Source organism: Heteronotia binoei, chromosome 7, assembly GCF_032191835.1.
Source record: "Heteronotia binoei isolate CCM8104 ecotype False Entrance Well chromosome 7, APGP_CSIRO_Hbin_v1, whole genome shotgun sequence".
Taxonomy (NCBI): domain Eukaryota; kingdom Metazoa; phylum Chordata; class Lepidosauria; order Squamata; family Gekkonidae; genus Heteronotia; species Heteronotia binoei.
The window spans coordinates 11,400,009-12,406,436 of NC_083229.1; the positions used below are offsets into that span (position 1 = coordinate 11,400,009).

The 1,006,428-nt window shown below is 45.9% G+C and overlaps 5 protein-coding genes and 4 non-coding genes across 9 annotated transcripts; 6 read left to right on the forward strand and 3 right to left on the reverse strand.

Annotated features, from left to right (window-relative positions):
- Positions 1 to 3,328: 3,328 nt before the first annotated feature.
- RPLP1 (ribosomal protein lateral stalk subunit P1) lies at positions 3,329 to 10,330 on the reverse strand. The gene is made up of 4 exons (XM_060243194.1): positions 10,092 to 10,330; positions 5,415 to 5,489; positions 4,377 to 4,491; positions 3,329 to 3,456 (listed from the first exon to the last, which is right to left on the reverse strand). Exons 1-4 carry the CDS (start codon positions 10,161 to 10,163, stop codon positions 3,377 to 3,379), a joined length of 342 nt encoding a protein of 113 aa, XP_060099177.1. The 5' UTR covers positions 10,164 to 10,330; the 3' UTR covers positions 3,329 to 3,376.
- Positions 10,331 to 18,613: 8,283 nt separating this feature from the next.
- Positions 18,614 to 89,866, forward strand: AGO2 (argonaute RISC catalytic component 2). The gene is made up of 19 exons (XM_060243195.1): positions 18,614 to 18,674; positions 38,023 to 38,218; positions 50,505 to 50,625; positions 51,456 to 51,637; positions 52,979 to 53,115; positions 53,288 to 53,422; positions 58,596 to 58,683; positions 61,182 to 61,329; positions 63,947 to 64,066; positions 64,715 to 64,837; positions 65,551 to 65,684; positions 67,059 to 67,243; positions 69,439 to 69,598; positions 71,942 to 72,032; positions 79,274 to 79,468; positions 82,526 to 82,660; positions 85,681 to 85,782; positions 86,472 to 86,671; positions 88,769 to 89,866. Exons 1-19 carry the CDS (start codon positions 18,629 to 18,631, stop codon positions 88,875 to 88,877), a joined length of 2,607 nt encoding a protein of 868 aa, XP_060099178.1. The 5' UTR covers positions 18,614 to 18,628; the 3' UTR covers positions 88,878 to 89,866.
- LOC132575601 (U6 spliceosomal RNA) lies at positions 56,717 to 56,823 on the forward strand. The gene has a single exon (XR_009555694.1). It is a non-coding gene; the product is annotated as a U6 spliceosomal RNA (small nuclear RNA).
- On the reverse strand, positions 64,281 to 64,347 carry TRNAM-CAU (transfer RNA methionine (anticodon CAU)). Its single transcript has one exon. It is a non-coding gene; the product is annotated as a tRNA-Met (tRNA).
- Positions 89,867 to 107,790: 17,924 nt separating the features above from the next.
- CHRAC1 (chromatin accessibility complex subunit 1) lies at positions 107,791 to 113,448 on the reverse strand. Its single transcript, XM_060243196.1, has 3 exons — positions 113,185 to 113,448; positions 110,342 to 110,468; positions 107,791 to 108,627 (listed from the first exon to the last, which is right to left on the reverse strand). The coding sequence occupies exons 1-3, from the start codon at positions 113,326 to 113,328 to the stop codon at positions 108,485 to 108,487; spliced, it is 414 nt and encodes a 137-aa protein (XP_060099179.1). The 5' UTR covers positions 113,329 to 113,448; the 3' UTR covers positions 107,791 to 108,484.
- Positions 113,449 to 113,865: 417 nt separating this feature from the next.
- TRAPPC9 (trafficking protein particle complex subunit 9) lies at positions 113,866 to 681,173 on the forward strand. Its single transcript, XM_060243197.1, is given in 26 exon segments — positions 113,866 to 113,957; positions 122,155 to 122,755; positions 140,435 to 140,580; positions 149,420 to 149,548; positions 151,570 to 151,596; positions 153,620 to 153,741; positions 157,078 to 157,203; positions 159,746 to 159,962; positions 161,188 to 161,331; positions 165,284 to 165,410; positions 167,523 to 167,668; positions 174,067 to 174,152; positions 183,936 to 184,020; positions 184,023 to 184,061; positions 188,811 to 188,827; positions 188,829 to 188,944; positions 190,297 to 190,348; positions 190,350 to 190,461; positions 196,736 to 196,888; positions 214,272 to 214,396; positions 260,802 to 260,944; positions 270,468 to 270,578; positions 325,844 to 325,997; positions 333,719 to 333,809; positions 669,609 to 669,832; positions 680,994 to 681,173. Coding segments are annotated over 25 exon segments (3,456 nt in total). The 5' UTR covers positions 113,866 to 113,957; positions 122,155 to 122,171.
- On the forward strand, positions 225,036 to 225,102 carry TRNAS-GGA (transfer RNA serine (anticodon GGA)). The gene has a single exon. It is a non-coding gene; the product is annotated as a tRNA-Ser (tRNA).
- Positions 681,174 to 812,820: 131,647 nt separating the features above from the next.
- On the forward strand, positions 812,821 to 944,113 carry KCNK9 (potassium two pore domain channel subfamily K member 9). The gene is made up of 2 exons (XM_060243198.1): positions 812,821 to 813,168; positions 943,275 to 944,113. Exons 1-2 carry the CDS (start codon positions 812,886 to 812,888, stop codon positions 944,111 to 944,113), a joined length of 1,122 nt encoding a protein of 373 aa, XP_060099181.1. The 5' UTR covers positions 812,821 to 812,885.
- TRNAT-CGU (transfer RNA threonine (anticodon CGU)) lies at positions 841,105 to 841,179 on the forward strand. The gene has a single exon. It is a non-coding gene; the product is annotated as a tRNA-Thr (tRNA).
- Positions 944,114 to 1,006,428: the final 62,315 nt, after the last annotated feature.

Sequence of the window (1,006,428 nt, forward strand, 5' to 3'; positions counted from 1 at the left end):
AAGGCAGGACTCCGAGGCACTACCAACACTAGATCAAGGCAGGCAGCTGTGATAGTCCGTCTGTAGCAGTAGAAAAGAGCAGGAGCCCCGTAACACCTTAAAGACTAGGGAAATTTGTGGTGGGGTAGGAGCTTTTGTGAGTCACTGCTCAGTTCCAGTCGTTCCATTAGTCTTTAAGGCAGGGGTGGGGAACGTCTGGCTCAAGGGCCATTTACGGCCCTCGAGATCACTTGGTGTGGCCCTCGGGGATTGCTGGGCCGAGCTGAGCCACATGGTGGCCTCCCTGGGACCTGGCCAGCTGGCGATGACTGTAGGGCCCAGATGCGCTGTGTAGCAGCCTCCCTGGCCAGCAGGGATCGCAGGGCTCAGCCGCACTGCGCAGCAGCCTCCCTGGGCCTGACTGGCCGGCCAGGATCACTGTGGGGCCTGGGAAAAAACTAATATGCTAATGAGTTCCCATTGGGCTTTTTCTACAAAAAAAAAAAAACGCCCTGGACCCTAGGCATTTGCCTAGGGCAGTGGGCCAGGGGTGTGTGTGTGTGTGCCAAATTAGGCTCTCCCCACATGACTTCAAATAGAAAAATAATTATTTGCATTAATTTTGCCAGCCTGAATTGTTCTCCCTTGGCGCGGAGCAGTTTTTTAAGCTGATAATTTTGTGTGGCCCGCAGATGATATTATAAACATCCAAATGGCCCTTGGCAGAAAAAAGGTTCCCCACCCCTGCTTTAAGGTGCTGCTGGACGCTTGCTGTTTTCTACTATTACCAACAGTAGTACGTCCGGTCAAGTACAAGCCTAATCTCTCTCTCCCGCTCCTGATGTCTTTTGACACACCACAATCTTCATATATAGTGAGGGGGTTTGCTGTTTGGGGCCAAAAAAGGCATAATCTGTCCCTTGCATTTGAGAGCTCAAGAACTTAGATTTATACCCCGCCCTTTGCTAAGTGGAGTCTCAGAGCAGCTAGCAGTCTTCTTTCCCCTCCCCTCCCAACAAGACAGCCTGTTGTCTTGGAGAGGGCTCTCCAAGAAGTGCTCTTGAGCAGAAGTGCTGAGAGAGTTATGATTGACCCAAGGTCACTCCAGCAGTTGCATGTGGAGGAGCAGACCTGGTTAACCCAGTTAGAGTCTATGCAAACTGGCTCAGGTTTCATTTAAAAGATTTTCCAGCTGTTTTTGCTTCTGACACAGGAGTTGTGGCGTGTGGCAGAGGGTTTGAAGGATGCTCAGTGACATTTGTGAACCTCTGCCTAAGAGCATTGGGAGAAATTTTGAAAACTCCCAGGCCCGAATTTTAATTATATTTAAGTTGCAATGCCAGAGTGTTGAACCTGGAGACACAGAGTCAAGTCAGTGGTGTGACTTGACAGCTATTGGGCAATGTGGACGAGTGGCCCACATTCTTCTTGTGAAAAGCATCGATGCCTCTTGCAGGTTAACTTGTAGTTTTCTCACACGCAAGTACTACTTTTATCATGAGGCTTTCAGTACCACCAATAGCTTTTTGAAAGAAGCGTCACTCTGCTTCTGAGCTGAACAGGGGCCGAACTGCTATAGCCTGAACCTCATTTTTCTTTGGGAGGAATGGGAAAGGGGGAAAAAAAATAAGGAAGACGAAAATACTTGATGGAGCACAAACGAAGTTGCAGCGGGTTAGGCAGAAATTCTCATCACACCCACAGGTAATAGTTTTTATATAAGAAGTTGTTGAACAGAAGCCTGATGCATCTATATGTAAGTACAGAGAACTGCAGACTGAGGTCACACACAATGCAAGAGGCTGATTAAGATTCTATGCAAAGCACAAGTTTTCCTATAGGTGCATAGGCCATTGCAGCAAAACCAGAAGTGCTACAAGGCTTGAAAAACCTCAGGAAATGCATGAAATAAGTGACCCGAGTTCAATCCTGGTGGAAGCTGGGTTCAGGTAGCCGGCTCATGGTTGACTCAGCTTTCCATCCTCCTGAGGTCGGTCAAATGAGTACCCAGCTTGCTGGGGGGAAAGTGTAGATGACTGGGGAAGGCAATGGCAAGCCACCCTGTAAAAGTCTGCTGTGAAAACATGAAAGCAACGTCACCCCAGAGTCAAAAACGACTGGTGCTTGCTCAGGGGTATTACCTTTACCTTGTAGACCAGGGGTGGCCAAACTTGCTTAACTGTAAGAGTCACTTAATGTCTGAAAGCCACAAGACAGGAAGGGATGGAAAGAAAGCAACTTTTGACTTTTGTCTTCAAGCTGGGTGACAGGGCCATGGGGGCTTCAAGAGCCACATGTTGTTCTCGAGTCAGTTTGGTCACCTCTGCGCTAGACCATACCTCTTATTTCCTTTATACACCCATGCACAGACACCCCCTCCCTACTGGTTTCACCATATACCTCCTGTACTTGTACTTCTTACAAAACTATGCTTTCCTGCAGTTTAAACATCTGTGCCCTCATTAGCAGGAGGTTTGGATAGAAACAGTGTATTAATTGCCATGTCTACTTCGGTCAGTATCAGCACTCCTTATAGGAACAGCTCAGCGACCGTTAGGATTTTAAGCCACGTTGGTCTGAAGCGGTAGAACAAATTTTGAGCTGAGGCACCTTTAAGACCTTAAAATGTGCCAGTAGATTCGAAATTTGTCTTTACTCCTACATTGGAGACTGGCACACGCAGGCAGCTGTGTGTACTGAGTCCCTGTGCAGAGGATATGAATGAAATGCTGGCTTACAGAGACATCAAGAACCACAGAAGTGAAATCAACCCATTGATCTGATCAGTATAAGTGAGGCTGGCTAGTGGACTTTTAAACCCTAATGGGGTTTTTCAATTGGGGAGGGTTTTTCAATTGGGGAGTGTAAATGCTACTGCAGAATGGCTGCACCACAGGAACGCCAACCTCTACACATTTTTAAAATACTTTTAAATTGAGAGACACCATGCTTCACTTATGACATTGGTGTGGTCCAGGCCAATTTTGCCTTTTGAGAGAAATGGCAAAAAGGCTAGTAAACCACACTGAATTTATAGAGAGCAGCAAGGCAGACTTTGGGGGGCAAAGGTCTGGGTCTACTAATGGCAAAAATCTATTTTACAGTGAACACTATGCTTTTGGATCACAAGCAGCCAGGGAACCTGCCTTCAGAGGTATTAATCCTCTGAATCCCAGAGCTGGGAAGGCCTCTATATCCTTTTGTTGGCTCTCCAGAGGAATTGGTTGGCCTCTGTGTGAGACAAGATGCTGGACTTGATGGACCCCTCACTGACTCATCCAGCTGGGCTCTTCTGAGGTTGTTCACTGTCATTTGCTGCCTTTTAGCACTCAAAGGACTCATCACTGACTTCACTTAAATATTTGTATCTTTATTGTAAAAGAGTACAAAAACCAGCTTAGTCAAAGAGACCAAAACCCATGTCATCATCGGATTCTTCAGACTCTTCTTTCTTCTCTTCCTCTTTCTTCTCTTCAGCTAGGAAAAAAAACCCAGTGTGTATTAAAACACCAAAACCTTCAACTAGAACTAGCTTAAGAGCAGCCAACAGAGGGGTCAGTTTTCTTCCCCCCAGTCACATGGTGCTATTCCTGTGATTTATTGTTCAAATTTATATTCTGCCCTCCCTGCTAGCCAGCTCAGGGTGGTTCACAACATAAAATAAAACATATCAAAGCAATCAATATAAATACCAATTCAATACAGTAAAAACAATTACAGGACCTGCGTTAATCAGGGGAGGCAACAATGAGCAGAAAATTCCACTTCCCGCCTAAGCACAGCTCCACTGCTAAAGGGGGGTGGGAGGGGGAGAGAAGGCAATTTTGCACACAGTCTTGCTTCGTGCAGGCCCTGAAACACCAGGAAGAGGCTTTCCAGGGGCTGAAATCCCAATGCTTTGAGGCACTTTGTTTTATTAGGTTTCATTTCATTTAGCCCACCAGACAGATAACAAGATTACTGGGGCATAAACTTCCGCTAGTCAAAGAAGAATTGCAGATTTACACTCCGCCCTTCTCCCTGAATCAGAGACTCAGAGCAGCTTACAATCTATGTCTTCTCTCCCCACTCCCTCCACAACAGACACCCTGTGAGGTGAGTGGGGCTGAGAGGGCTCTCACAGCAGCTGCCCTTTCAAGGACAACCTCTGCCAGAGCTACAGCTGACCCAAGGCCATTCCAGCAGCTGTAAGTGGAGGAGTGGGGAATGAAACCCGGTTCTCCCAGATAAGAGTCCACGCACTTAACCACTACACCAAACCGGCACTCTGATGAAGAGAGCACTGATTCCTGAAAATTTATACCCCTCCAATCTTCTTGGCATCTAGTGGGCTACTGAACTCAAATCTAGCTGTATCACAGTAGGAATTCTACCCCCCACCCTCACAGTACTCTTACCTGGAGCGGCACCACCCGCAGGGGCCCCTCCTCCAGCGGGGGCTGCAGCAGCTGGAGCACCACCGCCCACGCCAACGTTGCAGATGAGACTTCCAATGTCTATGTTGGCCAAGGCCTGGTCAAGTTACAAAACAGCACAAGGAAGATTAACGGCGATGCATTTAGATGACGCTTGTAATTCTGTGGCACAGAAATCGACAACTGACATTGCAAAGGTACACCTGATGGACAGAGCCACGCACCCAGGCCTAAACACACCAAGAGGCATGTTCGCAGCAATGTTTGTTTTCTGCGCTGACGGCTGCCCCTCTAGCATCGATGAAAGCACATGCTGGGGCGACCCACAGAAAAGGTCCCCCCCCCCTTTTTATCACCACCCCTACAAATCTGAAGTGAAATAATTCCACCTTTAAAATTTAGCCCACAAGTAAAACCTTAAAAAACTAGATAAGATAAGATGACTAATACCCAGAAAAAGCAGAAAATGTCCAGAAACCTGTGGCTCTCAAAGCTCCCACAGCCCTGTTGGATGGTGGCTTGGAGAATGCATTTAAAGTTAAAGATGATTTCCTTCCACCTCTCCCTCCCCCATCTATTTGCTTTCCTTCCTTCCTTCCCGCCAACATCTGATGTTCATGTCTTGAGGCTCTCAAACACCTATTCTATGTGGCTCTTACGTTAAGCAAGTTTGGCCACCCCTGGTCTAGAAATTTCAACAGATCAATGGGTAGCTTTGTGGGCCTGAAGCAGCAAAAGTTTGAGTCCAGTGGAACTTTTAAGACCAAGGAAGTTTTATTCCAGGTATAAACGTGCACGTGTGCGCCCAGTTCTTGTGTGTACACAAAAGCTCGTATGCAGAATAAAACTTTGTTGGTCTTAATGATGCCACAGCATAAAAAAATATCCCCCATCAACGTTAGTAAAAGCTCAGAGAATTCAGACAAGGGAAATGTGCCAATTCCTCCCCCCTTCCCTGACCCCCAACTTCGGAATCAGGGCCATCAATCCGTCAGCCAACACTTTCCCCCTTGCCCTCACCTTTGCAAACAGGCCTGGCCAGAATGGTTCAACGTTCACTCCTGCCGCTTTGATAAGTGCATTGATCTTATCCTCCTAAACAGGAGCATGTAACAAAAGCAAATAACCAGAAATTAATCCCTCGCAACAGAAAATTAAGACACACATCCAAGGAATACGCCACAAAAACTGCAATATTCCAACTACCTCCGCTCCCAGCAGCTGATTCTAAAACAGGTCAAATCAACATTCTAATTAGTCCTCTGATTTATTAATAAAGTTTTCCCACAGTCCTACTGGTCAGATGAAGGGCTCGGATAATCTCTAGGAAGTACCCTAACCATTTGGGGGGAACAGAGAACTTCCCTAATGTATTTAGAAACCCACAAGAGTGGGTGATTTTACAACCATTTCCTCCTCGTGTGTGATGTAAAACCTCTTTGTGTACACCTTTAAAAGGAATACTGGACCCCTCCCCCGCAAAACACTTGCTCTTGGCATTACGGGGGAGAGTCCTCTATGGCGGGGGAGAGTCCTCTATGGCGGGGGAGAGTCCTCTATGGCGGGGGAGAGTCCTCTATGGCGATGCAGCTAACAAAGACAGCTTTCAAAAGGGATTAGATAGATTCAGGGAGGATAAGCCTCTAAATGGCGGAGGAGGGGAACCTCCACCTTTAGGAGCAGGAAGCCTCCGATTCCCCTGTTCTTGGCCCTCCAGAGGAACTGGCTGGCCATTGTGGGAGACGGGATGATGGACTAGATGCACCATTGGTCCGATCCAGCAGGGCTCTTCTTGCCTTCTTATAAAATGAAAGTCCTTCAGTGGCAAAGGGGGGGGGCTGCTCACTTAAGAAGCTCTCTCCTCTGCAGCAAGACTTTTCCTGGTGAAATCTTAAAAGGTTAAACCCCCACACCAACAATGGACAGAGGGAGAAAAAACTGGCAGCAGTAAGGGCAAAAGCATGCGTGCAGCTTCTCTACCGCACACGCAAACTGTGGCAGTTTTTAAAAGCCTTGCAGTTTTACGGGGTGACAGATAAAATGGGTTTACTATTATTCATTAGATCAAATTTATATTCTGCCCTTTCCGCAGGCGGACTCTGGGCAGCTAATAATGTAAAATGGCATCAGAAACAAGTACATCAGTTAAAACCTTTCAAAACATCCTTACATCATGGTGCTATATGTCAGAATAATACAGTAGCAGCATAAAACCCAGTTTCCCTAGCAGAATAATCACTGAGTGCTGTTGCCCAAGAAGGCCCTTGCCCCAATAGATGTCAGCAGACAGGTATATTTATCCACTCTTGTATCTCCCAGCACCCTATTCTAGTGTTAAGACACACAGTCATGTTTTCCAGGTGCTCGAAGACTCCTTTGTTTGTTTCCTGGTAAGGTGCTAAATGGTGCAAAAGCTTTCCGGTTAAACCAGAGGGCACCAAACTATGGCTTGGGAGCCACATGTGACTCTTTCACACGTATTGTGTGGCTCTTGGAGCCCCCACTGCCCCGTCAGCTGGCTTGGAGAAGGAATTGCTCTCTTTAAATCACTTCTCCAAGCCAAACCAGCCAGCAGCTTGGGGAATTAATTTAAAGTTAAAATTGCTTTCTTTCCACCTTTCCTTCCCCCCAAATCTATTAGCCTACTTTTCTTCCTTCCTGTCCTGTGGTTCTTCCGTTAAGCAAGTTTGGCCACCTGTGGGTTAAACCAATGAGAAAAAGCTGCACAACTGCAACAACTATCCAGCCTGCTTTTGAAACAGCATTTTCTGGGGGAGGGGACACACTCCTCTGTTCAGCAGAAGCACCATGTTTCAAGCATTTCCTTACTGGAGGTCCTACAAAACCCAGTTTAGTGTAGAAGTTAAATGTGCAGACTCTTATCTGGGAGAACCGGACTTGATTCCCCAACTCCTCCTCCACATGCATCTGCTGATGTGACCTTTGAGTCAGTGACAAGTTCTTGCAGAGCTGTTTCTCTCAAGAGCAAATTCTGTCAGAGCTCAGTTCAACCTACCTCACAGGGTGTCTATTTTGGGGAGAGGAAGGGAAAGGAGATTGTAAGCCGTTCTGAGACTCCTTCAGGTAGTGAAGGGTGGGGCATAAATCCAATCTCCTCTAATACACCCATGGGTCATAGAATCATAGAGTTGGAAGGGACCAACAGGGTCATCTAGTCCAACCCCCTGCAAAATGCAGGAAACTCACAAACACCTCCCCCCTAAATTCACAGGATCTTCATTGCTGTCAGATGGCCATCTAGCCTCTGTTGAAAAACCTCCAAGGAGAGCCCACCACCTCCCGAGGAAGCCTGTTCCACTGGGGAATCGCTCTAACGGTCAGGAAGTTCTTCCTGATGTTGAGTCAGAAACTCTTGATTTAATTTCAACCCATTGGTTCTGGTCCTGCCTTCCGGGCCCACAGAAAACAATTCCACACCATCCTCTATGTGACAGCCCTTCAAGTCCTTGAAGATGGTGATCATATCGCCTCTCAGCCGCCTCCTCTCCAGGCTAAACATCCCCAGCTCCTTCAACCTTTCCTCATAGGACTTGGTCTCCAGACCCCTCACCATCTTCGTCACCCTCTAGACTCATTCTATCATGCTAATTTCTAACGCAGGCTGAACATATTAAGCTGCCTTTTACTGAATCAGACCCCCCTGGACAATCAAAGTCAGTCTTGTCTACTGAGACTGGCAGCGGCTATCCAGGGTCTCAAGCTGAGGTTTTTCATGCCTGTTTGCCTGGACTCTTTTTAGTTGGAGATGCTGGGGATTGAACCTGGGACCTTCTGCTTACCAAGCAGATGCTCTACCACTGAGCCACCATCCCTCCCTGGCTTTCTGTGGGGACCCAGTGCAGGCTACTAGTTAAGAGCCTCAAACTTGGATCTGGGAGACTTAGGTATGAATCCCTGCTCTTGCCATACAACCTGCTGGGGGACCTTGGGCCAGTCAGCCTGACCTACCCTGCAAGACTATTGTCAGGAGAAAAGTGATATAAGCCTTTCTGAGTCCCCATGGAAGGGGGGGGGGGGATAAAAAACAGGATGTAAGTAGAGTAAAACAATTGTAGATTAAAGTTCTCATCTCCCATGTAAGGCCAGTGGTGTCAGCAAGGGCACTTATTTGCTTTCTCTGGTGAGTGTGTGTGGGTAAAATATGCCCTGTGCAAATGCTATCAGATCCTTTAACAGTGATCCCCAGCCTTTTTGGCATCAAGAACCGGTTTTGTGGAAGACAATTTTGCCACGGACCAGGGTGAGGGAAGAATGGTTTTGGGATTATACAATTGTGCACTTTATTTCTATTAGTTTGGTGTAGTGGTGAAGTGTGCAGTCTCTTATCTGAGAGAACTGGGTTTGATTCCCTGCTCCACCACTTGCAGCTGCTGGGATGGCCTTGGGTCAGCCATAGCTTTCGCAGGAGTTGTCTTGAAAGGGCAGCTTCTGGGAGAGCCCTCAGCCCCACCTACCTCACAGGGTGTCGGTTGTGGGGGAGGAAGATAAAGGAGATTGTGAGCTGCTCTGAGACTGAAATTCGGAGTGGAGGGCAGGATATAAATCCAATGTCGTCTTATTATTATTATAATTACTGCATTGTAATATATAATGAAATAATACAACTCATGGTCCGGTTGCTAACAGACCACAGCCAGGTACTGGTCCACGGCCCGGGGGTTGGGAACACCTGCTTTAACAGACTGCTCAGAACTCTCCCTTCCTTCTGATTCTAAGGTAGGTGGGAGAAGCAGGCTCATGATTCCAGAAGGAGCTTCATGGAAAACCCAGATATGTCTGTTCCCAGTGGAATGGCCTCTAACCATTATGTCACAGTAAAGGTTGCCATCCCCCAGGTGATGCTTGGAGATTTCCCAGAATTCTTTATTACAGATCAGTTGTCCTGGGAACTTGGACGTTCTACCTCTATGACGTCCCTTCCCCTGCAAGGCCCAACCCCAGTTGGTAACCCTAGCCTCAGTAGCTTGAATTTAATGTTTTACCATCGGTTTGTTAATCCAACGGGGAGAAGCCGTATAGGAATAACAACTTGCTTGCCTGTGCCTGAAGCAATTCCCACCTCGGAAACAAGCAGCTCCTCCTCGCTCTTTTCACCATCAGCGTGCAAAACGAGCGTTTTTGCACGACTAGATGGCAGCTATTATAAAGAACGACGTAGGCTTAACTCGCTGCTTAATGCATCCTGAGATTTTGGAGGCGGGGCTTGGCGATATTTGGAGAGAGACCTCATTGGGGCATAAATGACACAACGTCCACCTTCCACAGCAGGCGTTTTCTCCAGGAATTATCTCTTTTACCTGGAGATCAGTTATGATTCCGGGAAATCTCCCTCCAGCCCCTGGAGATGGCACCCCCGCATGCTGGAGAGGTCCCCGACCAGTGTTCCCTCTAAGCTGAGCTAGTGTGAGCCAGCTCTCAAATCTTTTAGCCTCCAGCTCAGGAAAAATGGCCCCAGAGCACAGCTCACGGCTGTAATGCCAGTAGCTGGCAAAGTAGAATATTTGCTCAGAAGCCTCCACAACTTAAGAGGAAACATTGTCCCCGACCCGTTGCCCATCAGGGGCAGAGACACAGCCCCATGACCACGAGGCTCCCATGAGCAGCGCATGCGCTGTTGCCCCCCCTCCCGGGCCTCGCGCATGCTCTCTCCCCTACAGGGCCTTCCCGCTCCCTCACCGTGACGGTGACTTCGTCATCGTGCAGAATGAGCGCGGAGTAGATGCAGGCGAGCTCGGAGACGGAGGCCATGACGGGCGAGAGGTGCGCGGTGCTGGTCGCCTGCTGGGACACGGCCTTAGCTTCAGCTGAAGGACACAGCACCTTTCGCGCCACCGACGGGGAAGACGGAAAAGAAGGGCCGTGCGTTAGCGACTGCAACTTATAAGGAGGTGATAACCAATCACAAGCCACCTGGGTCGAGACTCAGCCAATGGCCGAAGACTTGATGAAACGAGACCCATTCCGGGGAAGGCGGAGGCGGTGCTATCATTTTTACGCGAAACCTCGCGAGATATGAGGGGAAGTCTCGTCTATTAAAAAGGGATCTCGGGAACGACGGTGTTTACTAAGCGAATGACGCTAGCGGCGTGAGTCAGATGGGCCAATCAGACTGGTCCATGGAGGCGTTCAAACCGGAGCAGTTCAGACGACGACGCAGTAGCGTTAGTAGCCAATGAACGCCCGCGAGTGTCGACGGGGGGCGGGAGAAAGAAAGATTGATAGATTATGGCGGAAATTCCCGAAAAGAGTCGAAGCATATCGGCTAGTTGATGGGCTTTTGAGCGGAAGGGGGCCTCGGTGGTTCCGCTGAAAGTTGGGCGAGCTCCAGTCTGGGCTCCTTGTCTCGCCTTTCTATGTCCAGTTGCAATCTTAAGAACGAAGTTTAAGTCCACTGGCACCTTCCCGGCCAGCTTTCGTGTGCCTGCAGAGATATTAAAGGTTTTTTTTTTTTAAGGGTTTGGTGTAGTGTTCAGTGCGCAAACTCTAATCTGGGAGAGCCGGGTTTGATGCCCCACTCCTCTACTTGCACCTGCTGGATGGCCTTGGGTCCCATAGCTCTCTGATGGACCTTCTGATGGCATCTGTGGTTTTTGGCCACTGTGTGACCCAGAGTGTTGGACTGGATGGGCCACTGGCCTGATCCAACATGGCTTCTCTTATGTTCTTATATTATTTAGGGAATTTATATGCATCTATCCAGAGACATTTCAAAAGTTTAAAAAATGGTACCATAAGATCATTAAAACAACAACCAGTTATCAATATTTGTAAAAGCCTGGGGAGCAACAACAACGTAAAGTAACCGATGAGCCATTGTTTTTGCCTGTTTTATATCTAGGGTTGCCGGCTCTGGGTTAGGAAATACCTGGAGATGTTGGAGGTGGATCTGATAGGGGGTGGGTTTTGGGGAGGCGAGGCATCACAGGTGGGTACATGGAGAGTTCACCCACAAAAGCAGCCATTTTCTTCTGGGGAACCGATCCCTATTGTGTGGAGATCAGTTGTCATAGCGAGAGATCTCCAGGACCCACCTAGGTTGACAACCCTATATGTATCTATCATTCTTAAATTTTGATTTTTAGTCTTCATTGTTAGCCATCTGTAAGGTCCTCACTGGGCAGAAAGGGGGCATGCATATCTTTTGAATAAATAAGTAAATACAAATACCAATAAAACAATCCTCAGTCTAGAGAAGCTGAGGGTCTTGGGGAGGTTCAGTCTGGAGAAGAGGAGGTTGAGGGGGGACATGATTGCTCTCTTGAAATATTTAAAGGGCTGTCACTCAGAGGAGGGCAGGGAGCTGATTCTGTTGGCAGCAGAGGAGAGGATTCACAATAATGGGTTTAAATTAAGGGTGGAAAGGTACTGGCTCAATATTAGGAGAAACATTTTTACAGTAAAAGTTGTTTGACAGTCCATTTAAATGTAATGGCCAGAGCTCCCTTTGGAGTTCAATTATGCTTGTCACAACCTTGCTCCTGGCTCCACCCCCAATATCTCCTTGCTCCACCCCCAAAGTCCCCAGATATTTCTTGAATTGGACTTGGCAACCCTAGAATATACCCTTTGTGAATTTACGGTGAGCTCTGGCTCATTAAATTTATATGCTGGGATAAAATTTGTTAGTCTTTAAAGTGCCTTTCATCACATAATTAAGAGTCCAATGTCATCGAATGTTGTTCCATCACCCAGTATAAAGTGCTGTCAAGTCACAACTGACTTATGGGGACCCCAGTTAGGGGCTTTGGGGGCAACTGAGAAGCAGAGGTGGTTTGCCACTGCCTTCCTCTGCAAAGTCTTGGTGGTCTCCTATCCAAGTACCAACCCTGCTTACACTGGGCTATTCCATGCCATCTTCTCTCCCCATGATCCATTACATATCTATAATGATAAAATGATGTGTCCATCTGTCTTTCTGGCATAATTCATCAAAACTGACCTTATCTTTAAGGATAACCATGGGAGTTGCAGTGACAGACATGAAGGGAATCAGAACATTTTACCCCATGTAAACCCCAGGACCCGCCATCCCCCCCGCCCCCCTGTGTGTGTGTGTGTATAAAGTGCCATCAAGTCACAGCCAAATTATGATAATCCAAGCAAGGGGCTTTCAATGCAAGTGAAGCAGAGGTGGTTTTCCATTGTCTTCCCCTGCAGACTCTTCCTTAGTGGTCTCCCATTCATGTACTGATGTTTTTTAGCTGCTGAGATCCAATGAGATTGGGGTATACCATGCCACCTTCCTTCTTAAATGGATAAAGACTTCATTTTCTCTCTCCTCAGTCTGCTGTTATACTACTTTAGCTAACATATAATTCCTGCCTCAAAAAGTCTTCTGGTAATTTCTTCTTCTGATACTTTCTTGATGGTGTTTCTTCCAAATACTGCCCCTGGCATCCAGAGACAGTTCTGTGGATTGAGAATGCAAGCTGGATTTACACACAGTATAATTATCTCTATGAAAAGCCCCTTGACATGCTGTGTGCAGAGGACTTCCTGGCGCTTCCAGCACCATCTCCGTTCCAGTGAGTTGGGTGCTAATATAAACTTGCAGCTGGTCCAGAATCCTCCCCAGAACACAGTCCTGACCCCAAGGTGGGGGTGGGCTCTGAAAATGCTGTTTATGAGATGAGATTCTGACCTTGATTACTCAGACTAGCCTGATCACATCAGATCTCAGAAGCTTACCCAGCTCCTGGTTGGACAGGCAAAGAAACACCTCTGTATTTCTCTTGCCTGGAACCTATAGGTTGTCTTAAATTGGCTGTGGGAATTCCCATTACTCCTGTCCCCTTCTTTCTTGCTTTTCTGTTTGTCTGTGTCCCCCCCCCCCCCCTTTTCCATGTCTTTTCTTCCTCTTCCCTTCTCAGTCTCCCTTTCCTTCCCTCTTCTTCTCTTCCACGTATCACTAAATTCTCCCTATCAGAGCTTTTTTTTAAAAGCAGAAACACGGTTCCAGCTGGCTTTGCATCAATGTGTGTGGCCTAATATGCAAATTATTCCTGCTGGGCTTTTTCTACAAAAAAGCCCTGCTCCCTATCTGAGGTGTCTGCTTGTTCCATTACCTCCTCGTGCCAGCTCCCATACTGGCTTGCATGTGGCTCTGCATGGAGTTTCCTGGTTCTGCCCTGCATGCCTTCAACGACTGTTGTTTTTGTCTTGCACAGCACATGTGGTTGTGTTGCTTTGGCACCAGCCTGGAGGCTTTCAAAAGAAAAGTCAGCACTGAATTGTTATGTGTGTGGGAGAGAGGAAGCTGAGAGAGGAAAGGGTTCTGAACACACACTCCCAGATTGAAAGACCTGAGCGCTGCTTTGGCATTTGTGTGGGAGAAAAAAGGCAGCAGGAAGAGGGGAAGGAGATGGCTGTGAACAATGTCTTCAAACTCCAAGGTCTTTGTAGCTAATTTACATTAATTATTATCATGATCACATATTTTTATCATTAAAATGAGCACGGAAATGAAAAGTGCTGTCAAGTTGCAGTTGACTTATAGCGATCCCATCAGGTTTGCAAGGCAAGAGACATTCTGAGATGGTTTGCCACTGCCTGCCTCTAATCCATCATTATTTATTACTTTAGGAATAAGGCCCATTGTGAAGAAAAATACTACAGTCTCTAGAAAGAGGCTGTGGGCGAGTGCCCTCCATACTGTCTTCCCTCCCACCTAAAGCAGCTGCTTTCTGTAGGGGAACTGATCTGACTTCATCTTTCCATCTCCTCCCGCCTCTCTGCAGCTTCTGTCTACAAAAAATATGGCCTTTGTCTGCAGTGAGTACAAAATCAGCTTACATTATTCTCCTCTCCCTTTTGATCTGCACAACAATCCTGTGAGGTAGGTTAGGCTGAAAGTTTGTCTGAAATCACATTGTAGACCAAAGCAGGAGGGAAGCAACCTCAGCAGGATACAGTGACAGAGGCTACCCTACAAAGCCACCATTTTCTCCAGGGGAAGTGATCTCTGCCATTTGGAGAGCAGTTGTAATTCTGAGTGGTCTCCAGACCTCACCTGGAGGCTGGCAACAACGGTTCCCCAAGAGGCAAGGGCTGTTTTGGAGGGTGGAGTCAATGTCATTGTACCTGTCTGAGGTCCCACCTCTCCTCAAACCCATCCTCTCCAGCCTCCAGTCCTCAAATCTCCAGGAATTTCCCACCCTGGAGTTGGCGACCCTACCTTCTTCCTTTTCTGTCCCTGATTTCAGCTTTCCCTCTCCTCCCCCCTCCCTGCAGCCTCTACCTAGGAAGAGGACAGTCTCCAAGGGGGAGGGGAACCAAAGCAGATTAAATCATTCTCCTGTTCCCCTTTTGATCTGCACAACAACCCTATAAAGTTGGTTAGGCTGAAAGTCTGTGACTGGTCCAAAATCACCCAGTCAGCTTCCACAGCAAGAACCTATGTCTGGCAGACCCTGCTATGAAGCCCTAACTCCTATGCCACACTGTCTGTCATAGGGGAAGCTGCTGCTAAACAGCAGCAAGCAGCCAGGCCTAGGGGAGCCTGAAGATCTCCTAGTATCACAGCTAAACTCCAGACAACAGATCTTCCTCCACCTGGGGAAAATAACTGCTTTGGATGGTGGACTCTGTGGCATTATGTTGAGCTGAGGCCTCTCCCTTTACTGACAGAGCCAACTGTGGTTGCCTAGCAACAGCCTCTGGGGGGGATGACAAGAAAGAGGCAGCTGCTATGCCTCTGAGGAACACTCCTAATGGGGCCAGGTCTTAATGCCTAGTTGCATTACCACCTTTATTACTTGTCGCTTCACTACCAGTCATGAGCAGTAGGTCCCTAGGAGAAGGGTTGCGAGGAGAACTGTCTTTCACAGAGGTGACAGGCTTCTCATCTCTGATTGGCAGTGGGTCAGGGAGAGGAGTGTAGCAGGGGACAGGGCCAATAGGATGGCAGAGAGGCTGATGATTGAGCAGTGATGGGCCAATGGTTGATGCAGCGCCCTCAGCCAATGGGAACCCTGGAGTTGGCCACCTCAGTGCTTTTATTATAAAGAGGATGCTAGGTCTCTGCTCTTGCTTGCTTTCCTTGCCAACACCGTAGCTCCTAGCACTTGCCTTATACATTGATGCAATTCTCTGTCTGGGGCAGTGATGCTCTGTATTCTTGGGGGGTGGGAACAGTGGAAGGGCTTCTAGTGTCCTGGCCCCACTGATGGACCTCCTGATGGCACCTGGTTTTTTTGGCCACTGTGTGACAGAGTGTTGGACTGGATGGGCCATTGGCCTGATCCAACATGGCTTCTCTTATGCTCTTTACTGTAGTTGAATACTGAATTAGCTACCTCCTGATGAAAGAGCTGCAGCAACACCAGATGAAGCAACAGGCACAAGGCTCATCCCTTTTTGGATAACTGTAGCCAAAATCAGTTGTAGAACAAACATCAATTTTTACAATCAAAAGGGCCTTCTTAGGGGTGGAATCAACTGCAGAGTTTCCTTCACAGAGCCATCCACCTAGTGCCCAGTTTAACGTTTTTTTAGACCCCCATTTACAAGGTTTGTGCTCACTCAGGTTTCTAGTTAATCCGATTATTTTGCCCTGCTGCTCCTCCCCCTGCTCAGTGCATTATGTACTTACTGTCGCTTGCATTGTCCTATCTTTTTTAAAAAAAATCTTGTTTGCCTTGAAGCTGGTGTTTTAGTGATGAGGTATTTAAAAAAAAATGTTTAGGGATGACAGTTCTTTTTGGGAGCCATGCAAAGTGAATACACTTTTTTATTTACTTCATTTATACCTCACCTTCCTCCCTAACAGAGACCCAAAGTTGCTCACACTGTTCTCTGTTTTATCCTCGCAGCAACTGTTAGGTCGATGGTTGAACATGTATAATTGGCCAGGTTCACCTAATAAAATTCCATGGCAGGGTGGTGATTCAAAACTGGGTCTCCCAGGTCCTAATCCAACAGTTTAACCACTGCACCACAGTGGACCCCAATACATTCATTTATTTTCATTGTTTTATACTCCACCTTTCTCACTATACTAAGAGCCCTGTGGCGCAGAGCGTTAAAGCTACAGTACTGCAGTCCTATGCTCTGCTCACGACCTGAGTTCGATCCCCGGCAGAAGCTGGGTTTTCAAGTAGCCGGCTGGAGGTTGACTCAGCCTTCCATCCTTCCGAAGTCAGTAAAATGAGTACCCAGCTTAATGGGGGAAAGTGTAGGTGACTGGGGAAGGCAATGGCAAACCACCTCATAAAAAGTCTGCCGTGAAAACACTGTGAGAGCAACGTCACCCCAGAGTCGGAAACGACTGGTGCTTGCACAGGGGACCTTTCCTTTCCTTTCCCACTGGGACCCAAGGCAGATTACACACAGGGACATTAAACAGGATAGGAGATTCCATAAACAGTGAAATTATATTTGGGTTGTAGATAATTAGCAATAAATGAATGCATAATCCCACCAAAATCTTTGAGGTTTACTTGTAATGCTGAAATCCTATGCCCCATACTTTGGGTCAATAGTATCCCAGGATTAAGAATGAGATTTATGAGCTGAGTGCCCACAAAGTAGAGTGATGCAACATTTATGTCTCTCTCTCTCTCTTATTAATCCTTGTTTTTTTGTTATTTATGGCTCACTTTTGCCTCAAAAATACTTGAGCCCTGACAGAAAAGCACAGTACAATGGACCCCTCTCTTTTACTATACATTACTGATGTCAATCGCTGGATGTGAATTTTAATTTTTTTTTAATAAAGATAAAAAGTGAGCAGGTATCTAATATGACAGCATGTGTGTGTATGTCTTGACCATTCTTATTAATCCTTATTATTTATTTGCAGCTCACTTTTCCTCACAAATGCTCCAGCCTTGACAGAAAAAGTTGAGCACAGCTCAGCCAACCCCTCTCCTTTTACTACCCATATCACTGGATGTGATTTTTAATTGCTTTTCTTATTAATCCTTAGTATTTTATTTATTTACAGCACATTTTTCCTCCCAAATACTCGAGACCCGACAGAAAAAGGCTGAACAAAGTTCAGCCAACCCCTCTCTTTCTTTTACCGCCTATATCACTGGATGTGAATTTTAATTGATTTTCTTATTAATCCTTATTTTTTTTTTATTTACAGCTCACTTTCCCCTCACAGACACTTGAGACCTGAAAGAAAAAGCTGAGCGCAATTCAGCTGACCCCTCTCTTCTTTTACTGCTTATATCACTGGATGTGAATTTTAGTTTGCTTGTAATAAAAGGTAAAGAAGAAAGTGACCAGGCAGCTAACACTCCATGTGCGTCTTCCCACTATTCTTATTAATCCTTAGGGTATTATTCATTGACAGCCCGCCTTTTTCCACAAATATTCTCGCCCTTCACAGAGGAGGCTGAACAGTTTGGCCAACCTCTCCTTATTATATGCGGCTGCTCTCTCTCTGCAGGGATGTGGATTTTAATGGATTTATAGCTTGATTGGTTTGTTTATTCACAGCCTAAGCCAGCGTTCAAAACAGTAAAATCATACAAAATTGAAAACTGAATGCCCACAAAAAGGCATAAAATACTGCTGTAAAAACTACAAAGAAGAACGGGACAGTTAGAGCAAACAGATTGGGCAAAGACGTTTAAGCCCTTCCCTGACTGAATGTATTAAAGTTTTCCTTATTCTTGTGGCAAATCTGGCCAACTTGCAGGGGACCTCGGGGTCCTTGTCGCCAAGAAGGTTCTTAAGCCGTTGCCGTCTTTGGCTGCTGGGGAAAGGGCCGTTAACGGACGCCGGGGGGAGCCGTTAACGGACGCATCCCCGTTTTAAAACGACGCCAGCTAAATCAGCAAGTTCCCCGGCGCGCTCCTTCCTCCTCCTGAGGCGTGGCCGGGGGAGAGCCGCCGGGGAGGAGGCCAGTCGGCGGGGCGGGGAAGGGCGGAGCGGCCGCGCTCTCCTCCTCTGAGCCGCCCGTGACCAGCCCGGGCTCCTCCTCCTCCTCTCCGTCTCGGCCTTGGGCCGCCTCAGCTCCCCTTCATCATCACCATCGCGCCCGCCCGCCTGCCCGCCCGTCCCGGGAGTGCGGGGCTCGCGCGCGGAGAAGGCGGGAGGGAGGGAGGCCGGCCGAAGCGCGCCTGAGGGGACGAGAGGCCTGAGGCGGCGGCGGCGGCGGAGGAGGAGCCCGGCCGCCTTCTCTCCCCCCCCTCCCCACCACCACCACTCCCGGGCCGGCCTCCCCGAAGAAGAGGCGCCACGCCGCCCGCGCGCCCACAGCCATGTACACGGCCGGGGGAGCGGCCCCCGCCGCCGCCGCGGGGCCCGGTGAGTCCCCCCCTTTCCCCTCAGAGCAACGAAAGAGGAGCGCGGCCTCCGCCGGCTGAGGCGGAAAGCGCGGGAGGGGGAGAGAGGAGAAGAAAAGCTGGAGCACGAGGCGGCCTCTCGGGGGGGGGGGGAAGCGGCCGTTGGTGGCCCCACAGGCGCTCGCGGGACCCGCCGCGCCCCCCTCCACCGCCAACCGTCGGGAGTCTCCTCAGGGCGCTGCGCCTGTCGAGAGAGGCCTCTGCTGGGGGGGGAGGGGGCGCTTGCCCCAGGCGCCGGCTGAGGGGGGCCGCCAGATTGGGTATGGAGCAATGTTCCCTCGACGCTGTGGAGTCTTGCGGGCAGAAATTCTGCTTTGTGAGCTGCTGGCCTTCCAGTGGTGAGCTCCTGCAGAAGTGAGTGTGCTCTGGGGTCAGCCTCCTTCCTGAGCTGAGACAAAAAATGTGTGAGCCAGAGGTTAAAAAACTGTGAGCTAGCTATGCTAACTCAGCTTAGAGGGAGCACTGTGAGTGGCAGACAATGTTCCTTCTAAACTGAGGAGTCTTGGGAGCAAAAATTCTGCTTTGTGAGCTGCTGGCCTTCCAGTGGTGAGCTCCTGCAGAATGAGTGTGCTCTGGGGTCATCCTCCTTCCCAAACTGAGAAAAAAAATGTGTGAGCCGGAGGCTAAAAAACTGTGAGCTAGCTCACAGTAACTCAGCTTAGAGGGAACACTGTGAGTGGCAGACAATGTTCCCTCTAAACTGAGGAGTCTTGGGAGCAAAAATTCTGCTTTGTGAGCTGCTGGCCTTCCAGTGGTGAAATCCTGCAGAAATTAGTGTGCTCTGGGGTCAGCCTCTTTCCTGAGCTGAGACAAAAAAATGTGTGAGCCAGAGGCTAAAAAACTATGAGCTAGCTCAGGTTAACTCAGCTTAGAGGGAACACTGAGTATCAGACAATGTTCCCTCTAAGCTGAGGAGTCTTGCGAGCAAAAATTCTGCTTTGTGAGCTGCTGGCCTTCTAGCAGTGAGCTCCTGCAGAAATGAGTGTGCTCTGGGGTCATCCTTCCTGAGCTGAGACAAAAAAATGTGTGAGCCAGAGGTTAAAAAACTGTGAGCTAGCTTATGCTAACTCAGCTTAGAGGGAATACTGTGAGTGGCAGACAATGTTCCCTCTAAGCTGAGGAGTCTTGCGAGGAAAAATTCTGCTTTGTGAGCTGCTGGTCTTCCAGTGGTGAGCTCCTGCAGAAATGAGTGTGCTTTGAGATCATCCTCCTTCCTGAGCTGAGACTAAAAATGTGTGAGCCGGAGGCTAAAAAACTGAGCTAGCTCACACTAACTCAGCTTAGAGGGAACACTGGTATGGAGTCCATTGTATTCTGTAGGACCATAAGATAGAATGACCCATAAGGGGGCATCATTTTTTAATTTTGCCCCCCATCAAAAAGCATGAAGATCCTGTCGTGGGGGGAGGAGAGAAGGGGGCAAGATGTTTCTCTCTATAGGTTGGGGGGGGGGGGAAATGGTCCCTGATATGCTGGGCAGCAGGTAGAAGGCAGACATGAGGCGAAAGAAATAAAGGGGGGATGTCTTTCTGTTCCCACCCTCACTCACTCACTGCCCCCCCTACCGCTAAGTCCACACGCACTTTGCTTTGACTTCACGCATGTCTGGGGAGCAGTGTGTGTGTATGTGTGGGTTTGAACCTTTTTGCTTCATTCACCTCAGCCCTAATAACAACGATTAGCTGCTGTTGCTTATTAATCGGGCAGTAATGATAATGCCATTAATAGGAAGATCAGGATGGGGTGTTGTTAGTCATTCTCTGGCAGGAGAAGAAAAGTGCAAAAATCCATCCTGTAGCACCTTAAAGATTAACAAAACTGGTGGCAGGGGAAGGCACTGCAAGAGTCCAAGAGCACCTTAAAGACTAACCAGATGGGGATGAGCTTTTGTGAGTCCCTGTAAGAGCCCAGGAGCACCTTAAAGACTAACCAGATGTATGGCTGGGGATGAGCTTTTGTGAGTCCCTGTAAGAGCCCAGGAGCACCTTAAAGACTAACCAGATGTATGGCTGGGGATGAGCTTTTGTGAGTCCCTGTAAGAGCCCAGGAGCACCTTAAAGACTAACCAGATGTATGGCTGGGGATGAGCTTTTGTGAGTCCCTGTAAGAGCCCAGGAGCACCTTAGGGACTTACCAGATATGTGGCAGGGGATGAGCTTTTAGGAATCACTGCAAAAGTCCAGTAGCACTCTAAAGACTAACCACTCCAGATGTCTGGCAGGGGATGAGCTTTTGTGAGTCTCTGCAAGTATCCAATAGCACCTTAAAGACTAACAAAATTATTTGAAATGAGCAGTGACACATGAAAGGTCATCCCCTGCTACAAATTTTGCTAGTCTTTAAGGTGCTACTGGACTCTTGCTCTTTTCTACAGCTTTTAGTAGAGGGAGCTAGATAGGAGTCCAGTAGCGCATCAGAGATCAACAAACTTTTCTAAAAGGGGGGTATGCAAGCTTTTGAAAGCTTGTACCCCAAAAATCTTGTCAGTCTCTAACATGCTACTGGACACAAACCTAGCTCTTCTGCTACAGATCAACACTGTGACCTTCTGAAACTATCTGCAAAGGGTATTATTGATTGTCTATTATTAGTAATAACAACAACATAAAACAAATAATGGCATTAATGATCACTTTCAATAAAGGTGTTACTAAGCACCTACTTTTAGCAGTAATAATAGCAACGATAAACAATAATGGCATAGATCAGGGGTGGCCAACAGTAGCTCTCCAGATGTTTTTTTGCCCACAACTCCCATGAGCCCCAGCCAGCATGGCCAATGGCTGGGGCTGATGGGAGTTGCAGGCAAAAAACATCTGGAGAGCTACCGTTGGCCACCCCTGGCATAGATGATAGAGTGGTTCCTCAGTGGAATATGTGTCCTCTGCAGGTGGTGGGTTCTTCTTTGGAGGTTTTTAAACAGGTTAGATCGCCATCTGACAGTATTCTGTGAACTTGGGCAGATCATGAGAGGGAGGCCAGGAAGAGTGGTATCACCGCTTAATTCTTTTGGCCGTTTCTTACACACCCCTGGAAATGCTGATTGCTACTTTATGGTCAGGAAGAATTTTTTTCTCCAGACCATGTTAGCCAGGGATCCTGGAATTCTTTTGGCCATCTTCAGGGCTTGGAGCAGGTGTCACTGGCGGTGTGCAGAGAGAGGTAGATGTGAATTTCCTGCATTGTGCAGGTGATTGGACTGGATGACCTTGGAGATCCCTTCTAACTATGTTTTAATGATTCTTTCAGTAAGGGTTTTATTGAGTGCCTACTTTTAGTGATTATAATAACAAAAATGGCATTAATGACTGATAGTATGGTATTAACATCAGTAATGGTATTGAGTGCCTGCTGCTAGGATAATAACAAACAACAAAAACAGTAGCCATAAGGATGCTTATTGAGTGCTGACTGTTAGCAATAAGAACAAGCAACAAACGTAATGACATTAATGACGGACTGCTTAATATTAACAAAGATATTGAGTGCCTTGTCATTAGTGCTGATAACAAAAATAGAGTTGTTGGCCAGGCAGCCCACTACCCAAGAGTCCTGGATCTCTAGTGCAGTTCCACTGTACACTCTTTGTTCTACTCATAATGTAAACACATTTCTTCCCTTTCTCTCTGTTCCTGTGTGCTCTTACCCCTACCCCTCCCACCCCAAATTGGTACTTTTTTGGTGTAGACATTCTGCTTTCTTTGCTAGCTTTCTCCACACTAAAGTCTTGCCTGGCTGACTTTTGCCGTGCAGTCCCAACCCTCAGACACAACAACCATAGGTTCTGCTACTGATGTCCTTTGCTTCAAAGTTCATGGATGGAAAGAAACTGCTGCCCCCCCACCCCAGCTTGTTATTTGCAGGACATTTTCTTGCGTGTCTGAAACTGTGATTCCACTCTTGGTACTTTGAACTCTGAGCAGGGTGGGTGAAAGCAGGGAGAACTGATTTGCTGAAATGTACCGCACTGTCCATCTTGTTTCCCAGAAACCCATCTGTTTTAGCCAATTGGTCACTCCTTTTTATGTGTCTTCTCTTCCCCTTCTGTCTTGCTTCCTCCCTCAGCTCTGCTGTGGTTCTTTTGGCCAGGGCTGTCGTTTAGCCTGCTGCTGCCTCTTACAAATCCCATTTTTAGTTAGCAGCCATTTTTGTAGTCCTTACACTGGCGCTCTAGAGCTGCACTCATCCTTTATCCCTCATCTCAGCTACCCCTTTAATTGTGTGTAATGCCTTGCAGTATAGAGTGCATCTCCTATTGCTTTGGGTCAGTTGCATGCACACATTCTGTCCAGGGTTGAAGCTGGGAGGTAGAAGCCAGTAATTTCAATAATTCCTTCTGTGCCAAGTATCTAATAGTAACACTAAAGGATGCATAAGAACGGTGGCCAACCTGTTTGGCAAGTGTGCCTCAGGCTTGGTCCAAAAGGTAATGCAAGTCTAATGTTTGCTGCTGTATGCAGGCAGCATCTGAGCTGTTGGTGTGTTTTCTTTCCACTGAGGTTACTGAGTTGGAGAGCAGGCAGAAGTATAAGTTGATTTCATATCACCTCCTTTCCAAGTCACCCTTGGACTTTTCCTGTCCAAGTATACCCACAAACAGCTGCCTGTGCCAGAAGCTGGCTGCTGTATTTAATAATCGATTTTGCTTCTTGGTGAACTAATTGGATTAAAGAAGCATCCTTGTATCAGAGTGTTGTCACTGCTTCTGCATTTATGCATGCTTCTCCAGACTACAGTGCTCTAGATCCTAGGGTCTGTGCCAGTTCTCTGCTGTTAGAATTCTCAGGCTCCAAAGGAGGGAGAAGAACCATGGAGAATTTTGTATTTCTGCAAGTAAGCACTGTGGAATTGTATTGTTATATGGAGCTTTTCTAGGTAATGTATTGAAAGCACAATAAATACTGTTGTCTGGTTATTGTAGGAGATGCTGAAGTCTTTCCTCAAGTACTTCATGCATTGTGAAGAAATTGTACTTTTCACATCTCTCAAACCTTGATACTTGGTGCTAGGAAAACACTTCTTTTTCTTCACTAATTTACTATCATTTGGAATAATTGGTACTGAGATATTCTGTTACTGTTGTCGTGTTTATGGCTAGGATTGAAGGTAATATCTTTTTTTTGTAATGTCTGTCAGAGTGTTTCAGCATCTCCCATAGAGTTTTTGAGGACAAATAGACAAACAACAGAAGCTAGCACTCTTTTTTTTACATTGCTATATTTGAGAGTGTTCTGTATACTGTAGGATCTTATCAGTATCACCACAGCCAGTTGACATTTCCCTACCCATCTATTCTGACCTCTCCTTTGCCTCATCTTGTCTGCCTAGCAAAGTCTGCAAACTCTCAGGGCAGGAATTGCATTTTTAAAATAATCATAGCACTTTGCACATTGTTGGCACAGAAATTAGGTTGAATGGCAAAGAAAAAGGTGAACTTCAGTACCATGATTTTCAGACATGACATAGTCTGCCCAAGTGAGTCGGCAAGCAGGTGAATGTAAACGTTAAAAAAAAGTGTAAAACTGCTGTGTTGATTTCATTTCTTCCTTCATCCATATTGGTCTTGGATTGGATGCTTCCAAGCAGTGTACAATGGGCCCAGACCAAATTGGCTCGGTCCAACTAATTATTGGAAATACGTTGTAGGCTCATGCAACCTGTTTTATTGCACTGAACATGAAATTTGAAAGTGAAAGCTCTTGGTGTGGAGAGAGAATGTAGCTTGCAAGCCTGCTGCTTACTCCTTTGCCTCCAGATCACCAACTTTCTGTTTTGTGAGAGATACCTGACAGTATGAACTTTATGAAAGATGACTTGGTGTTCCTCATTACTCAGTTTCTTAGATACTACATGAGATGCTTTGGCTTGGGATTGACTTGATAAGAAGAATGCTGCCATATATGCCTTTTTCTCATCCAAGGTGTTTGAGCCATGACTTGGTAAAACACATGTATTGCATGCCTGATGTCTCAGGTTAAGTCCTTGGCACCACCAGTTAAACCATCTTGGATATCAGATCTGGCAGAGACCTTGGTGAGCAATTGCCTGTCAGGGTAGACATTACTTAGTTGGTGGAACCAGTGGTCTGGCTGTGGTATAAAGAGGCATTGTATGCTCATTTGTTGCCTCTGGTGGCCCCCACTTTAAAATGTCTGGCAGTGGTCTGCCAAAATTGCTGTGCTATGAATACAGTTGCTGTTAGGATTTCTGCCTGTACTTTAATCGTCATAAGCCAAAACAGTTGTGCTGTGGCGTCATGTCCATCCCCAAATCCATATATCTGACCAATACTGCTCTCCTGAAAAAATTGCAGCAATTGTCTTCTTGCATTAAAAACTGCTTCCTTAACATTGTTAGGTGCTACAAATTTTCTGTTTGATCAGACCCTTTCTTGGAGCCTTCTTCCAGTGTGGCTGCTAATGCCCATTTAGGGTGCATTTTGATGTTCAGGTGATTGGGTCATGAATTAGGGAGGCCAGTGTTAATGTTGTTGATTTGGTACAGGGCTTGCTGTCCTAAGTGCTTTCTGACCTTATGTATTATGGTTGTTCAGTTTTCATGAATGTGGCAGTATCATTATAGCCCCTGTTAGATAGAGTAAAAACCTTGCTTGAAAGCCCAGATTGAAATCCAAGATGAGGATTTCAGTAACTTAAAGGTACTGTATTTGGCCTGATGTGCTTTGTAATAGATAGGATTCAAAATATGTCACATGATACTTTTGTATTGGATGAGTTGCAGCCAGCTTGTGAGCACAAACTTTTGCGTTGCCTGTGATTCTACAGCAGAAATTGGGCAGGTTTTCCAGCAAAAATGTAGAATTCAAACTTTTAAAAAACCCTCTGCCTTTCTTTAGGAACAATACATGACCACTCGTTTAACTTCTATGAAATCATTGTAAAAAACCATCCGTCTTTTGCTAACCCAGTGAGATATTTCTTAAGTAATAACTGGGTTGGAATCCAGCAAAACATATGTTTACTTGTGTGTTCTTGGTTTTGTGTAATTAGGAATATAACGTGGAAGCAAGTTTAATTTATGCGCTTGCTACAGATGCTTCCAGTAGTGTGTGTGTTTTCCTTCAGGAAGATTAAAAAGAAATCTGTTCAGAAATGGTTTCTTATATAGCTTACATGCTGTGAGTTTAATTCCTAAAAAGCAGTAAGCACTTACTGTTTGAATTATGCTTTGTGAGAAGCCTGTTTCAGAATGGGATTTTTACTTCATTTATAGAACTTCTTCATGTATTTACTTCAGATTAGAACTAATCTGAAAAGCTTTATTTAAAATACTGTTTTCGACATCATATTGCTAAACCTTAGTGCATTGACAAACTTGGTTAACAAGTGCCAGTACTATTAACAAATTCTCCTTACGCACTTGAGAAGAACAGAACTTTATTTTCTGTATGCTGTGTGTGAAATAAGAAGTAATGAAGGCTAGAATCTTGGCTAATCTGTTTGGGGGCCTCCCCTTGACAATAACGTTCTTTTCTCCGCTGGGAAGGAATGTATTGGAAGTTTCCTTGTTCACTGCAAAAGACGGTAACCCCAGCAAAGGATAGCTTGGGTGAGAGTGAGTGCTTGCCAGTTCAGAAGTAGCTCATTGAGCACTGTGGTCAACTTGAGTGATTCCAGTTTCACAGACTTGGTAGGGAAAAATGGCCTCTGGTTCCAACAGCCACATTCAAGGCACTCCTTTTTGCGCTTAGGGGGAAACTGCTTCCTGCTGCAAGGGAAAAATGCCTTAGGGCAGGCCAGGGGTAGCCAAGCTTTGGCTTGGAAACCACATGTGGCTTTTTCATACATATTTTGTGGCTCTTGAAGCCCACACTGGTCCCATTGGCTGGCTTGGAGCATTTGTCTCTTTAAATCACTTATTCAAGTCAGTGGCTCAGATAATGCATTTCAAGTTGCTTTCTTTCCTCTTCTCTCTCTCTCTCTCTCTCTCCCTCCCCCACCCCTTCTGTTTTCCTCCCTCCCTCCCTCCCTCCTCTGACATTCATGTCTTGTGGCTCTCAAACATCTTGTGGCTCTCAAATATTTGCCTTAGGGTATCCCTTCAGTAAGCAAAGGACACCTTGTATATAGTTGATTTCCTCCAGAAGTGACATTGTAACTGATTTCCTCCACCAGATCACCAGAAGTGACATTATGAACACACATGAAGCTGCCTTATACTGAATCAGACCATCAGTCCATTATACTCAGTACTGTGTACTCAGATTGGCAACAGCTCTCTGGGCGTCTCAAGCAGAGATACTTTCACATTACCTACCACTGATCCTTTAAAGTGAATATGCTGGGGAGCAGAGGCTCTCTCACCTATGTATGTTGGCGTATGGATGGAAGCAGTTGGTAGCCATAGTTGTATTCCAGATAGGGTTGCCAGCACTCTCTCATTGATTGCTGGAAGATATGAGGGTGGGGGCATGGGGAAGGTTGAATTTGGAGAATGTGGCATAATTTCCAAGTGATGCTTTAGGGTTTTTTCAGCTAATCTGTGTGCTAAAGACCGTAGAGACGTGGGGAAATTCCTAGGTTGTTACTCTGGAGGAAATTTTCTGGCCGTTTTCCCTCTTTCTCTTCAATTTCTAAAGACCCAGGGGTTTCTTCTGCTCCTCTGTTTCTGAAGGTGTATCCACTACAGACAATCAGATTTCTAGGCTTATTCTTCGATGGTACTGAGAAACGTGGTACTGAGGAACTTGCAGAATTTTTTCTGCCACATTCCTATGGTTATATATCGGTGGTTCTCTTACTAGTACTGTCTCCTTAGTGGTAATCTTACTAGTACTGGGCCTTAACAAAGATTAGTGGTAATCTTACTAGTACTGGGCCTTAATGATGGAGGCCCAGATAGCAGCCACTGCTAAATCTGCTTTTTTCCATCTTAGGCGGGTGAGGCAGTTGGCCCCCTTCCTGGAGTGGGACGACCTGGCAACAGTGATCCATGCAGCGGTCACCTCGAAGTTGGATTACTGTAATGCCCTCTACATGGGACTTCTCCTGTGCCGAACCCGGAAACTGCAGCTGGTGCAGAATACGGTGGCCAGGTTGTTATTGGGGCTCCCTAAGTGGGAGCACTTACAGCCGGGGCTGCGGGAACTGCACTGGCTGCCAGTAGTGTACCGGATTCGTTACAAGGTGCTGGTTATTACCTTTAAAGCCCGATATGGCTGAGGACCTGCCTACCTTAGGGACTGTCTCTTCCCATATACTCCCCAGAGGGTGCTTCGATTCAGTTCACAAAATCTACTGGTAATCCCCAGGCCGAAGGAGGTCACCAGGGAAAGGGCCTTTTCGATCGCTGCTCCCCACTGGTGGAACCAACTCCCAGAGGAAACGCGGGCCTTGCGGAATCTTGGTCAGTTCCGCAGGGCTTGCAAAACTATCCTCTTCCAGCTGGCCTTTAATTGATACTGTCGCACTGTAAAATCTAACGATAATATCTAGATTTGAGCACTAAATGATATGTTGTTTTAATCTCTAAATGTATAATTTTATAGAATGTACTATTTTATAATATGTATTGTTTTAATTCTGTGAGGTTTTATGCTGTGAACCGCCCTGAGCCTGCTTTGGCGGGGAGGGCGGGATACAAATCAAATCAAATAAATAAACAAATAAAATAAAATATAGTATATGACAGTGGGATTTACACATCTTTGGGAATTACATGTAAGACAATCTTTTGAAGCACAAGGTTACTGATGGACCAAATATTTATTTATTCTTTAGTCGTACCTCCAAATCTATTAGGATGCAGTGGATAATGAACTCAAGCTGAATGATGATACTTGATTAAAATATCATCTAGTCCCCTTTGGCCATCTCATTTCTAATGGCAGGTGTACTGGCAGTTTGTAGGGTGGGTTAAGTTGTGTGGATAGCTAATTTCTAAAATCTAGGCCACTTCTATTTAGCTTAGGCCACTTCTGTTTAGCAGTACAGGAGAGCGCTTATTACTCTTTCAGGGCTGGAGAACCATCTAGGTGGCAGGCCAGCAGCTGTGAAGTAGGCAGGTTGGAGGAGTGGAGAATGGGCTGACTAGCATTGCTGGATCCTCTCTAAAGTTACTCTAGCTGAAGAATGAGCTCAGAACCAGCCCATGAAATATGGCAAAGGGAAGCACCCTTGGCTTCTCGTCAGCAGACACAACCCACTTTACCTCTCTTCTGCTAGATGCATTTGGGGTGCCTAGAACTGGGAAATAGAAAATAAGTTATGTGTTAATTGGGGCTCCAGTATTACTTTGAAGAAGCCACAAACACTTACTGTTTTACGATGATGTATTAATAATTGCACCTTTCCTAAGGCATAGATGGTTTTGATGGAAATGAAGTGCAAGTAACATTAATTAGCTGATCCAGCAGCTTGTCTTTAGCCTAGTGTAAAGAGAACTACATCATTAGCACAGCATTTGAGTGTTTGGAAAGGGCAGGAGAGCAGAAATCAGGACAAATAACAAGTGTGGCTAACATTTGTTAATTGATTTGGTTGATCACTTTGAACATTCTTCATTCTGTGTCCGTCTGTCCATCCATCCATCCATCCATCCATCCATCCATCCATCCATCCATCCATCCATCCATCCATCCTAAGAGGGGATATTTTCCCTGTGTAATAGATATTAATATGCATGTACACATGGAAGGTGAAATCATCTGACTGCATTCAGCTACTGAAAATGGGAGAAGTGTCTTTTCCTTGGTGGCAGTAAGATATGTTAATTGCAGCAAGGCAGCGCTATAGATGAACCAGAAGAAGAATAGTTAGTTTTTATAGCATTCTTTTCTGTAGCTTAAGGAGTCCCAAAGTGACTTACAATCTCCTTCCCTTGCTCTCTATACAACAGGCACCTTGTGAGGTAGGTGAGGCTGAGAGAGAGAAATATGAGTGGCCCAAGGTCACCCAGCAGGCTTCCTGTGAAGGAATGAGGAATCAAACCCGGTTCTCCAGATTACAGTTCACCGCTCTTAACCACTACAGCAGGGGTGGCCAACGGTAGCTCCAGATGTTTTTTTGCCTACAACTCCCATCAGCCCTAGCCATCAGCCATGCTGGCTGGGGCTGATGGGAGTTGTAGGCAAAAAAACATCTGGAGAGCTGTTGGCCACCCCTGCACTACAGCATGCTGGCTCTCAGCAAAGCTACTGAATGCTTTTCAAAATATATTGCATCACTACATATTGCAGTTAATCTTGCCTGGACCTTACCAGAGCATGGGCAGCTCTTTTCAGAGGGCTAGTATATGGTAGTGGCTAGGGTCTGGAGGACTTGGGATCAAACTCCTATTTGCCGTGGTGATGAGAAGTTGAATGAATTGTGTATTTTTAAGCTAGGAAGGAGCAATCTGGGCAGAAGGTAGGACATGAGTGTTCTCTTCAGAAGTGCTGTCAAATAGAACGTGATAGGGACTTGTCCTCTGCTGCTAGAGATCTAGGGCAAGTCTTAATGGGCTTAAGCTACAGAGTAGTCAGTTGAGCATCTGGAGAAACTCTTAAACTGTGAGAGCAGTTTGACAATAAAATCAGTTACCTGTGAAGGGGCATGCTGTGCCTTGGTGGAAATTTAGTCTGGAATGCTGTGAAAGTTTAAGGGTCAGAGCTGTTTGGAGCTGAGCCCTTCTCCAGGTGGGACTGGGGAGGCTCCAGGAGCTACTACAACAGGCACAGGGTCACTGAGAGGTCAAGGCTGTTTGGACCCCAGCCATTCTCCAGGCGTGACTGGAGAGGATTTAAGGGCTTCTGAACTGGACACAAGGGCCAGCAACCAGGAAAACAAGGAGCAATCCTGGCTGGTCATGGATCCGGTCATGCAGCAGCCAGACACTGAGAAAGAGCGGCGCTGGTCCACTCCTCCAGGTCAGACCCTACACTGGGTGAGAGACTTGTTGGGGTGGTTCGTGGGGCTCATGCCACTTGAGGGAACTCAGCACCTGTGGCAGGTGCTATACCTGTGGCAGATATAAACCGCTGTTCAATTGAAACCCCTGGGACTTGCTTATTTGCCACAAACACATTAAACCCCATCACTGGTGTGCTGAACCTCCTACTGCTGGCTTCTATGTATTGTATTGATCAAACTTTAGTTTATTAGTGGCGTTCTATTCCCTTGCCAGCTCTAGCCGTCTATTGCTACCCTTGGATTAGAAAAGGAGGAATAGAGCTGTTTGGCACTGCAATGCTGACAAACACGCCTTCGCAAGTCACATAAGTAATCGGTAGGATGAACAGCGTGCTGCAGTATTACATAGCACATGTGCCACAGAGTGGAGAAGAACTTTGAACATTGACGTTTGTTAACCTTCTTCAATAATATCTTAGTGGTTGATGTGCTGTACTCTTGCTGACAGATGTTTAGTCATAGATCAGCACCAGAACACTGAATGGCACCAGTTTTGTAGCCCCATGATAGCGCTGTGGCATAAGACTTGCCATACCTGAGCTTGCACGCCTTGCTGCCTGGTGGGTTAATCTTAGGAGAGATAAAGACTAAAGGAATTCTCTGACACAATCTCTTGAAGTTGAGTTATATCAGGTAGACAGTTTTGCACAGTATTCAGCAACCAAGCTGGTTCCAGGTATTGGCTGCTGTTTGTTTTTTCCTTTGGATTCTGCCTTTTATGTGGAATGGACATTTTCCCAGTGCCCTGTTTTTCCCAATACAAATTTTCCTGGAAGAACCCACACCACTCGATTCAACTTGTGAGGAAGAGAGGGGGACAGAAGCTGGACAAATTTCAGTCCCATGTTTCCATAGCAGATCAAGAAGAGGACAGTTTGTCCTTGCTTTCACCCAGAGGAATGCCACAAAGTCATCATATTTAAAAGGTAGACAGTTGTTGTCAGGATGTGTGTGTTAATCCTTAACGTAACGTCTTTGTGTTAGTGAATGAAGCCAAAAGTTGAAGCTGGTGTTGACAGTGTACAAAAACATGAGATTATTGACAACACAGTAAGAAATATAGGTGGTCTGTAAAACCTGAAGAACTCAAGTGTAGATCATTAAAATGAATAGTGAGTTGAATGGCATATAGCAGAACCTTCCTAGATGGAAGGGAAGCTATAGCAGCGCCAACCTCACGGCCTCACTGGATCTCTTTATTTCAGTCTCTTCGGGGTATTTTACTTGTTTATTTGATGGGACCACAGCAGCTTTGTTTGTTCTTCCCCCAAAATATAGGCTCTTGAGAACTTTAACTTAAACCACAGATTTATTGTACAAAGTCTTAACTTGGGGATATGGGAGATATTTACACAGGCTAATACATTGTTCAGTTGTTTCAGGCTTTACATTCACTTTATCTTTTCTTGAGTCTCTCACAGTTACACAGTTCACAGTTTCCCTTTAACTCACTCTCCACCTCTAGCCAAGGTCTGGCCTCTTGGGATTGATGTGTCTAGTCTCACCCCTCGACTGGAGTCTCTCCTCTCAGTCCTTCTGGTGTCTCAGACCCACATCCACTCCCTCAACCACCTCACTAGATCTTCAGAGTTGTCTATAGGTGTCTGTGACCGCTCAGGTCTTGACTGACTCACACTTGTTCCTCCCACACAGCCCTCTTGGCTGGTTTTGTCGAGCTTGCAGTCTCTGGAAGACTTCCCCGTCTCCGCCTCAAGCTCCTTCACAGGATCAGCTGTCCTCTCAGCCTCTCTGGCAGGCTCGAACTGACCCTCTCAGTCTCTGTTAGGCTTCACCTCTGACAGGCCTCCACTCTGTCAGACATCAACTTGACTGACTGCCTCAGCAGTTTCTCTTTCTCAACTACTTTCCCTCCCTGAGAGCTCCGAGCACTTTGCCCCCACCCTCAGGTCACCTGACGCAGCCCTGTGCGTCTTCAGTTTCTGGTTAACCCCTAGCTTTCCGTCACAGAAGCATACATTTGTGTGTATGTATTTTAAAGGCATGGGATTTTTGAATACTTGAAGCTCAAACAGGATTCACAAGCTGTTTAAACACTGTTGGAAAGGGGAAGAGCAGGCAGTTGTGTGCCCATTGCCTAGTCTCCTTAATATATGTAATATATGCAGGTTCAGTTGAATAGTGGGGAAATAATTGTGGAGGTGATGACCAGTCAACTTTTGACCTGCTATTAATATTTGAAGAGAGATTGATACTTTCAAATATGACAAGTTTGTGTTGACTTAGTATTGAGAATGAACCACTTTTGTCAAGAATGGTGGGGGCTTGGCGGGAGAAAATTAAATAATTATTTAATGAACATTAAATAATTTTTTAAAAAAACAACAGTGTTGGCAAACCTGAAGAAAATTGACAAGAGGCTCAAGCAGGTTCCCTGTTAGCTTACAGCCAGATGCTGTTACCTGCTGTGGTCCATCTTGCTGTCCAAGAACCCTTCACTTGTTTAATTACGCCTAACCTGTTTCATTGTCTTCACTTCGTTTCATTTAACTAATTTTAATCAAGGCTCTGTATCAGAAAAATAACTCACACTCCCCCACCCCTCACTGCACATCAAACATTCCCTTTGTCATTTTGGGAAACTTTCAGCTATTTTCATTGTCTGTTTTGGTATTGGGGACTTGCCCATGCCTGATAGGCAGCTATGTTGGTCAGGGAAGAGGTGAACACCCCCCTTGGGCAGATGCCACCATAATGGAGGTTTCTTCTGCCAAGCAAGGAATGTTTTGCAAAGGAAGGGATTCTTGTGAGAAGATGATGGGCCCTACAGAGTCTGCACTGTGGCATGGGGGTTTGTGGAAGGGGGAGGATCTGAGGCTAGAGGGCCAGCCAAGACAAGACTTGAAGCCTTGAGGCCTCAAGAGAGTAGGCTTGTCAGGTGCACAACATTCATGTCTTTGTGGAAAGGACAAGACACTCAATTGGCATTGAATTGTTGCCTTTATTAATCTGTGTGATTATCTTCAGTTACTGTCCTTAGACGTTTCAATGTTCATAAGCTTTCTACAGTACACAGTTTCTATTTTTCTGTCTTTTTAGCTTCCATATATCTTTGGGAGGTTTCTGATCTTTTTTCTTCCAATCCAGTTTTAGCCCCCTCACACTGTTTACCAATACCTCTTCAGAAGGTCAGCTGACCTGAAGGGAATGACTTTTCAGGTAGAGAGAGGAATTGGGTTAATGACTTTTTTTTTGCCCCTTTCCCCATCGAGTAGTCAAATGGAAACAATTTCACTGGATAGGTACTTAGTTAAATTAGTTACAATCACAAAAGTTAGCATTAACTGTTTCATATTTTATTCATTTGTTTTCTTTATAGTTTTCCTCTCTCACTGAGACTGAGGGTAGGTTACACAGCTGAAGTAATGCAGTCAATAGGATAAGCTATATAATAAGCAATGCAGTATTGTCCAGTTCAAAATAATTCTATGACTGAAATTTGCCCTACTTTTATTGCTTTTTAAAGAAATATTTCTTGCTATTCTCTTACTCTTAAATCAACATTATATTATGCTAGATGTATACAGGTCATAATTCCTGTTACTTATTCATGTAAAAAAATAGCATAGAACCATGCTTTTATGTAGTCTTATTAAAGATTTCATAATCTTCAACTGCCATTGTATTTCTGCTCATTTTATTATCTTACTGGAGTTGTCGTGTGCCCTTCTATCTTCAGTCATTGGCCCCTAATTTCAAGACATGCAGCATGTGTACTATAAAGTTTTTATGCTTATATCATTGTAAGAAGTTTACAAAAGTAAAATATGAAAAGTCCCTCTGGGTTTATTGAACTTTAATTGTTCCAGATGCTGTGGCAGTTGTGGCATTTGCAGGATTTTTAAAAAAAGAAATTTCAGATAATTCTGAAGGCAATAGAATATATAATTTAAAAACACTTAAGCAGTGTGAAGTTGGATGTGTTGTAATTGAAAAGCAAAGAGTTCAGAAGTTTTGGTTTTTGGAAAATATCATATGGTTGCAGCTCCTTAATACTCTTCTGTCTGAAGCTGATTGGTGAAGATAGGGAAAGGGCTTGAAATGCTCAGTCCAAGATAAGGAGCATTTCTAATGTGCTGGCAGCTAAGATGTTCTTCTTAAAGCTGTATAAAATAAATATTGGTAGACATCACAATTACTAAAATATGTATTAAAATCTTCTGTGTTTGGTTTGGGAAATGGAAATCTGTGCAGAAGTAACATTTATAGTTCATCTTTGGGTGATAACAGGAGTACAAACAACTAAATGCACAGCGATAAATGACTAGAGCAGAGGTATTGGACTCATTTATTATGAGGGACGGATCTGCAGTAAATATCAATTTGTTGGGCTGGGCCATGTGTGCCATAACACGAGGTTCTGGAGATATAAACTTTCTAAAGGCGATTTCAGATGTCAAATGGCAATTAGCAGGGGAATGACAATAGCAGGCTTGATTGGATTAGGTGTAATTGCAGAAGGTGGTAGGCACAAAGATGAAATGGTAATGAGACCAATCCAGGTATTCTAATTCCTAATCAGGGTGTTTTTGAAAGGAAATAAATCCAGATAGGAACAGAGAAATCCAGTCTTCTTTTTTTTAAAAAAGAAACAACAAAACTTTTTAAATAAGCCAAAATAATTTCCTCAGTGTGCATTGTGCTTGTCAGAAGAATGCATCCTGTATCACCCCTTCCAGCTCTGTGATTCTGGAAAAGGAAGCAGAAGGAAATTTGCTTGGGGGCAGGATTTGGACCCTGTGGGCAGCATGTTTGACACTCCTGGACAGAGTATTACAAACACAGTTATCTTTTCTCCTTTCTCTTACTATAGAAGGCAAGTCCTGGAGAGCAGGAATTGTCAAAGTGAGTGCTACTGTTGCAATGCTCACAGAATTTGATGGTTACGCTGTGCCTCTTAGATGTCCCAGTACATCAAGAGAAAACTGGGGGATCTTGAATATTTGTAGCTCACCAACAGGAGAGGCCTAGGTACTGGCTTTCCTCACCTTCCTCCCTCTGAGAAAAGATAAGACAACTGCAGGGTAAACTAGTTAGTTTAGAGATCTGAGGTCCAATCCTAGGCTGTGGTCTACTTCTCTTTACCTGCCCAGTATTTTTTTTACTGATTATCAGATGCTGGGGACCAGTCATTGTGCCCTGCTTGTGGTCTTAACCTGGGCCAGTGTTTGATATGCATCCTTGTTCTGATCCAGTAGGGCTTGTTCTTATGTACTTATATCTTTTGTATAGTGCTTTCAAGTGTTCAGAGTGCTTCCCATACCTTTTGTTGAGATAATTGAGAGATGGGAGGCCAAGGGCGAGTTGGAATGACTTGTTTTATTGTGTTCATGGCAGAGATGTGGACTTTCTGATTTGTAGTTCAGTCTCTTAGCTACTATACTATGTAAGATGAACGGAAATCCATTTTAGATATGCATGATATTAAGAACTTGTGCTGAAGATCTTGTTAGAGTAATAATCTGAAGTCATAAAATTTTATTTCTCAGCTGAACACTAATCACCTCTGGGCTGACATTCTAGTGTTTGAAACCATTTACTTCTTATAAATATTGAAAAGCAACTCTATTATTGCCCTATTGCAGTAGTTTCATATTCTGTGAAATGCGGGGTTCTGCAATAATTAGGAGTTCTGCTACAGGACCACTATCAGCCTATAGTAATGGTCTTTTCTGGAAGTTGATAGATAAACAGAAGTATATCCTGAGAAAAATAAAGAAATACGGGGACAATAGTATCTTTTAAAATTAAGCTAGGCATTACAAATATAACATGATATTTTATTGTAATTATGGGCTAAATATTGTTGTAGCAGGGCTAGGCACTGAGGTGAGAACCTGTATATCCTTAAAGAGGATCCGTTCTCTGGCCTACCCGAGTTAACTTGCATACTGTTGTTTTTATGGTCCTTGATTGCTTGATTCTGTGTGAATATATATTCATGGAGTAAACATTGCCTTTGCTTCTAATGAAAACTGAAATCTATAATTAACTGATTGCCTATGAAAGAAGAAGACATTTGAGCCTATGGATTCCTCAAGATTGTTCATATACTGGCAAATCACTGTTTACTGTTAGGCATTCATACTTGGTTCAAAGAATGTGCAATCTGTAGTAAAAATAATAAAATTATTAACTCTTAGGCTCTGGTCTTGTTGTCTGAGCCTTTACATTAATAAAAGGTTTGACTTGTGGTTTTCGGCAAATAGCTTAAATTGCAGATGTAGTTTCATTATTATTTATTTGTTTATTTAATTAATAGTAGTTTGGCAAAGTTATAACTGCATGTGATCCATCTCTGAGTTCTTGAAGTTGATCAGTGTTAGTTGCAATTACTTACATTCTGGCTCAAGTAGAAACATTACCCATTTCTGTAGTTTAGGGATCACATTCTTCATCGTGTTAATTTGTTATGCAGGTTTTCATAGAAGGCATTAAACTCATTGTTTATTTACTGGTTTTTAGGGCAGGTCTTCTGATGTAAATAGTTGTACTTGCTGTACTGAATTATTTTAATCATTAACATAAAATTCACAATAACTTTGATGAGAAATACCCTCTGTTTTGCCTTCTCATCTAGTGTATAGGTCAGAGGTGTTGAATTCATTTGTTATGAGGGCCAGATCTGACATAAATGAGACCTTGAGTGGCCAGGCCGTGTCGGGTTGGGCCGAGCCATGCTGGGCCGGGCCTTGTGTGTACCTATTTAAGATTAGGTAGCAGAGATGTAAATTTTATAAAGAACACAAACCCAAGTATATTTTTAAAACACTTAAAACACGCTTAAAATGTTAGCACTTATTGGTCTTAAAGATGCTTTCTTTGTATTTCTCCCATGGGATCCAGGGAACTGGGCAAAGGAAGCTCTGACTCTTTCCTTCCTTCCCCAGGGGACCTAGAGGGGGAGGAACCTCAGCCAATAGAAGGGAGAGAGGCTTGGCTCAGTAGCTCTGCTGTGCAGTTGAGAGACCTGGCAAAGCAAGCTATTCCTTCCCCCTTCCTCCCCAAGGAAGGAGCCTCAGCCAATGGAGAAAATAGAGGTTTTGCTCTGTAGCTCCTGTGCAATTGAGCAAGCCTTGCAAAGTAAGCTATGATGCAGAAGTCAGCAAGATATAGGGAGAAGGAGGCAGATGACAGCCAGTTGCTTGGGGGCCTGATAAGAGCCCTCTGGGGGCCTGATTCGGCCCCTGAACTGCATGTTTGACATCCCTGGTATAGGTACTTATCTTGCTATTGACAGCAAATGACAACTAGTTTTGAGATATGAATGTTGGAGTAAATATAAGTAAACATACTGGTTATATTTGTAGAGAAGACAGGGGCTGTGCTTCAAATAATTATCTTTACTGACTTTGCACCATTTGTTCTTCCCTCCCCACCCAGTACTTTCAACACCCCCACCGCTGCCACCTCCAATACAGGCATATGCATTTAAACCTCCTCCTCGACCTGATTTTGGAACTTCAGGGAGAACAATCAAACTACAAGCCAACTTTTTTGAAATGGACATTCCTAAAATCGACATCTACCATTATGAATTGGATATAAAGCCAGAGAAGTGCCCTAGAAGAGTTAACAGGTATGTCTCACTTGATTTTCTCCTCTTCTTGTGCACTTAAAAAAGAGATGAGGGTGCTTTCCAGCAGCTTTGGTGTGAACCATTCTCATTTAATAGTTAGCACTATGCCATTTGAATAACATACCAGAAGCAATAATGTCTCTGTTCTCTTTGTATCAGATAATACCTTTTTAGGAGTAGCCCCTCTTAAAACATGAAGAAAGGTTAAAACGCTTGAGGCTCTTTAGCTTGGAGAAACGTTGACTGCAGGGTGATATGATAGAGGTGTACAAGATTATGCATGGGATAGAGAAGGTAGAGAAAAAGTACTTTTCTCCCTTTCTCACAATACAAGAACTTGTGTGCATTCAATGAAATGCTGAGCAGTCGGGTTAGAACTGATAAAAGGAAGTACTTCTTCATCCAAAGGGTGATTAACATGTGGAATTCACTGCCCCAGAAGGTGGTGGTGGCTACAAGCATAGCCAGCTTCAAGAGGGGATTGGATAAGCATATGGAGCAGAGGTCCATCAGTGGCTATTAGCCACAGCTTATTGTTGGAACTCTCTGTCTGGGGCAGTGATGTTCTGTATTCTTGTGCTTTGGGGGGGGGGGCACAGTGGAAGGGCTTCTGGCCCCACTGGTGGACCTCTTGATGGCACTTGGGGTTTTTTTTTGGCCACTGTGTGACACAGAGTGTTGGACTGAATGGGCCATTGGCCTGATCCAACATGGCTTCTCTTATGTTCTTCTGTTTTTAAAACATGCAGGTGGTTTCTCCAAATCTTATTATACCATCCTAAAAATCCCCTTGTTTCTTCCTGTGGTTAATTGGTGCTGTTCGTATTCCCCCCCCCCCCCCAATAAGGCTGTCAGATTCCAGTCACTTATTGGTTGTTAGCTAGTTCATCTGCTTCATTGAGTACTTCCCTTTTTTACTAGTTGGTACATAGCTTGATCTTCTTCGTGGTCTCTGTGCAGTCCCACACATGGGTTTTCCCGTCAGGACGAACCCTACCTCGGAGATTTTAAAAGCTAGCCTAGGCGTTATTTTTGGCGCGCACTCCCTTCCGTCCTGGGGAGCAGGCATCCACTGCGCATGCCTGGAACGGGAGGGAGGCGCCCCACCCAGCCAGTTTCTTTCCAACCGTCGCCCGGGATAGTCTTACCTCGTTGCGCTCCTCTTTTACCTCAGATCCTAGCCTTCGCTTCTTCGTCGTTTCCTCTCTTTTGTTCCATTTTCCCTTTATATTCTTATACTCTTCATTACTCTTCAAAAAAAAAAAGAAAAAAAAAAGAAAAAAATATCTTTCCTGCTTTTACCTCAGACCTCCCTTCCCCTACCCCCCCTCCCCCCCCGGGCGTATGGAAGGAAGGGATAGTAGAATAACCTTTAAAAGGTGTTCGCGTTGTAGGGCAAAAATCCCTACATCGGACGGACATTCACTTTGTTTATTTTGCCTGGGAGAAGCCCATAAAGTAGACGCCTGTGCGCATTGCCTTCAATTCGGCAAACAGGCGCGGAAAAACAGGGCCGCTAGACTGAGAAGTCATCTTATGGAGTCTGTGCTTCACCCTGAAATGTCGCAATCCTCTACTACAAGTAAGTCGCCTCCCCTTCTGTCTCCCCAAGGGGACGGCGCAAGGTCGGCAGCTTCAGTGGCCACTGTTCCCAGCAAGCATAAGCCCGGCGATGCCGCGAAAACCGGCGACGGCGCGAAGACGTCACAACAAACGGTCGCGCCTATTAAATTGAAAACGGGGAAGCACACCAAGAAACACAAGCACTCCGAGCCGAAGGGCCCGAAGGATTCGAGAAAACCTACCGACCCGAAGGAACCGAAAAAATCTACCGACCCGAAGGACTCGAAAAAACCTACCGCTCCGAACAAACCTTCGGAACAACACGAGTCTGACATACGTTGTGACCCGTCCACACCCGGATCCGATACCCAGGAAGCGGCCACTCCGCTTACGGACTCACCGCATCAGCAGACGGAGGAAGTTATCCCGGTTCCGTCCCGATCCCCTTCTTTGCAAGGATCCATACCAGACCCTTCGCTGGAGAAGATCCGAGACCCGCTGCAGTGGACTCAACAACACATCAACCCCAGATCGTTCCGTGATATGTCGAATCCCATCCAATATAGACACGATGCTCATCGCTACTTTGATACTCATCGATTCCCAGCCAGATCTCCGAGCATCGAGAGACATCGGTACCATCATACACGTTTCCCGGAGAGATCCCCTAGCAGGGGGAGGGACCGCTATCGCTACAACCCGAGATCTCGGTCTCCATCCATGTCCCCGAGAAGACGCTACTACACCTCGAGGTCTCCATCAATGGATTCCCATCAATGCTGCGGTTACCACCACTCTCGGTACCGTGCAGATCACCACAGGAACCAATCCAAGGAAGCAACTCCCGTCCAACGGAGTAAGCAGCCAACGAAACAGCCATCTCCGACTCCTTCCACTTCGACCTCTAAACCTAAGAACACGAGTCCAACCAGACCGGACCCGCAAGCACCCGAACCTGACAACTCCGATGTCGAATCCGACGCGTCATCGGACTCGATGCAATCGATGTCCTCTCCTGGATCCCCAGCTTCAGATATTGCAAAGCCTGCAGATTTGTCACCATCCGACGGAGCCAAAACATATCTGGACTTGGTTGCAAACATGGCTTCTGCTCTTAATGTAAAGCTGACATCGGACGCGCCCAAGGTCACGGATGTAGTTCACGATTTGGTCCATTCGGACCTACCTGCCGGTTCCTTTCTGCCAATGCTTCCGGTGCATCTAGATGCCATTAAAGAAGCCTGGGACAAGCCGGCATCTATTCCTCCCACGTCAAAGCGCATCGAATCCCTATACAAGATCCAAGCTACGGAGTCGAAGTTTCTTTTCAGTCACCCGGCTCCGAACTCGATGATAGTCCACTCTTCCTCCAAATCGAAGCAGACTCGTCATCCTGTACCCCCGGAGAAGGAGGGCAGGAAATTGGACACACTGGGAAGGAAGATGTATTCCATCTCCACAGCAAACGCCAAAATCAACAATTATTTGGCATATTTTGCTGCTTACTCCCACAATCTGTCCTCCCAACTGGGCACGCTTGTCTCGGCTCTACCAGAACCTGCTCAAAAACAGGCATGCACATTATTACAGGAGCTCAATAGAGTCTCCAAACAACAGATAAATACCATTCGTCACTCCGTGGGATGCACCTCCAAGGCGATGGCTGCCTCCATTGCCTTGAGAAGGCACGCCTGGCTTCGCTCCTCTTCCCTACAACCCGACATTAAATTCAAAATCGAAGATCTCCCTTTCGACGGCCAAGGCCTTTTTAATGCCACGACAGACGACATACTCACCACAGTCGACGACAGCCGCAAACGGGCAAAAAGACTTGGTGTGACCCAACAGCAACAGCAGGGCTACAAAGCCAGACCATGGAAGCCAATGCCATTCAAACGCTCCAGGTCCCCTCGACAATCGGAATACTGGAAGCGTAAGGCTCCACCGTCTAAGCAACCTTTTACCCAGCGGCAGCAAAGACCACAACAACCTAAAAAGACTGCAACTGCATCCAAGCAGTCTCTTTGACTCTCCACCTCTGCCACCTCACAACACTTCCAGACTCCTACCGTTCTACGAGAACTGGAAGTTAATTACCACAGACAAATGGGTCCTGAATATCATTTTAAGAGGTTATTCAATAGAGTTTCATTCTCCCCCTGCAAGACACCACTTTGTTGCAACCCCTCCATCCCCTCCCCTCCAAGAAGAGATCATCACTCTTATGGCCAAGGCGGCCATAGAACCTGTCCCAGATCAGTACCGTTGGACAGGCTTCTACTCCCGGTACTTTCTAGTCCCCAAGAGGGATGGAGGTCAGCGCCCGATTTTGGACCTCAGGGCTCTCAACAAGTTCATCCACCACAGAAAATTCAGGATGGTCACCCTCCAATCCATCTTGCCCCTAATCCCTCAAAATGCTTGGATGGCGCTGGTAGACTTACAGGATGCCTATTTTCACCTAACAATCCATCAAGGCCACAGAAAGTTCCTGAGATTTGCCGTGGGAAACAGACACTATCAGTTTCGAGCGCTTCCGTTCGGACTCTCCACAGCACCCAGGACTTTTACAAAGTGTATGGCGGTGGTCGCTGCATACCTCAGACAGCGCGGAATTGCAACTTACCCATACATAGACGATTGGCTCCTTGTGGGGCCTTCAAGGCCACAACTGGAAAAAGACATTGCTATAACCCTTGCACTCTTAGCAGACCTGGGTCTCCAAGTCAACCAGCAAAAATCGAATTTAATCCCCTCACAGGACATTCAATTCATAGGGGCTCGCCTCTGCACCACGGACCACAGGGCGTACCTCCCAACAGACAGAATAGCCTCTATTCACACACTAGCCACAGAAATCATGCAACAGCCAAAACAGACAGCTTTCACCATTCAACGCATGTTAGGACTCATGGCAGCGACAACGGCGGTTCTACCACATGCAAGACTCCGTATGAGGCCCCTACAAATCTGGTTTGTTCGTGCATATCGTCCCCAACGCCAATCTCAACAAACCCTCCTAACTGTCCCAAACAACATCCTTCCCTCTCTGGGATGGTGGACAGTTCGAAATCATTTGCTGACAGGCATGCCATTCTTAAGACCAAGCCCGTCAGCGGTAGTCACAACAGATGCATCAAGGTGGGGCTGGGGAGCCCATCTAAACACCCTTTCAGTCCAGGGGCAATGGACGCCATACGAACAGTCGCTCCATATCAACTGCCTGGAGCTCTTAGCCGTCCACAGAGCTCTGAAATCATTCCTGCCAACTCTTCACGGCCGTCACGTTCAAATAGCGTCCGACAACGTGGCGACTGTGTTCTATATAAACAGGCAAGGAGGGACTGCATCTACCCGTCTTTGCAAGCGAGCAATGCACCTCTGGCACTGGAGTATCGCGCATCAGATCCATCTCACTGCAGTACATCTCCCCGGTGCCCAGAACACACAAGCGGACACATTGAGCAGGTACCTCATCAACGACCACGAGTGGTCACTCCACAGGCAATACCTTCTACCAGTGTTCCAGAAATTCGGAACACCATCAATAGATGTGTTTGCTGCACCAGACAATGCACAATGTGCTCTCTTTTTTATGAGAGGTCCGCCCTCACCACAATCTGCAGGGGATGCCTTCATTCAGAGATGGACAGGTCCATTACATTTCCTCTTCCCACCGTTTCCACTGATAACACGATCAATACAGAAAATTCAACTGGACAATACAAATTGTATTCTAATCACACCGTGGTGGCCTCGCCAACCATGGTTCACAACGCTCCTTTTCCTATCGGACAATACTTACCATCACTTCCCCCGGGCCAAGAATCTCCTCTCGCAACAGAACGGCAGGGTTCTTCATCACGACCCGGACAGACTCCGCCTGACAGCTTGGAGGATACTTTCTCAGAATTCCCTGAGGGAGTGAGAAACGTCCTATTAAATGCACGAAAACCATCAACGAGAAAGTCATATTCCATGAAATGGAAAAGATTTTCCATCTACGCAACCAAGCATAACTTTAAACCTTTGTCTGCCTCTATGCCTCAAATCTTGGCCTATACATTGTCATTATCTGAAAAGGGGCTAACTCATTCGTCTTTAAAGGTGCACCTGGCAGCAATCTCAGCTTTTCACCCTCACATACAAGGACGGTCTGTATTCTCACACCCCGCTGCGAAATCCTTCTTGAAAGGAATTTTACACCTGCATCCACCATCACGACAACTGTACCCCAGTTGGAGTTTATCTCTAGTATTAAGCCAGCTAATGAAACCACCTTTTGAACCCATGGCTTCAATCCCTTTGCATCTCCTCTCGTGGAAAACGGCGCTGCTAGTCGCACTTACCTCCGCTAAAAGAGCCAGCGATATTTGTGCGTTTAGAGCAGACACGCCTTACACCATTTTTCATCACGATAGGGTAGTGTTACGACCAGATCCTACCTTCTTGCCTAAGGTAGTATCCACGTTTCACCTCCACAGGGTCACAACTCTACCCGCTTTCTTTCAACGTCCTACGGATAAGGGCCAAGAAGCCCTACACTGCCTAGATGTTAGACGGGCACTCGCCTATTACATAGATAGAACAGCATCATTCAGGAAGGACTCCAGACTCTTTGTGGCCTATGGACGGCACAATAAAGGACAAAAGATATCTCCTCAGAGACTTTCGAAATGGTTGGTTGCTGCTATAAAGCTGTGTTACAGACTAGCAAAGCAGCCGGTTCCAACTACACTACGAGCTCACTCTACAAGAGCTTTGTCAACATCATCTGCCTTAGCCAGAGGGGTCTCCATGGAAGACGTCTGCGCTGCCGCCGCCTGGTCTTCCACCTCGACCTTTGCTATGCACTACGCTCTGGACGTTCGTGCTAGGCAAGATGCCTCCTTTGGACAGGCAGTACTCCGCTCTATCTTCGACTAAGATACGATCTGGATCCGGTAAGTACCAACTTACCTTGGAGTCCAATACTTGCTTGACTGATTTGCATTAACATTGCATTAATTTTTCTCTCCTACTCTAGTGCCAGCACCCACCACCGTGCAGTTCAGCTTATCAGTCACCCATGTGTGGGACTGCACAGAGACCACGAAGAAGATAAACAGGTTACTCACCTGTAATTGATGATCTTCGAGTGGTCATCTGTGCAGTCACACACGCCCGCCCAACCATCCCCGCTGCTGGCCACTGGTACTCTGCAACCGCTCATCTACTATATCGGCGGCGGGGAAAGAAACTGGCTGGGTGGGGCGCCTCCCTCCCGTTCCAGGCATGCGCAGTGGATGCCTGCTCCCCAGGACGGAAGGGAGTGCGCGCCAAAAATAACGCCTAGGCTAGCTTTTAAAATCTCCGAGGTAGGGTTCGTCCTGACGGGAAAACCCATGTGTGTGACTGCACAGATGACCACTCGAAGATCATCAATTACAGGTGAGTAACCTGTTTTTACCAAACCTCTTAAATGGAGAGGTGATGTTACCAACTGCTTGTTTTCCTGTCTTCACCTGCTGGCAGGGGGAAGTAAGCTCATTTGTCTGGTGGTGGTATAAAAGGACTTAGGAGAAACTATATGTAACAGCAGGTAAGAGATTACGCTCCTTCATCAGATTTGCTAGTTAATGGAAAACTTCCAGATGATGATGAAAAGGGTTCTGTCTGGAGAGAATGTAGGGAATTCAGATGGTTGTTCTTACAAATCATACTGCAGAAGTATACTTTTCCGCATTCTGTTATATCTGTAAATTGAGGGTGGGAGGGTGGGATTTGAGTGTGAAGGCTGTTTCAGGATGGATAAGCTAGTCCACTTTCTTTCTTTCAGGCTTCGTATGAAGCCAAGTTGGAATGTCTGGTGGCAGTTTGCAGATTCCTTCTTGCTTTTGGCATTACCCTCCCCTTATTCTTTTGACATATGCTTTTGTCTATGGAAATGGGAAAATTTTGATTTACAAGTTAGATGGGTTATTTGTGTTTTTGCTTATTTGATTTTTTAAAGCCGCACCTTGTTGTGCAGTTTACCCACATATTGCAAAGAGGTTGTGGAGATTCAAGCTTCGAAGGATGACACTTGGGGGATGTGACCTTTAGTGTGGGGAAGACCCCACTGGGTCACATTCACTGCATGTGTGGTGTTGCAAAGCATTTATTGTAAAGCTGCTTGAATTGAAATCTCCTGTGTTAGATGCTCTGCATTGTGCATTGATTGCTTGGGGTATTATATTTATAAAAAGCAAAACTGTAAATGGTTCCTTTGGTGGGAGGAAGCTTCTCAATAAAAAACAGTTGCTAAAACAAAGCAAAACTAATAATGAAAATTCATGGTGGTGGATTGACTTCTGTTTTGTTTGCAAGTAATTGAACAGTTTGAGCATTTTGGCAACTGAAGGGTAATATTGTGGAGTTTGTAAGGTGGCTTGCTTCTCTTGGGTAATAAGTACCAATCAAAAAGTAGTTTGATATTGATTAGATGGAATTGAGCTTCTCAACCAGGATCAGGTGAAAGGGGTTTCTTTTTAGGTGGTAGATAACATGGCATTTGGTGAATCACAGTTAGAACCGGAGTGTGTGTGTGGAGGGAATGTATTTGTTTTGGGTATTATACCCCAGGTATTTATACCCCACCTGTACCCCCAGTGGGACCTAAAGTGACTTTCAACAATGTTATCCCCTTCTCCGTTTTATCTTCATACCAACCATAGAGAAAGTTCGGATGGTGTAGTGGTTAAAGTTCAGGACTAGGATCTGGGAGATCTGGTTTCAATCCCCACTCAGCTATGCAAGCTGGCTGGGTAACTGTGGGCTAGTCATGTACTCAGCATAACCTACGGTACTTCGCAGAGTTGTTGTGAAGAAAAAATAGAGGAGAATAATGGAAGCCATAATTGGGTTCTAATTTGGGAGAAAGCTAGGGTTACAAATGGAGGAAGGAAATAAATCAATCTTATGTTTAAAATATGTTGGCCTCAATTTAGTGTTCAAAAGGAAAAAGCCTGATTTGCTTAGTGTTAACAGTTATACATACACATAAGTTATTTGAATTTGTGTAGATATCCTTTTGATACAATCACTATACTTATGCCTTACTGTACTACTAAAGGTTTGCATGCATTCATTCATGCATTCATTCATTCATTCATTCATTCATTCATTCATTCATTCAATTAGATTTAGAAGAAGAAGACGAAGACTGCAGATTTATACCCCGCCCTTCTCTCTGAATCAGGGACTCAGAGCGGTTTACAATCTCCTATATCTTCTCCCCCCACAACAGACACCCTGTGAGGTGGATGGGGCTGAGAGGGCTCTCACAGCAGCTGCCCTTTCACGGACAACCTCTGAGATAGCTATGGCTGACCCAAGGCCATTCCAGCAGGTGCAAGTGGAGGAGTGGCCACTGTGTGACACAGTGTTGGACTGGATGGGCCATTGGCCTGATCCAATATGGCTTCTCTTATGCTCTTATGAGTGGGGAATCAAACCTGGTTCTCCCAGATAAGAGTCCACACACTTAACCTCTACACCAAACTGGCTGTCATTTATATCTTGCCCTCCCCTTAATGGGCTCAGGGTGGCTTTTAAGAAGGCTTTTGGAATTTTTAGTAAGTAAGCAGAAGCATCCAGAGGAAAGCATGGGCAGTGGTGTTATACTGATAAAGATGGCAGCAAGTGTATAAGATCCCAGGAAATAGACACAAATGTTCAGTTAGATGCTACAAGTATATTTTGCTTGAACTGGCATCTCACATATAGGTATGGTTTGAGTCAAGTTTTCCCAAAGATTGCAGGAGTCTATAGTGCATTATTGTATTTTGCCTTCAGTTTGAAAGACCTAAGCAAGGCTGTAAATGATAGAATACTTTGAAGGTTATTAATTCATAGCATTGCTATAAGATGGAAGCCACTTGATGACACAAACACACAATGCATGTTTGTATTTTTAAGCTCTGCAGGGGTTCTGGAAAAGTCCAGAAGTGTGTAAACCATTGAAATCTTCTCTTGAACTGAAATGAAGACTGCATTTGTGTGCAGTCTTCCCTCATTCCTCTTTGCTTTAAGTCTCTTCTATGGCAACCTCCTAGAGGCAGAAACTGGTACTTGCAACCTCCGAAAGACAGAAACTGGTACCAGATTTGCAGCATAGCTCCTTGTGCCCGTCAGAAACAGGCTGAGACAGCTCCAAGAGAAGCTATGCTTCAGTGCGTTTATTTGAGTAGTGGCTACATGCGAACCCTGTGCCCCTTAGGCATACCTGCAAAACAGACCCTTCTGGCTGGCCTCCTTGGATGGCCTGTTGGGATGCCACTTCTTGTTCCTTGTGCTGCCTTTCCTCGTGTTGGTCTTCAGTTTGTCCTGTTCTGCTGCCCTTGTGAGCCGGCTCAGCTGTGCTTAAATCTCCCTTTGCCGCACCTGGAGCCCGGTTTTTAGTCAAGCACCCCTGGCTGGTCTCCTTTTCCTCACAGTGCCTCTCCTCAAGAAAACCTCCAAGTCTCAAAAAGATTGGACCTGGGGTTTTAATTCTGTGAACCCCCAAAGAAGGTGCCCCCATCCTCCATGGCTTTTAGTGGTGGAAACAAAGACATTTAAAGGTATCACAGTCCCTTTAGAAGCCTTCTCCAAACTGTGTGACTCTGCAGTGAGTGAACTCTGAAGACTTTTAAAGGATTCGCAGTTCCTTTAAACACCTCCAAGTGATGACTGTGAGCCCTTTTAAACACCTTCAGAGTTCAGTTGCTGTATAGTTGTGCGTCTTGGAGAAGGCATTTAAAGGGACCACAATCCCTTTAAACGTCCTTTAAATTTGACAGTCCGGTAACCTCAAAAATTAGGGTTTGTAGAATCTTTCGGGCTCAAGTGCCGTGTTCTACTGGAGAAAGTTTTTCTTCCAGACGTTTCGTTCTCAGCTGCGGAGAACATCCTCAGTGGCGTTGCGGCGGGAGCAGGCGTTCTGACCTTCTTGGCTGCTGTGCATTGAGTGAGAACGAAATGTCTGAGAATGAAACGTCTGGAAGAAAAACTTTCTCCAGTAGAACACGGCACTTGAGCCCGAAAGGTTCTACAAACCCTAATGATGATGCCAGCCGTGAAAACCTGAAATCTTTGATAACCTCAAAAATCACAAATATTTTTGGATTTTCAGGGCTTGGCCATTTTGGATAGTTGAACAATACTCTAAAGTTGTATCTGGCTGAAACAATATCTGAAAAATACTGATAATATATTTTCTTAGTATTTTTTCTGACAGATGTAGCTGAACACATACCTCTATGTGGAACTTTAAAATAGGAACTGGGACTGTGTACTGAAACACATATCATCCATGTTTTTATTTTTAATTGTACAGCCTTTGAAAAAGGTAGCAGATAGTTGTTCTTGACTCATTATGCTACAATTGCACTGTTGGATTTGAATGGGGATTGTGGGACTTTCTCGCAAAGACTAAGGTAAAGCAGGCATGCTTTGAACTCATCCCAGAATAGGCCCTAAATCTTGAATCTTTATTATAGGTGCAGCAGAGTTGAACCAAACTCTTAAATTAAAAAAAGCAAGAAACAAGAAAAAGCAATAATTAATAATTATTTATTTAACTGTAGGCTTCTTTTTTATATTTTTTGTGTGCACGTGTGTGCATGTGCACCTGGAAATCGTGACGACCACTGGTGACTGACTCCTACTGGGGGCATGGAGGATACTCAGAGAGGTGGCTGAATAAAGCCTGCCTTTGCCCTCCTGACTTCTGGTATGAGGTCTCCTATCCAAATATTTGCCAGAGTCGACCTGCTTCTGAGATCTGATGAGACTGGGCTTGCCTGGGCTATCCAGGTCAGGGCTATTTAATTGTAGGCTTGAGTTATATTCTGTCTTTGTCTCCAGTGGATCCTGTCTTTCTGTCTAGCCTTTCTGTCCAGCAGTGACCTAAAGTGGTTTATTCATTCTACTCTATTTTGTTCTCTCAAAAACCCTATGAAGAAAGTTAGGCTGAGGCTGTGTCACTGGCATGTTTCCACTGCACAGTGAGGATTGGAATCTGGGTCTCGCAGATCCTAGTCCAGCAGTCTGACCACAACACCAGACTGGCTGTCTTTATAACAATAAGAAAACCGAAGCCATGAAAATAACAGTATAACAAAAAGCCATGTGATGTTCCAAAGCCTCGTGTCTTATTTAAACAAGGCTACCTTCACTGCACTGCACATTAGCATACCAGGGATTTATAGCTCAGACAGGTGGTACACTGCTGTAATAATGATGCACAGTTAATTTAAATGTGATGTTAGTTGCCAAGAATGCTGCTTATATAATTCTTTTTCAGAAAAAAGCTTATTGTGGAATTGAATTTTAAACATGCTTGAAAGGAGGCCCAAAAAGTCATAGGTTCAATATGGTCACATCTGTCAGGTATTATCTAAGTGGTCTTTGGCAGGTCACTATCAACCCCCTTCCCCCCAAATCTGAAATATGGGTATAACATAGGTCTGTTTTAAGAGTATAATGCTGTGGGATCCTTTACTATATTGTGTATACATGTATTATTATGGATTATGGATTGTATCTAATGATTTGGTTTCATTGGTGGCAAAGCCCTTACTCAGCTCCTTATGCTGATGAAAAATAGAATCATTACATGCAACCTTTTTGTTTATACCTGAACATTACCATTAATGGATTGTTCTCATCACTTTCTTTGTTCAATGTGAGCCTTTATGTTAACTTAATTGTCTTGTTTCAGAGAGATAGTTGAACACATGGTCCAGCACTTTAAAGCACAGATATTTGGAGATCGCAAACCAGTATTTGATGGAAGAAAAAACCTGTACACAGCAATGCCACTTCCAATAGGGAGGGACAAAGTAAGTATTAAAATGTAGTTATGATGACTTGTACTATGATGGTCTTTTTTAAAAAAACAAAGAGGTATTGGAAAATCATTTTGTGTTTGGCAAAAGCAAAACTTTCCTAGTTCTGATGCTGTCATAACTGGTACATGGGTTTTAAGATACAGGAGTAAACAGGCATTCTTTCTTAGTACGTATAATAATAGTTCCTTGGGTCATGATTGGAAGACAGTGTGGCTTATATGATTTGAAATCCTGAAATCCATCAGAAATATAGGGTAAAGGGTTGTAAGGACTATTGAGCATTGGAAGAATGACTACCAGATTTTAGCACTAGGTTGATGTAGGTAAAATCACCTGTGATTTGCTCCTTGGTTATATGTAATTTTGTATGGTTAATGTGATCTTGGTTGCCTCCTTGACTATGGTAGCAGTGGCTGAGACACTCATTGGGATTTCCAAGGAAACTCCTGGCAAAGCTCAGAAATTCTTATGCAGTAGCACACTTGGTGATAAGATGCATTACCTTGCTTATCTGAAGTTTGTGTATTGCAGCCCTGGTAAATCTCAGCAACTTATTGTACGGACATTGCCAATACTTTATGCTGCTTTGAAAGTGTGTTACGTAGGGTCTAACTATTGAGAAGTCAATGATAATGAAGAAGAAAAAGGCAGTTTGAATGATGATTCTGATTATTTTCTTGGAGCGTCCTGTGGTGATCCTTATTACTATTGTGCCCATTTTCCATACCACTTTGCTATGTCAAGGAGCCCCATTGCTCCCACTGGCGACATGCATGTTTATATGGAAAGAATCATCTTGTTTTGCTTTTGTACTGTTGCAGGTGGAATTGGAGGTCACGTTGCCAGGGGAAGGGAAGGACAGAATATTTAAAGTGGCAATAAAGTGGATGTCCTGCGTGAGCCTGCAGGCTTTAAATGATGCTCTTTCTGGTCGTCTTCCAAGTGTTCCTTTTGAAACCATTCAGGCACTGGATGTAGTAATGAGGCACCTGCCTTCCATGAGGTAAGGGAGATGCCCTTAAAGTATTCTGCTGCCCTAAATAAAGACCTCTGTTGCTTGTCATTAAGTCATCTACATATTTTACAGTTTGGCAGTGTAGTACATTTTTGTGCATACTTAGACATGTTTGTTTACTGTGCAGTCTTGTGGAGAGTTACTCCAGCTGAAGCCCTAGTTTCTGAGATAGCAGAAGAATTGCATAGTTGATGTGGATTCCAAAAGCCCCGTGTTTTATTTAAAAATAAAGCAAGTTTCTGGATGTCGTATGCAGATGGTCGATGTGATCATAATTCATGTTTTTAAAAAATATGTTTTTATTACAAGTCAAATCCCCAAACAGAATGAAACAGAAAACAAAATAGTGGCGGCAATATATATATAAGCATTTATAGTTGTTTCCAGATATCTAACAATGTGTGCATGTGCGGTTGTCATCTTTATGCAGTATATTCAAATGCTGATAAGATTGTATTGTCCTCTGTGGTAGAGCATCTTTTTTGGTATGTTAGAGCATTTGTTTGGCATACACAGTATCTGTTTGACATGCATGGTGGAATAGCTGTTTGGTATGCATGAAGTCCCAGGTTCAATCCCTGACATCTCTAGTCAGAAGGACCAAGTTGTAGATGATGTGAAAGTCCTCTGCTTGTGACCCTGGAGAGCCACTGCCAGTCTGAGTAGACAATGAAGGGCCGATGGTTGGATTTAGTATAAGGCAGCTTCATGTGTTCATTGAGCATGATGGGGATAAGGAAAAAAAGTTCATGTGTTCAGGGGCTGATAAATGTGTGCAATGACCTAGCTGTTTTTCATGCTTTCTTGTGTAGTTATGCTTTCATACTTCCTTCTGTGTAAAATTTAAAGGGACTGCATAAGAAAGCCTGAAACAGCTGAATGTGTGGGAGCAGACTTCTCTCTGCCACTCAGCTTTTTTTGTGGCTTTTGCAGGAAAAAGAAAGCAGAGGTTTAAAGGGTCTCAAAGTCCTTTTAAACCCCTGCTTTCTGCTCTATCCACAAACCACCATAACGGCTTTAAAAGTTCATGGAAGTTTGTGATGGTAAACCTGCTGTGAACTTTGGTTTGGTTCATGCTCATTCCTATTCTCAAACACTCCTATAGTGCCCCATTTACCTTGTCTTTCTTTCTCCAACTTCTTCTTTCTGTTAATTCTGTTTACTCATAATGTTGGTCTGTGTCTCAGAGAATGTAACAGTGAGATGGAATATGCTGGATATTGGGCAATATAATATATATATATATATATATATAGGCTGTTATGAGAGAGTTTAATGTAATATTTTTTTTCTCTTGAGGTGTGATAAACTGTCTTGTTTCTATTGTAGGTACACTCCTGTGGGCCGGTCCTTTTTTACTGCCTCAGAAGGGTGCTCAAATCCCTTGGGTGGAGGCAGAGAAGTATGGTTTGGATTCCACCAGTCTGTTAGGCCTTCACTGTGGAAAATGATGCTTAATATCGATGGTATGCTTTGCATTACCTTTTCTCTACCTGTATCTTTTATATTGGATTTAAATTGACTTCCAAAATGCTGATTTTGCAGTCAGTCGAATGATGCACTTAATATTCAGAAAATATTATTTGATCCTTAAAATCTAATTTAGGTTCCCTGTCCTTTTTCCTTCTGTGATTTTAGTATCTGCAACAGCATTTTATAAGGCACAACCAGTAATTGAATTTGTATGTGAAGTTTTGGATTTCAAAAGTATTGAAGAACAACAGAAACCTCTGACAGATTCCCAAAGGGTTAAGTTTACCAAAGAAATTAAAGGTAAGTTGGAAGAAACTTGACCAAGACTTAGTCTGTGTGAAACAGAATTAAGGAACTGTGAAAGACTCACTTATGGCAAATTGGGTTTTGATTGGTTGGATTTATTATCATCCATTCATTTCTTGCTTTTCTCCTTGGTGGGGACTCAAAACAGTTTACAGCATCAGACCCTCCCCTCCCCCGCCTTCAAAGCTCACAACAACCATCCTGTGAAGTAGGTTATACTGAGAGTGTCTAGTCCAAGAATGTCGAACTCATTTGTTATGAGAGCCGGATCTGACATAAGTGAGACCTTGTTGGGACGGGCCATGTTGGGACGGGCCATGTGTGTACCTATTTAAGATTAGGCAGCAGAGATACAAACTTTGTAAAGGACACAAACACAAATGTATTTTTTTTTAAAACCTAAAACATACTTAAAACGTTAGCACTTGTTGGTCTTAAAGGTGCTTTTTTTGTATTTCTCCCATGGGATCTAGGGGACTGAGCGAAGGAAGCTGTGCCTCTTTCCTTCCTCAGGGGATTGGTGGGGAGGAGCCTCAGCCAACAGAAGGAAGAGAGGCTTGGCTCAGTAGCTCTGCTGTGCGACTGAGAGAGCTGGAAAAACAAGGTCTGCCTTCCCCCCCTCCTCCCCAAGTGAGGAGTGTCAGCCAATGGAGGAAATAAAGGTTTTGCTCTGTAGCTCCTGTGCAACTGAGCAAGCTTTGAGAGGGCAGTGGCGTTGCAGTTACAGAGTTTTCTGGAGGATGCTTCCATTCTCGATCCCCATCAGTCCGGCTTTTGCCCGGGTCACGGGACGGAGACAGTGCTGGTTGCTCTGGTGAATGACCTTCAGCGGCATCTGGACTGAGGTGGCTTGGCGGTACTGATGTTGTTAGACCTATTGGCAGCGTTCGATACGGTTGACCATCGGTTGCTGACTTGCCATCTCGCCGATGTGGGGATTCAGGGGCTGGCCTTACAATGGCTTTCCTCTTTCCTCGGTGTTTGGGGACAAAGGGTGGCGATTGGGGGTGAACTGTCCTGGAGGCACACGTTTGATTGCGGGGTGCCTCAGGGGGCGGTGCTTTCCCCGATGTTGTTCAACATCTACATGCGCCCCCTTGCCCAGATTGCCCGGAGGTATGGGTTGGGTTGTCACCAGTATGCTGATGACACCCAGCTCTATCTATTCATAGACGGCCGGCCTGACTGTGTCCCAGAAAATTTGGACCTGGCGTTACAAGCCGTGGCTAGATGGCTCAGGCTGAGTAGATTGAAACTAAACCCAGCGAAGACAGAGGTCCTTTGCTTGGGTCAACGTGGTCCGGGAAGGGAAATTCCCCTACCAGCCTTTGACGGTGTGCCACTGACAATGGCACACAGGGTCAAGAGCTTGGGGGTACTCTTGGAGCCTGCCCTGACAATGGAGGCCCAAATAGCAGCCACTGCTAAGTCCGCATTCTTTCATCTTAGGCGGGCAAGGCAGCTGACCCCTTTCCTGGAACACGTTGATCTGGCAACAGTGATCCATGCAACGGTCACCTCAAGGTTGGACTACTGTAATGCCCTCTACATGGGGCTGCCCCTGTGCCAAACCCAGAAGTTGCAGCAAGTGCAGAATGCTGCCGCCCGGCTGTTGTTAAGGCTCCCCAGGTGGGAACACATTCAGCCGGGGCTCCGGGGACTGCACTGGCTGCCAGTAATATACCGGGTTCGATGCAAGGTGCTGGTTATTACCTTTAAAGCCCTATATGGCCTAGGACCTGCCTACCTTAGGGACCGTCTCTCCCCACATGTTCCCCAGAGAGATCTGGTTCTCAAAATCTACTAACAATCCCTGGGCCGAAGGAGGCCCATCTGAAGTCAACCAGGGACAGGGCCTTTTCGATTACAGCCCCTTGCTGGTGGAACCAGCTACCGGAAGAGGTGAGGGCCCTGCGGGACCTTGGGCAGTTCCGCAGGGCCTGTAAGACAGTCCTCTTCCGGTTGGATATAACTGACCGGTACCTGAAAAACCCCAAAGGAAGGTTGTAGGATAGCGCATTGATAGATCGTTTTCTTGTTTTAACTGCTGTAAACTATTTAATGTATTTTAATATTCATCAATCTTATTGTTAGAATTTTATGTTGTGAGCTGCCCTGAGCTGCCTCGGTGGGGAGGGCGGGATATAAATTGAATGAAATGAAATGAAAGCAAACTGTTATGCAGAAGGAAGCAAGATATAGAGAGAAGGAAGCAGATGACAGCCAGTTGCTCGGGGGCCTGATAGGAGCCCTCCGGGAGCCTGATTCGGCCCCTGGACTGCATGTTTGACACCTGGTCTAGTCCAAGTCACCCAGCAGGCTTCCATGACAGAGGGCAGATTTGAACCTGATTTTCCTGGATTCTGGCTTGACAGTCTCATAGTCACAACACAGTGGCCCCTAAGAGCATATGTTCAGCTGTAAGATATTATATACTTCCCTCATTTCAGATCTGTTTAAAAGCATTCTGTTTTAAAAAGTAACTTAATATACTCAAAACTTTAGAATGCCCCAAAATTTGAAATCCAAATTAAAAAAAAATTACACACCCTGGTGAAGTGGTCACACAAAACCATGTTGGCAGTTTTCCAGAACTGGCAGTCATCTCCACCTTTGTGTTGCCATGGCTCTGTGCAACATGCGGGCCAGAGGAAGCTGCAGCAACCAGCCAACTCAGCTCCTGCATTTATTTGAAGGTGGAGAAATTGGCCTTAGTTCCTGATCCAGCAGTCTTTCCTTGGTCACCGTACCTTGCTCTGATCTGCTGTGATATCCTTGTGACTGCAGAAAGCCTCATATCCTCCACGACTTAAAAGTCAAAAAGATATGGCACATCATTTCTGTTGACACTTGGGGCTTTCAGTAAGGGAATGAGCACTGCAGATTTCATTCCAGTGTTGGCCCATCACCCCCCTTAGCAGCTGACCTGTAATTCAGACCTGAAGGAATTAAAACTAGGCCTGTAATAAGATCAGAATTCTTGCAGTCAGTTGAACGATGCACTTAAAAAATGGATTTGAATTTCTGTAAGGCTTCTGATACCAGTGAGCTTTGCTAAATGCTGTACACACTCCTGCTAAGCACATTTGCAGGTTTTTATTCTGTGGCCTGGCATTTGAATAGCATTGTTATTTAGTGATTAATGCCTGTTAAATTTCCATTAACCCAGTTCAGTTCTTGGTTAATTGGGTAATCATATTGTTAATACTTACTATGTTCATAAGAATGCCTTGAAGCACAACCTCTTAATCCTGTTTCCTTGTTATTTTTTTAAAAAAGAATTAATATGTGTTGCTTTGGCAGCACATATACTAAAATTGGGATGATACAGAGAAGATTAGCACAGCCCCTGGGCAAGATAAGCCTTTTTGATGATTTAGCTACCCTTCTCATTTCTGTCTTGCCTTTTCACTTCATTCCCTAAACTTGTTCTTTATTGCCCCCTGTTTTCCCTTGTGATTTTGTCACATCCCCTAATCAAAAATAAACCTTCAAAAGTTTGAGAACAATCACTGGGTCATGGCTGGGTCACTCACACTGTCCTGAGTCATAATGTACTCTAGAGTTTATGGTCATTAATGGGGATGAAGGTATGGCAATAGATGGGTCATGAACGCAGCACAGATTGATTTCTGTTGTTTATAATGAAAAGCTGAATAAAGACACATGATTAAGCTGCGGAACATACTGAAACAGAGCAATCCTGCTTGAAGTCATTACTAGAAGAGTGGAGACATGGAGAGAATGTCCCGAAAAAACCCCGTGGATAGCTGAATCCTGTTTAAGTGGCTAAATTGTTCTGCTGCTCTGTGCACTCAAAGCTGTATGCAGGAGGCTGGCAGGGGTAGTGCTACTGCACAAATTAATGTTTCTTTATGCAGACATAATGAGAGACTGAAGTGAGTACCAACAACTGTGGGCATATCAGGTACAAAATGTGGCTTAGAATCCTGGCTGAGCATCCGCCTGTCAACTATTGCTTGGATGTCATAATAGATCATACAGTGATTAAACTATGTAGATAGATCCAAGTGGGCAGCCATATTGGTCTGAAGCAGTTGAACAAAGCAGGAGTCAAGTTGCACCTTTAGGACCAACCAAGTTTTATTCAGAACATAAGCTTTCGTGTGCTCTCAAAGCACACTCCATCAGACGAGGGATCAGGTATTGTGGGCTGAAATACATGCAGTTTGTTGATTAAGAGGGCAAACTGGCTGGGATCACATGGTGCAACAGTGTGGCTTGGCCGTTTGGTCTGGATAGTCATAAAAGGTAATAGAGTTTTCTGCCAGTTGGTGTTTCTGCAAATCTAGGTAAATACAAATCTAGGAAATACATGTCCTTTTGTGATTTACCTAGATTTGCAGAAACACCAACTGGCAGGAAACTTTATTACCTTTTATGACTATCCAGACCAAATGGCCAAGCCACACTGTTTCACCATGTGATCACAACCAGTTTGCCCTCTTAATCAACAAACTGCATGTATTTCAGCCCACAATAACTGATTCCCCCATCTGATGAAGAGAGCACACAAAAGCTTACGTTCTGAATAAAACTTGGTTGGTCTTAAAGGTGCAACTTGACTCCTGCTTTGATTAAAGTATGGTTTATGAACTGTGGTATACTGTGATGCCTGAATGCAGCCTGTGCCTGATAAGATTGTAAATAGGATATCAATTCTAGAACTGAAGCTTGAGAGCAAAATCCTGTTTTATAGTTATACAATATGACATATAGTGCTGCTTATTGTAATAAATTTAAGGGATGGACATTTTTTCCCCCTCTAGCCTTCTTTTCTCTTGATTGTCTGACATGGATGTCATCTTCCTTTAGATTGACTTGTAAAAATATTTCATCAGTTATGTTGTTTTAAAGTGTGTGAAAGGGAATTGCCTGATTCCCCTTCCTTCTTGTTGGTCCCTGTGCCCACTGGAACGTTGTCCATTCTCCGTCCCCAGCGGTGAACTTTTGGAGCACTGCTGGGAAGGTGGAGGGAGGAGACTCTTGAGCAAACGGTTTCTGGTCACCCATCTAGCCTGTTACCTTAAGAGTTTTAAAGATATGTGACTACTGACAAGAGAGAGAACCTCTGCGGCTGAATTTTGAGAATCTGATTTAACTGAGATGGAAAGGGCATTGATTACTTATGTTTGTAAATTATTAGGTTTGAAGGTGGAGATCACTCATTGTGGGCAAATGAAGAGAAAATACAGAGTATGCAATGTTACACGACGACCAGCAAGCCACCAAACGTAATTGTTTTGTTTTGTTTTTCTTTTCTCACAGTTAACCTTGTATTTTCTATCTTCCTCTAAGTTGTTGCTTTGTTTCTCATGTACTTTCATATGACCAGATAAAGTACATATTACAGAAGGCAGTTTAGGTAGGTCACAGTCCCCAGTTAAAATTTATTCTGGTGGTGGGGAAAAGTTTTTTTGTTTTTTTATAAAGGCTTCACGTCCCTTTGTTTTGGAGCCCACTATGCTGAATTAATTTTGCATCCTCTGGTTGATTAAAACCTGTGTAAGCTATCTCTTCAAATAATTGGTGGAGATTTAGATGTCGCATGATTTTACACAGTTGAAAGACATCATCTGGGGAAGATACCAGTGGAGACAGTTTTGTTAATTTTTTACAGAGGAATAGAAAGTCTATAGGAGTCAAGATTTACCCATGGATTGTGAACTGCTCCCAAAAACTGTTTCTGACCCAGCCTGTAAAAACCTGGCTTCTTTAGTTTGATTCCTGCCTCTTGGGGAGCTGGAAGAGGTGCTGGGTGGTGTTGTTGTTATTACTATTATTAATTTTGGTTTTGTATCCCACTCTCCCCCACTTATATGGGACTCAGAGTGGGTTCCAATGTATAATTAAAAAAACACATCAGATTAAAACATTTCAATTAAAACAATTCCAGCAATACAATTTCCATCACAGCCCATACATTTACTATACTGCTGCCCCAGGGAGAGAGAGGGAGGGGGCAAGGTAGCAGAACTGCACAGATGGCTATGAAGTGTCTGCCTTCCTATTTCTGGGGCAGGCATAAGGACCTAGCCTCTGAGTATCAGAAATAATTATTTTATTGTTCGATTGATTGATTGATTTGGGTTTTTATCCCGCCCTTCCCCGCATGCAGGGCTCAGGGCAGCTCACAACAGATTTTAAAAATACAATAAATAAAGCAATAAAAAACATTGTACAGTTCAGTAACTTGACAGATTCTAACATACAAAGATGGCTGGTAGTTCTATAAGATCCCCAAAGCTAAAAAGCATGGTAGGTGAACAACTCCCATAGTTATTAGATAAACTAAGTCAGGGAGGCGAGAATAATGAGACATTTGTCACCTCAACCAAAGGCCTGGTGGAACATCTCTGTTTTACAGTTGAAGTTGAAAATGGTTTGGATTTTAAAAAAAATGTTTTTGCAATTTTTTTTAAAGATTGAGAAATTGACTCTTTAATAACACCTGCTTGAATTGGGCAACAGTGTTGTAGCAGATCTCTCTTAAGACTTTGAGCCTCGTTGACAGAATTGACTGGGGGTGATCCCATGTGTAGGGAATCAATGAAGATGAGAGTTAACAAGGACAAAATGGCCAGTGGTTAGCTTTCATATCTGTCTGTCTATTTAATTTACAACATTTTTATGTTTCCCTCCAGTCAGGATCCACATGGGAGCAAACATTAAAACATTTAAACAAGTTACACAATTCAATTATAAACACACAAACAATACTAAAATGAGGGCCAAGAAGCGTTACTGGGGATATGCCAGATAGAACAAAAAAAATCTTCACCTGCTGATGAAAGACACCAATAGAAGAAGACAGATGAATCTCAGGGGAGGGAGTTCCAAAGTCTTGGGGCCATAATGGAGAAGGCCCTTTCTTGAGTTGCCACCTTTCTAGCCTCTGAGGATGACTGGAGGGAGCGGGAGGTTCATATGGGAATCTATGAAGCAATGGTATCAAGGAGGCAAAAAGTGCATGGAGAAAACAGGGCTTGTGTACCCTCTTCCCTTTGCACACAAAGCATGATTAAAAGTTCCACGTTTGGAAAGCTTTAACTCAGGCTCTTATTTCCTGTGATGTCTCATGGCAGGCACCTTGATAAATTGGAGCTTGCTTCCTTCTGTCCACAAAACTGGGGTTCTAAACTGGGATTAAACAGAGGTTAAAAATCCCAGTTTGTGGGTGAGAAACAGACTCCCAATTTCCCCAGGTGCCTGCATTCAGGCATCATGATAGCTTGTAGCTTGATTCAAACCAGGCAGTTTTGAATCACTCTCTGCATCTGAGCAGACAGCTAAACCTTTGGGTGTTGCACTTTGTGAGCACAGACTGTTGAGGAATTCCAGCATATGTGGCATGAGGAGATGGCTCCAGTGATGGTCTGAGTGACTGCAGCAGGTCTCTGGCCTGATCTACTTTGTTTGCAAAGACTTGCTGCATTGTGTGATGCACCTACATGGTACAGGGTGGAGCTGTAGCTCAGATGGCCTGGATGAGTGGTTTATATCCCCTTTTAGGGAAAAAAGAACCCCTGCAGCACAACAAAATAAGTTCAGTGTAGTGGTGATCAGTACTATGATTATTTGGATAGTGGTTTTCAAGACCACATGAACATAACTTGCAAGTGTTTTTTTTTCAATTACAATTTTTATTAAAGATATCTCTGAAAGATAAAAGATAATCTGAAAGGTATACGCTTCTTTTCCCTGCTCTCACCCCACATTTGATTTTCTGTAGATTCCCACTTCAGCAGGAGAGTGGACAGACCGTTGAATGCACTGTAGCTCAATATTTTAAGGATAGGCACAAGTTGGTTTTACGCTACCCTCATCTTCCATGTTTACAAGTTGGACAGGAGCAGAAACACACATACCTTCCTTTAGAGGTAAGGAATCCCTTCTTTAAATGCAGGTTATTCCTTCTCTCTCTTGATAGGTTTGCCAAAAGCATATCATGTTTCCCATAGGCCTGCACACTTGTCTCACTATGCCCTGGTGCCTCCTCCCCTCCCAATCACAGGGTTAAAAAGGGATGCTTATATCCAAGGTGCTGTAAAGAAATTTTTAAGCAAAAAGTCACCAGCGTTTTTCTGAACATTGTTAATCCAAATCAGCAAACATTTTTGGAAGGGCTTGCTGGGAGATGGGAAGTGTGCCCCGGCCTCCCATTCACCATTTACTCTGTTATCTTGGATTTGATTCTCACCAATAAGGAAGAATTGATTGAAGAAGTGGAAATAGTGGGCACCCTGGGCAGTAGTGGCCTTGTGATTTTGGAATTTACAGTCTTAGGGAAGGGAAAAGCTATATGTAGTCAGACTTATACGTTGGACTTCAGAAAGGCAAACTTGGATAAACTTAGAACTATGCTGGGTAAAATCCCATGGACAGAAATACTTAGGAGGAAGGGGGTTCAGGAGGGGTGGGAGTTTCTTAAAAGCGAACTACTGAAAGCGCAATCACAGATGATTCCTATGAGAAGAAAAAATGGAAAAAGCCTAAAGAAGCCAAAGTGGCTCCATAAACAGCTCTCTAAAGACTTGAGAAATAAAAAAGACTCCTTTAGGAATGGGAAGGAGGGCCTTATAACCAAGGATGAATTTAAACAAATCACCAGTGCTTGTAGAAAAAAAGTTAGGAAAGCTAAAGCTCAGTATGAGCTTAGGCTGGCCAAAGATGCTAAAAACAACAAAAAAGGGTTTTTTTCTTATGTTCAGAATAAGAAAAAGAGCAAGGATATGGTGGGTCCATTGCGAGGGCAAGAAAGTGAAATTGTAACAGGTAATGAAGAGAGGGTGGAACTGCTCAATTCCTACTTTTCCTTAGTCTTGTCTTCTGAGGGAAACGGTGCTCAGCATGGCAAAAACAGAACATATAAGGAGGATATGACGTTCCAACCTAGGATCAGCATAGGGGTAGTACATAAACACTAGTTTCTTAAATGAAACTAGTAAGTCCTCAGGGCCAGATGAATTGCATCCAAGGGTTCTAAAAGAGCTTGTGGATGTAATTTCTGAGCCTCTGGCTATTATTTTTGAGAATTCTTGGAGAACAGGAGAGGTGCCGGAAGATTGGAGGCGGGCGAATATTGTCCCCATCTTCAAGAAGGGGAAAAAAAGAGGATCCGGGTAACTACTGACCCGTCAGCTTGACGTCTATACCTGGAAAAGTTTTAGAACAAATCATCAAACAGTCGGCCCTGGAACATTTAGAAAGAATGGATGTGATTACTAAGAGCCAGCATGGGTTTCTCAAGAACAAGTCATGTCAGACTAACCTGATCTCTTTTTTTTGAGAAAGTGACTACCTTGCTGGATCAGGGGAATGCTGTAGACATTGTTTATCTTGATTTCAGTAAGGCTTTTGATAAGATTCCCTATACTATCCTTGTTGACAAGTTGGTAAAACGTGGTTTGGATTCTGTTACCGTTTGGTGGATCTGTAACTGGTTGACAGATTGCACCCAAAGAGTGCTTGTGAATGGTTCCTCATACTCTTGGAGAGGAGTGACAAGTGGAGTGCCTCAAGGATCTGTCCTGGGACCTGTTTTGTTCAACATCTTTATCAATGATTTGGATGAAGGAATAGAGGGAATGCTTATTAAATCTGCAGATGATACTAAATTGGGAGGGGTTGCAAACAGAAGAAGACGGAAACAGGATACAGGATGACCTTGACAGAATGGAAAACTGGGCTAAAATCAATAAAATGAATTTTAACAGGGATAAATGTAAAGTTCTGCATTTAGGTAGGAAAAATCCAATGCATGGTTATAGGATGGGGGAGACTTGTCTTAGCAGTAGTATGTGCAAAAAGGATCTAGGGGGTCTTAGTGGATCATACGCTGAACATGAATCAACAGTGTGATGCAGTGGCTAAACAGGCAAATGTGATTTTGGGCTATATCAACAGAATTATACTGTCCAGATCACGTGATGTGATGGTATTGTTTTACTCTGCTCTGGTAAGACCTCACCTGGAGTATTTTTTAAACAGAGGCTAGATGATCATCTGACAGCAATAAAGATCCTGTTAATTTAGGGGGGAGGTGTTTGTGGGTTTCCTGCATTTTGCAAGGGGTTGGACTAGATGACCCTAGAGGTCCCTTCCAACTCTATGATTCACCCCGTTGTGCTACTGTGATGCTTATGTTTGCCCACGTTGGGAAGAGAAGCGAAAGCATGACTGTGTTATGCCCTGCAGGGAACAGGGAGGGGTTGTAGCTTAGTGGCAGAACATCTGTTTGGCACACAGAAGGTCCAGGTTCAAGCCTTGGCTTCTCCAGTTAGAAAGGCCAGGCAGTCAGTGATATAAAAGACTGCTTCCTGAGACCCTGGAGAGCCACTGCCAGTCTGAGTAGACAGCACTGACCTTGATGGAGCAGTGGTCTGATTCAGCAGGCAGCTTCACGTGTGCAGCGGTCTGCATGTCAGTGCTGCACCATCCTTGTATGGTCTGTTTGGGTAGCTCTTAAATTACAATTTGTGTATTGTGTTTCTTTAGGTATGCAACATAGTGGCAGGACAGAGGTGTATAAAGAAGCTGACAGACAATCAAACTTCTACTATGATAAGGGCAACTGCCCGATCGGCACCTGACCGTCAAGAGGAGATCAGCAAACTGGTGAGTTCCTTGTTATGGGAAAGTGCAGTTCGAGCTTTCCTCTGTGCGAAGGAAACTCTTCATTTCTGCTTTCAGAATATATGAACATATGAAGCTGCCTTATACTGAATCAGACCCTTGGTCCATCAAAGTCAGTATTGTCTGCTCAGACTGGCAGCGGCTCTCCAGGGTCTCAAGCTGAGATTTTTCACGCCAATTTGCCTGGACCCTTTTTTGGAGATGCCAGGGATTGAACCTGGGACTTTCTGCTTATGAAGCAGATGCTCTACCACTGAGCTACCGTCTCTTCCCAACGTTGGTTGAGCCTCTGTATGGATTTCCTTTGTGTATCTCTGCTGCCATTGTTTGGCCTTTCAAATAATTTGTATACTTTTTTTAACAAGGACAGTTGTTGGAAAAAATGGAAGAGGGGAGCGGGCTGAAAAAGTAGGGACAGAAGGAAAGCAGCCTGTATTTATGCGAGGAATTTCACTTCCTTGGTTCTTAGAAACTTTCCTCAGCTTCACGCTGGGTGCCAAGTCTTAAACAGCTGCTGCTCATGTGTTCCAAAGTTTTCCCTTGCCCCTATTCATTCTAAACAAGTACTGTGAATTTTTGAGTCAGGTGGTCACGAAAAACAATCTTCACTGATCTTTTTCCCCCTCCTAGATGCGAAGTGCAAGTTTCAATACTGATCCTTTTGTTCGTGAATTTGGAATAATGGTCAAAGACGAAATGACTGATGTCACTGGCCGGGTCTTGCAGCCTCCTTCAATCCTCTACGGAGGCAGGGTATGTGAGCAGAGATCCTGCAGGAGCTGTAGAAATCTTTTATCCCCCGTCTTGATTGTCTTAAATGAATAAGAACAAAGCTTGAGTCCTGTGGCACCTCTATGATCAACAAAGTTTAATTCTGGGTATAAGCTTTCATGTGCATGCACACTTCTTCAGATATATTGAAACCCGATTTTTCTCAAGCCTTAGATATGGGGGGAGGGTTTAGTCACCAGGAAGGGGTAATTAAGAGTCAAGATGGCATAAATAGCTGGCTGATAAGCAGGGCTTTTTTTGAGCAGGAATGCACAGGAATGCAGTTCTGGCTGGCTTTTTAAAAAACTGTCTCCCTACTATGTCCCTAGTAGCAACTGGCCTGGATCAGACTTGATGGTCTACTTGGTCCCAGCAACCAGTGTCCTCTAGCAGCCAGCAGATGCTCCAAGCAGGTCATGAAGCCAGAACCTTCCTCCTTTGCTACCGCCCAGCACTGTTACTCAGAGAGTCTATCCCTGAACATTAAGGTTTCTTTTTAAGCCATTGTGTCTGACAGTTGCTGATGGACCTGTTCCCCCTTTAAAACCAATTACTGGTGTCCGACACCACATGTTGTGGCAGTGAATGCTGTGAGTTAATTGGTTTTTAAGTGAAAAAGTACTTTCACATGAAAGTGCAGTGCAGAATTCTCTTACTGTAGTAAATCATTTGTTATTTTTTCCTCCTGTTTCTAGAACAAAGCAATTGCTACGCCAGTTCAAGGGGTGTGGGACATGAGAAACAAACAGTTTCACACTGGAATTGAAATAAAAGTTTGGGCAATTGCTTGCTTTGCTCCACAGCGCCAGTGCACTGAAGTCCATCTTAAGTAAGATTCTTCGTATTTTTTATTATCATTTTGTTCACTCACATGATTTTGACTGTTTTCTTGTAGCTTAACAACCAGTGATGGGGTTTTTGTAGGAAAACCTGAATTGGAAATTTTCCCAGAAATATTTAAATAATGTTAGTGAAATAAAGCAAATATGCGATATAAAAGCCTAGAGCGTGTACAAGCACAAGGGTTGTCAAGGCTTCTCATCTCACACTTAGGCCATATAACATGATTGATTTGCAGCACGGCCACTCTGACAACTATAGATAGAAAGGCTGTTATTTACATATGTGGGGTGGAAAGCTTTCCATGGAAGCATATAGTACTGGGAAATTTTCCACCTCACCTCACTTCACTGTTCACAACATTACTGTGCATGAGGGACTTTCCAGTCTCTCCCTCAGTTTTCAAATTGCAGAATTACATACTACTCAGAAAAGCTGAGGATGGCAGTGTAAAATCAGTTTTTTTAAAAGCTCCTTAACATGGGTGCTTACTGAAGTTTGTGAGTTTTGAGCATAACGCACAATCTTTGTGATCTGCCATTACACCGTCATGGTGTAGGTTGGGGAATATGCTTGTCACTGATGGGCACAGAATGTGGGCTTGTGAAACTTACAGCCCACCTCAGTGCATCTTTATTTAGAAGCAAATTCTATTTACTTCAGTAGGGATTACTTCTAAGTAAGTGTGCATAGGATTGCAAAATTGGCAGTTTATTAATGATGTGGAACATGGACCCCTGCCTCTTTTCTTCTCTACTGAAATTCTGTGTACTTCTGTAAATATTACTCAAATGTACCTCCAGTTTACTAGTAATAGTTGCTTGGACTGAAACCTGGCCTTCTTGAAGCAAATGGAAGAGCACTTCCCTGGGGGGGAAGAGTTTTCACCATTTCTCTCTTCCCACTTTCCTCTGGAGCAGCACTGACCCCAGGTATCACTTTTGGGGGGAGTACTGGAAGAGGAAAGTCGGAAACCAGAGTTCTCTTCGTAGTGAGTGGGACCCATGCTGCTATTGTTAATAATGAGCATTAGGGATGCGTTCAATAAAACATTTTTGAACCCTGAAACCCTTCAGCGTGTATTTGTATGTTTGTGGTTTTTTTTAAATTTTGGATTCTTCTTGGTGGATTCTTCTTTCCTATGGAGAGGCTGCTTTAGGCATGTAACTCTGTAATTTTTGTAATAGAAGAAAGTTTAAGTCGAAAATATATAATTATTGAATAGACTTGAATTTGTTTCGGGAGGAGCCCTTATGGTTGAAATAGGATAGCCCTGGAATCAGAAATCCTATGTTGGTTTAATTTGAATGTGATCCACAGGTCTTGTTCTCTTAAACATATTCTTTCATTTTTCTTGGGTTAGGTCCTTCACGGAACAATTGAGGAAGATATCAAGGGATGCAGGGATGCCCATCCAGGGTCAGCCGTGTTTCTGTAAATATGCCCAAGGAGCAGATAGTGTGGAGCCAATGTTCCGACATCTAAAAAATACCTATGCTGGGCTGCAGCTTGTGGTAGTCATTCTGCCAGGGAAAACTCCAGTTTATGGTCAGTCTCTGTTAGCTGTGTTTGGCATGTTTGTTTCAGTGTGTGCAGTGCTTTAAGAAACAACAACCCGAAACAAAAAACAAAGTTATGCCCCCACCCCATCCATTATCTTTGAACTCTCAAAATAAATCTGAGCCTCCCCCCCCCCCCCCAGTTCATCTCCCTTTAACATTGCACAGTGTTTGGTCTAGATGTTGTATGTACTTTAAATCGGGTCCCCAACCCCCGATCTGTGGCCTGTTAGCAGCCGGGCCATGGTATAATTATTTCATTATATATTAGAATTTAGTAATAATAATAATAATAGGAAGACGACATTGGATTTATATTCTGTCCTCCACTCCAAACTTCAGAGTCTCATAAGAACATAAGAGAAGCCATGTTGGATCAGGCCAATGGCCCATCCAGTCCAACACTCTGTGTCACAGAATGGCCAAAGAAACCAGATGCCATCAGGAAGTCCATCACTGGGGCCACAATCTCCTTTATCTTCCTCCCCCATAACAGACATCCTCTGAGGTGGGTGGAGCTGAGAAAGCTCTCACAGAAGCTGCCCTTTCAAGGACAACTCTGTCAGATCTATGGCTGACCCAGGGCCATTCCAGCAGGTTTGATGGGTGCCAGCCATGGCAGTTTTGACTGTTTGTCTAGGCTATTTATTTATTTATTTAGATTTATATTCCATCCTTCCCGCAAGAGGGCTCAGGGCTGGTTACAACAATGCAACTAAAGATTAAAATTGCAATTAAAAGAAGGTGAAGGTTACAGTATAGACAGCTGAAATGCCAGCTTAAAACTCTGCCTCAGGTCCATGTAGCTGGGAAGGTGAATTTTGTGTAGCTAGCATCTGTGCATATGTTTGTGGTTGAGCCTGTAGAAAGATGGCTGCACACAAAAGCATCATAAGTGAAGTTAATTCAGAACACAGGTGCAGAATACCACACTTTTCTTAAAATGGAAAAGCAGTATAAATGGCTTCTTTTTTGCCAGCAAGTCACAACTGGCTTATGGTGACCTTGAAGGGTTTTCAAGGCGAGAGATGTTCAGAAGTGGTTTGCCATTGCCTGCTTCTTTATGGAATTCCTTAGTAGTCTCCCATTCAAGGGCTAACTGGGACTGACCCTGCTTTCCTTCTGAGATCTGATGAGATCAGGTTAGCCTGGGCTATCCAGGTCAGGGCTGTAAATGGCTTAAGTAAATAAAAGCTCTAAATAAATGGCCAGGAGTCTTATACCAGTAATGTTGGAAGATAAATGTCTATAAAAACAGAGAATGGCATGAATTCTAAGAGGAGGAAGTCATAGAATCATAGAGTTGGAAGGGACCAACAGGGTCATCTAGTCCAACCCCCTGCACAATGCAGGAGACTCACAAAAACCTCCCCCTAAATTCACAAGATCTTCATTGCTGTCAGATGGCCATCTAGCCTCTGTTTAAAAACCTCCAAGGAAGGAGAGCCCACCACCTCCCGAGGAAGCCTTTTCCACTGAGGAACCGCTCTTAACGGTCAGGAAGTTCTTCCTAATGTTGAGCTGGAAACTCTTTTGATTTAATTTCAACCCATTGGTTCTGGTCCTGCCTTCTGGGGCCACAGAAAACAATTCCACACCATCCTCTATAAATACTTGAAGATGGTGATCATATCACCTCTCAGCCGCCCCCTCTCCATGCTAGACATCCCCAGCTCCTTCAACCTTTCCTCATAGAACTTGGTCTCCAGACCCCTCACCATCTTCGTCACCCTCCTCTGGACCCGTTCCAGCTTGTCTATATCCTTCTTAAAATGTGGTGCCCAAAACTGAACACAGTATCCAGGTGACGTCTTACCAGAGCAGAGCAAAGTGATATCATCACATCACGTGATCTGGACACTATACTTCTGTTGATACAGCCCATAATTGCATTTGCCTTTTTAGCCACCGCATCACACTGTTGACTCATGTTCAGCATACGATCCACTAAGACCCCTAGATCTTTTTCGCACATGCTACTGCTAAGACAAGTCTCCCCCATCCTATAACCATGCATTGGTTGCTACAGGTTAAATGTATTTTCTCCCCTTCCAGAGGAATTGCTTCATGTCTAGGTTTTTCTATGCAGGTGTTAACCGACGAACTTATGTGCTGAGTCAAAGAAAAACAACTGTGATTGGGTAATAGAACCGACTCTCTTAATTTTCTTTTCTGACCTGGCAGCGGAGGTAAAGCGTGTTGGGGACACTGTACTGGGCATGGCCACGCAGTGCGTGCAGATGAAAAACGTGCAGAGGACGACACCGCAGACGCTTTCCAATCTGTGCTTAAAGATCAACGTCAAACTGGGAGGAGTAAATAACATTTTGCTGCCCCAGGGAAGGTAAGTTTTGTGTGTAAGCCATGCAGTGTGCTTTGATATAACAAAGCAGGCTTTTCATAAATAGGACAGATGTTCAGTGGAAGATGTGGGTTTCCTAAGTTTCTGAGACTCAGTGGCTGGTTTCACACTGTGAAATTGACACGATTTTATCACGTTGCGAAAAAATCTGCTTCAGTTTGATCCGTTTCTGGGCTAGCAGACAACTGCTGCTGATCCCGGAAGCAGTCGGTGTTTGCCCATTCACACTGCTAGCCCAGCTCAACCACGAACCCGTGCAGAAAGGGTTGTCTTTTTTAAAAAGGCCCTTGTGTGTGCACTCAGTCGGAGAAGCACACAAGTGCACCTCAGAGAGGGGTTAGGGGGAAAAAACCCTCTACCTTTCTAGAAACGGCTTGGTGCCATCACACAGCTCTTCCACTTATCAGTAGCCCCAGGGCATTCAGACAGCAGCCGATTATGCAACCTACATCAATTCAGGGGGATGATATTGGGAAAATCCAGGTAGCTTTTTGATGCGGATAGGAGACGGAGTGAGAATGGGTGCAGCTCAGAGGGCAGATGTGCTCATGTGATCGTGCACTTTTAATCCGAATGGGAGGTGGGGCTAGGTCAGGCCAAATCTCCTGTGTGAAACCACCCCGTTACTTTCAGAAGAGGCAATGTCTCTTTCCCCGTGTCCAGAGAGCAGTTTCAGTGGCTGGGAAAGCACCTCACAAGACCAGGTCTTCTGACTCCTCCAGAGTTGTAAATGCTATTTATAGATAGATGCTACAGTGACAGCAGTCTGCCACTACCCCTCTGTTAAGGCAGGTTAGGCTGAGAGTCACCCAGGAAGGTTCCACAGCAGAATGGGGATTTGAACACAGTCTCCCAGGTTGTAGTTGGAGTCCAGCCACTACACCATGCTGGTTTCTGACTTAAAGTAGCTACTCCCAGCTAAAACAAAAAAACTCGAAAGAGCCAGATTTTTGGTCTTCAGTTTCCAAATCAAAGCTGAGGAATAGAGGAAAAGATGAAATTTTATTTTAGCTGGGAGTAGCTGTTTTAAGTCAGGAGCCAGCATGATGTAGCCGGTGGACTCCAACTACAACCTTGGAGACCCGTGTCCAAATCCCCATTCTGCTGTGGAACCTTCCTGGGTGACTCTCAGCCTAACCTGCCTTAACAGAGGGGTAGTTGTGAGGATAAAATGGAGGAGGGAAAAACAGTGTGAGCTTCTTCGGTTCCCCATTGGGAAGAAAGGCGAGATAGCAGTGGAGTAAATTAGACTGAGCTGTTTAAAGATGTGTTACATGATAATACATGGTAATGCTTTTACCATGTGTGAATGCTTTTACCATGTGTTACATGGTAATGCTTTTAGAATTGGATTGCTTTCACGCACACAGCGCTTGGCAGGAGTCCATACATTTTGACTAGCCTCTGCCAGCATTTACTCTCTCCCAGCTTGGGTTAAAGGCAGGTCCTGTCTCTGATATAGTGTTAACCTCTGGTGGCACTCAGATTGAACTGCTGCTTTTGAAGCCCAGTGGGAAGACCAGAGGCTTTCATTGTATCATCGAAATAAAAGCCTGTGTGTAGTCTGCTAAAGATTATGGCTGCCGCTGGGGAGAATACTTTCCAGCCCTTGCTGTTCGGACTTGTACATCTTGAGTTCCTTGCGGAGCAGGGGAGAAAAACAGTAGATTGCGTTTATTGAGTTCATAGAAGGTCTGCTGAATGAATAGGAGTTCAAATATGTGACTTGATGACCCTGTAGAACAGTGGTCCCCAACCTTTTTGGCACCAGAGACTGGTTTTGTGGAAGACAATTTTCCACAGACTGGGGGCGGGCGGCGTGATAGTTTCAGGATGATACAATTGTGTACTTTATTTCTATTAGTTTCGTGTGGTGGTTAAGTGTGCGGACTCTTATCTGGGAGAACTGGGTTTGATTCCCTACTCCTCGACTTGCAGCTGCTGGAATGGCCATGGGTCAGCCATAGCTCTGGCAGAGGCTGTCCTTGAAAGGGAAGTTTCTGGGGAGAGCTCTCTCAACCCTACCCACCTCACAGGGTGTCTGTTGTCGGTGGGGGGGGGGGGGGAAAGGTAAAGGAGATTGTGACTGCTCTGAAACTCTGAGATTTGGAGTGGAGGGTGGGATATAAATCCAATGTCGTCGTCTTCTTTTTATTACTACATTGTAATATATAATGAAATAATTATACAGCTCACAGCCTGGTTGCTAACAGGCCATGGACTGGTACCAGTCTATAGCCCCGGGGGTTGGGGACCTCTGCTGTAGACAACAACAACCACCAAATGGATCCCAGCAGTCTTGTTCTGCTATGTTTTTCTTTTCAGGCCTCCAGTATTTCAGCAGCCTGTTATTTTCCTGGGTGCAGATGTAACTCATCCACCAGCTGGAGATGGAAAAAAGCCTTCCATTGCTGCTGTGAGTAACTGAGTGCACCATTTGCATTAACTGCATATTTCTGATAAGATTGAGTTGGATCCAAAGAACCAGGGGTTACACTCTGTTTACAGAACAGACCCTTGCTGCCATCTCCTTCCTTGCCCCCTGAAGTTATTCTTAAGGATCAGGAGACCCCTGGGAAAAATGTAAGGCTGCTGTACGGGGAAATGCCTTGCACAGGTTTAGATCTTAGTGTGATAATGTGGGTGATTAGTGGAATATATGCCTTCCTCTCTCCTTTTTTGCCTTATTCAATAGTAAGTCTTGGCATAAATACCAGGATTTGCCAGTTTCATATATTGGATAAGTCAACTGTGCCACATTGCACAAACAGAAAACGCACTAGGAAGAGATGCACGAGGGGGAGGGATATTTCTTTCAGGTCAGACCTCATGGAGGACCAAATTGGTGAGTTTTACGACAAGTGCTGGGGTGATGAGAAGCGGACATTACATTTGAGAATCTGAAGTTGTCCTGTTGGCCTAACAGATAGCAGGACAGTGTTTTTATTGGTGGAGGAGAGCATGGTGGTTTCCACTGGTTCCTTCTCTTACTTTATACACCCACTTCGTCCCCCATACTGGGCTGGATACAGCAGGTAGTTTTTGCTAATGGAAGAGGGGATGTAATTTTTACGGACTACCTCTCCCCCCCCCCCCAGCAAACCTCTGGCACCTCACTAATACTGTTCCTAGAGGTCCTCCAGAAACATCATCGGGGAGCATTTGGGGCTGCTGAGGGCTGGGGGAGGCAGAGACATTTCACTTCAGTGGCAGAAATCCCTTCGATTAGTTAAGATTTTGTGTGGGATCTGACCTATTGTTCTTGGGATTTCCATTGACCCACAGGAACATAGCTTCAAGCAGTGCATAAGGCAGTGGTGGAGAGGGGGAGGAGGAAGGGAAGTTTCCTATCTTCTTCGTGGTCCCTGTGAGGTCTACACACTTGGGTTCGTGCTCTTTGCTCAAAGCCGACCTCGGAGAACTGCCAATAGCAGTGAAGCGTGTTTTTGGTGGGCTCCTCTCCTTCTCCGGGGAGCAGGCACACAGTGCACATGCCTAGAATGGCAGAGGAGCTCCGTCTCCCGCTCAGTTTCTTTTTTGCCGCTGCCCTTACCGGACCTTGTTGTGTTAGCTCCTCCACAGCATTTCTCCTCAGTGTCTTTCCATCGTCGTCCTTCGTCTTTTTGTCACTCCTTCAACTCCTCTGCTTCTTTGTTGTCCTTAAAAAAAAAAGACCCTCTGTAAGTAAGACTTTCTTCCTTTTGCCCCCTTCCTCACCCTCGCGGACAAAAAGGGGACCACCACCTTTTTAAAAAGGTGTCTAAAGTGTCAGGCGAAGCTCCCATCCACAGACGCACATTCATACTGCCTCCTGTGCCTGGGAGAGGGACACAAAGTTCAGACTGTCCACTCTAAGGGGTTTGGCAAGCAGACACGAAAGAACTGAGCTGCATACCTACAAAGCCATTTGCTTGACCTCTGCTTCGAAAACCTCACCGCCTCCCTCCCAAAAGGAGCAGGGAGATTTGGCTTCATAAAAAAAGCATAAGACTGATAGAAAGACCAAACATTGGTCTACCACACCAAAGGCTCCGATCAAAACGCCAGAAATGTCTGCCTCGTCACAACAAACATCGACTATCACCCCGATCTCAGCTTCGACTTCTAAAGCGTCGATCTCGACTTCCACGGCCCCTACATCTACAATACAGGCAGGCTTGCCTATCACCGCTCCGTCAACGACAGCTCCGTCGACCAACAGCACCTTCAGCTTCGACGGTTCCCCTGGATTCCTCCACTGTCATTGTGATTCCAGATAATGACGCCGTTGATACCGAAGCCTTGCTTTCTGCTGTGGCAACCATAAATAAAGGCCTCGATTCAGTTGGATCAGGTCTACAGTATCGATCAGGTAACCGACTACCTGCAGAACCAGCAGAGCGAACAGATTGGTTTCGTGAAGTGCCTAATTTGTCCCTTTTGAGCCATTCACCTTGGCTCCCATTTCTGAAACCTGCCCAGTTCACCACCCACAGAGCGCCACTCGAGAGATCTCGTTCACGCTCTAGACATACCCGCTCACGCCGTTGAAGTCGATCGACCTCCAGGCGTTGTCGTTTGACTTCTAAAACTTCTCATCGAAGCCAATGCTACTCGTGCTCAGCTTCCAGACGAGGGCGCTTGACTTCGAGGCGAGAGTGCTCAACCTCGAGAACATCCCATAGGAGCCGTCATCGCTCAAGATCAACATCGAGGCATTGTTCGACTTCGAGGCATCGTACATAGACCTCTAGAGCTTCCTATAGGGACAGGAACTGCCGTCGATCTCGATCAACATCTAGATACCGTTTGGTTCATCATCTGTGTTATTCACAGACTTCTACACCCTCTAGAACACCTTCCCCAGAAGCATATGCTAGATGGTATCACCGTCATTACCCGAATGGCAAATCTTCTTTTCACACCACTTATTCTGCTGCTTCTAAATTGGCAGCAGTTAACATAATCCCTACTGTTCCTCAGCCACCTAAACTCACTTCTTATGCAGTATCCAAAGCTTCAGCGGCTGCTGGAGCACCTTTGCAACTCCCTGCTCCTATTCAGGAACCAATATGTATGCCAGATGACCTTCTGCAGAAGGACCCTATCGTCCCGGCTCCTAAGGACACAGAGGATTCGTGCTCGGACTCTTCATAGTCAGCCTTTTCCTCTTCTGAGACTGCTGATCCATTGCTTCCAGAACACCCTGGAAGCATACTCCTCCTAGTCCATTGTCGCCATCTGATGGAGCAAAACCTTACCTGGAAATGATCACTAGGATTGCTAAGGCTTTACACATCCCTGTCAATACTGATAAACCAGAAGTCACAGACTAAGTTTACAAACTCGTCCAAAAGCAACTGCCACCAACTATGCTGTTGCCCATGTTGCCTGTTCACCTTGCGACTCTGAAGGAGGCTTGGGAAACTCCTGTCTCTATCCCACCCACTCCCAAACGTTTGGACGCTCTCTATAGAGTTCAGTCTTTTGATGCAAAGTTTTTGTTTTCGCATCCAGCACCAAATTCTATGATAATACACTCTGCTTCTAAGTCTAAGACTACGCGACACCCCGCACCTCCCGAACAAGAAAATCGCAAATTGAACACCTTGGGTAGAAAGCTGTACTCCTCCACCACCACATTAAGCAAGCTTCATACTTATTTGGCTTACTTTTCTGCTTATAATTTTAACTTAGCCAACCGCCTGAAGCCACTGCTGACCAATCTCCCTGATTCTGCACTACCTCAGGCATCAGCTATTATCCAGGAAATGTCTGCTATCTCCCGCCAGCAAATAAACTCACTGAGGCATGCAGCATCATGTTCCTCGAGAGTGCTAGCTACTTCCGTTGCTATTTGTCGCCATGCTTGGCTCAGGTCGACCACACTACAGCCTGATCTTAAGACAAAGGTTGAAGATCTTCCCTTTGATGGGGAAGGGTCTATTTCACACTACCACGGATATGGTCCTCTCCAATGTCGACAGCAGGAAGAAAGCTAAGCGTCTAGGGGTCTCCACCCCCACTTCCTCATCCAAGCCTTACAGGCCCAGGCAGTGGTCCTCTCAAAGGAGATACTACTCTCCTAAATCTTCAGATAATTGGAGGAGAAAGCCATTCTCTTCCACATCAAGACCTACCTTCTCCAACAAACCGAAACCAAACCAGTCCAAGTGTCCATCACCAACCAACAAGCAGTCAGTTTGACAGCCTTGTTCGTCCGGAACTTCCCTTAATCTCCACCCCACCCCTCCCAGGAACCAGACTTTCTCCCTTTCAACATCTTTGGGAGTCCATAACAACAGATGTCTGGGTCCTCACAATCATCAGAGTGAGGTACGCCATCGAATTCCCAGAGTTGCCCGTATTCCCTCATTTCGTTCCAACTCCTCTCTCTCCAGTCCTACACGACTAAGTATCCTCCTTATTGTCCAAAGGGGCAATGGAACCTGTGCCTTCTTCAGAGCTCAAAACGGGCTTCTATTCATGGTAGTTTGTCATTCCCAAGAAAGATGGAGGAAAACGCCCCATCATGGATCTTCTCAACCGCTTTATATGCCCCCAGAAGTTCCAGATGATCACCCTTCAAATGATCCTACAGCTGCTGCCAAAGGATGCCTGGTCAGCTTCCTTGGACCTACAAGATGCGTATTTTCACATCACTATTCAACCACACCATCGCCGCTACCTCAGGTTCACGATAGGCCAACTTCACTACCAGTACAAAGTCCTGCCCTTTGGCCTCACTACAGCTCCCCGAGTGTTCACAAAATGCATGGCTGTGGTAGTGGCAGCACTACGTCAACAAGGAATCCAGGTATTTCTGTACATCAACGATTGGCTGATGGTGTCAGCATCAGCCAATCAGCTACAGACGGACATTGCATCAATTTTGCAGCTCCTCAAGGACCTGAGCCTTTCTGTGAACTTTGTGAAATCGCATCTACAGCCCACCCAAATCCTCCCTTTTATAGGAGCTGTCATCAATACGACAGCGTTCAAAGCTTTTCTACCTTTGGATAGAGCACAAACCTTAAAGAACTTAATCCAAACCTTTTTTCTCACTCCGACACAGACAGCGGAGTTTGTTCAACGTTTGCTAGGCCTCTAGGTGGCCACAACTGCAGTGATCCCATTTGCCTGTCTCAGGATGTGACCACTGCAGCTATGATTTCTCCACAATTTCAAACCAATGACTCATCCTCAAAATTTACTACTGACTTCCAGAGGACGTCCTTCACTCTTTAAACTGGTGGCTGCTGGACCACAACATACTAATGGGCAAGGACTTTCAACTTTCTCCACACACTCAAATGCTGATGACCAATGCTTCTCTCAGTGGCTGGGGAGCCCACTGCGGGAACTTCACAGCACAAGGATCCTGGTCCGCGACAGACAGTGTGAAGCACATCAAAGCACTAGAGCTTCTGGCTGTGCAGCATGCACTGAAATCTTTCCTCTTGCACTTGACAGGCCGATATGTCCTAGTAGCCTCGGACAATGTCACTACTGTTTACTGTATAAACAAACAAGGGGGCATGAGGTTGCCGTCCCTTTGCAAACAGGCCCTTCTTCAGTGGAACTGGTGCATTCACAACAACATCTTTCTCTCTGCAGTAAATTTACCAGGAGTAATGAACACTCATGCAGATGCACTCAGCAGATCAAGTCCCAGCGACCTGGAATGTACGATCAATGATTGTTACCTTCATCCCATCTTCCAGGCATGGGGCCTTCCACAAGTGGATGCATTTGCGTCTCGAACCAATGCGAAATGCGAAATCTTTTTAAGCAGGGGTCCCCCAAAGGACCGCTCATTAGGGGATGCCTTTCTTCATCGTTGGACAGGGAATCTATTTTACATGTTTCCACTGATACCGCTAATATCCAGGACCATACAAAAAATACGAATGGACCACATGGACTGCATACTTATAACCCCGTGGTGGCCCCATCAGACCTGGTTTTCCCCTCTTCTGCTTCTCTCTCCCGAGGGAATTGCCGTTGGCTGCCTCTAGCTCCTGACATTCTGATTCAACACAACGGAAATGTCTACCATCATGATCCAAAATTTTTCCAGTTGACCGCCTGGAGGATCAAACCTTAGAATTCTCTCCAGAAGTCAGAGAAGTATTCCGGAATGCAAGGAAGCCTTCAACATGCAAATCCTACCAACTGAAATGGAAGTGGTTCTCAGTCTATGCGGGAAAGTGGGTTGTAGACCCATATATGGCACCATTACAGATGCTCTTTTCTTACCTGCTTTCCCTCTCTTGTTCTGGCCTTAGTTTTTCTTCTCTAAAGGTCCATCTATCTGCTATTTCAGCTTTCCACGTCCTGGTGGACAATTCATCAGTCTTCTCGCATCTGCTGTCAAAGGCATTCCTGAAAGGATACATATGAAACCTTCCATCAAACCTCTTATCTCCCCATGGAGTCTCTCCCTCGTTCTCACACAGTTCATGGGAAAACCCTTTGAGCCATTAGCCATGACTTCCCTACAACTCCTTTCTTAGTTCTTAGAACAAGCGACATATCAGCTTTCAGATCCGACCCAACATACACTGTTTTCCACAAAGATAAGGTGGTGTTGCGCCCTGACCCAACTTTCCTGCCCAAAGTTGTGTCGCCTTTTCACCTATCGCAATCCACTGTATTGCCAACTTTCTGCCCGGATCTTACGGACAACATCCAGAAAGCTTTACACACACTAGATGTGCGCAGGGCACTCGCCTTTTACTTGCAAAGGACAGCTGCCTTCAGGAAAGACCAAAGACTATTTGTGGCCTATGGTGTTTCTTCACAGGGTACCAAGGTGTCACCTCAACGCCTTACCAAGTGGGTGTCTTTCACTATCAGGCTGTGCTATGAGATTGCAAAAGAATGCTTACCTGAAGTCATCCGCAGTCATTCCACTAGAGCTGTTTCGATTTCCTCTGCCTTCTTACATGGGGTTCCTCTGGAAGACATTTGTGCAGCAGCTACTTGGTCTTCTCTTGCTATGATGCATTTATGATGCTATGATGCATTTATGATGCATTACTTCCTTGACGTGCATTCTAGGTGGGATGCGTCCTTCGGAAGATCCGTACTGTCATCTATTTTCCAGTGACTGCACGGCACTGGATCTCAAGTGAGCCTGTAGCAAGACATGCTTATATGTCACTAACCTGTGTTTGGTTCTAGGTTGATCAGATCTTGTACCAGCACCCACCATCCAGGTATAATAGCTTGCTAATCACCCAAGTGTGTAGACTGCACAGGGACCACGAAGAAGATAAACAGGTTGCTTACCTGTAACTGATGCTCTTCGAGTGGCCACCTGTGCAGTCACCCATGACCCGCCCAGCCTTCCCCACTGCTGGCACTTCCTTCTACTTACCTGCGGTTGGACTTGCTAGCGGCGGCTGGAAGAAACTGAGCAGGAGGTGGAGCTCTTCCCCCGTTCTAAGCATGCGCACTGTGTGCCTGCTCCCCGGAGTGCTATTGGAGTTCTCCAAGGTCGGCTTTGAGCAAAGGGCACAAACCCAAGTGTGTAGACTGCACAGGTGACCACTTGAAGATCATCAGTTACAGATAAGCAACCTGTTTTTATCTATGATGACTTGCACTACTTAAAACCCAAGCTTGTTTTTTAAAAATGCGTTTATTGATTAAAACATACTATCCCCACAACAGGTTGTAGGCAGCATGGATGCCCACCCCAATCGATACTGCGCCACTGTGAGAGTCCAACAGCATCGCCAAGAAATCATCCAAGACTTGGCAGCCATGGTCAGGGAGCTGTTGATTCAGTTCTATAAGTCCACCCGATTCAAACCAACACGGATCATTTTCTACAGAGATGGTGTTTCTGAGGGGCAGTTCCAGCAGGTTAAATGACTCTCTCTCTTCTCCCCCTCCCCACCTTCCTACGCTTTGTGGCTGTTTTTGAACAATATTCTTCTGGGAATTGAATCTAGATTATTTTTACTGATTGAGCCTGGATTGTAACCACATTTTTAGAGCAGGTGTCATTCAGTTTGTAAGCACTCTTCTGATTTTATATTTATTTGCTGAAATATTTGCTGAAAAATTGCAAGTTTGTTTCTTTTTTGTTAACTTTTAGTATTCTTTTTTAAAGTATGCATACGTTGAAAATATTTTAATAAGGGAAGAGGAGTGAGAGTTGTACAGTTCACTGGTTGGGATCCAGAAAAGCTGGTGTGATTGTGTGTCAAGCATTTTTTATCTGCAGTGAGATGGGGGGCTACTTTTGTTTTCCGTTCTGCATAATTGCGGGGTGGGGGTTACTCTTGAGACTTAGAGGAAGCTCATGTATGTGCCCATTCATATATGCACCCCTAATTCTGAGCCTCTTAGTGTTTGTTCGCACAGACTGTAGATTAGTGGTGTATTTCCCCATAAAACAATCAGAATATAGTTTAAAAGGGTTTAGTTTTAAGATAGGTTAGGTAGAAAAAACTGGCCTGACTGAGTCTCAGCCCTTATAATTACCTGTGTGTGTGTGTGTGTGTGCACACATGTGCATTAACTACAGAGGAATAGACAGAATACAAGGCAGAAGATTTATAAGGCTGTGTTAGCAATAAATTTTTTTGGAAAGTCAAAATTTTTTGGAAAATCCCTTTGCCTTTTGTAATATCTGTCATTCCTCACAAACACTGACGGTTTCTTGTGGCTGGAATCTGAAATGATCAAGATGGTTGGCATTTAGGGTGAGCTTTCATGCAAAGGGTACCTGGAAACTTTGTTTTGCATTTTCATAATTTTGCCAGTTATTTTCTTTGAGTTTGAACAAGCTGATTCTTCCCCTTGGCCTTTTGGCATTTCTTCTCTGGGTATGAAGATCAAGCCGCCCTGAGCCTGTTTGGGGAGGGCGGGATACAAGTGCAATAAATAAATAAGTGGGGGGTGCTTTTGGCTGCCTCTTTTTTCTACTTTCTGAGGTGGGTTGTGACCCTAGACAACTGTAGGGGTGCTGGCGTGAAAGGGTGCTGCTCCGGTATAGTGAAGTAACATGCCTTCCTTCATTTGAGGACTCTTAACGAGTAGGGGACATCATGTAGGGTTCTCTTTCTCTGCTTTGGCTGTTGCTTTGCTGTTCTCTAAGGACTGGTGCAAAGCAATATAAGTGACCCACCCTCCTTCTCCTGGGTAGTCTCCTATTGCTGGATGATTTGCTGGATAGAAGAGTTTATATCTCATTTTGTATGGGACTTTTTGCAGGAAATTGAAGTAGCAGAAGTATATTATCTTCCTTTCCCCCCCTCCCCTCCAGAATTCCCTGGCAAGAGCAAGAATCTTGGAGGAAGCAGAAGAGAAATTGGCAGGGTCCAGTAATAAGTAGTGACTAATAACTCAGCCAATTCTTTTGAAGCCTTGAGCTCAGACAGAATTTAAAGTCTCTGAAAAGAAGAAATGCTGATTTTCTCACTTCACCCATAATTGAAATCTGTGCTTTGCAACAGAATCAGCTCTTCATCGAACAGCTTGAATAGATAGATATGTTTTCAATAGTTTTTAAAAAGCCTTCTTTGATAACTTAAAAAGCTAACCTGCACAACTGTTGAATGGCTTGGGATCAGGGCATTGGATTGACCACCCTTGGCTATGTAAATTTGTTTTCTACAGCACTTTCATCTCCCTTTTGAGATTAAGTGACTATTAGTGTAGATCAGGGGTGGCCAAACTTGCTTAATGTAAGAGTCACACAGAATAAACAGCAGATGTTTGAGAGCTACAAGACACAAAGACCAGAAGCTTGAGAGCCGCACAGGGAGAGAGGGAGGAATGCAGGCAAATAGATAGAGGAGAGATGGGTAGAAAGAAAGCAACTTTAACTTTAAATGTATTTTCCAAGCCGTTAGCTGGTTTGGTTTGGAGAAGTGATTTAAAGAGAGAAATGTCTTCTCCAAACTGGCCAGCAGGCAGTGGGGGCTTTGAGAGCTACACAATATCTCCCGAGCCACAGTTTGGCCACTCCTGATGTAGATCTAGTTTCGGATCCCTACTCTGCCCAGGAGTCTAGCTGGACAGCCTTAGGCCAGTCACCCTCTTAGCCTAACCTCCTTCACAGGGTTGTTGTAAAGATAAAATGCAGGAGAGGAGCATGATGGAAGGACCCCACTGAGGGGGCTTCCCCAATGAGAAAGAGTCTCCACTGGGAAGAAAGATGGGGTATAGATAAAGTGTATACATGAAATATGGCTTGGATGCCTTTTTTTTTTTTTGCTTGTGTAATGATTTTCACTGTATACTGGAATTTTTAGGTTTTTAGTTCTGTGGAAATTGCATCTTACTTTACAATTTGAATTGTAAGCTGCCTTGGAGGTTCATTGAGTAGAAAGACAGAATATAAGGGTGCCAATGATTTATATATGTATGCAATGCTGATGTTCTCTGAGTTTTGGACTGTTTCCAGTTTTGTTGTATCCCAAGCTTTCGATGGTTGCAGCGCTGTGATTGCATTGCTGTCAAGGATGAAAATTTGTGCTGAGGAAAGGTGGGGCAAGGCAAATGCACGCACAGCCCTGTCTCCACTACTCCTTATCCCTAAATCTTGGTTTCAGCATTAAATCTGAACCAGGTTTTAGTATGTTATGTATGCCTGGTATGTTAACAGTGCAGGGAACGATGCATGAGGTCTACCAAGCCTAGCCAACATGTCTGGGCCCATACCAAGCTTTTGTTAAAATGTTGATCTTCCTCCAAGTACTCAGTAGTCTCAATCCCATTAAGTAAAGAATGTAGGGCAGGGCCTCTGTGTTCTTTCTCCTACATTGAAGATCACCTGTTTTGCTGCAGGGGAAATACCTAAAGAAAATTCTGACTCTTCAAACCATCTGATGTTTAAAAATGCTACCTTCAAATTGCTGTTTGTGTGTTTGAAGCATTTCGGGATGTTTTCTCCTCCTCTTCTTGATCCAGGTTCTCCATCATGAATTACTGGCGATCAGAGAAGCATGCATTAAGCTAGAAAAGGACTACCAGCCTGGAATCACATTCATTGTTGTGCAGAAAAGGCATCACACCAGGCTGTTTTGTACAGATAAAAATGAAAGGGTATGTCTACATTTTCTGAAGAAGCGTGGGGCAATAAGGGTAGGTCTGGAAATGGTGCAAGCTCTAGCCAGAGGAAGTCTGTTGAAGAAAAACAAACAAACCATGATTGACGGTTTGGTTTGGGGAGGGGCCGTGGCTTTGGAGAGGGGCTGTGGCACCGAAAGTGCTTATGCTTGGCAGGCAGAATGTCCCAGGTTCAATCCCCAGCATTTCCAATAAGGGCCAGGCAGTAGGTGATGTGAAAGACTTCAGCCTGAGACCCACGACCAGTCTTGAGTAGACAGCACTGACTTCGATGAACCTACAGTCTGATTCAGTAAAAGGCAGCACCATTTGTTCAGCACAATTTCTACTTCGGCATAAGAACTGGAACAGCTTGGTTCTACCTCACCTTTTCTCCAGATTCAAGGCGGCTTACAAATACAACACCAGCATGTGATAGGAATAAAAACAACCTGCAATAAATAGTAGACCATCAAAGAAATAACACAGTTTAGCCCTCGCAATATCTCCTACAGAATGCTCTCTCTGAAATAATACAACTTTTTAAACTGTTCTGCAAATCTGCGGTCTATGTGTCCAGTTCGATAAAGAACACACAAGGAAGTCCACTAGAGAGAGAGCCTTCTCGATTGCTGCCCCCTACTGGGGGAATCAGCTGCCGGAAGAAGTTAGGGCCTTGTGGGACCTCGCCCAGTTCTGCAAGGCCTGTAAGACCACGCTCTTCCGGCTGGCCTTTAATCGATCTGGAATGACATGATAATAGGAAATGACACCTAAAATATACTGAACACCATCTGAAATGAAACAATATCAAATGATATTAGCACCTGACTGTTTTAACTGTTTAATTTTAATTTAGAATGTAAGTAATATGAGTGAATTGTTTGATTTTACTGGTTGTGAGCTGCCCTGAGCCTCCTTCGGTGGGGAGGGCGAGATATAAATCCAATAAACCTAACCTAAACCAAGCGAGAAAGGAAAACTAAGTGTTTATTGCAGTAAACAGAGATGCAGAGCAAGGCACCTGAGCGCCCTCAAAACCAAGCTGCACTCTGCCCCAAACAGGAAGGGCAGAAGATTTTACACCCCAAATGACACAAACATAGTTTATTACTCAGAGACCCCCCCTCATTGTACATAGGTAAGGGGCATCAAACCCATTGGCTGATCAGGGGCAAAGAGGTCATCTTTATTGCGGTTGTCAGGAACACAGAGGGTCTTTTCTGTATAAACAAGGAACTAAAGTAAGAGAGGTGTGAATCATCCAAGGGCCTGGGCCTCCATCTCAGACTTTTTGGTACCCGTTATCACAACTTTGCCATGAATAAATCACTACAAAATACAAGATACAAAGCACTGCAAGTTACAAGGCACAGGTGGTTGTAAAGGTATATATCTTCTGCCAAGGCCATTGCAAGAGAGATGGCCAAATAGCTTTCCTGAGCCTGTACTCCCTTTTCCAGTTGGCAGAATGCCCTTGTTTATTGAGGGCTTCCCATTCATAAGGCTAGCTCCAGATAAGAAAGGAATGCAGCTCTGTGCAGTTTGCATCTCAGTTCTGCTAATAGCTTGAGTCTGAGAAGGCAATAAAAATTAATCTATGGAGCAGGGGTGTCGAACTCATTTATTATGAGGGCCAGATCTGACATGAATGAGGCTTTGTGGGGCTAGGCCATATTTATTATGAAATGTAGTACCAGGTAGTGAAGATATAATAAACTTTATAAAGGACACAGACAAACACAATTAATTTTTTTTAAAAAACAACCCCTTAAAACATGCTTAAAATTAACATTCTTGCAATATTTTGTTTACTTAACAGTCTCTTCTAACTGAGAACTCTCACTCTCAGGAGCCTTGGCTAATAGAAGGAAGAGAGGCTTGGCTCAGTAACTCTGCTGTGCGATTGAGAGAGCCTGACAAAGCAAGCTCTCCCTCCCCTCTTCCTCCCCAAGGGAGGACCCTCAGCCAATGAAGAAAATAGAGACTTTACTCCATAGCTCCTGTGTGATTGAGCAAGCCTGGCAAAGCCTGTGATGCAGAAGGAAGCAAGAGAGAGGGAGAAGCAATCAGATGACAGCTAGTTGCTCGTGGGCCTGATGGGACCCCTCTGGCGATCTGATCTGTTCCTCGGGCCACATGTTTGACACCCCTGCTATAGAGGATCAGAACCCTAATATAGTATTCTGCTTTCTGGTATCCTAATTCTACTTTCCAGTCCCACAAAACTTCAAGAAAGGTAGAAAATGAAGATACATTTCAAACCAGTACAGGCACAACTGTTGCACAGCACCAGCCCTATAAGTGCAAATGCCTTTGGCTGGGCTGAAATTTTGAATTGATCTATGAGGGTTCAGTGAGAAGAAGGCTGCCAAAAAGTACACGTGGGAGTGTATTTGAAGGTATGATCTGATAGGTTATGGAAGGGGTCCCCTGGCCATGAAGGCCTTTGGAGCTAAGAACCTGCACCATGAATTGGCCCTGAAAGCAAATAGGTGACTAGTGCGAATGTTGAAGCATGTGTGTATATGTTCCATACAGCTCTTTCAAGACAGCAGTTGCACTTTGTGTGCCCTAAAGTTTTAGAAACTTCTTCAGGGGCAGCCCCAACTAAATGTGTTATAGTAGTCCAGTCTGTGGTTATGGTGGCACAGATCAGCATGGCTAGGTTAATAGAGTCAAAAATAGGGTGCCAACTTTATGAACTAAGTGCAGTTGAAAGAAAGCGCTTCTGGCAACAATATCCTATTTTTTTTTGTTCAAAAAAGCTGGGCCCAACAGCACCCATAAGCTTTTTGACTTGATCTGTTAAAGAAACATTAGCCCCAGCTATCATTACTAAATCAGTCATAGCCAAAACCTCTTGCCTTCCTAGACCAGCAGGGGAGGGTGGACATAAAAAAAGGATGTTTGAACAAATTATGCATTTGCTGACTTTTGTATGATCTTTGTAGTGGTGCAGAAACAGGAACTGGAATGTAATGAAACATTTAAGTCTCCTTATTTTGCTCCTGCAGGTTGGGAAAAGTGGAAACATTCCTGCAGGTACTACAGTGGACACAAAAATAACCCATCCTTCAGAATTTGACTTCTATCTTTGCAGTCATGCTGGTATTCAGGTAAGCACTTAGGCTTGGATCCTACCTACAATTCCACAGGTGAAAGCTGGAGGGATGATTTTTAACCATTCCCCACCCCCATGGCAGCCTCAAATGCCCCCCTCCCAATTTCTCTTGGAAGATTGGGATTCCTAGGAATACCTTGGGGGAAATTGGTCTCTTGTGGGGAAGAGGAAACTGGCACACCACTGGGAATTCTATGCAGGATTACATTATGTGTGATTCCCTTTTGTGGGGGACATAAAGGACTTGTCTTAATTACATTGGCCATTTAATCTTGTCTGTATCCTCCTGTAATATCGTTCAGATTCTTCTTGGAGAAGAGATACCTTCTCTTATGTAGGTAATTCATTCATGAAATCTTTAGGAAGTATACAAACAAGTGTTATAAAACGATCTTGCAGGGGTTCAGGGGGGAATAAACGGGGGTGAGGAAGCATAAATGTTGCTTTAACTACTACAACATTTCAACATCTTAGATGCTGGAGATTTTTAGCTGTCTTGCTAGTATCGCAGCCGCTGTTCCTGGATTGAGTTGCGAGGCTCAGCTGTGTCGCTTTGTCTGAGACTGCATTAGTAGAGGGTTTTAAACTGGCTGTCTCAGATCTCAACAGAGGCCTGCTGCTCTAAGTTATTTTATGCTGCCAAGAAATTAATTATATTACTGGTGTTCTGTGGCCTGTTTTCAGGGAACAAGTAGACCTTCTCATTACCACGTTCTCTGGGATGACAATCGTTTCTCTTCAGATGAGCTTCAAATACTCACCTACCAATTGTGTCATACGTACGTACGCTGTACTCGTTCTGTTTCAATTCCTGCACCAGCATACTATGCGCACCTGGTTGCCTTCAGAGCCAGGTATCATCTGGTGGATAAAGAACACGATAGGTGAGTAGTGTGTTTGTAATTGTAGGTATTTAGGAATGCCGGCTGCTCACTTTGGGTGGACATTCTCCCGCTTCTGGGCCCCTTCACCTACCTTTGTCCCTAGCGCCAGCAGGAAGGTGGTGGTGGAAAGGACATTGTACTATGTGGTGACATCACATCTAGTCGAAAATCTAGATGCATTGTCAGCCAGTCCCCTAGAAACTCTGCATTTCCAGATGTGGTGTTACCTCATAGCTTCATGTTATGTCTGTTCATTGCCCTGTTTAGTTGTTGTTTTTCCCCCCAAAGAGGACAGGAGCTCCAGGAGCAGACTCAGATGATAATGTTGTTCTCTATGTTAAGTTTGATCCTCGACAGGGTGCTCTTTCATATGATTAAGGATAAATAAAATAGGACAAGGTGACACCATATTTCAGTGGCACATTCTGAAATCTTGTATCAATGAAGGGGTTATACACTTGGATACGCTTTGACTTCTGTTTAAACTTTCCTTTATTTGTCAGCTTCTTTGACCAGTGGTCTTAAGCTCAGCATAATAAACAGGGTAGACTTCTGTTTAAACAAAGATTGAGGGTTGGATTCAGTGTTCCCTCTAAACTAAGTTAGTGTGAGCTAGCTCACAGTCTTTTAGCCTCTGGCTCACACATTTTTGTCTTTGCTCAGGAAAAATGATCCCAGAGCAAACTAATTAATGCAGGAGCTCACAACTTTAATGCCAGTAGCTCACAAAGTAGAATTTTTGCTCACAAGACTCCACAGCTTAGAAGGAGTATTAGTTGGATCTCAAGTATCCGTTCTGCCAGTGGTGGAGCCTCCTGCCAGCACATGGAGCTGTGATGTGGTGAAAGAGATGTGCTCCACACAAGCAGGAGGCTCCTTGGGTCTGAGGAGAGCTATGATTAGAAAGATGGATTCAGGACGAGGTTGCTGCACTTGTACTGCCTGCTGTGATGGCTTGGGGGGTGCTTCAGATTTACCAATGTCGTATCATGCGTATGGCAGAGGAAAGAAACATTTTGAACTTTGGCCAAATAGAGCTGGCCAGATTGCTGGGACTCCTTAATATACTAACTGTAGGGTTATTTCCCCTTGCTGTGGAAGAACTGGCCACATCTTCAGGGAAAAACGATTAGCATTTTATTTTAGCCTTTATCAGAAATACTGTAAGTGGGTAAATGAATGGATACAGTCCCATTCCGGCAAAGGCGTTCTCAGCTAGGTCTTGATGGGTTGGAACTTCCCAGGTTTCTGCTGGTGTGAGAGAGGAGGAGGGGCCTTGCCCAGTTCCCCTCTTCATTGTAGCCCCCTGCCCTCCATGCCTGTTTGTCAGCACAAGGCCTCTGATCCTCGGGTTGTCTTTTCACTAATCAGGATGGCAGGGCTGGGGAGTCAGCAGCTTCTGCAGTGGAAAGGATCTGAGAAGAAGGCCTCATCGTGGAGAACCAAAAGAATGGGTGCATACTTCCATAGTCACATAGGTGCATGCTAGATGACAGGAAAACCTGTGTGGTGTTGAGTTGCCAGTTCATTGTAACCCAGTTGTGCGCATATGTAGCTCTGCGTCAGCCACTACAAGCCAGGAACCCAACAAACATGGGCTTCTCTGTCCCCGTTCCCAGGTTGGCACATGCCATATATATATCAGGGGTTCTCAGCGTGGCGGCCAGGGGAACCATGGCGCCTGTTGACATTTTTTCTGGTGCCTGCCAAGTGATTTTAGAATGTGGGTGGGGCTAGATAGAGCTATTGCCCCTTGGGGATTTGAGTGGCAGATCTTTAAAAATGCTGCTGTGGAAGCAGCTGCTACCACCGCACAGTGATTTTTGTGGAATGACTGGAGGCAAACAGCAATCATTTTGTGACTGTGCCCACTGTGCTTTCTTAAAATTTCAGAGGTACCCACTGAATTAAAAAGGTCAGGAACACCTGCCTTTATACTCTTGTGAATGGGTCTAAAATGTATGTAGATTTTTTTGGGAGGTGGGGAGCCAACTGGTTGCTTTGAACGTGTGTGGTGCACGCTAATTAGAATTTAATTATGCATTAGAATTGCCTCACAACTAAATATTTCCCTCCTTCCCTTTCTGCATCTTCTAGTGCCGAAGGGAGCCACACTTCTGGTCAGAGCAATGGCAGAGATCATCAAGCACTTGCAAAAGCCGTTCAGGTTCATCAGGATACGCTACGCACCATGTACTTTGCTTGACATGTTGTGGCGGTGATTTCAGTAACTCGGTTCAGAGTTGGATTCACAGGAGACCAGCTGCACTTAGACCAACAGTTGCCCAAGCTACAGCGACAGCCAGCAATGAGTGATGCATCTTTATTTTATTAGGTTTTAAATCCCCCCTCCCCCCATTCGCAAGAAAGCCTTCCGTCCAGAAATTTCAGACTCCATTGAGAATTGCAGACCTGTACAAAATCCCACATGTATTAGAAGTGTGGATTTGCCAAATCAAAAGCTGCTTGTCAGGAGAATGGGAAACAAACAAACAAATCAAACCCCACAGTTTCTAACTAAATTAAGAGCTACGATCTCAGGGCTAAAGACAAAACTTTTCATTTAGTTATGCTGTTCTCAGTATATTCTTATTCATTTCTAATCTGGCACTATCCAGCCAAGATTAAGATTTATGAGCTGGGGGAAAGTGTTATGAAGTTACTTTTCTGCCTGGAAAGAGAACAAAGCACTAATTTGGGTGTCACTGAAAACCTTGATTGTTCTGGATGCATTCACAAATATTTTTTTATTATCAAAATGCAAAATGCAAAAAAAAAGAGAGAGAGGAAAACCTGGTTTTTCCTTGGCGGTCTTTTTAATGAACAAGTCCGTGTGCGGGTCTAAGGGCAAAAGTATTTTCTGAAGTCTGTCCTTGAATGTTTTTCATTGTGTTTATGTTCATGGTTTTTTAAAATAGAATGAATTATGGAAATTCTTCAGGAAGGAGGAGGAGCTTATCTGTCTTTTAGGTCCATTGAAAGATTAGCAAAGCGTGCCATTAAAATCATGTTTTTCAAAAGACAAAAAAATCCATTTTAATCAGAATTTGTCCTGTAGGATTGTGACACTTAAATTTTCCAAAGTTTTTTCCTTTAAAAAGAAAAAAAAAATACGGGTCTGTGGTGATACAGTACAATCTTTTTCACTGTTATGTTTGAATTAATGTAAAATTTATATGTGTTTCACAGTATTAACATAATAGACTAGATGCTATTTATTTTTATTTACTAAGGAGTGCTCAACATATTTCTGTTAACATATCAAGAATGCTTTAGATTTTAGAAATGAGAAGCTTCTCTTGGGGACACTAGTGATTTTGGGGGCGCAATTCACCAACCGAGTCACTTGCAGGTTCTCTGTTCCTTTCAAAAGGGTTTGTGTTGGGAGGCTTTGCTCACATGCTCTTGAAACTAGCAGAGGGTGCACTGTAGCAGTCCTTGGTGTATTGCACCTTTTCAAAACCAGGAACATGCAACCGACTTGTGGCAGAGCTAAGAGATTGATGTGATGCATCATTTAGCTTGTATCTGGAAGGACTTTGAAGAGCTTGTTCAGCTCCGTAGAGCTAATGTTTCTGTAGTTTAGATGTGGACACGAAAGCAGAGTTCTTGATTTGTTCAAGCACAAAATAATGTATCTGTTTGATCATCCAAGGCATAGAAGCTGGAAGGAGAGAGAGAGAGAGAGAGAGAGATCTGATGTTTACTTGAGGAAAGTGGTGTCTGTCTTGACGCATCGGTGACTAGAACAGGAGAAGGGAGGGTTGCCATTCTCTCTGGAGTAGTATTCATTCAAATTGAGACCTACTTTTTTTTTTTTTTAAAGAAAGACAAACTTCAGTATATTTGCACAGGGTTCATATAAATGATGATTCACTTACACCATTGCACTAATGATGCCAGCAGGAATGCGAAGAAGATACCGGAGAAGAAAAAGTGAGGTGCTTTTTTTGCTAACCTGATCTTACCAGGCTTTTATTGTTGTTTTTTTTAAACTTTCCTAATTTACTGGGACTTCCCACCTCCCTCAACGGTTGCACTGCTACTCCTGCAACCCGTTTTTTTCTACTCAGAAACCAGAAAATGGGTTTAGGCTGGGCTAGGTTCAGTGATGCCTGGGGAAAAAAGTCCCCGGAAGTTTGCTTTCTACGGAAGTTTAGGGATCTATCCTATTGTGGTGCTCTCTGCATCTAGCCAGCACTGCCTCTTATTTCTGAACATATGTGGCTTTTGAGACAAGATATTTATGTGTGTGTGTGGTGGGGAGTCTGTCCTTTAAAAAAAAAATCAAAAACTCACCTTGCAACTCCCAGTAGCTTGATTGGCTTAGGAAAACAAAGATCCATCCATGCCCTCTGCCATTCTGCTGCGGAAAGCGGAGCATGTCCTCTGTGGTGCATGTAGCTCTTTCCGTGTAGGTTTGTTGCATTTCCCAGCTATAGCATAAGATGTTGATGTTGAAATGGGAAGTCATGTTCAATTCTGATTTCTGTTCAGTTGACAAACAAGCTAATCTCCCCCCTCCCAAGCTAATAAATGATGCCCTGATTAGCTGTCTGTCAGGTGACATTGCTTTGTTCTTTTGTAGCCGTTTGCATCACCTGGAACCTAAATCAGGCAGAAGGAGATGGATGGAAATCTGCCTTGTCTTCCTTCTTAGAACCAGGTTGTCAGATCACAGTCAAGACCCTGTTCCATGGCTGCCATTAATTAGCAGTGAGCTGAAATAGCAGCTGCTGTCTCTAGGTGCTGGTTGGCAGTTGCTAGCCGCTTCATTCCCACCCTCCACCCCTGTTGTTGAGCCTGATGTGTAACTGTGTACCTCTCACTTTTTATTAAGAGCTAGTAGTCCTGTATGGTCCTTCTCCAAAGAATTAATGTCTTGTCACTGGCAATTTTGTTTGCATATCTTTATGTGGAAGTTAAGATCATTTTTAGGCATCATTTGGGCAGAAAAGGAACCGTGTCTGGTTGTCTCTCTTATGTACTCTTAAAAAGGCTTTTGCTTTTTTCCTTGTTACATCCATGGCAAAGCTAGTGTATAGCGTATTTCAGCATCTTTTGGAGTGGGTGAGGGTTGTAATTTTTTTTTTGCAACAACTGACAATGCACTTTGAAAAAGTAGGGCACTCTGAATATGCACAGGAAACTGCTTTTTAATAACAAATGCATAAACCAAAACTTCAGATTGAAACAACACACCTTTCTTAAATAGCTGTTTACCACAGTGGCTCTTGCAAGCACAGCAATATCTCAGGTGAACAATTTCATACACATATTCAAAATTACCCTCCTTTAACCACGGGGAATAGTTTACAGGATTGAAGTGGCACCTAGCATCCTATAGTTGGAGAGACTATGAAATATGGTCCCTTTTCTCTCTGTCAAGTTAAATGATTTAAATGGGTTCTGTTGCTAATTTGGTTCCCCCCCCCCCCCTCTCGTAGAGCCACTTCTCTGCCATTCATAGATCTCTGGGTCCGATCCTTCATGTAGCTGATGGAGTGCCACTGTGGGTTTTTTCACCATCGTGGTCTTCTTTCACTTGCCGTAGTTGGCGAAAAGTGGTCGCCAACATTCAGTTGTGGCCAAATAGGTGTTGCAGGATTTGCAAGGACCATAATTGCTGCACTCCTTTGTCATAACTTCAATTCAAGGGTAAAACTGTGCTGGATGCTTAATCTATGCCATTGCTGGGGCGGTTTTGCTTGGTGCTTAAATCCATGTAATGTTTTGTAGTAGAAAAGAACAAAGGGGTGGTGTTCCACCCCCGTAAAAAAAAAACTCTAAACAAACATCCCAATCGCTTTGCCTTTGGTTACACATTGCCAAGTGAGAGAACCACATTAATATGTAGCAGGTTCGGCTTTAGAAACAAACACATGCAAGATTCAAGGACACCAGACTTTAAGTTTGAATTTCCTGGTTCATTTGTCCAAATTTTTAAAATAGTATTGAGATATAAAAAAGAAATGAAGCAGCGGATAGGTGTGTTGCTGTCCCTAAGCGCAGACCAGTAAACCAGCAATGATAACTGAAGCCATTTTATTTTTTTAAAAAAGCAAAAAAAAAAAAGTACTATTAATTGGTCTCTTGTGCCTTTCAAACACACATTCTTGATGCAGAGAATACTGTTGCCTTCTGGGACAGATGGGAAGGCGATTGCTGTCCCTCCCTCAGAGCTTCTGTACTGCTGACCAGAAGAGATGCTAGAAATTGGGGGCGGGGGCGGAGGATGACAGCCACGACTGAATTTGCTCCTCTGCTGTCATCCATCGTCCAAGTTGGATCGCATCCTTATGCCATCTCCTTTGCTTGGACTGTAAAAGCACAGATGCCATTAGGCTGGCTAATTTCATTACTGTGCTGAACTAGTTTGGGATCTGCCCATGCATTTTACTCCTCACTGAATATTTTTATAACAATACTCTAGAACTCGATTTTTTAAAAAAAAAATTATTTGATTTTACAGAACATATATCCTACCTTTCTGCCTTCATAAGGGCCACCAAGGCAGATAATTAATTGAAACATAGGTAGTAAAATCACATCTTAAAAACCATCAAAAAAACAACAACGCAGCAGCATTAAAGCAGTTAAAACCAGAGCTGCAATACATAAGGGGGAAACATAAAAATGATTGCAATATAGGGAAGGAAGGGGGGATCACTGAGTGATCACCTAGTTGGGGAAGGTGGCAACAGTCTCAGTGGGGAGAGAGTTCTGGAGTTTAGATGCCTCCACTGAAAAAGTCCTCTCTTGGGTAGCCTCTGCCTAACCTCAGAAAAGTGGGGGCACCCGAAGCAGGACTTTCGAAGACAACTGTAGTGGTTGGGCAGGTTCATAAGTCGGTGGGTGATCCTTTAAGATTGTTGGTCCTGAACTATGCAGTGCTTTTAGAGGTCAGCCACCAGCATGTTGAATTGTGCCCAAAAGTCAATTTGGAGCCAGTGTAGGTTGGCCAAGACTGGAGCAGATCATTAGAGGGTATTGCTTGTGTGGGGGGTGGGGGGGGGACATCTGAAAACTTGTCCATAGGTTTCTTTGTGTGCCATCCAGCTTGTAAGGATATCTTGTACAAATTGGGCTGTGGTGTATTTGAACAGGTTGGTAACGAAGTTATGAGCTGCGCGCTTTGTTTCTGTTCTGCTTTGCACATCCATCCCATCTTGTGGGATATGGCAGGAGGAGGATTCCAATGTTAGGTTCCTGCAAGCTCGCGCCTGTGTCTTAAAATTCTGTTAATATAATGCTTTGAAAGGCATGAAGGTATTCCTGGGCTGAGGAAGTATCTTAATAGTGCCAAGCCCTTAGGGAGAGGCATACATGTGTGGGGTTTTGTGTGTCTTGGCGCTTCCTACTTCTGGGATGTAAGGCAAAAGAATGGGCAACCAATTCCTAAATAAAAGTTGGGGAAGAAACCAGTCTCCATCCATCACAGAAGCATGCTGAAAACAATAAAGTAGAAAAAATGAATGTGTAGAAGGGAGGAAGAAGATTGGGCTGTGGAGGTAGCACTCAGTGGTGCTGGTTTTCCAAGGGAAAAAAAGAAACGAATCCATTTTTTCGATTCCCCAAGTAGTGTGTGATCTTATTGAGCATATTTTCCCCCTGACTTTTATATAGTAAACAGTATCACATAATAATTTTATGTCCTAATAGCAATCCTTGAACTGAAATACTTGATTAGGAAAAACAACCAACCAATAAAAAGTGTGGTTCACATGGTGCAACTGGGGAAAGGGGGTGGGGGCACACTGAGGCAAAACAAAGATGAAGAAACAAATTGGTGCAGAGGGAAAGGAATCCTTAATAATAACACAGCCCCCGTGTGTTTTGCATGCCACTTTGTTAGGGGGGGACTCTTTCACATTCTTTTTTGTTCCCATATGTACACTAGGACTTTGTTCTAGTGTATGCATTCAAACAACTGCCAAAGTTATATCTCTTATTGTTAAAATTTAAGGTACTGAAAGTGAATGAAACACTAATTTTAGCACATCTGAAAAACTGCATAATTTGGTCTGCCTGGCCAAGGAAGTGGATTCATAACTTTCTGAATGTTTGGATTATTATGTGTGTTTATAGTTTTATTTTCCCCTCTTCTCAGTTTGCAAGTCAGTAGAACATGTATAAACTCACTGTCACACAATTCTAGGGGATAATCATCTACAAAACATTTGTTAGAACTTTGAAATGGCCAGCGTTGCATTGGCAGTGGCATCCATACATTGCTGTTAATTTGTATGGAGTGATGAATCTTTAGAAATGGAAAAACTCTGGGAAAATGTGCCACCCCACATCTCTGGTTGCTCTGCTAAAATTAGTGATTTGTAGGCCTGCTGGACAAAACATAGGATCATTCCCCTTGAAATCAGTGTGCTCCCTATTCGGCGTGATTTTGAATTGGGCCATCTGCTCTCAGCAATGCACTCTCCATAGTCCTGCCCCCCCCCCCCACTCCCCACTGAAACAGTTGTGCATTTGAATGAAGTGTTAAGTCTTTCCATCTGTACTTTGGCAAAAGCCATATTGATACTTTTTAGGAGGTGTGTTTCTGGACACCCGGGCAGCCCTTTGCTGTGGAAAGCTGCCATGTGATTACCTCAGCAAACAACTCCTGTGGCATTACTTATACATGAGAAAAAAATAAGGTCTCTCAATAATAGTTTAAACTAGCTGTTTTGACTGTTCCCCCTCCAACAACTGTTTTTGTTGTTTGGTCTAAATGACACCTTTTCAGATTTCATCTTGCATTGGCTCCTTTTGAATGAGTTTCCTTTAATGTCTTTTGTAACTATGCTTGACAACCTGCTTCTAAAGGCAACCAGGCAGTTGTTTCTCACTTTTTTGGGGAGGGAGGAGGTGTAAACTCTAGCAAGATGTAATTGCACTGATTCTATTAAACTAGAATAATACTGTACATAGCATTGTGAGTAGCTTAGGGAGGACCGGTCTGCGTTCACTGGTGGATTTCTAGAGATAAGGACTCATTTTACAGTATTAAGACATGAGCTGAATTGTTCTGCATTTTTTTCCCCTTTTGTGTGTCGTTAGCAAATCTTTTGCTGATGCAGAGTTTTTTGTTTTGCTTTATGTATTTGGGGAAAATGCGCCCATTTTCTACTCTGTTGTTTCTTTTCTGTCCTCCCCAAACTGCACTTTGTTTTAAAATGACTATTCCCTTCACATCTCTGGTGTGATCAGCTACATGTGGCGGCTCTGCTGTGCAGTTTGTGCCTGCCCTTTCGAGCAGTTGCCCACACTCTCTGGTGTGTGAGGTTGTGCCAATAGAAAGAGTTGAGTAGAGAGCCTCTGTACTGGATGTGGCTTTGATCCTTAACTGGATTGTGGTTGCAACCACACCGTTGAGGTGGCGTTGTGAAATCACCACTCACTGACAGAGGGACAAAAGTCAGGTACTGTTTTTGTGCTGCTGTACTTCATCCTGTATCCCTGGGGCTAATTTACTGGGGGAACAGTTCCCTGAAATCTCCATCCTCATTGAGTTCTCATCCCTTGTGAACAGCTGTGATTTCAAAAGCCATGATGCAGACTGTCCTTCCTATATTATTTGATTCTCCAAGGCACAAATAATACCTGATAGTAACTTGTGATTTTTGGGTAGAGGAGCCGGTGGCTCTGCCCTGTCCGGTGCTCTTCTTTCATCCCTTCTTCAATGCCAATTGTTTTATCATGCTAATCCCGGTATTAGTTTGTTCAGTGTGGTTTGTACCCTGCAACATCCCAGGTGATTTTCTGCTTCTTTTTTCATATTTATGCCTGAAGTATTAAAAGTGAATGTAATGGCTTGGCCAGACTGGCAGAGCACTCTTCAGTTAGCAAGCAGATAGTGTTAAAAGACTACCTCCTACATGCTTAGAAAGAGATTAGAGTGGGTTTTTTTTAATATCTAAAATGCTATCAACATTTCTCCATGTAGCCAAATTTCACCAAAGGACCCGAATTTCTAAGATCTTTCGGCTTCTGTGTTGAGAAGGCAAGTGCCATACAGATTCCCTTTAACATGTCCTTGTCTTGAAGGAGCAGGTCTGAATGGACTCCCTGAGTAGCTTTTCTGTATTTTTTGTCAGAATTGAGAGTTGCTTTGACAGGTTTCACATGTTCACCTTTTTTTAAGGGTTGAACAGTTGTGACGTCAGTTTCACCTTTTTAAAAATATGGATGTTTCCAAGTAAGATTTCCCCCTACCATGAATTAGTAATGTGCATGCTGGGTGGGAGGGGTTGGGGAGTGGCTCTGGCCAGGGTCCAGAAGGCTACTTTAGACATGTCCCATAATGGGGAGTGTCCAGGAGCTTTTCTTTTCTTTTTTTTAACTTCCCCCCCCTCTGAATAGTAGGCCCTCAAACTTATTTTTGAATTTCTCCTTGGCTTTAAAAGAGGGTTGCTGAGTGGAAGAGGGAGGTGGGGTGGGATGGGGGGACACTCCAGTTTATGGGGGGAGAACCCCAACAACCACAAATTCTGGACAAGTTGTGGTGGCTCTTTTGGATCCAGGCCAAACATATGTGTTATTTTAATATATTTTATAACATCTGTAATCCTTTTGAACTGAAGGTAACATGAAGGTGCTTTAAATTTATTTGATGTTAAGCTAAAAATTATTGAAGATCATATTTAGATAATTTTTTTTTCAGAACCTCAAAGATGTTATTCCCCCCCTTTGTTTTTGTCAAGAATTTGTATAAACTTTAAATGGACAAAAAACAACAACCCTAAGTTTAACTATGTTTTTATTAGTGTTTTGGTGTTATTGGGTGAGGACTTAGTTACATCCCAGATCTTGAAATGAGTACAAATATAACTTAAGGGTGCTTTTAAAAAAAAAATCTGAAACCAAACTGTAGAAAACCGTCTTTTGATCATCACTTTATTTTGATGGCTGAATGCATCATGCTTCCGTATCTGTTCCTAACTATGTTACTGTCAAGGTCACTCCCTTTATATATCCATAGGGCTGTTATCCACAGATCACTTACTGTGGCTTCAGAGTCATTGGTCGAGTCCATTTGGCACGAGGGAGGATTGTTTGAGGAAACACAGCCCTTAAAGCCCCATTGGAGGTGTGGCACTGCTTCTTCTGGAAGAGAAGGGAAATATTCAGGAGTGGTGATGCCTAGTTGTGGGTTGCCGGCCAGATACGTTAAATAAAAGAAGTTCCCATTGGGAGTTTAGTGCTCAGTCGTACATGCTTTGTGTTTGCAGTGGAATGTTTCCCTCTCCCTTATTTTCTGGCCTTGCTTTCCTTGCAAGTTGGTGCAGTGTGAGTGTGGTCCTGACTTTGCAAGCAATGGTGATAAGAAAACAGTGTTGTGTCGTGTGAGTGTGTGTGTTTTAATTCTGAGAGAAAGGAGTTGCCGCTGTGAGCGTCAGGAATGCTGGTTTCCCTTGTCCTTTGTTTCCAGTTCCTAAATGCTGAGAGCAGGAAGGTTTCCCAGGACTTTATTTCCCCCCCACGAGAAGGGCCTCTTTAAAATGTGTTGTGAAGACTTAACCGAAAATCTGAAATTTGCAAGAGGGCGGCCCCCCCCACCCCCACCCCACTTTCAGAGGTGAACTCCACGAAGCAACACTTCACAACACAACAGACTGCCTCTGTTAAAGATCTTTTTCACTGTGTCAGCCTCATAAAGGGCATAAGAATGTAGTTGAAGTAGAGCTTTCGTTCTTTGAATTGTGTTATCCCCTTAGTGGAGCTAGATGGTTGCTGAGTGACTGCAGGTATGGGACATCATCATGCATAGTGATTCTACCTTCAGAAGAAGAGAGCAATGCTGCTGTTGCTCTCCTGAATGAGTAAACTCCAGCTAAGAACTTAAGCTGACATCACCTTTGTCTTTTGGGAGATCTCCAGATTCAGGCAGCTTGCTCTCTAGAGACTTTTTCTAGTACTCGGTGGAGCAAAACAGGAACAATGCATCTCTTACCTTTCCCCATCTTGTTGATCTTTTTTTTTTTGTTAAAAATCATATTCATAGGAAGAAATACACCTCTTGGGGAAAGAATTTGGGCCTGGTGCCCCACTTTTAAAAACATAGACTACCTCTTACTATGATAAGTTGGCAAGATTGAGGGCACTTTTTAGTTAGGGTCCCCCCCACCAGTAAATCAGATCCCAGGATTTGAGCTGTTGAGACTTAATACACTGTGCTATCCTCTTCCCCTGTCTATGTCCCACTGAATCTATAATGGCATTACAGTACTTTCCTTCAAGTGTGAATCCTGAGGCCTTTCTTTATGTGTAGTGTAGAAGCCACAGAGTTAACCTTGGAGTCCTCTTGTTGACTCTGAAGGGCCACTTCACACTATTTATTTTTTAAAAGGGGTGTACCTGGGAAGTTTATCTGCACACCTAAAAATAACCATTGCGTGCACAAGGTCATATGTAGCACACTTTGGAGCTGGCATTGGTCTCTGAGCGTACACGCAATGACAAATCTGGTTTGCCATCGCATCTTACGTGAAAAGTTCTCAAAATTTCATGCGCTTCATGTTTTGAGACTGTGCAGAGCTTGTGGATTAAACTGATCAGTCCATAAAAGTTCAAGCCAGAGGTGGGTGCATGTATAATAAAATGGGATCGGAAGGACCAGGATGTAATGTAGGATCAGAGCTCATAGTTGGATTTTAGATTTTACTGACAATTCTTGGGAGTTTTTGAACCAGTTCATTTCTTACTTCTAGCAAAATTCATTAAATATCTCCCCAAAATTGTTACCTGGGAACTGTGGTGTTATACATACTTTCCCCCCTTTTATGAAAGAAAAACGGGATCTGGAAACAACGTGTTGGTCATTGGGGGGGGGGGGATGCTTATTTAACGGAGCAGAGGAGAGCAGGGAATGGCCTTATTTCAAGTGGTACTATGCGTAAAATGCATTTAATTAGTTTACACCTGTTTGCATCCTCAATGTTATTAGGTTCAAGTCTTGCAGGGCATCTGGCTCCTGCAGAATGATGGGCTAGAGCCTGAAAATGTGTCCCACTAATGATGGTGCTTTCCAGTGGCACAAGGAGTCTTTCCTTTATACAAAAGAGCCAGCAAAAGAGCCCCCCTGGTGTAAGGAGAAGCCTCTTTGTGTTGGAGGAAAGCACCGTTAGTGGAACAGTCCTGTGAGCTCAAGCTGCCCCTCCCCTTATAAAATTACACTACTGGAGGAAAGGATGCAATTATACTTCCACCCGATCACAAAACTGAAGAATACCATTTCATTATGTAGATTGTATAGTTCACTCTACATGTTCATTCATTTAAATGAAGCTGTACATACAAGAGTCAGCATTGATATGCAGTATGTGTATCTAGATCATTTAGTTATATGCTTGCTTAATGCTACATGGTGATACTACTTTTAACTTAAGCCTTAACAAATTTATTGAATTTGTCCACAAGCAGAATATGCAAAAATATAGTACAATGAACTCTTTTTCCCCCCGTGAAGGCACATGCGGGTTTTTTGTTGTTTTTTTGTTTTAATTGAATGGCTCTATCCTTAGAACATACTTTGATGTTTTTCAGGAGACTACTGGGCATTTGCTGGGAGTCTATTCACTCTACCCTCATTTGACAAATTGCTTATTGTAGGGTTGAATCCAACCAACTTTGCTGTGACTGCAAAAGGGAGGAGGAGGAGAAGGTTCCTAGGGATTTTGGGACCTACCTGGAGAAAACTCATGGGGGGAGGCTATAATGAGGAAGGGAATTGGGTGAGATTGAGCAAAAAGTTGGTTGGATCCCACCCGTAGAAACTGGCTCCAGGATGCAGCCATATGATTGATCCAGGCGGCAATGTGTATGAGGAAGTTTTGTAATATATAATTTGATTTATTTTTTTAAAGGGCTAGGGGATTACTGTACTTATTCATTTATTTTCCCCCTCCCAATGAAATGTAGTGCGAAAGAGAAATCTATTTCTAAGCTTTTACATTCATTGAAAAACTCTATTGAAATAGTGATTTTTTTTTTCATCTTTTGACTGACATTGAATCTTTCTGTCTCCAAGATTAATTTGAAGGGATGGCAAAGTGTTGGGGACCCAGCTCTCTTTCCAGTTTGGATCTACCTCAGACCAAGCAGTTGGGTGCTAATTTATTCAAATTATCAATGAGATTGTCCAAAGTGACCAAATGGTATGTGATTACTTGTCATCTAAAGACAAGGACATTGGGGAGGGGGGGGGGGGATTAGGGAAAATGTATTTGAGTTTGTGCCTTTTTGTGTTTTGGGTCCCAGTGCATAGCAAAATCAAATCATCCTCCCCTACTCTAGAAATAAATCCTTTTTAACAGCAAAACTAAAAACTGTGTTCAGTTTATTTTGTTTTGGGAGGGGGAGGAAGTATTTTAGTGTATTAAATGATTAAAAATATACAGCATAATGGAAATTCTTGTAATGTGGAGATCTTTTTAAAAAATCTAGAAATCTTCTCAAATCCCCTCAAATCCCAAACTGTTCTATGCATACATCTCTATGGCCAAGTGCCATTCTCTGCGGAGCATTCCAAGTGGTTTAAAGCCCCAGGCTGAGTATGCTGCAGTCTGCAAACAGAACTTTTTGGGCGGCCTGCTCCATTTGTTTCAGCAAAGGGGAGGGGGATGTATCCACGCAAATGGATCTGTTCCCACCATTTAAATAGGAAAGTCCTCTTGGACAGGGGAGTTCTGTGGGAGGTGCTCACTGTGCCTGGGTGCGCTTGTGTTCAACAGGAACAGGCTGAAGATGCGTAGATATGCAGTTACAAATACACAGGAATTTGTGGTTGTTCATTTATGCATGTTCCGTTGGAAGCAGGTGTGTGCATATGTCAGGTAGGGGAATTAAAAGGTCAAAGTAACTTTTCTGCATGCTTTTGTATAACAGTTTGAATACCCTTTTTACTATGAGAGAACTTTTTTTACTTAAACCTTTTTTTGGAGACTGAGTTGTAATATACTATTGTTTTTTGAAGCCTAAAAAAAATACTTTATAAACCATAACCAATACAGCATGGGAAACGTTCCCTGTAAAAACAATATTTAGTTTTAATATATATATAAAAAAGTGGAGTACCAACATTCCTAAATGGCAGGATTTAAGCTATGCCCTAATGGAGTTTTGCTGCAGAGAGACTCAGTCAACAGGAAAACAAACAAACAAATGAAAAACAAAACAAAAAAAATGAAAACAAGTTGTTTTACAAAAAACTGCCCTGATGGGGCTATAAGGAAAGCTATATTTTATAAAAAGAGTAACCATCCTTTAATATGCTGCATAAAAAAAGGATCAGCATTGTTGCACTTTGTCAGTAAATGTCCTGTAAATTGGCTTATGGTAAAGATTTTAACAAGATGTTTTTTTTAAAAAAAAAATGTACCACAGTACTTTGGGCAGAAGGTGAGAAGACTTACAGGTACCTCAAGATTGAAACAAGAGCCTGAATATGCTGCATTTTGTTCCTTTTATTTCATAGATCATTTTGTTCAGCTTTCATTAGTTTTATTCTGTCATTACCGGCTAACCTGGCTTTTTATTTGTACTTGTACTTTGTACCCCTGAAGAATTAAGGGAGAGTTGGTCTCTCTTCACATAGGTTAGATACTCTTATCCTTTTACTGGTGTTTAATTCAATAGTTGATATCAAAGTCTGCCCTGCATTGTAAAGTAGAGGATGTAGTGATTTTTTTTTTTTTTGCAATGTAGATTTTGGAAAAAAAGGGGGATACCAAGGTTGTAAAACAGATAATAGATGCTCTCTCTTGTCTTGACTTGCCTACCTGGCCATTCTTGAATATAGCAAAGATCAGGGGTAGTGCTTTTTTTCTGTTTGCCAAAAAAAAAAAATCTAACCTTTGGATCTTTAACAATTCTATAGTGACCAAGGAATAAGCTAATGAATAATCGGTTAGGGTAACCTAAACAGAAGCCTGAGCCCAGAGTGTTATATCACCTTCCAAATAGAAGTCAGCTTAGATCCAGTTTCCTTCAGAATAACACTTATAGCTTATAGTCCCCAGTAACATAACAGGGATGGAGTCTCTGTTTTTTTTGTTCGCTGGGGGATCAGAGAAAAACTCTTGAAGGAAGCTTCAAAAGACTGTGAACTTCAACATTTATTGTCCTGTTTTAAGCTTTGGTGATTCCTCTTTTCATGTTTGTTTTACAGCTTGCTAGGTGAAAATACTTTGCACTACTTCTGCAATAAATTCATGACAAACTAACCTTTCACTTTTGTTTCGGTTTCTTGTGTATGTGTGTGCATGTGCGCGTGAGTGTGTGGGTGTGTGTGTGTATATATATTATGAACTAATACTAAAGATCTAGTGTAGTGTGTTCTTTTTTTTTTTTACCTCCATACCATAAGACGTGTAACAAGCTCAAAAATGCTGTAAATCTTGAGAAAAAATGATGTGAATGATATTTTATAAAGTTATTTTGTATGGTGTCAGTTTTGTTTCTGCCTCATAGTATGTCAATAAATTACTCATATTTACAAGTTCAGATTTGTTTTCTGTTCAGCACAACAGACTTCTGCTGCCTTGAATTTGGGGTCAGGATGAAATACTTCCTTATAGGGGGAGTACTCAATGGACTCAGGACTGGAAAATGTTACCAAGCTACATTTGCCCATTTTTTGCCTAACAATTGCTTTTGTTGCTTTATCTTGAGAAGCATCCTGAAATTCCATACCAGGAATGCTCCCCTACTTGGGCTTTTTTCCAACTTGCCATTTTCAATTTGTGTGGGGACTCCCCTTACAGCTCTTTCTAACTTTACCCAGTGGTATTGAATCTTTCCAGACGTTGAAACCCACTGCAAGGAGTCTCAGTGGGGCTCAGTTGTGTTAATGTGCAATGTGACATTCACAAGGCAAGGAGGAGCCAGAGTTGTGATGTCATTGGTGTCAAGGCCAGGAGTGTGGGTAAAAGACCATGGCTGCCAGAGACCCAAAAATGGAAACTGAAGTTGAGCACCACTTCCTTACTGTTGCAGTCTTTGCCAACCCCAACTTAGGAACCAGTGTGTGTGTCTATAGCTCCCAAGATCAATAGTATTGATGGTCAGAACATTGGTTATCTGCCCTCACCTGAATGGCCCAGGCTAGCCAACTTTCATCGGGTCTCAGAAGTTAAGCAGTCAGCCCTGGTTGGTACTTGGATCGGAGGCCGCCAAGGAAATCCAGGGTTGTTACAAAGGCATCTCTGTTCATCTCTTGCTTTGAAAACCCCACGGGGTCCTCGTAAGTTTGCTGCGATTTGGCAGCATTTCCCACCACCATTTTATTTATACGCTTTATACGTTTACTCACTCAGTGGTTTTACACAGATGAACATCAGCCACAAGGAACGTGCTCCTTATTTCCCAGAGGAGCATATGATTTCATATAAAGGGTTGGATCAAGAGGCATGGGAAAAGATAATATGCTGAAGTTGATTTGATTATGATCTTAAATTGTACTCTGCTCTGAGCCCCCCCAAAGGGGGAAGGGGCGGAATAGAAATAAACTACTACTACTACTAATGCTAGGAAAAGAGGAAGACCCAACATGAAATGGATTGACTCCATCAAGGAAGCCCTGACACTCAGTTGGCAAGACCTGAGAATGGCTGTTAACAATAGGAGGTATTGGAGGTCATTAGTTCATAGGGTTGCATGACTCAGAAGCAACTTGTGGGAGCTCAACACACAAGAGGTTGGATCCAGACTTGTTTGAAGGCACCTCTGCTAGCTAAATAGATCTGCAGGATCTACTCCAAAGCCGTGATGGAGAAAGAATTGTGGAAGGCAAAGACAGCATGAACGGTAATCCAGTAGCTGCTTAATTTTCAGTCTGTTTTGCATTTGTTTTCAAGACTCAAATATCAAAAATGTTTGATTTCGTAGCTGACAACAGTATGTACTGTTTATTTTTACTTAAAGTATTTGTAGGGACCTTTTCCCACCCAACTTTTGGTCCCAAGGTGGTGATTGAAACAATGTAAAAATACAAGGCTATTGAATATTAAATAAAGCACACAAGCAGGGAGAAAGATCAAGATAGGTTGCCGTGTCTTTAAGCAGAAGAAAGGTTGCCGTGCCTTTAAGCTTTGTCTTTAAGCAGAAGAAAAAGCACGAGTACTAGAACATAACAAAATTTGTGGCAAGATATGAGCTGCTCACTTCTTCAGAATGCAGGTATAGTGCAGTAAAATTATGGATTGAAACTGTCTTAGGCCTTGTAATAAGGCAGAAAGACAGCACACAAATTTAAATATAAAACTCTCTATGCATGTAACAACCTGATCTGAATGGCCCAGGCTAGCCTAATCTCAGAAGTTAAAGTCTGTCCTGGTTAGTACTTGGATGGGAGACTAAATATAATAATAATAATATTTTTTTATTTATATCCCGCCCTCCCCGCTGAGGAAGGCTCAGGGCGGCTTACAGACATGGAAAATGCCATGATTACAATAAATACATTATACAATAAAATACATTTAAATAATTTAATTAAAACCACAACAGTTAAGGTGCTATATACAAGACAGTATATATCAGATGGCTAGGTGTCACTTCAGGATTCAATCTTGTAGGCCATTTGAAAAAGGACAGTTTTACAGGCCCTGCGGAACTGATTATAGTCCCGCAGGGCTCGAACCTCCGCTGGTAATTGATTCCACCAATGGGGAGCCGTTATTGAGAAGGCCTGCTCTCGAGTTGTTGCGGGTTGAAGCACGGAGACAGCCAATGGTAAACCACCTCTGATGGTCTCGTCCTGAAAACTAGAGGGCCATAAGTCAGCTGTGCCTCAATAGCACTTTTTACCCTATGCGTGTAATATAGCTAACTACTCCCATCATATCACCGGATTCTTTATGGATAGCGGCGGGTGGAATTCTAGCAGGAGCTCCTTAGCATATTAGGTCATACCCCCCGATTAGCCAATCCTCCAAGAGCTTACAGAAAAGAGCCTTATAAGATTGGCTACATTGGGTGTGTGTGTGGCCTAATATGCAAAGGATGGCAGTATAATTCCTTCAAACCAGCGATGTGCTCTTCTGTGTTTTTCTCACCTGCCATTCTGTTCTCACTCCAGCTTCACTTTTAATGTGATTCCCCCATGCCTTCATGCATTTTGTGACTGTATTTCCTATATATGTACAGGGCGGTGCTTTTTTACAGAACAATTTGTGCTGGACTCGCTGCACAAGGTCATATATTTATTATGCTAGATTTATATCCCACCCCTTCTACAAAGACATTGGGACCTGGGGATCGCCTGGAATTGGAGCTTCTCTCTAGACGAGAGAGACCAGTTTCCCTGTAGAAAATGGATGCTTTTGGGGAGTAGACTCTGTGGCACTCTACACCAGAGGTCCCTGTCCTCCCCAGGCTCCATCACCAACTCTCCAGTTTCCCAAGCTGGATTTGGCCACCCTACCTTCCATCCCCCACCAGTGTAGTCAGAGGAAGCTTTGTAAGTTTTTCTAGTGTGACTGCATCTTCCGCTAATAGGCAAGAACACAGAGTTCTGTCTGTGTCCCATTATTCAATTTACCCAAAGCAGTCTATACAGTATATCTGGAATTTCGGGTGTAGAGACCACTTTGTTTTTTGTGAGCATAAATCATGATGCACCAAGTTATCATTGGAGAGTGCTATAGACTTCCTTGAATAATTTATGGAACAGAGAAGCGACTAACACTAAAGGCATTATTTGGCACTCAAGTATTCTCAAACAAATTGGAGGGGCATGCAGGGGGGAAAAAATCAGGCTACTCCAACAATTTAGGTTAAACAAATAACTTGGCCATAGCTCGTGAGGCAGCAAACAAGAAGGGGCACAATGGTGAAGGAGTATTAGTTTGATTGGCAAACCTTTGCCTTTCCTTAACAAAGACACCCCTTTAATTGACTGAGGGAATTACCTCCAAGATAAAGGGCAGGAAGAATGAGAGAAATTGGTTGTTGTAGGTTTTCCAGGCTGTGTGGCAGTGGTCTTGGCATTGCGAGACCTGAAGTTTTGTCGGCAACTGTAACTGGCATCCTGAGGTGTAACCCAGAAAACTGGAGTTCTCTCTGGGTCAAATTGAGAAGAAGTTGGTAGGCAGGTAGGGTAGGGCTGAGTCATTATCTTGTGGGAGCTTCCTGGGCTGTGACATGCTAATAGAGGAGCTTACCTGAGGGGGTTCTTTTGTATATGGGCTATCCTATAATACAGTGTTCAGACCCACCAGAACAAACCCTGCTCAGGAAACTTCCTTTCTTTTACTGATTCTAAGGTAGGTGTGTGAGAGAGGCTCTTGGTCCCAGAAGGGCTTCATGGACAACCCAACTCTGCCTGTTCCCAGTCGAACTATTATGTCACAGTAAAGGCTGCCATCCCCCAGGTAAGGCCTGGAGATCTCCCAGAATTCTTTTGATTACAGATCAGTTTTCCTGAAAACAGGGGCCCCGGGAAGTAGAGGCTTGGACATTCTACCTCTCTGACGTCCCTTTCCTTCCCAGGCATTTCCCAACCCCAGTTGGCAACCCTAGTCTCTGGCTTGAATTTAACGATTTACCATTGGTTTGTTAATCTAACGAGAAGAGGGTGGATAAGCCACCTCGGCCACGAAGCAGCTTCCAGCCCTGAAACAAACAGCTCTTCATCAGCAGTGTGCAAAAGGTAACGTTTCTACAAGACTAGTTAGCAATGATCGTAAGGAGTGATGTAGGCTTAACTCACTGCTTAATGCATTCTACCGAGATTCTGGAGGCAGAGCCTGGGAATGGTGAGATTTGGAGAGACCTCCGTGGGGTATAATGACACTACCTTCCAAAGCTGCCATTTACTCCATAAATAATGATCTCTTACCTGGAGATCAGTTATGATTCTGGGAAATCTCCCTGCAGCACCCGGAGACTTGTACCCGCACATGCTGGAGATGTTCCCAACCCTTTGTTCATGTCGCCCATCAGGAGTAGCAGTCCAGACCCAAGAACACAAGACTTCCGCGACATGTGTGTGTGTTCTGTTCCCTCCCTTTTTGGCTAAGATCAAGTGTGTGTAGTACTACTATTATGCCCAACAACAGGCTCTCAACTTTGAGGGAAAACCTAGGTTGGAATTCTTTTAAAAAGTACGTAAGACAGTAAAATTGGTCACATATCTGTTTTATAAAACTTAGTTTTACAAAGGAAGTGTTCAAGGTTCTACAAATGTCACTACTAAAAAATATACTAGCTGTTTCAAATGGAAATGAATCTTGCTGGACAGGTGTCCATTTCCTAAAGTAAAAAATGTCCTAGTCCAATATTTGCTTTAAATCTATACAATGACTCTTGAAAATATATATATTTACATAAGACAGTGGGGTGCAGCTTTCCCCCTGTTTAAGCACCACTCTTATCTTTACAATCAAAAATTGGCAATGGAAAACCAGTTCCCTCTTCTAAGTCCTGTTAAGGCTGCACAAACAGCCTTGTGACAGAACTCCAGGTTGGTCTATATAGTTACTACGTAGAACTATTTCCCTTCTAGGGAATTCACAAAAAGTTCTTACTTCCCTAACTTGTAGGAAAGGACAGCCATAATTCTGGCATGTTAAATAAACAAAAACACTCTTCGGCGATTTGACTTTTGAGAATTGCCCAATATGAGCAGAGGAGATGAACTTCTATATTGGAGCCAATATCAGCTAGGTCAGTTGCATCTTAATTTCTTGCATATACTGCAACAGGTGTTGCACAGTCTTCACATACTTTGAGAATCCATTTGTTAGATATCAGATTGCCAGAGACACTGATCACGAGCCTCTGAAATTAACTGCAGTAGATTCAGTCTTGTCACACTCAAGATGCTTCTTCGTTTTCACTTTCTTCCTCGTCGTCTTCCTCCTCCTCCTCTTCTTCGTCCTCCTCCTCTTCCTCTCCCTCCTTCTCTCTCTCTAGCATTTTGAGATATTTGCTAGCTAAGATTTTCTTTGGCAAGATATCTGAAAGAGTGGCATTTTCATCCCGTTATAGCAACAGTAGGATCAAGTATGCTTTCAGCTGCTATGGCCATTCTGCTATAAGGTTCTTCACACAGCTATTGATTTAAAGTATTTATTAGTCACATTTTTACCTTTTAGGAACCCAAGGCAGCTTACAATGTAAATAACCAGAAAATAAATAAATAACGCTAGTTAAAATTGGGAATTTAAAATTACTGGTAGGCATCTGAACTAATCAAACGGCACCATGAATAAAAATACAAATTCAACTATATAACAGATTTGCACTTTGAGACAGCTTTGTGGACCCCCCCCCCTTAAAACCACAAACACAGTTGCTAAGAAAAGGCTACACACATTAATGTGTAGGGGCTTTGTGAATCTAAAGAAAAGAAAGGGACTGTCCTTGTGACTTCCAATCTAAGAACTGTTCAGGTAGCTTATATGGGGTTGTACTGCTATTCTCACCACAATCCTGTTATGCAAGAACAGCCTCAGGCTACCCACTTAGTCTGATGAGGATTCAAGCCCCCATCTCCACTACCAAAGCAGGTGTTCTAATCGGTTACCGGATGAAAACTTGGGGCAAATACCATTCTAGGGACTACACAAAGTAAAACCAATCAAACGAATGACAACCTAGAGTTCCATCAGCTAACAATATTTTTTTCTTGCTCTATCATGTTCCCGGAAGACAGGTTCAGGTGGGTAGCCATGTTGGTCTGAAGCAACTGAACAAAATTCAAATCCAGTGGTATCTTTAAATATATATATATATATATATATATATATATATATATATATATATATATATATATATATATATATATATATATATATATATATATGTATGTAGAGAGTGAGCAGAGACTTAGCGTACAGCATAATAAAGATGTTTAACATAATGAAGGAAATAGCGTCTCATTTAATTACTCTCAACATTCCACAGTTAAGGGTAGATCTGCCCATCAATCTCTGCTTTTGATATATTTATTTCCTTCATTACATTTGCCCCAGTAATAAACCCAAACAAATGGTGACTATATAAATGAAGCTTATCATTCCAGTTTGGTCCCTGCATCTGTTAAACACCTTTATTATGCTAATTTGCTGCTCACCTTCTACCTATATATATGGGCTAGTAATTTCCACTTCAATGTATCTGAAAAAGTGTGTGAGTGCACAAAAGCTTATACCTTTGTTGGTCTTGACTTGAATTCTGTTCTACTATTTTCCCAGTTGGACCCAAAACAATGGCAGTATAAACCAGGGGTGGCCAAACTTGTTTAACGTAAGAGCCACACAGGCTAAACATCAGTTGTTTGAGAGCCCCAAGAGATGAACCTCAGATGTTTGAGAACTGCAAAATAAGAAAGTTTGGATGGATGGAAGGAAGGTAGATGGAAGGAGGGAGAAGGAAGAGGTCGAAAGAAAGCAACTTTAACTTTAAATGCCTTCTCCAAGCTGCTGGAAGGCTTGCCTTGGAGAAGTGATCTAAAGAGGGAAATGCCTTCTCCAAGCTGGCTGATGGGATGTTGAGGGCTTCAAGAGCCACACAATATGTGTGAAAGAGCCAAATGTGACTCCCAAGCTGCAGTTTGGCCACCCCTGGTATAAACCAAGACTTAACTGACTTCAATTATATTACGGAATAGTAAAAAGCATCAATTTTCCAGACAGTTTCCCCCTAGTTACAAGTTAGGTGAAGACTTACCTGCAAGGAACTGAAATGTTTCTGACTTCTCTGCTGTGCGGGACAGATCGCTGTAGGTTAAGGCTTTGTTCTCCTTGCCTTGGCTGTGTTTGTAGGAATGTGTAGCTAAGTACTGGACAAACAACTCCTATAGGAAAGAACAGGCCTGATAAGTCTAAATATTAATGGAGTCCACAGCTGTCCACTAATAACACCCAACCCCCCAACTGATAACAGGGAAGTGCCAGCAGACAGAGATGTCTTCAGGGAAGTGCCAACAGACAGTGTTTAATTATTACCAAACCCCAAGCTGAGGACACCCTGAAGACATCTCTGGCCATTTTTCTGGCAGCACCACAACGCCTAGAGCTGCACCCTGCAGTTTCTAGCACTACCAACCAAACTGGAGTGGCGGGTGGAGGAGAAGAGTGCGGCACAGCAGAATATGTGACAATTACACTGTCCAACCAGAACATTTAGTTCATATTCACACAAACACAGTGCCATCTGGACTTTCAGTGCTTCATAACCTCCCTAAGAGCTTTGCTGACTCAGTGGGTTGAGAAGGGCCATCTTTCTATAAAAATAAGGTCACTTTCCACATCAGCCTGAATACCAGAGCAAGTCTGCAGATTCAGGTGGATAGCGGTGTTGGTCTGAAGCAACGGAACAAAGTCTGAGTTCAGGGGCACCTTTAAGACCAACAAAGGGTAATTCTGGGCATCTGAAGAAGCGGACATGTGCACAAAAGCTTGCACCCAGAATTAAACTTCTTTGGTCTTCAAGGCGTCACTGGACTTGCAATTTTCCATTGTTTGGAGTCAGGGATGAGAGGCAGGCCAGTGGTAGAGGAAGCTGTGGTCTCATATCTGGCTGCAATAGCAGCTGGAGAAATATATTACTGCCAGCCCTACTAATTTATATTTAAAAACTGCTAAGCAATATATTAGAAGACAGTGTGGAGTAGGAACTGAAGCTGTGGCTCAGTGGAAGAGCCTCTGCTTTGCATGTGGAGGGTCTCAAGTTCAAGCTCCAGGCAGTAGGTAATAAAAAAGACCTTGGCCTGAGACCCTGGAGAGCTGCTGCCAGTCCATGTGGACAATACTAACTTTGATGGGCCAAGGGTCTGATGCAGTTGCATGTATTCATGTATGTCAACTCCGCTTCACATCCCCACTCTGCCATGAAAGCTTGCTGGGTGACCTTTGCCCAGTCGTGCACACTCAACCTGACCTACCTCACTAGGGTTGCCAATCCCCAGGTGGAGGCAGGGGATCCCCTGGTTTGGAGGTCCTCCCCCTGCTTCAGGGTAATCAGGAAGCGGGGGGGGGGGGGGAGGGAAATGTCTGCTGGGCACTCCATTATTCAATCTAGAGACCGATTCCCATAGGGTGCAACAGAGAATTAATCTGCGGGCATCTGGGGCTCTGAGGGGGCTGTTTTTTGATGTAAAGGCACCAGATTTGCAGCATGGTATCCCATGCCTCTCCTCAAAATACCCTCCATGTTTCAAAAAGATTAGACCAGGAGGTCCAATTCTGTGAGCCCTCAAAGAAGGTGTTCCTATCTTTCATTATTTCCAATTAAGAAAAGGCATTTAGAAGGTGTAATGTCTGTTTAAATGTGCTGGCCAGAACTCCCTTTGGAGTTCAATTCTGCTTGTCACACCCTTGCTACTGGCTCCACCGCCAAAGTCCCCAGATATTGGACTTGGCAACCCTATACCTTGCAGGGTTGTTGTGAGGATAAAGTACAGGACAGGAGAACGATGTAAGTCACTAAGAAGGGGGGAAAGTAAGATCTAATTGAGAGAAAATAAACTATTTGGGTGCTGTCCTTTCCTGGCAGTTGTCTGCGCACAATGCGGTGCCTAAATCAAGGCTAATTAGGGTTGCCAAGTACAATTCAAGAAATATCTAGGGATTTTGGGGATGGAGCCAGGAGACTTTGGGGTGGAGCCAGGAGATGTGGGGGGTGGAGCCAGGAGCAAGGTTGTGACAAGCATCATTGAACTCCAAAGGGAGTTCCGGCCATCACATTTAAAGGGACCCTGCATCTTTTAAAGAAGAGCCCCGTGACGCAGAGTGTTAAAGCTGCAGTACTGCAGTCCTAAGCTCTGCTCATGACCTGAGTTTGACCCCCGCCAGAAGCTGGGTTTTCAGATAGCCGGCTCGAGGTTGACTCAGCCTTCCATCCTTCCGAGGTTGGTCAAATGAGTACCCAGCTTGCTGGGGGGAAAGTGTAGATGACTGGGGAAGGCAACGGCAAACCACCTCATAAAAAGTCTGCCGTGAAAACGTTGTGAAAGCAACGTCACCCCAGAGTCGGAAACGACTGGTGCTTGCACAGGGGACCTTTCCCTTTTCGCATTTTTAAATGCCTTTCTTCCAGTGCTTTTTTTGAGCAGGAACGCAGTTCCGGATGGCTTGGCATCAGGGGTGTGACTTAATATGCAAATATGCTTCTGCTGGGCTTTTTCCCTCCATTTGCAGTAACGAAGGATAGGGGTACCTTCTTTTGGAGGCTCATAGAATCGGACCCCCTGGTCCAATCCTTTTGAAACTTGGAGGCACTGGATGCTATGCTCTAAATTTGGTGCCTCTATCTCAAAAAACAGCCCCCTCCCATATCTGCGGATCGATTCTCCATTATTCCCTAGGGGAACCGGTCTCTATAGGGAATAATGGAGTGCCTAGCAGACCCCCCCCCCCCGTTTTCTGGGGAGAGCCTCCAAACAGAGGGATCCCCTGCTCCCACCTGGGAACTGGGAACCCTGAAGCGAATGTTCCTTCCGCCCCCGGGGCAGATAAAGAGGAGGCTGTTAAAGCGGCCCGGCTGGCGGCCCCGTCTCCTTCAGGGCCTACCGTGGCTTTGGCGGTGAGGAAAATGGCGTCCGGGTTGATGCTGGAGACCTCCGGCGAGCTCTTCATGATCACTCGGATTCGAGACAAAGGCAGCGACACCAGCCGGCTCTCCCCGCCGCCGCTTCCACTCAGGCCCGACGCCATCTTCCAGGCTTCAACACCCGCCCTCTCCAAAACAAAGTTTCACGGGAAGAGCCGCAAGCCCTGCTGGGATTTGTAGTTCTCGCCTCCATTCCACCGCAGCTCGCCTATGAGAGAAAGGACTACTGATCCCGTCATGCATCGGCCTCGTAAGGCCGTTCGGGTCGTTAGTATCCCATGAAGCATTTCGGGGGAGAAAAAGTACATGAGGGCTACCTAACACTCATTCGCGGGGGGGGGGGGGGGGTAATAAACTGTTTTTAAAATGCTTTTTTTTAAAGCCGAATTTCCAAATTAACACGTTCAGTGTGAAGCGGCGCGAAATTTATCACCATTACACTTGGCAGAAAGCGAACGGCTGTGTCACGTGACCCTTTAGAAGTAGGCTACCTCAGGAACGGTGAGGAGAAGCCCAACACCGCAGCTGGAGGACGCATGCGCGCTTCCTGACTGGTCAGGGCCTGGGGGGAAAAAAACCGCCGTTGGCAATTTCGATTGCTCTATGGTTCCGCTCCCAAACATTCGCGCATGCGCTTTTCCTACCTGCCTCTCTTTCCCTTACCCTTCCCGGCAGGCGTCTTGAGGAAGAGGCTGCGAAGAGGCGGAGCTATTACGTTGCCCTGGCTGCGTGGGTGAGCTCGAGCCCCTGACCGTTGGGCGGGGGGGAGGGGGGGAGAGGGCGCGCGCCCCTCCCTCCCGCGCGGGAGTTTACCTCAGGCGCCCCTTCCTCAAAGTCATTTTTAAAAATCCCATTGAAAGTTGTCTAGCCTGACTGGGATATGCTCAGCTGTACGTGGAAACCGGCTTTGTGACTTCGATGTTATTTGCAATGGTTGTTATGAGAGAAGAATTGCAGATTTATACCCCGCCCTTCTCTCTGAATCAGAGACTCAAAGCGGCTTACAATCTCCTATATCTTCTTCCCCCACAACAGACACCCTGTGAGGTGGGTAGGGCTGGAGAGGGCTCTCACAGCAGCTGCCCTTTCAAGGACAACCTCTGCCAGAGCTATGGCTGACCCAAGGCCATTCCAGCAGCTGCAAGTGGAGGAGAGGGGAATCAAACCCGGTTCTCCCAGATAAGAGTCCGCACACTTAACCACTACACCAAACTGAGGGCTCTTTTAGTGGTGGCATTCTGTCTTGGTGTGGATAGCTCAGTTTAGTCTGGTCTCATCAGGTCTCAGAATTGACCTAAATTAGTACTTGGACGAGAGACCACCAAGGAAGGCCATGGTCGTTTCGCTGAGGCAGGCAATGGCAAAGCAAACCTCTGAATGCCCCTTGCCTTGAAGAGCCTGCAGCAAGGGTGGCCAAACCTACTTAATGTAAGAGCCACATAGAATAAAGGTTAGATGTCTGAGAGCCACAAGACATGAAGATCAGATGTTTGAGAGCCACAAGACTGTAAGGAAGAAAGGGAGGAAGGAAAGCAAATAAATGGGGAGGGGAAGGGAGAGGTGGAAAGAATGAAAAAGTCCAGAAAAGGGCAACTAGAATAATTAAAGGTTTGGAACACTTTCCCTATGAAGAAAGGTTAAAATGCTTGGGGCTCTTTAGCTTGGAGAAACGTCGACTGCGGGGTGACATGATAGAGGTTTACAAGATTATGCATGGGATGGAGAAAGCAGAGAAAAGTACTTTTCGCCCTTTCTAGCAATACAAGAACTCGTGGGCATTCAATGAAATTGCTGAGCCATCGGGTTAGAACAGATAAAAGGAAGTACTTCTTCACCCAGAGGGTGATTAGCATGTGGAATTTACTTCCACAGGAGGTGGTGCCTACAAACATAGCCAGCTTCAAGAGGAGATTGGATAAAAATATGGAGTAGAGGTCCATCAGTGGCTATTAGCCACAGTGCATTGTTGGAACTGTCTGGGGCAGTGATGCTCTGTATTCTTGGTGCTTGGGAGGGCGCAGTAGGTGGACTTCTAGTGTCCTGGCCCTACTGATGGGCCTCCTGATGGCACCTAGTTTTTTGGGCCAATGTGTGACACAGAGTGTTGGACTGGATGGGCCATTGGCCTGATCCAACATGGCTTCTCTTATGTTCTTAACTTTAAATTTAAATGTATTCTCCAAGCTTCCAGCTGGCCACACAATATGTGTGAAAGAGCCACAGTTTGGCCACCCCTGGCCTACAGGATTGCCATAAATCATCTGTGAGCCAGTTTGGTGTAGCAGTTAAGAGTGGTGGTCTCTAATGCGGAGAACTGGATTTGATTTCCTTCTCCTATGTGTAGCTGCTGGGTGACCTTGTGCCAGTCACAGTTCTCTTAGAGCGGTTCTCTCAGAACTTTCTCAGCCCCATTACTTCAGATGATGTCTGTTGTACAGAGAGGAAGGGAAGGGGATTGTAAGCCGCTCTAAATGAGTGAAGAGTGGGGTATTAATCCAATTTCTTCTCCTTCATGTTCTTCAGTATTTTCCCTGACCTGGATGGCCCAGGCTAACTTGACCTTGTCAGTTCTTTGTAGCCAAGCAGGGTCGGTTCTGGTTAGTAATTGGGTGGGAGACCACCAAGGAAGTCCAGGGTTGCTACGTAGAGGTAGGCAGTGGCAAAACAACCTCTGAACATGACTTGCCTTGAAAAACCCACGAGGGATCGCTGTAATTCAGCTGTGTCTTGATGGCAATGACTACCCTGACCTGGATTGCCTGGGCTAGGCTGATCTTGTCAGGTCCCGGAAGCTGCGTAGGGTCAGCCTTGGTTAGTATTTGGAGGAGAGGATGTCCAGGGTTGCTATGCAGAGGCAGGCAATGGCAAACTGCCTCTCTTAGCCTCTTGCCTTGAGAGCCCTATGGGGTCATCATACGTTGGCTGCAACTTGATGGTTCATTCCACCGTCACTTGCCAGTACTGAGTGCCAACACTTTTTGTGGGGGCTCTCACAAGTCCGTATGAGAGGGGGTGTTGGTGGAAATCCATGCAACCTTATATCTGACTGCTAGCACCTTAAAATTATTGTAGACGGTAGTAGCATTATTCCACTGTAAAACAGCTAGATGTGAATCTGGTAGCACCTTTAAACACCAACGAGATTTTTGGGATGAGAGCTTTCAAGAGGCAAGAAGACTTAAAGTACTTCTTCACCCAAAGGGTGATTAACACATGGAATTCACTGCCACAGGAGGTGGCGGCAGCTACTAGTATAGACAGCTTCAAGAGGGGATTGGATAAGCATATGGAGCAGAGGTCCATCAGTGGCTATTAGCCACAGCGTATTGTAGTAATTCTTTGTCTGGGGCAGTGATGCTTTGTATTCTTGGTGCTGGGGGGGTTGGCACAGTGAGAGGGCTTCTAGTGTCCTGGCCCCACTGGTGGACCTCCTGATGGCACCTGGTTGGTTGTGGGTTTTTTTTACCACTGTGTGATGCATAGTCCCTTTACGGGACATCATAAATAGATCCCTCACAGAGGGGCATTTCCCAATGCCCTTGAAAGAGGCGTTGGTTCTCCCTCTCTTAAAAACCCATCCGGTGTCTAATTTACCATTTTTAGGTAAAATCATTGAGAGGGCAGTGGCGCTGCAGCTACAGAGGTTCCTAGATGACGCTTCCGTTCTTGACCCGTGCCAGTCTGGGTTCCGACCGGGCCATGGGATGGAGACGGTGCTGGTCGCCTTGGTAGATGACCTTCAGCGGCAACTGGACCGGGGCGGCGCTGCGGTACTGATGTTACTAGACCTGTCGGCGGCATTTGACACAGTCGACCATCAGTTGCTAAAGCGTCGCCTCGCCGACATGGGGGTCGGGGGGTCGGCCTTGCAATGGCTTTCCTCCTTCCTCTCTGGGTGGCTATTGAGGGTGAGCGATCCCAGAGGCACACACTTGATTGTGGGGTGCCTCAGGGAGCAGTTCTCTCCCCAATGCTGTTTAACATTTATATGCGCCCCCTTGCCCAGATTGTCCGGAGGTTTGGGCTGGGTTGCCATCAATATGCAGATGACACCCAGCTCTATCTGCTAATGGACGGCCGCCCCGGCTCCGCCCCAGGGAACCTAGATTGGGCTCTGCAGGCTGTAGCGACGTGGCTCAGATTGAGTGGGCTGAAGTTGAACCCAGCGAAGACAGAGGTCCTTTGTGTGGGTCGCGGCGCCCTAGGAGGGGAAATAGCTATCCCAACTTTCGACGGCGCACCATTGAAACCAGTGCGCCAGGTAAAGAGTTTGGGCGTTTTACTGGAGCCTTCATTATCAATGGAGGCCCAGATAGCAGCCACTGCCAAGTCAGCATTCTTCCACCTGAAGCGGGCAAGGCAGTTGGCCCCCTTCCTGGAACGTCGCGACCTCGCAACAGTGATCCATGCAACGGTCACCTCAAGATTGGACTACTGTAATGCCCTCTACTTGGGGCTACCTCTGTGCCGGACCCGGAAGCTGCAGCTGGTGCAGAACACGTCGGCCAGGCTACTATTGGGGCTCTCGAAATGGGAGCACATACGGCTGGGGCTGCGTGGACTGCGCTGGCTGCCAATCACCTACCGAGTCCAGTACAAAGTGTTGGTTATTACCTTTAAAGCCCTATATGGCCAAGGACCAGCCTACCTAAGGGACCGTCTCTCCCCATATGAACCCCAGAGGGCACTGAGGTCAGTGGGTAAAATGACCATCCCTGGGCCGAGAGAGGTCAAACTCCAAAACACCAGAACACGGGCCTTTTCAGCCGCAGCTCCTGCACTGTGGAACCAGCTTTCGGAGGAAGTGCGGGCCCTGCGGAACCTCGACCAGTTCCGCAGGGCCTGCAAGACCGCCCTTTTCAGACAAGCCTATACTGATATCGACTGCTGAGTTGCTAGGAATAAAAGAACCGCCATCTATAATATTACCATGGAACTATTTAAACTGGCAGAACCAGCGCCAGAACAGTTTTATTGCTGCCAGATACATTTAATGTAACTTAAATTATGTATTTTAACTCAATTAACTGGTTTTTATATGTTTAAATTTTTTAATTGTTAAATTTAAAGTTTTACCTATTTATGTTAATGTATAGAATGTTGTTAGCCGCCCTGAGCCGCCTAGGCGGGGAGGGCGGGATAGAAATAAAATCTATTATTATTATTATATTATATAGTGTTGGACTGGATGGGCCATTGGCCTGATCCAACATGACTTCTCTTATGTTCTTATGTTAAAATGGAAGCTTGGACTCTCCAAAATGTTGCGGATGTCTTAAGGTGCTACTGGACTTGAATATAGCTGCTCTTCTCCTTCTCCTCTTCCTCAAGCAAGTCTAAGGATTGCCCTTGCTAGTCTGTTGAAGCAGAAATAAAAATAAGGAGGAATCTTGTGGAATTGGACTTGAATATAGCTGCTATTATAGCCTCGTGTCGCAGAGTGGTAAAGTTGCAGTACTGCGGTCTGAATTCTCTGCTCACGACCTGAGTTCGATCCTGGCGGAAGCTGGTTCAGTAGCCGGCTCAGGTTGATTCAGCCTTCCATCCTTTTGAGGTCGGTAAAAAGAGTACCCAGCTTGCTGGGGGGAAAGTGTAGATGACTGGGGAAGGCAGTGGCAAATCACCCCGTAAAAAAGTCTGCTGTGAAAACGTTGTGAAAGCAACGCTATCCCAGAGTCGGAAACGACTGGTGCTTGCACAGGGGACTACCTTTACCTTTTATAGTTGCTATTATTATTTCTAGTGGCCTAAAGCAAGCCTAAGTATTGCCCTTGCTAGTCTGTTGAAGCAAAGCCGCCCTGAGCCATTCGTGGGAAGGGCGGGATATAAATCCCGAATAAATAAATAAAAAAAGAGGAGTCTTGCGGCAATTTAAAATCAAATGAAACTTTATTCCAGCATTTTCCTGTTTATATTGGAATCAAATATTTGTTTGTTTTTTTAAGTTGCTACAAGACTTATGGCTTTGGCTCAGTTACAGTGCAACTGCTTGACTTGCCGAGGTTCAGTACCCTGGTTTCTCCAGTCAAAAAAGGATGAAGTAGCAGGTGATGTGAAAGGACTTCACTGCTATCAGTCAGTATACAAGGCTGACCCTGATAGACCAAGAGTCTGACTTGATATGGGACAACTTAGTGTGTGTATCTCTTCATGCGATTTATCTCATCCTGCCCTTCCTTCAAGGGGATAGATGAAGATGGGTAAGCCGTCTTGGAAGCTAAGTAGGGTTGACTCTGGAAAGTACTTGGATGGGAGACCTTGGAATACCAGAGTCTGGAGGCTGGGGCAGGTTGTATTCAGCCACCTTTCTGAATATTTTTCATACCTATAGTAGGGGTCAGTCACTAGAGGCTGCCATGACTTCCTGGTACATGTGTGCACACACACAAACACCCACCCACCCACAAAAAGATGGGTAGCTGTGTTAGTCTGTTTTTAATGTAATGTAATGTAATGTAAAATTTTATTTATATCCCGCCCTCCCCCGCCAGAGCAGGCTCAGGGCGGCTTACAACATTTAAAATGAACAATACAATAATAAAACATTAAGAACACATTAAAACCAATCAGTGATTAAAACATTCCTAGACTAACAGTGGCAGTAAGCATTATTAATTTAGCAGTAAACATTGGTACCATCATTAATGAACGCCTGTTTGAAGAGGGCGGTCTTGCAGGCCCTGCGGAACTGATCTAAGTTCCGCAGGGCCCGCACCTCCTCTGGGAGCTGGTTCCAGAGTTGTGGGGCTGCGGCGGAAAAGGCCCGAGTACGGGTGCTTTGCAGTTTTACTTCTTTCGGCCCAGGGATATTCAGTTTATTTTTGCCTACTGACCTCAGTGCTCTCTGGGGCTCATATGGGGAGAGATGGTCCCTCAGGTAGGTTGGTCCTTGGCCATATAGGGCTTTAAAGGTTATGACCAGCACTTTGTACCGGATCCGGTATACAATCGGCAGCCAGTGCAGTCCGCGCAGCCCAGGCCGTATATGCCTGTAGAAAAGAGCAAGAGTCTAGTAGGACCTTAAAGACCAACAAAAGTTGTGTCAGGTTATAAGCTTTCATGAGAGAGCCCCGTGGCTCAGAGGGGTAAGCTTCCGTATTGTAGTCCAAGCTCTACTCACAACCTGAGTTCGATCCAGGTTCCAGGTTGACTCAGCCTTGCATCCTTCTGAAGTCGGTAAAATGAGTACCCTGCTTGCTGGGGAGAAAGTGTAGAAGACTGGGGAGGGCAATGGCAAACCACCCCATAAAAGGTCTGCGAAGAAAATGTTGTGATCTGACATCACTCCACCTTTACCTTTTATATATAAGGTTTTGTCATACCTGCATATCAGATATCTGAAGAAGCAAGCAGTGACTCACAGCAATTCATCTTCTGTCACAAATTTTGTTAGTCTTTAAGATCCTGCTGGACTTCTGCTCTTTAATTCAAGGAGTTCCAGCAGCATCCATTACAATAGGAAATTAAATTGTTCAGTAATTTGTCAGTTTTTGACCAGGTTTTTTTTTTGAATTTTTGAATTGGTCACTAACATCAGTAATTTTAACCCTTCAACTAGTTTCCACCGCTGTATTTGGGAAGTTATTTATTCATAGGGTTGCCATAAGTTGGAAGCAACATGATGGCTCTTAACACACACAACATTCTGATAATTTTAACAGAACTGTAAAATGTGATTTCCCCTCTCAGATATTCCATGGCAAACTGTCTTTTTAACTTGTTCATTAATTATTTGGAGTTGGGAGTAAGCAGTGAAGTGGCTAAGTTTGTGGACGACACTAAGTTGTTCAGGGTGCTGAGAACCAGAGAGGATTGTGAGGCACTCCAAAGGGATCTGTCGAGGCTGGGCGAGTGGGCATCAACATGACAAATGAGGCTCAATGTGACCAAGTGCAAAGTAATGCACAGTGGGGCCAAAAATCCTAACTATAAATACAAGTTGATGGGGTGTGAACTGGAGGAGACTGACCAAGAGAGAGATCTTGGGGTTGTGGTAGATAACTCACTGAAAATGTTGAGACAGTGTGCGACTGCAATGAAAAAGGCCAATGCTGTGTTGGGAATTATTAGGAAGGGAATTGAAAACAAATCAGCCAGTATCATAATGCCCTTGTATAAATCAATGGTGTAGCCTCATTTGGAGTACTGTGTACAATTCTGGTCACCGCACCTCAAAAAGGATATTATAGCATTGGAAAAAGTGCAGAAAAGGGCAACTAGAATGATTAAAGAGTTGGAACACTTTCCCTATGAAGAAAGGTTAAAACGCTTGGGGCTCTTTAGCTTGGAGAAACGTCGACTGCGGGGTGACATGATAGAGGTTTACAAGTTTATGCACGGGATAGAGAAGGTAGAGAAAGAAGTACTTTTCTCACCTCACAATACAAGAACTTGTGGACATTCAATGAAATTGCTAAGCAGTGGGGTTAGAATGGATAAAAGGAAGTCCTTCAAAGGGTGATTAACATGTGGAATTCATTGCCACAGGAGGTGGCGGCTGCTGCAAGCATAGACAGCTTCAAGAGGGGATTGAACAAATGGAGCTGAGGTCCATGAGTGGCTATTAGCTACAGCGTGCTGTTGGAACTGTCTGGGGCAGTGATTATCTGTATTCTTGGTGCTTGGGAGAGGTTTTTCAGGACATCCCAAGTCCCAACTATATTGTATTTATGATGAATACACATAAAGATGTCTTATACTGAATCAGACCATCAAGGCCAGCATTGTCTACTCAGACTGGCAGCATCTTTCTAAGGTTTCTGGCAGTCACTAGTTGCCTAGTCCTTTTTAACGGGAGATAACAGGGATTGAACTTGGGACCTTTTGCATGCCGAGTGGAGGCTCTTCCACGGAGCTGCAGCCCCTCCTATAATGCTTTGTGTACCCTTGAAACATAGTACTAAACTCCTCATATGCGTTGTTTTTGTTAGCCTACACCTGATGCAAGATGAGTGTCCCTGACTATATGCAATGCGCTGAGGATCATCAGACTCTGCTTGTCGTGGTCCAGCCTGTAGGGATTGTTCCTGAAGAGAGCTTTTTCAAGATCTACAAACGAATCTCCACAGTGAGTCAGATAAACGTCCGCGACTCCCAGCGTGTATTGTACATTCGCTACAGGCATCATTATCCACCAGAGAACAACGAGTGGGGAGATTTTCAAACACATCGCAAAGTTGTGGGGCTCATAACGATCACAGACTGTTCCTCTGCTAAGGACTGGCCTCAAACCTTTGAAAAATTTCACATTCAGAAGGAAATATATGGCTCAACCCTTTACGATTCTCGACTGTTTGTCTTTGGGCTCCAAGGAGACGTCGCGGAACAATCTCGTACGGATGTGGCTTTTTATCCTAGTTATGATGAATGTGAAAGTGTGGAGAAGAGAATAGAAGACTTCATTGAGTCACTCTTCATTGTATTAGAATCCAAGCGTTTGGACAGAGCCACTGATAAGTCTGGAGACAAGATACCACTTCTCTGTGTTCCCTTTGAAAAGAAGGATTTTGTAGGTCTGGATACGGATAGTAGGTAAGTAGTTTCGTTTATCGTCATATATCTGTACTTGGCCCTTTGACTCGGGATGGGCATGAACCAGCTCACAAACTTAAGTTCATCACAAATTTTGTCTGGTTTGTGCTTCGCAAAGCAATGTTCATGAACTGAAGGCCCACCGCAAACTTCCACAAATGTTGATGCAGTTCATGGTGGTTAATGAAGAACAGTAACCAAAGGTTTAAATGGCTCCTGCTTTCTGCTCCCTGCTGCTTTTGCAGGGAGCGGAAAGCAGGGTTTTAAACTTTAAATGGTTCATGAACCGATATGAACCGGTTCAGTTCATGAATTGGCCCATGTATTCATGGTTCAACCACAAACTGAACCACAAAAATGTGGTTTCTGCTCATCCCTCCCTTTTTGACTGCTGAATTAGGCCTAATGGTACTATGCCTTGTTCATGACAAAGCGGAGAAAAGTTTGTTCCCGTTCTTTAAAGTTGTATCGCTGTAGTTTAAAACGATGGCTAAGTTTTAGGTTATTAGGAACCTTCAGTTAATGGTAACTTCAACAGTAAACATCTGTGTTATATTGTTGAATTACAAAGCTGGTCAGACACTACAGATAAATGTGATCATGCTGCTATCCCTTTGGTTTTCCTTCTGTTGAATAGTGCTTAATTGGGTGAAGTAACACAATGGCATTGTCATCACTGTAGTGATGTGACCAGTTTCTATTTCTTACTTTTGAATGGTGACTTCAGTATATATCCCCCCAGCCTCTACTTCTATATGTATATTGAAAAAAATGCATATTTAACACTTCCGTTCATCTAGTATAATTTTCTATTATCAAGATTTATAAACTTTTATGATATGAAAATATAATTTTCTATTATCAAGATTTATGAGCTTTTAAGATATCCATTTATCATTTAAAATAATGGAGAAAGGAAAGACTCAGAGGTGGGTTTTCCAGTCGAAAAAGTTGGCCCCCAATAGCGGTTTGTTCTGATAGTGGTATTCCACTAGATATTTTGTGTGAATCGTTTCCATGCCTCTCCTACTCACCTCTCCATCTGCTTCTTTTTAGGGTCCACCAGAAAGTATTTTTTTAAAAAAAACATTGATAGTATGTTTCTAAATACATTATGCTGGAAATTATACACTACTCAGCCTTGCATACTGTTTATACCAACCTTCTTGTCAGTTCACACATATCAGGGCTAGTCTCTTGTGGCAATTGACAGGGCTAGCCCTAGACTGTCTGGCACCCTAGGCAAGGCTAACTTCTGGTCCCCCGCCCCCACACTGGCAATGTCAGAGTCACATGGGGTGCCCAGTTCGGCATCCCCAGAAGGCCAGCGCTCTAGGCAGTTGCCTAGTAGCAGGGGTGGCCCTGCATGCAGACAATCTCAGAAGAATCCGGTCTTTTACCGTTGATAAAGGCTTCCCTGACTGGTCGGGTGTAGGCAATTTTTACTTGCCACGGGTGACCAGGAGAGTGACTCTTCAAAATTCTGATGGCGTCTGAGCTGCGTGGCTGCTCTATGCCCTGTTGATGTGAAGACACAGAGCAGGGGAAATAATTCAGTATATTTTTTCTAATCCAGGCTTGTAGCTAAGAAGCAACAGTAACCTATCATACTATCTCAAATTGCCTGTTCTTATAGGTACTGTCTGAGAAGTATGTGACTCTACAGTGACTTTTTGTGCTACTTTCAGAATGCTTAAATAAGAGGACCTGTCCCTGAAAACCTTGGGAATTGTAAAATGTGTATATTTTTCTAAGAACTATATATATGCATATACACCATTGGAAGTATTTTTCCGTGGTAGATTGAAAATTGCAGGTAATACAGATTTTCCCCTTTTATGATAGCTTCATTGTCACATTTTGATTGACTGGATTCTGTTATCAGGGGGCAAATTTTAACAGTCTGTTATTAGATTCCTGATCTAATTTGATTTATTTGGTACTGTCTAGATGAAGGCTCACAAAGTATTGTAGAAAAGCCTTTTGGTTGCTGAAAATAGGTATATTGGCAGTCAGCAATGGGAAATAGTAGATTCCAGTGATCATATAATGATTGATTAAAGATTTGGATCTTGCTGAAATGGACATTGAACAGAGGAAGGAGGAGATAATTTGCAATCCCAATTCACATAAGAAAGGATATTATGTAATATATCCAGAAAAAAGTATAATTTAAAACATTTGTCTTAATTCCAGGATTCCAGTAAAAGAGTGAGCTAATGTTTTTTTAAAAATATGTTTTTCAGAGTTATATGATGCTTCCCAAGTTACTAAGAGACGTGTGCTCAAAGCTGGACAAAAAGAACCCTAGGCGTTACCACGCAATTATAAAGGGCTAGGCAATCTGGCAATCCCAGTTTCTTGGGATGTTTCAAACCTTCTGAAATGGATGCAAGAAGTGTCTTTTACTAGGCAGGTTGAAGTAGTCAAATACACCTGATGAATGCGTTTACGTGCATTTCCTTGAGCACATGATGATCACAAACCATGCTGTGTCCTAGATGAATTTCATATCATATTGTCAGCTACATCACTGCCGATCATGTGATGCTGGTTTCCACACTTCATCTGAGATGTCTGGGTCCTAGTTTATCTGCTTCCTTCCTCTTTACATGGGTATGCTATGGCAGGACTAGTGCGGATACTGTTATGTGATGGGCACCCTAAGAGATCAGATTCAAATGAGTGCTTGGTTTGGAGAATAGAAGCTAATATTTGTGAACTGGCACAAGTTATTAAATTGGAACGGGAAGCCAGTGTAATGTAACGGCTTAAAGTTAGACTGTGAACTGGCAGGCTTGAGTTAAAGGGAGGAAGTATAACATACTCATTTTTCCTGGTTTATACAAGACTTGTTTAAACCAGGAAACCAAGGTATGTAAGAAACAACATCTAGCAGTCATAGCAGATGATTCCCTGATAGGTTAATTATCATATATACAAGGAAAATACTGTGATCTTCAGGCCATTCAGTATGTAACAGAAGAGTAGGGTAAAAATGCAAAGGCAAATTATCTTAATTGCATTTGTCTAGAACATTCTAGTGCCCTCTTTTGAGAAACCTGCCCGAGGTGGCTTACAAAAATAATTTTAAAAAAGGTATTAAAGTCCAACGTTAAAAAAAACAAAACAAAACCTCAGAACATAATAAAAACAAACCACAGAGGGCTTAAAACAACAGTTTCAAGGCTAAGATGGTATTTCAAAAATTAGCCCCTTAATTCAGGGATGTCAAATGTGCGGCCTAGGGGCCGAATGAGGTGCCCAGAGGGCTCCTATCAGGCCCACGAGCAAGTCTGCTTCCTTCACCCTCTCTCTTGCTTTCTTCAGTTACCAGAGACTGTTAAATAAAATATTGCAAGAGTGCTAAATCTTTTAAGCATATTTTATTTAAAGGGTTTTAATTTTTTTTTTTAAAAAAAATCTTTAATTGTGTTTGTGTCCTTCATAAAGTTTATGTCTCCACTACTTGGCATTACTTTTTATGACACAGATGGCCCAGCCTGACAAGGTCTCATTTATGTCAGATTTGACCGTCTTAACAAATGTTGGACACCCCTGCCTTAGTTAAAGGCCAGGGCGAACCAAAACATTTTGGCCTGGCAGCTTAAAAAAAAAAATCAGGAATAAGGTGAGCGTTGAGGAGAAAGGCATCCCACAAACAAGGTGCCACTAATGAAAAAGCCCTGTCTCTGGTTGCTCCCGTCCTGACCTTTGAAGGTAGAGGCACAGAAGGGGTGGCTTGGGGAGGTGCCAATTAGATGGCAGGAAGTGGTCTTTCAGCTAACATGGCCTGAAGCCATTTCTGGCTTTAAGTGGAAGAAACAGCAGTTAGAAGAACACAAATGGGCAGCCAGTGCAGATCTTTCAGCATGGAGGTGATATAATGCTTGTATCCCGCCACTGAAAATGGCTCTCCAAAATACAGCAGCTAGGCTAAAATTTCCAGGCCATTTTCAAAGGCAGCCCCACGTGAAGCCTGTGATCATAAATCTGACATGGATACGAACAGATCACTGTGACAGACATTACAGTGGATTTGTGATCCTTTCTAAGGAAAATATGGGGGAGAAGGGTTTGAACTACATAGTCCTTTTATCAAAGTTGAAGGACTGTATAAAGGTAAAGGTAAGTCCTCTGTGCAAACACCAGTCGTTTCTGACTCTGGGATGACGTCACATCAAGATGTTTTCACGGCAGCCTTTTTAATGGGGTGGTTTGCCATTGCCTTCCCCAGTCATCTACACTTTACCCCCAGCAAGCTGGGTACTCATTTTACCGACCTCAGAAGGATGGAAGGCTGAGTCAGCCTTGAGCTGGCTATTTGAACCCAGCTTCTGCCAGGATCGAACTCAGGTCGTGAGCAGAGCTTGGACTGCAGTACTGTGGCTTACCACTCTGCACCACCGGGCTCTTGCTAAGCACTGTATAGGAGTCGGGGGAAAAAAAATTAGTGATAGATTTCCAAAAGTGTAAAGAAGACCATCTCTAGTGTACCAGAGCATTTCAAGAAGTATGATAGCCCTGCACTTATAGCAAAGCTATCCTGATATTTGATGTGGAGTTTGAGATATGCAAGCTGACTTGGTGGATTGGATCCAGAATCCTGTGAGGGGAGTGAATGTTGGAGAACGGGACCAGCATGGTATAGTGGCTAAGAGTGGCGGACTCTGATCTGGGGAATGGGGTTCAATTCCCCCCTCCTCCGCATGACACCGACTGGTGCTCTTGGGCCAGTTCCAGTTCTCTCATCAGAAGGTGCCTGTTGTGGGTAGAGGAAGGGAATGTGATCATAAATTGCTTTGAGACTCCTTATGGTAGAAAAAAGTGGGGTAGAAAAACCTACTCCTCTTCCTGCCCTATTCCTGCATCCCACCAAACCTGCCCAAATTCTGCTTCTTACAAACATCATAGGGTGAAGCAGGATCGGAGAACCATCCAAAATTGCACCTTCTCTGCTAGCAAGAAATCCTGTTCCATTGGTAGAAGAGAAGCTTTTTGCATCCACCCTGGTAATGGGATTGTGCACAAATCTGGGTACAGACGTGCACTTGTGCAACCATGATTTATTGAGCATCGCCCATCACTTTCTATCAAACATGTTGATAAAGACCAGAAGATTCTTAACATTTGCTTTTGCTAATCAGAACTGCTTATGGTGTGACCTGGTGTGACGTAATTAACATCTCTTGTGGAATCAACTGCGTGCTTAACTTCAGCGTTTCTTTTTTGTCCGTGGCTGTTTGATTTTTATCCCTATTCCTGTGATATTTCTAATTTTTGTTGTGTTCCTTCCTTTCTTGTTCCTTTTTTTTTTCTCTCGTACTGCCCTGTGAGTGTGTTGTTGGGTCTGAAAAGGTAGGCTTTTTGATCACGTATTTAAAAACTAGCTAGTATTGTTTTAACGTGCGCTGCCTTCTACTCTGCCGTCATTGCATTGTACAGCATTGCTTTTCCCCTGTGTCTTTGTTTAATACAGCAATTGACTGTTGCTGCCTGGACTCCTACTGTAGTTTATCTTCTTTTAACATTTGGCAAATCTTTTTGACAGTGCTGTGGTCGCCCCCCCCCCCCTTTAATTTGTTTTTCCTTGGGGGCGTAGAGAAGGAGAATGAAAATAATATGCTTAGGAAGTGGCTGGCTTTGTGTTTTGCTTTTTGTGTTCCTTGAGTTTCAAAATTTACAGCCAAAGACTTGCCTGTTCGGCTTTGGAATCAAGAAGTTCTTTCATGGAACTTAAATGCTGTTTGTGATTCTTGAAGGCCTGGATGATGTAGCAACCATCAGCGACGGTTGTTAAGCATGTCATCTTAACTCAAATTTGGTGGAAATGTTGCTTGTAATATCTGACATGAAAATTTTCACCAATTTGTTTTTGCATGGTTACTTCCCCTCTTTTTTGTAGTCCGTGGAAATAGAAGATAAATTTCAGTACTATGTGTGTCTTCTGGTTTAGCAGTGAATGAGGTCTATTGTGATACTTGTCTATTAATTGTAAACTGAGCTCTTTCGGTGGGAGCAATTTGGTATTTATTGATTCTGGAAAAGAAGAAAGATGAAATAATGCACAACAGTTTTTTCAGAGTACAATTTACTAAATGTAGGGTTGCTAACCTTCAGGTGGGGCCTGGATACCTCCTGGAATTACAGCTGATTTCCAGACAGCGCAGATCAAGTTCCCCTGGATAAAATGATAGCTTGAGAGGGTGGCCTCTATGGCATTATACCCCGCTGAGGTCTGTCCCCTCTCCAAATCTGCCCATTCTAGGCTCCACCCCAAATATCCAGGAATTTCTCAACCTAGAGCTAACAACCCTGCTGTATGTTCCCATTTTTCTTTGAGTGCTCTCTGTTGCTGGATGTGCTTCTGCTTCTGTTTTGTTCTGACCCTTCTTGTCCATCTTATGCCTGGCTCTTTACATTCAAATTGCTCAGTTTGGTGTAGTGGTTAAGTGCACAGACTCTTATCTGGGAGAATTGGGTTTGATTTGCAGCTGCTGGAATGGCTTTGGGTCAGCCATAGCTATCTCAGAGCTGTCCTTGAAAGGGCAGCTTCTGGGGGAGCTCTCTCAGCCCCACCTACCTCACAGGGTGTCTGTTGTGGGGGAGGAAGGTAAAGGAGATTGTAAGTCGCTCTGAGATTCAGAGTGAAGGGCAGGGTATGAATCCAATATAATCTCCTCCTCCTGAATCCTGATTGCTTGTTACTTCTCCCAAGTTATCTCTTACCTCTGCTTGCCTTCTTTCTGTCTGCAGTTTAAAATATGTAGACCTTTTGTCCTTCAGTTCTGATGACACCTTTCTTTTTGCAGAAGAGTATTCGTGGCAACTGATTAGCCCATGTTTGCCATATGTTAATAAGGTACCGGACTTTTGAGAAAGTATATTTGAGAAAGTACCTACTGTGCTTAGTTGCATTTAGGACTTCTTCTTCTTCTGTCATTCTAATAAATTTTGGCTACTCAAACCCTCCCAAGTTTCAAAAAGATTTGACCAGGGGGTTCAATTCTGTGAGTCCCAAAAGAAGATTCCCCCATCCTCCATTATTTCCAGTGAAGGGAAGGCATTTAAAAAGAGCACAGTCCCTTTAAATGTGATGGCCAGAATTCCCTTTGGAGTTCAGTTGTGCTTGACACAACCTTGCTTCTGGCAACCCCCAAAAGTCCCCAGATATTTCTTGTCGGACCAAGCAATGCTATGTACTGTTATGAGAGAAGGGGAATGTAATTTTATTATAAACCACTTATGTCTCAATCATCTTCTCTCTAAACTGAAAGCCCCAGACTCTTTAGCCTTTCATCATAAGGCAGGTGCTCCACCCTCTTAATAATCTTGGTTGTCCTCTTCTGCAGATTTTGTAGAATTGAGGGTACAGTGACCCGAACTGTTCATAGTATTTCAAAGTGGTTTCACCATAGATTTATATACTGCAAAATTACTTGTTTTATTTTCAGTCCCTTTCCTAATAATTTCTAGCATGTAATTTCCTTTTTTCATGCCTGCTGCTTGCTGATTCATTGTTTTCATCAAGATGTCTATAACAACCCCAAGATTTCTTTCCTTCTCATTTTTTGTCTGTTCAGACCCTTATCCAAATCTATTTAAAGCATGGATTTTTTTGCTGCAGAGTCCCTTGTATGACTCGACCTTGAATGTTGCGTACTTTGTTGTTGCTCACTCACTTGATTTGGAGAGATTCTCTTGGTGCTCTTCACAATTCATTTTCGATTTTCAACTGTCCTGACTGGGGAGGGGAGGTGGAAACCTCACAGTACAGTTTCTCTTAAGTTCATGACATACTGTGAAGGCTGTGCCTCTGGTGCATTTAATTGTTAGGAAGTACTTCTGGCATTTGGAGAGATAGAAGAAATCTTCATGTCAACTACACAGAGGTCACTAAAAGCCCTATTATAGCTAGCTGCGGCCATCCTTCCATAAATATGAATAGAGGAGATTTCTTAAATTCAAAGGCTGTGAGGAGCTTAGGGTTGTACTAAGGTGCTTTCTTCCTCGCTCTGATTTACTTAAATCCCTACTTGCCATTCCCCTTTTAACTGGGACAGTATTTTTTAGTACGAGCATGACTTGAAAGTGCAACAATATCGTCTTTGCTCACTGAGCAGAAGTTCAGGGAACCAGCTCACCCCCTCTTTCTCTGTGTGGACATCTGCTAGATTCCTCCCTCTTTTTGGTCCTGATTCCTGAGTGAGTGCACAGGTAATGGGAGTGACCCAGGGATGGGTTGACCCAGGCTAGTCTAATCTTGCCAGATTTCACAAACAAAGCTGGGTTGGCCCTGGTAAGTACTTGGATGGGAAGCCACCGAGCCACCATGGGTTGCTTGCTATGCAAAAGTGGTCAATGGCAAACTGCCTCTGTTTGTCTCTTGCCTTGAAAACCCTGTGGAGTTGCCGTAAGTTGGGTACAATGGTACTTTCCACCTCCACTCCAAGTTATAGTACTATATATATCAGGAGTGGCCAAAAGAGCCGCATAGAACATCAGATGTTTGAGAGCTGCAAGACATAGAATCATAGAGTTGGAAGGGACCTCCAGGGTCATGTAGTCCAACACCCTGCACAACGCAGGGAACTCACAAATACCTACCCCTAAATTCACAGGATCTTCATCACTGTCAGATGGCCATCTAGCCTCTAGTCTCCAAGGAAGGAGAGCTCACCACCTCCCGAGGAAGCCTGTTCCACTGAGGAACCGCTCTAACTGTCAGGAAGTTCTTCCTAATATTGAGCTGGAAACTCTTTTGATTTAATTTCAACCCATTGGTTCTGGTCCTACCTTTTGGGGCCACAGAAAACAATTCCACACCATCCTCTATATGACAGCCCTTCAAGTACTTGAAGATGGTGATCCTATCACCTCTCAGCTGCCTCCTCTCCAGGCTAAACATGCCCAGCTCCTTCAACCTTTCTTCACAAGACTTGGTCTCCAGAACCCTGACCATCTTTGTCGCCCTCCTCTGGACCCGTTCCAGCTTGTCTATATCCTTAAAATGTGGTGCCCAAAACTGAACACAATACTCCAGGTGAGGTCTTACCAGAGCAGAGTAAAGCGATACATTACTTCATGTGATCTGGACACTATACTTCTGCATTTGCCTTTTTAGCCACCACATCACACTGTTGACTCATGTTCAGCGTACAATCCACTAAGACCCCTAGATCCTTTTTGCACATACTACTATTAAGACAAGTCTCATGAACATCAGATGTTTGAGGGAGGAAAGGAAGGAAGGCAGGCAGACAGGCAAATAGATGGGGGAGAGAGTGGTGGAAATAAAGCAATTTTAACTTTAAATGCATTCTCCAGACCACCTGCTGGTGAAGTGATTTAAAGAGACAAATGCCTTCTCCAAGTTGGCTGACAATATGTGTGAAAGAACCACATATGCTCCTGAGCTGCAATATATATGCTTATCCTGACAACATTTTAAGAGCACAACTGTTTTAGGAAGGGCAAACTTAGAGCACATAGACAGGAAGGCCTCCTTCATGCTTTGCCTTGCAGGCCATTTTTCTGTTTCACATCACCTCACCAAGCTGCTTTTCACCCTTTGAAGCTCCACATGTGTGTGTGCATCCTTCATTTCTATTTATTCACATATTTATACCCCACCTTTACTCTCAGTTCAAGGCAACTGATAAGTCGCTATTAAAATACTGGAATGTGTTTGGGACCGTCTGGGGGAAGAAGCTGCTTGAAGAGAGGGCAGATTTTTGAGAGGAGAAAATGGAGGGAAATAGTCAACACCTCCTTCCCTGTTTCCTTCCAAAGTTCATTTGGTGTTTTAAAAACAATGATAGGGTATTGTTAAGCACATCTGTTTTATAACATATGATCAACTGCTAAAGAGGACTTTGCTTGAGAGAAAATGGGTGAAGTAGATAACAGAGTGGGGTGGTGGTGGGTTTGCATCAGGGCCTTATGCTTGGATTCAGGTTCGAGGCTGAGTTCCTAGGCTTCCACCTGCCTACCCCTTTTTTGGGGGTGGTGGTGGAATATTTTTGTATTTGTGTATGCGTGTGTGCTCGTGCACTGTCATGGTGACCTGGTGACTGACCCCTCCTGGGTGCTTGAATTATATTCTGGGAAGTGGCTGAATAAAGCTTGCCCCCACCTTCCAACTGCTGGTATTCCAAGGAGGTCTCCCATCCAAGATCTGATGAGATTGGGTATTCCTGGGCTATCCAGGTCAGGGCAATAAAACTATTTATTTGAAGAACATTCTTCTGTTTTTCTCTGGAGACTTGTAACTTCTACAGTTGATCATATAGATATTTACATTGCTGTTTACCATGGATTATCGCCCCCTGTTTTATAATATCTCAAACACAGTTATTAAAGAGGGGGAAGGGGGCCTTGTGGAGCCAGGCTTTGATGGAACTCAAGCGGCAAACATTTCACAAAACATGAGTCAACTAGGGTTAGGTTTGCCAATCCCCAGGTCCCAATGGAGGGTCTCCCAGTTTTGCAGGCTCCTTCCCACCCCCATTCAGCTGGCTGGTGGGGAAAGCCCCACCCAAACAGCCACTATATGCCTTTCCGCTTTGGAAAGCTTAAGAAGAAGCTTGGAGTGGCTTACTTTTTAATCGGTGTGTCTGTGCCTTTAAATCTAGGAGCCAGGCTGAATGGGGACAGGGTGACCCAGCAGAACAACATGACTGCTCTCAGTAGCTGTGAGCAGCCCAGACCCTCTGTTTGTTTAACAAACTTTTCAGAGGTTGTTTGCACTGTAAAGAGCAATAAAACTATAACTGGAGAGCCAGTTTGGTGTAGTGGTTAAGTGTGCGGACTCTTATCTGGGAGATTGTGAGCCGCTCTGAGGCTCTTCGGAGTGGAGGGCGGGATATAAATCCAATATCTTCATCTTCTTCTTAAAGGGTAAACTAAAACCTTTGGTTTCCCTGTGTTAGTCTGAAGAACTTGGAACTTCAGCAACTCGTGAGTAAATTGCCCCAGTGATACCACACAAGTGTGAGGTTGCAAACTGTTTATTTTGGCCTCTGTGTGTGTGTGTGAGTGTGTGTGTGTGAGAGAGAGAGAGTACAGGGGACATGCAGCTGTTTGAGAATGAGGAAATGAAGACTATTCAGGAGAAGTGCACTTTTTTCTTTTTACTTATTTATTTTAGGGAATGTGAAAATCTTTTGGCTCCACCCCCAAAGTCTCCTGTCTCCGCTCCCAAAGTCTCCAGTTATTTTCTGATTTAGACTTGGCACCCCTAAGTAGGGTTGTTAATTCTGGGTTGGGAATTTCCTGGAAACTTGGGGGCTGGAGACTAGGGAAGGGGTGGGTGGAGAGAGGAGGAAACTCTATAGGGATGTGTTGCTGGAAAGACCACTCTCCAAAGCTGCCATTTTCTCTGTTGTAATTCTGGGAGATCTCCAGGCCCCACTTGGAGGTTGGATTTTGTACCCTCTTCCATGAATGCTGCTACAAAACCAAAATAATAGCACCCTTACCTAAATAAAGGTTAGGATTTAGTGTGACTAAATGGTATTGATTGTTTCCAGTTATTATTTAACGTTGTCACATAATGCTAGTTCTGCTAAGGGCAGTAACTATTTTTCTGATAAAATGCTGAATGTAAGAAATATCTTTTGTGTGGTACAGGCAGCAACATACACCAGTAAGCTTAATTTAAATGTTTTAATACCACCATCTTCTTTTTTTTTTATAAGTAAACTCTTAACTAATCCGGGGTGGGGGGTGGGGTGGGAAATTAAAATGTTTTTACATTCTTTCTTGGTATGTTTTTAAATGTATAAGGCTTAGGTCATGCTAAAGTTTCTGGTGCATTTTGGTTTAAAACATGAACTTGCATCTTTTCAAATGTAATACTGCAGTGCAGGTATATGAAGTGAAGTTTTAAGTACTCTGGAGTCTTGTATTGGGATGTGGGCCTTACTGCCAGGGGAACTGCATTTATACAGAAAAACTGGTTTGTTTTTTTGGAAAATAAAATTGTTTCATTGCATTTCTATACACAGAATTCTAAATAATGTGGCTGGATGAATAGGGTGATGAGGATACCCTAATCAATTGGTCATGTTTCGAAAGGTAAATGGAAAGGCACTTTGTAAGAAGCATATAAGTATAGGAATATCTATAATATCAGGAAGAGAGGCCAAAGACCCTACTCTTTGCATGTAGAAGATCCTGGGGGAAATTCCCAGCATCTCCAGCTAAAAGAAATGCAGGGAGTAAGACATTTACCTGAAACTTTGGAGAGCTTATTGAAGTAGAGTTTCCGCTCCAGGTTAGAAAATACCTGGAGATTTAGGGGTGGAGTAGGGGGAGGGACCTGAGCAGGATTTGATGCCTTGGATGCCGCCCTCCAAAATGGCCATTTTCTCTAGGGTTACTGATCTGAGTAGTCTGGAGAAGATTTGCAATTCCAGGAGAAACACCCAGGCCTCATTTGGAGTCTGGTAACCCCAGCTGGAAGTGGGAGCAGGCAACAGAGCGAAGTGAATTGACCAAACTCTGCAGTGGTTGGGAATTTGCTCTCCCTTTTTGTTAAACGTTGAGGAGCTGAGAACAACAACAACAATAATCACAGAATACTCCTAGTTTCCAGTTTTTTTCCATTTGTGGATTATTATTTATTTCATTTGCTTCCTCTCCAGGGAACTCTGACTACAGGAGGGATGCCAGCCAGGTGGGACTTAGGGATCCCCCAGAATTCCAGCTCATCTCCAGACCACAGAGAAAAGGGATGCTTTGGAGGGTGGACTCTGTGACAGTGTACGCCATTGAGGTCCCTTTCCTCCCCAGGCTCCATCCTCAGATCTCCAGGAATTTCCCAACCTGGATCTGGTCATCCTACCCCCCACTCCACCACTACCGGTGGCCAGGAGGGGACATGGCAACCCCAGACTACTGAGGGCTTTTTTTAAAAAAAGGTCGCATAGAGTTTTTCCATAATATCAAGAACTGGAGGCAGTTTCAAGAATCGCACACTTATGCGTTGATACATCCTGCCATATCTTCAGAACTAGTCTCTTGTGAATTAAAAAGCATGTGTGTTTTCAGCAGACAAAATCCTCTAGTTTTTTCTTATTTCTGTGTTGCACTTTGCCTAGGATCTTTTAATTTTGGGATCATGGCAATGTCCACCTTAGGGGCTTCAATTGAAAAAAAAAAAGGTCTTGATTTTCATGAAAAATTGTGATACAACCCCCAGTGTAAACTTCTGACTGCTCATTCCATGGAAGCTTGCCAGATGTCATTGGGTGAGCTAGATCCAGGTGGGCAGCCATGTTGGTCTGAAGCAATAGAACAAGGTTGGAGTCCCTTACTGGACTCCAACTTGGTTCTGTTGGGTGAGTTACATGCTGTCAGCCTGACCTACCTCACAGGATTGCTCTGAGGAGAAAATGGAGAAATAGAGAATGGTATCAGCCACTTTGGGACCCCACTGGAGAGGGAGGCAGAGTATAAAGAAGAAGAAGAAATCGGATTTATATCCCGCCCTCCACTCCAAATCGCAGAGTCTCAGAGCGGCTCACAATCTCCTTTATCTTCCTCCCCCACAACAGACACCCTTGTGAGGTGGGTGGGGCTGAGAGGACTCTCACAGCAGCTGCCCTTTCAAGGACAACCTCTGCCAGAGCTATGGCTGACCCAAAGCTATTCCAGCAGGTACAAGTGGAGGAGTGGGGAATCAAACCCGGTTCTTCCAGATAAGAGTCCACACACTTAACCACTACACCAAACTGGCTCCCTAAATAAAGAAATAAATTCCATTGATAAATAGATTTTCATCACCATTCCTGGATGCTGAGCTAGATCAGAAAATGGCAGCTTCTTATGTTCCATTATGCATTATGCTGACATTTCAGCCTTTCCTTATAGCTAGGCTCCATATGAATTTCCATTTAGTACATTCCAACCTTCTTCTAATTTTCCTGTGTTTGAATAGGTTAACCTGTGAGGATGTACTCTGACCTGAATGGCCCAGGCTAGCCCTGTCTCATCATATCATGGAAGCTAAGCTGGGTCAGCCCTGATTAGTATTTGGATGGGAGACCCTCAAGAAATTCCAAGGTTGCAATGCAGAGGAAGGCATACCACCTCTGTTGGTCTCTTGCCTTGAAAACCCCACAGTGCCTGCAACTGTGGCACTTCACACATAAACAGAATTTCCAGACCACCCCCCCATCCCCCGTGGGAGTGGGGGTCCCCTGCCCCCAGCCACTGGTCAGCTGGCCAGTGGAGGAGGGGGACTTAGCAGGAGAAAGAGGAAGGTCCATACCACCAGTGTTACACGGTAAGCAATGTCATAATATCAGTGATGTCTGGGTCATACTCTAGTATTTAGGCAAAAACTCTTTGGTAGAAGCCATTTTTGCCATAGAGTTTTTGCCTAAATACCAGAGTGTCACAGTGATGGCGCAGCATGATGACCTCTGTTAATGTGTGACACCAGCAACATGACCTGGATCTTTCTCTTTCTCCTTGTAAGTCCTTCCATCCCCCACTTGTTTCCAGGAGGGACCTGGCACAACCCTAAGCATATATCAGTAAATACATGCATGACTGGATGTAATCTAGCTATATAATCCTCCCTTAAAACATGGTGACACTTGAGTTTAAAATGCTGCTTCTTGTCTAATGTTAGGATTTCTCATGATGTTTGTAAACAAAACAAGTAAGTGGATGTTTTTGTTGTAATTATCTATTTTACAAAATCATAACATTCAAAAAATGTAATTCAAGTTTTCACCAGTTAGAATTCACTGTTTTCCTAATACCCATCTAAAAAAGTTTAAATTTGGAGATGGTGGTGAACTGACTTAGCTTATTCCACATTCTTAAGACGGCATGTTACATACCGTAATTCATTCGGTGGGTTGGATCTGTAGTTGTTTTCTGCCAGCACAAGGGCGGGCAGGTGACTGAAGGGGTTTGTCAATTTCCCTCTCCTCTTGTCCTCCCATACCCAGCCCTCTTTTTTGGGAGGCTGTATTGGGGAGGATGGAAAATTCCATTCCAAGAGCTCTGCTTACTGTACTTTGGATCCAGACCCATTTCTTGAAGCTGCCAAGGCGCATTAGAAGAAATTCACATCAGTCTTGTTTTGGCAGTATCATGTTTTCTTCTGGTCTGGGTACCACCCAACCTGCATTTTAGTATTGAATTAGGCTGGGTATACCTATTCCATCCTCCATATGTCTCTTTCTAATATGTCTAACTAATTCTGGTGGGGTTTTTTTTGTTTTTTTCGTCCTCCCTGAATTTAATAAAGTTAAAAACACATGCAGCATTCTACGAATATTCTTTTTATAGCCCTTGCAAAAGAAGACACTTCTACTCAGGCAAAACAGGAGTAGGGCTGCCATCTCCAGGTTGGAAAATACCTGGAGATTTTGGGGGTGGAGCCTGAGGAGGGCACGAGAGGGGAGGAACCTCAGCAGGGTACGATTCCATAGAGATTACCTTCCAAAGCAGCCATTTTCTCCAGGTGAACCGATCTCTGTCACCTGGAGACTTGTAATAGCGGGAGACCTCCAGCCACCACCTGGAGGTTGAAATAACAGCAATAAAGTGGAAAAATAACGAAAGAATTCTGAAAGTACTTAACAATTCAACAATATATATTCAATGAAAATTCAGCACTGTTACAATACAATTCATTACACCTCTACAAAATTAGAGCGATTCCTCAGTGGAACAGGCTTCCTCGGGAGGTGGTGGGCTCTCCTTCCTTGGAGGTTTTTAAACAGCGGCTAGATGGCCATCTGACAGCGATGGAAGATCCTGTGAATTTAGGGGGAGGTATTTGTGAGTTTCCCGCATTGTGCGGGAGGTTGGACTAGATGACCCTAGAGGTCCCTTCCAACTTTAGGATTCTGTGATTCTAATAAAACGCTGATTTTGCTTTATTATAGTCTCCTAAAACTCCACATTTTAACCTGTGATTGGATTAAGTTATGGCATTATAGGGATGATACTCTGGTTTCTGTGGTTTGATCCTGATTTTACCAGAGTTTGCCCCGAAACTAGAGTGTCGCTTTGCGATGTCCATAGCATGATGATGTCACTTCCACGTGATCATCACATTGGGGGTGGCAATGTCGACCTGCCATCCTTAACTCCCAGAAAGCTCCATTCCACCACCCCCACTCCATCAGCACAAGGTAAGGGCCTGGCAACCCTAGAAGCAAAGCATAAATATTAACATGACACATTAAAATGATGCAAAACTTATATAGTAGAACCCTGTTTAACAGCAAGTTATGTGTACTAATGTAGACCTTGGTCCCTAATCATTTGTCCAAGTAACTTTGTAAGCTGTTCTGCACAGGGCAAGCTCTGGTAAAATCAAGCTGAAGCCACAGAAATTTGCCCAAAAAGCAGAGCGTCATTCTTATAATGTCAAAACTTAATCCAATCACAGGTTAAAATGTGGAGTTTTATGATATTATAATGAAGCAAAGCATAAATATTAACATGATAAATTGAAACAGGGGTGGGGAATCTTTTTTCTGCCAAGGATCATATGGATATTTATAATATCATTCGTGGGCCACAAAAAAATTATCGACTTAAAAAACAGTGCTCCACCAAGGGAGAATGATTCAGGCTAGCAAAATTAATGCAAATAATTGTTTTTCTATTTGAAGTCATGTGGGGAGAGCCTAATCTGACTCACACACCCACACCCCACCGCCCTAGGCAAATAAGAACATAAGACCATAAGAGAACTCAGTAGCATATTAGACCACATCCCCTAATATTAGCACATTAGGTCATGCACTCATTAGCATATTAGGCCACACCATCTGGGATAATCAAGTGGAAACTGAACCGTGACAGTAACTTTTCCAGGCCCTGCAGCAATTCTGGCTGGCCAGCCAGGCCCCAGGAAGGCTGCCGCACAGTACATCTGGGCCCTGTGATCCTTGCCTGGCCTTGGGGAGGCTGTTGCACAGCGCAGCTGGGCCCCACAATTTTCGCTGGCCAGCCAGGCCCCAGGGAGACTGCCACATGGCTCAGTTCGGCCCAGCAATCCCTGAGGGCCACACCAAGTGACCTCGAGGGCCGCATATGGCCCTCGGGACGGAGATTCCCCACCCCTGTATTAAAATGATGCAAAACTTATATTCTGTACAGGGCAACCTTGTTAGCTGTGCAGAAAAACCCTCTTGGATAATTCAGTTTAAGGGCACGTGGGGGAGTCTTGGCCTCTGCTTGCAGAGCTCCATGAAGACACAACGCAGTGGAGTCCTAAGCAGAGGTACCCACTTCTTAATCCACAGAAGTCACTGAACTTAGAAGGGTTTAACCAGGGTTGTAGCCAGGATTTCATGTTTTGGGGGGCCTACGGCAGCATTTTTTGTTTGGAAGGGCCAGGGGACAAGCACAAGACCTCTGGGTGAAGGTGAACAACACTCCCAATTTGTTGTCCTGACAGCCATTGCTAGTATTACATGAAATGGGATGTATTTGCTTCATGTTTTCGGATGGTGGTGCTTCTGTTCTTGATTTGATTTGATTTGATGTTTCGACTCGGGTTATTTGCTCAGCAGTGAAAAACAGTGGCTACATTCCTGCCTGTGGCAAATAAACAAATGCAGAGGTGTTAAAGCAAACCGTCTTTGCTGGTGCATCAAGGTAAATGGAACTGATTGTGCCTGGTGCGTTTTTGTCTCGTAGACACTATAAAAAGCGTTGCCAGGGTCGTATGCGGAAGCACGTTGGTGACCTCTGCCTGCAAGCTGGGATGTTACAGGATTCCCTGGTCCACTACCACATGGCTGTGGAGCTTCTCCGTTCTGTAAATGATTTTTTGTGGCTTGGAGGTAGGAATGACCGGAAACAAACCGCACACATGTGTTTAAAATGCCTTATGATGCAGATTTTGCGATGTCCACCTGCTGCAGTTTAAAGAGGAAAATCCACATTTTAACTCGGAAATATAGGTTTACTTTCCTTGTTATCATATCTATTGTCATTCTACTTTGTTTGTCTTTTGACGTCACCAGTTAGGTGGGGTGGGTGTTGTGGGGTTCTTTGGATTTTTGGAATGTGAGATAGCTGTAGCATCCTTGAACAGTGTTATCATAATTAGGGTTTGTGGAATCTTTTGGGCTCAAGTGCCGTGTTCTACTGGCACTTGAGCCCGAAAGATTCTACAAACCCTAATGATGTTACCAGCCGTGAAAACCTGAAATCTTTGATAGTGTTATCATACCATGAGATTTATGTTGGAAGGAAGGTGGGTGACCACCAATGCTCCCTTTAAGCTGTGGAGTCTTGTGAGCAAAAATTCTACTTTGTTGGTTACTGGCATTAAAGCTGTGAGCTACTGCATAAATTAGTTTGCTCTGGGTCTATTTTTTCTGAACTAAGACAAAAATATGTGAGCCAGAGGCAAAAAAACTGTGAGCTAGCTCACATTAACTCAGTTTAGAGGGAACATTAGTGACAGCTAATTTAGAGTTGGGGAGTGAGCAGTGAAGTGGCCAAATTTGCGGATGACACTAAATTGTTCAGGGTGGTGAGAACCAGAGAGGATTGTGAGGAACTCCAAAGGGATCTGTTGAGGCTGGGTGAGTGGGCGTCAACGTGGCAGATGCTTTAGAGTTAGAGCATCTAACATGATTTAGAGTTGGGAGTGAGCAGTGAAGTGGCCAAATTTGCGGATGACACTAAATTGTTCAGGGTGGTGAGAACCAGAGAGGATTGTGAGGAACTCCAAAGGGATCTGTTGAGGCTGGGTGAGTGGGCGTCAACGTGGCAGATGCGGTTCAGTGTGGCCAAGTGCAAAGTAATGCACATTGGGGCCAAGAATCCCAGCTACAAATACAAGTTGATGGGGTGTGAACTGGCAGAGACTGACCAAGAGAGAGATCTTGGGGTCATGGTAGATAATTCACTGAAAATGTCAAGACAGTGTGCGTTTGCAATAAAAAAGGCCAACGCCATGCTGGGAATTATTAGGAAGGGAATTGAAAACAAATCAGCCAGTATCATAATGCCTCTGTATAAATCGATGGTGCGGTCTCATTTGGAGTACTGTGTGCAGTTCTGGTCGCCGCACCTCAAAAAGGATATTATAGCATTGGAGAAAGTTCAGAAAAGGGCAACTAAAATGATTAAAGGGCTGGAACACCTTCCCTATGAAGAAAGGTTGAAACGCTTAGGGCTCTTTAGCTTGGAGAAACGTCGACTGAGGGGTGACATGATAGAAGTTTACAAGATAATGCATGGGATGGAGAAAGTAGAGAAAGAAGTACTTTTCTCCCTTTCTCACAATACAAGAACTCGTGGGCATTCGATGAAATTGCTGAGCAGACAGGTTAAAACGGATAAAAGGAAGTACTTCTTCACCCAAAGGGTGATTAACATGTGGAATTCACTGCCACAGGAGGTGGTGGCGTCCACAAGCATAGCCACCTTCAAGAAGGGGTTAGATAAAAATATGGACCAGAGGTCCATCAGTGGCTATTAGCCACAGTGTGTGTGTGTGTGTGTGTGTGTGTGTGTGTGTGTGTGTATATATTTGGCCGCTGTGTGACACAGAATGTTGGACTGGATGGGCCATTGGCCTGATCTAACATGGCTTCTCTTATGTTCTTATGTTCTTACAGCTAAAGCTGAGAATGAACCTCTTAATATGAGAATAAAACTTCACTGTGAATTCATCTTGAGTCTTTTATTTGTTGTTAGAACACTTCCAGCTTTCTGTTCCTCATGAGTCTACTTTCAGGGTAGAGCAGGATAAAAGCCCCCCCCCCAATAAATAATAGTTAAAAAACATTTTCATTTCAAACAGAAAATAAAACAGCAGACCTCCTCAGAAGCCATGGCAAACAGATAGCCCTTTCAGTGCTTCCTAAAGATTTCCAAGGAGGCCCCCTCCTAACTCTTCAGGGAGCCCATTCCACAGAGCTGGATCCAGAATGGAAAAGACCCAGTGTCAGAACTTGTAACTTTATTATTGCTAGCTTAATGTAGAACCAGTATAATTGATGGTTGGCAAGTATGCATAGAGTGGACCTGAGCGTTGAACCAGACCGACCCCATATTGTAACCTTTCTTAACCTGAAGTGCCTGAGTAGTAGTTAACCCTGCCCCGATGGTATCCAAAGTATTTGGGGGCTGTAGACTGAATAATGTTGTATCTCTGTACTTTCTCACACTGACACCCTTTGAAGCCGAATCGTGTGGCCTTCAGAGTAAGGAGGCAACGTCTTTGCTGATAGCACTGGTGGGAAGACAGATGTGCCTGTAACGGTGTGAATTAAAGCTTTGTGGGTTGTTTGTTTTACTATATAAAACTGGGCCAGTGCTGGCTCTCGCCATCACTGTTATCTTGTACCTTGTATCTAACAGTTCTTAGTTCTCTCTAATAAAATCCTAGCTTGGAAACTAAGTATGGGATCTGCCTGGAGTTCTTAAGTTCTGACATTATAACAGTGATCCCATTGTTTCGGAGCTTATCTGAACTGGAAACCCGGCCCGATGGCTGCAAAGGTTCCAGACAACGGAGAGCCCACCACTCCAACGGAGGACCCGCCGCTCGACCCGAAGGTGACGGGGGTGAGGCGCAAGATTAAGGTGCCCGCACCTTTCTCGGTGGACGCGTTCGCCGCACCCCGATCCTGGAGCCCGCGGAAGTCCACGGCGGCGATCGACGCGGCGGAGCAGCGGTACAGAAGTATGCTGGGCGACGGGGCAAGCGGAGACGGAGACGACGACCAGGGCGAAGGTCCAGAACCGCGAGGCGGGGACGACCCGGTCCGGAGCCTCCGCAACGACCTGTTCGACTATGTACGGGAAATTCACAACGACGTACACGCCTCCCGAGTTATGATGGCCGAGGAGATGCAACAGAACCTAGGCGCGATCTACGACCAGCTCCGCACCTTGCAGACGGCGGTCCTGGGGATCCCCGTGGGAGGGCTGCCGCTGGGGCAACCGCCCGTGGCTCCACCGGCCCCGCTGGCTCCCGCGCCGCCGGTGGTGCCCGCTCCAGCCCCACCGGCCCCACAACCAGTGGCGCCTCCGGCCCCGGGGGCCCCCGCGCCGCCGGTCCCAGCGCCTCCGGCGCCGCCAGTTCCGGCGCCCCCGGCGGTCCCCGTGCCCGCACCGCCAGCGCCGCCGGCCCCAGCTGCACCAGCCCTACCGGCCCTGCCGGCCCCGGTGCCCCAACCCGCGGCACCCCCGGCCGCAGGGGGGGGGAGAGAGCTGAAAATTACATTCGACGGGAGCCCAGAGGACGTGGAGTACTTCACCATACAGTGCGACACGTTCTTTACCCACTGGGGTGCGGACTACCCGACCGAAGCCAGCCGAGTGTACCACATTGCGTCCCGACTGAGAGGTCCAGCCCGCAAATGGTACGTCGGGCTGTTCACCGCGAGGAAGCCCGAGCTAGCAACCGTAGCGGGGTTCCTGCACGCCATGCTCCGCCAGTACGGCGACCCGCTCCGCGAGGAGAAAGCCATCGCAGCCCTCCAGCGCATCGAACAAGGCAACCGATCCATTCGCGAGTATGCCACGGAGTTCCTGGGCTACTGCGCGGCAGTGAGAGGGTGGAACGAGATTATGAAATATACTGCTTTTTGTAACGGGCTGAACCCGAACGTCCTCGACCGCTGCTACAGCCACGGGCGACCCGACACCTTGGTCGGGTGGATCCAGCTAGCCGGAGAGGTCGAGACCAACATCCAGCACGTGGGGCTTCGCCGACAGCAACTGGCGAAGAAGGGGTTGAAATCCACACCCACCAAGGCGGAGGGGCGACGGGCCCCGACAACCTCGACCCCCACCACTGCCCGAAAGTGTTACCGGTGCGGCGACCCGGACCACCTCGCCTCCAACTGCCCAGCCAAAGCGGGGTCCACCCCGCCGACAGCCAGGCCAACCGCATCGGGGCCCAAGAAGAAAAAGAGTAATCGGCCGAAAGAGCCCGGACGGGGCTCCGTCGCCACCACCTTGGCGACTGACGAGGATTTTACCGCCGAACCAGAAACCGTGGAAGAATCGACCGGGGAGTCGGACGACACCGAGTCGGCGGGAAACGACAACGACCTGCTTTAATGGGTGCCGCGAAGCAGGTCCAGCAACAGCCGGCACTCCTCACGGTGAGAGCCACTGGGGGTTTATTGTTTATGGCCGTAACCCTTCTCAACCCGAACCTAAAACGGTTCATGCATGCCCGAGCACTAATCGACTCGGGGTGCAACCGGGACTTAATCACCCCCCGCCTAGTAGAGGCGCTAGGATTAGCCACGTCCCCCCTCCCGCTACCCATGCTTTTCCAGCAGATGGACGGGGGGCCCATGAGGGGAGAGCCATGTAAGCTAGAAACGCAGGCGGTCCCCGTTGGGACCGAAGAGCATTGGGGGATCGAAACTTTTGTAATTGCCCCCTCTTGCTCGTTTGATGTGGTGATGGGCTCGGGTTGGCTCGCCCGCCACCAGCCAGACATAAGGTGGGAGGAGCAGATCGTCCGATTCCCGGACTGGAGGTGCGAACACCACCATTGGCGCCCCGAATGGGGGCCGCATCCGCCTCCCCGGAATGAGCGAGCCTGCCTCACCCTCGAGGAGGTCGCCTCGATCCCCAAAGAATACCGGGACTTAAAACTGGCCTTTAGTGAGAAGGAGGCGGATGAGTTACCACCTCACCGCCCCACGGACTGTGCAATCGAACTGATCCCGGGGCAGCAACTGCCAAAAGCGAAACTGTACTCCATGGGTTGGGCGGAGAAAGCGGAACTCCGCAAATTTTTGGACAAAAACCTGAAGCGGGGGTTCATACGACCGGCAACAGCCCCCCATGCCGCTCCCGTCCTCTTCAGAAAGAAAAAGGATGGGTCGCTTAGACTTTGCACAGATTTTCGCTCGATAAACGGGATTTCGATGTCTAATGCCTACCCGATCCCATTGATTAAGGACCTATTGAATACTGTGGCCACAGGGAAAATATTCACAAAACTCGACCTCCGAGACGCGTACTTCCGAGTCCGCATCAGGGAGGGGGACGAGTGGAAGACCGCGTTCAATACCCCGCTAGGACAATTTGAGTACTTGGTTATGCCTTTCGGGCTACAGGGGGCCCCTGGGGTATTCATGAACTTTATCAACGAGGTTCTGCGAGAGTTCCTGTTTAAGGGGGTGGTGGTGTACCTTGATGACATCATTATCTATTCGCCAGATCTCAAGTCACATGTACCACTAGTCAGAAAAGTGTTGAGCACCCTGTGCAAGCACAAGTTGTATGCCAAACTATCAAAATGTGAATTTCACAAGACTGAACTAGACTATCTAGGCTTCCGAGTATCGGGGGAAGGGTTGTCCATGGACCCAGCAAAGGTTCAAGCGGTGCTAGACTGGGAGCCCCCACGAACCCGCAAACAGCTCCAAAGTTTTCTCGGGTTCGCAAATTTTTACCGCGACTTCATAAAGGGGTTCGCCACCATCATGTTACCCCTTACGGAGCTCCTTAAAACAAAGGGGAAGGGGGCAGAGGCAAAAAAGCCGGGCGCGCGCCTAACGTGGACGCCCGAGTGTCAAAAAGCCTTTACAGAATTGAAACGCCTCTTCACCTCGGAGCCCGTGTTGGCCCACCCTGACGAGTTAAAACCTTTCGTGGTTCAATGTGATGCTTCCGACGCCGCCGTCGGAGCCATATTAATGCAAAGGGGGGACAACGGGGTTCTGCGCCCCTGCGCCTACATTTCACGAAAGTTCTCGAACGAGCAGAAAAATTGGTCAGTGTGGGACAAGGAGGCTTTTGCAGTCATGTTTGCCTTGAAAACCTGGCGCTCCTGGCTTGAAGGGGCCAGAGTCCCATTTGAAATCTGGACTGACCACAAAAATCTCGAGGCATTGACCGGGCGCCGCAAAATGACTGCAAAACAAATCCGGTGGGCTGGGTTTTTCGCCAAATTCGACTTTGTACTGAAACACATCCCAGGTACCAAGAATTTCTTGGCGGACGCCCTCTCCCGCCTGCCACAGCACGAGAGCCTCCGCGAGGAGGTGGTGGACTCCCTTATCCCCCCTTCGGCCATCGCGGGGGGGGTCACCACCCGCTCCGGGAAGAGGATCGGCCCCCCGGAGCCGGACCTCTTGTCTCAGTTAGTTGCGGAGACTGCTCGGGAAGCAGACCAACCACCGAACCTCCGTAAAAGCGAGGACGGCCTCCTGTTGCACAACGAAAAGATCTATGTGCCCTCCTCCCTCCGCAAGCAGATTTTAGAGCATTGTCATTCCAGCCGCCTGGCGGGCCATTTCGGCTATGTCAAAACCCTCAACCTCCTTACCCGACAGTTTTGGTGGCCTAGGCTCAAAAGAGACGTCTCCGAATTCGTCTTCTCATGTCCCACCTGTCTGATGGCTAAACGAAGAGGGGGTAAACCTCCCGGCCACCTAGTGCCCCTCCCAACAGCCACCCGGCCTTGGTCGGTAGTGTCTATGGATTTCATTGTGGAGCTCCCGCCGTCGCAGGGCAAAACTGTTGTTTTGGTAGTGGTCGATACATTCTCCAAACAAGCCCACTTCATCCCCTGCAAGCAGCTCCCCACGGCTAAAAAACTTGCCCAACTTTTCTTTACACACATTGTACGCCTACACTCGTTCCCAGACAAGGTCATTAGCGACCGCGGGACGCAGTTCGTTGCCAACTTCTGGCGGGAGTTTTGCAAACTTGCGGGTATTGAGCAGGGCCTCAGCTCAGCCTACCACCCCCAGTCGGACGGACAGACGGAGAGGGTTAATAGCCTTCTAGAACAGTACCTCCGCTGTTTCATTAACTTCCAACAGTCCAACTGGGTGGACCTACTCCCATTCGCTGAATACGGCTACAACAACAGCCTTCACAGCTCTACTAAAACCTCTCCTTTCCAAATCATAAATGGCTATGAGGGCAAGCCTTTCCCAACGCTTCCCCTCCCTGCCACCCCCTCAGAACCCACATCGTGCCAACAATGGTGGGAAGGCCTTCGGGAGAGCTGGAAGGGAATTCAGGAGAACCTGGAGGAAGCGAAAAAGGCTTACAAAAAACAGTTCGATAAAAAACACTCTCCTGAATGGGAACTGAGAGTGGGAGACACTGTCTTTTTGTCCACAAAAAACCTCCCCCTTCCTCAGCCCTGCCGCAAACTTGCGTTGAAGTTTCTTGGGCCTTTTAGGATCAAACGAGTAATCAATAAGGTGACTGCAGAACTCGAGCTGCCCAAGTCTCTAAGCAAAATCCATCCTGTTTTTCATTGCAGCTTACTCCGGAAAGACCCTGGTGCCACGTCCTTCCATCCCAGGGCTCCGCCGCCCCCTCCGACGACAGTGAGGGGTCAGAGTCACCATGAAGTCCACGAAATCCTGGACTCCAAAGTCAAACGGGGGAAACTGTATTACTTAATCAGGTGGAAGCACTTCCCCCCGAGCTGTGATGAATGGGTCGAATCTCAGAACGTAGCTGCGCCGCAATTGTTAAAAAAGTTTCACCTGCTGTACCCGCACAAGCCCAAGCCGCCACCCCCCGGGGGAGGGCGCTTAGGGGGGGCAGTATGTCAGAACTTGTAACTTTATTATTGCTAGCTTAATGTAGAACCAGTATAATTGATGGTTGGCAAGTATGCATAGAGTGGACCTGAGCGTTGAACCAGACCGACCCCATATTGTAACCTTTCTTAACCTGAAGTGCCTGAGTAGTAGTTAACCCTGCCCCGATGGTATCCAAAGTATTTGGGGGCTGTAGACTGAATAATGTTGTATCTCTGTACTTTCTCACACTGACACCCTTTGAAGCCGAATCGTGTGGCCTTCAGAGTAAGGAGGCAACGTCTTTGCTGATAGCACTGGTGGGAAGACAGATGTGCCTGTAACGGTGTGAATTAAAGCTTTGTGGGTTGTTTGTTTTACTATATAAAACTGGGCCAGTGCTGGCTCTCGCCATCACTGTTATCTTGTACCTTGTATCTAACAGTTCTTAGTTCTCTCTAATAAAATCCTAGCTTGGAAACTAAGTATGGGATCTGCCTGGAGTTCTTAAGTTCTGACACCCAGGTGCTGGTTGATGCCACATAGCCCACTCTAAGTAGTAGGGAACCCAACAGATGGCTGCTTGATGACCACTGTTGGCACACAGGGAAATATGGAAGAATTAGTCCTTTAAAAATGTGGGTCCCTGGCCATGAAGGGTCTTAAATGTCATAATCTGCGCCTTAAACAGAATAGCAGCCTGTGTAGCTGTTTCCAAATGGGCAACTCGATTCCGGCAGCTAGTCCCTGTAGTAGTTCTTTCATCTTCTGTAGATGCCTGTAGCGTCAACTAGTTTGCCCCCTCCCAAATGCTGAAGATGTGCCGTGGCTCGGTGGCAGAACGTCTGCCTGGTGGGCAGAAGGTCTCTGGTTCAATCCCCATCATCTCCAGTGTTTTTTTAATAAAAAGATCTGGCAGTAGACTTCTTCCTTTGGAGAGCTGCTGCCAGTCTGAGTAGACAATACTGACCTTGATGAATTGATAGTCTGATTCAGTAGAAGGTAACTTTATGTGTTTTAATTTTGAATGCCTTGCCATTGTGTCTGCCTAGACCTGCCTAAGTCCTTGCCTGTATACCTTTTACATTTTGGAATAATTTGAATGGGCTGTGATACCACTGCCATTTTATTTTATTTCAATCTATAGCTGCCCTTGAAGGGTTATGTTCAGCTTCTGTTATCTATCACTATCCTGGAGGCACAGGAGGGAAAATTGGTCCTCGCAGGGCCCATGGAAGTTCCCTTCCTGCAGAGGCAGGCAACAGGCACAGACCAGGTAAGAACTAAAGTGTACTCTACACTGTAAATTTTCGTCCCAGTGTGTTCAATAAATAGCTATTGTTCTAGTGTTCAATAAATAGGTTCTATTGTTCTAGTGTTCAATAAATAGGTGTTGTTCTAGTTTCTGGCATCGCTTGCTGGAGCTAAGGAGCTGATGGTTTGGCTCTCATAGTAAAATTCTGCAAAGGTAAGGGGGGAATGTTTTGCTAATACTCCCCTCATGGTTTTCCTGTCATTCCATCAATGGGAGAAACCAGCTTGCGTTAAGCAAAGCAAATTCATCAGAGAAGCGATTTGAACTGGGGTGTGCATGTGTCCCTTGATTCATAGCTCAGGAACTCAGCTCTGGTCATCTTGCCTTAAAGAACCATAATCTCTTAAGGCTTTTACATAGAGTACACTTGCATCCTAGTTTGCCACATGGGATTTGAGTAGCAAATCCTAACAGTCCCATCCTAAACTGAGTTATGCCCTTCTTTGCCCATTGACAGGCTTAGAAGGGTGCAGCTCTACTTAGGATGACTCTGTGAAGCTGATGAAGAGTTAAAGCAACGTTTGGCCTTGTTATCAGTTTGCCATCCTTGCAGATGAGCCCACAAGAGCTACTTTAGTTCTTACTCACATGTATCTTTGTTAATCCTTTGCAGCATATAGATGGCAAAAAAAATAAGAGAGAGAGGCCGCGGTCAGACGCACCATCAAATCCGTCAGCAAGGCGTTCCTGGTTTTGCCGAGTGCCTGTCCCGTCCTCCACCTTGCCGAGTGCCTGTCCCGTCGTTGGCTGATCAGATGGCCCGGCCTTTGCGCATGTGCATAAACAATGCCACTGATTGGCTCAGCCTACGGACTAAACAATGATCGTGTCACAAAATTCAACCCCACAAAATTAAAAAGAAACATTTGCAGTTGCTCGGAATTCATCTTTTGTGGTGCTTAAAGCACCCAGGAGCCCTTCCGCCTTTTGCTGATCCTTTGTATCGCTAAGATTTTAAAAAAATGGCGCTGATCTGGGATGCAAGTTGAGACGACTCGCTAACGCTGGCATGATCAGACAGGGGAAATCCGTTTTTGACCCGTCGTCAAGCATTTAGAACCAGATTTTATCCGCTATCAAAAAAGTCCGACAGTAAGTCGCAGCATGACGGGATACCCACAACTCACCGACTACTCCCAGATGTTGTCGTATGGACGTGCACTTTTAATCCGATGAGCATGCGCTGCTGTGTCGGATAAAAATGTACGTCTGACCGCGGCCCAAGAAGAGTAGAGAAGCTGCTTTGCAAAAACTGCCATGCTTAGCTCCCTGGAGGCAGTCCTTTACCTCCAGAGACAGCACATGGTCCTGCATTTCAGCTTCAGTTCTAAAATGGCAAATGCAGGGCTTTTTTGTGGCAAGAACTCTTTTGCATATTAGGCTACACCCTCCTGATGTAGCCAGTCCCCTAAGAGCTTACAGTAAGCCCTGTAAGAAGAGCCCTGTAAGCTCTAGGAGGATTGGCTACATCAGGGGTGTGTAGCCTAATATGCAAAGGAGTTCCTGCTACAAAAAAAAAAAAAAGCCCGGGGAAAATGAACCTTCTGAAGAATTTGATCTGGGGTTCTGTAAACGCCAGCTGTAATAAACTGAAAAGAGTGTGCAAAGGATCAGGTTGTTCAATAACAGTCTGTCTGAGGTCTGTCTTGAGAGAAGAGCCACACAGATAATCAGATGGGGGAGAGCTTTATAAATGCTGCAGGTGCTCTGCCTCCTCCCCTTTTTAAGACACACCTATGGGTGAAAATATTCGTGGGTTACCAGTAGTTATTTGTGTGAAGTCATCTGTAGGGCTGAGAGATCCAGAAAAAACAGGTGCAGTTATCATAGCCACATGGCAGCTAATGTGTTCCCGTATTATCGCAGTCTCAGTGTTTCGGAAGAATTTGTCCACTGAATGCTTCTTTGAATTGAAAAAAAAAAAAGGTTTAGTTTATTTTGGCAATGTTGAAGGTTAATGCTATCACTTTGGTTTCCCTTAGGTGCACAAGAAGTTCTCATCGATCCAGGTATATTTATAAGGTGTTGTTTCAATATATATATAGTTAAAGTCTGCCCCCCCCCCCAACTGCTGTTTTGTAAATGTATTAGCATGGTTTATCCTTAGCTTTTTTTTCCCCCACTGCACAAGGAGCCCCAGTGCATTGCTCGCTGAAGCCATAAGCATAAGCACTGGAACATTTTATTTAAAAAAATTGATTTATTAAAGTATAAATATATATTAATGCAGTGTAAATAATATAATAGTGCAGATATCATAGTTCCGACATGGAAGACAAAATCCTGAAAAACAAGGGACATTTATGTATCTATATCTAACTTTCATAAAAGCAATATATGGCTTTTAGGCAAAGCTCCTTCCCTTCTTGAAGCTTTACAAATTCTGCCAGTTGTGCAGTCACGGTTACTGTCTAGATCAGGCATGGCCAAACTGTGGCTCGGGAGCCACATGTAGCTCTTTCACACATATTGTGTGGCTCTCGAAGCCCTCGCCACCTCATTGACTGGCTTGGAGAAGGCATTTGCCTCTTTAAATCACTTCTTCCAGCCAAGCCAGCTGGTGGCTCGAAGAATGCATTTTAAGTTAAAGTTGCTTTCTTTCCATGTCTCTCTCCTTCCTTCCTGTCCTTCCTCCCTCCCTTCTTTCAAACACCTGACATTCATGTCTTGTGGCTCTCAAACATCTGACATTCATTCTCTGTTTCTCCTATGTTAAGCAAGTTTGGCCACCTCTGGTCTAGATAGTTTTAAAGCCAAGTAGTTTGTGCTGGAAGTTCAGCATTATACTTTTTATGTTGTCAATAGATTCCAGCTGGAAGGAAGGAAGATGGGAGGGAGGGAGCTAAAAATACAGAGAAAATAGAGAGAGTAGTCATCTGAATTTCCTTTTTCTTTTTTTCTTTATTTTAAAGACTCATGGTGGCTCTTCGTGTGCTTCCTTGAATGATTTCTCTGTTCCCACACCAGTTGCATGTTAAAATAAATAAACTCAACCCATCTGATTTTAAAGTGTCACCCCACAAAAAAACTTGGTCCAATAGTTCTACTATGTGAAGGATCAACTGGTAGAGTTGTTATTTAGAGGAAAGGAACCATTGGATACAAGCCAATATTCAGGGGAAAAGTCAGTATATCACATAGATTTGTGCATTTTCAGATACTTTAAAAATGTCTTTAAAGCCTCCAGATTTTTAGAGGCTCGTGCAATGTTGAAAAATGTGGGTACTTGTTTTTATAGTGACTTTGGAAAATTTAATTTTTTAAAATGCAGCCCGTATATTAGAAGTTCTTGTTTTGAATCCTTCTGTTTGATAACAAGGAATTCATTTAAAATGTGAATGTTGTTAAGCAGCATTTCTTTTTGTCATTTGTGTTTGTAACATGTAAATTACCTTGATTGTCAGACGGTTTCCCAGAAGTCTATGTTGAGTTTTATTGATATTTCAGTTAACATAAAGTACAGTAGGGAGAGTTTCGCCCTAGTGTCTGGGAGACACAGGTTCAAAACTCCACTCTGCCAAGAAACTCACTAGATGACCTTGTTCCAGTCTGTTCCTCAGCCTACCCTATCTCACTGGATGTTTGTGAGGATCAGATGGTGGTGGGGGTAACAGCATTGTAAGCTGCTTTGGGCCCCCATTGGGGAGAAAAGTGGTGTATAAATATATAAAATAAAATAAAACAAGCAAATATTAGTAGGCTAGTTCAGCACTGGTTGACAACTGCGTTATTTTCCAAGAGGTTGTTTTCTGCGTGCTTACTTTAACAGCCAATATGTTCTTGCTAATCTTCCTTGCGCAGTATTTAAAAAGCAATCTTTCTGTATCAAATCAATCAGTGCATTGGGAAATTAAATATGTGTTATTCATTAGCTTCTCCACCCAATTGGCAAGTGTTTTTTTTAAAGCTACCTATTAAAACTTGCCAACGGCAGAGATGTTTAATTTCCCAGCACGCAATTCTTTGTTTTTATGCTTACCTGTTTTGCATTAAATGAGAACTTGAAAAAATCCCCATTTCTCTTCAACGCAGGTGCCCTCACGTCAAATGGTATCAATGCAGATACCAGTACCGAAATAGGGCGTGCAAAGAACTGTCTTAGCCCTGAAGACATTATAGATAAATACAAAGAGACCATTTCCTACTACAGCAAGGTAAATGTCGCTGCCTTGATATGAGGGGTTGCATTTGGTATGTGAAATGAAATCAGTTAAATAGTAGAGTCTGGTGACACCTTAGAAACCTTAGACACCTTAGAGGGGAGGGACGGTGGCTCAGTGGTAGAGCATCTGCTTGGTAAGCAGAAGGTCCCAGGTTCAATCCCTGGCATCTCCAAAAAAGGGTCCAGGCAAATAGGTGTGAAAAACTCAGCTTGAGACCCTGGAGAGCCGCTGCCAGTCTGAGAAGACAATACTGACTTTGATGGACCAAAGGTCTGATTCAGTATAAGGCAGCTTCATATGTTCAAACCAACAAGAGTTTCAGGGTATGCGGTTTGAGAGTCAAAGCATCCTTCATCAGGTTCCCTTAATCAAGTACCTCTTTCAAAGGGAGCTTTTATGCTCTGTATTCTTGGTGCTTGGGAGGGCACAGTAGGTGGACTTCTAGTGTCCTGGCCTCACTGATGGACCTCCTGATGGCACCTGGTTTTTTTGGCCACTGTGTGACACAGAGTGTTGGACTGGATGGGCCATTGGCCTGATCCAACATGGCCTCTCTTCTTATGTTCTTTTACTATCAAAAGCTTATACCCTGAAATTCTTGTTGGATTCTGAGGTGCTACTAGATTCAAATTTTACCTCAGACCAACACAGCTTTCCTCTGAATCTGAAAACAGTTCCCAAAACTTAACCCCTCTCCTTCCAGTGGTGTTGGTGGGAGCTGGAAGGGCAGATTAGAGATAGGAGATATAAGAAACAGATTTAAGAAGGGACAGAAAAGGAAAGCTGGCAATTAGATCAGAGGTGCCATCCTCTCTCATGAGGTGCCGTGTCGTCAAACATCCAAAATCCCTTGCTGAATTCAGGTCTGTTTCAATGTGGGGAAGGGCTGTGGCTCCGTGGAGGATCCTCTAGTTTAGCATAAAGATGGTCCCAAGTTTTTAACTATGAAATTGAATCGTGATTTGTTTTAATATATTGTTTAACTCTGATGTAACCCTCCCTGAGCCTGCCTTGCGGGGTGGGCGGGATATTAGCTAAATGAAATAAGTAACTAGAATAAATTAATCCCTGGCATCTCCAGTTTAAAAGCAGCAGGCAGTAAGTGATGTGAAAGACCTCCACTTGAGACCCTTTCGAGCCATTGCTAGTCTGAGTCAACAATATTGATGGACCGATGGTCTGATTCGTCATAAGGCAGCTTTAGGTAGAGTGCTGAATTAAATCCTGTGGAGGCCCCTAGGCAGTTAAAATCTCAGGGGGGCCCTCACAAACTATTTCGGAGTCGGAGCACCTGCCCTGCTGCCTGCGGCCCCTGCTGCAGCCTGCAGGCCCCTTCTCAGAAGCCCCTTTGACAAAGCTCCGGCAGAGAGGCAGAGAGAGGCAAACTTGGCAATGACGCCAGCAGCAGCTGCACCAGGCAAGTCAGGCAAAGAGCGGCTCAGGTGCTGGTTGTACATGCAGACTGAGAGCTCTAAGCAGGGGGAAAACAGAAGGAAGGGAAGCTGCCTGGGGCCCTTAAAGGCATGGGGCCCCGTTAACCAGTGCCTACTTGGCCTAATTGTTAATCCGGCCGTGTTTAGGTATGTTCACGTGTGATGTAGCCTGTAAGCTTACTAATGAGTCAAAAGAAAGCTGTTCTTCGTGGTGAGTCTGTACAGTGTTCAGGCCAATTCCCCAAAGAGTGTGGTTGTCCTTTCCCACTTATGGGCTTCCCAGAGGCATCAGGCTGCCTAATATGGGAATCGATGGCTTGACAGAATGGTCCCATCTGAGCCGGCAGAACTTTGCTCATGTGTCCTGTATTGGGAACCTCCAGGATATGGTCTTTCTTTTAGTATTAATAATGTCACAGAATACTTCAGTTCTTCTAAAACACTTCTTGGTGATGAATGTTGAAGAATATGAGAGAACTTGTAGCTGATTCTGATAGGCGCACCTGATGTCCGTGTCTTCCAAAGGAAAATGGTGTACAATGTGAGATCAAATAGGAGAAGCTGCATAGAGCAAGCTGTATACTGTGAGAGCCAGTTTGGTGTAGTAGATAAGAGTGATGGACTCTAAACTGGAGGACTGGGTTTGATTCCCCACTCCTCCACATGCCCCTGCTTGGTGACCTTGGGTCAATCATAAGTTCTCTCAGAGCTCTCTCAACTCCACCTACCAAACAAGGTGTCCGTTGTGGGAAGGGGAAGGGAAAAGACATTGTAAGCTGCTCTGAGACTGAGTGAAGGGTGGGGTATAAATCCTCCTCCTCCTTCTCCTCCTCCTTTTTCTGCTGTTGCTGCTGCTTCTGCTGTTGCTGCTGCATCTTTTTCTCTTCCTCCTCCTTCCTACAAACTAAAGTACCTTGTATTTTATTTTAAGAAATTTAACCAAACTTTCTTCTTTCTTCTTCTGAGCGAGATTTGAAAGGGGGGGCTCGCTGCTGCTTATTTTATTTATTTATAATTTCAGCCACCCTTCCCTGAGTTCACAGGGCTCAGAGTAGTTAACAACAACATGTAGAGTAGAAACCAGAATAAAAACAGTAAAGTTAAAATTAAAATATATATATATATGGCACCAAGTAAGTGTTTTTATGACCCCCCAGTTCTGAGTATTCTATAGTCTTGAAATTGCTGGAGGAAAGTACTTTTTAATACACGCAAGCAATCTGAAAATGGATGCTATAAATCCTTTGTGCAGTATTTAAAATTACTAGGCAGCAGTAAGAGGAGGGAGTGAGTAATAATAGCACGTTGGCTGCCATCCCAGGCTTTATTCTGTAGCTATTCTTTGGATGTGGAGCTATTGTATGTGATGACATTGTAGAAAAGTCTTCTTTGCTAGGTTGTTACGATCGGTGTTATATTATTTACTTTTCAGTCCCTTGTTACGTTTTATCTGTCTGCTCACGTTTTTTTGTCTGGATGGACCAGACAACTTTGCATGCCGGACGGTCTTATTAAAATTTAATCAAGGTTTTAGTGTTGCAGCCACTCTTCTCTTCCCAGTTAGGGTTGCCAACCTCCAGGTGCTGGCTGGCGATCTCCTGGTATTACATCAGATCTCCAGGCTACCGAGATCAGTTCCCCTGGAAAAAATTGCTGATTTGGAGGGTGGACTGTATGGCATTGTACCCTAGTGAGGTCCCTCCCCTCCACAAATCTGCTTTCTCATGGCTTTGCCTCCCAAAAACTCCAGCAATTTCCCAACCAGGAGCCGGCAGCACTACTTCCTACAGAGTCTGGCACTACATATAGGAGTTGTTTTGAAATCGGTATGGAGGCCAGTAACTGGGGGGGTGCTGTTTCAGTTCCCTATTCTTTTCTTTTTCTTTTTCCCTAGTACAAGAATGCTGGAGTGATTGAGTTGGAAGCCTGCGTGAAGGCTGTGAGGGTCCTAGCAATACAGAAGAGAAGCATGGAGGCTTCTGACTTCCTCCAGAATGCTGTTTATATTAACCTGCGTCAGGTGAGAGAGTAACTAACTTTCACGGATCGGCATTTGAACTTCACTTTTCTGCCAAAGGCTAGGGGAAATTTCTTAATGTATCTATAGTTTGTATCTTCAAATGATACCTGAACAAACAGGTTTAGGAGAGAGAGGAGATGAGCCTGAAGATGCTTGTCAGGAGTGAATTCCCTGATTCCGCCTCTTCTCACTGTAGAACTCTCCCGGTGATATTTTGTCCATGAGACACCCACCCCTTCCCAGTGCTCAGCATCAGCTTTTCAAGGGGCTTCTGCAGAGAAGGTGAAACTGAGTCTTTAAGAACTGCTGTGCTCACAGTTTGAAAGATCCCACCCTTAGATCTTTATTGTTTTGCCTTGAAGCGGTAGCTGACTTAGAATTACTCTGTAGTCTTTTCAAGGCAAGAGACATTCAAAGGTGAATTGCCATTGCCTGCCTCTGCGCAGCAACCCTGCTGTTCCTTGGTGGTCTCCCATCCGAATACTAACCAGGGCCGACCTTGCTTAGCTTCCAAGATCTAACAAGAGCAGACTAGCCTGGTCTGGCCAGGTTAGAGCCCCCCTGCCCACCTGGTCTGGCCAGGTTAGAGCCCCCCTGCCCACAATAGAGCCAATGAAATGTTACCATTGAATAGCTTTGCTTAGAGGAGTTTTTAATAGAACTTCACTTGTCAGTTGTCAGGCTTTTCTGATTTTTTAAAACATTTCTGATGCGGTGGTGTCCCCGTTTACTTCCTTCAAAAATAGAACTTTTTGAGGTATGTTACTGCAGTTGCTGCAGATTCCCCATTGTTCACTAGGGGTCAGCAGTGCTGCATCCAAGGCTGTGATTGCCGTAATTCTGTCAATGTGAAATGTTGTGGAGCGGCTTCTGAGCTATCCAAACAAACTAGATTTCTCTTGTGGGTTCATTCCAGTCTTTTAAACATGCCTGTCAGACGTCAGAAATAATGAGCCCGGATGGGATTTGACACGACCGTTGGAAAGAGAATCGGTAGTTTGTGCTACTCGTATTGTACAGTGCCCAGCAGGAGTCGTTGCTGCTTACCTGAGTTGGGCTCTTGATGTGATAGATCCTGCTCAACAATTTATGAAGTCAGAGCTTTACTGAACATAGGAAAGTAAAATGGCATCAGGCTGTTTTCTGAATCTGGATGGAACAACTTTCCAGGATACCTTAGATGTTCTCCTCATAGTTAGTCTAACTTTAAACATAAAGTTTTGATCCTACCTGGAAGCAGAATTTCAGTACTCAGCAGCATTAAATTTCCAGTTCTCAGCATACTGTATGTTCCACGTTCCAAAGAGCAGCCTGTCAGGCTTATCCGAGAAGTCTAGTGAGATGTTGTCCTCCCCACCCCTGCTTTGAACATTTGGTAAAAGGTAAAGGTGCAAGCACCGGGTTGTTACCAACCCATGAGGTGACGTCACATCAGGATGTTTTCATGGTGGACTTTTTATGGGATGGCTTGCCATTGCCTTCCCCAGTCATCTACACTTTGCCCCCAGCAAGCTGGGGACTCATTTTGCTGACTTCAAAAGGATGGAAGACTGAGTCAACCTTGAGCTGGCTACCTGAACCCAGCTTCTGCCGGGATTGAACTCAGGTCGTGAGCAGAGCTTGGACTGCAGTGCTGAAGCTTATCACTCTGCGCCACGGGGCATTCGGATCCAGTGCCAAATTACAAACCTTTTTTTTAAAAAAAAAATAATCCCTCAGTTTCAAAAGCAGGTTGTCGTGTGGCAGGGGTCTGCTAGTCAAGACACACACATGTTTCCCCCCAACTTGTGGAACTCATTTTGTGTCATTTCTGGAATGTGGCCATAGTCCACAGTAGGGGCCAGGTGAGGCTTTTGCCCAGCAAGGCTTCTGATTGGGCACTGGGGATTTGATTGGCTATGCAGATCTGTAATTGCTATTGCTTGGACAGCAGCTGCCAGCACAGCACAAGGATCTTTACTGTGCAAGTGAAGGTAAGTTGTAGCAGCCATTTTGTTAAAATTCCAAAGTTGACCACAGGCTCAAAAAGGTCCAGAGCAGGGGTGGCCAAACTTGCTTAATGTAAATGTCAAACGTTTGAGAGCTGCAAGACGTGAGCATCAGATGGTTGAGAGCCACAAGACAGGAAGGGAGGGAGGGAAGCAAATAGATGGGGAAGGAGGGAGAGGTGGACAGAAAGCAACTTTAACTTTAAATGCATTCTCCACGCTGCCGGATGGCTTGGAGGCTAAGTGATTTAAAGAGAAATGCATTTCTCAAGTCAGGTAATGGGGCAGTGGGGGCTTTGAGAGCCACACAATACGTGTGAAAGAGCCACATGTGGCTCCCAAACTGCGGTTTGGCCACTCCTGGTCCATAGTATAACAGTATCAGATGTATTCCATGCCATAGTAACTGTATATTTGCTCCAAAATGACATTTTTTTTCTTACACCAACAAAAATATGCCAGGCACACTTGTGGCCATCACATCTATTTTGTTTTTAGCAATTCCACAGTAAAAAGGCATCATTTATTTGTTAATTTTTAAAAATAACTTTCAGCTCTCTGAAGAAGAGAAAATCCAACGCTACAGCATTCTCTCGGAGTTGTACGAGCGTATTGGGTTTCATCGCAAATCCGCTTTCTTCAAGCGGGTTGCTGCAATGCAGTGTGTGGCCCCTAGCATAACAGAGCCAGGATGGAAGGCCTGCTACAAACTTCTTCTGGAGACCCTTCCTGGTTACAGTCTGTCCCTGGACCCGAAGGACTTCAGCAAAGGTACAAGGGAGGGAGAGTAAATATCAATCTCTCCTGGATTATTTTTTTTATTTGGACATACTGAAAGGGCCTATTTTGTAGAAAAAGCCCAGCAGGAACTCATTTGCATATTAGGCCACCTCCCCTGTCACCCTTGTTTCACACAGGGCTTTCTTTGTAGAAAAGGCCCAGTATGAATTTATTTGCATATTAGGCCACACCCCATGATGTCAAGCCAGCTGGAACTATGTTCCTGTGTGTTCCTGCTAAAAAAAGCCCTGAATACAACACACAGTATAAAAACATTAAAAAAAAAGTGAGTGTTCTCTCAAATTTTAATGGGGATTTTTTTTAATGTAATTTTGGACCAAAATACTAAGTCCAGTTTTCAGAGGATAAATAAATTTCTGTTTATTATTACATTTCGGGCATTTAATCAAATTATGTAATGACTAGAAGGGATTTGAGAGAGAATATATCTTAAAAGCGAATAATATCAGCAAATTTCAGATTGATTGCAGTGATTTGTGTTTAGGACCACAATGTAACCCAGCTGGTTAATGGGAAATATAAGACTGATTTCTGGCTCCCCCCCCCCCCCCCACATATGGCAAAGAGGTATATGTTATGTAACAGAAGTAAACAGTGTAATGATGTAGTGAACACAGAGAGGTTTTTTTGCCAGATGTTTTATGACACAGTTAATATTGAGGCCCTGAGTTTAGGACCAGTATTACTCACATATATGATGCCTTGGATTGGTGTTATCTTCCTTTTGTAGTTCGTTGCAGGCTATCCCTGATTAGTCTTATATCACAAAGTGAGAAATCTACAAATGAATGCATCTTTGCTATCCTACACCTACACCTTGCCTACTTGGCAGTCCCTCATTAATTAATTAATTAATTAATTAATTCACATATACCTCAGCTTTCTCCCCAGTGGAGACCCAAAGGCAGCTTACATCATTCTCCTCTCCACCAGTTTGTCTTCACAACAGCCCTGTTAGGTAGGTTAGACAGTAGGAAGGTTAGGCAGAGTGTATATGTGACAAAGTCACCTAGCAAGCTTTCATGGTGGAGTGGAGATTTGATCAAAAGTCTCCCAGATCCCTAGTGTGACACACTAGCCACTATACAACTCTGGGTTCTATATTTAAATCTCTCTTTTAAATCACCTTTATAGACGGTGATTTGGGTATCTTGTAATGTAATATGTTTGTAACACATCTGTACCTTTTCAAAAGGAACTCATCGTGGCTGGGCTGCTGTGCAGATGCGTTTGCTTCATGAGCTGGTATATGCATCGAGAAGAATGGGGAACCCGGCGCTTTCCGTCCGGCATTTATCTTTTCTCCTACAGACCATGCTGGATTTTCTTTCTGACCAAGGTATGTATTTATATAGAATCATAGAGCTGGAAGGAACCTCCACAGTCTTCTAGTTCAACACCCTGCACAATGCAGGACATTCACAAATAATTGAAAATAAAGTTAAATCCATCTAAGTTAAAATAAAGTTAAATCCATCTAGGACGGAAATCCTGTGCCTGGATCGGGGGGGGGGGGGGAGGCAGGGAGTGGGATCAGGCTCCCTGATTGAGTGGTGTCAATGACCTGAAGCGTGCTAAGTGGTGTTAGCCAGCTGAAGTCGTACCAACTGCTGAACGGTGGCTTCTGGCTGTGTTAGTGTTGGAGTTGTGACCCTCTATGTATTATGTTTATGAGATATTTTAAATTTGTTGTGTTTAATTGGATATTTTATTTATTATCACTTCAGTGTTTTAATGTTGTAAGCCGCCCTGAGCCCGCCTAGCGGGATAAGGTGGGATATAAATCACAAATTAAATTAAATTAAATTAAAATAAAATATATGGTATGGTGAATGTATAATATCAGGAGATGTTTAAGATTAATTGCAGACATTACTTTAGAAAGCATGGGATCCAAACCACTTTTTGCATACAAACCAGTTTGAAATAAGTCCCATAAGATTTATTTTTTTTGCTTGTATTCTTTGATCAGTAACCCCCTCCCATTGTGTAACAAATCCGCTCTGCTTCAGATGTGGCTTCATATATATGGCAGGAGTTGGACAGGTGGTAGAGGAGGTGCTTCTGTCTATACAAAAATGTCCAGTTGCCCCCTCTTATATGGTCATTGGTTTGTCAAAATGACTTTTAACAATTCATATGCCCCAAGGGGATATTTTGTATCAGTTATTCATAATATAGCATTACTTCCCCCTGCAGTGACAAAAATGTAATGCTGATTGCATTGGGTTAGAGGGAACCAAATTTGCTATGGTCCATTTTTCTTCCTTGAGCCGAGGGGGTGGCTGAGCTCAGAATCTGCCAAGGGGGTGGCTGAGCTCAGAACTCCTGACTTCCAGAAATGGAATTGCAGCAGGAATCTTGAAACGGTTCTCCGTGCTCTTCCATTAGTACATAAAATGGCATTCTGCCTCCACCTGAATGCGTCTTTGTATTAGGCTTTGAGACTGTCATTTGAGGCGCTCCCCATGCCGTGATTTTCAAGCTTTGTTGCATTCCACTTGCTTTGGATTCATGCATACTCATTAACTTCATTCACAATTGGCACCTGAGAAGGAAAAAGCAGTCTCGGTTCCGGAAAGTGAGAAATTTCTTGGATGCCATTTCGGGGGCGGGGGGGGGCAGAGTTTTGCCAGTCGGAGCATTCTAAGGCTTTATTTTCCAGCTCAGTGGTTGACAGTAGCTATGATGTGCCATTTGGGTTTAACCGTGAATTTCGCAAGTTATATTGGGTAGTTGTGAAAATCATTTTCTTTTAGGAATCTCGGGGTTATTGATTCAAAGGCTGAAATGAAAAATATAATCAGACTGAGCAGGGAATCTGGTATAAATTAATGCTTGGCATTAAATCATGAGAGAAAGTGAAAGATGGTTTATCTGACACTTGGCTAATGAGTTGGCTTAATGTGCTAAAAAAAAATGTTGGTTAATTGAAAGTGCCTGCAACTTGTCTTTGCATAACTCATTAGGGTTCTCCCCCCCCTTGCCCCGTGTCAGGCAGTTAATTACAGTAGCGAGAAACGAAACAAAATACGTTTTGCGATATAGGCTTGGCTTGATAATATGATTGCAGTGAAATATTTTCTCTTTTGTGTGTGTGTGTGTGTGTGTGTGTGTGCGCCTTTTATCTTGGGAAAGACTTGGAATGTCTTAGAATCATAGAGTTGGAAGGGACCTCTAAGGTCATCTAGTCCAACCCCCTGCACAATGCAGAAAACTCACAAACACTTCCCCCTAAATTCACAGGAAAGTAGACTGGTCTTGAAATAGACCAGTCATCAGTGCACTTGATGCCTAAGTTTTCAGTGCTATAATGAAATCCAAACATAATGAAATCCAAACGTATTGTGACTTAGAAACTTTAGCCTGTTATTACTATTTAGTCTTGGCATATGCCAAAACATCTTCATTAAGTTGTATGCTAATTTGCTGTTCACCTATGTAAAGATATCTGCCTATATATATGAAATGATAACTTCCGTTTCTGTGTGTCTGAGGAACTGTGCCTGCACATGAAAGCTCATCCCTTGAATAAACTTTTGTTGGTATTAAACAGGGGTGGCCAAACTGTGGCTCAGGAGCCACATGTGGCTGTTGCACACTTATAGTGTGGCTCTCCAAGCCATCACCACCCAGTCAGCCAGCTTGGAGAAGGCATTTGTCTCTTTAAATCACTTCTCCAAGCCAAGCCAACCAGTGGCTTGGAGAATGCATTTAAAGTTAAAGTGGCTGCCCTCCCTCTTCCTTCCTTCCTTCCTTCCTTCCTTCCTTCCTTCCTTCCTTCCTTCCTTCCTTCCTTCCTTCCTTCCTTCCTTCCTTCCTTCCTTCCTTCCTTCCTTCCTTCCTTCCTTCCTTCCTTCCTTCCTTCCTTCCTTCCTTCCTTCCTTCCTTCCTCCCACCCATAGCTCTCAAACATCTGACGTTTATTCTGTGTGGCTCTTATGTTCAGTAAGTTTGGCCACTTCTTGTCTTAAAGATGCCGCTGGTGTCATGGGTGCTGGGGACCCTGCAGAGGAAGTGGAGCCTGCAGAAGAAACTGTGCCCCTGCCACCTGCACCAGTGCCCCTGCCTCCTGCTGGAGAAGATCCCAGCCCCCCTGCCTCGCCCTCTCGGGTGGCGCTTATGCGTGACTGCCTCCGTCAGGACCTCAGGGATCGGAGGAGGGCGGCACGCTCACAAGCAAGACGCTCCCTGAGCCCCGAGTTTTGAGAGGATTCTGGCCCTTCTAAGAGCAAGGATGCTTGAGTTGTAACAGGATCCTGGCTGCCTCTCTGAACCAGCAATTAGCCCAAATGGGCAACAGTCAGCAGAGGGCTGTATAGCTGTAGGCTTTGGGAGGAGGCTTTGTGGAAGCAACTAGTCATCTCCCTGACGTTCTAGCATACACTCCGGCTTGACTTTGGTTTCTGGACTCCCTGACTTTGGCTTGTGACTTCTGGACTCCCTGACCTCGGCTTCTGGACCTCGGACCTGCGATACTTGTACAGTGATTCGGATTTGGCGCCTCGGACCCTCCTGCTTACTGGCTACAGACCTCAGACTGCCCCTGGACTTTGCCTGACCTGGTCCCAGCCGTGACAGCTGGACTCAAAATTTGTTCTACTGCATTTGCTCACGTGCACCCTTTGTTCTTGGGGTCTCTCTTTCTTCGTGTCATTTTGGTTTCTCTTGTGGTGTAAGCTCTTCTGGGCAGGGGCCCTGTGTTTATATTACTCTGTAAAGCACCATATAAACCAGTGATGACATCACTTAAAAATAATAGTGACAAAGTCTTTGTTTTGCAGGGCATTAAAATAATTGCTAATCAGTTCTACACAATTTTTCAAAAGAGGAGTTGGCTAGACCTCTTTGGCACATGCAACAAAATCACTTCTGAAATTCTATCAAAAGCAATTATTTTTTCTTGGTTATGTTGTTAAAGAATGCCTAATGTTGTTTAACTGCATCAAGATTATTAAAACTGAGATAGCTGGTCCCTCTGCTTTTCTGAGAGGGCGTCTAATTCATTGTATGGATGATTTTGTACAGACTTTCAAAGCTAATGAGTGGGGGGGGGGGGGAATGTTGGGTAAAAACTGTAACCTTGGGATGATTGTGGCTGGATCCAACCAGGAGGAAAGGGCCCCTTTTGACCACCCAGCAAAGCTATGCTAGGGATTATGAGACATGCATGGCCAAGCAAGGAGAGGAATGAGGTAGGATTGAATTAAACAGCTGGTTGGATCCAACTCTCTGTGTTCACATTTTGCAGTTTTGAGGCAGACATAATGGAGAATTTCCCTCTCTTTCAGAAAAGAAAGATGTAACGCAGAGTTTAGAAAATTATACCTCAAAATGCCCTGGGACAATGGAATTCATTACACTTCCAGATGGCTTAAAGCTTCCCCCTGTTCCATTCACTAAACTACCCATTGTCAGGTAAGTCGCTAGTCCAAGAAGCTGTATTTACAACTCACCAACATCTGAATGGATGGCACCCAGCCAGCCATATTAGACCCGTCAGGTTTTCATTGCTCGCCTCCTAGAGGATCGCCTCTTCCTTGTGATGTCCTGCAGATCATCGCAGCAGAGCATTTTAACTGTCTCCGAAATATGACAGTTTTGTGTCTTGTAAGCAGTTATTGTGCCGAGACAACGCTGGCTTAAGCAGCAGTTGATATTGCATTCTGTCTCCTGGCAATCCATCTCTGCCAGCTCAATAATACCCAGATTTAGTTGGCTCCAAATAATATATGCATAGTCATGATGACTCAGAAGAAACAGCATCGTTATTGATGCAGAAGCACCTTGGGAGGTCCCACAAGGTGCCTCCCTATCTTGCTTGGCCATGAGTCAGTTTCCATATATGTTTTTGTATGTGTAATTTAGCCTTGGTTCTCATGGTGGATTTTTGGGGGGGAGGGGTTTAAGGATTTTAAAGCAGGGGTGTCAAACATTCGACCCATGGGCTGAATCAAGCCCCTGGAGGGCTCCTATCAGGCCCCCAAGCAACTGGCTGCTGTCTGCTTCCTTCTGCATAACAACTTGCTTTGCTAGGCTTGCTCAGTCGCACAGGATCTACAGAGCAAAACCTCTGTGTTCTCCATTGGCTGAAGCTCCTCCCTTGGGGAGGAAGGGGGGGAGGGAAAGCTTGCTTTGCCAGGCTCTCTCAATTGCATGGCAGAGCTACTGAGCCAAGCCTCTCTTCCTTCTATTGTCTGAGGCTCCTCCCCCTCCTGGTCCCCTGGGGAAGGAAGGAAAGAGCCAGAGCTTCCTTTAACCAGTTCCCTGGATCCCATCGGAGAGATACAAAGAAAGCATCTTTAAGACCAACGAGTACTAATGTTTTAAGCATGTCTAATTTTAAGGGTTTTTTGTTTTTTTAAAACCCTTTCATTGTGTTTGCCTGTGTCCTTTATAAAGTTTATATCTCTGCTACCTGGCATTAAATGTTGACATGAATGACCTGGCCCAACAAGGTCTCATTTATGTCAGATCTGGCACTCATAACGAATGAGTTTGACATCCCTGTTTTAAAGGGTATGTTATTATGTTTTATGTTTAATTCCACTTATACCCCGCCCTCCCTGCCGAGGCGGGCTCAGGGCGGCTTACATCAAATCATAGTAAACGATGATTGCAGTCATAAAATCAATAAAACCATTAAACAGTACAAGTTAAAACAATCTACAGTTGGTGCTAACAAATCAGATGTTACTCATATTCTCAGGATGACAGTTGTTCCAGAATTCTCCTACAGTTGACTGAAGGCTTGCTGGAAGAGAGCAGTCTTACAGGCCTTGCGAAACTGAGCGAGGTCCCGCAAGGTCCTAACCTCTTCCAGCAATTGATTCCACCAGGAGGGGGCTGTCACTGAAAAGGCCCGATCGCTGGTGGTCGACAGTCTCGCCTCTTTCAGCCCAGGAATCACTAGGAGATGTTGAGATCCAGATCTTAGTACTCTCTGGGAAACGTGTGGGGACAGACAGTCCCTCAGGTAAACAGATCCTCTGCCATATAGGGCTTTAAATTATGTGCATTTTTAGTGGGTTAGCTGCCTCGATGACCCTGATGAGGGCAGAAAGGCGGGGAATAAATTTTCCCCAATAGTTTCGTATTGGTAACCGTGTTGGTCTGCAGTAGAAGAGCAAGATTTGGAGTCCAACAGTGCGTTATAGACCAACAAGGATTTCCAGAGTGTGAGCTTTCCAGAGTCAAACGTTCCCTTCATCAGATATCTGGAACTCTTGTTGGTCTTTAAGGTGATCCTGGACTCAAACCCTGCTGGGGCCTGTCATATCAGAAAGGGAACTTTGACTCGCAAAAGCATCTACCCAGGAGATCTGGTTGGTCTCAAAGGTCCCAGTGGACCGTCCCCAGGTCTTCTGGAGGTTCCTGAGTACCTATTTCTGATATTGTTCCAGGACTTGCCTCGTCTCTTCCTTTCCACTGTGTTGGCTGTTTTCATTCTCTCTGCGAAGTGACAATTTGCTTACAGGGTTTAACAAGCCTGCATTAAAAAATTATCTTGCTGTTCATCATTTTCAACAGATCCGTCAAGCTCTTAAACCTCCCCATCAGCCTTCGACCGCAAAAAATGAAGAGCTTGCTGGGCCAGAACATGTCAACCAAGAGCCCTTTTATATATTCTCCCATCATTGCTCACAATCGTGGAGAGGAGCGAAGCAAAAAAATAGGTGAGGATATGATTTCTGGTCCTTGCGAGCTTTTAAAATGCATCCCGCCTCCTGCTTGCGGTATGCCGCTGCCTCTTGCAGGCCGGCCGGCTTTTGTTCTGTAAATTGAATCAAATGGCTATTGCCAGTTTTCGGATCAATATGCTATTTCCTCCTCTTGATGATAAAACTTGACTAGACAACTTGGCACAGACGTCTTGCATCCATCCTGGCTTTGTTTCGGCTTCCCCCTGCATGAGGCCCGTGCTATCTTTTTTAAAAGGTACAAGTACCGTACCTTAAATTTTTCATAGAAATCATTCAAGATGCCTGCAGGAATAATAGATGGTTCTTTTCCCACCTCGCCTTTCCTACCTTATGTGAACCCAAGAGCCACAAGGGTTGTAGATTGGCTGGGACAGTTCAGGGTAATGTAGCTCTGAAAACTGTATTACTTGTCGAAGAAGACTTCTCAGACTGATGCTCACGTTTGTAAAAGGCAGACTAATTTAAGTGGGTGCTGGCAGATGATGTCCTGTCATCTCCTCCTGAAGATCTCAAAGGTCTTTTCACAGCAGTCCATTCCTTAAGCTCTTCCATACTCCTGTCTTCTCCCCCCCCACCCCCAACTCCATCTGCATTTTTCTCCCCCCCCACCCCCAACTCCATCTGCATTTTTCTGTGCGGTTTAAAAAAAAAAAGGAAACCACCCTCCCTCTTGTGAGTGTACTCAAACTATCTCCAAAAATTGAGTAAGAAGGCACAGTTAATCATTTTAAGTGAATTGACAGAAATTTAAGAGGGTAGCCATACTGGTCTCCAATAGAACAGGTAGATTCAGCTGGACCAACTAGTTTTTTGAGCTTTTAACAATCAAAAGCTCCCTTCGTCAGATGAAAGTTTGCATCTCCAAAGTCTTTTTGGTCTCTAAGTTGCTCAACAAACAAACACAACCCTTTATTGGCATATAGCAGATTATAAATAAGGCAAAAAAGAGATACAGAAATAACAAAATAAACCAGTCGTATACAGCTATACAATGGACAATCGATCCTTGATTACCAGACTCAAGAATAAAGCAACCTTTTCAGTTATTTCAGTGAAAATCATTCAGAAGATGGTATACCTTTGCAGCATCTGAGCAACTTGTCATATTGAGCAGAATTGGGTCTAGAAACCTAAGGCATATAGTATCATATTTGGAGCAGTAAAGAAGAATATGGGACAATGAATCAACTTGTTTTAAATTGCATGCACAAATTCTTAATGAGAGTGGGATTTTTTTATATCTACCATTGGTAACTGCTGATGGGATAGTATTACATCTGGCAAGAGTAAAATGCTCTGTGCAGTTGTGGAACATGAAGAGTTAGAACATAAGAACATAAGAGAAGCCATGCTGGATCAGGCCAATGGCCCATCCAGTCCAACACTCGTGTCACACAGTGGCCATATATATACACTGTGGCTAATAGCCACTGATGGACCTCTGCTACATATTTTTATCCCCCTCTTGAAGCTGACTATGCTTGTAGCCGCCACCACCTCCCGTGGCAGTGAATTCCACATGTTAATCACCCTTTGGGTGAAGAAGTACTTCCTTTCATCCATTTTAACCTGACTGCTAAGCAATTTCATCCAATGCCCCACAAGTTCTTGTATTGTGAGAAAGGGAAAAAAGTACTTCTTTCTCCGCTTTCTCTATCCCATGCATTATCTTGTAAACCTCTTATCATTATCTTGTAAACCTCTATCATATCAGATAAGAAGGCAAATGACCAATAATTGGGGAAATTCCAAAATTCAAAGGGGGGAGCAAGATGTAAATGTTCTACACATTTGTGAAACAAGAGTTGATAGATAAGAAGGCAGATGACCAATAATTGGGGAAATTCCAAAATTCAAAGGGGGAAGCAAGATGTATTCGCAGCACTGATTAGTTTTTGCAATTAATATAAAATTCTATGTTTGATTAGATAATATGCCTTTGTAAACGTGGAATGTAAATTGCCTCTCGGACTTGAATCTAGCTGACAGACAGGTAACTGTGCTAAACTCCAGCATATTTATGAAGGTCCAGTCAATAATTGTGATCTATTGAATGCGTTTTTATTCTGTCCTTCCTCCACAAATTCAGGGCAGTCATACATGCTTTTACCTCTTTCCATTTAATGCTCACAACAACCCTGTGAGGTAGATGAAGCTAAGTATTAGTGACTGGTTCCAGGTCACCTAGCAAGCTTCATGAGAAATCTGTGACTTGAATCCGGGTCTCCTAGATCGCAGGCTCACACTTCCAACCAATGCATCACTCTGGATCTGCAAGAATAATAACACTTAGAAATGTTATAGTGTGTTTATAATATCCAAAGTACTTGATATATATTTTTCTCAGCGGATTCTACACCGGCCCTGCATTGTGTGCCATTATTGTTGTTGTTATATCAGTAATGCAAACAAGTGCCCACTTCACTCATGATATTTTACAGTAGGAAAATAGTAGTAGTAGTAGTAGTAGTGATGGCCACAGGAATAAACAACTTTATTAAGGGATTAGATAGATTTATGGAAGATAAGTCTATCATTGGGTACTAGCCATGGTGACTGAGGGGAACCTCCACATTCAGAGGCATTAATTTTCAGAATCCCAGAGCCAGGAGGTAACATCAAGGGAAGGCCTCAGCCTCCATGCCTTGCTGTTGGCCCTCCAGAGGAGCTGGCTGGCCTCTGTGTGAGACAGGATGTTGGACTAGATGGACCAGTGGTTTGATCCAGCAGGGCTCTTCTCATGTTCTTATTTGCCCCCCAGAGGAACTGGTTGGCCACTGTGTGAGACAGGATGCTGGACTATAAGGACCACTGGTCTGATCCAGCAGGGCTCTTCTCATGTTCTTATGTACAGTAGTTTGAATACTGAATAAGCAGCTCTGCTAGGCGTGCCATCCTCCAGGTGGAGTCTGGAGATCTCCTGGAATTGCAATTGTTGTTCATACTGCAGAGATCAGTTCCTCTGGAGAGGAAAAAGGCCTCCTTCGGAGAGTGGACTGTAGCATTATACCCGCACTCTCCCTGCCTGCCACAGACAACCATGGTTTCCAGTGTAAAAGCCAGGGAGGAGGGGGTTTCTGGGGACTACGGAGGCCAGGAAGTTGTGATTCTTTTCATCCTGAAGCATCTGGCCAGTTTTGAGGTCTCTAGCATTATTTTCTGTGGAGCTGTGCCTGCCACACAAATAACTGGTGGATCCTTTTATTATTATAAAGGAAGCATTTGGTCCTGTTTGGCCTTGTGACCACATCAGATGGTAGGTGAGAGGATAAGCTGGGGATGGGTGGGGGGGTTTCCGGTTCAATCAACACCTCAGCCACTAAATTCCCAGCTAACCTTCAGTGAAGCAGTATGCTCAGCTGGTGATTGAACTGGAACTCTCAAGTTCATCCTCTTGCTTATGTCATGACCTATATGGTTTTTCCTTCACGGTGTTCTCTAATTTTGTAATTTTGTAATCCTAGTCCAGTTACAGTGATTATATAGATCAGGGGTGGCCAAACTGTGGTTTGGGAGCAATGTTCCCTCTAAGCTGCAGAGTCTTGTGAGCAAAAACTCTACTTTGCGAGGTCCCTGTATTAAAGTTGTGAGCTACTGCATAAATTATTGTGCTCTGGGGCCATTTTTCCTGAGCTAAGACAAAAAAGGTATGAGCTGGAGGCTAAAAATCTGTGAGCTAGCTCATGCTAACTCAGTTTAGAGGGAACACTGCCTGGGAACCACATGTGGCTCTTGTACACATATTGTGTGGCTGTCAAAGCCCCCACCACCCAGTCGGCCAGCTTGGAGAAGGCATTTGTCTCTTTAAATCACTTCTCCAAGCTAAGCCAGCCAGCGGCTTGAAGAACACATTTAAAACTGAAGTTGCTTTCTTTCTCCCTCTTCACCCATCTATTTTCCTTCCTTCCTTCCTTCCTTCCTTCCTTCCTTCCTTCCTTCCTTCCTTCCTTCCTTCCTTCCTTCCTTCCTTCCTTCCTTCCTTCCTTCCTTCCTTCCTTCCTTCCTTCCTATTTAGACTTATATCCCGCCCTTCTCACCGAAGTGTCTCAGGGCGGCTCACAACATTATAATTTACATAAGTTTGGTTTAAAAACATTTACAAATAAGTTAAAACCATAATTAATAACAAAATAAGAATAAGAATAAAAGCAGCGGTCTATAGATGCATTTTTGTTCCATCCAGAAGATGTCCTGTGGCTCTTATGTTAAGCAAGTTTGGCCACTCCTGATCCAGTTATTTTGGACTTCCTGATTGCATTGTTTTATGTTTTGTAATTCACCTTGATTGTCACTGGGAAAGGCTGGCTATGAATAAGTAAATTGGTCTTAGGGGTAAATATTTACTGAAACCTTCGAAAGGGGACACGCCTTTTGGATGCATATCCTATGGAAGTGATGGGAAAGACAACAACTTGCTTAAAGCTTTTCAAGAATTTAATAGCAGTACTAGAGTTTGCACCCAGGCCTCTCAAATCCAAGTCTAATTTCTCTCCTTAATGTCCTGTGCTTGGAGATGATCAAAGCATGGTAAGTAATTATCTAAAAACATAAAGAGGTGTTCTTCTGGATCAGAATAGTGGCCCATTTAGTTCACCATGTTGTTTCACATCATGGCCACCTCGTTGCCCTAGAGCAGAGGTCCACAACCTTTTTGGCACCAGGGACCGGTTTTGTGGAAGACAATTTTTTCACAGACCGGGGGGGGGGGGGTGGATGATGGTTTCGGGATGACACAATGGTGCACTTTATTTCTGTTAGTTTGTTGCAGTGGTTAAGTGTGCAGACTCTTATCTGAGCGAATAGGGTTTGATTCCTCGCTCTTCCACTTGCAGCTGCTGGAATGGCCATGGGTCACCATAGCTCTCGCAGGAGTTGTCCCTGAAAGGGCAGCTTCTGGGAGAGCTCTCTCAGCCTCACCTACCTTACAGGGTGTCTGTTGTGGGGGAGGAAGATAAAGGAGATCATAAGCCACTCTGAGATTCGGAGTGGAGGGTGGGATATAAATCCAATGTCATCTTTAAAAAAGGCAGTCCTCTGTGCAAGCACCAGTCGCTTCCGACTCTGGGGTGACGTTGCTTTCACAACGTTTTCATGGCAGACTTTTTACGGGGTGGTTTGCCATTGCCTTCCCCAGTCATCTACACTCTCCCTCCAGCAAGCTGGGTCCTCATTTTACGGCCTTGAAAGGATGGAAGGCTGAGTCAGCCTGAGCTAACTTCTGCTGGGATCAAACTCAGGTCATGAGCAGAGAGTTCAGACTGCAGTACTGCAGCTTTACCACTCTGTGCCACGGGGCTTCTCATCTTCTTCTTACATTGTAATATATAATGAAATAATTATACAACTCACGCCTGGTTGCTAACAGGCCACGGACTGGTACCGGTCCACGGCCCGGGGATTGGGGACCTCTGCCCTAGAGGGCCAACCAATTGGCCATGGAGGCCAAGATCCACCCCTGATATTCACCGGTATTCACTGGTTTGCCTCTGAATTTGGAGATTGCCTTTAATCATTGTGGCTAGTGGACCTTGATGGGCCACTCCTCCATGAATCAGTCCACCTCTGATTCTTTATTTGCCTGTGCTTCTGTAACATCTTCTCCTTTAACTCAACCTGTCTGAATATACTGCAGAAAGCTACCGAGCCCCACAAAATGTCCAGGTTGCATACAGGAGGCAAACAGAAGTGCGTGCCCAACAGGAACTTGGAAGCAAGGCATTTTCATTCTGGAGGGCGGCTCTGTGATCCGGCACGACTGTCCTCCTTGTTCACATGGCTGCTTTTCTCAGACTTTTCTGGGACACGGTATAAATTTTAGATCAACAGCCATGATTCACCTTTGGAATGAAACCTCGGATGATGGTACATGACCAGCAAGCACAAGCAATCTAAGGGCCTCTTAGATATGCAGGCGACAGCAGGGTGATGTTGCTCCCCTCCTGCAACTTCAGTGGGTGTCCGCTGCTGCTGTGGTATGTCAGCAAGTCTTCACAGTGCAGTGTGAACAAACAACATGTGCTACGATGGAGATAACAGAAGTTTGAGGCCATACACTGTGCATGTTAGGATGATTGCTGTTTTACCTGGAAAGTTTCCTGAAGGCAGAAAACACTTACACATGCTCAAAAAGCATATGTGTTGCCCTTTTTGATATTTAAATAGGCCTTCTGCCCTTTTTGATATTTAAATAGGCTTTCTTGGGGGTGGGGGATTGGTTTGAGGATGCTGATCGCAGGATTGAGATTTTAGAGAGATAATGTCTCTGCTGAAATGCATGATCATACAGAACAGCTCTGTTTTTGTTTAGAGTTCTGTGTTTCCCCCTTGTGTTGTGAAACTAACCTTCTGTTTATCGTCTTCTTTCAATATAGATTTTCAGTGGGTCCAGGGAGATGTCTGTGAAGTTCAGTTGATGGTGTATAATCCAATGCCTTTTGAACTTCGTGTGGAAAATATGGTACGTTTTACATCCTTGGTAAATGGGAATCTTGATTAGTTTTTGACCAAACGTTGGGTTTAATTCCAAAGATTCTATTCAGCAGAGGGCAGTGTGGGCAAAATCTTGCCAAATTCTGCTGAAGGAGGTTAGTGATTATTCTTGTTCCTCACACAGCAATCAGTGGTGACTTTGCTGAACCATCTTTATTGGTTTTTAATGCGTTTTTAAAAAGATATTTGTTTTAGCTTTCTCTAAATCAGTACAAAGCTGTGAGCCATTTCTATTTGAGACATATTCTTTTGTTCTGTTGTATATGATTTGCACGTTTTGCTGCTATATGGATTATTATTACTACTGGAATAAAGTTAGAATCCAGTGGCACCTGGATCTGTCATTACTACTTATTCATTATAAATAAGATTTTTACCTCATTGTTCTGCCTTCATAGTGTTAAGCCAATTGCCCTAAAAATAGGATTTGGGGGAATTTAGAGTGGAGGGCAATCAGCCTTTCAGAAGGCGTCTGCTTTGGAAGTTACCCAATAATGAGGCAATATAATATAATAATCAAGGGGTTTTATTATAGAATAAAGGCAAACATACAAAAGTATAAAGACACACAACACACATACAGTCCTAATAAAGATAGGGTTGAAATAGACGGGTAAACACAAGGCTTGACAAACAAGGTAATGATTACCTATCGTAGTCTTCAAGGAAGGCTCCAGTGGGGATGAAAAAGGAGATGGGGGATGGACGCTCAACTGATCAGGTATCGGGGGTGTATCTAACAGCGGAGTATGTGGTACTGTCAGATGCACATGTGTGGGATGTAGGGTCAGAGCTTATAAGGTCCTCCTTAAGCCCTTAGGGGGTAGGAGGGCAAAAGGATTATGACACTGGGTCAGATGGGGCATGATGCAGTGTCACATGGTGTAACCTCAGGAAAAGGGGAGGCTCCAGAATGACAGTTAGGGTATGGCATGGGTGAAGGCATGGGTGGAGGTATTGGGTGGAGGTGATTAAACAAGCTATCCAAACTTATCTAAAGGTGACAATAGAGGTCCAAATTGATACCTAAGGTGACACCCGATTTATACAAAGAACTCTGGCTCTAGGTGAAGCTGGTCTTCCTCTTTTGCTCTTCTTGCTAACACCGTCCATTGTCTAAAGTTCCATTTGACAAGGACTTGGACGGTCTGGCAGGGTCCACGCCTAAGCTGAGCTCGATTTCCTTATGTTGATGTAACATCTGCTGAGTATGCGAGCCTCTCGCTTCTGTCATGGAGTCTGGCACTGCAGGGAGATGGTCGCTGATGATGTTAGCCTACCAACATGTCTTTCACAGTCAAGGCTGGAAACCGCTTGCCCGGACAGTTCCTGGCGGCACAACTTCTTCCATTGCAGCAGCCGAGATGGTGCACACACGGAGCGGCTGGAAACCCATCTGTACCTCTGGCTAGCACTCTTCCAGAGATATAGAGTGCTGTTGTAACACTGAGGCTGTTAGTATTCACACAAGTCTCTTATAAAATGGTAGATAAAACCTATGTTTCACAGCAGATGTGTGTGAGTTGAATCTCCAGGCACCCTGGCAACCAAATGGGTGATTTCAATGTCAGTATATAACTGAAATTAGGGGTCTCTTGCTCACAATAGCAGCAATGAGGCAGCTACTAAATTAAAACCTTCAGATTAAAATATCTTAAAAACCATTAAAACCAGCACACAAATATATTGTTAAAACAAGCTAAATAAGCTTAAAATAGGTTTAAATACCAAAAAATGCGAACAGTTAAAACATTGGGGAGGAAGGAGGGATCACTGAGGGAATGCCAAATGGAAAAAAAAAAGTCTTCATCCGTTGGTGGAAGATGGCAACAGAAGGGGGACAGGCAGATCTCCTTGGGGATAGAGTTGGGTCTTCCTCTTTTCCTACTGCCTATGACTTTTCCTAGCATTATTGGAGTCCCCCCCCCCACCAGTGACTCTTGTCTTTTCATACTGTGGCCAAAGGATGATAACCTTAGTCATTTTAGTTTCTGAGGAGGATTCAGGCTTGATTTGTTCTAGACATGAGCTACTTGTCCGAACGTCATCATCTCTTCCAGCTTGCATTTTGCAGTGCCCTTCGCTGTACTGACTCCCAAACTAATGTCTGGTGACCTTGATGTACACCCAGCAAATTTCCAATGGCCTATTAATGTAACACAATCTACTGCTTTGAAATCACTTGGCATAAATGAGCAGCCAGTACTGTTAGTTGAGAACATCTTTTGCTACACAGTGAAATTCGTCAAGAAGGAAGAGCCAATTAACTAGGATAGGGCAGGCCTCGTTAAGGGCAGGCGGTCTCAGGAGCGGAGCTCCGGAACCTCTAAATTTTATTGTGCTTTCTTACTCCCCCTCCCCCCCAAAAATACTTGCTTCTGGGTTCCATTGTTCAAACCCCCCCCCCCCCCCCCCGTGTGAATTTTGCTGACCTCTTAAATTTTTGACAAACTTTATAATATTTCCCCCAAAAAACATAGAAAGCAGACAGATGGAAATCTTCATCATGCCACTGTGGCCACATAGGAGAAAGTAATTTAAAACGTATGATGGGAGTAAGGTTTAATTATGACAGTTATAATTCAAGAAGCATTTTCCGGTGGATGCTGAGCTGATATAATTTAGTCCACCTTCCGGTGATGTCAAGGGTGTGTGGCAGATGCAAATGAGTTGTGATGATGACTTCTGTCACCTCTTTTTCTACAAAATGACCCCTGAAATAGGGCAACAGTCCAAGTTCATCCCATTTTTAATGGAATGGTGGCTAGGAATCATATGTACCTTAAATGTACATTCTTCATACCATTCATTTAGCACTGAGAATCTAAAATTAAATGTTGCCATGACAAAAAAAGAACATGAAGGTAAAAGTCCTTATTCTCTGAAAAGCCATAGCCTGTTTAGCAGATTGGGTAGATTTTATTTTTATGCAAATTTTCAGACTGAGGGGGAAACCTAAAACGGCATCTCATTTCCTCTTATTGCACCTTGAATGAAGTTACAGTGCCACTGTTATAATTGTGTTTTCAAGGAAATGATTTGTGATGTCATACTTTCATCATGATGATTTCCCCACAGGATCATACAGCTGAAGTAGATGGGTTTTTGGAGGAGAATGTGTTTTTTTTTCCATAGGCACATAATTCTGCAAAATGAGTTAAACCAGTGTCGCTGAAAATGGTATTTTGGTTTTTTTTTTTTATTTCCCCAAAGCATTTAGTGTTGCTTCAAGGAATCAGTTTTTTTTTGTTTTCCCCTCTCTCTTTAGGACACCCTCTTTAAATGCAATCAGCTATTTCTGTAGCGGATTGCTTTGTCACTGGCAATTATCTTGTTGTCATTGCTTCCTTCTGCTGAAGCCTCCTGTGACCTGCATAGATTAGAAACTGAACACGGCTGATAATTTTGGATCTGTTAAAACTGGGGTGGGGAAAAAAAGCACCTGAACGCCTAAAATCTGGCCAAACTGACACATCTTTTACTGCTGTGATCCTGCGAGCCCTGACCCGGATAGCCCAGGCTAGCACAGTCTCATCTGATCTCAAAAGCTAAGCAGGTTGGCTCCAGTTAGTACTTGGATGGGAAACCACCAAGGAAGTCCAGGGTCGCTATGCAGAGGCAGGCCGTGGCAGACCTCCTGAATCTCAGGCTTCCTCAGGAGGTGGTGGGCTCTCCTTCCTTGGCAGTTTTTAAACAGAGGCTAGAGGTCATCTGGCAGCAATGAAGATCCTGTGAATTTTGGGGGAGGTGTTTGTGAGTTTAGAGCGGTTCCTCAGTGGAACAGGCTTCCTCAGGAGGTGGCGGGCTCTCCTTCCTTGGTGGTTTTTAAACAGAGGCTAGATGGCCATCTGACAGCAATGAGGATCCTGTGAATTTAGGGGGAGGTGTTTGTGAGTTTCCTGCATTGTGCAGGGGGTTGGACTAGATGACCCTGGAGGTCCCTTCCGACTCTTTGATTCTATGATTCCCTTTTCATGAGGAAGCCAAGCATCAAGGCTTCCTCAGGAGGTGGCGGGCTCTCCTTCCTTGGCGGTTTTTAAACAGAGGCTAGATGGCCATCTGGCAGCAATGAAGATCCTGTGAATTTAGGGGGAGGTATTTGTGAGTTTCCTGAATTGTGCAGGGGGTTGGACTAGATGACCGTGGAGGTCCCTTCCGACTCTATGATTCTATGATTCCCTTTTCATGAGGAAGCCAAGCATCAAGGCTTCCTCAGGAGGTGGTGGGCTCTCCTTCCTTGGCGGTTTTTAAACAGAGGCTAGATGGCCATCTGACAGCAATGAGGATCCTGTGAAGTTAGGGGGAGGTATTTGTGAGTTTAGAGCGGTTCCTCAGTAGAACAAGCTTCCTCAGGAGGTGGTGGGCTCTCCTTCCTTGGCGGTTTTTAAACATAGGCTAGATGGCCATCTGGCAGCAATGAAGATCCTGTGAATTTAGGGGGAGGTATTTGTGAGTTTCCTGCATTGTGCAGGGGGTTGATCCCGGGAGATCCCTTCCAACTCTATGATTCTAATCTCTCTTGCCCTGACCTGGATCCCCCAGGCTAGCTTGATCTTGGAAGCTAATTTGGGTGGGTCCTGGTTAGTAGTTGGATGGGAGACCACAAGTGAAGTCCAGGTTTCTATGCAGAAGCTGGCAATGTCAAACCACCTCTGCTTGTCTCTTGCCCTGAAAACTTTTCAGGGTTGCCTTAAGTTGGCTGCGACTTGCTGTAACTTTCCATCACCAGTCTGACTTCTGAGGGAACGATGAATTAGAGCGCCTGGATTTGTTCCACACCCCCTGATGCCAAGCCAGCTGGAACTGCGTTCCTGTGCATTCCTGCTTTAAAAAAAAGCCCTGGGTAGGTTGGGCTGAGAGTGTGTGACTGGCCCAAGGTTAACCAGCAAGCATGCATAGCAGAGTGGAGATTTGAACCTGGGTCTCCCAGATCCTAGTCCGACACTCTAATCACATGTTATGACTGAAAAGGAATGGTCCAGTCCAGTCCAGATTCATGTGAGTAGGAAAGAAGTCTTTTTAAGAAACTTCTAATGAGCTAGAATTCTTGTTCATTTTTTCCACAGATTCCTTAAAGGAATTTTTAATCTTCCTCATATTTCACGTTCCATCTTAGACGGACATTATTAAGACAAAGAGATACAGAATACATAAAGTGTTGTTGTTTTTAGTGGGCCATTGTGTGTGATTACAGCACAGAACTGATCAGATGCAATGGGGGGGTGGACGGGGAGGTGGTTAATTCTGAGTTATGCAGAGAACAAAATTGGTTAATAAGCGAGCGTTTGTCCCATAAACCTTTACGACTCATGTTGTGCTTGAAAGTTATTTAGCTGTGGTTTATTGTCTCATGAGCTACCCAGAGCGAAAAGTTAATTTCTTCCCTGTCAAATAGCATGTGAATAATTAGACCAGTTTTCTTCGCCCCTTGCATCGTGGTTCTTGCCTCATGGCACCCTGTCCAATGTTAATCTGCAGAACGTGTTGAGATGTTTTGTGCTTCCCTGGAAAAGAAAGTTCTTGGCGATCAGATAGGCTGGTAGAATTGTTTTGGATTATTTGCCACAGCAGTGGGGAGTGTGGCCTCTTTGGACAGACTGATGCTTCGGAGGGATCAGATTCTCTTGTTGGGGATGATGCAACGTCGGCGGAGCCTTAGGTTGCTGGTGGACCAAGCGTGGCTGTTTGAAATTTCAGGTTTCAGTGATGCATACTTTTGTAGTTTCACAGCTAGAGCGCTGCAATGGGCTCTGCACAATGTTACCCTTGAAGACAACCCAACAGGGTTTTGAATTCAGCAGCCTGAATATTGTGAGGGGCTAGCAGAAAAGAATGTATCTTGCCTATTTTTTTTGAAAGCTGTGCTGGCCCAGGTTAGCACAGTCTTGTCAGATCTCTGAAGCAACATCGGGTGGACCTTAATGAGGACTTAGATGGGGGGGCCATCAAGGACGACGACGAAGAAGAAGAAGAAGAAGAAGAAGAAGCAGCTCCTCTTCTTCCTTGGAGGTTTTTAAACAGAGGCTAGATGGCCATGTGACAGCAATGAAGATCCTGTGAATTTAGGGGGAGGTGTTTGTGAGTTTCCTGCATTGTGCAGGGGGTTGGACTAGATGACCCTGGAGGTCCCTTCCAACTCTTTGATTCTATGAAGAAGAAAAAGACATTGGATTTGTATCCCACTCTCCACTTCGAATCTCAGAGTGACTCACAACCTCCTTTACCTTCCTCCCTCACAACAAACACCCTGTGAGGTGGGTAGGGCTGAGAGGGCTCTCCCAGAAGCTGCCCTTTCAAGGACTCTTCTGAGCTATGACTGACCCAAGGCCATTCCAGCAGGTGCATGTGGAAGAGTGGGGACTCAAACCCAGTTTTCCCAGATAAGAACCACTACACCAAACTGGCTCCAGGAGAGGCAGTCAATGGCAAAACACCTCTCTTTGTCTCTTGTTTTACAAAACATGTAGGTCCCTTTCTCAAGCACTTCCCCCCAACTGGTTTTGAGAGGTTAGGTCTGGATATGCAAAAACACATCTTGGGAACAATGCTGTGTAATAAGAAGGAAAAAAAGGTTCTAAATGATAAGATCAATTATTGCCTACAAAAAAAGGAGGATGGAGAAAGGCAAGAGGCAAATTAAAAAAAAATACAATTCAATCAGCGTGGATTATATCCAACCAACTTTTCGGCTGGTGAAAAAGGAAGGAGGGTTCTCATTTGGACCCCCTCCCAAACCTGCCCCCCCCAACCCTTTGCTGGGGATCATGGGACTTATACAAAAGCCATATGTGAGGAAGATTGTAGAAAGGAGGGAAAGTGGGTGAAATTGAGTGAAGAAGCAGGCCGCATCTGACACAAAAATTCTGAGCGCAGACAGCTGCAATATTCAGATACGTCTTGCCCATGGCTAATTCCGTAGAGCACTCCTGTTTGTGGTTGTAGGCACAGTCCCCCTCCCCACCCGCCACCCCCAGAGGAGGGAGAAGCGTAGGAATTTCAGAGTGTAAGAGGAAAAGGGAGCAAACTGACAGATGGCAGAGAGAGAGAGAAGCAGGGGAAAGGGACTTGTGTTTGAAGCAGGACGATTTAAGTTTTGTCAGGGAAGGAGGGTGCCTGCATCAGAAGAATGGAAGGGATGGGGGGGTAAGCAAGGGAGAGTTTTCAGCCAGGTTTGGCTGGATGAGATAAAAAAAGGGGGGGGGGTTCAGGAGAGAGAGGGAGAGACTGATCCAGAGAGAAGAATTGCTGGAGGGAACAAGACACTGAACAGAAAGGAGAGATAGAATGCAAAGGGATATACTGGATTTATGTCCCGCCCTATACTCTAAATCTCAGAGGGGTCACAGTCTCCTTTACCTTCTCCCCTTCCCTACAACAGACACCCTATGAGGTAGGTAGGGCTGAAAGAGCTTTTACAGCAGCTGCCCTTTCAAGGACAACTCTTACCAGAGCTATGGCTGACCGAAGGCCATTCCCTTAGCTGCAATTGGAGGAGTGGATAATCAAACCCGGTTCTCCCAGATAAGAGTCTGTACACTTAACCACTACACCTGCAGATAGTGCAGGGAAAAAGGGAGAAAGAGACTGAGGAAGAGAGTTAAGTCACAGGTTGCTGAACCCCCCTCCCCCCAAGTATGGGACCATATTATGCTATGGATATAGGGGAAGATGTCACTGCCCCCCCCCCCCCCCAGTCCACTGTAAGTAAAGTACAGTGGAGCCTGAACGTTAAATTAGGCACAGAACCTGTTGGTTTTCTCCAAGAAAATTAAAGTCAGATGCAATACCATCTCAAAGGTAGGACAATAAGGTATCACATAAAGAAATTTGCAGTCTTGCCTGGGTGCTTGCTTCGTGAGTCCCAAGATCATCGGCGACAGCATCGTCATTGTTTTGAGATATCAGCAGTCATCTTAAAGATACTTTACAGCTTCCCAAACCATTCGGAAGCCACCAGATATTACAATTTAGCTTCTTTCTTCAGTTTAATCACAGTAGCGGTAGACCCCTCTTCTGTTTAGATCCATCTCTGTTCAGATTAAATCCCTAAAACAGAAAGCCCCCCACAGGACAGGAGGGAGGAAGCTGACAATAAATGTCTCAGCTTTCCCATCAGATTTTCATTTCGGTTTCCCCTTCAGAGATCAGCCTTCATCACTATGGAGTCAACACGAAACAGGCAGTGTTACCCAAACTGGTCCCTGAGTCAGGGCAGACACGTGAAGAGGATCGTCTATATGTGTAAATCTAGAACCCAGATAGGGAATGAAGTAACTACAGAATTGGTGCAATGTGTGTACTCTGCCTAGCTCTGGATAGTAACTGAGTTGCGGCGTTTTGTACCAACCAGACTTTCCAAGTTGACTTTTAGGGCAAACCCATGTAGAGTGCATTCCGGTAGCTTCGATTATATCATGGCTTGGATCCAGATGGCCAGACCAGCTGGATTGAGGTAGGAATGCGGAAAAAACATTTTTTTTGCAGCTACAGTAACTTGTTTCTTTGTTAAAAATGTGTAGTCCCATAAAATCCCTGCACCTTTAACGGAATCAGCAAGTATGTGTTGGACCCCATTGGATGTAGAAAGTGTGTTATCCCTTCAAGACCTTAGCATTCTCAGTGACTTCATCTCCTTCTTGTGATGATTCAGGTTCATTTTGTTCATCCTTAACTGTTGAAGGGAAGCAATCAGGCAGTGGTTCAGGACCTCTACAGCATCTGGGTTGGGGGGTGGGAGATGAGGCGTATAGAGAAATATATAGTTGGTTATTGTCAGCATATTAGAATCACAGATTCATAGAGTTGGAAGGACCCAGGGTCATCTAGTCTAACCCCTTGCACAATGCAGGGACTTCAGAAATACCTCTCCCCCACATCCCCTTCCTGACCTTCTTATGATCTGCCTAATTCACGGAATCACCATTGATACCACCTATGTTTTATGTTAGTTAAGTTTAAAAATTCAATAAAATTAAATTGGGGGGAAAAAAGAATCAGCATTGCTGTCAGGTGGCCATCCAGCCTCTGTTTAAAAACCTCCAAGGAAGGCGAGCCCACCACCTCCCGAGGAAGCCCTGTTCCACTGAGGATCCACTCTAACTGTCCGGAAGTTCTTCCTGATGTTTAGTCGAAAACTCTTCTGATTTAATTTCAAACTGTTCATTCCGGTCTGACGTTCTGGGGCCATAGAAAAGGACTCTGCACTATCCTCTATATGGCACCCTTTCAAGTACTTGAAGGTGGTGATCATATCACCTCTCTGTCGTCTCCTCTCCAAGCTAAACATACCCAGCCCCTTCTGCCTTTCATCGTAGGATTTGGTCTTCTCACCACTCACCATCTTTGTTGCCTTCCTTTGGACTTGTTCCAGCTTGTCTTTATCTTCTTAAATGGGGGTGCCCAAAACTTGAGAATTACTAGGCTGCAGCAATGAACAATGAAAACTTTTGACGGTATAAGCTACCACTGATCATATCACCATCGGTTTTCTTTCATGCCTTGTCTTCCATATTTGTAGATAGATCCAAGTGGGCGGCCGTGTTGGTCTGAAGCAGTAGAGCAAAGTAGGAGTCGAGTGCACCTTTAAGACCAGCAACGTTTTATTCAGAACATAAGCTTTCGAAAGCTTTACGTTCTGAATAAAACTTTGTTGATCTTAAAGGTACACTTGACTCCTACTTTGTTCCACATAAGTACTTAGCTTTATTCGGCTGAGTGTAATTCTTATACATCTGTCTTCCATCTCTCCCAGGGGCTTCTGACAACTGGAGTTGAGTTCGAATCTCTTCCTGCAGCACTCTCCCTCCCTGCGGAGTCTGGCCTTTACCCTGTGACGCTTGTGGTGTCCCTCAGTCTGCAGGGCAAATCACGATCAACGGTAAATATTGCTTTTGCTGTTTTCTGATGGTTCCTGAAGAGTGAGATTAGTCGACTTTGGAAAGCTTGCACCAATGTTATGTGTTTCCTGAATGACTGTCTCCCCACCTCCTCCCCCCGCAAAGCTCCCTAACTATTGTTTTCTTTGCTGTGATTCTGGCTGGCTACAGGAGGTGCCTGTGAAGGAAAAAGTAGCCATAAATTGCCTACTGTGCCTTTTTTATTACCTGTTGTTAAAAACTGTACACAGTATTCCTTCAAGTCGGGACTGTGTAAATGATCTTGACAACAGACTATTGAGCTGAACTAATTGACTATGAAATTTAAATGAAAGGACTTCTTTTGTTAAAAAATCCTGCTCTTCTCTTCTCTAAAGCTGTTGTGTATCAATCAAAACTATGAAAACAAGAGGCTTATCCTCCCCCTCCACCCTGGCAAGGATTAATTTTAATTTTCTTTTTAGCTAGTTTGTTTTCTAGCAAGTCAGTCAGGGGTCTGCTGCCAGAGCCCAGCCCTTTGTCGGGACTCTTGAACAGGGGAAGGCATTTTCCCCTTGAGAGAATGAGCCCATTGTTCTGAAAAGGTTAACTTTATTTATTAAGCACAAATGATTAAATTGAAGGCAAAACAGAAACGGCATTTCAAAGGCAGCAACAAAAATACCCCAAAAGTCAAAATAAAAATGCTTCGTATATCAGCTTGAGCAAGTCTTAATCCAACCTTTACTAAAATCTTTGGCAATTAAGATGTCTTCCTCATGGCTAGAGAGTTGGGTGTATGAAGGGCTTTCTTTGTAGCAGGAGCTCCTTTGCATATTAGGCCACACACCCCTGATGTAGTCCATCCTCCAAGAGCTTACAGGGCTTTTAGTACAGGGCCTACTGTAAGTTCCAGGAGGATTGGCTACATCGGGTGTGTGGCCTAATATGCAAAGGAGCTCCTGCTACAAAAAGAAGCCCTGTGTGTGTGTGTCTTTGGAGAGCATGGAACTAGATTAGAGAGGGAAAGGGAATGAAAGATAATTCAAGGAGGAGGCTTGGGGTCCTGATATCAAAAGGGAAGAGGCCATGGATCAGTGGTAGAGCTTCTGCTTTGCATGCAGAAGGTCCCAAGTTCAAGCCCCTGCATTTCCGGTGTTTTTTTTTTAAAAGACCAGGCAGTAGACAATGTGAAAGACCTCTGCCTGAGACCCTGGAGTTCCACTGCCAGTCTAAGTAGACGGTATTGAGCATGATGGACCAAGGGTCTGATTCTATACAAGACAGCATTGTGCGTGTGTTCATATGTCCAAGTTATGCTGGAGACATGGACCAGTGGGAGAGCAGGTGTTGCTGGGAGCCTGAGAATCAGGGGGTCTAGAGTGGGACTCCATGACAGAAACCAGCAGGGGTCATTTTGTAGAAAAAGAGGTGCCGGAGCTCATTAGCACAACTTATTTGTATATGCCACACACCCCTGACATCACCAGAAGGTGCACTAAATTATATCAGCTCAGCATCTACCTGAAAAGGCTTTTTGAATTAGAATGGTCATAATAAAACCTTACTCCCATCATACTTTTCAAATTACTTTCTCCTATGTGGCCACAGTGGCATGATGAAGATTTCCATCTGTCTGCTTTATCTGTTTTGGCTATTTCCCCATTTTTGTGTGGGGAAATATTAGAAAAGATTTCAGGTTTTCACGGCTGGTAACATCATTAGGGTTTGTAGAATCTTTCGGGCTCAAGTGCCGTGTTCTACTGGAGAAAGTTTTCCTTCCAGACGTTTCATTCTCAGCTGCGGAGAACATCCTCAGTGGTGTTGCAGCCGGAGCAGGCGCTCTGACCTTCTTGGCTGCTGGGAGCTGCTATTTCTAGGCTGGAGAGGGTCTGATGAAAGGGCAGTTGGTTTGTAGATGTGCCCATTGTTTGGTGGGGCTTCCTGGAAGGGTAGTGCTAAGGAAACTGGCTGTTGAATGTCACAAATGAGGCCTGAAAACCAGGATCTGTGTCAGAGTAGGGGAGAGGTAGAGAGTAGGGAACATGAGCCATACTGAGAGAAAAGGGGAGATTTTTTTTTTTTAAAGGAAGACATTTGATCATAGCTATCTTTTTTTGAAGAATGTATATTGTCTCCTTCGTGGTGGAAGTAGGCTTAGATGGAAGAACCTGGATGGTTGCCTCAACCAGAATGATGCTTATAGATGTGCTGGGACTCCGGTATGGGAAATGGGCTTTGCCATTGTGATTAATTTAGGAAGGAGACTAGATTGCGCTCTCTGGTGTGTTAGGCATTGTCTGAAGTCTCCTGTCTTGATTCCTAGGCTACTGAAGAATAAATAGGGTTATCTGCTGCTAGCAAAGGGGGTAGTCATGTTAGTCTGTGGTAGCAAAATAAAAGCGACCTTCTACCACTGCCTTGAAGCAGGCAGTGGAGCATCCAGGAGAGCTGAATAGCTACCCTCCAGTCTCAGATGCACTATTTTTGAGCTAGGTGACTGAATGATTGTTGGCTTGTCAACTTTGGGGGTACTTGGATGAGGTGGATTGTTTTTATCTGTTCCATTCTGGTTTCAAGCCTGGTTATGTGACTGAAATGGCTTTGGTTGCCTTGGTAGATGATCTGTGCTAGAAGGTGGAAAGGGAAGAGTGACCCTATTAATTCTCCTGGACCTCTCCATGGCTTTTGATGCCATCAATCATGGTATTCTTGTGGAGGCCAGCTTTTGGGACTGTTCTGAGAAGCACTGTGGTGGGTACAGTCCTGCCATGAAGGTAGGTCTCAGAGTATGGTGCTGGAGCATTCAACTCCGCTTCTTGGCCTGTGGCCTATGGTGTCCAGCAAGGTTCTATCTAGTCTTCCATGTCTTCCAGTATTATGCAAAGCCACTGGGAGAAGTCATCTGGAGATATGGGCTGAGCTGTCCCCAGTAAGTGGATGACACTCAGCTCTATCTCATGCTTCCAGCAGATCCCAGGCAGGGTATGGGAATTATGAATCAGTGCCTAGAGGTAGTTTCCAGATGGATGGGAGCTAACAAACTGGAACTTAATGCAGACAAAGCAGAGGTCCTACTGGGCAATTGAAGGTCTGACCCAGAACTTGGGATATCTCTTGTGTGGATAGGACTGACTCCCCTTAAAGGAGCAGGTTGGTTTGTAGCTTGGCGGGATGCAGCAGGTGGCAGGGGTGCCTTTCACCAGCTCTGACTAGCGGTCCTTTTCTGCATGGGAAAGATTTTTCCATTATGGTGCAGACCCTGGTGACATCTAGACTAGATTACTGCACTGTATTCTGTTTGGGGCTTCCCTTGAAAACTGCCTGAAAACTATAGTTGGTATAGAATGCTGTGGGCAGAAAGCTGGCTGGAGTGGGTTGTAGGGGCTATATCACTTCAGTCTTATTCCATCTTCACTGGCTCCCAGATTGCTTCCAATCTCAATTCAAGATGTTAGCATTGACTTTTAAAGACTTACGTGAACCTGCTTGCCCCCTGTTTTGGGGGGTCCCTTCTTCGGGTGCCCCAGCTATTTGAGGCTAGACAGGTGGCAGAAAGAGCTTTCTTGGTCACAGTGCCAAAACAGTGGACTCCCTCTTCAGGGAGATTGTCTGTCTCCCTTTATCAGGAAGGAAGCCTGATGCGCCTTCACTGGAAGCAGTAAGGAGTGCAGCTATGTGGGAAGCTGTTAGAAGATGTGTTGCTCTGAAACAAAGTGAGCCATCACAGCCATTATATTTGGCATCCCCCAATAACTGCTTTTTTGGCCTTTCTCCCTGGACGTGTTGTGTATATGTTCGAACAAACTGTTTATTTTATGTATACCTTATTTTAAATTCTGTTTTAATGTTTTGATGCTTGCCACCATAGGGACCCTGTTTTGGTGGAAGCATCATAGAACTGCTTTAAATAAATATATATATTTAAAAATCTAGTGCTACCTTTTAAGACTACCAATGTTTATTTCAATAAGATTTTTTTTGTTAGTATAACTCATACCAAGCCTGATTCCTCTCCTCCATATGTCCCCTGTGTAATTTTCCATCACATATCTGTCTGATGGAAGAAGATGATGATATTGTATTTATATCCCGCCCTATACTCTGAGTCTCAGAGTGGTCACAATCTCCTTTACCTTCCCTCCCCCTCACAACAGATACCTTTTGAGCTAGGTGGGCTGAGAGAGCTCTGACAGAAGCTGCCCTTTCAAGGAGAACTCCTACAAGAGCTATGGCTGACCCAAGGCCATTCCAACAGGTGCGAGTGGGGAATCAAACCAGTTCTCCAGAAAAGAGCCCATGCGCTTAACCACTACACCAAACTGGAGTGTGCTGTGACCCACAGAAGCCCATACTGAAATAACTGTTCATAGACTCAGGCAGGGAGTCGTGTTGGTCTGAAGCAGCAGAGCAAGGTTTGAGTCCAGGGGAACCTTTAAGACCAACCAAGTTTTATTTGTGTGCACAGGAAAGTTTGTACCCGGAATAAAACTTCATTGGTCTTAAAGATGCCACTGGACTCAGCCTTTGTTCTGAAATACATACTGTTGTTTTTAAAGCATCACTTCTTTTGTTCTTAGAAGTTGTTAGCCTTCCATCTTCTATCCACTGATGTCCTCAAAATGTCAAACACAGCTATGTTGTTCACAAACTTGGCAATTTATAGATAAACTATATTTGCAGCTGGGTGATAAGACAAGGCCAAATTAGTCGCCGGAGTCTTGGTCACCCAAATCATGGAAGGTGCTCTCTCTCGTCTCTCTTGGTGGCAGGTTATCATACTTCGGTCCTTTGGAGTCTTCAGTGACTGCCTTCTGGATAAATTACCAGGAATAAAAACGAACGGTTGCACAGTGGAAGTCATTCCAGCATTACCTAGATTGCAGATTAGCACTTCATTGCCAAGGTAAGAAAGTTGGAAGCTTAATTCCGGTTAGTAGCCTTTTTAGTTCACAGTTAGAAGAGCAAAATTCGAATCCAGATGCACTTTAAAGACCAAAAAGATTTCCAGGGTTTACGGTTCCATGCTTCCTTTAACAGGAACCTTGCTCATTGGAAGCTTGAGTTTTTCTTTTTTCAGGTTAAGAATTGCTTTGTTTCTAAGGAAATGACATCTGCACATCTGTCGGCAGCCCCCAGTTCTGCATGACAGCCCACTTTTGAAAAGCCTTTTGTGAGAGAGCATCACGTGTAGTTGCCTTATACTGGCTCAGGCCATCAGTCCATCCCAGTCAGTATCATCTTCTCAGACTGGCAGCAGCTTTCCAGGATCTCAAGCAGAGGTCTTTCACATCGCCTCCTACCTGATCCCTTTGGCTGGAGTTGCCGGGGAGTCAAACTGGGACTGTCTGCATGCAAAGCAGATGTTCTGCCACTGGGCCATGGCTCCTCCCAAGGGCCATGAAGGCCAGCTCTATAAGTCATCTGGGCAGCACTCTGGATCCAGCTCATATGAAATAATGATGGGTCAAACAAGCTCAGCTGTGTGCTGCTGCTGCTGGGGGGTGGTGCCGACTCAGTAGGGCACTATCCTCATCTTGACTTCATCGAGGGGCTTTTTTTGTAGCAGGAACTCTTTGCATATGAGGCCACACATCCTGATGTAGCCAATCCTCCAAGAGCTTACAGGGCTCTTCTTACAGAGCCTACAATAAGCTCTTGTAGGATTGGCTACATCAGGGGTATGTGGCCTAATATGCAAAGGAGTTCCTGCTGCAAAAAAGCCCCGACTTTATCTCTCTCTTGTTTAAGCTCAGTGCAAACAGCTTGGTTTTCCAATTCCCTAACTGTGGTTAAGGTAGTGGGAGGGGCATCCAGTGGTTAGAAACTGGTTTCTGACTACTAGGTTTTAAAACCGTGCTTATGGAAGAGAGAAACATGATACTGGGAATATCTCTGCTGTGAAGATTTGCCCCCTCCCACTGGAAAACAATTGAATGAAGATTTCATAGTGTTTTCCATCAGTAAGCATACTTTATATCCTAAATATGTATTTAGAATTTTTTGTTTGGGAAGCAGATAATCTTTAAATGCACCTTCCGGGTGTTATGTTCATATTAGAAGAGGGCAGCACAGCCAGATTTTTATTTTGTAAGAAGTGAGCATGAAGCCTATCTTATCAACTACCAAGATTGAACGATACTGCGGGCAGAGATCAGGAGCGAGCAAAGTGTGGCACACCAAGACAGATAACATAGCCTTTAATGCATTAGGGAGGTTGGATGCATTATTCACTTGAATCTTACTTGTGTTCGTAAGGTCTGCTCATACGCTGCAGCCTTCCTCAGGGGATGAAATCACCACCAATGTGTTCCGTCCAACTCTACAATGGAGAGACCCAAACAACTCATCATTAACTCGAAAACATTGGAACAGAACCTTTAGAGAAGCTGGAGGTCACATCAAAAATGGTCAACACAAAAGGTACTATTGTGGCTTCTACGTGGTAACAAATGAAATAATAAGATATATATCAGGTATTACTCAATCAGATATGCTGTGTGCCATTCCTGGGTGCCACATAGGGAAATATATGCTATGATGTTTTGTGTCCAATTCAGTTCAGCACTGATAGTGTGATATCAGAACCTTTGTTCTGTTCTCTCAGGACACGTGAAGCTGCCTTATACTACAGTAGACCTTTGTTCTACCAAGGTCAATGTTACCTATTCAGATTAACAGTGGCTCTCCCGAATTTCAGACTGAGGTCTTTCACATCACATCACTTACAGCCTGATCCTGTTAGCTAAAGTTATTCTGGTTAGATTTTTGGTTCCAATAAACTTGGTAAATATCTCCAATAAATGTTTCCTTCTTCCCAGAAGAATCAGTCTTTCAGATTCACTTTTCTCTCCAGAGACTATTTTTTTTTCTTAAGAGCAAGTAATATCGTGACAGTTGAGATAAATGAAACACTATGGCTTTTTTTATTCCTGCTAAGAAATAACTTAAATTTCATTTAGCATATCAGAATGGTATAGTCAGGTTCCTAAAATGGTTTTATAATTTCAGATGTTTCCTTTCCTTTCCTTTCCTTTCCTTTCCTTTCCTTTCCTTTCCTTTCCTTTCCTTTCCTTTCCTTTCCTTTCCTTTCCTTTCCTTTCCTTTCCTTTCCTTTCCTTTCCTTTCCTTTCCTTTCCTTTCCTTTCCTTTCCTTTCCTTTCCTTTCCTTCCTTTCCTTTCCTTTCCTTTCCTTTCCTCTCCTCTCCTCTCCTCTCCTCTCCTCTCCTCTCCTCTCCTCTCTCTCCTCTCCTCTCCTCTCCTCTCCTCTCCTCTCCTCTCCTCTCCTCTCCTCTCCTCTCCTCTCCTCTCTCTCCTCTCCTCTCCTCTCCTCTCCTCTCCTCTCCTCTCCTCTCCTCTCCTCTCCTCTCCTCTCTCTCCTCTCCTCTCCTCCCTCTCCTCTCCTCTCCTCTCCTCTCCTCTCCTCTCCTCTTCCTCTCCTCTCTCTTTCCCCTTCCCCTTTCCCCTTCCCCTTCCCCTCCCCTTCCCCTTTCCCTTTCCCTTTCCCTTTCCCTTTCCCTTTCCCTTTCCCTTCCCCTTCCCCTTTCCCTTTCCCTGTGGGGTTCTCAAGGCAAAAGATGTTCAGAGGTGGTTTGCCATTTCCTACCTCCAAGTGGCCAAACTTGCTTAATATAAGAGCCACATAGAATAAATAAATTCATTGGATGGAGAAAGTAGAGAAAGAAGTACTTTTCTCTCTTTCTCACAATACAAGAACTCGTGGGCATTCAATGAAATTGCTGAGCAGTAGGGTTAAAATGGATAAAAGGAAGTACTTCTTCATTCAAAGGGTGATTAACATACGGAATTCACTGCCACAGGAGGTGGTGGCGGCTACAAGCATAGCCAGCTTCAAGAGGGGTTTGGATAAAAATATGGAGCAGAGGTCCATCAGTGGCTATTAGCCGCAGCATATTATTGGAACTGTCTGGGGCAGTGATGCTCTGTATTCTTGGTGCTTGGGGGGGCAAAGTGGAAGGGCTTCTAGCCCCACTTGTGAACCTCCTTTTTTTTGGCCACTGTGTGACACAGAGTGTTGGACTGGATGGGCCATTGGCCTGATCCAACAGGGCTTCTCTTATGTTCTTAAACACTAGATGTTTGAAAGCTGCAAGACATGAATGTCAGATGAAGGAAGGAAGGAAGATGGGGGAGGGAGAGGTGGAAAGAAAGCAACTTTCAATGTGTTCTCCAAGCCAACAATAAATGCCTTCTCCAAGCCAGCCAACAGGGCATTGGGTCTTTGAGAGCCACACAATGTGTATGAAAGAGCCACATGTGACTCCCAAGCTGTAGTTTGGCCACCCCTGGCCTACCTCCATGTCATCATGACTCTGGTATTCTTCAGCAGTCTCCATTCCAAATGCTGACCAGGGTTAACCTTGCTTAGCTTTCGAGGTCTGATAAGATCAGGCTAGCCCGGGCTACCTAGATCAGGGCAGATGGTGCATTACATGTAACCTTTAATGATCCTGCTCATGCAGCCAGTTTGTCTCTGAGCAGTGACACACTGAGAATTACATGGAACCAAATTTCCATGAAGAGTTCTGCTAATTTTTACTCATTAAATTCATTGTAGCTTCAGTATGTGTTTGCGCTTTCAAATCAGTATTCCCACCAATTGTTGATGAAGGCAAAGGGATTTAAATTAATATTCTCTTATGCTTTTTTTCACGCATGATGGCCAGTGTACAAGGAGCCATATAACCGGTTCCTTAAATTCAAGAAAGCACTATTTATTTATAATTTTTATTGTATGGTTTTCCAAAGCGATCAAAGTGATGTACAACATGTAAATTATAGTTAGAACCAGGGGTTTTTTTTGTAGCAGGAACTCCTTTGCATATTAGGCCACATATCCCTGAGATAGCGAATCCTCCTGGAGCTTACAGTAGGCCCTGTACTAAGAGCCCTGTAAGCTCTAACAGCCCTGAGAGCCAGTTTGGTGTAGTGATTAAGTGTGCAGACTCTTATCTGGGAGAACCGGGCTTAATTCCCCACTCCTCCACTTGCACCTGCTGGAATGGTCTTGGGTCAGCCATAGCTCTGACAGAGGTTGTCCTTGAAAGAGCAGCTGCTGTGAGAGCTCTCTCACCCCACCCACCTCACAGGGTGTCTGTTGTAGGGGAGGAAGGGAAAGGAGATTGTGAACCTCTCTGAGATTTGGAGTGGAGGGGGGGATATAAATGCAATGTTGTCTTCTTGTTCCCTTGGAGGATTGGCTACATTAGGGGTATGTGGCCTAATATGCAAAGGAGTTCCTGCTACAAAAAAACCCCTGGTTAGAATTACCTTCCAAAGTAGGAAAAAAAACCTTCAAAAAGTAACACTGAAGAATCTCTAAAGGAATATAGTGATATTTGTGGATATAAAATAAATCTTCACAAAGTTATTGCAAGATGGAAGCACAACATCTCAGATGTGTTTGCTATTCCTTAAGAGGCAGATGTTGGATATCTTGAGAAATGGCTCATGATGGGCATCAGTAAAATTGTTGATATCCAAATTCTTGGGTACAGTTTCAAATAAATAAGATGGACAGTCAGGATTGAAAAGAGAGTACACATTGATTATTATTTTCAAAAGGATTATTGAGTTCTCATAAGTATTCTCTTGTTAATAAGCAAATTTTGGAGACTTGGTAGAAAGATGAACTGGAATGATCTAGTCTGGAAAGCACCGGAGATTGGCAGCTTCCACACTCTATAAATCTCAGAATAACGGTTGAAATGAATCTGCATGTGAATTTGCAGCAGTATCAGAATAAGGAAAATTCAATAAGGCAGCTAGTTGGAGCATGCCACAAATATATGTTTTGTGGTATGACATACAACAATGCGACGAACCTTAGTTTTAACTAAGTAGAGTCCCATTTTATTAAAAGAGAACTCCATCAAAATTAACCTTTTCTAATTGGAGCCCATGTTAGCATAAAAAAAAAAAGATTTTGGTCATTAGGCCAGAAATATGTCATTGTCTTTGTTCTGTCACCTCCAAAGAACAAGACGTCAGAATCTGGTCTATATTTTGATATGTTTGTGTCTTGGGGAAACATTTCTTGGAATAGAAAATGCTTGTAATTTATTTCCGATAATGAAGGCAATATTTGGCTGCGCTCTAGTAATAAATAATGCATCTCTAGCTGGCTCTTACAGGAAAGCTCAACTCTGCTGCACAAGCTTCAGATGAAAAAAATATATATTTGTTTATATTTGAACAGTTTCGTTGGAACCGCTCATACAATCCGGAGTTTGAGCAGGTACAAAAAAGGGTTTCACTTGATGGTAGAACTCTTTGCACATCTGGCTGTTCTGATGGTGTAAAGTCCAGCTCTGACAGAGGCTTAATTTTTTCCCCTCTAAATTGCTCCCAAGATGCTCTTATGGCTAAAATAAAGTAGGAAATAGTTTGACTGGGATGGCTTTTTTTTTTAAATAACCAGTATTAGTGCCTTTTTCTTTTTGATTTCTCTTCCCCATCAACAACCTTTAATAATCTTGTTGCTGTTTCTCTTGCCTCCAATTTGTTGTTGTTTATGGCACCTATTTGCCACAGCATACTGATAGAACTCTGTCTGGGGCAGTGCTGCTCTTTATTCTTGGTTCTTGAGGGGGCACAGTGGGAGGGCTTCTAGTGTCCTGGCCCCACTGATGGACCTCCTGATGGCACTTGGGTTTTTTGGCCACTGTGTGACACAAGAGTGTTGGATTGGATGGGCCATTGGCCTGATCCAACATGGCTTCTTTTATGTTCACCTGGGCATAGATTCTGCCTTCCTGGTAATCTTGCAATATCCAACTTGTCTCCTTTCCTGATTGTTACAATTCTCCTTCCCCCCACCCCAAGAAGTGGAGAGAAACAACCAGGGCACCAGTGGGAGGGGGGGGGGATATTTATTTATTTAGAACATTTCTGTGCTGCCTCTTCAAAGTCCCGCTCAGGGCTTAGCCTTGCAGTTACAAACCACAGTATTGAAACACAAGCCATTAAATCAGAAGCTTCAGATAATGTAGTATAATAATATATCCAGAGGCTACTAGGAAAGGAAAGGTTCCCTATGCAAGCACCAGCCGTTTCCGACTCTGGGGTGACGTTGCTTTCACGTTTTCACGATAGACTTTTTTACGGGGTGGTTTGCCATTGCCTTCCCCAGTCATCTACACTTTCCTCCCAGCAAGCTGGGTACTCATTTTACCGACCTCGGAAGGATGGAAGGCTGAGTCAACCTCAAGCTAGCTACTTGAAAACCCAGCTATCGCTGGGAATCGAACTCAGGTCGTGAGCAGAGCTTAGGACTGCAGTACTGCAGCTTTAACACTCTGTGCCACGGGACTCTTAGAGGCTACTAACTTTAGTAGAATTGATCAGTTCAGTCCTAAGAACACTTTGGGAGAAATCCCCACTGAGTAGATTTAGATAGCAGTCCAAGTTGTGATTTTAAAAATCTTTTCTTTGTGTATGCGTGTGTGTTTTAAATTCATTTTCCTCTCTTGATTTAAATGTCCAGTGCTAATTTTGGAATAAAAGGTGCGGTCTGTATAGAATAAAAAAATAAACTGTTTTTGTGATCGTAACGATCAAATACTGGGTTTTGATTTTTTTTTTTCCTTTGGGTAAGTCCATTCATGCTTTTAATTTTATTTTAAGAATTTTTTCTGTAATAATACAACAAATTGCAACAAAAATAAGCAATTACAACAAAGGCAGGAGATAGTCATGCTTAGTCAAGCCAATGAGAGGGATTTAATGGATGTTCTGCTTCCAGGGGATTTTTGATTATTTGCTGCTACATTGCCATCAATGGAAAAGGGTTCTAGAGTAATTGTTATGCTCTATGGAAGTGATCATCCTTGTTCTTGTTGAATTAAATGGCTGCAGACTAATCATGTGCAGCTAAAGTATACTCAAACAGTTATCGCTAACAGATACAGTCAGTATTAGTTACATGACTCCCAAATGGATAAGCCCACAATCAAGCCCAAAAGAGGTGCTTAGAAACATACAACTTTTTATACTGCTATGGCATTTTTCTAATGATTTCTTCTGGGTTAGAACAAGCAGGTATTTTGGTGACTGTGTATTGGGGATATTTGCATCCCAGATCTAATTCACTATCATTTCATAGAGCTATCCCAGAGCAGAGAAGTGCTACAAGGGTGAGGTTTGTGGCTCAGCTGAAAATTTCTGAGTTTGTGTGAAGGGCTGAAGGTGAAGGTGATTGAAGGTGATTATTGCATAACGTTACTGATTTCACCGTTTGTATAAATAGAGAGTTGCCCCAAAAGACCAGCACAACCACGTTTAACTTTGGCCTGATCCAACATGGCTTCTCTTATGTTCTTATGTTCTTATCACAGTTAGATTTGTAGCACATTTCCCACAACTGAGAGCTCAGCTTTCATGCTAGTTGTGATGTGATGGGAAAAATAATCATCTTTTCAGACCTTATTTTTGCAGTACATGGAAATATTTTATGGTAAACATTCTAAGGCATTCATTCCCTTCAGTCGTGGAGAAACCCTGAAACATGGTATAAATCAATATTTTATACCCCAAATTGGCGGCGGGGGGGGGGGGGGGGGGCGGGACTCCATTCAGTAGGAGCCATCTTGGATGCCAGATTGTTTTATACTGTGACACATAGCTGTCAATTTATTTCAACTTGCATTGTGACCTGTAAATATTGATTTTGATACAGGAAAGGTGTTTGGTGATTTTCTGAGTTGGAACCTAGAAGATACGCTTTCCCAGTTCCCCCTGAAACCAGGGGAAGTTGCTACGTTTACTGTAAACATCAAAGTGAAACTTGATTTCTCCTGCCAGGAAAATCTCCTTCAGGACCTCAGTGATGGTGAGTTTTGGCTCCTGTCTGAGATGAAGAGCTGTACTTTTCTTTTGGGTGAGCACTGCTGTCGGGCTCAGTGAATTGTCTTCCAAAATTGAAGAGGTGGAGCACCACTGTTATCATACAGTCCCCCAAGGGACAAGCATCAACATAACAGCAGAAGAACTAGTGGCTGATTTGAATCTACTTGTGTCTCCGTTGTTCCTGAATGTAATGTTTGATAGAGACTAAGCTTAACAAATCTCACACTGGTGGGTTTAGCAGGAATGGACTGTTACAACTTCTGTCATATCATCATCTCCATTTAGGTTAGGGGTCCTGAACCTTTCTGAGCCTGCAGGCATATTTGGAATTCCAAGACAGGGGAGTAGGCACAACTATTGCAGGAGGTGGAGCCAACTGCACAACATCAGGGAGTGAGATCATGTATAACACTACTAGTAATCCTTCAGCATTTCAGGCAGAACCTCTCTCTAACGGGATTCCTTTTAAAATGAGCATATTGTTTAAAAGTGTTTCCTTGTATACAAACAGCTTACTTGCAGAGATCCTTATGCTTTGGTTGCAACTGCAGCTTTAAATATTTTTTTTAAAAAAATTGTATTAAAAATCTGCTCCAGCAATCAGATCTCCAGTGGCCAGTCATAAGTCCTGCTGGACATGGGGTGGTGCTGGGGTTTTTGCCACCCCAAGCCGCCTGCACGGCTGGGTCCCTCCAGGGGATCTGAGCGAGGCTGCGTGGCCCCTTTCATCTGCCCCATTTCGTCCTCAAAGCCCAGGCTCCTACCTGCTAGCCCTGGCTGAACACAAGGCCCACCCGGCTTTGCCATTTCCAAAACCTCTGGGGGAATGGTCACCAAGAACATAAGAGAAGCCATGTTGGATCAGGCAAATGGCCCATCCAGTCCAACACTCTTGTCACACAGTGGCAAAAAACCCCAGGTGCCATCAGGAGGTCCACCAGTGGGGCCAGGATACTAGAAGCCCTCCCCCTGTTGCCCCCCCCCCACCAACACCAAGAATACAGAGCATCACTTGCCCCAGACAGAGAGTTCCAATGATAAGCTGTGGCTAATAGCCACTGATGGACCTCTGTTCCATATGTTTATCCAATCCCCTCTTGAAGCCGTCCATTCTTGTAGCTGCCACCACCTCCTGTGGCAGTGAATTCCATGTGTTAGTCACTTTTGGGTGAAGAAATACTTCATTTTATCCATTGTAACCCTACTGCTCAGTGATTTTACTGAATACCCACGAGTTCTTGTATTGTGAGAAAGGGAGAAAAGTATTCTCCATCTTCTCCATCCCATGCATAATCTTGTAAACCTCTATCATGTCACCCCTCAGTCGACGTTTCTCCAAGCTAAAGAGCCCCAAGTGCTTTAACCTTTCTTCATAGGGAAAGTGTTCCAACCCTTTAATCATCCTAGTTGCCCTTTTCTGCACTTTTTCCAACGCTATAATATCTTTTTTGAGGTGTGGTGACCAGAATGGTACACAGTACTCCAAATAAAGGTTTTGGTGAGCATGGTGCCCACAGCGTCACATTGGAGACCCCTGATCTAGGCAGAATCTAATTAAAACAGAAAAAGAGTTCTCATGAGATTTATATACTTTCTGAGTTCATACAGGGGTCAAGGCCTTCTGTCCCCTCTCCTTCACAATACATCAAAATTGGTTGTACCATGCAGATAAGGCATGTTAGCAGGCATAAATAGGAGCCCCATGGCACAGAGTGGTAAGCTGCAGTACTGCAGTCCAAGCTCTGCTCATGACCCAAGTTTGATTCTGGTGGAAGCTGGGTTCAGGTAGCTGGCTCAAGGTTGACTCAGCCTTCCATCCTTCTGAGGTTAATAAAATGAGTACCCGGCTTGCTGGGGGTAAAGTGTAGACGACTGGGGAAGGCAATGGCAAAGCACTCTGTAAAATTCTGCCAAGAAAATGTTGTGATGTGACATCACCCCATGGGTCTGTAACGACTTGGTGCTTGCACAGGGGACTACGTTTACCTTTTTAGCAGGCATAAATATTTTGAGCAGTGCAAGTCAAAATGAGAAGAGACTTATTCAAGGACGCACAGCAGAACCTTAGTGCAAAAAAACTGAACACAAATGAGCAGTCTAACTGCTTAATTGAAAATCAGCATAGATTTGGGAAGGAAATCACACTTTTTAAGAAAGCCTGTCAAGCCGGATTCCTCATCAATATCTGCTTTGGTCTCTTGGGTAAAAACAAACCCTCAATTTAAAAACAATTAGAAGCTCCTTGTCCACATTTGAAGATGGCATCATATACAGAGTGATTCTGAAGCAATTTGAAAACTCTTTCATGACATTTCAGTGTGGACAAAGATGACTCACTGTGAGGAAGGGAATTCATTAACACAGGAATGTCTCCAGGGTGGGCGTGTTTGTCTCACAGCAGACTATATATTTGATTTATAGCCTGCCACTTCCCAAGGTTTCAGCCAGTGCATTACAGCAAGTTCAAATCACAAAACTCCAGTATCAATGGCTAAAAAGCCTAATTTCATCCATTCCCTCAATGCAATGCATTTTGAGAACCAACACATTGTCAGATCTGGTAAGCTGAATTTGTGATCTTGACAGTCTGTTGTATGGATTTGGGCAGTGGCAGTGTAGAGTACCAGCAAGGTGAATTTCACCAGACTGATCCATGATAAAGCAATATCAACTGTATGGATGTGATATCGTAGGAGAGTTCAGCTACGTCCTCTTTTCTTATCACAGTGTGTTGAGCGCTGTCAGGTCGCTTCCGTCTTATGGTGACCCTATGAATTAGCATCCTCCAAAATGTCCTATCATTAACAGCCTTGCTCAAGTCTTACAAACTGAGGGCCATGGCTTCCTAGATGGAGTCCATCCACCTCATGTCGGGTCTTCCTCTTTTCCTGCTGCTTTCAGCTTTTCCTGATGTTATTTTCTTTTCCATTGATTCTTCTCTTCTCCTAATGAAACCAAACTCTGATAGTCTCCGTTTAGCCCAGGGGTGGCCAAACTTGCTTAAAGTAAGAGCCGCATAGAATAAACGTCAGATGTTTGAGAGCTGCAAGACGTGAGCGTCAGATGTTTGAGAGCCACAAAGGAGGGAAGAATGAGGGAGGGAGGAGAGGTGGAAAGAAAGCAACTTTAACTTTAAATGCATACTCCAAGAGGCCAGCTGGCTTGGATGAGTAATTTAAAGAGAGAAATGCCTTCTCTAAACTGGCCAACAGGGAAGTGGGGGCTTCAAGAGCAACACAATATGTGTGAAAGAGCCACATGTGGCTCCCAAGCCCCAGTTTGGCCACCCCTGGTTTAGCCATTTTAACTCCCAGAGAGAGTTCAGACTGCATTTGATGTAGAACCTGCTTATTTATTTTTTTTGGTAGGTCACACTGTGCCTTTTCTCCAGCACCACATTTCTGAGGAATTTGGTTATTCCTAACATCTGATAAAATTACAAAATCAGTAAGAAATGTGTTTGTTGTCATCCCAGTTATTTTAAAAACTGTGGTGCAATCCAGTCTACTTCAGGCACAGCACTTGTCCTGGGATGGATTGCTGTAGGGCTGGGGTGTTGAACTCATTTGCTATGAGGGACAGATCTGACAGAAATGAGAACTTTTTGGGCCAGACCATGTGTGTCATAAAATGTAATGACAGATAGTGGAGACAAACTTTATAAAGGGCACAGACAAACACAATTAAATATATATTTTTACTTAAAACATACTTAAAACATTAGCATGCTTGCAATATTTTGTTGTACAATCTCTGATAACTGACGCCGCCTGCTCTGAATTATTACATCAAAAACTGAAGACAATGTCTGTGCTGCAGCAATCTTTAGTATGCTGTTCAGGTGTGTATCTGTACGTTGCAAACTTACTTTTGATTTATTGAATTCATTACAGAAATCCCTTGGGCAATACTTTGAGCCTAAGACCCAGAGGAAAACATGAAGTGGTTGAGACTGTGAACTTTTGTACATAAGTTGCTTCATGTGCTGGTCAAGAACATGTGAAAGTACCATGACACAGACTTAGGGCTCTGTGTTTGTCTACAAAACTGTAGTCTTCCCCAGAGAGATCACTGCAACTCCTGTGAGGCAGTGCAAGAATAGACAGCCATGTATAGTGGTCAGTATCAGCTTACTATCTGAGAAGTCTAAGTTCAAAATTCCCAATCAAAGGACATCAAAGGAAAATGTGAAAGAAAAATCAAAGGAAATATGCTAGGTAAACTTGGTCTGGACACATTCTCAGCCTAATCATGGATTGATGTTTTTCCTCTTCTAAATAGTTCACACACTTTCCTGCTGAGAAAGACTGGATCATGAGGGCATGAAATATAATGAGAAAGGAGGAGGCAAACCCATTTGCACCCACAAGTTGTATAACAAGCCAAACACACACTTTTGCAAGGCTAAAAGCTCATACCTTGGAATAAAATATTGCTGGTGCTTTCTTTGTACCTCTCCCATGCAGTCGGTCAAGGGAACTGGGCAAAGGGGATTTTCATACAGCAGAGCTACAGAGCCAAGCTCCTCCACTGATGAGGTTCCTCCTCTCTCCTCCCCGCTTTGGGAAGAAGGAGGGGGAAGGGGAAAAGAGTGAAAGGCTGCTTGGCTCATCTGCCTCATCATATGGGAGGAATAAATGGCCCATGTGGTAATTCAAACCTGGGTGTCCCAGATCCCATTCTAATTACTCTACCATGCAGGCTCTCTAGTACAGGCTGACCTTTCACTTCCTGGTTGGCACCTGTCAGTACACAGCAGTTGTGTTTTGGTTTGAAGCATAAGATTAGATTGCTGAACATAGATTCAATGAAATGTTATGGGGAATGTTTGTGTGCCATCTTTTGAATTTTGCATTTTTTGGTGATGGTGATATATGTCAATAGTTTCAGGTGGGTAATTGTGTAGGTCTGCAGTAGAAGAGAGAGACTTGCGCCCAGTAGCTCCTTAAAGACCAACAAGATTTTCCAGGGCATAAGTGAGTCAAAGCTTCCCTTCTCAAACACTGATCTGATGACAGGAACTTTGACTCTTGAACGCTTATACCAGGGGTGGCCAAACTGGCTCAGGAGCCACATGTGGCTCTTTCAAACATATTGCGTCTCTCTCAAAGCCCCCACCAGTTCATCAGCTGACTTGGAGGTGGCATTTGTCTCTTTAAATCACTTCTCCAAGCCAAGCCAGCTGGCAGCTTGGAGGATGCATTTGAAGTTAAAGTTGCTTTCTTTCTACCTCTCCCTCCCTTCCCTCCCTGCTTCAAATATCTGACATTTTTTTTGATGTGGCTTTTGCATTAAGCAAATTTGGCCACCCCTGGCTTATACCCTGGAAAATCTTGTTGATTTTTCAGGGGCTACTGGGATGGAATCTTATTCCTCCGTGATGTATATCTTCTAATATCTTCCATGGAAAAAAACATGATATGCGCAGCTGGTTTATTTTGCTAAAATTTGTCTAAAAGTGGTTTGAGAAGTTATTCCTGTTCAGCAGCCTATTTCTGTATCTCAGTGAAAGAAGGGAAAGTGCAGGAGAAAAGAAGGGAACGTGCAGGAGAAGGAGGAGAGCCCTGTTCCCACCCCCCCCACCCCATTTCCCAGAACGTAATTGAAAATTGGTATTGCGCAGCATCTCATGAATATGACAGTTTTAATAATACAGCAGAAAGTACTGTGTATGTAACTTATTTAGAAGTTACAATAACGAGTTCTGTTGATGCTGCAAAAAAATTATTTGGGCCGAAATCATGTTAAAAATTGATAAAGGCCTAATGATTTCATACTTTAATTAACTCTCACAGTATTAAGTACATAATATTGTTGGTTTTGCAATTCATGTTATCAATTATTTAATTTTAGGCAAGCATTAGTAAAGATATCCCAAGAGGGTTTGCTTCACTGAGCATCAGCAGAAATGATCTTTCTTCTACGGCAACCGTCCAAGATAATAAATACTTAGGATGGAGGAATGTCACAAGATGGTGCAGGCTTCTCATAGGGACAGTTCAGGGGGTCACAAAATTAAAGCTACTTGTGTTTGCTAGTACTTTACCTGTGGTAGCAGCAAAAAACCCCTCATCATGTGTCCCTGTACAATTGAAGAGAGCAGGTACAGTTTCATTGCAGGGCAATAGCCATTCACAAGGTAGCCATTTCTTTTAGTACATGGGATTTGAAAGTACACATAGAGCAGGAAGGGACCCTAAGAGTCATCTAGTCCTACCCTTTGCATTGGCCCAGGTGACTTCATCTTCGCTACATGGGCAAGTGATGCTCTGTATTCTTGGTGCTTGGAGGGGCAACAGTGGGAGGGCTTCTGGTGTCCTGGCCCCATTGGTGGACCTCCTGATGGCACCTGTTTTTTTGGCCTCTGCGTGACAGCGTGTTGGACTGGATGGGCCATTGGCCTGATCCAGCATGGCTTCTCTTACGTTCTTACATGTTGGAGCTTAGTTGCCCAAAGTCCTGAGGGAGGACAGCATTAGCTGCTCTCAGGGGAACTTTCTCAATCTCATGCTTTTTCACAAAGCCTTATCTTCAAGGCTTGAGTTGTTTCTACCCCTGCACTGGAAGCCAGGTGCAAGATGGCCTGGCTCCTCCCAAGTTTTTTGGAAAGCTTAATTAATCATTCTTTGACTTGCAACTATCATTTTAAGGTATAAGGTGTGTGGTTTTAGTTACGCTCCATGATTTGGCTAAGCTTTGCTGTGTGTGTTCATGTCTCGAGGCCAACAGATTGAAGGCTAGCCTGCATCTGTTTTGATAACTCTGATGGGTTATTAAAGTTCTCCTCATAAGTAAATCCAAATCTCTTACGTTGGTTCTTTTGGAACTTCTGCAGGCCTGTGGAGCTCCTGGCCAGAGTCCATAACATTCCTGCAGGAAATCCACCCCTACTCTTCCAGTGACCCCTTCTCTAGGCTAAAAAGCATCAGGATCCCTGAGCCGTTCTGGCCTGGAACAAAATTCCTTCCTGACCCAAGGTGGTGATTGGCATTACTCAGGTATATAACAAAGGGCCACAAGAGCCAAGTGCTGGCTGATCCCTTCCTGCCCTCTCTCACATGATCTGCCTGAATTCACTGAATCAGCAATGCTACCAGATGGCCATCTAGCCTCTGCTTAAAAACCTCTGAAGAAGAAGAGCCCACCGCATTCCAAGGAGGGAGGGGGAAAATGCAAGCCTTCTTTAAAAAAAAAAAGGCCACTGCTCATTTTATAGAATTTAAATTATACTAATAACTATACTAACATTTGCCTGTGCAAACAAAGCAATGTAATAATTTGACTGCCCAGCTGAATGGATCATGGCTTAGTGTTTGAACTGCTAGAGAAGCAAAACGTATATTTGGAAAGGAAGGGGAAAAAGCTAACTGTATTTATTTACTTAAAACATTGCTGTGCCACCTTCTCACCCAAGCAGGGTCCATCCACAAGGCATCAGACATCAAAGCATTTAAACATTGGAACTGCATTTTGAATGCATACACAAAATATTTATCAGTACAGTAATATATATATATTCAGGTGGTTAGCCATGTTGGTCTGACGCAAAAGAAAAGGTTGAGTCCAGTTGCAACCTTTAAGACCAACAACGTTTAATCCTAGGTATAAGCTTTTGTGTAGATTCAGGCAGGAGAGCCAGTAAGAGCTTACTGAGGGTATCCTGAATGAAAAAGAAAGAGTCTTCACCTGCTGATGAAAGATGATAACACAGGGAGACAGATGAATCTCTCCCAGGAGAAAGTTGCAGATTGTCAGTGCTACAATGGAAAATGCCCTTTCTTTGGCTTTCTCCCTGCCTAGCCTCACATGGCGGGGACTATAGAAGCAGCACCTCTGAAGATGACTGGGGTATGCAGATAGGTTCATACGAGGGGATAGGTTAATATGAGACAAGGCAGTTCTTACGGTGTACTGACTCTTAAGACACATAGGGCTTTAAAGGACAATACCAGCACCCTGAATTGTCCCGGAAGCAAATTGGGAGCCAGTGTAGATGGGAAAAAGACTGGAATGGTATGGTTCCTATGACTCCTCCATCTGTATGTTCTGGCTGCAGCATTCTGTACCAGCTGTATTTGCAGGCCCAAGATAGTTATTGGATAACAGCAGAGCGCTTGTATGGAAAACGGTGCTGACACACATGGGTGGACTTTGGCACTTGAAAAGTGCTATGTGATGAGAAAGACTAGCAGAATCCTTCCCCCCCCACCCTCCGCCACGCTACTTCTGAGTTAATAGGGATGCCAGCCTTTAGATAGGAGTGGAGGATCCCCTGGAATTACACCTCATCTTCAGACTACTGAGGTCAGTTTCCCTGGAGAAAAAAAACTGAGAGTGGACTCCATGGCATTGTACCTCATTGAGGTCCCAGGCTCCATCTCCAAATCTCCAGGAATTTCCCAACCTGGATCTGGCAACCCAACCCCCTCTCATCCCCCACTGGTGGCCAAGGGAGTCCTGGGAACCCCACTAGTAAACAAATGCTGATGCACGGCTAAGGGTGCAGCCCTAAACAGAGTTACCCCCTTCTGTTTCCTTGAAGTCAATGTAAAGCCTGGTTTGTTTGTTTGTTTTAGTTCTCTTAAGGATGAAGGTGCAACATTTGGTGTCATAGAGTTAGAATTATGCAAGCAGACAAAAGGCTTGCATGCCAAGTCCCCTCGCATGTACCAGTTGACCCACTCCTCCTTGTCTCTTTGCGCCTCAGTGACTGGAGCTGATCAAGATGAATGGTGGTAAACCCAAATGTGGGATAGTTTCAGGGAGTATAATGATCTATAGTGAGCATACTAGTGCAGCTTCCCCAGGAGGCAAGAGCTGGGGTTCAGCAGGGCAGGTTACAGGCAAGTTTGCAGCCCAGTCCAAAAATCAGGGAATCCAGAGAGCAGGCTTGCCAAAGTCCAATCTAGGGTCAAGGAGTTCCAGACAGCAAGTACAGTCAAGGGTCAGAGGTTCCAGAAAATTGAGCCGTCAGGTTCTATTCAAGGTTGCAGAGGTAGTAGCAAGGTGTACTTGTTGCATCCACAACCTGCTTCTTCTCCAGGCTGAATTTTTAGCCAAGTCTTGATGAGCTAAACTCCCAACCAATTTTTTGCAGTCATCCCAAAGCTACTCATTCATCTCTTCAGCTGACAACAGGCACTTCTCCTCCTCTCTTTGCAACTCTAAGCGCCTCTGACAGCATCGGCACCGCAAGGGTGTTGCTGATCTAGGTGGGCTGGGAGTGGCTTCTGAAGACTTGCTTACTTGGCTCAGTTTCAGCTGTAGGCCATGACTCCTGATCAGCTGCCAATGTGATTTCTTGTTCATCTTCTTCGTGGTCTCTGTGCTTCACACTCATGGGATAGAGCGCCTGCGCCAATCCCCAAATGGTACCTAAAAAACCCGGGATTTTTTCACGCATGCTCGCCGGAGTACAGCGAGACTTTCGGCCGCTCTGGTGGAATCGGCACTTCATCCTCCGAAGATGGCATCAGGCCCATCGGTACCGATGGGAGAATCCGTGGCCCAGACGGTCACATCGGCCGATACATCGCCGATTCAGACCGATATGCCAGTTGAGCGAGGTTGGTCCACAAAATGGCCCTCTGAAAGGTCAGTGGATACTCCGGCCAAGAAGCATCAGGATGACTCGGCGACCCGATCATCCCTACCTAAGAAGGCGAAATCCAAGGAGAAGCGGAAGAAAAGATCGTCCCGCACTCCTTCTCCTTCTCAAGCTGCTCCGGCATCGACACAGGTCGCTCCACCCAGGAAGATCTTGGCGTCTCTGCGTCGCAGCCCTTCAGTGTCGAGAGGCAGTGCTTCGCAGCTGTTGCGCTTGTCGGCATCGGAACACGAGATTGACCTGACCCAACGTTCCCACTCATCGGGATTGTGTCGTCGGAGTGACAGCGGCTCCATTTCGGAGGTAGAAGCTTCGGTACTGATTGAGCCGTCAGCATCGCTTGAGCAGACGAGGGGACGGAGAGAGCTAGAACCAACTACTATAGCTCGTCGTTTCCCACTGCTTCCACCGTGGGATCAGCGCCAGTGGCCTTCTCCCTACGCCTACCTGTACCCTCCATACCAATGATACCCCCCTCGTGAGTTTGCTGAGTGGGATCAACAGTCTGAGGCATCTCATATGTCAAGGATTTCGCAGCACTCTAGGCGACGTCCATCGGCATCGGTGTCGATCCCACCTGAGAGACGTGGCGTGATGGTGGAAGAAGTCCAGGCTCGGTCGTTGATATCGATTCGGTCACCTGTGAGAGCTTCGACGCCGGTACTTTCCGAACACTCAATGAGGAGGGAGTCTTCATTGTCGGACTCCGAGGTCGGTACCGATGATCTGGACAGAGCTTTGGAGCCTTCGCCAGTGTCGCATACTGCTGAGGATCTTCCCATATCTCCCTCAAAGGATCTGAAGTTGTATGGGGACCTGGTGAAGAGGATGGCACACTCCCCCTCTCTCCCGGTGACACAACCGCAGCCAGTCGTAGACGACACCATATTCGACATTATGTAGCGGGGCACGTCGACGGCGGTTGCCTTGCCTGTTACGAAGGTCATCTTACAGGCAGTGAAGGAGCCCTGGGCGAAGCCAGCTTCTACACCTGTGTCTTTCAGAAGATTGGACCACAGATATAATAATAATAATAATAATAATAATAATAATAATAATATTTTATTTTTATATCCCGCCCTCCCCGCCAGGCGGGCTCAGGGCGGCTAACAGGCACGGGAATCCCATGATTCTTATTGGACAGTATAACAGACATGGGAGTCCCATGATTCATAAAACATAATAATTTGACATTAATTACAAATAGTTATTTAAAATACATAAAAACAAATAAAATATAATAAGATATATTAAGGTAGGTGCTAGAATGATGTAATCCAGATGTATTTAGGATGGCTAAATATCTGTTCATTCGTTGATCCGGTTCTATATCAATTCAATTACCACATGTTGTCTCAAATGCCAACTGAAAGAGAAATGTTTTGCAAGCCCTGCGGAATTGGTTCAGGTCCCGCAGGGCTCGCACCATCTCTGGTAGATCGTTCCACCAACGAGGGGCTATCACCGAGAAGGCCTGCTCCCTAGTGGCCTTCAACCTAACTTCTCTTGGCCCAGGGATTGTTAGTAAGTTCTGGGAACCAGATCTCAGTGCTCTCCGGGGTACATACGGGGAGAGGCGGTCCTTTAGGTAGGCATCCAAGAGGCTGGTGCCGAATTCCTATTCACTCACCCTAAGCCAAACTCAGTGGTTGTATCCTCCTCATCTAAGGCATGCAAGACTCACTCCTCCCTGCCGGACAAGGAGGGAAAGAAGCTGGACAATGTGGGGAGAAAATTTTATTCCGCTGGAGCGTTGGGGGTAAAGGTATCTAACTATGCTGCGTGCATGGCTAGATACCAATATTCTGTGTGGGAGCAACTCACCCCTCTCCTGTCTTCCCTGAGCGAGGAGAAGATGTCTGCTGCTAAGAAGCTGCAGAAAGAAGGCTTTGCTGTAGCCGAGCAACAACTGGCAGCAGCAAAGCATAAGGTGGATGTGTCAGCAAAAACCATCACATCTGCTGTCTGCCTCCGCTGCCACTCCTGGCTCAGATCGACGGCTCTTCAGCAGGACACCAGGGCCTTCGTTGAAGATCTGCCCTTCGAGGGCAAAGGTCTCTTCAGCTCTACCACGGGCAATGCTCTTCAGGAGATGGATAAGAGCATAAAGACCTCCAGGAACCTGGGTGTCCCGGCTTCTTCTAGGGCTGCTAAACCGAAACAGTGGTATAAATCCTGGTCCAAGAAGCCATACCAAAAATTCTCCCTAGAACAACAGTGGAGACCTCGCTCTGCCCAACCTGAGAGTAGGTCACCATACAGGGGGAATAACAGAAACCGGTACACTTCAACTTAGACCACTGGCAAATCCAAGGGTGCTTGCCTGCAAAAGCAGGGCCTTTGACTTTCTGGTAGCACGCATCACCGCCCCCGCTTTTTCAACTATCTGCCTTCGTTCATTCCTTCCAGCCTGCAGAGCTGGATACCAAGGCATTTCCATCCACCATTCTTGGTATCCAGCTCTGCAAAACACCCTACAGACTACAAATTGCAGAAAGTCACAGAACAACCAGCACATTCCAGAGAACAATCAGCACAATCAACAACCATCTTCCTTATCTTCACACCCCTTCCAACCCTCCCAGCAATCAAAACAGAACAATGGTCACATTCCACAGCCAGTTTCCTTATCACCACCCTTCCAGGAAGCCCCACCAAACATTGGGCACATCCACAAACCAATTGCCCTCTCACCACACCCCCTCCAGCCTAGAAATAGCAGCTCTCCAGCAGCCCTGGCCTCACTCAATGCACAGCAGCCAAGAAGGTCTGAGCGCCTGCTCCGGCTGCAACGCCACTGAGGATGTTCTCCGCAGCTGAGAATGAAATGTCTGGAAGGAAAATTTTCTCCAGTAGAACATGGCACTTGAGCCTGAAAGATTCTACAAACCCTAATGCCTACTTTTTATCCTGCACCTTCCTTGGATGAGGAACGTAGGTGGCATGATTTGGACGTTAAGCGTGCCTTATTGTTTTATTTGAGTCGCTCCAAGAGTTTTCGTAAGGACCAGCATCTTTTTGTTTCTTATGCTGCTCTTAAGTTGGGCTCCAGAATTTCATCACAGCGGCTTTCAAAGTGGCTCACTGAGACTATTAAGCTGTGCTATTTGTTGGAAAAGAAGCCGTTGCCTGGGCCCATTCGTGGACACTCTACAAGAGCAATGGCGACATCGGTGGCATTCCTGAAAGGCGTTTCCCTGACGGACGTGTGCAAGGCTGCCACCTGGTCCTCTCCGCATGCTTTCATGAAGCACTACGCTCTGGATGTGCATGCTCAGCAGAGGACTCGTCTGGGAGCTGCGGTGCTGCAAGCTGTTTCTTCTGATTGACCGTCTTCCCGCCTCCAGGTATGTCTTGCTTGCTAATCTCCCATGAGTGTGAAGCACAGAGACCACGAAGAAGATAGACAGGTTGCTTACCTGTAACTGTAGATCTTCGAGTGGTCATCTGTGCATTCACACTACCCGCCCTCCTTCCCCACTGCTCACGGTCTCCCTCCAGTAGGGGCTTCCAGCGGTCAGGAAGGAACTGGCGGGATCGTTGCGCTCTGGCTCTGATGAGCATGCGTATTGGGATGCCTGCGCATGCCCGCTGGTGCCGAACGTGAAAAAATCCCGTTTTTTTTAGGTACCGATTCGGGGATCGGTGCAGGCGCTCTATCCCATGAGAAGTCATGTTAGATCAGGCCAATGGCCCATCCAGTCCAATATTCTGTGTCACACAGTGGCCCCAAAAATAATAATAATTATATATATATATATATATACACACACACACACACACACATAAACACTATGGCTAATAGCCACTGATGGACCTCTGCTCCATATCTTTATCTAACTCACTCTTGAAGGTGGCTATGCTTGTGGCCGCCACCACCTCCTGTGGCAGTGAATTCCACATGTTAATCACCCTTTGGGTGAAGAAGTACTTCCTTTTATCCGTTTTAACCTGTCTGCTCAGCAATTTCATCGAATGCCCACGAGTTCTTGTATTGTGAGAAAGGGAGAAAAGTACTTCTTTCTCTACTTTCTCCATCCCATGCATTATCTTGTAAACCTCTATCATGTCACCCCGCAGTCGACGTTTCTCCAAGCTAAAGAGCCTCAAGCGTTTCAACCTTTCTTCATAAGGAAAGTGTTCCAGCCCTTTAATCATTCTAGTTGCCCTTTTCTGTACTTTCTCCAATGCTATAATATCCTTTTTGAGGTGTGGCGACCAGAACTGCACACAGTACTCCAAATGAGACCGCACCATCAATTTATACAGGGGCATTACAGGTAAGCAACCTGTCTTTCCCCTTCTGGCTCAAGGCCAGCTGCTGGCTGTTCAATTAGCAGGTGAGGGCTAGGTGCAAGGTAACTCTCCATCAAAGAAATCTGAGTCCTCACACACTGACTGCAGTGGGAGAGCTAGATTCAAGTTCAGAGCATCATAGAGACCAACAAGGTTTTGAGGGTATTTTCATAAGTGGCAAATGGAGCTTTGACACTCTCCCCCAATCTTGTTGAATCTAACAGATCTGGGATGTTCTCAAACAAACTTTTAGAAATCAGGTTCAATCCAGCACTCACTGCACTTTGTTTCATTTCGTTCTTGTCAAAACCCATCCAAAGAACCTTTCCCTCTGCAGTTCTCTTAATGCTGTCCAACTGCATTAGGAAATTGCCTCTGAATACTTATTTAGCAACCTCAGTATACAAAGCACTTTACAGAGACAAGGTCCCTATTCTGCCTTGTATTATGTTTTTGATCAGGGCTTTTATTTTTATTTTTTTTTTGGGTAGCAGGAACTCCTTTGCATATTAGGCCACGCACCCCTGATGTAGCCAATCCTCCAATAGCTTACAGTAGGCCCTGTAATAAGAATCCTGTAAGCTTTTGGAGGATTGGCTACATTATGGGGGTGTGGCCTAATATCAAAAGGCGTTCCTGCTACAAAAAAGCCCTTCATGTCGATGAATAATAGTTCCCATGTGCTGTCAAAAATAGTGTCAAAACAATAGTGTCAAATCTTCAGCAAGGCAGTGACCCAGGGTAAGGGCACACCTGGCTTCATATCAAAGGCCTGGTAGCTAATTTACATGTACCTGTTTCCACTAAGAACTAGTGTAGTGGTTAGAGGGCATGGCAAGGGCTTGGAAGACTCAGGTTTGAATCTCCACTCATGTCTTGGTGGCTGACCTTGGGCTAGTCACACAGAATTCAGCCTAACCTACCTCACAGGACTGCGAGGACAAAATGGGCAAGATGTGAATGATGTTACTGGGGTCCCCTTGGGGAGAAAGATGGATATAAATGAGATTTTTAGAAAAAAAAGCTAGCCCAAAGCTAAGTATATAACTAGGTTTCTTGCCTTAAGAATCTAGAGCTGTATCTTTCTGAAGAAGATGGATTAATATTTCTATAGACTGTTCATGTCTTTTCCTTAGAAAATATGGATTATTCTATCACTCAGGTAATCATTATAGCTATGTAACTTTGATTCTTCTCCACCCCCCCTTTTTTTTTTTAATCTAGCAATTTCATTTCAGGTGTTGATAGCATTTGAAGAAAATTTCAGTTAGTTCAGGTAGCTCTTTTAATAGGTAACCTTTTAACGCAGTAAATATTGTCTGGATGATGAAGCACTGGGTTTCAAATTACAATTTTTTTACTCTTTGGATGCATTAAATTGAAGTTTATATATGAGTCATTTCAGTGTTGTGGGAGGGTTACATGATATTTTGCGTTTAACTCAGCTTAATAAAATTTCTCCCCAAAGGTTATAATGCAACTTATGTAGCACACTAGGTTGATTACTACACTTTGGTTTGCAACATTTAAAAATATCCTTTGTTAAATCTTGTGTTTTGCAATATACTATACACAAAAACGAATCTCGTGGTACACTGAAGCCTAATAGGTTTATTGAATGATACACTTTTGTGAATTCTGTGGGTATAAATCTGACAACATGGGCCATAGCTCTCAAAAGCTCATATCAGGGTCCCCAGCCTTTTTGATCCTTCAAGCAGCTTTGCGACCCTGACACAAGGTTGTGGGACAACCACAAAATAGCTGCTGCAGGTGATGGAGCCAACCACAGAATATCAGGTAGTGGGGCTATGTGAAACTCAGAATCTCTGTTTAAAAGGATGCCTTTTCAAATGAATGTACTATTTCGAAATGTTTGTTGGTATACACACAGCTTACCTTCAGTCATGCAGTGATAGAGTTGCCAGGTGAGGTAGACAAGCTGGTGGGGGACTTACCAGGAGGATAATGCATGGGATGGAGAAAGTAGAGAAAGAGGTACTTTTCTCCCTTTCTTACAATACAAGAACTCGTGGGCATTCGATGAAATTGCTGAGCAGACAGGTTAAAATGGATAAAAGGAAGTACTTCTTCACCCAAAGGGTGGTTAACATGTGGAATTCACTGCCACAGGAGGTGGTGGCGGCCACAAGCATGGCCACCTTCAAGAGGGGGTTAGATAAAAATATGGAGCAGAGGTCCATCAGTGGCTATTAGCCACAGTGTGTGTGTGTGTGTGTATATATATATATATAAATTTTTTTTGGCCACTGTGTGACACAGAGTGTTGGACTGGATGGGCCATTGGCCTGATCCAACATGGCTTCTCTTATGTTCTTATGTTCTTATCCGGAAGAGGGAAGAAGCGCAAGTGAATTCCAAAGTGAGTTCTAGCTGTCGCATTTAAAGAGACTGCATTCCTTTTGAATGCCTTCCCTCCACTGGTGGGTACACCTCCTTTGGAAGCTCATAGAATTAGACCCCCCTGGTCTAGTCTTTTTGAAACTTGGGCCTTTCATTGAAGAAAGGCACCAGCAGCTATGCTGAAAATTTGGTGTCTCTACCTTAAAAAACAAACAAACAACAGCCCCCATAAGGCCACAGATTGATTCTCCATTATACCCTATGGGGACCGGTTTCCATAGGGTATAACAGAGTGCCCAGCAGCAATTCTCCCCCTGCTTTCTGATAGCCCTGAATCATAGGGAGGGGCTCCAAACCAGGGATCCCCTGCCCCCGACAGGGGATTGGCAACCCTTTGAACCTTGCACTGTGGTGAAGCAGCATTTTTAAAAATAAACCTCCACAGCCAATCAGAAGCTCTACTGGGCAAAACCCCATCTGGCTCTGCCCACTTTCTAAAAATGCTGGGTGTGGGCCAGGAAAGGGGTTGATGGGTACTATGGCACTCTTCGGGACCCCATGGCTGATATACATCAATAAATCAAGTCTTTGAAGTGCCATGGGTACCCCCTTTTGAGGTTGCCGCAATAGTTCAGCATGGCTACACCATTCACATTTGTGTTGTGCTAGAAAAATAGACTTTATTTTTGCTCTGTTAAAAATGACATGAAGAAAGAAACTATATCTTTAGATATTCCTGCACAAACAAACATATATGAACATAACACAATTGTCTTATAGTGAGCTCGCAGGTCTGACCAAGAGGAATGTTCTTGACTTGGGGTTTTGGGAGGTTGCTGTGGGTTAGTATAGCCATATTAAGCTAGGACAGACCTGCAGGCTCACTGTAAAACCCCAAGTTAAGAACATCCCTCTTGGTAAAACAGGTATCTGGGATGCTAAACCTAAAAGTCCTCCCCCTCACTGGAGATGCCAGGGATTGAAATCCAGATCATCTGTATGCAAAGCATGTGCTCTACCCATAGTGCTAAAACCTTTTCCCAACTTGCACAGCTAGAACCCCCCCAAATAAACATTGGCTTTTTCCTTCATTTTTCAGATGGAATTAGCGTGAGTGGCATTCCACTTTCCAGTCCATTTCGACAAGTGATAAAACCACGAGTAGAAAACAAGCCTATAAATCCACCGGAAACAACTAAAGCTGGTGACTTCAGTAATGTAAAGGTAAGCAAGCGACATCACAATTGGTGATTTTTAGACGCTACATTGAATGTTCTGTAATGGACAGGAGGTTGTTATGCCGTGCCAATTAGGTGGTTGAACGAATACTTGTGGCTTTTGTTTCTCCTTTGTTTAACTTTCCAGAGGACCTGATCCAAGGGTAGATTTACTTTGCCTTTTAACAATTATATATAAATACGATACGATAGCTTAAAGATACGATTCCAAGTGGGTAGCCGTGTTGGTCTGAAGCAGCAGAACAAGAAATATGTCTGCGCTCAGACGCTTATACCGTGAATAGAACTTTGAGTCTGAAGAAATGTATGTCCACCCGACAGCTTTGAATAAAAGGTGCCACTGGACTCAAACTTTGTTATGATACTCAGACTTTGTTATGATAGCTTAATGCATTTTTTACAAGATTACCAAGCTCAAACACCTCTGTGTAGATGATGTGTCTGTGCATTTTGTAATCTGCATATGAATTGCATTAAAGTCTTTATTATCGTGTGCCTTTATTTTTTTGAAAGTGCCTCAAATGCTGAGTTGCAGTGGGCGGTACATCTTATAAATGAAAGGGTATGTTGGTTTTGGATTAGTTATATGAATTCACTTTTTATTGTTGAGCTGCTGGAACATCTCCTTCAGTATTGTTTAGACTTCAGTGATTTTTCAAAACCTTGAGTGGAGGTCTTTACCAATCTTGCTTTCCTTGAATTCTTTAGACTTAGGGGAGGGGCTCTGGTAGAGCATCTGCTTGGCATGCAGAAGGTCCCAGGTTCAATTCCTGGCATCTCCAGTTCAAAGGACCAGGCAGTAGGTAATGTGATTTGGGCTGAGACTTGGAGAGCCATTGCTCATCTGAATAGACTGTACTGACTTTGATGGACTGAGGGTCTGATTCAGTATAAGGCACCTTCATGTGTTTATGTGTTGCTGGAGACTGAACTTGGAACTTTCTGCAAGCAAATCATGTTCTGTGCTGTTTTTTCCTAAGCCAGAGTGGCTTGGAGAAGATGTTTTAATGTCTGCCTTAGTCAAGAACCTTTAAGAGAGAGAAAGGATTACTGTGGAGTAAAGAGTAGGTTGCTGGGACCCTTAGCAGAAATCTAGAATGCAGAGTATCAAAGTGCAGTTATTTATTCATTATTAAAGCTTTTTGCCCGTGTTGGGAGGTGACTTACAGTACATAATGAAAACACCACATAACATTGAAAGTGCCCAAGTCACCTAGCAACCCAATATAATATCTTGACACGATGTCCCAACTGACTTACGGGAACTGTTCATGAGGCTTTCAAAGCAAGAGATGACCAGAGCGTGTTTTCCATAGCTTTCCTCTCCATAACAACCCTGGTCTTTCTTGGTGGCCTCCCATCTGTGTGCTGACCATGGCCAACCCAGTTTAGCTTCCAAATTCTAACAAGCTCAGACTAGTCTTTCCTATTCAGACTGCTACATAATTGAAACATCACATAACAAGACCCCCAAATCTCACAACAACCTAATAAAGCCTAGTATTTGATCTGCTACATCTAATAGTAGAGTGGTTTGCCCTTGCGTGCTAATAATCAAAAATGGCAAAAGTGGCCCATCTACAGACAAAGTTTAGAGCTCTGTATATACTGGAGAGGCCATATCTATCTATCTATCTATCTATCTATCTATCTATCTATCTATCTATCTATCTATCTATCTATCTATCTATCTATCTATCTATCTATCTATCTATCTATCTATCATCTATCTATCATCTATCTATCATCTATCTATCATCTATCTATCTATCTATCTATCTATCTATCTATCTATCTATCTATCTATCTATCTATCTATCTATCATCTATCTATCTATCTATCTATCTATCTATCTATCTATCTATCTATCTATCTATCTTCTTCATCATCATCATCTCCTATCCATCTGATCATCTCTCTCTAATCGTCTGTCAGTTTATCTAATCATCTATCTAATCATCTATCTGTCCTGTCTATCAATCTTTCAACCATCTTCCATCTGTCTATCCATCTATCTGTCTGTCTTAGTAAATATTACACCCTACCCCTGCAAGAGAAACCCTGTCTGGGTGAAGTCTGCATATACACCAGGAATATACAGTATTGAGAGTATCTTTATGTCAGTTAAGGGGGTGAGGGGTGGGGAGGAAGAATGCTCCTGAGACCCTGAAGAAGAGATTTTGGCTGGTGTCTTGGAATTTTCTGATTGCCTCCTCCCTTGAGCTGTGATTCTTTGTGAGTCCTAATTTGTATTAAACTATTTCTAAAAATGCACATGGGACTCAACTCATTTTCATCCATTGCTGGAAATAAGCAAATGCAACTGTTTTCGTACTGAACAAGCGTAGGAATTGCATGCATAAATAATATCACATTTAGTAGTTTCCATGTGAAAAAGAAAACAAAATTGGCTACTTTTGGAAATCATGCAAAGAGAAAATGTACAATTGGTTCCTATTTGCTACTATTATCCACCTAAGAATCTGAAAATATATGCAAGTTTCGTTCCATGCAATTTTCATCATTCTTTCCAGTTCTCATCAGATGAACCACCTGGAACACTCAGTTCAATCAAAACATATCTTTCAATATATACCTTTGCATTTGGAGCCTTTCTGGTAGTTTATGATTACACACAGATTGAATTAAAATCAGTTTATAGAAACAAGCCACTAAACTAAAACAATCTGATGAAAACACAAATGCGGCAACAGAAAGGGGCAGTATGGTAATGAATTCCTTGTGTCATCTCTGTTCAGCAGCCTCAATTGCCATGACCATCTCAAGCTTGTCAGAACTGGGAGTGAAACAAAGTCAGCCCTGGTTAGTACTTGGATGGAAGACTATCAAGAAAGATCAGAGTCGCTACACAGAGGCAGGCAATGGTCAACTGCTTCTGAACGTTTCTTGCCATGAAAACCCCATGAAAGGTCACCATAAGTTGGTGTCAGCTTGACAGCGCTTAATTGTTAGTCTTCTCATCTCCTTGCTGTCTCCAATGGCCCTCTGAAAGACAGTATAAAAGTCTCTGCCACTTTCTATCTCGTAGGACTTGGGAGGCCTGTGGAAGAAGTCTCCTAGTGAGAGTGCCTTCCTTCAGAGAAAGCTTTGCTAAGGGACTACAAAATTAATATGTGCTTTTGTTTATTTTGAGAAACAAAAGGTGTCAGAAGAGGTATGTGCAAATTACTCATAATTCAGGGCTTTTTTTTTTGTAGAACTCCTTTGCATATCAGGCTATATGCACCTGATGTAGCCAATCCTTCAAGAGCTTACAGGGCTTTTATAGGGCCTACTGTAAGCTTTTGGAGGATTGGCTACATCATGGGGGTATGGAGGATTGGCTACATCACTCCCTCGTATGCAAGGGAGTTCCTGCTACAAAAAAGCCCTGCTCATATTCACTATTCAGACTGACTAACATAATCAATGACAAAACATTGTTGGGTTACTACCCAGCTATTGTATGGAAACAAACCCAATTAACAAAGTGCAACAACAAAACATTGTGGGATTAGTACCAAGCTATCGTATAGAAACAAACCCAATTAACAAAGCACAAACTATTTTAATCACCTAAATTATCTTGGGGGGGGGGGAGGGGTCTAGTTTTGACTCGTCGTTTTTAACATTCCAGTCTGTGCTGCCTGCTGTCTGCCCCTCACCCCGAGCTTTATTGTTTGCAGGGTAGACACAGAGAAGAGAGGTCAGAGAATGTCATGCTGCCTGTCTCTTGTGTGCCACAGATGTTCATTTTCAGCTACATGAAGGGAGAAATTGAAATGCACCCAGTGTATGTGACAGAGTGCTTTTGAGGCCAAATGCAAGCATTGTCAGTGCTATTTTTAGAGCGCCGCTCTCCCTACGGTGCTGTTTAAAGATTCAGTTGAGGCTGCTAATAGGTATATTTATATCCGTTCTGTCAACTGCCACAGCATGAATGCTGGTTAGGGATGATAATTCTATTTCTGGAGACTCTACCATGGTTACCATTACCCTGGCTGCTTAAATACATGTTGTACGGCCATATGCATTTCCAAAATACCTGGTTGCATATCAGTGCTGTGCTTTTGCACTTGTCAGCTGTATATGGAAACAGGCTGAAAGCGAAATCTGCTGACCCACTGTTTTTTACCATTGCCGCGCATGCGTGCATCGAAAGTGGCATAAATAAAAGGCTTTGTTACTTTTAGCTGGTAGTTTAAACTTTTTTGCCAAAGGTAGCACGCCATTGTTTTGTTAAACATAGTTTTGATTACTGCAACTAAAAAGGTAAAGATAGTCCCCTGTGCAAGCACCAGTCATTTCCGACTCTGGGGTGATGTCACATCACAATGTTTTCTTGGCAGACTTTTTCCTGGGTGGTTTACCATTGCTTTCCCTAGTCATCTATACTTTCCCTCCAGCAAGCTGGGTGCTCATTTTACCGACCTCGGAAGGATGGAAGGCTGAGTCAACCTTGAGCCGGGTACCTGAACCCAGCTTCTGCTGGGATCGAACTTAGATCGTGAGCAGAGAGCTTGAACTGCAGCACTGCAGCTTTACCACTCTGCGCCAAGGGGCTCCTTAGTGCACCTAGCTGGTAGCTATTCCAGCAGACAGAAAATGAGCCTGGGACGGGCAGTCACTGTAGCTCTATGCCATGAAAACAGTGTTCCTCTGTGCTAACGCTCAATGCGAATATGTTATCCTCGTTCTCTGTTAAAACATTTACTAGACATTCATACGTAAAGGACAAAAGGAGAATGAGAGCAGCATCATAACGGCTGCCATGTCTCCAAGTCCATTTTGGATTGTGCAGAGATCCCACCTGTACACAGCCCACTTCTACACTGATCTCTCTCTCTGTGTATGTGTGTTAAGTGCCATCAAGTTGCTTCTGACTTGTGGCATCCCTATGAATTAATGTCCTCCAAAGCGTTCTTTCCTCAACAACCTTGCTCTGGTCTTGCAAAACTAAGGGGTGTGACTTCCTTTATTGAATCAATCCACTTTCTGTTGGGGCTTCCTCTTTTCCTGCTGCCTTCAGCTTTTCCTAACACCATTGTCTTTTCCGGTGACTTTTGTCTTTACAAAATGAGACCAAAGTACAATAGCCTCAGTGTCGCCATTGTAGCTTCTAGAGAGAATTCAGGCATGCTTTAATCTAGAACCCACTTATTTGTCTGTTTTGATGGTCCAAGGTGCTCGTAGAACTCTTCTGCATCACCACATTTTGAATGAGGCATGACATGTAAACTTAACAAAATAACAAGCATAACATGAGAAGAAGAGGAGATTAGATTTGTACCCTGTGCTTCACTCTTGGGAATACTTGTGGAAGAACTCTATGAAGCTTTCGACGTGTCATAGTATTAAAGAGAACTGTTTTAAAATGATGTATAGATGGTATATGACTCCTAAAAAATTGGCAAAGATGAACAATAAGATGCCAGACAGATGTTGGAAATGTAAAAAACATGAAGGTTCTTTCTACCATATGTGGTGAACTTGTGAAAGAGCAAAAAAGTATTGGCAGATGATTCAGCAAGAAATGTCTAAGATCTTAATAATAATAATAATAATAATAATAAATTTTATTTGTACCCCGCCCTCCCCTGCCGAAGCAGGCTCAGGGCGGCTAACAGTGCGGTGACCAATGGTGCACCAAGCAATAAAACAGTTAATAATATAATAATAATAATAAACTTTTATTTATATCCCGCCCTCCCCGCCAGGGCAGGCTCAGGGCTGCTCACAGGACATGGGATATGAATCTTGGGATATGAATTCAAGAAAATTGCAGAGACTTTTCTGTTGGGATTACAAATGGAAAAATTTCCAAAAGAAGATAGAACTGTAGTTTGGTACTTGCTTTCAGCTGCTAGGACATTATATGCGCAGTTGTGGAAGCAAGAAAAAATATCAGAGAAATGGGATTGGATTATAAAAGTTATGACATGGAGTTAAATGGACAAATTAACAAGAAGACAAATTAAGAGACTATGATTTAGAAGTTTTTAAGACGGAGTGGAAAAAGTATAGAAGATATGTAGAAAAAGTGGAAAATAAAAGGACATTGGACAATTTTTGATAATGATTATGTTTAAAAAAAAAGAATATAAATTTTTGTTTTAATAGTTAAGGGTACCTTTAAATATTTGCATTTTAAGTAAATAATACCGGCGGGGGTCAAGTAACGGGGGGAGGGGTGGGTAGAAAGTAATATATGGGGTAGATAAAAGAAGTTTTTAAAGATGTAAGAAATAGATTTATTACCATATGTTACCAATAAAATTGTTTAACATGACCCTGTGCTTCACTCTCGGTCTCAGAGCAGTTTACAATCTCTTTACCCTTCCCCTCCCTACAACAGACACCCTGTGAGGTAGGTGGGGCTGTGAGAGCTCTTTTGAGAACTGCTTATGAGAGAACTTGTGACTGACTCGAGGTCACACCAGTAGCTGCATGTGGAGGAGTGGGGAATCAAACCCTGTTCTCTCAGATTAGAGTCCGTGCTTTTAACCTAACTGCTGTTAGTTAGTATTCTGGATGGAAAAAGAGATAAGTGGAGAAGCCTCACTTCCTAACAGAAAATAATAACGGACAAACTAATAATGATACGTTCCGATTGATGCCATGTGGGTCCAATTCCTTGAGAATTCAGAAGAATTCTGTGAATATGTCTGTACATTGCACACGTCTTAAAAGTATGTGCGTGAAAGCTACACAACAGTGCCACCCACAGACCTTGTAGGGCTTCTACTTTGAGGAATTCCCCAGGTTTGCAGAAACTTAATGATTGTAAATTAATCGGTTAATTGACAGGGACCCCCAAATCCTTTAGAAGAGACCTCATATTGAGAACAGCTGTGTTTCAGTTACAGGGAAAAATGAGAGGAGGGGAAATGATTCTGCTCAAATCCCTGAGAGTTTACAGAACCTTGGTAGGGAGAGAGATTTCCCCACCTGCCCCATAACTCATTGTGGGTCACTAGGATGTGTGATAGAGAGTTTTAACTCCTGTGTAAGAGGGAGGAAATTCCATACATAGAGGTCAGCAAGGGAGATTTAGATTTAGATTTATTAACAGCGCACCGGCCAGTATAGATTTGGCTGTGGTATATGAGGAAGGAAATGCATCTCATGTACTGTTACACTTACTTACCTATACTGTTGATGTTAAATATATAACAAAAGTTGTAGGGAACAGAATCAATTCCCGTTTATGTAGCTGAGCCTCCAGGGCTCGTCTGCGTTAAATTTCTCATATGGAGCCTTTGGGGCTTACAAGGGATAAGAAATGTACAAATTCACCGAGTTTGTATTTGAAGGTCAAACGGCAATATAGATATCGATTAGACCTTCAGACGCTACAAGGGAACGCATCAGCTGCAAAGGGATGGCAGGATGCATTAGCTCCAAGAGCTGCTTCTCTCTGTGCATCTTCGCTTGAAAACAGCTCCCATAGGAATCAACAGGAGCTATTTCTAGCTGCATATAGCAGGGTGGTGTATTTTGAGTTTTTCTTCTGCCAGTAGTTATAGTACTGGTTAATGGTTAACTAATTGACGCTTAACTGTTACCGCAGACAGGAGGAAGATATGACACCCCTTGCCTATATCCTGTCCTCTATTTGGTTTCCCTTTCTCACAATACAAGAACTCGTGCACATTCAATTAAATTGCTTACCAATTGGATTAGGACTGCTAAAAGGAAGTACTTCTTCATCTAAAGGGTGATTAGCACATGGAATTCAGTGCCAGAGGAGGGGGTGGCAGTTATAAGCATAGCCAGCTTCAAGTGGGGATTGGATAAACGTATGGAACAGAGGTCCATCAGTGGCTATTAGCCACAGGGTACAGGTGGAACTCCCTGTCTGGGGCAGTGATGCTCTGCATTCTTGGTGCTTGGGAGGGGCACAGTGGGAGGGCTTCTAGTAGTCCTGGCCCCACTGATGGACCTCCTGATGGCACTTGGGTTTTTTGGCCATTGTGTGACACAGAGTTTTGGACAGGATGGGCCATTGGCTTGATCCAGCATGGCTTCTCTTTTGTTCTTATTTGGGACAGGGCGTGAGGAAGCCAAAAGAAGCAGCAGCAGAACAGTAGCAGAGCCACCCCGCCCTAGCCCCCGCCAGCTGTCTGTCTTTCCCTGGTGGAAGTGGAGAACAGCAGTATACCTGAAGAAGGGAGGAGAGAGTCGCGCTGCTCCTTGCTGCCTGGGTGATCACCTAGCATCTTTAGTGGTTGGTAGCAGCTTTTGCTGCCACCCGCCTTCATTGGCCACTTGCTGTGTTGTAGGCAGAGCCTCCAGGAACCCTGCTGGTGGTAGTGGTGATGGGGGATGACTTCCTGGAGCCTGGTGGCTCTGTCTGGGGAGGGGCAGTCCTGAGTTTGCTACAGAGTGGCTACCACGAAGGTGGTTTGCATGAGACTGGGAGGGGCTTCCCTCCTGCTTCCGCTGCTTCCCCCTTCAGCTCAATGTCTCAGAGGTTCTCAAAGTAGCAGCACTTCCTTCTGCTTCTCTCCTGCTCTCATCCAGCTATGAGTGAGCAGAGAGGTGTGGTGTGCAAAAGCACAGACAATGCTCCTCTATTTTGGGGGGAGATTTAAATTCCCACATTCATTTTTTAAAGCACAGGTTTTTCTGCAGTCCCCAGAGAAAGGTTTCCCCTGCATTTGAAGGAAAGTCTTTGTGCGAAAGTGGCCTCAATCTGTGGTTTTAAGTATCTTCAAATTGGGCCATATTTAGGGTTGCCAGGTCCGACTCAGGAAGTTTCTGGGGACTTTGGGGGTGGAGCCAGGTTGTGACAAACATGACCTTTTGTGAGTGCACACGAAAGCTTATACCTTCAGTAAAACTTTGTGGGTCTTCAAGGAGCCACTAGACTCAAACTTTGTTCTGTTTCTTGATCACAAAGGTAATTATCTCAGGGAAGAAGCAGGGCTTTTTTTTTGTAGCAGGAACTCCTTTGCATATTAGGCCACACACCCCCTGATGTAGCCAATCCTCCAAGAGCTTACAGTTGGCCCTGTAAGAAGAACCCTGTAAGCTCTTGGAGGATTGGCTACATAGGAGGAGTGTATGCTAATATGCAAAGGAGTTCCTGCTACCAAAAAAGCCCTGGGAAGAAGCGTTGTGCAAAGGGAGCAGGCAGATAGACCACAATTTACCACTTACCTGAAATATTCACTAGTCCAGGAACAGTTGAAGGAAATAGCAGGGTTTAACTGTGTGTAGGGAACACCTTTCATCCAAGAGAAGTAATTTAAGGTTGGGGTGGGATTTGAGTAACAGGGTATCGTTTTTAAATCCCCGCAACCACAGTGCAGCCAAAGCATGACAGCAGCTTGGTTTAACAGAGATCTAAAAAGTATAATGAAACACACAGAAAAGTATAATGAAGCACATGATTTCCAATATAACACACATCTGTGACAAGCAGTAACATTGCCTTTGAAATTACATTATGTAGGCACGGACAGCTCATTAAATTGCTCTACACCCAGTGTCATGTGTGAAAGACATATAATTTGTAGACAGCGTTTTCTGCAGTCCGGCTGGCGTCAGCTGAGACAGTGAAAAATTGGTTTATAATCAAAATAAGTTAATACTTTAGAGCTAATTACCCTTCAAAGAACTCAAGGAAAGATTTTCATGCGTTCAGGGCAAGGGGGAAGCATGTTTCCCCCCCTAAATAATAGCAAATGAAAATATTTGAATAATCAGACTGCGTTTTCTTTCAGATATTGTCTGCTAGGTGAACATTTTTAGTGTTTTTTAAAAATATCAACACTATTGTAGTTCTCCTGAAAACAGAGAGCTGTAGTTAACATTGACATGGTGGTAGAAGGTGTTGTCAAGTCCTTGACAGTGTTTGGCAACCCCAAGGCTTTTTTTTGTTTGTAGCAGGAACTCCTTTGCATATTAGGCTACACCTCCCTGATGTAGCCAATCCTCCAAGAGCTTACAGGGCCTACTGTAAGCTCTTGGAGGATTGGCCACATCAGGGGGGGTGTAACCTAATATGCAAAGGAGTTCCTGCTACAAAAAAAAGCCCTGGGCAACCCCGTAGCGTTTTCAAGGCAAGAGACAAATAGAGGTGGTTTGCTTGTTTCTGCTTGTATCTCTTGTTGATCTCCCATTCAGGTGCTAAGCAGTGTGTCTCTGCTTCGCCTCTGAGATCTGACAAGATTAAACTCACCTGGGTCGTTAGTGTTAGGGCAAAATATATATGCCCTGTCTCTTAAATGGCACTGAAGTAAGATTTCCCCCAACCAGCCTACAGTTGCCAGGTCTGACTCAGAAAATATCTAGGAACTTCGGGGGTGGAGCCAGGAGCAAGGTTGTTACAAGCACGATTGAACTCTGGCCATCGCATTTAAAGGGACTATGCTCTTTTTAAATGTCTGCCCTTCATTGGAAATAATGGAGGATGAGGCACCTTCCTTTAGGACTCATCAAATTGGACTCCTTGGTCCAGTCTTTTTGAAACATTGGAGGAGGGGGTTGAGGAGAGGCACCAGATGCTATGCCTCTACCTCAAAAAACAACCCCTTCTCAGAGCCCCAGATATCCATGGATTGATACCCTGTGGGAACCGTACCATATATGTATGTATACATGTACCAAGGGAAGGGACGGTGGCTCAGTGGTAGAGCATCTGCTTGGAAAGCAGAAGGTCCCAGGTTCAATCCCTGGCATCTCCAAAAAAGGGTCCAGGCAAATAGGTGTGAAAAACCTCCGCTTGAGACCCTGGAGAGCCACTGCCAGTCTGAGTAGACAATACTGACTTTGATGGACCAAGGGTCTGATTCAGTATAAGGCAGCTTCATATGTTCATATAAATCACTGGCCACCATTTGTATCATTATGCATCTCTCTTTGTCTTGACACTAAGGTTAGTAAATGCAGCTTACCCTGTGCTGCCCTCTTTAGTTCTGTCCCCGCTTCCAGTGGCTTCTTCAGCTCTTGTGTTCTCTTCCCGCACTCTACGTCTCTGGGCAACTTCTGTGGTAAAGGAGAAGAGCTTACAGGCCCTCCTGTTTCCCTCTCCTTCCTTGCTTCATACTCAGTGGAAATACCGTAGTTGTCTACCTATGGGTGGGCGGTAAAAGACTGGCTGAGGTCCTGATGCTAAATATGCTTACTTGAAAGTAAGCCTGCATTAAGTTCCTCCTCGGCCTCTAGGAGCCGCACAACATATGTGAAAGAGCCACATGTGGCTCCCAGGCTGCAGTTTGGCCACCCCTCCTCTATGCAGAGATCTCGGTGTTGTGAAGGATTTTAGCATATCCATTTGCTTTGCGTGGTGATTTTTTGTGTGCAGGGATTTTTTTTTTTTAAAGAGCCTTTAGCCATGTGAGGCCCTGCCCACACCATAAAACCCACATGTTTTCTACCTCCTCCGCTGCCTGTAAGAATTAAGCCTCAACGCAACATGAGAGTATGGAGAAAGACAATTATGCTGCAGGCTTTTTCTGACTGCCCCAGGGTTAGCATCACTAAACATTATGCTCACAATCAAATTTGAGGGAGTGATCGCTTCTGAAAATCCCATGTACCTTTTCTGACTGACAGGCAGTCAGCGTTTGCTATCGGAATTGCTGCCTGCCTCTAGTTTGGGGGCTTTTTTAAAAATTGTGTTTTCTAGCTTGGCTTTCAGTTACCTTTTTTTTTTTTTTATGCATATCAAATTGCTTTGTTGACATTTAAAGCTCTTGACTAATTTATTGATGCATATCTTGGTGGCCTCCTAATTCCTTCTGCCATGCTGTTGGGATCTAGGGTCTTGTAATGCTCTTGTTTTGATGACCCCTAGACATTTGAAATTACAGAGCAGAAGGAATATAATTACCCATTTGGAACGTAGCCAGGGCCACTGGGGTTAATGCCTCTTCTTCTCTGGCAAGAAGTCATTGAGGAGATTTTAATGACAGCGGCGGGACTCTAGTTTTCTGTACCATGGGGAAGAGGACTCTAAATGCAACATCGCTGTACCCCTTTCAGTGTGGACTTTCAGTGTCCAACTTTCTCAGGCACCGGTGCTTGTATTTCAGTTTTTTTCTCTAGTCAGTCCTAACGCTCCTTCCTCATTCTCCGCATTTATTATTTGCTTATTATTACATTAATAATATATCCCATCCTTTCCACAAGTTGACTCAGGGCAGCTAACACTCTTACAATGGCGTCAGATGCAAGTACATCAGTTAAAACCTTAAAGACATTTAAAAAATATTGGTGTTATATGTCAGAATACTATAGGCCTTGCTGAAATCTGTTAGATCTCCACATTGTTGCATATCTTTTTTTTTTGCTTCCAACCAGGGCGTTTTTGGTCAAAAAAGCCCAGCAGGAACTAATTTTATTAGGCCACACCCCCTATTGCCAAACCAACTGGAATTGCATTCCTGTGCATTTGTGCTAAAAAAAGAGCACTGCTTCCAACTCTTTTCCTGTCATTTTCATGTATTGCAGGAGTCCCCTGTGAGCACCTTTGCAGTTCTAATACATGGTAGGGACAATCACAAAATGGATGTCATGGGAGTTGGATGTTTCCCCCAAAAGGCTACGCAAGATGTGGAGCCAACCACAGAATTGGAGGAAGCAATATGATGCATTGATAGTGACTCTTCAACGTTTCCAGCAGAAGCCCTGTTTAATAAGACGCCTTTTAATCTGCCCAGCCAATCAGAAGCCCAAATGGCTTTTTAATTTATTTTTTATTTAATTCATTTAGACCCCACCTTTCTCCCTTGTGGGTTCCCAGAGTGCTTTACATCATTCTCCTCTCCTTTATTTTATCCTCACAACAATTCTATGAGATAGGTTAGGCAGTGTCACCCAGGGAGCTTCCATGGCATAAGTGGAGATTCAAACATGGGTCTCCCAAACACTAATCTAACCATGACACCATACTTGGCTCTCAAAAGCCCCACTTGGTCCTTCTCACTTTCCAAAAACACTTGGTGGATGCCAGTAAAGGACAGTATGGACAGTATGGTGTAGCAGGCACAATGTTGGGGACTTCTGATGTCTAGAGTGTGTATTGATTGTGTTCTCAACATCTGTTACGACTTGGGGGTTTGGTTGGCCTACAGATCATTGTGGCAGAAGAAGGGCAATTATCTCACTCAAGCCTACCTCTTTGTTTGCCCTCTGGACACTGCTGTGTGCTCAGAAGATGACATGGTTAGTGGAGGGGAAAGAGAACTTTGGATCTGCCTCCCTGGAAGTTTGATTGTTACTGACTCAATTTCACTGACAGCAGCTGCTTCCGGTTGGCTAGCCTTTTTTAAAAAAACACAACCTTCTTGTTGAAGGCTGTGCCTTTGGGAGATGACAGAGGGTTTCCATGGGCCTCCAGTGGGAATGTATTAATGCTGTGATATCTAATATTGGGATCCATTATCGTGAGAAACCAGGAAATGGGTTCTTTTTTCTCTATGTGTGTGGGGTGGGGTGAAGACGGTGCCTGATGGGTATTGACTGCCTGATGTATATTAGATCTTTAATTCCAGGGTGAGGGTTTCTGGGGTCTGGAGGTACAGCAGTAGGGGTTGTGTTGGGAAACATATTGTTGACTGTAGCCTAGGAAATGTGGATGGAGTGGCTTTGCTCCATTTTGACTTTGGTGGCATTCAATGCTAGTTGTATGGAATCTAGAAACTCTGCAATTTTGTCTTTGTTGAATGAAGAATGGGTAGGATCTAGCTTGCGTGACCAAAACCTGGACGGATAAATCTGATATTAGCAGATGTCAGACAGAAATTCAGATGCAGAAGTTTATCTTTAGGGTGGGACTGTGGCTAAGTGATAGAGCACCTGCTTGTCATGCAGAAGGTCCCAGGTTCAATCCCTGGCATCTCCCGTTAAAAGGACCAGGCAGTAGATGATGTGAAAGACCTCTGCTGGAAGCTCTGGAGAGCTGCTGCCATTCTGAGTAGACAATACCAACCTAGGACTTATGTTCTGAGTCAGTATAAGGCAGGTTTGTGTGTTTGTGTGTATCTTGCTGACTCCAAATATATGTGTTCTCGGTGTGTGCATTGAGACTAGCAGGCAAGGGGAAGTGCTGTCAAATGCTAACTTTAGTGTTGGGAAGGTAGAATATATAATTGTTACAATAAGTACCACAGAATTCTCTGGTAAAGACTATAGAGATTACTGGTGACACTGTCCTTCCCTTTCTTTGTTGGGTGCAGTGACAGGAAACTGCTTGCTGCCATTTGACATAAATAAGAGAAGCCATGTTGGATCAGGCCAATGGCCCATCCAGTCCAATGCTTTTTGTCACACAGTGGCCAAAACCCAGATGCCATCTGGAGGTCCACCAGTGGAGGCAGAACTCCAGAAGCCCTCCCACTGTTTCCCCCTAAGCACCAATAATACAAAGCATCACTGCCTCAGACATAAGAACATAAGAGAAGCCATGTTGGATCAGGCCAGTGGCCCATCCAGTCCAACACATAGCGGCCAAAACCCAGGCAACCTTACACCACTTCACTGCTGAGCTCCCTCCTCTCCCTAAACTCCAGCCTCCCCAGACCCAGCTCTCAAATCTCTTGCAATCTCCCAAGCCAGAGTTAGCAAACCCAACAAGTTGTGATGCAAGTGGTTATTTCTTTATTTAAAACATTTTGAATGCACCCGTTCACCCAATTTGGGACCTCAAAATAGCAAACAGTTGTTTAAAATTAAAACCAACTACCCATTCAACTTTTTTTTTATTAGACCCTTGGTCCCTTGAAGACAGTATTGTCTAATCTGACTGGCAACAGCTCTCCAGGTTCTCAGGCAGAGGTCTTTCATACCACCTCATTCCTGATTGTTTTCACTGGAAATGCTGAACCTGAATGCACTGGAAATGATGAACCTGAGAACTTGCACATGTAGAAGAAGAAGACTGCAGTTATATACCCCGCCTGTGTCTCTGAATCAGAGCGGCTTACAATCTCCTGTATCTTCTCTCCCCCACAACAGACACGCTGTGAGGTGGGTGGGGCTGAGAGGGGTCTCACAGCAGCTGCCCTTTCAAGGACAACTCCTGTGAGAGCTATGGCTAACCCAAGCCATTCCAGCAGCTGTAAGTGGAGGAGTGGGGAATCAAACCTGGTTCTCCCAGATAAGAGTCTGCACACTTAACCACTACACCAAACTGTCTCTTTGTAAAGGTGTACTGTGTGGATCCTGTGATTGTAATTCAGCACAAGATGTGAACATCTTGATTTGCCATACCGAAGGACTACCAGAAAAAGTGTGTGGGACTAATAATGTGTTCCCTTTTTTGTTGTTCTAAAATATGATTGTTTGTCTGTGTCTTTGTATAAAATAACAGGTGCATTATTTACAGATGAAAACCAGCAAGGAAATACAGTCCTAAAGCTATATAATTCTAAGAACTCCCCGATTTATTGATATCTAGTTGTTTGTTCCCTTGAGTTATGCTGAAGAGAGACTTTTTAAAAAATAATAAAAGCAAACTTTTCATACCGGTCCCTATTCTTTGTTCCTGCCGCTCTCCTGAATGTGGTGCTGCTGTCTTGCATATAGCTATGTATTAACTTAATACCATAAATGACTTTAGTGTCCTGTAAATATTTGATTTCTTGCTGCGCTAATATTGAATGGAATGCACCAATGCGATTCTGGATGGGGTGGGGGTTAGAATAGGAGTGCACTTTGGGTCTTGTTGGGGGAACCAGGTTCCTGTAAATGTCACATTCAGTCTTCAAATGCTGTCTCCTGCATCCCTTTTCCTCTGTGGTGCCTTCAGTTTTATTTAGGAGAACGGGGTATTGATGTCCCCCCCCCCCCCCCCGGGAAATATTTAGGATTTGAGTTTGAAGGATAAAGATAATTATTTCTGTATAACAGAAATGACTTTACTGTTTTCAAACAGCACTAAAGAATAGAGGAGAACGAAACATATAGCCTCAATATCATGGAAATACAGGGGAAAATTTTTTAAAAAGAAAATATAGAAAAAAACTAAGCTGGGGAAAATGTGAGCATTAATAATTTAATAAGTATGAATATACTGCTTATGCTCTTGACGGTTCATGAAGAGCATTTTTTAATTTTCTCAGCTTTTGGGGTTGTTTGGGCTGTGTTTGTGTTTCTAACTGCAAATTTCGTCAAGCTGATGAATTTAAAGTGATGTCATATAAAGCCCCCCTGTCTTGTAAGCAGATGGACTACAGCGTGTGTGGCTAATATAGTTGTTGGCAGTGAGGCATATTGTCTCAGTGTGTCTTTAATGTTGTTTTCCCAACCATTATGAAAAAAATAACCTTTTTGTGACGTCTTTGCTTTTCTTGTGTGTTATGCTGCAAAAGTTCAGTAGCATGAATTCTACTTCTGCACATTTATGAGATTCCAGAAAGTATGGTCCAATTTTTTTTCCCCTTTTCATTGACAGACTTACTCAAGATATAGATTTCACTCAGACCTTTGAAAGACAGGCACAACCAGAGAATTAAACTGTGGCGATAGCTGTTTATGCATCAGGGTTGCCAGCTCTAGGAAATACCTGGATATTTGGGGGTGGAGTCTAGGGAGGGTGGGCTTGTGGAGAGGAGGACCTCAGTGGGGGTGTATTGCTATAGAATCTCACCTCCCCTTTCTCCAGGTGGGGGGACTGATTTCTGCCTGGAGATCACACCATCTCTCCAGCATTACCATCGCTTATTAACTATAGTTACAGACCATAAAGGTAAAGGTAGTCCCCTGTGCAAGCGCCAGTTGTTTCCGACTCTGGGGTGATGCTGCATCACGTTTTCACGGCAGACTTTTTACGGGGTGGTTTGCCATTGCCTTCCGCAGTCATCTACACTTCCCCCCGCCCCCCCACAGCAAGCTGGGTACTCATTTTACCGACCTTGGAAGGATGGAAGGCTGAGATCGATTTCACACTTACCTTACGCTGCTCTCATGTTTGTCTTCTCAGCGCGGCTTTCTTCCAATTTTCCACTATCTGCCCCGGGGTTGCAGCAAAGATCATCATTTTTGCACAGCAGACAGAAACCTCGAAACCAGTTTCTGTTTGCTGCGTGAAAACGCCAATCCTTGCTGCAGCCTCGGGGCAGATAGTGGAGAATCGAAAGAAAGCTGAGCTGAGAAGATAATTGTGAAAGTGGTGTAAGGTGAGTGCAAAATCGATCAGTCAACCTTGAACCAACTACCTGAACCAAGCTTCCACCGGGATCAAACTTAGGTCGTGAGCAGAGAGCTTTGGCTGCAGTACTGCAGCTTTACCACTCTGTGCCATGGAGCATGTTGCAAATGTATTGTAACTATGCCACCATCTACAATTTGGTTTACAATTTGCGTATTGCTTGATATACCGCTATTTTATTTGTGTTAACTATATAATTTAAATTGTTATTTTAAAATGATGTTATCTGCCCTGAGCCCATTCTTGGGAAAGAGTGGAATACAAATCAACTGACTAAATAAATAAATCTGGGATATTTCCAGTCACCAGCTGGAGGTGGGCGGCCTTATGCATTCCTGTCTCTGCCTGCTTGAGGATTTTAAAGAGCCGCCTGTCAAAATTACAGGTGTCCACAAAAGCCAGCATGGCCCCATGTTTTCTGCAAGTCCACTCTCATCTGGTTCATCAGTAGAGGGGGGAAAGTTGCACGTGAAGCTCTTAGCTCAGCTTTTTGTTCTTCCATAAAAATAACGTCAGGAATATCCTAAAGTGCAACACATTCATAGCCAAGGCCTGTGTTTTGTCACGTCCAAATACATGTTTTGGAAAAAGCATTACTTGACTCTACTTACCATAAGCCTACTATCTTTCTGATTTATGGTATATTTCCATAGCAGACCTTGGTGCTAAAGAGGTTATTCATCTTTACTTTAGAGGTTCAGAAAGTGTTTCATTTTATCCTAGTCAGTCTTATTTTGAGAGAAGAACCAGCCTGCATTGCTGGTAGAGCTTCTAGTATACATTCTGTTAATGTGAAATGAGAGTGTGAGTAATGCTTAGCCCAAAACTGTATCTATAAGTGTTTCTTAACCATATTTATTGTTATTCAGATAGACAGATAGATAGATACTGTAGATAGATATTGTAGAGAGCGAGAGCGAGAGAGAGTTATTTTCTGGGGGGCAAATTCTTTCCCCCTTTTATTTCTTGTCTTGGTTTATTCCCCCCACCTCAAGAAAAAAGGACTTTGGTTCAAGCCATTTTCTAACTCTTTGGCAAGTCACAGAATCAATAATGCATTTATAACATTTTTGGGGGGGTGGGGGAGAAGAAACTAAAGAAAATCCTCAGATCTTTAATAAATACCATAGTACTGTAGAATACATTGTGAGAGTTAATGCTTAGCTTGTCTGACATTTGTTGGGTTAACTTTGTTTTGCCAACATATTTTTTTTCTTGCTTTGTTCACCATCATGATCCAAATTACAAAGCGGAATCCCCAGAAGTTGGAAAGCTGGCTTTGCAACTGTGCAGTTCCTGTATACCTGATTACTTGGCTTGCTTCACGTTCTGAGAAACAACTCACTGTTTGAGTATTTCCTCCTGAATTTTTATTCAATTCTAAAAGACAGAGCTGACTCAGTGTACTCTTTCATAAGCTTTTGAAATGGTTCATATTGTGAGACCAAACTGCAATAGTTTTGGAATTTTATAGCTTCAACTTGTCTGTCCTTGCACGTCTTCCACAAAACCCTTGCCTGCCGTGGAGGATTCTAGCGAGTGTCCAGGGGCATTAGAGGCTGCTGGCCTGTGCTGGTCTTTGTAGGAGTACAGATCCAGACTTATATCCCTTTGACCTGTCTCTATATCATACTTGACATTAAAGGCCTATAAGTTCCTGACTTCAGTCCGTCTTCAAGCTAGAAGCTGTTAGCTAGCTCTGTTTGAGGAAAGGCTTATCAAATGCTAGAAGCTTCTGTCAAGTCCACAAGGTCTCTTGTCTGTTACAATAAAGTTTACTTAAGGTGGAGTTTGTAACAAGTAGAAAAGATCGGACAGTCTGAGGAAGAGAGAACCTTCCTTCCTTCCTCAATGCTACTTAAAGGAGGAAATGGGACCTTTTGCTTGGAAACCTTTCAGTTTAGACCAGGGTTTCCCAACCTTTTCGAAACTGCAAGTGCTGAATTCTGGCGTAGGACATTAGGCATAGGCAGAAAATGGCTGCCACACCAGGCACAGTCAACTACAAAATGGCTACAGAAGGAGGCGGAGCCACGCACATAGAGGAGGCCTAAGAGCAGGGGAGAAGAGGGGTAATTTAAAAAATGCACTGGGGAAGAGGAGTGAGAGAGAATAGAATTAACGCTTGTGGCAGCTGCTGCTGAAGCAATGTTACTTTAATCTGTCCAACCAATCCGATCTCTAGCGGCTAGTCAGAAGAACTACTGGGCAGGAGATCCACCTGGCCCCACCCACTTTGGGCACCAGGGAAGGTGATGTGGTGGGTTCCATGGCACCCATGGACACCATGTTGGGAACTCCTGACCTGGATGTTGTTACTGATAGTACTAGTTAAGCCTGTTAATTATTTAATTTTTGTGATCTGTTTCAAAACCTGGATGCAAACCTGGGGTGAGTTTCCTGTCCTGGTACCCAGTTCCACTTTTTTTTTTGGCAGGATGCATAGCAAACGGACCTTTTGGGACACTCATCTCTACAGTAGTAAGCAGTCCCTGCAGTCAATTACAATTTGCTTTCTGTAAATAAGGAAGTACCTGGGGTCAAAAACAACTCCAGAAATCTGTGCATTTTTTGCCTTTGGACTCCTTTTTAATATCAAGCCCATATTGAGGTAAAAAAAAAAAATACCCCGTAAGTTAATTAAGAAAACACTGATCCTGGAAACCACTTTTTAAGTGTTCTGAGAGATATAACCCCTCAGGAGAGCCTGATGATGTGAGAACATAAGAAAAGTTACGTTGGATTGGGACAGTGGCCCACCCAGTCCAACACTCTGTATCACACAGTGCCCAAAACCCAAGTGTCACCAGGAGGTCCACCAGTGGGGCCAAGGACTCCAGAAGCCTACTCACTGTTGCCCCCCACCCCCGCCAGCATCAAGAATACAGAGCATCACTGCCCTGGACATCGTGTTCCATCTATAAATTATGGCTAATAGCTATTGATAAGACTTCTGCTCCATGTGTTTATCCAGCCCCCTCTTGAAGCTGTCTGTGCTTGTAGCCACCATCACTTTGTGTGGTAGGGAAGCCCACATGCTAGTGACTCTTAGGGTGAAGACGGGCTTCCTTTTATCTGTTCTAAGCTTACTGCTCATTAACCTTTGAGGGAGAACCAGTTTGGTATAGCGGTTAAGTGCACAAATCCTTATCTGGGAGAACTGGGTTTGATTCCCCAATCCTCCTCCACATGCACCTGCTGATGTGACCTTGTGTCAGTCAGAAATTCTCAGAGCTGTTCCCCTCAAGAGCAGTTTCTGTCAGATTTCTCAGTCCCACCTGCCTCACAGGGTGTCTGTTGTGGGGAGGGTAAAGGTGATTGTAAGCTGCTCTGAGACTCCTTCAGGTAGCGAAGGACTGGGTATAAATCCAATCTCTTCTTCTTTAAAAAAAAAATCTTCATTGTGTTCCCATGAGTTCTTGTATTGAGAGAAAGGGAGAAAAGCACTCCTTTCTCTGCCTACTCTATTTTTGTAAACCTCTATTATGTCATCCCTTAGTCATCATTTCTCCAACCTTAAAGAGCCTTAACCTCTTTAACCTTTCTTCATAGGGAAGGTGTTGCATCCTCTTAATCATTTTCATTTGCCCTTTTCTGTACTTTTCCCAATGCTATAATACCTTTTTTTGAGGTGTAGTGACCAAAACTGGTCCTGATAACTTGCAAAAATTGCCATGTTTGCTCTTGCCTTATGGTGTCTAGAATATTTATTTCTTCATAAAGAGAGGAACATTTGTGGGGAAGAAAATACCTCCAAGGTTTTTAAAAAGGTAGAAATTGTTAATTTTAGATATTTTAGATGCTTTCCTTTAAAATTCATGAACATTTGTTATTTACTGCCCACCAGCTATATGTAACTCTGCTCACTGTACACCATTCCATTGTCCGATGAAGTATGCATGCATACAAAAGCTTACATTCTGAATAAAACTTGGTTGGTCTTAAAGGTGCTACTGGACTCCAACTTTGTTCTATTGCTTCAGACCAACACGGCTAGCCACCTGGATCTATCTGCAACTAAAATAATTCTCCAACAGTTGCAGTGGCATAAAGCTTGTTAATTAGGGGCAGAAGAAACATCACAAAATAGTGATATTTCTCAAAATTTCTTCGGGCAGGCTCAGTACTCCCAAATATGGTGCTAGCAGGACCATCTGATACATTTCCTGGTGCTCATTTACTTCACAGGTCTTATGGATAAAACTGTTTGAGTTAGAGTTGCTAGGTCCAACTCAGGAAATATCTGGGGTCTTTGGAGGTGGAGCAAGGAACAAAAGTCGTAACAAGCATGACAGAACTGATGGGAGTGCTGGCCATCACTTTTAAAGGGACTGCGTTCCTTTAAAGTGCCTTTCTTCCTTTGGAAATAGTGGAGGGTGGGGCACCTTCTTTTAGGGCTCATAGAATTAGACCCACTGGTCCAATCTTTTTGAAACTTGATTTTTTTTTGGGGGGGGGAGGACACCAGCTATGCTGAAAATTTGATGCCTCTACCTCAAAAAACAGCCCCCCCCCCCAAAGCCCCAGATACCCAAAGATTGATTCTCCAATATACCCTATGGGTATAGTCTCCAAAGGCCCAGTAGACACCCCCTTTGCTTTCTGGTAAACCTGAAGTGGTGGGAGGGCCTCCAAGCCAGGAGATCCCCTGCTCCCAACTGGGGACTGGCAACCCTAGTTAGAGTCTTGAACAGAAAAAGAGAGCATTGGATCACTGAGGGTCGCCAGGTCTGAGTTTGGAAATACCTGGAGTTTTGAGGATAGTTTTGAGGGTGGATGAGTTTTCATGAGAGGAGGGACCTTGGTAGAGTATAACGCCATGCAGTCTGCCTTCCAAAGCAAACATTTTCTCCAGGAAAAGTGAACTAAATGTTGTAAATAAATAATTCAGCAATTTATGTAGACAGGAGATCAGCTGTGATCTCAGTAGATCTCCAGCACGCACCTGGAGGTTGGCATCTTTAGGATCTCTCACTGATAGCTGACTGATTAGTGAAGTGCTGAGATCGTCTCAGTCTGGCACATCCCGGCCATGTGTTCTCATAGATGCAGATGTTCAGGGAATCAAGCCTCAATTACATGATTGATAAAAGACAGGAGTAAAATGACAGGAACTTTCAGAGTGCAGAGGAACAAGTGATTGTTTCTAACACCTTTAAGACAGGGGGACAAGAGGAGGCAGGAGAAATTTTGGGTTCTGCCTCTAGTTTTCCTTAGTTAACAAACTGGCTTTCAGGAAAGCTTGTCTCCTATTATTGCTGTTTTCCAGAAAGGAACTCCCAAGTTTCCCCTGCAAAATGGCTTGAAAACATACCACTTCCAATGGATTTCTATCCCAGTAATCTTTATGGCACTTCTGCAAAACAAATTAGAGCTGGATCTAAAATTCTGATATTCTGCGACACTTCCCTTGCCTTCGAAATGAGTAACAATCTGTATTTTAGAAGCTATTTTCTCTCTCTCATTTTCCCTTTTGGAAAATGCTCTCTCATTACATTCCGTGATATGGCCTGTATCAAATGAACAGAAGCGATCTATGGATGTTCTTTTGGTTCCAGTAGTATGACTCTATTCTTAAGTCCGTCTGTGTTGGAAAGAATATGTTGGCTGTCGAATGAATGCTGCATTTCAATTGTGAACAAAACTGTTTAGTGGCTGTCTGGCAAAATGAAATGGTGATTGCATCTGATTGAGATCTGCAGCTTTCCTTTTGTACTTAGAAGGGGGGGGGGATGTTCTTGAAGCAGTTTTTAAAATGCACAGATTAGCAGTCTTGTACCTGAATAACAATGTACAGCAGTCACTTATTTTTGGCATAGACATAGTGCTATCATTTGCCACGAGTGTTTAAACTGCTATTGTCCTCCAGTGCTGTTTTCTCTTGCGTTTTTTTTGTACTACAATGCGCACTTCATTTCTGTGAAACGTGATTGGCGGTCTGCTGTATATTCGGCAGTTTTCACAGCACAAAGGTATTTTCCCCTTGGTATCATAACATACAGATAGTATTGTGTCAGCTTCATTCCCTTTGTTTCTGTCGTCTTCTCTGAGAGTTGCACTAGAGATGATCCTTATTCATTGTGCTTACTAGTGCTTTGAGAACTTGGTTGCCTCCTGCTACAAATTAATCTTTGAAGTACTGCTGAACTGTGTTGTTTTAAAATAAAACAATTCTCTTCATCACAAAAGGCACTTTTTTTGTGATTCCCCATATAGCTTTAAGCAAAAAACCATAGGCAATAAATCTGATTGCAGAGGTGCATGTAGAGAAGAAGAGGAAAGATCAGGGATGCAACACTGGACATAGTTGATTGCCATAAGTTGGCTGCAGCTTGACGGGGGGGGGGGGGGGGGGCGGAAATAACAACAGCAATGGAAAACAACCTTTTATGATGCCATGAAGTAAAGAAAAGTAATATGGAAGTATTGTAATAAATGCATATGTTTAATACAGTTAGGCACCTGGAAGCTGTATCTCACAGCTGGTTTTGATGATATCCCATTCATTTGTCCAATGTGAAATATCTCAAGGACTGCCTACACTTATGAAAATCTGCCCGGTCAGTCAGATTATCTTCGGGTGACCTGATCCACATACTGCCACTGTAAAAAATTTGGAATTAGAGGAGAGACGAGAAGGAACCATTTGCCTACTTCTGAGTTGTTTCTTGCATTATATTGAGGAAGTGGGTATCTTGGTGCTGTGGGGGGGGGGAGTGGAAGGGCTTCTAGCCCCACTTGTGAACCTCCTTTCTTTTTTGGCCACTGTGTGACACAGAGTGTTGGACTAGATGGGCCATTGGCCTGATCCAACATGGCTTCTCTTTTGTTCTTATGTATCTTCCAGTACTTGGTATATGGCATAGGCAGTGGTCATTTTGCAGAAAAATAGGTGGTGGAGCTCATCCAGGGATTGTTACACAGCTGCACCTACTATTCAATGGACAAGGAGGAGGAACGCTAAGGAGGAGGAGGAGGAACTCTCAGAAAGGTTCAGGAGCTATGCTTCTGTGTGCTCTCACTGAATCTGAGGCCTGGGCATAGGGAATGTAAGTCATGAGAATTAGGTATCTTCCAGTACTGGTATATAACATAGGAAATGTAAGTCATATCAGCCGGTATAAAACCTTCCCTTTTTGGGTAAGGTTATAGAGTGGGCGGTGGCAACTCAGCTACAGGGATTCCTGGAGGACACTTCTGCACTGGATCCATTCCAGTCCAGCTTTCGACCAGGTCACGGGTCGGAGATGGTTCTGGTTGCTCTCATAGATGACCTCATGCGACATCTGGATCGGGGCGGCTCAGCGGTGCTGTTATTATTAGATCTGTCAGCTGCTTTTGATACCATCAGCTGCTGACTAGCCGCCTTGCCGATGTAGGGATTCAGGGGTCCGCCTTACAGTGGTTGACCTCCTTTCTCCAAGATCGGGGACAAAGGGTGGTGATAGGAAAGGAAGCATCCCAGAGGCACTCTCTCAGTTTTGGGGTGCCACAGGGAGCAGTCCTGTTGTCAAGATTGACCTATTCTGACTAAAGACTGGGGGATCTTGACCTAAGCGTTAGGCCTGGTTAAAATCATAATGGATCCACTGCTGCTAATGTTCTACCCTTAGCTACTTCCCTTCCCCTCTTTTCTTATTTTGATTTGCAACTGGTGTGAAGGAAATAGTCGGTGCCTTCTCAGGGCCTGAGGTGGGAGGAAGCCTTGCATGATAATACAAGGACAAACGGCTAGCTATCGCCTGAGGAAGTATCTGGTAGTTATGTGTGAATATTTCCTCCTGAAACCCCTCCTCCCCGTAGGAATGTTTTGAAGTGTATCTTAAAACCCATGTATCAATGTATTCGCTTCATTCTTAGCAAGCTAGAGGCTTGCGCCAGAGTACCGGTTATCAATAAATGTAGTCTTAGTATCAACTTTGGCTCATTCTTGAATCCGTCGACTTGACACCTATCCCTGATGCTATTTAATATCTATATGCCCCCCTTGCCCAGTTTGTCAGGAGGTATGGATTGGGTTGTCATCAATATGCAGATGACACCCAGCTGTATCTATTGATAGGCGGCCAGTCCGAATGTACCCCGGAAAATCTAGACCTGGCCCTTCAAGCCGTGGCTTCGTGGCTCAGGTTGAGTCGATTGAAATTGAATCCGACGAAGACGGAGGTTCTCTATCTGAGCCGGGGTGGTCCGGGGGGAGGGGTTCATCTGCCAGCTCTTGACGGGATGCCATTAATACTGGCCCCTAAGGTCAGGAGCTTGGGCATGCTCCTTGAGTCCTCCCTTACAATGGAGGCCCAGGTAGCGGCCACAGTTAGATCCGCCTTTTTCCACCTTCGGTGGGCACGGCAGTTGGCCCCGTTCCTGGAGCACAACAACTTAGCAATGGTGATCCATGCTACGGTCACCTCAAGAGTAGATCACTGTAATGCTCTCTACATGGGGCTACCCTTGACGCTAACCCGGAGACTACAGCTAGTGCAGAACGCTGTGGCACGGCTGTTAATGAGACTCCCTCGATGGGAGCACATTCAGCCGGTGCTGAAAGAGCTGCACTGGCTTCCTGTTGTGTTCTGAGTTCGTTTCAAGGTGTTGGTGTTGACCTTTAAAGCCCTTTATGGTCAGGGACCTGTCTATCTGCGGGACCGCCTTTCTCCGCATATTCCCCAGAGAGCACTGCGTTCAGGGACAAAAAATCTATTGTCCATCCCTGGACCAAAAGAAGCCAGGTTGCGTATGACACGAGCCAGGGCCTTCTCGGCGGCAGCGCCAGAACTCTGGAGCGCTCTCCCGGAGGCCATAAGGGCCCTGCGGGATTTGTCTACATTCCGCAGGGCCTGTAAGACTGAATTGTTCCAACAGGCCTTCGACATTTAACCGAGAGAGAGCTGCCACTGGACATCATATAGCACTCCATGCATCGAACTTTCAGAACCGCTATACTGTACCGTATTAATGCAGCACCATGAAATGTTTTAAATAATTTAAATATGTAATTATGTTTTATATGATTTATTGGTTTTTAATGGAAGTAATGTGATGTTGTGAGCCGCCCTGAGTCCACTTGCGGAGAGGGCGGGATATAAGCTTAACGTAATCAATCAATCAATCAATCAATCAATCAAATGTAGAGCTCCCTGCAGCAAGTACTGCTCTTCTTTAGTTATGCATTGCTTCACATTTTAAAACATGTGATATGGAACACACCATTGATTGAATGCTGCCTAGAATTTCCGTGAGCCAGAAGGGGGAGTGGTGGGAATTCATGTTGATTCTCCCCTCCTACAGCAGCCCCTAGTGGATGGAGGATGTCTGGGGGAGTGAATCAGCAAAAATCACTTCTCTCTTGCATTTATGGGATCCATACAGTTATGTTTTCAGCAATATTGGTAGGGGCAGCAGGTATACACTTTAAAAAGCCTTTGAGTTGCTGAATGGGGTAAGTGGCCGAAACAGCAAGCCTTTGCTGCCCTTTTTAGATCCTAACATGATGTCGAATCTGTTCAGAGATTACTGTGGAAGCTTGGAAGCTGTGCAGGTTCATATATCTCGACTGGTTCTCTTCAATGTGTGCATTTTCTGTGAAATTATTCAGTGGGAAAGGATGTCTACTGTTATGTAGCTGCACAGTCATACTGATTATCTTTGGAGAGGGCCACTGTTCTTTTTACTGCCGCCATTGGAAGTTCATTTGGGGCGCTCTCCATGGTGGTACCTAGATGATTGTGTTTTATCTGTATGCTGCCTCTCCATAAAAAAAAAAAGATCTATATGGCTCAAAATAAATTGTTAAAATGCATCACTTAACATAGGATATCATACACACCCTTTCTTAAATTTAGACAGCCACAAATAATAAGACTAACTTTAACTTCACCCTTTCAAATTGGAGCAAGAAGGGGAAAAAACAAGACCACCACCCTTGCACACACAAACTGGCCAAACATTTAGGGAGAGAAACCAAGTTTTTACCTGGCACATCTCAAGCAGGGGTGGAATTCTAGCAGGAGCTCCTTTGCATATTAGGTCACACACCCCTGATGCAGCCAGTCCTCCAAGAGCTTACAAAAAAGAACCTTGTAAGCTCTTAGAGAATTGACTACATCAGGGGTGTGTAGCCTAATATGCAAAGGAGCTCCTGCTAGAATTCCACCCCTGATTTCAAGCATTAGGTGACCCTTGGGGGAGGGGGAATGGAATGCTAATGTCAAGTGCCTCCACAGAAAAAGTCCTGTCTCTGGTTGCCACCCAGATTACTTCTGAAGGTAGAGATGCGCACAGCAGGAGCTGTGTTTTAAATTAAAAGGGGGGAAATGAAACTTCCATTGAGCTGTAGCAGATGAGCTTGGAGGTTCTGTAGGAACATACCTACTGTATTGGAGTGAGGAATGGGGAGCGTAGTGTGCTTTTAATTATTTAAGGATGCACAGTTAACTCAGCATGATTCTGAGTCGGGTGGGTTCTTTCCCTGATGTGTATGAAGAGAAAACTGTGAGATTCATCACAGTAGCCATCTTTTAAAAGACAATATTTATGCCCATCCAGCTTCCTGTAGATCCTTATATATGCTAGCTCTACATTTTAATGTGTTTCTGCCAACTTGTGTGTGTGTGTCTGTAAGAGCAGCTGCAAATTTACAGTGTCAACACGCATGCCGTATGGCACACCAGCTCCACTTTGCAACCCAGTAGTATTCTGCTCACACTTCCAATCATTATGAGCGAGGTTATTTTTAGCTAGCTGAAATTTAAAATACTTTTTTGTGTGTGTTTGGAGGTTTTACTGAACTGTAGTACATGCTTCAGGATAGATCCTGCTGCTGAGTAGTTTGGCAAGGGAAGGCGGGACAGTGATGCATTGTTTAATTTCCCAGATGTGGATCCTGCAGAAGCTATATTTAGTTTCTGCCAGTTGTCACTGCCACTGCGTTATTATATAGAAAAGGGGGTGATGCAATTTCATTGCTCAGTGGCTTGATAAGACATAAACGTAGATGAATGAACTAGACAAACATGTGGCGTGGTGCACACGGTGCTCCTGAAATTCAGCTTACTTGCACGTTGCATTGCGTCTAAGGGGGAAAAAAGCTCCAGTGCTTCACATAAACTATTTTGGGCTTTGTGTCCTTAGGTCAGCACTTAGTTACTGTATGAGTTCCCACAAGGGCAGCGAATAGCACAGATGGCCAGCTTTTGCTTTAAATAGATGGCTGCGAGAGCTATTTTAAGCAGTTAAAACAGAAGCAGGCATGTAGGTTTCATTTTCTTGGTTTTGACACACCGTTGTAACTTCCTTAGGGTTCTGCAATGGTTGGAATGCAGAAGAAACTGCTCACTGTGCCATGCTTTGGTGGTCCTCTGTTACCTTGGCTGGTACATTTCAGAAGGCAATGGTGAGGGACTATTCCAGTGCTAGCCCATGGACATTTTTGCTTGGGGTCCTGCAGAGGTCCATCTTGTCCCTCAGGCTGTTTAACATCTACATGAAGCACCTAGAGAGATCATATTAAAGTGAGATACCTCCAATATGCAGATCAGATCCAGCCATAATTTTCTCCATAAGCTGAGATGAACATAAGAAGAACCCTGCTTGATCAGAACAGTGATCTGACTGCTGCAACGTCCCATCTCACACAGTGGCCAACTGGTTCCTCTGGAGTTCCAACAACTGGGCATAAAGGCCGGGGCTGTTCCCTCTTAAGAACTTCAGAACAGCCCTGCTGGATCACACCAATAGTCCATCAAGTCCAGCATCCCATCTCACACAATGGCCAACCAGTTCCTCTGGAGAGCCAACAACAGGCCTTCCCTGATATTATCTCCTAGCACTGGTATTCAGAGGTTGTCTGTCTCTGAATGTGGAGGTTTAGTGGAGTTGAGTGGTTGGGAAGTCCTGAACAGATGCCTGGAATAGATAAGGGCCAGTAAACCAAACCTCAATTCAAACAAGACTGAGGTGCTGTTGGAGTCTAGCCACAATTCAGAGCCTGCGCTAAGAACACCAGAAGAGTTCTTCTGCATCTGACCAATGGCCAATCAAGTACATCCCATCTCACACAGCAGTCATTCAGTTCCTCTGGATGGCCAGCAACAGGGCATAGAGCCTGAAGCCTTCCTCTGAAGTTGCCTCCTGGCTCCGGGATCCAGAGGCTTTGTGCCTCTGAATGTGAATGTTCCTCTCAGTCACCATAGCCATTAGACAGTGACAGACTTATCCTCCATGAATCTAGTCCCCTTGTAAAGCTGTTTTCCTGTGGCCATCACTGCATCCTCCATACTGCCTAGCCCACCAATTAAGGTCCACATTCCAAGTTCAGTTCCCTGTGTTCGCACTCGCAGAGGTGAGGCAAGTGGTGACCACAGACTGGACTCTTCTAGTGGGGTACTTCTCCTTCATAATGCCCCTCACTGCTTCAGGCCCCCCCTTTATAAATATAAATGTTCCCTCTTCCCCTGAATTTCCAGGTAAGCCAAAATGTCCTTTTGTGTTTTATATTCCACTCAAATTCTCTAATCTCTTTTCCTTGGAGCGTGTTTTATTTATCGACAACCTTAGAATGAATTACATGGTTTTCTTCCAAGAAGGGCAATTTAATATTGTTGTATTCTAAACAGGACAAAAGAGTGAGCTTTACTTGTGATCTCACAAAAAAAAAAATGACTCAGCCTAGTTATCTTTTTGAGTGGTATCCTATTACTGAATCATCATGAAAGGTGGTTGCAAACTAAAGGAGCAACCTGCAAATTCATGCCTGTCACAAATAGTTCTGATGCTCTGAACTGAACAAAGGTTTTTAACACCGGTCCTTAAATTAACTAAGCTTGTCAAAATCATAGTTAAAAACCTTTTGGCAGCCTGAAATTGGAACTTCAGCTTCTATGACATTTCATTTGTGCTATCTCCTACATTTCTGTAAGCGTTTTCCTGTAGCAGCACAATCCTAAACAGAGTGACACACTTCTAAATCCATTGATTTCACTGGTAGAACATACTTCAATTTACATTTTCTTCTTAGAATCATAGAGTTGGAAGGGACCTCCAGGGTCATCTAGTTCAATCCCCTGCACAATGCAGGAAACTCACAAATATGCCCCCCCTCTAAATTCATAGGATCTGCATAGCTGTCAGATGGCCAGCCAACATCTGTTTAAAAATCTCCAAAGGAGAGGCCACCACCTCCTGAGAAAGCCTGTTCCACCGAGGAATCGCTCTAACGGTCAGGAAGTGCTTCCTTATGTTGAGTCGGAAGCTCTTTTGATTTAATTTCGACCTGTTGGTTCTGGTCCTATCTTCTGGGGCCACAGAAAACAATTCTGCACCATCCTCTATATGACAGCCCTTCAAGTACCTGAAGATGCTGATCATATCACTTCTCAGCTGCCTCCTCTCCAGGCTAAACATGCCCAGCTCCTTCAACGTTTCTTCGTAGGACTTAATCTTAAATGTTCTTACTTATGAAGCCCTTTCCTCATATGATGGAGGACTCTGTGTGTGTGTGTGTGTGTGTGTGGTCAGTGGTACAGCATCTGCTTTCCATGCAGAAGTTCCAAGCTTCATTGTTGGACATCTTCAGTTCAAAGGACCAAGCAGGAGGTGATGTGAAAGACCTCTGCTTGAGATCCTGGACAGCCACCTCCAATCTGAGGATATAAGACTAACCTTGATGGACCAGTGATCTGATTCAGTATAAGGCAGTTTCATGTATATGTGCTTTCACAAGGGAATCAAAGTGGTGTATTTTATTGACTTTCAGGCAGCTAATGATGCTGATGAAACTTCAACCAGGTTTCTGGCTATTGCTATTGGATGTCTTTCTACAAACACCAGGTGACCAGATCTTGTTTGTTTCTAGGATGAGTGGAACCTCTTTCTCTCACTAAAGCACAGAGGCATAATTTGAAAGATGTGGTTAGTCAGTACTGCATTATCTCTAGCAATTATATTCCATTAAAACCAACAAAGTTTTATTCAGAATGTAAGCTTTTGTATGCATGCATACTTCTTCAGACGAAGGGTCTGAAGAAGTATGTATGCATATGAAAGCTTACATTCTGAATAAAACTTTGTAGATCTTAAAGGTACTACATGACTCCTGCTTTGTTCTACTGCTTCAGACCAACACGGCTGCCCCCCTGGATCAAATTATATTCCATCATTGACTTGTCTTGTCTCACAGTCATTCTGATCTCTATCAGAGATCTCTGGGTGAAAGGGCGAGAAAATTAAGTTCAGGGTAAGTAAGTGAAAGTGATTTGCGTTAGAACAAAAAATCCTAACCACAAAAACTTGTGGCTTGATCTAATGGTGCTTGCCTAACCAAAATTGTGTTGGCGAGTTTAGGAAGAGTGTTGAATCCATCTGACATGGCAATGGAAATGGCACATCTCATGCTAGTGGGTACCAGGACATTGACTGAAAATAAAACAGTCAGTATTGAGTAGCTTTTACAATACTGTGTCCGGTATAATCTTAATATTGGATCCCAACTGGCAGAAGAAGTGGGATTTACCTAAGTAATGTATTTGACAGCGATACTCACTCTGTGGCTTGTGGGAAGCCAGATTTGCAATTAGTCAACCAAAAAAGCTACATTACTGTGTGCCATCCCAATGTGCACACATTTGCAATAATATAAAATATAATTATTAATATTCAGTGCATAGCTATAACCCTTTTTTAACTGCTCTGACCTGGATAGCCCAGGCTTGTCAGATCTCAGAAGTTAAGCAGGGTCAACCTTGACTAATTATTTGGATGTGAGACCAACCAAGGAAGTCCAGGGTTGCTAAACAGAAGAAGACAATGACAAACCACCTCTGTTTGTCTCTTGCCTTGAAAACCCTGTGAGGTTGCCATAAATTGGCTGCAAATTGATGGCACTATATGCACCCACAACCTTTTAAATACTTTTGTATATGTAGGGTTGTCTCTCCCCATCAGTGTTGATACTTCAATATCCAGAGTGAAAGGAAGGGTATTCCCATTCTTTCTCCAAGCATGAGGCATGGATGCTTGGGCAAGAGAGATTGCCTGGGAATCTGGAGAACAGCAAGCTGGTTGTGAGGAAAAAGAGTAAAAGCACTGCCACCTTGCTCTTTTCCTTGGTGGCTGCCGTGGTGGTGGTTAAGAACATAAGAGAAGCCATGTTGGATCAGGCCAATGGCCCATCCAGTCCAACACTCTGTGTCACACAGTGGCAAAAAATTTTATATATACACACACACTGTGGCTAATAGCCACTGATGGACCTGTGCTCCATATTTTTATCTAAACCCGTCTTGAAGGTGGCTATGCTTGTGGCCGCCACCACCTCCTGTGGCAGTGAATTCCACATGTTAATCACCATTTGGGTGAAGAAGTACTTCCTTTTATCTGTTTAGCCTGGCGGCTCAGCAATTTCATCGAATGCCCACGAGTTCTTGTATTGTGAGAAAGGGAGAAAAGTACTTCTTTCTCTACTTTCTCCATCCCATGCATTATCTTGTAAACCTCTATCATGTCACCTCGCAGTCGACGTTTCTCCAAGCTAAAGAGTCCCAAGCGTTTCAACCTTTCTTCATAAAGAAAGTGTTCCAGCCCTTTAATCATTCTAGTTGCCCTTTTCTGGACTTTCTCCAATGCTATAATATCCTTTTTGAAGTGCGGCGACCAGAACTGCACACAGTACTCCAAATGAGACCGCACCATCGATTTATACAGGGGTATTATGATACTGGCTGATTTGTTTTCAATTCCCTTCCTAATAATTACCAGCATGGCATTGGCCTTTTTTATTGCAAATGCACACTGTCTTGACATTTTCAGTGAGTTATCTACCATGACCCCAAGATCTCTCTCTTGGTCAGTCTCTGCCAGTTCACACCCCAACAACTGGGATTCTTGGCCCCAATGTGCATTACTTTGCACTTGGCCACATTGAACCGCATCTGCCACGTTGACGCCCACTCACCCAGCCTCAACAGATCCCTTTGGAGTTCCTCACAATCCTCTCTGGTTTTCACCACCCTGAGCAATTTAGTGTCATCTGCAAACTTGGCCACTTCACTGCTCACTCCCAACTGTAAATCATTTATGAACAAGTTAAAGAGCATGGGACCCAGTACCGAGCCCTGCGGCACCCCACTGCTTACTGTCCTCCACTGCGAAGACTGCCATTTATACTCACTCTCTGCTTCCTATTACTCAGCCAGTTTTTGATCCACAAGAGGTTTTACTCTCTCTTTTCTACAGCCAGCTCATTCTCCTCTGAACAGCTACAGGGGTGCTGAGCTGAGAGTACACCGTCTGCAGGAAGGTGAGGGGTTAATTAATTATTGTACAGCAGTGTGTGTAGTATAGTCAGGAAATCCCAAGACTGTCTGGCAGCCAGAAGTTCTAGCTCTTTCAGTGTTATGCAGCACTAGATGGCGAACTTAGATATGGTTCTAAGGCAAGAGATGTTTTAGAGGTGGTTTGCCATTGCCTGCCTTTGCACCATGGCCTAGGTATTTCCTTGGAGGTCAGTCATCCAAATACTAGCCAGGGTTGACCCTGCTTAGCTTCCAAGATCTGACAAGATCAGGCAATCCAGGTCAGGGCATAGGTGGGGGGTTGTTGGAAGGGATAGGTCTTTGACTTCTACCTCTGGTATGGATCAGGGAGGGTGGCAGCTTAACTGTTCTCCAGTCCCCAAAGCAGCAGCTGTTTAAAGGGGGGAGCCACTTGTGATCCAAAAGCCCCACAGGGCAGTGGTTTCCCTCACTTGCTAGAAACACTGGACAGGTGCTGCAATGGGAAACAGAGCCCAGAAGAACCACAGGTGGCATGTCAAAGAGACCCCCATGTGCTTCCTAAGCAGTTGAGTATCTGTGGTATACAATGCATATGCTCTGTGGTATAGTTGGATTTGGAATATTGTGTTCAGTTCTGCTTGCCACATCTGAAAACAAGGTACCTTAGAGCTGGAAAGCTTCCGGAAAAGGACAATCAGTAGCACTTTAACCATGAAAGCTCCTTCCCTACGAGGTGAGGAGCTATGTCTTAGTGACAGAGCATCTGCTTGGCATGCTGAAGGTCCCAAGTTCAATCCTCCAGCATCTCCAGTTAAAAGCAGTAGGTCATGCGAAAGACCCCCATCTGGAGAGTTGCTGCCAGTCTGAGTAGACAATATTGACCTTGATGGGCCAAGGGGCTGATTTGGTATATGGCAGGTTCACATCTAAGTTGTTGAGGGCTTGTTCACTTGTTGTTCAGAGGTTTTCCACGTCCATGTGGCTAAAGTTGTTCAGGGCTAAGTTGTTTGGGGCTTTATCATTTAGAAAAAGAAAGATAGCTGTGATGGGAGCCATGATAGGCCTGTTAAAATCGTGAATAGAGGGAAGCTGCTGATTTTCTAAAACATCGACTTCAAGTAGCCTGATCAGCAGTGTCACACATATATAAGAATTATATTGTCTAGTTTGCAGACCATCAGCTAAAATTCTGGCCAGAATGCTTAACTTTGTCAGCAAAACAGCCTTTATTTATCTCTTTGTTTTTCCATATAAGAATGGACTAGAAAGTCTAAGTGCTATATAATGTACAGATAAAATACACTGTTTGAAGCATCACTTTGTGGAGCCCACCTATATCAATAAAACCTATGAAATATGCTGCATCTGACAATACTGAGAATAAATTGTGAAAGTAATTGGTCTGTATTGTTTTTAAGAATGTAGATCCATAACCAGTTGTGAGTATATTCTAAGAATGATGGAAAAACTGCCTAAATCTGTTTTGATCACTATATGCTGAAAAGATTGAATCAAAGATCATGATTTACATATAAAGACTTCATGAGTCAAATTAACCTTGATATTACCTAACAAATCTGACAGGCGAAGAAAGGAAAGAAGGAATAAAAATGAATATTTTAAAGATAAAAATAAACATATAGGGTCGTCAGGTTTAGCTAGGTGTCAACTTCAATAAATTCAGATGGATTAATCGATAAAGGCTTTATTAAAACTGAAGATCAAAGCTAATGCATGGACAGCTCTTGTCAGGACTGACAATAATGGTCACACCTCTACTTTTATATGCAAACAATTAACGGTTAATGCTGCGCGCCAAACTACCCCGCCAGAATATCCCTGCTCAAAGTCCATTCAAACTTTTTCCCATCCAGATGTCTCCTAGCAAACTATTTTCAGTACCTTCAAGGCCAGCCAGCCTGGAGGAGAAATCCGAGCGGAGAAGGCAGTTACTATGCCAACCTGATAAGTGTCCTGACTGCGAAAGCAACATTTGCGCACCAATGTAGCGAGTGAGGTTGGATCCCTCTCCCATACAAACCAATTAGGTATACATTACAGGACGAAAGTGATGCAATGTTGGAACAACCACATACAGTTGAAAACAAGCATTCGCATAATCTTAAGACTAGAAGAGCATGGCAGGAACATTTTCCTGACAAGGATACTAGCACATGGTCGAACTGAAAGAATTATACAAAATTCACTCTGAAATCTTAAAACTGAGAAAATTTATTTATTTATTATTTATTAATTTAATTTATATCCCGTCCTCCCCACCAAAGGCAGGCTCAGGGCGGCTCATAAACCAAGGGTCGACACAACACATTAGTGTGACCAATACAATAAATAACAATAAAAACATAAAGCATAAAAACAATTTAAAACGATCGCATGTGCTACTATCATAATTTCAGGCAGCGATTTAATTCTGGTGGTTACCTATACTCAGAGGTCTCAGGATCGCCGTAGCATAGTGGAGTAGGCCATTGGTGGTGTTCTTATGGGCCAGTCCCATTCATGTAAATGCCTGGCGGGAGAGTGCCATTTTGCAGGCCCAGTGGAACTGTAAGAGCTCTCGCAGGGCCCTAACCTCCTCCGGCAACTCATTCCACCAGCTAGGGGCAGCAACGGAAAAGGCCCTGGCTCTCGTTGTTTTGAGCTTCGCTTCTCTGATGCTGGGAACTGTCAACAGGTTTCGCTGGGGTATGTGCAGGGAAGGGCGGTCCCTAAGGTATGCAGGACCTTGGCCATATAGGGCTTTAAAGGTAATAGCCAGCACCTTAAAGCGAATCCGGTACATTATCGGTGGCCAGTGCAGTGCTTTCAGCACAGGCTGAATGTGTTCCTATAAAGGAATTCCCATAAGCAGCCTGGCTGCAGCATTCTGCACTAGCTGAAGTCACCGGATTTGGGACAAGGGCAGCCCCATGTAGAGAGCATTACAGTAATCCAGTCTCGAGGTGACCGTAGCATGGATCACTGTTGCCAAGTCGTCGCGTTTGAGAAAAGGGACCAACTGCCTTGCCATCCACAGATGGCAAAAGGCTGACCTGGCAGTGGCAGCCACTTGGGCCTCCATTGTTAAAGAAGGATCCAAGAGCACCCCTAAGCTTTTAACCTTGGGCGCCAGAGTGAGCTGCACTCCATCAAAGGTCAGTAAATGGACCTCTGATCCCGAACTGCGGCGACACAGATACAGGACCTCCGTCTGATTTAATTTCAGTCCACTCAGCCTGAGCCACCCCGTCGCAGCTTGCAATGCTGCGGACAGATCTTCTAGGGTGGAGTCAGACTGGCCGCCCATCAGCAGATAGAGCTGGGTGTCATCTGTATACTGGTGACAACCCAGCCCATACCTCTGGGCGAGGGGGCGCATGTAGATGTTGAATAACATGGAAAAAGAACCGCTCCCTGCAGCATACCACAAATAAGTGGGTGTATTTGAGATAGTTCATCTCCTAGCACCCTCCTCTGTCCCCGACCCTGGAGAAAGGAGGAGAGCCACTTCAAGGCCAACCCCTGGATCCCAGCATCGGCGAAGCGACAGGTCAGTAGCTGATGGTCGACCATGTCAAACGCCGCCAACAGGTCTAACAGCATCTGCACTGCCAAGCCACCTCTATCCAGATGCCTCTGGAGGTCATTTATGATGGCAACCAGAACCGTCTCTGTCCCGTGATCCGGACGAAAACCAGATTGATGTGGGTTAAGCACAGAAGCATCATCCAGAAAACTCTGAAGCTGCACTGCCACTGTCCTTTCAATAATCCTGCCTAAAAACGGCAAATTAGACACCGACCGGTAATTTGCCAATTCAGCCAGGTCTAGAGATGGCTTTTTAAGGAGGGGGCGAACCACGGCCTCTTTAAGAGGCTGAGGGAAAGTTCCTTCAAGAAGGGACCTGCTGACAGTTTCCATTAGGGGAACCAGTAGCTCCTCTCAGCCGGCTTTTATTAGCCAAGAGGGGCATGGGTCCAACCTACAGGTGGTTGGGCAAACAGTGGAGAGAATTCTGTCAACTTCCTCCAGGCTGAGTGGAGTGAAAGAATCCAAAAATTGACTAGAAGACGTGCATGGAGCGTTGAGTTCATTTACTGTTTCCAAAGTGGCAGGGAGGTCACTTATCTGTGAAAAAGCTCACAAATGCCTCACAGCCGATATCCAATTCTCTAGCATTTGGAATACCCTGTAGTAGGGTGGCTAAAGACCAAATTGTTCTAAATAATTGTGCTGGGCGCGAGTTTGCAGATGCAATCATGATCGTAAGATATATTTTCTTAGCGGCCTTGACTGCCACCTCATAGGTTCTCATATATGACCTATAAGCTGTTCTTGTCACTTCATCACGGGCCCACCACCACTGCCTCTCCAGCTGTCTGAGCCTCCGTTTCATCTGCCATAGTCCTGGCGTATACCAGGGTGCCAGCTTCGTATGGGGGTGCAGAGGGCGCCTGGGAGCGATCTTATCAATGGCCATGGTGAGCCTTTTATGCCAGGTTTCCACAAGCTCATCTAGAGAATCGCCAGGGGGCCAAGGATCCCAAAGAGCCATCTGGAACCGCATAGGGTCCATTTGGCTCCGTAGGTGGTCTAAAATACACCCACCACCCAAACAGAGTTGGAGCGGGATATTCAAATGGGACGTCAGGGCATAATGGTCCGACCACGGCACTGCATCAGCAGTAATACGGTCCATTGTCATTCCTGCTGCAAAGATCAAATCCAGAATGTGACTAGCCTGATGGATGGGAGTTGTTACATATTGAGAAAGTCTCAGCGCCGCCATGGATGATACTAGGTCCGACGCCAATGTGGAGCCCACGTCATCAGCATGGACATCGAAGTCACCAAAGACCAAAGGTCTAGGGTGCTCCAACGCCCAGCCTGCTATGGTCTCCACAAGGGCCAGCAGGGCATTGACCGGTGCAGTGGGCGGTTGGTACACCAGGCAAATAGCCAAACTCTCTTGTGCCTCAGCCGCCAGACCAATACATTCAACACCGGTGATGCTTGGGGCTGGGAGTGCCCAGAAGGAGTAAGCCTCCCGGATGAACATCGCTATTCCTCCCCCCTGTCCACTAGTCTGTGATTGGTGAAGGACTGAGAAACCAGGGGGAGCTACTTGGGAGAGAGCAATTGTCTCCCCGTCTCGCACCCAGATCTCAGTCACGCAAGTCAGGTCCATATTCTGTTCTAGCAAGAAAGTGGAGTGGGGATACTACACAACCCTCCAAGAATTTTAGTGTTAGGTTTGAATCCATGTTTGTCTATCAAGTTACTTTTATGTCAGAAGCAACAAATATTCACGAGGTACCCTGAACAGGGTGGGGGCATCATTGTCCACTGGAATAAATGCTAACTATAGTGCACTTGTGAATTAGGATACAACAGTATTCAAACCAATTTTAAAGCAGTGATCCTCAATGTGGCACTTGTGGCCATTGTGGTCCCCACCAGTGTGCTTTCTGGCACCTAATTATTTGTGCCGAAAAGGAAAGGGGTTTCCTTTATCCCACTGGATCAAGAATTGCTTCAGAGAAGTCTAGGAAGCATCACCCTTGTGTCTGCAAGGAGCACTCAATCAGAAAGGAACAGCTGCCCTCATCACAGGAAGATGCTTAGCTTAGAATTCTCAACATTTTGGGACTAGTCCCCACCCTCTGGATAGCCATTTTGTGCATGGCCATGTCTCTGCTCTGCTTGCCAGTCAATTTATGGTGGTCAGCCGTTTCCACAGATTCAAAGGTGAAGAACCTTGGCTCGAGACATGCTTCTGTTAGCAATATACCTGGACAATCCATTATACACAAATTTAATAAATAGCTTTGTAAACCAAATATTTTCAATATGGTTAGTCCCTCCCATTTTAAAAATTATTTTTACATCTAGCCAGTGTTCTGTTTTGTTTAAAATTGCTCAGACTGTTTTCTGCCTGAAGTAAATGCCCCTGCCCTTTCTACAAAATCTGTAGTTTGTAGAACTAGCCAGGAGGTTGGATGAGTGGGAAGAAAATTGTCAGGGCTCAGTGAAGACTCCTGTGGAGAGGAGGAGCCACATGTAGCTAGTTCTCAGTCAGTAGAAGCTAGCAAGCAGAAAGGTAAACTGCAGGTTTGTCAGGATTCACAGCCAACAGTTGGTGCAGAGCTACAGTCTCCAGCCCTGAGTCACCAAGTGAAACAAAGTTCATTGTTCCCTGTATCACCCACATTGCTTCCTGTATCACCCACACCCTTTAAGTGCCACAGACAGAGGCTAGAAGCAGAGCTACAGGAAAGACAACAAAGTGCTTGTCTCCTGGCACGACACCACCTGCTTGAGTAGTTTGAGCCCGTTAGGGGAGGGCGGGATATAAATCTGATTAAATAAATAAATAGTTGCAGAATTACTTCTGAGTTTGAGTCTCAGGCACATGTCTATAAAAACCAGCCAAGGGATGCTGTTAAGTGTGGCAGAAACAGGTCATTCTACTGCTAATTTTGCAACCACTGCATCAGACCCTGCCTCTCTCATGTGACTCCAGACCAGCTCCTGACCTTTGTGCCTTGGCTCTGTAATTCCTGCTCGTGAGTAACCTTTGGACTGCCTGACTGTGCCTTTCGGACAACCCCTCAGTAACATCCATGAAGAATCACTACAAATAGGTCTTTTTTTTGATGATGGTGGTGGTGTTTAAAGAGGGATGTTTTCAACCAGTCCAGTTGATATAACACTTCTTATACAGTTTTAAATTACGCATTGAGCTCCTTCCAAATGCGTCATAGTGGAGACCAGGGGGGCCTACCGAGGTGCCTAGCAAGTATCCTGCCAGTCATTGCTCGATTGCGAAAGGATCTGATTAATCCAGTTAAAAAAGAACAAACTCGTTACTAATATTGAAATAAATGGTTTTATAAACTAGGGGGTGTAAAGCTTCTCTCTGTTTTTGAGAGTCATTAACACCTGGGAATTACGTGCATGCTGGGGGGTACAGGCTGCCATTCATCAAATTAATCATGTTTCTGTCAGTTCTTTTAATAGGCTGTGGTTGGATATACTTTGAGTGCCATGAATGGAGTTCTAGCTGCGAGGGTTGCATTAAAGTTAATGGATGTTGCACAGCCAGATCATCTGCGCTTTTGCTGCAAATTTACCTCTCTGCTGGTTACCGTTGTTCGGTGAAACAGTTGGAGGTGCCTTGGGAATAAGACATGTTGTCTAAAAGTGCTGCTGCCTCCCCCCCCCCCCAAACTTTCTTGTCTTAGAAAGCTACTAAACCTTTTGCGGATATATTTGCATGGCATTCAATTTCCTTAAATTGCTGCAAGGAATTAATAAAAGCAAATTACTTTAATCCCTTCAGAATATCCAATATTCTGTGATAGGTTTGAGGGCATTCAGGAGCTGTCTGTCCACACCACCCCTTCCTTCTAGGTCAGCCACTGGGTGATTCAATTGTGTCCCCTTTCGAGGTAATGTGTCTTGCTGTTGCTTTCGCTGTATATCTATGAACATATGAAGCTGCCTAATACTGAATCAGACCCTCGGTCCATCAAAGGATTGTCTACTCAGTCTGGCAGCAGCTTTCCAGGGTTTCAAACGGAGGTTTTTCACGCCTATTTACCTGGACCCTTTTTAGTTGGAGATGCCAATGATTGAACCCAGGACCTTCTGCTTACCAAGCAGATGCTCTACCTCTGAGCCACCATCTCCTCCCCAAGTTCTAAGATCAGAACTTGCATTTCCTGTTGAACTATAGAGATTCCCGAGGGGCCGAATCCTTCAGCAAGCTTCTTTGTAAGCTAACTCAGGGACAATGGAATCTTGAACACATGAAGGAGCCTTATACTGAACCGTACCTCTGGTCCATGAAAGGTCAGTGTTGTCTGCTTAGGCTGGAAGCAGCTCTCCAGACCACAAGTCTTTCATGTCACCTACTACCAGATCTTTTAGCTGGAGATGCTGGGGACTGAACCTGGGATCTTCTGCATGCCAAGCAGGTGGTCTACCAGAGATTCCTAGAGCTATCCCTTGTCACTTCTAGTAAGAACTTCCAGTGCTGTGGTGTTGTTGTTTTGTGTTTTTGATTCTCCCGTTAGGACATAGGTGCGGGGGCTCGCTCTGAAGATAAGACAGCCTTATGTGCAAGCTAGAATTGTACTGGTGAGCCTCCTTTTCAATCTAAGAAAGGAATGCACAGTTCATCCCTCCCCCTGGTGTGTCTATGTAAGTGTAGGTCGTCCTGTATAGCAGTATTAGTTGCACTCTAAAGAAGCAAAGAATGGAAGTTGCGCTTTCCTACTTTACTAAACATTATGTCATAAATAAATTAGAAATAAACTGGATCGCTACTTACTTTGCAAAAAACAAACAAACAAACAGCAAAACTTTAAATTATTATTTTTTCCACAATAGAAGCCTGTCTTAAGCAGTGTCAGCTTTCTGGTGCTGCTGATTCCAACTCAGCATTTTGTTAATTAGACCAGCTGGAAATGTGTGCGCTTGGAGTGACTCAGTTTTTCTCCCCTCTAATTTTTGTGTTCCTTGTTGATTATCGAGTGAGAGAGACTGTAGATCAGTAACAAGAAATCAGAAAACAGGAGTTTGTACAGGTTCTCCAGTTTTTTAGGTGTGCGTGATGTAATTCTATTTATTTATTTATTTTATTTTATTGGATTTATATCCCGCCCTCCCCGTCGAAGCAGGCCCAGGGCGGCTCACAACACTGTCTGTAAGGGTACTTTTGTTGAGATGTATGGAACGCATGCTTATATTGTCATAATTCTGTCCTCTTCACCACTTTCGTTATTAGGCAGTGGACTTATGGGCAAATAAGCGGTGCTCCCCCTCCCAAAAGGGGAATGTGTTATCTGAAGAAGTGAGCAGTGTCTCACGAAAGCTCCTCCCCTGCCACAAACTTTGGTAGTCTTTAAGGTGCTGCAAATTTTGGTAGTCCTCAAGGTGCCACTAGACTCTTGCTTTCCCCCCCCTTCTTGCTACAGACAAACGAACATGGCTACTCATCTTGATCTATCTTGAGCAATTTTTGGCAGGCCCTCTTTAGAGAAGATGTATTAAATATGCTAACAGTTGCGATACTCTTATCTGAATAGTCCAGGCTAGCCTGATCACATCAGATCTTGGAAGCTAAGACAGATTGGCCCTGGTGGTTACCTGGATAGGGGACCACCAAGGAAGTCCAGGGCTCCAATGCAGAGGCAGGCCATGGGAGGAAACCACCGCTATTCATTTCTTGCCTTGAAAACTCTAAGAGGCCACCATAAGTCGGCTGCCATGGCTGTGGAAGAGTGCTAAACATCTGCAATAGTGACTGTAATGCAATGAAACTTGAAATATACTGCAGCCCACCCCATCTTAAAGGGAAAAAAAATGCTGTTTGTTACTTTCACGCTTGAGGGGAGACGAGTGGGATGGCATAAAGGAATCTCAGTTAACTTTCCCACAATTAGAAAATATTCTCTTACACACATCTCCTATTTTGACATACTTATGGCTTCAATTGGTGATTCAGTGATAGAGTAAGCAGAAGGTCCCAGGTTCAATCCCCGACATCTCTAACTGAAAAGGGTCCAGGCAAATAGGTGTGAAAAACCTCCGCTTGAGACCCTGGAGAGCCGCTGCCAGTCTGAGTAGACAGTACTGACTTTGATGGACTGAGGGTCTGATTCAGTAGAAGGCAGCTTCATATGTTCATGTGTTCATATGTTACCCCCCTCCCAATTGGATCCACAGAGCTGTTGACCCTGTACACTTGGCTTGTCATCCCTGGTTTGTCTGAAAATATCTACATCATGTTGAATGTTCCCTCTAAGCTGCAGAGTCTTGTGAGCAAAAATTCTACTTTGTGAGCTACTGGCATTAAAGTTGTGAGCTACTGCATAAATTATTGTGCTCTGGGGCCATTTTTCCTGAGCTAAGACAAAAATGTGTGAGCTGCAGGCTAAAAATCTGTGCGCTAGTTCACACTAACTCAGCTAAGAGGGAACACTGGTCATGTTATACGCTAATTTGCTTTACAACCTTGTCTATATGTATAAATGATTTCCTTCCATTTCATTGTATCTGAAGAAGTATGTGTGCACGTGAAAGCTCATACCCTAAATAAACTTTGTTGGTCTTTAAGGTGCCATTAGACTCTAACTTTATTCTGTTGCTTCAGACCAACATGGCTACCCACGTGGATCTGTAATAGACCTATTGAGTTTATCATCGCTTCAGTGTAAACTGGGAAAGCAGTATTGTAAGATGAACTGTTCTATGTATGAATAAATGGTGACACTCAATTCTCTTTTGTAAAACTTGATAACTAAAGTCTGCTAAGTTATAGGAGATGAGCAGAAGTGACTTTCTGTCGCCTTGCTCTGCATAGCAACTTCAGTCTCCCTTCAGAGTCTCCCATTTAAGTACGAACGGTGGCCAGGGTGGCCTTGCTTAGTTCTAATGAGCTTTGGATGTTTGGGCTGCTGAGAATTTGAAGTAGGAAAACGTAACTGAGGGAAACAGGAGGTGAAAAGGAAGTGATGGCAGGGCCGGCCCTGCCACTAGGCAAACTAGGTGATCACCTAGGGTGCCAGCCTGGGGGTACCAAATTGAGTGCCCACCATGTGACTCAGTGACACTAATCAGTGCAGGGAAGGGTGCCAGAAATTAGCCTCGCCTAGGGTGCCAGACAGTCTAGGGCCACCCTGAGTGATGGCTTCACCATGAGTCAAGATCTCAGCTAGCCGAAAACTCCTTAAGCAGCACTGTGGTAAAATGCAGCCAATGCAGTGAGCAGATGAAAATCAGTTGCCTGATGAATCCAGTGGAGAACCACCTCCCGTAAGTCTATGGGGAAAGTTAAAGTGGTCCAAGCTTGCCTGAATCTTATCAGTACCTGGAAGCTAAGCAGGGTCAGCCTCAGTATTTGAATGGTAAAACTTCGAGGAATTCCAAGATTACTACACAGAGGCAGGCAACAACAAGCCACCTCTGCTTTAGTCTTGCCTTGAAAACTCCACAGCAGTGGCTCCCAACCTTTTTGGCACCAGGGGCCGGTTTTGTGAAAGACAATTTTTCCATGGACCGGGGCAGGGGCAGTGCTGGGGTTTTTGCTGCCCCAGGCTGCCCCCCCTCCTGTGCCCCATCCCTGCCCCTCATGGGGGGGGTTAAATTTTTTTTGGGGGGGAGACGGGTTTTTCCTGCTGCCTCCCTGCTAGGTGGCCAGGTGAAAGAAGGCCAATCTGCCTTCCCCCTACCATTTAATAGATTTTTGGAGTGAGGCTGCATTTCATCTGCCTGGGTCCCGCGTGGGAAGGGCAGTGGGCTGCCTTGCTCTGAGGCTGCCTCCCTGCCTTGAAGTGAGACTTCTCTGCTTCTTTTGTCCGCCTGGATCCCAGGTGGGCAGGGGCAGTGTGGTGCCTCTGCCTGCTCCGCAGCCCAGTTGCTAGCAGGCCATGGACTGGTACCAGTCCTTGGCCCGGTGGTTGGGGACCCCTGCTCTATAAGGTTGCCGTAATTAGCTGCAGCCATCATCTTCAGATGCGTGTATGAAATTAACCTTCATTTATATTGGTAAGTAGTGTATGAATGCAAGAGACACATGAAGTACAAGATCATACTATAGTTAAAAATGGCACTACATTCTTCACTAGTAGTGCCTTACAACTTTAATGCCAGTAGTTCAGGAAGTCACAAGACCAATCCTCATTCTAAACTGTGAGAGTCTGTGGGGACCAAAACTTCTTCTAAGCTGCGGAGTCTTGTGAGCAAAAATTCTACTTCCTGAGCTGCTGGCATTAAAGCTGTGAGGCATTGCATAAATTAGTTTGTTCTGCAGTGATTTTTCCTGAGCTAAGACAAAAAATGTGTGAGCCTGAGACTAAAACACTGTGAGCTGCCTCACACTTACTTAGCTTAGAGGGAACACTGGTCCCCACCCACCCTGCTCCAGTACAGAATCTTGGAGAATCCTATGCTGTCTTTCCAGGAATTCATTTTCCCAGAAATTAGGCAAGCCAAAACAGCATTATTAGAGCAAACACAGTGGTTAGGCAGAGCAGAGGTCACTTACTTTAAGGAGTGGAAAATAATTAACATTGATGTTTAGTGTTTAAATAATTAGTGTGTGCGAGTGTGTATATATATATATAATTATCATGTTTAACTTCTAATTCTGTTGAGCTTTGTGTCCTTTTACCATTGCAATATGCAATTCTAAAGTTTTCAAGCAAAGTATAATTACATCTTAAGTATGAACCAAAATAGGTTTTCTGGTTTGTTTCTTGTAGCACCAGAAGTACATAAAATTATTAATACCAGTGTTTGATGGGTTTCTTTTATGAGAACCTAGCACAGGCGTGATTGTAAATGGATCTCTTTATTTGTACCAGAATTACCTAGAGGAATCCATGATTCTACAAGGCAGAAATTGTATAGTTAAACTCCAGAGAGAGAAAATTATTGTTCAAGAAATCGATGTACTGTTTACTGAATGCCTGTAATTTCTTAGAACAGGCCTGTCTAACTTCTGATCTTCCTAGCTAAACACAGCCTACCAGTCTTGCTTAGAGGCCCAATAAATGACTTGTTCAGGCTCCATTGGAGTAGATTAGCTGCATTTGCCTTGACAGGTCACAGAATCATCAGGCCTCTTGAACATGCAAGTTGAAAAACAGGGGTGGCCAAACTGTGGCTCGGGAGCCACATGTGGCTCTTTTGCACATATTGCGTGGCCCTCGGAAGCCCCCACTGCCCCGTCAGCCAACTTGGAGAAGGCATTTCTCTTTTTAAATCACTTCTCCAAGCTTCCAATTGCATTTAAAGTTGTTTTCTTTCCATCTTTTTCTTTCCCCATCTATTTTCCTCCTTCCCTCTGCCCCTGCCTCCCTCTCTCTAACATCTGATGTAAAATAGCTGCATTTTTCTAGTAGAAACAAATAGACTAATGTGTATACCTTTTTTCTTTCTCTTATTTTTCTAGACATTGGAAGCCATCTTGAATTTCAAATATTCTGGGGGTCCAGGACACATTGACGGATATTATAGGAACTTATCCCTCGGCCTTCACGTGGAAGTGGAGCCCTCTGTCTTTTTTACCCGGGTGAATACCCTGCCTGCTACAAGGTATGTTCAGCCACAAGCTGAACAAGATGGCAGTGGGTTGGATCCAAAATCATTGTGCCCTTGGGGTGTGAGGGAGCTGCTGTTTACCCCACTATGGAAACATGACAAGCATGACAAATAGCACCTCCTGGCCATTTCAAATTGGGAAAGCAGTGTGGGCAGAGGGCAATCTATAACTCCCCTTTTGGGGCACCACAGTTGCAATCTGAATCGAACTCAGGTGCGCCTGGGAAATGTGAATTTCAGAATACGTCTTTCTATCCAATCTGGGGATGTCCTCCAGGGAAAACATAATGTGTAATTAGGTCCTAAGACTTCTCTGATCCCCAGCAATAAGAAAGCTGGGTGCTGCCGTTGGAAAGAGGAGGCAGAAAATATCCATTCTTCACTAGTAGATTTTTGGATCTATCCACCTACAAGTGGCATTTCATCCTATTCCCTTTCCTCCAGGAACTTAGGTTCTTTCCAGTTCCATATGAACATGCATGAAAGTGCCTTATAATACCCCCTGATCCATCATGGAATGCATTGTCTACTCAGATGGGCTGCGGTTTTCCAAAATCTCCAGCAGAAGTCCTTCCCATCTACTGCCTGGACCTTTTAAATGGAGATGTCAGGACTTGAACCTGAGAATCATCTGCATGCAAAACAGAGGCTCTGACAATGAGCCATATCTCCTCCCCATATTAGTCTTCCAGCAACCCTGTGAGGTTGGCTAGTCTGAGAGATGGTATTTGGCCCAAGATCACACAGTGAACTTCATGACCAAGTAGGGATTTGAACCTGGTTCCCCTCAATTATAACTGTAATACTAACCACCACCCCACAGTGGCTTTATAACTCTTTAGATGGATCCAAGAGGGCAGCCGTGTTAGTCTGAAGCAGTTGAACAAAGCAGGAGTCAAGTAGCACCTTTAAGACCAACCAAGTTTTATTGAGAACATAAGCTTTCGTGTGCTCTCTACGCACACTTCATCAGACGAGGGGATCAGGAATTGTGGGCTGAAATACATGCAGTTTGTTGTTTAAGAGTGCAAACTGGCTGTGGTCTCATGATAAAACAGTGTGGCTTGGCCATTTGGTCTGGATAGCCATAAAAAATAAAATTCCCTGCCAACTAGTGTTTTTGCAGATCACAGAAGGACATGTATTTCCTAGTTGTAGGCTACCTAATTTACTTGTCAGCATCAAGCTATACATTATAAACATCATTCTAGTCTGCCATTAGAAAACAAGAATACATACAATGAAAATGGGTTAGGTATATGTAATGAGATGAATAGCCAATATCCCTTATTTGAGGATGTCAGTATAAAGCATTCTGATACAGTATTATAAAAGAGAAATGCATTGGAATACTGTGGATGTATAGCTATACTCACTGAGAGTGGGTTTAGCATGTGTAATGAGCCCAGCCACAGTGACCGGGGTGGGAGGGGAACTCCCCAGTGACTGGATGGGGGATATACTTCTGGATAGCAGTGTGTGTGAACAAGTTCTTGAGGGTAAAAGTGGACCATAAGGTAAATATCAGCAACCAGTGTGATGCAGTGACGAAAAAGGCTAATGCAATCTTGGGGTGTCAATAGAGGCACAACATCCAAATTGCAAGATGTCATAGTCCTGCTGTACACTGCATCGGTCAGGCCACACTTGGAGTATTGTGTGCCGTTCTGGAGGCCTCACTGTAAGAAGGATGCTGACAGAATGGAGCAGGCAAAGAGGAGAGTGATGAGGATGTTCAGGGGCCTAGAGGCCAAAACCTGTGAGGGGAAGGTTCAGTCTGGAGAAGAGGAGGTTGAGGAGGGACATGATTGTTCTCTTGAAGCATTTGAAGGGCTGTCCCTTGGAGGAGGGCGGAGAGCTTTCCCTGTTGGCAGCAGAGGAGAGGACTTGCAATAATGGGTTGAAATTAAAGGCGGAAAGGTACTGGTTGGATATTAGGAGAAACATTTTTAAAGTAAGAGACGTTCAGCAGTGGAATTAGCTTTGTAGATAGGTGGTTGGGGGCATCAGGGAGCTCCCCCTCAACGGCTGGACAAATCCTTGCCAGGGATGCTGTGGGTCATGGTGTCAAACATGTGGCTCGGGGGCTGAATCAGGCCTCTGGAGGGCTCCTGAGTAACTGGCTGTTATCTGCTTCCTTCTGTGTAACACCTTGCTTTGCATGGCTTGCTCAATTGCACAGCAAAACCTCTGTTTTCTCCATTGGCTGAGGCTCCTCCCTTGGGGAAGAAAAGGGGAAGGCAGAGCTTGCTTTGCCAGGATCTCTCAATCCCACAAAAGAGCTACTGAGCTCTCTTCCTTCTATTGGCTGAGGCTCCTCCCCCTCCTGGTCCCCTGGGGAAGGAAGGAAAGAGCCAGAACTGCCTTTACCCAGTTCCCTGGATCCCATGTGAGAAATACAAAGAAAGCACCTTTAAGTCCAACAAGTGCTAATGTTTTAAGCATGTTTTATTTTAAGGTTTTTTTAAAAAAATCTTTAACTGTGTTTATCTGTGTCCTTTATAAAGTTTATATATCTCTGCTACGTAATCTTAAATAGATACACAAATGGCCCGGCCCAACAAGGTCTCATGTATGTCAGATCTGACCCTCATATCTAATGAGTTTGACACCCCTGCTCTGGGTTGATCCTGTACTGAGCAGGGGGCTGGACTAGATCAGGGGTGGCTAATGGTAGCTCTTCAGATTTTTTTGCCTACAACTCCCATTAGCTCCAGCCAGCATGGCCAATGGCTGAGGCTGATGGGAGTTGTAGGCAAAAAACATCTGGAGAGCTACTGTTGGCCACCCCTGGACTAGATCACTGGTGGCCAAACTGTGGTTCAGGAGCCACATATGGCTCTTTCAAACATATTATGTGACTCTTGAAGCCCCCACCATTCCATTGGCCAGCTTGGAGAAGGCATTTATCTCTTTAAATCACTTCTTCAAGCTGAGCCAGCCAGCAGCTTGGAGAATACATTTAAGGTTAAAGTTGCTTTATTTTCACCTCTCCCTCCCTCCTCCCCCCCCCCATCTATTTGCCTTCCTGCCTGCCTTCCCATCTTGTGGCTCTCAAACATCTGACGTTCATGTCTTGCGGCTCTCAAACATCTGACATTTATTCTGTGTGGCTCTTACGTTTAGCAAGTTCAGCTACTCTTGGACTAGATGGTCAATTTGGCCCCTTCCAACTCTGTGATTCTAGGACTCTGGGAGAGGCTCGGGGCCTAGTCGCAGCAGCAGTGGACACCGGAAGCTGATGACCACCAGGCTCAAGTACTTTGCCTGGCAACCCCTAGATCCAGTGAATGTAAACTATGAAGCCATAAATGGTGGGCTTTTAGAAGTTCCCACTCATTTCTTTGAGAATGTGTTTTATTGGCAGTTAACAATTCCATGAATTCAGAATTGCGTTTTGCGTAGCAGGCAGTATTGGATGGAAACCCTTCTTCTTAGCAAAGCACATCATTGGAAGGCGAACCATGTTGCCATTCAATGACATGTTTAGGCCTCATTTGTGGTAGGGAGGCAGCCCTGGTGGAATTGAGCTCTAGCTTGTCTCTCATGTAGCGGGACCTGCCTTGGCGAAAGCATTGTAACAAGCCCTGACTATGGATGTCTGTGGAGAAGAACCTCTTACTGCTCCTTTGGATTTTGGCCATAAGTGCATGCAATCATGCGGTTGTGGAATTTGTTGGTAGCCAAGAATCCTCTTAGAGGACTTTGTTGAACGAGCTCCAGAAATTATTGTGACAAAGAAATCACAAGGTGGAGCAAACACCAGAAGATTCGTTATATTCCTCCTCCTCTGTCTTCTTTTGTAAACGTGCTTTTGCTGTACTATCATTATGGCAGATTTATTTTCAAATGTTCTGTTTAATTTTATTGTGTCTAGTAGGGCTTTTTTTTTTTTTTTAACCAACAGCATTCTTGCATAGCACTTGTACTTCATTCTATTGATCTCCTATCACCAAGGCCCCCTTTGTCTCATTACTATGCTACTTTCACATGATAAATTGTACAGGTTTGCTATTTTCTTTCCCTACACACCTATGCGTAAGTATAATTTAGCAAAATAACTTGTTTCTCGGTTATTAATCTGCCCTCCGCTGGTTCGAAGGCTTACATTCACTGTGAACAGTGAAAGAATTCACTGTTGTCTTTTCTTGTTCAGTCTTACTGGAAATTAATTTTGCTGGGACATGATCACACGTTTAGATGGTTCCAATTTTTGGCTTCCAACATATTCATAAAGTTATACCTGTTAGAAGAACAGACTGGCAATGTCTCTTGCTCAGTCCTCCAAGACTACAAACGCCATAGAACAAGCTAGATAGCTAGGACAACATCAGTCTCCTTCCTGTCTGCTCGGCTTTCACACCCTCTCTAACCAGTAAAAGGAGCCAGTTTGGTGTAGTAGTTAAGTGCGTGGACTCTTATCTGGGAGAACCGGGTTTGATTCCCCACTCCTCCACTTGCAGCTGCTCAAATGGCTTTGGGTCAGCCATAGCTATCACAGGAGTTGTCCTTGAAACGGCAGCTGCTGTGAGAGCCCTCTCAGCCCCTCCCACCTCGCAGGGTGTCTGTTGTGGGGGGAGAAGATGTGGGAGATTGTAAGCCGCTCTGAGTCTCTGATTCAGAGAGAAGGGCGGGGTATAAATCTGCAGTCATCTTCATCATCAGGAGGAACATCATGATGTCTCTCCTCCTGATTGGAACAAAGCAGATGGCCTACTATCAATCCAAAGCCATCCATAGTTAGCTAGAATAGTCAGTCGCCCTTTCTCTCCACTACACTTATATGTTATGTTTCTTTAAATAAATCTTTAAATCACTCAAAGAGAAGGCTCTCTATGCAATTTATGAGAGAGTGTGGTAACCATTAGACTAGGCCACGCTGCTGCCCTGAAGCTGAGAAAGAGCACTCTGCTAAGTGAAGGTACGGACAGCTAGCTGCCTGACCTGTCCAGCCATCCTAAACCAGACCCAACAGTACCTCCCTTCTAGCATGAACAGCTGGATCGTTGTATTTCCAGTTTTGGCCAGCGACCGTGCCAAAGCACACTCATCCACTGGCCTTCTTTTGTGTACAGCCAGTTTGGTGTAGTGGTTAAGTGTGCGGACTCTTATCTGGGAGAACCGGGTTTGATTCCCCACTCCTCCACTTGCACCTGCTGGAATGGCCTTGGGTCAGCCATAGCTCTGGCAGAGGTTGTCGTTGAAAGGGCAGCTGCTGTGAGAGACCTCTCCAGCCCCACCCACCTCACAGGGTGTCTGTTGCGGGGGAGGAAGGTAAAGGAGATTGTGAGCCGCTCTGAGACTTTTGAGTGGAGGGCGGGATATAAATCCAATATCTTCATCTACCTCACAGAGTGCCTGTTGTGGGGGAGGGAAGGTAAAGGGAGATTGTGAGCCGCTCTGAGACTCTTCGGAGTGGAGGGCGGGATATAAATCCAATATCTTCTACACACACATGCCTCTCTTGTCATATAGTCTTAATTTAGCTGGCACATGGTTGGTTTACGCTTTCTGGGCTACATTTTTCTAGGCATCTTGTCTTTAGTCCAAGGTTCAGCTGAAGGCCAAATCAGTGGGCAATTTGATTTTTAAAATGCATGTTAACCTCCCAGTGTTCATAGCAAAGCAACTAGAAGTTTTATTTTCCAGCTTGTGTAAGCCTCTGTGTCCACTTCCTAAAATTCAGTTCTTTCCAGACCTGAAATGTAGACCTGGATTACTGGGGCCCTTACAAGCCAGTCCTATGCAGTTGTCACGAAAAGACCTTCTGGCCTCAGCCTTTTCATGAGTCCTGAGCCCCAAATCGAGCTCTATGGCTTAGGGTGTGTAAATCCACAGCAGGTAGGGAGAGTTCCTTTAAGATCGAAGTTGCTAGGCAAAGTGCCTTTGACTCCCTTTGTGGAATTGGTAAAGTGTTACACCTGGCCTTAATTGCTTTGACAGCTAGTAATCTTATGTAGCCGTCAAAATTTAAGATCTGTCAAGTCATCTGGTAATTAGATTGTGGTTCCCATTGGTAGTCCGGAATACCAATGGAGGCCAGGGATCTTGTAACAAGGTGCCATTGGAGGGTTAGAGTGTGGAAGGGTGTGGAATGGAACGGCCTTGCTGCCCTGCCACTCCCTCTGGCCAGTCTCAAAAGATGATGAAATGCTGTCGGATGAAGAGATAAGGCTGTCGTCCCACATGGTAAATTTCTGCCCGTCCAGTTACTGTTTAGTTATTTATTTATGTAATTTTTTATTTTTTATTATTGTGCTGCCTTAATGATTTTTTAAAAAACCCGTGACAGTGTTTTGTTATTTAATAAAAAGTCTTAACCTTTTTCTATTGCTATTTCTGTGTGCTGTGCGTTCAAGTTCTCTAGGGATTCAGTGACCTTAGACCACGACTACATTCTGCCCAACCAGCTTTGGGTGTGGTCTTCCTTACAGGGCTGCTGGTTTTAACTCTAGCATAGCCAAGTAGGGGTTTCTCCTTTCCCCCTCCTGGGTGTTAGCTGTAAAGGAGTAGTGGCAGACTACCAAAGGCTGTGTGTTCCCCAGAGGGTACTAAGATCGGGAACTCAACATCTTTTAGTGATCCCCAGGCCGAGAGAGGCGAGACTGACGACTACCAGGGATCGCGCCTTCTCAGTAGCAGCCCCCTACTGGTGGAACCAGCTGCCATAAGAGGTTAGGGCCTTTCGGGACCTCGCCTAGTTCCGCAAGGCCTGTAAGACCACACTCTTCCGGCTTGCTTTCAGCTGACCTTTGGGACCTATAACAGCAGGAGGAATCCGGGAAATACTGACATCATCGTAACTGAATAACACCAAAATGTTATTAGCACCGGCTGTTTTAAATTGTTTTATTAATTAATTTATTTTAGGTACCGATGTGTTAGTCTTTTATGACTAATGTTGTAAGCCCCCCTGAGCCTGCCTCAGTGGGGAAGGCGGGGTATAGATTTAATAAACTTAAACTTAAATTTACACCAGCCTGTGTTTCCCTAAATAGCTCCCTGACTGGGCTGGGTGTTGAAGGCTGAAAGCAGAGGGAGCAAGGGAACAGATAAGAGCCCCTTCCATGACTTCCCAGCACGGAGGCACCTAAATCTTAAAGGCAACCCTGTCAGAGTGAATACACAAGGGGGGGGGGGTGCGCTGGGGTGAGTCATGACAGCAGTGTATTCCAGTCTAAGCCTGGGGCGGCTGCTTCCTGCAATGCCATACCTCCTAATCTTGCACCAAGCCCGGAAGCAGGAAAAGGCTGCCTGCTGCTTGGGTGTGTTGGTGCAGCCACCATGCCTTCCAGTCCCTGACTTCATCATGAATTGTTGGCAGCAGTGCCACAGCTCCTGATCCCATGCTGCCTCTCTGGTTCTGGGACAGGTGGGTGCCCTAGGGCAGGGGTGGCCAAATTTGTTTAACTTAAGTGCCAAAAATCTTACTTGTCTCTATGGTGCTACTGGACTCGCATCTCAGTGTTCCTGTTGTTGTTGTTTTTTGGTAGAAGCAGCAGTTTTTGTTATATTCTGGCTTGGGACTGTTCTTCTTGAGGGCTCCAAAATTCATGAATGTTGCATGAAACTCCAGCAACTTAAGTAGTGGCTTCTGTAGGATGGAGTGTGGGGATGATGAACCAATAGCAAAATGCAGCCCAGCTGTTAGTTTATACACTGTGAGTGTGTGAGAGATCTGCTTTCACGGTTCATGTATTCCAAGTAGGCCATTTTTTTTTGCATCAAGAGAAATTTTGGTTGCATCCCGCAGCTTCTTCTAAATGCCAAAAAGTCCCCCCCCCTCTTTTCAAGTATTAGTCTGTTATTTGGTTGGATGAACTTTAATGTGTTCCTATTTTAGGGTTACTCATGAATAAAGGAAGAGCATTTGCCTCTCTCGCCTCTCCTCAACTGATTTTAACACCACCACCCCCCCCTTCATTCCCTTGATAAATGCTTTTTATACATTCATGATGGAAGGCTTTTCAATGATTAAAGATCTCACAAAGTTATGATAGCGGAGTAATAGATTTTCATTCTTTAAGATTTGTGCTTTCGCAGAATGACTAAGTGGCTGAACCTTGAAGGTGTCAAGACGTGTGCCGGCTCTTGCTCTTTTATCTTGTAAGCCTTGGCGCTGACTCATGTAGGAACAGAAATGGACATAAAACCCATTGAGAAGATGGTGATGAGGCATTTATCGGCAATATTATCCAGAGCTGAGTTCTCTGGAACTGCAGTGCCCCATGTTATTATAACAAACATTTATCATAAGCTTATCAACTTTGCAATTAAAGAGAAAACTGAATGATAATGTTTATGGACATAGCAATGTTTGAAGAGAAAGAGGATTTTCAATGCCCTTCAGACAGTGCGCTCAAAATAAAAGCAGGATTCAGCAAAGAGTGCCTGTCATTGCAGGAAAAAGTTAAAGTGTAAAAAGTTCACTTAAAGAAACGGAAGGCTGCTTCTTCCCCACATGCTCTTCAGTGGTGCTCAGGGCTTTTCTCTTTAAAGAAAAAACCCAGCAGGAACTCATTTGCATATTAGACCACATCCCCTGATGCCATGCCAGCCGGAACTGCATTCTTGCACAGAAGAAGCCCGAAGGAGTTCAGTTGTCACATGATGTGCCCAGCACAGTGACGTCACCTGGAACTGATGTCATCATGCTGGGCATGCCACGTTGCGGGGCACTCTAGCATTCAGGTAAAAACTCTATGGTACCATAGAGTTTTTTTTACCCAAATCCTAGAGTGTCCCCAGCATGATGGCATCACTTCCGCGTGATGTCATTGTGCCCGTCATGCTTTGTGCGTGTGAGAAAAATCTCCCACCGAAGCTAAGGTAGGACTCAGCAACCCTACATTGTAACCCTGTAAGGTTTTCAAGGCAAGAAATAGTCACAGGTAGCTAGCCATTGCCTGCTTCTGTGTAGCAACCCTGGGCTTCCTTAGGGGTCTCCCATAATAGTACTAACCAGGGTTGAACTCTGCTCAGCTTCTGAGATCTGACAGAAAAATGGAATTAGAAAACAAAGCAAACAAACAAATAAAAAAGTCTAAGACCCAACATACTGTAAAATTCAGGTGTGCATAGCAAAGGAAGAAGACAGTGAAAGCAAGATGCAGTAAACTTTGTAACAGACTGCAGTCCAGTTTCCCAGGAAAGCTATATTCCTGGCATTATACCATAGCTCTAATTGGACATTTCTTTTATGCCAGTTCTGTTTGAATGATATAGGTTTGGGAACCTTTCTGACCTCAGGCAGGTTGTTCTACAAGATGGAACTCAAGTTAGGTGATGTCTTGGTTTGGCTATTAATTTTCCTTCAAAGATTCTAGTCTTAACCAATCTGAAAAAAAGGAAGCATTCAGGGTCTTTTCCTCCACTTGATTATGTGCAATAACTTGATCATGATCTAGTCAACTTTTAAAACAATCTTGCAAATCCCCAATATAAGGAAAAAGCCTATAGAATCTCTTAAAATTAAAATTGTCATTGCATAACACCGTTTTCCAATCTCTTCCAACAGTACCCGTCAGTGCCATCTTCTGCTTGACGTATTCAATGCTACAGAACATGAGCTCACAATTAGTGCAAAGAATAATGAAGATCTTGTTCTGCATGCTGCAGAATGCCAGCGGTAAGTTGGAAACAAAAAGATTACTTGTTTGTATTATTTATCAGTGACATTTAGTTAGCTTTTATACACCAAAACCAGTTTTAAAAGTTTTCTGAATGTTCCTGATTCCTTTACTGTTGTATTTTTTTTAAGTGAAGATGAATTCAAAGAGATATTGCATGTAAAAAGAAAGTACATGATCTCCAGGAATGGTATTATTCCATGTAGAAGCTGATTCTTTTAAATAATTACCAAACCATTGAAGTTAAATTTCTTGATAGCCATTTATAATTCAGAGTAATAAGATCTACTCCCATGTCTCAAGACATCTGTTTTACCTCAGCATTTAAATTCTGTGCACAGGATGTCTGGCTTTCAATAGTCTTGAACTATCTCATTAGCGAAAAGATTTATCAAGATGATGATCTGAGGAGATGAGCCCCATCGTTTGTCTTTTGAGGTGCACCTCAAGTGAGCAATGAAACTGTTTCATGAATGCGTAGTAAACAGTTCCCAGACATAACTGGGAAGCTCATTATATTTGAGACTTTTATTTCCCAATTTCCATTTATTTAGCCAGATGCTGGAATATCAACCATTTTGTGGCTTATACAAATAATGTCTTCCCATGTACAAGCAGAGCAGAAGGAACAATGAGTCTTCTTAAGTCGACTGTGTGCTTCAGTGTCTGAATTGCCTGTGTTTATCTAAAGGGACTGGTTTTTATATATATATAAATATACTGCACTCTTTGCTGCTTCAGCATTGCTTTCCAGATTTCATATGCGAGGAGAAGGAATCTCTCTCTCTCTCTCTCTCTCTCTCTCTCTCTCTCTCTCTCTCTCTCTCTCTCCACAGACACAGACACACAAATGGCACTTCCGTGTCAAAGTACTTTGTGTTTTCTTTAGGAATTTTGCATATTCCTTTTAAAAAATTGTCAATAGCTGCATTTCTGTCACATAGGATGTTCCACAATCATCTTGATGTTCAGCAGTGACTTGGATCCAGCTACATGTTCTGTTGGCAAAAAAGGAAGGTGAGGTTTCTTTTGGCTGCCCAAAACAGTTATGCTGGAGCTTATGGATCTCTATGTAAAAAAGCCATGTGGGTAAGGTGCTCTAGTGAGGAGGGGAAGTAGATGAGAATTGGTGAAAACATTGGCTGGATCCAATTCAGTATGTCCTTTCCAAGGTCTGTTCTGTCAGGTGCTACAGTTCAGGTAAGTTTTGTATCTTTGAATTATGAATTTGTTTGCTTATGACCCATTGGTCTGTGAGCATGAAGTATAGAATAAAGGAAAGGTGATAAACTTGGGTGCAGAAAGGCTGTTTCTAGTTAAGCAACTCTTGCTGCCAAACTTGATTTAAACCAGAGATTTTTAAAGTACTCTCAGTTTGGTACTGGGAGAGGTTGCTGAAGAGGAAAGGTCTGCAGTCCATATCTGGATCAGGGATGGAATCTTACCAGCTCTTCTGAGTTTGAGATTGCCAGACCCAGTTTGTACCAGGTAGTTATTGCTAAAAGCAGATAATGATACCGTCTCCTGGTTGTTGGTCTCCATGAAATATTGGTATGAAGCATAAAAGTGCTGATTGGGTTTATTATTTTATTCAGACATTTATATCCCACCTTTCCTTGTGGCTCAAGGTGGCTTACAGTTACTCAATGTCACATGCTTCCTCCACATGATAGTTTGAGTACCCTGATGATACTTACAACGGAATGTGGACACCACCACCATTTGAAAGAGATTTTAAAATGCCATGAGGGCTTGATCCTGATTGGCCCTGTGTCGTGGGTCAGTCAGGAGAGAAGGCCTGCTCAGGAGGTGAGGACTCCTGCTCTGAATCAGCAGAAGCCAGCAAGCAAAAAGATGAACTGCAGGCTTGTCAGTGTTCACAGCCAACAGCTGGTGCAGAGCCACCAGCACCTTCCAGCCGGGATCCAATAGAGGAAACCCAGGTGGTCATTACCAGCCCTCCATTTTCACCCATACCCTCTGAGCCCCAGAGACAAAGGCTTAGAATGAACTCCAGGAGAGAAGACAAAGCACACGTCTCCTGGCCCGATGCCAGCTGCTTGCTGATTATGAGTAGCTGCAGTGTTATTCCCAAGCAGCTGGCTGCAAGTAAGACCTTCCAAGTGAGGCCTACAAAAGCCAGTCAAGGGAGACTGCTCATGTGGAAGCAACAAGTCACCACCTGCTGAACTCTGCAACCACAGCTCCTGACTCTGCTCCTGTGACTTTAAGACCAGCTTTGGACTTGGATCTTGGACAGCTTGCTCTTGTGTAGGACTCTGGACTAAATGATCCCGCCTCGCCTGACTTATGGAAACCCTGACTTTGGACTGAACAATCTCACCTTGCCTGACTTGTGGAACCCTTACTTTGGACCAACTTTGTGTCTGACTCTGGACCCTGACTGTGCCTGTGCCCAACTCTCAACAGCCTGCAGCATAGTGGGCTGAAGCTCTCCCCTCCCCCAAGCAGTCCAAGAGCCATGGGGAGTGAATCCATTTTGACAGAGTCCAATGTGCTGCACATTTTAAAATCTCTTTTAAATGGTGTCTTTGTCTAACCTGTGGGTGCTGTCATATCTAGTTTGGCTTTGACTCTCTGGTTACTCAGCTGCTTCAATTTCTTCACCCATCCAAGGTACATTCTCTGTATTGGATCCCCTGGATCTGTTTCATTGGTGAGAGTCATTCTTCCAGTGAAGATGATGATATTGGATTTATACCCTGCCCTTCACTCTGAATCTCAGAGTCTCAGAGCGGCTTACAATCCCCTTTACCTTTCTCTTCCACAACAGACACCCTGTGAGATAGGTGGGGCTGAGAGAGCTCTCCTGGAAACTGCCCTTTCAAGGACAGCTCTGCGATAGCTATGGCTGACCCAAGGCCATTCCAGCAGCAAGTGGAGGAGTGGGGAATCAAACTCTGTTCTCCCAGATAAGAGTCCACGCACTTAACCACTACACCAAACTAACTCTCAGTGGAAGACTCCTTCTGACAGAGGAAGGTGTCTAGAGGAAAATGTCTGTGCTAGCAAAATTGATTTGCAGGATCCAGCCTGTGGGTGCATGAATCAGAGACTTCCCCCCCCCCGCGCCTCGATTGGAACCTGTTTCGTAGAGAAGCAGTATGTCTTTTGAGTACCAGAAGCTACAAAGAACATGGGGTGGTGTTTGTGGGTATCAAGGGCCTCTGGCTGGCTGTAGTTGGAAGCATCAAGCTGAACTGGGTGGAACTTGTTGCATTGGCACACCAGAACAAGGTGATATGGCAACTGTACACCTTGTGTCCAGTCTGAGCCTGGGCAGAAGAGTGCATAGGGGGCCATAAAAGGCCTGATTTTCTTGTTTTTAATGTTTTCTTTATAAAATGGTTTTTATATTGTTACCTGTATTGGGTCCTGAGATACCCAAGGAGATAGGCAGACATGTCAGTATTTTAAATACATTTAAATAAATAGCTGATTTCTCAAGACAAAGTGTTCTGCGGTTCTCTGGCCAGTACTGGCGTGTCTCAAGTGAGCCAGCATGGTGCAGTGGTTAAGAATTCTAATCTGGAGTACCAGATTCTAATCTGGAGTACCAGGTTTCATTCCCCACTCCTCCTCCACAGGCAGCCAGCTGAGTGGCCTTGGGCCAGTCACAGTTCTCTCAGAGCTCTCTCAGCCCCACCTACCACACAGGGTGTCTGTTGTGGAGAGAGGAAGGGAAGGTGATTGTAAGGTGCTCTGAGAACCCTTCAGATAATGAAGGGCAGGGTATAAAACCAACTCTTCTTCTCCTTCAACACTTTTATTCCTGAGAGCCATCGTGATTTAGTGATTAGAATGTCACACTAAGAGGTGGGAGAGGCAGGTTTAAATCTCCGCTCTGCTATGGCAGCTTGCTGGCTTCCAGGCGAGCCTGTCTCACAGTGTTGTTGTGTGGATCAAGGTGGAGAAAGGGGTAATCTCGACAGGCACTTTCGACGGAAGTGAGGTATAAATGAAGTAAATAACTCAATTAACGTCTCTATTGCCTCAGTTAAGTGATTGGCAGTGAGATCCTGAGTAAAGTCACCAATCTGAGTCCACTGAAATAATTTACAGCATATTTCTGTCTCTCTGTCTGTCTATCATCTATCATCTATCAATCCTCCATCCATCCATATATATCTATCCATCCATCCATCCTGCCCCCCCCGCCCCCAAGTGGGAACTGAAAGCAGATTACATCATTCTCTTCTCCTCCATTTTCCCCATAACAACTCTGTGAGGTAGGTTAAGCCAAGAACATGTGACTGACCTAAGGTCATCCAATAAGCTTCCATGGCATGAGTGGGGATTTGAACCTGGATTCCCCAGATCTAAGTTTCATCCTTCAACCAATAATTATACTGGCTCTCAAATGTTACATCGGAATTCAGATTTATTCAGGGAAGCTGGTTCAGGTAGCCGGCTCAAGGTTGACTCAGCCTTCCATCCTTCCGAGGTTGGTAAAATGAGTACCCAGCTTGCTGGGGGGAAGTGTAGGTGACTGGGGAAGGCAATGGCAAAGCACCCCGTAAAAAGTCTGCTGTGAAAACATCGTGATGCAACGTCACCCCAGAGTCGAAAACGACTGGTGCCTGCACAGGGGACCTTTCCTTTCCATTTTGTGGCAAAATAGGTGGCAGAGCTCATTAGGATATGCCACTCCCCCAGCCAAAAGCAACCCAACTCAAGAAAGGAGAGCCCTGGGTGAGCAAGACCTGCTTGGGCTGGATAGAGATCCAAGTGTGGGTTAAAAGGCCAGCAAGCCACCCACCATCCAGAATCACATAAAAAGTGGAGAAAGGGTGGGGTGGGCTTCTCCAGGGGTTAATAACGATGCTGGGGGTGTGGCAAAGCCCCTGGTGGCTGGCTGGCTGCCCGCTCTCCTAATCCAGGGATTATTATGCAGCTGCACCTACTATTCAATGGACAAGGTAGGTAGGTGGGAAGGAGGAGGGGAAACCCTCAGAAAGGTTCAGGAGCTGTGCTTCTATGAGCTCCTGCTGAAACTGAGGCCTGGATTTATTTCAGTGTAAACAGGAGATATAGGTTTATAATTTACTGAGGGGAGTGGAATAAAGCAAGAGGCTATTGGTCATCTGTGTGCTTAGCAATTTCACTTTGTTTGATATTCCCCCTGTTGCCCTCGTATTCTAATAACATCATAATACTGGCCAAAGGGAGAGCCACATTTATCCGAGAAGCCGGTTGTCGCAGGGCGTTTGTGTGCTGTGTGGTGTTCCCCAGACGAGGATTGAACGTGGAGCTTTAATTCTTGCCGTAATCCATGTTGTATAACCAGGGCTATGAATGTCTGCAGATGTGCCTCATTTCATTTTCTAATGCGGCTCGTGAAAGAAGAATGACTGACGCGAGCGGGTGCCTGTTACACATCATTTAACACCCCGAGGATTTATTGAAATCAATGCTTTCTCATCTCCTCCTGTGTTTGTAAACTTGGGTCTCCTTCAAAAGGCTGTCCACGTATAATATAGATTTTGTTAAGATCTGAGCAATAATGTTCTGATTACATTTTTTTTTTTTTGCAAAATAATCAAAAGAAAATGGAATTAAAACGACTGCATCAGCTGACTTCCTTTGCCAAGGAGAAACACCAGTACAGATCAGTACTTTGTTGTCATTGAATTCTTTTTTTTTTTGGTCCTGACTCCCCCCCCACCACTGTTCATTAATTAGGTTGGATAGCACCTATTATAGAAGTGTTCAGTTCAGTGCTTTTAACCTAGAGGTCAAGCACTGAATAATATTAAGTGTAGTTTGGCAAAATAGGCAGCCTGCTTGTCAATAAGCATCGGTTCTTTTAGTGCTGCTTCCCCTCGAATGGCCAGCTCTGGCGGTTTGGAAGGCTGAGTCTGGGGAGGGCTGGATTTGGGAGGAAGGAGGAGAAGGAGGAAGAAGATTGGATTTACACCTTGCCATGACTTGGAATCTCAGAGCAGTTTACAATCCCCTTCCTTTCCTCTCCCTGCAACAGACACTCTGTGAGATAGGTAGGGCTGAGAGAGCTCTGAGAGAACAGCTTTTGAGAGAACTGTGACTGAATCAAGGTCACCCAGCTGACTGTATGTGGAGGAAGATATTGGAAGATATTGTATTTATATCCCACCCTATACTCTGAGGTAAGAGCCCCGTGGTGCAGAGTGTTAAAGCTGCAGTGCTGTAGTCCTAAGCTCTGCTCACGACCTGAGTTCGATCCCCGGTGGAAGCTGGGTTTTCAGGTAGCCGGCTTGAGGTTGACCTATCCTTCCATCCTTCCGAGGTCGGTAAAATGAGTACTCAGCTTGCTGGGGGGAAAGTGTAGATGTCTGGGGAAGGCTGCCGTAAAAACATTGTGATAGCAACGTCACCGTAAAAAGTCCACCTTGTAGGCTGTTCTTTCATTTTCCTAGCAGTCTGAAGCAGTTCATTGAAATACAGCAGATGGTTATATTCAGCAATGTGAGTAAATTGCCTGAGAGAGATCACAAAAGTGTGTGCTTGCTAACTGTGTTTATTTTGGCTGCTTTGTTGAGCGTGTGTGTGTTCACTTTCGTTTAGTGGAAGTGCAGCTGCTGGAAGATGAGATAATGAAGCTTGTATTCAGGGGATCTGCACTGCTGTATTTTTATTTATTTACTTTAGGGAACAAGAAAGTCTCCTGGCTCCACCCCCGAAGTATTCCAGCTCTACCCCCAAACTCCCCAGCTATTTTCTGAGTTGGACCTGACAACCCTAATCAGGACAGTCTGGGCCATCCAGGTCAGGATACAGTTACATTTAGGCCCCGGTTATTTTTAGAGTATGTATGTTTAAGCAGAATATAAAATAAATGAAGCGATAAAATTTTAAAACTAAGGAAATGCCATTAGAAGAGGTTTTCCTTAAAGAGCAAGTGGAAGATTGATGTTGGTTCCATTAGATATTTTTTGTTCCTTTGTTTTGTTATTTGGCTACAAGGTAGTTGTGTCGTTCGTCAGCTAGCTTTTGAAAGGGTGATTGATTTTTTAAAAGTAGGTGATTATTTTTAAATGGAAAAAAACAAAGCAACTTTTCAAAATACTTTAAGGGTTTTTTTTAACTACTGATTAATTTCTGGGCTAACAAAACTTTTGAGATTGTCTAGTTTAAGTAGTATCTATTCTGATACATACAAGATGCTTTTAACAGAATGTCAGCTTAAATAATAATAATTATTCTCTCCCACTACTCCAAAGTGCTTTGAAACTATACCTGGACACTTATTATGTAAAACTGAGTAGTCAAGCATAAGAACAAAAATGTTATGAAGCCGTTCTAACTCATTTATATTTTGCTTTTTTGGTGTGCTCTCATTTGTTTTTTTTCTTTTTCCTTTCTAGTTTTAGCTGTTTCATTTGATTCTGTATACAAGGTCACTTTGGCAATGTATATCTAGTATATAACTTTGATTTCTAACCCGATGTTTCTCCAATGAGTTTTTGATGGCATAAGGTCTACTCCCTATTTTATCTTCACAACAACTATTGAGAGGTAGATTAGACTTAGAGAGAGTGGTTGGTATGAAAACACTTCATGGCAGAGTAGGGATTTGAACTTGAACCTCTCTGGTCATAGTCCAGCTATCTAATTAGTACATCACACTGGTTCCTGCCAGTATCTAGCCAAAGGCTGAATGGCAATAGAAGGCGGACCAGTTGTAAATATGTACCTTTTTTTTTTTATAGTTACGTTACTTATAGTCCAGTGTGGTGTTTTGCTATATAAACTTTGTGTGTATTTTATTTCTGTGTTTCAATGTGGGGTTTTATATGTATGTTACTGCGGTTTTAAATGCAGGCCTTTAAGGTGAAAAAGAAGGGGATTGGAGTGAAAAAGTAGGGGAGTGAATTGAGTTACTATTGATTGTCGCCCTTATGCGCTAGATCTGCAGGCTAGACGAGAAGCCCAGGTGGGAAAGGCTTTGCTGGAGAAGGGCTCTGGCTAGTGTCATTGTTAGGCTAATGGGTTGTTCAAGGCCTGCTAGCTATGTTAATGGAGGAGTTAACGGCAAGGATGCCTGCAAAGCAACAGGGGAGGATGCCAGCTCCCTGTTCATGTGAAGAGAGCTTGCTCCACCACTTGGTGAGTAGCTTGTTAGAAACCCCATGTGCGACTGCACAGAAGCTCAATGATGAAAGCAGGGTTGCACTTAGTTGTAACCAGGGGTCGAATTCTAGCAGGAGCCCTTTTGCATATTAGACTACATGCCCCTGATGTAGGCAATCCTCCAAGAGCTTACAAGGCTCTTTCTTGTAACCTCATCAAAGGCTCCTTAGAAAGCCTGAGAGTCATGGAGTAAAAGGACAGGTCCTCTTGTGGATCAAAAACTGGCTGAGTAATAGGAAGCAGAGAGTGAGTATAAATGGGCAGTCTTTGCAATGGAGGACGGTAAGCAGTGGGGTGCCGCAGGGCTTGGTACTGAGTCCCATGCTCTTTAACTTGTTCATAAATGATTTAGAGTTGGGAGTGAGCAGTGAAGTGGCCAAGTTTGCGGATGACACTAAATTGTCCAGGGTGGTGAGAACCAGAGAGGATTGTGAGGAACTCCAAAGGGATCTGTTGAGGCTGGGTGAGTGGGCGTCAACGTGGCAGATGCGGTTCAATGTGGCCAAGTGCAAAGTAATGCACATTGGGGCCAAGAATCCCAGCTACAAATACAAGTTGATGGGGTGTGAACTGGCAGAGACTGACCAAGAGAGAGATCTTGGGGTGGTGGTAGATAACTCACTGAAAATGTCAAGACAGTGTGCGTTTGCAATAAAAAAGGCCAACGCCATGCTGGGAATTATTAGGAAGGGAATTGAAAACAAATCAGCCAGTATCATAATGCCCCTGTATAAATCGATGGTGCGGTCTCATTTGGAGTACTGTGTGCAGTTCTGGTCGCCGCACCTCAAAAAGGATATTATAGCATTGGAGAAAGTCCAGAGAAGGGCAGCTAGAATGATTAAAGGGCTGGAACACTTTCCCTATGAAGAAAGGTTGAAACGCTTGGGACTCTTTAGCTTGGAGAAACGTCGATTGCGGGGTGACATGATAGAGGTTTACAAGATAATGCATGGGATGGAGAAAGTAGAGAAAGAAGTACTTTTCTCCCTTTCTTACAATACAAGAACTCGTGGGCATTCGATGAAATTGCTTAGCAGACAGGTTAAAACGGATAAAAGGAAGTACTTCTTCACCCAAAGGGTGATTAACATGTGGAATTCACTGCCACAGGAGGTGGTGGCGGCCACAAGTATAGCCACCTTCAAGAAGGGTTTAGATAAAAATATGGAGCACAGGTCCATCAGTGGCTATTAGCCACAGTGTATGTGTGTATATAAAATTTTTTGCCACTGTGTGACACAGAGTGTTGGACTGGATGGGCCATTGGCCTGATCCAACAGGGCTTCTTTTATGTTCTTATGTGACACAGAGTGTTGGACTGGAGGGGCTATTGGCCTGATCCAACATGGCTTCTCTTATGTTCCTATGTGACACAGAGTGTTGGACTTGATGGACCGTTGGCCTGATCCAACATGGCTTCTCTTATGTTCTTATGCTCTTGAAGGATTGGGTACATCATGGGGGTGTGGCCTAATATGCAAAGGAGCTCCTGCTAGTGTTCCACCCCTGGTTGTAACTGTTATTCATCTAGTAACTTCTGTGCAGGTGCACATACCCTCCTTCCAGCCCCACTGTATGCTCTTACTTAAGTGGCGCTAAATATGCTGGAAGTGGGGGCACTGTTGCACAGGAGCGCATGGTCCCTGGGCAGGAATAATTTCTGGCTCTTGCACGCGGCACCTTCAAGAGGCTTTTAGCTAGAAAACCTCTCAGTCGGCAGGCCTGCTCACGTGTGGTCTCCATGTGTGCATGCACAGAAGATACTTGATGTACAACAGTTTCAGATAAGTGCAATCATGGTTTTCTAAAAAAAATCTTGGAGGGTCCCAGAATGGGTGGTAGGCTCCATTGGGACTCTATACTAGGTACTATTTCCAGCAAGGTCTTCAGTCTATGGGCGCTTTCGCAGAGGCCTTTTGTATGGCACATGTTATAAGACAATTTGTGCAAAAGCTTCTTCTTCCCATAACTCGTTGTGATCCAAGACAATCTCACTTGACCTTGCAGGGTTATTCCCCATTTTCTTTTTGTCCTGTGAAGCTCCTGAAATCCAGTTTTATGTGGGCAGAGCTGATGTACACCAACATCAGTGCATTTACATAATTTGTTTTAACATATGAATGTGTGCTGTTAACATTTTGAACGCTTTGATGTGTTTCTCTGCCCTTTTTTGTTGCAAGAGAAGCACTTGCGCGGCACTTTCCGAAGGGTTTTCCCGCCTCTCTTCTTTCGACCTCGCTGACTATAGCTGGGAATATGGTTTGTTTTGTCAACAGCCTTGCGGGACCAGAGAAGTGTTTGCTGTTTTCCTGCCCGCGCTACATTATCCAACAAAAAGACCATCTCGAGCCCTTTGTGGAGCAGGTATTAAGTTCTATGCAAAGAAGTGGCGCAATTAGCCGTCAGAATTGAAACTCTGGGCACACACTGCGTCTTCGGCTTGCCTTGCTTTTAGCACAAAGAATGTAATTTCAGGGCACACGAGAGAAGGCCTGTCTCCCTCTCGCTGATGAATATTAAGTGCTCCGATATGCTCATATTTTGAACAGCTGAATAGAACTGTAACAGGAAGAGAAGCCTTCGTCTAATAGTGCTAATTGTTCTCTCTGCTTTACCTGTCTTGCGTCGCCAGAAATGGAGCTTATCTAAGGCTAATATCTGATAATCCAGAATACCATTGTGTTGTTTATACACTCGTGCCATTTCCATGTTATAAAATAGCATTGTGTTCTTTTTTTTCTCTCTCTCTCTCTCTTTTTTGTTAAGCAGTAACGATCTTTTTTTTTCCCCCCCATATGCCAGTATTTGCTCAGCTTTGCTCATTGTGATATAATGAAAACTTCGGTTTTAATAGGTCCTGTTGATGGAACCTTGCAAAATTGCTCAGAATTATGTTTAGACTTCCAGCCTTTTAAAAACCCTTCAGGCATGTAGAGAAGGATATGTTTTAAAGCACTAATTTAAAAAGAAGTGGGAAAGTGTACCTAAAAATGTCACAGAAATTTGAAGTACGTTCTGTGCTCCTTTTAGAAATGTTCCTGCTTGCGATACTCTTGCCTTTGCCACGTACTGAGAAGTGTGTATGTATTTGTGCATTCACTATTTGATGTAGTTAGCGGGAGTTCCCAGTGCCATGGGGCACTGTTGGATCCACTGTCACTTTTCCTGGGGACCACCAAGTGTTTATAGAAAGCGGGTGGGTCCTGGTGAGGCTTTGTTTTATTTCCTTCATTGGTGCTCTGCATTTGTGCTCTGAATCCAGCTAAGATGGAGGTCCTGTATCTGAGTTGGGGTGGGGTGGGTATGGGCATCGAGCTCCCAGCTTTGGATGGTGCCACATTGGTGCCAGCCCCACAGGTGAGGAGCTTGGAAGTGACCTTGGATGCCTCCCTTTCCGTGGAGGCCCAGATCACGATGGTTGCCAGGTCTGCCTTTTGTTATCTTCGGCAGATCAGGCAGCGAGCACCATATCTATCCCCCCAGGACCTGGCTGCAGTGATCCATGCAATGGTCACTTCCAGACTAGACTACTGTAACTCGTTCTACGCTGGCTTACCCTTGAAACTGATCTGGAAACTGCAGTGGGTGCAGAATGCGACGACTCGCCTGCTTACTGCACCGCCTTTACGGGTGGGCATTCGGCCGGTGCTCCGCAGTCTGCACTGGCTGCCCATCGAGTACCAGATCCACTTCAAGTTCCTTGTGCTAACATTTAAAGCCTTACGCCAGGGATGGCCAATGGTAGCTCTCCAGATGTTTTTTGCCTACAACTTCCATCAACCCCAGCGATTGGCCATGTTGGCTGGGGCTGATGGGAGTTGTAGGCAAAAAACATCTGGAGAGCTACCGTTGGCCACCCCTGCCTTACGCGGCCTGAGACCAACATACCTGTGGGACCGTCTCTTTCCATATATGTCCAGGAGGTTGTTACGTTCTGCGTCCCAACATCTGTTAGCCGTCCCCGGCTCAAGAGACGCCCACTTCAGCTCAACTAGGACCAGGGCTTTTTCAGTCCCGGCCCCAGCCTGGTGGAATCAGCTCCCTATTGAGATCCAGGCCCTACCTGGCTTATTAGCCGTCCGTAGGGCCTGGAAAACCGAGCTGTTCCACTAGGCTTTTAGCTGAGGCTGTGGGCATCTATTCTTGATCTGGTTGGCCTCCCCGGCCAGCACTGTCATCTGTATTAGGAAATGGAATAAAAACTGCCATCCTTATGAGATACCATGATATGAGATGGCTAGGCTGGGCAATATGTGATGTCATGGTAATCTGAGTGCTGTTGAGTTGTCTGTTTATAAAATGTTTTTATTGTATTTTATTGTTTTATCCTGTGTTGAATTCCGCCCTGAGCCCTACGGAGAATGGGCAGAATAGAAATTTACTAAAATAAATAAAATAAAATAAATTTTCCTCTAATAGGAACCCAAAGCAGCTTACATCATTCTCCTCGCCTTCATTTTATCCTCACAACCACCTAGTGAGATAGGCTTGGCTGAGTGTGTGTGACTGGCACTGTCAGCCGCGAGATCATACTGGTTATTGCTTTGAAAGGCTTCTGATTGGCGGTGCAGATTTTTTTTTAAAAAAAAATGTTCCTTTGGTGGCAGTTGCCACCACTGTACAAGGATCTTCACTGTGTGGCTGGAAGTCATCTGTGGCAGCCATCTTGTCACTGTACCCATCGCAGAATTCCTGAGGTACCTGCAGGCTCATAAAAATTGGGGACCCCAGATTTTGATGTATTTCTCTTATTGTAGGATGTAATGATAGTAATAGCATTATGGTTAATAGAGCTTTTTTCTGAGCAAGAACGCACAGGAATGCAATTCAGGCTTGCTTGGCATTGGGGTGTGTGACCTGATATGCAAATGAGTTCCTGCTGGGCCTTTGATCCTGTTGCCCTTGAAACATGTCCTGGACAGCTGAGGCATCAGGGCTGTGGAACTAGAGTTGCCAATCCCCAGTTTGGGGCATGGGATACTCCAGTTTGGAGGTCCTTCCCTCACTTCAGAAATTGGTGGGGGTTTGAATATTTGCTGGGCTCCCCATTATACCCTATAGAGATTGGTCCTCATAGGGTATAATAGAGAATCCGTGGGTTTCTGGGGCTCTGAGGGTTCTTTATGAGGTAGAGGCACCAAATTTTCAGCATAGCATCTGGTGCCTCTCTTCAAAATACCACCACCACCCCCCCCCCAGTTTCAAAAAAGGTTGGGCCAGGGGGTCCAATTCTGTGAACTTCAAAATAAGGTGTCCTTATCCTCCAGTATTTCCAAATGGAGGGAAGGCATTACAAAGGTGCATGGTCCCTTTAAATGTGATGGCCAGAACTCCCTTCAGAGTTCAGTCATGCTTGTGACAACCTTGCTTCTGGCTCCACCCCCAAGATCTCCTGGCTGTGCCCCCAAAGTCCCCAGATATTTCCTGAGTCAGACCTGGCAACTCTATGTGGAACAATCTTACTGCTGAAATGAGGAAGTTGAGTTCTGTAGCTGTCTTGAAGCACGGTTGCAAGACTTGGTTATTTAATCAGCCTTTTCTGCTTTGTGACTTGCTGTGAGCTGGTGAAGCAAGACCTGTTTTTAACTCCCCTTCCCCAAGCTTTAATGTGTTGCGGCCTTAAAATCTGTTTAAACAAACTTTTCAAAAATAACCTTTGCTGGGATTGGAGTGAGCATTTGCATCAAGCATATTAGGATTATGGTATTAACAAAGAGGCGTGAGTCTTTATTATGGAAATAATTGACTCACTAGTCCAAAAAGAAGGTGTTTATGTCTGGGGTGATGATGTTCGAAGTACACCGGAAGTATCTCTTTAGCACGTTGGGCGGTTGCTAGGGCAACTATCGGACACTTAAGTGATTTCGATTTGGGACTTCACTATGATGGTGCCCACATTAATTCATCTGATGAACTCTCAACAACTAGGAAAAGATGCTTTTAGTACAGTTGCCGGCCATATTTTTAAAATTTTAATCCACTGTTGATTTTGTTTTAACACGGAATTTGTAGCTTGTCACGTGTTATATTTGTTCTAGGCTGCTTTGAGTACAATGATTTGTAGAAAAGCAAGATTTGAGCCAGTAGCATCTTAAGAGACCACCGAGATTTGCTGAGACTCGAAAGTTTATACTCTGGACATTTTGTTAGTCTCTAATATGCCCGGACTTAACTCTTTTTCATCTGCTGCAAACCAGCACAACTACTCACTTTCAACTGGGAACTGTGGCAGTGGATACTGGACAGTTGGCTAAGCCAACATTTAGGCCAACTCAAATCAATTTCCACCAGAAATTTAAGGACACATCATGCTCGTACTTCTCCTGTTCTAGTTTATTTTCACTTACCTGTGTGGAGCTTCCTCTGTGACCCTGAAAATCTTTTTGGATGCCAGTTCCTGCCACAGGCAAAATTTGTTTTCAGACACGTGGAGAAAATAGTCACTCAGCAGATAACTCATATGGAATGGTGATCATGGTGTCTCCCTTCCAAGGTAAGTATATTGACAGTCCCAAATCTAAGATGAGCTTTCATTTTGACAAGAATGAATGCTCTTCCCTTGGCAGTTTTGGAGGGGAGATACTCTAATAGAACATGCAGGTGCTCATATGATAAAATCAAAACTATCAAACAGATGATTATCGAGTGCTCTATATTTAACAAGTTGAGGTCTACTTTAGTCACCCCTTTTCTTAAAAATACAGAATTGCTAAATGTATGAGCCCGGGCGTCTTAGCTACTGTTGGATACAGATGATTGTGTTATCCTCTCAGTGGCAGAATTCATAGGCACAGTAATAAAATATAGGAGAAATGATACGGAGTAAGGTCTTTTAATTAATTTTTGGTTCTGATTTAAGACTATAGCCATATGAGCAGGGATGGATGGACGGACGGACAGACAGACAGATATAGAATGGTGACTTTTTTAAAAAAAGTGAATCAAACATAACAGCAATGCAGGTATCAATGTTTCGAAGCTTGGTAGCATTTATAAATGTGTGGATAGGTGCTGATGTACAGATAATTGCACATTTGAACTGCAAAGGATGGTGCGTGTTGAAGATATTACTAACATCAGTGTGGGTGCCCTTGACAGTGTAGATTGTGATTAGGAAGTTGTATAGGATTTGCTTCTGTTTTGGGATCTCCTTTTTTGCCTATGACTTTTGACAGGAAGAAAAAAAATCATTGTACTAAATTTTATAGCACAGCGAAGTGGACGGCTCATACCAATTATGAAAGCAGGCACTCAAAAGACATTTGGGAGCTCTATATAGATCTATATATACATCAGGTAAAAAGAAAAATATGAGTTAGTTTATTTTTAAATCATATTTGTCTCTACCTGACAAGTATACAGAAGCATACAGAAACCTCTACCTTGCCTGTGGATGGCCTGCTTTCATAACTTGCATTAGCCATCCATTTTATGATAAAACCACATCCCAAAATGACCTGATGAGGACTGAGCATGCTTCAGAAAGCATGGGATATTAAAGGGATTTGAAGCAAAAGAGATATGTGAAGAGAGACTTGGGGAAACAGGCCTACTTGAGCCGAGAGTTTATAGAATCTTGGAGGTTCACACGGAGATTTTGCATATATTTATTCCTACCCTAATGAATGAGTGTTCTGTTAGAGCGGGGGGGGGGGACTCTGGGGTTTATGAATTGCAAGGGGATAAAGTAACAGGAAATATGCCCATTCTTCTGAGCCAAATCTCCACTTCCAGGATGTTATTGTAAGTGATTAGGGGCTACAACTGGCCAATTTCTCCATCCCCCATAATTCTGTGCTTCCTAGAACATGCTCAGTCCTCACCAATATGTTCTGGAGTTCTCCCTCTTTTAAAAAAATTATTAAATCATTTTTTGGGTGTGTGCATATCTTGGGAAAATGCAGAAACTGCTATATAGCCTGTGGGTGACCCTGTTTCACTGTCCTTGATCATGGCATTTGGTATTAGAGGGAACAATACTGAGATGGTCCCAGCCTTGTAACACATGTGTTTCTGTGAGGAAATATGGATTCATGAGGAGGCATTGCTTTGTGACCTGTTACCTTCCCGTTCTGGTTGATGCACAAACTCCAAAGCTTGGATTCATATGTTCCGAGTCCTCAAAATTATTTTTGATATAGCGTGTTTTGTAACTTAGCTTATTTACTTGCGGTCAGCGCCACATACAATGAAAAAGATGCATGAAGTCTTTCTGCAGTCTGAGTTCTACAGACTATTGGTTAATTCTTTCACTTTCTAAAACATTTCTGTGCTAAGCAAAAACTACCTCAAATGGGCAGCTTGAAAAGGATCTGTTTGGCTGGATCCATAATTCGCAGGAAACATTATGAAATTTTGGAAGGGGTTTATTTGTTTCCTCCTCAAGGAAAGAGAATCACTCCTCTTTTCATCATGGAGAAGTCTGGCAAAAACAAGAGAAGAAGATGATCTTGGATTTATACCCTGCCCGCCACTCTGGATCTCAGAGTCTCAGAGCAGCTTACAACCTCCTTTATCTTCCTCCCCAAAACAGACACCCTGTGAGGTAGATGGGGCTGAGAGAGCTCTTCTAGAAGCTGCCCTTTCAAGGACAACTCTGCGAGAGCTATGGCTGACTCAAGGTCATTCCAGCAGCTGCAGGTGAAGGAGTGGGGAATCAAACCCGGTTCTCCCAGATAAGAGTCTGCACACTTAACCACTACACCAAACTGGAGTTTTGATGAAGAAGAAATTGGAATTCTTAAAAGATTTTCTATTCCTTGGCTTCAGCATCAGTCAAAAGGGAGAAATCAGGAAGAGATTGAGAATGGGAAAGGCAGCCAGGAAGGAGCTAGAAAAGGATGTGTCAATGTAAGGATGTGTCAATGGTGACCAATATCAAGTTAATTCATGCCATTGTATTCCCCATTACTATATATGGCTGTGAAAGTTAGACATTGAAGAAAGCTAACAGGAAGAAAGTTGATCCATTTAAAATGTGGTGTTGGAGAGGAGTTTTACAGATACTGCTGATTTCCCAAAAAAGGAAGGGAAAAAAGACAAATAATTCTAAACCAAATCAAGTCTGAACTCTCCCTAGAAACTAAAATGACTGAACTGAGGCTTTTGTGCTTTGGTTGCATTATGAAAGGACAAAAGTCACTGGAAAAGGCAGCGATGCTAGGAAAAGTAGAAGGCAGCAGGAAAAGAGGGAAGACTCAACACGAGATGGATGGACTCCATCAAGGAAGCCACAGTTCTCAGTTCACAAGACCTGAGCAAGACTATTACCAATAGGACGTTTCAGAGGCCATTAATCCATTGGATCGCCATAAGTTGGAAGCGACTTGGCATCACTTAAGCACAGGGTGAATTGGGGAGCTAACCATGGTTCTGAAATATTAAGGCCCTTTAAGATACCTTAAGAAGCCCCATGGCGCAGAGTGTAAGATGCAGTATTGCAGTCCAAGCTCTGCTCACGACCTGAGTTCAATCTTAGCGGATGCTGGGTTCGCATAGCTGGCTCAAGGTTGACTCAGCCTCCCATCCTTCCGAGGTTGGTAAAATGAGTACCCAGCTTCCTGGGGGGAAAGCGTAGATGACTGGGGAAGGCCATGGCAAACTACCCTGTAAAATGTCTGCCGTGAAAACATCGTGATGTGACGTCATCCCAGAATCGGAAGCAACTGGTGCTTGCACAGGGGACTACCTTTACCTTTAAGATAGTTTCAGGTGGGTAGCAGTGTTGGTTTGGAATAGCAGAACAATATTTGAGTGCAGGAGCACATTAAAGATTAGCAAGATTTCCAGGGTATAAGCTTTCAAGAGTCAAAACTCCCTTTGTCCAATATCTGGTTTTGAGTCTCAGAAGCTTATACCCTGGAACTCTTAGTTGGTCTTTATAGTGCTAGTGGGCTTGGAATGCGGTCCTCTAAGTGGTGTAAAAGAGCATCAGTTGAAACTAAATTTTAGCACCTGCTGCTGACATAGAAGTGAGTGAGAAAGTGACATTCCCAGAATAAACACTGTTGGTTATGTAGTAAATGCATCAGATTCTTCTGTCAAGCTGTTCGCTCCTACTCTTCAACTTCTGTTAGTTTGCCTACCCAAGACACTTTTCCTGCTGTTACTGAGTTAAAGGTGTGGTTGTTAAATCATTACTGAGCAGGCTCCGTGACTTACAGTACTTCTGTTACCAAGACGATGGTTACACACGGCCAAATGCTGGAGAATGCTTGCAAAGCTGGAGACTTCTGTGGGGTCAGTTAGGAATTTAGTAAACTTGTGAGAATATCCCAGAGTTTTTTCTTCCACCGTCTATGGAGGAAATGGTTATTTTCTTTATGGATGAGTAGGCAAACCTTGGGAAGGACTAGAAGGCTCTGTCAGCCATACATTCACATGGGGAAAAAACTGTTTCAGAAATAATTGGTGGTGTCATTGGAAAATGTTGTCCCCCTTGGTGTTTGGGAGGGGCAACAGTGTGATGACTAATAGTGTCCTGGCCCCACTGATGGACCTCCTGATGGCACCTGGGTTTTTTGGCCACTGTGTAACGCACAGCATTGGACTGGATGGGCCACTGGCCTGATCCAACATGGATTCTCTTATGTTCTTATGTCACACCCAGGTTATGGCGATCCAGAAAATGAGGCCTGGCTGTGTTCACATTTGGTGGTAGAAAGTGCCATCAAGTCTCAGACAACTTATGGAGGCCCCTGCAAAGTTTTCAGGATAAGAATTGTTCAGTGGTAGGTTGCCACTGACTGTCCTTGCATTGCAACCCTGGACTTTCCTGGTGGTCTCTCATCCAAGTAGTAACCAGATTTGACACAGTTAGCTTATGAAATTGGTTTTGCCTGGGCCTTTCATGTAAGGGCTCAAAAATAATTAAAAAGGTAAAGGATGTCGCCTGTGCAAGCACCAGTTGTTTCCGAATCTGGGGTGACGTCGCATCACAACGTTTTCACGGCAGACTTTTTACGGGGTGGTTTGCCCAGTCATCTACACTTCCCCCCCAGCAAGCTGGGTACTCATTTTACTGACCTCGGAAGGATGGAAGGCTGAGTCAACCTTGAGCCGGCTACCTGAACCCAGCTTCTGCTGGAATTGAACTCAGGTCGTAAGAGCAGAGAGTTCGGGCTGCAGTACTGCAGCTTTACCACTCTGTTCCACGGGGCTGCTCAAAAATAATTAGTTTCCTTTAAAAAATCAAGTCTTGGTCTTCCTTTTTATCACAAGAGCTAAGATTTTGTTGAGCGGAAATATCTCTGTGTGTATCTTGCTGGTGTGACTTTTTCATAAATCATAATCTTAGTAAAGGCATCTGAGCTGGTAGGAAATACCTGGTTATACTGTTCTGTTTGTACTCTTACAGAAATGCTTTGTCTGTAGCCATTTAGGGCATCGCTATCACCTGGCAAATCCAGGAAGATTTGTGTAATCTGTCACTGGGCATCAGAGAGCAAAGATGGCATTGGTGGTTGTTTCCTTGAGGGAAACCTATGATTCTGCTCCACGGCAGGCACAGCTTGCCAGGTCATCTGTATTCCTTCCGAATGACTTATTCTCCCTTCTGCATAACTGGAGTTTTTCTTTTTCATTTGTCTCCAAATTGAAATGTATGTCAGCCAGCCGAGCAAGTGGCAGGATGGTATTAATTTATCACTGGCGGCGGCAGGATCAACCCTTTGGCATCAATATGCCTATGCATTTTATTGGATGGCATTAGACGTTACCAAGGCAGAAGGTTGCATCTGATTACAGAAAATTGTGAAAACGCGGGCAGTGGATAAGGGGTTATGCCTCCTCAGAAAATAATGAACTCCCTTAAACCAGATGGCCTCGAAGACGGATCAGGACAGGATATTGCACATTGACGCATAGAAATTCTTGAAGGGTGCTGTGTGTATTGTGGGAACAGTTGGTGTAGACTGCATGTCATCCAGATAGGATCCCAAAATGGGGCTCTATTTAGATGGCTGTTTCCCTACCCCCAATGGGAAAGACGCGCATCTCTTTAATGAAGCAATTGCACTCCAGGCTGTTTGTCTTCGACTGTCTGATTTATATGCCCCAAGGAACAGTTCTGCATGCAAATAGGCTACTGTGTCAAGTAGCAGGTTGTAGTTCCCCCTTTTTACAGGTAGATAGGTATTTATTTAGAATATTTGTATTCTACCTTTCTGCCCTTAGAAGAGCCAGGAAGGTGGCTAACAATTTAAAAAACATGTGATAAAATTGTGTTTTAAAACCATTAAAATTAACCCCTCCAAGCAGACCATTAAAACAATAAAAAACAGTTAAAACACATACAAAGCATCTGCCTTTACAAGGGCCAGGAAGGTGGCTAAAATTTTAAAATATACGTGGTAAAAATCACGTTTTAAAACCATTAAATCAGTCCCTCCAAGCAGACTTCATTAAAACAAACATCCACCCCCCAGTTAAAATGCATACAAAGCATTTTTTTAAAAAAAGAAATGACAAGATGGATTAAGAAGGAGACACCATTGATGGATTTTTTATATTTACTTCATTTATTTGTTCAATTTATATCCTGCCCTCCCCACCAAAGCAGGTTCAGGGCGGGTTACAACACAAGAGTCATACAGCAATTTTTAAAAATTGAGAGACAAATCACATCAATTAAAATTAACAGTACTGATAACGTTTTGATGGTGTCAAAGTATCCTGGGTCCACTTCAAATTTTGATAGATTAAAAATCTGATCAGTGGGATTTCAGGATTGGGCCAATAATTAGCATGCCGCTGGAGCAGGAGTGACCGATCATATCGTTCCCTGCTGGTAGAAGACAGCAACAGAAGGAGGCAGATGGATCTTCCTGGGGAGAAAGTTCCAGAGCTCTGGGCCATGACCAAGAAGGTCCTGTCCAGGGTGGCCACTCACATAATCTCAGAAAGTGGGGAATAGCTGAAGCAGGACCTCTGAAGATGACTGCAGCAGTAAGGGAGTAAGTAGGCTGTTGGTTTGTCATATATCAGTATAGGACTTTGATTGGCTGAGGAGGAACTTCAGTGTGCCATTTTATGCCACAGGTAGCAATTCTGCCCTATAAAATATGGATTTGGGGGTGACAGACCCATAGGCCTTTCTCTTAATCTTCGCCCTGGAAAATGCGCAGGGCACTCTGAAAGATTGAGAGGGATGCTGACATAGTCCCACTTCAGCTCTGCAGTCTTCATCATGATGCCACTCTCCTTTTTATAAAGAAGTATTTCAGCAGAATGGTCTGATAATGCAAAAGCAGTGGATGAGCCTCAGAAGGATAAATGCCTTCATTCCAAATGATCTCTAACAACATAAGAGAAGCCATGTTGGATCAGGCCAATGGCCCATCCAGTCCAACACCCAGTGTCACACAGTGGCCAAAAAAACTAGGTGCCATCAGGAGGTCCATCAGTGGGGCCAGGACACTAGAAACCCTCCCATTGTTGACCTCTCCCAAGCACCAAGAATACAGAGCATCACTTGCCCTAGACAGAGAGTTCCAACAATACGCTGTGGCTAATAGCCACTGATGGACCTCTGCTCCATATGCTTATCCAATCCCCTCTTGAAGCTTGTAGCCGCCACCACCTCCGATGGCAGTGAATTCCATGTGTTAATCACCCTTTGGGTGAAGACGCATTCTCTCCCTGGCCACCTCCTCTATGGCATTTGGTTTGCTGCAACTGCTGAGCAAGACACTTAAGTGTTATTAACAGTCATCACAGGCAATGATTCCTCTGCCTGATAGCTGGCTCTGGCCATTATGCAATGAGGAGGAGGAGAGGAGGAACAAGAAGAAATTTACTTGGGAGTCTCAGAGCAGCTTACAATCTCCTTCCCTTCCCCACAACAGACACCCTGGGAGGTAGGTGGGGCTGAGAGAGCTCTCTGAGGACTGCTATTGAGAGAACAGCTCTGACAGAGTTATGACTAACCCAAGATCACTCAACAGATGCATGTGGAGGAATGGGGAATCAAACTTGGCTCTCCCAGATTAGAGGCCACATAGCTACATATGAAATGCATGGCCATAGTCCTGGTTTACCTCTACTTGTAACTTACATGTCCGTTCCCATGCTTTGACTGTTTGCTGATTTTCACCACCTGTTCAGGCCATCGGCTCCACAGTTATCTTCATGTTACAGTCTCACTGCTGTCTTCCTTTGGACTATGTGTCAGCAAGGCAAAATCCATTTTGATGCCGACACAAAAAGTTTCAGTTAATTGGTGACACACTGGACCATGTTAGGCAAATCCACTTTTCTGTTTATCAGCACCTGCCATATTGCCACTATGGCAGTGTTGGTCATTCACTGTCTGTGACAAACTGTAATAGCAGTCCAGTAACTTAGCAAGCTTCATAGCCGCTACCATCACAAGAAACAGATTTGCAAAATGTCATGCGCTCCCTCTTCAACTCTTCAACATTTTCATCTCCGCAGGGGTCCCCAGTGTAAAGGACTTGCTGTCCCTCCTTCCATCCCTGCCTTGTTGCAGTAGTAGGTTCACATTCCTCACCTGACATTGAGTGTATATGTATTGATGGAGCACTATACGCAATGTATAGAGAGAACAACTCTGTCTGGGGCCGTGATGCTCTGTCTTTTGGTGTTTGTGGGGGTAGTGGTGGGAGAGCTTCAAGAGTTCAGGCCCCACTGGTGGACCTCCTGATGGCACCTGGATTTTGGCTACTATGTGACACAGTGTTGGACTGGATGGGCCATTAGATTGATACAACATGGCTTCTCATATGTTTTTCTTATGGGCTCTTCATTGTCTCATCGGATATGATAACTGTCACCACAAACACATCTCGCTGGAAATAGGGACTTCCTTGCAGAGATCTGACTACACTCTCCCAACATTTAAGACAGCAGTGTCAATTTTCTGCAACCAGTGGCCCTTTGGAAACTCTTATTTCTTTTCCCTTTTCCATCCAACAGACAGCATCACTACCCAATTCAGAGTTAACAAACAGGGTGGAATTGCATCTACTTGCTTCGCACCACAGTACGGCTTTGATGTATAGAGCATAATTTTCCCCATGGCAACTTACTTTTGTGGCTAAAGCAACATTTGAGCAGGTGCACTTAGCAATGTTAGACTTGCAACGCACAACTAGATGCTCAGCCAAAGCCACATACATGAACATGCTCTTGTCTCCCATATAAGGAACTTCACAGAAACGACAAAGGAGAAAAGCAGATTGCTCATCTGTAACTGATGATCTTTGAGCGCTCCTCTGTGCAGTCTCACAGTACACTCTCCTTCCTCTCCGAGAATTCCAGGAGATAGTCAGAAGGAAGTGAGCAGGAAAGTGCAGTAATTTTATGCACTCCTTTTTTGGGGCTGGGGTGGGGAGGGATCAGAGTGCCAGTTTTGGGACTTCCGTAAATACAGTTTCAGGTAAGCCGTGTTGGTCTGCAGTAGAAGAGGAAGATTCAAGTCCAGTAGCACCTTAAAAACCAGCAAGATTTAACAAAATTTCCTTTGGGAGCATATGCCCTCAACATCTTGTTGGACTTTAAGATGCTACTGGAGAGCCAGTTTGGTGTAGTGGTTAAGTGTGCGGACTCTTATCTGGGAGAACTGGGTTTGATTCCCCACTCCTCAACTTGCACCTGCTAGCATGGCCTTGGGTCAGCCATAGCCCTGGCAGAGGTTGTCCTTGAAAGGGCAGCTGGTGTGAGAGCCCTCTCCAGCCCCACCCACCTCACAGGGTGTCTGTTGTGGGGGAGGAAGATAAAGGAGATTGTGAGCCGCTCTGAGACTCTTCGGAGTGGAGGGCGGGATATAAATCCAATATCTTCATCTACCTCACAGGGTGTCTGTTGTGGGGGGGGGGGGGAAGAAGGTAAAGGAGATTGTGAGCCGCTCTGAGACTCTTCGGAGTAGAGGGCGGATATAAATCCAATATCTTCTTCTTCTTCTACTGGACTCGAGTTCTGGAATCAAAATTCTAGGATTTGTCTGTGTTGCTTTTGTGCCACTGCAGAATCCTGTCTTCAGTGGCTACTGGAAGAACATCAGTTTCAAGAAAGCAATTTGTGTCTATGTATGTCACAAATCAAGCTTAGTGATGCCAGCTTAGAAAGCAACTGTGGCATGGCCTAGTGTTCTTGTGAGCAGCTCAGCTTGGATTTAGTTGCTTGCATTCTGCAAAATGGATTCTGTGCACAGCACATCCTGCCGATTGCTCCTGAATGTAATCCGAAGGGGAGGGACGGTGGCTCAGTGGTAGAGCATCTGCTTGGGAAGCAGAAGGTCCCAGGTTCAATCCCTGGCATCTCCAAAAAAGGGTCCAGGCAAATAGGTGTGAAAAACCTCAGCTTGAGACCCTGGAGAGCCGCTGCCAGTCTGAGAAGACAGTACTGACTTTGATGGACCAAAGGTCTGATTCAGTATAAGGCAGCTTCATATGTTCATATGAAGCCCTGACTTGGATGGCCCAGGAGAGCCGGTCTTGTCAGATCTCGGAAGCTAAGCTGAGTCAGCCCAGGTTATAACACTTGGATGGGAGACCACCAAGGAATTCCAGGGTTACTTATACAGAGGTAGGGAATCGCAAATCAACTCTGAACATCTCTTGCTGCAACTCAACCATCACCTTATATACACACACACCATGTGTAACCATTGCTCTGTGTGCCACAGGGGAGGAATTCTAGCAGGAGCTCCTTTGCATATTAGGCCACACGCCCCTGATGTAGCCAATCCTCCAAGAGCTTACAAGGCTCTTTTTTGAAAGCTCTTAGAGGATTGGCTACATCAGGGGTGTGTGGCCTAATATGCAAAGGAGCTCCTGCTAGAATTCCACCCCTGGTGCCACAGAAAGTTTGCGAGCAATGTGCCATTTTAAAAGGAAGTGTAAAGCATAATTGAGTCTTCCTGGATCTGGCCCTTCATCTAAACTTGGAAGAAGCTCTTTGTTGTGATCCAGTACAGCTCCTTGGAAGGCAGGCAGCACATCAAATAACAATGAAGATGTTAAACATTCTTCTACAGCATTTGTGTGTGTGTGTGCGCGCGCCACTGCTTGGAGTAAAAAATAAAAGTCACACTCTTTAAATTGTGTCAGGCTACCAACTGCATCTGGCTCCTTGTGTGACAGATTCTGCATTTCTCATTAATGGTGACTTGAAATTGCCTTCAGTTGCTATAGTAACTATCTCAGCCTTACACATAAAATTTATTCCGAGAAAGGTTATTGTGGCAAATGGTACTAATTGGGAGGGGTTTCTCTCTCTCTCTCTCTGTTACTATTTTCAAACCATGCCAACAGAAGTTCCAAATGTTAAATATAACGGGACCGCATATGAGCAACAAATGATAATGCTTTGTTACTGTTGTTTGTTTAGAATTTAATATTTTATGTTGATTTAGTGCCAATTGACTCTGTTCTGTCTGTTTTGCCAAACGCAGAGATGAAGAAACGAGGGCTTTGTTGGTAGAGCACAGGCTTTGCATGGGAAAGGTCTCTGGTATCTCCAGTTAAAATGCTCTGAAGGAGAGGATGCTGACTTAAGGATTCTGACTTAAGACACCGAAGAGCGGCATCCGATTTTTAAGCTAGATAGTTTTAAGAGTTTTAAGCTAGATAGACCAGTGTCCTGGCTCATTATAAGACAGCTCGATAAAGCAGTGGTGAAACCAGGAATTCAGGAGGTTGGCTGGTACACTAGGCAACTAAATGGTGGGAAATTTTGAGAAGAGGCTAAACGGGGGAATAAGTCCACCTCCCTTTAAGCCTCCAAAGTTCTGAATGCTTTCTCCAGGATCTGTAGGTCAACCCATAGGGGGCTGTATGGTCCCTACTAAGAATCACTTTTTATAAGTGTGGAATTACCAGACTGTTCTCACATCCCATGATTGTCATACCCTCCTCTTATTATTATTAATACTGCTGCAACAATAAATGTTGTGTTTGCTCCTGAAAAGGCAATTTACAACAGACCATGAAGTTTGACTTAAAAGTTTACCAAACTGGCTCAAAGTATTTATCGGCCAGTTACCATTACATACACACACACATGCCGGCAGTTAAAAAGTATTGTATTACCTAAATTGTCAATTCTCTGTGGGGAGTCTGCACTTGAAATCTAACCTTTTAAGAACTTGAACTTTGAAAGTCTGAGATCAAAGACATGTCCACAACTGCTCTGATCTTCAGCACTCCAGCATTCTCATATAGGTGAAGAGATCCTTAGGATGAAACAGAATAATGCACACATTGCCACAAATCAATGGCAATGCTAAAATGTTGGTATTGTTTGCAGAAGGTCCCTGTTCCACTGCCCCCATTTCCTCCTAAAGGTTTTCTGGGGGTGGAAGAGACCTGGTTTTTGTTTGTTTTTTGGCCTGAGATATCAAGGTCCCTGTTCCACTGCCCCCATTTCCTCCTAAAGGTTTTCTGGGGGTGGAAGAGACCCCCTTTTTTTTTTTTTGGCCTGAGATATCAAGATGACACCTGCCATTCAGACTAGATTGTACTAAGTTAGATGGACCAATGGCCTGAAGCAGTTTATTTGTTTCGACTTTTAAACTGCCATCCCCTGAAAACAAGGCTCAGGGCAGTGTACAACAGCAATACATTTACAAACCTTACCAAAGAAAAATAAAAATGTCCATAATTATATAATACATAAAAATGCAATTTGCAGCAGCCTAAGCTGGTCCAATGGCAATAGATTCCTGGAAATGCCATTGCTCCATCGAGGAGGGGGGCAGGGAAAGGAAGAGGAGTGCCAGAGCTGATGGAGGACCATCACTGTCCTCAATCAAACGCCTGGCAAAACACCTCTAGTTTGGAGAGCCAGTTTGGTGTAGTGGTTAAGTGTGCAGACTCTTATCTGGGAGAACCGGGTTTGATTCCCCACTCCTCCACTTGCAGGGCATGGAGGTTGTTCGGCCACCAGGTTGAGTTCCACCAGGTAGGGATCAGAGCAGAAAAAGCCCTGGCCCTAGTTGAGGACAGCCAGATGTCTCTTGGGCTAGGAACCACCAGGAAGTTCTTATTGCCTAAGTGTGAAACCCTTCTGGGAATATATATTTTTCCAGGGCTCTTTTTGTAGCAGGAACCCCCATTTGCATATTAGACCACACACCCCTGATGTAGCCAGTCCTCCTTGAGCTTACAGTAGGCCCTGTAAGAAGAGCCCTGTAAGCTCTTGGAGGATTGGCTGCATAAGAGCGGTGTGGCTTAATATGCAAAGGGTGCGGCTTAATATGCAAATTTTGCATATTGGCTTAATATGCAAAATACAGAGCTTTTTTTCTGCTACAAAAAACCCTCTGTATTTACTTTGGATGGGTTTTTTTTATATTGCCTTTCCACCCAAATAGGTTTCCCAAGGTGGCAGCATGAAAACATTTCTGCATTAAAACGACATTTAAAATTTTATATTAAATAACTCCCTCCCTCCCCATCCATCTTATCCATTCATTATTTAAAGATAATTTATTGAAAATGCTTCACCAGCGGCAGCTGACATAAATGGCAAAGACATATGAAAGTCATAATGACCATATGGTGGTACCACCACTCTACCAGTGCTGGCTACTTACATTTACATATGTGGTGGGTGTGTATCAGAGGAAAAAACCAAACCAAAACAAAAACCCCTAGTTGTCAGTGGTGGAGTGTATGGGGGGGAAGTTTGAATTTAGAATTCCCTTACTCTCCAGAGGTCGTTTTGCTAAAGTGTGTCTCAGCATAGCATGATCTTATACTTAAGAACAGCAGCAATAACAGTTTATGCATGGCATTTGAAATAGAACATCATTTCTAATATAGGAGAGTGGATGTATCTCTTATATAGGAGAATGGAGAACCACTTTGGTGTAGTGCAGGGGTGGCCAATAGTAGCTCTCCAGATGTTTTTTTTGCCTACAACTCCCATCAGCCCCAGCCAGAATGGCCAATGGCTGGGGCTGATGGGAGTTGTAGGTAAAAAAAATCTAGAGAGCTACCGTTGGCCACCCCTGGTGTAGTGGTTAAGTGTGTAGACTCTTATCTGGGAGAACCGCGTTTGATTCCCCACTCCTCCATTTGCAGCTGCTGGAATGGCCTTGCGTCAGCCATAGCTCTCGCAAAAGTTGTCCTTGAAAGGGCAGCTTTTGTAGAGCTCTCTCAGCCCCACCGACCTCATAGGGTGTTTGTTGTGGGGGAGGAAGATAAAGGAGATTGTGAGCTGCTCTGAGACTCTGAGACTTGGAGTGGAGGGCGGAATATAAATCCAATGTCATCATAATCGTCATCATAAATGAAATGTAAAGGAACTTATACGTTTATTAGACTGATCACTTTAAAACAAGTGAAGATTTGGTCTGGTTGAATAGGATTTGGCATTTTTTTTGTGTGGGTGGTGGTGGTTTTTTTATGTTTGTTTGTTTTCCTCAAAAATTGATAGCCATGTTTAGGAACTTGTATGTATGCATTGATCTTTCTGTTTAATAATTACAATAGGTTTATTATAATTAATCTTATAGTTGCAATAGTAGAGAAGAGTAAGAGTCCAGTAGCACCTTAAAGACTTATAAAATTTGTGATAGGTTTTTTGAGTCACTGCTCACTTCTTCAGATACACCTGGAATGTGATAGATCAAGATGGGTAGCCATGTTAATTCTGTTTGTCAACTGTAATAGATAGAACATAAGAACATAAGCGAAGCCATGTTGGATCAGGCCAATGGCCCATCTAGACCAACACTGTGTCACACAGTGGCCAAAAAACCCCAGGTGCCATCAGGAGGTCCATCAGTGGGGTCAGGGTACTAGAAGCCCTCCCACTGTTGCCCCCCCCGCCAAGAATACAGAGCATCACTGCCCCAGACAGAGAGCTCCATCTATATCCTGTGGCTAATAGCAACTGGTGGACCTCTGCTCCATATGTTTATCCAATCCCATCTTGAAGCTGTCTATGCTTGTTGCTGCCACCACCTCCTGTGGCAGTGAATTCCATATGTTAATCACCTTTTGAGTGAAGATGTACTTCCTTTTATCAGTTCTAACCCAATTGCTCAGCAATTTTATGGAATGTCCACAAGTTCTTGTACTGTGAGAAAGGGAGAAAAGTACTTCTTTCTCTACCTTCTCCAAGTGTTTTAACCCTTCTTCATAGGGAAAAATAGTAGTCAGTTATAATGCAATAGATAAGACAGATGATCATGAATGATGGTCTATATCAGGGGTGTCAAACGTACAGCCCAAGGACCAGATAAGGCCCCTAGAGGACTCCTATCAGGCCCATGGGCAGCTCAATGTCATCTGCTTCCTTCTTTAACTTGCTTCTTTCTGCATCACAGCTTGCTTTGCCGAGTTGCTCAATCGTACAGGAGCAGCAGAGCAAAGCCTCTATTTTCTCTATTGACTGACCAGCACATGAATCAACTTAAGCAACACGAAGCCCAGCCATTTCATGTTTTCCCCTAGGTCTTAGGCTCAAAGCATTGACCATGAGGTTTCTGTAATGAATGTCAGTTAATCAAAAGTAGGCTTGCAACGTACAGATACACATCTGAACAATACCTGAACAGCCTACTCAAGATGGCTACAACACAGGCATTGTCTCCAGATTTTGATACAATAATTCAGAGTAAGAGGTCTGAGACAAGGTCTCATTTATATCAGAGCCGGCCCTCATAATAATTTAGTTTGGCACTCCTGGTCATTATTTTTATCCATGCTTATGTTTTTGCTCGTGAAGGGCAGTTATGTGAAAATGTAGCAACGTATTGTATATATATTTTGTTTGTTTCCGCTTGTGCAAATGGAAAAAATTAGTATAAAAAGATGGGTAGCCATGTTAGTCTATCTGTAGCAGCAGAAAATAGCAAGAGTCCAGTGGCACCATAAAGACTAACAAAATTTGGGGAAGGGTATGAGCTTTCGTGAGTCACTGCCAGGCCTTGAATTCAGCAGGAGCTCACAGGAGTGCAGCCCCTGAACCTTCCTCTCCACCTGCCTACCTTCTCTATTGAATTGTAGGTGCAGCTGCATAACAATCCCTGGATGAGCTCCACCACCTCTTTTTCTACAAAATGACCCCTGGTCGCTGCTCAGATGAAGAAGTGAGCAGTGACTCAGAAAAGCTCACACCCTGCCACAAGTTTTGTTAGTCATTAAGGTGCTTTCAGGCTCCTTGCCCTTTTCTACTACTTGAAAACCCTGCAATTACATGGCTGAAATCATTTACATTTCAGACCTGTAATTGCATTTGAGATAATTTAAATATATGAATTGAATAATTTTCTCCATAGATCCACATCAGTTGATATCCAGATTAATCTGTCGGTATCTTGAAGAATCTCCCTGCAGCTCACCTTGCCAGGTTAAGCAGTCCTGACTCCCTGGTGAGCAAGATCTGCCGCCCTCCCCACCCAAAAAATTCTTATTTGTACTGCAGGAACTTAGATGGGCCTTTCGTGTGGGTCAGGAGATGAAAAAAGAACCTAACCCAGGGATGTCATGTTCGTTTGTTATGAGGGCCAGATCGGACATAAATGAGACCTTGTTGGGCCAGGCCATATGGGGTTGGGCCATGTGTGTACAAGGCCCAGCTTAAACCATTAGCACTTGTTGGTCTTAAAGGTGCTTTCTTTGTATCTTTTCAATGGGATCCAGGGAACTGGGCCAAGGAAGCTCTGGCTCTTTCCTTCCTTCTCCAAGGCACCAGGAGGGGGGAGGAGTCTCAGCCGGTAGAAGGAAGAGGGGCTTGGCTCAGTAGCTCTGCTGTGGGACTGAGAGACCCTGGCAAATCAAGCTCTTCCCCCCCCCCTTCCTCCCCAAAGCAGCAGTCAGCCAACAGAGAAAATAGAGGTTTTGCTCTGTAGCTCCAGTGCGATTGAGCAAGCCTGGCAAAGCAAGCAGAAGGAAGCAAGAGAGAGGGAGAAGGAAGCAGATGACAGCCAGGTGCTTGAGGGCCTGATAAGAGCCCTTCGGGGGCCTGATTCAGCCCCTGGGCTGCATGTTTTACACCCCTTACCTAACCTATTTTCTGAGCTCCATAGGAATTAGGGAAGGGATGGAAGCGACAAGAATTGTGGTTGGCTTCAAAATGGGTAGCTGTGTCTGTTCATAGCAGTAGTAAAAGGCAAGAGTGCAGTAGCATTTTAAAAGATTAGCAAAATTTTTGGCAGGGGATGAGCTTTTGTGAGTCACTGTTCACATCTTCAATGACTCATGAAAGTTCATCCCCTGCCACAAATTTTGTTAGTCTTTAAGGTGCTACTGGACTCTTGCTCTTTTCTAGGGCTGGCTCGTAAATGAGGGCCACATCCATATACTCCCTCGATAATCCCTTTGATATTACAGCATCAGAGCCATTTGCACTTGATGGTACACTGAATGGAGTACTGTTTACTCTGCATTTATTTGTAATATTTAGTTTGGGGGAAATTACTTCACTTGTTCACATAACTTTGTCCAAAACTTGCACTTAATAGAATGAGAACTCATAGTACAAATATAACTGAGTAAATTTAATTTCTTAAAATTCAATTAATACTTATCTTCAGCTTTAAAATGCCTTTAAATATTTGCACAGGTTTATGCTCTTTGTAGACGACAAGAGGAAAAAATGAAGCTAATTAACAACTTTAGAATTCAATTCACAGATCATTTGAGACACTCTGAGGCTAATTTAATTATCAGGGTGCTCCCTGCCCCTTCCTTAAGTTGTTTCGCTATTCACCTTCTAAAGACAAAAAGAGGAGAAATAATCTTTTAACTAGAGAGTATATTTTCTTTTTAAATTATATATCATTTGCATAACTGCAAACAGGATCAATATTATCATTTTAAGATCCTTTAGTTATGATAATTTTTGGTGAGTAGTGACTCATGAAAGTTCATACCCTGCTACAAATTTTGTTAGCGTTTAAGGTACTGCTGGACTCTTGCTCTTTTCTACTGCTACAAACAGGGCTACTCATCTCGATTGATCTCGTCTACCTTTGCAGAGGCCATATGAATATTTTGAAAAGCTACCTTTATTCAGTCTTTATCTTTAGAAATCAATTTGGGCCTGTGAACTGAATTACTCGGTAGGCTTGCCCAAGAAACATAATTCATGGGAATTGGTTAACTGAATTTCTCTGCATTCATGTTTTGTTCAGTGCTGCTTCTTAAACTCAGATGACCCCGGCTTTGGCTGCCTGCAAAGAAAGAGGGACCCACAACACACATTTCCATAACAATAGTGCACCCTCTGAGTCATCAGCTTTGCATTCCTTTGGGATTCCTTCTTTTAATCCTTTCCCAACACAGCACTGATTTCAGAACTAGAGAGGTCTAGAGCTTTAACTCTGATGACTAATGCACAGATTTCAAGAATATATAGCAGAGGTCATCCTACCCTTTCCACTTTTCAGTCTTAAAATGTGAACAAACCTTTGTATTGACCTGAGAATCCTAGAATCAGAGAATCATAGAGTTGGAAGGGATCTCCAGGGTCATCTAGTCCAACCCCCTGCACAATGCAGGAAACTCACAAACACCTCCTCCTAAATTCACAGGATCTTCATTGCTGTCAAATGGCTATCTAGCCTCCTTTTAAAAACCCCCAAGGAAGGAGAGCCCACCACCTTAGGAAGCTTGTTCCACTGAGGAATCGCTCTAACGGTCAGGAAGTTCTTCCTAATGTTGAGCCGGAAATTCTTTTGATTTGATTTTAACCCATTGGTTCTGGTCCTACCTTCTGAAGCCACAGAAAACAATTCCACACCATCCTCTATATGACAGCCCTTCAAGTAATTGAAGATGGTGATCATATCACCTCTCAGCTGCTGCCTCTCCAGGCTAAACATCCCCAGCTCCTGCAACCTTTCCTCATAGGACTTGATCTCCAGACCCCTCACCATCTTCGTAGCCCTCCTCTGGACCCATTCCAGCTTATCTATATCCTTCTTAAAATGTGGTGCCCAAAACTGAACACAATACTCCAGGTGAGGTCTTACCAGAGCAGAGTAAAGCGATACCATCGCATCACGTGATCTGGACACTATACTTCTGTTGATACAGTCCAAAATTGCATTTGCCTTTTTAGCCAACACATCACACTGTTGACTCATGCTCAGCGTATGATCCACTAGGACCCCTAGATCCTTTTCGCACATATTACTGCTAAGACAAGTCTCCCCATTCTATAACCATGCATTGGATTTTTCCTACCTAAATGCAGAACTTTACATTTATCCCTGTTAAAATTCATTTTATTGGTTTTAGCCCAGTTTTCCAGCCTGTCAAGGTCATCCTGTATCCTGTTTCTGTCTTCTTCTGTGTTTGCAACCCCTCCCAGAGTGTCACCCCTGACATCACTAATATGATGATGTCACTTCTGGGTGATGTCAGCACATCATGTGATGGGCCCTCCTAGAAGCCCTGACCACTGACAGCTGCCACACCTTAAGGTGCATTGACGCTGGCCCTAATGCTATAAAGCCTAGTGGCAGAGGATTGGGGGGCGGGGTGGTGAGCTAGGAGGAGAGAAGGGAAAGAAGGGCATAGAAGAAAAGTTTTTAAAAGACAATGATAGAATGGGGAATATGAACTCTTACTCTGTCTGTTACTGAGACAAGGATCCTGTTAATGTCAGCAGTGGCAAAAGTTATAGGAGAGTGATCTCATTCTAACCCCCCCCCCCCCCTCCCAGTATGCCACACTTAGGAGTTGTCAATCAGCTTCAAGAAGGCTAATCCGTAACATTACAACTCTAATAATAGAATGCATCTTTGTGGCATGGAAACCTCCGAATGGAGAGTCACATTTTCCAGGGAGCTTAGCTTTTTAATGAAATGCGGTGCCAAGGGAACGCTGTAAAGGTAAATAAGATGCACTTTTTGTGCTTTTTCTCATGGATCGATTTCAGCCTATAGCACTGGAATTCTGGTAATCAAATACTTTCTTCACTCCCTTGGTAAGGAAAAGTTATCTCCCACCCCAAATCTTTTGGGACAACATAAGTAGAGCCAGAGAACATGGCAGAAATCTTTCGCCTTTTCGGTTTCCCTCCTGACTTGGAATGAAACACAAGTCCATACTTCAACAGAATTAAACTCAGGCCTTTAATCTTCTCTGAGCAGATAAACTGAAATGCACATACTCTATGTGAGTTTTCAGGATGAAGCAAATAATAAAGATACCATTATACTTTCTTGGGAGCATTGAGGTTCGCTGACTGTTTGTGGTCAAACTTTCCCCTCTGATACAGACCTGATTCTATTTGAGGTGTACTTTCCACTTCCATCCAAGGTGCACAGAAGACATTTTTTCCCCTTCAATATTGCATGATTTAGAGCCCCATTGTGCAGAGTGGTAAGCTGCATTATTGCAGTCCAGACTCTGCTCATAACCTGAGTTCGATCCTGGCAGAAGCTGGGTTCAGGTAACCGGCTCAAGGTTGACTCCGACTTCCATCCTTCCGAGGTCGGTCAAATGAGTACCCAGCTTGCTGGGGGGAAAGTGTAGATGACTGGGGAAGAAGAAGAACAAGATGAAGACACTGGATTTATATTCCGCCCTCCACTCTGAATCTCAGAGTGGCTCACAATCTCCTTTACCTTTGTCCCCCACAACAAACACTTTGTGAAGTGGGTGGGGCTAAGAGAGCTCTCCCAGAAGCTGCCCTTTCAAGGACAACCTCTGTGAGAGCTATGGCTATGGCTGACCCAAGGCCATTCCAGCAGCTGCAAGTGGAGGAGTGGGGAACCAACCCGGTTCTCCCAGATATGAGTCCGCACTCTTAACCACTACACCCAACTGAGAAAGCAATGGCAAGCTACCCTTTAAAAAGTCTGCTGTGAAAACGTTGTGAAAGCAACATCACCCCAGAGTTGGAAACGACTAGTGCTTGCATAGGGGACTACCTTTACCTTTATTGCATGATTTATTTACTCTTGAATGTAAACTGCTTTCCCTCAGAGCACCAAATCTCTCTCGGCTTGACTTCGCGAACGAAGATTTAAGAAGGGTGCAGTAGTCCACGTCTGCTGCAGGCTCGCTGGTGGCTGACAAGACCAATGCGTGACAGGCAGATCCGGCCACAGTGGCTGCAGGGAAAAGTCTGATTTGGGTTTGGTGCTGTAGCAGTGCGATTCTTCCTCAATCTCCTTTTGTCCTCAAGACCAGCTATGCGTTCGTTCTCAAAGGAAGAGACAGCCTGGTGGATGGTGTGCCTCCATGCTTTGCGATCTGAGGCTAGGTCAGACCACTGGTGATGGTTGATGCGACAGGTGCCAAGGGATTTCTTCAAGGAGTCCTTGTACCTCTTCTTTGGTGCCCCTCTGTTTCGATGGCCAGTGGAAAATTCGCCATACAGAGCAATCTTGGGAAGGTGGTGGTTTTCCATCCTAGAAATATGCCCTGCCCAGCGCAGCTGCGTCTTCAACAGCAGTGCTTCGATGCTTGTAACCTCCGCCCTCTTTAGGACTTCAGTGTTGGTCACAAAGTCACTCCAGTGGATGTTGAGGATGGTGCGAAGGCAGCGCTGATGAAAGCGCTCAAGGAGTCGCAGGTATAAAACCCACGATTCGGAGCCGTAGATGAGGGTTGTCAACACAACCGCTTTGTAAACATTGATCTTTGTGCCTTTTTTCAGATGCTTGTTGCTCCATACTCTTTTGTGCAGTCGGCCAAATGCACGGTTTGCCTTTGCCAGCCTGTTGTCGATCTCCTTGTCAATCTTGGCATCTGAGGAGATGATGCACCCCAGGTAGCTGAACTGCTGGACTGTCTTCAGTACTGATTCACCCACAGTGATGCAGGGAGGGTGATAATCTTCCTGGGGTGCAGGCTGGTGGAGAACTTCTGTCTTCTTCAGACTAACTTCTAGGCTGAATAGCTTGGCAGCCTCTGCAAAGCAGGACGTCATATGCTGCAGAGCTGATACCGAGTGGGAGACGAGTGCAGCATCATCAGCAAACAGTAGCTCTCGGATGAGTTTTTCCATTGTCTTGGAGTGAGCCTTTAGTCGCCTCAGGTTGAACAGACTGCCATCAGTGCGATAGCGGATGTAGACACCATCGTCATCATCTAGATAATAATAATAATAATAATAATAATAATAATAATAATAACAATAATAATAATAATAATAATAATAATAATAATAACAACAACAACAACTTTATTTTTATATCCCGCCCTCCCCCGCCGAAGCGGGCTCAGGGCGGCTAACAGACATGGAAATCCCATGATTCATATAAAACAATGTAAACAATTTTAATATATCAGTTGTATAATAAATTAATTTAAAATAGATAAAATAGATAAAATGGGTGCTAAAATACTGTGATCATAATATCCATAAGATGGCTAGATGTGCATACGTCAGATTAATCGGGTTCCATCTCGAAGGCAAGCCGGAAAAGAAATGTTTTGCAAGCCCTGCGGAATTGGTTCAGGTCCCTCAGGGCTCGCACCATCTCTGGAAGGTGGTTCCACCAACGAGGGGCCATCACTGAGAAGGCCTGCTCCCTAGTAGCCTTCAACCTAGCATCTCTTGGCCCAGAGATTGTTAGTAAGTTCTGAGAGCTAGATCTCAGTGCTCTCTGGGGCACATATGGGGAGAGGCGGTCCCTTAGGTAGGCAGGTCCTCGGCCATATAGGGCTTTAAAGGTAATAACCAGCACTTTATAGCGAACACGGTACACAACCGGCAGCCAATGCAGATCCCGCAGCCCAGGCCGCGCAGGTTCCCACCGTGGTAGTCCCTCCAGCAGCCTGGCCGCCGCGTTCTGGACTACCTGAAGCCTCCGTGTTCGGTATAAGGGCAGCCCCATGTAGATCTACTGCGGCTCTTTGAAGCATCATGCTAAAGAAGATCGTAAAGAGAGATGGCGCGAGAACGCAGCCTTGCTTTACACCTGTGCCTATTGGGAAGGGCTCCGAGAGGTCGTTGCAGTGTCTGACTTGGCCTCGCTGGTCTTCATGTAGCTGGATGATCATGCTGAGGAATCTCGGGGGACATCCTAAACGTTCCAAGATTTGCCACAGGCCTTTCCTGCTAACGGTATCGAAAGCTTTGGTAAGGTCGACAAAAGTCACATATAGACCCTTGTTCTGTTCCCTGCATTTCTCTTGGAGCTGCCTGAGAACAAATACCATGTCGGTGGTGCTGCTGTTAGCTCTGAAGCCGCACTGACTCTCTGGGAGGAGTTCTTCTGCAATGGTGGGCCCCAGTCTGTTCAGAAGTATTCTGGCAAGGATTTTGCCTGCGATGGAGAGCAGGGTTATCCCCCGGTAGTTGGAGCAGTCTGACTTTTCTCCTTTGTTCTTGTATAGAGTGATGATGATTGCATCGCGAAAGTCCTGTGGTAGTTTGCCTTGTTCCCAGCAGGTGACAAGTACTTTGTGAAGTGTGCTATGTAGTACTGTGCCCCCATGCTTCCAGATCTCTGGTGGGATTCCATCAACTCCCGCTGCCTTGCCACTTTTCAGTTGCTTGATGGCTTTAACAGTCTCTTCTAGGGTGGGGATCTCATCCAACTCTGTTTTCACTGGTTGAAGTGGGGTGAGGTGGATTGCTGAATCTTGAACTACGCGGTTGGCACTGAAGAGAGCCTGAAAATACTCCGACCACCGGTTCAGTATGGATGCCTTGTCTGTGAGGAGCACTTGGCCGTCTGCACTACGCAAGGGACTCTGAGCCTGATATGATGGGCCATATACTGCCTTCAGGGCTTCGTAGAACCCTCTTAAATCACCAGTGTCTGCACACAGCTGGGTTCTCTTTGCAAGCTTGGTCCACCACTTGTTCTGAATGTCTCGAAGCTTGCGCTGGAGGTTGCTACATGCAGCGCGAAAGATTGCTTTTTTCCCGGGACAGGAGGGCTGAGCAAGATGTGCTTGGTAGGCAGATCTCTTTTTCGCTAGTAATTCTTGGATCTCTTGATTGTTCTCGTCAAACCAGTCCTTGTTTTTCCTTGTGGAGAACCCGAGGACTTCTTCAGAGGTCAACAGGATGGTAGTTTTTAGGTGTTCCCAGAGTGCTTCTGGAGAAGGGTTTGTGGGGCAACTGGGGTCCTCAATTCTTGACTGGAGTTTTGCCTGGAAGGCAGCTTTAACTTCGGCTGACTGAAGGCTGCCAACCTGAAACTTCCTCCGAGGGATACCTCCTCTCCTGGGTGTGGGTTTAAAGTGAAGACGGAGATTGCAGCGTACAAGACGATGATCCGTATGACATTCCGCACTGGGCATTACTCGGGTGTGTAAGACATCTCGAAGGTCTCTCTGGCGCACCAGAATGTAGTCAATAAGGTGCCAGTGCTTGGACCGTGGGTGCATCCAGGTTGTCTTCAGGCTGTTCTTCTGCTGAAAGATAGTGTTGGTGATGGTGAGCTGGTGCTCCATGCAGAATTCTAGCAGGAGGCGCCCGTTATCATTGCAGTTGCCAATGCCGTGTTTGCCAAGTACTCCTTTCCAGGCTTCCGAGTCTTTACCTACTCTGGCATTGAAGTCGCCAAGGATGATCACCTTGTCCTCTGTAGGGGTCTTCCGTACGAGGTTGCGTAGATCAGCATAGAACTTGTTCTTTTCTGCAGGATCTGCTTGAAGAGTTGGGGCATACACACTGAAGAGTGTTGCATGCTGCTTGTTTTGAAGTGGGAGGCGCATGGACATGATGCGATCTGAGTGACCTGTTGGCAGGTTTTTGAGTTTGGAGGCAATGGAGTTCCTGACCATGAAGCCAACGCCAGAAAGGCGGCTCTCAGCCTTTGACTTACCCGACCAGTAGAGGGTATAGCCAGCACCATATTCTTGAAGACTACCTTCCTCAGGGAAACGGACCTCACTGAGAGCTGCTATGTCAATATTCAACCTGAGAAGTTCGTGGGCAACTAGAGCAGAGCGTCGTTCAGGGCGACCACTGTCTACTGCGTCAAGCATGGTTCTGATGTTCCAACACGCAAGCTTAAGTCTTTGCACACTTTGTGAGGCAGGTGCATGCCTTTTCTTTGTTGTTATTTTTTGACCGCAAGTAAGGATGCCCGTTGACCGCGGCTAGCCAACTGGGGTGGGGGAGACGAGCTTTGTTTAGGCCACCTTTTCTAGGCCCCTCTCCGTGTGGAGCAAGCAGTGCTGTCCCTAGATAAGGCTGCTTGGTCATTCAGGGTGCTGCCGAAAGATGCTTTCGTCTCCGGGTCAGCATCAGGCGACCAATACCCTGAACCGCCTACATGCAGGATCGGGACTGCGGCTTCCAGTGGCATCTTCCACCTGCCGTTTCGCCCCTTGCCCATCGCTGCAGGACTTGGTGTGTTGTGGGTTGTGGATGTGGATATGCCCTTCAGGCCTGCACAGAGGAATTTTTAGGTGAGGCACAGTGTGCGCAGTACTGGCTCCACCCTTTCACCTTGGGGTCATCTGCCATGGCCCAGTAAGCCGGGACGCCGGCAGCGAGTCCTCCAGGTGGTAGGTGTTACATTAACGAGCTCTATCTGCCCGGGTTTGATGTTAGAGTTTTCCTTCTCTTGGCTGACGAGGTTGGTGAGCCCAGCCTGCCCATCCGGTTATACCGCCGGACATGAAATAGCACCAAATAGCATGAAAGCAATAATGGGATGGATCCTCTTTCTACACAGGCAATGGAGTTGGGGATGGAAAGTGCCATCAAGTTTCAGAGGACTTATGGTGATCCTATAGGGCAGTGGCCCCCAACCTTTTTGGCACCAGAGATTTGTTTTGTGGAAGCCAATTTTTCCATGGACCAGTGGGGGTGCTGGAGTTTTTGCTGCCCCAGGCTGTCCCCATGCCCACACCCCGTCCCTGCCCTCCCATGGAGGTTGTCTTTAAATGAGGAGTAGGTGAAGGTTTTTGCCTCACTCCGCAGCCCAGTTGCTAACAGGCCTTGGACCGGTACCAATCCACAGACCGGGGATTGGGGACCCTGCTATAGGGTTGTCAAGGCAAGAGATGTTCAGAGGTGGTTGGCCATTGCCTGCCTCAGCCTAGCAACACTGGAATTCCTTGGTGGTCTCTCATCCAAGTACTAATCAGGGCTGAGTCTGCTTAGCGCTTTTGAGACCTGACAAGATTAGGCTAGCTTGGGCTATCCAGGTCAGTGCAATAGAATTACACTGTACTGGATAATTCACAAAGTTACTTCAAAACATTCACCCTGACCTGGATAGCCCAGGAATGCCTGATCTCGTCAGTTCTTGGAAGCTAAGCAGGGTTGATTCTGGCAAGTACTTGGGTGGGAGACCTCCTTGGAATACCAGCAGTCGGGAGGTGGGGTCAAGCTTTATTCAGCAATTTCCCTGAGGTGTCAGTCACCAGAGGTCACCATGACTTCCAGGTGCATGCACATACTCATGCACACACTCACACATATAAATACCAAAAAAAAAGTAAAGTCGCTTGGAAAAATTAATAGAGGCTATGGTCCATACTACTGCATACAGCTGGCTGGAACCAAGATTCTTGAATGTGATTTTTGTAATAGCATCATGTTAATACTTATCCCTTGCTTCAGTTGTTTTTAGGCTTCTGGTTGGTTCTACAATCCTTATAATGGCATCCTGTTTATTGAGTGTCTCATCCTGTTTATTATATTGACTTGTTCTGTGTTGTCCATCTTGAGTCCAAGTGAGAAAAGCAGACTATAAATAATGCAAATAAATAACGCAAAAACAGTATGCGAACAATAATGGGTTGGATTTTGTAGATCTGTTCTGCTAATGCTGGGTTTGGTTTTTTTTACACAAATAGCTTTGTGTATTGGCTGTCTTTCACTGTCTGATTTACTTTGGCTAAACATTAGGAAGAACTTCTCTGTGGAACAGGCTTCCTTGGGAGGTGGTGGGTTCTCCTTTGGAGGTTTTTTAAACAGAGGCTAGATGGCCATTTGATAGCAATGCGGATCCTGTGAATTTGGGGGGAGGTATTTGTGAATTTCCTGCATTGTGGAGAGGGTTGGATTAGATGACCCTGGAGATCCCTTCCAAGTCTTGTTTTCTATTACCTGTTTTCTATATCTTCTATACCTCACCAAGAATAAGCATGTAAAATAAAGTAAACCAAAATGAAAACCTCAGAAACAATTACAAAGAGATGAAAGCAGCGACCGGTTTCAGAACCGATTCAACCCTTTGGTCTTTTAAAATTGCTAAACCAGATGACAGAGTAGCCCAGTGGACTTCTGTGGGAAACCACAGAGCCGCATTTCAAATAAAAGCACACCCCCAACCTCCCCACCCCCCCAAATACAAATAAAACTTCCTCAAATTGGATTACTGTAGACACAGAAAGCAGGGCTGCCTCGGGGGGCATTTATTCCAAAAAGGTCTTCAAGCAACTTGCTGTATTGCTTGATTTATTTTGCAGTAAGGCCATTGTTCCCTAATATTTGTTCTTTTCTTGGAGGGAAGGCTGCTCAGGTGATTCCCTTGGCCAAAACTTTTGTCTAAGTTTACAAAGCCCTAATTCCTTCAATAATTCATACATTTCAATCAACCTCCAATGACCCTTGTAGGTTTAATTTCTGATGTCTGTTTCTCCTGTGAATCCATTCATAGGGGAAGGTTCTAATTGTTCTGGACCCCTTTTTGCCTCAGAGCCTTGTCTTAAACTCTCTCTCTCTGTGTTTGCTTACTAACTTCAGAGATCTGGAATTAAACTTTCCATTTTCAGTCTCTTAAAGTTTGCATTGTGTCGCTGTATTCTTTAAAGCTTGAGAAAAATCCCTGGTAAAGGCTGCCATAATCTTGCTTTCAGTCAGCGATAGGCAGATGCAGTGTGACTCTGGACTGAGATCCCGTGGCATGAGCTATTTTAAACTAGCGCCGATTTGTATGTGTTGGTTCTCCTTTGGAATGGCATGTTCTCTGTTGAACACTGGAACAATAATAAATAATGTTTTTTTTTAACTTGGAAATCTCTTGGCTGTTCATCTTTAGCAGAGTCAGCAGTGTGATGGTTCAGCACTTGGACTGGACTGTCCAAGTTTGGACTGGCTATGTCCGTGTGCCCAACTAGTTTGGACTGGCTATGTCCGTGTGCCCAACTATTTAGGGAAAGTGCTGGTGATGATTCCTGTGCTGGGGTGGTTAGAGCAGGGGTGTTAAATGTGTGGCCCATGGGCCAGATAAGTCCCCCTGAGGGCTCCTATCAGGCCCATAAGCAACTGTCATCTGCTTCCTTCTCACTCTTGCTTCTTTCTGCATCACAGCTTGCTTTGCCAGGCTCGCTCAGGCACACAGGAACTACAGAGCAAAGGCTCTATTTTCTCCATTGGTTGACCAGCACATGAAGCAACATATTTACAAAAGCTTGCAATGCCCAGCCATTTCACTTTTTCACCTGGGTCTTAGGCTGAAAGCATTGACCATGAGATTTCTGTAATGAATGTCAATAAATCAAAAGTAGGCTTGCAACGTACAGGTACACACCTGAAGAACACTTGAACAGCCTACTCAAGATGGCTACAGCACAGGCATTGTCTCCAGATTTTGATGCAATAATTCAGAGCAAGAGGTGCCAGTTATCAGAAATTGTTAAGCAAAATATTGTAAGAGTGCTAATCTTTTAAAGCATGTTGTAAGTTTTTTTTAAATTGTGTTTTTCTGTGTCCTTTATAAAGTTTACATATCCACTACCTGGGATTACATTTTATGACACACATGGCCTGGCCCAACAAGGTCTCATTTGTATCAGATCCGGCCCTCATAACAAATGAGTTCAACGCCCCTGGGTTAGAGGATTCTGCTGCGGGTCTTGATTAGGGAGTCAGCCTTCGCGAAAGCAGACAGTAGCCTGATTTTAACATGATACTGACGAGGCAAAATTATTTACCTGTGTGGGTTTACATGGATTCCACATCTTGTTCAACATGCACAAAGCAGCCATTGTGACTAGTGATGAGGGTTTGTTTACGGGGCTTTCAGCCTGCTTTTCTCCACTTGATGCAAAAATTTTTGTTGTTTTTTTATCTGGGCTAAGAAAAAAAGAACTTTTTTGTTGTTGTTTGCTATCAAATCGCAGCTGACTTACGATAACCTGGTAGGGTTTTCAAGACAAGAGACGAACAGAGGTAATTTTCAAGACAAGAGACGAACAGAGGTAGTTTTCAAGACAAGAGACGAACAGAGGTAGTTTTCAAGACAAGATACGAACAGAGGTAGTTTTCAAGACAAGAGACGAACAGAGGTAGTTTTCAAGACAAGAGACGAACAGAGGTAGTTTTCAAGACAAGAGACGAACAGAGGTAGTTTTCAAGACAAGAGACGAACAGAGGTAGTTTTCAAGACAAGAGACGAACAGAGGTAGTTTTCAAGACAAGAGACGAACAGAGGTAGTTTTCAAGACAAGAGACGAACAGAGGTAGTTTTCAAGACAAGAGACGAACAGAGGTAGTTTTCAAGACAAGAGACGAACAGAGGCAGTTTTCAAGACAAGAGACGAACAGAGGTAGTTTTCAAGACAAGAGACGAACAGAGGTAGTTTTCAAGACAAGAGACGAACAGAGGTAGTTTTCAAGACAAGAGACGAACAGAGGCAGTTTTCAAGACAAGAGACGAACAGAGGTAGTTTGCCATTGGCCGCCTGTGCTTAGCAACCCTTGGCTTCCTTAGCGGTCTTCCCTGCCACTACGAATCTTGCTTAACTTCTGAGATCAGAGAAGACTGAGCTAGCCTGAGCTATCCAGGTCAGAGCACAAAGTAGCTCACCATGTCTAGATTTTTTTTAAGAAGCATCTCCACTACAGAAGGCCACCAAATTTCGCAACTATTACTTGCCATCAACAGGCTAATTTGCAAGGTGCCTTCCCTTGATGGAAATAGTCTCTCTTCATTGTGCTTCTCTGCCCACTCAGGATATATATGTGCTGTCACATCTACTAAATATAAACCGACTTCTTTCTCTAAGCATTGTAGTTTGGCTAAGCAAATACGTCTGCTTTCAGCAGGACAGGTCCTGCACCTGCTTGAAGATGCTCCCATTGCCAAACTCAGAAGGGTCTCCCTTTTTAGGCATGATGGATTATGTATCTATCACAGACTGGCACTCATTTCCTTACCATTAGTAACCTTTCCCTCTCCACGCTCAGCCCAGGTGCAGGCTCCTGACGTGCTACCTAAGCACCTTGAGCCTCTCAGCTTATACAAGAAGAGAGCAACGGAAATGGTGAGGGAGAGGTCTGGAGACCAAGTCCTATGAAGAAAGGTTGAACGAGCTGGGCATCTTTAGCCTGGAGAGGAGGTAGCTGAGAGGTGATATGATCACCATCTTCAAGGACTTGAAAGGCTGTCATATAGAGGATGGTGTGGAATTGTTTTCTGTGGCCCCAGAAGGTAGAACCAGAACCAGTGGGTTGAAATTAAATCAAAAGAGTTTCTGGCTCAATCTTAGGAAGAACTTCCTGACCATCAGAGCGGTTCCTCACTGGAACAGGCTTCCTCAGGAGGTGGTGGGCTCTCCTTCCTTGAAGGTTTTTCAACAGAGGCTAGATGGCCATCTGACAGCAATGAGGATCCTATGAATGTAGGGGGAGGTGTTTGTTAGTTTCCTACATTGTGCAGGGGGTTGGACTAGATCAGGGGTGGGGAACCTCTGTCCTGAGGGCCGTATGTGGCCCTCGAGGTTACTTGGTGTGGCCCTCAGGGATTGCTGGACTGAACCGAGCCATGTGGCAGCCTCCCTGGGGCCTAGCTGGCCAGCGAGGATTGTGGGGCCCAGCCACGCTGTGCAGCGGCCTCCCCAGGGCCAGGCAGGGATCACAGGACCCAGATGTGCTGTTTGGCAGCCTCCCTGGGGCCTGGCTGGCCGCCCAGAAGTGCTGCAGGGCCTGGAAAAGTTACTGTCACAGTTCAGTTTGCACTCAATTATCCCAGATGGTGTGACCTAATATGCTAATATTAGGGGATGTAGTCTAATATGCTACTGACTTCCTGCTGGGCTTTTTCTACAAAAAAAGTCCTGGATCTATGCATTTGCCTAGGGTTGCGCGCTGCGTGTGTGTGTGTGTGTGTGTCAGATTAGGCTCTCCCCACATGACTTCAAATAGAAAAACAATTATTTGCATTAATTTTGCTGGCCTGAATCATTTTCCCTTTGCGGAGCACTGTTTTTTAAGTTGATAATTTTTATAGCCCGCGAATGATGTTATAAATATCTATATGGCCCTTGGCAGAAAAAAAGGTTCCCCACTAGATGGACTAGATGACCCTGGAGGTCCCTTCCATCTCTATGATTCTAAGACACTGGACCAGTGTTCCCTCTAAGCTGAGTTAGTGTGAGCTAGCTCACAGATTTTTAGCTTCCAGCTCAAACATTTTTGTCTTAGCTCATGAAAAATGGCCCCAGAGCATGATAATTTATGCAGTAGCTCACCATTTCAATGCCAGTAGCTCACGACTTTAATACCAGTAACTCACAAAGTAGAATTTTTGCTCACAAGACGCTGCAGCTTAGGAAGGAACATTGCACTAGACCTATGCAAAGTCTCTTGGGTTAGTCATGTTGCTTCACAGGCATCATGTTTAAATCAAGCCACAGCAACAGACGAGCAGGGAACAGGGGGCATTGCTGACAACAGGGGTTTGTGGAGTGACATCCTCTGAATAAAGAGCTGAGGAATGCAGAATGGAATTCCAACTTGTCCATATTTATATTCTGCCAGGGAGCTGTTGCTCCGTTGGCATCACCGCTTGGCCGTCTGCAGCCTGTGTCAGCAAAAGTTCTGGCCTTCACGGGTGTCTTTTTCTGCTTCAGCATAGAAGTGAACTTCCTCCTAGGAGACGAGTGTGCATCAGAGCAGTGTTATGCAGATCTGAGTGCACGCAGCTCTTGGTTTATTGAAATTTCTGCTTGTTCATCATGACACTGTGTTAACTGAAAACTTTCCATCTCTGGAAAACAGAACCTGTTCTGCTAGATCACTGGATCCTAGCTTGATAGACCCTTCTGATATGCCATCCCTGGTATTTAATTAATGGGGCAAACAGTATTAACAGCAAGGCATTTTATAAGCCTTGATGTCCATTTGGGATATTCTCTCAGAGCTGCAGAGGATAGCCATGTTGATCTGTAGTAAAAGTTTGTAGAGTCACTGTATTTGAGTCCTGTAGAACCTTTAAAAGGAAGCCACAGTCTGATGAGGCAAGTGATATTTACGGGGTGTTAACGGGGGGGGGGGGGGAGATTCCTTCCTGCTTAAAAAACATTAATCACATACACCCCATGATCAAGGAGCCCCTTTTTCTTAGCCCAGATAAAATAAAAACAGAATAAAAATCAATTCACTCCTAAAGGACTATTTAAAAGCACCAGAGATCTTGGATCAGTGGCATCTATGGGTGGAAGCCACAGTCCTCAGTTTGCAAGACCTGAGCAAGGCTGCTGATAATAAAATGTTTTGAAAGTCATGAATTCATAGGGTCGCACTTCTTGTGTGCACATTACAGATCAACAAGATTTTTGGATAGCAGTGTTTGGAACTCAAAGCTCTTTTCATCAGATACCCAACAAAGGAGCTCTGACTCTTGAGAGCTCAGACCCCCCCAAATCTTGGTTTTTAAGTTTGCTACTGGACTTGAATCTAGCTATTCTCTCAAAGAGAGTTTCAGATTTGAGTTTGAGCAGTAGTGTATTGCGCACAATGCTGGTTAGACCTTGCTTGAAAAATCCAGTCCTTCCCAAGAGTCTCTGTGTGAATAGCTTGTAAGGTCATTCCTTCACACGTCAATTCAGTCAGTAGGATGAGACATCTGGTAATACTCAAGAGACACCCGGTATAAAAATTAAACTTTGTTTCTAACCTAAGATTTGAAATAGGGTTGCCAATTCCAGGTTGGGAAGTTCCTAGAGATCTGGGGGGTAGACCCTGGGGAGGTCAGAGTTTGAAAAGGGGAATGAGCTCATCAAAGTATAATGTGATGGAATCCAGAGCAGTCATCCCCCCCCCCCCCCGGGGAACTGATGATCAGCTATAATTCCAGGAGGTTTCCAGGTCACACCTGGAAGTTCACAGCCCTATCTATGATTGCCCAGTTCGCATATTTGTATAGATTTGTGAAATACAACAGAAGAAAACTAGGCAAATTCTGAACTACAGTATTGCACTGAGGATAATATGCAAAAGTAAATCAATTCAAAATTAATCTGATACCAAGTGTACGTAATCTCTCCTTTGCATGCCGTTTAAACCAGGAGCGGTGACTGCTTAAGGCTGAATTATTGGAACGATAAAGCAGCACCTTATCTTATTAAACACTACCTTCTTAGATGGCAGGTGCTTAGGGGCTATAAAGTATAGGTGCATCAGCAAAAACGTAAATGGATTTTAGTGTGAGGCAGGTTTTAATAAGCAGCAGACTTTTCTATTGCCTATCAACCCTTCTGATAGATTTTGATCTTGTTCTTAATTGAAGCTAGTCTTAATTGTGAAAGGCATCATGAAAAATGCACTTGTAATTTACCGATTCCATCACAATTATCTTTAGCGTGTTCTTCAGTGAAGAAGATTTTTCTTTCCACCCATGAGACTGTAGAAATTACACAGCAAAGCTGGTCCATGCCACCAATTTGTAGAGCTCTCTAATTGACCTTTTTGATACCCATGGTATTCAGGTTCCAAGCATATATTGCAGACAACCAAGCAGATGTCTGATATTTCATCTTCCTGGCTTCTGTGCAGGCACACGTGGGACTGCATAATTCCCAATTGTGATCTGAACATCTTACTGCAAAGCTAAGGTCTCTTGTCTAATGCCCCTGAAAGCTCACTCAATAAGGGCTCAGGCATCTTCAGCAGCATTCCATGCCAAACTCGAACTGAAGAACATCTCCAAGGCAGCAATTTAGTCTGCTCCCTCCTACCTTCATCAAGCAACTGTTTGATTGTAATGTGGACTCCAGAAGTGAAGCTGCAGTGCAAAAAGCTGTGCTATGAGTGATTTTTCATTGATCAGCCCAAAACTTCCTTTAATTGTGGGTGAATTTGCTATTCTCCTATATGGCACAGAAGCCACAATGATGAAAATGGGGTTGCACTTACCTGCAACTGTTGTTTGTCAAATGGCCTTCTGTGCTGGCAGACATCCCTCCATCTTTTCCCTGCTGAGGGCTGCCAAACACACATGGGCTTCATCAAAGCAGCAAAGGAAACTGAGGGAAGGAGTGCTTGCCCTGCCTCTGTCACATGATCCTTCAAGCAGGAAAAAGAACCTCTATAGCCAGAAGGGAGGGGGGAAGCACTGCAGAGCCTAGAAACCTCTTCAGAAAAGCTTGGAAGCTCTTCTCTGGCTGGCCTGCAGATATGCAGTCCCTTGTGTGCTTGCACAGAAGGCCACTCGATGAATAGTGGTTACAGGTAAGCGCGACCCTGTTTTATTTACTTCATTTATTCACCTCTTTTCTCCTCAATGGGGATTCACAGTGGCTTACATAATAAGAGAGCCAGTTTCATGTAGTGGTTTCATGCACAGAAGAACTGGGTTTGATTCCCCACTCCTCCTCCATGTGCAGTTTCTGGGTGACCATGGATCAGCCACAGTTCTCTAAGAAGTGTTCTGAAAGTTCTCTCAGCTCCACCTACCTCACAGGGTGTCCGTTGTGGGGAGAGGAAGAGAAAGGAGATTATAAACTGCTCTGAGACTGAGTGAAAGGTGGGGTATCAATTCAGTCTCTTTCTCCTGCTCCTCCTCCATTTTATTCTCAAATCAACTCTGTACAGTAGGTAAGGCTGACAGTATGTGATTAGCATAAGGTCACCCATCAGATGAGGGGCTGCAGCTGACTGGCAGAAAATCTGCTTGGCATGCAGAAGGTCCCAGGTTCAATCCCTGTCATCTCCAGTTAAAAAGATCAGGTAGTAGATGATGTGAAAGATCTCTGCCTGGGACCCTAGAAAGCTGCTGCCAGTCTGAGTAGACAGTGGTGACTTTAATAGACCAAGGGTCTGATTCAGTATAAGGCAGCTTCATTTGTTCATGCGTGCTCATGGCAGCATGGGGATTGAACTGGAGTCTCCCAGATCCTAGTCCAGCACTAATCACTACACCACACGGCTTAATATCCATGCATCTTGTTGAGAGAGGGAGAAGCAAAATTTTAGTCATTAGGTAGTGAAAACGCTGAAAGAATTGCCCGGTATCAACTGAGAGGGGGTGATATGCAAAAAAGTAATGTGCCTTTCTGTGTGTTGATATATGGGTATGTGGATAAAAGTATATATTTAATTCCAGGAAGTTATCTGTAGTGTAGGGAGCATTGAGAGGGAGCATCATTATGATGTTGGGGGAGAGGGCATTGATTTCCTGTTTCATTCAAATTGCCTAGATAATGATAACAGGGAGAGAGCAATGTATACCTTTTGTATATGTTTTCTTCTCACATAAGAGAAGCCATGTTGGATCAGGCCAATGGCTCATCCAGTGCAACATTCTGTGTCACGCAGTGGACAAAAAACCCCAGGTGCCATCAGGAGGTCCATCAGTGAGGCCAGGACACTAGAAGCCCTCCCACTGCTACCCCCCAAGCACCAAGAATACAGAGCATCACTGTCCCAGACAGACAGTTCCTTCCATCAATACTCTGTGGCTAATAGCCACTGATGGACCTCTGCTCCATATGTTTATCCAATCCCCTCTTGAAACTGGCTATGCTTGTAGCTGCTGCCACCTCCTGTGGCAGTGAATTCCATGTGTTAATCACCCTTTGGGTGAAGAAGTACCTCCTTTTATCCGTTCTAACCCTACTGCTCAGCAATTTCATTGAATCCCCACGAGTTCTTGTATTGTGAGAAAGGGAGAAAAGGACTTCTTTCTCTACCTTCTCTATCCCATGCAGAATCTTGTAAACATATATTTTGTGTTTGTATTTTGGGGTATTTGTATTGGGGTTTTTTTCTGATTAAACAATTAAAAATGTTTTTTTTTTTTAAAAAAGTAACCTGCTCTGAGCACTGGGGTCTCTGGACAGGTATTCTGGTATTTGGAACTTGCACTTGAATACTTGCCATCTTTCTTTCTCTCTTCCTCCCAGGGCTCTTAGTCCTATACCTGACCCCCCTCCACCTTTCCAAAATATTCTGTGAATAACCCAATGTGGCAAAATATGCCAATTAAAAGCATTTATATAATTTATTATTAACACAGAGCAGAGAGATTTTGTCCATTGTTTTATTTTCCTGCCTGCAGATATTCATTTGTAGATTCTTGAAAACCCTTGCAACCATGATCAAAAGGGCTACGGTCTATGCCAGCAGAGTCAGAAACACCTCTTTCCTTAAGTTTTCCTCTATAAAAACTAAGGAACTTCTTGAGATGAGGACCAGATTCTTAACATAAAGTATCCACTTAACATATATTACTAACCCACTGTCATCTTCTCAACTGCACTAACAATAGGTTTTCAGTTTAGTTCTTCAATACAATCCCAAGGACACTTATCTGGGAGTAAGACCCACTGAATAGACCTGAGAAGGATCCTGAATATGGCTTGTTTAGGATTGCTCTCAGGTGACAATCTAGGCACTCTTGCAAGGAATTAAGTCTTCTTGAACTGAGACTTCTTTCCAAGTACGCTTTTAGGAATGAAGAGTCCTTATCAAAAACCTTTTAGTATACATACTAATTACAAAGAATCTCGGAAGCATCAGCGTTTTGGCTAAATGTATCTTTCGGGAAGATTATTTTAAATAAATAATTAAGCTCTAAGTGCAGGGTTGTTTTTTTTAAATGAATGGGGAGTTATCACCCCTTTCCCTCACCAAATAGCTCTTGTGTTAATGCTATCCTTTTTATGAAACTAGATTGGATGATGATTGGCAATTTTTTTTCCTGTGGGCTGTCTGAGTAATTCCATTCTTCAGTGGCACTTTATTATATTTTGAAGCCACTGGAGAATTAAAAGATCCACACTAATTTTAATAAAGCGGCCATATAATGATCAGTTATCTGTATAGAGGAGTTCAATTTAATTAACTGTTGATGGCCCCCTTTCCACACACAACTCAATTTCTAACTGAATGTTATTACTATGTCACTTGAGCTGATGTTTTGCTTATGTGTGTTAAAGCCCTTTTTGCACAGGGTGGGGGAAACAGATTTATTATACATGGGAAAAACTATGCAAAATTACAGGAAAGATTATTAGAGGTGTGCGTCTGTTATGTGCTGTCAAATTGAATCTGTTAAGAGCATTAATCTTTCCTGGAGGGATGAAGAAGAAGACATTGGATTTATATTTCGCCCTCCACTCAGAGTCTCAGAGCAGCTCACAATCTCCTTTACCTTCCTCCCCCACAACAGATACCCTGTGAGGTGGGTGGAGCTGAGAGGACTTTCCCAGCAGCTGCCCTTTCAAAGATAACCTCTGCCAGAGCTATGACTGACCCAAGGCCATTTCAGCAGGTGCAAATGGAGGAGTGGGGAATCATACCCGGTTCTCCCAGATAAGAGTCCACACACTTAACCACTACACCAAACTGGCTCTGGATGGGGGCTTAGTGGTAGAGCATCTGCTTGGTAAGCATAAGGTCCCAGGTACAATCCCTGGCATCTCCAACTAAAAAGGTGTGAAAAACCTCAGCTTGAGACCCTGGAGAGCTGCTGCCAGTCTGAGTAGACAATACTGACTTTGATGGGGCAAGGGTCTGATTCAGTATAAGGCAGCTTCATATTTCATATATAATCTACATAAGGATATAAACAATTCCAGTGAATGCTGCAGTATGGGAGAATATTCCTTTATTTATGTATCACAGGTATCTGATGCCCAGTAGATTAAGGAAAATAACACCCTCTGCAATAAATTTATGTTGGGGATGTTAAAAGGTTCATGGGGGTCTTTTAGTCGCATTTGGTGGCAATGCCGAAGGTCTTTTGGAACAAATTATTTAAATTAGCATGAGAAATTACTCATATAAAATTGCAACTGGATCCTGGTACAGCACTTTTGAGTATTACGCCAAAAAGAGTTCCAGTTAATAAGATTTATTTGATAGGTACTTTTTTATCTTCTGCCTGAGTGTTAATTGTGCAAGCACGGAAGGGGGGGGGGGAAGCACTCAAGGTAGATAAATAGTTAAGGAAAGCATGATATTCAGTGTTAATGGGGAAAATGTCTATGCATAAGAAATCTTGGGAAGGAGACAGACAATTGCAGTATAAAATTCTTAAAGCTTGGTCCTCCTTTATTAAGAACTGGAATAAAGTTAAAGCAAATGGAGATACTGGATTTGGATTCACACACTTTCTATGAATGAGTTGTTTATAGGCTGCTCTATCTCACTGGATTTAGGTGAGATATGGTATATATTATTTATAATCCTGACTCATTAAAATTTAGGTTTTGTAAATGTATGCTCACTATGTATTGTATTATTTGCTGTGTCTGGGCAAAAGCTAATAAAAATTTAATATGTTTATGTTCTTAAAGTGAAAAGCCTGAAACTATTTCCTGTATTTTTAACCTCCTCCCCCCACACATATATAATATATACTGAGAGAGACCATTAATTTTTGTCTCTCAGGGTTGCTTCCCTAGTTCCTTTACAGGAGGCTATAGTTAGACCGTTTTTTATATTAACATTTTTTTTAACTTTTACAATTATCAAATCGTACAAGTCAGACCATTGTTGAAAAAGCCTTCCTTAGATAAAAAAGAACTAGCCAATTACCACCCAGTGTCAGATTTGCCATTCCTGAGAAAGGTGATTGAGCAATTGCAGAACAGCTTCAGGTCTTTTTGAATGAGGCTCCCGCACTCAATTCATTCCAGTCTGGCTTTGGGACAGAGATAGCTCTTGTAACTCTTCTGGATGATCTCCAGCTGCAGTTGGATTGAGGCGGTTCACCACCTGATCTTGCTGGATCTATCTGCAGCATTTGATATGGTGGACCACTTCATTTTGGCCTACTGTTTTGCCTCCTCTGGGATTTGTGGCATAGCCTTCCTTATCTTGGTTTGCCTCGTTTTTCCAGGGACACAGTCAAAGGGTGTTCTTCTGGGGAAGGGAGTCTTCTGGCAGCCCTTGGTCTGTGGGGTACCCAGGGATTGGTCCTGTCCCTGATGCTGTTTAACAGCTACATGAACTTTCTGGAGGAACTCTTCTGGAGGTTTGAGGTCAGTTGCTATCAGTATGCTGATGACACCTGACTGTGCCTTCTGTTAGTTAAACAACCAGAAGCAGCTCTCTCTTCTTTGACACAGTGCCTGGGAGTTGATGCAATTGAATGATTGATGCACAGCCGGTTGAAACATAATCCATCCAAGACTGAAGTAATGTGGCTGGGTAAGACTGGGCCTGTGCAGGGATTACAGCTGCCAGCTTTGGATGGGGTCCAGCTCTCATTAGTGGACTCTGGCTGACTGGACGCCTCTCTTACCTTGTTCAAGCAAGTATCCCTAGCTACAAGGTGGGCTTTTTAAAGTCTAACCCAGGCGGTCTTTAACCTGGCCATAGTGATTCATGCCACAATTGCCTCCAGAATAGTTGATTGCAATTTGCTCTATGCAGAGCTGCCATTGAAAGCTCTTCGGAAACTTCAGGTTGTTCAAAATGCAGCGGTTAGGCTTCTGACCAGAACACCTTGGTCTTCACATATGCAGCCTGTCTTGAAGAATCTACATTGGCTGCCTATTGGTTTCCAGGTCAAATTCAAGGTGCTGGTTTTGATCTTTAAATCCCTAAATGGCCCAGGACTGTCATAGCGGAGGGACTACCTTTCCCTTTAAAGCCAGCCTTGGCAACTGCAGTCATCATCTTGTAGCCTGCTGGTAGTGATGGACCCTTGGCTCAGGCATTCAGGGTCCACCAGAGCGAGGACTTTTTCAGTTGTAGTCCTGTCCTGGTGGAAAGCCCTCTGAGACGAGGTCCAGGCTCTGCAGGACCTCCCTAGCACCCACAAGCCCTGTAAGTCTGAGCTTTTCTGTCAAGCCTTTCCCACGTAAGTGTACTTTGGGGGCTTAATGCCACATCCACCACTATCAGTTGTAAATTGTTTGCTTTTTATACTTTGAATTTTATACTATTTTTAACAATATTTATTACTTCTGTTTTTATACTGCTGTGAACCACTCTGAGACCCCATTTTGTGGAGGAGGGGTGGTATATAAATTGAAATAATAAATTCAATCAATATACAGGGAAGAAGCTTCCTTCGTGCTCAACTCTGTTTATTGATGCAAACATGTCAGATGGGTGCAGTTTTACTGATACTTTAGTGTTATGATGAAAATGTGTTCTTTGACCCAGAAGTAGGGTTGCCAGACCTACCTTGGTATTCAGTGCATTGGAGGGGGTTGTGGGGGGCATGTGTGGGGACAGTGTTTTGAGTATGATGATTATTTATTATTTGATTATTGCATTTGGCATCTAGCTCGTCCTGCCCCCCAAGCAGGCAGGCTAAGGGCGGGTCACAAGGCCAATTCCTAGAGCTAGCAATTCCTTGCAGTGATGGCAATTCCTAGAGCTGGCAATATCACTTCCAGGTTTTCCTTGGAAGTGATGTCATAATGCTCATGATTGTAAGGGGAGGTCGGTGTGGGAGTTATGCCCCCCCCCCCCGGCATTAGGGTCTAGGCCAGAGGCGTCAAACTCATTTGTTAATGAGGGCCAAATCAGACATAAGTGAGACCTTGTCGGGCCAGGCTATGTCGGGCCGGTCCATATGTGTACTTATTTAAGATTAAGTAGTATAAACGTTATAAAGGAATCAGACAAACACAATTAAAGATTAAAAAAAAACCTGCTTAAAACACTAGCACTCGTCGGTCGGTCTTCTTTATTTCTCCCATGGGATTCAGGGAACTGTGCAAAGGAAACTCTGGCTCTTTCCTTCCTTCCCAGGGGACAAGGAAGGGGAGGAGCCTGACAAAGCAAGCTCTCCCTCTCCCCTTCCTCCCCAAGGGAGGAGACTCAGCCAGTAGAGAAAATAAGAGGCTTTGTTATGTAACTCCTGTGCAGTTGAGCAAGCCTGGCAAAGCAAGCTATGAAGCAGAAGGAAGCAAGAGAGAGGGAGAAGGAAGCAGACGACAGCCAGTCTCTCAGGTGCCTGATAGGAGCCCTCTGTGGACCTCTGATTCAGCCCCTGAGCCTCATGTTTGGCACACCTGGTCTAGGCAGTCCTGCTTTGAAGTTATTTGTTCACAGCATTTCTATAGTAATAATATCTGATGTTCTTCTTCTTTAATTGCAGCATGGCTATTCAAGTTGACAAGTTCAATTTTGAGAGCTACCCGGACTCGCCTAGTGAAACAGCACAGTTTACAAATCTAAGGCAGCTGGAAGAAGAAAGACAACAGGCAAAAGGTCTGGAGATCAACAGCAAGCTAGACATCCTCTGGAAAATTATATCCTTTTCAGATTCATCTCCCCCCCCCTCCCCCCCATGCTCTTGTCGCAGGCCTGTGACCTTTCATTCAAATCATTTCTAGGAAGAGGTCTGTGAGAGGAAAGTGTTGGAAATGGAGCACTTAACATTATTATAGAATTCTTAAATTTAATCGCTTTCTCAATTACTTAGGTCTTTTGCGGTATTTGGTATGAGGCCTTGCTATTTTCTGATTCAAATGTTCTGTGATTGGAGAAATGAAGAGAGAAAACTGTCTCGTATACTATTTTTGCAAATTTCGGACTTTCTTTTTCAGAGAGTTCAATGGCAGTATAGTACAGGGAGATGAGGCAAGGCTGTGAAGGTCTGGGAATTTCCAGTTTACAAAAGATACGACTGGGAGTCGGGGAAGGAGACATAATAGAGATTTATAAAATTATGCACAGGATAGAGAGTGTGGACAGAGGGAACCTTTTCTCCCTCTCCCAAAATACTAGCATTCAAGGGCATCCAGTGAGGCTGATGTTCAGGATGGACAAAAGGAAATACTTCTTTATACAGAGAGTGATTTCAATGTAGAATTTGCTGCCAGAAGATATAGTGATACAGGAGCAGGAAGAGATTGGATTTATATGCTGCTCTTCACTCAGAGTCTCAGAGCGACTTACAATCTCCTTTCCCTTCCCTCTCCCCACAACAGATATCCTGTGAGGTAGGTGGGACTAAGAGAGCTCTTTTTGAGAACTGCTCTTGAGAGAGCAGCTCTTTCAAGAACTGTGACTGACCCATGGTCACTCAGCAGGTGCATGTACAAGAGTGGGGAATCATACCCGGTTCTCCCAGATTAGAGTTTGTGCACATAACCACCACACCATACTGGCCACAGGCATAAATGGCTTTAAAAGGGAATTGGACAGATCCATGAAGGATGGGTCTTTCAGTGTCTACTAGCCATGATCACTAAAAGGAACCTCCACATTCAGAGGCAGTAAACTTGCAGTCCCAGAGCCAGGAGGCAACGTCAGGGGAAGACCTCAGTGGTTGGCCACTGTGCAAGATAGGTTGGTGCATTAGATGGACCACTGCTCTGATCCAGCAGGGCTCTTATGAAAGCCTCAACCTGTTTGCCCTGTCAGATCTCTGGAGGAACTCTTTGACCACTGTGTTAAGGTAGAATGCTGGACTAGAGGGACCCACAGGTCTGATCCAGCAGGGCTCATCTAATGTTCTTATGACGTGTCAGTTGGTGAGATGGTATCAGGTCATGACCGCCGTCCAGTGGGAGGTGTTGAAGCAGAAGCCCAATTGAGTTGCTTCCAGGGAGATCTTGGAGCATGTTTACATCTTCCTAAAGAGAATGGCAGGCTTTTTTGATGACAGGTCCAAATAAATTTTAGCAAGTTGCCTGCGGGTTGGTTGGCACCCCATTTTTCCAGTTCCTGCCCCTTCACAAAAGAGTTTCATCGGTTTTTCCTGGGTTTCAACTTTTATCAGTCAAAAATTTCCCCTAGGTTACTTTTTAAATATGCGAATGGCATGGCTTTTCAAGCTGCTGGTGCCAAGGTCCGAAGAGGGATGGTATGACTGACTCTTGATGCCTCCCCCCCCCCACTCCCAAACAGATTTCAAAGACCAAAAGTGACTCGAAAGGCGAATGAACCCTTTCCTTCCAGATCAGCTGTTTTCTTTCCCTTCTGAGCTGATGCTGGCCAATCAGAGAGAGAGTAGAGCTGCCAATCACATAAGCTCTTTTCTCCAGGGAAGATTAACTCATGAACTCCCTGACTCTCTGACACAAGCAGCATTTTAAAACTTGCTTTGTCTTGTCCATCACAGATGGCAGTGCTTCTCCGCTTAAGCAAAGGCCTGGATGGTTTCTCTTGCCATTTACCAGGTCCATCATGGTCTGCAATTCTGTTGGTTAACGAAGAAGACTGCAGATTTATAACCCACCCTTCTCTCTGAATCAGAGACTCAGAGCAGCTTACAGCCTCCTATATCTTCTCCCCCAACAACAGACACCCTGTGAGGTGGGTGGGGCTGAGAGAGCTCTCCCAGAAGCTGCCCTTTCAAGGACAACTCCTGCAATAGCTATGGCTAGCTCGAGGCCATTCCAGCAGTTGCAGGTGGAGGAGTGGGGAATCAAACCTGGTTCTCCCAAATAAGAGTCCGCACACTTAACCATTACATTGAACTGGCTCTGAAGAACTGAAGAAGAGAGATATTTAGCTAAGATGCTTCTGTACACTTCACTGCTCAATATATACAGAGATACTCCCTGAGTTCAGGAATATTATGCTGTAATTTAAAGGAACAAGATTCTAATTCTCATTCAGACTGTATTATGTAGTGTATTTTAATGTGCTGAGAGAAGTTATATTAAGAAGCCAATTTGGGGAGGGTGATTTAAAAAAAAAAAAGAAATTCTTAGGCATGTGCTGATTCATCTGCTGTTGTCTGTGCCACAGAATCATGTTGCTGCAGTTCATTCTCTGAACAGATGGCACACAATTTTTAGACAGGCTAATATTTTTCAACCTGTGATTCTTTTTATTAATATTTTCTAAATATTTAGTAAGTTATTCAAAATAAGAACTATTTCTGAAGCATTTTGGCAGCTCGAGTAATGTTCTTGGCAAGCAAAGGTGGCGCTTCGGCAGCTAGAAATGGGAAATTGTTGCACTTGGTTATTTAAAGGGGTGTCGGGGAAGATGAACCGAAGTACTGTAATTTAGAAGAGGGTTGGTTCATGCCAGTGCTTCCGGTTCAAATCTGACAGAGGAAGACAGCTAAGAAAATTGGTCATGAGTGCATGGCATTATTCATTCCAGTATCTTTTCCATTCACTCGTCTTTCCCGCCATGTATATTTGTAGCAGGGATCCAAGTTTGATATGTTTATTTACTATCTCGAGTTAACTACCTCAGGTTTGGGTTCATAGATAAATGGACAGTACCATTGGAAGGGGGCTGTTGACAGTGGAGAAGCAGCTGCAAGAAGGATACTTATCCTTACTGAGCCCCTTGCTTCTCCATTCCAGATTGATTGACCATGCTATGCTTTCCCTAGAGGGAGTGCCAAACACACATTTACAAATGTATGTTTGAAACCTTTACATGAAACACTTGGGCATGTTTAATTTAATTTAATTTATTTATTTTATTTATACCCCACCCTATCCCGCAGTCTCTGGGCAACTTACATTAAAACCCTTACAGAGATATTAAACAAACCACATCCAGACTAGATAATATCATAATTACAGAATTAACAAAGACCATGGTCCACATCATTTGGCAACATGTCATCAACCACCACCCTATCCCGCAGTCTCTGGGCAACTTACATTAAAACCCTTACAGAGATATTAAACAAACCACATCCAGACTAGATAATATCATAATTACAGAATTAACAAAGACCATGGTCCACATCATTTGGCAACATGTCATCAACCACTTACAGGCTGATAGTATTCAGCATAACATAAGCACCTAGATGGTAGGGTGCTAATAAGTTGCTGGGGGAAGTGATGACTTCAGGGGACAACCACTAGATCAATTGAAAGCCTGGCGGAAGAGCTCCATCTTACAGGCCCTGCGATACTTGGATAAGTCCCGCAGGGCCCGGATCTCCAGCGGGAGTTCATTCCACCAAGTAGGGGCCTGGACCGAAAAGACCCTGGCCCTTGTTGAAGCTAGTTGTGCATCCTTAGGGCCAGGGATCACAAGAAGATGTTGTCCAGCTGACCTCAGAGCCCGGGGGGGGGGGCTCATATGGGGAGAGGCGGTCCTGAAGATATGCAGGCCCCAGGCCGTAAAGGGCCTTAAAGGTATGGACCAACATCTTGAAATGGATCCAGTACACAAGGGGTAGCCAGTGCAGTTCATGCAGCACCAGATGCATCCAGGCTCGTAAAGGTTCTGGTGGACTTCCCCTTCTATGGTGATTTCAAAAAATGCATTAATTGCTCCTATCTTTCAGAATAAATCCTGGGAAGACTGGAGGAACAGTACACCTCCTATTAAAGACACATAAAAAGTCATAATTTTAAAAACTCCAATTAGGACTACCAAGAAATTTTTTAAAATCTCAGTCACATGTTGTCCTAAATACAACGTCTTCAGTTGCCTGCCGAGATTGACAGCAATGGGGCCAGGGACACTTCTCTGGAGACATTCCGTAATCATGGGGCTGCCACCAAAAAGGCCCTCTCTCATGGGGCCACTAGATGAGCTTCTTACTCAGGAGGTCCTCTCCCTGTGATCTTAATTCCCAGGCAGGAAAGTATGGGAGAAGATGGTCCTTCAGATCCCCTGGTCCCAAACCATGTAGAGCTTTAACATTGCACTAGATATTGTGGAACCGAAGGTCATACAAGGGCGATGCCAGGGAAAATATGGGAATGAAAGAATCTGAGACTAATGTTGCCTGGTTCCTCCATGTGAAAATGCTGTCAATCCTGGAGAGCAAAAGGTGTAACGGCACAGCAACGCCCCCTAACAAATTCATTTAGCCCGATGAAAATGCCAGGGTAATCAGTATTCCCCAAAGTTCAGGCAGCAAATGAGAGGAAATGCTTATGGTAAGCTGTATTCATTAATCACTTTAAGCAGTTTTCCATTAGTATAATTTCTGTTTATGAAAATGTGCTAATTTATTTGTGCTGAGGTAGCACCGGGATGCATTCATTCATCTGTATTTATTCACATCGGAAGTGGCAAGACAGACAGAGAGAAACATCTCCGTAGCGTGATGCCTCGGGTGAAGCTGCAGAGTAAAGAGAAAGCAATTAAAGGCTGAGAAGCTCAGTGCGGTTGTTGGTTGGGGTTTTGTTTTGTTTTTGCTCCTAAGTCCCTAAGCAGATGGTTAATTTCAGTTATCTGACAACTCCAAGTAACGTTGCCGGCGTGGCATCAAGTCTCAGCCAATTTCCGGTGACCCTTGTAGGGTTTTCAAGGCAAGAGGCAATCAGAGGTGGTTTGCCATTGCCTGCCTCTGCGTGGCAAACCTGAACTTCCTTAGTAGTTTCCCATCCGTGTCCCAGCCCTGCTTAGCTTCTGAGATCTGACGCTAGCCTGAGCCATCCGGGTCAGGCCATCATTGTTAGTATAGCAGATATAAGGGTATCCCTTACGAACAGAGACAATGCAGATGTGGTAGAGAACCTCACTCCGTACAGCACGTTCTGTTAGACTGCCCGTTACATACCCATCACCGACGCCGCCTGATCAGACCTCTCCTCTTAGCCCCCAACTTGGTGGCAAACAAAAGGATAGAGTTTTTGTTGGCTGACAAAAGTCCCTCAATTACTGAGCAGGTTGCAGAACTTCTAGCCCTAGCAGTGAATGAGAAAGAAATTAAAAATGGAGTCAGGTGGAGGAATACCTCACTCCACTTTTTAAAGTTAAATCCAAATAGGCAGCTGTGTTAGTCTGAAGTAACAGAACAAAATAGGAGTCAATTGCACCTTTAAGATCAACTTAGTTTTATTCAGAACGTAAGCTTTCGTGTGCATGCACACTGCTTCAGACGAGGAATGAGGTACAGTAAGCAGAGACAAGTATAGCTTGGCATTCCAAACCCCACCAGCTATATGTGTCTATGCTTACCGTACCTCATTCCTCGTCTGAAGAAGTGTGCATGCACACGAAAGCTTACGTTCTGAATAAAACTAAGTTGGTCTTAAAGGTGCAATTGACTCCTTTTTTTTTAAGTTAAGTTTTGCTTGTAACCTTGAATTCCCATGCTGGTTGGGCTTGCAAATAACTGTGGTTTGTATGTCCCATTTTGAAGTTCCTTTGGATCTTGTTTTTCTTTTCTGTTATGCCAGTAAAGGTTATGTCTGTCAAGTACAGATCAAAATTATGATGATGGATGATGATGATATTGGGTTTATACCCTGTTGGACTGGATGGGCCATTGGCCTGATCCAACATGGCTTCTCTTATGTTCTTATGTTCTTATACTTGGTGGATGCCAGGAAAAGTGTCAGCGGGCTCTGTGAGGCCCACGGGCACCACGTTGGAAACCTCTTGTTTATACTCTGGAAGTGTTATTGTTCTCTGAAGTGCTACTGGACCAGAATCTAGACGTTCAGGAGAGACACTCCAACCGGAGAAGCCAAGTGTCCATCCACGTTGAGTCATTATGCAGCGCTGAATTTTTCGTTAAGATAGTCTGTATTCAAAAATGTTTATGTTTAATTCAATTTATGCCTCGCCCTCCCCGCCGAGGTGGGCTCAGGGCGGCTTACCTCAGATCATAGTATACTATGATAGCAATAATAAAATCAATAAAATCATTAAACAATATAAGTTAAAAACAATATACAGCTGGTGCTAACAAATCAGATGTTACTCATATTCTCAGGACGACAGTTGTTCCAGTATTCTCCTACAGTCGACTGAAGGCTTGCCGGAAGAGAGCGGTCTTACAGGCCTTGCGGAACTGAGCGAGGTCCCGCAAGGCCCTAACCTCTTCCAGCAATTGATTCCACCAGGAGGGGGCTGCCACTGAAAAGGCCCAACCCCTGGTGGTCGACAGTCTCGCCTCCTTCAGCCTGGGGATCACTAGGAGATGTTGAGATCCAGATCTCAGCACTCTCTGGGGAATGTGTGGAGACAGCAGTCCCTCAGGTAAACAGATCCTCGGCCATACAGGGCTTTAAAGGTGATAACCAGCACTTTGTAATGAATCTGGTACACTATTGGTAGCCAGTGCAGTTCCTGCAGCACTGGCTGTATCTGGTCCCACTTGGGCCGCCCCAATAGCAGCCTAGCAGCTGCGTTCTGCACTAGCTGAAGTTTCCGGGTTCGCGACAAAGGCAGCCCCAAGTAGAGGGCATTACAGTATCCAATCTCAAAGTGACCGTTGCATCAATCACAGTTGCCAGGTCGCCACAATCAAGGAAAGGAACCAACTGTTTTGCCCGCCTAAAATGAAAAAAAAGCAGATTTTGCAGTTGCTGCTATCTGGGCCTCCATCGTCAGGGAGGTCTGCAGTAGCACCCCAAGCTTCTGACCTTGGGCGCCATTGTTAGTGGCGCCCCATCAAAAGTTGGTAGGGGGGTTTCCCTGCTCAGACCGCTGCAATGCAGGCAAAGGACCTCTGTCTTCGTCAGGTTCAGCCTTAGTCGGCTCAACTTAAGCGAACCAGCCATGGCTTTCAACGGTTGATCCAGGCTTTCTGGGACATCATCAGGTCGGCTGTCCATCAGTAGATAGAGTTGGGTGTCATCAGCGTACTGATGGCAACCCATCCCATACCTCCAGATAATCTGGTATAAATATGGTTGTGCAGGCATGTTTTTTGAAGCCAGTTTGGTGTAGTAATAATAATAAAAAATTTTATTTATATCCCGCCCTCCCCGCCGAAGCAGGCTCAGGGCAGCTAACAGGACATGGTATATACCATGATTATTGTATAAAACAATTGTAAAATACAGTTTACTGGTGTAGTGGTTAGGAGCACAGACTCTAATCTGGGAGAACTGGGTTGGAGTCTCCACTCCTCCAAATGCAGCCAGCTGGGAGAACTTGGGTCAGCCACAGTTCTCATGAGCAGCTCGCTCATGCCCATCTGCCTCACAGGATGCCTGAATTGTGGGGAGAGGAAGGGAAGGAGATTGTAAGCCGCTCTGAGACTCCGAGTGAAGGACTGGGTGTAAACCCAACTCTTCTTCTTTTTTGCTTTCCGCGAGCCATATTTCTCTCTGATGTTCCTTGACTTCTCATTTACCCCTCTTTGAAGCGTGAAGGGGAAGCCAGCGTAGAAGGCGTTCTCAATCAACTAGTGCTGGAGCAGCTGCAGTTGGCTCCTCTCCAGTGGGGTGAGTAATACTGGAAAGATGGATGCTTCTGTAACGTTCGCCTTCCGATACACTGCTTCTTCCCAAAGCGGACTCCGCAAAAATCACTTGGTAACCGCTTGAAAAATGTTCAGCAATGCATACTGCGTCGCACGGCTTTCTTTTAGTTATTTTTTCCTCCCCAGTCATTTCTTCAAAATCACTGAAGTATAATGGCATAGTATGAGACCTTTCTCCTGCTATATTGTGTTGTCTTGGCTGCAGAAAATAATTTAGGGCAGCCTTTTATTTTCTGAAAACTTGTTATTAGTGTTGGGTTATAGCTTTGCTGTCTAGTACCTGCTGGCAAGGGAGTAGAGATTCATTTTTCCAGCCCCGCCTCCCCAAACACACACTACTAATTATTTATGCAAGGCATAACTCGTATGCAATGTAATGCATATGGTTGAGTAAATTATCCAACACAATACATACTGATCTGCAATAAAAGCTGTGTTCTCAATTACATTTAATAATCTGCAGGGCTTTTTGTATTCTCTCTGTGCATACAATCAACACAGGAAACTTGTGAATTGAAAGGGGGTACGGCTTCGTAATATGTGCTAAGGGAAGGCTGTGTAAGCAAAACAAGAGCCACATTACATGTTTGTGTGGCAGGCCCCATGTGACACGATCTTGGGGTGTTTGTATATGTGTGAAGAGCGGCAGGCTGTGAACTTGAGCAAGGGGAAAAAGAAAGGGAGACAAAATGGTTCTTTCCCGTCTGGCTTTCCCCCTCCACAAGTTTTGAGGAAGGCAGATGAGTGGGAAAACATCTGAAGGCTTTCCAATTGCCACGCCCACCCACTGTCCTTTTACTTACTGGCAGTTTCCTGTAACTGTTTCTGGATGCATTTGCCATGTGTAATCCGTACTCTGGACTGCGGTTTGGTCACAGCGTGGCTTCTGCAGAACATCGATTAGTGGTTCTAGGTGTATCAGCGTTGATATTTGAAGGTTCCTCGTGGTGCTCTTTTTATTTTGACTTGAGGTATTTCGGGATTTCCAGCACCGGGAGATGCTCTGCCAGTTGAGTAGGCTGTTTGCTCTCCATCAGGTCTGTGAGCCAACGGTAGCCAGGCATCTCATGCACATTTCCTTCTTGAAGCGATGCTCGTGGATACACAGCAGGTGGCTGGTTGGAATTCTGCTGTTTCCTTTTAAGTATTCTTTTACAGAAGCACACAAAATAAAGAGAAGGATAAAAGCGGGCTGAAATTTAAAAAAAAATCTATTCGTTTACTTAGATGCTGCTCGACGAAAAGTGCATGCTCTTGAGTTGCTGTAACAATAAAACCTATTGCTTTAAATTTGCATAGAGACTTCATATAACCTCAGAAGAGTCAGTAAAATCTTCTTGAATCTTTTTCATTTGCTGTGTTGAGGGAAGGTTGCTTACTTTGAGATAAGAATGTTGATGATGTCATTTAAGGATTTCTTACTGCTTGCAATCTAATCAGGCGTTGGTCGGAATCGGCATTAGAAAGCGGTTCCTTTCCCCCCCGTGTTCCATTCTGTTTAGCAAAGAACTTTACTTTTATAATTTCCCAGGTCCAGCACACAAAGAAATAACCTTCAGCCAGATACGGTGGCTGCTGCTGGTTACTGGTGAGATCATTGCTAACTATGAGATGAATGTCTGTGTTCTGTGAATGGTAGTTGGAGTCATAATCTATGCGGCTTGTATTTTGCAAAGAGAGCTTTTGCCTTTCCTAAGCTCATACCCCCAAAAGCTTGTTGGTCTCTAAGGTGAAGAAGAAGAGGAGATTGGATTTATACCCTGCCCTTCACTTCCTGAAGGAGTCTCAGAGCGGTTTACAATCTGCTATCCCAGGGGTGGCCAGTGGTAGTTCTCCAGATGCTTTTTGCCTACAACTCCCATCAGCCCCAGCCAGCATGGCCAATGGCTGGGGCTGATGGGAGTTTTAGGCAAAAAACATCTGGAGAGCTACCGTTGGCCACCTCTGTGCTATCCCTTCCCCTCCCCACAACAGACACCCTGTAAGGTAGGAGGGGCTGAGAGAGCTCTGACAGAAACTGCTCTTGAGCAGAACAGCTCTGAGAGAGTTATGACAGACCCAAGGTGCTACTGCACTTGAATCTAACTGCTCCATTTTCTTTGCCCTTAAGGAGACTGAAAAATTAAGATCTTATCAGGCTTTATGTAGTAGCTTATGGTGGTATATGTTCGTTAAGTGAAATTCAGAGTGATTAGACTAAAACTAAGTTACTAAGCCACTGAATCCCAGAGCCAGAAGGCAACATCAGGGGAAGGCCTCAGCCTGTATGTCCTGTTGTTGGCTTTCCAGAGGAACTGGTTGGCCACTGTGTGAGAAGGATGCTGGACTAGAGGAACCACTGCACTGATCCAGCAGACTTTCTTGTGTTCTTATTGGGAAAGGCTTCGGCCTCTATGCCTTGTTGTTGGCTGTTCAGAGGAACTGGTTGGCCACCATGTGAGATGGGATGCTGGACTAGACAGACTATTGGTCTGATCAAACAGGGCTTTTCTTTTGTTCTTATGTATATATTGAAAATGGGAAATGCCTTAAAAATAAGAAATATGTTGCAGGTTAATGCAAGAATTTTGAGTTTCTTGTAAGTGATTTTTTTCCAACTCAAGTCCCTTTTTTTTATAATAGATGTCTATTTAAAATGTGCAATAAATTGTGACTAATTAAACAACTCCAAGTGCAATACATTTCTACCATTTATAAATTTCTTTTTTAGTGCCAGGCACCAGCTCAAATGTAGAAATAGACTTGTGTTTAATGTGCAGTAACAATGCTGCCAACATATTTTAAAACCCCCCAAAACAAAACAGGGAAAAAACCCATAAGAGTATAATAGAAGCCATGTTGGATCAGGCCAATGGCCCATCCAGTCCAACTCTCTGTGTCACACAGTGACAAAAACCAAAACAGGTGCCATCAAGAGGTCCACCAGTGGGGCCAGAACTCCAGAAGCCCTCTCACTGTAGGCCCGCAGGCATCAAGAATACAGAACATAGCCTTTATGTTCAAAAAGGTTTTCTGCGAAGCACATTAATGCAAATATTAGAGAGAGAGTTCTTATTTGTGACTTTTCCTGAGTTCTCCATTCATCTAACTTTTTTATTTAAAAAGTCATACAAAGGAAGACATTAGTTAAGGAACTGGGGATATTATACCTGTGTGGGCCTCTGACTTTGACATGTAAAATATATACAGCCAATACGTTAGACAGTACATTTATTTATAGATATGTCTCAAGAGTTACCTGATAAGTTATCATAGCCCTAACAGAAGACCCCAAATCTCCTTCATGTATACTGCCTTTGTTGGTTGACATCCATCATAATTTGGGGGAGGATCTAAGTCAGATAAATGTAGCCAACAACTGTTTGAATTCAGACACAGATGCAGAAAACTGAGAGTTTTTAGCTGGAGTTATCTAAAGACCGGGTGGTGAGGATGCCAGCCTCCTGGCGGGCCTGGGGACCCCCCAGAATTACAGCTCATCTTTAGAATTCAGGGGTCAGTTCCCCTGGAGAAAATAGATGCTGGTAGCAGCAGATGAGAGCATGCGTTGATCCATGTTGTAGAAAATAGAGCTGTGACTTTGTGTAATGTTGGGAGAAAAAGGCTGAAGAAGAACCCGTAAGCGAAACCGTGAGGATTCCTTTCAAAAGCAGTTCCTTGTTCTCTCTGTACCTTCACGAGTGGAATGCTAAGAGACCTAAAGACTCCACTCACATCTACACTATGATTACTTTGAAGAGGCAGTTGCCCTTAAAAGACTGATGTAGAGATTCTGTGGGGTTTTTCTAATACTAAGTGTTCCTTTGTTTTGTCTTATTTTAGTTTGCTCTAAATAGAACGCATTTACACATGATTGATGTGAAAGTTTCATTGCTTCCGGTGGTTTTTCACATACCCTCGAGAAAATGACTGCTTTGGAGGGTGGAGACTATTGGCATTATGCCTCGCTGAGGTCCTTCCCCTCCCCAAGCTTCACCCCCCAAATTCTCCAGGAATTCACCCGGCCAGGAGTGGCAACCCTGGTTTGAGTCTGTTTCCCCTATATGCCACTTTTTTTAAATCTCTGAATAACCATTTTGCGAGGAGGCCTCAAGAGCTCTGTTGTCTACAGGAAACAAAACTCAGTAGTTCTGTTCTCGAGCATTTCAGCTGTGTAGCACCTAACAAGGTAAATAATTTGTTCATCTCCAAAGAGCATGTATAATCTTTAGTAATTCTGTACATCTAAAAATAAACATAAAGCATGCATTGGTGTTCTGAAGCACAGTGATCAAGGTGGTGGCTCTTTTGAACTTCGGGTTGATCGCAGGCCTCAGAAGAAAATTGCAAGGAGAACCTTGGTGGAGGGGGGCATCTCTCTTCCTGACTTAGGCATGGTAATTAAAAGTAACTTGCTGATCTTTCTCCCCACCATACCCCTGGAGGGATTCTTGGGCCCTATTTCAGAATCCATATTTGCATGTTTTAATAATTCAACAAGTTGATCTTAATTAGTTAAAATGCGGGTGGCGTTTTGCAGATGCCGCAAACGGTATACGTTTAAGTGATTGCTTAATGGCAACTCATGCTTAAAATTCAGCAGGCGCTTGATTATAATAAAGTGCACAGTATGAAATCAAATAAAACCTGAAGAACTAAAACATTGAGCTTCATTCGATCTGTAAATCTTCACTTTCAGGCTTTTTAGGGTAACACGTATTTAGAAAGGGTGTTTTTTTTTTAGTTTTTCCATCAAAGGGAGGGCTACAGAACTAGCAGCTTCAAATTACCTTTGAGAACCATGCAGAGAAATGCAGGGATTTTTAAGATGTGAGAGTGTCAAAAATATGCAAATTCTCCAGGAATTCAACCCCCCCCCCCCTTGGACCTGCAGACTTATAAAACAAACGACAAAGTCAATGTGACCCAAAGTTGGTAACAGAATTTGGGGGGCCTTTCTGGTGGGGAGCCAGCTATGGCTTTTCTGGATTTTTTAAAAAGAAATGATCTCAACAATTCTCAGCAGACTAGGGAAATCTGCAAGAACAGAAGTCGGGGGAGAGCGTCGTCTTCTAAGGAAGTGCATTGAATTATGTATTTATGTATGTAAAGTGCAGTCAATTTGCAGCTGACTTATGGCAGCCCTGTAGGGTTTTTAAGGCAAGAGACATCAGAGGTAGTTTGACTTTGGGACCCTGGACTTCCTTGGCGATCTCCCATCCAACTACAGACCAGGGGCTGCCTCTGCTTAGCTTCCAGCATCTGATGAGATCAGGCTAGCGCGAGCCATCCAGGTCAGAGGGCAATGAATTAGAAATTTAGGAGAATTTTAAAATCCTTCCGTCAATTAGCGGTGCTTTGAGATGCGCTTTGGACCAGCTGACGGTAACAGAGCATGTTTCATTTATTTCTTGCTTTATGAACTTTTGGCTTCTTGACTTTTTCCTCAGCATTAGCATCTCAGGGTTAGGGGCGCTTTTGGAATAAAACTTAGTAAGATATAAAGAGTCTGATAAGTGGGTCTCACTGCTGCAACCCACTGGAGGCTAAATTGTGAAACTGAAGAATTAAAAATACATCAGTGCACGGTTAAGTGCTCGTAAAATGAACATGCAGAATTGAAAAAAAAAAGATAAACTTTGGGGGATTTTAAATTACATCGACTAGGCAGAGGCAGTTGTGAAAGATGAGCAAAATAAAAGTTTTGCCTTTCGAGGAAAATAAAGGTAAAATATTTTGGCTGATGTAGCAACAGTTCTGTGGACTGTGGCTAAAAACAATAACGCTGGGTTTATGATTCCCAGAAGATAGCGGGCGTAGAGGCAAGATTCCTCCCCCCCCCCAAAAAAAGTACAGAATGCACATGACTAAAATGAGACTTTTGATGAGTCATCAACAGCTCAGTGTAAGTATTAACAGTAGTGGAAAAATTGATGTGTGTCCTACCCTTGAAGTGTTTTCAGATGGCTTCAGCTAGTGCAAATGCACTGCTGGTGAGAGCCAGCTATCAGGAGCGTGTGACCCTGATGTTGCAACAATTAGGCTAGCTACCCATCCAATCCCAAGCCCAATTCAAGGTGTTGGTTTTGACCTTTAAAGCTCTACACGGCTAGGGAACAGGGTATCTGAAGGACCATCGTCTCCCCATACGCTCCTGCCCAGAAATTAAGATCATGGGTGAGGCTCTTTGGACTGTCCCTTCAACCAAAAAGTCTGATTTGCTGGGTACACAAGAGGGCCTTTTCAATGGTAGCTCCGTAATTATGGAACAAGCTCCCCAGGCAGGTGCACCTGATGGCATCTTCACTTTCAATCTTTAGAAGGCAATTGAAGACAGTTTTATTTAGGATTCTGGTTAAATTTAGTACCAGTGCTGAGTAGTGATTTCATATTTAGGTTTTATGTTTTTAGTGAATGTTATTCTATGTATTTTATCTGTGTTTGTAAACTGTCTTGAGCACCATAGGAAGAAAAGCAGATAATAAATGTTTTAAATAAAGGCCTTTTAAATAAAGGTGGCTTGAATGAAGTGTAACCAAGAGAACCTGCCTGCTAATACGGAGCACCCCAATACCTAGAGAGAGAGAGTGGGCCTCCTATTTCTGGAAACAAAATGGAGTCTGACCAGAAACAGGCCAAGGAAATGCTCTAGACAAAATGGAGTAGACCCAGTAGAGAGTTTGTTCTGGTTACCACCTGAAGACCTCCTCTCAGTGCAACCCCACCTATTTCCTCCACCTCTGCCCAAACAGGATGCATAATAACAATGGGGACCGCAGGTAAGTATCATGCACGTCCGAATCCTCAGCTACTGATTAATCAGCCATCTCCCTGGCTCTTTCTGTGACTCAGTTTCTCTTTGTCTACTGCTATGGTAATGTCTGATACCTAGACAAATTCTTTGTTTTCTATGCTTGCCTCTCCCCAGGGGTATCTTTGCTAAACCACCCAAAACATTAACTACATCCTAACCCATTGTAATCTAAGGGCAGACATTACTAAACCAGCACATTCTATTGTTACCTGGAGATCCATTCAGGTGACCAGAGTCTGCTCTACTCATTGGCTTAAGGTGAGCAACCAATCAGGTACCCAGGAAAGAAGCATCACTGCCTACTGCAAGCCACCCCCTTTTCTGAGAGGGCTTCACCCCCTCCAAAGATTATATACATGAGAGCAAGCCATACTATCTCTCTCTCTCTCCCTGAGCAATATGTAACCAGATTGTTACTCCCTCCCTACTCTAAGTAAGAAGCATCAGGCATGGCATATCGCAGTGCATGTCTATATCTTCTAGTTGTGACTGGACCCTAAGCCACCAGGATCAGGTCGTATACCCTGTCTATGTTTTTACCCTTGTGTTACCCCTCTATCAATTTCATATCTGTTTTCTTAGGCCTGTATGTATGTTGTATGATTTTATACCCTTGTATGTTTGCCCTTATTCCTTAAGGTCGAGAGAAAGAGATTGAGTTTCTAGATGCTCTCAGTGACTGTGCTATGGAGCAGATGGTCTCTGAACCTACCATGGGTGGGGCGATCCTGGATTTGGTCCTAAGTAATGCCCAAGACTTGGTGAGAGATGTAAAAGTGATCGCACCGCTTGGGAGCAGTGACCATAACGTTATTGATTTCACCGTTTGTATAAATAGAGAGTTGCCCCAAAAGACCAGCACAACCACGTTTAACTTTAAAAGGGGTAAATTCTCTGAGATGAGGAGGCATGTGAAGAGGAAACTGAAAGGAAAGGTAAACCCTTGGAGAAGCTTGGAGGCTATTTAAAACTACAATCCTAGAAGCTCAGATAAAATATATACCACAAGTTAGGAAAGGCACAAACAGGTATAAGAAAAGGCCTGCATAGTTAACAAACAAAGTAATGGAAGCTGTAAAAGGTAAGAAGGACTCCTTTAAGCGGTAGAAAGCTAGTCCAAATGAGATTAATAAAACGGAACACAGGATGTGGCAAATCAAATGCAAGACTGTGATCAGGCAGGCAAAAAGGGACTAGGAGGAGCATATTGCAAAAAACATAAAGACCAACAATAAAAATTGTTGCTCTTTAACTTGTTCATAAATGATTTGGAGTTGAGAGTAAGCAGTGAAGTGGCCAGGTTTGCAGATGACACTAAATTGTCCGGGGTGGTGAGAACCAGAGAGCATTGTGAGGAACTCCAAAGGGATCTGTTGAGGCTGGGTGAGTGGGCATCAATGTGGCAGATGAGGTTCAATGTGGCCAAGTGCAAAGTAATGCACATTGGGGCCAAGAATCCCAGCTACAAATACAAGTTGATGGGGTGTGAACTGGCAGAGACTGACCAAGAGAGAGATCTTGGGGTCGTGGTAGATAACTCACTGAAAATGTCAAGACAGTGTGCGATTGCAATAAAAAAGGCCAACGCCATGCTGGGAATTATTAGGAAGGAATTGAAAACAAATCAGCCACTATCATAATGCCCCTGTATAAATCGATGCTGAGGTCTCATTTGGATTACTGTGTATAATTCTGGTCACCGCACCTCAAAAAGGATATTATAGCATTGGCAGGAGTGCAGAAAAGGGCAACTAGAATGATTAAAGGGTTGGAACGCTTTCCTATGAAGAAAGGTTAAAACGCTTGGGGAAACGTCGACTGTGGGGTGACATGATAGAGGTTTACAAGATTATGCATGGGATCGAGAAGGTAGAGAAAGAAGTACTTTTCTCTCTTTCTTACAGTACAAGAACTCGTGGGCATTCGATGAAATTGCTGAGCAGTCGGGTTAGAACGGATAAAATGAGGTACTTCTTCACCCAAAGGGTGATTAACATGTAGCATTCCCTGCTACAGGAGGTGGTAGCAGCTACATGCATAGCCATCTTCAAGAGGGGCTAGATAAAAATATGGAACAGAGGTCCATCAGTGGCTGTTAGCCACAGTGTGTGTGTGTATATATATATATAAAACATTTTTTGGCCACTGTGTGACACAGAGTGTTGGACTGGATGGGCCACTGGCCTGATCCAACATGGCTTCTCTTACATTCTTAAATAAAACACCCCTTGATTATTAGACCATCTTGCCTCGTTACTGGGAGGTTAACTCTCAAGGAAGATGCCTTCTGTATAAACAGGTTTTTAGATCTCGCTAAAAGGCTGATTGCCCACCAATCTAAATTCCCCAAAACCTCTTTTGAGGGCAAATTGCCTAACAGAAGGTGACTTGTCTAGAACCACCCCATAATCTTTGTTGAGATGAACTCCTGTATTTATGTTTGTTCCATGTGATTTGCCTTTGGCTGTTGGAAATACGTCTCATGAATAGGAATGTGATATCTAGAGGCTAATGTGACTTGTGAGCAGACATCAGATTCAGTGGGAGCTCACAGGAGCACAGCTCCTGAACCTTTCTGAGAATTCCACCTCCTCCTTCTGAGAGTTTCACCTCCTTGTCTATTGAACAGCATATGCAACTACATAACAATTCCTGGATGAGCTCCACCACCTATTTTTCTACAAAACAACCCCTGTTTTTGAAAGATTTTGGCTATGAGAGACTGAAATGTGAGTTTAGATGGGATGCAACAGTGGAAGGGCTTTTGGAGTTCTGGCCCTGCTGGTGGACCTCCTGATGGCACTTGGGTTTTGACCACTATGTGACACAGAATGTTGAACTGGGTGGACCATTGGCTCAATCCAACTTGGCTTCTCTTATGTTCTTATGATTATATCTAATTTGGCTTTTGTTGACCTTGTGCCTTGTGTGAAACCTTACATTTATCCCCTGGGTTAATATAGCTTTCAAGTGGCTTCTAGTCTCTCTTCTGAAAAGGGATTTTGAGTTTAGAAGCATATCAGAGAAATTCATTGGACTTAGATCCAGGTAGGCAGCTGTGTTGGTCTGAAGCAGTAGAATCAATTTTGAGTTCAGTGGCACGTTTAAGACCAACAAAAATTCGAGCTTTTATGTGCAAGTACATTTCTTCAGCTACATAGGTGTGGAAGTTAATATAAGCAGATATCTCTACATAGGTGAACACATTAAGTTGTATGCTAATTTGCTTTTCGCCTTTGCAGAGACACCTTGAATAAACTTTTGTTGGTCTTAAAGGTGCCATTGGACTCAAGATTTGATTTATTGGCCTGGTATTTGCTATGAAGGGTAATTGCCTCTTGCCTGGAATAACTTGAAACTAGCTCCCTTTGAATCTTCTCTGCTGTAACATCTGAAGCAATTCTCTGTTTCCTGTTTCTTTTCCAAAATTATTGTTTTTCTCTTCCCTTTATAGGCTCATAGAATGAAACAAATGACAGTAGGAGGAAATGTATCTATGGGCTTAGGGAGATCACTGGTCCTTTTGTAGTAAAGGCTTCTGGGTCATCAGGGCATAGAAGGAGAAGCTGTCCCTTTGCACTTTCTTGAGGAGCTTTACATCAGGTGCTGTTGAGGAAGCCTGGGAGGCTGGCTTGCCAGGTGTGGATTTGGGGATAGAACAACCAAAAATAGAGGGGGAAACAAACTAAACTAACCAAGCAAAAACCTCCAAAGGAAGTTTAGAGTTCTAATAAGAGGTCAAACATTTTTTAAAAAATGTTTTAGACAAAAGTACATCGGTTTCTGGTTCTGACCCAGGAAATATCTTGGGACTTTGGGGGTGGAACCAGAATACTTCCCCATTCCCTAAATAAATAAAAATACAGCAGTGCAGTTCCCCTGAGTACAATCATTTCCTCATCCTCTTTTTTTGCTTACCCTGGCAGCTGCACTTCCACTAAATGAAAGTTAAATTTGCCATAACCCCACAAGTCCCCTTGTCAGACTTTGGAAGCATTTCCAAGCATGGTTTTTTTAAAGTGACACACTCACAAAGCAGCCAAAATAAACAGAATTTGCAAGCCCATACTTTTGTGATCTCACTGGGGCAGTTTATTCATGGGAGTTGCTGAATGTAACAATTGGCTGTATTTCAACCAGCTTCTTCAGACTGAAACAAGAATGAAGAACAGCCTAGGGGGTGGAGTTTTCCTCCATCCCATAATCAGGTTCTAACTAACTTTCTCTGTCTATTTTATTATAGAAACTACTTCTGAAGCAAATGCAAAATAGAGGGATTCTGCTCTCTGCCTTTCTCACAGCTTCACCCACTCCTGGCTGTGTCTGCTCACCCTGCCCCCTGCTTTCCTGCCTTTGAGATTTAAAGGCACACACACGTTCCAAAGCACAAACAGTTGCAAGCATCTTCTAAGCTTGCCGAGGTTTAAAAGCACATGGTGGCTGTTGGGACGGGGCTTTCCCCCACGGCCAGCTGGCTGGCAGCAGGGAGGAGTCTGCAAAAATGAGGGATCCCCCACTGGGACCTGGGGACTGGCAAGCCTAAAAGTACATGTGTTTATTATAAAAATATATTAAAACCTTGTAGGGTCGCAAATGAAGCCTCATAAAATCATCAAAGTGACAAATGCACAGAAAAGAACCATATATGACCTGACGTGTTTTGGCCTGCAAAGGCCTTCTTCAGAGGTCAAATAGTACAAATCACAGCATACAACAAAGTCGCTGTTACACTTGTAAGACATTAAACAATTAATATAAGACCCATAACGGAATGTTTCAATCTGGAAATGAATGACACACAAAAAAAATTGCTGGAATTGTACAAATGTATCTGACAGTGGCAATTATGTCAGTGGCAATTACATATACTGGAAATAATATGTCACCATTGTTCCACAAAGGGCTTTTCAGTAGAAAAAGCCCAGCAGGAACTCGTTTGCTTATTCAGCGACACTCCCGACATCAAGCCAGCCAGAACTGTGTTCCTGTGTCTTCCAACTCAGAAAAAGCCCTGATATTGTCAATCTATACCTTCCAGTTTAGGCCCTAAAAGTACAACTCCAGTTGTACTTTTAGTACAACGCCAGTGTGGTGACCCCATAGGGCTTTCAAGGCTAGAGACAAACAGAAACCAGTGTTTTGCCTCTGCATAGCAACCCTGGATTTACTTGGAGGTCTCCTATCCATGTACTAACCAGGGCTGACCCCAGTTAGCTTCTTAGATCTGATGAGTTTTGTCTAGCTTGGGCTATCCAGATCAGAATCTATCTATCTATCATCTGTCATCTATTCTGGAGAGTCTCCCAACGTTCCCTAGTCTAAACTTATTTACTGAATTATTGATGCTGAATACTGTAGCAGCTTTATGCTCAATTGCTTCTCCCTTCTCTTGGCAGCTCCAGCTTTTAGTAACCAAGACAATGCAAATAACGATTTGCTCTAATAATGCTGACGATAAGTAAACAACCTTCACATTTCTCCTAATTAGGTAACAAGGGTTGTTTCTGCTCAGGCCTGTTCTTCTCTCCGAGGAACACTGTGCTCACAAAATGGAACGAGGGGGGTAATTTTTGTGCAGCACTTCAAATCCTACCTGTCGAAATGACTTCGGGAGATCAGAACCGTGATCATTTGAGCGGTTAGTTTGTATCTCTTAAAGGGCGGGGGATGCTAATCAAAGACTCCACCAACTGCCTGTTGTTCTGAGGATACCTGTGAACTAGCTGATGGGGGGCAGGAAAGCCGACACCTTCCAGTGCTCCAGTACTACCAGGACACAGTTAGGACTTCTTTCAAGTCCTAGTGCAAGAATTTTTGTGACATAGTGAACTGCAAGCCAGTTTTGCCAGGGATCCTGAAGGGTTTTTATTATTGTTGTTATCTGCCATCTTCAGGGCTTGGAACAATGGTATGAGGAGAGGTATTTGTGAATTTCCTGCATTGTGGAGGGGGTTGGACTAGATGACCCCAGAGGTCCCTTCCAATTGGGGAGGGATGGTGGCTCAGTGGTAGAGCATCTGCTTGGTAAGCAGAAGGTCCCAGGTTTGATCCCCGGCATCTCCAACTAAAAAAGGGTCCAGGCAAATAGGCGCAAAAAACCTCAGCTTGAGACCTTGGAGAGCCGCTGCCAGTCTGAGTAGACAATACTGACTTTGGTGGACCCAGGGTCTGATTCAGTGTAAGGCAGCTTCATATGTTCAATTCTATGATTCTATGACACGTTCTATCGCAAAAGAAGGGCCTCTGTGGTGCCACATTGCCAGTGATATTGAACTGACGGATGGTGTTGGTAAGGCATCGAGACCTGTTCTTACCTTTAGATTGGTCTCTTCTGGCTGCTGTGTCACATGCGCTGCAAGCCGACGTGGGTGGCTGACCCTTCTCCTCCCCAGGAATACTGAGGCAATGAAAAGACGGCACTTAGAGGGAGTCTGACCTAGCCTCAGATCGCAAAGCATGGAGGCACACCATCCACCAGGCTGTCTCTTCCTTTGAGAACGCACGCATAGCTGGTCTTGAGGACAAAAGGAGATTGAGGAAGAATCGCACTGCTACAGCACCAACCCCATATCAGACTTTTCCCTGCAGCCACTGTGGCCGGACCTGCCTGTCCCGCATTGGTCTTGTCAGCCACCAGCGAGCCTGCAGCAGACGTGGACTACTGCACCTTTCTTAAATCTTCGTTCACGAAGTCAAGCCGAGAGAGAGAGAGAGAGACTTAAAGGGAGTGGAAAATCTCCCCCCCCCCCAAAAAATATGCCCCCCCTGCCATTTTAGCCTGTTCTAAACTAGAGCTGCAGCACTGACACTTGCGTGTTCTGTCGGCAGTGAAAGTGGGGCTCTGCACAGCCGTGAGCGGGGTCCACGGAGCCTGCTTTAATTCCTTTTCTTTCCAGCGTTTTCTCCTGCCCTTTCTGTCTCAGCAGAAAGGCTGTAAAGCAGATTGCACCGTTTCTCGCCGTTATTAGTACCCGTAAGTCCTGACGCAGGCAATACACATGCTTTAGGATGAAAAATGGGCTGGAACGATGCAGGCCAAAGCATGAAAATGGGAGTTCAGAAGTATGGTTAAGTTTACCTTAGAGGGAAAAGGTGGGGGTGGGAGGGAGGCTGGAGTTTCTTAGCCGCCACCGCTGTACATTCTTCCAGTGCAGGAAGTTTGTTCCAAAAGCAAGACGTCATGCTGACGAACAAAAGCGACCAGATGTAGCGCAGGGCGTCTCGGAGATACAAAAGACAACGGGAGGAGAGAGGAGCTATCAACTGATTACTCTCCTGCAATCTCCCTGGACTGTACCTTTTTGTGTTGTGACCATTCATAGGTAATATCCTTTCTTATCAAATGTAAGAGACGATAGGAGCGTATAAACAGGGACTGGCATATACAAGAGTGGTCATCATTGACCTGTTCTGCCCTGGAGCCAAGTTTAGCCCTAGCATCACAACACATGTTCTTTAAAACAAAACAAATGTCCTTATCGTTTTCCTTTTTCTCCTCCTACTTCTTTCTTATCTTTCTCTTTCTCATAAAGAAAAGTTGTGAACGTACCACCAGTATGACTCAGCTTTGGCAGAGAAAGGCTGATACATTTTAAAGGTTCATCAGATTAATGATTTTGAAGGTGTGGGCACTAATCTGGCCCTTGGATGGGGTTCATTGTCCCAGGAGCTTGATAGGCTTTCGAATCCATTAAGCATAATGATTCTATGAATGATGCGTTGCCCCACAGGAAGAGACAAAAAGCCCCCCCCCCCCACAACAGAGAGTGCTGCGTAGTCAGCCCCACATACAAGGATGGGGGTGTTCCCTCCTTCCAAAAGCAGCTCCCCATTGCAGTAGCGAAGAAGGAGAATATGATGATGATGATGATATTGGATTTTTATTTTTTTATTTATTTGGTAACTTATATCCCGCCCTTCCCACAAGTGGCTCAGGGCGGCTTACAACAAACAATAAAACAATAAAATCAGAACAAAGTTATTACATTTAAAATCAGACATTTAAAACCTAAAAAACCTTAAAATATTTAACATTAGAACTATACTATATCATTATCCCACCCTATACTCTGCATCTCAGAGTCTCAGAGCGGCTCACAATCTCCTTTACCTTCTTCCCCCAGGACAGACACCCTATGAGGTGGTTGGGGCTGAGAGGGCTCTCACAGCAGCCGCCCTTTCAAGGACAACTTCTACAAGAGCTATGGCTGACCCAAGGCCATTCCAGCAGGTGCAAGTGGAGGAGTGGGGAATCAAACCCGGTTCTCCCAGATAAGAGTCCGCACACTTAACCACTACACCAGACTGGCTCTAGACAATCCTGATATTTGGGAAGTTTCCCTCCAAGGAAGCAGCCTCTTACCTTGTCTAGTGATGGGACCCACCCCGGACTTGCAGGGGCAACTAGCCTTGGCTGAGACAATCCCAACATAACTAACAGCTGCAGCAGCCTGGCCAAGAGGCACCCAGAACAGGCAGGGTTGGAGCTGCAGGTGGAATCATAGTATCACAGAGGTAGAAGGAGCCATCTAGGCCATCTAGCCCAACCTCCTGCTCAATGCATAAGAACATAAGAGAAGCCATGTTGGATCAGGCCAATGGCCCATCCTGTCCAACACCCTGTGGCCAAAAAACCCCAACACACACCAAACCCCCCCCCCCCACCAAACCAAGTGCCACCAGGAGGTTTACAAGTGGGTCTAGAAGCCCTTCCACTTTGCCCCCTCCCAAGCTCCAAGAATACAGAGCATCACTGCCCCAGACAGTTCCAATCATATACTGTGGCTAATAGCAACTGATGGACCTCTGCTCCTTATTTTTATCCAATCCCCTCTTGAAGCTGGCTATGCTTGTAGCCGCCACCACCTCCTGTGTCAGTGAATTCCACATGTTAATCACCCTTTGTGTGAAGAAGTACTTCCTTTTATCCGTTTTAACCTGACTGCTCAGCAATTTCATTGAATGCTCATGAGTTCTTGTATTGTGAGAAAGAGAGAAAAGTACTTCTTTCTCTACTTTCTCCATCCCATGCATAATCTTATAAACCTTTATCATGTCACCTCGCAGTCCAAGCTAAAGAGCCCCAAGCGTTTTAGCCTTTCTTCATAGGGAAAGTGTTCCAAACCTTTAATCATTCTAGTTCCCCTAGTCTGCACTTTTTCCAATACTATAATATCCTTTTTGAGGTGCGGTGATCAGAATTGTACACAGTGTTCCAAATGAGACCGCACCATTGATTTATACAGGGGCATTATGATACTGGCTGATTTGTTTTCAATTCCTTCCTAATAATTCCCAGCATGGCGTTGGCCTTTTTTATTGCAATCACACACTGTCTTGACATTTTCAGTGAGTTATCTACCACGACCCCAAGTTCTCTCTCTTGGTCAGTCTCTGCCAGTTCACACCCCATCAACTTGTATTTGTAGCTAGGATTCTTAGCCCCAATGTGCATTACTTTGCACTTGGCCACATTGAACCTCATCTGCCACGTTGACGCCCACTCACCCAGCCTCAACAGATCCCTTTGGAGTGCCTCACAATCCTCTCTGGTTCTCACCACCCTGAACAATTTAGTGTCATCTGCAAACTTGGCCACTTCACTGCTTGCTCCCAACTCCAAATAATTAATGAACAAGTTAAAGAGCATGGGACCCAGTACTGAGCCCTGCAGCACCCCACTGCTTACCATCCTCCACTGTGAAGACTGAGCCTGCTTTGGCGGGGAGGGCAGGATTTAAATCTGAGAAATAAATAAATAAATAATACACTCTGCTTCCTATTAATTAGCCAGTTTTTGATCCACAAGGGGACCTGTCCTTTTACTCCATGACTCTTGAGCTTACTAAGGAGCCTTTGATGAGGAACTTTATCAAAAGCTTTCTGGAAGTCAAGGTAAACAGCATCTATTGGATCCCCTTTGTCCACATGTTTGTTCACCCCCTCAAAGAACTGTAACAGGTTAGTGAGGCAAGATCTTCCCTTACAGAACCCATGCTGAGTCTTCCTCAATAACTTATGTTCATCAATGTGCCTACTCATTCTGTCCTTGATAATGGCTTCTACCAACTTTTCTGGTATTGAAGTCAGACTGACTGGCCTATAATTTCCTGGATCTCCTCTGGAACCCTTTTTAAAAATGGGGTGACATTTGCTACCTTCCAGTCCTCAGGAATGTAGGCAGATTTCAATGAAAGATTACATATTTTTGTCAGGAGATCCACAAGTTCACCTTTGAGTTCTTTCAGAACTCTTGGATGTATGTCATCCAGACCTGGTGACTTATTAATTTTTAATTTGTCAATCAGACCTCAGCTTGAGACCCTGGAGAGCCGCTGCCAGTCTGAGAAGACAATACTGACTTTGATGGACCAAGGGCCTGATTCAGTATAAGGCAGCTTCATATGTTCAATCACCGTGTCCCACTGATTCTCTTCATTCCACCAAGTTTCTGAAATTCCCACAATGTCTGTGTTTCCCCCCAACACTAAACATTCCAACTCATCAATTTTACTTCGAACACATCTAGCATTTGCATACAAACATCTATAATTTCCCAGGCAAGTTAGGCCTGCCACCTTCCTCCTGCTGCCTCTAGACTTTGGCAGACAGTCCATACTGTTTGTCACCATCTCAGTGGACAACTCTGATCCATTATCTGGTAGAAAAGTAACAGCTAACCCTTCATCTCTTTGCAAGATCAGTCTACACATCCCTAGAAAGTATTTGTCCAGCCATTAAAGATTGCCAGTGAGGTGGAGCTCACCTCCTTCTGTAGCTGATTCCATTGTTGAACAACTCCTACTGAAAGAAAGTTTTTTTTTCTAATATCCAGCTGGTACCTTCCTGCCCTTAATTTAAACCCATTATTGCGAGTCCTCCCCACTGATGCTAGGTTCACTTACAGAGTCTGACAGCCAAGTGGAGCTAGTTGCATCTTCAGGTCTTGCTTTGGAAAAGTGGCAACCTGGGATGCAGACACAGCTGAGATAGGGCTTCCGGTTGGGTGAAAGGGTAGAGAGGCAGAGCAAGCCAGGAGAGGGGATGGGGAGGTTGGCCTGTTTCGGTAGAATCTGTAGCAGGTCAGGGAAGATTAATTATCCCCGCTTAGGCAACGTGGAAGAGCAGAGGGCGCTTAAAGGCAGAGAAACAAGGTGGCTCAGCTGCCTCCCCTCTTCAGTCTGAGGCCTTGGAGCCCATCCACTACAGGGAAGGTCACAGCGGAGCAGGGACAACAGGGCTTTGACCAGATCATAGATGTGCATCAGGAGCTGCTAATGAATAAAGAAATGAGAATTCTTGTAGCAGACAAACTAACCCCCTCATTCAGTAGTTTCAGTTTTTAAATTGGTAAACGTCTCCATTGAAGAATCATGCCTACGGAAAGTCCAGGCATGATTTGGAATTGACAAGACTTTCTCTGTCAATTTTACCTGCAATATAGTCATCAGATACGTCCCCTGGAAAAGGTGTGTGTGCGTTTGTGTAAAGAGCGTCCTGGCCTTAGAGAAGTACACTGAAAACCTTTTAGGGGTACAAACGTGTTCTGGATCAGCTTGTGGAAGCAAAAACAGTCTTTGTGGGGATAGATCCAAGTGGGCAGCCGTGCTGATTTGAAGCAGTAGAACAGAGTAGGAGTTAAGTTGCACCTTTAAGACCAACAATGTTTTATTCAGAATGTAAGCTTTTGTGTGTGCATGCACACTTCTTCAGATGAGGAATCTGGTACAATGAGCAGAGCTACATATAGCTGGTAGGCAGTGGTTTTGAATGCAAAATTCTGCAACTACAAGATCCTTTCCTAGTCTAGTTTCAGCACCGTATTACATCCTGGGAACTGGCGCAGCTCCTGGAAAGCATTAACAATAGACAGTACCTGTATGTTGATGCTGCAGCTCTAGTTCAGTGCATGGCAATTTTTGTTGTTGTTGTGTGGGAAGGAATGTGTAGGATGAAGGATATCCAACTTCTCTTAGATTCTATACAGCATTTTGCACAAATTCCATCGACATCAAATTAAACTGGTCTTTGAATTAATATGGCTGAGTCTCGGTATTGGTTGCCACTTTGTCGTAGCTGAAAATTTCTCTAATGCAAGTTCGTTGGCATTTTTACAAGCTTCTATTTATAGCAGGAGCATCAAGCTCTCCGTTGCATTCTGCCGCATGGAAAGCCAATGTCCCTAGTGGCAGCGAGATATTTTTAGCCGAGGCATTTGGAACCGGAGGGGGGAAAGGTCAAGAATTCAGAGGAGGAGGAGATCTGTGGCTTCAAGGGATATTGCGCATCAGTTGTTTGTTCTCATTCTCCACAAGTAGACCTTGTTATTGTGTTGCTGAGGATAAAGCCTCTGAAAGATTGTCGCAAATGCGAAGCAAAATGATCGCCTTAGCCGCTTGCGTTACGTTTTTCTCATTATCTTTGAGAGTTGATTTTCAGCTCCCACAGGTTTCGTTCAGTGATGTATTAGTGGAGGAGGGGGGGGAGCGGGATGAGGGAAACAGAATCAACCACTCGGAGTTGCTTTGTATTTTGCCTACTCTCCTGAGCGATCGCATACCTCGGGAACTGCCCCGAGAATTTTTAATGCCTATTGTTGTCTGACAGATGCTACGGTTCCACATTCTTAACAATTTATTATTGCATAATAAAAGAAATCTGTGTTTGCTTCGCAAAGCGAAAAACTCCACAAAGACCTCTGAGAGCCTGACGTGCAAAACGGTGGGTCGTTTATTATTTATGCAAGTGTACAAGAGCAAAACCCTGTGAAGGGAAACACAGTTCGCTTGGTCAATTTTCAGGTTAAACCATGCCTTTCCCAGTGGGCAGAAAGTCCAGATAGACAGGACAGCAAGCCTTGGGAAGGGCACATGACCAATGACATGGGGGAGAAGCAGCAGTATTTTAGCCATATGCAAGTTGGGGAAGGCTTTGCACTGTTTTGTTAACAAATCAGAGATCCCACCTTAGGAAGCACTCCATATAGTTGCTAAGGCCTTCCTCTTCTTTGCAAAACAGATGTGCAGCAGAACAGAAGGAACACCTCATTTTCTGTGGGCTGAGCTCATTCTGTTTTGAACAGAGGTGGTCCAGCATTGCCTGCCTCTCTATGGCAACCCTGGACTTCCTTGGTGGTCTCCCATCCAAGCATTAACCATCTTAGCCTCTGAGACTGGATGAGATCCAGCTGGTCTGTGCCATTTGAATCAAGGCAAATTACTTCATGAAAGTCACTACAGTCCACATGGTGGGGAGACATACAACAAATGCTTTACTTTGCTCTGGTAAGACCTCACCTGGAGTATTGTGTTCAGTTTTGGGCACCACATTTAAGAAGGATGTAGACAAGCTGGAACGGGTCCAGAGGAGGGTGGAGACCAAGTCCTATGAGGAAAGGTTGAAGGAGTTGGGGATGTTTAGCCTGGAGAGAAGGCGGCTGAGAAGTGATAGGATCATCATCTTCAAGGACTTGGAAGGCTGTCATTTAGAGGATGGTGTGGAATTGTTTTCTGTGGCCCAGAAGGTAGGACCAGAACCAATGGGTTGAAATTAAATCAAAAGTGTTTCCGGCTCAACATTAGGAAGAACTTCCTGACAGTTAGAGCGGTTCCTCAGTGGAACAGGCTTCCTCGGGAGGTGGCGGGCTCTCCTTCCTTGGAGGTTTTTAAACAGAGGCTAGATGGCCATCTGACAGCGATGAAGATCTTGTGAATTTGGGGTAGGCATTTGTGGGTTTCTTGCATTGTGCAGGGGTTGGACTAGATGACCCTGGAGGTCCCTTCCAACTCTATGATCCTTTGATTCTAAAAAACACTGTAACAGGATTTCAGAAATCTGAAATAAGGTATAAGTGTTAAACAGAATATATTGAATGATCAAGATGGGTAGCCATGTTAGTCTGTAGGGGCAGAAAAGAGCAAGAGGCCAGGAGCACCTTCAAAGACTAACAGAATTTGTGGCAGTTATCTGAAGAAGTGAGAAGTGATTCATGAAAATTCATCCCCTGCCCCAAATGTTGTTAGTCTTTTAAGGTGCTCCTGGACTCCTTTTTCTACCACTATAATGCATTAAACAATGCAAGGAACGACTTTTACATAAGTAGAAATGTAGTGCAGTATGAGCAATATAAAAACCATGGCCCTTTGGGGATTGGCACCTATCTAGCTTTAGATGGCAGTGGTATTGAAGCAAGGGTTCTAAAAATGACTGCAGCAGTTGTGTAGGTTCATATGGAACAGTCCAATGCAAGTGGAATAATGCGCCCAGCCTACTTGTGGTGGAACCGAGTCTTGGCACTGTTGCACTATCAAGTTCCCATTGCATTCTGCAGATAATATGTCAGAGTCTGTCTTGCATACCTGAGGCGTGGTGGTATTGACTGGATAGAATGGATGGAGAACTGCCGGATGGGAGTAGCACTAATTCACCTTACATTGATGGTGGCTTTATATGTCCCAGGGAGCTACTGAGTAAATTAAAGTTGGCTCGAAAAGCCGATGGGCATCTTAACAAGGTACTTGGAATGATTTCAGGCCTCTTCAAGCTTATAATGCTTGTATTGTATTTGGTGGATGCAGAACAGCTTCTAGAGAGATGATCCCATAACACTTTAATGTCACTGATCTAATTGGATAAACAATCTCAGTCACAGGAGATGATTTATCATGAAGCTGATCTTCTTTGGAGATTTTTTTTTTGAGGGTTTTTAAAATTTTGAAATAGGCAGCTGTTTCGGAAGTCTTGCAGAGAAGTAAGCAAAGCTCAGGTTTGGTCAGATTTAATGGCTCTTTTAGAACCTCAGATAACTATTGATTATAACTGCAGGCCCTGCATTTCGGTTCCTCCCTATATAATTCTTTTGCACTGTGATCAACTCCGATGCTGTATAAAACATAGGGAGGTGATGAGCTCCCCCTCATTGGCAATTTTCAGGCAGTGACTGGATGAACATTTGTCAAGGATGCTTTAGGAGGAACCTGCATTGAGCAGGGTGTTGGACTAAATAGCCTGTATAGCCGCTTCCGACTTTGTCATTCTAGGGGAAATGAATCAAGCGGAATTTTCCTGAACCCATATGCAGGGGTGAGGTCTAGCTAAATGCAGAATTCTCACACATAGAAGAGCTTCCTTTATTCCATTCAAAGGAAAGGTCAGCATTGCTTATCCACAGATCAGTCCAAAACACAACCTGAATTGGAATGTTTGGATTTTGTATTTCTCCATGTATAAAGTTACGCATTTATAGAGATGTGGATTGGACTCAGCATTCGTAAAAACAATCTATTTTTCCTTGTTAGAATGAGAGGATTGTTAATCAGTAGCGTTCAAAAGAAAGGTAGGAAGAATAATCAGGAGCTCAAGTTGGGCTGTTGCTCTTCTCCACTAGGACTGAGGGTGCTTATTAGGTTGAAAAGACCTATAGAATTAGCTCTGCCCCAATGGTTGTATTCTGGGACATCTCCCAGCTGTGTGGGACAATGCTATGAGAGGGGAAACAGGAGAGTTAGTAGACCTCTGGGTCTTCAAGGCCTGGAAGTCCTTAGCAAACCAGCTCGATTTCATAGCAATAAGTTCTTGTTCTGGAGAGCCAGATGTAATGGTGTAAAGAGGTTGCAGTCCTCAGTGCAATTGATTAAACTTTTCGGTGCATGTCCTTGGGCCAGAAGAAGCAATGATATTTTTCAGTTCCTTTGCCATGGGGTATTAATCAATAGAACAACCTTCTTGTTTTTGTTGTTGTTGTTGTTGTTCTTCTCTCCTCCTCCTCCTCCTTCTCCTTCTCCTCCTCCTCCTCCAATTTATCTCCTTGACCACTGGAAAGAAAAGGGGTGCTTATTGAAGGTTGGCGGGGTTGGGGGGAGAGTCTGTAGTGAACTGTAATGATAAGTGATCGCTCCGAAGTAGTTCCCAAACTTGAGAGGTGGATATTTTCTCTATAAGGGAAGATGGTATTGACAATGATATGAGAAAGTGCTTTGAAGTGTGCATGAAGGGAGCTTCAGCTGCTTTGAACATTCTGAATGAGCACTGGAAAAGGAAGAAAGTGTGTTTTCTCCCTGTGCTTTCATATATATATCCAGATTGCAGGGGAGGAATGGCTCCTCCCCCCTCCCTTTGGCAAGACTCTGAAACATAAAGAGAAGAAAAGCATGAGTCGTTCTCATGACTTCTTCCGCCACTTCAGGGGACCCCAACATGTGTTTGTGGGAGCCATGGTGCCTGCAAACAATTCTCTCGGAGCCTGCCAACTGCTTTTAAAAAGTGGGCAAGCTAGGTGTGGTTTTTATCCACCAGGGCTTCTGATTGGCTGTATAGGTTTAAGGATGTGCTGTTAAGCGAAGCTTCTTCCTCGAATTGAAGAGTTTCTGTTAGAGTTACCTTAACTTGATCCCTGACTTTGCTTCACCTCCTGCAGCAGCTGTTTTGTGACCGGCCCCACCTGCTTCGGCAGCCATTTTATAGTTGTGCCGGAATCCCAACTGCAGGCTCATAAAGTTTGATGGCCACTGTGCTATCTTGTTGAAACTGGAGTTGCTACATTCCCCAGCTGTGTCCAGCTGCACTGGAAACATAGGAAGATGTCTATTGGTAACACAAGGGACCAGCAGAAAGCTTCAGAACAGTTCCTTAGTTTCACAGAACTGTTAACCTCCGGCTGGACGCTAAACCAAAATGGAGAGAAAAGGGGAGGGGAGCTTCTGAGTTGCTGTTGCTGCCTGCCATTAGGTACAGTGTGGTGTAGTGGTTAAGAGCAGTGGATTCTAATCTGGAGAACTGGGGTTTGATCCCTCACTGCTCCATATGAGGCCAGCTTGGTTACCTTGGGTCAGTCACAGTTCTCTCAGTACAAGGGGTGGCCAAACTGCTTAACATAAGAGCCACACAGAATTAATGTCAGATGTTTGAGAGCCACAATATACATGAATGCCAGAAGCTTGAGAGTCACAAGACAGGGAGAGAGAGTTGGAAACAAAACAACTTTAACTTTAAATGCATTCTCCAAGCTGCCAGCTGGTTTGGCTTGGATAAATGATTTAAAGAGAGAAATGCTTTCTCCAAGCTGGCCAATAAGGTGGTGAAGGCTTCGAGAGCCACACAACATGTGTGAAAGAGCCACATGTGGCTCCTGAGCCACAGTTTGGCCACCCCTGCTCAGAACTCTCTCAGCCCCACTTACTATACACAGTCACAGTTCTCACTTACAGTTCCCACTTACCATACACAGTCACAGTTCTCTCAGAACTCTCTCGGCCCCACCTACCATACAAGATTTCTGTTGTGGGAAGAAGGAAAGGAGATTGTAAGGCACTCTGAGACTCCTTCAGGTGGTGAAGAGAAGGCTATAAAACCAACTCTTCTTTCTACAGGAGAGCCAGTTTGGTGTAGTGGTTAAGTGTACGGACTCTTATCTGGGAGAACCGGGTTTGATTCCCCACTCCTCTACTTGCACCTGCTTTCATGGCCTTGGGTCAGCCATAGCTCTGGCAGAGGTTGTCCTTGAAAGGGCAGCTGCTGTGAGAGCCCTCTCCAGCCCCACCCACCTCACAGGGTGTCTGTTGTGGGAGAGGAAGGTAAAGGAGATTGTGAGCCACTCTGAGACTCTTCGGAGTGGAGGGCGGGATATAAATCCAATATCTTCTTCTTCTACTACTACTTCTTCCTACAAAAGGTAATCTTCCTGCACATCTGGAATTTCCCTCTTGGTATCACCAAATCCTTTTCCATCTCCTGCTTTTTGTTTAGCATTTGACTTGAGGAAGACTTTTAGGAAACCCCCAAGCAAATTCATACTTGGTGACATTTTCCCCCATCAAATCACAGCTGACTTAGGGTGACCCCGTAGGGTTTTTAAGGCAAGAGACATTCAGAAGTGGTTTCCCATTGCCTGCCTCCATGTCATGACCCTGGTATTCCTCGGAGGTCTCCCACCCAAATACTAGCCAGGGCAGACCCTGCTTAGCTTCTGAGAAGGTACTTTTGGTTGACTCTAATAAAGTTATTGCTCGGTTGCTGCTTTTTGTGTATGTTGTTTCCATTGGACTAACTAGGCTGTGAGTATTTTGTTTGCTTTGTCAAATTACAAACGTTTTAGAAAGCTGCAAACTCATGTCAGTTCTAAACGCAACTCATTACATAATGACTGGGATGCTGTTTGCTGTAAAACGTATTGGGGGGGGGAGAGAAATCTCTCAACGCTGCCTGCAGTTACTGTTTGACTCGATTTCTGCTGGATTTCAAAAAGAAATGAAGAGAATGATTCCATTGTATTTTAAGAGAAATACAATGATGACTCATGACAAAACTCCCAGCATTATATCTGACAGTGAACGGCAAAACCTGTTTTCAGGGTGTTCCATGACTTTCTACTAGCGGCTTTTTGGATTGCATGCCATGTCATTTTTCAATCAAGGGTGACTGTCATCCTTTGCACGTAATGCTAGCCTGTGAGTTCAGGAGCTCAGCGCTCTAGCGCTTGGATGGGCTGGGACTCTCGAGTGTGTGCTGCTACATAATTCAAACTGGATAACGTTAGATGGGATAGAAAAGTTGATGAGGTTAAAAAAAAATCCTTGCCATATTTAGATCTTGCAGTATGAGAAGAGACTACTCTTGGGGTCCAGTAAAGGCAGGGGTGTTGAAGGTCAGCGTCTCAGTTCTGCTTACAGTAAGTAATTGTATTTAAAATATTTATAGGCCACACTTTCTGATTAGAGTGAAGATTCAAGGTAGTTTAGGATATAAACTGTGGACCTAGTTCCTTTGTTAGCAACATAAGCCGGCCAACTTCTGTTGAACTTTTCCACTCCATTTTCAATCCCCTGTCTTACTATGAATAACTCCCTTCCCCCAGCCTTGCTGCCTCAGCCATTCTCTATTCTCTCTATTGAGCTTGGCACAGATTTGGATGTGGAGTTGTCCAGAGGAGCTCTTTATATAGGTTTTGGCATTAACATGGAGGCAGCAGTGAAGGAGAGCCCATAAGAACATAAGAGAAGCCATGTTGGATCAGGTCAATGGCCCATCCAGATCAACACTCTGTGTCACACAGTGGCCAAAAAACCAGGTGCCCCAGGAGGTCCATCAGTGGGGCCATTGATGCAACACTAAGAACATAAGAGAAGCCATGTTCGTTCAAGCCAGTGGCCCATTTAGTACAATTCTGTGTCACACAGTGGCCAATAACCAGTTGCCACCAGGAGATCCATCAGCAGGGCCAGACTCCAGAAGCCCTCCCACTATTGCCCCCCCCCCCAAGCACCAAGAATACAGAGCATCACATGCCCCAGACAGAGAGTTCCATCAATATCTTGTGGCTAATAGCCACTGGTGAACCTCTGCTCCATATGTTTACCCATATTGCTGAACCAGTGGTCCCAACCAGGGAAAAGAAAGTTTTAGGGGGGAACCGAATCTGTAGACCTGAAACAGTTAGTATTTCAGCCTTTTCTCTACAAGTATGCAGCCAGAGCCTCCAGGAAATCTGTCTGCCCTACAGCCTCCAAGGTCACCACCACCAGGCCGCACTTGTTGAGATGTCAGGAGGCTGCGGAGTTCCCAGGGTTCCACAACCTATGGGAGTGTCTCTTCCCAAATATGCCTCGGAGGTCGCTTTGTTCGGCCTCCCAAGAACTTTTGACTGTCCCCGGCCAAGAGATGCCCGTCTTGCCTCTACCAGGGCCAGGACCTTCTTGGTCTTGACCCCAACCTAGTGGAATTGGCTAGTGGAGATCCGGGCCCTACCTGGCTGGTTAGCCTTCCGTAGGGCCTGTAAAATGGAGCTGTTTCATCAGGATTTTGGATGAGGTGGTGGGTATCTTATCTATCAGATCAGTTGGCCTTCCCTACTGTGCTGTTCTGCTGTACCATCCTGCTATACTATTTGGCTATACCATCTTGCTGGACCATCCTGCTGTACTTTTACTAAATACTGTAACTGGTTTTTATTGTGATGTTACTGTGATTTTATTGTGTTCATTTTTACTATGATGTACTCTGCTCTGAACTCCCGTGGGGAAATGGGCGGAATATAAAAACCCAAATGGGAGCTGAAGGGTCTATTAAGAAATACTTCTTACTCTCAGAGAGTGAACCCTTCCTGGTATTTCCGCTGCCTGCTCTGTTCTTCAGCAGCCTTTGCAACAAATGGTCAGTCTCGGAGCTATCCAAGGTCCTAGTATGCCTGTAGTCAAGCTACCTTAGCAGATGGCAAGCTTTCAGTAGGCAAGCGGGCCTTGCCGGGGTGGTGACTCTTATATCCTTGTGAGTATTTCCCGGTGAATTTGGCTCCGCTCTGCAAGTTTCCAGTCAAGGCAGGGCACTGGGCTGAATCCTAATTATCCGCTGTGCAAGGGGACTGTCTCACCCATGGAGCTGTGTTATACTTAATCATTGTCTATTCAGACTGGTGGCATCTCTGTGGAGTCTCCAGGAGAGGTCTTTCACATACCTGAGACTATTTTGAGCAGGAATGCGCAGGAACACAGTTCTGGCTGGCTTGGCATCAGGGGATGTGGCATAATATGCAAATGAGCTCCTGCTGGGCGTTTTATTTACTTTGAATTTGAATTTCTACAAAAAAACCCAACCCTGCCCATACCTACTTCCCCCCATTTGCCATCAAGTTGCAGCCAACTAGCGTTGACCCTGAAGGGTTTTCAAGGCAAGAGATGTTCAGGTGGGTCTGCCATTGCCCGGCTCTGCATAGCTGCCCTGGACTTTGGTCTCCCACCTGAGTGCTGACAGAGGCTGACCCTGCTTAGCTTCCAAGATCTGATGAGATCAGTCTAGCCTGGGCCATCCATGTCAGGGCTCTAATTACCTGGTCCTTTTTAACTGGAAGTCCCATAAGAAGAAGAAGCAATGGAATTTATACCTGACCCTTCACTCAGAGTGGCTTACAATCTCCTTCTCTTCCTCTGCCCACAACAGACATCCTGTGAGGTAGGAATCATAGAATCATAGAGTTGGAAGGGACCTCCAGGGTCATCGTCCAACCCCCTGCACAATTCAGGAAACTCACAAATACCTGCCCCTAAATTCACAGGCTCAACATTGCTGTCAGATGGCCATCTAGCCTCTGTTGAAAAACCTCCGGAGAAGGAGAGCCCCCCCCCCCCCAAGGAAGCCTGTTCCACTGAAGAACTGCTCTAATGGTCAGGAAGTTCTTCCTAATGTTGAGCTGGAAACTCTTTTGATTTAATTTCAACCCATTGGTTCTGGTCCTACCTTCTGGGGCCACAGAAAACAATTCCACACCATCCTCTATAGGACAGCCCTTCAAGTACTTGAAGATGGTGATCATATCACCTCTCAACCACCTTTTCTCCAGGCTGAACATGCCAAGCTCCTTCAACCTTTCCTCATAGGATTTGGTCTCCAGACCCCTCACCATCTTTGTCGCCCTCCTCTGGACCTGTTCCAGCTTGTCTATATCCTTCTTAAAATGTGGTGCCCAAAACTGAATACAATAGGAGGAGCTGAGAGACCTCTCAGAGAACTTCTCTTGAGAAAACAGCTCTGTGAGAACCGTGACTGACTCAAGGTCACCCGGCTGGCTGCATGTGGAGGCGTGGAGCAAATCAAGCCTGGTTCTCCAGATTACAGTGCACTGCTCCTAATCACTGTGCTTGGAGTCTGAACCTGGGACCTTCTGCATGAAGGTTTTTCCAATGAGCCATGGCCCTGCCACTTCCCTGTTGACTTCCCTATTAAGCTGCAGCCTCTTATATCATTCCCGACAATTCCCTGAACCTCTGGGGCATCTTACTGAGCACAGGGGGCTCAAGAGTAAAGCAGGAGGTGGGAAAGAGTTGTCATAGGAGACAGAGTGCATAGGAGTCTAAGCCCTCTTCATGATTTTGCAGAGCAATCGCAGACTATTGGAATTGCTTGGCTTTCTCAGAGAACCAGGACCACTGTATGGCATTGCCCTTTGATAACAACATAAGTTTACTCTAAATGTAATAGAACTGTTCATTTCCCTGCTTTAAGTTGCATGGGAACATTTAGACAAGGGGTGTGTGTGTGTGTGGAATCTATTTTCTTGAGTACAAGCAGCTCAGAGATTTTGTCGCTGTGTATTTATGTGGCACAAGGAGCATAAGCCCTAAAGAAACGTTAAAAATAAAGCAATTTTACATAACCACCCTATATACAGCAAAGGCCGTATTAATTATGAATGGTGTCCAATAAGCTGTGCCGTCTTGGAGAATGTTCCTTTATTGGTCTAAAGTACCCCGTGTGCTTGCTTGCAAATTTACTGAATTTTATTTTGCCTACCCTTGTGCCTTTTTCAAGTGGCTAGTTGGCCAGAGGCATATTATTATTGTTGTTTGTATCAGATTTCCCCCCCCCCATCATCCCACACACAACGTATATTCTCTGTTCATAAGCACCAAACAACTGCCTTAAAATGTGAATCCATTTACAGTAAATGCTTGTATTAAGTATGAATAGCTAGTAAAAGATTATGTCACTAAGAGAACAACCTTAAGCAGATCTACTCTGAATTCTGCTGTGGTCTGTTCCATAGGGCTTATTCCCAGGAAAGTGTCCTTAGGATTGCACTGTAAGTTTGTCCTTCAGTGTCTACAGGTGTTATGCACTTTGGTTATGTTGTATGCATTGGTGTTAGGCACCTTCATATTTGTATATAATTTTTGTCTCCGATCTGAGTCGCTGGAACATATGATGTTGCATAAAACTGAGGACTTCAGAATTCTAAACATAAGGATTTACATAAAAACATAAGAGAAGCCATGTTGGATCAGACCAATGGCCCATCCAGTCCAACACTCTTGTGTTACACAGTGGCCAGATCCCAGGTGCCATCAGGAGGTTCACCAATGGGCCAGAACTCCAGAAACCCTCCTTCTGTTGCCCCCCAAGCACCAAGAACACAGAGCATCATTGCCCCAGAGTGTTCCATCTCTACCTTGTGTCTAACAGCCGCCGATGGACCTCTGCTCCATATGTTTATCTGATCCCCGCTTGAAGCTGTCTGTGTCCATAGCCATCATATGTCACCACTTCCTGCTGCCGCAAAGTCCACATGTTAATTACTCTTTGGGGGAAGAAGTACTTCCTTTAATCTGTTCTAAACCTACTGCTCATTATTTTGTTGCTCGCTTGGGGATTTATTTGCCATGGCCAAAGTGCCCATCAAATGGGAGGACGATGTTTGTAGTAATGACATAAAGTACCGTAAAGTTGCCACCAACGTATGGAAACTCAACAGGGATTTCAAGACCATAGACGAACAGAGATGGCTTCCCATTGCCCGCTTCTCTGTAGTGAGTGTGACCCTGGACTCCCTCGGTGGTCTCCCATCCAAGCACTCACCAGAGCTGATCCTGCTTAACTTCATGAGATCTGAGGGCCAGCCAGGGTAGGGCATTGTAATGATACTGGTGTTTTTTTTCCCCCTTCTGTCTGCTCGCACATGACCTTTAGCTTTCTGACTTGTTAGATGTGACATCACTTGCTCCTTTGTCTCTGGTATTTTATTTTTCAGACTTCAGATTTGAGATGAGGGAGGGGATTGTTGTAACAAAAAACTTCAGCTCTCAGGAAAAGCAATAATGGCTTCCAAAAACCAGGTATATCCCAAAATCTTGTTGGTTTGTAAGGTGTTAACTGGACTGCAATCTAGCTCTTGTTCCCTTATGTATTCTTGGATATATATGGGATATTTAGAGGCCTCTCCCCCCCGCCCCCCGCATCGCCTTGGGAAAGGTTGCAAATTCTCCCTGCAAGCAGTGTGTTATCTTCCCCTCCTTCTAAGTTTTCTAACAGCTTGGTGTCTCCTCAGATCAGCAAAACATTGTAACAGGAAAAAGCCAGACAGCTACCCAGATGTGTGGGATGTTATTACAGAACATTAGGTGGAATCAGCTTACTTTTAACTTCTGTTGTTATAGTGTGTAGATATGTATTGCTGACATTACTTGAAGTCTGTGGAATATTTAAATGCAATGATTTGTCTGCAGAGACATCCAAAGCCCTCAGTGAAGAACTGGGAAGATGTAGGAAAATTAATAATGTTAAATTTGCCAGCCACCTTAGACGGTCTGCTCTGTATTTCCGGGTGTGTCTTAATTCATATGCAGTGCAACTCCTCACAAGTGAAGTTTCAGTAGACCTCAGTTGTAAAGTGGACTTCAGGATCAGACATAGAGTAATTAACGGCTAGAGAAGCTTCTGTTTCTCTTCTCTGCTTTATGAGAGCTGGCAAACATCTTTCCCTTTTATGTGTTTCCTGGGCCAGAGGACTGCAGGCTGGATTTAAATGATGAAATTTGCAGAACATGGACTTCAAAATAAAGTTCTGGAAAGCCATTACTCAGCACATCCAATGAGGACAGCAAGTGATCCGTTTGCACTTTCGCAGCTGAAGTCAGCAAACCGGGAAAGCAAAGTTTGGGGGAGGGGGGTTATGTGTCTTTTTTAAAAGACAAAAATTTTGTTTGCAACACAAAAATAACACAAGCATATTACAAAGAGTCGGATCCAGCTTCAATTAAATCCCCTTCCCACTGCTGACTCCACTTGTGTCTTTCCTCAGGATCCCCTGTCCCTCGGGAGCCGCAGGGCTTTTTTTGTAGCAGGAACTCCTTTGCGTATTAGGCCACACACCCCTGATGTAGCCAATCATCCAAGAGCTTACAAGGCTCTTAGTACAGGGCCTACTGTAAGTTCCAGGAGGATTGGCTACATCAGGGGTGTGTGGCCTAATATACAAAGGAGTTCCTGTTACAAAAAAAGCCCTGGGGAGCAGCAATTTTTGGAGATCGATGGGCTGAAGCGGGAGGGTGGAGACAGGAAAGCTCCGTTCTGCCATTGGCAAATTGATTCTGGATCCCACCCAACAAGTGCACTTGTTCTTAATTGCACATCTTTATCTAGTTCTTTCTTCTGGGATTCACGCTGCAGACACCTTCGCATGTGAGCACTGTTTAATTTATGCGGCTTTCAGGAAAGCGTTATTTCTTTTAGATGACAGTGAAGTCAGTTAAATATATTTTCTGCCACAGGTTAGTGGAAACACAAAAGGGATAAAATTCTACTGATGACGATTGTTCATTTCTTTAAAAAAGTAGCTGAACTCAAGTAAAAAATAGAGCTTTGCCGATTCTTTACCAACTTTTCAGTGGAATTCCATGCTATATTTCTGGTAATGCCTGCAGGCCTTTCTCTCATATTGCTAGCACTTCTTACAGACAAGGAACTGTATGAGTTAGGGTTGCCAGGTCCAGGTTGGAAAATATGTGGATATTTTGGGGGTGAAGCCTGAGGAGGGTGGAGTTTAGGGTGGGGTGGGACTTAAGTGGGATATAACACCATAGAGTCTCCCTTCCAAAGCAGCCATTTTCTCCAGGCGAACTAATCTCTGTCACCTGTAGAGCAGTTGTAATCCCAGGAGATCCCCAGCCACCACCTGGAGACTAGCAACCCCTAGAAGTGCTTGGCCCATAGTACAAATAGTAATTACCTCTGTTGGTATGTTCTTCCTGTGCCCACCTGTGTTCTTCTCTCTTAGCTTTGCAGTTAATCTTCAGAGAGCAATGTTGTTTAAGTGTAAACCCCAGGATCTGTTGACACATCACAGACTCAGATGTTCTCATACACTAAAAGATGTTTGTTCTGTTCTCAGTCCTCCTCTTCCAGTAGAGTATAGTGAATGGTCAGCAATGAGTAGAATTCTACCTCTGTGCTTAAGTACGCATTTGCATTTTCTTAGTTAGCTCTTATGTGTGAAACAGTGGATTTTCTCTCCCCGCAGATTGAAACATAGCCATTGAGGAATCCCACCCCGCAGAAAAATACTTCTTTTAAAGAACAGTCAAAGTCGGAAAGGAACTAAGAAATAAATATTTGCAGCGTTATTATGGTAAAACGAATTGCCTTGTGCCCCCAAACAATGGCAAGATGTAGGGTTATTACAATTTCTGGACTGTGTCTAATAAAGCCCCTCCCGCAATAATGTGGGGACTCTAAAAGGCTGCCCAGTCAGGTTTGCCAGCATTTGGGCAATCCACCTTGACTCAAAGCCCCGTGTGGCCAACAGGTATCCCTTGCTTCCCCTTGCCTGTGCCAGATTTTGCCTGCCCATTAGCCCCATTACACATCCCATGCTATGCAAGGGATGGAGACAATGTGCAGCGGGAAAGGATCTACCTCCCCAAGATCCCCGGCACCATTTTGCCAAAAGAGGCTGGTCTGGGCACGTCTACCCATCCTTACATTTTTATAGGACTTCCAAAGGCTTGGGACCTCCAGTATGAAGGCTCTGTTGCCTCCCTTTCCAAAGCCTTCTTGGGGAGGGACGGTGGCTCAGTGGTAGAGCATCTGCTTGGGAAGCAGAAGGTCCCAGGTTCAATCCCCGGCATCTCCAAAAAAGGGTCCAGGCAAATAGGTGTGAAAAACCTCAGCTTGAGACCCTGGAGAGCCGCTGCCAGTCTGAGAAGACAATACTGACTTTGATGGACCGAGGGTCTGATTCAGTATAAGGCAGCTTCATATGTTCTTCATATGTTCAAAGAAGGACTCCAGCACTTCTGCTCTTACAAGAAAGGTTGGATTTACTTAGGGAGAGTTATTTATTCAGATCCAGAGTTGGTAGACGTTTACAGATAAATGCTTCCATCTTGGATTGAACCCAGAATCTTGCTCTCTGGTAGTGTAATTGGCAAAGGTACCTTTGTCTTGGCCCTGTGAGTAGGTGCACTGACCTGTTTACCCCCTTTTGCCTCTTCCGACTGTCTGCAGAAGCCATCTCACAAAGAGCACAAACAGTGCAAAATTACCAGGGTTATAATGGCATGGATGGCCAAACCATTGCATTAAGTTAAAATGGGATCCTGATCCTTCCCTCAGGTTCCTGGGCTGAGCCAACAACCAAAATACCGTACTGTGACAAGGTGAGACACAGGGCCATAGTCAGGATTTCATGTTTCGTGGGGCTCACAGCAGAATTTGTTGTTGGGGGGGGGGCAGGGGGCCACCCGGTTTGACAGCCCAGGACTCTCGGCACTGTAAGCTGCCTTGAGTTCCACAAGCTAATCCCCCTTCACCTGGGCAGTCACAGCAGCTCTGGGAAGGGGAGAGAAAAAGTGAAAAGCCCAGCAGCAATGCTACTACTTGTTCAGAATGGCAGTGAGCAAAGGGGACAGACTGGGGGCCCTCCAATGGAGGAGCCATATAGTCAGAAGGGGGGTTTGAAAGGATGGGCCTGGCCCCTCCCAGGCGCCACTCTAGCTATGGGTCTGGTGGGACAGCCAGAATTCTCCAGCAAGAAGAGATGCCCTCCACCTGCAGAGGTTAGGTAGATGGCAACCAATGGCTTATGGAGATGAGCAGAGGTGGTTTGCCATTGCCTGCCTCTATTTCAACCTTGACCTTCCTTGGTAGTCTCCCATCTAAGTAAAACTAAGGGTCGACCCCACTTAGCTTCTGAGATCTGATGGGCCATCCAGGTCACAGCATAGACTGTTTCTTTTCACTAACTTAAGAATCCTGCATTTTGTGTCTGGGAGCAGGAAAAAAAGTAGTATGAAGTTACTTTGCAAGTGAGTCTCGAAAAGTAGGTCGAGTGTAGAAGTGGGTCCCTCTTCAAGAAGTTGGAGAACCATTGCCTTACTGTATCAAGTGCAGCGGAGAGAACAATTAAGCAAAAGAGCAAAGAAAAGCAATAAACCATTTATTAGCAGATAAGACAAGCTGCATTGTGTGTTCAAGTACAGAAGATATAGGAATTTGGAGGCCGGCTATAACAGCAAGATTAATTGCAGTCAACTTCTCATACATAATCTTTCCACTGCTTATCAGTTGCTCTGCTGCAGTTCCAACATTGAGCTGTTTGCCTGACGCTCATTAAAACTGTCAGCATTGGTTTGCTAAAAAGGTGTTTCATAATCAGAATCTGGGAGCCTAGAATGATTAAATGTAAAAACCTCAGGGCGCAGGCCCCAAATCTGCCGCAGAACTCCTCTACCATCACCACCTCCTCCTTTTTTAAAGGGCCGTTCCATATTCTTTGCTGTCATCGGCAGCCAGATTTATTTATGTATTCTAAATGTATCTATGTTTTATAACTTTATCAAAAGGTACTGACATTAGAATAATAAAGCAATGGTAAAAGCAATTAGAAGAAATGTATTAAAAATAATAATAAAACAACCCCGGCAGCGGGACAGATTTAATGATTCTGGGGCCCTGGACAAAAGTCCCGGATGCCGCTCCAGAATCATGGGTATGCACCTGAGCAACCCCGGGTGCAAGGAGAAGAAGAGGAAGAAGACCATAGATTTATACCCCACCCTTCTCTCTGAATCAGAGTCTCAGAGCGGCTTACAATCTCCTTTATCTTCTTCCCCCATAACAGATACCCTGTGAAGTGGTTGGGGCTGAGAGAGCTCTCCCACAAGTTGCCCTTTCAAGAACAACAACTCTTGCAATAGCCAAGGCTATTCCAGCAGCTGCAAGTGGAGGAGTGGGGAATCAAACCCGGTTCTCCCAGATAAGAGTCCACACACTTAATCACTACACCAAACTGACTTGATGGTGGCCATCACTTTGTGCAAATCACATGGGTGTGCCAAGTGGCCCCCTAGCCCTAAGGAAGATGGGCAATGGTGGGCATATCACCACTGAAACCATTGACTGCTGGCTATATGCTTGAGCCCCAGAAAGGGTGGCCATGTCACCCCAACCTCCTCCTAGCTCAAACCCTGGAGGAATTGAGGAGCAAGTGGGTGTTGCACTGAACCTGTTGGCTGCCATCTGCTTGCTCAAGCCCTGGAGGAGGCAGGCGCATAGTGTGACCGCTGACTCAGGGAACTGCCACCCACCTGCTGGGCCCTGGAGGCTCTTCTGTTCCCTCCCTTTGCCAGGGTAGGAGGGGTCATGTGTGGTTGGGGGGCCCACTCAGACCAAGACAGCTTCCCCAGAGGTTCCATGGCTAAGACTGCCCCTGAATCCCAAGTCAACGCAGTCATGAAAACACGGCTGTAAGGTAGAAAAGAGAAGCCAATTTTGCATCAGTCCTGTGCTTAACCATACCCTGCACATAGGTCCATGCCTGGCACTTCACTGTTAATTGTGCAAATGTCGGGCAGACCTCGCCATAGATATGGTCAGGCCTAAGATTCAGTGGGAGCTCACAGGAGCACAGCTCCTGAACTTTTCTGAGAGTCCCACCTCCTCCTTCTGAGAGTTCTACCTCCTCGTCCATTGAATAGTATGTGCAGCTGCATAACAATCCCTGGATGAGCTCCATCACCTATTTTTCTACAAAATGACCCCTGGACATGGTGCCACAACTGATAAGGCTCTTTGTGACTATGACATTGTACTTGTATGTCTATCCTAACAGTATAGTTAGACATAGAAACATAGACACCCCTCCTCCCACTAGTCTATGGGATACTGGGTTGGATCCAGTCTAAAGATTCCGCTAATGGAAGGGATTGGGTAGCTTCAACCAATCTCCTCTTCTTCTTTTCATCGCAGCCTCGCAGTTTGCTTCTCATGCTGTGCCTGAGCAATCCCTGCCCCCCAGGAGCAGCATTTTGGGGAGGTCAATGAGTTGTAGCAGCTGGGGAGGGGGAGCAGAATGCTGTGCCACTGAGAAGAAAGGAAAATTTAGTCTCGTCACAGGGTACTTTTGCTAGCAGCTTACCTCATTTGAGAGCACAGTGAAAGTTGCCCAGTAGAACAAGAGCTTGATGAATATAAGCCTGGTTGTAAATGGTTTGTTGTGGCATCTTTTGTGCATTTGTTCTGGATCCATGAACTCATGAATTATAATCTAAGGCTGCCAGCTAGGTTGGGAAATCCCTCGACATTTGGTGGTAGATGTTATGGAAGGTGGTGGGAGGAGCCTCTTGAGATATAATTTTGCTGAATCCACTCTCCAAAGCAGCCATTTTCTCTGGGGGACCAACCTGTATTGTCTGGAGATCTGTTGTAAGTCCAGATCTTCAGTTAGCAACCCTAATTATGCTTGAGTCTGGGCTTTCACATGCACATGTGGTGATATCCTTCTTAGAAGAACAGATTTCCACATTGTATCATAAAAGCTTCATCTTTCAAATTAAGGAAAGGATGGATACTTTCAGGAGTGGAATTCTAGCAGAAGCTCCTTTGCATATTAGGCCATACACCCCTGATGTAGCCAATCCTCCTGGAGTTTACAGTAGGCCTTGTATTAAGAGCCCTTTAAGCTTTTAGAGGATTGGCTACATCAGGGGTGTATGGCCTAATATGCAAAGGAGCTCCTGCTAGAATTCCACCCCTGGGAGTATCCATCCTTTCCTTAATTTGAAAGAAGAATTGGGTAATACAGAATTCATTTGTGGATAGTTATAGTTTAGAGTGGGAGGGCTTCTAGCTCCACTGGTGGGCCTTCTGATGGCACTTGGTTTTTTTGGCCACTGTGTGACACAGAGTGTTGGACTGGATGGACCATTGGCCTGATCCAACATGGCTTCTCTTATGTTCTTAAATGAAAGTGCTCTTATGTGGTATGATCAAGAGAAAGAGCATGTATCTTGACTTGTCCATGCAGCAAACAAATGTACATTGTCTTATGTCCAAGGGTAGGGAGAGATGACAGATTTGTATGGAAAATATATTGTATATAGCTGAGGAGTGAAGGTTTTCTGGCAGCGCTGGAACCATATATTGAGAACACCATAGCACTAAGGGAGAAAGAATAATAGATGATCAGAGGTGTAATGACAGGGATCCATTTTGCAACACGGGCAAAAGTATACCAAAATATTCGGGAGCAATGCCGAGCCACCTGATTTCCCATACTGCGACGCTCATATTTGAGCCAAATGACTGTGTTTTTGTTTCTGTTTTCATTACAGTGATTTGTTTAATGGCACTTGGCCTGGTTTCTCAGACACCTCTCCGGTGTTCAATTTATACAGTGTTTACCAAGTTTCTTGGTCCTCCTCACCCCTTAATATATAATATGCGTACCTATATTTTTACTTGATTTCAGGGCTTAATATCACATTGGCTCTGATCTGAGCAGGCGATTTGTGCTAGGAGCTTTCAAGATATGAGGGAAAAAAATCTTAATGGAACCATTGAAATAGCTTTCCTCTGAAGGCTAAATTGTTTACACTGGCAAAAGTGTCCCTGGTATTTTTTTTTTCCTGTGGTTTCAACAAGGAAGAGGGTTTGATGGCAATTTTGGGATTTCTGGAGCTCAGCATCTGTTTTCAGTGTCTCGTTTATTTTTAGCTGGAACCACTGGGTCTGTTCATCATATCCTCTATTATGCCTTGAGGCAATCCTGAATCCCACCCTCCCCCCCAAGAGTGACTTTCAGATGGTATGGCACTATTGTTCCTCTGTTAATCCTTCCTTCCTTCCTTCCTTCCTTCCTTCCTTCCTTCCTTCCTTCCTTCCTTCCTTCCTTCCTTCCTTCCTTCCTTCCTTCCTTCCTTCCTTCCTTCCTTCCTTCCTTCCTTCCTTCCTTCCTTCCTTCCTTCCTCCCTCCCTCCCTCCCTCCCTCCCTCCCTCCCTCCCTCCCTCCCTTCCTCCCTCCCCTCCCTCCCTCCCTCCCTCCCTCCCTCCTTCCTTCCTTCCTTCCTTCCTTCCTCCCTCCCTCCCTCCCTCCCTCCCTCCCTCCTCCTTCCTTCCTTCCTTCCTCCTTCCCTCCCTCCCTCCCTCCCTTCCTCCCTTCCTCCCTCCCTCCCTCCCTCCCTCCCTTCCTTCCTTCCTTCCTTCCTTCCTTCCTTCCTTCCTTCCTTCCTCCCTCCCTCCCTCCCTCCCTCCCTTCCTTCCTTCCTTCCTTCCTTCCTTCCTTCCTTCCTTCCTCCCTCCCTCCCTCCCTCCCTCCCTCCCTCCCTCCCTCCCTCCCTCCCTCCCTCCCTCCCTCCCTTCCTTCCTTCCTTCCTTCCTTCCTTCCTTCCTTCCTTCCTTCCTTCCTTCCTTCCTTCCTTCCTTCCTTCCTTCCTTCCTTCCTTCCTCCCTCCCTCCCTCCCTCCCTCCCTCCCTCCCTCCCTCCCTCTACATCATTACTTTGTAATCCTTGCTATTCAGAGATCTTGTATTATGGGGGTGTCACAAGGAGTTATTTATTTGAATGTTTCAAAAATCTGGGTTTCTTCTTTCAAAGCGGATTGTGAAAATGATAAGATATAATGTAAAGGAAATAAAATCAAAGAGGCAACTATTTCTAAGAAACACAACCCAAATTTTAATGACAGTCCTGCCTACAGAACTTGGCCTTGCACTATTTGCAAAGGCTCAATTGAATGGATCCCCTCATGCAGGCACTCGTATAATCAGATGGCATCACTGCAGAAATCCATGTATGAACCAAGGATGATTTAATAAACCTGCACAGCTGCAAGCATAGATGGCTTCAAGAGGGGATTGGATAAACATATGGAGCAGAGGTCCATCAGCGGCTATTAGCCACAGGTATAGATGAAACTCTGTCTGGGGCAGTGATGCTTTGTATTCTTGGTGCTTGGGGAGGGCAACAGTGTGAGGCCTTCTAGTGCCCTGGCCCCACTGGTGGACCACCTGATGGCATCTGGTTTTTTGGACACTGTGTGACAGAGTGTTGGACTGGATGGGCCATTACCTGGTCCAACATGGCTTCTGTTATATTCTTATGTTCTCTAGTTGGGCGGACATAGTAGCCATACAGATATATGCTGGGAAAACCAGTCATAGAAATTTGATAACAACAACAGAACTCCCATCAAGCGTGGCGAGTATAGTGTTTTCTACAACATCTGTCTTTCCAGCCAGCATCACCCCAGTTATGTCTGGCATTAGCTTCAGCTTGTTGATCTTCAGCCCCTTGACCATAACAGGCAGGCATCAGCCTGAAAGAGTGATAGAGGCTTCTGCCAGCTAAGAGCCAGTTTGGTGAAGTGGTTAAGTGCATGGACCATTATCTGGGAGAACTGGGTTTGATTCCCCACACCTCCACATGCACCTGCTTATGTAACCTTGAGTCAGTCACAAGTTCTTACAGAGCTGTTCCTCTCAAGAGCAGTTTCTGTCAGAGCTCTCTCAGCTCCAGCTACCTTATAGAGTGTCTGTTGTGGGGAGGGGAGGGGGAAAGGAGCTTGTAAGCCCCTCTGACACTCTTCCAGGTAGTGAAGGGCAAGGCATAGATCCAATCTCCTCCTCCTCTTCTTCTAGCTGGATGTCATCAGCATATTGATGATACACACCTCCAGAGCTACAGGTGATCTCAGTAAGAGGTTTCATATAAATGATAATCAACAAAGGTGGCACTATAAGGCTCTGTGAAACCCAACCACACAAATCCCAAGGGAATTCAGGAGCTCCAGTTATATTCATCTGAACTTTATCAGACGGAAAGAACACAACTGTGCCAGTGCTCTGATACTTTGCAAACATGCTGACAAAATTGAATGGTCAACTGTTTTAAGGGCTGCTCATAAATCAAGAAGTGTTGAAAAGGAAGCCAATCCTTTATCCATTGACAAACAGAGATCATCAGCCCCAGCAACTGAAGCTATTGCTGTATAGGCTTGGGGCTAGACGCTAACAAGGGAAATGGTAACGATTTATACCTTCTTTGTGGACACCTCTGGTACTTCTGTTGCCTTTGGGTGGTCCGTTATAATCAGCATGCGCCAGCCTCTAAAGTGGTCACTTAAAGACAGCAGGGTTCTGAAGGGATTGAGGAGGGTGCATGGGGGGGACAGATCATCTTCATATTCCAGTCTTCACTTCTGTTAACGCACAAGATTATGTTTTGAAGCCCAAGTGCTTTGCATGTGGGTGTTTTTAAAATATATAGTGATTTATTTCAAGCATGGTCAACCCTGGTTAGTACTTGGCAGGTAATGGCAAACCACCTCTGCCCATCTCCATCTCTTGCCTTGAAAACCTTACGGACAGTGTTCCCTCTAAGCTGCAGAGCCTTGTGAGCAAAAATTCTAGTTTGTGAGCTACTGGCATTAAAGTTGTGAGCTACCGCATAAACTATTGTGCTCTGAGCTAAGACAAAAATGTGTGAGCTGGAGGCTAAAAATCTGTGAGCTAGCTCACACTAACTCAGCTTAGAGGGAACACTGCTTACAGAGTCTTCATAAGTTGGCTGACACCTGACGGCACTTTCCACCCTCGCTTTGTTTTATATTTGCAGCCAGGTAGAAAAAAACCTTTGAATCTTTTATCCTTTGAATCTGTTTTATACTTGTAAAACCTTTGAATCTGTTTTATATTTGTAAAGCCTTTGAATCTGTTTTATATTTGTAGCCAAGTAGAAAAAACCTTTGAATCTTTTATGGCATACAATCAGCCTTTGAATGGTGGATGAGAATATTAAAGCTGATGAACACTGATCGTATGTGTCGTAATTTTTTGGAAGAGTAATCAGTTCAGTTTCAGTTTTCAGTTTGCTTTATTACGGTCCATGACCAAATTCACAGCACAATGCAGGCCGATAACAACCACATAAAAATTGTAAAAATCAAGATGGACCTAAATAAGTAAAACGTAAGATATTTAAAAAAATAAATGTGAAAATAAAATATAGGACATTAGTAAGAATAATGAGATATGTCAAATAATACAGTAGTGGTCAAACATCCTCTAGCTTAATAAATATAGTACATATAATAAAAAATTTAAAATTTAAAAATTTAAAACTTATACAGCTCCAGAAGAAATATTAACTAGAATACACTGGTTAAAATTACAATCTGTTACCTTGACATTATCTTGTAAGAACCATAAAATGCAATTTGATTGATGGGAACAAAATTTGGCAACTTTATGCATGGTCTCTGTATTTATATCAGTTTCAGTAGCATTTGTGATGGTATACAGAGTACTCAGGCATTTAAGAAAAGATAAAATACAAGCTTGGAAATATTCAAAAAACAGTCAGTTCAGGACCCCTTTTTTACATAATCCTCACAAATTCTCCTAGCTGCCGCCATAAATTTGGCACAATTAATTGTGAATTGGGGGTTAAAATCTGATAACAGCGTATTTCTGATTTTGAAATCAGAAAACCCGAGACATCCCTCCAGGGTATAGGCCACACCCAAACAAAACATGGTCAATCGTTTCAACTTTATCTGCACCGCAAGGACAAACCCGCTCAGCCATAGGCACCTTTCTAAAGCGGCCCTCAACGACTGCTGAAGGAAAGATATTACAACGGGCCATAGAAAAGGCTCTTCTGTGGGATGGTATTGTTAGAGTTGAGAGATAGGGGGCTGGAGCTAACACATATCTCCTTTGAGGGGGAGCTAGATAATCCAGAACCTTGGCAATATCATTCTGTCTCTCAATGTCTTGTAGTCTCTGTTTGACTATGGTCCTGGCTTGATCCAGGGCCATTATCTGGAGAGATTCAGGTGAAAAGACAAGAGTAGACAATTTCTGATGGATGGCTCTAACCCAAGAGGAACAATAACTATCCTTTAAAATCAACGATGTGATATTCGTGGGGCAATGACAGTAATCTGTTTCAACCCGTGTATACATTAATTGAACATGTATGCCGGTGACATCAGAAACTGATTGGTTTGAAGTTATGTACTCTTTCCAAGAGGGTCTAATAAAGGGTGGAAAGATGTAGAGACTCAGTACTCTTGTCTGTGCTAATTCATTCTTCTAGAAACTGTATGCCAACCCCTTCCCAGATCCAGTTTGTTGTAGTGATTAAGTGTGCGGACTCTTATCTGGGAGAACTAAGTTTGATTCCCCACACCTCCACTTGCACCTGCTGGAATGGCCTTGGGTCAGCCATAGCTCTTGCAGGAGTTGTCCTTGAAAGGGCAGCTGCTGTGAGAGCCCTCTCAGCCCCATCCACCTCACAGGGTGTCTGTTTTGGGAGGAGAAGATATAGAAGATTGTAAGCAGCTCTGAGTCTCTGATTCAGAGAGAAGTGCGGGGTATAAATCTGCAGTCTTCTTCTTCCCAATGGAACTTTGAAAAGAAGGATTACCTCTGAAGAGCTAATATTTCAAGATCATCTTTCCTCAAAGTAGCATCAAGCTGTAGAAATGGTAATTGTGGAAGATGCCCTATTTATCTCAGTTACTAAGAAGACACGAATGGGGAAGTGGTGTCGTGATAACTCTGCATAAGTCATGTGAACACTTTGCATGAAGTTGACATTGAGGGCTTTTGCATAGTTAACTTTGCTACTCATGAACCTGATTGACTGACTCAGAGGGGGAAAAGGAGAGAGAGGGAGAATGGGAAAATCACACTTTCATTGTAAAACTGTCTGCCTCTTAGCACTTCTAATAAAAAGTAAAATATCCAATAAAGATTTGGAGGAGCTTTATTGCACATTCAGGGCTCCCACAATGCAAGAGTATTGCAAATTGATTTTGCCACTTGAGTGCCAAAAACTACAACCATTTTTCTCTTTAAATGCAGAAGATTTGCTTGCTGCTTTAAAGATCATTTTGTGGGACCATCATTTCTTGGGGCATTGTCTTTCATTCTCATCTCTTGGTGGTATTAAAACAACCATAACAACAATAAAGTTAAGCCTCCATATACTTTCAGGGCAGTTAATGAGAATATAGTCCTATAACAACCATGGCACAGAAGAGCTGCTTCTCCACATTCTGTCCGCTGCAGAATGTACATGAAACTTATGACTCTTGTGTTTTTCAGAAATTGCTCCTTTACTTCTGGATGGTAGAAGCTCCCATGCAGCTTAGGCTGTCTAAAAGTTCTGTTTATTCAAGTGTGCAATCATCATTGCCATCCAGAAAGCTTTTGAGACATCAAGATGATGATCTGATGCTGTAAAAACTACAAGCGTTTTCGCACTGCCCTTACTCGGCAGCGACGTCCCTCTTCACCGCGCAGCGTCTGCGCGGATTTCGCACACGTTGATCCGCAGAACCCGGAAGAGCCGCAAAGTCCCGCGGCTTTTGCGTCGCAAATGTAAACTGGTTTTTGGCCAGTTTACATTTGCGACATAAAAGCCGCGGGGCTTTGCGGCTTTTCCGGGTTCTGCGGAGCAACGTGTGCGAAATCCGCGCAGACGCTGCGCGGTGAAGAGGGACGTCGCTGCCGAGTAAGGGCAGTGCGAAAACGCCCTACAATAGTTTGACTTTTTGGTAGTTACACCTGAAAACTGGGGCTTAGTAGAATGTTCTTTGGATATTTTCAGTGCAAAAAGAGGTCTGGAAGGGAGAAGATTATGATGGTATTGGATTTATACCCCACCCTTCACTCTGAATCTCAGAGCAGCTTACAATCGCCTTTACCTTCCTCCCCTACAACAGGCACCCTGTGAGGTAGGTGGGACTGAGAGAACTCTCACAGAAGCTGACCTTTCAAGGACAACTCCCACGAGAGCTATGGCTGACCCAAGGCCATTCCAGCAGCAGCTGCAAAGTGGAGGGATGGGGAATAGAACTTGGTTCTCCCAGATCAGACTCCGTGCACTTAATCACTGCACCAAACTGGGAGGATGCCAAGTTTTTCTTGAAAGATCAGCCCCAAAAGATTATCTTTAATTGAAGGCAAGCAGTGTTCAGAAAAAATGTTTCTCTCTCTGAATTAGCCTCATTTTTCCTCAGTGATATCAGATGGCCAAACCTGATTGGATGGCATTGATGATGACATCACTATTTCAAAAATGAAAGGTAATCAAGAAAGAGGGGGGAAATGGCACTGATATTGACAGAGACTTACATTGGAGCCCCTACCACATTGTCAAGTGGGAAGGACAGGCTGTCTGAACACGTGTATGGAGGCGGGCAGTCTAAGAGGTGTGCCAAGGCTTTCTTTCTGCAGCATCCCCAGAGAAATAATCAAGGGGCAGAAGCACTCCTATGTTTGAGCTAAGTCAGCTCAGAAACTCCAGTTGATACAGAATACCATACTTAGTTATTATTAAATGAAGTTGTGCTCAATGTTCCCTCTAAGTTGCAGAGTCTTGTGAGCAAAAATTCTACTTTGTGAGCTACTGGCATTAAAGTTGTAAGCTACTATATAAATTGTTGTGCTCTGGGGCCATTTTCCCTGAGCTAAGACAAAAATGTGTGAGCTGAAGGCTAAAAATCTGTGAACTAGCTCACGCTAATTCAGCTTAGAGGGAACATTGGTTGTATCCATATTATACTAGTTCTGCACTCTACTGGTTAGCAATCAGCTTCTGGCTTCCATTAGAGGCAACAATTATAATGTACAAAGTTCTTGCCCACATACCTTTCCTACTTGGCCTCTGCCTTTTCAGCTTTGCTCATATGAGCTAAAGTCTTCTGAAGGCGCCTTCCTGCGTATGGGTAAAACTAACAACCTTGGCCTGAACTCAAGCTTTCTCTGTTGTGAGCCCCACTTTGTGGAAGGTCTTATGTGAGGTCAAGAAGACTCACACACTTCTATGGAGGGGCCATGGCTTAGCAGCAGAGCATCTGCTTGGCATTTAGAAGGTCCCAGGTTCAATCCCCAGCATCTCCAGTTAAAAGGATCAGGTAGCAGGTGATGTAAAAGACCTCTGCCTGAAACGCTGGAGAGCCACTGCCAGTCTGAGTAGGCAATACTGACATTGATGGACTGAGGGTCTGATTCATGTGTTCCATCATTTAACTGAAATGTTCAGGAGCAGCACATTTTATGAAGGAAACAGGACTGTAGTATAATGGAAGGGTTATAGGGTTGGTATCCTGATGTCTTCTTTGAAGACTGGATTTTAGGGTTCTGAGCTAATAAGCTACTATTTTAGTCAGTAAATTTGTTTCATGCCTATTTTCTTTTGCAGTCAAGTCAAAGCCTGAATACAGTCTTCATTTCCTCCTCTTTTTTGCATTCAAATGGTTCCTGAGCAGCTGCACTTTTACTAAAATGAAAGTGAACTCTCTCACGCACACACTCACAAAACAACCAAAAGTGAACTCTCTCACGCACACACTCACAAAACAACCAAAATAAACAATTTGCATGCCCACACTTTTGTTATCTTCCTTGGGCAATGGTATAGACAACTATACTCACCAGAGTTGCTGAATGTAATAATCTACTGTATTTCAACCAGTTTACGGAGAGAGGGGTCAAGAGGGTGGAGTTTTCCCTCAATGCCATACTCAGGTTGTAGTTAACTCTTTATTATTCCTTTTACTACACAGCTTCTAAAAAGAATGCAAAGTGAACAGAGGGATTGAGCTCGCTGGCTTCCTCTCTCTTACACATATATGGTTTTCCTGCTCCCCCCCCCGCCCCGCTTCAGTCTAGCTGAGATTTAAAGGCACATACACCCCTTCCAAAACAGAAGCAGTTGTAAGCTTCTGAACCTGCCTGAGATCTAAAGGTACATGGTGACTGTTAGGGTGGGGCTTCCCCCCGCCAGCCAATTGACTGACAATGGGGAGGAGCCTGCAAAACTAGGAGGATCCCCTGTCTGGACCTAGGGACTGGCAATAGTAGCAACCCTTGTATACCTTAGTGTTTTCCTACCCAAATACTGACCACGGCTGACCCTACTTAGTTTCCAAGTTCTGGTGAGATCAGGCTAGCCTGGGCCATCCAAGTGAGGGCCTACATGCAGGGGTGAAATTCTAGCAGGAGCTTCTTTGCATATTAGGCCACACACCCCTGATGTAGCCAATCCTCTAAGAGCTTACAAGACTATTTTTTGTAAGCTCTTGGAGGATTGGCTACATCAGGGGTATGTGGCCTAATATGCAAAGGAGCTCATGCTAGAATCCCACCCTTGCCTATATGTAATGTATTTTAGTAATCTGGAGCTGAAACATCAGCTCTATGGGTATTTGTATGTGTGTGTCTGAGTTACAGTGTGTGTGGGGGGGTGGGAAATGTAAGCATCATTTACAGTGGCAATATAGATCAGTGATGTAATTCATGAGTTTTATTCCAGTGTAAATTCATTTTAAAGATTAAAAAATGCACACTCCGTGGAGCACTCAGTTACAGTTTTGCACAATGAATTATTTGTTGACCTTTTATGTAATTTACTTTAGCAATGGAGTGGGGGAGGGGGTCGGTGCCCTAATTCAGCACGATGTGAATTTTAGTAGATGAATTAAGTTGGGCTGGTTTTAAAAAATGCTTTCGTGCTGGCGGTACGGCAATAACGCGTTACAGTGCAAATTAGGTCCTTTAAAAAGAAGGAAAGTAGTGTGTTTGCAGGAAAAAAAACACAGGGAGGGTAAACATGAAAAAGAGCTGAGTTTGTAGCCAAGATGTGTCATTGATAATGAACAGAAGGTACCCAGTTAGTGTCAATTTTAGCACAGCAGTAGAAAAGCGGCAAGAAGCCAGAAGTGGAAGCATTTCAAGTTCCATGCCTTGGTCTCAACTTTGCCTGCCAATTAAAAGGCCCCCCAAATCAAGTTGCAGAAATATTTATTATCATATTGCTATTGCTCATAGAAGCATTTTCCCACCCCTGCTGTTGTTTAAATAACATCTTTACCATATGTTAAAGTGAAACTGCTTCTTTATAGTAAAAATCAGCAAAGCACTACTATGCAGCTGGGTGAATTTCAGTTATTTTTGACTGTCACAGGCTTTGTGGTTTCTCGACAATGCTCTTAACAATCAGGGTATCTCTTACAGTTTGTGACTTTGGGGGTAGGATGGTTACTTATATCTCTAGTATTTGTACTTTTTAAAATAATAATAATAATAATCTTTAATTTGTATCCTGCCCTCCCTATTGGAGCAGGCTCAGGGCAGCTCACATGGCATAACATAGTATTCTACATTTCAACAATTAAAACAAGGTATATATAAAACATATTACAGATCATATAAGCATATTATTATTCTACATTAAAACCATCTAATTAATTTGGTGCTAAGATCTCAGTGTTGACCATCTTACCGTTGTTCCATGGCGACGGTATTTCTTCTACAATAAATTTCATATTAAGCAAAGGCCAGCTGGAAGAGGGTAGTCTTGCAGGCCCTGCGGAACTGGGTAAGGCTCCGCAAAGCCCGCACCTCCGCCAGTAATTGGTTCCACCAGTGGCGAGCTGTACACAGGAAATATTCCGCTGTTGGAAGCGGCCGGCGAAGCTTCATGCCACATACCAATCATAGGTATGTACATTTCTGCCTATAGTACAAAGTTGGAGTCAAGTAGCACCTTTAAGAGCAACAAAGTTTTATTCACAATGTAAGTTTTCATGTGCTAGAAGTGCACTTTATCAGACAATAGTATGGGATGGAATTAGCAGTTCTGCATATAGAGGAAGTGGGAAGTGACTGGCCCAGTCAACACAAACTAACAATTACCAGACCCCAACTTGGGATTCTTTTAATCTGCTAAAAACATTCCCACTGTTTTGCATACTGATTCACTGCCCACTCTCTCTATTTATAGGACTGCTAATTCCATCCTATGCTATTGTCTGATGAAGTGTGCTTCTATCACACGAATGCTTACATCGTGAATAAAACTTGTTTGGTGTCTTAAAGGTGCTGTTGGACTCCAACTTTGTTCTGTTGCTTTAGACCAACATGGCCGCCCACCTGGATCTTTCTGCCTGTACTATTAGACATCCTTCCTTAAGTACATGTTGTTTCTAATCATTTCCCTCCCCCCCCCCCCCCAGTTCTTGCTCATTTCTCTGGATTATCAAAAACAACAATGTTTGAGTGATTAGTAATTGGAACAAGGAGATGGCGTGAAGGTTCTACAAGGTAGGCCTAAAGGGGTCACTGTTGAGAAATCTTTGTTGTTGTTCAGTTGCACAGTCGAGTCCGACTCTTTGCGAACCCCAAGACGGGGCGGAGAGGAAAAGGTGCCAGCACGGCAACCATCACTGTCCTCATGCAAAGGCTCGGTGGAACATCTCTGCCTTACAGACCCTGCAAAACTGTAAAAGATCCTGCAGGGCCCTGATGTCTTCTGGCAGAGCATTCCACCAAGTTGGGGCCAGGACTGAAAAAGCCCTGGCCCTTGTTGAGGACAGCCAGACCTCTTTCGTTGCGACCTTTGATATAGAAGCGTCTTCCAAAGATGAAGATTCTGTATCAGTGATTCAGCTTTGCATTTCATTACCCTCTTTCCTCCATTCATGTGTAGGCTGTTGTACAGCTCTTGTACACATGGCAGAAAACTAATGGTATCTGATGAAGGCAGCTTTAACTCTTGAAAGCTTACATCCCCCCAATCTTGTTGGGTCTCCGTGAAACTACTGGGCTCGAATCTGGCTCTTGTTCATATGTCGTTAGTATGGTGTTGCTGTAGGAAGTGATCTTTGCAAGGTGTGTCTATGAAATCTGAATTTGTGCTTTCAGATTTATCACCGTATACCTTGGACATATATTGGACTTATAAACATGCCAAATTGTATAAACTATTGTTGGTGAGTAAATTAAATTAGGTGTCTTATGTTCAGATTTATGAAACTATAAAGACTTCCTGGGCTGTCTGAGAGGGATACCTATCAGTTTCCTATCAAGTTTTGGAAATCAAATGGAGCTTAAATTCAGTTCATTTCATTTCAGTGACAGTTATTGATGTGAATTGTAATTAAAAAACCTTCTCTTGTAAGGCTGTCAATTCCCCCTGTGTGCCCTTTTCTAACTCTAATTTACAAGAACAATATAATTTACCTTGCACACCAGCAGCAGACCTTAGCAGGTTGGGAGATTGAATTCCTCCCCCACCCCCCTTTCCGAAAGCAGCAAATCACAATCAAGAAGGTCTTGTATTTAGAAGGGTTGTAATGATAGCTGTTTCCAGCCTTTAATGATTTTTTATAGAGACTGGTGCAGCATTCAAACTCATGAGCAGTTTTAGATAGGTAGACACTTACTGCTTGGTAAACAAATTAAGCAGTGAGATGTTGAACGCTGGAGCTGAAGATTCTTTTCCATTCTGTTCATTTCCCCCCCTAGTGCTATTCTTCATCATATTTTAAAAATGAAATTAGTTTTACCAAAGTAATTGTTAAAGAATAATAGTTTTGAGCTACAGAGTGTGGTAATTACTAAGGTTTATACCACTTAGTGCACAATATTTACAGAATGAAACACGTTCCTTTGCAAATGACTATGCTTTTTATCTAACTCAGTTGAATTGTTAGCAGTTAGTCCCCTCTTGCAGATGGGCAGTTTGATGGCTAGAGAGAAACAAAATGCCCTTCTTTAATATCACCTCCCAAAATCATAACTGTGAGACACTGCCTGACCTAAGACTGAAACCAAAATGGAGCTGGTACAAACAAAATGGATGCCAGCAAGAGTTAAACCAGAGACAAGTCTGGGAAAATATTTTGGAAGGTGAACCAAAACAGCTGACCAGCTAATGACTCTCTTCCCCACTCTTTAAAGAGATGCATAATTTGAACAATGGATTTCTCAAGAAAACACTACCTCACCTTGAATTAAAACTCATCTGCACCCAAGTTTACCTTTCTCTTCCCCATTCACTCTAATTAATGAGCTATTCATACAACTCTGAAGCTTCTCTCGTCCCATGCTCAAGGGTCATCAAGAAACATTAAACACCATTACCCCAACTCAGGCAAACCTGTCATGGGTTTCCCAAGGTCTTACACCAAGAGAGCCAATCAAGGTATTGTTTTAGGGGCAAATATTTCAGACAGCCTCAGGGAGAAGTCACCCCAACTTGCATGTGGGTTTAGCCATTGGAGATTTGAATGGTTGTGCAGATTTTTAAAAATGTCACAACACAAGGATCTTCACTGTGTGACTGACTTGAAGGTAAGCTGCTGCAGTCGTTTTGTGTCTGCACCCTAGGGTTGCCAGGTCCAATTAAAGAAAAATCTGGGGACTTTGGGGGCGGAGCCAGGAGACTTTGGGGGTGGAGCCAGGAGACACTGGGGGTGGAGCCAGGAACAAGGGTGTGACAAGCATAATTGAACTCCAAGGGAGTTCTGGCCATCACATTTAAAGGGACAGCTCACCTTTTTAAATGCCTTTCTTCCATAGGAAATAATTAAGGATAGGGGCACCATCTTTTGGGGCTCATAGAATTGGACCCTCTGGTCCAATCGTTTTGAAACTTGGGGGGTATTTTGGGGAGAGGCACTAGATGCTATACTAAAAATCTGGTGCCTCTACCTCAAAAAATAGCCCCCCCAGAGCCCCCAATACCCACGGATCAATTCCCTATTATTCCCTATGGGAATCATTCTCCATAGGGAATAATAGAGTGCCCAGTAGACATTTCCCTCCCCCCCCACGCTTTCTAAAGGGGGGGAGGGCCTCCATACGAGGGAATCCCCCTCCCTGCCCCCTCCCTCTCTCTCACACACACACACAAATACTTACTTGGTCTTCTTCCGGAGAACTGTGCCTGCTGTGAAAACGAAAGCAAAGAAGGGAGGGGCCGTTCTCCGAAGCCCTTCCTGTTTCCTCCTTCCTGCCCAGCCTTAAAGGGACAGGGATTTTACAAACTGCTCAGGAGCTCTATAGGTATGTTCTCCCCCCCTCCACCCCCCCACCCCCCCGGTTCTCAATTTTTGAAGACCGGGAGATTAAGCTGGGAACCCAGAAGTCTCCCGCTAAAGCGGGGGGATTGGGACCCCTACTGCACCCACCACGCTCTTCCAGAAGGTGCCCATAGGGTGAACGAGGTTGGAGACATGGACCATTGGTCTGATTTAGCACAACTTTATTTTCTTAAGGGTAAAAAAGTAACTGTAATGTTTTTCTATGAAAATTCTTTCTGTTTTTTAATGTGGGGTTTTATATGTGTGTTGCTTAGGGTTCCTAACCTCCTTCTGGGGGCGGAGTTTCCCCTGATTTTGGGTCTTCCAACCCACCGGCACAGAATTGGCCAGCCGGGGATCCCCACCCCTGAAGATCTCCATCGGCACCCGATGTGCCCAGCACAATGACATCACCTGGAAGTGACTTAATTGTGCTGGGATGCTTTAACATTTTGGTATAAAACTCTATGGCTGTCAGCATATGCTTGCTGCTTGGTAAGACACCAGGTTGGAGTCAGATGCCAGTGACCTGTGACAGTTCCTGACAGCTTCTCTTATCTGGTTTATACCGGTTCTGTCCAGACTGTTGTGCCTATGCAAGATGACTCAGCACTGAGTGCCGATTGGTGCTTCTGTATTTCCGCAATGTATATAACGGTGAATAGTCTGTACAGTTCATCTCTGCTCTCAATCGTGTTGTCTGGCAAAGCACTTTGTCAGTGTGTACCAGCATAACTGTAAACTTGTAAATAAATGTAAATAGTTAGCACAAGATCATTTAGAGATTGTAGCACCACTGTATTGTTTTAACTTTTTAAGTTAATTTCTATTTGTACTTATATCGTTATTGATTTTATCTGTCATTTGTGATACCATGATTTCGTATCATGTTCTGTAAGCCGCCCTGAGCCTGCCTCGGCGGGGAGGGCAGGGTATAAATAAAAATTTACTTACTTACTTACTTACTTACTTACAAGTCAGTGTGCAACAGTTGCTGTCTATTATTAAGCCTCACAAATCCAGAGCATACCAGCACACACGCCAACAATGGCACCATAGAGTTTTATAAAAAAAAATGCTAGAGTATCCTTGTGTGGTGTGCCCAGTGCAATTATTTCACTTGCAGGTTGCATCACTGAACCGTGCACAAAAGAGAAGCCCCCACACACACTGGCAGCCAGATAGGACCTGGCAATCCTATTGTTGCTATAGGTTAAAATGTAGGTCTTTAGAGTAAGAAAAGGCAGCATGGGGGGGTCATTTAAGTGTGTTGTGGTTGAATGGTGGCTGTAGAATTCCAAAAGAGTGGAATATACATCTGAACAAAGTCATAGAAAGATCATTTACAGATAGCTGGGAAGAGCACAGACACAAGAAAGAGAGAAATGACAGTTTCTGGGAATGAAAAACAACTCTCTAGTTGAAAAAAAAAATTATAGACTTGGGAATCCCTCATGAAGGCAAATCTGTAGAGATGGTGCGGGTGTCTCTAATACAGCACCGGGCATTAGGGATCGATAATGTAGGAACTTTAGTAAATTCTGAGGTATCTGCTACATCCCCAGAGTATGTAGAATTTCTGAAAGATAGGTTAAGAGCTCTGGAGTTAAAAGAGAAAATTAAAATAGGAGCAAAGAAAACTAATATGGAAGCAGAGCAACTAGACTTGAGGAAATAAGAATTAGACTTGAGGAAATAAGAAAAAAACAGATTCTGAGAGGGAACAGCTGATAAAAAGAGAAAGAAGAATTTAGAGTTGAGGCAGAGAAAGTACATTTTTAGTGGTATAAGCTGAAATATAAAGATACGTGGAAAGAAAATTGCTAGGAAAAGAAAAAGAGAAAATAAAAGGAGAGGAAAGGAGAGAAAATAAAAGGAGAGGAAATAAAAGGAAACCCTCCAAGGATAACACCTAAGGATTTTACTTTCCATGTGGTAGATTTTCTTGGCTACTTTTGAGAAAGCTGCTCCAAACTGGAATATTCCTAACAGACTATTCTTGAAATATCTACCCAGTCTCATATAGGGGGAGCTGGGAGAAGCTTATGAAAGTTTTCCTTCAGACAAAGCAGCAAAATACGAAGGCTTAAAACCAGCAGCATACAACAGTTTCAAATTAGGACCTGATCATTTCAGAAAAAGATTCAGAAATTTGCAACCCCAGTCTGGGGAGTCACATGTAGCCTTTGGGGCAGAGCTTGGAGATCTTTTTGACAAGTGGATTGCCTCAGCAGATAAGGCAGAAATAGTGCTTGATCTCATGATACTTGTCAAATTCTTGTCCCAGCTTCCCTCCAATATCAAAATTATTGTCAAGGAAAAGTTACTTCACAATGTTGCACAAGCAGCAGAGTGGGTAGAAAAATCTAATGGCTAACGGGAGGGCTGTGGCAGAGGAATAAGGAAACCATATTCCTTTGAGCCATTTTTTTGAATTTGAGCGCAGGAGGGAAGAAGCGGGAAAGAAGGGACCAGTTCAGTTCCCCAGAGGGGTGAATCACTCCAGCGAAATGGTAGGAAACAGTGATGAATGTTAGAGAGGTAGTGTGTTGTGGGCATGGGGAAAAGGGGCAGTATATAAATGCCCATCCTACAATTCCACATAAGCAATTAGCTCTTGAACATAGGGTGAGGATGGCTAGGAAATCCTCTGATAAAAAGTGACAGCCAGAGGGCTTCCTAACCTTTACCTCAGCTGCCAACAGACCACATATAGTCCTATGTGGATCATGTAGACAGAGACACTGAGAAATGGGGATGCCAGCCCCTCTGGTGCAGGTGGGATTCCCCCAGTTTCAGGCACTCCTCTGCCCCCACCCCCCATTACCTTCCAAATGGGCAAGAAGCCAGAAATAAATGTGGCATGCCTACATGAACCCATAAGTGACATAGGCATGTCAGTAATGTTGTGAGGTGGAGACACTCTGGTTTGGGGACAGAATTCTCTGGTAGAACCTAATTCTGCAATAGAGTTTTGCCCAAAACCAGAGTGTCACTGCCTCCCATGTTGCCACCATGCCTATGTCACTTATGGGTCACATAGGCACACTATGTAGGGTTGCCAAGTTCAAGAAATATCTGGGGACTTTGGGGTGGAGCCAGGAGACTTTGGGCTGGGGCCAGGAGACATTGGGGGTGGAGTCATGAGCAAGGTTGGAACAAGTACAATTGAACTCCAAGGAGAGTTCTGGCTATCACATTGAAAGGGACTGCACACCTTTTCAATTCCTTCCCTCCATTAGAAATGATGGATAGAGACACCGTCTTTGGGGGCTCATAGAATTGGGTCCAATCCTTTTGAAACTTGGAGGGTGTTTTGAGGAAAGGCATCAGAAAACGAAAGCAAAACAAACGGAGGGTCTGTGCTCTGATGAAACTGCTGTTGACCCTTCCCATGAAGCGCTTTCTGCTCAGCTTTAAAGGCACACATTTTAAAAACGGACCTGTTTGCAGGTTTCTAAACCTGCCAGAGCTCTAGTGGTATGTGGTGACTGTGGGGGCGAGGCTTCATCCTGCCGGCCAGCTAGCTGGGGGTGGGGGGAAGCCTGTAAAACTGGGGAATCCCCCGGTGGAGCCTGGGGATTGGGAAGCCTAATGTATATTTTCAGCACACACACACCCCCCTCCCACTCCTGGTAAATTCACCCCCTGTCCCCTGCCAACTGGCAATCCTACGAGAAATCAGTAGTAACCAAATTAGCAGTATATATTTGGATACAGAACTTTGTGAAAAGGTACAACTGAATGGAGAAAAATGGATGCTGAATCTTCGCTTATTCAATTCAGTTAGAGCCGACGTGAAACCCTAAAATATAATCCTTTACCAGGACATGCTTTTGAAATGGATTAGAGGAAAACTGGGAGAAGTTCCTGTTTCCCAAACGAGAAGAAAATGTCTGTCAAGTTGCTGTTAACACTGATCAGGAAGAAAAGCAGCTACTGCTCTGTTGGAAGATCAAATAGAAGGAGAAGCTGGCTGGAGAGAGCCAAATTCCTCTAAGAGCTAAACTCTGATTGTAGCCTAGAGCCTCTCAGAATTTCATCTGAGCAAATTGATATTTCCAGAAAAGCGAATCCAAGGGAACAATTTATATGGAAGAGAAAGTTGTCGTATATAATTTAGATGTCCAAGAATCTACCTCCAGAATGGAAACCCCCCAAAAATGATTAGTGATACTGAAAAGGTTTAGGTTACAGCTTTTCAAAATGGTGCGTGATATTCCCTGCTCAAGACACCTGAGAACAGGGAAAACCAAAAATAGGTTGTTGTGTAGTTATTTCTGACCCAAGATTACACAGGAAGTCAAAGCTAAGATACAATTAAGCAGCTGTAACTGACAGTAAAAATCAAAACTTCTAGAAAACTCCGTGCCAATATAAGCAGCTGATAAAATTACCAATTGTGATCTCACCAGCAAGATAATTATAGATTAACATATCAAGTCATCAGACTGAGGAAAAGAAGCTCTGAGAGTGCCTTTGGAAACGAAAAGCTTTGAATCTCTAGAAGGTATGGAGTACATAACACATTCCTCCATACAGCAAGGTGGTTCTTCTAGCTGGCTTCAGGTAGCAGGCTCAAGGTTGACTCAGCCTTTTATCCTTCCGAGGTCAGTAAAATGGGTACCCAGCTTGCTGGAGGTAAAGTGTAGATGACTGGGGAAGGCAATGGCAAACCACCCCATAAAATTCTGCCAAGAAAACATCCTGATGCGATGTCACTCCCTGAGTCGGTAACAACCATGTGCTTGCACAGGGGATTTACCTTTACCTTAACTTTTTCTTCCAGTACCAGTGTCCCATGTAGTACTTGATGTTGCCTACCCAATGGTTTCTTTTGGATGACAACATTGCATGAAATGTGGAACTGATGCAAAGAGAATGTAGTGCCCCATGAAGTATATCTTTAATTGTTAACATTTGCACACATGGAGCAGAGGTCCATCAGTGGCTATTAGCCACAGCTTATTGTTGGAACTCTTTGTCTGGGGCAGTGATGCTCTGTATTCTTGGTGCTTGAGGGGGTGGGGGGGCACTGTGGAAGGGCTTCTAGTGTCCTGGCCCCACTAATGGACCTCCTGATGGCACTTGGTTTTTTTGGCCACTGTGTGACACAGAATGTTGGACTGGATGGACCATTGGCCTGATCCAACATGGCTTCTCTTATGTTCTTATGTGACACAGAGTGTTGGACTGGATGGGCCACTGGCCTGATCCAACATGGCTTCTCTTATGTTCTTATGTGACACAGAGTGTTGGACTGGATGGGCCATTGGCCTGATCCAACATGGCTTCTCTTATGTTCTTATGTGACACAGAATGTTGGACTGGATGGACCATTGGCCTGATCCAACATGGCTTCTCTTATGTTCTTATGTGACACAGAGTGTTGGACTGGATGGGCCATTGGCCTGATCCAACATGGCTTCTCTTATGTTCTTATGTGACACAGAGTGTTGGACTGATGGACCATTGGCCTGATCCAACATGGCTTCTCTTATGTTCTTATGTGACACAGAGTGTTGGACTGGATGGGCCATTGGCCTGATCCAACATGGCTTCTCTTATCTCCTTAACATTGGCTTCATCACATTTCTTTATTACCTTGTCCTTTGTGCTCTGGTTCATTACCTGCTTGTTGATATGAGTTCTCCCCTAGAAAAAAATTTGAAGGGTGCCAGGCCACATGTTAAAATTACCAATTGTGATCTCACCAGCGAGATAATTACAGATTAACATATCAAGTCATCAGACTGAGGAAAAGAAGCTCTGAGAGTGTTGTTTTGTGTCAGGAAACGGCACATTTTGTAGACAGCTGCTGTGGGGAGCGCTACTGGAATTAACTAGCCTGATGCAGTCAGATCTTGGAAGCTAAGCAGTAGGGTTCTTGGTTACTAGGGTTTGTAGAATCTTTCAGGATCAAGTGCCATGTTCTACTGGAGAAAGTTTTTCTTCCAGACGTTTCGTTCTCCGCAGCTGAGAACGAAACGTCTGGAAGAAAAACTTTCTCCAGTAGAACACGGCACTTGATCCCGAAAGATTCTACAAACCCTAATGATGCTACCAGCCGTGAAAACCTGAAATCTTTGATTCTTGGTTACTACTTGGGTGGGAGACCACCAAGGAAGTTCAGGGTCGTTGTGCAGAGACAGGCAATGGCAAACAAACTCTGAATGTCTCCTGCCTTGAAAACCCTATGGGGTAACTATAAGTCACCGTGACTTGATGGGACTTTCCACCATTACCACAACTGGAATTAAGGCCTCATGGGCCCGCTTTCATTTTCACCCTGATATAGGTTGTTTTGGTATGCCTTGAATAAAGAAGATATTGGATTTATATCCCGCCCTATACTCTGAATCTTAGAGTCTCAGCGCGATCACAATCTCCTTTACCTTCCTCTCCCACAACAGGCCCCCTGTGAAATAGATGGGGCTGAGAGGGTTCTCACAGCAGCTGCCCTTTCAAGGACAACTCTGAGATAGCTATGGCTGACCCAAGGCCATTCCAGCAGGTGCAAGTGGAGGAGCGGGGAATCCAACCTGGTTCTCCCAGATAAGAGTCTACGCATTTAACCACTACACTAAACTGGCTCTCTTGAGGAAGGGCCCTGCTTCTGTCTGGATGGGAGAGGTCTACCATAAGGTTCTGTTATGTGAACCCACTTACACAACAGACAAGAATATTCAATAAGATTCTTTTTTTAAAAAATGCACAGCTGTTTCACAGTGTTTCAACATGTTCTTTCTGTTACTATGAGCTAGCGTTAAGAATCTGGAGGTGCTGAAAGAGTCTTCTTTGTGGAATGCTGTTATAAGCGGACTGTTGATTTCTAAAGAAATCGTTCTGCAGGCACACCAGGAATTCATACTGGCTAATTTAGAATCTCCAGTTTAAAATTATTCTTTCTGCCCATGGCCCACCACAGTTGCTTACGGTGATGGGTGAAACTTGCTCTATCTTGATTCAGGAAAGGATGTGTTTTTCTGAGACCTCTTGATGCCTCTTGGTTGATCTCATGCTCCCCTCTCCTCAGAATTTTCCAAAACTTTGGAAGTACCCAAGCCAAGTGTGTTATATCACAGGTACCAGATTTCTCATCTGCTAATTTTACCCTTCTCCCCTTCCCTCTCATTTTTTTCTAGATGTATCGATTTTTTTTGGGGGGGGGCGACAATAGGGATAGTACGATCTTTTCTCTGCAATGACTTCTTTGTGAACAAGTTCAAATCCTCCATTGCCAGCCTAAGCATCAAAACCTGCAGCCTTTAATTTTTTTTTTTCCTGAGATGAAAAAGAAACCAGCAAATGAGAGTTTACACTAAGCCATTATAAGCCAAGGGAAAAATGCAGAGGTTGGGTTGGGCTCAATTCCTAATAGCTCTGGGATTTCTGAGCTGGAGGGCCCCCCCCCCCACAATTCCCATCCATTCCCCATATCCTTCTGCATACCTCATTGTGTCTTGTATGATCACCAGCCATTGCTGTCCTCCTAGAGCACATCTGTGTTAGCAGATGCTGATACTTGTCTTCAACTGCAAACAATCAAATTGGAGATTGAGCATAATCAACAAGGAATGCTGTTCATTCAGTCTTATCCGGAGAAGAACAGTCTATAGATTATTAGCCACCTGTGGCCACCATCTGCGGATATCTAAATCCATGGATCTGGGCCTTGTAGAGGCTAAACAGGTGTTTCTGCAAACTCAGGGACCCCCTAAATTTGCAGAAAATCTGAAAATGTAACATAAATAAATGGGGGGGGGGGCTGGTTTAAACTGGACCCACTCACTGTTAGGAGCTGTGGCGGAGGCTGGTGGTGCAGCTGTGATGGAACCCAGCACTTGGGAGCACCACACAGCTCATGAGGGAGAAGAAGACTTTGTGGGGTCACCACCACAGAATCATAGAGTTGGAAGGGACCTCCGGGGTCATCTAGTCCAACCCCTGCACAATACAGAAAATTCACAAATACCTTCTCTCTACACCCACAGTGACCCTTCTTCCATGCCCAGAAGATGGCAGAAACTTCCAGAATCCCTTGCCAAACTGGCCTGGAGAAAAATCGCTTCTTGACCCCAAAGTGTCAATCAGCATTTCCCCAGGCGTGTAAGAAAGGGCCACGAGAACTAAGCACTGATGCAACCCTGATCGCTGTCCCTCTCATGTCCTGCCTATGATCACAGAATCAGCACTGCTGTCAGATGGCCAACTAGCCTCTCTGGCTATTGATGGTGTGTATGGGGTGGGGTGGGGGCAAGGCTTGGCAGGCCCGTGGCTGGGAGCTGCATTGGCTTGCCATTGTTGATGCAAGGAAGAATTCTTGATGGCCTGGTGGCTCAGGGGCTGGGAGCGTTGACAGTGTGGGCGGGGTGGGGGGGGAGTCTCAGGGGCTGGGAGCAGCACAGGGCTCACAGCCATTGACAGTGTGGGTGGGGGGGGAGTCTCAGGGGCTGGGAGCAGCACAGGGCTCACAGTACTCCATCTTCCTTATGAAAAATATGGCAGGGTTATAAAATTTTAATGCAAGGCTGGCTTGCAAAATGCATCTCTACTAATTTACTTTTCTTCTCAACATCCATATGTTCCTCTAAGCATTAGCATCATCATGACAGTTTTTGAAAAAGGTGTTAGAATGAAGGAAACATTTTTGCTAACTTCCCTGGTGTGTTGCCAAGAATCTACAGCTACGTGTTGAATGCAGCCAAGGAAAATCACAGGACGGCTGTATTACTCTCACGGATACAGTCATCTCAGCCCTGACCCAGATAGCCCAGGCCAGCCTGATCTCATCAGACCTGGAAGCTAAGCAGGGCCGAGTCTGGCAAGTGCTTGGATGGGAGACCTCCTTGGAGTACCTGGGCTGGGAGGCAGAGGCAGGCAATCGAGCCACGGTAGATCAGGCTTCCTAGGGAGGTGGTGGGCTCTCCTTCCTTGGAGGTTTTTAAACAGAGGCTAGATGGCCATCTGACAGCAATGAAGATCCTGTGAATTAGGTAGATCATGGGAAGGAGCACAGGAAGGGTTGCATCAGTGGCTAGTTCTCGTGGACCTTTCTTCCATGCTCAGGGAATTGCTGTTCACCACTTTGGGGTCAGGAAGTAGTTTTTCTCCAGACCAGTTTTGCCAAGAATCTTGGAGGGTTCCTCCCTCCCCGCCGCACCATCTTCTCGGTGTGGAGCAGGTATCATTGGGGGTATGCAGGAGGAGGTATTTGTGAAGTTCCTGCTTCGTGCAGGGGGCTGGACTAGATGATCCTGGAGGTCCCTTCCAACTCTATGATTCTATGATCTCTGAAAGTCCAGGCGCCAGACATGTGTGCATGCACAAAAATGATACATTTGTTTCTAGGGGGAAAATCATAGGCCACTCAGCTTTCATTCATTACACACTTCTTCCATCAGAGTCTGTCCCTGCTCTTGGGAACTTTTTTGGTCCAGATTTCCATGAGGTGATGGACCAGGCTTGCTCAATATCAAATGTATCAAATGATACATTTGTTTCTAGGGGGGAAATCATAGGCCACTCAGCTTTCATTCATTACACACTTCTTCCATCAGAGTCTATCCCTGCTCTTGGGAACTTTTTTGGTCCAGATTTCCATGACGTGATGGACCAGGCTTGCTCGATTTGATCTCAGAAACTAAGCAGGGTCAGCCCTGGTTAATACTTGGATGAGGTCCTGGGTTGCTAGGTAGAGGGAGGCAATGGCAAACCACCTCTGAACGTCCCTTGCCTTGAAAACCTCATGAGGGGCCGCCCTAAGTCAGCTGCAGCTTGATGTTTGACAGCCTCACTTGAGTGCTTGATCATTCAGCAGCCTGACTCGACTGTTGCTTAAGCCTGTAGTCAGGAGCCGTTTTATAGAAAAAGAGGTGCTGGAGCTCGTTAGCGCAACTCATTTGCACAACTCATTTGCATATGCTACACACCCCTGACATCACCAGATGGTGTACTAAATTATATCAACTCAGCATCTATGTTAAGTAAGTTTGGCCACCCCTGCAGTGCACCATACTGGCTCTCTTTTTAGACACCCCTATAAATTTGGACCGGGCGTTGCAAGCCGTGGCAGTCTGGATTAAGCTGAGTGGGCTGAGGCTGAACCCAGCAAAGACAGAGGTCCTTTGTGTGGGTCGCGGCAAGCTGGGAGGGGAGATCTCCCTACCAGTCTTTGATGGTGCGTCACTGATACCAGTGCGCAGGGTCAAGAGCCTGGGAGTGCTACTGGAGCCCTCCTTGACATTGGAGGCACAGATAGCAGCCACTGCTAAATCCGCCTTCTTCCATCTTAGAAGGGTGAGGCAGCTGGCCCCCTTCCTGGAACGTAGCGACCTAGCAACAATGATCCATGCAACGGTCACCTCGAGATTAGACTACTGTAATGCCCTCTACATGGGGCTGCCCCTGTGCCGAACTCGGAAACTGCAGCTAGTGCAGAATGCAGCGGCCAGGCTGCTAGTGGGACTACCTTGGTGGGAACACGTGCAACCTGGACTGAGGGAGCTGCACTGGCTTCCAATCGTATTCCGAGTTTGCTACAAGGTGCTGGTTATTACCTTTAAAGCCCTATATGGCCGAGGACCTGCCTACCTTAGGGACCGCCTCTCTCCATATGTTCCTCAGAGAGCACTGAGATCCAGCTCCCAAAGTCTCCTAAAAATCCCTGAACCAAAAGAGGCCAAACTGAAAGTAACAAGGGAGCAGGCCTTCTCAATAATGGCTCCCCACTGGTAGAATCAGCTACCGGAGGAGGTGCGAGCCCTGCGGGACTTTAACCAGTTCCGCAGGGCTTGCAAAACTACCCTCTTTCAACAAGCCTATAAGGTTGAACCCTGAAAGTGACATCTAGCCATCTGGATATATATCTCACTGAAATGTAGCACCCCTAATTTATTGTAGTTTTTAAAAATTTTATGTAACTGTTTTAACTGTATTTATTAATTGTATTTTATCATATCAATTGTATTATAATCATGGTACACACCATGTCTTGTTAGCCGCCCTGAGCCTGCTTCGGCGAGGAGGGCGGGATATAAATAAAACTTATTATTATTATTATAAGAACATAAGAGAAGCCATGTTGGATCAGGCCAGTGGCCCCTCCAGTCCAACACTCTGTGTCACAGAAGAACATAAGAGAAGCCATGTTGGATCAGGTCAGTGGCCCATCCAGTCCAACACTCTCTGTCACACATAAGAACATAAGAGAAGCCATGTTGGATCAGGCCAGTTGCCCTTCCAGTCCAACACTCTCTGTCACACATAAGAACATAAGAGAAGCCATGTTGGATCAGGCCAATGGCCCCTCCAGTCCAACACTCTGTGTCACATAAGAACATCAGAGAAGCCATGTTGGATCAGGCCAATGGCCCCTCCAGTCCAACACTCTGTGTCACATAAGAACATCAGAGAAGCCATGTTGGATCAGGCCAATGGCCCATCCAGTTCAGCACTCTGTGTCACATAAGAACATAAGAGAAGCCATGTTGGATCAGGGCCAATGGCCCATCCAGTCCAACACTCTGTGTCACACAGTGGCCAAAATTTTTATATATATATATATATACACACACACACACACACACACTGTGGCTAATAGCTACTGATGGACCTCTGCTCCATATTTTTATCTAAACCCCTCTTGAAGGTGGCCATTATTATTCGCCTGAAAGAAGGGACTAGGCTTCAATGCAATCCCAAACACAGTTATTCCCCCTCTCTTTTTTTGGGGGGGGGGGGCGTTCATTGAGTCTACTTATGGCAACCCTGTAGGGTTTTCAAGGCCAGAGATGTTCAGAGATGGTTTTGTCATTGCCTGCCTCCAGCCATCTCTAGGTACACTGGAACAATAAATACTGCTAATCTACCATTTTCCCATGACACACTGCTTCTCTTGGATTTGTACTTTTCACGTTTATAGCATCCGTTTGTATCACGTCGGTGACCCCTTAGCAGCCTGACTAACCCGGAATAGCCTGATCTCGTTCTTGCCAGGAAACTAAAGAGGGTTGACTACAGATAGTAGCTGGGATGGGAGACTGCCGAGGAAGACAAAGGTTGCTGTGCAGAGGAAGGCAGTGGCAAAACCATTTCTGGTTGTCTCTTGCTTTGAAAACCCTCCTGGGCCTGGGGTCACCATGAGGCAGTCACGACTTGACAGAATACAGTTACTCTTCCTATTAGGTGACCCTGTTATATCTTACTGCAAGCATGCCGTGGAACTGATTTGTACAGACTTTCCTTGCTCAGAAGTCGATTTGGGTCATTCACGTTTGATCTCTTTGTCCAGTTTTCCATATCATAGATTCTTAGACCATATTGTGCGGGGCATCAACTGGTTTGGATCACTGCTCTCGTCAAAGCACGTGCGTTTTATAAAAGAGTGAAATCGGCTGGTTAAAGCAACTAGGTTTCAGAAGAGACCAGCATACCTAGAAAACCCATTTGCCGCTGCTTGCCCATTTATAATTCATATTTGTTGTAGACTCTTCTCCACATGTGGAAATACAGCCGGGAAGTAATTTAAATGCCTGTCTCTCAGGTCTCTTAATTAAAAAATAGTGTTCTTCAGCAGCTGAGAGATGGCGAGATCTCCCTCCGGCTATTCTCTTCTTGCTATAAAAAGAGCCTTCTATTTTTATTCCCCCCTCTCTTTGCTGAAAAAAGAGCCACCTACCCAGTTTTTGCATCCCTTGTTGGAATTCACTGATCCAGTAACAGGTTGGAGTCATTTAAAATTAGCAGCCATGTGGTAGCGGCCTTCAGGGCGCACTAGTTTTCTTTTTCTTTCTTTCTTTTTTTAATAAAAGGAAACCATCAGCTTGGCACATTAGTTAACTGAAGCACTCAGCCAGAATAACCCACATGCAGTGTCAATACCTTTTTCTTGTGTGTGTGTGGGGGGGGGGGGGCGGAACTCTTTTTCAGATAAAAATTACTTTCAGCAAATGAGAGCTGCAGATGAAACACATTTCCATTCTCCTTCTCTGGGCAATCTCTAACCCCTTTCTTTCATTTGCGTGAAATTCACACACCTGGTTTCTGTGATCTTCCTTCCAGCCATGAGATTGGGAGGTGTAAGGAAGGTCTCCAAGTAGTGAGGTACCGAGGGACAATTTGCATAGGAAATGGAGTGATTATCGGATTTATACAGTTGCCTTTTCTCAGTGGTCTCCTCTGCCCCCCCCCCACCGTCCATTAACCATTGGGGTTCAGATAATCAGTGTTTTGCCTGTTTAAAATTGTGATAAAGGAAATCTGGGGTGCTTAACATCTATTTTACCCATTCTGATTCTTTCATATATTCTGATTCTTTCATCCTCAACATCCACTGGAGTGACTTTGTGACCAACACTGAAGTCCTCAAGCGGGCAGAGGTTACCAGCATCGAGGCACTGCTGTTGAAGACGCAGCTGCGCTGGGCAGGGCATATTTCTAGGATGGAAAACCACCGCCTTCCCAAGATTGCCCTGTATGGCGAACTCTCCACCGGCCATCGAAATAGAGGGGCACCAAAGAAGAGGTACAAGGACTCCTTGAAGAAATCCCTTAGCACCTGTCACATCAACCATCACCAGTGGTCTGACCTAGCCTCAGATCGCAAAGCATGGAGGCACACCATCCACCAGGCTGTCTCTTCCTTTGAGAACACACGCATAGCTGGTCTTGAGGACAAAAGGAGATTGAGGAAGAATCGCACTGCTACAGGACCAACCCTAAATCAGACTTTTCCCTGCAGCCGCTGTGGCCGGACCTGCCTGTCCCACATTGGTCTTGTCAGCCACCAGCGAGCCTGCAGCAAATGTGGACTATTGCACCCTTCTTAAATCTTCGTTCGCGAAGCCAAGCCGAGATATATATATATATACCTAAAGAACCTCTTGTTGAGAGTGAAAGAGGAGATCACAAAAGTAGACTTGAAACTCAACATCAGAAAAACTAAGATCATGGCATCCGGCCCCATCACACCTTGGCAAATAGAAGGGGAAGACATGGAAATAGTGACAGACTTCACATTTCTGGGATCCAAGATCACTGCAGATGGTGACTGCAGCCATGAAATTAAAATACATTTGCTCCTTGGGAGGACAGCTATGGGGAACCTGGTCAGTATAATAAAAAGTAGAGACATCACCCTGCCAACAAAAGTCCGTATAGTCAAAGTGATAGTATTCCCAGTAGTAATGTATGGCTGTGAGAGCTGGACCATAAGGAAGGCTGAGCGCAGAAGAATAGATGCTTTTGAGCTGTGGTGCTGGAGAAGACTCTTGAGAGTCCCTTGGACTGTAAGAAGATAAAATCAGTCAGTCCTAATGGAAATCAACCCAGACTGTTCCTTGGAAGGTCAGATGCTGAAGCTGAAGCTCAAATACTTCAACCACCAAATGAGAAGGGAGCACTCACTGGAAAAGATGCTGAGAAAGACAGAAGGCAAAAGAAGAAGGGGATGGCAAGAGAGGAGATGGCTGGACAGTGTTACTGATGTAACAAACACGAATTTGAGCAGACTTCGGAGGATGGTGGAAGATAGGAGGGGCCTGGCGTGACTTTGTCCATGGGGTCGCAAAAAGTCGGACTCGATTGTGCGACTGAACAACAACAAAAATACCCTGTTTAAAATTGTGTTGGAAGGCTTTCTCTAGGATGGTTTAAATACAGTCAAGTCTCATCCAACTTATGGCAACCTCTTTGTGAGGTTTTCAAGTTAAGAGATGAACAGAGGCGGTTCATCATTGCCTGCCTCTGCTTAGTGACCGTGGACTTCTTTGGTGGTTCCCCATCCAAGTACTCACCAGGACCCAGACTTCGGATTCAGTGGGAGCTCACAGGAGCGCAGCTCCTGAACCTTTCTGAGAGTTCCACCTCCTTGTCCATTGAATTGTAGGTGCAGCTGCATAGCAATCCCTGGATGAGCTCCACCACCTATTTTTCTACAAAACGACTTCTGCCAGGACCAAACCTGCTTAGCTTCTGATATCTGACAGGATAAGGCTAGTCTGCACCATCCTAGAATACCTAGACTTCTAAAATTTCATTTTAACTCTTTGTTTTAAATCTCACTTGAACAAAAAACTTACACAAAAATGGCAAGCTTTTCCCAAGACCTATTAGATGCATTTGTAATCCCCTCTTAGTATGTTTATCCTTCTGAGTGTCATTGCACTCCTTTATGGGATAGCTGAGCTCTTGCCATCTGGCTGATCATACACAGTCCTTGCCTGACCAGCAAAAGCTGTGCAGAAACTGAATGTTTTCACTGTTATGGATAGCAGTAGGCTGCCTTTAGATGTCTTTGTCTTTGTGCTACTAAACATGTATCAATTACATGGCAAGACTTATCCAGGTTTAATTCAGCTCAGGAATGTGGTCTGTATCCCTTCAACAGCTGCAATGACAGCCAAAGCTGTTGAAATGCTGCGCTAGGGCCCAACGTGCACATTTGTAAACTATCTGGGTACCACCTTGGTATCCACACTGGACTGCAGAGTCTCTTTGAATTTCCCAGCTTTGAATGTTTGATAGATTGGAATTAGCTTTCTTTAATGTCAGCCAGGATTTCTGCCCATTTCTATTTTTTTAATGCACTAGACCAGAGGTGACCAAACTGTGGCTCGGGAGCCACATGTGGCTCTTTCACACATATTGTGTGGTTCTCAAAGCCCCCACAACCCCAATGGCCAGCAGTTTGGAGAACGCGTTTAAAGCTGCTTTCTTTCCACCTCTCCCTCCCTCCTCCTCATCTTCCTTCTTTCCTTCTCTCAAACATCTGATGATCATGTCTTACGGTTCTCAAACATCCAACGTTTATTTTATGTGGCTCTTATGTTAAGCAAGTTTGGCCACCCCACACTAGACCATAAGTCAATCTTGCATAGCACTTGTCTTCCAAACGACATGGTTCCTCTCCCTTTAAAACTTCTTTTCCTTCCGCATTCCAGTAAGTTGTCCTGTGGGGTCTTTCCGACCTTCTCCCGGGAAGGCTACCTCCAGATCTTACCCAACTAAGATGCTGTCAATATCCACCTCTGCCAGAGCAGAGAGATAGTCGGTTCTGCTCTCATTTTATCATTTTTGATCTCCCAGCTGGGGACTTCATACGTAAGTGGAATGAATCAGATAATGAGAAGAGCTAGCTCAGCACGGCCCTAGAAAGCCAAGGGTGAATTCTTGGCAAAAAAAAATAGTAATGTTTGAAGACAGGAAGGTTGCATGTAGTTGGGGACTCCGTCATCTCAGTGGGAAAATAGTTGACTGTTGCCTTATTATTATTTTTATTGTGATATTAGCAGTAGTAGTAGGTAGGAAGGGTGAACTGCAAGCTATATTTTGGAGGGGAAAACCTGCTTGATTAATTATACCCTTTAGAAATGCATCGAGGGGAAATCTTTCCTCGTTCACTGGTGTCAGGATAGCAGGTGAGACCATGGATATGGTCCTCTAGAAAGCCAGAGCTAGGTTTAATAAGAAGAGGATTAATTTATGTTAAGCGGCTAATGGTTACTTAAAGGATCTAAATGATGAAGAGTCGACTTGCTTCCTTTGGTATCATTCCCTCGCACTCCCTTTTCCTTTTGCAAATGAGCCATCTATTGATTTAAGAAACTTGGCCAAATGAAGCTGTTGAAGCTGCTTTGGAATAGTTGATCAAAAAGCTCCTCAGATGTCCCTGAAGTGAAATCTAATTGTTCCAAAGCCAATTCGGGAGTAATCTGCATTTTGTATTCTGAGTGTTTGATTTCAGCATGGGAGGGAGGTTTTTTTTTTGTTTTGTTTTTTTTAAAGACCTTCAGTATTAAAATTCAAGCAGATTTCCTGCTTGGTGGCAAGCACATATTGCAATGCAAATAGGACTGATTTTTCTAGTGAATGCTGAAAGGACAAATAGGCCATTCCCCCACTTTGATAAATTCCAGCAGCTGTATGCCTCCAGCAGAAATGATACGGTAAGCTGTGGCATTCTTCCGCAAGAAATTGGCCTTAAAATGTGATTTAATAGTTACTTGGCACCCGCATTAGGCAAAGAGCCTATCCATCTTACCTGTGCTTTATGAAAATGGGATCCAGAAAAAAACTCTATATCATTAAACAAGTGAAGCAGCTCTGACACAGCTCTTACGGAAGGATAATACGGTTTGGCTGAAGGCAAATAATTTTTTACTTACTCTTCGATCCAGGGAAAGAATGGAAGATAATTAGGTACGGTTAATTAGGGTGCAAACTGCTCTCGTAGTTGAAAAATCGCACCTCTTTTAAAAAGTTCATAAGTTACAAGTGTATTTTTGGCACCCAAATGTGTAATGGTCGTTGCTGTGACATTGTATTGTTTAAGATTAGTACATTTTCCACACATTTGACTTGGGCTGTTAGCTGCTCCCTCCACCTGCTCATGGTAATGGGGTTCCCCACCCACCCCGTCTGGCATCCACTGTTGTGTTGCTGCCGCAGAATGAAGAATAACTTGCTTACCTGGACGAGGTGTGTAAAAACAGCAGTTAGAACAAATGGAGGGATGGGGCAGCACAATAGAAGTGAATGCTGTCTGAGACCAGCAGGATGGTGAACAAGGTGAGCAGGATGTTGAGCCAGTTTGGTGTAGTGGTTAAGTGTGTGGACTCTTTTCTGGGAGAACCGGGTTTGATTCCCCACTCCTCCACTTGCACCTGCTGGCATGGCCTTGGGTCAACCAGAGCTCTGACAGAAGTTGTCCAAGCTAGCTGGTGGCTTGGAGAATGCATTTATAGTTAAAGGTTGATTTCTTTCTACCTCTCCTCTCCCTCACCTATTTTCCTTCCTTCCTTCCTTCCTTCCTTCCTTCCTTCCTTCCTTCCTTCCTTCCTTCCTTCCTTCCTTCCTTCCTTCCTTCCTTCCTTCCTTCCTTCCTTCCTTCCGGCTCTCACTGATGTTTATGCCTAGTGACTCTCAGGTATCTGACGTTTATTCTCTGTGGCTCTTACATTAAACAAGTTTGGGCTAGAACTCTGGGCTAGAAGCACTGATGCAACCCTTCCTGCCCTGCCTCTCATGATCTGCCTAAGTTCACAGAATCAGCACTGCTATCAAATGGCCAGCTAGCCTCTGTTTAAAAACCTCCAGATTTAGTGACTGCCCAAGTCCACCCTTGGAAGCTGCCACTTTCTCCAGAGGAACTGATCTCTGTCGTCTGGAGCTCTGTTCTAAGTCCAGGAGAACTCCCCTGAAGAAACCCTACTTCAAAAGAGCGGGAGGTGTTTGTGACAAATTAGGGACGATGAAAGAAGTATACAGGCTGCATTGCTGCTCAGACTCGTAGCATGGCCCAAAGGTTGTTGCACATTTAATCCATAGACAGCCCTCCTTTTTAGCTCCACATGGAGTGACCTGTAAACTGATAGATTCAGTGAGCACAGAAGTTCCTCGTTGAGATCTTAAGCATGCTGGGAATACCAGTCAATATAAATTATCTCCCTCATAAACCTCTCTTCCACTGATGGAAACTAAATGATGTTTACTGCTTCAGGTTTGGATTTATGCAGGACTCTTTTGAATATGCAGTTGGTGCGAGGGGAGGGGCCTGCCAAATGGCTTTCAGATGAGCTCCAGATGCTTTGTGTGTGTGTGTGTGTGTGGCTTTTGATAGTAAGAAGAGAGAATCTATCTGCATTTGCTCAAATGCTTTCTGTTAATAAAGTCACAGGCTCCAGTTTAGATGTAATAAAAAAAATAAAACTTTTATGATAGGCAGCTGTCACTCTTCTTTGTTCTACCTTGTTTTGAGAGCCAGTTTGGTGTAGTGGTTAAGTGCACAGACTCTTATCTGGGAGAATTGGGTTTGATTCCCTACTCCTCCACTTGCAGCTGCTGGAATGGCCTTGGGTTAGTCACAGGTCTCACAGGAGTTGTCCTTGAAAGAGCAACCGCTGTAAGAGCTCTCTCAGTTCCACCCGCCTCACAGGGTGTCTGTTGTGGGGGTAGAAAATATAGGCGATTGTAAACCGCTCTGAGTCTCTGATTCAGAGAGAAGGGTGGGGTTAAATCTGCAGTCTTCTTCTTAAGACCTCCTGGATGTGCAAGCTGAGGTCATGCCAGAAAGCAGATCAAGTTTAACAGTAACGTGTAGGAAGTCTTTTTTTTTTTTAAATAGAGTATTAATTTGATGGAAATGTTTGTGCAAGGTTTTGTTTTTTGCAGTTGGTTTCTTAAATTGCAGCCCCAAACACCCTAGTGCACCAGTATTTTATTTTTATTTTTTTTTTATATCCCGCCCTCCCCGCCAGGCGGGCTCAGGGCGGCTAACAGACATGGGGTCCCATGATTCACATTAAACAATAAACAATATAACAGGCATGGGAGTCCCATGATTCACATAAAGCATAGCAATTTAAACATTAATTACAAATAAGTTATTTAAAATACATAAAACATATAAAATAGGTGCTAAAATAATATAGTCCTGATGTATATGAGATGGCTAAATATCTGTTCGTTCGTTATCAGGTTCTGTCTCAAATACCACAAGATGTCTCAAATGCCAACTGAAAAAGAAATGTTTTGCAAGCCCTGCGGAATTGGTTCAGGTCCCGCAGGGCTCGCACCATCTCTGGAAGGTCATTCCACCAGCGAGGGGCTATCACCGAGAAGGCCTGCTCCCTAGTGGCCTTCAGCCTAACTTCTTTTGGCCCAGGGATTGTTAATAAATTCTGGGAACCAGACCTCAGTGCTCTCCGGGGTACATATGGGGAGAGGCGGTCCTTTAGGTAGGCAGGTCCTCGGCCATATAGGGCTTTAAAGGTAATAACCAGCACCTTATAGCGAACACGGTAGACAACCGGCAGCCAGTGCAGGTTGCGCAGCCCAGGCCGTGCAGGCTCCCACCGTGGTAGTCCCTCCAACAGCCTGGCCGCCGCGTTCTGGACTACCTGGAGTCTCCGTGTTCGGTACAAGGGCAGCCCCATGTAGAGGGCATTGCAGTAGTCTAACCTCGAAGTGACCGTTGCGTGGATCACAGTTGCTAGGTCGACGCGCTCCAGGAAGGGAGCCAGCTGCCTCGCCCTCTTAAGATGGAAGAAGGCGGATCTAGCAGTGGGAGCTACTTGGGCCTCCATTGATAGGGAGGACTCCAGTAGCACTCCCAGGCTCTTGACTTTGCGCACCAGTACCAGTGGCGCTCCGTCAAAGGCCGGTAAAGTAATCTCCCCTCCCGGTCCGCCGCGGCCCACGCAAAGGACCTCAGTCTTCGCCGGATTCAACTTCAGCCCGCTCAGCCTGAGCCAGTCAGCCACGGCTTGTAGTGCCCGGTCCAAATTTGCTGGGACATCACCAGCCCGGTCGCCCATCAATAGATAGAGCTGAGTGTCATCTGCATATTGATGGCAACCCAGCCCATACCTCCGTGCAATCTGGGCAAGGGGGCGCATAAAGATGTTAAACAGCATCGGGGAGAGGACTGCTCCCTGAGGCACTCCGCAATCGAGTGGGTACCTCTGGGACAGTTCCCCCCCAATTGCCACCCTTTGTCCCCGACCCTCAAGAAAGGAGGAGAGCCACTGTAAGGCTAGCCCCCGAATTCCTGCGTTGGCTGAGAAATCATTATATGTTCCCCAGCGTATGCATGTATTTGCACGTGCCATCAAATTGCAACCGTGCGTGTGTGTGTGTTTGTGTGTGTGCTGTCAAATTGCAACAAAACTGACAACCCCATCTAGGGGCTTTCAAGGCATATGAAAGACTGAGGGGGTTTGCCATTGCCTTCCTCTGCATAGCTTGCCTTGGTGGTCTCTCCTCCAAGTACTGACCCTGCTCAGCTTCTCAAATCTGATTAGATCAGGCTGTGCCAGGCCACAGGCCTGACATGACTTGGTCCATGGGGTCACAAAGAGTCGGACTTGACTGTGCGACTGAACAACAACAAAGTTTTAGACCTTGTAAGGTATTTGAGTGTGGCTGAAGGAGGTCCTTAATCTTGTCTAGATTGCATGTAAACACTTGACTTTTCCTAAGAAAGGGGGGCCTAAAAAAGCGTCTAGCTCAGTATCCTCAGATTTACTTGGATGCAGCTGTAGAGGAGTCACATCCGATGGCCTTTTCTGGCTCTGTTCCCTTTGATCTGGCTGGAGATGCCAGGGATTGAACCTGAGCTCCAGCACGTGCAGGGCATGCATTCTCTCCTGAGCTATTTTCCATTGCCCCTGAACTTTGTGTGCATGTGGGTGGGTGGGTGGCTGCTTAAATGGTTTATATTCTAAATTTAATCTTAACCAGAAGGTAGTAGTTACTCTCCCTTAATCACATTTTGTCTACCCCCTTAGCTCCCATGGCTCTCTAAAGTCCTGATACTGAGCGATTCCTTACTGCTTGCTACGTGTTCTCTCTCTCTCTCTCTCTTTGAGTGTGTGCGTCTGCATGTGTGTGCCTGGAAGCCATGGTTGACTTCTAGTGGGGCTTGGATGTTCGGAGAAGAGGCTTCTATTACTGCCTCTGCATCCCGGTCCTGGTATTCCAAGTATTCAAGTATTGCCTGCCCCTGGTATCCCATCCCTGGTCTCCCATCCAAGTACTTGCCAGAGTCAATCCTGCTTAGCTTCCAAGTTCTCATGATGAGATCGGGCTTGCCTGGGTTAAGGGCTGCTTGCTGTGTTCTTGACTTGAGTGTTCCCTAGATCAGAGGGAGGCTTTTTGATTGCCCCATGACTTTTTACGTGTGTGTGTGTGTGTATATGAATAATCTGTGAAAATCACAATTGATGAAGCACTGTCAACTGATGGCAACCCCATAGGGCTTTCAAGGCAAAAATTGAACAGAGGTGACTTATTACCTGCCGCTGCATAGCAGGCCTGGTCTTCCTCGATGGTCTGCCGTCCAAGTGCTGCCTATGTTCAGCCCGCGTTAGCTTCGAGATCTGACAAGATGGGGCTAGCCTGGGCCTTTGAAGTCAGGGCCTCCCAACAGTTCCCTAATAACCAATATCCAGGTTTTTTTTGGGGGGGGGGGTTGAAAAAGCCCAGCAAGAACTCATTTGCATAATAGGCAACACCCCCTGATGTCACCATTGTCTCACACAGGGCTTTCTTGTAGGAAAAGTCCAACAGGAACTCATTTGTATATTAGGCCACACCCCCTGATGCCAAGCCAGCCAGATGATTGACTTCCAGAAAGCTTTTGATAAAGTTCCTCATCAAAGGCTCCTTAGTAAGCTCAAGAGTCATGGAGTAAAAGGACAGGTCCTCTTGTGGATCAAAAACTGGCTAATTAATAGGAAGCAGAGAGTGAGTATAAATGGGCAATCTTTGCAATGGAAGATGGTAAGCAGTGGGGTGCCACAGGGCTCAGTACTGGGTCCCATGCTCTTTAGCTTGTTCATTAATGATTTGGAGCTGGGAGTAAGCAGTGAAGTGGCTAAGTTTGCAGATGACACTAAATTGTTCAGGGTGGTGAAAACCAGAGAGGATTGTGAGGCACTCCTAAAGGATCTGTCGAGGCTGGGTGAGTGGGTGTCAACGTGGCAGAGGAGGTTCAATGTGGCCAAGTGCAAAGTAATGCACATTGGGGCCAAAAATCCTAGCTATAAATACAAGTTGATGGGGTGTGAACTGACAGAGACTGACCAAGAGAGAGATCTTGGGGTCATGGTAGATAACTCACTGAAAATGTCAAGACAGTGTGCGGTTGCAATAAAAAAGGCCAACGCCATGCTGGGAATTATCAGGAAGAGAATTGAAAACAAATCATCCAGTATCATAATGCCCCTATATAAATTGATGGTGCGGTCTCTTTTGGAGTACTGTGTGCAATTCTGGTCACCGCACCTCAAAAAAAGATATTATAGCATTGGAAAAAGTGCAGAAAAGGGCAACTAGAATGATTAAAGGTTTGGAACGCTTTCCCTATGAAGAAAGGTTAAAAAGCTTGGTGCTCTTTAGCTTGGAGAAACGTCAACTGCGGGGTGACATGATAGAGGTTTATATGATTATGCATGGGATAGAGAAGGTAGAGAAAGAAGTACTTTTCTCCCTTTCTCACAATACAAGAACTCGTGGGCATTCGATGAAATTGCTGAGCAGTCGGGTTAGAACAGATAAAAGGAAGTACTTCTTCACCCAAAGGGTGATTAACTTGTGGAATTCACTGCCACAGAGGGTGGCGGCGGCTGCAAGCATAGACAGCTTCAAGAGGGGAATGGATAAACACATGGAGCAGAGGTCATCAGTGACTATTAGCCACAGCATATTGTTGGAACTCTGTGTCTGGGGCAGTGGTGCTCTGTATTCTTGTGCTTGGGGTGGGGGCACAGTGGCAGGGCTTCTAGCTCAAAACATAGTCCTGCAAATACCTATGTGACCATAGAAACCTTAAATTGCAGCATGATCTGGCTGACTAGTGTCACAAAAGTATTTTATATGTATGAGCTGATTTAAATCACATTAATAGACAAACTGGTGCTAAATGTTCGGGTGACCGAAATTTATTGGATTCATTTTAAAATTACAAAATAGCCATCCAACAATTGGAATATTGTTTAATATTATTAATGATGAAAAATGAAAGAACAGCGAAGCTGAAATGGTTTAATCTTCTGCAGTGGCCCCAACAGTCTGGTAACTACAGAAAATTACATTTCCCAGAGTTACTTTAATGCCAGATCAAAATTTTCAGTTTTATACATGAATAATTAAAGCGAATGACTTTGATTGCTGGAAAACGATTTTGATTCTAATATATCTGAGCCATTATGACTGGATGGACTTATCTGTCTTTGCAGCGATGAACTGTGCAATTGGGCTGTTATTTAAAAAAAAAATATTACTTTTGTGTGAAATACTGCGGATATTTATATTAGGAGAGAAAGCTGTCTATCCAAGCTTTGCTGTTGTTATATTGCCTCTTTAATATTGGATGGGGGAAAATGATCCCCCTGACATAGTTAGTTAGCATCAGGCTACTTGGACAGAAGATTACTCATAAAATATCCGTTAAGTATTCTTTAAAAATACAGTTGGGATGGTAATGTGTGTGATATTCTTCCCCCAAGAGAGAATAAATCTATAATCAGAAGATCTTCCCTTGGTAAACTGAATGTGTATGGAATGGAAAAGAATTTCACGGTGCCTGAAAATTACACAGATACTTTCTGTTTGAACTAGGAGAATTATTGATCAGCAGTTTGAAGAAAAACAGAAATGAGAAAATGTTATTCAGTTGACATGTATGTTGGTTTTGCCCTGACCTGGCTGGCCCAGGCTATTGCAGTCTTATCAGATATCAGAAGCTATTCAAGAGCAGCTCTTGTTAGTACTTGGGAGGGGAGACCACCAAGAAAGACGAGGGTCTCTGCGTAGAGAGAGGCAGTGTCTCTTGCCTTCAAAACTCAGTGGGGTTCCTGTAAGTCGACTGTGACTGGGTGTCCATTGCCCCTCCTCTCGGTCCTCCCGCACAGGAGATCCAGTGTGGTGTGCCCAGAGGCTGTGAGGAACGATGACAGCACTAGCTATGCCGCAGCGACTTTCGGAGGTGTGGCCCCACCCTGTGGATTCCCCGGGAGTCGCTCTTCAATGCCAGGAGACAGGTGCATAAACCCTGCTGGGATTGGTTGGAGGCAACAGTGGGGGGAGCAGGGCTGAGGATTTAGCTGTTTGGGTGAAAGCCTGCCGGGGAGGAAGAGCCCGTGGCTTACCACAAAGCAGGTACAAAGAGACAGAGCGACTGATGGTTAAGCATGAGGGAGAACCGGAGAGGAACAAAGGGTGAGTTCAGCTCCCCTCCTGGTCTCAATTCTGAGGCAGCACATGCACCTGTAGAGGGACTCTCTACAGGTGCCTCCTACCACCCTTGCCTCCAACCAATGCCGACCCCTGGAACCCGGACACTGGACTGCATTTTGCAACACCGTGTTGCCTTTCTGTCTTCTAGGTGCACTTCGAGAGAGCCAGTTTGGTGTAGTGGTTAAATGCACAGACTCTTATCTGGGAGAACCGGGTTTGATTCCCCACTCCTCCATTTGCAGTTGCTGGAATGGCCTTGGGTCAGCCACAGCTCTCGCAGGAGTTGTCCTTGAAAGGGCAGCTGCTGTGAGAGTCCTCTCAGTCCCACCCACCTCACATGGTGTCTTTTGTGAGGGAGGAAGATAAAGGAGATAGTGAGCCGCTCTGAGACTCTTCGGAGTGGAGGGCGGGATATAAATCCAATGTCGTCGTCGTCTTCTGAAGAAGACTCACAAAAATTTAAAAAAACAAAGCAACAATTTAAAATATTGAGACAACAAAATACAGCAATAGAAACAGCAAAATGCCAGCTGTCGTCAGGAAAACATAAGAATAATTTTTGTCAGTTCATTCAAAGGGTCCTCCATTTTCTAAAATAGAATAATTTGGTAGGAGGCATAGAACAGAGTAGTACCACAGCTTGTGGAGCAGTAGTTGAAAAGGTTCTCCTGTGAGTTCTTTTGGGCATAAGCTCAGATGATTTGGTTTCCTAAAGGCTTCCTCAGCCCTTGATCTCAAAGTTTGGATGGGTTTTTATGGACAGAAGCAGTCATTCAAGTACTGTAGAGCAAGTAGTTGAGGGATTCATAGATTAAAACTAGCCCTTTGAACTGGGCATAATGTCTACATAAGGCGTATAGAATGTCCCTGAATGTGGGGAATATCGAACAACAACTAGTAAATCATTTTAATTTGTTCTTTGATAATTTGATAGGTCTGTTAGGACCAAGTCTTGAAAGCTTCTTAGGACCAAGTCTTTAAAGCTCATGGAAAATATTGCATAGGCATGGCTGGTTCTTCTGCAGCTACTACAAAGGTCTTGTTAATCAGGCCGGGAGCCCATAGGGTGGTAGGGAAGGGGAACATTTATTTGTTTCAGGCATTTCTGTCCCGCTTTATTTCCTCAGGCTCAAAGCAGCAGATTGGAGGTTGAGGATGATCTGCAGTAGCGACAGGATGCTAATGCAGGTCTCAGGTTGTTGTTGTTGAGTCGCACAGTCGAGTCTAACTCTTTGTGACCCCATGGGCCAAGTCACACCAGGCCCTCCTGTCTTCCACCATCCTCTGAAGTCTGCTCAAATTTGTGTTTGTTACATCAGTAACGCTGTCCAGCCATCTCTTTTGCCATCCCCTTCTTCTTTTGCCTTCTGTCTTTCCCATCATCAGGATCTTCTCCAGTGACTGCTCCCTTCTCATTGGGTGGCCAAAGTATTTGAGCTTCAGCATCTGACCTTCCAGGGAACAGTCTGGGTTGATTTCCCTTAGGACTGACTGATTTGATCTTCTTGCAGTCCAAGGGACTCTCAAGAATCTTCTCCAGCACCACAGCTCAAAAACATCTATTCTTTTGCGCTTGGCCTTCCTTATGGTCCAGCTCTCACAGCCATACATTATTACTGGGAATACCATCGCTTTGACTATACGGACTTTTGTTGGCAGGCTGGTGTCTCTACTTTTTATCATACTGCCCAGGTTCGCCATAGCTAGGTCTCAGATTACAGGGAAACAATTATATACATACACATGAAATATTTCGAAGTTACTTTATACCAAATCCAACCATCAGTCCATCAAGGTCAGTATTGTCTACTCAGGTTGGCATTGACTTTCCAAGATCTTCAGCTGAGGTCTTTCACATCTCTTCTTGCCTGGTCCTTTAACTGGAGATGCTGGGGATTGAACCTGGGAGGCTCTACCATTGAGCCATGGCAATTACAAAGAAGTCACAGTGGCCAATCAAACAATAGGGATGGTACTCTGACCTGCAATACCATCATAGTTTAAAGTTTGGAGGCCAAATCAGGCCCCTGGAAGGATCCTATCAGGATCCCGAGCAACTGGCTGTCATCTGCTTCCTTCTCCCTATATCTTGCTTCCTTCAGCATAACAGCTTGCTTTGCAAGGCTTGTTCAATTGCACAGGAGCTACAGAACAAAACCTCTGTTTTCTCCATTGGCTGAGGCTCCTCCCTTGAGGAGGGAGGAATAGCTTGCTTCACCAGGCTCTCAATCGCACAGCAGAGCTGCTGAGCCAAGTATTTCTTCCTTCTATTGACTGAGGCTCCCCCCCCCCACAAAGTCCCTGGAGAAGGAAGGAAAGAGCCAGAGCTTCCTTTTCCCAGTACCCTGGATCCCATGGGAGAGATACAAAGAAACCACCTTTAACACCAATGAGTGCTAACATTTTAAGCATGTTTTAAGTTTTAAAAAATATATTTTTGTGCTTGTGTTCTTGATAAAATTTATATCTCTGTATACCTAATCTTAAATAGGTACACACATGGCCCGGCCCGATGTGGCTCGGCCCAACCAGACATGGCCTGGCCCAACAAGGTCTCTTTTATGTCAGATCCAGCCCTCATAACAAATGAGTTTGACACCCATGGTTTAAAGGCTTCAAGATGTGTCTCTTGAAATTTTCAGTAGAGCTCTTTATGGGGAACAAAAAGCCGTAGTGAGTTCATTTTATACACCCTGCCATGTGTACTTGATTAAAATTCTGTGTCTCCTTCTGTTGTTAGAAAAGCCGCTTAAGTAAGCTTCAGACTTTGCTGATTGGAGTGGTCATGTACACGCTCTTGTCTGAAAGGTCTGACTTAAGAATTCCAAGTTCGGTTGGAGAACTGCTTCTCTTCTTTCTCCATGAATCTTCAAACACCGTTTCTAGCCTTGAAAGTTCTTGGGCAGTTCTTGCAGCTCTGTGTGGCTTTCTCGGAGGGGTTGGACATTAGAAGAGTCAAGTACCACGTCATTATTTCAGTTTTAGTTATTCTCTCTAGACCCAATCACCTGAGTTTGGAAAGACAGATATATGGGCTGTGGTGGGGTTTGGGTGCTTGGGTTCCTGAACCGTTCATCTACAGCAACTCTTATGCTCAGAACTAACTTAGTAGTGCCAAGGTTGGTCTCACTTCATACTTGAGTCTTGCAATTGTGCCAGCGCATTTCAGCTTCTGAAAATGATTAGGCTCATATTTTGCTCGGGTATGGAAATATTAGCAAACTTAAAAACGAAATTCCACTGTTCATAAGTGTGTTTTCTAGATTGCTTCAATAATTCTAGGTCAGTAATGTGCCCTGAGTGGCTTGGAGTCACCCTCTTTGACATATCAGCTATGATTCTTCCAAGCACCATTCTTCAGTGTGACACCTGCCTCATGTTTCAGGGGACTGGGCAAAGCCCTTGCATGGTAGACCTTGTGGGTGGCACATGAGTCCTAAGCTGGAACACCTACTGGCAGAGGAATGGGTAACCTGAAAGCCTTCCTGAGGTGCAGCAGTCATGTGAGGGATGAAAGTGAAGATGGTTGTTTTGGTTGAAGGTAATTGCAAATTTAGAGATCATAGAATCATTGAGTTGGAAGGGACCTATAGGGTCATCTAGTCCAACCCCCTGCACAATGCAGGAAACTCACAAACACCTCCCCCTAAATTCACAGGATCTTCATTGCTGTCAGATGGCCATCTAGCCTCTGTTTAAAAACCTCCAAGGAAAGAGAGCCCACCACCTCCCGAGGAAGCCTGTTCCACTGAGGAACCGCTCTAACGGTCAGGAAGTTATTCCTAATGTTGAGCTGGAAATTCTTTGATTTAATTTCAACCCATTGGTTCTGGTCCTACCTTGTGAAGCCACAGAAAACAATTCCACACCATCCTCTATAGGACAGCCCTTCAAGTACTTGAAGATGGTGATCATATCACCTCTCAGCCACCTCCTCTCCAGGCTAAACATCCCCAGCTCCTTCAACCTTTCCTCATAGGACTTGGTCTCCAGACAACTCACAATCTTCATCGCCTTCCTCTGGACCTGTTCCAGCTTGTCTATATCCTTCTTAAAATGTGGTGCCCAAAACTGAACACAATAGTCCAGGTGAGTCTTACCAGAGCAGAGTAAAGCGATGCCATCACATCACATGATCTGGGCACTATACTTCTGTTGATACAGCCCAAAATTGCATTTGCCTTTTTAGCCACCGCATCACACTGTTGACTCATGTTCAGCGTATGATCCACTAAGACCCCTAGATCCTTTTCACACATACTACTGCTAAGACAAATCTCCCCCATAACCATGCATTGGATTTTTCCTACCTAAATGCAGAATTTTACATTTATCCCTGTTAGAATGGGCTGTGGCTTAGTAGTAGAGCAACTGCTTTGCATGCAAATACAATCCCTGGCATCTTTTGGCTTCCGGCTCAACATTAGAAAGAACTTCTTGACCATTAGAGTGGTTCCTCGGTGGAACAGGCTTCCTTGGGAGGTGTTGAACTCTCCTTCCTTGGAGATTTTTAAACAGAGGTTAGGTGGCCATCTGGCAGTAATGCTGATCCTGTGAATTTAGGGGGAGGTGTTTGTGAGTTTCCTGCATTGTGCAGGGGGTTGGACTAAATGACCTTGCGGGGGAGGGGGTCTCTTCCAACTCAATAATTCTGTGATTCCTTTAAAAGGACCAGGCAGTAGGCAGTGTGAGACACTGGAGAGCCCTGCTAATCTGCATAGACAATACTGACTTTAGGGGAGGGGGGCTGTGGCTCAGTGGTAATGAATTAGTTTGAAATGCAGAAAGCCCCGGGTTCAGTCCCCAGCACTTCCAGTTAAAAAGGGCCATGATACGAAAGGCCTCTCTGCCTGACATCCTGGAGAACCACTGAGTAGAGAAGGAAAGAAAGGTCCCCTGTGCAAGCACCAGTCGTTTTCGACTCTGGGGTGATGTTGCTTTCACAACGTTTTCACGGCAGACTTTTTATGGGGTGGTTTGCCATTGCCTTCCCCAGTCACCTACACTTTCCCCCCAGCAAGCTGGGTACTCATTTTACCGACCTCGGAAGGATGGAAGGCTGAGTCAACCTCGAGCCAGCTACCTGAAAACCCAGCTTCTGCCGGGGATCGAACTCAGGTTGTGAGCAGAGCTTAGGACTGCAGTACTGCAGCTTTAACACTGTGAGCCACGGGGCTCTTACTGAGTAGAGAACACTGACCTTAATGAACCAATGGTCTGATTCAATGCGAAGTCTTCATATATATGTTCAGATATGACTCTCCACAGGACTGAATGCCCCTGTTCTAGATAGTCCAACAGATCCCTTCCCTGTCCGCACTGAGAAGTAGGGTACAGATTGACTGCATAAATCTCCCTCCCCCTTTCCCGGATGGACAGACAGTTTCTAAAATATTACAACTTTCCAGCTAAGCTGGTAGTGAGCTTTTAAGGGCTTTTTAAAAAACAAATGTGGGGAAACATTCAGTACTTTACCAGTAGTCTGAAACGTTCCGTCCAGTAACTGAGACTCCCGCTCAACTGTTTTACCTTTGAGATGCTAATATTTAGATACACAAAAGCCGCAGTGATTTATGGTTGTTCCATGCATGTTTTTAGACATGTTTATAATAGATCAAGCAAGTTTTACTTTGGCTGCTTAATGCAGAAAAGTTTAGTCCAAATTCTGTGCAGTGTTTACCGACACTCTGCCTTTCATCTTTCCCTGTAACTCACTGATATGGAAAATCCCGGGCTTGAGAGCACTTTGAAATCTCTAGAGAACTGGAGGTGGGTTTCAGGGAGGCTTGTTTTCACCTCAGCCTGTCTAACTTTGAAGAAAATTTCATTCAGGCCTCATCTGCTTGTAAGAAAAGCCTGCAACGCAGCGTCTCGAGGGTGTGCGAAAACAAAGAATAAAAGATCATTATTGATCTTCAGAGATATATGAGAAATTCTGCAGGGAGAGTTGCTCTTAGGAGTCTCAATAATTTGCAGACTTGGAGATAAGGGAAGCATCTCTTCAGCTGTGTACGGAAGCGCAGCGAGTTAATACATTATCCTAGAGGGAAACTGTGCATCTATACCTTACTCGTCATCTGTAAAGGAAGGCATATACTATATCGAAGTTAGGAAGATTAACTTCTTGACACAAAGGCTTTGAGATTTTGACTGTGGAAAGTAGGTGAGGGTGACCTACCAGGATTTGAAGCCACAAATGAAAATGAGGAACTAGAGTATTGTGGGATGTGACCTGGCCCTCCAAAGCCAGCTTGGCCAGAAGCAAACGTGATCAGGCAACAAGCCCGGCAACACTCCCGTAGGATTGTCAGTTCTGGGTTGGGAAATACTTGGAGGGGTGGGGGGCAGGGGTGGGGAGGAGAAGGGCCTCACCAGTGTGTAATGCCACAGAATGCATCTTCCTAAGTAGCCATTTTCTCCAGGGAAACTGATAGGGTTGCCAGGTCCAATTCAAGAAATATCTGGGGACTTTGGGGGTGGAGTCAGGAGACCTTGTGGGTGGCACCAGGAGACATTGCTGGAGCAATGCTGGAGCATTGCTTGCCAGGAGCAAGGTTGTAACAAGCACAATTGAACTCCAAAGGGAGTTCTGGCCATCACATTTAAAGGGGTCGTACACCTTTTAAATGCCTTCCCTCTATTACAGGGGTGGCCAATGGTAGCTCTCCAGATGTTTTTTTGCCTACAACTCCCATCAGCCCCAGCCAGCATGGCCAATGGCTGGGGCTGATGGAAGTTGTAGGCAAAAAAATCTGGAGAGCTACCGTTGGCCACCCCTTCTCTATTAGAAATAATGAAGGACAGGGCCACCTTCTTTTGGGGATCATAGAATTGGACCAACTGGACCAATCCTTTTGAAACTTGGAGGGTGTCTTAAGGAGAGGCATCAAATGCTATGCTGCAAATGTGGTGCTTCTACCTCAAAAAACAGCCCCCCCTCAGAGCCCTGCAGATCAATTCTCCATTATACCTTATGGAATTGGTCTCCATAGAGAATAATGGTGTGCCAGCAGATATTCCTCCCCCCTGCTTTCTGATAACCCTGAAGTGGGGAGAGGGGATCCCCTGCCCCCACCTGGGGCTTGGCAACCCTAGGAACTGATCTTGATCACCTGAAGCCCCGCTGCTAATAGTGGGGGATCTCCAGGTGGCACTTGGAGATTAGAAACCCTACACTATTGGCTGGAGGGGTCCTTTTTTCAGCCTGGTGATTGAAAACAGGAAGGGAAGCTGAGATGAGAGGAAGTCGGGGGCACTGGGAAAGAACACAGAGGGCTGCTGCAGATTGTGGCAGCTTCCAAAAAGCATGGATGGGGGATAGAGCAACCCCCAAAGAAGATGTCTTAGACCCAGGAGACACACTTACCTTAGGGCACAAATCCAGTGGAGAGAAGGGCATGCTGGTGTAAGGGAGATTCTGAAAAGAAACAGCACCAACCCAGAAAAAGAAAAGAACCAACCCAGAATGAGTAAGGGCAGAGGAAGAGCCAAAAAGAGTAAAGCCCGATGGTCAGATAAGGAGGGCTAGGGTTGCCTGTCCCCACTCAGGGGCATGGGATCTCCTGGTTTGGAGGCCTTTCCCCCACTTCAGGGTTATCAGAAAGCTGGAGGGGTGTTGAATGTTCACTGGGCACTCCATTATATGGTATAATAGGGAATCAAGCCATGGATACCTGGGCCTCTTGAAGCCCCCACTGCCCCATCACCCAGCTCGAAGAAGGCATTTAAAATTAAAGTTGTTCTCTTTCCAACTCTCCCTCCCCATCTATTTTCCTTCCTTCCTTCCCTCCCTCCCTCAAACATCTTGCAGCTCTCGAGCATCTGACTCTTACATTAATTAAGTTTGGCCATCCCTGGTCTAACATGAAGAACAAATCCTACTTTGTCTCGGTGAGACAGAACAAACAGATTCTCTCCCTGCCTCCTTAATGGAGAGGCAGAAGCCTCCAAGACCCCCACCAGATTTGAATGCTGCTGCTGGCAAACCGCGAAATTTGTTCCTTGCCCGTTCGTACCTATATCCTTATGCAGAGACTGGCATTAACATTCTACAAATGATTTAGATAAACATCCATATAATTTAAGAATGGAAGTTAGCAAACACAAGATATTGAAGGGAGAAATAGCGAGATTACAACTGATCAGGGGGAAGAAGACTCAAATGGTTCGTCCTGGTTTTATTTCCTATCTCTGTACCTGAGACAGCCGTACAGGTCTTTTTAGGTGCCTGGCACCTCCTTTGTGATCTCTCTGATTGCCGAGTGATTTTCTTCCCTGAATTCTGCTAATTGTTTGATCCAGTTATTTCAAGTGATGGAAGGAATAAATTGATTTGTTTAATTGCTAGATCAACTACATTTGCGAGTAACCTCAACACCTCATTATTTTCGCCACCCATCTGTTTACAGATTGCTCACGTGTTCTCTCCATAACTGTTTGATGGTTCGTTTGATTTCCTGTATAATCACTTGCTGCTCATTTGCCTCTCTGAATAAATAATGCGTTGTTGCGTAATTAACAAACTCTTAATCCGCCGTTGATTGTTTCCTTTTTTTTAAAAAAATATCCCAATTGAGTTTTCTGTTTCTGCCAACTAATTGTGTTTGCTTTTCCCAATCAGCTTGCCATTCACGGGGCTCCTGCTCCCCTTTTATACTGCTAACTTTATTATTTTTCTGTGTTCTGTTCTTCGTTCTGGCCACGCATCTTCCATGGCAGTCGTCATGAGAGAGAGCCGCTACTGTCTGGTTCTCCATTTGGAATCATTGTTACAGAGCCTGAACATTCCTGATATTTTTTTTGCTCAGAACTCTGGTTCAGGATGGGGTGGAAAGGAAACCCTACCCAGGGCCATTTCTTGAATGGCCAGCTCATTTCTCATACAGCACAAGCCTTCTACTGAACCAAACCCTTGGTCTGCAAAAATCTCGCTCAGGGGTGGCCAAACTGTGGCTTGGAAGCCACATGTGGCTCTTTCACATATATTGTGTGGCTCCCGAAGCCTCCACCACCCAGTTGGCTGGTTTGGAGAAGACATTTCTCTCTTTAAATCACTTCTCTCAAACTGAGAGCCAGTTTGGTGTAGTGGTTAAGTGTGCGGACTCTTATCGGGGAAAACCGGATTTAATTCCCCACTCCTCCACTTGCACCTGCTGGTATGGCCTTGAGTCAGCCATAGCTTTTCTAGGAGTTGTCCCTAAAAGGGCAGCTGCTGTAAGAGCTCTCTTAGCCCCACCTACCTCACAGAGTGTCTGTTGTGTGTGGGGGGAGAAGGTAAAGGAGATTGTGACCGCTCTCAGACTTTGAGATTCAGAGTATAGAGTGGGATATAAATCCAATATCATCATCTTCATCATCTTCCCAAGCCAGCCAGTAGCTTGGAGAATACATTTAAAGTTAAAGTTGCTTTCTTTCCACCTTTATTCCTCTCTTTATCAAATGCATTCTTCTGATGTCCCTTCTTGGATATTCTGCTGCAAATTTGTCCTTGAAAACAATAGTTTTGCTGTCTTTCCTTCTAAGTCGTCAGTGTGAGAACTGTTTGTCACGAAGGTTTGTGTTGCAGGTGCAGTGAGCCTTGAGCATCTCTTTTAGTTGCGTAAAAGTTTGAAAAATGACATTCTCTCCCACCCACCCCAGCCTTTGATGGGGAGAGAGCTATAAATCCCAAAAGGTTGTGGAAGAAATGAAACAGATGCCCGGTGTAAGAAACCACATGCACAAATTGCTCTGGATGTGGGCAGCCTGGCAGCTGTTCACACACTTCAAGTCATATTATCATAAGGCACATAGTGGATCGCTAGCCAGCCCAAGCAGGCCTCGCTCGCCTGGGGATCTCCTTTCTTGCATTGGATTGCTTTTGGCTGGGTGTGTGTGTGTGTGTGTGGTGGCATATGTAATGAGCTCCACCACCTATTTTTCTACAAAACAACCCCTGCTTCTACCTATGCAGGCACAAACTACACATGATCATTGCTCAAATGGTAGGTCTCCTTAATGACTTGGCCATGGCCTTGTACACAGGGAAGAATGTCAGGCCTTTACTGGTAAGCAAGAAAATGCTGTCTGCTACGGAGAGTCAGTCATAGACAATCACTGTTGGCTAACCGTTGTATCAGTACCTTCAGCTTGTGTGAAAATGAATTCTTTGTTCTTGGTAGGATCGAATGTCAAAAGCATACATACAGAGAGAGAGAGAGAGAGAGAGAGAACGAGAACTTGGGCATCTCTGGTTGTTTCTGATGAACATATAAACATATGAAGCTGTGTTATACTTGGTCCATCAAAGTCAGTATTGTCTAATCAGATTGGCAGCGACTCTCCAGGGTCTCAAGCTGTGGTTTTCAATGCCTACTTGCCTGGACCCTTTTTAGTTGGAGATGCCAGGGATTGAACCTGGGACCTTCTGCTTACCAAAGCAGATGCTCTACCACTGAGCCCCCATCCCTCCATGGTGGAGAAATTATGGAGGACGAAGGCATAGAGGAATTGTATGAAACTTTCCTTGCTCAGTAAATAGAAATGAACATTTCATAAAAGAGAGATGTAGAAAGGGACAGATAACTTGAAAATTTGTGAGATGCTTAGAACCTGGGATCTGAGCAAAGGGAAAAGGGGACAATCTTCTTCCTCTCTCTTTAAATCTCTGTATAAGTGGTTTCTATGAGCTGAGGCATGAATATTGCATTATGAAAGATGTTTTAAACATGGTTTTATTAGTATGGCTTTCAAACTACGAAAGTCTGGTAGTTCTTTGAAAAGCAGTGTTTTAAAAGCAGCTTAACAGATCTTCCATATTTTTGTATCAGAGGTTTCAAGTGAAATACTCTCCCCCCCCCCCCCCCCCATTTGCAGGTTAAAATAGTTTTGTGGCCAAAACGTCAGCTAGTAACCAATAGCCAAGCATTTCAAATTCTGCCTTTATTATTTCTGACTTATTCACTGCTATGAACAAAGCTTCTGTCATCAGTTTTCTTAACTGTTTGGGGTCAATGGAGTTGAAAGAGAATCCTGTTCCTTTTCTCTCTGTTGCTCAAGTCTAAAGGCATAGATAGAATGAGATGTGTGAGCAGATGGAATGCCCATTAACATTCAGTGACTTCCTCATGATGCTTTGAAGAATGAACATGTATTCTGGGTAGCCATTAAAAAAAAGATTCCAAGGAGGAGGGAGGGAATGGCGTGTGTGCGTGTAACCACACATTTAGAATATGTTAAAATTACCCCAGTTCTGACTATGAACATTTAATCACCAACATCATATTTCTAGACTAGACTGACCTTCATGGAACAACAGCCTCATTTAGAGAGCCAGCTTGGTGTAGTGGTTAAAAGCAGCGGGCTCTAATCTGAAGAACTGGGTTTGATCCTCCAGTCCTCCACATGAAACCAGCTGGGTGACCTTGGGCCAGTGGCAGTTCTCTCAGAGCTGTCTCGGCCCCACCTGCCTCACAGAATGTCTGTTGTGGAGAGAGGAAGGGAAGGCGATTGAAAGCCGCTCTAAGACTCCTTCGGGTAGTGAAGAGTGGAGCATAAAAACCAACTCTTCTTCTTCTCTTTTTTTGTCTAAGGCAGGGGTATCAATCCAATCTCTTCTTTTTCTTCTGCCTCCCAGCTTTGTGTCAGCCAGCACTTCTTGGCATCAAATGAGCAGCCAGGTTAAAACGGATAAAAGGAAGTACTTCTTCACCCAAAGGGTGATTAACATGTGGAATTCACTTCCATAGGAGGTGGTGGCGGCCACAAGCATAGCCACCTTCAAGAGGGGGTTAGATAAAAATAAGGAGCAGAGGTCCATCAGTGGCTATTAGCCACAGTGTGTGTATGTATAAAATTTTTTGCCACTGTGTGACACAGAGTGTTGGACTGGATGGGCCGTTGGCCTGATCCAACATGGCTTCCCTTATGTTCTTATGTATGCCTGGCTGTAGAATATTCTGCCACTGGTAGAACTCCCTTTACTTAATTTCACTTTTAGTGTTATTTATCCAAATATTTAGATCCCACCTTTCCTCTAATGGCCCAAGGAAATTTACCATTTTAAGGTAGAATTGTCCACAATACAATAAAAGTCCATTTATTCTCCTCAAGAAAATGCCCACATCTCAAAAGCCATTAAAAACCCTAGCAAAAAGACAAAGTCTCATCAAAATGTCACACATCCCTCTTCTTTATACTAACTCCAATGACTGGTCACCTCCTACTTGGTCCTTTTCACTGGAGATGCTGGGGATTGAACCTGGGACCTCTTCCGCTGAGCCACAGTCCTTCTTCTAAAGGGGATGGCACCCTCTTCTCTTCTACAAGATGGGACTGGGCTCTGTTAGATGTCAGGCTACCCAACTGAATCTATGATCCTAGAGAGTCTTAAGCAGAGGGACCTCCAGAAAGTGGCAACCAGAGCACTACAATTGATGAGCAAGGATATATGGAAAGAAATGGACCTTCAGTTATGTGAGTCCTAGGCCATGAATGGCTTTGAAGGTCATAGCCAGTATCTTGAAATGAACTCGGAAACAAAATGGCAGCGAACGTAGCCTTTTTAAATAGGTGATATGTGTTCCTGTTGGGTAGCCGCTCACCACAATTGGGTGGCTGCATTCTGTCCTAGTTGTAATTTCTGGGTCGCCTTCAAGGGCAGCAGTCCGTGGAGTCCTTTACAAGTAGTTCAACTGCCCCATTAGGAAAGTGTGGATTCATGTAGCCGGGTCAGCTGCGTCTAAGAGAGAGAAGAATGAGTGAACACACTATTTTGCATTTGCAAGTATATCGTTATTTCTCTGCGTTCAACTTAAAATAGACTTGATTTTAATGTGCAAGGCTATTATCTGTATTCACTTGCCAAGATACTTAATTTGATAAATTATATCCTTTTGCAAAGCAAGAGAACAGAAACTATTTGCAACTCCAAGCAAACAAGTCTTCAGTTCTTTCTGCATCACTCCCATAACATTATTATAGATAATTTAAAAAGATTTTTGGTTTTTTAGTTTAAAGTTAAAGAATGACCCATTATGGTTTACAAAAATCAATTTGTGGTTGTTCTCTTAATGTTACACACAATTAATTTGTGCGGTTGTTCATATCTTGCCTTATTGATTAGAAGACTTCTTAAAAATAGAACGCAGTCAGGATTTCAGATTGTGTAAGGTTCATATTTACAAAAAAACCCATAAAAGAGAATCTTAGCTTTGATTTAAAAGGAAAATAAGCATCTAATGATGTTGCTAAGAATCTTAGAAATTGTGTAATTGAAAAGCAACAGCGAGGCTATGGAAAATTCTTATGGAAATCATGTAAATATTGGGAGCTGGCCTAATAATAAATTTCTCTCCTTTGGTCAGGGGTGTAGCTAAAGTTGCCAGCTCTGAGTTGGGGGTGGATCTTGGGGAGGGGAGGGTTTGTGGAAGGGAGGGACCTCAGCAGGGTATAATGCCATAAGTTCCACCCTCTAAAGCAACCATTTTCTCCAGAGGAACTGATCTCGGTTGTTTGGAGAGCAACTGCAATAGCAGGGGATCTCCAGCTGCCGTCTGGAGTTGTGGCAACCCTAGTTGTGGCACACGGAGGTTACTGTTCCCTTGACAACCCTTAGGTCACCAGGTCAAGGCCCACAGCAGCTTGAGTACATGGTGTATTTTTTTTTTTAAAGCATGCTTGAGTACTAGATTTAATTTAATCGCAATGTGTAGTGAACCTCTTTGCAAGATAGATACAGCTGCTGCCCAGGGCTTTTTCTTTGAGCAGGAATGCAGTTCTGTCTGGCTTGGTGTCAGGGGGTGTGGCCTAATACGCAAATGAGTTCTTGCTGGGCTTTCCCCCATACACACACACAAAAAGCCCTGCTGCTACTTTTCAGTGCTTCATACCGTAGTGAGAATGTAGTTTCTCAAAATTTCTCTTAACCTTCCTGTCAGGAAAAAAGAAGATTGTTTATTAGAACTGACTTTAGTAAATGGGCTGGGGCTCAGTGACAAAACATCTGCTTGGCTGGCGGAGGGCCTCAAGTTAAATTCTTGGCATCTCCAGTTTGTTCGTTTGTGTGAGTTCTATCCCACCCTTCCTACCAAAGCGGGCAGGGGTCACTGCATATGTGTGTAGGGGGTGATACTTGTGATTTCCCTGCATTGTGCAGGGCGGTGAACTCAGGCCTTGAATTCAGCAGGAGCTCACGGGAGCTCCTGTGATGACTGAACAATTTTTGGCACTACTGGACCTAACAACTCCAAACAACCTTTCTGAGGGTTCCCCCTCCTCCTCCCCACCTACCTTGTCCATTGAATAGTAGGTGCAGCTGCATAACAATCCATGGATTAGGAGACTGGGCAGCCAGCCAGCCACCAGGAGCTTTGCCACACCGCCAGCAGCCCTCATTAACCCCTGGAGAAGCCCACACCAGCCTTTCTCCACTTATGTGATTTTGGGTGGTGGGTGGCTTGCTGGCCTTTTGACTGGGGAGGGGGTGGCCAAGGAGAGCCCCAGGTGAGTGAGGCCTGCTTGAACTGGCTGGATCTCTAGCCAGCCCAAGCAGGCCTCACTTGCCCAGGGCTGCTCTCCCTTCTTGGGTCAAGTTGCTTGTGGCTGGTGGGGGGGGGGGCGGCATATGCTAAAGAGGTATGCTAATGAACTCCACCACCTAATTTTCTACAAAACGACCCCTAGGTGAACTAACTCTGATTCTATGACTCTAGTGTAGCCCCATTGACTGTCAACGTAAATTATTATCGGATCAGCCCTCCAGTCTGCATGCATCAAAAGAATGCCTCTGAAGACACAGAGATCAAATAATGTGAACGTGTTAATGTGTAAGAAATTCCAGCATCAATATTTCACTGAGCGTATTAATATGACGGAGGCAGAGTCTCTGATTATCTGTAGCTGAGGGCTGAGAAAAACTCGCTATGATAGGTGAAGTGCTTAGCTCTCTATTAGGCTATCTTTTCATGCAAGGCATTACCAGCCACCTTTTGAGGGAAGCTTGTATTTTGCAAAATGGGAATTGTAATTACTTTGAACTCTCTTGTAGAGAACAAAATGTACCAGGTAGACTTTCTTTGCAAAGGCTGTGTGTGGAATTCCTAACAGGTTGTAGAACACTAACCTCCCTCTTTCACCTTGCTTTGAAACTTGAGGGCAGTTGTGGCAGGAACGAGGCATGTTGTACTCCAACTGCCACCTTTGTCTCTTTGTAAATCTGTGTGGCAGTGGCATCTTGTGCAAAATGCTCCTAATGGTAGCATTTTGGGATTTATCTAGAACCTTTCATGCATTTTGGGATTTATCTAGAACCTCCGAAATGCATTTTGCATTCTAGTGAACCATGGAGGAGTTTCCATGTAGAGCAATTCTGGAAGAGTCAGTGATCCAAGGCTGACCCTCCCAAGAGCACAGCAAAGAGGACGGTAAGCAGTGGGGTGCCGCAGGGCTCGGTACTGGGTCCCATGCTCTTTAACTTGTTCATAAATGATTTAGAGTTGGGAGTGAGCAGTGAAGTGGCCAAGTTTGCGGATGACACTAAATTGTTCAGGGTGGTGAGAACCAGAGAGGATTGTGAGGAACTCCAAAGTGACCTATTGAGGCTGGGTGAGTGGGCGTCAACGTGGCAGAAGCATTGGGGCCAAGAATCCCCGCTACAAATACAAGTTGATGGGGTGTGAACTGGCAGAGGCTGACCAAGAGAGAGATCTTGGGGTCGTGGTAGATAACTCACTGAAAATGTCAAGACAGTGTGTATTTGCAATAAAAAAGGCCAGTGCCATGCTGGGAATTATTAGGAAGGGAATTGAAAACAAATCAGCCAGTATCATAATGCCCCTGTATAAATCGATGGTGCGGTCTCATTTGGAGTACTGTGTGCAGTTCTGGTCGCCGCACCTCAAAAAGGATATTATAGCATTGGAGAAAGTCCAGAAAAGGGCAACTAGAATGATTAAAGGGCTGGAGCACTTTCCATATGAAGAAATGTTGAAACGCTTGGGGCTCTTTAGCTTGGAGAAACGTCGACTGCGGGGTGACATGATAGAGGTTTACAAGAAAATGCATGGGATGGAGAAAGTAGAGAAAGAAATACTTTTCTCCCTTTCTCACAATACAAGAACTCTTGGGCATTCGATGAAATTGCTGAGCAGCCAGGTTAAAACGGATAAAAGGAAGTACTTCTTCACCCAAAGGGTGATTAACATGTGGAATTCATTGCCACAGGAGGTGGTGGCGGCCACAAGTATAGCCACCTTCAAGAGAGGTTTAGATAAAAATATGGAGCAGAGGTCCATCAGTGGCTATTAGCCACAGTGTGTGTGTGTGTGTGTGTGTGTATAATTTTTTTTTTGCCACTGTGTGACACAGAGTGTTGGACTGGATGGGCCATTGGCCTGATCTAACATGGCTTCTCTTATGTCCTTAAAGAGAAAACTCTCTGTGTAAAATACAATTCTGACTTGTTATGAATAATAAGTATCAAAATACAGAAAGAGTATCAACAGTACACAGCATCTCAATCATGCACAAAGTTAAAACTTCATAAATTCCACCATGCTCCTACTGTCCTTATGTGACTCAAAGCTACTGTATTATATTCAGTGCAATGTTTGAGAAAAAGGTCCAATGGAGAACCAATCTGCTTTGCAAGCCATTTTAGATCTCAAATCCTTCTTCTAGGAACCAATCTTGTGAATTATGTACAATTTTCTAGGTCCAGTAGTGCCAAAAATTGTTCAGTCATCAACCATGTCAGTCCAGAATTCCGAGCTTTCTCTAATAATAGAGGAAACGCCATAGTAAATACAATCCTTGTCAGCAAAGCAGGCATTTCACAATTTGGTCCTTTCTACTGGAGAGGCTGGGGATTGAACCCGAGACCTTCTGCATGAAAAGCAGGTGTTCTACCAAGACCTTCCCAAGATTGCTCTGTATGGCGAACTTTCCACCGGCCATCGAAATAGAGGGGCACCAAAGAATAGGTACAAGGACTCCTTGAAGAAATCCCTTGGCACCTGTCGCATCAACCATCACCAGTGGTCTGACCTAGCCTCAGATCGCAAAGCATGGAGGCACACCATCCACCAGGCTGTCTCTTCCTTTGAGAACGCACGCATAGCTGGTCTTGAGGACAAAAGGAGATTGAGGAAGAATTGCACTGCTGCAGCACCAGCCCCAGATCGGACTTTTCCCTGCGGCCACTGTGGCCGGATCTGCCTGTCCCGCATTGGTCTTGTCAGCCACCAGCGAGCCTGCAGCAGACGTGGACTACTGCACCCTTCTTAAATCTTCGTTCGCGAAGTCAAGCCGAGAGAGAGAGAGACCACTAAGCCACAGCCCCTACTAGAATGGTTGTCCCTATGTCCAGGCCACGAAGGGCTGTACCAAGAGTATTGGTACCAACATTTTGGGGTTTTTTTCCAAATACTCATCTGAGGTTCAGTCCCTCACATAGCCTCTTCTCCTGTGTTATCTAACCAGTCCGTATGCTGGGATTATCCCCCATTTACACCCAAACAGCATATTAGTCCCTTCCTCAGTCGCCAGCAACGTCACTGTGGGGCACTCGTACACACTCTTTAAGAAAAACTTGCCTCGAAACACATGGAATTTAGGGCAACAAAAAAGGTCAATGAAAGTCCAACCTGGGAAAAGCCATTCAATCCATTGCCAACCTCGCTGGCAAAAGTGTAGCGCAGAGAGATTGATTTATAAAAGTGACCATAAAAGAGGGGATTACGAGGTTGTACAAATGGGTTTTGGTGACCCAGTTACAAATTGGCTTGAGAGTAGTTGCATTGTGCAGCTCCATTCTGTTACATCTTTAACCGGAATCCAAATGTTAGTCAAGGAAAATCAATGCCTTGTGCAAGTTCTGGAAATGCTTTTGGAATAGAAGGTGGCAGCTCTAGTTATTTAATAAGGTGATTGTGCGAGATAAGCAGTGCCCCAGAACCGCTGTCCATAGGAGGAAAGGGGAGAAGCAACTCTTTTTTTTTTAAGGAATGAGTATTGAATTTTTTTGGTATTGATTCTGAACTACATCCACAGTCCTTCCTGCCAGATTAATCTGAGCATCTCAGTATTGGAGTTCTTGCTTATTTCAGTTGCCCTGTCAGTGCCGCTGACTCTTCTTAAGGTGTAGTTTATCTGCTGAACCACTGTGGAAGGATAACTGCATTAGTTTTCCTAGACCCAGTGCAAGGGTTTTAATAAGAGCCCTGGCGATTAATAATCTAAGCGTTCACTTGAAATATGGATGTAGGCTGAGACAGCAAGAAACGTTCTCCACGTCCTACTTACAGTGTTCCTAGAAGAGAACTTTCATCAGGGGTGATTTGAGATGGCAGATTGCCCTGCCCGTGTTTCTGCAGTGCATACTAATGAACCATAAGAAGGATGGGTCGTCCAGTCACTGCAGACTCATGGCGACTCCATCCACGTGGCGTTTCAGGCAAGAGATGAGCGGAGGTGATTTGCCATTGCCGTCGTTGTGCATAACAACCTGAGTGCTCCATGGTGGTCTGACCCTGGCATGGCTGACCCTGCTTAGCTTCTAAAATCTGACAAGTTTGGGCTATGCTGGGCTATTCAGGGTCCCCATATTTCTACAGTGCACAAAACAAGCAGAATACTCTGTTAGAATGCTCTTGGGGCTCTTTAGCTTGGAAAAATGATGACTGAGGGGTGTCATGATAGAGGTCTACAAAATTATGCATGGGATAGAGAAGGTAGAGAAAGAAGCACTTTTCTCCCTTTCTCACAATACAAGAACTTGGGGGCACTCCATGAAATTTCAGAGCGGGTTAGAACAGAAAAAAAGGAAGTACTTCTTTACCCAAAGAGTGATTAATACATGGAATTCACTGCCACAGGAGGTGGCAGCTACAAGCATAGACGGCTTCAAGAGGGGATTGGATAAACATAAGTAGCAGAGGTCTATCAGTGGCTATTAGCCATAGTGTATAGATGGAACTCTGTGTATGGGGCAAGTGATGCTCTATTCTTGGTGCTTGGGTGGGGGGGCAACAACGGGAGGGCTTCTGGTGTCCTGGTCCCACTGGTGGCACCTGTTTTTCGGCCACTGTGTGACAGAGTGCTGGACTAGGGCCATTGGCCTGATCCAACATGGCTTCTCTTATGGTCTCTTATGTTCTTTAAGAACATAAGAACATAAGAGAAGCCATGTTGGATCAGGCCAATGGCCCATCCAGTCCAACACTCTGTGTCACACAGTGGCCAATTTTTATATATACACACACACACACACACACACACACACACACACTGTGGCTAATAGCCACTGATGGACCTCTGCTCCATATTTTTATCTAAACCCCTCTTGAAGGTGGCTATGCTTGTGGCTGCCACCACCTCCTGTGGCAGTGAATTCCACATGTTAATCACCCTTTGGTGAAGAAGGACTTCCTTTTATCAGTTCTAACCCGACTGCTCAGCAATTTCATCGAATGCCCACGAGTTCTTGTATTGTGAGAAAGGGAGAAAAGTACCTCTTTCTCTACCTTCTCCATCCCATGCATTATCTTGTAAACATTGTTTAACATTGCAGTAAATGAACAGAAAGGTGGCTGGTGCACGTCGGTCAGCATTGCTGGCATATTGTCAATGGGACTGCTTGAGAACCAAACCACATGACAATGTAGATCCTATCTAACATTTTTGAGGGTGGGAGATGGACAAATGTCCACCAGCTGCCTGTTTCAGATCTCTGATCTCTCCTCCCCTCTTTTCACTTTTCCTGGGGATCAAGCATCCCCCAAGATGATGATGATGATGATGATGATGATGAAGATGATGAATTAAATTTGATTAATCGCCTCATTGCAGCTAGTGCCGGGCTCTGGGCAATTGACGTCAGTAATATACTAGAATTAAAAAAAACCTTAAAACAATATAAATCCAAACATTTTCTAAACCCCCCAATGGCACCCTACTCATAAGCACAACTCATTTGCAGAATTCATTTGCATATGCCACACACCCCTGATGTCACCAGAAGGTGTACTAAACTCTGTCAGCTCAGCTCAGCATCTAGCTTAAAATGCTTCTTGAATTATAATTGCCATAATAAAATCTGACTCCCATCATGCTTTTTAAATGACTTTCTCCTACCTGGCCACAGTGGCATGATGAAGATTTCCATCTGTCTGCTTGAGATGTTTTGGTTATTTCCCCAATTTTTGTTTGTGTGGGGAAATGTTAGGAAGTTTGTCAAATCGTTAGAGTGCAATAAAATTATCACAGGGAGTTTGCACAAGGGAGCCCAGAAGGAAGTATGCGGGGGGGGGGCGGGGGCGGGTAAAAAATAAAGAGGACAATAAAATTTAGAAGTTCTGGAGCTCCGCTCCTGTGCGCTTGTGCCCAAAATGAGGCCTGCTTGTACTGTTGGCCATGTGACACAGTATCATCACATTGCGAGTTTCATTGTATGCATTGCCAGCTCCTGGCTCCTCCCTGCTTAGTTCCCTAAGACATGATGTCCAGATCACTAGGGGAAGTAGGAGGAAAGGATCTGAGTGCAATCCTAAGTAGAGTTACACTCTTCAAAGTTACACTGACTTTAATGTTGTTAGATGGGCGCAGTGCTGTTTAGGGTTGCATCCAGACAGCCCCCATTCCAATTTCACCAGTGGGAACTAATATATTGGGTTGGGGGCTAGGTGACAAAGAATGTTGTATTTCTGCAGTGTTGTAAGTTTATTGGCAGAGAGCACAGTAACAGTGTGATAAACTCTGCAGACCACCGTGATCAGTCTCTCTGGAGAACATGGCTGCTTTGGAGAGTTGACTCTGATTTGGAGGGTGCTTGTTTGATGTAGTGGTTAAGTGCGTGAACTCTTATCTGGAAGAACCGGGTTTGATTCCCCACTCCTCCACTTGCAGCTGCTGGAATGGCCTTGGGTCAGCCATAGCTCTCACAGAGCTGTCCTTGAAAGGACAGCTTCTGAGAGAGCTCTCTCAACCCCACTTACCTCGTTGTGGGGGAGAAAGGAGAGTATAAGCCACTCTGAGACTGAGATTCAGAGTGCAGGGCGGGGTATAAATCCAATATCATCATCATCTTCTTCTCCTTTCCAAACTCCACTATCTCTGGGCTCTGGAGCCAAATATCCAGGAATTTCCCAACCCAAAGTTGGCATCTCTAGTATAAGAGAATGTCTAGACCAGTTGTAAGAGCCAAAGATTCCACTCAGTAACACGACACCCCCCTCCAAAAGAAGAAGAAAGAACAAACAAATGAAAGATTTGTGATGTATTTTGACTTGTGCCTTTAAATACAATTGAATTATTAAAGTCTTACTGATGATTGCCAGTTGCTAATTACAGTTCTTCTTTGATGTGCTTACTGTACTCTTTGAAATCTCATGCAAACAGACAGATTAAGTCGACAGTGTACCTTAATATTATCAAACTCTTACATACGCAATAAAGAATAGCTAGTCTCTCCCCCCGCTCAAAAGAAAACAAAACACATTAGTTAAAGTGATAGGATTTTCATCATTCAACCAATATATAGTTGGGGTAAAAATAGAAACTGCTAGCTATACATATTCTCATATATCTGTTTTGCTCCACTGAGCCAATTAATTCTCGCTCTAAACAGGCGGAGAAACACCTGAGATTTTAATTAGCAGATCCCAAGGGCATTCCTATCTTTGGAGAACTGGGTTATTTTTAGACAAGGCAGCTCAGAAAAGAAAACATATAAAGGGCTGCTGGATTCACAAAGCTCTGTGATTCAAAGGTTATGGTTGGGGGAAGGGTGCAGAGTGGAGAAAATGGGTCATTTTGATGGTTTAGAACAATACGAGCTGGGTTCTTCATAGGGAATGGCACACTGGAAAGCTCAAGGCCAGGGTTCTAGGAATGTCACCAAGACTTTAAACAAAATATTTCCCCTTATGCTGAATGATGTTTCATATAGGCAGAGGGAGGTAATCAGCTACATCTAGATATTTCAGTGCACCCTAATTGTTTTGATGAATTAATCATGCACCAGGATTGTAATGCGTCTTCTAGGAGCTGCGTCTTCTAGGAGGCCCAATTCTCCTCTGCCTCAGTTGCAGCAGCACTGCATGAATACTCTGCCAGGGGACAGATCCATATCTGGGGGGTTGTATACCAGCATTACTTGCTTGGTGTTTTTCGTGATATTTATCTGGTGGGACATTGAAAGACTTTGTACGGCGAGGTTCCGGAGGTGGATTAAGTGAACACATGAAGCTGCCTTGGTCCATCCATTCAGTCTTAGAGGTTTACAAGATGATGCATGGGATGGAGAAAATAGAGAAAGAAGTCTTTTTCTCCCTTTCTCACAGTACAAGAACTCGTGGGCATTCGATGAAATGGCTGAGCAGTCAGGTTAAAATGGATAAAAGGAAGTCCTCCACCCAAAGGGGGATTAACGTGGAATTAACTGCCACAGGAGGTGGTGGCGGCTATAAGCATAGCCAGCTTCAAGAGGGGATTGGATAAAAATATGGAGCAGAGGTCCATCAGTGTGTGTGTGTGTATTTGGCCACTGTGTGACACAGATGTTGGGCTGGATGGGCCACTGGCCTGATCCAACATGGCTTCACTTATGTTCTTATGTTCTTATGTAATCCAGTAGCATCTTAGAGACCAGCAGGATTTTTGGGGATAGAATCTTTTGAGAATTGAATGACCCTTCATCAGGTACCCTGACAAAGGTATCTGAAAATGGGAACATTGACTCTCAAAAGCATATACCCTGAAAATCTCATTGGTCTCTAATGTGGTACTGGATTTGAATCTAACTGTTCTACTGCAGACCAACATGGTTACCCTCTGAAACTAGTCATCCACCTGCGGATGTCAGACCAAGGGAAGGAGCTTGGCTGACTGATAATGCCCTTGTTTCACATTTGCTTCTTCAAGCTTCACAAAGCCAGTTTCAGATACAGGGTATGAACACCGAACACTTCAAATCACTTGTAACAAATCAATGCAAATTTGTTACTTAAAATCATCTGTTACAAATCAATGCAAATTTGTTACTTAAAATCATCTGTTACAAATCAATGCAAATTTGTTACAAGTGATTTGAAGTGTTTGGGGTTCATAGCTTGAATCTGAAACTGACTTTGTGAAGCTTGAAGAAGCAAATGTGAAACAAGGGCATTAGTACAACCTTGTCACTACAATTGGACAGCTGGCTGCTTTATAAGACTTGGATTATTGTGACATCATCCTTCTTCACTTCACCATCAGATTTTCTGGCAAGAGACAGCATTGGATTGCTTTAAATATGGACTTGATTTCTAGTGGTGTTTGAGATGTTCCATGTATATGAGAGACTGCATTGATTCTACTTTAATCATCACCTTATATTATACAAACCTTTGCTAAGATTTTTGTTTGTATTATTTGTTATTTTTTGAGGCTGGTAATCACAGAAGCCTTTGGCTTTATTTTTCCTGTTACTCACAAGGGGATCTGCTATCTTGGATTTGATTCTCACCCACAAGGAAGAATTGATTGAAGAAGTGGAAATAGTGGGCACCCTGGACAGCAGTGACCATGTGATTTTGGAATTTACAGTCTTAGGGAAGGGAAAAGCTATACATAGTCAGACTTATAGGTTGGACTTCAGAAAGGCAAACTTTGATAAACTTAGAACTATGCTGGGTAAAATCCCATGGTCAGAAATACTTCGGAAGAAGGGGGTTCAGGAGGAGTGGGAGTTTCTTAAAAGTGAAATACTGAAAGCGCAATCACAGACGATTTCTATGAGAAGAAAAAAAGGAAAAAGCCTAAAGAAGCCGAGTTGGCTCCATAAACAGCTCTCTAAAGACTTGAGAAATAAAAAAGACTCTTTTATGAATTGGAAGGAGGGCCTTATAACCAAGGATGAATTTAAACAAATCACCAGTGCTTGTAGAGAAAAAGTTAGGAAAGCTAAGGCTCAGTATGAGCTTAGGCTGGCCAAAGATACTAAAAACAACAACAAAAGGTTATTTTCTTATGTTCAGAGTAAGAAAAAGAGCAAAGACATGGTAGGCCCATTGAGAGGGCAGGAAAGTGAAATTGTAACGGGTAATGAAGAGAGGGCGGAACTGCTCGAATCCCGCCTTCTGGTGGGGGAGGGCGGGATATAAGAATAAAATTTGATTTGATTGATTTGAGATATATATATATATATATATATATATATATATATATATATATATATATATATATATATATATATATATATATATATATATAAGCCACTGATGGACATCTGCTTCATATTTTTATCCAATCCCCTCTTGAAGCTGGCTATGCTTGTAGCCGCCACCACCTCCTGTGGCAGTGAATTCCACATGTTAATCATCCTTTGGGTGAAGAAGTACTTCCTTTTATCCGTTTTAACCTGACTGCTCAGGAATTTCATTGAATGCCCATGAGTTCTTGTATTGTGAGAAAGGTACTTCTTCCTCTACCTTCTCCATCCCATGCATAATCTTATAAACCTCTATCTATGCCGTTTCTCCAAGCTAAAGAGCCCCAAGCATTTTAACCTTTCTTCATAGGGAAAGTGTTCCAGACCTTTAATCATTCTAGTTGCCCTTTTCTGCACTTTTTCAAATGCTATAATATCCTTTTTGAGGTGCGGTGACCAGAATTGTACACAATTATTCCAAATGAGATCGCACCATTGATTTATACAGGGGCATTATGATACTGGCCGATTTGTTTTCAATTCCCTTCCTCATAATTCCCAGCATGGCGTTGGCCTTTTTTATTGCAATCGCACACTGGCTTGACATTTTCAGTGAGTTATCTACCACAACCCCAAGATCTCTCTCTTGGTCAGTCTCTGCCAGTTCACACCCCATCAACTTGTATTTGTAGCTGGGATTCTTGGCCCCAATGTGCATTACTTTGCACTTGGCCACATTAAACCTCATCTGCCACATTGACATCCACTCACCCAGCCTCAACAGATCCCTTTAAATGAAACTAAGTCATCAGGGTCAGATGAATTGCATCCAGGGGTTCTAAAAGAGCTTGTGGATGTAATTTCTGAGCCTCTGGCTATTATTTTTGAGAATTCTTGGAGAACAGGAGAGGTACTGGAAGATTGGAGGCGGGTAAATGTTGTCCCTATCTTCAAGAAGGGGAAAAAAGAGGATCCGGGTAACTACTGACCCGTCAGCTTGACGTCTATACCTGGAAAAGTTTTAGAACAAATCATCAAACAGTCGGTCCTGGAACATTTAGAAAGAATGGATGTGATTACTAAGAGCCAGCGTGGGTTTCTCAAGAACAAGTCATGTCAAACTAACCTGATCTCTTTTTTTTTTGAGAAAGTGACTACCCTGCTGGATCAGGGGAATGCTCTATCTTGATTTATCTTGATTTCAGTAAGGCTTTTGATAAGGTTCCACATACTATCCTTGTTGTCAAGTTGGTAAAGTGTGGTTTGGATCCTGTTACTGGTGGATCTGTAACTAGTTGACAGATCGCACCCAAAGAGTGCTTGTGAATGGTTCCTCATCCTCTTGGAGAGGAGTGACAAGTGGAGTGTCTCAAGGATCTGTCCTGGGACCTGTTTTGTTCAACATCTTTATATACGATTTGGATGAAGGAATAGAGGGAATGCTTATTAAATTTGCTGATTATTCTAAATTGGGAGGGGTTGCAAATACAGTAAAGGACAGAAACAGGATATAAGATGACCTTGTCAGGCTGGAAAACTGGACTAAAACCAATGAATTTTAACAGGGATAAATATAAAGTTCTGCATTTCGGTAGGAAAAATCCCATGCATAGTTATAGGATGGGAGAGACTTGTCTTAGCAGTAGTATGTGCAAAAAGGATCTAGGGGTCTTAGTGGATCATACACTGAACATGAGTCAACAGTGTGATGCGGTGGCTAAAAAGGCAAATGCAATTTTGGGCTGTATCAGCAGAAGTATAATGTCCAGATCACGTGATGTGATGGTATCGCTTTATTCTACTCTGGTAAGATCTCACCTGGAGTATTGTGTTCAGTTTTGGGCACCACATTTTAAAAAGGATATAGGCAAACTGGAACGGGTCAAGAGGAGGGCAATGAAGATGGTGAGGGGTCTGGAGATCAAGTCCTATGAGGAAAGGTTGAAGGAGCTGGGGGTATTTAGCCTGGAGTGGAGGCGACTGAGAGGTGATATGATCACCAACTTCAAGTACTTGAAGGGCTGTCCTATAGAGGATGGTGTGGAATTGTTTTCTATAGCCCCAGAAGGTAAGACCAGAACCAATGGGTTAAAATTAAATCAAGAGTTTCTGGCTCAACATTAGGAAGAACTTCCTGACTGTTAGAGCAGTTCCCCAGTGGCTTCCTCGGGAGGTGGTGGGCTCTCCTTCCTTGGAGGTTTTTAAACAGAAGCTAGATGGCCATCTGACAGCGATGAAGATCCTGTGAATTTGGGGGGAGGTGTTTGTGGGTTTCCTGCATTGTGCAGGGGGTTGAACTAGATGACCCTGGAGGTCCCTTCCAACTCTATGATTCTATGATTCACTACCGTGATTCTCTTTTAGTTTGTTCAGCCTCTAGGTGAGGCCTGGCGGTCTGAATTACAGTCTCTAGATGATGGAGAAAATGGCTGCTTTGGAGGGTGGACTCCACGAATTATACCTTGCAGATATCTTTTCCCCTCACCAAACGCTGCCTTCCCTAGGCTGCACTCCCCAAATATCCAAGTATTTCCAAGCTAGGGGTGTGTGTGTCTGTGTGTGTGTGTTCTAGTTCACCTAAGATTTATTTCAGGAAGTGCCATGCATTCCAGGCTGGCTTGCAGTCATGCTGTGTATAGAGTCTATGGAATACCTACTGATGTACTTCCAGATTTTGTGAGATTCAGGATTGTGGTTGGTGTAGTGGTTAAGTGTCCGGACTCTTATCTGGGAGAACTGAGTTTGATTCCCCACTCCTCCACTTGCACCTGCTAGGATGGCCTTGGGTCAGCCATAGCTCTGTCAGAGGTTGTCCTTGAAAGGGCAGCTGCTGTGAGAGCCCTCTCCAGCCCCACCCACCTCACAGGGTGTCTGTTGTAGGGGAGGAAGGTAAAGGAGATTGTGAGCCACTCTGTGACTGCGGAGTGGAGGGCGAGATATAAATCCAATATCTTCATCTACCTCACAGGGTGTCTGTTGTGGGGGGGGGGAAGGTGAAGGAGATTGTGAGCCGCTCTGAGACTCTTCAGAGTGGAGGGCGGGATATAAATCCAATATCTTCATCTACCTCACAGGGTGTCTGTTGTGAGGGGAGGGGAAGGTAAAGGAGATTGTGAGCCGCTCTGAGACTCTTCAGAGTGGAGGGCGGGATATAAATCCAATATCTTCATCTACCTCACAGGGTGTCTGTTGTGGGGGGGGGGGGAAGGTAAAGGAGATTGTGAGCCGCTCTGAGACTCTTCAGAGTGGAGGGCGGGATATAAATCCAATATCTTCATCTACCTCACAGGGTGTCTGTTGTGGGGGAGGAAGGTAAAGGAGATTGTGAGCCGCTCTGAGACTCTTCGGAGTGGAGGGTGGGATATAAATCCACTATCTTCATCTACCTCACAGGGTGTCTGTTGTGGGGGAGGAAGGTAAAGGAGATTGTGAGCCACTCTGTGACTCTTCGGAGTGGAGGGCGGGATATAAATCCAATCTCTTCTTCTTGTTGTTTGTTTATTTCTTACACTTTCGTCTTCACGTTCTTTTTTCTTATTCACAATTGTCTTTTGAGCAAACCTTGACAAAGCTTCAAGGCTGCTGGTTGTTCAGATCTTCTTGTCCTTCATGTATCGTATTCTTCTGCCTTACGGCCACTTATGTATAAGATGCCTACATTATGTTCTGCCAGCCTGGTTCCCCAATTTTTTTTTTTTTTAAAAAGGAGCTTAATGCCTAAAATGAAAATCAATATGTATGCAGTAGACTTTTTAATATTTTATATAAAATGATTGCCCTTTCAGGAATAGAATCCCAAAATTATGAAACTGTTAAAAGAGCTCAGTCTTTAAGAATGCAGATTTCACAGGCTCCTTTCCAGAAGTGCACTTAATGATATTGGAAGAGAGGTAGGGAAGAAACAGCAGGCCTGAAGCTGAACCATTTTACTGTTCCGTGTATCACTTTATCGTATCATTGGTTCAGGGTAATTTCACTTCAAGCAGCCGGATCCTCCGTCCCTCTCCCTCATCTGTTGGAACAAAGTGCTGCCAAGATGCAGCTGACTTATGGTGTCATTCTAGGGCAGGAGTGGCCAAACTTGCTTAACATAAGAGCCGCATAGAATAAATGTCAGATGTTTGAGAGCCGCAAGATATGGATGTCAGATGTTTGAGAGCAGGAAGGAAGATGGGGTGGGAGAAGGGAGAGGTAGAAATAAAACAACTTTAAATGAGTTCTCCAAGCCGCTGGCTTGCTTGGCTGGAATAAGTTATTTAAAGAGACAGATGCTTTCTCCAAGATGGCCAACAGGACAGTGAGGGCTTCAAGAGAAGAAGACGACTGCAGATTTATACCCTGCCCTTCTCTCTGAATCAGAGACTCCTATATCTTCTCCCCCCACAACAGACACCCTGTGAGGTGGGTGGGGCTGAGAAAGCTTTCATAGCAGCTGCCCTTTCAAGGACAACTCCTGCGATAGCCCTTCCAGCAGCTGTAAGTGGAGGAGTGGGGAAACAAACCCGGTTCTCCCAGATAGGACTCCGCACACTTAACCACTACATCAAACTAGCTCTCATAATATGCCACATAATATGTGTGAAAAAGCCACATGTGGCTCCCGAGCCACAGTTCAGTCACCCCTGTTCTAGGGTTTTCAAGGCAAGAGACAAAGAGAATAGGTTTGTCTGCCTCTGCTTGGACTTCTTTGGTGGTCTCTCATCCAAGATCTAACTCGGACTGACCCTGCTTAACTTCCGAGATCTGACAAGATCAAGCTAGTCTGGCCATCCAGGTCAGGGCCTCCCTCATTTACGTAATGTGTTTGTTTAGTTAATTCGTTTGTACCCTGCCTTTCTCCCCAATGGGGATCCAGAGCAGCTTGCATCATTCTCCTCTCCTCAGCGTTATCCTCACAACAACCCTGCAACATAGGTTAGGCTGACATGGTGTGACTGTCTCCAAAGCATCCAGCCTGTGGGACTGGATGCTCAGTGGTAGAGCATCTGCTTGTTAAGCAGAAGGTCCCAGGTTCAACCCAGCATCTCCAACTGAAAAGGGTCAGGAAGTAGGTGTGAAAAACCTCAGCTTGAGACCCTGGAGAGCTGCTGCCAGTCTGAGTAGAAAATACTGACTTTGATAGAGGATCTGATTCAGTATAAGGCAGCTTCGTATGTTCATAAAGCCAGCTTCCGTGGCATGAGTGGAATTCGAATCGCCATCTCCCAAATACTAGTCCAGCACTCCTAACCACTGTACTACTGTGGGTCTCTGAGAAAATGAGAAATGCTGCACACTTCCACGATGAGGATGAATGCCCTCAGCAAGTTCTCAAATATTTTCAGCCATTGGATTGAAATCAAATCCTAACATATTTCACAGGGACCTGTAGATTTCCTCTCAGTCACTATTCACATTCTTGTCTGCTGGAAGTCCAAAACAGCCAGAGGTCAAACCACCTCTGTGGGACCAAACATAACCATGTTTGCTTCTAGGAGATAAATGAGTAGAGGTCCAAGCATGGCCCATTTAAGGATCATTAGAAATTCAGGAAATTGGAAATATTGATAAAATGCTGCACAAGTTACAACACCCAATCCAAAGGGGTCATTCAGGGTGGGGGTGGTGGTAGATAACTCACTGAAAATGTCAAGACAGTGTGCGTTTGCAATAAAAAAGGCCAACGCAATGCTGGGAATTATTAGGAAGGGAATTGAAAACAAATCAGCCAGTATCATAATGCCCCTGTATAAATCGATGGTGCGGTCTCATTTGGAGTACTGTGTGCAGTCTGGTCGCCGCACCTCAAAAAGGATATTATAGCATTGGAGAAAGTCCAGAAAAGGGCAACTAGAATGATTAAAGGGCTGAACACTTTCCCTATGAAGAAAGGTTGAAACGCTTGGGACTCTTTAGCTTGGAGAAACGTCGACTGCGGGGGTGACATGATAGAGGTTTACAAGATAATGCATGGGATTGAGAAAGTAGAGAAAGGAAGTACTTTTCTCCCTTTCTCACAATACAAGAACTCGTGGGCATTCGATGAAATTGCTGAGCAGCCAGGTTAAAACGGATAAAAGGAAGTACTTCACCCAAAGGGTGATTAACATGTGGAATTCACTGCCACAGGAGGTGGTGGCAGCCACAAGCATAGCCACCTTCAAGAGGGGTTTAGATAAAAATATGGAGCAGAGGTCCATCAGTGGCTATTAGCCACAGTGTGTGTGTATGTATAAAATTTTTGCCACTGTGTGACACAGAGTGTAGGACTGGATGGGCCATTGGCCTGATCCAACATGGCTTCTCTTATGTTCTTATTTGTGAATTTCTTGCATTGTGCAGGGATTTGAACTAGATGACTCTGGAGGTCCCTTCAATGTTCCCTCTAAGCTGCAGAGTCTTGTGAGCAAAAATTCTACTTTGTGAGCTACTGGCATTCAAGTTGCGAGCTTCTGCAGAAATTAGTGTGCTCTTGGGTTGTCGTTCCTCAGCTAAGACAAATATGTATGCGCTGGAGGCTGAAAACATGTGAGCTAGCTCATGCTAACTCGACTTAGAGGGAACACTGGTCCCTTCCAGCTGTATGATTCCTAAGCATGAATGGTTCATCCCAATGGTGGTCGACCAAGCACTGTGTGGAAAGCGAAGTGTTTCCATGTGGAATAACAGAACTCCCTGAAGGAAGGGATTTACTATATTTACTTGGTGTAAACAAATTCAAACAATGTGAACGCTTCTGCACCTAACCATTCCTTGGTTTGTTATTTTCTATTCTGTTTTTTTATCGCCCATCACAGTTACTGTTGTCACCTCGCCATTGCTGCAAGTTATTCTAACAGGATGTGGTTTACATTCTAATGTGATTGAGAGTAGCAAATGGCATTGGGTGCTGCGAAGTGATACGAGTAGGAAAACAGTCCATATTTAACACATCATCTTGATTACTCATGGTGATGGTTCAGAAATCCAGGAATATCCTTGGGCAGAGTCATTCTCATTTACAGAAGCCTCTCTATGAAGACCTCCCAGAACGGTCCAGTGTCCTTTTTGTATTTGTGTCCAGAAGAGAAAGAAAAGATTCTCGTAAGCCTCCTTGGTTCTCAGCATCGCTGTCCCACCCCTCCTCTGCCAGTTTGGTTCAGTGGTTAAGTGTGCGGACCCTAATCTTAGAGAACCAGGTTTGATTCCCCATTCTTCCACATGCACCAGCTGAGTGACCTTGGGTCAGTCACAGTTCTTGAAAGCAGGACCAGGTCCACATGGTTTTTGAGGGGGGGGGCAAAATAAGAAATGATGCTCCCTTATGGGCTCATTCTACCTTATGGGCCCATAGAATAAAGAAGAAGATGATATTGGATTTATATCCCGCCCTCCACTCCGAAGAGTCTCAGAGCGGCTCACAATCTCCTTTCCCTTCCTCCCCCACAACAGACACCCTGTGAGGTGGGTGGGGCTGGAGAGGGCTCTCACAGCAGCTGCCCTTTCAAGGACAACCTCTGCCAGAGCTATGGCTGACCCAAGGCCATTCCAGCAGGTGCAAGTGGAGGAGTGGGGAATCAAACCCGGTTCTCCCAGATAAGAGTCCGCACACTTAACCACTACACCAAACTTAACCACTACACCAATAAAATGGACTCCATACCCAATTTGGCGCCCCCCCTTTCCGGTGGCGCCCCTCTGCTCCCCCCTAGATCCGGCACTGATTGCAAGAGCTGCTTTCTCAAGAGCAGTTTATCAAAACGAGCTCTCTCAGCCCCACCCACCTCAAAGGGGTATCTGTTGTGGGGGAGGAAGGGAAAGGAGATTGTAAACGGTCTGAGACTCTGAGTGAAGGGCGGGGTATAAATCCAATCTCCTCCTTCTTCTTCTTGGAGCTCAGCTTTGCACTCCCAAATTGGCTGAGAACCAAGGAAGGTTTCCCCAACCCTTTGTCCGGGAGTCTTCCTCGGTAGGATCAGCCACCAGCAAAAAATAATCCTTTTGAATCTGGTAATCAGAGCTACCTTTGAAAATTTATAATCTGAAAGTTTTGTTCATCTCTGAGGTGCTACTAGGCATGTATCTAGTTGTTCTTCTGCAGATCGACACCCTCTGAAATTGTTTTCATGGATTATTAAAGGAGGTTAGCCTACAAAGTAAACTAGGAACAATCCATCAGAAAATTTTAACATTGTCGCCAAATGGCTGAAATTGAGACTAGGATTCAGTTTCCTTTCTCAGCTTGATCTGTCATTCTACACCTGTCACTCTGTTCTTCAGATGTAATCTTCTCATTTGACTGGATAAGCCTAGATTATTGCAACAGTGTGTGTATTCTTTTATAAAAAGGGCACCTCTTAGATTCGGCTAATAGCCTAGCCTTGCTAGCTAGACTTGTGTGGTCCCCCTTTCCATTTGGAAATGTTAATTTATTGCTCATCTGTCAGACTCATTTCTACCTTAATGAACGTTTTAGCTTTGCAAAATGTCAAAAACAGGACATGGCTCAGCCACAGTCTTTTTCAACCCAGGGGCGGCAAACTGAAATTTAACTATAAAAGAAAAGGTTGTAAACTGCCTTCCAGAATAACATTTTGTTCTGATAATCCCACTCCCTGTTCATTAACAGAAACTTTCGGTATCAGAAGCTTGTTTATTGAGGTGCCTGGAAAAAGGTCCCTAGATAGGTATCTATGTAATCTCTGAAGGTTCAGACGCTGGTACTGAGTACACAGCACAACAGAACAAGCTGGATTTTTAGAATCCTTCTGCTACAGAATTGCTTTCTAGCTCAAAAAACACACTTGAATGCTAACATAGTCCACACAATGAACATAACTTACATTACTTGGAGTTTGCTCCCTATTCATAACAGAGTTGCCCTCGACACATGACAACTGTCTTCAGCCATTTCCTGGTTATTTCCGTTGCACTTAGTTGCAGAATACAAGTGGGGGATGTAACATTAGAAACAATATTAGATATCCATTTTAAGGGTAGAGGAGAGCCTTGGCTGTCTGGTTTTTCAGAAGTTTGGCTGCCACCTGTCTAGTTTATTCCTTTCTCTCCTGCTTTTGGGTTTTGTTTTGTTTTTACTGCTGTCAATGGCTGTTGATTCTAGACTTGTGCTCAGGTGGATGGTGAGCAGGCAACTAGATATACTGGTCAGAACTGGAATAAGGTGTTCTTTTGGTAAAGGAGGGTAAAGGTGATTGTAAGTCGCTCTGAGACTGAGTTCAGAATGAAGGGCAGGGTATAAATCCAATAACATCTTGATAATGATGATGATGATGATCTTCTCCTTCCTTCCTTCCTTCCTTCCTTCCTTCCTTCCTTCCTTCCTTCCTTCCTTCCTTCCTTCCTTCCCTTCCTTCCTTCCTTCCTTCCTTCCTTCCTTCCTTCCTTCCTTCCTTCCTTCCTTCCTTCCTTCCTCCCTCCCTCCCTCCCTCCCTCCCTCCCTCCCTCCCTCCCTCCCTCCCTCCCTTCCTTCCTTCCTTCCTTCCTTCCTTCCTTCCTTCCTTCCTTCCTTCCTTCCTTCCTTCCTTCCTTCCTTCCTTCCTTCCTTCCTTCCTTCCTTCTTCTCTTGCTTTACACAATTTGCCCTATATCCATTCATGATTGCTAACTGTGAGCTGGGAAATAGCTGGAGATTTGAGGAGTGGAGCCTGAGGAGGGCTGAGCTTTTGGAGGTGAAGGCCTTTGGTAGGTTATGATGTCACAGAGTCCAGCCTTTAAAGCAGCCATTATCCAGGGGAACTGATGTCTGTCATCTGAAGATCAGTTGTGATTCAAAGGGATCTCCAGTCTCCACCTGGATGCAGGCAAACTACCAACATCTAATTTCTTTACTGATCTGCCTTAATTGTTATAGCTGGCGGTCTACATTTGTATGAATCACTCAGCCACGCCCCTAGTAGGGAGCTTGCTGCTATTCAGTGTTTTGGTAGCTCTTATCTCTTAGCTTCGGACTGGGAGGAAGGGTGCCTGTCAGATTATCCCACCTCCTTAATGTCTGACAGTTTTGCAGCTTCTTTTGCCCATAAAGTTGGAGAAAACTTACTCCCCCCCGCAACGATGAGACTCAGTCACATCTGGCTTGTGGATTTTGTGGATTTTAGCTCTCCAAAAAGAGGTTGGAAGTGGTGAGACCCAAAGGATAGATCACCAGGGAGTGCCTTCTGAACATGGACACGGACAGAACCTGCAACAAACCATGATACCAACTCTATCCCCATATCCCCTCTGACAACACAGACTTTGCAACACCAGCCATAGCATCTCAGGCTCATTCACGTGTTCATCTTCCAGCATTATATATGCTATCAAATGCCAGCAATCCTCTGCTCTCTGCATTGGACAAACAGGTCAGTCCCTGTGTAGAATAAATGGAAATATATCTGACATTAAAAGCACAGTACTCAAAAACCAGTGGAAGACATTTTAATCTCCCAGGACATTCCATGCTGACCTATGGCTGACCCAAGATGCTTCGGTGGGAGAATGCAACACAAGATTGCTGATTCATAAGTTCAAAATGCTGGAACCCCACTCCACAAGGCTGAGTTGAGACAGGATTTTTATCTCATTACAGATGCTGATTTTCTGCCCCCAAACATTCCCCTCTGCTCTAATCAAGTTATCTATAATATGGAGAGCCAGTTTGGTGTAGTGATTCAGTGTGTGGACTCTTATCTGGAGAATTAGGTTTGATTCATCCACTTGCACCTGCTGCAATGGCCTTGGGTTAGCCATAGCTCTTGCAGGAGTTGTCCTTAAAAGGGCAGCTACTGTGAGAGCCCTCTCAGCCCCACCCACTTCACAGGGTGTCTGTTGCAGGGGGAGAAGATATAGGCGATTGTAAGCCATTCTGAGTCTGATTCAGAGAGAAGGGCGGGGTATAAATCTGCAGTCGTCTTCTTCTTCTTGTGCATGGTACCTTTACATTGTGAGTTTCTTTTTACAAACCCCACCCTCACCCTCTAACTGGGATATGAAGACTCTGAGATCTCTATTCCTCCTCATATCTGACAAAGGAAGCAGCGTTGGTCTTTAAGTAGAAGATGAAGACGATATTGGATTTATACCCTACCCTGCACTCTGAATCTCAGAGTTTCAGAGCAGCTTACAATCTCATTTACCTTGCTCCCCCACAACAAATACCCTGTGAGGCAGGTGAGGCTGACCCAAGGCCATTCCAGCAGCTGCAAGGGGAGAAGTGGGGAATCAAACCCGGTTCTCCCAGATAAGAGTCCACACAGATAATCACTCCACCAAACTGTCTCTTCAGTTTGGTACGACTGGACTTGAATCTTGCTGTATTCTTGGAGAAGCCCATAACAGCATAGATGGGTTTTCTCTTCTCCACAGTAGCCCTGTTGTAGAAGTTAGTCTGACTGTGACTCATCCAAGTTTACTGGCAAACTCCGTGGTCGACTGGGTCTACCAGTCCAGCACTCTAAATACTTCACTACTTGACTAGGAAAAAAACAACAGATTAAATGGAACTCGGCTGAATGGAAGCAGAAATAGCAGCGGGCTGTTCTGTGGACTGTGCTCAGCTCTTTCCAATTGCATCACGGTAAATGCAGCAGGCTTTTGAATCAAAAGGAAATGGTAGAAAATCGTAAATGGATAAATTCATTTTCTGTCTAAACACAAATCTTTAAGTATGCTTTTAAAGTAACAAAGCATTACTTCTTCAGTCTGTCTCCTCCAATCAATGAAACATTTTTCATTTTGTCTTCAGTGACGGTAGTATGCAACTCTGACATGATTTGCTTCATCCTCTTATCTGAAGTACCCGGGCCTATGTTACTCTTGTGATTCTGCCCACAATCCAACTTTTAAAAACATGATCTCAGCTCTCCTCAGCCGTATAACCAAAACTAGAGAATTTAAACCATGATTTTGGTATAAATCTTAAAAAAAATTGGTAGTAGTGGCTTGATACCGGTGAGTCTGGTGAGGATTATGGAGTCATCTGAAATTGTTTTAGCCTGTTTTTAAAATTGAATCAGCGGCCTCCGTGTTTGTGATCCCACTTCAGGCTCAAGATGGCACTGTGATGTAGATCATTCACCAATCATTGCGCTGTCAGAAACCGAAGGCCAGATGTGTTCAACTGAGTGCCAGAATAATTGGCTATATGTTCCTGTGCTACTCAGTCTTCAGATTATACTGTTCTTCCACCCTTGTGGAACACAGATGTCTTTTTTCTCCCAGTCTGAGGTCTAATTTCCTTTCAGTTTGTGTACATCCAGCCAAGAAAACCGTCGGTATATAGAATCTCATCTCTTGATAAGTAACACCTACTGAGTGGTCGCTGCCTGAATATGAGGAACTTGAAGCTACAATTCAGGTTTAAAATTGACCTAGGATGTCTTCTAAAGCTCTAAAGCTGTCATTTGTTCTTCCTGAGGAAATCATCTGTAACATTTTTTTATGCTGCATATTTTTAAACATTAAATTACCAGGACAATTCATTGACTGCTGACAAAGATGTAGTATAATTGATAAAAGCAAAGACAGTCACTTACAATCTGCAACTAATAAGGGATGCAGAGAACGCTATTTAATAATGTTTAGTATATTTCTATAGCATGCGTTGAATGTTCAGAGGGATTTAAGAAGATTCTTACAGTGGTTCTTTCAACAGCTTTATAATGCAGGCCATTAGGGCCCACCGATCGAGGCTATCTATGGTTTGAACATTTGAAGCTGGGATCGTCTCACAGTTTGTAACGAGATAATTATTCGTCTTCAGCTCTTGTGGTTTCATTTCATTTTGGAAAACTGTGTTCATTGTATGTGGCTTCAACACTATTATCTATTTTTTATGTGTGCATTCATAAACACTTTCCAATCTTAAACACTTTCAAAGCTGTTAAGAGATACAAGACAGGCAACTTGTGTCTGCCCTGCCAACAGCCTGTTGAATGGAGAAAGGTGGTACCGAACTGTTTAAACTTGCCTTCAATGGTTAAGGAGAGGTGGCTATTATTCCACAGCACCAACAATCTCACTGAAAAAACATAATTGAAACCAGAAACATCAGAATAACCAGAACATCAATGTGCATTTTGGACTTTTAATGACTATGAAATTATGGAAATGATTTTATTGTATATCTTATTTTTTTATATTTGATGTTGCTTTTATTTGTTGTTAGCCGCCCTAAGCCCATCAGGGGAGGGCAGGATATAAATCTGATTAAATTAATTAATTAAAAAGGAAGGCAAAATTGTCCTAAACTACCATTCATAAAGAACTAAAAAAAACCCCTGTTCAACCTGTGCATTGTAGACAAGAATACAAATTGATTAACTCATATTATCCAGATCTTGGATAGTAATAAATTTATTGATGTGAGGTATTTGGGTGAGGTATTAAAATTGATTCAGTAGGAAAGTTAGTAATTTAACTAGTTTCTGGTTCCGTCGAAGGTGACCAGTTTCTTTTGGGGGGGGGGGCGGGGGGAGGAGTATCAGTATATTTGGTGTACTTCATTTGATTATTGGTGCTTGCAAGATAAGCAGAGAAGAAAGGGACCGGCCACATGTACATTAAATACCAAAGAAGGAAGTCATTCTTTACTATTGATGGTGTTACATTTCCAACATGAAATGGTCCATTGACCTGCGTAGAATCACTGAATACTGAGGCTAGTAGTGCATACCTGATGACTGGCTTGCTGGGAAACCACCGAGAGCTTCATGCAAACCACTTGGAGCATTCTAAAAGATACCCTCAAGTTTGTACCTTACCCTGGATTAGCCTGATCTTCTCAGATCTTGGAAGCTAAGCAGGGTTGTCCCTGGCTAGTGTTTGGATGGAGAGACCTCCAAGGAATACCAGGGCCATGGCATGGAGGCAGGCAATGGCAAGCCACTTCTGAATGTCTCTTCCTTTCAAAAATTCATGGAGCCACTATAAATCAGCTGTGACTTGGTGGCACTTTTCACCGCCAAAGTTCATAATTTCAGCAACCCACTGGATAATGTTGCATGAGGTTTATTGTATTTGACCCTTATTATTCAAAGAATTATAGACATGTGAGGGGACATCTCCTGTTCTGAATCCCTATAGTATCTGCCTTTCCACTTACAGATCCAGCAGAGACACCTCATTCTTATCTTCCGTGTCCTCACTGGCCATGCCCTCTCTCTTCCTTCCTGCACCTTTGCCCACAATCTTCACTCATTGAGTTCCACCATCTGAAAGTCTTCTGCTCCCCCACCCCCCCCGCCGCATCTGCCTTTTCTCTCTTGCTACACTTGTACCTGGAATTACCTCCCACAATACTCATGCGACACTACATTTATTACCCCCTCAACCTGCCATTTTGATGACCAGAGCTTTTTTTGAGCAGGAATGCACAAGAATGCAGTTCTGGCTGGCTTGGTGCCAGGAGGTGTGGCTTAAGATGTAAATGGACTCCTGCTGGGCTTTTTCTACAAAAAAAACCCCTGTGTGAAACAATGGTAATGTCGGGGGGGATGTGGCCTAATATGCAAATGAGTTCCTGCTGGGGGTTTTCTTCCCTGTTGATGGCTGTCTTTCTGCAGCTCCCTGGTACTCATCTTTGGCCTAAATTGAACCCAAGTGCAATAAGTTAGGAGAATGTTCAGTTTCCTGCCACTTATCCTGCCCCTTTCCGTTAGTCACCGATCCATCGCGTGCCTGTTTGGTGTGCATGCAGAGCAGCTAACAACCAGTCAGGACCCACAGATGGCCGAGGACGCCAGATGGGAGCAAGAGAGGAAAAGCTGTTACACTGTCAGCTCAGATCAGACAGGATCTGAACCTTGAGACAGAGAAAGAGAGAGCTAAAGAAAGAGTGGAGGTCTCAGAGTCTGCCTCATCTGTCAGCAGGCTAAACCAGTGAATGTGTGGAGACAAGGTTTGCGTCTCCAGAGTATTCAGTGGGAGAGATCCTGTCTCAGGAGACAGGAAGTCTCAGAACCTGTCTTGCATGATAAAGCAGGCTACCTCAAGAGAGACTTTTTATAGAATCATAGAGTTGGAAGGGGCCATGCAGGTCAACTTGTCCAACCGCCTGCTCAATGGAGGATTAGCCTAAAGCATCCCTGTCATGGGCTCGTTCAGCCGCTTCTTGAAGACAGTGAGGGGGAGTCCACCACCTCACTAGGCAGGTGATTTCACTGCTGAACTACGCGTACTGTAAAAAGAAGTCATAATATCCAGATAGTATCTTTCCTCCTGTCATTTAAATGATGATTGCGATCCTCTCCCCTGCTATCCCCTGCCCTTCTCTAAGTGACAGCCTTTCAGTTACTTAAATTAATTATCGTATGGCATTGTGTGTAAGGTAGTCAGGAGATCCTAAGATTGCCTGGCAGCCACAGGTTCTAGCTCTTAGCATTACGATAGTGGCAAGTTAGACTTGTTTTTTGGGGCTGAGAGAGCTCTGAACAAACTGCGATACACCCAAGGTCACCCAGCTGGCTTCATGTGGAGGAGTGGAGAATCGAACCAGGTCCTCCAGATTAGAGTCTGCTGCTCTTAACCACTGCAGCAAATTGGAGCAATCATGTCCTCCTTCAACCTCCTCCTAAGTAATTGATTTCTTTACACATGGTGTTTCCGAGTCCTTTAGCCTTCCCTTGTCGGGCTTGGCCTCTAGGTCCCTGATCACCCTCATCTTTCTCTTCTGCACCCGCTCCATTCTGTCCACATCCTTCTTGAAGAGAGGCCTCCAGAACTGCAGATAGTAGCCCAGATACATCCTAACCAATGCAGTGTACTATGCCATCTTGTAATTTGGAAGTTATGCTTCTGTTGATAACACCCCAAGACCACATTAGCCTTTTTGGCCACTGCATCACCCTGGCTGCTCATATTTAGCTTACAGTCTACGCATACCCCAAGATCGTGCTCACACAACACTGCTGCCCAATCCATCCAGTGAGCACGCTTCTCATTTTTGTTGCCCAGTAGTTCCTGAGAGGTTCCTGATGTCAGAACTTGTAACTGTTATGCTTATGAAGTTTAGTAGTGTTAGCCTAACTGACTCCATATTGTAACCAGCTGCTAACCCTGTGTCCTTGTAGCCAGACTACTAACCCCAGGCTCTGCACTTCAAACAAACTGTAACCACTGAAGGGTGACAGATAGCCCCTGGGAAACATCTGCAGGTGTCCTTTGAAGCTGGCCTGCTAGAATCTCACAGCAGGACTCCTTCCTCCCTTTGGAGATAAGGGACCCTGGGAACGGAGGACTGTCTCCCAAAGTGTGAGAAATGGTTTTATTGTTTCTGTAACAACTGCATAAAGAATGTATCCCTCGCAATGCTCGTTATCAGTATCAACTTGTGCTTTCCCTGAACACAGTTCTCAATAAATGTCCCATGCTTTGCTACAAAGTAATGGGTCTCGTTTGAAGTTCTTCAAGTTCTGACACCTGAGTAGACAGAACAGGCATGTTTCTGTTTCATTTATACCACCACCACAACCACCCCCCACCATGGCAAAGTGGCCTTACAGCATTTTTGCCTTCCCCCCCCCCCCCACAAACAACCTTGGGAGGATATACGTTTATGTGATTGGCCCAAGGTCAGCCAGCAAACTTCAATGACAGAGGAGGATTTGAACCCAGGTCTCTCATATAATACGGTTCGTGTCTCTGTTTGCAGGGCATGGGTTTTAGTTGTGCAGCATTATGCTTTATTAGTCTTTTTCTCTTCCTGACCACACAATGGATAAAACAATTGCCATCATGACTTTTTGTCTTTCTGCTGCCCACCCTACCCCATGACATCACAAGACTTTGTCTCTTCTCGGAAATCGGTCCCTTCCTACTCTTTCCACAACTGAAATTAAAGATGTTATTTTTTAAGAAAAAATGCTGAGCCCATCTTGAAGACCTTATGGATGGCCAGGGAGAGTAAGGCTGTATCAGTCTTTTGTCTCTTGTTTCCTAGACCGCTAAGTGTATGTTCAGGTACTGTCATTCGAGCAGTGAGGTTTGTACTTTGCATGAGAGTGTGTCATTGATTATATGCTCTCAAGATTTCCAAAAAAGGCTCTTATATCAGCACACACTCACACAACCAAGCAATCTAGCTACAATGCTGCAACTTGAAAGCCACATCGATGGCATCCAGAAATAATTCAGTTGTCATGATTTCTGACTTCTTTAGGTAAACGCTTGAGCTCTGTCTACTTCTTTCCTTCTCCTCCTTTCCCCCGGCAAGGAATAAAGCCAGCAGATCAGGACTATATACCATTGGAAAAGTTATAGAAATCGGTTTGCATCTGTTGCGTATGTGGACTCTAAATGGGACTTCATGTTTCGTTCCTGCCTGGCTCACTGGAGCCGTGAGGGCTGAGCTCGGGGACTCGGGAGCAATAGGCAGTAGGATCCAAATCCCTGCTGCCCTGGTCCAATCACAGACCCCTGCTGGTTCAAATGGCCCAGTTGCATGCTAGCGTGGGAACCTTGAACTGTATATAGTTGGCCCCCTCGGCCCAGTAAAGCAGTCTCCTAGTTCAGCGGTTACTCTGCTGTAACTCAATAAAGAGCTATGATCACTTCAGCCTCGTCTCCCCATTGCATTGAACCCACAGAAAACAATTACAATAATAATGCCCCAGGCTAGCCTGATTTCATCAGACCTGGGAAGCTAAGCAGGTTAGGACATGGATGAGAAACTACCAAGAAAGCCCAGGGTTGCTGCACAGAGGCAGGCGATGGCAAACCACCTCTGTTCATCTCTGCCCTGACCTGGATAGCCCAGGCTAACCCAGTTTCGTCAGATCTCTGAAGCTATGCAGGGAAGGCCCTGGACTAGGGATGCCAGTCCCCAGGTCCGGGGGGGAGATCTCCCAGTTTTTGGGGCTTCTATCTGCCTCTAACCAGCTGGGAAACCCCACCCTGAAAAGCTACATCCTGCATAGCATCCCTGACCTGATGATGTCACTTCTGTGTGACATCATTGTGTCGGGGATGTCTCCACCATTCCTGGAATGCCGCCCAGATCCCCCTGCTGGTGTGACAAGGGGAAGAAGAAGAAGATGAAGAATTGCAGATTTATACCCCGCCCTTCTCTCTGAATCAGAGACTCAGAGCAGCTTACAATCTCCTTTATCTCCTCCCCCCCACAACAGACACCCTGTGAAGTGGGTGGGGCTGAGAGGGCTCTCCCAGAAGCTGCCCTTTCATCTCTGCCAGAGCTATGACTGACCCAAGGCCATTCCAGCAGCTGCAAGTGGAGGAGTGGGGAATCAAACCCAGTTCTCCCACATAAAAGTCCGCGCACTTAGCCACTACGCCAAACTGGCTCTCACCAGGTCACCCTACCCTAGATAGTATTTGGATGTGAGATCACCAGTGAAGTCCAGGGTCATGACACAGAGGCATGCAAAGGCAAATAATCTCTGTTTGTCTCTTGCCTGGAAGACCCTCCAGGGTTGCTAAAATTACCATAAGATCAGCAGCAGCAAAAATGGCCAGCAGAAAAAAGTGCAGTTCTTAATCTGATTGAGATCTTCTTCCCCAGTGTCAAATGCCCAAGCAAATACAGCCTTCAGGCAGAGGGGAAAAGAAATAACCTTGGGGCACAAGCTCTGTAACGTTAGAGCAGCTGCTGTAAAAGTCACACTCCTGGGAATGCTAATCTTGTATCTACGGGAGCCTGACTTTAGTGAGGGGGCTGTTGGCAGAGTTCATGAAATAACCCAATCCATGCTTTGGAGTTTCTTTCAGTGAATTTATTGCTTCCAGGATTTTTGGGAAAAGTCGATAACTGACTGCGGGCCACTGATTCCACAGAGAGGCTTTCGGAGCACCAGCACATACAACAGAAAAGAAACAATAAGAGGAAGGCTGAAGAAGAAGCATTCAATAAACCCTAAACACTAGAGAATGCTCCACAGCTCCCCCTAGGGTACAAGTTGACTAAGCCGCTCAGCAGCAGTATTTACAATAACTAGACCAGGGGTGTTAAACATGCGGCCTGGGGGCCAAATCAGGCCCCCAGAGGGCTCTTATAAACCCGAGCAACTGGCTGTCATCTGCTTCCTTCTCCCTCTCTCTTGAGTCCTTCTGCATCACAGCTTGCTTTGCAAGGCTTGCTGAATCACAAAAGAGCTACAGATCAAAGCCTCTATTTTCTCCATTGGCTGAGGCTCCTCCCTAGGGGAGGAAGGGGGAATAGTTTGCTTTGCTGGGCTCTCTCAATCGCACAGGAGAACTACTGAGCCAAGCCTCTCTTCCCTCTATTGGCTGAGGTTCCTCCCCCTCCTGGTCCCCTGCAGAAGGAAGGAAAGCGCCAGAGCTTCCTTTGCCCAGTTCCCTGGATCCTATGGGAGAAATACAAAGAAAGCACCTTTAAGACCAACGGGCGCTAATGTTTTAAGCATGTTTTGTTTTTTTAAAAAATCTTTAATTGCGTTTGTCTGTGTCCTTTATAAAATTTATATCACTGCTACCTAATCTTAAATAGGTACACACATGGCCCAGCCCAACAAGGTCTCATTTATGTCAGATCTGACCCTCATAACAAATGAGTTCGACACCCCTGAACTAGACTCTTAGTAGGCTGTGGTTTCTCCAACGGGGGCTTTATTGACAATAAGGAACAGGAGAGTTCCTAGGATACCCTGAGTCCTGTTTTTAAATGTCAAAAACAGCAGCTTGATTTGCACCCGGAAACTTAGACAAGTAATGTGTCATTTTGTCTGTGTCACCTTTGCAATGAGGAAGTGTGCATTACTTATCAGAAGCAAGCTCAAATGTAGTCCCTTTTGCTCATGGCCTACATCAGACCTCAGCATTTGGAACCAAATGAAGTTTAAGGACTCTCTTCATGGGTGGTTCCACAGATGGTGCATTATAGTAGTCTATTTTAGATGCCCCCAAGGCATGGACATCCTTTTGTGTCAGTAGCAGGCACAGATCTCCTTAAGTTGGTGAAAGACACATCTGGTTATAATTGTGGTCAAACGTTCCAGCAGTGAAGGACCCCCAGATAGGCTGTCTTGATGTTGAAGAGTCTGAACGGTGAAATCCATGTCTGCATATGTTTTTGCAACTCTTCTAATTGGTTATTTGAATTTAACTTAGCCTTTGGGTTGTTTCACCCTATGCCTTCTTACAAAGACATCTGTGAATGAAGTAGAAAAGTTCGTAGTGGCTGTTTCATGGAGGAAGACAGACTTAACAAAATGCTTCCACTGTTTCGTAACAGTGCATGGTTTCTTCCAAAGGAGAGAGCAGAACAGATTAGTTGTGAGAAATCTTCCATCTTCTTCCAATAATGTGACATACTTACCAATGTCTTCTCTATCTTGTTGGATGGAGTTTCACTTCATCCAATCTATGAATATTCCTAGATACCTCTTTAAAGCAGCCATTTCTTCATTTTATCTTAATGAAAAGGAGATGGACGTCAACAGTATTATTGATGATGGCAGAGGGTAGTTGTGTTCATCTGCAGTAGAACACCTAGATCAGGGGTGTCAAACTCATTTGTTATGAGGGCTGGATCTGACATAAATGAGACCTTGTTGGGCCAGGGCGTGTCAGGTTGGACTGTACCATGTTGGGCCAGGCCATGTGTTTATCTGTTTAAGATTAGGTAGCAAAGATATAAACTTTATAAAGGACCCAAACACAATTTTTAAAAAACTGAAAACATGCTTAAAACGTTAGCACTCGTTAGTCTTAAAAGTGCTTTCTTTGTATTTTTTCCCATGGGATCCGTGGAACAAGCCAAAGGAAGCTCTGGCTCGTTCCTTCCTTCCCCAGGGGACCAGGAGGGGGAGGAGCCTCAACCAATAGAAAGAAGAGAGGCTTGGCTCAGTAGCTCTGCTGTGCGATTGAGAGAGCCTGGAAAAACAAGCTCTGCTTCTCCCCTTCCTCCCCAAGGAAGGAGTCTCAGCGAATGGAGGAAATAATTTTTGCTCTGTAGCTACTGTGTGATTGAGCAAGCCTTGCAAGTCAAACTGTGATGCAGAAGGAAGCAAGAGATAGAAGAAAGCAGATGACAGCCAGTTGCTCAGGGGCCTGATTCGGCCCCCAGGCTGCATTTTTGACATCCCTGACCTAGATTCAAACCCAGTAGCATGCTAGAGCCCAACAGGATTTTGTGCGGTATGAGCTTTTGAGATGCAAACCTCCTTTTGTCAGGTTCAGTATATTGATGGCACCTTACTTCATATCGCTCAGTGGCTTCATATAGATATTAAAGTTCAATAGCCTGGGAGATGTGATGGAACCTACAGAAATGCCACAGGACTGAAGACTCTGGTTGGTATCCTGAAAACTTCCCAGGCCTGGACAGAGGCTGTTATAGGAGTGGGCCGTTGTCAGTCCCACAGGATAACAGTGTGTCATTTGTCAGTGTCACCTTTGTAATGAGGAAGTTTGCATTACAAAATAGCCTTTTGCTGTCGAGGTGGCATTGAAAATGATGTATGGATTAATTAATTTAAGCTAATGATGTTATGTGAATTGCTTGCTTAAGTCTGCTAATTATTGCTTTGCCCTCTTCGTCTATGGAAAGAAGCTACAGCTTTGGGTCAGGATCAGAAGAATGACATAATTAGGTGCCCAAAGACTTTTTGACCTAGGGTTCATGCTGGATCACAAATGAATTTTGAAACCAGGGAAGTTCAAAAGTAACTGGTGATATGGCAGAGGAATCTTCTTGTCAAATAAAGTAAAAAAAAAATAAAATAAAATAGTTGCGTCTCCAGTCTAAAAGTAGCCATTGTGATTCTCTCCTCTGTATTTATTTATACCTTACCATGTTTATGCTTTGGTACTTTGATAGCTCTAGAAGATGTGTAGTGCTTAACCTTCCTTTGCAGTTTCTTCTAAGAAATATTTTTTATCAAGACTTTTCTTTATTTAAATCAGTTTTCAATGATGCCATCCTCCTAACTCTTATCAGCCTACGCACTCCCACCTTGGAGATCTTGCAAATGATCAACAAACACTGCAGAAAAGAAGAAAAGAATAAGTAAAGACCTGACTATAACTCAGCGGAAGAGCCTCTGCTTTTCATACAGAAGGTTTAATCCACAGCAGGGTCTAGGCAGTAGATGATGGGAAAGACCTTAGCCTGAGACCTTGGAGAGCTGCTGCCAGTCTGAGTAGACAACACCAACATTGATGGACCAGTGATCTGATTCAGTATAAAGCAGCTTCATGTTTCAGTGAGGGGCCATGGCTCAGTGGAAGAGACTGGCATTCAGAAGGTCCCAGGTTCAATCCCCGGTATCTCCAGTTGAAGATACCAGGTGATGTGAAAGACCCCTGCCTGAAACCCTGGAGAGCAGCTGCCAATCTGAGTAGACAGTGAGTAGACCTTGATGGACTGATGGTATTGTTCAGTTCAGGGCATCTTCATGTGTTCATGAGAAGGGGAATATGAAACGGATCATATGGTTGGTAATATGGACGTAAGTTTCAGGTAGTTCCAAGAACTTGAATGCTGTTTCACTTGGTGATGTCTTCTCATCTATTAATGCCTTGCTCTTCTTGAGCAGCACCAAGTCCTGTAAAGAAAGGAGCTGAGCATGTTTAGCCTGGAGAAGAGGCGGCTGAGAGGTGATAGGATCACCATCTTCAAGCATTTGAAGGGCTGTCATATAGACGATGGTGTAGAATTGTTTTCTGTGACCCCAGAAGGTAGGACCAGAACCAATGGGTTGAAATTAAATCAAAAGAGGAACATTAGGAAGAACTTCCTGACCATTAGAGCGGTTCCTCAGTGGAACAGGCTTTCTCAGGAGGTGGTGGGCTCTTCTTCTTTGAAGGTTTTTAAACAGAGGCTGGATGGCCATCTGACAGCAATGCTGATACTGTGGATTTAAGGGGAGGTATTTGTGAGTTTCCTGTATTGTTCAGGGGGTTGGACTAGATGACCCTGGAGGTCCCTTCCAACTCTATGATTCTGTGATCTAAGATGTACCTTGTCCAACTTTCACTGTGTAGATTGCTTTTTGCTTTCTGAAGCTGCAGGATGAGCTGTCAGGATCCCCAGATATTTCATGGGGTTGGTTCCTGGCTAAATTGGTAATTCCCACCAATGTCGTCTTTCCATTGCAGACCTTCCTCAGGGTCTCCTATTCTCCTGTCCCCCAGAAGCAGCATTTTGTGGAGAGCAATGGGCAGAACTAGAAGGAAAGAGGCACTCCCAGTCTGGAGGAAGTGTTAATTCAGCCAATGAGAACTGAGCCCGAATCTAACCCATTCCCATGTTGATGATGCATATCAAGCGAATGATTTAAAAGTTTTATCGGGGGGGGGGGGGATACTAATTCCTGTTCAACCACTTGTGCAAAAGGGAGCAGCGGAACCAAACCGTAACCTACAGGATTGCCTGCCACTGCTCAAGAGGTGGAGGGAGAAAAATTAAAATGTTACCTGCCTCTGTTTGTATGTCACATCAGAAGTGGCAATGGGTGACTCCAGGAATGACTGGAAGCTCTATTGTATGACCTGGAAGTGCATCGGTCATGTCAATGGTATTGCTGACATCACACGATCCCTCATGTCCTCGTCCCCTAATCCTTGGTAGGCAACCATATTGGGTTGTGAGGTCACGGGGGGGGGGGCGGGTAGGAGAAAGGTAAACTGAGAGGGCAGACTTCAGGCGGCTTACTGGGAAATTTCAGTTTGTTGCTACATAATGGACCAACAGGTCATGAAACTCAGCCCTTTGTTCAGCAATGCTGTCTATTTGTGATTGCGAATTTTTTTTTAAAAAAAAAGCATTCCGTGTTAACGAGAGATTTCAATTGGGGAGGGGCGCAGCCGCGTAAAGTCACTTTGCAAGCGGATCGCAAAAATTACAGCAAGTTTCCAGGTGGGTTCTGCTTCAGAAAGTTTGAGAACCCCGATGAAATGTCCAGAAGAGGGTTCCATACTTTTGGGGGGATAATTTTTGCTCTAACAGTTGCAACGGCAAGGCTTGCTGCTTCATTCCCTTTAGGCCGTAGCTGATCAAGTGTAGGATCCCCAGATCTTCTTTCAAAACCTTACTTTCCAAGTTGCAATCAGACCAATAGCTAGGGGATTTGTGGTCTAACACTTCATTTTTTGTTCTTTTCTGGATGGGATTGGGTGGGGGGGGGGGGGACTGACTTCAGTGCCGTGTGATAGCTTTGCTATCGTTTCATGTAAAACTTCAGGGCTTTTGGATGCTGTGAATGTACGTGTAAGCTTGATTCAGCCTTAGCGTTCTCAAATGACTTAAGGCAGATGTCTGGTCAAAGATCCAAGCAGTGTCCTGTTTCCCCCTCTGTCTCTTGGATGAGTCAGTAGATCAGAGATCCCCTGCATATGATTTCCACCCACCCCCCGCCCCCCAGATTCTTAGCAAGTGCTGCTATTTGTCTGGTTGATAAGTCTGAATCTCTGACTCCTCATTCAGCCCTGGTTTTACAGTTTGGGCCGATGGTTCGGTTCTAGGTGATTTTCTGCGGTACGTTGAGGCATGTAGCATTTCATAAAGGAATAGCAAGGCAGATCAGAGCAGTAGTCACAAGAACAAGTGGCGACTTTACTGCAGCACCTAAAGAGATACCAGGAGAATACAAACTCTTTGGTCTCTTGCAAATATATTAATAGCATTCAAAAATGTTAAGTGCTTCCAAGTGAAAGAATGTTAGACCTTAACAAAATGTGATCTACAGTTGGCTGTTTGGTTTATTTCCTTCATCTTTATTTATTTGTTTACTTTGTTTATATCCCTTTTTTCATCCCAGTGGGACCCAAATCAACTTTCATTATTCTTCTCCATTTTATCCTTACAACAACCCTGTAAGTAGGTTAGGCTGAAGGCCTGTGTGTGGTCCAAGGTTACCCAACTCGCTTCTGTTGCAAAACAGGGATTTGAACCTGGATCTCCCAGGTCCTAGTGTGACATCCCCACGCCAGCTAAGCTGACTGACTTCACACTCTTTGAAAAATGCCTGCTGTCCCTTGTTCCCAGAACACAGGTCTCAGTGGCATACTACCTCTGAACATTGAGATTTCAGGTTTAGGTACCCTGACTCCTGTTGAGAAACTGAATTTTACACACACAGTATTTATACCCTGCTTTTCTCTCCAAAGTGGCTTATATCATTCTCCTTCTCCTCCATTTTACCCTTACATTTTATCCTTACAGTCGTAGGGTTGTCAACCTCCAGGTGGGACCTGACATTCCCCTGGTATTATAAATGATCTCTAGGCTGCAAAGATCAGTTCCTCTGGGGAGCAAAAGAGTGCTTCAGAGGGTGGACTTTAAAGCGCTGTGTCCTGCTAAGGTCCCTCCCCCTCCAAGACCCCCACCTGCCCCAGTAGGGGGGATCTTTGGTCCACTCCAGGATCTCCTGTTTGCGTGCAGGATATGATGCCATCATCTGGAAGTGATATCATCGTGTCACTGATGTTGAGGGGTGACGCTCTAGTTCTTGGGCAAAAACTCTATGGTTTGTAGCCAGTTTTACCATTGTGTTTTGCCCCAAAACTAGGGCATTGCTGCAGGACGTCAGTGACGTGGTGATGTCTCTTCTGAGTGACATCATCACATCGCCTTTTGGGTGGGATCCTCCGGCTGGCTAGCTGGTTGTTGGCAGGAAAGTGCACCACAAGCTCCACCCTCCAAAGTCCACCACACGCAGTCCTTACACCACAGGCTCCACCCTCAAAATCTCCTTGATATTTCCCAACTCAGAGCTGGAAACCCTACCTTTGAGGTATGTTAGGCTAAAAGGATATGACATGCCCATGGTCTCACAGTGAGCCTCCGAGGCAAAGTGGGAATTCAAGCTGGGTCTCCCAGATCCTGTTGAGACACTCTGACCAGTGGTTCTACTGAAATTAATCATGGCAGTTGATTTGTAAGTACAACCAATTGAGATCTGTTCAACTCTATCTGCTGTAGGAAACCATTTGTGGGGCTGGGGTGTGATCTTCCCCTCTTGTTACCAAAAGAACAAAGCAGTTAGGGAAAGCCTGGGTAGGAAAGTTGTTTATAGAAAGTGAGCTGGCCAGGACAGCTCTAGGCAGGGGTCGTTTTGTAGAAAAATAGGTGGTGGAGCTCATCCAGGGATTGTTATGCAGCTGCACCTGCTATTCAGTGGACAAGGTGGGAAGGAGGAGGTGGAACTCTCAGAAAGGTTCAGGAACTGTGTTCCTGTGAGCTTCCGCTGAATCCGAGGCCCCAGGAACTCTCTCCAGTGTTCCCTCTAAGCTGAGTGTGAGCTAGCTCACAATGTTTTAGCCTCCAGCTCACACATTTTTGTCTCAGCTCAGGAATGATGGCCCCCATGCAAACTAATTTATGCAGTAACCAAATAGCTTGCTCACAACTTGAATGCCAGTAGCTCACAAAGTAGCATTTTTGCTCACAAGACTCTGCAGCTTAGAAGGAGCATTGTTTTTTTGTCCTAATAATTCTAGTGCATCAGCGGAGAAATCTAGTCTTAGTTGCATTTTATGCTGGTTTTACAAAGCTGCAAATGGCTATACAACTTTGAGCCAACCTTTGCATCCTGGCTTCTTTTTCACAGGTCCTTTTTATCCCATTTCCCCACTCTCAGTGCAAGACCGTTCTGGGTACTGTGTAGCTCCTGCCATCTGGCAGATCCATTCTGTAACTCTGCCTCATTGACTCTCCATCCAATTTAAAACTGCAGCGGAAATCTCTCTTTCTCTTATGTGTATAAAATATAGTATCACTTCCAGCCCACCTCCCTTTTTCTCTTATCTTATTACTTAACACAGTTTTACATTTGCCTTTTGGAAATCAAGTTTGTTTCAAAGAGGTTTTTACAAAAAAATCACTGTGCATGATGGTTTTTTAGCTGTGCTGACCTGCTGTAGAACAGCTGAAGATGGGATCTTTGACTTTCAACAGCTCAAATCCCCAGAAGCAACGTTGATCTCTGTAGTAGGGATGCCACTCCCCAAGTGGGAATGGGGGACCCCTGATTTCATGGGTTCCTTTCCACTGCTGGCCAGCAGGAGAAAACCCCACCGCCATCAGCCACAATCCCCACTTTACAACCTCAATGTGATGGCGTCATGTGGAAGTGATGTCATGCTGGGAATGCTGTGCAGTGATACTCTGGTTTGGAGGCAAAACTCTATGGTTTGAGGCCAATTTTACCATAGAGTTTGCCCCAAAACCAGAGCATCACAACATGACATCCCCAGCATGATGACATCACTTCCACATGACATCATCACACTGCGGATCACAAGCTTCCTCCCACCCACCATTGGCAAGGAGGTGAGACCTTACAACCCTAATCTGACGTGCTGCCGTACTTGAATCTAGAAGTCCACAAGTTGTGTTCACAAAGATAAAAACACATGTGCTTTGAAACTTCATGATAGTAATGCATCATAGAGCCATTGGTTTTTATAATACGATCTTTATAATATGCTTATGAAGAAGAAGATGATACTGGATTTATATCCCGCCCTCCACTCCGAATCTCAGCGTCTCAGAGCGACTCACAATCTCCTTTATCTTCCTCCCCCGCAACAGGCACCCTGTGAGGTGGCTGGGGCTGGAGAGGGCTCTCACAGCAGCTGCCCTTTCAAGGACAACCTCTGCCAGAGCTATGGCTGACCCAAGGCCATTCCAGCAAGTGCAAGTGGAGGAGTGGGGAATCAAACCCGGTTCTTCCAGATATGAGTCCGCACGCTTAACCGCTACACCAAACTGGTTCTCGGGTGTTTAGTTGGGTATTGATAGTGATGGACACAAGCATAGATGACTTTAAAAGCAGCAAAACAAAGTTTGAGTCCAGTGTGCCTTTAAGATCAACAAAGTTTTATTCTGGGTACAAGCTTTCAAGTCTGTACATACTTCTTTAGATACCTGAAGATGTATACCTGGAATAATACTGGGTCTTAAAGGTCCCACTGAACTCAAAACTTTGTTCTGCTGCTTCAGACCAACATGGCTGCCCACCTGAAAAGAGGGTTAGACTGATCCACCAGTGGCTGCTAACTGTGGTGAATAAGGGGGGGGGAGCCTTCATATACAGAGGCAGCGGACTTCTGAAACCCAGTGCTAGGGAGCATGTTGTGCTGACCTCTACCACCTTGTTTGTGGGCCCTTCAGGTTGACTGGTTGGCTGCTTTGTGGAACAGGATGCTGGGCTAGATGGACCACTAGTCTGATCCAGCAGAAATCTTCTTGTACTGTTTTTTGTTGTCATTGTAACTGTTTTGAGTCCAGCTTCAGAGGAAGGCAGCTCAAAAGTACCCCAAATTGCTCAAAAATACCCTGAATTTATAACTAGTAAAGAGCACATAATTTGTGCAAGTAGAGAACTGCTAGGGTTACCAGATGTCCTCTTTCAGAGGGCACATCCTCTTTTGTGTGTGTGTGTCCATACTCTTTTGAGCTCTTTGAAAAAAAAAATTGATAAAAATGTCCTCTTTTGGGGTTGGAAGGCTGAGCCTTTCTTGCCCCATAGTTCCCCACTGGAGGCAAGCTTCAGCTCAAATAGCAATGGTATTTAAAATGCGACTTGTCATAGTGATCAGTGGTTTGAAGTGGTCAGTCAGGAACTATGTCCTCTTCTTTTTTGTTTTTCAGAATGTGGTAACCCTAGAACTATAACCTCATCACTTTTCTTTCCTTCTCATCCTTTTAATGTATGAACTTTTGAGTTTTGCATGTTTCCTTTAGGACAAGGTATCGAGCGAGTTTGGCTAGGCTTCTCCACGCAGGCTGCTTGCATTCAAAATCGTAATCCTGTAAATTGTGTGTGTCCATGATATCCCAAAGTGTTTCTGGTTAATAGGCTTCCATAAGGCTGCATACACATTTCATGATTCTTAATGAGAGTTCTCATTATCTGGAAACTATTCTGGAAACTATTTGCATCTGGCTCTTATCTGGAAACCATTTGCATCTGGCCATCCACCTTCTGGCCCTTTCTGCCTAAGTCTGGCATTCATAAGCTTTACTTCGGTACAAAGACTGGGGTTGCTATGGCGAGGAAAGCAATGTGAGATGGGGGTCCCTGGCTCAGTGGTAGAGCATCTGGTAGAAGGACCCAGTTTGGTGTAGTGATTAAGTGTGCAGACTCTTATCTGGGAGAACTGGGTTTGATTCCCCATGCCTCCACTTGCAGCTGCTGGAATGGTCTTGGGTCAGCCATAGCTCTCGCAGGAGTTGTTCTTGAAAGGGCAGCTGCTCTGAGAACTCTTTCAGCCCACCTACCTCACAGGGTAGTGTTGTGGGGGGGGGGGAGGTAAAGGAGATTGTGACCACTGAGAGTCTGGGATTCAGAGTGGAGGGCAGGGTATATATCCTCCATCATCTTCTTCTTCTTCTTCCTGGTTGAAAGGGTCAGGCAATAGGTGATGAGAAGGACCTCTGCCTGAGACCCTGGAGAGCTGCTGCCAGTCTTGAGTAGACAGAACTTACCTTGATGGGCCAAGGGTCTGATTAAATATAAGGCGGCTTCATGTGTTCAATGGCAAGCCGCCTCTGCTCATACCATGCCTTGAAAATCCCATGAGAGATCACCATGAGTCACCTGCAACTTGATGGCAGTTAATTATTGCCTTTACTGGATGGTCCAGGAAGTCCAGGGTCAGTTTGGAGAGGCAGGCAATGGAAAAGCACCTGGTTTTTGGCCATGTGACACAGAGTGTTGGACTAGATGGATCATTGCCCTGATCCAGCATGGCTTCTCTTATGTTCTTATGTCTGGGGCAGTAATGCTGTGTATTATTGGTAGGTGGGTGGAGCAACAGTGGGAGGACTTCTGGAGTTGTGGCCCTCTGGTGGATCTCCTGATGGCAGCTGGGTTTTGGCCACTGTGTGACAGCGAGCGTTGGACTAGATGGGTCATTGCCCTGATCCAGTACGGCTTCTCTTATGTCTGGGGCAGTGATGCTGTGTGTTCTTTGTGCTTGGGGAGCAACAGTGCAAAGGCTTCTGGAGTTTTGGCCCTACTGGTGGACCGCCTGATGGCCTCTGGATTTTGGCCACTGTGTGGCACAGAGTGTTGGACTGGATGGGTCATTCCCCTGATCCACCATGACTTCTTTTATGTTCTCTGGCACTGGCCTTGAAAATCCTAAGGGGTTGCCATAAGTCAACTGTGACTTTCCACCACTGATATCATTCTGAATATCACCTCTCTCTTAAGTGACTGTATTGGGTTCAGATTATTCTCTGAAAACTGCAATCTCCTTTAAAAATGGAAATAGTAGCTGTCAGATTATTTGCAAACAGCATTTCCAGAAAGCATTCGGTAGCCTTTACGCACCCACCTGGGTGAGTGATGTTAATAATTGATTGCTGGCATAAAAGAAGCGATATTATTAAAAATTGAATACTGCTTGCAAGTCCTTCAGAAATTGTTACAGTGCGGAGCAGATCAGTGCAAGCAGCGAAACCGCGCACAGTAGGGCAGCAGGCATGCGGCTGCATATATTTGACGTGACGGGGAGCTTGTCAAATGCAAACATGTGAAATGTAGCTTAATATTTTATCAACGAGGCCTTGCCTTTACATGTGTCTGTGTTCAGCGTTACTTTTTCTTCTGCCGCAATGAGTTGCCAGACCTACCATGAGGTTTCTTCGAGTGGATGTCTTTACTTCTTTACATAATGCCATTGGTAGTCTATGAGCATGCATGACTTCTCCCGCGCCGCTTGCCACAGTTGCTGCCTACTGTGCTTTATCCGACTGCATCAGAAAGAGCTCAGGCTTTACCGGAGGTGCCTGTTGCTTTGTTAGACATTGTACTGATCTAACTCACCCAGTTTTGATGACAGGACATGATGTGGTGGCTTGGGCCATGAAATATATCAGAGGAACCTGTCTCCAGGTTCAAAATGCTTGTACCAATAAATAAGACAGCCAGTTTGGTGTAGTGGTTAAGTGCATGGACTCTTATATGGGAGAACTAGGTTTGATTCCCCAGTTCTCCTCTTGCAGCTGCTGGAATGGCCTTGGGTCAGCCATAGCTCTCGCAGAGTTGTCCTTGAAAGGGCAGCTTCTGTGAGAGCTTTCTCAGCCCCACCTACCTCACAGAGTGTTTGTTGGGGGAGGAAGATAAAGGAGATGGTGAGCAACTCTGAGATTCAGAGTGGGGGGCAGGGTATAAATCCAATATCCTCATCATCATCTTAGTTTTCAAATTGAAGCAGTCAAAAAGAAGCAATAGTCAACTGTCTGTCTGTCTCTCCCTTGGGGTGCCAGCTCTGTGTTGGGAATTTCCTGGAGATTTGGGGCTGGGTGGAGTCTGGGAAGGGCAGACTTTGTGGAAGGGAGAGATCTCAGCAAGATCTAATACCCTACAGACCACCCACCACAGGAGGAATTTTCTCCAGGAAAACTGATCACTGATGCCTGGAAATCAGTTGTAATTCCAGGGGATCTCCAGTCACCACCTGGAGGTTGGCAGCTCTTCTATCCTTCTTGGTAGTCACAGTATTAATATGCTGCCTCTCCAGACACCTGTTTGAGGTAGTTTGCAATGTTTTAAAAAATAAAACAAAATATAGTCTTAATAACAAATGCACAAAAATTTCAATAGTAAGCTCTCCCCAACAGCATAAAATAATCTTCAGCAACTTAAAATGATATGTAAAAAAACACCCTCCAGTTAGAAGCAGAGAGTGAAATAGCTAAAAAGATGGAACCTCCCTTAGTTAAAAGTCTAGGTATAAAGAAATGTTTTGGCCTGATACCTAAAACCTGTAAGATAGGCATCAGGTAAACCTCAAGGAGAAGAATTGGGTTAAAACTCCCACCCACCCCTGCTGCTCAGGATGGGTAACGTTGGATTAACAGTGCAATCCTAAACACAGTTACACCATTGCAAACCCATTAAAGCCAATGGGATCACTGGGGGATAACTGCTGTAAAATACCCATCACACAGAGCTATCTCCTGCACAACATGTTCATTCCAGAACCAGAAGTCTCTGTAGCGTTAAGTCTACTGACTGCTGTGTGTCCCTCTTTACAGCTGCAAATCTGAAACATCAAACCAGCCAACTAACATTTTTTGATGCTTGTCAGAGCAGAGTATGAGTTCTTTTGTGCTCTGGTAGCAACAGATTAAGCCACTGATCTGCAGAGCAGCTAGTCATGTTTGAAGCTCTGGAGACGGCTAGACCAGAGTGAAGGCAAGGTCAGTGAAGAACTGAGTAGCAAGGAGGGAGGAGCACAGCAGGACACCTAATCCAGGAAGATTTTCAAAATATGACAAGCTGAGATAAATTCTTTGCTTGGTATGAAATCACGTAAAAAGTGGCAGGGCTGAAATCAATGTACGTAAGTCATTAGAGGTAACTCGTTAGGATTCAGAAAAAGGCATAGCTAGACGAAAATGTTAACGGGGTAGGCAAAATCCTCATGCAATTCCAAGGAGTATGGCATGGTGAGATTTAAGATAAGATGCTTAGCTAAAAGAAGGGGAGGGGCTCCGTGGTCAGGCATCCGCACGGCATGCGGAAGGTCCCAGGTTCAATCCCCGGCATCTCTAGCTAAAAGGATCAGGTGGTAGGAGATGTGAAAGACCTCTACCTGACAACCCAGAGAGTTGCTGCCAGTCTGAGTAGACATTACTATCTTGATGGACCAGTGGTTTATACAGTATAAGGCCAGGTTCACGTGCCCTTGTGTCCAAGAACTGAAAATCCACAATTTCTATAGAGCATCTCCAGCTTAGAGTTGTTAATGCCAGTCACTGATCTCTGTGACTGTGGGCATAAGAAGAGCCCTGCTGGATCAGACCAGTGGTTCATCTAGTTCAGCATCTCACACACTGGCCAACCATTTCCTCTGGAGGTGCCACAACAAAACATAGAGGCCAAAGCCTTCTCCTAATATTGATTCCTGGCAGTGGGATTCAGAGGTTTACCGCCTCTGAACATGGAGTTTCTGTTTAGTCATCATGACTCGTAGCCTCTGGGAGATTAATCCTCCATGAATCTGTCTAATCTCCTTTCGACCTGTTTATTCCTGTGGCTGTTACTACATCCTCTGGTGGTGAATCCCACATTTTAATTACTCTTTGTGCAAATAAGTATTTCCTTTTGTCCATCCTGAATCTACCACCCATCAACTTCATCGAGAGCCAGTTTGGTGCAGTGGTTCAATGCGCGGACTCTTCTCTGGGAGAACCGGGTTTGATTCCCCACTCCTCCACTTGCAGCTGCTGGAATGGCCTTGGGTCAGCCATAGCTTTTGTAGGAGTTGTCCTTGAAAGGGCAGCTGCTATAAGAGCTCTTTCAGCCCCGCCCACCTCACAGGGTGACTGTTGTGGGGAGGAGAAGGTGAAGGAGATTGTGACCACTCTGAGACTGAGTTTCAGAGTGTAGGGCGGGATATAAATCCAATATCATCATTGAATTCCCTTGAGTTCTAGTATTTTGGGAGAGGGAGAAACATTTTTGTCAACTCTCTTCACCCCATTTATAATTTTATAAACCTCTCATGTTCCCCCTTAGTTGCCTCTTTTCTAAACAAAGTTCCAAAACTCTTCAAATTTTTCTCCTATTGAAGTTGTTCCAACTCTCCTAATCATCTTGGGTTGTCCTCATCTGTATTTTTCCCAACTCTGCAATGTCCTTTTGGCAGGGCTTTTTTTTTTTAGCAGGAATGCACAGGAAGGCAGCTCTGGCTGGCTTGTCACCAGGGGGTGTGGCAAATGAGTTCCTGCTGGGCTTTTTCTACAACAAAGTAAAAAAAGGTAAAGGGAATCCAAGTACATAATGTCTACCGGGTCACCTTTATCTGCATGCTAATCTTGGGAGTACCTGTGCATACACAATATGGCTTCTTTTCTTTGTGTACTTTTCTGGATGCCATATATCTGTCCTTGAGGATATCTGGGAAGTTTATTGATGCTGTTATATTGTGATAAAGATGTGGTGTGTCTAGGACCAGACAAAGGGTTTGGGGTGCCCTAGATGATCTTCTAGCTGCCCCCCTCCCCGCATGCACAGCCCTTTGTGGGGAGAAGGAGCGACTGCTTTCTGCTGCCACGTGAGTCATGCGGGTGGGGAATCCAGCAGCAGCGGATTTGGCAGCCACCTGCTCCTCTTTTATCCATCCCTTCTTCATGGGTAGGGGAGGGAGCAGGGCAGAGGAAGCAGGCTGGGTAAGCAGTGACCACAGCGGCATGAACCCAGGCAGTGACATCACTGAGGCCAGGGATACTTCTCAGAGTTGCCAGTTTGGTGTAGTTTTTAGGAGAAGCCGATTTGATTCCCCAGTGGTGTGACCTTGAGTCAGTCACAAGTTCTTTCAGAGTTGTTCTCTCGAGAGCAGTTCTCTCAGAGCTCTCTCAGCCCCAGCCACCTTCTATTGTGTCTGTTGTGGGGAAAGGAAAGGAAGGAGATTGGAAGCTGCTCAGATACTCTGAGTGTGGTGAGATCCAAGATGGCGCTGGTCACGCCTCCATGCACGCTCCGGTAAGGAAGACTCTGAGTGAAGGGTGGAGTATAAATCTAATCTCCTCTTCCTCCTGTTGCTTTAGTTGTTGACATTTGCTGCCCTGATGTCCCCATCTCTCTGGTGCGCTAAGCCAGGGGTGGGGAATCTTTTTTCTGCCAAGGGCCATATGGAGATTTATAACATCATTCGCGGGCCATAAAAAATTATCAACTTAAAAAACAGTGCTCCACCGAGGGTGAATGATTCAGGCCAGCAAAATTAATGCAAATAATTGTTTTTTCTATTTGAAGTCATGTGGGGAGAGCCTAATCTGGCATACGCACACACACACACACCTGGCCCGCTGCCCTAGGCAAATGCCTAGGTCCAGGGCTTTTTTGTAGAAAAAGCCCAGCAGGAACTCAGTAGCATATTAGACCACATCCCATAATATTAGCATATTAGGTCACACACTCATTAGCATATTAGGCCACACCATCTGGGATAATCAAGTGTAAACTGAACTGTGACAGTAACTTTTCCAGGCCCTGCAGCAATTCTGGCCAGCCAGCCAGGCCCCAGGGAGGCTGCCACACAGTACATCTGGGCCCTGTGATCCCTGCCTGGCCCTGAGGAGGCTGCTGCACAGCGCGGCTGGGCCCCACGACCCTCACTGGCCAGCCAGGCCCCAGGGAGGCTGCCACATGGCTCGGTTCGGTCCAGCAGTCCCCAAGGACCACACCAAGTGACCTTGAGGGCCATATACAACCCTCGAGACAGAGGTTCCCCACCCCTGCACTAAGCAATCACTTAGGTCTGCCTAATGGGTGGCCCAGCCTGGTTGTGGTGTTGTACGTACGTGCTCTACTAAACGTATTTATTGCTTTGCCCTTTTAATTTAAATTAAAAAAAATAAAAGACGAAGTTTAATAAAGCAAAATCTGTGTCTGTTGTTATGAGCTCTATTTGTTCTCTCATCCTTGCCACATAAGACCTCATCAGTTCGGTTTGCCGTATAATTTATGTCCTGGCTGCACAGATGAGTGACTGGAAAGTGCAAATAGTTACAGCGCCATAAATCCAAAAGTTACAGTGGCGAGAGCATTGTTATGCATACTGGGAACTGATTTTAGAGTGCCGCGGCAGATACTATGTAAATAACATTTATTTCTTCGAATGTGACAAACATTTGACATGTTCAGTAAATTAGTTTAATTAAAATCCAAAGTGAATTATGATGGGTGAGCAACCCTGTTTTCCAGCCACTCGTGGGAACAAAAGAAAGTTTAATTTTCTGCAGAAAAATAGGGTGAGTAAACCCCATAGAACATATCAGGAGTCTTGCAGGTACTTCCTCGTGAGGCACCAATCATAAAAATTAAAGTCTGCAGCTTCTTGCTTTTTTAAAGGACCCCAGAAAAGAGTTTTTAAAGAAGAAGAAGATGACATTGGATTTATATCCCGCCCTCCACTCCGAATTTCAGAGTCTCAGAGCGGTCACAATCTCCTTTACCTTCCTCCCCCACAACAGACACCCCGTGGGGTGGATGGGAGGGAGAGGGCTCTTATAGCAGCTGCCCTTTCGAGGACAACTCCTTCGAGAGCTATGGCTGACCCAAGGCCATTCCAGCAGCTGCAAGCGGAGGAGTGGGGAATCAAACCCAGTTCTCCCAGGTAAGAGTCCGCGCACTTAACCACTACACCAAAAATCCTACAAATAATTTGATTGTAGGAGTTTGCAACTGAAGAAGTCGAGTAAGAAGTCTTTTGCTCCAAAGATTTGGGGGAAATTAAAGAATTGATTCAGGTGGGTTGCTGTGTTGGTCCATAAGTAACAGAACAAAGTTTGAGTCCAGTGGCACCTTTCAGACCAACAATTGCTAATTCTGGGTATAAGCTTTTGTGTGCATGTCTCTGAAGAAGTGTTCATGCACATGGAAGCTTACTCCTGCAATTAAACTTTGTTTGTCTGAAAGGTGCCAGTGGACTCAAACTTCGTTCAGTTAAAAGACCGGTAAATATCCTGCAGTTTTGCTTTAAAATTCAGTGTGCTTTCCCTATGCAGCATTATAGACACATATTCCCTTGTCAATATTAGGTTACTAATCCCATGGGAGAGAAATGAGAGAATACAGACAAAGTTCTCTCCCCTTTGTCTAAAATCTAAAAAAAGATAAAGGTAATCCCCTGTGCAAGCACCAGTCGTTTCTAACTCTGGGGTGACGTTGCTTTCACAACTTATCCACAGCAGACTTTTTACGGGGCGGTTTGCCATTGCCTTCCCCAGTCATCTGCACTTCCCCCCCAGCAAGCTGGGGACTCATTTGACCGACCTCAGAAGGATGGAAGGCTGAGTCAACCTTGAGCCAGCTGTCTGTATGTTAATTTAAGAGTATTACCCCCTCTATTTTCATAACACCCCCTTCCAAAGTAGAGGGTGCTGAATGATGTGTTTAAAAAGAAGAAGAACCCTGGTAGTTAGAACTGAGACAGTGAGTTATAATGTTATCTAGAGTTGATGGGTAGGGCTGTCACATCACAGTTAACTTAGCCTGTAGGGCTTTCAAGGCAAGAGAAGTTCAGAGGTGGTTTGCCATTGCCTTCCTCTGCTAACTTCTTTGGAGGTCTCCCATCCAAACACTAATCAGGGCTGACTCTGCTTGACTTCTGAGATCTGCTGAGATCGAGCCAGCCTGAGCTATCCAAGCCAGGGCGAATGTTATTTGGTAACTACCGATTAAGGGTTTCTGAATCAGGCAAATCGGGCCCGAGTAAAATTCCTCGAAACTTCCTTCTTCAGGTACGAAAGCTCTTGTCAAACTCTAGAAAGTTCCTACCCCAAAATCTCGTTGGTCTCTATAAGTGCTGCTGGACTTAGATCTACTGCAGACCAACACAGCTACCCTCTGAAACTACTCTGAAGGTCTGAATCAGTGGTAGTGGTTTGATCGTCCAGGAGGTACCATCGTCCAGGAGGCCTCTTCTGCAACAGTTCTGACCTAGCAGAAACAACTCTTTCACCTAGCTCAGACTTTCCTGGCCCATGATTTGACTGGGCTAACTGTTCTATTCAGGCCTGAGAGTATAATTAAATTCTTACAGAAGAACGTGTCCGTGTTAGCTGACTCATTCGGATGCCTAGAGGTAAGCTTTAATATTGTACGCATGTGTCCTGTGCAAATGGAGGCCCTCAAAATACTCCTGCCAGAGGGTTGTGGGGTTATTTATGAGAACAAGATTGCAATTTGCAATTGTTAGCTGGGAACCTTGTTTTTGCCACAGGCTGCGTAAAGAAGCGTCCGGGTCTTAACAGTGGCAGGCTGTGCGGGACAGGCATAACGCGAATTGAATTGACTTTTAGTAACATGATGCCAAAGCTTCACTTCATTTTCTGTTAGGCAGAAAAACAGGATTAGTATGTCTGCTACATGGTCCTGCTTTCTGTCGCATCCAGATGTGATCCCCCCCGCTTTCTTCTTCTCTACCATCCAAAATAATCTGCCATTGGAAACTGCAAGCACAACGTGTACATGCTTGTGATGTCCTTTCCCAGCGAAGCCGCCCATGCGTTGCAGTTCCAGCTGTCTTGTGCGGCAGCACCGGCCGGGACTGGTTGGAAACATGTTGGGCTTGTCAGGGAGTCAGTTCAAAAAGGGAAGAACCATCGTACCCATCCACCAACAGGAGAATTAACAGCTGCTGGGAAATATCTAATTCCTGGAAAGACTGTTATCCTAACTGCCAGCAGCTCTACAAACAGCTGCCAAAGACTGAGGGCCATTTTGTCTTGGACTGAACTTTCCTTCCTTTGGCACCCATTCCCAGTCTGTAAAATGGGAGCAATAATGAGTGGCTTCCCAGGGTCGAAGCAAGAACGAGTAAAGTATAAGCTGTAACGTCCTAGCACGATGGAGCAGAATTTTTTAGCAGTGGCAGCTATACTGTTATTTGGTTGGATGCTTTGAAGCCACACTGAGGATTTTAGGTTTATTTACCCAGCTTAAAAAAGAAAAGAATGAGCTTCATTTCTAAACAGAAAAAGGACAGATTTGATTGTCCGTTTCTCTTTCTTCATAATATTTGGTGATGCTGAAAAGATTGCTGAGTAGAGAGAACACAAACGGCTGTGGATTTGAGCTTTTTAGATTTTAGAATACTTGAGTTCTGTATACCAGGGGTGGCCAACGGTAGCTCTCCAGATGTCTTTTGTCTACAACTCCCATCAGCCCCAGCCGTTGGCCATGCTGGCTGGGGCTGATGGGAGTTGTAGGCAAAAACATCTGGGGAGCTACCGTTGGCCGCCCCTGCTGTATCCGATCAACTTGCTGCTTTGAACTTTCATCTCATTGACTTAGAAATTCCTCATTATTGTCACTTGCTGTCGAGTATTGGTGCACCTATCGAGACAAATAAGCTATTTAGGAGCTTAATTTCACTGAAAGCGATTAAACGGGAAGGGCTAGGAGAGGCCCTGGATTATATACGACTAAATATTTCAGCTCACATTTGATACATGATATCTCAGTAGCACAAATCAAGGGCAGTTTACCAAGAGGACACTTTAATGCAAGTAACCCCTCCCCCTCAACACAGCACACACCTTTTAACTTAAATTTTAATGGCATAACCATCACTGGGCAAAACTCAACCCCCTCCTAGCTTCATCTTTCAAGGCACTTAACTCCGAAGGAGGCTGCTAACGGAATACGGAGGAGCAGAAATCTCCCAGCAGATTCCCTTCTGTGGTGAAATTTTGAACAAGGAAAGCCTAGCTGTAAGAAAAAGGAGTGAGCCAAGGGAGGTATGGTGCTATGCGGGCCACTTTGTAAAAATGGCTGTATGCATTTTAAAAAGTCGAAGACGTGAACCCAGGAGGGGCCAATGAATAATGATACAGAGTAACACGATGTCGAGTATCTAACGGATTAGAAGATCAAAGATGGGAGGCAGTAGGGAAATGCGCTTGCAGATTTGCTGTACACCAGACAGAGTGGAGCTCCACAAAATGCCTCGGTGTGCGGTATTTTGTAGAAGGTGCAAGGCTTTTGAAGACTGTGAAGAGTGAGCTATCACTTGTCCATGTTTATGGGAATGGGGAGTAGAAGTGGGGCTCAACCTGTCTAGGGCTGACAGTCCCCGGGATGCTTCTGCTCCTTGCATTCTCTAACAATGAGCCTGCCTATGGATGGGCAGCCATTGAGAGGAGGAGGAGGAAGCGTTTGCTTTGGTATCGTTCTCTGGCACTGTATAAAGCAGGGTGTCGTTCTCAAGGCGTTACATTGGGATTTCTGACATCATCTGTGTTTAGTCTCGGAGCCTGATGCGAAAGAACAGCAGGAACTCTGAAGAACATGATATTTGTTAGCTGGAGAAGAGCTAGATTTGAATCCAGTAGCAGAGAAAAAACAGAGAAGCTTCGACTGGAGATTACAACACAAGTTTGCTGAACTTGTTCTTTCACAAATCCAGAACAATGGGCATTCTCCTCCTCTGAATAGGAACACAGGATTCTTATCACACTAGAGATGTTGATTTTCTACCCATAAGCATTTCTCCTCTGCTCCGATCAAACTGATTAGATTTTGCAGGGCAGGATTTGTGAAGGGGAGGGAATTCAGCAGGGTGTAATGCTATACAGTCCACCTTCCAAAACAGCCATTTTATCCAGGGGGACTAATCTTTGTTGCCTGAAGATCAATTGTAATAGTGGGAGTTCTCCAGGTGCCACCTGAAGGCTGACATCCTTAGCAACACCCCTCCCACCTTCAGACTGCGATAGATGGGCTCTGGGTTCTCCATTCTTACTTGTGTCTGCTCACAGTCTGATACCCTAGAAAAACTTGTTTGCCTTTAAGGTGCTGGTAAAGTGCAGGAAAGGGCAACTAAAATGATTCATGGGACGGAACAGCTTCCCTATGAAGAAAGGTTAAAGAAGTTAGGGCTCTTCAGCTTGGAGAAATGACGATTAAGGGGTGACATGGTACAGGTTTACCCAATTATGCATGGGATAATGAAGGCAGAGAAAGAAGTACTTTTCTCGCTTTCTCACAGTACAAGAACTTGTGGGTAGTAGGCTTAGAAAAGAGAAAAGGAAGTACTTCTGTACGCATAGAGTCATTCACACATGGAATTCACCGCTGTAGGAAGTAGTAATGGGTACAAGCATAGACAGCTTCGAGAGAGGATTGGATAAACTCATGGAGCAGAGGGTCTTAGCCACAAGTTATAGATGGGAAACTATGTGTGGTCAGACGTGTATTCTCCCCTGGTTTCCAGGGTAACAGTTCATTGATTCTCATCTGTTTTGCGAAACATCTAATAATTCTAATTAAGAAGCCACTTCTCTGCATTCCTGTATGAATCACTGGCTGTCACCTCATTGCGTGCCTCTTTCCAATCAGATAAGGAGTAACTGTTTTCATGAGCAAGAGTGAAGTGTAATTCCCATTTGAATTAAGAAAATTATACTTCAGCTATCAGGACTTTGGTGAGCCCTCCTTCAGAAGATTCAGCCAGGGACTTCACGCAAGCAAAGCATTTGATCCCGCAATGGAATTAATGAGCAGCAGGCTTAGAACAGATAAAAGGAAGTCCTTCTTCACCCAAAGAGTCATTAATGTGTGGAATTCACTGTTGCGGGAAATAGTGGCAGCTACAAGCATAGACAGCTTCAAAAGGGGATTGGATAAACATATGGAGCAGAGGTCCACCAGTGGCTATTAGCCACAAGGTATACATGGGACACTGTGACTGGGGCAGTGATGCTCAGTATTCTTGGTGTTTGGTGGACAACAGTCAGTGGGCTTCCGGAGTCCTGGCCCTTTGGTGGATCTCCTGATGGCATCTGGGTTTTGGCCACTGTATGACACATGGAGTTGGACTGGATGGGCTATTGACCTGATCCAACATAGCTTTTTATGTTCCTATGTCCTGGATTTGCATCTAGTTCTTCTACTGCAGGCCAACATGGCTACCCACCTGAAACCTGTTAGTTGGAGGGAGCTCCTGTTAATGAGATGTTGTAGAAGAGGATGGGCAAATAGCATTTTTTGCTTTTTTGCTTTTCTCTAGGCCAGGGGTGGCCAATGGTAGCTCTCCAGATGTTTTTTGCCTACAACTCCCATCAGCCCCAGCCAGCATGGCCAATGACTACTTGAGTGGTTTCCAAAAGTGTGTGGTCGAGTTATTCTTCTGGCCTCATACTTGAGAATTTGCCTCAAAGAGGCAAAATATTCGGCAGGGTAGCCAAATGTGGGTTGGGAAATTCTTGGAGATTTTTGGAGACAGAGCCTGAGGAGAGTGGCGTTTAGGGATGGGAGGACACTCAGCAGATTATAATGCCATAGATTCCACTCTCCCAACGAGCCATGTTCTCCGGGGAAACTGATGTTTGTCATCTGGAGTTTAGTTGGAATTCTGGGAGCTCACCAGGTCTCACTTGGAGGATGACTAACCTAATGTCTGGGATGTAGAGATTTAATGCAGCCAATCCAAATTGCAGTGGAACTGGAGGGAGATGTTTGGTGGGAGAGAGATGAATTTCTCTGAGACTTGTTTCCCAACACCTTTCCCCTTTCTGTATAAGAACAGGGAGGAATCTCTGGAAATACACCTTTCCACATGACTGTATTCTGTACTCAAGAACTTGTCCACAGGACTGGATCTACATGTTTTTTTAGGGGAAACAAAATTAAAAAATGATGCCCCCTTTTGGGCCATTCTATATTATGGTCCCATAGAATACAGTGGACTCCATACCCAATTTGGCACCCCCCCCCTCCGTTGGCGCCCGGGGCAAGCACCCCCCTCTGCCCCCCCCCCCCTTAGATCTGACCCTACTTGTCCATGATATGTCTACTTCAGGGGCTGTCCTACTCCACACTACAGCACTACTCAATCACAGACATTTAGGTTGTGGAGCGCTGTAAAACCACCCTACCTGACCAAGGTCATACAATAGTGGTCCAAAGAGAAGCTTGTTTGCCTGTCCTACAGCTATGGAGCACTCTTCTTGGAGAAGCCATTCCTCCACATTGTCTGGATGCAGGCAAAACACATTAACACATAAATCTGCCTTAGAGTGAGTCAATTTGTACGTCCCTCAAAATCAGTATTGTCTACTCTGAGTGACAGTAGCTCTCTGGGATCCCGGGGAGGGGCTCTGGCTCAGTGACAGAGCATCTGCTTGGCATGCAGAAGGTCCCGGGTTCAATCCCCAGCATCTCCAGTTAAGGCAGTGAGTATTGTGAAAGACCTCTGCCTGAGACTCTGGAGAGCCGATGCCATTCCAAGTAGACAATACTGACTATGATCGACCGAGGGTCTGTTTCAGTAAAAAGCAGATTCGTGTGTGTTCATGTGTCTTTCACATTGCCTACTTCCTGGCCCTTTTAAGTGGCGATATCGGGGATTGAACCTGGGATTTTCTGTGTGCCAAGTGGATACTCTTATCCACTACCTAAGACATTTCCATTTTGTTTGGCTTTTACTGGACTTAAGGAGGACATGATGCTTTTTAATTCATCTCCATTTAGGCATGTTCGAGCATTTTAATCAGTGAGTTTCCGCTTCTTGATATGAATCTTATTATCTCTCCTAAGCCCTTGGGAGGGGGGCAGGCTAGAAGCTGGATAAATAAACTGAAGCCAAACTTATTTTAAGCAACTTTTTAAAACACACACACACACACACAATAATTCTGAATGGTCTAGAGAGTAGTAGTGTGGAACTCTGATGATGAGCAAGTTATGAATCTGAGTAAATTGGATGCTGGAAATGTCCTCAGAGGTAAGGATAAATGAGTTGCTGACGAGATGAAGGATTGGTGGTGTGCATTCCTGAAATTGTCACTTTCATATGTTGGTACCCACACCATGGGGAAGCTGGCGAGAGAATATCACCTCCTCCCTGCAAACCACAGGCATATCTTCTGCGGAAATGTACTGGCTTGGTCCTGAGGCAAGAATTCGACATTTTGCTAGCCGGGGAGACAACGCAACTGATTTATGAGCTCTTTTCTGTCTCTGAGTTCTGACCCCATCTTCTAGGGTGTGCACGCGCTTCTCTTGGCACATTAAATTGCTGTTCTGACTACTTTTTAAAAGCACTCATTTGGCCTCGCGCACTCTTAGATCATTTGTATATCTGGAAGAGAACACCAGCTGCTCTGGAATCTCTCCTCCCCACCCCCCACCATCTGCTTCAAATAGGTCTGTGTTGCCTTTTCTTGGGGCCCATCCCAAGATCAGTATAGAGGCAGGGACAGGAAGGCCCTTACATGTGTTTGCATGCCTGATTTCTACAGTCTTCACTGCCTAAAAGGGGTGCAGAGATTGCAGGGATCTTGGGCATTCACCTGCATCAAATGTTATGCTGCATGCGTGGTGGGAAGCAAACAAAAGACCTGCCATTTGCATGCAGCATTCTTTTTTCCCTTCATTTTGTATTTGTGTGTGTGTGCCTGCACAAGTGTGCATCTGGAAGTCATGGAGACTGACCCCTACTGGGGGCCTGGAGGATATTCAGAGAGGTGTCTATATAAAGCCTGCCCTGCCCTCCCAGCTCTGGTATTCCAAGAAGGTCTCCCATCCAAGTACTTGCCAGGCTTAGCCCTGCCTAGCTTCCGAGATCTGACGAGACCGAGCTTGCCTGGGCTACCCAGGACAGGGCTGCATACCGCATGTCTTAGCAGTGAGCATGCATGAGGCAGATTCCTCCATATTCTGTGAGGTCACACATGAAACTGCCTTATACTGAATCAGTCCATCAAGGTCAGACTGGTAGTGGCTCTCCAGGGTCTCAGGAAAAGAGGTCTTGCACACAACCTATGACCTGAACAAGCTTCCTCAGGAAGTGGTGGACTCTCCTTCCATGGAGGTTTTAAACAGAAGCCAGATGGCCATTTGACAGCAATGAAGAATTTATGATCACCATCTTCAAGTACTTGAAGGGCTGTCATATAGAGGATGGTGTGGTAATTTCCGGAAGGTAGGGCCAGAACCAATGGGTTGAAATTAAATCAAAAGTGTTTCTGGCTCAACATTAGGAAGAACTTCCTGACCGTTACAGCGATTCCTCAGTGGAACAGGCTTCCTCGGGAGGTGGTGGGTTCTTCTTCCTTGGAGGTTTTTAAACAGAGGCTAGATGGCCATCTGACAGCAATGAGATCCTGTGAATGTAGAGGGAGGTGTTCGTGAGTTTCCTGCACTGTGCAGGGGTTGGACTAGATGACCCTAGAGGCTCCTTCCAACTCTATGATTCTAGGGGGAGGTATTTGTGAGTTTCCTGCATTGTGCCGGGGGTTGGATTAGATATCCCTGGAGGTCCCTTCCAACTCTATGATCCTCTTAATAGGAGATCCTGGGGGCTGAACTTGAGGTCTTCTGCATGCCGAACAGACACTCTGCCACTGTGCCACAGCCCCTTCCCTTCATTGATAAAAAAAAATAATGACAGTATCTATGTGAGATCCACCACTTTAAGGGACACTTTTTGTGCCTGTGCCATAGATGAAATTGTAAATAACTTGGGCATCGTGGGGGTGGAAGAGATTTCATCAATCCAAACAGTACATGGGAGTACGGAGTGGTGGGGATTTCTTCTCTTTTCTAGCTCTCATTTTTTCTGTCTGTGGAGGAAGCAGTATTCCCTTTCACCGTTCGCTTTCAGACTGATCCAGAGCAGGGCCATTACAGTTGTGGGTGTTTTCTGAATAACGGGATCGGAGGATCTGTAATGAGGAAACAAAGTGTGGGGTTTAATGAAAGTAGAAAACTGCTGACTCCGTACAGGACTGCTTTAAAACGAGTGGATTTCCAGCATGAAAAATAGTGTATTCGTCAAGTGATGCATTACCATTAAATTATTAAAGGTATTGATGAAGCAAAGCCAAGGATCAGATGATATTTACTGTAATGTATTATTGATTATGCATTCTCAATGCACATTCTCATTACCGTGGAGCAAAGTTCCCCACTTAAAAAACTAAGCACTACAATGTGTGAAGGACTGTGTAGCTTTTTGTCCATACCATTCCCCCCCACACATGAATCCCTTCTTAAGAAGAAGAAGATATCGGATTTATATCCCGCCCTATAATCTGAATCTCAGTCTCAGAGTGGTCACACAATCTCCTTTACCTTCCTCTCCCACAACAAACACCCTGTGAGATAGGTGGGGCTGAGAGAGCTCTTATAGCAGCTGCCCTCTCAGGGACAAGCTCTGTATAAGTTATGGCTGACCCAAGGCCATTCCAGCAGCTGCAAGTGGAGGAGTGGGGACTCAAACCCAGTTCTCCCAGATAAGAGTCCGCACACTTAACCTCTACACCAAACTGGCTCTTAAGAGTTAACAGTCTTTCAGCCCTGATCTGGATAGCCCAGGCAAACCCAATTTCATCACAACTTGGAAGCTAACCAGGGCTGACCCTGGCAAGTAGTTGGAAAGAAGACCTTCAAGGAATACCAAGGCTGGGATGCAGGGGCAGGCAATATCAAGCCATTTATCTGGGGTGGGGGTGAAATGTCCTAGCCCCACTAGGTATCGCCAGAAGTCACCATGACTTCCAGGAACGTAAGCACATGTGCACACACACTTTTTAAAAAAAGTATTAATAGCTTTTCATACCTTGAAGTGCATCAAGGCGGAATGAATCTTCAGAGTCTGGTCCATGATAGGCTTGGAAATGTCAGATGCTCTCGGTGAAGTATGTGTTTATTACAGCAAACAAGTGGATGCTCGCCGTTTCAGAGGGTCGCCATTTTGGTTTTGCAGTGGAACAGTCATACTTGAGTTCAGTAGCACCTTTGAGACCAACAAAAATTTTGGGTCAGATATGTCGGTCCCACACTGCACAGGGCAGTAAATGTCAGTACCAAAACCTTGAAGTGAATCCGGTACTCAATAGGTAGCCAGTGCAATTGGTGCAGTGCTGGCCATATGCTTGCCCGGAAAGGCAATGCAGTTAGCAAATGCGCCACTGCATTTTGCACCAGCTGGAGTTTCCGGATTAGCCTCATATATAGTAGTGCAACACTTTTAAAAGTACATTGTGCCGCTCTTTAAAGCATTCAACGTGGAGTGTGTGAACCAAGATATAAAACACCATATAAAATTATGTAGGATGAAATAAAATCTGGTAGATCAACTATGTGTTGTAACTCCAAGGCCTCCTTCTTAAACTGACTGAAGACAGAAAGGGTACCCTGAATGGTTCCAAAAGATATTCAGGTTCAGGTTTGCATCGGTGTCCAGTTGTCATCTTTTCATTCTCCGCAGTGCATTTTCAGCACCGCGGCAATGATACCATGAAGGAAGAACCCTTGATTACTGCTTCACAATGAAGACCAATAGTAATCAGGCGTGTGTCATGTCATGTCAGCAGCACTCTGGTATCTTATGAAGGTGTCACTGTGTGCTATCTTTTATAGTTCTGTTGTACTCTATCGCAGAGAAAGAAAGGAAAGGGCTCTCATTTCTAAATTAACAAGACAGAAATGGCTTGTTGAAGCAGACTACATTTAACCTCAAATAACTAGAAAGTCGCTCTTTTCCTTCGTCGGTGCGATGAAGAAGACCTTGTCTCGGGGAAAATGCCATCCACTTATTTATGCAGTCAGTAATGAAACCGCAGGAACATTTTTTAAAAGTTGGCCTGATCTTTCCCCTTTTCCTAGATTATTAAAAGTTGTGCCCTAGGTAACCCAGGCTAACCCTATCTTACTGGCTCTCAGAAGCTAAGCAGGTTCAGCTCTGTGTGTGTGTGTATGTGTGCGCACACATGCACCTGTAATGGGCTGTCAAGTTGCAGCTGACTTATGGACTTATGGCAACCCCCAGCAAGGGGTTTTCAAGGCATGTGAGAAGCAGCGGGCTCTTCTTATATCCTTATGATGACCCCATGAATTAATGTCCTTCAAAACGTCAGGCAAAACCTTTTGGGGGAAGAGAGCCTTATAACCCCAGCACCATCAACGCAGAGGTGCCGTCGTTAGTGAAAGGCATGGTTACGCTAGGGGAAGAACTAGGGAGATGAGAGTTTGCAGAGTTTTCCTTGGTGGGGTTCCATCCAAGACTTGGTGGTGTCCCATCCAAGACCTATAGCAACCCCAGCAAGGAGTTTTCAAGGCAAGTGAAAAGCAGAGGTGGTTGGACATTGCCTTCCTCTACAGAGTTCTCCTTGGTGGTCTCTCTTCTAAGAACTGACTCTGCTTAGTTTCTGAGAGCTGACAAGATTGGGCCAGTTTGGTGTAGTGGTTAAGTGCGTGGACTCATATCTGGGAGAACCGGGTTTGATTCCCCACTCCTCCACTGCTGGAATGGCCTTGGGTCAGCCATAGTTCTCATAGGAGTTGTCCTTGAAATGGCAGCTTCTGTGAGACTCTCTCAGCCCTACCTACCTCACGGAGTGTCTGTTGTGGGGGGTGGAAGATAAAGGAGATTGTGAGCCGCTCTGAGACTCTGAGTAGAGGGCAAAATATAAATCCAATGTCTTCTTATACCATGCTGCCTTCCATCTCAAGTCAGCTGTGACTTGATGGCAAATGTTTGTGTATGTGTGTGTGCCTAGCTGTCTGTCTATCTACCTATTGTTTATCTTGCTTAAAAGTATGTTTTTTTAGTAATACAGATTACTCAGTTAAAAGCTGCAATGCTTTAATGTTTCCCTGCAATCAAGCATCACTTTAAATGACTAGGGCTGAAATCCTAAGCTGCATTTCTGTTCTCAGTAGACATTCCTGCTTGTGGGGATGTGATGGGGAGGCTTCCACACCTATCCCTCCACCCATCACTGCCCTCGATGGTTGGGTAGTGGAGGGCATCAGACAATAATTGTGTGCTGATGAAGGGTCAGTAAGGCTAAATGCAGAAATTAAGAAGGTTGGATAACTTGTTGAAGTGACTGCATGGACCTAGGGACGTCAGATCAAGCGGTTATCTTCCTAGCCTTCCACCTGAGATAGCATACATGGAGGGATGGGGAGGGAGTGATGGTGATGAAGCAAAACTCTCATCTCCCTAGTTCTTCCCCCAGCGTAACCATGCCTTTCACTAACGACGGCACATCTGCGTTGATGGTGCTGGAGTTATAAGGCTCTCTTCCCCCAAAAGGTTTTGCCTGACGTTTTGGAGGACATTAAGAACATGAGAGAAACCATGTTGGATCAGGCCAGTGGCCCATCCAGTCCAACACTCTGTGTCACACAGTGGCCAAAAAACCCAAGTGCCATCAGGAGGTCCATCAGAGGGGCCAAGGCACTAGAAGCCCTCCCACTGTTGCCCCACCAAGCATCAAGAATACAGAACATCACTGCCCTAGATATAAGAACATAAGAGAAGTCATGTTGAATCAGGCCAGTGGCCCATCCAGTCAAACACTCTGTGTCACACAGTGGCAAAAAACCTCAAGTGCCATCAGGAGGTCCATCAGAGGGGCCAGGACACTAGAAGCCCTCCTACTGTGCCCCACCCCACGTGCCAAGAATACAGAACATCACTGCCCCAGACATAAGAACATAACAGAAGCCATGTTGGATCAGGCCAGTGGCCCATCCAGTCCAACACTCTGTGTCACATAAGAACATAAGAGAAGCCATGTTGGATCAGGCCAGTGGCCCATCCAGTCCAACACTCTGTGTCACACAGTGGCCAAAAAATCCCAGGTGCCATCAGTAGGTCCATCAGAGGGGCCAGGACTCTAGAAGCCCTCCCACTGTTGCCCCTCCCAAGCACCAAGAATACAGAGCATCACTTCCCCAGACTGTAAGAACATAAGAGAAGCCATGCCGGATCATTAATTCATGGAGTCATTGTAAGAACGTAAGATGAGCCCTCTGGATCAGACAGTGGTCCATCTAGTCCAGTCTCTTGTCTCACAGAATAGTCAACCAGCTCCTCTGGACAGCCAACAAGAGGCCTTAGAGTCCGAGGCCTTCCCCTAATGTTGCCTCCTGTCTCTGGGACTCAGAGGCTCAGTGCCTCTGAATGTGGAGGTTCCCCTCAGTCACCATGGCTTGTAGACATTAATAAATTCATGGAGGGTAACTCTATTTAATCTCCCCTTTTAAAGTTGTTTATTCCTGCAGCCATCACTTCATCCTCTGGCAGCAAATTCCACCTTTTAAGCATTTGCCGTGTAAAAGAAGTATTTCCTTTTGTCCATTCTGAACTTACTGCCTGTCCGCTTAGTGGATGCTCTTGAGTTCGAGTATTTTGGGAGATGGCGAAAAAGTTCTCTTTGCCGAGACTCTCCACCCCATGCATGACTTTATTAACCTCTACATGTCCCCCCCCCCCCCCCTTCGTCACCTCTTTTCTAAACTAAATAGTCCTGGACTATAAATTGGAAGCGACGTGACAGCACTTAATGCACACAACACAAAAGAGGAATGGCTCTCCCTGTTCCGTGCAGAAATGGAAAATAGAAATGAACCGACCCACTGCTGAATCATTCCCCCCCCCCCGTCGCTTTGCTTTGTGGGTTGTTCTTTAAAGCCCCTCCCTTCCCAAATCATAGCAGGCATCTGGAGCAAGCTCCAGAAGAGTTAGTAGAGAACTGAAAGGCAGCAGACACCATTTGTGCAGCTGCATTTGGGAGTGTCATCCAGAGGAAAGTTCTCCCGCAGGGGCTCCACTAAAATGACGCTTGCCCTCTGAAACGAAAATGAATGGGATCTCCATCAGAGTGGTGCAGAATCCATCTGGCGCTGTTCTTAATGGCTTTTTACCAGCTTCTGAAAACTCTATTCGTTCAGAGGGCCCTTGGGGGGGGGGGAGTTTTGGACATTTTGTGTTGTGGAGCTGCTGGATTTTTTTTTATGCTGATTTTTGAAAATCAGTGGGTTTTTTAAAAAAAAATTAAGGCAACTAGTGGTTTTACTTATCTACTATATAGTATATGCTGGTTTAGGCTGTGAATAAACTTAAACTGTATAGTATTGGTTGATGTTTTGTGTTCGTTCTGACCCACCTTAATAACCCGACAGGGGAAAGAAAGGCAAACTCTAAAGTTTTTAGTACACAAAATGTGAAATCTGTGCCAGACACCATCCTACTCAATTGTACCTGAGGACTGAAGAAGCTGTCCATCAACAAAGCTAATTTGGTTCACTTCTCCGCCTGCAGAAATGGATCAGAGTAGTACTATTGACATTTCTGGTAGAAGAAGTTTAAATAATCTGTTCTGTGAAGAACGTATGAAGTTGCCTTACAGTGAATCAGACCTTTGGTCCTTGGATACCTGTAACCATCTGCACAGACTGGCAGTGGCCACCCAAGATCTCAGAGTGAGGTCTTTCACATCACCTACTACTTGATCCTTTTTAACTGGAGGTGGTGGGGATTGAACCCTGGACTTTCTGCACACCAAGCAGATGCTCTACCCATGAGCCATAGCCCCAATTCTGTAAATTATACAGCTGTCTTTAATGCTCAGGCTCTTCTGTTCATCTTAATTCCAATTCACAAGAATCCCATGAGTCTAGATAGTAGTTCTTCCTATTTTTAAAGGTAGGGATTTTAATATAATTTAATTTCAAGTGGGTATCCATATTAGTCTGCAGCAGAAGAGCAAGATCAAAGTCCAGTGGCACCTTAAAGACCAACACAATTTGTTTCGGTATGTGTGAAAATTTCTGAGAGCGAAAGCTGCCTTTGTCAAAATTTTCTTTTATATCTGCCAAAAGAAGCTTTGATTCTCAAAATATTATCGCCCCAAAAATGTTGTTGGTCTTCTGTTCTGGTGAGTACCCAGTTTTACCATAAAGCTTTGCCCAAATCCTAGAGCATCGTGCCAAGATCGCACCAGTGGCATGACTGCCCCTTTTAGGTATGCACTAGAAATGATGTCATGGCATTGGTGTGATGTCATTCTTCGCCATCTCCACCTCCTCCCTCGCATGCTGGTGTCCAGACAATGGCTAGCAGCAACCCTAATGCCTAGACAAGAAAGTCACTTTCCACAATGGCGATGTTGAGTTTTGTTGTTTTTAATGAAGAAGAAGAAGACTGCAGATTTATAACACCCCCTCTTAATCAGAGAGAGCCCCGTGGCGCAGCGTGTTAAAGTTGCAGTACTGCAGTCCTAAGCTCTGCTCACGACCTGAGTTTGATCCCCGGTGGAAGCTGGGTTTTCAGGTAGCCGGCTCGAGGTTGACTCATCCTTCCATCCATCCGAGGTTGGTAAAATGAGTCCCCAGCTTGCTGGGGGGAAAGTGTAGATGACTGGAGAAGGCAATGGCAAACCACCCCGTAAAAGTCTGCCGTGAAAATGTTGTGAAAGCAACATCACCCCAGAGTTGGAAATGACTGGTGCTTGCACAGGGGATCTTTCCTTTTCCTCTTAATCAGAGACTTAGAGCGGCTTACAATCTCCTATATCTTCTCCCCCCACAACAGACACCCTGTGAGGTGGGTTGGGCTGAGAGGGCTCTCACAGCAGCTGCCCTTTCAAGGACAACTCTACGAGAGCTATGGCTGACCCAAGGCCATTTCAGCCACTGCAAGTGGAGGAGTGGGGAATCAAACTCCGTTCTCCCAGATAAGAGTCCGTGCACTTAACCACTACACCAAACTGGCTCTCATCTTGATTTGCTGGACTTAATTCAGACTTCGGTGTCATTGGACTAAAACTCTGGGTTAGGTTACTATTTGTTCCATGGCAGATGTTCTTTATGGAGATTATTTTCTTGTTATCAGAATAACACTCCAATTTGCAGCCTGCCTCTCTACAGTAACTTCAGTAATCCTAATAAGAGTCTAATAAGGAGAGCAATTTATTCCCTTTCTCTCTGTACAATTTCCTGCATCTCTCAAGCCATTAAGATGCCTCTAGCCTGGCAACAACAGCAAAGGAGTTGTACCAGAGGAATTTCTAGACCGGGAAGAAGTTAACTTGTGGTGCTTTTTTGTAACGATTTTCTTTTCCTTAATGTTTTTCGGCACAACCCCAAACAGTAATTAGAAGAGATCTATGTGTCTTTTATAATGGGCCATGCACAAATTGCTGAATTGCTGGAACTTCGATATTCAGTGATACAAAAAGAACTTTTTTGTTACTATTTGGGGAGAATATGAGGCTAAAAGAAATTCATACCCTTCAGCTGAAACAAGGAAATTCTTTGCTGCCCCTTTTGTCATTTTCCCCAATTCCAGTGCGGTTTGATTTCTACCTTAGGATCTGATTGTTTTATATTGCATTGAGAAACGTTTCCCAGATTGATTTTCTGGTGACTCATATTTCCTACTCACTATAAACAATTGACAGCCTTACAAGCCAGCTTGGCGTAATGTACCTTATTTATCTCAGTCCTTTGGCTGTGGCACATCCAAGCACTAATGGGCTGGATGCTTCCATGGGCTAGACACAATGCAGTCTTAGCTTTTGTGTCCAATGGCCAAGGCTTGTGTATGGATCACAAAATATACAGAATTGGGCAGTCCTAGCTACAATTTATATTTCTGCAAACCTGGTGGAACTCAGGTTTGCAGAAAAAAAATATGATTCGTTAAAAGAAAAGAAGACTGCAGATTTATAACCTGCCCTTCTCTCTGAATCAGAGTCTAAGAGCGGCTTACAATCTCCTTAATCTCCTTCCCCCCACAACAGTCACCCTGTGAGGTGGGTGAGGCTGAGAGAGCTCTCCCAGAAGCTGCCCTTTCAAGGACAACTCCTACAAGAGCTATGGCTAACCCAAGGCCATTCCAGCAGGTGCAAGTGGAGGAGCGGGGAATCAAACCTGATTCTCCCAGATAAGAGTCAGCCACTTAACCACTACACCAAACTGGCTCTCATAAACATGTCAATAATATCATCAAATGACAGTGCATTCATTATATGTGGTTATTGAGAGAATGTAAAGGCTTGGGCTCAGACTCAAGTTTTGGTATACCCACCAAAGGTAAAGACCTTTATGGGGCCTTAAGAACATAAGAAAAACCAATCTGGTCCATCTGTTCCACCAACCTGTCTCACGCAGTGCCCAACCAGTTCCTCTGGAGGGCCAACAACAGGGCATGGAGGCCAAGATTTTCCCTTGATGTTGCCTCCTGGTCCTGGGATTCAGATGATTAATGCCTCTAAATTTGGAGATCCCCACTCAGTCACTCTGGCTAGGAGCCACTGATGGATTTATCCTCCATGAATCTATCTAATCCCGAATCTACTCCTAATAATCAGGAATTTGTAATTACATAGAATCATAGAGTTGGAACGGACCCACAGGTTCATCTAGTCCAACCCCCTGCACAATGCAGGAACTTCACAGATACCTCCCCCTAAGTTCACAGGATCCTCATCGCTGTCAGGTGGCCGTTTAGCCTCTGTTTAAAAACCTCTAAGGAAGGAGAGCCCACCACCTCCTGAGGAAGCCTATTCCACTGAGGAACCGCTCTATCTGTCAGTAAGTTCTTCAGAATCTGTCCCCCAAACTGGAGGCCACTGATTGATTAGAAGAAAGCTTTATAAGAAGAGTTTTTAAAAGTTTATTATGGTTCATTGCCTTTAGACAGAGAGGGGGTGCTCTGCCTCCTTAACAAATCACCCACCTTGTTAGGGTTACCAGTCTGGGACGGGAAATTCCCGGAGATTTAGGGGTGGGCCAGGGAAGGGTGGGGTTTAAGGAGGAGAGAGACCTCAGCAGCGTATGATGGCTCCCGCTTTTTTTAGGGGAAATGATGTTGCTGGTCTGGAGGTCAGCTTTAATTCCAGGAGATCATAAGAACATAAGAGAAGCCATGTTGGATCAGGCCAGTGGCCCACCCAGTCCAACACTCTGTGTCACATAAGAACCTAAGAGAAGCCATGTTGGATCAGGCCAGTGGCCCACCCAGTCCAACACTCTGTGTCACATAAGAACATAAGAGAAGCCATGTTGGATCAGGCCAGTGGCCCATCCAGTCCAACACTCTGTGTCACATAAGAACCTAAGAGAAGCCATGTTGGATCAGGCCAGTGGCCCACCCAGTCCAACACTCTGTGTCACATAAGAACATAAGAGAAGCCATGTTGGATCAGGCCAGTGGCCCATCCAGTCCAACACTCTGTGTCACATAAGAACCTAAGAGAAGCCATGTTGGATCAGGCCAGTGGCCCACCCAGTCCAACACTCTGTGTCACATAAGAACATAAGAGAAGCCATGTTGGGTCAGGCCAATGGCCCACCCAGTCCAACACTCTGTGTCACATAAGAACATCAGAGAAGCCATGTTGGATCAGGCCAATGGCCCATCCATGCCAACACTCTGTGTCACATAAGAACATAAGAGAAGCCCTGTTGGATCAGGCCAGTGGCCCCTCCAGTCCAACAGTCTGTGTCACATAAGAACATAAGAGAAGCCCTGTTGGATCAGGCCAGTGGCCCCTCCAGTCCAACACTCTGTGTCTCATAAGAACATAAGAGAAGTCCTGTCGGATCGGGCCAGTGGCCCCTCCAGTCCAACAGTCTGTGTCACATAAGAACATAAGAGAAGCCCTGTCGGATCAGGCCAGTGGCCCCTCCAGTCCAACAGTCTGTGTCACATAAGAACATAAGAGAAGCCATGTTGGATCAGGCCAATGGCCCACCCAGTCCAACACTCTGAGTCACATAAGAACATAAGAGAAGCCCTGTTGGATCAGGCCAATGGCCCCTCCAGTCCAACACTCAGTGTCACATAAGAACATAAGAGAAGCCCTGTTGGATCAGGCCAATGGCCCATCCAGTCCAACACTCAGTGTCACATAAGAACATAAGAGAAGCCATGTTGGATCAGGCCAATGGCCCACCCAGTCCAACACTCTGAGTCACATAAGAACATAAGAGAAGCCATGTTGGATCAGGCCAATGGCCCACCCAGTCCAACACTCTGAGTCACATAAGAACATAAGAGAAGCCATGTTGGATCAGGCCAATGGCCCACCCAGTCCAACACTCTGAGTCACATAAGAACATAAGAGAAGCCATGTTGGATCAGGCCAATGGCCCACCCAGTCCAACACTCTGAGTCACATAAGAACATAAGAGAAGCCCTGTTGGATCAGGCCAATGGCCCACCCAGTCCAACACTCTGAGTCACATAAGAACATAAGAGAAGCCATGTTGGATCAGGCCAATGGCCCATCCAGTCCAACACTCTGTGTCACATAAGAACCTAAGAGAAGCCATGTTGGATCAGGCCAATGGCCCATCCAGTCCAACACTCTGTGTCACATAAGAACATAAGAGAAGCCATGTTGGATCAGGCCAATGGCCCATCCAGTCCAACACTCTGTGTCACATAAGAACATAAGAGAAGCCCTGTTGGATCAGGCCAATGGCCCACCCAGTCCAACACTCTGTGTCACATAAGAACCTAAGAGAAGCCATGTTGGATCAGGCCAATGGCCCATCCAGTCCAACACTCTGTGTCACATAAGAACATAAGAGAAGCCATGTTGGATCAGGCCAATGGCCCATCCAGTCCAACACTCTGTATCACACAGTGGCCAAAAATTTATACACACACACACACTGTGGCTAATAGCCACTGATGGACCTCTGCTCCATATTTTTATCTAACCCCCTCTTGAAGCTGGCTATGCTTGTAGCCGCCACCACCTCCTGTGGCAGTGAATTCCACATGTTAATCACCCTTTGGGTGAAGAAGTACCTCCTTTTATCCATTCTAACCCGACTGCTCAGCAATTTCATTGAATGCCCACGAGTTCTTGTATGGTGAGAAAGGGAGAAAAGGACTTCTTTCTCTACCTTCTCCATCCCATGCATAATCTTGTAAACCTCTATCATGTCACCCTGCAGTCGACATTTCTCCAAGCTAAAGAGCCCCAAGTGTTGTAACCTTTCTTCATAGGGAAAGTGTTCCAAACCTGTAATCATTCTAGTTGCCCTTTTCTGCACTTTTCCCAGTGCTATAATATCCTTTTTGAGGTGTGGTGACCAGAATTGCACACAGTATTCCAAATGAGACCGCACCATCGATTTATACAGGGGCATTATGATACTGGCTGATCTCCAGGCCTCACCTGGATGGGAGCAACTCCAGACCTAATCCATCCTCAGTAGTCGTTGTTTTGTGCATTTCCATGTACTAGTTAATTATAGTATGATTGAAAGGGGGGGGGGGGGCTTGCATTCTGATTTTTTTGCTGGCTTGCACAAACCGGGGGGGGGGGGGCTGGGAAATTATTTTTTACAAAAAGTGCAAACCTCCCTTTCTATCCCAGATGCTTCTCTCTCAAGCTTTGCTGTGATAAATTTTGTAATTACCAATTTAAACATTAACGTACAAATTAAAACATTAAAGCGCAGCATAAGTAAGGATTAGTTTGCTTTTAATTCATTTTCTAAGTGTTCTTTCTCCGAAGGGATGAACTCTATCAGAAAGAATTGTATTAATCCCACATTTAGCCATTTATAATTGTGAATTATTTGTAATTACAAGAAAATTTTCTCTTTAGAGAAGCGGCAGCTTCTACTCTTTATGTAGGGAAACCAGCTCAGACAACATGGATGGGGTCTGCGCAGCTAATTGAACAAGTTTCCCTCATTTTTAAAAGAAATCTCCCTATCAAAAAGATCTCAGCTTGGAGAGGGAGCTACCCAGAATGAAGACCAATATCTGTTCTAATTTTTAATCTAGCAGAGATTCCAAGATCACATCTGTGACAGGAAAGGATTAAACTGTTGAGCTGGGTTGTAATTGGTTCTAAAGCTGGGGTCAGCAGCCCAGAAATTTAACCACCATAATAACAAGGCATTCCGCCCCCCCTCCTGTGGTTGAGGTCTATTTTTGTTTTAGTGGCAACACAGTAGAAAATGTAGCTTTAACCTTTATGATAAGTATGGATAACAAGACACTATTGTTTTGAAGCTGACCTTAAAAACAAAGACATTCTCTTCCAGTTTGGTTCTGGAAAACGAAGAATTTTTTTAAAAATCCAGTTCTCTGTATCATTGTTCTATTATAGTGATTGTGCGGGTTTTAACAGTTAGAAGAGAACCTATTTTTTGGGGGGGAGTTTTACCATTCTTCATTCATTTCAATCTATGACACCCAGCCGAGATAGAAATCCTTGCATTTTATAAAATGCAAAGTTAAGCAGATCTTCATATAGCAGAATTCTCTTGAGTTCGGCACAGGGCAGTATTTGGAGAGGAGAGTGACTTTGGTGAGGTATAATCAGGGTCAGTGTTCCCTCTAAGCTGAGTTAGCGTGAGCTAGCTCACAGATTTTTTAGCCTCCAGCGCACACATTTTTGTCTTAGTTCAGGGAGGATGACCCCAGAGCACACCAACTCATGCAGGAGCTCACAACTTGAATGCCAGTAGCTCACAAAGCAGAATTTTTGCTCGCAAGACTCTGCAGCTTAGAGGGAACATTGATCAGGGGTTACCAGCTCTGGCTGAGGAAGTACGTGGAAAATTTGGGGGTGGAGCCTGGAGAGGATGGGGGGGGGGGATGCTGCAGCAGAGCACAGTGCTGTGGAGTCCACCCTCAAAAGCAGCTGTTTTCTGCAGAGGAACTGGACTCTGTTGCCTGAAGATCAATTCTAATAGCGGGAGCTCTGTAGACCCCATGTGAACATTGGTAACCGTAGGCAGAACACCATAGATTCCGTCCTCCAAAGAAGCCATTTTCTGCCGGAGGGCTGACATCTATCTGAAGATCTGTTCTGATTCCAGGAGGCCTCTGGGACCTACCTGGAGATTGGCAACCCTATGTCAGACCCCCCCCCCTTTAAAAAAATAGCAGTGAGTTTAGGATGCATGACGAAGTACCGCTTTGCTATAAACGTGTTTTCCAAGGGCAAACAGGAATTTCTGCTTTTAACTCATCCTTTTACTGTCTCGCTGCTTAACCTTTTGCTGTTTGTGGCTGGTGGTTACACTTAATCTCATTGCGTGCTGGAGAGCTGCTTCATTCACCCCCACCCAAAGAAAGGTACAAATAGAACCACTTGCATTAAAAGCTCCTCCTAACAAGTATCTGATTAAAATGGCATCTCGTCTTAATGTTCTTGCTTGGGGAATGTATCATCTTCTGTCACATCGTCTGAGAATTAACTAGGGTTGCCAGTCCTGCCCACCCCACCCCACCCCAAATCCTGCCACTGGCAGGGGATGGGGGGCATAGGGTTGCCAGCTCCAGGTTGGGAAACTCCTGAAGATTTGGGAGTGGAGCCTGAGGAGGACAGGGACCCCAGAAGGGAGGGAGGGATGCAGGGAGAGAGGGAGGAAGGAAGGAAAGAAGGAAGATAGATGAAGAGAAGCAGGATGGAGGGAGAGGTGGGAATAAAGCAACTTTAAATGCATCCTCCAAGCAAGCCAACGGAACAGAGGGAAGAGCCACGCAATATGTGTGAAAGAGCCACATGTGGCTCCCAAGCTGCATTCTGGCCACACCAGCTGTTTGCTGTTTTGTTGCTCGCCTTCTGCTTACATGCATGAACTGCCAACGTCCATTTTAGTGTATCCGAAAAAAGTGCCTGCACACAAAAGCTTATACCTTGAATAAAACTTTGTTGGTCTTAAGGGTGCCACTGCACTCGCGGTTTGTTTCCGTCGAAGTAACTCACGTGATTTTATTACAGCATTTATAGTCCATCTTTCTCACTGAAATTCAAGGCAGGTTTCATAGTTTAAGTCAAACGCAATCAACAGGATGGGGCCTCCAGTGAACAGCGTGGAATTGTCTGGAATATAGAAAACTGGCAATGAGCTGAAATCTAAAACTGAGCTGAAGCAGAGCATAAGCATAAGCATCAGGGAGCCAGTTTGGTGTAGTAGTTAACTGTGCAGACTCTTATCTGGGAAAACCGGGTTTGATTCCCCACTCCTCCACTTGCAGCTGTTGGGATGGCCTTGGGTCAGCCATAGCTCTCATAGGAGTTGTCCTTGAAAGGGCAGCTTCCGGGGGAGCTCTCTCAGCCACACCTACCTCACCATGGTGTCTGTTGTGGGGGAGGAAGGTAAAGGAGAATGTAAGCTGCTCTGAGACTCTGATTCAGAGAGAAGGGCGGGTTATAAATCTACAGTCGTCGTCGTCGTCTTCATTTCTGGTGGGTACCTGTGTTGGTCTGCAGTAGAAGAGCAAGATCTGAGTTCAGTAGCCCCTTAAAGATCAATAAGATTTCCCAGGGTGTCAGCCCCGGAGAGTTAGATATCTCACATGTCTCTTGTGAGATGAGATTCAGAAGTCCAAATGTGACTTTTTCAGGGAAGAGCACTGGGAACATGACACATGATAAGACTCTGTCTTTTGTGGACTGGAAAAACATGTGAACTCGCTAAGTTGAGCATCATCTGCCTTGGTCAGAGCCAAGTCTCTTGTTCGCTTCTTTGTAAATCTGCGTGAAAGAGAGAGTTTTACGCAAGGGGTAATAGCCCAAGCTAACCCAATTCTGCCAGATCTTGGAAGCTAAAGAGCGACAACCCCGGCTATTTGGATTGGGGGGGGGGCGGGGGCTGCTGCGGAATACCAGACTCTCTCTGCAGGGGCAGGCAATGGCAAGCCGCCTCTGAACATCTCTTGCCTTGAAAACTTTATGGGGTTACCATAAGTCAGCTGCAACTTCACGGGTGGGGGGTGGGGAGAAAGCACAGGCTAATAGGGAAAACTGATCAACCAGAAGGTTTCAAAAATCCTTTCCCCTTATTTGGCATGCTGCAGTAGTTTCCATTCTGTTTGGGTTTTTTCAGGCTGCACCTGACACCTGTTAGCCACACGGAATTTAAAAAACAACAACATTGTGAATAAAGGCCTCTCTACTTGCATTGAACAGCCTATACTTCATATGGGTTACCCGAATCAAGTACTAAAGTACTAAAGCTGGGTTTTTATAGCATGAGTCAAAGAAGACTCTCAAAGTTTCAGCTTATATCAAAGAGCAAATTTCAGGTAGCACAATAATAATGAAATTCATGGCTTTTCTTATAGAAAAAGCCCAGCAGGAACTCATTTGCATATTAAGCCACACACCCCTGACGTCACTATTGTTCCACACAGGGCTTTTTTTGTAGTAAAAGCCCAGCAGGAACTCACTTGCATATTAGGCCACACACCCCTGACACCAAGCCAGCTGGAAGTGTGTTCCTGCTCAACAAAGGCCCTGACGAAGTTCCAACTTGAGACAAGTTAGCAATAATCAGGGGTGGAATTCTAGTAGGAGCTCCTTTGCATATTAGGCCACACCTTCCCGATGTAGCCAGTCCTCCAAGAGCTTACAAGGCTCTTTTTTGTAAGCTCTTGGAGGATTGACTACATCGGGGAGATGTGGCCTAATATGCAAAGGAGCTCCTGCTAGAATTCCACCCCTGGCAATAACAACATTAGAACAACCATGTGATGAGTGCCTAGGTTTTGACTTGTTAAATGAGTAATCTTCTTCAGAAGATGGTCACCTGCTCCGAAGGTGGCTTCAATACATGGAGTTGTCTGGAACCAGCAAATGGCCAGATTTATCCAGGAAACAAAGCAATCTGAGAGTCAGTTTGGTGTAGTGGTTAAGTGTGCGGACTCTTTTCAGGGAGAGCCGGGTTTGATCCCCCACTCCTCCACTCGCACCTGCTGGCATGGCCTTGGGTCAGCCAGAGCTCTGGCAGAGGTTGTCCTTGAAAGGGCAGCTGCTGTGAGAGCCCTCTAACCCCCACCCACCTCACAGGGCATCTGTTGTCGGGAAGAGAGATAAAGGAGAATGTGAGCCGCTCTGAGATTCGGAGTGGAGGGCGGGATATAAATCCAATATCTTCTTTTTCTCCTCTAAATTCTCTTAATGAGGAGTAGGAGCCTTCCAACCCTGACAATGCTGGCAAAAGTATACACTATTCAACACAAGTCGAGCAGCCTTTATTCACAGTGTTGTTGTTTTTGGATTGATTGCTATACGCTGTGATCCTGTTTTATTTTTGTTACCTGCTAGCCCCATTGCAGAGGTGGCTCTCCATACAGATCGCTGCTAGCCCAAGCAGTCAGTGTGGCACTGGCAGACTTGCCCGGCTTGCACAATTTAAAAAGGGCAAACGTTCCTAACCCGCAGTCTACAGTAGGTACCTACCCTGCACAGTATCTTCCCTCCTTACTTGTGACTTAGCGCTCCTGTTCAGTCAGCCGTGGGGGGATCTGCCATCTGGCAACAGCCCGAGAACCAGAGCGTGCTCAGTTCGTTCCCCGGACAATGATTTCGGCAAGCCATTTATCAATATGTCAGTCAAGTGAATTATTCTGCATGGCAATCTGGAGTGGCATCAGCTACACAGGTCAGGCTGGGGAAGAAAACCCCGTGTAGGTTCTTAGCGTGGCTATTCATTACTGTCACTCGGGAATGGGAAGTTTGGCTTTTTGAGTAGTAAATGTAATCATCTGCTTCCTAGCTTCGGGGCCTTCTGCTGCTTTTGATCCGTGGGGGGAGGTGAAGCATCTTCTTGGCGTAGGGTTGCCAGGTCCGATTCAAGAAATATCCGGGGACTTTGGGGGTGGAGCTAGGAGGCATCGGGGTGGAGCCAGGAGCAATATGGCTAACAGTTGTGACAAGCATGATTGGGCTCCAAAGGGAGTGCTGGCCATCACATTTAAAGGGACCGCACACCTTTTAAAAGCCTTTCCTCCATTGGAAATAATGGATAGGGGCGTCTTCTTTGCAGGCTCATAGAATTGGACCCCCTGGTCCAAGCCTTTTGAAACTTGGAGGGTGTTTCAAGGACAGGCATCGGATGCTATGTTGAAAATCTGGTGCCTCTACCTCAAAAAACAGCCCCTCCTAGAGCCCTAGATACCTACAGATCAATTCTCCATTATACCTCATGGAAATCTGCTCCATAGGGAATAGTGGAGTGCCCAGCAGACATTTCCCTGCCCCCCCCTGCTTTCTGATGACCCTGAAGCAGGGGGGGACCTCTAAACTGGGGGATCCCCTGCCCCCACCTGGGGATTGGCAACCCTGTCTTGGCATGCAGAAGTTCTCAGGTTCAGTCCCCCAGCTCCTGCAGTTGAAAGGATCAGGAAGTGATGGAAAAGACCTCAGCCTGAGAGAGCCGCTGCCACTCTCAAGACAAGACTGGCTTTGATGGACCGATGGTCCGATTCAGTTAAGGCAGCTTCATGCATTCATGCAGTTCAAATGGGCCTGGTATGAGAAGAAGATGATTGGATTTATATCCCGCCCTCCACTCCGAATCTCAGAGTCTCAGAGAGGCTCACAATTTCCTTTATCTTCCTCCCCCACAACAGACACCCCTGTGAGGTGGGTGGGGCTGGAGAGGGCTCTCACAGCAGCTGCCCTTTCAAGGACAACCTCTGCCAGAGCTATGGCTGACCCAAGGCCATTCCAGCAGGTGCAGGTGGAGGAGTGCGGAATCAAACCCGGTTCTCCCAGATAAGTGTCTGCACACTTAACAGTTGCCTCTCTGTGTAGCATTCCCAGGTCCCCCCAGCCAACAGTTGGAGATGGGAGGTAGGTTTGCCAGATCCAAGTTGGGAGATTTGGGGATGGAACCTGGGGAGGACAGGGACCTCAACAGGGCACAGTGCCATAGAGTCCACCTCCAAAGCATCCAATGTCTAATCTCTCTAGTCTGGAGATGAGCTATAATTCTGGGGTCCCCAAGGCCCACTTGGAGGCTGGCCTCCCTATCTCTGAGCCAAGTGTTGCTCTTTGGATCTAAGGTATTGGAGACTGGTTTTGATTGTATAGTATTACCATTGTTTAGTTACCGCTGAGTCTGTCTTCATGCTAAATACAGGGTTTTGGTTTTGGGTTTTTTGACCTCATTCTGTTCCTCACATTCATAAGGCTCAAGGATACTGTGTGGAGGGATCATAGTTCAGTGAACAAAAGAACATAAGAGAAGATGTGTTGGATCAGGCCAAAGGCCCATCCAGTCCAACACTGTCACACAGTAGCCAAAAAACCAGGTGTCATCAGGAGGTCCACCAGTGGGACCAGGCCTCAGAATCCCTCCCACTGTAGGCCCCCGCCAAGAGCCAAGAATGCAGAGCATCACTGCCCTGGTCACAGTGTCCCATCTATACCTTGTGGCTAATACCCACTGGTGGATCTCTGCTCCATTTGTTTATCCCATCCCCTCTTGAAGCTGTCTGTGCTTGTAGCTGCCACCATTTCCTGCGACAGTGAATTCCACGTGTTAATGACTCTTTGGGTGAATAAGTACTTCCTTTTATCTGTTCTTAGCCTACTGCTCATTAATTCCATTGCCGGATCATATGCTTTGCTTGCGTGAAGTCCTTGGCTGAATCTTCTGAAGGAGGGCTCACCAAAGTCCTGATAGCTGAAGTATAATTTTCTTAATTCAAATGGGAATTACACTTCACTCTTGCTCATGAAAACAGTTGCACTCCTTATCTGATTGGAAAGAGGCACGCAATGAGGAGGTGACAGCCAGTGATTCATACAGGAATGCAGAGAAGTGGCTTCTTAATTAGAATTATTAGATGTTTTACAAAAGAGATGAGAATCAACTGTTACCCTGGAAACCAGGGGAGATTACACATGTGTGGCCTTTCCTTAGAGAAGTCCTATAGGGGGAGGAGCCCTGGCTCAGGGGTAGGGCATCTGCTTGGCATGTAGACAGGCCCTGGTTCAATCCTTGCCATCTGCGGTCAAAAGGTCTAGATAGTAGGTAACATGAAAGACTTCTTCCTTACAACCTAGAGAGATGCTGCCAGTCAGAAAACAGTATTGGACCAAGGGTCTTAGAAGGTCGTTTCATGCATCCACGTGTGCTTTATACATGTTCATTCCTGACCCAGCTTGCATGATCCTTTAAATCTGTGTATACTCTTGTAAGGAAAATGAAGGTGAGGCAGTTCTAATTCAAAGAGTACTTTTTAATTAATTTTATGGACTTCAGAGGATAGGTAAGGAAGCAGAGGGGGGAAGGTCAGGTGAATCTACCTTGCAGGGGAGTTACGGAGGGTGCACACCCTTCCTGTCCCTACATCTTTAGACCCGGCCCAATTGGCACATTATAGGCCGGTCTCAAATTTGCCCTTTCTGGGCAAACTTATCGAGAGGGCAGTGGCGAGGCAGCTACAGACTTTCCTGGAGGACACTTCCATCCTTGACCCACTCCAGTCCGGCTTCCACCCAGGTCATGGGACGGAGGCGGTGTTGGTTGCCCTAGCAGATGACCTTCAACGGCATCTGGATCGGGGTGGCTCGGCAGTGCTGATGTTGTTGGACCTATCGGCGGCGTTCAATACGGTCGACCATCGGTTACTGACTTGCCGCCTCGCCGACGCGGGGATTCAGGGGCTGGCCTTGCAGTGGCTTTCCTCTTTCCTTGAAGGTCGGGGACAAAAGGTCGCGATTGGGGGGGAGCTATCCCGGAGGCACACACTTAATTGTGGAGTGCCCCAGGGAGCGGTTCTCTCCCCGATGTTATTTAACATCTATATGCGACCTCTTGCCCAGATTGCCTGAAGGTATGGGCTGGGGTGTCACCAGTATGCTGATGACACCCAGCTCTATCTACTCATGGACGGCCGACCGGTCTGCGCCCCAGAAAATCTAGATCAGGCATTGCAGGCCGTGGCTGAGTGGCTCAGACTGAGTGGACTGAGACTGAATCCTGCGAAGACAGAGGTCCTCTGTTTGGGCCGTCGTGGACCGGGGGGGGGGGGGGGAATCCCCCTGCCGACTTTTGATGGTGCGCCGCTGACGGCGGCGGACAGGGTCAAGAGCCTGGGGGTGCTGTTGGAGCCGTCCCTAAAGATGGAGGCTCAGATAGCAACCACTGCCAAGTCTGCGTTCTTTCATCTTAAACGGGCAAGGCAGTTGGCCCCCTTCCTGGACCGCGACGACCTAGCAACAGTGATCCATGCTACGGTCACCTCGAGATTGGATTACTGCAATGCCCTCTACATGGGGCTGCCCCTGTGCCGGACCCGGAAATTGCAGCTGGTGCAGAATGCCGCGGCCCGGCTGTTATTGGGCCTCCCAAGGCGGGGGCACATCCGGCCGGGCCTTCAGGCTCTGCACTGGCTTCCAATAACATACCAAGTCCGGTACAAGGTGCTGGTCATTACCTTTAAAGCCCTATATGGCCTGGGACCTGCCTACCTGAAGGACCGTCTCTCCCCACACGTTCCCCAGAGAGTACTGAGGTCTGGGACTCAAAACCTTCTCACCATCCCCGGGCCCAAGGAAGTCCGTCTCAAGACAACCAGAGACAGGGCCTTTTCTACAATGGCCCCCACATGGTGGAACCAGCTGCCGGAAGAGGTGAGGGCCCTGCGGGATCTTACTCAGTTCCGCAGGGCCTGTAAGACAACCCTCTTCCGGTTAGCCTATGCCGACTAGATAAATGTAGCTTATCAGATTTTAGTGAAATATACTGGATAGTTTTAATGTTAAGATTTTAAGGTTTTTAGGTTTTTTAAATGCTTTGACTTTTAAATGTATTAACTTTGTACCTTGTTTATTGTTTTGTCGTTTGCTGTGAGCCGCCCTGGGCCACTTTGTGGGAAGGGCGGGATATAAGTTATAGAATGAATGAATGAATAAATAAATAAATAAATAAACAAACAAACAAACAAACAAACAAACAAACAAACTTTCAGAGGACTCTCCAATGCTCCGAATGATGCTGGAAACCCATCTAGGGTCCAGGACTCCTTCTGTTTTATGTCTCAAAAATGGCAGGCTTTCTGGATCTAACTTTGAGATCTATGCTGGTTTATCACTGGAGATGACCTTACCTTTCTTTTTGTTTTAACAATTTTATTGATTACATATGGTTACAGGGTCTAATTGTATCCTTACTATCTCAAACCCATATGATATTTTCCAATCCCCCCTCCCTCCGTTACTAGGCTCCCGCCGAGGTTATGTACTTAAATTCAATTATAAAGGTACCCTTAACCAATCAAAGTTCAATTTCTTTCTTTTCTCCCGTTCATATTAAAAAATTGTCCAATGTCTTTTTATATTCCACTCTTTCTCTATATATCCTCTAAATTTCTTCCACTCCCTTTTAAACACCTCCAAATCATAGTCTCTTAAAGTTCTTGTTAATTTGTCCATCTTACTCCACGATAAAACTTTCATGATCCAGTCCCATTTCTCTGGTATTTTTTCTTGCTTCCACAACTGTGCATACAATGTCCTAGCAGCTGAGAGCAAATACCAAATTAAAGTCCTATCTTCTTTTGGAAATTTTTCCATTTGTAATCCCAGCAGAAAAGTCTCTGCAGATGACCTTACCTTTCTTAATCAGGATAGCCTTCCATGGTAGTTAGACATTATTTCAGAACTTTATTAGAGCATTCTATTAGTTTGGATTCCGGATGATCTCAGGAGTCACAAGAGAAGCCCTCCCGACAGAATGGTAGCACAGTCCCCTGTCAACTCCACCAAATGGCAAGATTTTGACATTATGTCCTCCAAGGATCAATCAGAGTTCATCGGCCAAAGTTAGATAGCATCTTCCTTGGCTTCTTAAGGTCCCAGGATTGTACAATTCTTGGGTAATGAACTATTCTGTTAATATACAGCATGTGATTTTCTGGCCCCAAATAGCCGTTGATTTGGAGTCTTTTTTGCCCTGCTCTTCTGCCAAAAAGAAGAAGAAGAAGAAGATGATATTGGATTTATATCCCGCCCTCCACTCCGAAGAGTCTCAGAGCGGCTCACAATCTCCTTTATCTCCCTCCCCCACAACAGACACCCTGTGAGGTGGGTGGGGCTGGAGAGGGCTCTCACAGCAGCTGTCCTTTTAAGGACAGCCTCTGCCAGAGCTATGGCTGACCCAAGGCCATGCTAGCAGGTGCAAGTGGAGGAGTGGGGAATCAAACCCGGTTCTCCCAGATAAGAGTCCGCACACTTAACCACTACACCAGACTGGCCACTCCCAAAGTGGCACACAGAAGTAAAAGCTGCAATATCAAAGACATATTGCAGCTACAATATCCAAGAAAAACATGTGAACAAGGGGTTCTAAGTGTGGTCTAAGCCAGTGGAAGAATGCCCGGCTTCTTCCTCTTCTCCCTCTGCCCTTCAGCAGTGGTAGTGGGGAGAAGAAGGGCTCCCTCTTAGGGCTGGATCCAGGCCCAATGGAAGGGTAGAAGAATGAAGAACATCTAACAGCTTCGTGGAAAGCAATTTCATCCATTCTGCATCTTCTCTTGTGACACTGTATCTTGGACATTGCACACTAGGAGACTTTTACGGTGTTTATTGGCCACCAACAGGAGCATTTGTTGACTTACTTGCATGCCTGATGACCAGATGTGTGTCTGTCGCTCTCGCTCCTTTTTTCCGCTACTGCAGTTCCCGCAGCCGGCGAGGCATGAGGCACGATGGTTCAAAAATAGCTCCTTTAGATTGCTTGGGAACTCCTTGTTGCGAGACAACGGAAGAGTAGCCCAACAAAGCTTACACCGCAACTGAGCTTTATTACCGTCCCGAAGCTGTAGAGATGAAAAATAAAAGCTGTAAATTTTCCTTTAGCACAAAACTATTCAGTGCTTGATCAGAGCCATAAATTTGGTTTATCTTTGCTCGTTTATAGCAATAAGAAGCTATAGAATCGGCTCAGCATGGCTGTTTATTGGTAATTAGGTGCTGGACGAAAGCCAGAAGAGAGACGCAAACCCAAGACTTGCTCCGAAGAATTTGCCCACCAAGAAATGAAGTGCTTGGAATAGGACATACTAACTATTTAAAAAGTTGCCAGCTCTGAGTTGGAAAATATCTGAAGATTATCGGGGTGAAGACTGGGGAGGATGGGTTTTAAGGTGAGGAAGGACTCTGCTGAGTATAATGCCATAAGAGTGCACCCTCCAAAGCAGCTATTTTCTCAAGTGGAGCTGATCTTGGTTGTCTGGAGATCAGTTGTAATAGATGGAGATCTCCAGGTGTCATCTGGAGGTTGGCAAGGCTGCTGCTCAGCCACATTCACAGCGTGTTCTGACATTTGAGCCCCATATGAGCCCCAGAGAGCGCTGAGGTCAGCTGGAAAAAAGCAGCTGAATATCCCTGGGCCAAGGGAGGCCAGATTGAAGGCCACCCGGGATCGGGCCTTCTCTATTGCTGCTCCACTGCTGTGGAATCAACTCCCGGAGGAGGTACGGGCCCTACGATGCTTAGATCAATTCCGTAGGGCCTGTAAGACCCACCTCTTCAAAATAGCCTTCAACTAATGACAAGCCAGGAAGTGCCGTTGAAAATGCTTTTAGTTACTGAATTCTATTGAAGATCTAATGTCTATAGCACTTTATGGTTAATGTTAATTTTAATATAATCTGTAATCTGTTTTTAACTATGATTTTATAAGTATAATTGATGTATAATATATTTTATGTTGTGAGCCGCCCTGAGCCTGCCTTGGCGGGGAGGGCGGGATAGAAATAAAAAGTTATTATTATTATTATTATTATTTCTCCACTGGTGCTGGACAGAACTTTTAATAATACTAGCCATGGTGATAAATGACGGTTTCTAAGCCATGAAGCTTGATGCTGTGCAGAAGTTCTAAATCCTGACTCTTCAGTGTTCTGTTTGGTATTTCCACATAGAGATCAACACAGTTGTCCCAACACTTTTTATTACATCTAGGTAGGTTGTAGGGTATAATAACTTCCCTTGGTTTTCAGAAGGGTGTGAATCTCAGATGTTTGGTGATGGAAAGTGCCATCAAGTCACAGTCAGCTTATGGCAACCCTTTAGAGTTTTCAGGGCAAGAGATGAGCTGTCAGAAGGAGGTTATCCAAGACCAAAACCAGTCCAAAGGTCACTGGAGTGAAGCAGAATCAGGAGGTATGGTCGCAGAGTCCACCAGGTGGTGACTTGTTGCTTCCACATGAGCAGTCTCCCTTGACTGGTCTTACTTGCAGCTTGGGAGTAATCCTGCAGCTACTCATCATTAGCAAGCAGCTGGCATCGGACCAGGAGACGTGCGCTTTGTCTTCTCTCCTGAAACACTATTCTGAGCCTTTGTCTCCAGTTCTTTAAGGGTGTGGGTGAAGCTGGAGGGCTGGTAATGACCACCTGGGTTTCATCTGTTGAAAGGGGGCTAGAAGGCGCTGGTGGCTCTGCACCAGCTGTCTTTCTGACAAGCTTGAAGTTCATCTTCTTGCTTGCTGGCTTCTGCTGACTCAGAGTGGCTACCCAGGACTCCTTGCCTTCTCTCTTTCTCTCCTAGCTGTCTCACTGTTGTGTATGTGGACTCAGTAGAGGACTGAATTGGGTGTTCCTGCCTGGCTCATTGGAATCATATGAACGGAGCTTGGGGACTTGGGAACAATGGGCAGCAGGATCCAAATCCCTGCTGCCCTACACCAATCACAAGTCCCCACCAGTTTGAATAGCCCAATGACATGCTGGCGCAGGAACCCTGAGTTGTATATAGTTGGCCCCGTGAGCCCAGTTCTGCAGTCTTACAGTGCAGCCACTTACAATGCTGTATCTAATAAATAGCTGTTATTCACTACCACCTCGCCTCTTCAGTGCTTAGAACCCACTATATTATACTCACGCAACATGAACAGAGGTGGTTTGCCATTGCCTGCCATTGCTTTGTGACCTTAGACTTCCTTGGTGGTCTCCCATCTTACTGCTAAGCAGGGCCCACAGTGCTTAGCTTCCAAAACTGGGCTATCCTGGGCCATCCAGGTGGGGCCTTCAGGTGTAAATAGACCTACAAGATGGTTGCCATAAAGAACAAATGAAGACAATCCTGGCCAGCAGAACGGGCGCAGAGCATGTTAGATCCGCAGTGGTTTGCCCTGAGCTACAATAGCTCGCTGCAATTTAATTCGTCATTCCCAACAAGCCAAGAAAGTGGCTTTTTAATCTTCTCTGTTTGTTGTTGCCTTGTGAGAACTATACAAACTTGTGCCTGCCTTTACAAGAAATCTTATTGCTCTTGGGCAGGTTTAATAATAGCTGAGTTTATATTACGGCTGATTCTGTATGAAAAGAAATCTCAAAAACAACCCCCCCCCCCCCCCCTTGTCATCTCACAATCAACTGATGAAGTGTGCGTGGTTGCTCAGGGAATCAATAGCGTCTTTGATTTACGCTGTACGGGGACCGGTTCGTATATGCTGACAAAGTTAGGCGTTCGCTTTCTTTGAAGCCACAAAATTATTTAAGTGGTTTGTAGAAAAATATTTTATTGGTGAGAGGAGGTGATGGTGTGCAAATTTAATCAGCCTGCCAAGTGCATCTCTCCTGTACGTATATAAAAAAGGGTATGAAATTTTGTCTGCCTCGAGCAACTTCCAAAATCTCTGAGTGGCTGTTCAGCATAGATGTGAGCACAATAGCAGCGTTTGCCAGGAGCCCGTTGCTTTTTCGGTCACCAAAAATGCCGTATCAGGACTGGGTTTGTCAATTAAGCTAAGTAATCTGTGGAGCAGCTCCTCGGCCCAGTGGAGGGTCTGGCTGTAAATATAATTCTCCAAGCTGGGCTCTTCTGCGAAAACCTGCCCATCTTGCTTTCTCCATAAAACTCTATTAAAAAAAAATCTTTAGAATTGTCCTTTGAATCTACACCCACCTGATCTGTCTGCATAGCGTTGCCACCCTTCAGGGGGGGCTGGAGATCTCCCGCCAAAGTGTTTCCTTTGAGCTGCCTTATTTTGAGCTAGCTCACAGGTTTTTTTAGCCTCTGGCCCACACATTTTTGTCTTCGCTCAGGAAAAATGGCCCCGGAGCAAACTAATTTGTACAGTAGCTCACAACTTTAATGCCAGTAGCTCATGAAGTAGAATTTTTGCTCACAAGACTTCACAGCTAGGAAGAAGAAGATGATGATATTGTATTTATATCCCACTCTATATTCTGTATCTCAGTCTCAGAGTGGTCACAATCTCCTTTACACACACACACACACACACTCACCAGACACCCTGTGAGGAAGGTGGGGCTGAGAGAACTCTTACAGCAGCTGCCCCTTCAAGGACAACTCCTGCAAGAGCTATGGCTGACCCAAGGCCATTCCAGCAGCTGCAAGTGGAGGAGTGGGGAATCAAACCCAGTTTTCCCTGAAAAGAGTCCGCGCGCTTAACCACTACACCAAACTGGCTCTTAGAGGGAGTATTGAATACAGCTGATCTCAAGAAGATAGAGATCAGGTCCCCTGGAGAAAATGGCTGCTTTAGAGGGTGGACCCTATGACATTGTATGCGGCTAAGGTCCCTTCCCTCCCCAGACACTGCCCTGTCCAGGCTCTACCCCCCCAAAAAAATCTCCAGGTGTTTCCCAATCCACAGCTGGCGACCCTACCGCCTAACTATGATTCTTCCAAACCCCTGGAATCTGATGAAGGGAGCTTTGACTCTCGGAAGCTTATATCCCCAAAATCTTGCTGGTCTACAGGGTGCTACTGGACTCAGTTCTCCTGTCGCCCTCACATACAAGAAAGGTACAGATATGTTTTTGTTGCTTCCACTTTTCATATGTTGTGTTCAGTGGTTTGCTTCCTCAAACCAGCTATGCTGACCATTAGTCACTGGCCCCTTCCCCACCCACCCCGTTCTGTATTATTGCTCTGGTCACTTTTTATTCTTTCTGATAAATATCTGAGGGGGAACATAACATAAGAACATAACATAAAAGAAGCCATGTCGGATCATGCCAATGGCTCATTCAGTCTAAAACTCTGTGTCACACAGTGGCCCAAAAACCCTCCAAGTGCCATCAGGAGGTCCATCAGTGAAACCAGGACACTAGAAGTCCTCACACTGTTGCCTCCCCCCCCCCCCCCCAAGCACCAAGAATACAGAGCATCACTTGCCCCAGACAGAGAGTTCCAACAATACGCTGTGGCTAATTGCCACTGATGGACCTCTGTGGGAAGGTACAGGTAGGGCAAGGTGGTAACCTGCTCAAGCTGGATGGATCCACAGACCACCTGCAATAACTCTTGTGCCCTCTGTGGGTCACTAGACCACAGGCGAGGAACCACCACTTTAGTAGTTTCCAAAGCTGTTCCGGTACGTAATCTTGGGAGGGGGTTGCAGAGACGATTTTGTGGATTTCCGTGTGATTGCTCATGTGATGAAGAAGAGCAAAAAGCCCAAATAAAAAGCATCCTCTCGACGAGCTGTTACTGTTGTGCTAAGTCATGGATCGATACAACCCACATGCCAATCCTGTCTTAATTGCCCAAAGGGTCTGGATTAAATAAAGCTGTAAATTATACTGTTGAATATTGATCCCTGAATAAAAGTTATTGCCTCTAAGTGCTGACATGGTGCTTGACACTCCAGTCTCTTTACGAAGGGCGATCTGTCCAAAACTGGTATCCCTGAAAAGCACCAAGAGGATATGTATTAAATCTAAAAGGAAGGGGTCAAGGCATGTTTATGACGTTAAGTGGTGTGTGCCTGATAACTTGCCCTTTCCCCCTGTTATGTAAGGCTGTTGTAACCGGGTGGCGTGTCCTGCTCAGGCCACAAAGGTGGTGACAAGAAGGACAAGAGTGGGCAGTTAACTTATGACTTCGGCTCCTGTGGAAATTTCAGTCATAATGAAAAGGAGGAGGAGGAAGAAGAAGAAGAAGAAGAAGAAGAAGAAGAAGAAGAAGAAGAAGAAGATGATATTGGATTTATACCTCGCCCTTTTCTTTGAATCTCAGAGTCTCAGAGCGGCTCACAATATCCTTTACCTTCCTCCCCCACAACGGACACCTTGTGAGGTAGGTGGGGCTGAGAGAGCTCTGACGGAAACTGCCCTTTCAAGAACAACTCTGTGAGAACTATGGCTGAACCAAGGCCATTCCAGGAGCTGCAAGTGAAGGAGGGGGGAATCAAACCCGGTTCTCCCAAATAGGAGTCCACGCACTTAACCACTACACCACACTGGAAATGGCGTAGTGGTTAAGTGTGCAGACTCTTATCTGGGAGAACCAGGTTTGATTCCCCACTCCTCCACTTGCAGCTGCTGGGATGGCCTTGGGTTAACCGTAGCTCTGGCAGAGGTTGTCCTTGAAAGGGCAGCTGCTGTGAGAGCCCTCTCAGTCCCGCCTACCTCACAGGGTGTCTGTTGTGGGGGGAGAAGATATCGGAGATTGCAAGCCGCTCTGAGTCTCTGATTCAGGGAGAAGGGCGGGGTATAAATCTGCAATTCTTCTTCTTCTTTTGTGCACGTTGCACTGGGGGTGCCTGCTTTCCCTTTCAATGCTGATTGTTAGAAGTGGAAGTAGTAGGTCCTAGTCTCAGAGGTCTTATGATAGGAACAGCAGACTCAATTGCGCAAGGGTACCAGATAGTATCACCAGCCAGTTGTGGAAAAACCTGAGATTTTGGGTTGGCACCTTGGGGAGGTGGGGGTTTATTTATTTATTTATTTATTTTATGACTTATATCCCGCCCTTCCCAACAAGTGGCTCAGGGTGGCTCACAACACAAGAATCTGACATAAATACATTTTACAACAACAACAAATTTTATTTGTATCCCGCCCTCCCCGCCGGAGCAGGCTCAGGGCGGCTAACAACATGGTTCAGAGTTAAATTATACAAGTAAATAAAACTACATTAAACATTATCAGCATTTAGTTAAAATCTGGTTAAGCTTTAAAATTAAATTAGTTAATTTTTAAAAGTGCTAGTGCTATGTTACTTTTTCTGATGGCGGTTTCCTTCGCAATTTCCATTTTCATCAGGGAAGGCCAGTCTGAAGAGGAAGGTCTTGCAGGCCCTGCGGAACTGTTCTAGGTCCCGCAGGGCCCGCATTTCCTCTGGAAGTTGGTTCCATAGGCTCGGGGCTATAGAGGAGAAGGCCCGGTTACGGGTGCTTTGCAGCTTCACCTCTCTCGTCATCCAGAAAGCTCTGCAACTGTGATGCCACTGCCCTCTCTATAATTTTACCTAAAAATGGTAAATTAGAGACCGGTCGGTAATTTGCCAATTCGGCCGGATCCGCTGTACTTTTTTTCAAGAGGGGACGGACCAAAGCCTCTTTTAGAGATGATGGAAAGCGCCCCTCCGAGAGGGATCTATTTATGATGTCCCGTAAAGGACATTCAAGCTCCCTCAGGCAGGATTTAATTAGCCAGGAGGGGCATGGGTCCAAATCGCAAGTTGTAGGGCGTGCAGAGGAGAGAATTCCGTCAACTTCCTCCAGGCTGAGCGGGCTGAAGTGATCCAGGATTAAATCCGAAGACAGGCACGGGGCCTCGGGCTCACATACTGTATCCAAGGTGATGGGCAGGTCCTGGCGGAGCGACGTGATTTTGTCTGCAAAAAAAAATTTTAAGCATAAAAACATTTAAATTTTAAACATTAAACCATTTAAAACATTAAACCATTAGGAAGAGAGGGTCTTCAGCAAGGTATAATGCCATAGAGCCCACCCTCCAAAGCAGTCTTGTTCTCCAGAGGAACTGATTCTTGGTCATCTGGAGGTCAATTGTAATAGCGGGAGACCTCCAGGTGCCACGTGGAGGCTGCCAATCCTAGACTGAAATAATTTCTTCCACCTCTTGCAGGCTCCTGCGGCAAAGATACAAGGAGTGAAGCAAAAAACCATTCCTGCCTCTTGAACTGGCATAAATTCACCTAGTTCTTCGTTGCACAGTGTCATCAACACATGCAAAGCTTTTATCTCCATGATATTTTGGATCCGTCATAATTGGTTGGATCGTTCTTGCACCAAATTAGTCCAACAATGTAGACATTATAGATCTGAAGCCTTCCACCGACATGGCGGGAAAATTGTTCTCAGTGCCTTAGGAGCCAATTAGGTTACTGGAATGTGAACCATTTGAAGCAGAAATCTGCTTTATTAGATGCCTGAAATGTGGTTGGTGTGCCTTGATGTTTTCAGAGAGTTGGATCCATCTCCTTTTCTCGCCACAGATTTCCCAGTGCTTTCAACAACTAACGTACACTCTTTGGAGCTATACATGTCAAATATTTACCTAGAAAGCAAGTAAATTAGGGTGTAAATTTGGCTGGCAATTCCATACCCTTCTATTATGTCCTTCCACTCGTTCTTAAAATCTTTTCTCTCAAGTCAGCTTTTGTTTATAATTATATGTTGTATCCTAAGAATGAGATTCTAGTTCAGTAGCACCTGAGAGCCAGTTGGTGTACATGAACATATGAAGCTGCCTTATACTGAATCAGACCCTTGGTCTATCAAAGTCAGTGTTGTCTTACTCAGACTGGAAGTGGCTCTCCAGGTTCTCAAGCTGAGGTTCTTCACACCTATTTGCCTGGACCCTTTTTAGTTGGAGATGCCGGGGATTGAACCTGGGGCCTTCTGCTTACCAAGCAGATGCTCTACCACTGCGCGGTCATCCCTCCCCAAGTGTAGTGGTTAAATGCACAGAATCTAATCTGGGAGAACTAGATTTGATTCCCCACTTCTCCACCTGCAGCCAGCTGGGTGACCTTGGGTCAGTCACAGTTCTTGAAAGAGCTCTCTCGAGCAGTTCTGTTAGCGCTCTCTCAGCTTCACCTACCTCACAGGTTGTCTGCTGAGGGGAGAGAAAGGGAGGGAAATTGTAAGCTGCTCTGAGACTGAGCAAAGGGTGGGATATAAATCCTGTCTCTTCTCTTCTTCAACAAGATTTTCAGGGTATAAGCTTTCGAGAGTCAAAGCTCCAAATGGGACTCTCGAAAGCTTATACCCTGGAAGTCTTGTTGGCCTCTAAAGTGCTACTGAACTCGAATTTAACTGTCCTACTGCAGTCCAACAGGGCTCCCCTCTGAAACTGTCCGAAGAAACATTATTCTCCTAGTTTCTCTCAGTCTCTGAGAGCCAGTTTGGTGTGATGGTTAAGGGCGCAGACTCTTACCTGAGAGAACCGGGTTTGATTCTCCGCCTCCTCCACTTGCAGCTGCTGGAATGGATTCGGGAGACCTCCCAACCGCCCCCAAATGCCCCCAAATGCCCGTCTGTTATCAGCCTTAGAGTACCTCATATTTTCCTAGTTACCTTTACTAGAAGAACCCGGTTATTTTCATCCGGTCAAAATCCCAAAATTTCCACTGATGACGTAAATTTTGGAGAAGAGATCGCAGAAAAAGAGGCCTTCCGTACGCACAAGCAAACCGTCTTTCATCTACCATTTGAAAGCAAAGATTTTTCTCATGATTTACTCTAGAATCCTTTTTTTTTTTTAAGGCAGTTCCTACATTAAAATCAATGTTCCGTAAGATGTCTGCGGGGCCTTGATGAGGATGTGGAGTGTATTGTTTTCCAGACATGCAGTTTTTTATGCAAGTATGTTGGTACTGATTATGAACATCGCCAGCAACCTTGAATATGTAAGTTGTTTGCATATACATTTTTTTTCCCAGACCTTCCCTACGGGGAAAAAACATTTCCATTCTTCTCTGCTTACAGGTTTTGTTTTAAATAAAAGCATGCCGGGAGGAACTTGTTTTTCATTTTCTTTTTCTTTTAATCTTTTTATAAAGCAGAACAATAAAGTTTCATTGGAACCCTCCATCTTGAAATCAAGCTATTTCTGTAGCCAGCAGCCTTTGTCTCTGAATTAAATCTGGTGCAAATTCTTTTTGCATTCTTGTGTTCGCCTAAAAGTCATCTCTTTCAAAGCTTATATATTTAAAAAACAAAACAAAAAACAAGTGACTCAAAGCTTAAAGGGCAGACACACTCCAGAAGAATGATGGGAAAGTAAGAGAGGCAGGAGAAAACAATGCGGAGAGGTAAGCTGAGGTAAGAGAATGAACAGATCCTCTCTGGAAAGGAAAGGAAAGTTGAGGTGAGAGGCAGAAAAAAAAACCCCAGAGTAGTCTGTTCAGATGAGAAAGAAAGCCAATTAGAAGAACATTGGATTGATGCAGTTGTGAAATTTTATAAGAGAAACCTTGTTGGATCAGGCCAATGGCCCATCCAGTCCAACACTCCATGTCACATAGTGGCCACAAAAACCAGGTGCCATCAGGAGTTCTACCAGTGGTGTTAGAAGCCCTCCCACTGTGCCCCCGCACCCAGAACACAGAGCATCACTGCCCCAGACAGAGGGTTCCAACAATACGCTGTGGCTACTACCCACTGGTGGACCTCTGCTCCATATGCTTATCTAGTCCCCTCTTGAAGCTGCCTATGCTGGCAGCCGTCACCACCTCCTGTGGCAGTGAATTCAATAAATAAAGATGGCTGCCTCTAACTAAAAACTGGTTGTTGAGAGAAGACTGAGAAGAACTAGTTGACACCCAGTCTATACAGCCGCATGAGCTACACCGAGCACTAGACAGGAATTTCAGGAGAGGATGCTTCTCTTTAACACCCCTACGCATATATTCTCACCTTCATTACAGTCCATGCTTGCTCATTCCGTGATAAGTACCCCTATTTGTCCAAACTATTATTTATTAAACTTATTTATATCCCACCTGCTTCCTCAGTGAAGACCCAAGAGGCTTCCATCATTCTCCTCTCTTCCATTTTTATTCTCCCAACAACCCTGTAAAGTAGGTTAGGCCAAGAGAACGTGACTGACCCAAGGTCACCCAACAAGCTTCTAGAATTGAAGAAGAAGAATTGCAGATTTATACCCCGCCCTTCTCTCTGAATCAGAGACTCAGAGCGGCTTACAATCTCCCATGTCTTTTCCCCCCACAACAGATACCCTGTGAGGTGGGTGGGGCTGGAGAGGGCTCTCACAGCAGCTGCCCTTTCAAGGACAACCTCTGCCACAGCTATGGCTGAGCCAAGGCCATTCCAGCAGGTGCAAGCGGAGGAGTGGGGAATCAAACCAGGTTCTCCCAGATAAGAGTCCACACACTTAACCGCTACACCAAACTGGCTCTCTTCTATGGCACAGATGGGGATTTGAACCTGAATCTCCCAGTTCCTAATCCAACACTCTCAACCACTAGAGTACATGTTGGATCAGGCTCTCAGTAGGCCATTTTTGAAAAAGGAAAACACCCTAATTGCAATTGCTTGAAACAATGATCCCAGACTATTAGGAATCACAGCATCATGATGGTATCACTTAGCCAATCAGCTCTGGCAAAATCATGTTGTAATAATGATTCACAACCTTCCCTCCAATCTAAATTTAGGACGGGGGCACAGAAGACACATTCAGCAGATTACTCTTCTGCTCAGCCAAAACTTCTGAATAATATGCTTTTGTCCAGACACCAAACTACACCAAACTGATTAAATCTTTATACTCGCTAGACTTATCATTTGTCTTCGTGTGGCAGGCAGACCCCAACTCTCACTCCCAATACCTGCCCTCAAGAAATTGCAGAGTAGGAGAAAAAAAAAATAGCCTCTGTAGTGATGCTCTAGGAAATCTTCTGTCTCTCTTTGGCCTTTACCATAGAGATCAGGAGAAATTCCTAGAGCACGATGATGATGCGTCCTCCCCAAGCTCCACTCTTCCCAGGCACTGCCATCAAAATCTCCCAGCGTAATTGCACTGTAATGGCAACCGTAGTTGCACTGTGTTTAGGAGTCAGTTCTCTGCCAGTTTGATGTAGTGGTTAAGTATGCAGATTCTTATCTGGGAGAACCGGGTTTGATTCCCCACTCCTCCACATGTGAGCTGTTCTTCTCAAGAGCAGTTTCTGTCAAAGCTCTCTCAGCTTCACCTTCCTCACAGGGTGTTTGTTGTGAGGAGGGGAAGGAGATTGTAAGCTGCTCTGAGACTCCTTTGGGTAGTGAAGGGTGAGGTATAAACCCAGTCTCCTCCTCTTCCTCCTCCTCTTCCTATGCAAATTGTGAGGTAATATCTGTTGGTTTTTGGAACGTGCTAATGAACTGCCCTTTAAGCAGAGATACCCAGCGCATGCAATTTGGAATTTACTGAATTCGGCATTTATTGACAGCGGTTCATTCAGTTACATGCTGGTTGTTGCATTTCAAGTTGTGGATAACGTGTTAGAGGATCCTCTCCCAGTATAAAGTGTTGCAGTTGCTCTCTCAGTAGCCCTACAGTTTTATTTCTGCGCAAGTTAACTTACTGTCTGCTGGTGGCCTCCTCACTCTGGGCAGCGAAGAAAAGATAAATGTGTCTGGAGTTGTTGTATAAGTCTCTCTGCTTTTACTTGACATCCCAAGCTCCTATATGTAAGTATATATAAAAGCTTGTAAAGCCTGTTGAGTGAGGATTATAAATGGACGGTGCCATGAATTCCTTAACCCCAGCACAGACGTGTGGGAGTGCAGTTTGTGGAAGACTACATATCATCATTTTCACACTAGCAATACTTCAGCCTTTTCTGAAACGCCTCTGTATTCTCTCAGACTGGGTCACGGTCTACCCTCTGGTTTGCAGAATCTAATAGCCTATTATAAAGCAAATGTTAGCATATAAAAGGGGGGTGATGGAAAGGAAAGGTCCCCTGTGCAAGCACCAGTCGTTTCCGACTCTGGGGTGACGTTGCTTTCACGATGTTTTTCACAGCAGGCTTTTTTACGGGGTGGTTGGCCATTGCCTTCCCCAGTCATCGACACTTTCCCCCCAGCAAGCTGGGGACTCATTTTACCGATCTCGGAAGGATGGAAGGCTGAGTCAACCTCCAGCTGGCTACCTGAAAACCCAGCTTCCGCCAGGGATCGAACACAGGTCGTGAGCAGAGTTTAGGACAGCAGTACTGCAGCTTTACCACTCTGCGCCACGGGGCTCTTGAAAAAGAGGGGGGGGGATAGTTCTTGCCAAAAATACCCTAAGCAGCCCCAAGATGGATTTGTGGATTTTTGTTAAGGCTTTTAAGGATTGGATGACTAGAGACTTTTTCACTCCTAAGGCTAGTTTTGATTAATCCTGGGGAAGGTACGGAGGAGGGCAACCGAGATGATTAGGGGTTGGAGCACCTTCCCTGTGAGGAAAGGCTGAAGAGTCTCTGGGACTTCTCAGTTTAGAAAAGAGACGACTAAGGGGGGCATGTTAGAGCAGGGGTGGCCAAACTTGTTTAACGTAAGAGCCACATAGAGTAAACGTCAGATGTTTGAGAGCCAGAAGACATGGACATCAAATGTTTAAGAGCTGGAGGGAAAGAAGGAAGATGGAGGGAGGAGGGAGAAGTGGAATGAATAGAACGGATAAAAGGAAGTACTTCTTCACCCAAAGGGTGATTAACATGTGGAATTCACTACCACAGGAGGTGGTGGCAGCTACGAGCATAGCCAGCTTCAAGAGGGGATTGGATAAAAATATGGAGCAGAGGTCCATCAGTGGCTATTAGCCACAGCATATTACTGGAACTGTCTGGGGCAGTGATGCTCTGTATTCTTGGTGCTGGGGGGGGGGGCAAAGTGGAAGGGCTTCTAGCCCCACTTGTGAACCTCCTGATGGCACTTGGGTTTTTTTTTTTTTTGGCCACTGTGTGACACAGAGCGTTGGACTGGATGGGCCATTGGCCTGATCCAACATGACTTCTCTTAAGTTCTTATGAAAGCAACTTTCAATGCATTCTCCAAGCCACCAGCAGGCTTGGCTTGGAGAAACGATTTAAAGAGAGAAATACCTTCTCCAAGCTGGCTGACGGGGCAGTGGGGGCTCCGAGAGCCACACAATATGTGTGCAAGAGCCACATGTGGCTCCCGAGCCACAGTTTGGCCACCACTGTGATAGATGTTTATAAAATTATGCATGGACTGGAGAGAGTTGACAAAGCAAACTTTCTTTCCCTCTCCCCAAATACTAGAACTTCAGGTAATCCAATGAAGCTGCTGGGGAAGTAGATTCAGTACAGACAAAAGGAAAGACTGCCTGACACAGAGAGTGATCCCAAGGTAGAATCCACAGCCAGAGGATGTAGTGATGGCCACAGAAATAAGCAGCTTTAATGGGAGATGAGAGAGATTCATGGAGCATAAGTCTGTTAATGGCTACTAGCCATGGTGAGTGGAGGAAACCTCCATTTTCAGAGGCACTAAACCTTAATCTCAGAGGCAGAAGGCAACATCAACGGAAGGCCTCGACCTCTGTGTCCTGTTGTTGGCCCTCCAGAGGAACCGGTTGGCCACTCCTTGAGACAGGATGCTGGACTAGATGGACTCTTGGTCTGATCCAGCAGGGCTCATCTTAAGTTCTTATATTTCTCCTCTTTCTTTTTATTCTAGGACTTCTAAGTGTCATCCCTTCAGTCAAGTTAAGCTGAAGCTTCTGTAAGCTAATAGGCAAGTTCAGCATAGAACCAATTAGATGTCAAGAAGAATTTTCCCACCAAAAAGGGGGTGGTGTTACTCTGATTGACTATTGGCTAACCCAGGGGTGTCAAACATGCAGCCCAGGGGCCGAATCAGGCCCTCGGAGGGCTCCTATCAGGCCCCCGAGCAATTGGCTGTCATCTTCTCCCACTCTTGCTTCCTTCTGCATAATAGCTTGCTTTGCAAGGCTTGCTCAGTCACACAGGAACTGCAGAGCAAAGTCTCTATTTTTTCTATTGGCTGAGGCTTCTCCCTTGGGGAGGGGGGGAGGCATAGCTTCCTTTGCCAGGCTCTCTCAATTGCACAACAGAGCTACTGAGCCAAGTCTCTCTTCCTTCTATTGGCTGAGGCTCCTCCCCTTCCTGGTCCCCTGGGAAAGGAAGGAAAGAGCTAGAGCTTCCTTTACCCAGTTCCCTGGATCCCATGGGAGAGAGATAAAGAAAGCACCAGCAAGACCATTGAGTGTTAATGCTTTTAAGCGTGTTTTAAGGGCTTTTTTAAATCTTCAGTTGTGTTTGTGTCCTTTATAAAAGTTTATATATCTACTGCCTAATCTTGAATAGGTACACACAGGGGTCGCTTTGTTGAAAAATAGGTGGTGGAGCTCATCCGGGGATTGTTATGCAGCTGCACCTACTATTCAATGGACAAGGTGGGGAGGAGGAGGGGGAACCCTCAGAAAGGTTCAGGAGCTGTGCTCCTGTGAGCTCCTGCTGAATCCGAGGCCTGGATACACACATGGCCTGACCCAACATGGCTTGGCCCAACAAGGTCTCATTTATGCTAGATCCGGCCGTCGTAACAAATGAGTTTGACACCCCTGGGCTAACCGATATATTTGGAGATAGTTTGTGCCATTCTGCATGTACACAAGGGGTGGAGCGTTTGAGGGGAAAAGCCCTTTCCGTTCTTCTTAGGGCACACAGTGTGTGGGAACAAGAAGCAAAGATGATGATCAGAACTAGAAAGAGAACATCCAATAAAGTTTGTTTATTTAAAAAAAATGAACTAGAAAGATTAGCTGGTTAGGCGGTTGTTTTCTTTCCATGTAACCCTTTCCCTAATTTTGCAGTAAACTTTCTTTTTCCTTAGAAGCTGAACACACACATGTCTGTGATGCATTATACCCCTGCGCTATATTTACTCTGCTAGATGTTCAACATCTATAAATACGCATGTGCGCTCTCTCCCTCATTAATCCTCTTTAGGAAATAATAAGAATGCTCTTGGATTTCATAGGACACTTCCTAGGTTGCTTGGTTCAGCGTTGTTTTTAAAAGCCTTACAAGTAGGGCAGGCAGAAGCTGAACCCTGAACCATCCCAAGATGGTTTCAAGTCTTCCAATCATTGTTCACACAGTTTCTCTTTTGCTTTTGGGCTGGGGTGTCAAACATGTGGCCGAATCAGGCCCCCAGAGGGCTCCTATCAGGCCCCCGAGCAACTGGCTGTCATCTGCTTCCTTCTGCATCACAGCTTGCTTTGCCAGGCTTGCTCAATTGCACAGGAGCTACAGAGTAAAGCCTCTATTTTCTCCATTGGCTGAGGCTCTTCCCTTGGGGAGGAAGGGGGGAGGGATAGCTTGCTTCAAAGGAAGCTCTGGCTCTTTCCTTCCTTCCCCAGGGGACCAGGAGGAAGAGGAGCCTCCGCCAATAGAAGGAAGAGAGGCTTGGCTCAGTAGCTCTGCTGTGCAACTGACAGAGCCCGGATTGCATGTGAGAGATACAAAGAAAGCACCTTTAAGACAGACAAGTGTTGATGTTTTAAGCATGCTTTATTTTAAGGTGTTTTTTTTTTAAAAAAATCTTTAGTTGTGTTTGTTAGTGTCCTTTATAAAGTTTATATCTCTGCTTCCTGGCATTACATTGAATGACGCACATGGCCCGGCAAGGTCTCACTTATGTCAGATCTGTGCCTCATAACAAGTGAATTCGACTCCCCTGCTTTTGGGGGTGTCCAAAGTGCTACATTATCTTGGTGGCAGAAGCGGCTGACTTAGGGTTGCCAAGTCCAATTAAAGAAAAATCTGGGGACTTTGGGGGCGGAGCCAGGAGACATTGGGGGTGGAGCCAGGAACAAGGGTGTGACAAGCATAATTTAACTCCAAGGGAGTTCTGGCCATAACATTTAAAAGGACAGCACACCTTTTTAAAATGCCTTTCTTCCATAGGAAATAATTAAGGATAGGGGCACCATCTTTTGGGGCTCATAGAATTGGACCCTCTGGTCCAATCGTTTTGAAACTTGGGGGGTATTTTCGGGAGAGGCACTAGATGCTATATGAAAAGTTTGGTGCCTCTACATCAAAAAATAGCCCCCCCCAGAGCCCCCAATACCCACGGATCATACCCTATGGGAATGATCGTATGGGAATCGTTCTCCATGGGGAATAATAGAGTGCCCAGTACACATTTCCCTCCCCCCATGCTTTCTAAAGTGGGGGGGGAGGGCCTCCATACCAGGAAATCCCCTGCCCCCTCCCTCTCTCTCACACACAAATACTTACTTGGTCTTCTTCCAGCAGAACTTTGCTTGCTGTGATAACGAAAGCAAAAGAAAGGGAGGGGCCGTTCTCCATGGAAACTGTTACCGACTCTTTCCCATGAAGCCCTTCCTGTTTCCTGTGCAGCCTTAAAGGGGCACACATTTTAAAAACGGTTTGCAGGAGCTCTACAACGACATGATGCCTACATGCATGTTCTCTCCCCCCCCCCCGCTTCCGGATTTTTGGAGAGCGGGGTAGGAGGCTGAAAATCGGGGGGTCCCCCGCCAGGGCGGGGGGGGGGGGGGTTGGGAAGCCTAGGCTGACTCCAGCTGGGGAAATTACTGGTAAATTGTGGGTGGACCCTGGGGACAGTGGGGTTTGGAGAGGGGATAAACTTCGACAGGCTATGATGTCCCTCCCAAAGTGCACCCTGTGATGCAGCCATTTTCTCCAGAGGATAAGCAATATAAGACAACCAACGGAAGCAATAAAACTCTCACGCAAAGCATGTAAATATTCGTTTTTAATGAAGTAAAACAACGACAAAACTAAGGAACACTGAACATCCTTGAAATTTTCCCCACAAAGTCTCTCAACAGTCACAAAGAATGATAGCCTCTTCAAACTGGACTTAATGAAGACGTGGGTGACATCTTTAAATTCTTAGTGTTCCACTTGTGATGATGTGGAGAGAATAAGGAACCGCTTTGAAAAGGACTCCTCACGGTTTCAATAGTTCTTCCTCAGCCTCTTTCTGCCGACGTTAACACGGAGCCACAGCTCTGCTCTTTACAACATGGATCCACACATGCTCTAATTTGCTGCTACCAGCTCTATTTTCTCCAGAGGAGCTGATTCGTGTCGACTGGAGATCAGTCTTATTTCTGGGAGGTCTCCAGGCCCCACCTGGGGACTGGCAGCCTACTTGGGATTCAAATTAATCCTTTCCCCGAGGCACGCACATCCTCAGTGCGCACAGGGGAGAGGACATTGACAAAGGGAAAAGAGAAACGAGAGTCAAAAGGGACCATCGAGGGTGGGGACGGGGGGGGGGAGTGTAGAAACTCATAAGATCATTGTTTGATTTGCATTTTAAAATGTCAGAATTCTCTTGAAGAGAATATCGTGTTCAAAAAAATTTAGTCTTGCAGCATTTAGCATGCACACCAATCTAAGCAAGAAACCAGACTAGCAAGTAGCACATAACCTCTTTATTGTTATGGGGTGGGAATAGTTTAGCAGAGCTGTAGCATCAAAAGGCCCTTTTTCAAGGGGAGGCTGTTCCGCTTTCTTGCTGCTCTTTATACCTAAGATATGAATGATCGCCGTCATTTGGCATGTTAAGTTGCAGAAGCGTCTCTTCCGAGAACCGGTAAAATTATTGTGATGCCATCCCTGGTTTTGTAGCATTTTCCCTGACTGTGTTCTGTTCACAGGCTGCGGGTTAAAAGCTCTTAATTTTGAAGAGAGCTTGGTCAGTATCTTGCTAATGAGTAACTAAGTGGTTCTGCCCCATAAAAATATTAGAAGCACTGCGATTTATCGAACACGAATACCCCAGTGAGAAATAAATGGAAGGTCCCCCTCCCCCCGCTGCTTTTTATACAATGTACTGTTTATTTAGGACTTGTGTTGTAGATAATTATGTTTCTTTCTATCTTAATCTGTTTTACAAAGATAAAGACCGAATACACCCACACTCCCTAACATAGAAAATTTGATCCAATTTAGAGCTGGATCAGCAAGATCTAAACTTGTCCTCCGTCTAGGGTTAAGGTGACCTTCTTGGTCAGAGTAAATGATATCATTAATGCGTTTTCCGATCGCGAATTGCTTTAAGGCCTTTGGCGCAACTCGGAGCATTCATTTAAGAAGACAAATAACTGCAATCTGTTGTTTCCAAATCAGGAAGATCAATTCTAAGGCATTACCATGCAGGCCTATCATGGGGGCAGGAGTAAACAAGACCTCTGAAGGGCTCTGCAAATGTAACGGCGCTGCTTCTGCTTAACCTTTTGCTAATGCCCACAAACACTTAAGAGGGCTATTCCAGGAAGTCGATGGACCCCCGCCACACGCCGCTTGGCCACCAGCCACCCCAGAGCCAGGTCCGTGGTGCCATTTGTGCTGTTTAAAGTTGCCTGCGCCATGCACGTATCTTCTGAAGAGCTGTAGTTCTGACTGTTGTCAGGGCAGCTTCAAATGCTATTGATGTATCTGCTTTGAAGCTTAACTTCAGGCAATGGATTGTTGCCTGCATAGCGATCCTGGACTTCCTTGGTGCCAACTAAGACCAACCTTGCTCCGCTTCCAAGTTCTGCTGAGACTGGGCTAACCTAGATCATCCGGTGGTGGCCCCATTCGTTGTTTCCATATTGCCCACTTCGGTAACATCTGTGCCTCCCCCACCTCCCGCTGGTTGCCACCGAAGACCTAGCAACTAGGGTTACCAGGTCCAGGTTGCAAACTGGTGAGGGACTTACCGGGATGCTCCAGGAGAGGGGAGGGAAGAAGCACGCCATGCCTACATCACTTCCGGGCGATGTAGGCATGTCAGGGACGTTGGGGGTGACGTGCCTATGTGACCCGGAGATGGAGTAGCCACATCAGTGACGTCGAGGAGTAATGCTCTAGTTCTGGGGGGAAACTCTGTGGTTTGAAGCTTGGAAGCATTGGACGCCCTGCTGTCATCACTGTCGTCGTTCCGTCTTGCTGAGCACTAGCCGTCATTAGCCTCAGTCCAAATTCTGAAGCCCGCTTTTAACCACACACATGCTAAACCCGCTTCTTGGACCTTCCCCCTTCCCAAGTTTGCATGGCTCAGCACTTCTCAAATCTAATAAACCCACATCAACACCAAGCTTTTATGTTGGCCGTACTCAACATATTTCCATCGTCCATGGTCTCTGATAGATATAAGAGTATCCCTTACGAACAGAGACGGTGCAGATGCGGTAGAGAACCTGATTCTGTGCGACACATTCTATTAGATTGTCCATTACTTACCCCTCACCGATGCTGCCTGATCAAACTGCTCCTCTTAACCCCCAACTTGGTGACAAACAAAAGGATAGAGTTTTCGTTGGCTGACAAATCTCCCTCAATTACTGAGCGGGTTGCGGAGTTTTTGGCCCTAGCAGTGAATGAAAAAGAAATTTAAAATGGAGCCAGGTAGGGGAATACTTTGCTCCACTTTTCTTAGTTTTGTTTGTAACCTTGTATCTCCATGCTACCTGTGCCGGCAAAATACTGTGGTTTGTATGTCCTGTTTTAAAGTTCCTTTGGATCTTGTATTTCTTCTATGTTATGCCAATAAAGGTTATGTCTGTCTGTCCGTCACACACTTCAGAGCAGAGAAGTGTGCAAACGGAAGAAGGGAGAGGCAGAGCAGCCCATGAGGGATTCTTTCAGTCTCTTAAAAAGGTAAAGGTAGTCTCCTGTGCAAGCACCGGTCCTTTCCGACTCTGAAGTGATGTCGCATCACAACGTTTTCACGGCAGACTTTTTACGGCTTGCCATTGCCTTCCCCAGTCATCTACACTTTCCCCCCAGCAAGCTGGGTACTCATTTGACCGACCTCGGAAGGATGGAAGGCTGAGTCAACCTGGAGCCAGCTACCTGAACCCAGCTTCCGCTGGGATCGAACTCAGGTCATGAGCAGAGAGCTTGAACTGCAGTACTGTAGCTTCACCACTCTGCGCCACGGGGCTGCTTAGCCGTATTCAATCAGGGTAGATCATATCTGCAACAAGCTGCTTCCTCTTCGTGTCACTTTCACCTCTGCATGTAGATAAAAGGAGTTATTTACTCAGGCACAATTTGCACTCATTGCCACCTTATATGTCGGTCGTCCTAAAGTACGTGGTTCCATTTTGCTTCACCTTCCATTTTGGAATGAGGAGAAAGTAACCTGTCTGTTTCCCCAAGATGACTTCCTAATAACTGGAAATAGTGTGAAACGGAGTGAGAAAATCTATGCGGTGCTTCACGTGACTCTTCGCTCTAGCTTTGTGCAAGAACGCTCCAGCAACAGTAGCGGGAAAGGACTGAAACGACTGATGAGCATGTTGCATTTCCCCCCTTCCTTTTTGCATCTTTTATGCTTGAGATAACGGCTGGAAACGGTTGCTTCCCAAGTGATGGAATCAAATTCTTTCCACTGGCATGCGGGACCAAAGAGTCGATTAACCTGTCCGAGTTGACCTTTGCCAGCTTGCCCAATCAGCATTATTAGCCTTCGTTAGCGTCCTAACAGCGGCCCCGTGGCGCAGAGTGGTAAAGCAGCAGTACTGCAGTACTGTGGTCTGAACTCTCTGCTCACGACCTGAGTTCGATTCCGGCGGAAGCCGGATTCAGGTAGCCGGCCCAAGGTTGGCTCAGCCTTCCATCCTTCCGAGGTCAATAAAATGAGTCCCCAGCTTGCTGGGGGGGAAAGTGTAGAGGACTGGGGAAGGCAACGGCAAACCACCCCATAAAAAAGTCTGCCGTGAAAACGTTGTGAAAGCAGCGTCACCTCAGAGTCAGAAACGACTGGTGCTTGCGCAGGGGACCTTTCCTTTCTTTGCATCCTAAGCCATTAAGAAACCCCGACTGTTCAAGTTTCGTCTTGAAACCCAGGAACAGGGGAAGAGTGCGCTGTGCCAAAGGCAATTTTTTCACTTAACTCTTATGCTGTTGTGAAGGGAAACGATGGTGGCTACGTGCGCTCCCCCACATTTCTAATTTTATTCTCGATTGACTCCACTTCAGTTACGTTTTTCCTCTTCGTTGCTGGGTCTCTCGGGTGCCAATCGCTACTGTAAACCCACAGATACCACTGAGCTAACGCAGGAGCGGATCGTTAGAAACTCGGTGCTGAAAAATCATCAACATAAACAAGCACCTTTGGCGCCATCTTGGTTTCCTCCCTCCCAAACAGTTTGTGTTCGCAAAATCTAGAAGACTGATGCTTCCGCTGCTTGCTTTTCCTTCTCTTTTTTTTTCCTAATTGGACAATTGCATTGCATTGTCTAGTAACAGAAAGGGACGGTGTGCCAGTTTGTGAGAGCCGTAAAAGCAAAGATGTGGAACTATCACAGTTTCCAAACAAACTGTGAAAGTAATGAATGTATAAACATATAATAAGGGCACACTCCAGGACTGCCGCTCGGGACTTATTCACTTGTTAAATTTGCTTCTCTCAGAAGAATGATCTATTCTCATCACTGGAGAAATAGGTGAGGCAGCTGCAAATCGTCAACCAAAGCAAATTGCATAAGCATTTCCTTTTTCCTCTGTACCCCTAGAAGCTCACTGGCTCACAAATCTTGAGCAACAGAAGATTCTTATTCCTTATTCCAGGAGAGCCAGTTTGGTGTAGTGGTTAAGTGTGTGGACTCTTATCTGGGGGAACCGGGTTTGATTCCCCACTCCTCCACTTGCACCTGCTGGAATGGCCTTGGGTCAGCCATAGCTCTGGCAGAGGTTGTCCTTGAAAGGGCAGCTGCTGTGAGAGCCCTCTCCAGCCCCACCCACCTCACAGGGTGTCTGTTGTGGGGGAGGAAGGTAAAGGAGATTGTGAGCCGCTCTGAGACTCTTTGGAGTGGAGGGCGGGATATAAATCCAATATCTTCTTCTTATTATTTTTTTATTCCAGTTCTAAGAGAACTGAGGCAAATTTTCATGATCGCTAGTGTGATCTTAGGATGCTTGAGCAAAAGAGCCAGGTTTTCCAGAGTATGAGGGGGGGGGGGGACGGTTGGTTGAATAAAAGCTTAATATAGTAATTCCTCATAATCTCAAAAAAAGAAATCTGCATTCTAGCAAAGCAGGAAAGGATGTTTCAATATGGTTAAGGCTCCAGGGGCAGATTCTGTCCGTGAAGGGTCTCCCTCCCAAAACCTTTTGTAGCTAGACTGTTCAGTCCCGCAAGCAAAAAAGCTTTGCAATAACGTGAGATGGTAAAGATTTTGGGTACAAAAGGCCAAAAAATAGGGGTGAGTTGCATAATCCGCAGAGTGACAAGTATATAACCCACCAATCTCGTCTTCAAATGATGAACTTTCCTGAGTTTTGTTTCATGGCAGTGCATGATGAAAAGCAGCCCAAGAAGAGCCAGGATCAGGTTTTCAAAGGCATGGTTTTAGGGTATTTGTGTATTTGTGTGTGCGTACGTGAGCCAGTTTGGTGTAGTGGTGAAGTGTGCGGACTCTTATCTGGGAGAACCGGGGTTGATTCCCCACTCCTCCACTTGCACCTGCTGGAATGGCCTGGGGTCAGCCATAGCTCTGGCTGAGGTTGTCCTTGAAAGGGCAGCAGCTGTGAGAGCCCTCTCAGCCCCACCCACCTCACAGGGTGTCTGTTGTGGGGGAGGAAGGGAAAGGAGATTGTGAGCCACTCTGAGACTCTTCAGACTGGAGGGCGGGATATAAATCCAATATCTTCTTCTTCTTCTTCTTCTTCTTCTTCTTCTTCTTCTTCTTCTTCTTCTTCTTCTTCTTCTTCTTCTTCTTCTTCTTCTTCTTCTTCTTCTTCTCTCGAAGTTATATCAGCGGGGCTGGCCCTACACTGTCCGGCATCCTCGGCAAGGCTAACTTCCGGCACCCCACTCCCTGCAGTGATGCCGTCATCATCACATCAGGGTGCCCTAGTTTGTCTAGTGTCAGGGGGGCCCGCCCTGCCTATCAACCTCTGGTGACTGACCCCTACTGGGGGCCTGGAGGATATTCAGGGAAGTGGCTGAAGAAGCCTTCCCCAACTCCTGACTAGGTATTTCAAGGACAGTCTCCCATTCAAGTGCTACCCGCAGTTGATCCTGCTTGGCTTCCAAGATCTGACAAGATTCGGCTTGCCTGAGGTATCCGGGTCAGGGCAGAAGCACATTTTTTTTTAACCCAAAGCAGTATATTTCTATTCCAATGTGGGGGAGGGTCATTTGACAATCTTTAAATGATCGCAAAAGTATTAATGGGATTCAAGGAATGTGGGAGAGGAACCTTGGGTTCAGTTAAACTTTCCACAGTCTTCCCTGCTGGGTGTAATTAAAGCGGAAAATGGCTACATAATCATTTGAAAAGCCCTAAACGAGCCTTCCCTGGCAAACTGTCAAGTAGCAGAACTTGTCCTTCCCACTTTCTATTTTTGCTGGCTGTTCCAGCGGGACTTGAGAGGTCTTAGTTCAAAGGTACTGGTGAGGTAGTCAGTGGGGCTGCCAACTTCCAGGTGGGGCCTGAAGATCTCCCAGAAACACCAGCTGGTTCAGAAAACAAGAAGGTTCAGGACGCCATGTTGGATCATGCCAGTGGCCCATCCGATTCAACACTCTGTGTCATGCTGTGACAAAACCCAGGTGCCATCAAGAGGTCCACCAGTGGGGCCAGAATTCCAGAAGCCCTTCTGCTGCTGCCTCCCAGACACCAAGAATACAGAGCACCACTGCCCCCAAACCCACACCTATACCTTGTGGCTAATTGCCACTGATGCCACTAGAATGATGTTTATATGTGTGTTGCATGTTTAAATTAAACCTCTGAGAAACTAATGCCCTCATTTTAAACCCGGAGCTAACATTACAACAGACCCTTATTTATGGCACTTCACACCTAATGACATAGACATAAATCTGCTATTTCGACTTATATTGCCTTCTTGTTGTTTCAGCCCAGTCGACACAAACTAACAATCACCAGACCCCAAATTGTGATTCTTTTTAATCTGCTAACAAACATTTCCATTATTTTGCATACTAATTCACTGACCACTTTCTCTATATTTAGGACTGCTTGCCATTCCAAACCTATTCTCTGATGAAGTGTTCTTCTAGCACATGAATGCTTACATTGTGAATAAAACTTGGGTGGTCTTAAAGGTGAAACTTGACTCCTACTTTGTTCTATTGCTTCAGATCAACACGGCTGCCCGCTTGGAGCTAAGTTCAGATTTAAGTTCAATAAGAGAAACAAACACTGTGATGTGCTGGCTAACAAGGTTTAGTAAAACCTTTTTAGAAAAACCTGCTGTCAGATGGCCATCCAGGTTCTGCTTAAAAACCTCCGCAGGAGATTCTCACCTGCCATCTCCCTCACATCACCTGCTGCCTGGTTCTTTCAACTAGAGATGCTGAAGACTGAACCTGGGACCTGTTAGGACAGTGATAGCGAAGAATCGCATAGTGTAGAAGTAGAGAGGTATTTAGAGGGTTAATTGACTTGCAAAGTTATTGGACAGAGAGAGGGAGAGTGATGTTACCTAGTAACTAATGGGGCCTAGCAGTTTCTTCTTCTGGTTTTTGTGTTGCTTATTACTCCCTTTGCGGCTTTCCGGAGAGAGATCTGCTCTGTACCTGTGAGTTATCTGTTCTGTGAGTGAAAGCTAAATAAAGGTTTCATTCCTTGAAAGGCTTTTCAGCCTGGATTCACTGTTTATCCGCAAGCCTGCAACATTTATCGGGACTTTCTATGTGCAAAGCAGAGGTTGTTGTGGCTGAGCCTAAGAAAAGAGGCAGTCGCTCAGATACGAGGGTCCAAGACCATGAACGGCTTTGTATGAGATAGCCAATACCTTCAATTGAGCCCAGTATCTGATGGGCAGACAGTGGAGTGACTGTAGAATGGGAGTAATGTGCATGCTTCATCTAGCTCCTAATAGCCAAGCTGCCGAGGAATTAACATATGGGATTCACTGCTGCAGGAAGTGGTGGCAGTTACGTCAAGAAGGGACTGGTTAAACATATGGACTTGGAAGACTTGCCCCTGTATAAATCAATGGTTCAGCCTCATTTGGAGTACTCTGTACAATTCTGGTCCCCACACCTCAAAAAAGATGTTATAGCATTGGGAAAAGTCCAGAAAAGGGCAACTAGAATGATTCAAGGGTTGGAACGCTTTCCCTATGAAGAAAGGTTAAAGCGCTTGGGGCTCTTTAGCTTGGAGAAACGACGACTGAGGGGTGACACGATAGAGGTTACAAGAGTATGCATGGGATGGAGAAAGCCGCCCTGAGCCACTTGTGGGAAGGGCGGGATATAAATCCCAAATAAATAAATAAATAAATAAAAGTAGAGAAAGAAGTATTTTTCTCCCTTTCTAAAAATACAAGAACTTGTGGGCATTCAATGAAATCGCTGAGCAGTTGGGTTAGAACAGATTAAAGGAAGTCCTTCTTCACCCAAAGGGTGATTAACATGTGGAATTCACCGCCGCAGGAGGTGGTGGCAGTTACATGCATAGCCAGCTTCAAGAGGGGATTGGATAAATATCTGGAGCAGAGGTCCATCCATGGCTATTAGCCCCATGGTATAGATGGAACTCTGTCTGGGGCAGTGATGCTCCATATTCTTGGTGCTTTGGGGGGACAACAGTGGGAGGGCTTCTAGTGTCCTGGCACCTGGTTTTTTTGTTTTTTATTTTTTGCCACTGCATGACAGAGTGTCGGACAGGATGCGCCATTGGCCTGATCCAAAAATAGCTTCTCTTGTGTTTTCTCAAGACGACAGCCCTCCCTGTTCTTTTGGGCCTAATGGACCAGAATAAAGGAAGTGAAGTTTTTCCTAGCATTTAAAGAAAAAAAAATTACACTTTTATCGAGAAGTTCTTACTTGCTCACATTCCATCAATTCAGGCCCAATTCAGAAGCAATGTCAGCAGCACTTCCAGACCAACAATAAAATGCAAAAGTTAATCATGCAAATAACAGCGAGATAGTCACAGCCAAAAGGAGATTGAGGAAGAATCGCACTGCTACAGCACCAACCCCAAATCAGACTTTTCCCTGCAGCCACTGTGGCCGGACCTGCCTTTCCCGCATTGGTCTTGTCAGCGAGCCTGCAGCAGACGTGGACTATTGCACCCTTCTTAAATCTTCGTTCGCGAAGTCAAGCCAAGAGAGAGAGTCACAGGTTACAGAAAGAGCAAAACACAAACATCCAAACAGGGGAGGGACTGCTGTTCAGTCATCCCTAAACCCGTCACTTACCGGGTTCGTTTCTTACCTTTAAAACTCTATATGGCCAGGGACCTGCATACCTTCGGGACCGCCTTTCCCCACATGTTCCCCATAGAGTACTATGGTCAGAGTCCCAAAACCTGCTTTCAATCTCCGGCCATAAGGAGGCCAGGCTATGGACCACCGGAGCCAGGGCCTTCTCTGTTGCATCTCCATGCTGGTGGAATGAGCTTCCTGAGGAGGTTAGGGCCCTGCGGGAGCTCTCTCAATTCTGCAGGGCCTGCAAGACTGTGCTGTCCCGCCAAGCCTTTCCTAGCTAAGATCGGAGACTGCAACAGGAGCGAACTACCTAAAGCACAGGCCTGACCCTAGGATTTTTTTAATGGAACATCTGGTTGTAACAGCTGACGTTGAAATCAGGTACAGAATGAATAGGCAGCTATCTGCCATCATATACTATCATTGTAAGACTGTGATAGCACCAGTAATTTCATAAAATGCCCCGTGGCGCAGAGTGGTAAAGCTGCAGTACTGCAGTCCAGACTCTCTGCTCACGACCTGAGTTCGATCCCAGCGGAAGCTGGGTTCAAGTAGCCGGCTTAAGGTTGACTCAGCCTTCCATCCTTCCGAGGGTGGCAAAAGGAGTACCCAGCTTGCTGGGGGGGGGGGGGGGAAGTGTAGAGGACTGGGGAAGGCAATGGCAAATTACCCCATAAAAAAAAGTCTGCCATGAAAACGTCATGATGCGACGTCACCCCAGAGTCAGAAACAACTGGTGCTTGCACAGGACTACCATTACCTTTTTTTCCCTTTAAATATACTACATCTGCTCTCAGCTGCTAGGACATTGTATTTGCAGCTGTGGAAATAGGGAAAAATACCAGAGAAATGGGATTGGATTGTGAAAGTTTTATCGTGGAGTGAGATGGACAAATTAACTAAAACTTTAAGAGACTATGATTTAGATATATTCCAAAAGGAGTGGAAGAAATTTAAAGGATATATGGAGAAAGAATGGACTATAAAAAGTTATTGGACAATTTATTAGTATTAATGAGAGAAGAAAAATATTGGACTTTGATTTGTTAGTGGTACCTTTGCAATTGAATTTAAATTTATAACTTCGGGGAAGTCAAATATTGGAGGGAGGGGGGGTTGAAATATCATATGGGTTAGCATAGAAAAGAGACAATTAATTATTGTAACCATATGTTATTAATAAATTGTTAAAACACAAATATACTACATCTGTTTCCGTTTTAATTGGTTTTATGTAACATTTTATAGATGTGTTAGCCACCGTGAGCCCGAGGGATATAAGACAAATAAATAAACAAACTGACTTTTCAAAGCTATAGTCAATCTTTAGCATTGCAATGAACTATCACACAGCACTTTGTAGTACTTGGGCTTGTGCATCTGATGGAGGGCCTCAAGTAGAGGTGGGCATCTACAGGTCCAGAGGATGAGCATCAACCACCACTCCCCACCACCCCAAGGACCACATTGCTCTTTCCTGGCTCATGTCTCGCGTTTACTTGCTAATTTGCTTTCACTTGGCTGGACTGAGCTTCTGAAAATGATCTGGAAAATGAAACTCTCCTCTAATTCATCCTGCACCTGCATTAGGCCTCAGCACGTCTCTCGTCAGCCCAGCCTCCCTGCTCCATTTGTTTTCCCATCAATGCTTCCTTTTCTTCTGCCGCGGTGAATACTATTCTTTCTCCTGTTTATTTTGGAGACATCTAGATGGCTTGTTTGCTTTTCCATCTTCACACTTTATTATATTTCTGAATGGCTATTGTCCCCTGTTTATCAGCTTTTGTCTCCGTCGTACGGACCTCGTTGAATTGAAATAGCCTTTTGGGGGAACTTGCCTGCCAAATAAGCAAATACGGGTGACACAGTGCATTGAATCGATTTCATAAAAGGCCTGTTGTCTGGGGGGGGTGGGCTGTGGGCAGAGAAAGAAAAAGCTCTAATTTGTTATGAGCATCAGTTTGATTCTTATTTTGACTTTGGAATCGTGAGTAAAATGTGCATTTATTATATGTACGTCACTCATTCCGCTATCTAGGTAGGGCTGGAAATGGCCTTTACTGTCCCATTTTTCTCTTGTCAAGCAGCTGGTGTGAGAAGTTTAAGTCTCATTTTTAACCCTCATGAGAACCAGTTTGGTGTAGTGGTTAAGTGCGCGGATTCTTATCTGGGAGAACCAGGTTTGATTCCCCACTCCTTTACTTGTACCTGCTGAAATGGCCTTGGGTCAGTCATAACTCTCATAGGAATTGTCCTTGAAAGGGCAGCTTCTGGGAGAGCTCTCTCAGCCGCACCCACCTCACAGGGTGTTTGTTGTGAGGGAGGAAGATAAAGGAGATTGAGCTGCTCTGAGACCCTTAGATTGAGAGTATTGGGCGGGATATAAATCCAATATCATCATCTTCATTTTAAGGAATGAGGCTATGGCAAGAGTTTGAGAACTCTGGGCTGGAAGAGATGGTTAAGGGGCCCTTTTCTACCACATCCATGATACCTGTGCCAGCCCTACTAAGAGAACATAAGAACATAAAGCAAGCCAGGTTGGATCAGGCCAATGGCCCATCCAGTCCAACACTCTGTGTCACACAGTGGCCAAAAAACCCAAATGCCATCAGAAGGTCCACCAGTGGGGCTAGAAGCCCTCCCACTGTGCCCTCCGCAAGCACCAAGAATACAGAGCATCACTGCCTCAGACAGAGAGTTCCAACAATACTCTGTGGCTAGTAGCCACTGATGGACCTCTGCTCCATATGCTTATCCAATCCCTCCTAAAGCTGGCTATGCTTGTAGCTGCCGCCACCTCCTGTGGCAGTGAATTCCACATGTTAATCACCCCTGTACTAGATCAGGGGTGTCAAACCCATTTGTTATGAGGGCCAGATCTGACATAAAAGAGGCCTTCTTGGGCCGGGCCATGTCTGGTTGGGCCGAGCCATGTCGGGCCTAGCCATGTGTATACCTGTTTAAGATTAGGTAGCAGAGATATACATTTTATAAAGAACACAGACAAAAACACACACACACACACACATATATATTAAAAAAACTTAAAACATGCTTAAAACATTAGCACTCATTGGTCTTAAAGGTGCTTTCTTTGTATTTTTCCCATGGGATCCAGGGAACTGGGCACAGCAAGCTCTGGCTCTTTCCTTCCTTCCCCAGGGGATGGGAGGGAGGAGCCTCAGCCAATAAAAGGAAGAGAGGCTTGGCTCAGTAGCTCTGCTGTGCAATTGAGAGAGCCCAAAAAAACAAGCTCTGCCTTCCCCCCTTCCTCCCCAAGGGAAGAGCCTCAGCCAATGGAGAAAATAGAGGTTTTGCTCTGTAGCTCCTGTATGATTGAGCAAGCCTTGCAAAGCAAACTGTGATGCAGAAGGAACCAAGAGAGAAGGAGAAGGAAGCAGATGACAACCAGTTGCCCGGGGGCCTGCTAGGAGCCCTTTGGGGGCCTGATTCGGCCCCTGAACTGCATGTTTGACACCCCTGTACTAGATCAACAAGGGCAGAGATAGTAGAAAAGAGCAAGAGTCCAGTAGTGCCTTAAAGACTAACAAAATTTGTGGCAGCTTCCGTGAGTCACTGTTCACATCTTCAGATAGATATCTCAAGACACGAGCAATGACTCACGAAAGCTGCGACAAATTTTGTTAGTCTTTTAGGTGCTACTGGTCTCTTCATCTTTTCTACTGCTACAGACAAACGCAGCTACCCATCTTGATCGAAGGACAGAGATGTCCTCGGTCGGCTGAATCACTACTTGGCAATCGCACATGTAGCCTTACGCTTATAAATATTGGTTTAGCTGCCCTGACTCCCCAGGGCTCGGCTCTAAAATGGCGGGCTATCGATTCCTACAATGAGGTTAGAGAAGAATGAAATGAAAAGCAAATCTTGCCTCTCCTTGGCCGTGGCATTTAAAATGCTGGACAAGAAACATCCAGCGACCAGAGCAGAGGGCTCCATAAATCTGCAGGGAAACTTGGCAAACAGCGCTTAAAATGATAATGATATTAGTTGGGCGTCTGTTTCAGAGTGGATCAAAAGAAAAACTCAGAGTGGAGGATGGGATGCTTTGAAGGGAGGGAAACTCTGAAAGTGCTTCCTTCTTAAATGGAGTTTGTACTTTCCAGATAAGAGAGCCCCGTGGCACAGAGTGGTAAAGCTGCAGTACTGCAGTCAAACTCTCTGCGCACGACCTGAGTTCGATCCCAGCAGAAGCAGGGTTCAGGTATCTGGCTCGTTGACTCTGCCTTCCATCCTTCCGAGGTTGGTAAAATGAGTACCCAGCTTGCTGGGGGGGAAGTGTAGATGACTGGGGAAGGCAACGGCAAAACACCCCGTAAAAAAGACTGCCGTGAAAATGTCATGATGCAACATCACCCCAGAGTCGGAAACGACTGGTGCTTGCACAGGGGACTACCTTTACCTTTTACTTTCCAGATAAAATATGGTTTTTCTTTTTGATGCTTATCTTGTTGACAAAACAGAAAACCTAATGTTCCTCTGAAGAAACCTGTTGGTGAAATGCACTGGGAATTTTGTTAGCCGAGTACACACAGACACACAAATACACGCACTTTTGCACCATCAGCTTCAGCCTTATTTTTATCTCTTTTTGCAGACCATCTTTGTGTTCAAGTCATAATAACCCCCAAAGGGACTGAGCAATAAGATTTTGAATGCATGTATGTTAGTTTGCCCGGTGATGTGGGTGGCTCCTGATGTGGTGTTTTGAAGGCTACTTCCGATCATAGAACCAGTTTGGTGTAATGGTTAAGTGCACTGACTCTTATCTGGGAGAACTGGGTTTGATTCCCCACTCCTCCATTTACAACTGCTGGAATGGCCTTGAGTCAGCCATAGCTCTCACAGAGCTGTCCTTAAAAGGGCAGTTTCTGTGAGAACTCTCTCAGCCCCACCCACCTCACAGGGTGTCTGTTCTGGGGGAGGAAGATAAAGGAGATTGTGAGCCACTCTGAGATTCAGAGTGAAGGGCAGGGTATAAATTCAATACCTTCTTCTCCTCCTCCTCTGTCCATTTGGATAGCATCGGGGTGGGATTCTAGCAGGAGCTCCTTTGCATATTAGGCCACACACCCCTGATGTAGCCAATCCTCCAAGAGCTTTCAAGGCTCTTTTTTGTAAGCTCTTGGAAGATTGGCTACATCAGGAGTGTGTGGCCTAATATGCAAAGGAGCTCCTGCTAGAATTGCACCCCTGGATACCACTACAACTTTTTTTTTTTAAATGCAGCTAACAAGTGGGAAGTTTTCTGCCCTCCCTTCCCTCCTTTCATGTCCATTCCTGATCCTGGAGTTCTGCTGCAGCTTTAACCTAAGCATCTTAGAAGAGTAACTAAAGCATCTTCAAAGAGTTGCTAGACTTTGCGGACTCTCTTTTGATTGGAGCATCTTCCCTATGAGGAAAGGCCGAGGAGTCTGGGATTTTCCAGTTCAGAAGAGAGATGACTAAGAGGGAAAATGATTGACGTTTATAACGTTATGCATGAGTTGGAGGGGCTTTAACAGAATTTTTTCTCCTAAAATATTAGAACTCGAGGGCATCCGATGAAACATCTGGGCACAAGGTTCGGGACGGACAAAAGGAGAGAGATTGATTAAAATGTGGCATCCGCCTGCCAGAGGATGTAGGGATGGCCACAAGAATAAACAGCTTTTAAAGGGGATGAGAGAGATTCATGGGGGATAAGTCTAAATAGCCATGGGGAATGAGGGGAACCTCCGCATTCGGGGATGCTCAACGTCTAAATCCCAGAGCCGGAAGGCAACATGAGAGGAAGGTCTCAACCTCCTGCTGTTGGCCCTGCAGAGGAAGTTGTTGGCCACTGTGTGAAAGGCAGGAGGCTGGACTAGATGGACTATTGGTTTGATTCAGCAGGACTCTTATGATAACCCAGATTAAATTTTCAATGAGTGAGAAGCTTTAGAGCCGATCTGCTCGTACTGGGTATTTTTTACCTACATTGGAACGGGCAGTCTGTTCCAAGGCATAGGACCGGAGTGGTCTAGCAATCAGGGCTGGCTCACCCACTAGGCAAACTGGGCATTTGCTTAGAGCACCAGCAGGGCGGGGGTGCCAAATTGGCCCTCCCCATTCCCTAGACAAATCCCTACTTTGCCTCTTCCTCCACCTGCCCCTTCCCCCCCTCAGTAGCTCACCTGCCGGCCCTTCCCCTCCTCAATAGCTTGCCCGCCAGCCCCTTCCTCTGCTAGCCCGGCCCTTCTCAATAGCCTGCCCTTCCCCCCCCCGCCTTCTTAGTAGCTCGCCCACTGGCCCCTTCTTCCACTAGCCCAGCCCTTCTCAGTAGCTCGCCCTTCCCTCCCCCCCCTCGCCCACCATTTTCTTCCTCCGCCCCCCCTTCCCCTCCTCCTTAACTTGTCTGCCCCGCCTCCTTCCTGTGAGCTGCCCAGAGCCCACCTTCTCTCCCCCCCCCCGGGCACGCTCACAGGAGCCTTCTGCTTACCTGCTTCAGCGGGCATTGTTACCTGCCAAAGTGGGTAAGCAGGAGGCTGGTGTCACTCCTGTGATTGCGCTGGGGGGGTGGAGCATGGTGCCGCATTGTGGCACCACAGAGGGGAGGGGGAGGGGGCGGCCCAGGGTTGCCCATGCAGAGGGGGCAGCGGGCAGTCGGTGCTGGTGCTGGGCCTGCTAGCAATCCAAACGAATGAACTAGTCACCCCCCCATTTCCAGTCATTAACATGTGTCCATTCCCCCCCCCCCCCCGATATCTTTTAAGCTCAGCGGAGGGAACGTTCTCGTCAATTTCAGCTCATCAGCTCAGCCACTGAAGCAGTCAGCCCACGTCTCCGTCCCTCTTTGTTTTGAATGGAGCCCATCTATTACTGAAATTGTTTCAAGTAATAAATAAAAGCAGACGAAAATGTGACTCCGTCTGGTCCCTAATTCCGGCTCCGCCTTGCCTAATTCGCGAGCTGGTCGGGGGTATGTGTGTGTGTCTTTGAATTATAAATAAACTGTTGATTTCAACGTAAGTGGTTGATGTCACACGCAATCCGCTTAAGAATAGGTTTTAATTCCCCCCCCCCCCCCCGAATGTCCGCTGTGGGCTTGGGAGCCGGTGATTGTTTTCAATTTTGCATGCCCCTCTAGGACACCATATGAAAAATAATCACATTACAAGCGCTGAGTAAATTTCAGAACCAAAACTGCATCTGTTCTGAATCGAGTTGGCAATCGGTGGTATTGCAAAGGACAGGGAGGCGAAACATAGAATCACAGAGTTGGAAGAGGGCCCTACTGGCTGTCTAGTCCAACCTTCTGCTAAATGCAGGATCAGACCGTCCCTGGCAAGGGTTTGTCCAGCCGCTGCTTGAAGACTGCCAGGGAGGGGGAGCTCACCACCTCCATAGGGATCTGACCCCAACAGCTCTCACTGTAAAAAAGTTTTCCTAATATCCAACCCTCACCTTCCTGCCAGTTTGGTGTAGTGAGAGCCAGTTTGGTGTAGTCATTAAGTGTGCGGACTCCTATCCAAGAGAACCGGGTTTGATTCCTTGCTCCTCGACTTGCACCTTCCTGGAATGGCCGCGGATCGGCCAGAGCTTTGGCTGAGGTTATCCTTGAAAGGGCAGCTTCTGGGAGAGCTCTCTCAGCCCCACCCACTTCACAGAGTGTCTGTTGTGGGGGAGGAACGTAAAGGAGATTGTGGGCCGCTCTGAGACTCTGAAATTTGGAGTGGAGGGCAGGATATAAATCCAATGTCATCATCATCAGCAGCAGCATCTTAATTTAAACTCATTTTTGTGAATCCTCTCCTCTGTTGCCAACAAGAACACGTCCCTGCCCTCCTCTAAGTGACATCCCTTCAAAGACTTCAAGAGAGCCATAAAGAAAGTAGTGATAAAAGATTGTAATTTGTAACCCTGAAAATCAGCATTTGTGAGCATTTCAGGGCCTTAGGGTTGCCAGCCTCCAGGAGGCAAATGGAGATCTCCTGCTATTATACTTGACTTCCTGATGGCTAAAATCAGTTCCCCTGGATGACATGACTGCCCTGGAGGGTGGACTTTATTTATTTATTTATTACTTTACATTTATATCCCACCCTCTCCGCAAGCAGACTCAGGGCGGCTTACAACATCATAAAAACAATCAATTCAATAAAACATATAAAACCATAATTTACTTATCAATTTTAAAACTATTAGCGCTGTTTATGGCATTATACTCGTGAGTCCCTCCCCTTTCCAAACCCCACCGTTCCCAGGCTTCTCCCCCAACCCCCCTGGAGCGAACGGCAGCTTTGAGAGTCGACTCTGTGACATTATACCCCACTGAGGTTCCACCCTTCCCAGACCCTGCCCCCCCCCCGTATTCCACCCCCCCACAAAAAAAAAAATCCAGATATTTTGCAACCCAGAGCTGGTTTCACCCTGGTTTCATCCTGAAGGAATTTTTTATTTCCCTCCTTCCCATTTTTGGTAGTTCTAGGGCTTACTCAGGAAGGAATCTGATACCTCATGCTCATTTTATTTTTTAAAATTATTCTTTATTTTATTTGGTTGATTTTTATTCTACCCTACCCAACAAACGGGCTCAAGGCGGAGTACAACAAGAACAAACAATTAAAATCAATCAAATAACAGTAAAACAATTAAAACCATTCAGTCTCAGAGCAGAAGACAGAATTAGTCAAATTACAGGCCATTTCAACCTCAGACCAATAGCTGATAAAGATGGCATGGAACAGAAGAAGCATGGATTTCCTAGTTATATGTCAAGTTTGGAGAATGGCGGTCTTTTTTTCATTCCATTGCATTTATATCTCAGCCTTTGTAAGTAGTCATGGGCTGAGAACAGAATGGGCATTTAAAGCCGCCTGAGAGGAGCGGGAGGCAGGCGGACGAAAAAAGCACGTCCACACGTAGACATCTGCCTCCCGTTCTGCCCCCATCCCGCCCAGAAAGGCACCAGACGCTCCCCAGGTGCCCATGGGCCGGCCCTTTTCCAAGCACCCAGAAGATGGCAAACCCCCCCCCCCCCCCCCCACAGCCCTTCTATAGTAGGCTGTCCCTCCCAGCCTTGCTCGGCTACACCTCATCTTAGCTAGAGGGAGCGCTTTCTCTTTCCAGCAGGTGTCATGGTGGCTTAAGCAGTGCCTACTGGACATGCAAAAGGAGCGGTGAAGGAGCAGCCATGGCTCCTGAAGCTGCATCTGAGGCAGTGGTGGAAAGCGCAGTCAACTCTCAGCCAACGTATGTTGACCTCATAGGGTTTCCAAGGCAAGAGGTGGTTTGCCTTTACCTGCCCCTTCCTAGCAACACTGGACTTCCTTAGTGGCCTCCCATTCAAGTGCTAACCAGGACTGACCCTGCTTCACTTCTGAGATCTGACAAGACTGGACTTAGCATTCAATGAAATTGCTGAGCAGTCAGGTTAGAACAGATTAAAGGAAGTGCTTCTTCACCCAAAGGGTGATTAACATCTGGAATTCACTGCCACAGAAGGTGGTGGCGGCTACAAGCATAGCCAGCTTCAAGAGGGGATTGGATAACAATATGGAGCAGAGGTCCATCAGTGACTTTTAGCCATAGGGTATTGATGGAACTCTCTGTCTGGGATAAATGATGTTCTGTATTCTTGGTGCTTGGTGGGGGGGGCAACAGTGGGAGGGCTTCTAGTGTCCTGACCCCACTGATGGACTTCCTGTTTTTGTTGTTGTTGGGTTTGTTTGTTTTTTAACTCTGTGGCACAGAGTGTTGGACTGGATGGGCCACTGACCTGATCCAGCATGGCTTCTCTTATGTCCTTAAGTAGCCTGAGTTGGAGACTGGTACTGCTAGGTAATAGGGCAACTCACCCTCTGTTAGTCCCTTAGGAGCAAAAGGTGAGATACACCTGTTGTCCCCTCAGCCAGGTGATCTTAGCCCTGGATCAATGGAAAGGTGGAGTAATATAATTTCTTTCATGAACTTTATCATGAATATTTTAAATTATGAACCCCAGAGAGCACTGAGGTCAGCAGGGAAGAACCTGCTGACTATCCCTGGCCCAAAGGAGGTAAGACTCCAGAGTACCCGTACTCGGGCCTTCTCAGTTTTGGCCCCACAGCTGTGGAATCAACTCCCAGAGGAAATGCGGGCCCTGCGGGACATTGAACAATTCCGCAGGGCCTGCAAAACCATCCTGTTCCAAATGGCCTTCACCAGCTGATACTACTAAATTGCCAAGTAAACTTGCCGATGGAATAGCACTAAATGTATTAATGTTTTTAGAATTTTATGGATTTTAATTAACTGTCTTCAAATGTTATTTATTATACAATGTATGTATCGAATTTTATGCTGTTAGCCGCCCTGAGCCGCTTGGTCGGGGAGGGCGGGATACAAATAAAATGTGACTGACTGACTGATTATTAGCCACCTTGGCTACCCTTTTAAGGGCAGAAAGGTGGAATATAAGTTTTGTAAATAAATAATAATGCTTTAAACTCAGTTGGCATTGGAGGCTTATTGCCACCCATTATTGTCCCACAAGATGAAGAAGAAGGCTGTAGATTTATAGCCCGCCCTTCTCTCTGAATCAGAGTCTCAGATTAGCTTAAAATCTCCTTTATCTTCTTCCCCCACAACAGACACCCCGTGGGATGGGTGGGGCTGAGAAGGCTCTCACAGCAGCTGCCCTTTCAAGGACAACTCCTGTGATAGCTATGGCTGACCCAAGGCTATTCCAGCAGCTGCAAGTGGAGAATTGGGGAATCAAACCCGACTCACCCAGAATAAGAATCTGTACACTTAACCACTACACCTAACTGGCTCTCCAGTAAAGTCATGGCAGCCAGGTATTACGTATTCTATCATTTCTTGATTTATCCTTGCATTTTTAACAAGCGTCTCCCTGTGGTCTGTGCTTTATAGCCTGATAGTTATTGGTAGTTGTTATACTGTTTTTAAAAGCGTTGATAAAACCATCAGTTTCTTTTATCCACTTATTACATCCATATATATCGTCCATTAAGGTTTCCATAGTCTCTCCCAAACAGAGATTTGGCATTCCATGATTCAGTTTGTTCTTTTATTGATACTGAGTTGCACAGAAACGATTCATCGTGGAGGCTTAGAGAGGTGAAGTTTATGTTTCCGCTGCTTGGAGAATCAGGCAATCCGATGGCCTGAAGTCATTCTGAAGGTTTGATATCTGATTTTTACGTATATATACTGAGCCCTCTCTCTCTCCTTCAGATCTCGGGATATGTGGTTTCCCTCGGAGGCTGTGGGATTATGCATTCTGAACTTTGACATTAGTCTTTGGGCTAATCTATCATGCGCCATCAAATCAGCCACAGTCCACTTAATTAAACTTTGTAGAGTAAGTAAATCAGAGCTGAGATTGCCCAAGTGTTAATTGCATTTGTTTTATTCATAGCTCTAAGCACACTTTTTAGCATCTGAAGGAATCTCGGTCATAGCCATCCCTGAATGCAAGATGATGGGGGTGAGCCGAAGAAGGCATACCGTTGTCCTCGTGTCTTCATTGCCTGCTTCCTAGATGCATGGCCTGGCCACTGGCTGCTCTTTCTGCTTCTGGCCACCTTGCCAGCCTCCAGGTGGGACCTGGAGATCTTCTGGAATTACAATTGATTTCCAGACTCCCTGATGAAAATGGCTGCTTTGGAAGGTGGACCCTATGGCATTATACCTGGCTGAGGCCTCTCTCTCCTCCAGACTCCGCCTCAAAATCATCAGGAATTTCCCAACCTGGAGCTGGCAATCCTAGAGATAGGTCATCCTCACACTAGCTTCGAATTTGGAACTCTCCGTCTAGGGCAGTGATGCTCTGTATTCTTGGTGCTTGGGGGGGGGGGGCACAGTGGGAGGACTTGTCGTGTCCTGGCCCCACCAGTGGACCCTCTGATGGCACCTGGGGGTTTTTTTGGCCACTGTGTGACACAGAGTGTTGGACTGGATGGGCAACTGACCTGATCCAACATGGCTTCTCTTATGTTCTTCTGTGACACAGAGTGTTGGACTGGATGGGCCATTGGCCTGATCCAACATGGCTTCTCTTCTGTTCTTATGTGACACAGAGTGTTGGACTGGATGGGCCATTGGCCTGATCCAACATGGCTTCTCTTAGGTTCTTCTGTGACACAGAGTGTTGGACTGGATGGGCCATTGGCCTGATCCAACATGGCTTCTCTTCTGTTCTTATGTGACACAGAGTGTTGGACTGGATGGGCCATTGGCCTGATCCAACATGGCTTCTCTTAGGTTCTTCTGTGACACAGAGTGTTGGACTGGATGGGCCACTGGCCTGATCCAACATGGTTTCTCTTATGTTCTTCTGTGACACAGAGTGTTGGACTGGATGGGCCACTGGCCTGATCCAACATGGCTTCTCTTATGTTCTTATGTGACACAGAGTGTTGGACTGGATGGGCCATTGGCCTGATCCAACATGGCTTCTCTTCTGTTCTTATGTGACACAGAGTGTTGGACTGGATGGGCCATTGGCCTGATCCAACATGGCTTCTCTTCCGTTCTTATATTCTTGAAGGAATGACGCTGGAGGCTGATCTACTAGATGGGAGTCTTTGAACTGCAATGCAAATACAGAGTGCTGGATGTGCAACTTGTTAGGCCACAATTGAGAGTGCTAGATGTGCAACTTGTTAGGCTGCAAACCTTGGCCCACAAACTCTTGTGTAGCTGGAAGTACTCTGAGTTGCTGGTGCATACAGTGCATACTATCCCAGTTTGTTTTCAGTACACAATGGTGTACCAAAGGAAAAGCACAGTGATGATGAGGGAAGACATGGCATCTTCGGGGACAAGGCTTGCAAGTCCTTCACACTCTTGTAATCCCACCTTTACAAAAAGAAAGAAAGAAAAAGAGGAGCATTTTGTAATATCAAAGAATTCAGGTTTTCACGGCTGGTAACATCATTAGGGTTTGTAGAATCTTTCGGGATCAAGTGCCGTGTTCTACTGGAGAAAGTTTTCCTTCCAGACGTTTCGTTCCAACCTTCCCAGCAATTAACACAGAACAATGGTCACATTCAACAGCCAGTTTCCTTATCACTACCCTTCCAGGAAGCCCCACCAAACAATGGGCACATCCACAAACCAATTGCCCTTTCATCACACCCCCTCCAGCCTACAAATAGCAGCTCTCCAGCAGCCCTGGCCCCACTCAATGCACAGCAGCCAAGAAGGTCTGAGCGCCTGCTCCGGCTGCAACGCCACTGAGGATGTTCTCCGCAGCTGAGAACGAAACGTCTGGAAGGAAAACTTTCTCCAGTAGAACACGGCACTTAATCCCGAAAGATTCTACAAACCCTAATCATTTTGTAATAGTTTGTCCAATCATGACAACAGACAGGAGACCTGGGTAAATAAGAAATTAGTTACAAGGTGCTTTGAGATTCTCTAAGCTGATCCTGCATTAAGCAGGAGGTTGGACTAGATGGCCTGTATGTTTCCTTCCAGCTCTATGATACTACAATCAATGAATATAGTGGATGCACCTCCCCCTCCTCTACACACAAAGGCTTTCCACAAATGCAGAAACTAGACTTCCTTGCTGTAAGTAACCTCTCAAGCCCCTGAAGGGGAAGTCCTCGAGAGCAAGACTTCTCGAGGTTGCCTTAGCAAGTCGGCCAGTTTGTCCTGGAGAAGAGAGTTCTTCTGATCTCCTTCTGAGCCATAACCAGCACCTTGGATGGCCCCCAGAAGCCTGGGGCGGGGCGGGGAGGCTCTGTAAAATCCCTCTGTCTCATGGCTCCTAATCTCCATTTGTTAGTGGCTTCATTTAGGGTGCCTCATTTAGCTGCGTGGCTTGACTATTACCCATTTAAAACGTCTCGTTCCTTTAAACCTATTTAATTCTTTATCTAATTGATTAATGTAATACGCTCACAAGTATTATCTTATTCCCAGCACATTAGCAATCAGAGGCTCAGGGCCAGCTAATTGAAGTGCCGCTCAGTTTCCCTTTTTCCCGAGGCCATCCAAGATAAGGAGCTAGAGGCAAGGCGTTCTCCTTTCCTGCAGAGAAGGGAGGGCTTCACATTGTGCAGTGATGATCACCTTGGTGGCCCCCGCTTGCTCCCAGCTGCTAAAAAGGGCATTATTGCACCAGACTCTTTTCACACAGACAGCAGTCCCGGCAACGGGCTGGGTTCCTGGAGGTCCTCTCCCCGCAAACTTTTTTGTGTGTTATCAACGGGCGCTTGTACAGGAAATGTTTGACAAGTGGCGTTGCTCTGCAACGGCCGCTGCGCATTCTCAGCCTAGCCACAGCCTGAGCCTCTCTCTTTGTGGTGTTTGCTGAAAAGCTATAAAAAGAACTGGTTCGTATTTGCTGGATCGGCATGCTCTTATTGAGGCAGTGAGATTCGAGTCTGGAAACGCCGTAGAGACCGACAAGGTTTCGAGAGTCAAAGCTTCTTTCGTATCTGAAAATCTTGTGCTGTGGGAGTTGAATCGAGCCATTCTGCTGTAAGCCAGTTCTACCGGCTACACCTTAAATTACCAAAGGTAGTTTATTATTCAAGCCTGAACTCTCCTTAGAAGGTTAAACAACTAAAACAGGGCTCTTGTATTTTGGTCGCATTATGAGAAGAAGAAGAAGAAGAAGAAGAAGAAGAAGAAGAAGAAGAAGAAGAAGAAGAAGAAGAAGAAGAAGAAGAAGAAGAAGAAGAAGAAGAAGAAGAAGAAGAAGAAGAAGAAGAAGAAGATGATGATTATATTGAATTTATACCCCACCCTTCACTCTAAATATCAGGGTCTCAGAGCAGTTCCCAATCTCCTTTACCTTCCTCCCCCACAACAGACACCCTGTGAGGTGGGTGGGGCCGAGAGAGCTCTCCCAGCAGCTGCCCTTTCAAGGACAACCTCTGCCAGAGCTATGGCTGACCCAAGGCCATTCCAGCAGCTGCAAGTGGAGGAGTGGGGAATCAAACCCGGTTCTCCCAGATAAGAGTCCACACACTTAACCACTACAGGGGAAGAAGGTCTATGAGAGCTATGGCTGACCTAAGGCCATTCCAGCAGCTGCAAGCGGAGGAGTGGGGCATCAAACCCGGTTCTCCCAGATAAGACTCCGCACACTTAACCACAGCACCTAACTGGAAGACAGGAGTCATTGGAAAAGGCAATAATGGTAGGAACTTTGAAAGCGGCAGGAAAAGAGGAAGACCCAACCCAAGATGGATTGACTCGATCAAGGAAGCCATGGCCTTCAACTGTTAATGATAGGACATTTTGGAGGCCATTAATTCATGGGGTGGCCATAAGTCAGAAGCAACCTAATGGAACTTAACACAGAGATAAGAGTTTGTTGTTTTATCCAGTAAGTGCACAGCTGTTGTGAGTAATGTGGTTCCACATTATCTAAGGCAGGTAACATTGCCTCCCGAGAGCAAGAAAACCTTGCTATTCGATCAACACATAAGTAGCTTGAAGAGGTGTTTGCCATCTCGCAGTTTTGGAATAGTTGTGCAGTGGCAGAACTAAAGGAGTTAAGCCTGTCTGGGCTTCTTTCACAGACGATATAGCCTAGTCTTTCAAACGTTGCTTTAAATTAGTGCTAGGGTGACCATAATGTCTGAAGGCCAGCCAGGGACACCTTGGGGGGGAAGGGGGGAGGCAGGGTAGAGTGTTTTGAGCCCGTCCCTGTGGCATCGGTCCCATCATTGTGGGACCCAGGGGGCCGGCGCAGCGGCCCGCCGAAGCAGCCTGTCACTAATAACACAGGTCGAGACGCAGAACAGGAACCCGGAAGTGACCGACAGGCTGCTTCAGCGGGCCGCTGCGCCGGCCCCCTGGGCCCTACAACGATGGGACCGATGCCACAGGGACGGGCTCGAAACACTCTATAACCCCTCAAAAGAACAGCAGTCTAGCTCGCTTCCCCCGAGCCCTGCCGCCATAAGCCTCAAGGGGGCTCATTTTGCGGCATCTCCCGGCGGGAGGGTGGCACCCGCACGGGACACATATCAAATGAAAGAGGGGGCGCAGGGCTATCAGAAACAGCCGGCGGAGGGAGTCGGGAGACCACCCCACTGGGGGATCCACACCCCGAAAGTGATGAAGGTGGCGCAGACAGAGCCAACAGGACAAAATAAATAGGCTGCATTATGCAGCACAGTTGAGAAAGTGCCTTATCCCATATACTGATGAAGTAAATACAGGATCTGAGAACAAAATTGCACCAGAAGACACAAACACAAAGCTCCCTTACACTAAATCAGTGCTTGGGTCCACCAAAGTCAGTATTGTCCACTCCAGACACAAACACAAAGCTCCCTTACACTGAATCAGTGCTTGGGTCCACCAAAGTCAGTATTGTCACATAAGAACATAAGAGAAGCCATGTTGGATCAGGCCAATGGCCCATCCAGTCCAACACTCTGCGTCACATAAGAACATAACAGAAGCCCTGTTGGATCAGGCCAGTGGCCCATCCAGTCCAACACTCTGCGTCACATAAGAACATAAGAGAAGCCCTGTTGGATCAGGCCAGTGGCCCATCCAGTCCAACACTCTGCGTCACATAAGAGAAGCCCTGTTGGATCAGGCCAGTGGCCCATCCAGTCCAACACTCTGTGTCACATAAGAACATAAGAGAAGCCCTGTTGGATCAGGCCAGTGGCCCATTCAGTCCAACACTCTGTGTCACTTAAGAACATAAGGAGGGAGGGAGCGAGGGAAGGAAGGAAGGAAGGAAGGAAGGAAGGAAGGAAGGAAGGAAGGAAGGAAGGAAGGAAGGAAGGAAGGAAGGAAGGAAGGAAGGAAGGAGGGAGGGAAGAAAGGAAGGAAGAAAGGAAGGGAGGAGGGAGGGAGGGAAGGGAGGGAGGAAGGAAGGAAGGAAGGAAGGAAGGGAGGAGGGAGGGAAGGAAGGGAGGAAGGAGGGAGGGAAGGAAGGAAGGAAGGAAGGGAGGGGGGAGGGAGGGAGGGAAGGAAGGAAGGAAGGAAGGGAGGGAGGGAGGGAGGGAGGGAGGGGGGAGGGAAGGAAGACCGCCCCCTCCCGCCAGCCCCCCCCCGCTTTCGGCCCCCACCCTCCCTGCTTACCTTCTTCCAGGGCGGGTGACGGCCTCTCCTCCCAGCGGCTGGTGCTGCTGGCGAGGCTGGCGGCGGCTGCGGAGGCCGGGGAGGGCCTCTGCTGGTCTCTGGAGGACCTCCAGCGACCAGCGCCGGCCTCTCCGCAGCCTCCGCGGGTCGGCGCTGGTCGCTGGAGGCCCTCCAGAGTCTCTGGAAGGCCTTCCGGGACCAGCGCCGGCTGCTGCACGGCCTCTCCGCGGCCTCCGCTGGTCGCTGGAGACCCTCCAGAGTCTCTGGAGGGCCTCCAGCGACCAGCGGAGGCCGCGGAGAGGCCTTCGCTGGTCGGCGCTGGTCCCGGAAGGCCCTCCAGAGTCTCTGGAAGGCCTTCCGGGACCAGCGCCGGCTGCTCCGCGGCCTCCGCTGGTCGCTGGAGGCCGCGGAGAGGCCTTCGCTGGTCGGCGCTGGTCCTGGAAGGCCCTCCAGAGTCTCTGGAAGGCCTTCCGGGACCAGCGCCGGCTGCTCTGCGGCCTCCGCTGGTCGCTGGAGGCCCTCCAGAGTCTCTGGAAGGCCTTCCGGGACCAGCGCCGGCTGCTCCGCGGCCTCCGCTGGTCGCTGGAGGCCGCGGAGAGGCCTTCGCTGGTCGGCGCTGGTCCTGGAAGGCCCTCCAGAGTCTCTGGAAGGCCTTCCGGGACCAGCGCCGGCTGCTCCGCGGCCTCCGCTGGTCGCTGGAGGCCCTCCAGAGTCTCTGGAGGGCTTCCAGCGACCAGCGGAGGCCGCGGAGAGGCCTCCGCCACCACCGCCGGGCCCCGCGCGCGGGCGGGGAAGGCGGCGAGGGAGGGAGGGAGCATCCCTGCGCATGTGCAGGGGCCCTGCGCACGCGCAGGGACGCTCCCTCCCTCACTCGCCACCTTCCCCGCCGGCGCCCGCGGCCCACCGCCTCCGGGGCTGACTAAACCGGGACCTCTAAATGGTCCCGGTATAGCCAGCTCGGGAGGCGGGAATAGGGGGCCAGAACCGGGACATTCCCGGGCGCCCGGGACGGTCTGGCCACCCTAATTAGTGCTGTGCGCGCTTTTCTTGTGGCACGAACTCCTTTGCATATTAGGCCACACACCCCTGATGTAGCCAGTCCTCCAAGAACTTACAGTTGGCCCTGTAAGCTCTTGGAAGACTGGCTATGTTAGGGGGGTGTAGCCTAATATGCAAAGGAGTTCCTGCTACAAAAAAAAAAGCCCTGGTGCTGCATATAAAAAACAGAAGAAGAGCCCTGCGGGATCAGACCTGTGGTCTATCTAGTCCAGCATCCTGTCTCACACAGTGGCCACGCAGTTCTGCTGGAGACCAACAACTGACCATAAAGGCCAAGGCCTTCCCCTGATGTTGCCTCCTGGCACTGGTCTTCAGAAGTTGACTGCCTCTGAATGTGGAGGTTCTCTTCAGTCTCTTGCCTTGAAAACTCCAAGAGGGGGTGACCTTAAGTTAGCTGTTATTTTATGGCCCTTTCCACCCCCTCCCCTAAATGAAAAGAGTAATCTCTTTCTCAGGGGCATAAGAGAACATAAGAACATAAGAGAAGCCATGTTAGATCAGGCCAATGGCCCATCCAGTCCAACACTCTGTGTCACACAGTGGCAAATTTTTTGTGAGGCTAATAGCCACTGATGGACCTCTGCTCCATATTTTTATCTAAACCCCTCTTGAAGGTGGCTATGCTTGTGGCCGCCACCACCCCCTGTGGCAGTGAATTCCACATGTTAATCACCCTTTGGGTGAAGAAGTACTTCCTTTTATCAGTTTTAACCTGTCTGCTCAGCAATTTCATCGAATGCCCACGAGTTCATGTATTGTGAGAAAGGGAGAAAAGTACTTCTTTCTCTACTTTCTCTATCCCATGCATTATCTTGTAAACCTCTATCATGTCACCCCGCAGTCGATGTTTCTCCAAGCTAAAGAGTCCCAAGCGTTTCAACCTTTCTTCATAGGGAAAGTGTTCCAGACCTTTAATCATTCTAGTTGCCCTTTTCTGGACTTTACTAAAACTCTATTGAATCATAGAATCATAGAGTTAGAAGGGACCTCCAGGGTCATCTAGTCCAACCCCCTGCACAATGCTGGAAACTCACAAACACCTCCCCCTAACTTCACAGGATCTTCATTGCTGTCAGATGGCCATCTAGCCTCTGTTTAAAAATCTCCAAGGACGGAGAGCCCACTATATTGATACGAGTCTATGCCACGATCTTACTACACTGCAGGAGCCAAAAAATAAAAAAATAAAGGTGGAAAGACAAGAGACACAGGGACAGAAGTCTGGCATACATTGTGATAAAAGGGGAAGGAAATTGAACAGGACTTCAGCCATGCTACACCATGTTCATTGTTACGCTGATGCTTCGTGAAAAAAAAGGCCATTAAAGAAACAGCCCTGAAAGGTAATACAACAGAGGAAAATATAGCAAAACAATCCTATCGAGCTAGACATGTCTGTATATTATTAGCTAGCTCTATATTACTACATAATATCTGTGTGGAGAAATGAAGCCGTTGGTTATAGTAATGATAGATACAATATTAGACGCTCGGACCCCAAACATCCATTTCTCATTGCACGCTAAAAATGATTTACTCTCGGATGGAATATATTAAGGGACATTATGTTCTCTGTTGTTGTTCCAATTTAAAGCACTCTCCGCCTCCGATACGAGCGTTTGGCTCCTCCATGCGCAGGCACGCACCCGTTGGTTTCCGCATCAGAATTATCCACAAGGAAATGCACATTTCAGAGCTCCCCGTAGCACTGAAGGGAACGGGAAAGACCCTGTGTGTGTGTGTGTGTGTGTGTGTGCAATGCTTCCATGCTTCCAAATAGTCTCTGTAGTGGGCTGAATTGGTGCATTTGAAAAACAAAGAACCACCCCCATGGTGCTTTCAAACATGATGCTTAGCAGTTGCTTTGCCAAATCTTAACATTATACTATGGGCTTTGGAGAATGTTTAGAGTAGGGAGGGGACGGGTTAGGATGGCCAGGTCCCCACCCCCTTCCCAGGCACTGGCAGAGGTAGCGTTCCCAACTCCAGGTTGGGAATCTCCTGGAGGTTTTAGGGTGGAGCCTGAAGAGGACAGGGATCTCTGCAGGGTACAGTGCCGTAAAGTCCACCCTCCGAAGCCTCCATTTTCTCCAGGGGGATTTATCTCCGTAGTCTGGAGATGAGCCGTAATTCCAGGGGATCCCCAGGTCCCACCTGAAGGCTGGCATACCTAGGATGAAGATGGACAAGGAGACCCATCTTGGAGTAGTGGTTCAGAATGGCGGACTCTCAATGTGGAGAACTGGGTTTGATTCACCACTCCACCACATGGATCCAGCTGGGTGACCTTCGGTCAGTCACAGTTCTCTCAGAGCTGTCCTCTCAAGAGAAGTTCTGTCAGAGCTCTCTCAGCTTCACCTATCTCACAGGGTGTCTGTAGTGGGGAGAGGAAGGGAAGGTATTGTAAGGCACTCTGAAACACAAAGTGAAGATAGGGTTCCCAAGTCCAACCCCAGAAATATCTGGGGACTTTGGGGGTGGAGCCAGGAGACTTTGGGGGTGGAGCCAGGAGACACTGGGGTGGAGCTAGGGGGGAGGGGGGGGGAAACGGCCCTTAATTTGCGTATTAACCTTTTACGTTACCAGTTCTCAACGCCCGTGGGATCCGAGGCAACTTTCAGCAAGCCCTTTTCCCCTAAAGCAGCGCTGCAGCTTCAAAAACCCGCCCCAAAGCCCACTTTCACTTTTCCTCCAGCCCCGAAGAACTACAACTCCCAACAGCCCGCACGTCGAAAGCGCCCATAGGAAAAAGTAGGTGTTCCTTCCCTGCGCTTCCTGCCCGGGCAAATCTCTTTTTGCTAGTTCGCGCCCTGGTTGGAACTTTGGAGTTTCTTTCGCTTAGCGGGCGATCTCTTGCTGGAAAGCCTTTCCCAAAGGAGGGAAGGAACGGCTGCCTCCCGGTGTGAATGCAAGTGGGATTTCTCTTTTGGGCCGGGAAATGGAAGGGGCGGCGGCTTGCAAAGACCCCCTCGTGAGTTGCCCCGTTTGTTCCTGCGCGCTCCCGGCCCCGAGCATTAACTTGCATCTGGACAGATGTTTGCAGCGGAAAGGGGGCGGCGAGAGAAGTGGGGGAAACAGCGGCTGTCCGACGGGCCCGCAGTAGCCCTGCAAGAAGAAAATGCGCCTTTCCGCGTCCCCGGAGGGCAGCAACTGAGAGGACGAGCCGGTCAAGAGTCTCAGCCCCCCGCCGCTGTTTTCCCTCTTCCAGAAGGGCAGAGGCTTCGGAGCAACAGCGCCTCCTGCTGCTGCTGCCGCCTCTCCAGCCCGGGCCCAGAGGGAAGAGAAGCCGTCAGGGGAGGAGGAGCCTGGCATCAGCCCTAATGCCCGGGGACCTGAACTGAGCGGCGAGCCTCCCCGGCAGCCCCCGACACCGCCAGCAGCAGCAGGAGGACGCCGCTTCTCCCCCCGCTTCCGTTTTTTGGGGGGGCGAGGGAAGAGGCTCGGAAACCTGGCGTCCCCCGCTAGAGCGGGAGGATTGGGACCCCTAAGTGAAGAGCAGGATATCAATCGTCGTCTTCTTTTTTTGCCTTGCTATTTTGATGTGGTGTGTAATTTTTTTTTAAAAGAAACCCTGCTTTAGTGTTGATCCAGTGTTTCCTGCATGTGAACAGGCTTGTGTAATTTGCCCATTTTGCATACCATGTTTCCCCCTTGTTCTCCTGGCCTGGTCCCCTTTCTCCACTCCTCGGCCAGCAGGGCTTTTTCAGATTTCTTTTTCTTTCCCAGTTGAATAATGTTCTGTTATTACAATAAACTGTGAATTACTTTCTAGCCCCTTTTATAGATATGCCTTTCCCCTCGTATCTCTGCAATGAAAGCAGCTATATGCTTTTTAAAAACTGTAAGCAAGGAGCTAAAATGGCCGCTCCAAGGACTGGGTAGCAAAAAATGACTGCCGTGGGGCCAGGAAAATTTGGCTTTCCCACCTGCAGGGCAGCCATCCAGGCTTTCCTGTGATCTTTCCCAAAAGTTTGTAGCAAAGCAGGCTTGGGGAAGATTGGAGAAAAGCTGAAGAAACCCCTCAAGATTCAATTTGGGGTTGTATCAACAGAAGTATAGTTCCCAGATCATGTGAAGTGATGGTATCGCTATGCTCTGGTAAGACCTCACCTGGAGGACTGTGTTCAGTTTCGGGCACCACATTTTAAGAAGGATATAGACAAGCTGGAACGGGTCCAGAAGAGGGCGACGAAGATGGTGAGGGGTCTGGAGACCAAGTCCTATGAGGAAAGGTTGAAGGAGCTGGGGATGTTTAGACCTGGAGAGGAGGCGGCTGAGAGGTGATATGATCACCATCTTCAAATACTTGAAGGGATGCCATATAGAGGATGGAGTGGAATTGTTTTCTGTGGCCCCAGAAGGTAGAACCAGAACCAATGGGTTGAAATTAAATCAAAAGAGTTTCTGGCTCAACATCGGGAAGAGCTTCCTGACAGTTAGAGCAGTTCCTCAGTGGAACGGGCTTCCTTGGCAGGTGGTGGGCTCTCCTTCCTTGGAGACTAGAGGCTAGATGGCCACCTGACAGCAATGTGAATTTAGGGGGAGGCGTTTGTGAGTTTCCTGCATTGTGCAGGGGGGTTGGACTAGATGACCCTGGGGGATCCCTCCCAACTCTATGATTCTTTGTACAAATGCACCAAGATGATGTGGGAAAGCAGGAAAAATACCCACTTCCCAAAAGCATCAAACCCAAGATAAATAGAAATGTGGAAATGGCCCATGATTGTGGTAGAGTGATAAAATTGCTCAGCTGTGCAAAAACGTTTTGCTGTCATCTCTGGGCTATTATGGAAATGCATCAGCATTCTAAGTTGCAAGATCCTTTATCTCCCTATCACGAGGTTAGCAGAAGTGACTTAAGTAACTTAAGTAGAATAAATGGATGGCTTGAGGCCACAGGAGTTTGGCTTCTACTTAAAAAAAAAAAAATTAAAACTTCTGCCAAAGTAAAGGCAGCGCATCTCAGCCCCTGTTTCTAGCTGTTGGAGAAAAGCAATTGCTCTGAATTCAGACATCATTAGAGCTTTGTGCTCATGACGCTCTACATCCAGGGACTCCAACATGGTGCCCACCGACGCCTTTCCTGGTGCCCCCAGGTGTTTTTTTAGAAAGTGGGCAGAGCCAGGTAGGGCTTTTGCCCAGCGAGGCTTCTGATTGGTCGTTGGAGACGTGCAGAGATTCTTAAGAATGTTTTGACCAGCGAGACTTCTGATTGGCCGTTGCAGATGTACAGAGATTCTTAAAAATGTTTTGCCCAGCGAGGCTTCTGATTGGCCGTTGGAGACGTGCAGAGATTCTTAAAAATGTTTTGCCCAGCGAGACTTCTGATTGGCCGTTGCAGACGTACAGAAATTCTTAAAAATGTTTTGCCCAGTGAGGCTTCTGATTGGCCGTTGGAGACGTGCAGAGATTCTTAAAAATGTTACTTTGGCAGCAGCTGCCACCACAGCACAAAAAGAATCACTGCGTGACTGAAGGTGAGCCATGGCAGCGGTTTTGTGGCTGGCCTTAATTCCTGCAGCAGCCATTTTGTTGCTGTGCCCACCACCCTGGGTCAGAATTCCAAATAGGGCTGCTAGGTCTGTGTTGGAAAATACCTGGAAACTTAGAGGGTGGAGCTCAGAGTAGGTGGGGTTTGAGGAGGGGAGGGGCCTCAGATGGTACAATGCCATAGAGTCCACCCTGCAGAGCAGCCATTTTCTCCAGGGGAGCAGATCTCCGCTAGCTGGGGATCGGTTGGAAAAGCAGGAGATCTCCAGGTCCCACCTGGAGGCTGGCAACTCTAAAAGGTGCTCACAGTCTTATTTGGAGCAGTGCACTGGAGGCCTCCATATCTTTCCTAGAAACCACTGTAAAGCTAAAGGCAGTCCCCTGTGCAAGCACCAAGTTGTTACCGACTCCTGGGATGGCGTCACATCCTGACGTTTTCTTGGCAGACTTTTTACAGGGTGGTTTGCCATTGCCTTCCTCGGTCATCTACACTCTACCTCCAGCAAGCTGGGCATAGGCTGCATTTTATTCTAAAGTTCTTCCTTTTTACCGCTTTAATGCACGGACGTGTTGTCTGGCCAGGTTCAGGAGTGTGAGAGACCTCCTAACTCCCGTCTTTGCAGGAAGCATTTGAATAAATGAAGGCAGTTGACATTTCTAAGATTAATGACGGCTTGGCTTGTATTCTTTTTCTATCTCTTTCCTTTAGCAATTAACGGTTACACTTCCTTGGTTTGTCAAGCCTCTTTAGAATGTAAAAAAGAGGGCCTCTTTAGAATGTAAAAAACCCCAAACCCATGTTTTTAAAAATTAGATTGTAGGGTTGCCAGGTCCCCCCTAGCCACCAGCGGGGCGGTGGGGAGGGGGGAAGTTGGCAGCTGCCAGGCTGGGAAGCTTCTGGAGATTTTAGGATGGGGCTTGGGGAGGACAGGGATCTCATTGGGGTTGGATGCCGTAGAACCCACCCTCCAAAGCACCCATTTTCTCCAGGGGAACTGATCTCTGTACTCTGCAGATGAACTACAATTCCGGGAGATCCCCAGGCCCCACCTGGAAACTGGCGTCCCTATCATATTAAAGAATGGGCAGCCGAGAAAGAATGATCAAACTGTTGTTTGGATTAATTTTGCATCTCTGAGTCAAAGCGAAACTTCCTTGGGCTTTTTTTGAGCAGGAACACACAGGAGTGCAGTTCTGGCCGGCTTGGCATTGAGGTGTGGCCTAATATGCAAATGAGTTCCTGCTGGGCTTTTTCTACAAAAAAAGCCTGCGTGAATGCATGCATGTATGTATGTATGAAGAGCCCCGTGGCGCAGAGTGGTAAAGCTGCAGTACTACAGTCCTAAATTCTTCTAACAATCTGAGTTCAATCCTGGCGGAAGCTGGGTTCCGGTAGCCGGCTCGAGGTTGACTCCAGCCTTCCATCCTACCAAGGTCAGTAAAATGAGTACCCAGCTTGCTGGGGGGAAGAGCTGGGGAAGGCAATGGCAAACCACCCCATAAAAAGTCTGCTGTGAAAACGTTGTGAAAGCAACGTCACCCCAGAGTCTTCACAGTGGAGGACAGTAAGCAGTGGGGTGCCGCAGGGCTCAGTGCTGGGTCCCATGCTCTTTAACTTGTTCATTAATGATCTGGAGTTGGGGAGTAAGCAGTGAAGTGGCCAAGTTTGCAGATGACACTAAATTGTTCAGGGTGGTGAGAACCAGAGAGGATTGTGAGGCACTCCAAAGGGATCTGTTGAGGCTGGGTGAGTGGGCGTCATCGTGGCAGATGAAGTTCAGTGTGGCCATGTGCAAAGTAATGCACATTGGGGCCAAGAATCCCAGCTACAAATACAAGTTGATGGGGTGTGAACTGGCAGAGACTGACCAAGAGAGAGATCTTGGGGTTGTGAAAATGTCAAGACAGTGTGCGATTGCAAGTAAAAAAGGCCAACGCCATGCTGGGAATTATTAGGAAGGGAATTGAGAACAAATCAGCAGTATTATAATACCCCTGTATAAATCGATGGTGCGGTCTCATTTGGAATACTGTGTACAATTCTGGTCACCACACCTCAAAAAGGATATTATAGCATTGGAAAAAGTGCAGAAAAGGGCAACTAGAATGATTAACGATTTGGAACACTTTCCCTATAAAGAAAGGTTAAAACACTTGGGGCTCTTTAGCTTGGAGAAACATTGACTGCGGTGGTGACGTGATAGAGGTTTACAAGATGGAGAAAGTAGAGAAAGAAGTACTTTTCTCCCTTTCTCACAATACAAGAACTCGTGGGCATTCAATGAAATTGCTGAGCAGTCAGGTTAAAACGGATAAAAGGAAGCATTTCTTCACCCAAAGGGTTGATTAACATGTGGAATTCACTGCCACAGGAGGTGGTGGCGGCTACAAGCATAGCCAGCTTTAAGAGGGGATTGGATAAAAATATGGAGCAGAGGTCCATCAGTGACTATTAGCCACAGTATGTGTGTGTATATATATATATATATATATATATATGTGTGTGTGTGTGTGTGTGTGTGTGTATACACGCACATATATTGGCCACTGTGTGACACAGAGTGTTGGACTGGATGGGCCATTGGCCTGATCCAACATGGCTTCTCTTATGTCCTTATGAGTCGGAAACGAGTGGTGCTTGCACAGGGGACTACCTTTACCTTTATGTATGTATATATGCATGTGCTTATTTTCCAAAATCATAGCTTTGGAAGTCCTTGAGATCATCTGAGGCCATAAGAAGAGCCCTGCTGGATCAGACCAATGGTCCATCTAGTCCAGCATTCTGTCTCACACAGTGGCCAGCCAGTTCCTCTGGACAGACAGCAACAGAGCAAAGAGGCTGAGGCCTTCCCCCAAGCTTGCCTCCTGGCTCTGGGATTCAGAGGTTTAGTGCCTCTGAATGAGGAGGTTCCCCTCAGTCCCCGTGGCTAGTAGCTGTTGATAGACTTATCCTCCATGAATCTATCTAATCCCCTTTTCAAGCTGTTTATTCCTGTGACCATCTCTACATCCTCCGGTAGTGAATTCCGCATTTTGATCACTGCCTGCATCGTATCGTTACACATGGATTTGAAGCATGTGCCACCTCCTCCTTGACTGTGCGCAAGAAAACTACAGGATAACTTGCCCAAGGACTGAAACCTCTCACATTTGGTCTCAAAACAAACGAGTGACAAGACCGGAATAACGTTTAATCATTTGTCCTGCTGTTCTGATGTTTTGCAGCAGGTTCCAAAAGAAGCACCAGATCCAAAATGTCTAGGCAGGCAGTGATCAAAAAACTCAGTCCAAGGGAAAGAAAAGTATTGAGGCTGAGGCGTGTAGCGTGGGACATCTTCATTCTCAAGACATTGGCCGTCTTGAGAAGGCGAATGCTCAGATCAAAGCCAAACTCTAGCCTTATTTATCAAATGCCTCAACAGAAAAAAAAAAAATTCTTTTCCCCCCAAGCCTGGAGAAAGCAGAGGAGCAGATTAGCTAACCACACATAGAAGAAGAAGAAGAATTGCAGATTTATACCCCACCCTTCTCTCTGAATCAGAGACTTACAATCTCTCATATCTTCTCCCCCCACAACACACACCCTGTGAGGTAGGTGGGGCTGAGAGGGTTCTCCCAGCAGCTGCCCTTTCTAGGACAACCTCTACCAGAGCTATGGCTGACCCAAGGCCATTCCAGCAGCTACAAGTGGAGTGGGGAATCAAACCCAGTTCTCCCAGATAAGAGTCCACGCACTTAACCACTACACCAAACTGGCTCTCTACTACACCAAACTGAACCCATATGAAGCTGCCTTATATTGTCTTAGATCCTCGGCCCATCATGGTCAGTATTGTCTACTCAGATTGGCAGCAGCTCTCCAGGGTCTCAAGCAGAGGCCTTTCACATCATCTGCTACCTGCTCTTAACTGGAGATACCAAGGGTTGAACCCGGGACCTTCTGTGTGGCAATCAAATGCTCTACCATTGAGCCATGGCCTCTCTCCCATATGCTTCCTGCTTGAGGTAAAGGTGAGAAGGACAAAGTTCCCTGGTCGTGGGGATCTTTCTGGATCAGGGAAGGAAGGACTTTCTCAGGGCAAGGAGAAAGGTGTTGGAAGCAGGGCAAAACTGTGACTCACATTGGTCCAGTGTGAATGGAGAACCTTTTCATTGGCGGTGCTAACCTGAGTGTACGTCAGCAGGAACGGTAATGAAGCAGGATCCTTTGTATCTAAATGTAACTCGACTGTTTACTGTGAGGTCCTGATTAATGGCAGTCTTCATTTCTGATGAAAGCAACAATATTGGTCCCCTTCTTTGCTGGCCGTCTGTCTTTGCATTGTAGATAGACAGGGCTACCAGCACAAACTAGCAACCGGCAAGAAACTCATCCAGTTGGGTGGGGGGAGGCTTGCCAGTGATGTAGTGATGCCACCTGTGCTGCAGCTTCATCATACAGTATTGGTCACATGCTGGAGAATCCCTGGGGATGTAATGACCTCACTTCTGGTTCCCCCGGAAGTGACATCATGTTCTCAATGACGCCGATATAGAGTTACCAGCTTTGGGTTGGGGAATACCTGGAGATTTTTGTGGGTGCATGAGAAGGGCACGGTTTGAGGAGGTGACGAACCTCAACAGGATCATACTATAGAGTTGTCCCTCCAAAGCAGCTGTTTTCTCCAGGGGAACCGTGACTCAGTGGTAGAGCACCTGCTTGGTATGCTGAAGGTCCCAGGTTCGATCCCTGGTATCTCCAGTTAAATGATCTGAAAGTAGGTTATGTACAAGAGACCCTGCCTGAGACCCTGGAGAGCTGCTGCCAGTCTAAGTAGAGCCAGTTTGGTGTAGTGGTTAAGTGTGCGGACTCTAATCTAGGAGAATCGGGTTTGATTCCCCACTCCTCCACTTGCAGCTACTGGAACGGCCTTGGGTCAGCCATAGCTCTTGCAGAGTTTTCTTGGAAAGGGCAACTTCTGTGAGAGCTCTCTCAGCCCCACCTACCTCACAGGGTGTCTGTTGTGGGGGAGGAAGATAAAGGAGATCGTGTGACTCTGAGATTTGGAGTGGAGGGCGGTATATAAATCCAATCTCTCTCTCTCTCTCTCTCTCTCTCTCTGTCTATCTGTCTAGACTTTGATGGACCAAGGGTCTGATTTAGTATAAGACAGTTTCATGTGTTTATGTGTTTGGAGATCAGTCGTTATTCTTGGTGATCTCCAGCTGACACATAGATTTTGACAATCCCACACAGATAGCTGGACCCCCCCCCCCCCTTTGCTCTCATCACTCAACTGTGAGGTAGCAGTAATGGGCAGCAGGGGGGGGGATATTGTGAGAGGGAGAGAAAAGACCCGAAATATGGAGGTTTGATGGCTATGACGCCATTCTGCGATGGATTTTTGTTTTTCCTTGTTCATTGAACCTGTGGCTTTTAATGCTGCTTAGACTTGGTCATATCAGTTAAGAGCATAAGAGAAGCCATGTTGGATCAGGCCAATGGCCCATCTAATCCAACACTCTGTGTTACCCAGTGGCCAAAAAAACCCAAGTGCCATCAGGAGGTCCGCCAGTGGGGCCAGGACACTAGAAGCCCTCTCACTGTGCCCCGCCCAAGCATCAAGAATACAGAGCATCACTGCCCCAGACAGAGAGTTCCAACAATACTCTGTGGCTAGTAGCCACTGATGGACCTCTGCTCCATACGTTTATCCAATCCTCTCTTGAAGCTGTCTATGCTTGTAGCTGCCACCAGCTCCTGTGGCAGTGAATTCCACGTGTTAATCACCCTTGTACTAGATCAACAAGGGCAGAGATAGTAGAAAAGAGCAAGAGTCCAGTAGTGCCTTAAATACTAACAAAATTTGTGGCAGCTTCTGTGAGTCACTACAAGCCCTCCACTGTGCCCACCCCCAAGCACCAAGAATACAGAGCATCACTGCCCCAGACAGAGAGTTCCAATGATAAGCTGTGGCTAATAGCCGCTGATGGACCTCTGCTCCATATGTTGATCCAATCCCCTCTTGAAGCTGTCTATGCTTGCAGCTGCCAACACCTCCTGTGGCAGTGAATTAATCACCCTTTGGGTGAAGAAGGACTTCCTTTTATCCGTTCTAACCACTTCCTGCTATGTGAGGCGCAGCAGTGAATGTGTTAGATTCACGTGGCATCTTTACTTTTCCCATCAGTTGCTTTATACTTCTTATACACCAGAACAGAAAATAATATTCTTTTCTTTATGCTCCATATCTGAGACTCTGGACCCACCCCACAGCTGGATGCTTTGAAGCTAACAATTTGCCGAGCTTGAAATTTTATAACTGAAAATTTAAGAGGAAGTGATGGTTTTAAACCCTGAGGTACGTGGCCTTATGCTGTAGTTGAAATCTACTGAGACCTATTATTCGATTCAGTCTTTTATTTGAACGCATGAGCAAGGAGTCTGTGCACTCTTTACTCATAAAAACACCTTTCGTTTGATTTCTGGAGTCTTTCAGCATTTCCTAGAAAGGTACAGAGACTTCTGGTTGCCACATTTAACTTTGGTTTTTCTGAAGTTTTACTTTTTTGTTTTAGAGCAAAGGAGGTGATCCCAAGAGGTGCTCTCCTGTTCGAACCTCATTGAAGTAAACAAGGGTTGCATGAGAATATGGACTGAGCCTATGGTTGCCATGACCCCGTTGTGGGAGGAAGATCTCCTGCCCCTAGTGTACCTCCAGAGCTTAGCAGACATTGCCTGCTGGCACTCCAGTGGCCAGTGGGAGAAGAAAACACTATTGTCAACATTGTGATGTCACTTCCTGAAAAACCTGGAAGTGATATCTGCTCTCTTTAGGAATCAGCAAAAACTCTATAGTAAAACCATAGAGTTTTGGGGGTGATTCCTAAAGAAGGCTGATGTCACTCTTGGGTTTTCTATGAAGTGATGCCTCAGGGAATTTGATGGCCACCCTCCATGTCCCTGCCTTCCATCTCCCCTGGTCCTGTTGGCTCCTATATATGGGAGGGCAGACTGGAAAGGCTTGGAGCTGATTTTGAAATCTCATGGATGGGGGGGGAGGGGAGCTGCTGTGACCACTGTGATGGTAAGCCAGGCAAGAATTGATTAGTAATTTCTATATTGAAAGGAATGAATAAATAGAAACTTGTGTACAGCACCTACTGCCAGTATCAGAACATTCATTTAACTTCTGGTTAATGCATTGACACGCTCTTTGAATAGAACAATGGCCAAGGGCAGTGTGGTATAGAGCAATTGTCTTTGATGGGTGTGGGCTCCTCTATGATGTTTTATACTCACTTTATACTTTTATGCTTACAGATGTTTTATACTTACATTTCTAGTGTAGGGTTGCCAAGTCCAAGTCAAGAAATATCTTGGGGCTTTGGGGGTGGAGCCAGGAGACTTTGGGGCTGGAGCCAGGAGACATTGGGGGCGGAGCCAGGAGCAAGGGTGTGACAAGCATAATTTAACTCCAAGGGAGTTCTGGCCATCACATTTAAAGGGACAGCACACCTTTTAGAATGCCTTCCTTCCATAGAAAATAATGAAGGATGGGGCACCTTCTTTTGGGGCTCATAGAATTGGACTCCCTGGTCCAATCCTTTTGAAACTTGGGAGGTATTTTGGGGAGAGGCACTAGATGCTGCACGGAAAATTTGGCACCTCTACCTCAAAAAACAGCCCCCCCAGAGCCCCTGACACCCGCGGATCAATTCCCCATCATTCCCTATGGGAATCGTTCCTGGAGGTGCATAATGGCTGTGGGGGTGGGGCTTCCCCCGCCGGCCAGCTGGCTGGGGGAGGGGGGGAGCCTGTAAAACCAGGGGATCCCCCGCTGGGACCTGGGGATTGGGAAGCCTATCCTAGTGTGTGTTGTTATTATTTAGACCACTGAAAAGGACCCCCTGAGCCAAAAAGCGTTCGGTCCAGTGGTTATTTTGTGTAGCTGATGTTTTGGTCTTACCTGCGGCACGTGCAACTTATATGTATATAGGGTTGCCAATCCCCAGGTGGGGGCAGGGGATCCCCCAGTTTGGAGGCCTTCCGCCCGCTTCAGGGTCGTCAGAAAGCAGGGGGAGGGGAAGGAAATGTCTGCTGGGCATTCCATTATTCCCTATGGAGACCGATTCCCCATAGAACATAAGAACATAAGAGAAGCCCTGTTAGATCAGGCCAATGGCCCATCCAGTCCAACATTCTGTGTCACACAGCGGCCAAATAAATATACACACACACACACACACACACTGTGGCTAATAGCCACTGATGGACCTCTGCTACATATTTTTATCTAACCTCCCCTTGAAGGTGGCTATGCTTGTGGCCGCCACCACCTCCTGTGGCAGTGAATTCCACATGTTAATCACCCTTTGGGTGAAGAAGTACTTCCTTTTATCCGTTTTAACCTTTCTGCTCAGCAATTTCATGGAATGCCCACGAGTTCTTGTATTGTGAGAAAGGGAGAAAAGTATTTCTTTCTCTACTTTCTCCATCCCATGCATTATCTTGTAAACCTCTATCATGTCACCCCGCAATCGACGTTTCTCCAAGCTAAAGAGCCCTAAGCGTTTCAACCTTTCTTCTTAGGGAAAGTGTTCCAGCCCTTTAATCATTCTAGTTGCCCTTTTCTGGACTTTCTCCAATGCTATAATATCCTTTTTGAGGTGCGGCGACCAGAACTGCACACAGTACTCCAAATGAGACCGCACCATCGATTTATACAGGGGCATTATGATACTGGCTGATTTGTTTTCAATTCCCTTCCTAATAATTCCCAGCATGGCATTGGCCTTTTTTATTACACTGTCTTGACATTTTCAGTGAATTATCTACCACAACCCCAAGATCTTTCTCATGGTCAGTCTCTGCCAGTTCACACCCCATCAACTTGTATTTGTAGCTGGGATTCTTGGCCCCAATGTGCATTACTTTGCACTTGGCCACATTGAACCGCATCTGCCACGTTGACGCCCACTCACCCAGCCTCAACAGATCCCTTTGGAGTTCCTCACAATCCTCTCCGGTTCTCACCAGCCTGAACAATTTAGTGTCATCCGCAAACTTGGCCACTTCACTGCTCACTCTCAACTCTAAATCATTTATGAACAAGTTAAAGAGCATGGGACCCAGTACCGAGCCCTGCGGCACCCTACTGCTTACCGTCCTCCACTGCGAAGACTGCCCATTTATACTCACTCTCTGCTTCCTATTACTCAGCCAGTTTTTGATCCACAAGAGGACCTGTCCTTTTATAATGGAGAATTGATCTGTGGGTATCTGGGGCTCTGGGGGGGGGGGGGTAGAGGCAGCAAAATTTCAGCATAACATCTGCTGCCTCTCCTCGGAACAGCCCCCAAGTTTCAAAAAGATTGGACCAGGGGGTCCAATTCTGTCAGCCCCGGAAGTAGGTGCTCCTGTTCTCCATTATTCCCTATGGAAGGAAGGCATTTAAAAGGAACGCAGTCTCTTTAAATGTGATGGCAAGAACTCCTTTTGGAGTTCAGTCGTGCTTGTCACACCCTGGCTCCTGGCTGCACCCCCAAAGTCCCCAGATATTTTTTGAGTCGGACTTGGCAACCCTATATGTATATGGTATGTGGATGTAATGCAATGCCTACTACCCTGTGGTTTTAATCTGTGTTTTTAATCTATATTTATTGTGCACTTCGTAATAAATAGAGTTATCTTTCTTTTTGAATTTAGCCACTCAACCTTCTAGGTTCCTGACATAGTTCTAATGCTAGATGAAATTTCTGCGCGCAATAGTCCGAAACGATAGCATCGCTGTGAATTCTTTTTGAGAGCCGTTTCCCCTCTTTCGTATCATCGTGTGGTTTAACTCCTTTTCATTTCATTTTTGCGGTCCACACCCTTCACATTTCCAGATTGCTCACATCTCCACTGGGTTTTTTGTCCATGTTTAGCAAAGCTGACTCTCAGTCTTCCCTCGTATAGATAAATTTAATTTCAACTTGCCATCATTTGCGTGGATCTTGAAAATCAAGGAATTGTGCGAGAGCTTAAAAATGGCCTTCGCTGCAACACTCGGGGGGGGGGGGAATTAAAAGCTGCAGTTTGCATGTGGAGCCTAGAGTTGCCAACTCCAGTTTGGGAAATGCCTGGAGATTTTGCAGATGGAGTCAGGGGAAGGAAGGGTTGGGGGAGAGAAGAGACTTCAGTGGGGCATAATGCTGTAGAGTAGGCCTGTCAAACATGCGTCCCAGGGGCCGAATCAGGCCCTCAGAGGACTCCTATCAGGCCCCCGAGCAACTGGCTGTCAACTGCTTCCTTCTCCCTCTCTCGTGCTTCCTTCTGCATCACAGCTTGCTTTGCAAGGCTTGCTCAGTCGCACAGGGAAAAAACTTCTGTTTTCTCCATTGGCTGAGGCACCTCCCTTGAGGAGGAAGGGGGGAAAGTAGAGCTTGCATTGCCAGGCTCTCTCAATTGCACAGCAGAGCTACTGAGCCAAGCCTCTCCCTTCTGTTGGCTGAGGCTGCCCCCTCCCATCCCCTGGGGAAGGAAGGAAAGATCCATGGCTTCCTTTGCTCAGTTCCCTCGATCCCATGGGAGAAATACAAAGAAAGCACATTTAAGACCAACAGTTGGAAGTTTATTGGCAGAGAGCACAGTAACAGTGTGATAAACTCTGCAGACCACCGTGATCAGTCCCTCTGGAGAACATGGCTGCTTTGGAGAGTTGACTCTGATTTGGAGGGTGCCTGTTTGATGTAGTGGTTAAGTGCGTGGACTCTTATCTGGAAGAACCGGGTTTGATTCCCCACTCCTCCACTTGCAGCTGCTGGAATGGCCTTGGGTCAGCCATAGCTCTGGCAGAGGTTTTCCTTGAAAGGGCAGCTGCTGTGAGAGCCCTCTCAGCCCCACCCACCTTGCAGGGTGTCTGTTGTGGGGGGAGAAGATATTGAAGATTGTAAGCTGCTCTGAGACTCTGATTCAGAGAGAAGAGCGGGGTATAAATTTGCAGTCTTCTGCTCTTTAATAGGTACATACATGGCCTGGCTTGACATGGCTCGGCCCAACAAGGTCTCATATATGTCAGATGCAGCCCCTCATGAGTTTGACACCCCTGCGTAGGGGCTACCCTTCTTGCCTTGTTCTCCCGGTAAATTGATCCATCTCCTGGAGATCAGTTGTAATCCCAGGAGATCTCCAGCCACCACCTGGAAGCTAGCAAACCCTAATGGGGCCCCCTTGTGCATATTTTTGGATTGTGGCCCAGCTCTGAGGCTGTGAAATGTAGGTAGATTCCAACAAAAGTGATAACGATGCAGAAATCCATCTCCGACGAGCATTGTGCGAAGTGCCTCCTCACGCTCGCTTCTATCTCTTCCAGGAACGCTATTATGTTGATTGTCTTTGCTAAGGACCCGCGGTCCCCCTCCATCATGGAGTGTTCTGCCATAATCAATTATCTATTGTGAAGATTGCTTTCGGAACGCCTTTGCCAGGTGTCCCCTCTGGTGTTCTGTAAAAACGGGTTGCTACGTTGGAAAACGATTGCTTGGGTTTTTTGGAGGGGAAAGAGAATCTTCTCTCACTGCCTCATATTTTGATCTCAGAGGATCCCCAAGGCCAGATGTGCTGACTTCTGCTCATTTATACAACGGCCGGCTTCGCAAGAACCGTGTGGGACTCAGCGAGTTCCAGCTTGGCCATGAATTTCGGGATGTCCTTGGGCAGGCTGCCGTCTTTTGCGCGCAGCTCCCAGTTTGAAACACAGGAATCGAGAGGAGGCCAAACGGGCGTCCAAATTAACCGCCTCAAAAACAGCAGCCGCCGGCGAAAAAAATGGGTATTGACCGTTTTGCAGGCATCTCTATCGCTTCTCGTGGGCATTGAAAAAGACGCAGTGACCCTAAATAATCTATTTCATCTACTGTTTCCTGCTCCAACATTGCAAAATTATTTTTATTGGTTTTCCTTCTCATTAGAATCCACCGGCCTCTGTTTTGGCCTCAGGCAGTACTGGAGGCTATTGATGCAAACCAAAGGACAAGTGCCTAAGGAATCTAGACACCTTGGCCCCTTCGCCCATGGCTCACAGCCTGTGCCCCTTGAATGAGTCGCCCCAGTGGAACCGGAACCAGCCCAGAAAGTGGAATTCTGGTGTTTTTTTCTTTTCTTTCTTTGCGTCCTTCTCTAAATTATATTTTTCTCTGTGTGTGGGTGTGTTTTTTTAAATTAGAAGAAGAAGAAGATATTGGATTTAAATCCCGCCCTCCACTCCAAAGAGTCTCAGAGCGGCTCACATCTCCTTGACCTTCCTCCCCCACAACAGACACCCTGTGAAGTAGATGAAGATATTGGATTTATATCCCGCCCTCCACTCCGAAGAGTCTCAGAGCGGCTCACAATCTCCTTGACCTTCCTCCCCTGCAACAGACACCCTGTGAGGTGGGTGGGGCTGGAGAGGGCTCTCACAGCAGCTGCCCTTTCAAGGACAACCTCTGCCAGGGCTATGGCTGACCCAAGGCCATGCTAGCAGGTGCAAGTGGGAGATGGGGAATCAAACCCGGTTCTCCCAGATAAGAGTCCGCACACTTAACCACTACACCAAACTGGCTCTCCAATTAAGCTACTGTGAATCACGACTTGGGAGGAAAAGCAGAATGTAAATATCAAAATAAATAAACTATGAGGGACTGCTGCTCGCTTAGGGTTCCAGCCTCCAGGGGGTGGCCTGGAGATCTCCGGCTATTACAATTGATCTCCGGGTGACAGAGGCACCTTGAGAAAATGGCTGCTTTGGACGGCACACTCTCTGGCATTCTACCCCCAGAAATCCCCCCCTCCCCAAACCCCACCCTCCATCGGCTCTACCCCCAACATTTCCAGGTATTTCCTAGCTATGAACTGGCAACCCTATTTCCTCCTCAGGGTTTCTGCCTTTATTTATTTATTTATTTATTAGACTTCTATCCCATCTTCCCTGCCGAGGCAGCTCAGGGCGGCTCACGTCAAGGTCATAAAAACAATATTCATTTAAGGCAAGCATAAAAATAGGATACATCGTAGATAAAATCTATAACAACATATCGTAAAACAATGCCAGGTGCTATTTCGATCTAGTAACGGAATATATTTAAGTTCCAGTCGATACTTTTGTTTCAATAGTTATCTGTTTTATCCCCTGGATTTCACTTTTTCTTTCGCACAATGAAAGCCCCTTTTTTTTTGAGAATAGAAACCCTGTTTATTTCTCATTGCATGACCTTGCTTCCTTTCTCTTGCATTATGGCTCCTCTTCTTTAAGACCAAAAAGCCTGCTACAAATGGCTACCCTAATTGGCTCCCATTTGGAGGCCATTCCAGGTGTTATGGTAGCCACTGTATATGTTGAGCTGTTAATATGTGGGGTATGTTGTCCCGACAAGGAAGTGGGAAGCCCCTTGGATCAGGGGCTTCCTCCCCACAGGCATATCCCATCCTTGTCTGGCCTTTCAAACAGCTGGATACCAGGGGAGTAGGTGTCTCTCTCTTTTAGTCGTATAAATCATATTTAACCTAAGCTCCTGAGCTGATGACCAACTAACCCAACATCACATCCCTCTTGTGACTTGACTCAGGCCCCAAGTCTGCTCTGAGCTCCAAGGAGATCTTGCAGAATTACAGCCTATCTCCAGACAATGTTCCCTGGAGAAAATGGCTCATTTGGAGGAAGGGCTCCCCGGCATTATACCCTGTTGAGGTTCTGTACTATCCCCTGCCTTCCAAAGGTTCAATTCCTATTTTTTTTTTAGGAATTTCCTAGCCTGGAGTTGACAACTCTATTCCAAGGGACGGGACCTTGCCAAACACCATTTAGCTGCTGGTTTCTGCAGCTGCTGCTTACTGGTGGAAATTAGTTCTTGAGGCAGCCTTGAACCAAGAACTCGTGGGCATTCGATGAAATTGCTGAGCAGACAGGTTAAAACGGATAAAGGAAGTACTTCTTCACCCAAAGGGTGATTAACATGTGGAATTCACTGCCACAGGAGGTGGTGGCGTCCACAAGCATAGCCACCTTCAAGAAGGGGTTAGATAAAATATGGAGCAGAGGTCCCATCAGTGGCTATTAGCCCACAGTGTGTATGTGTGTGTGTGTGTGTGTGTATATATATAATATATATATATATATATATATATATATATATATATATATATATATTTGGCCGCTGTGTGACACAGAAATGTTGGACTGGATGGGCCATTGGCCTGATCTAACATGGCTTCTCTTATGTTCTTATGTTCTTATGACCCCGGTGGCCTTTTTGAAGTAAACTGCCATCCTCCCTTTCTCCCAGCCTGGAATGTCTTCTCCTTTACCCCTGGGGTCTGTGGAGGCTTCCAGGTGATAGAAAGCAAACTAGCCTTTTCCTCCTTCCTTCTTGATCGTGACTTTTTAACTGCTTCCTTCCTGCCACGCCCACTTTCCTCGTTCTCTTATCATGCTCCTGAGTAGCCACCATTCCCCTGCTTCCGGTTACCCCCTGGGAGCCTGTTTTCACTCTCCGTCCTGAACTGTTGCTTTCTCTTTGGACTGTTTACCTGCTTCCCGCCTTCTTCCCATGACATAGGTTGCTGTACCTTGACAGGAAGGCACGCCCATTCTCTCTCCTCCGGCTTCACTGCTAGCTGAGTTCAAGCATGGCTACAGGGGCTTGATGTGGACATGGCCAGGGGTAGTATGGGCTCCAAGAAATGATGCCCCTCCCCTCCCATACCACTAGGGAAGCCAGCCTTCAGGGGGACCTGGAAATCCCCTAGAATACGGCTCATCTCCAGACTGCAGAGGACAGTTCCCCTGGAGAAAATGTGGTATCGTATGCACTGATGACCCTCTCCTCCACAGGCTCCATCTCCAAATCTCCAGGAGTTCCTTGGCCCGCTGGTGGCCAAGGAAGACCTGGCAGACCCTGCATACCACCAGCAATCAGGTCATGCTGCGACCCCTGCAATGTTTCAATATCCCACTTGTTATGCTGACCCTAAGCAGTCACGTAGGTGTCTGAACCAGATCAACCTCCATCGTATTGTATTTCAGTTCATCCTAACCATACCATTTCTTTCCATGCCATGGTCAGACATTTGTGGTTGAGGCTTTTGGTGGCTTGAAGACCAATCATATCATGAAGTCGATCAATACAACTAGCAGGTCTATACAAAAATGTATGGTGTAGTGCAGCCACCAGGCATAGGTACGTTCAGAAAGCCTCCACCAGGTTACCAAGCCTTGAAAAGTGGACCTGGGGAAGCAGATTAAGTTCTGAAGCCCAGTCATGGCATGTGCTGCTTATCTAGAATAGCCTTTTGCCCACCCCGTGGTAGTAAACCCCCGCCCAAAACCCCCTGTCTTTGAAAAATGGAGGAGCAGAAGAAAATGGTCTCAGTTGTGACACTCTAGGAATTTCTCCATGTCTCTGTGGTCTTTACCATAGAGGTTAGTGGAAACTTTGTAGAATTTCCCCCGGAAAACCCCTCAAAACGTCCCAGCATTTTGCATTTGCACTGGCAGTACTGTGAACAATTCCTCAGACTTTCTTTTAAATGGCTTATTATATCCTATAAGGCAATGTGTGTGCGGTTTGGGAATAACACATCAAGTTAGGTCTTATGTATGCATACACACACCATAACATCCTTGGTCTGTAACTTGTTGAAGGTTAAAATTTTCAGAGGTGTTATTTTCCGAGATAAAATTATGCAGAGATAAATGTAACTCGCTATTCCCCTGGCCCCTGATTATTACCACCTGCTTCTTCCTGGGGAGCCCTCGCAGTTCAGGGAGTTTAGCACCTTCATTCCTGTCAAAGGCCCAGATTCAGTATCGCCTCGAAAAGATCAATCTGTGCTCGTGTTCTTCTTAACGTATCATCAGCGGCGTTGCTAGCGAAGGTTTGATCCTGGCCCTCCTTTATTGTTGGCGATTAGTTCGGAAGGCTGTGCTGCAGATGGTGGAAAGGTCACGGATTGATTTTCTGGCACTCGGGCCAGAGGCTGCAAGGATTTTATTTATTTTTATTTTAGGGGATTTTTAATGATCTTGCTTAGCTTGATAAATGGTGCACATCGGATGCAAGTCTCACTCGAGGACATTCCACGGGGAGCTTTGAGCTTAATATGTATTTTCCTAACAAAGGTAACTTTATAAGAAAGTGCTGTTTTTTTCCTCAGAACCTTTTCAATTAAATGGAACAAAAAAAGAGAAAAAAACAGCTCTTTAAATGTCTATATCAGGGATGGCCAAACTGTGGCTCTTTCATACAAATTGTGAGACTCTTGAAACCCCTACAACTCCATTGGCCAGCTTGGAGAAGGCATTTCTACCTTTCTTTCCACCTTTCTTTCCAACTTCCCTCCCTCCCTCCCTCCCTCCCTCCCTCCCTCCCCTTCCTTCCTTCCTTCCTTCCTTCCTTCCTTCCTTCCTTCCTTCCTTCCTTCCTTCCTTCCTTCCTTCCTTCCTTCCTTCCTTCCTTCCTTCCTTCCTTCCTTCCTTCCTTGTGGCTTTCAAACATCTAATGTTCATGTCTTGCAGCTCTCAAACTTCTGATGTTCATTCCCTGCAGCTCTCAAACTTCTGATGTTTATGCTATGTAGCTCTTATGTTGAAGAAGGTTGGCCACCCCTGGTCTATATAATAAATAGTGATGTGTGGGCCCTCCATTTGCAGATAGTCCCATCTGCAGATGAGAAACAGGTTTTTCAGCAAACTTGGGGAACTCTGCAGGTTTGCAGAAAAATCTGAAATGTTCCAAAAATACACGGGGTAGGGTTAAATCCCCCCCGAAAGTAAAATTGTGTTCTCTGTGCAAGCTCTTTCCCACCTACCTCTCTGCGGTGGAGTCCTGGAGCTGCTTGAGCCCGGGACAGCAGTGATGGTGACAAAGCAGCCCAGAGGCCATGGCATGCATGGCTGCAGTGGAAAAAACAGCCTGGAAGGCCACACCAGGCCTAGTGTCAGCTGCCAGAGAGTCTGGGAGCCACAGCAGCGGGGAAGCAGCTGGGGAGTCGCACCAAGCTGACTCACCCCTTATAATCTCACTGACCCTCGAGCTTCAGTTCAGTGCTAATCCTTGCGATGGCCTGCATATACTGCATTGAACAGTCTTATACTGCATTGGGCAGAGAGCCAGTTTGGTGTAGCGGTGAAGTGCGTGGGCTCTTATCTGGGAGAACCGGGTTTGATTCCCCACCCCTCCACTTGCAGCTGCTGGGATCAGCCATAGCTCCCGCAGAAGTTGTCCTTGAAAGGGCAGCTGCTGAAAGAGCTCTCAGCCCCACCTACCTCAAAGACAGTGTTCCTGCTAAGCTGAGTTAGTGCGAGCTAGCTCACAATTTTTTTAACCTTCTGCTCACACATTTTTGACTCAGCTCAGGAAAAATGGCCCTAGAGCCGGCGTGGCGTAGTGGGGAAAAGCGGCGGCTTCGGATCTGGCATGATCAACCGCGTTCGAATCCCTGTCTCCCACCCCCCGAAACCTGCTGGGTGACCATGGGCCAGTCACATTCTCTCAGCCCCACTTACCTCACAGGGTGCTTGTTGTGGGGAGAGGAGGGGGAGGTGGTTGTGACCCGCTTTGAGGCTCCTATCGGCAGCGAAATGCGGGAAACAAGCGCCGACCCTTCTTCTTTAAGATCCGCCCTGAGCCACTTGGTGGGAAGGGCGGGATATAAATCATGAATAAACTAAACTAAACTAAACTAGAGCAAACTAATTTATGCAGTAACTCACCGCTTTAATGCCAGTAGCTCACTAAGTAGAATATTTGCTCACAAGACTCCACAGAGCCAGTTTGGTATAGTGGTTAAGTGTGCGGACTCTTATCTGGGAGAACCGGGTTTGATTCCCCCACTCCTCCACTTGCACCTGCTGGAATGGCCTTGGGTCAGCCAGAGCTCTGGCAGAGGTCCTTGAAAGGGCAGCTGCTGTGAGAGCCCTCTCCAGCCCCACCTACCTCACAGGGTGTCTGTTGTAGGGGAGGAAGGTAAAGGAGATTGTGAGCCGCTCTGAGACTCTTTGGAGTGGAGGGCGGGATATAAATCCAATATCTTCACAGCTTAGAGGGAACATTGCTCACAGGGTGTCTGTTGTGTGTGGAGTGGGGGTGGGGGAAGGTAACGGAGATTGTGACCGTTTTGAGATTCAGAGTAGAGGGTGGGATATAAATCCAGTATCATCAGCAGTAACAGCAGTTTCTTCTTCTTCGTCGTCGTCTTCTTGAACAAATCCGGCAGTAATGATAGAAGTGGCATGGGATGGGACCTTTGTGACCCGCTGGTAAACCTCGCGACGAAAGCAGCAGCTCTTCTGGCAGTCCCCCACATCAAAGTGGAGAGGACACGGGGCAGAGGGCAACGCAGTCTTCCCAAAAATCAAAGCGGTGTGCATCTTTGACTTCAACCCCCTCAGGCTTCACCCGCTTCAGGCTTTTATCCTTTCCTGGAACTTTGCCCTGCCTTCTTTCACGGGGCACCTGCCCCACAGCTCGAGAAGCAGGGCCGTAAGCGATGCTTCTGTCGTCGCCGCTCCACCAAAACACCTTTCCCGCCAGTGTCATGCCGATTATCCACGCTGCTGTAATCCCTTTGTGTGCCTTGTCAAATAGCCAACAGTCTCCCTTTTTAGAACTCCAATTGCAAAGCAGATCTAAAGCCGTATCTCCCCCCCCCCCCCCGCAGTCCTTGTCTGCTTTAGTATGAAAATCTTGCCAAAGAGTGTGAGCAAAAGATGAAAAGAATTAAGCGGGTGATGCGATGGGCTCGATTTGCCTCATCCCTTGAATTGTCTGAGGTGTTTCATTATTTAAGTAAGTATCAGCCGCATTGTGCGAGTTTGCTAGTCGGAAGGGGGGGGGGGGCGGAATTTGGAATCAACAGATGAAAAGGCCTCAGCAGGGATCGGGCTCACCTAGTGGGATGATGTATCAGGTGCTGTCTGGGAAACTGTGGAGAAACTTTGCCAAATGTCTGCCCCGGAAAGAAAGGTAAAGAGGAACTAAAATACAGTTTTCCATCCAAGGCCGGACCAGCTGGTAGGCAAACTGGGCAAGTGCTAAGGGCGCTGGCCTACTGGGGGTGCTGAATTGGATGCCCCCACGTGACTTGGTGATGTTATCAGTCCAAGGTGGGGCACAAGAAGTTACCCTTGCCTAGGGTACCAGGAAATCTAGGCCTGGCTCTGTTTCCACCTCTGCTTTTCCTGAAACTACATACCCTTGGAAACTCCCCCCCCCCACAAACCCCAGCATTTGTAGGGTCGTGTGATACGAGCATAGGAGAAGAACAAGAAGAGAAGAAGAGGTTGGGTTTATACCCCGCCCTCACTCAGAGTCTCCAAGTGGCTTACGATCTCCTTCCCCTCCTCTCCCCATAACAGACACCCTGTGAGATAGATGGGGTTTTGAGACCCCTTCGGGTAGTGAAGAAAGGGGTATAAATCCAATCTCCTCCTCCAGGAAGACTATATAAGGGGTGGCCAAACTGCGGCTCACGAGCTACATGTGGGACTTTCACACATATTGTGTGTCTCTTGGAGCCCCCAACACTGGCTGGCTTGGAGAAGCCATTTGTCTCTTTAAATCACTTCTGTGAGCCAAGTAAGTCAGCAGCTTGGAGAATGCATTTAAAGTTTAAGCTGCTTTCTTTCCACCTCTCCATCCCTCCTCTATCTATTTTCCTTCCTTCCTTCCTTCCTTCCTTCCTTCCTTCCTTCCTTCCTTCCTTCCTTCCTTCCTTCCTTCCTTCCTTCCTTCCTTCCTTCCTTCCTTCCTTCCTTCCTTCCTTCCTTCCTTCCTTCCTTCCTTCCTCCTTCCTTCCTTCCTTCCTTCCTCCCTCCCTCCCTCCCTCCCTCCTTCCTTTCTTGTGGCTCTCAAACATCTTACATTTATTCTATGTGGCTCTTACATTAAGCAAGTTTGGTCACCCCTGGTATATAACGTACATATCCAGCGCCATCTTGAGAAACCCTTCCCTAATGCTGAGAGAAGAGACTGACCAGAATCAGAGGAGTGTCCTCCTATGTACTCCAGGGCTTTGCTTTTGTTCTGTTAACCAGATCAAAGAGAGCTATCAACTCAAGAAACCCATTAATTAGAAAGCGATGCTTTCTATTGAGCCAAACCTAATTTCCAGAATTGTCATGGCAGTTGTACCAATCCAGCAAGCTCCTTAAGTGGAAATTCCTTGAATCATTATGGAGGCCTAATTGAGGCTAATGTAGCCAGAGAGTCACATGGAGCTCCAATTTCACCAAATTCTGTTTTGTATCTGGTCTTTTTAAATGTTTCTTGGTGTGCCTGCAAAACACGGTTAAGTGCCATTAGAGAGTGTTTCTGTATCATGTGTGCGTTCCGCGCTGTCGTTCTATTAAACACCGCTCTTCCCGCATCCTTTGATTTGTTTCTGATGTCACTGAATGCTGATTAGATATTGTCCAGACGAGATGATAATAAGATCTGATCAACTGTTTCGGCTTGCTAATGAAAGCAAACGAGGGAGGATTGTGTGAAAGGTTTCAAAATACGAGCGTTTTTCTTTGACAGCTTTTATTAGAGTTTGCCTGGTCTATTATTTAACAAAAGCTCCTCTTTATTGCTTTTAAGAAATGATTGCGCTATTTCCAAAGCAGCTCGTTTTTCTCCACCCCACACTCCAGACAGTTTTTGTGCTGTGCCTTTCATGCTAATTGCATTTATTGCAGCTGTTGGGAGAGCCTGGAAGGAAACTTGGCGATCTAAAATCCGTCGTCGTCTGCCACATCCTGGACATCAGGGAAGCTTGCTTGATGAGCTGATCAGCAGCCTTTCTCTCCCCTCCCCCCCGAGAGGGATTATGAGTGGATTATGAGTGCTGATTCAGCAGCCACCAGCCAATGTCTTAGTTTGTTGGCAGGCATGGAACCAGCAGGGCTATGACTGTAGAAAGGTAAAGGTAGTCCCCTGTGCAAGCACCAGTCGTTTCTGACTCTGGAGTAACATCGCACCACGACGTTTTCACAGCAGACTTTTTACAGGGCGGTTTGCCATTGCCTTCCCCAGTCGTTTACACTCCCCCCCCCAGCAAACTGGGTACTCATTTTACCGACCTCGGAAGGATGGAAGGCTGAGTCAACCTTGAGCCAGCTACCTGAACCCAGCTTCTGCCAGGATCGAACTCAAGTCATGAGCAGAGAGCTCAGACTGCAATAGTGCAGCTTTACCACTCTGCGCCACGGGGCTCTCCTCTTGGACTGCTCAGTCCCTTCCCCTCCAGTTACGCTGCCTTGGCCTGGAATGCCCAGGCTAGCCTGATAGCATCACATCTTGAAAGCCAAGCAAGGTCAGCCCTGAGTAGTATTTGGATTGGAGGCCACTAAGGAATTTCAGGGTCACTCTGGAGAGGAAGGCAACGGCAAGCCGTCTCTCTTAGTTTCTTGTCTCGAAAGCCTACGGGGTTGCCAAAAGGCATCTGTAACTTGACGACACTTTACAGAGACACACCTGTTAGGCATTTGACACACTCTTTACTGCACCTGAACATTGCTGTCCACATAACAACTAGTGACATGTGAGGCTGCCTTATACTGAATCTGACCCTTGGTCCATCAGAGCAGAGGTGGAATTCTAGCAGGCTCTTTTTTGTAAGCTCTTGGAGGATTGGCTACATCAGGGGTGTGTGGCCTAATATGCAAAGGAGCTCCTGCTAGAATTCCATCCCTGAGAGTCAGTATTATCTACTCAGTCTGGCAGAGTTTCTGCTAGGCTTGCCAGTCCCCAAGACTTAGCAGGGAATCCCTCAGTTTTTCAGCCTCCTCCCTGCCGCCAGTCAGCTGGCCGGCGGTGGGAAACCCTGGCCCAAGAACCACCATTGGTTTTCAAACCTCGGCAGGTTTAGAAGAGGCTTGCAACTGTTTGTGTTTCTGAATGTGTGTGTGCCTTTAAATCCCATCAATAGGAAGGCAGCGGGGGTGGGGGCAGGGTGAGCAGACAGAGCCATGTGATTCTCAGTCCCTCTGTTTGTTTGGAGGGAAACTCCACCCCCCTAGGCTGTTCTTTCATTTTCCTATTCTGAAGAAGCTGGCTGAAATATAGCAGATGGTTATATTCAGCAACATGAGTAAACTGCCCCAGTGAGATCACAGAAGTGTGTGCTTGCTAACAGTGTTTGTTTTGGCTGCTCTGTGAGAGTGTGTGTATTCACTTCAATATAGTGGAAGCTTAGCTGCGGGGGAACAAGGAAGTGAAGGCTATATTCAGAAGAACTGCACTGCTGTGTTTTTTTATTTATGTTATTTATGTTTTATTTACTTACCCCCAAAATCTCCCAACTCTAGTCCCCAGATATTTTCTGAGTTGGACCTGGCAACTCTAGTCTCTCCAGGGTCTCAAGTGGAGGTCTTGCATAACACTCCTTCCAGTCTCGAAGTATCCTTCCCCCAGGCACACACGCCTGGACACCCCCTTCCCTTGAACCCAGTGACTGATCAGTGGCACTCAGATATGAGGGAGAGGCACTTTGAACCTACCAAAAGGTGCATACCTTCTTTATTAACTTTGAAGATAAAGCTGCCTTTTTCCGTAGAGGCAGGACAAAATTATCACTGTTTCCTGGGAGCTGCAAAGGTGATGGGTAATTAGACCTTCCTTGAGAGTCTGTGTGTGTGTGTTTAAATCAAGTTGTTGCTACGGTGATAAATGTTTGTCTTTCATCAACCATGCTTAAATGTGTGGAGGTTTTTAAATGCCTTACCCAGGCCATATTTTTTCTTATCTTTTTTTTTTTTAAGTGCTTTAAGACCTCAGGCATCTGAGAGGCATTAGCTAGGGGCATATTTTCATTTCACCCACAAAAGATTAGAAATTTGGGAGGGGAGGCAGCATGGGATACAACAATCCCATCAGATTTTGGAAGCTAAGCACGGTCAAGTTTGGTGTAGTGGTTAAGTGTGGGGACTCTTATCTGGGAGAACTGGGTTTGATTCCCCACTCCTCCACTTGCACCTGCTGGAATGGCCTTGGGTCAGTCATAGCTCTCACAGAGTTGTCCTTGAAAGGGCAGCTTCTGGGAGAGCTCTCTCAGCCACACCCACTTCACAGAGTGTCTGTTGTGGGGGGGAGAAGATAAAAGAAATTGTAATCTGCTCTGAGACTCTGATTTAGAGAGAATGGCTGGGAATGAGGAGAATCAGTGGGACACGGTGATTCCTGGATATAAGTTATATCGGAAGGGTTGGAGGTGGGGTGGCTCTGTATGTCAGAGAGAATATACGGTCCAGTAACACTGAGGTCAGAGAATTAGATTACCTTCTAGAAATGCTTCGGGTTGAAATAGAGGGCCCAAAACGAAATTTAACTATGGGAGTTTGTTATCGCCCACCAAATCAAAAGATAGAGGACGATTATAATATGATGGAAGGATTAAAGATAGTGGCTAAACATAAAAACTGTGTCGTAATTGGTGATTTTAACTACCCACAGATTGATTAGGTCAATATGTATTCTGGTTGAGAGAAAGAGATTGAGTTTCTTGATGCTCTCACTTACTGTGCTATGGAGCAGATGGTCTCAGAACCTACCAGGGGTGGGGCAATCCTGGATTTGGGCCTAAGTAATGCCCAAGACTTGGTGAGAGATGTAAAAGTGATCGTACCACTTGGGAGCAGTTACCATAACATTATTGATTTCACCATTTGTATAAATAGGGAGTTGCCCCAAAAGACCGGCACAACCACGTTTAACTTTAAAAGGGGTAAATTCTCGGAGATGAGGAGGCATGTGAAGAGGAAACTGAAAGGAAAGGTAAATATGGTCAAAACCCTTGGGGAAGCTTGGAGGCTATTTAAAACTGCAGTCCTAGAAGCTCAGACAAAATATATACCACAAGTTAGGAAAGGCACAAACAGGTATAAGAAAAGGCCTGCATGGTTAACAAACAAAGTAATGGAAGCTGTAAAAGGTAAGAAGGACTCCTTTAAGCGGTGGAAAACCAGTCCAAGTGAGATTAATAAAAGGGAACACAGGCTGTGGCAAATCAAATGCAAGACTGTGATCAGGCAGGCAAAAAGGGACTATGAGGAGCATGTTGCAAAAAGCATAAAGGACCAACAATAAAAAATTCTTCAAATATATTAGAAGCAGGAAACCAGCCAGGGAGGCAGTGGGGCCCTTGGATGACCAAGGGGTAAAAGGATTACTGAAGGAGGATAGGGAAATGGCTGAGAAGCTGAATGCATTTTTTGCCTCTGTCTTCACTGTGGAAGATGAGAAGTGTTTGCCCACTCCAGAACCACTAATTTTGGAAGGGGTGTTGAAAGACGTGAGTCAGATAGAGGTGACAAGAGAGGAGGTCCTACAACTGATAGATGAATTAAAAACTAATAAGTCACCAGGTCCGGATGGCATACATCCAAGAGTTCTGAAAGAACTCAAAGTTGAACTTGTGGATCTTCTGACAAAAATATGTAATCTTTCATTGAAATCTGCCTCCGTTTCTGAGCACTGGAAGGTAGCAAATGTCACCCCCATCTTTAAAAAGGGTTCCAGAGGAGATCTGGGAAATTACAGGCCAGTCAGTCTGACTTCAATACCGGGAAAGTTGGTAGAAACCATTCTCAAGGACAGAATGAGTAGGCACATTGATGAACACGGGTTATTGAGGAAGACTCAGCATGGGTTCTGTAAGGGAAGATCTTGCCTCACTAACGTGTTACATTTCTTTGAGGGGGTGAATAAACATGTGGACAAAGGAGACCCAATAGATGTTGTTTACCTTGACTTCCAGAAAGCTTTTGATAAAGTTCCTCATCAAATGCTCCTTAGAAAGCTCGAGAGTCATGGAGTAAAAGGACAGGTCCTCTCGGGCATCAAAAACTGGCTGATTAATAGGAAGCAGAGAGTGAATATAAATGGGCAGTCTTAGCAGTGGAGGACGATAAGCAGTGGGGTGCCGCAGGGCTCAGTACTGGGTCCCGTGCTCTTTAACTTGTTCATAAATGATTTGGAGTTGGGAGTGAGCAGTGAAGTGGCCAAGTTTGCAGATGACACTAAATTGTTCAGCGTAGTGAGAACCAGAGAGGATTGTGAGGCACTCCAAAGGGATCTGTTGAGGCTGGGTGAGTAGGCGTCAACATGACAGATGAGGTTCAGTGTGGCCAAGTGCAAAGTAATGCACATTGGGGCCAAGAATCCCAGCTACAAATACAAGTTGATGGGGTGTGAACTGGCAGAGACTGACCAAGAGAAAGATCTTGGGGTCGTGGTAGATAACTCACTGAAAATGTCAAGACAGTGTGCAATTGCAATAAAAAAGGCCAACGCCATGCTGGAAATTATTAGGAAGGGAATTGATAACAAATCAGCCACTATCATAATGCCCCTGTATAAATCGATGGTGCGGTCTCATTTGGAGTACTGTGTGCAGTTCTGGTCGCCGCACCTCAAAAAGGATATTATAGCATTGGGAAAAGTGCAGAAAAGGGCAACTAGAATGATTAAAGGTTTGGAACACTTTCCCTATGAAGAAAGATTGAAACACTTGGGGCTCTTTAGCTTGGAGAAACGTCGCCTGCGGGGTGACATGATGGAGGTTTACAAGATTATGCATGGGATGGAGAAAGTAGAGAAAGAAGTACTTTTCTCCCTTGCTCACAATACAAGAACTCATGGGCATTCAATGAAATTGCTGAGCAGTCAGGTTAAAACAGATAAAAGGAAGTACTTCTTCACCCAAAGGGTGATTAACATGTGGAATTCACTGCCACAGGAGGTGGTGGCGGCTACAAGCATAGCCAGCTTCAAGAGGGGATTGGATAAAAATATGGAGCAGAGGTCCTTCAGTGGCTATTAGCCACAGTGTGTGTGTGTGTATATATATATATTTATAAATTTCTTTTTGGCCACTGTGTGACACAGAATGTTGGACTGGATGGGCCATTGGCCTGATCCAACATGGCTTCTCTTATGTTCTTATAAATCTACAGTCGTCTTCTTCTCCTTCTTCTTCACTTGGAAGGATGTACTATGGAAGACCGCAGAGGAAGACAATGGCAAACTATCTCTGCTTCTCACTTGCCTTGAAAGCTCCTTGCTAGGCTCATCTTAAGTCAGCTGAACGAAGTTTGAGTCCAGTATAAGCTTTCCTGTTTAAGATTTCTTGTGCAGGCACCCCTTCTTCAAAATGAAAGCTTATACTCAGAATTGTTGTTTTCTCTGGTCCTCTAGCTGTACTGATATGTTGAGTGTTTCGCGCTGCATGTAGCAACCTCCAGCGCAAGCTTCGAGACATTCAGAACGATTGGTGGACCAAGCTTGTAGAGAGAACCCAGCTGTGTGCAGACACTGGTGATTTAAGAGGGTTCTACGAAGCCCTGAAGGCAGTATATTGCCCATCATATCAGGCTCAGAGTCCCTTGCGTAGTGCAGACGGCCAAGTGCTCCTCACAGACAAGGCATCCATACTGAACCGGTGGTCGGAGTATTTTCAGGTTCTCTTCAGTGCCAACCGCGTAGTTCAAGATTCAGCAATCCACTTCACCCCACTTCAACCAGTGAAAACAGAGTTGGATGAGATCCCCACCCTAGAAGAGACTGTTAAAGCCATCAAGCAACTGAAAAGTGGCAAGGCAGCAGGAGTTGATGGAATTCCACCAGAGATCTGGAAGCATGGGGGCACAGTACTACATAGCACACTTCACAAAGTACTTGTCACCTGCTGGGAACAAGGCAAACTACCACAGGACTTTCGCGATGCAATCATCATCACTCTACACAAGAACAAAGCGAAAAGTCAGACTGCTCCAACTACCGGGGGATAACCCTGCTCTCCATCACAGGCAAAATCCTTGCCAGAATACTCCTGAACAGACTGGTGCCCACCATTGCAGAAGAACTCCTCCCAGAGAGCCAGTGCGGCTTCAGAGCTAACAGGAGCACCACCGACATGGTATTTGTTCTCAGGCAGCTCCAAGAGAAATGCAGGGAACAGAACAAGGGTCTATATGTGACTTTTGTCGACCTTACCAAAGCTTTCGATACCGTTAGCAGGAAAGGCCTGTGGCAAATCTTGGAACGTTTAGGATGTCCCCCAAGGTTCCTCAGCATGATCATCCAGCTACATGAAGACCAGCAAGGCCAAGTCAGACACTGCAACGACCTCTCGGAGCCCTTCCCAATAGGCACAGGTGTAAAGCAAGGCTGCCTTCTCGCGCCAACTCTCTTTACAATCTTCTTTAGCATGATGCTTCAAAGAGCCGCAGTAGATCTAGATTATGATGGTGATGTCTACATCCGCTTTCGCACCGATGGCAGCCTGTTCAACCTGAGGCAACTAAAGGCTCACTCCAAGACAATGGAAAAACTTATCCGAGAGCTACTGTTTGCTGATGATGCTGCACTCGTCTCCCACTCGGTATCAGCTCTGCAGCATATGACGTCCTGCTTTGCAGAGGCTGCCAGCCTATTCGGCCTAGAAGTTAGTCTGAAGAAGACAGAAGTTCTCCACCAGCCTGCACCCCAGGAAGATTATCACCCTCCCTGCATCACTGTGGGTGAATCAGTTCTGAAGACAGTTCAGCTACCTGGGGTGCATCATCTCCTCAGATGCCAAGATCGACAAGGAGATTGACAACAGGCTGGCAAAGGGAAACCGTGCATTTGGCCGACTGCACAAAAGAGTGTGGAGCAACAAGCATCTGAAAAAAGGCACAAAGATCAATGTTTACAAAGCGGTTGTGATGACAACCCTCATCTGCGGCTCCAAATCGTGGGTTTTATACCGTCATCACCTGTGACTCCTTGAGCGCTTTCATCAGCACTGCCTTCGCACCATCCTTAACATCCACTGGAGTGACTTTGTGACCAACACTGAAGTCCTCAAGAGGGCGGAGGTTACAAGCATCGAAGCACTGCTGTTGAAGACGCAGCTGCGCTGGGCAGGGCATATTTCTAGGATGGAAAACCACTGCCTTCCCAAGATTGCTCTGTATGGCGAACTTTCCACCGGCCATCGAAATAGAGGGGCACCAAAGAAGAGGTACAAGGACTCCTTGAAGAAATCCCTTGGCACCTGTCGCATCAACGATCACCAGTGGTCTGACCTAGCCTCAGATCGCAAAGCATGGAGGCACACCATCCACCAGGCTATCTCTTCCTTTGAGATTGCACGCATAGCTGGTCTTGAGGACAAAAGGAGATTGAGGAAGAATCGCACTGCTACAGCACCAACCCCAAATCAGACTTTTCCCTGCAGCCACTGTGGCCAGATCTGCCTGTCCCGCATTGGTCTTGTCAGCCATCAGCGAGCCTGCAGCAGACGTGGACTACTACACCCTTCTTAAATCTTCGTTCGCGAAGTCAAGCCGAGAGAGAGCGAGACCCAACAGAAATTGCCGCTCATGTTGATTAGTATTGTTTTAACGGTTTTAACTATATTGTCATTTATGGTTTTTAATCTGTAAGTATTGATTGTTGTTTAAATTATGTTCTTCTCCACACCGAGCCCACTCATGGGAAAGGGCGGAATATAAGTCAACTAAAATGAATAAATAAAATTAAAGGTGCCATTGGACTCAAACTTTGTTCTATTACTTCAAACCAGGGTAGGCCAAACTTGCTTAACATAAGAGCCACATAGAATAAAGTCAGATGTTGGAGAGCTGAAAGACGTGGATGTCAGATGTTTGAAAGAAGGAAGGGAGGGGAGGGGGAACGAAAGCAACTTCAACTTTTAATGCATTATCCAAGCCACTGACTTATTTATTGCATTTATTTTATTTTATTCCATTTGTATCCCGCCCTCCTCGCCTAGGCGGGCTCAGGGCGGTTCACATAGACGTGCATGCGGATGAGTAAATGCAGTAATACATTAAAACCATAAACCATAGAATAATATAAAAACATAAAATACATAAAATATTTCAGCGCTATAATCTTAGTTGACTTATCCAAGCCCGCTGCCGTCTGCCTCACCTTGCCCACTGCAATCTGCCTCCCTGCGCCTGCCTCCCCATGCCCGAAGTGGCCAATTACGCTTCCTGCAAGCGCTCAGGCTGGCTCCCTTTGAAGAAGAAGAAGAAAATATTGGATTTATATCCCGCCCTCCACTCCGAAGAGTCTCAGAGCGGCTCACAATCTCCTTTCCCTTCCCCCCACCCCCAACAACAGGCACCCAGTGAGGTAGATGAAGATATTGGATTTATATCCCGCCCTCCACTCCAAAGAGTGTCAGAGCAGCTCACAATCTCCTTTCCCTCCCCCCCACCCCCAACAACAGGCACCCAGTGAGGTAGATGAAGATATTTGATTTATATCCCGCCCTCCACGCCGAAGAGTCTCAGAGCGGCTCACAATCTCCTTTATCTCCCTCCCCCACAACAGACACCCTGTGAGGTAGGTGGGGCTGGAGAGGGCTCTCACAGCAGCTGCCCTTTCAAGGACAACCTCTGTCAGAGCTATGGCTGACCCAAGGCCGTGCCAGCAGGTGCAAGTGGAGGAGTGGGGAATCAAACCCGGTTCTCCCAGATAAGAGTCCGTACACTTAACCACTACACCAAACTGGCTCCCCAGCAGGGGAGGGAAGGACTGAAGCAGGGGAAGTCTGGACTGAGCGCTCATGCCCTAATGATGCCACTTCCAGTGACGTCATCAGGCTGTGCGCACTTTGCACATATGAGAAAAGACCGGGGGCGGGGGAACAGGCTTTGGCCTAGGGGCACCAGAACCCCTAGCACTGGGCCTGCTCAGATGACTCAAGTCCCAAGGCTTAGCATGCTTACGTGAGAGTAAGCCTGCATTAAGTTCCTACTCAGCCTCCAGGAGCCACTCGATATGTGTAAAAGAGCCGGATGTGGCTCCCAAGCCGTAGTGTGAACCTCCTTCCTTCAGCAGAAGAGTTCTTCCATTATGTAAGAGGCTCTTTCCTCCCCACTTGCAGCACAGGATCCATCCCAGTTAGGGTTGCCAAGTACAATTCAAGAAATATCTGGGGACTTTGGGGGTGGAGCAGGAGACTTTGGTGTGGAGCCACGAGCAAGGTTGTGAAAAGTATAACTGTACCCCAAAGGGAGTTCTGGCCATCACATTTCAAGGGACTGCACAGCTTTGAAATGCCTTCCCTCCATTGAAAATAATGGAGGATAGGGACACCTTCTTTGAGGGCTCATAGAATTGGACCCTCTGGTCCAATCCTTTTGAATCCTGGAGGGTACTTTGGGGAGAGGCACTGGATGCTATGCTGAAAATTTGGTGCCTCCAACTCAAACAGCTCCCCCAGAGCCCCAGAAACTCACAGAGCAATTCTCCATTATACCCTATGGAAATTGGTCTCCGTAGGGAATAATGGAGTGCTCAGCAGACATTTCCCTCTCTCCCCTCCCTCTTTCTGATGACCCTGAAGCGGAGAGAGGGCCTCCAAACCGGGGGGATCCCCTGCCCTCACCTGGGGATTGGTGACCCTAAACCCGGTACTTTCTAGTCTTTTGGCAATTTATAAGTTTTTAATGGGCATTTTGTGGGCTTTTTGGATAAGGTGGCTAGAAGACAGGATGAGCCCATTGACAGGAACCCGGAGCCCGTTTTCTCTTACAGGATCCATCCATTTAGGGTTACCACTCTCAAGTCCCATCCTCTTTAACTTGTTCATAAATGATTTAGAGTTGGGAGTGAGCAGTGAAGTGGCCAAATTTGCGGATGACACTAAATTGTTCAGGGTGGTGAGAACCAGAGAGGATTGTAAGGAACTCCAAAGGGATCTGTTGAGGCTGGGTGAGTGGGCGTCAACGTGGCAGATGCGGTTCAATGTGGCCAAGTGCAAAGTAATGCACATTGGGGCCAAGAATCCCAGCTACAAATACAAGTTGATGGGGTGTGAACTGGCAGAGACAGACCAAGAGAGAGATCTTGGGGTCATGGTAGATAATTCACTGAAAATGTCAAGACAGTGTGCGTTTGCAATAAAAAAGGCCAACGCCATGCTGGGAATTATTAGGAAGGGAATTGAAAACAAATCAGCCAGTATCATAATGCCTCTGTATAAATCGATGGTGCAGTCTCATTTGGAGTACTGTGTGCAGTTCTGGTCGCCGCACCTCAAAAAGGATATTATAGCATTGGAGAAAGTTCAGAAAAGGGCAACTAAAATGATTAAAGGGCTGGAACACCTTCCCTATGAAGAAAGGTTGAAACGCTTAGGGCTCTTTAGCTTGGAGAAACGTCGACTGAGGGGTGACATGATAGAAGTTTACAAGATAATGCATGGGATGGAGAAAGTAGAGAAAGAAGTACTTTTCTCCCTTTCTCACAATACAAGAACTCGTGGGCATTCGATGAAATTGCTGAGCAGACAGGTTAAAACGGATAAAAGGAAGTACTTTTTCACCCAAAGGGTGATTAACATGTGGAATTCACTGCCACAGGAGGTGGTGGCGTCCACAAGCATAGCCACCTTCAAGAAGGGGTTAGATAAAAATATGGAGCAGAGGTCCATCAGTGGCTATTAGCCACAGTGTGTGTGTGTGTGTATATATATATATATATATATATATGGCCGCTGTGTGACACAGAATGTTGGACTGGATGGGCCATTGGCCTGATCTAACATGGCTTCTCTTATGTTCTTATGTTCTTAAGTACCCTTTTGCCATTTCCCGATGGGGTTTGCCTCCCTTTTTAAGCTCCATTGCTACGGGCAGCACTGCATTCCCTTCATCTCTATTTCCAACCCCACCCGCCAAGTTTCCAGCAGCACTTTCTCCGACTTTCTTCCTAGCTTTGTAAGGGAACAGCTGGCACTGGCAGGTCTTTAGATAACCGGCTCACCTTTCGCAAATAACATTTCCCACTAGACTTCTCTTTAAAAAAAGATGCTTCTGGAGTTCTGTTTTTGCATCATCTGTTGTCTAGCAAGATCCCTTGATTAATTTTAGAAGTAAGCCCCTTTGGAATAAATATAATAATAATACAACAAATGTGTTACAACTCTTATATGAAGAGGAATTAATCTCTCTCAGGAAACTTAAACACAATCTGCCCGAAACACACATCTCCAGTGGTAATAAATACAAGATTCACATGGGATGTTGAGATTTTATTTCTTTTTCTGAGTGCAATCCTGTGTGGGGAAGGTTTGTGATGCCTGAAATAACAGTGTATGTCTTCAGTCCAGTGGACTGCTAGAAAAGCAACATCTGCTATATATCAAGTGGGGTTACATTTGACAGGTGGAAGATGAGCATTTTTTGGGGGGGGGGGGAGATGTAACAAGGCACTCCAGCTGACTGACTGCTGGGGAATTTCTTCTCTACCAGGTATCTCGTCAAGTTATTACATGATCTCAAGGTGAATTCAGCACTGCGAAAAGAGTTCTATCGCATCAGTACGAGCGCAAGAAGAGCCCTGCTAGATCAGGCCAGTGGTTCATTCTAGTGCATCCTCCTTTCTCACACAATGGCCAGCCAGTTCCGCTTGAGGTCCAACAGCACGGCACAGCCAGTTCCTCTAGACCAGGGGTCCCCAACCCCCGGTCCGTGGACTGGTACAGGTCCATGGCCTTTTAGCGACCGGGCAGTGAGTTGTTTATTTCATTATATATTACAGAGGTGGCCAGATGTTTTTGCCTACAACTTCCATCAGCCCCAGCCATTGGCCATACTGGCTGAGGCTGATGGGAATTGTAGGCAAAAAACATCTGGAGAGCTACCGTTGGCCACCCCTGATATATTATAATGTAGTAATAATAAGAAGACGACATTGGATTTATATCCTGCCCTCCACTCAGAACCTCAGAGTGGCTCATAATCTCTTTTATCTCCCTCCCCCACAACAGACACCCTGTGAGGTGGGTGGGGCTGAGAAGGCTCTCTCCAGAAGCTGCCCTTTGAAGGACAACCTCTGCCAGAGCTATGGCTGACCCAAGGCCATGCCAGCAGGTGCAAGTGGAGGAGTGGGGAATCAAACCTGGTTCTCCCAGATAAGAGTCCGCACACTTAACCACCACACCAAAAATAAAGTGCACAATTGTATCATCCCAAAATCATTGCCCCCCCCACCCCGGTCCATGGAAAAATTTGTCTTCCACAAAACTGGTCCCTGGTGCTAAAAAGGCTGGGGAACCGCTGCTTTAGACAGCCAACAACAGAGCATAGAGGCTGAGGCCTTCCCCTGATAAGAACATCAGAAGAGCCCTGCCAGATCAGACCACTGGTCCATCCAGTCCAGCATCCTGCCTCACACAGTGGCCAACCAGTTCCTCTGGAGGCCTTCCCCTGACATTGCCTCCTAGCACAGGGATTCAGAGGCTGGCTGCCTCTGAATGTGGAAGGTCCCTTTAGTCACCAGGGCTGGTAGGCCCTGACAGACCTCTCCTCCGTGACTCTGTCTAATCCCCTTTTAAAGTCGCCTCTGCCTGTGGCCCCCACTACATCCTCTGGCAGTGAATTCCCCATTTTAATAACTTGCCGCGTCAAGAAGTAAATCTCTTCATTCCCTGCTCTGCCCAACTCGGCTGCCACTTGCGGTACAGGCAGAAGATACTTGTGAGCACCGGCTCCGTGCCCCGATAACTCTGTGCTCCAATGGAATCTCAGCGAAGCGGGAGATTTATTTATTCGATTTTTGACTCGCCCTCTCCTGCTATAGCAGGCCTCAGATGTGGGGTGTTGGCAACCATGCTGCCCTCTGTGAATCTGCCGTATCGAAGCAAATTTCTTTCCCTGCCTTCTAGCATGCCGGGGGGAGGGAGTGCTGGGAGGCGACCAGGCAAAACCACCCAAAGCCCATTTTGCAACAAACATAATCAATTTGTTCTTCTCCGAGAACTTCAGAAAACGCGGTAACAAGCTGTTTGTGCCAAAGAGCAGCCGGCCTAATCCTTAACCGAAGCCTTGCCTCATCTCCGAGGTTTAAATAAGCTAAAGCCTTATTTATTTCATTGTGTTATTTTTCCCTTTAATGCACTCCTGCACTTACAGATCCTGGCGAGGAATCAAAACATAAGTGGCTGAGGTACCACTGGAGAGGGGGAAAAACCCACCCTATGGTTGTCGTGCTTCTGTCTCAACTGGAACTATGCGGTGCCGTGAATAGCAATGCAGAGCATTTTTTTTTCTTTTTTGTTCCGCCTTATTCCAAAGACCTTTCTTCTATCCGCTTTCTTCAAAGATCTCGTGTGGGGACAGAAACGACTTGGGCATGATTTTAAGTGTGCCGAGGAGGTCTGCGGAACTGCTCTTGGTGCAAAAGCAGCAAAAAGAGAGCCGTAATTGGCGTGCCACTCTGAAGCTTAGAGTTGCCAGGTCTGTGTTGGAAAATACCTGGAGACTCTGGGGGTGGATCCAGGAGAGGGCGGGGTTTGGGGAGGGGAAGGGAAGGGAGGGGCCTCAGCATGGTACAGGGTCATAGAGTCCACAGCAGCCATTTTCTCCAGGGGAGCTGATCTCTGCCAGCTGGAGGCCAGTTGTAAAAGCGGGAGATCTCCAGGCCCCACCAGGGCTCTTTAGCAACCAAAGAGAGTAACGTGGAAATTGGAGCAGGTGAGAAGCCCTAAGGCATCCATGTCAAACCAGTCTCAATTGTAGAAAATTCAGATATTTTATATAACAGTTTGGTGTAGTGGTTAAGTGTGCGGACTCTTATCTGGGAGAACCGGGTTTGATTCCCCACTCCTCCACTTGCACCTGCTAGCATGGCCTTGGGTCAGCCATAGCTCCTTGAAAGGGCAGCTGCTGGGAGAGCCCTCTCCAGCCCCACCCACCTCACAGGGTGTCTGTTGTGGGGGAGGAAGGTAAAGGAGATTGTGAGCAGCTCTGAAACTCTTTGGAGTGGAGGGCGGGATATAAATCCAATATCTTCTTCTACCTCACAGGGTGTCTGTTGTGTGTGTGTGTGTGTGTGTGAGGGGGGTGGAGGTAAAGGAGATTGTGAGCCGCTCTGAGACTCTTCGGAGTGGAGGGTGGGATAGAAATCCAATATCTTCTTCTTCTAATACAAAGCTACGCAAAGTGCAAATGCAAACCACACCCGAATCCAAAGTCCATCACTTGTAATTGACAGTCTATCCTTTGAAACTGGAGCTCTGGGATGTGGTATGGTGCGCCGAGTGAATAAAGTCCAATGCTCCAAGTCTTCTTTCAATAGTAACGAGTGTAAAAGATGGAAGGGCACAAGATCGCAGCAGGGATGCGCATAATGCCCTGTTTCACACGAGGCCCCTACGAGCTTCAAAAAACATTTGAATAATTCATGTTGGAGACCAACGCTCCAACCATTCTGCAGACAAACAACGGTCGTTGTTTGTCTGTACAATGGTTGGAGCATTGGACTCTGTTCACTCAGCACACCATACCACATCCCGGAGCTCCAGTTTCAAAGGATAGACTGTCAGTTACAAGTGATGGACTTTGGATTCGGGTGTGGTTTACATTTGCACTTTGCGTAGCATCATATTATCTTATGTGAATTGTTATATAAAATATCTGAATTTTCTAAAATTGAGGCTGGTTTGACAAGGATGCCTTAGGGCTTCTCACCTGCCTCACCTGGGGTCTGGCAACTAAGGTACAACTAAGCAAGTGGGGAGCTCATGGTTGAACCCTGACCAGATCTGGTTCTCGGGCCAAGCCACCCAAGCAAATGTGCAATGAACAACCTATTGAGGCACCACAGGGCAAAGGGTGTGCCTGGTGTCCCCTCCTGGACTCTTGCATCCGATGGCGGGGTCTTAGCCAATGGCTGGAGTGGGCAGGCTGACATCCGGTAGTAACAGGACCTTGTTGGGAGGGGGAGCCTTGTGAAGCATGGCAACGACGCTCCTGCATGAAGACCTGGAACTGATGTCACGATATCGAGCGCTGCTCTAGGAATTCTGCCAATCTCTGTGGCAGAAACCATAGAGATCGGGAGGATTCCAAGAGTGTCGCTTAATGTGGTGATGCCATTTCCCCCCTTCCCTCCGCTACTGCTCAAAATCTAAAGCCTCCTCAGTATTCAACTCTGAGCTAGATATAGTTGGTAAATACAGTAAAAAACCACAAAAAATTGATTTTTCCAACCAAATAAGGTCTGTTTAACAATCTGCATCTACAGAGGTAGGATTCCGAGCTGGAGGAACAGTCACCTAGTTAAATCTCATCTCTGTGAAATTCTCCAGATTAAGTATCAGAGAACAGATTTGCTTAACATGGAATTTTTAAACCGTTCATTTCAGCCACAGAGAATTTTATTGATTTTTAAAATCCCTGATATTCCTATTCTAATCCAGAAGCAGAAAAAGTTTCTCTGGACAAAGGAGATATTCCCAGCTCGCTGTTTTGTAAATGCAACAATGGCTGAACCACTCCTGACTCTCTCTAAAATAAAGTTTTCCAAGTCCCAAGGAAAGCCAACAATTCCAGAAGTTCCACAGCTGGCTACACCCAACAGAAAGTCTCAATAGAAGAACTTCAGAGATTCCAGTGGACAAGGATGAACAATTGGAACGAAATGTTCTATCAGCTGTGACCCACTGGAAAACTCTATTGATATTGATCTTCTACATTCTTTTGGAAAGCTACCAACTATGGAGCAACACGCAGTTATTGGGAGACTGGAACTTACTAAAAACTGTTTCCAATCACTTATAGAGACAGCAACTTGCCCACTTATCTCTAAGAAGAAGAAGATGAAGATATTGGATTTATATCCCGCCCTCCACTCCGAAGAGTCTCAGAGCGGCTCACAATCTCCTTTACCTTCCTCCCCCACAACAGACACCCTGTGAGCTGCCCTTTCAAGGACAACCTCTGCCAGAGCTATGGATGACCCAAGGCCATTCCAGCAGGTGCAAGTGGAGGAAGATGAAGATGAAGATATTGGATTTATATCCCGCCCTCCACTCTGAAGAGTCTCAGAGCGGCTCACAATTTCCTTTACCTTCCTCCCCCACAACAGACACCCTGTGAGGTGGGTGGGGCTGAGAGGGCTCTCACAGCAGCAGCCCTTTCAAGGACAACCTCTGCCAGAGCTATGGCTGACCCAAGGCCATGCTAGCAGGTGCAAGTGGAGGAGTGGGGAATCAAACCTGGTTCTCCCAGATAAGAGTCTGCACACTTAACCATTACAGGGGAAGAAGGTCTATGAGAGCTATGACTGACCCAAGGCCATTCCAACAGGTGCAAGTGGAAGAGTGGGAAATCAAACCCGGTTCTCCCAGATAAGAGTCTGCGCACTTAACCACTACAGGGGAAGAACGTCTAAGAGCTATGGCTGACCCAAGGCCATTCCAGCAGCTGCAAGTAAAGGAGTGGGGAATCAAACTCGGTTCTCCCAGATAAGAGTCCGCACACTTAACCACTACACCAAACTGGCTCTCCAATCCAAAATGAACATGAAAGTTTTACTATGGGAAACTCCCTTACTGAGACAAATTTAACTCAGCCTCCCAGTGAGCAGGCACAGGAGCATTCAGAGCAACCAGGTTTTTTAAATGCCCAGTCCTCACCCCTACTGCTCTTTTCTGTGCCAGCGGGGAATGGGAAGGTGCCAGCAGGGTGTTCTCACTTCCAGCATGCAAAGAGCAGCCTTAGCAGCAGTACTGAGAGCCTAGAAAGGGATTGGTGGGGTTTTTTGCTTGGGATGACAAAATACCTTGAATTTGTCTTGATGCTGTGAATGACACAGTGTTGAGTCTCCGGTCCTCCAGTTATTCTGTGTTGAACCAGTGTTAAAAGTACTTGTCTCAAACTCTGTTTTAAAACAAACAAACAAAAAAAAAATTTCAAAGGTTTTTTGTCCTTAAAGACTTTAAGCAGTTTCCCCCCAGCATTTTGGGAATAGGGTGGCCAACTTTGGGTTGGGAAATTCCTGGAGAACTGGGTGTGGACGTTGGGTAGAACAGAGTTTGGGGAGGGAGGGGACCTTAGCAGGATATAATGACATATAAGAGCCCCGTGGCGCAGAGTGGTAAAGCTGCAGTACTGCAGTCGGAGCCCTCTGCTCACGATCTGAGTTCGATCCCAGTGGAAGCTGGTTCAGGTAGCCGGCTTGAGGTTGACTCAGCCTTCCATCCTGCCGAGGTCAGTAAAATGAGTCCCCACCTTGCTGGGGGGAAAGTGCAGATGACTGGGGAAGGCAATGGCAAACCACCCCGTAAAAAGTCTGCCGTGAAAATGTTGTGAAAGCAACGTCACCCCAGAGTCGGACATTACTGGTGCTTGCACAGGGGACTACCTTTACCTTTAATGACATATTGTCTACCCCCCAAAGCAGCCCTTTTTCTCTCTAGCCTGGAGATCTGTTGTAGTTCAGGGAGTTTTCCAGGCCCCACTTCGAAGTTGGCAGCTCTACGTACAAACCATTCCATCGCCGTGACCTTTTCGCATCTAACTCATGAGGCATTCTGATGTTTTAATTTTCACCCACAATGTTTGAACATTGATTCCCGCAAAGGAATTTTTCTGAAAGGTTGTAGATGTAGACGAAGAAGGGTGACGGCTCTTTTAAATGCTAAATGCAAATGGCTTTGGAATATCTGCCCTTCATCTGTTACTCGAATCACCAGGATGCAGAGGGACTAAGTATTAATATTCCGGTTTTCTCTCTCAGTGCCATTGGCATAGATATGCAAATTAGCTCAGGAGATCTCTTGTCGGAATTGAGCCGGGGAATGCATTAATTTTAAACTTCATAACAGCAAACACTCGGCGGCTGTTGTACAACAGGCTCCCTAGAATTGAAGAAATTATGTACTCGGTTGCCTCAAAAGACTCTACGTCACATTGCGAGAACTACAAAAACGCCTTTCTGTGCGTACGGGCGGCCGAGATTTAGTGGATCGTTTCCCGGCACTTTTTAACATACGTCTGTGAACTTCCACCGTGAAAACCAGGTGATGGATAACAGAAGCACTAAAAGCTACGATACTGTCATAGTCTATCATAAACGATGACACTATCATGGAAGGACTTTTTCAGTCCCGGCCCCGACTTGGTGGAACGCTCTGCCAGAAGACCTCAAGGCCCTGCGGACTCTTTTACAGTTTCTCAGGGCCTGTAAGGCAAAGATGCTCTGCCAAGCCTTTGCGTGAGGACAGTGACGGTAGCCATGCTGACGCTTTTTCCTCTCCACCCCCTCTTGGGCGGATCCCCCCACCCCTGATGGGATGTAACGAATGAATAAGAGCACTTTAAAGACGCCATCAGGTTTTGTAATTTTGTTTCAATGTAACTGATTTTTATATATATGCATTTTTTAATGTTGTACATCGCCCTGAGCCTGGCCATAGCCGGGATAGAGCTATTCATCAAATGTAATAAATAAAAATTATAATTATACTAACTATGACACCATCATAATCTGACTCACCTAGACCAATAATTCTTGAATAGCGCCAAATATGTAGTTTTAAATTGCTTCATTTGTTAACGTTATATTGTTTTAAAATTGTAACGAAATTGTTGTTTTAACATGACTGTTAGCCACCCTGAATCTGCTTGCAGAGAGGGCGGGATATAAATCTAAGGTAAATAAATAAATAAATGAAACTGGTGTAGCGTGGCAAATAGAATGTTGGGCTATCACCTTAGAGGCCTTAGATTCAAATCCCCGTTTCTGCCGTGGAAGCTTGCTGGGTGATCTTAGGGGTCATCAAAAAACTCTCCGCCTGACCTCTTATGGGGTTTTGCTGCCAGAAAGTGGAAGAGGGGGGAACAGTGTGCTAAGCTTCTGGGGAGAAAAGTAGGATAAATGCAAATAAAAAAAAATGCATGGAAGTGAGTTGAATACAGCGAGGCAGGGCTTTTCGGCTCAAGAGCAGCCCATGTTTGCAGATGTCGTTTGTTCGTTCACCATCCTAATGAGAATCAAAATCTAACAGTGCTCTAAGGAATGAAACCGTCAAGAAACACCTAGGTTTGGAATGATGGCTGGCTGAGGTGGTCAACATGAGAAGCGGCAGGGCTGGTATGAAGCATCTAAGGTGAAAGGAACAGAAAAGAGAGAGGAGATCTAAGAGTGACTTGACTTTTTTCTTGGCTAAACTCTTCAAGTTCAACTTGAAATCCATATCTTTCCAATAGAAAGATTGGGGTAGAATATAGGGTCGATGGGTCCCCTCGCTGTCACAGTGGGGGGATTTGGGGGGCATTCTTGGGGTGGGCAGGATGCCACACACAATATCTGCAATGTGATGATGTCACCCAGAAGTGCCATCATCACATCGGGAATGTCACTCATGGCGCTTTGGTTTTTGGAGAAACTTACGGCTTTTTGGACAAACCTGTGGAATTTATGGAATTCACTGTGTAGGACTACAAGCACAGACAGTTTCAAGAGGGGACTATCAGTGGCTATAGATTTATTTATTATTTTATTTATTTATTCGATTTATATCCAGCCCTACCCCACCAAGGCGGGCTCAGGGCGGCTTACAATACAAAAAGCTAACAAAGATCAGTTTAAAATACATTAATAATTATACAATAAAATACATAAAACTCACATCAATATGCACTAGGCTACCTTTCCTTAAATCAATTCTTCAAATATTCCAGTGTTCAATATTCTGATGTTCGAAGTTTAAATATTCAGGCATTCCGATATCAATTAATTGTATGCCAACCGGAAGAGGGCTGTTTTACAGGCCCTGCGGAACTGTTCGAGGTTCCGCAGGGCCCTCACCTCCTCCGGGAGCTGGTTCCACCAACAGGGAGCTGCAATCGAAAAGGCCCTGTCTCTGGTCGCTTTCAGACGGGCCTCCTTTGGCCCAGGGATTATAAGGAGGTTCTGAGCAGAGGAACTTTATAAGGAACTTTGAGCAGACTTCAGAGGATGGTGGAAGACAGGAGGGCCTGGCGTGACTTTGTCCATGGGGTTGCAAAGAGTCTGACTCGACTGTGCGACTGAACAACAACATAGATGGAACACTCCGTCTGAGGCAGTGATGCTCTGTATTCCTGGCGTTTGAAGGGGAGGGGGGTGACATTCCCAGTGTGATGATGGCACTTCTGAGTGACATCATCACATTGTGGATTTTATGAACAGCCTTCTCCTGCTTAGCAACCCTGGACTTGCCTGTTGGTCTCCCATCCAAGGACTGACCCTGCTTAGCTTCCAAGATCTGAGGAGGTCCGGCTGTACCATGCCTTCCCGCTCCTGCCGGTCTTCAGAGGACTACATTTTTGTGCACTGAAAGCAGGCATCTCTATTTTTTTTTCTTGTACTATCAGCAAATGTGAGAAACGGCTCCCTCCATCCCTTGCCCCATGTGATTTTTGAAACTTTTTTTTTTAATTTTAAAAACGTTTATGCTAAATTTGGCAAAACGTCAGCGGTTTCCACTCTGCGGCATGATTGTTAAGGCAGCTCTCCAAAAATGAATCCCGTTCCATGCAGCCGTGTCAACAGTCCTTTGGGGGTTTTAATTAGTTCTCTTTTTAAAGAATTTGCTATCACACCCCCGGAAAATGAGGATACATCTCCCTCTCAGATTAAAATGAACTGTCTGCTGATAAGGTACTCCCATTCATTCCACTGGAATTTGCGTATAGGAGAATTCTCAGTGAACATATATTTGAATCTGCCTTACATGGAGGAATGAACTCTGTTCTGTCTAAGCCAGTTTTACTTTTTCTGACTGGCACCAGCTCTCTGAGATAGAAAAAGAAGAAGAGGAGGAGGAGGAATCTTAGAACAGCTTACAATCTCCTTCCTTTCGTCTCCCCACAACACACACCCTGTGAGGTAGGTGGGGCTGAGAGAGCTCTGAGAGAGCTGTGACTGACCCAAGTTCCCCCAGCTGGCTTTATGTGGGGAGGAGTGTGGAATCAAACTCGATAATCCAGATTAGAGTCCACTACTCTTAGCCATTACGCCATGCTGGCTCTTAGAGAGCCCATTTTAGCCAGAGATAGACTTCTGTTTGGTTCCATGAACCAAATGCTATTTCCTTGATGCCTGAATGCCCCATCCTGTTGTGTCGACTCAATCTTTGTAATCCACCTTGAGACCCAAGGAGAAAGATGGACTATAAATACCATGGGTAAATGAAAATTGAACTTGGCACCTTAGTTGTTCAAGGGATCTGTCACAGGGAGAGAAATCATATGTAATGTATGTTATACAACACTGTTTTCTGTACTTGATGTTTCTCTGGAATATTTTAATAAATGGGACTGGGGGAGTGCCTTCCTGAAAGGGTATGCCTTTGTCTGTTTGCTATCATGCTCTAGACACAGAACAAAGTCCTCCTTCTGAGATCTGGAATCCACTGAAGTAATGGGTTTAGATGCAAAGGAGCTTTGGTTCTTTCTGGCGCTTTGACAAGAAAGACGAGAGGGAACACTAAATCCCTGCATTCCAGTACTGCCGTGGACACGCTTGAAGATCCAGGATGAAGCATTTTAACTTTTTGCTCACTGTTTCTCTTAGTGTAAAATAAGGTAGGGAAACAACAAGTCTCCTGAGAACACATAAGAGAATTCCTTGTTTGTAAAAATGTTGTGCAGAAGTGGTTCCTACTGAAATACATCTAATCAATCAACCCAGGCAACTGATAAATATCTTCCTCATAAAGCCCCTATGATTCATTTTTTGCCTTCACCATACTAGGCGCGCTGTGTACTCACACACATTTGGTTTTCCAGGTTTCCATCCTTGCTTCTGGGAGGGTGAAAAAAGTTAGTGGTTTAACATTTCAGTACAGCTAAACCGATACCTTTAGTTGTTCGTTCATTCATTCATTCGTTCATTCATTCATAGACCTTTATTGGCATATGAGCAGTTACAAATAAAATATCCAATCCATAATATATAAAATCTATCAAGTGTAAAACATCAAACAGAAATTTACACGGGATAAAACAATACCATTTAAAATTTCCCTGGACTTTTAGGACTCCCACAAGAAATTCAGTGACAACATCAGTAATTTCACGAATGGAATCATTCAGAAGAAACGGACATTTCAGATACTTAAGTATCTTTTACTAAGTTTGAAAGCAGTCTTTCCTGAGGAGACTCATACAAAGGGCAATCTATGATTATATGATCGTTTGTATCTAAGGGATTAAGACCACAAGGGCAGAAATATTCTTGCCTTGGGGTCTGGTGATATTTGTCATAGAGCATCCTAGAAGGGAATCCATTAACTCTGGCTAATTGAAAGGCTCTGTGCTGTGGAGGAATATCAAAGTTATGAAGGTTATAAAGGCTTCATAATATTTAATTGTTGGTCTGTTGTTGTTGTGATGTAACCCCATGGGTCAGTAACGACTTGGTGCTCGCACAGGAGACTACCTGTACCTTTACTTTTTTAACCTTTTGTTGTACTGCATGTATCAGGACTTCTGTGCAATAGGAAACGTGTGTGTGTGTGTTTGAAGTGCCACCAAGGTGCAGCCAACTTATGGCGACCCCAGCAAGGAGCTTTTAAGACAAGTGAAAAGCAGAGGCGGTTTGCCATTGCCTTCCTCTGCAGAGTCTTCCTTGGTGGATTCCCAAGACTTATGGTGACCCCGGCAAGTGGTTTTCAAGGCAAAGGAGAAGCAGAGGTGGTTGGTTACTGCCTTACTCTGCAGAGTCTTCCTTGGTGGTCTCCCATCCAAGACTTATGGTGACCCCAGCAAGGGGCTTTCAAGGCAAGGGAGAAGCAGAGGTGGTTGGCCACTGCCTTCCTCTGCAGAGTCTTCCTTGGTGGTCTCCCATCCAAGACTTATGGTGACCCCAGCAAGGGGCTTTCAAGGCAAGGGAGAAGCAGAGGGGGTTGGCCACTGCCTTCCTCTGCAGAGTCTTCCTTGGTGGTCTCCCATCCAAGACTTATGGTGACCCCAGCAAGGGGCTTTCAAGTCAACTGAGAAGCAGAGGGGGTTGGCCATTGCCTTCCTTTGCAGAGTCTTCCTTGGTGGTCTCCCATCCAAGACTTATGGTGACCCCAGCAAGGGGCTTTCAAGGCAAGGGAGAAGCGGAGGAGGTTGGCCATTGCCTTTCTCTGCTGTCTTCCTTGGAGGTCTTCAGTCAAAGTACAAACCAGGACTGACCCTCCTTAGCTTCAGAAATCCGATGAGATTTGGCTGTACCTCCTTCTTTCCCTGGAAACACCTGTGCATCTTCGATAAGAGTTAGCGGTATGTTGCTGTGTATTAGGATTTTGACATCAGTCACATTTGTGTCAAAATGCCCATGTCCCATGCGTCTGCTATCTGTGCCGGGATGGGAAAGGCTTACTTGAATTCTGCAGGGAAGAACACGTAAGCTAAAGTTTGGATGGGTGGACCTTTCCTGCACAAAGGCGATGCAAATCCTCAGGCAGTGAGCCGCCGTCATGACAGTATTGAAGCTGAATCCAAGTAAACAGGAGGCAAATAAACAAATGAAGAGCGAAACCCATCTCAAGCGCAGGGAACTGAAGAGGGATCTAAGAATAGAACAGAAGGGGAATGAGCCATCAATAAAGGAGGAGTGCTCATCATGGAAGATCGTTTCAATCATGTCATTGTTAATACTAGCCTCCTTTGATTTGTTTCCAGGAAGGCATGAGCCCAGTTGTGTGTGTTTTTTTTAAAAAAATAGCTTCTTCTTTCAAGCTGAGCGCTGCGGAATGATTGGCAGGCTGAAACAATGCAGTTGCTCTGCTGAACAGCAGCCTAGATGAAGGGGTGATGTCTAGGTAAGAGAGAACAGGTGTGTGCTTTTCCACTGGAGCTCGGCGCAGAACTGACAAAGTGCCACGCCAGAAACGCTCCCTGACGGTCAAGGGGAGGTGGGGAAAAATCTCCGAACTGCCCAAACTGCTTAAAGGATTTGAAACGAGACGCAGCGCATAACGGTCTGATGTTATGTCATAAGTCATTACTAAAACAATCCTGACTCTTCCTGTTCATTTCTCCCCGCCGCAGATACAGCTATTTGCAAAATAATCCTATTAGAATGAATAATGCACATAGAATTGATTGCCAACCTCCTCCAGGCAATCAAGAAATACCCCGAATCCATGCTAAATGTGTTAGCATGGATTTTGGGTATTTCTTGACCTGGTGTTTTCCCATGTTTCTCTCATTATTATGGTTAGCCTCCAGATGTTGGCTGGCAATCTCCTACTGTTAGATCAGTTCACCTGGAGAAAATGGTCCCTTTGGAAGGTGGTCTCCCCAAAGCCCACCTTTCTCAAACTCTACCCCCCCAAAATCTCCAGGTGTTTCTCAAGCCAGACCTGGCAACCCAAACATGGATTCTCACTGCCAGCGGTCGTTTTGTAGAAAAATAGGTGGTGGAGCTAATTAGCATAACTCATTAGCATACGCCCCACCCCACCAACCAAAAGCGACCCGACGCAAGAAAGGTGAGCCTCGGGTGAGATCCAGACAGCCCAAGCAGGCCTTGCCAGTTCGGTGTAGTGGTTAAGTGTGTGGACTCTTATCTGGGAGAACCGGGCTTGATTCCCCACTCCTCCACTTGCACCTGCTAGCATGGCCTTGGGTCAGCCATAACTCTCATAGGAGTTGTCCTTGAAAGGGCAGCTTCTGGGAGAGCTCTCTCAGTCCCACCCACCTCACAGAGTGTTTGTTGTGGGGGAGGAAGATAAAGGAGATTGTGAGCCGCTCTGAGACTCTTGAATGGAGGGCGGAATATAAATCCAATGTCTTCTTCTTCTTCTCCTTGGCTACCCCACCCCCCCACAGTCAAAAGGCCGGCAAACCACCCGCAGCCCAAAATCACATAAGAAGTGAAGGAAGGGTGGCAAAAATCACATAAGAAGTGGAGAGAGGGTGGTGTGGGCATCTCCAGAGGTTAATTCAGGGCTGCTGGGGGTGTGGCAAAGCTCCTGGTGGCTGGCTGGCTGCTCGCTCTCCTAATCCAGGGATTGTTATGCAGCTGCACCTACTATTCAATGGACAAGTTAGGTGGGGGGGAGGAAGGGGAACCCTCAGAAAAGTTCAGGAGCTGGGCTCCTGTGAGCTCTTGCTGAATTCAAGGCCTGCTCGCTGCTCATTCAAAAAAACCCCAGCAAACAAAAGAAACCCCATAAAATTATCCTCCTTTGAATGCTTCCCCCCCCCCCAATACATTTGTCATATTTACATTCACGATTTTCACAGGAAAACTCAGTGCATTTTGCTGTTGTCACAGCATCTCAAATTCTAGCTTACCAGTTAGACGTGCTGTGTGTTATTCCAGTCATGGGTAGTACTCAGTTTTGCCTCTCTCAAAAGGGTTGCCAGAAGGGTGGTGTCTGGAGATCTCCTGGGATTACAACTGATCAGTTCCCCTAGAGAAAATGGCTGCTTTGGAGGGCATTCGCAGCATTATATCTCACTGAGGTCCTTCCCATTCCCAAACCCCACCCTCCACAGGCCCTCCTCCTGAAGCCTCCAGGTATTTTCCAACCTGGAACTGGCAACTCTGTCTGCCAATCAAAATATTTCTAAATCCATGTTTTCTCACAATTTTCTCAAGTAGCTCGAGGACTTGAGGCTTCAAATAACAAAATGTAATGTGTCTTGGGAAATGCTGATGATGACTGGTAAAGCGAAGAAGAAGAAGAAGAAGAAGAAGAAGAAGAAGAAGAAGAAGAAGAAGAAGAAGAAGAAGAAGAAGAAGAAGAAGAAGAAGAAGAAGAAGATGATGATGATGATGATGATGATGATGATGATGTTGGATTTATATCTCGCCTATACTCTGAATCTCAGAGCAGTCACAATCTCCTTTACCCCCCCCCCCCACAACAGACACCCTGTGAGATAGGTGGGGCTGAGAGAGCCCTTATAGCAGCTGCCTTTTCAAGGACAATTCCTGCAAGAGCTATGGCTGACCCAAGGCCATTCCAGCAGCTGCAAGCGGTGGCGTGGCGAATCATTCTCCCAGACAAGAGTCTGCGCACTTAACCACTACACTAAACTGGCAAAGAAGGGAAGAAACAGTTTCTATCAAGGACATTTTACTCATCTCCTGCCTGCAAGAATATCAGGGATACTTGGCTCTCCCTTACTCATTTCCTTCTTACAGCAGCCTTGTGAGGTAGGTTAGGCTAAAGAAGAACAGCAGGCCCATAGTGCGCTTCATGGCAGAATGGGGATTTGAGCTTGGATCTCCCAAATATTAGTCCACGGATCCCCACCCTTTTTGAGCCTTGGGGCTCATTTGGAATTCTGACATTCATGGTAGGCGCAGTAACAAAATGACCACCAGAAAATGGCTGCTGCAGAAGGTGGAGCCAGCCACAGAATTATTGCCCACTTCCTAAAAACACTTGGTGGGCGCCAGAAGAGGTGTTGACAGACTTGTGACACCAATAAGCGCCGTGCTGGGAACCCGTGGTCTAGTCTGCCATTTGAACCCCAACACCACACTTGCTCTTCAGATTTTGTTTTTGTAAAGAACCCACTTCCATTTAAAAGCTACATAACCACCAGAAAGGGGGGGGGGAGGAAATAGGCAGAAGCAGGGGTGGAATTCTAGCAGGAGCTCCTTTGCATATTAGGCCACACTTCCCTGATGTAGCCAATCCTCCAAGAGCTTACAAAAAAGAGCCTTGTAAGCTCTTGGAGGATTGGCTACATCAGGGGTGTATGACCTAATATGCAAAGGAGCTCCTGCTAGAATTCCAACCCCTGGGCAGAAGGAACTATGTCAACAGTGTGGTAGTGACTTCAGCTATCAGGCGAGAAGAGAAGGGTGACGCTGTAACGATCCAAGTGGTGTATCGTAACGAAGCTTCCGATTGCATCTGCTATTGCATGTTAAGGGCGTAATGACTTCGCTTCTCTGCTTTATCTTTCCAGAGTCTTTATCTCTTCAGTGTAGCTGGCTTAATTAACAGGGTGATTTTTTTTAAATAGAGGTTTTGTTTTTATCTGACGCACTTTGCTATTACTTCCACATCGCCAAATAATAAAATTTGAGCACTAATAAAAATGATAAGTGGATTATGTTAGACCCCTTACTGAGCCGTACTGTATTTGTTCTTTAATGAAAATGGTCCCTCCTTTTCCTTGAATTAATCCTTTAGACCCAAGGGAAAAGAGGGAACCTCTTGCAAAGACTCATTCATAACCAAGCGATGGGGAGACAGATACTCAGGAGCTGAATGGGGCAGTGATGCTCTGTATTCTTGGTGCTTGGGGGGACGGGGACAGCGGGAGGGCTTCTAGTGTCCTGGCCCCACTGGTGGACCTCCTGATGACACCTGATGGTTGTTATTGTTTTTGGCCACTGTGTGACACAGAGTTGTTGGACTGGATGGGCCATTGGCCTGATCCAACATGGCTTCTCTTATGTTCTTATATGTGTGTGGGAGGTTATTACCTATTTTCATTTTCTGCATCTTTACAAAGGGTTGCATAATAGCGAACTAAATTCTCGTTTGAAAGTTCAGCCTCAGTTCTCCGTGAGTAAAACAAGATTTTGAGGACCAACCATAGGAAGCACTATACTAAAATCAGCCTTTGGCTGGACAAATTTACATTTAGATTACATGCAGATGTGAAAATAAATTGCAGGGAGGCATAGAAGAAGGGGAGATGTACTGAACTGTTAAAGACCATATCACAGCGGTCCCGAACCTCTTTGAGACTGTGGGCACCTTTGGAATTTTGACACAGGGTGGTGGGTGCGACCACAAAATGGCCACTACAAAAGGTGGAGCCAAACACAAAATGGCTGCCGCAGGAGGTGGAACCATATACACATAGGAAGCCTGAGTACAGGGAAGAAGAAGGGTAATTTAAAAATACCCTGGGAAGGATGGGTGAGAGAGAATAAACCAAATACTGTGGTGACTGCTGCTACTGAAACAATGATTTTAACCTGCATAGCTGATCAAATCTTCAGTGACCAGCCAGAAGCCTTCAGTGGCCACCCATATGGCCCCACCCAATTTCTAAAAACACTTGATGAGCACCAAAAAATGTGTCAGTGGACACCATAGCATCATTGGTGATCCCGACTATATCACATAGTAGTGTGTGTGCATGTGCTGTCTTCTCACCCACATGTATATATGAAAGAGATGCTTAAGGCTACAATAATTCAGTTAATCATCACATTCAGAAATCAGAACAGGTTGAAAGAGGCCTAAATAAAAGGCCAGGATATATTTTAGTGTGGATATAGTGGCATTTGTCACAAATGTCTTAAACCTGTCAGTGGTAGAGGATCACAGGAAACTCTTAGGTTGATTCACAGATGTGTAATTACACATGACAGTTGCCATGTTTGCTGCTAAGCTTAGGTGTAATGTTTATTATTTGGAGAGCACCTAACAGCCAGTATCTGTTTTGATTGTGGGTTATCTTCTTGGAATGTACTGATTGCCTCCACATACTTCTAGTTCAGGAATATCAAATGTGTCACTTTTAAAAATTACTCTTAAGGAACAAATGTCAACCACACTGGAAGCTTGAAATCCTGTACCTCTACAGAGAACTTAACTGATTGTGTCTGGCATGCTAACTGTAAGCAGAAACTGCATGTTTCGGAATAGTGGCCTTCATATCCATAATTAGCAGGGTCTTTTTGGTAGAAAAAGCCTAGCAGGAATTCATTTGCATATTAGGCCACACTATCTGACACGTAGGCTTGAAACTCAACATCAAAAAAACTAAGATCAAGGCATCTGGCCCCCATCACACCTTGGCAAATAGAAGGGGAAGATATGGAAGTAGTGACAGACTTCACATTTCTGGGGTCCAAGATCACTGCAGATGGTGACTGTAGCCATAAAATTAAAAGACATTTGCTCCTGGGAAACACAGCTATGACGAACCTGGGCAGTATAAGTAGAGACATCACCCTGCCAACAAAAGTCCATATAATCAAAGGAATGGTATTCCCAGTAGTAATGTATGGCTGTGAGAGCTGGACCATAAGGAAGGCCGAGCACAGAAGAATAGATGCTTTCGAGCTGTGGTGCTGGAGATGAATCTTGAGAGTCCCTTGGACTGCAAGAAGATCCAATCAGTCAGTCCTAAGGGAAATCAACCCAGGCTGTTCCCTGGAAAGTCAGATGCTGAAGCTAAAGCTCAAATACTTTGGCCACCAAATGAGAAGGGAGCACTCCCTGGAGAAGATCCTGATGCTAAGAAAGACAGAAGGCAAAAGAAGAAGGGGACAGCAAAAGATGAGATGGGTGGACAGCGTTACTGATGTAACAAACACAAATTTGAGCAGACTTCAGAGGATAGTGGAAGACAGGAGGGCCTGGTGTGACTTTGTCCATGGGGTCACAAACAGTCGGACTCGACTGTGCGACTGAACAACAACAAAAATCTGACATCACCAGATAGTGAGAGCCAGTTTGGTGTAGTGGTTAAGTGTGTAGACTCTTATCTGAGAGAACTGGGTTTGATTCCCCACTCCTCCACTTGCATCTGCTGGAATGGCCTTGGGTCAGCCATAGCTCTGGCAGAGGTTGTACTTGAAAAGGCAATTGCTGTGAGAGTCCTCTCAGCCTCACCCACCTCGCAGGGTGTCTGTTGTGGGGGAGGAAGATAAAGGAGATTGTGAGCCGCTCTGAGACTCTGAGATTCGGTGTGGAGGGCGGGATATAAATCCAATATCTTTTTCTTTTGCACAGGGGTTTTTTTGTAGAAAAAGCCCAGTAGGAACACATTTGCATATTAGGCCACACCCCCTGACTCTAAGCCAGCCAGAACTGCGTTCCTGCTCAAAAAAAGCCCTGATAATTAGCATCCATGAACATATGAAGCTGAATCAGACCACTGGTCCGTCAAGGTCAGTGTTGTCTACTCAGACTGGCAGCAGCTCTCCAGGGTCCCAGGTGGAGAACTTTCACATCACCTTCTGCCTAATCTTTTTAACTGGAGATGCCAAGAACTGAGCCTGGGACCTTCTGCATGCCAAGCAGATGCTCTACCATTGTACACTGCTTCTGCAGGACCTCAGGCAGAAACCTTTTCCATCAAGTATTGCCTAATCCTTTTAACTGAAGATGCCAAGGACTGAGCCTGGGACCTTCTGCATGCCAAACAGATGCTCTGCCACAGCCCTGGCCCAGCAGGTCAGCCTTACTCGTCTGGATGGCCTGAGAACGGTGCTGCTTACCAGCCAACCTTTATCAGTATTCATGGCAAAGTTATCAGGACCAGTGTTGGCTTTAACAGCAGTAAAGGACATGGCTCAGTGGTAGAGCCTCTGCTTGGCATGCAGAAGGTCCCAGATTCAATCCTCAGCAGGATCTCCTTTTAAAAGGATCAGGCGGTAGGTGATGCGAAAAACCTCTCCCTGAGACCCCTGGAGAGCTGTTTCCAGTCTGAGTAGCAATACTGGCCTTGATAGACTAATGGTTTGATTCAGTAGAAGGCAACTTTGTGTGTTCTTCATGCATTGAATTCTGTAGCCGCACCTCTTTAGAGCAGCCAGCCTCCATGTGGAGGCCGAAGATCTCCCGGAATTATAACTGATCTCCATATTACATAAATTGCTAATTTGTTGATTGATTGCTTAATTGATTGATCGATTGATTGATGATTGATTTAAAACACCTATTTCGCTTCTGGAGAAGATGGCAGCTTTGGAAGGTGAACGGCATGACATTATTCCCTATCATGGTCCTTCCCCTCCCTAAACCCTGCCCTCTTTGGGCTCCACCTCAAAACTTCCAGGTATTTCCAAATCCAGAGTTGACAACCATACATCTATATCTCCCCCCCCCCCTTTTTCTTTTTGTGTTCTATCTGTGCAATGTGTGTGTAGTAGGAAGTCATGGTGACCTCTGTGGCTGACCCCTACTGGGAGCCCAGAGGATATTCAGAGAGGTGGCAGAATAAAGCCTGCCCCCGCCTCCTGCCTCTGGTATTCCAAGGAAGTCTCCCATCCAATTAACTTTCCAGAGTCGACCCTGCTTAGCTTCCAAGACTGGGCTTGCCTGGGCTATCTGAGTCGAGGCCCGTACATCTATTTCTTAGCCACAGGAACATTATATGAATAGGTCTATTGTGGCAAATTGATCATACCTGAAATCTGCATTGCCAAGAGGAATTTGGATAATTCTCTGGAACATCTTTTCTACAAGCTGCCCATCAGTATTTAAAATGGATGACAGAGAGGGCTACAGCAGGCAGAAATGAGACTTTTTTATTGGAACGGCAAATTATTTTAAAGGCTTGCAGGCCTTCAGACTTCGCACATTAATTTTTTAAAGCCACCAAGGTGTCCAGCACAAAATTGAAATAAGATTTTGCCGGCAGAGGCTGTGACTATTTCTCACCTGCTCTTCTTTCCATCGGGTTTCCGACGCTACGCTTTCCCACTGTTCTACACCTTTAGAAAAAGTAATTTAATTTTTAATAAAGAATTTAACTTGTCTTTAGGAGGCTGTATTCTCTCTCCATCAGGCAGACAGGTTGCTTTAAAATTTATAACTTTCATTAGCAGAATGTCAGTATAATCAAAATACAGGGCAGAATTATAGATGAAAGGCAGAAATAATGGCCTTAAAAGCTATAGATGAACAAGGTACTTCTGTTGGCCAAAGTGGGACACTAATTCTGAAACTCTTTCATAAATAAATGATTTTCTACTTGAAGATTCTTTAAAGCGCTTAAGTGTGCAGGAGATATTTTTCGGTGACATGTAAAAACGATACGTTCCTTTAATTAACTCGCAGCAATTTTGAAATCCAGCTTTTAAGTTTTTCCTGCATGTAGACCTGCTTGGAGTATTAGCTATGATCTGTCATCTGACATTAAGGGTCAGCGAAATGTCTAAAGAGGACTCAGAATAAAGTTGGAGTTCAGGGGCACCTTTAAGACCAGAATGTAAGCTAAATAAAGTTTTATTCAGAATGGTTAGATAAAAATATGGAGCAGAGGTCCATCAGTGGCTATTAGCCACAGTGTGTGTGTGTGTGTGTGTGTGTGTGTGTGTGTATATATATATATATATATTGGCCACTGTGTGACACAGAGTGTTGGACTGGATGGGCCATTGGCCTGATCCAACATGGCTTCTCTTATGTTCTTATGTGACACAGAGGTCGTTTTCGCACTCACCTCCAGCCGGCGCGACCCCCCTCTTCACTGCGCAGGATCTGCGCGGATTTCGCACTAAATGCCGCGGAGCAGCCTTTTGCGCCGGAAACTCCCGTCGCAAACGCTGCGCAAACGCCAAACTGCTTTTTGGCGATTTACATTTGAGCGGCTTTTGCGACGGGAGTTTCCGGCGCAAAAGGCTGCTCCGCGGCATTTAGTGCGAAATCTGCGCAGATCCTGCGCGGTGAAGAGGGGGGTCGCGCCGGCTGGAGGTGAGTGCGAAAACGACCAGAGTGTTGGACTGGATGGGCCATTGGCCTGATCTAACATGGCTTCTCTTATGTTCTTATGTTCTTATGTGACTTTTAATCCTGGTTTAGCCCTGTCCCCAAACTGACATTCTACACTAGAATCAGAGAGACCAACTCTATGATTCTATGATGTTAGTGTAAAATGTCAGCTTGGGGAAAGGACTAAACCTGGATTAAAGCTCTAGTGCGAAATTGGTCAGAATGTCATTTTGCATTGGGGAAAACATACAGACTGCCTTCTGTTGGCAAAGTCGTGACAAATTTACAATTTGTCATCTGACATTGAGGGTCAGGGAAATGTCCAAGGTGACTCAGAATGTCATTCCGTGTTGGGGGAAACTCATATAGATTGCTTTTTGTTGGCAAAGATGTGAAACCCCCAGAAGTGGGGAAACTTCCGGGGAAACTCCTAGAAGTGATGTCATGTCTCTCTAGGAATCACCGGAAACTCTATTATCATAAAGCCATAGAGTTTCTGGTAATTCCTAGAGAGAACAGATATGATTTCTGGATTTTTGTGAGAAGTGACATCTCACCATTGACCTAACAACCTTCTTAAATTTTTCCCCTCCTGCCGCTGTTCAGAGCTATGGCAGGAAATGGTAGCTGGGGTCACCAAGGGACTGTCGACCCTAACCTTAATTAAAGTCTATGTGAGACTAAAGGGAATTGTTTCTTCCTGCTTTCGTTCTCCCCTCTGGGAGATGACAACACCTGCAGTCTTCCAGCACTTCACCTGTTCTCCAAGACGTCTGAAAAATAATGGAAAGAGGCTCAGAAATTCCATCCACAAGCTCTTTTGGTACCCTTGGATGCAGCTCATCTGGCCTGAGGACTTAGTTTCATTTAAAGAAACTAGGTGTTTATGTACTACCCCATGCCAATCATAGGCTACAAGTCTCTTCCCTCATCATGTGTTCTGTTTTTGCCATGTTGAGCAGCTTTTTCCTCACAAGAGAAGACTGAGGAAAAGTAAGAATTGAGCAGTTAACATAAGAACATAAGAGAAGCCATGTTGGATCAGGCCAACGGCCCATCCAGTCCAACACTCTGTGTCACACAGTGGCAAAAAATTTTATATATACACACACACTGTGGCTAATAGCCACTGATGGACCTGTGCTCCATACTTTTATCTAAACCCCTCTTGAAGGTGGCTATACTTGTGGCCGCCACCACCTCCTGTGGCAGTGAATTCCACATGTTAATCACCCTTTGGGTGAAGAAGTTCTACCCTCTCTTCATCACCTGTTACAATTTTACTTTCCTGTCTTCACCACAGGCCTACCTTGTCCTTGTTCTTTTTCTTACTTTGGGCATAAGAAAAGAACCCTTTTTTGTTGTTGTTTTTAGCGTCTCTCACTAGCCTAAGCTCATACTGAGCTTTAGCTATACCAACTTTCTCTATTCAAGCGCTGGTTATTTGTTTATATTCATCCTTGGTTATAAGGCCCTCCCTCCATTTCTGAAATTAATCTTTTTTTCCCCCCTCAAGTCCTTAGCAAGCTGTTTACAGAGCCGCCTTGGCTTCTTTAGACTCCTCCCAGTTTTCCTTCTCATAGGAATCGTTTGCGATTGTGCCTTCAATATTTCACTTCTAAGAAGCTCCCACCCATCTCGAATAACCCCTCTCCTTAAGTATTTCCATCCATGGGATTCTACCCAGCATAATTTTTGAGTTTGTCGAAACTTGCTTTCCTGAAGTCCAACCTATACGTCTGACTATGTATGGCTCCTCCCTTCCTCGAGAGTGTAAATTCCAAAATTACATAATCAGTATTACTCAGGGTGCCCACTACTTTCACCAGCTCTTCCAGCCAGTAACCGATAGCAAAAGCATTGAATTTTAGGTTAACAGCAGAGCTGAGGGAAAGATTTCTCAGAGAAGAAAAAAAGGGAGCAAATGCCTTGGTTAGTGTTTGTATGTGTGTGCATTCTCCATCTCAAGACCCCCGTGGTGCAGAGTGGTAAAGCTGCAGTACTGCAGTCGGAACCCTCTGCTCACAATCTGAGTTCGATCCCAGCGGAAGCTGGTTCAGGTAGCCGGCTCCAGGTTGACTCAGCCTTCCACCCTTCTGAGGTCAGTAAAATGAGTCCCCAGCTTGCTGGGGGGGAAGTGTAGATGACTGGGGAAGGCAATGGCAAACCACCCCATGAAAAGTCTGCTATGAAAATGTTGTGAAAGCAACGTCACCCCAGAGTCGAAAACGACTAGTGCTTGCAAAGGAGACTTTTTGTTGTTGTTGTTCAGTCACACAGTCGAGTCCGACTCTTAGCGACCCCATGGACAAAGTCACACCAGGGCCTCTTGTCTTCCACCATCCTCGGAAGTCTGCTCAAATTCGTGTTAGTTACATCAGTAACTTTGTCCAGCCATCTCATCTTTTGCCATCCACTTCTTCTTTTGCCTTCTGTCTTTCCCAGCATCAGGGTCTTCTCCAGGGAGTGCTCCTTTCTCATTGGGTGGCCAAAGTCTTTGAGCTTCAGCTTCAGCATCTGACCTTCCAGGGAACAGTCTGGGTTGATTTCCCTTAGGACCGACTGATTGGATCTTCTTGCAGTCCAAGGGACTCTCAAGATTCTTCTCCAGCACCACAGCTCAAAAGTATCTATTTTTCTGCGCTTCACTTTCCTTATGGTCCAGCTCTCACAGCCATACATTACTACATTTACCTTTATTCTCCATCTCAGTGGGAACTGAAATAGTCACACAATCAGCAATTATGTCTCAGCCTTGCCATAACTAAAGTGCATAAGAAATACAGAGGGCTGCCAATAGATCATGGAGACTCATGAGCCCTGTTCACATTTTCACATGAACTCATGTACATCCTGCATGAATGTTCATGCATCTAGATAGATCCAGGTGGGCAGCCGTGTTGGCCTGAAGCAGCAGAACAAAGCAGGAGTCAAGTGGCACCTTTAAGACCAACAAAGTTTTATTCAGAATGTAAGCTTTCGTGTGCTAGAAGCACACTGCATCAGACAATTGGATGGAATGGCAAGCAGTCCTTAATATAGAGAAAGTGGGCAGTGAGTTAGTTTGCAAAGTCATGAAAATGTTTTTTAGTTGATTAAAAGAAGTTCAAGTTGGGTTGACTGGACTAAAACTACAAAAACAAGGCAATATGTGACAGAATAGCAGACTGATGTCTATGTCATTAGGTATCCTGTGACGTGCAATAAATAAGTCTGTTGTAATGTTAGCTCTGGGTTAAAAAGAGGGCATAAGTTTCTCAGAGGTTTAATTTAAACACGTAACACACATATAAACCTCATTCTAGTTTGCCGTTAGAAAAAAAGAATACATTAAAATATAGTGGGAAATGGGTTAGTATATGTAATGAGATAAACAGCCAATATCCCTTATTTGAGTATGTCAATACGAAAATACAATACAAAAAACATACTAACTGCCCACTTTCTCTATATTAAGGACGACTTGCCATTCCATCCTATTTAATTTAATCTAATTTCAGTTTATACCCCGCCCTATCTGATGAAGTGTGCTTCTAGCACACAAAAGCTTCTCATTCTGAATAAAACTTTGTTGGTCTTAAAGGTGCTACTTGACTCCCGCTTTGTGCATACATCTGTTTGTAAGAAAGAGCCAGTGCCCATTCATATTACAAATGAAATCCAGGATCGGTTTCTGGATAATTTGGGGCTCAAATCACACATTCCGCTAAATTTACACAGAACGAGAGAATTACTTGACGCGTGCATAAAGAAAAGAAAAAATCAAGAGTCTGCTGTACATTGATCCTGAACAAATGATCCTATCCTATACTGAATCAGACCTTTGGTCCATCAAAGCATCGCAGAGGTCTTTCACATCACCTGCTACCGGACCCTTTGATAGATGATGCTGGAGATTGAACCGGAGACCTTCTGCATGCCAAGCAGATGCTCTACCCCTGAGCCGCGGCCCCTCATCAGTCGCTGTCTTTTGAGAACAGCGCTTTTATACTGTCGACTTCAGCTACCGCTGGGAGGTATAACGCATGCAGAGACAGAGGAAGATTTTGCTTTAAAACGGAGATTATCGGAGACAGGTACTTTGCCTGGGAAAGATGCTGGGAAATGGGACAGGTGGCAGGTATGTTGTTACGAATTAATCTCATGCTCAGCGCATTGCGTGATTGACAGCATGAGCTCAGCAGGCTACTAGATGGCGCCAGAAATAAGTCGAGATGGACTTTTGACCTCAATTCGGGCTCCTGCCGGGAACTGCTTCGCTTCTAAAAAGTCACTGTCTTGTGTGCTGAACTCCCTGTGTATAAAGCTGAAATAATAAGAGAGCCAGTGTGGTGCTGAATTAGGATCTGGAAGACTCAAGTTCAAACCCCCGCTCTGTCAGGGAACTGTCTGGGTATCCTTGGAGCCTGCCGCTGTCCCTCAAGTTCAAACCCCCACTCTGTCAGGAAACTGTCTGGGTATCCTTGGAGCCTGCCACTTTCCCTCAGCCCAGACTACCGCACAGGGTTGTTATAGGGTAGCCAGCCTCCAGGTGATGGCTGGAGATCTCTCACTATTACAACTGATCTCTAAGCAACAGAGATCAGTTCACCTGGAGCAAATGGCTGCTTTGGAAGGTGGACTTTATGGCGTTATAGAAGAAGAAAAAGATATTGGATTTATACCGTGCCCTTTACTCAGATTCTCAGAGCGGTTTATAATCTCCTTCCCTTCCTCTCCCCACAACAGACACCTTATGAGGTAGGTGGGGCTGAGAGAGTTCTGAAAGAACTGCCCTTGAGAGAACAGGTCTTTCGAGAAATGTGACTGACCCAAGGTCACCCAGCTGGCTGCATGTGGAGGAGTGGGGAATCAAACTCATTTCTCCCAGATTAGAGTCTGCACACTTAACCTGGCTTATACTTCACTGAAGCCCCTCTTCTCCTCAAACCCCAGCCTCCGCCCCCCACAACCCCCAGGTATTTCCCTACCTGAAGCTGGCAACCATAGGGTACCATGAGGTTAAAATGATGGAGAACCATGTGTGCCACTCTGAGCTCCTTAGAAGAAAGGCAGGATAAAAAATATCCCAGAACAGATAATATGTCTCATCTGTTAGCACTGCCAGGCCTCTCACTGTTAGCACTGCCAGAGCCAGTTTGGTGTAGTGGTTAAGTGCGTGGACTCTTATCTGGGAGAACCGGGTTTGATTCCCCACTCCTTCACTTGCACCTGCTAGCATGGCCTTGGGTCAGCCATAGCTCTGACAGAGGTTGTCCTTGAAAGGGCAGCTACTGTAAGACCCCTCTCCAGCCCCACCCACCTCACAGGGTGTCTGTTGTGAGGGAGGAAGGTAAAGGAGATTGTGAGCCGCTCTGAGACTCTGAGATTCAGAGTGGAAGGTGGGATATAAATCCAATATCTTTTTCTTCTTCACTGTTGCGAGAAGCAAAAACAGATTTGGTCATGTTTACTGTGGCCTTGTTTGTATATCATCCACTTGACAATACTCATTTGTGCTATATATTGTGTATTGAGGACTACTCAGTCTGGCAGCTTTCAGTCTAAAGGCTAAATTCAAAACCTATGGTTTAAAATGCATATTGGAAATGTCCTGTATAACAAACCCATCTGCTTTGTTTAATTTATTTTATAGTGTTTTTGTCCAACCTTTGTGGTACCCAATTCATTTTCAGGGAGGGAAGGGGGGTGTTTCCAGCCTTTCTGTGTGTGTGGCTTCCCATCGGCAGCCATCTTCTCCTGCCACCACTCCAATGCAAATGTGGGCATCATGTGCTCAGAGGAAGAGGAAGGGCAGGATTTAAGATGTGATCGATATGCTGTTTGAGTGAAGAGGGAACTGCTCGATACCAAGGGTGCTGTTCTGTACTCCACGCTCACGTCCAACATTATCAGGGGTCGTTTTGTAGAAACATAGGTGGTGGAGCTCATCCAGGGATTGTTATGCAGCTGCACCTACTATTCAATGGACAAGGAGGTGGAACTCTCGGAAGGAGGAGGAGGAACTCTCAGAAAGGTTCAGGAGCTGCGCTTCCGTGAGCTCCCACTGAATCCAAGGCCTGAACGTTATCATAGACACTTTGGCACAAGTACGTACAGTTCTGGTCACCATACCTCAAAAAAGGTATTATAGCATTGGAAAAGGTGCAGAAAAGGGCAACTAAAACAAGGGAATTAGAACATAAGAGAAGCCATGTTAGATCAGGCCAATGGCCCATCCAGTCCAACGCAGTGGCCAAAAAAACCAGGTGCCATCAGGAGGTCCCATCAGTGGGGCCAGAACACTAGAAGCCCTCTCACTGGGCTCCCCCCTCCCCAAAAAAAGCACCAAGAACACAGAGCATCATGCCTCACACAGAGAGCTCCAACAATATGCTGCATGGAACATCTTCCCTGTGAAAAGCAGTTAGAGAGGAACTACTGGAGAAATGACAATTGAGGGTTGAGATGAGAGAGGTTTGCAAAATAGAGACAGGTAGAGAAAGAAGTGCTTTTCTCCCTTTCTCACAATACGAGAACTTTTGGACATTCAATGATATCAATGAGCAGTAAACTTAGAATAGATAAAAGGAAGTACTTCACCCAAAGAGTAATTAACATGTGGAATTTGCTGCCACAAGAAGTGGTGGTGGGTACAAGCATAGACTGCTTCAAGAGAGGGCTGGATAAACATATGAATCAGAGGACCATCAGTGGTTATTAGCCACAAGGTATAGAGGGAACACTCCGTGTGGGACAATAGTGCTCTGTGTTCTTGGTGGGGGGTTTTTTTTTGGGGGGGAGGGGTAACAGTGGGAAGGCTTCTGGAGTTCTGGCCTTGCTGGTGGACCTCCTGATGGCACCTGAAATTTGGCCACTGTGTGGCACACAGCGTTGGACTGGATGGGTCATTGGCCCAATCCAACATGGCTTCTTTTATGTTCTTATGTGCCCCATCTGCTTTGGCTGAAAGCCTCCATTTAGTACTTGCCACTACCACATTACATTTTTATGAGTGACCATACCAAAAGGGGTAGCAAAAAGAACAGTTCAGGATTTTGTTCAGAAAACTCCAGTAATAAGTAGACCCTGTAAGCTCTTGGAGGATTGGCTACATCAGGATTGTGTGGCCTAATATGCAAAAGAGTTCCTGCTACAAAAAAAGCCCTGTGCGTTTGTGTGTGTAATGTCAGTTATTAAAAGACAGAAGTGCGCTATAAGCCATGCCCTTAAAAAGCAACTTTTAACAACAGACTGTAGCTTGGGACAGTAGAGACTCACACAGCACTATGCCATAAGCAGGCAAAGAAAAGATCAAATTCTCTCGAATTCTCCTTCTCTGGAACTCCTCACATCACAGGACCCCCTTCTGGGACCACCAAAGCCTGATTGGAGCTTTGGAGAAATTGGTTTCTTTCTCCATCAGAAAGAAAACAGTCATAACATTAGCAACATGTTGAGTTGCTAATGCACTGCCAATCACGATTTCTCAAGGGGATATTTCAGGCAGTAGGCCAGCCATTGAGCATAGCAGTGGTGCCGGCTATTACCAAAACTTTGCCCGTAATAGCCTGTTCCCGGGAGCTGTTTGCGAGTGTCCACTTGGACGTCGGTAATGACGAGCATCTGGTTCATTTGTGCCAGAACGGCTCCCGTGATTTCTTTTGCTCCTCAGAACGGTTTTCTAATTTGCTGCTTGTTTCGCCCAGCGAGGCACGAAGAAGTGCATTCTTCTTCCTGTAATTGCGTGCCCTTGTAGGGTTGCCAGGTCTGCGTTGGAAAAAACTTGGAGACTTTGGAAGTGGATCCAGGGAGGTTTGGGGGGGGGGGGAGGGTGCTCAGCCTAGTACAACACCACAGAGTCCACCCTGCAAAGCAGCCATTTTCTCCAAGGGAGCCAATCTCTTCCAGCTGGAGATGCATTGTAAAAGCAGGAGATCACCAGGCCCCACCTGGAGACTTATGACTATCAGGGGTCGTTTTGTAGAAAAATAGGCGGTGGAGCTCATCCAGGGATTGTTATGCAGCTGCACCTACTATTCAATGGAGAAGGAGGTGGAACTCTCAGGAGGAGGTGGAACTCTCAGAAAGGTTGAGGAGCTGTGCTCCTGTGAGCTCCCGCTGAATCCGAGGCCTGATGACCATGAAACACTCCGTGAGAGTTTTTAAACAATGTTTAACCGCAGTATATTCACATATTAATCAAGAAGCGTTTTACAGTCCATTTTAAAGATGATATGCAAGATTATTAGGGTTTGTAGAATCTTTCGGGCTCAAGTGCCGTGTTCCACTGGAGAAAGTTTTCCTTCCAGACGTTTCGTTCTCAGCTGTGGAGAACATCCTCAGTGGCGTTGCAGTCGGAGCAGGCGCTCTGACCTTCTTGGCTGCTGTGCATTGAGGGGGGCCAGGGCTGCTGGAGAGCTGCTATTTCTAGGTTGGAGAGGGTGTAATGAAAGGGCAATTGGTTTGTGGATGTGCCCATTGTTTGGTGGGGCTTCCTGGAAGGGTAGTGATAAGGAAACTGGCTGTTGAATGTGACCATTGTTCTGTGTTAATTGCTGGGAGGGGTGGAAGGGGTGTGAAGATAAGGAAGATGGTTGTTGACTGTGCTGATTGTTCTGTGGAATGTGCTGGTTGTTCTGAGACTTTCTGCAATTATAGTCTGTAGGGTGTTTTGCAGAGCTGGGTACCAAGATTGGTGGATGAAAATGCCTTCTTCCTTTCTGTTAAAATTGTGCTGGTGTTTGTAAATCTCAATAGCTTCTCTGTTCAGGCGGGTATGCAATATTCTTTGTCTGTTAGACTTTTTGAAGTCCAATAATTCCCAAACAGGTGTGGCTGCAACCAAACCTCTGCTCCCGTCCACTTTCGGAATCAATCCTTCCTCAGGCAGCTCACCAAGGGATAAAATATTTCAATTGACGCTGCTCTGTATCTTCAACGGATCTAGCACAGCTCCACACTAATAGAAGCATGGGGCAAGGTGCCAAGAATAGACATGTAAAAATAAAAACACATTTCTGTTCCCACCCCCCACTTTTAGATTTTGCTGCAATGGCCCTTGACTGGTTTGGATTTAAGTATCCGAAGACTTCGCTATTAAATGAATATAAGATGAGAACCTTTTCTAGCTGGGAAGATTAGACTCATGGGATGAAAAATTTCAAAGCCAAATCCGTGTGACACCCCAGAGAACAAGCTGGACTTTTTTGTATGCTGTTACGCTGCCTTCTAATGTATCAACCATGGAGTCCATAGACAATGGTGATGGAACAATAAAATACCAAGTCAAAGATTTTCATAAACTGACAGATTTCACAAAGGCTGTAATCAGCTAACCAGCTGCATATAAACACATGCAAATTATTTGACATTTATGGCTGACAGACATAATTGGAAGGTCTTTGTCAGTGGCCTTAGAACCATAGAATCATAGAGCTGGAAGGGACCTCCAGGGCCATCTAGTTCAACCCCCTGCACAATGCAGGAAACTCTCAGACATCTCCCCCTAAATTCACAGGATCTTCATTGCTGTCAGATGGCCATCTAGCCCCTGTTTAAAAACCTCCAAGGAAGGAGAGCCTTCTTTGGATTTCCTTGCTGGCCGTGACCTGTTCAAGTCTTGATTTGATGACTGATGACCAATGTTCTCTTTAAGCTGCAGAGTCTTGAGAGCAAAAATTCTACTTTGTGAGCTACTGCCATTAAAGTTGTGAGCTACTGCATAAATTATTGTGCTCTGGGGCTATTTTTCCTGACCTAAGAAAAAATTGTGTGAGCTGGAGGCCAAAAATCTGTGAGCTAGCTCACGCTAACTCAGCTTAGAGTGAACACTGGTAATGACCCTAGGAAGTATTATTTTAAGCCACTTCTAGGTTGGGCTATATATAGCGTGGGCCTCAGTTCTTTCAGCTTGGTGCAGTTTTGATGTTTTTATAGTTGAATAATTTTATTTGTGTTTTGCGTGTCCAACTGAAGAGTGTTGGATACCAAAAGCACCTTCAGATATGTTGCCATCACATGTCAGTATTCCTTTTTCTGTTGTTTAAGTTTCTTTCTGCCAGTCTTGAATATTGACTTCGTATTCAAGACTGGCAGAAAGAATTTCCAAGTGGCTTGGAAAATGCATTTAAAGTTAAAGTTGTTTTCTTTCCACCTCTCCCTCCCCCATCCATTTTCCTTCCTTCCTTCCTTCCTTCCTTCCTTCCTTCCTTCCTTCCTTCCTTCCTTCCTTCCTTCCTTCCTTCCTTCCTTCCTTCCTTCCTTCCTTCCTTCCTTCCTTCCTTCCTTCCTTCCTTCTCCCAAACACCTGATATTTATTCTGTGTGGTTCTTACGTTAAGCAAGTTTGGCCACCCCTGTGCTAATGACATCTAGTAGTAGCAGTAGTAGTAATAAAAATAATAACAATAATGATAACAGCAACAGCACAACAACAACAATAATAATAGGTAGGGAGAGGCTGTGACTTTGGCTCAGTGTAAGAGTCTCTGCTTTGCATGCAGAAGGTCCCGGGTTCAATCCCCACCTTCTCCAGTCAAATTTGTTGTTTGTGATGTAAAAGATCTTCAGTCAAGACTCTGGAGAGCTGCTTCCAGTATGAGTAGACAATACTGACCTTGATGGACCAGCGGTCTGATTCAATATGAGGAACCTTCTTATGTGTTTAGCAATAATAGAGATGCTGTGATCAGAAAATGTACCAAAGGTATGGAATAGTTGACCGTCCCCAGGGCTTTTTTTTTTTTGAGCAGGAACGCACAGGAACACAGTTCCTGCTGGCTTGGTTTCAGGGGGTGTGGCCTAATATGCACATGAATTCCTGCTGGGCTTATTCTACCAAAAAAGCCCTGACCTTCTCATTACACTGAATAGGTCCTCTTCCGCTTCTTTATGCTAATCGAATGCCCACGAGTTCTTGTATTGTGAGCAAGGGAGAAAAGTACTTCTATCTCTATTTTCGCCATCTTGTAAACCTCTATCATGTCACCCCGCAGTCGACGTTTCTCCAAGCTAAAGAGCCCCAAGCGTTTTAACCTTTCTTCATAAGGAAAGTGTTCCAAACCTTTAATCATTTTGCCCTTTTCCCAGTTGCTCTTTTCTGGACTTTTCCCAAAACTATAATATCCTTTTTGAGGTGCGGTGACCAGAATTGCACGCAGTACTCCAAATGAGACCGCACCATCGATTTATACAGGGGCATTATGATACTGGCTGATTTGTTTTCAGTTCCCGTCCTAATAATTCCCAGCATGGCGTTGGCCTTTTTTATTGCAATCGCACACTATCTTGACATTTTCAGTGAGTTATCTACCACGGCCCCAAGATCTCTCTCTTGGTCAGTCTCTGCCAGTTCACAACCCATCAACTTGTATTTGTAGCTGGGGTTTTTGGCCCCAATGTGCATTACTTTGCCCTTTGCCACATTGAACCTCATCTGCCACGTTGATACCCACTCCCCCAGCCTCAACAGATCCCTTTGGAGTGCCTCACAATCCTCTCTGGTTTTCACCACCCTGAACAATTTAGTGTCATCTGCAAACTTGGCCACCTCACTGCTTACTCCCAACTCCAAATCATTTATGAACAAGTTAAAGAGCATGGGACCCAGTACTGAGCCCTGCGGCACCCCACTGCTTACCGTCCTCCACTGTGAAGACTGCCCATTTATACTCACTCTCTGCTTCCTATTAATTAGGCAGTTTTTGATCCACAAGAGGACCTGTCCTTGTACTCCATGACTCTCGGGCTTACTAAGCAGCCTTTGATGAGGAACTTTATCAAAAGCTTTCTGGAAGTCAAGGTAAACAACATCTATTGGGTCTCCTTTGTCCACATGTTTGTTCACCCCCTCAAAGAAATGTAACAGGTTAGTGAGGCAAGATCTTCCTTTACAGAACCCATGCTGAGTCTTCCTCAATAACTCGTGTTCATCAATGTGCCTACTCATTCTGTCCTTGATAATGGTTTCTACCAACTTTCCCGGTATTGAAGTCAGACTGACTGGCCTGTAATTTCCTGGATCTCCTCTGGAACCCTTTTTAAAGATGGGGGTGACATTTGCTACCTTCCAGTGCTCAGGAACGGAGGCAGATTTCAGTGCAAGTTTACATAATTTTGTCAGGAGATCCATAAGTTCACCTTTGAGTTCTTTCAGAACTCTTGGATGTATGCCATCCGGACCTGGTGACTTATTAGTTTTTAATTTTTCTATCAGTTGTAGGACCTCCTCTCTTGTCACCTCAATCTGACTCAGGTCTTTCAACACCCCCTCCAAAATAAGTCATTCTGGAGTAGGCAAACACTTCTCATCTTCCACAGTGAAGACAGAGGCAAAAAATGCATTCAGTTTCTCAGCCATTTCCCTATCCTCCTTCAGTAATCCTTTTACCCCTTGGTCATCCAAGGGCCCCACTGCCTCCCTGGTTGGTTTCCCGCTTCTAATACATTTTAAGACATTTTTAATGTTGGTCTTTATGTTTTTTGCAAGATGTAGTCCCTTTTTGCCTGCCTGATCACAGTCTTGCATTTGATTTGCCACAGCCTGTGTTCCCTTTTATTAATCTCACTTGGACTAGCTTTCCACCGCTTAAAGGAGTCCTTCTTACCTTTTACAGCTTCCATTACTTTGTTTGTTAACCACGCAGGCCTTTTCTTATGCCTGTTTGTGCCTTTCCTAACTTGTGGTATATATTTTTTCTGAACTTCTAGGATTGCAGTTTTAAATAGCCTCCAAGCTTCCCCAAGGGTTTTGACCATATTTACCTTTCCTTTCAGTTTCCTCTTCACATGCCTCCTCATCTCCGAGAATTTACCCCTTTTAAAGTTAAACGTGGTTGTGCCGGTCTTTTGGGGCAACTCCCTATTTATACAAATGGTGAAATCAATAACGTTATGGTCACTGCTCCCAAGCGGCGCAATCACTTTTACATCTCTCACCAAGTCTTGGGCATTACTTAGGACCAAATCCAGGATCGCCCCACCCCTGGTAGGTTCTGAGACCATCTGCTCCATAGCACAGTAATTGAGAGCATCAAGAAACTCAATCTCTTTCTCTCAACCAGAATACATATTGACCCAATCAATCTGCAGGTAGTTAAAATCACCTATTACGGCACAGTTTTTACGTTTAGCCGCTATCTTTAATCCTTCCATGATATTATAATCGTCCTCTATCTTTTGATTTGGTGGGCGATAACAAACTCTCATAGTTAAATTTCATTTGGGGCTCTCTATTGTGGTTGCTGGGGAACTGCTGTCTGTTTGGTTTGAGTGGGCTGAAGGTGAAGGTGATTGTTGCTGATTGATTAGGCCTAATCACATTGATCTAGCCTAATCACCATGAAAAACTGCAGTACAATATGGCAGTTCCCATGAGGCTTGCCAACCTCCAGGTGAGGCTAGAGATCTCCTGGGACAACCGACCTCCAGGCAACAGAGGACAGTTCACTTGGAGAAAATGGCAACTTTGGAGGTAGACTCTATGGCATTAGACCCCATTTCAGCCCTGCCTCTCCTAATCCTGCCCTCCGCAGGCTCCATCTCCCAAATCTCTAGGTATTTCCCAGCCCAGAGCTGGCAACCTTAGTTCCCATAGACTTTCCTAGCATTTCTATCAGTTTGTGGTTAATTGCGCGGACTCTTACCTGGGAGAACCAAGTTTGATTCCCCACTCCTCCACTTGCAGCTGCTGGAATGGCCTTGGGTCAGCCATAGCTCTCATAGACCTTCTTCCCCTGTAGTGGTTAAGTGTGTAGACTCTTACCTGGGAGAACCGGGTTTGATTCCCCAATCCTCCACTTGCAGCTGCTGGAATGGCCTTGGGTCAGCCATAGCTCTGGCAGAGGTTGTCCTTGAAAGGGCAGCTGCTGTGAGAGCCCTTTCAGCCCCACCCACCTCTCAGGGTGTCTGTTGTGGGGATGAAGATATAGGAGATTGCAATCCGCTCTGAGTCTGATTCAGAGAGAAGGACGAGGTATAAATCTTCAGTCTTCTCTAAATCCTTTTCATTGGAGAGCTGGTGGTCAGCAAACACATCTGTTTGTATGTCCATCAAAGCAATGAATGAGGCGTGGTTTAGAATCTGGAGAATGTGGATGTCAGTTTCTTAAGGAAGACACTTGATCCCAAGTGATGATATGAAGGAGGAGGAGATTGAATTTACACCCTGCCCTTCACTCGAAGTCTCAGAGCAGCTTACAATCTCCTCCCCGCAGCACACACCCTGTGAGGTAGGTGGGGCTGAGAGAGCTCTAAAGGAACTGCTCTTGAGAGATCAGCTCTGAGAAAGAAGAAGAAGATGAAGAAGATATTGGATTTGTATCCCGCCCTCCACTCTGAAACTCAGAGTCTCTGCGGATCACAAATCCCCTTTATCTTCCTCCCCCACAACAGGTGGGTGGGGCTGAGAGGGCTCTCACAGCAGCTGCCCTGTCAAGGACAACCTCTGCCAGAGCTATGACTGACCCAAGGTCATCCACCTGGCTGCATGTGGAGGAGTGGAGAATCAAACCCGGTTCTCCAGATTAGAGTCCTCACGTTGATTGCTGCACCAAACTGGCTGTGAACAGGGAATGGGAGAAAGGAGTTGCTTGGCCCCTTGCTGTCTGAATGGCAAGATTGCGAAAACGAAACAGAGCAACTGCCCCCGAAAAACCCCCACTCAAACAGCATGCAACATCTAAGTAGGTTCAAGAATATACTGTTGATGTTCCTAGCTAGACTGTGAGACCTTTAGACATACAGGGAATTCAAATGCCCAAATTACTGTAGGTTTGCTCATAGGGGAGGCAGTGCAGTCATCTTTCACTGTTTCACCTTGTGCAAATAAAATGGCTTTACTCCATAGCGTCCCTGGGTCTTTCTCTTCCCCACCCGTAATCCACGCATGGCTGGAGTAATGAAATATATGAAATTTATTTCACATATTTACAGTCTGCTTTTCTCCCAGGAGGGACTCGAAGCAGCTGAGAGCACAAATGAAAAACCAGCAATTGCGACAGCTACGTCTATCCCGAAACTAAAACACAGAAGGCTAGGACAAAGAAAGGGGAATACCGAAATGGCTGTTAACTAACCTCAAATGCCTTCTTAACAGCAGAATCTTACAGTTTTTTGGGCACCTGTGAGAATGGGTGCTTTTCTGGCAATTCTAGGAAACGGTACTAAGTCCTAGGAGCAACCATCGCAGAGGGAGTATCCACATTCAAAGGTAGTAGAAGCTCCGAATCTCAGAGCCGGGAGGCAACATCAAGGGAAGGTCTCGAGCTCTGTGCTCTCTTATTGACCCTCCACAGGAACTGGTCGGCCTATCTAGAGTTGCCAGGCACTGGCAGTGGGGTTGTGGGGGAGGCAGCATTTTGAGAGGGGAGGGGGAATAGGGCCTCAGGTACTTCTCAAAAGTTCTGACCATAGAATTCCTTGCAGTGGCTAGAACTACCCTTGTCACTTCCACGTAGCTCGAGGAATCACGAGGAACTGTGTTCTCAGAACTTCCAGTAAGGACCTGAGGCCTTGTTTTTCTTTTTTTAATTTTTCTCACAAGGAGGATCGCATCCTAGTTTCCATCTGCCGATCAGTTGAGCACTAGCTGGCAAGGGGACTGGTTGGCTGGTGGTCTCCTGTCGTAAGTTGGCAAGTGGGAACTCTGTTGACCTCTCTGTGAGACAGGATGCTGGCCTGGATGGACCACTGGTCTGATTCAGCAAGGCTCTTCTTTTGCCTTGTGCTCAAGCAAGCCGCAGTTCAGAGGTAACCCATTGCTCGTTTTCGTGCAGAAATGCAATCACAGACATATGGAATCATAAGATGGCAGGGGCCCAAAAGGCCTTCGGGTCCAACCCCCTGCTTAAGGCTCCCTGACAAGTGTTTGTCCGTGTCAGACATTGTAACTTGACTGCTTAAAATATACTTTAACCGTCCAGGCTCTCTTGTCCTAACTGACTCCATCTTGAGGCAAGAGCCCTGAGAATAAACGATTGCATTTCAAACGTTTTTGTCACAGCCACTAACTCCCTAGGGAATTCCTTGCATAGTACTAACAAATGTAGCAAGCCTTTGAAGATAGCAGGCCCCAAGGTGAACAGCCGGGTTCCTTCCTTGGGAAAGAGATAAGGAGGTATGGGAACCGGCAATTGCCTCCCGAATGTGTGAGAATGAGTTTATTGTTTAGCTTTTGATGTTAGAGGTTAAAATGATATGCTCCGCTGTCAACTGTATCAATCCCAACTTGCTTCTACCCCAGACCACTAGTTCTCAAATAAATGGATTTACTTTGCTACAAATGATGGTCCGTTTACTTTGAAGTTCCAAGTCTGGCAGTCCGGTCACGGCTTGGAGACTACCAGTTAGGGAGAGCTCATCACCTCCCTAGGCAGCCAATTCCACTGCTGAACGGACCCAGTTTGGGGTAGTGGTTAAGTGCGCGGACCGGGTTTGATTCCCCACTCCTCCCCTTGCAGCTGCTGATGTGACCTTGGGTCAACCACAAGTTCTCTTAAGCCTTTTCTGCTCAAGAGCTGTTCTGAGAGAGCTCTTTCAGCCCCACCTACCCCACGGGGCGTCTGTTGTGGGGAGGGGAAGGGGAAGGAGATTCGTAAGCTTTTTCTCGCCAGGCATTTGGTTGAGGCTGCGGGCATCTATTTCTTGATCGGGTTGGCCTCCCCTGTCGGCATTGTCACCTGTGCTATAACATGGAATAATCTCTGCCATCTTTATGGGATAACAACTTGTCATGATGTGAGACGGCCGGGCTGGGCAATATTGGGATGATAGGGAAAATGTTCTGAGTGCTGTTGAGTTGTCTGTTCATAAAATGCTTTTTTATTGCATTTTATTGTTTTATTATGCGTTGCGCTCTGCCCTGAACCCTACAGGGAATGGGCAGAATAGAAATATACTAAAATTAAAAAAATAAATAAAAATAAGCTGCTCTGAGACTCCTTTGGCTAGCGAAGGGCGGGGTATAAGAAGAAGAAGAATTGCATATGCCCCGCCCTTCTCCCTGAATCAGAGACTCAGAGCAGCCTACAATCTCCATTGTCTTCTTCGCCCACAACAGACACTCTGTAAGGTGGGTTGGGACTGAAAGGGCTCTCCCAGAAGCTGCCCTTTCAAGGACAGAGACTCAGAGCAGCCTACAATCTCCATTGTCTTCTTCGCCCACAACAGACAACCTATGAGGTGGGTGGGGCAGAGAGGGCTCTCACAGCAGCTGCCCTTTCAAGGACAGAGACTCAGAGCAGCCTACAATATCCTATATCTCCTTCCCCCACAACAGACACTCTGTAAGGTGGGTTGGGACTGAAAGGGCTCTCACAGCAGCTGCCCTTTCAAGGACAGAGACTCAGAGCAGCCTACAATCTCCATTGTCTTCTTCGCCCACAACAGGCACCCTGTGAGGTGGGTGGGGCTGAGAGGGCTCTCACAGCAGCTGCCCTTTCAAGGACAGAGACTCAGAGCAGCCTACAATCTCCATTGTCTTCTTCGCCCACAACAGACAACCTATGAGGTGGGTGGGGCTGAGAGGGCTCTCACAGCAGCTGCCCTTTCAAGGACAGAGACTCAGAGCAGCCTACAATCTCCATTGTCTTCTTCGCCCACAACAGGCACCCTGTGAGGTGGGTGGGGCTGAGAGGGCTCTCACAGCAGCTGCCCTTTCAAGGACAGAGTCTCAGAGCGGCTCACAATCTCCTTTCCCTTCCTCCCCCACAACAGACACCCTGTGAGGTGGGTGGGGCTGAGAGGGCTCTCCCAGCATCTGCCCTTTCAAGGACAACCTCTGCCAGAGCTATGGCTGACCCAAGGCCATTCCAGCAGCTGCGAGTGGAGGAGCGGGGAATCAAACCCGGTTCTCCCAGGTAAGAGTCCACGCACTTAACCACTACACCAAACTGGCTCTCCAATCTCCTGCTCTTCCTCCTCCTCTTCTTCTTCTCCTTTTCTTACTGTTAAAAAAAGTCATAATAGTCATCTGGTACCTTTCCGCCCATAATTTAAACCCAATCCTGTAAATCCTCTCCTCTGCTGCCAGCAGGAACAGCTCCCTGCCCTCCTCTAGGTGACAGCCCTTCAAATCCTTCAAGAGAGCAATCCCATCCCCCCTCACCCTCCGCTTCTCCAGACCAGACATACCCAGGTCCCTTAGCCTTTTCTCATATGGCTTCGGGCCCCTGACCCTCCTCGCTCTCCTCTGCACTCGCTTTATTTTCTCCCGATCCTTCTTGAAACGAGGCCTCCAGAACCGCACTCGGTACCCTCTAGGAATGGCCTGAGCAATGCGGTGTACAACGGGCGTGTGACATCTTGCGATGTGGATAGAAGGCCTCTGTTGCTACACCCCAAGACCACGTTGGCTTTTTTCGCCTTTGCGATTTAGATAAAAGGCAATCGCTGCGTCTTGTAGACAAATGGAATGTTCAAAAGAAAGCATTAAAAGTAAATGAGTCGTTATTTCCCAGAAATTCTAAGCAGTTTTAGGGGATCTGACTGCGCTCGCTTTCCGAGCTGTCATCTTTCTGCTGCCTGACAGTCGGCATTTCTTGTAGCAAATAACACCCATAGGATGCCCCGTGGTTAGCTGGGAACAGAGACCGTGCTTGTCTTCTTTGTTAGGTGGGCCGCTTGATAACCACATGTCAGCAAACAGTTGAAAATCAAAGCATTATCCCACTGTCTCCACGCTGTGTGTTAATCGGGGGAAATAACGCAATTCCAGCAGAGATGGATTTGTGGCAGTGTTTCCTGAAGGCAGACAAAGAAAGCCGCCAGGCTTATTAAAATGCATAGATTTTGTTCTCGACCTGCTTCTATCGGCAAGACTTGAACAGGTTACTCCACCTTCCCAGCTCTGTGATAAGTAATGGAGACATTTGCAGACCAAAATAAAGCAAGGGATGTGCTTTTCCAACTACAGCTCTGTGCTTGTGTGCTAAGCGCTGTCAAGTCGCTTCTGACTTAATGGCGGTCCTATGAAATAGAGTCGTCCAAAGCATCCTATTGCTTACAGCCTTTGCTCAAGTCTTGGAAACTGAGGGCCGCGGCTTCCTTTATAGTGTTGATCCATCTCTTGTTGGGTTTTTCTCTTTTCCTGCTACCTTCATATATTCCTAGCTTTATAGAAGAAGAAGAAGAAGAAGAAGAAGAAGAAGAAGAAGAAGAAGGTGGTGATGGTGATGGTGATGGTAATGATGGTTGTGATGATGTTGGATTTATATCCCACCCTATTCTCAGAGTGGTCACAATCTCCTTAACCTTCCCCCCCCACACACACACACAACAGACATCCTGTGAGGTAGGTGGGGCTGAGAGAGCTCTCACAGAAGCCGCCCTTTCAAGAACAACTCCTACAAGTGCCTTGGCTGACCCAAAGCCATTCTAGCAGCTTCAAGTGGTGGTGTGGGGAATCAGACCTGGTTCTCTGCGGACTTTTCCGGTGACTCTTGTCTTCCCATAATGTGACCAAAGTATGATAGCCTCAACTTAGTTGTTCTAGCTTCTAAGGAGAGTTCAGGATTGATTTGTTCTGGAGCCCATTTTGTCTTTTTTGCCAGTCCACCCTATCCACAGAACTCTCCTCCAACACCATTTTCTCAATGATTCAACTTCCTTCTTGTCAGCTTTCTTCATTGTCCAACTTCCACATCCATACGCAGTAATGGGAGAATACTGTAGTATGCATTATCTTGAGCTGGGTCACCTAGAGTTGACAGGTAAATTCAGAACCTGTTTGAAACTTTGAAGGGTGAAGTGGTGTTGGATCAGTGAGAAGTTTCTCTTTAAAAAGTAGAGCTTGAATAAAGCCTTCTGTGAAAACAGGGTCCTAGATATTCCAGAAATACTCGTTAGCTACTTGGCTGTTTCCCCGGAATGTGAATTTTGTCTGGAGTAGAATCCAGGAATTTTGTCTGCAGTGGAGTTGAATTGTTGGAACTCTCTGTCTGGAGCAAGTGAGTCAGACTGACGGGAAACTAAATTGCTCAGTGTAGTGAGAACCAGAGAGGGTCGTGAGGAACTCCAAAGGGATCTGTTGAGGCTGGGTGAGTGGGCGTCAATGGGGCAGATGAGGTTCAATGTGGCCAAGTGCAAAGTAATGCACATTGGGGCCAAGAATCCCAGCTACAAATACAAGTTGATGGGGTGTGAACTGGCAGAGACTGACCAAGAGAGAGATCTTGGGGTCATGGTAGATAACTCACTGAAGATGTCAAGACAGTGTGCGATTGCAATAAAAATGGCCAACGCCGTGCTGGGAATTATTAGGAAGGGAATTGAAAACAAATCAGCCAGTATCATAATGCCCCTGTATAAATCGATAAGATAAGATAAGATAATTTTATTTATATCCCGCCCTCCCCGCCGGAGCAGGCTCAGGGCGGCTAACAACATCATTCAATTTCCCTTATACAAAAGACAAGGTTACATTAACATTAAACATTAAAAAATTCTGATAAGTTTAAAATCACTTAATTAAATTGATAAAAGTGCTAATGCTAATTGTGCTTTTATAATGGCGGTAATCATTAGCAATTTCTTTCTTCGTCAGCGAAAGCCAGTCGGAAGAGGAAGGTTTTGCAGGCCCTGCGGAATTGTTCAAGGTCCCGCAGGGCCCGCATTTCCTCTGGAAGTTGGTTCCATAGGTTCGGGGCTACAGAGGAGAAGGCCCGGTTACGGGTGCATTGCAGCTTCACCTCTTTCGGTCCGGGGGTGGTCAACAAGTTTTTTCCAGCTGACCTCAGTGCTCTCTGGGGTTCGTATGGGGAGAGACGGTCCCTAAGGTAGACAGGTCCTCGACCATATAGGGCTTTAAAGCTGATGACCAGCACTTTGTAACGAATCCGGTATATAACTGGCAGCCAGTGCAGCTCGCGCAGCCCAGGCTGTATGTGCTCCCATTTAGGGAGCCCCAACAACAGTCTGGCCGCTGCGTTCTGCACCAGCTGCAGCTTCCGGGTTCGGTACAGAGGCAGCCCCATGTAGAGGGCATTACAGTAGTCCAGTCTCGAGGTGACCGTTGCGTGAAGTACCGTTGCCAGGTCCTGGCGCTCTAGGAAGGGAGCCAACTGCCTTGCCCGCCTCAGGTGAAAAAAGGCTGACTTGGAAGTGGCTGCAATCTGGGCCTCCATTGATAAAGAAGGCTCCAGTAAGACTCCCAGACTCCTAACCCGGTGCGCCGCTTTCAGCGGCGCCCCGTCGAAGACCGGAAGAGGTATTTCCCCTTCCCGAGCGCCCCGACCCAGACAAAGGACTTCTGTCTTCGCTGGATTCAATTTCAGCCTGCTCCCCCTCAACCACATTGCCATATCCTGCAAGGCCCGGTCTAAATTTTCAGGGACGCAGCCAGGCCGGCCGTCCATCAGCAGATAGAGTTGGGTGTCATCTGCATATTGGTGGCACCCAAGTCCATATCTCCTGGCAATCTGGGCAAGAGGGCGCATATAGATATTGAATAACATTGGTGAGAGGACTGCCCCTTGAGGCACTCCACAATCCAGTGTGCGCCTCCGGGACCGCTCGCCACCAATTGCCACCCTGGTGGTGTGGTCTCATTTGGAATACTGTGTGCAATTCTGGTCACCGCACCTCAAAAAGGATATTATAGCATTGGAAAAAGTGCAGAAAAGGTCAACTAGAATGATTAAAGGTTTGGAACACTTTCCCTATGAAGAACGGTTAAAACACTTGGGACTCTTTAGCTTGGAGAAACGTCGACTGCGGGGTGACATGATAGAGGTTTACAAGATTATGCATGGGATGGAGAAGGTAGAGAAAGAAGTACTTTTCTCCCTTTCTCACAATACAAGAACTCGTGGGCATTCGATGAAATTGCTGAGCAGTTGGGTTAGAACGGATAAAAGGAGGTACTTCTTCACCCAAAGGGTGATTAACATGTGGAATTCACTGCCACAGGAGGTGGTAGCAGTTACAAGCATAGCCAGCTTCAAGAGGGGGGTTAGATAAAAATATGGAGCAGAGGTCTATCAGTGGCTATTAGCCTCAGTGTGTATGTGTGTGCGTGTTTTGGGGCAACTCTCTATTTATGCAAATGGTGAAATCAATAACGTTATGATGGACCTCCTGATGGCACCCGGGGTATTTTGGCCACTGTGTGACACAGAGTGTTGGACTGGATGGGCCACTGGCCTGATCCAACCTGACTTCTCTTATGTTCTCTTCTTCAGCTGTTGGAACGGAAGCTGTCCTTCTGTGGACAGAGAGAGTCACTTTTGGATTCATTTATGAACTGTTACGAAGGACTTTCTGCTATGTTGCCTGTTCCACCTTGCAGTTGTTACGTAGATTATTGCCATAAATTTATCTGAATGTTTCTGTGGGAATGAATATTGGAATTTCTCTGGTTTATATATTTTCAGTGTGTTGGAATCTTTCACTATTTGCAAGAGGACTAATTTGTCACAGGGGTTGTGCCTTCTTCTCCTTGCTCCTTCCTCCGTGATTCTCACTTTCGTTCCCATAGGTCCCTTGGATCAGCTGGTGGGAGATGAGGCTTAACTTTCCAGGAGCAAAGAGGAAGAAGCAGAAAATAAATGGGACATGCCTGCGTTGTACGGTAGTGATGTCGGCACGTCAGTGATGTCAAGTGGCGACACTCTGGTTTTTGGACAAAAACTATGAATTGAAGCTAATTCTACCATATAATTTTGCCCCAAAACCAGAGCGTCACCCCCAATGTCACTTACATGCAAGGGTGGAATTCTAGCAAAAGCTCCTTTGCATATTAGACCACACACCCCTGATGTAGCCAATCCTCCAATAGCTAACAAGGCTCTTTTTTGTAAGCTCTTTTGAGGATTGGCTACATCAGGGGTGTGTGGCCTAATATACAAAGGAGCTCCTGCTAGAATTCCACCCCTGCTTCCGTGTAACATAGGCACACCACATTTATTTCCTGCTTCCTTTCTTTTTGGGGGGTAATTCCCCCAGACCAAAGGATGCTCTGCGGCAGGGTGGAGCACTGGAAATTGGGTGATCCTCCTGGCCACCAGGGGGAGCTGGCAACCCTAGACCACCTGTGACACATCCTTACACTTAAAAAACCTTTTCTTGCTCCTTCATGACTGTCCTTTCCAGTCTCAGTCTCCTTTGATTTCTTGGTTGCAGTCTCCCTTTTGATTGATGGTGGAGCTAGCCCTTGAATAAGTCATGTTCATTTTTGAACATAGCTGATGTTGAAGGCAGCCCCGTGGCGCAGAGTGGTAAAGCTGCAGTACTGCAGTCGGAGCCCTCTGCTCACGACCTGAGTTCAATCCCGGCGGAAGCTGGGTTCAGGTAGCCAGCTCAAGGTTGACTCAGCCTTCCATCCTTCCGAGGTCAGAAAAATGAGTATCCAGCTTGCTGGGGGTAAAGTGTAGATGACTGGGGAAGGCAATGGCAAACCACTCCGTTAAAAAGGCTGCCGTGAAATCGACGTGGCGCGACATCACCCCAGGGTTGGAAACTATGGGTGCTTGCTTTACCTTTTTTAAAGGGACTAGCTTTACCTTTTTTAAAGCTGATATATTACCATGCTGACCCATTCTGCAGTAAGCAAGGCAACTTTTTTAAAGCTGATATATTACCATGCTGACCCATTCTGCAGTAAGCAAGGCAACTTTTTTAAAGCTGATATATTACCATGCTGACCCATTCTGCAGTAAGCAAGGCAACTACATGCTCTACATGGGGCTGCCCTTGAAGACAACATGGAAACTTCAATTAGTTCAAGGTGCGGTGGCCCGTTTGTTCTCACAAGCTATCGTGCCGTCCATTGCTCCAATCGTAAAATCTTTCCTTTGGCTGCCAGTAATTTCGTGAGTCTGTTCAAAGAGCTTTTCTCTTTAGAGCTTTTCACGCCAGAGACCTGCAGACTTGAAGGACAGTTCATTATGTTGTTGTTGTTGGGTTTTAGATGCCTCGGCTACGCCGTTACTCACCTTGGGTCCTAGCGTGTTGGGCGAAAGGCAGGCCTACGCATATTTTAAATAAGCAAATATAAATTAAAAGGCACCGCAGGAAGCAGCCGCAAATTTATTCCTCGCTCCACCAGAAGTGTAAGCAACTGAAAAATTAAAGAGGAGAAGTAGTGCCAAATTGAAAGAAAGGAAGAAGAATGATCTTTATACAAAGAGACTAGCAGCTGATGCTGGGCAGAGGGTCTAACAATTCCTGAATTCTGCCCAAACGTCCCCGATTGCACAGGCTAACAGTCTCACTTGAAGGGGAACTTGAGTTAGCTTTAATCTTTGTCCGTGCCAACGCACTTCTTAGGCGTGGCTATGATGGGAGGAATTTGCCCCAGAGGAAAGACCCAGGAGGGGAGGTCTCAAATTGATAGCTGTTTGCAAACCTAACCCTTCATCCAGGATTACTGCTGAGGAGCCTCTTCATCACCTGTGGCTTCAGGCTGCCGTGCGGAGCCACGCAGGACGGCGCTTCATCTGCTGCTTTTAATTACTTCTGAAAGCCTTAAAATAATATTCTGCCTGCCTGCCGGTGGCATTTGAAATGCTAATGAACTCCGCATCGAGCTCAGCCCAACCTTGTCATTTGAATTTTCCAAAGGCCTTTTCAGCATCTATAACTAATGCCGGTTGACGGAGAGAGTGAAGCTCACATGTGACCGTCTCATCGCACGATCGTTATCAAGCAGGCTGTCTGCTGGACCGGAGGATTGGTGTGCTGATTCTCAGATAGCACCAGAATACAAGAGAAACCATGGTGGATCACAGATTGCTCACAATACAAGAACTCGTGGGCATTCAATGAAATTGCTGAGGAGTCGGGTTAAAACAGATAAAAGGAAGTCCTTCTTCACCCCAAAAGTGATTAACATGTGGAATTCACTGCCATTGGAGGTGGTGGCGGTTACAAGTATAGCCAGCTTCAAGCGGGGATTGGATAAAAATATGGAGCAGAGGTCCATCAGTGGCTATTAGCCACAGTATATGTAGGCAGGCAGGCAGGCAGGCAGACAGACAGACAGACAGACAGACAGACAGACAGATAGATAGAGGATGGATGGATAGATAGATAGATAGATAGATAGATAGATAGATAGATAGATAGATAGATAGATAGATAGATTTTGGCCACTGTGTGACACAGAGTGTTGGACTGGATGGTCCATTGGCCTAACCCAACATGGCTTCTCTTATGTTCTAATGTTCATAATCGTGGGGCTGCCACTGAAAAGGCTACCCACCAAATGAGTTTCTTTGGTTGATGGAAGAGTCAGCAGGATGATCATAGTTCCTGGGCAGAAACATATGGGAGAAGTCAGTCCTTCTGATGTCCTGATCCAAAGTCGAGTAGGGTTTGACTTGCACTACATTCTGATACCAGAAATGCTAAATCGTATTACACAAGCATGAAGAAGCTAACTTGTAATATCATATTGCTTCTCACATTACACTACCTTGTGTTTCTGATTTCTGGAGTTGTTATTGTGAAGAATTCTTTCTTGGAACTTGGTCTAGCCCAGAAAATAATCCCTTGGCTTAACATGGCCAAGCTGACCATGTCAGTCTGGCCATGTGAATCCATACCACGGCAACATGGAAAACACACTACTGTGATGCACACTATACAGGTTACCCCTGAAAGTCAATTCAGAGATTCCAGTTGGTACAGAATGCCACAGCTCAGTTATTACCAGGAGCTACATGAAGCATGCACATTACTTCCATTCTACAGTCACTACATTGGCTGCCCTTCTGTTACCACATTAAGTTCACGGTTTTATCATATACAAATCCATTGATAGCCTGGGTCTGTATGACTGCCTCTTCCTCTAAGAACATAAGAAGTGCCCTGCTGGATCAGATCAGTGGTCCATCTAGACCTGTTCCTGTCTCACACAGTGGTCAATCAGTTCCTCTGGAGGACCAACAACAGGGCATGGAGACTGAGGCCTTCCTCTAAAAAGAACATAAGAAGAGCCTTGATAGATCAGAGCAGTGGTCCATCCAGTCCATAGTCCTATCTTACGAAGTGGCCAACCAGTTCCTCTGGAGGACCAACAGCAGGGCATGGAGGCTGAGGCCTTCCCCTAAAGAGAACATAAGAAGAGCCTTGCTGGATCATACCCATGATCCATCTAGTTCAGTGTTCTGTCTCACACAGTGGCCAGCCAGTTCCTCTGGACAGCCAACAACAGAGCATAGAGCCTTCACCTCATAAGAACATCAGAAGAGCCCTGCTGGATTAGACCAGTGGTCCATCTAGTCCTGTATTTTGTCTCACACAGTGGCTAATCAGTTCCTCTGGAGGGCCAACAACAAGGCATAGAGGCCAGTGGTCCATCCATTCCAGTATCCTGTCTCACAGAGTGGCCAACCAGTTCCTCTCTGGAGGGCCAACAACAGGGCATAAAGGCCAGGGCCTTCCCCTGATGTTACCTCCTGGCTCTGAGATTCAGAGGCTTCGTGCTTCTGAATGTGTTGGTTCCCCTCAGTCCCCATGGCTAGTAGCCATTCTATCTAATACCCCTTTCAAACTGTCTATTCCTGCGGGCTTCATAAGACCATAATCCAGTGGCTCATGCAGTCCAACATTGTGTGTTACAAGTGACCAAAACTCTGATGCCATCAGGAGAATTACCACTCCAGAAGCTCTCCCAGAGAGCCGGTTTGGTGTAGTGGTGAAGTGTGCGGACTCTTATCTGGGAAAACCGGGTTTAATTCCCCACTCCTCCACTTGCACCTGCTAGCATGGCCTTGGGTCAGCCATAGCTCTGGCAGAGGTAGTCTTTGAAAGGGCAGCTGCTGTGAGAGCCCTCTCCAGCCCCACCCACCTCACAGGGTGACTGTTGTGGGGGAGGAAGATGAAGGAGATTGTGAGCCGCTCTGAGACTCTTTGGAGTGGAGGGCGGGATATAAATCCAATATCTTCATCTTCTTCTTCTTCTCCCACTGTGGCCCCTCTCACTGAGCATCACTGCCCCCACTGTTGCCCCCAAGCACCAAGAATACAGACCATCGCTGCCCCAGACATAGTGTTCTAGCAATACCTTGCAGCTAATCTGACTCTTCCACTGAATACCAACATGGCTGCCCACCTGCAGTTTATTTGATGACCGGAGTTTTCACTCTCCACCGCGCGTACCCCAAAAATCTCGGTGGACTCTCAGGTGCTACAGGATTTGAATCTAGCTATGTGGTCCATATTGTCTGTGGCCAGATGATCCCACAACATGCTTTCTGCATCGTTTAACCAATGTTCCCTCTAAGCTGCAAAAATGAGCAAAAATGCTACTTCGTGAGCTACTGATTTAATGTTGGGAGTTACTGGCGTTAAAGTTGTGAGCTACTGCATAAATTACTGTGCTCTGGGGTCATCCTTCCTGAGCTAAGACAAAAATGTGTGGGCTGGAGGCCAAAAATCCATGAGCTAGCTCACACTAACTCAGCTTAGAGGGAACACTGCGTTTAACATATCTGGTTAATACTTGTGCTTGTTTTCGTCTCTGTTTTCAGATTTTTGCAAGCCAGCCTCTGTTGTGTTGTTTATCGGGTGCCTGTTGAGTTGTCCCACGCAGTGCAATCTTCCTGGAGTCCCAATGTTCCTTTTGCCATTGTATTTTGAAGAGCAATTTTATAGAGCTTCCATCAAATTCACCGATGGCTTCTTATCACATTGGCAGCTTTGGAGGGGGAGGGCCAGCCGGCCGATGATGTTGTTCCCTCCCGTCGCTAATTTCTGTGCACAGCGTTAAGCCTTTTGTCAAATTATGCCGTTGGAGAGACTTGACTATTACATGCATTGAGATATTTAAAGAGGGCAATCTATGAACTCGCGGAGTCATTTTTAAGATTCAGAGAAATCTGTCATCTTAAATACTTCCCCCAAGTGGCCCTCTTAATAAGAATCCTTTGTTACGGGGGAACACACAGTTGAACTGAGACTTTTCTTTGTGTAGAAAACTCACGTTCCTAATGACTGTAAAGAACAGGTATCTGTGGCAAAATGCCACGGTAGATACCCTCCCCGCAAAAAAAATGAATCCATAAATTAAGACACAGTAGGTCAAACCTGCCTGACTTTCCAAGTAATTAACAATTATATTGGATTTTTGATGGATTTTTTTTCCAGAATAGCCTCGGGGCCACTGGAGTAAGAGATGATATTCTTTTAAATCAGCGCTAAGAGATAAGTGTCAGAGGAAATGGACCTCTGCTCTTACAAAAACCGATTTCCACCAAGCAGCCATGCAGCAGAATTTCAAATTAAAGTCATTTTAGAAATGAAAATAAGAGTGGTTTTTTTTAAAGAAAAATTGTGATAGCTCGCCAAGTTGGTGTTCCAGAATAAAGCTTTTGAAGGAGTTGTGGTTCAGTACCAGAGCAATTGTTCGGCATGTAGAAAGCCCCAGGTTCAAACCCTGGCATCTCCAGTTAAAAGGACCAGGAAGGAGGTGACGTGAAAGACCTCTGCTGAGACCCTGGAGAGCTGCTGCCAGTCGGAGTGGGCAAACTTGCTTAACTTAAGAGCCACATAGAATAAATGTCAGGTGTTTGAGAGCAACGGAACAAGGAAGGAAGGAAGGAAAATGGAGGGGAGGGAGAGAAGTGGAAAGAAAGCAACTTTAAATGCATTCTCCAAGCTAAAGAGAGAAGTGCCTGCTCCAAGCTGGCCAACAGGGCAGTGGGGGCTTCAGGAGCCACACAATATGTGTGGAAGAACCACATGTAGCTCCTGAGCCATAGTTTGATCACCCCTACAGTAGCCAAATTAGCATCCCTCAGGAAAGGATGACGGAGGAAAGAAGTATCCATCGAGAGAGCTGTGCTGTTCCGCCACACTGGTTGCAGTAGACATAAGGAGAGGGGAGGAGGGAAAGCATCCGATTCCCCCAAGAGCTCATCTCAGTTAGAAGTATACTTTGGCTTCTGATGTATGGTATGTCTTGCGCCCCTTAAGTTGCGTCTTGCCATATTATAAATTGATTTGTTCCTCCTGCCGCCTCCTTGATGTTTTAAATCAGTTTTTTTTTTGAGGGGGGGACTTTTTAATAACAACACACAGCGCAAGTTTGCTAGACTGAGTCATACGCCCGCTTTGTACTCCGAGGTTGGCTCGGCTCTGTCAGTTTAGAGACTTTATGCGGGCTTGAGAGATACTTCACTCTGGCTTTGATTTGATCATCTGGGGGTTTTTTTAAAGGAAAAGAAGAAACACTTTCCTCTCCTGAGCCCTTTTGTGGGCTGATTATGTCCTCTGCGGTCTCTGAAATCAAGTCTGTAATTTATCTGCTTTTCTTTTGCCGCTCATTCTGGTAACGGCAGGAGCCGAACGGCCGTGGAACCTAATTCTGCCGCGTAGATCTTAGGAGAAGGAATTGGCTGGATTTAATTATAGGTCAGTTGTCCCAGCTGAGGGAGAATATGGATTACCAGCAGCTTTTCCACCGAGTCAGTATTGCCCCTGTTCATTTCATTCTTTTAATTCCCCCTCCCCCCGCTGCTTGAATTTCAGTGGGCAAAGGACAATGTTTTCCAGCAAATTAATTCGGGCAAAGAAAACGATACAGCGGAATAGCCAACTACCAGAGACTGAACTATGTAAAAGTCAAAAAAGTCAAGAAATGCTGGAGGGAACTTTTCCTCCATTTCACTGCCTATTTTTTGGGGAGGGGGGGGGGGCGGCGTTTTGTAGGCTTTCTATCCAGGTCACAGAATTTCCGCGCCTGCCCGTTTAAGCCCCATAAAAGACCATGTGGTAGGAGAAAGAACCACCATCAAAATGAAAACTTTGCCACCTGAGAAGCGACCTGCCTAATAACGTTATTTGGTTTTTCCCCCAGTAGAAAAACATCCCAGGGCCCTCTTTAGATAACAGCCATATATAGGAAAATTGTCTCTTTTTATCCACAGACTCGTGTCCCGAGACAGAAAGGCCAGGAACAACTTTGGAAAAATTCAGATCTCTCTTCTCCCACAACTTTTTTTTTTTTTTGGTCTGTTTCAGTTTTTCTAATTGCATAACCGAAACCTTTGGAAAGCATGATGGGGGGGGGGGGGGGACCTCTTGAAATGAAGTTCAAGGTTTTAGTCACTCAGTATGTGTGGCGTGGTGGCCTTTATGTAGCACAATCGGCAACATTACACTAGATAAAGCAGTCGTTCTCAACCTCAACCAGAGATTCTTAGTTATTGTCCGCCATAGAATACTTCTGTATTCCAACTGGTGGTATGTGTACCACCCATAGAATGCAGAAGTAGTCGAGGTGGGATGAAGGGTTTTCATAACAGCTACCAGAGGTTTTTTTTTTTAGCAGGAACGCAGTTCTTTTTTTTTTTTTAACAATTTATTGATAACATATCGTTACAAAACTTAATTATAAATTTCCTGTACTAACCCATATGATATTTCAATCCCCCCTCCTTCCTTTGTTTGACTTCCCCGAAGTTATATATTTAAGTTCAATACTAAAGGTACCAGTAACTAATCAAAGTTCAATATTTTTTTTCCCTCATCAATACTAAAAAATTGTCCAATGTCTTTTTACATTCCACTCTTTCTCTATATATCCTTTAAATTTCTTCCACTCCTTTTTGAATATATCTAGCTCATAGTCTCTTAGAGTTCTAGTTAGTTTGTCCATCTCACTCCACGATAAAACTTTCATAATCCAATCCCATTTCTCTGGTATTTTTTCTTGTTTCCACAGCTGCGCAGTTCTGACTGGCTTGGTGTCAGGGGGTGGGATCTAATATGCATATGAGTTATTGTATATTTGCCCACGCCCCCTGATGTCACCATTGTTTCGCACAGGGCTCTTGTTGAAGAAAAAGCTCCGTGTTAAACGATGGAGACACCAGGGGTGTGGCCTAATATGCAAATGAGTTCCTGCTGGGCTTTTTCTACCAAAAAAAGCCCTGACAGTTACTAAGATTTTGTTATCCCCCTACCCCATGTCCAGGAGAGCCAGTTTGGTGTAGTGGTTAAGTGTGTGGACTCTTATCTGGGAGAACCGGGTTTGATTCCCCACTCCTCCACTTGCACCTGCTGGAATGGCCTTGGGTCAGCCATAGCCCTGGCAGAGGTTGTCCTTGAAAGGGCAGCTGCTGTGAGAGCCCTCTCCAGCCCCACCCACCTCACAGGGTGTCTGTTGTGGGGGAGGAAGGGAAAGGAGATTGTGAGCCGCTCTGAGACTCTTCAGAGTGGAGGGTGGGATATAAATCCAATATCTTCATCTAACTCACAGGGTGTCTGTTGTGGGGGAGGAAGGTAAAGGAGATTGTGAGCCGCTCTGAGACTCTTCGGAGTGGAGGGCGGGATATAAATCCAATATCTTCTTCTTCTATCTTCATCAGCAGGGGTGATGTATCATCCCAACCTGCATGGGATTATCTATCAATGAGTGTCTGGCATGGTAGTAGTAACCTTGGCGTGTCTGCTAATCTTTTTTTTCCTGCCAACCAACAAGGGACTTTGATGGGCTGCTTTCTGCTGACTCTAGCTAGGGATGCTGCTATCTTTGCCACAGATTTATTTATGCCATTATAGTCCATCTCTCTCACTTGGACTCAAAATCAGACTCATAGAGTTGGAAGGGATCTCCAGGGTCATCTAGTCCAACCATCTGCACAATGCAGGAAATTCACAAATACCTCTCCCCTCACACGCCCCACTGAGTCCTGTTCCATGCCCAGAAGATGGCAAAAGATAAGAAGAACAGGGTGGAATTCTAGCAGGAGCTCCTTTGCATATTAGGCCACACACCCCTGATGTAGCCAATCCTACAAGAGCTTACAAAAAAGAGCCTTGTCAGCTCTTGGAGGATTGGCTACATCAGGGGTGTGTGGCCTAATATGCAAAGGAGCTCTTGCTAGAATTCCAAGCTCTTGGAGGATTGGCTGCATCAGGGGTGTGTGGCCTAATATGCAAAGGAGCTCTTGCTAGAGTTCCAAGCTCTCGGAGGATTGGCTACATCAGGGGTGTGTGGCCTAATATGCAAAGGAGCTCCTGCTAGAATTCCACCCCTGATAATAATAACAGCAGCAACAGCAACCCTCCAGGATCCTTGACAAAATCAGCCTGGAGAAAAATTGCTTGCCTGGGTGGCACAGTCATAAACTGAGAGATTAGGGGAAAGTAGAGATTGAATTCCAGGAAGGGAGAAAAGAATGTAGTCATAGAATCATAGAGTTGGAAGGGACCTCCAGAGTCATCTAGTCCAACCCCCTGCACAATGCAGGAAACTCACAAATACCTCCCCCTAGATTCACAGGATCTTCATTGCTGTCAGATGGCCATCTAGCCTCTGTTTCAAAACCTCCAAGGAAGGAGAGCCCACCACCACCTCCCGAGGAAGCCTGTCCCACTGAGGAATCGCTCTAATGGTCAGGAAGTTCTTCCTAATGTTGAGCCGGAAACTCTTTTGATTTAATTTCAACCCATTGGTTCTGGTCCTACCTTCTGGGGCCACAGAAAACAATTCCTCACCATCCTCTATACGACAACCCTTCAAGTATTTGAAGATGGTGATCATATCACCTCTCAGCCGTTTCCTCTCCAGGCTCAACATGCCCAGCTCCTTCAATCTTTCTTCATAGGACTTGGTCTCCAGACCCCTAGCCATCTTCATTGCCCTCCTCTGGACACATTTCAGCTTGTCTATATCCTTCTTAAAACGTGGTTCCCAAAACTGAATTCAATACTCCAGGTGAGGTCTTACCAGAGCAGAGTAAAGCGATACCATCACATCACGTGATCTGGACACTATACTTCTGTTGATACAGCCCAAAATTGCATTTGCCTTTTTAGCCACCGCATCACACTGTGGACTCATGTCAACATACTACTGCTAAGACAAGTCTCCCCCATCCAAAAACATCCTATAACTATGCATGGGATTTTTCCTACCTAAATGCAGAACTTTACATTTCTCCATGTTAAAATTCATTTTATTGGTTTCAGCCCAGTTTACCAGTCTGTCAGGGTCATCCTGGATCCTGTGTCTGTCTTCTACTGTATTTGCAACCCCTCCCAATTTAGTATCATCGGCAAATTTAATAAGCACTCCCTCTATTCCTTCATCCAAATCATTTATAAAGATGTTGAACAACATCCCAGGACAGATCCTTGAGGCACTCCAGTTGTCACTCCTCTCCAAGAAGATGAGGAACCATTCACAAGCACTCTTTGGGTGCAGTCTGTCAACCAGGATCCAAACCTTCTAGTCTTCTTGCTTTGTGGCTTTTAAGTTTTGCTATGAGTCACAAAAGTTTCTGGCAAACTTGTTAAACTGGGATGCTTGGGGAATTTGCTGGGCTGCATAACCAGTGTAAAGTCAAAAGGAACAAGAAAGAAAAAATATTAATCACACACACACCCACACCCCACTTCCTCCCTGGGAAACAGGCGAAACGATGGTTCCAAATTCAGTCACGTCAAGAAGGCATGATAAATTGTGGGCTATTGCTTTCTGTGTCTCACTGTCCTTTAAAAGCTGCAGCGTCAGAGGTTTCCAGAGGTGTGCCTGTTCCCTGCACAAAGGAAAGAGGCAGGGAGGTGGGTGAAATAAAATAATTCTTCTCCATCCGAGATTTAGGGAGGGTAGTACATACTTTCTTAAACTAGATGCTGTATTTTTTTGTGCCAACAGCATCCATAGAGAAGAACAAAATAGGAATCGATTGCACCTTTAGGACCAACTTAGTTTTATACAGAACTAATACTGAATAAACCTTTTATTCTGAATAAAAAGAAAACTAAGTTGGTCTTAAAGGTGCAATCGCCTCCTTTTTTGTTCTGCTACTTCAGACCAACACGGCTATCTATTTGGATCTACCCATGGAGAAGGTTCTTTTCAATTACTCTGTCAGCTTTCTCCTCACCGCCTTAATTGAGGTGGTCAACCTCTTGGGGTGGTAACTTTGGTTTATGCCCCCCCCCCCTAATTTTACATGACAAAGCTCTGGGGCTTTTTTTGTGGGGGGGGGGAGTTAGTCTGTGGACACGGCTGTGATACATAATTTCGTGTTACGTTTGGGGTGATCCTATCTCAGAGTCAAGGGAAATCATTTTAATTCATTTGGTCAGTTAAGTGTGTGAGTGTTAAGAAGAAGACGACGACGAAGATGACAACCACCACCTCTACCACCACCATCCACTATTTTGAAGAAAAAATTGGCAAAGTCAGTGGCCAATATTTTGAAGAAGAAGACGATGATGATATTGGATTTATTTCTCATTTGCCATCATCCTCCGCTCCAGGTTCAGCAGCCTCTCAATGGCTTGGATCACAGCCACCACCATCCACAGGGAGAGCTCAGCCACCTTCTGTTTGGCATCTCTGACAAAAACTCTGCTCGGCCTGCAAGGGCACTATTTGCAATGCTGAGGCTCCAGAGGCGAGGGGTGCCGCTCTGTAGCTTGGGGGTGGGCTGCCTCCCGACATGAGCTCCTCGAAGGCGGCGGTGGGGGGGAGGGGAGGTGCACAAAGGGCGAGGATGGGAGGTGCCTGCTGGAGCTCTCCTATTGGATTTTTACCTCAACCTTCACTCTGAATCTCAGAGTCTCAGAGCAGCGTACGATCTCCTTTACCTTCCTCCCCCACGACAGATCTATGATGTGGCTCTATGTTGTGTCTCACTTGAAATACTGTGTACAGTTCTGGTCACCGTTTCTCAAAAAGGGATATCACAGAGCTGGGGAAAAGTACAAAAGAGGGTGTGACGGAACGGCCCTGGTTTGCCTACCAGGCCCCGTTCCCCTTTTTGGAGGGAGCTATTTCTCCTCCGGCCACTTGGGCTCGCTGCCACCACCTGCTCAGTCTAGGGGTTTGGAATGAGAGGAACAGGACTCCCAATCCCCCTCTCCAGCTCTGAGGCCAGGCCTCAAGGTCCTCTGCCACCCTGTACTTGGGTATCACAGAGACCACAGCACTTCTTCGGGGAACCCCTGGAGGATTGGCACCTTATCCAACCACAGGCCTTCCCCCTTTCCCTGGGGCCTCCTTCATAAAGCGTGGTCTAAAGCAGTTGGGGATCTATGTGGTACAAAGTTTGACTGCCAGCATTCAAAACAGTAAAAATATTTAATCAGAAGAGAAAAAGAAAAAAAGCAGTTGCATGTAAAAGTTTAGCACAGCACCCGAGCAGCAACCAGAATGACAAATAAAAGGTGGATTTAAACGCATCCTCCCGTCCCTGGTCTAAACTTGCCCTGCCTTGTGGATGACTTACTCGGTCTGACTGCCTGGGGTCCTCTTCCTCTTGAGTAGGCCTCTCCCACAGTCAGGAGCCCACAGACTGACAACCTCTCTCCTTGAGGGCCAGCTGAGAACTGAACTTTCCCCGCCTCACTCCAATAAAACAAAAGAACTTCCTGCCCCTCTAGGAGGCTTTCCCCCTAGAGTTGATGGTTTAACTCCGGAAGGGAGGGGGGAGTGAAGGGAAGGCTAGGCCCCAAAGCCTGCCTAGCAGTTTCATGTTCCCTCCCAACCAAGCACCACCATTAACTAAGATGGCGTTTCTCCACAGAGGGCAATCAAGATGATGAGGGGGTTTGAGCCCCTTCCCTGTGAAGAAAGGCTGAAGAGTCTGGGACTTTCCACTTTAGAAAAAGGGATAGCCGGAGAGAGGCATGATAGAGGTTTATAAAATTATGCATGGGGTGGAGAGAGCTGACAAAGAGTAATTTTTCCTCCCTCTCCCAAAATAGTAGAACTTCAGGGTATCCAGTGAAGAGGCTGGGCAGTAGATTTCAGGACAGACAAAAGGAAACGCTTCTTTGCACAGAGAATGTGGAATTTACTGCTAGAGTGTGTAGTGATAGCCACAGGAATAAACAGCTTTCGTTGAAAATAGATATATCGGTGGCTATTAGGCATATCGGTGGCTGCTAGCCATGTTGACTGAGGGGACGTCCACACTCAGAACCTCTGAATCCCAGTGCCATGAGGCAACATCCAAAGAAGGTCTCAGCCTCTATGCCTTGCTGTTGGCTGCCCAAGGGAACTGGTTAGCCACTCTGTGAGACAGGATTATGGACTAAATAGACTACTGATCTGATTCAACAGAGGGCTGTTCTGATGTTCTTGTCAGGGGAAGGCCTCGGCCTCTATGCCCTATTGTGGGCCCTCCAGAGGAACTGGTTGACCACTGTGTGAGACAGGAGGCTGGACTAGATGGACCACTGATCTGATCCAACAGGGCTGTTCCGATGTTCATATCAGGGGAAGGCCTCTGCCTCTATGCCCTGTTGTTGGCTGTGCAGAGAAACTGGTTGGCCACTGGGTTAGACAGGATGCTGGACTAAATGGACCACTGATCTGATCCAGCAAGACTCTTCTGATTTTGTTATCAGGGGAAGACCTCGTTCTCTATGCCCTGTTGTTGGCCCTCCAGAGGAACTGGTTGGCCACTGTGTGAGACAGGAGGCTGGGCTAGAAGGACCACTGATCTGATCCAGCAGGTCTCTTCTTATGTTCTTGCACTATCATCAGCTGTGATGAGGTGGTCTTTTTCTAAACGTTCCATAGTGAGTTTTTCTATGTCTTGGACCATAAGCACAGAGGGTGTGCAGACCCAATTGATTAATTCTCCAAAATGTCTAAATTTTCAATCCTCTTAATCGCAGCTGGGGAGAGTTCAGAGAACTCAGTCACATCTCCCTGGAAAGCGAGACACCCACATTCCTGTGACAGATGGAAACAGTTTGGCGGGCTGCCCCATGATCGAAACAGGTCTGCACAACTGCCAAAACTTGTTCATATTCTGTTAGCCATCTTCCATACTTTACTGCGGGCCTCTCATTGGTCTTTATCAGGCTATGGATGTCGGGTGGAACTGATTGCATCCATTCATTCCCTAGATGGAAATTTTGTGATTACAGAACTTATTGTTGGGTGTTGGGATCTTAGTTTGGATAGGCTCACATCACCCATGTCTTTGTGGATAGGCAACTCTTTGTTTTCAGTGATCTTTCTATGTTCATGAAGAAGAGCATCTTGTCTTAGGAGTTGCGAGGGAGTGATGTGGCATAACGTGGATTTCAGATAGCTTCTCATTGTTGTATTGAGTTGGACATCAAGTCTGTGGACATGGTTGGATGTTGAGCAACACTGAAGCACCATATTCCACGGTACTATACACCAACCTCCAAGCTGAGCATCTAAGTGTTATAGTAGATGCACCTCAAGTTGTACCACATAATTTTGGGAAAATGTTGTTTCATGTGTGTATTTTTGCTGCTACGTTGGTAAGATGGTGTTTATAGCTCAAGGCCCTGTCCAGGGTAATGTCAAGGTACTTTGGTGTATGGCTGTGTGTAAGTCGGGTGCTATTAAGGTAGACATTAAGTTCACTGTTGGCAATGAACTTAATAAGATGGAAACAGGATTGAGATGGAAACCGGAGCATTCTGTTTTTTTTCCAGGACTTTGGATAAGCTGCCATTTACAATAGTATATAGCCAAAATTTCAAGGTCCCTAGTCAGTATTTCCTCATTCAGTTGATTTGCGCCTTACTGCAATTGCCATGTCATTGGCATACGCAGACTTCCTGGATATTGTTTCAGGAACATCAGAGATGTATAGATTGAAAAGAACTGGAGCTAGGACCAAGCCCTGGGGTAGTCTGTTATTCAGCTTCTACTTGCTGATTGACTGACTCATAATTTCCAAGCAATTATGAGTTCTACTGCTCAGCATGCTGTTTAGGAGTCAAAATAATGTTTTGCAGGGAAAACTTGTAAAAACATATACAGCAGACCGTCCCTCTAGACTGTGTCATAAAGCAGCAGTCAGATTGATGAAAACTGCTGATGCCTTAAGACGCTTCTGATACCCTGCCTCAACGAAAGCTGCTAAGCTGAGAACCTGATCTTCACAACTACAACAAGGTCTAAATCCCGCTTATAATCATTAATCACTTACTGACTGTAGGGGGAAAAAAAACAAGGGTCCAATTAAAGACTAACAAAACTTGTGACAGGCGTGATTGGATGAGGCACGATATGCAGAAGGCTAGCAGGCATGAAGAAGCCAGCATTGGTGATGAGACAAGAAACCTGGGTCTTGATTAAGTCCAGAGAGATGTATTGTCCTGGGCTTCATTACCAATTGCAATTCAGCAGTCTCCCTAATCTTGCTTTGAAATTCCACTCCTTCCTGAAAAGTTGATTTCGCTAACGTTAACGCAGAACTCCAGCTGAAAATGTGTGTGGGCCATATCTAAAGTGATGTTCACCTACCCTTTGGCACCATCCCTCGTGCTCTGTCTGTTTTCTCTTCTGTCGTTAGGGAAGAGTTAATCTCTGTGGTTGGTTTGTTTGTTTTTTTAATTATGCAGCTGTCTTTCCACTTGCTCTGGTAGGCTCTGGTAGTCAGATTTTTCTGTAGATAAACTGATACCCCTGTCTTGCGTAATCACCACCCCCTGTGCTAATAATTCTGAAAAGAGAGACCTAATGAGCCACCAGACTGCATTCATTTTCACATAATTGTGCCTTCCCTTTGAAAGTGTGCAAATCAAGGACCAAAATTGACACCTGTTCCTTTCTCACTTTCTCTGCTTTGTTCTCTGCAGGGAATTAGCTCTAAATTACAGTTAGCTATCGTGTGGTTTTTTTTGCCACCCAGCCGGCCAATTAAGAAGAGTGGTGCAGATACGCTTCAGTCCACGGCAGCCCTTGAGAGACGAAGCTGCAGTATGCATTGTGATTTCACGATTTTGTTGACGTTACGACTTCTGCTAGCCTATTGCTCGTCCTGCCTCTAAATCTGTTTGTAGTCTTGGGACAACTTCCAATTATGCCCTCCAGAGGAACTAGTTAGCCACTGTGTGAGATAGGATTATGGACTAAATGGACCAGTGATCTGATCCAACAGGGGTGCTCCAATGTCCTTATCAGGGGAAGGCCTCTGCCTCGAAGCCCTGTTGTTGGCCCTCTAGAGGAACTGGAGGATAGACAGCTTAATGTAGATAGACTGCTTAATGTTGATGTCCGGACCAAATGTTGTGATTCCACCAAGGCAGAACCTTCACAGATTTGGGTTAAGTAAAACCCATTCAGTTCCAGTGGTCCACGTATCACCTCTAGCTTAAATTCTTCCCAGAGCCCTCCAAGCCTCAGCAGATGCTGGTACCTCATAAGAACATACTTATACTTATTCTGACCAAGGTCAAAACTGTCTACTCAGCCTGGCAGCAGCTCTCCAGGATCTTAGGCAGAGGTGTTTCACATCACCTGCTACCCAGTCCTTTAACTACTGGTTCTAGGAATTGAACTTGGGAGCTTCTAGAGGTGCAGTGCAAATGCTCTACTGCTACGTTAGCCAACTCCAGCTCAGGAAGTTCCTGGAGATTTGAGGGAGGTGTTTGGAGGCCATTCAGCAGGGATGTAACGCCCCAGAGTCCACTTTCTCCTGGGTGAACTTATCCCTGTAGTCTGCAGAACAGTTTTAATTTAAGGGGAGTCCCAGGCTCCACCTGGAGGCTGGCAGCCCTGTCTAACATGACGGCTCAGCCACTTCCTTTCCCTCAGGGCTTCTTGACCAGCAGTGTTCCACATGGCCCAAGCATGATCCTTCCCTGCAGAGTCTGTCACCTCTGCAGAATTAACTGCTATGAGGCTCTGGATAGGCCAAAGCATGAAGGGTCTCAGGGAATCATGGGAATTGTAGATCTAGATTTGACTCCTGTAGCACCCTAGAGACCACCAAGACTTTCAGGGTACAAATTTTTGAGATTTAAAGCTCCCTTTGTCAAAACTCCCTTCGTATCTGTCAAAGAGAGCTTTGGTTTTTGAAAACTTTTGTTCACCGGTCTCTGCTACTGGACTCAAATCTGACTTTTCTACTGCAGACCAGCACCAGGGTTGCCAGCCTTGAGATGCCCCCCCCCCCGAAATTTCCCACTGTTACAATTGATCTCTAGATTACAGATGAGTTCCCCTGGAGAAAATGGCTACTTTGGAGGGCATTACACTCTTCTGAGCTCCTTCCCCTCCCCAAACCCCGCCCTTCCCAAGGCTCCACCTCCAAAATCTCCAGGTTGTTCCCAACCCAGTGATGACAACTCCAACCAACACAGCTACTTTCTGAAACTCTCTTTCTGGGAATTGTAGTTTCTGGGTGTTGTAGCTATAATCCAAGTCTGGAAACGGTATTTATGGAGCCGTGCTGTCTCTGAAGAAGTGAGCGGTGACTCACAAAAACTCATCCCCTGCCCACAAATTTTGTTACTTTAAGATGCCACTGGACTCTTGCTCTTTTCTACTGCTGCAGACAAATAGGGCTAACGATCTTGAGCTATCTCTGTGGAACCATGACAGAAGTCCACACCCGTTTCAGAAGCTGGAGAGATTGCTGTGGGGAGGTTCGATCCTCCCTGCATAACTGAGCCCAGCACAGCAGGGCAATCCGATGCCACACAGCTCTCCCTAAGATTTGCTAAAGTCGTGTGTTGTTAAGCTTTCCACACTCTTTCTCAGCAGGAAATAGGAAGCACAGAATGCTAAACACCTTAAAGAACAGAGAAGCACATAGCTCATCCATCTTTTTTTTTTTTTTTTTTGCCAAGTACAGCAGATCGAGGGATCAAGGACCGTGGTGTAGGGTACAGTGGAATGCATAACAGCTGTAATGGCTGGAGACAGGCTTAGTTTAGACTGTTTTGGCTCTGGTTCTGCTTGATCAGGTCCACAGTGCTGATCCCCAGGGGTGTTCCATACGAATGGTCTATGTCAGCTGCCAGGATGAAACCTACTCAGCTCAGTACTGACCTATGACATATAATAGAGTACAGATTTAATGACCTCCACGTGTGCATGTGGATGTCTGGCTGGATTCCGTGATGTTGTTACCATTAGATTTGACCTATAGCCCTTTACCAACACCACCCCTTCCTGCTTCTGTATTTTATTAATCTTGTGTTTGACACTTCCACTCCCGGGAGCAGCCTCATGGGACGGAAAGAATGCCTGGGATTTATGTCTGTCATCCTTTCTCTTTTTTAATAGCATTACTTTATTCAACTTTGGTTTATTTTCCGTAGGGCTGGATTTATGCGGAACCGGTTTCCTTTTCAGTGTGAGCTTTATTAAATCCTTAGCTTTTTTAACCTTCACTCCTCCATTAAGCAGTCTGCTCCAGCAAATGCCAGTGGATTGAAAATTCCGGTTATCGGCCATTGTAGAGATTACAAAAGGCTGCAATTAAGAGCCTTTGCATAGCAAAATTGGTCGCAGAACGCCTAGCGTGCTACGGTTTGGGTGGCGGCAGCAGTCTCCTCTCTTGAGTCCGGTTGAAATCTTGTGCTGTTTGGGCAATTTAGGCAGCCTGGACTTAGGGTCTGTTTGCCACTTCACATAGAATCATAGAGTTGGAAGTGACCTCCAGGGTCATCTAGTCCAAAGCCCTGCACAATTCAGGAAACTCACAAATACTGCCCCCTAAATTCACAGGATCTTCATTGCTGTCAGATGGCCATCTAGCCCTCTGTTGAAAAACCTCCAAGGAAAGAGATTCCACCACCTCCTGAGGAAGCCTGTTCCACTAATGGTCAGGAAGTTCTTCCTAATGTTGAGCCAGAAACTCTTTTGATTTAATTTCAACCCATTGGTTCTGGTCCTACCTTCTGGGGCCACAGAAAACAATTCCACACCATCCTGTACATGACAGGTCTTCAAGTACTTGAAGATGGTGATCATATCACCTCTCAGCCACCTCTTCTCCAGGCTAAACATGCCCAGCTCCCTCAACCTTTCTTCATAGGACTCGGTCTTCAGACCCCTCACCATCTTCATCACCCTCCTCTGGACATGTTCTGGCTTGTCTATATCCTTCTTAAAAGGTGGTGTCCAAAACTGAACATAGTACTCCTGGTGAGGTCTTACCAGAGCAAAGTAAAGCGATACCATCACTTCACGTGATCTGGACACTATACTTCTGTTGATACAGCCCAAAATACACCCCATGACAAGTAAGTGTAGTTCTTTTATTTCAGCCAACAAAGCAGAGGTAGCTGAATAACGCAGGTCAAAGAGGTGAAAGAGGAAAAAACATCCCACCCCAATAGCTGCCTCTATAGTTCCACGCGCACAGATACACACAGACACTCATGAACACTCCTGCAAGAGTTCTCGGGGGACATTTCCCTGGGGCAGGGCTAATCTCCTATTTGTGTGTCATTGGAGTATTATATGTATTTTACTACCGTTTTCTCACACAGCTTACCTCGCAGTCACAATCCTGTTCCCTCCGCAGCGTCCGGTCGGATTTCCCACCATCTGCACCGGAGTTACAGGAAGTGCCGCGGCTTTTGCGTAGCAAATGTAAACCGCTAAAACCCAGTTTACGTTTGCTGCGCAGAAGCTGCGGCACTTCCTGTAACTCCAGCGCAGATGGTGGGAAATCCGACCGGACGCTGTGGAGGGAACAGGATTGTGACTGCGAGGTAAGCTGTGTGTGAAAACGGTATACGTGTGATATCAAGCCATTATCTTATTAGAATAAATTCCTTCTTAAAATGTACCTTTATCAAGTTCAGCAAAGCCCGTTCTTGGTTTTTCCCTTCAGTGTGGTATCTCCTCTTCTGCATTCATGTTTCTAGATTGTGACCCATGTAGGAGATCTTTGTTCTTAGAAGAAAAACCTTAAAGCTGTCCCCAGTCAAGCTGGCCACGTTGAAACAAGAGTGGCAGTCAGAGGGGCCAAATGTTAGCTTAATCTCCTTACTTTTTCCATTCAGACTTGTTATGATGGTGGGAAGTGCCATCAAGTTACACCCAACTTGCGATGGCCCCCCTGGCTTGTTGAGGCAAGGGACATTCAGAGGCGGTTTGCCATTGTGTGCTTCTGCATAGCAACCCTGGGCTTCCTTGGTGGTCTTCCATCCAAGGGTAACCAAGGCTGACTCTTCTTAGTATCTGATAAGATTGGGTTGGCCTGGGCCCATCCAGGTGAGGGCCAGATTTGTTTTGCACCACAGTTTGAGTTGCTTAAGCCCATCCAGGTAGGGCTTAGAGGTCTCCCATAATTACAATTACAACTGAGAATGGTTTCCCTTGAGAAAAGTAGCTGACTTGGAGTGTGGACTGTAGGGCATTATACACCAATGAAGTCCCTCTCCTCCTCAAACCATGACCTCTGCAGGTTCCACCTCCCAAATCTCCAGGAATCTCCAGCCAGCTGATCAGCAATGAGGAGGTGGGGCCTGGCAGCAAGCCGGTGTGTGCAACTGCAATAAAAAAAAAAGGCCAACACTATGCTGGGGGTTATCAGGAAGGGAATTGAAAACAAATCAGCCAGTATCATAATGCCCCTGTATAAATCGATGGTGTGGCCTCATTTAGAGCACTATGTACAATTCTGGTCACCGCACCTCGAAAAAGATATTAGGGCAACTAGAATTATTAAAGAGTTGGAACACTTTCCCTATGAAGAAAGGTTAAAGCGCTTGGGGCTCTTTAGCGTGGAGAAACGTCGACTGAGTGGTGACATGATAGAGGTTTACAAGATTATGCATGGGACAGAGACGGTAGAGAAAGAAGTACTTTTCTCCTTTTCCCACAATACAAGACCTCATGGGCACTCAATGAAATTGCTGAGCAGTTGGATTAGAACGGATAAAAGGAAGTATGTCTTCATCCAAGGGTGATGGAATTCACTGCCATAGGAGGTGTTGGTGGCTACAAACATAGACAGTTTCAAGAGGGGGTTGGATAAACATGTGGAGCAGAGGTCCATCAGTGGCTATTAGTCACAGGATATGGATGGAACTCCCTATGTGGGGCAGGGATGCTCTGTATTCTTGGTATTTTTTTTTGGGGGGGGGAAGAGTGGGAGGGCTTCTAATGTCCTGGCCCCACTAGTGGAGCTCCTGATGGCACCTGGTTTTTTGTCCACTGTGTGACACAGATTGTTGGACTGGATGGGCTATTGACCTGATCCAACATTGCTTCTCTTATGTTCTTATGACCCCCGCCTCCACTGGGGGGGTCTGGCAAGCCTCGCTCATTCACCAAGGATCTTTGTTATGTCTCTTGTGGGCAATCAACATACTGGGAATGTTTACGTGACCTTTTCTTTACGTTTTCTCTTTAGCCTTGCGGTGGATTCTCAGGCTGTGTTATGCGGCAGCCACGTGCCCCATCCTACCTTTTGTGAAATGCTGAGATACGGAGGATTTGTCCCTCAAATAAAGCCCAAAATGTCTTCAGTTAATTCCAGCTCATTGTGTTTAAATTATGGCCAGCTTCAGCAAAGGCCTGAAAGCTTACCATTTAGCGTTCGTATTTACACAGGCACTGAGATATAGTAAATCATCTACCTTCCCATTAACAGAGAGGCGTTCATTACCTTTCCCAGGGGGCTGAAAATAGAGGCTCGCTGCATTGTGGTTAAAACGCCTCGTGATCTGGGCAAATACGGGGTGACTCTCCCTTGTATTCCCGGCACTTGAAATCTTGATCTCTCGATCGTTATTTTTAGGAATCTTAAAATAGCTGATTGTACTGTTGTCTAGTTCGACTTGCATCAGCACCTGTTCATGGTCTTAGGTGATTTTGTGATTCATTAAGACATATAATAGATGAGGTTCAGTGAAATTAATTACTTTTCCCTGCAACCCTCGGTCTGTCTGCAGCTGAGAAATACCCTTGACTTCACATCCTGAGTTTCGAACATGGTCGAGGGTGGTAGGATTGTGAGTTCCGGGTTGGGAAGTTCCTGGAGATTTGGGGGGGATGTCATCGGGGGAGGAGGAGGAAGGAGCTCAGTGGGGGTATACTGCCATAGAGTCCACCTTCCAAAAGTAGCCATTTTCTCCAGGGGAATTGATCTGGAATACCAGGAGATCTCCAGGCCCCACCTGACAGCCCTAGAGGGGTCACCCTAGCTTTCACCTGATTGCTGAAACTGGCACTTGCCCAGATGAAAGGAGGGGTAGATGTGAGTCCCTTTGGCTTCAGACTTTGAAGTAGCTTTGCCAACCTCCAGGTGGAGCCTGGAGATCCCCTGGAATTATAACCCATATCCAGGCTACAGAGATCAGTTCCTCTGGAGAAAATGGCAGTTTTGGAGGGTTGACTTTACGGTATCAGGTCCTTCCTCTCCTCAAATGTTGTCCTCTTTAGGCTGCATCCTAAATCTCCGAGAATTTCCCATCCAGGGTTATGGAGAGGAGTTGCATTGAGGCCCACCCACTTCCACCTGGGACAGAAGCCAAAGCAAGTCTTCCTTAGCTGGCTCCCACCCAGTTTTATATGAATACACATGAAGTTGCCTTATACTGAATCACACCGTTGGTCCATCACGGCCAGTATTGCCCACTCCAACTCACAATGACTCTCAGGGATTTCAGACACAATCTGCTGCCGGATTCTGTCAACTGGAGATGTTGGAGATCAAACATGGGACCTTCTGCATGCCAAGCAGAGGCTCTACCTGCTTCTATATGCAGCCCGTATATAAGACATGGCAAGCTGTTCACATGTCTTGGACATCCATGTCCCCTTGAAAGACCTCTGGTTCTTGTTGGATGTCAGGGAAACCACCAATTACTTAGTAGCCATAAGTGTGGCATGTCACAAGAACATGTTGTGGCAGGGTATCCAGGCTCATCCCCTGCCACAAATTCTGTTGTTGTAAGAGGGCTTCTAATGTCCTGGCCCCACTGGTGGACCTCCTGATGGCACCTGGGTTTTTTGGCCACTGTGTGACAGAGTGTTGGACTGGATGGGCCATTGGCCTGATCCAACATGGCTTCTCTTATGTTCTTAGTGGGAGGGCTTCTAGTGTCCTGGCCCCGCTGGTGGACCTCCTGATGGCACCTGGGTTTTTTGGCCACTGTGTGACAGAGTGTTGGACTGGATGGGCCATTGGCCTGATCCAACATGGCTTCTCTTATGTTCTTAGTGGGAGGGCTTCTAGTGTCCTGGCCCCGCTGGTGGACCTTCTGATGGCACCTGGGTTTTTGGCCACTGTGTGACACAGTGCGTTGGACTGGATGGGCCATTGGCCTGATCCAACATTGCTTCTCTTATGTTCTTAGTGGAAGGGCTTCTAGTGTCCTGGCCCCACTGGTGGACCTCCTGATTGCACCTGGTTTTTTTTTGGCCACTGTGTGACTGCGTGTTGGACTGGATGGGCCATTGGCCTGATTCAACATGGCCGCTCTTATGTTCTTAAGGCACTCCTGGACTCTTGCTCGTTTCTACTGCTACAGACAGACTAACACAGCTACCTAGCTTGATCTGAAATCGTCCTAGGGTTTTTTAAAAGGGGAGATGGCAGCGATGGATCCCAGAGTGGTCACCAGAGCCACAGCACGAGGGAAAGCATTTCTAGCTCCCCAGCCCTCCCTGGCACATTTCACGTGGCTTCCTCCACCCCCTCCCCCTCTACACCTGCTGCTTTTGCTGCTGCAGTGCATTATGCCCTGCTCAGCTCTCCTGGCTTCAGCTGCCGCTGATGATGCTCATTGGCTCAGCCATGGTGAAAAGAAAAAAGCAGGCTGCACCCCGGAGCCAGGGAGCCTAACTTGGGAGTCGGGGGCAGTGCCCCCACAGGCCCTCCCTGGTCCCTATACCTGCTAAGTTAGGATTCTGGCACTTCAGCCCACATCAGAGAAAGGCTCTGCTCTTCGCAGTCTGCAACATTCAAGACTCTTTTTTTTTTTTTGCAAGAGCCAGCAATGCTGCCTCCCGCTTAAGAGCAAATTCAGCTTGCAATTTATTCACAGGATTTGCATTCGTTCAGAAGGCATTGTCTTCTCACCGCACAACAGCATGCAGTGTAATGGCAGCTGCCCCAAGCTGTTAGAAAAGACTTCTGGAGCTGCAGAGTTAATGGAGAGAACATCATTACCCTACAGCCATCACCGTGTGGGGTTGGAAGCCTGCCTGCCTGCTACTTAAACTAAAGTGGTCAGGAGAGAAGGACAGGCCTCCGAGGAACCCCAGAATGCTCAAGGAAACGGTGAGACTACTCACGACTGGCAAACTTCCTTCTGGGTCAGTATTCAATCAATGCGCTAGTCCTGCAAGAGATGAGTTTACAGCTGCAGAGATCTCTCCCCCCCCCCACTCTCCTTGAGTCAATCTCAGTGCAATGTTAACATCTGTAAGGTGGATTCCAAAGGCAAACCTGTACAAAAGCTTTGTAACTGCAGTAAGAGAGCCAGTTTGGTTGACTGGTTAAGTGTGCGGACTCTTATCCCGGAGAACTGGGTTTGATTCCCCACTCCTCCACTTGCACCTGCTGGAATGACCTTGGTCAGCCATAGCTCCGACAGAGGTTGTCCTTGAAAGGGCAGCTGCTGTGAGAGCCCTCCCCAGCCCCCCCCACCTCACAGGGTGTCTGTTGTGGGGGAGGAAGGGAAAGGAGATTGTGAGCCGCTCTGAGACTCTTCGGAGTGGAGGGAGGAATATAAATCCAAAATTTTCTTCTTTTTCTTCTTCTTCTTCTGAGAGCCAGTTTGGTGTAGTGGTTAAGTGCGTGGACTCTTATCTGGGAGAACCGGGTTTGATTCCCACTCCTCCACTTGCACCTGGTGGAATGGCCTTGGGTCAGCCATAGCTCTGGCAGAGGTTGTCCTTGAAAGGGCAGCTTCTGTCAGAGCTCTCTCAGCCCCACCCACCTCACAGGGTGTCTGTTGTGGGGGGGGGGGAGAAGATATAGGAGATTGTAAGCCGCTCTGAGTCTCTGATTCAGAGAGAAGGGCGGGGTATAAATCTGCAATTCTCCTTCTTCTTCTTCTTCTTCTTCTTCTTCTTCTTCTTCTTCTTCTTCTTCTTCTAAGTTACTCCTGCAACGTCTTTATATGAGCAAAAACATGGAGCCAGGCAATGACAAACCACTTCTGAATGTCCCTTGCCTTGAAAACCCCATGAGGTCAGCATATGTCAGCTGCGACTGGACAACAAAAATGACAACAAAGATATAGTAGTTTCTAGCAAATAAATTGCCCTGAACTCATCTAAAAGGATCACTTGTTTTACGTGGCCGGTCACTTGAGGAGGAACAAGAAGGTCTGTTTGCACGATAGCCTGATTAGTTGTCTTCCACCCGAAATGGAGTAATTTTGTGGTTTGTATTATTTTACTGTGTGTTTATTTACTTCTAATTTTATTGCTTATTGTTATTATTTAAGTCTGTTGTGATCCGCCCTGAGCCTGCTCGAGGGATAGGGTGGGCTAAAGATTAGCATAAGTAAATAAAGGTGCCATCAAGTCACAGCCCCACTAATGGCAACCCCTTCCAAAGGTCGTGCCAAGAATAAGAGGAGCAGAGGTTCTGGACCGTTCTGTTCCTCCATGTAGGAATCCCTGTCAAGTCCTGGCATAAGAACATAAGAGAAGCCATGTTGGATCAGGCCAATGGCCCATCCAGTCCAACACCCTGTGTCACACAGTGGCCAAAAAAACCAGGTGCTATCAAGAGGTCTATCAGTGACCATGGATTACCCTTGCTTAGCTCTGGGCTCTGACCAAACTACAAATTTGTTCTTGACATGATATTTCCCAGAAGCCCATGCAACTTGTCCACCATTGTCTTTTGTCACCCAATCTTGTTTCTTCTCTCCACTCTCATTCTACCTGGATTTCTTTTCTTTTCTCCCCCTTCTTGTTGACTTCAGTTCGCATTGTCCATTTGCTCTGGATTCCTTGACTGCAATGTCCCATCACCTTAATCTCGAACACCCTTCTGGTTTAAGATCCCAGTTCAAGGGGCCTTTCATCATCCTTAGAAGCAACCCCTGGACTTGGCCAGACTGTCACTTCCTAAGAGCTCAATCCTACCATTCCTTTCCCTGATTATTGCAGAATTGTCTTTCTTTCAGTCTACTAATTACCGAATACAATTGATCCCACAGAAGAAAGCAGTCGAGTACCAAAGGGTACTTGCTGCTCACTCTTGTTAAAACATTGCTTGGTGTGATTTCTTTCATGTTTAATTTGGAAAGGAACAAAATGACACTAATTCGGTTTTTTAAATGTTTTTCATGCTTGGGAAGGCTGCCAGAAATTAGGCAGCGAAAAGGGATTAGGGAAGCGACAAACTGTTTCGCAAATGAGCGTTGGTTTGGGTTTATTATGAACTATGCAACGATTCGGCTTCTGGTTTTATGCTCTGCGTGCATGTAACACTGCATGCCTGTAGCAGACATGTAACATGATTTCTGGCTTTGTTTGATTGATCTTTGCCCTTATCATCCGCTTGCACTTCGAAAGTATGCATCCCCAGTGCTTACCCTGTTAACCCATTCTGGGAGTGCGGTGAATCATTCTTGTGAGCCACATCCTCCTTTTGGAATGCTCTCTTTACAGGAATCCATGAAAACCCCAAATTTAGTTGTTATTTCTTTTTTAAAAAAGCAATGCACGTCTTTGTATCCTGAGCTAGATAGCCTGAACCAGCCCAGATCTGTTACCAGATCTTGTTTCTTTTCCCCACTCTCATTCTATCTAGATTTCTTTTCTTTTTTTCTCCTCCCCCATCTTGACTTTAGTTTGCATTGTCCATTTGCTTTGGATTCCTTGATCTCGTCAGATCACGGAAGCTAACTGGTGTCAGCCCTGGTTAGGATTTGAATGGGAGACCGCCAAGGAATACCAGGGTCATGATGTGAAGGCAGGCAATGGGAAACCACCTCCAAACATCTTCTTGCCTTGGAAACCCTAAGAGGTCACCATACATCAGCTGTGACTTGATAGCACTTGGAACCACCACCGCAACTCAGTCTTTGTAGTTCTGGAATGCATGGTTTCATTTTTCCCCATTTGTTTCTCTGAAGAGCTCTTTGATATTGAGCTCTTGATAGAATCCACAGCCCTGTGTAATTGGAGGAGTGGTGAGTTGTACCTTCCGAAGTGTCGAAGAAGGCCAGCAATATATCCCACACGTGTATAAGATCTAAGGTTAATTTCCTAGCATCTCCTGTTTTGGGTCTTGGGGAGAAGAAAATCTTTCTCTCCCTGGGACCCTGGAGAGCCACCGCTGGTCAGAGTAGACAAGGCTGTCTGGAATGGACCAGTGGTCTTACTCACTGTGAGGAGCCGTACCTCATTGATTCAGCACGTTTTAAAAGGTTTTAGGTACAAACCTTGAGATTGCCCATTAAATGGATCCTGGGAAGCAACTGGTGGAGGAGAGTGTTGCCTGAGATCTTGGAGAAGAACACCTAGTCAGAGTAGACTAGCGATGCTAACCTCCAGGTTGGAACTGAAGTTCTCCTGGAGTTTAAAAGCCAACTCCTCCTCCTCCTTCTCCTTCTTTTTCTCCTCCTCCTGGAATTATAACATCTCTAGACTGCAGAAATCCATTTCCCTGGAGAAAATGGCAGCTTCAGATGGTGGACTCCGGCATTCCATCCCAACTGAGCTCCCTCCCCAAACTCTGCCCCCCCCGACTCCACTTTAAGCACACATGGTAAATAGGAGACTTGACAGTTCCTGTGCCATGCCCATCTGACATTTGTGCGAGAAGCCCCACGGAGGCAGTGAGTTTTTACACATCTGTTTTGTTTGGATTGTCTCCCTTCTCTGGAAATGCCGCTGGCTGCCTTATAACGCAGGAGCAAACATGCCAAGCCCTGCTCCGCAGTGTCTTCGAGTGGAAAAGGCAAAAGCCTTGAAAAATGAAAGGGAAACGATCTGTGCAGAAAGGTGCGAGAGAGTTCAAAGGGCAGGGGAACAGTGCTCGGGGTTTCTCCGGGGAAACAAATTGCATAATAACGTTCAAAAGAGATTTGGTAGGTTTTGGGGGGGGGGGGGGGGGAAGCCCGGCAGCTTAAAATGCCTCTATCAAACAAACCCAGTCAACCAGAAAGAAGGAGCTGCCAAGAACTGTTTTCTGATTTCCGTACAAAAGACACAGAGGAGAGATGAGTTACTTGCCTAATCTAAAGAGCCAGGCAAGGAAATCAGCTTGCCGCGTTCGGTGCATTGGGTTGCAGCGGGCTGTGATTCTCCTCTGAGTCTTTTCCTCCGGAAGTTTTTTTTTTTTTTTTTTTGAAAATCTAAACAGGCATGGACTTAGTCATCCAGCATCTTCTCTCACCACCACCCCCAATTTATTTATACCCTCTGGCCCTATGAACTTTTTCATGTTCGGTTCGACATCCAGAATGAATTTTTTAAAGGAGAGAGAAACACAAGTAAGCCAAAGGCACCTTTGTAGCCGTTGCCGGCTAGAGCTGTTAACAAAATTACAATCAAAGCAGACGCCACTCTAGCTTTGAAGAGCAGCTTATCCTGCTACTTTGGGATTAGTAACTGCATTAAAAACCTCGCAGAAATGCCTTTCTCACACAGTCTGCTTTTATTTCTTTTTTATCTCGTAAGAACATAAAAGAAGCCACATTGGATCAGGCCAGTGGCCCGTCCAGTCTAACATTCTGTGTCACACAGTGACCACAACCCAGGGGCCATCAGGAGGCCCACCAGTGGGGCCAGAACTTTAGAAGCCCTCTTGCCGTTACCCCCCAAGCACCACGAATACAGAATGTCACTGCCCCTGACTGAGTGTTTCATCTATACCTTGTGACTAATAGCCACTGATGGACCTCTGCTCTATATGTTTATCCCACCACCTCTTGAAGTTGTCTATGCTTGTAGCTGCCACCACTTCCTGAAGCAGTGAATTCTACGTGTTAATGACTTTTGGGGTGAAGAAGTACTTTTTTATATCTGTTCTAAGCCTACAGCTCATGAATTTAATTGAGTGCCCATGAGTTCTTGTGAGAAAAGGATAAAACTACTTTTTAGTAGCCAGTTTGGTGCAGTGGTTAAACGTGCGGACTCTTATCTGGGAGAACCAGGTTTGATTCCCCAGTCCTCCACTTGCACCTGCTAGAATGGCCGTGGGTCAGCCATAGCTCTTGCAGAGGTTGTCCTTGAGAGGGCAGCTGCTGTGAGAGCCCTCTCAGCCCCACCGACCTCAAAGAGTGTCTGTTGTGGGGGGGGGGGGGAGAAGATATAGGAGATTGTAAGTTGCTCTGAGTCTCTGATTCAGAGAGAAAGGCGGGGTATAAATCTGCAATTCTTCTTCTTCTTCTTTCTCTTCCTTCTTGGTCTCATGCATAATTTTGTAAACCTCTATCACGCCACCCCTCAATTGTTGTTCTCCAAGCTAAAAAGCCTCCCCCTCTTTAAAATTTCTTCATAGGGAAGGTCTTCTGTCCCCTTAATCATTTTACTTGCCCTTTTCTGCATTTTTTTCCCAATGCCATATCTTTGAAAGGGCCATCTAGGCCATCTAGTTCAACCCCCTGCTCAATGCAGGATCAGCCTAGAGCAGAGTGGCCGAATTGTGGCTCGGGAGCCACACGTGGCTCTTTCACACATAATCTGCGGCTCTTGAGGCCCCCACAGCCCCGCTGGCCGCCCCCGTTGGTCTCTTTAAATCACTTCTCCAGCTGGCAGTTTGGAGAATGCATTTAAAGTTGCCTTTTCCCACCTCTCCCTCCCCCATCCATCTATCTGCCTGCCTTCCGTTCTGTCTTGTGGCTCTCAAACATCTGACGTTCATGTCTTGCGGCTCTCTGTCATGAGCCCTGAGAACGTGACACTCTCAAACATCTGGTGTTTATTCTTTGTGACTCTTAAATTAAGCAAGTTTGGCCACCTCTGACCTGGAGCGTCCCCAACAAGTGTTTGTCCAGCTGCTGCTTAAAGACTTCCAGGGTGGGGGAGCCCCCCACCTCCCTCGGTAGCTGATTCCACTGTTCAGCAAGTCTTACAGGTAAAAAGATTTTTTCCTAATATCCAGCTGCTACCTTCCCACCCTTAATTTAAACTCATCGTTGTGAGCCCTCTCCTCTGCTGCCAACAGGAAAAGCTCCCTGCTGTCAAGTCTAATTTTGGGAGATCTCCAGGCTGTACCTGGAGGCTGGCAACCCTAAAGGTTCCCTTAAAATCCTGACACGGGATGGTGGGGTGCGACCACAAAACAGCCGTCATGGCAGACCAAGCCAACCACAAAATGGCTGCCACTTACAGGAAGCCAAAGTGCAGGAGAGAAGAGAGGTAATTAAAAAAAAATGCTTTGGGTAAGAGGAGTGAGGGAACAAATAAAACCAACCCTGTGCTGATAGTGGTCACCAAAGTAATGTTTTAATTTAATTTGATGTTTCAATTGATACCCCGCCCTATTCTGCAAGCAGACTCAAGGCGGCATACAACTTTTAAAACAACATTTCAATGAATCACTTCAAAAACATCACAACCGCAGATATGTCGATCGGATTCGAGAGCAGTAATCAGTACAACAAAGAGGAGGGCGATGAAGATGGTGAGGAGTCTGGAGACCAAGTCTTATGAGGAAAGGTTGAAGGAGTTGGGAATGCTTAGCCTGGAGAGGAGGTGGCTGAGAGGTGATAGGATCAACATCTTCAAGTCCTTGAAGGGCTGTCCTATAGAGGATGGGGTGGAATTGTTTTCTGTGCCCCGGAAGGTAGGACCAGAACCAATGGGTTGAAATTAAATCCAAAGAGTTTCTGGCTCAACATTAGGAAGAACTTCCTGACCGTTAGAGCGATTCCTCAGTGGAACAGGCTTCCTTGGGAGGTGGTGGGCTCTCCTTCCTTGGACGTTTTTAAACAGAGGCTTGATGGCCATCTGACAGCAATGAAGATCCTGTGAATTTAGGGGGAGGTGTTTGTGAGTTTCCTGCATTGTGCAGGGGGTTGGACTAGATGACCCTGGAGGTCCCTTCCAACTCTGTGATTCTTTGATTCTAAACCACACAACATCGTGTAGGCTGGAAGCTTTCAACACAGCTTGAGGACCTTGATGGTTGGGTGCTGGAGGAGCAATGACTTCACAGGACACCTGCTGGATCAAGTAAAAGTTTTTTTTAAAAAATCTGTGCTGCCAATCAGTTCTTCAGTGGCCAGTCTGATCTCCTGCGGGACAAGAGGTCCATGTGGCCCCAGCCACTTCCTGAAAAGATTTGACAGGTCTTAGCAAAGTAGTCAGTGGGCATACTGGGTACTGTGTTGGGGGGCTCAGCAAAAAGGATCCACCCTCAAAGTACCAATGAAAGACATCTCAATTTCCAAGCACCATCTGTGACAGCAAGTAGAATCCGCAGACAAACAGACTCTTTAATGCAGATGGAAATGTCAAAGCCAGTCCCTGTGTGCGAGGGACCATTTCTGCTGTGGGCACGGAAGGGAAGGCTTCCCGCATCCCCCTGCGACCATCTCCGCGTGGCTTACCGTAATGCTTTACGACCTACGCCAGTTTGTGCAAACATCTTTTGATCATTTCGCAGAGACGGTTGCCTTTACGGTTTTATAGGGGCCAGGTCCACTGCTGGGTTCAGGAAATAATTAGTCTCTGTACACACACACACCCTAAATCAATTTTAGACTAATTGGCTGCAAGGTATATGAAATAAATTAATCTGGTGGAAGAGGCTTTCTTGTGACCTTTTCAATTTTAATTAGATGTGGAGGGAGGGGTACTTGAATTGGTGCTCAGGAGGGTCCGGGGTGGGACATGCCACAAAAAGAGGGGGGGGGAGCATAAAAAAATCGCCTTTGGTTCATCATTGGAGTGCAGCTTTCGTGGATCATCTGTGCGTTGTCGGTTTTCAATGATGGACCGATGGTCGCTGGCATGTTGTAAATGCCGCTCTCAGCTCTTGGGAGGAATATCTTGCCATGAGTTGCTGCTGTGGTGGGGAAGAGAAAACACAAGATTTTTCCAAATCATAGAATCACAGAGTTGGAAGGGACATAAGAACATAAAAGAAGCCGTGTCGGATCAGGCCAGTGGCCCATCCAGTCCAACACTCTGTGTCACAAGAACATGAGAGAAGCCATGCTGGATCAGGCCAATGGCCCATCCAGACCAACACTCTGTGTCACATAAGAACATAAGAGAAGCCATGTTGGATCAGGCCAGTGGCCCATCCAGTCCAACACTCTGTGTCACAAAAGAACATAAGAGAAGCCCTGTTGGATCAGGCCAGTGGCCCATCCAGTCCAACACTCTGTGTCACAGAAGAACATAAGAGAAGCCATGTTGGATTAGGCCAGTGGCCCATCCAGTCCAACACTCTGTGTCACAGAAGAACATAAGAGAAGCCATGTTGGATCAGGTCAGTGGCCCATCCAGTCCAACACTATGTGTCACACAGTGACAATAAAAACCAAGTGCCATCAGGAGGTCCACCAGCGGGGCTAGAAGCCCTCCCACTATGCCCCCCAAGCACCAAGAATACAGAGCATCACTGCCCCAGACAGAGAGTTCCAACCACCAGAGTCATCTAGTCCAATGCCCTGCACAAATAAGTACTTCCCCCTAAGTTCACAGGATCAGCATTGCTGTCAGGTGACCATCTAGCCTCTCTTTAAAAACCTCCACGGTGAGGGTTGGGTTTCCTCCACAGAAAAGGTTTTCTTCCACTGAGAGTCATTTGACAGGCTGCTGAAGCATAAGGTGACACCTCCTTTGTTGCGAAAATTCACTTTGTTGGTCTCCAGAATCTTCACGCAACCAAATTTTGTTAAAACACATGAAGTTGTTACAGCACATAAAGCTACCTAATAGTGAATCAGACCCCTGGTCCATCAGAATTCTAAAGGAACTGTCTACTCAGATTGGTAGCAGCTCTCCAGAGTCTCAGATAGAAGTCTTTCACATCACGTATTACCGGGTCCATTTGATTGGAGGTGTCTGATATTGGACTTGGAATCTTCTGCATGCCAAGCAGATGCTCTAACACTGAGCTGTGGTCCTTCACAGAGATAACAGAGATTTCCGGAACTTTTCTTGTGGACAGGTTCAACAGCATACTCATGTATCCTTTCTAGTTTGGACAGCCTTCCGTGATAGGGCAGCCAGAAAGGTTTTGGAACCATTTACCCAACGAGTTTCCACGTGTAGCCTCACTGAGAGCTGAAGACTCTGGGACTTTTCAATTTAGAAAAGGGACAACTAAGCAGGGACATAATAGAAGTTTATAAAATTATGCAAGGAGAGAGATATTCGACAAAAAGAACTTTTTCTTCTTTTCCCAAAATACTAGAACTTGAGGGCACTTGATGGGCAGTAAATTCTGGAAGGGCAAAAGGAAATGCTTCTTTACACAGCAAGTAATTAAAACGTAGACATCACTGCTGAAGGTTTACTGATGGCCAAAAGCATAGATGGCTTTAAAAGGCGACTAGACAGATTCGTGGAGGAGTGGTCTGTCGCTGGCTATGGTGACTAAGGGGAACCTCCACATTCAGTGGCACTAAACCTCTGAGTCCCAGAGTCAGGAGGCAACATCAAGGAAAGGTCTTGATCTGTGTGCCCTGTTGTTGGCCCTCCAGGGGAATGGGTTGGCCATTGTGTGAGACAGGATGCTGGACTAGATGGACCACCGGTCTGATCCAGCAGAGCTCTTCTTATGTTCTTCTTAGGGGAAGGGCTCCGTCTCTGTGCCCTGTTGTTGGCCCTCCAGAAGAACTTGTTGGCCACTGTGCAAGGCAGGATGCTGGACTACATGGACCACTGGGATGATCCAGCAGGGCTCTTCTGATGGTCTTCTCAGGTGGAGGGTTCCGCCTCTGTGCCCTGCTATTGGCCCTCCTGAGGAACTGGTTGGCCACTGTGTGAGACAGGATGCTGGACTAGGTGGACCACTGGTCTGATCCAGCAGGGCTCTTCTGATGTTCTTAAATGACTGTTAATCAAAAGATGAAAAAGTATCTGCGTGAATCTGCCTTGTTTTCTGTCATTTCAAGCTAAAATATAAGGCACGTCGGAGTTTGATGAATTTGTGAGGTCAAATCTGTGCATGGTTGTATAGTGACAATAACATCAGATGTTGCGGAAATCCACTCCCTTGCCTGGTGCCATTCATGCTGTTGGCTCATCTAGCTCAGCTGTTCAACTGGTGATGGATCTCCAGAAAGGCAAGAAGAAGAAGATATTGGATTTATATCCCGCCCTCCACTCTGAAGAGTCTCAGAGCGGCTCACAATCTCCTTTACCTTCCTCCCCTACAACAGGCACCCTGTGAGGTAGATGAAGATATTGGATTTATATCCCGCCCTCCACTCCAAAGAGTCTCAGAGCGGCTCACAATCTCCTTTACCTTCCTCCCCCACAACAGACACCCTGTGAGGTGGGTGGGGCTGGAGAGGGCTCTCACAGCAGCTGTCCTTTCAAGGACAACCTTTGCCAGAGCTATGGCTGACCCATGCTAAGCAGGTGCAAGTGGAAGAGTGGGGAATCAAACCCGGTTCTCCCAGATAAGAGTCTGTACACTTAACCACTACACCAAACTGGCTCTCTTTCTCTTGCATTCAATGAAACGAACAGTTTGGTGTACCCAGGGTTTCCCCCCCACTTTGAGCAGGAACGCACAGGAACACAGTTCCAGCTGGCTTGGCATCAGGGAGTGTGGGCTAATATGCAGATGAGTTTCTGCTAGGGTTTTTCTACCAGGAAAAAAGTCCTGGGTATATGTGATGTGCTAGGATTGGCGATGTGCAGGTGATTACCTTATGAAAATCCAGCAGAATTTCAGAATTACATAAAATGGTGGGACTGGAAGTTGTTTCCAGCTTCTCTTGCAGGCCTCTCCCTGACTTCCCAAAGCAAGCATCTGTCAAGAAACAAGTTCTCTTACAAGGATTGCCAACTCCAGGGCAAGAAATCCCTGATAATTTAGGGGTGGAGCCTGAAGAGGGAAGGATCTGGGGTTGTAATGCCATAGATAGAGTCTGTTCTCCAGAGCTGCCATTTTCTCCAGGGGAACCAATCTATGTTGCCTCGACATCAGTTGTAATTCCAGGAGATCCCCAGGCCCCATCTGGAGCTCGGCAACCATAAGTTTTGCTCTGGCATTCCCAATCTGGTGGGGAGAAGAAGGGGGGGGTGAAAACTAGGAGACAGCAAGGGGAATTGCTTATCAGTGTGTCCAAGCTGACTAGAAGCAGCAGGCCAACAGCTCTTGGGTTACTTTCATCCCACTCAGAGCCCAGTCATCTACACTTTCCCCCCAGCAAGCTGGGTACTCATCATTATCCTCTCAGCTACTTGGTTATCCAAGAGGTGCTTGGTGTCATGAGCCCTGACGAGGAGGAGCTGGAAGGGTTAACAGACCCGGAAGAGTTGCCAGCCAGTTCCTCAGCTGAACAAACAGCAGCTGGCCCATCAATCACTCTCCAAGCACCAATGTCAGCTGTTGACGATCAATCTCCTCCAAGCTCTCCTCCTCCCAACTCAAGTGTTCGAAGCAGGCTCCGGAAAGAACTTTCAGAGCGAAGACATGAGGCACACCAATGCTTCAGATCTCTCAGCCTTGAGTTCTAGCAGAGTCACTGCCACCCAGGGAGCAGGCTGATTGAGACTCCCATATAGCTCCCACCCAGGACCTGGTAACCTTGTGGAAGCAACAAGTCTATTCTCTGGCTTGCATCCACGCTCCTTCCTGATCCCTGATCCTGACCTGCTTGATTTCCTTGGCACCCTGACCTTTTGGACATTGACTTCTGATTCCAGTTTCTGATTCTGCATTGGTGACTTGGCTCCTGCTTGACTTCTTGGTCTCTGACCTTGGACTGGCTTTGGACTCCTGCCTGCCTGCACCCGGAGAACGTGACAATTGGGTGGGAGACCACCAAGGACCACTGCAGACCAACTTGGCTGAAGATATTGGATTTTGGCTGCGCTCTGTGCCTATCTTCTCAAAAGCAAGCATCTTTAAATAATATATCGAAAGCACGGCAGTGTCTCGAATGGCCGCTGGATTCCAAAAGGTTACGGGGGTGTGATTCTCTGCCAGCAAGCGGCTGCTTTGAATCCTCCCCCGGAGGCTGACCCTTGGCCCGCAGGCAGGCCTTGACCAAAGCTCTTAAACGCCTGCTCCGGGTCTCTGCTTTGGAGACATGCAGAGCTTAATGAAGAGAACCTCCAGGGAGCGGGGGTTACACAGCGTGCTGATCTGAAGGCAGCTCTTCCAACACATTTGGAGCGTTCCCTTTTTTGTAACCATCCCACTCATCTGGCAGAGTAAAAAATAGATCGAGCAGAGAGAGAGTGTGTGAGTGTGTCTGTGCTTCAACTGACAAGCTTATATTAGCCCGGTAACATAGAGAGGGCTCTGTTTTCTCTCTCACTTATTGGGTATTAGGAAAGAGTGATAGATAGTTTAAAGGTAGGAAAATCTCCTGGACTGGATGGATTTTCAGCAGAATTTTATAAGGAAATGAGAGAAATATTAGTACCAGAATTGCAAGAAGTATTTAATAATATACTTAAAGGGGGCATAGCTCCAGACACATGGAGAAAGGCAGAAATCACAGTGATTTTAAAACCCCAAAAGGATCCTCAAGAAGTAGGATCATACAGACCAATTAGCCTATTGAATCAGGATTATAAAATCTTTGCCAAAGTAATGGCCAATAGGCTTAAAAATATTATACAAAAAGTTATAAAAGAAGATCAATATGGTTTTGTAGAAGGTAGGAACATTGCACATCCAATCCGAAACATAATAAATGTTTTGAGCCATAACAAGTCCGGGAAATTGGCGTTATTGAAGCTAGATGTCTATAAAGCCTTCGATACATTGTCACATAATTTTTTGTGGACAGTTATGGATAAATATGGGATAAGTCAATCAACAATAAGGGTATTTAAGGAGATATATAGAGAAGGTACAGCTGTAGTTAGACTTAATGGAGAACACACGGCACAATTCGCAATCCAGAGGGGAGTTAGGCAGGGATGCCCGATCTCCCCCTTTTTCTTCATAATGGCAATGGAACAGTTAGCCCAACGTCTCAGAAATTCGGGGAGAATTGAAGGATGTCATTTAGGCAAGGAAGAAATTAAGTTGAACTTGTTTGCAGACGATCTGATTATAGTCATAGTTAATCCCAAAGAAGCAGTAAAGGAGATACAGATTATATTAGAGGACTTTGAATCAAACTCAGGACTAAAAATTAATATGGCAAAATCAGAAATAATGTACATTAATGTAAAAAAAGAGGAAAGGAAAGAGATTCATGAACGAACGGGGATAGGACTAGGGGTCAAGAAAATCAGATATTTAGGAATAGACTTAGTCAAAAATGTTAAAAAGTTGGTAGAAAAGAATTATAACAGAATATGGAGTACGATAGTAAAAGATATGAAGAGATGGGGCAAGAAGATGTTAAACATAACAACCAAGATTAATATAGCGAAAATGTTTTGGACTTCGAAACTACTGTACTTATTCCAAACGATACCTTTAGAAATTAAAAAACAAAAACTCGATAGTTGGAACGCGAAAATAAAAGAATGGATATTCGGTAGCAAAAAAAGTAGAGTTTCAAGGCATTTCATATATGCGCATAATACAAACATGGGTTGGGGGGCCCCAGATCTGAGGAGTTATTATGAGTCATTTCAATTAAAAGCATTAATGGAAATAGGAGAGGAAAGGGAGAGGAAGTGGGTAAGAGTAGAGAATGAGGCAAATAATGGAATAGGGAATTTAGGGGTTTTCACTGGACGCAAGATCAAAGTTAACATATTAGAAACAGGACCGAGGAAAACAGCACTAATGATTTGGAGAAAATGGCAATTAAAATGGTTAAAGGGAACATCTAAACAAACCCCATTAGAGGCCTTGGATGAAAAGAATGACGATAAAGGATGGTGGAGACTACTCAGTAAAAAAGGGTATAACAAGCTACAAGATATGTTAGTTGGGCAGACACTCAAACCATTGCAAACGCTATACGATGAAATAGGTAGGAAATATTGGCTGAAAATAACAGGATTATATAACAGAATTAGGAAGACAATAGAAGACAGATTGGTGACTGAAGGAGAACCAATGGAGGAGTTGTTAAAAGGGATGATAAAAACAAAGAAAGGGACAGTAGGAAGGATATATAGGAAAATGACGACGGATAAGGAGGAGATAAAAAATTTAGTTAAAAAAAAATGGAGCTCTGAAACTAACTTAGCAGATAATGTATTTGACAGTCTCAAGAAAGGTATACATCAGCTCAAAACGCATAAATTTAGAGAACTGGAGCTAAAGTTCCTCACAAAATGGTACAGAACACCAGCAGCATTAGCCAATATGTTCCAGGGTTTGAATTCCAACTGTTGGCACTGTGGAAAGAAAAAAGGATGGTATTCCCACATGTGGTGGGAATGCTCAGAAGTTAAACCCTTTTGGGAAAAGGTAATAGAGCATATCCATAATTTTTTTGCCATAAGACCAACGATAGATCTAGATTTAATGTTCGGGAGCATACTAAATAAATACGGAATCAATAAAGAAGGGCTGGATCTATTCAAAGCAATGGTGCTAGCTGGCAAGGCTGTAATAGCCTTTGGCTGGAAGGATAAAACCAAATGGACGGAGCAAAACTGGCATAATTATTTATTTGAATACGTTCAGTCGGACATTATAGCCATGCTTAATCGTGATGAACAATGGGGGTCAAAAACAAAAAGGATAAAGGAGAAATGGTATCCATATTTAAAGTGGTCACTAGAAGGTCAACGGCGGGACATTCGGTGGAAGCTTCTTAATTTGTGCCCCTGGCTAGAAAGTTGAGCACGCAAGGGAGGGAGGGAGGGATTAGGGAAGAAAAATAGATTGATGAATGTGATAGGAAATCAAATCCTATGTACTAAAACATTCTCATCCCTACCGTCAGGGCAGGAAAGCTCGGAAGTGACAAGAATATGAAGGTGAAAGAGAAAATGGACTTAATAAGGCCTAGAAGGAGAAGACTAAAGAACGACGGTACTATTTGGAAGCAAGAAGACCTCAATATGGACTGATATAAGAACATTTAAATTAAAAGGACCGAGCAAGAATACCTTGTAAAGGGAGATAGAGATTCAGATGTATACTCTGTATGAGAAAAAGGATAAGCTCAATGTAAATGACTAAAACAATAAATATATTCATATATAAAAAAAAAACTTATTGGGTATTAGTGAGCACACCGAACGTATTCCATCATCGCCGATTCCTGCCGCAAGCGCTCAGCTTCTCAGAGTCTCTCTATGAACTGGATGGTTTATTGCTGGCCACGGCAAAGGTCATTCTGGCCCTTCAGTGCTGACTTCATTGCTGGGGTTGACATCCTCCAGGTGGGGCCTGGAGATCTCCTGGAATTGCAACCCGTCTCTGAACTACTGAGAAAATGGCTGCCTTGCAAGGGAGCGGAGTCTATTGCAATAGGCCCAGCTGAGGCCCCTCCCCTTCCCAGGCTCCACCCCCCAATCTGCAGGAATTTTCCAACCCTAATACTAGCCAATGTGAAGTTGGCTATTCGTCTCCCAAATCCTCTTCTAGCCTTTCTTCTCCAGTCCTTCTTGATATTTGGAAAGGAAAGGTCCCCTGTGCAAGCACCAGTCGTTTCCAACTCTGGGGTGACGTTGCTCTCACGTTTTCACGGCAGACTTTTTACGATGTGGTTTGCCATTGCCTTCCTCAGTCATCTACACTCCCCCCCCCCCAGCAAACTGGGTACTCATTTTACCGACCTCAGAAAGATGGAAGGCTGAGTCAACCTCAAGCCGGCTACCTGAAAACCCAGCTTCCGCCGGGGATCGAACTCGGGTCACGAGCAGAGCTTAGGACTGCAGTACTGGAGCTTTAACACTCTGCACCATGGGGCTCTTTCTTGATATTTGACAGCCTGGTGAAATTTGGACAATAGCTCGGAGAGGGGGAGGGGGAGACAAGAGCTCAGAGCCTGTGAACAAATTCTATGCATGCTATATAGTAGGGGTGGTCAAACTGGCTTAACTTAAGAGCCACATAGAATAAATGTCAGATCTGAGCCTGCTTTGACAGGGAGGGCGGGATATAAATCAAATCAAATAAATTAATAAATGTTTGAAGTCTCAAGACAGGAATGTCTGATGTTTGAGGGTAGGCAGGCAGGCAGGAAGGGAGGGAGGCAAATAAATGGGGGAGAGGAGAGGGAAAGAGAGGTGAAAAGAAAGCACCTTTAACTTTAAATGCCTTCTCCAAGCCACTGGCTGGCTTGGCTTGGAGAAATGACTTAAAGAGACAAATGCCCTCTCCAGGCTGGCCAATGGGGCAGTGGGGGCTTTGAGAGCCACAGAACATGTACGAAAGAGCCACGTGCGGCTTCCAAGCCACAGTTGCCACCCCTGCCATGTAGTCAGCGCCACGAAGCACGCTTTCTCTTGTGCTGGCTCTTTTGCTCATGCAAGACGAGCAGTTTTCAGTGAGCCCTAATACAAATGGAAGTGCCTAGCGCAAGAGGAAGCACGCTCCATGGCCCAGAACATCCGGCATGCACAGCACACGTTTATGGGATCTGAGCCGGCATGGAAAGCTGCGGAGCAACCATACCGTCTCCACCAGCATGAGACCGTGCGATGAGAAAGTTCGTTTTCCATCTGGGGAGAGCGGTAACAGTGGCAAAGGTAAAATTGCCCGGCAGTGTCTGGCAACCAGCGGGAGTATTGTTCGTGATGATATGGGGGCAGGGCCGGCCCCGCCACTAGGCAAACTAGGCAGTTGCCTAGGACACCAGCTTTCTGGGGGTGCCAAATTGGGTGCCCCCCGTGTGACTCAGTGTATTTATCAGTTGGGGGGGGCAGAAGTTATCCTTGCCTAGGGTGCCAGGCAGTCTAAATCTGGCCCTGTATGGGGGAGCCGCAAAGCTGGCTGTGGCACGTCTTTTCTGGTGAAAAACCATAAGTGGCAAAAGTAGCTCTAGGAATCACCAGGAGCTTTGTGGTGAAACCACAGAGCTTCAGGCGGTTCCTAGAGCTACTCTGTGTCATTTCCAGCTTTTTACTGGTAATGATGTAGCATCACACATAACACTGCTTTAAAAAAAAGGAAAACGCTGCCACTCAGAGTGGTGGCAGGCAATGTGGCTGTGTGATCCCCTGCCCCTACTGGAGGAATAAGACCCCAAACCAAAAGTCACCGGGCCACCCACCTCCACAAAAATAGCCAGTGCTCATCTTCCTGTTGTTTTTAACGTCTCTGGGAAAACCCAGCAGCGTTGCATCCATGTTAGGCATGCATTTTATGATCAAAGTGGTTATCTTAAAAGTTTCTGGTAAAATGTGGGGCACAGAAAGGTTTGCTGGAGGAGCTGTGAGAACACTGCTTTCTTGGTTAACGTGCGCCGCTCTGAATGGTTTGATGAAGAATGCCACCAGGATGCTGCCTTTCTCACCCAGGCCCCAAGGCTTCTTCCATCTGCAGCCGCACTTCAATATGTGCAGATTTCATCCACTTAAGTTTATGCCTCGCGTATCTCTCTGCCCCCTCTAATCTCTCTCTGTTGTAAAATGCATTTTGCCAGCTCCTCCGAGCATCGACTTGTTGCAAGTTTGTACCAAGCCCAGAGAAATAGGACTTCGGGCCCAGTTCTCAGCCACGTTCTCATTTGGAAAACCTGCAGCGGGAGATCTTTTGTGCATCATTTATGAACAAAGGCTCTGTGACCATTTGCACATGATTAGGGTTTGTAGAATCTTTCGGGCTCAAGTGCCGTGTTCTACTGGAGAAAGTTTTTCTTCCAGATGTTTCGTTCTCAGCTGCGGAGAACATCCTCAGTGGCGTTGCAGCCGGAGCAGGCGCTCTGACCTTCTTGGCTGCTGTGCATTGAGTGAGGCCAGGGCTGCTGGAGAGCTGCTATTTCTATGCTGGAGGGGGTGTGGAGGGGGTGTGGCAACTCTCCAGCAGCCTTGGCCCCACTCAATGCACAGCAGCCAAGAAGGTCAGAACGCCTGCTCCGGCTGCAACGCCACTGAGGATGTTCTCCGCAGCTGAGAACGAAACGTCTGGAAGAAAAACTTTCTCCAGTAGAACACGGCACTTGAGCCCGAAAGATTCTACAAACCCTAATGATGATGCCAGCCGTGAAAACCTGAAATCTTCATCTGCACATGATTTGCACACTAAATGGGAACTGGTTCTGTTGCATTTGTGTTTGACCACTCATTCACATGGATACAGTGGGGCGTTGTGAATTTTTTGAGCATTCCTAGCCCCTGCTCCCAAATTGCTAAATCTGTGTCATTGTGTTCCTTGTTTTCCAGATGTCTTGGTGGAGGGAAAGCTGTGTGATTGTGACATCATTGCCGACTGCAAGGTCGGAGACCCGGTGCAGCTGGAGGTGAAGCTGACCAACATGAGCAAACGCAGCGTGGGCCCCTTTGCTCTCACGGTGGTCCCGTACCAAGACTACCAAAACGGCGTCCACAATTATGATCTGCAAGATGCCATTACCTTTGTTGGGTCCAACACCTTTTATATCGATACGGTAAGTTAATAGACAACTGTCGGTAGCGTTGCCGGCTTGGGGGAAGGGAATACCTGGAGATTTGGGGGCGGAGCCTGGGGAGGGTGGAGTCTGAGGAGTGGATGGACCTCAGCAGGGTATAAAGTCCACCCTCCCAACAGCCATTTTCTCCAGTGGAACTGATCATTTGGAGTTCAATTGTAATAATAGGAGTGATTTTGAGAAAATTAATAAAATTAATTAATAGGAAACTTTCTCTGTTTTCTATTAATTAATGGGCAGTTCTTTAATCATTCTCAGTTTTTCTTTAATCATTCACTAGAATCAAAGAATTCAGGTTTTCTACTGTAGAACACGGCACTTGATCCCGAAAGATTCTACAAACCCTAATTCACTAGAATGATTAAAGGGTTGGAACCCTTTCCCTATGAAGAAAGGTTAAAACGCTTGGGGCTCTTTAGCTTGGAGAAATGTCGACTGAGGGAGTGACGTAATAGAGGTTTACAAGATTATGCATGGGATAGAGAAGGTAGAGAAAGAAGTACTTTTCTCTCTTTCTCACAATACGAGAACTTGTGGACATTCAATGAAATTGCTGAGCAGTCAGGTTAGGACTGACAAAAGGAAGTACTTCTTCACCCAAAGGGTGATTAACATGTGGAATTCACTGCCACAGGAGGTGGTGGCGGTTACAAGCATAGACAGCTTCAAGAGGGGATTGGATCAACATCTGGAGCAGAGGTCCATCAGTGGCTATTAGCCACATGGTATAGATGGAACTCTCTGTCTGGGGCAGTGATGCTCTGTATTCTTGGTGCTTGTGGGGGGGAGGCACAGTGGGAGGGCTTCTGGTGTCCTGGCCTCACTGGTGGACCTCCTGATGGCACTTGGTTTGTTTAGCCACTGTGTGACACATAGCGTTGGACTGGATGAGCCATAGGCCTGATCCAACATGGCTTCTCTTATGTTCTTCACGGTCTCAGTGCAATCCCATGTATGGATTCTGTGGCAGCCAGAATAGCTTTGGAATATTCCTGAAGCTCTAGACAACCCCCTCCACCCCAAAAAAACCCCATATCTGAGCTAAAGCTGTTTCCTCAAGGGAGAACTTCTCCTCATGTGTGCCCTGAGGGAGGGGCTAGCTTCCTCCAAACTCAGTTTTCTTCTGCTTTATAAGTCGCTCGGCAAGTGTTCTCACAACTCTCTCATCGGGAATATTTTTTCCTCGGCTTAACTCATACTTTCATTACCGAATTTTCAAATGCCTGAACCATCCGTCCTTGTTTTATTCCCCTGGGTGATATCCCTCCCTGCGTTTTCAGAATCACTGGGCTAGAAACTAGAGATAACTCTCGAAGTGATTTCCTTGCAACTTTCTCCTCAAGAATGTTTCTTTTTCTCAGCTTTAGCCTCCCTTTTTCTCATTCTCATTTATACTTTCATTTCTGTGGTAACTGGGGAGATGAACATTGGTCCTCTTTTTATGCCCTTGGAGATTTTTTCTTCCGTATTCAGACATTTGGGGGAGCAGCAGGGGACCTCTGAGGCAGTTCTGTAACTATTCGTCTCACAGATTTCTCTGTAGGAACATCTTTCTCTGTTTTTAGCCCATTCCCTCAGATTCCAGCATACATTTTTTATTTTTCTGTTACAAGATCTGTCTTATTCCCTCAGGTAGTTTTTCCACACAATAAAAATACAAAATGTTAATAAGCTTGAGGGAACCATGTATCTCACACCGCGTGTACTCTAGGAGTGGTCTCTGTCTTGTTCCAACACATTCACATTTCTAAGGTTGCCATCCTCCAGGTGGTGCAGCAGGAGAGAGCCACACAGGCATTCACGTTAAATCAACCTCAAATCCTTAGACATTCAATTATTTCTATGTATTAGTGATTTTTAACTTCTATCTATGCAGCTCGTTGAAGCCTCGCGTGAAACGGGGCATTTAGCGCATCCCTGTTGCGTCTTACTGCCTTGCTGCATTCCATCCAGATACTGGCTAACAGAGAAGAATTGGAGCATCGGACTCCGTTTTCACGGCACCGCACACTACTTCCCGACTCCATTCTCAAGGAACAAACTGTCGGACATCAATATAGGACTGGTTGTTTCGGGAGTAGTTTATCTTTTGCACTTTGTGATACCCTGTCTTTTCTGTGAATGATTTGTTATATAAATGATTGAATTTCTAAGGATTTGAGGTTGATTTAATGTGAATGCCTGTTTGGCTCTTTCCTCCTGCTCTACTTTCCCCACGTTACTCTGTTTGGTTGCTATATCCTCCAGGTGGTGCCTGGAGATCTCCTAGGCTGGTTACAGATGGGCGGTTTAAGCCGCCCCAAGGACAGCAGGCAGGTGGATCTAAAAAGCACATCTACACGCGCACATCTGCCAGACGTCCCCATCCTGCCCCTGAGCAGTCCCCAGCTTACCAAGAACCAGCTCAAAAGGGCACCACTTTAAAAGTGGTGCCTTTTTTGCTGGGGCGCCACCGAGGTGTCTCCTCTGCCATCTAGACAGCCGGGAAGTGCCCGGAGAGCACCCAGGGAGCTGCGGATGGGACACGTGAGTGTTCCAGATCCTCCCTGGGGCGCCTGTGACCTGTCCCTCTTCCGCGAGCCATCGGGATGCTCCCTGGTGCTCCTTTTCCAGCCAGCTTACTTCCAGGTTGGCTTGATACTGCCCTGAGCCGGCCATCTGTTAGTGGCCCTAGAATTGCAGTTGATCTCCAGATGACAGAGATCTGTACTCCTGGGGGAAAAAAGGGATAATTTGGAGGGCGGACTGTGTGGCATTCTACCCTGCTGACGTGCCTCCCCTCCCCAAGCCACATCCTTCCCGACTTCCCCCTAAAATTCCCAGAAGGATCCCAACCCAGAGTTGGCAAGCTTACTTCTGACCCTCGGAATCAACGCCTGACTCTTATTTCTCTATGTCATTTATTTGTTCCCCCACCTTTCTCCCCAGCGGGGACCCAAAACTGCTTATGCTATTCTCTCTTCCGCTTTACTTTCACAACCACCCTGTGAGATGCGTTGGGTGGAGAGAGTGTGACTAGCCCAAGGTCATCCAGCCAAGCTTCCCTAGCATGAGTGGGGATTTGAACTTGGATCTCCAAGATGCGGTGGCTAAAGAGGCAAATGCAATTTTGGGCTGTATCAACAGAAGTGTAGTGACCAGATCATGTGAAGTGATGGTATCGCTTTACTCTGCTCTGGTAAGACCTCACCGGGAGTATTGTGTTCAGTTTGGGGCACCACATTTTAAGAAGGATATAGATAAGCTGGAATGGGTCCAGAGGAGAGCGACGAAGATGGTGAGGGGTCTGGAGACCATGTCCTGTGAAGAAAAGATGAAGAAACTGGGGATGTTTAGCCTGGAGAGGAGGCGGCTGAGAGGTGATAGGATCAAGGACTTGAAGGGCTGTCATCTAGAGGATGGTGCAGAATTGTTTTCTGTGGCCCCAGAAGGTAGGACCAGAACCAGTGGGGTGAAATTAAATCAAAAGAGTTTCCGGCTCAACATTAGGAAGAACTTCCTGACCTTTAGAGCGATTCCTCAGTGGAACAGGCTTCCTCGGGAGGTGGTGGGCTCTCCTTCCTTGGGGGTTTTTAAATAGGGGCTAGATGGCCATCTGACAGCAATGAAGATCCTGTGAATTTAGGGGGGAGGTGTTCGTGAGTTTCCGGCATTGTGCAGGGGGTTGGACTAGATGACCCTGGAGGTCCCTTCCAACTCTCTGATTCTATTATAATAGTTTGGAAACCGCACCGTGACCAGGCAAGGCCCATCTCGTCAGATCTCGGAAGCTAAGCATGGCTGACTCTGGCAAATACTTGGATGGGAGACCTCCTTGGAATGCCAGCAGTCGGAAGAATGGGGCAGGCTTTATTCAGCTTCCTCGGGCTCCCAGTAGGGGTCAGTGACCAGAGGTCGCCATGACTTCCAGGTGCGCGCGCACACACACACGCAGTACAAAAATACCAAAAAAGAAAAACACCCCACCATCTTGAATCTGCATTTCAGCCTGCCCTGCCCCCACCCTATGGGGCCATTCCTGCAACCCAGAATTTGCCATATATAGAATCAGCGCATCCCTGTTTACTTCCATGGTCCATCCTGCTCCTTATATTATAACCCCCACTAAATGTCACATGGAAGTTTTTTGCTTGAGCCGAGGCAGATCTAGGCGAGGAAACAAAAGAGAGGGGGGTGAAGAGGAAATGTGCCCCAGCATTGTCAAAGCCTGCATCTCCAAAGCAAAAGCGTATTGGGAGATAAAACAGAAGGATTAACACAGAAAATGTCTTTGGATGCACTGGTATTTTTATTAACATATTAACATGATCCAACTGTGTACAATTCTGGTCACCGCATCTCAAAAAGGATATTATAGCATTGGAAAAAGTCCAGAAAAGGGCAACTAGAATGATTAAAGGTTTGGAACACTTTCCCTATGAAGAAAGGTTGAAACGCTTGGGGCTCTTTAGGAGAGCCAGTTTGGTGTAGTGGTTAAGTGTACGGACTCTTATCTGGGAGAACCGGGTTTGATTTCCCACTCCTCCACTTGCACCTGCTAGCATGGCCTTAGGTCAGCCATAGCTCTGGCAGAGGTTGTCCTTGAAAGGGCAGCTGCTGTGAGAGCCCTCTCCAGCCCCACCCACCTCACAGGGTGTCTCTTGTAGGGGAGGAAGGTAAAGGAGATTGTGAGCCACTCTGAGACTCTTTGGAGTGGAGGGTGGGATATAAATCCAATATCTTCTTCTTCTTAGCTTGGAGAAACTTCGACTGCGGGGTGACATGATAGAGGTTTACAAGATTATGCATGGGATGGAGAAAGTAGAGAAAGAAGTACTTTTCTCCCTTTCTCACAATACAAGAACTCGTGGGCATTCGATGAAATTGCTGAGCAGTCGGGTTAAAACGGATAAAAGGAAGTACTTCTTCACCCAAAGAGTGATTTAACATGTGGAATTCACTGCCACAGGAGGTGGTGGTGGCTACAAGCTTAGACAGCTTCAAGAAGGGGTTAGATAAAAATATGGAGCAGAGGTCCATCAGTGGCTATTAGCCACAGTGTGTATTTATGTGTGTGTGTGTATAATTTTTTTGGCCACTGTGTGACACAGTGTTGGACTGGATGGGCCATTGGCCTGATCCAACATGGCTTCTCTTATGTTCTTATATTTATTAACATATCTGCAAGATGTGTTCCTAAAGAAAAAGAGTAGATGTTTCTATTAAAATGTAGAATTTGCTACCAGAGGATGTCATGATGGCCACAAGAATAAATATCTTTAAAAGGGGGGTTCGATAGATTCATTGAGGGTGAGTCCATCCGTGGCTACTAGCCATGGTGAGTGAGGGGGACCTCCATAGTCAGCGACACTGAGCCTCTGAATCCCAGAGCCAGGTGGCAACATCAAGGGAAAGCGTCAGCCTCTGTGCTCTGTTGTTGACCATTCAGAGGAACTGGTTGACCACTGTGTGAGAAAGGATGCTGGACTAGATGGACCACTGGTCTGATCCAGCAGGGCTCTTCTGATGGCCTTTGCCTTTATGCCCTGTTGTTGACCCTCCAGAGAAACAGGCTGACCACTGTGTAAGACAGGATGCTGGACTAGATGGACCCTCACTGGTCTGATCCAGCAGCGCTCTTCTCATGTTCTTATGAAGGTCTCGGCCTCTCTGCCCTGTTGTTGGACCTCCAGGGGAACTATTTGGCCACTGTGTGAGCCAGGATGCTGGACTAGATGGACCACTGGTCTGATCCAGCAGGGCTCTTCTTATGTTCTTGGCAACCTTAAATCTGTAGAGATCTCCCGGGATTACAATTTATCTCCGGGTGACAGATCAGTTCACCTGGAGATAGGGATGCCAGCCTCCAGGTTTGACCTGGGGACCCCCCCAGAATTACAGCTCATCTCCGGACTACAGGGATCCACCCCCCCTGAAGAAAATGGATGTTTTGGAGGGTGGACTCTGTGGCATGGTGCCCCACTGAGGTTCCTGTCCTCCCCAGGCTCCATCCCCAAATCTCCAGGAGTTTCCCAACCTCGATACGGCAACCCTTCCCCCTGATCTCTCACCATTGGTCAGGGGGGACCTGGCAACCTATTTAGAGAAAATAGCCACTATGGAAGGTAGACTCTTTAGCATTATACCCGATCGAAGTCCCTTTGCTCCCCAAGTCCCCCCCTCCAAAGCTCCAGGTATTACCCCACCTGGAGCTAGCAGTTTTTCACAGTCAATCCTAGGAAGTCTTTTGACGAAGATGATGATGAAGATATTGGATTTATTTCCCACTCTCCTCTCCGAATCTCAGAGTCTCAGAGCAGCTCACAATCCCCTTTACCTTCCTCCCCCACAACAGACACCCTGTGAGGTAGATGAAGATATTGGATTTATATTCCACCCTCCACTCCGAAGAGTCTCAGAGCAGCTCACAATCTCCTTTCCCTTCCTCCCCCGCAACAGTCACCCTGTGAGGTAGATGAAGATATTGGATTTATTTCCCACTCTCCTCTCCGAATCTCAGAGTCTCAGAGCAGCTCACAATCCCCTTTACCTTCCTCCCCCACAACAGACACCCTGTGAAGTGGGTGGGGCTGGAGAGGGCTCTCACAGCAGCTGCCCTTTCAAGGACAACCTCTGTCAGAGCTATGGCTGACCCAAGGCCATGCTAGCAGATGCAAGTGGAGGAGTGGGGAATCAAACCCGGTTCTCCCAGATAAGAGTCCGCACACTTAACCACTGCACCTATAGTGTCTCAGAGCAGCTCACAATCTCCTTTATCTCCCCCCCCCCCACACACACACAACAGATACGCTTTCACAGCAGCTGAGAGGGCTCTCCCAGCAGCTGCCCTTTCAAGGACAACCTTTGTGAGAGCTACGGCTGACTCAAGGCCATGCTAGCAGGTGCAAGTGGAGGAGTGGGGAATCAAACCCGGTTCTCCCAGATAAGAGTCCGCACACTTAACCACTACACCAAACTGGCTCTATATTGCTACATCGTAAGCATAAGGAATTTCAGTTTCATACAAATGCAACTGAACAAAAATGAATACAGTCTGAGAGAAACAGGCTACGTATGAATGAAAGTAAGACTTTAGTCCTGAACATACTTACGTTGGAATACAACTCAAGAGGGTTTATCTTCTGGCTAAAGATGCATCAGATTAGGCTGCGTTTAGCGCTAATCTCTCAACTGTAGTGTGGCTTGAAATGCTCTAATAAAATATTAAAACCACACTGTAGCTAATGGAGAAGAGGCATTAAGAAACGGTTTTGAGTAGACCTGTCTGTTAGCATTCCCTTCACTCCCCCTTGCATGAAAAATGCAAAATGGATTCTGGAGCTTGCAAGGGTTGGTCCCTGTTGCCTCTCTTGTGGTTGTCTTCAATCTTAATGCTAACTGTGGGAACCCAAAAACTCAGTGAGGTTCAATAATCCCTAGGGCGTTTGCGTTCTTGTTACCCGGAGTTTGCAAGCCTATTGTTAGTGGTGGCCAGGGCTACTTTCCGACTTGTCTTGTGGGCCCTTTTTATGGATGAAGATTTGGCCATTCTTGCAAATACCTTTGTAACCTGTTGGCTTGACTACTGTGAAATACTATGCGTGGACCTGCCCCGTGAGACTGACTCAGAACCATGTTTCGGTGGCAGTTGTCACTAAGATTGCCACCTCCAGGTTGGAGATTTGGGGGTGGAGCCAAGGGAAGTTTGGGAAGGGGAAGGGCTTCAGTGGGATATAATGCCATAGAGCGGGGGTGTCAAGCTCATTTGCTCGGATTGCCGGATCTGACATAAATGGGACATTGTGGGGACCGAGACATGCGTGTCCTAAAATGTTATTGCCACAGATAGCAGAGATAGACTTTATAGAAGACACAGGCCAACACAATTAAAGATATCATTTTTTAAAACTTAAAATACAAACATGCTTAATACTCTTGCAATATTTTGTTTGAAACAGAAAGGGGGGATAGTGGGATTTTGCAATGCAGTTTTAAAAATAAAACATCAAGAAAAAGCACAAGGATCACAGCAGAAACTTAAAAATAAAATAAAATGCTCTCAGCTTGGGAAAACATGAAATGGCAAGGCATTGCAAGCTTCTCCCCCACCCATCCGTGTCTACTCAGAATAGCAATGGCTCTCCAGTGTAATAACTCCCCTTTGGCTGTGGGTTCCCAAGTTAGTGCCACTAGGCATTGGTTCTCATTCCACTGAGAAGAGACAAAGCTGGTTCCAAGCGTCAATGCTTGGTTTGCAACGACTCAACTCCAGGAAGCTTCAGCTGGCCAGAGAAACGCTGGAAAGTTCCTCTCCATTAAAACACATAGACAAAGTTGCAAGGTAAACGTGGAGTGGATTTTCTGTTCATATCTGCTCTGCCCAGAAGCCTGAAACGAAAATCCATTCTGCATTTTCTTTGCAGCTTTGCTTTCAGCTTTAGCCTTTGCAAAAAGAAGGCAGAAGGAGCTAGGAATGTCGTCAGCAGTCTCGGAGCTTTGCACGGTGAGGTCAGGAGGGGGGAGAAGAGGGCCCTGTGGGCCTGATTGAACCCCTGAGTGGGCCAGTTTGGCCCGTGGGCCACACCTTTGACATCCCTACCATAGAGCCTACCTTTCAGAGCAGCCATTTTCTCCAAGTGAACTGATCTCTGTCAACTGGAGATCTGTTGTAATCCCAGGAGATCTCCAGCTATCACCCAGAGGTTGTAGCTGTTGCCGCAGTGTTGGATTCATCCTCCCCCTCTCTCTCCCTTCCAGTATATTTTCTCAAAATATTTCTCTTGACCTCTCTGTTCTTGGGCTTCCACTGTTTGTCTCCACCTCCTGTGGTGGCCATTTTGTAATTGATTCCATGCAGTCAGGGAGCCAGCGGGTTTTGTGGTCAGAATGTCAGACTAAGGCAGGGTAGGCCAAATTGTGGCTCTTTCATGCATGGCTCTCAAACCCCCCACCAACCCATCAGCTGGCTTGGAAAAGGCATTTGTCTCTTTAAATCACTTCTCCAATCCAAGCCAATTGGAGAATGCATTTAAAGTTGCTTTCTTTCTACCTCCTCCCTCCCCTAGCTTCCTTCCTTCCTTCCTGGAGGGACGGTGGCTCAGTGGTAGAGCATCTGCTTGGGAAGCAGAAGGTCCCAGGTTCAATCCCTGGCATCTCCAAAAAAGGGTCCAAGCAAATAGGTGTGGAAAACCTCAGCTTGAGACCCTGGAGAGCTGCTGCCAGTCTAAGAAGACAATACTGACTTTGATGGACCAAAGGTCTGATTCAGTAGAAGGCAGCTTCATATCTTCATATGTTCATATATGTTCCTTCCTTCCTTCCTTCCTTCCTTCCTTCCTTCCTTCCTTCCTTCCTTCCTTCCTTCCTTCCTTCCTTCCTTCCTTCCTTCCTTCCTTCCTTCCTTCCTTCCTTCCTTCCTTCCTTCCTTCCTTCCTTCCTTCCTTCCTTGTGGCTCTCAAACATCTGACATCTATTCTTTGTGGCTATTATGTTAAACAAGTTTGGCCACCCCCGGACGAGGGTCTGTGAAATCCAGGTCTGAATCCCCATCCTGCCATGGAAGCTTGCTTAGTGACTATGGCGCCCAGTTGCATACTCACTGCCCAAAGCTACCTCACAGGGTTGTAGTGAGGATAAAACAGAGGAGAGGAAAAATGAGTAAATAACCTGCAGTTTGCACGGAATGCTTTCCTACTTCTCCGTCCCTCAGGGAGAGGAGAAAACAATCGGCCTCTGTTGCAACAATGACTGATAGGTTTCCAGGCCCGGTTCAGTGTCTTGGTTTGAGCCTTTCTTTCCCCCCATAAACCATTCCCAGAGACATTTAGTATGACTCCCCAGTTGGCCTGTTAAGAGATTCTCTTGGAATTAAAAAAAGAAATGTCTCTCGGGGACCAGTTATAGAATGACCTGCTAGAAGACCTCAGTTTTTTAACCTTTCGAAAAACAAACAGGGCTCACATTTTGAGGAAGGATTCTACTAGGATATTTAAAATGTTATTGATTGATGTTACAGCCATGTCCAGGGTTTTGACTTTCTGGTTTGATGGTTTCCCTAATTGCTATTGCTCTGTTTTGTTTTGTTTAAACCAGACTTGGAAGCTGCCTGAAGCTGGCGGACAGAAAGGATTAGAATCAGTTAACTTTAAAAAAAAAAAAATCAGATTTGAATTTCTGCATCCATTTGTGTGTCTAGTTACTGTGTTGTTGCCATTGTGTAGTTTGTGTATTGTCCTGTGACTGAAGCAATCAATATAAACTTTGGACACGATAATTTATCGCAACTTTCTTAATTGGGACTTGCTGAATCAGGATGCCCCTGACCTCCTAATAAAGCCGCTGAGAGCCTCCTTTTTATAACAATAGCCTTATTTATGTTCTGCGATCTTTGGCACCTTCCAGATATCGCATACTGTATGACGTGGGTCCCCCAGCGCGGCACTCGTGGGCACCATGGGGGCTACCAACACTTACGCCAGTTTGGTGTAGTGGTGAAGTGTGCGGACTCTTATCTGGGACAACTGGGTTTGATTCCCCACTCCTCCACTTGCAGCTGCTGGAATGGCCTCGGGTCAGCCATAGCTCTGGCAGAGGTTGTCCTTGAAAGGGCAGCTGCTGGGAGAGTCCTCTCAGCCCCACCCACCTTACAGGGTGTCTGTTGTTGGGGAGGAAGATAAAGAAGATTGTGAGCCACTCTGAGACTCTGAAATTCAGAATGGAGGGCGGGGTATAAATCCAATATCTTCATCTTATCTTCTTCATCTTCTTCTTGGAGCCCACCAAGTGTTTTTAGAACATGGGTAGGGGAAGGGGAGGACTTTGATTTGTCCCCTACCTCCCTCACCACTCCATGTGTGTCTCTCCCAAAACTGCACACTTGGTGTCAGAGGACCACCATCCCCCCGATGTAGCCAATCCTCCTGGAGCTTACAGTAGGCCCTGTAAGAAGAGCCCTGTAAGCTCTCGGAGGATTGGCTACATCAGGGGTATGTGGCCTAATATGCAAAGGAGTTACTGCTACAAAAAAGCCCTGTCTTGGGGGACTGCGATCAGGTAGAAAGGGGATATAAAAACATTTTAATAAAAACCACTGCTTCCTGTTGTCAATGGATATTTCAGTTTATTAGAAATAAATGTATTAACCCCTAGCCATCTCTTCCAGGTGAAACCCACGGAGAACTCGGTGTGCATCGGCGCCCTCCTTTTCCTCTACACGGGCGATTTCTACTTGAACATCAAATTCCACGAAGACAGTGCGAGCAGGGAACTTCCCCTCTCGTGGTTCTGCCTGCCCAGCGTTCACATCCGCGCCATGGATCCAGTCCTCTAGAGCGAGTTGTAAACGTAGCATACCATATCGCCCTCCCCACCTCCCCCCTTCCCCCGCCCCATATGTTGCTTTCCAGGCTGGGATTGTGGTTGTTTTCGTAGAGGTGCATCCAGGAGATAGCCACAGTTGGCTGACAGCAATTTGAGACAGCTGCATTTGTGTATTTGAAGAGATGGGGCTGAGTGTACCGAGGAAATGGATTTTTCTCATTTTTCAATTAGCGTATCGGAGAACATTCTTCTTCACTACAATGATTACTGTAGAGCTGCGGAAATAAAAGTCTGGACTTTTGTTGTTCGTTTCTTGGACGTAGGCTTCTGCACTAGCTAGGAGATCAGCATTAGTCCAGCTGAAGGTTATTCATTGCCGTCTCCCAGATGGGCACAGTTTCCCAAGTTACTTTCCGCTCTACAGCTTCTAAGAATATTATAGCATGTTTTGAATGCGTGGGAAACAGAGACCGATTCCCCACTTGGTTTGTTCCGCTGTCGGAGCTCTTTTTCCTCCGATGCTTCCTTCCAATTTCGCACAAGCTGCCACGGAGCTGCGACTCACCCAGCCTCTTTCCCGTGGCAAGCAAGATCCTTTGAAAACTGCTTGCTGCGGGAAAGAGGTGGCTTGTGTGAAATCAGATGGAAGCATCAGCGGAAAAAGAGCTACGATGCCGGAACAAGCCTAGTAGGGAATTGGTCAGAGGCTCAGAACATGGCATGGATCTCCCCAGAGGTGAAATACTAGCAGGAGCTCCTTTTCATATTAGGCCACACCCCTCTGATGTAGCCAATCCTCCAAGAGCTTACAAAAAAGAGCCTTGTGAGCTCTTGGAGGATTGGCTACATCAGAGTGGGGTGTGGCTTAATATGCAAAGGAGCTCCTGCTTGAACTCCACCCCTGGATCTCCCCCTACATCCATTCTCAGCCTTGGGATCAGTTCAGAGGTCCACACTGGGGTTTTGTGTTCGGTATGTGTCGAATTGGGGGGTTTGTTTGTTTTTTGATGCTCCAGGCATAATGTTCTTCTGGCAAAATAGTAATTTGAGAGATGATCCACTGTGGCACCCAGATCCAGTTTACTTCACCATCAGGACATGAGATCTTGGAGTGCCCTAAACTGCCAAACAGCAAAGAAATAGAAGCCCCTGATGGAACTTGGTCCGTTCACGTTCAGTCCAGTCCTATACAGATAGCGTTACCACATATGGAAAGTAAGTCCCTATATGGTTGCGCAAACTGGTTCGCTTTCCAGAACTCATCAGAACCATTTTTAACTCACTTTAAGGCAAGAAAACATGAAATCGTTACCTCGTTGATGTAACTTTCCGGAGAGAAATTTCTACCCAGTGGGTGTCTTGTGCATATATATTCTCCATCATGTCCCCCCCTCCACCTTCTCCCCTATCATGTTTATTGAAACACCAGGTCTTCCTGGCTATGCAGTCCATCTATAGGTAGATGGTTAGGGAGGGTAGAGCGTTCCTGAATTTGAATAAACATCCTGCATTGCAATAAATGCGGACTAATTGAGTTCGGTTAATGTTTCTGTGCAATAACAACCTATGTAGCTCAGGAGAGAAATTCTGATCCACAGAGAAAAAGGGTCAATGCGATAGTAAGGAACCGAGGGTGGCTGGGGGAATGTAACTTGTATCTGTACTTGTATCTTTCCATTGTAATCTGGACATTTTTCAGAGCCTGCCTGGAGCTCTTGGTTGCCACGTTATCTGGTCAGCTCAGCATGCAGAATTCTCTGACATCCAGCAGCTAATTAGAACATCCTCGCTTAGAAGGAAGCGCTTAAGCATGGTGTATTCTTTGTAATCTGAGTTACATTGTACTAAGCGGGGACAAAACTTTATGTTTTACTAGTTGTTGGTACTTTGTGGCTGAATTGTCTTCAAGATCGTTTGTTTCAGAGGACGTCTAAAGAACCCCAAATGTTGGTATGTCCCACAGCGTCCGCAGAAATCGTCGAGTTTATTTCATGTTCTGCGATTTACCTTTCCGCCAGACTTCTTTTCTGTATCCATGGTACATAGCACAGCCGCCAAGAGGTCAAATTTACACTGATTTCAGCCTGTACTCACTTGCGCCTGACTTAAAGGTGCAACTATATCACAACTTTAGAAGCTGCTCTCACATGGAGCGTTGTCTTTCTCCAAAGGCGCACATTCACTTTTTCTCTGGGCGCACGTTTCACCGTGATATTTCTTCTGCATTGGCAAACCAGAGGCCCCGGGACATAAGCCTTAGCTCTTAGCTGTATGGTCAGGTCACCTCTATATGAAGTTGTAGATTCACACCTTTTTCTCCACCTCTGAGCCCTCTGAAATAACACTCTCCAGTCATAAGCACAATCGTCCGTTGCTGTCCAGAAAGGACCCTGGTCCGTGGAAAATGCTGTTCTTAAACGCAACCATGGGGTGATGAAATGTGTATGTCGACCCATTTCTGTTTGCATTTCATTGGGTTCGAATGCACTCGAAATCCATGCACACAAACTTGCACGGAGTGAAAGAGTGCAGAGCTGTAGAATGGCACTTGGTTTTATTTTCCCCTTCTGACCTAACCCCCAAACCACAGCGATAGACGATAATAGGAAAATTAGGGACACGCATGTTAACTCAACTGTTGGACAACCCCACTTTGGTCTTCTGCTCTAGTCTTTGACATCCACCTTGATCCTTCCATGAGGACATTCACTAAGAAGCTTCATTCCCTTATCGATTGGATGGTTGTCCTTTTCTTAAGCTCATTCCCAGGCATCAGTGACCAAGTTTGCTGCTTGCCTTTGTTAGGGTGGACAGAAATCATTGCACGGCATGCTCAGCGATCGCTAATCCCGCTCATCATGGCTCGTAATATTGCAAAGTGGGGAAGTTTTGACATCTTTATCTTCGCTCTTTCTTACACAGGCTCTTGCAATGACAACTGACGCTTGCTGGCCGCCAACGTGCTCTGAGTAGAAAGCGTCTTCTCTCCACTGTGTGGGCTGTAGTCCTTCTGCTTTCTGGGGGGGTCTTGGTTGATACATCTTTGCGTAACGGGACCTTGGCCAGTCTGTTCCCTTCGTGAATCAGGGCATCTAACGTTCTCGCTACCTTTACCAGTCGTTTGCTTGCGTATATCTAATTGTGAAAGAGAGAACTGGGTAGGACTAACTATTGATACCCAGCTTGGTTAAAACTGGATGGCACAAGATTGGGTAGTTTTGTAAATCTAGAGACGGTTTGCTGGCTTTCTAGCAGGAGAGGTTTTTCATATTGTGATATTGTTTCGCAGGACGATGCTCTAGCTCCTTGCCTCCCGAAATGCCATGCCTTTTATGTCAGGGAGTCCTGCCGGAATAGCTCTTTGGAATGATGTCTGCAAGAGCTTCAGAGAGAGACGGTGCTCCCACAAGACCCTTCCTTTCCTGGAAGCGTCGGGAGATTTGTTTTCTTCCAGTCTTGGTACACCAGTGGTCCAGCTCGTAAATTCGACATCACCCCGCTGAGATGAATCAAATCGCCCTATGATTGAGATGCTGCTGTAAAATGCGGGATGGGTTTCAGTCTGTATGTTTGTCTGTGCTGGAGGAGCTTAAATTATACTTGCCAAATAAATATTTTGCTTGTGTCGTTTACCCACCTGCCTGTCTCCACCGTGTATGATTTCCACTGTGATTGTACTGCTTGTGAATTGCATGGCAGGTAAATTACTAACCGGCCCCATCTCTGGACACCTCTTGAAGAGCCTCAGACTGATTTTGCACTCACCTTATGCCGCTCTCACGTTCGTCTTCTCAGTGCAGCTTCCTTTCGATTTCTCGCTATCTGCCCCGGGGCTGCAGCAAGCATCGGAGTTTTCGCACAGCAAACAGAAACTGCTAAAAACCAGTTTCCGTTCGTTGCGCATAAATGTCGATGCTTGCTGCAGCCCCGGGGCAGATATAGCGGGAAATCGGAAGAAAGCCACGCTGAGAAGATTCTAGAGGAGTAGCCATATTTGTCGGTCACAGAATGTTATTCCAACGTGGGCAATCATGGATTAGAGCAGGGATGTCACACTCAGTTTGGTGTAGTGGTTAAGTGTGCGGACTCTTACTTGGGAGAACCGGGTTGGATTCCCCACTCCTCCACATGCACCTGCTGGAATGGCCTTGGGTCAGCCATAGCTCTGGCAGAGGTTGTCCTCAAAAGGGCAGCTGCTGTGAGAGCCCTCTCAGCCCCAACCACCTCACAGGGTGTCTGTTGTGGGGGAGGAAGGGAAAGGAGATTGTGAGCCACTCTGAGACTCTTCGGAGTAGAGGACGGGATATAAATCCAATATCTTCATCTACCTCACAGGGTGTCTGTTGTGGGGGAGGAAGGGAAAGGAGATTGTGAGCCGCTCTGAGACTCTTTGGAGTGGAGGGCGGGATATAAATCCAATATCTTCATCTACCTCACAGGGTATCTGTTGTGGGGGAGGAAGATAAAGGAGATTGTGAGCCGCTCTGAGACTCTGATTCAGAGAGAAGGGCGGGGTATAAATCTGCGGTCTTCTTCTTCTCATTTGTTATCAGGGCCGGATTTGACATAAACATGCCCTTGCTGGGCTGGGCCGTGTGTATCATAAAATGTAATGCCAGGTAGAGAGATATAAACTTTATAAAGGACACGGACAAATACACACACTCAACCTAATCCACCTCACTGGCTTGTTGAGCCTCAACCAACAGAAGGAAGAGAGGCTTTGCTCTGTAGCTCTGCTGTGCAATTGAGAGAGCCTGGCAAAGCTAGCTCTCCTTCCCCTACTTCTTCCCCAAGGGAGGTGCTTTGCTCTGTTGCTTATCTAATCTGACCCCCTACACAATGCAAGAGCATTGTGAAGAACAAATGGAGATTAGGAGAATGTGGTCAAGCACTCTGGATCCCCTCTGGGGAGAAAGGCAGACTACAGATGAGGTCAATAAATAAATAATGTCTGGGCTTCTGTGTCTTTTTGTCTGTTTGACCTGTTTCTAAGCATTGCTGCCTATTCTAAGATAACAGACAGGTCTAACAATGTAAGAACTGTTGTTTCAAGTGCCTCGTTGGAAATGGCAGGCCTTTTGGGCGACTGCAGCCCCACGATCTATCTCTGGGTACATCTTGTCTGTTAATGGAGCTGTGCTGTTGGGGCTTTTGCTAACCTCTGCTGGCTGAGCAGTTGACATCACCCGCTTTGCTTTGAAGTATGACTCTTCATCGGGATATCAACTGCAGATCAAGCAGATGCTGGTATTCCAGTCTGGGGAACTTGATTAGCTGTGTCACGTGGGGGGGCAGCTGGGCAAGTCTCGGGCACAGATCGTTCGGACCTTGCTAAAACAGTAGAATACAATGCCCCCTCTCCCTTAAGCTGTCAAGATGTTAAGAATGTGCTTTTTCATATCAATGGTCAGGGCTTTTTTTTGTAGCAGGATCTGCTTTGCATATTAGGCCACACACCCTGATGTTGGCAATCCTCCAAGAGCTTACAGGGTTCTTCTTACAGGGCCTACTGTAAGCTCTTGGAGGACTGGCTACATCAGGGATGTGTGGCCTAATATGCAAAGGAGTTCCAGCTACAAAAAAAATCCCTATCAACAGTTGATACAGTATGGAATTGAGCCTCAGCCAACAGAAGGAAGAGAGGCTTGGCGCTGTAGCTCTGCTGTGCAGCTGAGAGTTAGCTGAGTTAGATGGCTCTCGGCTTGCATTTGAAAACCCCAACAGTAACATGGTTCCTCTTGGCAGACGAACCAGTTGGGTTCTTCCAGACATTCAGGTAGTTGCTCATCCTGCCAAGGGGGCTTAGAACTCCACAGCAAGGAAGCTGTGGAAGCAGGGCTGTGGCTCAGAGGAAGAGCCTCTGTTCTTGCATGCAGAAGGTCACAGGTACAATCCCCATCATCTCCAGTTAAAAGGACCAGGCAGTAGAGAACGTGAAAGCCCTCAACCTGAGACCCTGGAGAGCCGCTGCCAATCTTAAGTTGACAATACTCACCTTGATGGACCCTGGAGAGAAGAAGAAGAAGAAGAAGATTATGGATTTATATCCCGCCCTCCACTCCGAAGAGTCTCAGAGCGGCTCACAATCTCCTTTCCCTTCCTCCCCCACAACAGACACCCTGTGAGGTGGGTGGGGCTGGAGAGGGTTCTCACAGCAGCTGCTCTTTCATGGACAACCTTTTCCAGAGCTATGGATGACCCAAGCCCATGCTAGCAAGTCCAAGTGAGGAGTGGGGAATCAAACCCGGGCCTCCCAGATAAGAGTCTGCACACTTAACCACTACACCAAACTGGCACTACTCACCTTGATGGACCCTGAAGAGCTGCTGCCAGTCTGAGTTGACAAGACTCACCTTGGTGGACTCCTGTTCTGATTCAGTATAAGGCAGCTTCATGTGTGTTCAGAAGGCAACTTTGGGAGGGGCCGTGGTTCAGTGGAAGAGCCTCTGCTTTGCATGCAGAAGGTCCCAGGTTCAGTCCCCAGCATCTCCAGCTAAAAGAGTCAGGAGACAGGTGATGTGAAAGAGCTGCACCTGCGATCCTAGACAGCCATGGTTATGATGCCATAGAGTCCTAAGGTAGCCATTCCCCCCGCCAGGGCAACTGATCTCTATAGTCTGAGATCACTTGTAACCCCATGATGCCCCCCCCCAAAAAAGTTGCCGTTTTCTCCAGAGGAACTTGGCTTGCCAGCTCCAGTCTAGGAAATTCCTGAAGATTTGGAGGTGGGGGAAGTCTGGGGAGAGTGGGGTTTGGCAAGGAGAGGGTATAATGCCGTAGGGTCCACCTTCCAAAGTGACCATTGTCTCCAGGGGAACCGATCATCAGTTGACATCCCAGGAGGTCTCCTGCCAGCACCTTCAGGTTAGCAACCCTAAGGGGAACGAATTTCTGTTGTCTGGAGATGAGTTATCATTCCAGGAAAAGTCCAGGCCCCACTTGGAGGCTGGCAAACCTACTATCATTAGAAATGTGCCAAACCTATTCTAACTGCTGCGTTCGTGGTTTTCAGAGCATGTCTGCTAGTCCTGGAGCAGGAGAGGGAATGGGCTGTGTGTTTTGAAAGGTGTTGCCAAGTGCAGTCGGCAAAGCTGATGAGTGTAGCGGTGCTTCGGGGCGTTCCGTGTCCCAGTAACTTTTTCGTGTGTGATAATTACGATGTGCTTAGCTGCTTCATTCATTGCTGACTTGCCAAGCCTTTAAACGCTCCATGACAGTCTTGCTAAAGATCATGGGAGGCTTCTCGACAAATCTCGGGCATGGGCCAGGAGACTCAGATGCATGCACGGAGCTCTACATGAGTGTAACATCTTGCTCCATTGATAGGGTTGCCAAACCCCTTGGTGGAGGCGGGGCTCTCCTGCAGCCAGGCCCTGCCCCTCAGCCACTGATCAGCTGGCCGTCCGGGGGACTTACTAGTAGAAAAGAGAAGGTCTAGGCCATGTGGCTGGTGTCACACAGGAAGTGACACCATCACACCAGCAACTTCTGGGTGATTGTCTGATATCTGGGCAAAAACTGTATGGTAGAACCTGGTTTTACTGTAGAGGTTTTGCTGAAATGCCAGAGCATCACCCAAAAGTTGCTTGCATGATGATGTCACTTCCTGTGCAACTCTAGCAACATGGCCGAGGCCTTTTTCCTACTGGTAAGTCCTCCCATCCCCCTGTAGTTGCCAGAGAGGACCCGACAACCCTATCCACTGAGGGGCTGCTTGCATCACTGCGAGCCCTGCTGCAAGCAAGTCCAAGAGGTGTGTGTACTTGTGTTGTATGTCCTGTGGTGGGTTGCCATCTCCAAGCTGAGAAATCCCTGGAGATGTTGCGGTAGACCCCAGGAAGGGGAGGAACTTCAGTGGTGTTTAATGCCACAGAGTGCACCCTCCCACACAATCAATTAAGAACATAAGAGAAGCCATGTTGGATCAGGCCAATGGCCCATCCAGTCCAACACTCTGTGTCACACAGTGGCCAATATGTGTGTGTGTGTGTGTGTGTGTATACACACACATGTGGAATTCGCTGCCACAGGAGGTGGTGGCGGCTACAAGCGTAGCCAGCTTCAAGAGCGGATTGGATAAAAATATGGAGCAGAGGTCCATTAGTGGCTATTAGCCACAGTATATATATATATGTGTGTGTGTGTGTGTGTGTGTATGTGTGGACATCCAATTCTTCCACATTAACTGATACTTTATGAATTTGTTGGCTGTTAATTAATAAATTGTTTTTGAAACTCATCAACCTTTTCATTAGTCTTTCTTAATTCTTCTTTAAGCTCCCCCTTGATCCCCTCTAATGTTTCTTGGTTTTTTTAAAACCTGCCACCATCATATTCTGTAATTTTTCAATAGCATCTTGATTCATTGTTGTAACTACTGACTTGGGTACCCCAGGCGAGGCTCCTTGACCAGCTATTTTGATCCTAGGGTCTAAGTTCTTTCCCCTCCCCATTTCTGACTCTTTCTTCTCTACCGTAGTCTTGGCAGTATATTTGTTCTATATACTGTGAACTGTAGAATATACTTTAATCAATACGTTCTAGAATTCTGTAAATCTTAAGACTTATAATACTTCTTAAGTATCACTTCTGTGATCTAATCAATTTCAATCAGTTCAACTTCTTTGCCCAGTCTAGTCAACTAAAATCACTTAACCAGTTGTAATCAGCCTTGCCCCTTCTGTATGTTTACCAATTCATTCCTAACTTGCTTCCATCAGTTCTTCAGTTTACAATCAAAAGTAAATTACTGCTTTGTTATTACTTCTTATTTAACACTTCTTTATATAGCACATCTATAGACACCTTACCCATAGTAATCAATTTAAATCAATTCTAGTCAATTTATTCACTTAGTTCCTTCTATTCACTTATCAATTCACTCACTACCTCACTCTAATCAATTTTCAGATTTACAACCAGTAAATAATTACCTCAATCACAGACCACAATCAGACATTTCTATTAAATCATGAATCCATATCTATTATTACTATTAAATCATTGACACAATCTATGCTTGATTTATTTAAGAAGAAGAAGATATTGAAGATGATATTGGATTTATATCCCGCCCTCCACTCCGAAGAGTCTCAGAGCGGCTCACAATCTCCTTTACCTTCCTCCCCCACAACAGACACCCTGTGAGGTGGGTGGGGCTGGAGAGGGCTCTAACAGCAGCTGCCCTTTCAAGGACAACCTCTGTCAGGGCTATGGCTGACCCAAGGCCATTCCAGCAGGTGCAAGCGGAGGAGTGGGGAATCAAACCCGGTTCTCCCAGATAAGAGTCCGCACACTTAACCACTACACCAAACAAAGTAATTCAAATTAATTGGTTTCCAAGCGTTTACCAGCTTTAATAAAGTTGTTTTTCAATGTTTCTGTCTTACTTCCTCCTCCCTGGCAACAAGTTTTGTCTCTAGAGCATCTCCCAAAACACTTATATCCTTCCTTCTTCCTGCTTTTTCCCCCCACAATCCCCCACAATACCGTCCATACAACTCTCCGCTAATAAATGAGCTCAGTTAATGGGTTTTACATCTCCCCCCTCTCAGTCCAAAAAACAGCTCAAGTCAACCTACGTCCTTCTGTTGGGCTCACCAATCTTCTACAGTCTGGTGCAAAACAACAATGAACTGCACACCCTTTCTTCAGGGAAGAGGCAGCCGCATGTTCGCTAAGAACCACCTCTCCCCCCTTTCGTTTTCACCAAGATGGCGACTTTTTCTTTCAGTCACTCCTCACCACTATCCCATCCGTCTCATCACTTCTCTCCACACCTCTTCCTCAACTTTTCACTCACCACCTCCACATTCCGATCACCTCTTCTCTACACGCCACTCTCCCTCTCTCCGTCTCTGTCCTGCTCCACTCCTTCCACGCCACTGTCACTGCACTGCCGCCGCTATCACGGCCACCGATACCACCACAACTTCTCTCTGTCTCTCCATCTCGAAACCCTCCACTGCCACCGCCGCTCCGCTGCACTGTCACCACCACGTCTCTCCGGCTCAACTCCGCGCAGCCATCAGCCCTCTCCTCACAGTTAGGTTTTTTATTGGTATGTTATCTATTAGTTTGCCCAATAGCGATGGAACCGTCCACTTCTTCTGTTGGGGTTAAATTAGTTGGATGAGATTTTTTTAGCTCTTCATCCAACAAACTCCGGAGACCCAGTTGAGTCGCCAAAGCGCTTACTAGCCTCGGCATGGGACAGATTAGAAGTTTGGCAAGGGGGGCCTCCGCCTCTCCTCTCTTGTTCTAACCAATTCCCTTTGCTGCAGAGAACCTTACCGATTCTCCTTTAGGGGCACCCCTGGCAAGGAGTCCCCTCTAAGGCTAGTAATCAGTGCACCTGCTGAGGAACCCCAGCTCTGTGCACTGTGTCACTGCGCCATTTTTCCAGAAGTCAACTAGAAGCTATTGATAGACTTATCGTCAGGGCTTTTTTTGAGCAGGAACGCAGTTCCAGCTGGCTTGGTGCCAGGGGGTGTGGCCTAATATGTAAATGAGGTCCTGCTGAGTTTTTTTCTACAAAAAGCCCTATGTGAAACAATGGTGATGTCAGGGGTGTGTGGCCTAATATGCAAATTAGTTCTTGCTGGGCTTTTTCTACAAAGAAAGCCCTGCTTATCTCTATGAATCTTTCTTTCATTGCTCTTCACAGAATGGCAGCAAAATTAACCACACTTTCAGAGTCTGAATAAGAGGTACAACTTTTTCTTTCTTTCTCTCTCCTACTACAGGAGGGAATTTTTTTTTAAAAAAAATCTATCCTTAAGGATGGCGGGTGGTATGATACACCCCACTTTCATCAGATCTCAAAAGCTAAGCAGGATTAGCCTGGCTAGAACTTGGATGGGAGACCACCAAGGAAGGCTCTGCAGAGGAAGGCAATGGCAAACCACCTCTGCTTCTCCTTGCCTGGGAAGCCCCTTGCTGGGGTCACCATAAGTCTTGGATGGGAGACCACCAAGGAAGACTCTGCAGAGGAAGGCAGTGGCCAACCACCTCTGCTTCTCCCTTGCCTTGGAAGCCCCTTGCTTGGGTCACCATAAGTCTTTGTTAGGGAAACTGCTCTCAAAATGAGATTGGGGAATTAGAGTGAGAGACAGCTAGCCCCACAACGGAATCTTTGTTATCTGTGTATACGAGGCTCAACCGATCAGAGAGTCAATGCTCAATAAAGAACTCTAATTTAATAAAATCAATTGTGGTTTATTTGAAACAATAGTTCGTTCACACAAGGTACAAAATCAATCACACATTCATACAGGTCTAGGAAAAATAGAGAGATCGATAGGGGAACATAAAGGAATTGACATACAGGGCAATACTACCTCTCGCAGACTCCAATGGAAGGCTCCGATGGCGACGAATGAGGAAATGGGGGGAAAGGTCCCGAAACTGATCAGGAATCGGGGGTGTTACTACCCAGCGGGAATGGGGGTTTACTGAGTAGAAGGCACACCTGTGGGTAGCTAGTCCACAGGTTATATAGAGTCACCTTAGTCCTGAGGGGATGGGAGGTGACTGGGAGTGGTAATGGGAGGTTCTGCTGATGACCAAGAAGGCTGGACATCGGCTGGACCAATGGTGGGTCAATGGCGACACCTGATTGGGTGTGTACTTCAACCAATGAACATCACTTTCATCCTGGGCATCCTGGAAACTTCCAGGTTGCGACAGGGCCTGGGGCGGCTCCGTTGGTATCAATGTGGGAATGACTGGGTGATTGGGAGGAGATGGGATTAACTGGGAAAGGGACAATAGAGAATCAGATATGCACCTAGGTATTCCGGTGTAGACAAAAAGGCTTGATGGTATCAGGAGAGATTCTTCCTCTTCCTCAACTCTCCGGGGTGAAGACAGTTGTTTAGGAGACCACTGGGCAATCAGGATTAATAGTGGAGCCATTAATCCATTCATAAACTAAGTGGGTTGCTTGCGGGCTAGGAATGACTCAAGGTGTGTACGTGAGGTTCCCACATAGAGGGAATGAAGCCCAACCAGGCAGGAAGATGGCTACATGTGGTGTAAGCAAAACACAGTGGTTTCCATGCTTAACGCTTCACACCGTTCGCCTGGACAGCTCCGTGGCGGCGTAGCCTCCTCCTTGCCATGGCGGGTTCCACGCGATGGTGGGGAAAAGTTAGAACGCGGCTGCAGACACTCTGTGCCTGACTCAAGCGCTCATATACTTGTTAATAGGTACACGGGAGTCTTATGTAGTTCCTGGGTAGCATCACTCGCATTCACTGGCCAGGCGGGTGCAAGCTTACTTCTCCAGGCGCCCTGGCAACCATGCTGGTGATCATGATGTGCACATATTATGAAAAGTAGGGGGTTTTTCCTCACAGTTCCCCCCCTCGAGACTGACGTCACCGCCTAGTGGCGAAGTCTCGCATATGCAACGGATAAAAATAAAAAAAAACAAAAAAAAAAACGGGGCTCCGTTAAGAGGGCGGTAAACCCTTGAAGCATGGGGAATCTACTATGGAATACCGGCTACCTGCAAAAAGGTTGGAGCCACTATCTAAAACTACTCAAAAACATAATTTAAAAATGCCAATGGGCCATCAGATCCTTCCTTGGCGTTCGTGCTTACAGGGAGGCCTTCTGGGATACATTGTACATATTCAATATTTCATATAGCATTATTAAAACACATAGTAAAATTTCACAATACACAGTATCTGAACCAAGGGTTCATATAACAGTATTAAAAATTCATAAAGGCACATAATAAGATCTCATAATACAAAGTATTTAAATTTAAAGGGTTACTTAAAAGCAGAATATAGCATTATTAAAATCCATAAAAAAAAAAAAAAACACATGGTAAATCTCCAAATACAAGGTATTCGAATAAAAAGTTACTTAAAAGCAGAAATCATGTGTGCAGTCTAGACCGGCTAGGCTGCCATAATTGATTAGACAGGCAATAAGCATTTCATATTATACACGGATTCCCAAGGCAAGTCATTTAAAATCACTGGGTTATATTTCATACATATGATAAAACACAAACCCTATCACTATGCTAGTACATAACTCATCTGTCTGACCTTTTTTGGTCTTCGGTCTTCTTCTCCCCCCCTCGATAACTTCCACGCTGGGGAAAAGGGGAGGTTTCCCTTCTCGTTTGGCTTGTCTGTAGTCTCCTTCTGGAGGGGAGGAGGCTGGCGGCGCCGAGGAGTCTGCGGCGGATATCCCACCCCCCCCCTTGTATCCAGGCTGCCCATAGTGAAGTCAAGTCACCCATGGGGCATGCCCAACACGGAGGCCTCCGATCCTGCTCGGACCCGGTCGGGGGCCCGTTCACATGGTCTGGGGAGACCCTGTCAGAAGGAGTTTCCTGTATATTTATGTAAATGTCATGGACAAAGGGTTCTGGGAGAGGTTTTTACAGACTTCTGTCCAAGTTTATACAGTTCTAGCACAATAATAAACTTTCCAGGCAAAATACTAATACACAGTCATAGTTCCTTATACTTTTGCAGCCCTTTCTCGTTTGGCTCCGGACTGCTCTCTTCAATCTTAAAGTGAGTCCGCTCCCATGCTCTGTAGGTTTGGCATAGGGGAACGGCATACGATGGACGTGCGGACCCATGGGTCTACAACCCGAACCGGGGAGTGTGGCCACGGAAAGGCCTCTCCTGGTGTGTAGGTTCGGGGAAGTAGACCCAGGGATCGCTTCCCATATTTTAATCGGGAGCCCGTTTGGGCTCCGGAGAACCCGCTTAAGCGTGGTTCTCTTTTAGGGCCTATTGGAGTCCCTCCCTGACTGGGAGGGGGGGACTCCCCCTTTACTTGGTAAAAGATAGAACATAAGCAACAACAAACACATAAGGAAAACTTAGGTTCCCATTGACACTCAACCTAAGGGTCTCTGTCTGTCAATCAAAGTTTGGATTGGCAGGGGAGGGTTCTGCGTTGCCTGGAGGTTCCCACTTCCTGTGGGGTCGTGCCCTTAATGTGGTGCCAGTAGTCTATTGGTGGGTGTGGGAGATGCAAATGACCCTGTGCAAAGCAGTGTGGGGGGTTTTTCTTTTTCTTCCCGTCCCTCACGCTAACCTGACCATGCGATGGAAACCATGGTGAGGAGGGTATTGAGTGCGGCCAGTTACTCCTTTGGGTGGGCTTCTCCGAGCCTACACCACCAGGAGAGGCCTTCCGCCAGGGAGATGCTTCTTGGGAAAGCTTGATGAGATAGCTCGTAAAAGGGCTAACTCGACTCTCGCTCCCTCCAACTCCACACTCCTTGGTTCGGCCCCGCAATTTCTCCAAAAGCCTGCTCTAATTTTTGAACCCAGCCCACCCGAAAAGGGTGGGCACCCTTCTTTTGGTCAAAAATAGATTCATAACATCTTACAACACCGCCCCCACACGGTTGGTCGATCAAAATCCCATTTTTCGTTACTTCTCCCGCCCGGGAGATGACAACGGGTAGACTGACACGTCATGTCTCCCGCTAGGCACTGCCTTCTACTGGCAGACAGGGCGGTTTACAGAGGCGCCAGGCAATGAGGACATTCAGTTCATTAAGCAGACCAAGTGGGAGGCACATATGCAAATACTCTTTTGCCTTGGAATGGGTTCCTTGGGCCATTATGGGGCACCCCCTTTATTCCGAATCGTCCCAAAAGGTTTGAGGTTTTATTCCAGCGGTTTTCCTATTATTGGGTACTTCTTTCTTGTGGGGAAAGCCAGAGTCACTGTGACTTGAAGGTGCTTCGGTGTGTTTGGCTCTCCCGGTGGGGGCCGAGTTCAAGCATTCTGCCTGGTCTCGTGTGCGCCTTTACAAACTCAGGGTGCCCCTGCAAGTATGGCACCTGGTGCAGAGTCTGTTCTGGCCCCCTGAGACCCTTAGGTGGGCGGAACTTTTAGCTGGAGCTCCGCGCTCCGGAGGGCAAGTGTCAGTGCCTGCTCTCTTTTAACCCTCGGGCTGCTTCGGCGGCCCAACCTTCCCTGGTAAAAGATAGACAAATCTTAATAGCACCAGTTCATTACCCACATGGGGTATTGGAACTCTAAGTCCCAGATGTCCCCAATCCTGTGCTTTTGGGTTAGTGCATGCGCATGGTGTGTTTATGCAGATGAACTAAGCCTAAGGCATGTTGGGAATAGGAAATTATAAAGCATTTTCAAATATATATAGAACTAGGTTCGGTCCGCTCCTGCGGGAATAATGGCTTGTGGAAGGGTCATAGTTTAGGTGTATTGGTTCCAAGATTGCTCTTCGCCCGTGTTGCCTTTTTAATCTAAAAGGTAGCTGGCGGACCTAGGGCGCCCGGGAGAGGTGGCTTTTCCTAAGCTCCTCGGTTCGGGTGCCCATGCACAGCCTGAGTCCCTTCCACAGTTATGTGGGTAAGGGCTGCACGCTCAGGCGTCCCAATGGGTCAGAACAGTGGCTGCACCAGGTTCCTGATGCTTTGAGCGTCTGCAACTTCTTCCCCCCTCCGTTCCCTGTGTTCCTTCAGGATCACGGAGCGCCGGAAGAGTCGCAGAGCTCAAACACTGGACTGCTGGGAGTCTCTCTGGGTCAGAACAGGTTCTGTCCCAGAGTCACTTCGGGCCTTGTAGTGATGGATCACTTGGTGGGACTGTTATCTAGACCATCAAGAAGCGATCCAACACTTGCAAGAATGCCCTGAGTTTGTTCTGCTCAATTTGGACTTCCTCTCACCCCTTCCCCCTGGGCCAACGAGCCCACCCTTTACTTGGTAAAAGATAGAACTCCCCATAGGAACAGAGCGAGGGGCTGAAAGATACTGACATGCATAATGTAAAAGCGGGCTGTGGGGACTACACTTCCCATCGTCCTCTGTTTCCCATCCCGAAAGTTGGAGCATGTGCCGAAGGGATCTATGCAAATGCTCCAAATACAGGGTGACCTGGGAGCGACGGGACAGTGGGGTCTTTACCCTTAAAGCCTTGTCCAGGGGTGATCAAGGAGGGGGAAGTTTTCCAAACCCACACACAGGGTGTAGGGATTTAAAATATATATATTGGACCGAGCCTTCATTTGACTCGTTGTGACCCTTTAGCTACTTGGTGGAATCGAGGCACCAGAGGGGGATGATCCGACGGCTTTAGCCTGTGACCCAACCGGTCCCCGCTGTTGTTAAACATGTGGGGCTGCAAAACCGGGGGTCCCAGTGGGCCTGTTGAACTGAAGCGCCTGGCGCGATCCAGTTCAGATGGGAGCCTGAAGTGGCAAAGCAGGGCACGCACCCGATGGGAGTCTTCCGATGAATACTTCTGAACCCTCGGGTGGCAGCCCTTGCAAGCTCTACCTTGCCACTGTTGGTCCTCCCTCCACGGTTCGGTTTCGTCGCCTTTCTCCCCTCTCCCTTTCCCTTGGGCTATACAGCCCTCCCTTACAAGTAAAAGAAAGATCTTGGAAAAGGAATGAAGAAAGGGAGCTCCCCCCCCCCCCTTCGCACAAGTGGGGAAGGGATTCAAGGCGGTACTTAGGGCTTTTCTATGACGAGGGGGCGATATCTCCACATGGTTTGGAGCTCGTCCACCTTCTTGAGCTGCTTTCTCAGCCAGCACCCCAAGACAATTATTGCAATGCAGAGTATAATCTGGAAGACCAAAATGACTACAATAGGGTGCAGGGCTACGTTAAGGATCGCTGACCCAGTAGGGCTCCAGCCAAGGAGCGCGTCAAGGAACGAATGCTTTCCCGTGTCCTTGATTTGTGTCAGTAGCCCGGAGATTTCCTGTCCATCATGTTTAATCACCATGGACGCTGTGTCTCCGCTCCTCTTGATTTCCTGCAAGGTCTGTTTTAAAAGGGGATGGGACAGCAGGGATCTAATCGCCCGCAGCCCCATGCCCAGAAAAACTGGCTGAATGAATTTGAACAGACTCGGGGCCAGCAGGATTTCTTCCCTAGTCCATATGGGGACTGTGAATTCTATATCGCATCCCACAATGGAAGATAAGTTACAGAAGCATCTGTTTACATCTGGTAGCATGGGTTGGATGTGGAAAGTATTTATAATGAGATACTCGCAATACGTCCTCACGCAAGCACACCCTCTTCCCAAGTACACAAAAGCGGAGGCATTCTCGTGCCTAAGCGCATATTTGCATTCTTGAGGGGAGTCCCTTAAGGGGTTCACGCAGGGGTGGTGAGTTTGTAGAGTCTGCTCATCACAGATAAATCCCAAGTTGTCTTTGTGTACACATGCCTGTAGACCTACAGCTTCCCAACTTCCGTTTTCATTCCTGGCCCATTTATCTGAGTCCAAGGAATACAGAACTTCGGTTGGTCCCACTTGCAGCCCCAGTGGCACAACGGGGTGTACATAAAAGAACCTTTGTGCAGTGGGCATCAGGATGAGAAGTCTCAATTCCTGCCTGTCCACCGAGAAAGAGGTATTCACCAGAGTCCACCAGGCTTCCAATTCCAATTGTGGAGTGGGAATTTCTGGTCTGATTAACTGCTTGATTTCCAGGGGGATATTTCCCTCCGTGGCTTGCCTGATCATGCCCATGGTTACTGCTAAATTCATAGCTTGAGCCTGGGTGCATGCCAATGCTAAAGAAATATTTAATTGTAGTGATTGAGTGCCTCTCAGCAGCAAGGCAAAATCTCTTTCAATTTGGTTTTCCCAATTTACTAAAATGGAGCTGATGGAATGCTGGACTTCAGAGATGGTGTGGAAAGAGTCATTAATGGGTTTTCCCAGCTGGGAAATATAGGAGGTAGCGTAGGCAAATTTATTTGCGAGGGTTTCTATATTTATAGAATCTAAAACCGCTACTCCTCCAGCAACTGGTGCAACCCAGTCTCCTACAGATCGTTTCAATCTGCGAGGCGTGTTCCCCACCCATAACTGCAGCCAAGCCTCCCAACCCTTTTTACTGGGTTCCAAGTAGGGAGCACATTGTGGCAATTTTTCGATGGTATTTAATCCCGTTAGGCTGACCCTGATTTCCTTTAATACCATCTGTGGCCGAATTAAAACTTGTTCCCTAATATCCCGCTTAATCACATGGGAGCCAATTATGTGAGAGTTGGCACTTAATGTGCTCTTAGCGTCTGGAATGAGAGGGTTGAATTGGAGCTGGGTAAAATTCCCTATTGTGAGGGTGTAGTTTCCTTCCTCTGATGGAAGCTCTGTGTTGAAGGTGCCCAATTTGGTGAATTTCATTCCCATCGCGGACTCCCGCTGGCATAGAGGGTCTATTACTATAAACCAGTCAGGAGGTCCCTGTGTCCCTAACTCCGAATCAGTAACAATCCAATTTTTATTTGACCATGCAGTTAGCTGGTAGTGATGCGTCTCTCCACTAGGTGTCTGTATTGAGAACGCAAGCGGCTTTTCTATCCTAGAGCCAATTGATAATATAAATTTGAAAGGATTCTTTGCGCTCCACACTGCGGTCGACACGATTGCAATTTCACAGTATGGCCCCATGTCCTCAGTAAACCCTTTAGAGGCTGGAGTAGCGCTAGGAGTTATTGTGGGAGTTGTTGTTAATTTCCGTGGACCCTTTGGGACATAAACACAATGCATTGGCACTAGGGGTCTCATGGTATCCTCATGAGAGAAACAGTACAGTTCCTGCGTTAACATTCTGGTCCCAGCACATAACAGAATCATATTAGGTGGTCTGACCCACTCTTCATCACAGCTGCGAAAGTCATAGCTGCTTCTGGGGAGTCTGCTGTCATTTTCCCCATAATTAGACTTTATGACTTTGCACAGCATGATTTCCTTGGGATATAGGCTTGTCTTACATCTCCAATGAGAGAATGGGACTATAGTGGGCAATACTGCTCTATCAGCTGTACATTCCTCCTGCATTAACATCAACACTAAATACATTGTATACATCATTGTTCTCACAAATCTCACCTTCACATTCTGGTAATCCATATTGTGTACCTGAAAATAAAAGATAAGATTGCGCTGTAGACCCTTCTTGCTATTTCTATAAGCTTGAAGGAGTCAAAGTACTAAGACAAGGTTGGGGAAGAGGGGGAAAGGGAAGGAGCAATTTTCACAGGAGAGAAGAAAAGAGAAAAAAAAAAAAAACTGTTGTAGTTCTGAAATTACATGTTTGTGTTCTGAGTTCTTTTTCTCCTGCACTCCCCCCCTAGATTACTGTGGACAGGTCTGTCTCAGGAATCTTATTCCTATACTTGGACTTGTTCAAGTTACACCAAGGGTGAGGAATGTGTCACTTAAGGGAAAATCCACCGGTTCAGGGCAGGGCATGACAGAGATTTGTCGGATTTCGGCTCTTCTCTGCGGCGGCGCCCCTTCAGGTTGCTGAATCTGATTAGGGTTAGCTGGCGCAGTCCCCTTCCATTCCTTGAGTTGGGAACAATGGAAGTACTTTCGCCAGGTTTCCCCGTTCTTTTTCTGAATTTCTACTTGGTAGACTGCTGGGCTGATCCTCAGTGTTATCGGGACGGGACCTAACCATTTGGCTTCCAAGGAGTGCTCGTTTTGCGAGAATCTCCTATATAGCACTAGCTGGCCTGGATCCCACACTCGAGGATTTTTAACCCAGCCTAATCTCTGGTCCATTGTCTGCTGTGTTTTTCCTAGTTGTTTAGCTACCTCCAGGTGGATATTGTGGACCTCCGTGACTAGCGATTGCACCCACGCGTCATTCACAACCACCGGCATCCAGTCAGATGGAAGTTGTGTTTTGAGCCAGAAGGCTTCTGGCAACACCATTTTCCTTCCTGTCATGACCATATGCGGTGTGTGACCATGGACGGCAGTAGTTCCCCTCAGCGCCATCAGGATAATGGGTAGCTTCTCGTCCCAATCCCTGCCTGTGGATTTCACTACTTTCCGTAGGGCTTCCTTGATTGTCCGGTTAGTCCTCTCAATTGCCCCTGATGCCTGGGGGTGCCCGGCAATGTGAAACCGCTGTTCCACCCCCAAGGCTTTGCACAATTCCTTTGTGACCTCCCCGATGAAGTGTGACCCCAAATCCGAGTCCATGACCCTCGGGATTCCCCACCTCGTCCATAGGTGGTTAAATAAAATTTTAGCAGTAGTAGCGGCAGTATTATATTTACAAGGGAAAGCCTCCACCCATTTGCTGAAAGGATCGATTACCGTGAGGCAGTATCGATTCCCTCTGGCTGTGCGGGGAAGGGGGCCGATAAAATCGATTTGTATACGAGCCCAGGGTCCCTCTATTCTTTGGTGCTGGATGGGAGCTTTGGGTCCCGATGTGTCGGCATTAACCATAGCGCACGCGAGGCAATTATTAACCCACTGTGCTACTTCCTGGCGCATGCCCGGCCACCAGCCCGTCTCCTTTACCCGTTCCAAAGTTAGAGTTGCACCGCGGTGTCCCTGCTCGTGCACAAACTTGATTAAATCCCCTCTGACTTGCAGGGGCACAATCCAGTGTTGCTCCCCCTGGCTATCTACTGCCCAGTAAATGCCCTCTTTCTGACTGATGGTGTATTTCCCCGTTTCGTCCTTCTGGGCTCTGGCAAGCTCCAGGATTTCTGGGTCGTCTTTCTGGAGCTCGCCCAAATCCATCAGGATTTCCCTCCCCTTGCTCTGGTTCCGGGTGGTGACCGGGTGTAAAGGAAAGGTGGGGGGTGAGTGGAAAGGATTGCTGTCTGCGAATGCAGCTTCTTTGGCAATAGCGTCTACTCTATTGTTCCACATCCCTTCCTCTGTATATTGTCTCTGATGTCCCTTAACGTGAGTCACGTATGTGGAGTCAGTTCGCGCCTCTATTCTCTCCGCTATTTGCAGCCATTTCTGAGAATGCGCGACTGTTTTCCCCTCGCTATTCTGCCAATTCTGTTTCTTCCAGATGGGCAGCCAGGCCGTGATCGCCTGCACCGTCCAATGAGAATCTGTAAAAATGGCTAGGGGAACATCTAAAGGCTCGAACTGGAGGATTGCTAGCACTGCTTCCACTTCTGCGGCTTGGCTAGAATGAGGGCGGACGGTTCCTTTAAGGACTAGGGAATCCTGCACTCTAATGGCGCCGTAGCCGGTTCGAGCTGAGCCATTTACATGGAAAGAAGACCCATCGCAAAACCAACAAACAAGCTCTTGTTGTCGGGCTTCCGCTAGGGTTATTCCTCCATTAACTGGCCAGGGTATATGTTGTACCACTGGCAGCGGACACTCATGCTCTTCCCCTTCAACTACGAGGCCATAGGGCGAGGGCGGTTCCTTTTGCTCCTTCTGGAAATCTACCCCTCTATTAGTTAACGCCAGCGTCCATTGGGCGATCCTTTGGTTCGAAACTTGCCCATCTTTAACTTTCCCGGAGAGAATATACTTAAGAGGGGAATGAGTGGTTTGAACTACCACCCTTGCTCCTCCTATTATAAACTCCCAATGGGTTAAACTCCAAACCAGAGCGAGGCAGACCTTCTCACAGGGGGAGAATTTTTCCTCCACGGAAGTAAGGTTCCTGGAGGCGTAAGCCACCACCCTCTGAGATCCCGCCCGTCTCTGGATCAGAGTAGCCCCCAGACTGTGCTCCGAGATAGCCAATTGAATGAAAAACGGCTGGGTAACATCGGGGTGGGCAAGCGCCGGAGCCTTTGCGAGGTCATTTTTGAGCTCTGCAAAAGCCTTTTGCTGCTCCGGTCCCCAGTACCACTGCACGTCTTTCTTCAGGAGCTCATAAAGAGGTCGGGCTTTCTCGGAGAACATCTCGATGAAATCCCGGGAAAAGTTAAAGGTGCCTAACAAAGCTCTTAGTGAATGGGGGTCTGTGGGGGCAGGGAGTTTGGAAATCACTTCTACTCTCTGTGAGTCCGGTGTTCTCCCTTCTGCTCCTAGTGTAATGCCGAGGTACTTCACCTCGGTCTTTACTAGCTGGGCTTTCTCCCTGCTTGCTCTGAAGCCCGTTTCCTGGATGAGGTTGAGGACCTCCTCAGTGACCTCCCGGACCTTCTCCTCTGTCTCTGCGTGGATCAGCACGTCATCTACATAACTGAGCACGCAATCCTTTGATCCAGGCAGCAGTCGGTCCCACATCTGCACAACATGCGCGTGGCAAATGCTTGGGCTAGAATGGAAGCCCTGCGGTGTCCGCTTGAACACGTACTGTTGGCCGCGGAAGGTAAATGCAAATTTATACCAACAAGATTCGTGCAGGCGGATCGAGTGGAACGCGTTGGCCAAGTCCACCACGCTGTAAAATTTAGATCCCGCTGCAATGGCTGCCACTATCTCGTTGTACTTGGCGACCACCGGGGCCACCGGGGGAGTCACTGCATTGAGGGCTCTGAAGTCCACTGTCATCCTCCAAGTTACTCCGTCTGCCTTTAAGACCGGCCACAAGGGGGCATTGCAGATGGACTGCATTGGGAGGATGACGTCCCACTTCAACAGACCCTCAATTGTTTTTCCTATCCCTGCTTCCGCTTCCGCGGGGTATTTGTACTGACGCTGGGGAGGAGGATCTTTGCCTTCTATGAGAACACAAGCGTTTCTCACAGTCCCACACTCCGCCTTGTCGGTAATCCATACCCCGGGAAACTTTAGGGTCCATAGATCTCCCGTAACTGAACATACAGGGAAGGGAGCCTTTAGAGCTGCACAGCGGTGTATAGCATTAATAAAGTCCGGGCCTCCCGGGATGTGCCACAGGAGTCCGTTGGCTAAATCTACAGTTAAATGGTTTTTCTTTAAGAAGGGGGCCCCAATCATCCCATCGTCTTCTCCTGCATTGTTACAGGCTCTCATGCTGGCTTTGAGTCTCCCTACAGTGATTGGAATCTTTTTCCAGATGTGTGAGAGGTGGCTTCCTCCCGCGTACCCAGCCAGTTCCAGAGTTTTATCTGTCTGGGTTCCCTGGGTAACTAGCGTTGGATGGAGCACGCTAATCGATGCCCCTGTGTCTACTAATAGAGTGGCAGGTTTAATGTTCCCTGGAGCCCCAATGCCTGCCTTTACCATTGGTCTCCCCCAAGTGTCTGGCTTAAGTTTAGCCACTACTCCTTCGGGGAGATTAGTGGGCCCCGGGCACCCCTAGCGCAGACCCTGCTCCTCATATTCCGGACTGTTAACGACCGTCTGCTGCTGGACCGCGGCTATCGGAGCCGGGTATAACTGAACAGTGGGGTGCATTGGAGGGGGTGGATGTTGAACTACTGCAGCTACGGGCGGTGAATACCCTTGAGGTGCTGCAAAATGGGATTGGGTTGGTGGAGGTGGGGGAGCAGACGGCTGCTGATTTCCCCACCCCTGCATCACTTGTTGTTGCTTTTCTATCAAAAGTGCAGTGGGTGCTAGATCCATATTGGTCATGTCGCACCCTGCATGGAGTAAAAAGTTCCAGAGCGCTTTCCTCTGAGTCTGTTCTCCGGGCGGTAGCGAATTCCAAAAACGAGCGCGCTCGGCCTTTCTGTTATAAGAAGGCTTGTACCCCCGACTCTGATTCTGCAAATCTTGATATGCCTCCCCATAAGGGCCCGTCATTGTATTAGGCTGTGGGGCTGGAGGCGGCTGCACTGCGGGAGGAGGAAAAGGGGCCGAGGGCTGCACGGGTGGGGGAGGGGCTCTTGGTTGATAGTTAGGGTTCCCCCCCCCCGCTCCGGGCTTCTGCCTGGCCGGTTTCCCATTGTTCCGCGCCTGAGCGTGCTTATTTTGTCCTGGTGTAGGATTGACTTGAGGCTGCGGTGGGTTATAGGGGTCCGGATTAACTTCCCTCTTCTGATACTGAGAGTGAGGCCCGTTGTTGGCATAAGTAACCGTGTTAACGGCTTCCTTAGCACGGTCCTTTTTGCTACCCCTTTTATCAGGCCCGTATTTACCTATATATCTACTGATATTCTTGAGGTTAGAATGAAGGAGATCCCACTCGGGGTTATGTGCATGGGTGGGTCCTAACATCTGTCGAGTGGTCCTATTAAGACCTTGGATGACATCAAGGACAAAATCCTCGTCATTATAATCGGGCGGTTTTCCTTCGTCTGGTATGATTACATCTGCAACCACAGCTAGGAACTGTTTTTTTGATAGATACATCAGGGGGTCCTCATCCGGACCCTGTACGAACTGGTTGTAAACATATTTAACGCTCTCTTCCTCCCAGGTGACTGCTAATATTTCAGCTATCCATTCCCGGGTGGTGAGTGCATCTGAGTATGGGATCACCAATTGGGCCCTTACTTTTTCTGCATTTGGGCCTGTTGCGGCCAGTCGCAAAACCTGATTTAATTCCTTAATGGTAATGTCCGGGTATTCCCGTTTCAGTTGCATCATCCATTGTACCGATGTCTCCCTATTATAAGGGCCGAGGATTTGAAAGGCCATTTTAACGTCCTCGGTCTTCCAATCTTTAACTTCCTTAGTTATCTGTACAGTTTCTTTGTCAGGCCCTTGTCTAGTGGTGGTTTGTCGGGTGACTACCGGGTATACTGGGGCGGGAGCAGTCCCCCAGGGTTGTATTTCCTCCTCATCCTCACTTTCCTCGTCCGAAAAAGCATAGAAGGTGGATGGGGAGACCGTTGCTATAAGAGCATTTTTACGGTCTAACTTCTGCTGCAATGAGGCAATTTCTTTTTTACACGCCTCATGATTAGCTGCCTCTTTGGTTTTCTTCACCGTTTCTGTGGCTATCTCAACGGCATGTTGCAGTTTGTCATTCCGGTTTTTGGTTTGCTCCAGCTCTTTGCTCAATGCTTTTATTTGCGTTTGGGCTTTCTTTAGAGCTGTTATGGTATCTTGGTGTATTAAGGCCAGGGTATTTTTCTCTATCTTGACCTCTTCTATGGTTCGACTTGCCTGCTGCAGGTCGAGGTCCAAGCTATTATTTTCTCCCGCTAGTCTATTTATTTCTGCGGCGTATTTCCTATGTAATTCCGCCTTTTCTGCCTCATTGTTTTGCCAAACTTCTGCTTTTTCTGCCTCATGGCTTTGCCGAATTTTATCCGTCTCTGCTGCATGGGTCTGGAGCAAGAGTTCCTTTTCTACGGTATGCTTCCGGAACTCGTCCTCCAGCACCTCTGCATGTTTCTTAAGGCTTGCCTCTAATTCTTTTTCCTTTCTTTCCATCTGCACCTCTTGCTGCTCTATTTGCCCTTCCCTCTGGGCAAGCTGTTCCTTGAGCTGCTTATTCAGGGTTGTGCTATCTCGTAGGGCTTCAAACAAGCCCCACGCGGCAAAAAGATCTCTTTTGCCGGCGCTAATTGTTTTGTTGCTACAACCCTCTTCAAAAATGTCTCTGAGGGATTGGAGGGGATCAGAGCCTTGATTAAAGAGTCCCTTTTTCCAGGGATTATCTCCCTTCTTTATCAGCCACTTATCCAATTTGGGGATCTCTTCCTTCTTGGCAAGAATATCCATTGTGGCGTGTGGGGATTTCTCTTTTTAGTTCTACTTATATTTCGCTTACTGCCACCCTCAGGTGGTGTTTCAGCTAAAGTTACGGGGCACCGAGCCGACCCAACGATCGCGTCTCGGGTAAAAAAAGGGAGCCACGGGCCGACCCAACGATCGCGTCTCCGGGCAAAGTTGTAGGCAACGAGCCAATCCTATGATTGCGTCTCGGCCACCAAGGGAAATCCACGAGCCGACCCAACGATCGCGTCTCGGGTGAAAAGGGAGCCACGGGCCGACCCAACGATCGCGTCACCGGGCAGAGTTTTAGGCAATGAGCCAATCCTATGATTGCGTCTCAGCCAAAGGGAAATCCACGAGCCGACCCAACGATCGCGTCTCGGGTGAAAAAGGGAGCCACGGGCCGACCCAACGATCGCGTCACCGGGCAGAGTTTTAGGCAATGAGCCAATCCTATGATTGCGTCTCAGCCAAAGGGAAATCCACGAGCCGACCCAACGATCGCGTCTCGGGTGAAAAAGGGAGCCACGGGCCGACCCAACGATCGCGTCACCGGGCAAACAAAAACAAAATAAAAGTTGCCCAGCAGTCAGATTGCAACGGTCCTGTGACCCGCTTGCCTTCTTGACTGTCGGGTGCCCTAGACTAGCCTTGGCCTAGGCTCGTGTAAGGACTTGGGTGTGCGTGTGTAGGTGTATGTGTATGTAGTGTGTGTGCGTGTGTGCACTAAGCTCTAAAAGAAAAGGAGAAGGGAAGGGTGCTCTATCCAGATCTTAAACAATCCTAGCCTGTCCTGACATTCCCTCCCACGATAGACGCGTTTAGAAAGGCCTCGGGACGGCGGCCAGGCTTCACGGGACTTCCCCCTTGCATTCGATCGGGCTCAGTCCTCTTGCGAGGTGTCTGGCCTCCTCGGGGCGGCTGAGAAGTCCAACGCTGAATGATAGAAATGGGAGTAGCCCAACCCACAATTATATAGAGATGCTCGCTAGAGCCGTTCACACAGAACTCATTCACTCAATCACTCACACAATAGCCTCCCTAGCAAGACTGTTTGAACGGTGCAACCCTACGTCTGTCTGTATGAAGACACGCGTGTCGACTCGCGTGCGTTCACACAAACAGGATAATGCCCAAGCTTTCTCCACCAATTTCTGTTAGGGAAACTGCTCTCAAAATGAGATTGGGGAATTAGAGTGAGAGACAGCTAGCCCCACAACGGAATCTTTGTTATCTGTGTATACGAGGCTCAACCGATCAGAGAGTCAATGCTCAATAAAGAACTCTAATTTAATAAAATCAATTGTGGTTTATTTGAAACAATAGTTCGTTCACACAAGGTACAAAATCAATCACACATTCATACAGGTCTAGGAAAAATAGAGAGATCGATAGGGGAACATAAAGGAATTGACATACAGGGCAATACTACCTCTCGCAGACTCCAATGGAAGGCTCCGATGGCGACGAATGAGGAAATGGGGGGAAAGGTCCCGAAACTGATCAGGAATCGGGGGTGTTACTACCCAGCGGGAATGGGGGTTTACTGAGTAGAAGGCACACCTGTGGGTAGCTAGTCCACAGGTTATATAGAGTCACCTTAGTCCTGAGGGGATGGGAGGTGACTGGGAGTGGTAATGGGAGGTTCTGCTGATGACCAAGAAGGCTGGACATCGGCTGGACCAATGGTGGGTCAATGGCGACACCTGATTGGGTGTGTACTTCAACCAATGAACATCACTTTCATCCTGGGCATCCTGGAAACTTCCAGGTTGCGACAGGGCCTGGGGCGGCTTCGTTGGTATCAATGTGGGAATGACTGGGTGATTGGGAGGAGATGGGATTAACTGGGAAAGGGACAATAGAGAATCAGATATGCACCTAGGTATTCCGGTGTAGACAAAAAGGCTTGATGGTATCAGGAGAGATTCTTCCTCTTCCTCAACTCTCCGGGGTGAAGACAGTTGTTTAGGAGACCACTGGGCAATCAGGATTAATAGTGGAGCCATTAATCCATTCATAAACTAAGTGGGTTGCTTGCGGGCTAGGAATGACTCAAGGTGTGTACGTGAGGTTCCCACATAGAGGGAATGAAGCCCAACCAGGCAGGAAGATGGCTACATGTGGTGTAAGCAAAACACAGTGGTTTCCATGCTTAACGCTTCACACCGTTCGCCTGGACAGCTCCGTGGCGGCGTAGCCTCCTCCTTGCCATGGCGGGTTCCACGCGATGGTGGGGAAAAGTTAGAACGCGGCTGCAGACACTCTGTGCCTGACTCAAGCGCTCATATACTTGTTAATAGGTACACGGGAGTCTTATGTAGTTCCTGGGTAGCATCACTCGCATTCACTGGCCAGGCGGGTGCAAGCTTACTTCTCCAGGCGCCCTGGCAACCATGCTGGTGATCATGATGTGCACATATTATGAAAAGTAGGGGGGTTTTCCTCACATCTTGGATGGGAGACCACCAAGGAAGACTCTGCAGAGGAAGGCAGTGGCCAACCACCTCTGCTTCTCCCTTGCCTTGGAAGCCCCTTGCTGGGGTCACCATAAGTCTTGGATGGGAAACCACCAAGGAAGACTCTGCAGAGGAAGGCAATGGCCAACCACCTCTGCTTCTCCTTGCCTTGAAAGCCCCTTGCTGGGGTCACCATAAGTCTTGGGGAAGAAGTAGGGGAAGAAGAGCTAGTTTTGTCGGGCTCTATCAATTGCCCAGCAGACCTACAGAGCAAAGCCTTGGATGGGAGACCACCAAGGGTGACTCTGCAGATGAAGGCAATTGCAAACCATCTTTGATTCTCCCTTGCCTTGAAATCCTCTTGCTGGGGTCACCATAAGTCTTGGATGGGAGACCACATAGGCAAGTACAAACCACCTCTGCTTCTCCCTTGCCTTGAAAGCCCATAAGTCTTAGGTGGGAGACCACCAAGGAAGACTCTGCAGAGAAAGGCAATGGCCAACCCCCTCTGCTTCTCACTTGCTTTGAAAGCTCCTGACTGGGGTCACCATAAGCCTTGGATGAGAGACCACCAAGAAAGACTCTGCAGAGGAAGCAATTTATACAAGTGTTAGTTACCAAAGGGCAACGGAGCCTCTCCCAGGAAGAGTTCCTTGGATTTGATGAGTCGGCCTCTGAGCTGTCTGCACCAGTTCCGCACGCCAACATTAGGAAATTCATACATATTCAGGCTCTCCCCCCCCCCCCCAGAACAAGGACCGAGGAGTCTATAAGAAAACACAATGCCGTGATGGATTGTTCCTTAGATTGAATATGAAAAGCCTTCATTTCAGAAGCCGGGATGTGGCGGGGTGCGCTTCTATTCAGGAAGATGTTTATTTAAAAAAAAATGCAAGAGAGAGAGAGAGAGTATGCATGCAGTAAATGAAGTTTGCTGTCTTGAGGGCGTTATGCTGCAGCTGCTTAGAAATTACTCCATAGATTTCGTTGGTGATGGCAGAAGGGAGATGATCTATGAGAACCAAAGCACTGAGTGCAGACATTTCCATCACCTTCCCCTTGGCAAGTTACTAGAATCTGGTCTACTTGTTTCTTCTCTGCTGCTTTCCCTTCCAGGTAGGAATGCCAGCCTCCAAGTGAGGCCTAAAGTTCGTCTCGGAATTACAAATGGAACGTTAGATCATATGATTGTGGATTGTCCATGGTACGATTTAATAGAGTGAAATGGCATGATCCAATCCTAAGTAATTTAGAAGATGGAGACCATAGATTTATAGCCTGCCCTTCTCTCTGTCAGAGTCTCAGAGCAACTTACCGTCTTCTTTATCTTCTTCCCTCACAAAAGACACCCTGTGAAGTGGATGGGGCTGAACAAGCTCTCCCAGAAGCTGCCCTTTCAAGGATAACCTCTGCGAAAGCTATGGCTGACCCAAGGCCATTCCAGCAGCTGTAAGTGGAGGAGTGGGGCATCAAACCAGGTTCTCCCAGATAAGAAGCCACACACTTAACCACTACACCAAACTGGTTCTCTGTTGCCTCTGTTGATAGAACTAAAATAAGTACTATTTTTATTAACAGATGAGGATCCAAGGATTATTTTAGCCCTGGCAAAATTCTTCTTGGTGGTAATTAAGTTGAGGGAAAAGACATCATTTCAATGACAGGGCTAAGAATAAAATTTAGGAATACTAATTAAACAGGGCTAATTTTAAATCTCAAAATAAAGAAGATTAAAAACACAAATCACCATGATTGACACTGCAATAACAGGAGACAGAAGAATAGAAAAGAAAGAACAGGAGGAGACCGCAAAATACCAAGACCCATGAATAGAGTTAGAGTGTCTATGGGAGAAGAGGGTTACCATTGTGACAGTTGTCTTTGGAGCCTTGGAATCAGTGCCTAGAAATCTCAAGAAACACCTGGACATTCTGGGCATTGAGCAAATAACACCAGCTCAGCTCCAGAAGACAGTGTTGCTAGGATCAGGAAGAATCCTACTATGATACATCTGCAAACAACTTGGCTAGATTATTATTATTGTTTATTTGATTTGATTGATTGCCCCATCCTGGCTGGGCTTTGAGCGATGTACATCAGATAAAAACGATACACAGATTAAAGCAACAGTTGGTGTTAAAACAATAAAAAAATCCAAACCCCAATGGCATTCTGCTAATTGTATTCATTCTCATATTGCAGAACACCATCAACGTCAAATGTCAGGCTGTGCCAATTTAATGATGGGGGTAAGAATAAAATTTGAGGAGGAGTTGGCAGCTCAACTTCCTGAAACTGGGATAACCAAGGGCCAACTCACCTGTTGCCTCTAACAACACTAATGGAAACAGAGGGTTGCACCATTTTGATGTGATAGAATCTCGTGTACGGTGAGGAAAGGGAAGAAAATGGGACACACTTTCTAATTGATCCTGCAACCAGCAGCAGCCTATATCACTTTTGTTCGTTATTTTAGAACGCTTATATACTCGATCCTGATACAGTCAGGATTTGAGACAAATGACAGTCGATATAAAACCAAAAAGAATCCATTAAATTAATTAAAAACTTCATTAAAGCAGATAATTAAAATGGTTTAGTCAGAGCATATTCAAGGTTATTCAAGCTGCCCCATAAGCTCTTCTAAAACATTCTTAGTCTGAGGGGAGAGCTCTCTTAGCCCCATCTACCTCACAGGGTGTCCTGTTGTGAGGGAGGAAGGTGAAGGAGATTGTGACCACTCTGAGATTCAGAATGAAGGGCAGGGTGTAAAGCCAATATCATCATCATCATCATCATCATCATCATCATCATCATCATCATCATCATCATCATCATCATCTTCTTCTTCTTCTTCTTCTTCTTCTTCTTCTTCTTCTTCTTCTTCTTCTTCTTCTTCTTCTTCTTCTTCTTCTTCTTCTTCTTCTTCTTCTTCTTCTTCTTCTTCTTCTTCTTCTTCTTCTTCTTCTTCTTCTTCTTCTTCTTCTTCTTCCAGGAGGCTCTGGGAAAGCAAATGAAAATGCCAGGGTCCAAGACCTTCACAGACACTGTCTTCCAGACTGACAGGATATTGGGTGATCCAGGGGTTACTCTCTCCAAGTTGGGAAATTCCTGGAGCTTTCAGGGTAGATCCTTCTGGGGTGGGAGGATGGACCTCAGCTGGGTTATAAGGGATTAGATTCCTCCCTCCAAAGCAGCCATTTTCTCCGGGGGGGGAGGGGGTCCCTCTCTTTGGTCTGGTGTGAGCCTGGGAGACTTGGAGACTGACAGCCCTATTGTCAGTTTAAAGGTTACCACGGTCTCCACTTGTGGATCTTGTGAGTACCTTTGTGTCTGTTGTTAAAAATCTATTGCTTGTGTGATTGCAGCAACTTCAAAGGGGTTTTTTGGGGGGGGGAGGGTTGTTTTTTAATATATATATATATATTTAAAATGTTTATTTTATTTATAACCCACCCTTCTTGCTGAGATTCAGAGTGTGCTACACAGTGTAAAACGATCCAATCAAATAGCATGACATCTAATAAGCCATTCTTGCCTCCCCCCCCACAACCTATCACCAGGGCTGTTTTTTGTAGCTGCAACTCCTTTGCGTATTAGGCCACACACCCCTGATGTAGCCAATCCTCCTGGAGCTTATAGTAGGCCCTGTACTAAGAGGCTGTGAGCTCTTGGAGGATTGGCTACATCAGGGTGTGTGGGGCCTAATATGCAAAGGAGTTCTAGCTAAAAAAAAAAAAAAAAAAGCCCACCTATCACAAGTATCTTCTTCTTCGGCTTGACTTCGCGAACGAAGATTTAAGAAAGGTACAGTAATCCATGTCTGCTGCAGGCTCGCTGGTGGCTGACAAGACCAATGCGGGACAGGCAGGTCCGGCCACAGTGGCTGCAGGGAAAAGTCTGATTTGGGGTTGATGCTGTAGCAGTGCGATTCTTCCTCAATCTCCTTTTGTCCTCAAGACCAGCTATGCGTGCGTTCTCAAAGGAAGAGACAGCCTGGTGGATGGTGTGCCTCCATGCTTTGCGATCTGAGGCTAGGTCAGACCACTGGTGATGGTTGATGCAACAGGTACCAAGGTATTTCTTCAAGGAGTCCTTGTATCTCTTCTTTGGTGCTCCTCTATTTCGTTGGCCGGTGGAAAGTTCGCCATACAGGGCAATCTTGGGAAGGCGGTGGTTTTCCATCCTGGAGATATGCCCTGCCCAGTGCAGCTGCGTCTTCAACAGCAGTGCCTCGATGCTTATAACCTCTGCCCGCTCGAGGACTTCAGTGTTGGTCACAAAGTCACTCCAGTGGATATTAAGGATGGTGCGAAGGCAGCGCTGATGAAAGCGCTCAAGGAGTCGCAGGTGATGACAGTATAAAACCCACGATTCGGAGCCGTAGATAAGGGTTGTCATCACAACCGCTTTATAAACATTGATCTTTGTGCCTTTTTTCAGATGCTTGTTGCTCCACAGTCTTTTGTGCAGTTGGCCGAATGCACGGTTTGCCTTTGCCAGCCTGTTGTCAATCTCCTTGTCGATCTTGGCGTCTGAGGAGATGATGCACCCCAGGTAGCTGAACTGCTGGACTGTCTTCAAAACTGATTCACCCACAGTATAGGCTTTACACAACTATCACAAGTATAGGCTAGGAAAGTGTAATTTCATAGAACAAACTTAGAGTCCAGTGACACCTTTAAGACCAATGAAGTTTTATTCATGGTGTGAGCTTTGTTCTTTTGTTTCAAACCAACACGGCTGCTCATCTGGATGTAATTTCATAGGATAGCCTTATTGGTCTACAGTGGAATAGCTAGATTCAAATCTAGCAACACATATGAAGCTGCCTTCTACTGAATCAGACCATTGACCCATCAAAGTCGGTGCTGTCTACTCAGACGGGCAGCGGCTCCCCAGGGTCTCAGGAAATAGCCTTTTACATCACTGACTGCCTGGCCTTTCTAACTCGAGATGCCGGGGATTGAACCTGGGACCTTCTGCATGCCAAGCAGATGCTCTACCGCTAAGCCAGAGATCCCCCCACAAAGTTAGTAATGTCTACCCAGACCAACAGCAACTTTCCAGGGACTCAGGCAGAGGTCTTTCCCATCACCAACTGCCTGGTTCTTTGAATTGGAGATGCCGGAGATTGAACCTGGTACCTTCTACATGCCAAGCAGATGCTCTACCAGTGAGCCACAGCCAAATCTTAGAGGCCAACAAGATTTTTAGGGTATAAACCTTTGAGAATCTAAAGTCCCTTTGGCAGAAAAGTGCCCACAAACTCCTTTCCTGGTGCCTACCAAATACCTTTGGAAAGAGGGCAGCCTAGGTGGGGGTTTTGCGCAACCAGGCTACCGATTGGCTGTTTAGATTAGAAGACATTCTGTTAAACAGCGCTTAGTTCTCCCTGAAATGTTGAGGAGTTCCTATTAGATCTGCATATAACCTTAATCTTTAATATTTTGCGGTTGTCTCCGCCTCTTGCAGCAGCCCTCTTGTGACTGGCCCCGCCTACTCTGGCAGCCATCTTGTGGTTGTGCCTGTCACCCTGTGTCAGAATTCCAAAGGCATCCACAGGCTCAAAAAGGTTGGGGAACCCTGCTCTAGAATGTTCTGAGGAAAGACGGCATGTGATTTCCTGTTGGCAAGAATGGTATAGTTAATTCTTCTGCGATGCTTTCTCTCGTGTGATGAGTTCCATTCCTCAGATGATGGATTCTACGATTGTGTAACTATTTATGGACGATTATAAAAAGTAGATAAACAGAAGCAAATTAAATATGAAAAAAGCTATTGCTGGGAACTGTTTCCTTGTGTTTATTTCCTCTTTTGAAATGGGCACACTGTTCTATGCTCATTTTTATAACCATAGCTATCTACCCACTCAAACCTTTGTTTGTATTTGAGGAGAGTGGCAAACCAGTGATGCGTGCAGAGGTTTGAGTTTCATACTAGGAGCTGGTTCAAACGCACACACACCCATGCCATGAAGCTTGACAGGTGATCTCTGGCGAAGTGCTCCATCTCAGCCTACATCACAAGGTTGTTGTGAGGCCAAAAAGCGGCTGGAGAACCATGGCATTCGCCGCAGCTTTTGGTGAAAGGGCAAGATTAAAAAATGGACTAGAGTGAAGCCAAGTTTTAAAAAATGGACCGAGTGAAGAGTGAAGCCAGCATACGTGTGAAGCTGCCTTACACTGAATGGCACCTGGTTGTGGGTTTGTTTGTTTTTTTTGCCACAGTGTGACACAGAGTGTTGGACTGGATGGGCCGTTGGCCTGATCCAACAGGGCTTCTCTTATGTTCTTATGTGACACGGAGTGTTGGACTGGAGGGGCCATTGGCCTGATGCAACATGGCTTCTCTTATGTTCTTATGTGACACAGAGTGTTGGACTGGATGGGCCGTTGGCCTGATCCAACATGGCTTCTCTTATATTCTTATGTGATCCAGAGTGTTGGACTGGATGGGCCGTTGGCCTGATCCAACAGGGCTTCTCTTATGTGACATAGAGTGTTGGACTGGATGGGCCACTGGCCTGATCCAACATGGCTTCTCTTATGTTCTTATGTGACACAGAGTGTTGGACTGGATGGGCCGCTGGCCTGATCCAACATGGCTTCTCTTATGTTCTTATGTGACATAGAGTGTTGGACTGGATGGGCCACTGGCCTGATCCAACATGGCTTCTCTGATGTTCTTATGTGACACAGAGTGTTGGACTGGATGGGCCACTGGCCTGATCCAACATGGCTTCTCTGATGTTCTTATGTGACACAGAGTGTTGGACTGGATGGGCCACTGGCCTGATCCAACATGGCTTCTCTTATGTTCTTATGTGACCCAGAGTGTTGGACTGGATGGGCAGTTGGCCTGATCCAACAGGGCTTCTCTGATGTCTTATAAATCAAACCATCAATCCATCAAAGTCAGTATTGCCTACTCCTTCTTTCAGATTCTAATCCAGAGGTCACTTTGGCGTGTGCCAAATATCTAGCAGCAGCCTACAGAATTCGTAAACAGTGTGTAAAGGTGTCATATGAAGACTGCAGATTTATACCCCGCCTTTCTCTCTGAATCAGAGACTCAGAGCGGCTTACAGTCTCCTATATCAGGGGTGGCCAACGGTCGCTCTCCAGATGTTTTTTGCCTACAACTCCCATCAGCCCCAGCCATTGGCCATGCTGGCTGGGGCTGATGAGAGTTGTAGGCAGAAAGCATCTGGAGGGCTACCGTTGGCCACCCCTGTCCTATATCTTCTTCCCCCACAACAGAGACCCTGTAAGGTGGGTGGGGCTGAGAGGGCTCTCACAGCAGCCGCCCTTTCAAGGACAACTTCTGTGATAGCTATGGCTGACCCAAGGCCATTCCAACAGGTGCAAGTGGAGGAGAACCCGGTTCTCCCAGATAAGAGTCTGCACACTTAACCACTACCCCAAACTGGCTCTAAGATATGGGTTCTAAGATACTTCTATTTAATTATTTGTAAATGCTTCATTATTGCTCCATCTTTACACTGACTTCTAAATCTTACACTATTATGGATATATTTTGATAGTGGTTTTTTATATGTCTGGACTGTTTATGCTGGTTATGTACTGTAAGAAAGCGATGATGATGATGATGATGATGATGATGATGATGATGATGATGATGATGATGATGGTGATGGTGATGGTGATGATAAGTATTGCCTACTCAGGTTGGCAGCAGCTTCCCTAGATCTCAGGTAGAAGGCTTTCATACCACCTACTGCTTGTTCCTTTTCACTGGAGATGTTAAGGATTGAACCTGGGACCTTCTGCATGCCAAGCAGAGGCACTTCCGCTCAGCCGCAGCCTCTCCCCTAAAGGAGGACAGAAGGAACGGAGAGAGAAAAACCCCAGAGAGCACAGAGAGGAGGAGGAAGAGAAGGAAGAGGGGTGGAGGAGGAGGAAGAAGAAAAAGGAGAGGAGGAAGAAGAAAAAGGAGAGGAGTAGTAGTAGTCGGTCTTTATACCCTGCCTTTCACTACCCTATGGCGCAGAGTGTTAAAGCTGCAGTACCGCAGTCCTAAGATCTGCTCCCAACCTGAGTTCGATCCCCGGTGGAAGCTGGGTTTTCAGGTAGCCAGCTCGAGGTTGACTCAGCCTTCCATCCTCCAGAGGTCGGTAAAATGAGTATCCAGCTTGCTGGGGGGGAAAGTGTAGATGACTGGAAAAGGCAGTGGCAAACCACCCCGTCAAAAGTCTGCCGTGAAAACATTGTGATGCAATGTCACCCCAAAGTCAGAAACGACTGGTGCTTGCACAGTGACTTACAGCCTCGTTCCCTTCTTCTCCCCACAACAGACACCCTGTGAGGTTGGGGGGGGCGGAGCTCAGAGAGCTGTGATTGGCCCAAGGTCACCCGGCTGGCTGCATGTGGAGGAGCAGGGAATCAAAACCTGGTTCTCTGGATTAGAGTCCACCACTCTCAACCACTACACCACACTGGCTTCCAGTTGTGCATCTTTTCCCCATTTTAGAAGCCTCTAGGAGAGGTCATCAAGAGGTACTTGCTGAAATGTCACCAATATGTAGCTCTGCCTTTCTTTTCCACCTAATTCCAAGGATGCTGTTGATGTTCTGAACTGGTGCTGGGAATCCGTAGCGGGCTGGATGAAGTTGAAGGTGAAACGTTTTCCTGATGAGACAGAGGTTCTCTGGGTTAGTAGAAAGGCAGACCAGAGAACAATGAGGGAGGGCAGACAGCCTTGGTTCTCATTCCAGCTGCAGAGCTGTAACTCTGCCGTTGTCTAGAGAATAGCGAAAGAGGGGCTGTGACTCGGTGGCAGAGCATCTGCTTGGCATGCAGAAGGTCCCAGGTTCAATCCCCGGCATCTCCAGCTAAAAAAGGAAATAGACACATGAAAACCTCAGCTTGAGACCCTGGAGAGCCGCTGCCAGTTTGAGTAGACAATACTGACTTCGATGGACTGAGGGTCTGATTCAGTATAAGGCAGCTTCATATGTTCAATATATTCCATCCCCAGCATCTCCAGTGAACAGGACCAGGCAGTGGGTGATGGGAAAGACTTCTGCCTGAGACCCTGGAGAGCTGCTGCCAGTCTGAGTAGACAATACTGACCAGGATGGACCAAGGGTCTGACTCAGTAGAAGGCAGCTTCAGGTGTTCCAAAACCTAGGACTAGGAAGGGAAAGCTCGCTTCTTGCCTTGAACTGCAAATGGCCACATTTTCTGTTTTGTTTCTGGGTTTGTTGTTGTTGTTACTTTTAAGAACATAAGAGAAACAATGTTGGATCAGGCAAACATTCTGTGTCACACAGTGGCCAAAACCCAATTACCAACACTTTTGTGTTCCTTCCTTCCTCCCTCCCTCCCTTCTTTCCTTCCTCCCATCTCTGTGAATGGTTTCTTGCTGGTGTGGAGTTTTTCCCCAATTTTGGAAAAAAAAATGGTATCAGGGATGTGAGCACGATATGTTTTAATGTATCACTTTAAGTGATTATACTCAGCTTAGATTTCCCCCCTTTGCCTTTGATGTTTCTAAGCTGATTTGAGTTTAGTGTTGGCAACTCTGGGTTGGAAAATTCGTGGAGATTTGGGGTGTGTGGGTATGGGTGTGGGTGAATCCTAGGGAGGGCAGTGTTCAGAGAGGAGAAGGACCTCATTGGAGTATAATGCCCCATAACCCGCCCACCAAATCAGCCATTTTTTTTCCAGGGGAACGCATCTCTGTCATCTGGAGAACTCCAGGCCACACCTGAAGATTGGCAACCCTGTTTCAGTCCTGGATTCCAGGATAAAAAGGGCATATAAATATGTTAAATAAACAAATAATATCAGCGTAATTTTGAATACACCTGAAGCACATTTCAAAGAATCTGCGGGCTGTAACTGATACTTTTCCATATACCTGAATGTACCAATCTTATTTTTGGTTGGAGAAGAAGGAGGAGTGCAGATTTATACCCTGCCCTTCTCTCTGAATCAGAGACTCAGAGTGGCTTACAATCTCCTATATCTTCTTCCCCCCAACAGACACCCTGTGAGGTGGGTGGGGCTGAGAGAGCGCTTATAGCGGTTGCCCTTTCAAGGACAACTCCTGCAAGAGCTATGGCTGACCCAAGGCCATTCCAGCAGCTGCAAGTGGAGGAGGTAGGGAATCAAACCTGGTTCTCCCAGATAAGAGTCCACGCACTTAACCACTACACCGAACTGGCTCTCTCTTACTGAATGGCCTTCCTGGGGAATCCTTTTAGACCTGAATGAGAGGAAGATCTGTGGCTCTCCTGGCCGGCATCACCAGTTTGGTGTAGTGGTTAAGTGTGCGGACTCTTATCTGGGAGAACAGGGTTTCACTCCCCACTCCTCCACTTGCAGCTGCTGGAATGGCCTCGGGTCAGCCATAGCTCTCACAGACCTTCTTCCCCTGTAGTGGTTAAGTGTGCAGACTCTTATCTGGGAGAACCGGGTTTGATGCCCCACTCCTCCACTTGCATCTGCTAGCATGGCCTTGGGTTAGCCAGAGTTGTCCTTGAAAGGGCAGCTGTAAGAGCTCTCTCAGCCCCACCCAGCTTACAGAAGAAGAAGAAGAAGAAGATATTGGATTTATATCCCGCCCTTCACTCCGAAGAGTCTCAGAGCGGCTCACAATCTCCTTTACCTTCCTCCCCCACAACAGACACCCTGTGAGGTGGGTGGGGCTGGAGAGGGCTCTCCCAGCAGCTGCCCTTTCAAGGACAACTCATGTGAGAGCTATGGCTGACCCAAGGCCATTCCAGCAGGTGCAAGTGGAGGAGTGGGGAATCAAACCCGGTTCTCCCAGATAAGAGTCCGCACACTTAACCACTACACCAAACCGGCTCTGTTTGGTGTCTGTTTGCGGGGCGGGGGGGTGGGGGAGGTAAAGGAGATTGTAAGCTGCTCTGAGACTCTGAGATTCAAAGTATAGGGCGGGATATAAATCCAATATTTTCTTCTTCTTTTCGTGCCAACTTTTGTTGTTCATAACTCGCGAGCAAAGCAAAAGAATTGACAAGGCTACTAATAACAACATTTTTTTTAAAAAAAAAGTTATTTTCCAAAGCCTCTGAAGATTTCATTAAAGCTAATGTAATTCTCTCCTGGACACCAGCGACTGGGAAAAAAAAAACACCCAAAAAACATACTCTTCAAATTGTGTAAGAGGTCTGTCACACACGTTATTGCAGCTATTGGTTTCCTTTAAGTACACAATATATCCTGGGGAAAGGAAAGTGAGATTCTATCATTTTCGCAATCAGATGCCTCGGAAAGAAGTGTATTAATGACGGACGTGCCACGAGTGGTTAAATCAATGGTCATAACCAACATATGGAGGAGGCACGGAACTTCGGCCCATTGATTGCAACCGACTTGATACTTCTTTTTTAAAAGGAAAGATGCTCTCCCATCTCTATTGAATTTCTCCTCTGGGTTTCAGCTCAGATCTACTTAAGATAGTGAATGTGCTAATAAGCACACCACCAGGCCCATAACAGGTTGTGAACAAATCACTGTTCAACTGGATAAAGCCCCTGACCGGAACACATATCTGTTCAGAGTACGGATGCTGCGTTCTCCCTGGTGGCAGAAGATTTCTCAATCTCCTACTGCCCCACAAATGGGCAGCAGTAGACAATTGGCAGGCAAAATGGAGGAGAGTGATTGGTTTTCCCAGTGTGATGGTGCAACTTCTGGTATGGCCTGGAAGTGACATCATCTTGTTTGGTGACACTGTAGTGTTTGCCCCCAAACTCTATGGTTAAAACATAGATTTGGGGGCAAATGGTACAGTATCACCACTGATGTGACAACGTCACTTCCAAGTCGTGTCATTACGCTATGGATGCTGATTGTAAACTCTGACCTCACACACACTGTGGCTGATACCAGACGGCCACTTTGGGGCCGCTTGAAGCTGCCCTAAAGAGAACCAGCCGGAAATAGAGCGCCCCGGAGCTTCCTGACAGCGCTCAGGAAAGGGGCGGGCCGTGGGTGCACAGGGAGCATCTGGAACACTCTCGCGTCCTGTAGGCAAGTACCCCGGTCACTCTCCGGGTGCCTCCCGGCTTTCCAGATGGCCAGGGAGGAGCCTCAGAGGCGCCCCAGCGAAAAGGTACCACTTTGCAAGTGGTGCCTTTTCCAGCCGGCTCTCAGCAAGCCTGGGATGGGACCAGGGCAGGATGGGGATGGCAGGCAGATGTGTGCATGTGGGTGCGCTTTTTAAAATCCGCCTGCCTCCTGTCCCCAGGGCAGCTGGTATCACTCTGTAAGTCCCTGTCCGCAGCAATGATGCTCTGTATTCTTGGTGCTTCGGGGGGAACAGTTGGAGGGCTTTTGGAGTTCTGGTCCCACTGGTGAACTTTCTAATGGCACTTGGGTTTTGACCACTGCATAACATGTTGGATGGGTGGGCCATTGGCCTGATCCAACATGGCTTCTCTTATGTGACACAGAATATTGGACTGGATGGGCCATTGGCCTGATCCAACATGGCTTCTCTTACATTCTTATGTGACACAGAGTGTTGGACTGGAGGGGCCATTGGCCTGATCCAGGATGGCTTCTTTACGTTCTTTTGTGACACAGAGTGTTGGACTGGATGGGCCATTGGCCTGATCCAACATGGCTTCTCTTACGTTCTTATGTGACACAGAGTGTTGGACTGGATGGGCCATTGGCCTGATACAACATGGCTTCTCTTACATTCTTATGTGACACAGAGTGTTGGACTGGATGGGCCATTGTGTCAGAACTGGGAACTTCAAAAGAGACGCATTACTTTGTTTCAAAAAGTTAATACGTTTATTCGAGAACTCGTGTCCATGAAGAAAGCAAGTTGACTCTGATGGCTTCCAAGGCCATCGGTACATTCTTATACATTGGTAACAAAAAACAATAAATCTCTTCTCACACTCAGAGAGACGGTTGTCTGTTCCCAGGCCTCTTATCTCCCATCGGGGAGGAAAGAACCCTGCTGTCTTTCTCTGGCTGGCCAACTTCTAAGAGTATGTGCAGATGTTTGCCAGGGGTTATCAGTCACCCTTCAGTGGTTAGTATTTGTTTGAAATGCAAAGTTACAGGGTTAGTAAACGTTTCTAATATGGAGTCGGTTAGGCTAACAGCATACAATTCTTACTAAGCATACAGGTACAGTTACAAGTTCTGACACATTGGCCTGATCCAACATGGCTTCTCTTACGTTCTTATGGGACACAGAGTGTTGGACTGGATGGGCCATTGGCCTGATCCAACATGGCTTCTCTTATGTTCTTATGTGACACAGAGTGTTGGACTGGATGGGCCACTGGCCTGATCCAATACGGCTTCTCTCACGTTCTTATGGTACCCATCCATTCCAGTTATCTTCCGTGATATTGCTTTGAGTGCCTGTACCATTTGAGGCTAGACGAGGCAGCCCAAGAAAGGGCCTTCTTGCTCTTTTTGCCAGAGCTGTCTCCACCGGTGGAAGACGACTTAAAAAAAAAAAATTACTTGGCATGCCTCCAGTATTTTTGCTCTCCACGCTGTGTTTGGCGTCGTCTACTTATCTGGTTTTATTTAATTATTTAATCGTTTTAAATGCTGTTTTTAACGATCAAAGCAAATGCTTTCATGGTCACCACTGTAAGGATGCTAATCCGGTGGACAGGTGACATTCAAACATTTGAAATAAATGAGCGCATAAATGGACCTCTCCTCCATGCATTTGACTGGAGTTGTAGGAATCCCTCCAGGCACAAAGCAGGAGTGGAAGGGGGTGTGGTGGAAAGCACTGTCCAGGGGCAACAAACTTAGGGAGGCTCCATAGCATTTTCAAGGCAAGAGACAAAGGGCACTTTTGCATGTGCTAAATAATGCACTTTCATTTTTTTTTTTACTTTTTAATTCAATCTTTATTATACATTCACTACATACAACATACAACAACCAGCATAGCCTATGAAGATATGAAGCTGCCTTATACGGAATCAGACCCTTGGTCCATCAAAGTCAGTATTGTCTACTCAGACTGGCAGCGGCTCTCCAGGGTCTCAAGCTGAGGTTTTTCACACCTATTTGCCTGAACCCTTTTTAGTTGGAGATGCCGGGGATTAAACCTGGGACCTTCTGCTTCCCAAGCAGATGCTCTACCACTGAGCCACCGTCCCTCCCCAAACCTACAACATAACCAACATTCTTAATATCACCCACACCAACCACCCTTCCACCCATTTGTTCAAGGAGTTTCAAGGGCTTTACAATATACAATTTCTATTTTCTCATGACAATCCCCATACTTTTGGCCCAGACATAAATTGGTTCCCGTGTCTTTCTACAGTTTTGCAAGTTTCCATCTCTTATCCTTGTAGTCAAAGTATCCATTTAAGCGGCTTCAAATAACTTTAATAAAAATTCTTCTTTATCAGGTATCTTGGGGACTTTCCAATATTTTGCATACAAAATTCAATCCACTTTCAGTGCACTTTCCAACTGGATTTTGCCAGTTTGCACAGTAAAATCCAGTTGCAAAGTGGATTGAAAGTGCATTATTTAGAGCGCGTGGAAGCACCCAAACAGAGTTGGTTTTCCATTGAAGGAGAAGGGATTGGGTTTATACCCTGTCCTTCATTTGGAGTCTCAGAGAGCCGCTTATAATCTCCTTTTGGTCCCTTGAAAGGGCAGCTTCTGAGAGAGCTCTATCAGCCCCACCCACTTCACAGGGTGTTCTGTTGTGGGGGGAGAAGATAAAGGAGAGTGTAAGCCACTCTGTGACTCTGATTCATAGAGAAGGGCGGGGTATAAATCTGCAATTCTTCTTCTTCTTTTCCTCACACCATGTGAGGTAGGTGGGGCTGAGAGAGATCTTGAAAGAACAGCTCTGCGGAGAACTTGTGGCTGACCCAAGGTCACACCAGCAGCTGCCTGTGGAGGAGTGGGGAATCAAACCCAGTTTTTCTCAGATTAGAGTCCACACACTTCACCACAACACCAAACAGGCTTTCTGTGTAGAGAACTGGCCTCCTTCTGTGTAGCTCCCTTGGATGGTGGTCTCCCATCAAAGCACTGTTTAGTTTCTGAGATTTATTTTATTTTATTTATTTTATTTTATTCGATTTATATCCCGCCCTACCCCACCGTGGTGGGCTCAGGGCGGCTTACAACATAAAAACCAACAAAATCAATTTAAATACATTAATAATACATTAATAATTATAATTATACAATAAAATACATAAAATACCTATAAAATACATAAAAACACATAAAGCTCACTTCAGTATGTACTATGCTACCTTCCTTAAATCAATTCTTCAATATTCCAATATTAAATAATCTGGTGTTCGAGATTGAGTGTTCAGGCATTCCGATAACAATTAATTGTATGCCAACCGGAAGAGGGCTGTTTTGCAGGCCCTGCGGAACTGTTCAAGGCTCCGCAGGGCCCTCACCTCCTCCGGGAGCTGATTCCACCAACAAGGAGCTGCAATCGAGATCTGATGACCAGGTCACTGGCAGGGGGTGGGGATCACGGGGAGGGGGGGGGAAGTCACTAGTAAATGGATCCACTGTGACCAAGAGTCAGGAAATTGTTCTAAAGGAGTCGTTTCAGTCCACTCGTTGATGTCTTTTTAAATCAAATGGGAAGGCCACGATTTACTGCCAAATCATAAGAAGATCGGGAGATCTCCGGCTGTCTCTAAGGCAGTCACATGTCAATCCACAGTTGTGGAGGAGGTAAACAGTCTCTTGGAAAGCGATGCCTGGAGTTGAGAAGTGACTCAGCACTTCTAGCTTGACAACAAAGACAGCCAGTCCTGTCCTTAAGCTTCCTTTTAATTAGGTTACTTGATTGCTCGTTACCTGGAGCTCTTGCAGCTGCCATAAACTGTTACATTCTTTGCAAAAAAAATAAATAAAAGTCATTTGCTTGGAGTCTCTTATTCATCCCGGTACCAAAATGCTAAGGGATCACTCTTTGCTGAAGATGAGGGAAGCTGTTTGAACCAGCCATCTGAGCGAACCTCTGAATCCCAGAGCCAGGAGGTAACATTAATGGAAGACTTTGGCCTCTGGGCCCTGTTGTTGGCCCTCCAGAGGTACATAAGAAGAGTCCTGCTGGTTCAGACCAGTGGTCCAGCATCCCATATCACACAGTGGCCAACCAGCTCCTCTGGAGGTCCAACAACATAAGAACACCCTTTTGGATAAACTAGCGGTCCTTCTAGTTCAGCATTCAATCTCACAAAGCAGCCAATCAGTTCTTCTGGAGCTCCAACAACATAAAAACACCTCCTGAATCAGACTAACGGTCCATCTAGTTCATCATCCTGTCTCACACAGTGGCCAACCAGTTCTTCTCGAGGTCCAACAACATAAGAAGAGCTCTGCTGGAGCAGACCAGCAGTCCATCTAACCCAGCATCCTGTCTCACACAGTGTTCAACCAGTTCTTCTGGAAGGCCAACAACAGGGCACGAAGGCTGAGGCCTTCCCCTGCTAAGAACATCAGGAGAGCCCTGCTAGTTCACTTCCTGTCGCATTCAGCAGTCAACCAGTTCCTCTGGAGGTCCAACAAGAAGGCACAGAGGCCGAAGCCTTCCCCTGATGTTTCCTTCCAGCCCTGGGATTCAGAGGTTGATTACTTCTGAATATGGAGGCTCCCTTTGGTCACCATGTCTAGAAGCCATTGATAGACCTGCCCACCAGTCAGTCAGTCAGTCAGTCAGTTTATTGTGGCTCTAGGCCAATCAACAACAATAACACAACTCATCAATAACAGTACAACACAACACCAAGCTAAAATATAACATAACAATATAAAACTATGTATAACCATCAAAATAGTAATAAAATTATCTGACGTAGGCAACTTAACTAAGGGCATCTTCTTTCAAATACAAACAGCATTAAATTTCTTCCTGTCAAGGTCGGTAACATATAGAAACTTAGCAAGATCCAGAGAAAGTTGATCACTCCCATCCCCTAAGAGGAAGTAAATGACTTGGGCCTGATTTAAAGATTTAGCTAGCATTAGATGGTTCCGCAGAAGTCTGTACCTTGCCTCTGTATGGAAAAGACAGTTCAGAATGAGATGGGGAACCGTATCGACCTCCTCCAGGCCGCACGGACAGATCCTGTCTTCTAACGGGATCTTGTGGAAACGGCCCCTCAGTACTGCTGTGTCAAGGATGTTCAGGCGTGCCAAGGACAGCATCCGCCTGATCTTAATTGGCTGTATCTTTTCTAGATACCTGGCACATTTAAGATCACTTGTAAAAAAGCTTGGGATATACGTCCCCCCAACTTTGGCCAGAGATTGTTTTAACTCCAATTCCAGTAATCGGTCTCTGATAATTACTTTTGCCCCGTTTTTGAACATGAGGGCTAGGGAAACAATATTCAGATCACATTCCTCTAGTTTGGAATTTAATTTCCTCAACCAATTGCTAACAAATGAGTCATAGAAGATTTGATGTACTATATCATCCGGATTCGCCAGCACCCTTAGAAGGAGACTCAAACCTCTATTCCACATTACTGTGGAGAGGCTTGGAAGCCCCGTTTCCAGCCTATTTGCAATAGATGAGGCATATTTTGGCACCTGTAGGATACATCGTACAAACTTCGATTGAACCATCTCCAATTTAGTTATTTTATTATACAAGAAAATCTCAGCTCCGTACATTAATTGGGGTATAACCTTAGCATTGTAAACCTTAATCGCCGCTAAGGCGTTATAAGCGCCCTTGGAAGTGTAAAACTCCTGCAGAGCAAGCGCCGTGCGTTGGGCGTTACAGTGTACGTTGTCAATGTGCCCTTGGTAAGATCCTGTATGATGAAAAACAACCCCCAGATATTTGTATGTTTTAACTTGTTTCAGTTTTTCATCATTGAAACGCCAAATCATTTCTCTGAATCTTTTAGTGAAGACTATAATTTTAGACTTGTCCCTGTTAACGACTAGATCAGTGTCCAGACAAAAGAGAGAAAGCATTCTGAGCGACCTACGCAAACCAACTTGGGTTCTTGACAGTAGTAACATGTCGTCTGCTTACATCAAGATGGGCACAGCAATCTTCCCAATCTTAGGGGGATGCAGACCTGCCCACCATGAATCTGTCTAATCCCTTTTTAAAGCCATTCATGCTGCGGCCTTCACAACATCCTCCGGCAGTGAATGCCATATTTTAATCATTCTCTGTGTAAAGAAGTATTTCCTTTTCCTAGAGATTTGTGACTGGAACCTGAGCAGGATGGGATTTGAGGAGAGAAGAGACCCCAGTGGGACATAATGCCATGGAGTCCACCATGGAGATGACGCCATAGAGAGTCAGTCTGGTGTAGTGGTTAAGTGCATTGACTCTTATCTGGGAGAACTGGGTTTGATTCCCACTCCTCCACTTGCAGCTGCTGGAATGGCCTCTGGTCAGCCATAGCTCTCACAGAGCTGTCCTTGAAAGGGCAGTTTCTGGGAGAGCTCTCTCAACCCCACCCACCTCAACAAGGTGTCTGTTGTGGGGGAGGAAGATAAAGGAGATTGTAAGCCGCTCTTAGACTCTGAATGGAAAATGGAATATAAATCCAATGTAATCTTCTTCTTCTTCTTCTCCTCCTCCTCCTTTTCTTCCTTATCCTTCTCCTCCTTCTTCTCCTTTCCTCCTCCTCCTCCTCCTTCTCCTTCTCCTCCTCCTCATTCTTCTCCTCCTCCTCCTCCTTCTTCTCCTTCTCCTCTTTCTTCTCTCCTTCTCCTCCTCATTCTTCTCCTTCTCCTCCTTCTCCTCCTCCTCCTCCTTCTCCTCCTCCTCCTTCTTCTCCTTCTCCTCCTTCTTCTCTCCTTCTCCTTCTTCTCTCCTTCTCCTCATTCTTCTCCTTCTCCTCCTCCTTCTTCTCCTCCTTCTTCTCTCCTTCTCCTCCTCCTCCTTCTTCTCCTCCTTCTCTTTTTCCTCCTCCTCCTCCTTCCAAAGCAGCTATTTTCTTGAGGGAAACTGATCTATGTCATCTGGAAACATTAGATTCAGGTAGGTGGCCATGTTGATCTGAAGCAGCAGAACAAAGCCTGAGTCCTTTGGCGCCTTTTCTTTGCTGGTCTTAAAGGTGCCGCTGGTCTCAAACGTTTGTTCATCCGGAGATGTTGTAATTCTGGGAGATCTCCAGATTGGCAAAACCAAAGGCTGGCAAAGCTAACGTACAGCCACCTTTGCTCAAGCCGAAACACTAAATTTGCTCCTGGCTTGTCTATCATGTCTGCATGTGCACGGCATTTCTCCTGATTATCGTTCCAGAGCTCACTCGAATGAAACCATGCAAGCCATCTGTCGCACATTCTCTCGCTCCATATGGACATGGTTATATCATGCACATTTATATTAAAGCGCTGTGTCTTGCTGCCGCCTGGGTGCTGGTGCTTGCACAGATGGAACTGCGCTAAGCGCATTTGCCTTTTGACTCGCGCCAAGCTGGATCCAACCCGGTAGGGTTGGCTGCCTTCGAGAGGGGGACGCAGCAGAGTGCTAAAGACATATTTCCCTTTGGATTGGGTGAGAGAAGACAGCTAAAAGCAGGACTGGCCCTGCCATTAGGCAAACTAGGTTACTACCTAGGGTGCTGGTCTTCAGAGGGTGCTGAATTGGGTGCCTCCCATGTGACTTGCTGATGTTATTAGTGCGGGGGGGGGGGGGGGTGCCAGAAGGTAGCTTTGCCTAAGATGCCAGGCAGTCTAGGGCCGGACCTGGCTAAAGGATGGCATTTGGGGATGAGAAGGTAACAGAATGGGATCATGGAGTGGAGATGGGATTTGAGGAGAGAAGAGACCCCAGTGGGACATAATGCCATGGAGTCCACCATGGAGATAATGCCATAGAGAGTCAGTCTGGTGTAGTGGTTAAGTGCATTGACTCTTATCTGGGAGAACTGGGTTTGATTCCCACTCCTCCACTTGCAGCTGCTGGAATGGCCTTGGGTCAGCCATAGCTCTCACAGATCTCACATCTCTAGGCTGATGTTGCATTGAGCAGGGGGTTGAACTAGATGGACTGGGTGGCCCCTTCCAGCTCTGTGCTTCTCTGATTCCGACTCTGTGATTCTATGGTTCTATGAAAGTGCTGTCAAGTCACACCCGCATTATGGTGATCTCATAGAGTTTTTGAAAAAAGAGACCTTCAGAGGTGTTTTGCCGTTCCCTGCATCTGCATTGTGACCTTGGACTTCCTTGGTGATCTCCCCACTAAATGCTAACCGAGGCCATCTCTGTTTAGCTTCTGAGATCTGATGAGATCAGGCTAGCCTGAGCCACCGAAAGAATGCAAATGTTGCATAAAAGTATGGGAACGCTCTTCCTTCTGCACAGCTTTCTCGGAACTTGCCGTTGCATCTACTGTGAGCAGTGCTTCAAAGCTAATTCAAATGTCTGGAACATACCATTGCAGAATGAAGGCGGGAACTTTGCATACTCAAATGTTACTCTATCAAACAGAACCATCTTCCTGCTCTAAGAGTAGAGTTGCCAGCTCTCAGTTGGGAAAAACCTGGAGATTTTGGGGGGTGGAGCCTGCGGAGCAGAGGGTTTGGGGAGGGGAGGGGCCTCATCATGGCACAATGCCATAGAATCCATCCACCAAAGCAGCCATTTCCCCCATGGGAATTGAACTCTATTGCTCAGTTGGAATTCTGGGTGATCTCCAGGCCTCAACTGGAAGTTAGCAACCCAGTCTAAGAATCATAGAGTTGGAAGGGACGTCCAGGGTCATCTAGTCCAACCCCCTGCATAATTCAGGAAATTAGCAAGTACCTCCCCCTAAATTCACAGGATCTCCATTGCTGTCAGATGGCCATTTATCTTCTCTTTAAAAACCTCCATGGAAGGAGAGCCCACCACCTCCCGAGGAAGCCTGTTCCACTGAGGAACCGCTCTAATAGTCAGGATGTTCTTCCTAATGTTGAGCCAGGAACTCTTTTGATTTAATTTCAACCCACTGGTTCTGGTCCTACCTTCTGGGGCCACAGAAAACAATTCCTGCACCATCCTCTATATGCCAGCCCTTCAAGTACTTGAAGATGGTGATCCTATCACCTCTCAGCTGCCTCCTCTCCAGGCTAAACATGCCCAGCTCCTTCAGCCTTTCCTCATAGGACTTGGTCTCCAAACCCCTCACCATCTTCATCGCCTTCCTCTGGACCCGTTCCATCCTTCTTAAAATGCGGTGCCCAAAACTGAACACAATACTCCAGGTGAGGTCTTACTGGAGCAGAGTAAAGCGATACCATCACTTCACGTGATCTGGACTATACACTATATGCTATCTTGTTCATCAGGAAGAAGCCATAGAAGCTTTGTCCCGAAAGTGCTGGTTCTCTACGTCAGGGGTCCTCAGCCTTCTTGTCCTTGTGGGCACCTTCAGAATTCGGACACAAAGGTGATGGGCGCAGCCACAAAATGGCCACTGTGGGAGGTAGAGCCAACCACAAAGGAATACCAAGTGCAGGAGGCAAAGGAGGTAATTTTTAAAAATACACTGGTAAAGAGCAGGGAGAAAGAGAACAAAACCAACCCTGTAGTGCTAGCTGCCACCAAAGCATTATTTCAATTCGCACAGCCAGTTAGATCTCCCAGGGCCAATCAAAAGCCCTGCTGGGCAGAAGCCCCACCCACTTTCTAAAAACACTCGGTGGGCTCCTGGAAAGGTCTTGGTGGGTGTTATGGTGCCTCCAGACACCACTTGGTGGACCCCTGCCCTACATGCTTGACACTACTTGGTGTCCTAGAACCCCTAGAAATAAGGGGGTTAAGAACAGAAGAACAGAAGAGACACCATGTTGGATCAGGCCAATGGCCCATACAGTCCAGCACTCTGTGTCACATAAGAACAGAAGAGACGCCATGTTGGATCAGGCCAATGGCCCATACAGTCCAGCACTCTGTGTCACATAAGAACAGAAGAGACGCCATGTTGGATCAGGCCAGTGGCCCATACAGTCCAGCACTCTGTGTCACATAAGAACAGAAGAGACGCCATGTCGGATCAGGCTAGTGGCCCATACAGTCCAGCACTCTGTCACACAGTGGCCAAACAAACCAGATGCCATCAGGAGCAGTGTTCCCTCTAAGCTGAGTTGGCATGAGCTAGCTCACAGCTGTTTTAGCCTCTAGCTCACACATTTTTTTGTCTTAGCTCAGGAAAAATGACCCCAGAGCACAATAATTTATGCAGTAGCTCACAACTTTGATGCTAGTAGCACAAAGTAGAATTTTTGCTTATAAGATTCCACAGCTTAACAGGAGCACCGATCAGGAGGTCCGCTAGTGGGGCCAGGAGGTCCACAGTGGGGCCTTCCCAAGGAGCTTTTTGATAGGACCATGGGAACCCTGCCCCCTTAGTTGCTGGGGAGATCTCTGTCCCATCGTCTCACATATTCACAAGAATGCTGCAGTGTCTAAGCCTTGCTTTGAGCAACTTCGGGCACAAATTGGATACATATCTAAATGTAATATTAAGGAAATTCAGTTCCCTTCTCGATTAAGCAATATTTTATTTACAGATCAGACGCTTTTACGGGCTATTACCTACTTCATCAGATGCTGGAGGGACCATTAGCTGCAGGTTTGGGAAATCTGTGGGTGGAAGGTTTATGCGAGAACTCGGGTATTGGTTGATGAGGACTGTGCTTGGGGGAACTCAAGGGTACAAAGGCAATGTTCCTTCTGAAACTTAAGAGTGTGCAAAGAAACCATAATCCCCCTCCTTAGTCCTTGGTGAACCCAGGGAAATTTCTGAGTAAATTCCTGTTGGATCACTCCATAAGAACATAAGAGAAGCCCTGTTGGATCAGGCCAATGGCCCATCCAGTCCAACACTCTGTGTCACATAAGAACATAAGAGAAGCCCTGTTGGATCAGGCCAATGGTCCATCCAATCCAACACTCTGTGTCACACAGTGGCCAAAAAACCAGGTGCTGTCAGGAGGTCCACCAGTGGGGCCAGGACACTAGAAGCCCTCCCACTGTGCCCCCCCAAGCATCAAGAATATAGAGCATCACTGCCCCAGACAGAAAATTCACTCTATACCTTGTGGCTAATAGCCACTGATGGACCTCTGCTCCATATTGTGAGCGAGAGCCCCCTATTTTTACTTCTATACGGACATTGTGATCACTAGTTTGGTTGCCAGGGTGCCTGGAGTTTCAGCTCACACACATCTGCTCTGAGACAGGAGTTTTACCTGCCATTTTCTAAAGGACCCATGTGGATACTAAAAGCCTCAGCTTCAGAGCAGCACTCTCTATCTCTGAAAGGGTGCTAGCCAGAAGTGAAGACAAGCTCTCAGCCACTCAGTGCGTGCACATTCTCCGCTGTTGCGGTGGAAGAAGTTGCGCCGCCATGAGCTGTCCAGTCAAGTGGTTTCCAGTCTTTTCCACAAAAGCCATGTTCCAAGGCTGACATTGTCAGTAACTATTGTCCTGCATAGCCAGACTCCACGATGAAGAAACAAGAGGCTCACGTATCCAACAGTCGCTTCAAACATCTGCATAAGGCAATCATGCTTATCTTAGACTTGTATCCTGCCGGACTGCCCAAGCTTTTGTCAAATGGAACTCTAGACAAAGAATGGTGCCAGCCAGAAGAGGAAGAAGAGGAAGAGCAGCCTAGATCCAGAGCTATTTGGCCCTCTATTGTCACTTTTAGATAAGTTCGTATAGCTTGCTTTAATCCCCTCCGCCCATGACTCACCCATGCCTTGCCCAAACTGTCACTTTGGAGCCTTCTCCTATCCCATTGTTACCCGGAGATCCTTTCAGGTGACCAGAGTCAGGTCTGCTCATTGGCCTGAGGTGGGCACCCAATCAGGTACCCAGAATAGACGAAACACTGCCCACCAACAAGCCAGCCCCTTTTGGGGAGGACCTCTTCCTTTCCAAAATACTATAACAGGAGAGAAGGCTTCATCTCTCTCTCTCTCTCTCTCTCTGCCTGAGCATGATGTAACCAGATTGTTCCCTTCTCCCTACTCTAAGTAAGGAGCATCAGGCATGGCACATGGCAGTGCATGTCTATATCTTCTAGTTGTGACTGGACCCTAAGCCCATCAGGACCAGGTCGTATACCCTGTCTATGTATTACCCTTGTGTTACCCCTCTATCAATTTCATATCTGTTTTCTTAGGCCTGTTTGTGTGTTGTATGGTTTTATGTCCTTGTACGCTTGTCTTTATTTTATAATAAACACCCTTGATTATTAGATAACATCTCCTCGTTATTGGGTGACTTCCAAAGGAGAAATCTTCTGTATACACAGATCCAAAAGATCTTGTTAGAGCCTAGTTGCCCACTAACTAATTCCCCAAACATAATTTTAGGGCAATTCAGGTAACGGAAAGTATGTTTGTGCCATCTTGGATGTCTTTCACAGAACGACAGTGTGGCTTAGTAGTTGGAATGTCAGTTTTGGGACACCTCAGCTGATTCCGCACTAATCTTGCTCCGTGCCAAGCTTCCGTTTCTTTCCGGAGCAAGCTAGCAATGTCACACCGGTTGCCCCACGCTGCCATTTCGCGCAGGGAAAACCCACAATTTGCCACACTGCAGTGTAAACCTCATTCAAGCTCTCTACTCACGACCTACATTCGATCCCGGCAGAAGCTGGGTTCAGGAAGCTGGCTCCAGGTTGACTCAGCCTTCCATCCTTCTGAGGTCAGTAAAATGAGTCCCCAGCTTGCTGGGGGTAAAGTGTAGATGACTGGGGAAGGCAATGGTAAGTCACCCTGTTAAAAGTCTGCCATGACGCAATGTCGCCCCAGAATCGGAAACGACTGTTGCTTGCACAGGGAACAACCTTTACCTTTTTAATGGCAAACCACCTCTGTGTCAAGAGTGCCTCTTGCCATTTTAACCAGACTGTTACTTTTGCTTTCCGCTTAGCCAGCTCCTATCTCTGTGTAATGAATGAAGCATTCTTTCTGCCTGATCTCAGAGACGGCCTTGGCCGTCTGATTATGTGTGCACCTGTGAAGGGCCTGAGAATGGACTACTGGAAGGAGAAGAAGAAGAAGATGATATTGGATTTATATCCCGCCCTCCACTCCAAAGAGTCTCAGAGCGGCTCACAATCTCCTTTACCTTCCTCCCCCACAACAGACACCCTGTGAGGTGGGTGGGGCTGAGAGAGCTCTCACAGCAGCTGCCCTTTCAAGGACAACCTCTGCCAGGGCTATGGCTGACCCAAGGCCATTCCAGCAGGTGCAAGTAGAGGAGTGGGGAATCAAACCCGGTTCTTCCAGATAAGACTCCGCACACTTAACCACTACACCAAACTGGTTCTCCCACTACACCAAACTGGTTCTCTGGAGGGACCATTTGCTTTGCGCCTTGGGCTTGAATGTATAACGGTTTACGCACCTGGTATAAGTAGGGGCCATTTTCCCGTCAAAGCCAGTTTTTGCAAGAACCATCTTGCTCCAGATCTATCAGTACTTCAATAAAGTCTATTCTCTGAATGGCCTGGTGTTGATTACTGAACTGTCGGGTTGACACTCTGAACGGTTCCAGCAGTGTCATTATTCAGTTGTAATTTGACCAAGGTGGAGGGTATTCCTAGAAAAAGACCAGCAGCAACTAATTTGCTTATTAGGCTACACTCCCTGACATCACCATGGGAAAAGCCCAGCAGGAACTCATTTGCATATTAGGCCGCACTCCCAATACTGAGCCAGCCAGAACTGCGCTCTTGTGCATTCCTGCTTAAAACAAAAGCCCTGCATTTTGACATCAACAAACGGGGGGGGGGAGTGTTTGGGGTCTTGAATGCCCAGTTTCATAGAATCAGAGAGTTGGAAGGGATCTCCAGGGTCATTTAGTCCAACCCCCTGCACAATGCAGGAAACTCACAAATACCTCCTCCTAAATTCACAGAATCAGCATTGCTGTCAGATGGCCATCTAGCTTCTGCTTAAAAACCTCCAAGGAAGGAGAGCCCACCACCTCCCGAGGAAGCCTGTTCCACTGAGGAACCGCTCTAACAGTCAGGAAGTTCTTCCTAATGTTGAGCCGGAAACTCTTTTGATTTAATTTCAACCCATTGGTTCTGGTCCTATCTCTTCTGGGGCCAGAGAAAACAATTCCACCCCATCCTCTATAGGACAGCCCTTCAAGTACTTGAAGATGATGATCATATCACCTCTCAGCTGCCTCCGGTTTGGTGTAGTGGTTAAGTATAAAAGATGTAGACAAACACAACCAACTTTTTTTTTTTAAAAAAAAATGCTTAAAACATTAGCACTTGTTAGTTTTAAAAGTGCTTTCTTTGTATCTCTCCGTATGTTTTCACCCTCGGCCCCCACCTGGTGGAATGAGCTCCCCCTGGAGAATTGGGCCCTGCGGAATCTGGGAGCCAGTTTGGTGTGGTGGTTAAGTGTGAGGACTCTTATCTGGGAGAACCGGGTTTGATTCCCCACTCATCCACTTGCACCTGCTAGCATGGCCTTGGGTCAGCCATAGCTCTGGCAGAGGTTGTCCTTGAAAGGGCAGCTGCTGTGAGAGTCCTCTCAGCCCCATCCACCTCACAGGGTGTCTGTTGTGGGGGAGGAAGGTAAAGGAGATTGTGAGCCGCTCTGAGACTCTTCGGAGTGGAGGGCGGGATATAAATCCAATATCTTCTTTTTCTTTCTTCTTCTTCTTCTTCTTCTTCTTCTTCTTCTTCTTCTTCTTCTTCTTCTTCTTCTTCTTCTTCTTCTTCTTCTTCTTCTTCTTCTTCTTCTTCTTCTTCTTCTTCTTCTCCTCCTCCTCCTCCTCCTCCTCCTCCTCCTCCTCCTCCTCCTCCTCCTCCTCCTCCTCTCCAGGCTAAACATGCCCAGCTCCTTCAATCTTTCCTCATAGGACTTGGTCTCCAGACCTTTCACCATAAGAACATAAGAGAAGCCATGTTAGATCAGGCCAATGGCTCATCCAGTCCAACGCTCTGTGTCACACAAGCGGCCAAATATAATACACACACACACACACACACACACTGTGGCTAATAGCCACTGATGGACCTGTGCTCCATATTTTTATCTAACCCCCTCTTGAAGGTGGCTATGCTTGTGGCCGCCACCAACCTCCTGTGGCAGTGAATTCCACATGTTAATCACCCTTTGGGTGAAGAAGTACTTCCATCTTCATCACCCTCCTCTGGACCCGTTCCAGCTTGTCTATATCCTTCTTAAATGCCCAAAATGGAACACAGTACTCCAGGTGAGGTCTTACCAGAGCAGAGTAAAGCAATACCATCACTTCATGTGATCGGTTTCCTTTGCCGCAATGGATTAAGAGGGGCAACGATGACCCTTTAAAGCTTATATTAACTTTTGAGCATGATCAGGTTTTTAACTTTTTGTTTGTTTCTATTTTTTGTGGCAACACAAACGTTTCTTCTTCAGAAGGGAAGGAAGCAGAGGCCCGGCTGAAGTGCTGTCTTCAGCATTGACGCCTGGAGGCTTTGCATGCGTGGTGACAAATCTCTTTGTTTTGGTGTTGGTTGAGGAGCCACTGAATTATTTAAAAAATGATTTTTAAAGAAGGGGGGAGATCCTTGTGATTTTCTCCCACTGTTGTGTTTTAAAAGAAAAGCTCTCCAAGGGAATGTAAGTAGAAGTCGGGTGCCTCTGAGGGCAGCGGGGGGGGGGGACTTCTGATGAAATCCTTAAGCATTTCTGTTTAGGAAGGGAAGCCCAAGGACCATCTAGTCCACCCTTCTGTACAATTCAGGAAATTCACAGCTATGCCTCCTCCACCAATTACCCCCCTGCTTCCAGAGAGCCCCGTGGCGCAGAGTGGTAAAGCTGGCAGAACTGTGGTCTGAACTCTCTGCTCATGACCTGAGTTCGATTCTGGCAGAAGCTGGATTCAGGTAGCCAGCTCAAGGTTGACTCAGCCTTCTGAAGTCAGTAAAATGAGTCCCCAGCTTGCTGGGGGAAAGTGGAGATGACTGGGGAAGGCAATGGCAAACCACCCTGTAAAAAGTCTGCCATGGAAACGTCGTGATGTGATGTCACCCCAGAGTTGGAAACGACTGGTGCTTGCACAGGGGACCTTTCCTTTTCCTTCCAGAGAGAACCGGTTTGGTGTAGTGATTAAGTGTGCAAGCCCTTATCTGGGAGAACTGGGTTTGATTCCCCACTCCTCCACTTGCACCTACTGAAATGGGCTTGGGTTAACCATAGCTATCGCAGGAGTTGTCCTTGAAAGGACAGCTGTGGGGGGAGCCCTCTCAGCCCCACCCACCTCACAGGGTGTCTGTTGAGGGGGAGAAGACATAGGAGATTGAAAGCCACTCTGAGTCTCTGATTCAGAGAGAAGGGCGGGGTATAAATCTGCAGTCTTCTTCAATTATCCCTTTACTTGTCCCATCTTTTTATTCATTTGTACCTCTCCTTTCTCCCCAGTGGGGTCTCAAAACAGCCTGCATTGTTCTCCTCTCCTCCATTTTATCCTCACAACAGCCCTGTGAGGTAGGTTGGGCCGAGAGACTGTGACTGGCCCATGGTGACCCAGTGGGATTCCATGGCACAAGCGGGGAGTCAAACCCGGGTCTCCCGGATACTAGTTTGACACTGTTAAACCCAACACTGCACTGGGGCATTGTCTTTTCTCCAAACCGTCTTGTGTGACTTCTTCAATTAATCCTCACAACCCTATGAGGTAGGAAGGATTGCCAGCTCCACGTTGGGCAATTCCTGGAGATATGGAGGCTGGGCCTCCCCGGTGCGGTGCCCCTTTGTGAGGATGAATGTTGTGAGGATTAAGTGAGAGTCAGTCTGACGCAGTGGTTAAGTGTGTGGACTTAGAGTGAAGGGTGGAATACAAATACAATATCTTCTTCCTCCTCCTCCTCCTCTTCTTCTTCTCATCATAGTCCCCACTGAGCCAGTGGAGAGCCAGTTTGGTGTAGTGGTGAAGTGTGCGGACTCTTATCTGGGAGAACCGGGTTTGATTCCCCACTCCTCCACTTGCACCTGCTGGAATGGCCTTGGGTCAGCCATAGCTCTGGCAGAGGTTGTCCTTGAAAGGGCAGCTGCTGTGAGAGCCCTCTCCAGCCCCACCCACCTCACAGGGTGTCTGCTGTGGGGGAGGAAGGTAAAGGAGATTGTGAGCCGCTTTGAGACTCTTTGGAGTGGAGGGCGGGATATAAATCCAATATCATCTTCTTCTTCACTGATGGGTTTCCTGATGTCCATCTTCCTAAGAAAAAGAAGACGACATTGGATTTATATTCCGCCCTCCACCCTGAATACCCTGAATGAGTCTCAGAGCGACTCACCATCTCCTTTATCTTCCTCCCCCACAACAGACACCCTGTGAGGTAGGTGGAGCTGAGAGAGCTCTCCCAGAAGCTGCCATTTCAAGGACAACTCTGTGAGAGCTCTGGCTGACACAAGACCATTCCAGCAGATTCAAGTGGAGGAGTGGAGAATCAAACCCTGTCCCCCCAGGTAAGATTCCGTGCACTTAAGCACTACACCAAGCTGGTTCTCTGTGCAGAGAACTGGCCTACCATGCATACAGTGACCGTTTGTTTCAAACAAAGGGGCCCAGTACTAAAATGGACACAGAGACACTCCTTTGCATGCACAAATCAAACCCGTTAATGGAAAGCAAACTTCTAAGGTGGCAGGAGCCCACATGTATGTTGTAACTCTTGGGTCTGGTTGCAATCTTCGGATGGTCAAAATTTTCCAACTAGCAACAGACATGGTTCAGCCATTTCCACGCATTCATTACAGTGGGATGCCAAAAGGATGAATTTTGGTGCGAGTTTGTCTCAAGGCTTTACAGCTGACACCTCCCCCTGTATTTTTAGAGCATGACCACAGTATTTTCTTTGATTGATTTCCCCCCCTCCCCCAGGATTTTATGACTGAAAAGGGAGGAAATACTATAATTGCCAATGAGCGAGCGCCATGATTTCAGCAGGAGGGGAAATGATCAGAGGAAGACACCAATCGCATTTCATGACTTGCTAATGTTTATAAATTCTCTTTCAATGGGAAGCTTTGAAGATCCTTGCTTGGTTAACTCCTGCAGCTCTGACATTTGCTATCATTAGCATGCTGACGGCACTCTTGATTTTGAAGATATTGCACAGATGTTCTGGCTAAGGACGGGTTCTCATAACATAATATTTTCCTCCCTCTGCCGTCTGAAGCCACCATCTTCCAACGCTGCCGCTGAAGCTGCCACCGCCCTCTCGCCAAAGTTGCCTGCTTCTTATCTACGCAGCTCTCCCATCCCAGGTGTTCTTCATTTACAATGCCTGTGTAGGATTTAACCCCCTGCTGCCCTGGGACTGCCATTCACATGGAGAAGGGCTGTATGGCTCACCACTTACGTAATTTCCACTACATCTCCATAGGGAGCTAATTCTACCAGGTCGGGGCCAGGACCGAAAAAACCCTGGCCCTGGTAGAGTCAGGACAGGTATCTCTTGGCCCAGGGATGAGCAAAAGATCTTGGGAGGCCCTACGAAGCAACCTCTGGGGCAGTTTTGAGTGCTATCAAGTCTGGACCCAACAGGTGCAGTCAGCAAGGACCTGGGAAAGAGGCAGGGCTGCCAAGTCCTCTGTTTTGGGTGGGGGCTCCCCCCGAGCTCCCACTGTCCACCAGCTCTCTAAATTACAGAATCATAGAGTTGGAAGGGACCTCCAGGCTGGGCTGTACCTGCCAGTTGGTAAACTAGGCAATTGTCTAGAGTGCTTGCCTTCTGTGGGCACTGAATTGAGCACCACCACCACCCCCCCGGTGACATGGTGATGTTATCGGTGGGGAGGGGTTCCAGAAGTTAGCCTTGTCTAGGGTGCCAGACAGTCTAGGGTCAGCCCTGCCTCCAGGGTCATCTAGTCCAATCCCCACCACAATGCAGGAAAGTCAGAAAAAAATTAACAATGGCAGCAAGGGGAATTTTGTAAAACATCTGCATCGTGAACATGATGACATCACTTCTGGGTATGCTGGTAGCTCTAGAAATCTCCAGTGATGGCAGTCACTGTAGGGATTTCCAGAAACTCTATGGTTTTAGACTAGATGACCCTAGTCCAACCATAGAGTTTCTGGAAATTCCTAGAGCAGGGGTGTCAAACATGTGACATCCACAGCTGAAAGCCTGGCAAAAGAGTTGTTTATAGGCCCTGTGGAATTAGAGCAGAAGAAGATATTGGATTTATAGCCCACCCTCCACTCCGAATCTCAGAGCGGCTCACAATCTCCTTTATCTTCCTCCCCAACAACAGACACCCTGTAAGGTGGGTGGGGCTGAGAGGACTCTCACAGCAGCTGCCCTTTCAAGGACAACCTCTGTCAGAGATATGGCTGACCCAAGGCCATTCCTGCAGGTGCAGGTGGAGGATGTGCGGAATCAAACCCGGTTCTCCCAGATAATGGCCGTGGCTGAGTGGCTCAGACTGAGTGGACTGAGACTGAATCCTGCGAAGACAGAGGTCCTTTGTTTGGGCCGTCGTGGACCGGGGGGGGGGAAATCCCCCTGCCGGTTTTTGACGGTGCGCCGCTGACGGCGGCGGACAGGGTCAAAAGCCTGGGGGTGCTACTGGAGCTGTCCCTAAAGATGGAGGCTCAGATAGCAACCACTGCCAAGTCCGCGTTTTTTCATCTTAGACGGGCAAGGCAGTTGGCCCCCTTCCTGGACCGCGACGACCTAGCAACAGTGATCCATGCTACGGTCACCTCGAGGTTGGATTACTGCAATGCCCTCTACATGGGGCTGCCCCTGTGCCGGACCCGGAAATTGCAGCTGGTGCAGAATGCCGCGGCCCGGCTGTTATTGGGCCTCCCAAGGTGGGGGCACATTCGGCCGGGTCTTCGGGCTCTGCACTGGCTTCCAATAATATACCGAGTCCGGTACAAGGTGCTGGTCATTACCTTTAAAGCCCTATATGGCCTGGGACCTGCCTACCTGAAGGACCGTCTCTCCCCATACGTTCCCCAGAGAGTACTGAGGTCTGGGATGCAAAACCTTCTCACCATCCCCGGGCCCAAAGAAGTCCGTCTCAAGACAACCAGAGACAGGGCCTTTTCTACAATGGCCCCCACATGGTGGAACCAGCTGCCGGAAGAGGTGAGGGCCCTGCGGGATCTTACTCAGTTCCGCAGGGCCTGTAAGACAAGCCTCTTCCGGTTAGCCTATGCCTGACTAGATAAATGTAGCTTATCAGACTTCAGTGAAATATACTGTATAGTTTTAACGTTAAGATTTTAAGGTTTTTAGGTTTTAAACGCTTCGACTTTTTAAAATGTAATAACTTTGCACTCTGTTTATTGTTTTATCGTTTGTTGTGAGCCGCCCTGAGCCATTTTGTGGGAAGGGCGGGATATAAGTCATAGAATAAATAAATAAATAAATAAGAGTCCTCACACTTAACCACCACACCAAACTGGCTCCCAGATTCTGCAGGGCGCAGTTCTCCACGGGGAGCTCATTCCACCAGGCAGGGGCCGAGGGTGAAAACATACGGGAGAGATACAAAGAAAGCGCTTTTAAAACTAACAAGTGCTAATGTTTTAAGCATTTTTTTTAAAAAGTTGGTTGTGTTTGTCTACATCTTTTATAAAGTTTATATCTCTGCTACCTGGCCTTTTTATGACACACAAGACCCAGCCCGACAAGGGTCTCATTTATGTCAAACCCGGCCCTCATAACGAAAGAGTTTGGCACTCCTGTCCTAGAGCTACCATCATCACTTCCAGGTTTCCCCTAGGAGCGATATCACACTTGTGACTCCCCTCACCTCGCTACTTCCCACCCTCAACCCTTCCTGGCAAAAAAACTGGAGGAAAATGGAGCTAGACGGACCACCGTGTTCAAGATTAGTGTTGGGTTCTGCATTTTGGTCCCTGAGATTTCCAACACAGCGCTGCCTAGCGCGCACAGGGGAACAGTGGAAACCGCAGGTCAGCTGACCGCCTATTAAGAACTGTGGCGTGAACTTTAACCGTCCAGGATTGGACTGACTTAGGAGGGGGTTGTTCCGGGTGCATGCATATAAGCAGGGACCCGACCCCACCATGTTGTCTTGTTGGGTGGATGTGAATAAAGTATGTTAGCTGGCGAATCTCTCCGAATCCAGTCCTTTAAATTATCTACTTGACAAAGGCTCCAGACAGAGCTCAACAGTTTGGCGTCCTTTACGGGAGCGAGTAAATCAGAAACCGCAGCTCCAGATTTCCAGAATTTCTGGTTACCAGGAAGCTCCTTGCGATGGCAGCTATAAATTGCTGGGGCCTTCACGCTGGGAGCTCGTGACAGTTTCTTTACAATTCCCCCCCAACACATTATTCTTTTGCCAGTTAACATTGTTGCAACAACATCTCAGAGGCCGTGAACAAAGAGGATCCGGGGCTCGTCGGAGACGGCTATAAACTGGAGTGCAGTCACCGACGCAAATTGCTGTGCTCCAGCCGATCGCGGTTTAATCCCAGCGATGCAATCACCGCCTGCTTGCTATCTTATGATTAACCTCCTTCTCTGTGAGCAAACTTTGCTCACCCAAACAAAACATTTGTTATGTGCGTGGAGCGGATGGCATATTTTAAGGCGATTAGTAGAAGGGAGGGGGCGGGAATGCTTCACACTGTCGCACGATTGGCCCGCTGTCCCGCTGGCGTGTGGGAGGGGAACAATGGTTGAAAAGGAGCGCATGGATCTATGTGCCGCATTAACTGTGGATCGAAGGCTTCGGACCACAGCATCCACCCCTCCGCCCCCAGAGAAATCGGTACAATGCTATTGGCTGTCACTCCAGGCTCGACTCGGAGAGAACAAGAATAAAGTTGTAGGTTGATGCACGATGTGTCACTATCAATCACTTGTGTGTATTTACCCTTCTCGCCAGAAGTTAAGGTGAGCATCTCTCCCGCACATGAAGCTGCCTTAAACTGAGTCAGACTGTCAATCAATCAAGGTCAGCATTGTCTACTCAGACTGGCAGCAGCTTTCAGAGTCTCAGGATGAGGTGTTTCACTTCATCTACTGCCTGGTCCCAGGCTCCTGAACCTTTCTTGGGGTTCCCCCTCTTCCTCCCCACCTACCTTCTACATCGAATAGTAGGTGCAGCTGCATAACAACCCCTGGATTAGAAGAGTGGGCAGCCAGCCAGCCACCAGGGGCTTTGCCACACTCCCAGCAGCCCTCATTAACCCCTGGAGAAGCTCACACCACCCTTCCTCCTCTTTTTATGTGATTTTGAGCAGCGGGTGGTTTGCTGGCCTTTTGATTGGGGAGGGATGGCCTAGGAGAGCCCCGGGCGAGCGAGGCCTGCTTAGGCTGGCTTGATCTCTAGCCAGCCCAAGCAGGCCTTGCTCACCCAGGGCTCTCCTTTCTTGCATTGGGTTGTTTTTGCTTTATGCTAATATGTTATGCTAAAGAGCTCCACCACGTATTTTTCTACAAAATGACCCCTGACTGGTCCTTTAGCTAGGGATGCCAGGGGTTCAACCTGGGACCTTCTATGTGTCAAGCAGAGGCCCTGTCTCCGAGCCATGGCCCCTCTTAATTTCTTCTGTGCTACAAGCCTCATTTTGGCCAGGAGCTCACATGAGCAGAGCTCTGGAACCTCTAAATGTAATTGTACCCTTTCTTTCTCAAACCAATCCCCCCCCCCCAATACTTGCTTTTGGGCTCTATTGTTCAAACCTGCTGTGAGAATCTTGCTGAACTCTAAGATTTGACAAACTTTCTAGTATTTCCCCCGCAAAAGATGGGGAAATAACCAAAGCATATTTTTATTTATTTATTTACTTTCGTTATATTTCTATCCCGCCCATTCTGTACAGACTCAAGGCGGCTAATAGCATAAAATAGACAGTGAACAAAAACAATATTAAAACAATAAAACAATCAGATAATGACAATGGTGTTACTTCGGGTGGGTCATGTAATACATTCTTTCTCACGCACACAGATCCTGGGCAGAAGAAGAAGAAGAAGAAGATATTGGATTTATATCCCGCCCTCCACTCCAAAGAGTCTCAGAGCGGCTCACAATCTCCTTTACCTTCTTCCCCCCCCACAACAGACACCCTGTGAGGTAGATGAAGATATTGGATTTATATCCCGCCCTCCACTCTGAAGAGTCTCAGAGCGGCTCACAATCTCCTTTACCTTCCTCCCCCACAACAGACACCCTGTGAGGTGGGTGGGGCTGGAGAGGGCTCTCCCAGCAGCTGCCCTTTCAAGGATAACCTCTGCCAGAGCTATGGCTGACCCAAGGCCATTCCAGCAGGTGCAAGTGGAGGAGTGGGGAATCAAACCCGGTTCTCCCAGATAAGAGTCCGCACACTTCACCACTACACCAAACTTGCTCTCCTCTACTAACTGGCAGTTAGTAATCAAAGCGCTATGGATCCAGATGTGGTTGCAGCCCTCCCCCATTAGATGTTATAAGCCATCCAAAACAGTTCAGTCTTGCAGGCCCTGCGGAACTGCAATAAATCCCGCAGGGCCCTGATGGCTTCTGGGAGGGTAATTAATCAATATGGTTAGTGATCAGCATTTAGCAATAGTATCAATGAACAGAGTCTGACAGTTCCAAAGTATTGGGGCCGCAACCGAGAAGGCTCTTGCTCTGGTGGAGTTGAGCCTAGCCTTCTTTAGCCAAGCGACAGCCAGAAGATTTTGAGAGCTTGATCGCAGTGCTCTCTGGGGAACATGTGGGGCAAGGCGGTCCCGCAGATAGGTAGGTCCTAGGCCATATAGGGCTTTGAAGGTTAATACCAGGACCTTGAAACGGAAGCAGACAGTTGGAAATCTTCATCCTGCCCCTGTGGTCCCAGAGGAGAAAGTAATTTCAAAAGTATGATGGGAATAAGGTTTTATTATGACCATTCTAATCCTAGACGCATTTGAAGGTAGATGCTGAGCTGACATCATTTAGTCCACCTTCCAGTGATGTCAGGGGGATGTGGCATGTGTAAATGTGTGTGTGTATGTGTATAAACACACACACACACTGTGGCTAATAGCCGCTGATGGACCTCTGCTCGATATTTTTATCTAACCCCCTCTTGAAGTTGTCTATGCTTGCAGCCGCCACCACCTCCTGTGGCAGTGAATTCCAGATGTTAATCACCCTTTGGGTGAAGAAGGACTTCCTTTTATCCGTTTTAACTTGACTGCTCAGCAATTTCATCGAATGCGCACGAGTTCTTGTATTGTGAGAAAGGGAGAAAAGTACTTCTTTCTCTACCTTCTCCATCCCGTGCATTATCTTGTAAACCTCTATCTTGTCACCCCGCAGTCGATGTTTCTCCAAGTTAAAGAGCCCCAAACGTTTTAACCTTTCTTCATAAGGAGTGTGCCAAACCTTTAATCATTCTAGTTGCCCTTTTCTGGACTTTTTCCAATGCTATAATATCCTTTTTGAGGTGTGGTGACCAGAATTGCACACAGTATTCCAAATGAGACCGCACCATCAATTTATACAGGGGCATTATGATACTGGCTGATTTGTTTTCAATTCCCTTCCTAATAATTCCCAGCATGGCGTTGGCTTTTTTTATTGCAATCGCACACTGTCTTGACATTTTCAGTGAGTTATCTACCACGACCCCAAGATCTCTCTCTTGGTCACTCTCTGCCAGTTCATACCCCATCAACTTGTATTTGCAGCTGGGATTCTTGGCCCCAATGTGCATTACTTTGCACTTGGCCACATTGAACCGCATCTGCCACGTTGACGCCCACTCACCCAGCCTCAACAGATCCCTTTGGAGTGCCTCACAATCCTCTCTGGTTCTTACCACCCTGAACAATTTAGTGTCATCTGCAAACTTGGCCACTTCACTGCTTACTCTCAACTCCAAATCATTTATGAATAAGTTAAAGAGCATGGGACCCAGTACCGAGCCCTGGTTTGATGTTGCCTTCCTCTGCAGAGTCTTCTTCGGTGGTCTCCCATCCAAGACTTACAGGGGAACCCAGCAAGGGGCTTTCAAGGGAAGGGAGAAGCAGACAGCTTATCGTTGGACTCTCTATCTGGGGTAGGGATGCTCTATCTCTAGATGCTTGGGGGAGGGCTTCTCGTGTCCTGGCCCCACTGGTGGACCTCCTGATGGCGCAGGGGTTTTTTTTGGCCCCTGTGTGACACAGAGTGTTGGACTGGATGACCCATTGGCCTGATCCAACACGGCTTCTCTTATGTTCTTAAGGTAGTTTTCCATTGCCTTCCTCTGCAGAATCTTCCTTGGTAGTCTCTCATCCAAGACTTATGGCAACCCCAGCAAGGGGCTTTCAAGACAAGTGAGAAGCAGAGGTGGTTTGCCATTGCCTTCCCCTGCAGAGTCTTCCTTGGTGGTCTCCCATCCAAGACTTATGGCAACCCCAGCAAGGGGCTTTCAAGGCAAGTGAGAAGCAGTGGTGGTTGGCCATTGCTTTCCTCTGCAGAGTCTTACTTGGTGGTCTCCAATCTCCAACTTATGGAGACCCCAGCAAGGGGCTTTCAAGGCAAGTGAGAAGTAGAGGTGGTTTGCCATTGCCTTCCTCCACAGAGTCTTCCTTGGCAGTCTCCCATCCAACTACCAACCCTGCTTAGTTTCCCAAGGGCTTAGGGCTACTACATCCAGGCAACTGAATCAAAGGGTAAAATTAGGGCTGCTGACCTCCAGGTGTAACCTAGAGATCTCCCAGGATTACAACTGATCTCCAGGCAATGGAGATAAGTTCCCCTGGAGAATCTGACCACTTTGGAGGAAAGCCTCTAAGGTATCAAACCCTGTAGAGTCCCCTCCCACTACCTTCCCCAAACTCCAGCCCCAAATCTCCAGGAATATCCCAACCCAGAGTTGGCAACTCTAAGTTGAACATTATCTTGAATTCAAATGGACAGGCATTTTGGCATGACTCTTCCCAAACAAACCAGTGTTCTCAGCCCAAAGAACAAGTGTGTTAGAAAGAAAGGTTCGGTCTCATCTTCTTTCTGCTGTGTTCGTTTCCCACTGAAGTAGATATAAGAACTTAAGAAGAAGAACTTAAGAGAAGCCATGTTGGATCAGGCCAATGGCCCATCCAGTCCAACACTCTGTGTCACACAGTGGCCAAAAAAAACCAGGTGCCATCAGGAGGTCCACCAGTGGGGCCAGAACACTAGAAGCCCTCCCACTGTTGCCCTTCCCAAGCACCAAGAATACAGAGCATCACTTGCCCCAGACGTAAGAACATAAGAGAAGCCATGTTGAATCAGGCCAATGGCCCATCCAGGCCAACACTCTGTGTCACACACACTCTATGGAGAGCCAGTTTGGTGTGGTGATTAAGTGCACAGACTTATCTGGGAGAACCAGGTTCGATTCCCCACTCCTCCATACGCACCTGCTGGATTGGCCTTGGGTCAGCCATAGCTCTTGTAGAAGTTGTCCTTGAAAGGGCAACTGCTTTAATAGTTCTCTCAGCCCCACCCACCTTACAGTTTGTGACAACTCTGAGACTCTTAGGTTCAGGGTATAGGGCAGGATATAAATCCAATATCATCATTATCATCACCATCACCACCACAGTGGCCAAAAAACCCAGGTGCCATCAGGAGGTCCACCAGTGGGGTCAGGATGCTAGAAGCCTTTCCACTGTGCCCCCCCCCCCCAAGCACCAAGAATACAAAGCATCACTACCCCAGACAGAGAGTTCCAACAATACCCTGTGGCTAATAGCCACTGATAGAGCTCTGCTCCAGATGTTGATCCAATCCCCTCTTGAAGCCGTCTATGCTGGCAGCTGCCACCACCTCCTGCGGCAGCGAATTCCCTTTTCTTGACTCTCGCTGGGCAGTTCTTCTGTCTTAGTTCCAAAGAAATGCCGCCGTCTTCCTTTCTTCCCTCCTGCTACCTAGCTACACACGCCAAGGCATAATTTTGGCACCTGAATGATATCAGCATCGCCGTTAAGACTAATTTCCAATATGTTCCTAGCTAGATCTTTCTTGTTATTCATGGAGCCAGAACAGTTCATAAAGTAACATTCCAGTTGACAAGCTTGTTATACGCTATCTAGATGAAGATGGCAGAAAATGACACGCCGCCATCGTGGGGAACAGAGCGAAGCAGGAAATGGGGACGTTTTCTCCACCCAAAAATTCTGGCAAGTCTTCAAGACAAACGCTGACAGCTCATCTCATTTCAGATACCTTTTAGGTGGTTGAAGGGGGGGGGGGAAGGCTTCCAGGTGATGGTAAATTGGGAAGAAAAGTAATTAAGGAAGAACAATGCCCGTGGACACCAAGAAGATCTTAGATCATTTAAGTAATTGGGCGCAAGGATGACAAAACAGAACTCGGGATGGGCAAATGTGAGATAATGAGTCCTGGGCTTGGCATACAAAGAGGAGGCATGCAAATGAGGGAATTTACTCCGCATATTAAGTAGCGAAGGAATCTAGGCAGCCAACTTGATTCATGCTCAATCTTCAACAATTGGCTTTGTGGTGGAATATATAACAGGGAGCCTGCAAGCCTGAATGTCTTGGTTGGGAATGGTTCGGGCTGTTAGAAGGACACTGGAGAGAGAGGTTTCCTCTGGATCCTGAAGTTGCTCTTGGTATGGCCAGACAATGAGGAGAAGAAGAAGAAGAGGAGGATATTAGATTTATACCCCAACCTTCACTCAGAGTCTAAGAGCAGCTAACATTCTCCTTTTACTTTCCATCCCACAACAAACACCCTGTGAGGTATGTGGGGCTGAGAGAGCTCTTGAGAAAACTGCTCTCGAGAGAACAGCTCTGAGAGAACTATGATTGACCCAAGGTCACCCGACTGGCTGCGTGTGGAGGAAGATTGCAGAATTGTTTTCTGTTTCTCCAGAAGGTAGGACCAGAACCAACGGGTTGAAATTAAATTAGAAGAGTTTCCAGCTCAACATTTGGAAGAACTTCCTGACCATTAGAGCGGTTCCTCAGTGGAACAGGCTTCCTCAGGAGGTGGTGGGCTCTCCTTCTTTGGAGGGTTCTAAACAGAGGCTAGATGGCCATCTGACAGCAATGTGGATCCTGTGAATTTAGGTGGAGGTATTTGTGAATTCCCTGCATTGTGAAGGGGGATGGACTTGATGACCTTAAGGGAATTGAAAACAAATCAGCCAGTATCATAATGCCCCTGTATAAATCGATGGTGTGGTCTCATTTGGAATACTGTGTACAATTCTGGTCACCGCACCTCAAAAAGGATATTATAGCATTGGAAAAAGTGCAGAAAAGGGCAACTAGAATGATTAAAGGTTTGGAACACTTTCCCTATGAAGAAAGGTTAAAACGCTTGGGGCTTTTTAGCTTGGAGAAATGTTGACTGCGGGGTGACATGATAGAGGCTTACACGATTATGCATGGGATGGAGAAAGTAGAGAAAGAAGTACTTTTCTCCTTTCTCACAATACAAGAACTTGTGGGCATTCAATGAAATTGCTGAGCAGTCGGGTTAGAACAGATAAAAGGAGGTACTTCTTCACCCAAAGGGTGATTAATATGTGGAATTCACTGCCACAGGAGGTGACGGCGGCTACAAGCGTAGACAGCTTCAAGAGGGGATTAGATAAAAATATGGAACAGAGGTCCATCAGTGGCTATTAGCCACAGTGTGTATATATGTGTGTGTGTATATATACACAAACACACACACACACATATAATGGCCACTGTGTGACACAGAGTGCTGGACTAGATAGGCCATTGGCCTGATCCAACATGGCTTTTCTTATGTTCTTACCTTCTGACTCTATGATTCTATGTGGAGTGGGGAATCAACTCTAATTCTTCAGATCAGTCTTAACCACTACACGAAACTGATTCGTGAGGTAGGCGAGGCTAGCCCTCAGAAGCTAAGCAGGGTCAGCTCTGGTTAGTTTTTGGATGGGAGACCTCCGAAGAAGTTCAAGGTAGCTACGCAGGGGCAGGAAATTGACAACTACCTCTAATCGTCTCTTGCCTTGAAAACCCTACGGGGCCACTGCGAGTCACCTGAGACTTAATGGCATTTTCCACCACCAGAACCACCATCACCATGAGACCAGGCAAGGAGGTGATTTTGTGCAGCAGCAAGGGTGGGATTCTAGCAGGAGCTCCTTTGCATGTTAGGCCACACACCCCTGATGCAGCCAATCCTCCAAGAGCTTACAGGGCTCCGATTGGCTACATAATAGGCCAAAGGGCTCCTGCTAGAATTCCACCCCTGTGCAGCAGATTGTGGTGGGCAGCAGACTCAGTCCTTGAACACGGGAACATGTGACTCTGAGTCAGATAATTGGTCTATCAAGCTGGTATTGTCTACTCTGAGGCCTTTCACATCACCCCCTGCTTGATCCTATCAACTGGAGGATTGAACCTGAGGCCTTCTACATGCCAAGCAGATGGTCTACCACTGCAGCATGGCCCCTGACCCCCGTCCCCCCCACTCCACTTCCTGTTCCATGGGCATCTTTAAAGACTACATGGCAAGCTGTGAATGCCCATTGGGGCATCCCATCATGTAAGACTCATAAAGGAGTTGAGGAAATCCTATTGGGCATGCACAGCTTCCTCGGCTGTCTTTGAAGCTGTGTGGAGGACAAGGAGATGAACATATATGAACATATGAAGCTGCCTTATACTGAATCGGACCTTTGGTCCATCAACGTCAGTATTGTCTTCTCAGACTGGCAGCGGCTGTCCAGGGTCTCAAGATGAGGTTTTTCACACCTATTTGCCTGGACTCTTTTTTGGAGATGCCAGGGATTGAACCTGGGACCTTCTGCTTCCCAAGCAGATACTCTACCACTGAGCCACCGTCCCTCCCCGATAGATCAAGTTGGGTAACCATGTTGGTCTGAAGAGGAAGAAGAAGATGACGGCGACATTAGATTTATATTCTTCCCTCCACTCACAGAGTAGCTCACAATCTCCTTTATCTTCCTCCCCCGCAACAGATGCCCTGTGAGGTGGGTGGGGCTGAGAAAACTCTCCCAGAAGCTGCCCTTTCAAGGACAACTCTTGCGAGAGCTATGGCTGACCCAAGGCCATTCCAGCAGCCGCAAGTGGAGGAGTGGGGAATCAAATCTGGTTTTTCCAGATAAGAGTCTGTGCACTTAGCCACCACACCAGACTGAAAAGAGCAAGCGTCCAGGAGCACCTTAAAGACTAACAACATTTGTGTGGCAGGGGATGAGCTTTTGTGAGTCACTGCTCACTTCAGATATAGCGGGGTGGCCAACGGTAGCTCTCCAGATGTTTTTTGCCTACAACTCCCATCAGCCACAGTCATTGGCCACGTTGGCTGGGGCTGAGGGAGTTGTAGGCAAAAAACATCTGGAGAGCTACCGTTGGCCACCCCTGAGATATAGCTTGAGTGTGAGTCCATCTGTCCTTTTACTGTAGTTTCGAAAGTGGAGTGATTTCAGATGCCAAATTATGACAGAAGATGAATGGCAATAGCAGGTAAAAATAGCAGGTGCCATTGGATTAGGGGGGATAGGCAGTGAGGTAGCAGATGTGGAGAAATCAGAACTGAGTAGGACACAGGAAACCTAGGTCTCTGTTCAGTCCAGGAGGATGATTCGCCTTGAGCTTCATTATCAGTTGCAATTCAGCAGCCTCCCTTTCAAATCTCTTTTTGAAATTCCTTTTTAAGAGAACTGCTACTCTTAGGTCAGCAATTGAATGTCCTGGACCTGAAGGTGTTTGCCCACTCCAGAACAGCCTTCTGATCAAGGTACGTTGTATCAGAATGGTTCGGGTAGTAAACAGCTCAAACTGACTGTGGTTTCACCTGTTTAATGGGAAAAGAATATTGCACTGTTCTTTCCATCATACGTTTTATGTTCGGACTGAGGTTTGCTTTGTTTTTAACTCTTTTTACATCCAAAGTGGTCTTTGTATTTATTTATTTTTTAGAAAAATAATGTGTCTTTTATGTCAAGCTTGCAACAGCCTTTGGCTACCAGCAATAAATAAACTTGACTTCAACTCAAGTCGCTGTTTTATTCCTTTCTGCTCCGGTAAGGCGGCCCACACATCTAAGCATGTGGGACTCATGAACGGGACTCCAGACCAAAACATCTCGCCCACAAACATGTTCAAATTGTAAAGTACAGAGGGAGACGCACTTTGTGAACGAACTGCCAGGCAATTTAGGAAGGGAAGCTAGCATCATTCAATTAAGATAGATCCAAGCGAGCGGCTGTGTTGGTCTGAAGCATTAGAACAAAGTTCAACGTATCTGAAGAAGTGTGCGTGCACATGAAAGCTCATACCTCGGATAAAACTTTGTTGGTCTGGATTCTAACATAGTTCAATAGTGCTCGCTAAAATGATGTTATGATGTTGCCATTGTTTCGCACAGAGCTTTTTTTGTAGAAAAAGCCCAGCAAGAGCCCTCTCTCTCAATCAACTATCCATCTATCCATCTATCCATCTATCATCTATCATCTATCCTCTATCATCTATCCTCTATCCATCCATCCATCTATCTATCTATCTATCTATCTATATATCTGTCTATCTATCTATCTATCTATCTATCTATCTATCTATCTATCTATCTATCTATCTATCTATCTATCTATCTATCTATCTATCTATCTATCTATCTATCTATCTATCTATCATATCTCTCTCTCTCTCTGTCTGTCATTTGCATATTAGGCCACACCCATGATGTCAAGTCAGCCGGAACTGCGTTCCTGTGCGTCCCTGTTTTAAAGAAAAGCCCTGCTCTGATCCAGCCAGGTTCTTCCTGTGTTCACCTTTGAGACTAACAGGATTTTGAGGGTTTGAGCTGGCAATATTTTTTCATTGTTTCTGATTAAGGGAGCTTAGCTTTATGAAAGCTCATGCCCTGAAAATGTTGTTCGTCTCTCATGTGCTTCTGGATTCGAATCATGCCTCCCCACTGCAGACTGGCATGCCTCCCCTTGGAACAGCCATATTAATATTGATGACTGAGACTTCTCTCTTAACCTATTTATTGATTGAATTGCATCGTTTATACCCAACGGAGACTTCCCCAGTGGAGCTCTCCAACGGGGCTGCCATCTTTTTGCTCTTCTCCATCTTGTCTTCACAACAGCCCTGCAAGGAAGGGGAGGCTGAGAGTGTGTGACCTCTACGCTGAGTTCCTGTGAGCTAGCTCACAGTTTTTTAGCCTCTGGCTCACACATTTTTGCCTTAGCTCAGCCTGCTCAGGAAGGAGGGCCCCTGAGCACACTAATTGATGCAGGAGCTCACAACTTTGATGCCAGCAGCTCACAGAGTAGAATTTTGCTCACGAAACTCCACAGCTTCCCTGGAAGAGGGGGGGATTCGAACCTGAGCACCTCTGCTCCGAATTCATAGAATCATAGAGTTGGAAGGGATCAGGGTCATCTAGTCCAACCCCCTGCACAATGCAGGAAACTCACAAACACCTCCCCCCCCCCCCAAAAAAAAATTCCATATGGAAGGCCAAGCACAGAAGAATTGACGCTTTCAAGCTGTGGTGCTAGAGAAGAATCTTGAGAATTCCTTGGACTGCAAGAAGATCAAATCTGTCAGTCCTAAGGGGAATCAACCTAGACTGTTTCCTGAAAGGTCTGATGCTGAAGCTCAAATACTTTGGCCACCCAATGAGAAGAGAACACTCACTGGAGAAGATCCTGATGCTGGGAAAGACAGAAGGCAAAAGAAGAAGGGGATGGCAAAAGATGAGATGGCTGGACAGCGTTACTGATGTAACACGAATTTGAGCAGACTTCGGAGGGCGGTGGAAGACAGGAAGGCCTGGCATGACTTTGTCCATGGGGTCGCAAAGAGTCGGACTCGGCTGTGCGACTGTACAACAAAATCCACAGGATCTTCATTGCTGTCAGGTGGCCATCTAGCCTCTGTTTAAAAACCTCCAAGGAAGGAGAGCCCACCACCTCCAGAGAAAGCCTGTTCCACTGAGGAATCATTCTAACGGTCAGGAAGTTCTTCCTAATGTTGAGCCGGAAACTCTTTTGATTTAATTTCAACCCATTGGTTCTGGTCTGATTCAATGCTGCTTTCCCCTATCCAATTCCCAGAATCTTGCCTCAGTTTAGGCTCTGTTTTCCCACCCCCCACTTGGATCAAAAATGCACATAATGTCCCTGTGAACCAGCTCTCCCCCTCTACGAACCATTTTAGAGGTGGAAGCAGAGTAACGGCCCGGCATTCCTTTGTTTCTTTTCCTGTTTCTATCCTGGCAGAATTGGTCCCTGCTTTCAGAATCCGGCTGGGGACTATTTCTGCCTAGATGAACAGTACTGTGGCTAAAAAACGGATACACCTTTTAGCCTTTGTTTAAGAGAATCGCAAAAGGCTGCCGTTCGAGACACAGGATTCTCGTACCCTGTGATTAACGGAACAATAGAGGGAACTCTTCTCAACAGCTTTTAACTTTTTCCTGCAAGTCCATTAAATATATAAGTACTTGATGTTCTCACACATCGGGAACAAACTTTAAGACCGTTTTAATAGGTTTTCCACATTTTAGTGCAGCGTATAGGTGCCGCCAGGAAACCACGTTCAATGATTTCTCTCTTAAAATGATGAATGGGGTGGAGAGAATTGACACAGAGATCTTTTTCGACCTCTCCCAAAAGAGTAGACTCAAAAGCATCTGATGAAGCGGATGGGCAGTAGTTCCGTTACAGACAAAAGGGAACACTGCTTTACACAAAGAGGGGATGAAAATGTGGAATTCACTGCCTGAGGATGTAGTGATAGCCACAGGAAGAAACAGATTTCAAAGGCAATTAGATAGATTGAGAGAGCTTTCCAGTGATTGGCGCGGAGGGGCGGGAGGGGGGCTGGAAAGAAGAAGAAGAAGAAGATGATGATATTGGATTTATATCCCACCCTCGACTCCGAAGAGTCTCAGAGCGGCTCACAATCTCCTTTCCCTTCCTCCCCCACAACAGACACCGTGTGAGGTAGATGAAGATATTGGATTTATATCCCGCCCTCCACTCCGAAGAGTCTCAGAGCGGCTCACAATCTCCTTTACCTTCCTCCCCCCCCCCCACAACAGGCACCCTGTGAGGTAGATGAAGATATTGGATTTATATCCCGCCCTCCACTCCGAAGAGTCTCAGAGCGGCTCACAATCTCCTTTACCTTCCTCCCCCCCCCCACAACAGACACCCTGTGAGGTAGATGAAGATATTGGATTTATATCCTGCCCTCCACTCTGAAGAGTCTCAGAGCGGCTCACAATCTCCTTTACCTTCCTCCCCCACAACAGACACCTGTGAGGTAGATGAAGATATTGGATTTATATCCCACCCCCACTCCGAAGAGTCTCAGAGCGGCTCACAATCTCCTTTACCTTCCTCCCCCACAACAGACACCCTGTGAGGTAGATGAAGATATTGCATTTATATCCCACCCTCCACTCCAAAGAGTCTCAGAGTGGCTCAAAATCTCCTTTACCTTCCTCCCCCCCACAACAGACACCCTGTGAGGTAGATGAAGATATTGGATTTATATCCTGCCCTCCACTCTGAAGAGTCTCAGAGCGGCTCACAATCTCCTTTACCTTCCTCGCCCACAACAGACACCCTGTGAGGTAGATGAAGATATTGGATTTATATCCCACCCTCCACTTCAGAGAGTCTCAGAGTGGCTCACAATCTCTTTTACCTTCCTCCCTCCCACAATAGACACCCTGTGAGGTAGATGAAGATATTGGATTTATATCCCGCCCTCCGCTCAGAGTCTCAGAGCGGCTCACAATCTCCTTCCCCTTCCTCCCCCACAACAGACACCCTGTGAGGTAGATGAAGATATTGGATTTATATCCCGCCCTCCACTGCAAAGAGTCTCAGAGTGGCTCACAATCTCCTTTACCTTCCTCCCCCACAACAGACACCCTGTGAGGTGGGTGGGGCTGGAGAGGGCTCTCACAGCAGCTGCCATTTCAAGGACAACCTCTACCAGAGCTATGGCTTACCCAAGGCCATTCCAGCAGGTGTAAGTGGAATAGTGGGGAATCAAACCTGGTTCTCCCAGATAAGAGTCCACACATTTAACCACTACACCAAACTGGCTCTCCAGGAGGAGCTGGTGCTTCACAGGATGGGAAAGAGGAAGGGAGGGAGGGAGGAAGCGCTGCGCTGTGCTGCGCGGAGGGGGGCAGGGGCACCAGAGAAGTGGTGCAAGAGAGAGCGTGGGCCGCGAGAGGGGGGCCCCTTCATCCCAAATTTTATTCCCCCCCCCCACCGAAGATATTCTGGCCTGCCTGTATATATGATGATGATGAGTTGGCAACCTGAAGAGGGTCAGGAAAGCACTCAGCAAGCGTTAACTTGCATTCTGGGCTCCTCCGGTTCTCTGAACAGGATCTGCAGCTTGGCAAATGTCGACGGCTTTTCCCCAGGAGGTGTAGGACTTTATAACGAACTCTGGGTAATAAAACATTTTGGCTACGTGAACCTGATTCCTGCTTCCCAAGGGGATCCCTTATCGAGAGTGTCATAAGTCTTCGTTCCCAATTAGTGCCTATTTAGTCCTCCTCCCCACACACCTCTCTCTCGCCCTCCTATTTGTTTTAAGAGCTGGGATGATTAGTTTCTATCCTTCTAATCAAGCTGTTAACGAGTTTCCATGGCTGTTCATTCCCTTATGGCACTTTGATAGGATTTTCCTTGGACCCCCCCTCCTCCCCTTCCATCTTTCCCGTTGGGTTTTTTCCATCACCGAAACGAGATGTTTTGGGCTTTGATATACAAGAGATGACACGCAGAACAGCTGCTTTGATATCCTGTAAACACTGATACTCAATTAAAAGACGATCACACGTTCGCTGTCTTCCTAAAGTGGTGTTCTTCAAAAAAGGAAAAGGAAGCATGGGACACATTTGATGAGAAATGGGGGGGGGGGGGGTTGGGAACAGATGATGATGATATTGGATTTAAATCCCGCCCTCCACTCCGAAGAGTCTCAGAGCGGCTCACAATCTCCTTTACCGTCCTCCCCCGACAATAGACACCCTGTGAGGTGGGTGGGGCTGAAGAGGGCTCTCCCAGAAGCTGCCCCTCCAAGGACAACTCCTGTGAGCGCTATGGTTGACCCAAAGCCATATATTGTAACAGCACCCGACACTAGGCTATTTTTGAAGAATCAAATAACACAGTATCACGTTGTCTGTAAGTTCTGCCCACTTGGTCCCAGACGGAGACCCCGGGTTCTTTATTACTCTGTTTCAATGTTATTTCTTCAGTGGTACAAGCCTCAATCAATTTTTATCAGATGTGATGCAATCTGATTCAATCAAAGCATCAATCTTCAAATATTTCCAATTTCTTTATATAGTATAATTCATGTACAAATTATTTTGTATGTGGACTCCAGCCTCATGTATCATCAAATACATCCCAAGGCCATCCCAGCAGCTGCAAGTGGCGGAGTGAGGAATCAAACCCAGTTCTCCCAGATAAGAGTCCGCGCACTTAACCGCTACTCCAAACTGGCTGTATTCTGGCTTTATTCAGCCTGAATACATTAAGTTGCCTTATACTGAGACCATTGGACCATCAAGTATTGTCTACTCCGGGGATGGCCAAACTTGCTGAACATAAGGACAGGGAGTGGAGTCTATGACATTAGACCCAGGTGAGGCTCCTCCCCTCCCAAGGCCCCACCCCCCAATCTGCAGAAATTTCCCAACCCTAACACTAGCCAATGTACAGTTGGTTATTCGTCTCCCAAATCCTCTTCTAGCCTTTCTTCTCCACTCCTTTCTTCTTGATATTTGACAGCCTGGTTAAATTTGTACAATAGCTTGGGGGGGGGGGTGTGGCTCAGAGCCTGTGAACAAATTCTATGCATGCTCTATAGCCGGGATGACCAAACTTGCTTTACTTAAGAGCCACATAGGATAAATGTCAGATGTTTGAGACCTTCAAGACATGGATGTCAGATGTTTGAGAGCAGGAAGGAAGGAAGGAAAACAGATGGGGGATGGAGAGGGAGGGAGAGAAGGAAAGAAAGCAACTTTAACTTTAAATGCGTTCTCCAAGCTGCTGGCTGGCCTGGCTTGGAGAAGTGATTTAAAGAGACAAATGCCATTTCCAAGTCAACTGACAGGGTGGCGGCAGCTTTGAGAGCCACACAATATGTGTGAAAGAGCCACATGGATCTAGCACAGCTCCACACTTCTATTGTCCTAGGCTTCTCTTGAAGAGCTTCCCTTTGGAGAGCCATTGCTGATACAGAGTAGTGCCAATTGAAATACACCAAACTGGAGAGCCTTGGGTCAGCCATAGCTCTTGCATAAGTGTCCTTGCATAATTCCCAGCATAGCATTGGCCTTAAAAAAAAAAAAGGCAGTCACACAGTGTCTCAACATTTTCAGTGAGTTATCTACCACGACCCCAAGATCTCTCTCTTGGCCAGTCGCCTCCAGTTCAGACCTCATCAACATGTATTTATAGTTATAGTTATAGTTAAAGGGTTCCAGAGGAGATCCGGGAAATTATAGGCCAGTCAGTCTGACTTCAATACCGGGAAAGTTGGTAGAAACCATTATCAAGGACAGAATGTGTAGGCACATTGATGAACACAAGTTATTGAGGAAGTTTCAGCATGGGTTGTGTAAGGGAAGTTCTTGCCTCACTAACCTGTTACGGTTCTTTGAGGGGGTGAACAAACATGTGGACAAAGGAGACCCAATAGATGTTGTTTACCTTGACTTCCAGAAAGCTTTTGATAAAGTTCCTCATCAAAGGATCCTTAGAAAGCTCGAGAGTCATGGAGTAAAAGGATAGGTCCTCGTGTGGATCAAAAACTGGCCATTGAATAGGAAGCAGAGAGTGAGTATAAATGGGCAGTCTTCGCAATGGAGTACGGTAAGCAGTGGGGTGCCGCAGGGCTCAGTATTGGGTCCCATGCTCTTTAACTTGTTCATAAATGATTTGGAGTTGGGAGTGAGCAGCGGTGGTCAAGTTTGCAGATGACACTAAATTGTTCAGGGTGGTGAAAACCAGAGAGGATTGTGAGGCACTCCAAAGGGATCGGTTGAGGCTGGGTGAGTGGGCGTCAACGTGGCAGATGAGGTTCAGTAAGCTGCTCTGAGTCTCTGAAGCAAATGTGGAAGCAAGATAAAATACCAGAGAAATAGGACTGGATCTTAAAAGTGTTACGCTGGAGTGAAATGGATAAACTTACTAGAATCTTAAAAGGCTGTCATTCAGAAAAAAATTAAGGATGATTGGAAGAAATTTCAAGAATATGTTGAAAAGCAATGGAAAGTCAAGAGACAGTTAGTGGTCTTTGATAACAGTATCTGAACTCTTAATGGGAAGGTAAAGTTGTTAATATGGTTTTCTGATCTGATATGCAATTGTAAAGGTGGTTAGCTTATGAGAAAATTGGAAGGTTAATTTTAATAACTATTAGTACATAATCTTGGTTTATTTTGTGCTAAGATAACTGGAAGTGTGAGTGAAGATTCTATAATTGTGAATTTTACCTTTCTTTTTTAAGTACTTTAAGCACTGGCGGAAGTCAAAAAACTGAGGGTTGGGGGGAGGAGGAAATTTATAATGTATTGGTTAACATCTTAAAGTATATGGTTAAATATATTTCAATATGTTGCAAAAAATAAAATTTGTTTTACAGGAAAAGCGCACCTCTGAGAGGGCCTCATAGGAAAATAAAATCCCCAGTGGTGCTGCAAAAGGCTTGGCACGATCATGCAGCTCTTCCACTCACGAGTAGCGCCGGGGCATTCAGACAGCAGGGGATTATGCGACCTACATCCGAATCGCCAGGAAGCTACCGGGAAGAATCATAGAATCATAGAGTTGGAAGGCACCTCCAGGATCATCTAGTCCAACCTCCTGCACAATGCAGGAAACCCACAAATACCTACCCCCTAAATTCACAGGATCTTCATCGCTGTCAGGTGGCCATCTAGCCTCTGTTTAAAAATCTCCAAGGAAGGAGAGCCCACCACCTCCTGAGGAAGCCTGTTCCACTGAGGAATTGCTCTAACGGTCAGGAAGTTCTTCCTAATGTTGAGCCGGAAACTCTTTTGATTTAATTTCAACCCATTGGTTCTGGTCCTGCCTTCTGGGGCCACAGAAGACAATTCCACACCATGCTCTATATGACAGCCCTTCAATGACTTGATGATGGTGATCATATCACCTCTCAGCCGCCTCCTCTCCAGGTTAAACATCCCCAGCTCCTTCAACCTTTCCTCATAGGACTTGGTCTCCAGACCCCTCACCATCTTCGTCGCCCTCCTCTGGACCCATTCCAGCTTGTCTATATCCTTCTTAAAATGTGGTGCCCAAAACTGAACACAATACTCTAGGTGAGGTCTTACCAGAGCAGAGTAAAGCGATACCATCACTTCAAGTGATCTGGACACTATACTTCTGTTGATACAGCCCAAAATTGCATTTGCCTTTTTAGCAAGATCCAGATAGCTTCTTACTGCGAATAGGAGGAGTCTGGGGATGGGGTGGGCTCAGAGGGCAGATGTATTTGTGTGAACGTGCGTGTTGAAATCGAGCCTGAGGCACTCTTATGTTGGGCCGAATCTCTAGTGTGAAAGCACCCGAGGTCTCTCAGCCCTACCTACCTCACAGGGTGTCTGTTTTGTGTGTGTTTGTGTGAGGGGAAGTGACAGGGGATTGTGAGCCACTCTGAGATTCAGAGTGGAGGGCGGGATATAAATCCAATACCTTTTTTATCTTCTTCTTCCGCCGAGGACACTATAAAGAGATGAACGGGGAGATTTGTTCCATTTCTGTAACGATGTAACCAATAATGATTGCCACAGATAGCTTGCCATGATTCATCGGGGTTGACCTTTGTGGCGGAAGAAAGATAAATGAGTCGTATGGATTTTTGCACATTGCGACACACAAGAGAGAAGACGTTCCTGGAAGCTGCCTCAAAAGGGAGGAAGCCACAGGAAGACGGGAAGGAGGGGCTTCAGGATGCATTCCAGTGGAGCCGTAGGAAGCGGATCTCCATCGGAAACCGATAACGAATTAGACGTAATCATTCACGATAGCTTAGCATCGGTGCAATGTCAAAAACACTTAGCATTCATTCTGTCCTCTTTACAATCTCTACAAACCTGCTGCAGTCGGCTTGGTGTAGTCCTCCGACTGCACATGGGGGAGGACTGAGACTGAAAGAACAGCTTGCCAAACCATGGATGAAGTGAGATTTGGTCTTTCCTGAGTCACACCCAGGGCCAGATTAACCATTAGGCCAAGTAGGGTCGTTTTTATTCTCTCTTGCTCCTTTTTTGCAAGTGTATTTTTAGATTACCTCCTTTCCCCCCTGCGCTTGGGTTTCCCCTGTGTGCATGGCTCCATCTCCTGCAGCTGCCATTTTGTGGCTTGCTCCACCTTCTATGGCAGTCATTTTGTGGTTGTGCCCACCACCCTGTGTGGGAATTCCAAAGGAGCTCTAAAAGGTTGAGGACCCCTGCGTTATATTGAGTCGGACTTTGATCCAAGTATCCCAGCACTGTCTGTGGTGATTGGATCTCCAAGATGTGAGAAAGAGAAGAGTCTTTCTCAGTACCTTCTAGTTGAAATCTTTAATTGGACATATCAGGGATGGAACTTGGACCTTCTGCAAGAAAAGAACCTACTCTACCAATAAGCCAATCCACAGAAAATTGAAGGAGCAATATTCTCCTCTGCCTGAGCAGCGGTCACAGTATCATGGCTTTTGGTGGCTACAAGCATAGACAGCTTCAAGAGGGGATTGGATAAACATATGGAGCAGAGGTCCATCAGTGCCTATTAGCCACAGCTTATCATTGGAACTCTCTGTCTGGGGCAGTGATGGTCTGTATTCTTAATGCTTGGGGGGGGGCAATAGTGGCCCCACTGGTGGATCTCCTGATAGTACCTTTTTTTTTGGCCACTATGTGATAGTGTTGGACCAGAAAACAATGACTGGGCAGCCATTGGCCTGATCCAACATGGCTTCTCTTATGTTCTTATGGCATGATAAACTTAACCAGGCTACAGGAGCATAGGCTGTGATCCCTGGACAATTTTTCTAGGAAGCTGCACTGGAGGAGTGTTTTGATATTTTTCAGGAGGCAAGGAAGAGTGGGAGGCAAGTCACATTGTCTGTTGACTTGTGTTTCATTGACTTCAGCCACCTAAAGCTGATGGAGCGCATAACATCATACGAGAAGCCATGTTGGATCAGGCCAATGATCCATCCAGTTCAACACTCTGTGTCATACAGTGGCCAAAACCGGGTGCCATCAGGAGGTCCACCAGCAGGGCCAGAACTCCAGAAGTCCTCCCACTGTGACCCTTGCAAGCACCAAGAAGACAGAGCATCACTGCCCCCACATGAAAGTATCTTCTGCTTTGTTCAGACTTCTGGTCCATGAAGATCACTATCATCTATTCAGACTGGCAGTGGCTCTCCAAGGTCTCAGGCAGATATCTTTTGCCTCACCGACCTGCTGTTTTAACTGGGGAAGGCAGAGATTGAATCTGGGACCTTCTATGGGCCAAGCAGATGCTCTACCACTGAGCCCTAAAATGACGTTTGTGCAGGGTCATCAACTCCAAAGCAGGCGAAGGCTTTCCTACATTTCAACAAAGACTATTTCCCTTATTCCATGCTCACTTGCATGAGAGTTTTGAAAGCTTCTCTTTTTATAACCATTTCCAGCACTTGCGAACGCACGCGTGTCCTTTTTAGTGGTGTTCTTCCTAGAACCATTTCCCTCTGACTCTCTCGCCCTTGCAGTCCCCCGTTTCCTTTGCCTACATGGCTGTTCAATCCTATTGGCCGTTGGTTGTGTGTTTGTGACCCGTGTGGCTTTGTTGATGATGTCATGACACTATATTTGAAAGGGTGATGTCAGAGACGCTCAGCAGCAAAACTGACCAATTGTGGGGGGGAAGTCATTGAGGGGAAATGAGGCCAAGGTCTCTGAAGGCAACGTAGCTGGAAAACATAGTATGGGGGGGGGGGGGGACACAGCAGACGGAGGAACAAAAGCACACCGAACAGCAACGAACGAAGAATTTTCAGTAATCTCTTTAGCTGAATCTTCTTTTTAAAAATTTTTGGGAAGCAGGCGTCAAAATTAGAGAACAGCCAGTGCAGCCATAAAGAAAGCGAGACGAATTCCTCAAGGGTGTTTCCTAATTGTAATACATTGAATAATGTTGGGGTTTTTTTCCCCCTTCCTTTGCAATGCTAGCAGAATAAGAATTCCTAATCAGTCTTAGTCACTCCTCCTCATGACTGAGATTCCTATAATAAAGGAAACTCAATAGCCTTATGTCAATCAGAAGTAGTAGAAGAAGAACAGTTGGTTTTATACCCCACCCTTCACTACCTGAAGGAGTCTCAGAATGGCTTGTAATCACCTTCCCTTCCTCTCCCCACAACAGACACCCTGTGAGCAGTGTTCCCTCGAAGCTGAGTTAGCATGAGCTAGCTCACAGATTTTTAACCTCCAGCTAAGGATGACCCCAGAGCACACTAATTTATGCAGCGGCTCACAACTTTAATGCCAGTAGCTCACACAATAGAATTTTTGTTCACAACTCTGCAGCTTAGAGGGAATGTTGCCTGTGAGGTAGGCGGGGCTGAGAGAACTGTGACTGGCCCAAGGTCACCCAGCAGGCTGCATGTGGGAGAGTGGGGAATCAAACCCAGTTCTCCAGGTCAGAGTCCACCGCTCTTAACCACTCCATCAGACTGGCTCTAGGTTGGTGGCACGGGGCTGCCCAAATACTTGGTAGTGGTTTCTGCATATTTCATTCATTCATTCATTCATTCATTCATTCATTCATTCATTCATTTTACTTGTTGAATTTCTTCAAGTATGAGGGGAGGGAGGGATGAAAAATCTTGTTTTGCACTATAAAGGAGAAAATGAAGCCTAAAAAGAAAGGAAAATGCTCATTGGGCTGCTTTCTTACAGGGTTTCTTCTCTTTCACTTAAGAACATAAGAAAAGCCTTGCTGGATCTGACCAGTGGTCCATCTAGTCCAGTATCCTTTCTCACACACAGTGGCCAACCAGTTCCTCTGGACAGACAACAACATGGCACAGAGGCCGAGGCCTTCCCCTGATAAGAACTTAAGAAGAGCCCTGCTAGATCAGACTAGTGGTCCATCCAGTCTAGCATCCTGTCCCACAAAATAGCCAACCAGTTCCTCTGGGAGGACCAACAACAGGGCATATCCCTGATGTTGCCTCTTGACTCTGGGATCCAGAGAATTAGTGCCTCTAAATGTAGAGGTAATGGTTGGGCATTATCTTTCTCTGAAAAGTCTTCCTTGGTGTTCTCCCATCCAACAGTAACCCCACAAGGGGCTTTCAAGGCAAGTGAGAAGCAGAGATGGTTTGCTATTGCTTTCCTCTGTAGAGCCTTCCTTGGTGGTCTCCCGTACAAGACTTATGGCAACCTCAGCAGGGGATTTTCAAGGCAAGTGAGAAGTGAAGTGGGGGCAGGTTGCTACTGCCTTCCTCTGGAGAGTCTTCCTTGGTGGTCCCCCATTGAACTACTGACTCTTCTTAACTTATGAGATCTTCTGAGAGCGGGTTATACCATGTTGCCTTGCCTCCCGAGTCAAGCCTATGCCCCACTTTAATAAATTCCGTTTAAGGATCTGATAGAAACGAGCTGGAATAAACTGACTGAAGTCAGAAGTAAATATAGTTCGCATTTGAGTGCAATTCTTATCAACCAATTTCCTCTGGATTTGGGGCCTCCATCAAGAGACATTCCTATCTGCAATTCCTATCTGCATAAAACATTTTTAAAAATGGACAGCACGGTTTATAATAGCAAAAAATCCACATTTTGTCCTGCGTTTATTGATTTGATCAGTCAGAGCAGATAATTTACTTTAAAACGATGCAACCCTATTGAATTCACCAGGAAGGCACTCATAGCAAAGGGGAGGGAGATGATGAGGGATCCTCTGTAGAAGTTGGACTCAAATGAATTAATTTGTAAAAAGGATTTATTCTTCCTCTGCCGCAAACCGCAGGAGCTACTTAATCAAAATATATCCATTACTATAAACCTTTGGCAGGGAAAACTCTGCAAATTTTGACCATCGGAAGCACAACGGCCTTGTCCAGAGAGGTCTCTTTTCTTCTCTGTTCCAGCTGACCGTGCCATAGGCTGAAATCCCCGGTTTGAGAGATCACAAGTTTTCAACAATCACCATGGGAACCAGGAATGGTTAAAAATGAAAAAAAGAAAAGAAAAGCTGGAATCATCCGATTCAAAGATGGCTTGGTATTCGGTGGTTACTATGGAGACCAAAAATAGCATCCAAAACAGAGGTATGTTTTGTGTACCAATCAGGTTTTTTTTGGGGGGGGGGGGGGACTTTCATTTTCTTTAAAAGAGAGACAAGCCTATACTTAGAAATGTTCAGACAAAAGCGGAAGCCAACAGAATTGCTACTTTATTCTAGAGACGGTCTCACAATTTCTACTCTTGAATGTGGAAACATGGATAAATCTCTCCAAGTTATCGGCCCCAAGAAAGCAGTTAGGCTTTGGCAGTTGGATTGGAAAGTATAATAGTGTTCCTTTCTTTCAAAAAAATGGGATGGATCCTGTGGATAGTGCGGAATTGTTTTCAGTGGCCCCAGAAGGTTGGACCAGAAGCAACGGGCTGAAATTAAATCAAAAGAGTTTCTGGCTCAATGTTAGGAAGAACTTCCTGAAAGAGCAGTTCCTCAATGGAACAGGCTTCCTCAGGAGGGGGTGGGCTCTCTTTCCTTGGAAGTTTTTAAACAGAGGCCAGATGGCCATTTGACAGTAACACTGATTCTCTGAATTAGGCAGATAATGAGGAGGGCAGAAAGGGAGTGTAGGGGGAGGTATTTGTTAAGTTCCTGCATGGTGCAGGGCATTAGACTAGATCATAGAATCATAGAGTTGGAAGGGACCTCCAGGGTCATCTAGTCCAACCCCCTGCACAATGCCGAAAACTCACAAACACCTCACCCTAAATTCACAGGATCTTCATTGCTGTCAGATGGCCATCTAGCCTCTGTTTAAAAACCACCAAGGAAGGAGAGCCCGCCACCTCCCGAAGGAGCCTGTTCCACTGAGGAATTGCTCTAACGGTCAAGTACCCACCGCTGCTGAAAGGGTGGTTTTTCTTTAGAAGTCCCCTGTGTGTGCGCTCATGCAGGGAAGCGCAAAAGAGCACCTCTGAGAGGGCCTCGTGGGAAAGAAAACCGCAGTGGTGCTGCAAAAGGCTTGGTGTGATCACACAGCTCTTCCACTCATGAGTAGCGCTGGGGCATTCAGATAGCAGGGGAGTACACGACCTACATCCGAATCACCAGGAAGCTACTGGGAAGAATCATAGAATCATAGAGTTAGAAGGCACCTCCAGGGTCATCTAGTCCAACCCCTATACAATGCAGGAAACCCACAAATACCTACCCCAAATTCACAGGATCTTCATCGCTGTCAGATGGCCATCTAGCCTCTGTTGAAAAACCTCTAAGGAAGGAGAGCCCACCACCTCCTAAGGAAGCTTGTTCCACTGAGGAACTGCTCTAACGGTCAGGAAGTTCTTCCTAATGTTGAGCCGGAAACTCTTTTGATTTAATTTCAACCCATTGGTTCTGGTCCTACCTTCTGGGGCCACAGAAAACAATTCCACACCATCCTCTATAGGACAGCCCTTCAAGTACTTGAAGATGGTGATCCTATCACCTCTCAGCCGCATCCTCTCCAGGCTAAACATCTCCAGCTCCTTCAACCTTTCCTCATAGGACTTGGTCTCCAGACCCTTCACCATCTTCATAACCCTCTTCTGGACCCGTTCCAGCTTGTCTATATCCTTCTTAAAATGTGGTGTTCAAAACTGAACACAATACTCCAGGTGAGGTCTTACTAGAGCAGAGTAAAGTGATACCATCACATCACGTGATCTGGACACTATACTTCTGTTGATACAGCCCAAAATTGCATTTGCCTTTTTAGACACCACATCACACTGCTGACTCACGTTCAGCGTATGATCCACTAGGAGCCCTAGATCCTTTTCACACATACTACTGCTAAGACAAGTCCCCCCCCATCCTATAACCATGCATGGGATTTTTCCTACCTAAATGCAGAACTTTACATTTATTCCTGTTAAAATTCATTTAATTGATTTTAGCCCAGTTTTCCAGCCTGCCAAGGTCATCCTGTATCCTGTTTCTGTGTTTTGTGTTTGCAACCCCTCCCAATTTTGTATCATTTGCAAATTTAATATGCATTCCCTCTATTCCTTCATCCAAATCATTGATAAAGATGTTGGAACAAAACAGGTCCCAGGACAGATCCTTGAGGCACTCCACTTGTCACTCCTCTCCAAGAGGATGGGGAACCATTCACAAGCACTCTTTGGGTGTGATCTGTCAACCAGTTACAGATCCACCTAATGGTAACAGGATCCAAACCACATTTACCAGCTTGTCAACAAGGACAGTATGTGGAACCTTATCAAAAGCCTTCCTGAAATCAAGATAAATGATGTCTACAGCATTCCCCTGATCCAGTAAGGTAGTCACTTTCTCAAAAAAAGAGATCAGGTTAGTCTGACATGACTTGTTCTTGAGAAACCCATGCTGGCTCTTAGTAATCACATCCATTCTTTCTAAATGTTCCAGGACCGACTGTTTGATGATTTGTTCTAAAACTTTTCCAGGTATAGATGTCAAGCTGACAGGTTGGTAGTTACCTGGATCTTCTTTTTTCCCCTTCTTGAAGATGGGGACAACATTCGCCCGCCTTGAATCTTCCGGCACCTCTCCTGTTCTCCAAGAATTCTCAAAAATAATAGCCAGAGGCTCAGAAATTACATCCGCAAGCGCAAATTACATCCGCAAGCGGAAATTACATCCGCAACTCTTGGATGCAATTCATCTGGCCCTGAGGACTTAGTTTCATTTAAAGAAACTAGGTGTTTATGTACTACCCCTATGCTGATCCTAGGTTGGAAATTCATACCCTCCTTATATGTTCTGCTTTTTCCATGTTGAGCACTGTTTCCCTCAGAAGAGAAGATTGAGGAAAAGTAGGAATTGAGCAGTTCCGCCCTCTCTTCATTACCTGTTACAATTTCACTTTCTTGCAATCGCAATGGGCCTACCATGTCCTTGCTCTTTTTCTTACTCTGAACATAAGAAAAGAACCCTTTTTTGTTGTTTTTAGCATCTTTGGCCAGCCTAAGCTCATACGGAGTTTTAGCTTTCCTAACTTTTTCTCTACAATCACTGGTGATTTGTTTATATTCATCCTTGGTTATAAGGCCCTCGTTCCAATTCTTAAAGGAGTCTTTTCATTTCTCAAGTCTTTAGAGAGCTGTTTATGGAGCCATTTCAGCTTCTTTAGGCTTTTTCCATTTTTTCTTCTCATAGGAATCGTCTGTGATTGCGCTTTCAGTATTTCACTGAAACTTCAGTATTTCAGATGACCCTGGAGTCTATGGTTGGTACTTAGTTCCAGTCTAAGGATCAAAATAGGGATATTGGCTGTATATCTCATTACATATGCTTCACCCATTTTCACTATTTTTATTGTATTCCTTTTTCCTATGGCAAACTAGAATTATGTTTACATGTTAAAAAGTAAATTAGGTGGACAAGAACATCCCTATCCAATGTATTTCTGTTTTAGCTGTATTGACACACTCAAACAGGGACTTTGGTTGCTTATCCCATTACATATATTGAACTCATCTCCCAATGTCATTGACAGACAATCTCACATTTTGACATACTACAGTTTTGTTGCTTTCACATGCTCATGCTACTAAGATCAAAGGTTTGCTCAATTTGTTAATTTTACTGCATACTGTTGTTTTGTTGCTTTCGCATGCTCATGCGACTCAGATCAAAGGCTTGCTCAATTTGTTAATTTTACTATTCTGTCATTGTACCATTTTACATTCTAAACCACTGCCTACCAGATAATTTTACTTCACTGTCATTGGTTCTTAAATCTATACCATATTGCATTCTGGGCCACTGCCTACCAGCTATGTCTGGCTCTGCTCAGCTATGTATGGCTTTGCTCACTGTGCTGGATTCCTCGTCTGATGAAGTGTGCTTAAGAGCACACGAAAGCTGACATTCTAAATAAAAATTGGTTGGCCTGCAATCGGCAGGCACTTACAGCTGGACTATTAGCCAGCCCATTGCAAAGCCTTATGGTGGATCCAGGTCTCCAGGCAATTTTGTGGTCAGGTGAGAGGCCTTGGGCAGCTATTCTCTGAGCTGTGCTTTTGCACAAGCATTCTGGTGATCCTTTGGGGGGCTGATGGGGGGACCTTGGCAACTGGCCTCTCTCTTTTATGGGTGTCTCAGCAATCTCAGGTTCTGTGGCAGGCCCTGCTCTTGAACTTCCTGGGCTTCTAACCTAGCAGCCAGTTGGATGCAAATTCCCTGGGGGTCCAAGACCAAGGGTGGCTCTTTCACACATATTATGTGGCTCTCCTCCAAGCCCCCACTGCCCCTTTGGCTGACTTAGAGGAGGCCTTGTTTCTCCTTTAAATCACTTCTCCACACCAAGCCAGCTGACAGTTTGGAGAATGTATTTAAATTTGCTTTGTTTTCCAGCTCCCCTCCCCTCTTTCACCCATCAATTTTCCTTCCTTCTTCTTCCTTCTCCTTCCTTCCTTCCCTTCCTTCCTTCCTTCCTTCCTTCCTTCCTTCCCTTCCTTCCTTCCTTCCTTCCTTCCTTCCTCCCTCCCTCCCTCCCTCCCTCCCTCCCTCCATTCCTGCCTTCTTCTCTCCCTTCCTCCATTCCTGCCTTCTTCCCTCCCTTCCTTCCTTCCTTCCTTCTTCCTTCCTTCCTTCCTTCCTTCCTTCCTTCCTTCCTTCCTTTCTTCTTCCCTCCCTTCCTCCATTCCTGCCTTCTTCCCTCCCTCCCTCCCTCCTCCCTCCCTCCCTTCCTTCCTTCCTTCCTTCCTTCCTTCCTTCCTTCCTTCCTATCCTTCTCTTTCCTTCTTTCCTTCCTTCCTTCCTTCTTCCCTCCCTCCCTCCCTTCCTCGCTTCCTCCCTCTCTCCCCCCTCCCTGCCTTCTTCCCTTCCTCCCTCTCTATCTTGTGGCTCTCAAACATCTGATGTTTATTTTATGCGGCTTTTATTGTAAGCAAGTTTGGCCACCCATGGTCTTGGCTTTGTCCTCCATGGTGTCCTCCTCCTCTGATGAGGAATCATCAGTCCCAGTCCCAGTGATGGCTGGATTGTGACTTTAAGAGGGAATATTCCCGTCCTCCACTCGTGTCCCTAAATCGGGGCTCCACCGGCTCGTGTGGACGATATTCTTGAATTCTAGGCAGATGAGCCTGACTCAGAACAGCTCATGTATGGTTAGTATTCAGGGAAGAGCCTTCATGACATCACAGCAGCAGAGCCAGAGGATGAGATGGTGCACTGCAGAAGGATGACGACCAAGTTCTTTGCTTGTAGAATCAGCTGTGTGTGTTTTGCTCGCAGATCTGAGCTCTCTGCTTTTGTAAAGCCAATGGACAGCTGTGGGGACTCTGTTCATGAGCTTCACCATGATCACCACCTTCAGGTCCTTGAAGGGCTGTCATCTAAAGGATGGTGTGGAATTGTTTTCTGTGGCCCAGAAGGAGGACCAGAAGCAATGAGTTGAAATTAAATCAAAAGAGTTTCTGACTCAACATTAGGAAGAAGTTCCTGACCGTTAGAGCGATTCCTCACTGGAACAGGCTTCCTCATTGGGAGGTGGTGGGTTCTCCTTCCTTGGAAGTTTTTAAACAGAGGCTAGATGGCCATCTGACAGCGATGAAGATCCTGTGAATTTAGGGAGAGGAATATGTGAATTTCCTGCATTGCGCAGGAGGTTGGACTAGATGACCCTGGAGGTCCCTTCCAACTCTATGATTCTCATAAACGACAACAAGAAGTTGAGTTAGCAACAACAGTGTAATTCTCCTGCATGGATCAAGAGGACTGACATCTGTTAACAGTGGATGTCCCCTCTCCTTCGACCTGGATGGCTTAATCTAGCCTGATCTGATCAGATCTTGGAAGCCAGGCAGGGTCAGTCCTCTTTAGTCCTTGGATGGGAGACCACCAAGGCAGTCCAGGGCTGCTACACTGAGGCAGGCAATGGCAAACCATCTCTGAAGGCCTCTTGCCTTGAAACCCCTATGAGGTTGGCTGCAACTTGAAAAAGAAGAAGATGATGATATTGGATTTATATCCCAACCTCCACTCCGAATCTCAGAGTGGCTCACAATCTCCTTTATCTTCCTCCCCCACAACAGACACCCTGGGAGGTGGGTGGGGCTGAGAGGACTCTCACAGTAGCTGTCCTTTCAAGGACAAGTCCTGCAATAGCTTGAATAAATGGAACCATAAAATATTAGGGATATCAACTAGAATAAGATCCCTCAAAATGTTCTGGTTACCAAAGTTAATGTATTTATTCCAAATGTTGCCCCTAGGTTTGAGGACAAAACAAATTGAGCAATGGAATAAAGCATTTAAAGTGTGGATTTTTAATAATAAAAATTGTAGGTTTCATAAGAGAACCTTATATAACCTTAAATCAGAATTAGGTTGGGGAATCCCAGGCTTAAATAAATACTATGAGGCCTTTCAACTAAGACCATTACTAGAACTGAGTGAGGAAAAGGTACAGAAGTGGGCTAACTTTGAGAATGCAGTCAATAGAGGTACTGGAAGATTTGGTACCTTTTCTATAGTGTCGACAAAAGATCTAAAAGCAGTAATAGGGCCCAGAAGAGTATCTTTAGAAACCTGGATGAAATGGTACCCCCAGTGGTTAGGAAAGGTCTCAAGATGGGCACCCCTAGAAGCTATTGTTAAGGATGTGCAAGATATAAAATGGTGGGAAAGGTTAAATAATAAAGGCTATTATAGAGTAGGTGATATGTTTAGGGGCGGTAAACTAAAACCTTTACAGGAAATTACAGAAGAGATAGGTAAATAATACTGGTTAAAAATAGCAGGTTTACACAAGGCAGTCAAAAAGATCAGTGAAAAGGGAGAGCTCTGGTTAGATGCACCAATGGAAGAGATATACAAAGTATTGGCCAAACAAAAGAAGGGTCTAGTGGGGTTATTATATAGAAAAATGATATCAAATAATAAAACAATAGAATATTTACAAAAGAATTGGAGTCATGAAGGCCAGATAACAGAGAGGTTGGCTGGGAAAATCCTGGAAGGTCTAGAAGGGATTAAAGTAATTAAATTTAAAGAACTGGAATATAAATTCCTTACAAAATGGTATAGGACACCCACACAATTAGCCAATATATTCCCAGGAATGAGTTCCAAGTGCTGGCATTGCAAACAAACTAAGGGTTAGTTCACACATATGTGGTGGGAATGTGAAGAGGTTAAGCCCTTCTGGGGGGAAATTATTGAAATTATCAGAAAAGTCTGTAATGCAACATTAACCATCGGCTTTAACCTGATGTTGTTAAGTACAATAGGAAGTCCGGTACTAAATAGACCCACTCAAAACCTTGCCAAGGCGATGATATTAGCGGGGAAGGCGGTCATTGCTATGGGTTGGAAAGATAAAAGTAAATGGTCAATAGAAATCTGGCACAATTATTTGTTTGATTTCATACAGTCTGACATCGTGGCATCAATCAACAAGGATTCAACGTGGGAAGATAAAGCCAAGGAAATCGAGTCCAGATGGAAGCTCTATTTAGAATGGATGTCGGAACAAAGAAGGAAGGACATTCAGTGGAAGATCAAGACTTTGTGCCCGTGGCTGAGGGGGAAAGATTAAGAGTAGATGGGGAGGGATGGGGGGGGCGGGGTGGAAGGGCTTTTTGTAAATGAAACAAACATACGTTGTAATGGTCAATTTCATAAGAGTTAATAACAACAATAATATATATATTAAAAAAAAGTCCTGCAGTAGCTATGGCTGACCCAAAGCCATTCCAGCAGCTGCAAGTGGAGGAGAGTGGAATCAAACCCGGTTTTCCCAGATAAGAGTCCGCACACTTAACCACTGCACCAAACTGGCTCTCTTGACCATAATGGTTAGGTTAGGTTAGGTTTATTTGATTTATATCCTGTCCTTCCCACCAAAGCAGGCTCAAGGCAGCTCACAGTTCACAATAAAGCTTTGAGTTAAACATTAAGCTAAAAACAATTAAGTTAAAACAATTCAGATTCTAATTCCAATGCAATTTAAAGATGGCATTCCGTGGTCTTAAGACATCCATTCAGTTCTGATATCCTCGCTGATGGCCATCATTTCAGTTGAATGCTAGCTGGAATAGCATAGTTTTGCAGACCTTGTGGAACTGGGCAAGGTCCTGAAAGGCTCTGATATCCTTTGGGAGTTGATTCCACCAATAAGGGGAGACGATTGAGAAGGCTCTTTCTCGTGTTGTTTTGTAATTTCCACCACTTCCCATTTGCAGGGGAACGACAGTGGCTCAGTGGAAGAGCATCTGCTTAGTAAGCAGAAGGTCCAGGTTCAATCCCCGGCATCTCCCAACTAAAAAGGGTCCAGGCAAGTAGGCATGAAAAACCGCAGCTTGAGACCCTGGAAAGCCGCTGCCAGTCTGAGTAGACAATACTGACTTTGATGGAGGGCATTCTGCGCAGACTCGGAGGAAGGCAGCCGCTTGTCTCTTCGCTCCTACTAACGCTAAGTTGTTTTAATCTTTTAACTTTTATCTTGCCTTGATGGAAGGAATTGTTTTTAAATAATCTTATCCTATCACCTCACTTTTGATATTTGGTGCCTCTGTTTTGTCTTTCCCAAGCTCTGGTTGTTTAATTAGTCAATAAGCCTCTGCCTTCGTTTTCCTAATCAGAAGCTGCTGCAGCTAATGACCTACAGCTGAAGTTTTATAAAGTTTTATAAAGTTTTACACAGTCTTAGCCTGTCTCTCAAAGACAGGGTTTTGTTTTTTTTGTGTGTGTTTTTAGAATCTTTTAATTTGAACTGAAGGTTGAAATTAAGTCAACTCCTGCAAAGCAACAAGGCGGAGTGCAGTCGGCTACAGAGTTGGCTCTGACAAATTTGGCTTTTAAAGATATTTTACGATATTCTTAGCAGATGTTGTGGCTTTTATCTGTAAGTTTTAAGACATTAGTTGTTTGGTATTTGTTTTATTTATTTATTTTTTTATTCATTTTTATCAGGACAGGGCTAATTGCCACCCAACAGAACCCTCTTAATGGCATCAGGCAAGCGGCCAAGAGAAGTGGAGGAGGAATCTGCTTCTTTGCCACTTTGCAAACAGTTCAGGATAGAGGACTTTTTTACCTTAAACAATAAGTCCAAATCTGCTCTGCCATCATTTGCTATTGAAACATCGAATCGCTTCTCCCCTTTAGAAGACGAGGTAGAGCCTGCTGAAAAGGAGGAACTGACTAATGAATTGACTAATGAGTCTGATCACGAGGATGGCGTTGACTCTCAACTCCTGTCTGGGGTGGGGGCTTTAAAGGTGCAGCAGAGTCAGCATGATAATGAAGAAAGATCCATGTCTTCTGACGAACTTGCCCCAATTACCCTTATTGCAAGCACAGTGGATTGTATCTTTAAAAAGTTAAAGAGTTTAGAAGACCAAATTCTTGACCTTTCTTTAGAACTAAAGAGACTATCAGTGTCAATGGATAAAGTCTACTTAGCCCAGCTGGATGATACCTCTATTGGAGCTCTAGCCCCTTTAAAGCGATGTCCGTCTGCAACTCAGGAGGTTGATCCCCGGAGCTCCTTTACGGAGTCTAAGGTCAGCGTGGGCCTTAAAAGGAACGTGCAACAATTGGTTCTACAGCCCAATAAGGTTTGCATCACTGTTTGTCCTTATGGCAGGAAGACCCCATGCTGGAGAAGTAAACTTTTAGCTAAATCCCATCTCTGTGAACTTCTTCATCTGAACTATCACAAAATTGACTTGATTACCATTGAATCTCTTAATGATCAGTCTCAAATGCAGAGGATTCTGCTTACCTTTCAATCCTCCAACATTCCTTCACTAATTTTGAGGCGAAAGAATTACCTATGGTCAAAGGGGGTTTTCCCTGTTCGATCTTTTATTAACTCTCAAACTAATGCTCTGCTGCCTAACCTGTCCGCAGGGGTCAGGACACGAAGTAATCCCCATCTCTTGAAGAACGCATCATCTTCAGCGGCAAAATATAAGGCTGCAATGTGTCTTAAGGTATCCAGATCTGGTCAGTCCCAAGCAAACCCCGAGTTGCATAATGAGTCATCAGTGCAGCCCTCTATGGATGTGACGCATAGTCCCCTTAATGTTTCATTAGAAGATGACCTTTTGCAGTCATTTGGGAGTCTTCCAGCAAAAGATCAACAGGCGATACTCATAAGACTTGAAGGTACTAAGCTGCAGCTGCAAAGGTCTTTAGAGCCGGGGAAATCAGTTCCTTCAATCAACCTAGATCCTGCAAGCAACCCCCTGCCCCCTTGTCCCCCATCAGCTGACTTAATTGATCTGTCTATGGAACTCTCTCTAACTGGCTCAAGGGCACCCCAACATAATGGTTGTATTTTCACTGATGACTCCAGGGTTCTAGAAAGGATATCCATTATCGATTGACTACCAGCTAGGGAAGTCACAAGGAAGATCCACATCATCTCCTGGAACATTGCTGGGTGGAAGAGTAAAGCGAATGACTCAGATTTTTTGGACTTTTTGAAATCCTTTGATTGTGTCTTCCTTCAGGAAACATGGGCAGAAGACAGTTTTAGACTGACGGATTTTAAAGTTTTTAATCTCCCCGCTTATAGATCTCACTCTAAAGGTCGCAGTAAAGCAGGCATGGCTGCTTTGGTGAAATCCAGCTTACCATTTAAGGTGATCCTCTTGGATCCTTGCCCGCCAATTGCCCAGGCTTTATTGCTGTCCTCCCCAGCACTGACCCTAATCATGATTAATGTTTATTTAGCCCCTTCTAATGGTGAGCTGGAGTTTGATGCTGTCTGGGAGAAATTTTCTGACTATGTGACGTCTTTGTCTAGGAAATTCCATACTGCTCAGCTCATGATTTTTGGTGATTTTAATGCTCGGATAGGCAGTAACAATCAGAAATGGATCTCTCATTTTGGCTTTGAAGCGGTTGAATCCCCTCCACTACAACTATGTTTACCCCGTTGTTCTAAAGATACTTTAACCAATAAGGCGGGTCTTAGATTAATTGAATTCTGCATAGCGCACAATGTTATAATATTTAATGGTCTCTCCAAATTTCCAGCTGCAAATGACTTTACTTTTTTTTCCACAAGGGGTTGCAGTGTGATAGATTTTTGTGTGGGCTCACCCAACCTTCTGTCATCTATCGATAACTTTTACATCGATCCGCGCACAGAAAGTGACCACCTGCCCCTAACTCTATCCCTACGATTGGATCTGGAGGTTAATATGGTATCACCTTCCCAATCCATGAAGGCCCCTGAGAATGTTCTAAAAAAAATCAAGTGGTCCCCGGCCCTAGAAAGGGAGTTTTCTTCCCTCTTTGGCTCTGAAGCGCTATGCAGATTAAGGGATTCAATCATAAATTCCAATTCAGATGATTCAATCCTTTCAGGATTTTCATTATTAATTGATTATTGTAGTGCCAAAGCTAAACCGGTGATCTTGTCTAGGTCTAGTTTCTCCAGCTGGTTCGATACAGATTGTTTAGCTTGGAAACAAGAACTGAGAGCTCATTTTAAAGAGGCTTGTCACTCCAAAGACCAATCAAAAATTAAGGCCTACATTGCTTACAAGACAGCCTACCTGGAGCTTACTACATCCAAAAAGAAAGCTTTCTTTCAGAATAAATGGGACCAACTTTACCACTCGATAAAATCTAACGATAATAAGGCCTTCTGGAGAATCATTTCAGGTAATCTAAAAAACAATTCTGTTACTGACCCAAATATCTCTGAGCAAACATGGGTTGATTACTTCTCTAACATTTTTGCTGCCCCATGTGTATCCCCTCCTATCTTAGCAAACCCCTCAGTTACTGATATGCCGGTCTGGCCTCCAGTAACTCTAGAGGAAATCAGTGAGTTATTGAAGGATTTAAAAGCGGGTAAAGCACCTGGCCCTGATGGCCTTCCCGCTGAGGTATTCACAAAGTTTGCCGATTGGTGGCTCTTGCCCCTTGCAAAATTGTTCTCTTTTATCGATCTGCATGGCTCCATCCCTGACTCTTGGCTTGACTCTATAATTATCCCAATATACAAAAAGGGGGGGTTGGAGTTACCAGAAAACTTCCGCCCCATTAGTTTATTATCTATAGTGGGCAAATTGTATGCAAAACATTTAGAACTCCGATTAACTGACTGGATGCGCCTAGGCAACATCATAGGTCCTGAACAGATTGGCTTCTCCAAAGGCAAATCTGCTATGGATCACTGCTGCACTCTGGCCTTCCTTGCTGAAAAATATATGCATACCGGGTCAAAAAAATTATATGCTGCCTTCATCGATTTGAAGGGTGCTTTTGATTCAATAGATAGAGCCCAACTATGGATCAAGCTAGGTTACCTGGGAATGGACCCTCGTTTGCTGTTTCTCTTGAGGAAACTTCATTCTAATACCTTTTGCCAAGTGAAATTTTCTTCTAGCGGTGACTTGACTAGTAAAATCCCAGTGTTAAAGGGGGTAAAACAAGGTTGTGTGCTGGCCCCACATCTTTTTAATTTATTTTTAACTGACCTGGCACAATTTTTGACCCCTATCAATGGTCATCCGCCTAAACTTGCAGGCCGAGCGGTCCCCTTATTACTTTATGCCGATGACACTACCATCCTCTCTTGTACAAGAGTGGGCCTGCAAAGGTATTTGAACGCCTTTTATGACTACTGTAATTGTAATTCACTTACTATCAATTATACCAAATCTAAAGTAGTTGTCTTTTCAAATTGCTGGGGCCCACAGAGATGGTTTATTGGCAATTCAACAATCGAGCAAACAAAAAATTTTAAATACTTGGGGATCACTTTTAACCACAAGTTAAGCTGGGTTTCACATCGTAACAACACCATCAACTTGGCTAAGTGTTCAGCTGCTCAAATTAAACAGTTTTTCTTTGCAAGGGGCAACCAATTAGTTCCAGCAGCTATTAAAGTATTCAAAGCCAAAACGCTTGCCCAAATCCTCTATGGTATCCCTATATGGATCTCAGCTTTTACCAGGAAAGTGGAGGGCATTCAAGCCTCATTCTTTAGACAAATTCTTGGTTTGCCAAAATGTGTGTCCTACTTTGCTCTCTGCTCTGAAGTGGGTCAGTCTTTGGTGGAGACAAAAGCCTGGATTGCAGTGTTTAAATTCTGGCTCAAAATTCATTTTAGAACAGATCCCAACAGCCTTCTTGATTGTATGAAAAGAGACCCATATATTTCGTCCTGGACAGCAGTGCTTCTGTCTAAACTCAATCAATTGGGGTTAGAGGTAGATGATTTTTCTACCTCTGAAGAGTCATATATCTTCAGATGTATTAAACTGAGACTGTGGGAATTGGAGGAAACGAAATTACGGCCAACTCTCCCTTATACTTGCTCTCCAGCTTCCTTAGGTCTTTATGCTTTTTGTGGCAAAATGCCCAATTATCTATCAGACCTAACCACTCCAAGTCATCGCAGGGCATTTATGTTGGCCAGACTAAACGCGTTTCCCTCCAAAGTTTTACAAGGGAGATATCAGCGAGTCCCTTTAGCCGACAGACTTTGCTCCTGTGGAGCGAATACCCCTGACTCAATCCAGCATATATTGCTTGATTGTTCTTTTTACCATAACCTCCGTAAAGATTTATTTGGCAAGCTTTCTTTTTCTCCAGATTTGTCTATTCTGCCACCCTGTTATTATTTATTGAGTGATACTGAGGGGGTGGTTAGTGAGGCTGTGGCAAAATTTCTGGCTGACATCCTTAAATTTAATTCTGACCATGTTTGAATGTATCTGTAAGCTCGGTTTTATTTTGATTTTATCTCCAATGTTTAAATTTTTATATTCTGTGTATTTTTATCTGAATCTATTATGCCATTAAAGGTTTGGTATGATGGTATGACTTTGATGGACCGAGGGTCTGATTCAGTATAAGGCAGCATCATATCTTAAGGGGAGGGATGGTGGCTCAGTGGTAGAGCATCTGCTTGGTAAGCAGAAGGTCCCAGGTTCAATTCCCGGCATCTCCAACTAAAAGGGTTCCAGGCAAGTAGGCGTGAAAAACTTCAGCTTGAGACCCTGGAGAGCCACTGCCAGTCTGAGTAGACAATACTGACTTCGATGGACTGAGGGTCTGATTCAGTAGAAGGCAGCTTCATGTGTTCATATGTACTACTGTGGTTTTATTTCAATGGGATAGATCTCAAAGGATAGATCATGAATGCGTGTTGCAGCGATTCCTTGTCTGTATATGAAAAGCACTCAATTCCATTTTAAAAATGTATTCGCTAAAAGTGGGAGATGGTTAACAGCTTGTTTTTTGGCGCCTCTCCACCAGTCTCCCCTTTGGAACTCAGATTTGTTTGCATGCCTTTTAATAGAGCTTTTCAATATACCCGAAAGTTATTTTTCTTGCCAAGAACACGATAAAACAGCAACAGAAAATCAACAGCCGGCTGACTCAGCAGACCAATAAATAAGGTTTGCCATCTTATGACTTACAGTTTTGTTCCCTGTTAAAGCAGATAATGTGGCAGTGTCACAGGCGTAGAGCTGAAAATACCTACTGAGTGCAGAAGCAAATGTGTTTCAGCACTCTGGACAGCTCCCCAGTTACTCTTATCAATGTGCCCGAGGAAGCCTGCTGTGTGCACGCAAAAGCTCACGCCTTGAATAAAACTTTGTTGGTTTTAAAGGTGCCACTGGACTCCAGCTTTGTTCTACTGCTTCAAACCAACATGGCTTCCCACCTGAATCTATCCTGTCTTAACATTCCCTCTACAACTTTCTTCTGCTATGTCCGTCTGCTCCTCTCCTCTCTAAACGCTGCAAATATGAGCCAGTTTGGTGTAGCGCAGAAGTGGCCAAACTTGCTTAACTTAAGAGCCACGTGGGATAAATGTCAGATGTTTGAGAGCCTCAAGACACAAACATCAGATGTTTGAGAGAAGGAAGGAAGGAAGGAAGGAAGGAAGGAAGGAAGGAAGGAAGGAAGGAAGGAAGGAAGGAAGGAAGGAAGGAAGGAAGGAAGGAAGGAAGGAAAATAGATGGGGAGAGAGAGGTGAAAAGAGGGCAACTTTATTCTCCAGGCCACTGGCTGGCTTGGCGAAGTGATTTAAAGAGACAAATGCTTTCTCCAGGCTGGCCAATGGGGGGAGTGGGAGCTTTGGGAGCCACACAATATGTATGGAAGAGCTGCATGTGGCTTCCGAGTCAGTTTGGCCATGCCTGGTGTAGTGGTTAGGAGGGCAGACTCTCATCTGGGAGAACCAGGTTTGATTCCCTACACCTCCACATGCACCTGCTTGAGTGACCTTGGATCTTAGAGCTGTTCTCTCAAGAGCAGTTCTCTCAGAGCTCTCTCAACCCCACCTACCTCAGAGGGTGTCTGTTGTGGGGAAAGGAAGGGGAAGGAGATTGTAAACCACTCTGAGACTCCCAAGTGAAGGGTGGCGTATAAATCCATTCTCTTCTCTTCTCTCGGAAGGTCAAACAACAGGGCCTAGAGGCTGAAAACTTCCCCAATGTTGCCTCCTGGCACTGGTTTTCAGAGATTTACTGCCTCTGAATGTGGTGGTTCCACCATGACTTGTAGTCACTGATAGACCTGTCCTCCATGAAGGTAGTTTCAAGTATCTGTTGAAGGGAAATCTGACTTTCAAATGCTTATCCCATCCAACCCCCCCCCCCCCTACACACACACTTTTTTGTCTCTGAGATGCTTCTGGACTCGAGTCTAGCTGTCTACCATGAATTTGTTTAATCCCTCTTTAAAGCCACCTCTTTCTGTTCACAGGTGTTAGGATTTCTCTTGAAAGTACTGGAGATAGGGGAAACAGCTGAGCTGGACTCTTCCTTATTGAGAGGCAAGACGATACAGGATGCTAAAAAAAAACTATGGAATCCTTTTTATGCATGGTTTGATACTTTTGTGTAAACCCCCTATCTGCTTTGAATATCTGATGAAAGAAGCTGTTGACGATCAATTCCTAACTGTTTAAAATGTTAACTGTGGGCCCAAAATATGTAACCTGTGACTTCGAGTTATTACCTTTTCTTTTCATATACCTGGAACCCTTCTAGTTATTTTTATATTGTGATATGCAGCTATGTAGTGTTCTAGTACTTTTTTCCCCTTCCCCCTTCCCTCTTTCACCTTAACCTTTTCTTCTTTTTACTGTAAACTTAATTAAAAATACTTAAAGAGAAAGTACTGGAGATAGGAACCATCGTTAGCCACTCCCTTCGAAAGAGTTCTTCCCAATTTTCATGCAAACCGAGTCTCTGTTCCATCAATGGAGTCGCCAGCAAGTTACAAAACTGAGACAAGCACTTCATATTGCAACCTCCTACTTGTCCCTGCAAATATAACCTATTTTGACAAACACTTTGGGGTTTTTTAACAATAGGAGACCCTGCTCTTCCAATTTACTCATCCTCTGTCCTTGTTTTAGTACCCCGTGTGTTTACAAGTTATATTTATTTATTTATTTATTTATTTATTTATTTATTTATTTATTTATTTATTTATTTATTTATTTATATTTTGACTTATATCCCGCCCTTCCCACCGAAGTGGCTCAGGGCGGCTCACAACACATAAACTTACATAAGTTTATCTTAAAAACATTTACATAGTAAGGATTAAAGCAATAAATTAATAAGACATAAGACATAAAAAACAGCGGTCTGTTAAATGCATTCTAATTCCATCCAGAAATTCTCAGTGTCAGTTAGTTGTTGTAGGCCAGCCGGAAGAGGACTGTTTTACAGGCCCTGCGGAACTGCCCTAGGTCCCGCAGGGCCCTCACCTCTTCCGGCAGCTGGTTCCACCAGTAAGGCGCCGTTACCGAGAAGGCCCGATCCCTGGTGGATTTCAGACGGGCCTCCTTTGGCCCGGGGCTTACTAGCAGATTTTGTGAGCCCGATCGTAGTACTCTCTGGGGAACGTGTGGGGAGAGACGGTCCCTAAGGTAGGCAGGTCCTAGGCCATATAGGGCTTTAAAGGTAATGACCAACACCTTGTACCGGACTCGGAATGTTATTGGCAGCCAGTGCAGATCCCGAAGCCCCGACCGAATGTGCTCCCATCTTGGGAGCCCTAGTAACAGCCGGGCCGCGGCATTCTGCACTAACTGCAGTTTCTGGGTTCGGCACAGGGGTAGCCCCATGTAGAGGGCATTACAGTAGTCCAACCTTGAGGTGACCGTGGCATGAATCACCGTTGCTAGGTCGTCGTGCTCCAGGAAAGGGGCCAACTGCCTCGCCCGCCTAAGATGAAAAAATGCGGACTTGGCAGTGGCTGCTATCTGAGCCTCCATTGTCAATGAAGGCTCCAATAGTACCCCCAAACTTTTGACCCTGTGCGCCGCTGTCAACGGCGCCCCGTTCGATGCTATAAGAACGATGACTCGGTGGTCGGGCTATTCTTGGAATGGCATGCTTATTGAATCACGGTGAAGACAAGGTTTCACTCTTTTCTCCTCCACCTTTCATCCCATCAAATACCAATTATGGTCTCTGCTTTATGGACAGAAGGGATGGGAGTGTCTGAAGCCTAGCTTAGAGGATCATTAAGTACTCATTATTCCCCAAAAGGTTTTGCTCCTCAGCCCTATAGAGGTTTGCTTTGGATAGGAAGTTCTGCCATTTTGAGCAGGTGGTTTCCTAAATAGCCTCAGGGCAGGGGTGGTCAAACTTGCTTAATGTAAGAGCCACACAGAATAAATGTCAGAAGTTTGAGAGCCACAAGATCTGAATCTCAGATGTTTGAGAGCACAAGAAATGAACATCTGATGTTTGGGAGCCACAAGAAGGAAGGAAGGAAGGAAGGAAGGAAGGAAGGAAGGAAGGAAGGAAGGAAGGGAGGGAGGGAGGGAGGGAGGGAGGGAGGAAGGAAGGAAGGAAGGAAGGAAGGAAGGAAGGAAGGAAGGAAGGAAGGAAGGAAGGAAGGAAGGAAGGAAGGAAGGAAGGAAGGAAGGAAGGAAGGAAGGAAGGAAGGAAGGAAAACAAATAGATGGGGGAGGGAGAGAGAGGCGGAAAGCAATTTTAACTTTAAATGCATTCTTTAAATACATTTAAATGACTTGGGGCAGAGATTTAAAGAAACAATGCCTTCTCCAAGTCATCTGAGAGGGTGATGGGGGCTTTGAGAACCACACAATATGTGTGAAAGAGCCATATATGAAAAAGCTATGTAAGAACTGAAAATGTCCTTCCCAAGTATACAAGACATTTCAAAACTATTCTTCACCAGTTATATGGCTGAAAAATGGAACCCGATTCCCACACTACTGTAGGAGCAGCTCATAGCTCAAATGGAATCTTGAGGTTCTCCTCAAGATTCTACACCTGGGAAGAACGTATCGGCTGAAGAAATTTCTCCGGGACATCCGCTACCTTCTTTTTGGACTTTTGGTGGTCTTTTGGACACTATTATATGAAGAAGCACAGAAGATTCATGTTGACTATTGAGGAATGTTTCTTGAATTGCGATATTTATTTTACACCTCCTGTATCTGAATGGTGACCACCAATTCTAGTTCATTTTCTGTGTTTCCTATGATTATGTTTCAATAGACCCACGTCTATGGGTATTTGTGAATTTTTGAGAATTTTTTGGTTATGGTCTACCCTTGGCGTTTTCCATCTTTGCACAGGGATCCAGCTGGAGCATTAATAAAAAAAGGAATGGAATCCATCCATTTAGTCATAATCGAAAAAACGTCCGTAACCCTCTCGCTGAGCTCAGGTTTCTGTGTATTTTAGTACCTAGGAACGGATCGCTCAAAAATATGTAAGCTGAGCAAATACAGGTAATTTTGAGCTCCAAAGCCTTTTATCTCCTTAAAAATGAACACTTTCCTTAAATAGGTGACTCCGTTCCCTTTTGAAGCACCCTGCTTTGTTCACCTTAATAGCAGTTAAAGGCAGATTTTCCTCCATTCGATGCTGTCAGCATGATAATAATGAAGCAGATGTTGAGCCAGTGGGCTGCAGCCGTTCAGCTATTGGCCTAAGGCAGGGATGGCCAAACTTGCTTAACGCAAGAGCCACATTATCTGAGAGAGCTCTGACAGAAACTGCCCTTTCAAGGACAACCTCTGTGAGAGCTATGGCTGACCCAAGGCCATTCCAGCAGCTGCAAGTGGAGGAGTGGGGAATCAAACCTGGTTCTCCCAGATAAGAGTCTGCACACTTAACCACTACAGGGGAAGAAGGTCTATGAGAGCTATGGCTGACCCAAGGCCATTCCAGCAGCTGCAAGTGGAGGAGTGGGGAATCAAACCTGGTTCTCCCAGATAAGAGTCCACACACTTAACCTCCACACCAAACTAATATAAATAAAGTGCACAATTGTGTCATCATGGAACCAATGCCACAAAACCGGTCCCTGGTGCCGGTCCCTGGTAATGTCAGATGTTTGAGAGCCGCAAGACATGAACGTCAAATGTTTGAGAGCAGGAAGGAGGGAGGGAAGGAAGGAAGGAAAGAGATGGTGTGAGGGAGGGAGAGGTGGAAAGAGAGCAACTTTACCTTCAGATGCATTCTCTAAGCTGCCAACTGGCTTGCCTTGGAGAAGTGATTTAAAGAGACAAATGTCTTCTCCAAGCCAGCTGATGGGGTGGTGGGGGCTTCAAGAGCCACACAGCGTGTGTGAAGAGCCACATGTGGCTCCTGAGCCACACTGTGGCCACCCCTGGCCTAGAGTCTAGGAAACCAAGATTGGAATTGCTGCTTTCCTATAGAAGCTTGACAGGTTAGGCCAGTTAGAATCATAGAGTTGGAAGGGACCCCCAGGGTCATCTAGTCCAGCGGTTCCCAACCTTTTTGGCACCAGGGACCGGTTTTGTGGAAGACAATTTCTCCAGGGCCTTGGGGCAGGGGGGCAGCGGCAATGGTTTCATGATGACACAATTGTGCACGTTATTTATATTAGTTTGGTGTGGTGGTTAAGTGTGCAGACTCTTATCTGGGAGAACCAGGTTTGATTCCCCACTCCTCCACTTGCAGCTGCTGGAATGGCCTTGGGTCAGCCATCGCTCTCGCAGAGGTTGTCCTTGAAAGGGCAGTTTCTGTCAGAGCTCTCTCAGCCCCACCTACCTCACAGGGTGTCGGTTGTGGGGGAGGAAGGTAAAGGAGATTGTGAGCCACTCTGAGACTCTGAAATTTGGAGTGGAGGGCAGGATATAAATCCAGTTGTTTTCTTCTTCTTGCTACATTGTAATATATAATGAAATAATTATACAACTCATGGCCCGGTTGCTAACAGACCACGGACTGGTACTGGTCCATGACCCGGGGGTTGGGGACTTCTGATCTAGTCCAACCCCTTGCACAATGCAGGAAACTCACAAATACCTCCTCCTAAGTTCACAGAATCCACATTGCTGTTAGATGGCCGTACAGCCTCTATTTAAAAACCTCCAAGGAAGGAGAGCCCACCACCTCCTGAGGAAGCCCGTTCCATTGAGTAACCTCTCTAACGGTCAGGAGGTTCTTCCTAATGTTGAGCTGGAAACTCTTCTGATTTAATTTTAACTTGTTAGTTCTGGTCTGTCTTCCCGGAACAGCAGAAAACAATTCTGCACCATCTTTTATAGGACAGCCCTTCAAGTACTTGAAGATGGTGATCATATCACCTCTCAGCCAGCTTGAAAGTTGCACACTTTCAGTCTAAGCTCCCTCACAGGTTGTTGGGAGGGTAAAAGAACCATGCAAGTGTCAAGTACCTTGCCATGAGTTATGTTTCGGTATCAATTTGCTTGCTATGCTGTGCTTTTGCGCCGCCACCTCTTTTTCCTTATCTTTGTGACAAGCACCAAGATTCCTTTCCGCCAGCCTGAGAAGTTACCAAGGCCAGGCTATTGATAGTGAGACACCTGTTTAGAGGAAAGACTGGACAGTTGGGGAGGGGTCAATTTACCCGTGCTTCGCTTCCTGCTTTTGCTAGAAAAATGTAACCGTTAACCTAAGCATATATAAAGGGGTCAGTTCGCCAGTCTTAGCAAAACTTTTTTTGCTACCAGTACCATCAGTGACAAAATAAACCGCCTTTTTTTGACGTTACTTCAGTTACTGGGGTCTTGACAGTAAGACGCTTTGGGTTTCCACCGGGAAGAAATGTGGTGCATCAATGGAGTCAACAGATCAGCTTTATTACCTATTGGTCAAAGTCTTCTTCTTCTGTGGGTCAAAGGACTCCCAGCAAAGCACTGCGTGACTTGAAGAAGAGACTGGTGTGATCTGTGATATTCTCAGAAAGGTGGGTCTGAAAGACATCTTGGCTTCATTGCCTGTTTTTTGAATGGAGCCCTCTGAATAAAGCCAACCAGGTTGTATTTATGTCATCTAATGTCTCTGCCGTGATTGCTGTCTGCAAATTTAAACTTCCACTCAGACAAAACAGAGGGCTTTGTATGAACAAGCCCCAAGGAAATGAACTGGCTAGCCAGATATGTGTGTGTGTGTGTGTGTGTGTGTGTGAGAGAGAGAGAGAGAGAGTGAGAGAGAGAGAGAGTGAGTGTGTGTGTATGTGTAAAAGTGCCATCAAGTGGCAGCTGACTTATGGCAACCCTAGTAAGGGGCTGTCAAGGCAAGTGAGAAGCGGAGGGGGTTTGCCTTCCTCTGCAGAGACTTTCTTGATGGTCTCCCATCCAAGACTTATGGTGACTCCAGTGAGGGGCTTTCAAGGCAAGTGAGAAGCAGAGGTGGTTGGCCATTGTCTTCCTCTGCAGAGTCTTCTTTGGTGGTCTCCCATCCAATAGTTATGGCAACCCAGCAAGGAACTTTCAAGGCAAGTGAGCTGCAGAGGTGGTTTGCCGTTGCCTTCCTCTGCAGAGACTTCCTTGGTGGTCTCCCATCCAAGACTTATGGTGACCCCAGCGAGGGGCTTTCAAGGCAAGTGAGAAGCAGAGGTGGTTGGCCGTTGTCTTCCTCTGCAGAGACTTCCTTGGTGGTCTCCCATCCAAGACTTATGGTGACCCCAGCGAGGGGCTTTCAAGGCAAGTGAGAAGCAGAGACAGTTTGTCATTGCCTTCCTCTGCAGAGTCTTCCTCAGTGGTCTCCTATCCATGACTTATAGTGACCCCATCAAGGGACTTTCAAGGCAAAGGAGAAGAAGAGATGTTTTCCCATTGCCTTCCTCTGCAGAACCTTCCTTGGTCATCTCCCATCCATGATTGCTATGGAGAGACAGGCAATGGCAAACCACCTCTGAACGTCTCCTGTCCTGAAAACTCTACAAGCTCTCCATAAGTCAGGTTTGACTTGACGACACTTTTCACCACCATAAGGACTAGTCGCTTAATTTTGTCCTAACCTGGAAGGCTCAGGTTAGCCCAGTCTCATCAGATCTTGGCAGCTTAGTGGGGTTGGCTCTCGTTAGCACTTGTAGAGGAGACCATCAAGGAAGTCCAGGGTCGCTACACAGAGGCAGGCAATGACAGACCACCTCTGTTCTCACCCCTTGCCTTGAAAAACCTATGGCTCCAACATAAATTGACGACACTTTACGTTTACAAACGTTACAACAGAATACAGTAAACAGTGGTTCTTCTCTGAAATTCCACTTGTACTTGTTTATGTGGAATGTCACTGTTCCAAATAAATTTCTTGGGTCACCATGTGGAGGGCATCTAACCCCTTAGCAGAGGTGGAATTGTAGCAGGAGCTCTTTTGCATATTAGGCCACACATATGTAGCCACATATATTAGGCCACACATATTAGGCCACACATATGTAGCCAGTCGGAAGAGCCTTGTAAGCTCTTGGAGGATTGGCTACATCGGAGGGGTGTGGCCTAATATGCAAAGGAGCTCTTGCTAGAATTCCAAGCTCTTGGAGGATTGGCTACATCAGGGGTGTGTGGCCTAATATGCAAAGGAGCTCTTGCTAGAATTCCAAGCTCTTGGAGGATTGGCTACATCAGGGGTGTGTGGCCTAATATGCAAAGGAGCTCTTGCTAGAATTCCAAGCTCTTGGAGGATTGACTACATCAAGGGTGTGTGGCCTAATATGCAAGGGAGCTCTTGCTAGAATTCCAAGCTCTTGGAGGATTGGCTACATCGGAGGGGTGTGGCCTAATATGCAAAGGAGCTCCTGCTAGAATCCCACCCCTGCCCCATAGCATTATTACACAAACTACGCACACAATATGTTACACGCAGAGGATGGTGTTGGGAGCCTTTGTAAAATCCCCCCCCTTCTTTAACCTTTCTGAAATATCTTCCGACTCTTGCTGGCTACCTCTTCAGGAGACCTTTGGCTAAGAGAGCAAGAAAATGATGTCACCCTTCCTGCCACCTGCCCGCTCTGCGGAATGATACAAAAAGAATGATATGGGGGATATAAAAATAGAACAGGAGAGACAATTCAGGCTAGACCAGATGCTCAAATTGCTGCCACCTAGGCCGATTTAATACTGGCAGGCTTCAACCGGCGGGGGGAAAGAGACGAGAAATCATAAGCGCTGGGCCGACGGCAGCCTTTGAAGACTGCGATGGTGAAATGGTGCCAGCAACAAAGCAGGAAAGATCCCTCTTTTGGGGGTATTGTTTTATTAAATCTCAGTTTTGTAAGCAGATGCAAAACCCTTGATATAGGTCTGTCTGCTGGAGTATTTAGAATGTTGCAACGATCGGTTTGGAATCACAGAGGTGCTTTGTGCATACAGAGCTGAATTGTGTGAGCATTTGATCGGAGATTCTCATCGTCAGGGCTTTTTTTGCAGCAGGAACTGCTTTGCATATTAGGCCACCCCCCCCCCCCCCGATGTAGCCAATCCTCCTGGAGCTTACAGTAAGCCCTTTACGAAGAACCCTCCAAGCTCTTGGAGGATTGGCTACATCAGGGGTGTGTGGCCTAATTTGCAAAGGAGTTCCTGCTACAAAAAAAAGCCCCGTCTAAAACAGGCCATGATTACATCTAGTGTAAATAAAAAACCTGTAAATCTATTAGATATTTTTTGAACCTTGAATCTATTAGATATTTCTTGAACCTTGTTGGTCTTCTATGAATGCATTGTAAGAGACTGGTTTACCAGTGAAAAATAAGCCTCCAAACTGAAGAAAGACGGATGAAACGTCTTGATATCTAGAACAGACGTCTTTGGAAGGGCTTCCCTTAGCTCTATGAACTAAATACTGGAATATGGATATTCCTTTGTGATTGGAAAGTTTGTTGAACTACTTTTGAACCGATTTGTGGGAGTATCCTTTTGAAGCATGTTCTTGTACACTTGAAGTTCTATGTGCAAGCCTGTCATTTAAAATGTACGGTGTCTCTTAGCGTTTTTTAATGTACACATTTGTATGCAAAGATCCTATAGTTTCGCTATGATTACATCTTGTGGCAGCGAGTTCCACAAGCCAATTACATGTTCTATAAAGTACCAGCTTTGCTCTCTCCTGCACGTATTGCAAAATCAGTTTCATTGGCTTACCTGGAGTCCTGGTGAAAAGAGAAGAAAAAAAGCTACTGGGCTGCAAGACTCAGATGGTTGAGAAGTGCAGCTTGCCAATAAAACTGGTGTGCGGCGATGGCGCACAACCCCCTGAGAATGGATGACGGGCTGAGTCCATGCTGCTGTGCACCATACAATACCACCCACCTTTTAGTCCCACCATCGGCTAGGTTTCTGTGGGCCTGTCTCCCCACTCAATGTGATACAGTCCAGAAATATTTGACTATTTGGATAGCTGAATCCAGGGGTCACTTTGTAGAAAAATCGGTGGTGGACTTCATTAACATAACTCATTAGCATATGCCGCCACCTCCCCACCAGCCAAAAGCAACCCGACGCAAGAAGGGGGAGCCCTGGGCGAGTGAGACCTGCTTGGTGTAGTGGTTAAGTGTGTGGACTCTTCTCTGGGAGAACCGGGTTTGATTCCCCACTCCTCCACTTGCACCTGCTGGAATTGTCTTGGGTCAGCCATACCTCTTGTAGGAGTTGTCCTTGAAAGGGCAGCTGCTGTGAAAGCCCTCTCAGCCCCACCCACCTCCCTGATGTCAGGGAGGAAGATAAAGGAAATTATGGGGGAGGAAGATAAAGGAAATTGTGAGTCGCTCTGAGACTCTTGAGCGGAGGGCAGAATATAAACCCAATGTCGTCTTCTTCTTCTTGGGCTAGCTAGAGATCCAGCCAGCCCAAGCAGACTCTCCTTGTCCAACCGCTCCCCGCCACAGTCAAAAAACCAGAAAGCCACCTGCTGCCCAAAATCACATAAGAAGTGGAGAAAGGGTGGCGCGGGCTTCTCCAGGGGTGAATGAGAGCTGCCGGGGGTGTGGCAAAGCCCCTGGTGGCCAGCTGGCTGCCCACTTTCTTACAGGGATTGTTACGCAGCTGCACCTCCTATTCAATGGACAAGGTAAGTGGGGAGGAGGAGGGGGAACCCCCAGAAAGGTTCAGGAGCTGCTCCTGTGAGCTCCTGCTGAATCCGAGGCCTGGCTGTATCTCTCCGCCTTAGGTGCCGAAGCGCTATCAGAGGGAAAAGAAAAGAGGAAGACTCCAGCAGCACCTTAAAGACTAACGAAATTTGTGGCAGGGGAGGAGCTTTCGTAAATCACTGCTCACTTTTTCCAGATATCTGAACAAGTGAGTAGCGACTCATGAAAGCTCACCCCCTGCCACAAATTGGGTTAGAGTCTCGCTCTTTCCTACTGCTACAGGCAGACTAACATGGTAACCAGGGCCTTTTTCTGTAGAAAAAGCCCAGCAGGAACTCATTTGCATATTTGGCCACACCCCCTGACACCAAGCCGGTCGGAACTGCATACTTGTGCGCTCCTACTAAAAAAAAAAAAAAGCTCTGTTGGCAACCCATCTTGATCTTAGGAGAACCAGTTTGTTGTAGTGGTTAAGTGTGCAGAACTGGGAGAACTGGGCTTGATTCCCCACTCCTCCACTTGCACCTGCTGGAATGGCCTTGGGTCAGCCATAGCTCTCATAGACCTTCTTCCCCTGTAGTGGTTAAGTGCGTGGACTCTTATCTGGGAGAACTGGGCTTGATTCCCCACTCCTCCACTTGCACCTGCTGGAGTGGCCTTGGGTCAGCCATAGCTCTCATAGACCTTCTTCCCCTGTAGTGGTTAAGTGTGCAGACTCTTATCTGGGAGAACTGGGCTTGATTCCCCACTCCTCCACTTGCACCTGCTGGAATGGCCTTGGGTCAGCCAGAGCTCTCATAGACCTTCTTCCCCTGTAGTGGTTAAGTGTGCAGACTCTTATCTGCGAGAACTGGGCTTGATTCCCCACTCCTCCACTTGCACCTGCTGGAGTGGCCTTGGGTCAGCCAGAGCTCTCATAGACCTTCTTCCCCTGTAGTGGTTAAGTGTGCAGACTCTTATCTGGGAGAACTGGGCTTGATTCCCCACTCCTCCACTTGCACCTGCTGGAGTGGCCTTGGGTCAGCCATAGCTCTCATAGACCTTCTTCCCCTGTAGTGGTTAAGTGTGCAGACTCTTATCTGGGAGAACTGGGCTTGATTCCCCACTCCTCCACTTGCACCTGCTGGAGTGGCCTTGGGTCAGCCATAGCTCTCATAGACCTTCTTCCCCTGTAGTGGTTAAGTGTGCAGACTCTTATCTGGGAGAACCAGGTTTGATTCCCCACTCCTCCACTTGCACCTGCTGGAGTGGCCTTGGGTCAGCCATAGCTCTCATAGACCTTCTTCCCCTGTAGTGGTTAAGTGTGCAGGCTCTTATCTGGGAGAACTGGGCTTGATTCCCCACTCCTCCACTTGCACCTGCTGGAGTGGCCTTGGGTCAGCCATAGCTCTCATAGACCTTCTTCCCCTGTAGTGGTTAAGTGTGCAGACTCTTATCTGGGAGAACTGGGCTTGTTTCCCCACTCCTCCACTTGCAGCTGCTGGCATGGCCTTGGGTCAGCCATAGCTCTCATAGACCTTCTTCCCCTGTAGTGGTTAAGTGTGCAGACTCTTATCTGGGAGAACTGGGCTTGATTCCCCACTCCTCCACTTGCACCTGCTGGAGTGGCCTTGGGTCAGCCATAGCTCTCATAGACCTTCTTCCCCTGTAGTGGTTAAGTGTGCAGACTCTTATCTGGGAGAACCAGGTTTGATTCCCCACTCCTCCACTTGCACCTGCTGGAATGGCCTTGAGTCAGCCATAGCTCTCATAGACCTTCTTCCCCTGTAGTGGTTAAGTGTGCAGACTCTTATCTGGGAGAACCAGGTTTGATTCCCCACTCCTCTACTTGCAGCTGCTGGAATGGCCTTGGGTCAGCCATAGCTCTCATAGACCTTCTTCTCCTGTAGTGGTTAAGTGTGCAGACTCTTATCTGGGAGAACTGGGCTTGATTCCCCACTCCTCCACTTGCACCTGCTGGAATGGCCTTGGGTCAGCCAGAGCTCTCGTAGGAGTTGTCTTTGAAAGGGCAGTTTCTGGGAGAGCTCTCTCAGCCCCACCCACCTCACAGAGTGTCTGTTCCGGGAGGGGGGGGAAGTAAAAGATTGTGTGACCGTTCTGAGACTCTGAGATTCAGAGTATAGGGTGGGATATATATCCAATATCATCATCATCTTCTTCTCCTTCTTCTTCTATAACAGATTGTGTGTGGGGATTTGGGTTTTCATGCTAAGTTTGACCTGGTCTTGCTTTTGCCCACCCTTTTCTAGTTTTTCCGGAATAAGCTTTTAGTAGGGATCGGGTCTGTTGGAGCCTGTGAAATGCTGCGTGTGTGATGTTGTGTATGAATTCTTAATCGCTGTTTGCATCTTGTCCTACACAAACTGTAAGCAGACTCATTCTCTTGATCAAAGGAAGATTAGTGGGATTTCTGGAGAGAGAGAGTGAGCGAGAATCATGAGATTCTATAAATGGAGTTATCGGATGGTTTTTGATTTGTCCCCCCCCCCCCCCCCGAAAAAAAGGAAGGGGGTACATCCTTATATTCTTGGGCCATCAAAATACACACTTCCAAATGAATTTTAGAGTACTATCAAGGGGCCAAACGTTAAAACATCAGTAGTTATAGACAAAAGTACATATGTTTATTCAGAGGTGGGATTCTAGCAGGAGCTCCTTTGCATATTAGGCCACACACACCTGATGAAGCCAATCCTTCAAGAGCTTACAATGCTCTTTTTTTGCAAGCTCTTGGAGCATTGCCTACATCAGGGGTTTGTGGCCTAATATGCAAAAGAGCTCCTGCTAGAATTCCACCTCTGTGTTTATTACAAAAACATATATAAACCTTGTAGGGTCCCAAATGAATCATAGAATCATAGAGTTGGAAGGGACCCCTAGGGTCATCTAGTCCGACTTCCTGCACAATGCAGGAAACTCACAAATACCTCCCCCGAAATTCACAGGATCTTCATTGCTGTCAGATGGCCATCTAGCCTTTGTTTAAAAACCTCCAAGGAAGGAGAGCCCACCACCTCCTGAGGAAGCCTGTTCCACTGAGGAGTTGCTCTAATGGTCAGGAAGTTCTTCCTAATGTTGAGCCAGAAACTCTTTTGATTTAATTTCAACCCTTTGGTTCTGGTCCTACTTCATCTGGGGCCATAGAAAACAATTCCACACCATCCTCTATATGACAGCCCTTCACATACTTGAAGATGGTGATCATATCACCTCTCAGCCACCTCCTCTCCAGGCTAAACACCCCCCAGCTCCTTCAACCTTTCCTCATAAAGCCTCATAAAATTATCAAAGCAACAAATGCACAGGAAAGGAACCATTTATGACCTGATGTGTTTTGGCCTGCAGAGGCCTTCTTCAGAGGTCAAATAGTACAAATTACAGCGTACAACAAAGTTCCTGTTACACTTGTAAGACTCAAAATGGAATGTTCCAATCTGGAAATGAATGGCACAAAAATTTATTTTGTTTTGAGCCTGCAAATGTATCTGGCTTTATGTCAGCAGCAATTCCCTATAGCCAGGGCTTTTTTGAGCAGGAACACAGTTCCGGCTGGCTTGGCACCAGGGAGTGTGGCCTAATATTATTTTATTTATTTTTATTTTTGCTGATTTCTAGTCCGCCCTTTCCCAGGTCGGGCTCAGAGCAGATTACAACATAATAAATAATTATTATGACATCAGGGGGTGTGGCCTAATATGCAAATGAGTTCCTGCTGGGCTTTGTCGAAACCCCCATGAAACAATGGCGACACCAGGAGGTGTGTCCTAATATGCAAATGAGTTCCTTGTGGGCTTTTCCTACAACAAACCTTCATGAAACAATGGTGACATCAGGGGGCATGGCCCCAATATGCAAATGAGTTCCTGCTGGGCTTCTTCTCAAAAAAACTGCACAAAACGATGGTGACATCAGGAGGTATGGCCTAATATGCAAATGAGTTCCTTGTGGGCTTTTCCTACAACAAACCCGCATGAAACAATGGTGACATCAGGGGGCATGGCCCCAATATGCAAATGAGTTCCTGCTGGGCTTCTTCTCCAAAAATCTGCATGAAATGATGGTGACATCAGGAGGTATGGCCTAATATGTAAATGAGTTCCTTGTGGGCTTCTCCTACAAAAAACCTGCATAAAACAATGGTGACATCAGGGAGTGTGGCCTAATATGCAAATGAGTTCCTGCTGGGCTTCTTCTACAAAAAACTTGTATGAAATAATGCTGACATCAGGGGGTGTGGCCTAATATGTAAATGAATTCCTGCTGGGCCTTTTCCCATTAAAAATAGAATATATATTGCTGGGAACCCCTGAACTAGAGGACCTCTCTGTCTGCTCCAGCAAGACCATTCTTATTCTTTCTATGCATGGGATGGAGAGAACTGACAAAAAGGGATTTTTCCCCCTCTCCCCAAAGACTTGAACTCGAGGGCATCCAATGAAGCTGATGGACAGTAGGTTCAAGACAGGCAAAAGGAAATACTACTTCACACAGCGACTGATCAAAATGTGGAATTCTCTGCTAGAGGATGTCGTGATGGCCATAGGAAGAAACAGCTTTCAAAGGGGATTCGAGAGATTCATGGAGAGAAGTCTATTAATGGCCACAATGTCTGAGGGGAACCTCCACATTCAGACGTCCTAATCTTCTGAATCCCAGAGCCAGGAGGCAACATCAGGAGGCCTCAGCCTCTCTGCCCTGTTGTTAACCCCCCAGAGTAAACATTTGGCTGCTTTGTGAGACAGGATGCTGGGTCTACTGATGGACCTCGTAATGCAACTTGGGGTTTTTTTTGTCACTGTGTGACACAGAGTGTTGGACTGGATGGGCCACTGGCCTGATCCAACATGGCTTCTCTTATGTTCTTATGTGACTCAGAGTGTTGGACTGGATGGGCCATTGGCCTGCACCAACATGGCTTCTCTTATGTTCTTATGTGACTCAGAGTGTTGGACTGGATGGGCCACTGGCCTGATCCAACATGGCTTCTCTTATGTTCTTATGTGACACAGAGTGTTGGACTGGATGGGCCATTGGCCTGATCCAACATGGCTTCTCTTAGGTTCTTATGTGACTCAGAGTGTTGGACTGGATGGGCCATTGGCCTGCACCAACATGGCTTCTCTTATGTTCTTATGTTACTCAGAGTGTTGGACTGGATGGGCCACTGGCCTGATCCAACATGGCTTCTCTTATGTTCTTATGTGACACAGAGTGTTGGACTGGATGGGCCACTGGCCTGATCCAACATGGCTTCTCTTATGTTCTTATATGACACAGAGTGTTGGACTGGATGGGCCGTTGGCCTGATCCAACATGGCTTCTCTTACGTTCTTTTAATTTTTTTTTTCAAAAATAGCATGTACAAATAGCGTGTAACAACATTTATTTATTTCAAAAATAGCGTGTACAAATAGCGTGTAACAACATTCAAACTAACTTAAGTAGCTATTTAAAAAGTCGTCTAGAAGTAGGTCAGGTTATGATACAGTACATTTTTTGGTAAAATATCTTGTTCAGTTAGATATGTCACCACCAGGTACCATAAGTCTTTAACCTTCTTTCCATATAACGTTGGGGGCATGTCTAGGTAAGCCAGCTTGCTGAGAATAAAATAGTCCCAAATCCTGTTTCTCCATATGTTTACAGTCGGAATATTGCGGGAATTCCAGTTGTGCACTAAAAGAGTTCTTGCAATTGCTAAAAGGATTGATATGATTTCCCTTTTTCTTGTAGGCATCATGGAATGAGTCCAGTTTTCCAAGATGATCACTTCAGGGCTATAAGGTAAGTGCACATTCAATATGCTATTAATTTCAGTAACAATCACTTCCCACTAATGTTGTATAGCGGGACAGGTTCTCTTATGTTCTTATGGACTAGATGGCCCACTGGTCTGATCCAGCAGTGCTTTAAAAATAGCCTAAAAGACAAAGGAGTTGAGTGGAGAGAGGCCTAGTATAATAGATCAGCTGAGATTCTCTGTGTGGAACTCTCTGAACATATGAACATATGAAGCTGCCTTATACTGAATCTGACCTTTGGTCCATCAAAATCAGTATTGTCTTCTCAGACTGGCAGCGGCTCTCCAGGGTCTCAAGCTGAGGTTTTTCACACCTATTTGCCTGGACCCTTTTTTGGAGATGCCAGGGATTGAACCTGGGACCTTCTGCTTCCCAAGCAGATGCTCTACCACTGAGCCACCGTCCCTCCCTATCCATAAAACTGTCCAGACTGTTCAAGTCCCCACTTAGGGCTGTCAGCCTCTGGGCAGGGGTGGGGTGGGAGTCTGGAGATCACCCAGAATTACAAGCAATCTCTAGAGACAGTTCCCCTGAAGAAAATGGCTGCTTGGATGGTATGGATTATATGGCATTATACCTCGACGAGGTCCATCCTCCCAAACTGTGCCTTCCCCATATCTCCAGGAATTTCTCAACCCAGAGTTGGCAAGCCCTCACATTCAGAGTCTCCCCTGGTTTATTATAAGATCCTCTCTCCAGCAGGGCTTTTAAAAAAATGTTCTAATGTTCTTCCCCTAGTCTACCAGATTCAGTTTGGTGTAGTGATTAAGTGAGCTGACTCTTATCTGGGAGAACCGGGTTTGATTCTCCACTCCTCCACTTGCAGCTGCTGGAATGGCCTTGGGTCAGCCATAGCTCTCACAGAGTTGTCCTTGAAAGGGCAGCTTTTGGGGAGCTCTCTCAGCCCCACCTACCTCATAGGGTTGTGAGGGTGGAAGGTAAAGGAGATGGTGAACACTCTGTGGCTCAGAGTATAGGGCGGGATATGTCCAATATCTTCTTCTTCTGCTGTGCATTTCCAGCATCCTGTTTGGTTAGATTTAACAAGAACTTCTTCACCCAAAGAGTGATTAACACATCAAATTCACTGCCACAGGAGGTGGCAGCGGCTACAAGCATAGGCAGCTTCAAGAGGGGATTGGATAAACATCTGGAGCAGAGGTCCATCAGGGGCTATTAGCCACAGCATGTTGATGGACCTCTCTGTCTGGGGCAGTGATGCTCTGTATTTTTGGTGCTGGGGGGGCAAAAGTAGGAGGGCTTCTGGGGTCCTGGCCCCACTGATGGACCTCCTGATGGCACCTAGGTTTTGAAGAAGAAGAAGAAGACTGCAGATTTATACCCCACCCTTCTCTCTGAATCAGAGACTCAGAGTGACTTACAATCTCCTATATCTTCTCCTGACACAACAGACACCCTGTGAGGTGGGTGGGGCTGAGAGAGCTCTTCCAGCAGCTGCCCTTTCAAGGACAACTCCTGCAAGAGCTACAGCTGACCCAAGGCCATTCCAGAAGGTGCAAGTGGAGGAGTGGGGAATCAAACCCCCGTTCTCCCAGATAAGAGTCCGCACACTTATCCACTGCACCAAACTGGTTCTCACCAAACTTGGCCAATGTGTGACTCAGAATGTTGGACTGAATGGGCCATTGGCCTGTTCCAGCATGGCTTCCCTTATGTCCTTAAGAACTGCAGGGAATAAGGTTCGGTGCCCTGCTTAGGTACGCTGCAAGCATTTCTCCTTTCCCCACCCCCCTCCGTTCAAACCTCAGCCTCTGATGGATGCCCCCCCCTCTTTCTGGTCCCCCCTCCCCCAACTCGGGGAACAAGCCGGTGAAGAAGGTTCTATAAATAGTTGGCAACCCTGGAGTAAAAAAGTTGTGTGGTGTGAATCGATAGCTCCTTGGGAGGAAGGGCCTCCAAATTACATCTCCCGGGGATGGAGGTGTTGAAAAAGAATTGATAAACGAGTTGCAAATGCTGCGTCTGTGTTGTGTGTATCTAATTAACGGAGGGCGACCGGGGATCAATAGCGATGAAGGAGCCGGGCTAAAAATAGCCCTCAGCCAAGGAACGCAGCAACCTGCGGGCAGCTGCCTGGAATGAAAATGTCCCCTTGAATGATTACCCGTCGCTGCTGCGAAAGGAAGCTTAAGGGCTCGGAGGGGAGCCGGCCTACAAATAACGCTCTGGAGCTCCCTGAGGGGATCGTTGTTGATGCAGTCCCAGGGGATACAGCACAGCATGTTCCGTTACCCGAGAGAATGGCATTCTCTCTCTCTCTCTCTCTCTTTCTTCCCTGGGGGGAAAACACACACCAAGAAGTGCCATCTCTCATCTTCCGTCTGCTCTTTCAGGAGTTTCTGATTACCAAGCTTGGCTCGGGCTTTTCTCCAGAGCGAAATGTAGAAGAGGAAGAAGAAGAGGAAGAAGACGGCATTGGCTTTATATCCCGCCCTCCACTCAAGAGTCTCAAAGCGGCTCACAATGTCCTTTATCTTCCTCCCCCACAACAGACGCCCTGTGAGGTGTGTGGGGCTGAGAGGGCTCTCCCAGAAGCTTGCAGTGACTCACGAAAGCTCCTCCCCTACCACACATCTCGTTGGTCTTTGAAGTGCCACTGAACTCTTGCAATGACTCACGAAAGCGCCTCCCCTGCCACACATCTCGTTGGTCTTTGAAGTGCCACTGAACTCTTGCAATGACTCACGAAAGGGCCTCCCCTGTCACACATCTCGTTGGTCTTTGAAGTGCCACTGAACTCTTACAGTGACTCACGAAAGCTCCTCCCCTGTCACACATCTGGTTGGTCTTTAAAGTGCCACTGAACTCTTACAGTGACTCATGAAAGCTCCTCCCCTGCCACACATCTCGTTGGTCTTTAAAGTGCCCCTGAACTCTTACAGTGACTCACGAAAGCTCCTCCCCTGTCACACATCTGGTTGGTCTTAAAAGTGCCGCTGAACTCTTACAGTGACTCACAAAAGCTCCTCTCCTGCCACACATCTTGTTGGTCTTTGAAGTGCCACTGAACTCTTGCAATGACTCACGAAAACTCCTCCCCTGTCACACATCTGGTTGGTCTTTAAAGTGCCGCTGAACTCTTACAGTGACTCATGAAAGCTCCTCCCCTGCCACACATCTCGTTGGTCTTTAAAGTGCCACTGAACTCTTACAGTGACTCACGAAAGCTCCTCCCCTGTCACACATCTGTTTGGTCTTTAAAGTGCCGCTGAACTCTTACAGTGACTCACAAAAGCTCCTCTCCTGCCACACATCTTGTTGGTCTTTGAAGTGCCACTGAACTCTTGCAATGACTCACGAAAGCTCCTCCCCTGCCACACATCTGGTTGGTCTTTAAAGTGCCACTGAACTCTTACAGTGACTCACGAAAGCTCCTCCCCTGTCACACATCTGGTTGGTCTTTAAAGTGCCACTGAACTCTTACAGTGACTCACGAAAGCTCCTCCCCTGCCACACATCTGGTTGGTCTTTAAAGTGCCACTGAACTCTTACAGTGACTCACAAAAGCTCCTCTCCTGCCACACATCTTGTTGGTCTTTGAAGTGCCACTGAACTCTTGCAATGACTCATGAAAGCTCCTCCCCTGCCACACATCTGGTTGGTCTTTAAAGTGCTCCTGAACTCTTGCAGTGACTTACGAAACCTCATTCCTTGTTACGCATTTTGTCCATTTTTAAGGTGCTCCTGGATTCTCGTTCTTTTCTACTGTGATTAAAATGCTTAATATCAAACTTCCATCTAGATACTGCAACGCTCTCGGAGCTTATGAACTTTGCCAGCCTCATCGCGCAGCACTCCCTGGCTGGCAATCTTCCTGCCAACTTGCCACAGAAACCTAACGGATGTATGAAAGACAGCGGTTCTGCTCCCGGCGAGTCAGACACCTGCCTGAATCCAGCTGCCTCTCTGCAGCGCCCAGAGACCTCTCCTCAACAAGACGTGAGCAACACTGCAGCAAACCCCTGTCATTCGTAAATCCAGTCGCCTCCCCAAGCTCCAGGAGCAGCTAAAGCTTTTCCTCCCCATCCAAAAGAAATGGCCATCGTCTGTTTGAACATCCCTGCCATGTGTATATTTCCCAGGGCAATGCAAGATGAGGTTGGGAGTTCCTTGTTTCCAAACTGCTTTTATTTTTCGAAGCTAGTGACCCTGGAGAAGGGCCTTCCCCTAATATTCCAGCCGGATTAGATCCAAGCAAACAGCTGTGTTGGTCCGTAGTAGCAGAACAAAATAGGAGTCGAGTCTTACCTTTAAGTCCAACTTAGTTTTATTCAGAACGTAAGCTTTTGTGTGTGAAGTCTGATGAAGTGTGCTTAGAGAGCACACGAAAGCGTATGTTCTGGATAAAACTAAGTTGGTCTTAAAGGTAAGACTTGACTCCTATTTTATTCCAGCCAAATGTCACCTGCCATTAAGCAGCAGGGGAAATAACGACAACTACAACAACAACAACTGCTATTATTATTACTTTAGATTTAAGAACATAAGAGAAGCCACGTTGGATCAGGCCAATGGCCCATCCAGTCCAACACTCTGTGTCACATAATGGCCAATATATGTGTGTGTGTACACACACACACACACACACACACACTGTGGCTAATAGCCACTGATGGACCTCTGCTCCATATGCTTATCCAATCCCTCTTGAAGCTGTCTATGCTTGTAGCCGCCACCACCTCCTGTGGCAGTGAATTCCACACGTTAATCCCCCTTTGGGTGAAGATTTCTATCCTGCCCTCTCCGCAAGTGGACTCAGGGCAGCTCACAGTCAGTTCAGACATCTATAATTGTAGTTTAAAACCAATAAAATGCAATTGCAACGAAAACATTCCCTGGTGCTGTACAACTTCGATAAGAACCACTTTCTTTGCTTTTCTCCTTTGTTTTGTTCCCCGGCTTCACAGCAGTGGGATTGCTGAACAGCTGAAATAAGTGGCACATTCATTGTAGGGGCAGTCCGAAACATCAGCTGCTGCTTATAGCAGCCAGTTTGGTGTAGTGGTTAAGTGTGCGGACTCTTATCTGGGAGAACCAGGTTTGATTCCCCACTCCTCCATTTGCACCTGCTGGAATGGCCTTGGGCCAGCCGTAGCTCTGGCAGAGGTTGTCCTTGAAAGGGCAGCTGCTGTGAGAACCTTCTCCAGCCCCACCCACCTCACAGGGTGTCTGTTGCGGGGGAGGAAGGTAAAGGAGATTGTGAGCCACTCTGAGACTCTTCGGAGTGGAGGGCGGGATATAAATCCAGTGTCTTCTTCAATGTCAATGGAGGGGAGAGATACTTCTGCTGGAAGTGCCGCTTCCTTGGATCTCTGTATTGAAACTCGCCGTTCATAGATCTTTTTATTTATTTATTCGCCTTCAATTTCTATCTTGCCCTCTCTGCGAGCGGACTCAGGGCAGCTAATGATCATTTTAGAAGAAGCAGACTGCATATTTATACTCCGCCCTTCTCTCTGAATCAGAGACTCAGAGTGGCTCACAATCTCCTATATCTTCTCCCCACCAACAACAGACACCCTGTGAGGTGAGTGGGGCTGAGAGAGCTCTCACAGCAGCTGCCCTTTCAAGGACAACTCCTGCCAGAGCTATGGCTGACCCAAAGCCATCCCAGCAGCTGCAAGTGGAGGAGTGGGGAATCAAACCTGGTAATCCCAGATACGAGACCACACATTGAACCACCGCACCAACCTGGCTCTCTTTTAAAACGACAATTTCGGGTTACAATTTTCAAACGGTAAAGCTTAAACCTTGAAACAATTCAAACAACATATATGGTGCTACTCGTAATTTTGAGATACGTGGATCACAGCTTGCTTTCTTTGGCAGTCTAAATGATGCCATTGAGATGACGTGTGGGGATGTGTTTTGGAGGGTTTGTGTGGAATCACACCCCCCACCCCCACCCCACCCCTTCCAGATTAGTGCCTGGTAAGCCCTAAGCCTCTGAGAGTTCATGAAAGATTAAAGTATTGAATGATGTTAAAAAGTAAATTTGGTGGACAAGAACATCTCTAGGAAATACATTTCCTTTTGTTTTACCTAGACTTGCAGCAATAACAATTAACAGGCAACTTTTATTGCTATCCAGACCAAACGCTCTTCCAGTTATTACACTATTTTGCCATTTGATCCAAACTTTGTGTAAGTTTACACTCTTCACTCACCAACTACAAGCATTTCAGCCCACTGTACCCCATCCCCTCATCTGAAGAAGTATGCCTGCATATGAAAGCTTACATGCTGATCAAAACTTTGATGGCCTTAATAATAATAATAATAATAATAATAACTTTTTATTTATATCCCGCCCTCCCCGCATAGCAGGCTCAGGGCGGCTTACAACACACGGCTTACAAGACCAACATGGCTGCCCACCTGAATGTATGAATAGAACTTCCTTGGTCTTTTAATTTAAATATATAGTTTATTCACTTTATAGACAGTTAAAAAAAAAAGGGGGAAATGCAGTAATTCCTTACGAAAACCCCCATAAAATATAATACAGAGATCAAAGGTAGTTCTATAACGATCGCTTAATATTCACATTTCTCTTTAGTTTCAGACCCATTTTGCCATCACTTACGCAATTTCTTACTTCCACGTTCCAGTAGCCATCTATATAATCCATCCCATTTGTCTTTGGCTGTTTGCTGCGATTTCGCATTCAACAGAGCTGTCGGTATATCTAACTCTGCAACATTTAACACCTTCTCTAAAAACTCCTCCGTACTTGGAATTTTTTTCTGTCTCCAACTTCTAGCATACTTCTAGCAAGTGCATACTTCCCCATTTACTCAATTGTGCCTCTGTTTCTTTTGTTGGTCTTAAAGGTGCCATTTGACTCCTACTTTGTGCAGTTGCTTCAGACCAACACGGCTGGCCTCTTGGATCTATCTTCATGAAAGATGGCAAGACTTAAGATGGCTGATCTTTTTGCTTTTAATAAATGTTGATGCTGAGGCTGAATTCTGGAGTGCAAAAATGTCAGGCTTGCTCCCAGGCCCCCATCAGCTACTCAAAACACACCATTTCGGCAAAACCGGAGCCAGTGCCTGAAGAAGTGAGCGGTGACTCACGAAAACTCATCCCCGCCACAAATTTTGTTAGGCATTCATGTGCTACTGGATTCTTTTCTGCTGCCACAGAGCCGCTGTGGTATAGTAGTTCCAATGTTGGGCTAGGATCTGGGGCTAAGATCGGAGGGACCCAGGTTCGAATCTTTGCTCTGTCCTAGAAGCTTGTTGGGCTGTTATTAAAAAAAAAAAAAAAAGGTAAAGGTAGTCCCCTGTGTAAGCACCAGTCATTTTCGACTCTGGGGTGACGTTGCTTTCACAATGTTTTCATGGCAGACTTTTTACGGGGTGGTTTGCCATTGCCTTCCCCAGTCATCTACACTGTCCCCCCAGCAAGTTGGGGACTCATTTTACCGACTTCGGAAGGATGGAAGGCTGAGTCAGCCTGGAGCCGGCTACCTGAACCGGCTTCCTCTGGGATCGAACTCAGGTCATGAGCTGAGGGCTCCGACTGCAGTACTGCAGCTTTACCACTCTGCGCCACGGAGATAGGAGCAGAACACCATTTCTCCTGTCAGTTACAGTTCAAAGCAGTTGAATATCCCCCATGACCTGTTTTTTCTTCTGGATAATGACTGATCTCACTCATCTCTTGTGGAGCAGTCCTTTCCTTGCTTACAGGACGATTCTTTTTATTGTTGTTGTTGTTATTAAATTAGGCTATATCTGAGCCAAAAATATCTGAAAAATACCTTGCTTGTATCCTCCATGAACCTGGACAGAATTAGATTCATCTGGAAAATACCTTATATAAAATAAGTAGCAGGTTTGAAGGCATAAGAATGGATAAACGTACGACAGGCTCTTTGGCTTCTTTTCATCTGGGAGAAATGGGTTTGATCCCCCACTCCTCCACTTGCACCTGTTGGAATGGCCTTGGGTCAGCCATAGCTCTGGTAAGAGTTGTCCTTGAAAGGGCAGCTGCTGTGAGAGCCCTCTCCAGCCCCACCCACCTCACAGGGTGTCTGTTGTGGGGGAGGAAGGGAAAGGAGATTGTGAGCCGCTCTGAGACTCTTTGGAGTGGAGGGCGGGATATAAATCCAATATCTTCATCTACCGCACAGGGTGTCTGTTGTGGGGGAGGAAGGGAAAGGAGATTGTAAGCTGCTCTGACACTCTGATTCAGGGAGAAGGGCGGGGTATAAATCTACAGTCTTCTTCTTAAGAAGAAAGGGATGAATGAAACCAGAAAACACTGAGGAAGAGTGGACTACAAAACAGGCCCAAGGGAGACAGCAGAGCACCATTTCTCTTGTCAATTACAGTTGTCAGTTAGGGTTGTCAATTACAGTTCAAAGCAGCTGAATGTCTCCCGATGACCTGTTTTTTCTTCTGGATAATGATTGATCTCACTCATCTCTTGCGGAGCAGACCTTTCCTTGCTTACAGGACCATATCCTCAAACACCTTCTCACCGATAACAATGGGCCACCTAACAGAAACCGTAGCTCAGGAACCCATATCTGCAATACACCTAGATGCCCCCTTTGTCCCTACATCCTCTTGGACAGTACAGTTTCATGACCTAACAGCAGTAGCAATTTCATCTTAGGACCCCCCCCCCCCCACTCGCTCACCCTCCAGTGTGATACGTGCCATCATGCGTTAACAGTTTCAGAGCCAGTTTGGTGTAGCGGTTAAGTGGGAGAACCAGGTTTGATTCCCCACTCCTCCACTTGCAGCTGCTGGAATGGCCTTGGATCAGCCATAGCTCTCGTAGGAGTTGTCCTTGAAAGGGCAGCTGCTGAGAGAGTCCTCCCAGCCCCACCCACCTCACAGGGTGTCTGTTGTGGGGGAAGACGATGAAGGGGATTGTGAGCTGCTCTGAGCCTCTGAGATTCAGACTGGAGGGTGGGATATAAATCCAACATCTTCTTCTTCTTCTTAACACTACCTTTCTGCCAGTTTGGTGTAGTGGTTAAGTGTGTGGACTCTTATCTGGGAGAACCGGGTTTGATTCCCCACTCCTCCACTTGCACCTGCTGGAATGGCCTTGGGTCAGCCATAGCCCTGGCAGAGGTTGTCCTTGAAAGGGCAGCTGCTGTAAGAACTCTCTTAGCCCCACCCACCTCACAGGGTGTCTGTTGTGGGGGAGGAAGGGAAAGGAGATTGTGAACCGCTCTGAGACTCTTCGGAGTGGAGGGCGGGATATAAATCCAATATCTTCTTCTTCTTCTTCTTCTGCTCTCTGTATTGGACAAACAGGTAAAGGTAATGGTAGTCCCCTGTGCAAGCACCGGTCGTTTCCGACTCTGGGGCTATGTTGCTTTCACAACGTTTTCACGGCAGACTTTTTACGGGGTGGTTTGCCATTGCCTTCCGCAGTCATCTACACTTCCCCCCCAGCAAGCTGGGTACTCATTTTGCTGACCTCGGGCAGAGAGTTCAGACTGCAGTATTGCAGCTTTACCACCCTGCACCATGGGGACAAACAGCCCTGACATAAAACAATGCACTAGCTCAGTTTAAAGCGGCAGTGTTCAGAAACCACTGGGGAACATTTGGGGCCATTTGATGCATTCTGTCAATGTTCTAAAATTCACTGTTCTCCTACCAAAGAACCTCAAAGGGGATATTCAGCGCAAAATTACTGACTTGGGATTCATCAAGAAGTTCTATAATATTCCCCCTACTCTACCCGTGGCCAGTATAAACAATAACTTGGGATTTTTCATTCATTATAAGGTCAAGTAAAAAGGTAAAGGCAGTCCCCTGGGCAAGCACCTGCTGTTTTCAACTCTGGGGTGACGTTGTTTTCACGGCAGACTTTTTACGGGGTGGTTTCCCATTGCCTTCCCCATTCATCTACACTTTCCCCCCAGCTAGCTGGGTACTCATTTTACCGACCTGTGCCATGGGGCTCTAAACAATGCACTAGCACAGTTTGAAGCTGCAGTGTTCAGAAACCACTGGGCCTTTTATTGCATTCTGTCAATGTTCTAAAAGTCACTGTTCTCCTACCAAAGAACCTCAAAGGGGATATTCAGCACATAATTGCTGACTTGGGATTCATCAAAAAGTTCTATACTATTCCCCCTACCCTACCCGTGACCAGGATAAACAAAGACTTGGGATTTTTCATTCATTACAAGGTCTTACAGAGGGCAGCACAGGAGCCTCGTGGTGCAGAGTGGTAAAGCTGCAGTACTGCAGTCGGAGCCCTCTGCTCATGACCTGAGTTCGATCCTAGCAGAAGCTGGTTCAGGTAGCCAGCTCCAGGTTGACTCAGCCTTCCATCCTTCCGAGGTCGGTAAAATGAATCTCCAGCTCGCTGGGCGGAAAGTGTAGATGACTGGGGAAGGCAATGGCAAACCATCCCATAAAAAAAAGTCCGCCGTGAAAACGTGAGAGCAATGTCACCCAGAGTTGGAAACGACTGGTGCTTGCACAGGGGACTACCTTTACCTTTCGAGGGAAGCATGTTACAGTGCGATCTTGTCAGGTCTTAGAAACTAAACAGGGTTGGTACTTGAAGAAGAAGAAGATATTGGATTTATATCCCGCCCTCCACTCCGAAGAGTCTCAGAGCAGCTCACAATCTTCTTTACCTTCCTCCCCCACAACAGACACCCTGTGAGGTGGGTGGGGCTGGAGAGGGCTCTCACAGCAGCTGCCCTTTCAAGGACAACCTCTGCCAGAGTTATGGCTGACCTAAGGCCATGCTAGCAGGTGCAAGTGGAGGAGTGGGGAATCAAACCCAGTTCTCCCAGATAAGAGTCCACACACTTAACCACTACACGAAACTGGCTCTCTGTGTCACACAGTGGTCAAAAAAAACCCAAGTACCATAAGGAGGTTCACAAGTCGGGCTAGAAGCCCTTCCATTTTGCCACCCCCCCTGCCCAAGCACCAAGAATACAGAGCATCACTGCCCCAGACAGTTCCAACAATATGCTGTGGCTAATAGCCACTGATGGACCCCTGCTCCATATTTTTATCCAATCCCCTCTTGAAGCTTGACGTCTTTTGATTTGGAGAAAGTAGAGAAAGAAGTACTTTTCTCCCTTTCCCACAATACAAGAACTCATGGGCATTCAATGAAATTGCTGAGCAGTCAGGTTAGAATGGGAGATCACAAAGGAAGACCGGGGTCACTGTGCAGAAGAAGACGATGGCAAACCAGCTTACCTACTTTCTTGCTGGAAGTGACCTAGTATGGATGGGGTTGCCATGAATTGGTTACAACTTTGATGGCAGCAGCAGCATAAGAAGTGCCGTGCCTGTTTTTCCCCTTAAATCCCTTGTGTGTGTTAAAACAAAGCAGGAGTCAACACCTTTAAGACCAAGACCGTTTTATTCAGAATGTAAGCTTTTGTGTGCTCTAAGCACACTTCATCAGATGAGGAATCAGGGACAGTGTGCGGGGCTGTATATAACTGGTAGGCAGTGGTTTAGAATAAGTCACTTCTGACTTATGGGAACCCTGTGTATTTCCCTATGAAGAAAGGTTAAAATGCTTGGGGCTCTTTAGTTTGGAGAAACGTCGACTGAAGGGTGACATGATAGAGGTTTACAAGATTATGCATGGGATGGAGAAAGTAGAGAAAGAAGTCCTTTTCTCCCTTTCTCACAATATGAGAACGCATGGACATTCCATTAGATGGCTGAGCAGTTGGGTTAGAATGGCTAAAAGAAAGTCCTTCACCCAAAGGGTGATTAACACGTGGAATTCACTGCCACAGGAGGTGGTGGAGGCTACAAGCATAGCAAGCTTCAAGCAGGGATTGGATAAGCATATGGAGCAGAGGTCCATCAGTGGCTATTAGCCACAGTGTATTGTTGGATGCAGCTGCGCTGGGCAGGGCATATTTCTAGGATGGAAAACCACCGCCTTCCCAAGATTGCTCTGTATGGCGAACTTTCCACCGGCCATCGAAATAGAGGGGCACCAAAGAAGAGGTACAAGGACTCCTTGAAGAAATCCCTTGGCACCTGTCACATCAACCATCAGCAGTGGTCTGACCTAGCCTCAGATCGCAAAGCATGGAGGCACACCATCCACCAGGCTGTCTCATCCTTTGAGAACGCACGCATAGCTGGTCTTGAGGACAAAAGGAGATTAAGGAAGAATCGCACTGCTACAGCCCCAACCCCAAATCAGACTTTTCCCTGCAGCCACTGTGGCCGGATCTGCCTGTCCTACTGTGTGACACAGAGTGTTGGACTGGATGGGCCATTGGCCTGATCTAACATGGCTTCTCTTATGTTATGTTCTTATCCGGGAGAACTGGGTTTGATTCCCCACTCCTCCACTTGCACCTGCTAGCATGGCCTTGAGTCAGCCATAGCTTTGGCAGAGGGGTCCTTGAAAGGGCAGCTTTTGGGAGAGCTCTCTCAGCCTCACCTACCTCACAGGGTGTCTGTTGTGGGGGAGGAAGGTAAAGGAGGCTGTGAGCCACTCTGAGACTCTGAGATTCAGAGTATAGGGCGGGATATAAGTACAATATCTTCTTCTTCTGCTGTGCATTTCCAGCATCCTGTTTGGTTAGATTTAGCAAGAACGTCTTCACCCAAAGAGTGATTAACACATAACTTCTTCCAGCCTTTCCTCAGAGAGCCAGTTTGGTGTAGTGGTTAAGTATGCCTACTCTTCTCTGGGAGAACCGGGTTTGATTCCCCACTCCTCCACTCGCAGCTTGTGGAATGGCCTTGGGTCAGCCATAGCTCTTGCAAGGCTCTCCTTGAAAGGGCAGCTTCTGGGAGAGCTCTCTCAGCCCCACCTACCTCACAGGGTGTCTGTTGTGGGGGAGTAAAGTTAAGGAGATTGTAAGCTGCTCTGAGACTCTGAACTTCAGAGTGAAGGGCAGGGTATAAATCCAATACAATTCCAGTATTTTCTTCTTCTTCTGCACTGGTCAGGCCACACCTAGAGTACTGGGTATGGCTCTGGAGACCTGACTTCTAAAAAGATGTGGACAGAATGGAGTGAGTGCAGATGAGAGAAACGGAGATGATCTGAGGTCTGGAGACCAAGCCCTAGGAGGAAAGGCGGAAAGACCTGGGAATGCTGGGTCTGGAGAAGAGAAGGTTGTGGAAGAGGGGGTGGGGGGAAACGAGATTGCTCTCCTGAAGGATCTGAAGAGCTTTCCCTTCAAGGAGGTCAGGGAGCTGTTCCTGCTGGCAGCAGAGGCGAGGACTCGCAACGGTGGTGAGTATAAATATATTTATATATTTATTTATTTATTACATTCAATTTATATCCTGCCCTCTCCGCAAGCGGACTCAGGGCGGCTCACAACATCGTACCATACAATCAATCCAATAAAACATATAAAACCACAATTTACTTATTTCAGTTTTAAAACCATTCAATGGCGCTGCTTCAGTACAATGTAAGCGGTATTGAATTGGGCAGGAAGGTACCATTTGGATATTAGGAAAAACTCTTTCCCGGTAAAAGTTGTTCAACCCTGGAACCCGCTCCCTAGGGAGGGGGTGAGCTCCCCTTCCCTGGCCGTCTTCAAGAAACGGCTGGACAAACCCTTGTCAGGGATGCTCCAGGCTGATCCTGCCTTGAGCAGGGGGGTGGACTAGATGGCCTCTAGGGCCCTTCGAGAAGAAGACCGTAGATTTATACCCCACCCTTCTCTCTGAATCAGAGATGCAGAGCGGCTTACAATCTCCTATATCTTCTCCCCCCCACACACAACAGACACCCTGTGAGGTGGGTGGGGCTGAGAGAGCTCTCCCAGAATCTGCCCTTTCAAGGACCCCTCTGCCAGAGCTATGGCTGACCCAAGGCCAGTCCAGCAGCTGCAAGTGGAGCGGTGGGGAATCAAACCCGGTTCTCCCAGATAAGAGTCCGCACGCTTAACCACTGCGCCAAACTGACTCTCAAAAAGTCTGCCGTAAAAACGTTGGGAAAGCAACAGTCGCCCCAGAGTCAGAAATGACTGGTGCTTGCACCTTTACCTGTATCGATAGAGATACATGCAGGTACATACATTTAAAATCTAGACAGACATAGCTAAACACCCAGAAACACGTTATCAACACATGCACTGAGATACACATATATGCCCACACAGACACAATAAGAAGGGAAGGGGCGTGGCCGCCTGGGGGCGGGGCCAGAGGCCGAGAGGACGAGCCAGCGAGCTGGTGGAAGACCCAGCGAGCGCCTGGGGGGGAGACAGCAGCTAGACGAGTCCGGCTTTTTCCAGACAAGGTGGGTGGATCAGAGGAAGGGGGGGGGGCGGAGTGGGGTTTTCTCTGGCTCGCCGTCTCTCTCTCTCTCTGGCTCCGGTGCGGCTTCGAGGACCCGAGGCGAGCACAGGGGTGCTGGTGCGGGGTGGGGGTGGGGTGGGCGGTTTGGTCAGCTCCTCGACCCCCGTTGGAAAAAAGAAAAAAACTACGCCCCCCAAATCGACCCCCCTCTCCCCTTTCCTGGAATATCCTCCCCTCCCCATCACTCTCTCGCTTGGAGGAAAGTGTGTGTGTGTGGGGGGGGGGGGCTGGAGAATGGGGGGGGGGGTGTTCAACCCCCTCTTCTACTGGTGATGGCTGGGAGGCGGAGGGAGCGCTGGCTTCGGCTCGGAAGCCCCCCCAAGCGCCCCCCCCCCAGGGAAAGCAAGATTCCCAGGGACAGCCCAGCCTCATCGCTGGGACCCCCGCCCGCTCCCCTTCCTTGTGTCTCCGCGGGGCTCTCTCTGTCTGCCTCTCTGCTTGCGAGGCCGAGGCCACCGGTGTCTCCCCCCCCCCGCCCGCTTTTCCCACCCCCCTTTCCCGGGCTCTGTCGCCTGCCGCTTCCTAACCATGTCGCGCTCTTCCTTCTCCTCCTTCCCGCAGCCGGAATGCGAGCGAGGGACCCTCCTCTGAGCCTCTCCAAAGCCGGGAGCGGGACGTTTCCATGCGCCGGTGCCCGCCCGGAGGGCGAGGCGGGGGGAGAGCCCGGGCCATCCAGACGGCCCCCCGGGCCAGCGGCTGACTCCGTGCGCGGCGGGGAGACGCCTCTGCCGCCGCTGCTTCGCCTGCTTCGGCCCGCCTGCCTTCCTTCGCCCGGCTCCTTCCAGCCGCCGGAGCCTTCTAACGACAGATCCGAGAATCGCGCTCGCCTCCCGGCTTCCCGAAACGCGCCAGGCTGCGGGGGCTCTGGCGAGGGGACGGTCCGGGAAGTCTAAGCATGCTCGCCTCGCCTCGCCCGCCGCCCACCCGGGCGCTCTCCTCCACCCTGCCGGCTCGGACTCTGCGAGGTTGCTTTTGAGCGCCTTTTGGCCCCTCTCCGACAGGCGGCTTGCAAAGGACGGATATTTTCTCCCCTCTCTCTCCCCGCCTTCATAACTTTTCTCCTCCCCACCCCCCCAAGCGGGTTCCCCCCTCCCTTTGGAAGAAGGCAGCCGGTCGAACGGAAAGGGGAGAAAGTTAGCCAGAGAACCAGCGATCGCGCCCGAAGACAGGCGCTGGTTGGGTAGCTTCGCTTCTCCCCAGCCCCGTTCCCACTCCGGCAAGTGGGGCTGCTCCGGATCTAAGGCTCTGCCGCCCTCCCTCCAACCTCACCTCGTTCCTTGGGAAAGATTTCGCTCGGTTCAAGCGCCACCCTCGGGAGCTGGGAGCTCCGCGGGAGACGTCGCCTGCCCAGGGGGCGAAACGCCCTGAATTTGGCTCCTGGACCTTTTTTGAGGGGTGGGGAGAGGAGGAGGGAGCGATTGCAAACTGCCCGTTTCTTTCCCCGCTTCCCGGAAGCTCTTCTTGACGCCCCCTTCCAAAAGAAAAAAAAAAAGACCCAACACTCTTGCAACGCGACTGATGCTGTGCCCGGATCCGGACCCACCGCGGCTGGAGAAGATCCCCGCCAGCTCTGGGAGCTTCCTTTCGGAGCCCCCTCCGCGCCTCGCCCGGGTGTGCCGCTCCCCCGCCTCTCCGATGGGAACCCCGCATCCTTTCGCCCCACCCGGAGCTTGAAAAGTACTTCTTGAGAGTCCGAAGAAGATTCCCAAAGAAAGGGAGAGAGAGTTGGGGGAGGGGAGGGAAAGAAAGGAGACGCCTGGGCGCAGTTTGGACAGGTGGCCCCGGAGTTAGGAAGTTGGGGGCGGGGGGGGGGGGTTGAAAGAGTTGGGGTGGGGCGGGAGGGGGTGGGCTGGCCTCCGGTGCCTTCTTGGCCTCACGGCCCCCTCCCCTGGACTCCCGGGGCGGGCAGACTCTGGTTTCCCCCCGGAGGCGCCGTTGATGGCCCTGCGCGCCGGAACGGCTTGGTTTGGGCAGGTCTGGCGTAGAGTCGGCCGGCTCCGGGGTCCCTGGTCGAGGCGCTCCAGCAGCCTCTTGTGCCTGTCTCCCGCCCACCAGGAGTCGGAGCAGGGAGGAGAGCAGCCCGAGTCGCCGGCGCCGCGGCGGCCGTTTCAGCACCGAGGACAGCAGCCTCCCCGAGGGCGCGTCCGTCTCGGTCTCCCTTTCCAGCGCGCCCCAGGCGGCGGCGGCGGCCGTTTCAGCACCCAGGACAGCCGCCTCCCCGAGGGCGCGTCCCTCTCCGTCTCTCCTCCCAGCTCGCCCCCCGGCGGCGGCTGCCTCTCCTGCCGCACCCTGTCGGACCCCCAGGAGGCCAGGGGGGGACATGGTCCCCTCCGTGGGGCCCTCGTGGCGGCCATGAAGAGGCAGAACGTGCGGACCGTGTCCCTCATCGTCTGCACCTTCACCTACCTGCTGGTGGGCGCCGCCGTCTTCGACGCCCTGGAGTCCGACTACGAGACCCGCGAGGAGGAGCAGCTGAAGGCCGAGGAGACCCGGCTCAAGGGGAAGTACAACATCACCCGCGAGGATTACCAGCAGCTGGAGCTGATCATCATGCAGTCGGAACCCCACCGGGCCGGGGTCCAGTGGAAATTTGCGGGGTCTTTCTACTTCGCCATCACGGTCATCACCACCATAGGTGAGTGTCTCCTCTCCAAGAGGGGCGCGGGTGAGGAGAATGAGAGAAGGGGAGGATGGAGGGGAGTGGGTTGGGTCTCCAAGTTGGGAGGCTGGGGGACGCTGGGGAAATGCTGGGGGACGCTGGTTCTTCCTCTCTCGGGAAGAACCGAAGAAAGGACGGATCGGTGTATGTTGAGTTGTGTCCACAAGTTGGGAACAGGGAGAGAGGAAAAAAAAATCAAGAAGGTTCTGTATATACTTGAATAGGTTGACTTCAATGAGTTGGGCCAAGGCAGGGTTACAAGGGCTGAGCAGAGAAAGGCATGTCAGAAGGGATCCCACCTCCCCCTGCCCCCGCAAATTGCAGAGCTGTTGGGTTGCTGAGGGATAAGACCACCCACCTCTCCCTCCCCAGTCTACTTTTGTGACTGTTAACAGCTATTTGTTGCTAGTCTCTCCTCCCGCCCTGTCTAGATTACACTTAAGAAAGAGCTGGATGCATTGTTGAGATGTGAGGAGAACCAAGTTGAGAACTGCGAGGGGAGGGGGCTTTTAAACAAGTGTCAAGAGTAACCAAAGAAAGGATGGACAAGCGTGTGATGAGTTGCATCCACAAGTTGGGAGCTGGGAGGGAGAGAAAAACGGAGTAGATTCTATATACATTTGAATGGGTTGAATTCAAGAGTTGGGCAACTGCTGGATTTCAAGGGTTGAGCAGAGAAAGGCACGTCGGAAGGGATCCCCCTCCCCCAAATTGCAGAGCTGTTGGGTTGCTGAGGGCTAAGATGTGACCACCCACCTATCCCTCCCCAGTCTACTTTTGTGACTGTCAACAGCTATTCGTCGGGAGTCTCTCCTCCCACCCTGTCTAGATTAAACTTAACAAAGTGCTGGATGCATTCTTGCGAGGAGTGGAGAACCAAGTTGAGGACTGCAAGGGGGGGGCTTTTAAACAAGTATCAAGAGTAACAAGTAGTCCCTCCCCCCATGACTAGGAGGCGGTAAAGTGATGGAACAACATGAGAATTCTTACAAGTGACAGCCGTATGGAATTGTTCTTGGCCTAGAGTGATTTGGGGAGGGACGGTGGCTCAGTGGTAGAGCATCTGCTTGGTAAGCAGAAGGTCCCAGGTTCAGTCCCCAGCAGCTCCAACTAAAAAGGGTCCAGGCAAGTAGGCGTGAAAAACCTCAGCTGGAGAGCCTGGAGATCCGCTGCCAGTCTGAGTAGACGAGACTGACTTTGATGGACCGAGGGTCTGACTCAATATAAGGCAGCTTCATGTGTTCATTTGGGGAGAGATGGTGGCTCAGAGGTAGGTAAGCAGAAGGTCCCAGGTTCAATCCCTGGCATCTCCAAAAAAGGGTCCAGGCAAATAGGTGTGAAAAACCTCAGCTTGAGACCCTGGAGAGGTACTGCCAGTCTGAGTAGACAAGACTGACTTTGATGGACCGAAGGTCTGACTCAGTATAAGGCAGCTTCATATGTTCATATATGTTCATTGGCATAGAAGATGCTTACACAAATAGTTGTGAAAGGAAAAGCGCTGGCGACTCCTCCAGTTTTTATAAAAACGGGATCTTTTCGTTTTAAACTTGAAAGGGGAGAAGTGGTCCCAGAAGTCCTCCTTCCCAGCACCTTCCCAGGAATGGGTCCTTCTTTGCTCTTCTGGGCTCGTGAACCCTCCCCTCTTTGGAAGCCAAAGTAAGCCGTCCGGGTAGCACTATAACCATTAGTGAATGCTGCTGTCACTCCGCTTCAACGTAAAGCTCTGAAAGAATCAGAAGATGGCAGATTTGTTGACCATACAAAAAAAAAAGGGGGGGGGGAGGTTTGCTTTTTGCAGAGGTGACCTGGGCTGCCGGCCAAATAGCCGGAGTCTCTGGAGAAAGTTTCCCTCCCTTGCATCAAAGCTGACATTGACTGATAGGTCGATGGATACGGCAAGTCACCCGCTTCATCCTGAAGACCTGTAATAGGTCATAGCAGACAGGGAAACTTCAGGAAAAGATACAACTTCTAGACCAGGGGATGGCCAAACTTGCTTAACGTAAGAGCCACGTAGGATAATGTCAGATGTTTGAGAGCTGCAAAACATGAACATCAGATGTTTGAGAGCAGAAAGGAGGGAGGGAAGGGAGGAAATAGATGGCGTGGGGGAGGGAGAGGTGGAAAGCAAGCAACTTTACCTGCAAATGCATTCTCCAAGCTGCCCGCTGGCTTGCCTTGGGGAAGTGATTTAAAGAGACAGATGTCTTCTCCAAGCTGATGGGGTGTGTGTGGGGGGGTGCTTCTAAAGCCACACAGTGTGTGTGAAAGAGCCACACTTTGGCCACCCCTGCTCTAGATGCCAGACCGCGTCTGGCCCACTCTCTCCTTCCTGTGTTGTCGGCTGCTTCGTGCGCTTTGCGTGTTCTCAAGAGACACGGCTTGGCAAGATTTGCAGAGAGCCAAGAGTGTCACTTCGATGAGGGAGTTGGTGAAGAGTGCGTCGGCTTCCTGAACAGGACGTGAAAGACCAGATCGATGTTATGAATCCAGGCAGACGCTATCTTTTGACTGCCGGGTCTTTTTACCCACGATGGGGCCACTGCTGTATGAAGATGTCCGTTTTCAGTACGCCCTCCATCCCTTTCTCCTTTCCACCTGTTGGAAGCAGGTGCTTACAGGTGCTAAATTTTGATCTTACCGGTGGTAGCATGCTGGTTGTCTCGATAGGTGATCCGGTACAAGAAGAGACTGTGTTTTTTAAACGGCTTCCTTCTGTCTGTCTGGTAGTTTTCCCCTTCGTGCCTTACTGAAAGTCTTCTTTGTAGGATTATAGGTTTGGAACAAGCTCTGTGCGGTTTTTGTTTGGTGGTGTTGGTGGGAATACTTAAAAATACTTTTGATTTTCTCCTCCCTTCGCGCTTCAGCACTTCACAGTTCGTATCTACCTAGCAGTAACAAATAACTTCCTTTCGTTCCTGTGAACATACACATTCAGATTTGTATGCAATGAAGTCTTAAGAGAGCTGATGTGGCATAATGGTTATAAGAGCAGCAGACTCTATTCCGGAGAGTCGAGTTTGATTTCCTGCTCCTCCACCTGGAGCCAGCTGGGTGACCTTGGGCCCGTCTCAGTTCTCTCAGAACTCTCTCAGCCCCACCTCCCTCACAAGGGGGTCTGTGGTGGGAAGGAGAAGGAAAGGAGATTGCAAGCCGCTTTGAGACTTCTTAAGATAGAGAAAAGTGGGGTATAAAAGCCGATGCTCTTTCTCCTCTTTCTGGACTGCTGGAAAAGGATGTAATTGGGTTTTGTGTTTTGCTCTCTGGTGACACGGTTCCTTGGATGTCAACGGAACCTCAGAGATACAGCTGAGAAGCTGCGCAAAGAACTTCCACGGTGCATGTACACCAAACAGCTGCTGGAAAGAGGACTTAGAATAAACCAAAATTATAGCCCAGATAAAGTTCCATATCTCTGTCTCATTCATTCCATTGGGCCACATGTTAAGTAGCCTTCCAATCAACGGGACTTCAAGCTTTGACAGTATTCGGCCCAAAGTGTTTCCTTTGCTTCAATCATTAAATGACGGCTGTCAAACCTGATACCAGCCTGAAAGCCATTGTGGGAAGGATAAGATATTAGCTGTGTTTAATCCACCTGCGAGAGAAACAGGGCTCTTTTTTTTGTAGCAGAAAGACTTTTGCATATTAGGCCACACAACCCTGATGTAGTCAATCCACCAGGAGCTTACAGTAGGCCCTGTAAGAGGAGCCAGTTTCAAGAGGGGATTGGATAAACATATGGAGCAGGGGTCCATCAGTTGCTATTAGCCACAGTGTATTGTTGGAACTCTGTCTCGGGCAGTGATGCTCTGTATTCTTGTGCTTGGGGGGGGTGGTACAGTGGAAGGGCTTCTGGCCCCACTGGGGGACCTCCTGATGGCACTGTTTGTTTTTTGGCCCCTGTGTGACGCAGAGTGTTGGACTGGATGGGCCATTGACCTGATCCAACATGGCTTCTCTTATGTTCTTATATGGAGCAGAGGTCCATCGGTGGCTATTAGCCACAGTGTATTGTTGGAACATCTCGGTCTGGGGCAGTGATGCTCTGTATTCTTGGTGCTTGGGGGGCACAGTGGGAGGGCTTCTAGTATCCTGGCCCCACTGGTGGACCTCCTGTTGGTACCTGGGTTTTTTTTTTTGCCACTGTGACACAGAGTGTTAGACTGGATGGGCCATTGGCCAGATCCAACATGGCTTCTCTTATGTTCTTATGTTAGCCCTGTAAGCTCTTGGAGGATTGCTACATCAGGGAAGTGTGGCCTAATATGCAAAGGAGTTCCTGCTCCCCCCAAAGAAAGCCCTGGAGGAAATATAATCTGTGTATGCTCAGAAGCATTAGCCTGCTGGTGAAAGTTTTTGAAAGTCCAGTTAGTTTTGAACGATGCCAGAGCTTTTGGGATCTGCAGCCAAGGATGGGGAATACTCCATCTGGTGATCGACTGTCTTGAACTTCAGCACAAAAGCATACCCATTGAGCTCATGTTTCCATATAAACAGGCCCTGGATACAGCCCCAAAGAACTCTCAATTAAAAGAATCTCAGGTAGAACAGATCCTTCCATAGTTGCTTGTAGTCAGTTTGGTGTAGTGGTTAAGTGCGCGGATCCTTAAGAACATAAGAGAAGCCATGTTGGATCAGGCCAACGGCCCATCAAGTCCAACACTCTGTGTCACACAGTAGCAAAAAATTTTATATACACACATACACTGTGGCTAATAGCCACTGATGGACCTGTGCTCCATATTTTAATCTAAACCCTTCTTGAAGGTGGCTATACTTGTGGCCGCCACCACCTCCTGTGGCAGTGAATTCCACATGTTAATCACCCTTTGGGTGAAGAAGGACTTCCTTTTATCCGTTTTAACCTGTCTGCTCAGCAATTTCATCGAATGCCCACGAGTTCTTGTATTGTGAGAAAGGGAGAAAATGACTTCTTTTTCTACTTTCTCCATCCCATGCATTATCTTGTAAACCTCTATCATGTCACCCCGCAGTCGACGTTTCTCCAAGCTAAAGAGTCCCAAGCGTTTCAACCTTTCTTCATAGGGAAAGTGCTCCAGCCCTTTAATCATTCTAGTTGCCCTTCTCTGGACTTTCTCCAATGCTACAATATCCTTTTTGAGGTGCGGCGACCAGAACTGCACACAGTACTCCAAATGAGACCGCACCATCGATTTATACAGGGGCATTATGATACTGGCTGATTTGTTTTCAATTCCCTTCCTAATAATTCCCAGCATGGCGTTGGCCTTTTTTATTGCAAACGCACACTGTCTTGACATTTTCAGTGAATTATCTACCACGACCCCAAGATCTCTCTCTTGGTCAGTCTCTGCCAGTTCACACCCCATCAACTTGTATTTGTAGCTGGGATTCTTGGCCCCAATTTGCATTACTTTGCACTTGGCACATTGAACCGCATCTGCCACATTGACGCCCACTCACCCAGCCTCAACAGATCCCTTTGGAGTTCCTCACAATCCTCTCTGGTTCTCACCACCCTGAACAATTTAGTGTCATCCGCAAACTTGGCCACTTCACTGCTCACTCCCAACTCTAAATCATTTATGAACAAGTTAAAGAGCATGGGACCCAGTACCGAGCCCTGCGGCACCCCACTGCTTACCGTCCTCCACTGCGAAGACTGCCCATTTATACTCACTCTCTGCTTCCTATTACTCAGCCAGTTTTTGATCCACAAGAGGACCTGTCCTTTTACTCCATGACTCTCAAGCTTTCTAAGGAGCCTTTGATGAGGAACTTTATCAAAAGCTTTCTGGAAGTCAAGGTAAACAACATCTATTGGGTCTCCTTTGTCCACATGTTTGTTCACCCCCTCAAAGAAATGTAACAGGTTAGTGAGGCAAGATCTTCCCTTGCAGAACCCATGCTGAGTCTTCCTCAATAACCCGTGTTCATCAATGTGCCTACTCATTCTGTCCTTGATAATGATTTCTACCAACTTTCCCGGTATTGAAGTCAGACTGACTGGCCTGTAATTTCCCGGGTCTCCTCTGGAACCTTTTTTAATGATGGGGGTGACATTTGCTACCTTCCAGTCCTCAGGAACGGAGGCAGATTTCAATGAAAGATTACAGATTTTTGTTAGAAGATCCACAAGTTCAACTTTGAGTTCTTTCAGAACTCTCGGATGTATGCCATCCGGACCCGGTGACTTATTAGTTTTTAATTTGTCTATCAGTTGTAGGACCTCCTCTTTTGTCACCTCAATCTGACTCAGGTCTTTCAATACCCCTTCCAAAATTAGTGGTTCTGGGGCGGGCAAAAAGTTCTCATCTTCCACAGTGAAGACGGAGGCAAAAAATTCATTTAGCTTCTCAGCCATTTCCCTATCCTCCTTCAGTAATCCTTTTCCCCATGGTCATCCAAGGGCCCCACTGCCTCCCTGGCTGGTTTCCTACTTCTAATATATTTGAAGAAAGTTTTATTGTTGGTCTTTATGTTTTTTGCAATATGCTCCTCATAGTCCCTTTTTGCCTGCCTGATCACAGTCTTGCATTTGATTTGCCACAGCCTGTGTTCCCTTTTACTAATCTAACTTGGACTGGTTTTCCACCGCTTAAAGGAGTCCTTCTTACCTTTTACAGCTTCCATTACTTTGTTTGTTAACCACGCAGGCCTTTTCTTATGCCTGTTTGTGCCTTTCCTAACTTGTGGTATGTATTTTATCTGAGCTTCTAGGATTATAGTTTTAAATAGCATCCAAGCTTCCCCAAGGGTTTTGACCGTATGTACCTTTCCTTTCAGTTTCCTCCTCACATGCCTCCTCATCTCAGTGTATTTACCCCTTTTAAAGCTAAACGTGGTTGTGGCGGTCTTTTTGGACAACTCCCTATTTATACAAACGGTGAAATCAATAACATTATGGTCACTGCTCCCAAGAGGCGCAATCACTTTTACATCTCTCACCAAGTCTTGGGCATTACTTAGGACCAAATCCAGGATCGCCCCTTATCTGGGAGAACTGGGTTTGATTCCCCACTCCTCCACTTGCAGCTGCTGGAATGGCCTTGGGTCAGCCATAGCTCTTGCAGGAGTTGAAAGGGCAGTTTATGGAAGAGCTCTCTCAGCCCTACCCACCTCATAGAGTGTCTGTTGTGGGAGGGAGAAGTTATAGGAGATTGTAAGCTGCTCTGAGACTCTGATTCAGAGAGAAGGGCGGGTTATAAATCTGTAGTCTTCTTCAGGGTAGAAATGCAGAAGGGCTCATGATTGGATTCCGCATAAAGTCGCTTCCCAACATTCAGATTATGCTTCAGAAGAGTCTGTAGGTTCAGGAGAGCCAGTTTGGTGTAGTGGTTCAGTGCGCAGACACTTATTTGGGAGATCCGGATTTGATTCCCCACTCCTTCACTTGCAGCTGCTGGTGTGACCTGAGAGAACTCACGGTTCTCTCAGAGCTGTTCTCTCAAGAGCAGTTTCTGTTAGAGCTCTCTCAGTTCCACCTACTTTGCAAGGTGTCTGTTGTGGGGAGGGGAAGGGACAGGGGTCATTTTGTAGAAAAAGAGGTGCTGGAGCTCATTAGCACAACTTATTTGCAGAACTCATTTGCATATGCCGCACACCCCAACATCACTGGAAGGTGTACTAAATTCTATCAACTCAGAATCTACCTTAAAATGCTTCTTGAATTAGAATTGTCATAATAAACCCGTACTTCCATCATTCCTTTAAAATTCCTTTCTCCTCTGTGGCCACAGTGGCATGAGGAAGATTTCCATCTGTCTGCTTTCTATGTTTTGGTTATTTTCCCATTTTTTTTTTTGGTGGGGGAAAATATTAGAAAGTTTGTCAGATCTTAGTGTTTAGTAAAATTAAGAGGTTCTGGAGCTCCGCTCCTGTTAGCTCCTGCAGAAAATGAGGCCTGGGAAGGGAAACGAGATTGTAAGCTGCTCTGAGATTCCAAGTGAAGGATGGGGTATAAATCCAATCTCCTCCTCCTCTTTCTCCTCCTCTTTCTCCTCCTTCTCCTCCTCCTTCTCCTCCTCCTCCTCCTTCTCCTTCTTCTCCTCCTTCTCCTCCTCCTCCTCCTTCTTCTCCTCCTTCTCCTCCTCCTTCTCCTCCTCCTTCTTCTCCTCCTCCTTCTCCTCCTCCTTTTTCTCCTCCTCCTTCTTCTCCTCCTCCTTCTTCTCCTCCTTTTTCTCCTCCTCCTTCTCCTCCTCCTCCTTCTTCTTTTCCTCCTCCTTCTCCTCCTCCTTCTTCTCCTTCTCCTCCTCCTCCTCCTTCTCCTCCTTCTTCTCCTCCTTCTCCTCCTCCTCCTCCTTCTCCTCCTCCTTCTCCTCCTCCTCCTCCTTCTCCTCCTTCTTCTTCTCCTCCTCCTCCTCCTCCTCCTCCTTTTTCTCCTCCTTCTCCTCCTCCTTCTTCTTTTCCTCCTCCTCCTTCTCCTCCTCCTTCTTCTCTTTCTCCTTCTTCTCCTCTTCTTCTCTTTATCCTCCTCCTCCGTCACAAGTTGTGTGTGGCAAAAAACCCAACAACTTCAAGTATAGGCTAATGGGGATTGAACTTGCTGAGAGTGAGAGAAAAAAACATCTTGGGGGCGCAGTGACTAGCTCAATGAAAGTGTCAACAGCATGCTGCAGTGGTGAAAAAGGCAAACTCTGCATTAGGGATAACTGCGAAAGAGGCTGGGAATAAAACAGCCAATACTGGAATGCCCCTGTATAGATCTAAAGTGGAATACTCTATACAGTTCTGGTCATTGTAGCTCCAAAAAACATTGCATAGCTGGAAAAAGGTACAGAGGAGGGCGACCGAGATGATGAGAGGGTTGGAAGCCCTTCCCTCTGAGGAAAGGCTGAAGAAGCTGGGACTTTTTATTTTAGAAAATATATGACTGAGAGGAGATGTGATAGAAGTTTATAAAACGATGGACAGGGTGGGAAGAGTTGACAAAAGAGAGCTTTTTCTCCCTCTCCCAAAAGACTAGCTCTCAAAGGTGTTCAATGAAGCTGCTGGGCAGTAGGTTTAAGATGGAAAAAAAGGAAATACTACTTTACACAGAGAGGGATTAAAATGTGAAATTTGTTGCCAGATGATATAGGGATGGCCAGAGGAGGAAGCAGCTTGAAAAGGGGGTTGGATAGATTCATGGTGAGCCATGATGAGTGGGGGGAACCTCCACATTCAGAGACACCAATCCTCTGAATCCTAAAGTTGGGAGGCAACATCAGGTGAAGGCCTTGGCCTTCATGCCCTGCTGTTGGCCCTCCAGAGGAACTGTTTGGCCACTGTGTGAGACAGGAGGCTGGGCTAGAGGGGCCACTGGTTTGATCCAGCAGGGCTCTTCTGATGCTCTTATGAAGGTCTTGGCCTCTCTGCCCTGTTGTTGGCCCTCCAGAGGAGCTGGCTGGCCACTGTGTGAGACAGGATGCTGGACTAGATGGACCACTGCTCTGATCCAGCAGGGCTCTTTTGATGCTCTTATGAAGGCCTCGGCCTCTCTGCCCTGCTGTTGGCACTCTAGAAGAACTGGTTGGCCGCTGTGTGAGACAGGATGATGGAGTAGAGGGACTACTGGTCTGATCCAGCAGGGCTCTTCTGATGTTCTTATGAAGGCCTTGGCCTCTCTGCCCTGCTGTTGACCCTCAAGAGGAACTGGTTGGCCACTGCGTGAGACAGGAGGCTGGACTAGATGGACCATTGGTCCGATCCAGCAGGGTTCTTCTGATGTTCTTATGAATCTGGCTTTGACTGGTGGGTGGCTGACCGGCTATATGTTAAGAATAATTTACTCACCAAGATACTCCCACTCCACCATATCCATATACTTGCCTTTTCTCATACTCCCTTATACTAGAAGAAGCTTTCCTGTCTTCTGTCTCACATGACCACAATTTGAAACTGTAACCAAAATGTTTGTAAAAATACTCGACAGCGATGAGGTGGGCTGCTTCTGTTGAACTGGTTGCAATGATATCTTTAAAAAAAAAAAAAAAAAAAATTAGCCCCGAAGTTGCTGCTTATCCACTTTCTCCCGAACATTTCTCCTCTGCTCTAATTGAACCAACTCCAATAGGTGTGGTAACTTTGAGAACCAGTTTGGCGTAGTGGTTAATTGTGCGGACTCTTCTCTGGGAGAACCGGGTTTGATTCCCCACTCCTCCACTTGCAGCTGCTGGAATGGCCTTGAGTTAGCCATTGTTCTTGTAGGAGTTGTCCTTGAAAGAACAGCATCTGAGACAGACTCAGAGTATAGGGCAGGATATAAATCCAGTATCATCGTCGTCGTCGTCGTCGTCGTCGTCGTCGTCGTCGTCATCATCATCATCATCATCATCATCATCATCTCCTTCTTCTCTTCCTCCTTCTCCTCCTCCTTCTTCTACCTTTGCATCCTTTAGAAGAATTCTTTATTCCCACCTCCTGACTAGGACAAAGGGACTCTGAGGTCTTCATTCCTACTCATGTCTGATGAAGGGAGGTTTGGTTCTCTACAGCTTCTACCCTGAAACTTTGGTGGATCTCTGAGGTGCTCTTGATTTGGAAACGAACCATTTCTTCTCTCTCTGAAACCCCCCCAGTAGATCTCAGTGTGTCCTGTGGTGCAGCTTTTTTGAAAGTTCCAAAGTTCTACCTGCTTTTAGAGTTCTGTCATATGCGGGGCTTTTTTTTGGTAGCAGGAACTCCTTTGCATAATAGGCCACACCTCCTCAATGTAGCCAATCCTCCAAGACTGGCTACATCAGGGTGTGTGTCCTAATATGCAAAGGAGTTCCTGCTACCAAAAAAGCCCTGTTGTATGTCACCTCAGTGACTCAACGACCCCTTAAATCATTTGGCGCTTTCATGTACAAGCAAGAAGGGGCCACAGATTTCTATTCTCTTGAGTCACCCGTGGTTGCATTTGGGACTAGGATCTGGGAGACCTGAGTTTGAATTCCCACACTGCCATGGGAGCTTGCTGGGTGAACAAGGCCTGGCCACTGTTACTCACCTTAATCTAATTCTCAGGGTTGTTCTGAAGGCAAAATAGAGGAAATAAGAATTCGGGTCCATGTCACTTTGGAAGGGATAAAATGGTATATAAATAGAAAAAAAGATAAAAAGGAAAATTGGCAGGGGGGTCAGAGAAGAAAAATGAAGAAGGGAGGCCGGAGACAACGCTTAGCAAATGGGGTCTGAATTTTCTGAGAGCGAGAGGGAAAAAGTTCTTGGGATTTTAGTGGCTAGCTCAAGGAAAGTGTCAACCCAGTGTGGTGCAGCAGTGAAAAGGGCAACCCTCCCCTATAACATCATCCTGTGTAGTGTTCATAAAGTAATGCCTCATAGGTTTGCTCACTGATTTATCTAAAACACCTATTAGCTGTCCTAGCCATACTGTAAGCTCAAGGTGACTTCCAATATGGATATAATCCATCAAAAATTTAGGACTGCTGGTCAATTAACAAAATGCGGGCCTATATCAAACTGTCTTCAGCGCTCTCTGAACTATTGAAAGCAAAGTGGCCAGATGCACCTCTCTCGGAAGGTTGTTCCATAATTGTGGGGCTACCACTGAAAAGGCCCTGTCTTGTGTGACCACCAAATGAGCTTCATTGATGGATGGGACAGCCAGGACAGTCTCTCTCCATGATATTAATTCCCAGGCAAGGATGGATGGGAGAAGATGGCCCTTCAGATACCCCAGTTCCAAGTCATGTAGGGCTTCCAAGGTCAAAACCAACAGTTTTGCATAGTAATAATCCCAAGGATGGAACTACTTGGCCCTTGGAACTGCTATCCGACTAGCAGACTTTTGGATCCAATCACTCAGCTGCCTTTTCTTCAGAACAAGGCAAGGGGCAGGAGAGGCAAATAGAATGCTGTGTCTCCCCCTCTCCCAGCTGGAGTTGAATTGCAAACAGCTCTGCAATTCTGCTTTTTTGGGGGGGGGATGCATTAGAACATAAGAGAAGCCCTGTTGGTTCAAGCCAATAGCCCATCCAGTCCAACACTCTGTGTCACACAGTGGCCAAAAAACCCCAGGTGTCATCAGGAGGTCCATCAGTGGGGCTAGAAAACTAGAAGCCCTCCCACTGTTGCCTCCCCAGCAACATGAATACAGAGCTTCACTTCCCCAGACAGAGAGTTGCATCAATACCTTGTGGCTAATGGCCACCGATGGACCTCTGCTCCAGATGTTTGTCCAATTCCCTCTTGAAGCCGTCTGTGCTTGTAGCCGCCGCCACCTCCTGTGGCAGTGAATTCCATGTGTTAATCACCCTTTGGGTGAAGAAATGCTTCCTTTTATCCATTCTAACCTGACTGCTTGGCAATTGCATGGAATGCCCACGAGTTCTTGTATTGTGAGCAAGGGAGAAAAGGACCTCTTTCTCTGCCTTCTCTATCCCATGTGTTTGAATTGCTGAGTCAAAGCAGCAGGCAGGGTAAGAATTAAAGGGCTGCTCATCCTTCCTGTTGCTTCCCCCTTTCCCAACCTGCCCCTTCCAAATCTGCTTCTTGATAAAAAGGATTTGCAGGACAGGAAGAGGCAACTGAATGTCAAAAGGCTTCCCAGCCGATAAAAGGAAAGGCTTCTAAGCTGATAAACTGATAATAGGAAGTCCTTCTTCAACCAAAGGGTGATTAACACATGGAATTCATTGCCAGAGGAGGTGGTGGCAGCTACACACATAGACGGCTTCAAGAGGGGATTGGAAAAACATCTGGAGCAGAGGTCCATCAGTGGCTATTAACCACAGCGTATTGTTAGGACTCTCTGTCTGGAGCAGTGATGCTCTGTCTTCTTGGTGCTTGGGAGGGTCAACAGTGGGAGGGCTTCTAGTGTTCTGGCCCCACCGATGGACCTCCTGATGGCACTTGGTTTTTTTGGCCACTCTGTGACACATAGTGTGTGTGACACAGAGATGGGCCATTGACCTGATCCAACATAGCTTCTCTTATGTTCTTAAACTGAACATCAAAAGGCTTCCAAGCTGAATTGCAATAATCACACTTGGCCAACTTTGTAGATTTAAGCTGACTGAGCCCTGTCCGAGTCTTCCCTACTAATCAAGGATGATTCACAGCCATGGTCTTAGTTGTGTGTTCAAACTTTTCTGGACATATCTTGGCATTCAATTGCCTCTTCCTGTCCTGCAAGCTATCTACTTTGACTCATTGTTTCTATGGATTGTGTATAATAATCTTAGTTCTGGGGATTGGACTTCAGTCCAGCCCATAGACAGGCGGAGAAGATGATCAATAAGTTCTTGCTGATACAACAGACGGTTGACCGGATTGCTTTCCCCTTTGACCATCATTCTGTCTTCTCAGGATCTAACAATATTAAATATCGAACACCACTCAACAATGCCCTTTCAATCCACTTTCAGTGCACTTTCCAATAGGATTTTACTGTGTGGACTGGCATCCAGTTGGAACATCCCGTTCGAAAGTGCATTGAAAGTGGTTTTAAAGTGCAGGGGTGTCCACCTCATTCGCTATGAGGGCCAGATCTGACATAAATGAGACCTTGTCAGGCCGGACCCTGTGGGTCATAAAATGTCATGCCAGGGGGAGGGACGGTGGCTCAGTGGTAGAGCATCTGCTTGGGAAGCAGAAGGTCCCAGGTTCAATCCCCGGCATCTCCAACTAAAAAGGGTCCAGGCAAATAGGTGTGAAAAACCGCAGCTTGAGAGCCTGGAGAGCCGCTGCCAGTCTGAGTAGACAAGACTGACTTTGATGGACAGAGGGTCTGATTCAGTAGAAGGCAGCTTCGTATGTTCATATGAAGCAGAGATATAAACTTTATAAAGGACACAAACAAACACAATTCGATATTTTTTTCAAAACTTAAAATACGCTGAAACGATTAGCACTCTTGCAGTATTTTGTTTCTTTGAGAAGAATTACAATAGAGAGAACCACGGAGAGAATGAAAACCCAAAGAGAAACCGTGACAAAATCACAAGCACAATTGTTAATTCATTTATAATTATTTAAGTAAGAAACTTCACTGGTTATTATAATCCAATTCAACCGTTAATGTATCAAGGTAAGTACATGTAAATCATTTCCAAAACACACCTAAAAACATACTGCATTAGAAAAAAATTGCTTAAAGTGCTTAGCGCTACAAAGTGCTTGTAGGTCCAAGGGGCTGTGCAGATTTTTCTTTCCAAAAGGAATGAATCCAAAGATTCCCCGACGTCCCTCTGACGGAACCTGGAGCCGGCAGGTTGCTTGTAATGCTATTTATAATAATAATAGCTATTTATAATAGCTTTTCATGCTGTTTATAATAATATGCTTGCAGTTTTTGTAGTAAGTGTTTGCGTTGTTTTCCTGGCTTTGATTAAATCTTTAACAGGTGTGTTGTAAACCTTGGGGTTTTGTACCTTGAAATATTGCGTCGGGTTTGATGTACTTTGCGGTAATACGCCTTAGGAATGATACTGCGTGCTTGTGTTAGCTTTAGTCTTTGCTAACAGTGGTAAGTTGCTTGTATTAACTGTCAATATGAATTTGGTATTGTTAAAGAAACGTTGCCTAAGATGCATTTGCTTGCTTTATGTAGCCGTTGTGAAATACATCAATTTGGATATTCCTCTTTGATAAAGACAGCGGAAACGGTGCGTCAAGCGTCCTGCTGACTCCAGGCTCCGTCAGAGGGACGTCGGGGAATCTTTGGATTCATTCCTTTTGGGAAGAGAAATCTGCACAGGCACTTTGACCTACAAGCACTTAGTAGCACTAAGCACTTTAAGCCATTTGTTCTAATGCAGTGTGTGCTTAGATGCGTTTTGGAAATGATTTACATGTACTTACCTGGATATATTAATGGTTGAATTGGATTATAGAAATCAGTGCTTTGGAGTTTCTTACTTAAATAATTGTAAATGCATCAACAATTGTGTTCGTTATTTTGTCACGGTTTCTCTTTGGGTTTGTATTTTGTTTGTTTGGCAGCTTCTGATAACGGACACCTCTTGCTCTGAATTATTGCATCGAGACCTCGAGACAATTTCTGCACTGTAGCAATCTTGAGTAGGCTGTTTAGGTGTTGCTCAGGTGTGTGTCTGTAAGTTGCAAACCTGCTTTTCGTTTGACATTCATTACAGAAATCTCATGTCCAATGCTTTGAGCCTAAGACCCAGGGGAAAACATGAAACGGCTGGGCATTGTGAACGTTTGTACATAGTTGCTTCATGTGGTGGTCAGCCAATGGAGAAAATAGAGGCTTTGCTCTGTAGCTCCTGTGCCATTCATAGAATCATAGAATTGGAAGGGACCTCCAGGGTCATCTAGTCCAACCCCCTGCACAATGCAGGAGACTCACAACTACCTCCTTTCACAGGATCTTCATTGCTGTCAGATGGCCATCTAGCATCTGTTTAAAAACCTCCAAGGAAGGAAATCCCACCACCTCCCAAGGAGGAAGCCTGTTCCGCTGAGGATCCGCTCTAACTGTCAGGAAGTTCTTCCTAATGTTGAGCCGGAAACTCTTTTGATTAAATTTCAACCCATTGGTTCTGGTCCTACCTTGAGCAAGCCTGGCAAAGCAAGCTGTGATGCAGAAGGAAGTAAGAGAGAGAGAAGGAAGCAGATGACAGTGAGTTGCTTACAGGCCTGATTTGGCCCTTGGGCCACATGTTTGACACCCTAGATTTCGTGTGTGTGACTGCGGCCTAAGCGTCTGATGGAGTTTTGACTCTCAAAAACTTCTGTCCTAGAAATCTTGTTGGTCTCTAAGGTATTCTTGGCCCCGAATCTAACTGCACTACCGCAGACCAACAGGGCTGCCCTCTGAGACTATTATTAGTATTTAAGCTGTGGTGCTGAAGTGGACAGCTCCTCCGATTCTGTCCTCAGGGTAGAAACATTCGGAGGTTCTTTCAGGGTGATCTGCAAGAAGAAAGGCCACTGCTAATTAGTTTCATTGTCATCCCCGATCCTACGATCATGCAAGTGAAGCGGGGCGGGGGCGGGGAAGAAGCATCAAAAGGCTTCCGAGCCGCATTGCAATAATAACACTCGGCCAACTTTGTAGATTGAAGAGGACGGAGTCTTGTCCGTGTCTTCATTATTGATCAAGGAGGAAGAGATCTCTAGCAAGGAGAGAAGAGTCTGGCACTTATAAGTTCTTACGGTGTAAGACAGAGAGAAAAGGACTTCTTTCCTCTAACCCTACCTATTCTTTGCATAAGTCTGTCTGTAAGCTTCTGTCACGTCAGTCAACCCCTCAGTCATCCTTTCTCCCAGCTAAAAGAGGACCTTCCAGTAGCCTTGTCAAAACAATAGCTGCCGGGGCTTTGTCAGACCTAGTTGGAAGACTCCTCCCCCCCCCCACTGTAATTTAAGCACAGCTTAAGCACAGAAAACAACTGTGCTTTCTTGGTAGAATGTGGATTTGAAGGCAGGCTTGAAATATTTATTCTACATCCAGAGGACCTGCCCCTCTGCCCCCCGACTCTGAACTGCAAGGGTTTAAAAAAAAAATTCCAATGCATTATGTCAAAGAGTTGTTTGGGCTAGCTTCCAAAACTTCCTTATCGCTGTATAGAAAATAAATCATCGTATACCACTGGCAGTACTGAAGTGACTTCTCATGAAATTTTCATTATTTGGTGGTTCAAAATAGTTTTCGAGCGATGAAAGGGGTTGGCTTTTTTTCTTTCTTTTGAATTTATTCTGTTCTGTTTTCTTCCCGTGCACCGTCTTCTGACCACGGCGCTCCATCCTACTGCTCCTTTCTGTTCTAGAGGTTTCTGCCCAGCCCACCGTTTACCCGTCTTCATTGGGCTTATTCTTTTCCGCTGTTTCTCAAAGCGAATCTTCCCTAAGAATCGCCTCGCTAGATTAGTCCAAATTGCACTTTTCTATTTCTAGCAGTGAGAAGCCGGGTTTTTTTGGGGAAAGCTCTTAAGCATGAATACGATGCAGTTCACAGTCATCTGGCATCAGAGGCGGGGCTCCTTTTGTAGCAGGAACTCATTTGCATATTAGGCTACACCCGCCTGATGTAACCAATCCTCCTGGAGCTTACAGTTGGCCCTGCAAGAAGAAGAAGAAGACATTGGATTTATATTCCGCCCTCCACTCAGAGTCTCAGAGTGGCTCACAATCTCCTTTACCTCCCTCCACCACAGCAGACACCCTGTGAGGTGGGTGGGGCTGAGAGGACTCTCACAGCAGCTGCCCTTTCAAGGACAACCTCTGTGTTAGCTATGGCTATCCCAAGGCCATTCCAGCAGGTGCAAGTGGAGGAGTGGGGAATCAAACCCGGTTCTCTCAGATAAGAGTCCGCACACTTAACCACTACACCAAACAAAGCTCTTGGAGGATTGGCTACATCAGGAGGGTGTGGCCAAATATGCAAAGGAGTTCCTGCTACAAAAAAAGCCCTGATCAGAGGTATGTTGCCTCCAGTGTTCCCTCTAAGCTGAGTTAGCGTGAGCTAGCTCACAGATTTTTAGGCTCCAGCTCACACATTTTTGTCTTAGATCAGGAAGGATGGCCCCAGAGCACACTAATTGATGCAATCGCTCACCACTTTAATGCCAGTAGCTCACAAAGTAGAATTTTTGCTCACAAGACTCTGCAGCTTAGAGGGAACATTGGTTGCCTCTATTCATGGAAGATCCATTTAGCTATCATGGCTATTGCAAGGGATTAATCTCTCTTATTGTCCCCACTCTATGCTCAGTTCGTGATTTCCTTAAGCTCTCCCTTCACGTTATTTTCTCTTCCACAATTTTCAAATCCTCATAGGGTTTGGTGGCAGGGGTCTCTGGGGTTACCTTGTGCCAGAGCAGCCAAACTCATGCAATGTTGCCCCAGGATAGAATACAATCCGAGGCGCAAGAAGCCTCATACTGTAGCCAATGTGAAATTGCTGTTGGAGAGGCTCTGCGTCCCCTTTTTAAAAAATGATGTAAAGAATCTTTATAATTGAATCAATATTGGTCCCAGGTCTGATGAAGACTGGAAAGAAACAAATACTTAATTGATTGGCTTGTCATCACACTACTTTGGGACTTGAATGTACATGTTTTGGACATTTGGACTGATTTCTATATATTTCTTAGTAAATTAGTCACTAGCTTGTTGTGTTGCCCCAGGATGGCAGTTTGTCTGGGCAGAGATTGGGCAGTGGGCTGCTCCAATCTTCTCAGATCTCAGAAGCTGAGCGTGGTTGGTCCTGATTAGTACTTGGAGGAGAGACCACCAAGGAAGTCCAGAGCTGCTACACAGTGGTGTAGTGGTTAAGTCTGCGGACTCTTATCTGGGAGAACCGGGTTTGATTCCCCACTCCTCCACTTGCAGCTGCCGGAATGGCCTTGGGTCAGCCAGAGCTCTCTTATCTGGGAGAACCGGGTTTGATTCCCCACTCCTCCACTTGCACCTGCTGGAATGGCCTTGGAGCAGCCATAGCTCTGACAGAAGTTGTCCTTGAAAGGGCAGGTTCTGTCAGAGCTCTCTCAGCCCCACCTACCTCACAAGGTGTCTGTTGTGGGAAAAGAGATTGCGACCGCTCTGAGACTCTGAGATTTAGAGTGGAGGGCGGGATATAAATCCAATATCTTCTTCTTCGTCAATAGCCAACCACCTTTGTTTATCTCTTGCATTGAAAACCCTGCTGGGTCACAGTAAGTCTGCTGCAAGTTGATGGCCTTTTCCTCCACCACCGATAAAAGGTATTCTATGGCTTTTGTTTTAATAGTAGATCAGGTTTCTATGCACTGCGGCACTCGTTGCTCAGCAAATGGTGATATTTTGTGGTTGCAGCAGCAGACACCAAGACAAAAGGGTGCATCGGTTTACACTCGGGCCACGCTTGCCAAAGCCCTCAGTCGAGGACCTCATGTGAGTTAGTGCTGCCAGGCTGTGCATGCTCAGAGGATTGAAAACTGGCACCTCCGTATGGAGGGACAGTACACATGGCCACCAGTTTCTGAATATCAAGGAATGGCTTGCCTCCATTGCTAGATGTGTACTGGCCATCCACACAGATGGTTTGTCTGTCTGTCTGTCTATCTTCTTCTTCTTCTTCTACTTCATCATCATCATCATTAATCTGTCTTTCTGTCATATCTGTCTGGCTATCTATTGGGGAGGGACGGTGGCTCAGTGGTAGAGCATCTGCTTGGTAAGCAGAAGGTCCCAGTTTCAATCCCCGGCATCTCCAACTAAAAAGGGTCCAGGCAAGTAGGCATGAAAAACCTCAGCTTGAGACCCTGGAGAGCTGCTGCCAGTCTGAGTAGACAATACTTGCTTTGATGAAACGAGGGTCTGATTCAGTATAAGGCAGTTTCGTATGTTCATATATGTTCATTATCATTGTCTGTCCGTCTGCCTGTCCGTCCGTCCGTCCATCTCTATCTATCTATCTATCTATCTATCTATCTATCTATCTATCTATCTATCTATCTATCTATCTATCTATCTATCTATCTATCTATCTATCTATCTATCTATCTATCATCTATCTATCTATCTATCTATCTATCTATCTATCTATCTATCTATCTATCTATCTATCTATCTATCTATCATCATCTGTCTGTCTGTCTGTCTCTCTCTCCCCCCCCCCAACTAATCACCTACTCCCACATGAACCTGGATATGTTTAGCATGGGGAGGAGATGACTGAGAGGTGATATGATCACCATCTTCAAGTACCTGAAGGGCTGTCATCTAGAGGATGGTGCAGAATTGTTTTCTGTGGCCCCAGAAGGATGGACCAGAACCAACAGGTTGAAATTATATCAAAAGAATTTTTGGCTCAACATGAGGAAGAACTCCCTGACCAAGTGGCTCCTCAGTGGAACAGGCTTCCTCGGGAGGTGGTGGGCTCTCCTTCTTTGGAGGTTTTTAAACAGAGGCTAGATGGCCACCTGACAGCAATGCAGACCCTGTGAATTAGGCAGATCATGAGAGCGAGGGCTGAAAGGGTTGCATCAGTCCTTAGTTCCTGTGGCCCTTTCTTACATGCCCAAGGAAATATTGATTGAAACTTTGGATCCAGGAAGCAATTTTTCTCCAGGCCATATTGGCCAGGGATCCTGGAAGTTTCTGCCATTTTCTGGGCACAGAATTGGGATCACTGGGCATGCATGTGTATGCGGGGAATGTATTTGTGAATTCACCGCATTGTGCAGAGGGCTGGATTAGATGACTCTGGAGGTCCCTTCCAACTCTATGATTCTATGAACCTACCTGATCACTCTGGGCACCATCAGAGGCCCTACTTCAGGTGTCCTTCCCCCACCAACGGAGACTACATGGGCCTTGTTAATTGTGACACTAGTTGTGGTACTCACTATCCAGGGAGATTCACCTATCCCTAACTAGGGCTGGTACTTGTAAGGGAGACCACCAAGGAAGACTCTGCAGAGGAAGGCAATGGTAAACCACCTCTGCTTCTCTCTTGCCTTGGAAGCCCCTTATAGGGTTGCTTATAGGGTCTTTGAAGGGACACCACTGAGGAAAGCTCTGCAGAGGAAGGCAACGACAAGCCACCTCTGCTTCTCCCTTGCCTTGAAAGTCCCTTCCTAGAGTTGCCATAAGTATTTCAAGGGAGACCACCGAGGAAGGCTCTGCAGAGGAAGGCAACGGCCAACCACCTCTGCTTCTCACTGGCCTTGGAAGCCTCTTGTAGGGTTGCCATAAGTCTTTCAAGGGAGGCCACCGAGGAAGGCTCTGCAGAGGAAGGCAATGGCCAACCACCTCTGCTTCTCACTGGCCTTGGAAGCCCCTTGTAGGGTTGCCATAAGTCTTTCAAGGGAGGCCACCGAGGAAGGCTTTTCAGAGAAAGGCAATGGCCAGCCATCTCTGTTTCTCCCTTGGCTTGGAAGCCCCTTGGAGGGTTGCCATAAGACTTTCAAGGAAGGCCACCAAGGAAGGCTCTGCAGAGGAAGGCAATGGCCAACCACCTCTGCTTCTCCCTAGCCTTGGAAGCTCCTTGTAGGATTGCCATAAGTCTTTCAAGGAAGGCTCTTCAGAGGAAGGCAATGGCCAACCATCTCTGTTTCTTCCTTGCCTTGGAAGCCCCTTGTAGGGTTGCCATAAGTCTTTCAAGGGAGGCCACCGAGGAAGGCTTTTCAGAGAAAGGCAATGGCCAGCCATCTCTGTTTCTCCCTTGGCTTGGAAGCCCCTTGGAGGGTTGCCATAAGTCTTTCAAGGGAGGCCACCGAGGAAGGCTCTGCAGAAGAAGGCAATGGCCAACCACCTCTGCTTCTCCCTAGCCTTGGAAGCTCCTTGTAGGATTGCCATAAGTCTTTCAAGGAAGGCTCTTCAGAGGAAGGCAATGGCCAACCATCTCTGTTTCTTCCTTGCCTTGGAAGCCCCTTGGAGGGTTGCCATAAGTCTTTCAAGGGAGGCCACCGAGGAAGGCTCTGCAGAAGAAGGCAATGGCCAACCACCTCTGCTTCTCCCTAGCCTTGGAAGCTCCTTGTAGGATTGCCAAGGGTCTTTCAAGGAAGGCTCTTCAGAGGAAGGCAATGGCCAACCATCTCTGTTTCTTCCTTGCCTTGGAAGCCCCTTGTAGGGTTGCCATAAGTCTTTCAAGGGAGGCCACCGAGGAAGGCTCCGCAGAGGAAGGCAATGGCCAACCACCTCGGCTTCTCCCTTGGCTTGGAAGCCCCTTGTAGGGTTGCCATAAGTCTTTCAAGGGAGGCCACCAAGGAAGGCTCCGCAGAGGAAGGCAATGGCCAACCACCTCGGCTTCTCCCTTGGCTTGGAAGCCCCTTGTAGGGTTGCCATAAGTCTTTCAAGGGAGACCACCGAGGAAGGCTCTGCAGAGGAAGGCAACGGCCAACCACCTCTGCTTCTCCCTTGCCTTGGAAACCCCTTATAGGGTTGCCATAAGTCTTTCAAGGAAGGCCACTGAGGAAGGCTCTTCAGAGGAAGGCAATGGTCAACCATCTCTGTTTCTCCCTTGCCTTGGAAGCCTCTAACTGGGGTGGCCAGAAGTCAAATGTGACTTGTTGGCACATCACACACACATAATGTGCTTTCAATCGGCTTACGTGCCCATAATGTTTCAGTTTTGGGACTGTTTTGAAAGAAAAGAGCTGAGGGATCCATTTATAGTTGTGAGTAAGCTGTTCGGTTCTTTTTTTTAAAAAAATCGTTGTCTGAAGTGAGCAAGCAATACTGGCAAAACGCATCCCTACCACGGATGTCACTCGATCACGTCTCAGGCTTTTAGAGGTGATAGCTGTACTTGATTTCACACCGCCTAACTCTAGTAAACACTGAATATTTCTGTAGGTCTCTGTAGAGAACGCAAAGACAAGAGACTGCTTGTTCCCCCCTCTTACTCCAAAAGAAACCAGTGCCTGCAGTTCCATGTGGTTGCCAACCTCCAGGTGGTCAAAGGTACATAACCCACCGTGAAAACCAGCTTCTATTATTAAAGTATACAAGGTCAACAAAAATAAACACAAATTCTACCATCATAAATTACAAAACAACCATAACTTTTAGTCCTTAATAGAAAAGGAAGCCTTAGCACCAAGAGTCTTTCTTTTCATCCTACGGTAAAACTTCCCATCTCATTCCATGCAATCCTGGGGTAGTACTCCAGATGTTTAACGTCTGTCCAAAGATGCAGCCAATGATCCACGTTTCCAAGGACAAGGTCGTACGGAACCCTTGTTTCGCGTGAGCTTCTTCAAGCTGCAACAATCCTCTTAGCAATTTCTCTTAAGTGTTAGGCCAAACAGCCAGCATGTTTGAAGGAACACCTACAAGGATTGTTGCAGCTTGAAGAAGCTCACGCGAAACAAGGGTTCCGTACGGCCTTGTCCTTGGAAACTTGGATTATTGGCTGCATCTTTGGACAGACATTAAACATCTGGAGTACTACACCAGGATTGCATGGAACGAGATGGGAAGTTTTACCATAGGATGAAAAGAAAGACTCTTGGGGCTATTGCTTCCTTTTCTATCAAGGACTAAAAGTTATGGTTGTTTTGTAATATATGATGGTGGAATTTCTGTTTATTTTTGTTGACCTTGTATAATTTAATAATAGAAGCTGGTTTTCACGGTGGGTTATGTACCTTTGATTTTTTTTGTCCTTTTGCCGTGTTACTCTCTCTGCGTTGTATAACCTCCAGGTGGTGCCTGGAGATCTCCTGGATTGCAACGGATCACCAGATGACAGAGATCGGGTGCCTTGGAGGAAATGGGGTACAATGCTATGTAGTCCACCTTCCAGAGTGGCATTATTCACTACCGAGGTCACTCCCCTGCCCAAACTTTCAAGCATCGATATTTCGAAATAACCAAGCATTTGTTTTAAATCAAAGACTTGTTTTATTGAAACTCCATGACTTGTTCCAAAGACTCAAACCTTGGAAGTGATACAGATTGTCATAGTGCAAAGTATCTTAAAGGTGACTTCAAAAGCAGGGTTACAGAAAACTTCAAAAGAATAACATATAGATGCAAATTGCATTGAAAGTTCAAAGGGTACTAACAACTATCTCTTTGGTTACTGAAGAATGTAGACATGCTTCAAATGTCACTTGGTCTTAATGGTGATTTCTTTGTATTTCTCCCCTGGGATCCAGGGAACTGGGCAAAGGAAGCTCTGGCTCTTTCCTTCCTTCCCCAGGGGACCAGGAGGGTGAGGAATCTCAGCCATTAGAAGGAAGATAGGTTTGACTCAGTAGCTCTACTTTGTGATTGAGAGAGCCTGGCAAAGCAAGTCCTCCCTCCCCCCTTCCTCCCCAAGGGAGGAGTCTCAACTAATGGAGAAAATAGAGGTTTTCCTTTGTAACTCCTGTGTGATTGAGTAAGCCTGTCAAAGCATGATGTGATGCAGAAGGAAGCCAGAGAGAGGGAGAAGAAGCAGATGACAGTCAGTTGCTCAGCCTGATAGGTGTCCTCTGGGGGCCTGATTTGGCCCCAGGGCTGCATATTTGACACCCCTTATATAGGAAGTCCAGGATTGCCACGCAGAAGCAGGCAGGGCTCATTTTGTAGCAAGAGCTCCTTTGCATATTAGGCCGTGTCCCTCTGATGTAGCCAATCCTTCAAAAACGTACAGTAGGCCTTGTAATAAGAGCCCTGTAAGCTCCGTGGCGCAGAGTGGTAAAGCTGCAGTACTGCAGTCTTAAGATCTGTTCACGACCTGAGCTTGATCCTGGCAAAAGCTGGATTCAGGTAACTGGCTCCAGGCTGACTCAGCCTTCCATCCTTCCGAGGTCGGTAAAATGAGTACCCAGCTTGCTGGGGGGAAAGTTTAAAAGACTGGGGAAGGCAATGGCAAACCATAAAAAGTCTGCCGTGGAAACGTTGTGAAAGCAACGTCACCCCAGAGTCGAAAACGACTGATGCTTGCACTACCTTTACCTTTTTAAGCTCCAGGAGGACTGGCTACATCAGGGGGGTATGGCCTAGTATGCAAAGGAGCTCCTGCTACAAAATGAGCCCTGGAGTCAGGCAATGGCAAACCAACTCCGTTACATCCCTTGTCTTGAAAACCTTATGGAGTTTCCATAAACTAGCTGCAATCTGATGGCCCTTTCTACCAGTTTGAATCTGCCTTATTCCTTTTTATTCCAGTTTGGTGTAGTGGTTAAGTGTGCGGACTCTTATCTGGGAGAACCGGGTTTGATTCCCCACTCCTCCACTTGCAGCTGCTGGCATGGCCTTGGGTCAGCCATAGCTCTGGCAGAGGTTGTCCTTGAAAGGGCAGCTGCTGTGAGAGCCCTCTCCAGCCCCACCCACCTCACAGGGTGTCTGTTGTGGAGGAAGAAGGTAAAGGAGATTGTGAGCTGCTCTGAGACTCTATCCTTGAAAGGGCAGCTGCTGTGAGAGTCCTCTCCAGCCCCACCCACCTCACAGGGTGTCTGTTGTGAGGGAGGAAGGTAAAGGAGATTGTGAGCCGCTCTGAGACACTTCGGAGTGGAGGGCGGGATATAAATCCAATATCTTCATCTATCTCACAGGGTGTCTGTTGCAGGGGAGGGAGATAAAGGAGATTGTGAGTCGCTCTGAGACTCTTAAGTGGAGGGCGGGATATAAATCCAATGTCATCTTCTTCTTATTCTGAAAGAGCCCTGTGGCGCAGAGTGGTAAAGCTGCAGTATTGCAGTCGGAATCCTCTGCTCATGACCTGAGTTCGATTCCAGCGGAAGCTGGTTCAGGGAGCCGGTTCGAGGTTGACTCAGCCTTCCATCCTTCCGAGGTCGGTCAAATGAGTACCCAGCTTAATGGGGGGAAAGTGTCGATGACTGGGGAAGGCAATGGCAAACCACCCTCTAAAAAGGTCTGCTGTGAAAATGTTGTGAAAGCAACGTCACCCCAGAGTCGGAAACGATTGGTGCTTGCACAGGGGACCTTTTCTTTTCCTATTGCTTTTTAAGAAGCGATCTTATACGGCTAGTCCACACGGTCCATCTCTTGCCAGCATCTCACCGAGATCTTGGTCTGATCGTTGGAAGTGCCATACACTGATGGATCTTCCCTCCCTGGTTTGAATGGAGTTTTAATTTGCATTGGGGACTGTGTGGGTAGCAAAGGGAGTGATATTTATCCTGGATTAAATAAAGGGCGTCGTCGTGCGCACATCCTGCAGATGTCCCAGACCCGGCGGCGCAGTCTGACAAGTGGACGGACATCCCCAAAAGGTTATCTGGCACCCCAGGAGACAGGAAGTCATGACGAGCGATCTTGTCTTTCGTAATTACAGCTTGAAGCAATCGAAAATGAGAACGTTGTAAGGATTTAGCACAGGCAGGTCTCAGCTTCAGCAGGAGCTCACAGGAGCACAGCTCCTGAACCTTTCTAATGGTTCCCCCCTCCTCCTCCCCACCTATCAACCTTGTCCATTGAATAGTAGGTGCAGCTGCATAGCAGTCCCTGGATTAGGAGAGCGAGCAGCCAGCCACCAGGGGCTTTGCCACGCCCCCATTGACCACTGTTCCCTCTAAACTGCAGAGTTTTATGAGCAAAAATTCTACTTTGTGAGCTACTGGCATAAAAGTTGTGAGCTACTGCATAAATCAGTGTGCTCTGGGGCCATTATTCCTGAGCTAAGACAAAAGAGTGTGAGCCGGAGGCTTAAAATCTGTGAGCTAACTCAGTTTAGAGGGAACACTGCCATCAACCCGCATTAACCACTGGAGAAGCCCGCGCCACCCTTAAGAAGGAGAAGAAGATATCGGATTTATATCCCGCCCTCCACTCCGAAGAGTCTCAGAGCGGCTCACAATCTCCTTTACCTTTCTCCCCTACAACAGACACCCTGTGAGGTGGGTGGGGCTGGAGAGGGCTCTCACAGCAGCTGCCCTTTCAAGGACAACCTCTGCCAGAGCTATGGCTGACCCAAGGCCATGCTAGCAGATGCAAGTGGAGGAGTGGGGAATCAAATCCGGTTCTCCCAGGTAAGAGTCCGCACACTTCACCGCTACGCCAAACTGAGAACCCATATTGGATCAGGCCAATGGCCCATCCAGTCCAACACTCTGTGTCACACAGTGGTCAAAAAAACCCCCCAAACCCAAGTGCCATCAGGAGGTTCACAAGTGGGGCTTGAAGCCCTTCCACTTTGCCCCCCCCCCACCAAGCACCAAGAATACAGAGCACCACTGCCCCAGGCAGTTCCAATAATATGCTGTGGCTGCTGTGGCTAATAGCCACTGATGGACCTCTGCTCCATATTTTTATCCAATCCCCTCTTAAAAAGCTTGTTATGCTTGTAGCCGCCACCACCTCCTGTGGCAGTGAATTCCACATGTTAATCACCCTTTGGGTGAAGAAGTACCTCCTTTTATCTGTTCTAACCCGACTGCTCAACAATTTCATTAAATGCCCAGGAGTTCTTGTATTGTGAGAAAGGGAGAAAGGTACTTCTTTCTCTACTTTCTCCATCCCGTGCATAATCTTGGAAACCTCTATCATGTCACCCCGCAGTCGACGTTTCTCCAAGCTAAAGAGTCCCAAGTGTTTTAACCTTTCTTCATAGGGAACGTGTTCCAAACCTTTAATAATTTTAGTTGCCCTTTTCTGGACTTTCCCCAGTGCTGTTCTTTCCAATGCCTTTCTCCACTTCTTATCTGATTTTGGGCAATGGGTGGCTTGCTGGCCTTTTGACGGGGGTGTGGTCCAGGAGAGCCCCAGACAAGCAAGGCCTGATTGGGCTAGCTGGATCTCTAGCCAGCCCAAGCAGGCCTCGCTTAACCGGGGCTCTCCTTTCTTGTATCAGGTTGCTTTTGGTTGGGGTGGGCTGGCATATGCTAATGAGTTACGCTAATGAGCTCCACCACCTATTTTTTCACAAAATGACCCCTGAGCACATGAGTGACCAAAGTGTGGCTGAGGAGCCAATGCGACTCTTTCACATATATTGTGTGGCTCCTGGAGAGCAAGGAGGTACTTAAGGCAGGTTTACTCTCAAGTTAGGGTGCTCAGCATCGGGACCTCAGTAAGCCTCTGTATGCTGACCTATTTCTGCTGTGTGTGAAGCAAGAAGGAGAAGGAAATAGTCAGGCTTGCAAGCTCATCACCACAGAGGGACGGTGGCTCAGTGGCAGAGCATCTGCTTGGTAAGCAGAAGGTCCCAGGTTCAATCCCTGGCATCTCCAACTAAAAAAAAAAGGTCCAGGCAAGAAGCCGTGAAAAAACGCAGCTTGAGACCCTGCAGAGCCACTGCCAGTCTAAGTAGACAAGACTGACTTTGATGGACCGAGGGTCTGATTCAGTATAAGGCAGCATCATATGTTAAGGGGAGGGATGGTGGCTTAGAGGTACAGCATCTGCTTGGTAAGCAGAAGGTTCCAGGTTCAATCCCTGGTATCTCCAACTAGAAAGGGTCCAGGCAAATAGGCGTGGAAAACCTCAGCTTGAGACCCTGGCGAGCTGCTGCCAGTCTGAGTAGACAATACTGACTTTGATGGACCCAGGGTCTGATTCAGTAGAAGGCAGCCTCATATGTTCATATGTCTAAGGGGAGGGACGGTGGCTCAGTGGTAGAGCATCTGCTTCGTAAGCAGACGGTCCCAGGTTCAATCCCTGGTATCTCCAACTAAAAAGGGTCCAGGCAAATAGGCGTGAAAAACCTCAGCTTCAGACCCTGGCGAGCTGCTGCCAGTCTGAGTAGACAATACTGACTTTGATGGACCCAGGGTCTGATTCAGTAGAAGGCAGCCTCATATGTTCATATGTCTAAGGGGAGGGACGGTGGCTCAGTGGTAGAGCATCTGCTTGGTAAGCAGAAGGTCCCAAGTTCAGTCCCTGGCATCTCCAACTATAAAGGGTCCAGGCAAGTAGGTGTGAAAAACCTCAGCTTGACCCTGGAGAGCCGCTGCCAGTCGGAGTAGTCAATACTGACTTTGAGGGACAGTGGTTCAGTGGTAGAGTATCTGCTTGGTAAGCAGAAGGTCCCAGGTTCAATCCCCGGCATCTCCAACTAAAAAGGGTCCAGGCAAATAGGTGTGAAAAATCTCAGCTTGAGCCCCTGGAGAGCCGCTGCCAGTCTGAGTAGACAATACTGACTTTGATGGACCGAGGGTCTGTTTCAGTATAAGGCAGCTTCATACGTTCATATGTTCACAGAGGTTGCCAGATTCCTAGAGTGGGGGAAGAGAGTGCAAGAGCCAAGGGAGCCACTGGAAGGAGGGACAGAATTAAAGAGGGTGACGCAGGGTTCCCCCTTAGTTTCATAGCTCTTGTAGGAGCTGTGTTTACTAACCTTGGTGTTAAGGCAAAGAGAGATGCATAATGGGGCAAACTGTGGCCAGTGATTTACATGGTGCCTGTGGGTTTCCTTCTCCCACTGGTGCAAAAAAAAAAAAAAAGGCTCTAACCTTGACAGCTCGGACAAAACTCCTCTTGGGAGAAGCAGCTCTGCGAGACCTTGGGACTGACTCAAGGTGGTGCATATGGAGGAGTCTGGAACAATGTTCCTTCTAAGCTGTCGTGTCTTGTGAGCAAACATTCTACTTGGTGAGCTACTGGTATTAAAGTCATGACGTTAAAGTGGTGAGCTGCTGCATCAATTATTGTGCTCTGGGGCCATTTTTCCTGAGCTGAGACAAAAACGTGTGAGCCGGAGGCTAAAAATCTGTGAGCTCGCTCACGCTAACTCAGTTTAGAGGGAACACCGGCCGGGAATCAAACCTGGTTCTCTCAGATAACTTAGCCGCTACACCAAACTGGCCCTCTTGAAGGGTGGCCTCTAGGGCAGGGGTGACCAACGGTAGCTCTCCAGATGTTTTTTTGCCTACAACTCCCATCAGCCCCAGCCATTGGCCATGCTGGCTGGGGCTGATGGGAGTTGTAGGCAAAAAACATCTGGAGAGCTACCGTTGGCCACCCCTACTCTGGGGCATTGGGCCATGCTGAGTCCCCTCCCCAAACCCCACCCTCTCCCAGATCCACCCCCAAAATCTCCAGTTATTTTCTAACACAGACCTGGCAACCCTAACAGCTGGTCTAGGTTACAGAGATCAGTTCCTCCGGAGGAAATGGTTGTTTTGGAGGGTGGACTCTGTGGCATTGTATCTCACTGAGGTCCCTTCACTCCCCAAACTCCTCCCACCTCAGGTTCCACCCCCCCACCCCCTCCAATCTCCAGGTATTTCACAACCCAGAACTGACAAGAAGAAAACGAAGAAGAGTCTCCCCCACAACAGACACCCTGTGAGGTAGATGAATATATTGGATTTATATTCCGCCCTCCACTCCGAAGAGTCTCAGAGCGGCTCACAATCTCCTTTCCCTTCCTCCCCCACAACAGACACCCTGTGAGGTAGATGAAGATATTGGATTTATATCCCGCCCTCCATTCCGAAGTGTCTCAGAGTGGCTCACAATCTCCTTTACCTTCCTCCCCCACAACAGACACCCTGTGATGTAGGTGGGCCTGAGAGAGCTCTCCCGGAAGCTGCCCTTTCAAGGACAGCTCTGAAAGAACTTGCGACTGACCCAAGGGTCACTCCATCAGCTGCAAGTGGCGGAGGGGCGAATCAACCCCAGTTCTCCCAGATAAGAGTCTGTGCGCTTTACCACTACGCCAAACTGGCTCTCTGTGTCTCACGCTATGTCTCCCGAAAGCTTTTCTTCATGTGTGTGATTTGGAAACTGTACAGAGAGGGGAAAAGGACTTCCAGTATGTTCAAAGTTGCTTTTGATTACCGTTTCCCGTGTTCTGATGCCGCGGCCAAGCCAATCAGATCCGGCTTCCATGGAGTGTTGTTTGTTCCTTCAAACGTTCTCCGATCCTTTCTCTCAGGTACCAAACTAGTTCTTTCCCCAAAAGCCTTCCCTCATCAACTGCATCGGTGTCCTGTAGGATGCATGCCGAAGAGCATCAGAGAAATCTCTTCCTATTCTAATAACGGAGGCTTTTTTTGTAGCAGGCACTCCTTTGCTTATTAGGCCACACCCCCTGCTGTAGCCAATCCTCCAAGAGCTAACAGGGCTCTTAGTACAGGGCCTAGTACAGCTCTTGGAGGATTGGCCACAGCAGGGGTGTGTGGCCTAATAGGCAAAGGAGTGCCTGTACAAAAAAAGAGAGCCCTTCTACTCAACCAGCCCAGGGAGAACTGCAAAGACGTCCCTGAACACAAAAGCTCCCTTTTTCACTGTAATTCATTGCCGTCTTGGGGACGGCAGCTTGCGTGGCATTCGAAAAGAGGCTCAGGAGCCAGGAACTCTTTAGCCAATTGCATCTTGCATAACCTTCTGGTGGCAAACGTTCAAACATTAACAAAAAAGTTTATGTAATGCTGCAAGCGGGTGGGGGAGTGGAGGGAAGGAAGCAATGACTATAGGAGGGGAAAAGTTAAGATCCTTAGAAGAATTTGTGTTGCTGAGCCCCATCAGGTAGTGAAGGGAGGAATATAAACCCAATCTCCTCCTGCTGCTGCTCCTTCTCCTCCTCCTCTTCTCTTCCTCTTCTTCTCCTCATCTTTTTCTCCTCCTCTTCTCCTCCTCATCTTCTTCTCCTCCTCCTCCTCTTCTCTTCCTCTTCTCCTCCTCCTCTTCTTCTCCTCCTCCTCTTCTCCTCCTCCTCCTCTTCTTCTCCTCCTCATCTTCTCCTCCTCTTCTTCTTCTCCTCCTTCTCCTCCTCCTCTCCTTCTCCTCCTCTTCTTCTCGACTGAGGGGTGACATGATAGAAGTTTACAAGACTATGCATGGGAAGGTAGCAAAAGAAATACTTTTCTCCCTTTCTCACAATACAAGAACTCGTGGGCATTCAATGAAATTGTTGAGCAGTTGTGTTAGAATGGATAAAAGGAAGTCCAAAGGGTGATTAACATGTGGAATTCACTGCCACAGGAGGTGGTGGCAGCTACAAGCACAGCCAGCTTTAAGAGGGGACTGGATAAAAATATGGAGCAGAGGTCCATCAGTGACCGTTAGCCACAGCTTATCGTTGGAACGCTCTGTCTGGGACAAAGCAGGAATCAAGTTCGCACCTTTAAGACTAACCAATTTTTATTTAGAACATAAGCTTTCGTGTGCTCTTAAGCACACTTCATCAGACGAGGAATCCAGCACAGTGAGCAAAGCCATACATAGCTGAGCAGAGTCATACAGAGCTGATAGGCAGTAGCCCAGAATGCAACATGGTACACATTTGAGAACCAATGACAGTGAAGTAAAATTATCTGGTAGGCAGTGGTTTAGAATGTAAAATGGTACTATGACAGAATAGTAAGATTAACAAATTGAGCAAACCTTTGATCTGAGTCGCATGAGCATGCGAAAGCAACAGAACAGTAGTATGTCAAAATGTGAGATTGTCTGTCAATGACAATGGGAGATGGGTTCAATATATGTAATGGGATAAGCAACCAAAGTCCCTGTTTGAATGTGTCAATACAGCTAAAAGAGAAATACATTGGATAGGGATGTTCTTGTCCATCTAATTTACTTTTTAACATGTAAACATCATTCTAGTTTGCCATAGGGAAAAGGAACATAATAAAATATAGTGTTTAGGCGGAGAGCGTATTTTAGCTCGCCCGCGGAGCCTGATGGACCCGGAACGGTTCCTGACGGCTCTGCGGGATACCTGGCCCACTGGCGATTCTCTGGATGATCTGGTAGAGTCCTGGAACGATGGACTCTCCAGGGCCATCGATGAGATCGCGCCTAGGCGTCCTCTGCACCCCCGCCTCAAGCCGTCCCCCTGGTTTAACCAGGAATTGCGGCAATTGAAGCGGGACCTCAGACGACTAGAGAGGCAATGGCGGCGCACTCGAGACGAGGTGATCCGAACATCTTATAGAGAGAGTTTGAAGACCTATGAGATGGCAATCAAATCCGCAAAGAAGACATACTTTGCGGATAAGATTGCGTCCGCAACTTCGCGCCCGGCACAATTGTTTGATATAATTCGGGATCTCACTACGCTGCCCCAGGGCAGACCAAATTCCTTTGAATTGGAGATAGGCTGTGAGGCTTTTGCGAATTATTTTGCGGACAAGATCGCATCACTCCGCCTCGACCTCCCCGTCAACTTAGAGACAGTTAACGCAACTGAGGCCCCGAGCATGTCTTCGGATTATATTCTGGATGGTTTCGGCCCCCTCAGCCTGGAGGAAGTTGACAGGATCCTCTTGGCTGCCCGCCCAACAACTTGTAAATTGGACCCATGCCCTTCCTGGCTTATTAAATCTTGCCAAGGGGATCTCAGATATCCTATACGGGATATCATAAACAGATCCCTAACGGAAGGGCTCTTTCCAACGCCGCTTAAAGAGGCTGTGGTCCGTCCCCTCTTAAAAAAACCATCTTTAGACCCGGCCCAATTGGCACACTATAGGCCGGTCTCAAATTTGCCCTTTCTGGGCAAACTTATTGAGAGGGCAGTGGCGAGGCAGCTACAGACTTTCCTGGAGGATGCTTCCGTCCTTGACCCACTCCAGTCCGGCTTTCGCCCAGGTCACGGGACGGAGACGGTGTTGGTTGCCCTGGTAGATGACCTTCAACGGCATCTGGATCGGGGTGGCTCGGCAGTGCTGATGCTGTTGGACCTATCGGCGGCGTTCGATACGGTCGACCATCGGTTACTGACTTGCCGCCTCGCCGACGCGGGGACTCAGGAGCTGGCCTTGCAGTGGCTTTCCTCGTTCCTCGAAGGTCGGGGACAAAGGGTCACAATTGGGGGGAAACTATCCCGGAGGCACACACTTAATTGTGGGGTGCCCCAGGGAGCGGTTCTCTCCCCGATGTTATTTAACATCTATATGCGACCTCTTGCCCAGATTGCCCGAAGGTATGGGCTGGGGTGTCACCAGTATGCTGATGACACCCAGCTCTATCTACTTATGGACGGTCAACCGGTCTGCGCCCCAGAAAACCTAGATCGGGCATTACAGGCCGTGGCTGAGTGGCTCAGACTCAGTGGACTGAGACTGAATCCTGCGAAGACAGAGGTCCTTTGTTTGGGCCGTCGTGGACCGGGGGGGGAAATCCCCCTGCCGGTTTTTGACGGTGTGCCGCTGATGGCGGCGGACAGGGTCAAAAGCCTGGGGGTGCTACTGGAGCCGTCCCTAAAGATGGAGGCTCAGATAGCAACCACTGCCAAGTCCGCGTTTTTTCATCTTAGGCGGGCAAGGCAGTTGGCCCCCTTCCTGGACCGCGACGACCTAGCAACAGTGATCCATGCTACGGTCACCTCGAGGTTGGATTACTGCAATGCCCTCTACATGGGGCTGCCCCTGTGCCGGACCCGGAAATTGCAGCTGGTGCAGAATGCCGCGGCCTGGCTGTTATTGGGCCTCCCAAGGTGGGGGCACATTCGGCCGGGTCTTCGGGCTCTGCACTGGCTTCCAATAATATACCGAGTCCGGTACAAGGTGCTGGTCATTACCTTTAAAGCCCTATATGGCCTGGGACCTGCCTACCTGAAGGACCGTCTCTCCCCACACGTTCCCCAGAGAGTACTGAGGTCTGGGATGCAAAACCTTCTCACCAACCCCGGGCCCAAAGAAGTCCGTCTCAAGACAACCAGAGACAGGGCCTTTTCTACAATGGCCCCCACATGGTGGAACCAGCTGCCAGAAGAGGTGAGGGCCCTGCGGGATCTTACTCAGTTCCGCAGGGCCTGTAAGACAAGCCTCTTCCGGCTAGCCTACGCCTGACTAGATAAATGTAGCTTATCAGACTTTAGTGAAATATACTGTATAGTTTTAACGTTAAGATTTTAAGGTTTTTAGGTTTGAAACGCTTTGACTTTTTAAATGTAATAACTTTGCACTCTGTTTATTGTTTTATCGGTTGTTGTGAGCCGCCCTGAGCCATTTTATGGGAAGGGCGGGATATAAGTCATAGAATAAATAAATAAATAAAATGGGTAAAGCATATGTAATGAGACATACAGCCAATAGCCCTATTTTGAGTATGTCAATACAAACAATTATACTGATATACAATTCTAAAAGAGAAACACATTGGAATACTGTGGATATCTAGCTATACTCACTGAGAGTGGGTTTAGCATCTGTAATGAGATAAAAAGCCAATATTCCTGTTCAGTCCTGGGGAGGAGTTTGTTCCAAGTTTCATAACAATTTGTAAATCAGCAATTTCTCTCTCCATTCTGCTCCTGAAGTTCCTTTGCAGTAAAACAGCTACCTTGAGGTCACCCGTTGAATGTTTGGAAGGTTAAAGTGTTCTCCCACAGATTTCTCAGTTCTGTAGTTCCTAATGTCAGATTTGTGTCCGTTTATCCTTTGGCGTAGGATTTGTCCTGTTTGCCCTATGTAGAGAACTGAAGGGCATTGTTGCCATTTAATGACATATATAATGTTGGAAGATGAACAAGTGAATGAGCCTGAGACGGTATAGTTAATGTTGTTAGGCCCAGGGATTGTGTTGTCTGGGTGTATGTGGCAGCAAAGTTGGCACTTGGGTTTATTGCAAGCTCTGGTACCGGTGTCCATGCTCAGATGAGACACTGTCTGGGACAGTGATGCTCTGTATGCTTGGTGCTTGGGGTGGGGAACAGTGGGAGGGCTTCAAGTGTCCTGACCCCACTGGTGGACCTCCTGATAGCACCTGGGTTTTTTGGCTACTGTGTGAGACAGAGTGTTGGACTGGATGGGCCATTGGCATGATCCAACATGGCTTCTCTAATGTTCTTATGTGACACAGAGTGTTGGACTGGATGGGCCATTGGCCTGATCCAACATGGCTTCTTTTATGTGCTTATGCTTTCCTCCTCCTCTCTGTTGTTGGACGTCCAGAGGCCACTTTGTGAGAGGGGACGCTGGCAGACGGACCACTGATCTGCTCCAGCAGAGCTCTTCTGATGCTCTTAGGTTCCCTAAAACGAGCCTGTATTGGAATGTATCGAAAAATACGAACAGCCAGAAACAGACGGCAGGCCCTGGGCCTCTGAACTTTGGTCTGGTCTTTGATTCAGGATTACGACAGCAGGAAGATGGTTCGTTGCCCCGGAAGCCATTTCCTCCCTGGCCACCAATGCTGAAGAGCGCGCCTGGTTGCGAACCTTGCGGCAGCTGACCCAATCCCCCCATTATCTCTTCCTCAGCGTGCTCCGTCTTCAGCTTCCGCACCACTGAACAGTTGCTATGGTTAAAATGAGATCAATCGAGATCCAGGCAACAAAATAGTGGTGACAGAAAGCGTTCTCTCTCTCTCCCTCTCCCTGCTTTGCACAGAGGACACATTTCAGCTTCAACTTTATGCCCGAGAGCTTCGGGCGCACAAAACAATTTGAGGATAATATTTGGTTCTATCTCATTCCTCGGGTTATGTTTTAGGGAAAGCGGTGAGAGCCAGTTTGGCGTAGTGGTTAAGTGCGTGGACTCCTATCTGGGAGAACCGGGTTTGATTCCCCACTCCTCCACTTGCAGTTGCTGGAATGGCCTTGGGTCAGCCATAGCTCTGGCAGAGGTTGTCCTTGAAAGGGCAGCTGCTGCGAGAGCTCTCTCAGCCCCACCCTCCTCACAGGGTGTCTGTTGTGGGGGGAGAAGATATAGGAGATTGTAAGCCACTCTGAGTCTCTGATTCAGAGAGAAGGGTGGGGTATAAATCTGCAGTCTTCTTTTTCTTCTTCACCTGTTTGTTGTAGTAGTTAAGTGCAGGGACTTAAGTGCATGGACTTCCCCACTCCTCCACTTGCACCTGCTAGCATGGCCTTGGGTCAGCCATAGCTCTGGCAGAGGTTGTCCTTGAAAGGGCAGCTGCTGAGCCATCTCAGCCCCACCCATCTCACAGGGAAGATATAGGAGATCGTGAGCCACTTTGAGTCTCTGATTCAGAGAGAAGGGCGGGGTATAAATCTGCAATTCTTCTTCTTCTAGCCAGACAGGTAGCATTTTGTAGAAAAAGAGGTGCTGGAGTCATTTTGTAGAAAAAGAGGTGCTGGAGCATATTAGCACAACTCATCTGCATACGCCACACTCCCTTGATGTCATCACCAAATTATATCAGCTCAGCATCTACCTTAAAATGTTTCTTGAATTAAAGGTAAAGGTAGTCCCCTGCGCAAGCACCAGTCGCTTCCGACTCTGGGGTGACGTTGCTTTCACAATGTTTTCACGGCAGACTTTTTTAATGGGGTGGTTTGCCATTGCCTTCCCCAGTCATCTACACTCCCCACCCCCCATCCCAGCAAGCTGGGTACTCATTTTACCGACCTTGGAAGGATGGAAGGCTGAGTCAACCTCGAGCCGGCTACCTGAACCCAGCTTCCTTGAATTAGAACTGTCATAATAAAACCTTACTCCCATCCAACGTTCACTCCAAGCTGTAGAGTCTTGTGAGCAAAAATTCTACATTGTGAGCTCCTGACATTAAAGTTGTGGGCCGCTGCATAAATGAGTGTGCTAAGGGGTCCCTTCCCAGGCTCCACCCCCCACAAATCTCCAGGTATTTACAACCCAGAACTGGCAACCCTAGCCGGGCTGGAGTTGTGAGTGGCCCACCAGAATCAGGGTTGCCAGGTCTGCCCAGACACCGGAAAAGGAGGAAAGGTAGGGTTGCCAGATCCAGGCTGAGAAACTCCGCGAATGAGACGCTTAAGAAACTCCACTCCCCCCCCCCCCCCCAAAAAAAGCTTCTTTCTCTCTGTAGTTTAACTATATTGGTTTTGTCCATGGCATGGGCACTAATGGTAGTTCTGACGGACCAATGTCAAAAGTCCCCGCAGCCGCCCTGAGCCACTTGGTGGGAAGAGCGAGATATAAATAATAAAATAAATAAATAAATAAATAAATTTCTGAAGGTTCGGAGGGAACTGTGGGCAAGTCCAGGCAATGCCCCTCTGCTTGCTTTTGCACACTTTCTTCCGAGCCGTGATGAGCAGTCTGGGACTTGTTGGAGATGAAATGCAGAGAGGCAGAGGAAACCGAGGAGGCAATAAGATGATGGGTCTTTTTACTCACCTTTTACATTACCTAATGTTCTCACAACTGTTTTGCATTATTGCTGCCCAAAGCATCTACATTTGTTTCGGCTCCACCCCCCACAAATCTCCAGGTATTTACAACCCAGAACTGGCAACCCTAGCTGGGCTGGAGTTGTGAGTGGCCCACCAGAATCAGGGTTGCCAGGCCTGCCCAGACACCGGCAAAGGAGGAAAGGTAGGGTTGCCAGATCCAGGCTGAGAAACTCTGCGAATGAGACGCTTAAGAAACTCCACTCCCCCCCCCCCCCAAAAGAAGCTTTTTTCTCTCTGTAGTTTATTGGTTTTGTCCACGGCATGGACACTAATGGTAGTTCTGACGGAGCAATGTCAAAAGTCCCTGCAGTGATTTTAGAAGGTTCCGAGGGAACTGTGGGCAAGTCCAGGCAATGCCCCTCTGCTTGCTTTTGCACACTTTCTTCCAAGCCGTGATGAGCAGTCTGGGACTTGTTGGAGAGAAGGCGAGATGAAATGCAGAGAGTCAGAGGAAACCGAGGAGGCAATAAGATGATGGGTCTTTTTACTCACCTTTTACATTACCTGATGTTCTCACAACTGTTTTGCATCATTGCTGCCCAAAGCATCTACATTTGTTTCGGCAAGATGCGTTTCAGAGCTGCTGCTGCAACGTTTTTATCCACACTAGTTTTGATCTGGTGTTTCCTCTGCAGGCATTTCAAACTGTATTGTAGACGTTTTCATGCGTTTTAAAAAACTCCTTCAAAAGCCACCACAAGGTGCAGTAATTTGCATGAGAACTGACAGCACTTGAAATTTTTACATATCATTGCTTGCCTCCTCTAGTAATTTAAATTTGTATCGTTTTTCTCCACACTAGTTTTGATCTGGTGTTTCCTCTACAGGCGTTTCAAACTTGTATTGTAGACGTTTTCATGCATTTTAAAAGACTCCTCCCAAAGCCACCACAAGGTACAGTAATTTGCAAGAGAACTGACAGCACTTGAAATTTTTACATATCATTGCTTGCCTCATCTAGTAATTTAAATTTGTATTGTTTTCGCAGTGTTGACACGATTTCCAAGCAACCATATACATTTAACTAAGTGGTGGTATTCCGTCTGCCCTCTGATCAGAGACCCCCCCCCCAAAAAAAGAGAAACGCTTAAATGTAAAAGGAAAATAATTAAAATGGAATGGTGGCAGGCGATTTGAAGACTCTAAAACTCTGGATCAAACTGAACGTAAAAACACCCGATGTTCAGCGGGCACCATGAACCTGAAGAGAGCTCTTGGGGAACAGGGGAGGAGGAAGGTGAGAACTGTCTAGCAATGGCTTGTAAATACTCAGCTGATTGCAGGTTGAGCTAGGGCGGCCAATCCCCAGAGAGCAGCTGGAAATCTCCTGGGATCCAAGTGAAAGAGATCAGTTCTCTTGGAGGAAACGGCTGCTTTGGAGAGAGCATTCTATGGCAGGAGTGTCAAACATATGGCCCGGAGGCCGGACCTAGCCTATCCATGTCCCTTATCCTGCCCTTGAGCGGAGGGGCCCCCTGAGATTTACAACTTAAAATTGTTTGTTAGCCCCATGGCGTAGAGTGGTAAAGCTGCAGTAATGCAGTCGGAGCCCTCTGCTCACGACCTGAGCTCGATCCCGGCGGAAGCTGGTTCAGGTAGCCGGCTCCAGGTCGACTCAGCCTTCCATCCTTCCGAGGTAGGTCAAAGGAGTCCCCAGCTTGATGGGGGGAAAGTGTAGAGGACTGGGGAAGGCAATGGCAGACCACCCCGTAAAAAGTCTGCCGTCAAAACGTTGTGACCCCAGAGTCGGAAACAACTGGTGCTTGCACAGGCGACTACCTTTACTTTAGTGGGCCCTGTGGCACAGAGTGGTAAAGCTTCAGTACTGCAGTCGGAGCCCTCTGCTCACGACCTGAGTTTGATCCCAGTGAAAGCTGGTTCAGGTGGTTGGCTCCAGGTGGACTCAGCCTTCCATCCTAAGAACAGAAGAACAGAAGAGAAGCCATGTTGGATCAGGCCAATGGCCCATCCAGTCCAACACTCTGTATCACACAGTGGTCTACACACACACACATTCTGTGGCTAATAGCCATTGATGGACCTCTGCTCCATATTTTTATCCAATCCCCTCTTGAAGCTGGCTAAGCTTGTAATCACCACCACCTCCTGAGGCAGTGAATTCCAAATGTTAATCACCCTTTGGGTGAAGAAGTACCTCCTTTTATCCATTTTAACCTGATTGCTCAGAAATTTCATTGAATGCCCACGAGTTCTTGTATTGTGAGAAAGGGAGAAAAGGACTTCTTTCTCTACTTTCTCCATCCCATGCATAATCTTGTAAACCTCTATCATGTCACCCTGCAGTCGACGTTTCTCCAAGCTACAGAGCCCCAAGCATTTTAACCTTTCTTCATAGGGAAAGTGTTCCAAATCTTTAATCATTCTAGTTGTCCTTTTCTGCACTTTTTCCAATGCTATAATATCCTTTTTGAGGTGCGGTGACCAGAATTGCACACAGTACTCCAAATGAGACCGCACCATTGATTTATACAGGGGCATTATGATACTGGCTGATTTGTTTTCAATTCTCTTCCTAATAAGTCCCAGATAGCGTTGGCCTTTTTTATTGCAATCGCACACTGACTTGACATTTACAGTGAGTTTTCTACCATGACCCCAAGATCTCTCTCTTGGTCAGTCTCTGTCAGTTCACAACCCATCAACTTGTATTTGTAGCTGGGATTTTTGGCCCCAATGTGCATTACTTTGCACTTGGCCACATTGAACCTCATCTGCCACATTGACGCCCACTCATTCAGCCTCAACAGATCCCTTTGGAGTGCCTCGCAATCCTCTCTGGTTCTCACCATCCTGAACAATTTAGTGTCATCTGCAAACTTGGCCACTTCACTGCTTACTCCCAACTCCAAGGTTCCGAGGTCGGTAAAATGAGTACCCAGCTTGCTGGGGGGAAAGTGTAGATGACTGGGGAAGGCAACGGCAAACCACCCCATAAAAAGTCTGCCGTAAAAACGTTGTGAAAGCAATGTCACCCCAGAGTCGGAAATGACTGGTGCTTGCACAGGGGACTACCTTTTTTTTTAAAAAAAATATTCTAGTACTTTCCCCCCCCTTCCCCCTTTCACCCTAACCTTTTCTTCTTTTTACTGTAAACTTAATTTAAAAATACTTAAAGAGAAAGTACGGGAGATAGGAACCATCGTTAGCCACTCCCTTCGAAAGAGTTCTTCCCAATGTTCGTGCAAACAAAGTCTCTGTTCCTTCAACGGAGTCGCCAGCAAGCTGCAAAACTGAAACAAGCATTTGATATTGCAGCCTCCTACTTGTCTCTGCAAATATAACCTATTTTGACAAACCAGTCGCAAACGACTGGCGCTTGCACAGGGGACTACCTTTACCTTTTTTAAGTGATTGGTAGCTGACCTGAGTCCGCTTGCAGAGACGGCAGGATAGAAACCTGAAGTAAGTAAGTAAATAAAAAATCTTCTGTGCGAAATGCAGGAGGGAAGAGAACTAGTGGTGGAGGGATAGGACAAGCTGATCAAACCAACTGTTTGAACTGTGGTCTCAGGCTGTGCCTATTGTTCGAATGATGGTCTCTTTGATTTCATCTGTAGGTATCGTATTGATGAGAAAGCTTAATTAGGATGCTTAAGTTATGCTTCATTTATTGTTATTGTAGTGTTTAACGTTGTAAACCGCCCTGAGCCCGCTTTGCGGGATAGGAAGGGGTATAAATGGCAAATTAAAATTAAATTAAAAAAAATATGAAACAGCTGGGTTCAGAGCCCCTCTCATCCTGAGCTAGGAACCTGACATCTGGGTCACACAGGGCTGGTTGCTCAACCTGGGCCGCCTCATAGTCTTGCAGGTGGTTAAGAGAAACCATGTTGGATCAGGCCAGTGGCCCATCCAGTCCAACACTCTGTGCCACAGAGTGGCCAACCCCCCCCCCCGGTGCCATCAGGAGGTCCATCGGTGGGGCCAGGACATTAGAAGCCCTCCCACTGTTGCCCCCTCCCCGCAAACACCAATAATACAGAACTTCACTACCCCAGGCAGAGAGTTACAACAATACGCTGTGGTCAATAGCCATTGATAAAACTCTGCTCCATAAGTTTATCCAATCCCTGCTTGAAGCCATCTATGCTTGTAGCCGCCACCACCTCCTGTGGCAGTGAATTCCATGTGTTAATCACGCTTTGGGTGAAGAAGAACTTCCTTTCATCTGTTCTAACCTGACTGCTCAGCAGTGTCCACGAGTTCTTGCATTGTGAGAAAAGGAGAAAAGTACTTCTTTCTCTGCCTACTTTCTCTACCTTCTTTCCCTACCTTCTTTCTCTGCCTTCTCTATCCCATGCATAATATTGTAAACCTCTATCATGTCACCCCTCCGCCGACGATTTATTGGGACGTTTGTGGATTTCCCAGTAAATCAGCAGCTTTCCCTCCTACGAATCAATCATTGGCCCCGCCCTCTCGTCGGTTAGATCTCGAGCCTCTTTGGCCCTTGCTTGCCTTCTGTTTTTCATCTTATCTAGGAACCTCTCTTCTTTCCTGTCGCCCTGGGCTTGGAGGCGTAGCAAGTTCAAAACTTTTTGAAGTTCATCTGTTCACAGTAGGTTAAATCTACCTCTATGAATATGCCATGTCAGACGCGCCTCTATTTTCATCAGTAAAATTTCTTTCTCTTGTGACCATCCACCCCAAGCCCTCTATGTGGCCAGGGAGGACTTGGTAAGCCTAGTGGGTGCCCGGGTGCCCAAGGGCACCGTGTTGGAACCCCCCCCAACTATTTTTCATTCTTACCCTCTGCGTCCAAACCCCAACCCACCCCAAGCCGGTTTGGTGTAGTGGTTATGTGTGCGGACTCTTACCTGGGAGAATCGGGTTTGATTCCCCACTCCTCCACTTGCACCTGCTAGCATGGCCTTGGGTCAGCCATAGCTCTGGCAGAGGTTGTCCTTGAAAGGGCAGCTGCTGGGAGAGCCCTCTCCAGCCCCACCCGCCTCACAGGGTGTCTGTTGTGGGGGAGGAAGGGAAAGGAGATTGTGAGCCGCTCTGAGACTCTTCGGAGTGGAGGGCGGGATATAAATCCAATATCTTCTTCTTCTAAAAGCCTCTCCTTTTGAGAGCCAGTTTGGTGTAGTGGTGAAGTGTGTGGACTCTTATCTGGCAGAACCGGGTTTGATCCCCCACTCCTCCACTTGCACCCGCTGGAATGGCCTTGGGTCAGCCAGCGCTCTCGCAAAGCTCTCCTTGAAAGGGCAGCTTCTGGGAAAGCTCTCTCAGCCCCACCCACCTCACAGGGTGTCTGTTGTGGGAGAGGAAGGTATAGGAGATTGTCTGAACAACATTTTTCTCTTAAGCGGGAAACGTGGACGATCGGGAAAACTGCATTAAGCTTCTGCACTTCCAAGGCGCAATTTTTACAAAATATATATTGGACCAATGGATACCCAGCACACTTCAAAGGTAGCCCAGCTGTTCTGCAGGCCACCGGAGTGTCACGCAAGGATGGTGGTGATTTCTCGCCTAACCTCGCCCGGCGGCAATTGGCATGTGCCCTAAAGCACAAGATTCAATTATCCCCCTCATTATCTTAGCTACAAATGTTATTAGGAGCCATAAAATTACCCATTAAAGCCAGAGGGATTATTTGCGTGCATCACTAAAGGGGGAGAAGCGGGGAATAATTCACTAAACAGGCTTAGAGCTGAAATTCCGTCTTTAATTATTTTTATTTAAACAGGGACGTCCGTAACGGACGCCGTGTCCTCTCCAGACGAGCATGCCATGTAGCTATTTGTCTTAGTAAATTTAGTTGCCATGCCTTTGGGAAAAAAAGACCCTAGAAGTGAATTCTGTGCCAGGAAACGGTGTCACACGAGTGTATAGAAGCTTGACAACACTTCGCTTCTGTTTATATAGCACTTCAGGTCATACCAAGTATGTCTCTTTCCAGAGGGTAGCTGTTTGCACTGAAAATAAACAGGAGCCTGGTAGCATTTAAAGGACGAAGCAAATGTTATTTCCCACGTAAACTTTCTCAGAATAGATAGAGAAGGTAGAGAAAGAAGTCCTTTTCTCCCTTTCTCGCAATCCAAGGACTCGTGGGCGCTCCATGGAATTGCTGAGCAGTCAAGTTGGAATGGATACAAGGAAGTCCTTCTTCACCCAAAGGGTGATGAACACGTGGAATTCTCTGCCACAGGAGGGGGGGACGGTGGCTCAGTGGTAGAGCATCTGCTTGGTAAGCAGAAGGTCCCAGGTTCAATCCCTGGCATCTCCAAAAAGGGGTCCAGGCAAGTAAGCATGAAAATCCTCAGCTTGAGACCCTGGAGAGCCGCTGCCAGTCTGAGAAGACAATACTGACTTTGATGGACCAAGGGTCTGATTCAGTATAAGGCAGCTTCATATGTTCAGGAGGTGGTGGCGGCTACAAACATGGACAGCTTCAAGAGGAGGTTGGATGAACACACGGCGCAGAGGTCCATCAGGGTATAGATGGAACTCTCCGTCTGGGGCAGTGATGCTCTGTATTCTTGGTGCTTGGGGGGGGGGCAACAGTGGGAGGGCTTCTAGTGTCCTGGCCGCACTGGTGGACCTCCTGATGGCACCTGGTTTTTTGGGCCACTGTGTGGCACAAAGGGTTGGACTGGATGGGCCATTGGCCTGAGGAGGAAAGTAAGGACTATTGTAAGCTGCTCTGAGATTCAGAGTGAAGGACGGGGTATAATTCCAATATCATCATTATCATCATCATCTTCTTCTTCTCCTTCTCGTCCTCCTCCTCACTTGGTAGGGACTAGGAAATGCGTCTGCAGGTGTGGGGGATGCCAGCCTGCATTTGGAACCTGGAGAACTCCAGGAATGACAGCTCATTCCTATACTACAAAGATCGGTTCACTTTGGAGGGTGGATTCTTGGGCAGTGTACCCCACTGAGGTTCCTGTCCTCCCCAGGCTGCATCCCCAAATCTCCTGGAGTTTCCAGGCCTGGAACTGGCAACCCTCCCCCCACCCCAAGCCCTCTATGTGGCCAGGGAGGACTTATTTATTTATTTATTTTATTTTATTTATTTCTTATTTATTTTTCATATTTCTATCCCGCCCTCCCTGCCAAAGCAGGCTCAGGGCAGCTAACAACACTAAGCCTAGTGGGTGCCCAAGGGCACCACATTGGAAACCCCCCCCATCTATTTTTCGTTCTTACCCTCTGCATCCAAACCCCATCCCAATCCTTAAAAGCCTCTCCTTTTGAGAGCCAGTTTGGTGTAGTGGTGAAGTGTGCGGACTCTTATCTGGCAGAATCGGGTTTGATTCCCCATTCCTCCACTTGCAGCGGCTGGAATGGCCTTGGGTCAGCCAGAGCTCTCGCAAAGCTCTCCTCGAAAGGGCAGCTTCTGGGAGAGCTCTCTCAGCCCCACCCACCTCACAGGGTGTCTGTTGTGGGGGGATGAAGATATAGGAGATTGTAAGCCGCTCTGAGTTCAGAGAGAAGGGCGGAGGATAGATCTGCAGCCAGAGGGCACGAACAACAGCCCCTCTTCCAGAAGTGGGCAGCAGCCAGCTTGGCCATACCCTCCCCAGTGTTCCCTCTAAGTTGAGTTCATGTGAGCTAGCTCACAGTTTTTTAGCCTCTGGCTCACACATTTTTGTCTTAGCTTAGCCTGCTCAGGAAGGAGGGCCGCTGAGCACACCATTCCATGCAGTAGCTCACAACTTTAATGCCAGTAGCTCACCAACTCCTCCACTTGCACCTGCTAGCATGGCCTTGGGTCAGCCATAGCTCTGGCAGAAGTTGTCCTTGAAAGGACAGCTGCTGTGAGAGCCCTCTCCAGCCCCACCCACCTCACAGGGTGTCTGTTGTGGGGGAGGAAGGTAAAGGAGATTGTGAGCCGCTCTGAGACTCTTCGGAGTGGAGGGTGGGATATAAATCCAATATCTTCATCTACCTCACAGGGTGTCTGTTGGGTGGGGGGAGGTAAAGGAGATTGTGAGCCACTCTGTGACTCTTCGGAGTGGAGGGTGGGATATAAATCCAATATCTTCATCCACCTCACAGGTGTCTGTTGTGGGGGAGGAAGGGAAAGGAGATTGTGAGCTGCTCTGAGACTCTTTGGAGTGGAGGGCGGGATATAAATCCAATATCTTCTTCTTCTTCTTATGCACACATGACTCCACAGCATAGAAGGAGCATGGACCCTCTCCAACCCTGGAAAACAGGTGCATCTTTCTTGAATCTTGCACTCCTCCCGACAAGCACATTTGTAAAGCGCTCAGGGAGCATCTGACTGCCTCGCTTATTCCGAACAGACAATTGTGTCAATGTGCCAAAACAGATGGAATTCTAGCAGGAACTCCTTTGCATATTAGGTCACCCCCCCCCCCCCGATGTAGCCAATCGTTCAAGAGCTTACAGGGCTCTTCTTACAGGGCTTACTGTAAGCTCTTGGAGGACTGGCTGCATCAGGGGTGTGTGGACTAATATGCAAAGGAGCTCCTGCTAGAATCCCACCCCTGGCCAAAATGCAATAAAGCAGGAGCTCTGTGCCCCCTGGGGAAAAAAAAATCAAACCCCATTTCTTCAAGCTGAAGTCGATGCTGGAATAAATGTGCTTAGCCTTGAAGGTGGCACTGGATTCCTGTTCTGATCTAGCCTGAAGCTGGCCAGTTCAGGAAAACATGTGCCTCGGCTATCCGTCGTTTGGGGGAAAACGTTGATCGAAAGCAGGTTTGACAGTCGCCGGCCCAGCTTTTCCATAGCATCACCCATTCCCTTGCATGTGAGCGTTGGCCTGCGAGAGACCTCTGCTCCCAGGTGAAGGGAAAAGCAAATGGAGCCCGGAGCCTGCGTGCCTTCTGCTCGACGTGGCGTGTGGGGCAACAGCTGCGCTAACCGTCCAACGGCGTTCTCCGGCTGGATTGATTTGCGTGAATGGCAAGCGCAGTGAATGGGCCGTTGGGCAGCCCATTCACACAAAAGACAGGATTCTTTGAATCGTTCGGGGGAGCGGTGAATCATTCATGGGAGCCAGCCTGTGTTTGGGGGGGAGGGGGACATATAAATGGGTCAACAGCTCTACTCAGGTTTGGCGCAGGCTTAAGCAGACCAAGGAATCTTGGGAAATAGATTTAGATGGCGTCTTCTCTAATCTGCTTGCAGATGGACTAAATAGCTTTGTTTCTCTAGGAATCCTTGCCAGTTCTCTCTGATAACTGTTATGTATGTGACAGCTGGACAGCGTTACTGATGTAACAAACACAAATTTGAGCAGACTTCGGAGAATGGTGGAAGACAGGAAGGCCTGGCGTGACTTTATCCATGGGGTCGCAAAGAGTCGGACTCGACTCTGCGACTGAACAACAACAAAAATGTGGACTGTTATGTATGTGGAGGGTTGGCTACATCAGGGGTGTGTGGCCTAATATGCAAAGTACCAGGTTCAATTCCCCAGCAATTCCAGTCTGCTAGCAAGTAATAGGAAAGCCTTTTACTCAAGATCTTGGAGAACTTGGAGGATTCTACATGCCAAGTTTGGTGTAGTGGTTAAGTGTGTAGACTCTTATCTGGGAGAACCGGGTTTGATTCCCCACTCCTCCACTTGCACCTGCTGGAATGGCCTTGGGTCAGCCATAGCTCTTGCAGAGATGTCCTTGAAAGGGCAGCTGTTGTGAGAGCCCTCTCAGCCCCACCCACCTCACAGGTTGTCTGTTGTGGGGAAAGAAGATATAGGAGATTGTAAGCCGCTCTGAGTTCAGAGAGAGGGGTGGGGTATAAATCTGCAGTCTTCTTCTTCAAGTGTATGCTCTATCACTTATCCATGACCCTCCCCAATCCTCTCCATATGCCAGAATCATAGAATCATAGAGTTGGAAGGGACCTCTAGGGTCATCTAATCCAAACCCCTGCACAATGCAGGAAAATCACAAACACGTCCCCCAAATCGTTGTTAGGCTTATGCCTCCCCACACCCTGCAGCTGTTTTAGCCTTTGAAGAATTTGCAGGAGATCATAAGAACAAAAGAGAAGACATGCTGGATCAAGTCAATGGCCCATCCAGTCCAACACTCTGTGTCACACAGTGGCTGAAACCCAGGTGCAATCAGGAGGTCCACCAGTGGGGCCAGAACTTTAGAAGCCCTCCCTCTGTTGCCCTTGCCCCCTAAGCACCAAGAAAACAGAGCATCCCTGCCTCATACAGAGTGTTCCATCCATACCTTGTGGCTAATAGCCATTGATGGACATCTACTCCTCCCTAAACAAGGATCTCCTTGGTTGGGCTATCTGTTCAATGGTGAAACAGTATGATGTATTCAAGCCATTCACGAAGACTACAAACATACTGCTCTCAAAGACTGAAGTTCAGAGGTTCACAGGTTTAACCGACTGGGTCTCTGGTACAGCTCAGTTTCCATATTTGAGGGTTCCAGCATTGACAATGCATTGTCTTCAGCCTCCTGGGAGCAGATGGGTCCAATCACCTGGAACAATGTCTTCTCTGGTATTGCAAGAGATGGATGAGACAGGGTGGAGCAACAGTAGGGGGCGCCATCCCAGGATAGCCTGGGTGGTGCCTTTGATGGGGGAGAGGCAGTTATCACAATGGTATGAAGCCCTTCCTTCACCTATTCATTCTACAAAGCTTTTTTTTGAGCAGGAACACACAGGAACACAGTTCTGGCTGGTTTGGTGTCACAGGGTGTGGCCTGATAGGCAAATGAGTTCCTGCTGGGCCTTTTCTACAAAAAGCCATGCGCAAAACAATGGTGACATCAGGGGGTGTGGCCTAATGTGCAATGAGTTCTTGCTGGCCTTTTTCTACAAAAAAAGCCCTGCATGAAACAATGGTGACATCAGGGATGTATGGTCTAATATACAGATAGATTCCTGCTGGGCCTTTTCTACAAAAGCCATGCGCAAAACTATGGTGACATCAGGGGTGTGGCCTAATAGGCAAATGAGTTCCTGCTGAGATTTTTCTACAAAAAATCCCTGCATGAAAAAATGGTGACATCAGGGGTGTGTGGCCTAATAGGCAAATGAGTTCCTGCTGGGCTTTTTCTACAAAAAAAGCCCTGCATGAAACAGCGGTGACATCAGCGGGTGTGAAATAATATGCAAATGAGTTCCCACTGAGCCTTTTCTACTAAAAAGCCCTGTATGAAATGATGGTGACATCAGCGGGTGTGGCCTAATATGCAAATAAGTCCCTGCTGGGCTTTTTCCACACAAAAAAGCCCTGATTTTATGAAATGCCCCTCTACAGAAGCCGAGGTTACTTCCCTAAATTCCTTCCAGACGGGTTTAAAGACCCGCGTTAGCACAGTAAGATGGGCACAGATGGAGCGGCATATGGGCATTTTGTGTCTGAACGACTCTCGTTTTCCCCCGGACCTGTATTTACCTTATTAATCAATTTGTAAGCCACGGTGGGGGAAGTTTAGCTGAAGGTCCACAATCAGGCTTTGCTGAAACTGCAGGTCAGTTTTGTGTGAGTCCTCTTGGACCTCTTCAAGACACCCCTTGGCTCCCCAGGATGGAAAGAAAGGCGGCATCTCTCAGGGCAATAAAACAATTCTCGCAAGAGTCATCCCCTCGAAAAGGCACGCTGGTGCCTAACATTTGTTGGAAGCAGACCGGGGCAGGTTCGCAGCTGTCTCCTGTCGTGGTGTTTTTATCTTGTTTAATTAAAAATAATTAATGTGTCAATGACAAGTGCTTAATAAACAAACCTCAACCCACACAGCCTTTTAGGTGTCTAAACGAAAGCCGATCGCTTCTGACGGGGGGAGGGAGAGGGGGGGTGGGAAGCGCGTTTCGGATCCGAGTGCAAATAATAATAAAAGAGAAGTTCTTTTGAAAATCCTCTCCAAGAAACCCAAGCGATTAAAAACAGCAACGCTCCAGGGCAGAACCGGTTTCTAAAAAAGGGACGCCCACCTCTGCGCATCACACGCTTTGAGAAGTGAAAGAAGCTTATTAGGATTCTAAATCGAGCCTGTCACTAGGTGGTCTAAACACTCGGCCTTTTCTTTGGGGCTGAATTTGCTTCTTTTGATCTGCCCATTTATTAAAATAACCCAGCAGGACCTCAGCAGGGTTGCAAGGCCTGTTTTAGTGGATCAGACCAATGGTCCATCTAGTCCAGCATCCCATCTCACACACTGGCCAACCAGATCCTCTGATTAAGGTTGCCAATTCCAATTCAAGAAATATCTGGGGACTTTGGGGGTGGAGCCAGGACACTTTGGGGTGGAGCCAGGAGCAAGACGAAGAAGAGTCAACAGTGTGATGAGGTGGCTAAAAAGGCAAATGCAATTTTGGGCTGTATCAACAGAAGTCTAGTGTCCAGATCACGTGATGTGATGGTATCGCTTTACTTTGCTCTGGTAAGACCTCACCTAGAGTATTGTGTTCAGTTTTGGGCACCACATTTTAAGAAGGATATAGACAAGCTGGAACGAGTCCAGAGGAGGGCGACGAAGATGGTGTGGGGTCTGAAGACCAAGTCCTATGAGAAAAGGTTGAAGGAATGTTAAGCCTGGAGAGGAGGCGACTGAGAGGTGATAGGATCACCATCTTCAAGTCCTTGAAGGGCTGTCATATAGAGGATAGTGTGGAATTGTTTTTTGTGGCCCCGGAAGGAAGGACCAGAACCAATGGGCTGAAATTAAATCAAAAGAGTTTCCGGCTCAACATTAGGAAGAAGTTCCTGACCGTTAGAGTGATTCCTCAGTGGAACAGGCTTCCTCAGAAGGTGCTAGGCTCTCCTTCCTTGGTGGTTTTTCAAGAGGCTAGATGGCCATCTGACAGCAATGAAGATCCTGTGAATTTAGGAGGAGGTGTTTGTGAGTTTCCTGCATTGTGCAGAGGGTTGGACTAGATGACCCTGGAGGTCCCTTCCAACTCTATGATTCTATGAAGAAGTCTGCAGATTTATACCCCGCCTTTATCTCTGAATCGTCTCCTCCCACAACAGACACCATGTGAGGTGGGTGGGGCTGAGAGGGTTCTTACAGCAGCTGCCCTTTCAAGGACAACTCCGACAAGAGCTATGGCTAACCCAAGGCCATTCCAGCCGGTGCATGTGGAAGAGTGGGAAATCAAACCCGGTTCTCCCAGATAAGAGTCCACACACTTAACCACTGCACCAAACTGGCTCTCAAGGTTGTGACAAGTATAACTGAACTCCAAAGGGAGTTCATCACATTTAAAGGGACCGCACACCTTTTAAATGCTTTTCCTCCTTTGCAAATAATAAAGGATAGGGGCACCTTCTTAGGAGCCTCGTAGAATTGGACCCCCTGGTATTTAGGGGAGGAGCACTGGATGCTATGCTGAAAATTTGGTGCTTCTACCTCAAAAAATAACTCCCCTAGAGCCCCACATACCCACGGATCAATTCTCCTTTCTACCCGATGGGAATCAGTTTCCATAGGGGATAATGGAGTGCCTAGCAGACATTTCGCTCCCCCCCCCCCCGCTTTCTGATGACCCTGAAGCGGGTGGGAGGGTCTCCAAACCGGGGGATCCCCTGCCCCCACCTGGGGATTGTGCAACCAATAAAGAGCAACGCGGCAAATGGAGCAGGAAAACAGGTTAACAAAACCTCTGCAAAGACCAGTCTCCGAAAATAAACAAATATAGATTTACTAAATATCTTCTACAGTAGTCTCAAATGTTAAACCATCTAATTTCATAGAAAAATTCATAAGGAACATCCACCCCTTCACCCAAAGTCACTGAAAAGGCAAGTAAATGCCCCAAACTTCAAGTAGATAGGTGCAGGTAGTAATCCCACAGGTAGGGTTTTCCACGGAGACCAATGCTCCTGAAGATTGTTTTAATATTGTTTTTATTTGCTGTCTATTTTATGCCGTTAGCCGCCTAAAGTCTGTACAGAATGGGCGGGATAGAAATATAGCGTAAATTAAAAAAAATAAATAAGGCGGGCTATAAATTGAAAAAAATTAAATTAAATTAATCTAAACAGACACCCTGCGAGGAAGGTGGGGCTGAGAGAGCTCTCCCAGAACTGCTCTTGAGCAGTACAGCTTTGAAACAACTTGTGACTGACCCAAGGTCACGTCAGCAGGTGCATGTGAAGGAGTGGGGAATGAAACCCGGTTCTCCCAGATAAGAGTCTGCGCACTTAACCACTACAGGGGAAGAAGGTCTATGAGAGCTATGGCTGACCCAAGGCCATTCCAGCAGCTGCAAGTGGAGGAGTGGGAAATCAAACCCAGTTCTCCCAGATAAGACTCTGCACACTTAACCACAACAGGGGAAGAAGGTCTATGAGAGCTATGGCTGACCCAAGGCCATTCCAGCAGGTGCAAGTGAAGGAGTGGGGAATCAAACCCGGTTCTCCCAGATAAGAGTCTGCGCACTTAACCGCTACAGGGGAAGAAGGCTATGAGAGCTATGGCTGACCCAAGGCCATTCCAGCAGCTGCAAGTGGAGGAGTGGAAAATCAAACCCAGTTCTCCCAGATAAGACTCTGCACACTTAACCACTACAGGGGAAGAAGGTCTATGAGAGCTATGGCTGACCCAAGGCCATTCCAGCAGGTGCAAGTGGAGTAGTGGGGAATCAAACCCAGTTCTCCCAGATAAGAGTCTACGCACTTAACCACTACAGGGGAAGAAGGTCTATGAGAGCTATGGCTGACCCAAGGCCATTCCAGCAGCTGCAAGTGGAGGAGTGGGGAATCAAACCCGGTTCTCCCAGATAAGAGTCTGCGCACTTAACCACTACAGGGGAAGAAGTTCTATCAGAGCTATGGCTGACCCAAGGCCATTCCAGCAGGTGCAAGTGGAGTAGTGGGGAATCAAACCCAGTTCTCCCAGATAAGAGTCTACGCACTTAACCACTACAGGGGAAGAAGGTCTATGAGAGCTATGGCTGACCCAAGGCCATTCCAGCAGCTGCAAGTGGAGGAGTGGGGAATCAAACTCGGTTCTCCCAGATAAGAGTCCGCACACTTAACCACTACAGGGGAAGAAGTTCTATCAGAGCTATGGCTGACCCAAGGCTATTCCAGCAGCTGCAAGTGGAGGAGTGGGGAATCAAACCCGGTTTTCCCAAATAAGAGTCCGCACACTTAACCACTACAGGGGAAGAAGGTCTATGGGAGCTATGGCTGACTCAAGGCCATTCCAGCAGCTGCAAGTGGAGGAGTGGGGAATCAAACCCGGTTCTCCCAGATAAGAGTCCGCACACTTAACCACTACAGGGGAAGAAGGTCTATGAGAGCTATGGCTGACCCAAGGCCATTCCAAAAGCTGCAAGTGGAGGAGTGGGAAATCAAACCCGGTACTCCCAGATAAGAGTCAGCGCACTTAACCACTACAGGGGAAGAAGGTCTATGAGAGCTATGGCTGACCCAAGGCCATTCCAGCAGCTGCAAGTGGAGGAGTGGGGAATCAAACCCGGTTCTCCCAGAGAACAGCCCGCACACTTAACCACAACACCAAACTGGAAAAGATGGATGAGTTTACTTTGCTGTGTGACGTTTGGACCAGAGCCAGTGCTTCCTTCGCTTCCCCCCTCCCCAGCCTCCACACGTCTTGCCGGTGTTTTTTCCTTCATTTATGTGATTCATTGCACCCAAATACCGCCACTCCCGGAGAGCTGGATGTGAGTCCCGGAGATGCATTTCATTCGATCTCGCCTCGCATGCTCAAGAGGCTTTGGGGGAGTATCCCCACCCACGTTCTGCTAGGCCTGGATGCGTTTGCCAAAAAGGACAGCCAGCAAAAGAACAGTCAGTTCTTCCGCGGGAGTATAATCGAATAAACCAGGAGGAAGGAGGAAAATTATAGATGAAAATATTTAGCTCCTTCAGACTTACACACTCCTCCTCATTAAAATTTATTGCTAGAGCCAGACAGGAGCTATTCAGCCCATGCGTGTGCATATCAAGATATAGATTGTCACCTGTGTTTCTAAAGATGTCTTCAGCACATATTCATGGGGCCTGCATAAAATAAGTTGTCCCTTCTTATCGACTACCTAATGGCTAGGCCAGGGGTGTTGAACTTATTTGTTATGAAAATTAGGTGCCTCTACCTCAAAAAACAGCCCTCCCAGAGCACCCAATGCCCGTGGATCAATTCCGCATTATTCCATATGGGAATTGTTCTCCATAGGGAATAAGAGTGCCCAGTAGACATTTCCCTCCCCCCCCCCGCTTTCTGATGACCCTAAAGTGGGGGGAGGCCCTCCAAACCTGGGGATTGGCAACCCTCTCTCTCTCTCTCTCTCTCTCTCACACACACACTTATTGGGTCTGGTTCCTCCACAACGGCATCTGAAAAGAACAGGGGTTATGTTGCTCTCTGTCCCACACACACACTCTTACATCCTCTGAAATGAAAGCAAAAAAACCTGAAGGGACTGTGCTGCTGACCCTTCCCCATGAAGTACTTCCTGCTCAACTTTAAAGGCACACGAACACACACACATTTTGAAACGGGACCTGTTTGCAGGTTTCTAAACCTGCCCAAGATCTAGAGGTGCATAGTGGCTGTGGGGGTGGGGCATCCTCCATCGGCCAGCTGGTTGGGGGTGGGGGGAAGCCTGTAAAACTGGGAAATCCCCCACTGGGACTTGGGGGTTGGGAAGCCTATTTGGGGGGGGGACTTGAACTTTCTTTGCGGTTTGACGCTTTCAGTTCCCCAGTTCTGCAGTCTTGCACAATCCTTCTGCACGCCTAATTCTGGGATCAAATCCGGAGGAAGCAGAGTTATACACTCTTTCCTGAGATCCTCAGAAGATTGGTGAGAGAAAAAAAAATATCCTAGACAGAGATCAGATAGGCCCTTATTTTGAACAATTTCTTTTTGTTTGGAGGGATCTCCCCCCCCCAACTGAAAAAGGCCTTGAGTCACGTGAGCCTCTGCTCAATCTGACAAATAGCTGTCCTGACATAAGTGTCTTTGGTGAGAACTAGGCCATGAAGCATTGAATCCGGGTTGTTTTGATGCCGCCGCATCAAGCTTTGCTTTCGAACGCTTGACAGCCAGAATTGTCCATCTGATCGTCCATCTGGTTCCACTTATACCTCTCGTAATGTGTGTGTGTGTGGGGGGGAAGATGCTTAGGAACTCCCAAACGTTTTGTTCAAAGAACCAACTCTGCTCTAGTGCATGCAAACTGCAGATGATAGGCGGGGTGGTCAGCCCGGTGATTTGAGACCGGTTGCTCTTTAGAGTCCAGCCAGAGTTTCAGGGTACAAGCTGTTGGCAGTCAAAGCCCCCCTTAGAACCATAGAATCATAGAGTTGGAAGAGACCTCCAGGGTCATCTAGTCCAACCCCCTGCACAATGCAGGAAACTCACAAATACCTCCCCCTAAATTCACAGGATCCTCATTGCTGTCAGATGGCCATCTAGCCTCTGTTGAAAAACCTCCAAGGAAGGAGAGCCCACCACCTCCCGAGGAAGCCTGTTCCACTGAGGAACCGCTCTAACTGTCGTAATGTTGAGCCGAAAACTCTTTTGATTTAATTTCAACCCGATGGTTCTGGTCCTACCTTCTGGGGCCACAGAAAATAATTCCACACCATCCTCTAGTTGACAGCCCTTCAAGTACATATCACCTCTCAGCCGCCTCCTCTTCAGGCTAAACATGCCCAGCTCCTTCAGCCTGTCTTCATAGGACTTGGTCTCCAGACCCCTCACTATCTTTGTCACCCTCTTCTGGACCCGTTCCCTTGTCAGAAGGAAACTTTGGCTCTTGAAACCTTATACCAAGGGTGGCCAAACTGCAGCTCGGGAACCACATATGGCTTTTCCCCACATATTGTGTGGCTCTTGAAGCCCCCACCACCCTTTTGGTTGACTTGAAGAAGGCATTTGTCTTTTTAAATCACTTCTCCAGGCCAAGCCAGCCAGCCACTTGGAAGAATGCATTTAAAGTTGTTTTCTTTCCACCCTTCCTTCCTTCCTTCCTTCCTTCCTTCCTTCCTTCCTTCCTTCCTTCCTTCCTTCCTTCCTTCCTTCCTTCCTTCCTTCCTTCCTTCCTTCCTTCCTTCCTTCCTTCCTTCCTTTTCCTTCCTTCCTCTCTCAAACGTCTGACATTTATTCTATGTGGCTCTTACAGCAAGCAAATTTGGCCATCCCTGGCTTGTATAGTAAGTAAGTAAATTTTTATTTATACCCTGCCCTCCCCGCCGAGGCAGGCTCAGTATGCAGAAACTACTGTTGCTCTCTAAAGTGTGACTGAACTAGGGTTGCCCAGTATGATTCAAGAAATATCTGGGGACTTTGGGGGTGGAGCCAGGAGCAAGGGTATGACAAGCATGGTTGAACTCCAAAGAGAATTCTGGCCATTACATTTAATGGGACCGCATGCCTTTTAAATGCCTTCCCTCCATATGGAATAATGAAGGATAGGGGCACCTTCTCTGGGGGCTCATAGAATTGGACCCCCTAGCCAATCTTTTTGAAACTTGGGGGGGGGAGGGTTTGAGGAGAGGCACTGTATGCTATGCTGAAAATTTGGAGCCTCTGCCTCAAAAAACAGGGCCCCCCCAGAGCCCCAGATTCTCATGGATCAATTCTCCATTATACCCCATGGGAATTGGTTTCCATAGAATATAATGGAGTGCTCAGCAGACATTCCCCCCCCCCCAATTTCTGATGACCCTGTAGTGAGGGGAGGGCCTCCAAATTTGGGGAGTCCCTGCCCCCCCCAACTGGGGATTGCCAACCCTAGAACTTGAATTAGACTGAAACTATCATTGTTATTTATTCTTTGAGTTTTGACCACCCTTCCCCATAGAACAGGGCTCAGGTGTAGAGAACCAGGTTGGTGTAGTGGTTAAATGCACAGACTCTAATCTGGGAGAACTGGGTTTGATTCTCCACCCCTCCACCTGCAGCTGCTGGAGTAACCTTGGGTCAGTCAATGCGGCCTCTAAGCTGGGAAGTCCTGGGAGCAAAAGTTCTACTTTGTGAGCTACTGGCTTTAAAGTTGTGAGCAAGCTATTTGGCTACTGCATAAATTACTTTGGGGACATCTTTACTGAGCTAAGACAAAAATGTGTGAGCCGGAGGCTAAAAAACTGTGAGCTAACTCACACTAACTCAGCTTAGAGGGAACACTGATGCTGATTCTGTGAATTCAGGCAGTCCAGCCTCCTGTCTCACATAGTGGCCAACCAGTTCTTCTGGAGGATCAACAGCAGGGCATGATGGCCGAAGTCTTCAGAAGAACATCAGAAGAGTCCTGTTGGACTGGACCAATGGTGCATCTAGTCCAGCATCCTGTCTCACATAGTGACCAACCAGTTCCTCTGGAGGATCAACAACAGGGCATGAAGGCCGAGGCCTTCAGAAGAACATCAGAAGAGCCGTGTTGGACTGGACCAATGGTCCATCTAGTCCAGCATCCTTTCTCACATAGTGGCCAACCAGTTCCTCTGGAGGATCAACAACAGGGCATGAAGGCCGAGGCCTTCAGAAGAACATCAGAAGAGCCCTGTTGGACTGGACCAATGGTCCATCTAGTCCAGCATCCTGTCTCACATAGTGGCCAGCCAGTTCCTCTGGAGGGCGAACAACAGGGCATAGAGCCTGAGGCCTTCTCCTGATGTTGCCTCCAGACAATGGGACGCAGAGGTTGATTGTCACTGAACATGGAAGTTCCCCCCGTCACCGTTTCTAGTAGGGTTGCAAATCGCAAGGTGGGGCAGGGAAATAGTTACAGTAACTATTGCAAGTATCAGCATTTGAATGGTTCTCTAAAACTTTTCTTGAACGTCGAAGCAAAAGCGAAATGCTGGATAAAGTACTGCTGCGTTGCGTTCTATTGTCTGTGCCTTGCTGTTCAGAAGGAAGATTTCATGGAGCGTTGGTCTCCTTGAATTACTGCTTGACTCGTCAATTACTCTCCGGAGTGTGGTTCTCCATACAAGATTTTTTTCTTTGAAGTCGTGGCTGATGCCCAGCTGAGAAAGATTATCGGACATTCACTGCCTTGAAAATAACTTTGGGTGTCGGTTTGCGTTCCTGATATACTTTGGCTGTTGGTTTGCGTTCCTGATATACTTTTTTCTGTACTATTTACAAGTTGTGAATTTGTGATGTATATTTTCTAAAAATGCGTATGAAAGGCATGAATTGTCTGTAGTTTCAAGGCTGGTTTTCGCGGAGAGTTTTCCTTCCCCATTTCCCTGCTCCATTATCCGCGTTGCTCTTTGCTGGTTGCTTTATCCCCAGGTGGGGGCAGGGGATCCCCCAGTTTGGAGGCCCTCCCCCCACTTCAGGGTCATCAGAAAGCAGGGGGAAGGGAGGGAAATGTCTGCTGGGAAGTCTATTATTCCCTAAGGAGAATTATTCCCATAGAAAATAATAAAGAATTGATCTGTGGGTATCTGGGGCTCGAGGGGCTATTTTTTGAGGTAGAGGCAGCACATTTTCAGTATAGCATCCAGTGCCTCTTCCCAAAATACCCCCCAAGTTTCAAAAAGATTGGACCAGGGAGTCCTATTCAATGAACTCCAAAAGAAGGTGCCCCTATCCTTCATTATTTCCTATGGAAGGAAGGCATTTTAAAAGGTGTGTGGTCCCTTTAAAAGGTGTGTGGTCCCTTTCTTTTTGGAGTTCAATGATGCTTGTCACACCTTGCTCCTGGCTCCACCCCCAAAGTCTCCTGGCTCCATCCCCAAAGTCACCAGACTATGCATTTCTTGAATTGGACTTGGCAACCCTAGTTTCTAGTAGTCTCTGATAGATTTATTTTTTACATATCTACCTAATCCTCTTTTAAAGCCATCTATGCCTTTGGCCATCACTACAGCCTCTGGCTACGGATTTCACATTTGAATCCCTCTCTGTGTAAAGCAGTCTTTCCTTTTGTCCATCCGGAACCAACTGCCCATCAGCTTCACTTCTGTCTGTGCCATTTGCCCATGCTCTTCCACAGAGGTATCTTTTGTAGCAGGAACTCCTTTGCATATTTGGTCACACATCCTTGATGTAGCCAATCCTACAAGATCTTACAGGGCTCTTAGTATAGGGCCTACTGTGCGCTCTTGGAGGATTGGCTACATCAGGTGTGTGTGGCCAAATATGCAAAGGAGTTCCTGCTACAAAAAAGCCCTGCGTCTTCCACAAAGCTGTGCCGTGGGAAGCCGCAGCTACGACAGCATGTTTGGTGGGATCTAGACGAGGGATTTCCCCTCCCCCCTGAATCCCCCCCTGAAATTACATTTAGACCTCTCAATACAAGCCTTCTGGTATCAGAAGACCTTTGCATTGTCTTCCTTTCGCATTGAACTCTGTTAAACAATGTTATATTCATTAGGGTTTGTAGAGTCTTTCGGGATCAAGTGCCGTGTTCTACTGGAGAAAGTTTTCCTTCCAGACGTTTCGTTCTCAGCTGCGGAGAACATCCTCAGTGGCGTTGCAGCCGGAGCAGGCGCTCAGACCTTCTTCACAGCAGCCAAGAAGGTCTGAGCGCCTGCTCCGGCTGCAACGCCACTGAGGATGTTCTCCGCAGCTGAGAACGAAACGTCTGGAAGGAAAACTTTCTCCAGTAGAACACGGCACTTGATCCCGAAAGACTCTACAAACCCTAATGATGTTACCAGCCGTGAAAACCTGAAATCTTTTATAATGTTATATTCATTTTGAATTTTACTGTTACATTAACATTCATAAGTTATCTCTGGTCTGCCCTCAACACTAAGATACTTGGACAGCACATCGACAGACGATGTATGTTTGTACTGTCCCGTTGCAACCAACTTGAGTTGCTACCAGGGCTCATTTTGTAGAAAAAGAGGTGCCGGAACTCATTAACTCATTTGCATATGCCACATACCCCTGACATCACTGGAAAGTGTACTAAATTATATCAGCTCAGCATCTACCTTAAAATGCTTCTTGAATTATAATTGTCACCTTACTCCCATCATACTGTTAGAATTGCTTTCTCCTAGGTGGACACAGTGGCATGATGAAGATTTCCATCTGTCTGCTTTAGATGTTTTGGTGAGAGCCAATTTGGTGTAGTGGTTAAGTGTGCAGACTCTTATCTGGGAGAACCGGGTTTGATTCCCCACTGCTCCACTTGCAGCTGCTGGAACGGCCTTGGGTTAGCCATAGCTCTTGCAGAGGTTGGCCTTAAAAGGGCAGCTGCTGTGAGAGCCTTCTCCAGCCCCACCCACCTCACAGGGTGTCTGTTGTGGGGGGAGGAAGATAAAGGAGATTGTAAACTGCTCTGAGTCTCTGATTCAGAGACAATGGGCGGGGTATAATTCTGCAGTCTTCTTCTTCTTCATCATCATCTTTTCCCATTTTTTGTGGAGGAAAATACTAGCAAGTTTCTCAAATCTTAAGAGTTCAGCAAAATTCTGACAGAGGGTTTGAACAATGGAGCCCAGAAGCAAGAACTGGGGGTGTGGGCTTAAGAAAGAAAGAGCACAATAAAATGCAGGGCTTCTGGAGCTCCACTCCTGTGAGCTCCTGCCCCAAATGAGGCCTGGTTGCTACCGATGTAATGGTATGCCCTGATCTTGTTTGATCTCAGAAGCGAAGCAGAGTCAGTATTCGGATGGGAGACCACCAAGGAAGGCTCTGCAGAGGAAGGGAACTGAAAACCACCTCTGGTTCTCACTTGCTTGGCCAGCCCCTTGCTGGGGGTAGGGTTGCCAAGTCCAATTAAAGAAAAATCTGGGAACTTTGGGGGTGGAGCCAGGAGACTTTGGGGGTGGAGCCAGGAGACATTGGGGGTGGAGCCAAGAACAAGGATGTGACAAGCATAATTGAACTCCAAGGGAGTTCTTGCCATCACATTTAAAGAGACAGCACACCTTTTAAAATGCCTTTCTTCCATAGGAAATAATTAAGGATAGGGGCACCATATTTTGGGGCTCATAGAATTGGACCCTCTGGTCCAATAGTTTTGAAACTTGGGGGGTATTTTGGGGAGAGGCACTAGATACTATACTAAAAATTTGGTGCCTCTACCTCAAAAAATAGCCCCCCCCAGAGCCCCCAATACCCACGGATCAATTTCCTATTATTCCCTATGGGAATCGTTCTCCATAGGGAATAATAGAGTGCCTAGTAGACATTTCCCTCCCCCCCACGCTTTCTAAAGGGGGGGAGGGCCTCCAAACCAGGGAATCCCCTGCCCCCTCCCTCTCACACACACTTACCAGATCTTCCTCCCTACAACTCTACTTCCTGTGAAAACGAAAGCAAAAGAAAGGGAGGGGCCGTTCTCAGAAGTCCTTTCTGCTTCCTGCTTCCTGCCCAGCCTTAAAGGGGCAGACATTTTGCAAACGGCTCAGGAGCTCTACAACATGAAGCCTAAAGGTATGTTCTCCCCCCCCCTCCACCCCCCACCCCCGCTTCCAGAGTTTTGAAGAGTGGGAGATGAGGCTGCGAACCCAGAAGTCTCCCGCCAGAGCGGGAGGTTTGGGAAGCCTAGCTGGGGGAAGCAGAGAAGGGCCAGCACATGAATGGGAGACCACCAAGGAAGTCTCTGCAGAGGAAGGCAATGGAAAATCACCTCTGCATCTTACTTGCCTTGAAAACTTGCTGGGGTTGCCATAAATTGGCTGCCACTTGATGGAACTTTACACACACACAGCTGGGCATGCCTGCTCTCCCATAAGAAGGAATACACTTTTTTAAACTGGCCTTCTCTTAGCACACGACAATTAATTACCAACTATCCATGTCTTATTAAGGCAGAGATCATTTCCCTTTGTGCTTTTGTGGAAGAGAGCCTGCTTCAACAACAGCAGCGAAACCTTTGCTTTTACGAACAGTTCAAGAAGAGAAGAAAGGGGGAGAGATGGAGAGCTAATAACCTCTCTTTGGTTGAAACATCAAAGCCGGAGCGTGGATTGGAAGGGGGCAGGTATAATATGATTATAGAGTGCCCCCCCCAGGGAATGAACTATGATTATGGAGCTCCCTCTAGAGGCGCCAAGGAGAACTGGCGCAGCTAAGCAGACCTGTTTGAGCACCTATTCTAAAAGGTTTAACGGGAGCAAACCCCCCCCCCCCTTGTGTGAAGTGACTGCATATTTTCACAGAGGCAAATCCCACTGAATGCAATAGGACTTCTTCTCCAGGGAGTGTGCTGCCAGGATTGCGTTCTTACATTCCCTTGCTTGGATTGTGTACTGTAACTTTTAATGATTGACAAAGCATTGGAGAGCCAAGTAAGATAGTCCAGGATTCTCTCCAAGCAGGAGTGGAATTCTAGCAGGAGCTCCTTTGCCTATTAGGCCACACACCCCTGAAGCAGCCAATCCTCCAAGAGCTTACAAAAAAGACCCTTGTAAGCTCTTAGAGGATTGGCTACATCACGGGGTGTGTGGCCTAATACGCAAAAGAGCTCTTGCTAGAATTCCACCCCTGTCTCCAGATATTCTCCTTGCTCTGGTTAGGGAAGCCTCCCCCCAAAATAATGTGCTGCTTCTGTACCGTTGTCATGGCTAAAGCTGCTTTGCTGGTGGAAGCACTGTCTGGCTGGGCTAGCATCAAAAGGCTGGCACACCAAGCCGTGTGATTAACTTGATTTTGCTGCATTTGATTACTTGGGCCTTGTTCAGACACACAGCTTTATCAGTTGCTTGCTGAAACATCCAGTGATGACTTGGATGTGAGTCAGCCAGATGGGTATCTCCAGGGGTGGAATTCTAGCAGGAGCTGCCCTGCATATTAGGCCACACCCCTCCGATGTAGCCAATCCTCCAAGAGCTTTCAAGGCTCTTTTTTTTGTAAGCTCTTGGAGGATTGGCTACATCAGGGGTGTGTGGCCTAATATGCAAAGGAGCTCCTGCTGGAATTCCACCCCTGTCTCCAAATATTCCCTTTGCTCTGGCTAGGGAAGTCCCCCCCAAAAAAATAATGTGCTGCTTCTGTACCTCTCTGGGTATATTTTTTACCTATCCTCCAAGAAGCATGAGGGATTGTCGTTTCTTCATTTTATCCTCAAACCAACCCTGTGAGCGAAGTTAGGCTGAGAAGAAAAGATGGGTCTAAGCGAGCATAATAGCAGTGAGGAGATTTGAACCCGGGTCTCTCAGGTCCTAGCCCAGCTACTGCATAGCACTGACTTTCTGCGCATTCTTGAAAGACTGATTCATGCATGGATCTTGATTTCTCTGTGTTTAATGAATATACACTAGACTGCCGGCAGCTACATAGAATCATAGAGTTGGAAGGGACCTCCAGGGCCAGGAGGCAACATTAGGGGAAGGTCATGGTCTATTGTTGGTCCTCCAGAGGAACTACATGGGGATTCCTTATCTCCTCCTCTTTTGTTTCTAGTTTTGGATACCTGAATCATAGAGTCGGAAGGGACCTCCAGGTTCATCTAGTCCAACCCCTGCACAATGCAGGAAACTCACAAAGACCTCCACCTAAATTCACAGGATCTTCATTGCTGTCAGATGGCCATCTACCCTCTGTTTAAAAACCTACAAGGAAGGAGAGCCCACCACCTCCCGAGGAAGCTTGTTCCACTGAGGAACTGCTCTAACGGTCAGGCAGTTCTTTCTAATGTTGAGCCAGAAACTCTTTTGATTTAATCCTAGGATTGCAGAATTGGAAGGTACCTCCAGGGTCATCTAGTCCAACCCCCGGCACAATGCAGGAAATTCACAAATACCTTCCCCCCACATCAATTATTGCTGATTCAATTGATTAATGGATTCGACCGATTTTGGTGGATGATTTGTTTTTATTGCATTTTCCCTCGTGAGCCGTTGTCTGCCGACGGTGTCAAAAATAGCTGAAATGAAAGGAAACACATTATTAGACACACGGTATCGGGAGACTTTGTACTACGTTTGTTGTGTGTAGGAGGGAAAATAATCATTGTCATACCACAATGAAACAGAGGAGACAGTTTATTTTTTGATCTTTGGAAATTTTCCCTCTAATTAGGTCAGATTGTCCAAGAAAAGAGGCTTTCCAAAATTAGCCGTGATTGCCGCTATTTGATTACTGCTGTGCCTTAAAATAGCAGCGATCAAAGCTTGTTTGAGAAAGCTTCAAGACACAAAGCTATCTTGTTGCATGCATCGTATAATTTTTATATTGGGGGGGGAGGGGAAGAGAAATCTTTGTTTTTCCCTCCCCACCCGTTAGGGTTGCCAAGTCCAATTCAAGAAATATCTGGGGACTTTGGAGAAGAAGAAGAAGAAGATATTGGATTTATATCCCACCCTCCACTCCGAAGAGTCTCAGAGCGGCTCAATCTCCTTTACCTTCCTCCCCCACAACAGGCACCCTGTGAGGTAGATGAAGATATTGGATTCAGATCCCACCCTCCACTCCGAAGAGTCTCAGAGCGGCTCAATCTCCTTTACCTTCCTCCCCCACAATAGACACCCTGTGAGGTAGATGAAGATATTGGATTTATATCCTGCCCTCCACTCCGAAGAGTCTCAGAGCGGCTCACAATCTCCTTTAGCTTCCTCCACCACAACAGACACCCTGTGAGGTGGGTGGGGCTGGAAAGGGCTCTCACAGCAGCTGCCCTTTCAAGGACAGCCTCTGCCAGAGCTATGGCTGACCCAAGGCCATTCCAGCAGGTGGAGGAGTGGGGAATCAAACCCGGTTCTCCCAGATAAGAGTCCGCACACTTAACCACTACACCAAACTGGTTCTCTGGAGCCAGGAGCAAGCATAATTGAACTCTAAAGGGAGTTCTGGACATCACATTTAAAGGGACCACACGTCTTTAAAATGCCTTCCGTCCATTGGAAATAATGGATAGGAGCATCTTCTTTTGGGGCTCATAGAATTGGATCGCCTGGTCCAATCCTTTTGAAACTTGGAGGGTATTTTGAGGAGAGGAACTTGGAGGATTGGCTACAAATGTGGTGCCTCTACCTCAAAAAACAGCCTCCCAGAGCCCCAGATACCCACGGATCAATTCTCCGTTATACCCTATGGGACTCGGCCTCTCCCCATATGAGCCACAGAGAGCACTTCGATCAAGTACACAAAATCTTCTTACACTCCCCGGGCCAAAAGAAGCACGGCTGGCCACCACTCAAGTAAGGGCCTCCTCGTCCTCCCCACCTTCCGTGTCCATTCAATAATACGTGCAGCTGCATAATAATCCCTGGATTAGGAGAGTGGGCTGCCAGCCAGCTGCCAGGAGCTTTGCCATGCCCCCAGCAGCCCTCATTAGCTTGCGCCACCCTTTCTCCACTTCTTATGTGATTTTGGGTGGTGGGTGTCTTGCTGGCCTTTTGACTGGGGGTGGGGCGGCTCAGGAGAGCCCCAGGTGAGTGAGGCCTGCTTAGGCAGGTTGGATCTCTAGCTAGCCCAAGCAGGCCTCGCTCACCTGGGGCTCTCCTTTCTTGCATCGGGTTGCTTTTGGCTGGAGGGGGTGGCACATGCTAATGAGTTATGCTAATGAGCTCCGCCACCTATTTTTCTACAAAATGACCCCTGATAACACACATTTGGACAGTGAGTTTGAAACATCTTGCCTGCTCTCCGTCCTCTGATTATTTAACAGATGTCTGACACAGACTGTTGCTTTGGACGATTCATGGCCCTATCTGATGAACTGTTGTCCCAGGGAACAGATGAGCCATAACCACCACCATCAGCAGCTCAGAGTTAAAGCCTCTTAAATCATCTTAGTGATTCAATTAAATGAGAGGAAATTAGGCACGGTGCAACTGGATGCCACAGGAATCTACGAAGCTGCCTTCTACTGAATCAGACCCTTGGTCCCTCCAGGACAATACTGTCTGCTCACACCTCCAGCAGCTCTCCAGGGTCTCAGGCAGAGAAGTCTTTCGCATCATCCGCTACCTGGTCTTTTCAACTGGAGATGGTGGGAATTGAACCGGCAACCTTCTACATGCCAAGCAGAGGTTCTATCACCAAGCAGCGGCCCTTTCCCCACCAGTTGCCCAGGTTTTGGCCTACATGTCCCACTCCTGGGATTCTGGAATTATCTAGAAGGAGGAGGAGAAGAGGAGGTTTTTATACCTCACTTTTCTCCACCCTAAGGAGTCTCAAAGCTGCATACAATCACATCCCCTTCTTCTCTCCACAACAGATACCTTGTCAGGTAGGTGAGGCTGAGGAAGTTCTGGGAGAACTGTCAACTGGCCCAAGGTCACTCAGCAGGCTGCATGTGGAGGAGTGGAGACTCAAACCCAGTTCTCCAGATTAGAACTCACCACTTTAATGTTGTAAGCCGCCCAGAGCCTGCTTACAGGATAGGTAGGGATATAAATAGAAAGATTTAATTAAATTAAATTTTTCACCAGTTCAATGTGCTGGCTCTCTCGTTGATTGCTTTGGGAAACCTTTGAGCCAACCTTTGACCCAACAGGATTCTTCCTTTGTTCCTACCTAAGGTGCGGCTTGGGTCCTTAGGTCCAGATGAGGTCCCATGCCCAGCTCTCAGCACCTCCTGCTAAAAGGATCAGGAAGTTGTTGATGTGAAAGACTTCTGCCTGAAACTCTGGACAGTCACTGACATGGAAGACTGACTTTGAGAGCTCAGTGGTCCGACTCACTGGAAGGCAGCTCTGCGGGTTCTTTTTCTGATGGATGGATGGATCAACGGCAAGTTATTTGCCATCTGAAGCAACAATCCTCTGATGGTTCTGCTTTGAGAGCCAGTTTGGTGTAGGGTTGAGTGCGGACTCTGATCTGGGAGAGCAGGGTTTGATTCCCCACTCCTCCACTTGCAGCTGCTGGAATGGCCTTGGGTCAGCCAGAGCTCTTGTAGGAGTTGTCCTTGAAAGGGCAGCTGCTGTAAGAGCTCTCTCAGCCCCACCCACTTCACAGGGTGTCTGTCTGTAGCGAAGGAAGGAGATAAAGGAGACTGTAAGCCGCTCTGAGTCTCTGATTCAGAGAAGGGTGGGGTATAAATCTTTGGTCTCTCTTCTTTGTCTCCCTTATACTCAGGGCTTTCTCTACTTAACTCATTTGCATATTAGGCCACACCCCTGACATCAGCATTTTTTCACACAGGGCTTTTTTGTAGAAAAGTCGAGCAGAAACTCATTTGTATCTTAGGCCACACCCCCTGTTGCCAAGCCAGTAGGAACGGCGTTCCTGTGTGTTCCTGCTGGAATGGCCTTGGGTCAGCTATAGCTCTTGTAGGAGTTGGCCTTGAAAGGGCAGTTGCTGTAAGAGCACTCTCAGCCCCACCCACCTCACAGGGGGGTAAAAGGAGATTGTGACCGCTCCGAGACTCTGAGATTCAGAGTATAGGGCAGAATATAAATCCAATATCATCATCATAGAATCATAGAGTTGGAAGGGATCTCTAGGGTCATCTAGTCCAATCCCCTGCACAATGCAGGAAGCTCGCAAACACTTCCTCCTAAATTCACAGAATTTTCATTGCTGTTAGATGGCCATCTAGCCTCTGTTTAAAAACCTCCAAGGAAGGAGAGCCCACCACCTCCCTAGAAAGCCTGTTCCACTGAGGAATCACTCTAACGGTCAGGAAGTTCTTCCTAATGTTGAGCCTTTTGATTTAATTTCAACCCATTGGTTGAAACTCATGTTTAGCGTATGATCCACTAAGACCCCTAGATCCTTTTCGCACATACTCCTGCTAAGACAAGTCTCCCCCATTCTATAACCATGCATTGGATTTTCCCTACCTAAATGCAAAACTTTACATTTATCCCTGTTAAAATTCATTTTATTGATTTTAGCCCAGTTTTCCAGCCTGTCAAGGTCATCCCGTATCCTATTTCTGTCTTCTTCTGTGTTTGCAACCCCTCCCAATTTAGTATCATCTGCAAATTTAATAAGCATCTCCTCTATTCCTTCATCGAAATCATTGATAAAGATGTTGAACAATACAGGTCCCAGGACAGATCCTTGAGGCACTCCACTTGTCACTCCTCTCCAAGAGGATGAGGAACCATTCACAAGCACTCTTTGGGTGCGATCTGTCAGCCAGTTACAGATTCACCTAACGGTAACAGAATCCAAACCAAATTTTACCAACTTGTCAACAAGGATAGTATGTGGAACTTTATCAAAAGCCTTACTGAAATCAAGATAAACAATGTCTACAGCAATGTGATCCAGCAAGGTAGTCACTTTCTCAAAAAAAGAGATCAGGTTAGTCTGACATGACTTGTTCTTGAGAAACCCATGCTGGCTCTTAGTAATCACATCCATTCTTTCTAAATGTTCCAGGACCGACTGTTTGGTGATTTGTTCTAAAACTTTTCCAGGTATAGATGTCAAGCTGACGGGTCGGTAGTTACCCGGATCATCTTTATTCCCCTTCTTGAAGATGGGGACAACATTTGCCCGCCTCGAATCTTCCGGCACCTCTCCTGTTCTCCAAGAATTCTCAAAAATAATAGCCAGAGGCTCAGAAATTACATCCGCAAGCTCTTTTAGAACTCTTGGATGCAATTCATCTCGCCCTTAGGACTTAGTTTCATTTAAAGAAACTAAATGTTTATGTACTACCCCTATGCTGATCCTAGGTTGGAACTTCATACCCTCCTTATATGTTCTGTTTTTGCCATGTTGAGCACCATTTCCCTCAGAAAAGGAAAAGTAGGAATTGAGCAGTTCTGCCCTCTCTTCATTACCCATTACAATTTCACTTTCTTGCCCTCGCAATGGGCCTACCATATCCTTGCTCTTTTTCTTACTCTGAACATAAGAGAAGAACCCTTTTTTTGTTGTTTTTAGCATCTTTGGCCAGCCTAAGCTCATACTGAGCTTTAGCTTTCCTAACTTTTTCTCTACAAGCACTGGTGATTTGTTTATATTCATCCTTGGTTATAAGGTCCTCCTTCCAATTCCTAAAGGAATCTTTTTTATTTCTCAAGTCTTTAGAGAGCTGTTTATGGAGCCACTTCGGCTTCTTTAGTGAGAAGCAGAGGTGGTTGGCTATTGCCTTCCTCTGCAGAGTCTTCCTTGGTGGTCTCCCATCCAAGACTTATGGTGACATTGCAAGGGGCTTTCAAGGGAAGTGAGAAGCAGAGGTGGTTGGCCTTTGCTTTCCTCTGCAGAGTCTTTCTTGGTGGTCTTCCATCCATGTACCAACCCTGTTTAGCTTCCCAGATCTAACAAAATCATATCATACTATACCTTTTTACCTACCCCATCCAATTTATTCTTTTTTTTTTTTACTGTCAAGTCACAGCTAACTTATTGTGACCCCGTAGGATTTGCAAGGCAAGAGACGTTCAGAGGTGGTTTGCCGTTGCCTGCCTCTGCATAGCAACCCCGTATTTCCTTGGTGGTTGCCCATCCAAATACTAGGCAGGGGTGACCCTTCTTAGCTTCTGAGATCTAATAAGACCAGGTTAGCCTGGACATAGACAAGATTAATTGCATATTGCCAGAGTTGGCTTGGGACCAGTGTGTTTCTTGTAGTATATATAATAAAGCCTAGCTAATACAGCAATTTTGCTAATAATAAAATAGCACTGTCATAATGTATCACTCAACACTGAAGCCTCCACGAATGTAGTGTGCTGGAGTTTGAGTTTGCTTTACCCTTCCATTACTTCAATATATAAGGTCGTGGTCCCACCCCTCAGCCTTCCGTCTCATTTCATTGGCCACCAGCGGTTTCCCTTGCAAAGCGAATGTCTTGGTCACTGATTCCCTTTACGCCAAAGAAGAAGACACAGAGTCGGAAACGACTGGTGCTTGCACAGGGGACTACCTTTACCTTTTTAAAGTTCTGTTGTTTAATTGCATTGTTGGTTCCGTTTATTGATTGCAAATGAGTGAATGAGTGGAAAGATCGATCGCCCCAGATTTTCAGGGGATAAGCTTTCAAAGAGATCTGATGAAGGGGGGTTTGACTCTCAAGGGATCATAACCTGAAGATCTTGTTGGCGAACATATTGACTGTGAGGCTGCCTTATGAACCAGACCCTTGGTTCATTGAAGACAGTGTTGTCTACTCGGGCTGGAAGTGGCTATCAGCTCTCTGACCCTTTCAAATGGAGAGACTCGAGATTCAACCTAAGATATTCTACATGTTAAGCTGATGCTCTGCCACTTAGTCACTGCCATTCCCTATGGGTTGGTCTCTAAACTTGCATTCAGAAGAGGAATCAATGGTCTGACATTAAGAACTTAAGAGAAACCATGTTGAATCAGGCCACTGGCCTATGTAGTTCAACGCTTCGTGTCACATAGTGGCCAAAACCCTGGTGCCATCAGGAGGTCCACCAGCAGGGCCAGAACTTCAGAAGCCCTCCCACTCTTGCTCCCCAAGTACCAAGAATACAGAGAATTACTACCCCAGACAGAGTGTTCCATCTATACTTTGCAACTAACAGCCACTCAACCTGTGCTCCATACGTTTATCCAATCCCCTCTGCCTGTTCTTGCAGCTTCCACTACTTCCTGCAGCAGTGAATTCCACATGTGAATTCCTCTTTGGTTGAAGAAGTATTTCCTTTTATCTGTTTTAACCCAACGGCGCAGCAATTTCATTGCGTGTCCACGGGTTCTTGCATTGCGAGAAAGGGAAAACGACTTCTTTCTCTACCTTCTCGGTCCCATGCATTGTGTTCGGCAGCATCTGTTATCTACAAAAAGTGGTCTACGCTTCCTACGTGCCCTCTATTTTACCATCCAGCAGTTGCACAACTGTGAAATATAGTAGCCTGGGATACAAGAGGCTGATTTTCTCTAACGTTTTCAGTTTTCTTGTGTTGTTCTCTTTTTGTAACCAAGTGGCACGAGGTGGATTGTCCGGTGTGGTGCCTTTCTGCCCTTAAATTGCAGCGCTGATTGAAGGCATAAGAGTCAAAACATTCACCAAGTGTTTTGGAAACTCTACGTCCAAACGTATCTGGGAAGAAGACAGAATTTGAGCCAGCACACCTAACACTGCATCAAAAATATTGCACTCGAATATGCAGTGATATTTTCTGTTGGCTGGGAGGGGGGTAGTGCATGAATGAAGTTATGGGGGTGCTTTTGATTCTCTCCGTGGCTTTTGATTAATTTAGGAGGCTGCTTGGCTATTGGAAGTCAGGAAACATTTTCACCATTATGTGCATATCTCAATAGATGTCCTGAAAATGGAGTTGAATTATCTGGACAGACCAAATCAAAGCTTTTCATTTCTGGCACAGGCTTTGATTTTTAGGGTATTTCCCCCCTTTCAAACTTTGAACATAAGAACATCAGAAGAGCCCTTCTGGATCAGACCAATAGCCCATCTAGCCCAGCATCCTGTCTCACACAGTTAGGATTGCCAGGTCCAACTCAGAAAATATCTGGGGACTTTAGGGGTGGAGCTAGGAGACTTTCCCATTCCCAAAAATAAATAAGATACAGCAGTGTAGTTCCCCTGAATATAGTTTTCATTTCCTCATCCCCCCCCCCCCCGCAGTTACACTTCCAGTAAATGAAATTGTACACACACACTCACAAAGCAGCCAAAATAAAAACTGTTAGCAAGTACTTGTGATCTCATTGGGGCAATTTGCTCTCTTTGCTGAATATAGCTATCTGCTGTATTTCAACCAGCTTCTTCAGACTAATAGGGAAATGAAAGAACAGCCTGGGGGTGGAGCTTTCTTCCAAACAAACAGAGAGAATGAGATCAAATCTGTCTGCTCACCCTGTCCCCCTGAAGCTTTTCTCTTGACAGATTTAAAGGCACACAAACATTCAGAAACACAAACAGGAGTCTTCTAAACCTGCTGAGGTTTGAAGGCCCATGGTGGCTTTTGGGGGCAGAACTTCTCCCCCACTGGCCAGCTGGATGGTGGTAGGAAGGAGCCTGAAAAACCAGGGGATGCTGCCTGCACCTGGGGACTGGCAAGCCGACATACAGTGGCCAACCAGTTCCTCTGGAGGGCCAACAACAGCATACAGAGGCAGAGGCTTCCTCCTGATGTTATCTCCTGGCTCTGTAAGCCACTTTGAGATGCCTTAAGGTAGAGAAAGTGAGGTATAAAAATCAACTCCTCCTCCTCTTCCTCCTTCCCTTGAAGGAATAAAGGATTTCTTAGAGATACTTTACAGAAAGGAAAAAGATACAGGTGTGCGCTTTCTGGTAATCTGTTATTGAATCCCTCACAGATTTATACCAGGGCACTAAAACAATTACACCGAATGTGTCTGTGTATATCTATTACTCATTGTTCCAGGTGAATAGCTGTGTTAGTTTACAGTAAGTGACAAAGTCAATCTTGACTCATGAAAGTTGATAGCCTGGATAATTCTGTTGATCAGTAAGGTGCTCCTGGCCTTGGATTTTAGGACTTACTGTGAGATCTTGTGTGTGTGTGTGTGTGTGTGTGTGTGTGTGCCAGTTCCTAATAAAGGAGCTGCGGCAATCAGTGTTTGAGCAGTGGACATTTTATGGATTATGAATTTACATGTCAGTGACCAGTGACATCAAGCTGTATATTTTCAGCTGTGCAAATGGACTTCCTTATATTGGCTCTTCAGTGTTTTGAATTTTGGAGTACTTTGGCTCATAATTGATGGAAAGTTTCACTCCATACTGCCTTCTCTGACTAAGCAGAGGTTATCCAGGGTCTCGGGCATGGAAGAGTTGTGAAGGCAAAGGGAAGTGTAACTTCAGTTTAGCGTCATGTCTGAACCCTCTCTTATATGCACTAAGAAGATAAGAGAAGCCATGTTGGATCAGGCCAATGGCCCATCCAGTCCAACATTCTGTCACACAATGGCCAAAAAACTCCAAGTATCATCAGGAAGTCCACCAGTGGAGCCAGGACACTAGAAGTCCTTTCACTGTGCCCCCCCCCAAGCACCCAGAATACAGAGCATCACTGCCCCCAGACAGAGAGTTCCAACGATAAACTGTGGCTAATAGCCACTGATGGACCTCTGTTCCATATGCTTATCCAGTCCCCTCTTGAAGTTGGCTATGCCTGTAGCCACCACCACCTCCTGTGGCAGTGAATTCCACATGTTAATCACCCTTTGGGTGAAGAAGGACTTCCTTTTATCCATTCTCACCAGACTGCTCAGCAATTTCATTGAATGCTCACAAGTTCTTGTATTGTCAGAAAGGGAGAAAAGGACTTCTTTCTTTACCTTCTCTATCCCATGCATAGTCTTGTAAACCTCTATCATGTCACCCCTCAGTTGACGTTTCTCCAAGCTAAGGAGCCCCAAGCGTTTTAACCTTTCTTCATGGGGAAAGTGTTCCAAACCTTTAATCATTCTAGTTGCCCTTTTCTGCTATCTGGGGGCTAATTTATCACCTCTTTTCAAAATGTGGCAACCAGTATAGTTGGTGGGAGTCAACGGAATGCAGGAGAGGCTGTGAACAGGAGAGGGGCTGTAGCTCAGTGGTAGATCACCTGCTTGGCAAGCAGAAGGTCTCAAGTTCAATCCTTGGTTTCTCCATTTAAAGATCAAAGAACAGGTGATTTGAGGTATCTCTGCCTGAGACTCTGGAGAGTGGCTGCCAGTCTGAGTAGACAATACTGACTTTGATGGACAGATGGTCTGATGGACAGATGAACGGATGTGTTATATGGGAGAGGCCATGGCTCACTGACAGAATCGGTCTTAGAGAACTCATGAAACCTTCTTTTTTCTAATATGGGACTATTACTCAATGGTAGAGCTGGTTCTCCATGAAAGAGGTACAGTATCTCCAGCTGAAAGACCTCTGGTAGCACAGATTGGGAAAGTCAAGTCGCTTCCAATTTATGGTGAGCCCAGGGCTTTTTTTGTAGCAGGAACTCCTTTGCATATTAGGCCACATACCCCTGATGTAGTCAATCCTTCAAGAGCTTACAGAGGTCTTCTTACTGGGTCTACTGTAAGCTTTTGGAGGAGTGGCTACATCAGGGGTGTATGGACTAATTTAAGAAGGATATAGACAAGCTGGAATGGGTCCAGAGGAGGGCGACGAAGATGGTGAGGGTCTGGAGACCAAGTCCTATGAAGAAAGGGTGAAACAGCTGGGCATGTTTAGCCTGGAGAGGAGGCGGCTGAGAGGTGATAGGATCACCATCTTCAAGTACTTGAAGGGCTGTCATATAGAGCAGGGGTGGCCAATGGTAGCTCTCCAGATGTTTTTTGCCTACAACTCCCATCAGCCCCAGTCATTGGCCATGCTGGCTGGGGCTGAAGGGAGTTGTAGCCAAAAAATATCTGGAGAGCTACCGTTGGCCACCCCTGATATAGAGGATGATGTGGAATTATTTTCTGTGGCCCCAGAAGGTAGGACCAGAACCAATGGGTTGGAATTAAATCAAAAGAGTTTCTGGCTCAACATTAGGAAGAACTTCCTGACCATTAGAGTGGTTCCTCAGTGGAACAGGCTTCCTCGGGAGGTGGTGGGCTCTCCTTCCTTGGAGGTTTTTAAACAGAGGCTTAGATGGCCATCTGACAGCAATAAAGATCCTGTGAATTTAGGGGAAGGTATTTATGAGTTTCCTGCATTGTGCAGGGGTTTGGACTAGATGACCCTGGAGGTTCCTCCCAACTCTATGATTCTATGTTTTTATTCCATGATTCTAATATGCAAAGGAGTTCCTGTTACAAAAAAAGCCCCAGGTGAGCCTAAAATTAATGACCTGCAAATATCCTATCATCAAAAGCCTTGTTCAGGTCTTGCAAACTGAGAGCCACGGCTTCCTTGTTTGAGTTAATCCAGTTTTTCCTTTGGAATGAATTTTTATTAACTGTATAAAATTGGAGTCCGATAGCACCTTGAAGCCCAATAAAGTTTTCTTGAGAATGTAAGCTTTCGTGTGCTGGAAGTCCACTTCATCAGACAATAGTGTGGGATGGAATTATAGTGAGCGGGCAGGGAACTAGTATGCAAAATAGTCAAAATTGTTTTAGCGGATTAAAAGAAGGACAAGTTGGGGCCTGGTAATCAGGGCTTTTTTGGTAGAAAAAGCCCAGCAGGAATTCATTTGCATGTTTGGCCACACCCTCTGACATCACCATTGTTTCACACAGGGCTTTCTTGTAGAAAAAGCCCAGCAGGAACTCATATTCATATCAGGCCACACCCCCTGATGCCAAGTCAGCCGAAACTGTGTTCCTGTGCATTCCTGTTCAAAAAAAGCCCCACTGGTAATCACTAGTTTGAGTTGACCGGACAAAAAAACAGCATAAGAACAGAGGAACATAAGAGAAGCCATGTTGGATCAGGCCAATGGCCCCTCCAGTCCAACACTCTGTGTTACACAGTGGCCAAAAAACCCCAGGTGCCATCAGGAGGTCCATCAGAGGGGCCAGGACACTAGAAGCCCTCCCACTGTTGCCCCACCAAGCATCAAGAATACAGAACATCACTGCCCCAAACATAAGAACATAAGAGAAGCCATGTTGGATCAGGCCAATGGCCCATCCAGTCCAACATTCTGTGTCACACAGTGGCCAAAAAACCCAAGTACTATCAGGAGGTCCATCAGTGGGGCCAGGACACTAGAAGCCCTCTCACTGTTGCCCCTCCCTAGCAACAAGAATACAAGGCATCACTTGCCCCAAAGACAATAAACCTCAGAACTGGAGATCGATATCTATGTCATTAGGTTGCTTAATCTAGAGTAATAAATTGGAGTCCGTTGTAATGTTCCATTGGTTTCTACAAAAGCATGGGTTAAAATAACAACACGGCTGCTCCCCTGGATTTATTAACGAAATATAAAACAACAACAAATTCCATGAAAATCAAAGCAGCATCGAAATCATACATTAATTGAAAGATTCAAGATACAGACTTTACTGAAGTTCCCATTTAAATACAACTCACATCATTTTTTTAAAAAGGGGGAAAACTATGGTAGTGGAGACGTTTGCATATAGCTAATTAAGTTGTAATATCTAGATGGGATCAAAGATCTTGTACTTGAACCCTGGCTGAATGAAGCCTCGAGGAAAGGAAGCCATTTAATTAATAACTTCCTGTTATGACTAGAGTTTTCAAAAGAAGCAATATTGTCTGTGATTTTGCCCACTGCAAGTTTGGTGTAGTGACTAAGGTTTGGTGTAGCGGTTAAATGCATGGACTCTTATCTGGGAGAACCGGTTTTGATTCCCCACTCCTCCACTTGTACCTGCTGATGTGACCTTGAGTCAGACAAAAGTTCTCAGAGTTGTTCCTCTCAAGAGCGGTTTCTGTCAGAGCTCTCTCAGGTCCACCTACCTCACAGGGTGTCTGTTGTGGGGAGAGGAAGGGAAAGGAGATTGTAAGGTGCTCTGGGACTCCAGACTGAGAAGAGTGGTGTATAAATCCAATCTCCTCCTCCTTCCTCTCCTCCTCCTCCTCCTTCTTCTTCTTCCCCCCAAAAGGATGGGTTGGGATCTTTCCACTTTCTGGCAAATGTTATTTTGGCAGCTATTAATTATATGGAAATCAACTCTTTGCGTATTTGAGGAGTTTTGTGTCTTGCCGTAATTCCAAAAGTACCAATTCAGGTTTGTGTGGAACAACAATCTATCTTTCTGAACCTTATGGGGTGCAGCCTTGACTTATTGGTAGAGCATCAGCACTGCTTGCAGAAGGTCTCAGGTTCAATCCCTGGTGTCTTCCATTTAGAACCAGGTAGTCAGTGTTGCGTAAGAAACTGGAGGTAAGAACATAAGAGAAGCCATGTTGGATCAGGCCAATGGCCCATCCAGTCTAACACTCTGTGTCACACAGTGGTCAAATATATATATATATACACACACACACACACACAAACACACACACACACACACACACACACACTGTGGCTAATATAAAGGTAAAGGTAGTCCCCTGTGCAAGCTCCAGTCGTTTTCGACTCTGGGGTGACGTTGCTTTCACAATGTTTTCACGGCAGACTTTTTACAGGGTGGTTTGCCATTGCCTTCCTGTCATCTACACTTCCCACCCCCCCAGCAAACTGGATACTCATTTTACCGACCTCGGAAGGATGGAAGGCTGAGTCAACCTGGAGCCGACTACCTGAACCAGCTTCCACCGGGATCAAACTCAGGTCGTGAGCAGAGGGCTCCGACTGCATTACTGCAGCTTTACCACTCTGTGCCACGGAGCTCTTAAGAACCTGGAGAGCCACTATCAATCTGAGTAGACAATACTGACTTTGGTGGACCGATATTGTGATTTAGTATATGGTGACTTCACGCGTTCAGAAGAAATGTCACGTACTCCGGAAGCTGGTCGTCCTCCACTACAATCAAGCAGTGTGTTTTCCTTTTTCCCTCGGTGCTTTTCTGCCTCCACCTTAGCTGTTTCATAATACCTTGTTGTACATCTCTCTCGGTGTCAGACAGAACGTTCATCTCCCCTGGTACAGGGCCAGAGTTCCAGCCCACCATTTTCCCGACTCTTTAAAAAAGCTTTTGATCACATCCCTTCCCAGAAGCTCTTGGAGCGGTTTAGTGATCGCTGGCGAGAGATGAAACAGAGCTGGTGATGTTTAAAACAGTGGTTAAGAGGCAGGAAACAAACAATAGGAGGGAAAGTTCAATTCTCAGTGTGAGCAGAGGTTAATAGAGAGACACCCACAGGGATCAGGGAAGGCAAGGAGAGCAGTCTGGAAGGAGACAATGGGTTTTTTTACATTCAGTTTGATCCAGAGTTTTAGGTCTTCAAATTGCCTGCCACTGTTCCGCTTTAATTATCTTCCTTTTACATTTGTGGATTTGCTGTGCTCATTTTGCGTAGCCAAACTTCTATATTTCCTGATGAAAGCGTTTCAATTTGGGGGGGGGGGGTGTCTTTGATCAGAGGGCAGACGGAATGCCAGTGCTTAGTTAAATGTATACGATTGCTTGGAAATGGTGTCAACACTGCAAAAAACAATACAAATCTAAATTACAAGATCATAGAATCCTAGAGTTGGAAGGGACCTTCAGGGTCATCTAGTCCAACCCCCTGCACAATGCAGGAAACCCCCAAATACCTCCCCCAAATTTACAGGATCTTCATCGCTGTCAGATGGTCATCTAGCCTCTGTTGGTGGGGTGGAGGAGTGGGGAATCAAACCTGGTTCTCCCAGATAAGAGTCCGCACACTTAACCACGGCACCAAACTGGAACGAAGGAGGGAGAGGTGGAAAGAAAACAACTTTAACTTTAAATGCCTTCTCCATTGCTTGGCCTGGAGGAGTGATTTAAAGAGACAAATGCCTTCTCCGAGCCAGCCAACAGGGTGGTGGGGGCTTCAAGAGCCATACAATATTTGTGAAAGAGCCACACGTGACTCCCAAGCCGCAGTTTGACCACCCTTGGCTTCCAGGGACCATTGCAGGCAACCCTACTCAGCAGCTGCCTCCCCCACAAACATCCAGTCGTAGAGCAGGAAGCAACCTTGTAAACCATTTAGGGTTGCTAAATCCGACTCAGGAAATATCTGGGGACTTTGGGGGTGGAGCCAGAAGAAAGACTGGGACGAGCACCATTGAACTCCAAAGGGAGTGCTGATCATCACATTTAAAGTGACCACGCTCCTTTTAAATGCCTTCTCTTCATTGGCAATAATGGATGGGGTGCCTTCCTTTGGGGCTCGTAGAATTGGACCCCCTGGCCCAATCTTTTTGAAACTTGGAGGTTTCTTTTGAGGAGAGGCCCCAGATGCTAGGCTGAAAGTTTGATGCCTCTACCTAAAAAAAAACAGCCCCCGCCCAGCTCCAGATACCCATGGATCAATTCTCCACCCTATGGGAACTAGTCTCATAGGGTACAATGGAGTGCCCAGCAGATTTCCTCCCCCACCCCTGGCTTTCTAATAACCCTGACGTGGTGGGGGGGGAGAGGGCCTCCAAACCAGGGGATCCCCTCCTCCCAAATGGGGACTGGCAGCCTATGGGGAGCACCACTACAAGTCTGAGTAGACAATACTGACCTGATGAACCAATGCTCCAGGCAGGGTCAAGAGTGCCTCTTGCCATTATTTGATCTGAATAGAAGAAGAGGAAGAAGAAGATATTGGATTTATATCCCGCCCTCCACTCCGAAGACTCTCAGAGCAGCTCACAATCTCCTTTACCTTTCCCCCCCCCCCACAACAGACACCCTGTGAGGTGGGTGGGGCTGGAGAGGGCTCTCACAGCAGCTGCCCTTTCAAGGACAACCTTTGCCAGAGCTATGGCTGACCCAAGGCTATGCCAGCAGGTGCAAGTGGAGGAGTGGGGAATCAAACCCGGTTCTCCCAGATAAGAGTCTGCACACTTAACCACTACACCAAAATGGCTCTCCTCCTATAGGATTTCTGTTTGTATGTAACCTTCCAGTTTGGTGTAGTGGTTAAGTGCGCGGAATCTTATCTGAGAGAACTGGGTTTGATTCCCCACTTCTCCACTTGCAGCTGCTGGAATGGCCTTGGGTTAACCATAGCTCTTGTCGGAGTTATTCTTGAAAGGGTAGCTGCTGGGAGAGCTCTCTCAGCCCCACCCACCTCACAGGGTGTCTGTTGTGAGAGGGGGGGAGTTAAAGGAGATTGTGACTGCTCTGAGACTCTGAGATTCAGATTATAGGGTGGGATATAAATCCAATATCATCATCATCATTGTCATCGTCATCATCATCATCTTCTTCCTCTTCTTCTTCTTCTGGATCCTGCTTGGCTTGCTCTCAGTATATTCTCATGTACACTGGTCTGTTATGTCTGCAACACATTAAGTATCCATTTCAACCCTGGGAACAGGGAATGGGCAGCTCCAAGGCCACCCAGTGTTATCTGACTCCCAGAGACTATCACAGTTTCGTTTCTTCATGCTTAGGGGGACTTGGCATGTTTGAGGGGAGATGCTATTGGTAGACTTTGGTGCTTAGCGTTTGAAACATAGAATAGACGGATCCAAGGGTATATCTATGTGGACTGAGGTCACATGCATTCGTTTCAGCAAGGGCCATCTTGCACTGTAACTGTCTAGCTCAGGGTTGGCCAAACTTGCTTAACGTAAGAGCCACATAGAATATACATCAGATGTTTGAGAGCTGCAGGACAGGAATGTTAGATGTTTGAGAGCCACAAGGAAGGAAGGAAGGAAGGAAGGAAGGAAGGAAGGAAGGAAGGAAGGAAGGAAGGAAGGAAGGAAGGAAGGAAGGAAGGAAGGAAGGAAGGAAGGAAGGAAGGAAGGAAGGAAGGAAAATAGTCCATCAGGTCAGGAAGGTTGAAAAGGGAGGGAGAAGTGGAAAGAAAGCAACTTTAAACTGGCTGGCTTGACACGGAGAAGTGATTTAAAGAGAGAAATGCCCTCTCAATCTGGCGAATGAAGCAGCCACAGAATGTGTGTGAAAGAGCCGCACGTGGCTCTCGAGCCACAGTTTGGCCACCCGTGGTCTCGCTTATTCAATAAAACACCTTTATTCAACTATGAAGGAGTACTGATTGGTGGAAATTGTACAGTACTTGACAGGTAGGAGGTGATGGGAAAGACTTCTGCCTGAGACCTTGGACAGCCACTGCCTGAGGAGACAACATTGACCTTGATGGACCAAAGGTCTGATTCAGCATGAAGCAGCTTCATGTATGTTCATGTACTAGTATAGGGGGAAGCTTCTTATGGGGTGTGGAGCAGGCCTTTTAAAATGCAGACGTTATGGTCCCAGATCTTTGCGGTGGAAGGGTTCATATCAATGTTACAGAAATTGGAGAAATGTCGACTGAGGGGTGACATGAGAGACGTTTGCAAGACTATGCTTGGGATAGAGAAGGCACAGAAAGAAGTCCTTTTCTCCCTTTCTCACAATACGAGAACTCGTGGGCACTCAGTGAAATTGCTGAGCAGTCAGGTTAGAACTGATAAAAGGAAATCCTTCTTCTCCCAAAGGGTGATGAACACATGGAATTCACTGCCACAGGAGGTGGTGGCAGCTACAAGCATAGGCGGCTTCAAGAGGGGATTGGAGAAACATATGGAGCAGAGGTCCATCAGTGGCTATTAGCCATAGTGTATCATTGGGACTCTCTGTCTGGGGCAAGTGATGCTCTGTATTCTTGGTGCTTGGGGTGGGGGCAGCAGTGGGAGGGCTTCTGGTGTCCTGGCCCCACTGGTGAACCTCCTGGTGGCACTTGGCTTTTTTGGCCACTGTGTGACACAGAATGTTGGACTAGATGGACCACTGGCCAGATCCAACATGACTTCTCTTATGTTCTTATCAGGGGTGGCCACCAGTAGTTCCCCAGATGTTTTTTGCCTACAACTCCCATCAGCCCCAGCCATCAGTCATGCTAGCTGGGGCTGATGTGATGGGAGTTGTAGGCAAAAAACATCTGGAGAGCTAAAGTTGGCCACCCCTGTTCTTACCATTGCGGAAGGACTGGCATCACTCTCCATTGTCCTCCTGCCTAAATTGTCCTGCCTAAATGTGTTCAACATTTCTCAATGGAGCTACTGAATGAAGGACTTTCAGCCTTGGGTAAGCCAGGTAGACCCTGTTTTCTTAGAAAGGTCCCCCCCTCCCCGATGGCATGTCCAAAATAACAGCATAGCAGCCTTTTTGAAGCTTCTGGTGTGATCTAGAGCAGGGGTGGCCAACGGTAGCTCTCCAGATGTTTTTTTGCCTACAACTCCCATCAGCCCCAGCCAGCATGGCCAATGGCTGGGGCTGATGGGAGTTGTAGGCAAAAAACATCTGGAGAGCTACCGTTGGCCACCCCTGATCTAGAGTACTTTGGAGAAGAGGGTATTTTAGCTCTTTTCCTTTAAATTTAAACCTTTCAGCTTGTCACTGAATTGTGATCCCAATGCCTTGCTTGGGTATCTTCTGGTTTATTATTTGATCTCCATTGCTAAGAATGAATTCAGAGGTTACCTGAGGTTCAGTAAAAAGGGGGTGGGGGACTTTCTGAAAGTGAACAGCTGTCGTGGATGCTTGCTAAGCAGTGCCGGGGCAGAGTTTGGCGACAGTGTATTTATCTGTCTGAAATATTCCCTTCTCCTTCTGTTTTGTAAGTCATGCTGCACTAATGCACTCAGCCACCATGAAGCAAGTATTTGTGCTCATTCTAAGGCACATCAGAGCCTTAGCTGCATCACTGCCTCCCTGCCTCATTCCCCCCCCCCCAAAAAAAAATATATTACCCTGTAGCCTTAAATCGAAATCCCAACTACTTTCAGACAGAAATTACTGTGGCTGCTGAAGTTCATAACAGGTAATGGAATTTTGGAAGGCTCATAAAACTTGATTCCAACAAAGGCTGTCAACTTGAGGTTGGGAAAACTCTGGAGATTTGGGGTGGTTAGGGTTGCCAATTCCAATTCAAGAAATATCTGGGGTGGAGCCAGGAGACCTTGGGGGTGGAGCCAGAAGCAAGGCTGTGACAAGCATAGTTGAACTCCGGAGAAGGTCTCCCACCCCTTTTATTTAACCTCTGGTAACCTCTGAATTCATTCTTAGCAACATCTTGGATATCAAATAATATACCAGAAGATACCCAAGCAAGGGACTTTTAAATGTCTTCCCTCCGTTGGAAATAATAAAGGATAGGGGCACCTTCTTTGGGGGCTCATAGAATTGGACCCCCGGTTCAATCTTTTTGAAACTTGGAGGGTGTTTTGAGAAGAGGTACTGGATGCTATACTGCAAATTTGGTGCCTCTATCTAAAAAAACCCCCACCTTCCCCAGAGCCCTAGATATCTGTGGATCAATTCTCCATTATACCCTATGGGAATCTGTCTCCATAGGGAATAATGGAGTGCCCAGCAGACATTTTCCTCCCTCCCCTCTGTCAGACCCAGAGTCAAGGAAAAGACAGTTGAAGCTCAAGATCTTTATTCCAGCTTCATGGGCATACACACGCGTCGGCGGAACTGACCTCTCTGTCAGTTCCCCCAACTTATGAACCTTTGCCCTGACCGTTATAATTCAAGCCAAAGCGCGCCAAGCAAAAGCGGGGGTTTTGTGTGGGGTTTTTGCTAAGCTCTGGTGCCCACTGTCAGTTCATGGTTCTCATCTCCTCCAGCTCTTTGACCTTGGTTACCTAGCAACTAGCCAATTCCCAGCCCTGCCATCCTCCCTCCAGATAAGCAACAAGTTAGCTATATCAAAGGCATAGCAAGCGCAGCATAGCATTGAAGCAGAGCATCGCATTGTACAATTGAATACACATGACAACAACAACACAACAACACATTTTATTTATATCCCGCCCTCCCCGCCGGAGCAGGCTCAGGGCGGCTCACAACAAAATTCATTGAATTATACATTGAGTTAAAATACATTAGGTTATAATTAACAATATATATCAGCAGGTAATTAAAAACTATTAAAATTCTAAAAACAATAAGTTAGTGTTAGTATGTTGGTACGTTGGCACTGTTCAGATGATGAATTTACTTAGCAACTTACTCAGTGAAAGCCATTCGAAAGAGAACGGTCTTGCAGGCCCTGTGGAACTGTTCAAAGTCCCGCAGGGCCCGCATTTCTTCCGGAAGCTGATTCCACAGCTGTGGAGCCATAACAGAGAAAGCCCGAGTACGGGTACTCTGGAGTTTTGCGTCTTTTAGCCTGGGAATAGTCAGCAGGTTCTTCCCTGCTGACCTCAGTGCTCTCTGGGGTTCATACGGGGAGAGACGGTCCCTAAGGTAGGCAGGTCCTCGGCCATATAGGGCTTTAAAGGTAATGACCAGCACTTTGTAACGAATCCGGTATATAACTGGCAGCCAGTGCAGTTCACGCAGCCCCGGCTGTATGTGCTCCCAAGAGGAACAAGATGGAGTGACTCTTGACAATCTCCACTTTCTGATGACCTTGAAGTGGGGGGAGGGTCTCCAATCTGGGGGATTCTAAGAATTCTGAAGTTTTGCTTTTTTTTTGAAAATTGTATAATGGCATTGTGAAGCTTGTAGAAGCTTTTATGTGAAACAGGGCATCAAGTACAACCCTGTCGTGTTCTATGTGTGCCTCGCTCCACTGGATTGTTTCATCAAGTATCAGTGAAGACACATTGGAGCTTAGGACTCCTTGGAAGAATCAACCTTTGCCATTGCCTTGACCTTTTGGACAAATTGGCATTAATTTGCCTTCTGTGAGACTTGGGTTTGCGGATGTGGTTAATGTTCTGTTTTGGTGTAGTGGTTAAGTGCGTGGTTCTGTTTTGATGTAGTGGTTAAGTGCGTGTAGTCTTATCTGGGAGATCCGGGTTTGATTCCCCACTCCTCCACTTGCAGCTGCTGGAATGGCCTTGGGTCAGCCATAGCTCTGGCAGAGGTTGTCCTTGAAAGGGCAGCTGCTGTGAGAGTCCTCTCAGCCCCACCCAGCTCACAAGGTATCTGTTGTGGGGGGGGGGGAGAAGATATGGGCGATTGTAAGCCGCTCTGATTCTCTGATTCAGAGAGAAGGGCAGGGTATAAATCTGCAATTCTTCTTCTTTCGATTCCATGATTGATTTCACTTTATATTTATGTACTGTTTCTTATCTATAAAGCACTGATAAGTTTTGTATTAATATTTGAGGCTGGTCTTTCGCAGAGGTATACTTACCTTTTTCTGCCCCACCTGGGGGTTGGCAACCCTATACCCTGCTGAGGTTCCTTCCCACCTAAAACCCACTCTCTTCAGGCTCCATCCCCAAATCTCCAATAACTTCCCAACCTGGAGTTCGCACCCCTATGCTGAGCCCAGTTTTTGAATCTAGGCATAGAGAAGTTGCCTGGTCGCATTGGACAGAAACAACTCTTTATCAAAGTCTTTAGAAACTTGTGGGCACTGCATGAAATTAATGAGCAGTAGGTTTAGAACAGATGAAAGGAAGTACTTCTTCACCCAAAGAGTCATTAACATGTGAAATTCACTGCCACTGGAAGTGGTGGCAGGTACAAGCATAGACAGCTTCAAGAGGGGATCGGATAAATATATGGAGCAGAGGTCCATGAATGGCTAACAGCCCCAAGGTATAGATGGAACACTCTGTCTGGGGCAGTGATGCTCTGTTTGGGGGGCAACAGTGGGAGGGCTTCTGAAGGTCTGGACCCCATGGTGAACCTCCTGATGGCACCTGTGTTTTGGCCATCACAGTGTGATGGACTGGATAGGCCAATGTCCTGATCCAACATGGCTTCTCTGATGCACCAACGGAAAACTTAGCATGGTGTCTCTCCGAAGTGGGACAGTTTTCTTTTCTTTTTTTTTGAACTTTGAAATAATCTTTATTTTTAACATACACCAAACCAATATGTCAATACATTGATACAGTTTACGGAATGTCAAATACAAAGGATGATAACAGAATACAGAGAAACAGATGTGTTACAGCTAAGATACAAATAAGGAATGCATTAGAAAAATAACAAGTCCCGATAGTAAGCCTTATTAGGAACCACTTTTTGCTGAGTCAAATAGGATACTCCTGGAAACCAGACTGCTGTAAATTTTTCTTGATCATTTTGCAAATTTGGCATGAGATGGTAGCTGGTAATTTTGCAATGGACAAAACATTCCCACACCTTATTTTGCCAGGATAATAAAGAAGGCGAGCTTTTATCTCCCCGTTTTGTAGCAATCACAATCCTAGTGATGGCTAACAAAGTTGTGATGCCCATCTTCACGTAGACCCTTAAAAGGCAAATGCAATTTTGGGCTGTATTAACAGAAGTATAGTGTCCAGATCACATGATGTGATGGTATCACTTTATTCTGCTCTGGAAAGACCTCACCTGGAGTATTGTGTTCAGTTTTGGGCACCACATTTTAAGAAGGATATAGACAAGCTGGAACGGGTCCAGAGGAGGGCGTTGAAGATGGTGAGGGGTCTGGAGACCAAGTCCTATGAGGAAAGGTTGAAGGAACTGGGGATGTTTAGCCTGGAGAGAAGGTGGCTGAGAGGTGATATGATCACCATCTTCAAGTACTTGAAGGGCTGTCATATAGAGGATGGTGTGGAATTGTTTTCCATGGCCCCGGAAGGTAGGACCAGAACCAATGGGTTGAAATTAAATCCAAAGAGTTTCTGGCTCAACATTAGGAAGAAGTCCCTGACCATTAGGGTTTGTAGAGTCTTTCGGGATCAAGTGCCGTGTTCTACTGGAGAAAGTTTTCCTTCCAGACGTTTCGTTCTCAGCTGCGGAGAACATCCTCAGTGGCGTTGCAGCCGGAGCAGGCGCTCAGACCTTCTTGGCTGCTGTGCATTGAGTGGGGACCGTTCCTGACCGTTAGAGTGATTCCTCAGTGGAACAGGCTTTCTAGGGAGGTGGTGGGCTCTCCTTCCTTGGAGGTTTTTAAACAGAGGCTAGATGGTCATCTGACAGCGATGAAGATCCTGTAAATTTAGGGGGAGGTGTTTGTGAGTTTCCTGCCTTGTGCCGGGGGTTGGACTAGATGACCCTAGAGGTCCCTTCCAACTCTATGATTCTATGATTCCATGACCCTTAGCAATGTGATCGCCACCTCCTCCATTCCTTGTTTTTATTGCAATCCAGTCTTAGGTAATTTGTTGTCCTCGTCTCAGTGTGACTGGAGAGGATGGCTCGATAGCACAGTCCCATTTGTGGCTGTTGATACTTTAGCAGTAGTTCAGTTTTAAGAACAGAAGTAGCCAAGCCATTGAACGGACATTACTGTCAGACTAATCGCCAGTATTGGCGAATAGATGGAACGAGCATCTTCCCAAGAGGATGATAAAGTCCTGTGAAAAGCCCCTGAACTTCCTATGATAATAAAGCTTGCATGGGTATCGAGCACGATTCAAAGCATTTTTGGTAGGTGTGAGAGACAGTAAATAGAAAATGCCATTTTAATGCGAGCTAATGTCAAATGGTACGGCAGGGACAGCTCAGAGCGTCTGTTTCTCCAAGCAGCCGCATAACTAGCCAGCTGGTTTAGGGGATTTATCGGCTATTTATGGCAGATTAGATGACAAGAAGAGAATTCTGGCTTGACGGACGTGGAGCTTTACTATTCCATCACAAAACGTGTTGCGATCCATGCTGCGTCCCTGGTCACGTTTTGCAGCATAATGCGGCCCTTTTTTTTCTTGCTCGGCATTGACGTTTGAGGAGTGCACGCACATATTTTAAAAGGATATGGAAGAAAGGAATAAGATCTTGGATTCGTTTTATTTAGATGCGTGTCATAAAAACAATATCCTGTTCCGCTCAGGAGAGAATCCCTTCCCTCTTAAATTTGAAATTGAGGGCTAGCCGTGAGGTAAAATTTGTCAGACAGTGTAGAATGTAGTGTTCAGATAGCATTCCAGTAAAAGATTAAGAACATAAGAACATCAGAAGAGGCCTGCTGGATCAGACCAGTGGTCCATCTAGTCCAGCATCCTGTTCCACATGTGGCCAACCAGTTTTTCTGAAACAGGGAGTAGAAACCAAGGCCTACCCCTGAGGTTGCCTCCTGGCTCTGGGATTCAGAGGATTAATGCTTCTGAATGTGGAGGTTCCCCTCAGTCATCATGCTTAGTAGCCATTGATAGACTTATCCTCCATGAAGAAGACTGGCGCCTTTATACCCCATCCTTCTCTCTGAATCCTGATGGCACCTGTGTGACACAGACTGTTGGACTGATCCAACATGACTTCTCATGGCCTTAGTGGTGGCATTTTCCCCGGCTGGGTTGGTCCTGGTAAATACTTGGATGGGAGACCACCAAGGCAAAGGGTTGCAAAGCAGAGGCAGGCAATGAATGCCTCTTGCCTTAAAAACTCTATGGGGTCACCATAAATTGGTTACGACTTGACAGTTAAAAAAGAGACCATTTGTCTCAAAAAAGAGCTTAATGCATAACACATTGGCTCCTGCTGTCGCTATCCCCCAGATGTTTTCACAGTTGCTTGCATCCTTCTTCTTGTTTCCGAGAGTCGTATAGTCTTGCTCTTCAAGGGAACGACAGAACAAAGTCTGGGAATTCTACCAGGAAACTGTAATTGAGCTCTAACAGCTATGTTTAGGATACAAAGGAGGCTGCTGTTTCTCTTCCTTTCTTTAATTGTTGCAGTTTATTGACATAGCAATAATCCTGATTGCTCCGTGACACCGTCAGACACAATGAGTTTGGGCAGAATGCCTGAGTCACTGACTTCTCCCCTGGTTAGTACTTGGATGGTAGATCACCATGGAAGTCCAAGGTTGCTGTGCAGAGACAGGCAATGGCAAACCAACTGTTTGTCTTTTGTCTTGAAAACCATATGAGTTTGCCATAAGTCAACCGCAACTTGATGGCACTTTCCACCACCAGTGATGCTCTCTAGGAAATCCCTCTGCCCCAGTCTCTATGACCTTTACCACAAAGATCAGGAGAAATTACTCGAGCGTCACCCACAACCGCAACTTGATGGCACTTTCCACCACTGGTGATGCTCTCTAGGAAATCCCCCCCCCCCAGTCTCTGTGACCTTTACCACAAAGATCAGGAGAGATTACTAGAGCGTCACCCAGAAAAGAAAGCAGACAAGTAGGGATAGTAATAGGCAGTTGGGCTATATGCTCCTATTTTTGTTTTATGTTTGAAAAAAATTGCATTCATTTAGTGTGTAACGGAATTTTCAGGGATGGAAGCTCAACTCCAAGAGCTGCTTCCCATTTCAGGGAAAAGGAATCCTTATTTTATAGATCATTAAAAATTATGCATGGTGGAGAAGGCACAGGAAGATACCTGGCACCCCAAGCAGGCAAGCAGAGTTATTGTGGGTAGAGTCTACCATTTGGCATTACAGGAAAAGCAGACAGAATTGCATGGAGGGCAAGAGCAGGCATTTGGCCCCAGGCCCCACCTGGAGGGTGGCAACCCTACCAAACTCCAAGTATTTCCCAATCCTGAGTTTGGCAATCCTATCTTAAACACAGCTTCCCGTCTCTAGCTTTCTTTCAGACAGTGAGCATAAGTGCTTTTTTGGGGAAACTGGAATAGTAATGGATGGAAATCACTTTAAGAGTGTGTGTGCTGCAATGAGTTACACACAGACAAATTGACTATGGCACCTGGTTTTTTGGCCAGTGTGTGACACTGAGTGTTGGACTAGATGGGCCAACATGGCTTTTCTTATGTTCTTATGACTAACACCAGGTAGGACCAGAACCAATGGGTTGAAATGATATGAGAAGAGTTCCTGGCTCAACATTAGGAAGAACTTCCTGACGGTTAGAGCGGTTCCTCAGTGGAACAGGCTTCCTCAGGAGGTGGTGGGCTCTCCTTCCTTGGAGGTTTTTCTACAGAGGCTAGATGGCCATCTGACAGCAATATGGAGCAGAGGTCTATCAGTGGCTATTAGCCACTGCCACAGCTTATTGTTGGAACTCTCTGTCTGGGGCAGTGATGTTCTGTGTTCTCAGTGCTTGGGAGAGCACAGTGAGAGGGCTTCTAGTGTCCTGGCCCCACTGAGGGACCTCCTGATGCCACTTGGGTTTTTTGGCCACTGTGTGACACAGAGTGTTGGACTGGATGGGCCACTGGCCTGATCCAACATGGCTTCTCTTATGTTCTTATGTGACACAGAGTGCTGGACTGGATGGGCCACTGGCCTGATCCAACATGACTTCTCTTATGTTCTTATGTGACACAGAATGTTGGACTGAATGGGCCGTTGGCCTGATCCAACATGGCTTCTCTTATGTTCTTATGTGACACAGAGTGCTGGACTGGATGGGCCATTGGCCTGATCCAACATGGCTTCTCTTATGTTCTTATGTGACACAGAGTGCTGGACTGGATGGGCCACTGGCCTGATCCAACATGACTTCTCTTATGTTCTTATGTGACACAGAATGTTGGACTGAATGGGCCGTTGGCCTGATCCAACATGGCTTCTCTTATGTTCTTATGTGACACAGAGTGCTGGACTGGATGGGCCATTGGCCTGATCCAACATGGCTTCTCTTATGTTCTTCTGTGACACAGAGTGTTGGACTGAATGGGCCATTGGCCTGATCCAACATGGCTTCTCTTATGTTCTTATGTGACACAGAGTGCTGGACTGGATGGGCCACTGGCCTGATCCAACATGGCTTCTCTTATGTTCAACGCTGATCCTGTGTATACAGGGGGAGGTTTTTGTGAATTTCCCGCATTGTGCAGGGGGTTGGACTAGATGACCCTGGAGATGCCTTCCAACTTTATGATTCTGTGATTCTAGCTGTGGACTTTGTTAGTACAGGTAATATCATGACAGCTCAGAAGAGCATTACGGGGAGAAATTCTCCGACTCAGAGTAAGTGCCCCCATCTGCAGAAGGGATCCTTGGTGTCCAAGGCTTCCTTTGAATTGCAAATAAACAGAGCAACACACGCACAGCGAGACTGACAGAGATCAGAATTATGCCAACGGATAGGCTAAAGCTAGAGTGATGGGGCAGGGGAATAAGGGAAGAGCTTTTCTGAGAAGCCATGAAAATAGCAACTCTAAAACAGCAATCAATCAGCATTGGTCTCTGTCGGCCGGGTCATCACACACACAGCCGCTCTGCAATTTGTAAAGCGCCAGAACCTGCAAATGTGCGGGCGCTGCGAGAACAATCCCAGCACAGTCAGAGTGACTGTGTGTGTGCGTAGCAGTGATAGAGAAGCCATCTACAGGCTATGAAATACTAGGAGATTTTTTGCGGGGGGGGGGGTGGTGGTGGTGGAGGTGGACCCTGAGGAGGGCAGAGTTTGGGGAGGGGAGGGGTCAGTGTCGTATAATGCGGCGGAGTCCACCTTCCTAAGCAGCTGTTTTCTCCAGGGGAACTGGTAGGGTTACTAAGTCCAATTCAAGAAACATCTGGGGACCTTGGAGGTGGAGCTAGGAGACATTGGGGGTGGAGCCAGGAGCAAGGGTGTGACAAGCATAATTGAACTCCAAAGGGAGTTCTGGCCATCACATTTAAAGGGACCGCACACTTTAAATTTTTTTGTTGTTGTTCAGTCGCACAGTTGAGTCTGACTTTTTGCGACCCCATGGACAAAGTCACACCAAGCCCTACTGTCTTCCACTATCCTCCGAAGTCTGCTCAAATTCGTGTTTGTTACATCAGTCGAGCCGTCTCATCTTTTGCTGTCCTCTTCTTCTTTTACCTTCTGCCTTTCCCAGCATCAGGACCTTCTCCAGGGAGTGCTCCCTTCTCATTTGGTGGCCAAAGTCTTTGAGCTTCAGCTTCAGCATCTGACCTTCTAGGGAACACTCTGGGTTGATTTCCCTTAGGACTGACGGATTGGATCTTCTTGCAGTCCAAGGGACTCTCAAGAGTCTTCTCCAGCATCACATCTCAAAAGCATCTATTCTTCTGCGCTCGGCCTTCCTTATGGTCCAGCTCTCACAGCCATACATTAGTACTGGGAATACCATTGCTTTGACTGTATGGACTTTTGTTGGACCCCCTGGTCCAATCCTTTTGAAAGCTTTCTTCACTGTCCAGCTTTCACACCCCAGACATAGTGATAGGCTGGGGTGGAATTCTAGCAGGAGCTCCTTTGCATATTAGACCACCCCCCCCGATGAAGCCAATCCTCCAAGAGCGTACAAAAAAGAGCCCTGTAAGCTCTTGGAGGATTGGCTACATCAGGGGTGTGGCCTAATATGCAAAGGAGCTCCTGCTAGGATTTCACCCCTGGTGATAGGGAATACTATGGGGTGAAGAGGGTTGACAGCTCTGGGTTGGGAAATGCTTGGAGATTTTGGGGGTGGAGCCTGAGGAGGGTGGGTTTTGGGGAAAGGAGAGACTTCAGTAGGGTACAATGCTACAGAGTCCACCTTCCAAAGTGGCCATTTTCTCCAGGCAAACTGATCTCCGTCACCTGCAGATCAGTTGTAATCACCACCACCTGGAGGTTGGCAACCTTAGGTATGGATTATCTTGCTGTTGGCTGCCAGTGGCCTATCCTTTCCCTTAAGGATCTTTCCTAGCTCCTCCACAGCTGCCCCTTCCGGTCTCAGTCTACTGATTTCTTGGTTGCAGTTTCCCTTTGGGTTGGGCTCCAGTTCTGGTCAAAGTGACCTAGGATATAGCCCAGGGGTGGCCAAACTGTGGCTTGGGAGCCACGTGGCTCTTTCACACATATTGTGTGGCTCTCTAAGTCCCCACCACCTCGTTGGCCAGCTTGGAGGAAGCATTTCTCTCTTGAAATCATTGCTCCACAAGCCAGCCATCAGCTTGGACAATGAATTTAAAGTTGCTTTCTTTCCACCTCTTTCCTCCTCCCATCTGTTTTCCTCCCTCCCTCCCTTGTCTGAGAATTCATATCTTGCGGCTCAACCATCTGATGTTTATTCTATGTGGCTCTTACGTTAAACAAGTTTTGCCACCCCTGATATAGCTCCTCCAGGGAAGAGGGTGTGGAGGAAGATCGATTGAAGGTTGCCTGTGGGAAGAATTCCCAGTTTCTTTCCCTCCCCCTCTCTCTTTCTTTGTGAGGGTGACACAGCAGGCAGACGGGATTTGGCCGCTGGGCAGGAAAGGTTCCCGTGACTGAAGCATGACTCAGCACTCTGAGTCAAGCATCATTCGTTCTGGCTGTGGCCCAGGCTAGACATCTGCTCTTCAAGTGGTGGTGAAGTTATTTTTATCTCCAAAACAGGGCCACCAGTTCAAGGGGGGGGGGGTTGGAGAGGGGGGAGCAAGGAAGGATTCCTGGCCAGCTTGAATGACCTGCTGTTGACTATGCTCAAGATGAAAATGCAAAAAAAAAAAAAAGCAGCTTATTATAAGAGCATTTGATTTCACTTTCACTTTTTTAGCTCTCTAACCAGGGCTTTTTTGTTGTTGGAGGAACTCCTTTGCCTATTAGGCCACACCCCCCTGATGTAGCCAACCCTCCTGGAGCTTACAGGGCTCTTAGTACAGGGCCTACTGGAAACTCCAGGAGGATCGGCCACATCAGGGGTAGGGTTGCCAAGTCTAACTCAGATAATATCTGGGGACTTAGAAAGAATGAATGTGATTACTAAGAGCCAGCATGGATTTCTCAAGAACAGGTCATGTCAGACTAACCTGATCTCTTTTTTTTTTTTTTTGAGAAAGTGACTACCTTGCTGGATCAGGGGAATGCTGTAGACATCATTTATCTTGATTTCAGTAAAGCTTTTGATAAGGTTCCACATATTATCCTTATTGACAAGTTGGCAAAGTGTGGTTTGGATCCTGTTACCGTTAGGTGAATCTGTAACTGGTTGACAGATCGCACCCAAAGAGTGTTTGTGAATGGTTCCTCATCCTCTTGGAGAGGAGTGACAAGTGCCTCAAGGATCTGTCCTTGGACCTGTTTTGTTCAACATCTTTATCAATGATTTGGATGAAGGAATAGAGGGAATGCTTATTAAATTTGCAGATCATACTAAATTGGGAGGGGTTGCAAACACAGAAGAAGACAGAAAAAGGATACAGGATCACCTTGACAGGCTGGAAAACTGGGCTGAAATCAATAAAATGAATTTTAACGGGGATAAATGTAAAGTTATGAATTTAGGTTGGAAAAATCCAATGCATGGTTATAGGATAGGGGAGACTTGTCTTAGCAGTAGTATGTGCGAAAAGGATCTAGTGGTCTTAGTGGATCATACACTGAACAAGAGACAGCAGTGTGGTGCGTGGCTAAAAAGGCAAATGCAATTTTGGGTTGTATCAACAGAAGTATAGTGTCCAGATCATGTGGTGTGATGGTATTGCTTTACTCTGCTCTAGAGTATTGTGTTCAGTTTTGGGCACCACATTTTAAGAAGGATCTAGACAAGCTGGAACGGGTCCAGAGGAGGGCGACAAAGATGGTGAGGGGTCTGGAGACCAAGTCCTATGAGGAAAGGTTGAAGCAGCTGGGCATGTTTAGCCTGGAGAGGAGGCGGCTGAGAGGTGATATGATCACCATCTTCAAGTACTTGAAGGGCTGTCATCTAGAGGATGGGGTGGAATTGTTTTCTATGGCTGGGGTGGAATTGTTTTCTTAATTGTTAAATTTGAAGTTTTATCTATTTATGTTAATTGTGTGAATGTTGTTAGCCGCCCTGAGCCGCCTAGACGGGGAGGGTGGGATATAAATAAAAATCATTATTATTATTATTATTATTATTATTATTATTATTATTATTATTATTATTATTATTATTATTATTATGGCCCCAGAATGTAGGACCAGAACCAGTTGTTTGAAATTAAATCAAAAGAGTTTCCGGCTCAACATTAGGAAGAACTTCCTGACCATTAGAGCAATTCCACAGTGGAGTAGGCTTCTTCGAGAGGTGGTGGGCTCTCCTTCCTTGAAGGTTTTTAAATAGAGGCTAGATGGCCATCTGACATCAATGAAAATCCTTTGAATTTAGGGGGAGGTGTTTGTGAGTTTCCTGCATTGTGCTAGATGACCCTGGAGGTCCCTTCCAACTCTATGGTACTATGACTTTGGAGGTCATATTGGATTTCTATCCCGCCCTATACTCTGAATACTCTGGCACCCTAGGAAATCGCCTAGTTTGCCTAGTGGTAGGGCCGGCCCGGACTATAGGTGGGCTAAGACTTGAGTGATATGGTCAGGGCTTTTTTTGTAGCAGGAACTCCTTTGCATATTAGGCCACACACCCCTGATGTACCCAGTCCTTCAAGACTTCACAGGGCTCTTATTACAGGGCCTACTGTAAGCTCTTGGAGGATTGGCTACACAGGGGTGTGTGTCCTAACAGGCAAACGAGTTCTTGCTACAAAAAAGCCCAGGATATGGTCTCTACCACCCTCTCTAGTCCACATCTTGTCTGAGGCCTTCCATACCAGTTGAAGCTTCTGGATGCTTTTCAGGGGCAGCTCCATGTAGTCTAATTGCAGTAGTCTAATCTAGATGTAACCAAGGCATGAAGCCATACTGGTCTGATCTTATGCGCTGAGGACAGGAGCGAGATACAGGGAAGAGAAGCAATCCCCTAACTTCATTTCTTTCTTTCCTTCATCTCTCATTGCCCTTTCTTGCTGAGATTCAAGGCAGATTATCCAAACGGTGCAATAAAGACCTGTAGAATACATCCAAGGGATAATGTAATAAAACTGGCTGTCACAATCAGAGAAGAATGATGCTATAATACATCCAATAAAGACTATAGCATAGAGGGGGTGGTAAGAAAGAAATCTGCCTAAATTTTTTAAATATGCGATTAAAATTACAACCCCGATGCCTTTTGAGAAAGTGCCTTCTTGAACGACTGGGTTTCACAATGTCTTTATTCCCTTTTATTAAAATTCCCTCCTGAACGGTTCTGTAATAAAAATAATAATAGGGGCCTTCTCAATCTCTTCAGGCAGAACACAACAGAATGCTTAGGGAAGGAGAGGGTTCCCATTGTCGGGCTGGGAAATACCTGGAGGTTTTGGGGGTGGAACATATAGAGGATGGTGTGGAATTGTTTTTTGTGGCCCCAGAAGGTAGGACCAGAACCAATGGGTTGAAATTAAATCAAAAGAGTTTCCAGCTCAACTTTAGGAAGAACTTCCTGACCTTTAGAGCGGTTCCTCAGTGGAACAGACTTCCTCGGGAGGTGGTGGGGTCTCCTTCCTTGGAGGTTTTGCAACAGAGGCTCGACGGCCATCTGACAGCCATGAGGATCCTGTGAATTTAGGGGGAGGCATTTGTGAATTTTCTGCATTGTGCAGGGGGTTGGACTAGATGACCCTGGAGGTCCTTTCCAACTCTACGATTCTATGAACCCGGGGAGGGGAGGGACTTGAGCAGGGTATAATGCCACATACTGTCAAGAGTGCCTCTTGCCATAAGCTGGAGGGGGTGGGGGGAAGGCAAGCCATGCTGCTTTGTAACCTATATGAAACCAGAGAGCTCACGGGTATATGAGTAAGGGATATGACTTAGGACGCTCTGTGAGAGCTTTAACTAATACATATATTGGAAAACAAAGTTTTAACCCACAGTATTTTTCACATGTTAATTTAGAAAATTTTTACAGCCCATTTTACAATATACGGCGTTCTTTCTTCGTTTGCAGGACTTCCTGAAGTCCAATGCAGGTGTGACTGCAGTTCCCCATCTGGTGTGTCTGCAACTGGTGGCAGCTCATCAAGGGATACAACGCTGTAGAGTCTATCTTCCAAAGCAGCCACTTTCTCCACATACAGTGCCCTGGTTTCCCAGCAGGAAAAATGGGATAAAAATGCACTAGATCCAGGGTGGTCAAATCGCATTTCGAGAGCCACATGTGGCTCTTTCACATATACTGTGTGGCTTGTGAAGCCCCATTGCTTTGTCAGCCAGCTTTTCACTCCTTAAACCACTTCTCCATTTGACTCCTTGAACTACTTCTCCAAGCAAGCTGGGGGCTGGCAGGCTGGATTCTAGAGCTGCCAAGCCCCCAGTCCAGGCGGGGAATCTCCTGCCTGGGAGGTTCTCAACCCGCCAGCCCACATTGGGCCGGTGGGGGGAACCTCCGCCTATGTCGCTGGCGTGATGACGTCACCCGGAAGTGACGTCATTGAAATGGCGGCGCCTGTGGGGGGCTGCTCTAGGCGTTTCTGGGAAAACTATGGTTTTCCTGGATGCTCTAGCCATTTGGGAGGTATCATAGAGATTTAACCTCCCAGGTCCGGGAAAACCATAGAGTTTTCCCGGAAATGCCTAGAATGGCCCCGCACAGGCGCTGCCATTTTTGATGATGTCACTTCCGGGAGACGTCATTTTGTCACGTGTGTGCACATCGCGCACGCAGGGGGGATGAAGAGGACTTGGCAACCCTACTGGCTTCCTTCCAGTTTGGTGTAATGCAGGGGTGTCGAACTGATTTGTCATGAGGGCCGGATCTGACATAAATGAGACCTTGTTGGGCCAGGCCATATGTGTATCCAATTAAGATTAGATAGCAGAGATATAAACTTTATAACGGGCACAAACACAGTTAAAGATATTTTAAAAACTTAAAACATGCATAAAACATTAGTACTCATTGGTCTTAAAGGTGCTTTCTTTGTATTTCTTCCATGGGATCCAAGGAACTGTGCAAAGGAAGTTTTGGCTCTTTCCTTCCTTCCCCAGGGGATCAGGAGGGGAAGGAGCCTCAGCCAATAGAAGGTAGAGAGGCTTGGTTCAGTAGCTCTGCTGTGCAATTGAGAGATCCTGGAAAAACCAGCTCTGCCTCCCCCCTCCTTCCTCCCCAAGGAAGGCGCCTCAGTCAATGGAGAAAATAGAGAAGAAGACATTGGATTTATATTCCGCCCTCCACTCAAGAGTCTCAGAGTGCCTCACAATCTCCTTTATCTCCCTCCCCCACAAAAGACACCCTGTGAGGTGGGTGGGGCTGAGAGGGCTCTCACAGCAGCTGCCCTTTCAAGGACAACCTCTGCTAGAGCTATGGCTGACCCAAGGCCATTCTAGCAGGTGCAAGTGAAGGAGTGGGGAATCAAACCTGGTTCTCCCAGATAAGAGTCTGCGCACTTAACCACTACACCAAACTGGCTCTCTACTTAAATAAATGCCTGGACTCTTATCTGGGAGGACCGGGTTTGATTCCCAACTCCTTCACATGTACCTGCTGATGTGACGTTGGGTCAGCCACAAGTTCTCTCAAGGCTGTTCTGCTCAAGAGCAGTTCTGGAAGAGCTCTCTCAGCCCCATCTACCTCACAGGATGTCTGTTGTGGGGAAGGGGAAGGAGATTTGTAAGCCACTCTGAGACTCCTTTGGGGAGTTAAGGGTGGGGGTATAAATCCAACCTCTTTTCTTCTTCCTTCCTTCCTTCCTCCCTCCTTCCCTCCCTCCTTCAAACATCTGACGTTCATGTCTTGTGACTCTCAAACATCTAACATTTATTCTATGTGGCTCTTACGTTAAGCAAGTTTGGTCACCCCTGCACCAGACGGATAGATGGACAGATAGACGGACAGACAGTGTGGGCAGGACCACTAATCCCCTCCAGTTTTCTGTTAATGTGGAATTTGTGTAAATTAGCCTGAGGTGGTTGTAGAAACCAGAGATTTTTCATAATGCTGTTGCTAAAATTCAGAAGGCTGCTGTTTGCGTGTTTTGAGGCAAGAACTCCTAGGTATGAGGCAAGGCACCTGTTTCCAATTCCTTTCTTGATTTTGTGTGCCCTTACAACCCTCTGTTTCAGTTCGCCACCTCTGCATTGCTGTCGTTTATTTCGTTTTGACTCTGTGCTGCCGGACGCACACCCCTTTGTGCCATTTTGCAGCATTTTTTTTGGTCATGTGCTGTTCTTAACGAGGTTGCCAGAAAAAATACCTTTGAAAAATGAATTCGTTTTCCGCTGGCGAATATTTGGCCCGGGGAGAAAAGGGATGGCGAGAAAACAGAGACAGAAAGGATTTGCAAAGCAGAGCTATTCAAACCGAACCGGACAACTTTGAAATACGGCCTCATTCCTATTGAGAGATTCGGTTAATATAGCAGAGTTTTGCCCAGTCATTGAAGTAGGGTTGCCAATCCCCAGGTGGGGCCAGGGGATCCCCCGGTTTGGAGGCCCTCCCCCCACTTCAGCATCGTCAGAAAGCAGGGGGAGGGGAGGGGAATGTCTGCTGGGAACTCTGTTATTCCCTATGGAGATTTATTCCCATAGAAAATCATGGAGAATTGATCCGCGGGTATCTGGGGCTCCAGGGGGGCTGTTTTTGGGGGTAGAGGCACCAAATTTTCAGTATAGCCTCTAGTGCCTCTCCCCAAAATACCCACCAAGTTTCAAAAAGATTGGACCAGGGGGTCCAATTCTATGAGCCCCAAAAGAAGGTGCCCCTATCCTTCATTATTTCCTATGGAAGGAAGGAATTGAAAAGATGTGCCGTCCCTTTAAATGTGATGGCCAGAACTCCCTTTGGAGTTCAATTATGCTTGTCACAGCCTTGATCTTGGCTCCGCCCCAATGTCTCCTGGCTCCACCCCCAAAGTCCCCAGATATTTCTTGAATTGGACTTGGCAACCCTACATTGAAGTGTGATACTGAGTGCAGTAAATAAAACCCCCAAGAAGTACATTGCAAAAAAGGTAAACTTACATTTATTCAAGTAGATCCCGTTCACATTCAGGTTGCAGTCAAAGGAAGAGAAAGAAGTCCAATCTAAAGAATACTTTCTCTATCAAAAATGGCTACTTGTCTGGTATCATGTGTGTGGGAGTATGAGAAGAAGAAGAAAAAGAGGAAGACGACATTGGATTTATATTCCGCCCTCCACTCAAGAGTCTCAGAGTGGCTCACAATCTCCTTTATCTCCCTCCCCCACAACAGACACCCTGTGAGGTGGGTGGGGCTGAGAGGACTCTCACAGCAGCTGCCCTTTCAAGGACAACCTCTGCCAGAGCTATGGCTGACCCAAGGCCATGCCAGCAGGTGCAAGTGGAGGAGTGGGGAATCAAACCCGGTTCTCCCATATAAGAGTCTGCACACTTAACTACTACCGGGGAAGAAGGTCTATGAGAGCTATGGCTGACCCAAGGCCATTCCAGCAGGTGCAAGTGGAGGAGTGGGGAATCAAACCCGGTTCTCCCAGATAAGAGTCCTTGCACTTAACCACTACAGGGGAAGAGGGTCTATGAGAGCTATGGCTGACCCAAGGCCATGCCAGCAGGTGCAAGTGGAGGAGTGGGGAATCAAACCTGGTTTTCCCAGATAAGAGTCTGCACACTTAACCACTACACCAAACTGCTCTGTCTCTACAGGAGAGGCCTACAGATATATGTGTCTCTATGCAGGGGTCATTTTGTAGAAAAATACCATAACTCATTAACATATGCCAGCCCCCCATCAGCCAAAAGCAACCCGACACAAGAAAGGAGAGCCTCAGGTGAGCGAGGCCTGCTTGGGCTGGCTTCGCTCACCTGGGGTTCTACTTGACCGGCTGCCCACCCCCCCAAGTCAGAAAGTCAGTAAGCCAACCGCTGCTCAAAATCACATAAGAAGCGGAGAAAGGGTGGCATGGGCTTCTCCAGGGGTTAGTGAGGGCTGCTGGGGGGCATGGCAAAGCCCCTGGCGACTGGCTTCCTGCTCTCCTAATCCAAGGATTGTTATGCAGCTGCACCTACTGTTCAATGGACAAGGTAGGGAGGGAGGAGAGGGGGGCCGTGAGAAACGTTCAGGAGCTGCACTCCTGTGAGCTCCTGCTGAATTCAAGGCCTGTCTCTACAGAAGGCCATGTTAGAAGAGGGAGAGGAGAAAGTGAATGAGAGACAGAGGAGGGTTCAGAGGTCAGCTCACAGGTTAAGACAAAGAGAGGTACCCTATTCAAGGAGGTGATCCCCAACTGGGGATTGGCAACCTTGGCAGATGTGTCTATTTCTGAATGCATTAAAACGCCTTGGCTATCTCAGCGACTTCCTTTGGACACAACCTGTGAATCTGGGGGTGGGTGGGGGAGACAATCTCCTGGCACTGAGCTGCAGTAGGAGACGTGCAGACCAAGATGGCGGCTCATGACAGCTCTGTTCTAATGGCACGTAAGTGCAGTAATCTCGCTGGGTCATTATCAGCTCCGGAAAAGACACGGGTGATGACCGTAATAGCTTAAATAACAGGGAGAAGATGTGTTTGAGACAGGCTTGGAGGCAGAAGCGCATCGGAATGCTCGCTCTCCCTTGACGGCCGAGTATCCGCATTGTAACGGAGCAGGGTTTGCAATGAAAACCTCTGAATCTCCATGTGTTTCTGGGCCAGATGTTGAGCTCTGGAAGTAGTTCATTTGCTCATTATGACTTCAAAGGTCAAGCAGTTTGACTCTCGGAGGTTAACTTAATTCCTCTCTGCTGCCATTTCTACATTAGCGCTCTGGTAATTTCCTTCTGCGATATTTCTGTGTCCGTTTTAAGCGCTGCATTATTATAAATGAGCTCCGAGACAACACGACCCATTGAGACCCTTTGAGATGTTGGATTGCTTGGTGCTGAAGAGGATACAGCTGTTATCTATAAGGCCTACAACATACTTGGTGCTTTGATCCAGTTGGTGGCAGGAGAAAACCCCAAAGAGTCCCATGAAAACCAGCCTCACAAAGGAAAAAAAAAATCAACGTTTTCTCATACAAAATATTTCAAAAGTCATACCCTGACAGACAAGGAAAGGAAAGGTCCCCTGTGCAAGAACCAGTCGTTTCTGACTCTGGGGTGATGTTGCTTTCACAACGTTTTCACGGCAGACTTTTTACGGGGTGGTTTGCCATTGCCTTCCCCAGTCATCTACACTTTCCCCCCAGCAAGCTGGGTACTCATTTTACTGACCTCGGAAGGATGGAAGGCTGAGTCAACCTTCAGCTGGCTACCTGAAAACCCAGCTTTTGCCAGAGATTGAACTCAAGTCGTGAGCAGAGCTTAGAACTGCAGTACTGCAGCTTTTACACTCTGCGCCACTGGGCTCTCTCTGACAGACAAACACCCATACTAAGTACAAGGAAAGGAAAGGTCCCCTGTGCAAGCACCAGTCATTTCCGACTCTGGGGTGATGTTGCTTTCACGACGTTTTCACGGCAGACTTTTTACAGGGTGGTTTGCCATTGCCTTCCCCAGTCATCTATGCTTTCCCCCCAACAAGCTGGGTACTCATTTTCCCGACCTCGGAAGGATGGAAGGCTGAGTCAACCTCGAGCCGGCTATCTGAAAACCCAGCTTCCACTGGGGATTGAACGCAGGTCATGAGCAGAGCTTAGGACTGCAGTACTGCAGCTTTAACACTCTGCGCCACACGGCTCTTGCTAAGTACAAGAGAAGGACATAAATAAATACGTAGACAGTCCAATCCTGGAAATATTCAGAAAAAGTCCTTCCCCTTCAAAGGAATCCCCGGTCCAGTTCTTGAGAAAACCACATGATGGTACAAGATCCGCCACGTTCAATTATCTTGTGCATGATAGTCTTGAAACACAGCAAACACAGTGACGAGGTAGTACTTTTATCTTTCCTTGTTTCGATAGGAGCTTTGACCAGCTTTCCAACAAATATCAGAGCATGGCAAGATGCCACAATTTTTGCACACATAAGAACATAAGAGAAGCCATGTTGGATCAGGCCAATGGTCCCTCCAGTCCAACACTCTGTGCCACATAAGAACATAAGAGAAGCCATGTTGGATTAGGCCAATGTCCCATCCATTCCAACACTCTGTGTCACATAAGAACATAAGAGAAGCCATGTTGGATCAGGCCAATGGCCCATCCAGTCCAACACTCTGTGGCACATAAGAACATAAGAGAAGCCATGTTGGATCAGGCCAATGGCCCCTCCAGTCCAACACTCTGTGCCACATAAGAACATAAGAGAAGCCATGTTGGATCAGGCTAATGGCCCATCCATTCCAACACTCTGTGTCACACAGTGGCCAATATATGTGTGTGTGTGTGTATATATATATACACACACATGCACATACATACATACACAAACACCTTTTGGGGTTTTCTCCTGCCACTCTCTGCCGTGATGCTCTGTTTGATTTGCACACGGATTAAAGGAAGTACTTCTTCACCCAAAGGGTGATTAACATGTGGAATTCACTGCCACAGGAGGTGGTGGCGGCCACAAGCATAGCCAGCTTCAAGAGGGGTTTAGATAAAAATATGGAGTAGAGGTCCATCAGTGGCTATTAGCCACAGTGTGTGTGTATATATATAAAATTTTTTGCCACTGTGTGATACAGAGTGTTGGACTGGATGGGCCATTGGCCTGATCTAACGTGGCTTCTCTTATGTTCTTATGTTCCCCCAACGGGCAGATGGCTGCTGGTGGGCAGAAGCCATCAAAACTGGGGGATGCCCCACTGGGAGCCAGAGCTCCCCTTGGGCTCTGGCAGTGGATAGGGATATAGTTGCTAGATCCAGGTTGGGAAACTCCCGGAGATTTGGGGTTGGAGCCTGGGGAGGACAGGGACCTCAGGGGGTTAAAGTGCCATAGAGTCCACCCTCCAAAGCATCCATTTTCTTCAGGGGAACTGATCTCTGTAGTTTGGAGCTGAGCTGCAATTCTTGGAAATCCCCAGGTCTCACCTAGAGGTTGGCATCCTGACTCCAGGACTAACTTATAAATTGGCAATCCTTTGACACATATTTCCGGCATCTAAATATGTATCAATCCATCTGATACGCATTTATCCCTGATTTTGCCTTATTTCTTCCAAGGTACTCAGGACAGCTTCCAGTTCGGGGTGGTGTTTAAATTAGTGGACTCTTATCTGGGAGAACCAGGTTTGATTCCCCACTCCTCCACTTGCAGCTGCTGGAATGGCCTTGGGTCACCCGTAGCTCTTACAGACCTGTCCTTGAAAGGGCAGTCTGGGTGAGCTCTCTCAGCCCCACCTACCTCACAGGGCGTTTGTTGTGGAGGAGGAAGGTAAAGGAGATTGTGAGCTGCTCTCAGACTCAGAGATTCAGAGTGAAGGGTGGGATACAAATCCAATATCATCATCATCATCATCTTCTTCTTCTTCCATTTTACTTGGGGTCCCGAATCTCTTGCAGAGCAGCGGATTCCCAGCTTCCTGCTTCCACTGACCCCTGCTGCTCTGAGTGGTGGAAAGAAATTTTTTTGTAAATACCCACAGTGTTGAAACCGACCTGCCTGAACACCCTCTCTCCCAGTTCCGTCATTCCGGCCTTCACAAGTCAGGGCCAGAGACTTTGAAGTTACAATGTTTTGCTGAGTTTAGTTCTCCACAGTAGAAATTCTAGACCACTTGGGCCGGCTATAACAGAACATTGTGAAGGTGCGCTGAGAAGATGATGAAGAAGAAGATATTGGATTTATATCCCGCCCTCCACTCCGAAGAGTCTCAGAGCGGCTCACAATCTCCTTTACTTTCCTCCCCCATGACAGACACCCTGTGAGGTAGATGAAGATATTGGATTTATATCCCGCCCTCCACTCCGAAGAGTCTCAGAGCGGCTCACAATCTCCTTTACCTTCCCCCCCCAACAGAAACCCTGTGAGGTAGATGAAGATATTGGATTTATATCCCGCCCTCCACTCCGAAGACTCTCAGAACAGTTCACAATCTCCTTTACCTTCCTCCCCCACAACAGACACCCTGTGAGGTGGATGGGGCTGGAGAGGGCTCTCACAGCAGCTGCCCTTTCAAGGACAACCTCTGCCAGAGCTATGGCTGACCAAAGGCCATGCCAGCAGGTGCAAGTGGAGGAGTGGGGAATCAAACCCGGTTCTCCCAGATAAGAGTCCGCACACTTAACCACTACACCAAACTGGCTCTCAGCACCATAAGGCTGTCTGTACTCTGGGATTCCATAAAGTTGGGTACCCAAAGGCTGAGGGAGATAAAATTATGATGAAGAGAACTGTGTTTCTTGAAAACTTATTGCTACGCTAAAATCTGTTAGTCTCAAAACTGCTGCTGGCTTCTTTGCTATTTTGCAGAAAGTTATGAGAAACAAAGTGGATGCATTCATCGAAAGGAGCCCCTTGGCACAGAGTGGTAAAGCTGCAGTACTGCAGTCCAAGCCCTCTGCTCATGACCTGAGTTCGACCCTGGCAGAAGCTGGGTTCCGGTAGCCTTGAGGGCACTTTCCACCACCATATATCTATAAAGGTATATCTGCAAGAGTTAACATTTTGCCCACTTCAAAAAAATATATTTGTTTCAAATAAGACATTGGTCATCCAGATGGAGAATGCTCTGAAATTCCAGTGGGGCCCTGCTTTTGTGTCTGTAGCCAAGAGAAAATTAAATACATTGGATGCTATATCTCAGATTGCTCCCTGCATAATAGTCTTAAGTGCCAGGTTTTTGAAAGATATCCTTGACGGCCGTGATGGAGTGAAAGGAATGGACAAGATCTGTCTTTTGCTCCGTGCTATGAATAAATGTATTCCTTACAGGATCTTTTATTGTTTGCCTTGGCAGCGTTTCAGATCCATTATAAACTTATTCAATCAATGGCTGCTCTGTGCCGCGGAGATCATTTAATGTAATTATGACCGTGAAGTTGACCTGAGTGTAGTTTAATTTGACTATTGTCCAGTTAATGGTGTCCACCTTGTTTCTGTTTCAGTGATACTGCTTTTATGACACTTCGTGATACGCAGGGGTTGTTTTGTAGGAAAAATAGGTGGTGGAGCTCATTAGCATAACTCATTAGCATATACTGCTGCCCCACCAGCCAAAAGCAACACGGCATGAGAAAGGAGAGCCTCGAGCGAGCGAAGCCTGCTTGGGCTGGCTAGAGATCCAGCCAGCCCAAGCAGGCCTCGCTCACCTGGGGCTCTCCTGGGCACCCCACCACCACAGTCAAAAGGCCAGCAAGCCAACCGCCGCCCAAAATCACATAAGAAATGGAGAAAAGGTGGCGGGGGCTTCTCCAGGGGTTAATGAGGGTTGCTGGGGGTGTGGCAAAGCCCCTGGTGGCTGGCTGCCCGCTTTCCTAATCTAGGGATTGCAAATTTTTAGCAAATAGCAAGCCTTTATTGGCATAACACAGATTTAGCAGTAAAATAGCAATATAAATAATATAAAATCCTTGATTATAAAGTAGATAGGGAGCTAAAATACATAAAATAAGTAAAATATATATGAGTCGAGTTTAGCCAAATTAAATAATTAAAACAGATAAAATGTGATCATTCCAGAACCATTCTCTGTCGTATTTTCATGGAGAAATCTCGCCACCCTTAAAGCTACCTCAGCGCAGGTGTCATTTAAAAGTTTGTGGACTTTGCCTGAATCAGCGCAGCCCAACATATCTGCTAAGGTATCTTTCAGGTATATACAACGAATATCATCGTAAAGAGGACAGTTCAGTAATGCATGGGAAATAGTTTCAATACACTTGGAATTACAAAGACAGTATCTAGGGATTGTTATGCAGCTGCACCTCCTATTCAATCGACAAGGTAGGAGAAGGGGGAATCCTCAGAAAGGTTCAGGAGCTGTGCTCCTGTGAGCTCCTGCTGAATTCCAACCCTGGTGATACGCATAGGTTTTTAAACAAATTGATGTGAGCCAGCCCAGTCTTGTCGGATCTTAGAAACTAGACAGTATCAGCCCTGGATAATAACTGGATGGGAGACTACCAAGGAAGTCCAGGGTTAGAGTTTGTGGAATCTTTCGGGATCAAGTGCCGTGTTCCACTGGAGAAAGTTTTCCTTCCAGACGTTTCGTTCTCAGCTGCGGAGAACATCCTCAGTGGCGTTGCAGCCGGAGCAGGCGCTCAGACCTTCTTGGCTGCTGTGCATTGAGTGGACTCAATGCACTCAATGAGCCACTCAACGCACAGCAGCCAAGAAGGTCTGAGCGCCTGCTCTGGCTGCAATGCCACTGAGGATGTTCTCCGCAGCTGAGAACGAAACGTCTGGAAGGAAAACTTTCTCCAGTAGAACACGGCACTTGATCCCAAAAGATTCTACAAACCCTAATGATGTTACCAGCTGCGAAAACCTGAAATCTTTGATAAGTCCAGGGCTGCTACATAGATGATGGCAAACTACCTCCTCTTGCCTTGAAAATGTTATGGAACTGCCCTAACTCAACATGGATGGCTCCCGGAGGGGACTGGATAGATGCATGGAGGGGGGTCCATCAGTGGCTATTGGCCACAGGGTATGGGTGGAGCTCCTTGGGGCAGTGATGCTCTGTATTCTTGGTGAATGGAGTGGCAGCTTTGGGAGGGCTTCTGGTGTGCTGGCCTTGCTAGTGGACCTCCTGATGGCGCCTAGCTTTTTTGGCCAATATGTGACAGAGTGTTGGAATGGATGGGCCATTGGCTTGATCCAGCATGGCTTCTCTTATGTTCTTAGGACCTGACAGGTACATAAGGTACAATGGAAAAAAAATCAACAAATGGACACTGGTGGATTCCAGAAAGGAAGATATTATGATCATATTAATACCCCATCTTCTTTCTTTTGACAGTACAAGGGATGATTGTTTTGTTGATTCTCAGGAGGACTATTAACTATCTAGACCAGGGGTCCTCAAACTACGGCCCGCGGGCCAGATGCGGCCCACTGAGGACGTTTATGTGGCCCGCCGGGTTACAGCACAATCAGACCGGAAGTGACATTCGACCTAAACTCGCGTTAGCAACGCACACTTCCGGCACTGGGCTGAGGCGACGGAGACAGAGTGTGAGGTGATACCGAGGTGAGGTGAGTTCCCTGGCCGGGGTGTGTGGTGCGGGGAAGGGAGAGAGATGCAGAAGACGGAGAACTGACAGCCCACGGCCTTGTACAGTAATGGCAGTCTGGCCCTCCAACAGTCTGAGGGACAGTGAACTGGCCCCCTATTTAAAAAGTTTGAGGACCCCTGATCTAGACACTGGGGCAGTGACACTCTGTATTTTTGGTGCTTGGGGGGGGGGCAACAGTGGGAGAGCTTCTGGAGTTCTGGTCCAGCTGGTGGACCTCCTGATGGGTTTTGGCCATTATGTGATATAGAGTGTTGGACCGGATGGGCCGTTGGCCTGATCCAACGTGCCTTCTCTTATGTTTTTATGTCTGTGGCAGTGATGCTGTGTATTCTTGGTGGATGGAGTGGCAACAGTGGAAGGGCTTTTGGAGTTCTGGCCCTGCTAGTGGACCTCCTGATGGCATGTGGATTTATTTCAGTCCACTTAGAAGCACGGGTGAGAGGGAGGGTCCAAACCCGGTGCCCTCTCCCCAGCTCAGTGTTCTAAGCAGCCACCTACTATTGCTCAATGGATATGCTGGGCCTGTAGACTAATTTTGCACTAAGTTGCCAAGTGGTTGGCTCAGTGTGCCAATCAAGCGCATTCCTGCCGGCGTTGTCTCCCAGCTGCTTTGCGTCTGCCCCCTGGCAACTACCATAAAATGTCTGAGGTGGGGGCAGAGCAGGATGGGAGTCTCTCTGCTTGACTATTTCCCCTCCTGCAAGGATACGCTGTGGTTTACAGCCCAGCTTGTCAGGGAGAGATTCAAAGAATTCTTTTCTTCTCTGTCTTTGGCGTTTCATCACCTCAGCCTCCCCCCCCATTGGCTCAGTAGGGTTGCCAATCCCCAGGTGGGGGCAGGGGATCACCCGGTTTGGAGACCCTCCCCCTGCTTCAGGGTCAACAGAAAGCGGCAGAGGGAAATGTCTGTTGGCCACTCCATTATTCCCTATGGAGACCGATTCCCATAGGGTATAATAAATTGATCCATGGGTATCTGGGGCTCTGGAGGAGCTATTTTTTGAGGTAGGCATGCCAAATTCTCAGCATAGCATCCAGTGCCTCTCCTCAAAACTCCCTCCAGGTTTCAAAAAGATTGGACCAGGGGGTCCAATTCTATGAGTCCCAAAAGAAGGTACCCCATCCTTCATTATTTCCCAATGGAGGGTGTTTAAATGGTGTGCTGTCCTCTTAAATGTGATGGCCAGAACTCCCTTTGGAGTTCAATTGTGCTTATCACACCCTTGCTCCTGGCTCCACCCCCAAATATCCTGGCTCCACCCCCAAATTCCCCAGCTATTTCTTGAGTCGGACCTGGCAACCCTAATAAGAAGTGATTGTTGTATTCTAATGCCAGGTGTCACTCTGTGGTATCATTTGTTTGACCGCTGATGAAGGCCAAAGGGCCGAAACCCACATGGTTACTAGTTTCGGTTGTCACTGTACAGTGTAGTTGAAGCTATCACCAAGGCTGATAGCTGTCTTTTAATTCACTATGTAATAAATAAATCTATACTAAAGGCATAATAAATACATGTATAATAAAGATGGTGAGGGGTCTGGAGACCAAGTCCTATGAGGGAAGGTTGAAGGAATTGGGCATGTTTAGACTGGAGAGGAGGCAGCTGAGAGGTGATATGATCACCATCTTCAAGTACTTGAAGGGCTGTCATCTAGAGGATGGTGTGGAATTGTTTTCTGTGGCCCCAGAAGGTAGGACCAGAACCAGTGGGTTGAAATTAAATCAAAAGAGTTTCTGACTCAACATTAGGAAGAACTTCCTGACCGTTAGAGCGATTCCTCAGTGAAACAGGCTTCCTCGGGAGGTGGTGGTGGGCTCTCCTTCCTTGGAGGTTTTTCAACAGAGGCTAGATGGCCATCTGACAGCAATGTGGATCCTGTGAATTTAGGGGGAGGCATTTGTGATTTTTCTGCATTGTGCAGGAGGTTGGACTAGATGACCCTGGAGGTCCCTTCCAACTCTATGATTCTATATATTTTTTATATTTTCCAATCTTTAATGCTTTTGCCTTATGGAATCATTTGGGCTATACACTCCGATTTTCTTAACCTTTAGGTTCTTAATCCAATTCAATATGGGTTAAGTTTGTTTTCCCCTCCCCCCTTTAGTCATCTTAATTTGTATCAGATGCCAGTGGTATGCAAATCGAACACATTCCTGTTGGCTTTGTCTCCCAGCTGCTTTGTCTCTACTCCAGGCAACTACCATAAAAGGTGGGTTGTGATGAGAGACAATTAAAAGGAGTTTCTCGGCATGACCATTTTCTCTCCTGCCACGATATGCTTTGGTTTATGCCACAGCTTGTCAGGGAGAGGCATAGAATTCTTTTCTTCTCTGTGTCCCATGATCCAGAGTCACAGCCCCCCATTTTGGCTCAATGGATGCTGTGGAGAAACGCCATTTTAGTCAGTGGTGGTGCTTCATTTGGCAGGGGTCAGTAAATCCCTCAGCAGGCGTTGTAGCCTTCCCCTCACTCCCCCCTCCCTTCCAGAGCCAAACCAACAACGCTAGGGGGAAAATCTCCTAGAGAGGCAGGAAGTGCTGTTGTTCCTTGCATGTGTTAGGCAGGAAGAGAAGGCAGATTTGAACTGGGGCTCGAGCGAGCATGTGGTGAGCAATGGAGGCTCCTGCCTGGGAGGGCCCAGGCAGGCAGACTAAGTAAGTAATTCACAAGACAGGGCAAGTTTAGATCAGGGCCAGCAGGACGCGTTTATAACACATTTGGTTTGTCAGGCTGTTTGCTGTGCTGTGCTAATTTTGTAGATGCAACTGTTTTTGTTTTGTTTTTCTTTCCCTATCCTTTTCCCTTTTAAATAAATGTTTTTTTCTGTTTAAAATGCTGGCAGTCAAACTCTGTACCACATAGATCCCCAAACCGCTTTAGACCACGCTGTGTTGAGAAGGGGGCCCCAGGTGAAGGGGGGGAAGGCATGCAGTTGGATAAGGTGCCAATACTCCAGGGGTGCCCCAAAGAAGCGCTGAGGTCTCTGTGAAACCCAAGTACAGGGTGGCAGAGGACCTTGAGGCCTGGCCTCACAGCTGGAGAGGGGGATTGGGAGTCCTGTTCCTCTCAATCTGAACCCCGGGACTGAGCAGGTGGTGGCAGCGCGCCCAAGGGGCAGGAGGAGAAATAGCTCCCTCCAGGAGTTGGCGACTCAATAGGGAGCTGACGGGACCGTGGCGGAACCGGCCCGATTCTGCCTTCAGACCCGGTCCCGTCAGCTCCCTATTGAGTCGCCAACTCCTGGAGGGAGCTATTTCTCCTCCTGCCCCTTGGGCGCGCTGCCACCACCTGCTCAGTCCCGGGGTTCAGATTGAGAGGAACAGGACTCCCAATCCCCCTCTCCAGCTGTGAGGCCAGGCCTCAAGGTCCTCTGCCACCCTGTACTTGGGTTTCACAGAGACCTCAGCGCTTCTTTGGGGCACCCCTGGAGTATTGGCACCTTATCCAACTGCATGCCTTCCCCCCCTTCACCTGGGGCCCCCTTCTCAACACAGCGTGGTCTAAAGCGGTTTGGGGATCTATGTGGTACAGAGTTTGACTGCCAGCATTTTAAACAGAAAAAAACATTTATTTAAAAGGGAAAAGGATAGGGAAAGAAAAACAAAACAAAAACAGTTGCATCTACAAAATTAGCACAGCACAGCACACGCACAGCAAACAGCCTGACAAACCAAATGTGTTATAAACGCGTCCTGCTGGCCCTGATCTAAACTTGCCCTGTCTTGTTAATTACTTACTTAGTCTGCCTGCCTGGGCCCTCCCAGGCAGGAGCCTCCATTGCTCACCACATGCTCGCTCGAGCCCCAGTTCAAATCTGCCTTCTCTTCCTGCCTAACACATGCAAGGAACAACAGCACTTCCTGCCTCTCTAGGAGATTTTCCCCCTAGCGTTGTTGGTTTGGCTCTGGAAGGGAGGGGGGGAGTGAGGGGAAAGCTACAACGCCTGCTGAGGGATTTACTGACCCCTGCCAAATGAAGCACCACCACTGACTAAAATGGCGTTTCTCCACAGATGCATAAGTTGCAGTGTCACATTCTGTGTTTTCTCCTGAGCAGAGCTGCCAATCTCCAGATGGAGCCTGCAGATCTCCTGGGATCAGAACCGATCTCCAGCTGACAGAGATCAGTTTTCCAGCTTGGTGAGAACCAGTGGTTAAGTGCGCGGACTCTTATCTGGGAGAACCAAGTTTGATCCCCCACTCCTCCACATGCACCTGCTAATGTGACCTTGAGTCAGTCACAAGTTCTCACAGAACTGTTCTTCTCAAGAGCAGTTTCTGTCAGAGTTCTCTCAGCTGCAGCTACCTCACAGGATGTGAGGGAGGGGAAAGGAAAGGAGATTGTATTTCACTCTGAGGCTCCTTTGGGTAGTGACGGGTACAGTGTTTCCTCTATTTTATTGATTTATTTTATTCAATTTATATCCTGCCCTCCCCTGACGGGCTCAGGGCGGCTAACAACATTTAAAACAACATTGAAATTGAAATGGAGAAAGTAGAGAAAGAGGTACTTTTCTCCCTTTCTCACAATACAAGAACTCGTGGGCATTCGATGAAATTGCTGAGCAGACAGGTTAAAACGGATAAAAGGAAGTACTTCTTCACCCAAAGGGTGATTAACATGTGGAATTCACTGCCACAGGAGGTGGTGGCGGCCACAAGCATGGCCACCTTCAAGAGGAGTTTAGATAAAAATATGGAGCAGAGGTCCATCAGTGGCTATTAGTCACAGTGGGTGCATATATGTATAATTTTTTTTGGCCACTGTGTGACACAGAGTGTTGTACTGGCTGGGCCATTGGCCTGATCCAACATGGCTTCTCTTATGTTCTTATGTTCTTAATTAAATCGTTACAATAAAATCACAATAAAATTATTAAAACATCTCAAATATATACAGTTCTAATCTCTAGATGGCGTTATTATTAGTTCTTGATTAGTGCTATTTACCGTGATGTTATTGAATATTTTTTAGCACATTCCATTTCTGTTTGGGTTGGGTTAGGATATCAATGCCGTGGAGTGGCGAAGTACTGGTCGCCTCCTGGTCTAAGCTGAATTAGTGTGAGCTAGCTCACAGTTTTTTAGCCTCTGGCTCGCACATCTTTGTCTTAGCTCGGAAGGATCGCCCCAGAGCAAGCTAATTGATGCAGTCGCTCACAAATTTAATGCTAGTAGGCTCATGAAGTAGAATTTTTGCTCACAAGACTCCGCAGTTTAGAGGGAGTATTGCAGGTATAAATCCAATCTTCTCTTCTTCTTCATAAGAACATAAGAGAAGCCATGTTGGATCAGGCCAATGGCCCATCCAGTCCAACACTCTGTGTCTTACATAAGAACATAAGAGAAGCCATGTTGGATCATGCCAGTGGCCCATCCAGTCCAACACTCTGTGTCACACAGTGGCCAAAATATATATGCGTATATACACACACACACTGTGGCTAATAGCCACTGTTGGACCTCTGCTCCATATTTTTATCTATCCCCCTCTTGAAGCTGGCTATGCTTGTAGCCGCCACCACTTCCTGTGGCAGTGAATTCCACGTGTTAATCACATGTTAATCTTCGTCTTTCTGGAGAAAATGGCAGCCTTGGACTCTATGACATCACATCCCTACTGAAGTCCCTCCCCTCCCCAATCGGCATCCTCCACCGACTCCACCCTCAAATCTCCAGGAGTTTTTCAACACAGTTGGCAACCAACTTTCAAGACTTGAACCCATGACAATTTCCTGTGTAGATGATCCCCTCCTCTCTCTCTCTCTCCCTCTTTTTGATGGCACACCTGAGGAAAAGATAGTTTTGCTACAGTACTTTTAAATAATTACGTAGCCTTTAGAGAAAAGTTTGGGTTTTGGGTTGCCACTTCCTGCTTGGAAGCTTCCTGGAAATTTGGGGGTAGAACTTCAGTGAGGGGCAGGGGATCCCACGGTTTGGAGGCCCTCCCCCACTTCAAGGTCATCAGAAAGTGGGGAGGGGGGAAATGTCTGCTGGGCACTCCATTATTCCCATAGAGACTGATTCCCATAGGAAATAATGGAGAATTGATCTGTGGGTATCTGGGGCTCTGGGGGGCCCCAGTTTTTTGAGATAGAGGCAACAAATTTGCAGCATAGTATACAATGCCTCTCCTCAAAACACGTACCAAGTTTAAAAAAAGATTGGCCCAGGGGGTCCAATTCTATGAGCTCCACAAGAAGGAACCCCTATCCATTATTTCCAATGGAGGGAAGTCACTTAAAAGGGATGCAGTCCCTTTAAATGAGACAGCCAGAACTCCCTTTGGAGTTCAGTCATGCTTGTCGCAGCCTTGCTCCTGGCTCCACCCACAAAGTCCCCAGATATTTCTTGAATTGGCAACCCTACCTGTAACTCCTTCGCCTACAGTTACCAGGAGGCTTTGGGGGTGGAGCCAGGAGCAAAAGTGTGACACGCAAAATTGAATTCCAAAGGGAGTTCTGGCCATTACATTTAAAGGGACTGGACATTTTTTTAAACGCTTTCCCTCCATTTGGAGTAATGAAGGATAGGGGCACCTTCTTTGGGGGCTCATAGAATTGGACCCCCTGGTCCAATCCTTTTGAAACCCGGAGGGTATTTTGGAGTGAGGCACTGGATGATATGATACAGATTTGGTGCCACTATCTCAAAAAACAGCCCCCCAGAGCCCTGATACCCACAGATCAATTATCCATTATTCTATGGGAATTGGTCTCCATAGGGAATAATGGAGTATCCAGCAGACATTTCCCTCCCCCCCTCCGGTTTCTGATGACCCTGAAGTGGGGAGAGGGCCTTCAAACCAGGGGATCTCCTGCCCCCGCCTGGGGATTAGGCAAACCGGAAACCGCAGCGTACCGATTAGTAGAATCTGAACTAGACCACTGCATTACTTATAGTTAGCAAATAATTGCTCCACAAATTTTTCTAATATCCTATTCATATATTCTCACTTGTATATCATAAACCAAAATTCTTACAAATGTCCACGAATACAGCACAGCTCAAAACACAAATCAATTTCCAATTGTTAGGAAGGTGCCAAAGTCCACTGTCCATATGCTTTCGTTGACAGCCGCGGACAGTACCAACGAATAGATCCAAGCGGGCAGCCGTGCCGGTCTGAAGCGGTAGAACAAAGCAGGAGACAAGTGGCACCTTTAAGTCCAACCGATTTTTATTCAGAACGTAAGCTTTCGTGTGTGCACACGAAAGCTTACGTTCTGAATAAAAATCGGTTGGTCTTAGGGCTGCCAATCCCCAGGTGGGGGCAGGGGATCCCCCGGTTTGGAAGCCCTCCCCCCCCGCTCCAGGGTCGTCAGAAAGTGGGGGGAGGGGAGGGAAATGTCTGCTGGGAACTCTGTTATTCCCTAGGGAGATTTATTCCCATAGAAAATAATGGAGAATTGATCCGTGGGTATCCGGGGCTCTGGGGGGGGCTGTATTTTGAGATAGAGGCACCAAATTTTCAGTACAGCATCTAGTGCCTCTCCCCAAAATATCTCCCAAGTTTCAAAACGATTTGACCAGGGGGTCCAATTCTATGAGCCCCCAAAGAAGGTGCCCCTATCCTTCATTATTTCCTATGAAAGGAAGGCATTAAAAAGGTGTGCTGTCGCTTTAAATGTGATGGCCAGAACTCCCTTTGGAGTTCAATGATGCGTGTCACAGCCTTGATCTTGGCTCCACCCCAGTGTCTCCTGGCTCCACCCCCAAAGTCCCCAGATCTTTCTTAAATTGGACTTGGCAACCCTAGTTGGTCTTAAAGGTGCCACTTGTCTCCTGCTTTGTTCTAGTACCAATGAATGTGCTACTCCTTGCTTGGGTAGCAGTCCGAAATCCACCCCTGTTGGATTTGTATTTTGAGCTGTGCTGCATTCACAAACATTTGTAAGAATTTTGGTTTGCAATATACAAGTGAGAATAGATGAATGGGATATTGGAAAAATGTGTGGAGCGATCATTTGCTAAATATAAGTAACGCAGTGGTTTATTTCAGTTTCTCTCCGCCTGGGTATTGGCAACTTTACCTTCACCGGTAGGACTGTCTGGCAAACATACCTCCCACTCAGGTAGGTATGGTAGACGGCATACATAGCTTTAGATCAGGGTAGTACTTCAAGATCTCGATGCGGCTGTTGTTCATTTCCAAAGACCTCTTCCCAGTGAGTCATTTGCTGGCAGAGAGGGGTCGGGATGCAGCTTCTGGACTAGGCGAAATTTGCCTTAGGCGGGAGATAATGACTAACTGTGAGTCTCTGGATGGCCTTGCTAATTCCAGGGAAGGCGAGATGTGTGGGTGCACAGCAAAGGGTAATGGGATGAAATGGAGCAGAGAAAAGCGACGTAGGCTGTGTGTAAGGAAAACTTCTTCGCAGCAGGCAGCGCGGGGAAGTACAATAGATTTCCTGGAGGATGGTGGTGAGGAACCCTTCCACTCCAACGGTTTAAACCAGGGGTGGCCAACGGTAGCACTCCAGATGTTTTTTTTGCCTAGAACTCACATCAGCCCCAGCCATCATGGCCAATGATTGGGGCTGATGGGAGTTGTAGGCAAAAAAAATCTGGAGAGCTACCATTGGCCATCCCTGGTTTAAACTATTAATATAAGCTCCTGGTTTTCAAAAGGTGTTTGGGGAAATCCTGGAGTTCCGCAGTGAGGAATTTGGTTGGTGCAGAAGTGTTCCTGAAAGTAGGGGTGGAATTCTAGCAGGAGCTCCTTTGCCTATTAGGCCACACACCCCTGATGTAGCCAATCCTCCAAGAGCTTGCAAAAAAGAGCCTCGTTAAAAAGGGGCTTTCAAGGCAAGTGAGCAGCGGAGGTGGTTTGTCATTTCCCTCCTCTGCAGAGTCTTCTTTGGTGGTCTCCCACGGAAGACTTATGGTGATCCCAGCAAGGGGCTTTCAAGGGAAGTGAGAAGCAGAGGTGGTTTGCTATTGCCTTCCTCTGAAGAATTGTCCTTGGTAGGCTCCCATCCAAGACTTATGGCAATCTCAGAAAGGGGCTTTCAAGGCAAGTGAGCAGCGGAGGTGGTTTGTCATTGCCTTCCTCTGCGGAGTCTTCTTTGGTGGTCTCCCACGGAAGACTTATGGTGATCCCAGCAAGGGGCTTTCGAGGGAAGTGAGAAGCAGAGGTGATTTGCCATTGCCTATCTCTGCAGAGTCTTCCTTGGTGGTCAGGTCACCCATCCAAGTCTTATGGTGACCTCAGCAAGGGGCTTTCGAGGGAAGTGAGAAGCTGGCTGAGGTGATTTGCCATTGCCTATCTCTGCAGAGTCTTCCTTGGTGGTCAGGTCACCCATCCAAGTCTTATGGGGACCTCAGCAAGGGGCTTTCGAGGGAAGTGAGAAGCTGAGGTGATTTGCCATTGCCTATCTCTGCAGAGTCTCCCTTGGTGGTCAGGTCACCCATCCAAGTCTTATGGTGACCTCAGCAAGGGGCTTTCGAGGGAAGTGAGAAGCTGAGGTGATTTGCCATTGCCTATCTCTGCAGAGTCTCCCTTGGTGGTCAGGTCACCCATCCAAGTCTTATGGTGACCCAGCAAGTGGCTTTCGAAGCAAGTGAGAAGCAGAGGGGGTTTGCCATTGCCTTCCTCTGCTGAGTCTTCCTTGGTGGACTCCCATCCAAGTCTTATGGTGACCCAAACAAGGGGCTTTCAAGGCAAGTGAGAAGGAGAGGTGGCTGGCCGTTGCCTTTCTCTGCAGAGTCTTCCTTCATGTCTCCTGTCCACAACTGATGGTGACCCTTGAAAAGGGCTTTCAAGGCAAATGAGCTGCAGAGGTGATTTGCCATTGCCTTCCTCTGCAGTCTTCCTTAGTGGTCTATCCAACTACTGACCCTCCTTAACTTCCAAGATTTGAGAAGGCCAGGGCTATACCATGCCACCTTCCCACCCTGTGATCCATCTGTTAATCCATCTGACTTTCTGTCTGTGGCGAGCATAACTCATCGTCAGCATTTGCCACCACTTTCAGGAGGATCATGGGAGTTACAGTGCTAAACAGGGGTCATTTTGTGGAAAAAATAGGTGGTTGGAGCTCATCCAGGGATTGTTATGCAGCTACACCTACTATTCAATGGGCAAGGTGGGAAAGAGGAGGTGGGACTCTCAGAAAAGTTCGGGAGCTGTGCTCCTGTGAGCTCCTGCTGAATCCGAGGCCTGGTGCTAAACATAAAGGGAATCAGAACATCTTGGCCTGTGTCATCCCCAGAACCCCGCTGTTTGTATAAGGTGCCGTCAAGTTGCAGTCACCTTATGGCAAGCTCAGCAAGGGCTTTTCAAGGCAAGTAAGAAGCAGAGGTGCTTTGCTCCAAGATGGTGCCAAGAAGCAGGGACGGATTAACAAATAGGCCAAGTAAGCACTGGCCTATGGGCCCCTACGCCTTTAGGGGTCCCGGGACAGCTCCCCCTGGTTTCCCCCCAGCTTGCAGCCCTCCCAGGCTGCACACATTAGGAGATGATTTGTGAGGGGCCCCCTGAGATTTCGACTGCCTAGAGGCCTCCACAGGGTTTAATCCGGCACTGCCAAGAAGAACAAAAAACCCACATTTTGGTGTTTCAGGTTACTTAGTGGTTTATTTCACCAGTCGTCAAATGTGTACCAGTTATCTTTTGATCCATAGATCACACCAAGTGTGCAACAACCACAATTGAACAGGGGAAAGTTTGCCAGTGTTGTCCAGGTGTAACCCCACAAAAATCAGGATTCCTTGACTCAGTTTGGTGTAGCAGTTAAGTGTGCAAACTCTTATCTGGGAGAAACAGGTTTGATTCCCCACTCCTCCACTCACACCTGCTGGTATGGGTCAGCCATAGCTCTGGCAGAGGTTGCTCTTGAAAGGGCAGCTGCTAGGAGAGTCCTCTCAGCCCCGCCCACCTCACAGGGTGTCTGTTGCGGGGGAGGAAGATAATAGAGATTGTGAGTCACTCTAAGACTGAGATTTGGAGTGGAGGCTGGGATATAAATCCAATATCATCATCATCATCATCATCATAACATAAGAGAAGCCATGTTGGATCAGGTCAGTGGCCCATCCAGTTCAACACTCTGTGTCACACAGTGGGCAATATATATATTGCCCACTGTGTATATATATACACACTGTGACTAATAGTCACTGATGGACCTCCGCTCCATATTTTTATCCAATTCCTCTTGAAGCTGTGTATGCTTGTAGCTGCTACCACCTCCTGTGGCAGTGAATTTCACATGTTAATCACCCTTTGGGTGAAGAAGTACTTCCTTTTAACCGTTTTAACCTGACTACTCAGCAATTTCATTGAATGCCCACGAGTTCTTGTATTGTGAGAAAGGGAGAAAAGTAACAGAGACTACTGGCAGAGACTGACCAAGAGAGAGATCTTGGGGTCATGGTAGATAACTCACTGTAAATGTCAAGACAGTGTGCGTTTGCAATAAAAAAGGCCAACGCCATGCTGGGAATTATTAGGAAGGGAATTGAAAACAAATCAGGCAGTATCATAATGCCCCTGTATAAATCGATGGTGCGGTCTCATTTGGAGTACTGTGTGCAGTTCTGTTTGCCGCACCTCAAAAAGGATATTATAGCATTGGAGAAAGTCCAGAAAAGGGCAACTAGAATGATTAAAGGGCTGGAGCACTTTCCCTATGAAGAAAGGTTGAAACGCTTGGGGCTCTTTAGCTTGGAGAAACGTCGACTGCGGGGTGACATGACAGAGGTTTACAAGATAATGCATGGGATGGAGAAAGTAGAGAAAGAAGTACTTTTCTCCCTTTCTCACAATACAAGAACTCATGGGCATTCGATGAAATTGCTGAGCAGACACGTTAAAACGGATAAAAGGAACTACTTCTTCACCCAAAGGGTGATTAACATATGGAATTCACTGCCACAGGAGGTGGTGGCGGCTACAGGCATAGCCAGCTTCAAGAGGGGGTTAAATAAAAATATGGAGCAGAGGTCCATCAGTGGCTATTAGCCACAGTGTGTATGTGTGTGTATATATAATTTTTTTTGGCCACTGTGTGACACAGAGTGTTGGACTGGATGGGCCATTGGCCTGATCTAACATGGCTTCTCTTATATTCTTATGTTCTTATGAATTGCAGGTTCTCAAAAGACTAATTGGAATTGGAAGACTAATATATATTTATTCTGGCATAACCCTAATCCTATTATTCTAGCTAGAATATTCTAGTTAGTATAAAAATAAGCAAGTCTTCAGGGTGCCACTTCTGGCTATTAGCCACAGCGTATTGTTGGAACTCTCTCTTGGGCAGTGATGCTCTGTATTCTTGGTGCTTGGGAAGGGCAACAGTGGGAGGGTTTCTGGTGTCCTGGCCCCAGTAATGGACCTCCTGATGGCACCTGGGTTCTTGGCCACTGTGTGATACAGAGTGTTGGACTGGATGGGCCACTGGCCTGATCCAACATGGCTTCTCTTGTGTTCTTAGTTGGCAAGCCTAGTTTAATAGATTTAGGGTTGCCAACTCCAAGTGGAGCTTTGGGAGTGGAGTGGGCAGGTTTTGGGAAGGGAAGAGAGCTCAGGAGGGATACAATTCCACAGAGTCCATCCTCAAATCTTCTGTTCCCTCCTGGGGAACTGATCTCTGCAGTCTGGAGACCAACTGTAATTTTGGGAGATCTCCAGCCCCTACCTGAAGGTTGGAGCAACCCAAAAAGAGTAACGTGGAAAACGCAGCAGGAAAATAGCACTAAAGCATCCACGATAAACCAGCCTCAAGAATAACTAATTGCACAGAAACCTTGTGCAATAAATATTACAAAGGCGCAGTGGTATCACTTCCAAGTCCTATTAGTTCAAATTTACGATGAGAGTTCTTGTTTTTGCAGAAAGGGGTCGGAATGTGATAAGTCGTGAAAACAGAGTCCAACGTTCCAATCCTTCCCTAGATGTAACTGGTAACGACAGCAAGGCACAGTGACGCAACAGGGATGTGCATATGACGCTGTTTCACACGTGGCTTCTACAAGCTTCAGTATGTTTTACAATATTATACATGCCAACCCCACCTGAAGGTTCCTGCCCCACTTGAAGGCTGGCAACTGAAGGTTCCAGGACTCTACCATAGTAAATTGCTGCTAGGGTTCCCCTAACTCAAGGTTCCCCCCTGCTGAAATAAAATCTTCGCATACCGAAAAGTAGCTCGTCAAGCATAAAAGCGAGACAAATAGCCCAAACTGTAAATCTTTCAGCACATTTTAAAGTGACTTTTCAAAAGGTTTAAAGGGTAAAATAATACTCTTTTATATTTTTTTTGTTACTGTTATAACCCTTAAGTCATCAAATCTTAAACATGTAGACTCTTTGTGGGGCTTTTTATAAGGTACTTTTAAGGTTGTTCTAAATGACTTACATTACATTAGCTTGGAGAAACGTCGACTGCGGGGTGACATGATAGAGGTTTACAAGATAATGCATGGGATGGAGAAAGTAGAGAAAGAAGTACTTTTCTCCCTTTCTCACAATACAAGAACTCGTGGGCATTCGATGAAATTGCTGAGCAGACAGGTTAAAACGGATAAAAGGAAGTACTTCTTCACCCAAAGGGTGATTAACATGTGGAATTCACTGCCACAGGAGGTGGTGGCGGCCACAAGCATAGCCAGCTTCAAGAGGGGTTTAGATAAAAATATGGAGCAGAGGTCCATCAGTGGTTATTAGCCACATATAAATTTTTTTGCCACTGTGTGACACAGAGTGTTGGACTGGATGGGCCATTTGCCTGATCTAACATGGCTTCTCTTATGTTCTGGTCAATGGCGGTAATAATAATAAACACACTTGAGCACCTGGGTTTTTTGGCCACTGTGTGACACACAGTGTTGGACTGGATCAGCGCTGGTTGCAGCATGAGGCGGCGGTGCTCTTTGGGGGCAGGGTTCCCCTTGGCGTCCTGCTCCCTGTCTGTGGGTAGGAATCCTCCAAGCCAGGGGATCCCCTGCCCCTAGCAGGACTTGGCAGCCCTAGGTTCAAATCTCTCCTTTCCCTGGAAGCTTACTGGGTGATCTTGGTCCAGTCACACACTCTCAGCTTAACCGGTTGCCAAATATGGGTTAGGAAATTCCTGGCAATTTGGGGGTGGACCCTGGGGATGACAGGTTTTGGGAAGAGGAGGGGGAGTTATTACCAAGAGATGCATAACACTGAAAGTAGGGGATTAAGACACGGAAGCTGAGCAGGCTTTTAATCTTTTCATGTGTGCATTCTGCCTTTTTCTGAAAAACAGAACGCCATCGAGTCCACCCTCCAAAGCAGCCATTTTCCTCCCAGATGACTGATCTTTGCAGTGTGGTTATCGGTTATAATCCCAGGAGATCTCCAGATCCCACCTGGAGATGGCAACCCTATTTATCACAACCTGAGTCTCCCAGATCTTAGTCTGACGGCCTGACCACGAGACCACAGATAACACAGAGCAACAGGCGGCGGGGGGGACATCTGCGCTTGTTCCCCTTCCGCGCTGCTAAAAGTACAAGTCTTGTGCTATTATTCTCAGCGCTGTAAATGTCATGGCCCAAAATGCAGACGCAAGCATTACGGCTTCCAGAATCGGGTTTGGTCTGGTTTGCTCTGGCCCTCTCTCTTCGCTCTGACCCGGGCCTTCCCTTTCACTGGTTCGCCATTAGGTAAGAGCGCATCACGCTATACAAGCAGAGATCTGTTGCTGAGCAACTCCACGATTGCCCAGCGATGCCCACTTTTGCTGACTCCGTGGGCATCGTCTCTCCCTGAGCTGACCCCCTTCTGCTCAGCCTCTTCGCTGCCGTCTGCTTGATTCGCCGAGAGGCGTTTCACGAAGTCGATCTGATTTACTTCCAGACATCCCTGAGCTGAGGGGGGGGGGGGGCAGGGGATACATTTCAGGCGGAGGCAGCCATCCTTCTTCTGACTCACTGCTAAGCTGTGACGCAGCCTGGCCTTCTAGCCATTGGAATCGAAAAACTCAGGCCAGCATCTGACCCAGCAGAACAGATGAGAGGAGAGAAGAGGGGGGCCCGTAGCTCCTGCCATTAATCTGCAGGAGAGAACTGCAGTCTGGTTGAGGGTCGATGGAAACTTCTTTTCAGCTTCATTCAGATCACAGAATCATAGAGTCGGAAGGGACCTCCAGGGTCATCTAGTCCAACCCCCTGCACAATGCAGAAAACTCACAAATACCTCCCCCTAAATTCACAGGATGTTCACTGATGTCAGATGGCCATCTAGACTCTGTTTTAAAGGCATTGTGGCATTGTGCCCTGCTGAGATCCATGGCATCTCCAAACCCTGCCCACTCCAGGCCCCACCCCCAAAACCTCCAGGTATTTCCCAACCTGGGCTGGCAACCTGACCTCAGTTACAGGATCAGGCTGTATGCTTAGTCAGAAGATCTGGACCTCTGCACTGAGTGTCTCTTCTGGTTGATGCCCTACTAGACAGATGGAGGGGTGACATAATAGAAGTTTCCAAATTTTGCATGGGACAGGGAAGGCAGAGAAAGAAGTCCTTTTCTCCCCTTTTCACGATACAAGAACTCAGGGGCACTTATTGAAATTAATGAACAGTAGGATTAGAACAGACAAAAGTTAAGTATTTCTTCAGCCAAAGAGTCATTAACCCAGGGAATTCACTGCCACAGAAAGTGGTGGCATCTACAAGCGCAGACAGCTTCAAGAGGGGATGGATACACATACAGAGCAAAGGTCTATGCATGGCTATTAGCCACAAGGTATAGATGGAACTCTCTGTCTGGGGCAAGTGATGCTCTGTATGTTTGGTGCTGGGGGGGGGCAACAGTGGGAGGGCTGCTGAAGTTCTGTCCCCGCTGGTGGACCTCCTGATGGCAATTGGTGTTTTTTGGCCACTGTGTGACACAAAGAGTTGGACTGGGTGGGCCACTGGCCCGATCCAACATGGCTTCTCTTATGTTCTTAATCAGCCACGTAAGCATCCCTAAAGGGTTGTTAACTCTGGGTTGGGAAAAACCTGGAGATCGAGGGGGGGGGGAACTTGGGGAGGGAGGGGTTTAAGGAGGGGCAGGACCTCAGCAGGGTATAAAGACATAGCATCCACTTTCTAAAGTAGCCATTTTCTCCAGAGGAATTGATCTCTGTCATCTGGAGATCAGTTCTAATTCCAGGAGATCTTCAGCCCCCCCCCCCCCTCCGGAGGCTGGCAAGCCTGAATTCCATAGCCAAATCACAGGACCACACCAGCCAATGAGGAAAGGCTGAAGAAGCTGGGGATGTTTAGCCTGGAGAGGAGGCAGCTGAGAGGTGATAGGATCACCATCTTCATGTACTTGAAGGGCTGTCATCTAGAGGGTGGTGTGGAATTGTTTTCTGTGGCCCCAGAAGGTAGGACCAGAACCAACGGGTTGAAATTAAATCAAAAGAGTTTCCGGCTCAACATTAGGAAGAACTTCCTGACAGTTAGAGCGATTCCTCAGTGGAACGGGCTTCCTCTTTGGGAGGTGGTGGGCTCTCCTTCCTTGGAGGCTCTCCTTCCTATGATTCTATGAGTCCATCCTCCAAAGCAGCCATTTTCTCCAGGGGAACCAATCTCTGCAGGCAACCTCTGAGTCTCATCTGAAAGTTGACCCACCCTATTTAGAAGAAAAAGCAGGGCTTTTATTTGTAGCAGGAACTCCTTTGCATATTAGGCCACACCCTTCTGATGTAGCTAATCCTCCAAGAGCTTACAGGGCTCTTAGTACAGAGCCTACTGTAAGCTCCAGGAGGATAGGCTACATAAGCAATGGAGTTCCTGCTACAAAAAAAGCCCTGAGAAGAAGAGATTGGATTTATACTCTGTCCTTCACTACCCGAAGAAGTCTCAGAGCGGCTTACAATCTCCTTTCCCTTCCCCACAACAGACACCCTGTGAGGTCCATGTGGCTGAGAGAGCTCTTTTGAGAACTGCTCTTGATGACTGACGCAAGGTCACACCAGCAGCTACAGGAGGAGGAGTGGGGAATCAAACCCGGTTCTCCCAGATAAGAGTCCGCGCACTTAACTACTACACCAAACTGGCAGTTTCTCTCTAGTGAGCGTCTCTCACCTAGTAGTGCATCAGAACTTCTCTTCACAATGTAGTAAAGTGATGTGGCATTTTATGCCTTGGAAGATAATAGGAAATCTTCAGTCATGCTACAAGGAGACAGGTTTTGCGATTGTGCTGCCAGTTTCTGCTTATTCAGATTTGATGCATGGAAACACCTATCCAGAAGAAGAGCAACTTTTGCTAGAGCAAAAGGACAGCTAGCAGAAAATGACTGCTTTAGAGCAGGGGTGTCAAACGTGAGTCCTGCGGGCCAAACTGGTCCCCAAAGGGCTTCAGTCAGGCCCAGGGGGCTCTCTTCTCCCCGCTCCTCCCTCCTGTCCTCACCCTGCAAAGCTCGGAGGCTTCTGAAGATCGCAGCTCCTTCTGCCTTCTCTTTGCATAGGCTAGAGCAGAAGTGAAGCTGCAGCGAAAATGTGGAATGGATTTCCCACTCAGGCCTATAGGCAGAACAGACTGGAATAAGAAATCCACTCCACGGATGCTCTGAGTCAGCTTTGTCTCTTCTCAAATGGAGTGAGAACTAGTACCAAGTGAGTATTTTAACTTGGGAACCCACAGCCAAAGGGGGATATTACATTGGAGAGCCATTGCTAATCTGAGTAGGCAGGGAAGGAGGGAAGCTTGCAATGCCTTGCCATTTCATGTTTTCCCAGGCTGAGAGCATTTTATTTTTTTTTAAGAGAACTGTGTGATCCTTGTGCATTTTAAAAATTGCATTGCAAAATCCCGCTATTCCCCTACCTTTCTGGTTTTTTTAAAAAAAAGTTTACAAGAGTTTTAAGCATGTTAGTGTATTAAGTTAAAAAAAATAATATCTTTAATTGTGTTTGCCCGCTCAGCCAATTTGGTGTAGTGATTAAGTGCACGGACTCTTATCTGGGAGAACCGGGTTTGATTCCCCACTCCTCCACTTGCACCTGCTGCAATGGCCTTTGGTCAGCCATAGCTCTGGCAAAGGTTGTCCTTGAAAGGGCAGCTGCTGTGAGAGCCCTCTCAGCCCCACCCACCTCACAGGGTGCCTGTTGTGGGGGAGGAAGGTGAAGGAGATTGTGAGCTGCTCTGAGACTCTTTGGAGTGGAGGGCGGGATATAAATCCAATATCTTCATCTACCTCACAGGGTGTCTGTTGTGGGGGGAGGGGAAGGTAAAGGAGATTGTGAAGCGCTCTGAGACTCTTCGGAGTGGAGGGTGGGATATAAATCCAATATCTTCATCTACCTCACAGGGTGTCTGTTGTGGGCGAGGAAGGTAAAGGAGATTGTGAGCCGCTCTGAGACTCTTCGGAGTGGAGGGCGGGATATAAATCCAATATCTTCATCTACCTCACAGGGTGTCTGTTGTGGGGGAGGAAGGGAAAGGAGATTGTGAGCCGCTCTGAGACTCTTCGGAGTGGAGGGCGGGATATAAATCCAATATCTTCATCTACCTCACAGGGTGTCTGTTGCTGGGGAGGAAGATAAAGGAGATTGTGAGCCGCTCTGAGACTCTGAGATTCGGTGAGGAGGGTAGGATATAAATCCAATATCTTCTTCTTCTCTGGCATTACATTTTAGGACAGGCATGGCTCGGCCCTACAAAGTCCCATTTGTGTCAGATTTATGTCAGATTTGGCCCTCCTAACAAATAAGTTTGACACCCCTGCTTTAGAAGGTGGACTCTATGGCATCATACCCCAATGAGGTCCCCGTCCTCCCCAGACTCCACCCCCAAATCTCCAAGAGTTTCCCAACTTGAATCTGGCAACCCTACCCCCCATCCTTCACCCCCCGCTGTTGGCCAGTGGGGATCTGGCAAACCAATACTCCTTCTGAGCTGTGGAGTCTTGTGAGCAAAAACTCTACTTGGTGAGCTGCTGGCTTTCAAGTTGTGAGCTCCTGCATCAATTAGTTTGCTCCGGAGCCATTTTTCCTGAGCTAAGTCAAAAATGTGTCAGCCGGAGGCTAAAAAAACTGTGAGCTGGCTCACGCTAACTCAGCGTAGAGGGAACACTGCTGGCAACCCTGCTTCAGCTATAGACTCGAAGATTCGGTGTACGTTTTAGAGCAAGGGGCATCAGACTGATTTTTTATGACGGCCGGAGCTGATATAAATGAGACCTTGTTGGGCCGGGCCATGTCAGGTTGGGCTGGGCCATATGTATACCAATTTTTAAGATTAGGTAGCATGAGAGTAGGGGCCTCTTGTTTATCTCTAGTCTAAAGAAAGGGATGCGTTTGAGCAGGAGGATGTCTGTGCTAGGGGCCTTGTACCGGGGGCTGGAAGGTAGGGGAAGGGTTGGTATGTAGAAAGATAAGAGAAAGGGAAAATTGGGAGGGGGGAATGTACTCATGGCTTGGGGCATGCGCGGTACTGTTAGAAAAGACTGTGAGGGGATCAGCCAATTGGATGGTCTCACAGGCTTTAGGCTTTGGGAAAAACTATATAACAAGCTGTGCTGCATCACAGAGTCAGAGTCGGTGGGTGGATTTTTCTCTGCCTTCGGCTCTCCATGCATTGCAATCCATGCGTTTCAAATAAACGATCCTTGCTGGACCCAACCGTGAGTGTTTACTGTCAGGGGGACAGTTCTTTCTGGGTTAGAGTCCCAGGTCACTACTCTACACGTGTCAAGCAGAGATATAAACTTGGCTCAGTGGTAGAGCATCTGCTTGGGAAGCAGGAGGTCCCAGGTTCAATCCCCAGCATCTCCAAAAAAGGGTCCAGGCAAATAGGTGTGAAAAACCTCCGCTTGAGACCCTGGAGAGCCACTGCCAGTCTGAGAAGACAATACTGACTTTGATGGACCAAGGGTCTGATTCAGAATAAGGCAGCTTCATATGTTCATATAAAGGACACAGACAAACACAATTAATTTTTTTTTTGAAAAAAAAACCCCTCTTAAAACATGCTTAAAACTTGTTGGTCTTAAGGGTGCTTTCTTTGTATCTCTCCCATGGGATCCAGGCAACTGGGCAAAGGAAGGTCTGGCTCTTTCCTTCCTTCCTTCTTTCCCCAGAGAACCAGGAGGGGGAAGGAAGAGAGGCTTGGCTCAGTAGCTCTGTTAGGCGACTGAGAGAGACTGGAAAAACAAACTCTGCCATCCCCTCTTCCTCACCAAGGGAGGAGCCTCAGCCAATGGAGAAAATAGAGGCTATGCTCAGTAGCTCCTGTGCAATTGAGTAAGCCTTGCAAAGCAAGTGGTGATGCAGAAGGAAGCAAGAGATATGGAGAAGGAAGCAGATGATAGCCAGTTGCTCGGGGGCTTGATAGGAGCCCTCCGAGGGCCTGCTTCAGCCCCTGGGCCACATGTTTGACACCCCTGTTTTAGAGCAGATCCATTTCTTGACATGCCTTTGAGTTCCCTCTTTTGGTCGCTCTTGTTCTTAAAATACTATTTTCTGCATATGTTCCCCTGAGTTTGCAGAAACCCCTATCCTGTCTGCACAAAGCTCAGGTTTGCTCTGTCTGTCACTGGCAGGAATTACCTTTACGACCTGCTGTAGTGATTATTGTATCCTCCTTTACAGGTCTCTTGTCAAAGTTTATGGGGATAACACTGGTGAGGTGCTTTCAAATGCTCGAGTGAGCTCTCGGCCTGCGCTTGGGATGATTAAACTGAGCGTATAAATGTCTGAAAAGACTTGATCCCTGAGTGGTGTCAGACCAAGACACGTGGTGCCACATCTCAAGGCAGACGGAATTGTTGCTTGGAGGACTTGGGTTGCTAACCTCAAGGTTTCATTTTGGGCAGGAGCTCACAGGAATGGCGCTCTGAAACCTCTGAATTTTATTCTGCTCTTTCTTTCTTACCCAATCCTTGCTTCTGGGTTCCATTGTTCATGGATTGTTAATGGATTGTTCATGGATGGGGTTTGGGGAACGAAGGGGCCTCAGCGTGGCACAGTGCCATAGAACCCGCCCTTCAAAACAGCCATTTTCTCCAGGGGACTGATCAAAGCCACCAAGTAATACACCGTCTTTCAGCTTGCAAAGAGATATCACAAGATACGTTAAATAGGCAATTTATCTTTTTTGTTTAAACCTCGGTTGGTTATTATCATCATCGTTGCAGTTCCTAAATAATTGAGCTGTTGAACTGAAGAAAGAATTGAAACGTCATCAAAATCTAGAGAGAGAGAGAGAGACGTCTTTTTCTGTTTAAACAATTTTATTAATAACATATGGTAACAATATCCATTTATATCGTCTCCATCTCTAATCCATATGATTTTTTCTAATCCCCCCTCCCTCCATTACTAGACTCCCACCGAAGTTATATACTTAAACTTAACTTATAAAGGTACTCTTAACTATAAAAGTCAAAATTCATATTCTACCTTTTTCTAATACTTAATCATTACTAAATAACTGTCCAGTGTCTTTTTACATTTCCTTCTTTCTCTACATAACGTCTAAATTTCTTCCACTCTCTTTTAAACACTTCCAAATCATAGTCTCTTAGGATTCTCGTTAGTTTATTCATCTCACTCCACGATAAAACTTTCACAATCCAATCCCATTTCTCTGGTATTTTTTCTTGCTTCCACAACTGCGCATACAATGTCCTAGCAGCTGAGAGCAAGTACCAAATTAAAGTTCTATCTTCTTTTGGAAATTTTTCCATTTGTAATCCCAACAGAAAAGCCTCTGCTACTTTCTTGAAGTCATATCCCAGAATTTAAGATATTTCTTGTTGTATCATCTGCCAGAACTTTTTCGCTCTTCCACATGTCCACCACATATGATAAAAAGAACCTTCATGGTTTTTACATTTCCAACATCTATCCGACATCTTTTTACTCATCTTTGCCAATTTTTTGGGAGTCATATACCACCTATACATCATCTTGAAACAATTCTCTTTAATACTCTGACATGTTGATATTTTCATAGAGTTCTTCCAAATAAATTCCCATGTATCCATCTGTATTTCTTTATTTACATTAACTGCCCATTTAATCATTTGAGATTTTACTACTTCTTCTTCTGTAGACCATTTCAACAATAACTTATATATTTTCGATATTAACTTTTCATTATCTCCAAGCAGAACCTTTTCCATTTCTGTCTGTTTACGTCTAATTCCTTCAGATTTAATATCATTTCCCGTCAAGCTTTTAATTTGTTGCATTTGAAACCAATCATATTTGTTGTCTAGCTCTTCAGCAGATTTCAGTTCAATTTGGCCACCTTGCATCTTTAATAACTGATTATATGACAACCCTCTCTCTTCATCAGATTCAGCCGTAATTTTTATTACTTCTGCTGGTACTATCCATAACGGCTTTCTTTCATCACCATATTTCTTGTACTTTATCCATGTATTTAACAAATTATTTCTGATATAATGGTGAGGAAAAAAAATCCATCTTTCCCCCCCATAATACATATAAGCATGCCAGCTGAATTTGTTTCCATGAGCTTTCAACATTAAACGTTTTTTATTTAGCAACATCACCCAATCCTTTATCCATGCGAAACAAACTGCATCATGATATAGTCTTAAATCTGGAAGCTGAAATCCTCCCCTCTCTTTAGCATCTAATATTTCTTCGAGAGAGAGATGTCTTTTTGATATTTAAAAGGTTTGTTAATTTTAAACAGACGCAGGGGGACAGGGTAAGTGGGAACAGGAAACATTGATACGGCTAGTCATACAGTTATCAACCGTTCTGCATGTCGATAAGTCACTAATACAAGATGTTTTCTGTCACCGCAATGTATAGATTGTAAGTCCTCATTTAAACCATCTGTTTTTCAAATTGAATTTCTAATTTGCATAGTATACATAACAAAAAAGTTAAAATAAAGTCGGTAAATCTTAAGTATCTAACCATATATAGAACTTCTCCCAATGTTTTCTGGCTTCTAGAGAGAGAGACATCTTTTTTTTAGAAAGCGGCTACAGCTGCCCTGAGCCTGTTTCAACGGGGAGGGCGGGATATAAATCCAATAAATAGTAATAGTAATAATAATAATAATACATTGAAACTATGTTCCCCAAATGAGCGCCCACCTTGTGAATCTCATTTGGACTGTTTCCAAGTTTGGGCTTATATCTATTCATTTGGGGATAGGGGATTTTGGCCCCTTTGGGGTTTCTGTTACTTTAAAAGGTCCTAGCACTGCCGACCTTTATCAGGATCATATTATTTATTTTGCATTGTACACAATCCTTGTTATTTATTTATTTATTTTTTGCAAACCGAAAGACAGTGTATTGCTTAGTGGCTTTGATCAGTCTGCTAATTGCACCAAGTGCCCTTCAAGCACATTTTCTCCAGGGGAGCTGATCTCTGCCAGCTCGAGATCAGTTGCCAAAGCGGGAGATCTCCAGGCCCCACTGGAGGTTGGCAACCCTAATGTGCCAAAATCTGGGGGATTCCCCATGTGTTGGGCGGGGGTGGGGGGCAGGAACCTGGCAACCCTATCCAGGTGGGGCCTGGATGTCTCCCAATATTGCAATTGAGCTCCAGACCACAGAGAACAGTTTCCCTGGGGAAAAAAAAAATTGCTGCTTTGGAGGATGGACTGTATGGCATTATCCCTTGCTGAAGTCCCTCCTCTCACCAAGCCCCACTCACCCTAGGCTCCACCTCCCAAATTTCCAGGTATTTCCAACTGGGAGTTGACAACACAACTTTTCTGAAGTGTGTTTTCTCCTCCAGACCTGAGCTGAGACGCGATATCCAGCTGAACCCTGGTATAATGCCAGTTGATTCAGATTTCCTTGCAAGCCTGTGTTACTTCCTTGTTTTGTCTTTTGTGTCTCCAGGATATGGGCATGCTGCGCCTGGGACCAATGCTGGGAAGGCCTTCTGCATGTGCTACGCTGCCTTGGGCATTCCTTTGACGCTGGTGATGTTCCAGAGCCTGGGTGAACGCATGAACACCTTTGTCAAGTATCTCTTGCAACGGATGAAGAAGTGCTGCCGCATGAGGACCACAGATGTCTCCATGGAGAACATGGTGGCCGTTGGGTTCTTCTCCTGCATCGGGACCCTTTGCATAGGGGCGGCGGCCTTTTCCCAATGCGAGGAGTGGACTTTTTTCCAGGCTTTCTATTACTGCTTTATCACATTGACTACCATCGGGTTTGGGGATTACGTGGCCCTTCAGTCGAAAGGAGCCCTCCAGAAGAAGCCGCTGTACGTGGCGTTTAGCTTTATGTACATCCTGGTGGGGTTGACAGTCATTGGGGCCTTTCTCAATCTGGTTGTTCTCAGGTTGTTCATGAACATCGAGGAAGAGCGCCGGGAGGCTGAGGAGCAGGCGTCCCTTGCCGGGAACCACAACAGCATGGTCATCCACATCCAAGAGGACTCCCAGCACGGCCGGCCACAGTACAAAGCAGAGGTGACGGACCTCCAATCCGACTGTTCTTGCATGTGCTACCGGTCCCACGAATACACCAGCCGGGTGGTGTCCCACCAAAACTCCTTCAGCTCCAAGCTGAACCTTCAATACTTTCACTCCATCTCCTACAAAATCGAGGAGATCTCACCAAGCACATTAAAAAACAGCCTTTTCCCCTCTCCCGTCAGCTCCATCTCTCCCGGATTGCACAGCTTTACAGACAGCCGGAGGCTCATGAGACGGCGGAAGTCCATTTGAGAAAGTCACCCATCTTGGTGGGGGTTCTCGGTCTTTTTATTCCTAAGGTTGTTTTTACAGAAATCCCTCGAGCGAGCCAGAGTGAGGATAATGGGGATAAAAATATAATGGGGGAAAAAAAAAAGACATCTCTCCTCTGAGACTCAGCTCTGGAGCATGAAGCATGGATGGACCCTATCTCCAGCAACGTATGCCTTACATTTATCCCCCCCTCGGTAGTCGGTAGATTCGAGGTGACGGGAAGTGGGTATCCAAATTCCAAAGTTGCACACACGATTGGGAGCCTTCATGTGCCACATGGCACTTCTTCCTAATAAACTCTGTCCCCCCCCCCACTCCCCACAAGCAGGTCGCTGTGTGTGTGAGCACGGGTGTGTATGCGTGGGTGGAGCGTGTGGGTATGGGTGCGCACGCACAATGCCACAACCAGTGCCATGTGACTGATGTGAGTCTTGATTGGAGCATCAGGTGTTGGGTTTAATTTCCCTTTCTTTTTCTTCTGTCCATTTTTTTTCTGGTCTGCTTTTTGGCTTCCAAAAGAAGAGGGAAATGGGGTAGGGGGGAAGCTGCAATTATTATTATGATTATTATTTTTGGTTTGCTGAATCAAGCATGCGCCATAAACAATCGATATACCGAGTGTATCATGATAATTTTTTTAATGCTAGATTTTATTAGATTGTATTAACTTTTAAGGGGGGGGGGAGAAGAACAAGGCAGGAAAGAAAGACTGCTTTTGCTTGCCAGGTCAAATTCTTAGAAAATATATTGAAAATACCGCATGCATTTTGTAAAAAAACAAAAAAAAAAACTGGTATGCATTTTGAAAACTCGCAAGAGGAAAAACAAGAATCCTAGCAATGGAACTGCTATAGAAAAAAAAAAGCAAATAACATTTTTTTTAAAACACAGTTGCTTTAACCCCTTTCTTACCATTTCAACAATTTGCCACAATCATAGAGATTTTTAAGGGGGGGGGAATGGTTGCGATTAAAGAGTGTCTATTTTGTTATTTCTTGGCTACAAATTCTTATGACGTTGAGTTCTATTTTATTTTTGTTTATGGGTGTGTGAGTGCAAGTGTGTGTATGTATGAGTATGCAGCAACTACCTGCATGGATAGTTGGGTTGCCAGCCTCCAGGTGTGGCCTGGAGATCTCCCAGCATGCTGACTGATCTCCAGGTGACAGAGATTGGTTCCCCTGAAGAAATGGCTGCTTTGGAGGGTGGACTCTAGAGCATGACTCCCCAGCCTTTTTGACCTTTGCAATTCTGACATAGCGTGGTGAGCCCAGCCACAAAATGGCTGCCACAAAATGGTGTCTGTAGGAGTTGGAAATGCCCCAGTTGACTTTCGGTCTCACAGTCTTGTCTTGTTTTTGCTGCTGCTGCCAAAGCAACTTCTTCAAAAATCTGCACAGCATATCAGATTTCCAATGGCCACTCAGAAGCCTTACTGACAAAGGCTCCACATAGCCCTGCCCATTTCCTAAAAACACGTTGTGGATGCCAGAAAAGGCATTGGTGGTAGGGGTTGCCAAGTCTCCCCACCATGGCGGCGTGGGACGCGCACGCAGCATGTTGACATCACCTGGATGTGATGTCATCATGCATGGAGCATTGTACCGGGGGACGCTCTAGGAATTGCAATAAAACTCTATGGTATCACAGAGTTTTACCGCAATTGCTAGATTATCTCCAGCGTGATGTCCCCTGTGTGATGACGTCACTTCTGGGTGACATCATAGCACAGGGCACGTCGTGTGCTGACGGGGCTCTTCAGGGGCAGGAATCTCCCCAGTGGCCTGCTCCCTGCTGGCTGGTTGGGGCCTTCCCAACCAGGTGAACCTCCGCTTGGTAGGAGGTTGGTAGCCCTCGTTGGTGGGTGCTCACAGGTGCTATTCTGGGGATCTTGTTCTAGAGCACCATAGCATCCTGAGGCCTCTCCCATCCCCAAACCCTACCATCCCTGGGTTTCACCTCCTCAGTTCTCCAGGAACTTCCCGTCTTGGAGACGACAACCTAAATGAGCGGGGATTGTATTTCTGAAGGAATACTTGGTCTAAAGAGGTGGATGTATATCTTTTTTCTTTACCTCTATAAACAAAGACAGGGTATTCCTTAGTTTTAGCTAAGAATCTGGGGATCGTCTCTAAATGCTTTTAATTTGTAAATAACGGGAAACCTTTGCTGGTCTCAGGAAGAATTCAAGATGTCCATGTCTCGTGCTTTGGCCTTCTGGGAATTTAGGTACTTTAGGGGTTTTTTGCTCTTCCCGTTTCGGCTGACGTGATTATCGGAAGCAATGTCCAAACGTATTTTGCTCCGCCATTTTGAAGGATTGCATCAACACTGGCTTGCTTTAAGGAGGCGAGCCTCAAATGATAGCATCTCTCGGGGTTTGTTTGCTTGTTTTTGACCAGGTTCTCTTCACGAAATTGGAAGTATATGCAGCACAGACGTAAATTTCAGTCAAGTGGGCAGCTGGGTTGGTCTGAAGTAGTTGAACAAAGCAGGAGTCAAGTCGCAACTTGACTCCTGCTTTGTTAAATTTGAGTCGTCTCTATCGTGGAAGAATTGCCCGACGGTGGGAAAAGAAGAAGAAGAAGAAGAAGATATTGGATTTATATCCCGCCCTCCACTCCGAAGAGTCTCAGAGTGGCTCACAATCTCCTTTACCTTCCTCCCCCACAACAAACACCCTGTGAGGTGGGTGGGGCTGGAGAGGGCTCTCACAGCAGCTGCCCTTTCAAGGACAACCTCTGCCAGAGCTATGGCTGACCCAAGGCCATTCCAGCAGGTGCAAGTGGAGGAGTGGGGAATCAAACCCGGTTCTCCCAGATAAGAGTCCGCACACTTAACCACTACACCAAACTGGCTCTCCAAAATCCAAAATCCAAAAGGCAAATGGATTTGTTTAAAAAGGATCTCCAGTGAGTCCTAAGTACTCCCAAGCAGAGGAGGCTGCATGCTGTGTCTCTGTTGTTCCCTTCTTTCTTCTAAACAACCTCTTCTGGACAACGTGCTAAAATTAGCACGTCTGATGCAACCCAAGCAAATGATCTCACCAAACGGCCAAGCCATGATGTCATTTAGACGCTGTTCCTCAAGCCTCTTGTCTCCCAGGTTGCTCCTTCTTCTTGGTCCCATTTTCTCACTCATCTTCACTGTCCTTCTACTGTCATTTGCCCTCGCTGCCCTTGGCCTCACTGCATACCTTGGGATGCCCTATGTCATTTGTTGACAAGCATTCATGATTTCTGACAGCCGTACCCAAAGGCAGAGAGGAATACTTGTTGATTTTCTTATTCTGTTGACGGTCATCTTGAATGTCTTTGGCTGCTGGAGTTCAACATGAATAATTCCCCCCCCTGACTCATACTTGGTATCTCAAAGGCCTAGACGTAATATTGGTTGGGCCTAGGGTTGCCAGGCTCCAGGTGGGGCCTGGAGATTTCTCACTTTTACAACTCCAGCTGGCAGAGATCAGCTCCCTGGAGAAAATGGCTGATTTGAAGGGTGGGCACTATGGCACCGCACCATGCTTTTTTTTTTGACATAATAGTTTTTTATTTTCTTTGTATCAATATCGATAATACACCCACTTCCTCAACTTACAGTCACATAATATATACACGTTGTTAACATAAGTAAAGTTGATTAAACTTCCTTGAGGAGGAAGTCAACGGCTTCTATCTTAACAAAAAATATTTAACTTTGAGTCATTACAAAACATTACAAATACATAACTTTTTATCTGCTCTCTAAAATTGAAAACAAATTATAGGTACAACAAATCATTTTTAGATAATTTTTAAATAATCATTATTTTTAAATTTTTTCAGTTTTTTCAGTTTTGCCAGTGATAGAAATACTTTCTTTTTTCTGATACCATTCATAAAACTTGCCCCAGTTTCTGACAGCGTCATCTTTAGACTCTCCTTTTAGCATATTTGAAAGTACATCCATCTCGGCGGCATCCAAGACTTTTTCGATAACTTCACTCAGGTTCGGACCCCTCTCCTGACGCCAATATTTAGCATACACTATCCTTGCCGCAGTTATAATATAAATCACCATATGTTCATCTTCTTGTGGAACTGTATTCTTAATAAATGATAATAACATCACTTCTGGTTCAAAAACAAAATCTCTAGTTAAAATTTCCTTTATCATACAGTGTATCTTTTTCCAGAAAGTTTTAGCCACTTTGCAGTTCCACCACATATGATAAAATGAACCAATATCTACTTTGCACTTCCAACATACAGGTGACATTGCATTATTAAATTTAGCTATCTGTACCGGGGTGAGGTACCATCTGTGAAATAGTTTAAAAAAATTTTCCCTATAATTAATTGGCTTTATCACTTTATAGTTCTTTTTCCAAAAATTGGACCATTGTTCTAGACTAATATTACGTTGTAAATTTTGCGCCCATTTCACCATAGAGTTTTTAACCACTTCGTCTTCTAATTTGATTTGCAGAATATAATTATAAACTTTCTTAATTATTTTCTCCTCTTCTCTTAATAACAGTTTGTCAAAATCAAAATTTGCTTTTGTAAATCCTTTCGCCTTGTCTGAATTATATTTAGTTATTACTTGATTTCTGGTCCACCAATCCATGCTTATCCCCCTGGAATCTAGGTCTTCTTTTTCTCTTAAATTATCTTTATCATCCAAAATATCCTGATACCTAATTATCTTTTTGAAGTTATACAGTTGAGGCAGAATTGACGCCTCTTCAGGGGATATCCATCTTGGTGTCTTAGCATAGATCAGTCTTCTAATTTTTAACCAAACTTCATAAATGGTTTTGCGAATCAAATGATTTTTAAAATATTTCTGCCCTTTTTGCACATACCATAGGTTAGCATGCCATCCCGCTTGTAAATCTGAGCCTTCTAAGGCTAGTATGCGCGTATTCTCCAACCGAATCCATTCTTTTAGCCAGAGTGTGACGCACGCAACATAGTATGTTTCCCAATCTGGGAGTCCCAATCCGCCCATATCTTTTTTGTCTTTTAAAATTTTCCATTTTATCCTAGGTCGGTTACCTTGCCAAATAAAGGCTCTTACTAATTGGTCTATTTTAGTAAAGAAGGGTTTCCTTATCCCAAAACTAATCATCTGAAACAGAAACATGACTTTAGGAAGAACCATCATCTTAATTAGCGCTATCCTTCCCATAAAAGATAATTTCATGTTCGCCCATTTTTTTAAAGAAAAATCAATTTCCTTTAACAGCGGTACATAATTGTTATCGTATAAATTGCTACACTTATTGGAGAAAGTTATCCCCAAATATTTTATTTTTGTTTCATTACTGAATCCGGTTAATCTTTCAAGCTCTCTCACCTCTTGAGGAGAGATATTTTTGTTAAGCATCTTAGATTTTTGTTTATTTATTCTTAGACCCGCGACTTGACCATAGTCTTCTAATTCTTTTAAAATCTCAACCACGGACTCTCTGTTATTTTGTGATATCAATACCAAGTCATCGGCATATGCTAAGATCTTATACGACTCTTTCTTAATTTCCAGTCCTTTAATTTTGCTGTTAGCCCTGATTAAGTTATTTAAGATTTCCAATAGTAAAATAAAGAGCAGCGGAGAGAGTGGGCATCCTTGTCTTGTACCTTTATGTATCTTTACCTCTTCTGTTAAGTCTCCATTAATGATAAATCTAGCAACTTGTTCTGTATACAAGGCTTGTATGCTCTTAATAAAAATCTCACCAAAACTCATCTCCCCTAATGCTCTGATCATAAAATCCCAATTAACATTATCGAAAGCCTTCTCGGCATCGATAAACAAAAGAATCATTTGTTTTTCTCTATGTAAGTCGTAATATTCTAATATATTAGATATAATCCTGATGTTTGTTCGCATATATCTTTTCGGGAGGAATCCGGCCTGATCAGAATGAATTATATTTGCCAGAATTTTTTTAAGTCTGTTCGCTAAAATAGACGTATAAATCTTGTAGTCTATGTTTAATAGAGAGATCGGGCGGTAGTTCTTAATATCCTCTAGATCTTTTGATGTTTTGGGAATGAGTGATACATTTGCCCTTTTCCAAGACTCCGGAATTAGCTGGGTTTCCCAAATCTCCTCAATCAGATTTTTGTATTGGATTATAATATCTTCTTTAAAACATATGTAATATTCGGCTGGCAGCCCGTCCGGTCCCGCTGCCTTGTTCTTTTTTAATCTAGCCCATACTTCTTCAATTTCACCAATTGTAATTGGACTAGCTAAGCTAGTCCTTTGTTCTTCCGTTAATTTCTGTATTATTTTTTTCTCTTTGAAATAAGCTTCTATCTTGTCGGAATTTACCTCCTCTTTACTATATAATTGAGAATAGAAATCCCATATTATTTTTTTCTTATCTTCTGCTGCTGCTTTCTGACTACCATCTTTATCTTTCAAGACCCTTATTATTTTCTTTTCTTTTTCTTTTCTTATCTTGTATGACAGCCATTTACCTGGCTTATTTGCATTTTCAAAAAATTGAGATCTGGTATATTGAATCTTCTTTTTCATCTCATCCAAGAATATTAAATGTATCTTATGTTGCACTAACTTCATTTCAGCTTTAATTTGTTGAACCGAAGGTTTCTCTTTTAGGCAACTCTCTTTCTGCCTAAGCAATTCAGTTAAGTTTGTTAAAGTTTTATTCTCTTCTCGTTTTTTAAAAGTGTTAAAGCTTATTGCTAACCCTCTCATATACGCTTTACTAGTCTCCCACAGTAATCTGTGGGAAGTCTCTCTCTGCGAATTAATCTGAAAAAAAACCTTCATCTCCTCCTTAATAAATTTCACAAACTGTTTGTCATCTAAAAGCTTTATATTAAACCTCCATCCTGATCTTTTCTTAACATCTTTTATAGATATCATAATCGGATTATGGTCCGCTATTGTGCATGGTAGTATTTCTGCATCTTCCAGTATCTTAATTATTCCAGCTGTCACCCAGATCATATCGATACGCGACCAGGAATTATGTCTGCCTGAAAAAAATGTAAAATCACTTTTGTTTGGATACATGACTCGCCAGGGGTCTACCAGGGTAAACTCATCTACCATCCTGAAAAAATTATCTGGTAGTGTATTACTACCTAGTTTTTTCCTACCTTTTTTATGATTTATAGAATTTCTATCTTGCATGGGACAAGTGACCGCATTAAAGTCTCCTAATAGACAAATCTCATCATAGTTGTATGCACTGATCTTTGTATATAAATCTCTATAAAATTGGGTCTGTTTAACATTAGGTGCGTAAATATTAACTAACAAAAATTTTACTTTTTCCATAATTATCTCTATACCTTGCATCCTTGCATCCTCTGTTTGAAAAATCAATTTGGCTTGCAGTCGCTCATTAACATAGGTCACCAAACCCCTTTTTTTTTTCTCCAATTCTGAGGTCACAAACATATTACCTAGCTTCTTATTAAAAAGATATGCCTCATCCCGTTTTCTTAAGTGAGTCTCCTGCAAGCATATAATATCCAAATTTAATTTCTTTAATTGCTGAAAAAACACGTTTCCTTTTTTTGAGGCGAGTTCAGACCATTTACATTCTGAGACAAAATCTTTAAACTATTCATCATTTAGGAATCTAAACAATATCTTAATCTTCCTTAAAAATTCTTCTTTTTCTTTTGAGCTCTTGTCTCTCTCTGTCCTCGCTCTTGCGCTTGATCAGTTTCAGTTTCAGTCTTTTCTTCTTGTGAACGATAATCTGGAACCTCAACTGGGTCTGATTGCCTTCCTGGACTCCAATTTCCTTTAGAGATCCTTCTATCCGTTTTCTTCTCCCACGTTCTAGCCTGATTAAGTATAAAATCCTCTACCTTCTCTAAGGAGTCAATCTTGTATCTTACACCACCATATGTAAACAACACCCCTTCCGGGATCATCCATCTGTAAATTATCCCTCGGTCTTGCAGCATACCCACTAAATTAGTATAGTTTCTTCTCTTATGCCTTATTATCCACGGGATCTCTCTCATAGCTCTAATTTTTGTACCTTTAATCGTGAGAGATTGATCTCTTAACTCACGCCACACACGTTCTTTCATACACCTACGAACAAACTTTATGTGAACCTCTCTTGGTAAATCGTTCTTTTTCGCGTATTGGGTACCAACTCTATGTATAAAATCAATCTCTTTTATTATATCCTCCTTCTCTATTTTTATGACTTCAGTCAATGCCTCAGCTACTATATCCAAAAGATTCTCCAATTTCTCCTCTGGGATATTTAGTAACCTAATAATATAGTCCGCTTGGACCATCTCTAACTTAGCTAGCTTAATCTCATGTTCTTCCTGTTTTATCTCTAGTTCTTCTATTCTGTCCTCTGTTTTACTAAACTTCTCTTCTATTGACTTTGTAATATTTTTTATCTCATTAATGTCTTCCTTAGTATCTCTATAATTCGCCTCTAAAATCTCAAATTTTTTTGTTAGAGCTTCTGTCTGCTTGCTTAGTTCTATTTGAACTTGTTTCAAGGCCTCTAAGAAAGTCTGTTGGGTCTCTTTAATCTGTTGGATCTCTTTAAGAGAGTCTTGAGCTATGGAATCTGCCACCGTTTTGGGTTGACCCGGGGAACCTTTAAACTTAGCCTGTTGCGACATTTTATCTCAGCCAACCTCTGTTCTCCCACTAATAACCAGTAACTAACTAACAGTGGTGTACAGCTTAGAAAATTACCAATTAACAGATATCTTAAAGGTAATCAATAATTAGCACACAAGCAAAGTGATTCAAACAAAGTCCACCTTCCTTCTTTTCTCCACCACTTCCAATTACACAGTCTTGGTCTCCTTTGACCTCCTTAAATCAGCTCTTAAATAAAGTCCAGCCAAAGTTTCCTACAGCCGCTGATTAGCAGGGCGTCACCCTCCACTTTTTCTTCTCCGTGATTTATCTTGTCAGCCTTGTTAGTCCCGACCGCCAGGCACGATAGTAAATCACCATCAACACTGTCACTAGAGCGCTTATCCGTCCGTGAAGAGAAGAATATACAAAGTTTTGTTAAGCCTCTTTGTTCTATCCGTCCTACCGCTCCTGGGAGTGGTCGGTCCTGCGTTCTCACCTCAAAGGGAACAGAAACAAACGTATCCGCCTTCCTTTTTTTTTTCCCTTTCCAAGTCTGAGGAACCGCAAATAAACAGCAACTTCTCCACTATCCTGGTTTGAAAGTATACAGCTGAGCCTTCAGCATTTCATTGTGCAGCAAATCGCCTTGCTGCGGCTTCTCCTCCTCTTTCCGGAGGTCGGAGCTAAGTCGCCATTAGGCGCGCTTGGCTTCAAGACAGGGAGGAGAGAAACGTCTTCGAGACAAAACTCCTCCAGACGCTTCCCCTAGCCCCCTCAGTGTACTGGCCCCCCCAACAGGGGTCTGTACGGACAGAACGTCCCTCTGCGAAGCCAAGTTCGGCTCGTCTCTTCGGAGCTCCTCCGAGACGCGACCGCCTCGCTCTGCCAAACCCGGAAGCCTGCACCGCACCATGCTGAGACCCCTCCCTTCCCCCAAAGCCAGGGCTTTTTTTGTAGCAGGAGCTCCTTTGCATATTAGGCCACTCCCCCAATGTAGCCAAGCCTCCAAGAGCTTACAGGAGGCCCTGTCCTAAGAGCCCTGTAAGCTCTTAGAGCCGGTTTGGTGTAGTGGTTAAGTGTGCAGACTCTTATCTGGGAGAACCGGGTTTGATTCCCCACTCCGCCACTTGCAGCTGCTGGAAAGGCCTTGGGTCAGCCATAGCTCTGGCAGAGGTTGTCCTTGAAAGGGCAGTTGCTGTGAGAACCCCCTCCAGCCCCACCCACCTCACAGGGTGTCTGTTGTGGGGGAGGAAGGCAAAGGAGATTGTGAGCCACTCTGAGACTCTTCAGAGTGGAGGGCGGGATATAAATCCAATATCATCATCATCATCATCATCATCATCATCATCATCATCATCATCATCATCATCATCATCATCATCATCATCATCATCATCTTCTTCTTCTTCTTCTTCTTCTTCTTCTTCTTCTTCTTCTTCTCCTTCTCCTTCTCCTGGAGGATTGGCTACATCAGAGGGGAATGGCCTAATGTGCAAAGGAGTTCCTGCTACAAAAAAAGCCCTGCCCAAACCCACCCTCTCTTGGATCATTCCCCTAAGTCTCTAGGGATTTTCCAGCACTGACCTGGTGACCCGAGTTGGGCCAAAAGCACAGACCACTTTTGCCTTGACCCGGATGGCCCAAGCTGGTCAGTTTGCGAGACCAGAGCAAGGCTGTTCAATGAGAGGACATTTGAGAAGTCATGAATTCATAGGGTCCATAGGTCAGAAGTGACTTGATGGCACTTAACACACACACAATATTTTGGAAGACAGAATCTCTGTCGTTACACCCTGCTGAAGCCCCTCCCCTCTCTAGGCTCCACCCCAAATCTAGAGGGATTTTCTAACCCAGAACAGGTAACTCTACTCAGCACAGTTGCGGTGGATATGGATAAGCTATTTGGTTCGAGCTCATCTCTGTGTCCAGCAGTAGGATCCGGGACTCAAACTGTACAGGTTCTAAAAGTCATGTAAATTAAGGGCTGAGCTGCGATCCCTGATTGCCGTCATATCCGCAAGGCACCTCTCGGTGATTCGATTCAGGCCTTTTTCTGTAGCAGGAACTCCTTTGCATATTAGGCCACACCCTCCTGATGTAGCCAATCCTCCAAGAGTTTACAGGGCTCTGAGTACAGGGCCTACTGGAAGCTCCAGGAGGATTGGCTCCATCAGAGGGGTTTGGCCTGATATGCAAAGGAGCTCCTGCTACAAAAAAAGCCCCGGTTAGATTGATCAGTGGCTTCTAGCCATGCTGCTTAAAGGGAAGCTTCACGTTCAGAGCCAGTCCTTTGAATCTCAGTGCCTGGAAGTACCATCAGGGGAAGGCCTTGGCCTCTATGCCCTGTTCAGAGTATAGACTGTCTGGCACCCTAAGCAAGGCTAACTTCTAGTGCCTCCCCCCTGCACTGATAACATCACAAAGTCAAATGGGGGTGCCCAATTTGGCATCCCCCAAAAGGCTGGCACCCTAGACAATCACCTAGTGGCAGGTTCAGCCCTGGCCTTGTAGGACCTCCAGAGATACTGGTTGGGCACTGTGTGAGACAGGATGTGAGGCTAGATGGACCTCTGGTTTGAGCCAGTAGAGGTCTTCTGATGTTCTTCTGATGGCCTCTATGCCATGTTGTTGTATCCACAGAGAAACTGGTGGGCCACCACATGAGGGCAGGATGCTGGAGACGACGAACCACTGGGCTGATCCAGCAGGGCTCTTCTGATGTTCTCCTTGCAGCTATTTCCTTTTTCATGTCTGTCTTTGTTCTGCTTGGAATCAAGTATTTCCATTTCCATTTTCGCCCTGTTGCTAATGTGCTGGTGAGATGACCGGTGACCGTTCTGTGGCTAAGCAATAGCAGCATTTGCGAATGATTTTTTTAATTATTTTTTTTTAAAAGCTGGCCTTTTAACCAAAAGTTCTAAATCTGTTTGCAATTTTGTTTTTCTGCATTCGCACGCTCTCGCACTGCAACAGGGGACTTGTAGTGAGGAGGGATATGCTATGCTTGCTTGCCTTTGGTACGCATTGAGTATTGCCACAATGCCTTGACTACTAGCTCTCCATTTGCCAGGACAAATCCCCTTTCAACGGAGGGGAAGGTGACAGCAGCAGTAGCCCTGGCTGTGTTCATAATAATACAATTTACAAAAATAAAATAAATAAATCCCTTCGAATTGCAGCCAATGGTACCATTTCATTGAGATCAAGCAATGGGTTAAAATAATCAACTTTTTAAAAGGTGCCAAGAGAAGCTGCCAGTTTCAGCTAAATGCTAACTGTACAAGTATAAAAGAGACATGGAAAGTTGGAATAAATGTTTTTAAAATGAAGGGATAATTTCCAGGCTCTGCTCAGAAATCAACATGGGCTCTGTGAGCAGGGAAAACTGATATCACGAGTCGGTTAAGAACATAAGAGAAGCCATGTTGGATCAGGCCAACACTTAACAACTACACCAAACTGGCTCTCAGGAAGGAAGGAAGGAAGGAAGGAAGGAAGGAAGGAAGGAAGGAAGGAAGGAAGGAAGGAAGGAAGGAGATAATGATATTGGATTTATATCCCATCCTCCACTCCAAATCTCAGAGTGGCTCACAATTGCCTTTATCTTCCTCCCCCACAACAGACACCCTCCCTGTGAGGTAGGTGGGGCCAAGAGAGCTCTCCAGAAGCTGCCCTTTCAAGGACAACTCTGCAATAGCTATGGCTGACCCAAGGCCATTCCAACAGGTGCAAGCGGAGGAGTGGGGAATCAAACCCGGTTCTCCCAGATAAGAGTCCACACACTTAACCACTACACTGAACTGGCTCTCAGGAAGGAAGAAAGGAAGGAAGGAAAATAGATGGGGAGGGGTGTGTGGAAATAAAGCAACTTTAACTTTAAATACATTCTCCAAGCCACCTACTGGCTTGGCTTGGAGAAGTGATTTAAAGAGAGAAATGTCTTCTCCAAGCAGACCAACGGGGCAGTGGGGGCTTTGAGAGCCACACAATATATGTCAAAGAGCTGCATATGGCTCCCGAGCCACAGCTGGACCATCCCTGGATCTAGGTTTGCCCCATCTTCATCCCCTCCCCAAACGCGCTTGGGGCTCTTTAGCTTGGAGAAACGTAGACTGCGGGGTGACATGATAGAGGTTTACAAGATTTTGCATGGGATGGAGAAAGCAGAGAAATAAGTCCTTTTCTCCCTTTCTCACAATACAAGAACTCGAGGGCGTTCAATGAAATTGCTGAGCAGTCGAGTTAAAACGGATAAAAAGAAGTACTTCTTCACCCAAGGGGTGATCAACACATGGATTTCACTACCACAGGGGGTGGTGGTGGCTACAAGCATAGCCAGCTTCAAGGGGGGATTGGATAAAAATATGGAGCAAAGGTCCATCAGTGGCTATTAGCCACAGGATATTGTTGGAACTGCTGGGGCAGTGATACCCTGTATTCTTAGTGCTTGGGGGGGGGGGCACAGTGGGAGGGCTTCTAGCTCCACTGGTGGACCTCCTGATTGCACTTGAGGGTTTTTTGGCTACTGTGTGACACAGAGTGTTGGACTGGATGGGCTATTGGCCTGGTCCAACATGGCTTCTCTTATGTTCTTATGTTCTCTGCCTTCTAAATCTCCAGGAATCTGCCAAGTCAGAAATGGCAACCTTAGAAGGGATTTCAGCCTGCTGTTCCTAGGCAAGCGAGTTGGTCTCAAAGTTTTGAATGCTGGGTAGATCGGGCCTAAGGCTCCTTTGGTTTTTGCATGATTTTTTGGGGGATCCAAGAATTGTCTTCCAGTGGAACTGCATTCTCTTTCCAGTACGACTTGCTGTTCTCCCCAAAACACCACCCATGAGGTTCAGTGGTCACTCTGAATGCGAGTGGTGGTGCATCATGGGGGCTAGCAGTAGAACATAGGGCTGCCAGCCTCCAGGTGAGGTCTGGAGATCTCCCACCATTACAACTGATCTCCAGACAGCAGAGATCAGTTCCCCAAGAGAAAATAGCTGCTTTGGAGGGTGGTTTCTATGGTGTTATGCCCTTCTGAGGTCCTTCCCCTTCCTAAACCTTCTAGTGCTTCCCAAACCTTGTAGGGCTTCTAGTACCCTGGCCCCACTGGTGGACCTCCTGATGACACCTGTGTTTTTTGGCCACTGTGTGACACATAGTGTTGGATTCGATGGGCCTTTGACCTGATCCAACATGACTTCTCTTATGTTCTTATGACTGTGTCAGTGATGCTCTGTCTTCCTAAGCTTGCAGGACAACAGTGGGAAGGCTTCCAGTGTCCTGACCCCACTGATGGACCTCCTGATGGCACCTGTTTGGGGTTTTTTTGGCCACTGTATGACACAGAATGTTGGACTGGATGGGCCATTGGCCTGATCCAACATGGCTTCTCTTATGTTCTTATGTAAACCCTGCCCTTCTTAGGTTCCATCATCCAAATCTCCAGGTATTTCCCAAACCAGAGTTTGAAACCCTAAGGAAGAAAAGGATAGAAATCTTGCACGAGCATCAATACACTTTCTGAGTGGAAGGAGACCAAAAACTCAACCCCCTGTTTCTAAGCCCAATGATATCTGTTTCTTTATGTTGACGTTTTCTGTGATTTAATTACATTCGGGCCATTTGTCATCCTGCCTTTCTGCTTTGCCAAAAGCATCTCTGTTGGCTCACGGTCAGAAAACTGCTATTTGCAATCAGTCAAAACTTACAATTAAAGCCACCACAACCAACAGGCCTCAATCATAAAATATCAAATCAGTGGCCATCAGGATCAAAGAGCCGTTGCCCCTCAGCAAAGACTTCTGGGTAGAAATCGGTCTTTGCCTTTCACTGGAAGGCTAAGAGGCAGAGATCAAAATGAACCACGAAAACTTATGCCCAGAATTAAACTTTGTTGGTCTTAAAGAAGCCACTAGAATCAAACTTTGTTCCCATAACGGGGAATGTCTTGTTGCATGAACTTATCATATTGCCTATAACAAGGATGGACAAACTGTGGCTTCAGGAGCCACATGTGGCTCTTTCACACATATTGTGTTGCTCTCAAAGCCCTCCCCCCCCCATCAACCAACTTGGAGAAGGCATTTCTCTCTTTAAATCTCCCAAGCCAAGCTAACTAGTTGCTTGGAGAATGCATTCAACGTTAAAATTACTTTCTTTCCACCTCTTCCTCCCTCCTCCATCTTTTTGCCTTCCTTCCTTATAGGAACGTAATAGAAGCCATGTTGGATCAGGCCAATGGCCCATCCAGTCCATCACTCTGTATCACACAGTGGCCAAAAAAACCAAGTGCCATCAAGAGGGCCACCAGTGGGGCTAGAAGACCTTCCACTGTGCCCCCCCCCCCCCAAGCACAAGAATACAGAGCATCACTGCCCAAGACAGAGAGTTCCAACAACAAGCTGTGGCTAATAGCCACTGATGGACCTCTGCTCCATATGCTAATCCATTCCCCTCTTGAAGCTGTCTATGCTTGTAGCCGCCACCACCTCCTGTGGCAGTGAAATCTACATGTTAATCACCCTTTGGGTGAAGAAGGACTTCCTTTTATCAGTTCTAACCCGACTGCTCAGCAATTTCATTGAATGCCCACTAGTTCTCGTATTGTGAGAAAGGGAGAAAAGTACTTCTTTCTCTACCTTCTCTATCCCGTGCATAATCTTGTAAACCTCTATCATGTCACCCCGCAGTCAACGTTTCTCCAAGCTAAAGAGCCCCAAGCGTTTAACCTATTCATAGGGAAAGTGTTCCAACCCTTTAATCATTTAGTTGCCCTTTTCTGCACTTTTCCCAATGCTATAATAACTTTTTTGAGGTGTGGTGACCACAGTTGTTTACACAGTACTTCAAATGAGGCCGCACCATTGATTTATACAGGGCATTATGATACTGGCTGGTTTGTTTTCAGTTCCCTTCCTAATAATTCCCAGCATGGCGTTGGCCTTTTTTATCGCAATTGCACACTGTCTTGACATTTTCAGTGAGTTATCTACCACGACTCCTCCTTCCTTCCTTCCTTCCTTCCTTCCTTCCTTCCTTCCTTCCTTCCTTCCTTCCTTCCTTCCTTCCTTCCTTCCTTCCTTCCTTCCTTCCTTCCTTCCTTCCTGTTCTTGAACATTTGATGTCCGTGTCTTATGGCTCTCAAACATCTGACATTTATTCTATGTGGCTCTTTTGTTCAGCAAGTTTGGCCTCCCCTGGCCTATAAGAACAAAAGAAAATCAGAAGAGCTCTGCTGAATCAGAGCAGTGGTCCATCTAGCCCAGCATCCCGTTTTCTGCAGTGATCAACCAGTTCCTCTGGAGGTCCACCAACAGAACATACAGGCCAAGGCCTCCCCCTGATGTTGCTTCTTGACACTGGGAACCAAAGCCTGGGTGCCTCTGAATGTGGAGGCTCCCTTTGATCACCATGGCTATTAGCCGTTGACAGACCTGTCCTTCATGACTCCATCTAATCTCCATTTAAAGCCATCGATACCTGTGGCCGTCACTGCATTCTCTGGCAGCAAATCCCACATTTGAATCACTCTTAATCACACCTCAGGATCTCAGGCAGAGGACCCTTGGTGTAGTGGTTAAGTGTGCGGACTCTTATCTGGGAGAACCGGGTTTGATTCTCCGCTCCTCCACTTGCAGCTGCTGGAATGGCCTTGGGTCAGCCAGAGCTATTGCAGGAGTTATCCTTGAAAGGGCAGCTGTTGGGAGAGCCCTCTCAGCCCCACCCACCTCACAGGGTGTCTGTTGTGGGGGGAGAAGACATAGGAGATTGTGAGCCGCTCTGAGTCTCTGATTCAGGGAGAAGGGCGGGGTATAAATCTACAGCAGTCTTCTTCTCCACTCACAGCTGCTGGAATGGCCTTGGGTCAGCCATCACTCTGGCACAGGTTGTCCTTGAAAGGGCAGCTGCTGTGAGAGCCCTCTCAGCCCCACCCACCTCACAGGGTGTCTGTTGTGGGGGAAGAAGACATAGGAGATTGTAAGCCGCTCTGAGTCTCTGATTCAGGGAGAAGGGCGGGGTATAAATCTGTAATTCTTCTTCTTCTTCTTCTTCTTCTTCTTCTTCTTCTTCTTCTTCTTCTTCTTCTTCTTCTTCTTCTTCTTCACCTATTGCCTGATCATTTTATCTGGAGATGCCGGGGATTGAAACTGGGACCTTCGGCATGCCAAGCAGATGCTCTGCCGCTGAGCCACGGCTCCTCCCGTTATGCTCTAATGAGCCCCTCGCTTCTATTCAGGGCTTTTTGTGCAGCAGGAGCTCCTTTGCATATTAGGTCACACCCTCCTGATGTAGCCAACCCTCCAAGAGCTTACAGTTGGCCCTATAAGAAGAGCCCTGTAAGCTCTTGGAGGATTGGCTACATCGGGGTGTGTGTGTGGCCTAATATGCAAAGGAGCTCCTGCTAGAATTCCACCCCTGGTGCTTTCACACGGCAACTGTTTGCGAGTAGATTTTGCTGTTCTTACCCAGGAAAAATCCAGTTGCCAAGCAAGCTATTTCGTGTGTGAATGCACCCATGGCCTCTGTGATCTATATTGTTAACTAGAAATGAGCGCCTGGAAAGAATGCAAAGTCAGAGTGGTTATAATTAACTAGAATGACTGAGAAGAAGAGACAGTGTGAGGAGAAGGGAAATGTCGTCCAGCTATTAAAACTACCGAGGCCGGCGGAAGAATTATGAGGGAAATAGACCAGATCTGAGTTTTATGGCATAATTTCACTTTGGATAACGTTCTTCCTAGTAACTGGGGTCTAATTAAGACGTTCATTTCAAACCTTTTTACTTCGGAATGGCAAATAGGGAAGGATGCTGGAACGCGTCTGTTGCGCTAATGTTATGGACTTTTTAATATCGCCTTTAATGAGGTCCTCTTGCTGACTGGGATATTACGCCCATTTAAATGGAAGCTTTGGCTAATTTCAGCAACGTTGAAGGCAATATCATTTCGGGATCTGAAGCGACAAAAGAGAAATTGCCCATCGAACGGTAGCCGTTTAAGATATCAACCTTGTTACTGGAAATTAGGGGAGAGAAACTCTCCAAGAAGCAGAACAGAGGGGACCAATAGAAAAAAGCCACGGGGGGAAAAAAAATGATTAAAAATGGAATAGACTATGAATCCTTTGCTATTTAGTCGGAATAACGAAAAGTATGTTTTTATTATGCCTTGACATTAGGCTTGCCAAGTCCGACTCAAGAAATATCTGGGGACTTTGAGGGTGGAGCCAGGAGACTTTGGGAGTGGAACCAGAAGCAAGGGTGTGGCAAGCATAAAGTCCTCCCACTGTGCCCCCCCCCCCAAACACCAAAAATACAGAGCGTTATTGCCTCATATTGTTATTAGTCTTATTATTAGCAGTTGTGGAGAATTGAGAAAGAAATGGCATTTTCATTACAGTATCTGTGATATGTGTGTGCTAAGTGCCACCAAGTCACTTCCAACTTACGGCAACCCCATGAGTTAATGTCCTCCAAAACGTTTTATCATTAACAGCTTTGCTCAGGTCTGTGGCTTCCTTGTTGGAGTTAACCCACTTCATGCTGGGTCTTCTTCAGGGCTTCTTTTGTAGAAAAAGCCCAGCAGGAACTCCTTTGTCTATTAGGCCACACCCCTTGATGTCACCGTTGTTTTCCACAGGACTTTTTTTTGTAGAAAAAGCCCAGCAGGAACTCCTTTGTCTATTAGGCCACACCCCTTGATGACACCATTGTTTTCCACAGGACTTTTTTTGTAGAAAAAGCCCAGCAGGAACTCCTTTGTCTATTAGGCCACACCCCTTGATGACACCATTGTTTTCCACAGGACTTTTTTTGTAGAAAAAGCCCAGCAGGAACTCCTTTGTCTATTAGGCCACACCCCTTGATGACACCATTGTTTTCCACAGGGTTTTTTTGTAGAAAAAGCCCAGCAGGAACTTCTTTGTATATTAGGCCACACACCCCTGATGTAGCCAATCGTCCTGGAACTTACAGGGCTCTTGGTACAGGGCCTACTGTAAGCTCCAGGGAGATTGGCTGCATCAGGGGTGTATAGCCTAATATACAAAGGAGTTCCTGCTACCAAAAAAAGCCCTGCGTAGTGTCTCTTGTCTTTTTATAATATGATGGAAGTGTTTATTTATTTAATCAAATTTATATCCCTCCCTCCCCTGATGGGCTCAGGGTGGCTAACAACAAATAAAATATTACAGCTAATATACAATACAATCATTGCCATTAGATGGCCATTAAAGGTCCAAGATGCACGTTGACGTTCTAATTTTTCTTGTTTCAGTTATATTTGTTCAGTGAGATTGTCAGTGCTGTGGAATAGCAGCCACCTCCCCTTAACTGTTTAAAGCAAGTTTGAACAGTTTGGTCTTAAAGGCTCTGCGGAACTGTGGCAGGTCCCGCAGGCCCCTGATGTTTCCTGGGAGGGCATTCCAGAGAGCGTGATAGCCTCCGTTTGATAGCCTCAGTTTAGTCATTTATGCTTCTATGAAGAATTCTGGCTTGATTTGATCTAGAACACACCGATCTGTCTTTTTTTTGGCAGTCCACAATATCTCCAAAACTCTCCTCCGACACACGCATTTCAAGGGAGTCAACTTTCTTCCTGAAGCTGTGACATTTTCTCAGAAGTATTCAGTGGAAATAGGAGCCCCGTGGCGCAGAGTGGTAAAGCTGCAGTACTGCAGTCGGAACTCTCTACCCATGACTTGAGTTCGATCCTGGCGGAAGCTGAGTTCAAGTAGCCGGCTCCAGGTTGACTCAGCCTTCCATCCTTCCGAGGTCGGTAAAAAGAGTACCCGGCTTGCTGGGGGAAAAGTGTAGATGACTGGGGAAGGCAATGGCAAACCAACCCCGTAAAAAGTCTGCCGTGAAAACGACATGATGTGACGTCACCCCAGAGTCGGAAATGACTGGTGCTTGCACAGGGGTTGTTGTTGTTTAGTCACACAGTTGAGTCTGACTCTTTGCGACCCCATGGACCAAGTCAGGCCAGGCCTTCCTGTCCTCTACCATCCTCCGAAGTCTGCTCAAATTTGTGTTAGTTATGTCAGTAACACTGTCCACTCATCACATTTTTTGCCATCCCCTTCTTCTTTGCCTTCTGTCTTTCCCAGCATCAGGATCTTCTCCAGTGAGTGCTCCATTCTCATTGGGTGGCCAAAGTATTTGAGCTTTGGCCTCAGCATCTAACGTTCCAGGGAACAGTCAGGGTTGATTTCCCTTAGGACTGACTGATTTGATCTTCTTGCAGTCTGAGGGACTCTCAAGATTCTTCTCCAGCACCACAGCTCAAAAGCAGTTTTGTGCGGTTCAGAGAGGCTGTGGGCTATGCCATGCAGAGCCACCCAAGATGGACAGGCTACAGCTGAGATCCCAGACAACATGCGATCCACTGGAGAAGGAAATGGTGACCCACTCAGTATCCTTGCCAAGAAAACCCCATGGACAGTAACAAAAGGCTTGCACAGGGGACTACCTTTTTATTCAGTGAAAAAGCAGACAAGTTGTTTTTAAAAGCTTGCTCTGTTGATTAGGAGACTGATTTCTCGAGAACACCAGCCGTCATTCAAACCACCATGTGTTACTAGTCCTCATGATTTTGGAGGACACTGGAAACAAGCATTGGGGGGAAGATTCCAAATTTCCTCACACTAAAAATAAAAGCAAAGGAGTTCAGTTGGGGGGGGGGGGAAAAAGACCATCTCAAATCTAGCATGAGAAGTAAAACGATTCTTCCTGCAGCGTGCTGGTTCGGTAAACGCTCCGTTCTCCCTTCCCCTCCTTACATCGATGATGAATAGATATTGTAATTAACCGAGATCTCATCTCAGCGCATTTCATTTTTTTTGCTTAATTGTTATGTCATCCTGTTTCCACCTTGTGAGCGAATCATGGATGGGTGATGCCCACATCAGATATTTCTCTCCAGAGAGAGGGAGGGAGAGGAAGAGAGGGAAGGATCTAAACAGAGATTAATGGCGTGGTCTCATCGGTGATTTCATATTCACCTTCGCAAGCGGCGTCATCTGGGCTCGGTTTGAGAAAATGGATCCAATCCAGCGGAGTGATGAGATTTATCATGGCTGGCTGTTGGGGAGCAGATGGAGTTTGCGTCTCCTGTAATTGAAAAATGCATTCTGAAACGCTCTCTCGGCCCCACCCACCTCACAGGGTGTCTGTTGTGGGGAGAAGATATAAGAGATTGTAAGCCACTGAGTCTCTGATTCAGAGAGAAGGGCGGGGTATAAATCTTCTGTCTTCTTCTTCTCTGTTCCTTCTTTGAAAAGCACGCTGGAGGCTTCGCTCTCCCTCCCTCCTGGTTCCAGAAAGGAGGGGGGAGAAGCCTCCAGTGTGCTCTTCAAAGACGGAACAGAGGTCAGCTGTGTTGAAGCCGGTAGGGACACCTAGTTTGCCTGTCTGCCTCTCCCCCGCCCGCCTCCGCCCCACTTCCCTTCCCTTGCACTCCGCCCGATCAGAGCGCGTTGCGCCTCGGCCCTACCGACTTCAAAGTTTTATTAGGTTTCATAAAGGGAAAATTTGGGCCATATTCTGTTGGACTAGAGTTGCCACAGCTTGACAGTCCCATGGTCCTTTGGGGTTCCCTCAGTTATCGGGGCTTCTGCCTAAGGAGCTGGTGGCAGCTGCAAGCATAGATGACTTCAAGAGGGGATTGGATCAACATTTGGAGCAGAGGTCCATTAGGGGCTATTAGCCACAAGGTATTGACGGAGCTCTCTGTCTGGGGCAGTGATGCACTGTATTCTTAGTGCTTGGTGGGGGGAGGGGCAACAGTGGGAGGGCTTCCAGTGTCCTGGCCCCACTGGTTGATTTCCTGATGGCACTTGGGGTTTTTTTGGCCCCTGTGTGACAGAATGTTGGACTGGATGGGCCATTGGCCTGATCCAACATGGCTTCTCTTATGTTCTTATGTGACACAGAGTGTTGGACTGGATGGGCCATTGGCCTGATCCAACATGGCTTCGCTTATGTTCTTATGTGACACAGAGTGTTGGAATGGATGGGCCACTGGCCTGATCCAACATGGCTTCTCTTATGTTCTTATGTGACACAGAGTGTTGGACTGGATGGGCCATTGGCCTGATCCAACATGGCTTCTCTGATGTTCTTATGACCCTCAGCTGAACACCCTCAGCCTAACTTACCTCATAGGGTTGTTGTGAGGATTAAATGGAGAAAAGGAGAATGATGTAAGCTGCTTTGGGTCTCTATAAGGGAAAACGGGGGGATTAAAGACAGAATGACAGACAGATAGAAAGACGAGAAGGAAGGAAGGGAGGAAGGAAGGGAGGAAGGAAGGAAGGGAGGGAGGGAGGGAGGGAGGGAGGAAGGAAGGAAGGAAGGAAGGAAGGAAGGAAGGGAGGAAGGAAGGAAGGAAGGGAGGGAGGGAGGGAGGGAGGGAGGAAGGAAGCAAGGAAGGAAGGGAGGGAGGGAGGGAGGGAGGGAGGGAGGAAGGAAGGGAGGGAGGGAGGGAGGGAGGGAGGAAGGAAGGGAGGGAGGGAGGGAGGAAGGAAGGAAGGAAGGGAGGGAGGGAGGGAAGGAGGGAGGGAGGAAGGAAGGAAGGAAGGAAGGAAGGAGGGAAGGAAGGAAGGAAAGAAGGAAGGAAAGAAGGAAGGAAGGAAGGAAGGAAGGAAGGAAGGAAAGAAAGAAAGAAAGGAAGGAAGGAAGGAAGGAAGGAAGGAAGAAGGAAGGAAGGGAGGGTGGGTGGGAGGGAGGGAGGAAGGAAGGAAGGAAGGAAGGAAGGAAGGAAGGAAGGAAGAAAAAGAAAGAAAGAAAGAAAGAAAGAAAGAAAGAAAGAAAGAAAGAAAGAAAGAAAGAAAGAAGAAAGAAAGAAAGAAAGAAAGAAAGAAAGAAAGAAAGAAAGAGTATTGCAAATGAGAACCTTAAGATGCTATCCCATTCCTTCGTCCCTTTCTGGATGTCAGGTTTAGTGCCATGTGGTCCCTACGAATATGAACCTAAGACCAGAAGAAAGTAAGAGAAGCCATCTTGGATCAGGCCAGAAGCCCATCCAGTCCAACAAGCGCCATCAGGAGGTCCGCCAGTGGGACCAGGACGCTAGAAGCCATCCCACTCTGCCCCCCAAGCACCAAGAATACAGAGCATCATTACCCCAGACAGAGAGAACACGGAGTGAATTTGTCAGAGACAAACACCTCCTTCAGGAGTTGGAGAAGTTGCTTGCACTTGTGCTGGATGAGCGCAGCTCCAGAGCATGAGGTACACCTGTGCACAGGTTGTTCTGGAAAGGGCTGTCATTTCATAACATGTTCAAGTTCAAGTTTATTTATATCCCGCCCTTCCCACCGAAGTGGCTCAGGGCGGCTCACAACACATAAAAATCTAACATAATTTGAATTTAAAACATCTTACACAGTTAAAACAGTAGAATAATAAAACATATAAAACATATAACGGCGGTCTATCAGAGCTACACTCAGCTTCCAGTGCCAGTTAATTATAAGCCAGCCGGAAGAGGGCTGTCTTACAGGCCCTGCGGAACTGACCAAGGGTCCCACAGGGCCCTCACTTCTTCCGGCAGTTGGTTCCACCAGAAAGGAGCCGTTATGGAGAAGGCCCTGTCCCTGGTGGATTGCAGGCGGGCCTCCTTTGGCCCGGGGAACATGGTTTGCCATCCTTCCTTTTACCTATTTTGTATCCTTGGCGTTTTTGTTATGTTTTGTTTTCTTAATAAAAAGGCATTCTCAGCACAGCGTTTCCAAATTTAGCTCGCACTTGAGCGTCGCATCAGAGGGATCGGATGTGATTTGTCTGGAGGCCCCTTTGATACGTTTCGCAGCTCTCAGACGAAAGAAAAACCAATGTAAGCAAAAGCAGCAGCGTGAGGCTTTATATAATCCTTGCTTTTGGCACCTTCCCATTAATCCTGTATGGTGGTTTTGAAGGTCTCTGGGCCTGTACCGCTGGACCACCACACAGGGCTGGGCTGGGTAGCAATGCTGTCACACCAAGGGGGTCACTTCATCTACGGGACAAAGATGCGATTGACATTGGCCTGGGGACAACTTGAAAATGCTGAATTTCCTTACACTTGGGCAGGGTTTTTTTTGTAGCAGGAACTCCTTTGCATATTAGGCCATACCCCCCTGATGTAGCCAATTCTCCTGGAGCGTACAGAAGTACAGCACGCTTTATACTAAGAGCCCTGTAAGCCCTTGGAGGATTGGCTACATCAGGAGGGTATGGCCTAAAATGCAAAGGAGTTCCAGCTACAAAAAAGCCCTGAATCTAACAACTGAGAGGTGCCTTGTGGATATAGTGGTAAGAACATAAGAGAAGCCATGTTGGATCAGGCCAATGGCCCATCCAGTCCAACACTCTGTATCACACAGTGGCCAAAAAATTATATGGGTCCCTTACAGAACCCATTCTGAGACGTCCTCAATAACTCGTGTTCATCAATGTGCCTACTCATTCTGTCCTTGATAATGGTTTCTACCAACTTTCCCGGTATTGAAGTCAGACTGACTGGCCTGTAGTTACCCGGATCTCCTCTGGAACCCTTTTTAAAGATGGAGGTGACATTTGCTACCTTCCAGTCCTCAGGAACGGAGGCAGATTTCAATTAAAGATTACATATTTTTGTCAAAAGATCCACAAGTTCAACTTTGAGTTCTTCCAGAACTCTTGGATGTATGCCATTATTAGTTTTTAATTCGTCTATCAGTTGTAGGACCTCCTCTCTTGTCACCTCAATCTGACTCAGGTCTTTCAACACCCCTTCCAATATAAGTGGTTCTGGACAGGCAAACACCTCATCTTCTACAGTGAAGATGGAGGCAAAAAATGCATTCAGCTTCTCAGCCATTTCCCTAATCCCTGTAATTAGGGATCACAGTTCAGGCATTAGGAAGGAGAAGAAAACTGCAGATTTATATCCCACCCTTCTATCTGAATCAGTCTCAAAGCAGCTTACAATCTCCTTTTTCTTCCTCCCCCACAACAGACACCCTGTGAGGTGGGTGGAGCTGAGAGGGCTCTCCCAAAAGTTGCCCTTTCAAGGACAACCTCTGCAAGAGCTGTGGCTGACCCAAGGCCAATCCAACAGCTGCAAGTGGAGAAGTGGGGAATCAAACCTGATTCTCCCAGATAAGAGTCTGCACACTTAACCACTGCACCAAACTGGCTCTTAATTCACATGACTTTTAGAATCTGTATTGTTTGAGCTTACAGGGCTCTTAGTTCAGGGCCTACGGTAAGCTCCAGGAGGATTGGCTACATTAAGGGTGTGGTCTAATATGCAAAGGAGTTCCTGCTACAAAAAAGCCCTGCCCTTGGCATTCTAGCCTGTTACTGTACCATCTCTAGCACCACATACACAGTTCCTTTGTTTTTGTACTACTAAGCTTCTGGTTTCATGGTTCTCCTTGATTAAGTGAGTCTCCCTTGAAGGAAACACAACTTTCATTTTTGTTAATTTCTATTCCATCCTATCCTGCAGGGCGGGCTCAGGGCGGTGTACAAGTGTGAACAGGTAACAATAAAACCATAGGCAAGGAATGACAAATTTAAGCAATTAGAACAATAAAAACAGTAAAGCCTTTTAAATACTCCATTTCAGGCAGTAGACAGACTAGTCAGGCCAGGGGTGGCCCAACTGGCTTAATCTAAGAGCCGCAAGACATGAATGTCAGATGCTGGAGAGCTGCATGACTGGAAGGAAGGAAGGCAAATAGATGGGGGGAATAGAGAGGTGGAAAGAAAACAACCTTAACTACCTTCTCCAAGCCACCCTTTGGCTTGGCTTGGAGAAGTGAGTTGAAGAGAGAAATCCTGACTGCTAGAGATCGGGCTGAAATTTCTGACATCTAGGACACCTATGACATCTAATCTGTAAAATGTGTTTTATTTTATTTATTTTATTTTGTGGATTTATAGTCTGCCCTTTCCCATAATGGGCTCAGAGCAGATTACAACGTAATAGAACAATTAAAAACCCAACAATGAAACAATCAAAACAGTTAAAACGGCTTGTTTTAACTGTTTTAATTGTTTTAACTCTTTTAATGGTTTAACTCTTTTAATTGTTTAACTCTTTTAATTGTTTTATTGTTGGATTTTGAATTGTTCTACCATGTTGTAATCTACCCTGAGCCCATTATGGGGAAGGGCAGACTATAAATCCGCAAAAGAAAAGAAAGAAAATAAAATGCCTTCCCAAAGCTGGCCAATGGGGTGGTGGGAGTTTCAAGAGCTACACAATATGTGTGAAAGAGCCACATGGGACTCCTGAGCTGCACTGGCCACCCCTGAGCCAGCCCATAATCTAGACAAAGCTTGAGCTGATGATAATAATAATAATAATAAATAACAATAAATTTATTTTTATATCCCGCCCTCCCCCGCCAGAGGCGGGCTCAGGGCGGCTCACAGACATGGAAATTCCATGAATTAGATAAAACAATATAAATAACAATTATTAGATATAGTTAATTACATAATAATTTAAAATGAATAAAATAGATAAAAATAGGTGCTATAAAATACTGTAAGTTGTAATAGCCACAAGATGGCTAAATAGCTACACATCAGATTAGCCAGGTTCTGTCTCAAAAGCCAGCTGGAAAAGAAATGTTTTACAAGCCCTGCGGAATTGATTCAAGTCCCGCAGGGCTCGTACCATCTCTGGAAGATGATTCCACCATCGAGGGGCCATTACCGAGAAGGCTTGCTCCCTGGTTGTCTTCAGTCTAGCCTCTCTTGGCCCAGGATTGTTAGAAGATTCTGAGAGCTAGATCTCAGTGCTCTCTGGGGAACATATGGGGAGAGGCGGTCCCTTAGGTAGGCAGGTCCTCGGCCATATAGGGCTTTAAAGGTGATAACCAACACTTTATAGCGAACACGGTACACAACAGGTAGCCAATGCAGATCCCGCAGCTCAGGCCGCGCATGTTCCCACCGTGGTAGTCCCATTAGCAGCCCTGGCTGCTGCGTTCTGGACTACCTGGAGTTTCCGTGTTTGGTATAAGGGCAGCCCCATGTAGAGGGCATTGCAGTAGTCTAGTCTCGAGGTGACCGTTGCGTGGATCACAGTTGCTAGGTCACTGCGCTCCAAGAAGGGAGCCAACTGCCTCGCCCTCTTGAGATGAAAGAAGGCGGACCTAGCAGTGGCAGCTACCTGGGCCTCCATTGATAAAGAGGATTCCAGCAGCACTCCCAGGCTCTTAACTTTGCGCACTGGTATCAGTGGCACACCGTCGAAAGCTGGTAGGGTAATCTCCCCTCCCGGTCCGCCGCGGCCCACGCAAAGGACCTCAGTCTTCGCCGGATTCAACTTCAGCCCGCTCAGCCTGAGCCAGTCAGCCACGGCTTGTAACGCTCGGTCCAGATTTACAGGGACATCGCCAGCCCGGCCGTCCATCAATAGATAGAGCTGGGTGTCATCTGCATATTGATGATAACCCAGCCCATACCTCCGTGCAATCTGGGCAAGGGGGCGCATAAAGATGTTAAACAACATCAAGAGGTCCAAGAAAAGATGGAATTCTGCGATAAGGGAGGCCAGACTCGATGTACTGTGAATGCCTGCTGCCTCACTCGAAAGCCTTGCAGAACAGCTCCCTTTTATAATCTCTGTATGTGTCCTTTCTTACGATCAAGGTAATTCACAGTGCAGCGGTCCTAGGTAGAGTTATTCCAGTCTACGCCTGTTGATGGTGAGGGGTCTGGAGACCAAGTCCTATGAGGAAGGTTGAAGGAGCTGGCAGGTTTAGGTTGGAGAGGAGGCGGCTGAGAGGTGATACGATCACCATCGTCAAGTACTTGAAGGGCTGTCCTATAGAAGATGGTGCGGAATTGTTTTCTGTGGCCCCAGAAGGTAGGACCAGAACCAATGGGTTGAAATTAAGAACATAAGAGAAGCCATGTTGGATCAGGCCAATGGCCCATCCAGTCCAACACTCTGTGTCACACAGTGGCCAAAAAACCCCCAAGTGCCATAAGGAGGTTCACAAGTGGGACTAGAAGTCCTTCCACTTTGCTCTCCCCCCAAGCAGCAAGAATACAGAGCATCACTGCCCCAGACAGTTCCAACAATATGCTGTGGCTAATAGCCACTGGTGGACCCCTGCTACATATTTTTTAACTAATCCCCTCTTGAAGCTGGCTATGCTCGTAGCTGCCACCACCTCCTGTGGCAGTGAATTCCACATGTTAATCACCCTTTTGGTGAAGAAGGACTTCCTTTTATCCGTTATAACCCAACAGCTCAGCAATTTCATTGAATGCCCACGAGTTCTTGTATTGTGAGAAAGGGAGAAAAGTACTTCTTTCTCTACTTTCTCCATCCCATGCATTAATTAAATCAAAAGAGTTTCCAGCTCAACATTAGGAAGAACTTCCTGACTGTTAGAGCGATTTCTCATTGGAACAGGCTTCCTCGGGAGGTGGTGGGCTCTCCTTCCTTGGAGGTTTTTCAACAGTCCAGATGGCCATCTGACAGCAGTGAAGATCCTGTGAATTTGGAAGGTGTTTGTGAATTTCCTGCATTGTGCAGGGGGTTGGACTAGATGACCCTGGAGGTCCCTTCCAACTCTGTGATTCTATGATTTCAATGGAAGCAGCCCTGTTTTGGGGCAGTGGTCCCTGTAAGCTGAGTTGGGTTGAGCTAGGTCACTGTTTTTCAGCCTCTAGCTCACACATTTTTGTCTTAGCGCAGGAAAAAGGGCCCCAGCGCAAAGTAATTCATCCTGTAGCTCACAGTTTTATTGCCAGTAGCTCACAAAGTATAATTTTTGCTCATAAGATTCCGCAGCTTCGAGGGAACACCATTTAGGGGCTCCAGTCTTAGAAACGCTGGAAACCAACCCTTAGTAGATTAAAAATTTGGCAACAAAATCTGTCAAGCACACAAATACGACACAAAAGCAGCCAGACACAGCCCGAGGGGGCAGGGAATTATTTCTTCATAGCTCGCATAAAAGCAAATTAGTTAAAAGCTAGTCTAAAATAAAAGGCTGTGAAAATTCGCGGGAGGGAAAAAAAAAAAGAAATCTTCTAAGCGTCTCTGGAAGAGACTTCCTGAGGGCCAGGAAAACTGTTTGACTGCTGACGCAGGGATGAAACCAAGAGGAATCCTTATTGGCTTGACCTGAATTGACTTGTTGGCTCATACTGAGAGAGGCGTTCTTAATCCACTGCCAAATCTATAAGAAAATATATTCTATCATCAACCCAAACCAGTTCCATGATCTTCTTTTATCCCAGTAGAAGGTTCCAGAGTTTTATCGCAAGGGCAACCTGCACGAATTTCCTCAAATGTTCCCCTCCAACTAAACTTGTGAGATAGGTTCTGCGAAGAGACAACGGCACGCACAAAGCTGTCTTATGTGAGGATCTGAACTCAGATCACCCATAACTAGGCCCAGCGTTCTCACCATTACATCACATTTGTATTTGGTGCTTCCTGCCTGCCACCTTCATCTCTGAATGCCATCTGGAATGAGCGCCATAGAATCATGGAAGGGACCTCCAAGGTCATCTCGTCCAACCCCCTGCACAATGCAGGAAGTTCACAAATACCTCCCCCTAAATTCACAGGATCTTCATTGCTGTCAGATGGCTATCTAGCCTCTGTTGAAAAACGAGAGGAAGGAGAGCCCGTTGCCTCCCAAGGAGGAAGCCGGTTCCATTGAAGAACCACTCTGCCAGGAAGTTCTTCCTAATGTTGAGCTGCAAACTCTTTTGCTTTAATTTCAACCCATTGGTTCTGGTCCTACCTTCTGGGGCAACAGAAAACAATTCCGCACCATCCTCTAGATGACAGCAAGTACTGGAAGACGGTGGCAATAGTAACAGTAAACTTGTACAAATTTTGATTTGAGTTACCAAGAGCTTAAGAGCCCTGTGGCGCAGAGTGGTAAAGCTGCAGTACTGCAGTCCTAAGCTCTGCTCATGACCTGAGTTCGATCCCGGCAGAAGCTGAGTTCAGGTAGCCACCTCCAAGTTGACTCAGTCTTCCATTCTTCCAAGGTTGGTAAAATAATACCCAGCTTGCTGGAGGGAAAGTGAAGGTGACTGGGGAAGGCAATGGCAAACCACCCCATAAAAAGTCTGCCATGAAAATGTTGTGAAAGCAACGTCACCCTAGAGTCGGAAATGATTGGTGCTTGCACAGGGGACTACCTTTACCTTTTTACCACAAGTTTACTCATCACTAGAAATATCTAGTATCACATCAACAGTTTGTTGCCACCCTCAACTCACATAATTGGCTGTCAGGAAATTGGTAAGATCAGGGAATACTTCGCAAACCATCTATGCTTCCGAGGCAAAATGGCAGGGGCTTTTCAAGTAAAACGTGCTTTTATTTTTTGTAAGTAAAATTTCTTTCTCCCTTTGCCATTGGAGTCAGATCATCTTTGTAATTTGTTTGAAGAGCATTTTCCCCTCAACCAGGAAACTTGTATGATCGAGGGATACTCCGTAAACCATCTATGCTTCCAAGGCAAAATAATAGGTGTTTTTTTTGTTTTGTTTTTTTAAATCTAACCCAATACCGCTTCTGTTCTCTTGTTATCAATCGATGTTGTCATGAAGGATCATAGCTTTTTTTGTAGCAGGAACTCCTTTGCATATTAGGCCACACACCCCTGATATAGCCAATCCTCTAAGAGCTTACAGGGCTCTTCTTACAGGGCCTACTGTAAGCTCTTGGAGGATTGGCTACATCAGGGATGTGTGGCCTAATATACAAAGGAGCTCCCACTACAAAAAAAGCCCTGCGAAGGATAATGATTTGGAATAGCAGTAGTCAATATGCCAGTTTATGGGAAGCCGTTTCCAGCAGGCCAAAAGCATGGAGACACCATCTCTTTATGGTGCAATCTCTCCTTTCTTTTTACTGTTCTACAAGAAGCAGGGATTTCAAAGTGCTCCAGTGTGTCCCAGCGAGCTTTCTACAGACCTTCTTGGATTCCTTCCGAAACGAACACACAACTGAATTGGGTGATGTCTCGCTCCTCGTGGAGCCTGCAAGTATCCTATGTGCGGGGTGCGTTTGTGTGTGTGAGTGTGTGTGCTAGTGTTATCTCTCTTGGGTGCATTTTTGTCCTTTCAGCAAAATGTGTGCAGAAGGGAGCGTTAGGAATGGCATGATCGAATCACGTGTCTGAAACTTAGCGGTGAATTTTCCGCACAGCGCGTGGGGAGAAAACACAAGGGATCATGAACAGTGTGAGGAATCTCTACCCAGGAACACATTTCAGAAAGGTGGCCATCTTAGAGCTAGGCAACCGACCAATGAAAATGGCCTTCCTGGGTTCTTCTTCCCTTTCCAACATCAGCGGCCCCCTTTGCACGGATCAGAGCATCACCTTTGGAGCAACAGCCAACCACACAGGGCAAGGGGTGGGGAAATTTGAACATATGATGCTGCCTTATACTGAGTCAGACCATTGGTCCAACTGATTTTGTCTCCTTTGACTTATGGTGTCACTCCAGGGCCTCAGGTCTTTCCCAACACCCATTTGCTGAGATCCTTTGATGGAGATGCCATTGCTTGAACCCGTGGCCTTCTGCGTGCAAGAGCAGGTGCTCTACCGACCACCAAGCCACAGCCACACCTCACAAAGCTTGCACTACGATGGCTCTGATCCATGCAGTGGATGCTCCTAGATGTTTGGTGTAGTGGTTAAGAGCCAGTTTGGTGTAGTTGTTAAGTGCGCGGACTCTTATCTGGGAGAACCGGGTTTGATTCCCCACTCCTCTACCTGCAGCTGCTGGAATGGCCATGGGTCAGCCATAGCTATCACAGGAGTTGTCCTTGAATGCAGCTGCTGGGAGAGCCCTCTCAGCCCCACCCACCCCACAGGGTGTCTGTTGTGGGGGGAGAAGATATAGGAGATTGTAAGCCACTCTGAGCCTCTGATTCAGAGAGAAGGGCAGGGTATAAATCTGCAGTCTTCTTCTTCTTATGGTGGGAAGAACCTGCCAGCAGGGGCGCCGTTTTCAGTGGTCTCCCCTTGGCACGTTTATCATGCAGCCTAGTGCTTAACTTGGGTAGTCAAAACAGTAGAGTCTCCAGGTACCTGGAAGACAAACACATTCATTGTGGCGGAAGCTATTGTGGGCTGTTGCAAGCAGTGTTGGGTGGTTCGGAGTGCAGCCGCCGAATTTCGCCTCCAGCGAAATTTCAGGGTGAATCGGGAAGCTTCTTCTCAGGCATACATATCCTTGATCTATCTTCGGGTTGGCTCTGAGTTTTGACTCCGATGAAACTTGGAGGCAAAATGTGGTGAATCCCTCTCAGAGGGAGCATCCAGAGATTTCAAAAGGGGGCAGAGAGAAGGAAAGGTTCAAGCAGATGACACAAGTTCTGAGGGCGAGTCTGCATATCTGAGCCGCTCATGGAAGTTGTCCCCACCACAACATTGGGTGTTTTTACACCGACAGTTTGTGACTCTCTGTCACCGCATTGGAAACTCACCTTTTACATTACCTAACGTTCTCACACTGTTTTGCATCGTTGCTGCCCGAAGCATCTACATTTGTTTCGGTGAGATGAGTTTCCAAGCTGCTGCTGCAACGTTTTTCTCCACACTAATTTTGATCCGGTCTTTTCTCCACAGGCGTTTCAAACTTGTATTGTAGAAGTTTTCATGCGTTTTAAAAGACTCCTCCAAAAGCCACCACAAGGGGCAGTGATTTGCATGAGAACTGACAGCACTTGAAATTTTTACATAACATTGCTTGCCTCATCTAGTAATTTAAATTTGTATTGTTTTTGCAGTGTTGACACTGCAAAAGCATCTACATTTGTTTTGGTGAGATGAGTTTTGGAGCTGCTGCTGCAACGTTGTTCTCCGCACTAGTTTTGATCCGATCTTTTCTCTACAGGCATTTCAAACTTATATTGTAGAAGTTTTCATGCATTTTAAAAGACTCCTCCAAAAGCCACCACAAGGGGCAGTAATTTGCATGAGAACTGACAGCACTTGAAATTTTTACATAACATTGCTTGCCTCATCTAGTAATTTAAATTTCTTTTGTTTTTGCAGTGTTGACACGATTTCCAAGCAATCGTATACATTTGACTAAGCACTGGTATTCTCTGCCCTCTGATCAGAGACACCCCCCCACCCCAATTGAAACACTTAAATGTAAAAGGAAAATAATTAAAGCGGAACAGTGGAAGGTGATTTGAAGACTCTAAAATTCTGGATCAAACTGAATGTAAAAACACCCATTGTTAGTCTTTGAGATGCCACCTGGACTCTAGGGTTCGTTTTGCCTCCAAGGAAGCTGCCTAACCGGAGAAAACGATGTTTGTTTAGGAATTCAGAGTTTTATTTTTGACATTATTAAAGACCAATATGGAGGCGATCCTTTCGGTGGTGGAGAATCAGGTCAGATGCACCCGACTGCAATAAGCGGAATCATGTTAGCATGCAAACCAAATCCGACGATCCTAAGTTCTTGATTTAATTTCCTTTGCCGGCCTTCTCCTCAGTGGGAGCAGGGTCTGCACACATAGCCTTTTGAACGCCGTACTTGATTCAGCAGAGTGGCTTAACAGGCGGGCGAAACACAAAAAAATGATGCATTGCAGCTTAGCTAAAGAATGAAAACTGTACCACACCAATGTTTACAAGTCCAAGCAGACAGCAACCCCCTGTAAACTATATGTAATTTATGCAAGGAATTGCCTCTTCCTTCCTTCCTTTCTTTTTTTTTTTGTAATGAATGCACTAAAGCAACCCTGTATATATTTTACAATGTCTTTACAAAAACGAGAAAAAAAAAAAACTATACAGAGAGAGAATCATTTACTGTAGCGTTGTAAAATAAATGCACTTTTTCTAATTTTTTCATTAAAAATCCTATGGCACGTTTTCAAACGGGTATGGTTTCTTTTATATAAATAATGGGAAAGAAATGGTACTTTGAAATGGAGGACAACATTTCCAGCATTGGGAAGCTTGGTTCGAGACAAGCCTTTTCACAGTGAATCAAAGTTTATGGGCTGGATCCAGCAATGTGTGTGTGGTAACCAGGGCTCTTTTATCTAGCGTGAGCTCCTCTGCATATTAGGCCACGCCCCCTGATGTAGCCAATCCTCCAAGAGCTTAGAGAGCTCTTAGTACAAGGCCTACTGTAAGCTCCAGGAGGATTGGCTACATCAGGGGGCGTGGCCTAATATGCAAAGGAGCAGGGGTGGAATTCTGGCATGAGCTCCTTTGCATATTAGGCCACGCCCCCTGATGTAGCCAATCCTCCAAGAGCTTAGAGAGCTCTTAGTACAGGGCCCACTGTAAGCTCCAGGAGGATTGGCTACATCAGGGGGCGTGGCCTAATATGCAAAGGAGCAGGGGTGGAATTCTGGCATGAGCTCCTTTGCATATTAGGCCACGCCCCCTGATGTAGCCAATCCTCCAAGAGCTTAGAGAGCTCTTAGTACAGGGCCTACTGTAAGCTCCAGGAGGATTGGCTACATCAGGGGGCCTGGCCTAATATGCAAAGGAGCAGGGGTGGAATTCTGGCATGAGCTCCTTTGCATATTAGGCCACGCCCCCTGATGTAGCCAATCCTCCAAGAGCTTAGAGAGCTCTTAGTACAGGGCCTACTGTAAGCTCCAGGAGGATTGGCTACATCAGGGGGCGTGGCCTAATATGCAAAGGAGCAGGGGTGGAATTCTGGCATGAGCTCCTTTGCATATTAGGCCACGCCCCCTGATGTAGCCAATCCTCCAAGAGCTTAGAGAGCTCTTAGTACAGGGCCTACTGTAAGCTCCAGGAGGATTGGCTACATCAAGGGGCGTGGCCTAATATGCAGAGGAGCTCCTGCTAGAAAAAGAACTCTGGCGGTAACACAAACTCAGCACTGGCCCCACAGATATGGGGGCTGGGCCAAGAGATTTGGGGTTTGTATCCGGCTTCTCCTGAAAACAGACTCTGAGATAGATTCAGGTGGGTAGCCCCGTTGGTCTGAAGCAGCAGAACAAAGTCTGAGTCTCCACAGGGATCAGGTCAGAATGGCACCTTTAAGACCAACAAAGTTGAATTCTGGGTAGAGGCTTTACTGTGCATGCACACGTCTTCAGATAAGCTGAAACAGAGTTCACCAACTGGCACAGACAGGTAGAGGGCGGGGAGGGTGTTGCCAGGAAGGGCTAATTAGACTCAAGATGCACAAGCAACGGAGCAAAACATACAGCTAAGATTGGATGAAGGCAATTGGTAAGACCTGCAAATAACCAGCAAAGTAGCATACAGCATAATAAAGGAGTTTAGAGACAGATGCGAGAACTAAATGACATTAGCGTGTGTGGTGAGATAAGAACTCTCTGTCTCTGTTAAGCCCTTGGGGTTCCATTGTCCTGACTGTTGTAATAACTTGTAGTTCAGCAATCATAGAATCATAGAGTTGGAAGGGACCTCCAGGGTCATCTAGTCCCACCCCCGCACAATGCAGGAAACCCACAAACACCTCCCCCCAAATTCACAGGGTCTTCATTGCTATCCGATGGCCATCTAGCCTCTGTTTTAAAACCTCCAAGGAAGAGAGCCCACCACCTCCTGAAGAAGCCTGTTCCACTGAGGAACCGCTCTAATGGTCAGGAAGTTCTTCCTAATGTTGAGCCGGAAACTCTTTTGATATAATTTCAACCTGTTGGTTCTGGTCCTACCTTCTGGGGCCACAGAAAACACCATCCTCTATATGACAGTCCTTCAAGTACTTGATGATCATATCACCTCTTAGCTGCCCCCTATCCAGGCTAAACATGCCCAGCTCCTTCAGCCTTTCTTTATAGAACTTGGGTCTCCAGATCCCTCACCATCTTCGTTGCCCTTCTCTGGACCTGTTCCAGCTTAAAAACAAAAAAGGAAAGGTAAATAGGGTCAAAACCCTTGTGGAAGCTTGGAGGCTATTTAAAACTACAATCCTAGATGCTCAGAAAAAAATATATACCACAAGTCAGGAAAGGCACAAATAGGTATTAAAAAAGCCTGCCTGGTTAACAAACACAGTAATGGAAGCTGTAAGAGGTAAGAAGGATTCCTTTAAGTGGTGGAAAGCTGCTCCAAGTGAGGTTAATAAAAGGAAACACAGGCTGTAGCAAATGAAATGCAAGTCTCTGATCAGGCAGGCAAAAAGGAACTACCGTATATTGCAAAAAAACATAAAGACCAACAATAAAAATTTCTTCAAATACATTAGACACAGGAAACCAGCCAGGGAGGCAGTGGGGCAATCCCTCCCAACTTAGTATCATCTGCAAATTTAATAAGCATTCCCTCTATTCCTCCCATTCTGGTCTGTTTCTGAAATTTCTTTACAATAAAACAACTACTTTGATGTCACCCATTGAATATCCTGGAAGGCTGAAATGTTCTCCTACAGAGAAAATGACGGAATGTCACTCGGAAGCTGCTCAAAGGGAGGCTACGTCTTTCCAAACTTTCCTGTGTTCATATGAAGCTGCCTTATACTGAATCAGACCCTCGGTCCATCAGTGTCAGTATTGTCTACTCAGACTGGCAGCGGCTTTCCAGGGTCTCAAGCTGAGGTTTTTCACGCCTGTTTGCCTGGACCCCCTTTTTAGTTGGAGATGCCGGGGATTGAACCTGGGACCTTCCGCTTACCAAGCAGATGCTCTACCACTGAGCCACCGACCCTCCTAGTAGAGTACCACCCTGTGGCGTGTAACATTAAACATCTGCAAGGGCTGAGGTTACAAAAGGGAGCCTTGTTTTCTCTTCAAAGAGAAATAAAAGAGAAATTCCTGCTTTAAAAAAAAGAAACATGAGAAAAAGAGGAATAAATGGCTATACCTATAATAGCAAAAAATTTTTTGGGGAAAAAGAGATTCCCTTCCCCATCACAACAACTGAATGCTAATGTTGCCATTAGAAAGCGTTAGGTATGGAGATGATGTGATGAGATACCAAAGTTCTCTTTGTGGTTGATCTGTGACAGCTCATTTGCAAATCAAAGGCCAGTAGAAGGAGAAGACACCACACTATAAAAAAAACACACACACAAAAAACTGATGAAAACCATCTCACAGTGGGAAAAAAAAATTACATGGAAACGTCTATAATAAGCATTCAAGAAAAACCAAGATGATGACTATAGACTTGAAGACTGGGACTCAGATAGATTTTGATATAGAAGAGAAGAAGAAGAAGACATTGGATTTATATCCCACCCTGTACTCTGAATCTCAGAGTGGTCACAATCTCCTCTATCTCTCCCCCACAACAGACACCATGTGAGGTACGTGGGGCAGAGAGCTTTTTACAACAGTTGCCCTTTAAAGGACAACTCCTGTGAAAGCTGTGGCTGACCCAAGGCCATTCCAGCCGGTGCAAGTGGAGGAGTGGGGAATCAAACCCATTTCTCCCAGATAAGAGTCCGCACACTTAACCACTACACCAAACTGGCTCTCAAGAGAAGAAGAAGAGATTGGATTTATACCCCTTCCTTCACCACCCAAAGGAGTCTCAGACTCTTTTCACTTCCCTTCCGCACAACAGACTGTGAGGTAAGTGGGGCTGAGGGAGCTCTGACAGAAACTACTCTTGAGCAGAACAGCTCTGAAAGAACTTGTGGCTGACCCAAGGTCACATCCCAAGGTCACTTGTGGCTGACCCAAGGTCTCATCTGGTAAGACCTCACCTGGAGTATTGTGTTCAGTTTTGGGCACCCCATTTTAAGAAGGATATAGACACTTATGCATTTTTTGAAAGTTTTATTTATTTCATATACAAATTAAATGATAGCCTTATAGTTGTGGATGGGCCCCCTATGTCCCCTGGCAACTAGTACTTTTAGACCCAGTCTGCCACTGATGGACCTCCTGATGGCACCTGGTTTTTTTTTTTTAATATGGCCGCTGTGTGACAGAGTGTTGGACTGGATGGGCCATTGGCTTGATCCAACATGGCTTCTCTTTTGTTCTTAAGTGTGACACAGAGTATTGAACTGGATGGGCCATTGGCCTGATCCAACATGGCTTCTCTTTTGTTCTTAAGTGTGACACAGAGTGTTGGACAGGATGGGCCATTGGCCTGATCCAACATGGCTTCTCTTATGTTCTTATGTGTGACACAGAGTGTTGAACTGGATGGGCCATTGGCCTGATCCAACATGGCTTCTCTTATGTTCTTATGTGTGACACAGAGTGTTGGACTGGATGGGCCATTGGCCTGATCCAACATGGCTTCTCTTTTGTTCTTAAGTGTGACACAGAGTGTTGGACTGGATGGGCCATTGGCCTGATCCAACATGGCTTCTCTTATGTTCTTATGTGTGACACAGAGTGTTGGACTGGATGGGCCTTTGGCCTGATCCAACATGGCTTCTCTTATGTTCTTATGTGTGACACAGAGTGTTGGACTGGATGGGCCATTGGCCTGATCCAACATGGCTTCTCTTTTGTTCTTAAGTGTGACACAGAGTGTTGGACTGGATGGGCCACTGACCTGATCCAACATGGCTTCTCTTATGTTCTTATGTGTGACACAGAGTGTTGGACTGGATGGGCTTTTGGCCTGATCCAACATGGCTTCTCTTTTGTTCTTAAGTGTGACACAGAGTGTTGGACTGGATGGGCCATTGGCCTGATCCAACATGGCTTCTCTTATGTTCTTAAGTGTGATACAGAGTGTTGGACTGGATGGGCCATTGGCATGATCCAACATGGCTTCTCTTATGTTCTTATGGACTCTTGCTCTCTTCCAGCTTCTCCAGGATGTTAAAGTCATGCTGTGGGTCTGTGATGCCACATGACTTCCAGTCACATGGCTGTGACGTGGCATTGCTTCCTGTCACATGTTTGCACCTCTGGGGGTCCTTCACAGTTGCCTAGATCTGTGCAAGCCGATAAACCCTGCTCTGGAATGAGAATTTTTTCCAGCTCTGATTGGTTGCGGCACCATTTTAAAAAATATATATGACTTTTCCTTCCTACAAGCGAGTGAGTCATCCTTGCGACGTGATGACATCTCTAAGGGCTAATTCAGTGTGAGGCAATGTCAGAGCTTGACAAGTGAGTGGGAGGATGGAGAATTCCAGCCATTTCCCCTGCCCTACCCCCCTCCTGAATTTTCTCCATCCTTACTCATCGAATGCCAAAAGAAGACTAATTCTTTCAACCGTGCTGCAGCTTGAAGGCTGCTTACAATTCTCCAGTCCACGCAGGGCTTTTTTTGGCTGCAGGAACTCCTTTGCATATCAGGTCGCACCCCCCTGATGTAACCAATCCTTCTGCGGCTTACAATAGGCCCTGTACGAAGAGCCCTGTAAGCTCTTGGGGGATTGGCTACATTGGGGGTGTGTGGCCTAATATGCAAAGGAGTTCCTGCTACCAAAAAGGCCCTGCGTGTCCATATATAAATACATTTTATTGAGCACTTTTTATCCCTGCACCTAATGATGCAACTTGAAGCCATTTCGATTGTCCTTTGCGGTTATGTGGATTTAAGTCCAATGTGCTATGCTAAGAATTTCTGTAGCCAATGGACCAAGGCACACAAATAAGTCATCTGGTAAACCATGGCCCTTGCCATTCATATTTATTTATTTATTTACTTCATCTGTGCCTTGCTTTTCTTCCTAAGGGGGATCCAAACTGGCGTCAGAGCCAGTTTGGTGTAGTGGTTAAGTGTGCAGACTTTTAACTGGGAGAACCAGGCTTGATTCCCCACTCCTTCACTTGCACCTGCTGGAATGGCCTTGGGTCAGCCATAGCTCTCGCAGAGGTTGTCCTTGAAAGGGCAGCTGCTGTGAGAGCCCTCTCAGCCCCACCCACCTCACAGGGTGTTTGTTGTGTGTGTGTGGGGGGTGCGGGGGGGTGGGCTCCCTCTGGGTATCCTACCCCCCCTCCCAGGGAAAGTGTATGCGCAATACATAGCCTCTCCTCTCCCGGTGTAGTGAACGCCGCGTGGTCACTGTCTGGCTATGCCTGGCAGATGGTCACTGCAATGGCCTCTCCTGCATTACTGCATCCGTAGCAACACCTTCTCGCTGGTCCCCCCCGTTTTTCACAGAGTTTGCTATGTCATGGTGCGACCGAATTGTCCGGCGGTATAACCGGATGGGCAGGCTGGGCCCACCAACCTCGCCAGCCTAAGAGAAGGAAAACTCTAACATCAAACCCGGGCAGATAGAGCTCGTTAATGTAACACCTACCACCTGGAGGACTCGCTGCCGGCGTCCCGGCTTACTGGGCCATGGCAGATGACCCCCAGGTGAAAGGGTGGAGCCAGTACCGCGCACACTGCGCTTCACCTAAAAAATTCCTCTGCGCAGGCCTGAAGGGCATATCCACATACACAACCCACAACGCATCAAGTCCTGCAGCGATGGGCAAGGGGTGAAACGGCAGGTGGAAGGTGCCACTGGAAGCCGCAGTCCCGATCCTGCATGTAGGCGGTTCAGGGTATTGGTCGCCTGATGCTTACCCGGAGACGAAAGCATTTTTCGGCAGCACCCTGAACGACCAAGCAGCCTTATCTAGGGACAGCACTGCTTGCTCCACACGGAGAGGGGCCTAGAAAAGGTGGCCTAAACAAAGCTCGTCTCCTCCACCCCAGTTGGCTAGCCGCGGTCAACGGGCATCCTTACTTGCGGTCAAAAAATAACAACAAAGAAAAGGCATGCACCTGCCTCACAAAGTGTGCAAAGACTAAAGCTTGCGTGTTGGAACATCAGAACCATGCTTGACACAGTAGACAGTGGTCGCCCTGAACGACGCTCTGCTCTAGTTGCCCACGAACTTCTCAGGTTGAATATCGACATAGCAGCTCTCAGTGAGGTCCGTTTCCCTGAGGAAGGTAGTCTTCAAGAACACGGTGCTGGCTATACCCTCTACTGGTCGGGTAAGTCAAAGGCTGAGAGCCGCCTTTCTGGCGTTGGCTTCATGGTCAAGAACTCCATTGCCTCCAAACTCGAAAACCTGCCAACAGGTCACTCAGATCGCATCATGTCCATGCGCCTCCCACTTCAAAACAAGCAGCATGCAACACTCTTCAGTGTGTATGCCCCAACCCTTCAAGCAGATCCTGCAGAAAAGAACAAGTTCTATGCTGATCTACGCAACCTCATACGGAAGACCCCTACAGAGGACAAGGTGATCATCCTTGGCGACTTCAATGCCAGAGTAGGTAAAGACTCGGAAGCCTGGAAAGGAGTACTTGGCAAACACGGCATTGGCAACTGCAATGACAACGGGCGCCTCCTGCTAGAATTCTGCATGGAGCACCAGCTCACCATCACCAACACTATCTTCCAGCAGAAGAACACTCTGAAGACAACCTGGATGCACCCACGGTCCAAGCACTGGCACCTTATCGACTACATTCTGGTGCGCCAGAGAGACCTTCGAGATGTCTTACACACCCGAGTAATGCCCAGTGCAGAATGTCATACGGATCATCGTCTTGTACGCTGCAATCTCCGTCTTCACTTTAAACCCACACCCAGGAGAGGAGGTATCCCTCGGAGGAAGTTTCAGGTTGGCAGTCTCCAGTCAGCCGAAGTTAAAGCTGCCTTTCAGGCAAAACTCCAGTCAAGAATTGAGGACCCCAGTTGCCCCACAGACCCTTCTCCAGAAGCACTCTGGGAACACCTAAAAACTACCGTCCTGCAGATCTCTGAAGAAGTCCTCGGGTTCTCCACAAGGAAGAACAAGGACTGGTTTGATGAGAACAATCAAGAGATCCAAGATTTACTGGCGAAAAAGAGATCTGCCTACCAAGCACATCTTGCTCAGCCCTCCTGTCCTGGGAAAAAAGCAACCTTTCGCGCTGCATGTAGCAACCTCCAGCGCAAGCTTCGAGACATTCAGAACGATTGGTGGACCAAGCTTGCAGAGAGAACCCAGCTGTGTGCAGACACTGGTGATTTAAGAGGGTTCTACGAAGCCCTGAAGGCAGTATATGGTCCATCATATCAGGCTCAGAGTCCCTTGCGTAGTGCAGATGGCCAAGTGCTCCTCACAGACAAGGCATCCATACTGAACCGGTGGTCAGAGTATTTTCAGGTTCTCTTCAGTGCCAACCGCGTAGTTCAAGATTCAGCAATCCACCTCACCCCACTTCAACCAGTGAAAACAGAGTTGGATGAGATCCCCACCCTAGAAGAGACTGTTAAAGCCATCAAGCAACTGAAAAGTGGCAAGGCAGCAGGAGTTGATGGAATTCCACCAGAGATCTGGAAGCATGGGGGCACAGTACTACATAGCTCACTTCACAAAGTACTTGTCACCTGCTGGGAACAAGGCAAATTACCACAGGACTTTCGTGATGCAATCATCATCACCCTATACAAGAACAAAGGGGAAAAGTCAGACTGCTCCAACTACCAGGGGATAACCCTGCTCTCCATCGCAGGCAAAATCCTTGCCAGAATACTCCTGAACAGACTGGTGCCCACCATTGCAGAAGAACTCCTCCCAGAGAGCCAGTGCGGCTTCAGAGCTAACAGGAGCACCACCGACATGGTATTTGTTCTCAGGCAGCTCCAAGAGAAATGCAGGGAACAGAACAAGGCTCTGTATGTGACTTTTGTCGACCTTACCAAAGCCTTCGATACCGTTAGCAGGAAAGGCCTGTGGCAAATCTTGGAACGTTTAGGATGTCCCCCAAGGTTCCTCAGCATGATCATCCAGCTACACGAAGACCAGCGAGGCCAAGTCAGACACTGCAACGACCTCTCGGAGACCTTCCCAATAGGCACAGGTGTAAAGCAAGGCTGCGTTCTCGCGCCAACTCTCTTTACGATCTTCTTTAGCATGATGCTTCAAAGAGCCGCAGTAGATCTAGATGATGACGATGGTGTCTACATCCGCTATCGCACCGATGGCAGCCTGTTCAACCTGAGGCGACTAAAGGCCCACTCCAAGACGATGGATAAACTCATCCGAGAGCTACTGTTTGCTGATGATGCTGCACTCGTCTCCCACTCGGTATCAGCTCTGCAGCATATGACGTCCTGCTTTGAAGAGGCTGCCAAGCTATTCGGCCTAGAAGTTAGTCTGAAGAAGACAGAAGTTCTCCACCAGCCTGCACCCCAGGAAGATTATCACCCTCCCTGCATCACTGTGGGTGAATCAGTTCTGAAGACAGTCCAGCAGTTCAGCTACCTGGGGTGCATCATCTCCTCAGATGCCAAGATCGACAAGGAGATTGACAACAGGCTGGCAAAGGCAAACCGTGCCTTTGGCCGACTGCACAAAAGAGTGTGGAGCAACAAGCATCTGAAAAAAGGCACAAAGATCAATGTTTACAAAGCGGTTGTGATGACAACCCTCATCTACGGCTCCGAATCATGGGTTTTATACCGTCATCACCTGCGACTCCTCGAGCGCTTTCATCAGCGCTGCCTTCGCACCATCCTCAACATCCACTGGAGTGACTTTGTGACCAACACTGAAGTCCTCAAGAGGGCGGAGGTTACAAGCATCGAGGCACTGCTGTTGAAGATGCAGCTGCGCTGGGCAGGGCATATTTCTAGGATGGAAAACCACCGCCTTCCCAAGATTGCCCTGTATGGCGAACTCTCCACTGGCCATCGAAATAGAGGGGCACCAAAGAAGAGGTACAAGGACTCCTTGAAGAAATCCCTTGGCACCTGTCGCATCAACCATCACCAGTGGTCTGACCTAGCCTCAGATCGCAAAGCATGGAGACACACCATCCACCAGGCTGTCTCTTCCTTTGAGAACGCACGCATAGCTGGTCTTGAGGACAAAAGGAGATTGAGGAAGAATCGCACTGCTACAGCACCAACCCTAAATCAGACTTTTCCCTGCAGCCACTGTGGCCGGACCTGCCTGTCCCGCATTGGTCTTGTCAGCCACCAGCGAGCCTGCAGCAGACGTGGACTATTGCACCCTTCTTAAATCTTCGTTCGCGAAGCCAAGCCGAGAGAGAGGGGGGGAAGGTAAAGGAGATTGTCACCACTTTGAGACTCTGAGATTGAGTACAGGGCGGGATATAAATCCAATATCTTCTTCTTCTTAAATCGTACAAAACAGTGTACATTAGAAAGAACATTTGGCTGAGGGAAGGTTTCCACAGCTGTGATATCAGGCTTTTTTTTTTTTTTGAGCAGGAACGCACAGGAATGCAGTTCCAGCTGGCTTGGCATCAGGGGTGTGGCTTAACATGCAAATGCATTCCTGTTGGGCTTTTTCGACAAAAAAAGTCCAGTGTGAAACAATGGTGACGTCAGAGGGTGTGGTCTAATATGCAAATGAGTTACAACAGGGTCTTTACTACAAAAAAAGCCCTGAGTGATAGCCGACATTATATATACACATTGAGTTGACTTTCAACCACATAATGACAGATAAAGTCGGGGGTGGGGTCGTGGCTCAGCGGTAGAGCATCTGTTTGGCATGCAGGAGGTGCCAGGTTCACAGATAGAGATTTTTCTCCTGCTTCCAAAATACCAGAACTCAGGGGCATCCAATGAAGCTGATGGGCAATGGGTGCAGAATGGACAAAAAGGAAAGACTGCTTTACGCAGAGAGTGATGAAAACGTGGGATTTCCTGCCAGACGATGTAGTGACGGCCACAGGAATGAACAGCTTGAAAAGATAGATTCGTGGACCCACCTGCAGTTCAGGAAATCACACAGTCCATTCCAAAGAATAGCAGGTTTATTCAGTGACAGACATGGAGGCAAAACAAGTTTTGCAAAGACTGGCTCTCTTCTTCAGAGGCCCCCTTATATAGGTCATCCTAACTGTTATCATTTCAAGTAAAAGCGGGAATTCTAAGCGGGAACATTTTGCGGGCAATTTACGACCCCTCCTCCCAAAGTCCTGGGAATGCAGGTGTTGTCTAATCAGTGTCTGGTTCAGCGACTGGCCTTGAGGTTGTGGCTCAGGCCGGCGGAAAGGCTTGGAGTAGCTCCAAGCGAGGCCAAGTGCAGGGAAGCGAAAGCAGCAGCATAACTGAGCAACGATAAGGCACACTACAGAAAAATTGAAATCATGGCACGACACATGACAGGAACACAGGTCTGTCAGTAGCTACTAGCCACAGTCGCTGAGGGGAATCTCTAATTCCCTGGATCTCAGAGTCAGGAGGCAACATCAGGGGAAGGCCTCGGCTTCTATGACCTGTTGTTGGTCATCCAGAAGGACTGGCTGGCCACAGTTTGAGACAGGACGCTGGACTGGACGGACCATTGGTCTGATCCAGCAGGGCTCTTTTTATGTTCATTATCCTCAGCATCTCCAGTGGAAAGGATCAAGAGGTTGATGATGTGAAAGACCTCTTCCTGAGACCTCAGAGAGCCTCTGCCAGTCTGAGTAGGCAATACTTACATCGATGGACGGAGGGTCTAATTCAATATAAGCCATTACAATGTGTTCGGGGATGTCCAATCTGGGAAAGCCCTCCTACAATTGTGTCACGTTTCAGTTCCTCCCCGAACAGGGCTTTTTTGTTGAGCAGGAACGCCGTTCCGGCTGGCTTGGTGTCAGGAGGTGTGGCCTAATATGCAAATATGGTCCTGTTGGTCTTTTTCTACAAGCAAAGCCCTGCGTGAAACAATGGTGATGTCAAGGGGGTGTGGCCTAATATGCTATTGAGTTCCTGCCGAGCTTTTTCTACCAAAAAAAGCCCTGCTTTTGAACAATGCATGGTTTGATCACAACGTCGGTATCTTGGAGGGTCCTTGGGTGTATTATGCCGCACCTGGTTGCGCAGGATCAAGTTTTCTTTTTCATGCAAGTACAAAAGCCCATCTACAGCAATCTTTGGGAAAATAGCTGGCTTATCAGGCAGCCCAAACCATCACAAACTCTTTTTTCTCCACATTCACACGGCTTGGATTTTAGCCTTATCCATTAGGAAGTCTCCTGGCTCTTTTTTACATGCCCCGGGAAATGCTAATTGCCTTTTTGGGCTCAGTCAGCAGAAAGCCAGTTTGGTGTAGTGGTGCGTGGACTCTTATCTTGGAGAACCGGGTTTGATTCCCCCACTCCTCCACTTGCACCTGCTGGAATGGCCTTGGGTCAGCCAGAGCTCTCTTATCTGGGAGAACCGGGTTTGATTCCCCACTCCTCCACTTGCAGCTGCTGGAATGGCCTTGGGACAGCCATAGCTCTCTTATCTGGGAGAACCGGGTTTGATTCCCCACTCCTCTATTTGCAGCTGCTGGAATGGCCTTGGGTCAGCCATAGCTCTCTTATCTGGGAGAACCGGGTTTGATTCCCCACTACTCCACTTGCACCTGCTGGAATGGCCTTGGGTCAGCCATAGCTCTTGCAGGAGTAGTCCTTGAAAGCTCTCTCAGCCCCACCCACCTCACAGGGTGTCTGTTGTTGGGGAAGAAGATAAAGGAAATTGTAAGCCGCTCTGAGTCTCTGATTCAGAGAGAAGGGTGGGGTATAAATCTATGTTCTTCTCTTCCTTCTTTTCTCCAGCCCAGTTTGACAAGGATTCCTGAGGGTTTTTGCTATCATCTGGGCATGGAGCAGGGGTCACTGGGGATTTGTGTGTGTGGAGTGGTATTGGTGAAGTTCCTGTATTGTGCAGGGGGGTTGGACTAGATGAACCTGGTGGTCCCTTCCAACACTATGATCCAAACTTTCAACTTCATTTGTCTAAAACAGGAATGAACCCTCCTACAGCCCATGCTAACTTTGCTGTATTTCTTCCCCCATCGTAGAGTTCATGGGAGCTATTCATGCTCCCTGGCATGTGCCCATATCCCACTGGGATTCATCCATTTTGCCTGCCACACTTTGCCTGCAGCACTGAGGCCTCCTAGAGACTGTTGTCCTTTGACTGTTGTAAGCACAGATAGACATTAATCATTCAAGACTGCTGAGCGTTGGATGACTGAGCATCTGGAGACTTTCTGGGTTTTTGTTCTGGTAGCAACCACTCATAAACTCTTGTCTTGGTAGTAAGGGTACATTGATTATTAGGAACTTCTAAATTTTATTGTGCTCTTTCTTTCTTACCCCCCCCCCCCAAAAAAAAACCCTTGCTTCTAGGCTCCGTTGCTCAACCCCCCTGTGAGAATTTTGCTGAATTCTAAGATCTGACAAACTTTCTAAGATTCCCCCCCCCCAAAAAAAAAGGGAAAATAACCAAAATACATAAAGCAGACAGATGGAAATCATGCCACTGTGGCTACATAAGATAAAGTAATTTCAAAATTGGAACACTTTCCCTATTAAGAAAGGTTAAAACGCTTGGGGCTCTTTAGCTTGGAAAAATGTCGACTGTGGGGTGACATGATAGAGGTTTACAAGATTATGCATAGGATGGAGAAAGTAGAGAAAGAAGTACTTTTCTCCCTTTCTCACAATACAAGAACTCGTGGGCATTCATTGAAATTGCTGAGCAGTCAGGTTAAAACGGATAAAAGGAAGTATTTCTTCACCCAAAGGGTGATTAACATGTGGAATTCACTGACACAGGAGGTGGTGGCGGCTACAAGCATAGCCGGCTTCAAGAGGGGATTGGATAAAAATATGGAGCAGAGGTCCATCAGTGGCTATTAGCCACAGTATGTATATATATATATGTGTGTGTGTGTGTATACACACACACACACACATATATTGGCCACTGTGTGACACAGAGTGTTGGACTGGATGGGCCATTGGCCTGATTCAACATGGCTTCTCTTATGTTCTTATGTGACACTTAGGGCGTTTTTGCACTGACCTTAATCGGCAGCGACGCCCCTCTTCACCGCGCAGGATCTGCGCGGATTTCGCACTAATTGCTGCGGAGCACCCGGAAGAGCCAGAAAGTCCCGCGGCTTTTGCGGCGCAAACGGAAACCGCCAAAAACCAGTTTCCATTTGCGCCGCAAAAGCCGCGGGACTTTCCAGCTCTTCCGGGTGCTCTGTGGCAATTAGTGCGAAATCCGCGCAGATCCTGCGCGGTGAAGAGGGGCGTCGCTGCCGATTAAGGTCAGTGCGAAAACGCCCAGAGTGTTGGTCTGGAGGGGCCATTGGCCTGATCCAACATGGCTTCTCTGATGTTCTTATGTTCTTAAAAGTATCATGGGAATAAGGTTTTATTATGACAATTATTATTCAAGAAACATTTTAAGGTAGATGCTGAGCTGATATAATTTAGTATACCTTCCGGCGATGTCAGGGTGTGTGGCATATGCAAATGAGTTGTGCTAATGAAGAAGAAGAAGAAGAAGAAGATGATATTGGATTTATATCCCGCCCTCCACTCCGAAGAGTCTCAGAGCGGCTCACAATCTCCTTTACCTTCCTCCCCCACAACAGACACCCTGTGAGGTGGGTGGGGCTGGAGAGGGCTCTCACAGCAGCTGCCCTTTCAAGGACAACCTCTGCCAGAGCTATGGCTGACCCAAGGCCATGCTAGCAGGTGCAAGTGGAGGAGTGGGGAATCAAACCCGGTTCTCCCAGATAAGAGTCCGCACACTTAACCACTACACCAAACTGGCTCTCGGCACCTCTTGTTCAAAAAAAAAAAAGACCCCTTGACACCATAATATACCATTGCAGCTGGCAGCCAAAGGCTGAGAAAAACCTTTCATCAAGAATGGGGTGAACAAAATCTGTTGTAGACAGTTCAGCATGTTGTCTCTGATCTGATGGAGATGAGGGAGGTTGGCTTTGGCTTAGCCTGCAGAAGGTCCCAGGTTCAATCCCCAGCAGCTCCAGTTGAAAAGAATCAGATAACAGGTGAAAGACCTCTGCCTGAGACCCTAGAGAGCAATGTTCCCTCTAAGACGCAGACTCTTGTGAGCAAAAATTCTACTTTGTGAGCTGCTGGTGAGCTCCTGCATCAATTGTTGTGCTCTGGGGCCATCCTTCCTGAGCTAAGACAAAAATGGGTGAGCTGGAGGCTAAAAATCTGTGCGCTAGCTCACGCTAACTCAGCTTAGAGGGAACACTGGCTGCCAGTAGGAGCGGACAATACCTTTTTTGATGGACCAAGGGTATACAGCTCATGTATGCAGTTGAAATGAACCAAGAGGCCTCTAGCCCAGCCCCATCCCCTGAGGCTGGATCCTAAAAGGGATGGGCATGAACCAGAAAAATGCAGTTCATGTTGGTTCGCGGCTGAATTGCAAACTGAACCATCAACCAAATCAAACTGGGAGGTTCATCCGTGCTGGATCCTAAAAGGGATGGGCATGAACCAGAAAAATGCGGTTCGTGTTGGTTCGCAGCTGAACTGCAAACTGAACCATCAACCAAATCAAACTGGGAGGTTCATCTGTGCTGGATCCTAAAAGGGATGGGCATGAACCAGAAAAATGTGGTTTGTGTTGCTTCGTGGCTGAACTGCAAACTGAACCATCAACCAAATCAAACTGGGAGGTTCATCTGTGCTGGATCCTAAAAGGGATGGGCATGAACCAGAAAAATGTGGTTCGTGTTGCTTCGTGGCTGAACTGCAAACTGAACCATCAACCAAATCAAACTGGGAGGTTCATCCGTGCTGGATCCTAAAAAGGATGGGCATGAACCAGAAAAATGCGGTTCGTGTTGCTTCGCGGCTAAACTGCAAACTGAACCATCAACCAAATCAAACTGGGAGGTTTATCCGCGCACTTAAGCAGGTTGTGGCCCCACAAATCCCAAGAAAAGAGGATGCAGTCCCTTTAAACAGGGTTTGCAGAAAGCCCCCTCCCCCCCAAACATCTGAGCAGCAGGGAGCAGCCTGATTTTGCAGGGTACAGAAAGGACTGCTTTCTGCTCTAGCCACAAACTGTCACGGATCACTTTAAAAGTCCGTGGAAGTTGCCCTGACCTGGAAAGCCCAGGCAAGCCTGATCCCGTCAGATCTCAGAAGCTAAGCAGGCAAGTCTTTGGATGAGAGACCATGAGAATGTAGGATGACAACTCTGCTGACCTGCATCACCAGCTCAACTGCCAATCCACACATTCTGCAACAAGGCTTTGCCACCAAGTTACATCTTTGATAGCTGGACTCCACTCCGTCTGTCTCAGCACAGGACTCAAAGTGTAAGGTGCTCATTTGCTGAATTCAGTCAATTCAAGAAAGCAAACAAACATTATACTTGGCTTTTTATATCTGGATCTGAACATGCAATATGCAAAAAGACCTTCAGAGAAAATAACAATATGAGAAGCGATGTTGGATTTTATTTTATTTTATTTATTTATTTTAAACTTATATCCCCCCTTCTCTGCTAACGGACTCATCCAGTCCAACAACCTGTGGCATACAGTGGCCAAAACCCAAGTGCCATCAGGAAGCACATCAGTAGGGCCTTAACTCCTACTGTTGGCCCTCAAGCACCGAGAATGCAGAGCTTCAGCACCCCAGACATAGTATTTAATCTATACCAGGGCTGGTCAAACTGGCTCAGGAGCTACATGTGGCTCTTTCACACATATTGTGTGGCTTTCAAAGCCCCTAACCCCTGTCAGTCAGCTTGGAGAAGGCATTTGTCTCTTGAAATCACTTATAGAAGCCAAGTCAGATGACAGCTTGGAGAATGCATTTAAAATTAAAGTTGCTTTCTTTCCACCTCCAATTCCCCATCTATTTTCCTTCCTTCCTTCCTTCCTTCCTTCCTTCCTTCCTGAGCCAGAGAGCCAGTTTGGTGTGGTGGTTAAGTGTGCGGACTCTTATCTGGGAGATCCGGGTTTGATTCCCCACTCCTCCACTTGCACCTGCTAGCATGGCCTTGGGTCAGCCATAGCTCTGGCAGAGGTTGTCCTTGAAAGGGCAGCTGCTGTGAGAGCCCTCTCCAGCCCCACCCACCTCACAGGATGTCTGTTGTGGGGGAGGAAGGTAAAGGAGATTGTGAGCCGCTCTGAGACTCTTCGGAGTGGAGGGCGGGATATAAATCCAATATCTTCACCTACCTCACAGGGTGTCTGTCATGGGGGAGGAAGGGAAAGGAGATTGTCAGCCTCTCTGAGACTCTTCGGAGTGGAGGGCGGGATATAAATCCAATATCTTCATCTACCTCACAGGGTGTCTGTCGTGGGGGAGGAAGGGAAAGGAGATTGTGAGCCGCTCTGAGACTCTTCGGAGTGGAGGGCGGGATATAAATCCAATATCTTCATCTACCTCACAGGGTGTCTGTTGTGGGGGAGGAAGGGAAAGGAGATTGTGAGCCGCTCTGAGACTCTTCGGAGTGGAGGGCGGGATATAAATCCAATATCTTCATCTACCTCACAGGGTGTCTGTCGTGGGGGAGGAAGGGAAAGGAGATTGTGAGCCGCTCTGAGACTCTTCAGAGTGGAGGGCGGGATATAAATCCAATATCTTCATCTACCTCACAGGGTGTCTGTTGTGGGGGAGGAAGGGAAAGGAGATTGTGAGCCGCTCTGAGACTCTTCGGAGTGAAGGGTGGGATATAAATCCAATATCTTCATCTACCTCACAGGGAGTCTGTCGTGGGGGAGGAAGGGAAAGGAGATTGTGAGCTGCTCTGAGACTCTTCGGAGTGGAGGGCGGGATATAAATCCAATATCTTCATCTACCTCACAGGGTGTCTGTTGTGGGGGAGGAAGGTAAAGGAGATTGTGAGCCGCTCTGAGGCTCTTCGGAGTGGAGGGCGGGATATAAATCCAATATCATCTTCTTCGTCCTTCCTGCCTTCCTTCTCTCAAACATGTAACGTTCATGTTTTGCTCTCAAACATCTGACATTTATTCTGTGTGGCTCTCACGTTAAGCAAGTTTAGCCAACCCTGGCTATACCTGTGGCTAAGAGCCACTGACAGACCTCTATTCCGTGTGTTTCTCCAATCCCCTCTCGAAGCCATGCTTGTAGCTGCCCCCTCTCCCCGTGGCGCTGAATTCCACACTTGCATTGCTCCAGATCCAAACGCACCCTGAATAATGGATAGAACACTAAGAGGGAGAGAAATAATATTATTTGATTTGAAATAAGATGATGAGATAAGAGTTCTTGGAAAAAAATACTTCTACGAGCATTCCACTGAAAAATAAGGACAGCAAGTTTGCCTTTATTTCCCGATGACGCTGGTTTCCATGGCAATGTCCCAGCGTGGTACCAACCAAGAACAGATGCTGGAGAAAGAAATATTAACTAGTTTCTTCGGAGTAATGGAAACGTAACAACAAGATCTACACTACAAAGTTCAAGAAATCATCCTGGGGTGGGGGGGGGGAGGGGGTGGGGAGGGACTCTTTACAAATGATTCACAATAGGAGGTTTGGAAAACACACACTTTCCCCAACAACCCTCTGTTATTTCTACTGCCAAAGAAATCGCACCCGAGATGGTCAGTGTCAACAACTCAGAGGGTGGAATCTTGTAGTTAAAAATGTATGGAGCTGCCTTACACGGAGTGAGATCCACAGATCAGGTCTGGGCTGATAAAGGTAAAAAAGGTAGTTCCTTGTGCAAGCACCAGTTGTTTCTGATTCTGGGATGATGTTGGATCATGATGTTTTCATGGTAGACTTTTTACTGGGTGGTTTGCCATTGCCTTCCCCAGTCATCTACGCTTCCTGCCCCCTCCCCAGCAAGCTGGATACTCATTTGACCGACCTCGGAAGGATGGAAGGCTGAGTCAACCTTGAGCCAGCTACCTGAACCCAGCTTCTGCCGGGATCGAACTCAGGTCATGAGCAGAGAGCTCAGACTGCTGTACTGCAGCTTTACCACTCTGCTCCACGGGGCTCTTTCCTAACAGGACTTTACCAGACTGAAAAATAAAAATGTCATCAAGGTAGTTTGGTGTGACATGGAAATTTTAGTAGAGCATTTAGTGCCAATTAGGCTGGTTCCAGACCGGCAGCTCCTGTTATAAAGATAAAGGTAGTCCCCTGTGCAAACACCAGTCGTTTCCGACTCTGGGGTGACATTGCATCACAACGTTTTCACGGCAGATTTTTACACGGGGTGGTTTGCCATTGCCTTCCCCAGTCATCTACACTCCCCCCCCCCCCAGCAAGCTGGGTACTCATTTTACCAACCTCGGAAGGCTGAGTCAACCTTGAGCCAGCTACCTGAACCCAGCTTCCGCCAGGATCGAACTCAGGTCACGAGCAGAGAGCTTGGACTGCGGTACTGCAGCTTTACCATTCTGCGCCATGGGGCTCCTGTTATAAAGGTAAAAAAGGTGGTCCCCTGTGCAAGCACCAGTCGTTTCTAACTCTGGGGTGACGTCGCATCGCGATGTTTTCACCGCAGACTTTTTAACAGGGTGGTTTGCCATTGCCTTCCCCGTATTCAGAGGCAGTGTGCTTCCAAATAAGAGACAATATGGTAAGCAAAGGATGGCTATTCAAGTGGTAGTAATAAAGTCTGCACTAGTCAGTCCCAGTTCTTGCTCATCCATGAAGCGAACGGAGTGACTTTGGACCGGTCCCTTCCCCCCCCCCACTCCCAGGCCTCTCTTACCTTGCAGTGTTTTTGTGAGCAATACGGAGAAGGAAGAACCATATGTCCTGCCCTGGAAGGATGAGATAAAAAAATGATGACAAAGATTTTTATGGTACTCAAGTTAAGTGTTTCAAAAACCCAATTTCAAGAGGCAGACAAACACCGTCTTCCAACTGCTCTTGCCCTCTGCCTTAACTCTGTTTTCCTGTATCACGGAAGCTCAAATATGCATCTACCTGTCCGTCACATCTGGTTCTGTCTTCCCTTCCGACTAACAAAATATAGCTTTCCCTCTGTTTTGGTTCTCTTGAAAGTGCTGGCGTCATTTAAAGTGACTCTTCTGGTAAGACCTCACCTGGAGTCTTGTATTCAGTGCACCGCATTTTAAGGATATAGACAAGCTGGAACAAGTCCAGAGGAAGGCGACGAAGATGGCGAGGAGTCTGGAGACCAAGTCCTATGAGGAAAGGTTGAAGGAGCTGGGCGTGTTTAGCCTGGAGAGCAGGCGGTTGAGAGGTGATATGATCACCATCTTCAAGTATTTGAAGGGCTGTCCTATAGAGGATGGGGTGGAATTGTTTTCTGTGGTCCCAGAAGGCAGGACCAGAACCATTGGGTTGAAATTAAATCAAAAGAGTTTCTGGCTCAACCTTAGGAAGCTGATGACACCCAGCTCTATCTATTGATGGAAGGCCGGACTGGCGATGTCCCTATAAATTTGGACCGGGCGTTACAGGCCGTGGCTGACTGGCTCAGGCTGAGTGGGCTGAAGCTGAATCCAACGAAGACTGAGGTCCTTTGCGTGGGCCGGGACGGACCGGGAGGGGAGATCATTCTGCCGGCTTTTGACGGTGCGCCACTGATACCAGTGCGCAGGGTCAAGAGCTTGGGGGTGCTACTGGAATCCTCGCTATCAATGGAGGCCCAGATAGCCGCCACCGCAAGATCCGCCTTCTTTCATCTTAAAAGGGCGAGGCAGTTGGCTCCCTTCTTGGAACGCGACGACCTAGCAACTGTGATCCACGCAACGGTCACCTCAAGATTAGACTACTGCAATGCCCTCTACATGGGGCTGCCCTTGTGTCGAACGCGGAGACTCCAGGTAGTGCAGAATGCGGCGGCCAGGCTGCTAGCGGGACTACCTAGATGGGAACACGTGCAGCCTGTGCTGCGGGATCTGCATTGGCTGCCGGTTGTCTACCGTGTTCGCTATAAGGTGCTGGTTATCACCTTTAAAGCCCTATATGGCCGAGGACCTGCCTACCTACGGGACCGCCTCTCCCCATATATTCCCCAGAGAGCACTAAGATCCAGCTCCCAAAACCTTCTACAAATCCCTGGGCCAAAAGAGGCCAGACTCAAGATAACCCGGGAGCAAGCCTTTTCACTAATGGCCCCTCGTTGGTGGAACCAACTCCCAGAGATGGTGCGAGCCCTGCGGGATCTGAATCAGTTCCGCAGGGCTTGCAAAACCCATCTTTTTCAGCTCTCATTTGGAACAGGACCTGACCAAACTGACTAACTATTGTAATTTTAGCCACTTTATGTTGAAATTGGAACTGATGTATGATAATATGTAAACTATGACCGACAGAAATATAGCACCTATTTCTACCTACTTTATATTTTTATATCTTTTGATCTCCTATTCTCTTATTTTTATATTTTTAAACTTTATTAATTCATGTAATTGTATTATTTAAACTATTGCTGTCTATTTTAACCAAATCATGCTTGTCATGTCTGTGAGCCGCCCTGAGCCCGCCTTCTGGCGGGGGAGGGCGGGATATAAAAATAAAATTTGCTTTGCTTTGCTTTGCTTTGCTTCCTGACTGTTAGAGTAGTTCCTCAGTGGAACAGGCTTCCTCCTTGGGAAGTGGTAGGCTCTCCTTCCTCGGAGGTTTTTAAACAGAGCCTAGATGGCCATCTGACAGCAATGAAGATCCTGTGAATTTAGGGGGAGGCTTTTGTGAGTTTCCTGCATTGTGCAGGAGGTTGGACTAGATGACCCTGGAGGTCCCTTCCAACTCTAGGATTCTATGATTCGCTTCATTTGTAGATGAGGTCCTACTTGTAAGCCTTCTGTTGCTAGTTTCCCCCATGGCAGTTCAGAAGTCCTCCCCTTTTTGTATTTCCATAACATCATGACAGCTCAGCGAATGGCAGGCATGAAGACTTTACTGACAACTAGTCAAGAGCCAATACCTACCACAGGGAACTCCAAACTTTTTGAGCCTGTGACACCTTTGGAATTCTGACACAGGGTGATGGGTGCAGTTGGTAGGAGGAGGAGGAGAAGAAGAAGAGGAATCAAACTTCCAATAACCAATGCTCGGTTTGCCGGCCTCCCTGTGAGACCTGGAGAACTCCTGCTTTCCCAACTGATCTCCAGCTGGCAGAGATCAGGTCTCCTGGAGAAAATGGCTGCTTTGAAGGGTGGACTCTATGGCATTGTACCATGCTGAGGCCCCTCCCCAAAACTCCATCCTCTCCTGGATCCACCCCAAAGTCTCCAGGTATTTTCCAACACAGACCTGGCAACCCTAAACCCATCAGAAGCCTTGCTGAGGAAATGTCCCACCAGGATTCACTTTAGGGTAGCCAGGTTTGGGCTAGAAAATACCTGGAGACTTTTGGGGGTGGATCCAGGAGAAGGTGGGATTTGTGGAGTGAAGGGGCCTCAGCATGGTACAAAACTAGAGAGTTCACCCTTCGTATGTATTTAATGCAGGGGTGGAATTCTATCAGGAGCTCCTTTGCATATTAGGCCACACCCCCCCTGATGTAGCCAATCCTCCAAGAGCTTGGAATTCTAGCAAGAGCTCCTTTGCATATTAGGCCACACACCCCTGATGTAGCCAATCCTCCAAGAGCTTGGAATTCTAGCAAGAGCTCCTTTGCATATTAGGCCACACACCCCATGATGTAGCCAATCCTCCAAGAGCTTGGAATTCTAGCAAGAGCTCCTTTGCATATGAGGCCACACCCCCCCTGATGTAGCCAATTCTCCAAGAGCTTGGAATTCTCGCAAGAGCTCCTTTGCATATTAGGCCACACACCCCCTGATGTAGCCAATCCTCCAAGACCTGACAAGGCTCTTTTTTGTAAGGTCTTGGAGGATTGGCTACATCAGGGGTGTGTGGCCTAATATGCAAATGAGCTCCTGCTAGCCTTCCACCCCTGATTTTATGCTGATGTACATCGCCTAGAACCTGGCACCAGCTTGGGATAAGGCGATTCACAAATCTAATAAACAACAACAGCAATCTAGGGGTGCCAGTTGCCAGGGCTAGAAAATACCTGGAGACTTTGGGGGTGGATCCAGGAGAAGGTGGGGTTTGGAGAGGGGAGGGGCCTCAGCATGGTGCAATGTCTTAGAGCCCACCCTTCGAAGCAGCCCTTTTTTCCAGGGGAGCTGATCTCTGCCTGCTGGAGATCAGCTGTAAGAGCAGGAGATCTCCAGGCTCCACCTGGAGGCTGGCAACCCTACCCCACTCATTTTCTAATTACACTGGGTGGATGCCGTGAAAAGAATGGGCACCATGGCACTCATAGGCATGAGGCTGGGGAGTCTTTTGCATGCCATAATATGGCTACTAACACAGAGAGGGGACAAGCAGAACAACCCAGACTGTTCCCTGGAAGGTCAGATGCTAAAGGTGAAGCTCAAAGACTTTGGCCACCAAATGAGAAGGGAGCACTCCCCGGAGAAGACTCTTGAGAGTCCCTTGGACTGTAAGAAGATCCAATCAGTCAGTCCTAAGGGAAATCAACCCAGACTGTTCCCTGGAAGGTCAGATGCTGAAGCTGAAGCTCAAAGACTTTGGCCACCAAATGAGAAGGGAGCCCTCACTGGAGAAGACTCTTGAGAGTCCCTTGGACTGCAAGAAGATCCAATCAGTCGGTCCTAAGGGAAATCAACCCTGACTGTTCCCTGGAAGGTCAGATGCTGAAGCTGAAGCTCAAAGACTTTGGCCACCAAATGAGAAGGGAGCCCTCACTGGAGAAGACTCTTGAGAGTCCCTTGGACTGCAAGAAGATCCAATCAGTCAGTCCTAAGGGAAATCAACCCAGACTGTTCCCTGGAAGGTCAGATGCTGAAGCTGAAGCTCAAAGACTTTGGCCACCAAATGAGAAGGGAGCACTCCCTGGAGAAGACAGAAGGCAAAAGAAGAAGGGGACGGCAAAAGATGAGATGGCTGGACAGCGTTACTGATGTAACAAACACGAATTTGAGTAGACTTTGGAGGATGGTGGAAGACAGGAGGGCCTGGCGTGACTTTGTCCACGGGGTCGCAAAGAGTGGGACTCAACTGTGCGACTGAACAACAACAGCAGGAGTAACTAAACTGACACTGTATATTCTGTGCAAGGGCCCAGAGATCTCTAGTAGAAACATCATAACCTACATCTCAGGGTTATTTGAGGGGAGCCAAGGTAACTAGAAAAATGGAAGTAGTGACAGACTTCACATTTCTGGGATTCAAGATCACTGCAGATGGTGACTGTAGCCATGATATTAAAAAGACGTTTGCTCCTTGGGAGGACAGCTCTGATGAACCTGGGCAGTATAATAAAAAGTAGAGACATCACCCTGCCAACAAAAGTCCGTATAGTCAAAGCGATGGTATTCCCAGTAGTAATGTATGGCTGTGAGAGCTGGACCATAAGGAAGGCCGAGCGCAGAAGAATAGAAGCTTTCAAGCTGTGGTGCTGGAGAAGACTCTTGAGAGTCCCTTGGACTGCAAGAAGATCAAATCAGTCAGTCCTAAGGGAAATCAACCCAGACTGTTCCCTGGAAGGTCAGATGCTGAAGCTGAAGCTCAAATACTTTGGCCATTAAATGAGAAGGGAGCACTCACTGGAGAAGACCCTGATGCTGGGAAAGACAGAAGGCAAAAGAAAAAGGGGGCGGCAAAAGATGAGACGGCTGGACAGCATTACTGATGTAACAAACACGAATTTGAGCAGACTTTGGAGGATGGTGGAAGACAGGAGGGCCTGGCGTGACTTTGTCCACGGGGTCTCAAAGAGTGGGACTCAACTGTGCGACTGAACAACAACATCAAGGGTAACTAAACTGACACTGTATATTCTGTGCAAGGGCCCAGAGATCTCTAGTAGAAACATCATAACCTACATCTCAGGGTTATTTGAGGGGAGCCAAGGTAACTAGAAAAATGGAAGTAGTGACAGACTTCACATTTCTGGGATTCAAGATCACTGCAGATGGTGACTGTAGCCATGATATTAAAAAGACGTTTGCTCCTTGGGAGGACAGCTCTGATGAACCTGGGCAGTATAATAAAAAGTAGAGACATCACCCTGCCAACAAAAGTCCGTATAGTCAAAGCGATGGTATTCCCAGTAGTAATGTATGGCTGTGAGAGCTGGACCATAACGAAGGCCGAGCGCAGAAGAATAGATGCTTTCGAGCTGGAGAAGACTCTTGAGAGTCCCTTGGACTGCAAGAAGATCCAATCAGTCAGTCCTAGGGGAAATCAACCCTGACTGTTCCCTGGAAGGTCAGATGCTGAAGCTGAAGCTCAAAGACTTTGGCCACCCAATGAGAAGGGAGCCCTCATTGGAGAAGACTCTTGAGAGTCCGTTGGACTGCTAGAAGATCAAATCAGTCAGTCCTAAGGGAAATCAACCCAGACTGTTCCCTGGAAGGTCAGATGCTGAAGCTGAAGCTCAAATACTTTGGCCACCCAATAGAAGGGAGCACTCACTGGAGAAGACCCTGATGCTGGGAAAGACAGAAGGCAAAAGAAGAAGGGGACGGCAAAAGATGAGACGGCTGGACAGCATTACTGATGTAACAAACACGAATTTGAGCAGACTTTGGAGGATGGTGGAAGACAGGAGGGCCTGGCGTGACTTTGTCCACGGGATCGCAAAGAGTGGGACTCAACTGTGCGACTGAACAACAACAGCAAGGGTAACTAAACTGACACTGAAATAGGCTTGAAATACACACTTTCAGATATTGGCAGAGGGAGAAATTGAGTTGAGCTGCTCTTGAATTTCATCCAAAAGTTAGTAAAGAATCGGATAAGAGGAGCAATATTTTTCAGAGGTTTTTTTTTTTTTTAACACCCAAAATCTGATTCCTGGGCCTGTGAAGTCTGACCCAGTTAAGCTTTTTAGTTGGCACCTCGCATTTGGAATGCCCATGAGTTTGAGGCTCACTTGGCGCCTACCTTACTGTTCTTTTGATGCCAAACAAAAGACTTTTTTCACCCAAGCTTTTAGAAGAAGAAGAAGAAGATATTGGATTTATATCCCACCCTCCACTCCGAAGAGTCTCAGAGCGGCTCACAATCTCCTTTACCTTCCTCCCCCACAACAGACACCCTGTGAGGTGGGTGGGGCTGGAGAGGGCTCTCACAGCAGCTGCCCTTTCAAGGACAACCTCTGCCAGAGCTATGGCTGACCCAAGGCCATGCCAGCAGGTGCAAATGGAGGAGTGGGGAATCAAACCCGGTTCTCCCAGATAAGAGTCCGCGCACTTAACCACTACACCAAACTGGCTCTCACATTTTAAATGTGGAGGTTGCATCTTTTAAAACTGTTCATACTGTCTACTTCTAAACAAGGGGTGGGCCAAACTTAATTGAGTCGCATAGAATAAACATCCAGTGTTTGAGAGTCACGAGAAATGAACAAATATTATACATGTCTCTGTTAAAACTCTTAATGCTTTCTTTGCAGAAAGATAAAATACATATGTGTGCACTTTAGAACATGACCATGCTAGAAGGAAACCTTTTTTTAAAAAAAAAAAACAAAACCTGGAAATAACAGTCCCCATAAGACTAGTATAGGGAATGGTTATAGAATTATTCTTTGGTTGGAGAAGGAAGCACACATGTATCATATAAATCACTGACCACCATCTGCATCCTTATGCATCTCTCTTTGCTTTCACATGGAGGTTAGTGAATACAGCTCCTACAAGAACTATGAAACTAAAGAGGAACCCTGCACCACCCTTTTTAATTCTAGGCCCTCCCCCACCTTGGGAAGGCTGAGCGGGGTTGGTGGGGCAACATGTGCACTCGGAGGCACTCTGAAGCTGGCTCTGAGTGCCTCCAAGCTCACCCACTGCTATGCCACCCCTGATGACCCTTCCGCCTCATTGCCACTGCTGCCCACCCACCCACAGGTAGGCGGCAAGGCAGAGGAGGGCAGCAGAGAGCAGGGTGGCAAGGGTGAGCATGGCAGGGATGGACATGGGGCACCAGGGGCAGTGGGCTGTGTGCAGGGAGGGAAGGGGCACCTGGTCACCCCTGAGGCCAGGTAGTGCCCTAGGCAGTCTACCTGTCACCTGGAGACCTCCTGCCATTACAGTTGGTCATCAGACAATCAAGATCAATTCCCTGGAGAAAATGGCTGCTTTAGAGGGAGGACTGCATGGCATTAAACTGTAATGCTGAGGTTCCTCCCTTCCTCACAACAAGCCCCACCCTCCCCAGGCTTGTTATTTTTCAACCCAGAGCTGGTAACCCTTCAGTTAATCCTATTCCCAAATCACAGTGAACACACGTACCATTCATGTACAGCAGGGGTGGCCGAGGGTAGCTCTCCAGATGTTTTTTTGCCTTCAACTCCCATCAACCCCAGCCATTGGCCATGCTGGCTAGGGTTGATGGGAGTTGTAGGCAAAAAACATCTGGAGAGCTACCCTTGGCCACCCCTGATATACAGGTATACCTGAGATGGCCATTTTGACAGCAATGAAGATCCTGTGAATTTAGGGTCAGGTGTTTGTGAGTTTCCTGCATTGTGCAGGGGGTTGGAGGTCCCTTCCAACTCTAGGATTCTATATGTTATTGGAGTAATTCTCATGTTATAGTCAGTGCATGCGCAGCTGAATATGTGATTGAAACACATGTTTATTCAGGTACTGGTCTCCAGTTTCATTTGTAATGTGTGTTTGCCTTGGCTCCAAGGCTGGCCCTGCCCCTAGGCAAACTAGGTGATTGCCTAGGGTGCTGGCCTTTGGGGGGGTACCGAATTGGGCCTCCCCCATGCGACTCGGAGAGTAAGAGCCCCGTGGCGCAGAGCGGTAAAGCTGCAGTGCTGCAGTCGGAGCCTTCTGCTCACGACTTGAGTTCGATCCTCGGCGCAAGCTGGGTTTTCAGGTAGCCAGATCGAGGTTGACTCGGCCTTCCATCCTTCTGAGATTGATAAAATGAGTCCCCAGCTTGCTGGGGGGAAAGCGTAGAGGAATGGGGAAGGCAAGGGCAAACCACCCTGTAAAAAGTCTGCCATGAAAACGTTGTGAAAGCAAGGTCACCCCAGAGCCGGAAACGACTGGTGCTTGCACAGGGGACTACCTTGACCTTTATGTGACTTGGTGATGTTATCAGTGTGTGTGTGTGTGGGGGGGGGGGATGAGAAATTAGCCTTGCCTAGGGTGCTGGCCCTGCTAAGCTCTTTCTTAGAAAGAGGTAGGAAGAAGAAGAAGAAGAAGAAGAAGAAGAAGAAGAAGATGATGAAGAAGATGAAGAAGAAGAAGCAGCAGAAGCAGCAGAAGAAGACTGCAGATTTATACCCCGCCCTTCTCTCTGAATCAGACTCAGAGCGGCTTGCAATCTCCTATATCTTCTCCCTCCACAACAGACACCCTGTGAGGTGAGTGGGGCTGAGCGGGCTCTCACAGCAGCTGCCCTTTCAAGGACAATTCTGCCAGAGCTACGGCTGACCCAAGGCCATGCTAGCAGGTGCAAGTGGAGGAGCGGGGAATCAAACCCGGTTCTCCCAGATAAGAGTCCGTGCACTTAACCACCACACCAAACTGGTTATGGCATCAGGATTAAAGATGGGTGCAAACTGAACCATGAAGCAAAGTAGAAGAAGATGAAGAAGAATTGCAGATTTATACCCCGCCCTTCTCTCTGAATCAGAGACTCAGAGCGACTTACAATCTCCTAAATGTTCTCCCCCCACAACAGACACCCTGTGAGGTGTGGGGGGGGACTGAGAGACTCTCCCAGAAGCTGCCCTTTCAAGGACAACTCTGCGATAGCTATGGCTAACCCAAGGCCATTCCAGCAGCTGCAAGTGGAGGAGTGGGGAATCAAACCCAGTTCTCTCAGATAAGAGTTCGCACACTTCACCACTACACCAAACTGGCATCGACTGTACATGCGAATGGGCTATGTTACATGCATCGACTGTAACATGTGAATGGGCCATAGAAGATTGTCTTCAAATGTAGTGGAAGAAGAAGAAGATGTTTTAATACCCCATTTCCCCCTCTACTTTATGGAGTCTCAAAGTGGCCCTACAATCGCATTCTTGTCCTCCCCCACAACAGGTAGGTGGGGCTGAGAGAGTTCTAAAAAAACTGTGACTGGCCCAAAGTCAGCCAGCAG

Coding starts and splice junctions, on each gene's coding strand:
- KCNK9 (XM_060243198.1), top strand. CDS start 812,886: ATGAAGAGGCAGAACGTGCGGACCGTGTCCCTCATCGTCTGCACCTTC. Junction 813,169..943,274: donor CACGGTCATCACCACCATAG/GTGAGTGTCTCC, acceptor TTGTGTCTCCAG/GATATGGGCATGCTGCGCCT.
- AGO2 (XM_060243195.1), top strand. CDS start 18,629: ATGTACACGGCCGGGGGAGCGGCCCCCGCCGCCGCCGCGGGGCCCG. Junction 65,685..67,058: donor TGCACTGAAGTCCATCTTAA/GTAAGATTCTTC, acceptor TTCTTGGGTTAG/GTCCTTCACGGAACAATTGA. Junction 82,661..85,680: donor GTACAGATAAAAATGAAAGG/GTATGTCTACAT, acceptor TTGCTCCTGCAG/GTTGGGAAAAGTGGAAACAT.
- CHRAC1 (XM_060243196.1), bottom strand. CDS start 113,328: ATGGCGTCGGGCCTGAGTGGAAGCGGCGGCGGGGAGAGCCGGCTGGTG. Junction 110,469..113,184: donor TCCTCACCGCCAAAGCCACG/GTAGGCCCTGAA, acceptor TCTTTCCTATAG/GAGTTGTTTGTCCAGTACTT. Junction 108,628..110,341: donor AACATTTCAGTTCCTTGCAG/GTAAGTCTTCAC, acceptor CCACTCTTTCAG/ATATCTTGCCAAAGAAAATC.
- RPLP1 (XM_060243194.1), bottom strand. CDS start 10,163: ATGGCCTCCGTCTCCGAGCTCGCCTGCATCTACTCCGCGCTCATTCTG. Junction 4,492..5,414: donor GGCCAGGCCTGTTTGCAAAG/GTGAGGGCAAGG, acceptor TAACTTGACCAG/GCCTTGGCCAACATAGACAT. Junction 3,457..4,376: donor TGCGGGTGGTGCCGCTCCAG/GTAAGAGTACTG, acceptor TTTTTTTCCTAG/CTGAAGAGAAGAAAGAGGAA.